Raw genomic sequence first — 1,153,433 nt, forward strand, 5'->3', positions numbered from 1 at the left:
ACAAAAAAACATCTTCACGAATCATTGTCGCAGCTTGCTGTCTAATGTGCTTCATTTTTATTTGTTCAGATTGATTTTTCCATCCCATTTGGCATTTTGCAGGTCAAATCTGATAAAACCTAAGGTTTAGATGGAGACATCTAACCTTTCCTCAACACCTGGTCAACAGTACAGCTCCCCCATTGCCACAGAATTGAACAGAGTAATGAAAGTACAAATAAAGAAACTGGCAATATTACAAGCCTGAAGTAAAAACAAGAAATATTGGAAATACACAATAGGCCAAGGAGATTTGAGCAGAAGAGATGAGTTAACGTTGTGGGTATGGACCCTAACAGAAATGATGAAAGAAACAGCTTGTCCTCATATATTCCCTTACACATCCTCAGGAAATCTCAAAGCACTTCGCAACAAATGAAAGGCTTTAAAGTGCAGTCACTGTTATAGGGCGATGCAGCAGTAGGATTTTGTATTTTTATTTTGTGGTACTTTCAAATTTACTCTATTGAAATTCAACTATAGCTCTGTTCACTTGTGTTTTTTGTAAGTCCTGCTTCAGTGCTTTTGTTGTCCCCCCAAGTTTAGTATTATTTACAAATTTGATTAATTTTCATTGAGTTTCTAAATTCTGATTGTTTATCTAAATTAGAATTAGTATTAATCCCTGCACACTCCACTCACTATATCTCCACAGTCCAACGTCACTCCATTATCTTTTACCTGCTGCTTAACCTCATCTGTGGAATTCAGCTGTTTTGTCCCATGTTTGAACCAAAGCTGCAATGAGATCTTGAGCCGAGTGGTCCTGGTGAAATCTAAACTGTTAGTGACAGGTTATTGGTTAGAATCCCTACACTGCAGAAGGAGGCCATTCAGCCCATCAAGCCTACACTGACACCAATCCCACCAAGGCCCTATCCCTATAATCCCACCATATTTACCCCGCTAATCTCCCTGATACTAAGTGGCAATTAAGAATGGCCAATCAACCGAACCCCCACATCTTTGGACTGTGGGAGGAAACCAAAGCACCCGGAGGAAACCCATGCAGACACAGGGAGAACGTGCAAACTCCACTCAGTCATCTGAGGCTGGAATTGATCCTGGGTATCTGACGCTGTGAAGCAGCAGTGCTAACCACTGGCACCGTGCCCCATTAATGCCACATGATAGCTTAGTCAATTACAACTTCAAACACTTTGTTGTTGATGATTGAAAGTAGATGGATGGGATGGTAATTGGTCAGATTAGATTTGTCCTTTTTTGTGGACAGGCCATACCTAAACAATTTCCACTTTATGGCAGTGCTGTATCTGAACAGAAAAAACTTGCCTGGAGGACTAGTTATGAGCACAAGTCAATAGTTCTACAGCCGGATTGTATCCCATTGACTGCAGTAGCTCAAGAAGGCGGTTTATCACTGACTTCTCAAGGAAAACTAAGAATGGGCAATAGATCTTGTCCTTACCAATGAAGACCACATTTTATGAATGAATTTTAAAAATTGTCAATCACCATAACCTTTGCTAATCCAGTATGTTTATTGGTATCCCATGAAGTGAATTAAATTGGTTAAAGACTGGTTTCTATGAGGGTGGGGAACTCAAGACGAGACTGAAATGGATTTTCAACTTGGTACTTCTGGCTAAAAATGGCTACAAATGCTTCAGCATTCTATTTACATTCATATGCTGGGCTCCCCAGCACTGAGGGTGTGTATTCTTATGAAACCTTCACCTCCTTAATTGTACACCGCCATTCACAACTGGATGTGATGAGTGCCGAGTTTTGTGGGGATTGCTGAGCCTTATCTTCAATGCGCTGTTTCAGTCATTTTGCGTAGTCCTGTGTCATAGATTCACCATGTTGGCACCTCATTTTTAGGTAAAGCACGGTTCCTGACGCGTTCTCTTACATTCCTCATCGAACCAAGATTGGTCCTCTTTTGTTAATAATGGGAATTAAGGATGTGGCAGACCATGAGGCTACAGATGGTGGTGGAATAAAATTCTGTTACTGTTGACTGCCTTGTTTTGAACCGCTAGATCTGCTCTGAATTGAAGTCATTTAGAACTGTAATGCCGCACAACAATGGAGGCTGTCCTTAGTGTGAAGATGGGATGTTATCTCCAGAAGAACTGTGTGGTGTCACTCTTAAAGGGAAAGTCGTAGGACAAACAAATCCAGAGTTCCCTGGATGAAAATGGAGATAAAAATTAAGATAAGGAAGAGAAAATGTGCTTATGACAGGTTCCAGGTAGAAATTACAATTAAAAACCAAGCAGAATACAGAAGGTTCAGAGGGGAGGTGAAGAAGCACATAAGAAAAGCAAAGAAGGATTATGAGAAAAGGCTGGCAGCCAACATAAAGGGGAATCCCAAAGTCTTCTATAGGCATATAAATAGTAAAAGGGTGGTAAAAGGAGTTGGTCTGATTAGGGGATCTAAAAGGGGATTTACACATTGAGGCAGTGGGCATAGTGTCATGGACATGTTCATCTACAACGGATAGATTGGTGAAGATGAGCTCAAGTTGTTTCTCTCACTAGCTGCTGCAAGCACAATCTGGCAGCCTACACAATTCAGGACTCAGCCAGCTTGGTTAGTGGGTGCTGCTGAGGCCTATTAGTGATGGACATTGAAAAGCTCTTCCATGAGTACACTCTGCACCTTAACTAGTTTGCTGCGCGCATTAAAGATATGCAGCATTTTAAAAAGGAACAGAACAAGGGGGAAGAGAGACGGTAGAAATGCAACAGTCATAAACACAGGAAGATCCTTCCATCTTGGCAATGTCTGGTTCATTGCTGGTTTGCAAATATAAGCCAATAAACATGCAATTACTCTAAATTAGGTAATTAAAATGTGCTTTGTGAATACTGTAATATCATTGGTTCTTCAATATATTTTACCACCGTAGAATTAAAATACAACCACTGTAATGAAAAGGTTTCATAGATTGTTTCAAGTTAACATTTATTATTGTTATTGTAAGATAGATGGACGCAGCACGGTGGCACAGTGGTTAGCACTATTGCCTCACAGCGCCAGGGGCCCAAGTTCGATTCCCAGCTTGGGTCACTGTCTGCAGTGAGTCTGCACTTTCTCCCCGTGTCTGCATGGGCTTCCTCCGGGTGCTCTGGTTTCCTCCCACAGATTGAAAGACGTACTGGTTAGGTGCATTGACCTGAGCAGGCGCTGGACTGTGGCAACTAGGGGAATTTCACAGTAAATTCATTGCAGTGTTAATGTCAACCTTATTTGTGACTAATAAATAAACTTTAAACTTTAATGATTTGATTGCTCATGGGGCTGGATTTCCCTGGGGGGTGTGGGGAGCTGTTGCTCGCCCTCCCTGTTGCAAAAATCAGATGCCAGCTGACTGACCTAAAAAACGCACACCCCCCACACCGCCCCACTGCAGCGAATACATGCTGCCTGCCGGTGGGCTCAGTGAGCAGAGTGGGGCTTCCAGCCCTTGGTGGGAGGACGCCCCACCCTTGAGAGCTGCCAGTCAATTTGATTAGCCATTAGCTCTGGTAGTCCAACAGCGCTGGCACTGAGATGTGGGCACTGCTGGCACTTTACATAGGCTCCAGAATGAAGACCGTCATGGCTGTCTCAGATCCAGGTAAGTCCCCGGTTTTGAACAGAGTGAAATTGGGGAGGCTAGGCAGGGGAAGGGTGGGGGAGGGGATTGAGGGTGGGTTCTAGAGACCATCTGGGGAGGAACAAAGCATGTAACATCTTGATCTGTGTGTTCTCAATGCACAAAGGGGACCCCTCTAATTGAAGAGCCCCCTTCCTTCTAGCTTTTTCTGCAAAGTTTAAGAAAGAAGCCTTCTCATTCTGCCCATCCACCCACATCAACTATATCATGGCATGGAGAGTGTAACATTCCGGTCAGTTCACTTGGTAACAAGCTCAATTGCCCATTAGTTATTTATTTTAAAATGAGTTGGGGCCAGGCTGCCAATTTTGGTGCCTGCCTGCCTATCATTTTATGATGTGGAGATGCCGGTGTTGGACTGGGGTGAACACAGTAAGAGTTTTAACAACACCAGGTTAAAGTCCAACAGATTTGGTAGCAAATACCATAAACTTTCGGAGCGCTGCTCCTTCGTCAGATGGAGTGGAAATGTGCTCACATTTATATAATCAGAAGCTGATCTTGATGGTCACACACAGTACCAAGGTTGTGAATAGTTGAGTTCAGCCCTGGACAACTGCCAGTGAAAGGGTTGGAGTAGTTGGTTAGGAAACACAGTTTATTGTTGGAGTGGGGTGCTGAGGTGAGGGGGGTGGGGGGAGTGCTGGGGGTGGGGGGGTGGGGGGGGTTGCTGGGGGTGGGGGGGTGCTGGGGGTGGGGGAGGGGTGCTGGGGGTGGGGGAGGGGTGCTGGGGGTGGGGGGGGTGCTGGGGGTGGGAGGGGTGCTGGGAGTGGGGGGGGTGCTGGGGGTGGGGAGGGGTGGTGGGGGGGTGGGTGCTGGGGGTGGTGGGGGGGTGCTGGGGGTGGGTGGGGGGGGTGCTGGGGGTGGGGAGGGGTGCTGGGGGTGGGGGAGTGCTGCTGCTAGGCTGAAGGCAACCATTTCCATCTTCCTAATAATTAGTTGGAGGAAATTTCTGCTCATTCAATACTGGATGTTGGGCAAACAGTCTAACATTTTAGTCAATGGAGAGATTGAGAAATCCCTAAATAGAAAGTTTTCGAATTGGAACCAAACAGAATACTAACAAGAATAATAACAACCTTTACATCTTCCATTTGTCCAGCGCTGCAGTTTGTACTATACACTGAAAAATAATCAGCACCAGAGCTTGGATTTCAACATCCATTTGTAGCGTAGCTAGTTTCTGCTTAGTCAGTTGGCATCCCACCAAGGTATGCAAATGAGGTTTTTTTGCTGCAGTGCAGATATCACTAATGGTTATTTTTACTCAAGGGTTATGTCCCTGGAGAAAAGAAATAAAAGGAATGCAGCAAAACACAACAATGACAACTGCACTGGAAGGCACACAGGACTAAAGGAACTTGTCCTCTTTGTAATCATGACTACCCCTGGGTCAGACATATCATCCAAGTTCATGCTACTTATCCAAAATGTATTAATACTCTTATAGAACATTCTGGAAGAGATGCAATTTTGCAATTCCAGCACTGCTGAATTTCCCTCGAGGATCTAAAAAGATTCATTATTCAAATTGCACTAAGTTGTGAAGCTTGAATTGTTCATGTAAATATGTTACGATATATGTCTCAATACTTGATAAAATTACTACAAGGACTTCGGAAGACATTTTTGTTGCCAATTTTGTGCTCTCTCTAAGTATTGTCACCTTTCAAAGGGTGGGAATGTTTGAGGCTTGACAGTGAGTGTCATTTGGCTATCAAACTCTGAGGCCTTCACAGGTAAGCCCCGATGCCCCCAACCACCCAACCCCGATGGCCAGCCCCAGCTTCCTCCCTCACTCCCTCCCCCACTGATCCTATTGCAGATTGGCAGTGGGTCACCCCCCACCATCAATCACCCTCCCAATGGGCCCTGACTGCAGTATGTCTGCCCCCTCTGGCCCTGCCCATGCCCCCCTGGCACTGCCCAGTGTCTAGTGTGGAGTGCCAGGGTGCACATTGGGCAGTGCCAAGGTGGCAGGTTGGCACTGCCCAAGGGGCACCCCCCTGCTCCTGACCTCCCAGAGAGGGGCCTCAATGGCCTCTGTTCCCACCAGCAGGGTGAGGACACCTGTTCCCCATTAATGGGGGGCAGTTGTAAACCCTGCTGGTGGGAACCTCCCGGGGGAGGAGGGGTGGGGGTGGGTAGCGGGTGTGGACACTAGCAGGCCCGGAGAATAGTGTCCCGCACCTCCTAATCATATGGTAATTTCCGGTGCGGAGCTGATTACGCTGAAATAAGGACCTTGGAGACTCACAATCAGCCAGATGCCAATCTCGAGTCCCGTTAAAGGGCCCCCTGCTGATGTCTCCTGGCCCGCTGTGTTACTTGAGCACCGCAGCAGGCTGGGAGAATCACAGCTGTTGAATAGAGTGAATCCTGTCTGATCTTCCTGAGGACAATTGCAGTATTTCTACTGTACCTTCTACTGTTATCAACGAACTCAGCATAAAGCAGGCAGCTCCTGAGTTAAAAAGAGCAGAAAATGCTGGAAATGCTCAGCAGGTCTGGCAACATCTTTTTTTAAATTCATTTTATGGGATGCAGGCATCACCAGTAGACCAGCATTTATTGCCCATTCCTACTTGCCCTTAAGAAGGTGGTGGTGAGCTAGCAGCAGTGACGGAATGGCGATATATTTCCAAGTCAGAATAGTGAGTGACTTGGAGGGGAACCTCCAGGTGGTGGTGTTCCCAGGAATCTGCTGCCCTTGTCCTTCTAGATGGTAGTGGTCGTGGGTTTGGAAGGTGCTGCATAAGGAACATTGGTGAGTTTCTGCAGAGCATCTTGTAGATGGTACACTCGGTTGCCACTGTTCGTCAGTGGTGAAGGGGTTGAATGTTTGTGAAAGGGTAGCAATCAAGCAGGCTGCTTTGTCCTGGATGGTATCGAGTTTCTTGAATGTTGCTGGAGCTGTACTCATCCAGGCAAGTGGAGAGTATTTCATCACACTTCTGACTAGTCTTTTGTAGATGGTGGACAGGCTTTGGGAAGTCAGGAGGTGAGTTCCTTGCCACAGGATTCCTAGCCCTGTTACCTGCTCTAGTAGCCGTTGTATTTATATGGCCACTCTTGTTCAGATTCTGGTCAATGGTAACCCCCAGTATGTTGATAGTGCAGGATTCAGCAATGGTAATGCCATTGAATGTCAAGGGGCGATGGTTAGATCCTCTCTTGTTGGAGATGGTCACTGCCTGACCCTTGTGAGGCATGAATGTTTCTTGCCACTTGTCAGCCCAAGCCTGGATATTGTCCAGGTCCTCCTGCATTTTGACATAGAACGTAAAACAGTACAACACAGGATCAGGCCCTTCGGCCCACGATGTTGTGCTGAACATGGCACCAATGAAACTAATCCCTTCTGCCTGCCCTTGATCCATGTCCCTCTATTCCTTGCATATTCATGTGCTTTTCTAAAAGTCCCTTAAACGCCCTTGGGCTGCTTAAGTGTCTGAGGAATCTTGGATGATACTGAACATTGCGCAGTCATCAACAAACATCCCCACTTTTGACCTTATGATGGAAAGGAGGCCATTGATGAAGGAGCTGGAGATCTGTGGGAAGGGAAACAGAGTCAACATTCCAGGTTGATGAACTTCCTCCCTAATTCGGTTTTTGAACATTTTCTGTTTTTTAGATTTTCAGCATCTGCAGCATTTTGCTCTTGACCTTTCAGTGCAGCCCGGCCCAGCTGAATACTGCTTAAAAGGACAGAACTACCAATGTGTGATTTGTATATCAGTCACAAATCAATTGTTATCATAGAGTTTGGCTGCATGAAAAGAGGCCCTTCAGCCCATCATGTCCGTGCTGCCCATCAAGCATCTACCTGTTCATTAATCTATCCATTATCAAGGACTTTATAGCAGAGCATTTAGAAAGCAGTGGCAGGATCAGACAGAGTCAGCATGGATTTATGAAAGAGAAATCATGTTTGACAAATCTGTTGGAATTCTTTGAAGATGTAACCAGTAGAGTTGACAAGGGGGAACCAGGCGATGTGGTATATTTGAACTTTCAGAAAGCGTTTTACAAAGTCCCGCACAAGAGACTATCGTTCAAGATTAAAGCACGTGGGATTGGGAGAAATGTATTGAGATGGATAGAAAACTGGTTGGCAGAGAGGAAACAAAGAGTAGGAATTAATGGGTGCTTTTCAAATTGGCAGGCAGTAACTAGTGGGGTGCCACAGGGATTGGTGTTGGGAACCCAGCTATTCACAATATATATTAATGATTTGGATGAGGAATAAAATGTAACATCTCAAAGTTTGCAGATGATACCAAGTTGGGTGGGAGAGTGAACTGTGACAAGGATGCAGAGATGCTTCAGAATGATCTGGACAGGTTGAGTGAGTGTGCTAATCAATGGCAGATACAATATAATTTGGAGAAATATGAGGTTATTCACTTTGGAAGCAAAAACGAGAAGGCAGATTACTACCTGAATGGCTGTAAATTGGGAGAGGGGAGTGTGCAGCAGGACCTGGGTGTCCTTGTGCACCAGTCACTGAAGGTAAGCATGCAGGTGCAGCAGGCGGTAAAGAAGGCAAATGGTATGTTGGCCTTCTTGCGAGAGGTTTTGAGTACAGGAGCAGGGATGTGTTGTTGCAATTACACAGGGCCTTGGTGAGGCCACACCTAGATATTGTGTGCAGTTTTGGTCTCCTTTTCTGAGGAAGGATGTTCTTGCTCTCGAGGGAGTGCAGCAAAGGTTTACCAGGCTGATTCCGGGGATGGCGGGACTGATTTATGAGGAGAGATTGACTAGGTTAGGATTGTTTTCACTGGAGTTCAGGCAAATGAGGGGGGGATCTCATAGAGACTTATAAAATTCTAACAGGGCTAGACAGGGTAGATGCAGGGAGGACGTTCCCAATGGTGGTGGAGTCCAGAACCAATCAGTCTGAGGATTCAGGGTAGACCATTGAAGACAGAGGTGAGGAGACATTTCTTCACCCAAAGAACTTATAGGGTTCATGGTGGGAGATATAGGAAGGATATCAGAGGTAGGTTCTTTATGCAGAGAGTGGTTGGGGTGTGGAATGGACTGCCTGCAGTGATAGTGGAGTCAGACACTTTAGGAACATTTAAGCGGTTATTGGATAGGCACATGGAGCACACCAGGATGATAGGGAGTGGGATAGGTTGATCTTGGTTTCAGATAAAGCTCGGCACAACATCGTGGGCCGAAGGGCCTGTTCTGTGCTGTACTGTTCTATGTTCTATGTTCTAAAGAGTGGTGAGCCTGTGGAATTCATTACCACAGGAAGTAGTTAATGCCAAAACATTGAATGTATTCAAGAGGCAGCTGGATATAGCACTTGGGGCGAATGGGATCAAAGATTATGGAGAGAAAGCAAGGAGTAGGCTATTGGATGATCAGCTATGATCATAATGAATGGTGGAGCAGGTTCGAAGGGCCAAATGGCCTTCTCCTGCTCCTATCTTCTATGTTTCTATGTTTCTATTCTAATCCCCTTGGCCCATAACCTTGGTACGCAATGGCATTTCAAGTGCTCATCTAAATGTTGTCAGCGTTTCTGCCTCTACCACCCTTTCAGACAGTAAGTACCAGATTCCCACCATCCTCTGGGTGAAAAGGATTTTCCTCAACTCCCTTTTAAATCTCTTGCCCCTTAACTTAAATCTATGCCCTTCTGGTTATTGACCCCTCTGCAAAGGGGGAATGTTCCTTCCTATCCTATGTCCCTCATAATTTTATACACCTCAATTAGGTCCCCCCTCAGTCTGAGAATTCAAGGAAAACAACCCCAGTCTATCCAGTCTCTACTGATAGCTGAAAGCTCCAGCCCAGGCAACATCCTGGCGAATCTCCTCTGCATCTTCACTAGTGTAATCACTTCCTTCCTATAGGGTAGTGACCAGAACTGCACACTGTACTTCAGCTGTAGCCTAACCAAAGTTTTATATAGCTCCATCATAACCTCCCTTCTCTTATGTTCAATGCCTCAGTTAATAAGGCAAGTATCCTATCTGCCTTTTTAAACACCTTATCGACCTGTCCTGCTGTTTTCAGAGATCTATGGACATGCATACCAAGGTCCCTCTGATCCTTTGTACTTCTTAAGGTCTGACCATTCATTGTATATTCCCTTACCTTGTTAGTCCTCCCAAAATGCACGACTTCAAACTTTTCGGGATGAAATTCCATTTGCCACTGTTCTACCCATCTGACCAGCCCATCTATATCATCCTGTAATCCAAGGGTTTGCTCTTCACTGTTTACCACACCACCATTTTTCATGTCATCTGCAAGTGTTGGGTATTAACTGGGGAATAGCTTTTACTCATATATATATCTTTTTTGTATTTATTTTATTTATTAGTCACAAGTAAGGCTTACATTAACATTGCAATGAAGTTACTGTGAAATTCCCCTAGACGTCAGTCTGGCGCCTATTAGGGTCAATGCACCTAACCAGCATGTCTTTCGGACTGTGGGAGGAAACCAGAGCACCCAGAGGAAACCCTCGCAGACACGGGGAGAATGTGCAAACTCCACACAGTGATCCAAGCCAGGAATCGAACCCAGGTCCCTGGCGCTGTGAAGCAGCAGTGCTAACCACTGTGCTACCGTGCTGCATATATCTATATATAAATATATAGTAGGAGATTAAAGGGCTTTTTCTGGATGTGCATGTGTCTGCAAATAAAAGCTTGAAAATGAGTAAAGTTTTGACACAAGGTTGAAATTTTAAAGTTGCATATGTCACACAATGCAGAAAATATTGCATTTAAAATACACTGAGGAAGAACAGTCAAATCACTTAATGTTTAATAACTAGTTCAAGCACTGGCTAGCCTAGTGATATTGGTGCTTCACCTAACATGCCAGGCCACAGAAGGAAAAAAAATCTATCTGGATTCCCAATCAGTGATTTACGTTGCAAGGTATACGCATGTGTGTATGTAGATGTGTGTGGACATGGAGCGATGGTCTGGCTCGACTGTGATGCCGTTTATCACTGTTTCGCTTCATACATAAAGTTGTCCACTTTGTGAAGTTATTGGAGATTAGGACGTGCTAAAGGAACTGTGCCCCAGCACCAATCAAATAGCTTCAGCACATACAGGCAGAATAGTGGAGAGGAAGTTAAAAAGAAAACTACAGAGAGGCTTTGAGATTTTGTATTTTCGTAAATATACAGGCTGCATCTTCCTAGTTACATCATTCTATTTATCACCTCAAGTTCAAATGTTGTATATAACAATCTAACATAAAGGTTGCAAATGCCTCCAAAGTAGATTTAATAATCACTTACAGAACAGTGAAGATAGTAATGTTCAGGATTATGTGGAACACAAACAAATGATACATTATATAATCTGAATTTTATGATCTGTGTTAACCAAGTTGAGATACAGGCTACAAGCAGAGCAGATTCAGGTTAATACTTTCGAGCGTAACCGTGGTGGAATTTGAAATGGCCCAGAAAATCGATGAGCGTCTATTGAATCAGAAAGTGTTCAGAGGCTTTTGTGACCTAGTTACACGCCACTGAATTTTTTAATTCAGTGACAGGATATGGGCATTGCTGGCAAAGCAAGCATTTCGTGTCATCACCAATTACCCATGAGGAGGTAGTGGTGAGCGAGTGGAGAATATTTCATCTCACTCCTGACTTGCATCTTTTAGATGGCAAACAAGCTTTGGGGAGTAAGGAGGTGAATTACTCACCTCAGAATTCCAAGCTTATGACCTGCTCTTTTAGTCACAGTATTTATATGGCTGGTGCAACTCAGTTTCTGGTCAATACTTACCCCCCAGGATGTTGATGGGGGAGATTCAGGAATTGTTAGGCAGCTGCATGTCAAGAGGAGGTAATTCAATTCTCTCTTATTGAAAATGGTCACTGTCTGGCACTTGTGTCGCAGTTTAACAACACCAGGTTAAAGTCCAACAGGTTTATTTGGTAGCAAAAGCCACAAGCTTTCGGAGCCTTAAGCTCCTTCTTCAGGTGAGTGGGAATTCTGTTCACAAACAGGTTATATAAAGACACAAACTCAATTTACAGAATAATGGTTGGAAAGCAAATACTTACAGCTAATCAAGTCTTAAAGGTACAAACAATGTGTGTGGAGAGAGCATTAAGACAGGTTAAAGAGATGTGTATTGTCTCCAGACAGGACAGCCAGTGAGACTCTGCAGGTTCAGGCAAGCTGTGGGGATTACAGATAGTGTGACATGAACCCAATATCCCGGTTGAGGTCACGGGCATTCGGCCTCTGATATTCGGGTAAACGTTCTCCAAGGCGGCCTTCACAACACACGACGGCGCAGAGTCACTGAGCAGAAACTGATAGCCAAGTTCCGCACACATGAGGACGGCCTCAACCGGGATATTGGGTTCTTGTCACACTATCTGTAATCCCCACAGCTTGCCTGGACCTGCAGAGTCTCACTGGCTGTCCTGTCTGGAGACAATACACATCTCTTTAAACTGTCTTAATGCTCTCTCCACACACATTGTTTATACCTTTAAGACTTGATTAGCTGTAAGTATTCGCATTCCAACCATTATTCTGTAAATTGAGTTTGTGTCTTTATATGCTCTGTTTGTGAACAGAATTCCCACTCACCTGAAGAAGGAGCTTAAGGCTCCGAAAGCTTGTGGCTTTTGCTACCAAATAAACCTGTTGGACTTTAACCTGGTGTTGTTAAACTTCTTACTGTGTTTACCCCAGTCCAACGCCAGCATTTCCACATCATGACTTGTGTGGCACACAGGTTACTTGCTAATCAGAGCAAGCCTGAAGGTTGTCCATGTCTTTCTTGTTGCTTGTAGGCCTGTACTGCTATTGTGTGAGTCGTTGTGAATGGAACTGAAAACTTCAATTATCAGTTAAGGTCCCCACTTCTTATCTTATGCTGGAGACAAGGTCATTGATGAATCACCTTGGGCACTATTATGAGGAACCCCTGACACAATATCACGAGGCTGACATGCTCAGTCTCTAAAACTAACAACCATCTTCCTTCGTTTTTCCTTAACTGAGGATTCTTACTCCCAATAATGTTGATAGAGTTCTCAATCATGTCTATTCAAATTCCTGCTCTTCTTCCCTCATTCTTTCCACTCCTCCCAGAACTACGATGTCACGTTGTGGCTGCCTTTGATATCAAGGCAGCATTTGACCAATTGTAGCATTAAGGAGCCCTAGTAAAATTGGAATCAATGGATGCTTGAGTTGGGGGGTAGGGTGGAGGAAGGGTGGGGAGAGTGTTGCTCTCCAATGATCAGAGTCATGCCTAGCTCAAAGGAAGATGGTTGTTGCTGTTGGAGCCCAAGCATTGCAGCCCAAAATTTCTCTGCAGGTGTTCCTCAAGATAGTGTCCCAAGCCCAACCGATTGTAACTCCTTGATCAATGACATTCCTCCCATCATAAAATTGGAAGTGAGGATCTTACCAATGATTGCACAGTGCCTGCAAGCAGCAAGGCCTGCAGAATACTCAGGCTTGGGCAGATAACTGTCAAGTAATATTCATGCCAGACAAGTGCCAGGCAATAACCATCTCCAAAAAGATAATCTAACTACCTCCCCATGATATTTAATGACATTACCATAGCTAAATCCCTCAGCATCAATATAGTGAGGGTCACTTTTAACCTGAAACTTAAATTGGAGCATACACATAAACATTGTGATTACAAGAGCAGCTCACAGGCTGCATGGTATTTGAGAATTGATTCACCTCCTGACTGCCCAAAGCTTTCCCACCATCTGCAAGATGCAAGTTATAGGTATGGTGGACTACTCCTCATTTGCCTGAATAAGTGCACTCCCAAAAACACTAAAAAAGTTCAACCCTTGGCAAAGCAGCCACCACCATAGAGATTCACTCCCTCTACCTCCAATGCAAGTCTTAGGGAGTTGCTACAATGTATACCATCCAGAAGCGCTGCAGTAACTCTCAAAGACTTCTTCAACAGCACCTCTCAAAACTGTAATCTCTGTGCCCTAGCAAGACAAGGGCAGCAGATGGTTGGAAACACCACCAATTTTCTATCCAAGTCACACACCTTTCTCTCTTAGACACATAACACCATTCCTTCATTATCAGCTGGTCAGAATTCTGGAGTTCCTTACCTCAATGGACCATGGGGGTACTTTCACATGCTCCCCCTGACTCTCTGATCAGACCTGACCCAATGCTACCATGCAACTTCACCCTGATCCATCCCAACTCCTTCCCTGACCCAAACCCCAACCCCACCACCTGATTCCCCTCTGGCCCGTCTGTCTCTTTCTCTGTCCCCCCTCCCCCACACTACCAAACTCCCAACCTGACCTGACCTGGCCAGACTATCCTCAACCAACCCAATCATTTACCCCCCTTCCACCCTGCCATACTGTCCTACAGAACTACCCCTCTAACCACCTGTCTTCTTGCCACCCTACCTAACTGCCAAGCTACACTCTTGCTACTTGACCCACCTATCACCCCACGCAGCTGCCATCTCTGCCACCTACTACCCCATCCAGTTGCCACCCTGGCACCTCACCCACCTGCTACCCCACCTACCTATTACTCTAGCCAACCGTGATAGTATCCACCTGCCACCCTTCTCACTTGCCATGCTACCCACCCACCTACTTTACTACCTGCCACTCTACCACCTCACCACCAGCTGTCCCACCCATCCCACCCAACCCATCTGCTATCCTACTCATCTGCCACTCTACCCAGATACCCTACCCTGCCACCTCACTCACCTCCCACCCTACCCACCTACTGCCCAAGCTAGCTGCCACCTACCCACCTGTTCCTCTACCACCTTACCTTACCCACCATATCCCCTTACATACCTTGTCTTCGAATTTTTCAAAGAAGCTTTGAGACAGTTAAACTTTCCTTACAAGAATATGATGGCTAGTGCCGTATGAGGTGACATGACCTTTTTGTGTATTCCCTTTGCTGATGCATCTGAGGTTCCCTGCACTGACTGAGTTCCGTTCAAATAATACCCAGAAAAATCGGAGGAAGGTTAAAAGGTGGGGGTAGGGCCTGGGTGGGAAGGTTAAAAGGTGGGGGTAGGGCCTGGGTGGGGGTAGGGCCTGGGTGGGAAGGTTAAAAGGTGGGGGTAGGGCCTGGGTGGGAAGGTTAAAAGGTGGGGGTAGGGCCTGGGTGGGATTGTGGTCGGTGCAGACTCGATGGGCCGAATGGCCTCCTTCTGCACTGTAGGGTTTCTATGATTTCTATGAAATAGATTTTCTTTGTTTGAACAGGGTCAAAAATAAGGGTTCCAATCCTGATCAAAATATTTGGGCCATCATCTGACATTGAAACCATGCACAAAAGTATGGAGCTTGGTTAGAACATAGAACATAGAAAGCCACAGCACAAACAGGCCCTTCGGCCCACAAGTTGCGCCGATCACATCCCCACCTCTAGGCCTATCTATAGCCCTCAATCCCATTAAATCCCATGTACTCATCCAGAAGTCTCTTAAAAGACCCCAACGAGTTTGCCTCCACCACCACCGACGTCAGCCGATTCCACTCACCCACCACCCTCTGAGTGAAAAACTTACCCCTGACATCCCCCCTGTACCTACCCCCCAGCACCTTAAACCTGTGTCCTCTCGTAGCAACCATTTCAGCCCTTGGAAATAGCCTCTGAGAGTCCACCCTATCCAGACCCCTCAACATCTTGTAAACCTCTATCAGGTCACCTCTCATCCTTCGTCTCTCCAGGGAGAAGAGACCAAGCTCCCTCAACCTATCCTCATAAGGCATGCCCCCCAATCCAGGCAACATCCTTGTAAATCTCCTCTGCACCCTTTCAATGGCTTCAACATCTTTCCTGTAATGAGGTGACCAGAACTGCGCGCAGTACTCCAAGTGGGGTCTAACCAGGGTCCTATAAAGCTGCAGCATTATCTCCCGACTCCTAAACTCAATCCCTCGATTAATGAAGGCTAGTACGCCATACGCCTTCTTGACCGCATCCTCCACCTGCGAGGCCGATTTAAGAGTCCTATGGACCCGGACCCCAAGGTCCTTCTGATCCTCTACACTGCTAAGAATGGTACCCTTCATTTTATACTGCTGCTCCATCCCATTGGATCTGCCAAAATGGATCACCACACACTTATCCGGGTTGAAGTCCATCTGCCACTTCTCCGCCCAGTCTTGCATTCTATCTATGTCTCGCTGCAACTTCTGACATCCCTCCAAACTATCCACAACACCACCTACCTTGGTGTCGTCAGCAAACTTACCAACCCATCCCTCCACTTCCTCATCCAGGTCATTTATGAAAATGACAAACAGCAAGGGTCCCAGAACAGATCCCTGGGGCACTCCACTGGTCACTGACCTCCATGCAGAGAAAGACCCCTCCACAGCCACTCTCTGCCTTCTGCAGGCAAGCCAGTTCTGGATCCACAAGGCAACAGCCCCTTGGATCCCATGCCCTCTCACTTTCTCAAGAAGTCTTGCATGGGGGACCTTATCGAACGCTTTGCTGAAGTCCATATAGACCACATCCACCGCTCTTCCTTCGTCAATGTGCTTGGTCACATTTTCAAAGAACTCAACCAGGCTCGTAAGGCACGACCTGCCCCTGACAAAGCCGTGCTGACTACTTTTGATCATACTAAACTTCTCTAGATGATCATAAATCCTGTCTCTCAGGATCCTCTCCATCAACTTACCAACCACTGAGGTTAGACTCACCGGTCGGTAATTTCCCGGGCTGTCCCTGTTCCCTTTCTTGAATATAGGGACCACATCCGCAATCCTCCAATCCTCCGGAACCTCTCCCGTCTCCATCGACGATGCAAAGATCATCGCCAAAGGCTCCGCAATCTCCTCCCTCGCCTCCCACAGTAACCTGGGGTACATCCCATCCGGTCCCGGCGACTTACCAACCTTGATGCCATTCAATAGTTCCAACACATCCTCTTTCTTTATGTCCACATGCTCGATCCTTTCTGTCCTCCGCAATCCAGCAGTACAACCACCCAGATCCCTTTCCACCGTGAATACCGAGGTAAAGTATTCATTAAGCAGCTCCGCCATTTCTAACGGTTCCGCACAAACTTTTCCCCCTTCACCTTTTAAGGGTCCTATGCCTTCACATCTCATCCTTTTACTCTTGACATATTTGTAGAAAGCCTTGGGATTCTCCTTAATCTTACCCGCCAACGTCTTCTCATGACCCCTTCTCGCTCTCCTAATTTCCTTCTTAAGCTCCTTCCTACATCGCGTATACTCCTCTAAATCCTTAACACCTCCTAGCTCTCTGAACCTTCTGTACGCCTCTCTTTTCTTATTCACCAGGTTCATCACAACCTTCGTGCACCACGGTTCCCGTACCCTACCAACACCCCCCTGTCTCATCGGAACGTTGTCATGCAGAGCTCCAGACAAACATTCCTTGAAAATCCTCCACTTTCCTTCGGTACTTTTCCCCAAGAATGCCTCCTTCCAATTTACCCGTCTAATTTCCTCCCTGATGACACTGTATTTCCCTTTACTCCAGAGAAACACTTTCCTAGCCTGCCTGACCCTATCTCTTTCCAATGCTATCGTGAAGGAGATAGAATTATGATCGCTATCCCCAAGATGCTCACCCACCGAGAGATCCTCCACCTGTCCAGGTTCATTAGCCAGCACCAGATCAAGAACAGCCTCTCCTCTAGTAGGCTTATCCACATACTGTGTCAGGAAACTCTCCTGGACACACCTAACAAACTCCTCTCCATCCAAACCCCTAGCCCTAGGGATATTCCAATCTATGTTTGGGAAATTAAAATCTCCCATCACGACAACTCTGTTATTCCTACATCTCTCCAGGATCTGTTTCCCCATCTGCTCCTCAACATCTCTGTTACTATTGGGCGGCCTATAGAAAACACCCAGCAAAGTTACCGACCCCTTCCTGTTCCTAACCTCCACCCACAGAGATTCCGTAGTCAGTCCCTCCACGGCGTCCACCTTCTCTACAGCCGTGACACTATCCCTGATCAACAGTGCCACTCCCCCCCCTCTCTTGCCTCCCTCCCTGTCCTTCCTGAAACATCTAAAACCCGGCACCTGAAGCACCCAGTCCTGTCCCTGAGACATCCAAGTCTCCGTAATGGCCACCACATCACAATTCGAAGCAGCAATCCACGCTCCAAGCTCATCCACTTTATTCACTACACTCCTGGCATTAAAATAGACACATCTCAGACCTTCAGCCTGAGCACTTCCCTTCTCCCTCACTCGTTAGGTTTGTATACTAGTGACAAATGAATAGTATTTATGTGCTTATGTGTAATATGCACATTTTTAATGGTAAATTGAACGATATGCTGTTCCGTAACAAAAAGAGCATTGTACCACATAATACGCAATATATCTTACTGTAAAGCCAACCCCTTAGGCCATGATGTTAATTATAATATATAAAATCAACTGTTGTTGAGGACTCACTGAATTGTGAGGTGAATTGTGCGTTTTCTGTTTGCTGAGTAAGTTTGTTTGTAGATTGGAAATTGATGGCTCTCTTTGTCTTTTTTAACAATTAAAAAAGTCTCATGAAGTTAATTAGGTTTTTTTCGTTACTGGGGAATCACAAATTGGAAATGACTGTCTTGTCTTCTCCCAATTGTTAAGATTGTTTCGCATCTGTACGAAAGGCTAAAGGATTATGATTCGTACACAAGCTTGAGATCTCCAATGCGATTCTTTCCGATGGTCAGAGGTTACGCACTTGTAACAAGAAGCACTAGATTATTATAGAATCATAGAATTCCTACAGTGCAGAAGGAGGCCATTCAGCCCATCAAGCCTGCCCTGACAACAATCTCACCCAGGCCCTATCCCTGTAACCCAACGTATTTAGCCTGCTAATCCTCCTGACATTAATGATCAATTTAGCATGGCCAATCAACGTAACCTGCACATCTTAGGACATTGATCTTTGGTGTTTATATCATCACTGAATAAATTCAGAATGAAATCAGCTCATAAACTTCAAAGTATTTGTTGGTGAGCCCCTGGAAGATAATGGTTTCTTTATTATTGCAGGTATATTTATATTTCCTTTGCAAACCAAGTGCATAAACAAACATATCTCTGTACGTAATATGAGCAATTAGTTCTACTTTTACAGTTAGTAAGTTTTAGGTGCACGTTTCTATTGTGAAGGCCAAGTCATACATAAAACTTTAAAACATTAAAATAATGTGCATCTTTCCTTTATCAGATATCTTTGGAGCAGATATCAATAAAATGAATTCTTGACAAGTAAACATAGTCAATGTCAGGACTTTTAATCAGAACTGTCCTCCACACTTGAATAAGAGTACAGTGTATCAGTGCAGTTGTTTGATTTTAGTAATTGATAATGTAATTTGATTCTGGTACTCCCAGTCTTTGGATAATGGATTTAAAATCTCTATCTTACGGCTTAGGTTATTATCTTTGAAGCAGGCTTATTAAGAGGAAAAGATGTAACTGTAAGCAGCAGATCAAGATCCAGATTCTGCAAGAATACAATATTTATCATACAAATGCTTTGTTTGAAAAAATAATGAAAGATGTGGGGGATTCTAATAACACTAAACTTACATCAGGGCTCATAACATGAAAGGTATTTGGAGCCAACATATACTTATTCCTGGGCTGCTAAACAGCAGAAAGAACTAGCAAGTAAAAAGTGTTTCTGTGGTTATTTATTTTTTGTGATTACAGAAGTCTGAAAAAGTGATTGACGGTTAAATGTCATACTCAAGTTCAGTTATCAAATTCAAGTGACGATTGCCTGCACCAAATAATGCTAGTACAATGCCATTCACTTGCATTTTCAAGCCCCTTTAATTGACTATTTTCATGACAAAGCATGCAAATTACAGGAAGGCTTCTGATTAAAATCTTTAGAATGCCAATGTTTTAGCATATCAATCCATCTTGTCCTTTCAAATAGTTACTATGGTTACTTTATGGCCAGAGGTAAATCTACATTCTCTTCGCAGTAAACACAGAGAATTCTCAACACAGCGAATGTCTCTAAGGCTTTTATATATAAGAAAAGATTCTATGACATTAATAATTTCTGATTTGTCACAGTTACCACAGGAATTCATGTTTTACCTTGCAGTAATGATTTCTACAAAAACAAATACTTACTATTTTCACTACTTCAAGGCGGATGATTCTCCTGGTAAGTCAGACAATATTCTGCTTAGTACAAACAAGCAATTTATGCCATTTAATGCTCAAAATATTCTCATGTTACTCAGGTGAGGTTGTGTCCCTTTAGGGCCACAAAGTGTAATTACTTTTAAGAAAATAATAGATGTATTCATTCAGAGACCAATTGCTATTCAGTTGCAGGTCTGAACACTGGTATTGCATTTTTTAAACATGATTAGTATGGACAATTAAAAGTCCTGAGCCTCAGGAACTTTCTATCCTTGGAAATTTCCTTTGTACAGGCAGACATTCCAGATGTATGTTATGTAACTGTGCACTGTTTGCAAATCCTGACTTCTGTACTTGGAAAGAACAAGTTATCATGGGCAGGAAAAAAAAATGCCAGCTTTTTCTTTCTTTTATTCATGAATTTTGATTGAAGTATGATGCATACATAATATATCAATTTTTGCCTATGGTTTATTAGGGTACATTTTCTTAGCAATTTCTGTGGAAAGTAATGAAAGTCTGTTGAGAGTTTTATGACAGATTGCAGTTGAGAAGAAACATGCTGGCTCCACAAATACCTACTACAACGCTTTTTCTATATCCAATATATATGATACAAAATATATATCTCCAACAAAAAAAAGTCCAACCATCACCAGCTGACATACAATGGCATCATTATTAAGACCTCAACTACCAACATTCTGGCTATTACCATTGACCATAAAGCTAACTGGACTGACCATATCAATAATGTAACTACAACAACAGAGGCTGAGTACTGTGTGACACATGGTTCACCTCCTATTCCACTGAAGTCCCTCCACTACCTGTAAGGTTCACGTTGGGAGGATGATGATACATTGACCATTTGCCTAGATAGTGCAGCTGCAGTGTGCGACAACAGTCAAGTGTGACACCATTCAAGACTCTACATGAGTGGGCATTCCTACATGATTGGGCACTCCTGCCATTGAACTCAGTGTCTACCCTCTTCACCACTTGCACACTATGATGATGTTATGTACTAGCCCAGTGGTTCCCAAACGTTTTTCACTGGGCCGCACTTTCGGAATAAAAATTTGCTCGGGCCACACCGAATTTTTTATTGATAAGAAATGCATTCAAAAACAAAAAAAAACAACTCCTAGCAGTGCTTGATTCATAACATAGAACACAACTACTTTATAATATGATCATGGGGCATCCAGAAAGTATAAAACAATGCAGCTACATAAAAACATGATCCATTCCCAAAATATACTTATAGACGAGCCTCTTACATATGTAACCTTAAGTAAATATACAAACTCAATGAGAGGTGTGAGCTTGTTTTTGTCGGGTAATCTCATTCATATTAGGTCTAATTTGAGACAAACAAACTCTCATCTCCTCATCAACACAAAGAAGCCTTTCTCTTTTCTGGTCTTTGATAGTTGTCAGAGCTGAGAATCCCTGTTCACAACAATATGTCGTGGAGAACTGTAGAAGAATAGCTAATGCTCTTGAAGAGATGCGTGGATACTGTTTCTGGTTGTATATCCAAAAAGAGCCCGGTGGCATACTCCCGTGTTTCATTTTCAAGGTGTGATCACTCGAAATGCAGGCCATTTCCTCCTCCTCATCCAATGTCAGACCTGAACAGCTGGAATTCGCAAAAGGGTCTCTAACCCTGTCAAATTTTTCTGTAGACAACGATGGAAAGTAATGATCAATCTTTTCTACCAGTGTTGCAAGATGTTCCTGTATGAGGCCGTACAATTCATTGCTCGTTTTAAAACTTTTTACCAGTGGGAACATTTCGAAGTTATGTTGCATTGCTCTTCCGAGCCAGAGCTGAAGCTTTTTTTTTAATGCAGTTAGTTCGTCTGTAGTTCTGAGGATATTGTCATCGCGGCCTTGCATACTGGCATTGAGCACATTCAACCGGGAAAAGATATCGGCCAAATATGCCAGCTTTGCACACCAGTCATTGTCATCCAGTTGGTGGCACAATGGGTTCCCTTCTTGTTCCAAAAATTCTCTTAATTCGTTCTTCAGTTCCAACACTCGATTTAAAACTTTTCCACGGGACATCCAGCGAATCTCCGAGTGCAGAATTAGGCATTGATGTTTTGATTCCATGTCTTTGCAGAGTTGAGCAAATAACCGCGCCTTTAGTGGTTTTGCTTTGAATAAGTTCACAATGCGCACAGTCTGATCTAGAACCAACTTCAAATCAGCTACAAGGGTCTTGGTGATTAATGCCTCTCTATGTAAAAAACAGTGAGTTGATATTACATCTGGATTTTTCTGTTTGATGAGTGCCGCCAAGCCTCTCATATTCCCTATCATACATGGCGCTCCATCCGTACAAATTCCAATACAAGAATCTCATGAAATCTCAACTTTTTCCAAATACTCAGACAAGGTTTGGAAAATATCCTCTGGTATGTTTTTCAAGTTCCTTGCAAAATAGAAACTGTGTGATTATTTCATCATTGTGAATGAATCTGATATAGGCAAGCAACTGTGCTTTTCCACTAATGTCAGTCGATTCATCAACTTGAATGGCAAATTTAGAATTCTTCATACTTTTGGAAACACGCTTCTCAATATTAGCTGACATATCAACTATTCTTCTGTGAATTGTATTATCAGACAAAGGAATTTCCATAACTTCTCGCTCAGCATCATCACCAAACAAAGTTTTCACAATCAAGCTGCAGGCAGGCTGAATCAATTTTTCAGCTATTGGATGTGGTTTTGTCTGTTGAGCAATCAATTCAGCCACTTGGTAAGATACAATCTGCATCTTATCTGAGACTGTCATTCATTTTTTTGAAATATGATCGTTGATATTTCTGCTGTTCCAAAAGCCTTTCAAAATATTGAACATCCTTGTTTGCCAGATTTCCATGTTTTGACAACAGATGTCTTTTCATCTTGCTTGGGACCATATTGGAATTGGAAAGCTTCTCACCACAGATCAAACACACAGGCCGAGGTACGTTTTCATCTCCAGTCCATGTGAAATCGAGACTCAGATAGCTATCCATATATTGTCAACAAACTTTCTTTTTTGGAGGTTTGTTTGGGCCTGCTACTGGTGTAGAATTAAACGACTCTTCTTCAGCACTCTGTTCGAACAGCGATTCTGGATCACAACGTGGACTCGGATCATCCTCAGCATCACTTGATGCTCTTGCTCTCACTTTGGAAAAATATCTATCCATGTTTAAATGTTTCTTTGATTGTCCTTGAATCCTTCCGCCACACTTGCCATCCTCTCTCGCCACACCAGTGTGGCACGCCGCACCCTTTGGGAACCACTGTACAAGCCACAGGATGAACTGCAGCATCTCCCGAAGGTTATTTTAACAGCACTTCCCATCCTATGGTATCTGCCACCAAGGATTAGAACGTCGATGTAGTGGGAACACCATCCTTTCCAAATTTCGCTCGAAATCACACATCAACCCAACTTTCATGTGTTATATTGTGCCTGGAATATGACTATCTGATGTAACAGGATCACTGCATTTTGGTAGCTTTTGGATATATATTCATTTTACTTTTACTTTAATCTAGAACATTTATTTGATTTTCTTGCATAAGAATAGGTTCTAAATTATGATATCTAAATGATGGAACCTCATCATGACAATAGATCATTTAGAATCGTCCTATAATTCTGGCTAAATGATTTCTAAATGTTTCCTTTTGTCAGTTGGATGCGATGTTGATTCTTGCGCTTAAGTGTACTTTTTCAAACCAATCATACATTTTTTCACAAATGTGGAATAAATTACTATCTTTGCCTGACCACCCAAGGGATTGGAAAAAACAATGACTGAGGGCAATGTCTTTACACGTCTGCCTTGAAATTATCCCTGACTAATGAGATGAAAGTTCATCTTTTTCACTGGCTATAGATGTGCAAATAAAAGTTAGTTTTACCATTTGAATACAGTTCCTTTTTAATGCATTTCCATAGTCTTCTCAGACTGTGCCTTTAAGAAAATTAGATTTGGGAAAAAGAAGAGTTATCTACTATTTTCTGAACACTTTGAATATGGTCAGAATTTAAGAGCCGTATCACCTCTGAAATAAATATAGATTAATACTGCCAAATATTATATTCTTATCCTATTTGAATTTCTGGCAAAGGATATTGCAAATACATATTCATTGCTTTATTTTATGTTTCTACTTAAATCTTAAGTAAAGGGAAACAGAATCTGAAAAACTGAAAGTTTATGGAAAATCAGTAAACGTCTCAACAGTATTGGAGCTAATTGTGTTCTTGTGGATTTTCCGATCAACATACTAACCTTGCTACTATCGTTTAAGCCATTTGAGTCAGACATTGAGTTTGCAATGCTGATGAGCTTGTTTTTAGAAAATTAGTCCTGTTGGCGAACATATTTTTATATCTTTGCTAAAATCTTGACTGTTGGGAGCTGTGACTGTTTTTCAGGTTTCTAAGGCCTTTGAGTAGAGAAAAAAAGGATGCAACAACATCAGAAAATTGGGTACAAGTTAGACACTTCTCAGAAAAGCAAACAAATTTTGGGTATGGGAAAATGCTATGGTAATAGGTGGTACTCCTTGGTGATTGAACAAACTGAGTAAAACTGTACTATGTGTTTCCCTGTGCTGATGTTGAGACCTGGAAGGATTTTAGTGAATGAAATGGAGAGGTATTCTATACCTTGGTACTACGTACCACTTATCACATGGTGCTCAATGTATTTATATGTTGAATGAGTCGTACAGACAAAATTCAATCCCTGATATTTGCTGAGTTTTATAATCTCACCTAGGGCTTGTGGTGTAGGTCAGATTGTGCTGGACTATGACATTCACTGTCAAGGTCCGTGCATGAATAATAGCCCTTGGTTGCATTACCAACAGTGTGCCAATGCCTGTAGATGAATATCCCAGCAAGGAATCAACCCTTTCATAAAAATAGAGGGAGAGAATTGGCAAAGTAAAGGATTATTCAGATCCTCCTGCTGATTGATTACATATGAATCACATAATTCACACTGCCCATTAGTTAGATCAGTATTTCAGTAGTCGATTGGAGGCTGAATCTTTATTTCTTGATGGTATTAAGCTAATTTTATTTTTAGTTCATCTCAGTCCTTCAGCCTACAATTCTTGCACTGTAAGTGATGCTTGATGCTTGGTGTCATCGATTATATATGCTATTTTAAATCCTACTTTTGAACTTAGATTGAAAATATTAGTTTTTACATCAGTCTTTCAGATCTAAGAGCAGCAGCTCTTTCCTGATATAGTCCGGTAAATACCAAAAGCACTTGGGAATTTGCCTTAGACGTTATTTCCCAAACATGAGCCTGAATAGTGACTATTGGCAGATATTGAACTGCGGTCCATCACAACTCAATCCAGTCCTGGTCTCAGTCATCATTCACTTACAGTAGTGGTATCTGAATAGTAACTGGGAGGATGGAACTGTAACTTGTCAGCCACTGAGGTTAATTATAGCACTCCAAAACAAACTTAATATGGAACAGGCTTTAAACCCTGGAATCTTTTAGTTTGTATACTTGCCATGTCACAATGTATTTACCCACTGATCCTCTTGGGACAAAAGCAGGACAATTTTATTTGTCATATCTGTGACTGAGACAGTGTTACTTAATAGCTTCCCTGTGACCTGATCTCCATTATATTTATTTGATTCAGACTGTTGCTACAATCAAATGTCACATCTTATTTAAAGTTTATTTATTAGTGTCACATTTGGCTTACATTAACACTGCAATGAAGTTACTGTGAAAAGGCCCTAGTCGCTACACACTGGCGCCTGTTCGGGTACACTGATGGAGAATTTAGAATGGACAATGCACCTAACCAGCACGTCTTTCGGTTACAGACATATTCAAAATGCCAGTTAAGTCGATTTACTTCATCATTGCTCTTTAATTAGACAATAACCTGGAAAGAGTTGCTGTTTTTAAATATGTGAAAATGACAAGACAACTGATATTTTGTTGTTATTTAATAAACTAGTAACTCTCCTATTAACCTTACTCATGATTGATCAGAGTAAAGTCACCTCTTTCAGTTGTGTTTATTCTACAGGTTATACTGCTGCCAGTGGACTAGATTAGAATTACAGGCCTTCTCATCATATGATTCTTGTGTAGAGTTTACAACACTACTGTTAGTGTTACCCTCAACTTAAATGAACTGGAGTGTGACAACATTCCAACTCAAGATTGTAATATATTGTACACTCACCCCAACAAAGGTAATTATTTGTCCTTAAATTATCGATCACACTTTTTGACGCATTACTGTATTTGATATGTATTGCCAGTATCTGTCTCTTTTCTCTTCTCCCTCCTCTTAATCGCGGGAAACTATTTGTTCTATGATGAATTGATCCCCAGGTGGTCATTTGATATTTTGCCTAATATTCTTACAGAAAAAAATTGCTCCTGACAAAAGCAAGAACAATTGCGCAAAGACATTGAAATAAATGACAGATCTTAAGCAAATATGATGTTCCTATAACAAAGTTGCCATTTTATTCAAAGAAAGTGCAATCATTTATTGTGTTGTCATTATACATATATTCGAATCATGTCAATTTGCATTATTATTGATACATACTTCAGAGGCACATTGTATCTGTTAAGCTCTTTATTTATATATTGCACATTGTGATAATTGACAGTATTGGTTCAGGTGCACATTTGAAATTGAGGATGTGGCTTTTTACCTTCAATTCACAACTGATGTGTAATTTGATTAATATAAGTCAGCAAATACTCTTTATCTTTAGGTGATATACCTCATATGGGCAGTCATTTTAAATGCACTTATTACTGAGGCAGGTTAATGATTCACACACTTCAAGTGTAAGCATTCTGCATACATCACATTCTGCTATATAAGTTACCATAATGCCTCTTTTGTGAACACCTATTGCTTACCAACCCCTTGTATCAATACAAGGTATAATATTATCGTGGCCGTTTTTTCCTCCTACATTAATCACTTTGTTCCTTGAGCCAGTATTTCTTTGGTGATTATTTTTCTTTCCACAAAATCATTCTTTCTGCCTTTTATTCCTCTGTTTTTTTAGTTTTTTCCGTGGTCTTTGCCTCTTCTTTAGTACTGGAAGACTTCTCTGATTTCCCCTCTTTGTCATCCTTCGCTTGCGTTTCTTCTTTAACTTCAGATGCCGTTGTCTTTGCAGGCTCCTTTTCCTTTTGTTCTTTCGTTGATTCTGGGTCAGGTTTCTTTACTTCTGATTTTTTCACTGTCTCAGTTACCTCATCCTTTGTTTCTTTTTTACTTTCTTTATCTGTTGCTTTGTCTTTAATATCTGTTTTTTCAGATTCCTTCACTTCCGTTGGTGTGGTTGGTTCAACTTTTGTACTTTTCTTTGATTCTTCTTTTGATGGTTCTGTTTTTTGGGTCTTCACTTGAGGTGTAGGCTCTGGTGTAGAAGGGCTTTTCTTTTCTTTTGGTTCATCTTTGGACTCTGGTTTTTCTTCTTTCTTCTCTTCCGCTTTGGGTTCTGGTTTCTTCTCTTCTGCTTTGGGTTCTGGTTTTGTGACTTTCTTCTCTTCTGCTTTGGGTTCTGGTTTTGTGACTTTCTTCTCTTCTGCTTTGGGCTCAGGTTTTGTGACTTTCTTCTCTTCTGCTTTGGGCTCAGGTTTTGTGACTTTCTTCTCTTCTGCTTTGGGCTCAGGTTTTGTTTCTTTCGTCTCTTCTGCTTTGGGCTCAGGTTTTGTGACTTTCTTCTCTTCTGCTTTGGGCTCTGGTTTCTTCTCTTCTGCTTTGGGTTCTGGTTTCTTCTCTTCTGCTTTGGGCTCAGGTTTCTTCTCTTCTGCTTTGGGCTCTGGTTTCTTCTCTTCTACTTTGGGCTCAGATTTTTCTTCTTTCTTCTCTTCTGCTTTGGGCTCAGGTTTTGTTTCTTTCTTCTCTTCTGCTTTGGGCTCAGGTTTCTTCTCTTCTGCTTTGGGCTCAGATTTTTCTTCTTTCTTCTCTTCTGCTTTGGGTTCTGGTTTGACATCTTTCTTCTCTTCCTCCTTGGGTTTTGCTTTTGATTCCTTTTCATCTTCAATTGGTTTAGATGGTTCCTCTGGCTCCTTCTTTTCTACTTTTTCTGTTTCTTTAGTCTCGGGCTCCTTTTCTGCTTCTTCTTTCTCCTCTGTCTCCTTATCTTTGGCTTTAGGTTCAGTTGGTTTTGCTTCATCCACCGCTCTGACTGGTTCATCTTGGTCTTTGGTGGATTCTTTTGGTTGTTCCTTTTCCCCCTTTTTCACATCCTCTTCCTCTGTTACTTTTTCTTCAGCTTTCTCGTCTACAGCTGACTTTGCTTCGTCTTCTTCCTCAGTCTTTTCCGTCTTTGTGTCTTCCTCTTTCACGGCTTCTTCATCAGATTTGGCCTCTTGTTCACCTTCCTCTGCTACTTCTTCAGCGTCTGCCTTTTCATCCTCCTTTCCAGCTTCCTCCTCCTCCTTTCCTTCTTCTGCCTCTTCACTTTCTTCCGCTGCAGTCATCTTTTCATCCGCTTGTTCTTCTGCACTGTCTTTTTCTTTGTCAGCTGGTTTGGCTTTTTCTTCAGTCTTGGTTTTAATATGGTTTGGTACTGAAGGAACTTTAGGGTAGCCTTCTATATAAGCGTAGGGAGATGTCCCAATAAATCTTGACTCTTCACCCTCCAGAAGTTTCCTTTCCAAAATAAAGTAATAAAATATTATTAACAACAATAATAATAGTTGTCTGAAAATGTATTATGTCCTTTCAACAAAAACATTAGCGTTAGAGGAAAGACTAGGAATAGCTGAAATAACTATTGTAAAATGCTAGAAACATGGGGTAGATGGTCAGCATCTGAAACAGAAATAGAGCTGGAATTAGGAAGTTCGCCCCATCTTCCTAACTCGACTCTTATCCCCGCATTTCCAGCTTTTTTTGTTTAATTCCAAATCATCTGCTGTCTAAATTCCAATTAAATGATTTCCTTCCCTTCTTTTACGATGCGTCCTGATTAACTTTCCAAGGACTCAAAGCGACCAACCTTTCAGCAACATCTGTTCTTCGTGTCTGTTTTCGCATCAAACTACCATCATAATCATTACAAGCTTTAAGAAATGATTAGTGTCAACTATTGTCTCTTCCTCTGACATTTAGACCGTAAAGCTCTCAAGCTCACACTCAACGCAACGCCACTTTCCACTTGACATCCACGCCATTACCTGTAAGCCGCAATTTCGATATCCAAAGCCATCTTGACATTGAGTAAATCTTGGTATTCCCTGAGTTGCGAAGCCATTTCCCATTTGATGTTTCTCAGATCGTTTTCGAGTTGCTGAGCCGCTTCCTGTAACATTAAACACATTGCGGAAGTGGTTATGCACGTCCAAAAAGCCGTGTCAAATCCAGGGTCAGATTTTGGGGGTGTTTTAAAGTGGGAATTTTAAAAAAAACTTGGGATTCCTCTGTCAGATATGGGACTTAATAAGACTTAACTTGCAACCTTGATATAAATCAGCGTCGACCCTTCCCAAACCAAAAGAGAAAATGCTGGAAAAATCTCAGCAGGTCTGGCAGCATCTGTAAGGAAACAGCTGACGTTTCGAGTCCAGATGACCCTCTGTCAAAGCTTTTCCAGCATTTTCTCATTGGATTTCAGATTTCAGCATCCGCAGTAATTTGCTTTATTTAGACCTTCTCAATGTCAGTTTTAAAAGTTAAACGAATTAGACTTTTGTTTTAAACAAAAAATATATATATAAACCTTAATTTCCCTGAACTTCTTATTTTCTCTATTGGGAAAGTATTTGGGGGCGGGGGGGGTCACTGAGATGGATTTATCCCCAGTACCTGGTAGCTGGAAAGGTCTGCGTTGTGCCTGTCCTCTATTTCATACATCTGTCTCTCCAGTGAGTCTCTGGTGCCTTTCAGCGTCTCCAGCTCAGTGTTCTTGCTCTGCAGATGCCTGCGATATTCCAGGATCTCATCCTGGGCGGCGTGGATGGCGTCCGTGTTGACCTTGGCGGCTTGGTTCAGCTTCTCGAACTTGACTTTGAACACCTCTTCGGTCTGGCTGGTGGTCTTGATGGCGTGACCCTCCATCTGAGCCCGGATCTCCCGCAGAGCGGCCGTGATGTCCGACTTGAGGGAGTCCCGCACCTCCAGGGTGATGTGCGAGCCCTGGATCTGGTTCAGCAAGTCCCGAACTTCGTCGTCGTGGCTGTTCTTCATGGAGGACGCCTCGTCGCTGAGGAACTGCAGCTTCTTCTCCAGCTCCAGCTTCATCAAGCCGGCGTCCTCGGTGTACTTGCCCAGGGATCGGGCACTGCCATCAATCTCCTCCCTCAGCCGGTTCTCGTCCTGGTACCTCTGCTTGATGTGCTGGATGTCCTCCTCCAGATGCTCCTGCTCCAGCTGCAGCTGAGCCTTGTCGTTGCTGATCTGCACCACCACATTGCGGAGATCTTTGATCTCCCTCTCGTACAGCTCCCCAATTGCTGACCTGCCCGCCTGCTGCTGCCTCAGGGAGGCAGCCTCCGCCTCCAGGTTCTTGTTCTGGAGCTCCAAGCTCCTCACTTTGTCGATGTAGGTGGCGAAGCGGTCGTTCAGGGTCTGCAGCAGCTCCTTCTCGTTGCGGGACCTCAGCTCGCCGTTCAGCAGCCCCGAGTCCAGGCTCTCGGAAGACAGGGTGACCTGAGAACCGAGGCCCGGGGCCAGCCGCTTGTAGGAGGAGGAGGAGGCGGTGGAAGCCACCGTGTTGCTGGGGCTGCGGGACCATGCCTGCGAGTGGAAGCCGCTGCTGGTCAGCGAGACCGCGGAGCGGGACACTGACCGGGGCGACTCCCCCAAAACCCTGCGGTAAGAACTGCTGCCGCCCAGCATTGTCTCCAGCCCGTAGCTCATGGTGCGGATGGAGAGGGGGGAAGAGTTGCACTGCAGTGGCGAGGGGAGGAGGCTGCGCCTTTTATAGCCCGCAGAATGTGCGAACTTGGCAGCAACCTTATTCCAGCGACGTCTCACTCACCAATCTGCTGAAGATGTCTCTTTCCACCCCCCCTCCCCCTCCCCCCAGACCCCCTGTATGTGCAAATTATAACTATTTTAACCAGATCAGGTTGCAGATACTTCCAAATGCAGATAAAGGTACTTAAATAAGCCGGCGCATCTTGAGTTTTAAAAACCCCCTTTGCACATAATTCCTTATTGCACATAATTTAATAGCGAGATCCAGCAATTGCAGCTGGAAATTCATGATTTTCTTCATTGTTTTATATTCCATACACATATGCTAATATGGAAAAGGGTGGCAAGTCGAACTGGGGCAGATTTCTGCGGGTTTAAAGATTCCTTTCCTGATATTTTGCGTTTGCCCCCTCCCCCGATTGTTTGATTGTGATCTGCATCGTCATCAATTATTCACGGTTTTTCAAAAAGAAACTTATTGCTGCTCAAAGTCTAATAAGTTTAAGCCATTGTAAGGTCTTTTGTGTATTGTATCTAAATATACATGCGTTCATTAGCGGGTGTAAAAAGTTTATGTTACTCAGCTGGGAGAGCGCAGATTTTTTACTAATATTGTGCAAACTGCGGTGGGGGATGGGGTGATATTTTGTGTTTTGGTTATTTTCCTGCTAAACATACACAAAATAAGGCTTTACACCCGGACACACACACACGAAAGTTTTGGTATATATGCTTGCAAACGGGACGTGTTTTCAGCACCATACTTCCCAGACAGCGCCTTCCGCAGTGTCGTCTTTTAAGGTGTGGCCTTTATTACAAAATTAGAGCAATTGCAGGGCTGTCTAAAGCCCTGAGATTGAATATTTCAAGCCTTGTTAAAACAAAAATTCAACGTACGTGGCAATGTCTTTTTTTTGTAAATTGCAAATAGATTAAACGCGGGCAGGATCTCGTAACAGAGCAGGCACCATAATTGTACAGTGAGTCATCTCAATGTACTGGGAGGTCCTACCAACCCTTAAACGACTAACCCCATGTTTGAAGCGAGCTCCGAGTGTTAAACCTTCGTGTCTGATGTACATCTAGTTTAGGAGTGCAGTGCAATTAATTTTAAGGCACTGTAAAGTTACCAGTAAACATGATTAAATAAACTAATAGATTTATTTAACCTCATGATCTCACTGGAGGATCATAAGTCAATTCTCCAACCCACTCAGAAACAAACTAAGCTTTAACTATTATTTGCTGGTGAGGCGTTTCCTTTAATTATGTATAAAGAATCCATATTGTTCGATTTACGTGTCAGTAATCTGCATTAATAGAACATATTTGAGGGAGAAAGCATCTCGAGACACTTCAAAGTGAGATAAGGACAACATGGACGCGGGTCCAAAGGAGCAGAGAGTAGGAAAACAACCTTAAAGTTATTTTTCATGTGTGAGTTTTCAAATTGGTTAATGACAGGCTATTCGCTCTGGGGGTGGCATCATGGCACTGCCTGTCCACATCTGTGCACTCAACAGAACAGGTCACTGAATAAGCTGAATAGTTGGTTCCCCACCCCTCCCCCACCCCCCCCCCCCCCATCCTCTCCACACAAGGGTGATATACCCATTAGTAGCAACCTTACTACTTCTTTACAATACAGGTTTATAGAGATTTGCTAAAAGAAACCTTCAAAAAAATCATTGTCCCCCAATTGACCTCAGGTGGCACAGTGGTTAGCACGGCTGCCTCACTGCGCCAGGGACCCCGGGTTCGATTCCCAGCTTGGGTCACTGTCTGTGCGGAGTCTGCATGTTCTCCCCATGTCTGCGTGGGTTTCCTCCCGGTGCTCTGGTTTCCTCCCACAGTCCAAAAGACATGTTGGTTAGACGCATTGGCTATGCTAAATTCTCCCTCGGTGTACCCAAAAGGGACTGGAGTGTGGTGACTAGAGGATTTTCACAGCAATTTCCTTGCAGTGTTAATGTAAGCCTACTTGTGACACGAATTAATAAACTTTAAAACTTTAAAAAATGATGAGGTCTTGCCACACAAACTCTAGGGTATTATATTTTATCTTACATTGAACTGTGGAACATTACAGAGAAGAATATTGCCATTTGGCTTATTGTAAACGTGTCAGTCCTTTGCTAGAACAATCTAGAAAGTAATAAAAACAGAAAATGCTGCATAAACTCAGCAGACCTGGCAGCATCTGGGGAGAGAGAAACACATTTCAATTTCATATGACTTTTCTCCAAAGCTCTGAAGAAGAATCATATAGACTAGAAATGTTAACTGTGTTTCTCTTTCCATTGATGCTGCCAGGCCTTCTGAGTTTATCCAGCATTTTCTGTTTTTAGTTCAGATTTCCCACATCCACAGTATTTTGCTGTTATTTGAATCTCGCAAGTAATCCCACTGCCCTGCTTTCTCACCACAACCCCATGTGTCCCTCTACTTAAATTTATTATCTAGTTTCACCATGAGATACAATGATCTTTACCTCAATAATTCTACATGGTAAAGTCAATGTTGTAACAACTTGTGTGTAAGGAATTTTCCGCTAACCACTTTCCCTATTTTAGTGACAATTTTAAATTGATGACTCCTCATCGCCATCTCCTGAACTAAAGAAAAGTATTTCCCTACCACCCTATGAAAAATGTTTAGAATTTTCAAAACCGCTATTAAATTGTACTTCATCTGCTTCAAAAAAATAGCTCCAGTATTTTGCCTCAAATCATAATTTTTGTTTCCCAACCTTGTTATGATTCTGGTGAAACTATGCTGAACACAGTGTATGGTTTAATGTCCTTTCTATGATGGAGCACCTAAAACTGCATACAATACTCTAATGGTGCACACATTTATTATCTCTGCCTCTTTGGTTTTGTACTCTATGCCCCCATTTCTAAAATCCTCATGCACCACCCATTAACTCTAAACACTTACATTCATGTCTGTGACATAATTGGTTTGAGCACAAAACAGAGTGAGATATGGGTCTCGATTCTTATCCATCCCACTCTTAAAAGATTTCAAAATCATTCTCCAATTGGTATCCATAATTCACTTTACACTAATTGCCCTTAATTTGTTTTATCTCTGCCTTCCTGGATCTAACTTGTGCCACGCTATACTTACACCATTTGTTCCTTTACATTTTCTGTTAACTATCTGTGGGCGGCACGGTAGCACAGTGGTTAGCACTGCTGCTTCACAGCTCCAGGGTCCCGGGTTCGATTCCCGGCTTGGGTCACTGTCTGTGTGGAGTTTGCACATTCTCCTCGTGTCTGCGTGGGTTTCCTCCGGGTGCTCCGGTTTCCTCCCACAGTCCAAAGATGTGCGGGTTAGGTTGATTGGCCAGGTTAAAAAAAAAAATTGCCCCTTAGAGTCCTGGGATGCATAGGTTAGAGGGATTAGCGGGTAAAATATGTGGGGGTAGGGCCTGGGTGGGATTGTGGTCGGTGCAGACTCGATGGGCCGAATGGCCTCCTTCTGCACTGTAGGGTTTCTATGATTTCTATGAACTATCTCATCATGGTTTATGCCACCAACTGCATAGTTAGTTGGAATATGGGAGGTTCTGAAGCTTGAAGAGGCAAATCCAAGCCATAACAGCACCCCCACTGACATCAGGGTGTGTGATGAGTACATAAGCAGTTTTGTTTTTATTACAATTGTGAGTTTTATAGGATCATTGCGTTTTAGAATTGTGCCTTTTGGTTTATAAGCTTACTATACTTTGGAATGGTAGCTTTAAATGTAGGAAAGGGGAAGGAAGTTGGAAGCAAAGATAACGGATTAGAATTTCTACTTAGATAGAAAGTCAATATGTTTCCTGTTGCTATGGGGAAGAAGGCAAAATAAGCTATTTTGAGATCAGGTTATGGGTTTTGTGAACTTCAATCAATTGATAGGATAGATATAAACTATTTCTTGCCATTTTGTTGCTTGCCATTTCAACACATGATCCTGTTCCCATGCCGACATGTCTGTCCTTGGCCTGCTGCAATGTAAGAAGTTTAACAACACCAGGTTAAAGTCCAACAGGTTTATTTGGTAGCAAAAGCCACACAAGCTTTCGGAGCCTTAAGCTCCTTCTTCAGGTGAGTGGGAATTCTGTTCACAAACAGGGCATATAAAAACATAAACTCAATTTACAGAATAATGGTTGGAATGCTGAATTATTACTCACCTGAAGAAGGATCTTAAGGCTCCGAAAGCTTGTGGCTTTTGCTACCAAATAAACCTGTTGGACTTTAACCTGGTGTTGTTAACTCATGACTACCAACGCTGCTGCAATGATCCAGTGAAGCTCAACGCAAACTGGAGGAACAGCATCTCATCTTCCGGATAGGCACTTTACAGCCTTCCGGTCTCAACATTAAATTCAACAACTTCAGATGATTAGCTCCACCCCACCTTGACCCCTTTGTTTTCATTTTATTTAATTTTTACTGTTCTCTACCTTTTATTTCTTTATTGTCTTTCTTCATTTTTCTTCCCCCAACTCTTTCCCCCTATTTTATCCTCCTTTCCTTACCTTTTCTCCCACTTTGCTTCCTCCTTCCCCCCTTTTTCTACATTTTACCTCTCCCCCACCCATTCCTCCCCCCCTTTTCTACATTTTACCTCTCCCCCACCCAGTCCTCCCCCCCATTCCTCCTCCCCCCCCCATTCCTCCTCCCCCCCATTCCTCCTCCCCCCATTCCTCCTCCCCCCCCCATTCCTCCTCCCCCCCATTCCTCCTCCCCCCTCCCTCTCCCCCCCCCCATTCCTCCTCCCCCCCCCCCCATTCCTCCTCCCCCCCCATCCTCCTCATTCTCCTCCCCCCTCCTCCCCCCCATTCCTTCCCCCCTCATTCCTCCTCCCCCCCCCCCCATTCCTCCTCCCCCCCCCATTCCTCCTCCCCCCCCATTCCTCCTCCCCCCCCCCCCCATTCCTCCTCCCCCCCCCCCCATTCCTCCTCCCCCCCCATTCCTCCTCCCCCCCCCCCATTCCTCCCCCCCCCATTCCTCCTCCCCCCCCCCATTCCTCCTCCCCCCCCCCCATTCCTCCTCCCCCCCCCATTCCTCCTCCCCCCCCCCCATTCCTCCCTCCCCCCCCCCATTCCTCCTCCCCCCCCCCCATTCCTCCTCCCCCCCCCCATTCCTCCTCCCCCCCCATTCCTCCTCCCCCCCCCATTCCTCCTCCCCCCCCCCATTCCTCCTCCCCCCCCCCCATTCCTCCTCCCCCCCCCCCATTCCTCCCCCCCCCCATTCCTCCTCCACCCCCCCCATTCCTCCTCCCCCCCCCATTCCTCCTCCACCCCCCCCATTCCTCCCCCCCCCATTCCTCCCCCCCCCCATTCCTCCTCCCCCCCCCCATTCCTCCTCCCCCCCATTCCTCCCCCCCCCATTCCTCCTCCCCCCCCCCATTCCTCCTCCCCCCCCCCCATTCCTCCTCCCCCCCCCCCCATTCCTCCTCCCCCCCCCCCATTCCTCCTCCCCCCCCCCATTCCTCCTCCCCCCCCCCATTCCTCCTCCCCCCCCCCCATTCCTCCTTCCCCCCCCCCCATTCCTCCTCCCCCCCCCCCATTCCTCCTCCCCCCCCCCATTCCTCCTCCCCCCCCCCCATTCCTCCTCCCCCCCCCCATTCCTCCTCCCCCCCCATTCCTCCTCCTCCCCCCCCCATTCCTCCTCCCCCCCCCCCATTCCTCCCCCCCCCCATTCCTCCCCCCCCCCATTCCTCCCCCCCCCATTCCCTCCCCCCCCTTCCTCCCCCCCCCATTCCTCCCCCCCCCATTCCTCCCCCCCACCATTCCTCCTCCCCCCCCCATTCCTCCTCCCCCCCCATTCCTCCTCCCCCCATTCCTCCCCCCCCCCATTCCTCCCCCCCCCCCCATTCCTCCCCCCCCCCATTCCTCCCCCCCCCCCATTCCTCCCCCCCCCCCCATTCCTCCCCCCCCCCCCCATTCCTCCCCCCCCCCCCCATTCCTCCCCCCCCCCCCCATTCCTCCCCCCCCCCATTCCTCCCCCCCCCCATTCCTCCCCCCCCCCATTCCTCCCCCCCCCCATTCCTCCCCCCCCCCATTCCTCCCCCCCCCCCCCATTCCTCCCCCCCCCATTCCTCCCCCCCCCATTCCTCCCCCCCCCCCATTCCTCTCCCCCCCCCATTCCTCCTCCCCCCCCCCCCCATTCCTCCTCCCCCCCCCCCATTCCTCCCCCCCCCCCATTCCTCCTCCCCCCCCCCCCCATTCCTCCTCCCCCCCCCCATTCCTCCCCCCCCCCCCCATTCCTCCTCCCCCCCCCCATTCCTCCTCCCCCCCCCCATTCCTCCCCCCCCCCATTCCTCCCCCCCCCCATTCCTCCCCCCCCCATTCCTCCCCCCCCCATTCCTCCCCCCCCCATTCCTCCCCCCCCCCATTCCTCCCCCCCCCCATTCCTCCCCCCCCCCCCATTCCTCCCCCCCCCCATTCCTCCCCCCCCCATTCCTCCCCCCCCCATTCCTCCCCCCCCCCATTCCTCCCCCCCCCCCATTCCTCCCCCCCCCCATTCCTCCCCCCCCCATTCCTCCCCCCCCCCATTCCTCCCCCCCCCCATTCCTCCCCCCCCCCCCCCATTCCTCCCCCCCCCCCCCCATTCCTCCCCCCCCCCCCCCATTCCTCCCCCCCCCCCCCCATTCCTCCCCCCCCCCCCATTCCTCCCCCCCCCCCCCCATTCCTCCCCCCCCCCCCATTCCTCCCCCCCCCCCCCCATTCCTCCCCCCCCCCCCCCCATTCCTCCCCCCCCCCATTCCTCCCCCCCCCCCATTCCTCCCCCCCCCCCCCATTCCTCCCCCCCCCCCCCATTCCTCCCCCCCCCCCCATTCCTCCCCCCCCCCCCATTCCTCCCCCCCCCCCCCATTCCTCCCCCCCCCCCCATTCCTCCCCCCCCCCCCATTCCTCCCCCCCCCCCCATTCCTCCCCCCCCCCCCATTCCTCCCCCCCCCCCCATTCCTCTCCCCCCCCCCCATTCCTCTCCCCCCCCCCCATTCCTCCCCCCCCCCATTCCTCCCCCCCCCCCCCATTCCTCCTCCCCCCCCCCCCATTCCTCCTCCCCCCCCCCCATTCCTCCTCCCCCCCCCCCCATTCCTCCTCCCCCCCCCCCCATTCCTCCTCCCCCCCCCCCATTCCTCCTCCCCCCCCCCCATTCCTCCTCCCCCCCCCCATTCCTCCTCCCCCCCCCCCATTCCTCCTCCCCCCCCCCCCATTCCTCCTCCCCCCCCCCCATTCCTCCTCCCCCCCCCCCCCCCCATTCCTCCTCCCCCCCCCCCATTCCTCCTCCCCCCCCCCCCCCCCCCAAACATCTTCATCTGTCACAGTTTTTCTTCTGATTTCAGCTTCTCTGTTGTTTGGCCATTCACACCCTTTATTCTCTCTATGGACTGCTATTAGGAGCCTTTTCCCCTGGTTTCTGTGGCTATGACTCATCTTTCATTCCCTCATCCTGCAGTATAAATATCTCCCACTTTCTATCTATGCCTTTTAGCTTTGACAAAGGTTCATCTGGACTCGAAACGTCAGCTCTTTTCTCTCCTTACAGATGCTGCCCGACTTACTGAGATTTTCCAGCATTTTCTCTCTTTGTGTTATAAACTATTTCCATTGGTCTAGATTATCTACGTCTAGGGGCATTGCCTAAAAAGTAAAACTAGGCCTTTCAGGAATGAAATTAAGAAACGTTTCTGCACACAAAGGGAGGTAGAAGATGGCACTCGGTCCTGCATAAGACCTGAGATCTGAGATTGACCGATTTTGTTGTTGGAAGGTTCTTGTTATCTACAGGGTTTAATATGGTGCAAAGGGTAGTGTGTGGAATTAGCTCATAGATTAGCAATGATCTTATGATTGACGGAACTGGTTCCAGGGGCGAAATGGTCTACTTCTGTTTCTGTGTTACTAGGAAGTGCGTATAGATGCAGCAGTTAAATTTCCTTTAATATTCTGTGTCTGCACGAGTTTACAGAACAATAATAATAGTGTACAGTCCCTACAAAAAGCATCTATAATCATGACGGGTAAGCACGTGGGGTTATGGGGATAGAGCCTGAGTGGGATTGTTGTCGGCAGGCTCGATGGGCCGAATGGCCTCCTTCTGTATTGTAGGGATTCCATGATTAGAACCAATAAATTGATGCCCCAGTGTCCTTTGGTAAACATGTTTTCGATTGAAAACAGTCATGATATAGTTAAAGTCCACGTATTAATCAGTAGCTTGTTGCCCTCCCACGAGTTGCGTTAACCATGTTCCATTTTTTCTACACCTATTTTGTAATTTGTTCTGTGCGCCTTAATTCACCTGGAAATAAACTTGTCTCTTTTACCCAACCATTTCTGTTAAATGAAGTCCGCCCGGGTTGATTAAACAAAAACAGAAACTGCTAGAAAAACTCAGCATTTTCTGTTTTTGCTTTAGATTTCCAGCTTTTGTTTTAGTGGATTGATTAAATATATGAATTAGTTGATGTCTGAGAAAATATTCGACGGAAAAGGGATTGCACCGAATAACCAAATCTTCATTGATTGTCAGTTGGGTACCCCGGGTTCTGAATTTGCGCCCGCCTCAGTAAAATAAGACAATAAGTAGCTCAAAGAAACTCCAAGCTCTAAGATTTCATTTCAGCCATAAAACAGATCCAAAACTCGTCGGTTGCAGAGTTCCCTATAATATCCAACTCATCTTGGCAGAGCTTGTAGCTCTGAGTCAACTATTGTAAGCGTGAATAAATGTAGGGACTATATAAAGAAAACGAAAGGCCTTCCTCTAATTTACTTCACAGTCGTGTTATTTTAGATGTTATGTTCAAAGATACGCACTAACATGTAATGTTGCCCTGTCTGAAACAATGTTAATAAATCATTGTTTTACGCACCGGCACTATTTAATTTAACGGGAAGATGTTGTTTCACCCTTTCTAAACAGTTAGATAGAATATTGTGATGCTAAATAGCTCATTAAAAGATACGACTTCCTTTTAATGTAACATTCTTGCCAATTTCAATTTCCAACCATTCAAACACACACAAAATCTTCCTGGTCTTTAGACTGAAGTATCAGATTCTCTTTTATTCATTTCAAGGTTAATGGAATTTTAAATTAAGTTAAGCGCGGATGATGTCAAGTGCTTAGATGAGACATTTAATTCTGATCCCCATTCTTCATTTTAAAATGGCAAAACGCTGCAAAGCAAGGAAGTTCTTGTGAAAGCCGAACATTTTAGATATCACTGTATACTTTTCACTGTATACTAACACGTGACAATAATAAATCAAGTCAAATCAAATGAAACAATTAAAATCACGTACAACAAAATGGATTGGTTTTCCTTTCCCTTCCCATGACAGAAATAGCTCATTTAATTATTAATGTGGCAAAGTATCGATGCAATTGTCTATGCAGTAACTTTGCAAAATATTTGGACATTTAATAATTCTACATTAGTTTAGCACTCTTAAAAATAGAAATATTCTTATATATAATTAATCCTTAGTTTAGAAATATCTAAATTGGTGTTTTAGTGCCTTCAAAGTGTGAACCTTGGTCAGTGGACAAAAAAAATGGATACTGCTGACAAGTTGCAGTCTGTTGGAGTGGAGTGCAGTTGGTGCATTGCATTGGGCCGAGCGCACCTTCCGAGAGAGTGGAGCCGAACGCAACCTTCGGCAATCTCCGTCGCCGCGCCCGAAGCCGCGTTCGGGCCTCTTCGTCGCCCTCTCTCCCGAAGGCGACGTATTCAGTGTTCGCCGTCCGGTCGAAAGTGATGACGAGAAACACACAAAACAAAAACGTCCTCCGGGGCCGGCATTTTTAACCAATAAACCGCCAAATGGTCGAGCCTAAGAGGGGGGAAGAGTCTGAAGAGGGGATATGACAGCGTTCATTGTGAGTACTGTGTACCTGCTGCAGGCTGACAGTGAAGCAAAGGCCGGCGCTTTGACTGGGGCTCTCCTAAAATGGCGGTTATCCCTTCCACTGGCTCTGTTATACTCACAGAAACATACATGTAAATATATATATATATCTTTTTACATGGTAAATGCTTTACTTTCCAAGAGCTGCGAACAAGAGACCGTGTTTTCCAACCCAGCCTGGGTCACCTGTTGTTGGAAGCTGGTACCTACCCAGCAGGGTTAAAAGATTTAAAGAGCAGTGCTGTGTTTCACATGTTCATTTGATGCCAAGTAATTGACCAGACGGATAGAGAAATTGGTTTTTGATCGACCTCAATAGAAAGATAGTTTTGTTTAAAACTATTGCATATAACACAAGGGGAGGCAATAAAAGAGCTCTTCTGTCCTGTTGTGCATTTTGATCACATGAATGCCAAAAGGAAAAGTTTCTCTTCTGTTATTAAATTAACAAAAGAAACATTATTGAAGGGAATTTTACTAGTTGTGTATATTGCAAATTGTTTTTGAAGTATATTTTGAGACATAGAATCTATCTAGATTCCAGTGCAAATTCTTCTGTATTCTTAACTCACAATATTAACACCAGTGGCTTTTACCTCTAACCAATCTAAGTTTTTGTGTCATGTTAGACCTATCAGTCATTCATAAAACAGTTAGATAAGAACGTAAACAGTTACCTTAAAGCTGGATACAACACCCTGTGGCTGTACCAATTTTAGATTAATTTGTGAACATCTTCCAATCAATCATAACTTTACACTGTTAAATGTTCTTAAGAAATTTTTTTAAAAGTTGGATTCGTAGGTTTAATTTACAATATCCTTGAAACTGAACATTTTAAAACTTGAAATAAAGGAATGAAAATAAAATTTCCATAAAATTAAGCAATTTAAATTTAGAAATCTAGTAGGAGTAGAATATATAAGCCAATAAATAGTCCCTTACCCATTTTGCTAAATTAATGCAAAAGTCTTCAAAGGACAGTGTAGGACTCATTTTACTATGATTACTTCAGATTCCAAATTTGTATTTCAATATGCTGCATGTTGATTAATGTAAGAAGAAACATATTAAAATAAATTTGTTTGTAATCATTTAAATGTATCTCAGTTACAGTTAGTAATTGTTCTGTCAGAATGACTTCTATAAACCACAGTAACAAAAATAACTGACAGAGCTCTGAAATCCAATGTGTGCAGCAATCCAAATGCATAAGATACAAGTTGGGGGTCTTACTTTGACACCATCACCTGATCTGGTTTTAAATGTTTGGAGAATCTATTGAAATTGATCGCTTTTTGGTTTAGATTGAGTGTTAATGTTTTAGGATTAGTGGATTTAGGGTTGGTGATTGTTAGGATTCATAGCTGGGGATAGAAGTCAGTGATTAGGATTAAGGTTAGAAATTGTTGTTGACATGACATAAGTATTTTAAGGCATCCCTTCTATTTAGGTACATGAACTGCGAAAGTTCCATTTTCATTACACAGTTTTTGTGCAACAGAATAAGGAATTTGTTTTTTTAGCGTTCAAGATTTCATTGAAATCAAAGTGCAGCAGAAATCACTGAGTCATGCCACTCTAGTCAGGAGAGAGTAAAATTCTTCCTGCTTAGTTAAGTATGTGTACTGAACTCTGACCTTGGGTTCTGGAGCTGGGCAGTTCTGAAACGATTCTGGGGCTGGCAGCTTTAATTTGAATCTTAAGACTCGCTACGGAAATACAAATTGTCTACTTTAAGATGTGACTATCTTACTTATGACTTCTCATTCACCTTGCACGGTGGCACAGCGGTTAGCACTGCTGCCTCGCAGCGCCAGGGACCAGGGTTCGATTCCTAACTTGGATCACTGTCTGCACATTCTCCCCGTATCTGTGTGGGTTTCCTCCCACAGTCCGAAAGGCGTGCTGATTAGGTGCATTAGCCATGCTAACTTCTCCCTCAGTGTGGCGACTAGGGGATTTTCACAGTAACTTGATTGCAGTGTTAATGTAAGCCTACTTGTGACAATAAATAATAAATAAAATAAAAACCCATCTTTTCTTAAATGTGCCCTTTTTCTTTCCTTCCCCCACTCTTTCCAAACTGTTTGCATCTTGGCTGTTATCCACAGCCTGTTCTGTTGCAGATGCTGTTGCAGTTGTTTTAAAAAAAACACTGGGAAATCCAACTGAATGCTGTCCAAACCTCCTCTACATTGTGACTGGTAGATTTTATCTGAAGCTCTGGGCTGTGCTGTACAGTGCAGCATTAATTGTATTATTGGACTGTGTCATATGATTTTGCATCTGTTGTTAACAGAGAATGTTAAAAGGAATAGAAAGTTAGAAGGAACTTACGATAGATGAAAAATTATATAAGACAAATATTTGCTTTATAAAGAATTAAGAATCAAGAAAAGTGAGAAAACTACGAATGATACTTGGATAACTGCGGTTCTCCAGAACTGTGTTTGACTAAACCAATTTGTAACATCCATACGTTTCTTTTAAACTACTGTGCAAGCGTTCTAGATTTAAGATAATTTTTTAGTTCCTAAATGAATAAACTGTAATTACCTAATAGATTCCACATGTAGCTTGACAATGCCCAGCTCAACCTCACTATGGCCTCCTCCTCTTTGGACCCCTTTACTACCTCTGATTTCTCACGCTAATTTTCCAATATTTTGAATTGGATGAGCAGAAATTTTCTCCAATTAGATATCAGAAAAACCAAAGTCATTGTCTTTGGTCCTTGCCCAAACTCTGTTCCCTAGCCACTGATTGCATGTGTGGCTCTGGACACTGTTTGAGACTGTTGACAACCTCTGTGTCCTATTTGACCCTGAGTTGAGTTTCAAGTATCATGTTCTCTCTATCACCAATATCTCTTACTTCCACCTTCCAACATTGGCCATCTGCACTCCTTTCTCAGCCCGTTCATATTTGCAACTCTTCAGATACTGAAGCAGTGCATACCCAAATGTAGCAAGACCTGAACAACATTCAGGCTTGAACTGGCTTGAACAGGTAATAATTTCGAACAAGAGAAATTATCTAAGTATCCCCCCCATGACATTCAAGAATATTACCTTCACTGAATCCCCCACCATCCTGTGGGTTTCCATTGACCAAAAGCTGAACTGAACCAACCACATAAAAACTGTGCTAACCAGAACACGTCCGAGGCCGGGAATTCTGTAGTATGTAACTCACTTCCTAACTCCCCCAAGGTCTGTTCACAAGGCAGGTGGAGTGTGATGGAATGCTCTCCACTTGCTTGGAAGAGTACATCTCCAACAACACCCAAGGTTAACAGCATCCAGGACAAAGCATCTTCTTGAGGTTAATTGGGGATGAACATCAAATGTTGACCTTTCCACTGACTCTCAAATCTTAAGAACAAGCAAGAAAAAGCTGATCTGTTATTGAAACTCTCATCTTTTTTTTGTCCCGCAACGCTTGACTGTCCAATGTTAATTTGTCTGGTGGTCCACTTTGCACCCTCTGCAACCTCATCCAATACCCTATTATCCATATTTTAATTTGCACCGAGCCTTATTCATCTATTGCCCAGTGATCTGTGACTCAAATTTGTCCCCAGTCTGGCAATGCCATGATTTTAATATTCTTGTTTTCTACTCCTTTCATCCCTAGTTTTGTCACCTCCTCCAGCCCTACAATCCACCAGAATGTCTGTGCTCCTCCAATTCTAGCCTCTTGCATATTTCATTTCCCAATCGTTGGCAACCAGGCCTTCAGCTGCCTTGTCCATAAGCTCTGGAATTACCTTCCATAACCAGTCAGTCTCACTCTTGTTTTAAGGTGTTTATGAAAACCTATCTCTTTGACCAAGCCTTGGATCACCAGTCTTACTATCTCCTTTTATGGTTTTGTGTCAAATTGTGATTGATAGAACTCCTTTGAAGCCACTCAGGATTTTACAGGCACTATTTAAATGCAAGGTGTTATTAAATTTAGCTGCCTAGATTTAATTGTCTTGTATAATTTATGCAGTAGGAAAGTAACAATGATTGTTAGCTATCAAGGTCAAAGCTAGCAGTGTAGATAACCGTGTTGGGTGATAATTCTGTTCAGTGTGCTAAGATGACCGAGGGAAATATCAAATCTCACTTGATTATTGCATTTTGTGCATTGCCTGCATCTTATGTAGTTCTGACAGCACATTGTAAGTATCATGGGGATATGCTATCAATCATTTGCACCCTTGCTGATGCAGTAAATGTTTGCTGCAGTAGTGGATTTTGCAACCTTAATCACAGTGCGGTGTTTCTAGTATAAGCTCTTGAAGGGTGTGCCAGACCCAGATTTTCATAGTGCATGCTATGTTTTGTCGTGATTTTGTTTGCTTTATTTGACTATTTAACTGCTGTACTAAGCATCAACAGCGTATGGACTATGATAGATGATTAAGTATTGATTTTTTTCTGGAAAAGAAAGAAAGAGCAAACTAGAAATGGTGCTCTATTGATATCTCTTGAAAGCAATTTTTTTTTCAATTTTAAGTCATGAGGAATTGGACTATATTGGTTTCTTAATATCGAGTATCTTCAGATAATTAACAGGGTTTAACTTTAAATTATCTGATGAGGTGTAATTACAACTATTTTTTAAAATGACTATCAAGAAAAACAATCAAAAACTAGGGACTTCATGTCAGATGTCAAGGTACCATAATGACAAGCTTATAATGCATTAAAGGTTATAAAGATGTTAATAGAAAATTTTGCAGTATATACTAGAATTTAATTCCGTCTTAGTTCATGGTTGCTAGTACCTTGCATTTGAGGTTCCCTGATTAGTAAATAATGCCGTGCCACTATTTGAAAAAGAGCAGAGGAGTTTCTTCCAATGTCCTGCTCAGTGTTTATCCTCAACCAGTATCACCTAAAACAGATTATCTAATAATTCATTTGTTTGCAGTTTGTGGGACCTTGCTGTATATAATTTGGCTGTGGCATTTGCCTACAAGGTAACAGTTATTAAACTGTGCTTTGGTTGTAAAGTGCTGTGCAACATCGTACAGAGGCCATTAAATTAAAATTCTCCCTTTCTCAGTTTACAAGCGGAAAGGTCATTCATCTGAACAATCTCCCAAAGCAAAATTGAGATGCAAAAAACATGTAACCTCATAACAAAACTGACTGTCCTTAGATGAACCTTGATGCAGCCAGTGTAGTTCTCTGATCCAGTTACCTGTGGTTTTTGCAGCTGCCGTGGAGAGTAATAGAGATCAATCAGTGGTAGATAATCGATGAAGGTAAGCTTTTCTGGCAATTTTTTATTACAAAAGAAAAACAACATAAATTTGAAGAATTAGAAGGGGCACCTCAAAAATCACTTTTGATGGAACGTTCTTAAAAAAAAACACTTTGTTTCAGCTATCCTAAAATTCTATCTTAGTATTTTTGAGCTATTACTAAGGAACATTGGCATTGACTGTGGATTCAAAGGCAGGCAATTTCTCAGTAGAGAAATAAAGATAAACCTTTAGAATTGATAGCCACGTAGCATTTAGGTTTTCTGGTTTGTCTGTTAATTTCCATGTTTTGAAAGCTTGGGCAGAACCTAAGTGGAGAGGAACTTCTAAGGATCAACAGCACTAAGTTATTTGTCATTTATATTAATGATTTCGATGAGAATATAGGAGGCATGGTTAGTAAGTTTGCAGATGATACCAAGATTGGTGGCATAGTGGACAGTGAAGAAAGTTATCTCCAACTGCAACGGGATCTTGATCAATTGGGCCAGTGGGCTGATGAATGGCAGATGGAATTTAGTTTAGACAAATGCGAGGTGATGCATTTTGGTAGATTGAACCAGGGCAGGACTTACTCAGTTAATGGTAGGGCATTGGGGAGAGTTACAGAACCAAGAGATCTAAGGGTACATGTTCATAGTTCCTTGAAAGTGGAGTCACAGGTTGACAGAGTGGTGAAGAAGGCATTCAGCATGCTTGGTTTCATTGGTCAGAACATTGAATACAGGAGTTAGGACATCTTGTTGAAGTTGTACAAGACATTGGTATGGCCACACTTGGAATACGGTGTGCAATCCTGGTCACCCTGTTATAGAAAGGATATTATTAAACTAAAAAGAATGCAGAAAAGATGTACTAGGATGCTACCGGGACTTGATGGATTGAGTTATAAGGAAAAGTGAATCGTGTGGAGGGCGCAGAAGGTCTGCAGAGAGATTTGGACAGGCTGAGTGGGCGAGGATCTGGCAGATGGAGTATAACGTTAACAAATGCGAGGTTATTCACTTTGGAAGAAATAATAGCAAATTGGATTATTATCTAAATGGAAAGAAATTACAACATGCTGCTGTGCAGAGGGTCCTGGGGGTCCTTGTGCATGAGACGCAAAAACCCAGTCTGCAGGTGCAACAGGTGATCAAGAAGGCAAATGGGATGTTGGCCTATATCGCAAGGGGGATAGAATATAAAAGCAGAGATGTCTTGCTGCATCTGTACAGGGCATTGGTGAGGCCGCAGCTGGAATACTGTGTGCAGTATTGGTCCCCTTATTTGCGGAAGGATATATTGGCTTTGGAGGGAGTGCAGAGAAGGTTCACCAGGTTGATACCAGAGATGAGGGGTGTTAATTATGAGGAGAGACTGAGCAGATTGGGTTTGTATTCATTGGAATTTAGAAGGCTGAGGGGGGATCTTATAGAGACCTATAAGATAATGAAGGGGCTGGATAGGGTAGAGGTGGAGAGATTCTTTCCACTTAGAAAGGAAACTAGAACTAGAGGGCACAGCCTCAAAATAAAGGGGGGTCAGTTTAGGACAGAGTTGAGGAGGAACTTCTTCTCTCAGAGGGTGGTGAATCTCTGGAATTCTCTGCCCACTGAAGTGGTGGAGGCTACCTCGTTGAATATGTTTAAATCACGGATAGATGGATTCCTGAGCGGTAAGGGAATTAGGGGTTATAGGGATCAGGCGGGTAAGTGGAACTGATCCACTTCAGATCAGCCATGATCTTATTGAATGGCGGGGCAGGCTCGAGGGGCTAGATGGCCTACTCCTGCTCCTATTTCTTATGTTCTTATGAGAGGCTGGATAGACTGGGACTTTTTTCTCTGGAGCGTAGAAGGCTGAGGGGTGACCTTATAGAGGTCTATAAAATAATGAGGGGCATAGATCAGCTCGATAGTCAATTATCTTTTCCCAAAGGAGTCTAAAACTAGAGGGCATAGGTTTAAGGTGAGAGGGGAGAGATACAAAAGTGTCCAGAGGGGCAATTATTTCACACAGAGGGTAGTGAGTGTCTGGAACAAGCTGCCAAGGTAGTAGTAGAGGCGGGTGCAGTTTTGTCTTTTAAAAAGCATTTAGACAGTTACATGGGTAAGATGGGTATAGAGGAGTATGGGCCAAATGCGGGTAATTGGGACTAACTTTGGAGTTTAAAAAAAAGGGCAGCATGAACAAGTTGGGCTGAAGGACTTGTTTCCATGCTATAAACCTCTATGACTCTATGAATTGAATTTACCTTTTCAAATTCATAAATACATCTGTTGGAAACTTTGCTTATTTGACCATATGCTCTCTAGATGTGAAATTCAGTAGCCAAAAACCTTTGAAACTAGCTAATTATCTAACTTATGAAAAATAAAGCTTTGCAGATTGCATTCCATAGTTTACTTTTCATGTTTAGGGTGTAGCCTCCATTTCATTTTCTCTCGGTTTCGTCGCCTTCTCTCTAGGTATTCTTCTCTTGAGGAAATTCAAGCGAGTAATTTAGGATGTGTGGGCAGAATAGACATTTGATGGCTGATATCAGGAGCTCACTGTCTGAAAATTAACAATGTTGAACTGTAGCCTTTTGCTTTGTGCCACTCCAAGCTGAGGACATTTCTTAATTCTGTATCAAGCTAGGTTTGCTATACTTGTTCCTCCATTTCAATTTCTTGCTCATAGTGCTGGCACTGTTTCAGCTGGCAAGAAATTCCTAATTCAGCAGTTTTACTGTCCTTCTGAGACATTAGCAAGTCTCACAGAGAATGATGGCCAACCTGCTGCACATCCGCTTTATTGTTGCCTGCTGCCCTTGCAGCCACTGCAGTGGCAGGGTTGAGTGAAGGTTACAAGTACTTCCACCCTGGTATTCCTTTTCTCTTAGGACTCCTATCTGTCTCCCATGATTTCCTGTACGCCTGCTAAGTCGATGCTTTTTGGGCCCATAATATTGCAGAGTTATATGATAAGGGTCCAGAACACTGATATTGTCATGACATTGAGACCAGAGACATGCTAACTGACAAAAATGATGGACCAAATGCTGAACTTTATAGTTACATGAGCAAGGCAGAATTGGAAAATGTCGTGCTAACAACGTGCATTATTCTGGTACTTTATTATAATACATTCTAGAAAAAGTAAATTTGAAGCTATACTTCAAGTGAGAAGGTCAAATTTAAGGCCCATGTTCTTTTTCAGAGTTTGGTTACGATAAAGAAGACAAAATTCTTTTAAGAAGCAGTTAGTGCGGGTTTTCTCTTGCTAGATCAGTGAAGATGGTTCAAATCATTTACTTTTAATCTATTCACAAGATTAGTTTCCTCATTTAAATCAATGTACTGCAGCAGGTTAGTTTGCTACACCGCATATCTAATTGTTTAATTTTATTTATCTGATACCAATGGCATGCAGACGGAACTTTTTATCTTGTCAAAAACAATTTATTGTTTTCTTAATTTATTTTGCTTGAAGGTTATTTTTGGTTGGTGAAGAACTTTTATTCATGATTATTATGAAAACAAATTTCCTGACAGCAATCCTGGAAGGAAGTGATTAACATAAACTGTTTGGGTATTAAATACTAAATAGAGTAATAAAATGTTGTGAACATTACAGAAAAGGAAAATTTGAAGTAATGCTTTGAAAGAGATGGAGTTAAGTTGCAATCTGCATGAATGCTACTAAGCAGATGCTCACTAAAATTCCTAAAATAGGAAATGCAGTTGAACTGGATCTAAGAAATGGCAAAAATAGATTTAAACTTTTCCTAAAATTCTGGTAAGTTATTCTGAATATATATCCGATAGTGATTTGAGGGAGAAAAAAAAATTAGTTCTGGTGTGCATCCATTTGAATTCACAAAATATGTGAGCATTACCAATTTGCTTTATTTAGTATAAAATTATTAGCCCTTAATAGCTGAATATTTTCCTTTACCATCTGTCATGTAAATTTGTATCTTTCTCCTGTATCCCCTTCACATTCCCAGTAATTGATTTTTTTGTTTTAACTATTCATGAAACAAGGAGGTTTATCAAGAAATATCAGCCTTTTAATTTTTATCTCTGTATAGTTGACTGTGAAAAATTCACTGTGCAGAGTACATATCCATATATGGCTGGGATGCCATTTTAATTTTAATGAGATCTGACAGCAGTCAAGCCTGAGAGGCTTTTGTGTTTGAAAACTGACAAATTTGCAACGACTAAATAAAAGTTAAAATATATTTTGACAGCTTTTTTTTGTCTTCATTGGATATTAATGTGAATGAAGGTTTTGGAAGTCAGTTCCATGTACTGGTTTTTAGTACATGGTGTACAATTTGTAATGTGTGGCAATGATGGTTAAAAACATAGTATATTCTCACTTTATTTAATAATTAAGAAATAAATGAAGTTTAGTCCTCATTCGTTACTGTTTTCAACAATAAGCTTATTACACAGGTATAATTTAAACAGGCATGTGCGACTTGCAATGTGCCAAAATAGCAAATTTGGTACTCTGCTTTGCTTTACAGTAGCTGTCAAAAATGGCAGATTTGTGCATTTAAAAAAAAATTATATCAAGGAAATCTGTATGATTTTTGTGTCCGTTCATGGAATGTTTGAAGGAATAGCCAGACATAACTCGCATTTGTTCAATGAAGTGATTATCTTACTGTAGTTTTTAGCCTGGGAGAATCGACCAGGCAAGCTAAAAATAGCAACTACTGCTGTCACTACAAATGGGAGTTTTTTGATTATTAGAAAGGGAAAAAATGGTGCATTTGTACATTCTGTTCGCCGGACTTCTAAGATGCTTCACAACCAATGGATTACTTCGGAAGGACAGTCGCTGTTGAAATGGAGGAAAGCATTAGTTGCTGCAGAACCCTTAAAAACAGAAAATGAGGCAAATGACCAGTTAATCTGTTAATAGTTTTGGTTGATAGAGGAATGTTGGCTTCAACCAACAAACTTCTCTCTTTGTCGTAACAGTGCCATTGACTAAGTTGAGCTAAAAAGTAGCCAGGCAATAGTTACACTCCTGTACATTGCATGAATTTCTTTTTATAGCTGGTTCCAAATTAGTGTTTTCAAAATAAGCAGTGTTTTCTGAATTTTTACTTTTTAAGCCATCAAAATTAAATGCAATTTCTTTTAGAATTACACTTTTAGATTGTATTTTTATATAATAGAAAGTGATATTTGTTTACACTTCCATGCTTTATTTTCTTATTTTTTCAGACTTTACCCTTTGATAAATCATTGACACAGATGTGCGGGTTAGGTTGATTGTCCAGGTTAAAAATTGCCCCTTAGAGTCCTGAGATGCGTAGGTTAGAGGGATTAGCGGGTAAATATGTGGGGGTAGGGCCTGGGTGGGATTGTGGTCGGTGCAGACTCGATGGGCCGAATGGCCTCCTTCTGCACTGTAGGGTTTCTATGATTTCTATGACACTCACCAAAAGCTTGCTGGTATTTATGCTAATGGGATCTTACAGTCCCGCAGATGACGCACCCCTGCCACGGGTCTCCCGGTGGTAAGAGGTGTGTTCAATGGGAAACCCCATTGACAACGGCGGGACCATAAGATCCCGCCGCCAATGAACAGCTCACCGCCAATGAACAGCTCACCACCTCCTGCCACCAAACACACCGTGGAAAGGGAGTGAATCCCGCCCATTCGTTCCTTGATTTTAGAATTGCCAATCAGAATGGTGCAATCCTGCAATCATTTTTAGGATGGCTTAAAAATGGACGGTCACTGTGAGCTTGCCATAATACTGTTATGGCACTTCTCAGTTTGCTAATGAAACACAATTATTTACACCAATTTAGTTAATCCACCAGTGGGGGGGGGGGGATGCATTTGGAAAGACCAGCTTAATAATTAGATGTGTACTTCGGGTGGCACAGTGGTAGCACTGCTGCCTCAGCGCCAGGGACCCAGATTCAATTCCCAGTTTGGGTTACTGTCTGTGCGGTGTCTGCACATTCTTCCCATGTCTGCGTGGGTTTCCTCTGGATGCTCTAGTTTCCCCTCACTCCAAAAGACATGCTGATTAGGCGCATTGGCCATGCTAAATTCTCCCTCCCAGTGTACCTGAACAGGCGCCTGAATGTGGCGACCAGGGCATTTTCACTGTAACTTCATTGCAGTGTTAATGCAAGCCTACTTTTGACTAATAAATAAACTTTAACGTTACCTTGAGAAGTGAATCAATGAATTTCCATGACTGACTGAGGTTACCTTCATGTAGAAGTTAAAGCTATCTATGTGAATGGATTTGGTGTTTGTTTAAAAATTGCAGCTTTATGCAGTACGTTTGCACAAGACATTCTGGTTTTGAAATGCATATAAGTTTTTAAGATGTACATTTAATAAGATGTACATATCTAATTATTACATGTCCATTTAATAGATAAGAAATGAACCTGATATTTTAGGAACAATGTGCTGTATGTAACTTAGCTATTCATTAACATCCACGTAAACCAAGTCATGTGTTTGTCAGTGATGTTAGCATTTATCTTAAACTCGATAGGCAGCTGGTACGCCCACATCTGGAGTTTAGAATCCATGCTTTCAGAGAGATGTACAGTTTATTTAGAGCATGCTAAGGTGCGTTATCAGGAAAATGGAAGGCCTTAGGGAAATGCCTTATGAGGAGCATTCAAGAATTCTTAGATTATAGTCTTTAGAGAAGAAAGAACTGATTTTTGATTTCATTGAAGTTTATAGATTGTTACATGGCCTTACTACCTCTAAGTCTGAAATTTTTTTTACTCACAATTACAGTATTTTTTGTGGTCATCTGTATCAACTACAGAAATTTGGTTCATGTCTTGATATTCACAGTTTTTTGTCACATAGATTGTTGATACTTGGAAAGCTTTGCCTGATTTTGTTGTGAATGCTGAAAATGTAGTGACTTTTAGAAGACTTGTTAAAAACATAGTGTGATTTCTATGTATGTATTTTCTAATGTTATTGTTGATCTTGTTTTTAATACTGTACCTTTGCGCTTTCCACTGTATGGCATTAAGGATAAATAAATATTTTTCTTTGACAAAATTAACAAACATCCAGAAGTCAAATAAAGTTCAAATATAGTAAATTTAAGACTATCGGGTTTGTATGTCATTAGGGCTGTAAACTATCAGGCATAAAGCACTATCGGACATTTCTCTCTCAATTCAGGATCATGGTTGAAAGCAAAGATAACCTCTGGCTTCTTTACTCCATTATGTACTATATCCTTAAACCCCCCTCTCGTCCCTCCTCTCGTCTCACCTCCAATAAAATCCAAGTGCTCATGGACTGACTTGTCACCAAGGTTTAGACCATCTGATCAGCTATCTACAATCTACCCCGATCGTTGTCTGCCTTAGTCTTGAATCTATATCTTTCTTTAGCTCTCCTCTGTCGTCCTTATGTCCTTTTCAAGCTTATCTTTTCCATAAAGCTCACCTCTTACTCTCTGAACTGCTGATCTCACAACTTCCCCTATCTGCTTCCATACTCACTGACAATGTAGGGGATTTTCACAGTAGCTTCATTGCAGTGCTAATGTAAGCCTACTTGTAACACTAATAAATAAACTTAAATGGTTTCCTCTTCTTGGGCACTGTCACCCTTTTTTTTTTCAAAACTGCTGTCATCATCTGCAGCTCAAGTTGAAGTTGACTTTTGTCACCTCGCCATCCAATCTGACTTGAGCTGAGTTTCTAACTATACACCGCTCAATCACAAAGGCTACGCACTTCTATCTCCACAATACCCTTCCATTCTTGACTACTTCAATTCTCTTCTGATCAACCTAACCATCCTTTACCAAATATAAGTGCCAGATCATCTAAAACTCTATTGCCTGTATTCCACACTGTATGATTCTGTAAATTTGTAGGGCCAAGGGGCAGGAATAGGACCTACATGATAGCTATTTCAAAGAAATGCATATGCATGTTGAGTTGGATAGCCCTGAGTAGAATATATCTATGCTATACGTTGCTTTAATTCACCCCCATCTGCAGCCAACCTTGAAAAGACGCACATCAGTTCTTTGCACCTCTATCTCTATTCCTATTTCTAAAATGGAAAGTGAAAACTTAACATACAATGGTACAGGAGAACACCTTTAAAGCAGTATACATTGGAGCCATGTTGGATTGCCCTCCAAGCTTCAAAGATCATATCATCAAGGTCAAAGTGATTTCAGCCAGAAATAATGTCTTAAGGAAGCTGGTCAACTCTGAATGGGAAGCTGTTCTGTGAACATTACAAATAACTATCCTTGCCCCATACTATTCAGCAGCTGAATAGATTTGCCTAGTCTGGGGATGATGCCTATGTCAAGAAGTTAGAATCCATTTTCGACACACCGCAGGCTGCCTAAAACCTACTAAAGTGAACAATCTATTTGCTTACTGCTGCTTGCACCATCCACCATGAGGCAAGTTACATCAGGAACAGAATGAACAGTCTTCTGTTCCAGGAAGAGCCAGCAACAAAGAAGCTCTAGTCAGGGGTCAGCTACTTACACAATGTCCTGCCCCTAGGTTGTAACCCCCACAGCTGATGACTTTCTGATCGGTCAACACATCCAGAAACAAAGAAACATGCATTGTCTAATAACCCAGAGGAATCCCTCTCATCAGGAACTAGTGAAACATTGTCTCAGTCGTTCAGAACAAATGTCCTTATGCCGAAGTGGAGATAGAGCCAAACAAATTCTGTTAACTGTGACCATGAGAGGCATCTCAAACAATGAAGCAGCTTCTATAATGCCCTCCGCTACCAGAGCCATGTACCCCTGAAATCTCAAGGTCTTCGACTCTCAAGCCAGAGCCCATGTTGAACAGTGAGGGAAAGTGTAGTGACATAAGACATGGTCTAGCTTCATGTTGAGCACCCCTGTGCTCACTGACTAGCTTTAAATCTCTTAAATCTTTCAATTCAAAATTCTTATCCTCTGGCTCAAATACTTCCAGATTTCATTCTTCTCAACCTCTAATCTGCCCCAATTCCTCAACACTGAAATCTGTGTTTCTCCAACTCTGGAATCTTGTGAACTGCCTCACTTTCAGGGTCTCAGCGTTGATGGCTGTGCCTTCGGCTGTCTAGGATTTTAGCTCTGAAGTTCTTTTCCCAAATGTTCCTCCACTTCTAAGGGTGGCACAGTGGTTAGCACTGCTGCCTCACAGTGCCAAGGACCCGGGTTCAATTCCTGGCTTAGGTCACTGGGTGCAGAGTCTGCACGTCTCCCTGCGTCTCGTGGGTTTTCTCCAGATGCTCTGGTTTCCTCCCACAGTCCAAAGATGTGTGGGATAGGTGGATTGGCAATGCTAAATTGCCCCTTAGTGTCAGGGGGACTTGCTAGGGTAAATACATGGGGTAAAATGGAGATGGGGCCTGGGTGGGATTGTGTTCGGTGCAGATTCGATGGGCCGAATGGCCTCCTTCTACACTGTAGGATTTTATGATTTTCCCTGAAAACCCATGTCCTTGAACAACTTTTAATTACCATTCCTCATAACTCTGGGTCATTGTCAGTTTCTGCTGGTGTTTTCGCTTCTGTGAAGCATTATTCTGTGTTTTAGGAAATAGAGATAATTTAAATAATTTATAGTTGTATTTATGGTATTAAGAATGAGGTATAAGTTTAAGCTTAACTTGTGTTTCTGTATATGTGTGCCAAGAAGGGGGTTAAACCTTTGGTCTAGCTTCATGTTGAGCAAAGGTGTCTAAAAGTCTAAATAAAAGCAAATTACTGCAGATTCTGGAATCTGAAACCAAAATAGAAAACGCTGGAAAATCTCAACAGGTCTGGCAGCATCTGTAAGGAGAGAAAAGAGCTGATGTTTCGAGTCCAGATGACCCTTTGTCAAAGCTGTAGTTTTAATTTCATTTTTAAACTTTGCCTGCATTGCAATTGAGGTTTTATGGTGTAAAAGCAATTGCGCACTTTTTTAAAACGAAGCTGTTGTTTAGAAAACTGAGGTGCATGCACACTGAAAAGCAGAAATATTGGAGTTCAGTTGGAACTAGGTAAACAAGGAGAAAGCGGCTCTCACAGAAACTGCCAATGGAGACAGGACAGTGCAGAGGAACATAAAGCAAGTTCCAGCTAAAGAGTAATCAGAAATCTAGGAATGAGAGTTCCAGGGATTTAAAGGAGCAAAAAACAGATATCGGCAAAAGGATTCTGTTCAGTTAAGTCGGGAGCAGAGAGTGGCTCCCTGTTAGAGACAGGGCTGCAAGGTTTTTACCTGAAGACATTGGCTAGTCAGAGCCAGACATCCAAGGTGCTCCTAAGCTTGGTGAAGTCTTAATCCACCCTGTAAAGCAATAGCGTTCTGTTATCGTGGCTGGGTCCCTGAAAGATTGTGTTGAAGCTTGAATGCATGTGGTGGTCCAGAAGGAGAAGTTGAAATCCTGGATGTGCTGGAGGCATCTGAGAGCCTTGTGTGGGAGGTGTGTTCTTCGAGAGTAAAGTTTGGAAACCCTCATGCTGGAAGTCAGAGTTCCAGTGAGACCAGTTGGCTCACAGTGGGCAAGCATCTTGAGAGATTTGATGAGAAATCCACAGTAGTTATATTGGGTGGTATCTGTCATTTGGTTTCTGAGTGTGGTGAATCTGACCACATTTTGTCTGTTGGTTTATAAGGATTGTGAACTTACTGAGAATATTAAGGTGGGATTTTCTGCTGCCAGCTCTCCCCTCACCCCACTGATCTGCCAGTCCCGCCGATGTCAATGGTGTGTTGTGTGGCATGTCCGTCCTGCTGCCAGATAACCGGCCGTGAGGCATTGCCTTTTAGGGCTGGAAAATCCCACCTGATGTTTGCAAGTTGTGTTATCCTTATAAACCTGTATATCTGTATAGGTATAGCTAGGGTAAAAGAGTGATGTATCACAGTTAATATTTTCATGTTTAATGTTTTAATCTTTTGTTAAAAATTAATTGGCAATCCTGTGACTTTGTTCACCCACGTCAGTAAAGAAAAATAGAAGCTGGGATCTGTCGAGCTGGATTCCATTCTGGGACCTGACTGTCCAGTAGTAATATCAGCTGGGATTGTAACGTATGTTGAAGATGTGACATCAATTCAAGTTACTTTACAATGAATACTGAGATTATAATGAAGTTCATTTTCTCTTGCAATTTTCTCCAGTAGCATTTCCTTTTAAAAGACAATTATACAGGGGCTCAGCACCCTGTCCCACCATGAGGAATGTATGAATTTCCATGATTACTAAATGGATCCGACTGCCCTTGAGGCAGGTCATTGTTGTCGGCTTAATAAAGAGAAGCAGATGTCTCTTCCTCTAATTATTTATAAATAAGCTGCAGTGAACTTGACCTTTCCTTTGTCTGATTAATTCTCATTCTGAATGAGCGTGGAAGGCGCAGTTTTCATTTAAACTCCTCTGCCTCTATTTCTTCAACACCACCCCCCATGCAAAAATGCATGTTTTTTGTTTGAATTGATTTTAATGCAGCTTTAACAGTTCTTAGTGGTTTAGTTTTCCTTCTATCACTCTTCGCCATAGTTGTGAAGAAGATGTGAAATAATAGTAATAATGAAAATGTGCATTATCACTTTTGTAGGTCATCCTTTCCTATTCATTTACGAATATGTCTGTAAAATGGACCTGTAGAAGAAAATACTAATCCTGCCCCATACATGAGACTGGCTAGCTCTAAGGTTTCTGCTAATTCTATTATTGAGCCATAAGCAATACTCCTGACTTCGTATAGTCACTCTCATCCAACTTTACCTCTTTGTAACTGAACAATGTGACTGGGAGCTCTGTCATTTAGGTGGTTATGGTCATGAACCACTGTTCTGCAGTTTAATTATGCTGCGATGTGCAGTACGATGCTTACTTTCTGTAAATGTGCAGTTTTCACCCAACCTCCACATAGCTTTCAGATTTATATTCACAATGTATTGAACAAGCATGATACTAAACATATTACGAACAAGAAGCAGGCTATTCTGCCCTTCAAGCCTGCTCTGCTATTTAATAAGATCATGGCTGATCTGTTAGTAACTTCAAATCCGCATCTCGTCCACCCCTCATAATCTATCATCCTCCTCCTTGCCAAGAATCTATCCACCTCCTTCTTACAAATATTCAAAGACTCTGCTTCCTTGGCCTTTGCAGGAAGAGAGCTCCAAAGCCACATGACCCTCAGAATTTGTTTTGTGTCGTCTCCATTTTAAATGGGCAATGCCCTAATTATTAAACAGTGACCCCCTAGTTCCAGATTCTCTCACAAGAGGCAACATTCTCTACGCATCTATCCTATCAAGACCCCTTAGGACCTTGTATGTTTCAATCAAGTCAATTCAATGAAGAATGCAGGGCAGCACACCAGGAATGGCACCAGACATACCTAAAAATGAGGTGTCAACTGGGAAAAGCTACAACAAAAGACTACTTGGATGCCAAACAGCAAGTGGAGTTAAATAATCCCACAACCAACAGATCAGATCTAAGCTCTGCAGTCCTGCCACATCCAGCTGTGAATCGTGGTGGACAGTTAAACAATTTACTGGAGGAGGACTAGATTCTATAGGTATCCCCATCCTCAATAACGGATGAGCCCAGTACATCAGTGCAAAAGATAAAGCATTTGCAACAATCTTTAGCCAGAATTGCTGAATGGATACATCTTGTCCTCCTCTCGAGGTCCCCAGCATCAGAGATGTCAGTCTTCAGTCAATTCAATTCACTCCACATGGTATCAAGAAATGGCTGAAGGCACTGGATCCTGCAAAGGCAAAAGCCCCTGACTATTCTAAAATCCACAACCTCTATCACCTACAAGGTCAAGGGCAACAGATACATGGGAACACCACAACCTGGGAGTTCTCCACCAAGCCATTCACTATCCTGACTTGGAAATATATCACTTCCTTCACAGTTGCTGGGTCAAAATCCTGGGACTCCCTAACAGTACTGTGGGTATACCGATACCACGTGGACTGCAGCGGATCAAGAAGTTAGCTCACCAACACCTTCTAAAGGGCACCTAGGAGTGGACAATGAATGCTGGCCTAACCAACAAAGCCCTCATTCCATGAATGCATTAAATAAAAAAGTCACCTCTTCTAAACTCCAGTGGATACAAGCTGAGCCTGTCCAATCTTTCCTCATAAGACAACATGCCCATTTCAGGTAAACCTTCTCTGAACAGCTTCCAATGCATTTACATCCTTTCTTAAATAAGGTAACCAATACCGTACACAGCACTCCAAATGTGGTCACACTAGTGCTCTGTATAACTGAAGTATAGCCTCCCTACTTCTGTATTCAATTCGCTCACACTCAAATGGTAACATTCTATTAGCTTTCCTAATTACTGTACCTGCATACTCACCTTTTGCAATTCATGCACTGAGACAGCCAGATCCCTCTGCATCTTCTCACCATTTAGATAATATGCTTCTCTTTTATCTTTCTCCTGCCAAAATTGATTATTTCATTTTCTCCCATATTCAGTTTGCCAATCTTTGCTCACTCACTAAACCCATCGATATGATTTTGTAGCTTCCTTATGTCCTCTTCACTACTTATTTCCTACTTACCTTTGTGTCATCAGCAAGTTTGGCAATCATTCCATCATCCAAGTCACTAGATAAATTGCAAAATGTTGAGATCCTAGCACTGCCTGCGGCACATTACTTATTACACCTTGTCAACCTGAAAAAGACCCTAATGTGGAGATGCTGGCATTGGACTGGGGTGGGCACAGTAAGAAGTGTCACAACATCAGGATAAAGTCCAACAGGTTTACCAATAGGCGCTACCAAATAAACCTGTTGGACTTTAACCTGTGTTGTGAGACTTCTTTCTGTGAACAAGACCCATTTATGCCTACTCTCTGCTTCCAGTTAGCCATCAATTTTACACCCATGCCAATATGTTGCCCCCTTTCCTATGAGCTTTTATTTTCTACAACATGCTTTGATGTGCCACTTAATCAAATGTATTAATAGGTAAATAGTTCTTTAGGAGGTATTTGGATTACATTTGTCTAATTACACTTTCTACCTTGATTTTGTGTGCAGACTCATCCATCAGTGAGGGTTAAAGGAACAGAGCACAACTACAATCCAGTTCTTTGCCAGGATGAGAAATGTTCTTCTAATTCTAAAGGTAGCCACATGCACTGTCCTTTTTGTAGTGTGACTGAAGCCTACCAGGATCCTGTCATCTTGAGAGCACATTACAGAGTTAAACATGTTGATAAAGGGCTTGATTTTGCAGGTAAGACAATGAATTCCACTTTGACCTTGTAGGCTCCACAGCCTATTATTTCTCTATTATTGCTTCCTCTGAAAATTGTTGTAAGGGGCAAATTAAAACAGATTATTGCACGTTGGTTCTGGATAGTTAGGTATCACAAATAATAATGGAAAATGCCAAAAAGATACAGAATTGCAAACCACATCCATAAAGAGAAAAAGCATTTTATGAAACATCTTGAGAGCTATGGTCCATCCCACAAATCATTTCATCCTTTTTTCAGTTGTATCCTGTGGAACAATTGGTGCTTCCAGACTCAGCACGTTACAAAGAATTGAATTTCTGAAGTAGTTTTGTTGAACAAAATTATTTTAAATGAAGACGATTAGCAAATTTGTGAGAATCTGAAGCTACTGATAACGCCAATGGAGGGTTGTAGCAAGTCCAAGGGAATCTGAAGTTACAAATTGTGCCACATGAATAGCGGACCTGTACACTGCTGCTGTGGGACGCATGTGTGAACGTGGACAACTCACCATTACATTCTGTCTAGTATCTTCAGACTGACTGGCTGACTGAATTTAAACCCATTACACCCAGGTATTGATCAATATAGAATCACTCTCTCCTTTTCAGTATCATTAGCTGAGACCTGGCAGCAATTGCTTGTTTATTTTAACAAGGAATAGTACATGATATGGCAGAATGAAAAGTTAGCAAATATAAAAATAAATACAATGCAGTGTTTTATGGTTTCTTGTATTCTTTTTGTTATACTTTTTTCACATTCATCAGTGAAGCTCCACAGCATGTCCATTTGAGTGGGACTTTGTGTCCATTTCTGATTTATTTGTTCATTTTTGTTTTGAGAGTCAAGTCTGATCTAAAAGAATAGCTGGAGTTGGGCCTTGTGGTGAAAAGGAACATAGGTATTAAAAACAGTAGTCAAAATCTGCTTGTATTAGACCTACGCAAGCGACCACATGCAATTAAATGCTCATACACACCACAGTGTAAGGAGCAAGTAAAATAAAAGTAAGCTACATAATACCAACTTCCAGATTTTGAAAACTTCAAAGCTGTTCAGTTTTTTGTTAAATAAAAAAAGTTGATTATAATTTGTGTATGTTTGTCCAGATTATTTCCTCTTAAAGCCAAAACCAAGGTTGCTGTTATGACTAGGTGAGAAGGAGTCCTTTTTCCCCCACTCCTTGTTTGACGACAACAGGTATTTTTAAAAGGACACGCTTTCCATTTCAGTGAATGTTTAACTGTTTGCGTGCTGTGACTGTAAATGACACAGGTTTCCTTATACATATGTTTAAAAAGAGAATTGTATTTTTTGTTCTTGACCCAGTCTAAAAAAAGCACTCCGACTTGCACACATGCACTCAAGTTTCACACACAAGTAATTTACAGCGTGGGAGGATAGATTAAGCAGTCTTTTTGGAATAAGTGTTAAATGTATATGGATCTTGTAGATTGATGGTTTTAATGGTTTCAGTCTGAGATTGATGGTCCGTCTGGATTCGGAGTCAGGCCAATTCAAATATACTGACTATCAATTTTGGTCTGTTCTTCTGGAGTCAGCAGATGCGTGGGTTACTTAACATACTGCCTGCAGTGGGTAGCTGGTCAATCAGCAGACATGGCTCAAACCTGCAGACGTGACGTAGAGAGAGAGGGAAAAACACACGATGACTCACTTGGGCCCTGCCTGTATGGCACCTTTTCCGTATTGTGGCAGGGAGAAAAGCAGTTTGTTAAACACAAAAGATAGTTATTTGGCTTGACATATAATCCTCTCTCCACTGACAAGTAACCCAAACATGGTCATGAATAGTGGATTCCAGGCCCAAGATTTAAGTGGTTAGATTGTGGCTGGATTAATCAATTAGGGTTCATTACCTGAGGAGATTATGTCTAGTGCTTAATCCTCACCCAGTTAGCAGGTGATTGTCCAGATGCTTTGTGAATGGGTTAGGAAATGTTTCCACTCGCTTTTCTTCGGGGTTTTTTTTCTAATGAGGTTTTCTAGATTGGCTGACTCCATTTCATGGAGACAGTCATGGGACAGTCATGCAAATGTCCAGTCAGCTTTAAAAACTAATGTTTAAAGTCATTGGAATGCTGTTTCAGTATTTTAAAACTCAGTGGTTTTCAGCCAGTAAATGCATATTAATTTTTGGTATACAGCCATGATTTTACAACATTACTACGAAAGTGAATTTAATGTATAGTTTAATGTTAGCTGTCACACTGCAGTGTTGGCATAAACATTTACTTCTAAATTGACATTTTTAATTTACAATTTAAATATCCTTTAAATATAAACAATTTCCATTACTATGAATTTTGTATCTGATCAGCACAGGAAAATTAGGGTGTACAAATCTTGTACTCCCTTTGTGTGAATGTCCAGCAGTCTATTTTGGCATTTTAGGATCCAACTTGGGCTGCTTAGCTCCTGTTGGCTGGAACTTTAACAGGCTTGTCCAGAAGAGAACTTTGTGCATGCCAGGATTCTTGTGATAAATTTTATTATTTAGAGGTCGGGGAGTTGATAATTCCGCTGCATTAGATTCAAAAAGCACTCCAGAGATCAACAGCCTCATGACTAAGTGAAATGTTAAACTAAAGCAGAGCAAGATCACTGCATCTAGATTATCCCCCCTCTCCTTTGCTTCAGAGTCAAGTCAGGTCTGGCTCCAGCCACTGCCAAGTTTATGTGTGTTTGTCATAGTAATAATTCCAGTAAGCTTTGAAGTTCTTAAATATCTAAACTGTAAGGTCTGTTTTTTTTTCTTTGGCATATTGTGCTGCTCCCTCCCGCCACCCTGTCTGCAAGGCCATCCAGACAATGCTGCTTCAAATAATTGATGAATAAATTGTTCTTTGGAACCTCTGGTAATTTTAGACCAGTCTACAGCTAAAACAAAATGGAAGTTTTTGCAGAATTATATGCTACATATTACACTTGGTTTTTTTAAATGAGAAAAGAACATTAAAACAACAGTGAAACCTTCAGAGATCTTAATCATAGATCTCATGGGAAAGTAAAAGAAAACACAGCCGATTTGGGGGAAAATATTGAACATTTTTTTCTCATTCTGTAAATCAAACAAAGCTAACATATCAAGGGTCAATTTTGGACCAACTTTGTAATTCGACTACATTCAAACGATTTCAGCTCCTTACTGCTGATCAATATCCTCCCAATGGATAGCGGTTTCAACTTACCAATTCATTTAGAAATGATCACCCCAGCAATTTTTTTTTAACCTTGCCCAGAAGTGCTGAAGATAATTGTACTTCGCCCCATTGCAGTTGACAATTTGTATGGAGCAGACCCGTACGCTGTACAGGAAGCATGTTGATAAAATAGTAAAGTGAATGTGACAACATAGATAAGGAATTGGCTAAAAGACAGAAGAGCGGATTTATTAAAATTTACTTTTCAGACAAGAGAGCTGTAAACGGTGGTGCTCCCTCGGGATCAGTTTTGCTCCCATTACTCTCATCAATATATTTATAACTGATCTGGTATTGGGTGTGGAGTCACTATCAAATTTTGCAGGTAGCAGAAAAGTAGGGAACATACTTAACTATTTAGAAAACTTTAATCAGTTGTAGGAGGACAATTGGAAGATAATAATGCAGTTAAGATAAGTAATTCATTTTGGAAGGAAGAATGTGGAGAAAATCACACCTTAAATAGTTAAACCTTGAAAGACTTGGAAGAGCAGAGACTTCGGAATTCACATACATATTTAAAAGTGGGATTCAACTGAAGCTGTGAACTGAACATTGCTGATTTGTCTCATATTATTGAACAAGTAGGAAGGATATCAACCAGCAAGCATGTACAAAGGTTACCAATACACATCTAGCAAATGGGCAGTAATTCTAAAACTTATATTGATGATTTCCTGCTAGTCATTTAGGTGCTTCAAATGTATGTCCTGATAATCCAATTGGATAAGCAAAAAAAAAAATAATCTTGGATACAGCTTTCTGATTGGAAATAAATTGCCCCTCTAGTCTATTGCATCCCTAGCTGAAACAGATGAGCTGTGTTTATTAAACTTTTATTGGCCTTCAGGTACCATTTAGACTTCTGGCAAGCAATGGTCGAGTTATTAACATGGGAGGATTATAGCACGGAAAGAAGCCATTTAGCCCATTGTGCCTGTGCCAGCCAAAAACAAAAACATCCCACTTTCCAGCACCTGATCTGTAGCCTTGCAGGTTACAGCACTTCAGGTGGTGAATGAGTTGAACATTTCAGCCTGATTCATCAGTTTGGACAGTGAATTCCAGATGTCCACGCTCCTCTGGGTAAAATGCCTACCAGCATTTTATACAGTTCCAGGATTAAATCCCTATTTTTGTATTCAATACCTTGCCCAATAAGAGAAAGCATTTCATATTCTTTCTTTACCACCATATCCACCTGTCTTGCCATCTTCAAGGACCTGTGGACATGCACCTAAAAGTGTCTCACTTCTCCTACCTCTCTCGACATCCTCCCATTTATTGAGTATTCCTTGCCCACATCAGAAAATTGTTATGGCAGAAGGAAGCCATTTGGCCCATCGTGTCTGCCCCTTTTCTCCAAATGAGCATCATGACTTGGTGCCATTCCACTGCCTTTCCCTGTACGCCTGCACATTGTTTCTGTTTAAGTAATCATTTAATGTCCTCTTGAATGCTTTGATTGAACCTGCCTCCAACATACTTCCAGACAGTGCATTCCAGACCCGAACTACTCGTGTGAAATTCTTTTTCTTGCATCATATTTGCTTCTTTTGCAAATTTTTAAACTGTGCCCTCTCATTTTTTGTTTTTTTTATAAGAGGGAACAGTTTGTCCCTATCTACCCTGTGCATCCTGCTCATAATTTTTGAACTCTATCACATCTCCTCTTAACTTTCTTCCCTCTAAGGAGAACACTCCCAACCTCTCCAATCTATCCTCATAACTGAAGTTTCTCATCCCTGGAACCATTCTTGTAAATCTCTTCTGTATTCTCAACGTGTTCACATCCTTCCTATAGTGTGGTGCTCACAACTGTACACAATGTTCCAGCTGAGGTCTAACAAATATCTTGTATAAGTTTAGCATAACCACCTTGCTCTTGTACTCTGTGCCCCTATTAATAAAGCCCAGAATACTATATGCTTCATTAATTAATTGCTCCTCCACCCCTTTAAGAATTTTACCCCTTATTTTATGTTGGCTCTCCATGATCTTCCTATCAATACCTTGCACTTCTCTGGAGGTACTTTTGGAGTATTCTGCTGCATACGTTGTGTGGAACCAGGTTAACCCCCCTGACCCACAGCGACTCCTGCCCTGGAATAAACTTGTGCTGTGCCAGAACAATAAAACCTACAAATTGTTTCTAAAGATGGTGGTTACATGAAGGGAATGCTTCAAATGTTTATTCAGTTTTCCCTTAAAAGATACAAAGGTCTCTGCCTCAACCATTCCTGTAGCAAAACTTTCCACACTTCAACAACCCTATCCATTTCACGGAATAATTGGATATAATTTTGTCATGCATAGTCAAGAATTCACAAACCGTGTGAGTAAGACTGTTAATTGCTTCAATTGCACCTTTTAATGAATTAGAATGTTGTTTTCAGTAAATTCAACAACAACCTTAACCCACACTGGTTATAAGGGAATTAAACAGAAATTGTCAAGGATTTTGACAGCTGAGATTCCTAATTGATCTTTAAATGTGCATGTCCAGAAACATTCCCTGAGTGCTGGATTGCATGTGTGTGACCAAAGATGCATCCTGATTTTCTGTTGGGAAAGCAAGAAATTATCATATTACATTCATTTGAAATATGAAAAAAACACCCAGCAATAAAAATGCAAATGTTGGCTTATGTTTACAAAGTATTTTGAGGTCTAGAACACTGAGACAAATTATTAGTAGTTACGCTCATGCTTATAGATGGAATTCTAGGTGATGAGCTGTGAGCATCTAACAAGAGATAGGGGAGAACACATTAAACGATGTGTAGACATCAGATCTGGCCTGGTGACAACATTGCAGCTATATGTGTTTAAATCTGCTCCTTTGTACTTTTGGCCTCAGCAACTTAAAATCAGTTTTCTCAATTAACAAATAAAATTTGTGGTTTCAAAAGCTTAGTTAGCCTTTTTTTTTAAAAAGGTCACTAATGCTATGATTTTTCTGTTGCTGAAACCAGTATTTAAATCAATGTCTGCTATGATGCTGCAACTTTTTGTACTGTAGCTTACAAAACCAAAATTCATCGGTTAATTTAATTCTCACAGTGGAACATCAGGTCAAATAATATAGTACAAATAATTTTTCAAATGTAACATTTGGTATTGCGATTTCTCTGTGCTAAGTTACATAGTACTAACAACACACAAACAGGCCATATGGCCCAAACATGCAAGTGTTTATATTCACAGACAAGGTCCCTCCCATCCTTCATTAGCCCCATCAACATATCATTCTATTTCATTCTCCCTCATGTGCATTTTTAAATTTACCCTTGTATGCATGTATACTGATCACCTCAGTTACTCTTTGTGATGAGTTCCACATCTGTGGAATTCGCTGTGGTTTCTGGTCCTATTTGCTATTCTGGAGAACTCTTGTGGGAGGTTGAGGCCAGAATCAGACTCTGCTCTGATGTCTTGTATGTTTGACCAATTTGCCATTGGCCATTTAAGCAAACAGTGGTCATTGTTTTTAGGATTATAGCACAGTTATCACTTGCAGGAGACAAGGGATAACAGGCTAAAATTTAATGAATTGAAAAGCATTTTTGCATGCTAGCACTTTGTGTAAAGATGCAAACTTCAGTTAGCGACTTTTGTTATCATAAACATACAAAAAAGGTGGAATTATGAAGATTACAGAGATTCTAGAATTGTAAAGATTTATGAAGCAGTGCAAGAGACCTAGGAGTCCTAGTAAACTTGATGCTCAAAATATCCATTTAACCTGACCTTCTAGAAATGTGAAAGATTTTAAGATGCTTAGAAAAGGTAATTTGCAGAAACTATTTAAAATTAAGTTGTAGAGTAAGATAGGAGAGGCGTCATTGACTTAACCTCAAAAGATGACTGCAGGACTAACATAAGGCGTTTCTATACACAAGAACACATGAAATAAGAATCATGGAGCTGAAAACTCTGCAATCAATTAATAACTAATCGGAAGAATCAATTGGATGTTGCAATGTAAGAACTTAAGGGTCTTTCTGGATGGATCAGCCGAAATGCTATCTTGTTTAACCGTCTTCCAAGTTGGCATGTATTTGAACACTGAAAGGCATTAGAGGACCAAGGTTAAAACAAATGTCCTTATGGGAGAGATGGAGAAAGATTGATGATTTCATTGTTTCTGTTGTAAAAACTTGTTTTTGTCTGTTGCTTCCCTAACCTAAAGTGAGTGTCGTGGAAAAGTTCAGCAAGTTGAGAATTGAGATGTTGATAAAGCTTCAGTAACACAATTTTACTTGCCTATCAGCTCCACATAATTTTTCAATTTTCTAATGTAGAAGAAAGGAGTTTTTTAGTGTCACATTCAGCTGCATTACAATTTCTTCACATGGCTGAAGTCACCTTTAAAGCTGCTGATGGGACATAAGTGAAGATGGTTGGATCAAGGACTAACTGAGAAATGCCAAAACTCCAATCACAAGAAGCTCAAATCACAGTGCCATGTTTTCATTTTCAACAGCAACTACCTATTGGAGGTGAATCTAACACTGAAGAGTTTGTGCTTCACAACTGGCAGTTTGAGGATATTGTTCCAATCCATTTCTGGAATGTTTAAAATGTATAATAATAATGTATGATTTTCTGATTTTTGCAGTTTGAGGGAGCATGATAGCACAGCAGCACTAGAGAGTGATACATTTTTTATTTCTTCCACACAGTTCAGTTCCTATTTGCAACTGAGTAGGAAGTTGTTAGCAGAGGTCAGCAACTTTCCTGTGGACCATAGCCAACTTAGAGAGTGATATTGGTGGCAGACTTTGGAAAGGTCACCTGCCTGTTTTTTTAAAGGAAAGACAAAATGCCAGCTGAAAGAAATGGACCACAGAACTAAAGGGTCAATGGAAAACTATTGTAATGACTGTATTGACTGTAAATGAAGAAGGGTCAGGTTGCCACCGGGTTCATTTACATATTGGTGCTAATGAGCGATACATAAAACTACTAAAGTCGTCACTTCAATATTGCGTAATTGTTCCCATTAATGCCACCAAGTGCTTTGGGCTAGCGTTAGAGACCGAAAGCTCTCTTCAGGCTCAATTAGGAGGAGAACATTTTATTTCATGAGCTGAAATGGGTGCTGGTGTACAACTTTAATGTGTCTTCGTTTGGTGGTGGAGGCTCCGCAAATATCCCCATCCTCAGCACACAGTGCAAAAGATAAGGCTGAAGCATTTGCAGCAATCTTCAGGCAGAAGTGCTGAGTGGATGATTCAGCTTGGTTTCCTCAGGAGGTCCCCAGCGTCACAGATACCAGTCTTCAGGAAACTCCACATGCTATCAAGAAATACTAAGGGCAAAGGCTAGGGGCTCTGATAACATTCCAGCAATTGTACTGAAGACTTGTGCTTCAGAACTTGCTGCACCCTTAGCCAGGATGTTGCAACACAGCTACGATACTAGCATCTGTCTAGCAATGTGTAAAATTGCCCTAGGATGTCCTGTACAACAGCAGGACAAATCCAATCCAGTCAATTACCTCTGCATCAGCCTCCTCTCAATTATCAGTAAAGTGATGGAAGGGGTCATCAACCGTGCTATCAAATGGCACCTGCTTAACAACAACCTGCTCACTGATACTCAGTTTGGCTTTCACCAGGATCCGTCAGATCCTGATGTTACAACCTGGTTCAAACTTGGGACAAAAGGTCTGAACTCTAGAAGTCAGAGTGACTGCCCCATGATATCAAGGCAGCATTTGATTGTTCAAACTTGGGCAAAAGATCTGAATTATAGAGGTGAGAGTGACTACTCCATGATACCAAGGCAGCATTTGACTGAGTCTGAAATCAAGGAGCCCAGGTATGTTCTGCACACAAAACTGTCCAGGTATGTTCTGCACACAACAAGCAGGACAATTCCAACCAGGTCAGTTACCACCCTATTAGTCTATTCTCCATCATTAGTAAGGTGATGGAAGGGGTCATCAACAGTGTCATTAAGTGGCACTTGCTTATCAATAACCTGCTCACTGAAGCTCAGTTTGGACTCTGCTCCAGATCTTGTTACAGCCTTTGTTCAAACATTGACAGAAGAGCTGAACTTCAGAGGTTAGGTGAGGTCCTTGGCATCAAGGCAGCATTTGATCAAGCGTGGCATCAAGAAGCCCTAACAAAACTGGAGTCAGTGGGAATTAGGGAGAAACCTTCCACTGGTTGGAGTCATACCCAACAGAAAGGAAGATGATTGTGGTTGTTGGAGGTCAAACATCTCAGATCCAGGACATCAATGCAAGAGTTCCTTGGGTTAATGTCCTTCGCCGAACCACCTTCAGCTGCTTTATCAATGATCTTCCTTCCATCATATGGTCAGAAATGGGGATGTTCGCTGAAGATTGCACGGCATAATTTGTGACTCTTCAGATACTGAAGCAGTCCATGTTCAAAGGTAGGAAGACTTGGACAATATCTGGGCTTGGGCTGACATGTGGCAAGTAACATTCATGCCATACAAGTTCCAAGCTAAGACTATCGGCAACAAAGAATCTAATCATCACCGTGTGACATTCAAAAGCATTACCATCACTGAATCCCCCACTATCCACATCCTGGGGATTACCATTGACCAGAAACTGAACTGGACTAACCATATAAATATCAAAAGAGAAAATGCAGGAAAATCTCAGCAGGTCTGGCAGCATCTGTAAGAAGAGAAAAGAGCTGACATTTCGAATCCAGATGACCCTTTGTTGAAGCTTGATTTTCCAGCATTTTCTCTTGATTTCAGATTCCAGCATCCGCAGTAATTTTGCTTTCAGCCGTATAAATACTGTGGCTACAAGAGGAGATCAAATGCTCGGAATCCTGCAGCGAGTAATGTATCTCCTGACTCCCCAAAGCCTGCTACCATCCACTGTGCACAAATCAGGAGAGTGATGAAATGCTCTCCACTTGCTTGAATGAATGAAGCTCCAGCAACCCTCAAGAAGCTTGGCACCATCCAGGACAACACAGCTTGCTTGATTGGCACCCATCCACAAACATTCATTACCGCCACCACAAAGAACAGTGGCAGCAGTGTGTACCATTAACAGGATGCACTGCAGGGGCTCACAAAGGCTCCTTGGAGAGCATCTTCCAAATCCATGACTGCTACCAACTAGAGGGACAAGGGCATCAGACGCATGGGAACACAATCACTTGCAAGGTCCCCTCCAAGCCACACACCACCCTGACTTGGAATTATATTTTGTATAATTGTATTATACCTATACCACATGGACTGCAGTGGTTCAAGAAGGCAGGTCATTACCCACATCTCAAAGGCAATTAGGGTTGGGCAGTAAATGTTGACTCAGATCCCGTGAATGAAGTTTTAAAATATTCATGGGAGGATGCTTGTGGTTGGGAAACCCTCAAACCAGCAGTGTAGGGTTCAGCGATTGATTTCTTTTTTTAAAAGCAGGGCCTCATTCACAATATTTTTACTCTGTACATAGCAGGCAGTTCATTTACATTAGAAGGCCAAAGCTGGAGACTTTTGGAATGATTGCTAGCAATTGTAGAAGGTCTAGGTAAGGTGGGGAGGAGGGCGGCAAAGATTGAGACATGGTAGGGAGGCTTGGAGTGAAAAGAGAAAGAGGGATATATAGCAGAAAGGAGGGATATATAGCAGAAAGGAGTGATTGCAGGAATTGGGGATGGGAGGAATCATAAATAATTTTCTTGAGACCGAGCAGGGGGGAAGTACGTGTTCCTCTTAGTCCACAAGCTGGAAAAGTTGCTAAATCTGGCAGCTACCGTCTTGCCTTAGCTATCAATTTTCTTGAGCTCTGAGAAACTCGGCGCACAGCCATTAAACTCAAATAGTTTCCAATATCTGAGGAGCTGAGCCTTATTTATATATTTTAATCAGAGATTCGCCTCTCCAAAGCAGGTTACGAGGACAACTTCAAACTATAGTGGAAATGCAAGTAGGGGCATACGTTGCCATTGGAGTCAGATTTCACATTTTAGTGATTTTAAGTCTATTTTAAGTTTATTTTGAAATACGCCTGGCTGTTTGAAGTTCACATCTTTCCACAAAGGTACCACTGATCAACGGTGCATTTTACCTTTTCCAATTTTTGCCCCTTATCCCATGTCTTTTTGGTGACTGGGCTGTGATTGTGAAAACAATTTAAATGGCCAGTCTTCACCCTTGAACTTTGATAGGTTTGTCAAAATAGTCAAGCATGCAATACATCACAGCAGAGCTTAATTCTGACCTCAGCCAACTTTCACACTAGTTCAGGACCAGCGGAACAAAATCATAGCCTCCATAACCTGGGACACAAAGCCCAACCTTGGTGCCTGACTGAAAATATTTACCTTATGATAGACCGGAGTTTAAACTCTTGGCATGTTCTTGGTCCATATGGTTCATTATCATACAGGGCATGACAGCAAGTCTATTTTGTAGATGAATTGTTTTATGATAGAATTCCAATGTTTATAACCTAACTTGCTGCTGGCTTTCTTTACCATATCCCTCATGACACTTGGTACTGTTACATCATTTGCTGTCAAAGTAATTGGCCCAAGAGAAGATGATAAATAAGGACATTTGTGAGTATTATCCAAAAAAACCTCTGTGAAATAATATATTCTATTTTCTTTGCGGTGTTTTGCTTCCACAAATTTAATTTTGTGTTTTGTTTAAAGTTGGTTTTTGAAGATGAAAATAGCACCGTTGTATTAAATCAAAACCTTTAGCCTAAAGTGCTGGTTTTTATTACATCATCCAAAGAAAGACTGGAATCATGCCTGGTCTCAAAAGCATTTTGAGAAGAAATGAGACGAGTGAATTCACAATATCTATTGTTGTGAAGGATGAGCAAGTTCAAAAGCAGTTTGTCAACCACAATGCTACAAATTTGCTCACTCTATAATTTTAGTTACAGTATCTAATTTGTTCAATTTTCTCAGGTATATTATCTTGCTGCTGATTTTATGAAAGTAAAGTATTTAAAACATTGTACAATCATTGAAATATTACAAAATGAATTTTAACTGATGTTGATAAATTTCTGAAAATTTTAATGCATTTTACTTTTATGTCAGTTGTTGGAAATCTGGAATAGAATCAAAGAAAGTGGGAAACACTGTAAAACAGCACCTGTGTAGAGAGAAACCGAGTTAACCTTACAGATTGACCTTTCCGAAAGGATATTTTTAAAAACCTTGTCCTAACTGTATAATATCAACCTAGACCAATTTCGTTTCTGGTCAATGGTAACCCCCAGGATGATGATAGTGGAGGATTCAGTGATGGGATACCATTGAATGTTAAGGGGTGATGGTTAGATCCTCCCTTGTTGGAAATGATCATTGCCTGGCACTTGTGTGGCGCAAATTTTACTTGCTACTTGCCAGCCCAAGGCTCGATATTGTCCAGGTCTTGCTGCATTTGGATATGGATTGCTTCAATATTTGAGGAGTCGTGAATGATACTGAATATTGTGCAGTCATCAGTGAGCATCCCAACTTCTGATTTTATGATGGATGGAAGGAAGGTCATTGAAGCAGCTGAAGGTGGTTGGGCCGAGGACATTATCCTAAGGAACTCCTGCAGTGATGTCCTGGAGCTGAGGTGATTGACCTCTAGTCACAACAGCCATCTTCCTTTGTGCCAGGTATGATTCCAACCAGTGGAAAGTTCCCCTCCCCCGCACACCCCAAAAAGGCTGTAATGAGGTCAGAAGCTGAGTGATCCTGACAGAACCCAAACTGAGTGTCTGTGAGCAGGTTATTGCTGAGTAAGAGCTGCTTGATAGCACTGTTGATGATCCCTTCCATAACTTTGCTGATGATCGAGAGTAGTCTGATGGATTGGGAATTGCTGGGTTGAATATGTCCTGATTCTTGTGTACATGACATACCTGGGCAATTTTCCACGTTGCTGGTTAGATGCCAGTGTCCTAGCTGTACTGGAACAACTTGTCTAGGGGCTCAGCAGGTTCTGAATCACAAGTCTTCAGTACTATTGCTGGAATGTTATCAGGGACCATTGCCTTTATAATATCCAGTGCTTTCATCCATTTCTTGATATCACGTAGAATGAATCGAACTGGCTGAAGACTGACATTTGTTATGTCTCCAGAGGAGGCCGATATTTGTTTAAATTTTATTTATTAGTGTTACAAGTAGGCTTACATTAACACTGCCATGAAGTTACTGTGAAAATCCCTTAGTCGCACACTGTGGCGCCTGTTCGGGTACATTGAGGGCGAATTTAGCATAGCCAACCAGCACATGTTTTAGACTGTGGGAGGAAACCAGAGCACCCGGAGGAAACCCACACAGACACGGGGAGAACATGCAGATTCCACACTGACAGTCGCCCAAGTCGGGAATCGAACCCAGGTCCCTGGTGCTGTGAAGCAGCAATGCTAACCACAGTGCCGCCCATGATATGGATCCATGATATGGATCATCCACTCGGCAATTTGCGCTGAAGATTTTTGCGAATGCTTCAGCCACATTTTGCACTGATGAGCTGGGCTCCTCCATCATTGAGGATGGGGTATTTGGGGAGCTGCCCCCTCCAATGAGTTGTCCACCACTGTTCAGAGCTAGATGTGGCAGAACAGGAGAGCTTGGATCTGATCCGTTGGTTGTGGAATTGCTTAGCTCTGTCTATTACTTGCTACTTGTGCTGTTTGGCATGCAAGTGATCCTGTTTTGTAGCTTCACTAGGGTGACTTCTCATTTTTAGGTATGCCTGGTTTTGCTCCTGGAAGTGTTAGTCATCCTTACCAATACTGTCATGGGCAGATGCACCCAGGGCAGATTGGTGAGGATGAGGTCAAGTATGTTTTTCCCTCTTGTTGGTTCCCTGACCACCTGTCACAGCATTTTACCCGGCCAGCTTGGTCTGTTGTGGTACTATCAAGCCACTCTTTGTGATGAACATTGAAGTCCCCCAAGCAGTGTACATTCTGTGCCCTTACCACCCTCAGTGCTTTCTCCAAGTGGTGTTCAACATGGAGAAATATTAATTTATCATCTGAGGGGGACGGGACGTGGTAATCAGCAGGTTTCCTTGTCCATGTTTGACCTGGTGCCATCACGGGGTCCAAAGTTCAGGTCTCCCAGGGCAACGTCCTCCTGACTATATACCTTTGTGTCGCCACCGCTGCTGGATCTGTCCTCATGGTGACAGGACATTATCTGTAAGAAATTATTCTGTGAGTATGACTTACACCAGGCTGCTGCGTGACTTATCTGTGAGACAGCTCTCCCAATTTTGGCACAAGCCCCCAGATGTTGGTAAGGAGGACAAAATTAGGTTTGCCATTGTCGTTTCTGGGGTCAAGGTCAATGCCGGGTGGTCCATCCAGTTTAATTCCTTTTTGTTCCATTTGTACTGGTTGAAAACATCTGAGTGGCCATTTCAGAGAGCATTATGCTGTAGATCAGAATTCACATGTAGGCCAGATCAGATAATTGACAGTGGTTTCATGGTCATCCTTAGACTTCCAGTTCCTGATATTTTATTGAGTTTCCTCCATCTGCCGAGGTTGGATTCGAATCTGGGTCACCAGAGCATTACCCTGAGCCTCTGGATTGCTAATCAAGTGACAAGACAACTATGCCAACACCTCTCCTTGGATGAAGATGTACATCGTGTTCTTGCATAGTACCACCCCACACCAAGATATCATTGAAGATGATTTCGCAGGGTTGACCTGCAGAGAACTGCTCTATTAGCGTTGGAAAACCTCACTGCCAGTGGAGAACCCATAGGGCATGCTGAGGAATCAATATCTGCTTACCAGAGACATTAATGTGGTGAATTTTCAAGATTCTTCATCCAGCAGGTTTTGCCAGAACCTGCACTTCGCATCCAAGATGCTGAAGACCTTGGCATCGGGCATGTCAGCTATGACTTATTCCACTGCTGATGCACCATGCAGGTTTCACTGCAGTACAGGAATGTGGTAACAACAGTTGCCCTATACACTAGGACTTCTGTTGTGCAGAGGCCTTTGACAAAATACAGCAATGAGTATTTGTCAACAAAGGCTGAATTGCCACAACTGATCCATTATTGGATCCCATCGTCAATGGTGACTGCAAGTGCTCAACATATCAGCAGTGGAGATTTTCAGTATAAATACATCCTTCAGGTAAAAAGACGATGCATGAAAGAATAGGGTTCCATATAAAGTAGAGAGATTAAAACTAAGACTTAAAGTAACACATAATAAAATTGATAATACTAAAAACATTAGAAAAGCATTGGTGACTGATCAGGCAGGTGACAGATGCAAATTGATGTTGAGAAGGTGTTGGGTATTTTGCATTTTGGAAAAGGTAAAACAAGAATGGGAGTGTACATTGAATTTAAAGATACTGAATGCCCAAGTGCAAAAACATAATTCCTTGAAAGTTTGATTGCAGTTTGAATTTCACAAATAGTAACATAACGAGGGCATGGAGTTTATGGCATATTTGTACAGGCAATGATTAGGAAATGTTTAAAGACTGTGCAGTTTCTGGTTCTTTATTATAGAAAAGTTATTACAGCTTTAACAGAGTCAACTCTCCAAGATGCCAAGGATGGAATACTTTAGTTATGAGGTAAAGCTTGAGATACAGAGACCATATTCAATGGAGTAGAGAAGGCCAAGAAGAAACTTAGTGGCGGTTATAAAATTAGGAATGCTGCTGATAAGCTGACTTTTAAAAAAAAGCTTATTTTCTGATTGGAGTGTCGTCGACAAAGGTGGCATCAATTTAGAACTATCACCAAGAGTGAGGTTAGGAGGAATTTCTTTATGTAAGAGGATAGAATGTAGTTGAGGCAGAGATCATTTTATGGAGGAGGAAGTAAGCAATCTTGATGATGGAACAGATATGTAGTTGGGAACTCATCTTGGGATTATATAGGACATGAAGGTTGTGAACTGTCTCATTCTGATTCAGGCAATGATTGGGGAGAGGGAATGGAGTTTGTGATGGGGGTTAAATAGATGCACCGCCAAATGGTACAATGTTTAGTCTTGTTATATAGCTTGTTCTGGTCTTGAATGTGCAAAATATATGTCCCAAGTCACAGGCAATACTAGTAAAATGCATTGATCTTCTAGAACTCCAGATCTTAAATTGCTCTCTGACTACTTGCCAATGGAGCACTGCAGGAACACGTTGCTATATATTGTGCACACATGGAAATGAAAATGGGCAAATAAGCCAAATAGTTGGATATTTTAAGATTTTCCAAAGATTAGAGTATCTCTACTTCAGTATAAAATTTGCATGCAGTTTTTCTTTGCATGTTCTCCTGTTTGATTAATATTAAATAGTCATTTTATGCCTGTCCCTAAAATGACTTATGGAAAGAAATTGTTTAATTTGTGACATTATTCATATTCACAAATGAGCATTGGGTTTAAGGATACAGTAAAAACAATGTTCAAAAAGACAATGTTACTAATACTGTAGTAAGATTATACACAGGATAAAATGTTGGCTCAGGGCAGTTGTCATTAGTATTAATGACATTTATTGTGCAATAAATAACCTCATGTTGTGTTATCCAAGCTTGCAATCAAGAATTTAAAAACTGAATTAAAATCCACTTGCTTTTAAATTCGGGTCAGCTATAATGTCCTCTTTTTAAAAAATTTTTTAATCCCATTTTAAAGCTTTACGTCACCATTTTAGTACTTCCCATTCTTCATTCCAATCTCTGTTATCTGATCGGTTTAAATCCAGAAACTAGTTCCTTTTAGATGGCTGAGTGAGCTGTTGTTGAATCAGCTGTTAGAAGGTGTTTACCCAAAACCTATGACAGCCCAACTAAGATTAGGAAATCACAGCTAGAAAAATCTCTGGGAAGAACTTGCTACAATTTGGGTTCTAATATCACTATCATAAAATATAAGAACATTCGAATAGGAGTAGAAAAAGCCATACGGCTACTAAACAGCGACATGGTGGCACAGTGGTTAGCACTACTGTCTCACAGCGCCAGGGACCCAGGTTCAATTCCCGACTTGGGTGACTGTCTGGGCAGAGTTTGCAAGTTCTCCCTGTGTCTGCGTGGGCTTCTTCCCGGTGCTGCGGTTTCCTTCCACAGTCCAAAGATGTGCGGGTTTGGTGAATTAGCCAGGCTAAATTGCCCCTTAGTGTCAGGGGGACTAGCTAGGGTAAATGCATGGGGATGACGCCTGGGTGGGATTGTGGTCGGTGCAGACTCAATGGGCCGAATGGCCTCCTTCTGCACTGATTGGGAGAGGCTGTTTGAGGGTAAATCCCACATGTGGGAGTCTTTTAAGGAACAGTTGTTAGGGCTACAGGACAGGCATGTGCCTGTAAAAAAGAAGGGTAGGATTCGAGAACCATGGATAACCAGGGAAATTGAGGGACTGGTCAAAAAGAAAAGAGAAGCGTATGTTAGGTCCAGGCAGCTAAAAACGGAGGGAGCTCTGGAGGAGTACAAAGAAGGTAGGAAGGAACTCAAACGGGGAATTAGAAGGGCAAAAAGGGGTCACGAAATATCCTTGGCAGACAGGATTAAGGAGAATCCCAAGGCATTTCATTCATACGTTAGGAACAAAAGGGTTGTCAGGGAAAAAATTGGACCTCTCCGGGACAAAAGTGGGGAATTATGCTTGGAGCCCAAAGAAGTAGGGGAGATCCTAAATGAATACTTTGCGTCGGTATTCACAAAGGAGAGGGATGTGTTGACTGGGAGTGTCTTGGAGGGGAGTGTTGAACCGTTGGAGAAAATCTCCATTACAAGGGAGGAAGTGTTAGGTTTGTTAGAGAATATAAAAACTGACAAATCTCCAGGGCCTGATGGAATCTATCCAAGGCTGCTCGGAGACGAGAGATGAAATCGCTGGGCCTCTGACGCAAATCTTTGTCTCGTCACTGGACGGAGGTGAGGTCCCAGAGGATTGGAGGATAGCTAATGTGGTCCCGTTATTTAAGAAGGGTAGGAAGGATAACCCGGGTAATTATAGGCCGGTGAGCTTGATGTCCGTGGTGGGGAAGTTGTTGGAGAAGATTCTTAGAGATAGGATGTATGCGCATTTAGAAAGGAATAAACTCATTAACAATAGTAAGCATGGTTTTGTGAGAGGGAGGTCATGCCTCACTAACCTGGTGGAGTTTTTTGAAGAAGTGACCAGAATGGTTTGACGAGGGAAGGGCCGTGGATGTTGTCTATATGGACTTTAGTAAAGCGTTTGACAAAGTCCCTCATGGTAGGCCGGTGAAAAAGGTTGGATCTCATGGGATAAAGGGGGAGGTGGCTAGATGGGTGGAGAACTGGCTTGGTCACAGAAGACAGAGGGTGGTAGTGGAAGGGTCTTTTTCCGGCTGGATGCCTGTGACTAGTGGTGTTCCGCAGGGCTCTGTATTGGGACCTCTGCTGTTTGTGATTTATATAAACGATCTGGAAGAAGGTGTAACTGGGGTGATCAGTAAGTTTGCGGACGACACAAAATTGGCAGGACTTGCAGATAGTGAGGAGCATTGTCAGAAGCTACAGAAGGATATAGATAGGCTGGAAATTTGGGCAAAGAAATGGCAGATGGAGTTCAATCCTGATAAATGCGAAGTGATGCATTTTGGTAGAAATAATGTAGGGAGGAGCTATACGATAAATGGCAGAACCATAAAGGGTGTAGATACGCAGAGGGACCTGGGTGTGCAAGTCCACAGATCCTTGAAGGTGACGTCACAGGGGGAGAAGGTGGTGAAGAAGGCATATGGCATGCTTGCCTTTATAGGACGGGGCATAGAGTATAAAAGTTGGGGTCTGATGTTGCAGATATATAGAACGTTGGTTCGGCCGCATTTGGAATACTGCGTCCAGTTCTGGTCACCACACTACCAGAAGGACGTGGAGGCTTTGGAGAGAGTACAGAGGAGGCTTTGGAGAGAGTACAGAGAAGGTTTACCAGGATGTTGCCTGGTATGGAGGGGCTGAGTTATGAGGAGAGATTGGGTAAACTGGGGTTGTTCTCCCTGGAAAGACGGAGGTTGAGGGGAGACTTAATAGAGGTGTATAAAATTATGAAAGGCATATATAGGGTGAACGGTGGGAAGCTTTTCCCCAGGTCGGTGGTGACACGAGGGGTCATAGGTTCAAGGTGAAGGGGGGGAGGTTTAACACAGATATCAGAAGGACATATTTTACACAGAGGGTGGTGGGGGCCTGGAATGCGCTGCCAGGCAAGGTGGTGGAGGCGGACACACTGGGAACGTTTAAGACTTATCTAGATAGCCATATGAACGGAATGGGAATGGAGGGATACAAAAGAATGGTCTAGTTGGACCAGGGAGCGGCACGGGCTTGGAGGGCCGAAGGGCCTGTTCCTGTGCTGTATTGTTCTTTGTTCACTGTAGGATTCTATAATAAAAGTCTACTTGTCATTGAATAAGGTCTTGTCTGATCTGATTATGTCCCTCAACTGCACTTTCCTAATTGTTCGCCATAATCCTTGATTTCTCGAGTTTCAATATCTATCAGCCTCCACTTTGAATTTACTCAGTGACTCAACCTCTAGAGATTTCTGAGGTGAAATATTCCAAAGATTCATGACCCTCCCAAGAGGAGAAATTCCTCCTCCTCATCTCCATCATAAATGGGTAATCTCTTGTTCTGAAACCTCTTTAATGATATCCTGGAGTCATAGAGATTTACAGCATGGAAACAGGCCCTTCGGCCCAACTTGTCCATGCCGCCCTTTTTTTTTAAAACCCCTAAACTAATCCCAATTGCCCGCATTTGGCCCATATCCCTCTATACCCATCTTACGCATGTAACTGTCTAAATGCTTTTTAAAAGACAAATTTGTACCCGCCTCTACTACTACCTCTGGCAGCTTGTTCCAGACACTCACCACCTTCTGTGCCCCTCTGGACACTTTTGGATCTCTCCCCTCTCACCGTAAACCTATGCCCTCTAGTTTTAGACTCCCCTACTTTTGGGAAAAGATATTGACTATCTAGCTGATCTGTGCCCCTCATTATTTTATAGAGCTCTATAAGATCACCCCTCAGCCTTCTGCGCTCCAGAGAAAACAGTCCCAGTCTATCCAGCCTCTCCTTATAACTCAATCCATCAAGTCCTGGTAGCATCCTAGTAAATCTTTTCTGCACTCTTTCGAGTTTAATAATATCCTTTCTATAATAGCGTGACCAGAACTGTACACAGTATTCCAAGTGTGGCCTTACCAATATTTTGTACAAATTCAACAAGACATCCCAACTCCTGTATTCAATGTTCTGACTAATGAAACCAAGCATGCTGAATGCCTTCTTCACCATTCTGTCAAAGAACAAAGAACAGTACAGCACATCCTCTCGGCATCTACCCTGTTAAGCCCCTCAGCATCTATATTTGAATAATATCGCCTCATTCTTCTAGATTCCAATGATTATAAACCCATCAGCACATTAAAAAACTGCCAGTATCATAAATCCCTGGTCTTTCTTGGTATTTAAGTATCCTTTATCTGCGTTTCATGATATAAAATGAATCTGGCAAGTGGCACCAGTTTGCCAACAATGGGACCACTTTTGTCAAATTGGTGTCACTATACTGATGTCCTTGATGGAAAAGAAATGGATGTAAACAGCTATAAACAAAATACAGTTACAAAATGGTAGTAAAAATGATGTGATCCCTGCCTGAGGAATCTAGTCTGCCTGAAGCACTCCTGAGTTGGTTACAGTGTTTGCAGATTTGCGAAATTTGCAATAGCAGAATGTTTTCATTTCTCAAACTTTGCCAGTATTATTAAGTGAGATTACCCTCTGGTTGAACAGCAGATAAATTTGTTGCTTTATTGCCTTCCAACCACTCATTAAGTAGAGTAATCAAACTCACTTGAACATTAGAAGGTTGTTACAGGCAGAATTTTGGGAAGACGGTTATTTATTTACAAGTTTGCACCTACCTTAATGATTCACTTTGAATTTTGCTGAATTTTATATAGCACTTCCTAATGGGTGCTTAACGGGTTCATTTTTCATATTTACTAGGTTTGAAGATACTTCGCTGCTGTAACCACTGTGATATCGTTGGAACTATCAAAGGAGAAAAGAAATTTAAAGGCGCGCACTGGCACTGCTACCGCTGTCGAAACGGTTTCAATAGGCGTGATGAAGCTATCAAACATTACAAGACTCATTTCCGCAATCCTCATACCACTTTCCAAATTCAAATTACACAGGTGAATACAGTATGGTTACATTGCTCAAAAAGCCAGTGACAACTTGGTGAGAATTTGTTTTTGTTACCAGCACAGGTATTTAAGTGCACTTCAAACCTATGTCAATGTTGGCTCACTGGCTCCATTGTTGCTTCTGAGTCACAAAGTCATTTGTTCAAGATTCTTCCACAGACTTGAACACAACTCAGGCTGTTATTGCAATACAATATTGAAGACGTGTTGCGCTGTTGGGATGTTGTCTTTCAGACTAGACTTTCTGACCTTTTGGCTGAACAGAGATCAGGGTGCCACCTTTAAAAGGTGCCCCAATCAGCAAAAAGAATAACAGAATAACTCCACCCCCCCACGCCAACCCCCTTCCGCGCTGGCGTTGACATGCATCCCTGCCTCCCAATGAAGGAAGGTAACCACAGTGCCCATGCCAGGGGCACATGTATGGGGGCCATGCCCAACCTTGGCCCTCAACTCCCGGGGGCCTGCAAGGCACCTCTGCACCCCCGGCATGGACAACATGGCTGGTTTTCAATTTTGAAAACCAGTAGTGAATCACACAAATGTGATGTCACGTCGCCGGGATGGGGGGAGTATTCCAGGGGGCCAGACAATGTCAAGCCATTTAATTATATCTAAATTAATTTAAATCCATGGCATGAGCCTATCATGTCATGGGGCGGGGGGGGATCTCAAACCGAGATCTCACTGGCACAAATCCTGTTATGGCCCTCTCGCAAGATTTAACCACCATAATGGGATTTGCGCTGCAGCAAATCAGCCTACTAAATCTCGTCCCTGCTGTCTGAATGCTTATAGATTGATGGAGGAGAAGCAGAAAGTGAAGGACGGAACAAGGCATTGGGAAGGAGTGAAAGTTAACAACTGATTTTTAGGAGGGTTTTGAAGGCAGAGAGAAGTGTTAAGGTGAAGAGGCTGATGGCAGAGGTTTAGGAGGGTGGGGACAAAGCCATCCGAAGGGTTAACATCATGAAGAAATTTGTCAACAATGGCCATACTGCTGCACTAATTGAGATTTTGAATTGTTTCAAACTGCTGCTGCTATAATATAGTCAACACATTTGTTAACAAATAACTAATAAGTGGTTGCTATAGAATGCAGCTAGCTTATTTGCTAGTATAATAACTGCACATCAGCATCCTATTTGTTCCATCTATAGTTTCAAGGCATTGGCCATGAACCATTGGTGATGCACTGGAACACCAAGATCTTTTTCTTTCATTGTCAGCTTTAGTCCTTTCTCTGAAGGGTGCGTGCATGTTTGACATTAGGTTGGGCCACAAGCATAACACTGCCCTTTTGCAAGTTAGAAGTTATTTGTTTGTTTTTGGCAAAAGCTAAATCTCCTCGTTTTTTTTCCTCTTTAAAGGATTCTGCAAACTTCAAGACTAAAACAAAAGAGAAATCTTTGAGCTTTTTCAACTCATTGTAATGACAAGTTAGCTGTTTCATTTCTTTTAAAGATGAGTGATGATAACTAATAACAAAATTGGAATATGGATAGTTTTCCTCCATGAATCTATGCAACCATCCATAATAAACGTGTAGCTACCCTCTGAATTAAATCCTTCTGAAATTAATACATTTTGTGTACAACTACTTTATTTACCTGAAGTGATATTAAATCTTCTGCAAGTCAGTGATGTTTTGGAGTGAAAGACATTTATTGGCAATGATATTGCACAGTAGTTATTAAGAGTTATTGAAGAGAGAATCACTGTTTAAATATGTTATAGCGTTCTACTTTTAAATTGTTTTTGCCTCATTTTATGCAACTTTAGTTTTCAAGAAAATGCAAGTTACAGATGAACTTTTTGAAAATAATTTCCATGAAATAGTGCTTTTTTTGCAGTCCCTATTGACAGAACTTGGTGACAGCAAGTAAATTTGATGACTCAGATTCAGCCTCATAACTGGAGTCTACAGCTGCACGCATCTAGATTTGTGTTCTTTTGATCAATTCATTTTTGCCAATTGTTGGATGGGGAGGAGAAAGAGAGGTGGAAGTTATCACTTTTCTATTTCCCATTGGCAGGATGTAGCTCTCTCTTAGTGCCAGAAGTGCTACATTTAATTATTTCTAGACTACTTTGATCATATGAATTTGAAGGGGAAAATGCAAGTACCTAAGGGGGCAAAACGATGAAAATATTGTTCTGATGCCCAATACCTTTCAAGAAACCCATCAAATTTTGTTATTTCTATTCATTGCCATCTGCTGATTACTGGCAGGGGATAATATTTCTAATCTTTAGACAAAGTAAGATTAGTGCAACTCATTGATTAATGTATTTTTTTGTTCTTGGGACATGAATGTTATTGGCAAGGCTAGCATTTGTTGCCTATCCTTTATTGCCCTTGAGCAGGTTGTGGAGCTGCCTTCTTAAGCCACTGAAGTCCATATGTTGTTGTCATACCCGCAATGCTGTTAGGAAGAGAGTTTCAGGATTTGACCTAGGAAGGGTGAAGGAACAATGATACCGTTCCAAGTCAGGATGGTGTGAGATTTGGAGTGGACCTTGAAGGTGGTGTTGTTCCCTTTTCTTTCCACGTGGTAGAGGTCACATGTTTGGAAGGTGTTCTCAAAGGAGCATTGGCAAGTTGCTGTGGTGCATTTTGTTTATGGTACACACTGCTGTTATTGTGTACCGGTGGTGGAGGGGGTGAATCTTTTAAGTTAGTTGATGGGGTACTAACCAAGCAGTCTACTTTATCTTAGATGTTGTCGAGCTTCTAGAATATTGTTGGAGGTGCATTGATCCAGGCAAGGGGAGAGTATGCCACCACACCATTAGCAGCAGTGCTTTCAGTCACTGGGGCCTTGAGCTTTTGACTATTCTCCCTACATCTTTCCCCATCTATACCTCTCTTTCCACCTTTAAGACACTCCTTAATCTCTGAGATTTTGGTTAACTGCGTTAATCTCTCATTATCTGACTAAAATTGTGCTCGATAATACTCCTGTGATGCCTTAGGACATTTTGTTAAGAGCACTTTATCAATGAAAATTGGTTTTGTCATTACAGTGACAAACTACACCAAGGAGCCGTTCATTGTGGGCGTGTTACAGCTGAGAAAGGGAAGCCATGAAATTGGGAAGGAAAGAAAGGGGAAAAGCAGAAAATACATTTCTTTTTAAAAAATTGTAATGATATAGGAGACTTGACCTGGGTTTTGTGGTTAATGGTGAAGAAATATTGCTTGCTGTTTATTGCATTTAAAGTAGGCCTTCGTTTAAAAAATTGCACATCCAACAATAATTAAAATATGAGACTCCATATTTGTAAAAATAAATTTTCAGTATTAATTAAGACTTGCCACCCTGTTGTAAATTCACTTCCACTTGCATGAGCAAGCCCTAACTTGATGTGATTAGTGGGTATCTTCTGGGTAAGCATCATAACTTAATAGCTCTTGTATGTTTCAATGCAGGGTTTCTCGATGCTGTGGAGCATTAGGCAAAATTGAACATCAAATTTCTGATTTCCATGTTCAACTGCACATGTGTGAGTCTTGGAAGTTGCGGTGGCAGAGTGGTCAGCACTGTTGCCTCACAACGCCAGGGGACCTGGGTTTGATTCCCGGCTTGGGCCACTGTCTGTGCAGAGTTTGCACGTTCTCTCTGTGTCTGTGTGGGTTCCCTCCATGTGCTCCGGTTTCCTCCCACAGTCTAAAAGACGTGCTGGTTAGGTGCATTGACCCGAACAGGCACCGGAGTGTGGCGACTAGGAGAATTTCACAGTAACTTCATTGCAGTGTTAATGTAAGCCGTATTTGTGACTAATAAATAAATTTTAACTTTACTTCATAATGTTGGGTGGTGATAACCACATTTCCTCTATCCACGCCCCCCCCCCCCCCCCCCCCTCTAATTCCTCCAGGAAAATTCTGAGCCAATACATAGCTGATTTGCACATGTAACTCTAACTAGACTAAGTAGGTCAAGGTACAAGCTTCTTTATGTGCGCATTTTCTATATCTAATGTTCAGTGATGTGAATAGTTCAGAATGTTCGGCCATGCCTAACTGAGTTGTAGAAAATACTGTTGGGGTTACAGTATGGGCCAGTGAGTCATCATATTGTCCTGTAACATCTGGACTGCAGTCAAAGCTATTTTGTTTTCATTCATGGGACGTAGGTGTTGCTGGCTGACCAGCATTTATAGCCCCTAGTTGTTCTTGTTCAGAGGGCAGTTGAGAGTCAACCACATTGTTGTGGCTCTGGACTTGCATGAAGGCCAGACCAGGTATGGACGGCAGATTTCCTTCCCTAAAGGACATAAGTGAACCAGATGGGTTTTTCCAACAATCAACTATGGTTTCATAGTCATCAGTAGACTCTTAATTCCAGATATTCTTGATTGAATTCAAAATCCACCATCTGCCGTGGTAGGATTTGAACCCGGTTCCCCAGAATCTTAGCTGAGTTTAGCTGAGTTTCCGGATTAATCGTTTGACAAAGTCCCTCATGGTAGGCTGGTGAAAAAGGTTGGATCTCATGGGATAAAGGGGAAGGTGGCTAGATGGGTGGAGAACTGGCTTGGTCACAGAAGACAGAGGGTGGTAGTGGAAGGGTCTTTTTCCGGCTGGAGGCCTGTGACTAGTGGTGTTCCGCAGGGCTCTGTATTGGGACCTCTGCTGTTTGTGATTTATATAAACGATCTGGAAGAAGGTGTAACTGGGGTGATCAGTAAGTTTGCGGACGACACAAAATTGGCAGGACTTGCAGATAGTGAGGAGCATTGTCAGAAGCTACAGAAGGGTATAGATAGGCTGGAAATTTGGGCAAAAAAATGGCAGATGGAGTCCAATCCTGATAAATGCGAAGTGATGCATTTTGGTAGAAATAATGTAGGGAGGAGCTATACGATAAATGGCAGAACCATAAAGGGTGTAGATACGCAGAGGGACCTGGGTGTGCAAGTCCACAGATCCTTGAAGGTGATGTCACAGGTGGAGAAGATGGTGAAGAAGGCATATGGCATGCTTGCCTTTATAGGACGGGGCATAGAGTATAAAAGTTGGGGTCTGATGTTGCAGATGTATAGAACGTTGGTTCGGCCGCATTTGGAATACTGCGTCCAGTTCTGGTCGCCACACTACCAGAAGGACGTGGGGGCTTTGGAGACAGTACAGAGGAGGTTTACCAGGATGTTGCCTGGTATGGAGGGGCTTAGTTATGAGGAGAGATTGGGTAAACTGGGGTTGTTCTCCCTGGAAAGACGGAGGATGAGGGGAGACTTAATAGAGGTGTATAAAATTATGAAAGGCATATATAGGGTGAACGGTGGGAAGCTTTTCCCCAGGTCGGTGGTGACTTTCACGAGGGGTCATGGGTTCAAGGTGAAGGTGGGGAGGTTTAACACAGATATCAGAAGGACATATTTTACACAGAGGGTGGTGGGGGCCTGGAATGTGTGGAGGCGGACACACTGGGAACGTTTAAGACTTATCTAGATAGCCACGTGAACGGCGTGGGAATGGAGGGATACAAAAGAATGGTCTAGTTTGGACCAGGGAGTGGCACGGGCTTGGAGGGCCGAAGGGCCTGTTCCTGTGCTGTATTGTTCTTTGTTTTTAATGGTCTAGCGATAATCCCACTAGGCCATCGCCTCCCCATATCGATCAGTTGTGAAGAATTTGTGCAGTTTCTAATGATTTACGGAAGAGAACGGCCATTAGGTTGGAAATCCCACAGAATGAGAAATGGGTTATCACAAAGACACGGTAGGGGGTGATCTTCTGTGGTTGAGGTTGTGCAATTTGCTGGACATTTAGAGCACTGACAGTTTTTTTTTAACATCTTTATATTTGTCATGTTTTGAAGAAGAAATAAATGAAAGGTATGTGAACATGTTTGGCAAAAAAAGTGGAACTGTGTGCAAGGAAATAGGAGGCATTTAATATAAACAACAGGATACTCGGTACCAATACAATGCAATATAACATACAGAAGTAAAATGAGCAGAATTATGTAGAACAATGGAATGCTTATTCTGTAGTGATGGATAATTAGCAGATCCAATGTTGCCCTAGCTGAAGCTTGAACCGTTCAAAGATAGGTGCTTCTAAATATTTATGGGTATTACTTAAATAAATTGTTTTTAACACCCATTTATTCAACTTGCAAAATGGTTTGTAATTAAAAATTGCATTTAAAAATAATGACCAATTTCAATGTGATAGGTTGTGTGCAATAACACTTTTAAAAACTTCACTCTTTTTAGGAGGTAAATAGTCGACAGTATTATGAACAGAGTGCAGAAGCTCACCATAAAGCTTATGGAGGCAGCCAGGTTACCTCTGGTGGGGCAATGGATATCACATCAATTAGTCCTGTTGTGACAGAAGTAGCCATTAACACGTCAACCACAGAGAGAAGTGATAATATTACTGGACAGGCTGGAAAGGTATGTCAGCAAAGCACATCAATTTTGCACATCTAAAATCAGATAATTTCTTTTGCAATCCCAGCATCGCCCAGCTGTTGTTCTTCATTGCTGTGGACTTTTCACTCTCACGGAAAGCTGATCCCCAGGGGCTGTGGCTTAATTTATGACAAAGTGAAAGAAGGAAAGTGTCTTGTATAAACTAGGAAATTTGTATGTGCACAAATAATTTTGCTCGGGTTTGCATATACATCTTGATTTTTAAAATTAGTTGTTATTTAATTTCTTGAATGAGAGTCACACAATCCCTAAGCGCAGAAAACATTAATGAGCTGTTCAATATTTTAATGAGTCAAAACAGACTGTGGTTATGCAATGATTTCAATGCTGTCTCTATCATCTGTTTCCTAAATGTCAAACAGGTACAATAAAATAAACTAGAAGCATCAAAGCATTAAGATAAGTCTCTAAATTTCACCAAGTTATTGGGCTAGAGTTGAAAATAAGTTTTTGTATGTTTAACAGTAATTTGCAGAAATAAAGTTGAGGCTGGGTAACATGCATGTGTGTGAAAACGTTCTAGTATCTATGCTACATCTGAAAATGAATGCGATTTGGCATTCATAAAAGATTCACATATATATCTCGTGGCTACAGGGATGGTGCAGGAGGGAGGGATTCAGATACCTGGACAATTGGGGCTCTTTCTGGGGTAGGTGGGACCTCTACAAACAGGATGGTCTGCACTTGAACCAGAGGGGTACCAATATCTTGGGGGGGGGGGGGGGGGGGGGTAATTTGCTAATGCTCTTCGGGAGGGTTTAAACTAATTCAGCAGGGGGGTGGGTACCTGAATTGTAGCTCCGGTGTACAGGAGGTTGAGAGTAGTGAGGTCATGGATGAGGTTTCAGAGTTGCAGGAGTGTACTGGCAGGCAGGAAGGCGATTTGAAGTGTGTATACTTCAATGCTAGGAGCATCCAGAATAAGGTGGTTGAGCTTACAGCATGGGTTGGTACCTGGGATTTCGATGTTGTGGCCATCTCGGAGACATGGATAGAGCAGGGACAGGAATGGTTGTTGCAGGTTCCGGGGTTTAGATGTTTCAGTAAGTGTAGGGAAGGTGGTAAAAGAGGGGGAGGTGTGGCATTGTTAGTCAAGGACAGTATTACGGTGGCAGAAAGGACATTTGATGAGGACTCGTCTACTGAGGTAGTTTGGGCTGAGGTTAGAAACAGGAAAGAAAGGTCACCCTGTTGGGAGTTTTTTATAGACCTCCGAAAAGTTCCAGAGATGTAGAGGAAAAGATTACAAAGATGATTCTGGATAGGAGTGAAAGTAACAGGGTAGTTGTACTGGGGGACTTTAACTTTACAAATATTGACTGGAAAAGCTATAGTTCGAGTACTTTAGAGGGGTCGGTTTTTGTCCAATGTGTGCAGGAAGGCTTCCTGACGCAGTATGTAGATAGACCAACAAGAGGCGAGGCCACATTGGATTTGGTACTGGGTAATGAACCAGGCCAGGTGTTAGATTTGGAGGTAAGTGAGCACTTTGGTGACAGTGACCACAATTCGATTACGTTTACCTTAGCAATGGAAAAGGATAGGTATATATCAAAGACTATTTCCTCGGGTGGATGGAGCTATTACAAGGGGGCATAACTATAGGGTTCATGGTGGGAGATATAGGAAGGATATCAGAGGTAGGTTCTTCACGCAGAGAGTGGTTGGGGTGTGGAATGGACTGCCTGCAGTGATAGTGGAGTCAGACACTTTAGGAACATTTAAGCGGTTATTGGATAGGCACATGGAGCACACCAGGATGGTAGGGAGTGGGATAGCTTGATCTTGGTTTCAGATGAAGGTCGGCACAACATCGTGGGCCGAAGGGCCTGTTCTGTGCTGTACTGTTCTATGTTCTATACCAAAGGGCAAGAGTTATAGCTGGGGGAAAGGAAATTATGATGCGATTAGGCGAGATTTAGCTGGCATAGGTTGGGGAAGGAAACTGCAGGGGATGGGCACAATTGTAATGTGGAACTTGTTCAAGGAACAGCTACTACGCGTCCTTGATAAATATGTACCTGTCAGGCAGGGAGGAAGCAGACGTGTGAGGGAACCGTGGTATACTAAGGAGGTTGAATCTCTTGTGAAGAGGAAGAAGGAGACTTATGTTAAGATGAGACATGAAGGCTCAGTTAGGGCACTTGAGAGTTGCAAGTTAGCCAGGAAGGACCTAAAGAAAGAGTTAAGAAGAGCCAGGAGGGGACATGAGAAGTCTTTGGCAGGTAGGATCACGGAAAACCCTAAAGCTTTCTATAGGTATGTCAGGAGTAAAAGAATGACTAGGGTAAGATTAGGGCCAGTCAAGGACAGTAGTGGGAAGTTGTGCGTGAAGTCTGAAGAGATAGGAGAGGCACTAAATGAATATTTTTTGTCGGTATTCACACTGGAGAGGGACAGTGTTGTCGAGGGGAGTACTGAGATGCAGGCTGTTGGACTGGATGGGATTGATGTTCATAAGGAGGAGGTGTTAGCAATTCTGGAAAGTGTAAAAATAGATAAGTCCCCTGGGCCGAATGGGATTTATCCTAGGATTCTCTGGGAGGCTAGAGAGGAGATTGCAGAGCCTTTGGCTTTGATCTTTGTGTCGTCATTGTCTACAGGAACAGTGCCAGAAGACTGGAGGATAGCAAATGTTGTCCCCTTGTTCAAGAAGGGGAGTAGGGACAACCCTGGTAATTATAGACCGGTGCGCCTTACTTCTGTTGTGGACAAAGTATTGGAAAGGATTATAAGAGATAGGATTTATAATCACCTAGAAAGGAATAATTTGATTAGGGATAGTCAGCACGGTTTTGTGAAGGGTAGGTCGTGCCTCACAAACCTTATTGAGTTCTTTGAGAAGGTGACCAAAGAGGTGGATGAGGGTAAAGCGGTTGATGTGGTGTATATGGATTTCAGCAAAGTGTTTGATAAGGTTCCCCATGGTAAGCTTTTGCAAAAAATACGGACATGTGGGATTGAGGGTGATTTAGTGGTTTGGTCAGGAATTGGCTAGCTGTAAGAAAACAGAGGGTGGTGGTTGATGGGAAATATTCATCCTGGAGTTCAGTTACTAGTGGTGTACCGCAAGGATCTGTTTTGGGGCCACTGCTGTTTGTCATTTTTATTAATGACCTGGATGAGGGCGTGGAAGGATGGATTAGTAAATTTGCGGATGACACTAATTCTGGATGCTCCTAGCATTGAAGTATACACACTTCAAATCGCCTTCCTGCCTGCCAGTACACTCCTGCAACTCTGAAACCTCATCCATGACCTCACTACTCTCAACCTCCTGTACACCGGAGCTACAATTCAGTGGAGTTGCAGACAGTGCGGAGGGAAGTGGCAGGTTACAGAGGGACATAGATAAGCTGCAGAGCTGGGCTGAGAGGTGGCAAATGGAGTTTAATGCGGAAAAGTGTGAGGTGATTCACTTTGGAAGGAGTAACAGGAATACAGAGTACTGGGCTAATGGTAAGATACTTGGTAGTGTGGATGAACAGAGGGATCTTGGATGAACAGAGGGATCTGGGTGTCCATGTGCATAGATCCCTGAAAGTTGGCACCCAGGTTGATAGGGTTGTTAAGAAGGCGTACGGTGTGTTAGCTTTTATTGGTAGAGGGATTGAGTTTTGGAGCCAGGAGGTCATGCTGCAACTGTACAAAACTCTGGTGCGGCCGCATTTGGAGTATTGCGTACAGTTCTGGTCGCCGCATTATAGGAAGGATGTGGAAGTGTTGGAAAGGGTGCAGAGGAGATTTACCAGGATGTTGCCTGGTATGGTGGGAAAATCGTATGAGGAAAGGCTGAGGGACTTGAGGTTGTTTTCGTTAGAGAGAAGAAGGTTAAGAGGTGACTTAATAGAGGCATACAAGATGATCAGAGGATTAGATAGGGTGGATAGTGAGAGCCTTTTTCCTCAGATGGTGATGGCTAGCACGAGGGGACATAGCTTTAAATTGAGGGGTGATAGATATAGGACAGGTGTCAGGGGTAGGTTCTTTACTCAGAGAGTAGTAAGGGCGTGGAATGCCCTGCCTGCAGCAGTAGTGGACTCGTCAACATTAAGAGCATTCAAATGGTTGTTGGATAAACATATGGATGATATTGGAATAGTGTAGATTAGAGGGGCTTTAGATTGGTTTCACTGGTCGGTGCAACATCGAGGGCCGAAGGGCCTGTACTGCGCTGTAATGTTCTATGTTCTATATCTGATTGTACATGTTTATTTAAACCCTTTACGATAAATAATCATAACTGTTTTGCAATTTTTAAAAATAGCACACTGATGAACAAATATATTTATTTATTAAATGGCTTGTACTAGTTTTCATTCTTTATTATTATTTTTTTGCTGGGGTTGTATTTGCTTTCATTCCCCCGAATTGTTCTATAACTATGTTTTCTATAATTACATCTTTTAAGGATGTTTACTCTGTCAAAACATTTAAACTTCCAAACCTAAGTCCTTGTTAACTTTTTATATTTATAATGAGATGACTTTTTCACGTGGAGTTCATTTATTTAAAAGCTGCTTTACTAATGGCTATGCATAAGGCAGAATACAATGAAAGTGAAAGCAATCATTAAAATAGGGTGGCCATTAACAATGAAACAGTATTAAAATCATTCAAATGACAAAACTTAGTTTGGTTGTGGACATTGTAATGTCACATTTTACTGTTAAATATTTCAATTTTGCAGCTATTAAATTGACCTCCTAGAAATATAAGATCTCGTGATGGGAGTTCTGGTACACTCCTAGCAGATTTTAGCTAAACGTTAAATCTCCAAAGTAGGTACTTAAATAAAAAGCTCAATATCTTAGCCTTATTTAAAATAGTTTCATTCAAAATATGCATTGTTTATTATCTTTTTTAAAAGGATAGCAGTCTGACCAATGGGATCGCAGTTGGTGCAGAGGAGACTATGAGTTCTACATCAGCTGTGGGGCATCAGACTCTGGTACTTATGGACCCGGATGGGGAAAATGGAGAGCTGGTGTACAATGACACTGCAAACTTAATTACAGATCAGGTAAACGTCTAATGTATTTGGTGTGGTTTACTAAATAGAACAAATTTTCAATTGGATTCTTAAAATGGTGTTCACGTTTATTTTGATTTTCTCTTCAAATTTCAATGAGTAGAAGAGCCTTGTAAACCAGGAAGAATCCATGTTTGATCTCCAGCTTGCTGTGCATGCTGATTTCAGCTGACCCAGCAGCATTAGATATGCCTAACCTTCTAGTTGGCTGGGGAGTTTTCTGGAATGGGCATGGATCTTCCAGGCACTGCTTCAAGCAACTCAAGAGACCCCTCCCTCACACTTTCAAGATTCCCACTGCAACTGCGTCACCTGCACTTCCAAGGCATCACCTTCCCACCCCACAACCTCTGCCAAATAGTTTCTGGCACTGGCACTGCCAGAGAAACAGGGATGCCAGCTGCATTAGGAACAATCAGGAGTCAGTGGAAGGGGGTTGGGGGAATTGGAAGAGGATGAAACTTCCAATTCAACAATGGTCATATTTGTACAGAAGACTACATGGGAAATTAAGTCATATGGAGGAAACTGTATAACCATGAGAGCCAGAAAAGCCAATTCAATAAAAAGACTCATCATCTACAGTAAGAGTAGGTGGTTAGCAAATACGTATGAACAATATTATATTAAAAATACTGCAGTATTTGTCTCTTTTCCTTGAGCGTGATTAGAACCTGTGTTGTAAGTCAAGTTCCTGGTTGCTACCCTCAGAATTACCCTGCTTTTGATTTAGGCAGCTAAGTTGTGATGAATGTTCTACACTAATGCTTATAGTTTTCAAAATTGTGGAATGGTGGACCTTAATTATTTCTTGTCAAAAGTAGTAACTGGACCCCTTGAGATTATGAGAATTTCTGTAAATTCTAGGTGGGGAACAAAATTAAAGAAAAATTTAAAAAGCTTCTTTCCTGCCACCATTAACTTGAAGAAGTGCATTTGGATCCTTCTATAAAGTAATGGTTCTGGAACAATTCCACCAGCAGAAGAGATAATCAGTCACCTTCTGATGCAAGACTTTGACATTCGCTCTCTGCCTGCTTTAAAACAACAATGAGTCAGCAGAGACATTATTTAAGGCAGATAGATTTTCATTGTTCTATAAGAGCAGACTTGGATTAAATGGAATATGAGTGCAGCAGTCTAGACTGCTGCAGCATTTCCCTGTAGGTTATGGCTATTTTAATGTATAGACTGAGATGATACATTGCTATTGTGTTTTGCTTCACTGCATCAGTCCAACACAATAGTCCGAACGCCCTCTGTCTTTAAAGGAACAGTACCACCGCAATCAGCTTTCAGGTAAATGCACTCAGTTTTATGTAACCCATGAGAAATGTAATGGATGTTTTTCAGCAGAAAACTGGACAGCTGTGCAAGTTCGTAATCCTAGATTTTTAATTTTAGTTCTGTTACAGCACCTTGCCCATTCTTTTCGCCCTTCATTTTGGTCATAGAATAGAATCCCTACAGTGCAGAAGGAGGCCATTCGGCCCATCGAGTCTGCACCGACCGCAATCCCACCAGGCCTATCCCCACAACCCCATGCATTTACCCTAGCTCCCCCCGCCCAAGCAAACACTTGCTTATGTAGTTATGTTTGATTCATGATGCAAAAGTGGTGAAGTTCCCATCATTGTTTTCCCTTATGAAAAGACTTGGTTATTGTCACCAATGCCACTTTTTCAGGCAATTTCAATTTGGCCCAGTATTTGATTAGAGTGGAACATTTAACAGTTTTTTTTATTTCTCATGCATTTCAGCTCCAATTAATTTAAGCTGTACATTGAAGCTGTGCAAGTTTATAATCCTAGATTTTTAATTTTAGTTCTGTTACAGCACCTTGCCCATTCTTTTCGCCCTTCATTTTGGTCATAGAGTAGAATCCCTACAGTGCAGAAGGAGTGTAAATTGATGAGTGGCGAGGTCAACAAGGACCTTGGTGAATGACGAGACCAATAGTCTACTCTTAATCAATGAAATTTAAAGATTTGAATGTTTAGCAAAGCTTCAAAGTTGTGACTTGGACACCTGATCATTGAAACAAAATTGATTAATTGATCACTGAACTATATGCAGGAAATTGTGACTTTTTTTTGCCTCCGTAACATGAAACAAAGATAAAGAAGGATCCAAACACATTTGTTTTTGGAGTTGCAGCCTCCTGCATAAGGTTCGGATGAATTTTAATTAACAAAATTCAAGAACCGAAGGCAGCTGTTGCCGACACATGAGAGCTCTTATTTGCGTGATGTGAGCATTGCTGGCAAGGTCAGCATTTATTGCCCATCCCAAACAGCCCTTGAGGAGTTGATGGTGAGCTGTCTCCTTGGGCCCTGCAGTCCATTGTTGTGTAGGTACACCCACAATCCTTAATCACATGTAGTAGTTTGAGGGCAGTGATGGCCTAGTGGTATTATCACTAGACTATTAATCCAGAAACTCAAGTAATGTTCTGGGGTCCCAGGTTTGAATCCCACCACGGCAGATGACGGAATTTGAATTCAATAAAAAAAATCTGGAATTAAGAATCTAATGTTGACCATGAAACCATTGTCGATTGTCGGAAAAACCCATCTGGTTCACAAATATCCTTTAGGGAAGGAAATCTATTGTCCTTACCCAGTCTGGCTTACATGTGACTCCAGAGCCGCAGCAATGTAGTTGACTCTCAACTGCCCTCCAAGTGCAACCAAGGATGGACAATAAATGCTGGCCAGCCAGCGACACCCATGTTCCACGAATAAAAAAGAACTGATCAGTTTGCTAGGATGTTTCACAGGGTAGTTAAGAATCGACTACTTTAATGTGCGTCTGGAGTCACATGTAGACTGGATTGGGGAAAAACAGCAAATTTGTTTCTGTGAGGGTCATTAGAAAAACAGATGGAACTTCACAGCGGTCCAGTAGTTTCATGATCATCATTAATGATTTTAGCTTTTTATACTAGATTTATTAATTCATTAAATTTAAAATCCTCCAGCTACCATATAGGAATATCTGACAAATCAAATTTCATAATGTTCATCTCTGCTTGCCAGTAACATTTCTTGTCTGACCAGTGAGTCACGAGCCCATATGTTCTCAATTAGCTCTTTACAATTTCTGCTTTTTTTGTATCCTTTCCATTCAATCAAATAGTTGCATTCTCAATGCATTTGGTTTATCTGTGAGGAATTACTTCCATGTATAATCTCCCCTTGCATCTTGGTTGCATGCTTTATGTGGCAGGGCAATTATTATTACTTACTTATTGGTTTCAAAGTGGTGGAAAGCTTTTGGAAACGTAAACTACACAATTAACAAGGTGCTTGTACTGTGAAATATGGCCTTAATCACATCAAGTTTAACTCATTTTTGTAGCACATCAAATGTTCTTGAACCTCTCTGGAAGTTGAGGGCAGTTCTCCAACAAATGAAGATTGTAAACACTGGAGGCACAAATTCATCTGCAACTTATGACCACCAACTCAAGCCACAAGGGGGGATTCTCCAGGCTCACAAGCTCCTGTCGAATATCGTGATGGCTTGGAGAATTGGGCGTCATCTGAAAAACGGGTTCTACGCTTGTCGACGAACCTGTTCAGAGCCTCCCTTGCTGCATCACCGGCCCCGATCAGGTTCTTGGTCAGAGGGGGCGGGAACCCAATAAATATTCAAATAGCCTCCTTAGTCATTAACCCCTCATTATGTAACTTAGTGTCGGTTGTGTATCTCACCTGTGATGGCTCCTTCCCCAATGATAATATCTGCGAATCTGCATAACTGTCTAAGGAATTCACTGGTACACGAGGCTTTGCCCATGGTTCAGCCAATGACCCAGACCTGTTGGCATTCCTCCATGAACTTCTCCCACTCACTGGGATTGTCAGACGCAGCTGGGATTTCGCCTTTTCAAGACCGACTGTGGCCCATATACAAAGCCTCTAATTGCCTCTCAGTCACAGCTGCAGACCTAGTTAAGGAGGAGGTCAGCAAAGGAGAGTTAAGTGAATGAGCACATCAACCAGTATCAGCTGAATCAGTGTTCTGCCAGTCAACCCATGTGACATAGAGGAATTCCTTGTTGAGTCAACCACTCAAGGCCCCATTAAGGATCTCACCCCACATCTGCCCAGTCTGGCCTCATCTCCAGGGCAGTGGAAAGGGTTTCTAAACCCAAGCCCTGCAGCCCTCCCACCCCATATTTCCAACTGGCATAATCACTTATTCCCAATATTCCAATGTGCAATAGCAGCATGTCATGCTCACCAGAGAGTGCCCGTCGACTAACTGTTCTCATCAAGGTGAGTGTCTCTGCACTGGTGCTTGATGCTGATGAATGCAGTGATGGAATGTCTTATCTCCTTCCCCCGAGCTGTGTCCTGGGGTGCTTGGAGGGTTTGGACGATGGGATGCAACTCCAGATGACCCGGCCTCATCTGATGGAGATAGTGCAACACAAAGGACATGGGCAAAGGCAAAATATTGCGAATGCTAGAATTGGAAACAAAAGCAGAAAATGCTGGAAAAATTCAGCAGGTCTGACAACATCTGTAGAGAGAGAATAGAGCCAACATTTCGAGTCAGGCTGACCCTTTGTCAGAAGAGAAAAAGGGTCATCCTGACTCGAAACATTGACTCTCTATCGACAAAGGACATGGGGTCAGCTGGTGGAGCTGTCAAGGTGTGGAGGTTGATAGAGTCACTTGAGATAGGTCATCTGGATCAGTACTTTGGGCTCTTACTTGGACGGGGCCTGCCGATCTCACAGTTAGCGACAGCTCGCTCTTGGGCCTTGCTCACTATTTGCAAAGCCCTCCTGAATGGGGATGAGGACTTGTATTTTGGGGTTGGGGGATGCCCCCCCCTGTCTTTGCCCGCTCCCTCTCGTTGATGACAATCTTTGCCTCTGGGGACACAAAGATGACAGAGTGAGAGGGTGGCCTGACTAGGATTGGCGAGGGGGGGGGTGTGGAGGTTGATAGCTGGTGGCATGTGTGGGGGTGGGGGGGGGTGTACATTCTGATGGGAATTCTGTGTGACAATGTTAGGTGGTGGTGCAGTGGGCTAGAGGTGGGGTAATGTGAGATGGCAGAGGTTAGGGACATGTGTGATGCCAAAGGCAGGGCAGTGGGCACTCACTCTTGCAGACCAGAGAAGGTTGTTTATCTTCTTGCGGCATTGCATGCTCGCCCACCTGCTGGAGCTCCTGGCACTTAATGACTTGACCACCCTTTCCCATGCTTCAGCTACCTCGGCTGATGGCAGCCTCCTGCCAACTCTCGGGAAAAGAGTGGCCCTTCTGTCCGCCACAGCTTCCAGCATCCTCTCCACCTCTGATTCCAGGAACCTGGGCACCAACCTTCTCCCTGCCATGTTGCTGGCTGAACTGAGAATGCTGGTGAAGGGAGCGCTGAAACACTGCTTCCACTTGTAGAGGGCTAACAGCTGATTCCTGACTGCAGCAAATCAGGTGCCAGGCATCGGGAAGTTGGCGTGAAACACACGGGGGAGAGGAGAGCTGGCACGTATTCTGAATAGAACTTGCAGATCACTGGTAGCGCCAGCCTTTCCCTCTGGTGTGTACACTTAATCCCAATTCAGGAGAATTGTGGCCCATATCCCTTCACCACAAATTGTTTTTTTCTTAAAGACATTAATAATGGTGTCCGCCACGAACGTGACGTCCTTCCAGCAAATTCTGCAAACTGACTGTCATAAAATTGCCCATGTCGGCTGCTTTGTTTTATAAATGTTTAAGTGAGACAAACTCAGCAGGCTTTCAAATTATGATCACCTTTAACTAACCTTTTTAAATGTTTGCATGAATGCTTCTGATTATATAATCTGATGGTGTATTTGTCAGTAATGATAGCCATAATTCAGGCATTTTTTCACAATTGAAGGGATACCAGCATTTTGTATAAGGCAGCAGCCCTGAATCAGTCTGTCAGCAGAACATACAACCTCTCTAACATGAATATCCTAACCTAATAGTGGGGAGCAAGTATTCTGGTATTTGTACGCTTGCTTTTGTTGGTTGGTAGCTGGTGTTCTACCAAAATCTAATCTGGAAAGATCCTTTCAGATTTTGGTAATGTCACAAAATCCAGGATCACCACTTTCTTTCAGCTCTTCATTATTTTATGCTTTTTGCAACTTGGATCTCAGTATATATTTCTCAATGATTATTTCAGAGTGATGAAGCTTTGGATCAAAATCTGCTAATAGAAAAACAACTGCTAGAACTACACCAGCAGAATCATCAGCTTCGAGTGGAGAAAGCAGATACTGAACGCAGGCTCCAAGTGGAAATCCAACAGTTGAAGGATCAGGTGTGTAAAGCAATATCTGACAGTGAGTGCTAACCTCTTTCTGGTGTGAAGTGTTGTCAATACTCAGACATGAAGCAAATCTTAGAGATTTTGTTTAACTGTCAGGGGAGGCACAGGTCTGGGGGTGTTCCTGTAAAATATCTGCACCAAGTTCCTTTCTTAATTCACAGTGCATAGAAGAAAGATGACAAATCTTGGAAATCCGAAATAGAAAATGTAGAACAAATTGGTCAGCAGTACGAGAGGCATAATGTAAACTGAAACAGAAGAAGGAGATGAATTGAGGAAGCCCAAAAGTTTTAGAAATTTTACAAGCTTCAAAACTGCAAAAGTTGATGACTAGCCGTTTATTTAAAAAATAGCCTAAAACAGCAAATTGGATGTGCTGGTTATGTTAGTGGGTCATTAATGGCAAAAGCAAACAGGCGTTCTCCTGTTTTTCGTTTATGATTGTACCTATTGCTTTGTTCTCATGCTGTCTATTCTAGTGTCAGTTGCAATACCAATAAGTTAATAGTTTAAAAAATGACCCATGTGCCTTCAGTTAGTTTCCAATTTACCTCTTTTACTGAAAAAGATTCTTTTAACTTTCTGAAAAGCTGTTCATATAAATTGCTTTAGATTGCAGGTCTTACCGAGGCCAATTGGCAAATGGCCGAAGAACTAAAGCAATATAAATGTTCCGAAGATATTGAGAACAAAATAAATGAAATGGTGATTATGAAATATTTAATCTTTTTGTGTTTGCATTACTATACTTGTGTTTGCATATTACTATACTATGGCCTAAAATTTGCAATGAAAATATTAGTGAGGCTTTCAGTGTTATGACGAAGAAAATCTAATAGCAACTTCTGGAGTATGCACAAGTACAGTTAAATGAGCAAACCCAGAAGTTGCTGTCACAGAGACCAGCTTCCCCACAGGCTGTAATGTTGTAGTCCTCACTCATAGATCCTGCACTGAAAAAAATGTATTGATTTGAATTTGCCCATAGGTTCTATATAAAATCCCTGAAAAAGTGGGGCTGGTGCATTCAGGAGTAAATAAATGTTTAACAACCTGATAATTAGACTGAACAACCTCTCCGGCACTCATAGATAAAATGCATCACTTGGATAAAACTCTGGTGACTTGTTCCAATATATCCTTTTGTAGCTAATTGACTTGATATCGCTCTTATGAAGCATCTTGGAGTATTTCAGTATGTTCAAGATGAAACATAATTGTAAGTTGTTATTGATTTGGACTCTGTGTGTCTCAGTGAGTATTCTTTAATAAGGTTGATGAATCTTGCTGTTGCTTGCTCTGCTAACCCACGGCACAGATCCCCTATAGCAGCCACGGCACTGGAAAATACACTGCATTAGAGGAAACCTTTGCTGACGAGCCTGTGTGCAGGCTGCCAGCAAGATAAACGGAATATGCTGTTCCTTCACTGCTGAGAAGAAGATCAGGGCCAACAGTGAATAATGTTATTGCCCCCAAGGTTTCACTCCTGCTGCTGCTGCTGTTCTTAAACCAGTATTTGTGGAAAGCAATCTGCGGTTGGCCCAACATATTACCCACTCTGGATCACATTCCAAAAGAATCTCTGTACCAGGCCACACGTGGTTAATTTTTGATATCGGCCAAATTGTACCATATGAATCAGCATTCGGTGTTACTTTGGTGTAAAATCAGACAGCAGTGTCCACTATCTACACAAACACAGTTAAATATGGCAATCAGCAAGCTGCAGTCTGTTTTGCTCTGCTCCTGCACCATGCTGCACTACGCTGGTACTCGCCAAAAGCTTGGCACTCAAATGCATAAAAGGTATGACTTTGCAATACATACTTATCCACTAAACACACCAGAAAGAGCTAAGTATGAGCAATTTTTAATGGTGTGATAAATTTTAATTTTTGGGACTGAAAAGTAATATTATTCCCGCAGATTTTAATTATTGTTGGAGATTTAAAAGAATTTTAAAACCTTTTGTACTGTCTTTTAAAAAATCTCTCAACCCATCTCTCAACCCATCTTTCTTTCCTTCCCTCTTTCTGTACACGATTTTACATTGAATTAAATGTTCTAACTTCCGGGTTTAAACTCCAATGGATAGGCATGAGATTAACACTGAAAATTGCTTTGCATCAATGCAAAAGCAGTAGTATTACAAGGTTTGAAATTCAGAAATCAATTTAGATTTAGAGCATGAGTATTCTATATTTTTTATTCGTTCATTTATTGTAAAAGTACATAATAAAATTGAAGCAACCAGAGAGATGCTACCCCTTTAAATCTTGATCTATCTTGATATAACTTTACAGTATGCTAACTTTACTGTGTGAGCTGTCTGTGGTGTTATGTCCAAAATTGCATTGCTCTTCCCTGGCGTTACGATAAAATATTTTGATGAAAACATTTTCTAGCAATTAACTTCTGTTGCAGTGGATAATCAAGGGTCAAATGTAGTTGGCAAAGAAGTTTCTGACCTCATGTTCAATTAAAGCTCTTGAAACAGTTAAGACAATACATGAGGGGTGATTGAAGATGGCACTGTTTTTGAACATTATGTACGGTATGTCCAAGAGACTAGCCAAATATTGTGAATCTATGGAAGTATATGTTCAGTTAACAGTTTCCTATTGGTTACTTCTCATTAAGTTTCATAATGTCACCCATGATGTAGAAAAATGACTTTTATTTAATTATGGCATCTGCATGTTTGTCTTTATGTAATTGACTAACCAGTGTTCTGCTCCGAACTATGAATAGTGCCCTCTTACAAATTTCAGTTGTTGATGCTGTTGAATATCCTAGAAAATTTCCTTATGAATTGAGCAACATATAGCAACTTTGGATATGGCTTATAGCAGTAATTTATTTCTGGACATCTCCCAAGTTCTTAACATTGCGTCACTCTGGCTCCTTAAAACAGATCAAACTTTACACCCTCTGTGGTTCGGGATTTAAGGATGATGTTCTTGGATCTTGGGGATAATCGATCCTATGATCATCTTGGCAGCAGTTGTACAACTGTTTGAAACTCTTGCAGCTGAACTTACTCCTCGGTTCCTGAAGTATTGTGTATAGGCCCAGGGAATTGTAATTTGTGCATTATACTAATTGTGGCTCCAAATCGAAATTATCTGCCCCTGCATGCTCTGGACTATCACTGCTGAGGCACCCATTTTTTCAGATCACTCATCAGGAGAAACTGTTTCCATTGACAAAAGGCTTGGTAATGAAAGGGCACAGAGTTAAGATAATCAGCAGAAAAACCAGACGGGGGAAGAGAGATTTTTTTGCGCTGCAAGTTGTTCTGATTAAGAATGCACTGCCAGAAAACGTGGTGAAAGCAGTTTTAAATCAAAACTTTCAAATAGGAATTGATATATATTTGAAAAACTGGTCCATCCCTGTTCATTGCCGCAACATCATATTTATCTTTTCATTTGTTTATGAGATCTTAACGTCACTTCCAAGACCAGCATTTATTTCCCATCGCCAGTTGCTTGAGCAGGTGATGATGAGTCATCTTCTTGAATCACTGCAGTCCAGGTAATATAGTTACCCGTACTGCTGTTACATAAGAAGTTCCAGGATTTTCATCCACCAATGGGTAGATTTACCTCTCATGATGGTTTTCTCACCAATTACTGTAGGTCCAGTTGCAGCTATGTTCTTCAGGTCTTAAAGTCTGATTATTTAATTAATTTAAGGTAATCGGTCAAGCTTGTAACATGGCTTGCTACAAGTGACGTACATTCATACGCAGGGGCCAGTTCTCTGCAAACAAAAGGCTTTGTGCCTTTTTGAATTAACCAAGAAAATGCAGAGCCTATAATTCAGCACTCTTCATGGCAACAACTTGGCCAATCAGAGTCAATTTGTCAATAAATTAGCACCCTTTTCTTCTGTAATATAAATTGTTGCGCTTATTTGGAATTTAGCATTTTTGCATTTAATCCTGATGAGTGCAAGATGAAAAGCTTTGGCAACATGTCTCTCTTTTTAGTAATATTATTTTCATTTTAGCCCTTTTGTGCCCCAAGCTCGTCTCAAATTGAAGGTGGAGGATGAACAAATAAGAGTGTTAAATTATCTATCTTGGATATTGTTGCCCTCATGAAGTTCATTTTAAAAATATAAAGCTTTTATTTCTCTCTCTCACACAACTAGAATACCTCTTAACTATCGTGAGGATAAAGGTCTTAAAGTACTGTCCCTTTGGATAATGTCCTTTTTTTTGGATTGCATAACTTAAGTATAGTTTCTCCCCTTCAAAGAATGATGAACACATTACCTCGGCTAATTTAAATTTAAAATTCTTAAACTAGATTTAAGAAAACTAGATTGTCATCACCACCACATTTAGACAAAGGATGCTCAGGTCAATTCTAATTTGGCACAGTCGAGATTCGAACAACTAGTTTTCCTTGTCCATAATCCTTAATGTCAACTGTTTTGAAAGAAGTTTTAGCTCTGCTAACTCTTTATTTAGACAAAAAACTCAAACTTATATTCACAGTGCTGTTTAGGTATTTTCTGTTGCTACTTATGCTCTTCCCTTATTACTTTTGAATCCTGAATTTTGTGATCTCATGTATTCTATTTTAACCTTTTCTTAACTGGTTGCTCTTCTTACTGTGACTCCTCCATTCTTCTTGAAACAGCTTCTCCAGCTTCGAATGCACCTCTAATTGGCCAATATCTCCAAAACCCACTTGTTGGCCAATCAGGTAACTAAACATTGTAATTTAACTTCATTGCATCATTGGATTGACCAGACAAAACAAGATTGACGCAAGAGAATAGGCAGCATTTTAGCAGTACAAATCAATCTAAGCAGCAAGTGAGTTAGCTAGTTGCTGGTCAATGGCTGAATGCTAGAGGGAGTTATCTCATCGATGACTTTCAAGATGTTGAGGCATTTTCACCCCTCCTTTTTTTCCTGTAACATAAGTCATTCTCCAACTAGCAATCAAAAGTACTCGTTAGCCTTTCCAATGCTCATTTTGAGTAACCATTAGGTGAGGTGGTGTGTGACAGGTTTGAGTGACTCACAATGATACCATAAATTGCATCTTTTTTAAACGGGCACTTTTACCATACATTTAAATTACATGATGCCTGTCTGATTTTGAGGGATGATATTAAGTATAAAAATATTGAATACTGTGAATAGTTTTACTATCTTTTTAAATCCCTCCTAGATATTAATTATTGAAATGTAATTTTGCTCTTATTGTATGCTTTGCTATCAATTTAAAATGCAAATAGTTTTTGGACAGATGTACACCGAAGCACTTAATAATGGATAGAATTACCACATCATAACGATTGCATATTCTTTATTACAAAAGCCTACATGAGATTGAAGGCTTAAAATACTTGTGTAGTTATTGTAATAAGATAAGAGAAAATGACTGATTGGATATATTGAGCAATTTGTACAGCAAAAAAATTGTGTCAAGGTAATTTGCCATTTTGTTTTCAGATTAAACAGATGGAGACGCAGCACAAGGAGCTCTTACAGATGCAGGTGGAGCTGCTAAGGAAGGAGTACAACAAGTTAAATCATCAAGTTAACGATAGCTCTGATTCTATTCAGGACTCTAAAGATGATTCCACTGATGGAACGGAGTGTACGACTGAGCGGGCATTAGTAGATGCTACAAATTTGTCCCCCAAGAATCACAGCATTAGACTGACCATACCCACCAGTATAGTGACATCAGCACATGAAATCATGACCTCTGAGCATGAGATTATGTCAACATCACAAGATGTGATTGCAGCATCTGAAATGGACCTCAGTTCTGGAAATGTCATATCCTTCATTGAGCCTAATGATAATTCATCAAATGGATCTGCAGGTTTGACAACACTTGAAATTGTGGAGGTCCATTTAGACAGTGAGTCAGCCATTTCAAATATTGAGTCAGCTTCCCCAACGCATGTCCACCTGTATCCTGTCACAGAAATCAATGATCATGTTGAACTTTCCACTGGTAAACGCATATCTGAAGAAGACCCTGAAGAAGAAAGTCAACCAAAAATCCAGAGAACAGCTTAAAAGCAGGATACCACTATGTTATTGCATAGTATCTAAATGTATGCCTTTATTTTTATTCCATATTGCAATGAGTAATTTATCTTATGAATATTTAATTTTTGGATCCTTTCTAATTTGAGTTTTTCTTTAAATGAACATTAGGGATAACATATTTGACTCATGAACTTTCACCTTTTCAGATTGCTTTGTGCCAAAGAGGTACAGTACAGTTTTCTTGTGCAGTAGAAGATATTTAGGCAATACAATAAGTCCTTTTTACGGTAAGAGAGCAAGAATGTAGAGTGACCCTTGACCTCTCTGAAAAACAAAATTACCACTATTTAAATAAACCAGAATTATTGTTATCACACTTGACTGAGAAAAGTATTGGGAACTCGGAAATAAGATGGCTAGTGACCAAGCTTAACTTAAATAATGAAACATTCTGTAATTTATTCAACTTCAAGGCCATTGAAACAGATTTGTTTCTATTTTAGTGAAGCCTTAGGAACTCATAGTTATGATATGGAAATGTATATTTAATGAGGTTAAATCTTTTTAGAACGGGCCTCTGACACTTTAATCATGGAGCACATGTTGACCGTCAATTACCTGCTACCCTGTGTGAACACTGGCATCTTGGCACCTGCTGTGTTTTAATACAATTTATCTGTTATTAAAGGAAAATATTTTTTTAAGGTAAGTACTGTCTCTTTCTAGATACTGCCATTAATGTCTTAACACATTCACTTTCTATTTATTTTGGAGCCATTTTGACTTTTACAGGATTGTGTTTTGCCTCTCAAACCCCCTCCCTGCACCCCCTCAAAGTTGCCAAGCTAAATAACGCAGCAGAGATTTAGTGAAGGTGGCGGTTAATAACAAAATTCTGCCTCACCTAGTCTCAGCAGGGCCTTAAGAGAAATCTGAAGACTGGATCTACTGAAAGATCACTTGGCTCATTGTATTCAGTCCAAACATACTGTGTGAGGTGAATACTTAACAGGGTTCCTTATAGAACCCTTTAGTGATTGTGTAACCTCTGCATACTTTAAACTGTTCTGAATTAAATGACCAAGTGACATAGTGTGATTTATTTACTTCTGGTTTTTTTACTTGAGGCTAAATTGCTAACTTGAAATCGTTCCAGATGTCCAAATTGGTGATGTTTGATTCCAAAATAATTAGTGTACATGTGATTATTTTTGATAGAAATATCCTAAATGATACCAAGCCTTAGCTTATTACACATATTCTATTTATTTTATTCCCTCTTCAATATAGCATCTTGTTCTTTTCTCTCGCTAAGAGGGACGCCCCATACTGGATGTTCCATTCATCATGACACATTCATTGTGTCTGTATTTTGTTCTGGTTCAACCATGAAAAGTATCTGTCCATTGGTTCTTCTACATTACCTTTTCCCAAATGTTTTAGTTTCATTGGGTATTAATAAATTGCTGAATTTATATTTTTAATTAAGCCACATTTTATATTGTAAAGAAGACATTAAAAATGTATTCTATATTATCAGCAATCTAGTATATATTTCTTAATTGAGCCAGTGACAGGCAATGTTTGCACTTAACAAAAACAAATGAACTCCTTTATATTTCATTCCAAAAGCAAATGATCAGATGTATTGTCTAAATAAACCCAAGTTAAAACCTGTGTCTTTTCACACTGTTAACAGCACTGAGTCTAAAATTCAGCAAATACAGCTTTATTTAAGTTTGCTGTTTATTTGAGTGGGATAGAGATTGTCAGGTGGCACCTAGTATTTTCATTCTTTCAACTTCAGGACAAATATAACCTAATACTTGGTGATTAGGTTTTCTGGCTATTCTTCAGAGTTGAACAAGCTATATTTTCTGACATTAATTTCTGTACGAGGATGTTATATAACAGGCACAGTGTAAATATAAGTTCATATGAACTGGATCATTTATCTAACGGTGCATTAGGACAAGGTCTGAATATTTGCAATTCCATAACTTCCACTTAATTATCAGGGTAAAAATAAATCTGCAAAAGACTCAGGTTCAAACTGCTGAAGATATTAAGGTGCATTGTCTAATAGCTTTCAGAAGTGTGCGATCGATGGAATGGGATAGTATAGCAGCTCTACAAGCACCATACATGTCAGTCTTCAAACCGTTTGATTCATTTCATGTGGTATCAAGAAAACGGAGTGCACTGGACACAGCCAAAATGTGGGCCCTGATAACATCCTGCCTGCAATGCTGGAGACCAATGCTCCAGAAATACCTTTACTTTTAGCCATGCTATTCCACTACAGCTACAACACTGGCATCTGCCTGTTGACATAAGAACTGCTCTGGTACATACTATTAACAAAACTAACCTGACCAATAACCACCCTATCTGACTCTTAAGCAAATAAGAGTCCTCAGCAATGCTATCAAGTGGCAAATACTCAGCAAAACCATAGAATCCTAATGACCGATTTGAGCTCTGCCAGGATTGCTCAACCCCAGAGCTCATTACAGCGATGGTCTAAACAAGGATAAAGGCGTAATTCCACTGGTAAGAGTGACTGTCCTTGAAACAAGGTGCCATTTGTCTCAGTGTGGTACCAAGGAACTTTTGTAAAATTTAAGTCAATGTGGACCAGTGCACAAACATACTTGTGGCTGAAACCATAGCTAGCACAGGGGAAGATGGTTGTGGTAGTTGAAACATAGAAAATAGGTGCAGAAGTAGGCCATTTGGCCCTTCGAGCCTGCACCACCATTCAATATGATCATACACTTTCAGTATCCCAGACCTGCTTTTTCTCCAGGCCCCTTGATCCCTTTAGCCACACGGGCCATGTCCAGCTCCCTCTTGAACATATCTAACGAACTGGCCCCAACAGCTTTCTGTGGTAGAGAATTCCGCAGATTCACAACTCTGAGTGAAGTGAAGTTCTTCCTCAGCTCAGTCTTGAATGGCTTATCCCTTATTCTTAGACTGACCCCTGGTTCTGGACTTCCCCAACATCAGGAACATTCTTCCTGCATCTAGCCTATCCAGTCCCATCAGGATTTTATATGTTTCTACACCATCCCCCCTCATTTTCTAAATTCCACTGAGTACAAATCCAGTCTCTCTTCACATGTCAGTCCTGCCATTCCAGGAATCAGTCTGGTGAACCTTCGCAGGACTCCCTCAATAGCAAGAATGTCCTTCCTCAGACTAGGAGACCAAAACTGTACACAATACTCAAGGTGTGGCATCAGTTTTGGTCAGTTGGAAACCAATCGTGTAAGATCCAGGCTGTTGCTTCAGAGATTCCTTAAGGGAGCACCCTAGATCCACCTATCTTCAGCCTCTCAATGTATCTCCCTTTATTGTTACTGGGTCAAAATCCCAAAATTTCATCCCTGACAGCATTGTGTGATTACCTTTACATAGACTGCAGTGATTCAATAAGGCGACCCACCACCATCCTCAAGGGTAACTTGGGATGGGCGATGTATTCTGGTTTTGCATCGTTCATATCCCTGAATTGAATTTTAAATAAACAGTGATTTGCATTCCATTGGGGTGGCACAGTGGTTAGCATTGCTGCCTCACAGCGCCAGGGACCTGGGTTCGACTCCTGGCTTGAGTCACTGTCTGAGTGGGAGTTTGCACGTTCTCCCTGTGTCTGCGTGGGTTTCCTCCGGTGCTCTGGTTTCCTCCCACGCTCCAAAGATGTGCGGGTTAGGTTGATTGGCCATGCTAAATTGCCCCTTACTGTCAGGAGGTTGGTAGGGTTATGGGGATAGGGGTTGGATGGGATTGTGGTCAGTGCAGACTTGATGGGCCGAATGGCCTCCTCCTGCACTATAGGGATTCCATGATGATAGAAGTCCCTAGCTTTAGGTGGCTCCAGCTTGGGACCACCACCATCCTCCCTCACACTGCTTTCATTCCCAAAAATGAACTGCACGGTGGTGTGACATCTAAGTTGGCTAATTTTGCGCTGACGAGCTGCAATGAAGCTCCAGTTCGCTGACTTGAGCTGGTGGCCATGAAAAACGTCAGTATATTTATTATACTGGCGGCACGGTAGCACAGTGGTTAGCACTGCTGCTTCACAGCTTGGGTCACTGTCTGTGTGGAGTTTGCACATTCTCCTCGTGTCTGCGTGGGTTTCCTCCGGGTGCTCCGGTTTCCTCCCACAGTCCAAAGATGTGCGGGTTAGGTTGATTGGCCATGCTAAAAATTGCCCTTAGTGTCCTGAGATGCGTAGGTTGGAGGGATTAGTGGGTAGATATGGGGGTAGGGCCTGGGTGGGATTGTGGTCGGTGCAGACTCGATGGGCCGAATGGACTCTTTCTGTACTGTAGGGTTTCTATGATATAACTTTTGTATGTTTAAATCTTAAAATGCAATTACGTGTATGATGTATCTTCAACAGGATCAGCATGATAATACAGTTGTGGGTTTAATCCAGAAGCCATGTATTCAAATTGCTTTTTGGCCGAAGCTGAACAAATTTAGCTTAAATTCTCTGAACTCCAGCAAAATGCTGTAGCAGCAGAAAAAGTGCAAAGCGTTGCAACGAAAATCTGCATCCTCTTGTGAAAGTGTTAAATTCCTGCAGCGTGCTCTCATTCACAGCTCCTGCTCCCAGGAAGGAAAAGAGAATGTTGCATACCCATGATGGTGAGGATGAGGCACACACCTCTCAGCGATTTGTGTAGTTGCTGTTAGCCAGCTGCAACGTGGCTGTGTTAGAAACTTGGCACCATTTGCGTTGTACTCCCAAAAAATACCTTCCCAGTGCTCTGAGCAAATTGATGATCATTGACAGATTTGCACAGTTCCTACTCTGAAGGAACGGTTTGTTCATTCTTCACTTCTAGAACGTCAAATCATCCCGACTATCAGAGCTAGTTATAAGAGAAAATGTAGGAAGGCAGCCAAAATATCAGTTTTTGTACATCGCCTAAGTGAACGTGTCAGCTGTGGCTTAACTGCTAAAACTCTCCTTTGAGTTGGAATGTTGTGGATTCGACTCCCACGCAATGCCGGGACTTGGCACAATGACCAAGGCTCAGACCCTAGTGCAGAACTGTAAAGGAACCCCTGGCACTATTTCAAAAAAGAGAAAGGTAGTTATATTTATCTTTCAATTAACATCAAAAACAGATAATCTGGTCATTATCACACTGCTGTTGGTGGGAGCTGGCCGTGCACAAATTAGCTGTCATGTTTCCCACACCACAACAGTGATGTCACTTCAAAAATACCTTATTGGCTAGGAAGTGCTTTGAGATGTCCTGTGCTGTTGAATAGCCCTATATAATTGCATGTCTTTTAAAATATGCTTCTCTTGAAGCCTTTTGTTCAATGATGGACCATCTACTGATATACATCCAGGGACATATCGCACCACACTTGCAAGCTAATAAGTATTTAAACTATGAATTTTTAAAAGATTAATGCCCCCTTGAGAGATTACATAGAATAAAAATGTTCTGCAAGAATACTTGCATGCCTCAACAAATTTCCACCCTGGAAATATATTTCCCTTTTGTTTTTACATTTATTTCAATTAAGATATATTCAGCCATGTTCTTTTTCCACTGATACAGCAAGTTAGCATGTATAGTTGGACCCCAGCAAAATTTCTGCAGAACACATGTATACTGGAAGCAAAGACCCAGATTTGCAACTTGAAGCTGTTTGGCTTGATTGATTAGCTGAAAAAATAATGGTGGAGATGTTTGCCAGCCAATTGAACTATTTCTACTGATTTAACACTCAATTACAATCAAGGCTTCTTGCCAATGTGCACACTGCTGTTGTGACCAGAAACTTTGCAGTAATGATATCATTGCAATCTTCTACAAGGACACCATACTGTACCTAATATCTTTAAGGCTACTGAAAACGACCACATTCAATAATTTATCATTGTAGCTGATGCAATCATTGGCAATAGTGTGAATCTGATAATCTGCCAAATAACAAGAATTGGGTTGTAATATTGCTGCTCATGTGCTGGGTGGTTGCCATGCAGGTGACTGGACCAAGCTGGCAGCTATATCTTGCCAAGCACAGGCAGCCCACAGGCAGAAATAAAAACAGAAAGTGCTGAAAATACTCAGCAAGGTTGGCAGCAGTGGGGAGATAGTGGCATAGTGTTGGACTAGCGATTCAGAGACCCAGGGTAATGCTCTGGGGACCCAGGTTTTAATCTCACCATGGCAGGTGAATCAAAAAATCTGGAGTTAACTGTCTAATAATGACCATGAAACCCTTGTCAATTGTTTAAAAAACTCATCTGGTTCTCTAATGCCCATTAGGGAAGAAAATCTGCCGCCTTAACCATATGTGACTCTAGATCTACAGCAATGTGGTTGACTCTTAAATGCCCTCTATAATAGCATAGCAAGCCGCTCGGTTGTATTAAACCACTAGAGTCTAAAAAGAATCGACCACCTGGCATCAACCAAGGCATAGGAAATGACAATGGCTAACTCAGCCCTGTTGACCATGCGAAATCCTCTTTACTAACATCTGGGGCCTGGTCACAAAATTAAGAGAGCTGTCTCACAGACAAGCAGCAACCTGATATAGTCATACTCATGGAATTACTATCACAGTGGCAACACAGTGGTATACACTCGGGAGGGAGATGCCTTGGGAGTCCTCGACATTGACTCCAGTTTCATGAAGTTTCATGGCACCAGGTCAAAAATGGGCAAGGAAACCTCCTGCTGATTACCAGGGCCTTCCCTCCCTCAGCTGATGAACCTACTTCTCTATGTTGAGGAAACATTGAGAGTGGCAAAGGTGCAGATTTTACTCTGGGTGCGAGACTTCAATGTCCAATGCCAAGCTGGCCAAGTCCTAAAAGATTTAGTTGCTAGACTGGGTCTGCGACAGGTGGTGAGGGAACCAACAAGAGGGAAAAACATACTTGACATTCCTCACCAAACATATCTCACCAACCTCCCTGCCACAGATGTATCAATGATAGTATTGGTAGGAGTGACTACTGCACAGTCCTTGTGGAGACAAATCCTGTCTTCAAATTGAGGAAACCCTCCATCGTGTTGTGTGGCACTACCACCATGCTAAATGGGATAGATTTCAAACAAATCCAGCAACTCCAGACTGGGCAACCATGAAGTGCTGTGGACCATCAGCAGTAGCAGAATTGTACTCAATTACAATCTGTAACCTCATGGACTCATTCTATCATTGTCACCAAGCGAATGGATCAGCCTTGGTTCAATGAAGAGTGCAGGAGCGCATGCCAGGCATACCTAAAAGTGAGATATGAACCTAGTGAAGCTACAACACAGGACATAAGGAATGTTCCAAAGCTTGTCACACCCCTAGCCAAGCTGTTCCAGTACAGCTACAACACTGGCATCTACCCAGCAATGTAGATAATTCCATAGGTTTGTCCTGTATACAGGCAGCTGGACAAATCCAACCCATCCAATTAATGAACCATCGGTCTACTCTCAATCATTCGTAAAGTGATGCAAGAGGTCATTAATAGTGTTATCAAGTGACACATACTTAGCAATAACCTGCTCACTGACATTCAGTTTGGATTCTGTCAAGGCCACTCTCATTACAGCCTTGGTTCAAACATGGACAAGAGACTCAACTCCAGAGGTGAGAGTGACTGTCTTTGACATCAAGGCAGCATTTGACCAAGTGTCCAGTTGTGAGTCCTGTCACAACTGGAGGCAATGGCAATCGGGGCAGGGGGATAAAACTCTGCTGGATGGAGTAATACCTATCAAAAAGGTTGTAGCTGTTGGACTTCAGTCATATGGCAGGAGTTCCTGATGATGGGAATGCCCTAGGCCCAACCATCTTCAGCTGTTTCATTAATGACCTTTCTTCCATCATAAGGTCAGAAGTAGCATGATTGCTAATGACTGCACAATGTTCAGCACCATTCGTGACTTCTCATATAATGAAGGAGTCCAAGTTCAAGTGCAACAAGATCTGGGCAATATCCAGGCTCAGGCTGGCAAATAGCAAGTAATATTCAGACCACATAAGTGCCAGGCAATGACCATCTCCAACAAGAGAGAATCTAGCCACGACCCTTTGATATTCAATAGCATTACCATCGCTGAATTCCCCACTATCAGCATCCCTGAGGGGTTTCCATTGACCAGAAACTGAACTGGGCTAGCCATATAAATACATTGGCTACAAGAACAGGTCAAAGGCTAGGAATTCTGTGGAGAATAACTTGTCTCCCGACAAAGCTTGTCCACCATCTTCAAGGCACAAGTCAGGAGTGTGATGGAATATTCTCCACTTGCCTGGATGAGTGCAGCTGTCCTAACAACATTCAAAAAGGTCAACACCATCCAGATCAAAGCAGCCTACTTGATTTGGCACCCCATCCATAAACATTCACTCCCTTCACCACCAACAAAACAATGACAACAGTGTGTGCCATCACCAAGGCTCTTTAAACAGCACCTTCCAAACCCTTTTAAATGACAACTACCATTTAAAAGGACAAGGGTAGCAGACACATAGGAACTCCACCACCTAGAAATTGCCTTCCAAGCCACTGACCATCCTGACTTGGAAATATTTTACTATTCCTTCACTGTTGCTGTGTCAAAACCCTGGAACTTCCTCCCTAACAACACTGTAGATATGCTTACGCCACACATTGCAGCAATTCACGAAGGACCCCCTTCTCAAGGGCAATTGGGGATGCCCTGGCTGAGCCAGTGATGCCCAAATCCCATGAATGAATCGAACAAAATTAGGTAGAGAAATAGGGAGCCAGGAGTTTCCTGCCAGTGAAATCTACCAATCTCGCCAATGATGACGCCCCACCCCCATCCCACCCCACACCCCGCAAGCGCCCTGGCAGCAGAGGGTGAGAACAACGGGACATCCCATGGACAATGTTGGGACTAGAGGCAAATACAGCAAATGCTGGAAAATCTCAGCAGGTCTGACAGCATCCACGGGGAGAGAATAGAGCCAACGTTTCATGGCTAGATGACCGTTCATCAGAAGCTGACCCTTCGCTTGGGACTAGAGGATTCGGCCACCAGCCAATGGTGGGTCACCTCCATTGCTGCAAAATACACTGCTGGGGAGGGGTGGAAATCCCACCCAGAGTTGATGTTTTGACTTTGTGTGATTCTTCTTTGAAGAAGAGTCATATCGACTTGAGTTGTTGACTCTGTTTCTCTTTCCATTGACGCTGTCAGACCTGCCAAGTTTATCCAGCATTTTGTTTTTATTTCAGATTTCCAGCATATGCAGTATTTTGCTTTTATTACAGGGAGTCAGATGCTGTCTCAGACAAAGGAATTGGTAATGATGGTAATGTGAATTCCAACAATGGCAATACATAAAAGTCAGCAGGATCGCCTTTACTTCTGTTCTTTCAGCTAATTTGGAGGGGGGGTCATTCACTGCAGCCAAGAGCATGAGTCCAGATGGCTGTCCGGTGCCAGGTTCAGGACATATGTTCTGGGCCAGAGAGGAATTGGGAGTGGGTGGGATCCAATTGCCATGGTCCACTTTGGTACCAATGACATAGAAAGGACTGGAAAAGAGGTTATGAGCTGCAAGGAACAAAATTAAATAGTAGAATCTCAAAGATAATTTCTGGATTATTGCCTGAACCATGAAGAAATTGGTGAAGGGTAAATAAGATTAGAGAGATGAATGCATAGCTCAAAGACTGCTTTGGAAGAAATGGGTTTTGATTCATGGGGCACTGGCACCAGTACTAGTGAGCAAGTGGGTGCTGTATCATTGGGATGCCTAATACCTGAATCATGTTGGGACCAGTGTTCTGGTGAGTCATTTAGCTAAGGTGGTAGAGAGGTCTTTAAACTAAATAATGGGTGCAAGGGATCATGTGAGAGGAAATGTAGCAAATCAATGGGAAACCACAAGGCAATAGAGCAGACTAGTAACCTGGGTAATGATAACCGGAGTGTGGCAGGAACAAACAAACAGAGTACTGATTTAAGAAAACAACAAATAAGGCCGGAGAATGCAAAAATGTTAAAAAGACAAGTTAAAGGTTATAATCTGAGTGTACGCAGCATTGGTAACAAAATGGTTGAATTGTTAACACAGGTAGAACTAGAATTAAATATGTATGACCTGATAACCATTGGAGAGACATGGTTGCAGGTGACCAAAGTTGGGAATCTAAATATTGAAGGATCTTTGACATTTCAAAAAGATAGGAAGCTAGGAAAAAGTGGTGTGGTAGTTCTGTCAATTAAGGATGTCTTTACTACAGTAGTGAGAAGTGACCTAAGCCCGAAAGAACAAAATCAATTGGGGTAGCATAGCATCCTACAGTGCAGAAGGAGGCCATTCGGCCCATCGAGTCTGCACCGACCACAATCCCACCCAGGCCCTATCCCCATAACCACAGGCATTTACCTTAACTAGTCCCCCTGACACTAAGAGGCAATTTAGCATGGCCAATCCACGTAACCCGTACATCTATGGACGGTGGGAAGAAACCGGAGCACCTGGAGGAAACCCACGCAGACACGGGGAGAATGTGCAAACTCCCCACAGACAGTAGAGATGGAGTAGGGTAGGGATAGAAAATAGTAAAGGGAAGAGGTTACTTGTGGGAATAGTTTATATGTCCCTGAACAGTAGTTACACTGTAGGAAAGAGTATACAGGAAGAAGTAAATGAGGCGTGTAAAAATAAGTACCACAATTATCATGGGTGACTTTAATCTACAGTAGATTGGGTGAATCAGATTGGCAAAGGTAGCCAGGGATATGAGTTCCTAAAGTGTATTCTGGACAGTTTCTTGGAACAGTACTTTAAGAAGCCGTCTTTTATAGACGTGGTAATGACTAATGTTATAGCCACAGCTGGTGTTATTGTGAGCAAGCCAAATCTCAGACTAAAATCCGTCTCAGCTGATCATAATCTTTTTTTTGTAGAAACGTAGAGGGAAACTCAAAAAACATAAAACTCCAGTGATAAAATTTGATGAATTAAAAATGTTTAATTATAGAAAAGTTAAACACGCAAGATAAAAGATAGACAGGTAGACATGATCATCCAAGATAACCCCCAAAAATGCTTTGCAAAAGCTACACAATGAAACTAAATTTTTGGCAACAGCCCTTAGAGATTATTAACTGAAAAAATTCAGGAAACATTACCCAAGTCAAGAAACTGCCTTCCACTGCAAACAAAAGTACGTTATGCAACATCTCAGAAGTAACACCCTGATGTGCTCTTCCAAAGGCAGATTCAAACAAACTGCTTCGCAAGTTGTTTTTCTCAATTCACAACTTTTCAGCAAACTTCAACACAAGGAAGCTGGTCTTCAGTGGGATTCCCCCACCGCAACTCCACCCCAGCTGAAAACCTATTCTCATAAATACTTTTTAACACTTTTCATTTTCACTTTCCATTGTCTTCACAAATCCTTTTAAACTTAGCTTCCCCATAGTATCATACAGCACAGAAGAGGACCTTCGGCCCAATGAGTCCGCACTGACACATTAAAAATACCTTAACTCCCATCTAATCCCATCTGCCAGCACTTGGCCCATAGCCCTGAATGTTATGATGTGCCAAGTGCTCATCCAGATACTTTTTAAAGGGTGTGAGGCCACCTCCACCACTTTCCTATGCAGCTCATTCCAGACTGTCATTGCCCATCTGGATAAAAAAGCTTTTCCTCTTCCTAAACCTCCAGCCCCTCACCTTGAACCTATTGCCCTTCATGACTGCCCCTTCAACTAAGGGGAATAGCTGCTCCTTATCCACTCTGTCCATGTCTCTCATAATCTTGTTCACCTCGATCAGGTCGCCCCTCAGTCTTCTCTGCTCCAACAAAAACAACCCAAGCTTACGCAACCTCTCTTTGAATATAAACTCTCTTCATTACTTAAATGTTCCACCGCAGGCAGCATCCTGGTAAATCTCTTCTGCGCCCCCTCCAATGCAATCACATCCTTCCAAGAATGTAGCAACCAGACTGCACACAGTACTCCAGCTGTGACCTCATCAAAGTTCTATACAACTCCAACATGACTTCTCTGCTTTTGTAATCTATGCCTCAATTGATAAAGGCAAGTTTCCCAGATGCCTTTTTCACCACCCCACTAACATACCCTTCCGCTTTCAGAGATCTGTGGACAAACACGTCAAGGCCCCTTTGTTCCACAGAACTTCCTCTTGTCATTCATTGAATACTTTCTTGTCAAATTACTCCTTGCAAAGTGCATTACCTCACACACTTCAGGGTTAAATTCCATCTGCCACTTATCTGTCCATTTGACCATTCCGTCTATATCTTCTTGTAGTCCAAGACACTCCGCCTCACTGTTGACCATCCGTCCAATCTCTGTGTCATCCGTAAACTTACTAATCCTACCCCCTCCACATAGTCACCAATATAATTTATATAAATGACAAATAAAGGGGCTCAACACAGATCCCTGTGGTACGCCATTGGACAGTAGCTTCCAGTCATTAAAGCAGGCTTCTGTATCACACTCTATCTCCTGCAACTGAGCCAATTTTGAATCCACTTTATCACATTATACTGTATCCCATGTGAATTTACCTTCTTTACAAGTCTTCCATGTTGGACCTTGTCAAAGACTTCGCTGAAATCCATATAAACTACATCGCCTGCAATGACCCTCATCTACACATCTGGTCACCTCCTCTAAAAATTCAATCAAATTTATTAGGCATGACCTCCCTCTGACGAAGCCATACTAACTATCCCTGATCAAGCTTTGCCTCTCCAAATGGAGATAGATGTTCTCTTTCAGAAGTTTCTCTAATCGTTTCCCTACCACTGACGTGAGACTCACTGGTCTGTAGTTCCCTGGTTTATCTCCACAACCCTTCTTAAATAACGGAACCACATCAGCTGTTCTCCAGTCGTCTGGCACCTCCCCCATCTTCTCCGGAGTCTTCAACATGTCATTGATGAAGACGAACATCTCGCCAAGGCCATCCCCACACCCCCACTTCTTGCCTTCAAACAACCGCACAACCTCAAACAGACCATTGCCCGCAGCAAACTACCCAGCCTTCAGGAGAACAGTGACCACGACACCACATGACCCTGCCACAGCAACCTCTGCAAGACGTGCCAGATCATCAACACGGATGCCATCATCTCACGTGAGAACACCATCCACCAGGTACACAGCACATACTCTTGCAACTCGGCCAACATTGTCTACCTGATACGCTGCAGGAAAGGATGTCCCAAAGCATGGTACATTGGGGAGACCATGCAGACACTATGACAACGGATGAATGAACACCGCTCGACAATCACCAAGCAAGACTGTTCTCTTCATGTTGGGGAACACTTCAGCGGTCATGGGCATTTGGCCTCTGATCTTCGGGTAAGCGTTCTCCAAGGCAGCCTTCACGACACACAACAGCGCAGAGTCGCTGAGCAGAGACTGATAGCCAAGTTCTGCGCACATGAGGACAGTCTCAACTGGGATCTTGGGTTCATGTCACACTATCTGTAACCCCCACGACTTGCCTGGGCTTGCAAAGTCTCACTAACAGTCCTGTCTGGAGACAATACACATCTCTCTAACCTGTGCTTAATGCTCTCTCCACTCACATTGTCTGTACTTTTAAGACTTGATTACCTGTAAAGACTCACATTCCAATCATTATTTTGTAAATTGAGTTTGTGTCTTTATATGCCCTGTTTGTGAATCGAACTCCCACTCACCTGACGAAGGGGCAGCACTCCGAAAGCTAGTGGCTTTTGCTACCAAATAAACCTGTTGGACTTTAACCTGGTGTTGTGAGACTTCTTACTGTGTGTACCTCCCCCATGGCCAGAGAGGAATTGAAAATTTGGGTCAGAGCTCCTGCAATCTCCTCCCTTGCACCTCTCAGCAGCCTAGGGTACAATTCATCTGGACCTGGAGATTTATCCACCTTTAAGGTTGCTAATACCTCTAAAACCTTGTCTTTCCCTGTGTCAATTTCCTCAAGAACCTCACAGTCTCTCTGCTTGAATTCCATACCATCGTCTTCATTCTCTTGGGTGAAGATGGATGTAAAGTATTCATTCAACACTTTATCAATGTCCTCTGGCTCCACCTTCAGATTGCCCCCTTGATCCCGAATGGGCTCTACTATTTTCCTGGTTATCCTTTTCCCTTTGATATACTTACAGAATATCTTGGGATTTTCCCTATTTTTACCAGCCAGAGCTTCCTCATATCCCCTCTTTTTATTCCTAATTGCTTTCTTAAGCTTCATCCTGCACTTGCTATACCTCATTAATGGCTCCACTGATTTGCTCACCTTGTACTTTTTAAAAGCCTTCCTTTTCCTTCTCATTGTATCCTGAATATCTCTGGTCATCCATGGTTCCCTGGGTTTGTTATTCCTGGCTATCACCCTAGAGGGAACATGCTGGGCTTCCACCCTCCCCATTTCCTTTTTGAATGCCCCCCACTGCCCTTCTGTAGATTTTCTCATTAGTAGCTGTTCCCAGTCTACGTTGGCCAGATCCTGTCTTTTTTTTTACTAAAACCCGGTCTCCCCCAAATCCAAAACTTTTTTTTGCAGCTTATCTATTTCCTTGTCCATAACAAGCTTAAATGGTGCCATATTGTGATTGCTATCACTAAAATGCTCCCCCACCACCACCTCAGCCAATTGTCTGGCTTCATTCCCCAGAATTAGGTCCAGCACAGTTCCTTCCCTTATTGGACCCTCCACATATTGATTTAAAAAGAAGGATGCTCTTCCTCCTGTTTATCACTGGAAGGCTTCTTCCTCTTCCCACTTTTTGGTAGATGTGACTGCGCCGACCTCTCCCAGAATGCTCCTCAGTGAAGTCTCTCTGCCACCTCTGCTGGATATACTAAACATGAAAGTGTTTCTATGTTCTATTTTGGACCAATAAAATTTAAAATGTCTGCCCCTGTTCACTCACTACTCCTGTAAAATGCAAATGCTCCTTGCAACCTTTGAACATCTTTTGAAATGCAATAATTGCACAACAATTCCAACACTCAACCTCAATTGTAAATTTCAAACCTACTCTGTTTACCTGAAACCTGAACCCCAACATAAGGCATAATTACAAATGCAAAGAGGTAACACTTTTACTCTTTCGTTCCTTAAATTCCACAGACAATTTGACTCCAAAAAGTTTTCCTTTGATGAATCCTAGACACATAGACACAGCTTTTCTCACCTACATAGAATATATAATACAAAAAAGTTTATGAAATATACACATATTATCACAGCAATGAGACAGGATTAACGAATGACCTCATAGTAAAGGAGCCTCTAGGCAACAGTGATCATAATATGATAGGATTTTATGTTCAGCTTGATGGAGAGTAGTGAGTCTAAGACCAGTGTTTAACCTTGAATAAAAGTAATTATGAGGGTATGAAAACAGGTTATAGCAGGATGCTTAGAAGCTCATAATTTGATTAGGTAGAGTCAATATGGGCTTGTGAAAGAGAAATTGGGTTTAATTTATTAGAGATTTTGGAGGAAGTAATAAGCATTAGAAGATATGCTTCATGATCATGATCCCATGTGCATGGGATTGGCACTGTCTCACTTGTTCTTCAATCTGAGCATCTAGACCAGGCCACCAAAAGTGGTTAACTAAGTGCTAATTAGCACATTGACTATGTGCTAATTCCTTTATTTAGACTATTCCAGGATGTCCTTCATGTAACTGTTCAAGAACTCTTCCATGCAGACTAGGAGGAATGATCACTCGGATTCCCCACAATAGGCACCCACCTTGGGTGGACAATTCAAGCTTTCTTGACATATATGGTTTCAAATCAGGATGTGTATGATGTGTTCCTGCTATTGTTCCTTTCAATACCATATCCATCACCTTCCCCATCATGGGATCATTTCTGGTACGTCTCTGAACTTGAGGAGCAATCACAGGAAAATGATCTACTATCAAATAAAGAATGGGCCAGGTTCTCCAACATTGCCTGTAACTGGGATTCTCCAGTCACACTGCAGCAAATGGAGGTTTGGCTGAGCACCAGATTCTCTGTTCTCACTGGCAATGGTGGTAGGGCCTGAAAGGTCCGGCTAATATTAGCAAAACTAGCTGGTAGCATCTGTTCAATAGGTAAAGGTAAGTAAGATACTGCATCAGCATTAGCATGGCACAATGATTGACAATATTTTCACAAGCAGCGACCATCTTTGCAATCAGTTAGCAACTAATGGAGGTATGCCTTTACATGACCCAAAAATAGTAAAGGATTGATGATCAGTCAATAATGTGAAATGTCAACCATATAAATAATGATGAAACCTTCACGTACCAAAAAATATACTCAAAGCTTCTTTTTCCAGCTGAGAATAGTTAGATTCAGCACTAGTCAAAATATGCAAAGAAAGGCTATTGGTCATTCTTCTCCCAAACACATGTGTGAAACTATTGCCCCCACTCCATAAGGTGAAGCATCAAAGCAAGAAGTAATGGTAGCTTCGGATTTTAATACTTCAGACTTCTGCAAAGCATCTTTGACATCCTTGTATGCCTTCTCACGTTCTGTTGTCCAGTCCCATGCCTGTTTCACCCATAATAATTACGCAATGGCTTCAATGATGTCGCTAAATTAGGAACAAATTTGCAGTAATAAATTACTAATCTTAGAACTGACCTCCAATGTGTCAAATTCTTTGGACGTGGTGCTTCTAAAATATCATCCATCTTTTTAGGTGCTTTACTATCAATAACATGATCCCAATACTGGACTGATGTCTGGAAAAAGTCGCAATTTTATTTCTTGTTATGCGGTCCTTGTGCTTGAAGATGTTCCAATGTTGTTTCTAAATTATTCAAGTGGTCTTGTTCACTGGACCCTGTAGTTAGAATATCATGATGTGGAGATGCCGACGTTGGACTGGGGTAAACACAGTAAGAAGTCTCACAACACCAGGTTAAAGTCCAACAGGTTTATTTGGTAGCACAAGTTTGTGCTTGTGCTACCAAATAAACCTGTTGGACTTTAACCTGATGTTGTGAGACTTCTTACTATTAGAATATCATCCAGGTAAAATTGTACACCAGAGAGACCACTTAAAACCTGATCCATCAATCTTTGGAATATGACTCGTGTGGATGTTATTCCAAAAGGTAATCTTTTATAATGAAAAAAATCTTTGAGTAACGATGGTAAGCAGCGTTGAGATTCAGCAGCTACATTCATTTGTAAATATGCTTATAAAATGTCAATCTTGCTGAATTTCTGCCCACCTGATCACCAACCCTGCAAACAATTCTTCAATTAAAGGAAGTGAATATTGATCAGCACACAACACTGGATTTATGATTGTTTTAAGATCACCACAAATGTGAACTGAACTATCTGGTTTCATGCCAAGTATGATGGGTGTAGCCCAGTCATTCATTTTAACCAACTCTAACACACCAGTGTTAACAAGTTATACTAATTCTTCTTCAATCTTGGGATTAATTGCATATGGCTTGACTCTGGCTTTGAAACATTTTGGCTGACCAGTAGGCTCTATCTTGAGTTTCACTTGAACTCTCTTCATTGAGCCAAGTGTCTTTTCGAATACACTCTTGTATTTATCCAGAAGGTGCTGTAAGTCTGTTTTGATATCGATCAGTCTGTTGACAGCACTCCAGTAAAGCTTTATCTTCTCCGACCATACTCTCCCAAATAGAGCAGGAAAATTATCATGGACCACATAGAGAGGAAACTCCGCTGTTTGTCCACTTGATCATGATGTAACCTTTCAATGGTACGATCTCTTCTGTGTATGTCCTTCAAGTTGCATCAGCTGGTTTTAGAGGAAGATGCTTCAGCTTTTGTTGGTAAGTTGTCTCAGGAATTAAAGATACAGCCGCACCAGTATCAACCTCCATCCTAATAGGTTATCCACTTAACTTTGGAATGGAATCTCTGTGATTCACTCTGTATGGATACAACGTTCAGCTGGAGCACTTCATCATATTTCTGGATATTCTCTTCTTCATAGTCGTAATTCTGTTTTCCATGTTGTAATTTTTTTTGGTAGAATGCAACTTGTTTTTCTTCTTGAAGGTATTCAGATTCTTCTTCTGACTATTCTTCTCAGGGGAAGCTGGTTTAGCCCAAGAAGCTTTTGCAGTGTGAACCATTTTGCCACACTTTTTGCATTTACTATCCTTGCTCCAGCATTCATTCGCAGAATGGCACATTTGTGACAGGCTTGTTGGTGTTTTGACTTCTTATGGGCAGTTCCCAACTTGTGGATTTTCATTCCTGCACCAAATTGTGAGACCTCTTTAGCAGCCAGTTCCCTCGACACTGCGATTTCTGCTGCTGTCTTTAAGGTCAAAACATGTTCAGTAAGCAATCTTTTTTGAATAAACTTATATCGGAGACCACAAACTAGATGATTATGAAGCGTATCTTCTAATGATTCACTAAACTCACAATGTCGTGCCAGCCTGTTGAAGGTTGCCACAAACTGAGCAATGCTTTCACCTTCCACTTGATTCCTTCGGTGGAACCTGAACCATTCCACGATGATCAGAAGCATTGGAGAGTAATGTTCTTCAAAGATCTTCGTCAAGTCATCGTAAATTTTGGTTGCTGGCTTTGTTGAATGAACCAAGTACTGGAGCAATTGAAGGTATTACTTCCTATTGTACCGAGAAAAACTACTATGAGCAATGTGTTTGCAATTATTTTTGCTTGTAAACTCCATGATTCATTTTCTTCATTGAAGGGACCCATGAATCCTAGTTGACCCATTTTTTCTCTTCCAGGCAACAGTAGTTCAAGACTACTCAGTATATTTTTATTTTACTGTCTTCCCAATACTCCCTTTTTTATACTGAAGCCTGTTGATTTCAAACAGCGCCAGCCATACAGCAAAGCATCCCATCTTTTCAAATATGTTCGATACTGCCTGGAATATCACTCTTGTTGGATTGGAGAAATTCCTCCTCTTTTAAAACCACATAGAGAGCTTTTATCTTATTCGATCAGCCTGGCACTGCACTTCAATCTTCAATCATCTTGTTGCTTTATCCCAGCCTTCTACTATTCCAAGTGTAAGGACCCACAATGTTTCTTTTTATTTAGGATCTTTTCTAGATATTCTCAATTGTACAAAATCCTGACTCATTGACAACTTGAAATGTCCGAACTGTGGGTTTTTATACAAAACCCACAACCGGGTTGTGGGTTTTTATACAAAAAGGAAAGATATAGTTTGCACATATAGATTCAAAGTAACATGCAACCGGTTTATTGAAAGCGATGTTGCCTGTACAGAGTACAAACTGAAACTAAAAGCAGAAGCATCTGAAAAACCCCAATGACATAATGAAATCATGTGACCTGCTCTGAAAGGAATCATGCAACTACTTAAATATATAACAGGGCTTATACCTATTGGAGTTAGAAGAATGAGAGATGGTCTTATAGAAACATATAAGATCCTGAGGGGGTTTGATAATGTAGATAGCCGGAGGAAGGTTCCGCTTTTGGGAGAGACTAGAACTTAGACACAGTTTAAGAATCAGTCTACCGTTTAAGACAGAAATTAGGAGATTTTTTTTCTCTCAAGGGGTCATTATTATGTGAAATTCTCTTCCCCAGAGAGCAATGGAGGCTGGTTCACTCAACTTATTCAAGGCACAGATTGACAGATTTTCGATTGACTAGGGAGTCGAGGTTACAGGGATGCAGATGGCAAAGTGGAGTTGACACCACAAAGACATCAGCCATGATCTTATTGAATGGTGGAGCAGGCTTGAAGGGCTGAATGGCCCTGCTGTAGCTCCTATGTCTTATATTCCTACATTACATTCACATGACAAAAAAATTGAAAGGGCTGCCTAATATTAACACTTCCATAAAATATTTTCAGTTTTTAGAGCTGCAATCCTGGTTTGGAGATTAAGAAGTTCACAGTAAAAATTCATATTTAATTTTTCAACCTAATGGCATTGAGTGGGGTTATGTTGAGGGTGAATTGTCAGCATTTTCTGTCGTAACCCCTGAAGCCAATTGCAAAACTTCAGAAAGCCAGGCATGCACAGATGAGCAAGGAAATCCTGATGCTGCGGTTTGTCACTTAGTGGTCAGATTCAGGCTGCCTTGTGGCGCCCCATGCCCCCCCCCTCCCCCTCCCCCACCACGCCCCAGGCCCTGCCAGAGTCAGCAATCATTAAAATCAGCACCCATTTCATCTGTCCTACTCCAACATTTCTCTTAGAAGCCCTATCAAAATGTCTGCTTGTTCAATCAGGTTTAATTGGGTTTTTAACATATGTTATGAACATATGACAAACAGTGGGATTTGCCCTGAAAACAATTGTAATCTTAGAGGGCTGACAAATAATTAATTAGTAGGATATTTTTCTCTTTTTATATTTCAGATTTTTTAGCTTCAACCCTCACCCCTTCTTTTTGTCCCAATCTTTCATTTGATCTTTGTAAACCATTTTTTTCCTGCTGCCTCAAAGTGCCAGGGACCCGGGTTCAATTCTCGACTTGGGTCACTGTCTATATGGAGTCTGATGTGGAGATGCCGGCGTTGGACTGGGGTAAACACAGTAAGAAGTTTAACAACACCAGGTTAAAGTCCAACAGGTTTATTTGGTAGCAAAAGCCACAAGCTTTCGGAGCCTTAAGCTCCTTCTTCAGGTGAGTGGGAATTCTGTTCGCAAACAGGGCATACAAAGACACAAACTCAATTTACAGAATAATGGTTGGAATGCGAATACTTACAGCTAATCAAGTCTTAAAGGTACAAACATTGTGAGTGGAGAGAGCATTAAGACAGGTTAAAGAGATGTGGGTGGGGATCAAAAAATTAGGTCTACAAGTGTAGAGGCTGGGGACGAGCTTGGGGCCAGGACAAGGCTGGCAAAGAAGAAGAGCACTCTGGGGGAGGATGGCTTCACTGGGCCTGGAGGTCTGGAGTACATCTACTTTAATGCAAGGAGCGTAGCAGGTAAGACAGACGAACTTAGGGCCTTAATGCTTATGAGGAATTTGGATGTGGTTGCGGTGACAGAGACTTGGTTGAAAGAGGGACAGGACTGGCAACTGAATATTCCGGGGTACAAGTGTTTTAGGCGAGACAGAGGAGGGGCCAAAAGAGGTGGGGGAGTAGCAGTATTAGAGGGCATATTACAGCGGTGCAGAGGGAGGACAATTCAGAGGGGTCGTGTAACGAGTCACTGTGGGTGGAGCTCAGAAACAGGAAGGGCGCAGTCACTATGTTGGGGGTATACTACAGGCCCCCCAACAGCCCAAGAGATGTAGAAGAACGGATATGTCAGGAGATAATCGATAGGTGCAGGAAAAATAGGGTTGTTGTAGTGGGAGACTTCAATTTCCCTGGTATAGACTGGAAATCGTGTAGGGCTGGGAGTCTGAATGGGGAGGCATTTGTAAAATGCGTACAGGAAGGTTCTTTGGAGTGCCCCAGGGATCTGTTCTGGGACCCTTGCTGTTTGTCATTTTCATAAATGACCTGGATGAGGAAGTGGAGGGATGGGTTGGTAAGTTTGCTGACGACACCAAGGTAGGTGGTGTTGTGGATAGTTTGGAGGGATGTCAGAAGTTGCAGCGAGACATAGATAGAATGCAAGACTGGGCGGAGAAGTGGCAGATGGACTTCAACCCGGATAAGTGTGTGGTGATCCATTTTGGCAGATCCAATGGGATGAAGCAGCAGTATAATATGAAGGGTACCATTCTTAGCAGTGTAGAGGATCAGAAGGACCTTGGGGTCCGGGTCCATAGGACTCTTAAATCGGCCTCGCAGGTGGAGAATGCGGTCAAGAAGGCGTACGGCGTACTGGCCTTCATTAATCGAGGGATTGAGTTTAGGAGTCGGGAGATAATGCTGCAGCTTTATAGGACCCTGGTTAGACCCCACTTGGAGTACTGCGCGCAGTTCTGGTCACCTCATTACAGGAAAGATGTTGAAGCCATTGAAAGGGTGCAGAGGAGATTTACAAGGATGTTGCTTGGATTGGGGGGCATGCCTTATGAGGATAGGTTGAGGGAGCTTGGTCTCTTCTCCCTGGAGAGACGCAGGATGAGAGGTGACCTGATAGAGGTTTACAAGATGTTGAGAGGTCTGGATAGGGTAGACTCTCAGAGGCTATTTCCAAGGGCTGAAATGGTTGCTACGAGAGGACACAGGTTTAAGGTGCTGGGGGGTAGGTACAGAGGAGATGTCAGGGGTAAGTTTTTCACTCAGAGGGTGGTGGGTGAGTGGAATCGGCTGACGTCGGTGGTGGTGGAGGCAAACTCGTTGGGGTCTTTTAAGAGACTTCTGGATGAGTACATGGGATTTAATGGGATTGAGGGCTATAGATAGGACTAGAGGCGGGGATGTGATCAGCGCAACTTGTGGGCCGAAGGGCCTGTTTGTGCTGTGGCTTTCTATGTTCTATGTTCTAATATGTAGATAGCCCGACTAGAGAGGGAGCGAGACTGGACCTAGTACTGGGGAATGAGCCCGGTCAGGTCTTCAAAGTTTCGGTTGGGGAACATGTGGCAAATAGTGACCACAATTCTGTTAGTTTTAGGATAGTGATGGAAAAGGATGAGTGGTGTCCCAAGGGTAAGGTGTTGGATTGGGGGAAGGCTAACTTTAGTGGGATTAGGCAGAAATTGGCAGCTGTTGATTGGGAGAGGCTGTTTGAGGGTAAATCCACATCTGGCATGTGGGAGTCTTTTAAGGAACAGTTGTTAGGGCTGCAGGATAGGCATGTGCCTGTAAAAAAGGATAGGAAGGGTAGGATTCGAGAACCGTGGATAACCAGGGAAATTGAGGGATTGGTCAAAAAGAAAAGAGTGGCGTACATTAGGTCCAGGCAGCTAAAAACAGAGGGAGGTCTGGAGTAATACAAAGAAAGTAGGAAAGAACTCAAACGAGGAATTAGAAGGGCAAAAAGGGGTCACGAAATGTCCTTGGCAGATAGGATTAAGGAGAATCCCAAGGCATTTTATTCATACGTTAGGAACAAAAGGGTTGTCAGGGAAAAAATTGGACTTCTCAGGGACAAAAGTGGGGAATTATGCTTAGAGCCCAAAGAAGTAGGGGAGACCCTAAATGAATACTTTGCGTCGGTATTCACAAAGGAGAGGGATGTGTTGACTGGGAGTGTCTCGGAGGGGAGTGTTGACCCGGTAGAGAAAATCTCCATTACAAGGAAGGAAATGTTAGGTTTTTTAGGGAATATAAAGACTGACAAATCCCCAGGGCCTGATGGAATCTATCCAAGGCTGCTCAGGGAGACGAGAGATGAAATCGCTGGGCCTCTGACGCAAATCTTTGTCTCGTCACTGAACACAGGTGAGGTCCCAGAGGATTGGAGGATAGCTAATGTGGTCCTGTTATTTAAGAAGGGTCGGAAGGATAACCCGGGAAATTATAGGCCAGTGAGCTTGACGTCCGTGGTCGGGAAGTTGTTGGAGAGGATTCTTAGAGATAGGATGTATGCGCATTTAGAAAGGAATAAACTCATTAATGATAGTCAGCATGGTTTTGTGAGAGGGAGGTCATGCCTCACTAACCTGGTGGAGTTTTTTGAAGAAGTGACTAGAATGGTTGACGAGGGAAGGGCCGTGGATGTCGTCTATATGGACTTTAGTAAAGCGTTTGACAAAGCCCCTCATGGTAGGTTGGTGCAAAAGGTTGGATCTCATGGGATAAAGGGGGAGGTGGCTAGATGGGTGGAGAACTGGCTTGGTCACAGAAGACAGAGGGTGGTAGTGGAAGGGTCTTTTTCCGGCTGGATGCCTGTGACTAGTGGTGTTCCGCAGGGCTCTGTATTGGGACCTCTGCTGTTTGTGATTTATATAAACGATCTGGAAGAAGGTGTAACCGGGGTGATCAGTACGTTTGCAGACGACATGAAATTGGCTGGACTTGCAGATAGTGAGGAACATTGTCAGAGGCTACAGAAGGATATAGATAGGCTGGAAATTTGGGCAAAGAAATGGCAGATGGAGTTCAATCCAGATAAATGCGAAGTGATGCATTTTGGTAGAAATAATGTAGGGGGGAGCTATACGATAAATGGCAGAACCATAAAGGGTGTAGATACGCAGAGGGACCTGGGTGTGCAAGTCCACAGATCCTTGAAGGTGACATCACAGGTGGAGAAGGTAGTGAAGAAGGCATATGGCATGCTTGCCTTTATAGGATGGGGCATAGAGTATAAAAGTTGGGGTCTGATGTTGCAGTTGTATAGAACGTTGGTTCGGCTGCATTTGGAATACTGCGCCCAGTTCTGGTCGCCACACTACCAGAAGGATGTGGAGGCTTTAGAGAGAGTGCAGAGGAGGTTTACCAGGATGTTGCCTGGTATGGAAGGGCTTAGTTATGAGGAGAGATTGGGTAAACTGGGGTTGTTCTCACTGGAAAGATGGAGGATGAGGGGTGACCTAATAGAGGTGTATAAGATTATGAAAGGCATAGATAGGGTGAACAGTGGGAAGCTTTTTCCCAGGTCGGTGGTGACGTTCACGAGGGGTCATAGATTCAAGGTGAAGGGGGGGGAGGTTTAACACGGATATCAGAAGGACATATTTTACACAGAGGGTGGTGGGGGCCTGGATTGCGCTGCCGGGCAAGGTGGTGGAGGCGGACACACTGGGAACGTTTAAGACTTATCTAGATAGCCACATGAACGGAGTGGGAATGGAGGGATACAAAAGAATGGTCTAGTTTGGACCAGGGAGCGGTGCAGGCTTGGAGGGCCGAAGGGCCTGTTCCTGTGCTGTATTGTTCTTTGTTCTTTGTATTGTCTCCAGACAGGACAGCCAGGGTGGCGGGAGGGATCTACTATACCCCTGTCTGGGAACCATGAATTCGATTGAATTGAATTGGTTTTTGGAGTAATCAATGAGATGGATTAGTGGCTTGCACCATCCATTCCTTTCTCTGCACCCTGGCTATGGCTCTAACACTACCCTCTCCTTTCCTTCTCCTCTATCTACTCTATGAACAGTATGTTTTTTCTGTATAGCATGTAGGAAACAATACTTTTCACTGTATCCCAATACATGTGACGATAATAAATCAAATCCATGCCTTGGTTTTGTAACCCTGAATAAAAAAATTTAAAACACTTTCCTGCTTTTATTCCCTGCTATGACGCCTTCCTTTGACTATTTGCAATATTGCAGCTAATATAGCATACCACAGAGTAGAGGGAATGGCACAAATTAGTAATCCTACCATTAATCTGCTCAATCTCATTCTGCTTAAATGCTCACTCGATTTTGAGACTGTGGGCCCAATTTTACCCTCAAGTTGCGCCTGTTTTCGGGCGTGAAAACTTGGTAAAGTCATGCATGAGGCGAGTAGCGTGATCCGTGCCCGCTTCGCGTTGGTTCCTCCTTAGAACATAGAACATAGAACATTACAGCGCAGAACAGGCCCTTCGGCCCACGATGTTGCACCGACCAGTTAAAAAAAAAAACTGTGACCCTCCAACCTAAACCAATTTCTTTTCGTCCATGAACCTATCTACGGATCTCTTAAACGCCCCCAAACTAGGCGCATTTACTACTGATGCTGGCAGGGCATTCCAATCCCTCACCACCCTCTGGGTAAAGAACCTACCCCTGACATCGGTTCTATAACTACCCCCCCTCAATTTAAAGCCATGCCCCCTCGTGCTGGATTTCTCCATCAGAGGAAAAAGGCTATCACTATCCACCCTATCTAAACCTCTAATCATCTTATATGTTTCAATAAGATCCCCTCTTAGCCGCCGCCTTTCCAGCGAAAACAATCCCAAATCCCTCAGCCTCTCCTCATAGGATCTCCCCTCCATACCAGGCAACATCCTGGTAAACCTCCTCTGCACCCTCTCCAAAGCCTCCACATCCTTCCTGTAATGTGGGGACCAGAACTGCACACAGTACTCCAAGTGCGGCCGCACCAGAGTTGTGTACAGTTGCAACATAACGCTACGACTCCTAAATTCAATCCCCCTACCAATAAACGCCAAGACACCATATGCCTTCTTAACAACCTTATCTACTTGATTCCCAACTTTCAGGGATCTATGCACACATACACCTAGATCCCTCTGCTCCTCCACACTATTCAAAGTCCTCCCGTTAGCCCTATACTCAACACATCTGTTATTCCTACCAAAGTGAATTACCTCACACTTCTCCGCATTAAACTCCATCCGCCACCTCTCGGCCCAACTTTGCAACCTGTCTAAGTCTTCCTGCAAACTACGACACCCTTCCTCACTGTCTACCACACCACCGACTTTGGTGTCATCAGCAAATTTGCTAATCCACCCAACTATACCCTCATCCAGATCATTAATAAATATTACAAACAGCAGTGGCCCCAAAACAGATCCCTGAGGTACACCACTTGTAACCGCACTCCATGATGAATATTTACTATCAACCACCACCCTCTGTTTCCTATCCGCTAGCCAATTCCTGATCCAATTTCCTAGATCACCCCCAATCCCATACATCTGCATTTTCTGCAGAAGCCTACCATGGTGAACCTTATCAAACGCCTTACTAAAATCCATATATACCAAGGCCCGAAAATTGCCGCCATCGGGACCATGCCCGAAACAGGTGTGACGGCCATTTAAATGCATTTGCACGCATTTAAATTGACTTAATGGGCTGCACGCCCAACCTTACCGGCACTCCCCCCTTTACCACCGCGTTCGTCCGTCCAGAATCGGCGCAAAACAGACATGCTCCACAAAAGTCCGATTCGGGCGCTCCAGTTAGTGAGGAGGTAAGTGCCGAGCGTCTGATGGCTCTCTGCCTGAGATCGGCGGTGGGGGGGGGGGGGGGGCGGGGGGCAAAGTGTGTCCGATGGCGCTCTGCTTGAGATCAGTGGGGGGGGGAGAGGGGGGTCCGCTGCCACTCTGCCTGAAATCAGTGGGGGGGGAGAGGGGGGTCCGCTGCCACACTGCCTGAGAACAGTGGGGAGGGGGAAGGGGGGGTGTCCACTGCCACTCTGCCTGAGATTGGTGGGGGGGAGAGGTGGGCCTGCGATCGGTCTGAGTGACGGAGGGGGTGAGGGGATAAGGGGGCTAGTGATGCTGTGGGGATAGAGCAATGTCTGTAGGGGCCAGGGGGAGCCAGGGGGCGATGTGGCAGGGGAGCCGCATTCTATCATTTGGAGGCGGTTGGAGGCGCTGATCGGAGCTGCAGAATTTTAGGTGCATTAAACCCCGCCCACAGGCTTCTGCAGCGCGATTCAGACTCGCTGATATTTTTGCAGGCAGAGTGCGTGTGGGGTTGAGAACCCCTGAGAACGGGTTTAAAAGTCGGGTCTGAAACACTCCCAGTTTCAAGTCCGCTCAGCACTTCGAATCAAAATGGTAAAATAGGGCCCTGTGTTTCACTTTAGTATTATCAGCTTGGAAACAAACACTGGCATAACCTCGGGTCCAATACACTCTCAGAAAAAAATCAACAGATAGCTTACCTGTTCTTAACTTACCTGTGAGTCAGACTGTGTTGCAGGTGTGCTGAATTTTGTACTTTTGTCTCAGGCACACAGTAGATAGTACACAACATCAGTGATAATAAGATTTTATTGTCATTTTGAGCTGCATGGGTTTTTGCCTTTTTCCAGGCCGGTTGGTGTAAATCATGCTGACATCTTCAGCAATCTCATACAATAAGGTTTTATCTCAGTCATGCTATAAATAAATCAATACCGTCCAATAAAATGTAGGTAGTAATAAAATCAAATGAAGCCTTCCATCAAATTATTTGACACCACGCTTGTCTCTTAAAAATTATAAAAAATTTGAATGGAGTGGATACTGCATGTAATCTCAGCAGAATACTCTAAATGTTTCACAATATCAAATTTGTCATCAGAGACCTGTGGAAGTTAGTCAGTCCACTTTGTGTGGCATAAAATGGTTGTTTCATAGTTTGTCATTGAAAGTTTTCCCTGTGTGGAACTGATGATGTTGAAGCTTTTCGTCTTGCACTCATTCAATGGAAAACATTCAACTATGAAATAACCATTTTATGCCACACAAAGTGGACTGACTAACTGCCACAGGTCTTTCGTGACAAATTTTATATTGCCTGGATAGCGTGCAAGAAATAATACTTTTCACTGTATGCTAATACATGTGACAATAATAAATCAAATCAAATCATTAGGACAGATTCATAAGAATACTACGTCTAAAGGGAACAACAATTATACAGCATGAGAAATGAGCCCAATGGTGTGCATTTTATTGATAGTCACGCTTGTTAAGGATGGCTATTCTGGTCCCATTGTTGGGCTTATACATATATATGTGTCTGAGTTGGCCTTGGGGCCTCATAACGCTACCAGACATTTGCACTGCATGTGAAAATTGAACATGTCATTACCCCTGCGTTCACTGACCTTCATTGGCTCCTAATCAAGTATTGTCTTGTTTTCAAAATTCTCATCCATGTTTTCAAATACCTCCAGGGTGAATCCCTTCCCTATCCATAATCACCTCCAAGGAATCTGCACTCATCTAATTCTGGCCTCTTCAGCATCTCCATCTTTAATTGCTCCCTGGAATCAGGGCGGGCGAGGCTCGGAGAACGGAATTCTCCATTGGCCTCAGACAAGATTTTACGAGCCTCGCCCGAGCGAGGTCGTAAAATCCCACCTTCCATCTTTGCCCAGGCTTGTCATCATCTTCTTATGTGGCTCGGTGTCATACTTACATTATAATGCTCTTGTGAAGTACCTTGGGATGTTTTATTACATTAAAGGCATCTTATAAATTGTTGCATACAGTTCGATCAACCTTGTTCAGGTGTATTCATTCATTTGAGCTAGCAAATGAACAGGTCTAAATAAATAACAAGAAAAGATTTCCTCTGTATAGTAAACTTGATTTTTGTGTGTGTGTGTGTGTGTGTGCAATAGGCCGATGTGATGCATATAATGTGTGCATGAAGAGAAGTTAACATGCTTTCCACTTTTGTGTGCTAATTTATACCTCATTTTCAGCTTACATCACTGGATAGCAGCAGTGCGAAAAAGACAGCCAATGTCTAAGTCTCTCATCAGCAAGCCCTCAGTTACGCCCCCTTGTGACACATGGCAATGTGAGTTGTGAGGATGACACAAAGAGGCTTCAATGAGATTTAGACAGACTAAGTGAATGGACAAAAACATGGCAGATCGACTAAAATGTGGAGAAATGTGGAGTTATCCACATTGGTAAGAAAAAACAGACAGGCATTAAGTATTCTTAAATGGTGAGAGATTGGGGGGTGTTGATAACCAAAGGATCCTGGGTGTCCTTGTTCATGAGTCACTGAAAGCTAACATTTTTCAGGTGAGAGGAGAGAGATACAAAAGGATCCAGAGGGGCAATTTTTTCACTCAGAGTGTGGTGAGTGTCTGGAACAAGCTGCCAGAAGTAGTAGTAGAGGCGGGTACAATTTTGTCTTTTGAAAAGCATTTAGACAGTTACATGGGTAAGATGAGTATAGAGGGATATGGACAAAATGCAGACAATTGGGACTAGCTTAGTGGTAAAAACTGGGTGACATGGACAAGTTGGGCCGAAGGGCCTGTTTCCATGCTGTAAACCTCTATGACTCTATAACATGCAGATGCAGCAAGCAATTAGGAGGGCAAATAGTATGTTGGTCTTAATTGCAAGAGGATTTGATTACAGGAGTAAAGGTGTCTTGCTGCAGTTGTATAGCATCTTGATGACACTGCACCTGGAGCATTGTGTACAGTTTTGGCATCCTTACTTAAGGAAGGATATACTTGCTATAGAGGGAGTGCAGCAAAGGTTCACTACATTGCTTCCTCAGGTGGAGGCAGTGTAGTGCTATTGTCAATGGTCTAGTAATCCAGAGACCCTGGGTAATGCCCTGGGGACCAGGGTTCAAATCAAATCCCACCACAGACAGTGGAACATCTCTTAGTGGAGGTACAACTGATGGAAGCAAGGGCATAGAACGTACCCTTAGTACAGGACTTCAATTCCCATCACCAAGAGTTGCTCTTTAGTAGAGTGCCAAAGACTATAGCTTCTAGACTGGTTCTCCGGCAAGTGGTGAGGGAGCCAACAAGAGGGAAAGGCATACTTGACTTCATCCTTGCTAACCTGCATGCCCCCAATGCATCTGTCCATGACTCTATCAGTAAAGTGATGACCACACAATCCTTGTGGAGACAAAGTCCTGTCTTCACATCACATTGTATGGCACTACCACTGGACTAAATAGATTACAAACAGATCTAGCAACTCAAGACTGGGAAATCGTGAGGCACTGTGAGCCATCACCAGCAGCAACATCTTACTCGGCCACAATTGGTAAATGAACTGGCATATTCCCCACCCTACCATTGTCACCAAGCCAGGGGATCAACCATGGTTCAATGAAGAGTACAGGAGGGCATGCCAGGAGCAGCACCAGAGATACCTAAAAGTGTCAACCTGGTGAAGCTATTACTCAGTACTATTTGCATGTCAAACAGTGTAAGCCGCATGGATAGATGGAGCTAAGCAATTCCACAACCAATGGATGAGATTAAAGCTCTGCAGTCCTGCCACATCCAGTCGTGAATGGTGGTGGACAATTAAACAAGTCAATGGAGGAGGAGGCTCCTCTTCAATGATGGGGGAGCCCAGCACATTCGTGCAAAAATAAGATTGAAGCATTTGCAACAATGTTCAGCCAGAGGTTCCTGGAGGATCATCTATCTTGACTTCCTCCGGTGGTCTTCAATATCACAGATGTCAGCCTTCAGCTGATTTGAATCATTCCATGTGGAATCATGAAATGTTTGAAGATGCTGAATACTGCAAAGGCTAAGGCAATAATACTGAAGATTTGTGCTCCAGAGCTCGCTGCTTGCCTAGTACAACTACAACACTGGCATCTATCAGGCTGTGGAGATGCCGGCGTTGGACTGGGGTGAACACAGTAAGAGTTTTAACAACACCAGGTTAAAGTCCAACAGGTTTATTTGGTAGCAAATTCCATTAGCTTTCGGAGCGCTGCTCCTTCGTCAGATGGAGTCGAAATTTCCACTCCATCTGACGAAGGAGCAGTGCTCCGAAAGCTAATGGTATTTGCTACCAAATAAACCTGTTGGACTTTAACCTGGTGTTGTTAAAACTCTTACTGTCTATCAGGCATGCCCAGACATGCCCTATACACAAGAAACAGGATAAATCCAACCCGACCAATTACCGCACCATCACTCTACTCTTGATCATCAGTAAAATGATGGAAGGGGTCATCAATGGCGCTATGAAGTGGCACTGGCTTAGCAATAACCTTCTCACTCAGTTTGGCTTTCACCAGGTTCAGTGAGCTCCTGACATCATTATAACTTTTGTTCAAATTTGGACAAAAAGGTTGAACTCCAGAGGTGAGGTCAGAGTGATTGCCCATGATATCAAGACAGCATTTGACCAAGTATGGAATCTCCAGTGCCCACTCCTCAAAGGGGGTGAGGACCTAAATCTCAGGCATACCACCCCCTGTTTTTTCCCTCTCCGGCAATTATGGGCATTCTTCTCCTGTGGGGACAGAAGGAGCCATGTAAAATCTGATGGCACGAGTCCTGCAGGATATCAGGGGGTGGCCCTCTGGGGGGGAGAGGAGGGAGGTGCATGGGGGTCAGGGGCTGGGGGTGGGAGGATCTGGGGGTATTTAGGGGGGAGATGCTAGATGAGGTTAAACACTCACCCTTGCTGCCCGGATGAGGTCATTCAGCTTTTTGCAGCACTGGGGCTTGGGGCTCCGAAAGCTTGTGTGGCTTTTGCTACCAAATAAACCTGTTGGACTTTAACCTGGTGTTGTTAAACTTCTTACTGAGGTTGCACTCACGCACACATTGCCAGTCTCACCCACCTTCTCATCACACACACACATTGCCAACACACTTTCTCATCACACACACACATTGCCAATCTCATCTTCTCATCACACACAATAAGAAGTCTCACAACACCAGTTTAAAGTCACTCACTTGTGTGGCTTTTACGACCAAATAAACCTGTTGGACTTTAACCTGGTGTTGTTAAACTTCTTACTGTGTTTACCCCAGTCCAACGCCGGCATCTCCACATCATGAGTGCAACCTGCCAGCATTGGCTTTTGGTGTGTGTGTTTGTGTAAGCTGCCAGCATTGGCTTTTGGGGTGTGTATGTGTGAGCTGTCAGCATTGACGTTTGGTGTGTGTGTGTGAGCTGCCAGCATTGGCTTTTGGTGTGTGTGAGCTGAAAATATTGGCTTTTGGTGTGTGTGTGTGTGAGCTGCCAGCATTGGGTTTTGGTGTGTGTGAGCTGCCAGCATTGACATTTGGTGTGTGTGTGAGCTGTCAGCATTGGCTTTTGGTGTGTGTGGGGTGCCAGTATTGGGTTTTGGTGTGTGTGAGGTGCCAGTATTGGGTTTTGGTGTGTGTGGGGTGCCAGTATTGGGTTTTGGTGTGTGTGGGGTGCCAGTATTGGGTTTTGGTGTGTGTGGGGTGCCAGTATTGGGTTTTGGTGTGTGTGGGGTGCCAGTATTGGGTTTTGGTGTGTGTGGGGTGCCAGTATTGGGTTTTGGTGTGTGTGAGGTGCCAGTATTGGGTTTTGGTGTGTGTAAGGTGCCAGTATTGGGTTTTGGTGTGTGTGAGGTGCCAGTATTGGGTTTTGGTGTGTGTGGGGTGCCAGTATCGGGTTTTGGTGTGTGTGAGGTGCCAGTATTGGGTTTTGGTGTGTGTGAGGTGCCAGTATTGGGTTTTGGTGTGTGCGAGGTGCCAGTATTGGGTTTTGGTGTGTGTGAGGTGCCAGTATTGGGTTTTGGTGTGTGTGAGGTGCCAGTATTGGGTTTTGGTGTGTGTGAGGTGCCAGTATCGGGTTTTGGTGTGTGTGGGGTGCCAGTATCGGGTTTTGGTGTGTGTGAGGTGCCAGTATCGGGTTTTGGTGTGTGTGAGGTGCCAGTATTGGGTTTTGGTGTGTGTGGGGTGCCAGTATTGGGTTTTGGTGTGTGTGAGGTGCCAGTATTGGGTTTTGGTGTGTGTGAGGTGCCAGTATTGGGTTTTGGTGTGTGTGAGGTGCCAGTATTGGGTTTTGGTGTGTGTGAGGTGCCAGTATTGGGTTTTGGTGTGTGTGGGGTGCCAGTATTGGGTTTTGGTGTGTGTGGGGTGCCAGTATTGGGTTTTGGTGTGTGTGGGGTGCCAGTATTGGGTTTTGGTGTGTGTGGGGTGCCAGTATTGGGTTTTGGTGTGTGTGGGGTGCCAGTATTGGGTTTTGGTGTGTGTGGGGTGCCAGTATTGGGTTTTGGTGTGTGTGGGGTGCCAGTATTGGGTTTTGGTGTGTGTGAGGTGCCAGTATTGGGTTTTGGTGTGTGTGAGGTGCCAGTATTGGGTTTTGGTGTGTGTGAGCTGCCAGTATCGGGTTTTGGTGTGTGTGAGGTGCCAGTATCGGGTTTTGGTGTGTGTGAGGTGCCAGTATCGGGTTTTGGTGTGTGTGAGGTGCCAGTATTGGGTTTTGGTGTGTGTGAGGTGCCAGTATTGGGTTTTGGTGTGTGTGAGGTGCCAGTATTGGGTTTTGGTGTGTGTGAGGTGCCAGTATTGGGTTTTGGTGTGTGTGAGGTGCCAGTATTGGGTTTTGGTGTGTGTGAGGTGCCAGTATTGGGTTTTGGTGTGTGTGAGGTGCCAGTATTGGGTTTTGGTGTGTGTGAGGTGCCAGTATTGGGTTTTGGTGTGTGTGAGGTGCCAGTATTGGGTTTTGGTGTGTGTGAGGTGCCAGTATTGGGTTTTGGTGTGTGTGAGGTGCCAGTATTGGGTTTTGGTGTGTGTGAGGTGCCAGTATTGGGTTTTGGTGTGTGTGGGGTGCCAGTATTGGGTTTTGGTGTGTGTGGGGTGCCAGTATTGGGTTTTGGTGTGTGTGGGGTGCCAGTATTGGGTTTTGGTGTGTGTGAGGTGCCAGTATTGGGTTTTGGTGTGTGTGGGGTGCCAGTATTGGGTTTTGGTGTGTGTGAGGTGCCAGTATTGAGTTTTGGTGTGTGTGAGGTGCCAGTATTGGGTTTTGGTGCAGGCAGCCTGCATTGCACCTGTTGGGGGAGCCAGGGCCAAGCTGAGCTGTGAGCCGGAAGTACAGCAGCAGCAGCCGGGACTGTTTCCGGTTCAGCGGCTGACAGCTCAGCTCGGCCACAGGCGGACATCTTGAAGCTGCGGTTGGCGAGTGGAGGAGGAGGAGGAAGAGGGGGAGGGAGTCGAACCGCCGGCCGGGGACCCCCTCTGAACTCAACTTGCACCGACTGGCGAGCAGCGGTGAGTGGCCTCCATTTCAAAGGTCTTTCCCCGGTCCGGGTGGTTAAAATTCGAGAGGAAAACGGGGGGGGGGGGGGGGGGGGGGCGGAGGAGGAGGAGGAAATATTGTGGCGGAAGCGGCCCGCCGGGGGGCTGGAAGTTGGGTATATGGGGGGGGGGTGAGGGGGTCGCTGCTGTCCACCTCACCCCCCCCCCCCCCCCCCCCGACCCCCGCGTCCCCGGGGGAGGGAGAGTTGGGCCTCCCGGGACGGGAGCTGCCTGGCCTGGGCCTCCCGGACTCCCCACACCCGGAGCGGCTGAGCCTCTCAGTTTGACCGGAGCAGGTGGACCCGCTCCTCCGGGCGGAGTTGTCAAGCCTGCCTGCTGTAAAATCTCATGTGTGCTCCCTTCAAAATAAACAGTTCAACAGGGGTTTACCAGTCCTAGTCTCTGCTCTCCCCGCTTTCTAATTCATTGCTCAGGGCTCCCTGATTTTGACAAGTGCTTACTTTGGGCATGCAACTTGCATTTAGGTAGCGCCTGGGCTCGTTTCAAGGCTTAAATGGCTTAGAAGTTCTATCGCTGTTATTTAGGCAAACATAGAAGTGAGAGAGAGAACGAGCTTCATGGCTGAGTGGCCGGGGTTGGAGGGAGCTTTTGGACAATATCCGTTGTCCCATCAACCTTGAAATTTCACTGAGATTCAGACACACAGAAAATCCAGTTATACACGTACAATGTTTGCCTTGGGCAGATAGGGACAGGAAAATTCTGCTCTGCTGACCCTATATCGATCGCTGTTTGGGCATTAGATTCAACTGGTGCCTGCAGCATAACATTCCCAGTCTTTCTTGGTTTGGAATTGTTTTATTTTGCCTTTAAAATAAAATAAATCACCTTTATAATGACGTTTAAAAACATGCCAAAATGTTAATGGCTCTTACTATGTTATGTGTGCAGTATTTGATCTCATCCTTGGCAAAGGCATTGAAATTGGCTGTGTACCATTTTAATATACTTAGCCTGTCTGTGGTGAGTGACTGAAAAGTAAAAGCTGTTTATGTGATAGCTGTGCAGTTCAAAAAAATGCAGGAGTATGATAAAAGAGCTGGGGTTTGGTACTAATTAAATAGTTTGAATAATTCTGAATGATGTATGATATAATAATGCAATATTTAATTACTTGGAAGTTTACAACACAAAATCAGGCAATTTGGCCCAATAATTGATGCAAATGTTTATGTCCCAAGCTTTCCACCTCCCATCCAATGCATTGCTTGCACTTTTTGTGGCTTTGGTGACCTGTGTTGCTACTTTTATTAATTGGTTTATTTGTATTTCTGGGTCCTTTTGTGCCTTTATCCCATTTAGGCTGTTTTCCAATGAATATGTAGTTTCCTTATCCCTCCTTCCAGAATACATCACCTCTCACTTATATTGAAATTAATTTGTTGTTTACACATCCACACTCCAGGTTTTTTGAGGTTGTTTTGTATTTTCTCTCATTTTTCCTCGGTATCAACCATATCTTCCAATCTGGTGTAATCTGTAAATTATGATATATTTCTAATTCCTGAATGTTAATTTTTTTTTGTAAACTATGGTCCCTGTGAAACAACAACTCTCACCTTGGCCAGTCTGAGTAACTACTATTAAGTCCTACTTTTTGCTTTTGTAGTCTATTTGCTATCCATTCTGCTATTTGTTCTCTGAATCTTACAGATTCTGTCGTCCTAAATCTACTATATGGTACCTTGAAGGCCTTTTGAAAGTCCATCTAAGTTGCATCTGAATTTTGACAAATTCAGTATTTTTTATTATATTTTCTGTTTCTAGATGTTTTTCTATTATACATTTGAATGAAGATTCCAGTACCTTTCCTACCACTGATATTGAGCTAACTGCTCAATAGTTCCTAGGGTTCACTGTATCTTCATTTTTGAATATAGGAATAATATTGATTGTCCACGAGCCTTTAGACACAATTCCCTGCTCTATTGGTTTTTAAAAACTCTATCCATGTATTCAAGTGACTTTGTTATCTCTTCCTTAGCTACTTTGCATATGATAGATGCAATCCATTTTGATCATAGTAAAGTTCCCAAAATTTGACTAGTCTAGCAGTTATCGCCCCTCTATCTTAATTGTCTTTACCCTTTTTGATTTTTTTATAATGTTATATCCATCCAGGTAGTCTTTCTGGTAAAACTGAGGAAAATTAACTATTAACAACTTTTTCCATTTCCCTGTCTTTACCCATACGGTAATTTGCACCAAGTCTCGATCATTCCTCACCCCAGTGCTTACTGATCTACTTTGGCTCCTCTTCCAGCAATGCTTTTTCACCAATTCCTTTGTGTGACCTTACCTTTACCTACCGCTAGCCTCTCTAATCTTTGCATTCCCTCAATTCTGGCCTTTTATGTATCCCTGATTTTAGTTGCTCCACCATTTGCAGTTGTGCCTTCAGTTCCCTCGGCCCTAAACTCTGAAATTCTTTCTTAAACCTCACTGCTTCTCTATCTGTCCTCTCCAAAATGCAATTTAAAACCTGTACTGATGCTGGTTGCACAACTTGGTATCAAATTTTGTTTGATAATACTCCTGAAGCACCTTGGGACATTTACTATGTTAAAGATCTACAACTGCAAGCTGTTTAAATTTATCTTGCGCATCCCTTAGTAGTTCTATCCTTACCTATTGTTATACAGCAAATGTATCTGTGAATTACTTATTTTTTTCCCTTTGGTCATTTTGTTTCATAATTAATCTTTGCTCTTTTATTTACTTAATTCCTTACCTTTCCATTCCTTTTTGTCATCTCTTTCTTTATGGTCTATAAAACAATTCTTCCATTTCTCTTTTTATTCATCAGTGGGTTCTCATTTATGAGTTAGTTTCTTTGTGATTGTTCATGGGACATACTTCTAAACACTCTCGGTCACCCATTTTAAGTATTTTTCATTGTCATTCTATCTCTCTTTCAATTGTTCCATCCTCAGCCCCATGTAATTAGTATTTTTACCCAATCTGTTACTTGGGTGTTTATCTGTCTTAATTCTTGCTCAACCATTATCTGAAATAGTTTTCCTAGATGTTCTCCTACCCTTATTTCTCTTATGGTTCAGTTCTCACTTATAGATAGATCCTTCTGTTGCTGACCTCCTTGGGTACTGGGCAAGACAGGACTGCTCTGTAAACTGATTAAGAGCTCCTCTTCATCACTGCTGCTTGATGGTGGGGATTATTGAAATCTTCCATGATTATTATTCCATGTCTTTTGCTAATTTCGTAAACTTGCTTGTTCAAGGCTGAGTGGACAAATTTTTAATCAGTAAGGGAATGAAGGATTATTGGGGTAAAGCGGGAAAGTGGTGTGGAGCATTATTATATCAAATCAGTTGCGATCTCATTGAATGGCAGAGCAGACTTGATGGGTCAAAAGGCCTACTTTCGTTCCTACGCTTTATGATCTTATTTCTACTCTCCCCTTCCACCATTAGGTGGTCTGGAATTTACTCCTACAATCCATTCCCCCTTATTCTGTCTTGATTTGTATGAATTCTGTTTCTTTGGGATCCTTCTTTGTAATGCTCTTTCTGATTAGTGCAACCACCACAGCACCCCTTTCTTCTCTCCCTTTTCCTCATATAGTATATCCTGCAGTACTTAACTGTCAGCCTTGTTCTTTATGTTACCTTGTTTCAGTTGCATCTGATTCCTTTCCGAGAATTATTACCTCCAATTTCCCCAGACATCATGTATGTTGCTATACAGCCAGTTTAGTTTATTTTTATTGATTCTTCCCCTCCCTCTTTATACTTATATTCTATAAATTTTTCTGTTCCCTGACTGTATTCCCTTCGGTTATATCTCCTGGTTGATGTTATTTCTACCAGATCTCCTCCCATCCCTATATATTAATAGTTTCAAGTCTTATCTATAGTCTAGTTTATTCTTTCCACTGTAACCACTGTGACCTTGTATCATCTGCCCCAGCTGTACAGATCTTTCCTGTTCCAGTGACCCGCGAAATGTAATTCTGCCTCCCACACGCTTCCGCCACACAGCCACCTACATGGTCTATCTATCTTCTATCCCATTGTCAGTTGGTACGTGGTTTGGGCGGTACTTTACCACCCCTACAAACATTTTTAAATTTAGTTCACAGCCCTTGTTACTCCCTCAGCAAGACCTCCTCTCTGTTCTTTCCTGTGTCATTGGTCCTACTGTGAATTACAATATCAGGATATGCCCCCACCTCTTAATTTCTTACGTTAAAATCAATGCTGCTTTATGGATATTGATGTGTGCAAATAAAGTAAACAACGTTGTGTAGAATTTTAAAATTCAAAATTGTTACTGGAGCAAGGAATAAAGCATTTTTTATGATATATTTGCATATCTTTGAAGGAATTACCACAAACTGCTAAAAGATAGGCGAGTTGCAAAACAAATTTCAGTGCAGGGCCATTGTACCTCAAAACTGATTAATCAGTAACTTTACTTTTCCTGTTTGGAATGTTCATGTTGCTGGACCAGCAGGAAAATCAACTTTTTTTTCTTTTTAGGAGACGTAACACTAGGATCACCATGACGGATTCTAAGTATTTTACAACAACCAAGAAAGGTAGCAACATTCCTGTCTGTCTCTCTTTTATTGCAGCAAATATAAAATTGTTAAAGAATTGTGAACCACAAGTAAACTAATATAGCTTTGTTTACTGTAATTTATGCAACAATAAATCGTTTTTTAAGAAATGAAGCTGGTTTAACACTGGTTACTATGAGATTATTGATGGGTCAGTCACAGTAACATGTTCGGAATATTCAGATTCTGTTCCTCTTCTGGTTTTCTTTCCTTCACTGAAAGTTTGAAGCTTGGAACTGTTAGGCTGTATAAAATGCTGTACATGGTTGTGGTAATATACAGAGGGGTACAACAGGTCACTTGTTGCACTGAAAAATACGTTTCCTGTCCAGTCCACATGTTGTACACTGACAACTGAAATCAGTTATTCATATGATGTCAGTCTGGAGTTGCACTCGAGCAGAAGTTTGGAATTGTGCTTCTTTTCACAGGTACCTCCTTATGTAGTTCTGGTTTGCAGTCAAATGCTATATAGATATTGGTGTATGTAACAGCATTTCTGGTTGAGCTTTTTTTTTCCCATTTATAACTTAGCACACTATCCTGCAGACAAAAGGCACTATGTCAAAGCCGGAAGAAGAAATCTTTCAATACATTTTTAACATAACAATTTGACATAACATAATGAAAAACAAAATCACAAGGTAATAATTTTGCAAAAAGGATAATATGCATAGTGGCAAAGGTTAAAAGAGAATTATGGTAGGAATGCACAGCCTAAATGAGCAGTAGTGAGCACCTCAGCAATCTGCCCTTCCTAGAGATCAATGAAAGCTTTGATGGAAAGTTTGAGATGGTATTTCATTTGGACTGAAATACCCATAATCTCCAGTCCACCCAAGACTTCTGTTGTAATAGCTTTAAATTATAAGGCAAAAGACTTCCAATTGCCTCCTATCTCCATGATGTCTAGCAAAGTAGGGTGTGTTCAGTTCTTCCTGCAGGTGATTGTAAATCTCACTTTCCAAATTGGATTAAATTTGTCCAGAGTCTTAATGTATCAGTTAACAGATTAAAATGAGATGAATTTGATCTAGAAAAGGTCTTTGAAAATGTATCACTTCCAACAATGTGTGTTGAGTTATAACTGTAAATTTTGATGTCAAGAAAACTTAAATTTTATAAAATGAAAAATTCTTCTTTTCGTGTTAAGTAGAAACATCACCCCATGACATTCAGTGAACTACCGTTGCTGAATCCCCCACTATCAACATCCTGGGGGTTACTATTAATCAGAAACTGAACTGGGCGAACCATATAAATACTGTGGCTTCAAGACTAGGTCAGAGGCTCGGAATCCTTAGTTGAGTAATTCACCTGCCTCTCCAAAGCCTTTCCACCACCTGCAAGGCATAAGTCAGCAGTGTGATGGAATGACACAATTTGTCTGCGTGAATGCAGTTCCAGCAACACTCGAGCTCGACACCATTCAGGACAAAGCAGCCCATCTGATTGGCACCCCATCCACAAACATTCACTCCCTCCACCAACACACAGCTGGCGGTCTCACAACTTTCTGACTTAACGTGCTTCTAAATAATTTACTATATATTAATAATAAAATGTTGTATTTTTAATGGTTTTGCTATAGTCTTACACCAGTCCCTTTATCCAGCATGTAATGCTAGGATATATCTAAAGTTTCAAGCAGGCTGCTGTGCCTGTTGTTCAGTATATGGTGAATAAAGATAAGGTTACTACATGCCTATTCCTCCTCGTTTCTGCCACCTTTTGTATTGTTAGTATTCTAATCAGCTACCCTTACTATGATAACCAAACTATATGGAGCCTGCCCGCCAATGATTTGGTATTTCCCAAGAAACTGGAATGAACAGAATTTGACAAATGAACTTTTGACATGAGCTCCATTGCCGTGGCAATGTTTCCTGATGTACTTAGACTAAACAAAAGTGAACATCTTCACTGTAGTTGTGTAGGACATTAGGGCATATACATGAGTACAATGTGAGACTTGAATTTAACATTGTAATTAGATTGTTGGATTTAGTCAGCATGTATTTAAATGATGTTTGCAAATACCAGTTCTATCGGTGCTTACTTTTCCAAGTCTGAGATTTGTCTACTGTTGATTGGTTACAAGGTTGTAATGACATTGATGCCTTCTCCAAAGTATGTTCTTCAGCTATATTTACATTTTATCTGAGGGCATAGGTAGGTTCAAGGGATATAATGTTTGTATTATAGTAGATGTTATTCTATCCATACAGGACCCAAGGACAAAGTAGGTTATGACCTTTCTGTTATAGATATCTGAGTGGCTCAAGTTAAAAGATATGCTCTGGTTTCAAACTTGTTCTGTGTTTTTGATGACAACTTTGGCAGTAGCATCAAGATTTTGTAAACACACAAAGATCGCCAGTATTGAATTACTTCTGGGTTCAGTCTAGGACAGGCCTCAATGTGCAAGTGGGGTAAAGAAGTGTTGGTACCCCTGGGCACCACAATCCATGATTAAGGGGATGCTGGGGAAAGATGGAAACATTATTCCATCTTTAGGAGAGCGCTCAGTCTCTCACTTCTTTGGTTTAGTGTATTACATTTTATTTTGGGTAGTTGAAATAGCTTTGCATGTGAAAAATGTAAAATCTAATATTAAAACAAGAAAATGATTCAATAAAAAGTTATTCCAAAAGAATTGTGCTGCAGTTGCCCCCAGTTGAAGTAATTATCATTAGCATTTGCCATTAATCCTGTCCCCTTCCTTGGCCATTATCTCAAGATGAACCAAACTATTCATAATCTGTCATTTTTGATTCTGGGGGTTCACTTTGGATCCCGTAGAATAGAACCATAGAATCCCGACATGCAGAAGGAGGCCAATCGACCCATCAAGTCTGCACCGACTCTCTGAAAGAGCATCTTACCCAGGTCCTCCACACCACCCTATCCCCATAACTCTGCACATTTGCCATGTCTAATCAACCCAACCTATATATCTTTGGACACTGAGGGGCAGTTTAGTATGGCCAATCCACCTAACCTGCACATTTTTGGACTGTGGGAGGAAACAGGAGCACCCGGAGCAAACTCTCTCAAACAAAGGAAAACATACAAACTCCACACAGACAGTTACCCAAGGCCAGAACCAAACCCTGGCCCTGTGAGGCAGCAATGCTATCCACTGTGCCACCAATATGCTCATATATTCTCCATTATAAAGACTGCCTACTTTCACCTCAGTGGCATTTTGTGCCTCTGCCCATCTTCCACTAAAACTCCCATTCTTGCCCATTTCACCTCCAAACTAAACTATTCCAACGCTCTCCTGGCTGATTTCCCATTCTTCAACCACTATAAACTTCCAAAACTCTGTTATTCGTGTTTTGCACCAAATCCAACTGGTCCATTGCCCTTTTTCTTGTTAACTTGCACTGCCTCCTAATCCCCAACAGCTCCCTATCTCCCTACAGTGCAGGAGGAGGCCATTCAGCCTGTCGAGTCTGCACCAACTCCCCGACAGAACATTTTGCCTAGGCCTTATCCCTGTAACCCCACATATTTACCCGCTAATTTCCCTAACCTATACATCTTGGGACACTAAGGGGCAATTTAACATGGCCAATCTATCTAACCTGCATATTTTCGGACTGAGGAAACAGAAGCACCGACAGGAAATCCATGCGGACATGGGGAAAACATGCAAACTCCACACAACACAGTCACCCAAGGCCGGAATCAAACCCATGTCCCTGACACTGAGACAGCAGTGCTAAGCACTGTGCCACCGTGCCGCCCTATCGATGTATTGTTTCATAAAACTTAAAATGTGGATTGTGTTGAGGCATGGGAAGATGAAAAATGAAAATCTTGGACATTGGAAATAGGGGAAAAGGGATAGTCATCCATGGCAGCCACAGGCAGTGTTGCTGCTAAACTGTGGGGGTGGGTGGCCTTGCAACAGCCTGAAAGGTGCTGTGCAGACCGTATGTTTTGATAAATAGTGTGTGCAGCCGTGCAAATAATTTAAAGGACTGGAAAAAACAAATGCACACAACAGCTAAACTTTAAAAGGGAACATGGCCAGAGGTAGACATTTTAATGAAATGTAGTTTTCTGTGGGATTGAGAAGACAAAATTATGGTAACACTGTTTGCTTGCTTTCATTCAACTTGAAGATGTTGGAAGTCGTTAACTATGTTTAACTTGCTGTGATGTGCTGCTGAATTGTAAAGTATGTATTTCTGAAAAATGAAAAGCATAATTTAACTTTGGTTACAATAAAACCTTCTGTTAAGATAAATTATGCCATGATTTTCTTTACGAACTTTAGGAGAAATCTTTGAGCTCAAAGCAGAGCTCAACAGTGACAAGAAGGAAAAGAAGAAAGAAGCAGTGAAGAAAGTGATTGCTTCTATGACCGTTGGGAAAGATGTCAGGTATATAGAATTTTGTAGGTTTTAGCAATTCCATATTATAAGATTGGATGGGAGAAAATTTTACTAATCTGGACAATGCTTTTAAAGCTGGGCTTACAGCACTTTCTGCGTATATGAAGTATTCAGATCTCAATTTTGCATTTCTTAGTATTAGTATTTTATCCATTCAAATTTTGCAGACGTCCACTTGTATCTTTATGGTGGAGTGATAAAAGATTATGCAACACTTTTAAAACTAGATGTGCTGCAGATTTTTTAAAATTGTATTTTCATTTGGTTTGTGCACAAGTGACAGTTATGTGAACACGTGGATCCAAAACTGTAGTCTCTTCATAATGTGCATCCATTAAACCTGTTCTCTATGCCTAATTGCTGTTGCAGACAATAGATTTGATGTTTCAGAATATCGGTGGAATTTTTGAGTTATCTTAGTCAATATGAAATTTGTATCAGTGAGTGTTGAAGATCTCAGATTGTATGTAAATAGGAAAGGTCATAATATATTGTCAAAACAGCTAAATAAAGTGAGAAGATTTTGAACTCTGAATGAGAGAGTTGGAGCACAGGAAAATGAAAAAAACCAGGAGAAGCCAATAGAGGAGGGAGAAGTAGATACTTATACAGAAAACAATGAAAAGGGTACGAGTGAAAGAATAAAATCAAGAAGACTAGTCATGAACAGGGAAAAGACTACAAGATTCCTTTGTCAAACATTACTCTAAAGTTTATTTATTAGTCACAAATAGGCTTGCATTAACACTGCAATGAAGTTACTGTGAAAATCCCCTAGTCGCCACACTTAGGCACCCGTTCGGGTACACTGAGGGAGAATTTAGCGTGGTCAATGCACCTAACCAGCATGTCTTTCGGACTGAGGGGGGAAACTGGAGCACCTGGAGGAAATCCACACAGACACGGGGAGAATGCGCAAACTCCACATGGATAGTGACCCAAACCAGGCATCGAACCCAGGTCCCTGATGCTGTAAGACAGCAGTGTTAACCACTTCGCCACCGTGCCGCCCTATACTGCTATTTGTAAAGTCACGGAATCCGTATGCTATTTCATAGCTTTCTGAACGCTTCCTGCTACGTTCAACTACTTGGTTTATATATCCCCAGATCTCTCTCTCTCCCTGCACCACTTCAAAAATTGTCTTTCCTCATTCTTCCTACCAGAGTGTATCAATTCACAATTCTGAGCTAAACTTCATCTGTCATGTACATACCCATTTCACTATTCCATCTATATCCTCCTGAACCATGTTGCTCTCCTCATTGCTTGCTATATTTTTGAGATTTGTGTCATGTGCATATTTTGAAGTTAAGCCTTGTATACCCAGGTCCATGTTATTAAATGTATATCCAGAGCAACAGTGGGCTCAACTGTTCTTTTTTGATATGCATTATTAACCTGGATGTGTATGACACAAATCTCAGAAATAGGAATTGATACTTTTTGATAGCAAGAATGAGGAGCAGCAATATAATTAAACAGGACAATTTTTGAGGCGGTGCAGAAAGAGAGCTCTAGGGATAAGCACAAGCAAGTAACTGAAGGTCAAAGACAAAGCTGTTTAAAAAAGCAAGTTCATCACTATTCTCAGCTTACTGTCCCTAAGCTACATATCCACAAAGCCAATCCACTTTTATCCCATGAGCTTCAACTTTGCTAACCATCTATCCCCTTTGTCACTTCATTAAAAAGTTTGTAAACATGGTTTGCCTTTAACAAATCCTTACTGCCTTTTCCATTTTATCCTACATTATTGTCTCTTACTTGAACTGATGCTTCCCCACCACAGACATTGGATTGATTGGCAAGTTTAGCCTTTTTCCCCTTTGAGAGCAGTAAATGAGGTGGGGGAGCAGTGAGATCCAGGGGCCAGTAACCAAGACCAGGGAGTGGCAAGGGCCATGGACCAGTAACTGGGACTGGAAAGTAGTGTGATCTGGGGGACAGTAACCAGAGCCGGGGAGCAGCATTAGTCGGATGTAAGTAACCAAAGCCAGGCAACAGCAAGAGCTAGGGGCCATTATCTCAGGCCAGAGGACAGCAAGAGCCTGGGTCTAGTACAAAGTATATGAGGCCAGGGAACAGCAGGAGCCCCAGACCCCAGTATTCAAGGCTGGGGAGTGGCAGGAGCCAGGATCCAGAGGTAGGTGAGCAGCAAGAGCTTGGGCAATAACTGAGGCTGGGGTGTAGAGAGAGCCAGAGGCAACAGCTGAGGCTGGAAAGTAGAGAGAAAGCTGGAGCAGTAACCGAGGCCTGGAAGTAGAGAGAGAAAGAGCTGGAGCAATAACTGAAGCCAGGAAGTAGAGCGAGAGAGCCGGGGCAGTAACTGAGGCTGGGAAGTAGAGAGAGCCGGGGCAGTAACTGAGGCTGGGAAGTAGAGAGAAAGTCAGGGGCAATGACTGAGGCTGGAGAATAGAGCTGGGGTCAGTAATCAAGAGCGGTGTAGAGAGAGCTGGAGGGAGTAATCAAGGCTGGGGAGTAGGTAGATGTTGTACAGTGGTCTGTTAAAGGCACACCTTAAGTGCCAAATTTAGTTCTGAAGTACAAAGGAAGTTGCCTAGCTATGTACACGGCTCAGAGAAGTACCATAGGCTGATTCAGATTGCGTTGTGTCGAAAATTATGGGAAAAAAACTGTTTGACCTTGAACGGTGGCTGAGTAACCTTGGATGTTTATGAGATATAGCAAAGAAAAATGAAATATCAGTAGTTTTTCAGGCTAATGCAGAATGGGCAGACATGGAAACAGACTAGTAAAAGGCAATCTCAGGACATCTTGAGAAGCACTTTTTCTTGTGAAGGGTGATTAATATCTGGAATGGTCTTGCAGTGGGATATTGGAGGCAAAGCTCGGTTAGGGCAGATTTTTAGATCTCTTTGCAAGGATGAGCTTATTTGTGTCTGGCCTCTGAAAGAATTATCAACAAAAGTTCAATGATAAAGTTCACTGTATAGTCTACTTTGAATAATCTAGTGGATGATTCAGCTAAGTAGGGAAAATAAAACTCATAATTTGAACATAGCAAAATGTAAACAACGCAGCAAAGTGAGATTTTGTTTTAAAGTTTGAGTTATTGGTTCATCTGAATTTTTTAAAAAATCAATCTTGGGATGGCGTTGGCGAGGGCAGCATTTATTGCTCATCCCTAATAGCCCTTGAAAAGGGTTTTTTTTGGCAGTTATAGGCAGCTTTGAATTTAGAATTGTAGGTTATATTGTATTGGCACTCTCGACTGCTCATGCTGCAGAAGTTTTTATTAAAATTAGTGTCAATGCTGAACATTTAAATATAAATTAAGCTCTTCTGAACCTATATTGAATATAGAATATTCCATTATTAGAGGTCCTGGTTCCACAAAAAATGCCCCATTGTTTTTCAGTTCACTTCAATACTAGAAAATTTATGCACAGTTCTTCATAATTTTGCAAGTTCCCTCTGAGTTTGTGACAAGTAGCCATAACTATATGAATACAAACTTTAAAAAAAAAAAATTTGGAGCAGATCCTTGTCGTCATAATATAAAGTGCATAATTTGCACTTTGATGCAGGTTTTTATAACCTAGAACTACGTGGTGGATCTTTTGCTGGCTAGTGTGAAAATTCTACTAGCCCAAGCACCTTGTTTGGTGGTTTTCAAAATAATTGCGCATGCTTGCTCTACAACCTTTCACTGATGAACAATTGAGTAAATTTTCTAGTATCACAGAGAACAAAAGAACAACTGGTGCCTTTTGTGGGACAGAGAATTCTGTCACGAATTTTGAAAAATGAAAAAAGTATGCAAGTAAGCAAAAGCATTTTTAAGTACAGGTAATGATCTCCAGTAACAAAAGCTGAAAATGCAGGAAAATCTCAGCAGGCCTGGCAGCATCTGTGGAGAGAGAACAGAGCTAATATTTTGAGTCTGGATGAACGTTAGCGCTGTTCTCTCTCCACTGATGCTGTCAGACCCGCTGAGATTTTCCAGCATTCTCTGTTTTTGTTTCAGATTCCAGAATCTGCACTAATTTTGCTATTACGTTGATCTCCAGAGTTTAGGCACTGCACACTAATGCTGTAGTAAACATTCTAGAAATGTATTCATGTGACTCAAGTTACAATGTAAGGATATAAATTCAATTCTAAATGTCCATTTCTTTAATTTGTCAGAATGTCCCAATGAGTTGTGGATTTCTTACTTTGTGCCTTACTTTATCTCATTCTCAATAGCGCCCTCTTTCCTGACGTTGTTAACTGCATGCAGACAGACAACTTGGAGCTGAAGAAGCTGGTGTACCTGTATCTAATGAACTATGCAAAGAGTCAGCCTGACATGGCAATTATGGCCGTCAACACTTTTGTTAAGGTATATATGTATCCAGTATCCTGACAACATAGAAACAGAATGTGGGATGTTTTGAATGTCGATCCCAAAGACAAGTGAGCAGTGACAACGGAATCACCTTATCTGCAGGTCTCTAAAAGCAGTAAATTTCATTAGCAATTTATCTGAGCACTTTGCCTATTAAAATGCACACAGTACATTTAAAAAATCCTACCGATGGCAATCCAAAATTCTAAATAAATTAAACTTGGTGCGGGGGGTGGTTACTTACGAATTAATGATCTTTCAGTTCACCTCTTGGATCTGTATTCAAAACGACCCCTGTAATAAAGTGAAAGATTTTTCTTTATTGCCTGTAAATGTCGTCAATAAAGTGTGTTTGGGCAGTCCCAGCCCAGTTTCAAGTGAACATGCATCCATACACACTTGTCAACGTGATTCAATTAGGTGAACTCTTGCCTCTAGATCAGAAAGTTTTAGGTTATTGTCCAATTACGTAACTTGAACGCATAATTCTTCACAGCAATACTGCATAGATGGATAAAGCATTTAAATTGTGTGTCTGTTCTGGTGCTGCGATGAGTGTTAAAGATTCCATGATACTATTTGAAGAGCTAGAAGTTTTGAGTATCCGGTCAACATTTCTCCTTTGGCCAATGCCATTTGATTGAAGTTTAAAGTTTATTTATTAGTGTCACAAGGGCAATTTTTTCACTCAGAGGCTGGTGAATGTCTGGAGCGAGCTGCTAGAGACAGCAGTAGAGACAGGTACAACTTTGTCTTTTAAAAAGCATTTAGACAGTTATATGGGTAGGATGGGTATAGAGGGCTATGGGCCAAATGCAATTGGAACTAGCTTAGTGGTTAAAAACTGGGCCGAAGGGTCTGTTTCCATGCTGTAAACCTCTATGACACTATAAGTAGGCTTACACTGCAGTGGAGTACGCTGCAATGGAGTTATTGTGAAAATCCCCCCCCATCACCACACCCTGGCACCTGTTTTGGGTACACTGAGGGAGATTTTTTTTAGCATGGCCAATGCACTTAACCAAGCATGTCTTTTGGTCTGTGGGAAGAAACCAGAGCACCTGGATAAATACACCGCAGACACGGGGAGAATGTGAAACCTCCACACACACACTGACCCAAGCCGGGAATTGAACCCGGGTCACTGGTGCTGTGAGGTAGCAGTGCTAGCCACCGTGCCGCTCAACAAAATTACGCCATTCATTAACTGACAGCATCACCCAATCCCCTGGTGTCTGAAGTAGTCAATTTTATCAATTTATCCATTTATCACCCTATGCACTGAAATGTGTACAGCATGTTGAAAAAGATGAATCCTGTTGATGGCAAACTAATATTCTAAGCAAACTAAATTTAGACTGTTTTTCCTTGAGGTTAATGAGATCTGACTATATGCAAAATGTGTACAACGTTTTCCACTCAACAACTTTTCAAAAGCAAAACATGTTTTCTGAGGCTGTTAGGCATTTGAGAAATATAAAGTGCTACCCAAGTTTCCTCTTTCACAAGGTTACTTAAAATTCAGCACAGGTTGACAATCACATTCTACCCTGGTTGGCTGATATGAAAATGAAAAGGGGTGCACTGCTGTTTGACATATAATCTAAATGATTGGGGTAGACGAAAGGGAGTTTTATTCTGTTCCTGAGCTCTGCTTGATGCTTCTTGGAATTTGGTTATTATATGGGCATTCTTTTAAAATGTAATAGATCATATTGAAATTACAGCATGTAGTTCATTCATTCATTTGAAATCTGTAAAATCGCCACAATGCTCAAGGTACATTTTTTAATTTTTGGAACTTACCTTCTGCTTTTTTATTGCTGTAAGAATTGTGTTACACTACTGTGGAACCCTATATGATTGACTAGATTGCAAAAATAATCCTCTTAATGCTTTATCAAGAAAAATAAATGTCTTTATATTTTACAGTGCCTGGTAATATGCTGATAGTTAAATTAGTTGCCTGGATAACGCTTTTAGATCTGTAGTCACTGCCATCACGTTTGTTCTATATACTGTGATTGAGTCCCTGTAATTGTTTTCCCAAAAACTTTCTACAGGTACCTGTAGGTATCTTTTTAAGTGGAAATTGTGATTATACATCATTCATTTCACAGAATTTGATCCTCAGACATTGATTTGAATTGGTTACTCTGCAGTTAGTTTTTAAATTGCCTGTGGCAATAAGCCATTAAATGGAAAAGATGGATTAAGACTTGGATATTCTTACAGTTCAGGTATTAGTAGTATTGCTGAATATAGCCCTTTGTTGAGGAATTGATAGCTACCACATTTCCTTTGGACTTTTCTCCTCAAAAACATGTGTTATGGTGGATAGTGTTGTTCAGTGCCAGATACCTACCACTAACTTGCCAAAGGTCATCATGAATAAGGCATGAATTAAAAATGCATATTTTCAGATGGGGGTGTTAGATTTCAGCTACAAGTAGTCTGGTTACTTTCTGTTTATTCTACTTAAGTTAACTAATTCCACGCAGACAAGGGAATCTGGAACTTTGTGTTTGTGTGGTTAAGGACTAGCTATGCAAGCTGCAAACCATCAACCGAGTTCAACAAATATATTCATTTTTCAAAATCTGATTGTGTAAATCTAAGTACTTTCATTCTCCTCTTTATCTTATTATGTCATATGCTGAAATGTTATACATTTTGCATAACCGAATGTTAGTATGGATTCTGTTGTTGATGTTGTTTCTTTCCTTTTTAAAGCTGTGATTAAGTTTGTGGTTGCTTGGTCAAATTTCAGGACTGCGAAGATCCCAATCCACTTATTAGAGCACTGGCAGTAAGAACCATGGGCTGTATCCGTGTAGATAAAATCACCGAGTACCTGTGTGAGCCTCTGCGAAAATGTCTAAAGGATGAAGATCCCTATGTACGAAAGACTGCTGCTGTCTGTGTGGCTAAACTACATGATATCAATGCACAGCTGGTCGAAGATCAGGGATTTCTGGACACTCTGAAGGACTTGATATCTGACTCCAATCCAATGGTAAACAAAATATTAAACTTTCTCCCATTGTACCTGTAGACATTACCAGCTAACTGGTAAAGCTAGAAAAGATATTGTGAATTTATGAGATCAGTAGCTGAACTCTGCTCTCACCTTTGTAAAAGTACACAGATTTTCCCATTTTTAAATGAAAAGAATGCTGTCACAGTGAGGTACAGGGCGTAAAGTCAAAATGCAAGAAGCACACAGCGGGTCAGATAGCATTTAAGAAGAGAAGGTTGGCACTATTGCCTCACAGCACCAGGGACCCGGGTTTGATTCCAACCTTGGGTGACTTGTGTGGAATTTGCACGCGTCAGTCTGGGTTTCTTCCGGCTGCTCCGGTTTCCCCCCTCAGTTCAAAGATGTGCCAGTTAGGTGGATCGGCCATGCTAAATTGCCCCTTATTGTCCAAAGATGTGTAGGTAAGGTGGATTAGCCATGGCAACTGCATGGGGGGGTTATGGGGAGAGGGCAGCAGGGCCTGGGTGGGATGCTCTTTCGGAGAATTGGTGCAGACGCGATGGGTTGGATGGCCCCTTTCTGCACTGTAGGGATTCTGTAGGGAACCATAGACTGTTAATGTCAATGGTTAATGTTTTGGTTATAATGACATGTTCGATTCTAATGAAAGGTTGTACCTAGTGTTAACATTTCATTACAGATGCTGAAGACTTCCTGACTTTCCAGCATTTTCTGGATTTTTTTCCCCAGATTTCCAGCATCTGCAGTATGTTATTTTTATAGGCTGTTAGGTGTTTAACTTCATATTCATTCTGCTGACCTGGTGGTCTAGTTTGGCAGATTTTCTTGCATTGTATCTCCTCTTCAACTTAAACATTTGGATAATTGCTGAGCTTTTCAAAAATTGTAGCTTAATTTTTCCACCAAGCAAATTATTCCAGTGGTATGAATGTGCCCATGATGATGTCGAGTGTTGAATCCAGAAGAGTTTCCAATTTATTGATTCAGCAGTTGTTCCTTTTCAATGTGTAGTTTTAAAAAGTTGCTTATTTTGTTAACTCCGGTAGCTGATCTAACAGAGAAGGCATAATGCAGCACAGATCCGATCCAATAGTTTTCCAATTGGAGATTATTCTTTTTTGTTTAGTACAGCACTAAAGAAACTGCAGGAACTTCACTCTCGCCATGATGAGGAAATTTTTATCCTTTTTAAAAAATAAAATTTTTAAATTACTGGTTGTGCACTATAAATCAAAAGCTTTATGGGTTCATGACTTGGAACTTAAGCACAAAATCTAGGGTAACAATTTCAGTGTAGCAACAAGGGAAAGTTGCAGAGTCAAATGCTTGGGTGGTGCATTGAGGGTCTATCAGCTTGCTCGGGGACATATTGCAGTATTCAAAAAAACAGGTTGTTCCCATGTTCAATGTAACACACTTCCGTTAATGCATTGATACCAAAAGCAGCATAACAAATCATTTAATTCTTTAGTTGCTTGGGGACACTTGTATTCAGTTTAATCACCTGGCTGAGCTACATTCAAAAGAAATTAATCGTCTTTGAAACAGTTGGGAAGTCCTGAGGTGGTATTGAAGATTTGTTCATTGCCTTGTGGGTGAAAATTATTTAAAAGTTTCCAGCTGATTTCCTGATCAGATTAGACAGGAGAGGAATTAAAGTGCCTTTTTATTAGTTGCCATTTACTTTTTATCGGTCTGTTTTTTTTGGAAATAATTATTGACTTAAAACTGAGTGTACGTATAATTAATAGAAAAAAATCTTTGGGATTAGCTGTGTTTCCATTTTTCAGTGCAAACATATTTTACTTTGTTGTTATGAATCCCGCTGATGTTCAATGCAAGGGCATCCCAAATCCCCAAAGGGAAGCTTGGAACACCGGTTTCTATCTATTTTTGCAATTTAGGAAAAAATCTGAGAAAAGAGATGAAACCTGGTGAGGAAAGGATTCAGTCTTGTCGTAAAATATTTGAATAAAAAAACAGTTATTAAACATTAAAACACACAAAGAAAACAGTAAAAATTGACACAGTTAACTAAATAATGGTTAGCCAGACAGTATGTTTAAATTTGCCTCCCCCTCTAATCTATCTACTTTTTTCAACTCCGAGAATGCACGCACCTTCTCTAAAACAGCATCCCATAGGTTTTAAAACAATGAGCCCAACCCAGCAAATAATTACCACATAATACCTGTAGCTTTCTTTTGGGCACCTTTGTACTAGTTTAGGGCAGAACTGATGGGGTCACGTACAGACAGACTTCTGCTTTCATTTCTGTATGACAGTTTGAATCTCAGAGAGCTGTGCTTTGCAACTGGGCACAGTTATGGTCTTGCCCCTAGACTGCTAGTCTCCACTTTGCTTAACGATGTATCTGTTTCACCCTGCTACTATGCTAATCTGCATTTCAGAACCCCCCTCCCCATCCCCAGTACAGCTATCCATTTCTTTTCTACTCAATTATTTACTTTTCATTCCAACTTCCTAACACTTGACAGTTTAGCAGAATTGAGCTGCAATCATGATGTTAAGCAAGCTAAAATATCTTTCAAATTTAGTCAGACCTAACTTGAGTGCATTGCTAATAGAATGGTAATTAACCATGTTAATCACAATATAATAACATGACCTATTCTTTGACTTTCTTATAAGGCCTCTTGAGGGTGCCCCACCGTTCTATAAAATTATAACTAACCTTTGACCAATTCCACTACTCTGCAGGATTCCTATTTCCCTTTAATTCTCTTGGAGTCCAAAGATCAATCTATCTTGATCTTGACTATGATCAATAACTGAGCATCTACAGCCTTCTGAAGTAGCCAGTTTCAAAAGCTCATCCTGAGACTATGACCCTAGTTCTCGACTCTAGCTGAGGAAGCAGCCTCTCAGCATCTAGCCCCTCGGTGCCTGCTCTAAGTCCTTTCAGAATCTTAAATATTGCATTGAATATATATTATATATTCAATGGACAAGCACTTTCAGAAGAGAACAGGGTCAAACGCCAGCAAGCACAGTAAGAATACTACTGCCGCAGTGGGCTGTTTACATCTCAAACCTCTGATCTTCTTGCTGAATTACCAGTTTCAGTTAATTTGCTTTGAGAGGGCATGACCAAACATTTGTACTTTCCTTCTTGGAAGCATTTTTTTTAAACAATGCAGAGAGAAAGAATGAGTCAGGCACTTCTATTAGCAACTGGTTTCAGGGCTACCCTGCCACTCATCAATAAAATCACAAATGGCGGGGTGGGTGCTGACTGGGGAGACAATGTTTGTTCTTTTTAAATTGATTGTCTCCAACTATTTTCCATTCTTGCCAGTAAGAGCATATACTGAAGCATGGAATCTGGCACTTCGCCAGTACTTTAACTGCTACACACTTAGCTGGCTGCCCATTTTTCTTGAGAGTCAGTAACTGAATGATCTCCCAAGCTGAAGTTTTGTTCCCATTAAAATAAAAGACTACACAGCATACTTGGAATGGCTGGTCTGCAATGGATTTGAGTGCAAAGTAGACTGTCCGAGCTAAAAAACTTTTTAATAATGTAAGGTTTTTTTTAAAAAATGGCCGTGACTGTCATTTATTTAATCTATTCACTTCATTAAAATGATCTTGGCAATTTTGATCCACTGTCTCAAAGTTTATAATAATGTGAAGAAATGTTAAAAAGGGAACAATAACTGCACAGCATAAATCTTCATTTCATAACTTTGTGATTCTACTGATGCATGTGGGTTATCAAGACAACATGCACAGGACTCCGTTCCCTTACCATTTGCTCTCTCAAACAGTGTTGGGGTCCCTGCAGCCTACTACAATGGAGGAGGCTGCTTATCTTATACTCGCATAACCTGGCTCGAATAAACTTTTGGAAACCCAGTACTACAATGAAATGGAATTGTTGTACTTGCTTTCTGCCACAAGGTGCTACTACAGTATTATGTGATGGAACAGACTAAGATAGATTTTAACCTGCTGCCTTTATACTCTGGACAAGAAGGTGTAAAATCAGTGGTCAAAATACAATGGTATTTGGTAGAATAACTGAATGGGGGCATTATAGAAATATCAAACTTGCTTTCTTTTAGAAAAAGATTCTATCTTTTGCTTATGGTTCCACAGCAATTAAGCAAAATTGTGACTTTTGTTCATAGCCAGGCTTTGGAAATCAAAATTGCCAAGATAATTTTAATTAAGCTATCTGAATAAGTTGAATAAATGACACGGCACAAGTTCAAATCTCACCACGACAGCTGGAGAATTTAAATTCAATTAATTAAATAAAGCTGGTGTCGTAGGCAGAATTTGTGCTTCCGTTTACTCCCCATGATCAGTATGTTTGTAAGAGGTGTGTGTTTTCTTATCTCAGCGAGTGTCCCAGTTAAATAATTACATCAGTTAATTTTAAACTCAAAAAAATTAAGGGTTATTTATTACCACATGTTTATTCCAAATTAATGCAACGTTTCATTCACTTGTTTCATACCCACGCTCCGAGATTGGATACAAATGAAGATAAAATACTGTTGCAGCTTATAAGTATCGCCATCTCGTTTGTGGCAATCTCATAGATGAACTTGATGTTTTATTTGAAGTGAATGTTTTCTAAAGCAAATGATTTGCAGCAGGCTGAGAGATTTCTCATAGTCAAATTTCTAGAAGGTTGGTCCTCAAGTGAAATTTAATCGGAGCAGTTTGGGGACCCTTCCCTCTGGTGAGATCTTCCACTTTCATTCTTGGCAACTGCTGAAGTGGTCCAGGAACATTAGCTGCACAACAATTTGATAGAGTGAGACCTCCCTAATGTTATACTGAGATAAAAATAATAAATATAATTTATTGAATTATCGTCAATTTGAAAATAATGTTTAAATCTAGATTGCTCTTAAGGAGAAGGTGAACAATTTTTTAAAGCAATTCTGAGTTATGAAATATTCAGACTTGCCTAATGCAAAGTTAGTTGAAATATTTCCATTCTGAAGTACTGACTTCTATGTGCTGTAGTCCCTCTCCTATGTTTTGAGCTCCATACCCTGGCTAAATGTTTTGAGTAGATCTCTCACTTGTAAAGGTTTTCCTTAAGCTGCCTACTTGAAGCTATTCAAGAAGCTTCTAATTTCATTACCTTAAAAAAAGATGTTTTCAGACATAGGGAATGATACTACTCAGGAAGATGTAATAATGTTTATCTGTGCTTGTTCAGCTTACTTATCATGCGGGCTTTCTTTTTCGATCAGAGAATCATTATTTTGATCACTAGTGATTCATTTCCAAAAGGTTCTTCAAGGTGGAGTCACCTCTGCAAGTCTGAAAGCTTTGACTGATGGATTAGTGCCTCTTGCACCTTGAATGTATTAGGATAAGGAATGACTTAATAACAAGCTGTCCTGGCCTGTATCAAATCTGTATAGATTGTTACCTCTTTCACCTTGTTAATGCATTAGAGTAGGGTAGGGATGACTTGCTTGCTATCAAGTTGTCTTGGCCTGTATCAGATGTGATTTTTTTTTGATGGAAAATTTTCTAAATACATGTCATCAAAATATAGTTTTGACAGTCAACTTTTTTAACCTAGTTAAAAGTTCAAACCTTTTTACTGCCATGTCGGTGTGGAGTTTGCACTTTCTCCTCGTGTCTGCGTGGGTTTCCTCCGGGTGGTCTGGTTTCCTCCCACAGTCCAAAGATATGCTGGTTAGGTTGATTGGCCATGCTAAAATTGCTCTTAGTGTCCTGAGATGCGTGGGTTAGAGGGATTAGTGGGTAAATATGTAGGGATATGGGGTAGGGCTTGGGTGGGATTGTGATCGGTGCAGACTCGATGGGCCGAATGGCCTCTTTCTGTACTGTAGGGATTCTATGTCAAAATGCTGCAGCTATTTTGAAAACCAAGCTGTGTTGGTGAGCTAGTCAAGGGTATATACTAGAGTAGATTGAGAGGAAGGCAAGAGCATCAAATGAGAAGATTGAAAAAGAGCAAAGGAAGAGCAGATCAATCTTGGAAATTGTTATTGAAAGAATAAACTAAAATGGGAAAAAATCTTTTTTTTAAATTTACTATCGCAAATATGACTTAAATACACATACAATGTAATCCAGCTAGCTAACCAGTAAGGTAAACAGTCAATGCATTGTGGCTCCATGTGGTGTACCAATTATTACAACATAAGGTGGAAGATCCGAGCAAGCCTCTGCAGATTCTCATCTTATTGACATTTTATCTTGCATGAGTAGTCTGGGGATTGTACTCAGCAGTTTTGTAATGAATTGTGCGCAATTTTTCATCATGTAAATGTCAAAGGTGCAAACTGAAATCTGATGATGCTAAAAGGTATTGGAATTTATAGTGCTCTCATTGGAGAGATTCACAACAACTGCTACCTAGAATATGCAGTTGTTCCTTAACATTATGGCTCCAGCATAGCTTTTGCTGTGACAGAATGATTCTTCTGTTCTGAATGCTTTTCTCTTACTACGACTGATTACCATTCAAAAGATATGACATGCTCATATTTCCAAAGTTCCATGAATCAAAATGTCCATTAGGTATACATACATCAGTAAATCTTAAGTCTGCATGATTATGGACAAAGTCATGAGCTACATGAGAATTTTATCAAGTTGTTCTAGCAGCAAATAAAGTCTCCACAAGGAGAGTGATTACATAGAACATTTTGTCTGTCACCAGCAAGGACCATCCTGTGCTGTAGAGGCTGATCTATTAATGTGCAAGATCTATTCATCTTAAATCCTTGGTGTGCACATTGGAAGCTGCGAGAAGGCTTCGTAGTTTCTTTCCCACTCTGGGTGTGTGGCTGATATTGGTGTAGAAAACAACATTGCCATGTTGATGTTTAACATAGATTTAAATTGCTGCTGCTGCTAGAAGTTCAGCTGACAAAGCTATGATAGGGTGATGACAAGTGCTGTACTGCCAGTCTGTAGTCAGCAGTTATGTTCATTTATCTTCAGGAATGTTGTATGTGCATTAAAAAGCTTCCATGAAGCCTAGTATTTGAGTTCACTTGGCTTTTCAGATAAGAGGCTTTTGCTTTTCATATCCAGTTGATTATACTTCTCTGTTTGGGAGTGAAGCATTTTGTCACTGTTCACTTATTCGCGCTTTTTAAAAAATTCAGTTTTGGGTTTCACTGATTTAATACTAACTAGGCCTATTTTTGGAGGGCAATTAATAGTCAACCCCATCATGGGACTTTGGCCACATGTAGGCCAGACCAGCTAAGGCCATGCACGTGATTGCAGTATATGATGTCTCATTCAGTCAATGCATATTTAGTGCCAAATAAGTTAAGCATATATTAAAATTTCAAATTAACCCATTTCTATCCAATAAGCATACCGATGTGACCTGTAATATATTTATCCTATGTCACTATGCTCTTATATCAGGAGGATTGCTATCAAGGAATGTGATGGGGAAAGTGTTTCACGGGACATAACTATGGGAAGTGCACAGTATTCATTGGTGTCACAGAATCCAATCTTTTCGAAACTGAAAATATCCAGAGATTCTTATTTTTAAATTCCTTGCCCTGCCTTCCTAAGGAATAGATATAAATAAACCAATGTTGTTTCTTTTGAAGTACCTGAATACCTGTTTCTTTTTATCTTTTCCCAAATATGATAATGAGCCATTCAATTCAACTTTGAACCTTTGTAATGGTGACCAAAAATGTTAAGCCAGGTTTAAATGTCCAAGTAAGTCATTCTGATGTGAATGTGTTCTTTTTCATTAATTACCCTAACTCTTTGATCTGCAGGTCGTGGCAAATGCAGTGGCAGCTTTGTCAGAGATTGCAGAGTCTCATCCAAATAGCAACTTATTAGATCTCAACCCTCAGACCATCAACAAACTTTTAACAGCCTTAAATGAATGTACTGAATGGGGACAGATATTTATCCTGGATTGTTTAGCCAATTATAGTCCAAAAGATGACAGAGAGGCTCAAAGGTAAAACGCAGAAATGGCAGCTTGAAATATTTTCTTACCTTACAATAAAATTAGATGTTATAGTTGACTGTTCCAAATGTTTATATATTTAACATCAAATTCAATCACCTAATACTGGAAAATAAAATTACACCTAGTAACGTTGCTGTTTTTATTCCTCCATAAATGTTTTCTATCTTTTTAATTGTTTGATGAAAACATGTCCAAGTTATTTGATTTTTAATAGAACTTGCAACAATCTGATTTTTAAAATTAGTATTTGGGGAACTTGGAATCAAATTACAAATAACATTCTGTAAGTTAAATTATTGCTAAAGTTGAAAATATTAATCTTTCATTCCTGGTGTTTCTGAATAATGTACTAAATGTGTTTAAGATATTGTGGGCCATACCTTTAATTTAACCAGAATCTCTTGTTCAATAGCATTTGTGAACGTGTGACACCACGGTTATCTCACGCTAACTCAGCTGTTGTCCTGTCTGCTGTAAAAGTTCTGATGAAGTTCATGGAAATGTTGTCAAAGGACTTGGATTACTATGGCACTTTGCTGAAGAAACTGGCACCCCCACTAGTAACACTGCTGTCTGCAGAACCAGAGCTTCAATATGTGGCCCTCAGGAACATTAACCTCATTGTACAGAAAAGGTACAGTGTACTATGTGATCAACATTTTTGTAGAAAAGGAGTGTTTTGGTAACAAGTTACAAAAGCTTCCAAGAATGTATGTTTTAAATTATCATAGAATCATGGAATCCCTACAGTACAGAAGGAGGCCATTTGGCCCATCAAGTCTGTACCGACCTCGAGCCAACCCAAGCCCTATTCCCATAATCCTCATTTACCCTGCTGATCCCCCTGACCAATCAACCTAACCCGCATATCTTTGGACTGTGGGAGGAAACCGGAGCACCCGGAGGAAACCCACGCAGACATGGGGAGACAGTGCAAACTCCACACAGTGACCCGAGGCTGGAATTGAATCTGGGTCCCTGGTGCTGTGAGGCAGCAGTGCTAATCACTGTGCCATCGTGCCAATGGTAAGAATCTTACCATTTTGGCAGTTGCAATTATCATTTCTTGCCTCGGTGTTAGCATTCTCATCTGAGTCAGGGTTTTAAGTCCCTCTCCAAACAAGTGAATGTTTCATCTCCGTTGACATTTTAGTGCTAAATTGAGGGAGCACTGCATTGTCTGAGATGCCATCTGTTGGATGATTCATGGCTTTGTCTGCTCTCCATGTGGATGTAAAAGATCCATTACACTTTTTGTTTTGAAGAGCAGGGGAATTATCTGATTTCCTGGCTGGTGTTCAATCCTCAACTATTACCAGCAAACACATTCATCTGATTGCTGGGTGTGGGACCTTGCCGAGTACAAATTTGCTGTTATTCCTGCAAAATAACATCACAATAATTCACTGGCTGTGAAGTGCCTGGGAATGTTCTGAACACATGGAGGATTCCATATGAATGCAACTCCTTTCTGTATTTCTTTGTGTAAAGCTGTTAGGATCTTGCATGATTTCATGCACAGTTGTTTGGCTTACAGTAAATTAGTACGTCTTCAAGCTATAAAACTAACTGACATATGCTTGATTTTTGACTGAGAGTTGAAGTAAACTTGTTTGCTATCGCCTAGTTCCTGTTTGAATCAAAGTTCTGCCACACGATCGTGAAGAAAATAGAAAATTTTAAACTGATGCAATCAGAGGTGTTAGATTAGTGTGCATCACAGACATGTCATGCTACATCTAAGCATGATGTGGAGATGCCGGCGTTGGACTGGGGTAAGCACAGTAAGAAGTCTCACAACACGAGGTTAAAGTCCAACAGGTTTATTTGGTAGCAAATACCATAAGCTTTCGGAGCTTGCTGCTCCTTCGTCAGATGGAGTGGTCTCTAGAGACCACTCCATCTGACGAAGGAGCAGCAAGGTCCGAAAGCTTATGGTATTTGCTACCAAATAAACCTGTTGGACTTTAACCTCGTGTTGTGAGACTTCTTACTACATCTAAGCATGCCAGGGGATGCCCGTTGCTGACATTATTAAAATTGTTTCATTTCTGTTTTGTTAATATAACCCAATTCTGGTTGGGTTCAAGACTTTTCTGCTCAACAGTTCCACCTACTGATGCCCATGCCTCCAACAAAACCTTTCTCTCAAGCTAATAACCCTCCACTACCACCTTCCAACCAACCCAGTATGGCCCCATTTGAGTTTCCTAAGTCCAAGCGGTGCAGACTTTAGAAAATCTAGTCCACAACTAATTGAGTCAATATCATGGGTGGGATTCTCCCCAAAAAATTCTAAGTGCCGAATTTGCATAAAAACTGAATTCAATCCTTTGTTTTTTCAGCAGGATTTTCAAAATGAATCTCCCACACTCTGTGCACTGCAGACAACCCTAGCGTGAATCTCATTAAAAAGTTGTGGGTGTGACCTATTCCCACCTGAGAGGCTGGTATAGCACTGAGCAGGCCACTGCGCATGTGCCGATCTGTCACAGAGGAGATCAGCGCGTACGCAGTATCCCCCCACCGCCACCTGATCGTTGGCCTCCCTGACATGTCTGGGCCAGCCTTGATCACTGGCCTCCCTCTGTCACCAAGCCCAAGAGCAGCGCAGCAGGCTGGGAAAATCGACCCCCCCATATTTTCTGATTGGACAATGTCAAGTGCTGCATTCTATCCTGCCAAAGCCATCCACTACCCCAGGATCACCTTGGAGCGCAGATGTAACTCATGTTGCAAACTGTTTCCTTAAGGTCCCCTTGCTTGCCCTGCCCATCATCACCTTCAGCAATAAGTGCAAGGAATTCATGGACTTCCCTATCACTAAGGTTGAGTCTGTCCATTTAGCAGCCTCTGCAGTTCTTCCCCGGTTCCTTACCAAAGGCAAAAAAACACTGACCTTGAACCCTCTCTTTGAAAATTACCACTTCCCTTGAACACATCGTCACTCTGCATCTTTCCTCCAGCCCAATATTGAAATCTCTCCAATCCAGTTTTCATCTGACCACAGCACCAAAATGGTTCGAACCGAAATAATGCATCATCACTCTGACCTCTGATAATGAATGGTTGCAATTTATTTTCAAACCAATCTTTTGGAGGATTTTGTCCAAGTTTCTCTCAGAACATGCAATAAGTTTTGCATAAAATAAGTACCAAATGCATTTGCATACTTGTGACTCAAGTCATTTTATGCTTTATCCCAACCAGAGCTTCTCTCTCATCTTCACATTCTACTGTCTTTATCTGGTCAGGCCTATATGTCATAGAAATCATAGAAACCCTACAGTACAGAAAGAGGCCATTCGGCCCATCGAGTCTGCACCGACCACAATCCCACCCAGGCCCTACCCCCATATCCCTACATATTTTGCCCGCTAATCCCTCTAATCTACGCATCCCAGGACACTAAGGGGCAATTTTAGCATGGCCAATCAACCTAACCTGCACATCTTTAGACTGTGGGAGGAAACCGGAGCACCCGGAGGAAACCCACGCAGACACGAGGAGAATGTGCAAACTCCACACAGACAGTGACCCAAGCCGGGAATCGAACCCAGGTCCCTGGAGCTGTGAAGCAGCAGTGCTAACCACTGTGCTACCAGGCCGTCTTTAGATCCACAGCAGTATGGTTGACTCTGAAATGCCCTCTGAAACGGCCAAGCGAGCCACTCAGTTCAACAGAATTTAGGGATGGGCAATAAATGCTGACCCAGCCAGTGACACCCGTAGCCAATGGTTTTTTTTAAAAAATTCTGTGAATTGGATAAATATTAACAAAATGACATTTTTGTTCTGTTATTAAATGATTAAACCTTATATTCCAAATGAAATAATACTGCTGATTCCTGACATTTTGTACACATTTCATTGTATAGACTTAGTGCACAAGCAACGTATGATGAAGGCTGCATAGATGGTTTTTGTTTGCAAGGTTGCACATTCTGTAAATCTGAAATAAATGCAGCAAAATCCTGAATACAAGAATGTGAGATGTAGGAGCAGAACCTAACCATTCAGCTCCTCAGGCCTGCTCCACCAAGCCAGTACGATCATGGCTGATCCGATGTGTTCTTAATTCCACTTTTCTGTCTGACCCCATAACCCTTGACAATCAAAAATCTGTCTAACTCAGTCTTGAGTATGTTCAACCTCCACTGCTCACTGGAGGGAGTGAATTGCAAACAACAACTATTCTCAGACAAGAAAATCTAAATCAGTTTGGCATCTGAACAAATAGACGCTGGTTCATGTTTCAAGGTGATAACTTATGAACATCACAAAAGATACTTTGGCTTTTATATTAGTCGTGTGTCATTTAACAGAGTGGTTTTCATCTGGAGTATTCGCGTAGATAACCAGTTGCAGTGCAGTGGGTTGAATGGCTTCCTTCTGTGCTGTAATTTCTCTGACAATGGCATTAAAGATAGGTGGAATGATGCCGTGGACTTAAGTAATGTACTTTCAAGTTGATACAGTAGATGACAGTATATTTAAACTTCTATAAAATCCTATAGATACCTGGTGGTAATATCACTAAGAAAATTCATGCTACCCACTGGTTATGTTGGAAAATGATTCACAGTTGTTGCTTGCTTAGATATACATGTAAACTTGATTGGCCACACAGTGTGGCCTTTCTTCATGCCATCTACTGATATATAAAGTACAATGCATGATAATATATAAAGTACAAGCTTGGTGCTTCATAATTGAAGATAGGAATTGAAACATGTTATTTCAAGATTTCGGAATATAATCAAATGTTACTTTTGTACTAAGATTTCCTTTTTTAATATAGGCCAGAGATTCTTAAGCATGAAATGAAGGTTTTCTTTGTAAAATACAATGATCCAATTTATGTGAAACTGGAAAAACTGGACATTATGATTCGCTTGGCTTCTCAAGCCAACATTGCACAGGTTAGTAACCGTCTGAATTATGTTAATAACAGAAAATGCTGGGAATCCTCAGGTCTGGCAGCATCTGTGGAGAGAGAAAGACCAAGTTAACGATTCAAGCCGATGGCCTTCAGTTCTGGTGAAAGGTCATTGAGTTAAACGGTTAACTTATTTCCAGCATTTTTGTTTATTTCAGATTTTAAGCATCCACAGTTTTTGCTTTTGAATTATAGAAAAAGAACCTTCAATAACTGCTCGAGTTTTAGTCCATGGCCATGCATTAAGAACACTTCATTTTCAAATTGGCTTCACTTTAATGAAGCCGCTATATTCACCTTTTAAAGCGTGAAGTTGTATTTTGCTTGCACTCTGGGTAATTGTTCAGACTTGGCATGTTTTGTGTATGATTATTGAATATTGTGCAGTTGCCTTTTATGAATAGATCCATTCTGCTAGCAGCAAATGCTAACAGTTCCACCTGTCTCGAACCATAGTTTTCCAAAATCACTTAGTTTTTGTATGCCACCTTGTGCTTTTGAGCTACATTAATTTGTGTTATAATCTTTATCTCATGAAAAAATCCTTGTTCAGCAAAAACATTAGAATCTCAAAATTAATTTAATGCGAACTTGGTAGTTAAGAGAATTTTTAAATTTCCAAAGAACTTAACTGTCATTAAAAATGTTCCTTTTTAAGTTGGGGACATCCATATGTAAACAACAGAAGTAACAGTGGTGTGACATAATGAACAGGTGACAAAGTATTTAACTTATTAAATGGTTCAGCTGGTTCTCACTTGCTTTTTAAACTGAAATTTAGCTCTAGTTGAAGTGAGACTAGCATAGGTGCGGTCTATGGGCCATAGCTTGCGGGCAGTGTATCCCAAAGATGTACTGGGGAACTCCACTTCCCCCACAAAAGTTCTCAGATAAGGATTACATGCCATTGACCGGAAAGTTCAAACTTCCTTGGGCAATTTCCCTCTGCTGGGAACCATCCAAGAATGCAATTTTAAATTGCAAACTTCAAATGGCTCCGACTGTCATACAGAAATAGTTACTCAGAAAAGGTTAGACAAATTAAAAACATTTTTGTAGCCTCTGGTAACTATTGTACTGACCCCTTTCCCACCCCCATCCACCTTGCCCATTTCCCAAACCCACAAAGGACTTCCTCCCCCCACACTCCTAAACCCACGCCCCTGCCAACCACCCCTCAAATCAAATCCACTTACCTTATGCTCTTAACTTCTCCCTGGCTTATTACAGTAGCTAAACCTTTAAACTTACCTGGTTTACAGCAACTAGTGCTGTGAATAAAAGGGGAGTGCTTACCTTCAACTAAGCTGCGCTTGATTGAAGGCCAACGGAAATCCACTGCGCAACACAGATCTAGTCTGGCTTGAGACGTAAGGTTTGGTCGAGATAGGAGCAGTTGGATTTCAAGGTAAGTAATTACAAACGGAATGGCAATCTGACTCCATTGTCTGTCCACTGGAAGTTATGGGCAGGCTATGTCTTTAAAAATGTTACCAGGTTACATTGAGACTCATTGTATTGTTAGTCACCTGATGCAGATTTGGAGATTGTACAATATCCCAATTTAATATGGATATAGGAAGTTGCAAGTGGAGTGGTTCCATCTTTTACCACAAAATGTCACAATTATCTTCTGGTATGTTGAACTATTGACTCAGCTGATTACTGATTGCATGTAGCTATTGATTAGCTTATATTAATTGCCTATCCAACTTGCAGGTTTTGGCAGAATTGAAGGAATATGCAACAGAAGTGGATGTTGACTTTGTACGGAAGGCTGTACGTGCAATTGGACGGTGTGCAATTAAAGTTGAGGTAATTAATAAATTAGAGCATTAATATTTGTACAGTCAAACCCCTCGAATCCAATTTGTAATCTAATATTTCCTGATTCATGAGTTTGCATGATATGAAATGGTTACTTGCTTCCAATCCATCACCAGATGGGCTTCTTATCCCTTTACTGAGACCTGCTCTAATCAGCTTCATACCAAGAACTGAATTCAATCATACTAACTGATGCAATGCCAAGACCTCGATTTGATTGGAATGTTAAATAAAATACAGTATGAGCTAACTACAGTTCTTAAATAAATAATTGAATGAATGCAGTGGATTGGCACAGACTACCTATAAATCAGTATAGCTAATAACTCAGCAAAAACTAGTTAGCACACAATTGCTATGAACTTTTGATACAACTGTAATCCTGTTTTGGGAATTTTAAGAATATTTTATAGGGGTGGAAAGAGAAGATTAGCATTCAGTAAAATCTGGTCTTTTTCATTTGAAGTATAACTGTCTGGAATAAACACTAATGTAACGAATTGTTTGTTGCAGCAATCAGCAGAGCGCTGTGTGAGCACACTACTTGACCTCATTCAAACAAAGGTAAATTACGTTGTGCAGGAAGCCATAGTAGTAATCAAGGACATCTTCCGCAAGTACCCAAACAAGTAGGTTCCATTTGTTTCTTTTTGTGGTAATATATCTATTTTATGCCCTTGCATTTTTTCATTCCACCAATCTCAGACAATATGTGACCAAACATTAAGTGTGTGCACATTTCTTGCATGTACATATGAACTTCCATCAGATTGAAAATAAATGAACTGGAAAAACACACACAAAGTGCACACTCTAAGCTGACCCATTCCATTTTGTAAACGTTTCATGCAATTTGAAACTTTTCAGCAAGTAATATCGATTCAGAAGACGTTACATTTTTTTAAAAAACCTATGTTTATATTGGTTTCTAAAGCTTGCTGGTAGTAACTGGTCATTAAGCATTCAAAGAACAAAGAAAATTACAGCACAGGAACAGGTCCTTTGGCCCTCCAAACCTGCACCAACCATGCTGCCCGACTGAACTAAAACCCCCTACCCTTCCGGGGACCATATCCCTCTATTCCCATCCTATTCATGTATTTGTCCAGACGCCCCTTAAAACTCACGATCGTACCTGCTTCCACTACCTCCCCCAGCAGTGAGTTCCAGGCACCCACCATCCTCTGTGTAAAAAAAACTTGCCTCGTACATCTCCTTTAAACCTTGCCCCTTGCACCTTAAACCTATGCCCCATGGTAATTGTCTCTTCCACCCTGGGAAAAAGCTTCTGACTATCCACTCTGTCCATGCCCCTCATAATCTTGTAGACTTCTATCAGGTCACCTCTCAACCTCAGTCATTCCAGTGAGAACAAACCAAGTTTCTCCAACCTCTCCTCATAGCTAATGCCCTCCATACCAGGCAGCGTCCTGGTAAATCTTTTCTGTACCCTCTTCAAAGCCTCCACATCCTTCTGGTAGTGTGGTGACAAGAATTGAACACTATATTCCAAGTGCGGCCTAACTAAGGTTCTATAAAGCTGCAACATGACTTGCCAATTTTTAAATTCAGTGCTCCAGCCGATGAAGGCAAGCATGCCGTATGCCTTCTTGACTACCTTCTCCACCTGCTTTGCCACTTCCAGTGACCTGTGCACCTGTACACCCAGACTCCTTTGCCTATCAATACTCTTAAGGGTTCTGCCATTTACTGTATATTTCCTATTTGTATTAGACCTTCCAAAATGCATCACCTCACATTTGTCCAGATTAAACTCCATCTGCCATCTCTCCGTCCAAGCCTCCAACCGATCTATATCCTGCTGTATCTTCTGATGGTCCTCATCGCTGTCCGCAAATCCACCAACCATTGTGTCATCCACAAACTTACTAATCAAACCAGTTACATTTTCCTCCAAATTATTTATATAAACAAACGGCAAAGGTCCCAGCACTGATCCCTGAGGAATGCCACTTGTCACGGCCCTCCATTCAGAAGCGCACCCCTCCACTGCTACCCTCCATCTTCTATGACCGAGCCAGTTCTGTATCCACCTTGCCAGCTCACCTCTGATCCCATGTGACTTCACCTTCTGAACCAATCTGCCATGAGGGACCTTGTCAAAGACCTTACTGAAGTCCATGTAGACAACAACCACTGCCCTGCCCTCATCAATCATCTTCGTCACTTCCTCGAAAAACTCGATCAAGTTAGTGAGACATGACCTCCCCTTCACAAAACCAATTCATTTTAAATGGTTTCATAAACAAAATCACCTAACCTAAAACCATTGACTGACTGCTTATATCAATTTCAATGGTGATTGCACTATTAATTATGGTCATAAATTGCTTAAGGATTAAGTGAAGCTAGTCAACATTTATTCATAGAATCCTTACAGTGCAGAAGTAGGCCATTCAGCCCATCGAAACTGCACCGACAACAATCACAGCCTGACCCTATCACCATAATCCCATGTACTTACCCTGCTAATCCCCCTGACACTAAGGGATAAGTTAGCATGGCCAATCAACCTAACCCATATATCTTTGGAGTGTGTGAGGAAACCGGAGCACCCAGAGGAAGCCCATGCAGACACTGGGAGAACGTGCAAACTCACAGACAGTCACCCAAGGCCGGAATTGAATCCGGGTCTCTGGTGCTGTGAGGCAGCAGTGCTAACCACCGTGCCACCGTGCCGCCCATTCGTTTGTCCTAAACAGCCCAAAAGAAACCATGGCAACATTCTGTGCTAACAATTCTACGATTCAATTGTTCACAGTCAAGACTGGTCTTTTTTAAAAATCTTAAATTTAGTATGTTTATCATACCAATGCGAATTGAGAGAGACCCCCATTGTGGTAAAGTATAAAATAAATATAGCTGCAAGAAAAGGGCAGCTTTCACTGGAAGACAAAAGAACACTAAATTTGCAAGTACGCTCGTATCTTGATCTAACTTCATTTTATTTTCATTCCCACCCTTTTGTTTTTCCTTTCTTAAACCTTTGAATTCTTTGTTAACACTTGCTTTACACCATTTGCCTGAATCCAGAGGAAGGTGACTTGGTGACATTATTTTCTATTCTCTTTTCTCCCCATGAGTGGGATAGTTAGCTCACATTAACCTTTGTTGACTTTTTTGAGTCTTTGGCTCCCTTTGAATAATGTAATGCTTTTAAGTACATTCTAATGCACAATCATTTGAAATGAGTATGTGAATCTTGCAAGCACTACAATTGCATTGCTGTTACAAAGATACTAAGAAGTTATGTAAATTCAGCAATGGACTCATTTAACTAACAGAACAAATCATACTTCTTCCTTGGTGTTTTGTTCCACTCCATTCTGAGTTAAGTTAGGCCCTGACATTATACATTATAACTTGTAAATCAATGTATGTGCTGAAATAGCCAAAATGTTCCAAGGTTATGGGTTTTTATATATGTTGCTGCCACTGCTAACTGCCTGATAAATCTTGCTTATCATCGAGGTATGAAAGTGTTATTGCTACACTTTGTGAAAACCTTGACTCCCTGGATGAACCAGAAGCACGAGCAGCCATGATCTGGATAGTAGGTGAATATGCCGAAAGAATCGACAATGCTGATGAGTTATTAGAGAGTTTCTTGGAAGGATTCCATGATGAAAGCACACAGGTAAGACGTTGGTATCCCAAATAAATAGATGTTAATTAGACCTAAATGGTTACTGGGCAACTTGCTCTGATACTCAGAATTATTTAACATACCTCATATTTTGGTACCACTTGCAAACTATTACCTTAGCCCTGTATCCAATGAGCAGAATATTCTTGAAGTTCCTAAAGTACGAGTAATATTTGTTATTGGTGGTAATATACATTGTCTCTGTCGGCGTGCTTTGCAAATTGGTTATGCACAAAAGGTTGTTTCGCTTTTGAATGCATTTTCATTTTATTCCTAGAAAATTGCATCAAATGGAAGTCATGACTGCTGCTTGTCAAATGAAAATAATGTCATGAAGAATCATGAATTGTTTTTGTCTTTTGTGACAGGTTCAACTTCAACTATTGACAGCTATTGTGAAACTGTTCTTAAAAAAACCAACTGAGACACAGGAACTGGTGCAGCAGGTTCTCAGCTTGGCTACACAGGTTTGTTTACATTTTTCCATCAGTTTAGTAAACCTGACTAGATTGGAACACAGCTGTGGATTGTAATCCAATATTGCAGGGATTTGTTTGCTGAAATCCTTTCCATAGTACTGTCGAGACCAATAAAATTTTTAAAATTAATTTCCCAGCAACTGACTAAAATGACCAATGAATAAAATGTTATGCTTTGAAACTTTTACTGTAACAAACAAACTCAAATCAACATAAACCAAACATTACCAGGCAGGCAGCTAAACACCAACCTAAAGAAAGTGTAATTTTTCTTTAATGAGCACAATCAAAATACTTTGGACCAAAACTCCCGAGGTCCAGGGCAGTGTAATTGGGGAATAACCCAAAGATGCACTAGAGAACCTATCAGAACAGGAACCATGATAAGCATGCGTCGGAATAGGTACACAATTCATTGGAATGTTTACATTGTTCCCAGAAATGCAATGGCTAAATACGTAGTTAAATGGGCAAAATCAGACACTTGAGTCTAACAAAGATTTCAGACCATCAGCTAGTTGGTGTAACTGCTTTGCAAAACAAAACAGTCTAGTGTTGAAGTAGGAATCCGAGATTGCCCAGAGATTACCAAAAGACCACTGCCACAATTACCGGTTTCCAGCGATTCTTCATCTGTCGATGCCAAAAATACAAGTGCCCATTAAGTCACATCGGCAGCATGTATGAAATGCTGATAAATTTTGATATCTCCAGCAACTAAATTGTGGTGTGGAAAGACTCGAAAGAAGTTCTAGTGAAAACGACAGGAAGTGAGAAGACAAGATTCATGGTGGCACTAGCTTGCATTGCCAACAAAACTAAATTAAAGTTTAATTTTATATAAATAAAACGATGCCAAGTATCAAGTTCCTTGCAGGGGTTTTGTGCATGTCTGTGATGATGGTTGAATGGTTGGTAATGGTGTGACATTATGGATCGGTAATGTGTGGGATAGGCATCCTGGTAGCCTATATAAAGACTGCAGCTTATTAATTTGGGACGTGTTCAGATCCAATATCAAAAAGTAGGTGCTTGTGAAGAAGTAACATTATTTTGGAGTTACACCAATGGATCTAATGACCTTTGGATGGGTACTTCAACAAACCATTCAAAGGTTGTGTTCACGACGAATGGTGGATGGTTGATGGAGAAAAACCCTTTGTGAGAGAAAATATGCACCAGAAAATGCAGAATATTCAATTCAATGTATTTGAATGGGATGATTCTGAAAGAAAAAGCACCACATCTGTCCCAGAGTGGAATCCTTATAATGATGCCATAGCCAAAATAACCCGATTAAATTTGATGAGCTCTGTGTCAGATGCCAAGACAATTAATTAATTCAATAACCCGTGCCACGTTAGTATGAACTATCGGTTTTGTTCTTTCACATATCAAAATGACGACAACCTACGCCCAGTTTACAGTTTATACTTGATTACGTAAGGCAATCCCCATTTTGTGGAAGAATTTTGGTGGCTTCAAAAGTTGACTTAAATGCCCAATCTACAGTAGTTAATTACATGACATGATTGAATGTGTGACAGTTGTACTTATTCACTGAAATGGTTTATATTACCAAAAACAATTTTCCTTTTATAAATAGACTAGCCAGAGTGCTTCACTTTCATGCTGCATAAACGTGAAAACGTTTTATGCAGATACAGTTGAGAGATTTAATGAAGGTGTTCAAATTATGGCCATTTTGATAAAGTAGATGGAGGGGAATGGTTTCCATCATGAAGATAGTCTGTAAACAGAGAGCAAAGATTTAGGATAATTGACAAAGGAAGCTGTTGGTGGGGGTGGTGGGAGCATGTGGTGCAGGGGGTAAGAAAATTATGTTACAATCTTGAATGCATTAATTGAAAGGGTGGTGAAAACATTCAGTGGTACCTTTGAAAGGGAAATTGGATATGTACTAAAAAGGAAAACCAAGAAGCTATCGAATGAAACTAATTGGATAGCTCCTAAAAGAGCCAGCATAGACACAGTGGACCAAATGGTGGCCTCCTGTGCTGTATAGTTCAATGCATTCAATGCTAAATGCTGGATGCAAGTTGTAGCAATTAAAGTTCATCCATGCTTTCCAGTATGAACAAATTAAGTAATTTTGCATTTTTAAAAATATATCAAAGTCCTTCACAACCAATATCTTTTGAAGTATAGCCTGTATTATATTGGGATCAGAAAACAACAACAAATTGCAATTGAACAGACATCAAGAAATGTGTAGTCAGCTGGAGTGAAAGTACTGTTTAGCAATTTCCAAAGAAAATCTTGCAACCTAAAGTCAACAGTAAACAAAATAACTACCAATTGGAAGAGGCTTAAAGGAAGCCAATGAAACTGTACCAAATGTGGGTTTAAAGGCAGTATGTAGGAGAGCATTAGAAGCTGAAGGTGCCATAATGTATTTCATGTACTAATCTTTTTGTAGATCATACTATTATCCTTAAGAGTTATGTTTCTATTATGAACATTTGCTGCCAGAATAATGGCTTCCTAATTTATATAGCAATAGCCGTGGTTGTTTTCTAGATTGCCACCTTTATTCAATATTTTGGTGACAGATATAGTAATCAAGTGTCAAGTATTGTATGCCACAATCATTGATCTTTACTGTGGGCATTTTTACTGTTTCAGTGACACCATTTTTAATATTGCAGGATTCTGACAACCCTGATCTGAGAGACCGTGGCTACATATATTGGCGTCTACTTTCTACAGATCCAGTAGCAGCAAAGGAAGTTGTATTGGCAGAGAAACCTTTGATTTCAGAAGAAACTGACCTAATTGAACCAACCCTCCTTGATGAATTAATTTGCCACATAGGAACATTGGCCTCTGTGTACCATAAACCACCCAGTGCATTTGTGGAAGGCAGCCGAGGTGTTCAGCACAAAAGACTGCCCCCAAGATCTGGATCGTAAGTGAAAATTCCTGAAGGCACTCCCTAACTTCTCCCCCACAATTTCCTGAGTTCAAATTAACATTGATTCTAAGAGTATTTGTTTCCACTTTCTCATATCAGACTGATCTTTAAAGTTTGGTGTCATCTGGATCACCACTTAACCACAACTTTCTAATGTACAAGACCTACTCAATGAAAAACACAGCTGTCATATATGTGTGTGTATATACATACATATACTATATGTATATATGCCCGCTGTCTTGTGAAATAAACCCATTTGACATGTAAAATTTGCCTGACTCAGTTATGAATGATAATGAAGAATCTTTAACTGAGAAATTGCGGAGTCATTGTGCATAAGCTAAATTATTCGTTCATCAGCAATTTGTTTTCTATTCCAATCTGTGCATTTGCCTTCGACTGCTGCGTTTGCCCAATATGAATGAAAGAGAAACTTTTCCCAAGTGTCTCACTTATTCGAGCGAATGTTTCACATTCCTTTTGCCACTCTACTTCTGACTTTTCTCAAACAACCAACTTGAGATCAAGAAATTGTGAAGTAGAGAGAGAACAAGCATTGTGACCAACATTGGTCACAGATTCAGGCTACTTATCACACCTCCGATATCCACTGCACTCCATCACTGTCTAAATCTGCTTTATCATAGAATCCTACAGTGCACAAGGAGGCCATTCAGCCTATTGAGTCTGCACCAACCACAATCCCACCCATGCCCTATCCCCATAACTCCATGCATTTACCCGTAGCTAGTTCCCCCCTGACATTAAGGAGCTATCTAGTATGACCAATCCACATAACCCGCACATCTTTGGACTGTGGGAGGAAACCGGAGCACCCAGAGGAAACCCATGCAGACATGGGGAGAATGTGCAAACTGCAAACAGACAGTGGCCCAAGCCTAGAATTGAACCCGGGTTCCTGGCACTGAGGCCACTGAGCCACCAAGCTGCCCTTCTTCATTGCTGTCAGAATTATTAGGGCTTCTTTTGCCCCCTCTCCTGCTTGTGAGGAATGCAGTGGAAATACAAGTTACTAGTTGTTCAGAATTGCCAAAAACCTGTAAGTAATTTTATGCCTAATTTCCTGTCACCTCAGAAATGAAAGTACCGAGAGTCCAGATGTTGCTCCATCAGCTACAGCTCAGCCCGCAGAGCAGCAACCAGCCGTAATACCATCCCAGGGAGATCTCTTGGGTGATCTACTAAATCTAGACCTTGGTCCTCCAGTCAACGTTCCCCCTATCCCCTCTTCTACAGTTCAGATGGGAGCCATGGACCTTCTTGGTGGTGGATTGGACAGTTTGGTAGGCAAATAACCATAGGGTTTTAACAACATTTTAGTTTTCAAGCCTTTTCAGAAATTGTCAGTGCGCCAGTCAGTTAATTAAAATGTTATGATGCTGATGTGTTTTTGTTTGTAGAGCTCTATCAGGATTTTAGCCCCTCTTCTGGAGTGTAACATTTTTATAGGACTTAAAAACAGAATAACTTTCTTTTAAAATTTCATCAGTATGAAATGAGAATGCTTAATATTATTAATCAACTTTCATTCGTCGTTTTGGTGTAACATTTTGTCTCCTATTTTCCAATGTTGCCTTAACTAATAGTTGCCAATTGCTTGTAATATGTTGACATTTAGATTTTAACAATTCTATAATGTCAAGCTGCTTTAACAAGTTACTTTAGAAATTCAACAGAGGCACTGAAATATTTTACATTTGACGTTGTAGAGTCAACATTGAGTTAATGTTTTATTTTTGGGTTGATATACTTTTAGTAGCTGTAGCTGATGTACGTATACTAATAATGCTGTGTTTTCTTCTTTGAATTTATGCTGTTCCTTTTTTTTCACTCTACTTCTGCTTGCATGTGAATGTCCTTGCGTTGCCTCTGTCTTTGCGTATTCGTGTCTGGAGATGGGCGATGAGACCGAAGGGGTATGATCCTCTGTCCTTTTGGCTGGTGATTTTTGTTTCCAAGTTAAAGTTGCAGGCTAATCATATTTTTATGGATTATGTAATACCTGATCACAGTTGCAATAATTTGGGCTTATTAGTGGGGTAAAAAAAATCTAAATTTTAGACGTTGCAGAATAAAATTTAAACTTTCATAATTTTTATTCAGAATTTACTTTTTTCGCTGCGGTGTGTTACTAAACTATGTTGTTTTTCTTTTAGCTTGGTGGAGATCTAAGTGGAAGCCCTGCGGTAAGTTGCATATCTACTTCATTAAATATGAGAAATAGTGGCTGGAATTCTCCCAAAAAATCCTAAATGATGAATTCACGTGAAAACTTGAGTAATTCACACTGGTTTTTTCAGTGGTACTTCAGAGAAGTATCTTTCCCACGCTGTGCACTGCAGAGGTCACTAGTGTGTATATCAGTAAAAATCAGTGCATGGGGTCTTTCCTGTTCAGGAGGCCGGCAGCATAGTGCTGAGTGGGCCACTGCACATGCACCAATCTGTCAGCGCCGAGATTGGCACATGCACAGTAGCCCCGCACTACCGCCTCCCAATTGCTGGCCAGCCCTGCGATCCACGCATTGCCGACCCTCCAACCCCGTCTCCCCAAGCGGCCTGATTGCTGGCCCCCCGCCCAACCCTGATCGCAGGCTTCCCTCTTTCCTCCACTGATCCTGAGTGCAGAGTGGCAGCGGGATCCTCAAGCCCCTCCAATTGGCCCACCAGGCCCCACTGCCTTGGCACTTTGCCCCATGCTCGATGGGCAATGCCACGGTGCCCCCTGGACATTGGCACTTTGCCCCTTGGGCACTGCTAAGGTGCCAATGCATAGGGGGTATTGATTGCCCCCCCCCCCCTCACTGCAGTGGGGTGGGCCGCTAGTTCCTTGTTAGTGGGGAGTTACTGTAATCCCTGCTGGAGTGAACCACTCTGGCAGGGGTGGGAAATGCTAGCGGGCCCAGAGACTTCATTCCCAGGCTTGCTAATTAAATTTGAATTATATTTAAATGACTAATTAAATGCTTATGGTGCCTCCCCGCCAATTTCCAGTGTGGGGTTGACGCCACTGGAAAACTCTATAGGGGCAGGAACGCATGTGTGAACCCCACGAATCGGCCGATGCGAGAATCTCCTGGCCTGCTGCGCTTAAAAAAAAAAATTAACGCAGCGGGATGGGAGAATTGCAGCCAGTATATTACAAGCCCACTTTTATTTTAAAAGAGAGAAAAGATCCAGTGACTTCATTCTGTGTGTTTCTGACCTACAACTGGAACACTTTCCATCTGTACACTCACCTAACCACAATTCAAACCAGCTGAACTCTTGTTCAAATTAGCCTTGCTGCTTAACAATTGGACTTTATGGGTTTAAATGTTTTTTTTAAAGGAAAGCCAGGTTAAACCATAACCGATGCAATGTTCCTCAGGAAAAAGATCATTCTTACTGTGAAGCTGTGCCATAATCTACCAGTTATTCACCTATAATCTGAACGTTTATTGCCTTTTTAAAGTAGTACCAGGTAAAAGTGAATTGGGCCAATTAATTAGGTCATCAGATTAGAAAATGCTTTTAAAAAGCCTATGATCCAGTCTGACCAATGCTATAAGATTGGTTTTAATTGAAAGAAACTTAATCTGTATGCTGGAATATATTTTTTAAAACTTGTTAATTCACTACATTCACACACAGTCACACTCAGTTTATTTCAGTTTCTGCTTTTAGCAACTTGTTTTAATTTCTCTCTTTAATATATATCAAAAATGTGGCAAATCTAGATTATTTGTATCAATCAACATCTATGACCTATGATTTTATAATGTATGAAGTACAAGATGTAACAAATGTACCTTTTGCTTTCCATATAGATTGGTGCTGGCTATGGAACTCCAGCAGTCATGCCAACGTCCTTGAATGCACCACTTGGAGGTGGCCTAAGTGACCTGTTTGATCTTGCTGGTGGAATGGGCATGCCATCTGGTTCTTACGTGGCACCTAAAACTGTAAGAATCATTTGCTTTTGATGATTTTCCAAGAACAGATTATGCCATCTCCTGACTGCCTGATCCAAGTACCTTGCTGCTTAGAGCAGTTGATGCCTTGCTCCCACATTCACAACAGGATCCCCTATAGCTGGTTGCAAGGAAAACTTCTGCCGGGTGCACACTCTGTTTTTCTTCCATCTGCAGGAAGGTGGCACAGCTAATGGGTTACCTCCCCACTCAGTCTGGCTCATATCATACTGAATGGAGCAGGAATCAAACCAAATTCATCCTTACTCTGTTGCTGTAAGTGTTAGTACTATAACACTCAGAGATAATTTAATCCTCTGTTTTATCAATTTGATTCTGTAAAACCCTAAATACAAAATAACGGTGTTTAAAGTACACCAATATGCTCCATGATGCTAATAGAGAATTCAAAATCTGACGAAGCCATTTGGATTAGAGGATGTAACAGTTATAATGTAATTGCACAAGCATTGTTCTTGTGACTTGTTAATCTTGCCTTAATGTTGCACTAAAATGAAGGTGTAAAATGACAATTTGACAAGTGCATTCTTGCATTTTGGACAAGTGAATGGCGGCATGGACAAGTTGGGCCGAAGGGCCTGTTTCCATGCTGTAAACCTGTATGACTCTAAAATGGAAGACTGCTGTGCATAGGTTTCAGTATTAGCACGCCTTGTACCAAATATCATTCGTGCATTCTTACTTCAATATAATGTGGTAACAAGAGCTATGTTGTGCCCCAACCCTCTTTAAATAACTTTCCTTAGATAGTGGCCCAGTGTTATAGGCTATATGATTTGTGGGGTATGACAACAGATCCAGTTTTCTTCTCCTCCAGACATTCACAACTGGTCCTTTTCAGCTGGGAGCACTTGGCTATAACAATTGGGTTGATTTGCTGTGGTTGATTATGTGGGGTTTCATTACTGCTATCCAAGGATGTTAATTATGAACAGTGCATTTATACGGGATAAACTTCCTTTATCATAGGCATGCTGTATTCTTCCAGGATGAATTATTATGAGCTATATGATTAACACGGTTATGTTGAACTTTCCGTGTATCTTTCTTGATCAACATGAGTAACAGTGAGATTGTAATGCACAATTGTGCTGTGATACCTTCCTCTTCCCTCCCACCCCTTTGAAAGTTTATCATTTCCAATTTGGTTCATTTGCTGCAAGATTGTGAACTAATAATCATGTAATTTTTGACTATATGGACAGGATTTTCCACCCTTCTTACCGGTGGGATCTTCCTGTCTCGCCGAAGGTGAATCCCGGCGACGGGGCGAGTGAGCCACACAAAATCTGCAAGATGTTGGCGGGACTGGAAGATCCCAATGGGGAGCCGCCTCCATTGCTGGAAAACAAATTGCAGGGGGAGCCAGAAAATCCCATTCCAACTAACTTGTTGAAAATAGGTTAATTTTAGATTGCAAGCAAGTTGTACATGTATGCTGATTTTCATCACCATTTGATGTTTGTATCTCTGTTGAATATTGAAATTCAGTATATCTGACGGTAATATGTTTAGTCAAGCAAGCCATTATGCCACCTATTTGAACATTTCTGACTGACTTACTAATTAAACATTAAGTATGAATTAATATAAATATAGTAGCTGAAATTAGCCCGATCTTAATTTTGCTAAATTTTCCAAAAACCCAGTTACATTTAGTGTTGCTTGGTTTGTTTCTATCGAAAACTAATTTCTATCTTTAACAGAATGTACTGCACAATGTATGTTACTGCACTCTTACAGAATGACTTCAGGCTTTCTGGAAAACTGGCATACAACGCAATTTGAGATTCTTTGAATTTGTAACCTGTTTTTCTTGGAACACAAGTATTCCATTATGAAACTGTTATAATTCAACAACTTTGTTCCACCAGATTTGGTTGCCTGCTGCAAAAGCCAAAGGGCTTGAAATTTCTGGCACGTTTTCACGCCGCATGGGTCATATCTATATGGATCTCTCTCTGATGAACAAAGCCATGCAAGTAATGACTGACTTTGCAATCCAGTTTAACAGAAATAGGTGAGAATCGAATTCAACTGGTGTTCAAACAGCAGTTTTTAATGCAGGAGATCTTTCTTCGGTATTATCAGGCTTGCGTTAAATCCTCCTTTCATTCAAGCCTCTTGTGATGAAAATGTCACATTTATGTACTTGAGACTAGAATATAAATATACGTGGTTTTAAAAAAAAGATGCGTTGTGATAATGCAGCATTTCCAATAAATTTATGGTAGAAAATAGATTGCAGTGTGCAATTGTCAATAGAACAACATGTATTCTTCCTTTGAAGAAATTATTTTTTAAAGAAATTGGGGACTGTTATGAATCCCAGCCTGCAAAACATGCCTTCAATGAATTGGTGGCATCATTTACTCTGTAAGCAGTCAGGGTGTCTTACTATATTGGGAGTTGACTCTCTCTGCCCTGTGTTTACTTGCATATGTGGTGTACCTCTTTGTGACCTGAATTGGATGTTTATGCCTTTTGCACATGTACTCTTGCAATCCAACTGAAAGTAGATGACATTAACACTTGACCAAGTGAACATTATTACAAATAGTGAAGCTGCTTTCTTTTTCCAGTGAGTGAACATGCAAAGGAATGATTAAGATCTGATTCACTGTGTTCAATCCCTGTAGTATATTTTCTTGCATCGATTTAAGTAGAGAGCAGAGAACATGCCATGTTTCCCTGCATCGGATGACTGCATTAGATGACTTCTCACTCTTTTCTGGCAATTCTAATCTCTTTATCTTAGCTTCCCTTTAATAAAGCTTTTATAAATCCCTGAGTCTCTTATTTCTGCCCTTATAGAGATCGAAGGACTTTCCAGCAAAATAATGATGTCTGTTTTTGGTTACCTAGATAATCAGACAAATAGTTTAGTGTTTGGGGAAAACGGCACCTATTCACCACATTTTTTTAAACTTCTGGAAATATTATTTGCTTAAGAAAAAAAGAGTCAGACTGGTAGTTTCTGTGGAAAAAATATTTTCAAGATCCAGAAGCATTCCTGCTAAGTGAGAAATAACTGTTAAAAACCATTATCCTTTATTGTGAAATTAGGATTATTGACCTATTAGTTGCTTGATTATTTTATAGAAATTATTTGCCCTTCAGTGGAAAATATCCTTTATACCCAAGTGCTTTCTGCTCATTTTGCGTTATAAGTGGAGGTGGAAAGGGCGCTTTAAGCAAATGTTTGTGATTGCGTCATCAGAGATTGTCTCTTTGAGAGAGGGCCTAAGGTCACAACTGATCCATTTAAATATCAATGTAGTATATGCTTCTGAATATCTATACTTTTTTGTGCTGTAAGTCACTTTATGAATAAATCTAGATGGTTTAAGTTACATAAAGTATCTCCGCTAAATAGCTGACCATTCAACATCCTTTCCTGACCCCCTGCCAGCTGATATTAATGGTTCCCTTCCTCTGGTACTGTGCACTTCCTTTTCCTATCTTCAGTCCACATGTTCTTGAGAACTGCTGTCCGTTTCAAACGTCCCTTTCCTTTCACATCCTATACATGTAGGTGCATCCAAACTCCATACTTTTCTTTCCTGTAATTCCCTGTTTGATCTTTTGCAATTAGGTTTCCACCCCTCCCACAATGCTGAAACAGTCCTAACCAGTCACAAGTGATGCATTCTGTGATTATAAACATGGTGCATTAGTCTTTTTCCTTCTGCCAGCCCTCTCTGCAAACATTAACATGGTCAATCACACCATCATCCTCCAACACCTCTTCCCTAGCTCAGTGGCACTCAGTTACCTGGTTCCACTCGCATCTGATTCTTATTTGACTATATGCAGCTTTGGCTTCTTTCCATGTCCTATACCAATGTTTCTGGAGTCCCCAAGGATCCATCCATGGCCACTTGTCCTTCCTTCATCTATATGCTTCACCTTGATGGCAATTTCTTGCGGCCTTGTGGTCAGCTTCCATGTACACCGATCATGCCCACCTGAAACTCCGCTATCTCTGTTATTCTACTGTGCTTTTCTTTAGGTAGGAAAGAGGGGAGACAGGTTCTTTTGCTGAAACATTAGAGAGATCAAAGCTATCACCTTTGTTGCAACTTCCATACCCTGGCCACTGTTCTTGACATCAATGCAATTTGACCGAGTATGGCATCAAGAAGCCCAGGCAAAACTGCAGTCAATAGGAATCGGGGGAGAACTTTGCACTGATGGGAGTCATATCTAGCACAGAGAAAGATGGTTGTGGTTGTTGAAGGTCAATCATCTCAGTTCCAGGATATCACTGCTGGTGTTTCTCAAAGTAGTGTTCTAGGCTCAACCATGTTCAGCTGCTTCATCAATGACCTTTCTTCCATCATAAGGTCATAGGTGGGAAGGTTTGCTGATGACAATGTTCAGCACCATTCGCAACTGCTTATATATACAGCAGTTTATGTGCATGCATGTGCAGTAAGACCTGGATGGTATTCAGGTTTGGGTTGATAAGCAAATAATGTTGGTGCCACAAGAGTCTTGCAATGACCATTTGCAACAAGAGAGAATCTGGCCATCGCCCCTTGCCATTCAATGACACTACTGTCGCTGAATCACCCACCATCAACACTGAGGGTTTAAGTAACCAGAAAGTGAACTGAACCAGCTATGCAAATACAGCGACTACAAGAGCAAGTCAGAGGCTGGGAATTTACCATCTGATTCCCCAAAGCTGTCCACCATCTACAAGGTGCAACTGAGGAGTGTAATGGGATACTCTGCACCGGCCCATGTGAGTGCACTCCAGAAGCTTGTTTGAGGAAGCTCGTGTCTTTACTGCTTTTTTCCGCGGCTAATTATTTTCTACCTTTTTGTCCATTTTACTTTATCATTCACCTTCCCCCACAAGCTGTTCATGTGGAATTACAGACAATTATTTTTTACATAGCAAATTGTTGTGATCTGGAATTCACAATGAATGGGGTGGTGGAAGTCGATTCAAAAGGGGAATTGTATGAGCACTTGAAGAGAAAATAATTACAGGAGTATGGGAATTGAGCAGTTGGGACTAATCGGCTAGCTCTTGCAAATAGCCAACACAGGCATGATGGGCTAAACAACCTCCTTCTGTACCGTATCATTCTACACTTCCATAAATGTATGAAAGATACATACTTGCAAGCCGTGTTATGTCAATAGTTTTAAGTCCACATCAAACCACTGATGAGCAGTAAAAAGTCATCATACTTTATTCTTTAGTGACTTTGTATTTTCTTTGTTTCATAGCTTTGGCATGGCACCGGCTGCTCCCTTACAGGTCAATGCCCCGCTTGCTCCTAACCAGACAATTGAAGCTTCCCTTCCTCTGAACACAGTTGGCCCAGTTATGAAGATGGACCCCCTCACCAACCTACAGGTCTGAGTTAAACTACAGCTGAATCACTCCCGTACCGTTCCTCTCTCTTGTTTACATGCAACCTGCATTATTTCAGTAAGAATGGAAGGGGATAGTTTTGGCTTGTGTAATGAGGTCAAATTGATGGTGTAAGTATTGGAACATTGAACTAATGCAAGTAAAATAGTAATTTTGGTGAGATTATTATGCCAGCAAAAGTTAAGATTTCAGGCTAGAGAACTGTTTATGGAGTTTGTCTTCAGTGACTCCCATATATAGTTAAATAGCTGTGTAATCCCATTAATTTTAGTTTGCACATTTCTTCTCCATAAAATATTATTAAATAACTTAACTTGGAAAGAAATGGAGAAGATACTTTACAATCATAAATTCTAGCTTTGAAATAACATTATTTAGGTTTTGAAAGACTACCCATAATGGTTGACTGCTTGTTAAAGAGGTACTTTTAATAAATGATAGTTTGATTCTCCAAAACATTTTGAAAGTAATGCTTAAGTTGATTACTGAACAGATTGAATTGACTCTGGATGCTAATCATGTGGCCATCAGGCATAATTTATGCTTGGAGCCATATTGTCTAGCATTTAATGCTTGTATCTGTTATGATTTTAAAAATCAGTATTTTTCTGTATCTTTAACATTTCAAATTAGAAAACCACACTTCAGTTGAATAATATAATAGTCTAGTTCAGTAATATCATAGCCCAACCAGAAAGAAAATCTTCACCCTTACAAATGAATCAGTCAGCATGATTCAATCATCCTGAAGTATTTAGATACAATCTAAAGATATTGTTTACTGCCATTGTTGTTCATCACTTCAAAGTGGCTAATGGAATGTTATCCATAAAGTGTTTGCGGGTTTCAGCAGTCTCTAATGATGATTCCTTCTATACTTGACAAATGCATGATATTTCAAATCTCTGAGAAGTTGACTGAAGAGACTGTGTAATGAGTTAATCCTTTGGCAGATTTTCTGCAGCCAGAGAAAGCTCAATGTGAACTACTAAGATCATTTCAGGAGCGTTTGTTTGAGGAAGCTTGTGTCTTTACTGCTTTTTTCCGTGGCTAATTATTTTCTACAGGGTTATACAGTGACTTCAGTACAACCCCATACAATTGCCAACTTATACAAATATTAAATGCAAAATCACTTGTCAGATTCACTTACTGTCTGTGTGAGGATCGTGGATAGAGAGAAGCACAAAAAATCCAAATTATTTGTGAAATGCCTCTGTCCTGCTTAAGGATCGCTTTTTAGCATGTCTGACTAATCTAGAGTCTTTGAGGAAGTTTGAACTTGACATTTATGTAAGATTTCACTAAATGATGAACTATTCGTTGTAGTATTGCCTAATAGCAAGCTCTGTACAGCTGCTTCTCTTATAACAATATAGCATTTTTAATGTTTCTGAATTACTGTTATATTCACTGAAGGGTTTGTTGCACCGTCTTGGTGAATCTGTACCCTTGTCCTCCTGTACTAGGTGTAAACTGAATGGAAGACAAGAAAGGACCCAGAAATCTAAGCCCATGCAGTAGACATTGGGTCAGATTTAGCTGTTGCAAGGTATCTAACAGCGTCTACCATTAGACTTGTCCTTGTGCAAATAGATTTAATTTTTTTTGCATGGCAAGTCACAGCGTAAGCTGATTACAGTGAAGTGAGGGAAACCAGGCATTTAAAATCTGAGTGATCAGGAAAAGCTCCTATGTGTCTCAGTGACCCAATCAGATTGAAGGATTGTGGGAAAACAGCACAAGTACTGAGATGGAAGTATAAATTAGAAGTTTAAGTTTTATTTATTAGCATCACAAGTAGGCTTACATTAACACTGCAATGACGTTACTGTGAAAGTCCTCTAGTCACACTCCAGCACCTGTTTTGGTACACTGAGGGAGAATTTAGCATGGCCAATGCATTTAACAAGCACATCTTTCAGACTGTGGGAGGAAACCGGAGCACCCGGAGGAAACAGACACAGAGAATGTGCAGACTCCACACAGACAGTGACCCAAACTGGGAATCGAACCCGGGTCCCTGGTGCCGTGATACAGTAGTGCTAACCACTGCTGCCCGGTGAGTGGGTGAATTCACTGTCAGAACAGGTAAATTAAGAAAAATATAGAGGGAAAGAAAGATTGGATTAAGAGAGACAAGAAAGTTAAATTTTTCAAATTTGAAATGTTTAAACCTATTAATGCCTAAAGGGATGAAACCTCATACTTGGTAATTTTCAGTGAGTGAAATTGATTGACAGTAACTAGCACTTCTCCCCCCGGTGCTTACACATGAACTGGCCAGGCTTAACTTTCCATGACTAGTTTAGTTCAGATATACTTTGCAAATAAAGCAGCTTCATCCTAAAGAAGCTCAAGGGTAAGGCAGTCATTGAGTGAAATGACGCTTCTGCGAAGTTAACGACAGAGCAGCAGACTTGGACAGCATCCTTTGGATATTCTACCCCTTGTCTGAAGTTGTTGTACCCATTTGTGTATAAATAGCAGCAAGCACTATAAGCATTACTGTTGTATTGACGGCAAAATCTGACCCATATTAACCTCACTATCTCCGCAATTCTCGGTAATGCTACTTCCAAGCAGAGGCAAAACGATATTCTATTCGACTCTTATGCAAGCAGTATGAGGCTGCAGTTTCCCACAATGGAACATTATCTGAACTGTGTAAACCAATTACCACTGCAAACAAAATGAAAGTACCTTTGCTAGTAGTGCTTATTTTCCGTTCCATACAAGCTACTCTAAAACTAAAGCTTTATACTTAATGAAAAACCACATTTCAATACAAGTTTCTATGACAAAATTTTAATATAAAACTAATATATTTAGAATTATTCTTGTAGAATTGTTGTAATTCAAGGCAAATTATTAGAATCTGCTGCATGCAGCTTTTGGAGAAATACTTTTTGAAGAAAAAAATAGTGCCTGAGCTTATGCATAGCGAAATATTTATGAACAGCCAGCACTAGTGGATATTCAACGGTTCCAGCACAATCTTGGTGTTAATCATTCTGAATGGTGTCTTAAATGCTTTTTATTTTAAATAATTGCATAACCATGCTTTGCAAATATGTAGTGTAGCATTTCTCTACAAAAGGAACAAATGATACAGGAAAATCATCACCGTTTATGGGACTTTAATTACCATAAGTCTAACTTTTACTTTTGTCAACAGGTTGCAGTAAAGAACAACATTGATGTCTTCTACTTCAGTTGCCTGTACCCAATTAACATGTTGTTTGTGGAAGATGGAAAGATGGGTGAGTGTTTTCAGTAATCTTATGACAGTTGGTCAGGGTGATTGAAAGAGGGCTTTAATTACCAGTAGCTAGCATTACAAAGATCTGAAGGTGAAATAAAACATTGTTTCCTTGGGATTGTATATAATGGTATTCTGTGTGCTGTATCTGATATGTGGAAACTGATTGAATGGATTACTAGTTCTGAATTTTTGCACATTTGTGCCATTTTTTTCAATGTACCTTTCTGTTTCAAGTTTTTGATTTAATTTATTATTGTCACATGTATTGGTACACAGCGAAAAGTATTGTTTCTTGCGTGCAATAAGTCGAAGCATACTATTCATAGAGTATATAGGGGAGAAAGAAAGGAGAGGGTGCAGAATGTCATGTTACAGTCATAGCTAGGGAGCAGAGAAAGATCAACTTCAAATAAGGTAGGTCCATTCAAAACTCTGATGGCAGCAGGGAAGAAACTGTTCTTGAGTCGGTTGGTATGTGATCGCAGACTTTTATGTCTTTTTTCCAATGGAAGAAGTTGGAAGTATGTCTGGGATGCGTGGGTTCCTTGATTATGCTGGCTGCTTTTCCGAGGCAGCTGGAAATGTAGACATTGTCAATGGATGGAAGGCTGGTTTGCATGATGGACTGGGCTATGTTCACAGCCATTTGTAGTTTGGTCAGCTGTAAAAACTGGTGAGAGTCGAAGTTGCTGATACCTTGTAATGTTTATTATCGCACCAAGATAGATGTGGATAGACCTCTAGTATCTCTAATTGTTTCGATGGACTTTAGTGATTGGTGATGCAATATAATAGCTAGATAGAACCTTTTGAGGGTAGAAGATCAGCATGATCTTGTTGAATGGCACAGCAGGTTTGAGGGCACTAATAGCCTATTTCAACTCCTGTTTCTTACATTCTTATGAAAGGTAAGGTATTAATTAGTGCTCAGCTATCTTTATCATAGAATCATAGAAATCCTAGAAACCCTACAGAGCAGAAGGAGGCCATTCGGCCCATCGAGTCTGCACCGACCACAATCCCACCCAGGCCCTACCCCCACATATTTACCCGCTAATCCCTCTAACCTACGCATCTCAGGACTCTTAAGGGGCAATTTTTAACCTGGCCAGTCAACCTAACCCGCACATCTTTGGACTGTGGGTGGAAACTGGAGCACCCGGAGGAAACCCACGCAGACACGAGGAGAATGTGCAAACTCCACACAGACAGTGACCCAAGCCGGGAATCAAACCCAGGTCCCTGGAGCTGTGAAGCAGCAGTGTAATATATAATATGTAATAGTATATATTATTATATAATTATTATATTAATGATAATTAATAATTATTATTATATAATATATTATATAAAATTAATATAATATGTAATATATTTATCTTGGGGGTGTGTCACCTCTGATTTAGACAAATGCCATGCATTGGTGCTAAATCCTTCCACAGCACTAGTTTGTAGTTTTTCTATGTTTCACTAAGGTGCATATGACCTTGGCAAGCTATTTACAAGCCAAGCTTGATCATGATCTCATCTGACTTCTAAGTGAGCTTTCACAATCCTGTATGTCTCTGAAATCTGAAACTATGATAGGGGAACAATCCATACTGGGCGTGAGGTGAAAACAGATTGTAGCTTTGCCTACCACTATCAAATAGCCTAATAATCATCAGCCAGCTCAAGAGGACAAATGACCTATTCCTGTTCCTAGTTATTTCTGTGCTCATAGACCATTTAATTGAGGTACTCGAGGCTCCTAGTACCTGTGGCTGCATGGGCTTGACCTTTCTAAACAACTTGAGTGTTTAAAGCTATCTTTTTCTAATGTAATTTCAGGGAGGATGCTGCCATGTACTCATTAGATCAGTGCTGACCAAACTTTTTCCCCACTGTGGTCCCATTTTGAAGCTTGAAAAATTGTCCTGACTCCTAAGTAATTGCAAGGATGAGTAGAACTCTTGGAGAGTTGGGGAGGTGGGAGAAAGCTGGGAGGGGCGGGGGGTGCAGGAGGTTAGTGCAGAGCTGAGGGTGGAGTGTTGGGATGGTGTTGGTGGCATTTTGCAGACCCTGGAGGCAAGCCTCAGAACTGATTTCATTGGACTATGTCTACCGGACCAGGGCAAGAAATAAATCCGGTGCATGCATGTCAAGAGAGGTCAGAGCCAATCCCAGGGCTGTCCCCTCCCGAGTCCCTGCTCCACAGTCACCATTGCTGCCAAGAAGGCAAGGAATCTCAATGCTAATCACAACCCCAGTATGGAAACCCCTGAGTTAGAATGAACAGCAAACAGAATTTTTTTAATAACGTTTAGATCTGATGCAAGTCCTGTATAACTTGTAGCACCCATTTATTTCCTGTGCAGATCGACAGATCTTTCTGGCAACCTGGAAAGACATTCCAAATGAAAATGAAGTACAATTCCAAATCAAAGACTGCCACCTTAATGCAGGTAAAATGTGTTTTTCTTTATTATTTTCGGAATATATCAGGCACTTGGTATCTCTCAATTACACTGATTAAATTATAACTAGTTTGTGACCAGCATTGTCTTCACAATCAGTTTATGCTGTATATTTGAGTGTTGCCATCTGTTTGAAAAATAACATCAAAGATGGATGCAGAGTTTGCACAATTAGTGGACCTGCCAGATTGGAAACCTGAACCATAACTTCTCTCTCAGAAGCATTGAAATTTCAAGTGCAGTTGAAGTGTCTAAAGCTCCCCGATTTAACTCAGCAGCTTTTTAATGGAATGGATGTTCAAATCCAGGTATTTAAATGACTGCAACTTCGACATAGCATTCACCTCTCCTGATTCATAAGGGTTAGGAGTAGGTGCATTTCTGTACAATGGTTTGTGAAAGCAATATACCATTTTTACTGAAGAGTCATACAGACTTGAAACATTAACTCTGTTTCTCTCCACTGATGCTACCAGACTTGCTGAATATTTCTAGCATTTTCTGTTTGTTTCAGATTTCAAGCATCCACAGTATTTTGCTTTGTAATTATGTTAATGTTCTTTTGCAGAAACACAACCCCAAGCAACTGCTGAATATTTTAATCTATAGACTTGCATTAACAGCACTTAAAAATTCCTGATCCCTCTTTGTGTCATCATTGATTGTTTAGGCCAGTTGTATTTCCTGAAGTGAATTGTACTTCCTAGTATTGATATGTGCTGAAGGGAATGCTTTTCCTTTCATGATCTTAGATAACACTTGCTGAATTTGAATCTTGAGATCCTGATTTGTCCATTTCTTTTAACCTAGGTTATTTGAAGCAATCAATTTTAATCTGTAAAATTAAATTGAAACAACAACATTTAATTTTGAAAACTACCTAATAACGAAGGGCCAAACAGACGTGAAAATTAACTCCGCTTCCTCTCCTTACAGATGCTGCCAGACCTGCTGAGTTTTTCCAGCATCCTTTATTCTTGTTTCAGATTCCATCATCTGCAATATTTTGTTTATTTTAGTAATTATTCAAACTTCACTTGTTTACATCCATTGAATTTAAACAGCTGCCTTTTAAAATCAGATCTAAATATATTTCCAGCTTTTGCAAGAGTGGAAATCTCAATGTGCTAGAACTCTAGTGATGTATTGCAAGGAGTCTGTGTGGAGTTGGCACATTCTCCCCATGTCTGCGTGGGTTTCCTCCAGGTGCTCCAGTTTCCTCCCACAGTCCAAAGATGTGTGGGTTAGGTTAATTGGCCATGCTTAATTGACCCTAGTGTCAGGGGGGATTAGCAGCGTTATTATGTGGGGTTATGGGACTAGGGTCTGGGTGGGATTGTGGTCGGTGCAGACTCGATAGGCCGAATGGCCTCCTTTTGCACTGCAGGGATTCTATGATTTGATATTATTGAAGCAAAATAGTGCAGCTGTATTAACACACTGCTGCTGAAACTCTGCTGAGTTTTAATCTTCGCTATATTCTGGGAAGCATCATTGCCCTGATCTGTCAATTGAATTTAAAGTTTCCTTTAAATAAATTGTCATTGGTCAAAATCAAGGAATGTTTTAGAAGCAATAATGTTAAAAGATGGCTTTTTCTTAATCGGGAAATCCCTGGACTTGATCTTTATGCTGTGCTGTGCATTGCACATGAAATATAATTAAAATGGATGTATGTGGAAGGTTGATTACCATATCGCAAGTTTCTGAATTATTTTAAATTGGTGAAATCAAATTTTTGTTGCTTAAATTAGTAACATTTACTAAATAACGCAGTCTTGATAGATTTAAACAGATTATGAAATTCATTGGCACCAAAGGCTTATATGAGCATGTAAATCATAGAACCCCTACAGTGCAGAATGAGGCCATTCGGCCCATCGAGTCTGCACCGACCACAATCCCCCCCCAGGCCCTGTTCCTGTAACCCCACATATTCACCCTGCTAATCCCCTGACACTAGGGTCAATTTAGCACGGCCAATCAATCTAACCCACACATCTTTACACTGCAGTGTAAACATTGTTGCAAGTTAGCTAATTAAAAACTCCAGTGCAATCTGGAACTACCACAGGGTAAATAATTTTTGTTTTGAGTCTTCTAAAATGTCGTTCTGTTATGCCATCTTGGAAGTGGGAAAACAAATCAAATTTTATATTGCTAGAATATCACTCATTACAACAGTCAAAAACGATCTTTTAAAAAAGTTACTTGTAGATTTAAATTGTTTGATTGCATCCCATTAAATGAATTTTTATGTTTTGTCACAGACTGTTTTGATTGAAGAGGGTGCTTGCAGGTGTCATGTATCCAGGGTATAAACTGGGTACAAGGAACTGTTTGAGAGCAAAGCTTTCTTGCACTCCATATTTTTCCATTCCAGGTGTCTCTTCTACCTTTTTCCCCAGGTTGCCTGCTGAAATTACCTGTGGAAGGTAGAGCTTCATACTGCTGTTTCATTAGGACATTCAGTAACCTAAAGTCTTTAAATTTGCACCTTGTGACTATTCAGTTCATTTATGATATTAGCTTCCTACACATTCAGTAACCTGAAACCTTTAAATTTGCATCTTATGTCTATTCGATTCATTTGAAGTGCTACCTACCGACACATTCCTGTATGTCATAAAGGAAATAATTTTCGATGCTGATAGTTTAGAGCTCTCTTCAGTGATAAATACCGATAATGGTGGTTGCTGCAAATATACACACTTTTTAGTTTGAATAGCAGAATTTATCTAGATTTTGTACTACTTTGGTTGCTGAACATTGTTTTCTAAACTTGCAGATGCAGTCACTAATAAGCTTCAGAGCAATAATATTTTCACTGTTGCAAAGAGGAATGTTGAAGGGCAAGATATGCTATATCAGTCCCTAAAACTGACCAATGGAATCTGGGTTTTAGCAGAACTTAGGATCCAACCAGGGAATCCCAATTACACGGTAAGTGTTAACCAGTATCTCCTTTTATGCTTTTAAAGCTTTTACTTTATTATTTAATATTTTAAATTATTTTTGTGTAATTACACTGATACTATGTCATTAAAGTTAAGTGTTGGTGGTGAACTTTATCTTTTATGTTTTGTGACGTGTTGTGTAGCATGTACTGTTACTTTACTTAAGATACAACAATTTTGTTTATCACCAGCATTCATTTAACAGAAGCAAATACAGAATGACATGCTATCAAAGCTTTTTGTCTTGCACTCATCCAGACAGATTCTCAAGAATACACAATTTCAAAGGGAACAAAAATTTATACAGCATCAGGGGAGGGTGCTGATTGATTGGTAGAAGTGTTGCCATGGAGAATGCAGCAGAGAACAGTTAACTGGCAAGCTTTTGTTTAAATTCAAACCAGGCAGGTCAGCTCTGGTTAAGGCATTACCATGTGGAATGAACCAGGAAGTGACTTTCCCCCGAGCTTTTTTTTAGTTGAAAAGGCACAATACATGAACATATGCTCTTTCTGTTGGCAAAGGACAGTGCTCTAAGCTCTACTGAATATATGTAGCTTCTAGCACACATAAATGAGACACACTGTGAGCCTGACTGATAAACTTTAAGTATTGCATTAACAAACAATTTAACGCAATCAGGATTGTTTAGCAAGTGTTGTCAAATCGTGGAATCATCTAATGTAGGACACCATGGGTTCTGAGTTCTGCAAACATGGGCTGGTTGAGTGCGGCCGGTACTTTGCCTATTGCGAATGGCCAATGGGACACGCTATTTAGTATGATCCCTCAGTCGTTGGGCCTACATACCTGACATCACATTGACACTGAAATTGAAATACCACATTAATCCTCTGTGTGATAGGCAGAAAGTTTCATCCTGTTAGTGGAGAATATCACTCGTGTTACTACTGCATAGTAACAGTGTGAAATATCTATGTGTTTACTCAAAATTTGGGACACTTTGCCCTTCCAAGATAAACTGAGGTAGACTGAACATTTTTCAGGACCAAAGCTACGGCAGCCTTAAACACATTCATGAGTTTGTGCAGTACATAGCAAGCAATGATCTGCCAGATAGCCATTATTCCTTAGGGTAGTTTTGTTGCACCCTGTTTCAGCATCAAGCCTGCATGGCAAGCAAATGGCTCGGGCTCTGTTTACACTTGTTTGCCAATGGGCAATCTTGTAGCAGGTGGCACTATAAAAATCCAGATACATAAATTGATCAGTGAAAATGGGCTTGCGGTAGACAAATAAAACTCAGAACATAATGTCCAACATTAGATGTGAGCCTGCGATTGTACAGCACTTGCTAAATGATCCTGGTTGTGTTAAGACTTCTACTGATAACCAATTTAAGGTTGAGTTCAACTCACAGTATGGCTCACTTACACATTCCAGAAGCTACATATTTGCACACACGCAGCCTTGTCCTTTGCAAACAGAATGAACATGTCCACGCATTGTGCCTTTTTCAACTAAGCAAAACCTTGGGGCAGCCATTCCCTGGTTTATTCCTGATGGCAATGCCTTGACTGATCAGAGTTGATCTGCCTGATTTGAATTTAAACAAAAGCTTGGCAATTAACTGTTTCCTGCTGTGTTTTCCAAGCCAATGCCTCGACCAATCAGAGTCCACTTGCCAACTAATCAGTACCCTCTTCACACGCAGGAGAAATTATTGTTCCCTTTGAGATTTGATATTCTTGTGAATCTATCTTGTTGGGTACAAGACAAAAAGCTTTGACAACTTGTCTCTTTTTTTCAGCAACACTCAAATTCTGTACAATCAAACAACCATCAAATACAAATTCTGGAAACCTGTTCACAAGCTACTTATTTATTGACAGCTTTACAGGCATTCCTCTTAACTTTCCACTGGAAGTGGAATAAGATGAGAATGGAAATGTCTCCTATTATAGCTTTCATAAATTATTCAGAATATTTCATTCAAGTTGTGATGTCTTGCATAAAATACAGTTTTACCATTCACTGTACTCCTAAATTGTCCACTGTTGCCACTGTTTAAAAGTGAACTTATTTACTGTTAAATATTAAACTTAGAAATATAATGTACTTTATTTGTCTAAATTATTTTTGTTGCCTTGTTCTGTAATATGCATCATTGTGTAGTCTTCCCTATGTGTGTGTTCTTAATGTTTTGCACTGTTATGTCCCTACATGCCATTTGTATATTAATCAAGACTAGTTTTTTTCTATTTCTGTTGGGGAAAAGCTGTAGTATTTTATAGTTATCTTTTTTTTCCCTTTGTTGCATGCCTGCCATGGTGGTTTTGTCCTACGGGTCAGGATTTGGAGGTTAGCAATTCATTTAATTTTAGTCAGTTGCAAAAAACTTGCCACTTCCATTCTTTGCCCTATGCTTCTGCAGTGTCTTTTTTGCTATGCTTTGCTGGCTAGCTTTTTCCTGGTGCCTATTTTCAGTGTCTCTGATTCACGATCCCATGATGACTGAATCAGCCTTGTACCATCAGCTCCTCGATTAAGCAGTTGATTAGAACTTTAAATAATAAATTCAATCCCGGATTTGATTTGGTTCAGGCAAAGCTGAAATTATTTTCAGAACTGGTTTCTGGTTTCAAAATTTGTTTTAGCACTACGATTTATCTTTGCTATAAACTCCAAAGCTACTTGCAAGAGCTTAACTGTGAATTAAGTGTCCTAATTTTAAAAATATATTTGTGGTCAGAATTTTGTTTGGTTTTCTCACTTAAGTTGACAATTTCTCATCACGAATTGAGATTAATTGTAAATTTAAAAGGAGGTGGAGGCTACAGAGTTTTTTTTAAAGTACAGTTTACATTTTATCTGGCATCATGGATTGTTTAATTTTGGCCAAATGATTGCTCCCTTACTATTTTTCTTTATACAACATGTATTGCTAGTAGCACTCCACATTTAATTGGCATGAATTTTGGAGAAGCGGAATTAGTACCTGCTCTAGGTGAGCAGCTGAATTTGATGCTATGTAACATGTTATATTCGCTGTTTGAATATTTGTATGAAACAATTTTATTAGGTTAATGTTGTAAACCAGAAGCCAGTAGGCAAATGAAGAATGTTGAAAATTATTTGTTCTAATGTAATAATGCCATTATAAGATATCTCCCCCTGGCCCCCATGATTCTTACTCCAAAGTAATGTTATATAGGATGTGCACATACGATAATGAACATCAATTTATTCATTCTTTTCAGTTTTCATGTCTTTTCTGCTTGCTAATTAGAAAAACCACTCCTTTGTTTATTGTGTGAAATCCAAATGAAGGTGACGAGCAATTATTGCTTTGTCGCTGATGGAAATCGATGATGTATCAGTTGAAAAATCACATTCATTTGTGAGAGTGCAATTTGGATATTTACTAAAACCTTTTAAAGAAAAACAATTACGTACAACCGCAGCTATGCGTTTCACATGTATCTTCTACCTGTTCCTTACATGTGGTATTTCAAAACCTGTTGCTGCGACCCTTGCTGATTACAAATTATATAATTCATACAATTTAATGAAATAGAGTGGTTTTTGTCTTCATTGCTGTTCAATGAGACTTTTGTTTGAAGAGGCTGTGTTTTATTACTTGCTGTTCTTTGTCTGCTGGTATGAATGAGCAGTTTACAGCCATCAGCAGTTTCATGTTCAATGCTATGCTGGTTTGATCGTTGTTAAATTCATGAAGTGCCAAATGATGTTTTTTAAGCCAATGCAATAGTAAAGTATAAATCTTTTTAAAAATCAGTGAGTTAATTAAAATCTTAATTGTTGGAGGTAATATTTTAATAGCGATGTTTGCATAATGCATATTAAATGTGATCTCTCTGAAAGGACATTTTTCTTACACTTTTCTAATGTTCAATCTTCAGACAAGTTATAGTGACAAGATGTTCTTTCAGTACAGCTAATCCAATATGTAACCCTGACCTTACATTGTTGTGCTATTGACTCTTTCTTGCAGTTATCGCTGAAATGCAGAGCCCCAGAGGTATCCCAACATGTTTTCCAGGCATACGAAGTAATTTTGAAGAATTGAGCAATTTAAGGACATAACGCTGGCGGAAGATCCCTGCAGTTGTGGTGTTTATTCAGAAGCCTATAAGCACTGATAATGGACAGAAATTATATATGTGACACCCCGGTGTCATTGAAGAAGTTGCATTATTGTGAAGGGTATTTATTGTATACTCAAGATCTCAGAGTATATTGGCCCATTAACACTAAAGTCTATTGTATAATCCCAGTATATCTAAATCCATTATTCCATTGATGATGCATTCTAAGTACAAGATTCAGATATTTGCTATGTTGATTTGTCTCAAAACCTGGTCATTTGAACGTAATGTAATATCATGACATGGTGAATTGCCTAGTGTGTGAAAAGGCTGTGCTCAGTACACCGCCATTCCAGCTGTTGGGTAATTGTCCTTGTTCCAATTTGTATCCTCTTCATAATGTGTGATGTGACTTTAAAATTTTGTGGTATGACATTTTATGTGTATTTGTACACTAGTAATATGGTTCATGCTGATAATATGCTCTTTGGGTTCCACCATTGCAGCTGATGTCAAAGTGTTGATCAGTAGTCATATCAGAAATAAACTGGAATTGTGGGGAAAAGGTACCCAGCAGATTGATTTCAATGTATAACAGAATGACATTTTTCTTTCATTGGAGTATTTTTCTTCGGTGCAATAGTTTTGGGATTTATTGTTTGGTTCAATTTATGACCATTTATGCTAGGTTAAATTTTTCCCTTTTTATTTTTAAACTAATTTGTGCCGCAATTTACATTCTAATTACAAAGTTGAGTACACTTCCAGAACACGGTAGCACAGTGGTGAGCACTGCTGCTTCACAGCTCCAGGGTCCTGAGTTCGATTCCCGGCTCGGGTCACTGTCTGTGTGGAGTTTGCACATTCTCCTCGTGTCTGCGTGGGTTTCCTCCGGGTGCTCCAGTTTCCTCCCACAGTCCAAAGATGTGCGGGTTAGGCTGATTGGCCAGGTTTAAAAAAAAAAAATTGCCCCTTAGAGTCCTGAGATGCATAGGTTAGAGGGATTAGCAGGTAAAATATGTGGGGGTGGGGCCTGGGTGGGATTGTGGTCAGTGCAGACTCGATGGGCCGAATGGCCTCCTTCTGCACTGTAGGGATTCTATGATTCTATGATAACAACGGGCTGAAAGAAATTATTACAGTGCCATTAATATATTGAGAAATATGTTGCCTAAAGGGACCAAATGTATGGTAACTAAATTTGCTAATGACACAAAATAGACAGGAAAGCAAGTTGTCACGGCATCATAAGACTCTACAGAGGAATTTTGATGGATGAAGTGGGCAAAAATTTGGCAGATAGCGTATAATGTGGGAACATGTGAACTTGTACACTTTGACAAGAACAATAGAAAAGCAATTGTACTTTATTCATTTTCAGGATGTGGGTGTCGCTGGCTAGGCCAGCCTTTATTGCCCATCTATAGTTGTCGTTGAGAAGATGGTGGTGAGCTCCTTCTCGAACCTCTGCAGTCCCTGAGGTGTAGGTACAGCCACAATGCTATTCGGAAGGGATATTACTTGAATGGGGAGAGAGCACAGAACTCTACACTATAGAGGAACCTAGGTACCCTGGTACAGCAAGTGATTACAAGGCAAATGGAATGTTACTCTTTAATGCAAGGCAAATTGAGTGTAAAAGTAAAGTAGTTTTGCTGCACCCACACAGGGCATTAGACCATAGAGTATACAATTTTGGTCTCCTTAAAGGTTATAATTGCATGAAGAATGGTGCAGAGGAGGTTCATTCAACTGATTCCTGAGGTGGATAATCTTATGAGGAAAGATTCAGCAGGTCGGGCCATTGCCCAATGGAATTTAGGAGAATGAGGTGATCTTTTTGAAATAATTAAAATCCTGAGGGTGGAAGGATGTATCCCCTAATGGGGAGTCTAGAACTAGAGAACACAGTTTAAAAATTAGGTGTCTCCCATTTAAGACCGAGGGGGTAACATATTAGTATGGATAATTGGTTAGTTAACCAACATGAAGCAGAGAGTAGGCATAAATTGGTCTTTTTTGTATCGGCAAGCTGTAACAAGTGGAGTCCAGAGGGAATCAGTGTTAGGGCCTCAACTATTTACAATCTATATCAATGACTTGAATGAAGGGACCAAATATAGGGTAGCTAAGTTTGCTGATGAGTCAAAGATAGATAGTAGGAAAGTAAGATGTCAAGAGGAGTTCGACTCCACAAAGGGATACAAATAGATTGTGAGTGGACATAAAATTAGCAGATGGTGTATAATGCAGGAAAATTTGAGCATAACTTTAGCAGAAAGAATAGCAAAGCCGTATACTATTCAAATAGAGAGAGAATGAGAACTTGGTGGCACAGTGGAATCTGGGTGCCCTGTTACAAGAATCACTGAAAGTTAGTATTCAGGTACATTAAGTGATCAGGAAAACAAATGGAATGTTAATGTATATTGTAAGGGGAATGGAATATAAAAGTAAGGGTGTTTTAGTGTAACTGTGCAGGGCCTTGGAGAGACCATACCTAGAGTACTGTGTTCACTTTTGTCTAACTGCAATAGAAGTAATTCAGAGAAGGCTCACTCGGCTCATTCCAAGGGTGAAGGACTTATTTAATGAGGAAAGATTGAACAGTTTGGGCCAATTGCCATTGGGGTTTAGGAGAATGAGAGATGAGCTTATTGAAACATAGAATATCCTGAGGGGATTTGATAGCATGGATATGGGGAGGATGCTTCTCTTGTGGAGGAGACTAGAACAGGGGAAACACAACTTTAAAAGTCTCCTTTTCAACATAGTGATGAGAATTCTTTTCTCTGAGGGCCGTTTGTCTATGGAATTGTCTTCCCAGAGAGCAGTGGAGGCTGGGTCATTGAATGTATCCAAGGCTGAGCTAGACAGATTTTTGATCGGCAAAGGAGTTGAGGGTCACAGGAGGAAGACAAGAAAATGGAGTTGAGGCCACAGTCAGTCAGATCAGCCATGATCTTATCCAATGTCAGAGCAGGCTCGAAGGGCAGAATGGCCAATTCCTGATTCTTGTGAGTCACACTAGTATCACTTTGGTTAAATATAGTGCAAGTGTTGGTAAGAATTTTCTTTTTTAAATCGCAAAAGTAAATCACTTCTAATGTCAACCTAACTGCCTTTGGTGACTTCTGGACATGTGGGCCCTAAATCTTTGCCCTTGCATTATGTACGTGCTGGCCTTTTTATATGGAGCTTTGTAAATGATCAGCAGGGGGTTCAGCAGACTTTTTCAGAAGAGGGACACAATCATAAGGATCTAATATCTAAGGATATAATAACGTTCAAGAGGCATCTGGATAGATACATGAATAGAGGGATATGGACCACGTAAAGGCAAGAAAATATTAGGTTAGAGCCGTCTGTGTCGGCACAGACTTGGTGGGCCAAAGGGCCTGTTCCTGTGATGTATTCTTTGGAAGTTCATGCATAGTGATGTCTTAGTGTAAAACCAGTGGTAAAGAGTTACACACCCATTTTGGAAGGTGGAGAGAGGAAACAGTGCAACTTTTTTTAAACTGAAAAATTGTCAAACTGCTGATTGGGGGGCAGTGGGGGTTTGGGCACTGTGGGCTAGTATTTGGGCTTCGCACTGCAGTGTGCATTATTCACTGAAGGGTTCTCCCACTTACCGTGGGTCAGATCTTCCAGTTGAAGCCTGTTGAAAAAGGTAGAAAATATGGAGAAGGATCATAAATCTCAACCAGCTTCAGATTTTTCATCAGTACCCTATATAAACTAAAATGGATGAACCAAAAAGCTTTCATCTAAAATTATATCGTGAACTTAATACTTAATTTGGAATACAAAAGTGGAAGACATACTGAAGGAACTACTGGATCAAGTCCAAATGCAACTAATATTTCCTTGGGGAGGGAGTGTGAGAAGCAACATTCTCAAGGTTAGTCTAAACCTTTCAATTTATGTAATGTAGAGTTACAGAACAAAATATTTAACTTTTGATATTTTAAATCACAGATCAAATTAGTCAAGAGTGAGTCTTTACAAACCTTGAAAATTAGAAACCTTTGTCAAGCCTTGAATCAGTGACCTGGTCCTGTTCTATGTAATGTTTGTTGCATTGAGTAAGTTTTACACTGGAGAATCTATATGGAAAGATAATGAATTCATCCCTGGTGATGAAGCAAGATAGCTTGTGTTTCTGCCGACATTTTGTTTCAACTGCGTAGTTAAGGAGGACCAGGAACCTCAGTCTCAAATTACCGGTAAATATGGCCAGAATTAGGTTATATGTTCAGTAGCTCTTTTTCTGGAGAATCATGGACCTCTATATAACAAGCTGCTGACTCATGCAATGAAGGCTAATTTGATAGCTTCCTTTAAATGAAAGCTGGACCAATTCCTGGCTGGAGCAGAAATCACCTCATGCAAAAGGTAGGTGCTATATACTATTAATCAGGGCTAGGGTTTCTGTCACCTGGAATGGTCAGAGAGGAATTTTGCAGATTTATTTTTCCCTAATTGGTCTGGGCTCTATCTGTTTCTTTGTTCGCTTCTGTTGTGAGATGGCTTTCAGAGGTTGGGACTGATTTTATACATTGTGACGCATAAAGCATCACAGTTGTGTGGAGGAAAACTGGATAAAACATTAGGTCTTTTGGTGTCTGTCCTTATTCGTATGTTCACATTTGCTGTTGGTGCATTCTGTAATCCTGCTGTAGTAGATTTTGATACACCAGAATACTTTACCATTGTTCCCTATTGCCTCACTTGCATTATAACCAGACTATTTCTAGCAATTTCTCTTCCAGCCCAAACAGTTAACTCCAGAGTTCACCAAGTATCCTTTCCTCATCATAAAAACTTTTAAAATTCGAATAGGACTAGACAGGGTAGACGCAGGGAGGATGTTCCTGATGGTGAGGGAGTCCAGAGGATTCACAGGCTGAGGATTTGGGATAGACCATTTAGCACCGAGATGAGGAGACATTTCTCCACCCAAAGAGTGGTGAGCCTGTGGAATTCATTACCACAGGAAGTAGTTGATATCAAAACATTGAATATATTCAAGAGGCGGCTAGATATAGCACTTGGGGCGAATGGGATCAAAGGGTTATGAGGAGAAAGCAGGATTAGGCTATTGAGTTGGACAAGCAGCCATGATCATGATGAATAGCAGAGCAGGCTCGAAGGGCCAAATGGCTTCCTCCTGCTCCTTTCTTCTATGTTTCTATCATCTTCTACAATACCACTCCATGGTGACAGCAAATTAAGACTTCTTCCACATGTAAACTAATACCCAGTTCTATCAACACCTCTGCTGCCTCTTGCATTGGCAGACTGTGGCAGCCAGTCCTGAATGAGACAACTGTTGCTCCAGCTAAAGCTATTGTCCCTAATCCTCACCACTGATTCCATACAACTTCCCACCTCCAGCAATTATCTTGGGCTGATCCAGACTGTAACCTCAGTGTCCTATTCAATCTCAAACTGAGTTTCCAATCCCATTACCTTGCTATCATCAAAGTTGTCTACGTCCAATTGCATGCCCAACCCCAGCTGCCACTGAAATGTTCCTCCAAGATTTTGCCACCTCCAGGTGCAATTTTTCCAATATCTTCCAGATTGGCCTCCCACCCTCCACCAGCAAGCTCTTCAGTTAGTTCAAAATTCTGTTCGTATTCCCAAGCACCAATAGCTTCTATCCTCTTTTATTTTACATCCATCTTATTCCTCCACCTATTTAAATGCTTTGTTTCCTAAAATAAGCTTGAAGAAAAAATGTTGAACCTAAGATGGAGTTCGAGTCAAATCTCAACCTTTGATGCTGCACAATAATCACCAGGGACCTGAACAAAATTACCTTATACTGCTGCAACTTTGAGAATGGTAATGCTATATTATGTGAGTTGCTTGAATTCTTTAACAAACTAATTTATTATAAAGGTAACTTGGTTGTATTTTACATTTTAAGATTTTACACCTTTAATAAGTAACAAATCTGCTTTCTATTAAAGCACCACTTACCAATGTTTAGCTTAACTTCGTGCTCCTGGCTCTGACCAAGGTCCTATGTCTGGCATCTGAGCAGAAATTTAGCCTTACTAGCATTACAGGTCAACTTCTATTTTAGTGCCCTTTCTGTTCCAATTGCACTAATGTTGGGTAAATAGTAAAACAGTTTCCTTGCTGACCTACATTGCACCCCCCCCCCCCCCCCCCCCCCCCAGTTCCCTAGTGGCTCCAAATTAAAATTCTCATCCTCGTGTTTTAAGTTCCCTCATGGCTTTGCCCCTCCCTATCTCTCTTCCCTTCTAAATCATTGCAAATCTCCTCAACCCCAAATTCTCCATTCCTTTGACTCTCGCCTCCACTTTGCATCATGGTGACTCTCTTCAGCTGGTTAGCCTTAGAATTTCCTTCCTCAACCTTTCCACCTCCCTCTTGTCCCTCAAAGCAATCCGTAAAAACCAGCACTCTGACAAAGTGTTTGGTTGCCTTTCTAGTATCCACTTCATCGGCTTGCTGTTTTTTCTCTGATAAAGCCCATCGCAGTATAGGATATTTTCCTATGCTATAGGTTCTACTAAATGTGTGTGCTATGAGTCAGTAGTGTTATTATAGATAAGTTCAGGAGTATAGAAAAGATTCCACAGAGGAGTCCTAGTATACAATAGATTCATCGTCTACTTATTGCAGTTTATGGAACTTGCTGTGTTCAAGTGACTGCAAAGGACCACGTGAAGGTGAGAAAGGTGATATTGAATCCACAATTTTTTCTAGTCATTGTGTTTGCTACCATGCAAGAAATAAACCACGCTGTTTATAAGGTTGGACTGCATTCTTCTTTCTTCCTGTCTTTTTCTTTCCTGGGCCAGGGAGAATTTTATGCAGTGTCTGAAACCAGCCATCCTGTGGTTTTACTTTGAGCTCAATCCAACCTCAAGTCCGACTAGGTAGATTTTGGCTCAACGCATTGGAAAATTAAGTTTGGAATATTACATATGGCAGAAAAATTTGGATTTATGCGTGAAAGGTCCAATTTGGATCATATATACTGTTCCTTAAGCACTATGAACTAACTCTGTATAGTTCACGCATTTTGTTGCTTCCTCCCATTCATCTCCGATCTCTTGATGAGTACGCCATAGAAGCATCAAATTAACAACACAGGGCATTCAGCCCACTGCACTGCTGCTAGTGCTAACTCTTCAACCAGAGATATCTACACCCTTTTCTCTGAGTCGCTCTTTATTGTTCCTTTTCACCAACTTATTCAATTTATTTTAACAGTCTCTGCACAATAAACTTGTATGGCAAAGCAATCACACATCTTCTGCCACCTTGAGTAAGGAAACAAAGTTTAACCAATGTTGGAAATTCTAAATCCGAATTGGCAACTGAGGAACAGTTTTGTATACTTGCAACTATATGTCTCATCTACGCTTGCACCAGTATCTGTTGCAACATGTATTCCTGCATTTTAATATTTGATTTAATATTATTTGTCATGCCATTTTAATGATTGTCAGAAGAAAACACTGCTGTCAGTGTCAAAAATGATTCCTGTGACACCCCTTTTACTAAAACAGAAATAAAATTTCTAAGTAATTCCAGTCCCAACTCAATGTCTCAATTATGTCCATTTGTCTGAATAATGAATTTAAATCGTGAAAGATGAATCTTTACATCTTTACAATCTTTCATTTCTACATCAATAAAAGGGCTGTTGATTATTAAGCTTGCACAGCAGTAATAGAATTTTACAGTCAGGACACCAGTGTACAGTCACTAAATGCTTGAACGATCAGATCATAACCAACATAGTTGATTTAGTGCATGTTTAAACATTTAAAGGATTTTCCTATCTGAGGTTCATCGCAATGTCACAGATCATCAAGTATGGCTCAACACATTGGCACTTCTAACAAACCGTTGAAATGCAGTTTACTATGGTTTTGTGCCCATGATATGCCACATTAATAATCTTGCTTATAATAAAGAGGAAGAGAGCAATGAACTAACCGGTGCTTCTCTCACTAACATTGTGAAAGCAGTTGTTAGTGCTGTGAAAGGCCTGTAAATAAAGTCTGTGGCTGGGAAATGATGCATGACTAAAAGTGTCGACTAAATGTCGATACCTGGTTACGTGATAGGCATCTTTTGAATCTTCTCCCTTTTTAAAACTTGCACATTAGTTATTAGAATAACTTAAGAAAAAAACATTGCTGGATGATGTATGAAACTGAGCAACTGGGTTTCTGTTTTTGCACTGTCTTTTGAATTTAAGAATGTTTGTATAATAGATTAAGGATCTTGTTCAAATCCAGATCAGGCAACAACTAGTAATATACCCAGTGCTGTTATTTTTATACAGTACCCTAATTCAACAAAATGTCCTCTGGTATTTCACAGTCCAGGGATTGGACTTGAGTAGGAAAGAAAATGAAGGATGCTGGTTGCAAAGATTTTAAGTTTTTGAAAATAAGTATCAGCCTTGGCTCAGTTACCACTGGGTCACAAGATTGTGGGTTCTAACCCTACTCCCACTAATTGAGAACATAACTGAGGCTGGCACATTACAACAGGTAATACGTTTAAGTCTGATGCTTTTGCTTTGTTTTCCAATGTTCCCACGTACCTGAAAGTGGTAGTCATGTGTACTTTGCTGGAGTGTTGATTAAGTGATCGTGCTTTGTGTGAACCTAGATCAGACATGTTCACATGTCCTCATCAAGAGAAGAAAGCATGATGGGGAAACTCAATCGTGCCTGTGCTTGATACCTGCACACACCCAGGAAATTTCCTGAGGGGACAATTCCCACAGCCCAAAGCTGCTGACACTAATTGTAGTACAATTACAGCATCACTACTGTTGCTGTGGCTAAGATCTGACAACTCGCCGCAAACCTGGAACCTTTATGGTCTGTAAGACCCAATTTCATACCAGGGTAAGCTTTTGTCAACTAAGCCATTTGGAAAAGAATTGTGTAACAGTATTAATCACCATTTAAAAAAAAAGTCATGCCTTTCAGGAAACATTTGTGACTTATGAAAAACCTACAAACTTAATTGAAAAGATTAGAAATGTTAAAGACTGTAAACTTTTGTTTTGACACATCTAAAGTTATTAATTAAATAATAAAACCTTGCAAAGTTCACAATAGAGTAGAGAGCTTCCTCTTGTCACTTTCCCTTTGCAATTGTATGATGATGGATATTTTAAACGCTTGATCAGCATATATGCTGTAGATAATAGTTAAAATGCTATTGGGCAACCATCAATATTAAAGGTATTCACAATATTTAGCATTTTCTTTAATGACCTTATATTGCTGTATTAGAACATGTTATACTTTGTTTGCATGCGTTTGAAATGATCAAAATGTATTTTAACCAACTGGCATGCGTCAGTTACATTAACTGCAAACACTCCGATAATTGGAGATTAAGTAATTTTCCAATTTGTATGGAAGCTACAGTAAAAAGCTTAGAATACATATGAATGTACTATCACAGTTGTAAGACTGATCTGTAATTTGCAATTCTAACCCATAGGATGGCTATTAATTATGGTACCAATCCTACACTAATCCATTCGTAAGAATCTATAACTTATTGATCCTACGTAAAGTTTGACTAAATGTCGATACCTGATTTCATGATGGGCATCTTTTGAATCTTCTCCCTTTTTAAAACTTGCACATTAGTTGTTAGAATAACTTAAGAAAAACAAATTACTGGATGATGTATGAAAATGAGCAACTGGGTTTCTGTTTCTGCACTGCCTTTTGAATTTAAGAATGTTTGCTTCTAATGTGATGTAATCTAATTTTCTGATATGTAACCCCTCCATTATTTTATAAGATCAATTAAACTATAGTGGAACAGTAAACTGGACACTGATATAATGGCTTCATCAGTTTAACTTGAGTTATTTTGTGAAACTAATCTTGTACAAATGTCAGTGTGTGCTGGCTAGTGTAAGAGAAGAAATGTGCTCTTCTACTTATTCTGATAACTCATCATTTTGAAATACGTATGATTGACTGAGGTTAGAACAAGGTTATTTTTTATAAGGGAAAGCATGTCATGTGGAACTTAATGAACAGAATTTTGAGAGATTGATTCTAAGCCTAACTAGCATGAAAATGGGAGAGTTCCTGATCTGTTTTTTGGGCAGATTTTCACACCCAACCTTATGCACTTAGTCATTGAAAATATGGGCTAGACTGTTCCAAGCTGCTGTAGGCAGTGGGCTGGGCTTAATTCAGCCAGCCAGCCTGTAGAGGGAGTTACTGCGCATGTGCAGACCTCTGATGCTGCACATGCGCAAATTCAGCAGCAGAAGTCTGACTGGCAGAAAGTGAGCTGTCAGGCCCCTGCTGCTGCAGACAGTCTCAACCAGCTCCCCACACCCCCCCCCCCCCCACCACCTGACTGATCGTACCCCCTCCCGATCCAATCCCTTTGCAGAGTGGCAGCAGGTCCAATAGGCAGTGCCAAGGTGCCCACTAGGCATTGTCCAGATGCTAGGCTGGCGGTGCCAGGCTGGCACCTTTCCCTCGGCCTCCCCAGGGGGCCTCAATGGCCTCCGGTTAAAAATTTCAAAATGCACCTAGGTGGGCACTAATCAGACCCCAATTCCTTAAAGTGAGATAAGCAACCGTATTTTAAAAGCCAATTGCAAAATTTAGTGAGTTGGTACCTTGAAACAGCCAACTATGGGGTATTTGAAAGAAAACTAAATATGCATTCTATAATTCTTTGGAACTGAATTTGTAAATCAGGCCAGTTAGCATAATGCTACTCTTAATTAACGTAACGACTGTATTTTGTCTTTATACCGCTCACCTGATGAAGGAGCAGCGCTCCGAAAGCTCGTGATACCAGATAAACCTGTTGGACTTTAACCTGGTGTTGTGAGACTTTTTATTGTGCCCACCCCAGTCCAACACCGATCTTGTCTTTATAAAGTTAGAATGTAAGTCACAAGGAACGACTATTTCAAATTAATCCATGTACTTCGGCATCTCCTTTTGGCTTAGCAAATCTAGTCTCAGTATTTATTAAATTGTATCCTATTGATATTTTAAATGCATGAAAATGTGCAGAGTGTTAACTCAAACTCCTTGTATTGCGAGGTTATTGAAGTATAATGAAAAACTTCAAGAGAAGGCATGAATTCTAAGACGATTAAGGTAAGCGATGTCAATAATGAGAAATGAATCATTTCCACTTTCGTGCTTAATATTACTACAACATACTCTACAGGCAACCATCCTGAGTAAGATTACGAACTTAATGTCAATTAAATGTTGAATTCTAAGCAGTTTTGTGCTGTTTAATGGCACTTGCTCACAACTGATGGGAGAGAACAGGAATTTGCTTCATCTATTATTTACTTTAATGTTATGTGTGACAGCAACAGGTTATTCAGGACAGATGCTACACTGTCGCTGAACAAACTTACATTTTTTTGACATACTGGTTGCAATATTGTAATGCAGCTTGGACAGAGGGGGAAATAAAAGTATGGCAATCGTTTAAAGAGCCGGCTTGTCTGCTATAAGCTTCCTCAGCCCTCTTCACCAATTACCTGCCCCAGCAAAGACATTAAGAACAGGTGGATCCTGAGTGTAGGTAGCACAGAGACCTGATTGCTCTTGTCCAACAGAAGTGTGCAGGCAGTATCATGGTTAACCTTCTTTAGCTGTTTCGAGGAGGCGATTTTATCTTTATCATCCTTTTCAAAAGCTAAATGCTGGAAATATATAATCTGAAATGAGAACCAAAGATGCTGGAAATATTCCACAGGTCTGGCAGTGTTGGTGGAAGAAAAGTAGAGTTGACGTTTCCAGTCAATGATCTTTTGTTGAATAAATTAAAGTTTATTTATTAGTGAGACAAGTAGGCTTACATTAACACTGCATTGAAGTTACTGTGAAAATCCTCTAGTCGCCACACTCCAGCGCTTGTTCGGATACACTGAGGGAGAATTTAGCATGGCCAATGCACCTAACCAGCACGTCTTTCAGACTGTGGGAGGAAACCAGAGCACCCAGAGGAAACCCACACAGGCGTGGAGAGAACGTGCAAACTCCACACAGATGGTGACCCAAGCCGGGAATCGCACCCAGGTCCCTGGTGCTATGAGGTAGCAGCACTAACCACAGCACCACTGGGTAGTTCTCAGGAAAATCAGCAGAAAATTATTTTCCTGTCTCTTAAAATAACAGCACAAGATCTGTATTTTGAATGAAATCTTATCATAATTTAAGAAAGATTTTGTTTGAACAATAAAGCTACACTGCGTTAGATTAGCTAACTGAGCAATAAATACAGAAAAAATAAAAGGACAAAGGATACATGCTGTCTTAAAGAGTGGACATGTCTGATCCAGTCATGGTTTACAATGAGTTATGAGTATGTTATTGCTTTAATTTGCTTTTTAAACAGAGGTTAGTGATCAAACAATTGCATGGGATTATGGAAAGTAAACTATTTGTGAATTGTATTCTAATTCACTACAAATAATTGCTCATGATTAATTCATGCATCCTGCTGCTTGTCATGCATAGGTAACATCCAAAAATCCAGGACAACCTCAACTGCAATATAAAATAGCACTTAAACATCTGGAGGAAAAAAGCTTGTAATGTTAAAGTGCTCATCAGGGATTAGTTTAAGCCAAAAGCCACAACTGACTAATAGTCTCTCTCTGTCAAACATTATTTGCAGTCTTGTTGAACTCACACTGTACATAATGAAAGGAACATGGATATCAGTTTCCTTAAACATCACAAGTATGAAGTACATTCAAATAGAAAATATCTTGGGGCATGATAAAGATTGTAAACATAAATTTGTACTTCCTGTGTAAATCTAACACTCAGCAGACTAAAGGATACCAATGCTGCAAATGGAACCACACCCTGGCTCAAAATGCAGAATGGTGCACTCTGCACAAAGATCCAAAATGTGTCTTGGTTCCCAACCTCAGAAGACCAGTTTGTAGTAGTACCCCTAGGTAAAATGTTTCATTTGTGCAACAACTATTCTGGGTTCTGTAAGGAAGATTACTCCCACAGTTTGAAAGATGTGCTGGTTAGGTGCATTGACCTGAACAGGTGCCAGAGTATGGCAACTAAGGGAATTTCACAGCAGCTTCAATGCAATGTTAATGTAAACCTTGTGACTAATAAATAAAGTTTAACTTTAAGATTAATGATGAGATAATCACCCCATGGGACTGTGGATAACTGGCACTTAGTAACCAAGTTGACACTATCCAAATTTGGAACTCTTTTTCAGCCAGCAGACAGAGGAAAAATTCATTCCCCGATTTGGATTGGATTTTATTTTAACTAACAAAAGAAAAGTCCAAAAATGGCCCGATAAATCATCCAGTTTCCAAAGGTGATAATCTATAGATTCATATGATATCCACAACTGTTTAAAGTTTCATTGCTGGATTCTTCAATTCTCTGAATGAACATGGGTCCAACCCTCACAACAGCGCAACCTGGACAGTGGGTAGGGCAAGGAGGTAGGTCCCAAATGGTCCCAGCCAGAACAAAAGCGATGCTGTTGGCACCAATTTAATTCACATCATCCATCCACCCAGAGTTACAATGGCAACATACATTTTTTACATGCAAGTTGTAGTCTGGAGCTGTGGTAAAGGCTCCAATTTCCTTTACGTCACACAGCTTACCAGGAATTTCTCCCACTCTTAACATCGCTGTGGGAAACTCGGCCTGTGTGATTGCATTGTGAACGCATCTTCCTTGGCCATCAAATTCTGGGGTGGGATTTGAAACTGGAGCTTCTGGCTCAGAGGCAGGGACACTACCTATTGTGCCACAAGATCCCTAAAATTGTCAGTTTATGGGGATAATAAGAGTTTGAACCACTGAAGACAGTGCAAAACAGAGCAACCAATGTCAGTCTTTGTTCAGTGGTGCTTCTAAGTCAAAAAGTCCTATGTTCACATGGGCGGCACAGTGGTTAACTCTGCTGCCTCACAGCACCAGGGTCCCAGGTTCAATTCCAGCCTTGGGTCACTGTCTGTGTGGAGTTTGCACATCCTCCCTGTGTCTGCGTGGGTTTTCTCCTGGTGGTCAAGTTTCCTCCCTCACTGCAAAGATGTCCAGGTTGGTTATGCTAAATTACCCCTCAGTGCCAGGGAGAACTAGCTGGGTAAATGCGTGGGGTTACAGGGATTAGGCAATGGTGTAGAATTGTTGTCGGTTCTGGCTTGACTGACCAAAGGGACCTCCTTTAAAAAAAAAAAAGAACTCCAGAGACTTCAGCTGGTCTGTGCTGGAGTTTATGTTCCACATGTTTATGTTCCTCATTTAACACTCTCTGCATATCTTCCCTATTCCTCTGTATTTATCCAGCTTCCCCATAAAGGCATCTGTTATTTGCCTCAACTACTCCATGTGGTAGTTCCAGTTCAACATTCTAATCACTTTGAGTAAAAACATTTCCCCTGACTTTGTTGGATTTATTTATTGGAAGTACATATAGATGTTGTTCAAAATAGTTTCAGCTGGGATCTTTACAATTTGAATGGTTTATCGCATTAAATATTCCTTGTATTCTAGATCTGAAGATATGAAAATCACTCTAATGGTTTAGCTGATTAAGCCAGTGGGCTGTACAAACCAAGGGGGTCCTAGGTTCAGCCCTTAGTTTGTGTTGAATTATCAAGGGCAACAGGAGATGACGTACATCTGCCCTCAAAGCCTTTGAATTCGGGTTAGAATCAAAAAGTCCCTTCAGTGCAGAAGGAGGCCATCTGGCCCACCGACTCTCTGACAGACAATTTTACCAAACCTCACACATTTACCATGGCTAATCTATCTAACCCACACATCTTGGGGGACACCAGGAGACCTTTATTTTAACCATGGCCAATCCACCTAACCTGCACATTTTTGGACTGAGGAAACTAGAGCAGCCGGAGGAAACCCGCGCAGACACGGGGAGAACATGCAAACTCCACACAGACCGTTAACCAAGGCTGGAAGTGAACCTGGATCCTTTGCGCTGTGAGGCAGCATGTTGAGTGCTAACCACGGTGATGGGGATGGTGCGAATCCAATAGAATTCTCTTTCCTCATTCCTGTCCATTGGTCCCTTCTCTAAACGTACTTGTGGAAATTGATGATAAATCAGGTTTTGTGTGAATGTCTGCCGATTCTTGGCAACATGGATGAAAAAACTTTGAGTAAGAAACTGGAGGGAACTCGAGTCCCATAGATCTGTACCCTAGTATACTGTCAACTTGAGGAAAAGTATGAGAGATATTTTTTTAAAATTGATAACATTTTTTTAAATGTAAAAAAGGCATTATTGCATGTGTAATTTGTACATTATGGACTCACGGTCAAGTAATCTGCTGACACAATTTCGACTCCCACATGAAGAAAGGGCACTGCAGTAAAAGTAGCAGTGGGTGGGTAGTGCTTGTAGAACTGTATTTTAATATTTCCATCCTGCCTGAAGGCACTAAACAGCAAGTGTGAAGAAAGAAACATTGGCAGATACCCTGGCTGACTTGATTCCGATTTTTGAATAAATCAAACAACCAATTAAACCTGCCTGTCTATGTTGATACATCAGCCAATATGATGTATCAATAATGAATCAGTCGACATCCCTGGGGTCCACAGCTGTTGCAAATTAGGGGCTGTTCATGTGACTTACTAACCTCAGTACTCAACATGTCCAAATAATGCAAAACAGCAATCAATAAAACCAATTAAATGTGGAATTACATGGCCAAACCAGTAAAACACAAATTAGAGGAAGCTGTGATCATGCTGTCCTGTACACTCTTCAGATCAAAAGTTGATTACTGTGTCAATTTCTTGTCACTGAGAAACAAGAGGGAGATATTAAAGCACTGGAGGCAGTGTAGAAAAGGACTACAAGTGTCAGCCTTTGGCTCAGTGGCAACATTCATTCTTCTGAGTCAGGAACGCATATATTCAGATTCCACTCTAATCATGTCAGTACAGTGTGGATCTCATCACGTGGTATTATCACTCAACTGTTAATCCAGAAACTCAGTTAATGTTCTGGGGACCCAGGTCCGAATCCCGCCACGGCAGATGGTAGAATTTGAATTCAATAAAAGATATCTGGAATTAAGAATCTACTGATGACAATGAAACAATTGTCGATTGTTGTAAAAACCCAACTGGTTCACTAATGTCCTTTGGGAAGGAAATCTGCCGCCCTTACATGGTCTGGCCTACAACAGCCACCACCATAAACACTTATCTACTCTTATTATCCAATTGTCATCTGGGGGACATTGATGTGTGCACATTGACCACTGATCTTGCCTATATAATAACACTGACTATATATCAAAATGTACCTCTCAGGCTGTGAGGCATGTTGGGCTGTTCGGTGCTACGTATATTCAAATTTTCGATGATGGCTCAGTGTAAAAGAACTGAGAAATAATGCAAGACTTGGCAAGACTGGATATTTTGTCAGCCTCAGTTCAGTCATACTGTTTTCACCATAGAGTCAGAAAGTCTTGGGTTCAAGTCCAACTTTGCATCATCTTAGCTAGCATTTCAGTGTTGTACTGAGGGTGTGCCACACTGTCCACGGTGCCACGTTTTCAATGAGACAAACTAAAGCTCCAAAGCCCCTGCAGGTGGATGGGAATGATTTCATGACATTATTCAAAGAGAAGTAGGACAGTTCTCCTAGAGTCATGAGAAATATTTATTCTTTCATTAACATTAAAATAGATTAGCTGGTCATTTATCTCATTGCTTTGTGTGAGACATTGCAATTTGCAAATTAGTAGCCACATTTCCTGCATTACAACAGGGAGTATATTTCAAAAGCAGTTTGTAAACTAAGGGTGCCCTGAGATTATGCAAGGTGCTACATAAATGCAAATGTATTGATTATGACCCAGTGGATGAATGGAACACATTGTGCAGTGCAGTGCAGACATGGAATGCCCTTGATTTGACACCTGATAAATGCTAGATTCGCTGATCTCAGCTAGAAGAATAAGAATTTACAACTTGGCTCAGAACACTTTAACACCAGTGGTCTATTACGGACCTATGACCCTCCTTCAAATTAGGAGTTCACATAGATTAGGAGAGAGCAGGATTGGGTTCAGTCTGTCAGTGTTTACGAGTGAAGCATATTCACTGCAATGGCAATAGAGGCCGGTACCCATGCAAATACATCACAGAATTGTTACTGTACAAAAGGAGACCATTTGGCCCATCGTGTCTGCATTGGGTCTCCAAACAAACATTATGACTTAGCGCCATTCCCCTGCCTTTTCCCTGTACTCCTGCACATTGTTTTCATTCAAATAATCATCTAATGTCCTCTTGAATGCCTCGATTGAACCTGCCTCCACCACACTTCGAATCAGACCCGAACCACCCGCTGTGTGAAGTTTTTTTTTGCTCACATCACATTTGCTTCTTTTGCAATCTTTAAATCTGTGCCCTCTCATTCTTGATCTTTTTTTGAGTGGGGACAATTTATCCCTATCTACTCTGTCTAGCTTGTTACCACTGTCAAGTAGGATAGTTATCCTAGAGTCATGATCGACCTGTATCCTTCAACTAATATTATGAAAAAAAGGTTATCTGGTCATTTGTTGATTGAGGAGAGAAGAAGTAGATTATTTTGTTATATTGTCCCTCATGGTAGGTTGGTGCAAAAGGTTGGATCTCATGGGATAAAGGGGGAGGTGGCTAGATGGGTGGAGAACTGGCTTGGTCACAGAAGTGGAGATGCCGGCGTTGGACTGGGGTAAACACAGTAAGAAGTTTAACAACACCAGGTTAAAGTCCAACAGGTTTATTTGGTAGCAAAAGCCACACAAGCTTTCGGAGCTCTTAGCCCCTTCTTCAAGTGAGTGGGAATTCTGTTTGTGAACAGAATTCCCACTCACCTGAAGAAGGGGCTAAGAGCTCCGAAAGCTTGTGTGGCTTTTGCTACCAAATAAACCTGTTGGACTTTAACCTGGTGTTGTTAAACTTCTTACTTTGGTCACAGAAGGCAGAGGGTGGTAGTGGAAGGGTCTTTTTCCGGCTGGATGCCTGTGATTAGTGGTGTTCTGCAGGGCTCTGTATTGGGACCTCTGCTGTTTGTGATTTATATAAACGATCTGGAAAAAGGTGTAACTGGGGTGGTCAGTAAGTTTGCGGACGACACGAAAATGGCTGGACTTGCAGATAGTGAGGAACATTGTCAGAGGCTACAGATGGATATAGATAGACTGGAAATTTGGGCAAAGAAATGGCAGATGGAGTTTGGTTTCAGATAAAGCTCGGCACAACATCGTGGGCCGAAGAGCCTGTTCTGTGCTGTACTATTCTATGTTCTATGGAGTTCAATCCAGATAAATGCGAAGTGATGCATTTTGGTAGAACTAACGTAGGGGGAAGCTATACGATAAATGGCAGAACCATAAAGGGTGTAGATACGCAGAGGGACCTGGGTGTGCAAGTCCACAGATCCTTGAAGGTGACGTCACAGGTGGAGAAGGTAGTGAATAAGGCATATGGCATGCTTGCCTTTATAGGACGGGGCATAGAGTATAAAAGTTGGGGTCTGATGTTGCAGTTGTATAGAACGTTGGTTCGGCCGCATTTGGAATACTGCGTCCAGTTCTGGTCGCCACACTACCAGAAGGACGTGGGGGCTTTAGAGAGAGTGCAGAGGAGGTTTACCAGGATGTTGCCTGGTATGGAAGGGCTTAGTTATGAGGAGAAATTGGGTAAACTGAGGTTGTTCTCACTGGAAAAACAGAGGATGAGGGGTGACCTAATAGAGGTGTATAAAATTTTGAAAGGCATAGATAGGGTGAACGGTGGGAAGCTTTTTCCCAGGTCGGTGGTGACGTTCACAAGGGGTCATAGGTTCAAGCTAAGGGGGGGGGAGGTTTAACACGGATATCAAAAGGACGTATTTTACGTAGAAGGTGGTGGGGGCCTGGAATGCGCTGCCGGGCAAGGTGGTGGAGGCGGACACACTGGGAATGTTTAAGACTTATCTAGGTAGCCACATGAACGGAGTGGGAATGGAGGGATACAAAAGAATGGTTTAGTTTGGACCAGGGAGCGGCACGGGCTTGGAGGGCCGAAGGGCCTGTTCCTGTGCTGTATTGTTCTTTGTTCTTCTTTGTGCTTATGATTACATTCATATTTAAATGACATCCGTTGTCTTTGAACTTGAGATATAGTATTCTTGGCCAATGTCATTGTGAAAGGGGCATTTTTACCCAAATGCAGGAGGAAGAACAGCAAATCAAGATGCTACTCGTACATTCTAATGGAACATCCAACTTTAAAAACTCTGTAGATATAGAATCATCAAAGATATTCAATAACAATTGACCTGCGTGTTTCTTGCGAGAAAGTTTTATTCTCTCTAACTGTTCACATGAGTAGAATTCAATCCTTGTTGCGATATTTAAGAAAATCTCACCCAGAAAATATATGATAACACATGGCTATTCTTAACCAGAATAAGCAAAACTTAGCTTCATAAGAGTTACATACTATTCTAAAGTAAGCTGGGTCAAAATAATGTATAGCAAATAAAATCTGAATTCTATTTGGATTCATAAACTGTCAGTTAAACCCAAAAAGACAATGAATGGCACTGATGACATCAAGATATGATCCAATTTTTGACAACTTACTATTCTCAGTATAGAGAAAGCTAATTGATATTTTTTATCTCTGACAAAGTTCTGACAAAGGAACATCCTGACTGGAAACACTGGCTCTATTCTCTCTCTCCACAGATGCTGTCAGATCTGCTGAGTTTCTCCAGCATTTTCTGTTTTCGTTTCAGATTCCAGCATCCGCAGTATCTTGCCTTTATCTGAAAGTCAAAGTTTATTTATTAGTTACAAGTAAGGCTTACATTAACACTGCAATGAAGTTACTGTGAAATTCCCCTAGTTGCCACACTCCGACTCCTGTTTGGGTCAATGCACCTAACCTGCACATCCTTCAGACTGTGGGAGGAAGCCGGAGCACCCGGAGGAAACCCACGCAGACATGGGGAAAACGTGCAAACTCCACACAGACAGTGACCCAAGCCAGGAATCGAACCCAGGCCCCTGGCGCTGTGAGGCAGCAGTGCTAACCACTGTGCTACCGTGCTGACCATTAATATTTTTGTGTTCTTTTCCAAGGTTTTCACGTTAATAGTTGCTTTATCTCTTTTTTAAGATTTGAGCACAGCAGATTATACCTTAGAAATCTGTTTGAAGGCCTGACAGAGTGGTGAACTTAATGGAATGAAGAGAGTGAAATAAGTTATTGATAATGCTTTTATTCATGAATTGATTGGATCGTAGCTTTAACAGGAAATGAAGGCCAGACGTGATAATTCAGGATTGTCAATGATTTACCTATTTTAATTGACCAGGTCTGATGTGTGCAGCAAGTCATAAAAGATACTGTTGCCTCAGGCAAAGTCAAAGCCTCATTCATGGTTTTGTGCAAAATCTAATTACAAGTTAACAGCCGAAGCCTAGAAGCAGGGAATAGTGAATGCCTGATAATGAAGTAAAGGGCAGTGAACACGGCAGTGATACATTGAAAAGGCGGAGAAGGCTAAGATCCTATTTTATGTAGCCCTGATAACCTTGTCTGACTTCACCCTTCCATCCCCCCCAGGAGCACATACAATGATTCAGAGAAACACACACACAATCAGAGGGTGATACATTGCAGGAGACCATTCGGCCCATTGTGCCTGCTGTGTTGGATCTTTGAAGGAGCTACCCAATTTGTCCCCCACTCTTGTTCCTTTTCCACATCCCTGTATTTGTTTTCCCCTTTCCAAATAGACAATACAAGTCTAGAACTACAGAATCCCTACAGTGCAGAAGGAGACCATTTGTCCCATCAAGTCTGCACTGACTCTCCAAAAAAGCATCTTACCGAGGCCCTCCCACCCGCCCTATCCCCGTCACCCTGCGCATTTACCATGGCTAATCCACCTAACTTATACATCTTTGGGGGGAGGGCTTACCTTAGCTCAGCTGGACAGCTGCTTAGTAATACAGAGCAACACCAACAGAGCTGGTTTAATTCCCATACTAGCTAAGGTTATTCATGAAGGCTCTGCCTTCTCAAGGACGTGGAGGCTTTGGAGAGAGTACAGAGGAGGTTTACCAGGATGTTACCTGGTATGGAGGGGCTTAGTTATGAGGAGAGATTGGGTCAACTGGGGTTGTTCTCCCTGGAAAGACGGACGATGAGGGGAGACTTAATAGAGGTGTATAAAATTATGAAAGGCATAGATAGGGTGAACGGTGGGAAGCTTTTCCCCAGGTCGGTGGTGACGTTCACGAGGGGTCATAGGTTCAAGGTGAAGGGGGGGAGGTTTAACACAGATATCATACGGACATATTTTACACAGAGGGTGGTGGGGGCCTGGAATGCGCTGCCAGGCAAGGTGGTGGAGGCGGACACACTGGGAACATTTAAGACTTATCTAGACAGCCATATGAACGGAGTGGGAATGGAGGGATACAAAAGAATGGTCTAGTTTGGACCAAGGAGCGGCGCGGGCTTGGAGGGCCGAAGGGCCTGTTCCTGTGCTGTATTGTTCTTTGTTCTTTGTTCTTTGAGATGCCGGCGTTGGACTGGGGTAAACACAGTAAGAAGTTTAACAACACCAGGTTAAAGTCTTTAACCTGGTGTTGTTAAACTTCTTACTGTGTTCTCAACCTTGCCCCTCCCCTGAGATGTGGTGATCCTTAGGTTAAATCACCACCAGTCAGCTCTCCCTCTCAAAGGGGAGATCTACCTATGGTCATCTGTGACTATAGCAACTTTACAGTACACATCTTTGGACACTAAGGGACGATTCAGCATGGCCAATTTACCTAACCTGCACATCTTTGGAGAGTGGGAGGAAAGCAGAGCACCTGGAGGAAACCCACGCAGACACGGGGGGGAAGTGCAAACTCCGCACAGACTAATTGGTGCTTGTCTGGTGACATTTTTCTTCTGAGGATTCAATGCCTGGATTTCCATTCACTATAAAAATTGTACGAGATCCGAAAGGAAGGTCACTTCAAAAGCAAGATCTCCGAGAGTGAATCTGGAAAATAACCCCAGGTAGCTCTGCTCTCCACCCACTTTTAATCCAGGTCAGGTTAAGGACTGGTGAGTGCGGTTTAGAGTTGATGAGAGTTGCATTCAGAAAATGCTGGAAAATCTCAGCAGGTCTGGAAATGATTTGATGGAAGGGTTTATAGTGTTGATTCAGGTGTCAGGTCTCAGTGACAGAGGCGAGAGTGAGTGAGACTCCCACCTCCACAAAACAGCAATGTACTTTGGGGGTGGGGGGTCCACTTGACCAGTTTACATGGGGAGGGAATGTAGCGCGATGCTGGCGGAATCCAGTTAATATCCCTGCAAGTGACACAAAAACAGAGGGTTGAACACAGAGCCAACTTCCCTGCTCTATCTCTGCACAATCAGGAGGCTGAGATCTTCAGAGAGGCTCCGGGGGGGGGGGGAAGAGGAGAGAGGGCAGTGGTGAGATTGGGGAATGACAGAGCCTGGTTAGCTCTGTCTCTGGAGAGCCATGTGCAGTGAGACTATGGTGGGCACCTTCGCAGTCGCTGTGATTGGGTCCCCTGGAGTGGGCAAGATGGTTATAATCCGACAGTTCCTCTACAGTGACTTTAGCCTGATGTACACACCGACCAGGGTCAGGTATGTGCACAGACCCTGAGTGATTCTGAATGATAACATGTACCATTTGAAGATCATGAATGTGCTACAGATTCCAGCCTTTCCATCAACCAATGCCCAGGTAAGGGAGGAATGTGGCTTCTTCCTGATTTGATTTGATTTATTGTTGTCACATGTATTGGGATACAGTGAAAGTATTGATTCTTGCTTGCTACACAGACAAAGCAAACCGTTCATAGAGTACATGTGGGAGAAGGAAAGGAGAGGGTGTAGAATGTAGTGTTACAGTCATAGCTAGAGTGTAGAGAAAGATAAACTTTCCTGGCATTTCTCTCAAGCTTCTCACTCCCCTTGTGTCACTTGCTCGCCCTCCTGTACTTGACTGTTTCACAAATTGTCTTTTTTTAACCCTTCCTAAAGTGAAAGGTATAAATTACAGGGTTAAAAGTACAAAGAACAAAGAACAGTATTGCACAGGAACAGGCTCTTTGGCCCTCCAGGCCTGCGCCGATCATGATGCCTGCCTAAACTAAAACCATATGCACTTATTCTTCCATTCCCATCCTATTCATGTATTCATCTAGTTACCCCTTAAATGCCGCTATCGTACCTGCTCCCACCACCTCCCCGGGCAGCGCGTTCCAGACATTCACCACCCTCTGTGTAAAATAAAACTTGCCTCGCACATCTCCTCTAAACTTTTCCCCACGCACCTTAAACCTATGTCCCCTAGTACTTGACTTTTCTACCATAGGAAAGAGCATCTGACTATCCACTCTGTCCATGCCCCTCATAATCTTGTAAACCTCTATCAGGTCTCCCCTCAACCTGCATCGTCTCTCACATCTCATTTGCTTCTTTTGCAAATCATTTTAAACCTGTGCTCTCATTCTTGATCCTTTTTTGGAGAGGGAACAATTTCTCCCTGTTTATCCTGTCCAGCCCCCTTATGATTTTGAACATTTCTATCAGATCTCTTCTTAGCCTTCTTCTCCCCAAGGAGAACAATCCAAACTTCTCCAATCTATCCTTGCAAATGAAGTTTCTCACCCCTGGAACCATCCTTTTTTTTTCCAGTGAAAACAAACCGAGTTATCTCAACCTCTCCTCATAGCTAATGCCCTCCATACCAGGCAACATCCTGGTAAATCTTTTCTGTACCCTCTCCAAAGCATCCACATCCTTCTGGTTGTGTGGCGACCAGAATTGTACACGATATTCTAAATGAAGTCTAACTAAGGTTAAAAATTAAGGACAAAAAAAAACCCCTACCTGAATGTCCATGGCCCTGTGAAAGCTATTTAGCAACTCCCGTGTTTGAATATGAATTCCAAGGAAAATTCCCACTGGAGTGCAATGGGCATCCCAAAGAAAAGTAAACGGGTTGGTCGTCATTTTTCTAGTCTAAAATGACAGGGAGAATTGGTGAAGGAATGGAGTTACACTTCAGATGGAGTAATGCTTAATTTGCAGCTTTTTGGTGGACAAGGTGGGGGAGGGGGGTGCACTTTTATCCCCCCCCCTCCCCAAAAGTGTAAGAATTTGTTTCCTCCTCTGGCAGTGATGATGTGGAACTTGTAAAAGTGGGTCCAATGTGGCCAGAGATTTGTCCCCAGCTCCATCTGCATCTCATTGAGGTGATGAGGGCAAAAGATTTTCTGTTGCAAAATATATGATACAAATTAAGATTAAAATACGAATACATGATGGGAACTGTATGTGAGTGTGGGTTATACAGGGTATGGGGTGGCAGAGTGGTTAGCACTGCTGCCTCACAGCGCCAGGGACTCGGGTTCGATTCTGGCCTTGGTTGACTGTGTGGAGTTTACACGTTCTCCCTGTGTCTGCATGGCTTGCCTCCGGGTGCTCTGGTTTCATTGAATCCTACAGCGCAGAAGGAGGCCCATCGAGCCTGCACCGATAACAGTCCCACCCAGCCCCTGTCCCCGTAACCCTATGTATTTACCTTGCTAGTCCCCTGACACTAAGGGGCCATTTAACATGGCCAATCTACCTAACCTGCACATCTTTGAGCTGTGGGAGGAAACCGAAGCATCCAGAGGAAACCCATGCAGATATGGAGAGAACGTGCAAACTCTATACAGACAGTGACATGAATCGGAATCGGGTCCCTGGCGCTGTGAGGCAACAGTGCTAAACACTGTGCCATCATGCCGCCCTGTTTCCTCTCTCAGTCCAAAGATGGCCATACTAAATTGTCCCTTAGTGTCACAAAGATGTGCAGGTTAGGTGGATTAGTGGGATTACGTAAATTAAGTAAACACACAGGGTTATGGGGATAGGGCAGAGGTGTAGGTCTGGCTAAGATACTCCTTCGGAGAGTTGGTGCAGACTTTATGGGCTGAATGGCTTCTTTCTGTACTTTGATTTGAATTTGATTTGATTTATTATTGTCACATGTATTAGCATACAGTGAAAAGTATTGTTTCTTGCGCGCTATACAGACAAAACATACCGTTCATAGAGAAGGAAACGAGAGAGTGCAGAATGTAGTGTTACAGTCATAGCTAGGGTGTAGAGAAAGATCAACTTAACGCAAGGTAGGTCCATTCAAAAGTCTGACAGCAGCAGGGAAGAAGCTGTTCTTGAGTCAGTTGGAACGTGACCTCAGACTTTTGTATCTTTTTCCCGAAGGAAGAAGGTGGAAGAGAGAATGTCCGGGGTACGTGGGGTCCTTAATTATGCTGGCTGCTTAGCCAAGGCAGTGGGAAGTGTAGACAGAGTCAATGGATGGGAGGCTGGTTTGTGTGATGGATTGGGCTACATTCACGACCTTTTGTAGTTCCTTGCGGTCTTGGGCAGAGCAGGAGCCATACCAAGCTGTGATACAACCAGAAAGGATGCTTTATAGGGATTATATGGTTCTACAATGGAGGAAAGGAAGGTGATGATTAAACATTGGGTAGGTCATGTGAAAAATGTGCTGTCCAGGATAAAGGATAACTGAAAAGTTGAATTTTCATTCATGCTCCATGGAATTAAAAATGGGCATTTACTGTATAGCTGACGGTGCTGTGCCTCATTTCTCTGAAAGATCACTTGAGAGAGGTCTAGATGGTAATGGAAGAGTTTGATTGTGTAAACATAGAGAAGATACTTCAACTTGTGAGGAAGGCCAAAACTAGGGACCATAAATATGAGATAGTCACCAATAAATCCAAGAGGAAATTCAGGAGAAACCTCTTCACCCAGAGTAAAAGCAAATTACTGCAGATGCTGGAATCTGAAACCAAAAAGGAAAATGCTGGAAAATCTCCGGGTCTGGCAGCATCTGTAAGGAGAGAAAAGTAGCGTACTTTTTCAGTATCCGCAGTAATTTGCATTTATCCAGTGTTCAACCCACTGCTACTTCTCTTCCAGGAATGCCTACCCTGAAGAAGTACTGCTCTTCTCTCCAACAGGATTTCCGTATGTCTCCCCCCCCCCCCCCCCCCCCAATCCACCTTCTCTGCTTTCCATTTCTCTCATAGTGTTGGAAAATCATCTGGACTCGAAACGTCAGCTCTTTTCTCTCGTTACAGATGTTGCCAGACCTGCTGAGATTTTCCAGCATTTTCTCTTTTGGTCTCTTCACCCAGAAAGTGGTTAGAAATTGGAACACTCTATCACAAGTAGCAGTTGAGGCAATTAGCAGACATGCATTCAAGGGAAAGCTAGATGAACACATGAGGGAGAAAGATTCTGCTGATAGGATTCAATAGCAGGAGGGTAAACACTGACACGTACCTCCACCACCTATAAAGACATGGGAAGCAGATGCATGGGAACACTATTCCCCCTCAAAGCCACATCCCATCCTGACTTGGAAATATATCACTGTTCCTTCACTATCGCTGGATCAAAATCCTGGAATTCCCTCCCCAACAGCGCTGTGGGTGTACCTACACCAAATGGACTACAATGGTTCAAGAAGGCAGCTCACCATCACCTTCACAAGGGTAATTAGGGATGGGCAATGAGCACTGGCCTAGCCAGTGATGCTCACAATCTGTGAGTTAATACTTTCTAAAGAATAAGCCGAATGCCCTGTTTCTGTGCTGGACATGCTGTGCAACCCTATGCACTGCTGCCAAAAAGTGGGTATGCTCTTCCTTCCAAAAGTCAAAATCAGTGTACCCCGTGCCTCTCCACAAGTAATAACTGTATTTGAAGGAAGGAGTTTGAACAATGGCAAATAGATTTTGCTGAAATCAGGAATAAATTGGAATGCATCAACAAGTTAAACCACTTGTCAAGCAGCGATCAGCTCAAGTCTTCTGGGATGGCACAGTGGTTAGCATTGCTGCCTCACAGTGCCTGGGACCCGGGTTCAATTCCGGCCTCGGGTCATTGTCTGTGTGGAGTCTGCACATTCTCCCTGTGTCTACGTGGGTTTCCTCCGGGTGCTCCGGTTTCCTCCCACAGTCCAAAGATGTGCGGGTTAGGTGGATTGGCCATTCTAAATTGTCCTTGGTGTCAGGGAGACTAGCTAGGAGAAAAGCATGGTGTTATGGGCATAGGGCCTGGGTGGGATTGTGGTAGGTGCAGACTTGATGGGCCAAATGGCCTCCTTCTGAACTATAGGATTCTATGATTCAAAACCTTGCTGACACAACTGCGTAGCATTCAGTGTCTTCACTCTGTGGCTCAGCTGAAAGATTAGATACCCATTATGACCTCCCGGCCTTAAATGTGATCATCTCTCTATTAGTAACTCTTCTGCTATGTGTATATAAGGCTGCGCTGATGAATTGTTTGTGGGAGTTCTGCTTGCTGTCCTCCTGATAGAGCTTATCACCAGCTTTCAACTACACTGACTCCTGTAACTATAATAAGACGTGACGAGGAAATTAGATCTCACGGTAAATAGTGTAACATGGCGGGAGTACTTTGCAATGCAATATGAAGAACAGTCCATTAAATGCATTCCAATTGAGATTGGAACACCTGAAAAGCTTGGATGTGTTTTTCTAATGTTTAAAAATTATTTTACGTGAAGAAATAAATTGAGAAAGCATCCAAATAATCGAGCATGATTTACGAAAGGGACGTCTAGTCAGCTTCTCCAATACCCTGCTCAGTCATGTGGAAAATTAGATTGAAAAGAATGCGCTGCGCTGTTTATAACACTGCGTTGTAACTTGTAGGTCATTATTCTTGGCTTCTCACGGCTCTGATATGCAGCGAATAGCATTAGATGAAGAACATTCTTAGGCAAGACCTCCCACAGACTTTCGTAACAATAGGAAGATCAGTATTGGATTCCATAAGCTACCTAATCAAACGTTGTCAGTACAACAAAACACCGTCAGTGTGTTTTCACACTGGAATGTTGAATGACCCTTTACTGTTCAGTTGCAAAGCCAGTTAAACCACAGCCAACTCCCATGTTTACTATGGAAAGAGTTATTTCTGTACGTGTGATGCTCAATAATTGATTCTGGGTTTTGAAATTCAAAACCTGAAATCTGTGACAAAGTAAAATATAATTGAGCCATGATAATAGCAGATTGAACTTTGGTAGTATGATGATACTGTGCCTTTAAGAAATGTATTTGGGCCATGTTTCTTGTGCAGCATTTGTTTTAGCAGTTTGTCTGTACCTGGCAGCCCCTGCTGTTATTGCAGCAGCAAAATTGATCTTAATTGCTAATATGGATTTTAATCTGAACTAATGCAGGGTTGTTATTTTAGTGTTTTTCTCTGAGGTTTTTCAGAGCAGGGCTTGATTTGGGTTGTGACAAGAAAAGGCATGTAACTGGATGGGGCTAGGTTCACAAAGAGAAAAACAGCTCCATTATTGTTTGGGAGTTGTAGAGAGAAGAAATAGCTCTAAGTCTGTGGAGATTGGAGACTGGGATCTGCCAGAAAATAAGTATCTTTCACTGAAGTTCTTTCTCTGGAAACTGCTACATGGGAGTCAGAAGGTAGCTTTCTGTATCTTTTCAGAGGGGTTAAAAGGCTGAAAATCTAACATTCACGTGAGATTTTCTGTTTTTTGTGCTAACTAGTCCTGAAGAAGGATGTATGTCTATGGGGATATTGCTTAAATTGGAACTATAGAAATAGATAGCTGTTAAGAATTATACTTTGCCATGTTTAAGTATTTTATGTGGTAAAAGTTATGCTAATTATTTTTGTTATATTCTAATTGTGTTCTTAAATAAACTTTGTTTTAGTATAACCTACCTCGTGGGTCAATAGAATCATACCTGGAGCAAAACACCTTATGCTCATACTAAAGATGTGCGTGTTAGGTTGATTGGCCATGTTGAATTGACCCTTAGTGCCAGGGGGATTAGAGTTATATGGGGTTGATGCGCGATATCAAACACGAGGCGAGATGCTCGGGAAATAAAGGCTTTTATTTACTGTAATGAAGCAGCCAATAATTATATACACGATCCCAGACTGAGGGGTCCCAGCCAGAGCAGGGACCTTTATACCTCTCCCAGGAGGCGGAGCCCGACTGGGATGTACCACAACACTACAGTACAAAGGTGTAACAACCCCACCCTAACCCCAACAGCAACAAGTAGCACAACCCAACAGTAACATATGTACATCCTTGTAGTACTGGCCAGACCCTGGCTCAGTACTATCCAGTGGGAACCAACAATGGTTCACCACAGGGATAACTCTCATTTTCTTACAATAGCTGCCTGGAACATGTGTTTTGATTGACAAAACTCCCTTATGAAGAGGAGTGAGCACTTAAGCAGCCACTAGAACTCTCCATACAATTCCATAAATCCTGATGGGACTGGCCTGTCCCGCTTGCTGTTTTTTGGCAGAGGGTTATTGTTTGAAATGGATATTTGGACAGTCTGCCAATGGACTTAGCAGCTTTCTTACAACGGCCTCACGAGTGGCCAGAACTTATGCAGCCAAGTTGCTCCGATATGTAATCCCAGTGCTCTGGCTATTCATTCTGTTAATGTCCTGAATAATGCGCCGATCGGGAATATTGTGTGGCTGCGGACATTGACATAAACTGGGGACAGACACTTTAGAGTTTATTTTATTAGTGTCACAAGTTGTGGAAGCTGAATTGTTTGCAATGAAAAGAGAAAATGCTGGAAAATTGTTTGCAATATTGGATTTATCTCCATTCAGAGACTAGAATACGTTTAGAAAGATTTCAGTTTTTTAAAAAAGGAATGATGCTGGCGAGGTATAAGCAGTGTCCTAACTAACTTCCTCACTACCTCCCTACTTTTGACAGGGGGGGGGGGGGAGGATCTCTAGCCGGGTGGAATGACAATGGTTGGCTTTCGTACACAAAGCCTCAGTACAAAAGAAGCATCTAATTGTTTAGAGCAGTGCTCCCGGAATAGCCCAGCAATCCCTTGTGGTTTGAAAGTTTAGTAAGAAGTCTCACAACACCAGGTTAAAGTCCAACAGGTTTATTTGGTAGCAAATACCATAAGCTTTCGGAGCAGAGCTCCTTCGTCAGATGGAGTGGATATCTGTTCTCAAACAGGGCACAGACACAGAAATCAAATTACAGAATACTGATTAGAATGCAAATCTCTACAGCCAGCCAGGTCTTAAATGTACAGACAATGTGGGTGGAGGGAGCATTCAACACAGGTTAAAGAGATGTGTATTGTCTCCAGACAGAACAGCTTGTGAAATTCTGCAAGTCCAGGAGGCAAGCTGTGGGGGTTACTGATAATGTGACATAAATCCAACATCCCGGTTTAGGCCGTCCTCATGTGTGCGGAACTTGGCTATCAGTTTCTGCTCAGCGACTCTGCGCTGTCGTGTGTCGTGAAGGCCGCCTTGGAGAACGCTTACCTGAAGATCCAAGGCTGAATGCCCGTGACTGCTGAAGTGCTCCCCCACAGGAAGAGAACAGTCTTGCCTGGTGATTGTCGAGCGGTGTTCATTCATCCGTTGTCGTAGCGTCTGCATGGTTTCCCCAATGTACCATGCCTCGGGACATCCTTTCTTGCAGCGTATCAGGTAGACAACGTTGGCCGAGTTGCAAGAGTAGGTACCGTGTACCTGGTAGATGGTGTTCTCACGTGAGATGATGGCATCCGTGTCGATAATCCGGCACGTCTTGCAGAGGTTGCTGTGGCAGGGTTGTGTGGTGTCGTGGTCACTGTTCTCCTGAAGGCTGGGTAGTTTGCTGCGGACAATGGTCTGTTTGAAGTTGCATGGTTGTTTGAAGGCAAGAAGTGGGGGTGTGGGGATGGCCTTGGCGAGATGTTCGTCTTCATCAATGACATGTTGAAGGTTGAAGGTTTGACAGGGGTTGTGTTAATTGCCCTTCAAGCAATCCAAGATGATTCTTCCTGTGAATATTCAAGAGGCCGCCCACCCCCTAAGAGATATCCAAAGAACAAAACCAATGTTCAGACTGGCACTAGATTTATCTGACCTCCCAATCTCTCTTTCCACTGAGAGTGATATTTCAGCACTCCATGGCTTTTATAGAATGGCTAAGGAACGGCAGTTAAGAAGGTGTAACAACTTGTGCCCGGTGGCACAGTGGTTAGCACTGCTGCCTCAAGGTGCCAGGGATCGGGTTCAATTCCGGCCTTGGATGACTGTGTGGAGTCTGCACGCTCTCCCCGTGTCTGCGTGGGTTTCCTCCGGGTGCTCCAGTTTCTTCCCACAGTCTGAACGCTGTGCGGGTTAGGTTGATTGGCCATTCTTAATTGTTCCTCAGTATCAGGGGGATTAGCAGGGTAAATACATGGGATTATGGGGATAGGACCTTGGTTGGATTGTTGTTGGTGCAGGCTCGATGGGCTGAATGGCTGCCTCCTATGATTCTGTAATGCCAAAATTAAATACAATTGGGGACTAGGCTAAGTTCATAATATACCATGGAGTTTCTAGTCTTGTCCCTAACAGGATTATATTCACTGGAGCTTAGAAGAGTGCGCGGGATATCAAAGAAACTTATAAAATTCTAACAAGATTAGGCAGGGTAGATTCAGAAAGAATGTTCCCGAGGGTGGAGATGCCCAGAACTGAGGATAAGTTTGAGGATAAGGGGCAAACCTTATAGGACTGAGGTGAGGAGAAATTTCTTCACCCAGAGGGTGGTGAATGTGTGGAATTCACTGCCTCACAAAGTAAATGAGGCCAAAACATTGTGTGATTTCAAAAAGAAACTAGGTATAGCTCTTGGGGCTAAAAGGGACCAATCTTATAAGAACATAAGAACATAAGAAATAGGAGCAGGAGTAGGCCATCTCGCCCCTCGTTCGATCGAGACCGGAAATTCCCGCCCAAGGTCAATGGACATTTCCGTTTTCCGCCCCTCGCCCGCTCCGATTCTGTGGCGGGTGGGATGGTAGAATTCTGGTGAACTACTTCTCAATAACTTAATCTATTGAGGCAGTTTTAACAATGCACCTAGAAAAGCATAGCATGATTAGAACAAGTGAACAAGATTTTACTAAATGTTTCACACATTTATTAATGTTTTTTGAGTATGTAACTAGTAGGGTAAATAAAGGGGAACCAGTAGATGTGGGATGCCTGGATTTCTAAAAAGCATTTGATTAGGTGCCACACAAAAGGTTAATAGGCAAGATATGGCCTTGTGGAGTAATGTGTGAGCATGGATAGAGGATTGGTTAATGGATAGAAAGCAGAGACGGAGTATAAACAGGACTTTTTCAAGTTGACAGGCAATGAATAGTGGAGTGCCCGAAGGGTCAGTGCTGGGGCCTCAGCTTTTTACAATCTAAATTAATCACTGGGATGAAGAGACAGGGAGTAATGTATCAAAGTTTGCAGATAATACCAAGCTATGTGGGAAGGTAAAATGTGGGGAGGACAGAAAGGATGCAAAGAGATAAAGACATGTTAAGCGAGCGAGCAACAAGATGGCAGATGGAGTATAATGTAGGAAAAAAAGTGTGACATTCACTTTGGTCAGAAGAATAGAAAAGCAGAATATTTTTTTGAAAGCCATGAATGTTCTAAGTGTTGATGTTCAAAGAGACATGAGTGTACTTGCTCAAGGAACACCAAGTAAGCATGCAGCTGCAGCAAGCAATCAGGAAGACAATTGGAGGCTTGACTTTTAGAGCAAGGGGATTGGAGTACAGGAATAAAGAAGTCTTACTGCAGTTGTACAAGGTTTTGGTGAGACTACATCTAGAATGTTTGCTCTCCATATTTAAAAAATATACCTGCATTGGAGGTGGCGGTACAGTGAAGGTTCACTAGATTAGTCCCTGTGATGTGGAGTTGTCCTCGGTTGAAAAGCTAATTAAGCTGGGTTTCTATTCTCTGGAGTTTAGAAGAATGTGAGCCAATCTCACTGAAACCTGTAGAATTCTGAGGGGGCTTGATAGGGTGAATGCTGAGAGATTGATTCTGCTGGTTGGGGAATCTAACACACAGCAGCACCGTCTCAGGATCAGGGGACAATCATTTAGGACTGAGATGAGGAAAAATTATTTAACTCAAAGTGTTGTGAATCTTTGGAATTCTCTACTTCAGAGAGTTGTGGATGCTCCATCATTGAATACATTTAAGGCCGGATAGACAGACTTTTGGCCTCTCAGGGAATCAAAGGATATGGGGAGCAGGTAGGAAAATGGAGTTGAATCCTAAGATCAGCCATGATTGTATTGAATGGCAGAGCAAGCTTGATGGCCGTACAGTCTCATCCTGCTCCTATTTCTTGTGCTAATTGCCAGGAAATCCCATTTATTTTATCTCTGCTTAAGCTTCAGAGATGTAGAATACAGGGACAGGAGTAGGCCTTCAAGCCTGCTCCGCCATTCATTATGATCATGGCTGATCATCCAACTTAGTAACCTGCTCCTGCTTTCCCCCCATATCCTTTGATCCATTTAGTCGCAATAGCTATATCTAACTTTTTCTTGAAACCTTACAATGTTTTGGCCTCAACTGCTTTCTGTGGAAACGAACTCCACAGGCTCACCAATCTCTGGATGAAGAAATTTCTCCTCATGCCATCCTAAATGGTTTACCTTGTATCCTTAGACTGAGGTTCTGGACTCCCTCACCATCTGCAACATTCTTCCTGTATCTACCCTGACTAGTTCTGTTAAACTTTTATGGTTTGAGTTAAATAATTTTTCCTCATCTCAGTCCTAAATGATTGGCCCCTGATCCTGAGACGGTGCTGCCCTCATTTTCCTAAATTCCAGCAAATATAATCCTAAAATTAGGTTAGGTCCCTAGGGATTGGGAGTAGAGTAGTGGCTTGGATTGAGGATTGGCTGACTGATAGAAAGCAGAGGGTTGGGATAAATGGGTCCTTCTCCAGTTGGCGATCTGTAACTAGTGGGGTCCCGCAGGGCTCAGTTCTCGAACCACAACCAATTACAATCTACATCAATGATCTACAAGCAGGGACAGAGTGTAACATAGCGAAATTTGCTGATGACATGAAAATAGGTGGGAAAGCAGACTTGTGATGAGGAGATAAGAAGTTTACAAATGGACATTGACAGACTACGGGAATGTGCCAGAATCTGGCAGATGGAGTTTAATGTGGATAAATGCAAGGTTATCCATTTTGGCCAGAAAAATAAAAGAGCAAATTACTATTTAAATGGGAAACAGAGGGATCTGGGTGGCCCTGTGCATGAGTCTCAAAGTGGTCCGCAGGTGCAGAATGTTATAAGGAAGGCAAATGGAATCTTGGCATTTATTGCAAAGGGTCTAGAGTATAAAAGTAGAGAAGTGTTGTTACAATTGTATAAGGCATTGGTGAAACCACACTTGGAGTTCTATGTTCAGTTTTTGGTCACCACCTTTGAGGAAGGATGTGGTGGCACTGGAGGCGGTCCAGAAGAGGTTCACTAAATTGATTCCAGGTTTGAAAGGGCTGTCGTATGAGGAGCGGTGAGTAGCTTGGGCTTGTACTCGTTGGAATACAGAAGAATGAGGGGGGATTTGATTGAGGGATATAAAATACTCAACGGGATTGATAAAGTAAATGTTAATCAAATGTTCCTCCTTCTGGGACAGTCTAGGACAAGAGGTCATAGTTGTAGAATAAGAGAGGGGAGGTTCAAGACAGATAAGGAGCAGCTACTTCTCACAGAAGGTTGTGAAACTATGGAACTCACTGCCCCAGAGTGCAGAGGATGCAGAATCAATCAATGGATTCAAGAAAGAGATAGATAAACATTTGATCAAAAGCAGGATAAAGGGCTATGGGGAAAAGGCAGGAAAGTAGAGTTAGGATGAGATGGGAAACAGATTCAAAAGGTGTCTGTACAGAGGGAGAACAGCCATGATCATATAGAATGGCGGAGCAGCTTGAAGGGCTGAATTGCCTACTCTCGCTCCGAATTCCTATGTTCCTAACCTACTCAATCTCTCTTCATATGCCAGTCCTGCCATCCCAGGGATCAATCCCACCACTACTGGCCTCCTGTCGCTCCTTGTTCAGTTTTGTGTTCACTAAGCATTGACCTTTGTTCTCCTATTAACACATTCTGCTATCCTACCTTTGCCACTATTAGCATTCTGCAGTCCTTAATGGCACCATTAACAACCCCCTTTGTCTTATGTCCATGACACCTTTGTCAATCCCTCCTTTGCTCCAATCTCCTACTCTGCCCCAGCTCCTCCACCCACCTCTCTAACTATGGGGCGGGATTGTCTGGCCGCGCTCGCCTCAAAACCGGAGAATCCCGCCAAAGGTCAATGGATCCTTTGCATGGTCTACCGCCACCCCCCCCCCGCTACAGTTCCCATGTCGGGCAGGACGGGAGAAGTCCCCCCCCCTTTTTTATTCATTACATTTCTACCCCTCTTCTGTTCTGTTCTGTAGAAGCGTCATATGGAATCGAAATATTAACAGTTTCTCTCTCCACAGATGCTGCCAGCCCTGCTGACTTCCTCCAACATTTTCTGTTTTCATTTCAGATTCTAAAGGTTGTTTCTCTCAAAGGGGATAGGTTGCGGTGATGGAGGAGATTATCTCACAGTTTTCTTCACTTTTTGCCTGAAGCCAGTGACTCATATTCCAAAGGGACCACTGACATTGTCTAAGTGGTTAATATTCATGTATTCCATTATATTCATCCCTGAAGACATTACAGGGTTCAACATTCTTAAGCAATGACTCAGTTGAATTGACCATTACAAAATTCTTCAAAAGACCAACACTGTCCTGCAGCAAAGTGGGTTTTGTGCCTTTTCCAATGAGTTCATCCAGTTCTAACTCTGCAACGACCCTAAATCTGTCAGGAAAGACTGAGCCTCTTGTTTGTACCCCAGGCAGCTAATCATGTGTCAACATTGACAGGAGGGTGCGGGTGGAGGTGACAGAGATGCCAACCAACCATAAAATGTAGGAGCAGAAGTAGGCCATTCGGCCCTTCACATCTGCTCTAATCTTTAACTCCACTTACCCGCCTTATCCCCATAACCTTTGATTTCCTTGCTGAATAAAAATCTATCTATCTCAGCCTTGAACATACTTAACGACCCAACCTCTACAGCCCTCTATGGTAAAGAATTCCACATCTTTCCCCTCCAACGGAAAATATTCCTCCTCATCTCGGTCTTAAATGGGTGACCCCCTCACTCTGAGATTATGCCCCTCTGGTCCTAGACTCTCCCACAAGGGGAAACAACCTCTCAGCATCTACCCTGTCAAGTCCCCTGAGAATCCTATACGTCTCAATAATGTCACCTTTCATTCTTCTCAACTCCAATGAGTACATGCCCTATCTACTCAACCTCTCCCCATAAGAAAATCCCTCCATACCCAGAATTAACCTTCTCTGAACTTAAGAACATAAGAAATAGGAGCAGGAGTAGGCCATCTAGCTCCTCGAGCCTGCCCCGCCATTCAATAAGATCATGGCTGATCTGAAGTGGATCAGTTCCACTTACCCGCCTGATCCCTATAACCCCTAATTCCCTTACCGATCAGGAATCCATCTATCCATGATTTAAACATATTCAATGAGGTAGCCTCCACCACTTCAGTGGGCAGAGAATTCCAGAGATTCACCACCCTCTGAGAGAAGAAGTTCTTTCTCAACTCTGTCCTAAACTGACCCCCCTTTATTTTGAGGCTGTGCCCTCTAGTTCTAGTTTCCTTTCTAAGTGGAAAGAATCTCTCCATCTCTACCCTATCCAGCCCCTTCATTATCTTATAGGTCTCTATAAGATTCCCCCTCAGCCTTCTAAATTCCAACAAGTACAAACCCAATCTGCTCAGTGTCTCCTCATAATCAACACCCCTCATCTCTGGTATCAACCTGGTGAACCTTCTCTGCACTCCCTCCAAGGCCAATATATCCTTCCGCAAATAAGGGGACCAATACTGCACACAGTATTCCAGCTGCGGCCTCACCAATGCCCTGTACAGATGCAGCAAGACACCTCTGCTTTTATATTCTATCCCCCTTGCGATATAGGCCAACATCCCATTTGCCTTCTTGATCACCTGTTGCACCTGCAGACTGGGTTTTTGCGTCTCATGCACAAGGACCCCCAGGTCCCTCTGCACAGCAGCATGTTGTAATTTCTTTCCATTTAGATAATAATCCTGAACTGCCTCCAACATCAGTATATCTTTCCTTAGCTAACAACTATGGCATCCCTACAATGGAGAAGGAGGCCATTCGGCCCATTGAGTTTACACTAACTCTCCAAAAGAGCATCTTATCCAGGCCCCCCACCCCAAGGATTCTTGGAAGATTACTACCACCAATGCATCCACTATCTCTGTACCTACTTCCTTTAATATCCTAGGATGCAATCCATCAGGTCCAGGGACGTTTTGGCCTTTGACCCTGATTTCCCTGGAACTTTTCTCGAGTGATAGTCATTGTATTTATTTCCTCACTACATCCCCCGCCCACATCCCTCTTTTTGCCTTTGATTATTTAGTGTTTTTGGAATGTTTAGTGTCTTCTACCGTGAAGACTGACGCAAAGTATTTGTTTAATTCCTCTGCTATTTCATGGTTCCCCATTATTATTTCACGAGTCCAATTTTCTAAGTTTAATTTATTTATTATTGTCACAAGTAAGGCTTACATTAACACTGCAATGAAGTTACTGTGAAATTCCCCTAGTTGCCACAGTCCAGCGCCTGTTCAGGTCAATGCACCTAACCAGCACGTCTTTCAGACTGTGGGAGGAAACCGGAGCACCCGGCGGAAACCCACACAGACACGGGGAGAATGTGCAAATTCCACATAGACAATGACCCAAGCTGGGAATCGAACCCGGCGTGGCAGTGCTAACCACTGTGCTACCGTGCTGCCCTGGGAAGAGTGTATACGGCTTCTTTCTTTGTCATTATATGTTTAAAGAAACACACTGTCAGTTTTTATATTACATGGTAGTTTACCCTCAGTTTATCGTCTCCCTCTTTATTATTTTTGGTCATCGATTGTTGGTTTTCCCAATCCTGTGGCATACTATTAATCTTTGCCCCATTGTATGTTTTTTCTTTCAGTTTGAAACTATCTTTAACTTCCTTGGTTAACCATGGCTGATTTATCCCCATTCCTAGAATCCTTCTACCTCACTAGCATATAACAGATCCCACAATACGACAACATTTGAAGAGCAGGCTGAGGTGTTCTGCTCGCCATTTATCCATTGAGCTGTATCAAAAATAAATCAAAAGCAAAATACTTCAGATGCTGGAAAGCGGAAAGAAAAACAGGAAATGTTGGAAATACTCAGCAGGCCAGGCAGCAGTGCGGAGATGGCGAAGCTAACATTTTTAACTCTGCTCCTCTCTCTACAGGTGCTTCCCGATCTGCTGAGTATTTCCAGCATTTTGGGGGTTTTTTTCTGTCAAAAATAAATTGCTACTTTTGGGATCCTGCTGTGCAAAAGGTGGCTGCTCAGTTTGCTTAGAAAGCAAAAAATGACAGTGTTCTGAATGTAACTGATTGGCTATAGACATATTGGGCTGTTGAAGATTTGAAAAGTGCTGTATAATTGCAGGTTCTTTATTAGGAATGCGAGGGAACCAATGTTCTTCTATATCTGTGTTAGTTGATCTTTGCTCCATTAGGGATAGGACAGGGGCAAAAGCTGTCTCGTTCCACCAGCTCATTTCAATTTGGTGACCCCTCTTGAACAGTGTGTTGGTGTTCGGTGAGAAGGCTGGGCTCAGCAAGTGAGGCTTTTTTTTTTGGATCATCTTTCATTTGCAAGTCTAGCCATTGAATCCGTACAAGTCAACAGCTTCAGGATAGGAGGGAGAAAAATAAATCTCCCTCGTACAGATGAAGAACTCGGCGACAATAATGTTTGCTATTTCCGTTTATTTATCAGGGGTACCAGTACAAAGCAAGTCCCAGTGATCATTGTTGGAATAAGAGAGACCTACAAACACAATGGTTTACTTCACGAAGGTCTGTAAATGTCCTGGTGAAGATGTGGAGTGGTTACATTCAGTGCTCTGCATGATTAAAACTGGCACATTTTACTTTGTTTCAAGAACTTCTGAGTAGCACTGTGAGCAGAGGCTGCAAACTTTTGCATCCATCCATTTGTATCCAAGGGGCACTGCAGAGAAATAGGTGCAATGTGATGTGACTAAATTTTGCTGTTTGTCCCACTTGGACAGCACGGCGGCACAGTGGTTAGCACTGCTGCCTCACAGCGCCAGGGACCTAGGTTCAATTCCTGGCTTCAGTCACTGTCTATGTGGAGTTTGCACATTCTCCCCGAGTCTGCGTGGGTTTCCTCCTCCAGTCCGAAGATGTGCAGGTTAGGTGGATTGCCCATACTCAATTGGCCCCTTAGTGTCAGGGGGACTAGCCAGTGTAAATGCATGGGTTCAATGGGGATAAGGCCTGGATGAGATTGTGGTTGGTGCAGACTTGATGGGCTGAATGGCCTTCCTCTGTACTGTAGGAGTCTATGATTTATTAAACAGGCATGATCTCCCTTTCAGCTTTCCTACAATTGGTGGATCTTGCTGTCAGCAGGAAAATTGTGGAATGTAAAAATGTTTTCTTAATAAAATAGCTTCAAATTCAGCCTTGCGGTTCTGATGAAATTCACTGAGAACTTTTACTGTACTTCATCTATCAACATTTTTCAGTAATATTTCTAAGATTTAAAAATTATCAATTTTTATTGCGGAGTTTAAAAATTTCATCCATTCTTTAATAATTTCCCACATTTTTTGGGGGGAGGGGTGTGTGGACATGGGCCTCAATAAATCCAAGTGTATTTGGAAAAGAGTATTTTGAAATGAATACAAAACCAAAATGAGGGATTGAAAAACCATTCTTTTCTTTGGAATTCTGCATGTGGAACAGGAAATGCAAGTCAGTTGTCTTCAAACAACAGTTTCCAGTTCTACACTGGTGCCAGTTAGCTGTACCTTCTCCAAAAGAGGAAATACTGGAAAATCTCAGCAGGTCTGGCAGCATCTGTAAGGAGAGAAAAGAGCTGATGTTTTGAGTCCAGATGACCTTTTGTCAAAGCTCAAAGGCATAGAAAGTGGGAGATATTTATTCTGCAGGGTGAGGGAATGAAAGATGAGTCATAGCCACAGAAACAAGATGAAGGGCTGCTAATGGCAGTCCATAGAGAGAATAGAAGGTGTGAATAGCCAAACAACAGAGAAGCTGAAATCAGAGGGTAAGTTGTGACAGAGGAAGATGGGTGGCAGAGAAGTAAAATTGAGAGAAAGGGAAGCAAAGGTAAAGAAAGGGGATATCAAATAGGGTAAAAGAGTGGAGGGGAAAAAGACAAAAAAAAATAGAGAACAGTTAAAAATTAAATAAAATGAAAACAAAGGGGGTCGAGGTGGGATGGAGCTAATCATCTGAAGTTGTTGAATTTGATATGTAAAGTGCCCAGCCGGAAGATGAGATGCTGTTCCTCCAGTTTGCATTGAGCTTCATTGGAACATTGCAGCAGGCAAGGACAGACATGTGGGCATAGGAGCAGGAATGTGTGTTAAAATGGCAAGCAACAAGGTCAGGGTCCGGATTGCACATAGACCCTCACTTCCACTGCCTCAGTGTTATCAGATTCCAGTAAAACATTAAGGCCATCAACATTGCCGCCTGCCACTCCATAACCTCCCCAGCCACTATCCGAAACCCAAGACTGCTTGCTACCTCAGTATCCTAATCTCTCCCTCTGCAACTGGATCCTGAACTTCCTAACTCATAGACCACAATCAGTAAAGATAGGCGACAACACTTCCTCCACGATCATCCTCAACACCGGTACCCCATAAGAGTGTTCTCAGCCCCCTCCTATACTCCTTATACACCTGTGAGTGTGTGGCAAAATTGCCGATTAGGCACTTTGGTATCACACGCACCAATAGGGAACATAGATCTGACATGTAAGACAATGAACCCTAGCTCTACACTGTCCACCCGGGGGGGAAAAACAGCTTCTCAGCACCCTACCCATTGAAGCACATTACAAATTTCTACTCTCTTCAGGACATCATTGCAGGTGTCACACTGAATTCCATCCCCAAATGCTTTTGCCGCTTCCCTCAGGATTATCCAACCACCTGTGAGGAGGAACTGGTCAAGTTCAACCAAATTTTATCATTGACTGACCACAATTTTTTTTTAATTCATTCATGGGATGAATGCTGGCCAGCATTTATTGCCCATCCCTAGTTACCCTTGGAAGGCAATTGAGAGTCAACCACATTGCTGTGGCTCTGGAGTCACATGTAGGCCAGAGTTGAGTGATAATACAACTAGGCCATCGCCTCCCCATGAAGTTTAAGAATGTTTAAATAGGGTATACAAATCACTCCCGTTTGTGGGATGTATAAAGGTCAGTTGGTCGCTGAACTTCATAAAACAAAATGTCAAGGGGAGAAAGAGCAAACCACAAAAATTAACAAACTCCAATTATGTCAAACTGGAAAATAATGATCTGCTGGCCATTGCAGAACCAAAAAAAATTTTCAATATTTATATCTGCATATGTGACAATAACCTTTTAAAGATAACGGATTTATCTTGAGAATCCATGTCCCATCACTTTACTAAGGGCAAATAAGTTATGAAAATTTAAGAAACTGAAAATGCTATGCTTCCAAGGCAGATCATCAGCATCGGTAAAGAGAAGGTAGGCGATATTGTTTTGATGTTCTACTGTATCCCCCCAAGGTTCTAATGAAGGCGTCTGCTCAGAACATCCCGATTTATTTTTCCTCTGACTCAAGCATTTCCAAAATTACCCTTTCAAGAGGAAACTTCAGACAGGAACCACATCCAGTTTCTCTAAAAAAAGACTTTATTACACTTTATTATTTTAAAATAATACAATTTAGAGTGTGACATTGCTTTAAAATAAACTTAAATTTACAAATATTGCAAATTTTTGGTACATGTTCCTTTTCTTCCATGACATCACTTGGATCTCGAATGCCAAGTTTCAAACAGTCTTTGAATTCTCATTTGCTCCACTCCGCAGTGGGCAGATCCACACATTGCTCATTGCAAACACAATCATTTACATCTTGCTCCTTCATACCTAATTACTAGAAGCATTACCTTAAGGCAAGGGTGGGGGTATAGGCAACGTATTTGTTTTGCAGCACTGTGCATTGCCTTAATATTTACATATGCACTGCACAATATGTTCTCACGGATCTTAGCAAAACTGTGGTAGTGTTTAGGTCACCAGCATTTCTCAATTTTCTCAGCGCTTTCACATTTCCCCAAATTTATACTCATTAATAATCTCAAATAAAAATGCCAATTGTTACACCATACCTGCTCATTTTATTTCCTCTTGTACAGGCAGGAGAAGCCTATTCCACCAATTATAATTCAGAATAAATGCTTGATTCAAGCCAAGTGTAACTTGCTCCAAGCAAATCCTGTTTATCTTCAAGACTACTTTTTTTCAAAGATGGAAAACAAATCCTGTTACGTACAAGGATAATCTTTCTTTGTCTTCCCATTCCCATCCAGCCCAGCCGGTTCCTGAACCTTTTGAAGTTATAAAGTCCCTGACGAGATAAAAGTAAAGGAAAGCACGTACAGGTCAGAGGGAAAAGTGCAGATCTCTTTTTGCCCTAATATGTGTAACTTTTCCACTTGTATTCTTGAAGCCAAAATGGATTTGTTTCCCAATAACAGTTCTTTTATCAAAAGGGGAAGAGAGAGAGAGAGAAAAAGCGTGCAAGAGTCAGAGGGGAAAGGGAGAGAGTCAGAAAGGCTGAATTTGGTCTGAGCAACAGTGACCGACAGGTCGAGGGAAAACAGTGAACACTTGTAAGCACATCTGCTCCTTTGTACCATTTTACTTGGCAGACTAGACCTGCCAAGCCCTCTTTGCTGTACATTGTTCTGAAAAGCACCTATTTAGTTAGCGCATCAAACACCAGCCACCTTTCTGGATACCGTGTACACATCCTGTTGAAATAGTTCAAGATCCATTTCAAGCAGCAAATTCTAAATGAAGCAAATATTCATTCGTTGACACATCCAATACAGGAATTCCACTCCCCAAGACCAATTCTGGACATCTGCATAACCGTTTCGTAATTATTCAACTTTTCAATGTGAGAAGCACTGTGCAAATTAATGTTCTGATATGCAGTCGCAAAAATCTGGCTACCGTTCTACAAAATCAGTTAAGGGTTTAAATCAGGCTTTAGCTGTGTGGTTTAATGTGCCACGATTAATATATACACATCCTAGTGCCAGCAACCCTCAGCAGAACAGTTGTTCACTACAATCAGTGTTCATCAAATTATTCTTTCAAGAGCTAAAAGTTCTTTAAAACATATTTTCACCAGTTGTAATTGCATAGTTAATAACTACATAATTATTTTACACTGAATATATATCATGCCAGGAAAAAAAATACCCCACAATCAACCCCCTAAATATATGTTTTCCACAATTGAGCCAATATTTCATAGAATGTCAGTTTTGCGTTAGGTTAATACAGTATATACTTAACACTTCACCATGCAAACACTGCCCCTGCAAATAGCAGCAACACAATTGGATCTACAATTAGACACATCATTTAATCTGGCAAATAAAACCTAACATTTTAACTTTAACGCACATCTTTATCGCATTCAAGCTGTTAATTTGTCCAGGAGATTATCTGGAGTTGGGTGAAGAAAAGTCAGTACAAGGGGACAAGTTTGTTTTAATATAAATAAATTCATTCACACCCTAAATTCAAATCCAGAATCAAAATTAAAAACGGGAAAGAGGGGGAGAAATTCCAATGACATGAGTCAGACCTGGCAGATTGTGCGTTCGATTTGGGAGGCGGAAGCACTGCGTCAGCACACACCTTCCAAAATGTAGGGGGTTTGTAGGAAAACGTTTCTCAATTATCTCAGCAGTCTGGCTATGGGACAAGTGTTGGAGAAACATCAGCACATGCTGTGTTCAATTCACTACAGAGTCCGATGCACCAGGCCTCTATTTATCAATAATTTAACAGATCAAAGAAGAAAAACCACAGTTTGAGGCTAGGATAGTATCAGGAGGACATCATGCTGACACATACACTATGCTGATAAATTTTAAATATTACACCCACTGGTGGTAAAGCGGGGATTTGTCAATAACAGCAATAGGGAGAAAAGCCCAAAGATAAAATTGTGTAGAAGTGATTCACTTAAGATAGTACAAAGCCCACAGATTAATACAGTGGTTTTGAAGTTTGCAATTACACCTTATATTCAATGAATTAGTTGGTGATAGTTGATGCAGTTTCAGAGAAAGTCAACCCAGACCCCTCGCTTTGGTAAATAGCATAAATAAAATAAAATCCACAGGTGAGCTAAATGATTAGAAAGTATCTAACTGAGTGTTGATCTTGCTGACCTCTGAACTGCAGCCATTGCTGGTGTTGCAACGACTCGCCTCTTTCCAATTCCGCTTCCTGGCTTTGAGTTGGCCCCCCAGTCTCTAATGTGCTCAGGTAGGCAGTGTTGAGGCACTGTAGCAGCACTTAGTCCTGGCCCAGTCTTGGAGCATGAACTCGGGGCAGTCTCAGCATCCAAACTTGGACATTTCGGCAGGTAAAGAGCTAAGCATGTCACCATACAGGCTGTGGGAGCATTGGCGCACCACGACATGAGGTGACAGCACTTGGGCTGTCCTGGGCCCTAATACAAATTCTCAACATGGGAGTGACAGACACCAGGCAGATATTTCCAGAGGTTACAAAGACAGCCAATGCCAGCAGCACCTGTCCACATCCTGGCAGCTGGATGTAAAAGCATGGGAACAGCTGGTCCTTCAGCTTTTATCACGAGCAATATTGGGAAGAGAAACCAATTGGGAGAAAAAAAAAAGCCCCACCTTCCCAAAAACCTCGAGAACCACACACCCCGGAATAGTAAAATAAAAATCTGTGTTTAAAATGCCGTGCAGGTGTGACTGACAGTGTGCCGATTGCAGGACCATGCTGTGGCAATGAATTGGGTAAAAGAACCTGATGAGATACTCGGAACTCTTTGTACTTAAAGCAATATTTGTCAAACCCAGATACAAGCCATAAACATTGCATAATAAGCCAAGAACCAACTCAAATCCCAATATTCAACATTGCTATGGTGGCTGCATTGGAAAATGTGTTTTTTTTAAAAAAATGAACCCTATTAAAAGTATATCTCGGGGACCCGAGAATAATCTAGAGTTAGATATTAGGACTACAGCATTGGTTATCTCCCGATTAATTCTATTTTAGCAGCATAATCGCGCAGAACTCCACCTCTGAAGATACCGGGCAAGATACCCGTGTACAATGGGTAAAGTGTTCAAGTAATGTGCAAATAATGCATAAAACGCCACTGCGTCACAGGGCTGTGCCCAGCATCACTTTCTCTTTAAAATGGCTAACCCCTTACCTAGGCCAGCCTTTAAGGTTTCTAATGTGCAGGGTTGTGTTTAACTTTCAGTGCTTGATTAACCCTCCAAAGATCAGGGGCCACTTCCCCAACGAGTTAACACTGGACAATTCGGCAGACATGGTCATGTTCGCTCCTCCGCAAAGCTGTGGTTCAAAGGTCATTGGATAGAATTAACAAGAGCATTTACACTCCAGTCAGAGGCAAAATAATCTCCACCTTTCTACACTTATCCTGCCAAAGAACAATTCCGACTTGCAGCAGATTGGCAGCAGAGGGGAGGAGATACAGAGCAACAGATCTGACAGAAGAAAATACCCCCACAAAAAAACCCCCCAACGTGGAGGACGAGGGATGAACTTTCAGTTCTGCAACCGTTGGAGAGAATTTATTTCACGCCAAACATGCAAGTGAATAGCTATGAACTACATGGTGTACTTATTAATGAAGTACAAAGTTTAATTAGAAATTCGAATGGGCAGACTTGGCTGCTGCTAGTTCACCCCCCAGCCCACCACCCAAAAGAAAAAAAATCGCTACAATGAAAAAGAAAAGTTTCCTCAGGACACGAGCTGGGGCTGTGTCTGGGTCAGAGCACCGGCCAGAGGGCTGGGGCTGTGTCTGGGTCAGAGCACTGGCCAGAGGGCTGGGGCTGTGTCTGGGTTAGAGCACTGGCCAGAGGGCTGGGGCTGTGTCTGGGTCAGAGCACCGGCCAGAGGGCTGGGGCTGTGTCTGGGTCAGAGCACAGGCCAGAGGGCTGGGGCTGTGTCTGGGTCAGAGCACTGGCCAGAGGGCTGGGGCTGTGTCTGGGTTAGAGCACTGGCCAGAGGGCTGGGGCTGTGTCTGGGTCAGAGCACTGGCCAGAGGGCTGGGGCTGTGTCTGGGTCAGAGCACTGGCCAGAGGGCTGGGGCTGTGTCTGGGTCAGAGCACTGGCCAGAGGGCTGGGGCTGTGTCTGGGTCAGAGCACTGGCCAGAGGGCTGGGGCTGTGTCTGGGTCAGAGCACCGGCCAGAGGGCTGGGGCTGTGTCTGGGTCAGAGCACTGGCCAGAGGGCTGGGGCTGTGTCTGGGTCAGAGCACTGGCCAGGGGGCTGGGTCTGGGTCAGAGCACTGGCCAGAGGGCTGGGGCTGTGTCTGGGTCAGAGCACTGGCCAGAGGGCTGGGGCTGTGTCTGGGTCAGAGCACCGGCCAGAGGGCTGGGGCTGTGTCTGGGTCAGAGCACTGGCCAGAGGGCTGGGGCTGTGTCTGGGTTAGAGCACTGGCCAGAGGGCTGGGGCTGTGTCTGGGTCAGAGCACTGGCCAGAGGGCTGGGGCTGTGTCTGGGTCAGAGCACTGGCCAGAGGGCTGGGGCTGTGTCTGGGTCAGAGCACTGGCCAGAGGGCTGGGGCTGTGTCTGGGTCAGAGCACCGGCCAGAGGGCTGGGGCTGTGTCTGGGTCAGAGCACTGGCCAGGGGGCTGGGTCTGGGTCAGAGCACTGGCCAGAGGGCTGGGGCTGTGTCTGGGTCAGAGCACTGGCCAGAGGGCTGGGGCTGTGTCTGGGTCAGAGCACTGGCCAGAGGGCTGGGGCTGTGTCTGGGTCAGAGCACTGGCCAGAGGGCTGGGGCTGTGTCTGGGTCAGAGCACTGGCCAGGGGGCTGGGTCTGGGTCAGAGCACTGGCCAGGGGGCTGGGGCTGTGTCTGGGTCAGAGCACTGGCCAGGGGGCTGGGTCTGGGTCAGAGCACTGGTCAGAGGGCTGGGGCTGTGTCTGGGTCAGAGCACTGGCCAGAGGGCTGGGGCCGTGTCTGGGTCAGAGCACTGGCCAGGGGGCTGGGTCTGGGTCAGAGCACTGGCCAGAGGGCTGGGGCTGTGTCTGGGTCAGAGCACTGGCCAGGGGGCTGGAGATTCTGGAACTACGTTTGAAATGTAAACATTGATCATCTGATGCCAATCCTGATTCGGGACAATTTGCAGACTTGTCCCAACAGCTTTCAGGCTGGTGGCACCTTCAAACTTGCTGGGGCTCAATTAAACAAGGTTACATTATCCCAGCTCTCTCCCTCACACACAAACACACAGAGAGCACATCCCCAAACACAAACCAGCCCCAGTCATATATCCAGACAGATTTGCCTGGAATGGAACAAAATGATCCAGGTTCAGAACGGTCAGGTTTCACATTACATATCAAAAGGAACCAAGCGGCACCGCCCCCTGAACTGACAGAACCCAACACTAACCACGGCTCAATAGTCCTGGTGACAGAGAGGTGCAGAATGTAAAAGAGTCTAATAGAAATCAGCTATGATCCCTCCCCACGGTGCGCTGCTAAACTGAAAACGGGCAGGTAATCTCTCACCATCCCATCCATCAATCGATTCATTTATTCACTCAACCCTTTCCCAGTATAGTACAGGCCACCAGCCCTCACTTCAATATTCGTCATGTTGAGAGATTAAGGTTTCAAAGCTTCCTGAAATGCATTCAACCTGAGATGCTTATAATAACTTGGTTCATTTCAATCCATACAAGTGCGAAGTAAAAAGAAAAAAAATCAAAGATTTTGAAGCTGTAAACACAAGGGACTCATTTGTTAGGTCAGACCCAGGAGCCTTCGTCCTGGTTCACAGGTGGTGTTTCCCTTCCATCCGAGGTGGGTGAAGGCAGGAGGTCCTCTCGAGAACTCTGAAGTTCTTCATTGTGCAAGATGATTTTGTGCTTCAATTTGCGTCGAGAGTGGCTGCTGTCTTGGAGAGAATTCTGAGGGGACCTGGGGGACTTCAGGCCCGGTCTGCAGCTGACCGGCTTGGGGATCTGAGAGGGCCTCTTCTCCGGGCGATTGTCCGTTCGTGGTCGAATCTTGGGACGAAGCTTCAGCTTGTAGACAGAAGGCACGCGGTCAGGTTTCTTTAGCCCTTTCTTGGGCCTCATTTGAACGGTAGGTTTGTGATGGGAATTCAGCTGGACATTAATAGACGACTCGCTGGACGTCTCAACGAAGGACCCTTCACTATTTTCATGCCCTTGATCATCACCCACATTCAGAGTGGTAATTGTGTCCACTGTATTAGAGTCCTGCTCAATGCACCTTTTAATGGGGGCAACTCCATTCTCTTCCTTCTCCAGTTCTGGCAGCTCCCTCTGACTAGGGACATTGTGCAAGTCCATCATATAGAATTTTGTTTCAGATAAAGGGCTCGACAATATAGGCTCCCTTACATCCTCTATAGTTTTTAGAATGTTGTGACACCCTCCATTCCATTCAGAGCCATCGACTGCATCCATCTGGCCACATCCTTCACGGATCTCACTCATCACCGAATTACAGTCACCGTATAGACCCAAGGGCCCAGGTGTCAGCTTTTCTGCATCCTCTCTTTGCCTTTCCCCTGGGTGATTTTGTAGTTTATTCACTACGTTTATAGATGAAGTAGACGAGGTTGTGGAGCAGTAGGCGGAGTCCGTCATCCTCTGCTCCGCTTTTCGGACTGGATCGAGAAACGTTCCAAAGACCTCGCTGTCGCCTCTCTCTGACAGGACCTGCTTTGTGTTCGCCAGAAACTCCTCCTCAAAGCTCCTGTACAGTTCTTGTTCTTTACTGGGGTCGATGCTATGGGACGAGTCGAATATTTCCTCCGAGCCACCCGTCTCTGACGTGGGGCTTGGGGGACAGCCATTTGTGTCACTGCAGCCAATAGATGACGCACAGCCGTGGGAATCTACGCAAACGTTTAACACGTTCTGATTATCGTCATAACACAACATCTGTGGAGTCCTTCTCCCAGTTCTAGAGGGTGGCGTTGGTTGCCTGAAGGAAGAAGTTTTAGGCACAGGACTAGATGATCTTAAGGCCACAGACGTCTTCCCCTTGGTGACTGAAGGAGTTGGACATTTGGTCTCTGTATGTGTAACATGCAAATGATTTAAGGCAAATGGGGCAGGAGATTTGGCTCTGGGCGTTCTCTTATTTGGTTTTCCTTTATCGTCTTTTGTTTCGCCCGCACGAACCCAGGAATGCTGTCCCTCCTTCCCTCGGCTGATCATGAGGATGGCATCGCTGTTTTGTGAGATTCCCTTTTTGGTCACAGCTGGGCGCTGGCTCACCGTCCTGTCGGGCTCTCGGGAAACACGCGCAGTGCCGCGGCTTGCCAGAGTGGTACTCAACCCTTCAAATCCCACGCTCCGATCCGATGATTCACTCTTTCGTCTCATTTGAGCAGTCCTTCTCTTTGAATCCTGCGGTGCTTCACTTCTTTGTATCACGTGATCCCCTTCTGTTCTGCTTATCATTAAAATATCTTCGTCACTCAAGGCTTTACAAGCAGAAAGTGGTGGCCTTTTCTGTCTTCCAGATTGCACAGTGTTGTCACGGTCCCCTGGTGGCCGCCGAGGTGTTGAAGATTCTCTTCGTCTAAAACAGACAAAAAATTGATTTTACCCATGGAAGATCATCATCTGATATACAACAGGACTGATTTAGGATATCTTGTTGAAACGATAATCAGTTGCACACAAGTTATGCTATTGTTCACTACAGCAATTTGACAGGGTGTTTCGGTATCATCTTGCTGGGACAATTGCAACATTAATTTGAATATCTACACAGTTCATTTAAAATAGAAAGAAATGCCCTCAAGCGCTCTCCACACACTCTGACAGAGGGGCTCAAACAGAAACTTGGTGGAGTGAGTTTTGAATATGCCCTGGAGGAGGAACAGGAGCTGGGTGTAGAAAGGAAATTGGAGTATAGATTGTAAATGGTTAATAGGCAAAAACCTACAATAACAAGATGAGGTTGGCAGGAGGGGATGAGAGCCAAAATAGGAATTGGGAGACCAGTTCTATAGATCATTAAGACTCGTGGAAAGGAAAGGCTAGTAATGAACTAAAAAAAAAATAAAAGTTTACTTTGGAGATATCAGGGGACAAGGTTCAACCTAACCCATCAAGGACAGCCATGATTGGGACGATGCGAGATAGAATATGGGCAGAAATAAAGATTATTAGATATAGAATTTTACTATAGATATCACTTATAGATCAGGATTGGCCAAACTTTGAACCTTATGAACTTTGAACCTCCTGTCTATCCAATCCAGGAAATAAGAAGAAAATGAAGGGAGTTGCTTAGGAGTTTTGGAGGAGGTGAAATTTGCAGAGGGTGAAGAATGGTGGAGTTATCAGTTATATTTTTCATAAAGTCCCAAGGTGTTGTTGCTTCCCCGGTGCCAGGTTCAAGGATGTCTAAATCCTTGCCCCCTGGACCAGCTCTCAAGCCTTGCATTCATCTGCTTAATCTTCCTATTCCGACTCTCACTTGCACGTGGCACCAACAGAAAGGAATGACATTCTTAAGGGGAGGGTGAGCAGCCAGAGGTCGTTGTACACATTGGAACCAACGACATAGGCAGGAAAAGGGATGAGGTCCTGAAGTGCGAGTATAGAGAGTTACGCAAAAGGCTGAAGTGCAGGACCTCAAGGGTAGCAATTTCTGCTGGTGCCATGTGCAAGAGAGAGTAGGAATAGGAAGATTAAGCAGATGAACGTGAGGCTTGAGAGCTGGTGCAGGGGGCAAGGATTTAGATTTGTGGATCATTGGGATCTCTTCTGGGGCAAGGATGACCTGTTCAAGACGGACAGGTTACACCTGAACTGGAGGGGGGCTAATACCCTGATGGGGAGATTTGCGAGAGTCACTCGGGAGGGTTTAAACTAGTTTGGCATGGAGGCGTGGCACCCAAAGAACTAGGGAGACAGAAGTTTGAGAACAGCATGGAGCTTAAAGAGAACATGTTAACTAGTCAAGGCAGTGTCAGTAATCCTAGTACTAGACAGGTCAGGCAAGAGGAAGGCAGAGAGCAAGGGAAATCTAGATTAAATTGCATTTATTTCAATGCCAGAGGCCTGACGGGCAAGACAGATGAACTCAAGCCATGGGTGGGTACATGGGACTGGTATTATAGCTATTGTTGAAACATGGCTTAAAGAGGGACAGGACTGGCAGTTCAATGTTCCAGGGTACAGATGTTAAATGAAAGATGGAACAGGAGGTGAGAGGGGAGCGGGAGTTGTGTTTTTGATTAGGGTAAACATCACGGTAGTACTGGGAGGGGATATTTCTGAGGGTTTGCCCACTGAGTCTATATGGGTAGAACTGAGAAATAGGAAGGGGGAGATCACTTTGATAGGAGTGTACTATAGGCCCACAAATAGTCAGCGGGAAATTGAGGAGCAAATATGTAAGGATATTACAGATAGCTCCAAGAAAAATAGGGTGGAAATAGTAGGGGACTTTAACTTTCCCAACATTGACTGGGACAGCCATAATATTAGAACATAGAAAGCCACAGCACAAACAGGCCCTTCGGCCCACAAGTTGCGCTGATCATATCCCTACCTCTAGGCCTATCTATAGCCCTCAATCCCATCAAATCCCATGTACTCATCCAGAAGTCTCTTAAAAGACCCCAACGAGTTTGCCTCCACCACCACCGACGTCAGCCGATTCCACTCACCCACCACCCTCTGAGTGAAAAACTTACCCCTGACATCTCCTCTGTACCTAACCCCCAGCACCTTAAACCTGTGTCCTCTCGTAGCAACCATTTCAGCCCTTGGAAATAGCCTCTGAGAGTCTACCCTATCCAGACCTCTCAACATCTTGTAAACCTCTATCAGGTCACCTCTCATCCTTCGTCTCTCCAGGGAGAAGAGACCAAGCTCCCTCAACCTATCCTCATAAGGCATGCCCCCCAATCCAGGCAACATCCTTGTAAATCTCCTCTGCACCCTTTCAATGGCTTCAACATCTTTCCTGTAATGAGGTGACCAGAACTGCGCGCAGTACTCCAAGTGGGGTCTAACCAGAGTCCTATAAAGCTGCAGCATTATCTCCCGACTCCTAAACTCAATCCCTCGATTAATGAAGGCTAGTACGCCGTACGCCTTCTTGACCGCATCCTCCACCTGCGAGGCCGATTTAAGAGTCCTATAGACCCGGACCCCAAGGTCCTTCTGATCCTCTACACTGCTAAGAATGGTACCCTTCATATTATACTGCTGCTTCATCCCATTGGATCTGCCAAAATGGATCACTACACACTTATCCGGGTTGAAGTCCATCTGCCACTTCTCCGCCCAGTCTTGCATTCTATCTATGTCTCGCTGCAACTTCTGACATCCCTCCAAACTATCCACAACACCACCTACCTTGGTGTCATCAGCAAACTTACCAACCCATCCCTCCACTTCCTCATCCAGGTCATTTATGAAAATGACAAACAGCAAGGGTCCCAGAACAGATCCCTGGGGCACTCCACTGGTCACTGACCTCCATGCAGAGAAAGACCCCTCCACAGCCACTCTCTGCCTTCTGCAGGCAAGCCAGTTCTGGATCCACAAGGCAACAGCCCCTTGGATCCCATGCCCTCTCACTTTCTCAAGAAGTCTTGCATGGGGGACCTTATCGAACGCCTTGCTGAAGTCCATATAGACCACATCCACCGCTCTTCCTTCGTCAATGTGTTTGGTCACATTTTCAAAGAACTCAACCAGGCTCGTAAGGCACGACCTGCCCTTGACAAAGCCGTGCTGACTACTTTTGATCATACTAAACTTCTCTAGATGATCATAAATCCTGTCTCTCAGGATCCTCTCCATCAACTTACCAACCACTGAGGTTAGACTCACCGGTCGGTAATTTCCCGGGCTGTCCCTGTTCCCTTTCTTGAATATAGGGACCACATCTGCAATCCTCCAATCCTCCGGAACCTCTCCCGTCTCCATCGACGATGCAAAGATCATCGCCAAAGGCTCCGCAATCTCCTCCCTCGCCTCCCACAGTAACCTGGGGTACATCCCATCCGGTCCCGGCGACTTACCAACCTTGATGCCATTCAATAGTTCCAACACATCCTCTTTCTTTATGTCCACATGCTCGATCCTTTCTGTCCACCGCAAACCAGCAGTACAACCACCCAGATCCCTTTCCACCGTGAATACCGAGGTAAAGTATTCATTAAGCACCTCCGCCATTTCTAACGGTTCCGCACAAACTTTTCCCCCTTCACCTTTTAAGGGTCCTATGCCTTCACATCTCATCCTTTTACTCTTGACATATTTGTAGAAAGCCTTGGGATTCTCCTTAATCTTACCCGCCAAGGTCTTCTCATGACCCCTTCTCGCTCTCCTAATTTCCTTCTTAAGCTCCTTCCTACATGCCGTATACTCCTCTAAATCCTTAACACCTCCTAGCTCTCTGAACCTTCTGTACGCCTCTCTTTTCTTATTCACCAGGTTCATCACAACCTTCGTGCACCACGGTTCCCGTACCCTACCAACACCCCCCTGTCTCATCGGAACGTTGTCATGCAGAGCTCCAGACAAACATTCCTCGAAAATCCTCCACTTTCCTTCGGTACTTTTCCCCAAGAATGCCTCCTTCCAATTTACCCGTCTAATTTCCTCCCTGATGACACTGTATTTCCCTTTACTCCAGAGAAACACTTTCCTAGCCTGCCTGATCCTATCTCTTTCCAATGCTATCGTGAAGGAGATAGAATTATGATCGCTATCCCCAAGATGCTCACCCACCGAGAGATCCTCCACCTGTCCAGGTTCATTAGCCAGCACCAGATCAATATTAGGGGTTTGTATGGAGAGAGATTTGTTGGGTGTATTCAGGAGGAATGTGTCATTCAGTATGTGGATGGGTTTCCTCCGGGTGCTCTGGTTTCCTCCCACAGTCCAAATATGTATGGGTTAGGTTGATTGGCCATGCTCAATTGCCCCTTAGTCTCAGGGTGATCAGCAAGGTAAATACGTGGGGTTTTGGGTTAGGCCTGGGTGGGATTGCTGTCAGTGCACGCTCGATGGGCTGAATGGTCTCTTTCTGCACTACAGGGATTCTGTGATTAATTCAAGGGGATTTGGTTATCATGATTAAAAGAACATTTGCCCAATTAATCCCATTGATGCTCTTGCATTTGAAACTACCATGCCCGATAAAGATGGCAGCGTATTGTCATTTAACACGCCTTATGAGGATAGGTTGAGTGAGCTCGGCCTTTTCTCCTTGGAGAGATGAAGGATGAGGGTGACCTGATAGAGGTGTATAAGGTGTTGAGAGGTATTAATCGAGTGGATAGTCAGAGGCCTTTTTCCCAGGGCTGAAATGGTTGCCACAAGAGGACACAGGTTTATGGTGCTGGGGAGTAGGTACAGAGGAGATGTCAGGGGTAAGTTTTTCACTTGGAGGGTGATGGGTGTGTGGAATGGGCTGCCAGCAACGGTGGAGGAGGCGGATTCGATAGGGTCTTTTAGGTAAGTACATGGAAGATAGAGGGTTATAGGTAAGCCTAGTAATCGCTAAGGTAGGGACATGTTCGGCACAACTTTGTGGGCTGAAGGGCCTGTATCGTGCTGTAGTTTTTCTATGTTTCTAACACCTTGTATTTCAGAGAATTCAAGATGCTTGATCACTTATGCTATACAGTGCTGTAGAAATGAGTCCATTTAGATTATATGGCAGAACAATACAGTGCAAACTAATTGGGAAAGCAACTGTTGTTCCTCGATCAGCACTTCAAGCATGTGCTATTCATTCTGCTGCCTGAGGCTCAGGTCAAACACTATAGCAGTGGCCAGAGACACTTCACACAATTTTCCACTGAACGTGGAGATGTTGTCTGCAGAAACAGAATAGAAATATGCATTAGGTGAACAATTGAAAGGCTGGCTTTTGAAAACAACTAATAACGGATCATTATTTGTGCATCCACTATGGGTAAAAACAGAATTTATATATGTTAAAATGAAAATTCTTACGGAGTCATGTAGTAGGTTCAATCCCTCAACAGGTTGAGCTCGCTGAATCGGGGACATTGCTAGTGGCATAAAAATAGATCTCAGCACCCCTGGAGAGGGTGCGAGAAAGACGGGGATGTATCAGGAATCACAACCTCAGTTGTTTGTAAATGTCTATTGAAGTGAAATTGCTCTCCATTATGAAGAACATGAGCGCTCACTTGCATTCCTGCTCCAGTAGGGACAAGAAGAGATTGCAAGGGGAAATTTTGGACAAGCAATTAAAATATTTTGTTCAAATCTATATTGGGCACTTAATTGTTACAGTTTGTTTTAAGACAATCATTTCCTCCTGCTGGTCATTGGTCACATAACTATGTTATTGCAGTGACAACATCAAAATAACGTTAAATGTAGACCTGAGATCAGTGGAACTTAAGGCCTGCTTTTAAACTGCCCTGAACATAATTTCACCATGACCAAACATGTAATAATAAAATTATGGATACGGAAGAGCATAATAGCTCCCTTCTTATAGTTCATGTGATCATCCGAATCCCTCGATTAAATAACATTACTCACTTCCTGCTACCTATCAATTTCTATATTGTACACCACACGCAGAATTAAAGCATCAGCTTTTGCAAGCCTGTCCTTTAATCAGATCTGACTGAAGGCCGTTTAAATGGTTTATTGAGCAAGAAGCTATATGGTATTATTCTGCAATCACATCATCGGCCTTTTCTAGATGCATTACAAAATTACATCTATAATGAACTAAGAAATCCCCTCTCTGCCCCGGAGACCAGGAGTGTTAACCGTATCCTTGGTATGGCCTTTTGTGGACTGCCATTCCCTTTACCACACCCACAAGTCCCTAAGCTAGGAATTCCCTTTCTAAACCTCTCTGCCTCTCCCTCTCCTATGGGACCTCTTTATCCAAGCTTTTATTCATACATTCTCCATGTCATCAGAATGACCCCGTGTCAATTTTGGTCCGATTATGCACTTGTGAATTGTCTTAGGGTGTTTTCTTTGATTAAAAAGCACGATTATAAATACATATAAAATGCCTTCCATTACTTAAACCATTTTTCACGCGGCATTGGCTCAGAATGAGTTACTCCTCATGAGAACTTTCATACATGAAAACGCATTATCTCTGTCTATGCCAGGATCATATTGGGACTTGTTAATTCTGGATACCTGGCCTTTAGCAGATGCGTTCTTAAAACCGTTTTTAATTATATGATTAAATGCATTCACATGCCAACCTACATGTGCAAATACTTAACAAGTCAAAACTTGCTCTCTGCTGAATCATTTCTAACTCTAAAGTCAGACCTCCCCAGGCTTGGACTTGGAGATGATGTGTGGCCAGTTGACGTAGTGAAGAATGCTAGTTTCTATTACCAGAGACCATGCTTTAAAACTCATGAAGTTGCTGCAGAATGCCGATGATATTTATCTTCAGTTTTCTCCTGCACCTCAAAACCCATTCAAGAACCCTGGAAAGTTAATCCCTCACATACAATCTGCTTAGTAACTTCTTTCAAAATTGACTTCATTCCTGTTCATTAGTGTTGGGAAATGGAATAATGTGCGTCTTGGTTACAAAATAAATGCTTCTGAGGCAGGTACGCCATGGTAAGTGGAGCTCATTCTCTGTCTCAGCAGGATACGGTCGTGGCTGGCTGGGCCAGCATTTATTGCCCATCCCTAATTGCCCTTGAGAAGGGGATACTGAGCTGCTTTCTTGAACTGCTGCAGTCCTCGTAGGTACAGCCACAATTCTGTTAGGGAGGGAGTGCCAAAATTTTGACCCAGTGAAGGAACAGTGATACATTTCCAAGTCAGGTGGTGCGGGACTTGGAGGTGAACCTCCAGGGATCAGTGTTCCCATGTATCTGCTGCCCTTGTCCTTCTAGATGGTGATGGTCATGGGGTTTAGAAGATGCTGCCTCAGGGGCCTTGGTGAGTTCCTGCAATGCATCTTGTAGATGGTACACATTGCTGTCACTGTGCATTGGTGGTGGAGGGCATGAATGTTTGTGGAAGAGATAACAATCAAGCAGGCTGTTATGTCCTGGATGGAGTATTGGAGCTATTTCACTCAGAGGAGAGTATTCCATCACACTCCTGACTAGGGGTTTGTAGATGGTGGACAGGCTTTGGGGAGTCAGAAGGTGAGATACTCTCCCTAGGATTCCTAGCCTCCAACCTGCTCTTGTAGCCACAGTATTTATATGGCTAGTCCAGTTCAGTTTCTGGTCAATGGTAACCATCAGACTGTCGAAGTCAAATTAAACAACAGTCCACTACTATTGGGCTGTGCCTATTAGAAAGCGGATCGAGAGTGCACAAACTAGATTCATAATCGGACCCAGAGGAGGCAACTTTCACCCTCACGTGCGGCAGAAAACATTCAGTCCACTGCATCACATGCAGTCTATTTTTGTTTCACTGAACATTTGTAATAATGTACTGATGGACCTGCTTTTAAAAATCAGCCTGAACAGATATAATTGGTTGATTAATAATTCATGCTATTGATCTGAAATGAATTAGCAGAACATTGGATTGGAAGGTGCACCGAGAGTGGAGAGGTCAGACGCTGCTCCATGAGTTATGCTACAGCAGTTGGGAGCTTCTCTATTCTGTGAAGAATTATTTCATTAATCTCTCAAACTCTGAAGATGGAAAGTGTTTCAGTACATGTCTTACCACATCAATAAGAAAGCAGTCAACCTCTCTTATCAGGTACCAAAACCTTCAGCTGTCATGTTGCAGAGTACATTCTAGAATTCTTTCAAAAATCCTTCACTCCTGTTACACATGTCCTGGTCCTCAAAAGATTTGTACACCTACCTGTTAGGTTACCTCTTAACACTTGCTCAGGTCTCAATTGAAGCTTGGGACATTTTGCTACATTTTAAGTCCTATATAGATACAATTTGCTGTTATTTCAATAGAAATACTCCATTTGATGAAATCTCAAGGAGTTGAGAGTTGCTGAAATCTTGTAGCTTCCATCATGAGTTGCACTTCTTGGTGGATCAGAGTGCAAAGTTAAGATGGGCAAGTTCAAAAGATCATAACTTTCCAAATGGGGAATTCGCCATGGGGCATGACTAGGAACTTGATCTGACTTCTAGTCAGGAGTGTGACGGAATACTCTCCACTTTCCAGAGTGCAGTAACTCCAACACTCGAGAAGCTTGACACCACCCAGGACAAAGTAGCCTACTTGATTGGTATTCCTTCCACAAACATTCATGCCCTCCGCCACCAACGCACAGTGGCAGCAATGTGTATCATCTATAAGATGCACTGCAGGAACTCACCAAGGCTCCTTAGGCAGCACCTTCTAAACCCCATAACCACCACCATCTAGAAGGACAAGGGCACCAGATACATGGGAACACCGATCCCTGGAGGTTCACCTCCAAGTCCCGCACCACCTGACTTGGAAATATATCATCGTTCCCAGAAAAGATCAGAATCAGTGCTGAAAGCCTACAGATGGAGACACTGATTGTCTTGGTTCATGCACAAACAAAGGGTTAACAGGGCTGCTGGCACCAAACTCCAATATGTATAAGCTTCTTCCACACCAACCAAACTCTGCCTTGAACATACACCGAACAGCATCTTTACATTTTGTGAAAGATAAACTGCAGGTCATTCCTTCATCAGAGCTGTTATTAGCGTATTGATGAAGCCTGGGTAAGAATGCCTATCTTCTAGGTGGCATGGTGGGAAGGAAGGGAAGATATTGTTAAAAAAAAAGTAATTGTTAATAGTTGGAAGAATTTCAATAAATTATTGTATAATTTCATAGAATCCCTACAGTGCAGAAGGAGGCCATTCAGCCCATCGAGCCTGCACCGACCACAATCCCACCCAGCCCCCAACCTGGAACCTCATATTTACCCTGCTAGACCCCTGACACTAAAGGAGCAATTTAGCAATCAACCTGACCTGCACATTTTCGGAGTGTGGGAGGAAACTGGAGCACCCGGAGGAAACCCACGCAGACACGAGGAGAATGTGCAAACTCCACACAGACAGTGACCCAAGGCCGGAATTGAACCCGGGTCCCTGGCGCTGTGAGGCAGCAGTGCTAACCACTGCCACCGTGCTGCCCATTGTTTGAAAAGGAGGTCAAACTGCTAACCTACTGCGGTTAATGAGTTAATGTTACTGGTTAATAAATCTTTGACATCATTTGTTATCACTATCATGAACACAATTATCATGTTTAATCTTTTAAAAACAATGGAGTCTTTTCTATACTTTAATCACAGATTGACTTCTTTGCAATTTTTTTGAATCTTGCACTCTGATCAAATTACCATAGAATCCTACAGTGTAGAAGGAGGTCATCTGACCCATCGAGCCTGCACCGACAACAATCCCACCAGGCCCTATCCCCGTAACCCCCAACATATTTACCCGGCAAGTCCCCCGACACTAAGAGTCAATTTAGCATGGCCAACCAACGTAACCCACACATCTTTGGTGTGGGAGGAAACCGGAGCACCCGGAGGAAACCCACACAGACACGGGGAGAACGTGCAAACTCCACCATGGCCAGAATGGAACCTGGGTCCCTGGCACGGTGAGACAGTACTAACCACTCTGCCACCGCGCCGCCCCTTTATAGCATAGCCTGTGTTTGGTACACAAGTGGTGGACTTAGAGTCATTGATTCATTGTCAATTTCCACCGGCTAGGATAAAAAGGAGAAAATAGTCACAGGTAGAAAGCCAATGACGTATCCCAGATGAGGGCAGCAATGGAATTGGTCCTCATTTTGAGTGGAGTCATTTTTTGCCTATTCTTTTGGGAAACTGCCAAGAATGGGTGGAATGCTAATTTTACACACTCTCTACTCTCCTCGGACCCCTTGCCTTCTGCCCGATTCAGATCACGGACAGACAGGTTAGTTTAAAATTATCACCACCCAGATCCACAGCAAGATGGACTAGAAGTGTCAAAAATCATGACTCTCACTGCGGATTTACAATAATTAAAGATGTTCAATTCTGAATTCAGATTTCATCAGTGCTAAATAATTCTGGCTATGACTAACAAGTATCAACTTGTTTTCTCTTTATACAATTAAGAAGCTGAGAGAGGCTAAGGACCAGAATCCAAGCTAACACCAAGGTTGAAAAGAGAGAGAAAAAAAAAATCAAGGACATTTGGAGTATTGTATTCAGTCCCGGGCACCGTATTTAAGGAAGGATGTTAAGCCCTAGAGAGAAAATGCAAAGGAGATTTGCTGGAATGATACCGGGAATAAGGAATTTTAGACACAAGGAAAGATCAGAGAAATTAGGTGGCACAGTGGTTAGCACTGCTGCCTCACAGCACCAGGGACCTGGGTTTGATTCCTGGCTTGGGTCACTGTCTGTGTGGAGTTTGCACGTTCTCCATGTGTCTGCGTGGGTTTCCTCCGGGTGCTCCAGTTTCCTCCCATAGGCCAAAAGACATGCTGGTTAGGTACACTGGCCATGCTAAATTCTCCCTCAGTGTACCCGAAAAGGCGCCGGACTGTGGCGACTAGGCGATTTTCACAGTAACTTCATTGCAGTGTTAATGTAAGCCTACTTGTGGCTAATAAATAAACTTTAAATTGGGCTTATTCTCCTTGGAGCAGAGAAGATCAAGAGGTGGTCTTATTGAGGTGTTCAAAATGAGGAACAATTCTAACGGGAGGATATTCTGTTTCCACTTGTTGGTATGTCAGTGACGAGGGTGGTCAAGATGGTCAGCAAGAGAGTTAGGAATGAGATGAGGAGGAACTTCTTTACTCAAAGTTACTGGGATTTGGAATGTGCTGCCTGGGAGAATGGAGGTGGAGGATTCCACAGGAGGTTTCAAAAGAACGCTGAACACATGAAAGTGATGAATTGAGAGGGGTACGGACACAGGGCTGGAGAATGGGACTAGTTGGATAGCTCTTTCAGGAGCCAGTGCAGACACGATGGGCTGAATGGCCTCCTTTTGTGCTGTAAAACCTCTATAATTCTATAACTATTTTTTCTTGCAAGCCAGACAGATGAAAGCATTGTAAAATAATAATATTAATTGTCTAGTAACTTGCAAGCCAATTCCAGAGTGATTAATAAGTGATAATTGACCCAAATAATCAGAAAGTGAAACTATAAAAGCCAATTTTCTTTCCTCAGAACAAATTGAACAAAGGCACTGGGCAGCATGACGTATGTGAGGCATTTGTGTAAATGTCGATGCTGGCTGGCAAAATAAAATGCTTATGTTTCAGCAAAGATATTCAAAGTGGAGTATTGTTGTTTCCTGGCCCTTTAAACAGGAAATTAGCAGAAGACTGAGCCCTTAAGCCTTGCAGGCTTTGGCCTGATCTAATTCCATTAGCTTGCTCCAGATTGCAAGGAGAGATATTTTTGTCAAACTTAATGACCCTTAGACACCAAGGCTAATGCTCACAAAGCCTTCTGATAAATATCCAGTGACAAATCTGTTTCTTTGATCATGTGCACATGTAGATAGCTGCACACTCTGTCACCGTCTTAACCCTAAAATGAAAGGGTCTGTCTCACATACCCATGGTAAATACTTATACATGCTGCTTAATGCCAGCAGTATTAACAATACGTCTCCTTGATGACTTATCAAGAGGAGACAAGGCTCAACTGGTGCAGAAAAAGGGACTTTGTAATTAGTCCCAACAGGCTAAGGAAGCCAAAGGGGGAAAAAAAAAAGCAGCATTTTTAGCTGGTTATCTACTAATTCCTGTTAAAAGATATATATGATGTGGAGATGCTGGCGTTGGACTGGGGTCTCATAACACCAGGTTAATAGGAAAAGATATATATGCATGCTCATGTTAAAAGGAGGACGTAATGGCTCTGATGAATCTCGGTGATCTTGCTCACACGGGTGATGTACCAGGACACACTGATCATTCTCAGGAAGGGATAGCAGCTTCTAGAGGTGGGAGAATATTGAAGCTTTGGGAGGTGGCTATTGCCCATCCCTAGTTCAGAGGGCAGTTGGAGTTAACCACATTGCTGTGGCTCTGAAGTCACATGTAGGCCAGACCAGGTAAGGATGGCAGATTTCCTTCCCTAAAAGGGCATAAGTGAACCAGATGGGTTTTCCCGACAATGGTTTCATGGTCATCAGTAGATTCTTAATTCCAGATTTTTTTTTAAAAAAAACGGAATTCAAATTCCACCATCTGCCGTGGTGGGATTTGAATCTGGGTCCCCAGAGCGCGAGCTGAGTTTCTGGGTTAATAGCCTAGCGATAATACCACTAGGCCATCATCTCCCCAATTTTGATCCCTTTAAAAGATGAACAAGATCATCACCAGCTGGATGCAATACTCAGCTCTGAATGACATTTGCTTTTATTTCAGTCAGAATTAAACTTTACACAGATGACCAATCTATTAACCAAAGCCCATATTCTGATTCTGTAACTGCTCAACTCCCAAACCAGTTCGCATCTTTCATTTTGGAATATCTTCAGCATTTGGTGCCCTACTTAACCATGTGATATACTTCATCCTTTGCTCATAATAAGCACCACAATCTGTAATCCTTAATGAACATATTCAAAAGGTTTATAAGAACATGTGCGTTTTTGACGTTCTTTTGTTTTTCAATCACCAAAAGCTGCATTGAAAGTCTGGTACCGATAGGAAAAATACTCGAGAGTGGAGAGCTGCTGTAGTCAAGAAGATGTGGAGATGCCGGCATTGGACTGGGGTAAACACAGTAAGAAGTTTAACAACACCAGGTTAAAGTCCAACAGGTTTATTTGGTAGCAAAGGCCACACAAGCTTTTGGAGCTCCAAGCCCCTTCTTCAGGTGAGTGGGAATTCTGTTCACAAACAGGGCATATAAAGACACAGACTCAATTTTGAGTCTCAAATTTGAGTTTCAAATCGAGTCTCTGTCTATATATGCCCTGTTTGTGAACAGAATTCCCACTCACCTGAAGAAGGGGCTTGGAGCTCCGAAAGCTTGTGTGGCTTTTGCTACCAAATAAACCTGTTGGACTTTAACCTGGTGTAGTCAAGAAGAAACAGACTAGAAAGATTGCAAAAAGAAAGTGTCTGAACCTATAAACACATTGTAGATATGGACAGCTTGGAAGAGTCTCTCTAACAGTAAATCTGCAAGACCTATCTGACAGACCTTGTACTTCATCTCAGTTAGCAGATCAGTTACTTTCAGCCTCATTTGAGGAAGTTCAGAATATCATGTTAAAAAGCATCTATTTGACCCCTTGTGATTATCACTGCCAAACTCAACATTACAGCAGCCTGAAGAAATAGATCAAAGCTCAGTGAAACACAGAATCCCTACAATGCAGAAGGAGGCCATTTGGCCCATTGAGTCTGTACCGACGACAATCCCACCCTGGCCCTGTCCCCATAACCCCACATACTTACCCTGCTAGCCCCTTTGATATTAAGGGGCAATTTAGCATAGCTAATCAATCTAACCCGCACATCTTTGGAATGTGGGAAGAAACCCACACAGGCATGGGGACAATATGCAAACTCCATACAGACAGTGACCCAAGGCCAGAATTGAATGTGGGTTCTTGGCACTGTGAGGTGTCAGTGCTAACCAGTTCTCGGCAGATTTGGTTTCAACATCCAAAACAGTGGCAGCAGTCAATCTGTCAAGGCCTTTAAGCACCACCACGTTCAGCTCCGGGTTATCCCAAGGGTTACAAATGCTAAAGACTTGCATTATATAACACCTCTAATATAGTCCAACATCCCAAAGAGTTTCACAAGAGCATCATTAAATAAAATTTGATGCCGAATCATAAGGTGGTGTCAGGACATGTGACCAAAAGCCCTGTTGAAGATGGGTAGGCCACAAAGAGCATCTTAAACATGAGTAAGAGGTAGAGAGAGGGGCTTGGGGAGAGAACTGTAGAGCTTAGGTTGCTGAAGACATAGTGACAATGCTGGAGCCATTACAATCAGGGAGGCACAAGAGGCCAGAATTGGAGAAGCTCAAAGACCTCAAAGAGGATTATCTGGCTGGAAGGGGTTAGAGATAAAGGGTGAGACCACGAGGGGTTTATAGAAATAATGGACAAGAATTATAAAATTAAGGTAAAGCTAAACTGAGAGCCAGGGTAAGTCACTGTATTAAATAGTTATGTGGGCTTCAAATGAACACATTTTATAAGAATCCGAGGTTTACAATGAAAATTGTGATAGAGTTACCTCCCAGGACTTGAATGTCTTGATTTTGACTGTTCATATGATTGAGAAGGTCTTCCTGCAAGTCCGCTTGGTGATAGTGTGGAGCGTTTGTTTACCTCCATAGGTCTACGAGCTGGGTTGATGGGTGTAGGCTGGTGCCTTGCCATTGAGTTCTTGCTATCTGTGTTAGTTGAGCCGAATGCGGTTTGTTTCGTAGGTGCCAGCTCCGTTGCAGATGGTGTCCTGGTGTCCAGTTGAACATTACTTTCAGGCATTTTCTGAGTGCTCGAGCCTTCAGGATAGTGACCCGGTCCAGGACTTGGAGTTCTGGAGCTACGTGGACTGGTGTTTAAGGCCGTCTTTGCAAACCTTTGTGGTGGCGGGCGGTGTACTGTTAAAATTAAGAGTAGGTATCTGAATTATGCAATTATATACATAATATAAAATTGAATGTAGGATGTCTGTTAGGTACATGTTGGAATGGTCACTAAGATTTAAAACATACAATTTGAAGCACAGAAATGTGGCACTTGACTCAACTGGTCTACACGAGTCACCTGCCAGCCGGGCGAGGCGTGGGGGTGAGTTGTTGTCAGTAATCAAAAGGAAAGTGAAATTTCTGTTCAACTTTGCCTTGTACAGCCCAGGACTGGAGTGATTAATTCCGACACGCTCACTACTTCTTCAGCAAGACGAGCAGTTTCAGAATAGGCGCCGATGATAACCTGGGATTCTGTTGTCTTTAGGGCTCAAATCAAACTTCAGAGAGCGTGCAAAATGAGTGATACCCATTTTGATTGGCTTCAAACATAAGGAAGGAAGGATCATCTATATAAACTCAGCTATCGATACAATCAACCCGCTACTTATGTGCACCTCCATTGAATTTCACCCATTGGGTGGAATTTTATGGCCTCGTTCGGGCGAGACCGGAAATTCCTGCCCGAGGCCAATAGAGATTTCTGTTGTTGGACCCTTGCCTGCTCCGAGTCTGTGGCGGGGGAGGTGGTAGAGTTCCGGCCATTGTCTCAATATTATGATGGCACTGACTGTATGATTTATATTGTACAGCAGAGAGCAGCCCATGTTTCAAGAACGCAGCATAATATTGACATGATCGGTGGTCATATGGGCTCCTACTCTGGAGTACTCTACAGTGCAGAAGGAGGCCGTTGGGCCCCATCAAGTCTCCACTGACAATAATCCCACCCAGGCCCTATCCCTGCAACCTCACGTATTTATCCTGCTAATTCCCCCTGACACCAAGAGGCAATTTAGCACGACCAATCCACCTAACCTACTCATCTTTGGAGTGTGGGAGGAAACCGGAGCACCCGGAGGAAACCCACGCAGACATGGGGAGAACGTGCAAACTCCATACAGTCAACCGAGGCCGGAATTGAACCCGGGACCCTAGCGCTGAGAGGCAGCAGTGCTAACCACTGTGCTGCCCTAAATCTGTGTACTATCCTCCATGCAAGAGGATGCACAGCTTTGCATTGTTAAAATGCTTAAGGATTGTAATGAGCTAATAAAATGTCCTGCTATTAGAGGTGGCAAGTAGCACACAGCGATAAATCGGAGCCTGTGCAACACCAAAAATGACACCGGAATCCAAATCAAGGATTTTCTAATTATTCTTCTGCACTTGCGCATGTCCCAATAGTCAGCACAAGGCAGCAGCATCACGGAAGAGCCTCTGGAGCTGGCAGATACTTACGGCCGAGAACTCGAGGGAAGCAATTGTTCCTCCAGGGATAATACCCAGGATGGAAACCACCCCACTCTGGACAAATTCTTTCTGTCTCACTTGGGTTGGGCGTAACTCAGCTTAGTCTCAGGCACCAGCTACAGGACACAGCTCAGAATAAGTCAGGGTAAGCTGCCAAGACTGCAACTCTTTTTCATTTGTACTTGTATTTTAATGCAAGCAAGCTCACCTGTGAGAATTTGATAACAACTAGCTTTTTAGGAGTGTCAGTTCCCCATGGCTGAATTTAGGACACAACATGGAGCAAACATTACATACTAGACCCATGGCAAACAGGTGATCCCAGCACCCAAGAATATATCCACCGATAGCAGATGAAAGGAGAGTTGTACTGGACAGTCAGGAATAAGAAACAGGAAGTGAGTATTGTCCATTCCTTGGTGAACCCAGTCTACTCTCTGCAAATTTACTTACACTGAAATGCTCCACCTATTCTCCCCCACCCACACTGGTAGGTATTATCTGGTCCAGTAACTAGTTGATATTAGATCTGACATGTCCCACTCACTGCCAATTTGTAAACATGTAAATTCAAATGAGTGTTAAGTGTCAGGTGCAGGCTAGAGGTTGACCATAACAGCAATTAGTAAAGCCCTCCACAGCAAGTAAACCATTGGCATCTAGATGTGTGGAGAAAGACCACTAATGGTTTTGTGAAAGGGAAATCATGTTAACTAATTGATTAGAGATTTTTGAGGAAATAACAAGCAAAGTGGATAAAGGGAAACCCGCAGATGTAGTGTATTTAGATTTCTAAAAGGCATTTGAGATATGGTGTCCCATTAAAGGTTACTACATGAGGTAAGAGAACATGGTGCAAGTGATAGTGGGCACAATCTTACATCTGTTCACATTACGCTCCCACTGCAGCAAGGTTGGAGAATTTGGCACCCAGCCAAATCTCCATTCAGTGCAGTGGGATGGGAAAATCCCGCTGGTGTGAACGGTGGTAACACTCTGGCCAATATATTAGCATGAATAAAGGATTGATTAGCTAACAGGACAAGTGTAGGGATAAATGGGACTTTTATAAGGTTAGCAATTGTAACTCGTGGAATCCCAACAGGGATCAGAGATCAGCTATTTACAATCTATATCACTGACATGGATATAGGGACCGAATGTATGGAGCTAAAATTTGCCAATGACTCCAAGGTAGGTAGCAAAACAAGTTACTGACAAAAAGTAGAGTCTGCAAAGGGATACTAATAGGTTAAGAGAGTGGGTAACAATTTGGCACTTGGAGCATAATGTGGGAAAATGCGAGCTTGTCCACTTTGGCAGAAAGAATAGAAAACCTGTATATTATTTAAATAGATGTGGAGCTGCCGGCGTTGGACTGGGGTGGGCACAGTAAATAGTCTCATAACACCAGGTTAAAATCCAACAGGTTTATTTAGTAGCACAAGCTTTTGGAGCGCCGCTCGCCTGATGGAGCAGCAGCAGCACTCGGAAAGCTTGTGCTACCAAATAAACCTGTTAGACTTATTTAAATAGAGAGCAATTACTGAACTGTGAGGAGATCCAAGCGTCCTGGTATAAGGATCAAAAAGTTAGTATGAGGGTACAGAAAGAGGAAGGCAAATGGAATTTAAAAATAGGCAAGTCTTGTTACAGGGCTTTGGTGAGACCATACGTGGGAGCACAATTTTGGACAAGGACAAAATTGTGTTTGAAGCAGTTCAGAGAAGGTTCACCCGACTTATTCCTGGGATGAAAGGTTTCTCTTCTGAAGAAAGGTTGAACAAATTGGGCTTGTACCTATTGGAGTTTGGGAGAATGAGAAGTGATCTAATTGAAACATACAAGATCCTGAAGTGTTGATAGGGTGGTTACTGGGCGGATGTTTCCACTTGCGCGGCAAACAAACCAGGAGTCAGAGTTTGGTTCCACATTTAAGATGGAGATGAGGAGAAATTTCTTCACCGAGAGGTTTGTTAGTCTGTGGAATTCCTTTCCCCAGAATGCAGTGGAGGCTGGGTCATTGAATTTACTCAAAGCGGAGTTAGACAGATTTTTGATAGTCAAGAGGATTATGGGGATGGGGGTGGAGGTGGTGGGTTGGTGTTTCCTTAGACAAGGGGGGGGGCCGAGACCACAACCATGTCAGTGATGACCTTATTGAACAGTGAAGCAGACTTGAATGGTCAAATGGCTAAATCTTGCTCCTAAGTCCCTCTGTAATCCTTTTCTTCATAACTTTTAGCAGCTAGATAAACACTGAAGAACAGCAGACAGTTTTGCTAATTGGATTAGATGAAAAGGGATGGGAGGGGACTCATGTGGAGCACAAACAACAGCAGAGACCAGTTTGGTCCAATGGTTTGGTTCCGTATGGTATATTCTATGTCAGGGTGAGCAAAACATGGCTCGCAAGCTGCATGCAGCTCTTACGCAGGTAAAAAGCAGTTGCCAAGGTGGGGAGTTTAATCCGGATCATCGGTCCAACTCTAACCTGACTGGGCCAACCCGGTTTCTGGGATTTGGCCACACACTCGGTAGTTGCTGCTCCCACGTGCAGCCTACAGAGCCACTTCCTGCGCTGGATTGTCTGCCTGATGCAGGAGTCGATGCTGCCAAATTGAGTGAGACTGAGGCTGGAGGGGGACCGAAAGCAGGGAAGGCAGAGTGGGAGGACAAAGAGGCCAAGAATCCGGATCCCCAACATCTGGGTTGGATGGATCAATCCAGATGTGGGGCAGAAGGAAGGATGAGGAGGAAGGGAGTGAGTCAGTGGGGAGGGAGGACATGAGTAAGCAAGTGGGGGCTAAGTGGGAAGGGAAACCACATCAAGGGCACCCTGGCACTGCTGCCTCTCAGTGCCAGGGACCTGAGCTCAATTCCGGCCTCAGCCATACTGTCTGTGTGGAGTGTGCACATTGTCCGCGTGAGTTTCCTCCGGGTGCTCCGGTTTCCTCCCACACTCCAAAGGTGTGCGGGTTAGGTTGATTGGCCATGCTAAATTAACTGCTCTTTACTTGTAAATCCTAGTGTCAGGGGGATTAGCAGGGTAAATATGTGGGGTTACGGCAATAGGGCCTGGGTGGGATTGTGGTCGGTGCAGATTCGATGGGCCACATGGCCTCCTTCTGCACTGTAGGAATTGTGAAATAGCAATAAAAAGGTGTCTGTAAAAGGTTGTCCGTGTCCTGCGGCTCCCGAGTGTCTGGAGGTTATCAAATGCCGCCGTAAGGTTCAGAAAGTTTGTCCTGCACTCGATGTTTGTTGTCAATGGTTTACCTTCCTGGGCTGGGGTGAGGGGGTGGTGAAGGTGAAGCGGTTGAGAGAAACAAAATAGTAAGTTAGGGACAAAAACAAGGAAGACGTTTAGAGTAAAAACAAATTAATCCAATTGTCTAATAGACAAAAGGTATTACCCAGCATCAGGCTAAACATTGAAATCAGAGAAAACCCAGATTTGAATCTTAAGGGGTACTCGGTTAGATTTTAGCTGCTGCAGCAATCAGTGACCCCAGGCCAAGGTGACAGTTAGGGAATAACTAAAGTCCTCATTCCTGATCACTAACCAGTGAGCCTTGTAAGGACAGAAGCAGGTTTGGTTACAATACTCTCCTTAGCTGGAGAGATCACTGGCATTTTCCATCTAGGTTAAACAGGAGAAATGGCTGCATAACTGAGCTAGTGGTGAACTGCCAGGAGCCGTGGAATAAAGCCAACTCTTTCATTCAGGAGAGGGGGTGGAGTAATGGAAAATTCCATTTCATAAAAATGAACAATGAATAGCTTGCAATGTTTTCACAATTGCACTGCCACTTGGATAGAAATCTCTTCAAAAAGGTTCTTATTGCTTTCACGAGAGAATATCATTCTAGGGCTTGAGTGTGTTTCCAAAGATGCACCGCGTTATGAAGCAGGGGCACTTCGATTGATCCTGCTGCCAAGAATTCCAAAATTAGCAGCCCAGGTCTTAGGACAAGTAGAAGCTTGATGACAGGAAATCACTTATCAAACCTGATGAGCAATTCGAATCGAGTGTTTTTGGACTGGGCTACACAATGAAGGGTCTCTCAATCTTGTTTTCACCCAACACCCACACACTTCCTGTAGTAGTTACTGGATGACAATCAGGATTGGGAAACCTGGTTGATTTTTCTCTTTCTAATCAAGGAGAAATTTAGGCCAAATTCTTATGGCCCGGTATAGATCGGTCTAATTCTACACAGGTTCAAACTCCGCTCTATAGAGCTCCTCTACACACTGCCTTTTCGAACTAGACCATTGGGGGACCCTTTTTGGATGTATTTGAAAATCAACTGAAACACAAACAATGGTTGAAATATGGATTGGAGGTCTATTGGATGATTTCTACATAGGATTGTCTTTTCTTTTCCCCACAAAGGCTAGGAATCCTCTCTAGAAAGGAGTCCAAGGGATAATCTCATAGAAGTCTCCAAAATTACGAAAGGGTTTAGTCGGGTAAATGTAGAGAAGACACTTTCACTTGCAGGGGAGACCTAAACTAAACTAAAGACCAAAATGATAAAGATAGCCACTAATAAATCCAACAGGGAATTCAGGAGAGACTTCTTTAGCCAGAGACTGGCTAGAATGTGGAACTGGCTACCTCAAGGAGTAGTGAGGCAATTAGTGAGCAACAGAAGGATATGTTGATGGGGTTGGATGAAGGGTTTGAGAAGAGGCTTTGTGGAATACAAACAGTGGCACGGACCTATTGGACTAAAAGGAGCAGTTTCTGTGTTGTTAGTGCTCTAATTCTAGAGATAGAGCAACAATTGATGTGTTCTTCAACACCCAAGTATCAATACTGGTCTATAAAAGTAGGCCCTTAGAAATCATTGGTGCTTCCCAATTGTTATCAGCTATCTGGGGATTCCTACATGAACAACTTATGTTTACACAGAACCATTAACATGGTAAAACACGAAAGAGATTTTGACAATTTTGCATTCAACATAATAGTAAACAGAAGGCTGACAAAACATCAAGTGATTATAGTTACTAACAGGAACTAACTCAGAAGTTTGGAAAATAAACATGGAGGTGAGAGCGGGGGTGGGGGGGGGGGGAGAAATCTATCTTACTGTGCACACTTACACAATGAAGAGCATCTACAGGGATCATGTTTGTTCAGGTAATGTTCAAGTGTATCCCATCCTCCTCCAACACGGACCATCACATGATTTCTCAGAACCTGCAGAAATTAAGGAACATTATTGATCCAGCGCTGATATGCGAATGGCTTCTTAACAAGCAGTACTTTTCTTTATGTCCTAAGATTTCATGAGTGAAGTTGAGGCATTGTAGGAGCAAGATCACCGAGAGAAAAAGGTCAAAAGAGACATACTCTTCATTAAGCAACCAGCTTAGGCATCTGATAGTGGGGAAAATAATCATACATTTACCGTCCTTTAGGCTTCTGAAGCAAACTTGTTCTTTTAGTGTTAAACCTTTTATCTATACAAATATAGATTATGTAATGGCAGGTGGGTTGGCTATCACATGCTTAACATGAACCAATTACTCTGGAAAACCTAATTCCAGAAACATACACAGAAGGTAACCATTTTGTTCATCATTCTAGTTTCCTGTGGCCATTCACTCCATGGCCTGTTTGTGTTTCACTTCTTCCTCAGACTGTTGGGCCAGAATTTTACTACCTCGCCAATCGGGGCAGGTGAGGCTCACAGAACAGAATTCTCCATTGGCCTCAGGCAGGATTTTACGAGCCTCGCCCAAGCCAGGTTGTAAAATTCCAGCATCAAACTCTGAGGTGTAACACGCCTCTACTCTGACCCAACCTCTAATGGTTTTCCAGCCCTGGCTGAAACTGAGCTTGATGTCCATTTTCAAGCTCATTCCATTGTTTAGCTCACCCGCTATGACCAGAGCTACATTATTTATTGTCGATTTCTGCTGGTTTTGCAAGTTGCCCTCTGTAATGGGTTGAAACTCATTTCATGCATGATTTTGTTTTTTTAAAACGGAGAAGATCTGGACTGGGTCCCAACTCGGGTGCGAGCTGAAAGGCAAATTAAGAATTCACTCCCCACCCTGTTCCCAACGCCACCCAGTATTGTAAATCACTGCACCACCCTGTTCCTCATCTATCATCCTGCCCACCCAAGATCCACCAATTTCTGTAAATTGAATCAACTCTGTTTTTTGCCCCCCAGTCACAAGATGTGTGATTTAGTAACAATGCTGCATCTTATCCACAGCGCACACATACGTGTCATGAAATTAAAACATCAGGAAGATAAAACACCACCCAAATCTGCTGAATATCCATTAACGCCGAGATTTTATTAATAGAGAACTGAAATAGGAAGAATGGACAGGAAAAAAAGTGGCTTTTGAGTACTTAGCATCAGTAGAAGGGTTGGCATTCGAGGTATAGGCATGTTACAATCCTGTTAGGGACCATGAACATTTAAGGAGAAATTCCAATGCCCATAACTAACTGACAGAACTATGTAGCTTCTCGGCCTTTTGGCTAAGATCAAGTGTAGTATGGTCGGCAGCCCATGGTCGGCCGCACTTGGTCGAGGTCATTAGGTTACACTGAAGCTTCATATGTTTCATATGAAGCAATTTTTTAAAGCGGCATCTCGGCCTTTTGGCTAAGATGCAAATGAGCTCAAGTCTTGGAGGAGGAACCTCCCCCTTCTCCAATCAGCTTGGCTCATGTAGATCAGGCCCAGGACAGGGTGATTTGGTCGCTCGCCCTGTCTTGTCAGCCTGGATCTGAAATGTCTCAACTTGTTGAGACTCTGAATTGGATTTGATTTGATTGAATTGGAAAAGTATAAAAACAAAACTGACAGAACTACGCCACAAGATTTCATTTTCTTAAAAATAGAAACAAACCTTCAGGGTTTAAAGAAAACAAGCACTATCAATTATCATTTATAATTATTTATGCCCATGTACTCATTCTACTTTTTACCCCCCCCCCCAACCCAAAACAGAAACTCCTTTATATATGATATGAATTTTGAAGGTTCATTCACTTTTTTCTGGGATCAACCCAAAAGGAATGGCACCACTCCCCCCCCCCCCCACAACCCCCAGAAGTCACTATGATTTCTTCTGTGTTCCAACTATATATTTTTTTATTCATTCGTGGGACATGGGCGTCACTGGCTGGCCAGCATTCATTGCCCATCCCTAGTTGCCCAAGGGCAGTTGAGAGTCAACCACATTGTTGTGGCTTTGGAGTCACATGTAGGCCAGACCAGGTAAGGACGGCAGATTTCCTTCCCTAAAAAGGACATTAGTTTTTTTCCGGCAATCGACAACGGTTTCATGGTCATCAGTAGATTCTTAATTCCAGATTATTTTTTATTGAATTCAAATTCTACCATGGCGAGATTCAAACCTGGGTCCCCAGCACATTAGCTGAATTTCTGTATTAAGAGTCGAGGCCATTTCCACCCCTATCTCTCAGAGGTATGGAATTTCATGGGAATCTTTCCTTTAGCTTCTGACTATCGATTCTCCAAATTCTCTTCCTCATGACTGTAAACTTGGCTCAAACTTGAGCTTCACTAAATTCTTCATTAGGGAGTTAAACCTCAGGATCACCAGATTCCAAATGGCCCTCGGTGCTCCCAGAGCTTCTGTACAGTTGCTGGCTCCACAACTCATTCCTGACACCTGACAGGTGCTTTTGCTCTGCCTGTTTCAGGCTGATTAAGCAAGTTCAGAGCTCCCAAGCCAACTGCAAAATGCCTTCTGCCACAAGACTTTACGAGCACTCTAGATTTCCTCCTCTAGCTGCAAGCTAGACAAATCTTCCAACTGCTTTCCCCCCTTACAAAATCCGAATGAAACACGAATCTTACCTGCATTCCATGGACTGAACGATAGTGTTAGTGTTTTTCTCTGCTTAAGATGCAGGCCCAGCTAATATTTAATTTCCTTTAGCTCTCCCAACTCTGAGCTGCAGCCTACACCAAAACCATATCTGCAGTTGCCTTCTGTGAGAAATGCTTACCTAAATTAAACAAAGTAGCCTTCTACCTCCATAGCCCTTCTCTATGACAACCTGGTATCATAGAATCCCTACAGTGCAGAAGGAGGCCATTCGGCCCATCGAGTCTGCACCGACCACAATCCCACCCAGGCCCCATTCCTGTAACCCCATACATTTACCCTAGTTAGTCCCCTTGACACTAAGGGGCAAATTAGCATGAACACACACACCTTTGGACTGTGGGACAAAACTGGAGCAAACCCATGCAGACACAGGGAGAACGTGCAAACTCCACACAGACAGTGACCCAAGCCTGGAATCAAACCTGGGTCCCTGGCGCTGTGAGGCAGCAGTGCTAACCACATGCTTTGGGAAGGTCTCAAACAGAAACATAAACAAATTGTTTTACGTTCAACACAGCTCTTTGATTCTGCAACCCATAAGAATAATTTATATTTCTAATGGATGTAATCCACCCTCTCTCCAGATTCCCTGGGTCCATTAAGAGGGTCCAGAAATGGTTCACCCATTGTTAAAGTTTCTCCACCATCAACTCTACAATAGTCACAGGTTAATTACACCCAAGCCTTAGTTTTCCTTTACATTAAAGATTGCTGGTCAGTTCCTTAACCAGATGTCCCATCCCCCCGTTTATTTATAGTTGAAACTTTAATTTCTAATACTAAAAGGTTTTATTCAAAAACATTTGAATTATGAACTAGATATTCACAATGGGCTGAAAGAAGATTTGAGATGTTGTAATTCCGACCATTGGCTTCAGCAGTTACTGTCACAGAATCATCGATAATCACATCTAACAGCACAGAGGAGTCCGTTCAATCCATTGTGGCTGTATCGTTGAAAGACTCGTCCAAGTACCCTGAACTCCCCTATTCCTTCCTCACAGCCCTGAAAATGTATTCCTTCAAGCATTTATTTATCCAATTCGCTTTTGAAAGTCGCTACTGAATCTGTTTTCAGGCAGTGCACTTCAGATCATTTATAAAAAACTAAAAAGTTGTATTGAAGTTTTGGTGCCTCGCAGCCCACAAAAAAAAAAGTCAAATGAATTTAACTCGATATCAGTAAGATAGCACGAATGGTTTATTGCAGAACACAAACTATTTGTATTTTCTAAATTCCAAACCTCTCAGGTTTGCGAAACCTTTGAAAATAATTTATGTTGGGACGTTCAATGAGTGGCTGTTATGGGTCTATTTAAAGATGGCCAAGTCACTTTCCTCCTGGCACTTGGAGCTTCTTCACCTCGCCTAGTAGCACAGCCTTGGAGAGACACAGAAAATGCCTGAACTTTCATTTATAGGAGCAGCATTTGTTGGGAAATAGAGGCTCCCCCACATATAAACATTCTAAAAATGATTGCCTTTGTACTCGCTGGGCGTCTTGAGCCGAGATTCTACTGGCAGGTTGACAGAACCAATCTTCGACTGCCCTTTGCTGCAAAAACAAGCAAGGACAAAGTCTGCTGATACACATCCCTGGAGCAGCAGAGGCTGGAGGGGCGAGGGGGGGTGGGGGGGGATCTTAAAAAGGTATACAAAATTATGAGAGGCATAGATAAAAGGTAGATTGAAAGAATCTTTTCCTCACGGCAGAGGTGTCGAAGACCAGAGGGCATAGGTTTTAAGGTGAGGAGTAAGTAGTTTAGAGGGGATCGGAGGAAAAAATCTTTCACCCAGAGAGTGGTGGAAATCTGGAACGCACTGCCTGAGGGAGTGGTGGGGGCAGGTACTCAAAAGAGGTAGCTGGACAAGCACTTAAATTGTTGAGGTATAGTAGGCTCTGGACCAAGTGCTGGTGAATGGGATTTGTATAGATTGGTATTTGTTGGTTGGCATACACCTGGTGGGCCGAAGGGCCTGTTTTCTGTGCTCTGATTCAATGACATCATAGTGTACTTGTGACTATTTATTATGACTTTTAAGTACAAAATGAAAATGGTTGTAGCGTAAGGCTCTTACTCTGATGAAGATCAACGTGCTGGTCTCACCGACTTTATATTTACCCTCAGATACTTTCGTCATAGGGAATTGAGATGGACAGGAACAATGGCCAAGGATCTCACGGACCTGAGAGAGAAGAACAGGTAATCAAATTAATAAATGCAATTTACCTACTTGCATCGAGTGCCTCGAATCTTCACGCTGCACCCCCGTATTATAAAAACCATCATTGTCAAGGTCTCCCAATTTTCATTTTGATATATTAATAAAATCATTTTTCACGTACAATGGGTCTATTCTTGCCCAATGATGGTATAATCCACATTCTCCGGAACAAGCTGGGATCTTTTGGACTAAACATGATGGACTGCAACAGAACACATTTAAAGTTTATTTATTGTCACAAGTAGGCTTACACTCACACTGCAATGAAGTTACTGTGAAAATCCCCTAGTTGCCATACTCCGGCACCTGTTCGGGTACACCGAGGGTGAATTTAGCATGGCCAATTCACCTAACCAGCACGTTTTTTGGAGTGTGGGAGGAAACCGGAGTGCCCAGAGGAAACCCACGCAGACACGGGGAGAATGTGCAGACTCTGCACAGAGGTGCAGTAGTTAGCACTGCTGCCTCACTGCGCCAGGGACCGGGTTCAATTCCAGCCTCGGGTCACTGTCTGTGGAGTCTGCACTTTCTCCCCATGTCTGCGTGGGTTTCCTCCAGGTGCTCCAGTTTCCTCCCACAGTCCGAAGATCTGCACGTGAGGTAGATTGGCCATGCTAAATTGACCCGAGGGTCAGGGGGATTAGCAGGGTAAATGAGGGTTATGGGAATAGGGCCTGGGTGAGATTGTGGTCGGTACAGACTCAACGGGCTGAACGGTCTCCTTCTGTACTGTAGGAATTCTATGATGATTCGGACAGTGACCCAAACTGGTAATTCAACCCGGGTCCCTGGCGCTGTGAGGCAGCAGTGCTAACCACTGTACCACCGTGCCACCCATTGTAATGAGAATAATCTTGCACTCTGTTCCTGTCACAAAGAGAACCCAAAGGTATTATGCAACATGTTATAAAGTATCCCTTTTGTTAGTAAGAGAAAATAAATAATTAGAACATAGAACATATAGAACATAGAACATTACAGCGCAGAACAGGCCCTTCGGCCCACGATGTTGCACCGACCAGTTAAAAAAAAAAACTGTGACCCTCCAACCTAAACCAATTTCTTTTCGTCCATGAACCTATCTACGGATCTCTTAAACGCCCCCAAACTAGGCGCATTTACTACTGATGCTGGCAGGGCATTCCAATCCCTCACCACCCTCTGGGTAAAGAACCTACCCCTGACATCGGTTCTATAACTACCCCCCCTCAATTTAAAGCCATGCCCCCTCGTGCTGGATTTCTCCATCAGAGGAAAAAGGCTATCACTATCCACCCTATCTAAACCTCTAATCATCTTATATGTTTCAATAAGATCCCCTCTTAGCCGCCGCCTTTCCAGCAAAAACAATCCCAAATCCCTCAGCCTCTCCTCATAGGATCTCCCCTCCATACCAGGCAACATCCTGGTAAACCTCCTCTGCACCCTCTCCAAAGCCTCCACATCCTTCCTGTAATGTGGGGACCAGAACTGCACACAGTACTCCAAGTGCGGCCGCACCAGAGTTGTGTACAGTTGCAACATAACGCTACGACTCCTAAATTCAATCCCCCTACCAATAAACGCCAAGACACCATATGCCTTCTTAACAACCTTATCTACTTGATTCCCAACTTTCAGGGATCTATGCACACATACACCTAGATCCCTCTGCTCCTCCACACTATTCAAAGTCCTCCCGTTAGCCCTATACTCAACACATCTGTTATTCCTACCAAAGTGAATTACCTCACACTTCTCCGCATTAAACTCCATCCGCCACCTCTCGGCCCAACTTTGCAACCTGTCTAAGTCTTCCTGCAAACTACGACACCCTTCCTCACTGTCTACCACACCACCGACTTTGGTGTCATCAGCAAATTTGCTAATCCACCCAACTATACCCTCATCCAGATCATTAATAAATATTACAAACAGCAGTGGCCCCAAAACAGATCCCTGAGGTACACCACTTGTAACCGCACTCCATGATGAATATTTACTATCAACCACCACCCTCTGTTTCCTATCCGCTAGCCAATTCCTGATCCAATTTCCTAGATCACCCCCAATCCCATACATCTGCATTTTCTGCAGAAGCCTACCATGGTGAACCTTATCAAACGCCTTACTAAAATCCATATATACCACGTCCACTGCCTTGCCCCCATCCACCTCCTTGGTCACTTTCTCAAAAAACTCAATAAGGTTAGTAAGGCACGACCTACCTGCCACAAAACCATGCTGACTATCACCTATCAATTCATTACTCTCCAAATAACTATAAATCCTATCCCTTATAATTTTTTCCAACATCTTGCCGACAACAGAAGTGAGACTCACCGGTCTATAATTCCCGGGGAAGTCTCTGTTCCCCTTCTTAAACAATGGGACAACATTCGCTAACCTCCAATCTTCTGCTACTATACCAGAGGCCAACGACGACCTGAAGATCAGAGCCAGAGGCTCTGCAATCACTTCTCTTGCCTCCCAGAGAATCCTTGGATAAATCCCATCCGGACCAGGGGATTTATCTATTTTCAGACCCTCCAGAATATCCTGCACATCCTCCTTATCAACTGTAATACTGTCTATTCTACTCCCTTGCAACCCAGTGTCCTCCTCAGCTATATTCATGTCCCCTTGCGTGAACACCGAAGAGAAATATTGGTTCAATGCTTCACCAATCTCCTCCGGTTCCACACATAACTTCCCTCTGCCATCTATAACTGGCCCTAAACTTGCCCTAACCAACCTTCTGTTCTTGACATACCTATAGAACGCCTTAGGATTCTCTTTAACCCTATCCGCCAAAGTCTTCTCATGTCCCCTTTTAGCCCTTCTAAGCTCGCTCTTCAACTCCCTCTTAGCCAATCTAAAGCTTTCTAGTGCACTACCCGAGTGCTCACGTCTCATCCGAACATAAGCCTCCTTTTTCTTTTTAACCAACAAAGAAACTTTTTTGGTGCACCACGGTTCCCTAGCCCTACCAATTCCTCCTAGCCTGACAGGGACATACCTATCACAGACTCGCAGTAGCTGCTCCTTGAAAAAACTCCACATGTCGGACGTTCCCAGTCCCTGTAATCTCCTAGTCCAACCTATGTTTCCTAATTCTCTCCTAATAGCCTCATAATTACCCTTCCCCCAGCTAAAACCACTGGCCCGAGGTTCATGCCTATCCCTTTCCATCACTAAGGTGAACGTAACCGAATTGTGGTCACTATCACCAAAATGCACACCAACTTCCAAGTCTAGCACCTGGTCTGGCTCATTTCCCAGCACCAGATCCAATATAGCCTCACCTCTAGTTGGCCTGTCTACATACTGAGTCAAAAAACCTTCCTGCACGCTTTGAACAAAAACTGACCCCTCTAACGAGCTAGAGCTATAACAATTCCAGTCAATATTAGTCAAGTTAAAATCCCCCATAACAATTGCCCTATTACTTTCACTCCTAAGCAGGATTGACTCCGCAATCCTTTCCTCAACCTCTCTAGAACTTTTAGGAGGTCTATAAAAGACTCCCAACAGGGTGACCTCTCCTCTCCTATTTCTAATCTCCGCCCATACTACCTCAACAGATAAGTCCTCATCAAACCTCCTCTCTGACACTGTGATACAATCTCTGACCAATAATGCTACCCCTCCTCCTCTTCTACCTCCTTCCCTACTTCGACTAAAACACTTGAACCCCGGGACCTGCAGCATCCATTCCTGCCCCTGCTCTATCCATGTCTCTGAAATAGCCACAACATCGAAGTCCCAGGTACTGATCCACGCTGCAAGTTCACCCACTTTATTGCGAATACTCCTGGCATTGAAGTATACACATTTCAAACCCTGCTCCACCCCACCTCTGCAATGCCGTGCATTGCAGTCCCCATCCATGCATCCCTCACTTTCAGCCCCACTACTCAGGATCCCTCCCCCCCCCCGAATCAGTTTAAACCTCCTTGCATGGCCTTAGCAAATTTACCCCCCAGGATATTGGTCCCCTTCTGATTAAGGTGTAGACCATCCTTCTCATAGAGGTCACACCTTCCCCAGTACGAGCCCCAATTGCTTAAGTACCTGAACCCCTCCCTCCTGCACCATCCCCTCAGCCATGAATTCAAACCTTCCCTCTCCCTATTCCTCTCTAAACTATCCCGTGGTACAGGCAAGAGTCCAGAGATAACCACTCTGTCAGTCTTGGCCTTTAGTTTCCACCCCAACTCCATAAATCCCTGCCTAATATCCCCTTCCCCTATCCTCCCTATGTCGTGTGTCCCCACATGTACAATAACTTGTGGTTTATCTCCCTCCCCCCTAAGAATCCTGAATACCCTGTCAGACACATCCCGGACCCCAGCCCCTGGTAGGCAACACACCAACCCTGAGTCCCTACCTTTAGTTCCGACCCTCCTATCTGTCCCCTTAATTGTGGAGTCCCCAATCACAAGGCCCAGTCTTTTACAGCCCCTAACCACCTGAGCTTTCTCACTCGGCTCACCCCCAGAGATCTGCTCTCTATGCTCAGTTGATTCCTCCTCAACTGTAGCCTCCAGCACCGAAAACCTATTATGGAGGGGAACCGCCCCAGGGGATTGTCTTCCCGATTGCTTCTTACCCCTCCTCCTGGCATTGACCCAAGCCTCATTTCTAGGAGTTACTATTTCTCTATAACTCCTATCAACTTCCACCTCCCGAATTATGCGGAGTTCCTCTACCTCCCCCTCCAGCTCCTTTACACGCTCCTCCAGAAGCTGCAATCTAATGCACTTCTTACAACTAAAATCTCCTGAAACACTACTGGATTTCCTCACCACATACATCCCACAGGAGATGCAGCATACTGCCTGAACTGCCATCCCTGAAGCCATTACCAGCAAGAAAAAAAAAACAAAAAAAAAAAACTTCCCACACTTCCCCAACTGTCACTCTCCACTGCAGCCCGAGCAGCACTCCCTCACTGAGACACCAACTGTCACTCTCTACTGCAGCCCGAGCAGCACTCCCTCACTGAGACACCAACTGTCACTCTCCACTGCAGCCCGAGCAGCACTCCCTCACTGAGACACCAACTGTCACTCTCCACTGCAGCCCGAGCAGCACTCCCTCACTGAGACACCAACTGTCACACATTAGATTAAAAAAACTAAGCTTTGCACATTGCAAAGCCCAATTCACAGCAGAAAAGAATGAGGAAATGCAAGTTAGGCTTCCCAGCCCATTACGTGCCAGTCTTAGTAGGGCTGCGCTGGCTTCGAATGTGGAGACAAATGAGGAGTGCTTCCAGTAGTTAACAGCTCGTGTAGTTCATGGCAATGAGCCAAGGGGGATATGGGGGAAGGGCTAGAAAATAAGCTGCTCAACTGCTCTTTCAGCACAGGTGTTCTGGGGAACACATGGCAACAGTAGATGTAGGGGGGTTGGTTTGGGGCAGTGGGATTAGAGAAATCATAGAAATCATAGAAACCCCACAGTGCAGAAGGAGGCCATTCGGCCCATCGAGTCTGCACCGACCACAATCCCACCCAGGCCCTACCCCCACATATTTACCCGCTAATCCCTCTAACCTACACATCCCAGGACTCTAAGGGGCAATTTTTAACCTGGCCAATCAACCTAACCCGCACATCTTTGGACTGTGGGAGGAAACCGGAGCACCCGGAGGAAACCCACGCAGACACGAGGAGAATGTGCAAACTCCACACAGACAGTGACCCGAGCCGGGAATCGAACCCGGGACCCTGGAGCTGTGAAGCAGCAGTGCTAACCACTGTGCTACCGTGCCGCCCGTGAATTATGGTGAAGATTATGTGAAGAGGACTCGGGTGAGGAAAGCCAGCCCATCATAACCTAGTAATCAAAAAAAGGGAAAAGTCGGAGACAATTCAACATGGACGGCTGCACTTAAACTGACCACCACGCCTATTGTTTCAATACAAAATGAATGACAAATTCATGCCATTGTGAACTAGCAAAAGTACATTTGAGTGACCACTATGCTCCAAGCCCGGTTGAAAGGATTAGAACATTACCAAAAAAAGTTACTTTCTGCAGCTTTTGTTTTCCACACCGTAGGATGGCTGTCGCAGTTTGTCATGCAAAAAAAAGAGTTTCAAAGGCTTCAAATAAAGTTCACGAGGGGGGTTGTGTGTGTAGGAATGGAATCATGTTAAATGCGCAAATCAGCAGGGACTGGGTCCTACTGGGCACAGCCTATTAACATACAGAACTCGCTTTGTCAATAATCCATTTGTAAACTGTATAACTTTTGTTACTGCTAGTTTCCTCGATTTCCCTCATCATTTGGTGTAGAGTGGCTGGTGGAAAAATAAACTGTGGTGTCAGCGGAGTCCAAGCCAGCTGCTGAACAAGTGAGGCGGTGAACTGTGTAGCAGAATTGTTAGAAGCTTCTACCCATTCAAGGCAAAAATGCAAGTTCAGGCAAGAGCAGAAGAACAAGTTTCATGACCACATGACTAAAAAGCTCTGCACACTTTCCGCTGCTTTAATTGCCAATTATGCAAATCTCCCATATTTTATTACACGAGTCCGAAAGCAATTTCTGTATAAAAATGAAATATATTGTGTTGGAGTATTGTGTGCAGTTCTGGTCGCCACACTACCAGGAGGATGTGGATGCTTTGGAAAGGTTACAAAGAAGGTTTACCAGGATGTTGCCTGGTCGTGGGTTTGAGGTATGAGGAGGGGTTGGATAAACTTGGATTGTTTTCACTGGACAGATGGAGGCTCAGGGTGCGCCTGATGGAAGTCTACAAATTATGGCAGACACAGACAGGGTAGAGAGACTTTTTCCCAGGCTGGAAGTGTCGACTATACGAGGGCACGGGTTTAAGGTGAGAGGTGGTAAGTTTAGGAGAGACGGGAGGGGAAAGTTTTCCACACAGAGGGTGGTGGGTGCCTGGAACACAGCCAGTGGAGGTGATGGAAACGGGCACATTAGCAACATTCAAGATGCACTTTGATAGACACATGAATGGGAGGTGAGCAGAGGGATAGAAACCACGTATTGGTGCAGGGTTGGTGGGCTGAAGGGCCTGTTCCTGTGCTGTATTCTTCTTTGATTCTCCACCCCCGGAGAGAGGAAGGTGCAATTGGGAAGTACAGTCAATAAATGTTGCTGTCAGCTGGCTCTCCAGGGGCACTGACTAACAAGGCAGGCTCCAGTCTACCAATTTGGTCTCAGGAGGATAAGATATATGACACAGGGAAGAACATCACTCAAAACTGTGCAAGATACAAAGGAATTAATGTGTCAAAAAGGAGTGTCACAGAAACAGAAGAAGATAGGAGCAGGAGGAGGCCATTTGGCCCTTTGTCTCTTAGCCTTTCCTGAATAATTTCAATCCAATGGGTCAGAGGTCTGAAGGCCTGCACACGATAGGCTTTTCAGTAATAGCAGAGTCAGTGATGTATGGAAGATGAATTATTGTTGTGACTTGAAAGTGCTGAACTCGCTATACAAATTCAAATAGCTGTTTACAAATTTTAATAACGCAGCAATAAAATGCTAATCTCAAACTATTTGTGAATCACGGATTTTGAAAGGCAGGTAAATACTTGCTGAACTGATGCACCTGCCGAGGGTGTATTGACATTAATTTTTTCTAGTCATCCCACACAGCCCACTGTTGGGTGCCTGGAGCAGAGGGTTGGGAGGTTAAATTGGTTAACTCGGTGGAGTTAGAATTGGAGACCTTTTTATTATAGAATAAACAGTGCTTGCATTGAAGATTTTCCAAATAATTTCAAACTAGGACAAGATGTTGCCTTTAGTTCAAAGCAATTTCCTCCAGAGTCACATTCACAAGTGCAAAGTCATACAGGTCTCACTATGAGACAGCACCATTCTATTTTGTTTCTACCACAAGCATCTGAATTAGTGGCGATGCCAAATTATTAGTCCAGCTGTGATCTACTGGTCAGGCAAAGTCAACACAGTTAAAATACAAATCAAGGAAAACTTTCCAGACTAGTATTTGGTATACTCTGGGAAGCCTTGTGGTGCAGTGGGTAGTGTCTATGCTTCTGAGCCAGAAACTCTGGGTTCGAGTCCCACTCCAGGATGTGATGGCCAAGGAAGGTGCATTCATAATGCAGTCAAACAGACTGGAGTGTCAACCTGCAAATCCTTCCAAACATGCCAATGGCTGGCGGAAAGAGCAGGAAAGACTTCCGGTCAGCCACACTTGATGCAGAGTGGCGCCCCTCAACCTGAAAGCCCCTGGCGACAGGCTAGAGACCTGTTCCAGGGATTACTAGCTACAAAAACAGACAAATGTCTGCCTTAGTGCACCACTAGGTGTGGGAAGAGAATTGGAATTTGATACAATGCGCACAACAGACTTGAGAGACTCGAGTTTATGGAGTAAAAAGGAGTGTAGCAACATGGATATGACATTGGCTGAGTGGCAGGAAATGAAGTTAGTGGATTTTATTTTGGGATGGAGAAAGTTTGTAGTGGAGTTCCCCAGGGGTCAGTGGGACACTTGCTCTTCCGGAAATATAATGATGCCCGAGACCTTGCTGTACAGGGCAGAATTCCAAAATTTGTAGATGATACAAAACTTGGAAGCATTGTGACCTGTGAGGAGGATAGGACATACCTTCAGAAGGACATAGGCAAGTTGGTGCAATAGGTGGACACGTGGCAGATGAAGTTCAACGCAGAGAGAAATATGAAGTGATTCATTTTGTAGGCAGAGCATGGAGAGACAGTATAAAGGGTATAATTCTAAAAGGGGTGCAGAAGCAGAGAGACCTGTGTGTTTGTGTGCACAAGTCATTGAAGATGGCAGGACAAGTTTAGAGAGTAGTTGGCTTATTAATAGGGGCAAGAGAGTACAAGAGCAAGGAGGTTATGAACTTTTGAGACACATTAGTATGGCCTCAGCTGGAGAACTGAGTCCAATTCTGTGTGCCACATTTGGGAAAGATGTGAAGGCATTGGAGAGAGTGGCAGAAGAGATTCATGAGAATGGTTCCAGGGATGAGATTGGAGAAGTTGGGACGGTTTCTTTGGAGAAAAAAAGGCTGAGGGGAGATTTGATAGAGGTTTTTAAAATCACGAGGGGTCTGAACAGCATAGATGGGGAGAAACTATTCTCACTTCTGAAAAGATCGAGAACGAGTGGACACAGATTTAAAGTAATTGGCAAAAGAGGCAGAAGCAAAAAAAAAAAAGAGAAAAATAATAATTTCACGCAGAAAATGAAGGTCTGGAATGCATCAGAGAGCGTGGAGGAGGCAGGATCAGTCGAGGCATTCAAAAGGGAATTAGACTTAACCGAAAAGGAAGAGCGTGCAGGATTACAGGGAGAAGGTGAGAGAATGGCACAAAGTGAATTGCTCGTTCAGAGAGGCAGCACAAACATGGCTGAATAGCCTCCTTCTGCACTGCAACAATTGTGATTTGGTACCTATACACCAATTAGAAAAGTGGTCATATTCAGCTGCTCATTTGCAAAGCATATCTTAACAGGTTATCAAACACAGAAATATTTTATATTTTGGGGTGGCACAATGGTTAGCATTGCTGCCTCACAGCACCAGGAACCAGGGTTTGATTCCAGCCCTTGGGAGACGGTCTGTGTGGAGTTTGCACGTTCGCCCCGTGTCTGCGTGGGTTTCCTCCGGGTGCTCCCGTTTCCTCCCACACTCCAAAGATGTGCAGGTTAAGTTGATTGACCATGCTAAAATTGCCCCTTGGTGTCTAAGTATGTGCAGGCTAGGGGGATTAGCAGGGTAAATGCATGGGGTTTCAGGGCTGGGGTGGGCCTGGGAAAGATGCTCTGTTGAAGAGTCAGGGTGGACTCGGTGGCTGAATGGCCTCTTTCTGCACTGTTGGGATTCTATCATGAAATAATATTGCAAGAATCATCACAATTTTGTTTGGGTTTCATAGGCTCAGACATTTCGGATGGCCAATATGACACCATGTGGAAATACACACAGTATTAGTAGTTGAGCTGCACATTGTTCAAAAGTTAACCATTTTTTTTCATGATTGATAACCATAAGACATAGGAGCGGAAGTAAGGCCATTCGGCCCATCGAGTCCACTCCACCATTCAATCATGGTTGATTTCAACTCCATTTACCCGCTCTCTCCCCATAGCCCTTAATTCCTCGAGAAATCAAGAATTTATCAATTTCTGTCTTGAAGGCGCTCAACGTCTCGGCCTCCACAGCCCTCTGTGGCAATGAATTCCACAGACCCACCACTCTGGCTGAAGAAATTTCTCCTCATCTCTGTTCTAAAGTGACTCCCTTTTATTCTAAGGCTGTGCCCCCGCGTCCTAGTCTCCCCTGTTAATGGAAACAACTTCCCTACGTCCATCCTATCTAAGCCGTTCATTATCTTGTAAGTTTCTATCAGATCTCCCCTCAACCTCCTAAACTCCAATGAATATAATCCCACGATCCTCAGACGTTCATCGTATGTCAGGCCTACCATTCCTGGGATCATCCGTGTGAATCTCCGCTGGACCCGCTCCAGTGCCAGTATGTCCTTCCTGAGGTGTGGGGCCCAAAATTGCTCACAGTACTCCAAATGGGGCCTAACCAGTGCTTTATAAAGCCTCAGAAGTACATCCCTGCTTTTGTATTCCAAGCCTCTTGAGATAAATGACAACATTACATTTGCTTTCTTAATTACGGACTCAACCTGCAAGTTTACCTTTAAAGAATCCTGGACTAGGACTCCCAAGTCCCTTTGCACTTTAGCATTATGAATTTTGTCACCGTTTAGAAAATAGTCCATGCCTCTATTCTTTTTTCCCAAAGTGTACGACCTCGCACTTGCCCACGTTGAATTTCATCAGCCACTTCTTGGACCACTCTCCTAAACTGTCTAAATCTTTCTGCAGCCTCCCCACCTCCTCAATACTACCTGCCCCTCCACCTATCTTTGTATCATCGGCAAACTTGGCCAGAATGCTCCCAGTCCCGTCATCTAGATCGTTAATATATAAAGAGAACAGCTGTGGCCCCAACACTGAACCCTGCGGGACACCACTTGTCACCGGTTGCCATTCTGAGAAAGAACCTTTTATCCCAACTCTCTGCCTTCTGTCTGACAGCCAATCATCAATCCATGTTAGTACCTTGCCTCGAATACCATGGGCCCTTATTTTACTCAGCAGTCTCCTGTGAGGCACCTTGTCAAAGGCCTTTTGGAAGTCAAGATAGATAACATCCATTGGCTCTCCTTGGTCTAACCTATTTGTTATCTCTTCAAAGAACTCTAACAGGTTTGTCAGGCACGACCTCCCCTTACTAAATCCATGCTGACTTGTCCTAATCCGACCCTGCACTTCCAAGAATTTAGAAATCTCATCCTTAACGATGGATTCTAGAATTTTGCCAACAACTGAGGTTAGGCTAATTGGCCTATAATTTTCCATCTTTTTTCTTGTTCCCTTCTTGAACAGTGGGGTTACAACAGCGATTTTCCAATCCTCTGGGAGTTTCCCTGACTCCATTGACTTTTGAAAGATCATAACTAACGCCTCCACTATTTCTTCAGCTATCTCCTTTAGAACTCTAGGATGTAGCCCATCTGGGCCCGGAGATTTATCAATTTTCAGACCTTTTAGTTTCTCTAGCACTTTCTCCTTTGTGATGGCAACCATATTCAACTCTGCCCCCTGACTTTCCTGAATTGTTGGGATATTACTCATGTCTTCTACTGTGAAGACTGACGCAAAGTACTTATTAAGTTCCTCAGCTATTTCCTTGTCTCCCATCACTAGATTACCAGCGTCATTTTGGAGCGGCCCAATGTCTACTTTTGCCTCCCATTTGTTTTTAATGTATTTAAAGAAACTTTTACTATCATTCCTAATGTTACTGGCTAGCCTACCTTCATATTTGATCCTCTCCTTCCTTATTTCTCTCTTTGTTATCCTCTGTTTGTTTTTATAGCCTTCCCAATCTTCTGACTTCCCACTACTCTTTGCCACATTATAGGCTCTCTCTTTTGCCTTGATGCATTCCCTGACTTCCTTTGTCAGCCATGGCTGCCTAATCCCCCCTCTGATAACCTTTCTTTTGTTTGGGATGAACCTCTGCACTGTGTCCTCAATTACTCCCAGAAACTCCTGCCATTGCTGTTCTACTGTCTTTCCCACTAGGCTCTGCTTCCAGTCGATTTTTGTCAGTTCCTCCCTCATGCGCCTGTAATTACCTTTATTTAACTGTAGAACCTTCACATCTGATTCTTCCTTCCTTCTTTCAAATTGGAGACTGAATTCTACCATATTATGATCACTGCTTCCTAAGTGTTCCCTTACTTTAAGATCTTTTATCACGTCTGGCTCATTACATAACACTAAGTCCAGAATAGCCTGTTCCCTCGTGGGCTCCATCACAAGCTGTTCCAAAAAGCCATCCTGTAAACATTCAATGAATTCCCTTTCTTTGGGTCCACTGGCAACATTATTTACCCAGTCCACCTGCATATTGAAATCCCCCATGATCACTGTGACCTTGCCTTTCTGACATGCCCTTTCTATTTCGTGGTGCATTTTGTGCCCCTGGTCCTGACCACTGTCAGGAGGCCTGTACATAACTCCCATTATGGTTTTTTTGCCTTTGTGGTTCCTCAACTCTACCCACACAGACTCCACATCGTCTGACCCTATGTCGTTTAGTGCTATTGATTTAATTTCATTTCTAATTAACAAGGCAACCCCGCCCCCTCTACCCACCTCTCTGTCTTTTCGATAGGTTGTGAATCCCTGGATGTTTAACTGCCAGTCCTGAACCCCCTGCAACCACGTCTCTGTGATGCCTACCACATCATACCTGCCAGTCACAATCTGGGCCACAAGCTCATCTACCTTGTTCCGGACACTGCGGGCATTTAAATATAGCACCTTTAATTCCCTATTGACCGTCCCTTTTTGTTTTCGTAGTGTGGTGGACCTTGGTTTACTGAGCCTTTCCAGACACTGTCATATTTTGTGAGATGGGGACTATCGTAACCTCTACTGAGTGCTGTCTTTTCGTGATTTTTTGTAATCCTTTTGTAATCCTAAGCACTACTAACTACTACTAACTACTGATAACTGTCCATTTTAAGATGGTTAGATCAGACCCATGTCCACCTCCCCTGAAGGAAATGCTTCATCTTGGTATATAGTTTCACAGGCATTCAGGCACCTCAGTGGAGTGGCTACTCTTTATGCACATGTTTAAGCATCTATGAAGCACATAACTGGGGAAGCAGAAAATACAAGAAAAATGGGGCTAACCCTAATCTTGCCATCACAAATATCCACACAGGTATTTCAATGAATGGTAAGAAGAGAAGGAATGATGGCTGATATCTCCCCTCTCTAACCCAGAACCAATGCACTGCCACACCACGAACCCGCCCACAGTCAACTGGGAAGGTGGATACCGGAGACACAAACTTGTCGATCTGTCCGACTCATTTCCATACCAATGATAAATTTACCCCAAGCTAGGGTGGGAGAGGGGAGCCTTGGGATTCACCTTCAAACTGAATCTTTACCCTTCGCTAACCAGCTCAATCATCTGAATGAACTCCAAGAATCTGGGAAACCGATCAGGATCATTTTTTGGCCTTTTGGCTAAGATCAAGCTAGAGTTCAGGTTTAATGCCTACTCTTGTCAGCTTGGATCTTGCATGTTCCTTTTGTAGGGCCATGAATTGGATTCATTTTGAATTGGTTGTTGGGGCAAACAAGGAAATAGATTAGAGGGTTTGCCCTGTCCACTCTACACATTGGCTTTGAGAGAGAGGAATAAAATTGTTTTTTAAAATAAGGGAAACTTGCCGCTGATGAGAGTGATGTCAACAGCGTCAAATTTTACACTTGTGAAGCACGGAGTACTTTCACTATGGTAAATGCGCTACATAAATGCAAGTTGTTGTTTTAGCTACATCCAGCTTTGGAGGACCCGAGGAGGTTGCCATCTGATTAGAACGCTGGCAACCTCAGGGTGACTTTTTAAATTCATTTGCAATTTGTTTTCAATTACAAAGCTGGAGTTTCCTGCTGAATGTGGACCATTGTGGAGCTCTTGCAATATGCTCTTAAATCTGGAAAGAAGATAAATGTAGATTAATACTGACCAGAGGTCACCTAAATGCAAGTTTCTGCTCTGAAAGAGCTGGAGATACATATCATTTCACAGCTTGTTCTAGCAGCTGCTACTGTCTGTAAACACAAACTAAATCACATGGTTCGTGGTAAACTAGACACCAAAAATATACTTCCAATGAAGTTTGTGGGATTTGAACAGGGAACAGGATCTGCAAGCTCGTACCAACAATCTGCCTCAAACTGGTTGTTCATGTGTGCCCAGTGAGCTGGTACAGGGTGGGGCACACGAATGAGCATCACCACATGCATGTACCTGTGCCACGATGCTCCCATGCTTCAGAGAAAACCAGGTAGTCCTGTGCGTGCAGCTCACTTCACCCAGCCACGCGGATTAAAATCTGCTCCCTGTCATTAGTGATCAGAGATGTGAAGCTTAAATGGGTGGGCGAAGGGTCAGACAGAGTCACTAATAAATAGGGAAAAGAGACAGTTTCCAAGTCCAGCTCAATCCTCATTAACTGTGGAAATCCTGGCTGCCTTTTCCCCTCGCTAGGTGGAGCGTTCTGTAGCCAGTTCTGTATCCTCTGCTGGCCCAGTCGAGAACAGTGAACACTGGCCCCTTCCTAATCTGCATGGTTCAATGCTCACTGGATGTAGTTTAATTTTTATTACATGGTGTTATTTACTTACTTTTCTTTTGATGTCTTGCTCTCCGATATTCCCTCCCCCCAGAGGAAACAGAGCAAGTAATATACCCCAAGGCTTTCAAGATGCTTCAGGGATGTCAATAACAAAAAAAATGACTTAAATAGTAAAGAATCATACTTTCCACATGCAGACAAAGGAGATTTGACAAATCAATCAGCTTAGGAAATTAATATGATGTGGAGATGCCGGAGTTGGACTGGGGTGGGCACAGTAAGAAGTCTCACAACACCAGGTTAAAGTCCAACAGGTTATTTGGTAGCATGAGCTTTCGGAGCGCTGCTCCTTCACCTGGAGCTCGTGCTATCAAATAACTTGTAGAACTTTAACCTGGTGTTGTGAGACTTCTTACTAGGAAATTAATATTGTGGGGAAGTGCAAACTGGCACTGAATTACTCTATTACAGTGCATGTACCAATGTCCTGTGTCATTAAGTTGTCTTTTATAATTTAACTTTAATTAGTAATTGCATGTTTTCCATGCAATTTAATATAGGTAACAGGTTAATTTGTCCAGAAGTTGGGAATCTCTTTGTGAAGTCCACAAACATCGCACTCAAATTATAAAAAACTACTCTTACCAACATCATTACATGACTTTAGATGTTGGGTCAATTCTAAGAGTGAACCATCTCATTACTGCAGGATGTTTTCAACATGGGGTGTTCATTAATGCTGTAATTCTAGCATGCACAATCATTTACAACTTAAATATGCAAAATCAATTTGCAGTGCTAAATATTTGCATATTAAAATGCAGTTATATTAGCCCAGCGATCATTTGAAAGTCGATTATTATAATGCTAGAATTAGACTTTCATCACCTTGTCACATCAACTTTGATTATCATTTTATCTTCTTTTCATTTGCCTTCGAACACAAAGCTCTTCAAGTTGAGCTCATTCTCGTTTTTCGCTATCTGATTACAGTGTCAGCTTAATTCTGGAAGTATTTCAAATTAGGAAAGGAATGTCATAGGATCTTCCAAAATAAGTCAGGTGTCAAATCTTTTCGATAAAAATAAAACGGCCTCGTCATTTTCAGGCTTACTGACAAGTGATATCTCCCATGATCCAATAATTTGCTGTCATGCTCAGACATCAAGCATTGCTACTTAGGTGAACTGATGGACTACCATCAAGTACCACAATCATTTTAGTACATTTTTATTCATTCATGGGGCATGGGCGTCACTGGCTGGCCAGCATTTATTGCCCATCCCTAGTTACCAAGGGCAGTTGAGAGTCAACCACATTGCTGTGGCCCTGGAGTCGCATGTAGGCCAGACCAGGTAAGGATGGCAGATTTCCTTCCCTAAAAGGACATTAGTGAACCAGATGGGTTTTTTTGACAATGGTTTCATGGTCATCAGTAGAATCTTAACTTCAGATTTTATTAAATTCAAATTCTACCATCTGCTGTGGCGTGATTTGAACCTGGGTCCCCAGAGCATTAACTGAGTTTCTGGATTTAAAGTCTCGCGATAATACCACTAGGCCATCACCTCCCGCAAATATTTCACTTGGAAATGTTCCTTTGCGTAGAGAGAGAGAGAGAGAGAGAGCAGAGCATTCACAAATATTTGCAGGTCCTACTTTTTTTGGAAGTACAAAGTACAGCTGTTTGTGATTTATATAAATGATCTGGAAGAAGGAGTAACTGGGGTGATCAGTAAGTTTGCGGACGACACAAAACTGGCAGGACTTGCAGATAGTGAGGAACATTGTCAGAGGCTACAGAAGGATATAGATAGGCTGGAAATTTGGGCAAGGAAATGGCAGATGGAGTTCAATCCTGATAAATGCGAAGTGATGCATTTTGGTGGGAATAATGTAGGGAGGAGCTACACGATAAATGGAAGAACCATAAAGGGTGTAGAGACGCAGAGGGACCTGGGTGTGCAAGTCCACAGATCTTTGAAGGTGACGTCACAGGTGGAGAAGGTGGTGAAGAAGGCATATGGCATGCTTGCCTTTATAGGACGGGGCATAGAGTATAAAAGTTGGGGTCTGATGTTGCAGATGTATAGAACGTTGGTTCGGCCGCATTTGGAATACTGCGTCCAGTTCTGGTCGCCACACTACCAGAAGGACGTGGAGGCTTTGGAGAGAGTACAGAGGAGGTTTACCAGGATGTTGCCTGGTATGGAGGGGCTTGGTTATGAGGAGAGATTGGGTAAACTGGGGTTGTTCTCCTTGGAAAGACGGAGGATGAGGGGAGACTTAATAGAGGTGTATAAAATTATGAAAGGCATAGATAGGGTGAACGATGGGAAGCTTTTCCCCGGGTCGGTGGTGACGTTCACGAGGGGTCATAGGTTCAAGGTGAAGGGGGGGGAGGTTTAACACAGATATCAGAAGGACATATTTCACACAGAGGGTCGTGGGGGCCTGGAATGTGTTGCCGGGCAAGGTGGTGGAGGCGGACACACTGGGAACGTTTAAGACTTATCTAGACAGCTATATGAACGGAGTGGGAATGGAGGGATACAAAAGAGTGGCCTAGTTTGGACCAGGGAGCGGCGCGGGCTAATTGTTCCTTGTTTCTCGTTTCATGGCTTCATTCTATGATCATCTTGCTGGTGCCAGTACAGAGCGAGACTGCGGATAGTTGGGAACCTGTCTCGGGGGCAGGGAATTCATATGGTGTTCGTAGAAGTGGAAATGACTAGGGTTGGGAAGCATTTTCCAATCAGGGCCATTGTGATCTCCTGGACTCGTTTCAATCGCCTCAGGGGGTCGGAGAGGAATTTCCCAGATTTTTTTTTCCCCATATTGGCCCTGGGGTTTTTCACTCTGGGTTTTCGCCTCTCCCTGGAGATCACATGGTCTGGAATGGGGGGGTGGGGGTGAGTTAATAGGTTGTAATGAACAAAGCATCGTAGCTGTGAGGGACAGCTCGGTGGATAGGATATTGGTATGTAGATAGGCTGGAAAATTGGGCGGGGATCCTGGATTCAGGATTCAATCCTGGACCGGGGAGCGGCGCGGGCTTGGAGGGCCGAAGGGCCTGTTCCTGTGCTGTATTGTTCTTTGTACAGCCTTTCAAAACATCATGAAGGCAAGAGAGCTTTCAGACTATAATTATACAGTCAGGTTATCGGTCTTACACAATCTTTGGCTTCTGTTAATACCAATTACTTCAAGGTGTAATGCACAAAAAACTAAAATGTTTTGAGAGACGGATGGGCTCCCAACTCTAAACTGATTAAAAGAAGGAGCCAAGGGTGTGAGTTTTCTTCACATTCTGCACTGGTCCACAGTCTCTCTTCCTGATTTCAGACTGTTTTTAAAAATCTCATAACCCTTATTTGAATTAGGGAACAGGAACTCTTATACGATCGGCGCAAGTAGTAGCTAGGTCCCAGTATGTGTGCGCTGAAAATGCTTCCTTTAACTAATCTTTTGTTAGTCTGCTCCTGAAGAATTTGTTTAAAAATACCACGAGGCACATTTCAGTGTTTGTTTACAATCTGAAGTTTACATTTCCGTCACAAATAGTTCACAACCGCTTCTGGCAGGCTCACATTAAGGCTGGGAAGAAAACTGCCTCTGTGGTCAAGGAGATCCTATATTGCCAAGTCATAGAAACAAAATATTGCTCACTTGAGCAAGAGCAGACTGACTATTTGGGACTGCAGCGGGAGATTTCCCCAAGTGCCTTCCATGTATAGTTTAATCGTGATGTCCTACCAGCACCAACAATCAGTCCTTGAGAAATATGCCCCCTCCCTCCTGCCCTGTCATGAAAGCCAGTCCCATACCTGGGCTCAAGGCAAAAGGGCTGAAAATGAAGATCCAGCACTGGTAAAACTGTTTTTATTTTTAAAATAAGGACAGAGAATCCAACATTGCAAAAGGAGGCCGTTCAGCCCATTGAGCCTGCACTGACAACAATCTCACCCAGGCCCGATCCCTGTTAACCCACATACTTACCCTGCTAGTCTCCCTGACACCAAGTGGCAATTTAGCATGGCCAATCCACCTAACCCATATATCTTTGGGGAAACCGGAGCACCCGGGAGGAAACCCACGCAGACACAGGGAGAACGTGCAAGCTCCATACAGTCACCCAAGGCCGGACTTGAACCAGGGTCCCTAGAGCTGAGAGGCAGTAGTGCTAACCACTGTGCCACCATAAACCCTATAACAAACTAAACTCTGAACTGCTGAAATATTACAAGCTGCCCCATTTTGAAGATGCTTAGTTCCTCTCTTGAAAAATAGCCACAGAAGGCCAGAAAATCCGAGACCCTTTTGGTGAAATCGTACCATAACTTTGGTGGATCAGAAATGAGGCTGAGACACAGATGCTGAAGGCTGGTCCGTCCATGAGGGTGACTGGGATGGCTGTTCTGAATGGAGTTGCCGACTGCCCCAAAATGAGGTAAATGGCGGAGGGCCGCTGGCTTAGGACTTGTGTCCGGAATTGCAACGTTCCTATTCTTCAGGAATCTGGTGTCACCAAGGACATGCCTCCCCCACATATCAAACAGGGGTTACAGCGCCCACTTCGGAAACCGGACTGGGATTGTGGCGTGGGCCCCTGAAGTTGGGGCCACTTTTCTATTATACTGCACATGGCCTTGTTGTTCCTGTTTGGTGCAAAAATAATGAACTTCACCCCCTGAACTCTGATGTGAGTGGCAGAGGTTGAGGTAAAAGCACCTTGGAACTTTAATAGAATGTGGCTTCCAGCAGATTTCTAACCCCAAACTTCACACATCACATATCAATATGTATTTGAAGAACAGGCGCATCTCAAATTGAGATATGCAAATCAGCTCAAAGCCTCAATACGCTACAGTTTTGAAACAAGCATCAATTTGTGTGCTATTATACATACCGATATTATTCGCAAATCAAACAATGATCAAACAGCAGGAGAAAAAAAAAAATCAAGGAGAGTAAAACATAAGCAGATTTTAAAAAACCACAGCATGCAATAAGCAATTTTGCGCACATCAAATGGAAGGAAAACATTGACTAACTGAAGCATAGGATATGATATCACCAGGAAATACTACATCACTTTTGTAAACAGGAAGATGATAGAATCATAGAAACCCTACAGTACAGAAAGAGGCCATTCGGCCCATCGAGTCTGCACCGGCCACAATCCCACCCAGGCCCTGCCCCCTTATCCCTACATATTTTACCCACTAATCCCTCTTACCTACACAGCTCAGGACACTAAGGGGCAATTTAAGCATGGCCAATCAACCTAACCCGCACATCTTTAGAATGTGGGAGGAAACCGGAGCACCCGGAGGAAACCCACGCAGACACGAGGAGAATGTGCAAACCCCACACAGACAGTGACCCAAGCTGGGAATTGAACCCAGGTCCCTGGAGCTGTGAAGCAGCAGTGCTAACCACTGTGCTACTGTGCCGCCCCAAGATGGAGAGTAAAATCAAACAGATTCTACTAAAGGGAAAAACATGGAGATCATGACTGAAAAGGGAAATTAGGTCAAATCAAAAGCAGGGTAATATTTAACGCATGCAGGGCAGATAATGAAAATGAATATTTTAATATCTAGGAAAGCGATTATAAAAGGGGAGATCAGAAAGGTTAAGAGGGTTTAAATGTATTATTAAAATAATGCAATGACTTTCTACAGACATATCAATGGAGAAAGAGGATAGTTATGGCAGAAGCTGTACATTGGTGAAAAAGAAACAGCAGAAATATTGATCATATGATATGCCTCAATCTTGAGAGAAAGAGAGATATTGAACTTGCAGAGCGTGAGGTTACTATTAAAAGAGATATGTAACCTCTTTAAAAAGAAGTTACAGAAATTTAAGGTTGGCAAGTCACTACGACTTGATAGACAAGGATCCTGAGGGAATCCTTGGAAAGACGCAGAATTTTGAAAAGCTCTTTGTGCCAGATGAGTGGAAAGGGCCTAATGTGGCTCCTTAAGCCAGGAAATCATAGGGTCATTTGGAATGTTTGGCAAAACTAGTGGAATGTATAATGTGGGATGAAATAACCAAACACACCGTCAAAAAAGAGGGAATCAGCAAAGATTTCCAAAGGATATATTTGCATGGCCACTCTGATGGAATGCTTTGTAGTAACAAAAAGCAGACCAAGTATTTTATATGGATGTTCAAAAAAAAAGTAAAGTAACAGACATACAGAAAAAAGATAATGGCACACGGAATTAAAGGAGAATGTGGCCACATGAATAGAAAGATGGTTGGATGCCAGAAAGCAAGGACAGAATAGAACAGAGCATTACATAAAAGGATTCATGTGACAGCTGCCCCTATTTGTTAAGTAAATGACTGGCACTCATTTACTGAGGGGAATATGATTGAAATTTACTCAACACTAAAATTACAGGAGTAGCAAGAAATACGGTAGGGGGGGCTGGGGGAAGAGATAGACTAGCAGCAGCGGGCGGATAATTGGCACATATGGCCAAATGTAGGAAACAAACTGATATTCTGAAAACACGAATAGGGAAAAGCATCTAAACTGTGATAATGAAAGGAATAGACAAGCAGAATGATCTTGTACAGATACAAAGTAAGCAAAATGTGGTCATGCAAGTAGATGAGGCTAGGAAGACGCAAAGTGAATCCTCTGTTTTATCCAGAAGCATTGAACACAAAAGCAAGGAGGCGAATACAAGTAGGGTACTGTGTACTCAATAATAGCAAAGATTTAGAGCAAATTTACGAGGCTGTTGCCAAGGATACTGTGGTTACATAGATGCAGGGGGCTGGAAAAGTCAGGGATTTTGCCTCTATCTGAAGGTTCAGAGGTGAGCCTAGTTGAAGAGTTTAAAGGTACGTTTCTGTCGGTGGACGAGAGGGTAACAAGAGATCACAAAGCTACGGTTCGACAAAAAAAAATTAAAACAAGATTAGAAAGAAATCTTCACCAAAAAAAAGAGATGATTAATTGTGAGTTGTGGTAATTTAGTGTTGAATTTGACTCAAATTCTTAAAAAAATGATAGTTTGACAAAAAAAAAATGAAAGGATGGGGAGGGACTGCAGTGTTGGCTTAAGCAAGGAGGAGTACTTATAGATAAAATTGACCAGTGCAAACTTGATGGGTCCAGCAGCCAGTTGATGCTCAACACTCGAGTCTAGCATGGCTTTGGTATCAATACTATATCATTACACTATATAGCCATTGAATTGAATTTTATACATTATCAGTTTAATGTTCGAGGCACTGAAGTTTCTACAGTGTGTCAGCAATACAATACCATGTTGTTAAGGCAGTGTATGATTTCTTCACTGTCACGATGATTCATTACTTTGCCAATACGGTTTAAGATTTAGAAATCTATTCGTACTGAAGAGCATAACTAAAATGCTGTGACTTTAACAGTACTTAATTTGTTTTCAGAGGCTATAAATGTGCAACTGAAAAAAAAAATCAATGTTGGATAATTCTAACAGCATGACTAATGCAAACAGAGTAAAGTCTTATTGGGCAGCACGGTGGCTAGCACTGCTGCCTCACAGCACCAGGAACCCAGATACAATTCCCAGCTTTGGTCAGTGTGTGGAGTTTACATATTCTCCGTGTTTGCGGGGGTTTCCTCCGGGCGCTCCAGTTTCCTCCCACAGTCCAACGACGTGTGGGTTAGGTGGATTGGCCATGCTAAATTGCCCCTTAGTGTCAGAGAGATTAGCGTTAAATAATAGGGGTTACGGGGATAGGGCCTGGATGGGATTGTTGTTGGTGCAGGCTCGATGGGCCGAGCTGCCTTTCTCTGCACTGTAGGGATTCTATGATTCAACATTGAAAATTGAGAGATTGGCTACAATCCGATAGCAGTTTGATAAGACTAAGTGTCCTGGCTGACCAGTGCTGATGTGATTAGGAGGCTCTTTCTTGCTCACCATTCAGACACTGCAAAATGTTGATACAATACAATTTCATGGGTTGGTGACTGTGGCTATTCTGTTAGATCATAGGCATTTTATTTTGCTCGAACAGAACAATAGGCGCTGCTGTGCAATTTCCAGTACACCCGCAGCTTGGGATGAATCGTCGCATTTCCCCCCACCCCCCCCTCCCTGAATAGCGAGTTTACAAGCCTTTTAATCCCATTCTGTGGTCAGCTGTCTTCTAATCCGCAGAGCTGATCAATCTATTTTAGTTTGGACTTGAACCGCAGCGAGTTTTCTTGCCTGAAGATGTGACGTAGACTCCAGCTGGAGCTGAAGGGCAGCGTTTTGCTTCAGAGCTTTAATGAACAATGTAGTGCCCAGCCAGCCATTGGACAGACTTACTTTCCAGACAAGCTTCAAGCTGGTTTGTCACAGTGAATTCATACTGCAAAGCCAGCATTTGGGAGAGTTACTGTGAAACCGGACCCCAGTATGAGTCAACATCTTTAGGGAGAGAAGGGAGGTGGGAGTTGGAAGACAATAGATACACACAGATGTTTAAAAAAATACTCTCTTAGATTCTCTTATTTTTAAGAACACCCCCCCCCCGGCCCAGAATATCATTTAAGGCTGGTTTTTGAACCTTTTCCTTCTTGAAATTGATCTTGAAAAGTAAAATCACCCATTTCTTTCAAAACTAACAACATCTGCTAGAATAAAACAACTGCAAATGTTCGGCAGATTAAAAAGATCTTTGTGTTCCAGTGGTTAACTAGTTCTAGATTAAAGCGACAGGAACCTCTTTCCACCCACAGACCACAAAGTGGTAATGGTCACTTCCCAGCAAAGATGTTCAAAACATCCTTGAAAGATTGAAACATTCTGACCAGAGTTTAGAGCCATAATCTCGAGGAAAAGGTTATGGAACAATCATGAAGCATATTCTACTGCTTCTTTCCCCTCCCACCACAGATAGTGCCAAAATTACGTCAGGGACAATTCTGAATGGCCATAACATTTGCTGTCAAGTTTACAGTTAGCAAAGTTATCCGTGCAGGGTTAAGGGAAAGGACAAAAGGAGTGGGACTAATGTGATAGAACTTTCAAAGTTCCGGCATAGGCAGCATGGGTTGAATTTCCCACGCCTCTCCCCCAAATTATACCCCCTTCGACTTGCTTGCAGAATCAGAATCATTATGACACAGGAGGTCATTCGGCCCATTGGGTCTGCATCAGCTCTCCGAATGAGCATTATGACTTAGTGTCATCCCCCTGCCTTTTTCCCCCGTACCCCTATACATCGCTTCTATTCAAGCAATTATCTAATGTTCTTTTGAATGCCTCGATTGAACCTGCCCTCCACCACACTTCCAGGCAGTGCATTCCAGACCTGGACATCTCGCTGTGTGAAAGACGTATTTCTCACATCGCATTTGCTCCTTTTGCAAATCACTTTAAATCTGTGCCCTCTCATTCTTGATCCTTTTACGAGTCTGTCCAGCCCCCTTGCAATTTTGTACACCTCTATCAAATCTCCTCTTAGCCTTCTTCTCCCCAAGGACCACAGCTATCCCCTGCAGTCCACAGGGTGTAGGTACATCTTCAGTGCTGTTAGGAAGGGAGTTCCAGAATTTTTGACCCAGTGACAAGTGAAGGTACAGTGATATAATTCCAAGTCAGGAAGGGAACCTGGTGGTGTTCTCATATCTGCTGACTTTGTCTCTGCTACCAGGTGGTAGAGATCAAGGTTTGGAAAGTGCTGTCAAAGGAACTGCGAGTATGACTATGTTGGGATGTTGCTTGCCTATGAAACAGCTCAAAATTTTGGCACAAGCCCCCAGATGTTTGCTGGGTCGACATGGCAGGGTGTCCCATTGTCATTTCCAGTACTTGCACCGATGCTGGATGAGTCATTTGATTTGATAGAGCAAAGTGGGTTGCTAGGACATTTCAGAGGGCAGCTAAGAATTAAATCACATTGTTGTGGATCTGGAGTCACATGTAGACCAAGGAAGGATGGCAAATTTCCTTCCCTAAAGGACATTAGCGAACCAGATAGGTTTTTTCACCAGTGATTTTTTAAAAATTCATTAATTCCAGATTAATTAAATTTAAATTCCACCAGCTGCCATGGTGGGGGTTTGAACCAGTGTCCCCAGGACATTAGCCAGAACCTCTGGATTACTAGTTCAGCGACATTACTACTACACTAACTAACCACCCTCACCAACAAGCCTAGTAAGCAGGGGATAGCTGTAGTCCTTGAGAAAATTGATGAAAGTGTTTGCTCTGGCAAACACAATATCAGTCATCTGTATAATGCAGACAGACAGGTATTACAGATTTCCCCTGTGGCTACCTAAAAGGAACTGGAGACAAATGTAGTTGAGGACTGCAGTAGGCAATGCAGTTAGTTGCGGAGATATTAAATCTGTGACAGTCTCCTTGTGCACTGCTCCTCTGAACTGCAGGCATGTTGAACTGGGTCACTATATTCATTTTGAGGGGATGAGGATTCCGGCGAGCATTGCCTCCTATTTGTTCCTTTTTTCCTCTTGCATTAGTGAAATTCATCTAAATGAACAAGAATCACAACGTAATACAGTCTCCCAAATATCTCAGCATTTTTACCCAGGTGCAGTCGAGGGTCCCTTTAAATACCATGAGAAACGGTTCCCTTCCGACTTGCACTTCTCGTGGTTTGCCGGCAAAGTCAAAAATTAGTAATAGCAGCACCGGCGTACAGGAGATTTTTTAGTTATCTATTCATGGGATGCAGATGTCACTGCCTGGGCCAATACTTACTGCCCATCCCCAATTACCTTTGTGAAGGTGAGCTACCATCTTGAACTGGATGGATCACAGCTTGGTATGGCTCCTGCTTCAGCCAAGACCGCAAAAAACTAGAGGGTTGTGAACATGGCCCAGTTCATCATGCAAACCAGCCTCCCATCCAGTGATCCCGCTACACTTCCCACTACCCCAGAAAAGCAGCCAGCATAATCAAGGACCCCACCCACCCCCGACATACCACTTTCTTCCATCGGGAGATCACGTACCAACTGACTCAAGAACACCTTCTTCCCTGTGGCCATCAGACTTTTGAATGGACCTACCTTATATTAAGCTGATCTTTCTCCACACCCGAGCAGTGACTGTAATATTATATTGTGCATTCTCTCCTTTCCTTCTCCCCTATGTACTCTATGAATGGTATGTTTGTCTGTGTAGCGCACAAGAGACAATACTTTTCACTGCATCTCATGTGACAATAAAAAATCAAATCAAAATCATGTGTTGAAGGGACACCCACAGTTAGGGAGCAAGTTGCAGGATTTTGACCCAGCGATGGCGAAGGAACGGTGATATAGTTTCAAGTCAGGATGGTGTGCGTCTTGGAGAGGAACTTGCAGGTGGTGATGTTCCCATGCATCTACTGCCCTTGTCCTAGATTAGGGAAGCCACTGATTTGGAAGGTTGAAGGTGCCTCAGTGAGTTGCTGCAGTGCACTTTGTTGCTGGTACACAATGTTGCCACTGTGAGTCTGTGGTGGTGAGTGAATTTTGAAGCCGGATATGGTACTAATCCAGGGAGTTGCTTTGTCCTGGATGGTGTTGAACTTCTTGAGTGTTGTTGAAGCTGCACACATCAGGCAAGTGGAGAATATTCCATCAAAATCCTTCTAAATGGTGGACAGGCTTTGGGGAGTTAGGGGGTGAGTCACTTGCTGCAGGATTCCTAGCCTCTAATCTTGTTGCCACTGTTTAGTTTCTGGTCAATGGTAATGTGTAGAATGTTGATAGTGACGGATTTAGCGATGACAATGCCATTGAACAACAAGGGGAGATGGTTACATTCTCTCTTGAAGATGGTAATTGCCTGGCACAAATTTTACTTTGCCACTTATCAGCTCAAGCTGAATATTGATCTTCCTATTCTGGACGCAGATTGCTTAAATATGATGGCATCAGAAGGTCTGATTACATCATTTGATCCCAATTAGTAGGTTTCTGGCTGAAAATTGGAATGAGCAGACAACCAGTCGCTTCTGGGTCTCAGGCAACATTGGTCCTTCTTGTTTTAGGTGAGACATTTGAGATGGAAATTGCTCCACATGTTCCTATTGGAATTGAGTGGCTTGTTTGTTTCCTCAGAATTGTCTACAACTTGTGACATGATTTCTGAATGAACTAGATTTTTATTTTCGCCCATTAGGCATGATAACAGATTAAGACCTGCCACACTAAACCTTGATTAAAGTGCCATTTTGGTCACATTCTTCATGCCACATGCCCACAAAAAATGGCAGGCAACCAACTTGATCTTCTGTGCCTCTGGCAGTTCCAAGGATATTCATAAGAATGACACAGTGAGGTTTTGAAAAAGGTTTCTAAACCAACTGAACAATAATCATACCAGTTAATCCTTTACTGGAGCTACGGGCTTACTAGATGAATGATATGGGCTGGAATTTTCCGGCTGTTCATGTCCCGCCGCTGCGAGCGAGGGTGGAGAATTCAGTGCTCAGCCAAATCTCGCTTCACTGCAACGGGTTGAGAAAATCCCGCCGGTGTGAACAGCCGGAAAATTCCAGCCATGATTTGCGAAAGTGATAGATATTGAAGGAATCCTTTGATATAGCCTCAATCATTAATCTCTTTCAGAACTTAATAAAATTGACAAGATGTAGCTGCTAAACATATTGACCACTTAATAAGTTATCAGCCTTCAGGTCATTGGGAAAACATATACTGTATTGACATATGCTGTCCCCGTATCAATTAATCCTATTCCTCGTATCAGGACTTGTTTGTGGTACAATCAGTATTATTAATCCTAGTACTTGACCACCATTTCACACCCAAAGACTCATTGGATGTACTGCATTGTTAGTACAGAGCTGTAACTCATTGAAATTCACTATCATGTGAACTTCACACTCACTATTGATAATAAAAAGGCTCCCATCAGGCCTTTGGCTAAATTATTCAGAACAGTAAACGCACGGCAGACTGAAAATGAGAGTTTTTTTTGGGGGGGAACATCTGACTCACATTGCCAAAAGTAAAAGGTAAATCTTGGATTTATTGCAGGCTATAATACTGATTTCTTATGACATGTTTAAATAGTATTCAACTTCCTGATGAGCTACACAGAGAATTATAATTAACTTGCATGGATGCTTGATTCGAGTGATGAAATGTACAGGGATGTGCTCCTGAAAGATGCTGTTTATTGCCTTTTAAAATGTCATAAAAAGGAAATTTAGTTGATTTTATAATCTCTTTTCATTTTCGCTTCTCTGCATTGATTTTGATGGCACAGTGAGCGTTAAGAACTCGTTCGTCAATGACATCTTCGAGCGTATCACGGCTTTCTGCCTGGCCCAATACAACAAGCGCAACACCACCAGTACCTGCTGCTGCCCAGGGAACTGGCCAAGCACGCCATGTCTGAGGGGACAAAGGTGGTGACCAAGTACACCAGCTCCAAGTAAAACTGTACAATGCACTGAACAACACACTGGGATATGGTTTTGCAGCCCGAACCTAGTGCCCACTATCTCACCCATCCAGTGGTTATTTTCTGCGTGTAAATCTGACCATTAAACATCCATCTGTACACTTGTGAAGGGCATCACCCATTCATGCTCATGAAATACTGGTTCGCAAACAGAAGTGGGGGAAAAAGCTGTTTTTTGTCCCTCTTAGTCCAGGCATACCCAGACCAAGTTTCTTAATTACCATTTCATTAATCTAACACAGATTAGAAACCAAACCAAACCTGGGACTGTATTGATCTTGTATAACTCTCACGTACATTTATCAGATGAGTCATTTGGAAGGCCTCCAAAAATGTAAATTGAGCTCCTTCCAACATTGAAATGGTTCTGCAGAGATCAATTTAATATTGAAAGTATTTGCTGAAACAGAACAAATGCAAGTGAGGGCAATTTAAACTCAAAGTGACCACGGCACAGTGGTTAGCACTGCTGCCTCCCAGTGCCAGGGACCTGGGTTTGATTCTAGCCTTGGGTGACTGTGTGGAGTTTGCACATTTCTCCCTGTGTCTGCTTGGGTTTCCTCCCATAGTCCAAAGATGTGTAGTTAGGTGGTTTAACCATAGTAAATGTGTGGGCTTATGAAGATAGGGGGAGGCAACTATAGGTGCAAAGCCACTTGTTACTCTGGGGCACAGTATTTTAGTAACTTTGGTGTGTTTAGTAACAGTGTTGATATGTTTAATTTGTATAACAGAGGAATGTCCATTATTACAAATGCTTGACATATTAAATATTGATTTAAGGTGGGATAGTGATAAGTATATTTTCCCACATTTTCTATTAGTAGCAGGAAAGAACTCTTCAGCAGTTTTTCCTTCTCTATAATCAGCCCACCTCTTCATTTTAAAATAATGAAGACATTGTAATTATATGAATAGGTTGATCAATGATTCCCTTTGAAGAGGGTCCCTGATTAACAGCAGGACACGTGGCAAGAAGAACACAATGAAAAAAATTAATTGGACCCTTGTCCTACAAACATCAAGGTACAAATTTAATCGAAATTTGCAGCTACGAATTCTAATTTCAAACTTGTAATTCTTGCAAAGGATTTGCCGGATATAGACTGGAATGTTATTGCCCCGCCTACCACGGGAGTCGGAGCAGGCAACGGGCAGACTATGGAAAGGTCCATTGATCTTGGATAGGATTTTACGATTTCAGGACAGGCAAGGCCGTAAAATTCCACCCATAAAAGTTTAAAACAGAACGGTGTTAAACAGGCTGATTTGAGTGTCATTATGTAGAGACATAATAGTATCTCTGGGGTGACTTTTTGAACTGAAGAGGTGAGGGGGTCGGAGTAAGTGGCAAAGCAGTTACACGCCATGCATTAGCCTAGCTCAGAGAGCTTCAGTTCAACACTCCATGGGGTATAGCTCCATTGGACCTCCTGTGAACTTTATAACCTGAAGAGTTTACATATATATTTTCTTGCCGCCTTTCTCAAAACATTTAAATTTTGTCTAGAGCAGGCAGAGCTTTTTCTGGTTCTTAACAGTCAACGATGAATGCAAGCACACCAGAAACCAGCACACACAGCGGCTGTGGCCAGTATTGGGGCTACCCATCTGATAGATCCGGTATTATCGCAGTCCAGTCTATGTCTAATTAAATTGGATCATAGAATCCCTACAGTGCAGAAGGAGGCCATTTGGCCCATCGAGTCTGCACTGATCGCATCCCACCCAGGCCCTATCCCATGTGTTTCCCCCACTAATCCCTTGACGTTAAGGGGCAATTTAGCATGTCCAATCCAGCTAACCCGCACATCTTTGGACTGGGGGAGGAAACCGAAGCACCCAGAGGAAACCCACGCAGACACGGGGAGAATATGCAAACTCCACACAGTCACCCGAGGCTGGAATTGAACCCGGGTCCCTGGCGCTGTGAGGTAGCAGTGCTAAACACTATGCCACCATGCCACCCCCACAGTTGACTTTTTCCACTTTTAAAACGGTTGCACTAATGTGCCACTTTAATAGCTTTAAAACCTGAAAACAGGCACTTCATAATTTAAAAAATTCAGACAATTTAACGTGAAAAATTTGAGTTCTTGAAGCCAGTAGAAGCTCAGAGGGAGTACTCGATTGTACGTGCTTGGCACTCTCTTTTCCCTCACATATCAGTGTAAGGAGGCTGTATAGTTACAGTACAAACAGCTCCTATAAAAAACATCACATTTTATACCAGTAACTGCAATATAATTAGTATCATATTAACCATGCAAATTGATGTGCTTGCATCTTACAAATTGGTTGAACCTTATCATTCTACTCTAATCTGCTGGTAGTCAATAATAAAAAAAAGTTACCCAAATGTTAATGTATTCACACTGGTCTCTTTCTACTTTTAAGTTAATTTAGCTGACAAAAGGAGATGCACAATAAACTGCACGGTGTAACAAATCCCTCAGCACTTATTTGATCCTTGGGATAAAAAGCTTTTTTGGCAGCATCTCAAATTTAGCCTTGGCAAGAGCAAAGACTAAGCATCAAGAAGAAAGAAAGAAATAAAATCACCAAAAATAGATCAACATTGCTCTTCCTCTTCAACTGTTCTTAAAGCATTTGTGTGTGTGGAAAAATACCAGACTTTCATTAGATTATCACAGCATAACAATCAAAATAAATGGGCTTATGCCTATTTCATTGCTTTTATCATTTAAAATAAAATTAGAAAATCTCTTATTAAAATGTATTCTTTTTTGATTGAAAACACAAAGCAAGCCTTAGAAATAGAACATGTTATGGTCAACAGCCGGACACCAGAGGGGCTGACCATAAACAAAGCAAATCAGTCAGAATTCCCTTGCCCAATTAATCAGTGTCCTACTGAAGGGTGTGTGTTATATACATCTGCTGCCGTCACCTTAAATGATCACAAAGCCTGCTAATGTTCACTCTAACTTAGACTGGATCATAGAATCCCTACAATGCAGAAGGAGACCATTCAGCCCATTGAGTCTGCACTGATCACATCCCACCCAGGTCCTATCCCCGTAACCCCACTTATTTGCCCTTCTAATCCCTTGACGCTAAGGGGCAATTTAGCATGTCCAATCCAGCTAACCCGCACATCTTTGGAATGTGGGAGGAAACCGGAGCATCTGGAGGAAACCCACGCAGACACGGGGAGAATGTGCAAACTCCACACAGACAGTCAATAACTTTTTAAAAAATGAGTATTGGAAGCAGCCTTGGTAAGTAGGAATTGGTGAGTATTTCTACTGTCTGGTCTTTAAAGTAAAATTGGTCTCAAGTTTAAATTAAGTAGTGTTTAAAATAAGGTCCATAGCATACATATAATATTCTTTAAACTAGTGGAAGTAAAAGGGAGTTTACTGTAAGTCATGGCCACGCGGAATGCTCCTCCTGTGCAATGTGGGAAGTCAGGGACATTTTCAGTGCCCAGGGTGACCATGTGTGCAGGAAGTGTCTCAAGCTACAGCCACTCAAAATCCACATTTCAGCTATGTAGCTGTGGTTGGAGTCACTGTGGAGCAACTGCAAGGCTGAGATCTTTGTGGGTAGCAGTGTACAAGGTGCTGGTCACAAAGCAAGTTAGAGAGTACACAGGTAGAAAGGGAATGGGTGACTACCATAGAGTCATAGAGGTTTACAGCATGGAAACAGGCCATTCAGCCCAACTTGTCCATGCAGCCCTTTCTTTTTTAAAACCCCTAAGCTAATCCCAATTGTCCGCATTTGGCCCATATCCGTCTATACCTATTTTATCCATGTAACTATCGAAATGCTTTTTAAAAGACAAAATTGTACCCATCTTTACTACTACCTCTGGCAGCTTGTTCCAGACGCTCACCACCCTCTGAAAAAATTGCCCCTCTGGATGTATCTCTCCCCTCTCATCTTAAACCTATGCCCTCGAGTTTTAGACTCCCCTACCTTTGGGAAAAGATATTGACTATCTAGCTGATCTGTGCCCCTCATTATTTTAAAGACCTCTATAAGGTTACCTCTCAGCCTCCTATGCTCCAGAGAAAAAAGTCCCAGTCTATCCAGCCTCTCCTTATAACTCAATCCATCAAGTCCCAGTAGCATCCTAGTAAATCTTTTCTGCACTCTTTCTAGTTTAATAATATCCTTTCTATAATAGGGTGACCAGAATTGCACACAGTATTCCAAGTGTGGCCTTACCAATGTCTTGTACAACTTCAAGAAGACATTCCAACTCCTGTATTCAATGTTCTGACCGATGAAACCAAGCATGCCGAATGCCTTTTTCACCACTCTGTCCAACTGTGACTCCACTTTCAAGGAGCTATGAACCTGTATCCCTAGATCTCTGTTCTGTAACTCTCCCCAACCCCCCACCATTAACTGAGTAAGTCCTGCCCTGGTTCAATCTACCAAAATACATCACCTCACATTTGTCTAAATTAAACTCCATCTGCCATTCGTCAGCCCACTGGCCCAATTGATTAAGATCCCGTTGCAAGTGGAGATAACTTTCTTCACTGTCCACTATGCCACCAATCTTAGTGTCATCTGCAAACTTACTAACCATGCCTCCTAGATTCTCATCCAAATCATTAATATAAAATGACAAATACCAGTGGACCCAGTACTGATCCCTGAGGCACACCGCTGGTCACAGGCCTCCAGTTTGAAAAACAACCCTCTGGCTTCTGTCAAGAAGCCAATTTTGTATCCATTTAGATACCTCACCCTGGATCCAGTGAGATTTAACCTTATGCAACAACCTACCATGCAGTACCTTGTCAAAGGCCTTGCTAAAGTCCATGTAGACAACATCAACTGCACTGCCCTCATCTACCTTCTTAGTTACCCCTTCAAAAAACTCGATCAAATTTGAGAGACATGATTTTCCACTCACAAAGCCATGCTGACTGTCCCTAATCAGTCCTTGCGTCTCTAAATGCCTATAGATCCTGTCTCTCAAAATACCTTCCAACAATTTACCCACCACAGATGTGAGGCTCACTGGCCTGCAGTTCGCAGGCTTGTCCCTCCAGCCCTTTTTAAACAAAGGCACAACATTTGCCACTCTCCAATCTTCAGGCACCTTACCCGTGACTATCGATGATTCAAATATCTCTGCTCGGGGACCTGGATTTTCCTCCCTAGCCTCCCACAATCTCCTGGGATACACTTCATCAGGTCCCGGGGATTTATCTACCTTGATGCGCTTTAAGATTTCCAGCACCTCCTCCTCTTCAAGACATCACTATTTATTTCCCCAAGTTCCCTAACATCCATGCTTTTCGCAACAGTAAATACTGATGAGAAATATTCATTTAGGATCTCACCCATCTCTTGTGGATCCGCACATAGATGACCTTGTTGATCCTTAAGAGGCCCTACTCCCTCCCTTGTTACTCTTTTGCCCTTTATGTATTTGTAGAAGCTCTCTGGATTCTCCTTTGCCTTATGTGCCAAAACAATCTCGTGTCCTTTTTTGCCCTCCTGATTTCTCTCTTAACTCTACTCCTACACCCCCTATACTCTTCAAGGGATTCACTTGAACCCAGTTTCCCATGCATGTCATGTGTCTCTTTCTTCTTCTTGACCAGGGCCTCAATATCCCGAGTCATCCAGGGGTCTCTACTTCTGCCAGCCTTGCCCTTCATTCTAAGAGGAATGCGCTTACCTGAACCCTGGTTAACACACTTGAAAGCGTGCCACTTACCAGACGTCCCTTTGCCTTCCCACAGACTCCCCCAATTAATTTTTGAAAGTTCCTGCCTGATACCATCAAAATTGGCCTTGCCCCAATTTAGAATATTAACTTTTGGGCCAGACCTATCATTCTCCATAGCTATTTTAAAACCAACAGAATTATGGTCACAGGTCCCAAAGTGATCCCTCACTAACACTTCCATCACCTACCCTTCCTTATTTCCCAAGAGGAAATACCTGACAGAAAAAGCACTGGGCACGTAATACAGGAATCCCCTGGATCCATCGCCCTCAGACAAATTTTACATCTTGAATTCTGCTGGGGGAGATGGTTTCTCAGGCAGACGCACCAAATCCATGGTGCACATGTGACTCAGCCACATTTTGTGGGGGGGTGGGGGGTGGTGGTGGTAGTGAGGGGAGAAGAATGAGTGGGAGAGCAATAGTGATCAGGGATTCTATTGCAAGGGGAACAGATAGACACTTCTGCAGCCGCAGTCATGATACCAGGATGGTACATTGCCTCCTTAGTGCCAGGCTCAAGGATGTCACTGAATGGCTGCAGGGCATTCTGTAGAGGTAGGGTGAACAGTCAGAGATCATGATCCACATTGGTACCAACACATAGGTGAAAAGAGTGATGAGGCCCAGCAAGCAGAATTTATGGAGCTAGGAAATAAATGAAAAAGCAGGACCTCGAAAGGCAGCAACCCCAGTGCCACGTGCTAGTGAGAGCAGGAATAGGAGAATAGGCCAGGTGAATGCATGGCTGGAGAGATGGTGTAGGGGGAGGAATTTGGATTCCTGAGACATTGGGACTGATTCTGGGGAAAGATGGGACTTGTAGATACTGGAGGGATTGCACCCCAGCAGGACTGGGACCAACATTCTCAAAGGGGCATTCCCTATTACTGTGGGGGAGGGTTTAAACCACAACAGAAAAGGGATGGAAACCAGAGCGGGGAGACATGAGAGTGAAACAAACATTGAAAGATAGAAAAGTAAAAACGGAAAAGTGGAAACAAGGACTAGCAGCATTATGGAGAGTCTAAATGCATGGATCATTTGGAATAAGGCTGTCTAATTAACAGCCCAAATAGATTTAAATGGGTACAATATGATTGTGATTATGGAGACATGGCTATGGGGTGACCGATGCTGAAAAATGAATATCCAAGAGTATTTGATATGTAGGAAGTACAGGCACAAAGGAAAAGGAAATGAGGCAACGTTGTTAGTTAAGCATGAAATCAGTGCAATAGTGAGAAAGGCTATTGGCCAGGACCTTCCCACCAATCATGCCGGCGGGATTTTCCCATCCCGCTGCAGTGAACGGAGGTTTGGCTGGATGCTAAATTCTCCGGCTTCGCTACAGCAGGAGCGTGGCGTGAATGGCCGGTAAGGTCGTGCCCTATGACTCAGAATATCTGCATGTAGAATCGGTCTGGGTGGAGCTAAGAAAGAAAAGGCAGTAAACACTAGTGGGGGTTGTCTACAGGCCTTCAAAAAAATTGTGGTCAGGTAGGGGATGGCATTAAATGGGAAAATACAATTGCGTGCAAAAGGGTGCTACAGTAATCACAAGCAATTTTAATCTCCATATTGACTAGGCAAACCAAATTAGCAATAATACTGTGGCGGATGAATTACTGGAGTGTGTACAAGATTTTTTTTTTAGACACGTCAAGGAACCAACTAGGGAACAGGTTATCCTAGATTTAGTGCAATAAGGAGGGGTTGATTAATAATCTTATGCAGAGTAGTTTAGGGAACAGTAACCATTACATGATAGATTCTTCATTAGGATGCAAAGTGAAGTAGTCCAATCTAGAATTAGGATTCTAAATCTAAACAAAAGGAAACTATGAAGCTATGAGGGCGAGTTGGCCACGATAGGTTGGAGAACGATTAAGAGACATGACGATGAATAGGCAATGGCTAATATTTGTGTTCATTGCAACAGTTGTACATTCCTTCCTGGCACAAAAACACAAAAATAGGAGCCCAACCATGGCTTACCAAAGAAATTAGGGACAGTATTAGATCCATAGAAGAGTCACATAAAGTTGGTAGGAGCCCGAGGAATGGGAGCAGTTTAGAATTCAGCAAAAGGTGAACAGAAAGATTGCTCAAGCGGGGAACAAATCAGCAGGAGAGTACATTTGTGAGGAAGTGAAGACACGTATTAAGGCCCTTACAGTCCGAAACAGGAGAATTTATAATAGAGAACAAGGAAATGGCAGAGCAATTGAACAACTACTTTAGTTCTGTCTTCACGGAGGAAGTCACGAATAACTTTCAGGAAGTGCTAGGAAACCAAGGGTCCAGTGGGAAGGAGGAATTGAAGTATTAGTTTAAAACAAAAAAATGTGCTGGAGAAATTAATAGGATTGAAGGTTGATAAAGTCCTAGAGTCTGATAACCTACATCCCAGGGTATGAAAAGAGGTGGCCATGGAAATAATGAATGCAATGGTTGTCATCTTTCAAAATTCTGTAGATTATGGAACAGACCCGGCAGATTGGAGAGTGGGAAATATAACCGCACTATTCAAAAAAAAGGGAGGGAGAAAATGGGGAATTATAGATCAGTTAGCCTAACATCTGAAGTAGAGGAAATGCTAGACTCCATTATAAGTGATGTGATAACAAGGTACTTAAAAAAAATCAACGTGATTAGACAAAGTCAACATGGATTTATGAAAGGGAAGTCATGTTTGACAAACCTCCTGGGGTTTGAGGTCATAACTGGTAGAATAAATAAGGGAGAATTAGTGGATCTGGTGTATTTGGATTTTCAGAAAGCTTTTGATAAGAGGTTAGTGTGCAGGATTAAAGTACATGGAATTGGGGGCAATATACTGGCACCGATTGAGAAATAGTCAGCAGATAAGAAACGGTGAGTAGGAATAAATGGGTCAAAGTGACAGGCGGTGGTGACTAGTGAGGTACTGCAGGGATCAGTGCTTGGGCCCCAGCTATTCACAATATAGATGTCAACGATTTAAAAGAGGAAGCCAAATGTAATATTTCCAAATTTGCTGATGATACAAAACTAGCGTGAGTGTGAGGGGGATGTTAAGAGGCATCAAGGTTTATATAGACAAGTTGAGTGATTGTACAAATATATGGCAGATGCAGTACAATGTGGATAAGACTGAAGTTATCCACTCCAGTAGGAAAAATAGAATATTTAAATGGAGGTAGATAGGGAAGTGTTGACACAAAGGGACCTGGGTGTCCTAGTCACTGAAAGCAAGCATGCAGGTAAGGCAAGCAGTTAGGAAGGCAAATGGTACATTGGCCTCAAGTACAGGAGTAAGGATATCTTACTTCAGCTGTGCAGGGCCTTGGTGAGACCACACCTGGAGTATTGTGCACAGTTTTAGTCTCCTTACCAAGAGTCTACTTGCCATGGAGGGAATGCAGTAAAGGTTCACCAGAATAATTCCTGGAATGGCAGGATTGTTGTACAAGGAGAGAATGGATCAACTGGACCTATAAGTTACTAGAATTTTGAAGAATGAGAGGCTGACAGGGATGGACAGATTGGATGCAGGGATGACATTGCCCCTGATTGGGGGGCATAGAACAAAGGGTTACAGTTTCACGATATGGGATAGGCCATTTAGGACTGAGATAGGGAGAAACCTCTTCACTCAGGAGGTGGTGAACTTGTGGAATTCTATACCACAGAAGGCTGTAAAGGTCAAGTCACTGAATATACTGAAGGAGGAAATAGATTTCTAGACACTAAAAGCACCAAGGTATGGAGAGATTGGGAGTACGGCGTTGAGATAAAGAATCAGCCATTAGGGTTATTGAATGGTGAAGCAGATTCAAAGGGCTGAATGGCTCCTAATTTCTATGTTTACAGGATCGCTCATAGGATAGGTGGAGATGATGGTAGTTCATCATCCATGGAACCATACTCTAGGAAGAATCAGCACTGTGAGAAGGTGAAGAAAAAAAAAAGAGAAAATCCAATTTCAACATTAAAAGTCAATGTTACGAACCGGGTGCCATCTCTCAACATTCTAGGATCCAGGAGCTTTGGGGAAAATAGCCAAGTTTTTAAAAAAAACTTTACTCTGCATTAGCTGCAGTTACACTGCACCGGGAATGAAGCCAAAAATGGAGCGGAACCATTGTCAGGACGTGATCTCATTGGATAGCTTTCAAGGCCTAATGGCACCACAATGTGCATTAATGCAAAACCTTTAAAACTGAAATTATTCCATACATGTTTAGATTCCAAAGACAAAAATATCTGAAACAGCTCTGCAGGAGGACGAAAAGCAAGAATTTCAAATCCTACAGTGTTTAGATTGTTCAACTTTTTCAGTGTAATCTACCTGAAGTATCATTTTACCGACCCTGGTTTCTAGTATGGAATGAAAGCAGTTCTGTGCAAATTACTGGGAAATTCTGAGAATTAAGTGACTTTGATGCAACCTCAAACTGCAAGGCAGATCTCCATTGGTGCATTATCTGTTCAAAATGATCCCTACACAATGAAACTGGGAAAGTCCATCATCCAATGATGCAAAATTGCTCCATATCTTTTAAAATTCATTCACTTGACCCATTACAGGTTAGAATCTAACATGGTGCTTATTACTGCATCACTTGCATTTGCTTCAGATCGAGTCAGCAATGTTTCTATATGGACAGACAAAAAAAATGTTACAACAGGGCTGTATTTTAACCTACAACTTCTTTTTCTGGGTTATTTATGTTAAGGTTAATAACTGAGCCATTTGGACAGGTACATGGCTGGGAAAGGTTTAGAGGGACATGGGCCAAATGCAGGTAAATGGGAATTGTCCAGTTTAAGAAATTGGTCAGCATAGACGGGTTGGACCAAAGGGCCTGTTTCTGTGCTATATATCTCTATGACTCTGTGCTATATATCTTCTTTGAAATTGAAGAAGTGTGAAATGGATATTGAAAGTTCAATGTTAAGTAAGGTGGGGAGTAAAGGGAACGGAACAGCTATACGCTACAGAAACTGATCCACTCTTATCAAAACACTGGGAAGCTCATCAACCTTGATCTTTTTTAGTTAGTTCAACTTTCAAAAATAAAAGGTTAAAAAAAAACATGGAACTAACCTACAGTGAAACAACTTTGTAAACAAAATGTAATAACAAAGCCAACCCAATTCAACTACAGCTATCCTAGTTCTAGTTGCACTTTACCAGCTCATATCCGTAACAGAGGTTAACCTCATAATTATACACTGAGGTTTCTGTACTGTTAATATTGCAAGCAGAGAAAATCTCTAACTAAGACATTGGGTACAATGAATGTCAACACTGTAATAGATGCACATTCTAAAATGTTTTCCTACGATCCATTGAAATTTTCCTTCTTCCGATGTTCTTTCCTGCTCTCCTGAAGGTGCTTCCTACTGACTGGAACATGATGCGCAGGCACTGGCTGCCCTCTTGTCCTTCAGTCAAGTGGCCTTCCTTTGATGCTTAAGCAGTGAGACTTAAGTGGTTAGAAACATAGAAAATAGGAGCAGGATAGGCCATTCTGCCCTTCGAGCCTGCTCCGCCATTCAGTATGATCATGGCTGGTGTCTTCCTCCTCTTCCCTCCCTCCCCCCCCCCCGCAATATCCTTTTGATCTCTTTATCCCCAAGAGCTATCTCTAATTCCTTCTTGAAAACAATGTTTTGGCTTCAACTGTTTTGTGGTAGAGAACTCCACAGGCTCACCACTCTCAGGGTAAAGAAATTTCTCCTCATCTCTGTCCTAAATGGTTTACCCCATATCCTTAGACTATGATCCGTGGTACTGTTCATCCTGCCATCGGGAGATCCTTCATCTACCTTCCTGCATCTACCCTGTCTAGTCCTGCTAGAATTTGATAGGTTTCAATGAGATGCCCCCCCATTCTTTTAAACTCCAGCGAATATAATCCTAACCGACCCAAACTCTCCTCACGTCAGTCTCACCATCCCAGGATTCAGTCTGGTAAACCTCCGCTGCATTCCCTCCATAACAAGAACACCCTTCATTAGATAAGGAGACCAAAACTGCACACAATATTCCAGGTGTGGTCTCCACAAGGCCTTGTATATCTGCAGCAAGACATCCCTGCTCCTGTACTCGAATCCTCCCACTGTAAAGGCCAACATACCATTTGCCTTTTTCACTGCCTACTGCAACTGCATGCTTACCTTCAGCGACTGATGTACAAGAACACCCAGGTCTCCTGGGTGCACATTCCTCTCTCTCAATCTATAACTATTCAGGTAATAATCTGCCTTCCTGGCTTTGCTATCAAAATGAATAACCTCACATTTATCCACATTATGCTGCATTTACCCCTCACCCTACTTGTTCAAGTTACATGTGGAAGATCATAGTTGTCCTACCATGTCCTCAACTGATCTCTACACTCCCATATTTCCAGTTAGAATCTCTGCGTACTGATCTGGAGTAGAAAGTCTCCTGGGTTAGATAGAGGAGACTACTGGTTCAGGTGCATTAATACCACATACAGTTGAAGCTGAGATCTTCTTGAACTAGATATTTCACACAGAGTTCAACTTTGTTGGGAGAGTTCTTAGAGACTCAATGGTACAACATCGGAGGTGGCCAATTTGAGTTGTGTCATCATTTTGAAGGAGCTTTTTAATTTGTGCTTTCCCCATCTCTTTCCCCAGAGTGCTGAAAGTATTTAGTCAATTCCTTTTTGAAAATTATAACCGAATCAGTTTTTATCACCCTTTCAATGTATGCCAAATGATAACTTGCTTCACATTGCACCTTTGGCTCTTGTGGATTATTGTAAATTGGTTCCTGACTTTCCAGCAGTGGAAACAGTTTCTCCTTAGAGGTAATCCAAAACTTTTCTGCCCAAGTCCTAACTTGCACGATGTCCAATTCATCTATCACTCCTGTGCTAACTGATCAACATTAGCTCCAAGCTAAACAACACCTACATTTTTGAACTTCTCATCCTGGTTTCCAAATTCCTCCATGGCCCTCATTCTTCCCCATCACTGCAACTTCTTCCAAACCTACAACTCTGCTTCCCCTCCCCTCTCTCTCAATATTTTGCCTTCTTGATTTTAAAAACATGCCAACATTGGTGGTCATGCCTTTAGCTGCCTGGGACCCAAGCTCTGGAATTCCCTCGCTTCTCCACACCTCTCTCTCTTTCTTTAACATTCTACTTAAAACTGCTCACTGAACAAGCTTTTAGGCATCTGCCCCAAATTTCTTTTTGGCTTGGTGTGAAATTGTTTGATAACACACCTGATAAAGGTACTATATAAACAGAACTTCTGTTCTCGTGTCTCCATGCAAGTGAAATCTGTCATCCTTGGTAACATTCTAGTTTTAGGGCGGCACCGTGGCACAGTGGTTAGCACTGCTGCCTCACAGCACCAGGGACCCGGGCTCGATTCCTGGCTTGGGTCACTGTCTGTGCAGAGTCTGCATGTTATCTGTGTGGGTTTCCTCCGGGTGCTCCGGTTTCCATCCACAGTTCGAAAGATGTGCTGGTTAGATGTATTGGCTATGCTAAATCTTCCCTCAGGTGTACCTGAACAGGTGCCCAAGTGTGGCGACTAGGGGATTTTCACAGTAACTTCATTGCAATTTCAATGTAAGCCTACTTAAATCTCCTCTGTACCATCTCTGAGGGTTTGGAATCATAGAATCCCTACAGCGCAGGAGGCCATTCGGCCCATGGAGTCTGCACCGACCACAATCCCACCCAGGCCCTATTCCGGTAACCCCATATATTTACCCTGATAATCCCCGACACTAGAGTTAATATAGCATGACTAATCCACCTAACCCGCACATCTTTGCACTGTGGGAGAAAACCGGAGCACCCGGAGGAAACCCACGCAGACACAGGGAGAATGTGCAAACTCCACACAGACAGTGACCCAAAGTCCCTGGTGCTGTGAACAGCGGTGCTAATCACTGTGCCGCCTTCTGAAAAATTGTGGGGCCCAGAATACTCCAACTGCAGAACTTTTTCAGGTCAGTTTCACACAAGTTATTTTGTGGTCTACACTTTGTCAAAAATGGTTTGCACTTTCAGATCAACTTCACACGTGAGCAAATCTGTTATTTTAGTAATGAATGCAACAACTGAACCATAAACCAGGCATATGCATTGGCCACGATCTTGGGAGATGTCAGTTCTCAACGTGGCACATGTTCCATTGTATCCAAATTCCAGTACTCCCATCAATAAATATTCAAAAGAATAGACAAAGCACCTGCAATTCTTGGTTATTCAAATTCCTTAGTCGTGTTTCAACAGGTTCTTCAGCAGAGAAAAACATTGTCCTTCATGGTCATAGCAAGTCAGTAAAATTTAGGACTGGTTTTTTTTGATCATTTCTATTTTCTTTTAGCTTAAAAAGATGTTTGATTTTATGTTACTCATGCACTTTTCCCATATTCACAATTTATTTCTCAGTTATGTGTCTTGTCATGTGCAAAACACCATGACATTGAAGAGCAACAGGAATTTTTCACGCAATGTTTTCACTCAATGGAGTGCACATTCTCTCTTTACACGGGCACAACACTCCACTTACCAAACCAACAGAGCCTTTCTATTTTGACCACGCACCCCTTCCACCCCCACAAAAGTGCATGCAGACAGCTGAAACTAGGTAAACGTTTCAGAATGGGGCCCTAACAAACTTAACATTGCTCAACAAGGTTCACCAGTTATGGCACTGGTCGTCAAGGTTCTCTGGGACTGAGCAAATGAAATCCCAAACCCCAGGAGGGACCGGTCGCTCTTTCCAATTTTCATTAATAAGCCATGCTAGCTGGTCAATCATTATTGCTACCCTGGAATAAGATGGTTCTGCTTGACCAGGTGTCAGATTATTAACTCGGACACAAACTTTGCTCCATCATGAAGTCACCTCAACCTGAAGGAAAACGTGCTTTCATTTCCATTCCCCATACCATTCCCCAAAAGTCATTAATAGATCAGACAAGTGCTGAATGGGGCCCTTGTCAAGTAGCTAACAGGTTCTAGGAGTTCCTCATAGCTCTATGTTCACCAGGGAGCATTTGATATAGCATAATAACCAGTTTTCTTTAAAAGTTGGGGGGAAATAGTACAAGCTGAAGTTCTTTGGCGTGAATCTCAAGGCTGTAAAACCTAAAGGAGTTCAAATGATGTAAACCAGAAAAAAGGTGAAATCTGGATGGTTTGGGAATGTCACCAAAAAGTGACATAAGTGACTATAGTTCAAAAAGTACTTCACTGGCTGTAGAGCACTTTGGGGCTTTGTTATGAAATGTGCTATATAAAATGGAAGTTCTTTCCTTCAGGAGTCGGAGATTCGTCACTACCTTTAAACACAGACCTATGCATTTCTCAACTTGGTACTGCGTGGTATACGTTCAAAGAAAATGCTTAGAACGAAATAGTTGACCAAAAAAAGTAGGAATAAGCAACAGTTTAATCCTGTAGCTTGGGCTTCAATTACAAGGCCATTTTTGCATTAATGCAGAGGTGGCAAGATCATTAAGTTTGCAGGTGACACAAAAATTGGTGGCATGGTATATAGGGAGGAGGAAAGCTCTGGATTACAGGACGATATAAATGGGCTGCTCAGAACAGTGGCAAATGGAATTTAACCCTGAAAAACGTGAGGTGATACATTTTGGGGGGGGGGGGGGGGGGGGGGGGGGGGAAGAGACTAACAAGGCAAGGGAATATACAATGAATGGTGGAAGCTTAGGAAGTACAGAGGGCCAGAGGGACCTTGGGGTGCATGTCCATAGGTTTCTGAAGGCAGCAGGACAAGTAGATAAGGTGGTTAGAAAGGCATATGAAATTCTTGCCTTTATTAGCCAAAGCATAGAGTATAAGAGCAGGGAGGTTATGATGGAACTATATAAAATGTTTGTTAGGCCACAGCAAGAGTATTGTATGCAGTTCTGGGTGCCACACTATAGGGAGGATGAGATTGCACTAGGAAAGGTGCAGAGGTGATTCACCAGGATGTAGCCTGGGCTGGAATGGTTCAGCTCTGAAAGTAGGCTGGGGTTGCTTTCCTTAGAGCAGTGAGGGCTTGGGGGGGGGGGGGGGGCGGTTCCGGATGTAAGTCTATAAAATTATGAGGGACATAGATAGGTGGAAACTTTTCCCCTTAGTAGAGGGGTCAATAACTAGGGGCATAAATTTAAGTTAATGGGCAGGAGATTTAGAGGGGATTTGAGGAAAAGCCGTTTCATCCAGAGGGTGATGGGGATCTGAAACTCACTGCCCGAAAGGGTGGTAGAGGCAGGAACCCTCACAACATTTAAGAAGCATTTAAATGAGCACTTGAAATGCCACAGCGTACAAGGCTACAGATAAAGTGCTGGCAAATGGGATTAGGATAGATAGGTGCTTGATGGCTAGCACAGACAAGTGGGCCAAAGAGCCTCTCCGTGTTGTAAAATTATTTACTGATCAACAGGAAATAAGCAGCAACACGTTTCCAAAATCAAGTCCTGATCAGGCTCTGGAATTTACTAAAGGACAGCGAGAAATGGCCACCTGGGAGGGGCCCTCACGTGGCTGCAGCTTGGAATTCTGGTGTAAAAATGCAGTTCAGTGTGAAACCAGGATTAGAAATTGCTTAGACTCTTCTGCTGTTATATTGCACAGTGCCTATGCAGGAACAAATAACTGCAGGAAGAGCAAAGTCACACACGCATGTAGATTAGCCACAACATACTAGTGACACGGATCTGTAGTCTATCACAAGCAGTCGTGGAAATCAAATACACATGCTCTTACTCATAAATAAAATTATATACAATTGCAGGGCTTAAATATATGGAAATTAGAATGTGTGACTGGCTCAAGCTAAAAATTATGCATTAAATATATCCACATTCTAAACAGGGACATTATCAGCACATTCTCAGGACAGTGGAGTTTGAGATATACAAAGTCCAAAATACACAGTTTATGAGGTGCACAGTGCAGAGGGCAATGTCAGCATCTCATGCACAGGACAATATCAGTCTTGTGTTCGATGCCTATATTGGAGGTGGCTGCACTTTATACTCCTCAAAAGGAGACAGAGATTTCACAATGAAATATTAGCACTGTTATATAGACGCGTGCAATTAAAAAGTGTAAATGTGGGTAAACAGTAAAGACCAAGGCACTCAGTCCCCCATCCAGCAGAAAGGGGTGTTGGATGTGCAAGTTAGGTGGATTCACCATGCTAAATTGCCCCTTAGTGTCCCAAGATGTGTACGTTAGTTGATTAGCCATGGTAAATTGCCCCTTAGTGTGAAGTTTATTTATTAGTGTCACAACTAAGCTTACATTAACACTGCAAGTAAGTTAGTCGCCACACTCTGGCGCCTGCTCGAAAACACTGAGGGAGAATTTAGGATGGCCAATGCACCTAATTAGCACATCCTTCGGACTGTGGGCGAAAACCAGAGCGCCTGGAGGCTGCAGCCACGTGAGGGCCCCTCCCAGCCATGCAGACACTGGGAGAACGTGCAGACGCCACACAGACAGTGACCCAAGCTGGGAATCGAACCTGGGCCCCTGGCGCTTTGAGGCAACAGTGCTAACCACCGTGATACCCATGAGTGCCCACTGCCCGTGTCTCAAGATGGGCAGGTTAGATGGATTGGCCATAGTAAATTGCCCCTTAGCGTCTCAAGATGTACAAGTTAGGAGAATTGGCCATGGGAAATGTGTGGGGTTACAGGGATAGAGAGGGGGAAGAGGGCCTGGGTAAGATACTCTGTCAGAGAGTCAGTACAGACTTGATGGGCTGAATGGCCTCTTCTGCACTGTCGGGATGCTCAGACTAGCTCTTGGGGGAGGGGGTAAATCTGCTCCCAGGTCACTCACCATAGCGTCCAGGTTTTTGAAGTCACACAGCCTCCGCTGGGCTCGGGGTTGGAAGGGCTGCGGCTCGGGAGGCTCCTGCAGCGAGTCTCGGATCTCCTGTTCGATCTCCTCCTCCATCTGGATGAGGGTGGGGGCCAACATGCCGAACTTGGAGCCGCGGCGGGCCACCTCCAGCAGGCACAGCACGAAGTTCTTCTCGTTCTTGCGGAGCACCAGGTCGTCCGTCTCGAACATGAGCGCGTCGCGGATGCCCAGGTCGCGGCGGCACCAGCCGATGAAGTTGGACACGTTGTCCCGGGCCACGAAGGAGCCGGCCGCCACGTTCCGGGAGCTGAACACCACCTCGGCGCCGGGGATCTTCATGGTGCCCGCTGCCCCCGGCCACTGAGACTGGAAGTCCAGGGCGGTCTGGTTCACATTGTTGGCATGTTGGCACAGGACACAGCCCGTCTCCAGCGCCTCCATAAATATATCAACGTGGATATCCAAATCATACAGAGCATTCAGCCACTCTGCCAGGTCCTCCTTCATTGCATACAGATACTCCTCACTCGACCTAAAGGGTCGGATACTCTTACTGGCAGCTGACTGGATGTTAGTCTGACCCGCCATCTCTCTCTCTCTCTCTCCCTTCCCCTGTGTCCCAGTCCTGCTCACTCTCAGGTAGCGCCCTGCTTCATTACAGCTGAGCCCAACTGCATCCTCAGCCCGGGTTAACTCCCTTTCTTCCTCCTTTACAACAATCCCACCCCCTCCTACAGTCTCTCTCTAACCTGACACTCAGCCACTACCTGGGGAAGTACATTCCCCTCCCTCTGCCCCACCTATACACACACACACCAGGAGCAAACTCAAACCTGTCTCATCAAAGATCCACCAGCCCCCAGGAGAGCAAACCTTTCCCCCTACATCCCTCTCCCATTGGTATGTTACTCTCTCTCAGACCCGCCCTCCTGACTCCTGCTTATTCATATCTTGCTTCCGCTGACGTTTAGTTTTTCATTGGATCCCTCCCTTCCAGATGAGTTGGAGTCCTGTTTATATCCTGAACGCTCCCAACAGTGTGTTCAGTCCATTGCCCCCCGCCCAGTTCCACAAGAACTGGAATCTTGCGCCAGTTTAACGCTTGCCAGCTGTGATTTCACCACAATCCAAGCCCCCCCCCCACAATTGGAAATAATCCATGTTTTTAAATATGTTTCAATAGGGTTGTTAGTTACACATACAGATTTTGGCTCTGCTCTCTGCAAATGATGTAATTCGCTGATCTTGTGTCGGTGCAAATCATTTGCAAAAGTCCCCATTACCTCACTGACTAGTCAGGAACCAGTGACAGGACTGCAGTGCCGGGCCAACATTCTTTTTCACAAGGAGTATAATTTGGCATCGCAGGGCGGCACTTTATTTTCTGCCTGTCCATCATTAAGTGTGGTTTTAGCAGTAGATGCTTCATAAAGGGATACAAACTCGTAAGGTTGGGGGTGAGGGAATTGTGGACATCTACAGCATGCCAGTCAGCGGTGGAGAGAGGTGGCGACTCCCTCTTTCAGAGGCAGTATTTCCAGTAATGTTCTGTTCCAGGATTGTATTAACCCTTTGAGACCCGTAAATCAAATTACTTGGTGCAAGCAAGGACGTGAGTCACTGAGCTGCCTCAGTGACAGATTGGTTCGCAAATTATTTGATTTGTCACATGTATTGGTATACAGTGAAAAATATTGTTTCCTACAGGTGAAGCATACCATTCATAGAGTACATAGGGGAGAAGAAAAGGATAGGGTGCAGGATATAATTTTCATCCCTACATTGCAGAAGGAGGCCATTCGGCCCATCGAGTCTGCACTGACCACAATCCCACCCAGGCCCTATTCCAGTAACCCCATATATTTACCCTGTTAATCCCCTGACACTAGGGTCAACTTAGCATAGCCAATCAATCTAACCAGCACATCTTTGGACTGTGGGAGGAAACCAGAGCACGCGGAGGAAACCCACGCAGACACGGGGAGAAGGTGCAAACTCTACATAGACAGTGACCCGAGACTGGAATTGAACCTTGATCCCTGACGCTGTGAGGCAGCAGTGCTAACCACTGTGCTACCCATAATTTTGCAGATACGGATAGGCTGTAGAGAAAGATCAGCTTGATATATGATAGGTTCATTCAAAAGTCTGATGGCAGCAGGGAAGAAGCTGTTCTTGAGTCGGTTGGTATGTGATCTCAGACTTTTGTATCTTTTTCCTGACAGAAGAAGGTGGAAGAGGGTATGTCTGGGATGGGTGGGGTCTTTGATTATGCTGGCTGCTTTTCTGAGGCAGCAGAGAGTGTAGACAGAGTCAATGGATGGGAGGCTAGTTTGCGTGATATTGGAGTTGTCTCCGATGTTCTGGCCAATATTTGCCCCCTTATCAACACCACACAAACAGATTATCTGATCGTTATCCTATTGCTGTTTGTGGGAGCTGGCCGTGTGCAAATTGGCCACTGTGTTTCCATGTATTTGCCTCAAAAAAGTGCTTTGGGCCATCTTCTGGTTGTGAAAGGCGCTATCTGAACGTAAGTCTTTCCATTCCTGGTATGTCTAGGGAAGCAGTTAATGGTGGAACAGACAAAGCCCATATTCTGAAAAAAGGCAAAGAAACGTGTGCGAAGGTAGGAGAGTGGTGGTCACGTGTGAATCTGAGAACTGTTGGCAAAATACTCGACAATTGCAGAGGCAGGGAAGGCAATAAGGAATGATCAGTTTTAACCCACTACCACAGGAATCATAGAATCCCTACAGTTCAGAAGAGGCCATTCGGCCCATCGAATCTGCACTGACTCTGACAGAGTATCTTACCTAGGCCCTCTCCCCCAACCTATCCCTGTGATCCCACACATTTACCTTGACTAATCCATCCATTGACATTTTGGACACTAAGTGGCAATTTAGCATGGTCAATCCACCTAACCTGCATATCTTTGGATTGTGGGAGGAAACCGGAGCACCCGGAGGAAACCCATGCCGACACCACACCGCACAGACAGACACCTGAGGCCGGAATTGAACCCAGGTCGCTGGTGCTGTGCAGCAGTGTTAACTATTGTGCCAACGTGTCAATCATGGCAATCCTCAAGGAATGCCCTGGGAAAATCACCTCCCTCCATCTAATTTCCCTCCATGTAGTTGGCAAGATACTGGACAATTGTCATCTGCCGAGTACTGTTGGCCATCAGGGGGAACATCAAACAAAGGAAGTGCCAGTTTATCCGTGCTAAACGGAGAAGGGATACGACAGAGGTTATTGAAATGTAAAGAAAGTACCATAAATATAAAAAGAACAGGATATGTTCAAGTAGATGTTTAATTACCACTAGATATTCACACTAGTTTGGAGTTTTGTTGGACTTTGAGTTCTGTCAGAGGTGCAGTTGCAAATTGATTCGGTTTATTTTACCCAGGATATCAATAGTTGACAGCATCACAGTTTCAGCACTATAATTATTTTGCTTTGGACTGAGTCATTCAGTCCCTCGGGCCTGCTCCTGCTTTCTTGGGTGGTTCAGATTTTTTTTGGAATCACTGAATACTCTCTGTGTCTCTCTCTTTAGTCGAGGTGAGTGCTTGGGAAACACAATTCGGCGACATTTATAAAAAAATTCATAGATTTATTTAAAAATTCATAGATGCGATTAGGCAAGAATTAGGGAGCATAAGATGGGAACAGAAACTGTCAGGGAAAGGCACAAATGAAAAGTGGAGCTTGTTCAAGGAACAAATACTGCGTGTCCTTGATAGGTATGTCCCTGTCAGGTAGGGAGGAAATGGCCGAGTGAGAGAACCATGGTTCACAAAAGAGGTTGAATGTCTTGTCAAGAGGAAGAAGGAAGTGTATGTAAGGATGAGGAAACAAGGTTCAGTTGGGTCCATTGAGGGTTCCAAGTTAGCAAGGAATGAGCTGAAAAAAGGGCTTTGGAGAGCGAGGAGGGGGCATGAGAAGTCCTTGGCGGGTCGGATCAAGGAAAGCCCCAAGGCTTTTTACTCTTATGTGAGGAATAAAAGAATGACCAGGGTGAGGTTAGGGCCGGCCAAGGACAGTAGTAGGAACTTGTGCATGGAGTCAGAAGAGATAGGAGAGGCGATGAATGAATACTTTTCTTCAGTGTTCACCAAGGAGAGGGGCTATGTTTTTGAGGATGAGTGTGTGATACAGGCTGATAGGCTGGAGGAGTCAGATGTTCTGAGGGAAGATGTATTAGCAATTTTGAAAAACCTGAAGGTCGATAAGTCCCCTGGGCCAGATGAGATATATCCTAGGATTCTTTGGGAGGCAAGGGATGAGATTGCAGAGCCTTTGGCGTTGATCTTTGGGTCCTCACTGTCCACGGGGATTGTGCCAGAGGACTGGAGAGTGGCGAATGTTGTTCTTCTGTTCAAGAAAGGAAATAGGAATGACCCTGGTAATTATAGGCCGGTTAGTCTTGCTTCGGTGGTCGGTAAGTTAATGGGAAAGGTCCTGAGGGATAGGATTTACGACCATTTAGAAAGATGCAGCTTAATCCGGGATAGTCAACATGGATTCGTGAAGGGTAAGTCTTGCCTCATAAATTTGATTACATTTTTTGAGGAGGTAACTTAGTGTGTCGATGAAGGTAGAGCAGTTGATGTCATATACATGGATTTTAGTAAGGCGTTTGATAAGGTCCCCCATGGTCGGCTCATGAAGAAAGTAAGGAGGTGTGGGATAGGGGGAAACTTGGCCAATTGGTTAAGTAACTGGCTATCTCATAGAAGACAGAGGGTGGTGGTGGATGGAAAATTTTCAGACTGGAGACCAGTTACCAGCGGTGTACCACAAGGATCAATGCCGAGTCCTCTGCTATTTGTGATTTTTATAAACGACTTGGAGGAGGGGGCTGAAGGGTGGATCAGTAAATTTGCTGATGACACCAAGATTGGTGGAGTAGTGGATGAGGTGGAGGGCTGTTGTAGGCTGCAAAGAAACATTGATAGGATGCAGAGCTGGGCTGAAAAATGGCAGATGGAGTTTAACCCTGATAAGTGCGAGGTGATTCATTTTGGTAGGACAAATTTGAATGCGGATTACAGGGTCAAAGGTAGGGTCCTGAGGAATGTGGAGGAACAGAGAGATCTTGGGGTTCATATCCACAGATCTCTGAAGGTTGCCACTCAAGTGGATAGAGCCGTGAAGAAGGCCTATAGTGTGTTAGCATTTATTAACAGGGAGTTTGAGTTTAAGAGGTTATGCTGCAACCGTACAGGACCTTGGTGAGACCACATTTGGAATATTGTGTGCAGTTCTGGTCACCTCACTATGAGAAGGATGTGGAAGCACTGGAAAGAGTGCAAAGGAGATTTACCAGGATGCTGCCTGGTTTGGAGGATAGGTCTTATGAGGAAAGGTTGAGGGAGCTAGGGCTTTTCTCTTTAGAGTGGAGGAGGTTGAGAGGCGACTTAAAAGAGGTTTATAAGATGATGAGGGGGATAGATAGAGTGGATGTTCAGAGACTATTTCCTCGGGTGGATGTAGCTGTTAATAGGGGGCATAACTATAAGGTTTGTGGTGGAAGATATAGGAGGGATGTACGAGGTAGGTTCTTTACTCAGAGAGTGGTTGGGGTGTGGAATGGGCTGCCTGCTGTGATAGTGGAGTCGGACACTTTAGTAACTTTCAAGCGGTTATTGGATAGGCACATGGAGCACACCAGGATGATAGGGAGTGGGATAGCTTGATCTTGGTTTCGGAAAAGGTTCGGCACAACATCGTGGGCCGGAGGGCCTGTTCTGTGCTGTACTGTTCTATGTTCTATTAGATTGGGAGCAGAGTTAGGAATTGGCAATTCTCGAGCAGTCTTGACCTCGAGTCGCTGGTGATTGATGAAGCCTGTGGACCATTGCAGCAGAGGGGAGTGGACAATCTGTGCTGAGTTAGAGGGTCCCAGTTGGAATGGGGGGGGTGAGACGCACAAACACAATGATCACACAGGCAGATCCCACAGGACACCTGTCGAACCCACTGCTGAAAAGAATCTCTTTCATGGGAGGGAGGGCCGAGGGGCTCAGTTAGGTGGGTGGTCTGACATTTAATTTCATTGCAAGTTCACAACAACTGTTACACACTAATTCGACATTAATTCCCAGGAATGTCTTGGTGCATTTAATATTGTTGGAGAGCCTCCTTGCCCCCACCAATTATTTAACAACAGAGTTCTGAAGAAGTGATACTGGTCTCGAAACATTGACCCTGTTCCTCTCTGCACAGATGCAGACAGACCTGCTGAGTTATTTATTCCCCCAGTGGTTTCTGTTTTTAATTTCAGATCTCCAGCATCCATAGAAAATAGAAGCAGCAGTAGGCTATTCGGCTCAAGCCCACTCCTCCATTCATTAGGAACGTGGCTGATTATCAAATTCAATATCTTGATCCTGCCATTCCCTGCCCCCCCCCCCATCCCTGATTCCTTTTAGTCCCAAGAGCTATACCTAATATCTATAATCCACAGTGCTTTATTTTAAGCATTTCTCAATAGAAGCTTGTCACCAGATGGCGAGCGAGACAGTGCACATTTGGGCTAAAAGTAGCAACGACAATGCCAGCTGTAAGCTAATTGAGACGAGGGCAGGGCAAATATCGCAGATTCAGCAATAGGCCAAATCAATTGGCCCCTTTATAAAGGCAGCTATCGGTAAACAATTGTGCCATCTAGTGGTCTGTTGGTGTTATGCAATTCCTTTAAACACCAAATAGGCTCGCACAATTCTACATTATGTGGAGATGCCGGCGTTGGACTGGGGTGAACACAGTAAGAAGTCTCACAACACCAGGTTAAAGTCCAACAGGTTTATATTTGCTACCAAATAAACCTGTTGGACTTTAACCTGGTGTTGTGAGACTTCTTACTGCCTTCTACATTTAGGCAGATAACAATCGGGCAAAAAAAAAGAATCGATCAGGACGCTTCTATCCAGTGCTTCGATTTCTGCTACCACATCTTTATGTAAAACGTGTTTCACCCAGTAACATGAATATTTGTAAATTAAATGCTTTCATGTTTGAAAGAGACAATTTGTGCTTTTGGGGTACAGCCTACGACCCAAGACCCCGAGGTGTCCAACTCTGAACTGCTCAGACACAACCTTTCGTGGCTCATTCAAATTTTGGCCTTTATCTTTGATTTGAATTGATTTATTTTTGTCATATGTATTGGGATACAGTGAAAAGTATGTTTTTTGACAAAACATACCATTCATAGCATACATAAAGGAGAAGGAAAGGATATAGAGTTACAGTAATAGCCAGGGTGTAGAGAAAGATCAGCTTACTATATGGTAGGTCCATTCATCTTGTGAGCAGATTGGAATTCAGTAGTGGTGCTTCTATTACAGAGCCAGTGCTCAGAGTGGACCGGACCAACCAAAATCCATTCCCTGCTTGCTTCAGAAACCAAATTCAAATTGAATCCAATTCACAGTCCCCACAAGAGAGACAAACGAGATCCAAGCTAACAAGATAAGGCTTTGCACCTCACCCAGAAGTGGCGCTTTAATGATACAGAAGGCCTTTAGTCAGACCTCATTTGGAGCGCTGTGTTCAGTTTTGGCCTGGGCACCCAGACTCAGGGAAATGTATTGGCCTTGCATGCATTCGCAAGAATATCAGGGTTTTAAAGGGTTAAATTATGAGGCTATATTGTCTCAATTCAGTTTGCTTCTATACCAGGGTGTTAAAGGAATGTAGATTGACCCAGCATGTCCATTTGTATTGGCATGTGTCAAGAAACCTGATTGGAATCTCCCAGCCACTGCTTCCCACTATCCAGGATAAATGAGGCATTCAAACTTAGTGCCATAGTACCATCTCCGCCCCCCCCACCCCAACAAACCCCAGAGTCAGCTTCAGAACGCCACAAGGATATCAAGGCTTTAAGGATTCAATTATGAAGATTTGTTGCATCAATTTGACTTCATTCCACAAGCACAAAGAGCAGGAACTCTCAGATTCACAGAGTCATTACGGTACATAAGGTGGCCATTTGGTCCATCACATCTATGCCAACTCATTGTGTTCTTTACCTTACATACACTCAAAGAAAATGAACATGAAGAGATGTGTGGCTAGAGAGATTGAGATTGGGACATGGTGGTGGGTAAGGAGACTGAGATTGAGGGAAGGGATCAGGAGAAGGGGCAGTGGGAGGGAAACGGGAGGGGGACTGGTGGGAGACTCGGACTGGGTGACAGGGAGAGAAAGTGAGCTGGTGATCATAGCACTGGTATTCAGGGAAGGAAAGGGCAATAGAATCTAGTGTTGAGAGATGGGGAGCATAGAAAAGGAGGGACTAGTGTCATCAGGTGGTGTGAATGATGGTATAGGGAAAGAGAGAAAGTCTAGGGAAAGAGAGGAAGTCTAGGGAAAGGCAGGTCAAAAGATATGGGTTTCCAGGGGAGATGGCCAGACTGTGAAATGGGAGTCAAGAGTTTAGCACTTGAGTGATGGCTGAGATGGAAATTAGGGACTAAGGTCAAAGCGATTGGGGTTGGATGGTGGGAACGAAGGAGAAAAATTGAGTAGAACAGGACAAGGTGTGGTCCAATGTCAGAACCAGCAGCAACATCTGCAAGTTGGTGTGTGGAAGCAGCTTTGAGAGAGAAGCAGCCAGTAAAGCTGCTGGGGGGGGATCCTGGATTCAGGATTCAATCCTGGACCGGGGAGCGGCGCGGGCTTGGAGGGCCGAAGGGCCTGTTCCTGTGCTGTATTGTTCTTTGTTAAAGGTGTCAAGATGGTACTGAGGACAAATGGTAAAAGATCCTTTCCACTCGTGAGAAAAGAGGCCAGAGATCTAGGATTCTCAATGTACTCAGGGAGTGTCCCAGGCTTCAATAAACAGAGGTGAAATGGGAGAGTAGATATAGCCTGTAATGGCTCGCAGAAATGCTGTGGAGCTGGGAGGAGCACTCATGGTCATGTTCCACAGAAAGAGAAAGTTTATTTTACTTCCCCATCATTTCTTTATTAGCCTCCAGCGGTCCCTTTAAGGACCCCTGTTTTGAACTGAGAAAACTAGTTGGGAATGGCAGGGCACACGCTCCAGGCAGTGTTTTCACATACAGATTAATCCTGATATAGGTGCTGGGCCCAACCTTTCATGTTTCAGTTGAGCCAATGCTAATTCCCCCAGGGATGACACAAACAGGACCAATATGGCTGTGGTCACGCAGATTAGGTACAAGATTTTGCACCCAGTAATTGTTTCACTTTGAACCTGGTTTACACCTCCCAAAAAATGGCAAAACACAGAACCCATTTCTGACCCAGTGTATCTAAATACCTTGTGCTGAATGCAGACCTCACTAAGTACCAGGATGTTGGATCAGGCCCACTATGCAAATTGAGTTTGAAACCCCTAGTCGAACATGTGGGGAGCTGGTGGAGTAGCAGTATTGTTGCTGGACTAGTAAAAAGATACTCAGCTCTGGGGACACATGGCAGGAGCTTAAAGATATGGTCAAATTTAACAAAAGAAAATCTAAAACTTCTTTTGTTTAGAGTAGCATTTCTGATCCAGGATCAGTCATGTCCTTGATAGATATAGGTAGCCCAAAACATTGTCACATTGTGGCTTTTTGCAACATTTGGCATCGTCAACCAGATACTGTAGTGCTCACCAAACTCTAAAGTGGAGAAAACACTTTGAGCAAGAGACAGACTGTTAAAATAGATAAATGAGGAAGAACCTCTTCCCTCAGATAAAGAATTGTATTAAGTGGCAGAGACAAAAATATGAGGAATGTTCAAAATACAGCTGGATGCTTCAGAGATGTAGTTGCAAAAATGCCATGGTGGCCTGTTAACCATGTAAGGAGCAATGGTTAAAGGGATATCCAATAAATTTTTAACTCCTTTCAACTCCACATAGATATATTAGTGCAATTTTTAAGAGGGATTCTTAGATGATAGGTTAAAATGTTAATGAGCTAGCTCTGACATTGTTTAGCATTAACTGTACATAGTAAGTACTTTGCTAGCCTGTCTCAGTAACCTATAAACCTGTCATGCCCAATGTGTTGGGGAGTTGTGGCCCTGGGCACTCAGCAGGAAGCCTGTCAGGCCTTGCCGGTTCTGGCTTTGAGCAACAAGAGATGAACCATACAGACAGTGGCAGCCAAGGAAATGTTTAAAGATAAAAAGCTGCAAGGCAGTCAAGCAGCCAGAAAGTTGAAATGCAGACGAGATTAGTCAGAAGTGACCTTGTTTAAATGAAAACAACCCATTGATGTAAGGAGGCATGACATGTCCATTATTTTGTATTATGGTGCAAAGGTAAGTTGTACTGTTTGACTTATACAAGTCTGACTGTATTCTGCATATTCACATTACTGTAGCTTACCAAGTCACATCAAGCCTCATAACACTAAATATTTACTCAGTCCAGAGATTTAAAGAAATAACTATGCAGGAAAACTCATTTGGTTCAGGTAACAAGAGGACGCTTACGTCTCTTGATTACATGATCATGCAAGTATGTAGAGGGCGGTTTCAACACACCCACATAAAAATAAGACACTCGTTCTGCTTACAGATGGCACTGAACCAGAGAAGGTATCTAAGACGGGCCTGAAATAACAACCAGAAAAAAAACCTGACATTCAGTGAGGGTTACTCCCAAGTATTTCTCATCTTAACCTACCAATGTAAGCCTTCTTTTATCACACTTGTAATGCATGTCTACCCAACTCCTGTCATTGATTGGCCCTAGCTACTGGTTATAAGAACCCTTTGTTCTAAGGATGCGGTCTGAACTTCCTAGTAGGTTAACTATTAATTTTTGGACTTTTCCCAGGGTTCAGCATGGTTTAAGCCATGTATCCTGCTCAGGGATGAGGTTCAACTGACAAAGTAGTCGTTTCTCATGCTTGGCTTTAAGTCGCTATGGAAATTTTGCCACGTCAGCTGACTTCAGTAACAAATGGCCCAAACAGTATTTCTATTGATTGAGACATACAGCTCAATTTTATGAATGTATTTGGGTGCAGTGAAAGAGGTCTTTTCATGATATTGGGGATGTTAATGTTTCTGGAACAAAAGGTAAAACATTTTACTAAAAGCTCAACTGAAATTTGATGAAAACACCAGTTTCAGAATCTGAAGTTGTGTCCTTGACAACATTGCTAAGAGAAATTCATTTTTAAAACTCCCAGTCCAATAAGATGTGCTTTAGATCATCTAAAATTACATGTCTCTAAGTTATATTAGCAAGTGATGTAATAAAGCCAATTTTATTCATGATTATGTGGCCAATATAAGGACCAAGTATTAGCATAAATAAACCTGAAACTCCAATGTTATATTGGGTATTTACAGCAGATATACCTCAGCTCACTTAAGAAGTTGTCTTTGAAGTAAAATTGGTTTCTTTGTTGGTTGAAACATTGCTGCAACTTTAGTAAATACCCATCGAACATTTGAATTAAGTTTAGACTTGACATTTTTGAGATTTTCCACATTCACAGTTGTAGCATTATGAGTGAACTGAAGAAAAATGATGTTTGACAATGATTCCATCTCTTGTAGTTATATAGCACATTTAACATGAAGTGTCTAAGGCATTTACTGGGCTGGATGGGAAAAGGGTGATCTCAGATGCTGAGCAGGAACATAATGGGGTGAAAGGTCAAGAGACTGCAGTCTTGTGATCTAACTCAGGACATGATTTGAAGACTACAGGTCTCTACTTGGACAGCAAGCTGCTGTGCAATTGGGAAAAGCACAGACTATTGGATTGTTTGTGCCTGACTTGCATGCTCAAAGATCAGGCTCTATGCTGACGCAAAGCAGCAACTTTCATTACAAACTAATGGACTGTACTGAAAAACCACTTTTCAAAGTTATCAGAGTGAGAGATCCAAAAGGATGATTCACCATGAAATCAGGAACATTTTATCAAACAAGGAGGAGGTAGGTTGATGAGTGTTATTGAAAATGACGATTTAGAGTTGGGCACTTTGTACTGGAATTAATTCCCAAAGGCTTTACCTCCCCTTTGATAGTCCATGTCACAGAGACAGAAGGAAAGAAGCCCTGCGTGCACAGGATGAAAAATTCAAATGAAAAGAGAAAAAGTATTTTAATTTCTCCTTCATTTTCATCTTCCATGTATTATAGGTTTAAAAAAGTTTTTAAAACTGGAAATTTGGTGTCCTACAAGTTCCATTTTGACAGTGGTATCTGCTTAGAGACACACAGGTTGACAGCAGCATCTGCTCAGAGAGAGAGACACAAGTCGACAGTGGTATCTCCTTAGAGACACAAGTTGACAGTGGTATCTGCTTAGAGAGAGAGAGAGACACACACACACACACACACATTGGCAAAAGACAGGACATACTATCAGTCCAGTTTTGCTTTCTGACCAAAGAAAAGAAAGCTGTATATACAGCTGTTCACCAGCACCAAATACTGGTTGACTTTAGAGTTACGCAAGAATTAGCCAGATAATTGATTCTCAGCTATTCAAAATTACTATAAACTGCCTAAGCTAAATGAAATTTACCCGAGTTATTCTTAGATTTAATTAGGGCAGTTGGAGACACAAATGAGACAACAGATTTTCATTGACAGTAAACAAAACTACTTTGCATCATTGCAAACTATAATATAGCCGCTCTGTTGCATTTAATGCTAATTCAGAGTTGGAAACTATGATGACACAGAATTACAGAAGTTAATTTAGATAATCATGTTGACTGTTGATGCCTGAAGTGACTCTTATTGTGTCTGTTTTGTCATCACCATTTAACTTGCATCTTGGTAGATGATCAGAAACAGATTTTACATTGCACTAACTTTCACAGTGCTTAGCACATAATTAGTTTTCCCAGCAAAACTAAAATGTTGCTGCTATCATTTATAACAAGTATTCCGGATCAGTTAATTTCTCCCAGGGTAATGGGTCATTGCTGAATGATCATACATTACATGGTATATCATGCATGCAATGATAGAATCCCCACAGTGCATGAGGCCATTTGGCCCATTGAGTCTGCACTGACTTGCCGACAGAGCATCTCACTGAAGTTTGAGAGAGAAGCAGCCAGAACAGCCCTCTCCCTGTAACACCATGCATTTACCTGCTAATCCCCCTAAACTACACATCTTGGAACACTAAGGGGCAATTTACCATGGCCAATCCACATAACCTGCACATCTTTGGACTGGGGGAGGAAACTAGAGCACCCGGAGGAAACCCACGTAAACACAGGGAGAATGTGCAAAATCCACAGTGTTACCTAAGGCTGGAATCGAACTCGGGTCCCTGGCGCTGTGAGGCAGCAGTGCTAATGGATGGAACACATGCCTGAGAAAATCTGGCGAGAGAAAGACAAGGCCAAGTGGCCAGTGACAGCCTTCCCCAGGATCAAGGACCACGGGTGCAGATACCACCCCCAACCACTCCCCAAAGGTTGTTGGACCTTGCTTTCAGCAAATGGAATGCTGCAATTTTTACAATGGAACAGTGACTATTCAATCAAGGGATATGGACATCGCTGACAAGACCAGCATTTACTGCCCATCCCTAAATGCCCTTGAGAAAGTGGTGGCAAACATTAAAAAAGTACTCAATTAGCTGTAAACCCAGGGTGAGCGTGACACTGTAAAAGAGCTTTCTAAATTGATTTGATCATCATGCTTACAAAAAATCATAGGGCTATATTCCACTTCTCTCCAAGGCCATATAAGCAACACAAGACAACATCCTTATCAAGTATCTAAGAAGGCACCTTAAATTGCATTGCAAAAGTATTTGTTGTTGTTTTAAACAGCATATTGCTCACCTCCACATAGAGCAGCCATTTTCTGCAAGTTTATGTGGACAAATTTATTAATTTAACTAAATCAAGGTTCAGGGTTTTTCAAAAAAACTAAATTAATCTCCACTTTTTTTTGCAAAATTCAGTCTGTACCACAAACAAAATCTTTCCACCTCTCCTCCCCCGCCTGAAAAAAAGTCGACAAGTGTAACAAATTCACGGATTACTCCACTACCCATCAATAAAGGTAGGCCTCAGCTCTTGTACCCCCTTCAACATTGCACAATTTTATGTAGTTCAGAATTCCATGTACAGAGAACATAGAACATAGAACAGTACAGCACAGTACAGGCCCTTCGGCCCACAATGTTGTGCCGAACCTTTTCCGAAACCAAGATCAAGCTATCCCACTCCCTATCATTCTAGTGTGCTCCATGTGCCTATCCAATAACCGCTTGAAAGTTACTAAAGTGTCCGACTCCACTATCACAGCAGGCAGCCCATTCCACACCCCAACCACTCTCTGAGTAAAGAGCCTACCTCGGACATCCCTCCTATATCTTCCACCACAAACCTTATAGTTATGCCCCCTAGTAACAGCGACATCCACCCGAGGAAATAGTCTCTGAACATCCACTCTATCTATCCCCCTCATCATCTTATAAACCTCTGTTAAGTCGCCTCTCAACCTCCTCCGCTCTAAAGAGAAAAGCCCTAGCTCCCTCAACCTTTCCTCATAAGACCTACCCTCCAAACCAGGCAGCATCCTGGTAAATCTCCTTTGCACTCTTTCCAGTGCTTCCACATCCTTATAGCGAGGTGACCAGAACTGCACACAATATTCCAAATGTGGTCTCACCAAGGTCTTGTACGGTTGCAGCATAACCCCGTGGCTCTTAAACTCAAACACCCTGTTAATAAACGCTAACACACTATAGGCCTTCTTCACGGCTCTATCCACTTGAGTGGCAACCTTCAGAGATCTGTGGATATGAACCCCAAGATCTCTCTGTTCCTCCACATTCCTCAGGACCCTCCCTTTGACCCTGTAATCTGCATTCAAATTTGTCCTACCAAAATGAATCACCTCGCACTTATCAGGGTTAAACTCCATCTGCCACTTTTCGACCCAGCTCTGCATACTAACAATGTCTCTTTGCAGCCTACAACAGCCCTCCATCTCATCCACTACTCCACCAATCTTGGTGTCATCAGCTAATTTACTGATCCACCCTTCAGCCTCCTCCTCCAAGTCATTGATAAAAATCACAAATAGCAGAGGACCCAGCACTGATTCTTGTGGTACACCGCTGGTAACTGGTCTCCAGTCTGAAAATTTTCCATCCACCACCACCCTCTGTCTTCTATGAGATAGCCAGTTACTTATCCAATCGGCCAAATTTCCCTCTATCCCACACCTCCTTACTTTCTTCATGAGCCGACCATGGGGGACCTTATCAAACACCTTACTAAAATCCATGTATGTGACATCAACTGCTCTACCTTCATTGACACACTTAGTTACCTCCTCAAAAAATGTAATCAAATTTGTGAGGCAAGACTTACCCTTCACGAATCCGTGTTGACTATCCCGGATTAAGCTGCATCTTTCTAAATGGTCATAAATCCTATCCCTCAGGACCTTTTCCATTAACTTACTGACCACCGAAGCAAGACTAACCGGCCTATAATTACCAGGGTCATTCCTATTTCCTTTCTTGAACAGAGGAACAACATTCGCCACTCTCCAGTCCTCTGGCACTATCCCCGTGGACAGTGAGGACCCAAAGATCAAAGCCAAAGGCTCTGCAATCTCATTCCTTGCCTCCCAAAGAATCCTAGGATATATCTCATCTGGCCCAGGGGATCTATCGACCTTCAGGTTTTTCAAAATTGCTAAGACATCTTCCCTCAGAACATCTGACTCCTCCAGCCTATATCACACTCTCATCCTCAAAAACATGGCCCCTCTCCTTGGTGAACACTGAAGAAAAGTATTCATTCATCGCCTCTCCTATCTCATCTGACTCCATGCACAAGTTCCCACTACTGTCCTTGACCGGCCCTAACCTCACCCTGGTCATTCTTTTATTCCTCACATAAGAGTAAAAAGCCTTGGGGTTTTCCTTGATCTGACCCGCCAAAGACTTCTCATGCACCCTCCTCGCTCTCCTAAGCCCTTTTTTCAGCTCATTCCTCGCTAACTTGTAACCCTCAATGGACCCAACTGAACCTTGTTTTCTCATCCTTATATACGCTTCCTTCTTCCTCTTGACAAGACATTCAACCTCTTTTGTGAACCATGGTTCTCTCACTCGGCCATTTCCTCCCTGCCTGACACGCAGTATTTGTTCCTTAAACAAGCTCCACTTTTCATTTGTGCCTTTCCCTGACAGTTTCTGTTCCCATCTTATGCTCCCTAATTCTTGCCTAATCGCATCATAATTACCCCTCCCCCAAATATAAACCTTGCCCTGCCGTATGGCCCTATCCCTCTCCATTGCAATAACGAAAGACACCGAATTGTGGTCGCTATCTCCAAAGTGCTCTCCTACAACCAAATCTAACACTTGGCCCGGTTCATTTCCCAGTACCAAATCCAATGTGGCCCCACCTCTTGTTGGCCTATCCACATATTGTGTCAGGAAACCCTCCTGCACACACTGTACAAAAACTGCCCCATCCGAACTATTCGACCTATAAAGGTTCCAATCAATATTTGGAAAGTTAAAGTCATCCATGACAACTATTCTGTGACCTCCACACCTATCCATAATCTGCTTTGCAATTTCTTCCTCCACATCTCTATTACTATTTGAGGGCCTATAGAAAGCTCCCAACAACGTGACCGCTCCTTTCCTATTTCTAACTTCAGCCCATATTACCTCAGTAGGCAGATCCCCCTCGAACTGCCTTTCTGCAGCCGTTAAACTATCCTTGATTAACATTGCTACTCCACCACCTCTTTTACCACCTTCCCTACTCTTACTGAAACATCTATACCCCAGAATTTCCAACAACCATTCCTGTCCCTGTTCTAACCATGTCTCTGTAATGGCCACAACACCATAGTCCCAAGTACCAATCCACGCTCCAAGTTCACTTACCTTATTTCGGATGCTCCTTGCATTGAAGTAGACACACTTCAACCCACCTTCCTGTCTGCCGGTACACTCCTGCGACCTTGATATCTTCCTCAGTACCTCACTACACTCAACACTGACTTCTGGACTACAGCTCCTTTTCCCACCTCCCTGACAAATTAGTTTAAACCCCCCTGAAGATCCGTAGCAAATTTCCCTCCCAGGATATTGGTACCTCTCTGGTTCAGGTGCAACCCATCCTGTTTGTACAGGTCCCACCTTCCCCACAACCACAGGTGATCCCTGCACTGACTGCTTCCTCCCAGCCCCTCTAACCGTCACCCATCTATCTTCATTCCTCGGAATGTAAAGTGTGCAGTGTACAATGTGTGCTGCTATGAATCCAGAGGACAAAAAGTATACAGTACATACCCACCCAATTGCAAAATTTGTGATTAAATACGAGGCAGTGGTAGAAGATACTATGAGGAATGTTTAAAATTAGATTACAAATTCATGAACTACTTAGAGGCTAACTTGGTTATAAAACTGCTGTTAAAATAGAAGATCCAGCAATTCCTTTGGGATCAAATTGTCATATGAGAAATTAAGATGGTGAAATACAATGGTCATGATGTGGAGATGCCGGCGTTGGACTAATGGTAGCAGAGGTTAGCACTGTTCCCTCACAGTGCCAGGGACCTGGGTCCGATTCCTGGCTTGGGTCACACTGTGCAGAATCTGCATGTTTTCCCCGTCTCTGCATGGGTTTCCTTCGGGTGCTCCGGTTTCCTCCCACAGTCCAAAAGACATGCTGGTTGGGTGCATTAGCTATGCTAAATTCTCCCTCAGGCACCTGAGTGTGGCAACATGGGGATTTTCACAGTAACTTCATTGCAGTGTTAATGTAAGCCTACCCGTGACACTAATAAATAAACTTTAAAAGGATATAGTAAAAATCATTTGCATACTAGCATGGTTGAGCTGCCACATAGTCAAGTTAGGTTTACAAAAAGGACAACTCAGTTATGAGGGCAGTGTGATCAAGACAGCAGTCTATGATTCAGTGTTTCAACAGTAGATTGCCACCTCAAGACTGTAGATAAATTGTAGATCAGACTTCAAATTAAACATCTCTATCCATATCCTAAACACATGTTGGAACATAAATGTAAATTTAAAAAAACTCAAATAGCTTTCACCAGTTTCTTGAAAACTAAATCTTAATTCTAGCCAAAGTTTGGCATTTATAACATCTTTGTCTTCCCTATTTTCTACCACATTCTTCACAAAATAAGATTTCAACTGCTGAAAGGTACATCAACCAAATGAAGGTGCTTGGTTGGTATATCGACTACATTTAGCAGGTTTCAGGAAAGCCCCTAGTTGATCATTCAAGGGTGGAATATTGATTATAGACTAGTCTCGCCTGCAACACAAACTTTATTTGCATGCCCAGAATCTTATGGTCTTTCACCTAGCTAGAATGGTCAAGTTCCTATTGTTGACTTTATGGATTAAAGATAAACTTCAAATTCATGTCCTATTAACTTTTCTACCAAGGAGGCTGTATGTCCAAGACTAGCTCCTTCCATACTGACAGTCAAGTAGCAGGAGAAACCAACAAATAAAAAAAATGAGCACATATGAAATAAAGCCAGTGATGCAGAGATATAGCAGGAATTGTACCACGGGTAGATTATCCGGTCATTCCTGCTTGCAAGACATCTGGATCATCAGTCCTCAATTAGGCAATTATTTAGGCTCCTTCTTTCATTGTGGGCACACTTGTCACTTTGGATGACATATCACACCAGGGTTCAGGTGATTAAAAATCTAAAAGCACTTTTAGAAATGACAATTATCACCCTCAAACCCATCCCAAGGATTCAGTTATAACAAGGAAATGACAATCCCCCCCCATAAGTTAACAAGGTTAAAATGAATAATGAGGTATTATGTACAATTCTTTTAGATCTTGGTTATTACAGAGTTATGTTGGGTTGCAGATTCCTCTCATCAAATGTCATGACTAATCACAGCTGTAAGAAATGAAGTAAGTCAATTGGTTCTAGTTTAACCATGTGTTAAATGCATACAGACTGGTGACTAGGTTGCTGCAATATAAATGCTATATAAATGTTCTGGAAGATTACTATGGCATTTCTATCATTTGTCACAAGTGATCTTGGGCTGACTCTTGATGCTTTCCCTCTTGGTTCATCCTATTGAGCACATTTTCCCACTGTTCCATTGCCTGAAAAAAATGAGTGGAAACATCTGATATAATAGTGCTAACTGTTGAAGCAAAGATAGAAGGCAGTGAAAAATGCAGGAAAATCCCAAGCAAGGATTTGCATACCACAATGATTTGCTTTGACCAGCTTATTGGTGTCATAATGTATGGCAGAGCGCACACATTTGTCCACAAAAAGTAGGACAAATCCAACCTGATAATTACTGTCCGTCAGTCTACTTAGCAAACTTATGAAAGGGATTGCCACCAGTCACTTACTCCAGCAGCCTGTGCACTGAAGCTCAATTTGGGTTCCGCCAGGCTACTCAGCTCCTGACCTCATTACAGCCCAAGTCCAAACATGGACAAAAGCATTGAACTCAGGTGAGACAGCAACTGCCCTCAACATCAAAGAGCTCTAACAAAACTGGAATCAATGAGAAAATTCTTCACTGGTTGGGAATCATACCAAGCACAAAGGAAGGTAGTTGTAGTTGGAAGTTGACCATCTCAGTTCCAGGACATCACTGCAGGAGTTCCTCAGGGTATTGTGCTAGGCCCAAACATCCATCAATGATCTTCCCTTCATATGGTCAGAAGTGGAGACGTTAGCATGTGATTGTGCAATGTTCAACATCAGTCTATGCCCATATGCAGCAAGAATGAACAACATTCAGGCTTTGACTGATAAGTGGAAACCATACACATGCCAGGCAATGACCATCACCAACAGAGAAACCACCTCCCCATGACATTCACTGGCATTGCCATTGCTGAACTCTCCCACCATCAACATCATTGACCAGAAACTGAACCAGCCATATAAATACCATAACTACGAGATAGGAATACTGAAGCAGAACAAGGGCAACAGATGCATAGGAACACCACCAGCTGCAAGTTCCCCTTTATAGGCAGCAGTTGTTTAAGGCAGCAGCTCACCATCACCTTCAAGGGCAGTTAGGATGGGCAATAAAAATGCTGTCTAACCAGTGGACACCCACATCCTATGGATGAAAGAAAATTCCAGAACTAAAGGGAGGTGGAGATCACTAGGATGAGATGGACTGTAGACAAGATGCACATGCAACTTAAATTTAGGACTATACCATTAATATTGCTAATTAATCTATATTTCAAGAGCAGCATCAGTAGAGTACAAAAGGATTCCAAGTAGAATGCTGCATGGGATTGATAATAGCTTTACAATCCTACTTCCTAAACGTAACCTACATTCCATCTGCAAGTTACAACATGTTTGCTTCCATTTCTGACTTATAGAAATCAAGCTGCACAGTTTAGAATAAGATCCCCATGAAAATGTTGCACAGACTGTGAAGGTAGCATTGACATTCTTGATAAGCAGTCTCTGAAAATAGCACTACAGGTCCATTGGGTAATTCACTATTTAATTGTTGAGCCTGGAAAGGAGCTCCTCTGCTGCCAGTTTGACTTTTTTCTCTCCCCCTCCGCCCCCCCCACCCCGCAAGTGCCTTAAGCTTAAAAACAAACCATTGACAGGAGGAAAATACTTCATGGGAAGTTTCAAGCAGAATTTATAATCAGATAAACTGATGCCATTAGATAAGTATGCACCCTTTAAAAGGATTGCATTGATCAAACAGTTAACTGAAAGAAATCAACTTGCATAAAGTACGCCAATAATAAAAGGTATGAAAAATAAAGCACTTATTGGCTGAGAAGATGGTGGCAGTGAGCAATGAACTCCTAATCCCTCCTCATGGGGGACCCCAAATGAGTGAACTTCCAAGCAAAAAAAAAAGGAACTGATAGGTTTAGGCACATATCAGCACTTTGGGAGGGAAGAAAAGAGAGAAAGAAAGAGAAGAAACTCGGGCTGAATAAAAAGTAAAAGTCAGTGCTTCATTTTGTGAACCAAATGCTATCAAGAACATACCACTAAAAATAAAAAAAGGACTATTGTGTAATGCACATTCCTTAAAATTACACACAGACTAATTGTGCAGCAATGCTGTAGGCTCAACTCTGAGGAATTGAAGTTGAACCTCTTTTATTACTTCTGTAAAGTTAGCCAAAACAATACAGGCCAAGGTCGAATCCAGAAACAACAGTACACATTACTGAACTAATCACACCTCAGCCAATAAAGAAAAACTTTATTAATCAAGTTTAATCACTTAGAAAAATAACAGCAATACAGAACTCTAATGGTGAGTGTGTATAGGGAGTTTGGAAATGGATCCAGACAGTCAACTTTATATACTGTGTGCCTAGACTACGCGTGGCAAGCATTATTCACAACCATAATGCACATCACCTTTATTATACAACATTCTGCAAATGTAACTGTAAACTTCATAGGCTTTTAAGCAATATTCAACAAATTGTTGTGAAAGGAGAATTTAAACAGTACACCTATGAAGTTCAATCTTAAAAATCAATGTTCCAATAGGCTGTTTACCATAACAAATTATTTTTTCAGATGTTATTTTAAACAGAGTATCCGTTACGGCAAGCAGAGTTTCAAATAGTGACTTATAACCAATGGCTGATGTGCACCATTTCTGACGAGTGAATCCATAGTTAATTTTGCAACAGTTATCAAGCACTGGAATGTCAAATATTCATTGAAATGACAGGTTACCAGTCCATATCTCACTACTGACAAGTTAATATTTCAGATAAAGAAACTAAAAATTGGTATTAGATTTAAAAGATAGAGCACAATTTGTCAAGTGTCAGAATATGCCCACATCAATACTCGAGTCAAAGTAAACCTAAATGCTCAACACCATTACTAGTTTTCACAGGTCAAATGTACAGAATACCTGGGTCAGCAAGACTGACCACTGAAAAGCAGCATTGTATGAAGAATTTACATGGCTACAATGTTGTGTTAATCACTGAAAACTAGTGATTAAATACGCTTTAGTGACCTATAGATCTAGGTACTCCACAACTCAAATAGTAAATGCTTTCACATCATGCATTATATCAACTGTAAGCATTTCACTTAGCTGGCGAAGTTCTCTCAAATATACAAAGTTGCTCATTTTAAAGGGGGTCAGGGATATCAAGAATTATCCAGTGTACTTTTGGATTTTCTATAGTAATAACTGCACATGGAATTTGTAAAGAGACTCGTGCAACGATTTTTTTTAATAGCCGTTGAACTTTTTAATCAAGCCGCAGAAGCTCAGTTCAGTGTTATTCAAAACTTTTGCAACTTGTGCACTTACTTCCACCAACGTGGAACGCTATTTCAAGTTACATTGAGCAGAATTTCAGGAAGCCACACTAAACAGAGCGACTCAGCTTTTTATTGCAGTATCACCATAGTATAAACAGAACAAAAGCTATGCACTGTACATTTTTGTTTTGCATGCTCTTCAGGATCTCGTTCACATCATTACATTCACCTTGACAAAAGTAAAAATTAAGCGAAAAGTCACCCTAACATGAAATTTACTTCCTGACTCGGCTATATCCACTGAAAAACTAATACAATACCGAAATATTGCCGTAATGTTGTTGCAAACAACATTATAAATACGGAATTACAAATTTAAAACATTTTTAAAAAATATTTGTTGTAGTAAACAGAAAACCAGATGGGTCATCTACTTCAATATGGTCTCTCCCGACGGTCCTGGCGACGGTCACCCCTAAAAAAAAAGACAGGCCATTAACAATTCACTCAAAAAACAGCATGAAGATTGAGCTACTGTCATTTACAGCAGTCCTTCACAGCTGATTAAATAAGTCATTCCCAGTAAAAGGAAATGCCCTAATTCAATGGACTGCATTCAAATAGAACAAACACTACAAGAATACACAAATTCTAGCATTTATAAATGTGGTCAACTTACTTCCTATCCATTTTTCCTGGTCCACCTCTGCCACCTCTGAAGCCCATCAACTCTCCCATGGGGGGACCACCAAGCATGCCTCTTCCACCTCTAAAGCCACCTCGGTCACCACCGCGTCCGCCACGGAAACCACCTCTGTCGCCACCACGTCCACCGCGGAAACCACCGCGATCCATGAGACGGCCACCTCTCATCATGGGGCCACCCCTCCCACGATCACCTATGAAATTAAATTAGACCAAAATGTCACATATGAAAGGATCACCAAACAACAACTCTGGCTGTGGGTGGGAAAAATAAGGAAGAGAAATTATAAAATTTTTAAAATCTTCATAAAGGGATGAAACGGCCAGTATTGAAGTCTCACGGTTTTTGAAAAAGCTCTTATTAAAATGCAATACAAGAGGAGCAGTGACACAGTTGTTGCAGTAAATATTCGGAACCACCCATTGACAGACCAACTAACACTCAAACAGATCTAAGATATGCAAAAGACACATCACCAGCCATGGTTAAATTAACTCACCGGAAGGGAATGGTGGTGGGACTGGACCATCTGGTTTTGGAGCCTTACACTGGTTACATTCAGTTCGCCAGGCAAAGTTAGAATTCCCACAAGTTCTATAAATAGAAAACAATAATCCACGTATTACATCCTGTAAATTGTAGCTCCAAAAACATCACCCAAACATGTAAACGAGCAAGCCAGACATACGGGTTAGGGCATCGCCAGTCACCAGCTCTCTGCTGTGTATTTCCTCCAGAAGGTCCACCCCGACCACGTGGACCACCTCGACCGCCAAATCCTCCTCCACCACGGCCCATGGGTCCTGAAATGAAGGGCACAAACAGGCAATATTTACAACCAAATTGTCATTCAATATTCCATATCTGGTTTAATGAGCATCCACAACTCCCAAAATTATGACACTCAATTTCATTCCATACAAAAAAATTTACAACAGTCACGGTAAATATGCAAAGCTCCAAAGTACTTTATTGGGCTGCCAGGGTTGATTCAAAAAGGTAATTTAAGCTTTTATTCTTAGCCATACAAATGATACCGTTGACTGGTATTTCAAATTAAAACCATTAAACTTAATTTATAGATACTAGATACCCGAAGATCACACTGAGTTTTCTGCTGCTACTCAACATAATGAGTTCTTGGGGCTCACATTTAAGCAATTTACATTTGAATCAAGGGTGGTATTATTGGTATCAGCCCTCCCCAACACAAATAAGGGGAACCCCTACCACAGGGGTCACCAGTGAGCAGCACGAAAAGGAGAAAAACACAATCTCTCCAGCAAGAATTTAGTGTCCCAGTTCTATGGATTTTCCGCCAGTGTTGCTGTTCTTACTGATGGCGAACACAGGCTGAAAATCACCCCCAACATATTTGCATGTTAGTGAGGATTTTACACCATTATATTCTTACAGCCTTCTCTCCCCAAAGGCCAAAGTTAAATCAGTACTATTTTGATTGGCAGAGAATGGAAAAGGCGTGTAGTTTCACAACACTTTACTTTTATTGCTCTGCTCGCTGCTACCAAACTGACTGGGGCAGCTGTACTGGAAAATGTATAAGCTGATAGTCCTAAAAGCTTTCATGTGGTTGTAGCCCTGGATTTAAATACTTCAAAGGCAAGGCTGAGCGCAGAGCAACAGTGGTCTCTGAGTTAAAGTCACGCAGGGGTAAGTTTACAGGTAAACATTTAATTATATCCACCCATAATGGCAAATTAGATCAATTAGGAAGTTAAAAATAATAAAATTGAGAAATAAGCTATATTAATCTGAGAGATAAGCAAGCAAGATTTAAAAAACACCCAAAAAGCAACATGGAAGCCTGTGACCAATGGTGTGGCTCAGGGATCGGTGCTAGGTCCACTGTTGTTTATTTATAGTAATGATTTGGATGAGAATTTAGGAGGCATGGTTAGTAAGTTTGCAGATGACACCAAGATTGGTGGCATAGTGGACAGTGAAGGTTATCTAGGATTGCAACAGGAGTTTGATCAATTGGGCCTGTGGGCCGATGAATGACAGATGGAGTTTAGATCACCTCACCTTTAGATAAATGTGAGGTAATGCATTTTGGTAGATCGAACCAGGGCAGGACCTACTCAGTTAATGGTAGGGCGTTGGGGAGAGTTACAGAACAAAGATCTATGGATACAGGTTCATAGTTCCTTGAAAGTGGAGTCACAAGTGGACAGGGTGGTGAAGGCGACATTCGGCATGCTTGGTTTTATTGGTCAAAACATTGAAAGAAGTTTAACAACACCAGGTTAAAGTCCAACAGGTTTATTTGGTAGCAAAAGCCACACAAGCTTTCGAGGCTCTGAGCCCCTTCTTCGAAAGCTTGTGTGGCTTTTGCTACCAAATAAACCTGTTGGACTTTAACCTGGTGTTGTTAAACTTCTTACTGTGTTTACCCCAGTCCAACGCCGGCATCTCCACATCAAAACATTGAATACAGGAGTTGGGATGTCTTGTTGAAGTTGTACAAGACATTGTTAAAGTCGCACTTGGAATACTGTGTACAGTTCTGGTCACCCTATTATAGAAAGGATATTATTAAACTAGAAGATTTACTAGGATGCTACCGGGACTTGATGGTTTAAGTTATGAGAGGCTGGATAGACTAGGACTTTTTTTCCCTGGAGCAGGAGGCTTAGGGGTAATCTTATAGAAGTCTATAAAATAATGAGAGGCATTGATATGGTAGATATTCAACATCTTTTTCCGAAGGTAGAGGAGTCTAAAACTAGAGGGCATAGGTTTACGGTGAGAAGGGGGGAGATACAAAAGGGTCCAAAGGGGCAGTTTTTTCACTGAGGGTGGAGTGTGTCTGGAACGAGCTGCCAGAGGCAGTAGAGACAGGTACAATTTTGTCTTTTAAAAAAGCATTTAGACAATTACATGGGTAAGATGGGTATAGAGGGCTTTGGGCCAAATGGGACTAGCTTAGTGGTAAGAACTGGACGGCATGGATAAGTTGGGCCGAAGAGCCTGTTTCCATGCTGTAAACCTTTATGACTCTATATAAAAGAGGGGACTAGCGAGTGGTCGAAGTCTATGTTTATTTCTGTTAAATTGATTAATTATCTAATGAATCAGTCAGTTCACTGATGCATTTACTTGCCAACAAATCAGAACGCACTTCTCATGGTATCTTAGACTTGTGGAATGTACGTCCTGTTCTACATGAGAACACAGTAAGAGTTTTAACACCAGGTTTGCATGAGAACGCCAGGAAATGTCTCTCCTGGACAACCGTAAGTGCAAGAAATGTCATCACTCGGATGAGCTAAAGCTCTGGGTTTTGGAGCTTGGTAAGAAGTCTCACAACACCAGGTTAAAGTCCAACAGGTTTATTTGGTAGCAAATACCATAAGCTTAAGTCCAACAGGTTTATTTGGTAGCAAATACCATAAGCTTAAGTCCAACAGGTTTATTTGGTAGCAAATACCATAAGCTTATGGTATTTGCTACCAAATAAACCTGTTGGACTTTAACCTGGTGTTGTGAGACTTCTTACTGTGCTTACCCCAGTCCAACGCCGGCATCTCCACATTTTGGAGCTTGAGCAGCAACTGACAACATTGTTGCGCATCCATGAACGTCGGTAAGTTCCTCAAAGTGACCATGACACAACTTTGGACTGTTCAGGCAGAGGGGGAAATTGGTGAGTGTTAAGACAATCGACGAAGGCCAGGCAGGGTGGCTATGGATCAGCGTTCACATCGTGCCACCGATCAGTACCCAGGGAAGCCAATGATCCTGGAAGCAAACCCAATTCAGCAAGCTCAGGCAAGCTTAAAGAATGCCAGTATCACCACACCTAAAAGCTGGCAGCAGTATAATCCTGTAGATCTCTCAACATTGATTCAGCACTCTGCAACAGCTGCCAAAAGGCAATTAATTAGCACTTCGCCCAGCAACACAACTAATGTGATGCATCCAAATCACAACCCATCCAACGAAGGTGGGAAATTTAAGCTCAGCGGCTTAGCCTACCCCTCTTTCACTGAACTTCTTGATATCAATATTGGGGCCTTCAATATAACAGATGTCTATACACCCTGTGCTAGCTGGGAGACACGTTCTCCCTGCCCCATTACAACCAGCTGTCTATATTGAAGACTTCAGTCATCTCTCAGACTTGGGTTACTTGAGGTTGATGCAGATGATGCAAAGCTTCCAAACTGAGCTGTGCAGAATGACCTCAATCTTATCCATGACCTGAAACAGCCAGGAAAATCTACTCTGCAAGCTAGAGGCGTGACTGCTCACTGACTTTTACTGGGTCAACTCAAGGCATGGCAACCCACTCTCAACCCATTCCCAACATCATGCCAAGTCTTGCACAACTTCCCAAACAGCCAGCACAGACCAACTCGGATCCAAATTGGCCTTCAACTACCATCATGAGCTCAAAGCAGCAGCAGAACCTATGCAAAGCCAACTGGAAGAAACACTGCAAGACACTGGAACAAAGTGTGGTAACAATAAAACCCTGCCATATTCCCATAAAGCAGGCATACAGCTACTCTTAAAAGCCATCTACAAAACCAGCCGCCAAATCTATCCCACGTGGATATTGCCCAGTGTACATTCACCCTGTGCCTCAAAGACAAATGTGCTTCTCTCCTTCAACACCACTAAGAAACCAGTGATCCCAATGTAGCTAATTACTTGGAGTTTTTGGGATTCTGCCTGTTGAGCTAGGTGGGAAGAACCCCCAAAAACTTGAACTTCACCCTTTCCAGCCAGAACTTCTAGAGGCTCCTACACCATCTTGGAGCAGCCCAGCAACCATAACACCAAGCCGACTATCTGTAAATGCCAAGGTAGCAACCCATCTCCTCCACATGAGAAAAGCACCCTTAGAGAAAGAAGTGCTGCCGGCTATGACAAAATTCTTCCAGAGTTCCTCAAACACCTTGGCTCACTTGGCTGCTGCTGGTTGGTTCAATTCCTCACATGGGTGAACTGTGAAGGAGACATGCCTAAATCCTGGCTCATGTCCAAAGTCATCAACATCCCAAAACAGGAAAAATTCAAATCTACTTTCAAACTATCAACCAATATCCCTACTCCCAGTGTGCAGCAAGGTCTAAATCAAGAGTCTCCTCGTGCAGTGAATGGAGAAAATCTTGAAAGCGGAAACAAGCTTTTGGCGACGGCGAAGCACGTGCGACCAGGTCTTTGCCCCAAATACCTTCATTGAAAAGGACCTCAAAACAGGTGCTGTCTTTCTATATTTCATTGCAGCATTTGACTCGTCAAAATCAGTACTGAGCAACATTCCGCCCGCCCCCACACAATGAGTGAGATTGCAACAAGAAAGCTTCGAGAGAAGGTTGATATCAGCCCAAGCCTGCCGCTACACAAGGACCACACCAATCCACCTGCTGTGCGCTTCTCATCACATCAGCTAAGACCACTGACCACAGGGCAAACATCAGAGGCCCTAAGGCATCAGAAATGGAACCAACAAGTCACCATTAAAAACCATTTCCTCTTGACAGATCCCACAGCCTGTCCACCCGGCTTCAATCTGCCACACCAACACTGGGCACTCCTCAACCATTTCCACACTGACCAAGGCCTTGGTGCAGCAAATCAACAAAAGTAGTCTTACAAGGAATCCAGACTACAGCTATGGTTTATCCCCATCAATGACAGCTCCTTGACAAAATTCAGCACAAAACACAGAGAGCTCCATTTAGCTACTGTGGAAGTTATTGCTCAACTTGGTGAATACTGCACAGTAAACAAAAAGGTAGTGCAAGAGCCCCAAGTGAATCTCTCTTCAGCTGATATCTATGAAAAGCGGGCAACTCAATTTCACAGTATAAGGGAAAGGAGAGCAAGTTCTGGAAAACAATAGTGATAATGATCCTAATACAACAGTTAGGGGAACATTGTTGACTTCCTGATGTCAGGGTCCAGGTGTCACTGGACAGCTGCAGAATGTTCCAAGGAGAAAGGTAAACTGTCAGACAACGGTTCACATCAGAATCAATAATGGAAGTAGGACTAGGTCCTGCAGGCATATTTTAGGGAGCAAGGAAAGAGATTAATGAAAGCAGAACCTCAATTGTAGTCATTGCTGGACTACTTGTATTGTCATGCATGAGGGGAGAAATAGGAAAATGAAAGGTAAATGGCTAGAGAGAAGATGCAGGAGGGAAGGCCTTAGATTCCGTGCATGTAGGAATCAGTTCTGACGCAGGTGGAACCTATACAGGCCTAAATGGTTGCACCTCAAGGAGTTGAGATTAATGTCCTCTTGGGGTGGTTTGCAAGTGTTTTTGGGCAGAGGAATGAGAACAAGAGAGTAACATTAAAAAGAATAAACAAGGTGCATAAAATATCAGAGGAAACTGTTAGCAGCACATGTATAAACACATGGAAGCATGGCAAATAAGGTTAATGAGCTGCAGGTGCAAATAGTCATGGGAACATATGGTGATAACAGAATTGCCTCAAAGAGGGTACTAAATATTCCTGGATACAAGGTGTTCAGGAACTAGAGGGAGGAAAAGAAGTGGGTAGGTGAGAATGATGGTAATATTAAGGAAAATATTAATACCTGAGAGAGGATGCCCTGGAGGAGTCAAGAGCAGAATCTATTTGGTTAGAGTTAATAGAGATGCAATACCCAATTAGGTGAATTCTATAGGCCAACTAGTATGAAAAATACAGAAAAGCTAGTTTTTAGGCAAATTAGAGAGGTGCAAGAACCATAGAATATTAATAATGGTGGGCTATAATGATCCTAATACAAACTAGATTAGAATAGTATCACGGAGCAGAATTTCTGACATCTGTTCAGGAGAATTTTGATTTTACAATTCCGGCCCAGGAGAATAAAGGTGGGTTAGTGGAATAGGACATCATTGTACCAAAAGGTTTAGATTAGCCATGGAAAAGAACATGGAGCAATTCAGAGTAAAAATACTTAAGAGGACCAGAAGTGGGTTGAGAAAAAATCTTTCCCAGGTAAGGTGGATTCAAAGATTGGCAGGCAAAACTGTGGTATTCAGGTACATTCCAAGGGGAAAGGGGAAACCAAATTCAGAATTCCCTGGATGACAAGATAGAGTAAGATGAAGCAGAAAGTGTGTATACTATCAACATAACATACATTGTAGAAGTGAGAAACAGGATTAACAGAATATTTGAGATGAAAAATAAACGAGGAGTAAAGAGTACAAAAGACTGACAGTTAACATGAAAGGGAAACTAATAGTCTTTCTTGGGGACATAAATAGTAGGGTAGTAAAAGGAGGGATGGGATGGGATGATTACGGACCAAATAGAATACCAAGCTGCTTGGCAGTTGTGCTAAATGGGAACGTTGTACCTGCCTTGATCAAGCAAGATGCTGCCATGGTCAGTTAAGAGGATGCAGTTAGTACACCACAGATTAAAAATGGGTAACGGTGGTATTAGGCTCCCATGATTCAAATGAATGAAGTGCAAAATTTATGCCAGTTTCCTACTCAGATTTAGACAAAAGGAAAAAGGTGCTGTACTAGAATGAACTTCTTTAAAATGCTGCAAAATAGAACAAACAAAGCAAGCACATACCGTTCAAGGGAGCTGCCAAAATCCAGGAAGTGAGAGTTAGACTACTCAGCAACAGAGGATTAAGGGAAAAAGACGACATTCTGAATGAGAAGCTCAGAGCAAACATGACTTTTCAAATGATGGACCTTCTATTAGTTGCGATAGAGAAAGTGCAGAAAAATACCAGATTGCTGAATGCTTTTAAAATGTCACACTTGGGAGCCTCAGATTGCGCACAAGTTTCCAGCAAACTTCAGAAGGCACATTAATCCAGATCACATTAAATTAACATCCCTCTGTGAGGGGCATTTGGGTTGGGGAGGGCAGGGAGGTAAACAGGAGCATCATGATATTGTTTGAAGCTTTAAAGATGCCAGAAATTCTCAAATATTTATGCTTTTACACTGTTGCAAAAAAAAAAAACTGGATGCCTGCTGGTCCCAAACTTACTTTACTATAGTTTGGTTTAGGAGATTGTATGAAAAACAATTCCATAGTTGTTGAAGCTTTCCAGCCAGATATCCTGTGCTCACACACTAAAAATCAACAACCGGGATTTTGCACTCCTGTTCACACCAGGCGGGCTCAGTGAAAGGGGCTGAAAATATCATGAGAAGTCTAAAGTTGTATTTGACTACAATGTGAAAGTATGATGCGATTGTGGCTCCCCTCCAATCTACAATGCTGTGAAAGACTTCACTAAGTCACATACTTAGAACACATTAATGTTGAAAACCATTTACACTTATTGATGTGAGCATGCACAGAGAATAGGAAATTAATTCCAGGCTAAGGTACACACTCAGCTGTAGAAGGCAAAAATGATGGAGACCACTAGTCTAAACCAGCCAACTCAAAAGGTCCCTAGTTTCTGTTTTTCCTCACCCAATTGGAGTCATGCACTACAAGTAAAGCAGAACTTTTCACACATAGAAGACAATTTTAAAATTAAAAGGAAAGTCGTATTACCTGGTCTGTAATGTAGATTCTCACCTCCCCGACCAGGGAGACCACCGCCTCTTCCATCACGGAGAGGGACACCACTTCGCATGTTATTAAATTGCAATGGTGGTGGTGGCTGCTGCAGTGGTGTTTGTGGCTGCGGCTGCTGTTTCTTTCTGGCCATAGCAACCTTGATCGGGTTTGTGTCAAACTCCTTACCTGAAAGGAACAGAAATTATTATAAACAGAAAAAAAGGCAAAGTTTCCTGTTTCGGTATAAAAATGACAAAACCTACCATCAAACCATTCTAGAGCAGCCTTAGCAGAAGGAGGATCATCATACGACACAGTGGCTTCACCCTTGGGTTTTCCAGTCTCTTTGTCGATGTATATGTTGATCATAGGCTGTCCAGTTCGCTTGTTAATCTGAAGTGTACAGGTGCAAAGTTAATGGCCAAACTTGGAAAAAACAACAAAGCAGGCTGTATCAATTGACAATATAGACTAACACAAACCTTTATAGCACCAGTTTGCTTGAAGAAATCCAAAAGCCTTTCTGGAGTTATATTTTCACCCAAACCTTGCACATAAATGGTATCGTTCTCCACATCTTCCTGTGGAGTTGCCGCTGGGGTTGGAGTCGGAGCTGGAGCCGGGGCTGGGGGAGGTGGTGGTGGTTCAGCGGCTGCTACTACAAAGAAGTAGTATAAATAATTATTTTTTAAAATAACCTGAAGAAAGGAGACAGATGCACAGTATTTTCCAAAGGGGAATGAATAACCATCTACTTTACAAGTGCCTTCAATAGACTTCTGTGATGTTGCTAGCTACCATGCAGAATGTGGAGAGGGTCATTACCATAAACTTTTAAAACCACAGGGTTACCACCAGGGCCTTCACATGCATGCAAATAAATCAAATCCAACAATGATGACAGCCATTTCAATATGGGTGTATCGTAGGAACCTCGCTGAAAGAAAAAAGGAATACCCAGGATAGAAGAAATGGGAATTCTTCTCATTTATAGTCAACTTATTCATTACTGAGACTAGTTTTTAATTCCAGGTGTCATTATTAAGTGAATTTAAATTCCAAGAGTGAGATTTGAACCCCATATCTCCAGAGCGTTAACCTGAGCCTCTGGATTACTAGTCCAGTGACATTACCACTATAACATCCTCTCTCCTTTACAACCATGTGGGCCAAATGCACCTGACTAAACTGGCCAAGTTAAAAAGCCATGATGCGGAGATGCTGGCGTTGGACTGGGATAAGCACAGTAAGAAGTCTCACAACACAGGTTAAAGTCCAACAGGTTTATTTGGTAGCACAAGCTTTCGGAGCACTGCCCCTTCACCTGTGTTGTGAGACTTCCTACTGAAGTTAAAAAGAGCATGTTATTTAATCAGTTCTTGCCAGAATCATGTGTGCATACATCAATTGCTGCAAACAAGAGGCATTTAGATATTGCAGGCAAGAGTGAAGCCAAACAACAAAAATCCAGTGAATTGCTGACTGATGTGGTTTAATTTCTTTGTTCTGGGATATCTTCAAAGCCACTTGGATCTAATATTTTATTTGCCTATATTTGTTTTATATATAGATACATTACACATCATATACATACATTTTAGCTGGCATTCCATGGAGGCAATAATAATCCAAGAACCAGAGACAACGGGCCATGAGGCTTCTATCCCTCTTCGCCCTGTCTATCGTTAAGAGCCCTCATCCATTCAAGCCACACCCAGTCTTGACTATTACAAGGTTCTTCTGGCTAACCCTCTATCCTTCATAAATCACACCTGGTTCACCCATCACTTATGTCCTCACTGGTTCCCATACCACTGTTGCATTGAAATTCTTATCCTGATTTAAAATGGTTTCATTGCTACCTCCAATCATACAACTTTCCCTCAGCATTGGCCATCATGCCTTCAGGCACCTATGGCCCATGCACAAAAGCTGTTATACATGCAAGCTGCTGTGGTTGAATAGATCTACTGATATTTCACCAGGGTTTAACAGAAACCAAAGATATCACGTGGGAAAAATAATTTATTCCAGTAAGCCAGAAGTGATCATCACTGAGTCTTGCTACATTTAGTTAAACACTGGTCAGGTACTGGCGCAATCCAGTTCAGTGGATGCAAGATTTTCTTACAGAATACCTCATGATACAAGGCGAATATCAAATCTTAAAAAGGATTTAGTAAAAAGTGAACCTTTTGTAAATACCTATGCTAGCAAAGGTATGGGCCAGATAGGTTTGAGGAAAGAATTTACCAGATCACAGAATAGAGCGCGAGAACCAAGAACAGCTTGAACAAACTAAAATTGAATACAATCTTCACCACTTAATGTGGCAAGATTTGTCCACTATACATAATGGTCAGCATGTCTGACAGGTTTTGGCTCAATGACAAAACCAACATTTACCGTTATTATTTTTCTGAAACTGACAGCAATTTAGAGTCCGCACACATTCAATTATCCAAGGAAATCGTAAAGTTGCTGTCAGTGACTACCTGGTAGGCTGCTCGTTTAAGCCCCAACACCCAGACTTACTCCACTATTACAAATATGGCAAAGACATGGAACAAAGCATAAGCAATCAAGATACCTGTATCCTAATAAGCTATCAAAATTGTTACCTGGTTCAGGCTCTGGAGTTTCTTCTACAGCTGTTACTGGATGGGAAGGAAAGAAAGCAAGCACTACATTACTTTGCATTCCAGTGACCCACTACCTTCATACATCTAGATCTAAAGTTCGAGCACCTTTTTGGTTATTCATTCAACCAAGATGCACTGCAAATGCAAGACCATATCACGTGAAATAATCTTCAGTGAAATTTAAAATTAACAATTTTACTTTAAAAAAATAAATACCCCCCATTTAATTTTTTTAAATAATAAACCATTTGGTATTTTATACCACTTCAGTTAAGTGGTAATTGGCTTTCTATATTCATTACCACTATCAGGTAATTTGAAACCCATTTTAATGCAAACCCATCACTCAAGTGATTATTCACTTTATACATCCATATTCACCACTGTATCAGGTAATTTGAAACCCATTTTAACGCAAACCCGTTTTAATGCCAGCAGGTGACACCAGTATATATACATATGCGTTGAATTTTGTATACAAGAAAATTTTACTACGCAAAACATTTTTCCCCACAGACTTCAAACACAAATGTATTTGACTAACCATTTTAATGCTAAAAACTTACCACCAGGCTTACTGAAGCCACCCCGGTCGACACCGCTGCAGGGACAAATATGAAGAAATGAAGTATTCCCTTAAGCCAGTACCTCTTGAGCCTAAGGCTCAATGATGAAACTCGTGCCTCTTTTAAAGCACTGGCTAAGGCTCTGAAGTTTCACCAGTTTTCATCTGCGAGTTTGCCTTTCTTCACAGTAGTTCTCCTAAAACTTTCGTACACCCTCCAAAACCATTTATACCTTCACTGTTTGACTTGCCAGTAACAGGGTTCTGAACAACTAAAGTTGGTGCATGCAGTTTTATAACAGAACTGTTAAGTAACCATTAAAACTGTTTTACATTACTCTTTAACTTCCAATTAAATTACATATTACTGTATATAATAAATACCATGTTTACATTACAAGTGTACAATACCATGCTTTTATGTATTACTCCACTTGCATACACCATACACATTTTTTTTGTCCATACATATGTAGAAAACGTGTCTAGTCCCATTTTTCAATATGCTGCCGGCTCAGTCAAAATAGTTTAAAGTATTGAAGTGTAAACAAGGCTCTCACTTTGTAACCTGTAGCATATAAATGCGACAAAGCATGTTAACATAGTTTCCATATTCAAGCATTTAAAAATAAATACTGTATTGGCATAATTAAAACTACATTCTAATACTTACCTGCAGACAAGGGAGTGAAAGCAGTATCGTACTGCTTAGGCTCTGTATTATAGTTAAATTCTTCCACAGAAGAATAAACTTGTATCATGTCAAATGATAAACTGCTCATTGGGCGTTTTAACTGCATCCACTATAACCCATCCCTTAAGAAAAAAGATATTACATTCAACTAACCCACCCTTTAAATCACCCAGGATATTATTTACATAATCAATCCAGGTAAAATGCATTTCCTTCTATCCCTGCCCCCAAATTTATTTCACTTTAACCTAATTTCTTATTTTGTTTTTAAAAAATTCACCTGCTAGCAGTGCACCTCAAATACTATTTTATTATACTATTCCCCATATTAAAAAAAAAAATCAGCATAACTTTGAAAACACAAATCTACTCCCTCACTGAAGGCCCAAGATGGGGGAGGATGGAGAAGAGGGAGGGTGGAATCATCCCATTTTTGGAAGAGGGAAGGCAAAAGAAAGATCAACTCAAAACTTTAAATGAGTTAGAATACTCATATGCCTTTAGGGTTAATTCTTAGGGAGGTTGTATCCACTCATAATATACAAACAAGATCGCCGAGAATGAATGTATTTTGACTGATTTTGCCATAGCAGTTTTCAAGTTCAGTTCACAATGACAGCATGGGAGAATGCAGGTGCAACCCTCCAAAACTGAATTGATGTTTATTTTGGGGCACCAAGTGAAGGCAGAGAGCTTTCCTGCAAGTTAGGGAGCAAGTAGATGCTTTGTCAACAACACTTGTGAATCTCCAACAGCTAGACTAACTCTTATGACCAGATGGTAATTTTCTTCCACCCATTGTGCATGGTTCAGAGAGAAAAAGTAACCACACACAAACCAAGTTGTACTTGGCTCAAAATTATTTAAAACAAATTTGTAGAAATAGGTAATTGTACATTGACTAAACATGCGTTCAACAATTCAAGGATACAAAGGATGTATAAATCCTGATCAGATATTAGAAACCCATAAAAATGGTGATTTTATACAGCTCTGACCAACTTTATGAAAATTTAGCGAATGTGTCATTTGCGGTACCTTATTTTACTCTAGCTATACCCATTTTTCAGAGCAACAAACCTTCTAACTCAAATAATGTACCGCTTGAATTTTTATGAATTGAGAACAAAAAGAAATTGTTGCTTCCTTCCTGTTCAATAATATATTTCAAAGCCAGAGGCTCATGTTGGGATACTAATCCCCAGGTGCTGGAAACCAAGTTACCTCACTGAAGTAATCAATTATGTGATGGGGCAAAACAGCTTACAAGCTACACATCCATATAAAGGGCATTACAGCACAGCCCATTCTGCTCCACAAGTGACATCCATACTTTCCCACAAGGTTTAGGAGCACAATCACTAGCTGATTTTTCCTCCCTAGCTCAGTGAGATGGAGGTCAATTTTAGTGCTCCCGCTATTACTCGGAGATCAGTTAATTCAGCACCATTGATAAGACCTTTGGGGCAGCATCTTTTGTGCAGCTCGGTCACACATTGTGTACATTTACTCACAAGTGGTCTTTAAATATAGCCCAGTAAGTCACATTTGTATTTAAATATCAATACAGTCACCAACATTTCAAATTGGTCTGCTTCAGATACTAGCAGGGTATTTAATTATTGTCACCAATGTGGGAAATTAAGCTGTTTGTCCACGTGCCCATCGATGGACAATTTCTTTTTAAATCTGTTGCATTTAACAGAACCAGTGGTTATTAAAATGTATTACACCAAGCTTCCCTCATTAGGAAGGATACCACCAAGACAATCACTTGTGTTTTCATTATAATGCACAGAATCGTGGGATCACAGGCAATTTCAGAGTTTAAGGCACAGACAATGCTGCAGCTTTGATTTTGTACCTCTGTACGTGGAAAAAACAGAGGATACTTACCTTCATTTATTTGAATCCTGGATTGGCAACTCTGAGGACTCCTAAATTTGCTGTTTGCTATCAATGTAGCAGTAATAAATGGGATACGAGTGTGTGGTGGAATGAGTGTAACAGATTTGAAATAGTTACCCAATCCACTCAAGTGCCAAAACTGCATTTACTGAGGATGCCAAGAGTCACTCGAATACCTTTTAGTGGTCACCAGTATGTTATAATAAGTAACATCCAGTTGCCAGGGTCAGTGGAACTAGAGTATGCATACCCATGGTTGTGCATTATATGGAATGATTCTCAGTTAAGTGCTCAAGAAAAAACGCTTACCAGTTTTCAATGATAAATATGCACAAACTTTTCCATTGATTGCCTCCCTTTCTGAAAGCATTGGCATGTTGTGGGATAAGGTTCTATTGCCAACAGCTTTCTGATGCATCATCCACATGGCCACTCTTCACACAAGAGTTTGGCAGCAATGTTTGAGGGCTCATTCTCCCCAGATATTTGCATCCCACAGTTCCAGGAGAAGTCACTGAGTTATTCAACAGGAGCAAATCTGGCTAATATCCCCCCACCTCTCTAGCCCTTGACAATTAAGGCTAGTCAACATGTTTAACTGAGACTGGCTAATCCTTGGTTTGTACCAAATTAAAGACTTATTGGCTGTAAAGCTCAATACCACATTTTACAGTGTATGCACTCAAACCATCAGGGGAGTAAATGCTAGACTATTAAAACACCATTCCTAAAGTAAATATTTGTGCAGAACGACAAATTTGGTATTGGCAATTCAATGGTTGACAACCATTTTAGGCACTTAGTGAAAAAAGACAATGCCCATTTGATGAGTTGTGCAGTGATATGATCTTGAATTAGAGATTTTTTTTGAAGTGTAATTTTAGTATACTCTTACTGGCTATGATCTTGAATTAAGAGATTTTTTTTGAAGTGTAATTTTAGTATACTCTTACTGGCAAGTCCAATTTTAAGGGAAAAAACCGGAGAAAAAACACTCATATTTTCCACTGACCCTGCCTATTACTACAAGGCATATCCCGATAATGCTTTCAGCTCCCTTGTTGATTAATATATAAATACAACTGAGTTTTTAAAATGCAAAGACTATAGGGTTTCCATTGCCTATATATTCTTAGGCAAAAGCACACAAAGGATTTAGGGCTAAATGGTTTGTGAACATTACTTAGCACATCACTACACATTAAAAAAAACACTACAGTAACTTCCTGGCAAATGGAAACCCTATTAACTCAAGTCAAGTTAACGTCCAAATTTAAAAGTGAAACCTTTATCATATTCCCCTATGAAGGGAGCGCAGCAACCAGCTTATTTCTGCATTTGGAGGCTGTCAGCAAGAAAAACAAAAAACTTGCCACAAGGAGTCCAACTTTCAAAAATTGCTACATCTATTTTAAAATGAAATGTGGCATATGCATAATGCAAAGCCTATGCTGGCACACAGTAAATAAATGCACATTAAAAATGAAACCCAAGCTCCAAATGAAACTCTAAATGAATTTAACAAGGATGTAACACTTGTATCCCACAATTTTGTTTTATTAATTTATACTCCTCAGAAATTAAGCAAAATACCTAGATGGAAGAAGGTTCCAAGCTTTTCCTCTTCCCAAAATAGGAACTAGATTGATGTAGTTATGTTTGAGAGAAACTCCAAATTTCAACACTGCAAGAAATGCACATTGCGTTCTCACCTATCTTAAGGCAATACTGTTTTTTAAAAAATTGGGAGACAATATTAAACACTTAAAAGCAAGTGTTTCTTTCAGGATTAAAGGTTTCACCCAGAAAAAGGCAATGTCTGAATTATGTGGATCAGTGGTTGCTGCACTTTACACCATATCTTAATCTTTTAACAGGTAAAATGTTGGAAAAGTAATTTGGATTAGGTCGACTGAGGTGTTGACCAGTTTTCAACTACTAGCATATGAATTTTCTCATTCTAGAAAATAATTTTAAAAGGAGCCATAAGGCAAATTAAGGCTACATACATAATTCTGTCTGAACGTTTACTTTCTACTTGAGGTGGTAATTAGATTAAGCTCATTGGTAAGGGTAAATTATTCCACAGAGGTTGGACATTGCCTTTGGAAAATTAGAACCAGGGCTGAAAATTGCAATCATTTTACTTAAAGGTTTCGAATGAAATTTTAAAGTAGGCCACTGAAAGATTTTCAAAAATTAGATGCAAAAATATGGATATATTTATTTTACAGTTAGACACAATCTTTAGAATAGGGACATCTGGTTCTCAAATGACTGCAAAACAGGTAACTGGAACCCGGCCAGTTCTGGAAGGACATTCTGCGAGGTACTTCAGAAAGGCTAAACACTTTCAGCCCAGTATTGTTAATTGTTACTTTGGGTTGATCTTTTTTGTATTAATCTCTCTAAAAGAAAGAGGTCATCTTACCCCATGCCACCTCGTCCACTCCGACCACCTCTACTGTAACTACTTCCTCTGCTTCCTTGATCATAGCTCCCACGACTTCTGCTCCGATTGTCAGAGCTACTGGTTGGCGCTCCATAGCTACTCTGGTCTTGTCCATATCCACTCATATTATTAGTAGATGGCTGCTCCTGCCTGTATGTACCTGGGTAACATTTGAGTAGTTAGTTTCTTAACAAGCAATGTATGCATTTAGACATAAAAAGTTGTTACCTTCTGTACAACTTACTTTCTCTGTTCCAAGACACTGATTATGAATTTACTTTTATTTTGCATTATTACTCATGATAAAAAAGGATGCATCAGAACTGTGGTTAATTCTAAAAGAGCTTGAATTAAATAGCCATTTTGTCAATTGTTCATTTTGATCACATCATCTAGAAAAATTTCAATTGAGTTAGAAAACAGTGTTATCCCATTTGTCCAATAGAAGTCACTGCTTCCAAGTTATTAACTAGCAACTGGCTTTTTGTCTTTTGAGGAGCTTATGTCTCTTGCTGGAAATATTAATAAAATATATCAATATTCTCATGGCAATATGTAAAATCTTAAAAATTGGACACAGCCCTTTTAAAATGGCTGAAACTATGTTTGACCCACAAACAGAAGGAGCCATCTGGTAGTATCAGGGAAGCTCACCTCGTTATTTCTGAAGAGACACTAACACCCCGTGGGTTTCAGAGAAATAAAGAAAGACCATCTGCATTTCAGAATCCAGGCTGACCAACTGCTAATCTGCCAGAACAAAGGGCCCTTTCTTTATGGGGGACCCAGACAAGGGATACACATCCTTTGTTAAAGGTGGCGTGGAGAGATGGGAGTCATGTGACAAATTGGTGGCACCAGTAATATTGTCTTGCTGTACTGTAAAATCTCAGCATGCAATACTATCTAACCAACAGCACCACAGAAAAGTATATATTAATGATTTGGAAGAGGGAACTGAATGTATTATCTCCAAATTTGCAGATGATACAAAGTTGGGTGGGAGGGTGAAATGTGAAGAGAATGCAGAGGTGCTTCAGCGTGATTTGGACAGGCTAGGTGTGTGGGCATCTGCATGGCAGATGCAATATAATGTGGATAAATGTGACATTATCCACTTTGGTAGCAATAAAGAAAGACAATGACTTGAATAGGTATAAATGAGAGGTGGATACTCAACAAGACCTTGGGATCCTCGTGCACCAGTCGCTGAAAGTAAGCGCGCAGGTACAGCAGGCAGTAAAGAAGGCAAATGGTACATCAGCCTCCATAGGAAGAGGATTTGCGTACAGGGATCGGGATGTTTTGCTGCAATTTTATAGGGCGGCCACACCTGGAGTATTGTGCGCAGTTTTGGTGTCCTTATCTGAGGAAGGATGTCTTTGCTATAGAGCGAGTAAAGCGAAGGTTTTCCAGGCTGATTCCTGGGATAGCAGGTCTGTCATATGAGAAGAGACTAAGTTGATTAGGATTATATTCACTGGAGTTTAGAACAGTGAGAGGGGATCTCACAGAAACTTGTAAAATTCTAACAGGGTTAGACAGGGTAGATTCAGAAAGAATGTACCCAATGGTGGGGGAGTCCAGAACTAGGGGTCATAGTTTGAGGAAAGAACTGAGGTGAGGAGAAATTTCTTCACCCAGAGAGCAGCGAATGTGGAATTCACTACCACAGAATGTGATTAAGGCCAAAATGTTGTCTGATTTCAAGAAATTAGATATAGCTCTTGGGGCTAAAGGGATCAAGAGATATGAGGCGGGGGGGGAAATCAGGATATTGAATTTGATGACCAGCCATGATCAAAATGTCGGAGCAGGCTCAAAGGGCCGAATGGCCTACTCCTGCTTCTAGTTTCAATGAGTCCTGCCCAGACTAAATACTTGGCTCCATCTAACATCGTTTTCACAGGAACTTCTGAACCATCACCTAAGTGACTAATGCATCTCTTCAATTCCTATCCCATCGTGTGAAGTCAATACCACAAGAAAATAAGCAGAACTGGGGTATTTCTGGAAAGGGACATCTTTTATTAAAGCTTTTCATTTTGGAACGATGAGGACACTTTGCAAGAATACAAATCCAAAGGATAGCAAATTTATACAGTATGAGAAGACAGTGCTGATTGGCTCACACCTCAGTAAAGACTAGATACCTCAACGGACTTTTGACTCTGTACCCATGCGAAACAACAGTGGCATGGTTAGCACTGCGCCTCACAGCGCCAAGGACCTGGGTTCAATTCCCAGCTTGGGTCACTGTGTGTGGAGTTTGCATATTCTCCGTGGGTTTCCTCTGGGTGCTCCGGTTTCCTCCCATAGTACAAAGATGTGCTGGTTAGGTGCATTGGCCATGTTAAATTCTCCCTCAGTGTACCCGAACAGGCGTCGGATTTTCACAGTAACGTCATGACTTTTGAATGCAAGCCTACTCGTGACTAATAAATAAACTTTAGCACTCTTTTACTCTATAAGTGTAAAGATGGCAACAGTGCTACTTGCCTCCCTTGTTTGTGCGCGCAAATGATCTAACCCTTTTGAGTTTACTGTGCGAATTGTATTACATCAAAACGGAGGGGTTGGGAAGCATACTAATGCTTATAGAGGGGAAAGCAAATCAAAAACACCTGTTTACTGAAAGGGGGAGGGGGAGTGGTGGTGGAAAGAGAGAAGAAATTCGTGTAGGTTAAATTAACCCTCCCCATCCATAATATTTTCATTGCTTCCCTTCCTACTTTCCACAAATGATGACAATTACTCTTGTCTAAGTAGGCATAATAAAACATCCAAAGCTAGAAATGGGATATTACTACTATCACTTTAGAGTTGCGAGAGACACATACAAACACAAGTACTTAACTTACTGTACTGGCTTTGTTGGCTATAATCAGTCTGTTGTCCATAGCTAGATTGTTGACCAAATCCTGAAGGTGGTTGCTGCTGGGTGTAGCCTCCAGTTGGGGGCGGCGGTGGTGCATAGCTGCTCCCTTGTTGTCCATAGCTGGCCTGCTGGCTGTAAGTACTCTGATCATAGCCAGTTGCTTGAGTGGTGCTGCTGTAACTATAAACAAATTATGTTTTTGGCAAGTGGGTCAGTAATGAGAGGTCATAACGTTTAAATCTGGGCGTGCACGTCCACAGTTCCCTAAAAGTGACAACACAAGTGGCCAAAGTGATTAAGAAGGCATATTACATGTTTGCCTTCATCAGCGGGCACTGGGTACAAGAGTTGGCAAATCATGTTGCAGCTATATAAAACCTTGGTTAGGCTGTATTTGGAGTATTGCAGTTCTGGTCACCACACTACCAAAAGGATGTGGAAGTTTTGGAGAGTGCACTAGGGAGGCTCACCAGGATATTGTCCGGTCTCGAGGGTGTTGCCGAGGAGGAGAGGTTGAATAAACTAGGATTGTTTTCACTGGAAAGACAGAGGCTGAAGGGAGACCTGATTGAAGTCTACAAAATTATGAGGCATAGATTTTTTCCTAGAGTGCAAGTGTCAATTACAAAGGGATACAGGTTCAAGGTGAGAGGGGGAAAGTTTAAAGGAGACATGCAGGGGGGCTTTTCACACAGTGTGGTGGGTGCTTGGAACGTGCTGCCAGTGGTGGTGCTGGAAGCAAGCACATTAGCAAAATTTAAGAGGCATCTGGATGGGTACATAAATAAGGAAGAAATGAATAGAGAGATACAGACTGAATATGGGCAGAAGGTTTTTTTTAGTTTAATTAGGGCATCATGATCGGCACAGGCTTGGAGGGCCGAAGGGCCTGTTCCTGTGCTGTACTGTGTCTGGGAAATGAGAGATTTCAGAAGGTTGAAAGTGTGGAATCACATTCCATGACAAATTGCAAAAGGCAACTGGCATGTGCTTGGGAGACTGATTTGCAGGAAGATGGTTAAAAGCGGTAATGGGGGCTGCACGGTAGCACAGTGGTTAGCACTGCAGCTTCACAGCTCCAGGGACCTGGGTTCGATTCCCGGCTTGGGTCACTGTCTGTGTGGAGTTTGCACACTCTCCTAGTGTCTGCGTGGGTTTCCTCCGGGTCCTCCGGTTTCCATCCAGTCCAAAGATGTGGTTAGGTTGATTGGCCATGCTAAAATTGCCCCTTAGTGTCCTGAGATGCGTAGGTTGGAGGGATTAGTGGGTAAATATGTAGGGATATGGGGGTAGGGCCTGGGTGGGATTGTGGTTGGTGCAGGCTCGATGGGCCCAATGGCCTCTTTCTGCACTGTAGGGTTTCTATGATTCTTCTTTCTATGAAAAGCTGGGATGCAAAAGAGCTGGCACAGATAGGATGGGTCAAATGGACTCCCTTCTGTGCTATAAGCAATCTGCTGTTTTAAGAAAATTACAGCACAGGAACAGGCCCTTTGTCAGAACAAAGCACAGAAGCAGAGTATTCTTTGTGCAAAACATTTCTATCAGTTCATCAAGATTATTTGGTGGCGATTAACTGAACATTCAAGACTTGAAGACTGCTAAGAGTTAACTGATCTAGAGGTCAGCAGCCTTACAATGCTTTACAGGCAAGTGTTTGGGAAAAGAAAATAGTTTGTAAAATATCCCCCAATGAAAATAGGTTCTCTCCAGGCTTCACGTGACAGTTACTGAGGGAGCCCAAATCTAGGTTGAAGCCTTCTAAACAACTCAATTTGATAATACCTGAAATTTCCTTAAAATACAGCAGCCAAACAATATTTACCTTGTAGGAGGGAAAGATGGAGGGGCACTGGGAGGCTGAAGAGGATAAGCACCATGCACACTCATTTGAGGGTATCCATAATTTGTCTGACTGTATCCCACGCTGGACTGGGCATACCCAGTACTTGGTTGGCTATATTCATCCTGCTTTGTAGTATCTTGCGCTCTGAAAGTTAAGTGGGTAATTAGACATGTTTCCTCCACTTTTAAAAGAGAATCAGATTTTGTGCAGGGCAAACATTTTCAAATTAATCAAATTAATGCGTCTACAAAATGAATGTGCATCATCAGAATGTATTCAACCAGCTCAGGATCCAAACCTGAAATTTTCAACAAGGTAAATGTTCACCACTTCATTCCTAACTACATTAACATTTCTTATTTCATCAGTGATTACAAATTCTTTTCTAATTTCTAGCAAAGCTTCCAATAGCGATCTTCTCAACACTTGGAAAAACAGAATAGATTTGATTTGAAGCAAAACATTCATAGTATCCAACTAGAGTAGTTAAGATCAAGTTAATCGTACCTTGTACTGAAACTAGCCATTGATGAATATACTTTTGTGTTTCCAATAATCAAATACAAGTGAAATTATTTGAACTTTTTTTAAATACAAGGATACTTTGAATCACATAGACCAATTGTGCTATATAACTAAAAGATTTTCAACATTTGAAATGTTGCAAAAAACATGCACATACTTACAAACATTAGAAACAGATAATAAGTACAATATAAATCAAAACAAGGTATGGAATTATAGACTTGTGGCCTCAATGGAAAAACTAAACCAGAAAAAGGATAACTCAACTATGCAGCTTAAAACATTGCAGTAATGGCTTCTGGGGAGAACAGCCAAAAGCAAGGTAGATTCAGTTGTACTGAGATAAGGAGAGGAAAGAGTTGCATCAGAAATTGATGATTAATTGCATTCAGATGATGGGCATTAATTGTGGACTCACATGTCCTGATAAAAAGGTTGTTGCATGTGCACAATATAAACAGCAGTTTGAATGTGGCTCCAATTCTATGCTTTGCCACCCAACTACCAGAATTCTAAAGATTTAAAACTAACACACAAGCATTTCTGCAGCAGCAGGTGTAATTCGGGGATAGGTTGCTTCCTGGTGCCAGGGCTACAAACAGCTCTCGGGTGGCTGTATAATATTGAAAGGGTATGAATGCCAGAGCTCGTAGCCCATATTGGTACCAATGAGGAGAATGGGGAGATCAATTGTGTAGAGGAATAGAAGAACCTTGGAGTGCATGTACAATAACCCCTTAAGTCAAGTCAAGATAGACAAGGTGATTAAAGTAGCAAATGGGAGGTTATGCTACAACTGTATGAAACACGGTTCGGTCACTGCTACAGCACAGCATAAGCTCCAGTCACTATATCACACAGAGTGCGATGACACTAGGGTAGGGAAGACTTACGAGATTGTCACCAGGAATGGAACATCTTAGCCTAGTCTTCAACAGATCTTACCCAAGCCCATCTCCCACGCATTTACCCGGTTCAGGAGTGATCTAATTCAAGTGTACAAAATTGAAAGAGGTTGGCGGACTTTCCCTTAAAATATAACAACCAAGGGCATAGGTTTCAAGAAATTGGTAGAAGGATTAGAGGGGAGTGGAGGAATTTTTTTTTAAAAAAAGATGAAGGGAGTTTGAACTCAGTCTGAAAGGATGGTAGAAGTAGAAAACCTCATTGCAATTGCAAAGTACTTGGGTATGCACTTACAACTGTTGCAATCCGTTTCACTTGGCAGACACTATAGACTGAATAGCCTGTTCTTTTGACAGGGTGCAGAAATTGAATTTGAAAGTATACAGCTCCACTTCTAACTACCAACAGGCTTCCTTTCCCTCCTGTGCTGAAATTTTAAAAGTGTAAGAAATATACCTGGTAGGTGCAACGGTTGTAGCTGTGTGCTGCCCATATGCAGCATAAGTAGGCTGTTGACCATAGGTGGGCTGCTGCCCATATGTAGCTTGAGGGGTGGCAGCACTGTCATATCCAGTTGTGCTGTAAGCCTGCACAGGTTGGCTATAAGCCTGAGGTGCAATTGGTGCACTATAACCTGTTTAAAAAGCATAGCAAAACATTTTTTATTTTCTCTACAGCTCTGAATTTACACAATGCACAAAAACATAATTGAACAACATCTATTTTATGGCATTTAATGTTGAAACATGTAAATGCTACTCATTGTACTATATTGTGAATTAACTGGATAGAAATGTGCAGCAACATAAAACCAGTACTGTACAGTACGCCATCCAATACACAGGCTACACAAATGCAGTCATTCCCCCCCCCCCCCCGAATAGAATACAAAGACTTGCATTTATATAGTGGCTTCAATATAGTAAAATGCTCCAAAGTGCTTCAGAGGCCTGAGGAAGAACAGATACCGAGCCATGGAGCGATTAGGAAACATGACCAAAAGCAGTGGAAGATGTAGGTTTTGAAGGTGATCTTATAAAGGATAACAAAATGGAGGGGCTTGGGAAGGGAATTCTAGAACATGAGGCTCAGGTTAGTGAGAGCTGAGCCATCAATGGTGGATTAAGGGAGGATGCACATGAGCCTGGAGTCAAACAGATGGATCCTCTGGTCAATCATCTCTCAAGGCAGTTGCCTCCCTAATTGCTAGAAACATTTTAGTATTTCTCTCCAGTAGTTATTTTGCTTGTGCAGGACTGTACAATTGGCTATTTAACAGCAATGGGCATTTAGCCAAGGAAATGTGGCTCTCCTAAACATCAAGTGCACATGTCCAGATTTCTCAGTATAGTAACAAACTGAAAATCAATTCACCCATTCCTCTATCCCAGGAATAAGCCAACGGGTTTGTGCTAGACAACAGAATGCTGTTGTCTAGCACAACTATATGCCTCCTTATTCATCATGGATTTTCTGATACCGCTCTTTTTGGACGAGCAGAAAATTCTAACTAATTAGGATGAATATTATTCAATAAAAGGCAATGTGACACTGAGTTGAAGCAGTAAGGAATTCACCTGATCCACCTAAACTAGTGCTGTCTCCAACCCATCCTTCCAATGTTATGTCTCCTAAATTCAACTAAATGTCAATGAGGGGTAATCAAATGCTGAAATAAACAATATTGTACATTTCTACCTCACTATAGTAAGCTACCAATATGAATACTGCATACATCCCCTTAAGTTTGTAGTACTATCCTCCTGGTTCCAATGTTATATCAGGAGGTAAACAATTACCATTCTCAACTGCAGCAAAAAAAAAGTACCTAGAATTTAACTGGTGGAATTGAGAACGTGAGATTTTTCATAGTATGCCTGCTTAAATTGTGGAGAAATCTCAACAGGCCTAGGTGGGATAGTGGTCGGTACAGATTCAATGGGCCAAATGGCCTTGTTCTGTACTGTAGGGATTCTATGATTCAATGTAACTATAGGTTGCACTATTTCAAACTTGAAATGTTAGGAACTATAAAAATATAAAACAAAGGGCCAGTGATTTAAGTCTTGCTACTGATTGGTGCAATTTTAGGTGAATTATGAACCTCCAGTTACTCCTGTGTGATTTACTGTCTCCTGTAGCACAATGATGCAATACAAGTCCAGCAACAACACCGAGCATGCATGACAAAATGAAGTTTCATTTCTTGATGTAAAGCAGTAATGTGACAAAACAAACAAATCATGCAACAATGACCAGGCACTCTAACCTGCACTTGTCCCTTCTACCCAAGAACAACAGACAGCAGTAAAAAAAAAGATACAGGTTCAGAATATCATAAATATCCCTTCTACCTAAGAAAGTAAAGACAGGAATAAAAAGATTATAAGTAATATATTCAAAATGGGGAACATTATAAACACAGATTAACTCTTACCAGTTTGAGGTTGCCCATATGCAGTAGCATATGCTGTCTGTCCGTAAGCTGCAGTTGTTTGCGCTTGAGTGTAGGTAGTATCAGTGGGTTGGGTATAGGTTCCATAACTTGGCTGCGCATATGCCTAGTTGCAAATGTTTAGAAAAATAACTTTCAAGTCAGGTCTGCAGTAGACAAATTGATGAATTTGAAAATAATTGTCAGAATCACTAAAGATTTACTGCTAGGTTAACACAATGAGATTGCAAAACAGTTTTCTTAAAAGTCTTACTTGGGTTGTCTGTCCATATGCTTGAGCAGGCTGAGCTGCATAGGTTCCATACCTGTAAGATGAACAGTGGAAGTCTTCACATTGTCTAAATAACCATCAAGTAACCATTAACGCAACTGTCCTCCCAAAGATAATTCAACACAACCAGAAAGGATTAGGAAGCAAGAAACAAGTAAGCATGTTCTACCATTCATTTAGATCATAACTGATCTGTACCATAAATTTACTTACCCATGTTGATATTAAAGGTTACAGAACCAAGTTAAATAAATAAATAAAATTGACTTGTTTTTCCAAGTACCCCATCAAAAGCCTTCCCTGCACTTGGAGGAAAAAAGGTTGGTCAGTTATCCAAGACTGAATTTCAAATGTTACTACACTATTAGACAGCTCAGACTAGAGGGCATTGCATCCAGTCCAGAATCCCCAATGACTACCAAGGAAGGAAATAAGATTTATACTATAGGCACAGGGAGTAGTGGTCCCAGTATACACCCATTCCTCTTCTAACAAGCAATCAGGTCATAGAGATCCTGAATAGGATCCATGAAAAAGGGCTACCTAAATATGTAACGCTAGAGGAATTTGACATTAGATCAATGATACCACCTCAAGTGCACAGCATCATAGATATCCAGTATCTATTCCCATGTTGCCAAGTATTGCCAACTTTGGTCAAAATATCACAATAGCCCCCTGGGGGCAAAGCTATACAAACCAGATGGTCTTGCATTCAATTCTTTGAAAGATAGCTGGTATCAAGAATTGGTCTTTGCACCCTATGGTTATTAGCAGGAAGAATTCAACTACAGGAAGTGCAACATCTGCTAGAAAACATACTGGTTGTGTTAGTTAAGGATTGGATGCTGCTGTAATTTCTTCTATGTAAAAATTATTCAGACAATATTCAGTTGAGCCTCACAAGAAAGCCAGACAGGAGGCATTGGAGATCTGGAGTCACCCCACACACAACCCCATCAAAAAGCCAGCATCATCAGACTGTTAAAAAATTGTCAAACATAGGAAACGGTGTTGTTTTTCCCTTTCCAAGCATGATCATTGAATGCAACTAACAAGATATTTTTCACATTGTAATATTTTCTACGAATGTCCATTTGGTACTCATATGCAAAATACCACTGACAGGCTACGACCTAAGAGCAGCTTTTCAAATTTAGTTCTTCAGTAGCAAAATTTGTTTTCTGTACATTTTATCAGTGAACTTTCCACGTTTCAAAATCATTTTAAAAATACATTCTATGAAACAAGGTTTTGCGGCAGACTAAGTTTTAAATGAAACAATATTGGTGGATTGTTTAAATTAGTCATAACTGAATATAAATAAAATGCGGATAGGAAACTCTCACAGCAGGCAGCATCCCCAATCAGGGTTTTTTTGAAAGCATATATCGGAAATTTGAAAGATATAGCAGAATGAATGATTTCCTCTTTGTAACCTGGAGAACACTGAGCAATTTGGTTATAGTCACAAGTGGAAGCTATCATTGAAATTATATATATAATATATAATTAGGCTGGTCAACATAAACACAACCCCCTTAGTGTACTAATCTAGTAAGCAATTGATTTTAAACAAACATAGATAGTATAAATATTTGATTTTGAAGTAGCACTTACCCTTGTTGAGCTGCAGCTTGAGTGTAGGTACTATAGTCTACAAAAAGAAAGGAGTTCCTCAACTAATTATACAAAGTTGATTGAAATAGGTTTCTCATTTTACAGAATACCAAAGATTGAAACTTATCAAATTATTTGAAATGTTACTCCCATTTCATTCAAAAGAAAGATTAATATCGATTAAAATAGTATTAACCATCAAGTGGCTAGGATTCCTCGTGCAACCCTCTAGACAATGCCAGTATTTGTACAATGACAATACACTGGGGCACCTGTAACTCTCTCAGCAGATTTCCCACCTCCCCTGAAGAGGTGAGAAAGAGCAAATGAAACAGATAGATACTTGAAGGTTACTTGGATTAGGAGACTGTATCCTCTCAAAACATTTAAGGAGCACCATTTTAAAGGTTTTGGTATATCTTGGAGTCATTGCAACACTGGCAATCTCAACAAAATGGTGCCAAATGACTAAATACACAGTTGCCAATGCACAAAATAAAAAGTGATATATTGGACCTAAGATGACACTATGGGAACAATTATATTGTGAACAAGGATACAACCATCTTAGTTACTTAAAATTTGGAGTTCAAGCCCAAAGGTAATGTTAATTCAAGAGTACAAGATTACATGGATTTGGGCCTGCCTTTCTTCACTTGTGCTTGCATCAAGAACATGCTGTTACTTAATGCACTGAAGACATGGGCTTGAACGTGGATCCTTGCTAGTCTCTAAATTAGTCCATAACATAATGCAATTGTACAAGAGCTACAGGCAAGTTTTAGCAGCATTTTCGTTCAGCTACACTGAAAGTGAACTAATACTTATTTACTAAACATGAACTCATAGCCAAACACATTTGGAATGGCAAATTTGTTTGTCAAATATCAATTTGCAGTGTATTATACTTAAATGCCAGTTTCATTCCCTTTAAAAATTACCCAATACTTAAGTACATAGAAGTTATGCAAAAATGGCTACATTTGGTGTTTGAAATGTGAATATAAAACTATAATTAATTTTTATTACCAAAACTGCTCAATTATACATTTATAAAATTGCTCATCCCTTACCCCATTTCAGTTTTTGCATCAAACTCAGTATGCACATAAGCATTTGAATGTTACAAGAGAAAAGATCAGCAAAAATATATCATTGTGTACATACATCGCAACACTGGAATGATAATTTAAGCCCCAGATCAACAGCTCCATAAATAAATGTATTTTCAAATGCTACGTTTGTACTTGTTAGCTCTTCCTCCCACATTGAAGGGGAAAGTTAAAGCACACAAAAGCTAATAAGTATACAAACTTGCATGTATCAGAATATCTTTCTCCCACATCCTTCAAGAAGAACTACATTTTGTATTGTGATATGCAATTATAAGCCAACAGAAACCTCTCCCCTTGGTGTATTTTGTTTTCTTGAGTTGGAATATTAGAAGCTACAACTTTTGGTGGAAGAATTATTTCAGGCTTTACTGTAATAAATCTCACTTTCTATTACTTTTGATGCCTGCAAAAAAAGGGGGATCAAGAGTAGATACCCCATGTGCGGTGTCTATTGAGATATGTTCAAACTTTATGACTGCTAGGATTAGCAGTTCCCACTCAGGCCCAGTAAAGCTTTCTTCATTCTGCCAATATGTCATTCATCCAAATTTTTTTCTTCGTGTTAATGGCCAAAGATGGTTTCAGCATCAGTATCGATAACTCAATGTGTGCTAACATTACCAACCCAATATCTAGAAGGGGATTAGTACATAAATCCATCATTTAAATTTGGTGATAAATTTTATAAAAAGATTGAAATAATACAATATTGTAATTAACTGAACATTTGGAAGCATGCTTTTCCTTTCTCGTATGAGCAACATTTGGTCAGCCTTTCTTGAGAAGCCCCAACATTAGCATCAGTTGAATTATGCATTTTCTAACAGGAAAAACTAAACTTCCAATTCCACCCCCCCCAAAACTTAAATGAAACTTAAGTTGATCAGCGTTATCTGGTCATGGACAACACCACAGTTAACAGGCAACGTGAATTTCAATGTCAATCTCCACATGCAAAAAGGTTTAAAAGGCCCCATTTTATGGCGCTCGGGGAAAGCATTTTCACTTTAGGTCTTCGCTCAGTAGGACGTGTGATTGAATAGCTTTATTTGGTAATTATAGTACTGCAACCAATACTAAATACAAGTAAAAATATACCAGCCAAGTTTTCAAATTTATTGAGCGACCAGAAGCCGAAGCTATTCAGTCATAAATCTTCCAACAGGAGGTCACACAGTGCCCAGTGAAAAGGTATTGAAGAGGCCGAAAACCCCCACCACGTTCATTCGCTGCATAATTGCGAACGCTCTGATCCCGACTAAAATCATTGGGAGCGTTTACGAGTAACATTCGGTACAGTACACAAATATTTTCTTTTAAAATTGGACTCAAATGTCAAATTTTGCCGCATCACAAACTCGTGGAATGTATTTAAATTGTTTTGTTTAGACCCGCTGTCCCAACAGCACCTTTAAACCAACAACAAGAAAAAACGAATTTTCGGTTTGTGTGCGCGACTCCATTTTGGCAGAGTGCCAAACGCTTAGTTAAAAACCCAAATTTAAAACAAAACTACCCTAAAACAAATAAAACGGTCCCACTTAACTATTTTTAAGGGATTTTTAAAAATCGCATTTTTAAAAAAAAAGTTGGAAAATTTTTTTTGGGAAAAAAAATCAACTTAATCGTACATTGGAGGGGGTGGTGAAAGAAAAATTCAGAAACTAGTCGATATTTCCCCACGGAAAATAACTCATTAAGATGCACTTAACAGGTTAATCCTCCCCCCACCCCCCCCACAAGGTAAGTAGGCCTCGACGCTAACGGATTGAAAGAAAAGGCACTTCCGCCCCGGAGAGACTCCGCCTGGGCGGCCTCTCTCCAAGGGCGAGGGCCGGGGACAAGCGGCGGAGGAGCAGCACGGCGCCCCTGGGGCTTTGTGGCGCAGCTGCGTTCCGGGGGATGGGGGGGGGTCTTGCGGGGGTAGGGGGAGTGTCGGGGGTACAAACACACACATATACACATAGGCCCCAACGGCTGGCCGGCGTCTCCCCTCCCCCCCCCCCCTCCTCCGACACGCGATGTTTGAGGCCTTGGGCCCCGAATCGCGACCGGGTGGGGGAGGGGAATTAAAAAAAAACTCCCCGGTAAGACTTGACAAGATGTGAGAAAAAGGAAGAGATAGGGTGCGATGTGGAAGAGGCCGGCGGCCCTGGGAGCCGTGCGAGGGAGGCCGGCGGCGGGTGCGGGCGGCCCAGCGCCTTTAAATCCGATGCCAACAGTTACAAACTCCCTCTTACCCGTCGACGCCATCTTCACCGACCTCTGACTGCCGAAACGCGCCTGCGCGGAGCCTCGCCGGACTCAACCACTTAATTTGGCGCCTTGCGCAACTGGCGCCGGAAATATTTTCTACGTTTTTAAAAAAAAATAATCCACCACTTTGAGGGGCGGGGTTTGACTTCTCGGCCAAGAAAACAGGGAGTTCCTTTTTGTTTCCTTTCCCTTGGTGATTCTGTTATGTATAAAATTAAAATGAAGCTGGAGCAGGCTTAGCGAGGGAGGAGGGGTAAACTCGGCCTCTGATCCGCCGAATCGCGGCCGAGGCTTATGCAAATGGCCGCCTCCACGTCGCTATTTAAAGGGCGGGTGACGGCGGCGCGCTGACGTCAGCGGCGTGACGCCCTCAGCCGCTGGGCTGGAACAATGGGGAGAATGTGGCGCTATGTTTGTGGCTCCGGGATGGAGGCGGTCGCGATGGAAACGCGGCGGCCATTTCCTTTCCTCCCTCCCTCCTCGCCTCTCAGTCACTCTTCCATCCTGTTTTATAAACATTTTTTTCCCCTCCCTTGAATCATGTCAGCTTCCCCTCCCCCATGTTTACCGGGGAATTTGACCCTCGAGGGGTTTGCAGCAAACAAAAACTGACTGGAAATAAATACCCCGCTCCTTACTTTTTAAAATGATGGCTTTAACTGACATATCATCCAAATCCGCCCCAACCTCAGTGTGTGGCGGCCCGGTGCATAAAGGCAGCCTCTCCCGAGCCGGCACGGCGGGGTTTTTGGCTGGAGGCCGGCCTGTTTTGTGGGGTCTGTGAAGTGCAATTCCCCCTCAGGCTTTGATCTGCGCTAGGCCCTCAAGGTTTTTTTTCGGGGGGTGGTGGAGGTGTCTTTCTGTGTCTCTCTTCCCCCCCGCCGTAAGGCTCCGGGTCTCGGCTTCACCGGGAGGGAGGGCCTCGAGTAACCGACCGCTGCCGCCCCCCCTCCACCCCATCCCATCCCCAGCCATGGTGAGCCCGCCGGGGACGTGGAGGGGCTGCGGGCAGCGGCTATGGCCCAGGATCAGAGCCGTCCGACTGCCGAGCGCCACCGCCACCTTCCTGAGCCTGGTCCTCTCGTTGTGGCTGATTGGGGCCGAGGAGGCCCTTTCCCTGACAGCCGGCCCGCTGTTTGCTCACCGCCAAGGTAAGTGCCTCCTTCCCTCCCCCCATCCCGAGCCCTGGGATGAAAGGCAAATTCAAATCCTAATCCGAGTTAAATCTCATCATCACAAACTATTTAAAACACAGACGTCCAACATACTCTGCTGATTTACACGTCCAAAGTTCGGAACCAAATTGTGTGAATCTCATTCCAGTTAAGGTGTAGAAAGGTTCAAATATTTCCACCATCATTTATGGACGTGGGTATTTGAAAGGGAAGGAGTGAAAAGGCAAATCGTTAAATTTTAGGAATACAGATGCTTATCTGACAAGTGTGTAGGAAAATCTTAAAACAGCACAATTCCCAAATCCTCCTCATCCCTATTCAACTCAGCATGTGCTCACCCACCTGCAGTGGCTAAACTTCAGTCAAATTTCCTGTGTTAATATTTTAGGCTTGTACCAGAAAGACAGGAATGGCTTACATTTATAAAATCCCTAAAGTGCAGAAGGAGATCATTCGGTCCATCGAGTCTGCACTGACCACAATTCCTTCCAGCCCATCGCCCCACATATTTAAGAACATAAGAACATAAGTAATAGGAGCAGGAGTAGGCCATCTAGCCCCTTGAGCCTGCTCCGCCATTCAATAAGATCATGGCTGATCCCTGCTAGTCCCCCTGACATTAAGTAGCAATTTTGAATGGCAAATCAACCTAATGTGCACATCTTTGGACTGTGGGAGGAAACCCATGCAGACACAGGGAGAATGTGCAACCTCCACACCGACAGTCACCCAAACCGGGAACCACGCCTGAGTCTCTGACGCTGTGAAGCAGCAGTGTTAGTCACCGTGCTGCAAAGACAAAAGATGTTCTTTAGTGGTGTCCATATGTGGTGTCTGTGCTGCTCTTTTGCAGCACAACAGAAAGAGCCTCTCATCAGAATTGAGTGATTCTATCAGCCTGAAATGTCTCCTCAGATGCTGCCTGGCCTGCTGAGTATTTCCTGCATTTTCTTTTTGTAGCTCAGATTTCCAGAAGTGGTAGTATTTTACTTTGGCAAAAAACTAATCTGAGTGCCCTGCTTTCCTCTTTAGAGAATGCCCCACTACAGCCTTGATGTCCCAAAGAAGTTGACAAACAATTTATTACTTTGGGCAGTGTCATCATTTGAATGCCAATCTGGTTGTTTGGTAGCACTTGTTGCAGCTTCAAACTTCACGGCAGATTTTGAATTCATAATCAAGGCTGACAATTGAGTGCAGTATGTACTAAGTGATTAGTACTTGTAGGAAATGTAAATTTTTGAATGAGGATCTTCAACCAAAGGTAAAAGATCACATGGTGAAAAAGCAGGTTGTTTCCCCAGCATAGTGGCCAACATTTATCCTTAAATCAGCACCAAAAAATTAATTAATTATCTGGAGTGTATCATAGTGCACAAATTGGTGCAAGTGTTTACATTACAAAGAAGCGTATAAACATAGAAATTAGGAACAGGGGCCATTTTGCCCTTTGAGCCTGCTCCACCATTCAATATGATATTGGTTGATCCTGCATCTCAATACCATACTTATGTGCTCTCCCCATACTCCTTGACACCTTTCAAGTCTAGAAATCTATCCCCCCCCTTAAATATATTCAGTGGCTTGGCCTTTGCAGCCCTCCGTGGTAGAGAATTTCACAGGTTCACCACCCTCTGAGAGAAAAAATCCTCTTCATCTAGATTAAATAGCCTACCCCATATCCTGAGACTGTGACCCCTTGTTTTATATCTCTCAGCCAGAGGAAACAACATCCCTGCATTCAGTCTGTCCAGTCCTGTCAAAACTTGGTACTTTTCAATAGGATCCCCTCTCGTTCTTCTAAATTACATTGAATGCAGGCAGAGTCAACCCAATCTCTTCTCATATGACAATCCTGCCAATCCAAGAATCAGTGTGGTGAACCTTCACTGCACTCTTTCCACAGCAAGTACATTCTTTCTTAAATAAGACCAAAACTACATACACTACTTCAGGTGTGGTCTCACCAATGTCCTGTGCTGCTGCAGTAAGACATCCTTGCTCCTGTACTCAAGTCATCTTGAAATGAAAGCCAACATACCATTTGCCTTCCTAACTGTTTGATGTACCTGCATGCTTGCACTTTGTGACTGGTGTATTCGGACACCCAGGTCTCTTCAATCTATCACCACTTAAATAATACTCTGCATTCTGTTTCTCCATCTAAAATATCACATTTATCCAAGTTGTACTGCATCTGCCATACATTTGCCCACACACTCAACTTGTCCAAATCACCTTGAAACCTCTTAACATTCCCCTCTATGTTTCGTGTTATCAAGAAAAAAACCCCACCCGGTGCAGAGAGGGGAGGGTCGGGATGGCGACCTCCTCGTGAACCTGCTCCTGGGCCTGGCGAAACACGCCATTTATCAGTCCAGGCAGCAGGCGATCGAGGGGGCCGTCCATCCTGACTGTCTTCCCATCTACCGTGGCTACGTTCGCGGCCGGGTGTCCCTGGAGGGGGAGCATGCAGTGTCCACGGGCGTGGTTGACGCCTTCCGCGCCCGTTGGGCACCGCAGGGGTTGGGGTGCATTATTGACCCTGACAATCACATTTTAATTTGATGTTTTTAAGTTTCCTTTGTACTTTGATTTCTGTTCGGGCTGTTCCCCCTCCTTTTGGGGAGCTGCCCCTTTTACTTTGTCCCGACTTAATCTGAGTTTGTTTATTTGGTTTGACCTAAAAAGAGGGCAAGCTTAGAAATAATACGTTTGATTCCCTCATCCAAATCAATTATGAATATTGTGAATGGTTGGGGCCCAAGCACTGATACCTGCGGATTCTACTAGTCACCACCTGTCATTTCAAAAAAATATCCATTTATGTTTCTGTTTCTTGTCTTTTGTTCCTTGTGTGCTAACCAGTTCTCAATCCATCCCAAGATATTACCCCCAATCACATGGCTCTAATTTTGCACACTAATCTCTTATGTGAGATTTTATCACAAGTTTTCTGAAAATCCAAATACACCACATCCACTGGTTCACCCTTAGCTATTCTACTAGTTACATCCTCAAAAAACTCTGTCGGTTTGTCAAACATGATTTCCCTTTCATTAATCCATGTTGACTTTGTCTAATCCTGTTGATATTTTCTAAGTGTCCTATTATCACATCATTTATAATCGACTCTAGTATTTCCTTTACTCCTGATGTTAGATTAACCGATCTGTAATTCCCTGTGTTCTCCCTCCCTCTTTTTTAAATAGTGGGGTTACATTTGCCACCCTCCAATCTACCGAGATTGTTCCAGAATCTACAGAATTTTGGAAACTGACAACCAATGCATCAGCTATTTCCATGTCATCCCCTTTAGTACCTTGGGATGTAGATTATTAGACTCTGGGGATTTATTGGCATTCATTCCCATTAATTTCTTCGACACTATTTTTCTAGTTATACTGATTTCCTTCAATTTCTCCTCCTCACTAGACCCTTGATTCCTTAGCATTTCTGGGAAGTTAATTGTATCTGCCTCCGTGAAGACAGAACTAAAGTAGTTGTTTAATTGCTCTGCCATTTCCTTGTTCTGTTTTATGAATTCTCCCATTTCAGACTGCAAATGACCTACATTTGCCTTCACTAATCTTTTTTGTTTTCTCTAATCTTTTTCTTTTTACACATTTATAGAAGCTTTTACAGTCCGCTTTTACGTTACTTGCACATTTACTCTCATACTTTATATTTCTTCCCTTAATCAATCTTTGTCCTCCTTTGCTGAATACTGAACTTCTCCCAATCTTCTGGTTTGCTACTTTCTCTATCAGCTTTATTTATATGCTTCCTCTTTGAATCTAATACTATCCTTAATTTATTTTGTAAACCATGGTTGGACCCCTTTGTGTTTTTGTGCCAGAAAGGAATGTATAATGCTGCAATACATAGATTTGTTCCTTAAATATTAACCATTGCCTAACCACTATCATGTCGTTTAATGAAGTTCCCCAATCCAACTTGGACAACTCAACATCTCATACCTTCGTGGTTTCCTTTGTTAGATTTAGGAGCCTAGTATCAAATCAGACTTTTTCGCTATCCATCATTATGAAGAATTCTATCATGTTATGGTCATTGTTCCTCAAAAAGACATCACCTATCAAGATTATTAATTAACCCCTTCTCATTGCATAATACCAAATATAGGATAGCATGTTCCTTTGTTGGTTTCTCAAAATAATTGGTCTAAGTAACACCTCATACACTAGGAATTCATCTGCAAAGGTAGAAATAGCAGATGCTTTGGTTTGTTCAGTGTTCATTGGATACAAAAATGTTTTTGGAAAATTTATTAATATGATACCTCTGTTCAAGAAAGGGAGAGACATAGACCAGTCAACCTAACACTGGTGATGGGTAAATTATTGGAAACTATTATCAGGAAAAAAATAAACTTTTAAATGAAAAGTCATGGGTTAATCAAAGAAAGAGGAGGTCTTGTGGCACAGTGGGCATGTCCCTACCTATGGACTAGACGCTCTGGGTTCAAGTCCCATGCCAGGACTTGTTGGCCACGGAAGGAGCATTCATAAGGTGCATGCAGTTCAACAGGCTGATTAATCAGTTTGGGAATCCTTCCACCACATCCCATTGTTCCCCAAAGGGGGAAAAAAGTGTGTGCAAGAAGATAGCTAAGAAACAAATCAAAGAGAGCAAGCACGGATTTGTTAAAGGAAAATATCATTTGATTAACACGATTGAATTCCATGAGGTAATTTTAAGATTTGTTCACTGGATGGCACTACCAAGACCAGCATTTGTTGCCTTTGAGAAGGTGTTAGAGATCATGGGTATCAAAGGCGCTGTTGAAGGAGCCTTAGTGAGTTCCTGCAGTGCACCTTGTAGATCGTACATCCTGTAGCCCATGGAGGGATTGAGTGTTTAAGGTAGTGGATGGGGTGTCAATCAAATGGCCGCCTTTGTCCTGGATGGAAGTGAGCTTCTTGAGCGTTGTTTGAGATAAACTCATCCAGGAACGTGTAGAGTATACCATCGCACTCCCAACTTGTGCCTTGTGGTTGGAGAGACTTGGGGAATCAGGTGAGTTACTTGCTGCAGAATACCTATCATCAGACCAGCATTTGTTGCCACAGCATGATCATAGTGCTGTAGATGAATAGATTCTTGAAAGACAATTAACAAAATGCTGCACATTAGGCTTAATAAGATGAAAGACCATGGAATTAAGGGGGAAGTTGGGATACAGATACCAATTGGCTCAGCGAAAGGTGGTGATGGATACAATACTCTTCACAAATTTTATAAACCACCAAGACTCAAGCACAGGGAGCAGCATTGTTAAGTTTGCAGGCAACAGCAAACTTCATAAGAATAGTTGAAGGCTTCAGCATGACAGACAAGATGATGAAATGGAAAGAAGTTTGACAGGGAGTTCAACGCAGAGAAGTGTGAAGTGATGCACTTTGGGAGGACAAGTGTGGAAAGGCAGTATACTATAAATAACATGATTTTCAAAAGTGGAAATGAGCAATGAGACCTCAGTGGCCATCTACAGAAATCCTTAAAGGTAACAGGGAAAGTTGACGAAGTAGTTGTTTTAAAAAAGCATGCAGGTTATTTGGACATATAAGTAGCATAGCATATAAAAAGCAAGAAGATTATGCTAGAACTTTATAAATCATGAGTTGGGTCTCTACAATATATGAACACCACATTTCAGGAAAGATGGAAATACCTTAGAAAGGATGCAGGGGAGGTTTACTAGGGGTAAGGAATGGTTTTACGTGGGTTTGTCAGTATCTGGAATGCTCTACCTGTAAAAGTTGTGGAAGCTGATTCCATGAATATATTAATACAGATAGATGAAGATGATGAACTTGCAGTGTTACGGACAAAAAGCATGGGGGACAAACATGACTACTTTTTCAACCCCAGGTCAAAAGGCCTCCTGTGCTGTAGGTTTCTGTGGTTGTGACTATACTTCAAATATAATGAGGGGGCTACAGAGTACTTCTGAGACACCCTGAAGATGTGAATGGTCTTCTATAGTTGTAAATTCTTTCACTGTCAGTGTTTGATAAATGCGGCAGCAAATTTATTATAGCAAAGTTCCACGGACCATAAATCAATAACCAGATACCTTTTAGTGATGTTGGATGAGAGAGGAATGTTGGCAAGGAGAACTGCCTCCTGCTTAATTCATGCAATGGAATCTTTTGCTTCGTTTTGAATGGTTAGATAAGTGTAATGTATGACAATACAACATTTTCTAAATACTGCACTAAGTGCCAAGTCCAGCTTGCGTGCTCATGCCTATTCATTATAGATGCATCATATGTCTTTTTTAAAAATATCAATCTCGTGTTTGTAATTTGGAAAAAGGTAACAAATTTCAGACAGATCATTTTTGTAGGTAGGAGAGTAATAATCTTTGCTAAATGGTTATTGGGAGAAAGAAGAACTGTACATCGTCATTTGGCACAATAAGGGATCAGGTATGCCTTGGTGGTGCAAGCAATCTAATTCCACTGAACATTCACCTTTGGTTCCCCACTCCCCCCTTCCACAACATGTCCCTCTGATGTACCATTAATGGCAAAGCTTCCTACCATTCTGTGCTAGCCCAAACTCTTCCTGATCGTTTCTGCCTTGCTCCCTCTTTACCCATCCAAAAAGCTTCAACTATGCTTCTACCATCTTCCCTTGTTTCCCTGGTATTCTTACTGAGGTTTCTCTCATAAGGCCCATGATAAATGCTTCTGATCCTCTGACTCATTGTGAGCAACACCATTGGGAAATTCTCACTGGTATTAAATAAAGTTTGTTACATCTTTGGTGCTAAGAATGGTATTTTAAGATCACTGCTAATTAAATTTGATTTGTTGAATATGATGAAGTATAATCAGTGAATCTTGGGAATGCTCTGCAGGAACAGAAGTGAAAAGTGTCTTGACGCTAGATTGGACTTTGCACCACTGTCTATAATGGATAGTCTAGTTCTGCCTAGCCCCTCCATTTTCTCTCATCAGCACTTTGTCAATTTTTAATTCAGAAAAATGTGCTTAACTGCGATTTACTTTTTAAAAAATAATTATAAATCAATTTTTTTTCTCGCTGTTCCCTTGTCTGTTTCTCACTGCTAATGATTTTGGGGAATGGCCCTGAACAATCAGTTTGTAACTCAGAAAGGATTGGAATCTTTGAAAGTTACGTCCCATCAGATATTTCCCTAGAGCCACTTGATAGAAAGTGACTTTGGATCAGCTTAGGCTTTTAAGATTTCTTTCAGTCAGGAAAACCACAGCTATTTGAGTCTAGTTTGAAAATTTAAAAATCCAGTATTCACTAATCAAACTGCAGTGGAGGACCAGTGAATGTGCCTTAACATTTACTTTGCTCCTAAGGAAAGATTGAAAGATTCTTGTGATAGAATGTGCTTCAAATATTTGCCCATAAAAGGACCGTTAAATATAGTTCTAAAATCTTAATTGCTGATGGAATAATTTTTTTAATTCATTGATCCAGCAACTTTTGTGCAAAACTGGCAGTCTGGATAACAGTTGTGAAGCTTTGCTTTCGGTCACTGATAGTCAAGCTGGAAATACAGAGCTTCATCAGCAATTCCATGGATTAGGAATGTATGTTGGGCAGTGACACAATTCGAAATGGAACTGAACATCAGGTTCTGCATACATGTGGTCAATCCAACTGTTCCATACCCTATCCAATACCACCTGGTTTCTGCCACTTCGAGATGAATTTCTAACCCCTTTGTGTCTCTGAAACCCAATTACGGTTTTAGAAACCTTGAATGTATTTGTGCTCTTATGCCAAATGTTCAAGTAGAGCGCTTCACTAGTAGTCATCCCAACCCTCAGAGCTTCCTCTTCAGTTAAATGAATATTAGCCTTCAGTGTGTTGAAAAAAAATCACAGTCTTGCCAGCTATTTTAATAATTCTAGGCATTTGGGTCCAGGGTTACGTACCAGGCTTATTATTAACTTGGCAGCGCTCTACCTGTCACTATGCTGACTCCTCCGACTATAAGGTTCATGATAGGGCTCAACAAAAAAAGGGGAAGAGAACACCAGAGAAAAGTCAAGAGGCAAGACTTAATGGCTTTGAAATCTATGAACAAGTTTTTAAAAAAATGTGAACATGCAAAGCTATATGGAAGTAAAAAGGCACCAAAAGAATAAGGACATGGAATAGCTCAATAAGCATTTAAAAGACTCGTGGAAAGATCACAACTCAGACTTTGCTCCATTTTCTTTCTTTGTTCACTTTCTACTTCATTCATATCATTCAGGAGTGATGTTTAGCCCCATTATCCTGCTTATAACCTCTACATTTAAAATTATAGCTAGCTTTATGCCGTCTCACTTCACCAATCGGCTGCAACATCGGAGGCATCTCAACTCTGCACTTCCAAAAACCTCTTCATCTTGTTTGCCTGTGTCTGTGCCCATCTCTCCTCCTCCAGCTGAAATCTGATCACTGTCCCTTCACTTTTGTGGCCTCTTGGAAAAATTTGCTACATTGCACTATCTATGCAAGTTTTTCCTTGCACACTGTAGCTGTTATAAATGTATTTTCTTGCTGACACAAAAGTAAGATTGTTATGGTTTGGGACCGTCTCTGTGGGGTAAAATGGAAGAGATAAAGGGTTGGTGTGACCTGTTCCACATTCTTCCCGACAACAAACTTGGGTGGCTTGGTTGTTAAAGGTGGGGCCCAGGTTTTCTTACTGGGAAGAAGGTGCGAGATATTCACCTGTAAACAATCACCACAGCAACTGTGCTGACAGAGGACAGACTGTTAAGTTTCACCAGAGTGGTGTTAGGAATGTCAAGTTTTATAAGCAGTTATACTGTCGATTTAATTCTAATATAGCATTGATTTTGGGGTCTAAAAGATAGCTAATTAGCATTTCTAAATAAAAGCAAATTACTGTGGATGCTGGAATCTGAAACCAAAGCCCAGCTTTGACAAAGGGTCATCTGGACTCAAAACGTCAGCTCTTTTCTCTCCTTACAGATGCTGCCAGACCTGCTGAGATTTTCCAGCATTTTCTCTTTTGGTAATTAACATTTTTACCTGATTGCAAGGCCCATGTGATTCACATTGCAAGGAGATGGGCTCAGAGGGGGAAGAGTCCATAGCAAGCCATTAACTGCAGGGTTTTTCTTAAGATACCCTTGAACCTCTCAGACTGGTCATTTTGCAAGAATCTGGGGGAGAGAGATAGAGGCCGCCAGTCTCGATTGTTCACCATGCAGAATGTGGTTGGGAGCTCATTCTTGGATTGAAGAGACCAAATTCATAGGATTTAAACAAAGCTGGAAGATTTGCTTAGCTTTCGCTAGGGGGAAGAATTTCCAGAGTAACCTTCACTGAAAGGGGATTAGAAGTTATCTGGTTGGAAAAACAAAAAGGAAGTAAGCCATCAGGAGCTGAGAATAACTTTGGACTGGTGCCTGGAGAGTCCTATCATATCATACAATCCTTCAGTGCAGTGCAGTGCAGTCCATTCGGCCCATCGAGTCTGCACCAACCACAATCCCACCCAGGTCCTGTCCCCATAACCTCATGCCTTTAACCTAGCTAGTCCCCCTGACACTAAGGGGCAATTTAGCGTGGCCAATCCACCTAACCCACACATCTTTGTGGGAGGAAACCGGAAAACCTGGAGGAAACCCACACAGACATGGGGAGAATGTGCAAACTCCACAGAGACAGTGACTCAAGCCAGGAATTGAACCCGGGTCCCTGATGCTGTGATGCAGCAGTGCTAACCACTGTGCTGCCCAGAATGAAAAGCTCATTTAAGGGACAGAGTAAAGTATTTCTGTGGAGGAGTATTTTTGGACTTTTTTTACAAGTTAAAAGGGGAATCTTTCTTGTAGTTGAGTATAAGCTGCTTACTGAAGTGTTCAGACAACGTTGCTTTTAGTTTAATTTATTGCAGTAAAAGTCTTAAAACTTGAAATTTTGTCATATGATCCTTCCAGTCAGTCTTTGGAAATTGAAATATCTTTCCACAAGTTATCGGTCTCTATGGGGATTGTAACACAGCCTGAAGATGTTGAATTGTACTGGGGTAAAAACAAAAAGTGCTGGAAACATTCAGGGCAGGCAGCATCAGTGGAAAGAGAAAGCAAGTTAATGTTTCAGGCTGATGGCTTTGGGGCATAGTTACAGATGTACGCATTGCTTTCTGGTACCTTATACTATTGAGTATTCTTGTTTAAAATGGACAGTGCACTTTGTAAAGTTATTGGGAAAAGCACCATAGTCAAACCACATGCAACTTTGTGATAATGTACAGCAATTTTTCAGGATGAGGTTGGGTCTGCTTCGTACTATTTGTTGTGCTGTGGTTAATTCAATATCTTTTGAATTAATATCCATATTGCTGCCAACTGATAGTTAACAAGAAGATACTGTGAAATATAAAATCTTTCTATTAAACCAATGTCCAAGTAACCGTCACAAATGCATGTTTTTTTTTAAACCCATAATGTTATTGGAAAGCGAATCAGTATAGAATTTGACTCAAGGCACTTAGTCCTGATGTACACAATGGTTCAATTACACCTTGTTGTCATTTGTAGTGTCTGAAAATGAACACTATATAAATTGTTACAAGTAAGCAAATTAGTGGTTTGATAGGTGGAATTTTTGAAGTTTAAAAACCTGGAGGTGGGAGTGAGAAAGATGAGGTAAAGGGAGTTCCGGAGTGGGGCTGAGACACCTGAAACTATCACCAATAATGCAGAGAGGAGGATGGTACATTGGAAACACACTGGCACAGGGTATTAAACTTGGAGGTTATGGAGGTGAGGTTGGCAAGATTGTGGAAGGATTTATAGATGAGAATGTTAGGATAGGGGACAGAACATTCGGTAACCTCAACAGTTTAAGAGTACATAGGAACATAGGAATTAGGAACAGAAGTAGGCAAATTCAGCCCTTTGAGCCTGCTCTGCCATTCAATCAGATCATGGCTGATCTCTCCCTGGTCTCAAAAAGTACTGAAGTAAATGTCAATGACCCATTGCCCTGCTAATAACAAATATACCATGGGTTGAAGTTGGGACTTTCTGCATTGATCCATTCAGCTAACCTGGTCTTTAGAAGGCCTGTCCAAAATCAGAAATCTGCCAGGTAGAGAATCATGGGGATTAACCTGTACGAATTCACTGCTTGTCATACTTTTTAAAAGAAGTGAAGAATTCATCAGTAAACAATGGTAAATCCAGTTCTTTTGTTAGCCTTAACAAAAGATTATTGACCTAATATGTTAACTCTGTTTTCTCTCTCTCTCTCTCGAAAGATGCTGCTTGACATGCTGCAAATTTCCAGCATTTTCTGTTTTCATTTCTAAAGTTCCAGCATCTCCAGTATTTTGCTTTTGTACAAATCTAGCCCTGCCTGTTCCTGGCACAATCATGCTGCATGTTTGGCACTTTCAAAAAACATTTTAAGTTTTTAGAAAATACTAGGGTCTTGATCTCTCACCTATACAGTCTAGAACACTGGTGGTCTCTTTTGGATCATTTTCTGCAAAAATGACAGACTCAAAATTACACTTTCATTTGAAATTTCCTTGCCTACCTAATATAGCTCAGGTTAGCAACCGAGAGACTAAACCTGCATACTCTTCTTGACATTTAGTGCTCACTATACTGCCTGCAATACATTCTTGAGTAATAGTCAATTTCATGTAAAGGTTGACCCTCGACTTTTGGCCAAAAGGTCCTATGTTTTTCTGGCATCTTGTCAACTTCTGACTATCCAAGGACACTCCACTCCAACTCGGATCACAGCCCCACTCTACATTTAGAGTAACACAACAGAGACCAGGATTTGAAGCAGGGATTTTTCTGATCTTTCTGCATTGGTGCTAGACCACAAAATGCAATTTGCCCACTAAGATACCAGGAAACCTTTTAGTAAAATTTTTTAACCTCTCGTTGAAATGTCAGAGGTAAGATTGGAACACACTGCAGCGTCAAGTGTGCACCAACCCAAGAGGTATCCTGTGGAATAACCAGCTCTCTGTTTGGGGTAAATCAGCTGGGTGTATAAGCTGTAAGTGTCAGTGAACAAAGAAAATTACAACACAGGAACAGGCCTTTCGGCTCTCCAAGCCTGCACCAACCATGCTGCCTGATTGAACTAAAGCCCCCTCTCCTTCTGGGGACCATATCCCTCTATTCCCATCCTATTTATGTATTTGTCAAGACGCCCCTTAAAAGTCACTCTTGTATCTGCTTCCAATACCTCCTCGGCAGCAAGTTCCAGGCACCCACCACCCTCTGTTTAAAATAAAACTTGCCTCATACATTTCCTTTGGATCTTGCCCTTCACACCTTAAACCTTGCTCCTCACACCTGGTTGAAAGTAAATTATTCGAAAGTAAAGTCCTCAAAAATTAATTGGAAGAGATTAAAATCCGCTGCTTTTGTGAGCCGTTTTCTGCTGCTTTTGTGAGCCGTGAACATCAGTATTTGAAAGTAAGCCGCTCCAACCTCTTAACCTTTTGCCTAAAAAATAGGTCTCAAAAATTCCACTTTTACTTTGGTATGTACAGTAATTATTTTTGAGCCTATGTTACTCATTTTTCTTTTAAAACCTCATTTTCTCACTGGACACCATGGAATTCCTTTATCCAAGAGGTGAGCTGGGCTTCATGTTTTCATCCACTAGCACTGTTGTTCATGACAGGAATCAGACGAGCGCGATCCTGTCAAACATCCCACCAGATTTTTATTTCCCTCTTGTGGCTAGGTAGTTGACTAATCACCATTCAATCATGGCGTTGATTTTAAAATGAATGTGTCAGTGATGTCAGTTGCTGCACTGTTCACAAAAACAACATTTATAAGTTTGCCAACAGCACAAATCATGAAGAATGCACCATGCAAAATTAATCAGTTGAGCTAACGATTGTTTATCTACCTTAAACGTAATTTTCCTAAGTAAAAGCAAAATTGATTACAAGATGGGCCATTGCACTATGTAGATAGAAGGAATGTGCTTGGGAGTGTTTGTAAACATTTTAAAGTCAATTAATGTGATGCAGTGATTGACCATACAAAAACAAGAAGCTTGATGGCTCTAATCACCTTTTAATGGCTTCACAGATTCTCTTTTTACATTCATGTAGCTTGAAAATAGGTGTGAATTGGGATGTTGACACCTCATTACTCTGTAAAGTTAAAGCAAAATACTCTTGGTGCTGGAAATGTGAACTAAAATCATAGAATCCTACAGTGCAGAAAGAGGCCATTCGGCCCATTGAGTCTGCACCAACCACAATCCCACCCAGGCCCTATCCACATATCCCTACATATTTACCCACTAACCCCCCTAACCTATGCATTCCGGGACACTAAGGGGCAATTTAGAATGGCCAATCAACCTAGCCCGCACATCTTTGGACTGTGGAAGGAAACCGGAGCACCCGGAGGAAACCCACGCAGACACAGGGAGAATGTGCAAACTCCACACAGACAGCGACCCGAGCCGGGATTCGAACCCAGGTCCCTGGAGCTGTGAAGCAGCAGTGCTAACCACTGTGCTACCATGCCGCCCAAAAAGCAGAATATAAAAGCAGAAACACTCAGCCGACCAAGCAGCATCTGTGGCGAGAGAAGCAGATAATGGGAGGGATTTTATGGCCTCGCTTGTCCTGAAACTGTTAAATCCCTCCCGAGGTCAACGGACCTTACCATGGTCTGCACCTCGCCTGCTCCGATTCCTGTGGCAGCTGGGCCAGTAAACTTCCGGTGAATGTTTCAGGTTGATGACCTTTCACCAGGATGAGAAGTTATTAGAAAGTACACAACTTTTCAGTAAGGAAAGGGTGAGAGGATGGAAAAAGCAATGGGGAAAGTCTTTGGGAATGTGAAAGGCAGCAGTGGTTATATGACAAAAGGGCAAATGACCGGAGGCCCGGGGTCATGCGAGAAGTGTTTAGCAAAGCAATCACCTAATCTACATTTCTGAATATCACTGAAAAGTGATGTGTTGCTGAAGCTTTTCATCTTGCATTCATCAGGACAAACGAAGAATGCCAAATTTCAAATGATCACAATTTATACTACAAGAGAGAGTAGTGCTGACGTTTTGGTAAGTTGACTCTGATTGGCCACGATGTTGCCATGGAAAAAGCAACAAGGCACTATAGGCTCCCCATGCTCTACGGTAATTCAAAAAAGACACAGGTCTTAAATAGGTTCCTCCCATTTGCAGAGAGGCAACACATATTCATATGCAGGGACCCATGCTAGTATTCATAAAATGCACATTGGAAAGTTGGCAATCTTTTTCCTCAGACCTAGGATTTGTAGCAGGATTTTTCTGATCTTTCTGCATCAGTGCTAAGTCACCCAGTGGTGAATCTCCAGGTGAATCAAAGGCAACATGAGGAAAAGTATTTTTATTAAGCAATTGGTTAGGATTTGGAATGCATTGCCTGAGGCAGAACTTATCACAACTTTCAAAAGGGAACTGAATAATTATCTGAAGAGAACGAAATTGCAGGGCTAAAGGAAGAGGGCAGAAAGTAGAACCAGTCGAGTTGCTTTTGCAAAGAGCTGGCACAGACATGTTGGGCTGAATGGCCACCTATTGTACTGTAACCATACCATGATTCTGTAGGTTTGCCCTCCAGTCACTTCAAAGTGAAGATTAATTTTGTAGACACTGCTACAAGCAGCCTGAAAGGAAAGTTGTGGGGCATTATATTTTAGTTATAAGTATATTGGATCTGGGACAAAAGGCTGTTTAACTGGATGGAGATGCCAGGTCATGTGATGAAACATTCAGGAATACGGCCAAGAAAAGTTTGCAACCCTGGACAGTAGCGGACGAGGAAAGGCTTTTAACAAAATGCACCTGTGCTATTTTTAATCTGCAGGCAGTTGTTTTACAAGCAGTACTAAAAGCCAAATCAATTCTCTGTCCAACTCTCCTTGACCTCTGTATTCTCGGCCTTCTGAAATGTTCCACTGAAGCTCAAGGCAAGCTCAACGATCAGCATATTTTTCTGTAATATTTTGCAGCCCTCTGGTTTCAATTCTGGTGTTTAACAACATCGGATATTAACTTTTATCTCTAGTAAGGAATTCTGACAACATGAGGAAGGAGTGGGGTTGGAGCATGAAGTAGGAGATTGTTAGGCAAAACATACAGATCATTGGCCCGGTGAAATGAGTTGAGGTGCAGATTATCCAGGTTCTAATTGAGTAGCGAAGCAGGCCTGAGGGCTTGAATGGCCTATTCCTGTTCCAAACATTTTTAACTAGTTGGCCCAACACATTTGAATAAATGCCAACACCAAAGAAATGTCCTTGTGCCCCGTTGCTTTCAGTTTTGATTATTTACCCTGACTGCCCTAACCAGCAAGGCACTAGCAGTCCTCACCACCTGCAGGCAGGTAGTTTCCACCCCCTAGAGGTCCCTCATCTCCTGGCCAACTAGGCAATTTGCATTTAAAAATAGTGCTGTGGGAGCAACGCAGCGGAGGCGTAGGATCAGGATCCAAAATTCATCCTGGTGCCAGGTTTCCCACCTGAATATCCTGCCCTTGGTCTCAACGTTTCTGGGTTAGTGAGAAGAAAATTGACCAGATTTCTTAGTCCTGATGATTATCCAACCACACATGCTGGAAATGTGGATGTTGGACAGGGACTGGATTGGACAGGACTGCCTGACCCATTGGTGGAGCCGAAATTAAAACTAGGAACATTGCTGATATCAGTTTTCCTCAGGAAGGAGTAATTCTAGTATGTGGATACCAATGATGATCTAATAGTGCTTGACCAGTGCCATAAAATTTTGTTCACAATTTTCTGTACATGTCTGCAGATAAGTTGTAAGGGGAGCTATCCTGCAATTATTAGTGAAACATATATCTGGGAAATATGCTGCAATATTAGTTGCTAGCCTCATTAAATTAATTATCTTCTGTTTTTATTCCAACAGTGTACCGTTTACTGAGCTACTGTTTTTCCCATGGCAACCTCTTTGCTTTGCTCGTCAACATTGCATTGTTAGTTGTCTTCAGTAGCTGTCTGGAGCAACAGTTGGGCACCATTCGATACTTTTACCTCTCTGTCCTTTTTGCTGTTTTTTCTGCACTTCTTTACCTGCTTTTGGGCAAACTACTAAGTCTTGATGAAACACCAGTGTGTGGTTTTACAACCGTTCAATTTGCTATGGTGACACTAAGCTGCCGTAGCTCTGAGATGAAAAGGACCATCACCGCAGCAGCAGTGCCTTGGATACTTCTCCCTGTGGCCTACCTTGTTATCCCGGGTTCATCTGTACTTCTCCACATCTGTGGAGTTATTGTTGGGCTGACTTGTATCCTTTCTGATAATTACACCAGAATAGGTTAAAACTCTGGTTAACTTTTCAGCGGGCTCAGTTGGTGAACTCAGATGTATGTCCAACACTACGCAAGTTAGATTCACATTTTGCAAATTATATGCAGCATTTGAGCTCATTTATCTCAATGAAGTAGTTTTAATGGCAATTGTTAAAAGCACTGAAGTTATAAAATATCTTATGAAGCTATGGTCGGGGGATAAGCAGAAGATCAGAATTGTATAGATTTTTTTCCAAATGTTTCTTCCACCCCTTCTGAACCTACTGGTTTGGGACATGATGTCTGGAATATTTAGAAGGTCACAATAAAAGTGGTACCTTCTGGTTACTTTCAAATTTGATAAGATTTTTAATCTAAAAATGCTAAGAAACGCAAATGACATTTTTTTAAGAAACAAGTAGATCAAAGCTGAGTGAGCAACCACTTTGACTGCATATAGAGATGTAGTTTTTTTCCTCTCCTTGATACACTTCATGCTGCTGATACTTATTCCAATTCCTTTTTAATGTTGTTGCTTTGTTCAAAGAATGGGAGTATGTGCCCGGAATTTTCTGACTGTTCACACTGGTGGGATTTTCCCATCCCGCTGCAGTGAACAGAGATTTGATTTGTTGCCAAAATTTCCATCTTTGATGCAGCGGGAGCAGACGGTAAGATTGCGCCCTGTGTCTCTCAATGTGACAGGAATTCCCAGACTGACAAAATCTATCGTGAGATCGCAGGTTAATGCTGGATAAAGTGGCCATTCAGCCCATTGTAATTCACCTATTCAGACACCATCTTAAAAATCTATTGCTTGATTGTTTCTGATCGGTTTCCAAAATTTTTGCTTCTACTATTCTATCTGGAAGTTTATTCCATGTGTTTATCACTATTTTGTGTGAGGAAGGATTTCTTGATTATTGGTCATAAAAGTCCTTTCATTAATTTAATAATTCTAGTCTGTATTCATCCTAGATCATTGGATCTAGCATTGAATAATACATTAGAGAAACTGGGATTGTTCTCCTTGGAGAAGAGATGGTTGAGAGGAAATTTGAAAGAGGTGTTCAAAATCATGAGCAGTCTAGACAGAGTAGATAATGAAAAACTGTTCCCATTGGTGGAAGTGTGAAGAAGCAAAGGACGCTGATATAAGGTGAATGAAAAACAAAAATGGCGAGATGAGGAAAAACTACGCAGCGAGTGGTTAGGATCTGGAATGCAGTGGCTTAAGTATGTTGGAAGTAGCTTCAGTCGAGGTTTTCAAAAAGGATTTGGATAAGAACCTTGCAGGGCTTTGGGGGCAGTGGAGTGGGACTTAGCTGTGTTGCTCTTGCAGAGAACCAACATGGATGTGGTGAACCAAATGGTCGTCTCCTGTGCTGAAACCATTCTCTAATTCTATGATAACAGATGAAGTGAGAACGAAGAGTGAGAAAAGTGGCAGCAAAAGGGACAACTGTGAGCCCTGACCCTTGGGGTTGGAAATTAGCTGGTGCAGCATGACAACTAATTTCGAGAGCAGACAGGCTGTACACCCTGATGGTTATATATTGAGAGCTTTCCTGTCTCATTACTGTCTGCACCTTTCACAATCCCCTCACCATGGTCGAAGTAGTAAGGCTGTTCCTGTCAGGTATTCATGCTATACCTTTGTGAGTTAGTCTACGATTTTATATGGACATTTAGTTCTTTTGTTTTTCTAAATAATCAATCGTTCTACATTTTTTCATAAAAAGGGGGGGGGGGGAAATCTTTCAGCCAATGCATGAAGTGCTAATTTGGTATTACAGCCATGGCTGTCTCACTGTAACATTACTAATTTAGAGAGTGCTTGTACTGCACAGTGTGTTAACTTCCAGGCAAGATGTAGAGGAAATGGAGCCTGGACATAGTAGATTGGGAAAATCTGTTCACATTGGTGGGAAGGATGGAGAACAAGAGGAGAACAAGGGGAAATAAATGGCAAAAGAAGCAACAGAGACATTTATTTTATTTCTTCACTTTACGGAAATGCTGGCTGGCCCAGCATCTATCGTCCATCCCTAATTGCCCTCCACTTCAGAGGGCATTGTGAGAGTTAACCACATTGCTGTGGGTCAGGTCACATGTAGACCAGGTAAGGATGGTAGATCTCCTTCCCTAAGCAGCATTAATGAACTAGATGGGTTTTTCCAACAATCGACAATGGTTTCATGGTCATGAGTAGACTTTTAATTTCAAATTTTTATTGAATTCAAATTTCACCATCTGCCACAGTGGGATTTGAACCTGGGTCCCCAGAGTATTACGTTGGGTCTCTGGATTACTAGTCCAATGATAATTCCACTACAACACTGCCTCCCCTGAGTGCAAGAGAAACTTATTCATGCAGCAAGCAAGTGGTTAAGATCTGGAATGCACTGCCTGAGAGTAGTGGCGGCAGGTTCAAGAGGAAGTTGGATTATTACCAGGGGTAATTGCATTGATTTAATTGCTCATTCAGAGATCCAATGCTGACACAACAGGACAAATCATCTCCTTCTGTGCTGTAACAACTGTGTGATTAACCCCAAGGGATAAAACATGTTATCAAATAACTTGTTATATAAATGTTTACTCCTCTAAAGCACAGTTTCCTTTAATTTTGCACATTGGTAAAGAAAATGTTTGATCTGGCTGTTACACTTATGGAGTCCATGGAGTGCAGTTATTCTCACAAGTTGAGAAATGTAGAGGGCGATTCTCCCATCCCACTGCGCTGCTTTTGTAGTGCAGCGGGCCGGGAGACTCTAGCGGAGGCCGTTTCACGGGCTTCCCAATGGGTGCCACGGCCTCCGTGATTCTCTGGCAGCTGGATTTCCTGCGCCGTCAGCTCATCTATTTCTCATCCCAATTTATTTTAAATATCATTAGCGGGCCCGAGACTGAAACCTCCGGGTCCGCTAGCCACAACCCCCTCCCCCCCCCCCCCCCTTGCCAGGAGTATTTCACTCCAGCGGGGTTTAGTATAGCTCCCCACTTGTGGGCAGCTGGTGGTCTGACCCGCTGTATTGAAGGTGGGCAGTCGAGGCCCCCCCCCCCAGAGGGTCGGATGCCAGGAGGGTGCCCTCTGGGCATTGCTACCTTGGCAGTGCCAAGGGGCGGGGCCTGATGGGGGCAGGGCTGGGTGGTGGGGTCCCACTGTTACTCTGCAGTTGGGCTGAGTTACAGAGGGAAGGAGGCCAGCGATCGGGGCTGGCTATTGGGGTGGGGGGGATCAGGGTTGCGGTGGGGCGGCATTGAGGTGGGCTGGGAAGAGAGGGGGGGGGGGGAGAGTCGAGGATTGAGGCTGTTCCGGGCATGTTCGGGGGGGCCAGCGATTTGTGGGGGGGCGGTGGGGGTCGCGGGTCTGACCAGCGATCGGGAGGCCGGCAGACAGGGACCACTGTGCATGCGCCAATCCCGGCACTGACAGATCGGCACATGCACAGTGGCTTGCTCAGCACTATGCTGCTGACCTCTTCAGTGGGAATAGACCCAGACCACTGATTTTCAGCATGATTCACGCTGAGGCACTCTGCTTTGGACAGCGTGGAAGATTCATTTTGAAATCCCCACTGAAAAAACCAGTGGAATTTACTCCAGTTTTTACGCGAATTCCACACTTCAAATTGTTTTGGGAGAATCGCCCCTGTATTCTTGCAAATAAGAGTTGTGAATTTGAATGATTGGAATCTGACACGCCTACACACTCTCCTACTGCTTTGAATATCCTTGACACTATTTTTATTCAGATAGCTGTAGGATTTTATTTTGCCTGGAGTTGTCAAACTCAGTGATAGAATCTGTTGAGAGGCTGGCTATCTGTAGATTCCTGCAACATAACTCCTGGATTCCATTTATCTTCTCTTCCGCAAAATACCATCTTCCTGTTAGTAACGTTGAGAGGTGAGCAGAAATTTTTAATTTAGTTGTTAGGATTTTGTGTCAACATGTGCTGTACAGTAAAAATGCATGTTTCTCTACTCCACACATCATGGTTATCCTTTTTGTTAGAATTACCAAATGTTAATACAATTTGTTTTGACTAGTACTTTGCCACACATTTTGTAATTTGTATAGAGGAAATTCATTTGTATTTAAGCTACATTATCCCTGTATTATTCTTGACTGAGAAGGCAGATGGGTAATCTGATCTGAGACCCATGCAAATGTTTTTCAACAGGCTGCTGGCAGGTTACAGGAGTGGCCATCTCTCAGATTGCTCCCTTGGAAGACATATCTAGTGGTTCTTTAGAGCAACGTGCTTGAGATTGGGAGCCCTTTGGCACAGCCCCACATTAATTTTCCCTGTAATGCTCCTGTAGGTATTGACTGCTAGCTACAGTGTAGTTCTGTGGGTGCATCATGTCTTCCGATAGCTTGTCCAAGTGTGGTTTGACTGTGAATATGAGATGATAGAAACACAATCTCGTCCTGCCCTTGAATCTCGCACACACTGACTTCCAGCAGAAGCCACCTGTAGCATTCCTATTGCCTCTTTGGCTGAAATCATCGACCTTAGTAAATGACAGGGCATCAGCCTTGGATGTACTCTGAGGGCTATTAGTAGAACCTCTGCATGAAATCACCTATGTTTGGAAGGAAAGTACATGAATAGACTGCTTGTACAGTATCTTCTTGTGATGGCTTTGTCTTCCAGGTACTGTAACCAGTACAGTGTCACTTGATTTGGAATTATTATCATGCTATTTTACTGTGGGATAAGGTAGTTTTCAATTAGTTCACATGAAATGTTTTGTTTGTCTTTTGGCATAGTGATGGCAACCCTACCTCTGGGTTCAGGTCCCACTTCAGGACTTGATGGCCATGGAAGGTGCATTCATAACATGGCCAAACAAGTTGATTATCAAATTGTAAATCCTTACAGCACGCCTGATGGTGAGTGGTAAGAGCAGGAGAGTTTCCTGGTCAGCCATACTGCAGAAGGCGACGGCAAACCAGTGCAGTACTTTGCCAAGTCTAACAATGGACCAATCCAATGGAAGTCCATGTCGCCAACACCCTCTGAAGGCGGAGGATGTTTTCTTCATTGCAAAACACAATATAATGACAGGACAGAATTTTGCTACCCAAATATTCTCCTTACAAAATGAAACTCGGTTTAAAATAAAGATGGGGTTTTCAAGTTGCTGTCCCATAAATAACTGGATAATGTAAATCAAAAACAGAAAATACTGGAAAATCTCAGCAGGTCTGACAGCATCTGTGGAGAGAGAGAATAGAGCCAACGCTTTGAGTCTGGATGACCCTTTGTCAGAGCTTCATCCAGACTTGAAACATTGGCTCTGTTCTTTCTCCACAGATGCTGTCAGACCTGCTGAGATTTTCCAGCATTTTCTTCTGTTTTTGTTCCAGATTCTAGCATCCACAGTATTTTGTTTTTTTTTAATGGATAATGTAAATGTTTCACCTTCTAAAATTTTTAATACACAAAAAATCTATCTTGGGTCTACTGGTGGCTTCTGTTATGAGAGATGGCTGCTGTGTTTACCTGCTTGACACCAGCCACTGCACTTTTAGGGACCACAACTCATTATGTCTGAAATACTGCAATTTTTCTGATGGATGGATGGATAATGGACCTTATGAATACAACTCTTACTTTTAGTTCTCATTTTTTATCACTAACCTTTATGTGTGGTTTGAGTTCATTTTTCTTTGAAAATAATTGAGAACTTGGTAAATAACTTTTTTTAAAAAAAACTACAATTTCCATTTTACAAGTTTAAAAGCTGTTTACAAGTTTACAGCCATTTGGCAGCATCACGTGTAGGTAATTAGAGAACAAATTGCAATGACACGCTGACATGGCATTGTCACAAACAGCAAGTTCATTTAAATGTTCAGCTAAATGATCAGGTGGGGTACCCCGCCATAGTTAAAAGCTGCTGATTGCATTCACCATGATTTGTGACTTGGTGCGTGCTCCACCAAGCAATGAGGCACAGTTTCTTTATCTGCTCTTCTTAAAAAGACTTATCCCCAAATAGAACACAGATAAAAATAGCTTGTACTTTACAGAAGTAATCATAACGGACACCACAGTAGCTCAATGCATTATTGTGTACTTTGTTTGGTTCTTGTTGCCCTGAGCACATATAAAGCAGTGGGACAAAGTGCTAGCATGTGTCTTCAAATCCCTTGAATCAAAGTCAGCATCAGCTTTATGCAAACATTTCTGCCTCTCCCTTGATGTTGACTGGCTCTGTCCCTCGATGAGGGCATTTTGAATTTCCACATTAAAAAGAGACATTCAAGACAGTGTTAAAAACTTTGGTGTTACTACGGAGAGATTTGTGAAATAAAAGATAGCAAAGATTTGAATTTATCCACAAGCAACAGATCAACATAATTATCTCTTCTTCAAATCAAATACCTGGACAATTATTCTTCTCATTTTGCAGTGCCATTCCACAGACATTTTGTAGGGGATTGTTAGCGGGGGTGGGCAACTGTAGAAACATTTCCTACTTCTCCCATAATTTGCACGAGTACTCTGCACTTAATTAGATTGCCCCAGGATCTTCGACCCAAATAATAATCTAAATAAAACACTTCAAAAGGGAAAGAAACAATCGCACCCAATTAATAAATAAAAGATATTAAATAAGAATATTTTTTGTGCAGATTGTACCCTCTGGTACCCACCTATTGCGGAAGGTCTCAGTCGCCTTGGTGGACACCATATGCTCCTTCTCCAGGGTCACTGGCGCATGGTTATAGCTGTGATAGAAAGGTAGGCCCAGAGCCAACAACTCAGTTGGTCATGTCTAATTTGGACCTGGGGGAGGCCATCTTGACCCATGGGAATAGGCCCATAATGTAAGGAGTGCCAGTCTACCTCATTTGATGCCATCTCTGCGGACAGCCCAAGCTATAGTTTCTACCTAATCATGGCACTTTGATCCTGGTTGCGTGCTTCAGGCAGAAAATTCCTGATTTACCAGATGAGGAATTGGCATTTGTGGCACAGACTTATCCCCTGGATAGGAGTAGCAGAATCAAGTATGAGCGGCACTGAGAAAAGAATCATCGAACCTCCGAGTATCCTTGGAGCTGCAGCTCAAACTTTCACTTCAATAGCTGAGCTGACTTTCGGCTCTGGAAACTGAAAAATGGCATTAGTACCATTATTTTGAGAATTGTTGGAGTGCAAATGGAGCATGTATTTGCATATTTAGCATTAATTGTGATAATGCAAATAAAGATCTGAACCTCTGCTAGTAGTAAATAAACATTTTAACTCGGTAAAACAAATTCCAGGTTTTTCCCCTTTGTTGGACTCTGACCAATTGGAATAGCTAGATAACGGTAAACTCACCATAGTCCCAGATGTCCATAGGCTTTGAGGAGGAGAGCTGACTGGTGGTGATTTAACTTGAGGATCACCACATCCCAGACAAGGGGCAAGATTGAGAGTAACCTCAGCTGGTACGGGAATTGAACCCATGCTGTTGGCGTTGCTCTGCACCACGAACTTGCTGAGACCAATTCCAGCATCCCACTTGAGATCTGAAAACTCAGTAAATATGGCATGCCCCAGAAAGACTCTGTGATCTCCATAAGTCAGGACCATATTGCAGAGTAGATGTATCTAATAAGTGATTGCGAGAACTTAAAGTTGCATTTTAGAAAGAAGTAGCGTAGAAAGAGATCATTCAGCTCATCATGTTTTCCTTTTCTTTCGCCAGAACCCTGTGAATGTTTCTGGTTCATATGTATAACCAATTCCTATTTTGAAATTCATTAAAGCTTTTTCCACTACCATATCGGGCAGAACATTCTGGATCATCATAACTCACTGTCAAAACAAAATCTCATCTCTCGGTTTCTTTTGTCAATGATCTAAAATCTGTGCTTTCCGGTTACCAACAGTTTCTCCTTATTTGAGCCACCAAAACCCTTTTGATATTGAACACCTTTACACCTCCTCTTAATCTTCTTTGCTGTAAGGAAAACAATCTCAGTTTCTCTAGTCTCTCTATATAACTGATGCCCCACATCTCAAGTGTTGTTCTAGTAAATCACTGCTCTACCCTCCCCCACAGCCTCGATATCCTTCCTAAAATGTGGTGGCCCAGATTTAGACTGAGCAGAGGCCTAATCAGGATGTATAAACCTGATCTCTACGTATAAAGTCGAGGCCCTTGTATGTTTTTAACAGCCTTTTTAACTTGTCCTGTCACCTTCAAAGATTTGTGTAGTGAGCTCCCAGGTCTATCAGACCCTTAAAATTGTGCTATTTAGTTGATAAAGATCTGCCATGATCTTATTGAATGGCGGAGCAGGCTCGAGGGGCCGGATGGCCTACTCCTGCTCCTAGTTCTTATGTTATGATATTGTCTCTACTCAATCTTCGGACCAAAATTAATCACTTCATAATTCTGTGTCAGGATTTTCATGCCAAATTCGCCAGTCAATATTCTCTTGATTGTTAACTATGGATCACATCTTCCAAGAAGTGGCAATCACTGATGGATTGCTACTCCGCTCCAAATTTTTTTATCTTACACAGGCGTTCTGCATTTTTACCTCAAACTTTTGAAACGGGTTTCTTCAGAAATGTGGAGCGTACATGTTTTGGGAGTCCTTCTTCATAGTACAGGATTGTCAGGAGAAGCCAAACCACATCCCCTTTTTACAGCACCAGCTGCAATATTTTGCCATGTCTTCCTTCACGAGCTTAGTGAAAAGTTTTGATGGATTTAAATAGTTTTTCACTGTGTTAGTGAATGAGTGAGAGTGAGGTAGGTGGGGTGGCAGGATGCCAGCTGGGTAGACTGGCCAGGTAGTGAGGTTGGGTCGGGTGGTGAGGTTGGGCTGGGGATATTAGGAAGGGCAGGATGGAAGTGGATGGTCAGATGGATGTGGGTGGACTCTGGTGTCGGTGTGTGAGTGATTATGTATAGTTAACCAGGAGTTAGAACTAATTTCTTTTCTGTTTAACATTTTCTGGGTAACTTCAGGTAAGTAATTCAGAATCACCAGAAGTCTCCAACTCAAACTCAGGAGTTGGAGACTTTGTTTGGTGCATTCTGGATGCTGGGGAATTGCTCATTGGAAGTCCAAACTTGCCAGGCAATTTCCATGTTGTCAATGCATTGGGTTATCCAAGTAGTCCCATAGTGCATCTTGGGCCGGGGTTGGGGGTGTGTCTGGGGTAAGATTTTGCAGGGATCGGTAGCTCTGGGCCTATATTTCCAAATTTTGTGTCATCTACAAACTTTGAAAATATGTCCCCTATACCCGCGTACAGTTCATTAATATACATCAAAAAGAGCAGTGATCCTAACACTGACCCCTGGGGGACGGTATTGTTTTCCTCCCTTCAGCCTGAAAAACAATTGCCCATCACTTCCCAACTTTTTGTCTTGTGCCCTCTGTGCTGCCTCTGCCCCTTTAACCCCTTGGACTTCAACTTTACTAATGAGGTCAGTATAAGCCATGTAACTAGTTCGAGGCCTCTAATTTATCTAGGAATGAATTGGTAAATACTCAGTATTCCCTGTGTTCTACCATTACATTTTTCTGTGTGTCTATGTTTGATCTGTGAATTATGACTAAATATTTCAGTTTTGGCTCTACTGTTACGAATTTTTTCAAAAAGGTTGTACCGTCTACCATGTTGCAATCACATTTGCAGATTCCAGCCTGCGGCAGAAGTCTACGAAACTCACGGATTTTCAATGGGACACTTAACAGCCACTAATGATGATTTAACAAGAGAAAGCAATAGCTACAATATTGAAATGGACCCTCAGTGGACAGGAACCTCCAACCAGACATTGCCTGTCCCTCAGCCTTATACTGGATCTGCACGTCCCAATTACTTACAAGCTGACCTGTACAACCCGTATGCTTTTACGTATCCCAGACAACTGGATCCAAACCCTCATCACTCTGAATTTTATCACATAAATCCGGATGATATTTATTCTGCAGCTGCTCGTGGTCTTCTCACTGATGAGGATCTTTTACATGCTGGTGTTGTTGCCTCCTTACAAGAATCTGGAATGAATCAGAACAGTAAAGTGGAAATACCTAAATCTTCAGTCTCTTCTCTCCGGTAGGTAACTGACGGTAAAAGATTATCTTAGGCACTTAGTAAATACAATGGGGTGGTATGGTGGCACAGTGGTTAGCACTGCTGCCTCAGGGCACCAGGGAACTGGGTTCGATTCCCAGCTTGGGTCACTGTCTGTGTGGAGTTTGCATAAGGGTTGTGAATCTTTGGAATTCTCTACCTCAGACATATTCAAGTGAGAGATTGACAAATGTTTGGATACTAAGGGAATTGAGATAGTTCAGGAAGGTGAAGGTGAAGCGGAAAACAAACCATAATCCTATTGAATGAAGGAACAGGCTCAAGGGGTCAAAGAACAGTACAGAGCAGGAACAGGCCCTTTGGCCAACCAAGCCTGCGCCGACACATGACGTCCTTCTAAACTGAAGACCTTTTGCCTCTACGTGGTCCGTATGCCTCTGTTCCCTGCCTATTCATGTATCTGTTAAGATGACCTGCTCCATTCAATATCATCCATTTTAGACCAACAGCCCATGTAAAAAAATTAATGCCATTGTGTCCATGTAATGAGCTGTCTAGTCGATCTTTCTGTTGAAAAATGATTGTTACTTCCTCAATGGATTTCATTAATGGAAATATAATTAGAGTATCATTTCCCATGTACTGCACATAATCCTTTATGCAATGTAGTCCTTTCTTAATGTTTGCTTTCATTGTCCCTCTCTCAGATTACAACAATTAAAGCAGATGGGCTTTTCAACGGAAAAGGCTGTTTTAGCACTGGCTGCTTCAGGAAAGGTAGAGAGTGCCATTAACCTCCTAGTGGAAGATCAAGTTGGAGAGGATGCTGTTGTGACTGCAAATACGAAAACAATATCCAAATGAATGTTCCTGGTACTGCTAAATAATGCCCTCTGCCAAAGCAAATGACTTTACAGGCACCTGAAAGCAGATATAAATACAGCCATCTAATGCTACTTTTGAATGGGCCACAAAAATTAAATATGAACAGTTCAGTCCATTTTTGTACATTTGCATTTACGTACCAATAAAATTGTTCTTTAAGTTTCCATGCCCAGTGGTGCTTTTTCAATAATGTATTTCAGCAATGGTCAACAATATCTGTACAAGTTGAAAGGAATACTGGACAGGCGGATTATGGTTTTGACATCTCTTCTACACGGCTACGCCAAGTCTGAAATATTTGGCATAACGCCTGTCAATTAAAGTGAAATATATATTTCGAAAGCATTTAGGGTGGCACGGTGGCAAAGTAGCTAGCACTGCTGTCCCACAGCACCAGGGAACCCGGGTTTGATTCCTGGCTTGGCTCACTGTCTGTGCGGAGTCTGCACATTCTCCCTGTGTCTGCGTGGGTCTCCTCCGGGTGCTCCAGTTTCCCCTCTCAGTCCAAAAGATGTGCTGGTTAGATGCATTGGCAATGCTAAATTCTCCCTCGGTGTACCCAAACACGTGCCGGAGTGTGGCGACTAGGGGATTTTCACAGTAACTTCATTGCAGTGTTAATGTAAGCCTACTTGTGATACTAATAAACTTAAACATTTTTGTAAATCTAAGGAATAGATTTGTATCTCACTGTAAGGTTGGAATTATGTGAAATGTCCTGGAGATTACGAATAAACAAAATGAATTCAAACTGGTCCCTACAAAAGTGTGACAGCTTAAAATCTCACCAACTTTGGCCACATAAGTGACTTTTAAAATAATTTTTCATCCTTATGCAGTAGCGAAAGTATTTTAAAAATTCAAAGTAAAGCATCAAAACAAATAGGTCAAAAGACTTAATTTACCTTTTAATGAATAATTTTGACACTTCTCATGGTTGATATAAAACAGTGCTCTGTACATGAAAATTAAGTACGCCCTTTAAGACTGTATATGAAAACAGTGGTACCAAAGTTGTACATCGTAAATATACTTAAGTGAATACTTTTGCGAGCAACTTGCATTAAAAGCCCATAGTCAAGAAACCGAATCTGTAGATAAACAAATAGCAAACTGAAATCAGAAACACATGTTGTCTTAATTATAATATTAAACACTGCACACTGAGCACCATTAAGACACACATAATTCTGTTATAGACCAAAATTACTAACTGAAACGCTACCTTCAAGTACGAATTCAGAGATATCTGCACATAAATACTTGGTATATTTTCATGCTTTTGATGGTAAAATGTCCTGTTTACTTTGATCTAGAATTTTATGTAGCAGTCCCGTTATCTTGTGACTTGTAAATTGGATGTGCAATTAATCAACATTTTTTTTGTTGATTTGCTATCTATTTTAATGTATGCCCTTTAAAGCTAAAAAATACACAGTGTCTAATAGGATTTAAAAATGTTTAGGAATGACTGGTATGTAATAGGAAAAGGCAGTGTTTCTTGGGATTAATAGTTTGAGTAACGCACGAATCATTTCAATATGCTACAAAACAAAGATTCTAAATTACATTTAATCCCACCCTAGGAAAACAACTTGAATGGCTCACTGAAAATACAGATTTGCTTTACCATCCCTTACTGCAGTTACCATAAACGTAAGATAATCAGTAAAGTAGCTTTAATATAATTTAAAGAGACAGGATCCCATTTGGTAAACTTCTCCCAAACATTCATTCCCGTTTTCAAGAATGGATTAAAATGCAAACTGTTGCCAGCTTTAATTCACAAGGTGGGCTCTAAAAGTGTACCTTCCAATGCAACCACGCCGTTTGCAAAGTAACAAGTTTGTTTTCCATGACCTTCTAAAAATGATAGAGAAATTAAAAAATTAAATCTCTTGTAATTCTTCCTTCCCTTTGATCTAAAATTGTTTACATTCTCATGAAGTGATCATTACTGGCAAACCTACTTAAAATCAAAAACACAAGTAGATAGACCCTGAGTGCACAGAGATTGTAAAGATTCATTAAATGGTGATCATTTTGGAGAGAACAATAGGGAAGGAGGTGACCAAGGGAGAGTGTCTCATTAAACAATCATTTTCTTCCATGTAATACCGCTGATTCATCTTTTGAAATACATAATGTAGACCAATGGCAATAGTACGATTATACAGCATTTTCGAAAAAGTAATCTACTTGTGATAAAAAGTAAATGCAAAGTAAACACATTCACAAATATATGAGAGCGGCTGCCTTATGAAATATTCCAGAAGCTATGTTTACGAAAAAAAAAACACAATAGTAATCAAATGGTGACACGTTTTGTGACATCTCTACCAGATCTCTGAGATTCCCATTAAGAAAGCAGCCTAAAACACACATTATTTTCAGCACGAATAAGAGCAAAATGCTCGCAGTTGGATGAGGCAAATCAAGTTAGTCCACTGATGTATTAAACACAGGACAAATAAACACTTTATGAACAGTTCCAGTGGTTTGGTAATCTGCTTACCCCAGTTTACCACACGTTGTTTCAGGAAGGCACCACACCGTTTACATTTTGTTGACATTTACATTGTCCTTACTCATTTATCTTCAGTTTTATGTGCCAGCCTGTGTGAGATAATCTTGTAGGCCGCAAAGCTGCCTCGCTTGCCTCTGAAGAAATTTGGAGGTACAGTTGCGTAAGGATCTACTCCAGATCCATGATCAGGTTCTGTTAATGGCAAAGGCAACACAGTAAATTGAGTTTGGCAGAAACTTGGGCAGAAAGGCAAGTCAATTGTACTGCAAAATAGCTGTTAATAATCTACAAGAAACAAACAGGATGGCAAATAATTGAGGTAATGTTATCAGGAGCAGCTTTGTTGAATCTTAGCTTTATATTTTCAATTCACCATAGCAGCATCTGATGGTTGGGAGAAGCACACTAGTTGAAGAATGGAGCTTGAATTGTACGTTTAGAATATTGACCATTAAAGCATAGCGTTTGACGAGATGTAATTTAATTGCCAGAATTTGAAATGTCTCGCTTGGAAATGACTGTGAACAATATTACTGTGTGTATGCATAAATGTACAATATTCCCCTCTCTGCTACATTAATGATTCTACTCGAGTGTAAACAGGTTAATGCTCCAATTAAAATAGCAAGAGAAAAATTTGATATGAATGCAAAAAGCATTCCCATGGTAACAACAATCATGACCATTTTCAGACTACCTTCAGAATTCTGACAGCTGAACTAAAACACATTAAAATTCTCTCTGTACAGGGACCATCAACTTACAGTCAGTTCCAGGCTTCTGGTATTGCAACAGGAATTTACTATTGGCAAAGCTTGTAGAAATAATAGGAAACTATTAGGGAAGATTTGATGCGAAATTCCAGTTCTGTCACTAATGGAAGGAAATTAGTCTGAAACTTTAAAGACTGAAAGATGAGATGGCTTGATTAGCTTATTTAATTGCAACATACTAAATTGCTATTAGTTGTCAGAACAACTAATTTCACTTATGTTGTTTCTCTCAGTTTTAATACCGTTTATCAACCAGTCCTTTCCATCCAATAGTTAACTTTAAAAAAGGTGGCAGCTCCCTAAGTTTTAGTGTTTATATAATTATGAAATAAAAAAGTGATATTTTTAGATTGTACATTTAATCAGATTTAGAGAATTGGGTACCATACAAATATATACTTTAAAAAAAGAATAGTCTTTATACACCCTTTACCAATCAGCACTTTTCATTTGATAGTTAACTTTAAAAAAGGTGGCGGCTCCCTCAGTTTTAGTGTTTATATTAGCACTGCTGCCTCACAGCGCCAGGGACTCGGGTTCGATTCCCGGCTTGGGTCACTGTCTACGTGGAGCCTGCATGTTTTCCCTTTGTCTGTGTGGGTTTCTTCCGGGTGCTCTGGTTTCCTCCCACAGCCCAAAAGATGTGCTGGTTAGGTGCATTGGCCGTGCTAAATTCTCCCTCCGCGTACCTGAACAGGCGCCGGAGTGTGGCGACTAGGGGATTTTCACAGTAACTTCATTGCAGGGTTAATGTAAACCTACTTGTGACACTGATAAATAAACTTTTAAAAAATTATGATTTCAACAATTAACCAAAGGTGCACAGGCTATTCTATCAGAAAAAAAAAACGTGACTTTTTAAGTGTAAGCAGATAAATTCAATAATCTATTGCGATAAACATAGAAAATATAAGCAATACCCAGCATCTGAAAAAAAAGGAAATCTTTTTAGGATTGAGCAGAACAAAGGGGATACGCATCAAATGTGTTAAATACTGATACAATAAGATTAATAAGCTGAAGCATCAACCTATCTTTTCTCTTTTTAAAAATTGATGGCTCCCCTGTACGTTTCCAGCATTTTCCAATTTTGCTTCAAGTTTCGAACGCTTTTACTTTCGTTTAACTTAGCAATGTGAATCCAGGCACATTTAAAGCATGATAATAAAACACCCACAAACACAAAGGTTAAAAATAAAGACAAATAAGACCATTCAACGTTTTTTTTATCTTAAAAGAGATTCCCTTTTCAGAAAACAGGAGTAGAAACAGCCACAGACTCTAAAATCCCATCAGATGAGTGAGAAATTGGGCTGATTGACTCCCCTTTCTGTTCTCCAAAAATGTGACTGGAGAACTCATGCATGCTTGTGGGGTGAATTGCACTGGACACCATGTTGTTGCTGGCATTAACAGACACGCAGGTGAACATCCACCAGAAAGACACACAGCAGACAGTTCAGCAACAGGAAAAATCCTTTCCAACAGTGATATTTAAAGGGATCATCAACTACTTACAGGTTGGCAGATGGAAGATTTCTTCTGGCTCTTTCTGCAATTCTGTAAGTGTTTGCTGCTTTTTGTAATTGTTTCAAGTTGCAAAAGTCTATTGGGAGTGGTTTACGTTGAAGGTTTTTTTTTTACTGACTTCATGGCTTTTGCACAAAACAGCGCCCTCCGCCCCGCCCTGATGTGGATGCACTAAGAGACATTCCTCTTGGAATACAGTGTGATGTGCGGAATGAACAGAGGCTATGCAGAACAGGACAAGCTGCTGGAAGAGGGAGGAGGGGCAGACATGCTCTCAGCAAGGTGTCATATCTACCAAGGATGTTTGTGGGGGCCACTTTCCTACTTGAACCTCAGCAAGGAACAATGTGTGAGAGGGCTGCATTTCCAAAGATATCCTCCCTGCAATCTGCCAAAGCCACAGGCACCATCTCAAAGTAGAACAAGAACCACATTGCCTGTGGCTGAGAGGTTGACCATGAGAAGGAAGGTTTATGTTTTTGGTTCCTTTTGGGCTGGTGCCAGACATAATGGTGACATCATGCAGCTTGCCATCCACTGTTAAGGAGTTCACTCACTTTCTATTCAAGGAAAGTCAACTAATTACATTTCATTCATGCATGCCAAAGACAATCAGGCAGAACAAGCATGCAACTTGGCTCAGGCTGTAGGCTTCCCATGGTGTAGAACATCAGTGGCTGCATGCACATTGCTTTACAAGTGCCGCATGTCAACTCTACTCCATACTGAAACCTAAATGTAAAGAGGTTCCAGATTAAAAATGACTATAGACAGTGAATCGTGCATGCAAATCCTGACAGCCTCCATTCTGCAGCAGGTCACTGACCCGGCTACATTTGAGCTACCATGGCAAATCATAGATTGACAACGACCTATGGGCAGCACAATGACACAGTGGTTAGCACTGCTGCCTCACAACTCCAGAGACTGGGGTTCGATTCCAGCCTTGGGTCACTGTCTGTGTGGAGCTTGCACATCACCCCATGTCTGCGTGGGTTTCCTCTGGGTGCTCCAGCTTCCTCCCACAGTCCAAAGATGTGCGAGTTAGGTGGATTGGCTATGCTAAACTGACCCTAATGTTAGGGGGATTAGCAGGGTAAATATGTGGGGTTACGGGAATAGGGCCCAGGTGGGATTGTGGGCGGTGCAGACTCGATGGGCCGAATGTACTCCTTCTGCACTGTTGGGATTCTATGATTCCATGACACCAGTAAGCAACTTACACACATGACAGCACGCATGCTGCCATAGAGAATGTGATAGCATATACCACAGCCAGACTGCAACTATGCTTCAGCTGCATAGAATAGACCCTACAGGACAGATGTCAAGATTCCAGGTGGTCTGCTGCTTCTTACAATACTTCCCTATCATGAGGGGTCAGTCCTTACCAACAGCTAAATGGCCTATAAAGCCTGGCTGTAGATTGCACCGTCACAACTCGGGTGGCAGCAGTCTGGTTAGGTTGGCTGACCAGTATCAGCGAGGGCACTGGTGCAGTGACAGGGTGGGAAGACAAATGCTGTCTTGCTGAAAGAGGACATCAGGTCATACTCCATGGAGACACTGCCACTCCTCTGGAGCAGCATCACAGCAACACTAACAAACTCTTGGAAGTCACATTGGTGAACTGGCACAACACCCTCCAAGGGCAGCACAGTGGCACAGTGATTAGCACTGCTGTCTCACAGTGCCAGGGACCCGGGTTCAATTCCCGGCTTGGGTCACTGTCTGTGTGGAGTTTGCACCTTCTCCCCGTGTCTGTGTGGGTTTCCTCCCACAGTCCAAAGATGTGTGGGTTAGGTGGATTGGCTGTGCTGAATTCTCCCTCAGTGTACCCAAACAGGAATCAGATTGTGGCTACTAGGGGATTTTCACAGTAACTTCATTGCAGTATTAATGTAAGCCGACTTGTGACTAATAAATAAACTTTAATTTAAGCCCCTTTGCACACTGTAACCCACAGCTGTGATGACAGAAGGCTGAGCTTGTGTAGCAGCATTCAGATGTTGGGCAGGAGCTGTTATGCTGAAATGGATGCTGCCCCATCAGCCGTCAAGTGCTGGATTTGCACTTGAGAGTTGAGCATCACTTCCACCCTGGAAAAGATGGGCTCCAATCTCTGCACAAAGCCCCATATTAGCTTGATGCCAGACAGCTCAACGCTGACTGCAGACTTCCTAATGTACCAAGCCTTTTGTTGCCGTACCCATTAGCATTCTTTCTGTCTCATAGAGTCATAAGAGGTTTACAGCATTGAATCAGGCCCTTCGGCCCAACTTGTCCATGCCGCCCTTTTTTTTAAAAGCCCCTAAGATAATCCCAATTGCCCACATTTGGACCATATCCCTCTATACCCATCGTACCCATGTAACTATCTAAATGCTTTTTAAAAGATAAAATTGTACCCACCTCTACTACTACCTCTGGCAGCTTGTTCCAGACACTCACCACCCTTTGTGTGAAAAAATTGCCCCTCTGGACACTTTTGTATCTCTCCCCTCTCACCTTAAACCTATGCCCTCTAGTTTTAGACTCCCCTATCTTTGGGAAAAGATATTGACTATCTACCTTGTCTATGCCCCTCATTATTTTATAGATCTCTATAAGGTCACCCCTCAGCCTCCTATGGCTCCAGTGATAAAAGTCCCAGTCTATTCAGCCTCTCCTTATAACTCAATCCATCAAGTCCCAGTAGCATCCGAGTAAATCTTTTCTGCATTCTTTCTAGTTTAATAATATCCTTTCTATAATAGGATGACCAGAATTGCATGCAGTATTCCAAGTGTGGCCTCATCAATGTCTTGTACAACTTCAACAAGATGTTCCAACTCCTGTATTCAATGTTCTGACCGATGAAACCAAGCATGCCAAATGCCTTCTTCACCACTCTGTCCACCTGTGACTCCACTTTCAAGGAGTTATGAACATGTACTCCTAGATCTCTTTGTTCTGTAACTCTCCCCAACGCCCTACCATTAACTGAGTAAGTCCTGCCCTGGTTCAAGCTACCAAAATGCATCACCTCGTATTTGTCTAAATTAAACTCCATCTGCCATTCATCAGCCCACTGGCCCAATTGATCAAGATCCCGTTGCAATTGGAGATAACTTTCTTCACTGTCCACTATGTCTCACTGAAGCCCTCTCTAAGTCCTCAGCACTGGAACCTATGGACGATCTCTCTCTATGGCAGGCTTGAGCTTGTGTGATCCTTGCCCCTGTCCTGCCTGAAGCTTACTCATGCCCAATGTCTCACTTGGTGCAGACCACAATCCCCTCCCCAAGTTACGTGCAGTTTCAGAATCTGAGATGGTGACTGTTATTGTGAAATTAAGTGTAGGTGATGTGTCTTCTTCATCAGTCTCTGTTTGGTGTTCCTCTACAGCCTGGCCAAGTTGCACCTCTTGGGTATCTGAAAGAGAAAGGTTGAAGGGCGGGGTTGTGGTGCTGGGAAGGGAAAAGTAAAGGGTGCATGCTTATGGTGGTGAGTGTCTGGAACAAGCTGCCAGAGGTAGTAGTGGAGGCAGGTACAATTCTGTCTTTTAGAAAGCGTTTAGACAGTTACGTGGGTAAGATGGCTATAGAGGGATATGTGCTAAACGCGGGCAATTGGGACTAGCTTAGTGGTTAAAAAAGGGGCGGCATGGACAAGTTGGGCCGAAGGGCCTGTTTCCATGCTGTAAACCTCTATGACTCTATACCATCTGCAGCTTGTAAATTAGAAGAGTGTGGAATAGGGAAAAATGGGATGTGAGAAGGAGGATTAACTATAAGGAAACTACTGATTTCAATAGTTTTAATCTGCCAATGCCACCGCCACAGCCTCAGCAATAATGGCCAGCACCATCTCCTTCATGGGATTTAGCACAGATATGGACGTGTCCCCCATCTGATTTGCTCCATGATCTTCTTGTTGTGAATCTCCTTTTCCTGCAAAGGTAAGGGGTGTGTGTTCAGTGAGTGCCGTGTGATCTATTTCGTTGAATGGCTGAGAGTGTGTGCAATCAGCGAGATGTGAGTGTGAGGCTTGCATTGGTGCCGTTAGTGAGGATGAGGTGAAGCATATAAATGGTAGGCTTGAGTCCCAATTGATAGGGATAAGTGGTAGATGAGTTAGGGGAATTTAAGCAAATTGAGCAATGTCTGAAGCTATTGGTAGAGTTAATTGGATATGGCAATTGAAGATGCATTCGCTGACCTTGAACACTCATGTGAGATCATTGTATTTCTTGTGGCACCGCATCCAGGTTCTTGGGGTTTGATTCCCTGATATTGGCCACCATAGCTATCTGCTTCCACTGCCCTTTGATCATGTGTCTGGAGATACCCCTTTCCCCATGGCACCATAGGGTATCTCTTCTTCCTTTCCACCTCCTCCATTGAGAACTCCAGTGCAGAGCCTGAAAGCTTTGCAGCCCTCTCTCTCTCCTGTGTTGTGCCATTCCACACTCTTTCCCAGGTCAGTCAACCCATAACTTGCAGCATCTGCTCCAGCCACAATGCACCTTACCTTTTAAGAGGTGCAGGCTCGCCTTAAGCAGTGCAAGCTAGGTTTAACTGGTTCCAGCCACTCATGATATTGGGCCCCCCTTTCTTATGCGCCCGTGGTAATGAGATCATTCAAATTAATAGGCAGTACACTGGGCATGGATTAATCGTGCATCATGATGCTGACACCCATTTTCAGGGGTGATGCAATTTAGCCTCCCCTTGTGCTCAGAAAGCAAAGGGAAGGGGAGTCGGAACAGCTAGAGTCTTCTCAGAAAAAAACAGTAAAGCAGGAAGCCTCCAATAAGTCAGTTAATTTCATTTATTCAGGTAGACTGATATTCTGATGGATGTGCAGCTTTGAAATGTCAGCATCTGCGACAGTATAGAGTCATTTCTGTGGAACAGATCATTTCACTTTGATAGGCTGAGTACTTTACATTGAAGACAGAGAAACAAAGGAAAGAAATGGAAGAAAATGCATGAGGGTGTAAGGTTAGAACCTGACTAACAAAATAAGCGTTTGAGTTGAGAGGCAGCAACTATTTTGCTGAACTCTGATAATTTAGTAGAAGAGATCTATTGTAAGTTTTACAGTATTATGGAGATAATGAGAATTGAGAGGATTTTTAAAAAATTGCTAAGTGCAGTACCTGTGAATTTATCTGTGAAGCAAATGCTACTTTTCATGGATTAAATTTACAAATCCTATTCAATAAAGTGTTGGAATATCGTGTTCAATTCTGGTCGCCAAACTACCAGAAAGATGTGGAGGCTTTGGAGAGGGTACAGAAAAGATTTACCAGGATGTTAACTGATATGGAGGGCGTTAGCTATAAGGAGAGGTTGGAGAAACTCACTGGAACGACGGAGGTTGAGGGGCGACCTGATAGAAGTCTACAAGATTATGAGGGACATGGACAGAGTGGATAGTCAGAAGCTTTTTCCAAAGGTGGAAGAGTCAATTATGGTGTTTAAGGTGCAAGGGGCAAGGTTTAAAGGAGATGTTCGAGGCAAGTTTTTTACATAGAGGGTGGTGGGTGCCTGGAACTCGCTGCCAGGGAGGTAGTGGAAAAAGATACGATAGTGACTTTTAACGGGGGGTCTGGACAAATACATGAATAGGATGGGAATAGAGGGATATGGTCCCCGGAAGGGTAAGGGGTTTTAGTTAAGTCGGGCAGCATGGTCGGTGCAGGCTTGGAGGGCCGAAGGGCCTGTTCCTGTAATTTTCTTTGTTCTTTGTTCTTTAAATTCACTCGGTCAGAAATAATTTGGCTTTGTTGCTTTTGTTGCTTATGAAATAATGAAAACATTTACATGCTTAATATCAAACCATTCCATGGAATGTGATAAAAGCAAATTACTGCGGATGCTGAAACCTGAAACAAAAACAGAAAATGCTGGAAAATCTCAGCAGGTCTCACAGCATCTGCAGAGAGAGAATAGAGCCAACATTTCGAGTCTGGATGACTATTTGTCAGAGCTGAATGTGGGTGGCATGGTGGCGCAGTGGTCAGTACTGCTGCCTCACAGCCTTAGGAATCCGGGTTCAATATATAATAAATAAACTTTCAAACATACTTCTCTGCACAAATACCTTCTTTAACTAAATTTAAAAGTATATCTGAAAGATTATGTGGAGCAGTTTTAAATCGTAAAATACAGATCACAGCAGATAAAAACAAGAAAAATTCTGGTTAATGTTTCATAAATAGCTATTTGGTATTACATAACGTGGGTATGGCTGAAAAAAGATGTCAAAGCTTTTCGTCTTACACGCATCAGAACAATCTCAAGAATACCAATGCCAGGGGAAACAATAACTTTATACTGTATGAGAAGAGAATGCTGATTGGTTGTTTATTTATTAGTGTCACAAGTAGGCTTACATTAACACTGCAATCAAATTATTGTGAAAATCCCCTAGTCGCCACACTGGGGCGCCTGTTTGGGTACACTGAGGGAGAATTCAGCATGACCAATGCACCTAATTAGCACTTCTTTCGGACTGTGGGAGGAAACTGGAGCGCCCGGAGGAAACCCACGCAGACACAGGGAAAATGTGAAAACTCCACACAGACAGTGACTCAAGTCGGGTATCGAACCCAGGTCCCTGAAGCTGTGAAGCAGCAGTGCTAACCACTGTGCCACCCTTGTCCAGTGGACTCTGACTAGTAGAGGTATTGCCATGGAAGATGTACCAGTTAATGGTGACTGACAGATAACTGTCAAGCATTGTTTGAAAATTTAAATAAGGCAGCTTGACTCTGATTGGTCAAAGTATTGGCTTGAGCCAATGAATGGCTATCACTCATTTCGTTTAGTTGAAACAGGTGCAAAGTGTGTACATGTTCTTTCTGTCTGCAACGTAAAGGGTTCTGTGTATTAACAGATGTAGCATGTATCAAACAGCATGTCCCTTCTGATGTTCATAACCGGCAAGATACAGACTCTACCCAACCACCTCACATTTGCAAAACTCAAAATACTAGCCGGAATTTTACTGGCTCGCTCGCCATGGGAATCGGAGCGGGCGAGGGGTGGAGCATGGGAAGGTCTGTTGACCGTGAGCGGGATTTTACGGTTTCTGGACAAGCGAGGCAGCAAAATCCCACCCACAGTGTCCAATATTAGACATGATTCCACGATTGGACAACATTTGTTAAATAATCCTCAATGTGCTAAAAATAACACTGACAACCAATTTAAGATTGTCAGTTGGGCTCACAATATGGCGCATTTGCGGGTACTGAAAGCTACATATACTAATGCACAGGGCACTGTTCTTTCCAGACAGAAAGAACAGGTACACACATTGCAGCTGTTTCAGCCAAACAAAATAAGTGACAGTCATTTGCTGGTTTATCACTCAGGGCAATGCCTTAACCAATCAGAGTCAATTTGCCTGGTTTAAATTTTCAAACCATGTTTGACAGTTAACTGTCAGTCAGTATTAACTGGTGCACTCTCTATGGCAATGCCTCTATCAGAGTCCATTTGACAACCAATCGGCACTCTCTTCTAATACATTTTAAAATTGTTTTTTCCCCTGACATTGGTATCTGTGATTGATCTGATGATTGCAAAATGAAAAGCTTCGACAATGTATTTTTGCAGCGATATTTAATATTTAATACTGCCACAGCCATGTGTTTTGTCTATTTTGTTTATTTGCAGCATGTGAATGTATTTTAATTTTAGTCAAATATTAATTTTGTGTCTATGTGCTTTTGCACTGCAACTTAGACTTACAAGAATAAAACGTGAAAGGATTAGCCATGGACTTGTTTGTGGAAGTCAATACAACAGGTTCTTTGTACAGAGAATGCACATTGTGTACTGATGGCTTGTGTAGAATAAACTGTGATATAGCATTGTCATTTTTACAGTTTAGCTTGTTAAAAAAACACAAACTTATTCTGGAATTCTCTGGCTGTTCGCTAGTGGTGGATTCTCCGGTCCCCGCCATGGGTTTCCTGGTGGTGTGTGGTGGCTACAATGGGAAATCCCATTGGCAGCGGCGGGACCAAAAGGTCCCGCCACTAGCGACTGGCATTCTGCCAAGAAACCCACTGATGGGAAGCTGGAGAATTCCAGCCTATAATTTGTATAGAATAATAGTATAAAAACAATACTTTGAGTCACATTTACAGTAGCAGGTTACAAGTCAATCTCAGTCAATGGAATGGCTGTAGGATAAGTGTAAAAGATTAAGCAAAGCAAGGGGTAGGCATCCCAAAGATGTGGCGCTAAACTGCACAAAAGGGCAATTACTCTCCTGCAATACACATTACAATTTCATGTTTTGCAAGATACGTCTTGAGGTTTTATAAAAAATATCTTTTTGCCATTTATTCCCCCTTCACTTAAATGTTCCTGGGATATAGTTCTAGGGCCAGCGCTTGTTGTTCAGTACCTTTATTGCAGCTGTTACTTTGTTTCACCATTTTTCTCCTCCGTCATTCAATTTTAACCTCATGGCCTACCTCTGAAGATAGTGACTCTCCACAATGTGGTTGCAAGATGCGCCAAAAGCAAACTGTAGCGTCCAGGTAGTGTCAGAAGGCTAGTCAACCACAGAGCTATGTTTTCCAGCAAAGGTGGTTTGATAGCAACTGTGAACAGGTGATCATTCTCCAGTGACCGCCTGCATATGAGGGGACCAACTTGCATGGGATTGATTGCCTTCTTTCCCTAGATAAAAGCAAATTACTGCGGACACTGGAGGCTGAAACCAAAAGTGAAAATGATGAAAAATCTCAGCAGGAGATCTGGCAGCATATTAAGGAGAGAAAAGAGCTGACGTTTCGAGTCCAGATGACCCTTTGTCAAAGCTAAAAGGCAGAGAAAGTGGGAGATATTTATACCGCAGGGTGAGGGAATGAAAGATGAGTCATAGCCACAGAAACAAGGGGAAAGGCTGCTAATGGCAGCCCATAGAGAGAATGGCCAAACGGCAGAGAAGCTGAAATCAGAGGGTAAGCTGTGGCAGATGAAGATGTGGGGGGATGGATGGGAGAGAAGTAAAATTGAGAAAAAGGGAGAAAGGGGAAGCAAAGGGTGAGAAAAGGTAAGGAAAGGGGGATAAAATAGGGGGAAAGAGTGGGGGGAAAATAAGGAACGACAAAGAGAAATAAAAGGTAGAGAACAGATAAAAATGAAATGAAATGAAAACAAAAGGGTCAAGGTGGGGTCGAGCTAATCATCTGAAGTTGTTGAATTCGATGTTGAGACCGGAAGGCTGTAATATGCCGAACCTCCAGTTCCATCTTTCCCTAGGCCGTTGAAGTCCCTTTGGATTATTGCACACTGGGAGGTATCACTGGTTATTACACCCAATTTGATAATCACCATACTTTGGATTATATTCCATCTTCCGAGTCATTTATTAACAGCAGCTCCAATATGGTTTCCCATGGTTTGTGAATGATGTCAGTCCAGTGCCCATTGTTACACATTATTCTGTCATATAACATTTTCCTCAGCATTGTCACTTTTCTCACTTATGTTACATGTTCCTGGCATGTTTCATTTTAAAATATCTGTCAGTTACATGGAGCTGAACATATTTTGGGAATTGTGTAATAAGAAGGAAGCTTTTTGTAAAACATAAAATGGTAGAATAATTTCAAGCTGATTTTTGTCTCAATTTTGATACTGACTTTTATCAGAATTACACCCAGATCATTTTAATAAGAATTAGGCAGAGTTCACAGAGTGTACGCACTTGCCTCTTTTCATCTGTTTCCTGAAGGTTATCAGAAAGATATTAGAAATGCCACAGTAATAAAACAAGTATAACAAAACTATAACTCTTCATCACTTCTATCAGCATCTTTGGAGGATTGATCAGTTGTAACAACATGTTTTGGGGCCATTTGTTGGCACAAACACTGCAACTTTTAATGGTTGACCACTTGGTTACCTGGCCACACGATGGCTTCCAGTAAGGTTACCCTTCTAGCCAGAACTTCTAATTCAGCTTGAAGATCTTGGAACATCTGCCAACTAACGGCCTGGTGGAGATTGGAAACAGCAACAGAAAATGTTTTGTTCCCCAGTTAAAAAAAATAGTTATGATCAGGACTTGGGAACCAGGCCAGCCATGTTTGTACTGGTAATTGTTTGAATTCATCGTGGTAAATATACCTGTTTAAATAACACTCAGGAAGGAAAATAGTCCAATTTTATTCAATAGCCGTTTGTAAAATTTGGAAAATGACTCAACTGCAAATAAAAGCGGTATTTTCAGCCGGCAATTTTTCCAGATTGCTTGCAGGTCTTCCATTATGAATTTCAAATCATTTTAATGTTTCCATTGGAATACAATGCAGGAGATCATTTTGGAGTATATCATGGACTTTCCTAGTTCCCATTGTTGCAGTGTCTGGGTATTTGGTTAACCCCATACACACATAAATAACAGCACTACAGTAAGGATTTGTACCGAGAATTGGACATCACACTCAAGACACACAATAAAGAACATTTGTTGCAAGCATACTTTGTGTTAAGTCGAACTCTTTACACCAAAATGTGATTTACCTCATTTTAAACCAGAAGCAATTGTTGCAAGTAAGTTGAGATTTAAACACTAGACTTGATCATGTTCTGTTGTGTGACTGGTTGGTTGTGCCCATAAGACTCGGTGCAAAGATCTTTCTATTCCCTTTACTCACCATGGATACCAATCATAGTCTCCAAGATTAATACCCTCTCTGCTAAAATCTTCAAAGCTTCCCGGATTTGGTGTATACCTTCCCCCTGTGGAAGACAGATACAGCCATCAAGGGAAATGCCAGCAACTGACTTGCTGTCATATCCTCCTTTGTTTTTTTGGTAGGGATTTGGCCTCAATTTCAGCATTCCACACGAATGACCAAAACAAAGGCAGTAGCATGCAGGTTCCATTTCAGTCTCTAAACTGCAAACATTTAGATATTACTTTTAGGTAGTCGTTGCAATGCATTCATCCGGAGCTCAGACATTTAAAAGAACACTTCCAAACAAGCTAGCTCGCAACACTTTTCTTAACAAATCTAACAGATTATTCACTAGGCGGAATGCAAACGTTACGTTCAAACCATTTACTTTGGGTTTAGGTGATGGTGCGTTTTTCTTTTTAGTACAGATGCAACTTAGATCTTAAATGACTGCATATCATTATTACTTGAGAGGCTGTACAAGGCAGGACGTGAAAGGAGGACAGATCAGCATGCTCATGTTTCTCGGTTTAATGAAGCAGCCAGATGCAAACGATTAGAGTCAAGCGACACACACAACATGGGTAAGTCATGCAACAAGACAACATATATGGAGGACAGTTTTAATGACATTTCCACAGCTGTATCCCCTTCCCGCTGCATGAGGAACAGGTAAATGACTGAAGCACCTGGCACATTTATAACAAGTTTAGAAGACTGACGAAATTTGAATTGTTATTAAACGTTGTTTTCAGTGAAGCTCTGCTTTCAGCTTCATGTAGAAAAAAAACACCCCAAAATGGTTTTCACAATCAGATTTTGATTAACGTGATTTTTTTTTGAATCATCGAAATGTATTCAGTCAGAAAGGTTCGGAATAAACATGCAGAATTCATTGAACAAACTCCATTAACTGTAATCAATGAATCTAGAAACCATGTTTGTAGCCATGACTAGGAAATATATTTTTTGAGTTGTAAAATAGCATGCACTAATATCAATAGCTTCACAACATCACCACCAGGAAGACAATGACCATTATGTGACTGTGTGGTTTCTTTCACAGAGCAGAGGAAACATAAATTTCAGCTTCAAATGAAGCGATTACAGAATTTTAAAAAATGAAGTGAAGAGTTCAGTAATGGGACAACACACTCTCAAAACAAATACATCAAACCCCCAAAGAAAAGAGTCACGACCTCCCCACCAGCTTTTACAGAATTGGAAACCACATAAAATAGACTTAGGAAGGTTTCTGTATTTAAAAAATGTTTCCCCCAATGGCTAGATTTGATCAACAATAAAGTTAATTACTGGGTAAGTCATTGGGTTAACAAAAGACAAAACCAACACACTCAAGTTAATGAAAAAAAAAGACTTTCTTCATGCATGGTTTGGTAACAATCCTTCGGTTTCCCATAAAATTGCTCTGATGCTACAGAAGGGGAAGGCATGGTTGACAACTTGCTTCCAGCTCCTACCAATGCTGCCAGGAAGTGTTTGAGGATGGTGGAGGTAACTATTTCTCCACTTCCCTTCTTGTGGGAAATGCCTGTTCTTGGGTGACACTAACGTGGGTGGTTTGGCAAACAATGAGGAGGACCGCAAAATACCTCAGGAGGCCACAAAAAGGTAGAATAGGTGGAAAGGAAGCAGTTGCAATTGAGTGTGGGGTAGCCAATGTGTTTTGCTTACAGGAATGGGAGCTTAGTCATTGGCGACATTGGCAAAAAGGCTGGGAGACACCCGTAATCGATGGTCTTTCTGGTACTTTCCCAACCTAACTCCAGGGAAAGGACTTGAAATTTGGCTAAGATGCAGATCTTTCTGTTTCCAGCTTTCCTGGTCAACTTTTGTAAAGCTTTGTTTGGTATAGGACCAAACCTGTCTCTCATATCAGCAGGGGATTGGCTGGAGGAAGGGACTCCAAGCTTAGACTTGCTTCATCTTTGGCCAGGGTGAATTGGAGTAGCGAGTAAGCTCTTGGAAAAGATTGTTCTACGATTATTTTGTGTGGGTGGTGGGAGGAAAGGGGGTGGATTTGGGACCCCTCTCCCCCGAGTCGGTTTGGGACTCCTCTCCCCCACCATCCCTTTCCGAACAGGATGAAATAGCTTCTCTGGTATCATTGGTTTCCATGATCAGGCAAGAACCCAAGATGTGGCCCTGGTAATGCTGGAGTCCATCAACAATGACCAAGGTCATGGGTCAAAGTCACAAGTGGGCATACTCTGGCAATTACTCTTGGCTGTCACCCAGCAGGTTTTCAGAGCTAGAAATCTGACCCTAGCATTAGCATTTCTGGGTTTGCAAAATGAGGGGTGGAGTACAAGTACAATGATTAGAAAGCTGTGTGCTGTGAGGTCCAAATCCATGATGTGTGTTGTTACTGGGCAAGGCTCCCAGTCAGCAGCCATAAAATGGCTCCACATAGCATCAAGCCCAGATGGCATGAGATAGCCTCCTGGAGAGAGAGAGAGAGAGAGAGAGAGACAGAGCTGTCAAGTACAAACCAGCGGAAGACAAGTTGAATACTATTGTAATCTGCCAGGCTGATGGCAGTCTCACCCACTAGTTAGCAAACTGGCAGAGAAACCTGCTCAGTTCCATGGCAGAGCCTGGCAAAACCACAGCTTTTCCGTGACTGAGGTCCTCGGAAGTAGAAGTCTCACCCACACAGAGTCTCACCCACAGAGAACTACCAGCTTGGGCAGGAGACAACAGGGATTGGGTGCAAGAGCTGGAGAGTGGCTTCCAGGGGTCACCTCCTTGCCTAGTGCTGGGTATCTTGGGCACAGACTGCCTGACTAAGAGCAATCTCCGCCCCTCCCCCCCTTGCTGGTCGTCTTCGGAAAACGCAGGTAAGCCATGCGACCGCCATTTAATTCCTGAGCCACCACCAAACAATGGTGGGCTCAGTGATAATGGGCATCAATTGGTTCATCAATGAACCGAACCGACACCAAACCATTGACGGCCAGGAACCCCATGTCAGCCCCTGCTGCCTTTCGACTTAATCAGGGGAGGTTTTGTCACCACCAAGAGGATGAAGCAAAATCTATCCCAGGATGAAGTAAGCCCAGCTGCCATGTTTTCCATCGTGACAGGCTGCATTAAATCTAGCCCTCTATTTAGAAATCAGTTCTTCAGTTAAATCACAATGAATATCTGGAGTGGTCTTCCAGTTAGAGGATTAGAGCCATAAACACTATAGCTGTTTAAGAGGCAGTTAGATATTGAAATGGGATCAATAGGTAGGTATCATAAGATTACGGAAGGCTAAACTGGATGAGTTAAAATGAGGGGCGGGATTCTCTGAGCTCATTCGCCCTGCCCCCGCTGCTAGCGAGAATGGAAAATTAGACGCTCAGCCAAAGCTCCATTCACTGCAGTGGCACCGGAGAATCCAAGCCGTGGGCGAGGTTGGAGGTTTCCGGCGGACATCTCTCACCTGTGCTTATGTTTTGTGGTCTTCACCTTTTGTGCATTTGAGGTGAGGGCAGGAACCAGACTCCACACCTCAGTTGCCATTTTCATACCAATGCATTAGCATGGAAAGTAACATTATATTCATAACCTTAGGTGACAAAGCCACTTCAGAATTATGTACATTTAGTCAGCTCACAGTCATGCCAAGTGTGTATCACAATTTAGCAAGGAAGATGAAGATCTGGCCAGAGTAAAGGCCTGTTCCTCAGATGATGAGTTCTTGCCCCTCAACTGCACGCGTAGAGTGAAGGGCTGCTGAGCAAAGGACAAGCATTTCCTTCAGGGTAATAGAAACTGGAGGTCCAGTCACACACCAAAATTTGGCCAGTTTGATCCTGATACTGACACGCTCAGAAACAATTCCACCTATTTCGGGCTGTACTGGACTTCGGATTGCTACCGTAGATGTCAAAAGTTTTCATTCACCATCATTCCCAGCTACCAGAACCTAAGTCACAATGTCTTAAATTTGCAGTTATTCCCATGTTTCTGCTCTATCTTGAGTTCTAGAATGCCATTTCATGACCAATTCTTATTATCATTCAACCCACTTTGCAACTATTTCTCATCTAGCCGTAACCAATAATTCATAAGTGAGCTAGGCTGGGACTGATACTGAGCTAGAACTGGTTCAGGTGGAGGATTACATGCTGATGTCGGGTTACAGGGCACCAATGTGCTGTGCCATAAACTGCAAAGACTCAGGGTTGGGCCTGTTCCTCAGATGATGAGTCCCCCCCCCCCCCCCCCCACCCCACAACTGCACGCGTAGAGAGAAGGGCTGCTGAGCAAAGGACAAGCATTTCCTTCAGGTCAATTGAAAACTGGAGGTCCAGTCATACACCAAGGCATTATCATGCACTTTCTATTGTCTGGCATTGCAGAGGAGTGGAAGCTATTTTCCCGGCTGTGAAAGGAGTGTGGAGGACTTTGGGGATAACAGAAAGATAGGTAAGTTTGTTTAATCAGCCTAAATGCGATATGAAGCTATCTCAGCACGATCATTCAGTATCACAAACTCTGTAAGATAACTTGTGTACTGAACTGAACACTGCGAAATTAAAAGCTTGCATCCGCAAAGGAATTTATGGTAACATAAAGTGGACTTATGCAAAAGTGGAACATGCTTTTTTTAATACAATTTATATTCCTATACAATCAAACTTTTGATAGCTAGTTATACTCATTAGCTTGTAAGAAAATCAGAACAGGTCAGTACTGGTATATAAATTGATATTAGTAAAACATGTAACACACACACACACACATTCACAAAACAACTGGCTCAGTTGTTTGTACTTTCCACACCTCTAACAGGGCAGTATCCCTTTTGTATGTTTTCTCAAGAGCAATCTAATATAAAACACTCTCTTACGAGCTGTGTTCGTGAAATATGCTCAAAATATTTTTAATTCTTTTCAAGAACAATGGTATTGACGAATTTGCTATAATTTGTAATTTTGGATTGAATATCAAAGAAGCTGCATGCGATTAAAATTAAACTTAGCAACAGAGAGCAGGCTGAATGATTGTATTCTTTTGGTAGGAAACTGATAAAAGGAAGAGGTTTTTGAGTAATTTTAAACTTTTTAGACCTTGCACTTAGATGGACAAACAAAAGGAATACAATCTGTTTTAACATAAAAAATGAACAAACTTACTCAGTAATTTTTCTTGTTGATGTTATGAAATAAGTCATTTTTAACTTTGTAAATCGACTTCAACAATTCAATGATTTTATGAGAAACCTTTCGCACGTCAGCAAGAATTGCTTCAGAAGCATGAACCCTTCATTCAAACAAACCCAGCATTTGAATTTGAAACCAACAGGTGTTAGTTTTGGTGTCAAATTATAGTGCTAAATTGTGGACTAAAATGCCATTTTTTAAATGGGCTATAATGTCACTTTAAATACCTTTGTGTGCTATAGCAGCCAGTGTCTGTACTGGCAAAGATTGGGCACACAGAGTAAAGACACCGTGCAGATCCAGGTATTTAATTTAGTTTAGAACAACTGCATACTTGTATGACAATCTCTATATGGTCTGGGCACTTTGCTTCCTTTAGCATTTTTTTTGGAAATTAAGCCACGTCATGGTACACGAGTCCATGTTACCCAAAATCTGGCTTTATTTTTGTTGGCTAAATAAATTCCTTTTGCAGGGTTTTGGAGACACAAAAAGATTTGTGACACTTCGCACATCAACAATGCTCCTCGAGCAACCATGCTAATTTGTTCCGTTGTTGTAATCTTAAAATATGAAATTGTTGGTGAGTGGGCTGTGGTGGCCAAAAAACAGACCACATTCTTTGCCAGTAACAAGGGCTGAATTAGATTTCATAGCACCAGAAATACCTAAAATTGGACACAAAATAACTTTCTAATGATTTGGTAGAATATTTTGCTGTAAAATTGAGGTACAAAAGGGAAAAACATTATCAGATCAAAAGTATTTTAAAACAGAGCATGTTTACTTTAGCTGGATTAACTAAGTTTCACAAATTTATTTCAGACACGTACAAGTTTAAACAGACTATTTCTTGACAAAGTACAATGCAGTATGGATTTGGAGCTTACCGGCTGTCCTTTATCCCCTGGTTCTCCCTTTATTCCTGGTTCCCCCTAAAAAGAATGACACAATATTGAAGCGTAAATCTCTTTTGGCAAAAGGGACGGTTAAAGGGACAGTTCCGTTTTTATTTGCAAAGGTCTGAATTTGACTCACTCCAGGATTCGCGCAATCTGTTATTTTAAAAATGGTGGACACAACACATATTCCTGGCCTCCTAACTGCCTCAGGAGGCAAATGCTCTCCCTCACATGCTACTTGAGTCATGTCGACTAGTAGCTTCCAGGTTAACTATTTAGTCCATGTTCAGCTCTCAGTTACAGATAGTGTAGCGGTGGAAGCGCAAGAAGCAATGCTAAAGTGGCCACAGAACGCCAAAGTTTGGACCAGGCCAAGTTTTGGACGAAAGCCAGGTAAGCTATGGGAAGGAGAAGAAGCCTCACCTATGCTCTCTGCTACCATTTCCGCTGCTATCTCAGGCCTACAGATGTGGTGGCTCTAGCGACAGGCAGGAACAGGGTTGGACAAGGAGGAAAAGAGGCCAGCAACCTGGGTCTTGAGAACTAATAGAATCACTAATAAAATGGTGAAAACACATAAGGAGGCCAAATGGCCAGTCATGGTTGCACTCTTTGCAAAAGCAATTCAGCTACTTGCGTACCTTGGCTTTTACCCATAACCCTGCAAATGTTCCCTCTTCAGGCGCTTATCCAATTCCCTTTTGAAAGGCCAAACCGTAGTTTCCTCCACCACACTCTCAGGCAATACAGTACTCATTATTTTGAACACCTACTTCAGATTTCCTCTCAGCGTTCTCTGCTCTAAGGAGAACAGCCTCAGCTTCTCCAATCTATTCAGGGAACTTCAGTCCCTTGTCCCGGAAACCGTTCTCGTAAATGTTTTAGAACATAGAACAGTACAGCACAGAACAGGCCCTTTGGCCCACGATGTTGTGCCGAGCTTTATCTGAAACTGCATCTTTTCTAAACTGCAGTGCCCAGAATTGGACACAATACTCCAGCTGAGGTCAAATCAGTGTTTTATAAATGGCCAAATGATTTTGTACTCCGTGGCTCAGATTTTCGCTCCCGGGTCGAGTGTGCAGAGACCGGACACGAACCCGACCTTCAAATAAGGCAGCCTTCACATCGGGCTGGATTAAAAGTTGGGGCGGGCGACCTGGGAATAACCGAGGAGGATGCCGGGTGCAGAGGTGGGCTGGGCGGAAGATCTGCCCTGGGACTCTGGCACATTGTCCAAAGTTTAAAAATAAAGATTAAAACATGAAACATCCCTCCAGCCTTCCCCCCCCCCACACACACACACTCCCTATGCCCCATCCATAACAACCCATCCGAAAAACATAGGGCGTGATTTTCCAGCCGCGCTCGCCCCGAAACCAGCCCCCCCCACCCCCCCCCCCCCGCGATTCCTGGCCAGGACAGGAAAATTCTCCCCTTAGACACGAATGAGAATTTGAGCAGCAGGTGAACGGAGGAAGACAATGGGATAATGTTACAGAGATGGCAATGGAACGCTGCAAGAATAGAACCTTGGAGGAGGAAGATACCACAAGCAATAAAGAAGTAGTGTTTCTGAAAAGAAATTGCACAATGTAAGAGAAAAGACAGGAAAAGAAGTGGAAATTTATGACAGTATCTGGTAACACTCATCGGCAGATGGAAGAAAATTACTGCACTACCTCAATTAAATAGCTTATTCTAGGAAGGGGGAGATGCACAATGCCAGGTAGGATTACACATTACGTAGGATTCGCAACACAGAAACAGACCATTCAACCCAAGGTCAGTGTTATTGTGCTGTCTGTGCGCATGCTCCATGTGAACCTCCTTCTACCGTGCTGCATCTGTCAACATATCCTTCCTTGCCCGCTTAACACAGCAATCCAGAGGAAACACAATCTTGTGCCTTTTGAAAGAGCTCTGAATGAATTAAGTTCAAGCACTCAGTCAGACAGGGTGCTGAGCTGTTCGGAATGAATAGCGGAATTGGAATGAATAGTGGGAAATGGAAATGTCACACGAGTGCATTTTTCCGAGTTCGGGGCTGAGGCACAAAGGCAGTGTTGGTGCACAGTAGGAAAATCTTTCCATCCAACCCATGTTACGCATGCACCTGAGAATGTTCGGGTGCAAAAGAGTGGAAACATGTATTCAGTTGCCTAACATTGGTATCTCTCAGCTCGATCTGACAGAGATAAAAAAAGAGGAAACAAAAAAAAAACAATTTCAGGAACAGGAAGGAGAAAGGAGCCGAGTTTGTTCATGAGTTAAATTGAGATTGAATACCAGAATGGGAGGAGATCATCTACAAAAAGGAATAAACTTTAATCAACCCATTGACCTTTTCTTACAATGCAAATAATAAATAAATATGCAAAATTTTAAAAAGGTTTGGGTAGAATTTTCTGGCCATTCACACCGGCATTTTCCTGGTCCCACTGCAGTGAATGGAGATTTGACTGAGCGCCAAGTTCTCTGTCCTCGCTCGCAGTGGCAAGTGAACGGCTGGTAAGATCGCGCCGAGTACAAGGCTGCCAAAAGAAAATGGCGGCCATATAGATAGGCTGGAAATTTGGGCAAAGAAATGGCAGATGGAGTTCAATCCTGATAAATGTGAAGTGATGCATTTTGGTAGAAATAATGTAGGGAGGAGCTATACGATAAATGGCAGAACCATAAAGGGTGTAGATACGCAGAGGGACCTGGGTGTGCAAGTCCACAGATCCTTGAAGGTGACGTCAGAGGTGGAGAAGGTGGTGAAGAAGGCATATGGTATGCTTGCCTTTATAGGACGGGGCATAGAGTATAAAAGTTGGGGTCTGATGTTGCAGATGTATAGAACGTTGGTTCGGCCGCATTTGGAATACTGCGTCCAGTTCTGGTTGCCACACTACCAGAAGGACATGGAGGCTTTGGAGAGAGTACAGAAGAGGTTTACCAGGATCTTGCCTGGTATGGAGGGGCTTAGTTATGAGGAGAGATTGGGTAAATTGGGGTTGTTCTCCTTGGAAAGACGGAGGATGAGGAGAGACTTAATAGAGGTGTATAAAATTATGAAAGGCATAGATAGGGTGAACGGTGGGAAGCTTTTCCCCAGGTCGGTGGTGACGTTCACGAGGGGTCATAGGTTCAAGGTGAAGGGGGGGAGGTTTAACACAGATATCAGAAGGACATATTTTACACAGAGGGTGGTGGGGGCCTGGAATGCGCTGCCAGGCAAGGTGGTGGAGGCGGACACACTGGGAACGTTTAAGACTTATCTAGATAGCCATATGAAAGGAGTGGGAATGGAGGGATACAAAAGAATGGTCTAGTTTGGACCAAGGAGCGGCACGGGCTTGGAGGGCCGAAGGGCCTGTTCCTGTGCTGTATTGTTCTTTGTTCTTTTATTCTTACTCTTGTTGCCTGAGCAGTTACCCAAAACATTAGATTGTCCTCCAGTTTTAGAGCCCACATGATCTTCATTCCAATTTACCCAATTCATCGATCCTTTAAGGGCCGTGGAGATTTTGTTTGTAGATTCCTGTCAGACTGATGTTATAGAATGAAAACTGACAGACCGAGTCATCGGGCGGGATTTCCCAGCACCCCCATGGTGAGCTCACGTACAGCAGATGTGGTGAGCCAGCCAAAAGTTAATTGATTTTGGCAGGACTGGAAGATGCCACCGGTGGCAGGCGGGGCTGGAGAATTCCAACCATTAACTTTAATGATGGAACCATCAACAATAAGCTTTGTTTCTCAAAAGCTGTCCGGGTGCATATTCCGACAACATTGACAGTTTTTGGCTAACGCACACACTTGTTTCCAGTGATCATTCTACAACAGTGGCCAGACGCAGAGGGAGATTCCATTGTTACAGTCATTCAGCATGAGTTAAAAGCACTCGAGATGTTTGAAGGCCACTGATACACACTGTATCGAATACTTTGACCTGCTTGAAACCCACTGTGTGATACTGGTTTGCCCTGAGGCATCCAGCACTGGGGGTCACGGCATTAAAAAGAGCAGACCTATGAGTGGCCTAACAGGCAACCCTTTAAAGCAAGCCGCTACTAAAAAGATCGGGGGTGTGACCTTACCGTCCATTCATGTCACGCTCCCGCTGCAGCGAAGATGGAGAATTTGGCAATAAGCCAAATCTAGGATCAGAGAATCCTACAGTGCAGAAAGAGGCCACTCAGCCCATCGAGTCTGCACCAACCACAATTCCACCCAGGTCCTATCCCCATAACCCAATGTATTTACCCCAGCTAGTCCCCCTTACACTAAGGGGCAATTTAGCATGGCCAATCCACCTAACTCGCACATCTTTGGACTGTGGGAGGAAACCGGAGCACCCAGAGGAAATACACACGGACACGGGGAAAACGTGCAAACTCCACACAGTGACCCAAGTCGGGAATTGAACCCGGGTCCCTGGAGCTGTGAGGCAGCAGTGCTCACCATTGTGCCACCGTGCTGCCCAACCACTGTGCCACTGTGCCACCCACTGCAGTGTTCACTGCAGCGGGGTGGGAAAGCCTGCTGGCGTGAATAGTCAGAAAATTCCGGCCAAAGACCAGAATTTTCCGATCGTTCAAACCTGGCCGCCGCCGCAGCAACGACGGTGAATTTGGCACTCAGCCAAATCTCTGTTCACTGCAGTGAGACCAGAAAACCTCACCAGCATGAACAGCTGGACTATTCACCCCAAGGTCATTAAAACTCCTCACCTAAACATTGACTTGAGTGGGGGAGGGTTTCAAACTTTAAAAAGGCAAGCAGGTGACCTGGCCACCGGTGTCCTGCCTTGTGGCTGCCCCGCTCTCCTGGACACTGCCCTCTCCCATCACTCCCCTCACCTTTCTCAGTTCCCTCATCCTCCTTTCCAGTCGCCGCCACCTTCTCACATTCACCAGAAATCTGCAGTTCACTTCTTCAATGACAATGAGCGCAACTGAGTGCATCTCGAGCCTTTCCAACCCGGTACCAGGACTGTTCCCCTCCATGTGCCCTTTCTTTAGGTGAGAAGAAATTTTGCCCACATTTGTTTCAGCTAACAGAATCGTTACAACTCGACATGTCTAGAATCCATTCACTGGATCAAAATATAAGTTGAAATAAGCACATTAATTCAGTCATGAAAACTTGAGATGTGTGAAAACCGGTAGCATCACTTACTGTTTCTCCTCGGAGACCTCTTTCTCCAGGATATCCAGATAGGCCCTAATCGAGTTTAAAAACGGAAATTTTACTACTGCAGCCATTAAACAAACAGCTACGGAGTTACTATTTGTACTTTTAAAATGAACTCCTGAAACACCAGATGGCACAAATTAGCCTTGGAAACACGTGACTATTTGACGAGAAAGAGAAAAGCTTACTCAACTTTTTGGACTGGAAGTTTCTTTACAAGAAATGGGAGACTGCATCTTTTTTCTTTGCAATCCGTGCTTAACAGATTTATGGCAACGCGTGGCACCGAAAATGTCTGGTTTTCAATCCCAGAAACATGTGAAGCTCCTGGCAGGATTTTTAACTGGAGTATTTAAATGATACAGAACCGGGTGATTCTACAGAAACCCTGCAGCCACAAATCATGCTTCACAGTGCACTGCTGGAGGAAGACACAGTGGGCTGATAACCAGCCAGCAATTGGCTGCACTCACCCAAGATCCTACGGGCAGCACGGTGGCACAGTGGTTAGCACTGCTGCCTCACAGCTTCAGGGACCCGGGTTCAATTCCAGGCCTCGGGTCACTGTCTGTGTGGAGTTTGCACATTCTCCCCGTATCTGCGTGGGTTTCCTCCGGTGCTCCGGTTTCCTCCCACGGTCCAAAGATGTGCAGGTTAGGTTGATTGGCCATGCTAAATTGCCCCTTAGTGTCCCAGGATGTGTGGGTTACAGGGATTAGCGAGGTAAATGTGTGGGGTTGTGGGGATAGGGCCTGGGGAGGGATTGTTGTTGGTACAGACTCAATGGGCCAAATGGCCTCCTTCTGCACTGTAGGGTTTCTATTAAATCGCGTTTGCTGGCATTATGTTGGTCAACTGCTGTGGAGAAGTGTCTCTGCAGGAACTGGGTCTGTGTCAGATGAAGACTTGGGCCTTCTGCTGTCGACAACACTTGTTACAAATATGGCCCACAAAGCTGACACAAGCCAGCAACAGGCTGTTGCCTCAAGATTTACATGAAAGGGCTTCATTTTTGGCTAACATTTGCTAATTGTTGTCGCTTCAGCATTCAAAACAGCAATTAGCTTTTAAGATTTTACAAGGGTTTTCATTAATTTTGTTCACAGGCCTTTACTTTTTAAAGTTGGATTCTTTGGGATGTAGACACCCTTACTAAAGCAACATTTATTGTCTATGCTTAGTCACCCTTGAGGCTCTTTTGTGAAGTTTCACCACCCCCCACCCCCCCCAATGGAGATGGGAAAAAACCCTGGAACTGCCTACCTAAGGGCAGTGAAATAACAGTGACGATGTTTGGATGTGGAGATGCCGGTGTTGGACTGGAGTGGGCACAGTAAGAAGTCTCACAACACCAGGTTAAAGTCTAACCGGTTTATTTGGAATCAGGAGCTTTCGGAGCGCTGCTCCTTCCTCAGGAGAGGAAGGAGGTGATGGTTGGAGATGACGTTTGAAGGTGATGGTGTTTCCATGGGCACGAGTTATGGAGATGCTGCTGAAGAAGCCTTGGCATCTGTAGTACCGATTGCTGATGGATAAGCGACATTGACAGCAATGTCGCCATGCCATCCATTACTTTGCTAATGATTAACTGTAGACTGATGGGGCTGGATTGGATTTTGCCTGCTCTTTATGGACAGGACATACCTGGACAATATCTCATTTTGTCGGTAGGTGTCAATTTTGTAGATGTACTGAAATAGCATGGTTAGGGCGTGGCTAGCTTTGGAGCAGAAGTCTTCAGCACTACAGCCACAAAGTTACCGAGACACTTAGCTTTTAATAATTCCATTTGTTCCATGCAATCTCATGTGGCATCCAGTGCACTCAGCAGTTTCTTGATATCAAGTGGAGTGATCAGAATTGGCTCTAAACTTGACATCTATGATGCTGGGGAGCTGAGGCATAGATGGATCATCCACTCAGCACTGCTGGCTGAAGATGCTTTAGCTTCACCTTTAACACTCGTGTCCTGGGCTCCATCATTATTAATATTGAGGATGTTCATGGTGCTTCCTCCTTTTTTTTTAATGCACAGCTTTTCACATCATTCATGATTGATGTGACAGGATTGCAGAGCTTTGACCTGAGGTGATGTTTTGGGTGAGTTAAGATCAGATTTCTTGGTCATGAAATCACTGTGGAAGCTGTTTGTGAATGACTTGCCAATGGCTAGCATGGAAATTAAATAAGAGCGTGGGCCAAGGAAGATCTGCGTGGCACTCCACAAGTGATGGTGGGGGTGTGGGAAGAGATGTAATTCTTAGAGATTCTTGTCTACAATCAGATGGGCAAGAGTGGAACCAATGGTGGGGGATCGTCAAGAAATAATGCAGAATCATGGGAAATTGAGGTTTGGATAAACCATTAGGCCTGACAAATTTTACCTCATTGCAATCCCGCCTTACACAATATTCATCATGAACTGGGCGGCATGGTGGCACAGTGGTTAGCACTGCTGCTCCACAGCGCCAGGGACGCGGGTTCGATTCCAGGTTTGGGTCACTGTCTGCATGGGTTTCCTCCGGGTGCTCCGGTTTCCTCCCACAGTCCAAACATGTGCAGGTTAGGTGGATTGGCCATGCCAAATTGCCCCTTAGTGTTAGGGGGACTAGCTAGGGTATGTGCATGGGGTCATGGGGATAGGGTCTAGATGGGATTGTGGTCGGTGTAGATGCGATGGGCTGAATGGCTCCTTCTGCACTGTTAGGGATTCTACTCTATTCTATGAACTGTTTATGGTATTTGCTTCTGTAATTCCCATTTCACAGAAGTAGATAAAACTAAACTACATTGTCGCCTCATAGGTCATTCTAACATTCTTATGTATCAGATATGTTCAATTCCAACCTCATATACAAGTTTGCAACTTACTCTGTCTCCTTTTTCACCCTTAGGCCCATCTAGCCCTGGCAAGCCTGGCCGACCAGTCAATCCCTGTTCAAAATAAAATGTGTTATGTTTAGAAAAGTGAGGTTTCAGTATTTGCACAGTAACCCACATTTCTCTCATTATGGCATTGGGTGTGAAATTGATAGCTTCCGATTCATTCAGTCAAAATCCCTTCAAAAGTGGAATTCGGCTCCAATGATATTTTATGTATCTGCAAGTAAAGCTGATAAGAACACCAAAGAAAATGATACGTACTCATGTGGACACAAATGGGTGTACTGCAAAATTTGAATGCTTTTCCCTATTAAAATCGCATGAATCATTTACACTCCATTATTGCTAGACTTACATCTTTTCCGGGAGGTCCAGGTGGTCCAATTGGTCCTTGTTGACCAGGTGAACCTAAAAGGTTTCAACAAAATACTGTGTCAATGTTGACTTTATTCAAATCCTTCTGATTATTAACCAACAGATAATGATGACAGGTATCTCAGAGAAGGAGCAAATCGGAAACAACAGGCTGAATTAAATGATGTGCCGTGGTTCCCACTAACCCACGTTACAAAAATCAGGGATGCCCCATTACCAGGCTGGAGATGGGACAGAAAGTCCCGCCTCGGCAAGCTGCCAGCCAATTAGACACTAGCAGTCCTCAATGTACCAATAATGCCAGTGGGAGCAGTGGTCACTGCTGGTACTGCATTTGGGCAAGCTGTAATGGATTGGACCTTTGTTAGCGTTGGCAAGGCAGATGGGGGCTAGCAGTTGAAAAGACATGGGGATAAGACAACTGGATGGGGGGAGGTTACACAATGGGGGGAAGGGGCAGGGGGAGTGCTCTGATGGGCACAGTAATTGACTGAATTGTCCCTCGCTTAATGAGGGACAGCCTGCCCACTAATACCCCACACTGGGAAACCGTTGGCTGACTGTTATACGTGGGATGGGCAGCACAGTGGCACAGCGGTTAGCACCGCTGCCTCACAACGCCAGGGACCCGGGTTTGATTCCCTGCTTGAGTCATGACGTGTGAGGAGTTTGCACGTTCTCCCCATGTCTGTGTGGGTTTCCTCCCACAGTCAGAAAGACGTGCTAGTTAGGTGCATTGACCATGCTAAATTCTCTCTCAGTGTACCCGAACAGGCGCAAGAGCGTGGTGACGAAGGGATTTTCACAGTAACTTCATTGCAGTGTTAATGTAAGCCTACTTATGACACTAATAAACTTAAAACTTAAAAAACTCTCCCGCTTTCCCAGTTAATGGCTGGCACAGTGAGACCCTTAGGTGGGCATTAACCGCCCACGTAGGCGTTTCAATTGATCCACTCGTGGGCAGCCTGTCTGTGCCACTCCTGTCACTGGTATAGTGGCAGTGAGGGCAGGGCGGGCATGTAGACTATGGATTTATCGTGCCCCTACCTTCAAACCCTTTGCAGCAGAGGGTTCGATCCAGCCCAATTTTAACCCTGTGCAAGTGGGTGAAATTCGAACGAGTTAAAATTCTGCCCAATGTTCTTCACGTCTCACCCAAATTTGATGAAGCACAAAGTGGACACCATGGACATGCCATGGGCCTCCTTTCTGTCTTGCCTCCCTGCCTTTAACCCACCTGTACTGGATGGGTTCGATACCGGGGCTGCTGGATTTCTGCTCCTCTCTCCAAGTACTTGCCCACAGAACCGCACAATCGGGTTTATTTCACAAGTATGACACAGTTATCATTTATGAGGGCATTACTGCCACGGCCAGCATTTGCTGCTATTCACAAGGGCTAAAAAAACAGGAGTCAAGCATAAGTATATTTTTCTATAAAAAGTTGCAAAATTTGTTCAACCCAATTTTTTTCTCGATCTTTCCAGTGAATCGGAATTCAGATGCATACAAGAATGTAAAGTTGTGCTATTCCGGTGTCAATCCTGATGTCACTAGGATTTTGCAGCCTTTAGAATTCTATGTCTGATTTCTCCAGCTGATGCATACTCAACATCTGATGGTGTAGCAATCAGGAGTCAGGCTGACAAATCCACGTATGTTGACCTCCATGTTTACTGGAGCTCCATCCAATGCCACTTGGACTACGGTGTCTTGTGAGTTTCCACTGGACATTCTGGTGCTTTGGATCTTGTCAACTTGGTGCTGTTCGACTCGACAACCACGTGCAGTGACTGTTGTTTCCTCCAGCAAACATTTTCCCTGTGACACTCTTTCAAAGTGCCTTGGTAAGGTGACTCTTCTACTTGCCGCTGTCGCACTCAGAAATGGACAACTCTGTGCCCAATGTTGGCCCACGGTAACAGGACCTTTTAGTACCTCTGCCACTGTTAATTAACTTTGTCAGGGCCTTCGGCTTACTCAGCTTCTCTACTTCAGCGGATGGCCGGCAGTTAACTTTGACTTCACTCGCCATATCCCCAGACAATACTGTCTGGCAATTTGTGTCAGCGGTTAACTTTGACAATATCAACAACTTATTGCAAATGCATTCACTTTTAGCAACAGCACACACATCTGTCCCACAATGCTCTCTCTTGAAATTCTTCAAAATCACTTTGGGTGGGCATCCTTTTTGGCTCAGCAGAGGCGAGCAGATTCTCAGGTGTTTCGTACACTTCTGGGCCTGTTTCAGTCAGAAATATCACTCTTTCCCTTTCCCCTACTAACTGACTAACAGCTGGATCATCAGGAACACCGAGGATATTATTAGCAGTGATGCATATCGCTAGGCATTCCACCCTCGTACCAGAAGATGCTAGGGCCAGAACTCTACCAAATTGCCCGCCACTGAATCAGCACGGGCGAGGGTCCGACAACAGAAATCTCCGTTGACCTTGGAAGGGAATTTCCGGTCTCACCCAAGCAAGACCATAAAACCCTGCCCCATGTCACGGCTATACTCTTTCAGTCGCCCAAAAACACTTGTTGATGCAGGAATCATCAAAGTTTTGTCCACACATGTATGCAAACAGCGTTTTCTGTAAGATAAGATTTTAAAAACTGTTTCTCAGCAAAAACAAACTCAGTTCCTCTACTGGTTTGCTAGAAGATTCTCCAATCTAAATTTGTTTGGCTAGGGAAGATTTATAATCCCACCTAGACACCAGGCTGATTTTTAAAAAAACATTTACAGGATGTGGGCCTTGCTGGCTGAGCCAGAAATTATTACCCACCTCTAATTGCCTTTCAGAAGGTAGTGAGCTACCTTCTTGAATCGCTGCAGTCCATGTGGTGTAGGTACATCCACAGTGCTAACTTTGCAGGACAGAAATGAGATTATGTGTAGGACATGGAGTTTGAAGTATTCCACTGACAACTGGTTTATTCTGGTTTGCTATACATACACACACACACACACACACACAATTGGCCACAAGAGGTTGCTATTACATTTTTTTCTTTTCCTCTCCAATGTTATATGTCTTCTCTTTTCACCCCTCATGCATTGGTAGATAAAAACCTCCAGCCCTAGGTCCTTCTAGCTAAGTGGGCCATTGGAAAATGTACAAGTATTGCTTAGGGTGGCACATTGGTTAGCACTGCTCCCTCACAGCGGCAGGGACCCAAGTTCAATTCTGGCCTTTGGTCACTGTCTCTCCATGTCTGCGTGGGTTTCCTCCGGGTGCTCCGGTTCCCTCCCACAGTTCAAAGATGTGCCAGTTAGGTGGATTAGCCATGCTTAATTGACCCTAGTGTCAGGGAGATAGCAGGTTAAATATGTGGGGTTACGGGAATAGGGCCTGGGTGGGATTGTGGTCAGTGCAGACTCGATGGGCCAATGGCCTCCTTCTGCACTGTAGGGATTCTATGATTCTATAATCTAGATGACCATCCTCCTTCAGTCTTAAGGTTTACCTGTGGGCAAGTGGCAAACATCCACTGAAAGATATAGCCAGCATCAGAGACTTGAGGCAGCGTGAAATAAATCTTGACCACTAACATTACAACAACACCCCATAATGTTTAATATCGGGACAATGATGGATTAGGTGATATAAGTTCTCAGTAACGGCGAATTTCTCAATAAAACAAAATCTAAAGTTAACTCTCCTCGGTGTAAAACTTACCAACAGGTCCCACAGGCCCAGGTGCTCCAGGAGGTCCACGCACACCAGTTACAACTGTATCTGTGAAGGTATTTGACAAGACGGAATCACCTATAGCAAAGAAAATATCATCACTATTACAGACAACAAGATTTGGAGCATTATTTTTCAGCTGAACAAAAATCTCAACCACATATCTGTTGTGAAGATTGTGAAAACAGCAAATGCATTCTTTGGCCCCTTGAGATTTCTTTGTTCCTTACCCATGACATCTTACTTCATTACAGCTCCAGACAGCAGGTGCTGACACACGATTCCAAAGTCATCAGTGGGCGGCAGTGAGCAGCAAAACAAAAAAATCTACTCGAGTTTTTCTACTAGCAAGAGGCGTTTTACAACAGCTGGGGTCAACTACCTCAGCACAAGCATTGGATTGAAACTGGGTTTACCGAGTAAACTTGCCAACTGAGTCATTAAGACTGAACAATTATAGAGACATAAAAAGGTAGAGTTGTCACAAGCATCCATCTTACCACTGCTACTTCAGCAGACCTCCTGGAGAAATGGTGTAAATTGATGTTTATGCTGTTTCTCTCGGGCTTATAATTCTCTGCCAATGTTATGGAAACAGAGCAGGACATCATCTGCAGAATCATGCAAACCAGTCTCCCATCCATTGACTCTGTCTATACTTCCCACTGCCTCGGAAAAGCAGCCGGCATCATCAAGGACCCCATGCACCCCGGACATACTCTCTTCCACCTTCTTCCGTTGGAGAAAAATTTACAAAAGTCTGAGGTCACGTACCAACCGACTCAAGAACAGCTTCTTCCCTGCTGCCATCAGACTTTTGAATGGACCTACCTTATGTTAAGCTGATCTTTCTCTACACCCTAGCTATGGCTGTAACACTATATTCAGCACCCTCTCCTTTCCTTCTCCCCGATGTACTCTATGACGGTATGTTTTGTCTGTATAGCGCGCAAGAAACAATACTTTTCACTGTACGCTAATACAGGTGACAATAATAAAACAAATCAAATTGAAGAATGTCTGCCACCTAACGTCCAAGTAGCACCCTGGACATCTTCTCATACAATTTTCCTCAAGACTTCTTCATATAACGGAACACATGAGGTGAAAGGCTGAATTTTAATTTTGGGGTCCGGATTCCACGTTGCTGACCCCTCCCATCACTTCAGCACCCAAGGCCCAACACAATTTTTACGGTCTTTCAATTAAGGGTGGAGTACTGGCAGGAAAGCCAATAAGTGGCTCCCCAGCCCCGAGAGATCCCACTGTAGAGTAAGGAGCAGCCGCTGTAGGCAAGAGAGAGGGTGCCTCAAAATAGCACTGCCCTCTGAAGACTTTTTAATAAAGGTGAAACTTATATGGACCACAGTTACCGATCGCTACTTTGGAGGGGGAACCATTCCGTAGGGTACTTATCAAAATGTCGGGAGTGGCTGGGGAGTGGCTGGGGAGTGGGGGCCTTTTGTCGTGAACCCCCTGCCTCTAACTGTTATTTCTCAAAGTGGTCTGGGGCAGCATAATTGTTAGTAAACTGGCACGCCAGCTGGTGATGGGGAATTGTGGCCAAGCCCGCCTCCTCGAAAAATTGAAAATTCTGCCCACTGAGTCACAAAACATAGATTTATTGCTATTTCTGTGGCTGATCAAATATTGGCTTGCCACCAGAGGGCAACATGCTTTGTCTAATGTTGGATCTATTTTAGCAAGTTCTAATATAGGACAGGCCTGACAAGTTACTTTAAATTTAGCTTAAACTGCAAGAACATTAATAACACTGCACAAAATAATGAAAAGCATTAACCTGAGTTGTGAACGTGCTATAATATTCTCTGATTTCATGAATTTCATAGAATATTATAGCATATTCACCCATGAAGTCAGCGCCAGTACTTTTCTCCACATGATCCACCTTCTGCTCACTCCTCATACCCTTTAATAACCTTTATTTCAAGCCACTATCCAAGTACAGATGGACTCCTCTTCAATGAGACTCATGCCACACAATGGGCCCGATTTTACCATTTTCATTCTAAGTGCTGAATCTGGGCGCAATTCAGATCTGATTTGGAAATCTGCTTTCAGGCGCCTCCATTAGCACTTAGCCTGAAAAAAAATCGCGAGTCGGAATTGCGCTGTGGGCGGGGCTGAAACGATAGGAGCTCTGAACTGCGCATGTGCAGTGAGGAAAGAAAATTGAAAATCGTGTCCCTGTCACATCGCTCCTGGGACGCAAAAAACAGATAAAGCGGCCCGGGGGCGATGGTCCCCACAACATCACCCCCACCCCTGCAATATAACTTTCCCACTTATCCACCCCCCCCCGCTACCCAGACCGATCGCGACCCTCTGCCCCCACTTCCCCCCACACCGATCGCCCGCAGAGTGGCAGTGGACCCCCCTGCCTATGTCTCCCCCCCCCCCCCCCCCCACCAGACAACGCTCTGGCCTCCCCCCTCCCACCCCCCCCCTCCCTCCAGACTATAATCTGGCCTCCCTTCTCTCCCCTCCCCCCACCAGACATCGATCTGGCCTCCTCCTCCCCCACCAGAAAATGATCAGGCCTCCCTTCTCCCTCCCTCTCTCCACCACCGATCTGAGTCAGAGAGCCTTTGGAAGCTCTGAACTCACCCCTTCAGAAGCTGGAGCGCCCAAAACAGACCTTTGCCGAGTATGTCTGTTTCGCGCTGAATCTAGATGCGTGAACGCGATGGTAAAGGGGGAAATGCTGGTAAAGTTGGGCGTGCAGCCTATTAATTCAATTTAAATGCATGCAAATGCATTTAAATCGCCATTGCGCCCATTTTGGGCGTGATTCGGATCGCGGCCATTTTCGGGCCTTGGTAAAGTGGGCATCTGTGCTGACGCGGGCACGGTTCGCGTTAATGGCCTCACGCCCAACTTTACCATGTTTTCGTGCCCGTTATGGTAAAATTAGGCCCAATGTCACACTTCTTCTCCTTCTGCATAAAGATTTGTTTTCTTGCCTCTTCACTAATTCCCTTTTCTGATCAGTGGACAATACTCTTTACTGGGGTCTCCCGATATCCTGCTGTAACTGAAAGTTGGTAGAAATCGAGGTGAAAGTGCATTCGTAACCTACTGTGCAGTTTCTCCTGTTCTCCTGCTGAAGTTATAACGGGAGAATGGGAGAACCCCCGCAGATGGCGATTATCGTGATATGACGAGGCGGTGGCCTAGTGGTATTATTGCTAGACGATTAATCCAGAAACTCAGCTAATGTTCTGGGGACCAGTGTTCGAATCCCGCCACGGCAGAAGATGGAATTTGAATTCAATCCAAAACAAATAATCTAGAATTAAGAATCTACGGATGACCACGAAACCATTGTCAATTGTCGGAAAATCCCATCTGGTTCACTAATGTCATTTAGGGAAAGAAATCTGCCGTCCTTACGTGGTCTGGCCCACATTTGATTCCAGAGTCACAGCAATGTGGTTGACTCTCAACTGCCCTCCAAGAGCAGCCACTGATGCCCATGTCCCATGAATGAATAAAAAATAAATTGGCTCACTTAAACAGTGGAACCAATTAATAAATATTTACCCCATCATAATTCTGAGGCATTCCATCAGGTCAACCGTAACCTTTTCAGCTGCAGTTTCCAAATATCTACTCAAAATGGTAACATCCTATTTAATCCAGGTAGCAATGAGCTGTCAATTCACTGTTCCGCATTAGAACTCGAGACCAACTTCAACCCCATTGTGCTGCGGGGCCCTGGTCCCTTGTTCACTCTGCAGCATTCTCTGGACCTCAGCCTTCCCTCTGGTCATGGGCATCAAGAGAGAAACATTCTTAAAGTGATAGTTTGGAGAAAAAGCTCCTAGGACAGGTTTTGATCTGACTCATAGGTTACATTGCAGGAGAGTAACTGAAAGCTGCTTTGTTTAAGTCAACAACTCCATTTAAGATGACTCACTGGTGTAAAGAGCTTAGTGTGTTTATTTCATTATACAATAGTGCGTAAATTATAGTAAATCTTGTATGTTTGGAAAAAGGGGATAGATAACTTTGGATCTGTCATACCCAGTGAAGACAAATTGGATTCATAGCTTTAAACAGGACCATTTATGGTGTGGAATTTTATGGAACTGCATTTTGTTTTAACAAATGGACATTAAGCTGCTAAGCTGGCTACCAAGGGTCAGGTGACTTTTGCAAGTTTCTTCACTGACTCAGAAGTAGTGCAAGACTCTGGAAAGTTCATAATTGAATGGCTATGGGCGGAGAGCTTCACTTGAATGCACATATCAAGACAAAGCATTTTGTGGCATTCACACCTCCCATTGTGTGTGGACTGATGGGCTCCAAGACCCAATGTCTCCAAACTTAGCAAAAATGTTAAGTAGGCGTGAATGGCCACCATCCATCTCCCATCGTGAACTTCAACACATTCTTGTTGAATGGTAGAAATGTTAATCAGATGATCACATGACAGAAATTGGCCAAAGGTGATGAATCTCATTATCCCAAGAACCAGGGATAAATCAGCCAGTCTGCAAACACACAGCCAGAAACAGCAGCAAAGATTGCAGCAACATCTGTGGCTTAAAACCGAAGGCTGCAATATCATACTGTCTCCCTGCCTCGGAGAGGGGAACTTTCAGCCGCGTTAGCTGTCAGAGAGAACGGTGATGCTGGTGGAAAGTCCAGAGAGACTTGGAAAATGAGATTCCCTCCGGAGAGATCGTGTTTCCCAATTTTCTCCATCCCTCGCTGGCAATGTCACGAGGTTCATGCCCACAAGAAGCGGGAACCCCATTTAGGTATCTTTTCATGCATTCAAACCTAATTAATATATCCCCGTCACAGGATTCCCCTCACCGAATGTTCACACCACACCAAAGTGACATCACATCGGTGAGATTCGGTTGGGCCAAATGAGAAACAGTCGAGGAGATCCCTCTGGGGGCACAGAGGTAAGTATAGCCCCTGAGGGGGGGGGGCTCATGACTGGGCACTGTGCCCTGGTACAGGTCAACCTCTGCCAGGGGGCAGTGCCAAGGGCTAGCGCTGATGGTAGTCCCATGGGGGGGGGGGAATGGGTTAAGTTATGTATGGTGGTGAGGGGGTGCAGAGTGGGGTATGAGAATGCCGACCATTATTATCAGGGGTGGAGGGGGGTGATATGGGAATGCCAGCGACGATTGTGAGGGGAGTTTATTTTTTGTTCTGATCGGAGCACTCTTTAAAGATGGTGCCCAGATCTCTGAGGAGTGGATCTTGCCGGCTCTACGAGTTCCTGCCCCACCAAAGCGATGGCGTAAAGCCACTCTTTTTTTTACACTAAGATGTCCAAGATCTGGAGAGACAACTGGTTTGTAGAGCTTCAAGCTGGCTTTCTGTCTGAGCAATTAGAAATATTTTGGTAAGATTTCTCCCACAAGTCACTAAACTTGTGACTGCTGACAATTCATCTCTTTGACGGAATCTTGCATTAATCCTGATATGCGACTCTGGCTATTGAACCCACCTAGACTACCCCTCAGGAGTAAAAATGCTTCACTGAGCCTGAAGCACAAACTTCTTCCTAAGTCAAACCAAAATCGTGAATTGCGAACTATTCTTTTGGTTATGATTACTACCTGAATGGCTCTCAGATTACTACCGGACTGGCTGCAAATTGAGAGAGGGGAGTGTGCAGCAGGTGTCCTTGTGCACAGTCACTGAAGGTAAACATGCAGGTGCAGCAGGTGGTAAAGAAGGCAATGTAAAGAAGGGATGTGTTTTTGCAATTATACAGGGTCTTGGTGAGGCCACACCTAGAATATTGTGTGCAGTTTTGGTCTCCTTTTCTGAGGAAGGATGTTTTTGCTTTCGAGGGAGTGCAGTGAAGGTTTACCAGGCTGATTCCGGGGAAGACTGGACTGATGTATGAGGAGAGATTGACTAGGTTAGGATTGTTTTCTCTGGAGTTCAGATGAATGAGGAGGGATCTCATAGAGACTAATAAAATTCTAACAGGACTGGACAGGGTAGATGCAGGGAGGATGTTCCTAATGGCGGGGGGAGTCCAGAACCAGGGTCACAGTCTGAGGATTCAGGGTAAACCATTTAGGACGGAGGTGAGGAGACATTTCTTCACCCAGAGAGTGGTGAGCCTGTGGAATTCATTACCACAGGAAGTAGTTGATGCCAAAACATTGAATGTATTCACGAGGCGGCTGGATATAGCACTTGGGGCGAATGGGATCAAAGATTATGGGGAGAAAGCAAGATTAGGCTATTGAGTTGGATGATCAGCCATGATCATAATGAATGGCGGAGCAGGCTCGAAGGGCCAAATGGCCTCCTCCTGCTCCTATCTTCCATGTTTCGATGTTTTCTATGACTTGTAAAAATGCACTATTCTCTTTAGCTGTATTTTTCACAAGGGTGTGTATGCGTCTGTGTTTGTGAGTGCCGAGCGAGCGATATAGATTGGACAGCCGAGGTGAATAAATAACCTTCTTTATTTAAAGTCACAAACGCTTGTTGTTGGTTATTCAAATTAACTGCCACTCAGGGGTTAAGGAACACATACATTTTCCTTTTCAAAAATACACTGAATACAGACAGTTAGGGAAGGGAATTGGAGTTTCTGTTCTCGGTCCATTTAAGATGAATTAATCTTAATTAGTTAGTCAACAACTCCATAATCAGAATAGCAGAAAGCAAACTAAATGTCATTTGGGTCTAACCTGCACACCTTTGGAGTGTGGGAGGAAACCGGAGCACCTGGAGGAAACCCATGCAGACTCGAAGAGAACATGCAAACTCCCCAGACAGTCACCCAAGGCTGGAATTGAACCCAGGTCTCTGGCACTGAGAGACAGCAGTGCTAACCACTGTGCTGCCTATGGCAGAATTCTGCCTCCCAGTGGCAGACTATTTCCAGGCCCCGACTCAAGCACTCATGCCCGACACAATTGTTTTGGATTGGTCAACTAATGGTCATACGGCACACTTGCCATAGAATTAAGCTGGTGGGGGCTCCCACTACTGGAGGGGTAATAAGCAGAACCCAGCGCTGAGAAAGCTGCTGATGCAGGTGTGAGAGAGAGAGAGGGAGGGTGACTCGCAGCACTTTAAGAAGCTTTGAGGACACAAATGGGCACAGGCTGCCAGGCCAACTTTGTGGAGAGCGAACCCACTGTCCCTCCAGTATACTTTCTCTGGCTTTGTTTCGGCCAGTGTGCGGGTGAGGCGGCGGGAAGCCTGCTTGCCAACTAGAAAATTCCATTTAGCCTGTGACGCGGGCGTTGACTAGCCCTTTGGTGGCCTCAATTGACTTCCTGCTGTCTTGCCCTGACCCAACTTCCTTAACAATATACCAAAGCCTGGACCCTTCCGGCAAACTGGCATGTTGACCGGCAGTAGGAAATCCTCGGCTTAAAATTCTGCCCATGGTATTCATTTCAGATCAGAAAGGAACTCTTGATGTTATACTTTGGCTCAGGCAAAAAGATAACAATTGATACGGGCACATCTCCAATTGCATGATTCGCAAACCGTGTACTGGGATGATCAGAGCCGCTGACTCCGAGAGAATACCGAGGGAAAACGTGTAGGACATGCCCGGCTCCGTTTATTAACCTGTAGCTGACCACAAGGGACGGCACGGTGGTATAGTGGTCAGCACTGCTGCCTCACAGCGCCAGGGACCTGGATTCGATTCCTGGCTTGGGTCACTGTCTGTGTGTGGTCTGCACATTCTCCCCGTGTCTGCATGGGTTTCCTCCGGGTGCTCTGGTTTCCTCCAAAGATGTGCGGTTTAGGTGGATTAGCCATGCTAAATTGCCCCTTAGTGTCAGGGGGACTAGCTAGGGTAAATGCATGGGGTTATGGGGATAGGGCCTGGGTGGGATTGTGGTTGGTGCTGACTCGATGGGCCTCTTTCTGCACTGTAGGATTCTATAAAAAAAAAGGTATCTTTTCTCCTTTCCATATTTTTCTATTTATAGTACAATTCCTTTCCCTGCTCTTACGTAGGTTCTTGCTCCTAAATGCATTATTAAATCAATCCGTGAGACTCTTTTATGTGTTTTGTATTGACTAAATATATTTTAAACGCTTGCAACCAATGCAGTCGGCTGACAGGTGGTTGCACATTATAGTGACTGATTTGTGGTGCGGATAGGGCCACTGTTTATCACAGGGCAGCGCACACCCTCGCCTGTGCTTGTGGAAGGTTACAAACAGTCAGTACAAAAAAAAACAAAGCTACAGTTCAAAAGGAAATGGCGACAACACCACACTGAACAGTCCTAGAGAGGGTGGCACAGTGGTTAGCACTGTTGACTCACAGCGCCAGGGACCCAGATTCGATTCCCGGCCTGGGTCACTGTCTGTGCGGACTCCGCACGTTCTCCCTGTGTCTGCATGGATTTCCTCCGGGTGCTCCGGTTTCCTCCCACAGTCCAAAGATGTGCGGGAAAGGTGGATTGGCCATGCTAAATTGCCCCTCAGTGTCAGGAGGACTAACTAGCTAGGGTAAATGCATGGGGCTATGGGGGTAGGGCCTGGGTGGGTTTGTGGTCTGTGCAGACTCGATGGGCCGAATGGCCTCCTTCTGCACTGTAGGATTCTATAATTCTATTCTATGAAATACTTAATGCATTTTTATATATGTGCATAATATATTCAAAAGTAAGCTTCCAAAGGTTGAAGTGGAGTTGGAGTCAGCACAGTAAAGATGAATGGATAAACTGGCCGTGGACTAGTCTAATTCAGGATGGTACACCCATTAGTTCAACAAAAGGGCAGAGGGGCAATTTTTAATCACTGGGCCCTCACTTCTCACCAAGTCCAGTGGTTGAAAGTCAAGGACAGGGAATGATGATGGGGAGGGGGGTAATGTATGGGCCTGCAGATAGCTGTTTTGGATGTAATGTTGCTTCAATAAGCAAATTACTCTTGTATATTGGAGGAGTAGGCCATTCAGCCCTTCGAGCCCACTCTGCCATTCAATGCGATCGTGGCCGATTTTCTACTTCAACACTATTTTCCTGCACAATCCTTGATCTGGTTTGATTTGATTCATTATTAAAACTTTGCCCCTGTGCGGAGGAGTCAACAGTTATCTTCATGCCATCGGATAAATGAAGATGCACTTAGTCCTTCAGATCCTCCTTTAATAACGACAGAAACACACACGATTCTCAGACGAGTAGCAGCTACCTTTTCATAGGAATTAAAGTGAAATCATTTTCAGATCATATAATGATTCATTGTGTGGCAGTGTGTGAATGATTGAAAGTATATGCGACAGATGCTTTATTACACTCAAGAAATGGAGGTTAAATTTTTAATGATGTATGATCCTGGCTCTGATCATATTGCTTATTAAAGTATAATTGGATCAGCATGCACCTCACTGAACTTTATAAAACTGTTCACTTCTTGGGATCAGGATTATCTAGCAGTGGGAGGAATTTCTGATGAATTGCCCCAGTAAATACAAAAGAACCATAGTAAGTGGTTAGAGTCTTAACTGCTTGCAGTTCAGCTGTGACACTGAGGGACTGGGCAGCAGATGGTGCTAAGAGCACAGTGCTTTCAAATCGCGATCAGGGCTTTCTTAGAAACAACACAGATTTTTGTTCTGTAAATCTGTTCATTTATTTTCCTTGTTTAATGTTGCCCCACACTTTGTAAGAAATGGCTCTCATCATGAAAACAATTCCTGACATACTTCAAAAAATATTACTATTCAATGCTTCTTTGTGCAGTTTGAGGTAAAAGATGTACAAATTTGGGGATGGTACCATTTTCTACATTGTGCGCAGTATCCGTGTGGTCCGGTGGCACAGTGGGTTAGCACTGCTGCCTCACACTGCCAGAGACCCAGGTTCGATTCCTGGCTTGGGTCACTGTCTGTGTGGAGTTTGCACGTTCTCCCCGTGTCTGTGTGGGTTTCCTCCGGGTGCTCCGGTTTCCTCCCACAGTCCAAAGATGTGCGGGTTAGGTACGTTGGCCATGCTAAAATTGCCCCTTAGTGTCATGGGACACGTAGGTTAGTGGGATTAGAGAGTTAAAAATGTGGGGTTATGAGGATAGGGCCTAGGTGGGATTGTTGTCGGTGCAGACTCGATGGGCTGAATGGCCACCTTCCGCACTGAAGGGTTTCAATGATTCTAAAGGCAAGTACAGGGTGGACACATGACAGTGCTTCTTTTGCACCGCACCAACAATAGGCCTTCAATCCTTCCTGCATCTATCGGTGTGGCCATTTCATTTCCTACGTCAATTGTTCATGTGCTTTCTATGAGTTAGTGCCAAAGTAGGGCCAGTGAGTCCACATTCACTAGAAGCTGAGTTAGGAATGATCACATTTGTTTTGCTTGATCTCCACAGCTAGCAGAAGTTAAAGAGACTTTTATCCCAACATTTTGGACCTCAGATTTACCAGAGGTGGCACAGTGGTTGGGCAGCACAGTGGCACAGTGGTTAGCACTGCTGCCTCACAGCGCCAGGGACCCGGGTTCAATTCCAGCCTCGGGGTCACTGTCTATGTGGAGTTTGCACATTCTCCCTGTGTCTACGTGGGTTTCCTCCGATTGCTCCGGTTTCCTCCCACTGTTCAAAGATGTGTGGGTTAGGTTGATTGGCCATGCTAAATTGATCCTAGTGTCAAGGGGATTATCAGGGTAAATATGTGGGGTTACGGGAATAGGGTTTCGGTGGGATTGTGGTCAGTGCAGACTTGATGGGCTGAATGGCCTCCTTCTGCACTGTAGGGATTCTCTGATTCTATGACTTCAACGCTGCATGTTGGACTTTGACAAAGAATGACTTATATTCCCATGGCATTCATTCAGTGCAAAGAGACATCTTAGAAACTTTATAGGGACAGTGGATGATGAATGGAATTGTACCATTTTAGGGGGAGTGCCTGTGATGGTCTGGGGACAAGGTGGAGTGCTGATCTGTTCCAGTGGGCGACATGACATGGCTTAAGGAATGGCCACTGATGTCAAAGTGAACGGAGCAGTGAAGGGGAAGGTGGAGAAGTGAGAGAGAAGACAGCTGATTTTGAGAGAGCAGGGGATGCATGCAAAAACGTACAGTTGGTGAAAAATCACAGAGTTAGGAAGGGGACAGAGTTGTGGAGATATTTGAAAGTATAAACAAAAGAAGGGAAGGTAGCATAGCCTAATGAGTACAGGTGTGACGATGGATTGAGTGCCTTGGTATTAGAATGTGATCATTGCATTGTGGCTGCCTTGTAGTGTGTTCGTGTTTGAGCAGGGGAGGCCAATAAAGTGGATTACGAGGAGGGGATTAGGAGCAACAGCAGTCAGTATTGTGAAGGTGAATGGAAGTGACATTGGCAACTGATCAGGTGTGGGGGAAGAAGCAATGAGCTTTGGGTGCACAATTTCTAATGGCTGCTCATGCCTGGAATAGAGTCAGCAAACAATCTCGTCAGCTGACTACCCTTTTAAGGTTATTTCTCCAGTGCACCATTGGTAAAAATAGACCGACGAGAATCACAGGGTAAGTTTCTTTGTAATAAATATTTGGTAACTCTGTACCAGTTTATTACCGGGAACCATTTTACTGTAGAAAAGCACTAGTATCATTGAAATAAAGCTGGCCTGGTAACAAAAAAAGCCGCAGGTGATCTCAAATGGCCCGTGATTAGGTAAGAGGAAAAAGGGCACAAATGGATCATTAAAAGACCAAATTTAATGAAAGACTTAAATTTTTAACATGAAAACATTAGGCTGCGTTTAGAATATTAATAAATATAACTCACTTACATGATGTTCCTTACTTTAAAATTAATATTTTTATTTCACTAATATAGCAAGAAAAGGTTTAAGGAAAATTGCAGTTGACACACCTTATGGCCTGATTATTGAAAATGCCTTAATGACGGAGAGGAACGGTGTCCTCCCACATAAAATATTCACTGAGTTCTCAATATAAATCCAGATAAGGCACATTCTCACAATCCCAGTACTGATTGTGGTAAAGATTGCAAAACAAAAGCTCACTTAAAAACCATGTAAAACCCACTAATACAGCTTAATGGATAGAACTTTCTGCGTTCATTTAAAATTTTGTTTTCTTTTTATTTAGTCACGGGATGTGGACATCACTGGCATGCCAGCATTTATTGTCCATCCCTAACTGCCCGGGAAGGTGGTGTGAGCTGCCTCCTTGAACTCCTACAGTCTGGGTGCTGCAGGTACACCCACAGTGCTGTAAAGAGGGAGGGGGAGGGGGCGTGGTTACAGGATTTTCACCCAGTCCCGTGAAGGATTTATTTCCAAGTCAGGATGGTGTGAGACGCAGAGGGAGAACTAATGGTGCTGCTCATATGTGCGAGATGCCAATGTTCTAAACGGTAGAGGTTGCAGGATTGGATTCCAATCATAATCTAACAGGGTGGCACGGTGACACAGTGGTTAGCACTGCTGCCTCACAGCGCTAGGGACCCGGGTTTGATTCCCGGCTTGGGTCACTGTCTGTGTGGTGTCTGCACGTTCCCCCGTGTCTGCGTGGGTTTCCTCTGGGTGCTGCAGTTTCCTCCCACAGTCCAAAGGCGTGCTGGTTAGATGCATTGGCCATGCTAAATTCTCTTTCAGTGTACCCAAACAGGCGCCGGACTGTGGCGACTAGGGGATTTTCACAGTAACTTCATTGCAGTGTTAATGTAAGCCCACTTGTGACTAATAAATAAATAAACAGAAACAAAAATTGAGAAATATTACAAATTTCTTCCTTTTAGAAAATGGGGGATAACTCTAACTTCTGTCCTCTCCCACCCCCCCATGGATTAAAATCAGAACATTGGTGGAGATATTTCCTTTTTTATACTGCCATGAACTAAAATTTGAATCAACCTCAAACTAAAAGTCTTGTTCCAATTCTTGAACTTGTAATGAGATATTTAAATAAAACCAGTACAATGCACATCCATGTAGCGTTTAATAGCCCAATTCCTGAAATTTCTCTTTTGAAAAGAAAGCTTGAAATAAGCATTACTCTGTCAATAATGGAATTTTGAGAAGTGAGTGAATGTTATTTGCAGGCATTTTCTGTCCATTGAAAATTGCAATAATAACCAGACTCTACGAGAGACTGATAAGCACTTAGTGACAACGTTCATCAGCACTCGATGGAAAGCAATGTGGTCAGTTTCACCACTGATGGCAGACACACAAACAGAAACTAATAAACCACATTCTCCTGTGCATTTAGAAACACACCGGGACTGACTTGAAGTGGCCTCTCTCTCAATCCCCCCTGCACTTGGCTTCACAATTGTTCATTTGAAAGCTTGCTCTCTACGCTAGTAAAGCCAAATGGTGCAAAATGTGGAATGAAGATAAAGAATGTCATGCCTTTAACAATGTGCAGTATCGCTTAAAACTGTGCAGCACTTTGGCAAAACGGAACTTCACATAAGCCAAATTATGCTTCTTGTGGGATTGTAAAGAGAGTTTTTCAGCTTGCTTTTTATGATAAATGAGAAGGGTGAGGAAAACAATTTCCTTCCTGTTCAGTTTAATCAGCTTCAAATGTAATTAAATCTACTGGCTACCTTACAATAGCCAGGGCCTTTTGTGAACAGCTGAGTGTCAGCTGAACTGACTTGTTTGGCACAAATACCTTACCACCCACAGACTTGACTAGCAGCAGCCTCTCCATGACAGCAAGTCAGATTCTTTTATTCTCACAGTGGCATCGTACAGAAATCTTCATTTCAACTCTCTCAAATCCGGCTGCTGCTAACCATTGTACCGCCCTTTTTGTGTTGAGAAGAGTCAGCATTATCTATTTATTGCTACATTTCTGATATTGTGCCTTTAGCTTTATTGGTTTCCTCAAGGACTAAAGCTTTCATAGAATCATATAATCCCTACAGAGCAGAAGGAACCCATTGAGTCTGCATCAACAACAATCCCACCCAGGCCCGATCCCCATAACCCCACGTATTTATCTCCCTAATTAATCTCCCTGACACTAAGGACAATTTATCAACCTAACCTGCGCATCTTTGGAGTGTGGGAGGAAACTGGAGCACTCGGAGGAAATCCACACAGACATGGAGAGACTCCGTACAGTCACGCCAGGCCGGAATTGAACCTGGATCCCTGGCGCTGGGAGGCAGCAGTGCTAACCATATTGCCACCATTCTGCCCATAGAACCCTCAGTTGATTCAACAAAAAACTTTATTAAACCATTAGTTTACCAGAATATTATCAGTTTTCAATTAAATACCTAGTCAGAATCAGAGGGTTAATCGGACTCTGCATTTTGGTTTAGTGTGATCTCCAGTGTCTAAAAAGCTCACATCAATGACAATCCGCTGACTCACATTTATGCATTGCAAGTTGCCAAAGTTATATTTACAAATTTATTTCTTTCAGATAGTGGTAAGCAACACTGAATTCTCATCTTCCCTGGCTGTTGGTTTTTTTAAAGAAGTAAAATAGGTGGGTTAGAATCAGAAAGAGATTATTGCCTCTTCCACATTGGCACAGTGGCTAACACTGCTGCCACACAGTGCCAGGGACCCGGGTTCAATTCCAGTCTCGGGTGACTGCCTGTGTGGAGTTTGCACATTCTCCCCATGTCTGCGTGGGTTTCCTCCGGGTGCTCCGGTTTCCTCCCACAGTCCAAAGATGTGCGGGTTAGGTGGATTGGCCATGATAAATTGCCCCTTAGTGTCAGGGGGATAAGCAGGATAAATAGATGGGGTTACGAGGATAAGCCCTGGGTGGGATTGTTCTCAGTGCAGGCTCGATGGGCTGAAAGGCCTCCGTCTGTACGGAAGGGATTCTAGTCTATGAATGTGGTACAGGAGAGGAAGAAGGAAAAGGTGACATTGTCTAAAAACATTCTTTATTTTACAGGCAAAGGCTGATCTATGCATTAGTAGCATTTTGCACGAATGCAACTTATTAAATGATACAGCATAACTTCTGTTTCATTCTATGATTTAAAGTATCGCTCTTCTAATTAACCATTTATTTTAATGCCCAATGCTAAATGATCTCAAATTAATTTTTTTTCTAGAAATTAGCTAGGTGATCAGAACACACCATTCTCCCCCCTTGCTTGCTGAATCATTCACAGGTTTGGCATCTTTTCGAAGTGACTGTTGTTCTTGTGCGAGTCTAGGCAGTGAGAATCAGATGGAAGTGGCCAGTGGCTGGGCAGCCAAGTGTTGCCCTGTCCTAATCTTTACAGGAGATGGTTACAATATGAAATAGTCAACCACAAAGAGTCATCAATTATTTTTAAAAGGGAATTTGATAGTTGATTTGCTTTTGATTTGATTTATTATTGTCACATGCATTGGTATGCAGTGAAAAGTATTGTTTCTTGCACGCAATGCAGACAAAGCATACCGTTCATAGAGAAGGAAAGGAGAGAATGCAGAATGTAGCATTACTGTTATAGTTAGGGTGCAGAGAAAGATCAACTTACTAAAAGGTGGGTCCATTCAAAAGTCTGACAGCAGCAGGGAAGAAGCTGTTCCAGAGTCAATTGGTACGTGACCTCAGACTTTTGTATCTTTTTCCTGATGGAAGAAGGTGGAAGAGAGAATGTCTGGGGTGCGTGAGGTCCTTGATTATGCTGGCTGCTTTTTGGAGTCAGCGGGAAGTGTAGACAGAGTCAATGGATGGGAGGCTGGTTTGCGTGATGGGCTGGGCTACATTCACAATCCTTTGTAGTTTCTTGCGGTCTTGGTCAGAGCTGGAGCCCCACCAAGCTGTGATAGGTATGGAAAGGATGCTTTCTATGGTGCATCTGTAAAAATTGGTGAGAGTCGTAGAGGACATGCTAAATTTCCTTCGCCTCCTGAGAAATTAGAGGTGTTGGTGAGGTTTCTTAACTATTGCATTAACTTTAAAGAGAAATATTAAAGAGGATTGGGAGGAGGTAAGAAAGTGGAATAACCTAGGTGGCTCAGGTAGGGAAAAATACCAGGCATGGCTTGAAAGTCCCATAGCCCTTTATTGGTGTTTCAGTTTTCTAAGATTCAACCAGGTCTGTACAACTCAATTACACATGCTTACTTTATCCGGGCTATTCTGGAACTGAATGCTGTTTTTAACTAAAACAAAGAGACACTGAGGGCAGAGAATGTAAACATATCATAAAACTATAGTTCTACATGTTTTCTTTTAAAATATCTGTACTCCATTTGGGTGGCACGGTGGTTAACACTGCTGCCTCATAGCGCCAGGGATCCGGGTTCGATTCCCGGTTTGGGTCACTGACTGTGTGGAGTCTGCGCGTTCTCCCCGTCTCTGCACGGGTTTCCGCCGGGTGCTCTGGTTTCCTCCCCACAATCCGAAAGACATGCAGGTTAGGTGCATTGGCCATGCTAAATTCTCCCTCAGTGTACCCGAACAGACGCTGGAGTGTGGCCACTAGGGAGGGGATTTTCACAGTAACTTCATTGCAGTGTTAACGTAAACCTACTTGTAACACTAATAAATAAACTTTAAACTGATATTTTCTTTTAAAATTGCGGTGCACTATTTCTCTATGTTATCTTTTGCTTCTTGACCACAAGAGGGCATGAGAAGATTTGTAACTGCTGAACTACGAACGTCCATTTATTAGAAACACACAGCACTGCACACAACAACTCCAGGGAACTTGATGATTCAGCAGCAAAAAGTTAAGTATGAAACTGGACATAACTGGGTAGGAATTGGTTCTCGCACCTATTTTCCAGGCAAACATGATGACTTTTGCACTCCATGGATATCTCAAGAACACCCCAACACCACGTTGTCTGTGGACAAATTTCAGGCATCCGTGGCAGTCACCTAAAAGAAGCCTCAGGCTCCTTCCATATGGGAATAAAGGCCCTTGCACATTATTAGGATCCTCTCTGAGAAATTGGGGTGCCCAGTTCAGGTTTTCCTGGCATGGATGTGACCCAGCAAGTGGTTGTTACCAAAAAACAGCCAGCTAATTATCCAGATTCTGACACGGAGCCAGAAGGAGCAGGAGTATCAGTCCCGGCTCCTGATCGCTCACTGCTGCTCTGCGATCAATGCCCCTCCCAGTTACCTTTTTCTCCTCTTGGGTTGTCTGAGGCCTGTTGCGGACGAGGGAATTGGTGTAATATTAACCATTTGGGAACGTGTGAGATGCTTAGAGCTGTGACAAGGCCCAAGACCCAATTTTGGATGAGCCATGGGCCACTGGGCGGGGGTGTCTGCATGTTGTTAGTTATAGAATCATAGAATCCATGCCAAAAAAACAGGCTTTAACCAATTTCTACCTCAAACTCTCTATCACAGTGAATATATTGCAATAGACAAATAGGCCACCTTGAAACCTTAAGGAACCAAAAGTACTTTTTGTCAGCCTTCCATCTTGGGAGATGGTCGTTTTGCGCCATGGTGGCTAACTCACATGCGCTTGTGTCTCTGGAGCCCCGATCTGACACGGCAGCCTTCCGCCACATTTGCTGAAGAGGATTTTTGATTTGATTTGATTTATTATTGTCACATGTATTAGTATACAGTGAAAAGTATTGTTTCTTGCGCTATACAGACAAAGCATACCGTACATAGAGAAGGAAAGGAGAGTGTGCAGAATGTAGTGTTACAGTCATAGCTAGGGTGTAGAGAAAGATCAACTTAATGCGAGGTAGGTCCATTCAAAAGTCTGATGGCAGCAGGGAAGAAGCTGTTCTTGAGTTGGTTGGTACATGTCCTCAGACTTTTGTGTCTTTTTCCTGATGGAAGAAGGTGGAAGTGAGTATGTCCAAGGTGCGTGGGGTCCTTGATTATGCTGGTTGCTTTTCCAAGGTAGCGGGAAGTGTAGACAGTGTCAATGGATGGGAGGTTGGTTTCAGTGATGAACTGGGCTTTGTTCATAACTCTTTGTAGTTTCTTGCGGTCTTGGGCAGAGCAGGAGCCATACCAAGCTGTGATACAACCAGAAAGAATGCTTTCTATGGTGCATCTATAAAAGTTGGCGAGAGTTGTAGCGGATATGCCAAATTTCCTTAGTCTTCTGAGAACATCAGAAGGAATGTAGAGGAAGACAGTGGGCTGAGAAGGCACATGATTCGCTGGCCTCTGTGCAAGAGTACATTTCGAAAACAATTCACAACCAAGTATCTCTGCATGCTACCCTGGAGATGGCTGCGTTGGGGAAGAGATGGATGCACACCTGAGTCTGGAATGTGCCTTCACAAAGCAGGCCTGGAAAGAGACTCTTTCCCCCCACCCCAACCTGATATCTGCTTCTGAATTAACATTCTGCTCGCCTACCGGTTACTGCTATTAACACTCTTCCAGCCCTAATGGGACCATGAGCAGTCCCATTCTCAGGTCAGGGGAGCCAATGACCTAGTGGGATTATCACTACTATTAATCCAGGAACTCAGCCATTCAGCCCTCTGCATCTGTGTTGGTCCACCACATGCTTCTCCGTCCCCCAGGAGGACACGATTTTTTGAGGTTCATCCAGAGAATCTCTGCAAGGCGCGACTCTGAGCTCTACAGACTGTTCACAGGGAAACACACCGAGATAAACATCGACTGCTGCTGGAGGACCATCAACTCTGTGGAAGAAGCTCTTTGGCCTGCCCAGAACATGCTCGATGGCCAAGTGTTGCATACGTACACATTTCAAGGTCCAGAACTATGTGTTGAGAGACACACCAAAGCTTGGAGTAGCTGCTGCAAAGGCTCCATGGGGCATGTCCACTGCCTAAGGTCCTCCTGTCATTGTATATTGAAGGGCTGGAATCAGGGTAAAAACCTTCCAGCTCTATCCACCAGAGAATGTTTGACATGAAATGTAGTTTATACTGTAAATATAACGGCACTTTCTGCTGCCAGACTTCTCATGGACCTCCCTTATGTTAAGTTGATCTTTCTCTACACCCTAGCTATGGTTGTAACACTATATTCTGCACCCTCTCCTTTCCTTCACCCCTATATACTCTATGAACAGCATGCTTTGCCTGGACAGCACGCAAGAAACAATACTTTTCACTGTATCCCAATACATTTCATAATAAATCAAATCAAATTATGAAATGTCAAATTATTTAATAGACTTATATAATGGACTTTTACAGATTTTATGAGAAAGGTATATTTTTGGAGAAAAGTTAAATTCAGTGTTGTATCAAACTTGGTTTTCAGAGAGTTTGGAGGAGTGGTCCATTGAATCCTTGGTAACCCTCTTCAGTCTTAACTTAAATGTTTTTGAGATCAGAGACTCTCCCCTGCCCAATATCTGAAAATTTAGATAGAATCGTGGAATCATACAGTGCAGAAGGAGCCATTTGGTCCATTGAGTCTACATTGACTACAATCCCACCCAGGCCCTTACCCATAGCCCCATGCATTTACCCTAGCTAGTCCCCCTGACACTAAGGGGCAATTTAGCATGGCCAATCCACCTAATCCGCACATCTTTGGACTGCGGGAGGAATCCCACGCAGACACAGGGAGAACATGCAAACTCCACAGACAGTGACACAAGCCGGGAATCGAACCCGGATTCCTGGTGCTGTGAGGCAGCAGTGCTGACCACTGTGTCACCGTGCTGCCCTGTAACTTTACAAATAGCTCTACACAATGCATGCAAGTGTAGAGATCTTTCTCTCTTTCCCCCTCTCTCTCAAAAAGGCCAGTTAAAATACCAGCCAGTTGCAATCCGTACCACAGCTATCCATCTAAGATCAGTAGCTACTCTGTATAGGAACGCTTCAAAAATAACTGGTACTGCAATGGTTGGGAGCAATGTGGCGCAGTAATGATTAAGTTCTGTTATTATTCAACAGAAATGCATGATGCTGAACAGTGGAGTTTTATCAACATTCTTTGATTCCAATCGGTGATAATGTTTTCAGTTACAGCATTGACCACTTAATTTTAGATTACATGCATAAATTTTCTTATTCGTTCATGGGATGTGGGTGTCACTGTCTAGACCAGCATTTATTACCATCTGTAATTGCCATTGAGAAGGCGTGGGGGTCACGGGTTTGGAAGTGCTGTCAAAGGAGTCTTGGTGAGTTGTTGCAATGCATCGTGTAGATAGTACTACCCACTGTGCGTCGGTGGTGAAGGGAATGAATGTTTGAGGTGGGGTAGTTAACTATTTTAAAGGTAATAAGCTACACTCTAACCACCGTTCCCAAAAACAGTGACAATTGAAAGTGTGCATATAGGGATTGTGCAACCTACCTCATGGGTGAGGTAGAATGATAAAAATGTTATCCCAAATCCAGTTAGTTCCAAGAGGTGTGTGTGTACATGTTTACTGATAATGATCCATCAGGGGCTTACATTGAAGGTTGGAGGTGTTCAGCTCTAACTGACATCTGCATCGACATATACACACACCCAAGTGCCAGTTTTCACCCATTCACATGCACTGACCTCTTCCATGTGGGCATTTGAACATTTTTTGACACCTTTTAACACAGAAAGAATTTGGGATGTATTTAAATGTTGGGATTTTTTAAATGCAGCTTTCTCACTCCATTTTTTTAAGCAAAATAGATCTTTTAGGGAGGTGACGGCCTGGTGGTATTATCGCTCGACTATTAATCCAGAAATTCAGCTAATGTTCTGGTGACCCGGGTTCGAAACCCGCTCAGGCAGATAGTGGAATTTGAATTCAAATAAAAATAAACGGGAGTTAAGAATCTATTGATGACCCTGAAACCATTGCCGAGTGTCGTAAAAACCCATCTAGTTCACTCATGTCCTTTAGGGATAGAAATCTGCCATCCTAACCCGGTCTGGCCTACATGTGACTCCAGAGCCACAGTGATGTGGTTGACTCTCAACCAGGCATGGGCAATAAATGCTGGCCAGCCAGTGATGCCCATGTCCCATGAATGAAGAACAAATACCTTAATCAGCTCAGTACTGAAGCAGCTTCCTCAAAGAAGAAATAAAGCAATTAATTAGACTGCCTCAGTCATTGATAAATACCCCACATTCTTGTGTTGGGATGTCCTGTCCCCAGATAATTAGTAAGTGTTGTCTGATACAAACCAGGAGCCATAAATATAGGGTAATAATGCTAATGAATCCAACAGGGAATTCAGGAGAAATATCTTTGGAATGTGGAGCTCAACATCATAGAGGGTGGTCGAGATGACTATCTTCCGCCTGCAAGGGGAAGCTGGATAAGTGTACGAGGGAGAAAGGAATAGAAGGATGTGTTGGTGGGGTTAGAAGAAGATGGTTGGGAAAGAAGCTTGTGCAGGACAAACACTGCCTTTGGCCTATTTGGGAGGAACTGGCACTGTAAATATCCTGGAACACTCTGCAATTCTCTCAGGTTGTGAGCAGAGGGAGATTAAAACAGGGAGAGAAAGCTAAGGTCAAATTCTTAATCAGACTCCAAGATTAGAATGCAGGAGGATGGTAAGAAGGCAGTACTTGCTTCTATCAAGTACAGAGTATTCATTAACCAAAAGAGAAAATGCTGGAAAATCTCAGCAGGTCTGGCAGCATCTGTAAGTAGAGAAAAGAGCTGTCAAAGTTTTGACAAAGGGTCATCAAGACTCGAAGCGTCAGCTTTTTTCACTCCTTACAGATGCTGCCAGATCTGCTGAGATTTTCCAGCGTTTTCTCTTTTGGTTTCAGATTCTCACATCCACAGTAATTTGCTTTTATACAGAGTATTCATTACTTTGTATGTGAAGACAGGGTGTAGGGATTTAATTCAGTGAATTTGATTGTTACTCAGTTTGTTCACTAGCTATGAAGCAAAGTAGCTTGCGTGTGGCCTTGTCTTACAGAGTTCCTACCCGGTCCACTTTCAAAGATTCATAAAAAATCACAAATATCTGGTTCAAATCACAATGGGATTCTAGTCAAATGAATGGGACCAAATGGGTTAGGTTGCACGCAACAACAATAGGGCGTTGCTTGGTGCAGAGGCTGACAGAAGAGACGATAGCTGGGTAAAGAAGTTGATGTGACGTTTGGTAGGTGGGGATAGGGCGGGCTGTGTGTGGTGAAAACAAGGGGCGGTATTTTCCCATCCTGCTCGCCATGGGAATTGTAACAGGATGGGAAAAATTGAGAGGGACACGGACCATGCAAAGGTCCGGTGACCTCGGGTGGGATTTTCCAACCTTGGGGACGAGCACGGCCAGAAAATCCCACCCAAGAAGAGCTACAAAATTGTAGAAGAGGCTGCCTTGGCCAGAAGAGGGGGGTAATGCCTCAAGGAGAAGGCGTCAGAGAAAGAGTAAGAGAGAGACCTGGCAAGAGGGTTGTACCACTGACACAGTGATTTGGGATAGTCCGGTGGGGTGGATCTGCTCCTCAATGAGCCAAGTTTTCAGAGAACATTAGAGCACCCACAAAAGTAACTTTTCTTGCTCACAGGCTGATGGAAGAGAGCAAACCTCTGGATTGTTAGAATGTAACCAATGATAACATTGGATCTGTTGTAGTGAGACTAATGGTAACAAGCTGTAGGGGTCAGCTGATCTAGTAAACTATGTTTACGGTAGCACAGTGGTTAGCACTGCTGCTCCACAGCTCCAGGAGCCTGGGTTCGATTCCCGGCTTGGGTCACTGTCTGTGTGGAGTTTGCACATTCTCCTCGTGTCTGCGTGGGTTTCCTCCGGGTGCTCCGGTTTCCTCCCACAGTCCAAAGGTGTGCGGGTTAGGTTGATTGGACATGCTAAAATTGCCCCTTAGTGTCCTGGGATGCGTAGATTAGAGGGATTAGTGGGTAAAATATGTAGGGATATGGGGGTAGGGCCTGGGTGGGATTGTGGTCGGTGCAGACTCGATGGGCCGAATGGCCTCTTTCTGTACTGTAGGGTTTCTATGATTTCTATGATTCTATGAACCAATGACAAAATGGTGTGATGACCAGCTGACTCAGTATAAATAAGAACCTGTTCGGAAGAGTTGGAGCTTGGAATGGCCGAGGGTGAGGCCTCAAGTGTCGAAGTAATGAACTTTCTTTCTTAAACTTTAAAAAAATTTATCTGTTGGAGTAAGTTTTGTATCATTTTATTGCCTATAACTGAAGAGTACCTTCTGCTGGATGAACATGGATAGGATCGCTTTAACTTTCCTCTAAAACATATCACAGAGCACTTTACCACATGACCAAGTTCATTAATTATGATCCATTGACTGTTCTACATTGGCCATTCTCTCACTAAACAAAATCTCTCACACAATCTCACACCAAGCAAAAAGGAAAAGAGAAACCATACAGCATTCCTGCCAAATCAAATCAGAATAATTTCCTCACCGAGTGTCTCAATCATTCACTTGCTTTAAAGTTTCACACAAGCAAGGTTTCATTTTATCAGTCTAGAGTACAACAAGGAATTTGAGCTGGACTGGAATTATTTCACCATGTGACTGTAACAGAAACCAATGGATGTTGCCTGAGAAATAATTTCTGTTAGCAACAGTATATCCTTACACTGACAACAGGAGACAGAGGAGGATAAAGACCATAAGACATAGGAGCAGAATTAGGCCACTTGGCCCATCGAGTCTGCTCCACCATTCAATCGTGGCTGATATTTTTCTCATCCCCATTCTCCTGCCTTTTCCCCATAACCCCTGATCCCCTTATTAATCAAGAAGCTATTTATCTCTGTCTTAAAGACACTCAATGACCCGGCCTCCACAGACTTCTGCGGCAAAGAGTTCCACAGATTCTTCACTCTCTGGCTGAAGAAATTCCTCCTCATCTCTGTTTTAAAGGATCGTCCCTTTAGCCTGAGGTTCTGCCCTCTGGTTCTAATCTTTCCTACTAATGGGAACATCCTCTCCACATCCATTCCATACAGGCCTCGCAGTAGCCTGTAAGTTTCAATAAGATCCCCCCTCATCCCTCTAAACTCCAATGAGTACAGACCCAGAGTCCTCAGCCGCTCATTTAAAGAGGAGGGAGATCATGACATTGAGGTGGAAATGGGGAGGAGGAGGGATGGAATTTTTTCTTCCTTGACTATGTGGTTGATGGAGGTGAGGAGGATGATGGGAGAGAGGTAGTTGATTTAATGGTGGGGTGGTCAATTCATCCCTTTCCTGTGCATTACTAATTGGTCATGCAAGCTCCAGAACGCAGTTATAATGATCAGCCTTTACTTGGTGTCTCTTGTGGAACTCTTCAAAGTAGGTTCTTTGGCATGGTGGCACAGTAGCACTGCTGCCTCATAGCACCAAGGATCCGGATTCAATTCCGGCCTTGGGTGACTGTTTGTTTGGAGTTTGCACGTTCTCCCCGTGTCTGCGTGGGTTTCCTCCGGGTGCCCCGGTTTCCTCCCACACTCCAAAGATGTGCAGAAAGGTGGATTGATCATGCTAATTTGTCCCTTAGTGTCTTAAGTTGTGTAGGTAAAGTGAATTAGGGGTTACGGGGATCGGGTAGGGAATGTATGGACCTGGGTAAGATGCTGAATCGGTGAAGAACCGACGGGCCAAATGGCCTCCTTCTGCACTGTAGGGATTCTATGATTCAAAGTTTAATTGTTGCTTAGTGATGGAAGGTTACAGATCATCAGGGGTTTGCAAAATTCTGGCCCCATGTCAAAGAAAAATCAAAAATGGTTGTCTTTCTCTTGAAAATGTTTGCTGTTTTGAAGTGTAAATAGATTCTTGGTTTTAAATCTTTTAAGAAATGGTAGGATTTGATTATAACAAAATACTTCAATTAGTGGAATAATTTGCTTCGTGTGATGAAGACAAAAGTTACAATAGTCCAAATGCTTAGAAAAACATCATCTACTCAGTATTTTGAGCACAGATTTGCAATCCTGAAACCACTGAGATCACAACGTAAGAAAGAATAAAAAAGCCTGATACAAAATTGATGCATTACCATCTTAGCTGAGGCTCAATTATCACTGGACCAGAAGCTGGATCAGATGTCTTTTTGGTCCATATGTTCAGTATTCAACAGTGCAGTGCATTTATAAAGTCAGCCAGCTTGGTGCAGAGATGTTAAAATACATTAGTAAAATAAAGTTATGAAAATTTGAAGCTTGAATAAGACAAGTAGCATTCGTTAGTGATTGTCTGCCATAGTTGCAATTAACATTTTGCAAAATGTAATTTATCGCTAATATCAAAATCAGCTGAGTTGTAAACTGATCCCTGGTTGAGATGGAGAAAGTATCTATATTCAGTTAGCAGAGAGTAATTCAGGTTAGATATGCCTGTTCCTGATTGCCAGGAGGATAGGCTGGTGGTGATCTGGAGAACATGACTTACATTGGTCCTAATATTTATTTACTGGAAGGTGAGGAGGGTGCAGGGGAGGCTGAAAACAGCCAAAGATTTATTTCCTGTCTGGTGCTGGCCAAATTGATGGCTTGACCTATGGCCGGTGACAGAATTCTGCAGCCCGGGACCTATAGACTGTTGCTGTTTTGGATTTAAATATGTTAATAGACCAGACATCACAAAACCCTGCCCCATAGAAATGACATCGAAACAACTCAGCATCTTACCAGGTCCACACATCCCCACTCGATCCCCGTAACCCCTAATTCACCTTACCTACACTTGAGACGCTAAGGGAAAATTGCACATGTGGTGGGTTAGGGCTGTGTTTCACACATCTATAAGACCATAAGACATAGGAGCAGAATTAGGCCACTCAGCTCCGCCATTCAATCATGGCTGATATTTTTCTCATCCCCATTCTCCTGCGTTTTCCCCATAACCTCTGACTCCCTTATTAATCAAGAGCCTATCTATCTCTATCTTAAAGACACTCAATGACCTGGCCTCCACAGCCTTCTGCGGCAAAGAGTTCCACAGATTCACCACTATCTGATGGTTTACCTCACTCCCCATCCCTCTCATTATTACTGGCAGGCGGTGGTGGGGGAAGTTAATATCACTGGCGGTCCTCAATGCATGTTTGTCTTTTAGTTCCTAGATATGCAATGGGTATCTTTGTATTAACCTATTTGAAATTGAAATAAGAAATTCAGAGAATATGAATTTTACTTTGTATGGGGATGTTTTGCAATAATCAAAGTGAAGGATACCACGTTCATCAATAAGTATTGTCATCAAGAGTCCCCAGATCAGTAGAACTCAGCCAGGTGCAGAATAAAACACTCTCTAACTTGTGCAACAATCCTATCCTCTGAAGCTCTCCGTAACTCTGCCAATATATATATTTCCACTTCCTAATTAACCACCATTACATGCTTTTTGAATGATTGCCACATCTTGCACAAAGCATTGTTGAACTTAGTGAGATTTTATACTGAGGATCGATGCCCTCCGGGAATTGATTTGAAATGAACACATTTACATCACATTGGACCGAGAATACAGGCAGAATGAGGAGACAAATTATTTGCCACCATCATGGGGCTAATACGGATGAGTCAGCATATATCTGACAATGCATAGCAGGTGGGTAGACCAGTCTCTGGGCTAAATACAGAACACATAAATCACAAAAACAGGATTTGCACTGTTCCAAGCTCTCCATAAATCACCAGAAAATGATTAACTATATATTTAATGTATCAAATTAAATTGAACATTGATTCTTTACGAGCCGAGGATATTTGGATTGGATAGAAGGTTAAAATGTGCAACGACCGTGGAGAATGATAACGTATACTTGCCATTGTTGGTCGATGTGTATCCAAGGTCAACCGATCCTAGATAAGGAATGTCAGCACGTGATGGGCCTGCAGGTCCCGGTGGTCCTGGTGGACCGGGGGGACCTGGTAAACCTCTCCCACCAGGAAGACCTGCTGCTCCGGTCGGACCCAGAAGTCCCGGCGGACCTGACAAATCAATAAAATAAAATTGCATTACGTTGATAAATGTAAAGGGCTAGCTCAATATTTCATTTTAACTTCTGACAACTGATGACAAATTAAGTTGCAAGTTCCGCACATACTAGAAGCACGAACCATTTGGAGGGCAACCATCAACATTTCTGAGTGTTGTACTGGCGAGTGCACATAGTGAGCAGCTGCAAGGTGTGCGGACCAGCTAACGGATATTAAATTCCACACACAGTCCGATCATTCATTTATCTTGCATCATAATGTACAACTCCAGGAACCCTAATATGGAAAAATATCCAACTGCAGTTCATGATGTTTTCTCAGTAAGATAGGAACTGTTTCCTATACGTGCAGAAACTAAAACCTCTTGTACAAAGCCAACACAACCAAAACAGATCTTCCTGCTCATTCACACATTCATTGGTTGTCTGTCAAACTACGCTGTGTAGAAATTAGTTACAGTAAGAGTTTTAACAACACCAGGTTAAAGTCCAACAGGTTTATTTGGTAGCAAACGCCATTAGCTTTCGGAGCGCTGCCCCTTCGTCAGATGGAGTGGATATCTGGAGTTGAGCAGATATCCACCCCATCTGACGAAGGAACAGGGCTCCGAAAGCTAATGGCATTTGCTACCAAATAAACCTGTTGGACTTTAACCTGGTGTTGTGAGACTTCATACTGTGTTTACCCCAGTCCAACGCCGGCATCTCCACATCATGACCACCATAGAAATTAGTTGCCACATTTGCTTCAAGCACGAAAGTACTTTATTTTTGTAAGTCCTCAGGATATCAAGGAAGCTATATCAACGCAGCTGCTTTCTTAGTTTCATAGAATCCTACAATGCAGAAGGAGGCCACTCGGCCCATCAAGTTTGCACCAACTCTCTGATAGAGCCCTATCCCCGTAACGCCATGTTTTACCCCGCTAATCCCCCGAGCTTATGCATCTTGGGGCACTAAGAGGCAATTGAGCATGGTCAATCCACCTAACCCGCGCATCTTTGGACTGTGGGAGGAAACTGGAGCACCCGGAGGAAACCCACGCAGACACGGGGAGAACGTGCAAACTCCACATCGATAGTGACCCAAGGCCGGAATTGAACCCAGCTCTCTGGCGCTGTGAGGCAGCAGTGCTAACCACCGTGCTGCCGTTCTCAATGGGAGAAACGTTTAAAATGCAAATAAATTTGAGGCACATGAAGATGAACAAGAGTTCTAAATGCAAGGCCCCTGAAGTGTTGCTCTAGTACTCCCAATCTCCTGCTGCGATTACAGAGGGAGAACAGCGCAACTCCAAAATGGTGCGAACCATTGCAAGTCAGCTATTTTCTCTGGGGATTCTGCCAATCGCCCACTGAAGCTACAGCAGGATATTGGGAGAATGCCCATTGTAATTCAGGGCTGGTTTGTGCATGACTTTAGGACATAATTAATCTTCAGGCCTTCAAGCAATTCTTGTTTCTCATTTCACCAGCTAATGCTTCAAATATTGCACTCAATCAGCTTTCCGAGGAGCAATTTTCTAAATGTTCACAGATGAGAGTTCTGAACGCAGGGCCCCTGATTCTCCAGATTTGATGAGAAGATTCATCAGGCAAGATGGATCTCTTTAATAGCAACATATAGGCCGGAATTTTCCAGCCGTTCATACCTCATCGCTGCTGCAAGCAAGGATGGAGAATTTGGCACTCAGTCAAATTTCTGTTCACTGCAGCGGGACCAGAGAATCCCGCTGGCGTGAATGGCTGGAAGGTTCCGGCCATAATCTTCTTCAATTACACTTATACACAACGTACTTCACCTTTAGGAGAACCACAATAAGAAAAGGTCTTGCTATTTACTGATATCAGTGACAAGGTCAGCATGGGAAACAATTTCTCCAACATTAAAGGAGTTGCTAGCCAATTTCATAGCTTTCACAGAATCCCTACAGAGCTGAAGGAGGCCATTCGGCCCATCGAGTCTGCACCGACCACAACCCCACCCCAGGCCCTATTCCTGTAACCCCACATATTTACCCTGCTAATCCCCTGACACTAAGGGGCAATTTATCGTGGCCAATCAACCTAACCCACACATCTTTGGACTGTGGGAGGAAACCGGAGCATCCGGAGGAAACCCACGCAGGCACAGGGAGAATGTGCAAACTGCAGGATCAATATTACTGATTGAGGCAGCAACAGACACTTACAACAGCAGGAAGTTTTTAACGCTATATTCAGAGGTCAAAGAGGCACACATTTATAAAAGAAAAAAATACACGGAAAATCAATTAACACTTATTAAAATGCATTTTCCTAGACTGGCGTAATTCCATTACACCTGCTAAAACAAAATATTTACGTTGGTATAATTTTTCAGTTCAGCAGGATGAATGATCTAATTGGAGCTACTTGCATCTGCAACACTATATTAAATAAGCAATGGAAACCATTCAACTTCTCTCACACAAGAACAGCAGGGATCCGTAGATAGTCTCATTTTCTGACAGTCAGGCAGCTGCTGACGGAGACGTGACTATTGGGAAACTGTTTTTATTTTGTGTTATTACAGCTGTTGGAGGTGCCACAATATCTGGCCCAGATCTTTTGGATCTAGTCCTTATTGTCAACATGATCTGAAACCCTTGCTCTACATGGCTCTTTTTGGGGGTCACTAACTATTACCTCAAGAGCAAATGCCCGATTTTAAATAAACAGCAGCAGTAATTAAGCAAAGGAAGGGAGTCTTATGTTGCTTTTATTGAGTACATCTCAAAAGTACTATCTATCCTAGGCAAACACATTTGTATTAATAACATAATTCTCTGGGTCAAAAGTGACTCGACAATGAAAACAAGATGTGGCACAAGTATAAAAAAAGATTTTGCTTCTCTGCAGTTCATTAGAATGACGTCCAATGAAGCATTGTCGGGGAGGTTTGGATTACAGTAATGCTGGATCATTGGATTGAGTCCAATAAGGCTCAGAGCATGGCTTCTATAACAGAGGCTGCAAATGTTATCAACGTCCATTAGAAGTGTAATGTTTACATTACATACCATGATTCATGTTCATTCTCAATTTCTAAGCTCTCACCCACAAATGACAACTCTCTTTATACTCAGAACCTTTGCTTCATGACTTTAGCATGTGAGGTACAGAGTGATTTAGGGCATGATATTGTAAATTCACGGCTGGGGCAATAATTCCATTTCTTAAGAATACTGATAACATCAGCTCTGTTAAATTGTTACACTTCATTCATAGAAAATAGAAGCAAGAGTAGGCCATTCGGCCTACTCCACCACTCATTTTGAGCAACAAATTCAATATCTTGATCCTGCCTTCCTCCCCATACCTCTTGATCCCTTTTGCCCCAAGAGCTATATCTAACTTCTTCTTGAAATCCACAATGTTTTGATCTCAACTACTTTTGTAGCAGTGAATTCCACATATTCACCACCCTCTGGATGAAGAAATTTCTCCCCACCTCAGTCCTAAAGGGTTTACCCCCTTATCCTCAAACTATGACCCCTAGTTCTGGACTCCCCCACCATCGGGGGCATTCTTTCTGAATCTACCCTGTCTAACCCTGTTAGAATTTTGTAAGTTTCTATCAGATCCCCTCTCACCCTTCATGAATAGACTTTCGGAATGGATGAATGATAAACTGTACAAATGCTGCCTTCTCACTTCAGTTTACTAGAGAATAGGATCCTTTGTAAATTGACTTGCAGAATTAGAGTTTGCAACTTATCAGAAGGAAATGTGTAGTCTTGTTTCTCAGTAAGAACCAAAAGCCAGAGCATGCCCCAACATACATAACAACACTTACTCATTTTCTAGCAATTCCTGGTGAAAGTGCCAGTGCCTGCTCCTACAAGCAGGTGAAATAAAGAGAGAGTGAGTACAGAGTGAAGACAAGCATAGCTGTGATAGCTGCACTGTCACCCAGTTTGCAGAGAGTCATAGCTTAGGCTCCCTTATGAAGAGTGCCCTTTTTTGCATGGCATGCGAGAATGGCACAGCTGAAGCATGCCAGCCCATGGCCCAGAGGTCCAAGGATCAAAACCACCCTCTGCTATTCAGGTGTGGGTAACATGTGCATGCAACCTTAGGGCAGTATAGTGGTTAGCGCCAGGGACTAGGGTTCGATTCCCAGCTTGGGTCACTGTCGGTGCGGAGTTTGCACGTTCTCCCCGTGTCTGTGTGTGTTTCCTCCGGGTGCTCCGGTTTCCTCCCAGAGTCCAAAAGATGTGCTGGTTAGGTGCATTGGCCATGCTAAATTTTCCCTCAGTGTACCCGAACAGGCGCCGGAATGTGGCGACTACAGGATTTTCACAGTAACTTCATTGCAGTATTAATGCAAGCCTACTAGTGACACTAATAAATAAACTTTTTAAACAAGAAACAGTACATTGGGTGGGAGGGAGGAAATGACATTCAAATAGCTTATCACTGTTTTTCTTCCAAAAAGATGAGCTACTGATAAGAGAAAGATTAAGGAAAGAAAAGCAGAAATAGAAAAATACATTCATGGTGTAAATTTTTTATAGGCGATTAACAACCATTTCTCATTTCCAGGAAGGGGTAAATAATCTGTATTAATAAGCTTTACCCACTTTCTTTCAGACATTTTACATTGTTTGGTTCTTTGTTCAGTTTTTTATAGCCCCAATCTGTGGTTTTGCTATTTATTCACAGGGTCACTTTGGTACAGGAGCTTAATAAAAACAAGGCAGTAGATTGATCCCCTGGGGTCAAGGGACAGGTCAATAGAGATGCAGTGGCAAACATCTAAGGGGATACTTCAGAATTCACAGAATCCCGATCAGTAAGAAAAAGTGCAAGCGATGGACCCGCCATCCATGGTGAACTAGGAAGGTTAAAGAGTGTATCAAACATAAAGAAAAAGCAAATAATTGTGCAAAGACAGGTGGAGGAAAGAAGATTGGACAAAGTCTCAGGAACAGCAAAGGGAGGCTAAAAGATTAGTCAGGAGGGAAAAATTAGATTTGAGAGAAAGCTGACCCGAAATACAAAAACAAATCATATGAATTTTTATAAGTATTTAAAAAAGAGTTAACAATATGAGTGTTGTTCCTATGGAATATGAGTCTACAGTATTGATAATGGAAAGCAAGTGGAGGGTAGATGAATTGAGTAAGTATTTTGCATCTGTCTTCACTCTAGAGGATACAAGTAATATCCCAGAAACAGTTTTAATACAGGAAATAGAGGGAGGGAGGAACTCAGGAAAATTATGGTCATCAGAGAAGCGGTATTCAGAAAATTGTTGGAGCTGCGGGTTGACAGAGCCCAGGCCCTGATGGACTTTATCCGAGAGTCTTAAAATAGTTTACAGAGATAATTGATACACTGGTTTAAGTTTTCCAAAACTCCCTAGATTCGTGGAAGGTCCATAAGATAGGATGACAGAGGTAGACAGAAAGCGGGAAACTATAGGCTAGTTAGCTTAAATGTTAGAAGCCATTATTAAAGAAGTTATAGCAGGGCACTTGGATAAGTTCACACTGATCAGACAGAGTTTATTTATTAGCGTCACAAGTGGGCTTACATTAATACTACAATGAGGTTACTGTGAAAATCCCCTAGTCACCACACTCCGGCGCCTGTTCGGGTAGACTAAGGGAGAATTTAACACGGCCAATGCACCTAACCAGCACGTCTTTCTGACTGTGGGAGGAAACTGGACCACCTGGAGGAAACCCACGCAGACACGGGGAGAACATGCAGACTCCACACAGACAGCGACTCAAGCCGGGAACCGAACCTGGGTCCCTGGCGCTGTGAGGCAGCACTATGCTACCGTGCCACCCAACATGTCTTTATGAAAAGGAAATCATATTTAACCAACTGATTGGAGTTCTTTGAAGAAGTAATACGTGCTGTGGAAAAGGGGGAACTGATGGAAGCGCTGTATTTAGATTTCCAGAAGGCATTTGATAAAGTGCCAGAGCAAAGGTTACTGTGGAAAATAAAAGCTCATGTTATAAGGGTAACATATTGGCATGGTTAGAGGATTGGCTGGCTAACTGGAAGCAGAGAGTTGGCATAAATGGATCCTTTTCAGGTTGGCAAGATGTAATGAGTGGTGTGTTGCAGGAATCAGTTTTGGGACCTCACCTGTTCATAATTTATATAAATGACTTGGATGAAGGGATGGCTGCCAAACTTGCTGATGACACAAAAGTAAGTCTTGAAGTGGACCTAAGAAGGCTACACAAATCTCAAAAAAAACATTCAGGTAGAACAAGTAATTAGGAAAGCTGATAGAATGTTACCATTCATTGCAAGGGGAATCGAATACAAAAGTAGGGAGGTTATGCTTCGTTGCACAGGACACTATTGAGACCACATTTGGAATATTGTACATAATATTAGTCATCTTATTTAAGGAAGGATGTAAATGTGTTGGAAGCAGTTCAGAGACCGTTTACCAGACTAATAACTGGAATGAGTGGGTTGTCTTAGAGGAAAAGGTTGGACAGGGTAGGCTTGTATCTTCCGGAATTTCAAAGATACAACTTGGTTGAAACAAATAAGATCCTGAGGAGTCTTGACAGGGTGGATCTGGAAAGGATGTTTCCTCTTGTGGGAGAATCGAGAACTAGGAGTCACTGTTTAAAAAAAGTGGTCGCCCTTTTAAAATGGAGATGGGACAAAGATTTTTCCACTCAGAGGGTCGCGAGTGGTTGGAACTCTTTTCCTGAAAAGGTGGTGGAAATAATGGGTGCGATGTTACTGGCCGTTCATGCTCTGCTGCCACTGTAAGCAAGGACGGAGAATTTGGCGCTCAGCCAAATCTCCATTCACTGCAGCAGGGCCAGAAAATCCCGCCGGCGTGAACAGCCGGAAGATTCTGCCCCGAGTCTTTGAATGTTTTTAAGGCAGGGGTGGTTGGTTCTTGGTAAGCAAGGGGGTGATAGGTTATTAGGGTAGTCAGGATGCAGATTTGAGGCTACTATCATATCAGCCCTCATCTTATCAAATGGCGGAGCAGCCTCAAGGGGCCGAATGGCGTACTTCTGCTCCTTGTTCATACGTTCAAACAATTTAAAATCAGAGTGAAAAATATATTAATTGAAGCCAATTTCGAATACCCCAGTCAGCCATTTAAGAAATACCTTGAAACTGTAGAAAACCCCTAAATGAAAATGAGTCCATTCGCAAGTTTGTGCACAGAACCACAATTCTCTGGCTCTTAATCCAATACCTTCTTTACTTTAACCGAACACATGGCTGAATAAGAAATCATTAAACCTTCTTTAAGTATATCTGCACCAAGTGAAAAGTGCTTACCTTGGCGTTGATAACTTAAAGTGATAAATCCATATTCAAAGAAGCAGTAGAGTTTTGGATTGAGAATACTGAAAACAGTATACCATGAATGAAATAAATGTTGCATGTAATTAAAGCCCACGGCAATCTCCCTGTGACAGGAATTGGCAATGCCATTCCAAAGCAAACAAAACTGATGTACTGTGCACACATTTAATCGTTTCTTTTTAACAGGCACTCTGTCATCAAAATACTTGCAATCTTAATGCTTTGGCTCACATCCTGTAGCATTTAACAAAGGAAATAAACATATAATTGAAATTTGTGGAATTCGAGATGATTGCTAAATACTCCCAGAGTGGACCGTCAACATTTTTGAAGGGCTTCAATCCAAAATTCATGATGAAGTATAAATATCCAGCGAAATGTCCGCCGGGAGAATTGATTTCCATGTTGGAGATAAGCAGGGGTTAAAGTTTAAAGTTTATTCATTCATGCCACAATTGGGCTTACATTAACACTTCAATGAAAATCCCCTAGCCGTCACACTCCGGCGCCTGTTCGGGTACACTGAGGGAGAATTTAGCATGGCCAATGCATCTAAACAGCAGACTGAGGGAGGAAACCAGAACACCTGGAGGAAACCCACGCAGACATGGGGACTGCACACAGACAGCAAAATGGCTGAAAGGATGAATTTATATCCATAATTTCTTCACTCCATAAGTAGTAACTTTCTTGCTATCTCCCACATTTCCCTCCAAGTTATCCTCTTACCCTAATATTATGCTAAAGATGATGACATTGCTCAATTGGTACCAACCATCTTCCAAATCATCCAAGCAATCATTTTCCATGTCCGAGTCCCGGTGATGAAATGCTGGCTTGACATTTAACTGAAGGGATGTACCAGAGTTGAACCTGACCCTGTCCGCAACTCGTTGGTTACACACTTTCTTCAGCCGACTATGATAAGGAGCAGAACCATGGCAAATGTTATCCATTTCTATCCTGGGGAGGCCAGTACCTACACACACACACACACACCTACACACACACACACCTACACACATACACACCTACACACACACACCTACACACACCTACACCTACACACACACACAGCTACCCCGACAGAGACTTTCCAACTCAGCAGAGACGAGGAATCAAACGAGAGAGTTCGACTTTCCCTAGCCTCCATTACTCAATATCACAAAAACATGATGCATTATCCGTGAGCTAAGGAGCATGTAATTAGTAATAATATTTATTTAACACGCAAGTTCATTCTCTACGGTACAATTCATTTTAACTGACTCCCAATCAGAAACTCAAATTTCAAGTATATATTCCACAATGGTCAATGTTAGGAGCCTCAGATAGCTATGGAGATAATCCATACAGACATGAGACACAAATACACATAGAATAACATTGAAATTAGTGCAGAAATACAAGCTTTTCAGCATATTCAGTCCATATTAGCAGTTATCCTCCTCATAACGAACAGTCCTAGGGGGCGATCTTACCGGTTCACATTGAAAAATATGCAGTCAGGGCGCTGAGTAAAGTTCTAAAAATATCTATAAATGGTCGCTTCCCTGAAAGCATGTTTTCATTCTGTCTAAGGAGAACCGCTTTTTTATTTTGTGGGTTTCTCAAAAAATAAAATAAAATCCCTTATAAAAAAGAGCTTCAGTTGACTATGAATTTGTATATTAAATACTATTTTCAAAAATTATTGCTATGCCACTTTCAGGTAGACTTCCTGTACACATCTCATTGCTGTGAAAAATACATGACCTTATTCCAGCAATTCCATTAACTCAAGAAATCTTGTCCAATTTCAAAATATAGATCGAAATGCAAAAAGTCATGGCATTGAAGATCCACAGTACCTGCCACTTACACACATTTGCTTCCACTGAGCCCAGAGTGAGATGGGCTGTTGGAGGCAACACCATGCAACCTCAAAGAAGCTTCATCCAACTGAACTGACACTGTCCAGCAATCTGGATGGTGCTGAGCATAGATGGTGTCGCAGCATAATAGGTGACTGAGAAGTACTTAACCACCTGGCTGCAGGATGATCAGTAATCTCAGCATAATGTTGGATAGGCCTCATGTCTGCATTAAAATTACCCAGGGGGCCTTTCATTTCTGCAAAATAGGAGCCAGGACTAGGTGCAATATAGGCACAAATGTGACAGCAGAGGAATTGGAAATTTATCCCATCAAGTCCATGTTTAAATGCCATGTGAACCACCCGGCCAAATCTCACGTTGTTGCCCATTCATAATATCCTTGAGTATCTCCCTACTCCAACTTCACTCAACGCAGCATCAGTGGTCGAGCATTCAGTTGTCTTAACCCCCGAGCTCTGAAATTCTCTCCCTAAATCAGTCCACCAATAAGATGCTCAGAAAACCTATATCTTTGACCAGGTTTTTGGGTCCATTCTTCATAGAATTATAGAATCCCTACAATGCTTCTGCATTGGCCCATCGAGTTTGCACTGATTCTCTGACAGAGCATCTTACCCAGACCCCACCCCTGTAACCCCATCTATTTACCCTGCTAATCCTCCAAACCTACACTAAGGGGCAATTGAGCATGGCCAACCAGCCAAACCTGCACATCCTTGGCATGTGGGAGGAAACCGGAGCACCCGGAGGAAACCCATGCAGACACGGGGAGAATGTGCAAACTCCACACAGACAGTCACCCAAGACTGGAATTGAACCCGGGTCCCTGCCGCTGTGAGGCAGCAGCGCTAACCACTGCGCTGCCCACTCTTCTGAAATCTCCTTCTTTGGCTCAATGTTAATTTTTACTTATTATTTTTCTCATGCGGTTATTTCATTATGCTAAAGGCGCAATATAAACGCAAGTCATTCTTGTTACTTTTCAAGCAACTATCTTCCTCCCTTCCAAAAGAATTTATGGATTTTGCTTCAACAAAGGTTTGCAGCAGCGAATTCCAACCCTGATCTGTGTAAAGAAATCATGCCTAACCTCTCCTTTAATTCCTTTTGGGTTTCACATTTTTCTTCTGGCACATTGTGCCTGCTGCATTTTATGCTGTGGGTTTACAGTGGGAAAATGCCAAAGATTTCCAGCATCCGCAGTATTTCGCCTTCATTTAAGGTTTTCACCTGTCTGTTTATTTAAAGAAAGAACCAATAAACTTGCATTTTAATGCTACTTTTCATGATTCAAGGATGAACATGTGGATTAAGAGCCACTCGGCTTCTCGAGTCTACTCTGCCATTCAACACGATCATGGCTGATCTGATTGGGGCCTCAACGTTACTTTCCTGCCCACTGCCAATGCTCTTCATTTGAATACGTTAAGGGACCCAATACTGGTTTCAAACGTGGGGCCCGGATTTTCTTCCCACACCAATCTGATAGGTGGTGTTCTTCAAGCTCATAATAAAGTGTGCTTCATGCCCACAATCTTGGCAGTGATGGTGCCCAATTTGTCCATGAAAACAGGTACAGCACCATCCAATTTCTAGGCCACTGGCATTCATCCAGTTTTCTCTTCTCTGTGTGAATTTTGCACTGAAGTTTTTGTCCTTACAGAAATACTGGTTCTCAGGCATCACTGTGGCCTGAGTACACCCTGGTTTGGTTTTGTATGCATTCTTCCTGACTTTAAATGTTAATAGCAAAGAGCCTTTTTATATCGTTATCTACTACTGCCATTTTGGGAACGGCAAATTTAGATGATGTTAATTGCTGCTGCTTGGAGTCTTCTCAGAATAAGCTCTACAAATCTCCAACCCCTCTGCAACAGACAAAGGGAAAGTGGCAACCCAAAGTAAGAGAGAGAGAGACAAAGTGGAACATTGGGAAATGGAAACAAAAACAGAACAGGGGAAGAAACAAAGAACGAAAACTGAAAAATGAAGCGTAAGAAAGTGCACCATCTAAAAAGAAAAGCAGAAAAATTGAATTGAATAAGTTAGGAAAATAGAGCTAAGACAATTTCAATTGAGTTTAAAAAAATAAATGAACCACAAGGACAAAGGTAAACAACAAGTCACATGGTGTGATCTACTAACCTGGCGGTCCCATGGCTCCTTTTGTTCCTGGTATTCCAGATGGACCACGCATGCCTGGTTCACCCCTTGCACCTGGAAAAGTTAATGTGGGTAAAGAATGAATTTTTTTAAAACCCAGGGACAACAGAAGGATGCAAAAGCTTCCCAGAATTGGAAGGAGATTAATACTTTACTGAAGCAATAAAAATTTTCTGCTTTATTTTATATTAAAACAACACTGTCTCCTGCAAGATGGCCATCATTACCTGTCTGCACATGTGCACTTGTCCATGCACTCACCTAGCTGCATAATGCCCCCTATAAAGATGGTGCTGTGCTAAACCGTGCATGCGCAGTGTTGGCATATAACACAGCCTTAACAGTATGGCTGTCATATTACATATCAAATTTGGCACGTCAGCTACAGCTCTCACCAACTTTTACAGATGCACCACAGAAAGCATTCTTTCTGGTTGTATCAAAGCTTGGTATGGCTCCTGCTCTGCCCAAGATCGCAAGGAATTACAAAGGGTCATGAATGAAGCCCAGTTCATCACTCAAACCAGCTTCCCATCCATTGGCTCTGCCTACACTTCCCAATGCCTCGGAAAAGCAGTCAGCATACTCAACGACCCCATGCACCCCGGACATTCTCTCTTCCACCTTCTTCCATCGGGAAAACGATACAAAAATCTGAGGACACATACTAACTGACTCAAAAACAGCTTCTTCCCTGCTCCCATCAAACTTTTGAATGGACCTACCTCGCATTAATTTGATCTTTCCTTACACCCTAGCTGTGACTGTAACACTACATTCTGCATTCTCTTCTTTCCTTCCCTATGAACGGTATGCTTTATCTGTATAGCACGCAAGAAACAATACTTTTCACTGTATGTTAATACATGTGACAATAATAAATTAAATCAAGAAAGAAATGTAGATTTCAACATGATTAGTGAAAAAATGCTCCACCATATTCAACAACAAATACCAAATGTTAACTGTGAAAATGGGTCAATTCTGTCTCTAGCAACTCCACCCCATCCATTCACCAGGAGAATGTCTATGCCAGTAGCTTCCCTTGTAGTTAAGTGGGCAAAAGCACCATGCAGTTTTCTACTAAATCAAGGTTTGATCCCTAGCACATGCTCCCTCAACCTAGGCCAATGGTTCATGGTAAAACTGACCCAAACATTCCAAGATAGTGTGGTGGGGAAAAGAGGAAATTAGTAGTGTGCATCACAAGCTATCAGACATAGCTGCATTTCGAATACCCGTTGATATATAAATTGGACTCCCATCAGCCATAGACTAGGTAAAAATAAATGTTTAAAACAGCTTGAGTATGTTGTGTCCGCAAAAGCTTTTGATGATGATAAAATGGTCCACATTAAGAAAAAGGTTGGAAGTCACTGTCCAAGGAAATGTCCTAAGTATTGCAGAGATGTTGGGAAATGTTCTTGGCATTGCAGCTTATTCCAAATCATTATTGCAGAGTCTACCACTCCACAAAGAATATCCTCTTGATTTTGCTCTGCCATGAAACGTTGGCAGCCTTAAGGCCAGATGCTTTACAGATCACGAGACGAATAAGTGCAGGACAAATCTGACTGGACAATTCTTCCTGATGATTAGCATGGTTAATGGCACTCCCCTCTTGTCTGGATACACTACATAAAATAGGAAGCCACAAACAGGAATAGAAAATGCAAAGTCCTAGTAACAGGGACAAGCAAATCACTAATATCTGGAAGAGGAAGCAAGCTGATATCTCTACACGCATCAAGCTAACTCTTGTCAGTCGATTGATTTATCTTGGTAATGGGCAATTAATACAAAAGGATCTGGGTGATTTGTCTTACCCACGTAAAAGCTTCATCCTAACTCCTACTGCTTGTGTACTCATCCAGCCAATACTCCAATTCCCAATTTAAAAGGACAATTCTTCATGTACTTGCAACATGATAATACGGTTTTTGTGATGTAAGGCTTTGAATTTTAGCATTCCACATTATACGAAAACGTGATATTTTTCTAAAGTGGTTGACTGCTCTTGTGCCAGCCTTGTGGTAGGAAGATGACTAATTCTGGCAGACACGGCATAGGCAGTCTCAGAATATAATGTATGTTATTTAAATTACAATGTATAAATTGAACTTCGCGGTGCATTTACTTTGTATACATTCAGTCAACCTTTGAAATATGAGCATCATACTGCCCTGTTGTTTACCATCCCCAAATATTTTTTCAACACCTTTTCTCCCTCTCTGCTACTTCACCAAAGGGAATATTCTTTTCCCATTGGCCTAACCCCTGACTATGTGAGGCACCCATGGCAGGTTTGATCCTGTCCTTAAGGTAGCACCCCACACAAAACACTTCGTAGCAGGGCTCAACAGTAAGTGGGAACCTGGATGAATTTTTCTCTTCCCTCGTTCAAAGGCAATCAAAGCACCTTAATGTCGCCATGGCTAAAATCAGCTAACCCAGTAAACCAATGATTAAACTCAATAATTTCTCGGTGCATATGGTTCATTATTAAACCGAGTGCAATAGTTTCTTATAATGCCAAGCTGGGGGCTAACCCTTCTAGATTTCTCAAAATTAAAGACGTGTAGGCTAGGTGGATTGGCCATGATAAATTATCCCCTAGTATCCCAAGATTTGTACGTTAGATGAATTATCCGTGGGAAATGTGTGGTGTTATGGGGTAGGCTGGGAGTTAGGGCCTGCATAAGATGCTCTGTCAGAGAGTCAGTGCAGACTTGATGGGCCGAATGGCTTCTTCTGCACTGTAGGGATTCTATGATTCTAAAGCTCTTAAAAATTTTCAGCAAATTTGCAAACACAGAGAAAACCTTTAGCCAATGGAGATATTTCTCTCACCAAAGGTACTTTAGAGGAATCTTGCTGGGGGACACAGCAGAGGGGCCTGAGAACAACATATTTCTCTCACAGCTGGAGGTATTTAGATGTGGACGGAAAACACAAAAGTGAATTACAGAATAAAACTAGATTAGTGCACTATCACTATTTATTTTTCTTAAAATATATCCTCAGAGAGGGAATTCTGCTATTTACTTTTTCCATGCATTGTTTACATACCAGCCTGATCAGCAGATCCATCTTTTCCTCTTTCACCCAGAGGACCTGTGCAACATTTTAATACTGTTTTAATGCAGGAAATTACTTTGACAAGAATAGTGAACTTAATATCAAACTTTTGAGCGCAAATCAATTTCAAATAATTGCTGACCCTTTTCAGCACAGACATATCATTTGAGGTGAGGGGAGCCCCAATTGAAGGGTTTAAAGTTATGAGGGGTCTAGTTAAGAGAGGCTCTATTCTCCTTTGTTGAGGGTTCCGTAACCAAGAGACATAGTTCTAGGGTAAGAGGTAGGAAGTTAAGAGGGAATTTGACAGAAATCTTACCACACAAGAGGGCAGTGGCAATCTGGAACTCACTGCCTGAAAAGCATGTTAGAGGTTGAAACCTGCATAACTTTTATAAAGTACCTAGATATGCACTATAATCTACATGGACCAAGAGCTAGAAAGTAGCTGGGTCGCCACTTGACAGCTGGCGTTGACATGGCGGACCAAATGGCCTCCTCTCATGCCAAATCTTTCCATGGTTGACCTGGATCAAATTATTAAACTCTTCGCCCTTGTGAGAGATTTAACTAAGACAAACCGGACCAAAACCAGTCAAAAATCACATTTGTTGGTGAATTTTGTCCTATGTAATTTTTAAGAATTAACTTGTGTAAAAGTATTCTCTCCCTCTTTGTAAATAATGACATTACCAAGACTGCCCAGGCCAGACAGAAACTTATATAAAGGTAAGAGCAAAGGCATGGGTTGAAAGAAACATCACATAATCAATAAATAGCTCGAGGTTCAAATCACAATCTCTTCCTCTTATGCACATTTACGCAACCACTCACACCCAACTGCACGTTCTTTGCACCACATTTTCAGTTTACACATGCTCATCTTTTGTTTTCTTGTTTCTTGATTAACATGAAATCAAAGTATCTGGCACTCAGTAACTTCCCAAGGCAGTGTGTGCCTTCAGCTTCCACGGAATGAGCTGTGTTCAATTAGTAATGTCTCCCTAAAAGGCAGACACCAAAATCTGACAGTGCAGCCTCTCATTAAGCTGGTGACAGTTGTTCCTGTAACACTAATATCGAGAGCCTTGGTAAGTGGCAATATTGGGCAGAGTTAGTTGATGCCAAATTCATAAACACATTCAAATCAATCAATTCTAATTTCCCACACATCAGGGAGCTTGAAGTGACTATAGACAATTTAAATCAATTGATTTCAATATGCCTGGGCTGCTGCTGATAAATGATTCCCAGAGGAAATACTACTTATGCCTGAACACTGAGAGGCTGTGCAATATTATTTGTATTTACACACTGTGAACCAGTCTTTTACCAATGTGCTTGGTAGTGAATTAATAATGTATATAAATAAATAGTTCAAGTACTTTAATTCCCTGCTTAATGAAGTACAAAACTATTCATCACTCTGGATTGGGAATACATGGCTGGATTTGCTGGGATGGGAATGGTGGCCGGGACTGGAAGAATCGGGCGGGAGTACTCACATTGGATTCCTGCTTTTGGGAAAACTGTCTTGAATTAAGTTGGGGGTTGGAAGGGTGTGATGCAGGAATCCCACCCACCAGTGGCTAGAAAGCAATGAAACTCATTAAAGAGCCACTTAAATCCAATTATTCCTCAGCCCATTGGAATTTAGTGGTGGCTTGGGGATTCTCCCAAACTTATATGGCGTCCCAGTGTCTTCCGGAGGCCACCCAGCGAGCCCTGTCTCGAGTTTGTGTGAGGCCTCATATGGCAAGGTCGCTCATTCATTGGCACTTTGTTGCTGGCATCAGGAAGGGTGGTGGGGGGGGGGGGGACAGGTATGGGACTGAACCCTGGGGCTCTTCCTTTGATCCCCCTTCTCCACCCCGCCCCCCCCCCCCCCATTCCTTACTGTCGTGGGTGCCCCCAAGTCACTAGAACTAAATTCAGCCCATACTAGGGTTAGTATGCAGTGATACAAAGGAGATTGGCCCACATTTGTTCAAATGGTGCGGCTTTGCACGCTCAGCTCTATTTGTGATGACAGCTGAGGGGAAATCCCAGGAGGGCCAAGCCTCGAAAACACCAGCTCTGCACGAGCAAGTGCACAGCAGTAAAAATAATATTTCCGATCAGAACAGATTAAATAACATTATGTGGAGAGCGGGAAAAATGGGGGACTGCTTTGTATTGAAGAAAAGGCTGTAGAAATGGCTTCATCCTGAATTGTTTGTATGACAGTCTGACTGGTTTTTGTCTGAACAGTGATGAGTTACGGGTGATGTTAAACCCTATCAGACATGCACCAGTTTAAACGTTTTCGCCCCTTCAATCAGATGTCTCAGACGTACATGAAGTAATCTTCCCACAGGGCTAACCTATGCAATGTAAGCATATGGGACTATATTACAGTTGTAGTACTAAAGAAAGGGCCATGGGATGGGGACAGATTGAAAACATTACCCGACCATGACGAAATAAATCCCCAAAACTTAATGCAGCAATCAATCATCGAAAATTGCAGCTCTTTTGCCATCTAAACAAAATGCAGCACTCACAGAAAGTCTTTAAACGGCACAAAAGTAAATGACCCTGTCTGATCATCCTCTGCCCTATACAATTCACATTCCTTTTCGATGCATTTAACTCTTTCAATACATCTTAGTATAATTTATATGAGCGCACATTTTAGAAAAATGCACAAGAGGGCAGAATTCTCCCAGTTTGGCTGCAGCAGATTTGGTGGTGGGTGGGAGTGGAGGATCTAGCGGGAATCAAAAGGTTGGTATCATGTTGCAACTCTCCCAATGGCTGGTCAGTCTTCCAGCTGGATGGTGGCGTGAACGTAATTTGCATTCAATGACTGGAGTCACGCAGGAATCAGAGTAGTACTATATTGCTACAGTGCAGATGGAGGCCATTTGGCCATTGATTCTGCACTGACAACAATTCCACCCAGGCTCTATCCCCATAGCCCCCACATTTTTACCCCACTAATCCCCCTAATCTGCACATTTTGTGACACCAATTTAACACGCCCAATCCACCTAACCTGCACCTTACTGTGGGAGGAAACCGGAGGAAACCCATGCAGACACAGGAAGAACGTGCAAACTCCACACAGTCACCCAAGGCCGGAATTGAACCCGAGTCCCTGGCGCTGTGAGATAGCAGTACTAACCACTGTGCCACCTCCATGTTACACTAGTCCCAAGTCACACAATTGCCCCTTAAATAGAGGCATCATATTATCAGAAAGGCTATGCAATTCCAAGTGAATTTACGAACTGGAAATTCACCCTGCTCTCTTGAACTTGCTGCCCCAAGAGGATTGTTGGAGACCACTTATTGCAGCCCCAGGGCATCACTGCAGGAGTCTCTCAAAGATGGTTTCAGCCACCAATGGCCCAGGAGCAGTGAAGGATACAGGCCACAGGTGAGTGAGGGAGCACAGGGGTCACGGTAGGCGGGGGCGGGGGGGGGGGGGTCACTGGTTGGCCGAGTGCAGGGGGTCAGAATAAAGGGCAAGGTGTGGCTTTCAGTGACTTCCCTCCCTTTCCGACTTTAGGCCCCTCCATCGGGCACCGAGTGCCTGACAAAAGGGGGAAATCCCTGAGAGTCCACCAGCAAACCCGGCAGTTGCTCTTTGAGCTCCCCACATAGTGAGTCCACTGCCTGCAGCTGGTTGAATGCCAATAATGGTGGGATAACCAAAAGGGAAAAGCTGGAAAATCTCAGCAAGTCTGGCAGTATCTGTAGGAGAGAAAAGAGCTGACGTTTCAAGTCCAGATGACCCTTTGTCAAAGCAGTGGGATAAGGCCCTCAAGTGGGCATCAATTGCCCATGTAAGGGCGTTGAATGGCAGTGGGAGTGGGGAGAGGAGGGTGGTGGTGGGGGGAGGCCATCTGCAAGTCTTCCTCACCCCGGACTGAAGCAGCACACAGGCAGGCAATGGTGTCCTCACCCAGCACCATTACATACCACACCACCCCACAGCCCAATTTCCAAACTCCCCTTATTAAATTCCCCAAAATCCTTCTCCTTCCTATTGGTACATTGTATCTGCTGTACGTACACTGCAACAACTCACCTTGAATACTACAATAATACTATACTACTCCTCCCTGCCCTGCACAACTTGTACACATCTGCCGGAATTCTCCGGCCATTCACGCCGGTGAGATTCTCTAGTCCCACTGTAGTGAACAGAGATTTGTCTGAGCGCCAAATTCTCTATCCTCGCTGGCAGCGAGGCGTGAACGGCCGGAGTATTCCGGCCATCATGTCCTCCTTGATCTCTCACTTGACACTGGAATGAATCAGCCTTCGCAAGGCATCTTAAAATGTGTTGCTGGAACAAAGTAACTTCATTTTGTTGTAGGGTTCACAAGTTGTCTGTGTTGCTTTTAGGTTTGTCAATGATTCAGCCTGTGCTGTGTAATAATACGTTGGGTATTATGTACAATAAAACAGTTTAATTTGTGATTCACCTGTAAACACCATCATGGAAGATTCACCATGTTACATAATGTATTGTGCTCTACAGAGAACTCAATTATTGCAAAACAACTTCTCCTTCAACTCATGCTGAGAAATGCCTAAGATAATCCAGTGGTTTATTTAGAAAATTGCTGATTTTACAGTTTCAATCAACTCCACGATCGCAGGCAAATATTTGGACCCTTGGAATGTCATTCTATGATGTATTTCTCAGGGATCATAATGCATGGGAAATTCAAAAATGCCATGAGATGGCTTCCCACGGTTCAGTTAATTAAATACTGTATCACACAGAGCTGCAGACTCCCAAATTTTAGTCTTGACCTGCGTTACATCAGTTGATCTCCCCTGAGTGTGTCCGAATGCTTCAGATGATCTTACATTCAGGGGAAAAGGAATCAGCCAAGGTTTGTATTCCTGACCACCATCCAGAAATCCCAATGGGAAATGTGAATGTGTGGGATCAGGATCAACCTCAGCTGTGATGGCTCCACGACTCAGATAGCGATCAAGACACACATAAAAAGGTGGTCATTTTTGGATGAGATGCTGGGTTATGCCTGTTGGAATTGCAGCTAAGAGTCACTGCCTTTAGGAGAGCAGTTCATTGACTACGTCTACACTTCCCGCTGCCTCGGAAAAGCAGCCAGCAGAATCAAGGACCTCACGCATCCTGGACATTCTCTCTTCCATCTTCTTCCGTCGGGGAAAAGATGCAAAAGTCTGAGGTCACGTACCAACCGACTCAAAAACAGCTTCTTCCCTGCTGCCATCAGACTTTTGAGTGGACCTACCTTATATTAAGCTGATCTTTCTCTACACCCTAACTATGACTGTAACACTACATTCTGCACTCTCTCCTTTCCTTCTCTATGAACAGTATGCTTTGTCTGTATAGCGCACAAGAAACAATACTTTTCACTGTATCTCAATACATGTGACAATAATAAATCAAATCAAAAGTGGAAAATTGGTAGAAATAAAAGGAGGAAGAAAGAAAAGATATGGCATGAACACTGGCAGAAGTCGTCTAACAAAATGTATGACTCGACCTCACAATTCAATCTTAACAAGCAATATACAGGAAATTTCAATTTCAAAATCTGAAATCAGTGCACATTACAGTACAAAGGAGCAATATTCATCCTTTCTGTCAACTGTACAGAGCAAATGTGAAAGACCAAAGAAGAGAGCATTTATACACCACTTCTCACATCCTCGGCCCATCCCGAAACATTTTACAGGTAAGTACCATTGCAGTGTAGTCACTGCTGTAAGGTATGAAATTCATCAGACATTTTGTGATTGCAGGAGCAGTTGAATGTTGATTATGAATAGGAACGCCAAGTGGTTTTTGTTGCCTCTGATCCAGAAGTATCAAGATCAATTGCACTGATCTCCACAACCTCTCAGCAAAAAACGCACCCCTGACACACTCTCCTTCCGTCGGGAAAAAGATATAAAAGTCTGAGGTCACGTGCCAACCGACTCAAGAACAGCTTCTTCCCTGCTGCCGTCAGACTTGAATGGACCTATCTTGCATTAAGTTGATTTTTCCCTACACACTAGCTAGAGCTGTAACACTACATTCTGCACCCTCTCCTTTCCTTCTCCATTGTCGGCATGCTTTGCATAGTGCACAAGAAACAATATTTTTCACTGTATCCCAATACATGTTACAATAATAAATCAAATCAAATCAAATTCAATAGAAAAAGCAAACATAGAATTGCCTTATTCTGTACAACTCAATGCAGTGCTACATGAAGCAGTTACTCACCAGGAGACCCAGGGTGAAATTTTCCAGTCGCGCCTGCCGCAGGAGTCGTCACGGGCAGGGTGGAAAATTTCTTGGACCATTTAAAGATCAGAAAATCCCACCCTTAATTTTTTATTTCTTGTCTGGGACTTCCTCTGCTGTAGCTGAAGTAATTTTGGGGATTTCCTATTACAGGCCAAGGACTCCTGTAAGCAACATAACCTTTATTTTCTTTTGTAATGAGTGGTTGATTTGTGTTTGCACCTTTGAAATCTTTTGTGCCAACATGAACACATGATAACTTAAAAGGAGCCAACTTGAGCACAGCCCCCGGGAATAGTTGCCACAGATTAGAGAGACCATTGCCTGGAAAATGTCTAATGTTGTGATGGAACCGGCCATTTTCCAGTCGTTGCTTCAAATATACCCCTTGCTGATGTCTATGGAGGCCTAACGACTGTTCCAGAACTCTTTTGCAGAACTGGGCTCCTTTAAACAAAACAAGCATGGGTGTCGTTCAGTGACAGCCACCCCCAGAAAAGAGAAATATTTCTTTTGAGTTTGATTGGAACCAAGAAGACCGAGGATGTCCTCCCTGCACTCCCAAGGAGCATTAATTAAAATCGAGCAACGAGTGACGTCAATGACAGTATTGAAGTGCTATGATGACATTGAGGAAGTCACCTTGTAGTGTGACGCTAGTGAGATGGATCTGGGAGCAACTCTGATGTAGCACGGACAACCAGTCACATTTGCATGCGGGGCACTTGCACAAACAGAACAACACTACACTCAGATTGGGAAAGAGTCTCTGGCTATTGCTTTTGCCAATGAGCATTTTCATCAGCTTGGGAAAGATAAAATAACAGTGGAGTCCAACAAACGGGTGGTTGTGGGGGGGGCGTGGTGGTGGAGAAGGTGGAAGGTGGGTCAAGCTATTGAGTTGGGTGATCAGCCATGATCATAATGAATGACGGAACAGACTTGAAGGGCCAAATGGCCTCTGTCCTCTGCTCGTATTTTATATGTATCTATGACTGCTGCAGATATATCCATGGTCTCCATCCTTCAACCCAACTTTGTTGCAACTGTCTGACTGAAACAGTGAACTTCCCATGTGACGGGCCCCCAATGAGGACTCTGTTCACGAGGATGTAAACTGTTCAACCATTCGATCAGCTTATCCCCAGCGTTTTCCACAACAGGTTTTCGTATCTTAACATATAACAAAGTGCGATGATACTATGCCTTTAAGAAATGTATTTTAAATCATGTTTCTCTGCAGGAGTTTCTAGCAGGCCCTGGAATCTGTCGGCACCAGGTTATCTGTAGTCGGTGTCCTGTATTGTTACTGAGCGATATAATTAAAGCAATATTGATTTGAATCTGCACTAAGGCAGTGTTCTGCAGTTTTAATGTGTCCCCTTGGATTGCTAAGTGGAAATTGATTGAGGTTGATTGACAGGTCAGGTGATATGTCAGGGGACGGTTTTTTTCACACAGCATTCTAGTTTTTTGTTTCGTATCTCAGTTGCTGCCAGGAGCAAATGGAAGAAGGCAGCTCCTTTCTGTCTCTCTCTCTCTCTCTCTCCAGAGGCTTTCTGAAAGTTCCAAGATTGTGGAGCCTCAGAATCTTGATCCAACATTCAAAGGACCAATTCACAGCAGGTGTTAAAAAGAGCTAAAGATCCAGCATCATGTGAGCATACTTGCTTTTTGTGCTAAGCCTGGAGAAGGGTCTGTGGGATGGAACAACATAGATAGCTAGCTGTTGAGGATTATACTGTGTTATGTTCAAATTGTGTAATTGGTAAACGTCATGCTAATTCTATTTGTTATATTTTCACTGTGTTCTTAAATAAGCTTTATTTGATAAAAGCTTCCTGGTGGGCAGCACGGTGGCACAGTGGTTAGCCTTGCTGCCTCACAGCGCCAGGGACCCGGGTTCGATTCCCAGCTTGGGTCACTGTCTGTGTGGAGTTTGTACGTTCTCCTAGTGTCTGCGTGGGTTTCCTCCCACACTCCAAAGATGTGTGGGTTAGGTGGATTGGCCATGCTAAATTGCCCCTTAGTGTCAGGGGGACTACCATAGGGTAAATGCATAGAGTTATGATTTGATTTGATTTATTATTGTCACATGTATTAACATACAATGAAAAGTATTATTTCTTGCACACTATACAGAAAAACATACCGTTCATAGAGAAGGAAATGAGAGAGTGCAAAATGTAGTGTTACAGTCATAGCTAGGGTGTTGAGAAAGATCAACTTAATGCAAGGTAAGTCCATTCAAAAGTCTGACAGCAGCAGAGAAGAAGCTGTTCTTGAGTTGATTGGTACGTGACCTCAGACTTTTGTATCTTTTTCCCGATGGAAGGTGGAAGACAAAATGTCTGGGGTGCGTGGGGTCCTTGATTATGCTGGCTGCTTTGCTGAGGCAGCAGGAAGTGTAGACAGACTCAATGGATGGGAAGCTGGTTTGCGTGATGGATTGGGCTGCATTCACGACCTTTTGTAGTTCCTAGCGGTCTTGGGCAGAGCAGGAGCCCCATACCAAGCTGTGATACAACCAGAAAGAATGCTTTCTATGGTACAACTGTAAAAGTTGGTGAGAGTCGTAGCTGACCTGCCAAATTTCCTTCGTCTTCTGAGAAAGTAGAGGCGTTGGTGGGCTTTCGTAACTATAGTGTCGGCATGGGGGGACCAGGACAGGTTTTTGGTGATCTGGATACCTAAAAACATGAAGCTCTCGACCCTTTCTACTTCGTCCCCATTGATGTAGATAGGCGCATGTTCTCCTTTACGCTTCCTGAAGTCGATGACTATCTCCTTCGTTTTGTTGACATTGAGGTAGAGATTATTGTTGCCGCACCAGTTCACCAGATTCTCTATCTCATTCCTGTACTCTGTCTCGTCATTGTTTGAGAACCGACCCAGTATGGTGGTGTCATCAGCAAACTTGAAAATCGAATTGGAGGGGAATTTGGCCACGCAGTCATAGGTGTATACGGAGTATAGTAGGAGGCTGAGAACACAGCCTTGTGGGGCACCGGTGTTGAGGATGATCATGGAGGAGGTGTTGTTGCCTATCCTTACTGATTGTGGTCTGAGAGTTAGGGAGTTCAGGATCCAGTCGCAGAGGAAGGTGCTGAGGCCCAAGTCATGGAGTTTGGAGATGAGTTTTGTGGGAATAATGGTGTTGAAGGCTGAGCTGTAGTCAATAAATAGGAGTCTGACATAGGTGTCCTTGTTATCTAGGTGTTCCAGGGTTGAGTGCAGGGCCAGTGAGATGGCGTCTGCTGCGGACATGTTGCGGCGATAGGCAAACTGTAGTGGATCCAGGTAGTCCAGGAGGCTAGAATTGATTCGTGCCATGACTAGCCTTTCAAAGCACTTATGGGGATATGGGAATAGGACCTGGGTGGGATTGTGATCGGTGCAGACTCGATGGGCCGAATGGCCTCCTTCTGCACTGTAGGGATTCTATGGGTCACTTAAATCATACCTGGAGTGAAACACCTTTTGCTCACCTCTGCCAAAATCTGGGCTAACTTCACAAAATACCTTGGGAGTTTCTGGCCTGGGTCTTAACACAAAGCACAGTCAGCACGGGCCATCCTTCAGTCTATCAAGCTTTGTTTCTATCATGCGAAAGCACTCCGGCTATTTTTTTTTTATTAACTTGGGTCCACTATATCAATTATTTACAGTAATCTAAAGCCAACTGTCGTCCCCATGTCAAACAGAAGCAAACGTGAATATATCTTCCAGCCTCATGCTACCCACAGATAATTGAACAAGCTTGTCCACTAGCTTTCCCGCTACAGATGAAATCAATTTAACTTATAGACATTCCTCCCTAAAGATCAATGCAAAAACGTGGTACTTCAACAAACACAACATGGCATTGCTGGATGTTCGCCACAGAACAGCAGCCTAACTTGTCTAGCAGAGCAGATATTAAAAACATCAGTGTTTCCATTAAATTATTTAGTCCAATCTTTTAGGTGGAGTTATTTTTTAGCAGCACATTTTACCACTTCTGCTGTCAAATAAAAAAATAAACAAAGGAATAATAAAATCCAGCTAAGCTTTGAAGATCATTTTTATTGGAAACAAAAGTCACAAGTCCCATCCTTTGCCAAGAAGTCACAGAAAAAGTTAATCTGCTCGGAAGCATCCAAGAGTCACAATCTTGCCAAAGAATGCAATCCTTGTCCCAAGTGAGTCATTTTTTTTTAATATAAGGAAGTGTGCCACCAGCTCACATTTATTACAAGCACATGCTGCAACTCCAGCTCATAACATTGTCACTGAGCTGGTTCACAGCTCATCATCATGCTGCATTATTTACCCATTATTATTGCTCAGAATTTTGTAAGTTTATAAAAATAAGAGAGAGAGAAATATGCTGTTGGTTAACCTGAACATTTGATATCTTTTAAACAAAATGCATTCTGGCATTCGGAGAGAATTAAGATCGCCCTGTTGTATAACTTCGGAATTGGAACTTCATTAATTTAATACGTAGGTGGGGGAGGCAGTGGTATTCGAATCCCTACAGTGCAGAAGGAGGCCATTCGGCTCATTGAGTTTGCACCAACCACAATCCCATCCAGGCCCTATTCCCGTAACCCCGCATATTTACCCTGCTAAGTCCCTGACACTAAGGGGCAATTTAGCATGGCCAATCCACCTAATCTGCACATCTTTGGGCTGTTGCAGAAAACCGGAGCACCTGGAGGAAACCCACGGGGAGAATGTGTAAACTCCACACAGACAGTGACCCCAGGCTGGAATTGAACCCGGGTCCCTGGTGCTGTGAGGCAGCAGTGCTAACCACTGTGCCACCACTAGTCACTGGACTAGTAATCCAGAGACTCTGGGGACCTGGGCTGTAATCCCACCTCAGCAGGTCATGAAATTTGGTATTTAATAAAAATCTGAAATTTAAACTCTGGTGATAACCATGAAAACATTGTCGTTAAAACCCATTTGGCTTCCTTTAGGGAAGGAAGTCTGCCGTCCTTACCTGGTCTGGCCTATATGTGACTCCAGATCCACAGCAATGTAGTTTCCTCTTAAATGCCCTCAGCGCTGGGCAATAATGCTGATCCAGCCCACATCCCACAAACAAATAAAAAGAAGGTTGCTTATCTTCATTAAAGAGACATGTTATAATTCAGGTCAGAAACTCCAAAGTGTTTTATGATCATAGGTTTTGCACTTTGAATTTGACTCGGGCGAGCAAGAGATATTTCACTTCAGATATGATTGAAACGACCCACTAGGGAACTATTATCAAACAAAGTTTATTTAAGAATACAGTTAACATGTATAGAAAGAAAATTAGTAATACCTTTTACCAATTACAAACAAAATCAAAACAACCATAATATTGTATAAACCTTAACAGCTAAACACTGTTCCAATGATGCAAATCCCATAAACAAAACCTTTACCACAGGTTTAACACAGCAAACACTAATGCTCATGTGACACTGGAACTGAGTCCTTTGGTCGGAGAATTAAAACCCAGACTTCTCAGCCTTGTAACTTCTAGCAGCCCCCTGGACACACCTAGAACAGTTTGAAGTCAGAACAGTTTCCCAGAACACCAGGGAGAATTCATTGCGGTGTAATGTAAGCCTTATTTGTGACGAATAAATAAACTTTACTTTACTTTAAGAGAGACTCTAGGCAAGCCAACCACCAACAGCAGATTTTCCACTCCAAGAAGCCAGGAACCTTACTTCCAGCTAACAGCAGAATTTCCAAAACCAGGGTGAGAGAGAGAGAGAAACACTGATTTCCAGCTTGATGTCCACCCCTTTCTAAACTAAAACTGAACATAGAACATAGAACAGTACAGCACAGAACAGGCCCTTCGGCCCACGATGTTGTGCCGAGCTTTATCTGAAACCAAGATCAAGCTATCCCACTCCCTATCATCCTGGTGTGCTCCATGTGCCTATCCAATAACCGCTTAAATGTTCCTAAAGTGTCTGATTCCACTATCACTGCAGGCAGTCCATTCCACACCCCAACCACTCTCTGCGTAAAGAACCTACCTCTGATATCCTTCCTATATCTCCCACCATGAACCAGATAGTTATGCCCCCTTGTAATAGCTCCATCCACCCGAGGAAATAGTCTTTGAACGTTCACTCTATCTATCCCCTTCATCATTTTATAAACCTGCCAGTCAAACTGCTGCCAGTCAAACAGACAATGAAACTTTAAATTCACTAAGAAGGAAATAAAATTGTCCAGAACACATGACCTGCCAACAAGTCTTCCTCCTAACAATGCAGGGTCATAAAACTAGTTCCAGAATGTATCTGAGGCCCTTAGTAAAAATAAACAAAACCCCATTTAAGCCATTAAAGTAGCAACACTGAAACCCAAAAGGCCTGCAGAGAACATGATTTTAAAAAAAATCTCTTAAAGGTACATTAATGTCACAGACAATACTTGTTAATGTACATGCTGAAATTATTAACCTTCTTAAAAGAGATTTTTAAAAATTCGTTCATTGGGTTGTTGGCTGCACCAGCGTTGTTGCCCTGAGGGCAATCAAAAATCAGCCACATTGCTGTGGCTTTGGAGTCACATTGGCCAGACCAGGTAAGAATGTCAAATTTCTTTCTCTTAAAGATATTAGTGAACCAGATGGGCTTTTATGACAATGGATTCACGGTCATTGTTAAACTTTTAATTCTAGATTTGCCACGGTGGGATTCGAACCCGGGTCCCCAAAGCATTACTCTGGGTCTCTGGATTACTAGTCAAGCATCAATACCACTGTGCCACATTAGCTTCCCTAACAGATCATAAGAATCTTTAGAATCATAAGGACTTGGATCAGGAATAGGCAATTTAGCCCCACAAGTCTATCCCGCCATTTAATACGATCATAGCTGATCTCATCTCAGCCTCAACTCCACTTTGTTGCCCATTAGCCACCTCTTCCTTAAATTTACTCAAATTTAATCAAACAAAAGTTTGTTCAAGAATACAGTTAACATGTATGGAAAGAAAATTAGTGATACCTTTTACCAATCTGCCGCACTCTGGGTGGTGAATTTCACAGATTCATGACCCTTTGAGAGATGTAATTTCTCTTCCTCCCTGTTTTAAATCTGCTACCACTTATTCTAAAACTATGACCTCTTGTTCTAGATTGCTCCACAAGAGGAAACGTCCTCTCTATGTCTACTTTGTCAATCCTCTTTATCATCTTGTACACCTGATCTCCTCTCATTCTTCAAAACTCCAAAGAGTATAGGTCTAAACTGCCCAATTTCTCTTGATAAGACAAAGCCCTCATCTCTCGAATCAATCTCGTGAACCTACTCTGAACTGCCTCCGATGCAACTACATCCCTTCTCAAGTAAGTGGACCAAAACTGAACACACCTTTCTAAGCACGGCCTCACTAATGCTTTGTACAGTAGCAGCAACAATTCACTACTTTTATATTCTATTCCTTTAGCAATAAATGCCAAGATTCCATTTGCCTTCCTTATTACCTGCTGTACCTGCAAACTAGTTTTCTGCGATTGATACATGAGGCCACCCAGATCCCTCTGCACCGAAGCATTCTGACGTTTCTCTCCAATTAAAAAATAATTTGCCTTTGTATTGTTCCGAACAAGCTGGATAATTCCACGCTTATCCACGATAAACTCCATCTGCCAAATTTTGCCACATTGACTTAACTTATCCATGTCCATTTGTATATTTCTTATTTCGTTATTGCAATTTACTATCCCATCTATTTTAGATGTGCTAACAAATGTTCCATACGCAACTTCATAGTTTTTTTTGCCAGTCTTGGCTCAGTGGCAGTACGAGAGATTCAAGAAGGTTCAGGGTTCCAGAGACTGGAGCACGTTAACTAGGCTAACGCTTCAGTACAGCTCAGAGGTACATCTGCCTCCTTAGGTGGACGTAAAAGATTCAACGGCACAATTCAAAGAGGGGCAGGGGAGTTCTGAGCAGATGTGCTGGTAATATTTATCGCCCAACCAAACATCATTAAAACAGGTTAAAAGGTCATTATCATGTTGCTGTGGGCAAATTAGTTGCTGCATTTATCTGCTTAACAACAATGACCACACTTCAGTGGCTATAAAGCAATTTACGACATCCTGAAGTTCTGACAGACTTTAATTAAATGCAAGCCTTTTCTTTATTTCTTCCTTTAAATTAATAATTTGAACTAAATATTCCCAAAGGTGCTCACTGCTAATTTAAAACCATTTTCTCCATTCCTGTTTTATGGTAACTTACACTGGGGCTTGGGTCTGCGGGCATCTTTCACACTGATATCGTCTTCAACTGACATCCACACACATGAACATTTCACTGTGCCTCACTTAATGATGATCTATGTGGGGAGAGGGGAGGGCGGTGTAAGGGGCCAACCTTGGCTGCCATTAACCACTCCCCTGATTTCAGTTGGCTGTGCCAATTTTGCACCTTTACCAAAAGCTCAGCTGCAGTCGAACCCATTCTTATGTACAAACTATTCTAATGTTCGGGGGTCCTTGGTGAGAATAAAATTTGGTACAGCGGACCACAGACTTCACGGGCGGAATTTTCCCATACCGCCCTGCCACGGGATTCACATAATCCCTAATCAGGATTCACGTACCAGCTGCCTTTGGTTTGGAAACTAACAATTGATGTTATCGCCATAGGGAGTGTATTACTGACCAAAGACCATCGCTGCACCTCACCAATCAACTCACTGTCCAGACAGTCACAGAAAATGTTAGTGGTTAGCATTGCCTCATGTGACTGTGTGGAGTATGCACATTCTCCCCGTGTCTGCATGGGTTTCCTCTGGGTGCTCCGGTTTCCTCCCATACTCCAAAGGTGTACAAGTTATGTTTCTTGGCCATGCTAAATTGCCCCTGAGTGTCAAGGGGACAACCAGGGTAAATATGTGGGGTTACAGGCTAGTGCCTGGGTGGGATTGTTGTCGGTGCAGGCCCGATGGGCCGAATGGTCTCCTTCTGGAGAGTTCTATGTTTCTCTCCGTTTCTGTGATCTTCCCCAAACCTACAGCCCTCAGAGTTCTCTGTGCTCCTCCAACTCTGGCCTCTTGCACATCTCCAAATTCCTTTACCTCACCACCGGCAGTGCCTTCAGCCATCGACTCCTCAAGTTCTGTGAATACTCTCCCTCAATCTCTCTGCCACTCCACTGGCGGCACGGTGGCACAATAATTAGCACTACTGCCTCAAAGCGCCGGGGACCCTGGCTCGATTCCTGGGCTTGGGTCACTGTCTGTGTGGACTTTGCACATTCTCCCCGTGTCTGTGTGGGTTTCCTCCCACAGTCCAAAGATGTGCTGGTTAGGTTGATTAGCCATGCTAAATTGCCCCTCAGTGCCAGCGGGACTAGCTAGGGTAAATGCATGGGGTTATGGGGATCGGGCCTGGGTGGGATTGTGGTTGGTGTAGACTTGATGGGCCGAATGGCCTCCTTCTGCACTATAGGGATTCTATGATTTCTTTCTTCCCTTTTTTAAGATCCTCCTCCTTACCTCCTCAAATAAACTTTGGGTCATTTTTCCTGACGTCTCCTCCTTTGGCTCAGTGTCAAATCTGGTTTGACTGTGCTCAGTCGGAGTGCCTTGGGATGTTTAACCACATGAAAGGCGTTATGTAAAATGCAAGTTATTGGTGTGAGGGCAGGCAGCTGTTTCCTCACCTGCACACTGAGGAGTAGCTGTCAGGCTCATTCATCAAAACGTATCAATGAATGAGCTGGGATTCCCATTTCACTTCTACTTCAAAAGACTTTCACACATGGAGCGTCAGAAGCCAAAAAGAAGCAGTTAAGTACTGGACTGCTTGACGGCTCGACAAAACGTGTATATATATCTTCTCTCATTTGAAAACAGTACAAGAGAAACTGTGGCGATTACAAGATTACAATTAACATCCAAGAGATATCAAATGGTGATATCGTAATTTTTGGAAGAAGGGTTACTGTTTGTCGTACAACTGCACGGCCTACAATGAAAACACAACAAAATTAATGTCCTTCCTGTACACCAGCTGACAGGATCCAATTGCTTTGGGAAGACCAACAGGTTTTGTATTTCCTGCCAAATTCCTCTGCTCATTGTGTGTGCTTTACATTTCTGTTCCTCAAGAAGAAACCTTCAGCCATCTATCTTCGTAAAAATAGCTTCTCGTTAAACCATGACAAGGTCATATTTAATCAAAAGGAAAACTCTATTTCAAAGCTAAAATAGAAATGAACTGGTGAGCCAGTGAGCTGATTTATCCAAACCGAGCACCACTGAACAGCGGGATTTGGAATGTTCCTGCAGCCAAGTTTCCGATCCTGGCTGACTTGTCAGGAAAAGGGGCAGGGCAGGTGACCAGGCACTTGTCCCCATCTTCTCAAGGGTAATTAGGGATGGGCAATAAATGCTGGCCGAGTCAGCGATGCCCGTATACCCTAACTGAATTAAAACAATACACTTATATTCAAGGGAGATGGGAAACTGGTGGAAAAAGGACGCTTGAAAAATGTACAGCAGATCCATAGAATCTCTGCAGGGCAGAAAGAGGCCATTTGGGGTGGCACAGTGGTTAGCACTGCTGCCTCACAGCGCCAGGGACCCGGGTTCGATTCCCGGCTTGGGTCACTCTCTGTGGGATTTTCACAGTAACTTCATTGCAGTGTTAATGTAAGCCTACTTGTGACTAATAAATAAACTTTACTTCTTTTTTTACTTTTTATTTGGCCCATTCAGTCTGCACCAACTCTCCAAAAGAGCAAAGCAACCAGATCCTCCACCCCGCCCTGTCTCCGTAGCATTTACCATGGCTAATCCACCTAACCGACACAGATCTGCACACTAAGCGGCAATTTATTTAGCATGGCCTATCCACTGATTTTTGGACTGTGGGAGGAAACTGGAGCACCCGAAGGAAACCCACGCAGTTACCTGAGGCCGGAATCGAATACGTGTCCTGGCGCTGTGAGGCAGCGGTGCTAACCACTGTGCCACTGTGCCATCCCATAGGTTCAGGGTACAACTGGCAAAAGCTTGGCTACACATTATTGTTTCCGTGCTCAGTGAATTGAGGAAAATCATTTTAAAATAAATAATAAAGGTAGGGAATGAACAAGTGAAAATGCAAAGGACTGCAGAACTTATTGAAAAAGTGACCTGGATTTTCTATTATTGCGTGGAAGTACAATAGTTTCATTTATAAATGTTGAAAAGATTAAAGTTAAATTATGGGTAGTAAATAGTTTATTTGAAGCACAATAAACAATGGATGGCTAGGATGGGGGTCCCTTAAAGAGCACAGAAACAGATGTGCAGCAAACATCTACAAATCAAACTGTAGCTGATACAAGGAGGAGAGAAGTATTGGCGATAGAGTGTAAGAGAGGGAAATGCTTCATTCAGAAAGAGGACTAAGCAAATGTATCCAGTCAGCACTGTGGGAGTTCTGCATCATCTGCAACGCAGCGTTTTGGATGAGACGTCAAGCTGAGGCCCTAGGCACATTAGTCCTCTGACGAGGGCGGGGGCTTAGGTTACCGCACCTCTCACCCTCTTGTCCTTCAAAGCAAAGTCGGCGTGCAGCCACAACGCTCAGTAACTTCATTGCAGTGTTAATGTAAGCCTACTTGTGACTAATAAATAAACTTTACTTCTTTTTTTACTTTTTATTTGGTCCATTCAGTCTGCACCCAACTCTCCAAAAGAGCAAAGCAACCAGATCGTCCGCCCCACCCTATCCCCGTAGCATTTACCATGGCTAATCCACCTAACCGACACAGATCTGCACACTAAGCGGCAACTTATTTAGCATGGCCTATCCACTGAACCTGCACATCTTTGGACTGTGGGAGGAAAATGGAGCACCCGGAGGAAATCCACGCAGTCACCCAAGGCCGGAATCGAATACGGGTCCTGGTGCAGTGTGGGACTTCTGCTCTTCCAATGGGGACATCCCTAAAGCACTTCTGCTGTCCTACTAGGAGTCTCCTGCTGTGACAGAGTTCAGAGTGGAGCAATTGCTTCGGAATCTGAAGTCAGCTGACGAATGATCTCCCCTGCCCGGCGAAGCTGGTTTCGAATGATTAGCTCCTCGATGCTGGGCAAGCTGGCTTGGGATATGATGCTGCTGTTGGCATCGCCTTTTGTGGCACTGGACTTGCGAAGACACCGCCAGTTGTATTTCCCCTATGCTTTGAGGCACCTGTTGTAGGTTGTCCAGGTCTCCAATGTGTAACTGGAGTGTGAGGATCACTGTTGCCCGACAAACCATGATCTTCGTCTGAGGTCTGAGGTCCTGGTTCTGAAATACTTTTTTCCTCAGTTGGTTGAAGGCTGCCATAATGGAGCCAATTTCCGAGACAGAGCCGACAAAGTATTTGCTCGGACGATGAGACCCAAAGTAAGAACAAAGATTCTGCAGGTGGCCTTCCAAATCCCTGGCTCTAACTTCAGTGGTGGGGCAGCGGATCTCCTGGAGAAATAGTCTGAATAGCTGAAAACAGCCGTTGTTTTTCTAGACCTTCCGCAGATCTCCCACCAAAGTTAACGTGGGAAAAGCCTCACGTTATAATTTCTGACTTGAGGGTAAATTGCTGGAGTTTGCTTCCAACCAGATAGCAATAATGGCCAATAATTCAGAGTTTTATAGCACATTTTGGAGTTATGGTATTGGAAAAGGAAGTAAATAATACTGGTGATGTGCAAAAAAGTACGTATCTCAGAGGGATGACAGTGTTACACTGCAATCTTCATCATAATAAGGAAAAGTGAATGGAATTGTACCTGGCAGCAAATCAAAGGGCCAATTGCACACTGTACGTTCTCCCTATTGCACTCATTTCTCACAAGCCTGGAAAAGCAAACCAAGAAGTAATACAGCGCCAACCCTTGGGGTTCAGGCTCTGTTAAAACTCAGAGCTTTGCAGCTGCCTTGATTTCGATCACACATTTGTCATCCTGTCCATTCCCTCTCTTCTCCCCTGCCCTCCCCACTTTCCTGTGAAGCTAACCTACATAAAGGGCTATAGACAGCTGTTTACACAAGGCCCTCTGCAAGGAGGCTAAGAAAATTTGGCATGTCCACTACGACCCTCACCAACTTTTACAGATGCACCACAGAAAGCATTCTTTCTGGTTGTATCACAGCTTGGTATGGCTCCTGCTCTGCCCAAGACTGCAAGGAACTACAAATGGTCGTGAACGAAGCCCAGTCCATCACACAAACTAACCTCCCATCCATTGACTCTGTCTACACTTCTCGCTGCCTCGGAAAAGCAGCCAGCATATTTAAGGACCCCACGCACCCTGGACATTCTCTCTTCCACCTTCTTCCATCAGGAAAAAGGTACAAAAGTCTGAGGACACGTACCAACTGACTTAAGAACAACTTCTTCCCTGTTGCCGTCAGACTTTTGAATGGACCTACCTCGTATTAAGTTGATCTTTTTCTACACCCTAGCTATGACTGTAACACTACATTCTGCATCTTCTCCTTTCCTTCTCTATGTACGGTATGCTTTGTCTGTATAGCGTGCAAGAAACAATACTTTTCACTGTATACTAATACATGTGACAATAATAAATCAAATCAAATCTTCCGTCGGGAAAAAAATACAAAAGTCTGAGGACATACCAACTGACTCAAGAACAACTTCTTCCCTGCTGCCATCAAAATTTTGAAAGGACTTACCATACATTAAGTTGATCTTTCTCTGCATGCTAGCTAGGACTGTAACGCTACATTCTGCACTCTCTCCTTTCCTTCTCTATGAACGGTATGTTTTGTCCGTATGGTGTGCAAGAAACAATACTTTTCATTGTATACTGATACATGTGACAATAATAAATCAAATCAAAAGTTTGCGACACCTTGGTGCTTTCTGGGAATGGCAATGCTGGGTAAGCTGTCCGGCAGGGCTGTTGGGGCTGAAGATTCATCCCATCCGCCTGGTGAAAATGGGGCAATTACTTTCAAAAATGGCACACAGTTAACCTACTGCCTCATCACTGCTTCCACTGTGGCCATGACGACAGTAACTGGGGCCTGCTGCTGGGTGGCCACAGCGGCCTTTGGTTTTAACTCTATTTAAAGTTACAATATCAAGCTCCTAAAATAGCAACAGAACATCATATTGCTGTCTTTGGCCTAATCTGACTGGTGCCTACACTGTGCAAGCTTCAACCAGCACCAATACATGATGCAACAGAAGGGGACCCGAAAGGTCTTCCATTTTTGTCGGTCAAGGAAGATGAAGGGAACTCTGAACCCCACCCTCCAACACTGCCCCCCACTCCCCAGCAAACCCCAAGTCCTCCCAAGAAAGTCGCTTCTCCTGCTCTTCTGAAACACCAGATGCTGTTGGGTTTTCCTGATACACTCAGTTTGCAGCCACAATCTACGAGCCCAATGCAAATGAGGCCCAGCCCTCAAATTCAACCAGGCTGCTAGACCCAACCAGTGCAATCTGTCAGCTAGGCTCCAGGACAAGGCCAAAATCACCCCATAATTTCAGACTTAGACCAGAGTTAATTGCTATATATTGTCAGTTTGGGTTACATTTTCACAAATCCAGGAAGGTGATGGCCTAGTGGTATTATCGCTAGACTATTAATCCAGAAACTCAGCTAACATTCTGGGGACCCGGGTTCGAATCCCGCCACAGCAGATGGTGAAATTTGAATTTGACTTGAATTCAATAAAAAATATCTGGAATTAAGAATCTACTGATGACCATGAAACCATTGTCGATTGTCTGTAAAACTCAACTGGTTCACTAATGTCTTTTAGGGAAGGAAATGTGCTGTCCTTATCTGGTCTGGCCTACATGTGACTCCAGAGCCACAGAAACGTGGTTGACTCTTAACCCTCCTGCAAAGGGCAACTAGGAATGGGCAATAAATGCTGGCCAGCCAGCAACGCCCATGTCCCATGGATGACTAAAAAAAATACTGAAGGTCCAACAGACAGCTAAACACCAACCTTTACCCATTCAATTGAAAATCTGAAGCCTTATTGTCCTTTCTGTCCAAAAGAAATAAGAAATGCTAAGATCCACTATTTATTTTTGACTGCTTTAACTAGGGAGAATAATAGGGTTCATGGCGTAACCTGCATCCCCAGTGGAGTGCGGCAGTTGAAGGAAATGACAGCACAGTAACCCTGAGTCGTCTATCTGCTCTCCTGTTGAGTGTGGCTCCTTGCTGGGAGAGAAGGATCGGAGAATTATCATATGTTCCCTCTTAGCCTCTCAATGTGGGCCAGGACCCACAGGGGCACATTGTAAGGAATTGGTACATTTGTTCCTAATCTGATCTGAGAGATGCCAAATCACTGCATGCAGAGCTTTGAAACAAACTCTTCATCCACTCCATAATTGTAGCAACACGTTTTAAGGTTGAAAATATACCACATAACAAAACAACAGTGGGCTAAGCTTTTCTGCAGGAATATTTGTAATCATAGAATGCTACAATGCAGAAGGAGGCCATTCAGCCCATTGAGTTTGTACCAATCACAATCCCACCCATGCCCTATCCACATAACCCCATGCATTTACCCTAGCCAGTCCCCTTGACACTGAGGCGCAATTTAGCATGGCCAATCCACCTAACCCGCACATCTTTGGACTGTGGGAGGAAACCAGAGCACCCGGAGGAAACCCATGCAGACATGGGGAGAACGTGCAAACTCTGCACAGACAGTGACCCAAGCCGGGAATCGAACCTGGGTCCCTGGCGTTATGAGGCAGCAGTGCTAACAAGTATGCCACCATGCCATGTAATGGCCGGATGGCAGCAAATATGATTTTACATCCCGCCCCAAAAAAGGGACCTCCAGCGGGAAAATGGCAAGCGGTGGAGGGGGTGTGGAAAGTAGAGGTTTTGCTCCAAAATAACTTTGCAATAGCGTAAGGATGAAGTTACAGCTACATACATTGGGATTGACTAAGGATACAATGGACTAAGTGAGAGTCTTTTCCTTCTGGAGGGTACAGTCTATTCCATTCATTGGACAATCATGATCTTTTTTCTTTCATTATCACTAGAAATGATGACAAATCTAAAGAAACACAAGAGATGCAAAGAAACTCACAGAACGACAGTTGGATACTTATTCCAATTTGCACCTTAAAATTCAATCAATGCACTTTTAAAATTATTAGCGTTTTCTGTCAACTGATTGGCTGAACTTTAGGAAATAATTTGAACCTCACTCACTCAGAGGGAAAGTGTCTGGATCGGATCCACAGCAGGCAGAGTGCAAAACAGCCAACCCACTGAGTGAATCCCATCAATGGAACAGATTAGAATGTTCCCCTTCAATTGTATGGGATTTTGATATTAATCAAAGAGGAACTATAAGCTATGAACCTGTGCCAGTGTTAGCTGTGGCTCTTTGAAACATAGAAAATAGAAGCAGGAGTAGGTCATGCAGCCCTTCAAACCTGCTCCCTATTCATTCTGATCATGGCTGGTCATCAAAATCAATATCCTGATCCCCCTTCCCCCCATATCCCTCGATCCTTTAGCCCCAAGAGCTATATCTAATTTCTTCTTAAAACCACACAGTGTTTTGGCCTCAACTACTTTCTGTGGCAATGAATTCCACACATTCACCACTCTCTGGGTGAATAAACTTCTCCTCACCTCAGTTCTAAAAGTGTCTGGATCCAATCCAGACACTTTCCCTTTGAGTAGGTGAAGTTCAAATTATTTCCTAAGGTTCAACCAATCAGTTGACAGAAAACACTAATAATTTAAAAAGTACATTGATTGAATTTTAAGGTGCAAATTGGAATAAGTATCCAACTGTCGTTCTGTGGGTTTCTTTGCATCTCTTGTGTTTCTTTAGATTTCTCATCATTTCTACTGATAATGAAAGAAAAATGAATGGAATAGACTCTAACCTCCAGGAGGAAAAGACTCTCACTTAGTCCATTGTACCCCTTATCCTCAAACTACGACCCCTAGTTCTGGACTTCCCCACCATTGGGAACATTCTTTCTGAATCTACCCTGTCTAATCCTGTTAGAATGTTATAAGTTTCCATAAGATCCTCTCTTACTCTGCTAAACTCCAATGAATACAATCCCAACCGACTGAGTCTCTTCTCATGTGACAGAGTTGCTCAGTTAGTCACACTGTTGCCTCGGAGTCTCAAAGTTGTGGGTTTAAATCCACCTATATAGACTTGAGCACAAAATCTAGGCTGGCACTTTGAGTGAAGGACTGGGGGAGTCTTTCAGATGAGGTATTAAACAGAGGCCGATGTTCCTTCACCATATTCCCTTTATTTACAAACTCAATTCCACGTCTAAGAGTGCTTTGGGTACAAGGTCAGAGTGCCAGTAGCCATGACACTCCTCAACATATATATATATATATATATATATTTAGGAGAGACTCCCTGATTGGGCCAGCAACCATTACCTCAATCAGGGAGCTCATACTCCAAGAGGCTGGCCTCATGGGCCTCACTGAGGTCATTACATAGAAGTACCATCTTCCCTGTCAGGTGGACCAAAGAGATCTCACACCACTCTGACAAATAACAGCTATGGAGTTATCACCAGCCAATATTCATCCCTCAATCAACATCACAAAAGCATATTGTTTGGTCATTATTGGTTGCCTTTGGAACTTACTGCGAGTAAATTAGTTGCTACGACAACAGTGATTACATTTTCAAAGGTATATAATTGGCTGAAAACTCCTTTGTCGATATCTCAAGTTGTGAAAGGGGCTATATAAATGCAATTCTTTGAGTACAAATTGATCAAACCAGCATTTTCAGTTGACCTGATCTGCTGGTGTAGGAAAGAATGCAAAATTAAAGCATTTTTAAGGATGGACAGTTGTCTTTGTGCCCTAGAGATTCAGTGCCATTGCCATTGGGACACTGCAAAGGTCAAAAGGAGCTTCCATATATTGTGGGGTATTTAATACAGGCGATGGGAGTCTCAACATTCAGCTGGAGAGCTGGTGAGAGACTGGTGAGAGTTTCTGGATTAATAGTTTAGCGATAATACCACCTGGCCATCGCCTCCCCTCACCTATTCAAAGCTCTCTGTTGACAGCAAGGTGCGAAGGCCATCCACAGACTTCCAGCCCCGGACTTAATCGGGGCAGGAGCGGAAAGACATCACTCTAACACCTGATTAAATGCCCTCTGCCACCAAACTCACCTCAGGGAGGACATTAAATTCTACCCATTCTATGTTGTGTTTGCTTTGCAAAATGCACCATACTTCATACTTACTGAAGTTTACATAGCTTCTTGAGAGATTACTGAAATTTTAGCCTGGCTTATTTTTTAATACTCTGGAGATTATCAGTAATACAAATTGAATGTTGCATATGTTATTCAAAGTCATCTGTCACATCTCTGTAAAAGACTGCAATTGTATATATTTCATACCATCTGCATATGTGCAATCCTGCTCTGAACTCCATGCCAAGAATGTGGAAAAGAGCGGGGCAAAAGCATTTCAAAGAGTGCTGTTTGCCTGCTGCAAAATGGAAGTGAAATTCTTTGGGGATGTTAGAAAGGGAGAGGGGAGGGAATTAAGTACATGAGAACAAAAGGGAAGTCAAAGATGGAAATATGCCATCCAGACCACTGAAACTCATCTTTCTCATATCTCTGCCTTTCCCAGCTACAGTCTGAATATTTCTAATATTTTTGCCTCCATTACTTTCATTCTCATTTAGAAATAGTCTAGCTGTTTCCTGGAAATTCCCCTTTTTTACCAGTAAAAAAATAGACAGCCGTCTATGACAAACACACCAAGTTGATGCACTATTGAGTCATGTCTGTAGAAGCTTACCCCGGCGTGTATCAAAGCTCTCATGAGAGAAACAGGGAGAGGATAGAAAGAGCACTCAACTGGACAGTCCTCATGCTGGGACAGACACATTCTTATTAGTATCAATACATCCCACCCGAGGGCAGCTTTAGTGGACTGAATTTGAACCAGTAATTCAGTGATCCTCTGGATTCTGATCTTTGTGGATTTAGGGTCCTGAATATTCTTATGACTGGTAAATATCAATTCTGCGTACAAATATTATGAGCAGTTTCGGAGGTATTATAATTACAAACAAATTCGGTACCTTAAAATTTATTGTAATGGGTTTCTGCCTAGGCTGCCTACATTATTCTACAAACATCTGCTTACAATTTGGAGGAGCAAATGTGAAGTTGTCACAACAGCTCTCTCTTGTGAAAAACACACTGATGATTGCTAAATGATATTCTAGATCACTGAATGGTTGTGTGCAGCACATTTCAGACAGTGCATGCAGAAAGAATGATGCTATAATATTGGTGCTAGATTGGGAGAATGGTTATTGAGGTAGGAATTGGCATTTGTTGCATTAATTTTCTGGACAGAAAACTGGAACATTATGACAGGTTTAACAGTGGGACAATCCATGCCTACTCAACACATGCATTTCGACACTAAGTTCAAATACTTTTATCATGACATCTAAAACAGGCATTAGGCCTCTTGCATTTATTAACATGTCTTTGGGAAACTTAATTGCCCTTGAACTGAGTGGCTTGCTAGGCCATTTCAGAGGGTAGTTGAGAGTCAACCACATTGCTGTGGCTCTAGAGTCACATGTAGGCCAGACCAGGTAAGGATGGTAGATTTCCTTCTCTGAAAGACATTAATGAACCAGATGGACTTGTCCAACAATCGACAATGGTTTCATGGTCATCAGTCGATTCTTAATTCCAAATATATTTTATTGAATTCGAATTCTGCCATGGCAGGATTCAAACTCAGGTCCCCAGAACATTAGCTGAGTTTTGGGAAATGTCTAACAATAATACCACTAGGCTATTACCTCCCGGCATTCTTCAGTACCTGCTTCTGTTACAGACAGGAGGAGCAGGATTACTACCCCCACAACTTCACAGTTGTAGCAATCAGACCACCATTATCCCACCCCCATCACCTCCCTCCCCAACCCTCCCCACCATTGCCAACTCCAAACCCCTCTGGGGTCACCTTTGGGTGAGGCAAACGGCCTGATGTTCGTTATCATCAATACTTGTGGAGGCCCATCAGGTTCTTTCAGAGCCATATTTATGAGGCCTGAGGCCTAAACTTGAGTAAGCCTCTAGTTCCCTGCCTGAGGCATGCACTCCTCGAGTATCACTGAGCATGGGCCTAAAAAAAAGGATCCAGATGAATTGCAACCACATTATGTCAAAAGCTTCCTTTCATCGCAGAGATATACTTAAGTTGTACCTGGCATACCACAAGAGGATTGCATTTACATCATGCTTGTTGCAGAGTCTTAGCAGAACTCCATCCAGTCTCATCATTTTTGTATGCAACGAATATATTTTTGTGCCATTGAACATGAGCGAGTAAACACAAATCTTAAATGATCACTTAAAAAATTCCAGCAAAATATCTCAGCTTCTTGAAAATATCCTTGGCAAACTGCCTGTCTATTGTGACGGGCTGCCATGCTGACACTGTGGTTAGCACTGCTGCCTTACAGTGCCAGGGACCTGGGTTCGATTCCTGGCTTGGGTCACTGTCTGTGCGGGATCTGCATGTTCTCCCCATATCTGAGTGGGTTTCCTCCGGGTGCTCCAGTTTCCTCCCGCTGTTCGAAAGACCTGCTGGTTTGGTGCATTGGCCATGCTAAATTCTCTCAGTGTCCCCGAACAGATGCCGGAGTGTGGTGATGAGGGGATTTTCACAGTAACTTCATTGCAGTGTTAACGTAAGCTACTTGTGACACTAATAAAATAAACTATACACATATTTGTCCTAATATTAGAGCAGATATTCTGGTTTTAAATTATGCAGCAAGCTTAATTCTCAACATCAGCAAAATAAGTTCCTACATTTATAAAAAGGCTGAATTTGAGTGAGACAATTTCCAGACATTCACGACTGGGGTAATTCTACAATAAATGCACATGTTTATGAAAGATCTGTTACAGATAAGGCATACTGAGTCCACTTAATCAAGCACTTGGGGTCTGCTTAAATAAAAACTACAGAATGGCTTTGATCAGCAGTAATATTATAGTTTGTGCTAACACTGCAAAGAGGCAGCCAAAAGAAAATCAGGCCAAAAGTGTGGTAGCAGTCTGCAGTGAAATCGAAACTCAGTGCAAGGACGAGACAGAAAGCACATTCTATTCTTCAGCAATCCTACATTAATGCCAGATCCACTTAACGGAGTGAACACAGTTCTAATCCCCGTTGATACTTCACCCTTCAAAACTATTATTTATATCTGAGAGAATGAATACGTTAAGAAGCATTTTTTTTAAAATGCACATGGAACTGATAAATTCATTCAAAAAAAAAGCCCTAAATTGCACCCTTGTAAAGTAAGGAAAGTTCCTATTAGTTCAGTCAGATTGGCAAGTCTCTGAGTCTAATTCATGGGAATGATCCAGCAATGGCTTTTTACTAGCTGTACTTAAAAGGTTTTGGCATGTGGATGGAGCTACAGTTCACTCTCATTACGGGAAAACCCTGGAAACAAAACAGTCTTGCTTGCATAGAGATGCAGTGAACATCAACCAACCATGTTGAGTATCGCAGCGTGAAAAGTTGGTAACCAAGGTCTGAATACGTGGTAACAGGCATAATGGACCAGAGTCCATAAGACTTTGCGGACTTTTGAAAATGGCAGGCAGGTCCTGGCTGTGAAATTCACACCCCCAATTTCCAACAAATCCCACTCTTGCTGGCAAGGGAAGGAGGGTTAGTGCGAATCACACAGGTGAGAAACCTAAACACGGAAGGGCCATTGGAACTTTGTTTGAAGTTCAAAACGAAGTATTGGCTGTTCCAAGGATCTTAAACCACAGTGTGGGAGTCACAAATTTATGGACTGGATGTAAATGCTTTTCAAGGGCAGATAAAGCCTGTTCCGATATCATGATTGGGAAGTTTTTAAAAAATTGCCTACTCTTCAAATTTGAAAACAAAACAGGCGTGATCTGTCAGTGGGAGTTTAAAAAACACTGTCTGCTGGACTGCTTTCATTGGCAGACCATTGGGTGTAGGGTAGAAAAAATATAACTACCTGTTAGAACCATAGAACATTACAGCTCAGAAACAGGCCTTTGTCTGTGCCGAACCATTTTTCGCCTAGTCCCACTGACCTGCACTTGGACCATATCCCTCCACACCCCTCTCATCCATGAACCAGTCCAAGTTTTTCTTAAATGTTAAAAGTGACCCCGCATTTACCACTTTATCCGGCAGCTCATTCCACACTCCCACCACTCTCTGCGTGAAGAAGCCCCCCCTAATATTTCCTTTAAACTTTTCTCCTTTCACCCTTAACCCATGCCCTCTGGATTTTTTCTCCCCTAGCCTCAGCGGAAAAAGCCTGCTTGCATTCACTCTATCTATACCCATCCAAATCTTATACACCTCTATCAAATCTCCCCTCAATCTTCTACGTTCCAGGGAATAAAGTCCCAACCTATTCAATCTCTCTCTGTAACTCAGCTTCTCAAGTCCCGGCAACATCCTTGTGAACCTTCTCTGCACTCTTTCAACCTTATTTACATCCTTCCTGTAACGAGGTGACCAAAACTGTACACAATACTCCAAATTCGGCCTCACCAATGCCTTATATAACCTTACCATAACACTCCAACTTTTATACTCGATACTCCGATTTATAAAGGCCAATGTACCAAAGGCACTCTTTACGACCCTGTCCACCTGTGACGTCACTTTTAGGGAATTCTGTACCTGTATTCCCAGATCCCTCTGTTCAACTGCACTCTTCAGAGTCCTACCATTTACCGAGTACGTTCTTCTTTGGTTTGTCCTTCCAAAGTGCAATATCTCACACTTGTCTGCGTTAAATTCCATTTGCCATTTTTCAGCCCATTTTTCTAGTTGGTCCAAATCCCTCTGCAAGCTTTGAAAGCCTTCCTCACTGTCCACTACACCTCCAATCTTTGTATCATCAGCAAACTTGCTGATCCAATTTACCACATTATCATCCAGATCATTGATATAGATGACAACCAACAATGGACCCAACACCGATCCCTGCGGCACACCACTAGTCACAGGCCTCCACGCAGAGAAGCAATCCTCCACAACCACTCTCTGGCTTCTTCCATTGAGCCAGTGTCTAATCCAATTTACTACCTCCCCATGTATACCTAGCGACTGAACCTTCCTAACTAACCTCCCATGAGGGACCTTGTCAAAGGCCTTGCTGAAATCCAGGTAGACAACATCCACCGCCTTCCCTTCATCCACTTTCCTGGTAACCTCTTCGAAAAACTCTAATAGATTGGTCAAACATGACCTACCACGCACAAGGCCATGTTGACTCCAGTTCCACAGTTTCAGAGTTTTATTTAACATTTTTCAAGGGCTGTTATTATGTCATTATGAATAAACGGCTGTGTTTCAAAGGTAATCATCTCGCAACGAATTCTATGCTCACAATTTGATTGACAAGTTAACAAGGCTATTAAAGGATAAGGTCCCTTTGGTGTGGCTATTGAATAGAAATGTGTTTGTTTTTAAAAAGGATTAATGACTTGAGAATATTTAAAAGCTTTGAGTTGGTTTCATACATGGGTGTTTTTTTGCTATCAATAGTGTATGAGTGAGAGCTGCATTAGATTGTTGGAGATATATCTTCTTCATCTTCACATGGCTGCTTGGGTCTTGTCATGGTAGATACTGGGTGAGTGGCTATAGAGGTGGTGGGGGAGTGAGAGGACTTACGGATGGGTGTGGTGGGGGGGGTGTTAATGGATGTGATGGATGAGGGCTAAAAGGCCAAACAGCTTCTGACTGTAACACTACATTCTGTACTCTCTCCTTTCCTTCTCTATGAATGGTATGCTTTGTCTGTATAGCATGCAAGAAATAATACTTTTCACTGTATACTAATACATGTGACAATAATAAATCAAATTGAATTCTAAAACAACTGGGATGAAATCCTAGACAATTGAGATGGGCCTTTTAACCAGCTCATCTCAGCACTCACCTGCCTCCAGGGCTGCCTATAATCTGCTTCTGGAGTTGCTTGGCCCGACTCTATCCTGTCCCTACTTCCCAAAGCAAATATTTGGTCCAAAAGGCCCTTTAAACCAAGGGGTGCCTTGCCAAGTTGGGAACCTGCCTCAGTAACAAGAATCTGACCTAGTGCGTGTATTCATTCCACATTTTCATACATTCTCATTCAGGATTACGACATCCATTAGCAGCTTGCATTCTTCTCTGGAAAAAAAAAAATTTCCTCCTTTTTTTCTTCAATAGAAAAGTGACTGCAACTCTGGATGCTCCCACTCCAATGTTGTCAGGACTAGGAATGCAGCAGTTCTCAATGCTACCCCCGCTCTCATCAATTGTGCCGCCACCATACATCAGTGAGCTCACTTTGAGCGGCACGGTAGCACAGTGGTTAGCGCTGCTGCCTCACAACGCCAGGGACCCAGGTTCGATTCCCAGCTCGGGTCACTGTCTGTGTGGTGTTTGCACGTTCTCCCCGTGTCTGCGTGGGTTTCTTCCAGTGCTCCGGTTTCCTCTCACACTCCAAAGATGTGCTGGTTAGATTGATTGGCCATGCTACATTGACCCTAGTGTCAGGGGGATTGGCTGGGTAAATGTGTGGGGTTACGGGAATAGGGCCTGGGTGGGATTGTGGTCAGCGCAGACTCGATGGGCAGAATGGCCTCCTTCTGTACTGTAGGGATTCTATGGACTTTACTGTTATGCTAGCCTATAAAACAGTATTTTAAGTGATGGTTGAAACAATCAGAACTTCTGGGGCAGAATTTTAAATTCTGCACCTAAACTCAAACACATTCCAAACATTTTCAATACAACTCATCAAAAGAAGATTTCTTTCTATTTCTGAGAGTGCAGAATTATTCTTCCAGGGCAAAAGAAAAGCAACAGACTTTGCACATTTATCCTTCCGTGAATCAAGAGAGTCTGGGTGAGATTTTCCACACAACCTGCCACACGGTTCATGGCTGCGGAAGCCTACCATTGGCCGGTGGCGGGATCTTCTGGTCCTGCCATTGTCAACGGAGTTTCCCATTGAATGTACCCCTCACCCAACGAAACCCAAGGCCGCTGGCGGGTCTGGAAGATCCCACCGGCGTGAACAGCCGGAAACCTTTATTGGACTGTCTTTCTCTCTTAATTGGTAAATTGCTTAACTCATTCCAATATGTTTTTGTATCTGACTATTTAGAGATATTCCATGTGTCTCAGTGGAACATCATTAAAACACCTTGGAAAACATTGCTAGATGATACCTGTTGAAGGGCTTCGTGCACTACAGCCCTGGAGGATGGCTACAAGGCAACCACCATAGGATTTATATTTATTTCCATTGATTTATGGTGAATGGGGTGGATAGAGAACAGTTGTTCCCCTCAGTTGAAGGGTCAGTTACGAGGGGACACAAGTTAAAATTGAGGGGTGGGAGGTTTAGGGGTGGATTTGAGGAAAAACCTTTTTACTCAGAGGGTGGTGAGGGTCTGGAATGCGCTGCCTGGGAGGGTGGTGGAGGCGGGATGCCTCACATCCTTTAAAAAGTACCTGGATGAGTACTTGGCACGCCATAACATTCAAGGCTATGGGCCAAGTGCTGACAAGTGGGATTAGGTGGGCAGGTCAGGGCATTTCACGTGTTGGTGCAGACTCGATGGGCCTCTTCTGCACTGTAGTATTCTGTGATTTATGTGAAGAGAAAGGTTGACGTGAAGATAAAGTGGTGAACATCATTTTACACTCGCATCTACATTTTGCTGCAAACACAAGTTAACATAGCTCCCCGCTCCTTGCAACATTGGGGAATGGCACTGAATTGAAAACTTCAAATATCAAGGGAGATGCTCGTCCATTCTGCAGAGGTGGAAATACATTTCAATAGGATATTTTTCAGATAATTACAACGCCATCGCTTTTTGAGCAGAAGGTACATTAAGATCCACGGAATAAGTTTTTTATTCCACTCATAAGTTGACCCGATAACTCATGATTAATGAACCTACAAGCAAGTTCTTATTGGTGACATGGGGTCATGAGTTCCATGACCCACTATCATTAATTGCAGCTGGGTGGCACTTCTGCCAACCCCAATTGGCCTAATAAACGCAAAATACTGCGGATGCTGGAATCTGAAAAAAACCCAGAAAATGCTGGAAAATCTCAGCAGGTCTGACAGCATCTGTGGAGAGAGAATAGGGCCAACGTTTTGAGTCTAGATGACCCTTCATCAGAGCCAGTCGATCCGATACTCTCCCCGTCAGAATCCCAGGGTTAAATGTTGCTGGATAGTCCAAAGGGGCATGAAAACATCGCAAGATTATGGCACAGAAGGAAGCTATTCGGTCCATCATGTCTGTGCTGGCCGCAAAAGAGCTATCCAGTCTAATCCCACCTTCCAGCTCCTGGCGTATAGCCCTGTAAGTGATGGCACCTTGAGTGCATATGCAAGAGCTTTTTAAATGCATTGAGGGTGGCTGACTCAAACACCTCTTTCAGGCAGTGAGTTCCTGACACCCACCATCCTCTACTCCTTCCACCAATGACTCAAAATCTATGCCCCCTGCTTTTTGACCTCTCTGTCAATGCAAATAGGGCCTACTGACCCACTCTATAGAGGCTCCTCATAATTTTACACATCTGAATTAAATCTCCCCTTGCGTGACCTGCAACGTTGTCTCCTGACTTGAGGGTGGGCTGGAAAATTCATCAGCGGGGTTGTAGGGGAAGGTATTGTAGCAGCGGAAGTGCTGCACTTAAAGCTAGACTCCTCTTAAAGCACACCAGCAGACAGTAATTTAAAACTGTAGATCAAAAAGAGAACACGAGCTTCTAAGTTCTCGGCAAGTGATGTCAATATTATTCTAACTGAAATTAGATGGGGGATTGAAATAATGGCAGTGGGTGTCAAGAGACCAATTGACACTGAACCATATGGAAAGATATGGCAAGGGTATTAAGTGACAATTTGCTAATCCACAGGACCCTTGCCCAGTGCTGAATAATGTTAATGACCTCTCAAAGTCTGCAAGCTCTCGTTAATGTATATTTTATTAATTTCAGATGGTAAATCTATATTTATCAAAATGTTTTGTAAATCTAAGGCTATCACTCTTTGCACTCAATGGTCTGTCATGATATCTATACAAAAGATTCACTTCCGCAGTGTGTGTGTACTGCCAAATCCCAATGGGATTCTCATAAACAAAATCATGAATCTTAAAGTTTGATGACTACCTCAATAACTTGAAGTCAATAATCCGTATAACTCTGAAAACAGGATACCTGGCAAACTTACTGGAGATAGCTTTGTACTTTGTAGATGCTCACTACAAGTTTGACCGTCCATAGTACTGGATAGTTGGACTTTAGGTTCTGACAGCATGATTTGGGGACACAAATCTAGATGATTCAGCAGGTTCTGCTTCAGTGACTCCCGATAAATACTAAAGCCAGGGACAAAGCTTTTTAAATTTTCATAAATGCACCTATTAAAGCAATGCAGAACACAAATCTTGCTGGGGCAAGTGTTTCAATTGGGGCATTAATCAGATCACTTCAGTAAACAGAAATCAGCCCCATTAGTATCACCTCTTAATATAAAGATTATTTAGTGAAAGATTCATCAACTATATGAGCTATATCAAATCAAATGAGCTATCAAGAGAGGCTGGACAAACTGGGGTTGTTTTCTCTGGAGTGGCAGAGGCTGAGGGGAGACCTGGTAGAAGTCTATAAAATTATGAGAGGCACAGATAGGGCTGACAGTCAGAATCTTTTTCCCAGAGTTGAAATGTCCAGTGTTTCAATGACCCTTCGTCAGAGCCAGAACTTAAGGTGAGAGGGGGAAGTTCAAAGGAGATGTGAGGGGTAACCTTTTTTTACACAGAGGGTGCGATTTTACCATCGTGTTGCGCCCATTTTCGGGGGCAACACGGTCATAAAGTGGGGCATAAAGCGATTAGTGCGATTGGCACCGGTGTTTGCGACCAGTGCCATTTTACGAGTGCCGGATTTCTGGCGCGGTCAGCTGCTCACTGGAAATGGGCGAGAGGCAGGTTAATGTATGTAAATTTATTTAAATGCTGTTTAACATCTGCTTGGTGAGCCCGGCGCTCAGTCGTACGGGCTCGCCCGCCTTGATGACCTCGCTGGGAAAGGTTGTCGCCGATGAGGAATAGATATGCTCCCCATGAACGGGGAGCAGTTGACGTGGCCTTGCCGATGGAACCAGAGGCCATTGATGCCCCCCAGGGAGACCGAGGGCAAGGGGGGGGGGTGCCCCTTCGGCAGTGCCACCCTGGCAATGCCAGTCTGGCCCCTGGGCAATGCCCACTGGGCAGTGCCAGGGATGGGGCTAATGGGGCGAGGGGCCAGTGGGGGCAGGGGCCTGTTGCCACTCTGCATCGATCGGTCTGGGTGGCAAGGGGGTGCAGCGGGGACTGTATCTCGGGCTGTGGGCCCCTGCGATTGCAGGGGGGGGGGGGGGGGGGGGAGGAGCTGCTTCAGGTTGCTAGTGGCCTGACAGTTCTCTCTTTTCTGTCAGACCCCTGCTACTGCTCATGCACACGTGCAGCATCAGTGGCCTACACATGCGTACTACCTTCCTCTGCAGGCTTTCGGGCCCATTACGCCCTGACCACAGGCTGCAGCAGCGGGCAACAGGCTCGCTCAGAGTTTTGCAGGCAGAGTGCGTATAAAAGATGGATCTGAAACGCTCTTAGTTTCAAGTCCGCCCAGCACTGAGATAAAAAATGGTAAAATCGTCCCCAGAGAGTGGTAGGTGTCTGGAACCCGCTGCCGGGGTGGTGGTGGAGGCAGATACGATAGGCTTTTTACAGGCTTTTAGACAGGCACATGAATATGCAAGGAATAGAGGGATATGGACCAAGGACAGGCTAAAGGGGTTAGTTTAATTTGGCGTCATGCTCGGCACAGCATCGTGGGCCGAAGGGCCTGTTCCTCTGCTGTACTGATCTATGTTCTATATTATTTCTATGTACATTTGCAGAGATGGCCCTCTGGAACAAGCTTTGTTGTAACTTGCCCAGGAAAACGTTGGAATCAGGAACCTTAAAGTTTGACAACTGCCTCAATAACTTGACCTCTAACAATCCGTATGACTCTGAAAACAGGGTACCCGGGAAGCTGGTTCCTGTGAAAACTATTTAATATTCGTGACAAATTAAGGAACCGTGTTGCACTTCTTACAAGATAGACTTCTGAACTGTAGGAGTCTCTTCTGAACATAACTGGAACTCAAGGTGACAAATTACTATAAGTGAAGTAAAAAGGGACACAGCTTTCTGCTTCTGGCATTAATCCCCTTTGCTGAACATGAAGCCAGCATAGAATGATAATATTTGCTGTTGTTCCTGCCATTTAATTTGTGATTTATATAAATTTATATAAATGATCTGGAAGAAGGTGTAACTGGGGTGATCAGTAAGTTTGCGGACGACACAAAATTGGCAGGACTTGCAGATAGTGAGGAGCATTGTCAGAAGCTACAGAAGGATATAGATAGGCTGGAAATTTGGGCAAAGAAATGGCAGATGGAGTTCAATCCTGATAAATGCAAAGTGATGCATTTTGGTAGAAATAATGTAGGGAGGAGCTATATGATAAATGGCAGAACCATAAAGGGTGTAGATACGCAGAGGGACCTGGGTGTGCAAGTCCACAGACCCTTGAAAGTGACGTCACAGGTGGAGAAGGTGGTGAAGAGGGCATATGGCATGCTTGCCTTTATAGGACGGGGCATAGAGTATAAAAGTTGGGGTCTGATGTTGCAGATGTATAGAACGTTGGTTCGGCCGCATCTGGAGTACTGCGTCCAGTTCTGGTCGCCACACTACCAGAAGGACGTGGAGGCTTTGGAGAGAGTGCAGAGGAGGTTTACCAGGATGTTACCTGGTATGGAGGGGCTTAGTTATGAGGAGAGATTGGGTAAACTGGGGTTGTTCTCCCTGGAAAGACGGAGGATGAGGGGGGACTTAATAGAGGTGTATAAAATTATGAAAGGCATAGATAGGGTGAACGGTGGGAAGCTTTTCCCCAGGTCGGTGGTGACGTTCACGAGGGGTCATAGGTTCAAGGTGAAGGGGGGGAGGTTTAACACAGATATCAGAAGGACATATTTTACACAGAGGGTGGTGGGGGCCTGGAATGCGCTGCCAGGCAAGGTGGTGGAGGCGGGCACACTGGGAACGTTTAAGACTTATCTAGACAGCCATATGAACGGAGTAGGAATGGAGGGATACAAAAGAATGGTCTCGTTTGGACCAGGGAGCGGCGCGGGCTTGGAGGGCCGAAGGGCCTGTTCCTGTGCTGTATTGTTCTTTGTTCTTTGTTCTATTTAGGTGCTCACATACTTTTTCAACTAAAAATCTTAACGTTTCCATGCATTCAGTTGGATCCTTCCAGGCCTGATAAAATATACCTGAAAAAAAGTACTTTTTGCCCTATGAGATTCTATGATATTTGCTCCAATAAGGTAGTTGATCTGTTGGATGTTCGAATAAAGCATCCAATGGGGTTTTTCCCACACCTTTGGTGACAAGACCTGGACTGCAATGCTAATGAGAACAGGGTTGATTTTCTGCAGACCAATTAACATTCTTTTCGACAGTACGAATTGCTGTAACTTGAATTTTCAGTACAGAAGCTGCAGAAGTCTGACTTTTTCAAGAATGCTGTTGCAGCACGACACTGGGGATCGCCGACAATATTACAAGCTGCAGGCAAGCCCAAACCTCTTGATGCAAAAAAAAATCAAAAGAAAAGGCAACATGAAATAACTAAAAATGTATCTTCAGCTGTCTTCCTTTACTTTAACCTTAAGAATAAGTATTATAGAATCCCTCTAGTGCAGGAGAGGCCAATTATCCCATCAGATCTGCACCGACTCACTAACAAAGCATCTTACCCAGGCCCTCTATCCCGCCCGATCACCGTAACCCCACACATTTCCATGCCTAATCCATCTGACCTACACATTTTGGGACACTAAGGCATAATTTAACATGGCGAATCCAACTAACCTGCACATGTTTGGAGTGTGGGAAGAAACCGGAGCACCCGGAGGAAACCCACGCAGACATGGGGAGAATGTGCAAACTCCACACAGACAGTTCCCACGACTGGAATCAAACCCGGGTCCCTGGACACTTTGTTTCTCTTACTGTTGATTGCAAATTATCAATAGGGCTATGTATTTATGTTATTGCTACTGTATGTACTTCTCGTACTATCCCGTTCCACTTGAAACAGTGTACGTAATTCATTATTCTTTCTCCAAACTCACATGGAATGACTCCGTTCTGTAATGGGCAGCAGGCATCCACAGAAATATCACAAATGACACAACCATTATTCTACGAGCTACACGCATGCAGTTTTTCTAGAGTTTTAAATGACAAGCTTTCACATATTTAGTGCACAAAACTAATGTTGTGAAATTGAATAGCAGAGCTTCCCAACGGATTGAGGAATTAACTTAACAGTAACCATAATGGACTGACCTAATCATGTTACCTTCAAAGGCAGCATTATAGAATTCATAGCATTATAGCTCTGACGAAGGAACGTCCAGACTTGAAACGTTGGCTCTATTCCCTCTGCACAGCTGCTGTCAGACCTGTTGAGATTTTCCAGCATTTTCTGTTTTTATTATAGAATTTATCCCATTGTGATCAGGCTCTCCCAGCTCTTCCAACTTTACTTATTTCAGAATTTATAAACATTTCACTTCATAAAATTACAAAGGCTTCTGTTTCCGTAAGTTTTCTAATAGGATATTTTATATCATAGAATCCCTACAGTACAGAAGGAAGCCATTTTGCCCATCGAGTCTGTACCGACCACAATCCCACCCTATTACCCCCTAGCATTTACCCTGCTAATCCCCCTGACCCATTTACCATGGCCAATCAACCTAACCCACACATCTTTGGACAGTGGGAGGAAACCGGAGCACCCGGAGGAAACCCATGCAGACACGGGGAGAATGTGCAAACTCCATACAGACAGTGACCCGAGGGTGTAATTGAACCCGGGACCCTGGCGCTGTGAGGCAGCAATGCGAACCACTGTGCCACCCTGCCGTCCTCATGACTCTCTCTGTAAATTAAATCCACAGAACCTTTCCTTTTGCTGATGATATTCGATTTGACCTCGGTTACCGACTCATTCACTATAGAAACCCATTCACTTTATTTAGCTTATCAAAACTCTGAGTACATAATTTCAATTGCCTTCCCTCAAATACCCTTTGACCCTTTTCTGTTCTGATGAAAAGATCTTAGTTTCTTCTATCCCTCCTCATAAGTAAAACATCACTCCTGTGGTATCCATATTGGTGCATTTCATCTGCACCCTTCTCCATAACAGCGACATTCTTCTGAAGCTGCATGACCAGCATGGCAAAGTACGACCCTCTAATTTTCAAGGAATAGTACAAAGCAGAGCAAGAAATAAAAATAGCTTCGATTGGCGAGGTCCCCAACGATTGTCTGTCAGTTGGATGTGTTAACATAAGTTGGTCATCAGAAATACAGCTCAAGCATTTCATTGCTATATAATCTACCATTAGCTAAAGCAAACATTTATATTAGCAAACTAAAGATTATTGCCAATGAGAAACATGTTGGGCAGGATTTTCCAGCCGCGCTCGCCCCAAAACCGGAAAATCCCTCCCGAGGTCAACGGACCTTTCCATGGTCCGCCCCTCACCTGCTACGATTCTCATGGCTGAGGGGATGGTGCAGGAGGGAGGGGTTCAGGTACTTAAGCAATTGGGGCTCGTACTGGGGAAGGTGTGACCTCTATGAGAAGGATGGTCTACACCTTAATCAGAAGGGGACCAATATCCTGGGGGGTAAATTTGCTAAGGCCATGCAGGGAGGTTTAAACTGATTCGGGGGGGGGGAGGGATCCTGAGTAGTGGGGCTGAAAGTGAGGGATGCATGGATGGGGACTGCAATGCACGGCATTGCAGAGGTGGGGTGGAGCAGGGTTTGAAATGTGTATACTTCAATGCCAGGAGTATTCGCAATAAAGTGGGTGAACTTGCAGCGTGGATCAGTACCTGGGACTTCGATGTTGTGGCTATTTCAGAGACATGGATAGAGCAGGGGCAGGAATGGATGCTGCAGGTCCCGGGGTTCAAATGTTTTAGTCGAAGTAGGGAAGGAGGTAGAAGAGGGGGAGGGGTAGCATTATTGGTCAGAGATTGTATCACAGTGTCAGAGAGGAGGTTTGATGAGGACTTATCTGTTGAGGTAGTATGGGCGGAGATTAGAAATAGGAGAGGAGAGGTCACCCTGTTGGGAGTCTTTTATAGACCTCCTAAAAGTTCTAGAGAGGTTGAGGAAAGGATTGCGGAGTCAATCCTGCTTAGGAGTGAAAGTAATAGGGCAATTGTTATGGGGGATTTTAACTTGACTAATATTGACTGGAATTGTTATAGCTCTAGCTCGTTAGAGGGGTCAGTTTTTGTTCAAAGCGTGCAGGAAGGTTTTTTGACTCAGTATGTAGACAGGCCAACTAGAGGTGAGGCTATATTGGATCTGGTGCTGGGAAATGAGCCAGACCAGGTGCTAGACTTGGAAGTTGGTGTGCATTTTGGTGATAGTGACCACAATTCGGTTACGTTCACCTTAGTGATGGAAAGGGATAGGCATGAACCTCGGGCCAGTGGTTTTAGCTGGGGGAAGGGTAATTATGAGGCTATTAGGAGAGAATTAGGAAACATAGGTTGGACTAGGAGATTACAGGGACTGGGAACGTCCGACATGTGGAGTTTTTTCAAGGAGCAGCTACTGCGAGTCTGTGATAGGTATGTCCCTGTCAGGCAAGGAGGAATTGGTAGGGCTAGGGAACCGTGGTGCACCAAAAAAGTTTCTTTGTTGGTTAAAAAGAAAAAGGAGGCTTATGTTCGGATGAGACGTGAGCACTCGGGTAGTGCACTAGAAAGCTTTAGATTGGCTAAGAGGGAGTTGAAGAGCGAGCTTAGAAGGGCTAAAAGGGGACATGAGAAGACTTTGGCGGATAGGGTTAAAGAGAATCCTAAGGCGTTCTATAGGTATGTCAAGAACAGAAGGTTGGTTAGGGCAAGTTTAGGGCCAGTTATAGATGGCAGAGGGAAGTTATGTGTGGAACCGGAGGAGATTGGTGAAGCATTGAACCAATATTTCTCTTCGGTGTTCACGCAAGGGGACATGAATATAGCTGAGGAGGACACTGGGTTGCAAGGGAGTAGAATAGACAGTATTACAGTTGATAAGGAGGATGTGCAGGATATTCTGGAGGGTCTGAAAATAGATAAATCCCCTGGTCCGGATGGGATTTATCCAAGGATTCTCTGGGAGGCAAGAGAAGTGATTGCAGAGCCTCTGGCTCTGATCTTCAGGTCGTCGTTGGCCTCTGGTATAGTACCAGAAGATTGGAGGTTAGCGAATGTTGTCCCATTGTTTAAGAAGGGGAACAGAGACTTCCCCGGGAATTATAGACCGGTGAGTCTCACTTCTGTTGTCGGCAAGATGTTGGAAAAAATTATAAGGGATAGGATTTATAGTTATTTGGAGAGTAATGAATTGATAGGTGATAGTCAGCATGGTTTTGTGGCAGGTAGGTCGTGCCTTACTAACCTTATTGAGTTTTTTGAGAAAGTGACCAAGGAGGTGGATGGGGGCAAGGCAGTGGACGTGGTATATATGGATTTTAGTAAGGCGTTTGATAAGGTTCACCATGGTAGGCTTCTGCAGAAAATGCAGATGTATGGGATTGGGGGTGATCTAGGAAATTGGATCAGGAATTGGCTAGCGGATAGGAAACAGAGGGTGGTGGTTGATAGTAAATATTCATCATGGAGTGCGGTTACAAGTGGTGTACCTCAGGGATCTGTTTTGGGGCCACTGCTGTTTGTAATATTTATTAATGATCTGGATGAGGGTATAGTTGGGTGGATTAGCAAATTTGCTGATGACACCAAAGTCGGTGGTGTGGTAGACAGTGAGGAAGGGTGTCGTAGTTTGCAGGAAGACTTAGACAGGTTGCAAAGTTGGGCCGAGAGGTGGCGGATGGAGTTTAATGCGGAGAAGTGTGAGGTAATTCACTTTGGTAGGAATAACAGATGTGTTGAGTATAGGGCTAACGGGAGGACTTTGAATAGTGTGGAGGAGCAGAGGGATCTAGGTGTATGTGTGCATAGATCCCTGAAAGTTGGGAATCAAGTAGATAAGGTTGTTAAGAAGGCATATGGTGTCTTGGCGTTTATTGGTAGGGGGATTGAATTTAGGAGTCGTAGCGTTATGTTGCAACTGTACACAACTCTGGTGCGGCCGCACTTGGAGTACTGTGTGCAGTTCTGGTCCCCACATTACAGGAAGGATGTGGAGGCTTTGGAGAGGGTGCAGAGGAGGTTTACCAGGATGTTGCCTGGTATGGAGGGGAGATCCTATGAGGAGAGGCTGAGGGATTTGGGATTGTTTTCGCTGGAAAGGCGGCGGCTAAGAGGGGATCTTATTGAAACATATAAGATGATTAGAGGTTTAGATAGGGTGGATAGTGATAGCCTTTTTCCTCTGATGGAGAAATCCAGCACGAGGGGGCATGGCTTTAAATTGAGGGGGGGTAGTTATAGAACCGATGTCAGGGGTAGGTTCTTTACCCAGAGGGTGGTGAGGGATTGGAATGCCCTGCCAGCATCAGTAGTAAATGCGCCTAGTTTGGGGGCGTTTAAGAGATCCGTAGATAGGTTCATGGACGAAAAGAAATTGGTTTAGGTTGGAGGGTCACAGTTTTTTTTTTAACTGGTCGGTGCAACATCGTGGGCCGAAGGGCCTGTTCTGCGCTGTAATGTTCTATGTTCTATGTTCTATGTCTTCTTTATCAAAGAAAATATGGATATGTTTTTGTATTACTGACCTTTTGGACCCCGAGCTCCAGGCAAGCCTCGTACAGCTGGGGCGCCTCGGAGTTTAACCGTATCTTCAGGTGCTCCTTTAAGGGTTAGGTGTCCGCGGTTTGTCAACAGAGTGCTGACCGGTTCTGCAGCTGCCAATAGAGCCACCTGTAACGCAAGCACAAACACAGTGTTTACAAATACTGGTTATAAAATTCCACCATTGGGAGAGCTTAGAAAGGGAACCAGAATTGGACTGAATGGCAGGGCTTGTAATGAATGTACACATCACAGAATCCTTACAGTTCAGAAGGAGGCCATTCAGCCCATCAAGTCTGTACTGACTCCCTGAAATAGCATCTTACCCAGACCCTGCCCCACTGCCTTATCCCCATAACCCTGCACATTTATCATGGCTGATCCACCTAACCTTCACATCTTTGTGACACTCAGGGGCAATTTATCACGGTCAATCCCCCTAACCTTCCGATCTTTGGAGTGTGGGAAGAAATCTAAGCACCCGGAGGTAACGTATTCAGGCACAGGGAGAAAGTGCAAACTCCACACAGTCACCCAAGGCCGGAATCGAACCCAGGTCCCTGGCGCTGTGAGGTAGCAGTACTAGCAACTGTGCCGCCCCAGATAATTAACCTTTTGATCTGGGAATCAAAATAAGGACATTGCAAACGGTGTCTGAATTTCTTACTGTTGACATAAATGCCATAAAAATGCGAAATGGAAAATTAGCCAACCATCCCAAGATGAAGAATAGGAACAGCTCAACATGTTCGAACGAGCATTTTACTCCACATGAGCTTTCTAGCCTGATCCCACTCCCCTCCTCACTTCTAATACCTTTCTGAACATTCATCTTTTTCAAGTAACTGTACAAACCCTTTCAAAATAATTTATGGACTCTGCATTCATGAATTATTCATGGAAGAGAATTCCACATTCAAACCACCCTGTTCAAATTTGTTTTTCTCACCCTGTCCTCACTAACTCAGACACCTTGAGCTTTACAATCGACAGATAGGTTTCTTTAACTGACTTGGTCAGGCTTCACACACAGACAGCTCACCAATACCTCAAACAAATAGTCACGCTTTATACATTAGGCTCCACCTGTGTTTGTCAGGATAACGTCACTGGCTGGGGGGCCAGGATAACGAGCAGGAAACCTAGCAGACCTCATCTTTCCCGACCCAGGACGAGTGAGGCCTTGCTGGTCTAGAGTATTTTGATATGGAATAAATTACAGGAAAGTGGATGATTTGACCCAGTCCCAGCATTATATAACTTTTTTATAAATTAAAGAAAACTTATTTGGGACCCCCCCCCCCCACCCCCATCCCCCATCCACCGCCCCCCCCCCCCCCCCCCCCTCACCCTCCTCACCCTCCACCCCCCTGGATGCTGCGGGCCATTTAAATTGGCATTTACTTTGGCATGACCATAAAATCCTGCCACGGTATAGATTCCTTCAAGATTTAAGTGCTGAAAGAAGCCAAGAAACATCTAGAAAATAATAATCAAACATACAACTGTGTCATTTGATTTGAGCCCTTCCTCGCGGTGATTGGAAATTAACCTGGACTGAAATTTGACCAAACTGTCCATCGGGTGGCACGGTGGCACAGTGGTTAGCACTGCTGCCTCACAGCGCCAGTGGCCCAGGTTCGACTCCCGGCTTGGGTCACTGTCTCTGTGGAGTCTGCACGTTCTCCCTGTGTCCGCGTGGTTTTCCTCCAGGTGCTCCGGTTTCCTCCCACAGTCCAAAAGACACGCTGGTTAGTTGCACTGGCCATGCTAAATTCCTGCTCAGTGAATCCGAACAGGTGCCAGAGTGCGGCGACTAGGGGATTTTCACAGTAATTTCATTGCAGTGTTAATGTAAGCCTACTTGTGACACTAATAAATAAACTTGAAACTAAACAGATTAAAAGTGATCAATAGTGGAACTACTGGAACCTAATTAGATCCTCTATATCCAGTCACAACTCAGAAACATGTGTAGTATGTCTATAGATATGTACAGGACTACAACCTGGGAGAGTTGCCTACAAATTTGATGATTCTTGGTACATTAAAGACTGTGGTCACCCTGTAATGTGTCCACATTAATTCACTTGCCTACAACTGGTACAGGAATTCTCATCTACATCCTCTGCAGTTTAAAAAAATGAAGAAATTAATGCAAAATATTACCCCAGGCTATTCTTAAGCAAGTTTCAAAATTCATTTGAAAGGACACCTGACACCTGTGTAAAGTATTCCAAACCATTTCCACGTGAAATAAGCAGGATTGTACATGGAAAGGATCTGTTCCTACATTCTTAATCGGTTTCCAGAAGACATTCCGTAATCATTTCACTGGGTTTAAAAACCTTCAATGTGGCTGACTGCCTTATCACGACCAATTTACATGTTACATTAATGCCTCAATGTAATGACCAAGGAAGCTCGACTGGAAAGGAACATAGTTTATTACAGAATGCAAAGTAAAACCCACTGCCATGGTATACATGCACTAGTCCCTCCATGGGACAAGTAGTTCAGCAGGCCCAGTCCTGTGTCCGCCTTATAAAAGGTTCAGGTGAAGAATTCCAGCTGGGCAGGCCACTGCCTGTTACCAGGGGAACTCATACTCAACGGGCCCCACAGGGAGATCAATCGGTGATTTCCCCATGGACCTTGTGGGGGTTATCATCTCCCCTCGGGGGGTATCAAGTCCGAGGGCTCCCCCCGCTTCCGTGACAATCTCTCCCTGCCCGAGCCAGAATCTTCATCATCCAGATGACTGGCTCTTGAGTTTTTAGAGGGCGGAGTTTCCCGTCCACAGGCCGGTGTGAAGAAGGCCAAGGGTGGCGTGACTGCAGAAAGAGTTGCCTCTGAGGACGGTTCCCTGTGACAAAGGTGATCTATGTGCTTCTTTAAGGTCTTCTACCTGCTTTTCAGATGTAAGACGCCAGTCCTGTTTCCTCGAGAATAACTCTCGGGATCCATGGGGAGACATTGTCGAAGTTCCTCACACTGATAGTAACTCCCAATTTGACTTCAAAAGGGTCATGGTCCCTTTTCTGGGCTTCTTGTTTCAACTCTACATGCCCAGCAAAATTTGGGAATGTCAGGCTAGGCCTAGTCCAAAGGCTTCAGCCCATCAATAGCTCCGCCGGGGCTATTCCCGTCATCGTGTGCGGCATAGTTTTACAGTTGTTGTCGCACCATTTCACCAGATTTTCTATCTCTTTCCTGTACTCCGTCTCGTCAATGTTTGAGATCTGACCCACCACGGTGGTGTCATCAGCAAACTTGAAAATGGAGTTAGGGCAGAATGTGGCCACACAGCTGTAAGTGTGTAAGGAGTACAGTAAGGGGCTGAGGACACAGCCTTGCAGGGCACCAGTGTTGAGGATAATCGGGGAGGAGGTGTCGTTGCCTATCCTTACTGATTGCGATGAATAGAAAGAGAATGGAAAGGTATGATGAAAATCCGAGATGAGACAGATGGGAAGGAGTACAAACACAAGCACAGACTATTTGGACCGAATGTCCCATCTGTAAATTAAAACATCTTGCAATTCAACAAAGACAGCATACTTCAATCGGAACATGTGTACCTTAGCCTCCAGTGTCCCCAATCGGTCTGTCAGCTGGGAAATTTTACTGCAGTTCAAACAATCTGTAAAAGAAAAGCTTTTCAATTAGAATTTGAAGAGTTTTTTTCAATGAAGAAACAAACACAGGAAGTGATGTATGCTGCAAAAATTCAATGCAAGCTTGCTTTGCTATGTAGCAATGAATAACACCTTAGTTACTCTTTCACCTTGTTTCAAATTACATTTGAAAACCCACCTCAAAAACAGCAACTCTAGTGAAGTTATGGATATTTTTTGTGATGAGTAATCATTGTGAAGAACAAGCACATATTATGGAAGATTGTAAGTATTTTTCTGAGCACACCCCAGGGACCAAACCACGATCCAGACTTTGCAGTTAAGAGTGATCTCGAAGAAAGCCGTGCACAGGGATTTCCACTTCCCTGACGCCAGTCTGAACCTGTCACCAAGTCCAGGGGATCTCCAGGCATCAGTGATGTCATCAAACAGAGTTAACAGCCAATCGTATTGAAGCATTCTCACAGACATTAAACTGTGGAACAAGACCGCAAGGAACAACAAAAGGTCGCGACTGTAGCCCAATCCATCACGCATACCAACCTCCCATCCATTGACTCTGTCTACACTTCCCACTGCATCAGCAAAGCAGCCAGCATAATTAAGGATCCCACGCACCCCGGACATTCTCTGTTCCACCTTCTTCCGTCAGGAAAAGGATACAAAAGTCTGAGGTCACGTACCAACCGAGTCAAGAACAGCTTCTTCCCTGCTGCTGTCAGGCTTTTGAATGGACTTCCTTGCATTAAGTTGATCTTTCTCTAAACCCCAGCTATGACTGTAGCACTACATTCTGCACTCTCTTGCTTCCTTCTCTATGAACGGTATGCTTTGTCTGTATAACATGCAAGAAACAATCCTTTTCACTGTATGTTAATACATGTGACAATAATAAATCAAATCACTGAATTTTTCACTTTCAATTGAAATATTTGCAGAGATTAAAATATATGATTGAGCCCCATAACATGAGATTAAGATAGTAGTTGTGAATTTTTTTGACACACTAGAGAAACTTGATATTCCACAAATATCAAATTAGCTTTTTAGCAGCAGCAAGATTTCTTAACACGAAATCATAGAAATCATAGAAACCCTACAGTGCAGAAGGAGGCCATTCGGCCCATCGAGTCTGCACCAACCACAATCCCACCCAGGCCCTACCCCTACATATTTACCCGCTAATCCCACTAACCTACGCATCACAGGACTCTAAGGGGCAATTTTTAACCTGGCCAATCAACCTAACCCGCACATCTTTGGACTGTGGGAGGAAACCGGAGCACCCGGAGGAAACCCACGCAGACACGAGGAGAATGTGCAAACTCCACACAGACAGTGACCCGAGCCGGGAATCGAACCCAGGACCCAGGAGCTGTGAAGCAGCAGTGCTAACCACTGTGCTACCGTGCCGCCCCGAATGAAGAACTTTAGTGACCCGTTCTAAACCGAGATGTGCAAGTTAGGTGGATTGGTCATGCTAAATTGCCCCTTAGTGTCCAAAGATATGTAAGCTAGTTGGATTTGCTATGGTAAATGCACGGGGTTTTGGGGATATTGTGAAGGGGGTGGGCCTGAGTAACATGCTCTTTTGGAGGGTCGGTGCAAACCCGATGGGCTGAATGGCCTTTTTCTGCACTGCAGAGGTCCTATGGTTCTAATTACACCTCAGTCAACAAGGTGTGAGCTCTCAAGGGCTTTTACAGCAAGACTGTGGGTGGGATTTTCCAGCCATTCACACTGGTGGGATCATCCGGTCGCGTCGGGGACAAACAACAACCCCCACCCCGCGGGACCCCCCGAGGGTGCGAACAATGGAAAACCCCATTGACAGCGGTGGGACTGGGGAAGATCCTGTCACTGATCAATAGTTGGCTGATCCCACTGTCGCAAACAGACCATGAGGGTGGGGGAAGGGTCGGAAAAAACAACCCTAATGCTGCAGAAGGGCTAGTTTCCATCAGAAATAAAACAGAAAAAGCTGGAAATATTTATCTGTGGACAGTGAGGTCAAGGTCATTTAAGGATTTTTTTTCAGACCCTGTTTTTATTTCGGCTTTCCAGCATCCACAGTATTTTGCCTTTGCTCTAGTTTCCATCAGCTCAATGATTTCTACTTGATTGCAATCTGGGGTGACTTTAATGGCACACCCAATGGGGGAGTGTAGAATCACTGGCAGCTATCTCTAGATTTCCACATTTAGCTGCACTGTGCAGACTTCCAGAAGTTGCTGTCAGGAATAACATTGGCCTGGATTTTGCCAGAGCAACAATGGCGAATGTGATGTCAGACGCAAACCATGATTTGGGGAGGCGATGGCCTAGTGGTATTATCACTAGACTATTAATCCAGAAACTCAGCTAATTTTCTGGAGACCAGGATTTGAATCCCGTCATTGCAGATCGTGGGATTTGAATTCAATTAAAAATACCTGGAATTAAGAATCAACTGATGACCATGAAACCATTGTCAAATGTTGGAAAAACCCATCTGGTTCACTAATGTCCTTTCGGAAAGGAAACCTGACATCCTTACCCGGTCTGGCCTACATGTGACTCCAGAGCCACAGCAATGTGGTTGACTCTCAACTGCCCTTGGGCAACTAGGGATGGACAATAAACGCTGGCCAGCCAGTGATGCCCATGTCGCATGAATGAATAAAAAAATGTTCAATATGCCATCCTCACTGGAACAATGACAGTGTGTTAACAACAAATCTATGGTGGACAAAGCGGCAAGCATATTCAGGGGAGAAGGAGATGTCCTGTGAGTTGTGAATCGTGGATCTTGCTGGTTGACTTACATTGTTCCATCGTTGGCTTTTCAGAACTGGCATCTCAGCCTAAGTTTCTCCATCATTGCCGGTTTTTGAACATTAATTGTCCATTAAACTTGCAGAAGTAAATTAGGGCTGCAATTTAGCAGTGTAAATACCATCCTAACAACGTGACAATTGTTAATGAAATGCCAATCAACATATCTGGCTTGGAAAGTCAACAATTAACACTGTTCAATCTCATTTCTGCATGTAGCACATTATTGTTCAATATTTTAAGAAGTCAAATTTTAAATTGTTGGACAATTTGCTTATCCTTTCTCTCTGTCTCTCAATCCAATCATTCTTTCCCTCTTTTTATTTATCTTTCTTTAATTTGACTCAATTTCACCATCCTCCATCTTTATTCCTGGAGATATTTGGAAATGATAATGAAAAATTAAACTCCCATTGGCAAGTCATGTTGCAGCTTTAAAGAACCTTGTTAGGCTGCACTTGGAAAATAGTGTTCAATTCTGGTCGCCACACTACCAGAAGGATGTGGAGGCTTTGGGGAGGAATATTTACCAGGATGTTGCCCAGTATGGAGGGCATTAGTTATGTGGAGAGCATAGGGCATCTCCTCTTCCTTTCCACCTCCTCCATTGAGAACTCCAGTGCATGGATTAATCGTGCATCATGATGCTGACACCCATTTTCAGGGGTGATGCAATCTAGCCTTGTGCTCAGAAAGCAAAGGGAAGGGGAGTCGGAACAGCTAGAGTCTTCTCAGAAAAAAACAGTAAAGCAGGAAGCCTCCAATAAGTCAGTTAATTTCATTTATTCAGGTCGACTGATATTCTGATGGATGTGCAGCTTTGAAATGTCAGCATCTGCGACAGTATAGAGTCATTTCTGTGGAACAGATCATTTCACTTTGATAGGCTGAGTACTTTGCATTGAAGACAGAGAAACAAAGGAAAGAAATGGAAGAAAAGGCATGAGGGTGTAAGGTTAGAACCTGACTAACAAAATAAACGTTTGAGTTGAGAGGCAGCAACTATTTTGCTGAACTCTGATAATTTAGTAGAAGAGATCTATTGTAAGTTTTACAGTATTATGGAGATAATGAGAATTGAGAGGATTTTTAAAAAATTGCTAAGTGCAGTACCTGTGAATTTATATGTGAAGCAAATGCTACTTTTCATGGATTAAAATTTACAAATCCTATTCAATAAAGTGTTGGAATATCATGTTCAATTCTGGTCGGCAAAGATGTGGAGGCTTTGGAGAGGGTACAGAAAAGATTTACCAGGATGTTGACTGGTAAGGAGGGCATTAGCTATAAGGAGAGGTTGGAGAAACTTGGTTTGTTCTCACTGGAACGACGGAGGTTGAGGGGCGACCTGATAGAAGTCTGCAAGATGAGGGGCATGGACAAAGTAGATAGGCAGAAGCATTTTCCCAGGGTGGAAGAGTCAATTACTAGGGGGCATAGGTTTAAGATGCAAGGGGCAAGGTTTAACGGAGATGTATGAGGCCAGTTTTTTTACACAGAGGGTGGTGGATGTCTGGAACTCGCTGCTGGGGGAGGTAGTGGAAGTAAATACGATAGTGACTTTTAAGGAGCAACTTGACAAATACGTGAATAGGATAGGAATAGAGGGATATGGTCCCCGGAAGGGTAGGGAGGTTTTAGTTCAGATGGATAGCATAGTCGGTGCGTGCTTGTAGGGCTGAAGGGCCTGTTCCTGTGCTGTAATTTTCTTTGTTCTTTGTCCCCAATTGCTACTGGTTAAAACAGCAAATAATTGACAAATAGGGTGGAATTTAATGGAGACCACAGAGCAGGCATGTGGGTAGGGGGGAGGTGGGGTGAGGTGTATCCATGATGCATTCCTGGTGTGAGGAGGTTGGGAGTGTGAAGGGCCAATACGGAAATCCTGCCCACAGGATGTCAATTAAGCTCTGTCGGGTTTGCTTGTGTGGTTTTATTTCTGAGGGAGGCAATTCGTGGGGGGCAGTGGATGGGTGGGGGTGTCTTGTTGTCAGACACCCGGTCAAGGGACCCGGCACTGGGAAGCGGAGGCCCAGGAAAGCCTTTGCCCTTGCCCCCAATTCCTGTACGCTTCCCTCTCTGGTGACCCCCATTCCACCCCACCACAGCCCGATGTCTCAGAATCCTGTGGTGATCCTTGGGCTGGGCCTCGGAGCATTATTGGCAGCAGTCACTGCTCTAAATGCCGTTGTTAGCAATGGAGAGCCGCAGGCCTGAGATTGGCTGGCAGCTCTTGCCTCCCCCACTCCGCCTCCCCAGTCCCCCACGGTCCTAGATCCTGTGGAATGCCAGAACTGGCCATATGGTCCCTGGGCCAGGTTGATCTCATTAGGTGATGCAGTGTGGGAGAGACTTCAACTACCACCGAGCCTTTGGTAATGGAGAAGAAACCTTTTGTGTGTTTTTCTTTTGGAAATGCATCTGTGTAGGGTGTTGAGTGGAGTTGGGATTGGACACAGTTTTACTGGCTACAGAATTGAATAGCCTGTCAACACTCCTCGGCTTGTCGGTAAAGAGCAATCACTTGGGGGATTTGCAAAGGGGCCTGGCAGTCCCTACACTCCGGCAAGGAGTCGATGTTTGCAGAGCAGCGGATAAAACCGCGAGAAATGGAAAAAGACAAGTTGCACCATTGTCTGAAAGACACACAGTGAACAACAGGCACTGCAGGGCAAGGTGAAGGAGAGAACTGCAGCTGGTCAGAGGAACGCAGTGAACTGTTTGTTGCCAGTTTAGACTGGCTAGTTTCCCCGTGTATCTGATTCATGCACCAGCGTGAGTCCTGTCTCAGAGGTGGGATCTCATTAATGCCTCCTTTGATTCAGAACTCGGAAACAGGATTTACGTTGACAGATCAAGGTCAAAACCCCAAGCCGAATCCAAACTCTGCCACCAAAAATAGGCTGGAAATGAGTTTTCCATTGCTGTCCATGGAGATCTTGAGGTTAAAAAAAAAGTGTTTATTTGTGTTTGGTAGTGAAAATAGGAGAGGTAAGGAATTTGCAATTCTGAAAACTCGGTGGAAAAACGTACTGTGTAGCATTTTAGTGTCTATACAGACTATGACGGTACAAATTCTCATCCAGGTTTTGGGCTGAAGTAGCTGATCTGAGTAAGGTAAGATACCAGATCATCAGTTAGGCACTAAGAACACATCCAACCCCCTTCCACCCTCTAGGTTAAAGTCCAACAGGTTTATTTGTAATCACGAGCTTTCGGAGCGCTGCTCCTTCATCAGGTGAGTGGAGAGGTAGGTTTCACAAACATGGCATATATAGACAAAGACACAATTGCAAGATAATAGTTGGAATGTCTTGCAATTGTGTCTTTGTCTATATATGCCGTGTTTGTGAAACCTACCTCTCCACTCACCTGATGAAGGAGCAGCGCTCCGAAAGCTCGTGATTCCAAATAAACCTGTTGGACTTTAACCTGGTGTTGTCAGACTTCTTATTGTGCCCACCTCAGTCTAACGCCGGCACCTCCACATCATCTGAAGAGTGATCCTGAATTACAAGACAGGCTAATGATGAGTCCATCACTAGATTTCTAGCGCATTATATTTTTACACTACTTCAAAAAGGGTTTAGATGCATTGAAAAGGGATCAAACAAGAATGATCAGGATGATCTGAGGCATTCTGAAACTCGAGCATCGAAATGCATTTTACGCGGGGAACATGATACAGGGCTTTAATTTCACGAAAGCTATTGACAGGGTTAAAGCAGGAAAAGTAGTTAACTTCGACACTGAACATGGGGTTAGAGATCATGCGCGCAAATTGTCAGAGCATATCTCCCCAAAGGATAATGGATGTGTGGAGCAAATTTGCAGAGAAAGTAGTTAATTCTGGGTAAACTGACATCTTTAAGCTGGGAGTTGGCACGGATCATGTTGAGTTGAGTAGTTGAAATGGGGGGGGAGGGGGAGGGGCGAAATATTAATCATACTGCTTGATCTACTTCAAAGGAAAAAGGACAAGCAACTCTTAGATTTCTTTAACATTAGACATCAAGACATAGGTTTGAAAGGTAAGTTCAAATAATCATCCAGATTGAACAAAGAACAAAGAAACTTACAGCACAGGAACAGGCCCTTCAGCCCTCCAATCCTGCACCGACTATGCTGCCTGACTGAACTAAAACCCCCTACCCTTCCGGGGACCATATCCCTCTATTCCCATCCTATTCATGTATTTGTCCAGATGCCCCTTAAAACTCACGATCGTATTTGCTTCCAGGCACCCACCACCCTCTGCATAAAAAACTTGCCTCGAACATCTCCTTTAAACCTTGCCTCTTGCACCTTAAACCTATGCCCCCTAGTAATTGACTATTCCACCCTGGGAAAAAGCTTCTGACTATCCACTCTGTCCATGCCCCTCATAATCTTGTAGACTTCTATCAGGTCGCCCCTCAACCTCTGTCATTCCAGTGAGAACAAACCAAGTTTCTCCAACCTCTCCTCACAACTAATGCCAGGCAACATCCTGGTAAATCTTTTCTGTACCCTCTCCAAAGCCTCCATATCCTTCTGGTAGTGTGGCGACCTGAATTGAACACTATATTCCAAGTGCGGCCTAACTAAGGTTCTGTAAAGCTGCAACATGGCTTGCCAATTTTTAAACTCAATGCCCCGGCCGATGAAGGCAAGTATGCCGTATGCCTTCTTGACTACCTTCTCCACCTGCATTGCCACTTTCAGTGACCTGTGTGCCTGTACACCCAGTTCCTTCTGCCCATCAATACTCTTAAGGGTTCTGCCATTTACTGTATATTTCCTATCTGTATTAGACCTTCCAAAATGCAATACCTCATATTTGTCTGGATTAAACTCCATCTGCCGCCTCTCCGTCCAAGCCTCCAACCGATCTATATCCTGCTATACCCTCTGATGGTCCTCATCACTATCCGCAAATCCACCAACCTTTGTGTCATCCGCAAACTTACTAATCAAACCAAATCATTTATATATATTACGAACAGCAAAGGCTCAAGCACTGAACCCTGAGGAACGCCACTTATCACAGCCCTCCATTCAGAAACACACCCTTCCACTGCTACCCTCTGTCTTCAATGACCGAACGAGTTTTGTATCCATCTCGCCAGGTCACCTCTGATCCCATGCGACTTCACCTTCTGCACCAGCACGTCTATCAGACTGTGGGAGGAAACCGGAACACCCGGAGGAAACCCACGCAGACACGGGGAAAACGTACAAACTCCACACAGGCAGTGACCCAAGATGGGAATTGAATCCGGGTTCCTGGCGCTGTGAGGCTAACCACTGTGCCAAAAATCTCTCTGGAGTTTTATATGTTCTCATCATATTGTAGTCTCCACTGATTTTTTTAATTTAGATTTGCCTTGGGGATAGAATCATAGAATCCTACAGTGCAGAAGGAGGCAGTTTGACCCATCGAGTCTGCACTCACTACAATCCCATCCAGACCTTATCCCCATAACCCCATGCATTTACCCTGACTAGTCCTCCTGACACTATGGGACAATTTAGCGTGGCCAATCCACCTAACCTGCACATTTTTGGATTGTGGGAGGAAACCGGAGCACCCAGAGGAAACTCCCGCAGACACGGGGAGAACGTGCAAACTCCACACAGACAGTGACCCAAGGCGGGAATCGAACTCGGACCCCTGGCACTGTGAGGCAGTAGTGCTAACCACTGTGCCATCGTGCTGCAGATGAGGATGATGCTGGCAAGCAAGCACCTGTTTACTGCCCATCTCTATTGCAGTTGAATGGTTTGTTAGGTGACTCCAGAGGAAATGTAAGAGTTGGCCCACGTGGTGTGAGCTGGAGTCATGGATCAGCCAGTGCAGGCAGGGGTGACAGGTCCCTTTATCTGTAGATTATTAAGTGAACCATGGTTGGTTTTTCATAACAAAGTGCCAATTTTCATGGTAATTTATTTTGTTAGTACCTCACAAGAGACCAGATGAATTATTGGAGTAATATTAACAATGAACGATGACCCAGAGAATCTACTTCATCACGGTTCCCTATCTCCAACCGAGGGCAAGATGTCTGGGAGAAACCTGCAGGAAGCGATGTTTTGAAGTAAAGATTAATGGAACCAGATCTATTTCTAGAGAATTCTAATATAGGGAAATAATCCAATACCTGACTGCATGTGTAACTTAATGAAATAATACTCCTGTAATTGTGAGTTTACAGTAAATCTTAAGCATTAATCTTAAATGTTATATTCCACAAGGACAAAAAGATTGAAAATCAGAGGAAACTTGTGCCTCCAGTCAAAGTGCTTAGTCGCTGTGGAGTGACTTAATCTCTTCCCTCTCACTTTTTCCCTGATAAGTTGCAGGAAGTAGTTAATGCACTCTTTAATTCAGCGTTGAGAATGCAGCATTTTAAGTTGACTGGAACTGAACTTGAATTTGCTTCTGCCTCCTCTATTTCGATTAAACCATTGGCGCCTGTGGGAGGGGAATGTTGTGGCAAATAACTCGCTTGTTTGTAAGATGAGGGATAAGATTTTGCAGTCAGATCCTAGTTTAGGTGGCTGATTAGAGAGAAAATACAATCAACCCATCTTGCTATGTGTGCATAACGTCTACTCTAAGAGCATTGTGTTCAACTTTTGTGTTTATAAATCATGAAGCAACTAATATTAAGCTTTTGCTTCTTAACTGTGAACTTTGGTGGAACACAAAGGGTGGAATTTTACCGCCGCTTTACACCCGTTTTGTGGCAGGAAAATGCTGTAAAATCAGGCGTAAAGCGGCTAGCATGAATGACGCTGGTTTTCCCGACCGGCGCAATTTTACGACACCCGGATTTCCAGCGAGAGGCTGGTTAGTTTATTTAAATTAATTAAAATAGTGTTTTGAATGCCTTTAGTGAGTCTGGCACTCAATCGTCCCAGCTCGCTTTCCTTTAAGGCCTCGCTGGGAGAAATTCTCTCTGGCGAGGAAAACACCTGCTCCCCATGAATGGGGAACAGTCGTGTTGTACTCACCGGTGGAGCCAGGGACCATTGAGGCATCCCAGAGAGCCTGAGGGCAAGGCGGGGTGCCCCTTGGGCAGTGCCAGACCAACAATGCCACCCTGGCACCTCGGCAATGCCAACTGAGCACCCGGGCAATGCCCACTGGGCAGTTTCAGGGGCAGGGCCTGTGGATGGGCAGGGCCTGTAGATGGGAGGGACCAATGGGTGGAAGGGGCCCATGGGGGCGGGGCCTGTGGGAGGAGGAGGGCTCGTTGCCACTCTGCATGCGATCAGTGGGGAAGGGCAATTGGTGGGGGATGGAGGGGGTCCGTGATTGGTCTGGGTGGCGGAGGGGCTGCATTTCAGGCCGTAGACCCCTGCGATTGTGGTGGTGGTGAGGGGGGGGGGGGGGGGTGCTACTTGAGGCTGCCTGCAGTAGCAGGGGCCTGACAGCTCTCCCTTTGTCTGTCAGACACCTGCTACTGTTAATGTGCATGTGCAGCATCAGAGGTCTGCACGTGCGCAATGCCCCTCTCTACAGGCTGTCAGGCATTTAAAGCCCCACTCACAGCCTTCTGTAGCGAGAAACGGACTCGCCCAAAATTTAAAAGACAGAGTGCTTAAGATTGGGCCTGAAAACACACCCAAAAGCGGATCTAGAACTCTCCCAGTTTCACGCCCGCCTGACACTTAGAAAACATCTTGTACAAATTCCAATCTAAATGTCTTGAATGGCTCACTTGATTGGCAAACTTCATGGAATTGAACTGAAGTAATAGAGAAAAGGGTAAATATTGGCCTGGATTTTGAGGTAGGAACGGCGGTCCCAACCAAGCAGTGCCAACCTGTGCCAGGGGGTAGTGCCAGGCCACTGCATGGCCATGTCCCTCTCCCAGGCGCTATACTCACCGTTACTCTCCACGATCAGTTCACATCTAGGTGAACCTTATCAACATGGTGTCATCTCAGCGAGTTCTGAAAATACGGCAATATATAGTGGGGGGAGGGTGGTGGGGGGTGTTTAAATGTATGCAAATATATTAAGATGTATTGAAATCAGGTTCATTATAGTCATAAACCTGATTACGACGAGGGGCGGCAAAATTCAGAAATCGCCATCTCTGGTGAGATTTGCGATTTCCGCGTTTCGTTGGGTCTTGAGCCCTCGCCACCGTTCCCGCGGACAGTGAGGGTGGGCTCAAGATCCCGCCCAAAGAGGGCAGACACGGGCAATGCAGTAGATACAATATATCTAGATTTCCACAAAGAGTTTGATAAAGTACCAAACAATAGCCCAATAATAGGGTTGCCAATTGTAATCCTCAAAGATTGCTAACTGCGATCAAATGTATTCCTGGAGGCTGCCAACTATAATCAGATGTATTCCTGGAGATTTCATCATGTGACTTGAACCTAAGCTCCAGCCATTCATCAGCCAACACATCCATCCTTGTGACGCACTTTCCCATGCCAATTGGAAAGCACAAAGACTCATTACCCAATTGGATGATGCTTGACTGCCAGCCAAACAGAGTGTTCTTCCCCTGTTTTCAATATTTCCATATCTGGCAAAGAGAAATGTTCAAATAAATTTAATTTTTAATATCTTTTTTTAATGTCCTGATGATTTTTCTCCAGGGTTGTACACAGCAGGGTCCTGGAGATTACTATTGAATTCCTGGAGACTGCCGGCCAATCCTAGATGGTTGGCAACTCTACCCCATGAGCATGTGGAGTCAGGGCGGAATGGATAACTGGCTGACTGAAATACAGAAAACAGAGAATAGTTATTCAGAGTGGCAGAAGGTGGGATGTGGGTCCCACAGGGATTAATGCTGGGACCACTGTGGTTCAGAATGAATATAAATTATTTAGACTTTGGATTAGAAAGCATAATTTTTAAAGTTGCAGATGACAACAAATTGGAAAGGATAGTCAACACTGGAGACTATAAGAGACTACAAGAGGTGATTAATGAGCTTACAATATGGGCATGCAATTGGCAAATAGAGAGATTTAAAGTTTATTTACTCGTGTCACAAGTAGCCTTACGTTAACACTGCCATGAAAATCCCCTAGTTGTCACTCTTCAGCACCTGTTCAGATACACGGAGGAAGAATTTTAGCATGGCCAGTGCACCTAACCAGCATGTCTTTCAGACTGTGGGAGGAAACCGGAGCACCCAGAGGAAACCCACACAGAGACAGGGAGAACGTGCAGACTCTGCACAGACAGTGAGCCAAGTTGGGAATCGAACCTGGGTCTCTGGCATGGGTCACAGTGCTAATCACTGTGCCACCGTGCTGCCTTAATACAATTTGATAAAAACATGGAGGTTAATGTTGGAAAGTAAGGTTCTAAATGGGACAGAGGGCAAGAGACCTGACAGTATGAATTCACGATTATTATAAGTTGCGATAAGGTCATAGCAAAAGTAAACCAAATCCTATGAATTATTTCTAGAGAGATATAATTGAAACGTAGAGAGGTTATGCTGAATTTGTATCAAAACTCGGTAAGACCACACATGGGAATACTGTGTACAGTTCTGCTCGCTATTCTAAGAACATAGGATTCAAAAGATATAGGAAAGGATCCAAATAAAGACTTGCAAGGAGAAGACTGGAAGGTTTATCCATCAGAAGCTGCGGGGTGATGTAATAATGGTTTTAAGGGTTTTGACAAAGGAGAATTTTCCACTCACTGGAATGAGCAAAACTGGAGATCATCAATATAGGATTGTCATCATTAAGAAATCAAAAGGGAATTCAGAAGAGATTTATTTTACCTGCAGAGTAGAGAGATGTGGAAGTCACTGCCACAGTGAGTAAATTGAGGTAAATAACAAGTCGAATCACAAGAAAGTCTCGCATTTATATTGCACTATTCACGACCGCTGGACGTCTCAAAATACCTTGCAGCTAATGAAGTATTTTTGAAGTGCAGTCACAGTTGTAATGTAGGAAACGGGACAACCAATTCTGTGTGCTGTGACCTCCCACAAAGAGTAACGTGATAATGACCAGGTTATCTGTTTTTGTGATATTAATTGAGGGATAAATATTGGCGACAGTACCAAGGATAAGGCACCAGGTCTTCTTCAAAATAGAGCCACCGGACCTTTTACATCCACCTGAGCAGGGTAGATGGGAATCCCGATTTAAAGTCACTTTGAATACAGTGGGGACGATCTTACCGGCTCATCCCGCCAGTCGATTGGCAAGGCTAGCTGGTAAGATTGGGCGAGAGGCTAAACAAATCTGCTTTGCACTCAGCTTTTCGACTCGTGATGTTGCCAGCACTGATTGCCGGCCAAGTCGACTTTGCTCCTGATTTCAATATTCATAATATCATTTAAATATAATAAATGAGTCTCAGGTGCTATCATCCGGGCTCACCTGCCCTTACCTGCTCGCCGCTCAGATCCTCATGCTCGCTCGGCACTTAGAATTTATTTTGGTAAGATTGCTCCCAGCATCTGTGACAGTGCAGCACTCTCTCAGCATTGAATTGGAGAGACAGGCTTGATGTTTGTGCTCAAGTCCTGGGGTAGGACTTACACCTGAAACCCTGTGACTCAAGAGGTGAAGTGCTACCCTGAGTCACATTTGATGGGAAGGAAGGTAAGTTTCTGAGGAGATTAGAGGGTTATGTTTACAGAACTGCATTAGAAAGAGTAGGTGGGGATTCAAGTGGAGCATTAAGTGTGAGCATGGACTGGTTGGGCTCCACGTACTGTATATTTTATGTAATTCTACATAAGAGTCAGTGAGTGACTTGACCAACATGCCAGTGGACAGGGTCGTACCACTTGAGTTTTGCTGTAAAATCAGTATAACCAAGGTGAAAATATTTTGAATTGATTCAATAAAACCAGTTTTCTACCCCCCCTACCGTCCTCCCCTCCACCCCCCTCTTCTAAACCATCACTTGGATAGATGTGAACAAACAAATTAGGAGCAGGTCAATTTGGCACCTTGAGTCTGCTCTGCTATTTAATAAGATCATGGCCGATTTAATTGTAGCTTCAACTCCACATTCTCACCTACCCCAAATATCCCTTGACTCCCTTGTTAATAAACAATTGTCCTCTGCCTTATAAATATTCAATGACCTTACCTCCAACACTCTCTGGGGCAGAGAGTTCCAAAAATTCGTGACTTGCAGTGAAAAAAAACCTCCTAATCTCTGTCTTCATTGGGAGACACCTTATTCATTTCAGTATCCACCCTGTCAAATCCATTTAGGGTCTTATATGTTTCAGATCGCCTCTCGTTCTTTTAAACTTAAATGGATTCAGGCCCAGCCTGTTCAACCTTTCCCCACAAGATAATCACCACCAAGCTCATCCCAGGAATCAGTCGAGTGAACCTTCTCTGAGCTGCTTCTAACATATTCATGTCCTTTCTTAAATAAGTCAACAGTACTGCAGATATGGAATCACTAATGCCTGTACAACTGCAGCAAAACATCCTTACTTTTATATTCCATTCCCCTGCCAATAAGCAGCAATCTACCATTTGCTTTCCTAATCACTTGTTGTACTTGTAGACTAACTTTTCGTGATTCATGTACCACGATCCCTGGGTTCCTATGTACCACTGAATTCGGCAATCTCTCTTCAGTTAAGGAATAGACCGCTTTTCTACTCTTCTTGCCATGGTGGACAAGTTCTAATTTTCCCCCATTGATACTCCATCTGCCAAATTTTTGTCCACTCACTTAACCTGTCTATGTCGCCTTGCAAACTCTCTACCTCCTCCTGAAAACTTACTTTCTTACCTATCTTTGTGCCTACTCTCTGCTTCTTGTTAGCTAACCAATCCTCTATCTGTGGTAATATGTTACCCCCTACACCATGAGCCCTTACTTTGCATTGTACAACTTGTTGATTGGACAACTTGTTAAGTGCCTTCTAGAAATGTAAGTGTGGCACATCCGCAGGTTCCCATTTATCCACGTTAATTGTTACTTACTCAAAGAACTCTAATAAATTAGTCAAATACGATTTCCCTTTCACAAAACCATGTTGATTCTGCCTGATTGCTTTGAAGTTTTCTAAGTATCCTGCTGCACCCTCCTTAATAACAGAGTCTGACATTTTCCCCAAGACTGATGTTAAGCTAACCGGCATTCAGATTCCTGCTTTATGTCTCCCTCCTTGCAGACAGAAAGAACAGGTACACACATTGCGCCTGTTTCAGCAAAACAAAATAAGTGATAGCCATTCATTGGTTCATTCCTCAGGGCAATGCCTTGACCAATGAGAGTCAAGCTGCCTGGCTTAAATTTTCAAACAACGCTTGCCAGTTAACTGTTGGTCACCATTAACTGGGATGCATTCTCCATGGCAACTCCTCTACCAATCAGGGTTCTCCTGCCAACCAATTAGCACTCTCTTCTCATAGAGTATAAAGTTATTTTCCCTGTCACAAGTATTCCTGCAATCGCCCTGATGAGTGCAAGACAAAAAGCTTTGAAAGAAATGTCTTTTTTTCAGCAAATTCTCCCTGCTTTCGTGAATAGGAAAGTTATATTCGATATTTTCTAATCAGATGGGACCTTTCCAGAACGTACCAAATTTTAGAAAATTACAACCAATGCATTTACTTTTCAGCATCCACTTCTTTTACAATCCTAGGATAATGCTCATCAAGTCCTTGAGACTTGTTAGCTTTTAGTTCTAATAATTTTCTCAGTACCCGTTCGCAAGTGATTATAGTTGTTTAAGTTCCTCTCTCTCATCTGATTCACGGTTATTTTTGGCACAGTGGTTCGCACTGCTGCCTCACAGTGCCAGGGACCGGGTTCAATTCCGGCCATGGGTCACTATCTGTGCAGAGTCTGCACATTCTCCCTGTGTCTGCGTGTGTTTCCTCCCCGGGTGCCCTGGTCTCCTTCCACAAAGATGTGCGGGTTAGATGGATTGGTCATGCGAGGTCAGGGGGCCTATTAGGGTAAATATGTGGGGTTACGGGGGGATAGTACCTGGGCGGGATTGTTATCGGTGCCGGCTAGATGGGCCGAATGGCCTCCTGCTGCACGGTATGGATTCTATGATTTGTATCCTCTACGCTAAAGACGGACACAAAAATATCTGTTCAGATTCATTCACCATTTCCTTATTTTCCATTATTAATTCCCCATTCTCACTCTCCAGAGGTCTAGCATTCATGTCACTTACTCTTTTCCTTTTAAAATACCTGTAGAAACTCTTGCTATTTGTTTTTATATTTCTAACTAGCTTTTGCTCTTACTCTTATTTCTCCATCCTTATTAAGTTTTTAGTCACTCTTTGCTGTTCTTTATATTCTGTCCAATCTTTTGACCAGCCATTCATCTTTCAATTTGATATCATCTTTAATTTCCTCAGTTAGCTGCAACTGGTGTACCCTTCCCGTCTTTCTTTCTCATTGGAATGTATCTTTCCTGAGTATTCCGAAATTGCTCCTTAAATGTCTGCGACTGCATCTTGATTGACCTCCCCCTTAATTTCCCAGTTCACTTGTATTTAGATTTGTCTTCATGCCCTCATAATTATCCTTACCAAAGTCTAAAACTCTAGTCTGCGACCCACTCTTCTCTCCCTCAAACAGAGTGTGAAATTCAATTATATTATGATCAATCACTGCTGCATAGGGATGATACCTTCACCATGAGATCATTAATTAAGCCCATCTCACTGCACATTAGGGGTACAGTTCAAAGGACAGTCGTCCAACTGGCTCACAGCCAGTGTGATTATGATGTACGCAAATGCACACTTCTGTTCGGGGTGGTAGTACCTAGCAGTAAGATGTCGGAACCAATGTTCGTTTCCTCTAGTTATTTTTTGCTGTGTGCAGCTCATTCTTTTAAATGCAGAGGCCCTTTTGTGATTTGTGCAGTAACTTATAAGGGGCTGTTATATGCTGAGCTGTCTCAGGAACTCCTGGATTGATGCACAGCCCAAGAGCAATACTGGGCAGGATGATATCCCAACATCCCCCTGTCAAAGGTCAAACTGGACCTCCCCTCCTTCCAGCCCACCTGAGGTCAGCAGATGCAGGAATCAAATTTCAAACCTCACTGATATATATGTGGAAAGACTCCTTGCTGCATTAACCAGCTCAACTATTTGGGGGAATGTCTTCCAACGTTATCGAGAGTCAATGCCAAATAGGTTATTAGTCACTGCGACTTTTGGTTGAATTGCAACTCATTGGAATAACAGTGTCATAAATCATACATAACAGATTGGCTGTCTCCTGATATTAAGTTTTAATAGAACTCAGAAGATGTTGAGCAGGGGCGGCACGGTGACACAGTGGTTAGCATTGCTGCCTCACAGTGCCAAGGACCTGGGTTCGATTCCCAGCTTGGGTCACTGTCAGTGCGGAGTCTGCACGTTCTCCCCCGTGTCTGCGTGGATTTCCTCCGGGTGTTCCAGTATCCTCTCACAGTCCGAAAGACGTGCTGGTTATGTTGGTTGGCTGTGCTAACTTCTCCCTCAGTGAACTGGTGCCGGAGTGTGGCGACTGGGGGATTTTCACAGTAACTTCATTGCAGTGTTAATGTAAGCCTACTTGTGACACTAATAAATGAACGTTAAGAGCGCTGTATTGAGAGCAAGCAGGCATGCAAATACAAAGCTCCATCACTGGTGGGTAAAGAGCCACTCATACAACTCAGAACTGCATCCCATTATCATAGAATAGAATCATAGAATCCCTACAGTGCAGAAGGAGGCCATTCAGATCATCAAGTCTGTACTCTCCGACAGAGATTCTTATCCGGGCCCTATCCCCGTAACTCCACATATTTACCCCACTAATCCCTCGAGGGACACCAAGGGAATTTAGCACGGCCAATCCACCTCACCTGCACATCTTTGGACTGTGGGAGAAAACCAGAGCACTCGGAGGAAACCCACACAGACACGGGGAGAATGTGCAAACTCCAGACAGACAGACACCCATGGCTGGAATTTAACCTGGGTCCCTGGCGCTGTGAGGCAGCACTGCTAACCACTGTGCCACCCCCATGTCACACCAGTCCCCAGTCACACAACTGCCCCTTTCACAGAGACATCACATTACCGGGAAGGCTGTGTGAATCCAACCAAATTTACAAACTAGAAATTCACCTTCCTCCCTTAAACGTCTGAATCCAAGTTTACATTGGGATACCTCACGCTGCAATTTCCACGGTCGCCCTCTGCGCTCAAACATCTGAAGTGAATTTACCTGGAATACAATCCAACTCATTGGAAAAGAACAAATTGCAATAAACTACAGATGAGTCCAGATTACTTTGGAATCTACTCCTGCCCAACATTCCTGATGATTCTTTCAGTCAGACGTAAATCACCAGCAGATTCGAGCAGAATTTGGCACAGCGTTGTAAAGTATTGCCACAGCTTGGATACAACCATTTGGCATGAGGTACAGTTTAAGTTGCAAATCAAGACGGCAGAGTGACCAAGTAATTCCCGCCCCCAAGGCCTCTTAGCCCCACAAGTCAAAAATTCCCCTGAAGCATCTCCTGTTCTGCCCTATACCTTGAGCAGAAATTCATTATTGTGCACAAAAGGGGATTCCGCTGAATATCTGGCAGAGCGGGGAAGAGCTCAGGAAATTCTCATCGATAGATTTTTCCATTCACTCAAATAAATTATTTATGATTGACATGGGTAATATCAGTCACTTTGCATTAAAAAAAATTAAGGTCCACATTCAGTTCTCTGACAAAGTACGAAGGATATTTGATAACCTTCCAAGTTGCAGTTGACTACGTATCTCCAGCTATTTTGTTTTCAGTTTCGACAGATAGAGAACAAAGAATTCCCCCACATCCAAGATAAATACTGGTTTACAGGTCATTGCTTCAAATATTGCAGTTGTCTTCTGCTTATTAAAAGCAGATTGTTAGATATGTATGTCAGTGTGTCAGCCTGACCTTATAAAGGACACACTTTGTAACAAATTTTAATAGTTATGTCAGATGGACAGGGCTCCAGCATTTGCTAAACTTCACTCAGCTGCTCGATTTTCAGATGAATAAATATTACACCATTGAAATTTCAGAGAATGCTGTTCAAATGTTCAGTGATAGGTTGCAGCTAAAGTATTTCCTTTTAGTTATTGCTGCAGCCATTGCAGTCACATTTATCTAGGGTAGGGTCAGCATAAAGAGAACCAAATACTCATTATGTATTCTAACTTTAGAAGTTTAGTATGCAACCATACAGTCGGCAAATTATGGGGTCTTGCTTCCAACTGCAGGTGACTTACGTTTGCAATGGGAGGCAATGGAATAGTGGTATTGTCACTGCACTAGTAATCCAGAGACCCAGGCTGCTCTGGGGACCTGGGTTCGAATCCCACCACAGCAGATCATGAAATTTGAATTCAATAAAGACCTGGAATTAAAAGTCTAATGGTGATCCAAGAAATTTTTGTTGATTGTCGTAAAAAACCCATGTGGTTCACTAATGTCCCTTAGGGAAGGAAATCTGCTGTCCGTAGCTGGTCTGAACTACATGTGACTCCAGACCCACAACTATGTAGCTGACTCTTAAAATGCCCACCGATTAAGACCTGAAATGGGCAATAATTGTTGGCCCAGTCAGCAACACCCACATCCCATGAACAAATATTTTAAAAAATCAATTAGGAGGGTGAATTGAATAGAATGTATCAAAACTGTAAGCCGAGTGGTCACGTGAGAACGTGATGATGTGGTTACAAAAGACAGCGGGATTGTGGGAATTATTCCCAGGAACGTGGACCATGCACATGTTTTGTCAATGGCCGTTGAGCTCAGGGATAAACTACCTTTGCTGGAAGTCCTTGATGTTGGTGATTTAAGGAACCCACAGCATGCAGCACAGTGGTTAGCACTGCTGCCTCACAGCGCCATGGACCTCGGTTCAATTCCGGCCTTGGGTGACTGTGTGGAGTTTGCACACAGTATTCTCCCTGTGCCTGCATGGGTTTATTTCGGGTACTCCAATTTCCTCCCACAGTCCAAAGAAAAATGGATTAGGTTGATTGGCCATGCTAAGTTGCCCCTTATTGACAGGGGGGGTTAGCAGGGTAAATACCGGGATAGAGCCTGGGTGGGATTGCTGTCATTGCAGGCTCGATGGGCCGAATGGCCTCCTTCAGCGCTGCAGGGATTCTATGAAAAAGCACATATAAAATCTATACATCTCAGCATTTTTGCAAGGAGCTGGCTCGCAGCTCCCAATAATTTCAACTTAAGAAGAACGGTTGATCCAGAAAGTTTCCAGGTCACTTAGACTCCGTGTCACGCTGAAACGAGATGAATTCTTGGAGTTACAACTGCAGCTGAACACTAAAGCAGTGGTGTAATGTTCATATTAAACAGGATTCCAAGCCACTGGCGAGTGTGCAATAGTTCTTTATGTGTGAGTTTGTGCGGCTGTTTAATCAAGCAGAGAATAAATCAACTGAATAGCTCTATTACAGCTTTCTGACTTGACATGGCAGTTACCGCACAGGCTGTCACTGACAGGAGGGATCTCATGGTTTCTATTACTTAAGTATCTTTAATGAATTTTCCTTCGAACGGTGCAGGGCAGAGGGTAAATAATGCCAACTGGAAAGAGATTTTCTCACCAGTAGTGTTCCCATTCAATGTAACAAGAGTGTAGAAAATGTCATACTGCAAGGCTGCAAAGCAAGCTAGGGATTAAATTGAACTCAGTTGCATTCAGGCAATATCTCTTGCATTTTATTCACAAATCCCAACTTATTTCCAAAGTCGTACACATACTTTTAATTAAGTGAAACTTTAATTGCTTAGATATTGATGCGCGATTAATTCACTCGAGATGCTAGATCATACTCGGGAAATAAAGGCTTTTATTAGCAACAAGAATAGAGCATACAGCTTAACAATACAATCCTAGACTAAAGGGTCACTAGGAAGTGCAGTGACCTTTATACCCCTATAGGAAGGCGGAGCCAACCGGAGTGTACCACAGAACAACACCAACAGGTGGAACACCCCAACCCTAACCCCAACAGCAAGAAGAGTAACATATGTACAAGTACCCATAGTTAACCACAGATATAAATATTATTGAAACCTTAAATTAACTTCTTTGGAAGGCAGGCTAAAAGCAACATTCTGGGGAAAAAGGGCTTCAGCTGTAAAGCTCAGCACACATTTCCTGTCACGAATGATATAGACTATTTTTCATATGTTTTCATTTTTATCATCAGACAAGTGATATGCCAGGAAACAGCTCAACTTACTTTTCATCTATTCAGACCGGTGTCTGTTAGAAGTAATGTCCAAACTCTTGAATAAAATCTCTTTACTTTGATGATAAAGATTAATTCAGAATGACAATATAAAAACCGTCCTCAGGAAGCAAATAACTAACCTTTATTCTTGAATCAGATCCAAAGATGATGCCATCCTAGCTTACATTAATATTATGGAATTCAAAACAACTGCTACAAAATGCTGATAGGTTCCTATTGTAAAGCTGATCAAGATGTGTCATGGAGAAAGATCCATAACTTAATGCTCTTTTTCAAAAGATATGAGAATGTTGGTTTAAGTGTTATGGGAAATTTAACTGAGGTGGTTGTCAAGACATTGAAAAGAATGTATTACAGAGCCTTGTTTAATCCCGACTTTCCAAAGCCTGTCCACCATCCACATGGCAGAAGTCAGGAGTTTGGATGGAATATTCTCCACTCGCCTGGATAAGTGCAGCTCCAATAACACTCAAGAAGCTCGACACCATCCAGGACAAAGCAGCCCGCTTGATTTGCACCCCATTCATCACCTTCAACGTTCACCCCCCTTCACCACCAATGCACAGTGGTAGAAGTGTGTACTGTCCATAATATGCACTGCAGCAACTCACCAAGGCTCCTTCAACAGCAGCTCCCAAACCTGTGGCCTCAATCATCCAGACGGACAAGGGCAGCAGATGCATGGGAACACCATCACCCTCCAAGTCACTCACCATTTTGACTTGGAATTATATCGCCGTCTGTTCACTGTCGCTGGGTCAAAATCCTGGAACTCCTGCCCTAACAGCACTGTGGATGTACTTACACCATATGGACTGCAGCGATTCAAAGCAACTGCTCACCACCATCTTCTCGAGGGCAATTAGAAATGCACAATTAATACTAGCCTAGTCAGTGACACCTACATCCCGTGAAAGAATTAAAAAATTAAGTTAATCATTCGAACTCGTAAGGTGGCTCATTTATGCTTGTTGGAAGCAACATATATCAGACACAGGGATCTGCCATCTGAAACCGAAAGAACATGTTCTAGCCTTACACTTTTTTGAATTAACCAGGAGCTTGATGGGCCTTTGTATGACAATGTGAGCACACCATAATTCTGTCCTCTATCGTACTTTACACCCCCAATTAAATTGAAAGTGAGAAGTAAATATTCTTTCATTATGTGGTTAAGGGCCAACTACATTGGATATCTGTAGGGCTGACTTGATCCCGAACCTTCTTGATCTGAGGAAACACTGGTCACAGTCGCACCCATATCTGAGAGTTGGGGTGCTGATTTTCTTGTGCCTCAGGCCTCAACTTTGGGTGCAAATAGAACATAATGAGCTGTGAAATAGGGTAGAAATTAGTGGGGGAAGAGAGTGGCGTGGTGCTATCTTGATGGCAGCCCCTCGGCCAATCAGAGTCGACTTGCCAATCAATCAGCATCCTTTTCTCCTGTAGTACAAACTGTTGTGATGGTTTGAAATTTGGCATTTTTGCATTTGTCCTGATGAGTGCAACTTGAAAAGTTTCAGCAACACGTCTCTTTTCAGCAATATTCAAGTTCTGGACTACTAAGCGACCGTTTGAAAAACAACTTGCTCGCTTCGGCCAAACTGAATGATTTTAGCCAGTGCCTTGTACCACTGGCTGGGCTCTTTAAACACTTGTCATTGGAAAGAAGGACCTGACATCCCCTACCCATCCCTGGTGTAGAAGCAGAAAGACATATGATGGAAATGTGGAAGTGAAGTACAGGAAATCATCTTATTGACATCACTCTGGCAGGAGTTACATGTATAGAAAACAGAAACGTTGAACGAGTTAGGCCGGGAATTTCCAGCCCTCCAAGCCCTGCTGCCACTGCAAGCGAGGAGAGAGAATTTGGCGCTCAGCTATATCTCCATTCACTGCAGGGGGACCAGAAAATCCCGCTGGCGCGAACGGCGGAAAATTCTGCACTTAGATTGGAATTTTAACTGCTGGCCTAAAGACTAAACTGAGTGGGAGCAAACCGACAGAAATGAGACAGATTTAAAAAAAAATTCTTTCATGGGATGTGGGCATCCCCGGCAAAGCTCGCATTTGTTGCCCATCCATAATTGCACCATTTCAGGGCGGCAGTTAAGAATCAGCCACATTTCTGTGTGGAGTCACATGTAGGCCAGACCGGATAAGGAGAGCAGATTTCCTTCCCTAAAGGACATTAGTGAACCAGATGGGTTTTTATAACAAATCGTCAATAGTTTCATGGTCTCCATTACCGAAACTCGTTTTCAATTCCAGAGTTATTATTTGAATTTAAATTCCACCACCTGCCATGGTGGGATTTAAACCCATGTCATATAATCATAGAATCATGGAATCATAGAATCCCTACAGTACAGAAAGAGACATTCAGTCCTTTGAGTCTGTATTGATCACAATCTCACCCAGGTCCTATTCCTGTAATCCCACACATTTACCCTGCTAATCCCCCTGATTAGGGTTAATTGAGCATTACCAATCAACCTAACCTGCACAGCTTTAGCCAAGATTTCAGGATTACTAGTCACTGATGTTGCCATCATGCCACTATCTTCCCCCATAAATTTCTCCCTTACTTCACAGCTCACTATTTCCTGTTCGCCCCCACAACTGAGGCCTGAGGCACGAAATAATCAGCACCCCAAATCTCAGATATGGGTGCAACTGTGACCAGTGTTTCCTCAGATCAAGTATGTTAGGGATCAAGTCAGCCCTATAGATATCAATGTAGATGGCCCTTAAATATTCTTCCATTATGTGGTTACTTATCACTTTCAATTTAATTGAGAGAGTAAAGTACAATAGAGGACAGACGTATGGTGTGCTAACAATGTCATTCAAAAGACAATTAGGTGGCAAAACTATATTTAAACTTAGCAATGAAAAGCAGCCAAATCATACACCCTATGTAGTGCCTGCCAACACCTGACCTCCCTGGGTGAATTTTTATGCCACGGCAAATTTGGAAACTTCGCAGTATAAACCACGGACCAACTTGGTAATGACCTCAGTGAGGCCCATGAGGTGGGTCTCTAGGACTATGAGCTCCCTGATTGAGGTAATGATCACCTGTCCAATCAGGGAGTCTCACCTGTGTACATAATGAGGACTGTCAGGTCTACTGGCACTCTGGATTCTGACTTTGTACCAGAAGCACTCTTAGGAGTTGAGACAAGTTTGTAAATAAAGAGAAGCTGGTGTAGGGACACTGACCTCTGAGAAGTAATTTCAGTGGTGACGAGGATGGGATTATTTCAGTGGTGACGAGGGTGGGATTATTTCAGTGGCGCTGAGGATGGGAGTATTTCAGTGGCGACGAGAATGGGATTATTTCAGACTTGTCACTCAAACTTGTGTAAATTGTTGACTTTTTGCAAATTGTGAAAGGAAACAAGGTGCAAAGGTTGCAACCACTGTAGTACATGGGAAATAACAGAGTGACCATGCTGATTGAAACACTGCTACAATACTGGGTCTCAATGTAAACATGGTATTTTCCATTTTCTTTCCCAAAGTGTTGTCTCAGGTGAAAAAGTGATGTGCAGCTCACCAGTTGCATTGCTAGCTTTCCCCGTCATCTTTTCAAGCACTTTGGGGGGGAAAAAGTGCTGGAGGAATGGCTCTTGCTGTCACACTTGGCGGGGCAAGACCGGAAAAAAACCGGCTGCTGGGAGGCCACCCGAGGCTGAAACGCCCTTAAAAGGGGGGTACCGTTCCCTCCCCCAATAATGGAACTCCCCAGAGGGCCCACCCGGTCACTCTGGCAGTGAAAGGGGGCACGTCCTTCTCCCCACAGGGGCTATACTTACCTGTGCGCCCCTGAGGAGTTCTCTTTGATTGCTTCATGTTCGTGAAAAGCAGTTGTAAACCTTGCTGATGTGACAAAGGGGGGATTGCAAAGGTGGAGGATGATATGGCAGGGAAACTTGCTAATCATATTAAAATGCAGGAAGATGAGGTTCACATCCAGAAAAGGCGGGAACCTCATTACATCACTGGTGAGGGGCGAGGAAAATCGGAAACCATTTTTTTCCTCAAGTCTTGTGATATTTTGCGCCTGCCATGCTGGTTGCGCCCGTGGCAGATGTGGGTGGAAATTCGTGGACAATTTGAAACAATACTCCCCAACTCTCAACAATACATCCAACTGAAATAAAATGTTACCCCTTGGTGAATATTCATGCAAACTTCAAAATGAAATATCCCCAACTTGGTAAAGCACCATTAATAACACTGAAATACAAAGGTAGGCAAGTGTAAAATATAAAACTGAAGTGGCCCAAGAAATTTAGCATGTCAGCTACGACTCTCACCAACTTTTACAGATGCATAGAAAGCATTCTTTCTGGTTGCACCACAGCTTGGTATGGGCTCCTGCTCTGCCCAAGACCGCAAAAAACTACGAAAGGTCGTGAATGTAGCCCAATCCATCACGCAAACCAACCTCCCATCCATTGACTCTGTCTACACTTCCCGCTGCCTCGGCATTCTCTCTTCCACTTTCTTCCGTCAGGAAAAAGATAGAAAAGTCTGAGGTCATGTACCAAGAGCAGCTTCTTCCCTGCTGCCAGCAGACTTTTGAATGGACCTACCTTGCATTAAGTTGATCTTTCTCTGCACCCCATCTATGAATGTAACACTACATGCTGCACTCTCTCATTACCTTCTCTATGTACGGCATGCTTTGTCTGTATAGCGCAAGAAACAATACTTTTCACTGTATACTAATACATCTGACAATAATAAATCAAATCAAATTGAAACTCACTCTTAAAAAAAGCCCACCATTTCCTTAGCTACGTCAGACCAATTACTTAATGGCCCATTTACACATCCATTGAATTTGAAAATAAGTCAGCGTTAACCACTACTTTTCTCAGAGAGGTATTTCCATCAGCTTTATAACAAAAGAAAATCACATTAGCTCATTAAATTAAAGCCAGACACTTCAGGAGTGAAACTGGGAAACAATTTTATTCACAAAGTCTGGTAGAGTTTTGGGTCAATTCCTGCAAATGGCATTGATGTTAAATCAATTGTGAATATCAAACTGGAAATCAATACATTTCTGTTAACTAAAGGTATCAAGGGATATGGGGCAAAGGTGGATATATGAGTTTGGCTGCAGATCAGCAATGATCTCATTGAATGGTGGCCAGACTCAAGGGGCTAAATGGCTCAATCCTGTTCCTAATGTTCCTAAATGTGGTTTCACCTGAACAGTATTATTAATATTGGCAATGGGAACAGCTACAAGCAATGCTTCCATCTGCACTCAAAAGGAAGGGAAGGTTATAAAAACACAACATTTAATTAAGAGACTATGGGTAAGTATGCAACTGTTGGGGTAAGGGCCAATAATGTTCTGCACATAAACTAATCTTTTGGTTTCAATTTGAAGTGCAGTCACCCAAGGGGATGAATTCACTAATGTATATTCATCAAATGCTGCTGAATAGTATTCTTATCTCATACAGTGTAGGCGTGTAAGCAACCATAGTTCAAAACATTCATATAAATACACATAATCATATCCATCATGGATGCATTTGACAATGTCAAAATTAAGTTAAATTTTATTCAAAACTCATGGTAAATCACTATGTTAAAAATAAGCAGTTTTGCGCTTGTGAGATCTTGACCACTGGATTAAGATTGACTAATTTAGAACTCTATCTTATTTTACTGCTATTAATCCAAATTTATTTTTGGACCAAGAAAATTTGAGTTATCAGATATTTGAATTAAAATACAGCACAGAAGGAGGCCATTCAGGCCATCAAGCCTGCGTCAACAACAATCCCACCCAGGCCTTACCCCAGAAACCCCATGTATTTACCCTGCTAGTCCCCCTGACATAAGGGGCAATTTAGCATTGCCAACCTAACCTGCACACCTTTGGACTGTGGAAGGAAACCAGAGCACGCAGAGGAAACCCACGCAGACACGGGGAGAATGTGCAAACTCCACACAGTCACCCGAGGCTGGAATTGAACCTGGATCCCTGGCGTTGTCAGGCAGCAGTGCTAACCACTGTGCCACCGTGCCGCCCTTAGGTGAGTGACTAGAGGTGAACTAAGTGAGTGGAGAAAGGGAGTGGATGTTACAGATTTACTAAACAAGGGAGAGGGACCACTTTCATTTTATTAGATGAGACAAAGTTTAATTAATCACACCAACTAGCCTCCTTGAATGAAATTATTTTTCAAGGTGCTTACTTTATTTTTAACCGATGCAAGATACTGACCAAGACCAATGCACACTGCACACATTAACAAATAATTCTCCAACGCACATTTTTCTTTTGTTCAGAAAAAATCCTTAATTCTTGGCTCTGATGTAATTTTTAATATGAGCTGAAACTGGCCAAGATGCCATCTGGGAACAGAATAAGCTGAAGGCAATTTTGTGCAGTCATTCACCAAGACATCAAAAGAGCTGTTCATGTTCACAGCATGCAGGTGAAAGATTCCAGATCGCAACAGCTGTAAATTTTAAGTGCAGCAGTAAACTTTCTGTGAAAGGTCTCTGTCGGTTTCCCTTCTCCCTCCTCAATTGAAAGATCCAGACATGTTACCGGTCAGACGCTGCCAACATATCCATTCTCATTTAAAAATTAGAAAGGGCTGGGAACACTCAGCAGGTCAGGCAGCATCTGCAGAGAGGGAAACAGAGTCAATGGGAGCGATCTTACAGGCTGCTCACACCCCATTGCTGCTGCAAGAGAGGGGGGGGGGTGGAATTTGGCACCCAGCCAAATTTCTGTTTACTGCAGCAGGACCAGAAAATCCCGCCGGCACTAACGGCTGTAATATTCCGCCCAATATCTCAGGTCAGTGACCTTTCATTAGAACTGCTAGATGAACAGCTTTTAAGTAAGCGCACAGCTTGGGAAAAGCAGGGGTAAGTCAGAGAGTTGGTGCACTCAATGTTCCTAATGACCTTTTCCAGACTGGAGGGATTCTATGATGTTATGAGACAGGGCTGGCTCTGAGATTCTACTAGTCTTTTACTTATTCATTCGTGGGACATGGCATCGCTGGATGGTCAGCATTTACTGCCCATCCCTAATTGTCCTTGTCCAGAGTCAACAACATTGTAGTGGAGTCACATGTAGGCCAGATCAGCTAAGGACGGCAGATTTCTTCCCTCAAGGACATTAGCGAACCAAATGGGTTTTCCAACAACCTATAATGGTTTCATGGTCATCAGTAGATCCTTAATTCCAGATATTTTTTATTGAATTCAAATTCCACCATCTGCTGTGGCAGGATTCGAACCTGGGTCCCCAGAATATGAACTGAATTCCTGGATTAGCAGTCTGGCGATAATACCACTAGGCCATCGCCTTTCCAATGTCTCATGATGGAACGAATAAAATCACTATTAAAGGGAGCAAGTGATACGTTGTGTTACTCACGAACCATCCAGTCAATCGGCTATCTTTCTGGAAGCGTTTATGAGGGGGAGAATTCCTGAGGATGAAGGCCCAACAAATCTTCCATTTACGCAAATAAATCTTTGCATCTGGTCACACACTGAGAGGAACCCTTTCGATTCGGAACATTGTGGTTTCCTGCAGTTTGCAAAACAAGGCAATTGGATGCCAACAGTTGCATCCTGCACCATTGGTAACCTAGCAAGATAGATTTTGCAAGGGGTGGGGAGGGTGGGTGCTGGCTGGAAAGGATTCACACACTAGTCAGCCCCATAATTAGGTAACAAAAATGTTACAAGTTACCTATCGGGAGCCAACCTCCAGTTTCAACGCCAAGCAAAAGCACGGTGCTTGCTATGATCAGAACCAATTAAATTTTGTAAGTGGGGAGACCAGAAACAGCTGTTCTGCCCTTGGTTAACACACAGACATTAATTAATCACACCATCTAGCCTCCGTGAATGAAATTATTTTTCAAGGCGCTTACTGTACCTGTACGTAATTATGTGGCTGGGCTGAGAGGTTTTTAGGTTATTTAGACATTCGTCCCATGTAAACCATCAAGACGCAAGTTAACTTGATGTTTTGAGTTAAAACTTGAATGTTGTTTTTCACAAAGGTCAAGTGATAATGGCTCATCTCTCCGAGAAAAGATCCTGCATCCAATGTGCTGGCAATGTTTTGACACCTACCCAACTGTGAACCATAGAAACCCTATAATGCAGAAGGAGGCCATTTGGCTCATCGAGTCTGCACAGACTCTTCGAGAGAGCATTTCACCCAGGCCTTCACCCCCACTCTACCCTTGTAATCTCACGCATTTACCATGGCCACTCCATCCAACCTATACATCTTTGGACAATAAGGAGCAATTTAGCATGGCCAATTCACCCATCTGCACATCTTTTGACTGTTGAAGTTTAAAGTTTATTTATGTGTGTCACAAGTAGGCTTACATAGATACGGCAATGAATTTACTGTGAAAATCCCCTAGTCGTCACACTCTGGCACCTGTTCGGTTACATTGAGGGAGAATTTAGCATGGACAATGCACCTAACCAGCACGTCTTTCAGACTGTGGGAGGAAACTGGAGTACCTGGAGGAAACCCACCCAGACATGGGGAGAACGTGCAGACTCTGCACAGACAGTGACCCAAGCCAAGAACTGAACTCGGGGTGAACTGTGCCAGAACTGGAACTGTGCCACCCGAAGCACCTGGAAGAAACCCACGCAGACACGGGGAGAACATGCAAACTCCACACAGTCAACAAAGGCTGGAAGTTTTGGAAAAGGGGCTGCACAGTTAGTCAAGCAGGAAAAGACAGTGAAAGGAGAATGTTTCTAACCTGGGATGGTAGGATAGAATGCAGAAAGGTAATTCTGATAAAGTTAAATAAGGTAATGGACAAAAATGTTCTCTTTATATTATATCACAGTGAATTTAACTTGTACTAATATTGCTGCATCTGTTACTCCATGCAGTAAAAATGAAACAGCTTACAAACCAAACCAAACTTTGCCTCATCCACAGTTCACTTGGTCCATTATTGGAGAGATTGATAAAGTTTACCTGTGTAATGCACAGAAATTGGGCAGCAAATTTGATATTTACATTTCTGGGTCCTGCTGCCATACAAATGGAAGACACTCCAGTGCAGTATTGAGGGTGGCTCAGAAGTGCCACCTCCACAGACGTTGCCAGACCCTGCTGTGATTTTCCAGCATTTTCTGCTTTTGTTTTGGCAATTATTTCATAGAATCCCTGCAGTGCTGAAGGAGGCCATTCAGTCCATCGAGTCTCACCGACAACAATCCCACCCAGGCCCTAATCCCGTAACCCCACATATTTAACCCGCTAATCGCTCTAACCTACTCGGGGCACTAAGGGCAAGGCCAATGCACCTAACCTGCACATCTTTGGACTGTGGGAGGAAACCCGAGCACCTGGAAGAAACCCATGCAGACATGGGGAGAACGTGCACACTCCAAACAGATAGTGACCCAAGCCAGGAATCGAATCCAGGTCCCTGGAGCTGTGAGGCAGCAGTGCTAACCACTGTGCCACCATGCCACCCAATAACCTACACCAATTCACCCAAAAGTTTTTCAAAATTAATTTGTTGCCCCTTTAAGAAGTAGTCCTCTTGGATATATGCTTCATGGACAAATAGAGCAACTATTTCACAATCACAACATCGAATCTGCATTTTGTTCCCCCAGTGGTTCAAAGAGCATTCCACTCATCTATCCCTGTCTGTCTCAGCTTGATCCGCTTTCTCAAGTAAAAGTAGTTTTAGCTAAAGTGTTTAGTTGAAAGTCCACTCACATTCATTGTGAGTGCTGCATTAAAATAATTTTCAAAAATATACAAACTGAAATATTATTATACAATGAGAGGCAATTAGAATCCCACTGGGGGACATTGGGGGGGGGTGGGGGTTGAGGGGTGGTAGTGGGGGTAGGGGGGTGGGGCCAGGGAAGTATTGTCCTTGCTTCATTCAAACTGTACAGAGGCACGCAGGCACATCGAGCACACTGGATTTGTTCAGGTTCCAAGATTTATCCTAAGCTAACAAAGTTAATCAAACTTTGGGTTAAAGTATCAACATTAAGCTCAGCTGAACTTGGCAAATAAAACACTTTCATGGAGTTCCTCATGTTATAGCTCTACTAAATCATGTCTTTCCAAAGTATGTAATTATTTACTGTCTTGTATGTAACAAACCTTTAGTCTGGGCATTACGAACGTCAGTTTATGCTACAAAGAATGGTTTCAAATTTATTTCTTTCGGTCATAGGTTGGTTGCTTTAATAAATCCTTTGGGCGGCACAGTGGTTAGCACTGCTGCCTCACAGCTCCAGGGACCTGGGTTCGATTCCCAGCTTGGGTCACTGTCTGTGTGGAGTTTGCACATTCTCCTTGTGTCTGCATGGGTTTCTTCCGGGTGATCCCGTTTCCTCCCACAGTCCAAGGATTTGCAGGTTAGGTTGATTGGCCATGCTAAATTGTCCCTTAGTGTCCCAGGATGGGGGGGGGGGGGGGGGGGGGGATTAGTGGGGTGGATGTGTGGGGTTGCGGGGGTGGGGCCTGGGTGTGATTGGTGTTGGTGTGGATCCAATGGGCCAAATGGCCTCCTTCTGTGCTGTAGGGATTCTATGATTTAGTTAACTGTGAAATTAAAACATGCAATCACAATTAATCTTGCAATTATAATATTTAATCCCGGTTTTAAGTGAAAATTAAATGATAGTGTTGTTGCTGACATTGCTGTGCATTTATATGCCAGCTTTGTTTCTCAGACTCTCTCCTCCCATATCCCATTCTTGCCCTGCTCCTTCTTCTTTAAGGCTCTCCCTCCCTGCAGCTGTTCCAACCCTTGCCTTGCTCATGCCTATCTCAAGACTTCCTCTCCCTTAAGTTTATTTATTAGTGTGACAAGTTGGCTTACATTAACACTGCAATAAAGTTACTGTGAAAATCCCCTAGTTGCCACACTCTGGCACCTGTTTGGGTACATTGAGGGAGAATTTAGCATGGCCCATTCACCTAACCAGCACATCTTTCAGACCGTGGGGGGAAACCCACACAGACACGGGGAGAACGTGCAGACTCCACACAGACAGTGACCCAAGCCGGGAATCGAACCTGGGGTCCCTGGCGCTGTGAGGTGGTAGTACTAACCACTGTGCCACCGTGCCGTCCTGTATCTCAGTCCCAAGCTCGCCCCACTCCCTCAGGCTTTCCTATAAACAACTTACGAGAAAACCAATGCTTTACTTGACCTCATTCCCCATGGATACTTGGGACAGAGACTCCTGGATGAGTACATGGAGGGTTATAGGTAGGTCTAGAAGGTAGGGATGTGTTCGGCACAACTTGTGGGCCGAAGGGCCTGTTTGTGCTGTAGTTTTTCTATGTTTCTTCTATGTTTCTATGATTAAATTTAAACCAATGGTGGTAATTTAATAAAAATAATGAAACAGACTTTACAGCAGAACAAATAAATTTATGATTCTTTTTAGCTGTTGATTTTAAACCAAATTACATCCCATTGGTTTAGAAAACAATAGCAATCATCTACTTTGAATTGTTTTCAGACATTTTGTAAAGGGCTTTGTCTCAGAATGGTTTAATGTAACAAAAAAAAATCAACAATGAAATTAACTTCGGTGTTTTTACAGGAAAAAATCTAAAAAGCAAATTGGCAGAGCTAATCTTGGCAGGATAAATAATCTCACTGGGGGTCCAAGGAGCTGAAAAATATTTAGCTCTCTGGGTTCCCTGAAAGGTTACTGTGTGTTGTCTACAGTTCGTTCCGATGGATGTTCTGGAGTTTTGCTTGATTATCTTTGGAAATCACAGAGGACTTTCCCAGGAGATTAAATAGTTGAGCTAAGTATAAGGCAGATGAGCAAATGGGATAATTGGATTGAAGCTATGGGTTCTCGTGTAGCTCTTCTCACATTGGTAGCTAGAGTATTCTGTCACCATCAGAAGCACCTTGTGTATTTAGAAATATAGTAAGGAACACAGATTCAGGAGGAGGCCATTCTGTCCCTTGATTCTGCACTTCCAGTAGATCACAACTAATCTGTTGTGATCTGGGCAGCACGGTGGCACAGTGGTGGGCAGCACGGTGGCACAGTGGTGGGCAGCACGGTGGCACAGTGGTTAGCACTGCTGCCTCACAGCGCCGGAGACCCAGGTTGAATTTCCGGCTTGGGTCACTGCTAGTGTGGAGTTTTTACATTGTCATCGTGTCTGCGTGGGTTTCTTCTGGGTGCTCCAGTTTCCTCCCACAGTCCAAAGGTGTGCGGGTTAGGTGGTTTGGCCGTGTTAAATTGCCTCTTAGTGTCAGAGAAACTAGCTAGGATAAATGCATGGGGTTATGGGGATAGGGCCTGGGTGGAATTGTGGTCAGTGCAGACTTGATGGGCTGAATGGCCTTCTTCTGCACTGTAGGGTTTCTATGTATCTCAACTCCATTTACTCAGCGTTGTTCCCTACCCTTTGCCCAACCACACGTAACTATCTCAATTTTAAAAATTCAACTGACCTAGCCTCAATAGCTTTAGGGAAAAGAGAGCTCGCAGACGGCTGAGACTACGAAGGGATTAACACACAAGGATGAGAATTTTTAAGTTGGACCAGTGGGGGGTCAGGGGCCAATGTAGGTCAGTGAGCACAGGGGTGAGGGAAGCGTGGACCTCTCTGCAGGATGTGTTATCGGTATCAGGGTTTAGTTTGGCCTGAAATCGATCAATGGGTAGTATGGGAGGCCAGTCAAGACAGCATTGGATAGATGAGCCCCACAGATGATAAAGATATGGAAAAGGGTTTTGTCAACAGATTAACTGAGGCAGGGGTGGAGATAGGCAATTTTCCAAGAGTGGATGGCTGTTCTGTGGTGGAAAGGATATGGGAGCAAAGTTCGACGTCAAATAGGGCGAGAATAGTCTGGTTCAACTCGAGTGGCCAGAGAGGGTAACGGAATAAGCAGTGATTACTATTAGAACCTTTTCAGACATCCATCCTAATATCTCCTTCCTTGGCTTGGCACCGAATTGTGCTTGATTATGATTCTGAATACACTCTGGAGTGCTTTTCTTTGTTGAAGGTGCTGTATAAATGCAAGTTGTCCATGTTGAAATGCACTAGCCCTTAAATAACTTTTAATTGCAAAATTGTAAACGCGTACATATCAGGATACAAAGGGCGGGATTTTCCAGACATTTAAAAATGTTCGACAAAACTTGGAGCTGGAAGTCTTGCCCCCATTTCCAGCCAATACAATTCTTGCCGGTACAGGCACCAAACCTGAAACTGCCAGGCCAACGAAAATAGTGCCGATTTTACACAGACCCTTATTCATTATTCCCAGGGCCTTAGACCAAAGTGTGGGAATCATTATGGAGGAGACATCAAGGCTCTTGAAGAGCAGATAAGGTCTGTTTAAGTATCATGTTCTGACATTATTTAAATCCTGAGCCCTTTAAAAACAAACAAAAAAATAGGCTGTCAGTTAGAGTAAAAACAAAACACACCCTGCTAGAGTGCATTACTTGACAGGCCATCTGGCAAAGCTTAGACAAAGGAGAACAATTACTATCTGTTTCTGCAGTTTCAATGGATTTGGTGGTGAACATTTCCCAAGGGCTGCTATTACAATGAATACCATTATGAATGCTTGGCTGCATTTCAAAAGGTCCAAAACCACACATCTCAGCGGGGGTGACTGAGTTCACATTTTTATTGACAGTTTTATGAGGCTATTAAATGATTGTCTATCTTTGATGTGATTACCGAATAAAAGTTACCAAAATGACGTGCTGGTTAGGTGCATTGACCTGAACAGGCGCCGGGCTGTGGCAACTAGGGGAATTTCATGGTAACTTCATTGCAGTGTTAATGTAAGCCTTACTTGTGACTAATAAGTAAATTTTAAAACTTTTTACTTTTTAAGTTGTTTTTATAACAGATTGCTCACTTGAGGGGATAAAAAAATCCTTGAATGGATCTCATGATACATCCTGTGTCAAGGGTGTGTGAGTGAGAGCACCATTAGGTTATTAGAATTTCTTTTTCGTCTTCACATGGCTCCTGAGATCTGCTCACAATGCATACAGGTGAGTTCCTATGGAGGTGGCGTGACATGTTATGAAGTAGCATGGAGGGATGGAGTGAGGGATGAAGGCGAGGGAGCCTTACAGCTTTTCATTACCAGCTTCTTACCAGTCCGCCTCAATATTCACTCGCCTCTGCAGCCGCCCCTAAACTGCATCCAGAGGAGGTCCAACTCAATCACCCTCCTGCTTCCCTCGAGTGAAAATTCCTTGTATAGTGAGGTGCGTCTATCGAGTCAGAGAAAGTTCTGGCTCAAGCGAGCTACCTGCCTTCGTAGCAAAAATCCAGCCCAAACTTTACGATTTGACAGTCTCAGCTGTCACGTAGAATCTGAATAGCAGATATCAACTCAGCTTTCAACAATGTAAACAGAGCTGGGCTAATGTCATCACTGAGATATTTAATATAAACAGGTTTAAACATATATGAGCAATATATTGAGGTAATGGAAGTAATCTGAAACAATCACTTAAGTAGCTTTTTAAAAAGGCAAAGCAAAGCACGGTAGCACAGTGGTTAGCACTGCTGCTTCACAGCTCCAGGGTCCTGGGTTCGATTCCCGGCTCGGGTCACTGTCTGTGTGGAGTTTGCACATTCTCCTCGTGTCTGCGTGGGTTTCCTCCGGGTGCTCCGGTTTCCTCCCACAGTCCAAAGATGTGCGGGTTAGGTTGATTGGCCAGGTTAAAAAAAAAAAAATTGCCCCTTAGAGTCCTGTGATGCGTAGGTTAGTGGGATTGGTGGGTGGATGTGTGGGGGTGGGGCCTGGGTGGGATTGTGGTCGGTGCAGACTCGATGGGCCGAATGGCCTCCTTCTGCACTGTAGGGTTTCTATGATTCTATGAAACTTATCTGGAGCTGTCATCACTTGTAAAAGACTTCTGGCTGCGCACTGGATTTTCCTGGATCTCCTATATATCTGCATTTAAATATTATCACTGTACACTTTGAATGACAATGCTGCAATTTCCAATTACATACCCTTCTTGTTTGACTAATATTTACATATTCAAGCGTCAAAGTGGGATTTAGAAAACTAAGAAGCTGAGAACAAGTGCAAGAATGCAGCTTGTGCCCTGACTCAGAAGAAACTTGGGTCTTCAGCATTCATTGCTTCCACCACCAATGTGTACCATCAACAAGATGCACTGCACTGGGTGGCCTGGTGGCACAAGGGTTAGCACTGCTGCCTCACAGCACCAGGGACCCGGGTGACTGTCTGTGTGGAGTTTGCACATTCTCCCCCTGTCTGCATGGGTTTTCTCCCACAATCCAAAGATGTACGGGTTAGGTTGATTGGTTATGCTAAATTACCCCTTAGTGTCAGTGGGACTAACAGAGTAAGTATGTGGGGTTACAGGGTAGGGCCTGGGTGAGATTGTTGCTGGTGCAGGTTCAATGGGCCGAATGGCCTCCTTCTGCACTGTAGGGATTCTATGAACTTGCCAAGGTTTCTTCCACAGCACATTCCAAAGCCAGTTATCCAACAAGGGCAGCAGACAAATGAGAAAGTTACCATCGCCAAGTTCACCTCCCAGTCCCCCGCCAATCTGGTTTGGAAATGTATCACCGTTCCTTTGTTGTCACTGGGTCAAAATCCTGGAAATCCCAACCAAACAGCACTGTACGAATACTCTTATTGCACAGCTGTAGCAGGTCAGGAAGGCAACTCACCACCACCTTCACAAAGGCAACAAATGCTGGCCTTGCCAACAATGTAAAACTTCTGTGAATGAATTCCAAAAAAAGGTTACTGGTTAAAATCTGCTTAGGGTTGGAAAACATACAAGCAAAGGTTTCCCAAATATTATCAATAATCTTGCCAATATTTCAAGTACAGCACTGTCACTGTGAAACACAGCTCAGAAATGTCCAAACAAACATATGTTCATGATGTAAATATTTCTTCTGAAATATACAGATATGCAGAGTGCTCACATCATCCTTTAAGAGCCATTTACAAAGGGCCAAGTGGGCCATTCGGCCCCTTGAGCCTGTTCTGTCATTCAGTGAGATCACGGCTGATCTGCATTTTAACTCCATCTACTTGGTCTAAGGCAAGGAGGTGGTGGCACAGCAGTATTGTCACTCTACTAGTAATCCAGGAACCTAGCGCAATGGGACCTGGTTTAAATCCCTCAATGGCGGATTGGTGATATTTAAATTCAATAAAAATCTGGAATTAAAGTCTAATGATAACCCTGAAACCATTGCCGATTGTTGCAAAATCCCACCTGATGCACTAATTCCCTTTAGGGAAGGGAATCTGCTCATCTGGTCCGACTGACATGCGACACCAGACCCACAGCAATGTGGTTGACTCAAATAGCATAGTAAGCCACTCCGTCCAAGGACCGAGGCAATTAGGGTGAGGTAATAGATGCTGACCCAGCAGCGACACCACATTCCATGAAAGAATGTATAAAAATCTATCGATCTCAAATGCACAATTGTTAATTGAGCTAGCATCTATTCCTTTTTGTTACAGAGAGTTCCCCACATCTCCCACACTTTGTGTGAATAAGCGTTTATGAATCTCTCTCTTGAATGACCTGGCTCTGGTTTTGAGGCTATGTTCCCTTGCCCTGGACTTGCCCCATCTCCAGAGAGAGTTTCTTTCTATTTAGCCTGTCAATTCTTCTCAAAATCCTAAATACTTCAAACCAGTAATACAAGCCTTCTTTATGTAATCCATGCTCATAGTCTAACCCTTCCAGTCTTGTAGTTCTGGATTCCATCCAAGGCCAATACATCTTTTCTCAGGTGCAGTTCCTAGAACTGTACACGGCACACCAGATGCGGTCTAACCAGGCTCCTGGATAGCTGTAGTATAACTTCCTCTCCTTTGTATTCCAGCCATATTCTTATAAAGCCAAACATTCCAGTTACCTTTTTGATTATTTTTGTGTCCAGTGACATTTCAGTGATCTGTACGCAAGTATCATTGGACCACCACTGTTTGTAGCTTTTCACCAGACATGACACTATCAACCGGCAAAGACCAATGACGCTTTGCCTCCTTTGAATCAGATCACAGTTGCTTTCATATTGTTCTTTGACTGCTTGCCCTGGGACACTGGTGCCCCGGGTCGAAAAGTTGGTGGCTTTGCCACAGAAAATGGAAGTGACTTGCCGAATTGGAATCTGAATTAAAATATAAAAGGGGAGGCGATGGCCTAGTGCTATTATCGCTAGACTACTATTCCAGAAACTCAGCTAATGTCCTGGGGACCTGGATTCAAATCCCGCCACGGCAGATGCTGGAATTTGAATTCAATAAAAAAAAAATCTGGAATTAAGAATCTACTGATGACCATGAAACCATTGTCGATTGACGAAAAAACCCATCTGGTTCGCTAATGTCCTTTAGGGAAGGAAATCTGCTGTCCTTACCTGGTCTAGCTGACATATGACTCCAGAGCCACAGCAATGTGGTTGACTCTCAACTGGCCTCCAAGGACAACTGGGGATGCGCAATAAATGCTGACCAGCCAGCGATGCCTATGTCCCACGAATGAATAAAAAAGATAAAAGCAGAATCCGAGAAAATGGGCAGCACGGTGGCACAGTGGTTAGCACTGCTCTCTCACAGGGAACTAGCTTCGATTCCTAGCTTGGGTGACTGTTTGTGTGGAGTTTGCACATTCTCCCCATGTCTGCATGGGTTTCCTCCGGGTGCTCCGGTTTCCTCCCACAGTCCAAAGATGTGCGGGTTAGGTGGATTGCCCATGCTAAATTGAGCCTTATTGTTAGGGGGACACGGGGTTACGGGGATAGGGCCTGATTGTGGTCAGTGCAGACTCGATGGGCCAAATGACCTCCTTCTGCACTGTAGGATTCTATGAAAATGGTTCCGTGCCTACTAAAGACCAATCAGAGCAATAGTTATGACTCAGCTATTGACCAATCTTCAATTGACTCTCTTGTCTGCTGCCACAAGTCAATGTTGCAGTTCTCCCACCATTTTTGCTTCAGTAGAAAATGGTTCCAAAGGTGCATCATTGTACTGCCACGATATAATTCACAGCCACACCAATGATCAGGTTCCTGAGTGAAGTAAGGTACGTTTTCTAGCAGGGGTAGTTGGATGCTGCTTTGGGGTTTGTAACTGAATGCAGTATACTCCCAGGCTGGTCCAAAGCACATTTTAGAAGTGCCCAGGCAATCCATTGAAACCTCAGGGCATTTTCATAATTTAATTTGGAACTGAAAAAGGTACGAGATTGCCAAACAGCTGGCTGATCTCTCATGCATTAAAAATGAACCACCCAAGGAGCAAAGCTCTGCACATCTCTTTAAGTTCACACTCGTGGAGCTCTTTGTGGCTAAGTGGTGTTGTCCACAGTGAAGCTTTGTTGTGCTGGGTGAACACCACAGTGTCTCATGACCAGTAGTTATGTGGCTTCATTGCGGTTTCAAAGAAGGGCTGGAGGCACTAGAAAGAATCGAGGAAGAGCAAGAAAGTGAATGAAAGAACTGAGACCAAAGGAAAAGGCAGCAGCCAGAATTGTTCAGCTATCTACGTTACTCCCCTTCCTTTCTCTAATATGTGTGCTTGCTACATGCATTACTGAGGAAACCGCAGAGGCATCAGGTTGAAGTGTTTAATGGAATATTTTCTTCCAATTGGACAAAATCTCCCTCTTCGTGCTGAGGTCCTGCCCAGGTCAAGGGCTTGCAGACAAATTTAGTCTGCACAGTTTCCTTTCCCAGTGAACCACAGAAGATGAAAATGTGTCCAGGGATCCAGTCCAGCTCCTGTTAACCGCTTTTTCAGCTGTTACAAGTTCAAGAACATTGAGGGGGAGAAAAACTGACGGTAGTTTTCTTTTCAAGGTGAACTTGCGTCGTATCTTCAAAACAACCAATTGAATGTTTTTATTGATTTGTTAGGATTGGATTAAAAGCTTTTCAGTGTTTGCTTATTAGTTCATCATTCACTTCATTTAAGCGGAGCAGCAAGTGCTAAATAAAAACAAACCACTCGCAGAAAGGTAGGAAGGCCCAGATTGAAATGCAGATGTAGAAAATTTCAGTTGGTAATATGTGCAAAGTGAAACATTGCCAAGTTACTGTAAATGGCTCATTATGTGAATCTGGCACAAGCTGCGCCAATGATTCCATCGCTCCCCAGCCAACTTCCAGGTTGACACAGACTCTTCCCTACCTCGTCATTGTACTTAACCCCTGATTGAGCTTCCGAGTCCTAGCCTCACTGTCACCAAGACTAGCTTCCTTCACTTCAGTAAAGCCCCTCACTTCTATCCCTCCCTCAGCCCATCTACTGCTCAAATTCTCACTTATGTCTTTTGGCACAGTCCAGCTTGATTTAATACCTTCTTGTGCAGCTTCCAATGTCCAGAAACCTGAGCTCATCCAAAACCTTGCTGCCAGTATCCTCTACTGCTCAAGGCTCCACACATCAATCACCCCTTCTTTGCTGACCTACATTAGCTCACATAGAAGAAATCATAGAAACCCTACAGTACAGAAAGAGGCCATCTGGCCCATCGAGTCTGCACTGACCACAATCCCACCCAGGCCCTACCCCCATATCCCTACACATTTACCCACTAATCCCTCTAACCTACGCATCTCAGGACACTAAGGGGCAATTTTTAGCATGGCCAATCTACCTAACCCACACATCTTTGGACTGTGGGAGGAAACCGGAGCACCCGGAGGAAACCCATGCAGACACAAGGAGAATGTGCAAACTCCACACAGACAGTGACGGTCACCCAATGCCTAAAAGTTTGAATTCTCATCCTCACATTTAAATCTCTTTATGGCCTCACTTTCTCCATCCTCTTCCAGCCCTACGACCCACTGAGTTGTTCCCCCACTCAATATGTTCCCCCAACGTTGACCCTGTGCCCACCTCCCCAGCTCACCCTGTGCCCACCTCTCCACAATCTCACTGAAATGTATAAAGTTCTGACAGGTCTGGACAGACTGTGTATAGGAATGTTGTTTCCTCTAGCTGGGTTGGGGGGAATGGGGGTTGGTTCTAGAGCAAGAGGTCACAGCCTCAGGATGCGGAGTAGGCCCATTAGGACTGAGATGAGGAAAAACTTCTTCAGTCAGAAGGTGGTGAACCTGTAGAATTCTCTGCCACAGAAGGCCATGTAGGCCAAGTCACTGAATGTATTTGAGAAGGAAGTAAATGGATTTCTAAACACTAAAGGCATCAAGGGGTATGGAGAAAGAATGAGATGATGGTGTGGGGATAGAGGATCAGCCATGATCATATTGAATGGCGTAGCAGCTTTGAGGGGCTGAATGGCCTTCTCCAGTTTCTGTTCTCCATGTTTTGATAAGTAGCCATAATGTCAGCTGTCTAGGTTTCATCCACTTGAACTCCTTCCCTAGCTCCCTTCACCTCCTCCTCTTTTAAGATCCTTTGCTCTGACCATGCGTTTGACTTCCTCTCCTAGCTTCCCCTTCTTTGATTGGGCATCTGGTTTAGTCTGAGAGAAAAAATCTACAGAGAAGCACCAAGTTCAAGTTGCTACATCAATGCAAGTTGTTGTTATTTGTGTGAAATCATCTCTTGGTTCAGAACAGCAGAAATATTCTGAAAAATCAATGCATGAATACTGGACATGTGGAAACCTGTATGTCCAGCAGCTTGGAGCTTTAGAAGTTCATGTTACATGTCTTCCGTTCGGGAATCCACAGTCCATGCTTGGCTCCTTTGATCAACATGTGATCATTTTTGAGAATTGTGAGTCGGCTTTCTGATTGCACATTTCCCTTGTAACCCTCGTCTCCTTTTAACAAGGGATGTTGCACATTTTAGCAGATCCAGTTGTCCCATGGTCAAATGTAACAAAATCCAGCTGCAACTGATGCAATACTGAGGAAGGAAAGACTTGTATTTATATTGCGTTTTTCATGACATCAAACATCTTGGAGCGCTCCACAACCAATGAATTACTTTTTAAGTGCAGACTCTGTTGTAATGTAGGAAATGCAGCAGCCAATTTATATGCAGCAAGCTCCCACAAACAGCAATGTGATAAATAACTATTTTTGTCCTGCTGATTGGGGGGGTACATATTAGCCAGGACACCAGGAAGAACTCCCCTGCTCTTCTTCCAAGGAGTGCCAAGGAATCTTGTATGCCCACTCTTTTTCTTTATTCGTTCAAGGGATCTGGGCATCACTGGCTGTGCCAGCATCTATTTCCCATCCCTCATTGCCCTTGAACTTGTTAGGCCATTTCAGAGGGCATTTTAAGAGTCAACCACATTGCTGTGGGTCTGGAGTCACATGTAGGCCAGACCAGGTAAGGACGGAAGATTTCCTTCCCTAAAGAACATTAGTGAACCAAATGGGTTTTTACAACAATCGGCAATGCTTTCATGGTCATCATCAGACTTTTAATTCCAGATTTTTATTGAATTCAAATTTCACCATCTGCCATGGTGGGATTCGAAGCCAGATCCCCAGAGCATTACCCAGGATCTCTGGATTAATAATCTAGTGACAATACCACTGTGCCACCACCTCCCCATAAGTGTGCAAGCATAGCCTCTGTTTAACATCTCATCCAAAAGACGACACCTCTGATAGCGTAGCATTCCCTCCGTACTGCTTTGGAGCGTTGGCTTTGACTTTTATGCTCAAATATCTGTAATGCCAGAAACTAGTGAATAAGAGGCGAAAGTGCGACCAACTCAACAATGTAAAGTCATCCGATCTTCCCTATAAGAATAGTTTGCGAACTATAAATGTAGTCCAAATAATTTGGATGCTTTCCCCATCGACATTAATGAGGACTGAATTCCCTCAACCACTATAAAGAAAGAATAAGCTATTGACACTGTGCCATGCACTGGAAAGCTCCTTTCTACCACTTTATTGCATTACCCAACTTTTCCTGCTAAAAGTTCAGAGCCAAAGCATTCCCAAACCATTGCCAATTCCATTGAGGAACATGGAAGTAGCCTGGGATAATTCACGCTTCATTTCCCCCTCTCTTACTGCTACAATTGTCCCATATTTGTTCAATTTTCACCAATAAAAGTGAAACAGATGCAATAATATGACAAAGGAGCTAAAATATAGGCAAGTTGTGAAAACTGAGAGCACTAGGTGTACACAGAGGAAGCACAAGGCTCCACCATAAAACATTAAAAACACAAAGGGCGGGATTTTCCAGCTGCACTCGCCCGAAAACTGGAAAATCCCGCCAAGATCAACGGACCTTTGCATAGTCTGTGTCCCACCCGCTATGATTCCTGTGGCAAGTGGGCCGAGAAAATTCTGCCCGAAATGTTTTAAGGATCAATTATGCAAACTTACATTCTGAGGATGAAAAGCATTTGACATCAAACCTACTGATCGCTGTTTTCACATAAAAACTACTGAAATCATGGAATACAATCCCCAAGGTATGATGAAGACAATTTTCATGTTCCCAGCAGCTAATCACTCAAACTCCTGTCATCTGGACCACCTGACTTTCCGTCGCTTCCCAAAGGCCTCCTGACTGGAATAAGCGGGGAGTTGTCTGCTGGTATTTAAACTCTGGCCTTGCTTCTGGAGCAACAGACCACCTTATGGTTCTTTAGGACCACTTTGGATTGGGTCAGAGATACAACTTTACCTCGGGAGCTGTATGAGTCCATAGAGTGCACCGTGCTGATATTTACTGTGTCAGACAAGCAAAATACTGTTTTCCTTGGGGGTTGTGGGTCAGGTTCAGGACTAGCTAGGTCAAGGAGAAAAAGACAGCTTTGGATGCTGTCTGGGTCAAGAGATAGGAGAAGGCCTCCATGGAGCAGCCCAATGTTAATATAGGCAAGTGAGGCTGTGGAAAACACTGCCAAAGATCACGAGCCTTGGAGACAAAATTAGGAGGGAAGCATAATGTTTAAGTTTAGCACTGAATAAACATGATAGAATTATTTGAAAAATTAAGTGCTTCCATGCATGAGATATTAAAAAAGTCAACAAAAAAATCTAATTCAAATGGGGCAGGATTTTTCCTGCGTTCCCGCATCGAGTTTTGCGGTGGCAGAAATGGCCCGCCATTGGCCGGTGATGGGATCTTCAGTCCTGCTTCTGTTGGTGAGTTTTCTCATTGTTCACACCCTCTGCCGCGGGGGAACCCGCGGCCGGGCGTGCAGTGTCGGTGGGATGGGAAGACCCCACCGGTGGGAACAGCTGAGAAGTTTCAGCCATCATGTTTAATCACATCATCAGAATATCCCAAAGCACATTCCATCCAATGCAGTACTTTTCACAGAATAGAATCATAGAATCCCTATTGTGCAGAAAGAGGCCATTTGGCCCATGGAACCTGCACCCACGACAATCACGCTCAAGCCCTATCCCCGTAGCCCCACATATTTACCCTCTAGTCCCTCTGACACTGAGGGGCAATTTAACATGGCCAATCAACCTAACTTGCACATGTTTGGACTGTGGGAAGAAACCGGAGCACCCAAAGGAAATTCACACAGACACGGGGAGAATGTGCAAATTCCACACAGACAGTGACCCGAGGCCGGAATTGAACCCGGTTCCCTGGCGCTGTGAGGCAGCAGTGCTAACCACTGTGCCACCGTGCCGCAGTAGTCAATTCGCACTTAGCTTGGTCCCACAAAAAGCACCAATGGACAAGTAAGCAGGTAGAGTTACTACCAAACTTCCGAGAGGAATTAGGATATTTCATTCTAAAGTTGCTGCTTCATTAACGGACACATCACTGTGTTATAAAGTCAAACCTTGTGACAGGTAAGGCAGTAAAAATCTTAACTCATTCAGATTACACTCATGAGAACAAATGAATTTGTTGCATCATCAGGCATATTAACAGCTTTTTTTTAATGCCTTCCCACATCGCTGTGAACAGCAATTTCTGCGTTTCACTGTGTGGTCTGTGAGGTAACTATTTTACTAACAAAACTCTCTGTTGGACGCATATGCCGCACTGCAGTTCAGAAAACAGCTTACAAGAACCGTTCTTTAATTAGAAGGATTTGTACCTAAAACACGATGCTTGCCCATCAGAATAGACAAAGGCTGTTCCTGCTCCACAGTTTCAGCCTTCCAAAACGTCCCCAAAAAAAAAACCCAGAGGTCAGACTCACCGCGCAGAGTAATCATTCAACCTTGTGTCAAAACCTGGCTTGAATAGAGCTAAGAAGAGGCCCGGCGAACAAGGAGAAGGATATTACGCACAGCAGGAACATCCTGGATGCTCAGTCACCAAGGTTAGACCTTGACAAAAGCAATTGACTGTCAAAGAGAAGGGCAGCATATGAATGGGGAAGCAGATTTCGACTGGTGGGCAATGATCTCAAGCAATAGGGGCATTTGCTACTCTCACCATAGCCCAGACCTGAGGAAACTAGCTTCAGGAAAGAAAGACAGTCGGTGAAAAATAAGGAAAGATTGTTTATAGAATAATCTTTGATAAGTAAGTTACCCATTCAACTAAACACTTTTGTGTTGGAAACAGTTGTCCCCACCATATTAGTATATCTGCTAACACAGTAAATCAGCGCAAAAAGTCTAACTTGGGAACTGCACTTAATGATATACATCTCCCAAGGTGGAAAACTGTTTCAGTTTTTCACTCTCATGGTATGTGACCTCTTTGGGCGGAATTTAACTGGCACGTCCGCCCGAGTTTCGTCCGATCCCACCCAAGGCCAACGGAGAATGCCGTTCTCCGAGCCTTGCCCACCCCCGGAATCGGGGCGGGCGTGCCGGTAAAATGCTGGCTCTTATTTACAACGGAACAGCACTTGATCATTTGCAGCTATGAATCAGTAGGAAGATCGGGACTGACAAATACTGCAAGAAGAGCTGTACCTCATCACCCGAGACTGCAAAACTTTCCTCTCCTGCTACCTCGCATTCTCAACTCTTAACTCAACAATAAATTGTTACCGTCGTCTCCCTTAACAGCCAGTCACGCCATGGAAAATAATGCTTTTAATTTAAGACAGGTAAGGCCGACTTCTAACTGAAGTCATTTCTGAGCGAAACAAAATTGTCCTGCAAATTAATGAATTGCCATTTTATGATACAATATGCTTGGACTGAAATTAGCAAGGATTCCCCACACATAAATACTGACGTTACCTTATGGGAAAAAAGCCTTGCATTCCAACTGCCATTAATAAAGAGATATGGAAAATGCATATTGGCCAGAACTTTGGGCCCTTCACGCCCCGCTGCCACTGCAAACGGGGATGGAGAATTTGGCGCTCAGCCAAATCTCCATTCACTGCAGTGGGACCAGAAAATCCCGCTTGCGCGAACGGCCAGAAAATTCCACCCATTATCACCACTGGAATTTATGATCCTATACAGTGGTGAAGCAGTGCCACACGCTGCACATTTATAATTTCATTACTCACAAGTCTTACTTATAAAAACATTCCTTCCAGTGCTGTAAATATGATAATAAGAAATTAAAGCTGAAAAGGGCATTAAGTAAAGTAAAGTTTATTTATTAGTCACAAGTAGGCTTATATTAATACTACAATGAAGTTACTCAGAATCCGCTCGTCACTACACTTCGGCGCCTGTTCGAGTACACTGAGGGAGAATTTAGCATGGCCAACGCACCTAACCAGCAGACTATGGGAGGAAACAGGAGCCCCTCGAGCCTGCCCCGCCATTCAATAAGATCATGGCTGATCTGAAGTGGATCAGTTTCACTTACCCGCCTGATCCCTATAACCCCTAATTCCCTTACCAATCAGGAATCCATCTATCCGTGATTTAAACATATTCAACGAGGTAGCCTCCACCACTTCAGTGGGCAGAGAATTCCAGAGATTCACCACCCTCAGAGAAGAAGTTCCTCCTCAACTCTGTCCTAAACTGACCCCCCTTTATTTTGAGGCTGTGCCCTCTAGTTCTAGTTTCCTTTCTAAATGGAAAGAAGCTCTCCACCTCTACCCTATCCAGCCCCTTCATTATCTTATAGGTCTCTATAAGATCCCCCCTCAGCCTTCTAAATTCCAATGAATACAAACCCAATCTGCTCTGTCTCTCCTCATAATAAACATCCCTCATCTCTGGTATCAACCTGGTGAACCTTTTCTGCACTCCCTCCAAGGCCAATATATCCTTCCGCAAATAAGGGGACCAATACTGCACACAGTATTCCAGCTGCGGCCTCACCAAATTTTGAATTGGGACTCTGCCACTTTTTGTCGATTTCCATTATTTTTGCAGACCTGGGATCAGACATGCCAACTGTGATTGGGGCGGCACGGTGACACAATGGTTAGCACTGCTGCCTCACAGCGCCTGGGGCCTGTGTTCGATTCCCGGCTTGGGTCACTGTCCGTGTGGAGTCTGCACATTCTTCCCCTGTATGCATAGGTTTCCTCTGGGTGCTCCGATTTCCTCCCACAGTCCGAAAGACTTGCTGATTAGATGCATTGGCCATGCTAAATTCTCCCCCAGTGCACCCGAACAGTCGCCGGAGTGCGGCGACTAGAGGATTTTCACAATAACTTCATTACTAATGTATATTAGTGTAGGCCTATTAATGTAATTAATGTAATATTAATGTAAGCCCACTTGTGACTAATAAATAAACTTAAATTAACTTAAATTAAAGGAGTAAAAGAATGACTAGGGTAAGATTAGGGCCAGTCAAGGACAGGAGTGGGAAGTTGTGCGTGGAGTCTGAAGAGATAGAAGAGGCACTAAATGAATATTTTTCGTCGGTATTCACATTGGAGAGGGACAGTGTTGTCGAGGGGAGTACTGAGATGCAGGCTGTTGGACTGGATGGGATTGATGTTCATAAGGAGGAGGTGTTAGCAATTCTGGAAAGGGTAAAACTAGATAAGTCCCCTGGGCCAGATGGGATTTATCCTAGGATTCTCTGGGAGGCCAGAGAGGAGATTGCAGAGCCTTTGGCTTTGATCTTTGTGTCGTCATTGTCTACAGGAACAGTGCCAGAAGACTGGAGGATAGCAAATGTTGTCCCCTTGTTCAAGAAGGGGAGTAGGGACAACCCTGGTAATTATAGACCGGTCAGCCTTACTTCTGTTGTGGGCAAAGTATTGGAAAGGATTATAAGAGATAGGATTTATAATCACCTAGAAAGGAATAATTTGATTAGGGATAGTCAGCACGGTTTTGTGAAGGGTAGGTCGTGCCTCACAAACCTTATTGAGTTCTTTGAGAAGGTGACCAAAGAGGTGGATGAGGGTAAAGCGGTTGATGTGGTGTATATGGATTTCAGCAAAGCGTTTGATAAGGTTCCCCATGGTAAGCTTTTGCAAAAAATACGGACACATGGGATTGAGGGTGATTTCGTGGTTTGGATCAGGAATTGGCTCGCTGGAAGAAAACAGAGGGTGGTGGTTGATGGGAAATATTCATCCTGGAGTTCAGTTACTAGTGGTGTACCGCAAGGATCTGTTTTGGGGCCACTGCTGCTTGTCATTTTTATTAATAACTTGGATGAGGACGTGGAAGGATGGATTAGTAAATTTGCGGATGACACTAAAGTCGGTGGAGTTGTAGACAGTGCGGAGGGAAGTGGCAGGTTACAGAGGGACATAGATAAGCTGCAGAGCTGGGCTGAGAGGTGGAAAAGAGTTTAATTTGCACACACACACCCACCCACACACACGCAAACACACACACGCACACCACACACGGAAAAGTGTGAGGTGATTCACTTTGGAAGGAGTAACAGGAATACAGAGTACTGGGCTAATGGTAAGATACTTGGTAGTGTGGATGAACAGAGGGATCTGGGTGTCCATGTGCATAGATCCCTGAAAGTTGGCACCCAGGTTGATAGGGTTGTTAAGAAGGCGTACGGTGTGTTAGCTTTTATTGGTAGAGGGATTGAGTTTTGGAGCCAGGTGGTCATGCTGCAACTGTACAAAACTCTGGTGCGGCCGCATTTGGAGTATTGCGTACAGTTCTGGTCGCCGTATTATAGGAAAGATGTGGAAGTGTTGGAAAGGGTGCAGAGGAGATTTACCAGGATGTTGCCTGGTATGGTGGGAAAATCATATGAGGAAAGGCTGAGGGGCTTGAGGTTGTTTTCGTTAGAGAGAAGAAGGTTAAGAGGTGACTTAATAGAGGCATACAAGATGATCAGAGGATTAGATAGGGTGGATAATGAGAGCCTTTTTCCTCGGATGGTGATGGCTAGCACAAGGGGACATAGCTTTAAATTGAGGGGTGAGAGATATAGGACAGATGTTAGAGGTAGGTTCTTTACTCAGAGAGTAGTAAGGGCGTGGAATGCCCTGCCTGCAGCAGTAGTGGACTCGTCAACATTAAGAGCATTCAAATGGTTATTGGATAAACATATGGATGATATTGGAATAGTGTAGATTAGAGGGGCTTTAGATTGGTTCCACTGGTCAGCGCAACATCGAGGGCCAAAGGGCCTGTACTGCGCTGTAATGTTCTATGTTCTATGTTCTAAATGTGTTCCTGGAGATTTCATCACATGACCTGCCTCCAGCCATTTGTTGGCCAACACATCTATCTTTGCGGTGCACCGCCTTTCTTTGCCAACAGGAAAGCAAAAAGATTCATTACCAAACTGGATGATGCTACCCCGCCCCCCTCACCATTTTCAATATCTTTCTATCTGGTAATGAGAAATAGTCAAAGTAAATGGCAGACAAAACGGGTTGTATAATGGCATAGTGGTTAGCACTGCTGCCTCACAGCGCCAGGGACCCAGGTTCGATTCCGGCCTTGGTCAGTGTGTGTGTGGAGTTTGCACTTTATCCCCGTATCTGTGTGGGTTTCCTCCGGGTGCTCTGGTTTCCTCCCACAGTCCAAAGATGTATGGGTTAGGTTGATTGGCCAGGCTAAAATTGACCCCAGTGTCAAGCAGATAAGCGTGGTAAATGTATGGGGTTATGGGAATAGGGCCTGGATGGGATTGTGGTTGGTACAGGCTCAATGGGCTGAATGACCTCCTTCTGTACTGTAGGGATTTTATGCGAAACACCCCTAACATTTTGTAAGGTCCCTATGGATTGCATACAGCAATGTCAGTTCCTGGGGACTCCAGGCCAATCCCGGAGGATTGGTAACCCGACCTGGGATGCAGAAAGTGCAGCTTTCTTTTCTAAACTGGTTTGCAAGATATTGAAACCGTTCATCTTATTTGTGAAGAATCTGATGTGCAGGAAGTCACTGAGTTCCATTTAAATGGCACACTGTACGTTGCTGGTAAGATTTATGTGACTGAACTGTGAGAACAATAAAACAGCAGGAATTATGAGAAATACCTGTATGCATTTCCAATATATTGTATCGCTATGAAAACAGGATAGGATGATTCAGTCAGTCTGTGAAAAATCTCGTGGCATCGCTTTCAGTGCAGTCTGAATGAGCCAAAACACTATCCTGTTTCAACCATATGGATTATATTGTCAGTTATGTTGTTGTAGATACATGTGTGCTAGGTAACAGAAAGCTTTTGCAGTACTTGTGTTACACAGTATAAAACTGAGGTACGGGTAAGCGACTTCAATGCAGAGTTAAAGTACCACAATTTCTGCTGATTAAAACCAATTGGAATGGATGCACTCAAACAGGCCAAAGGCCTTTGGTTTCGCATTACAATGCTCATATGGTTCTTTATATCCTCAAATGCAAAGAAATGGTTGTGAACAATAACCTGTTCATTGTTGTGGAAAATAGTTCAGCCCATACCTGTTCTACTATGTTTATACATGCACACTGCACGCACACACACACACACGCCACGGTGCACACAAATACCCCACAACAATGCACAAGCACTCCACCACATACAACACAATGCACAAAATATACAACCCAATGAACACCCAACAGAGCTCACTGGCTAGTTAACCGGAGTTGTAACCCCAGTGGGTTTGTTCTCTTCTCCCCAGACTGAAGTTACGAATGCCTATTAAAACATTCCCAACAGTATTCCTGACTCAGATGGTTTGATCCGATCTGGGATGGTTTGATATGACATTGGCCGGAATTCTCTGGCTGTTCGCACCCCGTTGCCGCTGCCAGAGAGGACAGAGAATTTGCTGCGCAGCCAGATCTCCATTCACTGCAACGGGATGGGAGAATCCCACTGGCACGAACAGCCGGAGAACCCCACCCATTGTGTAAAAATAGCAGAAAATGTTCCACGTCTCATCTTGAAATACTCACAAAAACACAGGGTGTGGAGATGCTGGTGTTGGACTCAGGTGGGCACAGTAAGAAGTCTCACCTGATGAAGGAACAGCGCTCCGAAAACTTGTGATACCAAATAAATCTGCTGGACTTTTACCTGGTGTTGTGAGACTTCTTACTGTGCCCACAAAAATACAGGGTGCGATTCTTTGGCCTCCCTGTGGCAATGTTTCTCATTGCAAAAGGTGGCATGCTGTTGGCCTGCAGTGGGGATCATTTGGTTCCACTGCTGTCAATGGGAAACCCAGGGTGGGTGTGTGTTGTCGGCAGGACCAGGAGATCCCGCCAACCCGAACAGCCAGAAAGTTCCGGTCATAGTTTTAAAAAGTTCTGGAAGTGGGCTTGCTATGTATGTTGCGGCATGCACCTTTAAGAGAACAGGTCAGGTGACCAGGGACTCAAGCTTCACCCTGGGCGGAGCTTGCCTAGCCAGTCTTGTGCTGACTGTGCCAGGACAAAGACGTGTTAATAAACAGTTCCAGTTAGATTACTACCACTGACCTCGTGGTCTTTTATTAGTCTCTATATTAGACCTCAAACATAACAGGGCTGAACCTGACTACAGAATATCAAATATAATTTCCACCGCTGGATCATTGCATGAGTCTTTGCTCCAACATGCAGGCCTCCCACAAAAAAAATTCCAGAATCAAAATATTCTATTCAACTAATTTGTCAGTGAAATAAGGAGGTAGTAAAGATGAGAAAACCCAAGTACTTTCTAAAGCTTTTCCCTGATCTTATGTTACTTTTCCAACCCTTGTAAAATGATCTTCATTGGTAGATGTAATGACTTTAACGAGGCCCACAATGTGGATCTCTTAGAATACGAGGTCCTTGATTAAGGCCCATCTACAGGTCCAGGCAGCGGGAAATCGAGGGGGTCGTCCAACCTGACTGTCAGCCCCTCTACCACGGCTATATTCGCAGCCGGGTGTCCCTGGGGAGGGAGCACATGCGATGTCCGAGGGCACAGTTGAAGTCTTCCGTGCCCGCTGGGCACCGCAGGGACTGGGATGTATTATTGACCCCTTTAATCACGTTTTAATTTGACGTTTTAAGTTTCCTTTCCGCTTTGTTTTTTGTTTAGAGCGGTTCCCCTCCTTTTAGGGAGCTGCCCCTTTTGAGTTGTCCTTAAGTCAGTTTGATTTTGTTTATTTGGTTCAACATGAAAAGATATCCCTGATTAAGGCAGTAATGACTTGTCCAATCAGGGAGCCCTGCCTGTGTATATAATGCGGAGTGTCAGGGTTACTGGCACTCAGGTTTTCACTCAGTATGAGAAAGTACCTGTTGCTTGCTATGTAAATAAATCTGAGCTTTGGTGGAGGGACACCAGCCTTGGAGGAGTTATTTCAGTGGAGTTGAGTTGTCTGCTTCTCCCCCTGCTCGCAGTGATTTCCCCTGACCTGTGAACTCCGGCCTACCTGCGTCACAAGACATTGTCTGAAATTTTCAGATTTCATAGCAGGAGCAATTTCTCTCCTTGATCTTTGTAATCTATAATTGGTTTTATAATCTGTGACTACATTGGCCCAAATTTCCCAATGACAACAAAACTGTTGATGTTCACTGCCATTACCCTTCAGAAAGTGACAGCAACTTCTGGAGGTTTAACATGGAAATCCAGAGGTTGCTCTCAGTGTTTCTATTCTTCCCCAGGGGGTGCGCTGTGCTGATGAAGCAATCCCCCCACCCCCAGCTTCCAAAACGCACCCTCCCACCTCCCCCACCATCATCCCCCCTCCCGGCCTCCAAAACCCACCCATCCCCCCCCCCCAAAGATCGCTGGGTCCCTTCCCACCCTTCAGTCACAGGAACTATCTCACTCCAGATGGCATTGCTCTTCCTTGCTGAGTTCTGCTGGGACTGTTTGAGTTGCGGACCAATCAGGTTGACTGGCAGCTCTTGAGGGCTGGGCTCACTCCCACTCTTTGCTCATTGGGCTGTGTTGGGTGTTGGCCTATGCTTGAAAACTGGGGGAGCATTGTCATTTTCCCTGCCACCCCCCCCCTCTTTCCCATGAAATCCGCCCCCATGCATACGTCCCAATCATATATTTCAACATCTGCAAAATTAAAATTTTAAATATGAAAGAATTTGGTGGTCTTAACTTCCTGGTTTGCTGTCTGTGAGAATACGTCAATGTGATTGGCTGCTTACCCTCCTTGGTGACATCACTGTTGCTGGAAGTCTTGAGATCCGCTTGACTTAGAGCCAGACACAACCTGCCATTAGGAAAGAGGAAACCTCTACTGCAAAGATCGTTTGACCTTCGCAGCAACTTTCTTTGAGGTCAACAGTGAGAATCAATGCTTCATTACTGACCACAGAATCTAGCCCATTGTCTACACAACATATTTTATGTCGGGAACAAACTGGATCATAACAAAAATGGCACTGTCTACAATTAAGCAACTCTTCCTTTTTCACCTAAAACAAGAAAGCAAACCATTTGACGTAGTCACCAAATTCTTGGTCGCAATCTAGTTGACCTTCAACTACAAGTTGCGTTAAATTCTTACTTGAAAGGTCTCCTGTTTTTGTGTGTAATCTGCGAATATGAGACACCTGCCGGCCACCATCCAAAGCTTCCAGGAAATTTCCAGTCTCTGAAATAAAACAAGAGGAAAGTTTTAATATCCAAGTGGCTCCCTTCAGAAGTGGCAAGCTTTATTTTTAAAGTTCAAATTAAAGTGAACAACATTAAGTTTTTGTAGTGAAAAATACTACCTTTCACAAAACTGCCATGTTTAAACAGCATCAGATAAAGCAGCTTGGACAAAGAAGCTTGCGCAGTGGGAATGTGTGTTTGGGGCAGCACAATGGCACAGTAGCTAGCACTGCTGCCTCACAGCGCCAGGGACCTGGGTTCGATTTCCGGCTTGGGTCATTGACTGTGCGGAGTTTGTACGTTCTCCCCGTGTCTGCGTGGGTTTCTTCCGGGTGCTCCCGTTTCTTCCCACAGTCCAAAGATGTACGGGTTAGGTTGATTGACCATGCTAAATTTTAGCAAGGCGTTCGATAAGGTCCCCCATGCAAGGCTTCTGGAAAAAGTGAGGGGGCATGGGATCCAAGGGGCTGCTGCCCGGTGGATCCAGAACTGGCTTGCCCAAAGGAGGCAGAGAGTGGGTATAGATCGGTCTTTTTCTAAATGGAGGTCGGTCACCAGTGGTGTGCCCCAGGAATCTGTTCTGGGACCCTTGCTGCTTGTCATTTTCATAAATGACCTGGATGAGGAAGCGGAGGGATGGGTTGGTAAGTTTGCCGACGACACGAAGGTTGGTGGGGTTGTGGATAGTCTGGAGGGATGTCAGAAGTTACAGAGGGACATAGATAGGATGCAAGACTGGGCAGACAAGTGGCAGATGGACTTCAACCCAGATAAATGCGTCGTGGTCCATTTTGGTAGGTCAAATGGGATGAAGGAGTACAATATAAAGGGAAAGACTCTTAGTACTGTAGAGGATCAGAAGGACCTTGGGGTCCGGGTCCATAGGACTCTAAAATCGGCCCCGCAGGTGGAGGAGGTGGTTAAGAAGGCGTATGGTGTGCTGGCCTTTATTAATCGAGGGATTGAGTTCAGGAGTCCGGGGATAATGATGCAGCTATATAAGACCCTCGTCAGACCCCACTTAGAGTACTGTGCTCAGTTCTGGTCGCCTCACTATAGGAAGGATGTGGAAAAGATTGAAAGGGTGCAGAGGAGATTTACAAGGATGTTGCCTGGATTGAGTGGCATGCCTTATGAGGATAGGCTGAGGGAGCTCGGTCTTTTCTCCTTGGAGAGACGAAGGATGAGAGGAGACCTAATAGAAGTGTATAAGATGTTGAGAGGCATAGATCGGGTGGACTCTCAGAGGCTTTTTCCCAGGGTGGAAATGTCTGCTACGAGAGGACACAGGTTTCAGGTGCTGGGGGGTAGGTACAGAGGAGATGTTAGGGGTAAGTTTTTCACATAAGAGGGTGGTGGGCGAGTGGAATCGGCTGCCGTCAGTGGTGGTGGAGGCGAACTCAATAGGCTCTTTTAAGAGACTCCTGGATGAGTACATGGAGCTTAATAGGATGGAGGGTTATAGGTAGGTCTAGATGGTAGGGATGTGTTCGGCACAACTTGTGGGCCGAAGGGCCTGTTTGTGCTGTAGTTTTTCGATGTTCTATGTTCTAAATTGCCACTTAGTGTCAAGAGGGACTAGCAGGGTAAATACGTGGTGCTACGGGGATAGGGGCAGGGTGGGATTGTGGATGGTGCAGACTCGATGGACCGAATGACCTCCTTCTGCACTGTAGGGATGCTATGATTCAAGGACCATCAGAACAGGTGCGTCTATTGAATTAGATGCCAAATACTTCCAAGTATCCAGGATACCCAACTCGAACAAGTGTCAGACCTGTTGAATCTGATAATAAATGGCTCAATGATCGCTTTAGAACTCCATTCCAAATTTAGCAGGAGTTGAGTTGACTGCCATCTAACCAGTGGGCCTTAAATGCATTTTTAAAATGCTAACCTCAATGTGGGGCCAGGAGGACCTTCTCAACCTCTGCGAGCCTAGGCTTGTCACAGTATTTCCAAACAACTCCTATATAGCAGACGGCATGATGGCACAGTGGTTAGCACTGCTGCCTCACAGCACCAGGGACCCGAGTTCAATTCTGGCCTCACTTCTGGTGATTGTCTGTGTGGAGTTTGCCCATTTCCCCCACCATTGGACTTAACACCCTGCCCAATATTGACTTCAACAGGATGTAAAGCCAGCAGTACCTGATCTTGCCAGTTTCCTGAAGGGTGGTTTAGGTTAAAAATGCCTCAGTCTGAAATAATGAAGATCGTTGCTATAGTGATGATGTTGATGTGGCATCATAGAATGTAAAAAAAATTCAAGCGCGTATGTTTTCTCCTCAAAGGCTGGACAAATGTATATTTATCAGGGAAGGCACAAACACACCAATAGTGAAGATAGATCACAGCAGATGCTGTGGAAACCTTTAATCGGAATTGCAAATTTGAAAACTTAATACCCATAAAGTATGTTTTCCCATAAAGTTGATGAAGTTTTGTCTTGGGATTGTTCTTTCCAAACTGTAGGCTATCAGGAGGTAGCCAAAGATGCCCTCAGTAATGCATTCAGGAATGAAGGATTTGTCATATGAGGTGCGGTTAAGGAGTCTGGGTCTATAATCATTGGAGTTTAGAAGGATGAGGGGGGGGGGGATCTAATTGAAATTTACAGAATACCTGAGAGGCCTGGATAGAGTGGAAGTGGAGGGGATGTTTCCATTAGTGAGAGAGACCAGAACTCGAGGGCACAACCTCAGAGTGAAGGGACGCTCCTTTAAAACTGAGAAAGGAGGAATTTCTTCAGCCAGAGGGTGGTGAATCTGTGGAACTCATTGCCTGAAAGGACAGAGATATATAGGTTCTTGATCAATAAGGGGATCAAGGGTTAGAGGGAGAAGGCAGGAGAATGAGGATGAGAATCACGTCAGATGTGATTGAATGGCGGAGCAGACTCGATGGGCCGAGTGGCCTAATTCTGCTCCTAAATCTTATGGTTTTATGCTATTTAAGAGAACACAGCCAAATATCACAGAACATCTGTCAGCCACAACAAGTGATGGGAAGATGACAAGACACCATCACCCTGCAGTGAGCTACTATATATCCATCCCAACACAAATAAAGCAGCATTCGCAACAGCAGACACGCACCAGCTTCAGAGCTTGTTAGACAGTGAAGATATAGAGAATGGAATATAACTCCCTGTGAGCCACTTGGCTCATCAAGAACTTTGACTTCAACTAGGGGCATTTCTTCAACAAAGCTAAGACTTTCCATTTTTCTAGTCTTGAGTTATCAACAGATAATGATCCACATGTAGTGATTTTGTTATCAGGAACTGTATGTATTATGCATGGTTATCACAATGCAAAGTGTAAGAAGGACCACGAGGTAGGCCTTGAAGACTTAACAATGGGAGCTCTTAATTGAAGGTGTGTACTATTCCATCATCAATTCTAGACTGACTTGCTGAGCTCCACCCAACTAACACCTGCACTCTTAAAGAGACAGCGCGCACCCCAACCTACATATATCACAGTGTGTAATGTAAACGGTGCATTGTTAGCATAAAGATTCAATGATGCCTTGTTCAACCTGCCATCAGAACTCAGATGCCTTAAGCCGGGTATCTCTTTCTCTCCCCTTTTCTGCAATACCTGGAGATTCGCACTCTGTTACAATGCTGAAATTGTGCGCAATCCCCGAGGTGTGAAAGCGCCAGTGCGTGATACAGAGTCTGAGTCACCTGCTAGGCATCATACTCTATCCCTTTGGCTACGGATTCCAAGATCCTTACTGGTGTCTCTCACTACGCTCTGCCTTAACAATGAGAATTCCAGTATATCCTGTGTTATCCAGCAGCCTCTAGAACTCACCAGTCAGGAAATGGCTGTGACGTGAGGAAGATGTTTCCATTAGTAGAGACTGATCCTAGTCTCTCCTACCGATTAGAGAACCAAGATGAGGAGGTATTTCTTCAGAGGATGGTGAATCTATGGAGTTGATTGTAACAGAAGGCTGTGGAGGCCAGGTCATTGAGTGTATTTAAGACAGAGATAGATAGGTTCTTGATTGGCATGGGGATCAAAGGTTATGGGGAAAAGGTGGGAGAATGGGGTTGAAAAACCTATCAGCCACGATTGAATGGCGGAGCAGACTAGCAGAATTAATGGGCCAAATGGCTCAATTCTGCTCCTATATCTTAAGGTCTATCTTGGGATTATACCGCTGTTCCTTCACTGTCAATGGATTGAAATCTTGGAACTCCCTTCCAAACAACACTATGGTTATAGCTACGCTTCTAACTTTTTGTATATTGCCAAAGGAGATGTTGGACTGGGCTGTAGCTGAAGTTAGAAGAAAGCAGCATGAGACTATTTGGAAAAATTGCATGAGTGTTCAGATTCTGGAGGTGGAAAAGAAAAGCACAGTAGCACACAGTCTTCACAGTACATCAACACGCTCTGCTGGAAAACAGGAAGGAGCAGGTTCGGACTTGCAGTCACCCCATGAAGGAAGTGGCTGCTTTCAGAAGGCCTGAGCAGAGAAACAGAGGAGCAGTCCTTCAACCCAGCTTATCATTATTCACGTTCTAATTGCTCGTTACACAGCTAGGTTCCCCCAGCAGTCTTCAGAATCAAGCAATGTGAGCCAGGGGTTGGGGAGAATGACGCAGGGGTTGAAAGAAATTAAACATTCAGCTGGGAAAGGGGCAGTCAAATAAATATTTGAAGACCATCATGAGGCAATTATACTGGCACTTGTCAAAAAAAAAATCAATTCAGAAAACATTTTAATGCAAATGAAAACACAAGTCTCTAAACCTAGGTGTTTGAACCCAGAAGCCCTGTAAACCATTCTTCATAAACTCAGCTACAGAAGAACATCTGCAATTTATATTTAGTCTAAATGAGGCACCAAGCTGTGCATGCATGTCCGTGAACCATTCAGGTACCAGTTCTGAATGGAAGCATAGTGGAAGCAAAAAAGGTGATTTAACAAGCTGCTACTTTATAGCTGACTGACCAAACACAGCCACTGTGCAGTTTTTACAGCATTCACATTCTGTTTCCCCAACTGGTGTGGACAAGCCAGTTCTCCTCCTCACTGGCTCCCAAGAAAGGAAAACTGGTGCTTCTGTGCTTTATAATTATCAATTACGTGGCTCTGACATTATCCCAAATTAAACAAAAATGGCATCCAATAAGAAGTGATCTGGATGAGGGTATAGTTGGGTGGATTAGCAAATTTGCTGATGACACCAAAGTCGGTGGTGTGGTAGACAGTGAGGAAGGGTGTCGTAGTTTGCAGGAAGACTTAGACAGGTTGCAAAGTTGGGCCGAGAGGTGGCGGATGGAGTTTAATGCGGAGAAGTGTGAGGTAATTCACTTTGGTAGGAATAACAGATGTGTTGAGTATAGGGCTAACGGGAGGACTTTGAATAGTGTGGAGGAGCAGAGGGATCTAGGTGTATGTGTGCATAGATCCCTGAAAGTTGGGAATCAAGTAGATAAGGTTGTTAAGAAGGCATATGGTGTCTTGGCGTTTATTGGTAGGGGGATTGAATTTAGGAGTCGTAGCGTTATGTTGCAACTGTACACAACTCTGGTGCGGCCGCACTTGGAGTACTGTGTGCAGTTCTGGTCCCCACATTACAGGAAGGATGTGGAGGCTTTGGAGAGGGTGCAGAGGAGGTTTACCAGGATGTTGCCTGGTATGGAGGGGAGATCCTATGAGGAGAGGCTGAGGGATTTGGGATTGTTTTCGCTGGAAAGGCGGCGGCTAAGAGGGGATCTTATTGAAACATATAAGATGATTAGAGGTTTAGATAGGGTGGATAGTGATAGCCTTTTTCCTCTGATGGAGAAATCCAGCACGAGGGGGCATGGCTTTAAATTGAGGGGGGGTAGTTATAGAACCGATGTCAGGGGTAGGTTCTTTACCCAGAGGGTGGTGAGGGATTGGAATGCCCTGCCAGCATCAGTAGTAAATGCGCCTAGTTTGGGGGCGTTTAAGAGATCCGTAGATAGGTTCATGGACGAAAAGAAATTGGTTTAGGTTGGAGGGTCACAGTTTTTTTTTTTAACTGGTCGGTGCAACATCGTGGGCCGAAGGGCCTGTTCTGCGCTGTAATGTTCTATGTTCTATGTTCTATGTTCTAAGTAAATTCACATAAATTGTCGGTGTTAACTGAGGATAAAGATTTAGTGTCCGGTAGTTCTTTGGGTGAGGGGATAGAATTGCAGTATAATAACCAGGAAGCAAAAAGGTGCACAATCCCTGTCCCTTCATGTTAATGTTGAGGCATGGCTCAGAACTGACTGATACTGATTATATCCTGAAAACCAGGTAAGTGTCTGTTGCTGTGTGACCAAGAGGCTCCTGGCATTTTGAATTTTTTTTTGATCAGCATCAGACACGTGTGCACAACATGTTGCTTTAGCTCAGTTGGCTGGACAGCTGGTTCGTGATGCAGAGCGACGCCAACGGCACGGGTTCAATTCCTGTACCGGCTGAGGTTATGCATGAAGACCTGCCTTCTCAAACTTGCCCCACACCTGAGGTGTGGTGATCTTCAGGTTAAATGACCAGCAGCCACAGCGTATAATCATCTGGGACTACTGCAACTTTACCTTTTACAACCACGATAACTGTGGAGCCAGGCAAGTGTAACTAATACAGATGATGTTGTCTTCTTTGCCCTTCGAAACATTGGGTGGTTATTTTGTTCAAAACTAAAAATGAATTTTGGCAGATATTGGCTTATGTGATGATGGATTGAAATAATACTTGGTCATCTCTGCTGGTAGGAAAGAATTCAGAATGGTGGAGATGCTGTACATTGTTTGTGTTGGATTCCATCTTGTACATCTGTTACTGAAGAACTTTATCAAAAGAAGCATCAGAAAAAGAGGATTCAAATATATTCATTTCATTGAAGCTCATCTTTCTGGTGCTCCTGCCCAGCTCAAGCTTATAAGAATGCTCTTAAAAAACATAATGTGGAGTTGCCGGCGTTGGACTGGGGTGGGCACAGTAAGTAGTCTCACAACATCAGGTTAAAGTCCAACAGGTTTATTTGATAGCATGAGCTTTCGGAGCGTTGCTCCTTCATCAGGTGAGTGCGGGATTTGTTTAACGTGAAACAAATCCTGCACTCACCTGATGAAGGAGCAACACTCCGAAAGCTCATGCTATCAAATAAACCTGTTGGACTTTAACCTGGTGTTGTGAGACTACTTACTGTGCTTAAAAACATATACCAATAAATTAATGACTCATTTTTAAAACTTTGATGGACGTAAGTTTCTGCACTTGGACAATCAAACAGTACATCTGTTGGTAAAATAGTGTTTTAAGTTTTGCATTACGACCAACAAAGTCTTTATGGCTGGCATTTTACAGCACTTCACACCAACAGGATCTTCTGGTCCCGCTGATGTGAATGGAGATTTTAATAACTCACCCAACCTGTAGCGGGGGTGGGGGGCTGCAAAATTCCAGCATAAATGTTTCTTTCCACTTAAAACGACATTAGCTTTGCCATTATCCATGTAGTCAAAAACCTTTGTTTCTTCCACTGTCTTAGCAAATAACAACTTGACCTATGCTGTGTGCAAAGCAAAAAAACTAACTCCATGTGTAATGAGAGTGAGGCTTAATCTCGAATCTCAGTTTGATTGATGTGAAGGAATGGAAGCCTGAAGGTGGCCTAGTTTGAAATGAGTGGAAGAATCTACAGTGATACAGTGGGCGACACGGTAGCACAGTGGTTAACACTGCTGCTTCACAGCTCTAGGGATCTGGGTTCGATTCCCGGCTTGGGTCACTGTCTGTGTGGAGTGTGCACATTCTCCTTGTGTCTGCGTGGGTTTCCTCCGGGTGCTCCGGTTTCTTCCCGCACTCCAAAGATGTGCGGGTTAGGTTGATTGGTCATGCTAAAATTGCCCTTAGCGTCCTGAGAAGTGTAGGTTAGAGGGATTAGTGGGTAAATATGTAGGGATATGGGGGTAAGGCATGGGTGGGATTGTGGTTGGTCCAGGCTTGACGGGCCGAATGGCCTCTTTCTGAACTGTAGGGTTACTATGATTTCTATGATTCTATGATCCTCACCAAGTCTTGTGGCAAAGAAAGCAACAAACATGAAAGCAAATTTAGGTTGCAATTATTGAAAAGCAACCAGAACGAAGGACTGAAGATAACATAGTCAATAGCAATAATTTTGTAAATTGACCATCAATAAAACTTGACAGGATATATTAGTCATATCATCACTTGTCTTTTAATGTGTTTGAAATAAACTAAAAATCTTCCAGAATGTGTTACTTATTCTCCGGAACGAGACTGATATTAACCCAAGTGTAAAGTCCACAATTATATTCTGATAGTATTGAGTCGGGAAATGCTTGTCTCTCATCGAGTTTCTACTATTGTACTTTATAATGTACAAAATATTTGTCAAACCGTTGGAAAGTGTTTCTTGAAAGCTGTATTGGAATTGAGAACGTGTTGGTGATTTTCATGGTAAATGCAAATTTGACCTTTGAGAAAAGCTGGAACTGAAAAGAATTAAACAAAGTTTCCTGAAGATTGTGGTATACTTATGGTTTCTCCCTATAAAAGTAAATAAATTAGAGTTTTTTGAAAGTTTTTATTTATTAGTGTCACAAGTAGGCTTACATTAGCACTGCAATGACATTACTGTGAAAATCCCCTAGTCACCACATTCTGGCACCTGTTCAGGTAGACGGAGGGAGAATTTAGCACGGCCAATGCACCCAACCAGCACGTCTTTCGGACTGTGGGAGGAAACTGGAGCACCTGGAGGAAACCCATGCAGACACGGGGAGGATGTACCGACTCCGCACAGACAGTGACCCAAGCCAGGAATCAAACCTGGGTCCCTGGTGCTGTGAGGCAGCAGTGATAACCACTATGCCACCCGTATATCTATTACAAAGATATTGTAATATATGAGAGAATTCTCATGGGAGTTAAGAGACTGGCATACGTATGTATAAGCTGTAGTGTTAACTGCTTTGTTTAATTTGTTCGCTATACAGTGAAGCGTATGTTTTATTTGTGTGGCATAGTTCTATTGGTTAAAGCAAGGTGTTCGGATTTCACTTTACATGTTAATGGTCCCTAACTGGATTATGATTGAGTGGTCAGAAGGTAAACATTGAAATAATTACTGATGGATAAAATCAATGGTTAGAACAATTCCTCTGTCAAATCCCACAGGCTTTACAAAAATGGTAAGCACAGTAAGAAGTCTCACAACACCAGGTTTAAGTCCAACAGGTTTATTTGGCAGCACTAGCTTTCGGAGCCTCAAGCTCCTTCTTCAAGTGAGTGAGGACTTGTGTTCACAAACAGGGCATATAAAGACATAAACTCAATTTACAAGATAATGGTTGGAATGCGAGTCTTTACAGGTAATCAAGTCTTAAAGGTACAGACAATGTAAGTGGAGAGAAGGTTAAGCACAGGTTAAAGAGATGTGTATTGTCATCGATGAAGACAAACATCTCACCAAGGCCATCCCCACACCCCCACTTCTTGCCTTCAAACAACCGCATAACCTCAAACATACCATTATCCACAGCAAACTACCCAGCCTTCAGGAGAACAGTGACCATGACATCACACAACCCTGCCACTGCAACCTCTGCAAGGCGTGCCGGATCATCAACACGGATGCCATCATCTCACGTGAGAACACCATCCACCAGGTACACGGTACATACTCTTGCGACTCAGCCAACGTTGTCTACCCGATACGCTGCAGGAAAGGATGTCCTGAGGCATGGTACATAGGGGAGACCATGCAGACGCTACGACAATGAATGAATGAACACCACTCAATAATCACCAGGCAGGAGTGTTCCCTTCCAGTTGGGGAACACTTCAGCAGTCACGGGCATTCAGCCTCTGATCTTCGGGTAAGCGTTCTCCAAAGTGGCCTTCATGACACACGACAACGCAGAGTCGCAGAGCAGAAACTGATAGCCAAGTTCCGCACACATGAGGACGGCCTCAACCGGGATCTTGGGTTCATGTCACACTATCTGTAACCCCCACGACTTGCCTGGGCTTGCAAAATCTCACTAACTGTCCTGTCTGGAGACAATACACATCTCTTTAACCTGTGCTTAACGCTCTCTCCACTCACATTGTCTGTATCTTTAAGACTTGATTACCTGTAAAGACTCGCATTCCAACCATTATTTTGTAAATTGAGTTTGTGTCTTTATATGCCCTGTTTGTGAACACAAGTCCTCACTTACTTGAAGAAGGAGCTTGAGGCTCCGAAAGCTAGTGCTGCCAAATAAACCTGTTGGACTTTAACCTGGTGTTGTGAGACTTCTTACTGTGCTTACCCCAGTCCAACGCCGGCATCTCCATGTCATGTTTACAAAAATGATCAGGGGCGATCTTGCCTGCGCTGTCTGTCCATGGGACTGGCGGCGAAACCTGGAAGTTGTGAATTTTGCTGTAAAGATTCACGGGCATGAACTGATTTGAATACATTTAAATATAATTAAAGACCTCCCTCGCCATAAATGCCCTCCCCAACCCCAGGCATATTCTCAAGGTTCACCTAGATATGAATCTGTTGTGGGAATCCTAACCGCCCGCCACCCCACCCCAGGTGCAATGGTAAATATAACACCCCTGGGGAGAGGGACATGGCCAGACAGTGCCCTGGCATTACTCCCTGGCACAGGTTGGCACTGCCAGTTTTATACCATGCCAACCTGTGCCAGGAGCCAGTACCAGGGGCAGACCCTCGTGGGAGTCTCGTGGGGTGGGGTGGGAGGAAGTCATTTATCTGTGGTGGTGGGGTGGGAGCTGGGGGAAGAGATGCTGGCTCTGATCATTGGGGATGGGGGCAGGGGGGGGGGGGGGGGGGAGATGTCGGCTCTGATGGTGGGGTGTGGGCAGAGCTGAGACCTCCACGGAGGGTAGGTTACTTTTTTCTCTGATCAGGGTGCCCTTTAAAAATTCTGTGTCTGATCCTGGCTCAACCCACCCGCTGCTGCAATGCTTATCCGTGCCTCAGATGCTTCTGCACTCAACTATTCCAATGGCATCCATTCCTACTGCTCATCTTTCATGATCTCCTATGCTCCATAAACATCAGCTCAGCCAAAACTCTGCCGTCTATATCATACACCCGATTATGTCCAGTTCAATCATTTCCCCCTTCCTCACTGACTTACTTTGTCTCCTGGCGCTCCAATGTCTCCAATTCATTTGAACCCCTTCATGGCCTCACCACTCCCCTTCTCTGGAGCCTCCTGCAAGCTACAGCCCTATTTCTATTCTTCCAATTGTACCCATTTTTACATGCCACCCCTCCTATCACTGCACAATTAGCAGGCATGTCTCAAGTTGCCTTGGTTTCACCCACTCCACCACCTTAAGCTCTTCATTGAAATTATCCCTTAGAGCCCACCTCTTTGCGCAAGCTTCTGATCACCCCTCCTCAAATCAACTCACAGGTTGAGTATCCCAAAACTGGCAATCTCAGGACCAAGCCTGTGCCAGGTTTCAGAACTTGCATGTGTTGCGAATAAAAATTGGAACCCCATAATTCAATGAATAGGGGACACATGAAAACGAAGTGATATGTGTGCAAAGCACTTCAGGCCATCGTCTCTGCTGATACTAATTGCCTTCTCACACATTGGATTTAATAACTCTTTCAATCCTCCCCCACTTCCCGGCTTCAGTGCACCCTGTTTAAACTGAGAAAAGATCAATCAAATTGAAATGGTGTTAAAAACAGCTGTAACTAAAACAAAAGTTGGAACTGAAAGCTATTTTTTTTAAAAATGCATTCAAAATTGGACAGCACTCTCGAATAACTCTCTTTGAACTGACTTGGGCCAGCTGCAGGAAGACATCCAGTGCCTGTGGAACTTAAAGGCTTTTGGGAATCGAGTGCAACATTTAGGTTTGAGCCTGTGGACTTCTATTTGGGTGGCCTTCATGGCACCGAAACTCAGTACTGTAGCAAGTATAGCCAAATGTCCTGATCCCTAGTACAATACATAGCCAAATATTCTACCTCATTGGATTTTGCAAGAGTCTTTTGTTCTTCCTGGGTGAATTTATCCATCTCTGGCCACTCGGAGCCATGGGGAAATGACAGGCTTGTGAACTCGTGCCTGATGTAGCAACTCCCCGAGCTTTTCCGAGATGAGTCAGGTAGGGGTCAAGGGTCGCTAGGTCGCTCAGAATGTCAGGCACGCAAAGCGGTTAGCTAATCGGCACCCCACGCACCAATGCAGCAACACCTCGAACAAGGCCATAAGTTTATTTCACTCGTTCAAAATTCGAGCATGGCCTGCTCAGAAAAAAGTCCGGTGTTCGGACACCACCAGTTTTTGTGGATAATCTGATCCGAGTGAGGTACTGTGCCTGCATTCGGCTCAATAGTCCATTTTTGTGATTATGTTGAGAAGTCCAGAAGAAGTGCTAGTTAGGTGCAGTGGCCGTGCTAAATTCTCCCTCAATGAACCCGAACAGGCACCAGAGTGTGGTGAGTAGGGGATTTTCACAGTAACTTCATTGCAGTGTTAATGTAAGCCTACTTGTGACACTAATAAATAAACTTAAAACTTAAATAAAACATATTGGTTTGTTTCTTGACGTTAAATGCGCTGAGGTGGTTGTTGTAATGGCAGATAGCTGTCAGTACCTGTGAGGCTGTACCCCAGTGTGAGGCAGGAAGAGGAGGAAAACAAAGGAGGAATGTTCTGTTCCACAGTTTTTAAACACTCACCTTGGCATTCCATCCTGCTTGAGTCTCATGAGTATAACTACACTCTCCACACATCCTCTGTTAAGCTCTATTAGATCTGAAGTGTAAATAATGAACAGGATCTCCCCATCTGGACACCAGCAAAAGAGAGGTTTAAACCACAAACTTCAGTTGCAGCAAATAGAGAAAGGAACCGTCATTGTGCCAAGGGCCTTTATTGCTAGAATTCTTCCGGGAATAGTTGCATTCCCTGTTTCCATAATTTTCCTAACAATACAAAGAATTTAAGGACTAAGTAGCCACAAGATATTTGAAACAAATTGGCATCTTGTTCAAAGTAACATTTTTCCCCTTCCTCATAAAATAAACTTGCATTGGGCGCCTTTTCAGTGTTTTGAATCTTTTATGTTTCTTTTTAATGCATAAGTTGCGTCAAGAGCGGATTTTCTTGATTGAATGGAAATTTCCTTCAGCCATTCAGTGGCCTGATTAAGTCAGACAAATAGGAGCCCAAAGCTGATTAACTTTGAAGTATTTGACTATAAACATTTAATGCAATAGAAAATAAATTTAAAAGTCCCTTCATCAAAATGTACCTACAGAATCTGAAAGTATTTGTATAAGAGCATTTGAAGTCGCCTTTATCTCTCCAGCCTTTCAGCACACCTTAAACTCTGGTCCTTTATCTCTTCTGCAAGTGCAACCCCCTCCATCCCCCAACCTAACTGCTAGGTCCTTCAATCTGGAGTCCCATTCCTAATCCCCTCCACCTCTCCTTTAAGATCATCTGTAAATCCCATTTCACTGACCAATTCTGTGGTTCTCCTGATATCTTTTTTTTTGTGTCTCGGCCTCTTTTGAACTCGCGTTTCTTTGATTTGGGGCATTTGTCTAGACCAAAGGCACTAACTAATCCGATCAGAATTAAAATAACTTTGAGATATCCAATGACAAACTCAGCATCTAGATAGACTCGCTATCACAATCTTCAGACCAGGTTAAACTCTGTTCAGATGATAAGCTGTACTTTCTTTACGATAAAGATTTGATTTGATTTATTATTGTCTCATGTATTAGTATACAGTGAAAAGTATTGTTTCTTGTGCGCTATACAAAGCATAGCGTTCAGAGAGAAGGAAAGGAGAGAGTGCAGAGGGTAGTGTTACTGTCAGGGCTAGGGTATAGAGAAAGATCAGCTTAATGCAAGGTAGGTCCACTCAAAAGTCTGATGGCAGACGGCTGTTCCTGGGTCGGTTGGTACGTGACCTGAGACTTTTGTATCTTTTCCCCGACGGTAGAAGGTGGAAGAGCGAATGTCCGGGATGCATGGGGTCCTTAATCATGCTGTATAGCCAGAGTCAGTGGATGGGAGGTTGGTTTGCGTGATGGATTGGGCTACATTGCCGACCTTTTGTAGTTTCTTGCGGTCTTGGACAGAGCAGGAGCCATACCAAGCTGTGATACAACCAGAAAGAATGCTTTCTATGGTACATCTGTAAAAGTTGGTGAGAGCCGTAGCTGACATGCCAAATTTCCTTAGTCTTTTGATAAAGTAGAGGTGTTGGAACTAGAATGTTGAGTGTCCTAATGTATGCCTTCACTGGAAAATTTGCGATTCACTTTGGCAGCACAGATTTCACGAAGGAACTTGACGGATAACATTATCCAAACCACTTTAGTTCTATTCCAAATTCTGTCTCATTAAAGCACTCAGTTGGCTGAAAGTTTGGATAGGCCATTGTTAAAGGTAGTACCTCTATTCTGCCAATGAAAGAATGGTCCTTGTCGTAGTGCTCTATGCAAGGTGGGTAGCGCACATGTTGGGATATTGAAAGACAACCGTGGGGGTATAACTACCCTCCGGCAGAGTTTCTTGTCTATGCAGTAGGAGAAGATTTACATACCATAAATTGCCAAGATTAAAACTGTGGATTATTTTGAAAACTCGACATGATTCATCTTCAAAACCTTCTCAGTCTAAAGAACTGTACCCAACAGGTCGAAACGCACAAAAAATAATTATAACCGCAATAAATTGTCTGTCTGCAGACTAGTTTTAAGTTGCCTGCATTAAGAGGGTTTACAGTTTCATTATACCCATGGTTCAGAATAAATCAGAGCATCTACTGTCAGGGGAGCAGACAAAAAACACATTAATTGAACACAGATAACACAGAAGGAAGCCAAACCCCAAATTCATTAGACCGTAGGTGGTTAATGATGGGAAAGTATGTGAAAACCCTTCAAAATCACTGTGCATTTAAAAAAAAGCATCCATAGTGTGCCAAATCCTTCTTTGTTAAATTAGGCAGCTCTTTGTTTAATAGTCAGTTGTAATAAGAGTTTCTGACAACATCAGATTCTGATTAGGTTATAGAAACTCAATGTTAACAGTTTAGGGGGCTAAATGCTGTATACTATTAAAACCTTCAGTTGTTAATCTGCGAGTCTTTCTACTCAAAGCAAATCTCCCTCATCTAATTACTGTCCAGTTTTTTGGACAAATCTACATTTCAATATCAAGGAACTTCAATCAAACCAACTTTGTTAGGAGTTTGCAAACGAACGCAATACATTTAAGTTCACTTACCCTGCATTAAATTCCCATACAAGCAACTAACACAAATCTGAGGACACGCTCAGATTTCACAACAGCATTATTGACTATTTCAATTTACAGCATCCTACAATACACAGAAGGAATTGAGACTGTCTTATATGTTACACTGCACGGCTCCAATCTAAATCCTTATGATGCATAAATCAGCAAACTACAGGCAAAATGTGGTCCAAATTACTCCTGGAGGTACAAATGCCAAACATGCTCCAGTTTGTGCGGAGGACAGTGTGTGGTTCTTTCCCTCTAAATCATCTGGTTGGAAAACAATTGGAGCACTGTATGTCAGATATTCTCATAAGCAGCTAGTGGGGGAATCCTGAGAAAATAGCTCGAAATAAGATAAAAGCTTTGCAGCAAAGGAGACTCCAATCTGTTCACGCTCCCACGGTGAATACACACCAGGGTCAAACAGCAGCAGTTTTCTTGATTTCATGCAGCAGATGGAGCTAAGAGCTGGAAAATGTGAAACTGGCTGAGATGATACTATAGAGAGGATCCATGTTCCATAGCAGGAGAATGTTTTCCCAGGGGGGCGAAGATTTGGATCCGATCGCCACATCATTATTGCAAGAATTTACCCCGGGCCAATGAAAATATATGTTTAAGGCATAAACTCCCAATGGCTTTCACAGTAAATTATATCGCTTTACTTTGATAAATATGTCAAGTGTTTGGACAAGATTGCTGGCCAACAATCTACTTCCCCAATAAAACAGACAATCGTCCAGTAGTCAATGCCCATGTTATTAGGCAGAAATAGACAGCTAGAAAACCAAATTGGATTTCAGATACGATAGTGTCAATAGATTCCATTAAACTTCACTGCCATAATAGATCTCAGAGTTTGACATAACATGATGCGAGGTGCCCTTTGTCAAGTCAAAAGGACCTTGGTCAGAGACAATGCATCAAATATTAATACTCTTTTACTAAGAAATGCAGAGAAACAGCAAATAATAATTTTGCTTTCATACTCATTCTTTCTCTCTGGTTGTATCACAGCTTGGTATGGCTCCTGCTCTGCCCAAGACCGCAAGAAACTACAAAAGGTCATGAATGTAGCCCAATCCATCCTCCCATCCATTGACTCTCTGTCTACACTTCCCGCTGCCTAGGCAAAGCAGCCAGCATAATTAAGGACCCCATACACCCCAGACATTCTCTCTTCCACCTTCTTCTGTCGGGAAAAAGATACAGAAGTCTGAGGTCACGTACCAACCAACTCAAGAACAGCTTCTCCCCTGCTGCCATCAAACTCTTGAATGGACCTACCTTGCATTAAGTTGATCTTTCTCTAAAGCCTAGCTATGACCGTAACACTACATTCTGCACTCTCTCCTTTCCTTCTCTATGAATGGTATGCTTTGTCTGTAATGCGTGCAAGAAACAATACATTTCATGGTATGCTAATACATGTGACAATAATAAATCAAATCAAATACTCTCTCTCTTCGCACTTGGTTAAAAATTCTTCTTTTATTTTTCTACCTCTCCTTTAGCTTCCTTTGTCAACATCCACATGTGCTTTGCTGGTATCAAAATCAGCACTGAGGCAGTGTCCTCAGCTCTGCACCTTACCAGCCAAAGCTTCAATCAAATACTAGGAAGACTGAAGCCATTGTTTTCAGTGCTGACTTCAAACTCTAACTACCAATTCTATTCCAAATGGTTCAAGACTAAACCAATCTCTTTACAACCTTGGGTCACACTTGACCCTCAGATGAGCTTCCCAGCATATATTTGTGCCACCACTAAGACCATGTATTTTCACCTCCATAACATCGCCCGACTTCACCCCGGTCTCAGCTCCTCTGCTGCTTGGTCAGAGACAATGCATCAAATATTAATACTCTTTTACTAAGAAATGCAGAGCCTTGTTACCTTTGGGCTTAACTATTCCGACACGCTCCTGGCTGCTCTCCCACAACTTAACTCCCATAAACTTAAGGTCATGTAAAATTCTGCTGTTCATACTTTAATCTGCACTAAATCCCAATCACCTATCACCCCTGTGCTCTGATTTACGCTGGCTCCCAGTCAAACAACATCCTGATTTCAAAATTCTCATCCTCGTTTTCAAATCACGCCATGTACTCGTCCCCTCCCTATCTCTGTAATCTTCGCCAATGCCCCAGATATCTGAACACATCCAAATTCTGGCCTCTTGAGCATTTCGAATTTTAATTGCTCCATCATTGATGGTGATGCCTTCAATTACCCAGGCAATTCCTTCCATCCACATCACTTCCCTTCTAACATACATTAGAAGTACATCTTTAATCAAGCTTTTGGTCATCTGACCTAATATCACCTTATGTGTCACATCTTGTTTGATAATGCTCTTGTGAAGTGCCTTGGCACTTTTTTATTACATTAAGGATGCTTTACAAATACAGGTTGCTGTTGTAAACATGCACAAAGTGTCATGGGTCTTTAGTACATCATATTAGACAGGGACTTCTGTAAAATGCGAACTTGGAGCCCCTTTGTCGGACACTTCCCCATCCGCAATGCTTCCACTGGAGGGGGCGATGGCCTAGTGGTATAATCACAAGACTATTAATCCAGAAACTCAGCTAATTGTTTGGGGACCCGGGTTCGAATCTCACCATGGCAAATTGTGGAATTTGAATTCACTAAAAAAAAACCCGGAATTAAGAATCTATCCATGGAACTATTGTTGATTACGAGAAAAACCCATCTGATTTACTAATGTCCTTTAGGATAAGAAATCTGCTGCCCTTAACTAATCTGGCCTACACGTGACTCCAGATCCACAGCAATATAGTTGACTCTCAACTATCCTCGGGCAACTAGGAATGGGCAATAAATGCTGGCCAGCCAGTGATTCCCATGTCCCATGAATAAAAATAAGCTGCAATATTTTCCAAACCTTTCCAGCTATGTTCACTATGTGGGATATTCTGCACATTTGAATGGGAGGATGGAAAATTCATCCCCAAAACTGAAGACTCCTAAAAAAACAAACAAAATTTGGTAAACCTACCATTGATAGAATTTTTTTTGCGTGTCAAGGATATAAAACAATCAAATCATCAAATGGTTCCCTATGCAGAGGGAGGGAGGGAGGCCAAAGGCGGGGAGAATCAAAATTGTGTCATTCCCATTTCCCCAAGACAGCTCCCTTTAAATAATCAATGTTGATTCCTGTTAGGCACAAGATACATTTGCCAGGAATTTTAAACAAATTAAATCTCAGTGGAATCCATCTTTGCTCTGCCATTAATTGATCACAGTCCTGACACATGGTGACACAATGTATTTGTAAGTAGACAAATCTACAAAGCATAATGCAGAGCACAGAATTCAACTAGGTGTGGCACCAAGGAACCCTAGGAAACCCGAGGACAGTACGGTTGAAAGGGAAAGATTGATAGTGCCTCAAGTCATATCTGACACAAAGTAAAAGGTAAGAGTTCCTCAGGGACTTGTCACAAGCCCAATCACCAAGTTACTTCAATAATGGCCTTCTCTCTGTCAGAAGGTCAGGGGTGGAGCAGTTCGCAGACAATTCCACAGTATTTGACTGCATTCACAACTCCTAAAGTAACAGTGCACTATCAGCTTACAGGTGGACCTACACAACATCAGTGCTTGGGCTGACTATTGGTCAGTTACTTTCATACCACATTGATGTATACCTTGATGAGAAAGTGCAACCACCAACCCCTGATCTTCATTGGACCACCATCACCCTGTCTGCCATCAAAATCTCGGGGGTCTCGCATTACCAAAAGCTTCACCAGGTCAGCACTGCAGGGATGGCTGAGTACTTTTCAATGAGCGATTCAACTCCTTAAAGTTTCTACGTAGACATTGAAATGGCTCAATTAGGGGTAACCTGGCTCTACAGCAGTAATATGTAGAACTAGCTGCTAGGAGGTATGCTGACAGTCGCATGGTGAAAGCAATGGGAGTTTACAACAACATAGGAACAGGGGTAGACTGTTCAGTCCCTCAAGCTTGTTCCATCCATTCAATAAGATCACAACTGATTCGTACCGTAACTCACTGCAACTGCCTACAAAGCTACACAGAGCATCTTGGAGATTCAAATAATGTATTGGCAAATGGAGGAGGATTGCAGGCAGTGTTTTGAGATGGATAGAAAGCTGGTTAGCAGATAGGAAGCAAAGAGTTGGCATAAATGGGTATTTTTCCGATTGGCAGGCAGTGACTAGTGGGGTACCGCAGGGATCTATGCCAGGACCCCAACTGTTCATATTATATATTAATGATATGGAAGAGAGAACTAAATGTATTATCTCCAAATTTGTACTTGATACAAAGTTGGGTGGGAGGGTGAGCTGTGAGGAGGATACAGAGATACTTCAGCGTGATTTGAACACGCTGAGTGTGTGGGCATATGCGTGGCAGATGCAGTATAATGTGGATAAATGTGAGGTCATCCACTTTGGTAGTAAAAATAGGAAGGCAGATTATTACTTGAATGGGTGTTTATTGAGAGAGGTGGATACTCAGTGAGACCTTGGTGCCCTCATGCATTAGTCGCTGAAAGTAAGCGCGCAGGTACAGCAGACAGTAAAGAAGGCAAATGGTACGTTGACCTTCATAGTGAAAGTATTTGAGTACAGGAACAGGGATATTTTACTACAATTGTATAGGGCATTGGCGAGACCACCCTGGAGTATTGTGTGCAGTTTTGCTGTCCTTCTCCAAGGAAGGATGTCCTTGCTATGGGGGGAGTACAGTGAAGGTTTACCAAGCTGATTCCTGGTAAGGAGGTCTGTCATATGAGGAGAGATTAAGTCAGTTAGGGTTGTATTCATTGAGGTTTAGAAGAGTGAGAGGGGATCTCATAGAAACTTATAAAATTCTAACAGGATTAGACAGGGTAGATTCAGAAAGAATGTTCCCGATGGTGGGGGATTCCAGAACTAGGGGTCATAGTTTGAGGATGAGAAGTAAGCCTTTTAGGACTGAGGTAAGGAAGAATTTCTTCACCCAGAGAGTGGAGAATCTGTGGAACTCATTACCGTGGAAAGTAGTTGAGGCCAAAACATTGATTTCAAGAAAAAATGAGCTATAACTCTTGGGGCTAAAGGGATATGGCGGAAAGGCGGGATCAGGATATTGAATTTGACAATCAGCCATGATCAAAATGAATAGCGGAGTAGGTTTGAAGGGCCAAATGGCCTATTCCTGCTTCTATTTTCTCCGTTTCTATATATAGTGAAGTGGGTAGCATCTCTGCCTCTGAGCCAGATGCTCCAGGTTTGAGCTCCATCTGCAGAAGACTTGATGGGCAAGGAAGATGTGTCCATAATGCGGCCAAACAGGTTGAGTATCAACCTGCAAATCCTTCCTAACGGCAGGTATTAATAGCGGGACAGATTTCTGGTCAGCCACGTCATGCAAAAGATGTGGGGGCCTCTGCCATCACTATCCATAACTACAGCGTATGTGTAAACAGTGCATGTTGCTACAGCAATTCGCACTCTAGGTAAACGGAGAAAAATTCCATCTCTACTGGAGTTAAGGGCCTACCACAGGCTGAAAATTATGTAACCAGATATTAATACCACCATTGCTCTTTTATAGAATCACAGAATGGCAAAGCACAGGAGACCACTCTGTCCATTGGGCCCATGCCAGTTCCTTCGAAGAGCAATCCAGTTAGTCCCACTTCCTCTATACCTGCAATTCTTATCTCCTTCAAATATTTAATAAGGAAGAATATAATCCCTGCCCTCTTGCTGAAGGCACCTTCAGCTGTTTTCACCACTAGAAAGAAGTCGGAACCAGTATTGCGTGCTCTCTATCTCATTTCAACGAATAAGTTGCGTGACGTCCTTATTTGAGTGCACAGGTTTTTTAAAAATCCACTCGCTAGCATGAAAACTCTCAGATTGGGCAAAAGCTGCCAATTAGCTGATAACTTGTTGCTTAGTTATATAGCATCCAAAGTAGCCACATAGCTGAACTCATTTCAATATTCCTGACACCAATGGATACCAAATGAGGGAAGTACTGGCTTTTAGTCACTGACCAAAGCCTGAATTGTGTCTCCTGACAGTTTAACCTGCCAAAAGCAATGCCTCAATTTCACAAGACTGAGTTTTGCCATCCTATCTCCATGTGCCGTGCACCCTTATTTTGACTCAGTGCTCCCACCACCTCTAAGTGGAAACAGATTTCAACCGACACACACAGACCTCTTCCCAATAATACCCTTAGTGAATTGTCCTGGAATTTTCCCCAGGAATTTTCCTCAGGAAATCTTACCTCTCCCTGATGGTATGGTTCACAATGGAAACTGGTCACCGGTGGAATTACAAACACAAGCCTGATTCTTTCCCACTCTCTCGGTAAAACTGTCTGATCTTTAGTTTCAGCACATGCTAACTCGCTGAAGTTTCTTCAAGAAAAGTGTGCAGTGGATGAGCTTGTAGGAGTTAACACAAGAAACAGCCTCATCATGATTTTGCAGTTGGACGGAATTATAACCATTTAAAAAAAAATAAGTTGCTCGAGGTTCTGACTGAATATTTGGCCCTGAAGTTCTGTGGGGTTTTCCTCATCCTTCACTGTAATTTTGGCCGTACAATGGAACCTCAAGAGTAACAATGTAAACAGCCGAAAATAGCAGGAAAACCAGCTGCAGCATTTCCGGACTTCAAGTTTTGGTACGATTTCACGTTTTCCTCCTGTGCGTGCATGAAGATAAAATGCAATGAAGTTATCGCGAGTCACACATCTCATCTACCATTCTGTATCAACGAGTGAAAGGACTCTGGCTCATGCCCAAAGATTCTTTGCTCTCTCATGAGTTGCTGTCAGTGAGAGCTCTCTGGGAAGACAACGAGCAGAGATGGGAAAAGGGAGGGCGTGTTAGCTTGTATCATTTTAAGTCCTCCCTGCCTCTTGGATCAGAACGAGAGAGCCAGAGGCAAGGAAGTTCTGGCTTCACAGCTCAGGAGTACTGCCTGGCAAAGGGAGGGAAAAAATAACTAGATGATAAGATTGAAGTTAAAGAAAAATGTAAATTAAAGTTAAATACCAGTTTCCCTCCCTCATTATTTTCTATGGTAACCACATTTTTCTAGGATTACCCTTTTGTTTAGCCTAACTATAGTGGCCTGGAAATTATGCCAGGCTCACCAACTTGATCCAGTTTCTTAAGCTGATTACTGTTCACCCATTACATTTGTGTGGACTTTTTTCTATCAGGGCAATGTTGCTGCTGCACGCCTGTTGTTTTACACAAAAAATAAATCACACAGCTGGTGTGAAATGCAAAGCACTATTTGCACATTTATTAATAATCTGGAAGTAATGTTACTAGCACTTTTATCAACTTGGGTCATTCGCTTCAGAAAGAAAGCTACAGAACTGGGAGCGGTAGAAAATGGGTAAATCATTGAATGGTTTGTTGCAATGCTTTTCTTTTGATGCAAAGGAAATCCTCTGTCATTCCAAAAATTAATATAAATTGGCACTAGAGTTCTGAGTTCACATGCAGGTGAGATTATTTTCAAGAGTTTCGCTGGTTTGCTATGACATAGAAACTTGATTTTAACTACAGAATCCTCGCCATTCCTGTTTTAGAGTAAGGATCAGTTATCCGAGCAATCTAGATTTGACAATAACTTGGCCCATATTCAATAGAGAATGGCAATCATAAGTCTTTCTTCAACGTTTGACCGAGGAAGGCTTGATATTGAAGTCCATTACCTAGCCTAAACAAGGGAAGCAAAATTGAATCGGGGTCCGTCAGTTCCGCTTGTCACTTCGCGTTAGAGTTCAAAACCATTTTGGGCCTCAGTTTTTAAAGGAGTTCAAAATAACAAAAGTTAAATCATCCAACAGTATGATGATAGTTGGCAATGCAGAGCTCAAGGAACTGTAGTCCTAAATATTTATAAGCGGTGTCAGCCTGGCTACCATGCTGAGAAACTTGTATTGAAACAGAACTATGACACAACATCTTGCATATTGATTTAAGTGCACAAGAAGTTTGCAAACATAATTGTGGAAATTTAATATTTTCCTTTTATGAGTAATCCCCCAAAAGGGCTCATTACAAAACAATCCTCTCCATTTATCTATGTTTAACTCTATTAGTTCCTTTTATCTGGACACTTTTATTTTAAACATGCTAACAATGTAAATCAAACACAGCTTGATTTACATTGAGAGCTTTTGAAATTTGGGACTGCTTGCTTATATTGTAATGTGAATCTCTCATTGATGTGTATTGGGAGAGAGAAGATGCAAAAAGAAAGCAGAAAAGCAGTGAACATAACAGAAATGGCTCTGGAAGGCTTACATCACAGCTCAGTTGGCTGGATGGTTAGTTCGTGATGCCAATAGCGTGGATTAAATTCCCGTACTGGCTGAGGTTATTCATGAAGGATGCCTTCTCAAACTTGCCTCTCACCTGAGATGTGGTGATCCTCAGGTTAAATCACCCACCAGTCAGCTCTCTCCCTCAAAGGGGAGAGCAGCCTATAGTCATCGGCGACTCTACCTTTTTACATCCCCAATCATATGAGATGGAAGGATACAAAGTCCTAACAGAGATGCGGTAGCTTAAATGTCCTGATCACATTACTTTAAAACCAGAATTATCTGTTCAAGGTAACTGGTTTAAAAGAATGCTGGATGCAGAGTCTTCAGGCAGGAGCCTTTGTGTTAAGCTTCAAAATTAAAATCAGACAGAACTCTGTGAAAACTGTTGGCCTATTTGTACCATATGGATTCATGAGTGCATTGGCACTTGGGGCGAATGGGATCAAAGTTTATGGGGGGAAAGCAGGATTATGCTGGTGAGTTGGACGATCAGCCATGACCGTGATGAATGGAGGAGCAGGCTCGAAGGGCCAAATGGCCTCCTCCTGTTCCTATCTTCTATGTCTATGTCTATGCCATGGAGTTTATTATGTTGTGTTAAACTTACTAATTTTGTAGAAAAATATTAACCAGCTTGTTGAATAATGACAAACCCAATTTATCTGTCACGGAGCTCAGAAAATGAAGTTTACATTAGGAGACTGATTGGAAAGCGAGCCATGATCACACCAACTTACAATGCTTCAGCCCATCATACCTGTGTTTGCCCATTAAATATGGCTCCTTATGTTTACAAAAAGTCAACAAGCCATGGAATTGGCCATTACACTGATTATTAAATGTTTTAAGCCATTAACTGTCACTGGTTTCACCTGCCTTCAAATATACATCATTGTTGTGAAATTCTAGAACAAGCTGAGGTTTCTACTCCTTTTGAAATACACTTTTAAAAAAGTTAGCTCAGAACACAATCAACATGTAAGCAGGTTAGGAAATCAATTTTTCATATTTTGTCAATAAGTTATTTTAAAGAAAACTTATCAGCTTCATGTAAATGGTCTAGTCGAAATCTATTTCAACTGCTTTTAATTTGGATATTTACAGAGGCCTATTGTGAGACACTAGGTTGATAGTATGGACCAAGTAAAGTATGTGTACCACACATAAATGTTTATTACCTGCACACTTTCACACAATGGCGTATGCATCCTCTTAAAATATTCCATATCCTGTGCCTTTTGGCTAAGATCAAGTGTCTGATCAAACCCAAGGTGGGGTGCAATGCCTTAGCTTGTCAGCTTGGATCTTGTTTGTCTCCCTTGTGGGGATCTTGAATTGGATTCAATTGGGCTTTGAATTTGGCTTTTGGAGCAAGCAAGAATGGATTTGGGTTAGTCCGATCTATTCTGAACATTGGCTTTGTAACTATAAGGATGGAATAGATATTGTGAAATTGAGAACCTCGCTCCCTATGCCCGTCCCCCGAGATAGCAATTTGCTAATTGAGTTTTAAAGTATTTTAAAGTTTATTTATTAGTGTCACAAGTAGGCCTTACGTTAGCACTGCAATGAAGTTACTGTGAAAATCCCCTAATCGCCACACTCCGGCGCGTGTTCAGGTACAATGAGGGAGAATCTAGCTTGGCTAATGCACCTAAACAGCACAGCACAGCTTTTGGACTGTGGGAGAAAACCAAAGCATCTGGAGGAAACCCATGTAGACATGAGGAGAAGGTGCAGTCTCTGTACAGACAGCGAACCAAGCCAGGAATCAAATCTGAGTCCCTGGCACTGTGAGGCAGCAGTGCTAACCACTGTGCCACCATGCCAACCCTATTTTTGCAACGATTCCATTTCTCTTCAACAATGTCATAAAATCCAAACACATTTTGCTTATTAGGGTGCTCCAGTTTCCTCCCACAGTCGAAAGATGTGCAGGTTAGGTGGATTGGCCATGCTAAATTGACCCTAATGTCAGGGGGATTAATGGGGTAAATACATGGGGTTATGGAAATAGGGTGGGATTGTTGTCAGTGCAGACTCGATGGGCTGAATGGCCTCCTTCTGCACTGTAGGGATTCTATGATCCTTTAGCAGGATTGCACACACCCTTTAACAGTTGGTACCCCAACCTTCAAAAAGTAAATGGCACAACAGGTCAGTTAGCCGGGCAATAGCATCAAATCAACCTGTTAGCGATAGTTTTCATCAAAACCTAATGTACTTCTCAAGATCCTGAACAGTATAAAAATCTGGCACAAGTTTAATTGTGCAGACAGCGAACTAAGCCAGGAATCAAACCTGAGTCCCTGGCACTGTGAGGCAGCAGTGCTAACCACTGTGCCACCATGCCAACCCTATTTTTGCAATGATTCCATTTCTCTTCAACAATGTCATAAAATCCAAACACTTTAACCTGGTGTTGTTAAACTTCTTACAAGTTTAATTGTACAGATTTGTTGCAAAAAATGACTTCATGAGCTGACCTTATCGTTTATGCAGATCTGTGGTTTGATCAGTTTGTCCCTACAGATAAATGAAACTGATTTCCCTTGCTGGGCTGCCTCGAATTCACTTACATTTATATAGCGCCCTTAATGGAGCCAAATATCCCACAATCAAATTCTTCTAAAAGCATTAAAGCAAGTAAAGCAGCCTAATATATGACAGTGAATCACAACTTAAATTGGTTTTACAATACAAACATGTTAATACCATAGTAATTAATATTGAATTATATAGATTAAATAAGGATCAAATTCAAAATAAAACCCATGTCGCATTTTTCACCAGACATAATTTTTATTCTCAAATACCTGGAGGAATAGTGGCTTAACAGCAAAACCTGTGCGTCGTGTTAAACCCAATAACTCATGAAGAACAGCTGCAAGTGGCAATTTGATCCAGTCTATGCCTAAACTGTAGTACATTAAGTTAGTACCCAAAGAACAAGGGGAAAAAATATATACAGCGCGCTTTATCAGTGCAAATTTTAAAACAGGAGATATTTTGATGAACGCCCTCGAGTCATTGTCCTAAGGCACAGTGGTTAGCATTGCTGCCTCATAGTGTCGGGGATCTGGGTTCGAGTCCTGGCTTGGGTCACTGTCTGTGCAGAGCCTGCACGTTCTCCCCAAGTCTGCGTGGGTTTCTTCCAGTTTCCTCCCACAGTCTGAGAGACGTGCTGGTTCGGTGAATTGGCCATGCTAAATTCTCCCTCAGTGAACCTGAACAGGTGCCGGAGTGTGGCGACTAGGGGATTTTCCACAGTACCTTCATTGCAGTGTGAATGTAAGCCTACTTGTGACTAATAAATAAACTTTACTTTTACTTTACTTTTAAATTCTCCCTCAGTGTACTCGAATAGCCGTCGTAATGTGGCGACTCAGGGGTTTTCACAGTAATTTCATTGCAGTGTTAATGTAAGCTGACTTGTGACAGCTTACATTAAATAAACTGAGGCAGATATTAACCCATTTAAAATAAATCTTCACACTGAAAATTTGCTCAAAGCATTTCAGTTTCAAATAATTACTTGTTGAATCACATTGCTGGTATTTTGACAAATCTGACAGCCATGTTGCATGCACTAAACAGCAATGATCCATTCATATGTTTTTAGTTAATGAAAGAATATTGGCCAGTTCATTGGAAGAACTTGCTGCTCTTTTTCAAATAACACGGTGTCTACCTGAATATCCAGCTGCCACTCACTACATACAATAGGTAGATGGGGCCCAGGTTTGGCACCTCCAATGATGCAGAAATCCTGTGCTGAACTGCCAGGTTTTTGGGATCCTGCCTTTCAAAGCTTGCAAAGTATAAAACAAATCTAAGACCAAAATGGTGCTGCAAACTTTAGATGTGATAATACTAGTTGGCTCGGCAATAATATACCAAATATATACGTCCAAGTAATTTTAGAGAAAATCTTGTTGATATTGTTACCTTTTGGGCTTTGTTCCTGTACTTGACAAGTGTGCTCAGAATAAAAGGCTGTTTCTATAAACTAACCTATGAACTTGAAATTTGGATTGCAACATCTCTTGCCTGCTTTTATACTCTCGCTCTCAGATAACATCTCTCTGATATTCCATCTTTCTCCCTATGCCATTCTTGCCACTACGCTCTCATTCCTCCTTTCTCACTACCTATTTCCACTCCAACCATTCCATGTCTGATTTCATTCTTTCATTCCCTATTTTTGTTACTCTCATTTCCTCCCTCTCTCAGCTGTATCTGTGTCTCATTCCCTCTCCACAACTCCCTTATTTCCAGGGCTGAGGGACTTCAGTTAAGAGGATAGATTGGAGATGCTGGGATGTGTTATCCTCAGGAAGAGAGAAAGTAGAAAGGATATTTGATAGCCTGTTCAAATTCATGAGGATAAGACAGAGTAGATCAAAGGAAACTGTGGAATTCACTACCCCAAAGTGCGGTGGATGCTGGGACAGTGAGTAAATTTGAGGAGGAGTTAGACAGATTTTTAATTGGTAATGGGTTGAAGGGTTATGGGGAGAAGGCAAGAAGGCAAGAAAATAGGGATGTGGAGCATATCAGCCATGATCGAATGGCGGAGCAGACTCGATGGGCCAAATGGCCTAATTCTGCACCTATATCTTATGAACTTATGAAACAGTTTCTATTGTCAGAGCACAAAAGGATGCACGATTTAAGGCAATTGGTAAAAGAACCAAAGGTGACATGATGAAAAATGTTTTTATACAGAGAGTGGTTATGATCTGGAATGCACTGCCCAAAAAGAGTGGTGGAGGCAGAATTTTCAGATTGATGAAGAGGGAGTGAGGCCGTGGGCGGCACGGTGGCACAGTGGTTAGCACTGCTGCTTCACAGCTCCAGGGACCTGGGTTCGATTCCCGGCTTGGGTCACTGTCTGTGTGGAGTTTGCACATTCTCCTCGTGTCTGCGTGGGTTTCCTCCGACTGCTCCAGTTTCCTCCCACAGTCCCAGGATAACAAAGGTTAGGTGGATTGGCCATGCTGAATTGTCCCTTAGTGTCACAAGATGTGTGGGTTAGGGGGATTAGCAGGGTAAATACGTGAGGTTACAGGGGCAGTGCCTGAGTAAGATTAAAAAAAAGGTGGGTTGTTGCAGGCTTGATGGGCCAAACAGCCCCCTCCGCACTGTTGGGATTCTATGATCTCATGCAAATTGGCAGTGGTTGGAAGCTCTTTGGCTTATTTCTGCAAGGTGTGGAAGGCAATAGCTTAAGGTGTATGAGTGTGATTACAGATCAAGTGTTGCTGCCAGTTTACAGGATGAGAAAAGAACAGCACTTCAGCCATAGAAAGCCACATGCGACTCAGATGTTGCTTAACCATCACAGCCAAGGTTGTGCATACATGCCAAGCTGGAACACCAGCAAAAGTTAACAGCTGAAAAGCAGCCCTGCAGATAAGCATGACGGCTGAATGTCCTAAAACAGGTCATAATTCAAGCTGTGATTATACCCAATACCTCATCAACATTAAAGCTGCAGCAAAAATTCATACAGAAATGAATGAAGGCAAATGAGGACATAAATTATGAGGTATCTGTCTACGCCCGGATTTTGATTTACTTTGGACTCGACTTTCTAAACCACAACTAATTTCTTCTGGAAGAGTTAGATAAACCTTAAGTAGGAAAATAAAAGTAGTGGTCTGGACTTTTGCAGGTAAAATTAAAATCAATCGGATATTTATTACCTGTCCATTAAAACACAGTTAGCAGAATGTAAAAAAAAATACATTAAGCATCTGTTTATTGTGATAATTAACAATAACTTGTGGCCCACCTTTCTCCTTTATACCTCTCAAATTGAAAAGAAGCTTTGCATACAGCAATCGGTTTTTTAAAAAATGGACAAAAATGGGCTATTTTTCTGGTTTCTCTGCTGGAACCGAGACCTCAACCAGATGTGTAAATAAATTGAATACAGTTAAATTATAGCACGTACCAAGGTGCTGTAGTCTACAGCTTGCAACACAAATCACAGCTACATACTGCCGTCAGATATTTAAGCTCCTCACTATCTGACTCTATTTCCAAAGCCTGGCAGTTCTTATCAGCGCAATGACAGTAATGCTCAATAAAGCCAGGTAAATGATGCATTTACACTCACACCCTCTTTATCTCAGATAAACAGCTGCTACTAATCCCAGTAGAATCAGTTTTTGGACATGACAACAGTTAAGCAAGGCCCAAAAAGTTGTTATTTGTGGAAAATGTAAATGCTGCGATCTTGTACCCGCGTTCACCCGCAAGCAAAAAACGAAGCGTGGGTGCAAAATACCGCAAGACACGGAAAACCAGAATCTTGCCGACGAGATCTTGTTTTCCGATTCTCTCTCTCTCCACCCCCCCCACCCTCTGCCAGTGCTGTAAAGAGGTTCCCACCCAAGATGATCAGGAACTTTATTCCAATATCTTTAAAAATACAAGTAGCGTGCTTCCCCGCCATATCATCCCACCCACATCTGGAATTCTCCAGCGAGGGTTAATTGCTTTCTGAAAATGGGAGCCAGACAAAGAGAACTCGCCACGGGCACACAAATAAGTGTAGCCCCTGATTGGGGGGGGGGGGGGGATATGCCCAGGCAGTACCTGGCATTGCCCTCCCACCCTGGCCAACTGCGCCCAGGAGGCAGTGCTGTGGGGGTGTTGAGGACACCAATTGGTGTTGGGGGAGTGTTGGTCTCTGTGTGATGGTGCGGCTCTGCTGTTGCTCATCGGAGATTCCTGATTGCCGGCTTTTTCCAAACATCTGGATTATTTATTTACAGAGTGCTGCACAAGTGTGGTGAGAAAAGCTGGCTCTGTAGCCAGCGATATGTAACACCAGTTCCTTTGTCTCATCCAGCACTCAGTGCAGAGAAATGGAAAATTCCACCCAAGTCTTCAATAGCTGATTTTTAGCGCTAAACAGAAATAAGTTTATTTATTATTAGTGTCACAAGTAGGCTTACATTAACACTACAATGAAGTTACTGTGAAAATCCCCTAGTCGCCACACTCCGGCGAGGCTCGTAAAATCTCGCCCGAGGCCAACGGAGAATTCCGTTCTGCGAGCTTTGCCCGCCCTGATTCCAGGACGGGCGTGCCTGCCTATAAAATTCCGGTCCATGATTCTCAATTCCCGTTGGCTCATTCCAAAACTTTTTTAACCCAAAGGTTTGTGTGCAGCTGAAAAATGGAGAAATAATCGGTTTGATGCTCCGTTAGTTTCACTCCGTAACTGAGCTGATTAATTTGGGCAACTTCCAGTTGTGTGTTTTAACTAATCTCTTTGGTTCATAACAGTGAAAAAGTTACATTTTCTTGTGAAACACTAACGAACTGACAAATAGATTGAAGCTTTGACTGTCAGCTTACAGAGCTGATGTATTAATAACCACGGCTCTTAATAACGGGGGGGTGGGGGGGGGGTGTCTTAAGCCAATTACTATCTGATTTAAAGGTAAGGAAGCCACCAACCAAGTCATGCTATATATATTTAAGTGAATGAGTGAAGGAAGATTTTCGTTAAACTGAACTGTGGATCAATATGTTATGTTGATAAGTTACCTGGTGTTAGTACTGGTAACTATTGTGATGTTCTGAGATTTTGCTTTCAATGATGGAAGGGAGTTAGTTATGCATTGGTTGGCAGAAGTGTTTCCACATGACCCGTAGTCTTTTTCTATTTAATGAGGAAGAAAACGCTAAGGCCTGCATTTCCCTTTAAATATTTGATAAATAATGAATGGACGATGTGAATCAGTTGATTATATTTCATGGACATTGCTGGTGAGTGTCAGAATTTGAATTATTTATGTCACATCAACGTTCCAATCTGCGCGAATGATCAGATTGCAAGGAAAATGCATTCGAGAGCTTTTGAGATCTACTTAAAGATCATGGGCCGAATTTTCCGTCCATTTATGCCGGCAGGATTTTCTGGTCCCGCTGCAATGAATGGAGATTTGGCTGAGCGCCACATTCTCCACCCTCGCTCGCAGTGGTGGCGGGACGTGAACAGCCGGAAAATTCTGGCCGTAGTCTTACTGGCATTCTTGAAAACCATGGTGTTTCTACAGCAACACTGTAAATGATGCCCAAGTGCACAAGCCATCCTTCCCGTAACTAAGTGTGACCCAAGTACAGTGATGCAGCCATTGATGAGCATCTATTGGACAGAAATGAAGTGGCAATTATGACTAGACTTCAATGGGCTCCATTAATAGCAGCCTTATCTCATAGTTAGAAAATTAAGAGGTTTAGATCCACGATGGGGGTTGACCACAATGTAGGTTTAGAACTGAAGTATCACATTGTCATTTTTTGGATGAGACATTGAACCAGGAACCCAGCTCCAGTCATTTAGGTGAACATTAAAATTGCCATAGGTTTGATTTCAAGGAGGCAGTAGTGTAGTGGTATTGTTACTGGCCTAGTAATCCAGAGGCCCAAGGTAATGCTCTGGGGACCCAGGTTTGAATCTCTCCCAAAACCCTTCAGGGAAGGAAATCTGCCATCTTTACTTGGTCTGGCCTACATGTGACTCCAGATCCACAGCAACGTGGTTGACTCCAAAGTACCCTCAGCGATGGGCAATAAATACTAGCCCAGCTGGTGCCACTCACATCCCATGAAGAAATAAAAAGAAATTCTGTAAAGCACAAGTCTTACATATTTAAACCATTTTGCTCCTGTGTTGTAAGTGGTGAGAATCCATAACCCCAGGAATCAATGTAATGCAACATCAGTGAGAAAAAGGGAATTCCAGATTCAATGCCCTCCAACTGCAAATCAAATCTCAAAAGTAAAAGGCAGAGAGTTGAAAGAATTAGTGTCACCCAGGAATAATCCGACAAAAGCAAAGACGTAGTCCAAAATAGCCAAGATTTTTTTAAAAAGTCCCCACTAGACAGCCTCAACCAATGGGGAGAAAAACGGTAATGACCAGAGCTCGAGTATCTGGCGAGATAACGTCAGTATAATTGTGAGGAAATGAGGTTGGGACAATTTTAGGTGAGCTCACTCCTTCCAGTGTGTTTAGTGCTGAGATTTGTTTTATTCAATGCAGCAAATTGGAGCTTACAGAACTAACTTCACTATATACAGAACATACCACATGCGAGAATAGTGTCCAAAAGATATTGGATAACTGCCCACTAATGCTTTTGAGAGCCGGACGCCTAATTAGTGTACATGGTAGCCAAAGGGTTAAAGCTGTCTTAAGAATTACTACGACTGAGCCAATATTACACTGAACAAATGAATCATATTTTCTCCCGAGATGATACATATGGTAGAAATCATCTTGGAAACTTATTTTAGTTAATTTGGGTATGCAAAAGGCCAGCATGTAAATCTTGCAGTGGGAGAACAAATTACACAAGTTTTTCACAAGATCTAAGCACTATGAAGCCCTGGTTGACTTCCCACGGGACTCTCGAAACAGCGCAATTTAGATGAAGAAAGTAACTTGAGTCTTGTTAGGTACAGTATCAAAACCAAACACTGCGATTTATCTTCGCAATTCTTGGTCGAATTCCACCACTGTAACATGATAATTACAAATGCATGTTGGCATGTGACTTTGACTGCAGACTTAAATATGAGAAACACATTGTCTGAACCTTGGCGTGTGCCAGTCTGTTCAGCTTCTTAAGCAAGCAGGTGCATTATGAAAGGAATAGTTTGGAAGGCGTCCGCAGTGTGGGAGCGAATCACAAGTTTGAGCCGTTCTCATTAAAATCAATTAAGTTTATTTCTTAATTGCGCTTAGTTTCACCTATTACTGAATTTTGTAAGCTTCCTTCTGTGGACTTGGGTTTTTTCATTCACCAATTCAGATTAATTCTTGACTTTATTTATTCTACTATTATAATTGTATTATTAAAAAGTCATCAGATTACAAACCTAACAAAGAATTTCCTGACCTGGCTTGTTGTCTACTCTGTTTAATAACTAAAATCATGTCACAGATTGTTTTCCCCTTTCTAGCTTTAACCACCAACCTTTTTTTTGCCTATTGACTATTAACTGGGATATGATCCCATGGTGCCAAGTGCCTCCCCACCTCGGCCACGTGTCATTTCCATCAAGTGTTGTCTATAATAAGGTGGAAGAATCACAGCAAACCTCAATTCAGTCCTGTTCCCTTCCAAAGTTGCTGGGTAGTGATCAAGATAACATCTCAGGCTGTTCCAGTGTTAGCAACTCCTAATGGCAACCCAATACAACTTGGTGAATTCAATGGCAGCTCCGGGATACTGAGTACCAGCAACACATTCTTTACCCGATTAGTTCCTTACTTTTTAGAAATGATTGGCCCCTCAGGAAACACTGTGCCCTTGGCTGTCTCTGGCAGACCTGTGCAGGTACTTGGGACATAGCTACTCTCCACCTTCAGCCAAGATGTCCTTACACCCCCCCGTCTTGATAAAATAAAGTTAAAATTTAGTTTATTTATTATTGTCACAAGTAGCCTTACATTAACACTGCAATGAAGTTACTGTGAAAATCCCCTAGTCGCCACAATTCGGTGCCTATTCGGGTCAATGCACCTAACCCAACCTGTCCAGATCATTCTGAAGGATCTCTGCATCCTCGTCACAGTTCACCCTCCCACCCAATTTGGTATCATCTGCAAACTTTGAGATGTTGCATTTTGTTCCCTCATCCAAATCATTAATAAATATTGTGAATAGAAACTAGTCAGATTTTGCTCTTCACTGGCAGGGGTACAATGAAGGGTACACCCACAGAACTTGCACACACATTTCCACAGCTATCCTTTCTTTTTCTACAGCTGTTGTTGCTGCAACATTTCTTGCTTTTACATCCCAGTGTCAGAAAAGTAAAAATTTAAAACAGATTATCACATTATTCTCATTAAAAAGGAAAATTCTTAATTCTTTCAACAACGCCCACATGCCACAAATGAATGCAAAAAAAAGGTTCCAGTTATACTTGGCTAGTGACAGAAAGCTGTTTCTGGCCTTGTCCATAACACAGTCACTACATTGCTCAGGGATCCAGAGACATTATATCACATGGCATGAATTTACACTTGCGGCCTTAAGAAAGGCAACCTCCAATCAGTTTAATCCACCAATTTGACACAAGGTTAGTTGTGACTGTCCTGCAAGAAGCTCCACTGCTGCTTCCTGGCAATCTCAGCAATCTCCTACAAGGAAGCTAAACAATGCCTTAGATCTGTGTGAAGTTATCTAAATATCTCGCAGCAGATACAGCACAAAGACATTCAAAATACCTCCCGTGGAAAAGTTCCGCAAAGGACGGGTGAAACAAATAAGTTCAACTTCTATAGTTACTGACAAAAAAGCAAACCAATTCTTCAGACACTCTCTTCCGTGCACATCAATCATAAATAACCCCACAATATACATCTCAACTTTCCCCAGTCATCAGCAATCTATTTTTCATTGTGATGAAATAATCTGGATTGAATTAATTCAGACAAATGTTGCAATTTAGGCTCTCTCTCTAGAACTTCAAACTTTGTTTCTGCAAGCACCCAGACTCACCTATACACTAAATCTTCCACCCTTTACATTCTTAACATGAATACGGTTACATACCACAACACTGAAATTGACGCTTTACCAAGGGATTGCCCTCCAGAAACTGCAAGCTTGCACTCCATATTCTCCCAAGCGCGGTGGCACTGTAGTTAGTGCTGCTGCTTCACTGGGTTCGATTCCCAGCTTGCGTCACTGTCTATGCAGAGACTGCACCTTCTCCCCATGTCTGCGTTTCTTCTAGGTGCTCTGGTTTCCACCCATAGCCTGAAAGACGTGTTGGTTAGGTGCACTGGCCATGCTTAAATTCTCCCTCAGTGTACCCAACCCGGAGTGAAGCAACTAGGGGATTTTCACAGTAACTTCATTGCAGTGTTAATGTGAACCTACTTCCCTAGAATCCCCACAGTGTAGAAGGAGGCCATTCGGCCCATCAAGTCTGCACCGACCACAATCCCACCCAGGCCCCATTCCCGTAACCCTATTTTTTATGCTGCTAATCCCCCTGACACTAGGGTCAATTTAGCATGGCCAATCAACCTAACCTGCACACCTTTGGACTGTGGGAGGAAACTGGAGCATCCGGAGGAAACCCACGCAGACACGGGGAGGATGTGCAAACTCCACACAGACAGTGACCTGGAGCCAGAATTGAACTCGGGTCCCTGGCGCTGTGAGGCAGCAGTGCTAACCACTGTGCCACCGGGCCATTCCTCGTGACTGTAATAAATAAATAAGCACCTCAGAATATGGGTGCCAGATCATTACACTCAAGATTAAAGTAATAATCAGATTGAATTACAAGTGGGATAATTATATAGAAGCAAGGACCAAGCAGTATGATACTTGATTTGAGCCATATACAAAGAAACCTTCTTCGCAGCATTTGAGAAAGCTCACCTGCACTTTCTCAAAGGCAACTACAAATGGACAATAAATGCTTGCCTTCCCAGCAACACCGACAAACAGAAATGAATTTAAAAATTTTTAAAAACTGATCCAAAATAATAACTGAATATAAACTCTTGGGGTGAGATTCTTTGGCCTCCCAGCTGCCTATTTCCTGCTGGCGGGAGGTGGTGCGTTGTTTGCTAGTGGCGGGATTCTCTGATCTCGCTGCTGTCAATGGGAATTCCCATTGACGTCACCCCAGGCCAGTGGGAAATCGACGGGCAGCGGTGTGCTGCCAACAGGACCGGAGAATCCCATCGGTGTCAACGGCCGGAGAATTCCGGACATGGTGGTTATTCTTGAGTTAATCAATACATAAATTTATGGTATAGACAATGTGGAATACAAAGAAGTCTCACAACACCAGGTTAAAGTCCAACAGGTCTATTTGGAATCATGAGCTTTCGGAGTGCTGCTCCTTCTTCAGCACTCTGCAAGCTTGTGATTCCAAATAGACCTGTTGGACTTTAACAAACAAAGAACAAAGAACAAAGAACAGTACAGCACAGGAAACAGGCCCTTCGGCCCTCCAAGCCTGTGCCGCTCCTTGGTCCAACTAGACCAATCGTTTGTATCCCTCCATTCCCAGGCTGCTCATGTGACTATCCAGGTAAGTCTTAAACGATGTCAGCGTGCCTGCCTCCACCACCCTCCTTGGCAGCGCATTCCAGGCCCCCACCACCCTCTGTGTAAAAAACGTCCCTCTGATGTCTGAGTTATACTTCGCCCCTCTCAGCTTGAGCCCGTGACCCCTCGTGATCGTCACCTCCGACCTGGGAAAAAGCTTCCCACTGTTCACCCTATCTATACCCTTCATAATCTTGTATACCTCTATTAGATCTCCCCTCATTCTCCGTCTTTCCAAGGAGAACAACCCCAGTCTACCCAATCTCTCCTCATAGCTAAGACCCTCCATACCAGGCAACATCCTGGTAAACCTTCTCTGCACTCTCTCCAATGCCTCCACGTCCTTCTGGTAGTGCGGCGACCAGAACTGGACGCAGTACTCCAAATGTGGCCTAACCAGCGTTCTATACAGCTGCATCATCAGACTCCAGCTTTTATACTCTATACCCCGTCCTATAAAGGCAAGCATACCATATGCCTTCTTCACCACCTTCTCCACCTGTGTTGCCACCTTCAAGAACCTGGTGTTGTGAGACTTCTTACACCCCAGTCCAATGCTGGCATCTCCACAACGTGGAACAAGGAAGAGTACAAGGCTTGTATGCTCCAATTCTTTCTTTGAAGGTAAAGCATACACATCTCCAAACGTATTTTCCACCCCAGTGAAGCAATTAAGGTATTGACCACATCAATGATAACAAAAAAACCCCAGAAAAACTGCTGATTTGCTACAAGTTGGCAAAGATCAATTTCACTCCCATATCATGTAACTAGCCCATGAAATTATGGTATGCGGCACAAGGTAAAGATCTTAACTCTCAGAGGACTGAAAATGAAACTCAGTGTGTTCCCCCCGCCCCCCCAAGTACTCAAGAATTCATTTTTAGAGAAGAATGTGAATTCTTAAAACAGCATTGATGACGTGTCGTCTATAAGAACTTTCTATCAATATCGCACAATTTTTATCCATGAATATAGCATCACACTCAAGTGACTTGAGCAAAATCTAACCATCTTGTCCTGAAAAATCTCCCACTGTGGAAACTCAATGCTACATCTTACAAAAAAGCAAATCGAAATCTAGATTTCCTGAAATCCTACCCCTCAATCATAAAACTGCTCTGCACATCATATATACTTCAATCTTGTGTATGAACCTACAGCAAAAGCATTCCAATTTTAAATTAAATAAATAGATTCATTTTTCTAATTATTTATTCACATTTATTTTAACTGCTATCAATTGTTTCCAGCTTATTTTCCATGAAGCAGTCGTGATGGAATGAAATCAGAGGCCTGGACTTTATTTTACTGTCACGCAACTAACCCGAGCTGGACGATGATAGAACAAAAGGGAAAAGCAGGAGACAAATCCTCCCACTACATCCTCATCCCACATTGCTCCTCCTGACCCGAGCCAGGAAATCTGCTGGCCAACACTTCAAAGGGTAATGTTTAAAGTTTATTTATTATTGTCACAAGTAGGCTTACATTAACACTGCAATGGAGTTACTGTGAAAATCCCCTAGTCGCCACACTTCGGCGCCTGTTTGGCTACACTGAGGCAGAATTTAGCATGGCCAATGCACCCAACTAGCACGTCTTTCAGACTGTGGGAGGAAACTGGAGCACCCGGAGGAAACCCACTCAGACACGGGGAGAATGTGCACACTCCGCACAGACAGTGACCCAAGCCAGGAATCGAACCCGGGTCCTTGGCGTTGTGAGGCAGCAGTGCTAACCACTGTGCCACCGTACCTCCCCAGTGTATCACTGCATTCCCTCATCAGAAAACCTCATGTTGTTATGATCTCCACAGAGAGTGATAACATTTAGAAAGATATTCCATTTTCTCGTGCCTGGTAAGTTTTAAGACCATTGTAATAAACTAAAAGCAACATTGTCTAAACACTAGTCAGTTGGCAACTTGTACCCTAAACTGCAGAAAAGTTACCCTATTTAGCTCTTTAGAAAAAAAAGAAAATCCCCCTCAATGATTATACTTTACTTTGTTTCTTAAAGGGACACTTTATTCTCCAGGAACCAGTCCAAAGCTATTCTCAACTCCTGATAGCTTGCTAGCTTTTTCCTTTTCCAGCCAGGTAACTTCTAATCTCTAAACTGACTTTTATGGTAAGGTCTCCTCAATCTGAGTGTGATCTCTCACCTGCATCCTATGTGGTAAAAAATAGAAACTGGAACCTCTATCTCGCTGCTCCCTCTCCCCTGAATTTTGCAGATTGACCAATGTCCGAGAGGTTCAGGGGTCTTTTAGCAAAAGAACGTGCAGGTAGAAATGCTAAATAGCTATTCTTTAGACTCCAGCCCCATTCTATCTTTGAATTAAATAGACAGCATAACTGTTTACAGAACCTAACATTCTTAACAACTTCCTGTCACTTGGAGACTAACAGTATATCGACCATAAACACAGCTGTCCTAGTCATTGTTTACAGATGTGAATCACTTGCTTCTTCTTTCCAGTAAGACAACCTGGACCCCTCTTTAACCTTTAACAAACAAGCCATCGATGCTTGATACCAGACTGAATTCAGAACAGGTCACATGACACCTTTCATTCCTCCATTTTACCCTAAGTTGAAAAGAGGGTCCCAAAACATTAAAAAAAGCTTATAAACTTTGTATGAGTAACAACAAACATTCCAAGATCAAATTTTTAAAAAGCACCCTGGCACATCCATTTAATTTGATCACACAAAGTGAGGATACCACAAGGCACCCGGTATGAAACCAGAAAGTAAACTTACCCAGCATCTTCAGAAAGGCTGCAAAAACCAGAACCAGGAAATATCTACTGATATTTAAGAAATAGGAGTAGCTCTCCTATTCAGTAAGAACAAGGCTGATTAATGATCTCAACTCCACTTTTCCTGTCCAATATCCCTTCATTCTCCTAGAAGGAGACACTTCTTCACCCAATGAGTGATGAGCCTGTGGAAGTAGCTGATGCCAAAATGTATTCAAGGGGTGGCTGGATATAGCACTTGGGGCGAATGGGATCAAAGGTTATGGGGAGAAAGCAGGATTAGGCTATTGAGTTAGACGATCAGCCATGATCGTGATGAATGGCGGAGCAGGCTTGAAGGGCCGAATGGCCTCCTCCTACTCCTATCTTCTATGTTTCTATGTTTAATCCCAAAATCAATCTCAGTCTTGAATGCACTGAAAAGACTGAGCATTCCAGCCATCTGGAGTAGAGAACTCCAAAGTTTCAAAACCCCTGAGTGAAGAAATGTTGCCTTGTTTCAGTCTTAAATGATGGTCATTTTATCTTCAGACAATGCCCCCTAGCCCATGAGTGTATCCAGGGTCAACAATCTCTAACCCCTGACCCCTGACCAACTCCCTCAAAATCTTGTTATGTTTCAATGAGATTGCCGTCCAGTCTTCTAAAACACCAATTCGCAAAGGCCCATTTTACTCACCCTCTCATCAGCGGACAATACTCTCATTCCAGGAATCATTTGACCAAATCGCTATGGCACCACTTCCAAAGCAAGTACTTCCTTAGATAAGGATACCAAAACTGGCTAGAGTACTCCAGGTATAGTCTCACCAAAGCTCAATCCAGCCCTCTCACAATAAAAGCCAACATGCCATTTGCATTCCCAGTTGCTTACTGTACCTGCATGCCAGCTTTATATCTCTTGTCCTACATTCCTCTGAACACCAGCATTTAAAAGTTCCTTTTATATATGTTTTATTTATACGTCATAAAGGTCTTGTGTGATGAATGTCTCAAACATCATAAAAAGGTCAGCTCTTTTTTGTAAACAAACTTTTAGCTTTGACCCTGGAGAGGAACCAGAGATTTCTAAGCAGTCACCACTCTAAGGAAACTTGCTCAGCAATTTGTCCCTCATTGATCTTAGGACACAAATGCTTAATCCATTTTGCCACTGGAAGATCCTGACACACATACAACTTCTCAGTTCTTCAACTCAGCCAAACTACATACAGTAATATCTGAACACAAGAGTGAGGAGGATAGAGGGAGAAGGGGGAGAAGAGAGAACAAGGTGGAGCGAGGGGGGAACGGGAGAGGGGGAGAAGGAGAGAGGGGGGAGAAAGAGGAGGAGGGAGAGGGAAGGGAATGAGAGAAGGGGAGGAGAGTGGGGAGGGTGAGAGAGGAGAAGGAGAGAGGGGGAGAAGGAGAGTGGGGAGGGACGGAGAGTGGGGAGAGAGAGGGGGAGAAGGAGAGAGGGAGCGGGGAGAAAGAGGGGGAGAAGGAGAAAGGAGAAGGAGAGAGGGGGGAAAAGCGGAGTCTGATTGCCAAGAGAGAGAAAGGGGAGAAAGAGGGGAAGAGAGAGGGAAGAGGAAGGAGAGAGAGTGTAAGGGGAGAGAGAGAGAAAAAAAAGTGACGGTGGGTAGGAAGGAGGGTGGGAAGGAAGAAAAGGAGGAAAGGAAGGAGAGGCGAGACGGAAGGAGAAGAGGGGAGGGAAGGGAAGAGAGTGGTGAGGTGAGTGGTGAGAAGAGAGGGAAGGAGGAAGGGGAGGAGGGAAGAAACAAATGAAGGAGGGAAGGGCAGAATGAAGGTCAAAAGGAAAGACAGGAGGAATGTTTCACATTCAATGCATCCCTTTGCAAATGTAATCACTATTGTGCAGAAAAACAAAATAAAATTCTGAGATGAATGGTGAACAGTTGGAAGCTGAGATGCAAAGTGGTCAGTTTTTGCACTGCAGTTAGAAACTGTCTTGCAAGTAAGGAAATGCCTAAAATAAGTAAGTAAGCCAGCTCACTAAAGGGACACAGCACATGGGTTATTATTTTTTCAATAGGAGAAGTGTGATTTAGTAAAGGAAGTGGGATATGCTTTCACTGTGATTTTGTACAGTCACTTGCTATCTGTCAAATAAAACAGCTAAACAGTTTCCATCATTTCAGTGCTGAGCAGGTACACATGTGTCTGTCAGACACTCTGACTGTTTATAGTTATAACCACTGGACCCAAGGGGAGAGCCAAGGCAGACTCAAATCTTCGACTAGCTGCACTATAGTATAGTGAGTAATCTATAGATAGCTGATAAACTGGGAAATGTTTATTCTGGATCTACACATGACCCTTCTGAACCGTGTGTCAGGAATGAATGACTTGGTGAGTCAGAAGCCTTGAAAAGAAGGTTAGATTGAGGACTAAAAACATCAGACAGTTTTGGACAGATTGCTTTGATGATCATCACTGATAAGTTTGGCTTCATACTTAATCCTCTGGCTACTTTTTAAACTTAATAAAGTTTCCTCCATTAAACAAGCAACCCTGGGGCTTTAGGGAAATAGGCAAAGTAACAATGGCTTTGATCACTTTCTTTGATCCAGCAGATTGGCAACAAGTAAACAGGTCTGTTCTTACACAAAGGGCTTCAGTAATCAGATTGGTAATCATTGACTGGGTTTATCAATCCACTGTATTATACATCTGAGTTCATCAACATGCCTTGACAATATTTTTCGAGCTAGTCCAGCAGAAGTACATGTTGATAGAAGAAAAATGCCTGTGTGGGACTAAGAATAGAGCAACAAATGATAGAAGCTGTATCAAATGGCAGATTACACTGACTGAAGTCCATCCAGGTCAGCCATTTATTCTGATGTCCTGTTTGTGGAGGTCAATCCAAGTTAAACACTGCAACCCAAGTTAGGCACCAGGACCAAGTCTTTAACCTCATCTCCTTGAACGTTATCGCACACAACCCCTTCTTTTAGTTACTACCGTTTCACATATGTTACAAATTGGAGCATTTTGCCTGCAGGTGACAGGCAGGTAAAGTGGTATCCAGCCTCTGTGTAGGCTACACTAAGCAGACTACAGTCTGGAGTCACTTACCTGCCAATTATTGTTCCTTTGCAGCAGAGAATTACATAGTGCAGCCGCCTGGCTGCAAGTTAGATAAAGCACAGGAGGTTGGGGTGTGTGTGTGGGCAAGTTGTAGTCAACTCCAGGTCCTATCACTTATTGGTATAATACATGGAAAATGAACCTCAAAAGGATGCCTGAGGATGAATTAGATCTCTAACAATTTTTCATCCCTGGCGGCCACCTAAAACATAAACTCAATTATGCGTCATGCAGTGTAAAACAGAGGCTAATTCTCTATCTAAATGAGCGGACCAATGTTTTAGGCCTCAGTTGCTAAATTGATGCTGTAAAGCAGAGCAAAGACTTGATCTGCCAGGAATTCTTAAATGGTCACTGCCAACAAAGGTTACCATTTATTCATCATTGTTGTGGAGTTGGTACACAATTTGATCCCAGAAAAGGGAAAAGCTGGTGTTGATAAAAATGTTATCATGGCACGGTGGCACAGTGGTCATCACTGCTGCCTCACAGCGCTAGTGACCTGGGTTCGGTTCCAGCCTTGAGTGGCTGTCTGTCTGAAGTTTGCACGTTCTCCCCATGTCTGCATGGGTTTCCTCCGGGTGCTCCGGTTTCCTCCCACAGTCCAAAGATGTGCAGGTTAGGTGCATTGGCCATGCAAAATTGCCCCTTAGTGTCCCGGGATGTGTTGGTTAGAGGAATTAGTGGGGTAAATGCATGGGATTACGGGGATGGAGCGGGGGCAGGGGGAGGGATGCTCAGTCAGGTCGGTGCAGACTTGATGGGCAGAATGGGCTCCTTCTGCACTGTAGGAATTCTATGATTATCTGATATTTATCAGGCTACCTTCATCCATGATAAAGACAGATAATGAAAAAATAGAGTACTTTTCTGATTCATGACACTTTGAGGGCAGCAGACTTGCTGCACTGGTAAAACCATTGCAAATCTACTATCGCATACAGCAATGTTCATTTAGCTTCCCCCACAGAAATGACATTAGTTTACTGTCTTACTGTCTTGTATAATGGGAACACCAAAAAATTTACAAAACAACAAGTTGCCTATAGATACCTGATATTGAGTTAGGCTAACAGGGGAATTTTCTTCATTCCAATTTTTCAGCCATTTTCCTTTTTTAAAACTTCCCTCAAAGGGGAAAGGTGAATGGCTCCTCTCAAATTCATGGCAAGAAAGACGCCCTCCAGTACCTTTCCGGAAATGCCTGGTCTTCATTTGTGATTCCGCCCAACAAATGGCAGCAGGCCCAACTACCACAGAGAAATGCCAAGGCCATGTCCTCCCATGGTGCCCACATCTGGACCATCTTTCCGGGGTGGAGGGAAGGAAGCATCAGATAACATTTGGGATTGGGAACTACGGGAGAACTGTCCCCAGACCTATCCCAGGGAAGCCACGATAAATTGTCGTACCCCCACTAGCCTGAAGGTTGCCAATTTGACACTTTTTGTGGTTAGCACATTCATCTAACATGTTAACAGTCTTCATTTCGATACCTAGCTATTATTTTAAGTTTATCCTGTCACTGAACAGTCAGCGTTGCCTGAAGATTAAAATTGGGACCATCCTCGGCTGAATGTGTCCATACCACACTGACTCGAGAAGGAAAAAGAAATGGTGACGTACAAAATAGGCTACGGATGCTCTTTGGTCTGTTTTATAGTGTGATACAGAGGTATGTGACCCATATCAGGTATACATTGGCAAGTAAGCCAGTGGTGGAAAACCCGCAGCCCAGGGTCCACATCTGGGTTCTGAGTCCAGCCCCACAAGACATTTTGTTGACCATTTGCCCATGTACAGGGGTTGCCACATTCTGCTGATTTCCATCTGTGTGGTTTTTTTCCTACCAGTACGACTGAAGTGATACGCACATAAAACAAGGGAAAGTGAAGTGAGGAGCACGCTGATTGCAGACATTAACTGTGAGAGCCATGCGCTCCCTCAGCATCCAAAGATTTCTCTAGTTTTTACCATTTGAAGTTGATTACAACTCCATTAATATCTAAGTGAATAAGCATTTTCTATAACTCTCCATGAAATATTCGGCGTGTATTTGCGGTTAGTCAAAGAGCCTGATTACAATCTTGCAGCCTCCTGAGATGAAGGAGGACACCTCATGCAGTCCACTCACTGTATATCGCTGATCATTTTCTTTGGCCTCATGTTATGTTGACATAATGTACGTTAGCTAGTGAAGCAGAACATAGGATATAGCTATTACTGGCTTCAATATCTTTTTTAAAATAGGCGTACATTGTCACTGCAATGAAGTTATTGTGAAAATCCCCTCGTCGCCACATCCTAGCACTTGTTTGGATACACTGAAGGAGAATTTAGCACAGACAATGGACCAAACCAGCACGTCTTTTGGACTATAGGAGGAAACCAGAACACCTGGAGAACGTGCAGACTCTGCATAGACAATGCCCCAAGCCAGGAATCACACCTGGGTCCCTGGCGCTGTGAAGCAGCAGTGCCAACCACTGTGCCACCGTGCTGCTTATGCTCTTGTGAAAGTTCTGGCCAGGGGGTGGTGAGGGTTCTTACTTAGAGGGTGGTGACGGTCTGTAATGCACTGCCTGGGGGGGGTGGGGGAGGCGGGATGCCTCACATCCTTTAAAAAGTACCTGGATGAGTACTCGGCACGCTATAACATTCAAGGCTATGGGCCAAGTGCTGGCAAATGGGGTTAGGTGGGCAGGTCAGGGCCTTTCATGCGTTGGAGCAGATTTGATGGGCCGGAGGGCCTCTTCTGCACTGTAGGATTCTGTGAATTGCATGGTTGAAGGACGTTTTGGTGCCACATGCACAGCAACAGGATGAGTTCAGCTCTACGTTGGCAATGTCACACTAACGTTACTCTTCCCATGCTGACAGCTTCATTTCCCTGTCAAGTGTAAAGACCTAATGTACTGGAATCACACTACTGGGGTGGTCTACAGACAAACATCTGACCATGTGCCTCATCAACCTAAGCCTTTGTATACAAAAAGATCAAGTTATTTTGATTAGTGTGGTCTGAATTAACATGGAACAGATTACTGAATTTACTGCTGTATGTGCAGCAGATCAGCTACCGCTTACACAGCGGCAAATAAAAAATGTAGACGTCCACATAACAGTGCGGAACTCTAATTCACACAGACATTATTTATTGAAGCTGAGTGAAATTTAAAAAAACAATTTCATTTAGGGTAGGAGTTCGCTGCCCCTTAGATTTGATGAAATTCTGCATTCCATTAGAAATATTCTGAATAAAGTTGAAATAAGGCAGATAAATTGGGCTTCTTGGTTCCCAGTCAAATCCTGCACAGTACTATCTTACAGTCCAGTCCGTTCCTTAATATTTTTACTTGTGCTCTACACAAAAGTCAGTTCCACCATGACCTGCTTTCCTCTGCATTAAAGTCTCATTTTTCATTGCCAGACTTAACAAGTGAATGAATAGTATGGGTTATGATATGGGGCCAGAGGTGAGAAATGGAATCTTGCCACTGTGGCGCTTTCCAAGGTGGCGCTTTCCAAGGTGGCGCTTGCACAGCTTTGCAGTTCTGGTCAGGATCCTTGTCCATCATGAGGGCTTTGGAGATTCCGACATTTGTTGGAAAATTGTGCGTCCAAGTTTTCATAAGCAGTAGGAGAGGCTGCTTTCCGGTGGACAGTGAGCCTTTAGATGTTGGAGTGATTTCATCCAAAAAATTCAAGTGTCATTGAAGTTTTTTCAGTGAGTTTGGCATTGCAATCTTCCCACATTCTCATTTTTTTGACAGTTGGGAGATTCGCCCCAGTAAGGGGAGGGGGACTGGGTGCTGAGCCTATGCACACCATGTAGCCAGCTTCAGAGCATTCAGGTGCCATAGCACAGGGCGCCCCAATCCACTATTGCATCGGGAGACCGCCTCCCAACACTCCCCACAGACATCAGATTCCCCTCCACCCCCCAACATCAGTGTAACTCCCCCCACATCAACACGGGTCATCAGCATTGGGGTCTTCCCGATGAGTCCCCTGGTGGATGCCTTACATGCCCCCAAAACCTGTCACGACTCCCTTTGCAGCTTCCCATGTACGCTCCCTTCCCCTTGCATACCCCACTGTCATAGCCCCACCCCCACTCTGTCCCCATCCCTACTCAGGCCTCACCCCGGCACTATTATGGTGTCCAGTGATTGACCGGTGAGCTGAGCCAGTAAAATCGTCCCCGTTATCCTTCCACAGTTATCCTCATAGAACCCCTACAGTACAGAAAGAGACCATTTGGCCCATCGAGTCTGCACCGACCACAAACCAACCCAGGCCCTACCCGCATATCCCTACATATTTACCCACTAATCCCTCTAACCTACGCATCTCAGGAGACTAAGGGCAATTTTTAGCATGGCCAATCAACCTAACCCGCACATCTTTGGACTGTGGGAGGAAACCGGAGCACCCGGAGGAAACCCACACAGACACGAGGAGAAAGTGCAAACTCCACACAGACAGTGACCCAAGCCGGGACCCAAGCCCCATAGTGTTTGTTGCACGAAATTGAATGATCTGCCAACTCGCAACAATGCTGTAAACTTTGGGCCAGGATTTAGAAGGCAGCCACCAGAATTATTCTTGGTATAAATGAGCAAATTATAATCATTCTTCTGAATCAATGTTAAAAATGTCACCACTTTTCCAATACATAAACTGCGCTCAGTAATTACAACAATTTGTCACATTTTCATTAGAACCCTACCCTGTCTGGGAACAGATTACAAGTCCAGCACTGAGCTAATTTAGAACCACAAGATTACAACTCAATCAGTACGCTTCATTAAACAGAAATCCGAGTACAGAGAGGGGTCAAAGTTAATCTATCTTTACTCAACAACAACTGCAATCCTCTTTCTCTCTGCTGTAGTTGTGCCCTCCTGCAGTTTACCTGTCAACAATCCAAATGAAACGTACTCCGGTTATTCTACAAACATTTTTGCTCATTTTTTGAGTGTCAGACTAGACTCATTTTTGCCAACAAAAAGCTAAATACAATATGGCTGGTCCATCTTCTCTTGGAGGAGAGAACTACTTAGTTTAATGGGACATTATATCCAACTGTATCTAGTGCAGCTTTCTATGCAATTTTATCCCCGCAGCTTTGAATGCACTTACCTCTGCAGGTGTAGGGTTATGTGGGGATAGTTCCCCAGTAGCTAGTCCAGTGCTCATTTTCCATATCATATTGGGGTGGCACAGTGGTAAGCAGTGCTGCCTCACAGCGCTAGGGACCTGGGTTCAATTCCGGCCTTAGGTAACAGTTTGTGTGAGTTTGTGTGGGTTTCCTCTGGGTGCTCCGGTTTCCTCCCACACTCCAAAGATGTGCAGATATCCAAAGGTGGATTGGCCATGCTAAATTGCCCCTTAGGACAATTGTTCCAAGTTGTGTAGGTAAGGTGGATTAGCGTTTACGGGGATTAGATGGGTGGGTGGGCGGGCAGGCGGGGGCGATGGGATGTGTGGGCCTGGGTAAGATGTTGAGTTGGTGGGCTGAATGCCCTCCTTATTTTGTGATATCATTACCTAGATAGTCAGAAATAGCAGACTATTGGACTGTGATTGTTATTACACCTCAGTGCAAACCTCCATCACCCATATGCATGCATTTTGACAGGGGTGCATGAATCACTTGGATGTAGTCCATCTCCAACACTCAAGAAGCTCGACACCAGCCAGGGCAAAGCAGGCTGCTTGATTGGAACACCATCCACCACCATCACCATTCACTCCCTCCACCACCGACATACAGTGGCAGCAATGTGTGCCATCTACAAGATACATTGCAGCAACTCACCCAAGTTCCGTTGACAGTGTCTTGCAACATGCATCCTCTCTCACCAGAACATAGAACATAGAACATAGAACATTACAGCGCAGAACAGGCCCTTCGGCCCACGATGTTGCACCGACCAGTTAAAAAAAAAACAAACTGTGACCCTCCAACCTAAACCAATTTCTTTTCGTCCATGAACCTATCTACGGATCTCTTAAACGCCCCCAAACTAGGCGCATTTACTACTGATGCTGGCAGGGCATTCCAATCCCTCACCACCCTCTGGGTAAAGAACCTACCCCTGACATCGGTTCTATAACTACCCCCCCTCAATTTAAAGCCATGCCCCCTCGTGCTGGATTTCTCCATCAGAGGAAAAAGGCTATCACTATCCACCCTATCTAAACCTCTAATCATCTTATATGTTTCAATAAGATCCCCTCTTAGCCGCCGCCTTTCCAGCGAAAACAATCCCAAATCCCTCAGCCTCTCCTCATAGGATCTCCCCTCCATACCAGGCAACATCCTGGTAAACCTCCTCTGCACCCTCTCCAAAGCCTCCACATCCTTCCTGTAATGTGGGGACCAGAACTGCACACAGTACTCCAAGTGCGGCCGCACCAGAGTTGTGTACAGTTGCAACATAACGCTACGACTCCTAAATTCAATCCCCCTACCAATAAACGCCAAGACACCATATGCCTTCTTAACAACCTTATCTACTTGATTCCCAACTTTCAGGGATCTATGCACACATACACCTAGATCCCTCTGCTCCTCCACACTATTCAAAGTCCTCCCGTTAGCCCTATACTCAACACATCTGTTATTCCTACCAAAGTGAATTACCTCACACTTCTCCGCATTAAACTCCATCCGCCACCTCTCGGCCCAACTTTGCAACCTGTCTAAGTCTTCCTGCAAACTACGACACCCTTCCTCACTGTCTACCACACCACCGACTTTGGTGTCATCAGCAAATTTGCTAATCCACCCAACTATACCCTCATCCAGATCATTAATAAATATTACAAACAGCAGTGGCCCCAAAACAGATCCCTGAGGTACACCACTTGTAACCGCACTCCATGATGAATATTTACTATCAACCACCACCCTCTGTTTCCTATCCGCTAGCCAATTCCTGATCCAATTTCCTAGATCACCCCCAATCCCATACATCTGCATTTTCTGCAGAAGCCTACCATGGTGAACCTTATCAAACGCCTTACTAAAATCCATATATACCACGTCCACTGCCTTGCCCCCATCCACCTCCTTGGTCACTTTCTCAAAAAACTCAATAAGGTTAGTAAGGCACGACCTACCTGCCACAAAACCATGCTGACTATCACCTATCAATTCATTACTCTCCAAATAACTATAAATCCTATCCCTTATAATTTTTTCCAACATCTTGCCGACAACAGAAGTGAGACTCACCGGTCTATAATTCCCGGGGAAGTCTCTGTTCCCCTTCTTAAACAATGGGACAACATTCGCTAACCTCCAATCTTCTGGTACTATACCAGAGGCCAACGACGACCTGAAGATCAGAGCCAGAGGCTCTGCAATCACTTCTCTTGCCTCCCAGAGAATCCTTGGATAAATCCCATCCGGACCAGGGGATTTATCTATTTTCAGACCCTCCAGAATATCCTGCACATCCTCCTTATCAACTGTAATACTGTCTATTCTACTCCCTTGCAACCCAGTGTCCTCCTCAGCTATATTCATGTCCCCTTGCGTGAACACCGAAGAGAAATATTGGTTCAATGCTTCACCAATCTCCTCCGGTTCCACACATAACTTCCCTCTGCCATCTATAACTGGCCCTAAACTTGCCCTAACCAACCTTCTGTTCTTGACATACCTATAGAACGCCTTAGGATTCTCTTTAACCCTATCCGCCAAAGTCTTCTCATGTCCCCTTTTAGCCCTTCTAAGCTCGCTCTTCAACTCCCTCTTAGCCAATCTAAAGCTTTCTAGTGCACTACCCGAGTGCTCACGTCTCATCCGAACATAAGCCTCCTTTTTCTTTTTAACCAACAAAGAAACTTTTTTGGTGCACCACGGTTCCCTAGCCCTACCAATTCCTCCTTGCCTGACAGGGACATACCTATCACAGACTCGCAGTAGCTGCTCCTTGAAAAAACTCCACATGTCGGACGTTCCCAGTCCCTGTAATCTCCTAGTCCAACCTATGTTTCCTAATTCTCTCCTAATAGCCTCATAATTACCCTTCCCCCAGCTAAAACCATTGGCCCGAGGTTCATGCCTATCCCTTTCCATCACTAAGGTGAACGTAACCGAATTGTGGTCACTATCACCAAAATGCACACCAACTTCCAAGTCTAGCACCTGGTCTGGCTCATTTCCCAGCACCAGATCCAATATAGCCTCACCTCTAGTTGGCCTGTCTACATACTGAGTCAAAAAACCTTCCTGCACGCTTTGAACAAAAACTGACCCCTCTAACGAGCTAGAGCTATAACAATTCCAGTCAATATTAGTCAAGTTAAAATCCCCCATAACAATTGCCCTATTACTTTCACTCCTAAGCAGGATTGACTCCGCAATCCTTTCCTCAACCTCTCTAGAACTTTTAGGAGGTCTATAAAAGACTCCCAACAGGGTGACCTCTCCTCTCCTATTTCTAATCTCCGCCCATACTACCTCAACAGATAAGTCCTCATCAAACCTCCTCTCTGACACTGTGGTACAATCTCTGACCAATAATGCTACCCCTCCCCCTCTTCTACCTCCTTCCCTACTTCGACTAAAACATTTGAACCCCGGGACCTGCAGCATCCATTCCTGCCCCTGCTCCATCCATGTCTCTGAAATAGCCACAACATCGAAGTCCCAGGTACTGATCCACGCTGCAAGTTCACCCACTTTATTGCGAATACTCCTGGCATTGAAGTATACACATTTCAAACCCTGCTCCACCCCACCTCTGCAATGCCGTGCATTGCAGTCCCCATCCATGCATCCCTCACTTTCAGCCCCACTACTCAGGATCCCTCCCCCCCCCCGAATCAGTTTAAACCTCCCTGCATGGCCTTAGCAAATTTACCCCCCAGGATATTGGTCCCCTTCTGATTAAGGTGTAGACCATCCTTCTCATAGAGGTCACACCTTCCCCAGTACGAGCCCCAATTGCTTAAGTACCTGAACCCCTCCCTCCTGCACCATCCCCTCAGCCATGAATTCAAACCTTCCCTCTCCCTATTCCTCTCTAAACTATCCCGTGGTACAGGCAAGAGTCCAGAGATAACCACTCTGTCAGTCTTGGCCTTTAGTTTCCACCCCAACTCCATAAATCCCTGCCTAATATCCCCTTCCCCTATCCTCCCTATGTCGTGTGTCCCCACATGTACAATAACTTGTGGTTTATCTCCCTCCCCCCTAAGAGTCCTGAATACCCTGTCAGACACATCCCGGACCCCAGCCCCTGGTAGGCAACACACCAACCCTGAGTCCCTACCTTTAGTTCCGACCCTCCTATCTGTCTCCTTAATTGTGGAGTCCCCAATCACAAGGCCCAGTCTTTTACAGCCCCTAACCACCTGAGCTTTCTCACTCGGCTCACCCCCAGAGATCTGCTCTCTATGCTCAGTTGATTCCTCCTCAACTGTAGCCTCCAGCACCGAAAACCTATTATGGAGGGGAACCGCCCCAGGGGATTGTCTTCCCGATTGCTTCTTACCCCTCCTCCTGGCATTGACCCAAGCCTCATTTCTAGGAGTTACTATTTCTCTATAATTCCTATCAACTTCCACCTCCGCCTCCCGAATTATGCGGAGTTCCTCTACCTCCCCCTCCAGCTCCTTTACACGCTCCTCCAGAAGCTGCAATCTAATGCACTTCTTACAACTAAAATCTCCTGAAACACTACTGGATTTCCTCACCACATACATCCCACAGGAGATGCAGCATACTGCCTGAACTGCCATCCCTGAAGCCATTACCAGCAAGAAAAAAAGAAAACAAAAAACTTCCCCACACTTCCCCAACTGTCACTCTCCACTGCAGCCCGAGCAACACTCCCTCACTGAGACACCAACTGTCACACTCTACTGCAGCCCGAGCAGCACTCCCACAGTGAGACACCAACTGTCACTCTCCACTGCAGCCCGAGCAGCACTCCCTCACTGAGACACCAACTGTCACTCTCCACTGCAGCCCGAGCAGCACTCCCTCACTGAGACAGCAACTGTCACACTCTACTGCAGCCCGAGCAACACTCCCTCACTGAGACACCAACTGTCACACTCTACTGCAGCCCGAGCAACACTCCCTCACTGAGACACCAACTGTCACACTCTACTGCAGCCCGAGCAGCACTCCCACAGTGAGACACCAACTGTCACTCTCCACTGGAAGGACAAGGGCAGCGGATACCTGGGAAAACCATCATCTGCAGGTTTCCCTGCAAGGCACACATCATCCTGACTTGGAAATACATTGCCGTTCCTTCACTGTCGCTGGGTCAAAATCCTGAAACTTCCTCCCTAACGGCACTCTGGGTGTTTCTACTCCACAAGAAGACGGTTCACCACTATCTTCAAGGGCAATTCGGGATGGGCAATAAATGCAGGTACTGCCAATGAAACCCATATTCCATGAAGGGTGAAACCACTAATTACAATGGTAAAGATGATGACAACAGGAAAACCAAGTCAGCCAGGCCTCCTGCTCCGGATAGCTATTCACTGACCCTGGCTGGAAAGCTCTGCTGTATAAATGTTAGGCGGGGATATGATGGGCGTCATTTTAACATTCACTGTCTAGACTCAACTATGAAGAATTATCGCCAACCTTTGGAATCATATCCCAAAAAGAATCAGTGCCTTCAGCAACAAGTAGAGAAGAAAGAAATAATATTTGGAGGAAAACCAAATCAATTTGTCAGTGTAAATTCAAATTGTTAATGTGTTCAATAATATTAATATGAAACAATCTTTGTGCATGTGAAGCAGTCAATTTTTTTTTCTTCATTCTTTCACAGGATGTGGGAATCGTTGGCAAGAATTTATTGCCTTTCCAAAGCACTTAATTTCAGCGCTTGTTTTTCTTACTTATTCCAGATTTTCCTTCTTTATTCAAAGAACAATAGAATCCCTACAGTGCAGGAGGCCATTCGGCCCATCAAGTCTGCACCGATTCTCTGTCAGAGCATCTTACCCTGCATCTCACCAAACATTTACCCCACTAATTCCCCCTAACCTACACATCTCTGGACACTAAGGGGCAATTTAGCATGACCAATACACCTAATGTGCACATCTTTGGACTGTGTGAGGAAACTGGAGCACCCGGTGGATACCTACACAGACATGGGGAGAATGTGCAAACTCTACACAGACAGTGACCCGAGGCCAGAATTGAACCCAGGTCCCTGGCGCTATGAGGCAGCAGTGCTAACCACTGCGCCACCGTGAAAGGTATTACTCATGCTGGGCTACAGTGCCGTTGGTGCCAGTAATCCAACGGCACCTTCCACAAAAGATCACCCTTGTGCACTTTAATAGTACTTAAGAATGCAACCGACTAGGTCTCTTTCTATCAGCTACACTTCACAGTGAGTTCCAGGAACTGACAACACGGTAGACCTTTTAAACTGAGATTAAGGTTTCAGCAGTGTAAACCCGGCAAGCTAGCCATTAATGTCAGCTCTCCGTGAATCTCCACATAAAAGTGTAACCAAACATACTTGCGAGGAATGGTCAACTAGCCTGATTGTAACGTGGTTGCCAGTCACCTGCAACTGATGTGGTATAAAAGGCACCACTTCATGTACGAGTCCGGGTGGTCAACGCTGATAAACTTTGGAAGACGACAGACTAAGGTCAATCCTGTTTTCATTTGAAAACCATGAATACGCAGCGGTGTCACAAGATAACTTTGCAAGATAGAGATTGGAAGCCTGGTTTTCTTCACTCCCACTGCCATCAATGTGAAGGTGTAGCACCCAAGGGGGCAATCAGTCAGTGGTCTGAGATGAGGATTGCCATTGTTTGCAGCGTTGATTTCCCAATAACAATTGGGTTTCAATGATGCTGGCATTCTGGCCTTATTCGGAAGCTTTGCCTGGAACCTTGAATGTAAATTACTAACAAGCAAGTAATAAACAGTAATTCTTATCAAAGAAGGCTCATTCATAGCTCCAATAGGATTCATTTGATAGCCCGATGTAAGAAGCTGTAAAGATTAGCCAAGTACAAATCTACATTAGTCAATATTTTTCTTTGACTGGAAAGCGTCGCAGTTCCGGTGGCGTCTGGTGAGCTCTTGCTGGCTCTTGAAAATCCAGGGGAGATGGTATAAGTCTCGCGCCGGGCCGTACCCATATCCGCAGCAGGTCTCCAAGGTGAACAGCCTCTGGCATGTTGGAACAATGTAGGGAGGGATATGGACCAAATGTGGGCAATTGGGATTAGTTTAGTGGTTAAAAAATGGGCAGCATGGATAAGTTGGGTCAAAGGGCCTGTTTCCACGCTGTAAACCTCTATGACTGGTCTTCCAGCTACAGGAACCATCATATTCAGAGCAACCAAAAGTCATCTGCCACATATTTGCTTTCCCAACCATTACTGAAAGGACCACAAATCTGAAACAGCGTGGTTTCTACAGCTTTATGGGTTTTGGAAAACACATTTTGTGACTAGTGGAATGGCATTGCAGCTCAAATGTAAGCCTCTCCTTTTTGGGAAAAGAAAATGTATCCTTCTATTAATTGAAAGAACATGTGTGCACAGCTGGGAAACATGTCTCTGAAACCCAACTTGCGCATTTCATTTGACTTAAGAGAATGAAATATCCTTTCAAACGCCCAACAAAAAGCAGCTTGTTCATTTGCCATTCACTGTAAATGGCTGCGGGAATGTTTTAATAAATCCTTCCACATGTGTCCTATTATGCTTTCAAGGACAATGTATGAACATAGCAATAATTTGCAAACTGCTCCCCTGTGTAGGCGCAGATCTACAGAGATTCAAACAATCTACAGTAGAGGAAGCTGGAGTTTGCATGCAATTCCTTTTTTTTCCTATTACAGTGCGTGCACCATCACAAAGGTAACATGCGCCATCAGAAACTTTCAATGGTGAGCCTCGGGATTTAAATTCTAATGCGGCACAGGGGCTGATGGGCTATTATTGTAAACTTTAAAACAATAATTTAGCAAATGCTGTCACTGGCAAAGTTTTAAATTGTGATACTCAGTCAGGTTTGCAAACAGAGTTGGTTTAATTGACTAATAGTTACACATTTGGATTGAACTTCCTAGAAAAGAGCCCATATCACTGCAGCAACTTAAGTTTATAAAGCACCTGTAATGGAACTAAACAATCCAAGGTCCTTCACAGGAGTATTATAACATATTGTGCCATAATCCCAATCAACATCATGGCTTAGTGGGCGAACATGTCACTCAGTACAGTTGTGATTAACGCAGTTCTGAGATGTGCCATGTTAACTTAGTGAAGGCAACAGATCAAGCATTGGAAACCGAATTAACCAGTCTGTTTCCGGACTGATTATAGTCCAATGATTCCTGTTGAAATGTGTGGACATTCTGCAAGAATGGAATCCGGCACGCATGTGGTGTGACTGAAAAGGGAGTGACTCATATATCATATAAGGCTACATTATATGGGACCACCACCACCTGGAACTTCCCATTCAAGTCACTCACTATCCCTTGGAAATATATCACCGTTCCATCAGTGTCACTGACCTAAAAAGTTCTGGAGCTGCCTCCCCAACAGCACTGTGGGTATACTTAAGCCACATAGACTCCAGTGATTCAAGAAGGTGGCTCACCAACAGCCTTCTCAAAAGTAATTAGGAATGGGCAATGAATGTTGGCCCAGCCAGCCAAGTCCACAACCCTTGATTGAAAAATACAAAAAAAAGTGCCAAAGGGTTGCAATGATTGTGGAACCAAAATTCATTATGGGCCTATCATCTCACCTCAGTTAGGCAGGATGCAATGGCTACTATAAATAATGGAATAAATTATCACATAGCTATATGGAATGAAAAATATGAAGTGAGCTCACACTTCCTGCCTGCTTTACTACTTCCTATTGCTATATTTTTAACACCATACTTGTTGCATCAACCTTTCCCATTGTAACAGGGGAATGGGGTTGATGAGACAGTTTGTTCAAAGAGCTAGCACTGTCACGATGGGCTAACTGGCCTCCAACACTGCTGCCAATCTTACCACATTCTGAGCAAAAAAACGAAGCATGATCTGTTTCCCGCCAGCAGGGGGAGGGGCCCAAGATCACTCAAAGGGCGCCCTTGCGCATGTTCAGACTTCTCTGTTCTGTGGAAAAGCACAGAACAGAGAGATCTGTCACTGCTTCCCCTCGGCTCCCCTCCCCTCGCAGCTGATCATCTACCCCCCCAGCCTCGCATGGGCCATTCAAACTGCGCTACCCCCCCCTTGCATGGGCCGTCTGATTCCGCCCCCCCCCCCACCCCCCCCATACATGGACCGGCTGATCGCCGGTTGCAGAGTGCACAGTGTTCCCCCCACCCCCACCTCCCCTTTGGCCCTGCCTCCCTCAGGCCCTGCTCCTTCCCAAACGGCCCTTCCTTTTTCAGGCCCCACTCCCTTGGCACTGTCCAGTGGACACTGCCAGTGTGCCAGGCTGGCAGTACCAGGGGCCTGATGGACAGTGCTAGGGTGAAAGGCTAGCATTGCCAGGGTGCCAGGCTGGCACCATCTAAGGGGCAACTTCCTGTCCCTCACCTCCTGGGGAGGGGGGGCGGGCCTCAATGGCCTCTGGTCCTACGGTTGAGGTTATCACGACAGGTCCCCGTTGATAGGCACCAGATGTGATCCTTGTTGGTGTAGACCTTCACTGGCAAGGCCACTAAGGCAAGTGAGCCTGGACGATTCCATCCTGGTCTCACTTGTAATATTTAAATTCTATTTTACATAGAACTTAAATATTACAAATCAACCTTGTGTCCGAATCTTGCCGGATTTCAGATGCCGGTAAGATCACAAGAGGCGAGAAATCGGGGGTGAACCCAATTTTTTGGCTCTCTCGCAATCTTACCAGCTCATCCCACCCATTGACCGAGAGGGAGCAAGAAGGTAAGATTACCCCCATCATGGTTATTGCACAGTTGGGAGGGAATTTCTGGTTTCACTGGTGGGGAAGTCAGCTCAAAAAATCAAAATGAAACTTTTCATTGTACTTTCAGTGGCTTTAAAGGCCTTTCATTGGTTCCAGGTGGGAGATAGCCACGGAGAGGATCAGATCAGTATGACTTATTCAGCCTCCTTCACTAAACAAACACCATTCGAAGGTATTATGGAGAAGTTCATTTACAATTCTAACAAATTCGCAGGTATTTATTTTCGTTTCAGAATTAGATTGTTGAAGATTTCTACCAGGTTTCATATGTTGCCAGATTTCTTCAACCATTTGTGTAAAAAAGTGTTTCTTGATTTCCCTCCCAAATGGCTAGTTTGAATTTTAAGATGATGTCCCCTCTTTCTTTATTTGTCATCAGAGGAAATAGTTTATTTGGATCTCTTGGTTGGATCAATTCCTTTGCCAAACTGCCTTGCAAGGTTAAATGGCCTACTTCTGGGTCCATAAAGGATCCCTTAATCTCTTTAACAGTTCAAGCATCTTTATCAGATTTTTGATTTGATTTGATTTCTTGTCGCATGTATTTACATACAGTGAAAAGTATTGTTTCTTGCTGCTATACAGACAAAACATAGAGAAGGAAACGAGAGAGTGCAGAACGTACTATTTCAGTCATAGCTAGGGTGTAGAGAAAGATCAACTTAATGCAAGGTAAGTCCATTCAAAAGTCTGACAGCAGCAGGGAAGAAGCTGTTCTTGAGTCGGTTGGTACGTGACCTCAGACTTTTGTCTCTTTTTCCCGAAGGAAGAAGGTGGAAGAGAAAATGTCCGGGGTGCGTGAGGTCCTTAATTATGCTGGCTGCTTTGCCGAGGCAGCAGGAAGTGTAGACAGAGTCAATGGATGGGAGGCTGGTCTGTGTGATGGATTAGGCTACATTCATGACTGTATGTAGTTCCTTGCGGTCTTGGGCAGAGCAGGAGCCATATCAAGTTGTGATACAACCAGAAAAAATGCTTTCTATGGTGCATCTGTAAAAGTTGGTGAGAGTCGTAGCTGACATGCCGAATTTCCTTAGTCTTCTGAGAAAGTAGAGGCGTTGGTGGGATTTCTTAACTATAGTGTCAGCATGGGGGCACCAGGACAGGTTGTTGGTGATTTGGACACCTAAAAACATGAAGCTCTCGACCCTTTCTACTTCGTCCCCGTTGATATAGACAGGGGCATGGTCTCCTTTGCGCTTCCTTAAGTCGATGACAATCTGTTTCGTTTTGGTGACATTGAGGGAGAGATTATTGTTGCTGCACCAGTTCACCAGATTCTCTATCTCACTCCTGTACTCTGTCTCATCATTGTTTGAGATCCGACCCACTACGGTGGTGTCGTCAGCAAACTTGAAAATTGAGTTGGAAGGGTTAACTAATCGACTTAAAAAGTCTTGCATTTACATAGCACCTTCCCTGACTTCGGGATATCCCAACGTGCTTTACAGTCAATTAAGTACTTCTGAAAGGTAGCCACTGGGTGTATGTTGGAAATGCGATGACCAATCCGCACACAGTGAGGTCCCACAAACAGAAGTGCGACAATGACCAGACAATCTGTTTGGAGTGATGTCAATGGAGGGATGACTATTAGCCAGAACACGGATCTAATACACCATTTCCTGTCTAACAGGCTTCTTTGTCACACTTCCAGTGTCAACATTACACTTCAAAGCAAAGTATAAAGAAACAAGGAACTCTCCAGGCATAGAAACACTGTGGAGCCAAAATGTCTCCAGAATCTTAATTGCCATCTGATATGAACTTGCCCAGTGTTTACATAACAGCAGCAACTTTTTAATTGACCTGCATATAAACTTAATGTTTACATAAAAGCAATTAATGCCTCAAAGCCTGAAGGGAGCAGATACCTACATTTCAACGGAAGAATAGTTCACCGAGTTTGACACTATCCCATTCCTGCACTTCGTAAAACAATACACCTTCTGATTTACCGCCTTACAGGAGATTAGCTGTTCAAAACTTTACACTCACTCGCTGTCAGTCACAGTTAAGGCATCCGTCATGTTGTCAAAAGCGCAAGCGTTGTGGGCGAGGATATTGAGGCTGGCGATTAAATCCATCCTTTGTTTGCGGGAGTCAATTAAAAGTCTGCAGACCTTCTGGCAAGAATTTTCCCCAGCATTACAAATAAATTGCCTTTCTCGTAAGTGTGGCGGCTCCTTCTAGAGATTGGAGGCCTGGAGGATGGGGATGTGGGATGGGGGTTTGGACGGCTGGTTAATGCTCCCGTCAATCGCGCCTGGGACCCACCCTACCACCAACCATTAGCTGACACAAGTGGTGTCACTATTCATTCAGTTCACTTTCCAACAATAAAAGGAACGCACAACTATACGTTTTAGCAAAAGGAATAATACGTTGACCTGTGAATTCCTCAGGCCAAGCATCAATGCAAAAGTGGAACTTATACCTAATGAAATCAAAGGAGACTGACAAGGTCAGAACTACTTGCAGCCACTAATTTAATTAATGAGGCAAGGCCAGGGCACAGATTTTCTCTTTAAACAGCTCCAGGTAGTTCAAGGACTTAGCAAGCTCTTGAAAACAGGGCTGCTGAAGATAAAGAGGGGAACAGGTCAAGCTTCTTATTTATCAGAAGCTCTTGTGGAAGTGCTGCAGGCAGCAGTCTCAGAGAAGCATGCATCGTCTGAATACCAAGGTAGACACCATCATTTGCTGTTGCACCACCCATGTGGAACGAGGAGGAGGAAAAGTGGGAAGAGGATGAGAATAGGCAAGAAGAGTAAAATAAAAGGATGAAGAGAAAGCAGTAGTATTTATCAGAACACCTTTCCTGATCTCAGGAAACCTCCCAAGCCCTGCTTCATAGTCAAATGTTAGTTGCTTTGATAACGTTGGAAAATCGAGCACAGCAAGATCCCAGAAACAGCAATGAGAAAAATGATCATATAATTTTTTAAATGATGTTGATGGAGGGATAAATCTTGGCCAGAACACCAGGGGAAACCCCTGTTCCTTTGTCAAAAGCGCAATGGGACCTTTTCTATGCAGCTGAGATGGCAAATGGTATCTCGGTTTAACACCTCATTCAAAAAAATCAGGGAAGTTTTTCAGATGAATAACAGGCACAAAAGTGAATCACAGAGAAGTCCACGTGTATTCTTTAAGTACAATAGCATTGCTCTTTAGGCTATGGGGTGGCACGGTGGTTAGAACTGCTGCCTCACAGCGCCAGGGACCCGGGTTCAATTCCCAGTTTGGGTCACTGTGCAAAGTTTGCACGTTCTCCCCGTGTCCGCGTGGGTTTCCTCCGGGTGCTCCGGTTTCCTCCCACAGTCTGAAAAACGTGCTGGTTAGGGTGCATTGGCCGATGCTAAATTCTCCCTCAGTGTACCCGAATAGGTGCCAGAGTGTGCGACTAGGGGATTTTCACAGTAACTTCATTGCAGTGTTAATGTAAGCCTACTTGTGACACTAATAAATAAACTTTAAATCACATAGCAAGCACCATATTCCTTTCTCCATAAGCAAAAACAATTTGCAGCACTCACACAGGTGTGGTCTCCAACCTACTGATGCACTGAAGTGTCACAAACAAGGTCTGTTCTCCCGGACTGCCTACCTTTACTGCCAAACATCCTCCTACTAGTTATAACCATAGTAATCAGATGATCTTACAGAGCCCATTCTCCTTTCAGCATTACTGCAGATAATTAATCTGTACTTGATGAAAAGAGGCTATTTTCATAGAATCATAGAAGGAGGAGGCGGCCATTCGGCCCATCGAGTCTGCACCGACACAATCCCACCCAGGCCCTATTCCCGTATCCCTACATATTTACCGTTAATGCTCTGACACTAGGGTCAATTTAACATGGCCAATCAACTTAACGCGCACATTGTTGAACTGTTGGTGGAAACCGGAGCACCCGGAGGAAACCTACGCAGACACGGGGAGAATGTGCAAGCTCCACACAGACAGTGACCCGAGGCCAGAATTGAACGTGGGTCCCTGGCGCTGTGAGGCAGCAGTGCTAACCTCTATGCCACCATGCCCCTCTCAGAGGGTTCACGATAACACACTGCCAGAAGCTTCTCCAACCCAGAGTGTGGCATGATGGGTAAGCTTGTCACCCTTTACCACTGCCATCTGAGTTTGAAAGCAGCCAAGACCAATGGAATGCAGAGTCTCTGTCTCTCTGCCCATGTGAGGAGACTATATGGAATTTACTTGAACTCAGTTCTTCATGGGCAAACTGACAGTGCTAAGATGCCTACGTAATTAGTGATCTTACACAGGACAGGCCACAAGGATGGCTGGGGTGGGTTACAGGGAGTGATGTTGGTGAAGTGGAGCTTGGCACCTGCCTACTAATGTTAGCAAAAGAAAAATGTCAGCACCAGGGCAATCACTTGAGGAAAGGAGAAGTTTTGTCCAACCCTTCTGAGGCTCTCTTGTTGTACACTCTGTCAGAAGGGATGGTCACAAACCCCTCTCTGTTCTCCGACAATGATGTTCTGTAACAAACCATTAACAAAATGGCCTGAAGTCAAAGTTTTAAAAAATATTCATTCGTGGGACATGGATGTCGCTGGCTGGCCGGCCAGCATTTATTGCCCATCCCTAGTTGCCCGAGGGCAGTTGAGAGTCAACCACATTGCTGTGGTTTGGAGTCACATGTCGGTCAGACCAGGTAAGGAGTTCAGATTTCATTCTCTAAAGGACATTAGTGAACCAGATGGGTTTTTACAACAATCGGCAATGGTCTCACGGTCATCAGTAGATTCTTAATTCTAGATATTTGTTATTGAATTCAAATTCCACCATCTGCCCATGGCAGGATTCGAACTCGGGTCCTCAGAACATTAACTGAGTTTCTGGATTAATAGTCTAGTGATAATACCATTAGGTCATTGCCTCCCTCCAAGAAGTGTATATGCTTATCATTTTAAGGAAAACAAAACATTTGTTTGCACATAGCAGTGAAGTGCAGCGGAGCTTGGCCTGGTTGAAGTTTTAGGGTGGAATTTTCCTTTCTTTCCTAAGTGCAGGATCAGGCGAGAAAAGCGGTGAGCAGCTGCACAGTTGGCTTTTCTCGCCATATTTTCCAACACTTAAGAAAAATAAATTGCTGGAGGCGTGTCCAATTCTGTCAGAGCCCATCCAGCCAATGATGCCAACTTTCTAGAGATTGGGACACCCTACATTACTGCCCCCTACCATGGACATGAGGAACCTCCCAAACCCCATGGCGCTCTACAGAGCACTGCACTTACCTATGTCCCCAGTGGGGTCTATTCACCTGGTTTATGCTGCTCCAGACCTGTTGTAGTCACAATCCCAATGTGGGGGTGCGGGGAGGGGACAATACAGTGGCAAAGCCCACTAATGCGATTTAAATGTCTTGTAAATGAGTCTCCTGACCTTCCTGGATGGGAACCTCATCATGTCAATGGTGGGGACTATCACGTTGTGGGATCTCGCCAGCGACATTCTGGTTTTTGACGTCTTGTGGGATTTTGCACCCACGTCAATACTGTAGTGGTGAAATCCCAGCCTTAGATGTTTAGCTGGGATTGAGAAGTGGGTCCATCGCAATGATTTTCTTTAAACACTGTCTTCAGTTAACTTGCAGTAAAATTCTTCCCAGAATGCCAGATCAGTTTGAATTTTTGACAATTAGATTAAATTAGATCCACAAATATAATGAGAGGTTTTACATCGAGCCTTTAATGATATATATTCAGCATAGAATACAAGAAGACAAACTATGGGCAGTTCACTATCAGGTTCGTATCTGTGACCAATTTTATTGCGTGCAGATGCATGTTCTAAACATCCTACCTGTATTATATGATGTACAAGTATTGTTATGCATCTGACAAACATATCTTCAAACTATTCAAACACTAAAACCTGACTAATAGAAGGATGTTTACACTCTTCTCCCACAGAAATAAAACATTGAGATTATTCAATATTTCAGTCTTGAGGTTTCCCAATGAAAATGTTTAGCTATCTCCCTCAGTAGTCCAGCTGGTTAAGCAAATGAGCAGCTGAGCTATGCAGACCAAGAGCAGGTTTGATTACCAGTGTATGCTGAGTTACATCTTCTCAACTGGAATACCGTTGCTATATTTCCCATCAAGATTAATGGTGGAGGAAAAAGAAAGGTCAGAGCTTTTACTCCAGGTTACGAGTGCCTGCCCCGTGTGGAAGCTGGCTCAATCTTCCAGGAATGCGTCTGTAGTTCTGCACGATTGGCACCATCCTATTTCCGAGAGAATCCTGAAGAATCACAAGAACAAGAACTACTTGCTCCCCTCTCTGCTGTTCTAGCCATGATTTGAACCAATTCTGACCACTGCACTCTCCCGAGAGCCCAATCACTCCAAATCAGAAACAGCACCTGAAGTGTCAACTGGGAGAGAGGGGGATTGGGTTGGAATGGACAGCAATGAAGTAGCCTGAAGTGGAGCAATCGAGAAGCATGGAAATCAGAGGTGAATAGATGATACAGGCGGGAAACGAGATGGGAAAACAGATATGTTTCTAAAGAGGAGAAACAGCAGAAGGAAGACATCAACAAAGGGGAAGACACCAACAAAGGGGAAAAAGAGTGTCAGCATGAACAGAGGTACAAGAAAACTGCCACCTTGAATGGGTGAAGAGTACCGTCTTGAATGCTGCTTAGAGCAGAGAAAGGAGTGCTGGATCAAATTGAACAGGGTTTGGGGGGGAAGAAAAAAGGCAGGGAACATCTCAGTGCCTTGTGTTAGTGAGGATGGAAATAGGAGGAGATTGCAAGTTTATGAGTGGCTAGAGGGGGACAAGGGGGATGACAAGTCTGTGACAGGAGGGATCTGTTGGAGATGGGCAGGTTTCACCTGAACTGAGCTGGGACCAATGGTTTTGAAGGCTGTTAGCTGGTGCTGTTTTGCCGGGGAGCTGGGGGGGGTGGTTGAGGTTGAGGGATGAAGGATAACTTGCTTCCAGACCCGTTCCCCGGGTTTTGAAACGGCTGATCAGTCCAGTGCCTGATCTTCAGAATCTGCCACATGTGGGGCAGGTGGTGGAGGGAAGGTCAGGCAGATGAGTTGTTGGGAAGTTTGTGCTATCCTTCCGATGCCCCGATTTCACCTCCGCATGTTCCCAAAGTTTCTTCGTGTTTGGTGCCTTCCCGAATGAACCTTCTCCATTTTGATCAGTCACAAGCCCTGGGACTCCTGAGAATCGGCAGGGACATTTGACCTCTTCAGGGATGCTTTGAGGAAATCCCTGAAATTTTTCTGTCATTTTCCTGGGAGAGTGTCGCCAGAACTGAGTTTGGGAGTGGGGCAGTTTCTTCGGCTGTCTGGTGTCAGACACATGAGCAGCACGTCCTGCCCAGCAGAGCTGCTTCTGAGTAATTGGCTGGGCAAGGTGACTTGGGAGGGAAAACAGCTGTTTTGAGTGTCTTTCTGGCCACTGGAGGATTTTGCGATGGCACAGCCAATGGGACTTCTCCATGGCTTTGAGGTGTCTGCTGTAGGTTGACCAAGTTTCGATAAATCAACGTCTTCTTCCAACCAGCTCCCATAACAACACCGTCCCCTATTGACCAAGATCAATGGCGAGATTGTGGAAAATGTGGAAATAAAAAAGAGTAGAACGTAACTGAAAACGGGAAGAGATGGAGTGCCTTTGTGAACAATGGTGTGGAGATGCCAGCGTTGGACAGTAAGAAGTCTCACAACACCAGATTAAAGTCCAACAGGTTTATTTGGTTGTTGGACTATAACCTGGTGTTGTGAGACTTCTTACTCTGTGAACAGTCACAGGGCTCGGCATGTGGAAGTGAGCTACTGAGGCAACTTTAGTGGGAGATGATCTGTTTTGTCTGCTTAGAATCCAGAGTGGCACGGTGATACAGTGGTCAGCACTGCTGCCTCACAGCGCCAGGGACCCGGGTTCAAATCTCCGCCTCGGGTCACTGTCTGCACGTTCTCCCCGTGTCTGCGTGGGTTTCCTCCGGGTGCTCCGGTTTCCTTCCACAGTCCAAAGATGTGCGGGTTAGGTTGATTGGCCATGCTAAATTGACCCTAGTGTCGGGGGGATTAGCAAGATAAATGTGTAGGGTTACGGGAATAGGGCCTGGATGGGATTGTGGTCGGTGCAGACTTGATGGGCCGAATGGCCTCCTTCTGCACTGTAGGGATTCTATGACACTTCATTTTTAGATGATCGATTTGTATCAATTGTGAAAGTTTCAAGTAATCGAAATGAATGGATGAGCATTGTTGTAAAACAAAAACTCAAACTTTACTGGGGAAGCATGCCACCATCAAGTTTGTCTCTTCAACATTTGCCATTTCAACCCCCACCGTGCCATCATATCTTTATGCTCATTTTCTCTTCAACACAAGTAAAGGAATGTTGGATATAAACACAGCTTAAATTACACAGCCTGTGTAAACTGTCTGCTTTCACATGTCACGGACTGATCATCCGATCATTCTTGAGCCATCACCGTTTGAAGGCTGCGTTAGTTCCCTTGATATTGTCGGTCATTTTGCATTAGCTTTCTAGGGTGACATGTTTTTTTTTAAAGAAAGAGAGAATGGCCACTTTTCCACCTTGGAATCTTCCCCAGCTGTGAGTCAATGCCTTCGGGTGATGGGAGAGAGGAAAACAATAGCTCAAAGTCAGATTTTTAAGTTCAACTTTTAAACATTTTCATCATCCAAGTTAAATCAGCTATGCGTGACTAATTCCAGGACTCCCTCGCACTCCCATGTTGTCACAGACAATGAAATCTAAATTGACCACATGGCAGAGTCTGTTACTTTGCCGTGTCCAAAATGGCTCATTTGTCCAAAATATGCATATTTGAAAAGAATGTCACATACTTAATACAATCTGATCTCATTTATCATGATGCAAAGCAAAGGCTCCTAATCTTGCCGGTTATATAACAACACCTGCTATTAAGAACATGCATAATGATGCATCAAGGTTAGCTATGATTTCTCCTCTCCAAAAACTGGTAAAATACTCTTATTATTATTCTTTGAGTGCAAAGCAAGGTAAGTTGTACAAATTGTTACTGAGGATTATGACTGTCATATGTGGATTTGATTTATTATTGTTGCATGTATTAGTATACCCGTGAAAAGTATTGTTTTTTGTGTGCTATACAGACAAAGCATTTGATTTGATTTATTATTGTCACATGTATTAACATACAGTGAAAAGTATTGTTTCTTGCGCGCTACACAAACAAAGCATCCCATTCATAGAGAAGGAAATGAGAGAGTGTAGAATGTAGGGTTACAGACAGAGCTAGGGTGTAGAGAAAGATCAACTTAATGCAGGGTAAGTCCATTCAAAAGTCTGACAGCAGCTGGGAAGACGTTGTTCTTGAGTCAGTTGGTACGTGACCTCAGACTTTTGTATCTTTGTCCCGAAGGAAGAAGGTGGAAGAGAAAATGTCCGGGGTGTGTGGGGTCCTTAATTATGCTGGCTGCTTTGCCGAGGCTGCGGGAAGTATAGACAGAGTCAATGGATGGTAGGCTGGTTTGCGAGATGGATCAGGCTACATTCATGACCTTTTGTAATTTCTTGTGGTCTTGGGCAGAGCAGGAGCCCATACCAAGCTGTGATACACCCAGAAAGAATGCTTTCTATGGTGCATCTGTAAAAGTTGGTGAGAGTCGTAGCTGACATGCCAAATTTCCTTAATCTTCTGAGAAAGTAGAGGCGTTGGTGGGCTTTCTTATCTATAGTGTCGGCATGGGGGATGTACGGTGGAAGACACAGATACATGAAAAAGGACTAAACTACTGTCATTCCTGCAGGAGTAAGAATGAAGTTATGTACAGAAACAAGTCAATAAAAGTAATGAAAGACACTAACAATTGCTATTAGTTTGCTAATACACATGCTCCCTAATTGGCAGGCTAAAAAGGAAATCTAGTATATCTCTGTCATGATGTTTAAGAGAGTGACGAAATGGTTGGCTTTGCTTTCTCCAAGTTCTCACATTTGATTTTAAGATCAATGAAGTAAATTCCCTCTTGTCACAGCTCTTCATTTCCTCTCTTCCTCCCCTGAAGGTTTTCACTTCTTGGTGGAGCTGGGTACTTTCCAGCTCACTGAGTGAGTGGTAATCCTTTGTGTAAAAGTCTCAATGGTGAGTTTGAGATATGGCTGACTGGTCCCAGCCAAACCACAATGTGGCTATCTGCTTACAACCAAACCCCATCAGGTCCTTAATGTCACACACATACACACACACACTCTCACACACGCTTCCCGGGAAGGCTGTTCGATCCTAATCAGGAATGGGAACACCTTCCCAATTTTGTCCTCGCTAGCCTAGTGTGCTAAAGCGCATTGTGGTCACTGCCATCCAGGTTCCAACTATCAGCGCAGACTAGGAATTTAATCTATGGCTATCAGGACCTATATGCCTTAGCTACTCACTAACCAAAGCCGCTAAGCCATCAGGGGAGATAAATGATTGATTGTCGTGCATTTTAACTCTGTGGAAACAGTAAAAGCACTTGTTTATTTTTGGATAAGTAAAAACAGGCAGAGCAGCTGTGGCGAGATAGAATTCAAGCAGCTGTGGTGTTAACATTTTGAAAGGATCGACTTTTTAAAAAAAAAAATTACTTCCAATAATAAATACCCAGTTGAACTGCTTGTTTGAACAGAGCTCTGAAACAAAAGTGTTGGCTACACATTTAGCAAATGCAAGATTAAAGCCATGTTTTGTGTGGTGCATGTGCTTTATTTCCCCAGTGATTTAGGGAGTGAATTGCCAGCGCACCGTTAGCTGTGAATGGAGTTACGGAATCATCTTCCCTCCCCCCATTATCAAAGGGGGCCTCTCCACCACCCACAGACCATTTAGCAGGGCTCACCTCAAATCCCCCTTTTCTTGTGATACCTGAATGTGCAATTTCTGGTTGGCAAACTGAGGCAGCGAAAGAACACAGGCAGTAAACAGTAGAATTAAACGATAGATTAAGGCAGTTAAGCAAGAAAGGGTGACCTTCGCGCTCCAAGAGCTTGTTTAGCTGCCTTCGGTCCAAATTGAACACACAAAGACACGCAGATTACATGGTTTACACATCACTGGGCTCATGCGCCCACTTAACAATTAATGGTATTAAGAACAAAGGCATGAGAAGGCAGGGATTTACTTCCTATTCACTCAAACTGGCAGAGCTATGTCTGGTTCCAATTTAATCATTACTGATACACAGTAGGATTTACCCCTACATGGATAAAATGAAAACTATCTTAAATGAGCTAGTTTGGCGTTTGAACAAATGGGACCCGTTGTGATCAGAAGAGTAGAACAAGTCTTACTTCACTCTCTTTTTGTGCAAAGATATTTAGTTTAACAAAGAGAGGGGAGAGGATTACACCTTTTTTTTGGCACCAAATACATATATCCCAATGTCTTGCAATCAGCAGGAATTAAGATCCAGATTATATAAAGAAATCACTGCCAAGGTGCAGAGTATAATGAAAACTAATACTTACAGGGGGGGGGGGGGGGGGGGGTGAGAAAAGTTATTTAAAGTACTTCTTTAAAAAATACTCCAGAACTTTAGTCCAGCTCTGCTCTAAATGGGCTCAGTACAGTCTAATGATGTAGTGGGAAGTTTTAACCTTGCCGCGCTGGACAGGAATGGTGTGTGGGAGGGGGTAACATTGGGTGAGTTTACTCACTGGCCCAAGGTCATTCCATTCCCGCCCAATGTCAGTTTTTTTTCTTCAGATTTTAAATTGGGGAAATTCTCATTGCAGGCTTGTGGTGGTGGTGCGGGGATGGGGGGCGGGGGGGGGGGTGGAGGCTTTATCCACACCTTATACTATCATGTCTCTACCATCACACTCATATCTGATTTGCCAGAGGGGACCCGGGACACGGCAGTTAGTGGAATTGGAATTCAATGAAAGAAATCTGGAATTAAGAATTTATTGATGAAACCATTGTCGATTGTCGGGGAAAAACCCATCTGGTTCACTAATATCCTTTAGGGAAGGAAATCTGCCATCCTTACCTGGTCTGGCCTACATGTGATGTGGTTGACTCTCAACTGCCCTCGGGCCACTAGGGATGGGCAATAAGTGTGATGCCTATGTCCCATGAATGAATAAGATCTGTATTACCTGGACTCCACATGCTGCCTAGGTTCTACCCCTACTGGGTATACAGGCTGGAGAGGGCACTGGTTCAAATGTAAATGCTGCAGCCAAATTACATCAACACTCCCAACGTTGTTTAAACTATAACTCTGTGGAGAGGCCTGCCTCGTGGCAAACCTGCCAGATTAACCGCAGAGTAGCCAGAGGATACGGATTAACTTTCTAAATCTCTTTGAGGGCAGGGGAAACACCAATTCTCCTTTGGCCTCCAGCCTACCTATTCCTCACCCAAGTGGCACTACAAAGCTGCCAATACTCAAAGTAAAGGAGGTTACATTTGAGAAAGAAAATATGAAACCATCGAGGAAGGCAATTACGATATCTCATTTTGAGAGATCTTTTGGAATATCAGTTTTCAATCTGCAATTGTATCGTGTAATAATATCCAAAATTGTGTCTGGAAGTAACATCATTGACTCAAGCACGAAACTCAATGGCTACAACAACAGGTCAAAGTAAGCTATACAGATTACAGTCTAGCAATCAGCAATGACAGTCACCAATGCCTTCCTGATGGATGAAAGAAAAGCAAGATAATGAAATGGAGGCCTGCCCAATGTCAGCACATATTCATACTACACATCCAACCTTTTGACACAAGTTTGAAACAAGAAACGACTTGCATATACATCATCTTTCCTAACGCAAGATGTCCCAAATGTATTTCATAGCCAATGAAGTGTCATCGCTATTATATTGTCAGGAAACACAGCATCTTATTTATACACACCAAGGCCCAAGGAGGAACAATGAGATAAATAGTTGGACAATCAGTTTTAATAATACTATCACAGAATCCGTACAGTGCAGAAGGAGGCCATTCAGCCCATCGAGCCTGCAGTGAAACAAGCCCACCCAGACCCTATCCCCATGACCCCATGTATCCGCTACTAATCCCACTGACACTAAGGGGCAATTTAGCATAGAAATCAATCTAATCTACACATCTGTGGGAGGAAACCGGAGCACCCAGAGAAAACCCATGCAGACACGTGGAGAACGTGCTAACTCCACACATATGGTCACCCAAGGCCAGAATTGAACCCGGGTCCTTGGCGCTGTGAGGCAGCAGTGAACAAAGAAAAGTACAGTACAGGAACAGGCCCTTCGGCCCTCCAAGCCTGTGCCACAGTGCTAACCACTGTGCCACTGGACAATTGACCGTGGGATGTTTTATGTTCAGCCAAGTCGGCAGTGAAGGTCGCAGTTTAATTTTCACTTGAAAGGTGGTACTTCAGCTGGTGTAGCCGTCCAGCAGGGCTGCACTGAAGTGTCAGCTTCGATTACATGCCTTTAGAGTAGGGGAAATTGTGACCTCTTAAGTCAGGCGAGTATATCATGAGCCACGGTTAAGATCTTCAGAAAAATGAGATAATATCAACAGACAAGGCTGGGAGAGATTGTTCATATGTCACTTGAAGTCACTCACTAACGTCTACTCAAAGTTATAGAGAGGTTTTCAAGTATTAACAGACTAAACAAACAGGAGGTTGTGAAAGAAGACGTTACTGTCCCATAATTGGGGCGGCACGGTAGCACAGTGGTTAGCACTGCTGCTTCACAGCTCCAGGGACCTGGCTTCGATTCCCGGCTTGGATCACTGTCTGTGTGGAGTTTGCACATTCTTCTCGTTTCTGCGTGGGTTTCCTCCGGGTGCTCCGGTTTCCTCCCACAGTCCAAAGATGTGAGGGTTAGGTTGATTGGCCATGTTAAAAATTGCCCCTTAGAGTCCTGAGATGCGTAGGTTAGAGGGATTAGCAGGTAAATACGTAGGTATATGGGGGTAGGGCCTGGGTGAGATTGTGGTCGGTGTAGACTCGATGGGCCGAATGGACTCCTTCTGCACTGTAGGGTTTCTATGATTCTATGAATTTCTTAGATAATTCACAGGAAAAAATAAATTCTATTTTCTCCATTACCTCGGAGCTCTTGAAAGTCCCCTCCCCTGCCACTTCCATCCCTAGCTCTAACAATGTGTCAGGAGCACATGAATTTCCTTGTCACCAAGATAGAGATTCTGTTGCTTCTGCTTTCCCTTTGACAGCCTTTCATATTAAACTCCAACCCTAGCTTTTCTCTCATGTTCCTCCATACCCTCTCCCGAGTTCATCTCACGCACGAGACCCATCTCCTGCTCTCTCCATCCCAAACTCAAATTGTTGGCCATCCAATTTACCTTATGGCCTCAATGCTGGCCAACAAAAGTTCCCTCTTTTTAGACATTGCTTCCCCTCTTTGAAAAGCAGCATCACCCCTTCTGCTTAAAAAAAAGTGAGCCCTCCCCCTCAGGTTCTTGCAAATTATTGTCTCATTTACAACCTCCCTTTCCACTCCCATGCCCTTCAGCACTGTATCATATCCCATATCAGTGCCCATCCCTCTGGAGTCTGGCATCTCCCAATTTACTCCTTCCGTTCACCCTTCCACGACCCCAAGTTCCAAGCAACATTCTCAGTGACTGTGACCATAGGGTGCTTTTCCCCACCCACCACCATCCCTCCCCACAGCTCACTGCAGCCTTTGATATGGTTGACCACACCATCCTCATCCAATACCACTGCTCATTCTCCATATTGGTAAAGTTGTCCTCACTTTAGTCATAGGCACAACACGTCCTGCAATAGCTTCTCTTCTCATCTTTGGAGAAGCAAAAACTGGCGAGAGGTATCTGCAAAAGTGTGATTCTTTGCTGCATCTTCACCTATCTTGTCAAGGAACAGTAAGAAGTCTCACAACACCAGGTTAAAGTCCAACAGGTTTATTTGGTATCACAAGCTTTCGGAGCGTTGCTCCTTCATCAGATGAGTCTCACCTGATGAAGCGGCAGTGCTTTGAAAGCTCGTGCTACCAAATAAATCTGTTGGACTTTAACTGGTGTTGTGAGACTTCTTACTGTGCCCACCCCAGTCCAACGCTGGCATCTCCACATCTTGTGAATACCAAATAAACCTGTTGGACTTTAACCTGTTCCTTGACAAGATAGGTGAATGATTGATGATCTTGTTTTTTTCTGTTTTTATAAGTATGAGACTTGTTCTCAAAAAAGAATTTTTTTAAAAATCCAGTATGAGGGTATAGTTGGGTGGATTAGCAAATTTGCTGATGACACCAAAGTCGGTGGTGTGGTAGACAGTGAGGAAGGGTGTCGTAGTTTGCAGGAAGACTTAGACAGGTTGCAAAGTTGGGCCGAGAGGTGGCGGATGGAGTTTAATGCGGAGAAGTGTGAGGTAATTCACTTTGGTAGGAATAACAGATGTGTTGAGTATAGGGCTAACGGGAGGACTTTGAATAGTGTGGAGGAGCAGAGGGATCTAGGTGTATGTGTGCATAGATCCCTGAAAGTTGGGAATCAAGTAGATAAGGTTGTTAAGAAGGCATATGGTGTCTTGGCGTTTATTGGTAGGGGGATTGAATTTAGGAGTCGTAGCGTTATGTTGCAACTGTACACAACTCTGGTGCGGCCGCACTTGGAGTACTGTGTGCAGTTCTGGTCCCCACATTACAGGAAGGATGTGGAGGCTTTGGAGAGGGTGCAGAGGAGGTTTACCAGGATGTTGCCTGGTATGGAGGGGAGATCCTATGAGGAGAGGCTGAGGGATTTGGGATTGTTTTCGCTGGAAAGGCGGCGGCTAAGAGGGGATCTTATTGAAACATATAAGATGATTAGAGGTTGAGATAGGGTGGATAGTGATAGCCTTTTTCCTCTGATGGAGAAATCCAGCACGAGGGGGCATGGCTTTAAATTGAGGGGGGGTAGTTATAGAACCGATGTCAGGGGTAGGTTCTTTACCCAGAGGGTGGTGAGGGATTGGAATGCCCTGCCAGCATCAGTAGTAAATGCGCCTAGTTTGGGGGCGTTTAAGAGATCCGTAGATAGGTTCATGGACGAAAAGAAATTGGTTTAGGTTGGAGGGTCACAATTTTTTTTTTTAACTGGTCGGTGCAACATCGTGGGCCGAAGGGCCTGTTCTGCGCTGTAATGTTCTATGTTCTATGTTCTATAGTACTAATCACTTTTAAATGCAACAGGAGCAGCAATCCACCTAAAGCAGTTCCCTTGCTCCCAATCTTCTCCTGTTCCCTGGTGCTGAGTTTTAATGTCATGGTATCAGAAACCTCTTCAACTGTGCCCATTCCCCATGTATACGGTGGGTGTGATCAGAGTATTCAGCAAATGGAATGGCAAGAGGTTGCCGTGCGGAAGGGGAACATTCACAGTCAGGTCTGTCATTCCCTTTTCTTGCTGGGATTCAGGAGTGAGAACACGAGGTAACTTTTTGCTTTGCCAGCCTGGGGATATGGAATTTAAAGTAAAGTGTCCTCGAAAAGCGGCACAGGTAGGCGTTGAACCTGGGACTTACCAAGTCTGTACTGCATTGAACTGCACCAATTGGCGATTGAACCATCACAACACATGAGCAGCACAGTGGTTAGCACTGCTGTCTAACAGCGCCAGGCACACGGATCCAATTCCAGCCTTGGGTGACTGCCCGTGTGGTGTTGGCCCCGTGTCTGTGTGGGCCTTCCCCGGGCGCTCTGGCCTCCCCCCGCAGCCCAAAAATGTATGGGCTAGGTGGATTGGCCATGCCAAACTGTCCCCCAGTGTGCCAAGATGTCTAGATTAGGGGGGATTAGAAGGATAAATATGTGGAGTTACAGGGATAGGGCCTGGGTAAGATGCTCTTTTGGAGAATTGGTGCAGACTCAATGGGCCAAAAGACCTCCTTATGCACAGTAGGAATTCTACGATGGTTATGTTTTTAACTTGAACACATAGGAATTAGGAGCAGAAGTAGGCAAATTCAGCCTTTCGAGTCTGCTCTGTCATTCAATCAGATCATGGCTGAGCTCTCCCTGGTCTCAAATCCACCTCCCCACCTGTTCCCCATACACCTTTTTATGTTAGAAATGTATCTATCTCCTTCTTGAAAGCATTCAACAATTCAATACCATTCAGATTAAATAAACTGAAATCAGGCATTTATTCACGAAGGAGAACTTAACACAGGTTATTTAAAACATGAAAAAAGTGTTCAATAAACTGATACAAGTTACACCTCATTGTTCTCAATGGAGTTACTAACACAGCCCTTCAACAAGCAGAGTTCACCACAATCCTCTGAAATCTCTGCGCTAAATTCAGGCCTCTTGAACATCCAAGAGAAACATTACAGATCCAAGCTGACAAGACAGGCTCCCCTTTGCCTGTCTTGGGCTCGATCAACAAGATCCAAGCTGATAGGAGCAGGCATTACACCCCCTCCAGTGCTTGATCTAAGCTTCATCTTAGCCAAAAGGCCTGGATGGTGTTTTTTTTTAAATTGCTTCAAATGAAGCCTCAGTGTCACCTCACTGACTCCTATCAAGTGTGGGATCAGATTCTACACTTGATCATAGCCAAATTTTAATAGCCCAATGGTTGGCAATCATTCTTTCAGCTGCCTAGGCCCAAAGCCCTGGAGTCTCCTCCCTATTTCTCTCAGCCTCTCTAAGACACTCCCTAAACCGCCTTCTTTGACTAAGTTTTTGGTCAGCTATCCTAATATCTCCTTATATGGCTCGGTGTCAAATTTTATTGGATTACATTTCTATGCAGAATCGTGGTGCTGTAGAAATACAAGCTGCTGTTGTTTAGCATTGCTGAATTAATGGAATGCAAATGTTCCCTTCTAAGTCTCCAAACGTGCTTCTATTCCAAATGACCTTATATACATGCCCTTGCCTGATGTCACAGGTAATTTAAAAGACCAGTCAATATCCAACAATGGATTGATAAATGGATGAAATGCAACACCAATCCTATTTTTGTCTTGATTTGATTTTTTCTTGAAAAGGTGCATAAATGAAATTGAATTCTGCCTTTCCCAATTGCTTCATTCGAAACCTTCACTGGGTTGCATACACCAGAGAGGCCAGATCAAGAAAGAATCAATAGCTAATGGAAACTATTTGTTGACAGACACGCTCAAGGGAAAGGTAGAAAAATACATGTGGGAGGAAAGAATAGAAGGAATATTAGATAAAGTTAGAAAAGCAGGAGGAGACACATGTGGCGCACAAACACTTGCAGAGATCAGTGGGGCCAAATGACCTGTTTCTGTGCTGCAAACTTAATGCAAAACCTATTGATCAAAAAAAAAAGCAGACTGCCTTCGTTGCCACAAGTTAAGGCACATTTCTGAAGAAGTAGAAAGCGAGAAAAATGAGGATAGAATAAATAATACATGAGAAGAATTTTAAATCATTCTGTAGTGTGTTGCAGGCAAATCTCTTGAAGAGACATGTCACGGCAAAGCATTTCATTAAACTGAGGTAATTCCTTAATGACGATCACCTCTGTACACTAAGTTACCAGCAGATGGGAGGTCAGTCATTCATTTCTTTGCTCAGATTACAAAGTATACAGTTTAAGACCGACTTTAAAAGCATATGTTACTCACATTATCATCGGGGAATTGCAATGCCAGTACCTTACAATAATTAGCTTTGAAAAAAAGATTCTGAAAGTTGAACTCCAAGTTGATTTATTGAATTCCAAACAAATGAGCAATTTGCTATACTTCTATAATCAAGCACCCGGTACTGAAAACAGGAGTGCACACGACTAATTAAAGTCTATTTTCTTAAACCACACGACACCTGACTTCTCCTTGATAATACGAAGACTTGGAGAAGTAAAATACCAGCAAAAGGAGGCAGAGTGAAACTCAGCTTTTCCTCTTTCCTTGCGAGAACAAAGTATTCAAAGTTTAAAGTTTATTTATTACTGTCAGAAGTAGGCTTACATTAACACTGCAATGAAGTTACTGTGATAATCCTCTAGTTGCCACACTCCGGCGCCTGTTCGGGTACACTGAGGGAGAATTTAGCATGGCCAATGCACCCTAACCAGCACGTCTTTTGGATTGCGGGAGGAAACCGGAGCACCTGGAGGAAACCCACGCAGACACGGGGAGAATGTGCAAACTCCGCACAGACAGTGACCCAAGCCATGAATCGAACCTGAGTCCCTGGTGCTGTGAAGCAGCAGTGCTAACCACTGTGCCACTACTGGTGTGGGGAAGATGGAATTCCAAGGCAATATGGTGGACATATGTGACTCAGTGCAAAAATACTAATCGACTGGCCCCTTCTTTCACAATGAAATATACAGATGCCTGATGAAGCACCCTCTCACCACCACCTCTGTCTCCCCCAGCACCAGATAGTGGGGGACCTGATGTCTGCCACCAAAACTAGGGGCAACCCTCTTAAAGAGTATAGGGGGCGTAGGAGTAGAGTTAAGAGAGAAATCAGGAGGGCAAAAAGGGGACACAAAATTGTTTTGGCAGATAAGGCAAAGGAGAATCCAATGAGCTTCTACAAATGCATAAAGGGCAAAAGAGTAACAAGGGAGAGAGTAGGGCCTCTTAAGGATCAACAAGGTCATCTATGTGTGGATCCACAAGAGATGGGTGAGATCCTAAATGAATATTTCTCATCAGTATTTACTGTTGAGAAAAGCATGGATGTTAGGGAACTTGGGGAATTAAATATTGATGTCTTGAGGAGTGTACATATTACAGAGAAGGAGGTGCTGGAAGTCTTAAAGTGCATCAAGGTAGATAAATCTGCGGGACCTGATGAGGTATATACCAGGACATTGTGGGAGGCTCGGGAGGAAATTGCGGGTCCCCTAGCCGAGATATTTGAATCATCGATAGTCACGGGTGAGGTGCCTGAAGATTGGAGAGTGGCAAATGTTGTGCCTTTGTTTAAAAAGGGCTGCAGGGAAAAGCCGAGGAACTACAGGCCAGTGAGCCTCGCATCTGTGGTGGGTAAATTGTTGGAAGGTATTTTGAGAGACAGGATCTACAGGCATTTAGAGAGGCAAGGACTGATTAGGGACAGTCAGCATGGCTTTGTGAGTGGAAAATCATGTCTCACAAATTTAATTGAGTTTTTTGAAGGGGTAACCAAGAAGGTAGATGAGGGCAGTGCAGTTGATGTTGTCTACATGGACTTTAGCAAGGCCTTTGACAAGGTGCCGCATGGTAGGTTGTTGCATAAAGTTAAATCTCACGGGATCCAGGGTGAGGTATCTAAATGGATACAAAATTGGCTTCTTGACAGAAGCCAGAGGGTGGTTGTAGAGAATTGTTTTTCAAACTGGAGGCCTGTGACCAGTGGTGTACCTCAGGGATCAGTGCTGGGCCCACTGTTATTTGTCATTTATATTAATGATTTGGATGAGAATATAGGGGGCATGGTTAGTAAGTTTGCAGATGACACCAAGATTGGTGGCATGGTGGACAGTGAGGAAGGTTATCTCCAATTGCAGTGGGATCTTGGTCAATTGGGCCAGTGGGCTGACAAATGGGAGATGGAGTTTAATTTAGACAAATGCGAGGTAATGCATTTTGGTAGATTGAACCAGGGCAGGACTTACTCAGTTAATGGTAGGGCATTGGGGAGAGTTACAGAACAAAGAGATCTAGGGGTACATGTTCATAGCTCCTTGAAAGTGGAGTCACAGGTGGACAGAGTGGTGAAGAAGGCATTCGGCATGCTTGGTTTCATCGGTCAGAACATTGAATACAGGAGTTGGGACGTCTTGTTGAAGTTGTACAAGACATTGGTAAGGCCACACTTGCAATACTGTGTGCAATTCTCGTCACCCTATTATAGAAAGGATATTATTAAACAAGAAAGAGTGCAGCAAAGATTTACTAGGATGCTACCGGGACTTGATGGATTGAGTTATAAGGAGATGCTGAATAGACTGGGACTTTTTTCCTCTGGAGTGTAGGAAGCTGAGGGGTGACCTGATAGAGATCTATAAAATAATGAGGGGCACAGACAAGGTAGATAGTCAATATCTTTTCCCAAAGGTAGGGGAGTCTAAAACTAGAGGGCATAGGTTTAAGGTGAGAGGGGAGAGATACAAAAGTGTCCAGAGGGGCAATTTTTTCACACAGAGGGTGGTGAGTGTCTGGAACAAGCTGCCAGAATTAGTAGTAGAGGCGGGTATAATTTTATCTTTTAAAAAGCATTTAAATAGTTACATGGGTATAGAGGGATATGGGCCAAATGCAGGCAATTGGGATTAGCTTAGGGGTTTAAAAAAAATAAGGGCGGCATGGACAAGTTGGGCCGAAGGGCCTGTTTCCATGCTGTAAACCTCTATGACTCTATAACCCAAACTCCAGGAGATCCCAGAGATTTATGTCCCTAATTGCCTGCAGAAACTCTGCCGCTGGGACTCTCAGCCCCACAGAGGACATTTAACTGCTGCACCTCCCCTGATTGTGGTGGAAATCCCACCCTCCAAGAACTGTTATCCAATCAGATGCCAGCAGCTCGCCATTCCTAGCAGAGGGAGAGAGGTGGCTGCTGTTGGTAATACACCCTGGTCTTCACTAGGGATTCCTGGGAAATGTTAACTCAGGGCAGGGGTGGTAGACACAGAGAGGGGGTCATCGGCGATGGGGACAGGTGAGGGGGGAGGAATCAGATGCAAAGGCAGGGGGGGTGGCTCTTCATAGGCATCCCCCTTGTGATACTAGGTCCCTCAATCATGCAGAAAGTGCTTATTTGAAGATTAAAAATGGTGCTGGCGTGAGGCGACTTCTTGCAAGTTGCCCCAGAATACCTTCAATTCAATCTTTTACTCTCGTTCTATGCTCTTAAAACTGACCTGTAACTCTTTTAAAACTCTCAAAAAACATCACCCTAGCTATGACTGTAATGCTATATTCTGCACCCTTTCCTTCTCCCTAATGTGTGAACGGTATGTTTTGTCTGCATAGCGTGCAAGAAACAATAATTTTCACTGTAAACCAATACATCTGACAATAAGAAATCAAATCAAATTTTTCAACAAGTGATCCACCTCACTAAGCGACAGACAAATCCTGAAGGGTTTGCTTGTGAGCCTCCATGCAAGGTGACATTTTTTTTGATTTGATTTATTATTGTCACATGTATTAGTATGATAGGTCTGATGGCAGCAGGGAAGAAGCTGTCTAGAGTCGGTTGGCAAGTGATCTCAGACTTTTGTATCTTTTTCCCGACGGAAGAAGGTGGAAGACAGGATGTCCAGGATGCGTGGGGTCCTTAATTATGCTGGCTGCTTTGCCGGGGCAGCGGGAAGTGTAGACAGAGTCAATGGATGGGAGGCTGGTCAGCGTGATGGATTGGGCAGGTTACACTCAGTGAATACCAGTGGTGAGAGATAAGGTCCTTAAGTGAGCATTAAGTACCATCCCGTCCCTTTTTAATACCCAGTGGATGAGTTGAATCTTTCCCATCTATGGGATGGGGCAGTTAAACCCAAACAGAAGTGTGAATTTCCTCCGGGTGCTCGGGTTTCCTCCCACAGTCCGAAGATGTGCGGGTTAGGTTGATTGGCCATGCTATATTGACCCTAGTGTCAGGGGGATTAGCAGGGTAAATATGTGGGGTTACGGGAATAGGGCCTGAGTGGGATTGTGGTCGGTGCAGACTCGATGGGCCGATTGGCCTCCTTCTGCATTGCAGGGATTCTACGATTCTAAGCTGCCAGGTTCAGATTTTGTCCTGTTTTTCCTCGGTGCCCAAGCACACAGCCAAAGTGGAAGGGGTATTTTCAAGATGACCTGCATTTATCCACCACCCTTAATGAGGCATAGCACCCCACGGTGCTCCTGACTGGAGCATTCACAAAATTTGACACTTTACTCTGGCTAATCTGGAGGAAGGTCACAGGAGATTCATTAGCATACACAAAGCATACATTCAGATTGTGTAAGATACACCACTCTATTAGAACAGGTCCTCTTGGCAGTAGTGCTACAGGCCAGAGAGAAAGGTCAAAATCCGGAAGCCCAGGGGACAATTCGGGATCCTGATGTGAATGAGATTAAAGACCAAACAACAAAAAATTACCCATTGCAACCATTATTGCTCATCGGGGCTGGAGGGAACATCTTATTGTATTATCCACGTATTGTGCAGCTGATATACCGGTGGGGTAACATCGGGTTAATAAACCTGGAAAAGAACAATGTGAAAGAAAGCTACAGACCCCGGGGTTTGTTCATTCCTCCATGGGATGTGGGCATCACTAACAAGGCCCTCACTTGTTGCCCATTCTTAATTGTCCTTCAACGGAGTTGCTTACTGGGCCCACTTCATTGCAGAAGGAGGCCATTCAGCCCATTGAGTCTGCACCGACAACAATCCCACCAGGTCCTATCCCCGTAACCCCACCCTCCTATTCCCCCTGACACTAAGGGACAATTGTGCATGGCCAATCCACCTAATCTGCACATCTTTGGCATGTGTGAAGAAACCGGAGCACCCGGAGGAAACCCACGCAGACACGGGAAGAACATGCCAACTCCACACAGTCACCCGAGGCCAGAATTGAACTCACGCCCCTGACTCTATGAGGCAGCAGTGCTAACCACTGTGCCACCATGCCGCCCAGAGGGGAGTTAAGAACCAACCACTTTGCTGTGGATCTGGAGTCACAGAGAATCATAGAAAGTCCAAAGATGTGCAGGTTAGGTGGACTGGCCATGCTAAATTGCCCCTTAGTGTCAGGGGGGTAGGTTAAATAAGTAAGGTTATTGCCATAGGGTCTGGGTGGGATTGTTGTTGGTGCAGGCTCGATGGGCCGAATGGCTTCCTTCTGCACTGTAGGGATTCTATAAAGTCTATGGTATGTATTCGGCCCATCATGCCGAAGGAAAAACTAGCCACCCAGCCAATCCCACTTCCGAGCATTTCGTCCATAGCCCCGAAGGTTACAGCACTTCAGCTGCATACACAGAGACCTTATAAATGAGTTTGGGGTTTCTACATCGACTGCCCTTTTATGTTCTGGACCTCTACAATCCTCCTCACTTGCTCTCTAATCCTTCTGCCAATCCCTGCCCCATACGTACTAACCTCTCTGCGAAAGTAAATCGGCCCTTCCCATCCATTCCATCCTGGCCCCCCACAGTTTTGTACATCTCAACCAAGTCTTCCCTCAGACTCCTCGATTCCAAGGAGAATAACCCCAGTCTATCCAATCCTTCCTCATAGCTGCACTCTTCCTGTAAACCTCCTCTGTACCCTCCCTCATGCAATTGCAGATTGTAGGCCAGACCAGGTAAAGATGGCAAATTTCCCTCCCTAAAGGACATTGATAAACCAGATGGGCTTTCACAACAATCGATGATAGTTGTCATGGTAGCCATTACTGAGACTAACTTTCAATTCCAGATTTTATAAATTGAATTTAAATTCCCCCAGTGGTCGTGGTGGGGAATTGAACCTGTGTCCCCAGAGGGCTAGGTTCTGGATTACTAGCCCCATTGCCGCTGCAAGCAAGGATGGAGAATCTGGCGTTCAGCCAAATCTCCGTTCACTGCAGCGGGACCAGGGAGTTTTCTGGCTGTTGTCTTTTGTTTCCAATCCAGTCTGTGCAAGCGACCCTGTTTCTTTCTCCCTCCCCTGTTAACACTGTTGTCCCCCTTCCTTTCCATCTCCAATATTTGTGCTGCCGACCTTCATTCCACACCACCCCAGGTCAGAATTCTGCCCCTATTCTCAGCTTTTCCGCAATGTTTCCAACCCCTTACCCCACCAAGGCCCCGACCAAAATATTGTTGTAGTTGGAGGAAGGGAGTCGATGGTTATGATGATAGATTTGGAAGAGGAAGGATGTGAGGAGGTTCGAGTGGAGCTTGAATGCCAGCATGAACTAGAGAGGCCGAATGGCCTGTTTCTGTGCATTTTTCCTATGCAATCCCATTTTATCTTATGCATCAAGGGACAAAGTAATTGAGTGGGATTGTGGTGGAAATTTCATATTCTAAAAAATTCCCATTAAGTGCATGGTAATGGCCAAACACCTTCGGCTGCAGGACTTGGAGCCATTCCGTACACCTCTGAATACCAGTTAATTGTCCACCCTCTTCACAGATACAGGTGGTTGTAGCATTTGTACTGAATCCGCTGTTATATCTCCAGGCCAGAATGTTGCATATTTCCCATGTGCAAAATTATTTTTCAACAGAGGAAAAACACCGTACAATACCAAGGCCATTGTTCTTATTAGCTTCATGGCAGCAATTAAAATACTAATCACTTCAAGTTTTACACTGAGTAAGTTTGCTCATAAGGGTTTCATTACCCTTACTGGCAGAAAGTTAGATTGGAGCAGCAGAACTGGAGGAGGCCACTCAGCCCCTCTAGAACGTGCCACCATTCAATGAGATCATGGCAGATCTGTGACCCAACTCTGTTTCTGTGGTTAACCCCTTTGGGTAACAAAAATCTATCAATCTCAGTTTTACAATTGAATGCATCAAATACCATTTTCGGTAGTGAATCGCAAACTTTAACCACCCTTTTTGTGTGTAGATGCTCCCCTTAATTTCACTGGAGGAAAGTCTGGCTCTACTTTCTGCACTTTGCCACTTAGCCCGGGACGCTCCAACAAACAGAAATGGTTTCTCTCCATCTGTTTCCCTTAATACAATAATCCCCTTGATAATCAGTCAATGGAACGGTAACAGATCTTATTCTAGAAATGGTAAGAAGTTAAACCGTAAAAGTAAAAGTGTAAAACCTGTTTCGTATGATCTACCTCTCCAGCCAAGCATTCAGCCAGTTACACTAATATTGCCTTACGTGGCTCAGTTGCAATTCTGCTCTATAACATTCCTGTGAAGTGACTTAGGGTTGCTTTATTATATTAAAGGTGCTATGTAAGTAAAAGCAACGGTTGTGATTTGGCTTTTTAAACCTGAATCAAAGTATTCACTCCTTCGCAAGTTTCCACCTTCTGAAATCAAAAACATCAGGGAAGAGAAAGCATTGCCGTCTCTAGATTGAATTGAAAGTTTTTGTCTAAATTAATCTTCTGGATAGCTCTGGTCTCCTTTATGCCTATAATGATGATCTAAATATCCAAAGCGGGGAATTTATGATTTCCTACAAGTGAAAGTGAGGCAGGCCCCACTGAGCAACCCATCAGAGTCGTTTATTGCCCAAGTGCCTCGGAGCTGACTAAATGATGGTGAGCGGTTTTAAGAACTCAGGTCACCACTGGAGCCGATACTCCTACACAGCTTCTTCTCATTAGTGACAGCTAATATAACAAATGCAGTAAAATGCTTAATGCTGGAAAATTATCCTGTGAAAACCTCTTAATTGCTGCATTGTCGAATTAACTTCAACTAAATTGGTCATTTTAATTTGTCCCCTTCTCACCACTCCCCCTGCATCTTCCTCCAGGAGCTCATTCACAAGGCAGAAGACATCAAGCCGTGTTAAAATGGGAAAATAAATAAATGGTGCGAGTTTAATTTTAATGCCTCAATTTTAAAATTCTCTTGTAAGAGCAAATCTGTCTAAGGTCTCCCCGGCCCTGCCCCATCCCTATTTCTGTAATTGCCACCAACTCCACAATCCTGTGAGATCTTTGAGGTCCTATTCCTGGCTCTGGAGAACCCCAAGTTAACCACTCCATCACTGGTGACTGCGCTTTTAGTTGCTGAGGCCTTAAACTCAAATTCTCTTCCTAAAGCTCTCCAACACTCTCCCCTCCTTTAAGATGGTCATTAAAAACCTACCTCATATCATAGAATTATACCGTGCATAAGAGGCCCTTCGGCCCATTGAGTTTGCACCAACATGCGAAGAACACCTAAACTCCCATCTAATTCCATTTACCAGTGCTTGGCCCATAGCCTTGAATGTTATGAGGTGCTCATCCAGGTACTTTTTAAAGTATATGAGGCAACTTGCCTCCACCAGCCTCCCAGGCAACACATTCCAGACCGTCACCACCCTCTGAGTAAAAAGGTTTTTCTTTATATCCCCTCCCCTTTGCCGGCTTGGGTCACTGTCTATGTGGAGTCTGCATATTCTCCGTGTCTGTGTAGGTTTCCTCTGGTGTTCCGGTTTCCTCCCACAGTCCAGAAGATGTGCCAGTTAGGTGCATTGGCCGTGCTAAATTCTCCCTCCGTGTACCCGAACAGGCGCCAGAGTGTGGCAACTAGGGAATTTTCACAGCAACCTCATTGCAGTGTTAATGTAAGCCTACTTGTGACACTGATAAATAAACTTTTAAAAACATATAAACTTTGGTCACCTATTTGACCAAATCTGATCGTACCTCCTTACAGGGCTCAGTGTCAAATTGTGTTTATTAATGCTCCCGTGAAGAAACCTGGGATGTTTTACTGTGTTAAAACACAAGTTGTTGTATCTCCCAGAGTTTTCACTCCTCTCAGTTCCCGTTCCCAGTAACCAAACACAGGAAATATTCTCCGTAGCTTTAAAGTTAAAGTTTATTTACTATTGCCCCTAACCAGCACATCGTTCGGACTGTGGGGAGAAACTGGGGCACCCGGAGGAAACCCACACAGTCACGGGGAGAACATGCAAACTCCACACAGACAGTGACCCGAGCCAGGAATTGAACCTGGGTCCCTGGCACTGTGAAGCAGCAGTGCTAACCACTGTGCCACCCCAATAGTCATTCCACTCCACTGCCATCTCATGCACAATCAAAGATCCTACAGTGGAGAAAGAGGCCATTTGGTCCATCGAGTCTGCACCAACCACAATCGCACACAGGCCCTATCCCTATAACCCCATGCATTAACCCTAGGTAGTTCCCCTGACACTAAGGGGCAATTTAGCATGACCAATCCACATAACCCGCACATCTTTGGGCAATATGAACAAGGCTTTCAAAACTTGATGAATTCGGTCCAATGTGATGTGCTTAATTATGGCAATTGGTTAAAAAATGTAGCTATAAACACTACTACAAAAAAAATGTAATGATCACACAACTGGGTCAGGTGTCACCGAGTCAACAAATACATTCATTGTATTCCAATCGTTAAAATGTAGGCAAGTACAAAGTCAATACTTAAATCCAAAAGGTTTCTCTAAAGCTTCAGCAAAACATCAAAGTGTACAATCTCATTTACTCCTTCATTCTCTTTGCATTATCCTCTTATCTTTCATTGTTCTTTTCTTTTTATCCTTATTCAGTCATCAAGAATGAATAAACTGCAGTGGACAAGCCTACCCGATTTCAGGAGCAGGAGAATAGGTTTCTAATCTAAAAGTGCAATGCTTTAGCGAATGATGTGTTTCCTGTTTTGATATCATCTCTCTGGTTCAGGGGATGAAGCCTGCCTCATACATTTGTCCTGCGTGTGCACCATTTGTAACTAATAGCAAGTTTCCAGCCTCTCTGTTTTGCCTTTCCCTCCCCTTCGTCCAAGCATATCGAGTGACTGATGAGATTACTACAAACAATTGGAAGATTGTAGGTAACAGGACCCATTAAGTGTTGGGCCATGACCCTCATGTGTCCCGCTAAGCCTGCTCTTTAATCAGAGATACCTGAAGGGGCAGAGGAAAGGGTAATTACAGTACAGCAGCTGAGATTCCTTAGAAAAAAGGCAAAAATGTTCAGCTGCTAGTTCCAAAGTGATCAGAGCAGATTTCCCAGCCAGATAAGGCGTCTAGCTTGAGCAGCAGTGCAAACAACGAGAATGATTTATTTCTCCTCCATTGCAATTACGTGATACGTTTATTGGGACTTTCGATACACAAGAAGTTGTCCATTTGCATTATGCAAAGACAGAGCAAAATGACGACGGGATGCACAAGTTTGTTTGTGCTGTTAGAACCATTCAACTTTGCAGCCACTATATGTACTGGCGCTGTGTCACAGAAAGCCATGCATTGCCCTCCTGTCAAGCAATGGCCCTCCATCTTCCTCCGTTTCCAATATTTATTTACCCCTGAAGAAAGATGCAATGGTCTCTGCCTTAATTATTCCCAATGGCAAAACATACCCTGCAATGACATTATCCTATCCACTCTCTTTGGACTCACTAAGTTCCTTAAGTTGATGTTCTCCCAGAAATTCCTCTGCAAATCAAAGAGAATAGCCTTTACCCAAAATCCTTCAAAATTGTCCCACACATCTTCAGTTTGTCAGTATCTTGTGTTTTTAGCCCACAATTGAAATTTACCATAGCGATCACGGGCGGCACAGTGGTTAGGACTGCTGCCTCACAGCGCCAGGGACCCGGGCTCGATTCCAGCCTTTGGTCACCATCTGTGTAAAGTTTGCACATTCTCCCTGTGTCTTCATAGGTTTCCTCCGGATGCTCCAATTTCCTCCCACAGTCCAAAGATTTGCAATTCAGGTGGATTGTGCAAACAGTGCTAAAGTTGCCCCTTAGTGTCCCAAGATGTGTAGGTTAGGGGATTAGCTATGGTAAATGTGCGGGGTTAGAGGGATAGGGCAGGGGAGAAGGCCTGGGTAAGAGAGTCGGTGCAGACTCGATGGGCCGAACAGACTTCTTCTGCACTGGCGGGATTTTATGATTCTATTTGGTCCACAGTTATCTTGCGTAACCTCCCCCCTTTCTTGGGGCATTATGACACGATCACTCCCTGCAATGTAAATCTTTCAATTGGATTGAAAATTTGTGGGCTAAACTTCTACTCTCTCTTCTTTGGCTTTCTTCATCAGCCCAAGATACATACCACCTGGCGACTGGCGTTGATTGAGAACTGAATCCATCCTGAGATGATAAAAAGCTTTGTCAAAGTGGTAAGTCTGAAGACGCGTTTTACTGGCTGAGAGACAAGTTGAAAGACAGTGAGGAGTAAATTCCAGAGCTAAGAGTCTGTGCAGCTGAAGGTTCGGACAGCAATGGGGAATGAAGATGTGCAAGAGGCCAAAACTGGAGGAATGCAGAGACCTCGGAATGGTTATAGCGATTGAAGAGATATACAAGAAGAGATAATGGGGGCGATTCTCCCAAAAAAGTTCTAAGTGTTGAATTTGCGAGGAAAATGGTGTAAATCATGATTGTTTTTTCAGTGGGAGATCAGACTTGAATCCCCCACACTCTGTGCACTGCAGAGGTCACAATCGTGAATATCATTAAAAACCGGGAGGGGGGTGGGGGAGCGGCTATTCACGCCAGAATCTGACAGTTCCGGGACTCTGCACATGCGCAGTGGCCCCAAATGGTCAGCTTCCCATTTGCTGCAGTGCTGCCCCTCTCCACACCTGATCACGGGCCCCCCCGTCCATTCCCGGGCCAGCCCCAACGCCCCCCCTCCTCATTCCAGAGTGCCCCAATTATGTGCCCCACCTCCCAGCAGTGATGACCCCCCCCCCCCACCCCCACAACACTACTGGACCCCCTCCCCCACAGGATGCTGACCCCCCCAGCCCACCCCGATCGCTGGCCTCCCTCCAGCTGCAGAGTGACAGCGGGACCCCCCAACCCCACCGATCGCCCCTAGGCCCCACCCCCAGCTGACCCCACCCCCTAGGCCCTGCCCCTTTGGCCCCACTCTCTTGGCACTGCCCCATGTTCAGTGGGCAGTGCCCCCTGGACATGGGCTCTTTGCCCCTTGGGCAGTGCTGGGGGCACAGGCTGGCCCTGCCAAGATGCCAATGCTCAGGGGGAGTCACCCCCCACCCCCCGACCCCCTGAGGGGGCCCTGATTGTCCCCCCTTCACTCCAGTGGGGCCTCCTGCTAGTTCCCAAAAGTGAGGAGCTACTCTAAACCCAGCCGGAGTGAAATTGTACTGACGGGGTGGGAGATACTATCAGGCCCGGAGACTTCAGTCCTGGGCGCGATAATTACATTTAACTCACATTAAAAATAGATTAAAATAACTTACCTGGTGTTGCTGCCGGTTTCCTGCGTGGTCCCGATTGCACTGGGAGATGCGCGAGTGTCGGGAACACATGCGCAAATCCCGTGAATCTTCTGGCCCAACCCGCCAAAAAATTCACGGAATGGGAGAATCGCCCCCAAGGAGGCGGCAAGGCAACAGAGGGATTTGAAAACAGGGCATGAATTTTAGAAACATAGGAACTAGAAGCAGGAGTAGGCCACTCGGCCCATCAAGCCTGCTCCATCATTCAAATTGATCATGGCTGATCATCAAATTCAATATCCTGATTCCGCCTTCCCCCCATACCTCTTGATCCCCTTAACCCCAAGAGCTATATCTAATTTCTTCTTTAAATCACAGAATGTTTTGGCCTGAACTATTTTCTGTGGTAGTGAATTCCACAGACTTACCACTCTCTGGGGTGAAGAAATTTCTCCTCACCTCAGTCCTAACAGGCTTACCCATCATCCTCAAACTATGATCCCCTATTCTAGAGTCCCCACCATTGGGAACATTCTTTCGGAATCTACTCTGTCTAATCCTGTTAGAATTTTATAAGTCTTGATGAGATCCCCTATCACTCTAACCATGGTGGTATAGTGGTTAGCATTGCTTCCTCACAGTGCCAGGGAGCCAGGTTCAATTCCGGCCTTGGGTCACTGTCTGTGTGGAGTTTGCACTTTCTCCTCGTGTCTGCGTGGGTTTCCTCCAGGTGCTCCGGTTTCCTCCCACAGTCCAAAAGATGTGCAAATTAGGTTGATTGGCCATGCTAAATTGACCCTTAGTGTCAGGGGGATTTAGCAGGGTAAATGTGTGGGTTGCAGGAGTGGGTCCTGGGTAGGATTGTGGTCGGTGCAGACTCAATGGGCCAAATGGCCTTCTTCTGTAATATGGGGATTCTATGATTCTGAACTCCAACAAAAATTAAAAAGCTGCCAGGCTGGGAACTAAAATGAAAATAGGTCAGTGAGCACAGGGGTGAACAGGACAAGTGAACTTGGCGCAAGTTAGGATACAGACAGAAGAGTTTAAAATGAGCTAAAGTTTAGCAAGTCTTCAAGGTGGGAGAATGGGCAGGACAGCACTGGAATAGTCACATTCACATAGCGTCTTTAATACAGCAAAATGTCTTGAGGCATTTTACAGCAGTGTCAGAAGAAAAGTAGTTCTACCTTTCAAAATCATAAAGAAGACTCCTTATAAGATATTTGTTGTGAGGAGAACCACAAGCTGCTCCTTAAAGAATGCAATGACAGTGTTCTCACTTGGCACTGAACAAGCTTGCAGGTTCCAAAGCCAAACAGCACCACTACACTATCCTATTCCATTATGCATGCCATGAGCCTTGATCAGTTACTAACCACTTGAATAATTAAATCAGTTCTCTCCCTGAGACCCAACAACCCTACTGCCAACAAAACGGGCCTCTTCACCCTTCTCATGCTGTCTGCTGGATAAATTTGCATTGGAGTTGAGTGCTATGCTGGAGTCTGGAACCTATTTCCTTCCATTGCTGAAGACAACAAGAAAGGGAAGCATGAAGAGTGTTAAATGACGTACATTGACACTGATTTAAGTAATCTGCTTGAAAAGGTCACCAAAAATGTATTTTCTTGTTCAATATTTAACAAGAGAATTGAATATATATGCACACATATATATACATATAGGCAAATAAGGTTGTTTTCTTGCACCTGTTCAAAGTGCATCACTTCACTGAAGCTGCGGTTCACAATGACCTGTGTGCATCTCTTCAGCTGAACAAACATTCTCAGGGTTGAAAGACAGTCCTCTGACTTCTGCCCTTCTAGATTCCTACATTTTTCAGGGCTAAGCGAGCATCTCGCTTACAAAAGCACTTGGCAAAACTACAATCTGCAAAACGTCGGAGTATCAATATTGACATTGCATCCCTTACACAATCGCTTGTTTGTTTGTCTCTCTGATAGAATCGCTGGCTTCCACTGTTAGGTACCAGAGGAATATTTTGGTATTAAAAATGCAGACGGATAAATGAAAGGTACTGGTGCAGCTCTGTGTTTGTTTAGTTTACAACCTGTGCTATTTCCTGTGCAGCCATTGCTTTCAAGGACATTATTGACCCATTCAGGGATTAAGATGCTTGCTATTTCTGCTGTCTGAGAAGATGACGATGTAGGCATCGACTGATGTTGCGGAGATAGCTTTCCTGTTTCTGCAAATACGGTCACAGCTGTCAGCAAAAATATTAAGGAATGGAATCTCAACTAACTGTTTCCTCTCGTTCTCCTTCAGTCTGCACATTAACATTTCTGTGGATCATCAGGCCCCTTCATAATTCAAAGAGTGTTGATAGAAGGATAATATTACAGTGAGATATTGATAATTAATTGAATGTGCAAAACTGTGTCAAATGGATTTTGAATGTAAGTATATGTGAGGTTATCTACTTAGAATCATAGAATCCATACAGTCCAAACAAAAAGCAAATCGGCCCATCAAGCCTGTACTAACAACAATCCCACCCAGGCCCTATCCCTGTAGCCTCACATATTTACCCTGCTAGTACCCCTGACACTACAGGGCAATTTAGCACGGGCAATCAACCTAACCCGCATATGTTTAGAGTGTGGGGGGGAAACCGGAGCACCCGGAGGAAACCCACACAGACATGGGGAGAACGTGCAGACTCCACACAGACAATCGCCCAAGGCTGCAACTGAACCTGGATCCCTGGTACTGTGAGGCAGCAGTGTTAATCACTGTATTTCGGTTTCCAAGAAGAAACCACACTTAAACGTCTCCAAAAGGTGCCAACTGACCTGCTGCATTTCCTGCAAAATGCTAGTCTTTCTAGAAAAATCTGTTTTTCTTTCAGATTTCCAGCATCTGCAGTACCATAGCACTACGGAATCCTGACAGTGCAGAAGGAGGCCATTCGGCCCATCAAATCTGCACTAACTCTCTGAAAGAGCATCCCACCCAGACCCACACCCAGCCCGAACTTTATAACCCCACACATTGCTAATCCACCATCTTGGACAGGGAGGAAAACGGAGCACCCGGAGGAAACACACGCAGACACGGGGAGAATGTGCAACGGTCAACCAAGGCCGGAATCAAACCCACTGTGCCACGTCCAGGTACTTGGGGGGCGACACAGTGTCGCAGTGGTTAGCACTGCTGCCTCACAGTGCCAGGGACCTGGGTTCAATTTCCGGCTTGGGTCACTGTCTGTGTGGAGTCTGCACGTTCTCCCCGTGTCTGCGTGGGTTTCCTCCGGGTGCTCCGGTTTCCTCCCACAGTCCAAAAGACGTGCTGGTAAGGTGCATTGGCAATGCTAAATTTCCCCTCAGTGTACCCGAATAGGTGCCCGAGTGTGACGACTAGGGGATTTTCACAGTAACTTCATTGCAGTATTAATGTAAGCCCACTTGTGACACTAGTAAATAAACTTCAAACTTTTGTAACTCTACTTTTGTAAAGCCAGTTCATTGAAGTGTCAAGAACAATGACATTATTCAATCCCTATTCATTTCACACCTTGCACACTTGTACAAAGGTGCCAAATCCACGTGGATAAAAGCATGGCAAATCATTGTAGGTTAGAAAACTGCTGCCACCTAATGTCACTTGGAGTCAGACCCCCAGAAGTGGTTCATCACACATGTGTTCCAGCAGGTAAATATAAGGAAGATTATTTGATGAAGGCAAACAGGATTGAGTAGAGCACTACATTCTACAGTTGTTTCAGTGTTTGCAGAGCAGAAGGGGCTCTTGATTTAAATTTAGCTGAAATTCATAGGAGAAAAGTCCCGGATAAACTGAATTTGGAGAGTTTATATTCAATTCCTATTACTTCCCTTTAAGTCCACGACATGATTGCGCGATATTAAATACAAGAGTTGCATCTCTGCCAGAGTAGGATCCTTCCACAAATAAAACCCCTCATCTGCAGGAGAAGAAAAAAAAATCAAACCACTGTGTCGCGAATACGTTTTCAAAATACATTGTTTTAAGGAGATCACAGAGTAGTTGGTGAAGGGAAGAATGTGTGTCCACCTGAACCACCAGTACACACACAGAAAATGCTGGAGAAACTCAGCAGGTCTGACAGCATCTGTGGAGACAGAGAATTGAAGGAACATTTCGAGTCTGGATGACCTTTCATTACTGAAGTAAGGCCTTTGACAAGGTCCCTCATGGCAGACTGGTGCAGAAGGTGAAGTTGCATGGGATCAGAGGTGAGCTGGCAAGGTGGATACAAAACTGGCTCGGTCATAGAAGTCATGATGTGGAGATGCCGGTGTTGGACTGGGGTAAACACAGTAAGAGTTTTAACAACACCAGGTTAAAGTCCAACAGGTTTATTTGGTAGCAAATGCCATTAGCTTTCGGAGCACTGCTCCTTCGTCAGATGGAGTGGAAATCTGCTCTCAAACAGGGCACAGAGACACAAAATCTTGTAACTTGATTTTGTGTCTCTGTGGCCTGTTTGAGAGCAGATTTCCATTCCATCTGACGAAGGAGCAGCGCTCTGAAAGCTAATGGTATTTGCTACCAAATAAACCTGTTGGACTTTAACCTGGTGTCGTTAAAACTCTTACTCGGTCATAGAAGACAGAGGGTAGCAGTGGAAGGGTGCGTTTCTGAATGGAGGGCTGTGACAAGTGGCGTTCCTCAGGGATCAGTGCTGGGACCTTTGCTGTTTGTAATATATATATATAAATGATATGGAGGAAAATGTAACTGGTTTGATTAGTAAGTTTGCGGACGACACAAAGGTTGGTGGATTTGCAGATAGCGATGAGGACCATCAGAGGGTACAGCAGGATATAGATCAGTTGGAGACTTGGGCGGAGAGATGGCAGATGGAGTTTAATCCAGACAAATGTGAGGTAATGCATTTTGGAAGGTCTAATACAGAAAGGAAATATACAGTAAATGGCAGAACCCTTAAGAGTATTGATAGGCAAAGCGATCTGGGTGTACAGGTACACAGGTCACTGAAAGTGGCAATGCAGGTGGAGAAGGTAGTCAAGAAGGCATACGGCATGTTTGCCTTCATCGGCCGGGGCATTGAGTTTAAAAATTGGCAAGTCATGTTGCAGCTTTATAGAACCTTAGTTAGGCCGCACTTGGAATATAGTGTTCAATTCTGGTCGCTACACTACCAGAAGGATGTGGAGGCTTTGGAGAGGGTACAGAAAAGATTTACCAGGATGTTGCCTGGTGTGGAGGGCATTAGATATGAGGAGAGGTTGGAGGAACTTGGTTTGTTCTCACTGGAATGACAGAGGTTGAGGGGTGACCTGATAGAAGTCTACAAGATTATGAGAGGCATGGACAGGGTGGATAGTCAGAAGCTTTTTCCCAGGGTGGAAGAGTCAATCACTAGGGGGCACAGGTTTAAGGTGCGAGGGGCAACGTTTAAAGGAGATGTACAAGGCAGATTTTTTTTACACAGAGAGTAGTGGGTGCCTGGAACTTGTTGCCGGGGGAGGAGTGGAAGCGGATACGGTAGTGACTCTTAAGGGGCGTCTTGACAAATACATGAATAGGATGGGAATAGAGGGATATGGTCCCCGGAAGGGTAGGGGTTTTAGTTAAGTCGGGCAGCATGGTCGGTGCAGGTTTGGAGGGCCGAAGGGCCTGTTCCTGTGCTGTAATTTTCTTTGTTTTTCATCAGAGCTGAAAGCAAAGAAAATCAGACAAGATTTATATTTTTGGGGGGAGTGGGGGTGGGGGGGGGGGGGTGTAATTGGACCAAGGGAATGTAAATGGTGACGATAAAGGCTGGGCAAGGTGTTAAAAGCGTCCAACATGTGATCGGAATGTGGGAATGGCAGAACAAAGGTACAGATTGTTAGGGGGCTACCTGAGGAATGTGGCAATTGGCTCTGAAAGGGGTGGGGGGGGGGGGAGGGGGGGAAAGGTCTGGAGACAAGATGGAGGGCGAGGTTCCAGATGTGGAAAAATAGAAATAAGAATGTAAAGTGATTAAAAAGGATGAATGAGAGGTCTGAAGGACGCATCTCCTTCAATGTGTTGCGCGCTCAGTCGCTGCATCGACCTGTCAGCTTAGAGAGAACGAGCTTGAGTCCTGGAGCGAGGATTAAGTACAACTTTCTGATTGTGCTATTAACTGAGCCAAGTTCTCTCAAAAAGGGGGCGTTATCTTCAATAAGGCAGCATTAGCCCAAGAAACCCACCATGAGCAGTCCATCAACAACTTGGTAAGTCAAACCATGTTTGAAAATAAGTGAAGGAGCAGCATGGCCAGGACTGAAGGTGCAATAAATTCATGATTCATTTCCCAGGGACGTACAGTGATGGACATAACAGGCTCAAATAAAGCGTGAATGTTGCTTTATTTGACCTGGAGACAGGGTGTGAGAAAAAGGTGGAGGGAATGTATCAATTCCCTAATCCTCTAAATTTAATTTTCTTTTTTAAAATACCCTCCGGTGCAGCAAAGCACATCATAGGAATAAAGCAGGCAGCTTCTTCAGCTTAAACTACAGCATTCCACTGGTGATCAAATTTTATAATCCTTTCAATCTCAAATAACCGTCACAACCTAACACCAATTTGAACGCTTGAGTTAACTCACCGACATGTGGGCTGGAATTTTCCCAGAAAAAAAACAATGGGCGGGATTCTCCTGCCGCGTGCCCCAAGACCGGATATTCCTGCCCAAGCTCAACGGATCTTTAAATGATCCGCCAACTTTTCTGTCTCGCTCGCTACGATTCCTGCAGCCGGCGAGACGGGAAAATTTTGGTCCAAATGTTATAATAGCGAGAATAATGGAGCGATCTGTGTCAGACTCTCAGGCGCGTTCCACATCCCAATCGTCCCCACAATTTTGGGAACGCAGTGAGGTGCACATCGATACTGGGGGCGGACAGGGCCTAAACATGTCGGTGAACTCAGCTTCAGAACACTCAGGCACCGTTTTGCAAGGGCACTCAGATCTCTCAGTGCACTGGCAGACTCCATCCATCCACGGACATTGGACCCCATCTCCCCCTCACCGGCACCACGTTCCCTCACCCCAACACGGGTCGCCGGTATCAGGGCCCTGCTGATGGGTCCCTCATTATGACCCATGACATGACCCTCCCCCATCATGACCCCTTTCATGATCCACTCCTACTCTACCCCACCTTCCCTGCATGACCCCCTTGTCATAGCCCCCTCTATCATGGCCTCCATCCTGGCCCCACCCCTTTGGCACTGCCCCGGCACACTGGAGGTGCCCAACTGGCACTGCCAGAGTGCCCAATTGGCATTGCTGGGATGTTTGATGGCCACTGCCAGTAGGTCAGGTGAGCACTGCCCAGCCATGCCCTGGACCACCTAGTTGGCCTCCTAACCCCCGGCATGACCATCGTACCAGGTCTCCACTAACAACACCAGGTTAAAGTCCAACAGGTTTATTTGGTAGCAAATGCCACTAGCTTTCGGAGCGCTGCTCCTTCGTCAGATGGAGTGGATATCTGGAGTGGAGCAGATATCCACTCCATCTGACGAAGGAGCAGGGCTCCCAAAAGCTAATGGTATTTGCTACCAAATAAACCTGTTGGACTTTAACCTGGTGTTGTTAAAACTCTTACTGTGTTTACCCCAGTCCAACGCCGGCATCTCCACATCACTTACAAGATGCACAGTGGCATCTCGCCAAGGCTCTTTTCGACAGCACCTTCCAAACTTGTGATCCCTACCACCTATCACACTATCCCGATATGGGAATACATCACAGTTCCTTCACTATACATGGCTCATAATCCTAAAAACTTCACAACTCACAGCACTGCCCACAGCACATGAAATGCACTGGATCAAAAAAGTGGCTCCCTTCCTAAGGGATGGGTGATAAATGTTGGCCTCATCAACTATGCCCCCCAACCCTGTGAATGAGTAAAAAGAAAATTAAAGATCAAGATCTATCTTGTTAAACCTATGCCGGTAAGAGTCCCATGCAATTGGATTAATATTTTTTAGTGCTCATTCAATAGATTGTGATTTAATTTGGTAACGAAGAAAGTAAGTTGGTTTTGTACAACAAGTGATTATTTATTGAGGCTTGATGACAACAGAATACGATACTGCAATGGTAGCGCTGAAAGCAACTCCAGAAAGCAATGAGAATATAAGTAATGAGAAGGTCCCAAATATCCACAACATGTTCATTCAAGTGCCGCAATGTTTGGGGAGTCGAGCTTTGGCCATTATCTCATTTGCGAGAGTGAAGATACTTTACAGCTTTTCACGTTTTCTACTGTTAGGATGTTCGACTGCCAAGGCAACATAAACAATGCATTATATAAAATGCCAGAAGGTCTTCAATGAAAAGGGAGAAGGGAAATCTAATGCTGCTTCGCAATTTTTGAAATGCGAGCTCTTTAAAAGGATTAGTTGAAAGCCACCAGCTATGTCTTCTGCTTTACTGAACTGGCAGTTATATTATACTGTGTTAAACAAAGTCTGCAGTTGCCACTTGGTGAGTCAGTTTTCATGAACTGTGCTCTAGTTTATGACCCAGTGAGTGGAAAGGGGGGGAGGGAGGGAAGGATCAGACACAGCTTCCACAGCTCGTATCAGGAGTAAAGATCAAGAATATGTTTATTAGGAACTTAAAGCAGCAATGAACAAATGATGGGCTAGTTATTTCTTCCCCCACCCCTACTCCTCCTCCTTCACCTCTCCGTCTCCTCCACCCCACTCTCCCTCCCCCCGCCGAGCATCCCAGGCCAATGCCTCATTTGATCTGGGGCAAGCAAAACAAAAACCAGCTCAGAAACACTGCAATCAGCACTCCCCATTTCCCAGGGACTATACCTCATAACTGTGAGCCTAACCAGCCTCTCCCCCCTGCATTTTTAAGAATAGCTTGTGTAATTTTCAGCTGCTTTTCTGTGGGTGTTTCAGGCAGCCAGAGTGAGGAGAGGCTGGGCCAGATGGAAAGGATGGTCCATAAGTCAACTCAGCACAGGAGCAAGCTTACATTCCGTCACTGCTAAAGAGGACAAAGATACAGAGAGGCGACCTTCGAAAGAAACACTGTGTGTGTGTCAGCAATTGCTGAAAAACATTGGATTCTGTGTCAGCAAGCTTCTGCATGCAATCTGTTGGCGTTCAGAGGAGTCAACCCGTTTGATTTAATTTATTGTCACATGTATTAGTATACCGTGAAAAGTATTGTTTCTTGTGCGCTATACAGACAAAACATAACGTTCATAGAGAAGGAAAGGACAGAGTGCAGAATGGAGTGTTATAGTCATAGCTAGGGTTTAGAGAAAGATCAACTTAATGCAAGGTAGGTCCATTCAAAAGTCTGATGGCAGCAGTGAAGAAGCTGTTCTTTAGTTGGTTGGTACGACGGAAGAAGGTGGAAGAGAGAAGGTGTGGGGTGCGTGGGGTCCTTAATTATGCTGGCTGCTTTGCCAAGGCAGCAGGAAGTGTAGACGGAGTCAATGGATTAGTTTGGTGTTCTGGCAATGGGCATTGAACTCTGTTGCTGAGTTTGTGGTCACCTCAATGGGGACTGTGGCTGGACTCACCTACAGAAGGCATAATGGGAGCATCACTCCTTAGGCTGGGGTCATGAAGTGTTTGAGCTGCATCACCTCCTTCACTTTGTAATGGCTGAAAGGCTGAATCAGTTTGGACTTCAGTTGCATCATAGACATTGTACAATCAACTCTTCCATCCCGCAGATCAGTTTTTTATTCATTCAAAGAATACAGTCAGTGAATAGGCCAGCATTTTAATTGCCCATCCCTAATTGTCCTTAAGAAGGTGTTGGTGAGCCACCTTTGAACCACTGCAGTTCATATGGTGTAGGTACATCTGCTGTTAGGGTGGGAGTTCCAGGATTTGGACACAGCGACAGTGAATAGCGATATAGTTCCTAGTCAGGATGGTGTGTGAGACTTGGAGGGGAACATGTAGGTAGGTAGGTAGGTGGTAGTGTTCCCATGTGTCTGCTGCCCTTTCCTTCCCTTCCAGGTGGTAGAGGTTGCATGTTTAGAAGGTGCTGTCAAAGTAGCCTTGGTGAGTTGCTGCAAAGCACCTTGTGGATGGTACACATTGCTGCCATTGTGCATTGGTGGTGGAGGGAGTGGTTGTTTGTTGACGGGGTGCTAATCAAGTGGGCTGCTTTGTCCTGGTTGGTGTCCAGCTTCCTGAGAGCTGTTAGGGCTGCACTCATCCAGGCAAGTGGAGAGGTTTCAATCACACTCCTGACTTGTGCCTTGTAGATGGTGGACAGGTTTTGGGGCATCAGGTGTATTGTTCGCTGCAGCTTCCCGCTCTCTGACCTGCTCTTGTAGACACTGTATTTATATGGCTGGTCCAGTTCGGTTTCTGGTTAATGGTAACTCCCAAGATATTGATAGTGGAGGATTCAACAATGGTAGTGCCACTGAATGTGAAAGGGCAATGGCTAGATTTCCTTTTGTTGGAGGTGGTCATTGACTGGCACTTGTGTGGCATGAATGTTACCTGCCATCTATCAGCCCAAGCCTGTATGTGTCCAGGTCTTGCTGCATATGGACGTGGGCAGCTTCAGTAACTGAGGAGCCGTGAATGGTGCTGAACATTGTGTAATCATCAGGGAACATCCCCACTTATCACCTTATGATGTAGGGCATTACCCTAAGGATCTCCTGCACGAATATGCAGCAAAACTGACCTCCAACAACCATCTTCCTTTGTGATAGGTATGACTCCAACGAGTGGAGAGCTTTCCCCGATTCAGGTTTTTGCTCGCGTTCCTTGATGCCACACTCAAGTCAAATACTGCACTGATGTGAAGAGCCACTCTTACCTCTGGAGTTCAGCTTTCTCCATGTTGTTATGACCAGTTGAGTTGGAGCAAAGTGGCTCATTTCAACCCCCCTTGATTGGTTGCAATAAAGGTTTTAAAATGTATTTTCCTTGTAAATGCCTTTGCCAATCCAAATTTATTTATTGATAAGCAGCCAATCAAACCAAGTTTCCTCGAGTGCAAGAGAGAGTAAGTTCATTAGCTACTAAATCTGGGAACAAATAATAAAAGGCGTAATGACACAGACACAGATCTCAGAAGAAAAGTTAGAGTCCAATGAAAAGTTAGAAGAAGATACACTGGGCTGTGAGTTTGTTGAATATTGCAGCCATTTGACGCAAGTTGGTTTCTTTTAAAATTCTGCAGTCGAATTAAAGTTCCGATACTGCACTTTGCTGGAGACCTCTTAATTTCAGAGAGAGGGCAAGAGAGAGATATTCCTTGCTGCCTTTTTCTCAAGCACTTCTTTTCCAGATGACACCGGGTGCTCCAGTTTCCTCCCAGCACACTCCAAAGATGTGCGGGTTAGGTTGATTGGCCACGTCAAATTGCCCCTTGGTGTCAAGGGGACCTGCAAGGGTAAAGCGAGATTATGGGGATAGGGCCTGAGTGGGTTTGGGGTAGGTGCAGACTTGAAGGGCCGAATGGCCTCTTTCTGCACTGTACGGATTCTATAATGATTTCTCTCTGCTTCTGGCTTTGCAAAACCAGTTCATAGGCCTCCTGTTTAAGTCATGATGCTCATTTGGAGAGCCGGGGCAGACATGATGGGCCAAATGGCCTCTTTCTGCACTGTACCAATTCTGTGATTGTGTGATTGTGTATTCCCAAGGAGGCATTCAATTGACATGTCTCATGATCATTGTACACCAAGCTCTTGATCTTTCATCTCAGAATCTTTTTGTCACATTTTGAGATAGTAGAAACCAATCATGGGGTGATTTTGACCCCTCAGGTGTCTTTAGGTGTTCAGAGGTGTGTAACTGGCTGGGTAGGAGTTCCCTTTGTCTGGACAGAATTACAATTAGAAGTCCAGCATTTTGTTACGACTGGAATGGGAGAATTGCATAGTCCATCCAGCCTCACTACTCCGCTGGTCACACTATTCATTTAAAAGCTTGATTCACTCGTTAAAATGGCTAATTATTTACCTTCACTGCCGTTAAACCCAGAATAAAAGAGACCCTGACTAGACTTCTTTCAATCAATTCGGAATGATTGATTTATTATGAAACAAAACTTCCTATTTTTAAGACCAAGTTGCAAGAACTGGCACACATACAACGTGTTATAGGTGCAGTATACTCTGGAACCATAACTATCTATCCCTTTTTCGAAACAGCTCAGCATGTGTATACATTCACACATACAGAGATGGGCTTTGGAGAATAGAATCCATAGAATCCCTACAGTATGGAAGGAGGCCATTCAGCCCATCTAGTCTGTACCAACCACAATCTCACCCAGGCCCAATTCCCATAACCCCACACATTTATTCTGCTAATCCCCCTGGCACTAAGGGTCAATTTAGCAATCAACCTAACCCACACATTTTTGGACTGTGGGAGGAAACCGGAGCACCTGGAGGAAACCCATGCAGACATGGGGAGAACGTGTCAACTCCAAACAGACAGTGACCCGAGGCTGGAATTGAACCCGAGACCCTGGTGTTGAGGCAGCAGTGTTAACCACTGTGGCAGCGTGTCCTTTAGGCTTTATAAGATAAAGGATGAAGGGTTTCGATGCTGTGGATCTGGAGTTCTCTAATGTGAAGATGGGCCTCTGGTCTCAGTAGACGGCTGGAGGTTCTCACCAATGAAGCTTCGACATGGAGGAGAATCCAGAGCTGGATCAATTCTTCCCTTAGCTTTGTAGAGTTCCAACCGCAGCCAAGTTATCCTCAGATGAGGATCCTCTGGCTGCAGGTTGATACGACACACAGTATTTCAGGCAAGGTAGGGAGAGAGCTAGTTAGGGTTAGGGTTCCTTCCTTCCCAGCACTTTTCTCAAAACACAGATTTCTCAAACAATGGGTCCAACATGTCCCTGTCATGTGATTTCCAGTGTATCACGAGCCTTTGCCAGCTTTTACCCATCAAATAAAATGTTAATGGTTCAAAACAAACAAACAAGTTCCTGCTGTGGTCAAGTGGTTTCTAGGGAAAAGGCAGGCTTGCTCCCAGTTCAAAGGTGAACTTGTGACCCTTCTTAAAAAAAAACTCCAGGTCAGCATCCAAGTGTCCAGAAAAAAATACAGTTTCGACAGATCTGATTCTAACATGCCTCCACCCTTAAGAAATGAAATGCCATTTCCAAATGTGAAAACATACATACAACATACAAAACACAATTCAAATATACACTCACTTAGCCTTCACTCCTTATACGGGGTTCAACAATCTGGACTCCCTCTGTCCCCTCAACCTAATACCTGCTCTGATTGCTGACAATACAAAGATAGTTTAGTTTATTTATTAGAGTCACAAGTAGGCTTACCTTAACACTGCAATAAAGTTACTGTGAAAATCCCCTAGTCGTAACACTCCAGCACCTGTTCGGATACACAGAGAGAATTTAGCACGGCCAATGCACCGAACCAGCACTTCTTTTGGCTGTGGGATGAAACTGGAGCACTCGGAGGAAACCCACGCAGACACGGGGAGAACTTGCAGACTCTGCACAGACAATGACCCAAGGCTAGAATTGACCCCTCTTCCTGGCGCTGTGAGGCAGCAGTGCTAACCGCTGTGCCACCGTGCCACCCAAGGTGGGAAAGCAAAAGTAAAATACCGCAGATGCAGCAAGTCTGAAATAAAACAGAAAATGCTGGAAATATGCAGTAGGTCAGGCAGTATTCGTGGAGGAAGTGACAGAGTTCATGTTTTAGGTCGGTGCCCTTTCATCAGTTCAGGTGAACATCTCCTCCATTGCCTGCTCCATTCATCTTCCCTCATGAGATGGAGCTCCCTGAGGTGGCTTCTTAAGTGGTCACCCCAGGGAAGGTGGAAACCGACCCCCAGCCATGCCCATTTCTAGGTTTCCAACCCAGGATCGAGGTTGATTTTGGGTTTGCAACCCCAACCAGGAAAATCTGGAATCTTATCCCATTGTCCTGGATCTTGCGAAGAACGGCAATCACCACCAGATTGCTGCTTCCAATTGGACTCTGCATTTCTTCCACAACAAGACCTGTCCCCTTTTTATGGCACTAGCTGTCATGTGGTAAGATTAAAGATACAATGTGAATACGAGTGAGTGGATGAGTGAACGGGGGGGGGCGGTGAGTGGATGAGTGAACGAGGAGGTGAGTGGATGAGTGAACGGGGAGGTGAGTGGATGAGTGAACGGGGAGGTGAGTGGATGAGTGAACGGGGAGGTGAGTGGATGAGTGAACGGGGAGGTGAGTGGATGAGTGAACGGGGGGGGGTGAGTGGATGAGCGAATGAGGAGGTGAGTGGATGAGTGAATGGGGAGGCGAGTGGATGAGTTAATGTGGGGGTGAGTGGATGAGCGAACGAGGAGGTGGGTGGATGAGTGAATTAGTGAGAGTGAGTGCGTGAATGTGGCAGGTGAGCAAAGGGGCAGGGTGGCAGGATAGGGGAGATGGGTGCGGTGGCAGGTTGGTTGTAGGTAGTTGGGGGGGGGGGGTATGGTATTGCATAGAACCATAGAAAATTACAGCTCAGAAACAGGCCTTTTGGCCCTTCTTGTCTGTGCCGAACCATTTTATACCTAGTCCCACTGACCTGCACTTGGACCATATCCCTCCACACCCCTCTCATCCATGAACCCGTCCAAGTTTTTCTTAAATGTTAAAAGTGACCCCGCATTTACCACTTTATCCGGCAGCTCATTCCACACTCCCACCACTCTCTGCGTGAAGAAGCCCCCCCTATTCATGAGGGATCAGCTCAGTAATTAGCCCGGTGTTAGACCAAGCTTCGGTTAATTTAACTTTTCCTGGGGTAACTATCCAGGTAAGTACATCAAACGGTCTAAAGTCTCTGAAACTAACTCACGGTCAGAGACATTCTCGCAGGTCCAGGGACTAGAGGAGTTGGAATTTGAAACATCTGGGCAATTCCCACCGAGGACCGTGTATCAGGACTTCCACAGAGTCGCGATTCACATCTCTGTTGCGTGTCTGGTCTGCAATGATCCAGGTACCAGAGGATTTGGGCCAGTTTCTCACTCCACAGATGCTGCCAGACCTCCGTGCCATTCTCAGCATTTTCTGTCTTTATTTCAGATTTCCCGCATCTGCAGTATTTTGCTTTTGCAGTTACAGAAAAGACCTTTGCTGAACTTCCAGATGTTTATAACCTCAAGGAACCAAATTGAAACATGTTAATAAATGAAAGGAAAAGGTCCCTCAATTTTGAGTTCAATTATGACTCACTATTAGATCCATTTTATAATAAATGGAGCAATAAACACTTAGAAATACTTGGAATGTAACAGAAAATAGCGAGCAGATATGTTCAGAATAAACCCTGAATAAAAGTTGAAGGAAAAAGTAAATGATCTGGAATGCAAACTAATTGCATGTTTCCTGCTTGCACGAGCTCAGATTACTAATGCTAAAAAATTACTATTAGCAAATTACCTTGCTTTCTAATTGGTGCAAATATTAGAGACTTTAATCTGCCGAGTTTGCCACATTGGGATCTTTTCAGCCAAGTTTTCTGAAGTCTGCACATTAGCCACCCGTAAGCATAATACAACACAAACTTTAATCAACTTCAGAAATGAGAAAAGATTCCCTGGCTCCACAAGTCTGCCCATTCATATACTGCACAGGAAACAAGACAGCATTTGGAGGGAGCATATAAGATGTGATCAGCTTTGATTTGAACTGGCTGCCGACACCCATGACACACACACACACACACAGACGCACACACACACACAGATGCACACACACACACACACACACACAGACGGACACACACACACAGACGGACACACACACACAGACGGACACACACACACAGACGGACACACACACAGACGGACACACACACACAGACGGACACACACACACAGACGGACACACACACACAGACGGACACACACACACAGACGCACACACACACAGACGCACACACACACAGACGCACACACACAGACGGACACACACACAGACGGACACACACACACAGACGGACACACACACACAGACGGACACACACACACAGACGGACACACACACAGACGGACACACACACAGACGGACACACACACAGACGGACACACACACAGACGGACACACACACACAGACGGACACACACACACAGACGGACACACACACACAGACGGACACACACACACAGACGGACACACACACACAGACGGACACACACACACAGATGCACACACACAGACGCACACACACACGGCCTGATTTTACCATCAAGTTGCGCCTGTTTTCGAGCGCGGAAACTTGGTAAAGTCGGGCGTGAGGCGAGTAGCGCGATCCACGCCCGCCTCCGCGCTGGTTCCCCCTTTACCAAGGTCCGAAAATCGCCACCATTGGCACTGCGCCCAAAACAGGTGCATTTGCATGCATTTAAATTGACTTAATGCGCTGAACGCCCAACCTTACTGGCACTCCCCCCTTTACCACCACCTTCACCCGTCCAGATTCGGCGCAAAACAGACATGTTCCATAAAAGTCCGATTCGGGCGCTCCAGTTAGTGGGGAGGTAAGTGCCAAGCGTCTGATGACTCTCTGCTTGAGATCAGTGGGGTGGGGGGAGGTGGGGTTCAGGTGGGTCCGACGACTCTCTGCTGGAGTAGTGAATGATGGCTAGGGCATCCGTGTTCCACTCCCAATTTCAAGTGCGCCCAGCGCTTAGAATCAAAATGGTAAAATAGGGCCCACAGACACAGACACCTTCCATCTCACATTCTTGAAGAGAGCAAATATGTGCCTATTGTGCGATGTATTATTTGGTGACAGGATCAGTGCTTCCTTTACACACAGATTGTCAGCTTTCTTCAGTAAGTGCATTGTTATCATTGATAAAGCATAGTGGGTTCAATCCCCATTGAAATCTCAGCCAACGCATTAGTGCAGCACTCTCACTAATGCACTGTCAGAGTGCTGCCTTTTGGACAAGATGTTAAACTAAGAGCTCACCTATCTGTTTTGGTGAACAGAAAGAAAAAATTCATGGCACTTCAGAACACGGATGCCCGAGCCATCATTCACTACTCAATGCCACCAAAACAGACTCATTGGTTCAGTTACTTTGACCCATTTATGGAACCTTGCTGTGCACAAATTGGTTGCTAGGTTTGCCTACTTAACAACAGGGGTGGGATCTTACCACCCATTCATGCCACTGCAGTAAGGTTGGAGAATTTGGCAGCCAAATTCTCCAATCTTAGTCAAATCTAAAATCTTAAACACATCTAAAATAGTTTCTAAAAGCCTTGTATTGACCATGCTGTATCAATGCATTAATAAGTATAATACCACAGAAACAGGTGAAGAGGAATTAACTGCAAGGAACTTTGGAATGTCCTGAGAATGTGAAAGGCACTCAGAAACTGGAAGATTGTTGTATAATTCTGCCTTTTAAGTTTATTTTGTACAATTGCAGAGGGATTTGCCTGCCTACAGGTGGCACGGTGGTTAGCACAGCTGCCTCACAGACACCCGGGTTCAATTCCGGCTTTGGGTGACTGTCTGTGTGGATTTTGCACATTCGCCCAGTGTCTGCATGGGGTTCCTCCGGGTGCTCCCATTATCATAGAATCCCTACAGTACAGAAAGAGGCCATTCGGCCCATCGAGTCTGCACCGACCACAATCCCACCCAGGCCCTACCTCCATATCCCTACATATTTTACCCGCTAATCCCTCTAACCTACGCATCTCAGGACACTAAGGGGCAATTTTCGCATGGCCAATCAACCTAACCCGCACATCTTTGGACTGTGGGAGGAAACCGGAGCACCAGGAGGAAACCCACGCAGACATGAGGAGAATGTGCAAACTCCACCCCGACAGTGACCCAAGCCGGGAATCGAACCCAGGTCCCTGGAGCTGTGAAGCAGCAGTGCTAACCACTGTGCTACCGTGTCGCCCATTACTTCCCACAGTCCAAAGATGTGCAAGTTCAGTGGATTGGCCAAGCTAAATTGCCCCTTAGTGACTCAAGGTGTGTAGGTTGGGGGGTGATTAGCAGAATAAATGTGTGGGGTTGTGGGGAGAGGGCAGGGTGTGGGCCCGAGTAAGGTGCCCTGCCAGAGTCGGTGCAGACTCGATGGGCTGAATGGCCTCCCTCTGCACTGTTGGGATTCTATGAAAAATAAAATAGTTATAATCATTTGAATATTGAAAAATGCTTACATTGCTTCTGCTAGTGTAAAGGTTGGGTATTTTAGGTTCATATCAAGACAAAAACAGTGAATGCATTAGGAGGAGAATTATAGCCTTCAGTGTAGAAAATTTGCAATATCTGCCTCCACAGTTAATGGGATGCGACAGTCTTGGAGAATTTAATAATGGGCTCAGGCCAAAAAAGTTTGAGAACTACTGACTTAACTGTTCAGCTTGACATATTGCTTTCTGCTTACTGCCTCCAGCTATTTGAGTATTCCATCTGCCTGCTGTTCTCAATAGTGGAAAATAATCTATATGTAAACTGGGCTGATTTATTACAGGCAGTAACTCGACTGCTGTTCAGAGAAAAAAAAAAATTGAGGTCTCAATGACCCAGGCCTGAGCCGTATAATTTGAGCTTTATTTCGAACAATGCGATTCTATAATGGCTAATGTTATTTTCATACACTATCAGACAGAATCTAAATTCCATGAGAGACCATCGTCATCAGCTGCATCTTATACATTTCAAATGCTGGCCTGGATTTTTCATTCAGAGGCAGATGAATGACACTCGCCATTTGTTACGCTTGCAGCGTAGAGACATCATGGGCTTTTGCACAGCAACTTAGTCACTGGGCGTCCAACACAGCACAGCAGCCCCTACAGTGCATCAGGGCCATGTAACAGCATCTCTCATCATCCAATCGGGCTGATGAATCCTTACGGAGACATGCACGACAGATTCTAATGCCCTCCCGAGAGGCGAGTTTGACGCCAGAGGCCATTTAATCAGGCAGGAGGGTGGTGAATAGGGATCCTTCCGCTTTCCCGCCTCTGTTCCACGGCAGGAAGGCTGCCAATCAAAGCCTTTAAATAGGTAATCAATTCAACGTGTGGCAGGTGAGGAGCTCACTACGCACCAAGCCTGAAAAGCAAACCTTATTCGGGCTTGCGGGCTTCCAGGGGCATCCACTGTGATCGAGGAACTCGTTTTCAGGAAGGGAGGGCGGTTATTACTGAGAGCTCGCCCCCTTTCCTTGCTGCCTACTACCTCCTACCATTGCTGCCAACTCCTCCCCCTCCCCACATCACTTACTTGTGGCTTGGGTAGCTCAGTAATGCTGGATGCGAGGTGGGTGCAGTGCAGTGCAGTGAAACTGGAATTTTAAAAATGTAATGATGACCCTGAAACCATTATTGATTGTTGTAAAAACCCATCTGGTTCACTAATGGCTGACCTGTGACTCCAGATCCACAGCAATGTGGTTGACTCTTAACTGCTCTCTGAAATGGCCTAGCAAACCACTCAGCTGTATCAAACTGCTAAAATGCCCATCAGGATTGAATCTGAAGATCAAAGCTTTTATTTCTCTTCTAGGTTTGTATTTTGACTCTTGCAAGGGGGGGTTCGGTTTGATCAGCTGGTTAGATAGTTGGAGTGTGGTGCAGAATAACGCCAACAATGTGGGTCGAATCCTGTACCAGCTGAATGTAGTTCTTGGGGCCTCACTTCTCACCTTGCTCCATGGTGATAGCATGGCATAAGACACGATTAACCACCTTTGGGCAATGAGGCCTTTACATAGATAGAGGTGTTGTGAAGAATGCCATCATGAAGAGACGTCAAGGTGCACTTGATTGGCCTAACTATACCCAGCACCTCAGTGATTGAGACCTGATGCAAACAAATGACAATTATAGTGTGTGCATGTGTGTGTGGTGTGTGTATGCGTGTGCGTGTAGCGTACATACACTCATCTGGACACAGGGCGACACAATCACACAGTGGTTAGCACTGCTGCCTCACCGAGCCAGGGACCCGGGTTCAATTCCGGCCTCTGGTGACAGTGTGGAGTTTGTAAGTCCTAGATATGACTTCAGCATGGTGTGTTGCCTCCCTGGTGCCAGGGGCAAGGATGTCACTGGGCAGCTGCAGGATATTCTTCTGGGGGAGGGTAAATGGCTAGAGGTCAGGGTCCACATTGGTACCAATGACAGGTAGGATGAGGAATAAGGTCCTGAAGGTAGATATTAGAGAGCTGGGGAAGAGTCTGAGGCCTTCCGGCTTGAACACAGCAGTAGGAAGCCGCAGCAAACTAATCGAGAGAGAGGGAGCTTTAAAACAGAGGGGCCTTCAATCCAAATTCTGCACCTGCCCTCCTCGGTTGTTCATTTCCGTGAAGTGTCTGGGGACATCTTAATGCTGGCTGCTATTGCCCTCCTCTCTTAAAGATGCTGACTTCTCAATGAAGTGTGGTTCCATAAGCATTAAGTGCTCTCTGGCATCTCGCCAAGTGGTCAGTGTGTTTGGGGAGTTCAAGCAATGAATGCCAACAGGCTACTTGAGCCTCAGGTTGCCCAAATCCAATATGTGAGTGCAGACTTCAAGCAAGGCACAGCGCTGCTCCCCAATTCCCCCAGTTGGCTGTAGGCCGACTGGAACATTTCAGCAGCCTCGGACCATCGGCCTTAATATAGACCTTTAAACAGCCTTAATTGGTTCCATGCTGCTTGTGAGCAGGTATCCCGACTGCCCCCCACATCCTGCCTCGGGGCTGACCTGGGGCTAAAATGGTGCTGGGAAATGGCCCAAAGTGACATGAAATTCGGAACCTGCCTGCCTCTCTAGTAGCTCACCTATCAGATCCTAAAGATTCCACACTTAGTACGAAACCTAGGTTCTGGTACTCACTCAGTGTGACTCACTGGATGGACTCACTAAGCCCAAGGAGGTCATTAAAGATGGCAACATTTATATGATGCATTTTTGTGGAAATGCTATTTTGTTCTGATAAATACAGTGGCACAGTGGTGAGCACTGCTGCCTCACAGTATCGGGGACCCGGCTTGGGTCACTGTCTGTGTGGAGTCTGCACGTTCTCCCCTGTCTGCGTGGGTTTCCCCCTGGTGCTCCGGTTTCCTCCCACAGTCCGAAAGATGAGCTGGTTAGGTGCATCAGCCATGCTAAAGTCTCCCTCAGTGCACCTGAACGGGCGCCGGAGTGTGGCGACTAGGGGATTTTTCACAGTGACTTCATTGCAGTGTTAATGCAAGCCTACCGGCGACAATAATAAAATAAATAAAGCAGCTCAAATTCCAATGCGTAGAGTAATATCCACAAATGTTCATGTGTATCACTTTGCTTTCCTGTAGACACTGAACATGTGCTGAACCGTATGATTTCTGGGACTGTTTTATTTCTGAACAAGAAGACATGGAAGCGGCAGAGAGTATGCGAACACGAAGCATGCGTAAACGTGCATTAACTGTTCATTCCAGTAGCCCCCAGGGAACTGCTGGCAGGTCAGAGTAACTTACTTCTGAAATGCAAATGGTCTGTAAATGGTCCCCAAAGAGTCGTGCATTTCGGCTTGGTAAACAAAAGCCAAGTATAAATTGCTTCTGAAAAGACAGAGAAAAAAAAAAATCCAAAAAGCCCAGGACAAAATCTCCATGACCTTTGTGAACAGCGCGTTGCCATGGCGACGGATTTAAGGGCCTGCTTTTTGGTGCTGGGTAGTAAGTCATTGACACACCAGAGAATTTATTGACACACCTCATTGTGAAGGTCGCTGGCTGCAGCATAATATGCGGAGGAATTAAACAATGTAGGACTCGGGTAATGATCTATCCAAAGTCTAATCCTGAATTAACTACTTCAACTGTACAAGTGCCGGCTCAAAGTATAATTTAGTGTTCCTGAGGTCTTGTGCTGCGAGCAGGTTTTCTTCCTTAGATGGTGTTAAGACATTCGCTTTGTTAAACAAGACCCAGAACAAAGGGTCGCTGTGAACGTTAGCCACTTGATTCTTGAAGCTTTAGCTACAGCAATCCCTCGGAGAATTACACCGTCAGATTTTGCTTTTCCTCATCAAGTCACATTTATTTTCCTTGCAATTCTTTTAATTGAGTGACCAGACAAAATAAAAGTTTAAAACTTTTTATTTTGGCTACGTTAAGTTGGAGGGGACGATGATTTGTCTCCTGCTCACTATAGCTAACATTGTAGACTATAAAACTTGATTGCTTTCTTTCTTTGCCATGACCAGTGGGGTTTTACTGTGCATTTTAATCTCTGCCGCAGTAATCAAAGCATTTGTTGTGAAAATTTATCATGTCTGAAATCTTACCAGCATGGAAGCAGTTTAGTCTGTAATGTCAAGACCTCCTCCTGTACTACTGACTGAAGTATAATCTGAAGAATTCTCCAGTAAGGAGCAATGTAAAAAAAAAATCAAATGAGTGTATCAATCTCCGACAAGAAAAAAGAGAGGAATGAAAATAATTTAACATTGATGACATCTTTTGTGATCGCAAAACCTCCCAAAGCTCAATGTGCTGGTTGGGTGCATTGGCCATGCAAAATTCTCCCTCAGTGTACCAGAACCGGTGCCAGAGTGCGGTGACTAGGGGATTTTCACAGTAACTTCATTGCAGTGTTAATGTAAGCCTACTAAAAATAAACTTCACCAAGAAAATGCTTGCGGAAATGAGGAGCAGCTACAGCAATTTGGCAACAGGCATCAACACCAAAAACGACCCACAATGACACCTGATAACCACTTGGGCCTTTCACGGACTGGTCTCATCAGCCATCAGCAACATTGCACCACATGAGGGTTACCCCATTCCCAGTGGATTTGATTTGCTGCATGTCCATCATCCAATGCAGATTGAAGACTTGTGAAATGGAATCACTGTTCTCATGGAAATGTGTCAGCCAATTGCACAAAACATGATGGCTCCTAAAGAGCATTGGGATAAATGAATCGAAAACTTTGCTTTCCTTAAGTAATGTTGGTTGAGATATACCTGTTGGCCAGTATACTTGGGCAGCACAATGGTTCGCATTGCTGCCTCACAGCGCCAGGGACCCGGGTTCAATTCCAGCCTCGGGTCACTGTCTGTGCGGAGTTTGCACGTTCTCCCCGTGTCTTCGTGGGTTTTCTCCGGGTGCTTCGGTTTCTTCCCACACACCAAAGATGTGTGAGTTATGTATTGAAGAGGTCGCTGGATATAGCATTTGGGATGAATGGGAACAAAGGGGAGAAAGCAGGATTAGGCTATTGAGTTGGATGATCAGCCATGATCGTAATGAATGGCGGAGCAGGCTTGAAGGGCCAAATGGCCTCCTCTTGCTCATATCTTCTATGTTTCTATGATAGGTTGATTGGCCGTGCTAAATTGACCCTAGTGTTGGGGATTAGCAGGGTAAATATATGGAGTTACGGGATTAGGGCCTAGATGGGATTGTGGTTGGAGCAGACACGATGGGCTGAATGGCGTCCTTCTGCTCCTATCTTCTGTTCCTATGTTAGGTTATAGAGTCATAGAGGTTTACAGCATGGAAACAGGCCCTTTGGCCCAACTTGTCCATGCCGCCCTTTTTTTAAAAAAACCCCTAAAGTAATCCCAATTGCCCACATTTGGCCCATATCCCTCTATACCCATCGTACCCATGTAATTATCTAAATGCTTTTTAAAAGACAAAATTGTACCCGCCTCTACTACTACCTCTGGCAGCTTGTTCCAGACACTCACGACTCTCTGTGAGAAAAAATTGCCCCTCTGGACACTTTTGTATCTCTCCCCTCTCACCTTAAACCTATGCCCTCTAGTTTTAGATTCCCCTACCTTTGGGAAAAGGTATTGATTATCAAGCTGATCTGTGCCTCTCATTATTTTATAGACCTCGATAAGATCACCCCTCAGCCTCCTACGCTCCAGAGAAAAAAGTCCCAGTCTATTCAGCCTCTCCTTATAACTCAATCCATCAAGTCCCGGTAACTTCCCAGTAAATCTTTTCTGCACTCTTTCTAGTTTAATAATATCCTTTCTAAAATAGGGTGACCAGAATTGCACACAGTATTCCAAGTGTGGCCTTACCAATGTCTTGTACAACTTCAACAAGACATTCCAACTCTTGTATTCAATGTTCTGACCGATGAAACCAAGCATGTCGAATGCCTTCTTCACCACTCTGTCCACCTGTGACTCCACTTTCAAGGAGCTATGAACATGTACCCCTAGATCTCTTTGTTCTGCAACTCTCCCCAACTCCCTACCATTAATTCAGTAAGTCCTGCCCTGGTTCAATCTACCAAAATGCATCACCTCGCATTTGTCTAAATTAAACTCCATCTGCCATTCGTCAACCCACTAGCCCAATTGATCAAGATCCCATTGCAATTGGAGATAACTTTCTTCACTCTTCACTGTTGATTGGCTATGTTAAATTAAACCTAGTGTTGGGGATTAGCAGGGTAAATATGTGGGGTTACGGGAATAGGGCCTGGTTGGGATTGTGGTCTGTGCAGACACGATGGGCCGAATGGCCTCCTTCTGCTCCTATCTTCTATGTTTCTATGTTAGGTTGATTGACTATGCTAAATTGACCCTAGTGTCAGGGGATTAGCAGGGTAAATATGTGGGGTTACGGGAATAGGGCCTGGATGGATTGTGGTTGGTGCAGACTCGATGGGCCGAATGGCCTCCTTCTGCACTGTTGGGATTCTATAAGGACAACTGCTCCTTTTTGAACAGGGATGTGGGAACTTTTACATCTGCCAGAGACTGCGGGTGGACCTCCATTTAGTGTCTCATCCAAAAGATGAAGGGGGGAATTCTCCTGCTGTTCACACCGGCGGGATTCTCCGTTCCTGCTGGCAGTGCACCACCTCCCGCGCGTTTCCTGCCGGTGTAGAACATAGAACATAGAAAAAATACAGCACAAACAGGCCCTTCGGCCCACAAGTTGCGCCGGCCATGTCCCTACCTACCTAGGCTTATATATAGGCTTACCTATAACCCTCAATCCTATTAAGTCCCATGTACTCATCCAGGAGTCTCTTAAAAGACCCTATCGTGTTTGCCTCCACCATCACTGACGGCAGCCGATTCCACTCACCCACCACCTTCTGAGTGAAAAACTTACCCCTGACATCTCCTCTGTACCTACTTCCCAGCACCTTAAACAGTGTCCTCTCGTAGCAGCCATTTCAGCCCCGGGAAAAAGCCTCCGAGAATCCACGCAATCTATACCTCTAAACATCTTGTACACCTCTATCAGGTCACCTCTCATCCTTCGTCTCTCTAAGGAGAAAAGACCGAACTCCCTCAACCTATCCTCATAAGGCATGCCAACCAATCCAGGCAACATCCTTGTAAATCTTCCCTGCACCCTTTCAATCATTACAGGAGGGATGTGGAAATGAGGTGACCAGAACTGAGCACAGTACTCTAAGTGGGGTCTGATGAGGGTCTTATAAAGCTGCATCATTATCTCCCGACTCCTAAACTCAATCCCTCGATTGATGAAGGCCAGCACACCATATGCCTTCTTAACTACCTCCTCTACCTGCGAGGCAGATTTAAGAGTCCTCTGGACCCAGACCCCAAGGTCCTTCTGATCTGATGTGTGTGGTGACATGAATGGGAAATCCCATTGAGAGCAACAGGACCAGAGAATTCCTACTGCCAGCGAACAGCTCACCACTTCCCACCACTGAGAAACACACAGTTGGGAGGCCAGAGAATTCCCCCCTGGAGACCTCTGGCAGTGAAATGCTCCCTACAGCACTGCACAGAAGCATTAGTTCAAGATGGTGTACACAAGACTCCAGGGTTACTGCTGAGTCAAGGATGACACCAATTTCATTATAAATTGCAAGTTATTCAGATTTTTGTGCCAAGTCTGACAATGTAGCTTCCACAGTTCTATCACTACTTTCACTGCGCACACTCTGCTCATTTCATTTGGACCTTCTCCATTATGATTATCACTGAGACTTTCAGTAAGCTAATGTAAAATGTCCATACCGTTACATAGATTTTTCCTTCAACAAAGAATCCCTACAGTGCAGAAAGAGGCCATTTGGCCCCTTGAGTCTACACCGACTCTCTCTGACAGAGACGGTCACGGATCACGCTACTCGTCTCATGCCCGACTTTATCAAGTTTTCGCGTCCGAAAATGGGTGCAACTTGATGGTAAAATCAGGCCCAGAGTGTTGCAGCCTCAGGTTCACCTTCAGAGATTTGAGCACAAAGAATCTAGGCTGACATGTACTCCAGGGCACTGAGGGAGTGCGACACTGTTGGAGGCGCTGCATTTCAGGTGTGACATTAACAAAGGCCTTGCCTGCTTGCTCAACTGGATATAAAATATCTCATGGAACTATGCTGAAGAAGGACAAGTGAGCTATCCTTAGTGTCTCGGACAATATTTATCCCTCAACCAGGAAAACGGATTCGCTGGCCATTATCACACTGGGGAGCTTGCTGTGTTCAAATTGGCTGCTTTATTTCCTACATTACAACAGCGATCGCACTTCAAAAATACAGGCATTTCTTAGGTTGTAAACAGCTTTGGGATATTCTGAGATCATGAAAGGTGCTATCTTAATGCAAGTCCATCTTGGATTGACTCTCTGTTGGAGATTAACTTTTAAAGCAATTCTTCAATGCAAACAGCTAAGATCAAGAATTAGGCAGCATGGGCTTGCATGTCTCTATAATGTTGATGCACAGCAATGCTCCAATGCAGTATGCCACCATACAGTCATCAGAATATAGTTTAGAATTTATACTGTTTTCCCTATGTATTGAAGTGCAAAATGTCCCTCTCCAGCTCTGTACTGCCAAATGACTATTTGTTTCAAGTTTACCATGAGGACCTCCACTTCTAATACTGCGGTCGCAATGTCATTCAATTCAGATCTGAATAATGGTAAAATGGTTTTGATTTGATACGTCACATATATTAGTATACAGTGAAAAGTATTGTTTCTTGCATGCTATACAAAGCAAACCGTTCATAGAGAAGGAAAGGAGAGAGTGCAGAATGTAGTGTTACAGTCATAGCTAGGGTGTAGAGAAAGGTCAACTTAGTGCAAGGTAGGTCCATTTAAAAGTCTGATGGCAGCAGGGAAGAAGCTGTTCTTGAGTCGGTTGGTACGTGACCTCAGATTTTTGTATCTTTTTCCCGACGGAAGAAGGTGGAAGAGAGAATGTCCTGGGCGCGTGGGGTCCTTAATTATGTTGGCTGCTTTTCCGAGGTAGCGGGAAGTGTAGACAGAGTCAATGGATGAGAATATCATATCTGCTGCCCTACAAAACTAAACAGGCAGTTTGCCTTTGTCATAACAGATCCAAAGTCTACGATAATTATACATGACCTTTGCAAGAATGAACAGTCCTGCACGCTCACAATTAAATTTACACTCTGAAGATATGCAGAGAAATGACATATAATGGTGGATGGAACAAAATCAAAGATAAGTTGGAGAGGAACTTAGAACTGGGACAGATGACATCTGATCTTTATCCATTTAAGTAGAAAATCCTTGTTTAACGCTTGAAGCTCACTAATGTGTCTAGCTGCTGCTGTGGTGGTTCGAAACAATGCCAATTCCAATAAAAGAGATGTTCAATCACACATCACACCCATTTCAAATAGACTGAAAGCTTGCTCAGATAATAGAGTTTACATTACATGCCTGAAGGATGGGTTTAATTGATGAAAGAACGTCTTTAATGAAATGGCTCAGAAGGTCAGCTTCTGCTTAACTGCCACCCAAGGCTTAGTTAAAACAGACAGGTAGAACTTGTTCCATAATCTGAGAGAAATTTAGCAAAAAAACCCCCCACTCCAAGCAATAAAAAGAGATATTGTATTTTGTTACTTAGAATCATAGATTTCCTACAGTGCAGAAGGAGGCCATTCGGCCCATTGCGTCCATACCGACCACAATCCTACCCAGGTCCTATACCCATAACCCCACATATTTACCCTGTTAATCCCCTTCTTAAATTGACTAGGGTCAATTTAACATGGCCAATCAATCTAACCCGTACATCTTTGGACTGTGGGAGGAAACCAGAGCACTCGGAGGAAACTCACGCAAACACGAGGAGAACATGCAAACTCCACACAGACAGTGACCCGAGGTCAGATTTGAACCTGGGTCCCTGGCGCTGTGAGACGGCAGTGCTAACCACTGCACCACCGTGAACAACATAATAACCCTTTAAGGTTAATACTTTTAAGCAATGTCTCTTCCATATAAAATTCATCTTCGAGCATATATGTAAAAATCACATAATTCCTTAATATTTCATATTTGATTGGCAATATGTTGAATGAACCTTTAAACAAGTGACCCAGGAAATTGGTTTCTTTGCTAAATTGCCCCTTGGCATCCCAAAATGCGTAGGTTAGGCGGGATTAGCTGTGATAAATGTGTGGGATTAAAGGGATAGGGTGGGGGAGAGGGTCTGGATAACATACTTTCTCAGAGTCAGTGCAGATTCAATGGGCTGAATGGCCTCTTTTGCACTGTAGGGATTCTATGAAAACACAGATTCCCATTTTCATCTAATTTAAATCATCAGGCCAGTGCAATCAAATATAAATTATGGAGGGAATTTTCTGGCTTTTCCCCGCTGGCAAGATCTTCCAGCCCCGCTGACTGCGAACCCCCCCACTCCACTCCGCAACCCTCCTCCCCACCACCCCACCCCCCCCACCCCCGCAAACCCCTCCCCCCCCATGACAGCTCAATATAATCAGTTTATAACCAATGTTTCAGACATTGTAGGTATGCCTCTGTCTTCTCATTTCCTCTGAACATTTTGGCTTGTACCATCGGCAGTCCTACTGACAACATGAATCAAGGTCTGGGTTCAATTCTTCATTAGTGTTGAGTTTATTATCAGTTTTTGTGGGAGGCAGTGGAATAAAATTATCGCCTTTCAGCTAGAAAGGAAATATGGAAATCTGCCAAGGTTCCTACTTTCAGGGTACATCATATGTGGAAATCAGGAATGGCAGGATGAAGCTTAGCTATGATACCCCTCATGATCAAATACTTTACTTGCACTTACTGAGTAAAATTGAATGCAGGTGATAGGGTCTGACCTCAGCTGAAGTTTCGGGAAGGCCCTCCGAATTAAGTGCCAACTCCACAGTGACGGATCTTCCCCCGGATCATGGACTCAGGGAGTCGAAGCCCCACTTGCCAAGAGCCACTGGCCAATCAACTCTTTATTGCTTAGTAGTGCCAATAGGAAGGGAGTGGCTGTTGCTGGTAATGTAATGACGCTGGTAATGTACCCAGCCAAGGCCCAGGATGGCCAAGGGACCTGGCGGAATGATGGTGAGAGGGGCTGAGCAGAGGGAGGCAGCATGGCCAGGGGATTGGTTCTCTGCTGGTCCCTGCTTCCTGATGCCTCAATCAGGATTGTGCCTTTGAATGAGGAATCTGTCCTGGAAGCCCGCAAGCAACTCCAGCAGTATTTGTTTTATGGGTTTCCTGCATTGCAAGTCCCCTGCCCGTTGCTGGGTGAATACCAGTGGAGGCAGGGAGGCCATCCACAAGCTTTCCTGCCACGGACTAAATCGGGGCAGAGGCGGTAAGCTGGCAGTGTCCCCTTCCACCGCCCCCCTGCCCAATTAAATGCCCTTTGCCACCAAACTCACCATGGGATGGTCATTAAATTGCACCCAACATGAGGGAAAGGGGGATTGCTAATCCTAGTTCCAGCGCAACAAGTGAGTTCAAACCAGTAGTTTCTGACTTTTTGCCTCTTCTTTCTCACCCACGCACTCGCAGAAGCACAAACCCAGGAAAGATTGACCTGCGATCTGCTCCTAATACTGCAATACATCGGAACTGTGGTCAAGTCCCACTCGTACTGTCAAGTTTAACATCCCCCCCACTCCGAGGGCTACCACAAGTATTTTCTCAAAATCCTTACGAAAGGAATGGCATATAGTAATAGAGCGTAATGCAACAATTCATTTTGCTTTCCAGTTGCAGGCCTTGAGGAAAAGGGGAAGAAAAGCTGTGAGAGGTTCAAGCAAAGCGGGGGGCACAGAGCAGGAAGATCTTAGTAGAAATAAAAAGTAAAACCTAAACACGGTGAGAAATCAGATATAATGGAAATACACACAACACGTCTGTAAGAGAAATTTCTCCAATGTAAATCACTCATCAGAATTCAGTGGATAAAGGACAATGAAGAAGTCTGAATCGAACATCTTCACCTATGCTAAGAGTTAAAAACAGGGGTACAAATAAGAGCACATTTATTTGCACAATGCATGGTGTCACAATAATGAAGGAAAAACACCAAATGAACAATTTTGGGTTATTGCAGCTGGACGGTAACAAATTGAGGGATCTTGCCTGGGTTAACAAATTTGGGAAGCTTCACCTGGGGACCGGTTATAACAATGGATGACAAATGATAGACACTTCCCAACACAATGGGTGCAAGGTGTTCACTGAGGGCAGAGTTTTACCGGCACGTCCGCCCGAGGTTCGTATGACCCTGCCCCAGGCCAATGAAGAATGCCGTTCTCCGAGCCTCACCTGCCCCCGGAATCGGGGCAGGCGTGCCGGAAAAATTCCGGCCTGAGTGTCAAAATGGGGGAAACGAAAGACTTGTGTTTACATAGTGCCTTTTGCAACTGTCTTTATAGCCCAGAGAAGTAACTTTGAAGTGTAATCACTGTTGTAAGGTAGGAAATGTGGCAGCCAAGTTATGCACAGGAATCCCCCAGAAACAGCAATTTTAATGAAATGATTATTATTTACATCCGACTGGGAAAGAAGATCAAAGCTTGGCTCAGTAACTATTTCAACCTTTCATCTCATTGAGTTTTTATAATTTATCCAAATATACTTTAAAATATAGCATTTAAATGCCAAATTCTTTATGGTGGAAAAATGATCAAATAATCCTAAAAATGAACTACGATAATTTTATTTTCTGTTAAAAGAAATTAGAAACCAAAGGGCACTTCACAAACAAAAAATAAGGACTATGTCGTTAATAGTGCACAATTAATGATTCTAAAATCATGGAAGCCCTACAGTGCAGAAGGAGGCCATTTGGCCCATCAAGTCTGCACTGACTCTTCGCAAAAGCAACCCACCCAGGCCCTCCCCTCAGCCTTATCCCCATAACCTTGTGCATTTACTGCGGCTAATCCACCTGACCTACACATCCTGACCTAGCATGACCAATCCACCTACCCTGCACGCCTTTGGACTGTGGGAGGAAACTGGGACATCCTGAGGAAACACATGCAGATAGGGGGAGAATGTCCAAACTCCACACAGTTCCCCAAGGCCGGAATTGAACCCGGGTGCTGTGAGGCAGCAGTGCTGACCACTGTGCTACCCTGCCATCCACATGGTTCTAAATGGCATTTGGACAATTCACCCAAGCAATTAGTCTTCATGTGACCATCCATCCCCCAAACCATAAAAATGTACTGCTTACTTGACCACTGGGAAATGACATTGCAGTGGAACCCAGTTCTGTCCTCTTTCAATTGACAAACGTGGACTTTTTCCGCAGTGGCACCTCATGGTGATCAGGCCCTGGATCCCTGGCAATCCTTACTGACCCTGCTGGAGAGCATCAAGGCCAATTGCACCAACCCAGCTGAGATCAGCTAATTCAGCACAGTCCTGGGATCAGAAGAGGGTACTTTTATTAATCAACATCCAGTCCTTTATCCCACCGGACCATCCAGGAAACCCTCAGGAGGAATAATTTTTATGCAACTCGAGTACAAATGGTTTTCAATGAGTGTGGAAAACTCCTGATCCTAAAAACTTAAATCAAAAGTTCCCCCAAGTAACATATCAAGTGATTGGGATAGTGCCAAGAATGTCCAGCATGTGAATTATTTGAGCTGTCCTTGTCCCAACAGCAATAATACAACAACCTTTGTGCATCATCTTTTACTTTTTGGCAGAAGCCCCTTAGATATCGCCCGTGGAGATCCATGTCAATCTTTTACTTCAATTTGCAAAGACAGAACTCGCAGAAAAGGATTTGCTCTCCCTTTTGTGTCCGATTAGAATGAACAATAACTCGTTATTTAAAGAAGCTTGGTATGGAGCTAAGTAACTATACAATAACAGCAACATGGTCTAACCGGAGCTTAATCAAGTCTTGACATTGCAGTCTTCAGCCTGGAACAAGCAGCCCATTGTAACATTTTTGCCTCGCATCCAGCAAAACATAGAATGCATAATTCAGGAAATGCTAAATCAGTTTTGTGCTTTATTCTATTCTTCAGCGCTGCTAACAGCGGCACTTAAACAAGGTCATACATCAGAGGATGTAAATTAAGTGACCCCGCTGTGAATTCTTTTGCATTTTTAAAAAAATGCTCGGCATTATCTTGCCAATCAGCGAACCGTCACAAGAAAAAAAATCCTCACTTTTAAATCGTTCATCGAATAATCATTGCAATCACAAGTGAAGATTTAACATTTGGAACCATATTTACATCCTGATCCATTAAAAAGTGAAAATGCAATCTAAAATTTCAATCAAAAACACGGAATATTGCGTTTCGAGAAGAAAAGCTAGGGTAAACAAACGCTGGTCTACACAGACCAATAAATTGAAATGTATGAAAAGAAACAGGGCTTTGACTAATGGAAGTGCAGCAGCCAATTCTGCTGCCAAATATTCTCAGTGGTCTTCCTGGCATCAGGCTCTGGTTTGCCATTATATCCACATTCACTAAGTGCCTTACCCTCTAATTATCTTTGACAGTGGGAAATCGAATTCTTACCAATGCCCTTGAAAAACGATCCTGCGTCAGGTTTGCCAAATGTTCTTGTATTCTTCGGATTTTTTTTTTCCTCGGGATGAAAGTCAGCCAGAGATGTGTCTGATGCAAAAACGCTTGGTAATGACCCTCGCTGGCCAATTTTACCTCCAGCTTCTCTTTGGAACAGCGAAAGATGCCTGGCTACTGCTAGGGATTTATTCCGGGACTCCGAAAATACAAGAGCTTTTGGAGGCCAGCCTGACTTCGAAAATGGGATGTTTTTACAATTTCAGATGTTTATTAAATCTTTTTCTCACTCAACAGCAGATCTGACAAGTGGATCCTGTTCTTTGTCACTTGCAAGCCAGTACTATTCCAAACTCTGCCATCATTAGAGATGCGTTCATAATCTGGTCAGGAAACATCTAATTTAGTGTTACGTTTTGAGAGGAAATAGGGAGATTCCCAAATGACTAAACCTCCCATCAACGTGGGCGGCACGGTGGCACAGTGTTAGCATTGCTGCCTCACAGTGCCAGGGACCCAGGTTCGATTCCCGCCTTGGGTCACTGTCTGTGTGGAGTTTGCACATTCTCCTCATGTCTGCATGGGTTCCCTCCCGCAGTCCAAAGATGTGCAAGTTAGGTTGATTGGCCATGCTAAATTGACCCTAGTGTCAGGAGATTGGCAGGGTAAATATGTAGGGTTGTGGGAATAGGGTCTCGGTGGGCCAAACGGCCTCCTTCTGCACTGTAGGGATTCTATGGTTCTAGAACATTGTCAATCTCACTCAATGGGCGGAATTTTCCAGCTGTGCTTGCCACAAAACTGGAAAATCCCACCCGAGGTCAAACGACCTTTGCATGGTCCATCCTCCCCAACCCACTGCCATTCCCGTGGCGGGTGGAACAGGAAAATTCCCCCTACAGGTTGTCCACAGCTTCAAGTATCTTGGATCAACAATTACCAGCAACCTGTCCCTCAATGGCGAAATCAGCACCAGAATTGCCAAGGCCACAGTTGTCATGTCAACGTTGAGAAATCAAGTGTGAACCAACACCAAAAATACAAAGCTCTGTGTGCACCAGGCATGTGTTCTCACCACCCTATGGTAGTGAGGCATGGATAACTTATGCAAGTCAAGAAAAGTGGCTGAACAGCTTCCACCTCTGCTGCTGCGGATGAACATTCGAGGTCTACCGGAAAGTCAGAGCATCAACTATGAATGTACGCTCATCTGCATGGATGACCAGCATGTTTGCCCTCTTGTAACTCCATTGGCTGGATCATGTGAGCCAAATGGATCACAGCCACATCCCCAAATATATGTCTTACGGTGAGCTTGCTGTTGGCATTGGATAAGCAGGTTTCCCACGCCTGAGATACAAGGATGTCTGCAAGGGAGACATCAAGTTGACCCAGAATCATAGTCAAAGTGTAGGGAAGCCACACTGCTGACCAGAATGCCTGGAGACAAGTAGTCAGGAAGGGTATGGAAAAAGCAGAGGACAAAGAAAATGACTAAATGATGGAAAATAAAACCGGCCAGAAGGGAAAAAAAAACATCAGTCGACTTCAGGTCAACGCTATTTATCTGTGCCAGCTGCAGGAGTGATTGTCACTCATATATCGGCCTCTACAGCCACAAGGAACCATGTTCAACCCAGAAGTGACATACATCTCAGAGATGGATGGATGCCATCATGGCTAAAATTAACATAATGAGACAAAGAGTGATCACAGTGAACTGAGCCAAGTTGTCAATGGGTAAACCTATGAACAGGGATAGTATTCAAAGAAGTATTTGGTGTGATACAGAACTAGCACACAGCACTAAAAGGCAAAGGTTCCATTCTGTTATTAAGCACAGGTTAAGTACAGTATCAAGCCAAAGGAGGCTACCCAAATGCAAGGAAAAATTGAAATCCAGAAACACGATGGCACAGTGGTCAGCACTGCTGCCTCACAGCACCAGGGAAGTGGGTTCAATTCCCGCTTGGATCACTGTGCAGAGCTTGCATGTTCTCCCTTGTCTCTGGGGCTTATTTATTCACTCATCCGGACAGAACCTATATCCTTCCCATTGTAGTTTTTTCTTTAAATAATCTTTGAGTTTTCACCTCTGTTGTTCCATCTGGAAGTCCATGCTACGTGGTGACCACTCTCTGTTTGAAGAACAACTTCCAACGTCAAGTCTAAATTTGCCTTTAGCTACAATGAATTAATAGACTCATAAAATCATAGAATCCCTACAGAGCAGAAGGAGGCCATTCTGCCCATCCAGCCTGCACCGACTCTCCAACACAGAATCTTGCCAGCCCCATCCCCACCCTATCCCCATAACCCCACACATTTGCCACACTAATCCCCTTAACTTACATATCTTGGGACAATAAGGGGCAATTTTAACATAGCCAATCCACTAACTTGCCCATCTTTGGACAGTGGGAGGAAACCGGAGCACCTGAAGGAAACCCACGCAGACACGGGGAGAACGTGCAAACTCCACACAGTTACCCAAGGCCGGAATTGAACCTGGGTCCCTGGAGCTGTGAGGTGGCAGCGCTAACCACTGTGCCACCGTGCCGCCCATTGTCATCTTCTTGCCCAACTTATGAAAACTTGCATTCCAAATCACTTTTCATGACTACCGGATGTCTCAATGTTCTTTACAGCCGAAGAAATACCCTTTAAAGAGTAGTCACTGTTGTAAAGTACGAAATGGGGCACCCAAGGTGTGCACAGCAAGCTCCCACAAGCAGTAACAAGATAAAGACCAGCTCATCTGTTTTTGTAATGTTGACTCAGCAATAAATATTGGCCAGGACACCAGAGATAACTCCCCTGCTCTTCTTCACCTCCACCTGAGCAGGCAGATGGGGGCAACGGTTAACATCTCACCCAAAAGACAGCTCCTCCAACAGTGCAGCACTCCCATCAGTACTGCACTAGAGTGTTGGCCTTGATTTTCTCATACACAAGCCCTGGATTAGGACTTGAACCCAGAACCTGAGACTGAGAGACAACAGTGCTACCTACTGAACCACAGCTAACACTCAGTATAATTCAACATCAAGTATTTCTTTTAGTTCCATCTCTTCTAGAGAAATGTCAGAATAAATGAGATAGAAGGTCATTCCTAATTTGGCTCCTCTTGAAGCTGAAAAGTCCAGTTTCTCCAGCTCTTACTTTGTATCTCAATTTGCTGACACTAAGGTTTTTGTGGCCGTACCCTGGGGTACTGGAATATCTCTGTGTCTTTGTGATCACGTAGTTCTGACCGAAGCATTAAACAGTCTGAGCACGGGCATGACTTCCTCTGACTTATCATTTCCTGTTCTGGCTATGCAATTCAAAGCCCGATTTGCTTTGTTGATGTTTCTCTGCAGCGACTGAACGTGTTGAATGTCAAATCTACCAGGGCCTCTGGATCTCTTTCAACTTCAACATTAGCTATTTCCACACACTAGCGTTTGCCCACTTTCTTTCTCCCCATGGAGGAAGAGAGGGGAAAAAAAAAGTGAGGAAAGAAAGTGAGAAGGAGCCCAAGATATGGTGACAATATCAAAATGAGAACAAATAAAATTCAGGGTTGGCAACAAGTACAGACAGCGGTGGAGACAGTAAGGGTTGCAATGTTTTCCTTAGAAACAGCATAGGAGACCACCGTCCAGTACATAGATACTTCAAAATTAGTGTGCAATTCTAACCCGACACAGTCCAAACTCGGTTTAACTCTATAGACAAAACAGATTCCAGGTGACAAAAATGAAGGCTGGAATTTTGACCTCCATCGCAGCCAGGATTGAAGGAGGTGAAGGAGGAACATTGTCAGAGGCTACAGAAGGATATAGATAGGCTGGAAATTTGGGCAAAGAAATGGCAGATGGAGTTCAATCCTGATAAATGCAAAGTGATGCATTTTGGTAGAACTAACGTCGGGGGGAGCTATACGATAAATGGCAGAACCATAAAGGGTGTAGATACACAGAGGGACCTGGGTGTGCAAGTCCACAGATCCTTGAAGGTGACATCACAGGTGGAGGTGGTAGTGAATAAGGCATATGGCAGGCTTGCCTTTATAGGACGGGGCATAGAGTATAAAAGTTGGGGTCTGATGTTGCAGTCGTATAGAACGTTGGTTCGGCCGCATTTGGAATACTGCGCCCAGTTCTGGTCGCCACACTACCAGAAGGACGTGGAGGCTTTAGAGAGAGTGCAGAGGAGGTTTACCAGGATGTTGCCTGGTATGGAAGAGCTTAGTTATGAGGAGAGATTGGGTAAACTGGGGTTGTTCTCACTGGAAAGACGGAGGATGAGGGGTGACCTAATAGAGGTGTATAAAATTATGAAAGGCATAGATAGGGTGAACAGTGGGAAGCTTTTTCCCAGGTCGGTGGTGACGTTCACGAGGGGTCATAGGTTCAAGGTGAGGGGCGGGGGGGGGGGGGGGGGGGGGTTTAACACAGATATCAGAAAGACGTATTTTACACAGAGGGTGGTGGGGGCCTGGAATGCGCTGCCGGGCAAGGTGGTGGAGGCAGACATGCTGGGAACGTTTAAGACTTATCTAGATAGCCACATGAATGGAGTGGGAATGGAGGGATACAAAAGAATGGTCTAGTTTGGACCAGGGAGTGGTGCGGGCTTGGAGGGCCGAAGGGCCTGTTCCTGTGCTGTATTGTTCTTCATGAGAGCTAACAATAGCCCTAGAATATTCTTGGATGCATGCAGGTTGGGGGGCTCACTTAAGGCCAAAAGGGATTTCCAGTTGGCCTCCAGGTCCCTGTAGGTAAGGGGGTGGGGGGCTGCAGTTTAGATACATTGAAGTGGCCTCCCATTGGCAGACATGGTAGAAGTGGGGTTTGGGGGGCCAAAACTCCAGGCAGGCATAGAAGCCCTCCCTGTCTACCCGGGTGCCATGGCAACTATTGGCCATCCTGCAAAATGCTTCCCCCATACCACAACCTCTCCAGCCCTATCCTGACAGTGATGGCCTGGCTGCGATACCCAATTTTTAATTCAAACTTTAAACAACCCTGCTTTCTTACACGCCACTATTTATTGAAAGTACTACACAGAGAATTCTAGCACACCGAGAAGAACCTGGTTAGTAATTCAATGGTACCACACTGGGCTGAGATTTTATAAGAACAAAATGGGTTCACTCTGTGAGATGGTTTCCCCAATGGAGCCTGGCCTGTTAGTGCAGAAGAGGACCATGTGAAGAGGAGGTTGTAAACAAAAGTACTCACCCACAGTCAAAAACAAACAGCTTGATGATCAAAGAAGTGTTTTGACATTAATTTGATTTGATTTGATTTATTACTGTCACATGTATTAACATACGGTCAAAAGTATTGTTTCTTGTGCGCTATACAGACAAAGCATACCGTTCATAGAGAAGGAAATGAGAGAGTGCAGAATGTAGTGTTACAGTCATAGCTAGGGTGTAGAGAAAGATCAACTTAATGCAAGGCAAGTCCATTCAAAAGTCTGACAGCAGCAAGGAAGAACCTGAGCTTGAGTCGATTGGTACGTGACCTCAGACTTTTGTATTTCATTCCTGACGGAAGAAGGTGGAAGAGGGAATGTCCGGGGTGCGTGGGGACCTTAATTATGTTGGCTGCTTTTCCGAGGCAGCGGGAAGTGTAGATAGAGTCAATGAATGGGAGGCTGGTTTGTGTGATGGACTGGGCTACACTAAAGTGCCACTAATTCCTTTGAGTGGCCCATGTCCTATCATGCCCATACTTTAAGTGGAATTTACATTTATATTATGCCTTCAACATAGGGTAGCGACCTTGAGGTTGCGCTCTCCATCCACGGGAATGGTGGTGGGAGCTGAAAATCCAGAGAAACCCGGAATGCGCGAATCTCGCCAGATCTCCAATTTTTGCTGCCCCCTCGCTGGTGATGTAATCCTATTGGGCGTGAACCTGATTACAATACATTAACATATATTTCAATATAATTAAAGACCACCGACCCTCGCCATATATGCCCCCCAACCGTATTTTCAAACCTCATGTCGGTGAGGTTTACCAGTTTCACCCAGACATGAACCTGTCATGGGGGCCCCTCTGAGGGCATAAAGATGAGCATAGCCCATGGGGGAGAGGGACATGGCCAGGCAGTGCCCTGACACTGCCCCCTTCACTTCCCTTGGCATAGATTGGCACTGCAAGGTTGGCACTGGCTTTGATCAAGGGGTACGGGGGGAGCCCCTAAGATGGTGGTGGGGGGGTTATTTTTTCTTCTGAACAGGGCGTCCTTTAAAACGGCGCGCCAACCTCAGTTTTTCCCAGCATGTTTAGGACCTGCCCCTCAAAATGATAGCGGGAAACACGCTCCCTTTTTTTTGACAATGTGCCATAAGATCTGGAGCGAACACCTGGCCTCTTTCTCTGGAGAGAAACACACCAGTTTTCAGGCAGACTCTGACACTGCCATTTCTGGGTAAGATTCTGTCCATAGTAAAATGTAACTGGGCACTTCACAGGAACATGGTCAGACAATATCTGACAAGCAGACACGTACAGAGATATTGAATCAAATAGGTAGGTGGTTTAAGGGGCATTTGAAAAGATGAGGGAGAGAGAGCTGGAGAGGTTTGTGAGGGCAATTGCAGAATTTATGGGCGCAGGGGGCTAAATGCAGAGCCCGTAATAGCAAAGTGATTAAAATCACGAAGCCAGAATTGGAGGGAGAGTGACATTTTAAACAAAACTCCCTCAACTTAATGTTAATGGGCGTTTCTTCACTAAACAAATTGTAGCCTGCCCCCCTCCCCCAGCCCAGTAAACAACCGGGAAGAGTTGGACCTTCTGATTTCTGATGCTGGGTCCATCAGCAAAGTGCACAGAACCATTATTTTACTCCAGTTAAGTATCCCTCGGAAGGAGACTTGTGCCTTTCCATGAAATCACAACTGGGCCTTGTATCTGCACTAAAGAGTTCTGCTCCAGATTGAGAAAACACCTGCAGTCTGCCTTAGAAGTTTTGACTGGAATATAACTGACCCAGATGAGGAAATTGCTATAACCAAGCAGATGATAGAGAAGAAATCCAATGGGGTATAAGTGGAGTGCGTGTGCTGAGATTCTGTCAGCAAGAAAGCAGATGTGTCTGTGTGTGTGTGTGCGTCTGCGTGTGTGCGTGCGTCTACATGTGTGCATGCATCTGCGTGTGTGTGCGTGCCTCCACATGTGTGTGTGCGAGCATGTGTGTGTGCGTGCACGTGTGTGCATGTGTGCGTGCGCGCGCGTGCGTGCATCTGTGCGTGCGCGCGCGTGCATCTGTGCGTGCGCGCGCGTGCGTGCATCTGTGCGTGCGCGCGCGTTCATCTGTGCGTGCGCGCGCGTGCGTGCATCTGTGCGTGCGCGCGCGTGCGTGCTGTCTGCGCATGAGTGCAGCTGTGCGTGTCTGTGCGTGCGTGCATCTGAGTGTCTGCACATGCATGCATGTGTCTGCACGTGCATCTGTTTGTGTCTGCGAGTACATGTATGTGTGTGCGCATGCATGCATCTGCGTGTCTGCACGTGCATGCATTTGTGCGTGTCTGCACGTGCATGCATCTATGCGTGTCTGCGCGTGCATGCATCTGTGTGTCTGTGAGTGCATGTATCTGCGTGTGCACGTGCATGCATCTGCGTGTGTCTGCACATGCATGCATCTGTGCGCGCCTGCGTGCATGCATCTGTGCACGTCTGCGTGCAATCATCTGTGCGCGCCTGCGTGCATTAAAAAGTCTTCCATTGGATGTGGGCAAGGCGAGCGTTTGTTGCCCATTCCTGATTGCCGTTGAACAGAGTGGCTCATTCGGCCATTTCAGAAGCCAGTTAAGAGTCAATCACACTGCTGTGGGTCTGACGTGTCGGCCCGACCAGGTTACAAAGGCAGGTTTCCTTCCCTAGAGGACATTAATGAGCCAGATAGGTTTTTACTGGATCAGTAGTTCAGTGACATTACCGCCACGCCACGATCTCCTCACGGTGCAAGTGCGCGTATGCACACGTGTGCAAGACGTTTGCTGAGTAGTCTAGACCTTCAGCATTCCCTCTTCCCCATCTTTGAACATTTAGAATATGAGACAAAAATGAATTATTAGCTGCGCACCACTCGGACCAGAGAACATAAGTTTCATTATTTTGATAAATCTACAGAAATAGCACAGAATTATTTTTATAATCTATTACATCCTCTGACCAACTGGAAGGAAATGACCTCCAGGTCCACGAGGAAACATGACCAAACTCAGAGTCGTGGAAGTGAAAACAATGGACTGAATGTTGCCAATCAGCTGACAGCATGAATAATCTCCCAGAAAATTACATCATGTTAAATATATATCACAGCGTGGAGCGGGGTAGGAAATTATTTCCTTTGGTTTCTTTAAAGAGAAAATCACTTCAGAGCAGTTTCCTTCCGCCAGTTAACTAATTTGAATAAAGAGAAATACATGGCTGAGTATATGAGGTTCAGATATGTCCCTTTGAATAACCAACAGACTGTGGTCTAACCCACGATGATGAATGTGGTCTTTTCCTGCTATAAAGGATCCCAGTTCATTAGTTTAGGCAATAACAGTGCCCGTTTGTACAGGTTCACAATACAACGAAGATGTACAAATTGGCAATCTTAATCAAGGAAAGTGGGTAGAAAGAGTTTAGAATTAATCTGTATTAGGTAGGGGGGAGGGAGTTACATTTTGCATCACTGCTATATACGATTTAAGCATTTTTGGCAAAAGTATAAACCTCTGACAGAAAACTAAATGTATTATAAATATCAGCATCCTGTTTATCAAGGTGGCACAGTGGTTAGCCCTGCTGCCTCACAGCGCCAGGGACCGTGTTCTATTCCCAGCTTGGCTCAGTGTCCGTGTGGAGTCTGCACGTTCTCCCCGTGTCTGCGTGGGTTTCCTCCGGGTGCTCCAATTCCTCCCACAGTCCGAAAGACGTGCTGGATAGGTGCATTGGCCGTGCTAAATTCTCCCTCAGCGTACCCCGAGCAGGCGACTAGGGGGATTTTCACAGTAACTTCATTGCAGCGTTAATGTAAGCCTACTCATGACACTAATAAATAAACTTTAAACTTGTTCTGATCCTCTACTAATATTATTGCCGACTGTGATAAGAAAGGCATTTATCTAGAGAAACATCTCATTGCCTGTGTACAAACAACATTCAGCTAACCAGCATACAGAACATACTAGATTTAAGATTTTTTTTCCATCTGCAAAAGTTATCAAACATTAAACGTATATTCAAAAGTGATCTATATATTTTCTGGACAACCATAACCAACTCTGCTGGATCAGGTTTTCTTCATACAGGCTACAGAGTCTTGACGTAGGAGGTTCCAGGCTGACCTTTGCCCCCTTTTTTTCCTGACACTACTGTATGCGTCTGATAAGATCCAGAGAATGCAAAAGGCTCCATTCACACTTCAGTGATCAAAAAACAAGAGGCCAGCGATGCTTTCTGCACCTAGCGAGGAAAATAAAAATTGACCAAACAAGGAATTTACAGAGTTAATTAAATCTCTCCGTCTGTTAACATTCTAATAATGATCTAATTTGTAACAAGCTCCAGTTGGTACCTCAAAGCCCAGGAGACACTTGGCTGTAGTAAATCAATCCCTCCTGAGATGTTCTCTCATGTAACTCTCATTAAGCAGCCAGTTTCACGTCAGCCAATTCTGCTGCTGCGTATCTGGTAAGGCTACACATATGTATAAGCCAAGTATGTTGAATGGTTGCACTCATAGCCAGGATCACCAATGGAGTTCACATCGAGGAAATCATGTTAAAAAACCTTTTGAAAATTTAAATTAGAATTTTCACACTGCGCCACCAAATATTATATTTTTAATTTTATTAAGAGTACATCAAAGACAGAAAACAGATGCTCAGAATTGTACAGGCATTAATCTATATATTTTTTACAGAATCCCTACAGTTCAGAAGGAGGCCATTTGGCCCATCCATTGAGCCTGCGCCGACAACAATCCCACCCAGACCCTATCCCCGTCGCCCCACATATTTATCCTGTTATTGTCAGGGGGGTTAAGGGGCAATTTAACACGGTCATTCCACCTAACCTGCACATCTTTGGACTGTGGGAGGAAACCAGAGCACCCGGAGGAAACCCACGCAGACACGGGGAGAACGCACAGACAGTGACCCAAGCCGGAAATCGAACCCGGGTCCCCAGCGCTGTGAGGCAGCAGTGCTGACCACTGTGCCATTGTGCTTTATAAAGAAAAGAATAAACTCGTAATCCAGTGAAATTCCTGTGGATTCGCTGCATTTTCAAACAAAGGCATAAAATTGTTGTCATCTTACTGAATTGCCCTCAAAGGCACAAAAGCAATCCTCAGCACCATCTGCCATCAATGTCTGTTTGTAAGGAAAACTTGCGAAAGTGATAGAGCATTTACTCAATGATGAGACAATGCTTTTGAACCTCAGCAAGTTCCTCATTCTATAATGGGACTAATCGCCAGAAGATTTTGAGTAGCAGTCAAGATATTTCTTTTGAATGTACAAGCAGAGTGAAGTGGCTGGCATCAACAAAACCCTCTGATCCTGAAAAGCAGACACAAAAGAAAAGCTTCAGCACCAGATTACTGTTGTTTTAAAACTGCTCAAGGCAGCTTTTAGGTGACAGGGTCTGTAGCATTAGAAAATGCAGCAAATCCGCCAGGATTCCATTGGATTAAGAGTTTATTCCTTTGTTTATAAAGTAAACACGTGGATTGGGGCCTGCACAATTCTGATCATCTGTTTTCTGTCTTTGTTTGGCATGCTCCAAATAAAATTGAAAGTTGGTGGCACGATGTGAAAATCCTAATTGAAATCTTCAAAAGATTTTTAAAAATATCATTTCCTCGATGTGAACTCCATCGACGATCTTGGCGACAACTGCAACCATTCAACATACTTGCTTTATAGAATCATAGAATCCCTACAGTGCAGAAGGAGGCCATTCGGCCCATCGAGTCTGCACTGACAACAATCCTACCCAGGCCCTATCCCCATAACCCCATGTATTTATCCTAGCTAGTCCCCCTGACGCTAAGGGGCAATTTATCACGGCCTGCACATCTTTGGGCTGTGGGAGGAAACAGGAGCACCCGGAGGAAACCCACGCAGACATGGAGAGAATGTGCAAACTCCACACAGACAGTGACCCTATGTCGGAATTGAACCTGGCGCTGTGAGGTAGCAGTGCTAACCACTGTGCCACCGTGCCGCCCTACATATATTTAGCCTTACCAAATACGCAACAGCAGAATTTGTTGACTGAAGCGGCCTGTTTAAAGCGTCATTTGCTCCAGTTTAATCCAGTTTTCCCCCTTAAAATCTCATCGTCAGCTTCAAAACCCAATACCGCTAACCCCTCCAGCTGCCCTCCCCATATACTTAGACGATTTCAGGTCATTTCCTCTTTAAAGTTTCCATTTCATTATCTCAGAATCATTGCTTTTCGCTTTTTACTTTTCTGCTCCCTTCTTGCCAACTGGTAGTGTCAGCACTGAATCTGCCGTCAGTTTTCAATCACTCCACATTGTAACAAGGCTCAGTACTAGGGAACAGCTTGCGCACCTGGGAGAAGCAGGAGTGTGTGGGGCGAATTTTCCTGTTCAGTCCGCCACAGGAATTGTAGTGGGCGAGGGGTGGACCACGGAAAGGTCCGTTGACCCCGGGCGGGATTTTACGGTTTCGGGGTGAGCGCAGCCGGAAATCCCTGCCCTGCGTTGTTAGAAAAGGGCGGCACGGTGGCACAATGGTTAACACTGCTGCCTCACAGTGCTAGGGACCCAGGTCCAATTCCCGGCTTGGGTCACTGTCTGTGCGGAGTCTGCACGTTCTCCCCACGTCTGCGTGGGTTTCCTCCGGGTGCTCCGGTTTCCTCCCACAGTCTGAAAGACGAGCTGGTTAGGTGCATTGGCCAAGCTAAATTCTCCCTTAGTGTTACCCAAACAGGCGCCGGAGTGTGGCAACTAGGGGATTTCCACAGGTAACTTCATTACAGTGACAACATATGCCCACTTGCCTTACCAATAAATGAAAAAGAGGGGAAAGCAGGAGTTTGAATTGAGAAATAAAATATTCAGAATTCTTTGAGTGTTAAAGGAAACTTGTCTTCATTATAATTTCATCTTGGAGTGAAGAGGGAATTAAGGAATGAAAATGTCCGATTACATTTATTCAGAAGGCTTGCTGAATACAAATGCACAATTTACGGTTTCAGTGACTGGTCGTAAGGCATTAACAATCTCATTGTAAAAGTAAACTGAAGCCTTTATTTTTGTTGTAAAACAATAACATGGAAACCTGGACAATTATGACTATACAAACTAACCCTTTCACAGAACACAATGTGAATGGATCCAAGGCATTCTACACACTGGAGTGCAAGGAAGCCGTTGCTTTGAAGTCCCATTTTAAAGGCCTGGGTGGAACAGGGTTGGGCACAATAAGCTCAGTGACAGATTTTGTCACCAAGGAGAAATTAGCTGCAAGTTATGAATTGAAACGGGTAAAAGGAGCAGTATCATTTTGCCAGGAATAGATTCTACCAGCAGTAGAACAGGGAATTTTTAAATTCCACCGCTAAACCTGGAGAGAGGCAGGTGCAGCTGGCTAGGCGCAGAGCAGAAGAGTCTCCTCTTCCTTTCCCAAAGCTCCAAGGGTAGGAGTAATTAAAGATACAAGAAGAAATCTTCTCCAGAAGGATGAAAGATTGGCACAGATTCCAAATGAGTGTGTGTTCTTTGTTTTAACCAGTGTGACGGTGAGAATGAAAGGGACAAGAGGAAACGGTTAAGCTATTAGAAAGGATAGCCATAAATAAATAATTAGTACAGTTAAGGGACCAGGACCTCATCCTGGATATTTTTATATATAGATATCCTCATGGCTATTTCTAAAATTTTTAAATCTTCTAAAACGGTTGAAGTTATGTCTGCCTATGACCCTCAAACAAAAGTCATTTCCATGGCAGCATCGCAGAATCTTGCACCTCGTCACCTCTGAAGAGACACTAATGACCCCCTTTGGGCCACAGAGACCAATTTCAAACAGAACTATACAAAGGTCATCTGCATTTCTTAATCCAGGATGGCCAACCAGAGCCCATTCATCTGTTAGGGCAAAGGACCCTTCAACCTTCCTTTCAGGTCTCAATGTTTGGGACATTTAACAACCTCAAGGACCCAGATAGACAAAAGAATACACACCCTTTGTCAAAGCCAGAGTGGAGAAGTGGGAGCGATGAGATATGGACCTAGCTTGCAGAACCTGTAATATTGCTTGTGGAATTGTGAAGCCCAATCTGCCATTTTACTATCTACAAGCATTCTGCCTAAATGAATATCTAGCCTCAATCTACAGTGTTTCTGTTGGAACTCCTGTACCATCGTATACAAGGCTGATTCATCTCCACATGCCTATCTCACCACGTGAAATCATCTCCACTGAATTATACAGCATTGATTTTCAACCTACCAACCTCTGTGGAGGTATATCTCATTGGACCCATGTGAGACAATAATTCTTTCCTCTGTAGTTTCTGCCCTGTAAATATTTATTTTTCTCTATCCCTCCTTAACTGTACGAGTGCACAGGGGGCATATTTGAGAGAGGCAAATAAACTAACCCTTTAAGTTCATCCTATTGCAACTTCACAGTGAGATTATTAACAGAAATTAAAAGTGAGGGGTTGGGAAATACGCCACTGCTTATAGAGAAGGAAGCAAATCAAAAACATCTTTCAGTTTACGGATGGTGGCAAGGGGAGAAATCAGGGTAGTTTAGATTTAACATCGCCACCTCCCTCCCTCCCCCACAACCACCCCACGCCCGTCGTGTCCACAGTAGTACTGGAAATAATCGGTAGAATTCCAAATGGTGAAGAAACCAGGTTCTGATGACACACAGCCAAAGACATTTAGAGTTCAGGAGGAGGCCATTCAGCCCATCATGTCCACACCGGTAAACAAAGATCTGACTACACTAATCCCATTTTCAAGTGCCTGACCCATAGCCCTGGAGGCTACGGCAGCGCAAGTGTCTCACATCCAGAACACTAACCAGAATCTTTCAAACATTCTCGGATATGCAAGTTGCGCCAGAGGACTCAAAGGCCACTGACTTAACGCTGTAGATGAACAACAGATTAAGTGTTAAACCCAATCAGGGTCAACATCTGTAGTGCTTAAGCTTCTGGAGGCCATAATGCTGGATAGAATTAATTTTCATCTTAATACAGATTTATAAAAGAAACTATTCTATCAGATATGATAATAGACTGGAGAAGCAAGGGTCTTTTCATTGGAACAGATAAGGTTCAGAGGAGATATTAAAAATGAAGAAAGGTTTTAACAAGGTTAATTGCGAAAAAATCTATTCCCATTGGTTGAGTCAGAAACTGGGTAGCTCAAAGGACATCATCAAAAGAGTAAATGGAGTGGCCGGGAGATTTTTTTAAAAATACAAAATTGTTAGGACATGAAGCATCATATCAGAAAAAATGGTGGGAGAGAATTAATAATAGCTTTTAAAAGAGAAGTCGATCAGTATTTGAAAAAGTAGCAATTGTAAAAAATGAGAGAGAAAAAAGCAGAGGAACAGGAATAAGTGAGGAGTGAGCATAATGGACTAAATAATAGAGGGCTAGGGGGAAATGACACAGAGAAGGAGCTGAGGCCGGCATAGATCAGCCTTGATTGTATTGAAATGGGGGGGGGGGGGGGGGGGGGGGGGATGGTGGGGGGGGGGGGGGGGGGCTTGAAGGGCCCGGCAGCCCACTCCAATGGTATCTCCTAGTCTAAGATTCTGATATTCTACATACTGCTAGTTCCTGCTCCCGATTATAGTGGAGGCAGCTATCCAGTCCTGTTCCACTTCACAAGAACAGGAGAATATTGTGAGCAGGTCTGGGCCCCATACTGAAGGAAGGATGTGCTGGCCTTGGAGGGGGTCCAGAGGAGGTTCACAAGAATGATCCCAGGAATGAAGGGTTTGTCATTTGAGGAGTGGTTAAGGAGTCTGGGTCTATACTCGATGGAGTTTAGAAGGATGAGGGGAGATCTAATTGAAACTTACAGAATGTTGAGAGGTTTAGATAGTGTGGACGTGGAGAGGGTGTTTCCACTCGTGGGAGAGTCTAGAACTGGAGGGCACAACCTCAGAGTGAAGGGACATTCCTTTAAAACTGAGATGAGGAGGAATTTCTTCAGTCAGAGGGTGGTGAACCTGTGGAACTCATTGCCACAGAGGGCTGTGGAGGCCAGGTCATTGAGTTTCTTTAAGATAGCGATAGATAGGCTCTTGATCAATAAGAGGATCAAGAGTTACTGGGAGAAGGCAGGAGAATGGGGATGAGAATCATATCAGCCATGATTGAATGGTGGAGCAGACTCAATGGGCCGAACAGCCTAATTCTCCTCCTATATCTTATGGTTTTAGGAGACTATTCAGCACCTTGAGCCTGCTCCACCATCAGTTAGATCACGATTGGCCTGTACCTTAACTGCATAATCTTGTGGATGAGATGAGGAGGAATTTATTTAGCCAGAGAGTGGCAAAGCTATGGAAATTATTGCCACAGAAGGCTGTGGAGGCCAGGTCATTGAGTATATTTAAGTCAGAGATAGATAGGTTCTTGATTGATATGGGGATCAAAGGTAACGGGGAAAAGGCGGGAGAATGGGGTTGAGAAACTTATCAACCGTGATCGAATGGTGGAGCAGACTCAATGGGCCGAATGGCCTAATTCTGCTTCTATATCTTATGGTCTTGTGGGTAATTCCACCATCTTTAATACCTTTGCTGAACGAAACCAGTCCAGAAAAATCTCCCAAATCCCTTTGTTTTTACAGATGTTTGTTTAAATCAGCAGTGGCTGATGGTTATCACTAATCTCCCCTCAATTAAAACAAATACCAAAGCAGTACTAAGCCTTATCGATGCTGAGCAGTAACTGGGATGAGGTCTGTCCTGGTGATAACAGGGCGTAAACGTTCAGTGCCCACTTCAGATGGCCCCCTTCGTAGTCTCTTAAAGGCAACTAGTACACATTCAGCATGAATCTGACCATACACACATCACTGCCCGGCTGCAGTGAGCGTCAGCCAGACATCTCCCTAAATAGAAGGGAAATGTGTGACAGAAGTCACCCTGAACTTAAATCTTGCGCAATGGCTATCAACCGGTTAAAGTGGCATGCACTTACCTCCTGCTTGCATGGCAAGAGTGCTGCATCAGATAGTTAAACAAGTAAGAAACTCGATCTTGATAAAACAAAAAAATAGAAATAACATTTAAGGCTCATCCCTCATTTGAACATAACCAGATGTTGATTACAAGATTAAAGAAGTCAGTGGGTACAACTTTAAAGAAAATTAAAGGAATTATAATTAGCTGGAACATCCTCTTGTTTTATCTACTAGATTGATTTATATTAAATTTAAATAATGATTGTTGATGTAAAACCCAGGGGGGCTTGCTTGAAAGAGTTACTAAGGCAGACTTTTGTAAAGGAGATGAATTAACACTAGTCAAAATGTTGTTACAGCTGATGCACAAATCTTCCGCTTTTTCACACTGCTTAGGCCCAGTAATTCACTGATCCACAATCGTCTGTAATATCACCATTCCGTACACTTTAAACAAATACCGGACTGCCAAAGATTATGCTAAATATCGCTGGGATGGAACATTTAAGTTATGAGGAGAGGTTGGGTAGGCTTGGGTTGTTTTAATTGGAGCAGAGAAGACGGAGGGGCGACCTAATCGAGGTGCACAAGATTATGAGAGAGATGGACAGAGTGGATAAGGAGCAGCTGTTCCCCTTAGTTGAAGGGTCAGTCACGAGGGGACACGGGTTCAAGGTGAGGGGCAGGAGGTTTAGGGGAGGGATGTGAGGAAAAGCGTTTTCACCCAGAGGGTGGTGACGGTCTGGAATGCGCTGCCTGGGAGGATGGTGGAGGCGGGTTGCCTCAGACCCTTGAAAAAGTATCTGGATGAGCACTTGGCACATCAAACATTCAGGACTATGGGCCAAATGCTGGCAGATGGGATCAGGTGGGGGTTCAGGTGTTTCTAACGTGCCGGTGCAGACTCGATGGGCCGAAGGGTCTCTTCTGCACTGTATGATTCTATGGCTGGTTTTCATGGGGGAGAGGCACTCTTTTTAACACAACACCATCTAACACAAATAATATGCTGATAAGTCAGAAAGTTTTTTTTATATAACGCTATGAAAGACTTGCTGAAAGTATCATACAGATGTACAGTTTTATAGACTTTCAGGCTGACTACTGACAATAAATATGTAAATACCACACTGTACAGCACTGAGTCACATCATGCTATGCCTTTCAATACAGATTTGGTTTCTCCAAGACTGGAAACCTAACAATCTTCGAAGGAAAATGCCACAACGCTTCCCTCAAAGAAAACCATATTTTTCCACAAGAAAGCAAAACACAGCATTCAACACCAACCAGCAAATAAAACTGAAACCCAGAATAGGGAACATTAGCAATTATATTGCAAGCTGGCTGCTGTCCCAACCAACTAAATTAAGTTACTGTGCTTGCTTCTTTAAAGGAAATCAATGCACAGATAAGCAAACCAGCCAAGACACCGAAAGATCACGTACCCGTGAGACTGCAGATAATGCATTAATGGTTTTAACACCAGCATCTGCCTCTGAACTTGGAGCTCCGTTATCTTCAGACTGAAATAGCACTATTCTTCATCATTAAGAGCAGTTTATTCATGGCTAATGGAACAGGTTTGGTTTTAAAATTGAAGCAAGTTTATTTTACCAAGGGTGTCTTGTGTAAACAAATTATTCATTGTGCAACAGTAAATTATACCCAAAAGAGCATTAGGAAGACTATTTTTTTTCTCAGGATTTAAGAGTTTGCCTATAAATGTATTGCCTGCCATTTGATTAAATATGAAGGATTATGGGGAGGTTTGCTTGTAGATGTTCACATACGTTTTTACAGAATCATATATCACAGGAGACCATTCAGCTCATTGTGCCAGGTTGCCTCATTGGAAGGGTCTCCAAGAAATGTCAAGTCTTATAAATTTGCAGAGGTATTTGATCAACATCCCAGGTCTCACAGAACCAAGCACTCCAACAGGGAGGAGGAGGATGTGACCATCATAACCCCCAAGCTAGATAGATCAGATTGACTCCAGTGATCTGGTAATCTGTAAACACAGTAAGAAGTCTAACAACACCAGGTTAAAGTCCAACGGACTTTAACCCGGTGTTGTTAGACTTCTTACTGTGTTTACCCCAGTACAACACCGGCATCTCCACATCATAACTCTGTAAACACCAGACATCGAACATTAGGCCAAATATGCTTTTTGGACTTAGGTTATTGTGGTAATCTGAGACCACAAATAGGTTAGTCACATGCATTGTTTAAAGAATGATCTTCTTTCTGTAAATAAATGAAGAAGTTTAACAATAATAACTCAGCAGGACAGTAATAACAGTAATAACTATGAAAACAGGAGCACTAGTAAAACAGGTCTTGCTTACAAGGTACTCTCTTGCAGACTAAAAGTCCCTCCAAAACCCGTACATACTCAAGAGCCCTCAACAGACGCCAGTAGAACAATTACATGGGAGAAAAGGCTTAAGAACACTCTGTACTCAAAACTCAGAATTTACTGATGACCATAAAACCATCATCAATTGTCGGAAAAGCCCAAGAGGTTCACTAGTGTCCTTTAGGGAAGGAAATCTGCTGACCTTACCCGGTCTGGCCTACATGTGATTCCAGAGCCACAGCAATGTGGTTGACTCTCAACTGCTCTCGGGCAACTAGGGATGGGCAATAAATGCTAACCAGCCAGCAATGCCCATGTCCCATGAATGAATTTTAAAAATTACACTCTAACAGATACTAAACCAAGTGGTTTCTTTACCCATAAAACCAAACATATGGGAGCAATACTAATAGAACTGGTGGCAGTCAGGGGAAAAGCAGTAAAGCAAACATCGGTCGGAATTCTCCCATCCCACTTGCCACGGGAATTCTAGTGGGCAGGGGCGGACCATGTAAAGGTTCATGTATAAGTCGGGCGGGAATCTCCGGTTTTCAGATGAGTGTGGCCGGGGAATCCCGCACATCATGTGGGAGCAACATATCTGGGGACAGAAGAATGAAACTGGTTTAGCAGGGATAGAAATCTCTTAAACAGACAAGCGATTCCCTGATTTACGCATTGTTGTTAAAAAATAACAAACGGGGAATGTGTAAGCTTTTGTGAAAATTCAAACAAAAGAATCACTGTTCTTTTTTTTGTCAATACAGAGCAAACCAATGCTCCAGTCTGTAAGTTTTACAAAAGCAAGTAAGTACATGGAATTTATGCCTGTGGGCTTTGAATGAGGCTAAATCCAACAACGCAATGGGACTGTAACTATTTCTGTGTTAACTGAAATCTAACTTTCCTCCAGGCCTTCAAAACTAGCTTGGAGCATTAAGAGTGGAAAAAAAAACATTTATTTTGTAAAAAGACAACAGAAGAAAACATTTTTGCCTAACATCTAAATATTTCTTCTGCCACCATACTCAGATAGTTCAAATGTACAAGGAATTTTCATGGTTATCCTATTAATCGCTTGCAAGAAAGCTGGACAATCTGAAAGCATTTGGGTTGCACTCATTTTTGAAATGTTTAAAACGTATTAGTGAGTGTGAATTTTCTAAAACATTACAGTGCAAGACAGTGATACACAAATTAGTTGTCCGAGATTTCCCTCCTTATAATTCTTCTTTCACATATACCCACCTAAGGGTGGCCAGAATTAAATAGAAGCGGCCAATTCTATTGGAAATGAAACAGACCACGATCAGGCTGGGAATGTTCTACCTGATAATACAAAATACATCATATAAATATTTCAATGCAGAAGAATTAATCTGCAGATGCATTTGCACATACTGTTATAACTGCGAGCTAAAGAGGACCAACCAGGCAGATAAACTAAGAGGGGGTTTATTGGGAGAAACAACTACATACAGGACAGAGATAAGAATGCTTCTGAACTCCACGAATCTCGGAATCCAACAACCTGAAAGCCCATGCTATGTTCGGTCTCTCTGCCGCGATTGACTCGATGGGTCATGTGACTCCCGGTAAACTCACCCCTTAAAGGGGCACACCACCACACATCCTTACATAACCTTTCTGATAAAAGCCATTAAGACACCACGCAGATTATAGCAGGATGTTTGTTTAAAATGAATGCGGTTGAGCTCTGGAGGAACACACTTTTTAATGGATTTGCAAAACTAGCCCATGCACTAATTCCAGCCGAGTGTCATCCAATAGATGCAGACACTAAACAGGAAGTCCCTGTCAGCTGCGATAAAGTACAGTAAGTAGCCTCACAACACCAACTTAAAGTCCATCAGGTTTATTGGTAGCACGAGCGATAAATGCCAAACACCAGGCGCATCATGTCAAGGTGAAACTACAGTCAAGCCAGGTCAACTCCAACCATACATTATATTACTGTATCGCAAATTACTCTTATATTGGTGCTTGTCCAGCAAAGAGGCAAAGAATATCATGTACTCAGGAAACAAAAATCACTTCTTCCAGAGCTGGGAGATATCAAATTGAAGATCTCTATAAAAACAACAAAATGCACTGACTCAAGTATATATCCTGAAAAACATAGCCAGTCAAAATATCACAATGTGCAGCAGGTTACTGAGACTGAATCTACCATCCAGAATGTAACTCTGGAGATAGCGATGCTAATTTATTTTCTATATTGGGACAGCACTCCACCGATTTGTCAAGTGGTGTCACTTTCACCTCGTGTCTAGGCTGACACTTGTTTGCAGTTCTGAGAGAGTGCTGCATTGTCAGAGATGCTGGCTTTCAGACAAGACTTCAAACCTGACCCTGTCTGCCTGTTCAGATGGATGTAATGGTTCCAAGGACACCATATGAAGATGCTGAGTGAAGATCTCATGGTGTCCGAGCCAACGTTTGCCTTTTCACCAAAACAGATTACCTGGCCATTTATCTCATTGCTGTTAGGGGGGCACTGCTCTGTTAATTTGGCTGTGTGTGTGTGTGTGTGTGTGTGTGTGTGTGTGTGTGTGTGTGTGTGTGTGTGTGTGTGTGTGTGTGTGTTAACTTGGCTACCATATTTGCCTACATAACAAAAAGGACTTCACATTAAAGAGCACAGTTACTAATTGGCTAGAGGTGCTTTAAAATGGCAACGGTGCTCTATAAATGACATTTCTAATTAGCAACAGGCCAATTGGTGAGGCAGTGGCACAGTGGTATTGTCGATGGACTAGTAATCCAGAGACCTTGGGTAATGCACTGGGTACCTGGGTTCGAATCTCACCACAGTAGATGGTGGAATTTGAATTCAATAAAAATCTGGAATTCAAAATCTAATGATGACTATGAAACCATTGTTGATTGTTGGAAAACCCATCTGGTTCACTAATGCCCTTTAGGGAAGGAAATCTGTCGTACTTACTTGGTCTGGCCGACAAGTGACTCTAGAGCCACAGCAATGTAGCTGACTCTTAAATGTCCTGAGGGATGGGCAATAAATGCTGACCCAGCCAGCGATGCCCCATCTCCCGTGAACGAATAAAAAATATTCAATCAATTGCTAATTCTGGTTGTGCATGGAATGTGACTCGAATATCAAGGGTTCCAATGCATGTAGATCCAGTTATTTGAATTTGATACAAAGACACCTCTTCCAGAGCTTGGCTTGAACAAAAACCCTTTAATTTAACTTATCCTGAAAGGAGAGCTTGGTTCCATATTTGACTACATGCACCACAATCCATTAGTTTACCAATCACAGTATGCAGCATCAATACTCCAGCAATGTTAGAGAATGTGATTGGCAATGAATGCTCTCAGATAGTCATAGCAAGATTCCTCAATGGAAGAGAAAACTGGAGTAAAGCAATAAGAATTGGAGGACAGTGACATACTAGAGGACTCAAACAGTCCTAAATCTTTAGTAATTGTCCCCAAGTCCAAGAATGGTACCAATATACAAGAAAAAAGCATAGCAATCGGACTTAAATGAGATACTCCAATTATGGATGAAATTGTCACAGAATCAATTAGTTCTTCAAAAGATACGTCTGAAATCGGAATTGTGTGAACTGAATCACAGTGATACAAGCACTATACTTTGCACCCATGTTGTTTTAAGGTAAAACAGGATCTCACGTTTAGCAGGCCTTCAGAAGCAAAGATAGTTCAAATTACCGAAGGAATTCCAGGCATTTTGAATTCAAGCAACAATTTATTACATGTAGTGAATCATGCAGAATACTGCAAAGCCTTTACACTGGTTTTTACAGATTACAAGATTGCAAGAAGCATGAATCTGGTGAAGAACATAGTCTGTTTCAGACTAATCCTGGGATAATAGGCAGTGTCACCAGATCCCAAAAAAGGTCAACACAACCCACAATCCATTGTTCCAAGTTACATCGAAAATTTGCAATCATTCAGACATAGTTAGTGTTCCCATTTTTGGCTACAATTAATGAACCATTGTGAGAACTAAAAACTAATTCTGTCCAAGCGTGATGTTTACATCAAGCAACCATTGTCTAATCATACAAAGATGGTTATTTCATTGAAACATAGAAAGCAGAAGCAGGAGGAGGCCATTCGGCCCTTCAAGCCTGCTCCGCCATTCATTTTGATCATGGCTGATCATCAAAATTAATATCCTGGTCCTGCCTTCCCCCCCCCCACCCCCTCCGTTTTCCGCACTGTAGCCATGCTCGAGCCAAGGAAGGCAGGTCTGCTTGCTGAGCGCTAACAAACCTGGGAGTTCTGCCTTTGAAAGGACTGCTACATTGGTGAATATGTCCTGCCAGGATATCCCCAGAAGGTGCGGCACAGCAAGCAAGGAAATCACTGAGCTTCCTTTCCTGATAGGGATAAGTCATCCATGTTTCACATCCACACAGCAAGGTGCAGAGAACACAGACCTTAGAAATCATCAGCTCAATGTTATTCCATGTGTTTTGGAAATCAGCTGGGGAGTGTTAACCGCTTTCCCTGTGCACGTATTGAGTTCTGCATTAAGAAACAGATTGTCACCCAGGATAGCAGAATTTACAACCACTTCCGGCCAGGTGATACTCAGCATGATCGGGGTGGAGATGTCCTTGTCCCATGACCACGGTTTTCTTGATTCTAATAGTCGGAGACCACAAGTTACAGGCATGGGAGAGACAGTCCATGGATCTTAGTATCTGTGCGAGCGACACACACGATGTAGTTTTGTCTGCGCTCTGAATCTTAATAAGATTTCAGAGCTGGCCGTCTGACCTAGTGTGCAAGGAAACTCCTTCCAAATCTGCAGGGAAGGCAAAGGTCAGGGGTATGGGGGAGAAGATACTAGAAGAATATAAGAACTAGGAGCAATAGTAAGCAATTCAGTCCCTCGAGCCTGCTCCATCATTTAATATGATCATGGCTGATCCTGTCTCAACCTCAACTCCACTTTCCTGCCCATTCTCCATAAGCTTTCAACTCATTATTAATTAAAAATCTGTCTATCTCCTCCTCAACTTTACTCAATTTCCCAGCATCCAGTATACTCTGGGGTAGTGAATTCCAGATTCACGACCCTTCGAGAGAAGCAATTTCTCTTCATCTCTGTTTTAAATCTGCTATCCCTTATCCTAAAACTATGACCAAGATTACCCCACTAGAGGAAGCATCTGCTCTACACCTACTTTAGTATCTTATACACCTCAATTAGATCTCCTCTCATTCTGCTAGAGAGTATAGACCTAAACTGCTCAATCCCTCTTCATAAAACAAGCCCCTCATCTCTGCTATCGATCCGGTGAACTGCCTCTAATACCAAACAGAGTAGGGGCTAGGACACAGCCCTGGTTCACTCCATTCTTCACTCAGCCTCTCAGAAGTAGAGTCATCGAACTGTATAGCTATAGTTATCATGGAAGGAGAGGATCAGACTGAGGAGTTTTGGTGGCCAGCCAACTTTTCCCAAATTCTTGTGGAGTCCTGCTCTGCTGATAACGTTGAATACCTTAATGAAGTCCATAAAAGTAAGGTAGACAGGTACATGCTATTACCTACATCTTGCTGGCACATGGAAAAGGTCATATCCACAGTAGGCCTGCCAGTACAGAACCCACACTCTGTTTCCGGGTACACTCACTCTGCAAGTAGATGGACTATTTGAAGCATGAATCCAGCAAAGGCCTTCATTGTGACACTAAGGAGTGATTTGCGCCTGTAGTTGTTGCAGTCTCTTCCCTCGCCTTTCTTCTTGGGCAGCGTGATGCTTTTGGTGTCATGCATCTCCAGTGGAATGGAATCTATTTTCCAGTAGAGAAGGACAAGGTCATAAAGTTGTGGCAATAGATAGGACTTTCCACGCTTGAGCAGTTTGGTTGGGATTCCCTCCTTACAGGATGCCTTTCTGTTCGTTACTGCCTTCTTGAGCTCAAGTAATGAGGGTTCTCCATCCAAATGAGGCGGTGGGAGAGTACAAGTGTGGATTGGGAGATGTCTGCCTCACAGGAGTACAGTTCATAGCAGTGTTCAGCCCAGTAGTACATCCGTCTACATCTGTTGGTGAGTACTTCACCAGCTGCCAACTTCAGCGGCAACTTTGGAGAAGGTGGGACCAAGCGCCCATTTAATGTCCTAGCTGGTAGATTTCCATTGTCCTGGACAGTTTGGATTTGATCCAGTGTTTATTTGTGCAGTATCTCCCTATCTTTTGTATGGCATTCTTCACTATTTTCAGGTTGTGCAGTGTTTTAGTTATTAGATTTATGTTATGCATTGTGCTGGCTTTGCTTCTGCATCAATCGCAGATGCCAACTCAGCTGAGTGGGTCTTTAACCTGCCCTTGCTGTGGAACCAACCTTTACCAAAGTGGGCAGCACGGTGGCACAGTGGTTAGCACTGCTGTCTCGCAGTGCCAGGGACCTGGGTTCGATTCCCGGCTTGGGTCACTGTCTGTGTGAAGTTTGCACATTGTCCCCGTGTCTGCGTGGGTTTCCCCCGGGTGCTCCGGTTTCCTCCCACAGTCTGAAAGACGTGCTGGTTAGGTGCATTGACCCGAACAGTCGCCGAAGTGTGGCGACTAGGGGAATTTCACAGTAACTTCATTGCAGTGTTAATGTAAGCCTTATTTATGACTAATAAATAAACTTTAAATTATATTTCTGCTGCTTCATGGATGAGTTCAGTGATTCCAAGCTTCATCAATACCAGCATCAGTGCTTCTTGATAAACCTTTGGTAGGCACCTGGGTAAGATGCTCTTCCGGAGAGTCGGTACAGACTCAATGGGCCAAATGGCCTCCTTCTGCACTGCAAGGATTCTATAGTTTTAATTTAAAAAAGAGCTTTAACCTGAAAAACTAGAAATCTTGAATATACAATATGACAATGAGATTTATGAGCAATAATCCATCAATATTATTTGCATTCTTTTTGCACTCCATTACTCTCTGTGAATTGTCCATGAAGCACTGTGATCATCATACCGGAACTCTATTCAATCTTGCTGAGTAACTTTTTTATTCATTTATTCATTAATGTCACAAGTAGGTTTACATTAACACTACAACGAAGTTACAATGAAAATCCCTTAGTCGCCACACTCCGGCACCTGCTTGGGTACAATGAGGGAGAATTTAGCCAATGTACCTAACCAGCACATCTTTCGGACTGTGGGAGGAAACTGCAGCACCCGAGAGAAACCCAGGCAGACACGGGGAGAACATGCAGACTCCGCACAGGCAGTGACCCAAGCTGGGAACTCGGGCCCCTGATGCTGAGAGGCAACAGCGCTAACCATTGTACCACCGTGCCACCCACAGCAGTCGTTATTAAGAGGAGTTATTAAGACAATCACAGGAATGACTGATTCAAAGAATCCTAATGGCAAGAGATCTTCTTGCAGGGACAGATAATGAGCAAGTTTAGCCAGTTCCTTTGAGTACATTGTGGCTTGACATGATCACCTCTATTCCCTATCCTATTGAAACAAGTCCCGTACATCTCTACCAAGATTTTATATTTCTATAAACCTCGGGAAAATTCCTGACTGGCAATTACATTAACAAACTTCCACTCGAGCAACTTCAATCAAGCAGTTTCAAACAATATTCTTCATTAAAGAAAAATTAAAATTATTAACTACATAATTGATGTTTTCACATCTTGAGAAATAAAGTGAACAGTAATGAGTTGGAGTAAAATAATTGAGCATGTCAAGATTGGCAACCATCCAAAAGCAATATTTGGAAGCTCTCCAATTTTCCTCATGGTCCCAGGTGTCCTTGCCTGCAAATTCCTAATTCCCTGTTCTCAGACTAAACTGCATATTGCTGGCGGCTTTCCCAAATTTGGGGCTGTTGTAAGGTACGATAGAAATTGAACACCAAAGAACCGGAAGAACGGAGAAAGGTGTCTGATCAGCGATTGCATCGACTGTCACTTGCAAATTTTCTCAGTTTCTGAGACTCTCTGAATTATTCCTTAGCTCAACTCCACACACAGCTCATTCATCGCGCATTGACCAACGCGGCCACACGATGCCAACAGCCTGTCAGAGGTCATATTGAAACAATTGACATCAATCCTTCCATTTTCCAGTCTTGCTCAGCCCGCCTGTGAAATACTGCTCCCGCAACTCCTCTGAGAAACACATTCCCAACAGATAGCATTCTCCAGAATATTTGACAGAACACTTGTTGATTATATCCCATCAGCACAGACATCCTGAAATTTGGCAGATGGACCATGACAGTCTGACCTGACATTAATAACTCCCGCTTGTATTAAAGCATCACAGGGCATGTCTCGAGCAGCTTGCATTAAAAATAATTGATTCACTAAGTAAAATGCTTGCATAGATATCATCCAAGGAAATAACGTCACAATCCATTCAGTGTGCAAATATAGTTTCGTAATCAATAAGATACTTCAAAGTTTTGGTGACTGCAGTTCAGACAATTTAGCAATTTCAATACTTATTATCTTCCAATTTACTATGTCTCACACCAAAATACTCTGGCTGTTAATGTCCATTTCATCAGAGACTCCATATACAAGAGGCTTTTCACTTGGATCCACATATTTGCTGTTCTACTTATGTTCTGGTTTATATTTTAGTATCTTGCAGGATGACTTTAGACTCAAATTATCACCATCGCACCCTGGTGAATATTCCGGAAATTGATTAAATTTCCAAGTCCCGCTGTCAAACCCGATATTCCCCATCTCCACGGGGCTGGGAGTGGAGTTGGGCCAGGATTCACACATGCGCATGTCGTGGGGGTTGCTAGCCATTTAAATCACCAGTTTGCCTCTACTGGAGTGAGATTTTTGGATCCGAGATGCATGAATTGAGAGTGCGCAGAGCAGACCAGGTAAGAGGAGGTCTGAACTTTATGGATTCTTCAGGAAATTAGGTTACACCTTTCGAGATGTAAGGCACCCCTTCGGATAGGGTCCTGGGACACCTTTGGTAGAGGTAAGACAGCCTTTGGGATTATTAGAATTAAATGTGATTTTGCACTTTTAACGAACATTCAGTGGAATTGTCACACTGTCAAGGAAGTGTCAAGTTGTCCAGGAAGTGTTAAAGGATACTAGGTTAGTTGATATGGAGGGGATAAGGACAAAGGGCAGTGTGTGTGGGTTAAGGGATGGCATGAGTTGACTAAGGGACTATGAAGGGCTTGGGGAGGGTATGAGGGGGGAGGCTTGTTTTATGTTTTTGTTATTTCAACCCAGTGGTGAGGAACAGAGACCTGCCTTGTACCCAGCCCACCCCCACACTCGGCAGCCTCCATACGCATTCCAGCTGACTCCTATTTCAGCACTGCACCTCCCCCCACCTGCACCCCCTCCCCCCCACCCCACCGCCAACCAATCTAACCTACGGGTGACTATTTTTAAAGACCCAGTTTCCTGAGCTGGGAAATTTTCCAGTTCTGTGAAACAGACCAGGGCCAAAACTCTGTGTCTTTAGCAAAGTATTTTCAAACAACTAGTATCAACTTATAGGAAAATGTCAAAATAAAATTTTTAGTACGACATGACTTGGGAAGCGTCAGCTGTGGCTCAGTTGGTAGCAGTCTTGTCTCAGTGAGAAGATTGTGGAATCGAGGCCCACAACAGGACTTGAAGGCTGACAATCTGTTGCAGTACCGAGGGAGTGCTGCAGTGCTGGAGGTGCTTCTTTTGTTGAAGGCATTCAACCAAAGCTCTGTCTGCCTTCTCAGGTGGACAAAGTAGACCCCATGGCACCATTTTGAAAAAGAAAACATTGGAGTTATCCCCGTCATCTTTACCAATATTTATCTCCAAATCAACATCACAAAACAGATTATCTGGCCACTCTGTTGCTGCTTGCGGGAACCTGTTGTCCATCAACTGGCTGCGGGTGTTTCTTACATTATAAAAGCAATTATATTTTAAAGGCATTTAATTGGCTGTAGAGTACTTTTGGACATTGAGTGATCTTGAAAAGTATTTTATTAATGCAAGTCTTACTTTCCATTTCTGAGAGAGGGGACCTGTACAGAATTTTAAAGTTTAATCATCTCCTTCAGTTTACCCGAGTTTCAAGATAGAATTTAGTTCACCTTTCTTTGAACAGTTAGTATCCTGCTTCATTTGGGCAGCACAGTGGCGCTGCCGCCTCAGTGCCAGAGAGCCAGGTTCAATTCTGGCCTCGGGTCACTGTCTGTGTGGAGTTTGCACATTCTCCCGGTGTCTGCTCCGGTTTCCTCCCACAGTCCAAAGATGTGCGGGTTAGGTGGTTTGGCCATGCTAAAATGCCCCTTAGTGTCAGGGGGATTAGCAGGGTAATTACATGGGGTTATGGGAATAGAGCCTGGGTGGGATTGTGGTCAGTGCAGACTTGATGGGCTGAATGACCTCCTTCTGCACTGTAGGGATTCTATGATTGTAAAACATGTGGGTAATGGATAGCAACTCAGGATTACCATTGAAATTAATCAAACACTAGAGTTCAACTGACCAAATCACAAGGAGACGAAATCATTTCCTGAGTAATAACTAATTGCCCATCTTTTGAAATCGCTTACTCAAGTTTGTGGAGCTGATATAATTTTTTTTCTACCTTTTGCTCTCTCACCATATTCAATGGGCCGAAGGGCCTTTTCTGCGCTGTATGACTCTATGGGCGGAATTTTCCCGTCCCGCCTGTCACGGGAATTGTAGCGGGCGGAACATGGATCATGCAAAGGTCTGTTGACCTCGGGCAGGATTTTCCAGTCTTGGGGCGAGCGCGGCTGGAAAACCCCACCCTATGACCCTCTTAGAGATTAGCGGGGATGTAGACAGATGTCCATTCCACTGACGGCTGATCATCACTGCATCAAAAGATCAAGTTTTAAAGACAATTTATTTTGCATTTAATGGGAAGAAATTAATCATTTAATATCAACTTTCTTGTTCCAGTACTTCCTCATCATGCAGGAATCTTGCTTTGCTGACAGCAGATTCCATTGTGTTGTCGAGCAAAGTTTCCCAAACCCATTACAGCAGATGGCTAAACACAGCACTTGGCCATGCCATGGATTATCGATTCCCACGGGCTCTATGGAAGAATGCTTTCATCATGGCTCGTCGAGTCAATTGTGGTTTGGGAGGGGAAGAAAAAGATGGAAGTTTGTGATAACAATGGTTTCCTCCAACCTCGGGTGGCGTTGGGGGGAGGGGGGGGGGGGCGTGTGAACGCATTGGGCGATGTATCCCATCAGCCTCCTGACTCAATGGTGGCCAAAGCTATCACAAGTTTCTCGGTGTTGATAAAACCACCCAGGTTTCGTCGTGTCCCAGTCACGTGACTTACACTTCACCAAGCAGTGCATTATTTCAATAACAATGTGACTACTGAGTCAGAGTTACACCATCAGCTGAATAGGAAGAGAGATTCCCTGAATCATCATAGAATCTCTACAATGCAGAAGAGGCCATTCGGGACATCGAAACTGCACCAACTCTCCAAAAGAGCATCTTACCCAAGCCCTATCCCTGTCACCCCACACGTTTAACATCTATTTAATGTACAAATCTTGGGATACTAAGGGGCAAGCTCCGAAAGCTCATGATTCCAAATAAACCTGTTGGATTTTAACCTTGATGTGGAGATGCTGGCGTTGGACTGGGGTAAACACAGTAAGAAGTCTCACAACACCAGGTTAAAGTCCAACAGGTTTATTTGGTAGCATAAGCCACTAGCTTTCGGAGCGCTGCTCCTTCATCAGGTGAGTGATGTCATCCCACTCACCTGATGAAGGGGCAGCGCTCCGAAAGCTCGTGGCTTGTGCTACCAAATAAACCTGTTGGACTTTAACCTGGTGTCGTGGGACTTCTTCCCGGATTTTAACCTGGCATTGTAAGACTTCTTACTGTGCCCACCCCAGTCCAACGCCGGTATCTCCACATCATGGCTACCATCTTTGGAGTATGGGAGGAAACCAGAACATCCGGAGGAAATCCAAGTGACCAAAGCCAGGAATTGAACCTCCACCCCTGACGCTGTGAGGCAGCAGTGCTAACCACTGTGCCGCCGCGATAAATCGAAGATGTAGAAAGAAGTCTACTTGGAGTGTACTTGACCCTTGACAAGAAAGTTCAAAAGTACTGATGGATTTTTCTTTTCATTCCATCTTCACACTGCTTAATTTAAAGGGAAACGTTTTACAGTTAAAATTACTGTTACCTAGAATATGCATATACAATAACTTGTGCAAGTGCATTCTGTATGGAAGAATTTACATGGGTTTCCTCCGGGTGCTCTGGTTTCCTCCCGCAGTCCAAAAGATGTGCTGGTTAGGTGCACTGCCTATGCTAAATTCTCTCTCAGTGTACCCAAACAGGCGCTGGAGTGTGGAGGCTAGAGGATTTTCACAGTAACTACATTGCAGTGTTAATGTAAGCCTACTTCTGACACTAGATAAATAAACTTTAAACTTAAATTTTGACAATGCAACAATCATCTTTTATCACTTAAACCAAAGTTGACAGGTGAAACTAGAACTAGGAGGCATAGCCTCAAAATAAGCGGGAGCAGATTTAGGACTGAGTTGAGGAGGAACTTCTTCACACAAAGGGTTGTGAATCTGTGGAATTCCCTGCCCAGTGAAGCAGTTGAGGCTGCCTCATTGAATGTTTTTAAGGCAAGGATAGATACATTTTTGAACAGTAAAGGAATTAAGGGTTATGGTGAGTGGGCGGGTAAGTGGAGCTGAGTCCACAAAAAGATCAGCCATGATCTTATTGACTGGTGGAGCAGGCTCGAGGGGCCAGATGGCCTACTCCTGCTCCTAGTTCTTATGTTCTTATGACATTTAAATACAACTGAAATACAAGCTATAAAATTTTTGCATGACATTTTCTTTTGGGGGGGTTCCAATACAATGATTCTGTGATAATTTGATGCAACATATGCTAATGGTCCCCATCTTTGAGAAATGGGTCGTTCAGCCATTGGGTTCGGAGGCAAGTTGTCTGCTTGCTCTGACTTTCATTGCTTATTTATGCTGATGCGGTTCAGTGTCTCACTGCTTTAACAAACATCGGCAGTTTATCACTGACCGTAGGGAAAACGTTAACATTTCCCAGTCGATGGAAACATGCCGGGTTCAACTGCAGAAAATCAGAGCAGAAAATCTGTCAGGAAAAGTCAGCTGCAAGAGCAACTGGGGTCAGAATCGGGCCAAATGAGTACGTTTCTCTGCTTTTCTTCTCAGGCCAGGAGTGCAAGTAAGGTTAGGCCTCCCTACCCCAAGGTTGAAACCACCACACCCCTCTGCCCCCGCCGCTTGTTAATTCCAATAATTGTATGTGGTGGAAGAATGAGTCTCAAGGTAGTCTTTCACCTCAGTCAGGTTAATTCGCAGGCTAACAGACTCTCTGGGTACTTCCACCATTATAACTGTGTCCATTTATACTGGCGTAGAATGGCATAGAATCCCTACAATGCAGAAGGGGCCATTCGGTCCATCGAGTCTGCACCGACTCTCTGACAGAGTATCCTGTCATTGCAGGCCCTCGGCGCCATCCTATCCCTGTTTTGAGTTAACCAAATAAACTAAACTAAGAAAATAAGAGATAAAATAAAAATGTTAAAGGGTGACTTCAAAATAAACTGAACCATGAACGAAACTTAAAACATGAAAATAAAATATGATCAAAAGGGTTAGTAAAACAGCCCAGTCCCTGGGGTGTCCACCAGGCATGGGTGTGTCCATATATAGGTGAACAAATGCTAATCATTAACAATGCAATTGGCTTAGCAATGTAATTGCTATACAGAGCAAGCATTGATAGACGCCATCCCAACCCTCAACCACAAAACGAGAGAGTTTATTTATTAGTCACAAGTAAGGCTTACATTAACACCGCAATGAAGTTACTGTGAAGCTCCCCTAGTCGCCACACTATGGCACCAGTTCGGGTCAATGCACCTAACCAGCACGTCTTTCAGGTTGTGGGAGGAAACCGGAGCACCCGGAGGAAACTCACGCAGACACAGGAAGAACCCGCAAACTCCATACAAACAGTGACCCAAGCCAGGAATTGAACCTGGGTCCCTGGTGCTTTGAGGCAGCATGCTAACCACTGTGCCACCCCATCTCCCCAACCTCCTCTTTATGATGTAACCTCAATGTTGAGACCCATTCCCTTCATCTCAGGCCCAAGCCTCCTGTCACTCAATGCTGCCATTTCAGGCAAATTCATGGTGGTCCATTGACCAGAGGTAGACAGTTGGGGCTTCGGGAGTTAAAAAGTCTCCCAGGCCTTGAGCTGTTGAGGTCAGGTGGATTTGACTTCCGTCTTGGCTCCTACCCATCCAATTCCTGCTCCAAATGTGGCTTCCAAATCCACTTGTTAAAGGTCCATGATTACAATCGCTAACAGTTCTTGGTAATTGTGTTTTAATATGTATAATTAAATCGGCATGGCTGCACAGTGTTCAGCACTACTGCCTCACAGCGCCAGGGACCCAGGTTCAATTCTGGCCTTGGGTGACTGTCTGTGTGGAGTTTACACTCCCCCCCCCCCCCCCCCCCCCCCGTGTCTGCGTGGGTTTCCTCTGGGTGCTCTGGTTTCCTCCCACAGTCCGAAAGACGTGCTGGTTAGGTGCATTGGCCATTTTAAACTCTCCCTCAGTGTACTCGAACAGGCGCTGATGTGTGGGGATTTTCACAGTAACTTCATTGCAATGTTGATGTAAGCCTACTTGTGACACTAATAAATAAACTTGAAACTTTTCTTTCTATAATGATTATGTTGAGTTAACTGTGGGAGATGATCTTGGCAATCAAACCAAAATTGGATTCAATGTGCAGAGCAGTAACGCTGACAGGCTCCTTGCCAGCTTGACTATGGATAACACAATCAATTTTACAGTCCCTGTAATTATCTCAGTCAGAAACAGATAGGGATCTCATCAACACTGCACTGCAGATGGTTTCAGATTGTCTGATGGGATAAGGACAATAAAGGCAGTGTTTCCAAAATTTTAAAAGGGACAAAATACACACACTAGTTCATTGTTTTCTTTGCCGTTAGATTCACAGCGCAATCTACAGCTGTTCAAAATTTATTAGTACAGTAAATAGTGTACAATTTTAAAGAGGCCGTTAAAATGTGCAGCAAGCCCTTGCTTTACTTTTAGTTTTGTCAGTTCAAAAAAGTAACAGTGCAAGATGGTCTCTAATTATAGGAAAGATACTGCTGGATTTTATACTGCTACGCCTACAGGCAGGTAGTGAAGGTACACTCCGCAGCTGGACAAAGAACATTCACCATGACTAAAGTTAGTGGAAAAGGGGAGACTACATGACCAGACCTGGACTTCTCCCAAAATTTGTAAGTATATTAAGTATATTTATCCATTGCCAACACGGTGGCACAGTGGTTAGCACTGCTGCCTCACAGCACCAGGAATCCGGGTTCAATTCCCGGCTTGGGTCATTGTCTGTGTGGAGTTTGCACGTTCTCCCCATGTCTGCGTGGGTTTCCTCCGGGTGCTCCGGTTTCCTCCCACAGTCCGAAAGATGTGCTGGTTAGGTGCATTGGCCATGCTAAATTCTCCTTCAGTGTACCCGAATAGAAGCTGGAGTGTGGCAACAAGAGTCATAGAGGTTTACAGTATGGAAACAGGCCCTTCGGCCCAACTTGTCCCTTCTTTGTTTAAACCCCTAAGCTAGTCCCAATTGCCCGCATTTGGCCCCATATCCCTCTATACCCATCTTACCCATGTAGCTGTTTAAATGCTTTTTAAAAGACTAGGGGATTTTCACAGTAACTTCATTGCAGCGTTAATGTAAGCTTATTTGTGACACTAATTTTAAAAAATTAAAACCTCTTTGCTGCTTCTTTCCTTTCTGAACAGCCACATTTTGAGAGAGATATTTTTGGACATCACGGCCCGGATTCACCGGCCGTTCATGCCCCGTTACCAGTGAGAACGGAGAATTTGGCGCTCAGCCAAATCTCCTTTCCCAGCGGCGGGACTTGACAATCCCAGCCGCGGGTGAGGTGGGAGAATCCGGCCCCGAGTGCATCAAGGGATGTCGAGGCAGAGTTGGAAAGTGGAACTGAGACAGTAGGCCCGACATGATTTACTGAACAGCGGGGCAGGCTCCGGAAGCTGCAGGGCCCACTCCTGCTCCCTTTTCTGATGTCCTCCAAATCAGAATGCAGCACAATGCTGCACGATCCTACCAAGGAGGCGAAGGATAAAAAACAGGAAAGGTTAAATCAGCAAGTTCGAGTGCCAAGAAGGAATAAGCAAGGCGGTTTGAGAAGAGCATGGATCATCAATTAAATGGCTACGAACAAGGGAGCAAGATATTGGAGGTGGTGGAAATTGAAAGGGCTGGGTAGAGAAGAGAGAATAAGTGTTTAGTGGGAAGAAAAGAGACCAACCTCCTTGGGGTCAGCTTTAATTCATTAAGTTTGAGTTTGGAGAAGATAATGAGGGCGTGAGTGTTGACTGAACAAACAAAAGAGGTGTTAGCTGTTGACAAGAACTGTGAAAGACAAAGAAATTCTGTCTTTGATAAAAATGAATGCCGTCTTTGCTCCTGAAGGAGTATCGGAGGGGTGCGTCAATTTATCATTTCACTCAACGAGAACTCGAGGTTTTGTGCTCGGAGGGCATACAGTCTGAAGGACGTTGAGAAATGTAGAGTGGAAATATTCAACAGAAGAACGGATAGGTTGGAGAATGAGTGAAGTGGATCATCAATATTAAATAGAAACAGAGCAGGAGCAAGGACAAAGCCTAGGGGAATCCTTGAATTAATTGACGGAGTCAGAGGGTGAAGCACTATCAATTACAGCAAAGTGACTTAAGAGGAAATTGCACAACTTTAGTGGGAGGTCAGTTGATGGTAACTTGCTTAGAAGTGCAAGATGCGAAACCCTTTGGAGATATCCAAGGGAATGGCAGGTGATTCATCAAAGACAGGATTCACAAACACTTCCCCAAAATAGGCAACAGAATTACCAGTGGGACAATTCTTCAGGCCATTTATAATAGTCAGAATTTTCAAGACAAATAAATAATGAAAGTTTTCAGCAGCTACAGGCAGGAGACAACTTTCCTCAGAGCAAGCAAGTTCCTGGCAAGCAAGCCAGTTCCTAAATAATAGGAATGATGGACTGGGAGTAAGAGATTCAAGGAGAGGTGTAAGGAAGTGAGTTTGCAGGCACAACTTGAAGAACAATTGGGACAGCACGATGGCACGACAGTTAGCACTGTTGCCTCACAGCGCCAGGGATCTCGTGTTCAATTCCCAGCTTGGCTCACCGTCTGTGTGGAGTTTGCACGTTCTCCCCGTCTCTGCATGGGTTTCCTCTGGGTGCTCCGGTTTCCTTCCACAGTCCAAAAAGCATGCTGGTTAGGTGCATTGGCCATGATAAATTTTCCCTCAGTATACCCGAACAGGTGCCAGAGTATGGTGACTCAGGGATTTTCACAGTAACTTCATTGCAGTGTTAGTGTAAGCCTACTTGTGACATTAATAAATAAAACTAAGAATCTTGACCGGGGATTTTATTGGGAGACAAGTGAGAGCTTCCAGAGATACATTTGATGGTGATTATAATAATAATGATGTGGAGATGCCGGCGTTGGGCTGGGATAAACACAGTAAGAAGTCTAACAACACCAGGTTAAAGTCCAACAGGTTTATTTGGTAGCAAAAGCCACTAGCTTTCGGAGCGCTGCTCCTTCGTCAGGTGAGTGGGAGTTCTATTCACAAACAGGGCAGATAAAGACACAAACTCAATTTGCAAAATAATGGTTGGAATGCGAGTCTTTACAGGGAATCAAGTCTGAAAGGTACAGACAATGTGAGTGGAGAGAGCGTTAAGCACAGGTTAAAGAGATGTGTATTGTCTCCAGACAGGACAGTTAGTGAGATTTTGCAAGTCCAGGCAAGTCGTGGGGGTTACAGATAGTGTGACATGAACCCAAGATCCCGGTTTAGGCCGTCCTCATGTGTGCGGAACTTGGCTATCAGTTTCTGCTCAGCGACTCTGCGCTGTCATGTGTCGTGAAGGCCACCTTGGAGAATGCTTACCCGAAGATCAGAGGCCGAATGCCCGTGATCGCTGAAGTGTTCCCCAACAGGAAGAGAACACTCTTGCCTGGTGATTGTCGAGCAGTGTGCATTCATCCATTGTCGTAGCATCTGCATGGTCTCCCCAATGTACCATGCCTCGGGACATCCTTTCCTGCAGCATATCAGGTAGACAACGTTGGCCGAGTTGCAAGTGTATGTACCGCGTACCTGGTGGATGGTGTTCTCAAGTGAGATGAAGGCATCCGTGTCGATGATCCGGCACGTCTTGCAGAGGTTGCTGTGGCAGGGTTGTGTGGTGTCGTGGTCACTGTTCTCCTGAAGGCTGGGTATTGACATTGATGAAGACGAACATCTCGCCAAGGCAATCCCCACACCCCCACTTCTTACCTTCAAACAACCGCACAACCTCAAACAGACCATTATCCACAGCAAACCACCCAGCCTTCAGGAGAACAGTGACCACGACACAACACAACCCTGCCACAACAACCTCTGCAAGACATGCCGGATCATCGACACGGATGCCATCATCTCACGTGAGAACACCATGTACCAGGTACACGGTAACTACTCTTCCAACTCGATCAACGTTGTCTACCTGATACGCTGCAGGAAAGAATGTCCCGAGGCCTGGTACATTGGGGAAACCATGCAGACGCTACGACAATGGATGAATGAACACTGCTCGACAATCACCAGGCAAGACTGTTCTCTTCCTGTTGGGGAGCACTTCAGTGGTCACGGACATTCGGCCTCTGATCTCCGGGTAAGCATTCTCCAAGGCAGCCTTCACGACACACGACAGCGCAGAGTCGCTGAGCAGAGACTGATAGCCAAGTTCCGCACACATGAAGATGGCCTCAACCGGGATCTTGGGTTCATGTCACACTATCTGAATCCCCCACGGCTTGCCTGGACTTGCAAAATCTCACTAATAGTCCTGTCTGGAGACAATACACATCTCTTTAACCTGTGCTTAACGCTCTCTCCACTCACATTGTCTGTACCTTTAAGACTTGATTACCTGTAAAGACTCGCATTCTAATCATTATTTTGTAAATTGAGTTTGTGTCTTTATATGCCCTGTTTGTGAACAGAACTCCCACTCACCTGACGAAGGGGCAGCGCTCTGAAAGCTAGTGGCTTTTGCTACCAAATAAACCTGTTGGACTTTAACCTGGTGTTGTGAGACTTCTTACTGGATTATAATAATAGACAGAGCTAAGCTATGGAACAAGATCAGAATTGGACAAGAAAAGTGGGCTGCGAAGGCCACAGAGTGAACCACTGTACCATCAGGACAGAGAGGAACATTCATTAAAGCCCGAAACACAGCATTTCCAAAGGACAAAGATACCATAGCAGCAAGAATGCATCAGCTGATGCCCATTCAACAAGGTTATATCCAGAGCTCAATTGGTTAATCTTGGAGGGGTCAGAATTAGTGAAGTCTTCAGGCTGATCAAGGCAGGTGTGATGCGCAGAATTTTTAACAAGAGAGCAGAAGCAGCAGGCATGGTGAACTCGAAGTGGAGGACAGGGTGTGTAACAGGAGGGGGAAGAGAAAACATCGAAGCCTTTGACACCAACAAGGATATTGGTTACTTCATTAGCACAGATAGGAGGATGAGGAAAGATGAGTAACAGCTGGATTAGGGAAACGCAGCAAAGAATCCTCCAGCACACTCTCAACTAACTGCCATGCGGGGCCAAATTGCTGGCACATTTTACCCTTTGTTTAAAACAGACAGGCATAAAAGACAGCAAATCCCTCTCCTGAGTGTTTTAACAGAATACAATAAATGTTCGCTATATTGTGTAATGAGATGCCATCGCAAAGATAAATGTATAATTCCATTATTTTTCACCTTTGCAATTGGGAAAACATTGTTTTGATGCTGGGGTCATTCCTTGAGTAATAAACTAATAAAATTCAGTGCATAATTTCTATTTTCACAAAGGTTTTATTAGCGTGGTAAGATTCTTGATCTTGTGCAAGGGATCATTCAAAACTCAACTGCTGGCTGTAAACACTGGATTTATGACATGAGGGCTACCGCCATTTTTTTACCCCCAAAATGTTTCCCTGTTTTAGTTTAATTTGTTTTCGAGTAAAATTATACTGCATCCCCGAGTTTTGCATTTCACCTTTATGCAATTTCTTTTTCTACGATTGCATTTTTCATTCCTAATTTTCCTTCCCTATTTGCCCCTCATTTTAGTCCTTTTTTGTTTACTTATATACAGGCTCTGCTTGGATTTAATTGGCCCCAGTCATATTTTATTGCTCTTCCACTCCTTTTCTTTTTGAGTTCTTTGCTCTGCACAATTTCTATTCCACCATATTTCCCGATTGTTTTGTTTAACCATACAAACCCGACAGTACAGAAGAGACCATCAGGCCTGCACCAACTCTCCAAACGAGTACGTACCCAGGCCCACACCCCATCCTATCCCTGCGTATTTACCATGGCTAATCCCCCTAACCCACACATCTTTGGACACGAATGGGCAATTTAGCATGGCCAATCCACCTAACCTGCACAGCTTTGGACTGTGGGAGAAAACTGGAGCACCCAGACGAAATCCGCACAGACAGGGGGAGAATTGCAGACTCCACACAGACAATCACACACAGACAATCACTGCTGCCTCACCAGGCCGGGGACCCGGTTAGCAGTGCTAACCACTGTGCCATCGTGCCGCCCTGCTCTCTATTTCTCATTACTTTCTCATTCCTCATTAATGTTAAAGTTTATTTATTAGCGTCAGGAGGAGGCTTACATTAACACTGCAATGAAGTTACTGAGAAAATCCCCTAGTCACAACACTTCGGCGCCTGTCCGGGTACACTGAGGGAGAATTTAGCATGGCCAATGCACCTAACCAGCACGTCTTTCAGACTGTGGGAAGAAACTGAGGCACCCGGAGGAAACCCACGTAGACACGGGGAGAATGTGCAGACTTCGCACAGACAGTGACCCAAGCCGGGAACCGAACCCTGGCTCTGTGCTGCATCAGTGCGTCCATACCCTATGATGTTTGTAGGACTGTCCACCAGGTGATAAAACGGTCATTAAAAGTCCTGTCGCTGAAGTATTCAGGTTCTGAGAGTTTAAAATACATATTTGAGTACATTCTGAGGTGTAACACCTGCAGACCTGACCAATCCCTTTGGTAAGAAAGAGGTTGAAGGGTGTTAGAACTGCCTGAGGAAAGGCAGAGTTAGACATTTCGTTCACCACCATCAGAACAACTTTTTATGCAAAATGAAAGGTGGTGTGTGAACAGTGATTTTGTTAATACCCTAATGAAGCACTGGGTTACAATGCGCAGTTATGATTGGACAAATTTTTGGAAAAAGTCTTTTAAACATGTTTTTTTAAAATAAAACATGAACTGAGTTTAAAGCCTGTTTCAAAATGGCTTCAATCTACCAGACAGAATTGTTGATTTCAGACTAGGTCTCTTCTTCCAAGAGGACAAAAGACAATCCGTAATTTAGTTATGTTCACTGTGGTCCCGTCCAGGAGACAATGACACTTCCCCATTGTAGGAATGTAAACTGTGCCTTGGCCAGGACAAATGCAAAGAGCCCCAGGTGAGAGGAGGGCAAATTGAAGTATCGATCCTTTATTTGGGAGATGACTTGGCATTGTTGTACAGGACACATGATAATGGTAGCCTTACCTGTGAAAAAAAGCAAGGACAGGAAAAGGGCAGATTCAAAGAGAAGGATCTTGATTCATCTTCAGAAAAACAGACATAAGCTTTCAACGCAGGATAAGAGGGACAAACAGGAACAGCTACTGCACTGCTGTCATCAACCAAGACTAAAAAAAAGCGCCACTGCAGTTCTTTGAAAGGGAAATATAGAACCTCCTCATTTGTCCCCCACCTGATTCCATTTTCCAAGATACCTGTTAAAGCAACCTCCGGCAATTCGACAGCGGAGGCCATCACAGCTGCAATGACAGACAATCCTACAATCTTAACGCCTTCACCTCAGGCAACACAACATTGACTCCAAAAACTACCAAACTTGCATTGAACAATGAAACTCAACTGAGCTGATTCAATTTTTCTCAGTACTGCTTTGTCTTCATCTGTAACGGATCTCTCTCTGTAAGTGTCGGTAACTTTTATATTTTCTTAAGAATTTCCAGAGCAACAAATGTGAAATAAGTGACTTTTAAGGGGCGTCTGGACAAATACATGAATAGGATGGGAATAAAGGGATATGGTCCTCGGAAACATAGAACATAGAACAGTACAGCACAGAATAGGCCCTTCGGCCCATGATGTTGTGCCGAGCTTTATCTGAAACCAAGATCAAGCTATCCCACTCCCTATCATCCTGGTGTGCTCCATGTGCCTATCCAATAACCGCTTAAATGTTCCTAAAGTGTCTGACTCCACTATCACTGCAGGCAGTCCATTCCACACCTCAACCACTCTCTGCGTAAAGAACCTACCTCTGATATCCTTCCTATATCTCCCACCACGAACCCTATAGTTATGCCCCCTTGTAATAGCTCCATCCACCCGAGGAAATAGTCTTTGAACGTTCACTCTATCTATCCCCTTCATCATTTTATAAACCTCTATTAAGTCTCCCCTCAGCCTCCTCCGCTCCAGAGAGAACAACCCTAGCTCCCTCAATCTTTCCTCATAAGACCTACCCTCCAAACCAGGCAGCATCCTGGTAAATCTCCTCTGCACTCTTTCCAGCGCTTCCATATCCTTCTTATAGTGAGGTGACCAGAACTGCACACAATATTCCAAATGTGGTCTCACCAAGGTCCTGTACAGTTGCAGCATAACCCCACGGCTCTTAAACTCCAACCCCCTGTTAATAAAAGCTAACACACTATAGGCCTTCTTCACAGCTCTATCCACTTGAGTGGCAACCTTTAGAGATCTGTGGATATGGACCCCAAGATCTCTCTGTTCCTCCACAGTCTTCAGAACCCTACCTTTGACCCTGTAATCCACATTTAAATTAGTCCTACCAAAATGAATCACCTCACATTTATCAGGGTTAAACTCCATTTGCCATTTTTCAGCCCAGCTTTGCATCCTATCTATGTGGGGGTAGGGCCTGGGTGGGATTGTGGTCGGTGCAGACTCGATGGGCCGAATGGCCTCCTTCTGCACTGTAGGGATTCTATGTCTCTTTGCAGCCTACAACAGCCCTCCACCTCATCCACTACTCCACCAATCTTGGTGTCATCAGCAAATTGACTGATCCACCCTTCAGCCCCCTCCTCTAAGTCATTAATAAAAATCACAAAGAGCAGAGGACCAAGCACTGATCCCTGTGGCACTCCGCTAGCAACCTGCCTCCAGTCTGAAAATTTTCCATCCACCACCACCCTCTGTCTTCGATCAGATAGCCAGTTACCTATCCAATCGGCCAACTTTCCCTCTATCCCACACCTCCTTACTTTCATCATAAGCCGACCATGGGGGACCTTATCAAATGCCTTACTAAAATCCATGTATATGACATCAACTGCCCTACCTTCATCAACACACTTAGTTACCTCCTCAAAAAATTCAATCAAATTTGTGAGGCACGACTTGCCCTTCACGAATCCGTGCTGACTATCCCGGATTAATCCGCATCTTTCTAAATGGTCGTAAATCCCATCCCTAAGGACCTTTTCCATCAATTTACCAACCACCGAAGTAAGACTAACCGGTCTATAATTACCAGGGTCATTTCTATTCCCTTTCTTAAACAGAGGAACAACATTCGCCACTCTCCAGTCCTCTGGCACCATCCCCGTGGACAGTGAGGACTCAAAGATCAAAGCCAGAGGCTCTGCAATCTCATCCCTTGCCTCCCAAAGAATCCTAGGATATATTTCATCAGGCCCAGGGGACTTATCGACCTTCAGTTTATTCAAAACTGCCAGGACATCCTCCCTCCGAACATCTATTTCCTCCAGCCTATTGGCCTGTAACACCTTCTCTTCCTCAAAAACATGGCCCCTCTCCTTGGTGAACACTGAAGAAAAGTATTCATTCATCACCTCGCCTATCTCTACTGACTCCATACACGAGTTCCCACTACTGTCCTTGACCGGCCCTAACCTCACCCTGGTCATTCTTTTATTCCTCACATAAGAGTAAAAAGCCTTGGGGTTTTCCTTGATCCGACCCGCCAAGGACTTCTCACGTCCCCTCCTAGCTCTCCTAAGCCCCTTTTTCAGCTCATTCCTTGCTCACTTGTAACCCTCAATCGAGCCATCTGTACCTTGTTTCCTCATCCCTACATAAGCTTCCCTCTTCCTTTTCACAAGACATTCCACCTCTTTCGTGAACCATGGTTCCCTCACTCGGCCATTTCCTTCCTGCCTGACAGGGACATACCTATCAAGGACACCCAGTATTTGTTCCTTGAAAAAGTTCCACTTTTCATTAGTGCCTTTCCCTGACAGTTTCTGTTCCCAACTTATGCCCCCTAATTCTTGCCTAATCGCATCATAATTACCTCTCCCCCAATTGTAAACCTTGCCCTGCCGTACGGCCCTATCCCTCTCCATTGCAATCACAAAAGACACCTTACAACTCACTACTCCTTGGTATTGTCCCAAGGATCAGTTAACAAAGAAAGAAAGATTTGCATTTATGAAGTGTCTTTCACAACTGTAGGATGTCATGAAGCATTAACCCGTATAATTGAGTATGTTTGAACCATAGTCACTGTTATAACGTAGGGAAACATAGCAGCCAATTTGAGCACAGCAAGCTCTCACAAAGAGCAATATGCTAACGAGCAGATATAAAGGCTTTAACTCAACAGTGCATCCTGGAACTACAGGATGCTAGCGGAGTATCTTCCCTTTATTGCACATTTGCAGAACTAACTCTACCAACCAGCTCTTGAAACAAAAGCTATAGTAAAAGCAAATTTCTCCCAGGTGAAAACATGTTACTCCCGCCCTCAGTTCCCTGCTTAGTTATCATAGGAACTGAAAACAAATTCAAGGTTGGCGAGAATGATCTACATTGCCGTGGCTTTATGCATTTGAAAATGGTGGAAAGGACGTGCTGTGTTATCCCCCTCGTCCAATCCACAAATATGAAGCCACATCAAGTGCACTGTTTGGGTTTTGATTCAGACAGGAACCTTCTCCTCATTCCCAGGGAGGAATTCCACCAAGGGCGATACCGAGTTATTTTCTTACCACCCAGTTTCCAGATGAAAGGATCACCTAACAAAGTGGAAATAGTAGTTATGTGTAGAATGAAGAGTTCAGATGGAAAATTGCTCAGCGCTGGTGAAAGATGCACAGTGAAAGTTGGCACTGGCTGAGGTAATAAAAATACATTTTGAAGAGAAGGTATTTGTTTTGTCTGAAGGGTCCCAAATGTCTTTTATGCTTTGCAGAACCCAATTTCCATCTTTCCATTCCATGTAAACATAGAGAAATTTGACACTACAGGCAGTAAAGTGTTAAATATGACTTCTGTATAACAAAGAAAGATTAACACCATAACTAACCTCTAGTTGCCAGTATATAACAAGTCAGTGCTAGTTTAAGAGCAATATTTTATGGTTTAAGATATGCAGATTAAAATGTTACTAGTTTGATGGTTCTGCCAAACAAATCCTCCAATCTCCTCTCATATTAATAACTACATATTTGAAGGGACACAAATGATAAGTTGTCATTTGAACATTTTTTTAAAAACTAAAATGTTTTATTAGTGTCACAAGTAGGTTTACATTGACACTGCAAAGACTTTACTGTGAAAATCCCCTAGTCGCCACACTCCGGCGCCAGTTCGGGTACACTGAGGGAGAATTTAGCATGGCCAATGCCCCTAACCCAGCACGTCTTTCAGACTGGGGGAGGAAACCGGAGCACCCGGAGGAAACCCACATGGATACAGGGAGAACGTGCAGACTCCACACAGACAGTGATCCAAGCCGGGAATCGAACCTGGGTACCTGGCACTGTGAGGCAGCAGTGCTAACCATTGCGCCACCGTGCCGTGAAAATAAATTTTCCTGATAACTCCTGATCAGAGACACTAAAGGCTTCTTATGCAATCCCCTGTTTGGGATTCCTCTACATTTGCTATGAACTTAAAGTACTTCAGGTTCTACCAACAACACATTGTAGGCTACGCTATTTGGCAAACATAAGAATTTATTTTGAGTTCTCTCGCCCACAAGTGCAGATTTTTATATAGTTTCTTCAACAGAAAGGTCAAGAAAACTGTTCCCAACATTGCAACTTGAAGCTAGTTTCTGTGAGATGTACAAGTGTATTTTTGGTGAAAACAATCTCTTTAATGCTCCCTCTGTTAGGTACGGCCTTGCAGTAACACGGCTGAGATATGAAATTCAGAGTATAGGGACGAGGACAAGGAATCTACGTCTGCCAATAGGTGGCAGTATCCACAGGTACTAGATTACTTAGCAAGGACAACTACCTCTGATCCAGTACAACGGGGGCGACTCTCCCAGCCCACTGCACTGCTCTAGCAGCTCAACGGGTCAGGAGACATCAACGGAGGCCGTTTAGTGGGCTCCCCGTTGGGCGCCTCGGCCTCTGCGTGTCTCTGGGGTCAGGATCTCCGGAGTCATCAGCTGAGCTGATTTAAATATTAAAATCTGCATTTCAACGTCACTAGCGGGTCCGGGACTGAAGTCTCCTGGCCCACTAGCGTGTGCCCCCCCTCCGCCAGGAGTGGTTCACTCCATTAACGGGGAGCTGGCGGCCAGACCGTGCTGGAGTGAAGGGAAGCCATGGAAGCCACCCAGGAGGTTGGGATGAGGGGAGTGTCCCCATGTCACGGATCTCAGCGCAGACAGATCGGCGCATACGCAGTGGCCTGCTCAGCACTATGGCTGCCGGCCTCTCCAGTGGGAATAGGCCCCTGGATTTTCAGTGTGAATCACTCTAAGGCACTCTACAATGCTCAGAGTGTGGGAGATTCATTTTGAAACCCCACTGAAAAAACCAGCGCGAATTATTCCAGTTTTTACACAAATTCGGCACTTAGAATTTTATTGGGAGAATCGCCCCTAATATGTCCCATTCACCTTAGAGGTTTTGACATATTGGTTACTCTTGTTATACTGGTAATATTTAATAACCAATGGAAATCTTAAAAAAGGCAGAGTGTTTTGTGGAAAATATTTGAGGGACAATCTATTAAAGGGCCCAATCTTCCAATATTCCTTTATTACTGATTCAAACATTTCCAATCCAGGTTATCATAGTTTCTGGTTGGGAACATGATGTAAAATTGACTGCATTCTTTCCAAGACAATGCAGGCAGTCCTCGATTTTATGACACTCTAGTTGTGATGAATGGCACTTACAATGTTTATAAATTGACACTCCATTTTGACTTTTGCAATGTTGGTTTTGACTTTATGACGCAATGCACATTCACATGGGGACGAAGTAGAAATGGTCGAGAGCTTCAATTTTTTAGGTGTCCAGATCACCAACAACCTGTCCTGGTCCCCCATGCCGACACTATAGTTAAGAAAGCCCACCAACGCCTCTATATTCTCAGAAGACTAAGGAAATTTGGCATGCCAGCTACGACTCTCACCAACTTTTACAGATGCACCATAGAAAGCATTCTTTCTGGTTGTATCACAGCTTGGTATGGCTCCTGCTCTGCCCAAAACCGCAAGGAACTACAAAAGGTCGTGAATGTAGCCCAGTCCATCACGCACACCAGCCTCCCATCCATTGACTCTGTCTACACTTCCCATCGCCTCGGCAAAGCAGCCAGCATTATTAAGGACCCCACACACCCCAGACATTCTCTCTTCCACCATTTTCCATCGGGAAAAAGATACAAATGTCTAAGGTCACGTACCAACCGACTCAAGAACAGCTTCTTCCCTGCTGCTGTCAGACTTTTGAATGGGCCGATCTTGCACTAAGTTGATCTTTCTCTACATCTTAGCTATGACTGTAACACTACATTCTGCTCTCTCTCGTTTCCTTCTCTATGAACGGTATGCTTTGTCTGTATAGCATGATAGAAACAATACATTTCACTGTACACTAATAAATCAAATCAAGTATGCACTGACATTCTGCGCCGCCCATCTGACAGTGTTGAACTGTCTTTATTAGGATGGAAACGAGTATTTTATTCTGTTAATTGTTTTGGATTCAACCATTATGATTTTAATGCATTTATACACTTACGTTGTACTTAATATGTCCTCAGACTCAAGATTAAACAGGCAACTGACAGTGATCAGTGGTTTTAATATATCCCTCAAATTAATTAAGGAACATGTGCTAAGGCATGCAGGCATCAACAGTCACCTCAGTGACTTGACAAGGCAGCAGTTCAGGGCATTTAACACTGTTGGATGCCCCATGAGTGATTAATGGCCTTGATTCAGTTATCAGGTCCCCCATTTATACCATTGTTCCTGTGGGAAAATTGGTTGCTACTTATGCCACGTCGACTTACAACATGATTTTCAGAAACCAATTGTGTCACAAGTCTGAGGACTGCCTGTATAACAGTCCTCAAACCAATTACCCTGCAGTTGAACTATAGAAACTGTGTTTTAAAACTTCAGTTTAGACAGCAATGGGTGGTATAGTGGGGGACATAACACTTCGCTCTAGAGCTCGTGCTCAAAGCACGTGACAACCTTTCTCTGCTGCCTTGTAGTGTCCTGTGTGAAGAGTTGCAGCAAGTGCCAACTATGTTATGTGTGTGGAGGGTGGGAGGGAGACTGAGTAACAGAACTATCCAGAATGATTGAGGTGGGAAATGAAAAATGATGTAATGGGAGAGAATAAATTTCAGCTCATGAAAACGTTCAAGCTGCTTTTTGTGTGCAAACTGACAAGTAGCTAAATATCTTTCCAAATGTGAACTTAATTTCTCTACTGAAATTTAATTCAGCTCTTTCTATCTTATTCTCATACAGCTGACCATATGTACAACCCAACTGATAAAACATTCTAGATTTTGGCAGGTTCTCACTAGTAATGACAGGGAAAGTAACGCCTCTACTTTCTCAGGAGGCTAAGGAAATTCAGCGTGTCCACTAAGATTCTCACCAATTTTTACAGATGCACCGTAGAAAGCATTCTTTCTGGTTGTATCACAGCTTTGGTATGGCTCCTGCTCTGTCCAAGACTGCAAGAAATTACAAAGGGTCGTGAACGAAGCTCAGTCCATCACACAATCCAGCCTCCCAATCATTGGCTCTGTCTACACTTCCCGCTGCCTCGGAAAAGCAGCCAGCATAACCAAGCATCTGAGGCACTCTGGACATACTCCCTTCCACCTTCTTCCGCCGGGAAAAAGATACAAAAGTCTGAGATCACATATTAACTGACTCAAGAACAGCTTCTTCCCTGCTGCCATCAGACTTTTGAATAGACCTACCTTATATTCAGTCAATCTTTCTCTACACCCTAGGTATGACTGTAACACTACATTCTGCACCCTCTCCTTTCGTTCTCCCCTATGTACTCTATGAACGATATGTTTTATCTGTATAGCCTGGAAGTAACCATACTTTTCACTGTATTCTAGTACATGTGACAAAAGTAAATCAAATCAAAATCTCAGAAACACACAAACTAACCTTCACACTGGATTCATCAGACAACACAAATAGGTCAAATTCAACATATCAGAACAGATATAAAGTGCAAATATCTAAAATGCAAATAAGGAAATAATTATTTCAATAAGAATCGAATTATCTGTTAATGATGACTTTATCATAGAACAGTTTTAATTGCACAGTGCAGAATCTGAAAATGCGTAATAATGACCAGAATTTTCCCATCCCGGCCGTTGCAGGAATCGTAGGGGGTAGGGTGGAAATTTGGCGGACCATTTTAAGGTCCGTTGACCTCGAAAGCGAACTTCCAGTCTTGGGCCGCTCGGCTGGAAAATCCCACTCAATGTTTTTGATTTTAAAGAAATCTTTATTCTGCTTTTATATTTGTAGAAGTATATTTTTTACATTCTTCTTTTTTAAAAACCAAAGTTTTCAATCCCACCCCCCCCCCACTTGGGAAGGCTTTGACACCTTGCTAGGATTTGGTGAGACCTCTGGTACCCCAGCATGTGAAAGATATTAATTGCTGATACATTACATTTGGGTGGCACGGTGGCACAGTGGTTAGCACCGCTGTCTCACAGCGCCAGGGACCCAGGTGACTGTGCGGAGTTTGCACGTTCTCCCCGTGTCTGCGTGGTTTTCCTCCGGGTGCTCCAGGTTTCCTCCCACAGTCTGAAAGATGTGCAGGTTAGGTGCATTGAGCCGAACAGGTGTCGGACTGTGGCGACTGGGAGAATTTCACAGTAACTTCATTGCAGTGTTAATGTAAGCCTTACTTGTGACTAATAAATAAACTTTAACTTTAACCAAGGTGGCAAGTGGAAGTTCCTGATTTGTGCAATTCAGCTGTTTAAGGCGGCGAGTGGCTGAGCTATTGGGGGGAATCCTTTAGGGTTCTGCTGGTGCTTTACATCCTGAAGCTGAAATCAGGACATATCCACTCACTACTAAACTTGGTCAAATACACTGGGAGTTTGCTAATGACTTGCATAAAGCAAGATTAACAATGATGAAACTTCAATATTTGAGTACATGACCTAATCTGAAGAGCTAATGTTGATTCCAGAAATCCACCGCACTTCAGGCAATGCATCTGCTTTGCAAACTTTGCTGTTTATTTTGATAGCTTTCTGAACTCCAGTTAATAAAGCAAACTATGCAGATAACGGGAACATAATTGTTATAAAAACATACAGATTCGCTACAGATAGGTCTGCTATACAAACTTTTACTTAAGAAAACAGATTTATATCAAATAAATTTCAAAAACAGTTTCAAATGAACATAAATCCATGTAAATGCCTTTACTCCTGAACTAGATTAAAAGGTTCTGTCGTGAACAGGCTGACTCATCTCACAAAGGTCCAACAGATTTGCCGTGTGTTGTCAAATGAGGGCCAAAAATTGAAATCCCCAAAATATGTTGTTTGATACCCTGGGACTTAGTGAAAAACTATTCTTGCGAACTGGGACAATGGCAGCCCAACTGCAGAAAGTATGCAGTTAAACTGAAGCTATGCGGTGTGACTAACCAATGCCGTATGCACTTTCCACATTTAAGAGCAAACGTTTTTTTCCAAAAAGGCGGCATGGTAGCTCAGTGGTTAGCACTGCTGCCTCACACTGCCAGGGACCCGGGTTTGATTCCCGGCTTGGGTCATTGTCTACGTACAGTTTGCACATTCTCCCCGTGTCTGCGTGGGTTTCCTCCGGGTGCTCCAGTTTCCTCCCACTGTCTGAAGATGTGCGGGTTAGGTTCATTGGCCATTGCTAAATTGCCCCTTAGTGTCAGGGGGATTAGCAGGGTAAATATGTGGAGTTACAGGGACAGGGCCTGAGTGGGATTGTGGTTGGTGCAGACTCGATGGGCCTAATGGCCTCTTTCTGCACTGTAGGGATTCTATGAAAAAGAAATTTTGCTGACCTTTAATTCTGTGAATCTCGCAACAAAGTAGATAATACACATCAAATGAACAAATTGTGCATATTAGACATCTATCACAAGAAATTGAAGGGTTCTAATTTCAAAGATAAATATAATTAAAAATGGTTCCAGGCAGAATGATTAGTGCATAACAATATGTCTGAACAAACAATTGATTCATGGAAGGTGTGATGTTAATGTAGCTTTCAGAGATTATTTTTTAAAAATCATGTTCTCTGCATCTCTCAGTTCTCATTGCTGCCGAGTTGTCCGCACAAATCTTTTCATTGCTACTTAAATGGGATTTGTTTTTTTTTTCATTCTGGGATCTTTTATGACCCTGCATTGTTCGGAGGAAGGTCATGTATTTTGGCCAGTTTTTTTTCCTTCCTAGTGAATATGAGGTTTCATTTTCTGTTTTGGCTGGCAGCAGTTAGTTTAGAAGGGACATCAAGCTGGAAAGAAGTGCTTCTCTCTCTCCCTGGTTTTGGAAATTCTGCTGGTTAGCTGAAAGCAAGGCTTCTTGCCTCCCTGGAGTAGAGATTGTGCTGTTGGTGGCTCGACCAGAGTCTCTCCCTGGTGTTCTGGGAAGCTGCTCTGACTCCAAGCTAGTCTGTGTGTGCCTCAAGAAAACTGCAGTGTTCATCCAAAGGACTCAGTCCATGAGCATTAGTCTTTGCTGTGTTAAATCTGTGGAAAAGGTTTTGTTTATGCAAAGTTTTGTTTGATTGGAACATTTTCAATATATTTGTTTAAGGGTTATACATTATTGTGGTTGTTTTGTTTTTTGTTGGTAACTGATAAAAGTTATTGCTAATTTTCTTTCCATACGTGTTAACCATATTCTTAAATAAACTTTGTTTGATAAAAGCTCCCTAGTGGGTCATTTGAATCATACCTGAATAGAAGCATCTCATGCTCACCCTAGCCAAATTCAAAGTGCAAGACGTATGATCCAGGCGGGCTTCATAAAACACTTGGGAGTTTCTGACTTGAATTATAACAATGGGGAAGGAATTAACAACTGTATGATACACATTTACTCCACACTTTTACCTTCATGAATCAAATATTTGTCTGGTAAATTGGGCAGAGATTTGTAGTCAGTGGCAAAACCGCAGCATTTACCGTTGACTTCGAAGAAGGCCAGCTGCAAATATATAGGGATCGCGTAGAGTGGGTTTCCCCTTGCCCAACGTCAGTTTAAATCTGGTGTCAAGTCAATCCATACATTTAGCAACAGTGATATCATCCACCGGGGTGAGCAGCCACTCTTATTGGAGCATTCTCATAGACAGCAATCCAGGAAGTAAAAAATCACTGAAACCCTCCACTTTTAAATTTACAGATGGTAAAGTAAATGATTGGGGGCATACGCGTCAGACTAAGGAAGAAAATTTGAAAAAGCACAAGAATATTAAAAGCATTATTTTATAAATGTGATATTTAGAATGAAGAAGAAATTTGACAATAAGCAAATAGGAAGTTCTTTCAGGGTCTGTGATATTGTTCAGCAATAATTATGAATCTAGACTAAAAGCACAAGAGTGGAAGGTTTTTGTCAATTCGGTTATTTCTAATTGATTACAGTGCGACAGGTCCTCAACAGCACGTCCTCTGGAGAAATCCTCTAGATTTCCGTTTCGCTGTGCATGTGCCAACTCCCAAAGCTGCACTCAGTTTCAGAGGAGTAAAGTCTGCACAATCAAACCCATAGGGCAGGATTTTCTAGCTACGCTTGCCCCAGGACCAGAAAATCCCACCCAAGGTCAATGGACCTTTGCATGGTCTGTTTCCCGCTCGCTACGATACCTGTGGAGGGAGGGACAGGAAAATTCCACCCATTGTAATTCATTCTAATAAGATTATTTTGTGGCAAAGTAACTACAATTCAGCCAGTATTTCAGTATTTCATAAAATAACATTAAGGCTGGGTCATATTCTGAACCAAATTAAAAGATGAATTCAAGATTAGAGAAAGAAGTGTTTATCTATCTTTCAAAACATTGCGAAAATTCTTACAGCATATGCATTCTTAAAATGAAACTATTGCCTATAAAAGATATCAAAGAGAAACAATTTATTTGAAGTTGCACAATTTATGAAGGATCATGAGGTGGGAAAAATAAATCCTTAATAGAAAACACTGCCACTTTTGCATTGCATTCTTTAAAAGAACATTGTGGTTTAATGCATTCCAAGTCAGTTATCTTGAAATAAAGGAATTTTCTTTATTTGCTTTCTAATAAATAAGTGGCACTAATCCATAAACAAACTGAAACACTGACTACTATTTTTTAAATCTCTAAACGTAGAGGTCCTATAAGCAAAAGATGTGTAAGATTTGGGGCAATTTGATTTGTGAACAAAGCTCAGCTTTCACACACAGGGCGGGATTTTCCAGCCGCACTCGCCCCAAGACCAGAAAATCCCACCCGGAGTCAGCAGACCTTTGCATGGTCCTGTCCCGCCCACTACGATTCCCGCGGCGGGTGGGACAGGAAAATTCCGCCCATGGACTTTGATATTTAAATCGATCATGGCCTGTAAACCTCAGCACACCTGCAAATTAACAAAGCGGAGGTGGGCTCCAAGTCAGTAGGAGTCAGTTGCAGAGCCTCGTCATGTGTTATAAAGGACCTTGCAGCCAACTCCTAACATAAAGCACGTAGGTCATTTCAGTTACTATCTCTTATGCATTAGGCTTATTTCAAAGTGTGCTGCAATGCTGCTCCATGGAGTGGGACCCAAAAGTGCCAGGGAAGGCAATTTTCACCCACATCTAAGGCAGCAAATGTGTACTTAGCCATGAAATGGGTATGGTTGCTATATCTCTGTCACTTGCCGCAGAATCCACACTGTGCCCCCACACTGGGTTAGTAAAATTCATCTTTGCCCGAGACTGCTCTTCTTTTCAACTTTAGAAACAGAGAAAAAACTACAGCACAAACAGGCCCTTCGGCCCCACAAGTTGTGCCGAACATATCCCTTTAGTTAAAGGCTACTGACAAACATTTTCAATCTTTTTTAAGGCAGTAAAAACAAAATGCTCCCACCTCTGCCAGGTGACAATGTATCTTTTAGGTGCCTGCATCCTCTTAAATTTCACCTGAAATTTCTTCAGCTAGCTCCCTGTACAAGACCAGTACTGCTGTGAATGGTTAGGAAAGGTCTCCTGGCCCAGGAAAACCTGTTTCTGTTCAGTACACAACACGTCCGGTGACAATTCTACCAGAACTAAGGCAGCATCCAAAAATCCACCTGAATAAAAAGCCAACATTTGAAAGCTTACTTATATACACCCGAGTATTAACTGAATGCTAAAAATACATTTGTATTATTTTGTTCAAGAACTAACTTTGTTTGGCTCAACAATCTGATATGTTATTAGAACGTTCACTGTTGGTAAGTGATATCATATTGTACTGGTTGGCTTATTCAGCAGTAAGCCATACGCAGATGTCACACATTCAGGTGGGCCTCACCTTCTTCACAGCTGCTCCCTCTGAACCCGGCACAGCATTTCCATTCCAGTGCTGTCACGGTTTTGTAAGTCAGTCTGTAAGTTGGTCGGATCATCGCTCTGTAGCTGGAAAGTGCAAAAGAAAACATAATCTGTAAGTTGAGAAATAAAAATCTTCCCCGAGGCAGAGTAGAGGACGGCACGGTGGCACAGTGGTTAGCACTGCTGCCTCACAGTGCCAGAGACCCGGGTTCAATTTCCAGCTTGGTTCACTGTCTGTGCGGAGTCTGCACATTCTCCCCATGTCTGTGTGGGTTTCCTCCGGGTGCTCCGGTTTCCTCCCACAGTCTGAAAGACGTGTTGGTTTGGTGCATTGGCTATGCTAAATTCTCCCTCAGTGTACCCGAACAGATGCCAGAAGGTGGCGACTAGAGGATTTTCACAGTAACTTCATTTCAGTGTTAATGTAAGCATACTTGTGACAATAATAAATAAATTTTAAACTTTAGAGATGAGGGGGAAGTGGGTTTGCACATGCTCACTGGCCTCCATCTCTGCTCATGCATACCATCTCACACATCTGGCCTGTGGCACATGAGCAACTTCTTCCACGTTCTAAAGTCCCAATCTTACTTCAACAGATGGCATTTATGTAGAACATGCATTTCTATACCATCTTCAATGTAGTAAAACATCCCAAGGCCCTTCAAAAGAGCTTAAATCTTGCAACATTTGACACTGAGTCATGTAAGTTTGGTCAAAGTGATGGTTTTTGGAGAATTAATTAAGAGAAGCAAGAGAGGTTATGATACAAAAAGGTTTAGAAGGGTGGGAGGGAATTTCAGGTGTGTGGAGATCACTATATCAAATCTAAGTTATTTCTTCCTTCACATAATCAGATTGCAAACCAACAATCAGCTTCTTCATTGTAATACAAGGGGTTAATTAGAACCGTTTAATATGCTAATGAGACAGCATACATCATCACGAAGTGATCCAATGTCACATGATCTTGCTCTCTCTCGTTGAATCTCATGGCAAAATGAAGCCAACCTAGATTGTTTCTCAATAAAAGGTAATGGCCTCAATTCGCCAACCTCGCCCATGGCTAGGATTCTCCGTGCCCGCTGCAGTGAATGGAGGTTTGGCTGAGTGCCAAATTCTCCCGTTCTTGCTGGCAGCGATAGCAGGGTGTGCAAGACTGGAGAATTCCGGCAAATGTTTTCCTTACCTCAACAAACTCTGTAAATATTCTGTGTTCGCACAACGAGACCAAGCTTATTATATGGTGGCAGCGAATGAAAAAAAGAATGGAAAAGTCTCTGCCGTAACTGGAAAACTTTGAACAGGTTGACGATCTCAGCCAGACAGACTGAATTGATGCTGAAGATTTACTAGATATTGCACTGCATCGGACCTCATGATGAAGCCAAGCACCAAGTGGGTCAGTGCGCTATGGTATGTGATGGGTGACTGTGTAGATGATATTCTAGTCCGTCAAGGGACGAACAAAGAACAAGCTACAAATGATAAAGTAATAAAAACACTCAATGCCCACTTCAATCTGTGAGAGAATGCCACTATCAAGTGGGCTAAATTTAATAAGCCTGCCTCATCAGTAAGTGGAAAGTATTGATACATTTATCAATGATCTGTATAGACTTGCAGAGAACTATGTATATGGCAGCTTAAAAGATGAACCAATCAGGGACATAATTGTTGTTGGGGTCTTGGATGAAGTCTTGTCTGACCATTTGCATACGAGAGATGATTCAACCTTAACAAAGACAACTCAACGGAGCAGACAGGCTGAGGTCAGGAAGCAAAAATCAAATTGGTGATTCAGAATGGCAGGGAGACACATACCCCAAAACCATGGACTCAGTGGAGTTATGTTCAATTTAAAAGTAGGGAACTGGCTGTTAAAAAGCAGGGGAGGCAGGAAGTACTTTCATCAAATGCGCCAGCTAAATGTAAATCGGTGTGGCGGGAAGATGGAGGCAATGGTCTAGTGGCATTATCACTAGACTATTAATCCAGAAACTCAGCTAATGTTTTGGGGACCCGGGTTCGAATCCCACCACGGCAGATGGTAGAATTTGAATTCAATAAAAAAAAACCTGGAATTAAGAATCTACTGATGATCATGAAACCATTGCCGATTGTCAGAAAACCCATCTGGTTCACTGATGTCCTTTAGGGAAGGAAATCTGTCATCCTTACCTGGTCTGGCCTACATGTGACTCCAGAGCCACAGCAATGTGGTTGACTCTCAACTGCCCTCAGGCAATTAGAGATGGGCAATAAATGCTGGCTGGCAATGCCCATATTCCATGAATGAATTAAAAAAAAGAAAAACAAGCACGGAAATTGTCCCATCAAAAGAGGACAAATGGCATTTTTACAGAATGATGGGTCGCTTCCAAGCTCGGTGTTGTGGCTAGAACTGGGCCGAAGCTACCAGAATACTGATATCCTAGCAGCGGGAAACAAGATGTGCTTTAAGTTAGACACAGGTGCAGCAGTTTTGGTTTATGATCCTAAACGGTAATTGCAAAAAGCATGCAAAACACCACGGGAGGTACAGAATGCATGACAACTGAATGAAACCCTTCAATATAGAGCGAGAAAAAACACTGAAACCTTATATGTGATCCTGAACCAAAGTTGTTCACTCTTACGCAGGAAAACCTGGACCAACTTACATCTGATTTGCAGAGTAGAGGAACTGAAAAGCCAATAACATCAGCCTAAAATCTCCAGAGGTGAATTTCTGCACTTGTTCACAGGACGAGGAAAGCTGAAGACAGCAAACCACATCACTCCACATCCTGAAACAAAGTTAGGGCATCTGTTTACACCCAGAAAAAGTCCTCAGCCACTCTTGGCAAAGGTGCAGATGGAAATTGACTCCACGTTGAAGCAAGGGTTTCTTTTGCCTGTGACAGAACCAACTAGCTGATGCTTGGAATTGGTCCCGATGCCAAAACCTAATAAATCTATTAGAGTTTGTATAGATCTTACCCAGCTGAACAAAAAAGTTCATCTTAATTCATCAGTGGATGAGAGCTTAGCAAAATTGAGGAAGAGTTCAATCTTCACAAAGCTGGATGGAAATAGTGGTTTTTGGTCCTTGATGAAGAGTTTACATTGCTCACAACCTTCATTATACTGTTTGGGAGGTTTAGTTTCAACAAATGACCCTTTGGCATCACATCAGTGCCAGAACTCTTCCAGAGATCAATATCAAGGATCCTAAAAGAACTGATGGAATTGTACCTTACATGGTTGATTTCCTGATCCATTGATCATAGAATCCCTACAGTTCAGAAGGAGGCCATTTGGTCCATCGAGTCTGCACTAACTCCCTGAAAGAGCATCTTACTCAGGCCCACCCTGTGCCCTATCCCTGTAACCCCACATGTTTACCCCTTTAATCCTCATAAAGTACACATCTTTGGACAATCATGGGCAATTTAGCCTGGCCAATCCTCCTAACCTGCACATTTTTGGACTGTGGGAGGAAACCGGAGTACCTAGAGGAAACCCACACAGACATGGGGAGAATGTGCAAACTCCACAGAGACAGTGACCCAAGCCGGGAATCGAACTGAGGTCCCTGGCATTGTGAGGCAGCAATGCTAACCATGGTGCTATCATGCCACCACTTGGATAGAACATGACAGACAAGAGCTGTGCCACAATGCCTACAGGAAACAAGACTTACACAACAACAGAATGTAAATTCTTGCAGCCAATCGTCAAGTTCCTTGGGCATACAGTGGATGCATCCAGTGTCAGATAAAAGGAGCAACCAAGGAGTTATCAGCTCCATGGAACAGAGGAGATTCATAGGTTTGGTTAACCAAATCAGAAAGGTTCTGCCCAACCTCTCATCAGTGAGCTGCTATGTCAACTGTAATGATAAGACAATATATGGCGTTGGGAGGAAGTTCAAAGAGAGGTCTTTTGGAGAAAATCAAAAATAGCTGCTGATATCGCCTGGTACTTTAGATCAATATGGCCAGGGTCTACCCTACTATCCTTGCTGCAGTGCATCTTCTACAGGATTGGGAGCTGTACTCTTCAGATACAGATGGATGGAAAGTGTAGACCAGTTTACTATGCACCCCATTCAATGACACAGACTGAACGGAGACGTGCAATGACAGGAAAGAAACATTAACTGTTACGTGGTCTTGTGAAAAATTTGCAGATTATGTTCTTGGTCTCCACTTCAAGATAGAGACAGACCACACTAAAGTTTATTTATTAGTGTCACAAGTAGTCTTACATTAACACTACAATGAAGTTACTGTGAAAATCCCCAAATTGCCACACTCCGGCGCCTCTTCGGGTACACTGAGGGAGAATTTAGCGTGGCAATGCACCTAACCAGCACGTCTTTCAGACCATGGGAGGAAACCCATGTAGACACAGGGAGAATGTGCAGACTCCGCACAGACAGTCACCCAAGCTGAGAATCGAACCCAGGTCCCTGGTGAGGCAGCAGTGCTAACCACCATGCCAACGATATTTCTTGATCGATTTGGGATTATTGAACTCAAAGACAGTGAGTGGCGAGCATATTTGTGTTTTCTTTTTGGGTGTTGTATTCAGGTTTAAATAACGAGTGCCTTGTGGAATAATTATGCCCCTTTCGGAGGCTAAGAGACTTGGTGATACTCTTAAATTCTAAGGAATTAGCAAAACTGCCTCCACGAGAATAACAATTCAGACTGAGGGTGATGAGGATTGATGCAAAGACACAGTATGTTTTAGGGCAACTGCAGATTACGGTAGGTGCTTTGTCCCTCTAACCCAGTGGCAAGATCTGAACAAAGTGATGTACTCCTTGTTGAAGAGGTAGAAACCTTTGCATCAATAACAGCCACAACTCTACAAGCAACAACTCCGAAATCAGAAGTGAACAGAACTCTGATGAAGAATGTGCTCAGGTCAGAGTACTGCATCAAAGGGTGGTCAGCATACATGCCACACACTCCCATTCTCAGAAAGTACCAAGAGCAGAAAGAACACCTCAGTGCAGTTGATGATTATTCATCTATGAGGAAGAGGATCTTTCCAACAATTCAGAAACTCAAAGGAGCCGAGGACCCATTTGGTTAGACTGATTAATTTGCCACAGTGGTTGGCCCAATAAAAAAAGAAATTGAAGTCACAGACTTGAGGGAGATGTTGTTTAAAGGGGTTAATTCTAATTGTGTAGAATACTAATGAGACAGTATACCTCATCAAAGGAAGTGATGCAATGTCACATGATCATGCTCTCTTTTGTTGAACTTCATGGCCAGATGAAACCATGACAATTTATTTCTCAATAAAGATAAACAGACTCTGTAAATAATCTGTGTCAGCACAAGGAGACCAAGAGTCTTGTGTTCATCAATTATAATCAGCCTCACCATCCCAAATCCCCTACCATCAACATCCTGACATTGATCGGAAACTCAACTAGGCCAGCCATGTAAATACTGTGGTGACTATGACAGGCTGGATGTTAAACAGAGTGGCTCATTTCCTGACTCCCCAGTGCCTTTCCACCAGTTTCAAGATACAAGTCAGGAGTGTGATGCAATTGTAGAATTGCTGAGGACGCTCTCAGTTAGTTTCACCAAAACTAAGATAAATTTGAAATCTTTATAGCAGATTATTTAACAGGTACAAAGGTGACCCTGGGCAGCTAGATTGTACAATAGGGATGTTGATGACATTGGAGACATGCCAGGGTCAAACTGATATGTCTAATATAGTAGGTAGCGCATTCTCACCTGATACCACCAGGACAGCCCATTGGCCATCTGCAGCTCTGATACACTCTCTGCACGTATGTTCCATTCTGTACTTGGCAGGAGACGGTTTTCGTTACAGTGTATGGACACCAATTCCTTAAAAAAAAGAACATACATTACGACGGTTAAAACTGAATTAACTTAACCCAAATCATGAAAGAGTACACCAGCATAGTTTACAAAAACAAACAAGAGTCCTGATGAAGGGGCCATCTGAGGTCCTGAGTCATTATTTGCCAAGTTGCTGCATATTTCCAGTCTTCTCCCATTCTGAAATGATGGCCCAGATTTTCCGGTCTCTGGATTGTAGGTGACCTGAAATGCACGTCAGGACCCTGTGAGGTTCTGACCCGCTTATCTTCATGGGAATTGCCCAGAAGTTTGAACTTATGACAGACCTTCTGAAAAAGTCTCCAACTCAGAGCTGGATTCAGAGACTTTGTTGGACAGCTCCAACTTATTTAACTGGATAGTTACCCAGAAAATGCTTGACAGAAATATCCTAGACTAACTCTTGGGTAACTATACAGCTGACACCACACCCCCCCCCCCCCCCCCCCCCCCAAGTCACTCACATTGACCCTCCCGCCTCAACACCCCACACCCCACCACCAACTAACCCAATTACCCCCTGACCTATTACCCACGCTGCCACCTCACCCATTCACTCATTCATCCATTCAGACAAGACATTTAACCTTAAGTCAGTGCCATAAAAAGGAGAGGGTGGGTGATATGGTGGGGGGAGTATACGCTCTGCATTTCTGAAGAAGTTAGCCTCAGTAGACATGGTCAGAAATGTGAAGAAGCATCAGGGCACAGAGCAGAAATCCAATGGTGAATGCCACTTTGTGGAATAGCCAGGCCAATATTATCCTTTACAGTTTTAAATGTAACATTCTTAAACGTAGGGATGAACAGAATGAAAATCCCAAGAATTGACTCCTGTTAAAATGGTTATACAGGTAACCAGTGTGTAGATTAAAACAGCACACTTCTCTTCCCCCGTGGTTCAATAACAGTAAGGGTTGCGAGCAACAGAATTCAGAATTCTTTATATCAGGATGATAACTAGTCTGTTCTGGTAGCCGGGATGCTGATAGGAGTCAACTTCAATACATTCGTTTTAAGAGGTGGTGCTGTTCACAGCACTCCAGCTGTAGTCTAACTAGGGCTTTTCATATCTGAAGCATGATTGCCAAGCTTTTACCTTCCAATCTGCTATATATAAATAAATAAAAGAGAGAGAGAGAGACCAGCATTCAATTAGCCTTATTTTTCTTATTTTCTGCATTTTCTGATCATGACAGTTTAATGGTCTGTGTACATTTCTCTTTAGATATCTACTAGCCCTTCCCAGTAAACTAGCCAGTACCTCATGGGGTCACAGGCCAAGACCCTAAGGATCTCTGCTTCTGCCATCATGTACTCAACTGCAGAACACAGCAACTCAGTTTGCTATCAATCCACCCAGGCAAATATCAATGTGCAACTCAACTAATGCATCATCATTGGTACTCTTCGACAACTCATCTCCCCGCTCCCAGTCCTGAGCAACATTGCCACTCACCGCTGCCACCTGCCCCCCCTCTCTCTCCCCTCCCCCCCCACATCATGAGGCTAATTGTAACAGACAAGTTATTGGTGAAGGTCTATTCCAATCCAAGCTTGCCCTTATTCAATGATCTCCTCAACCCACCAGCAGCCACCCCAAATGGTTAAACCAAGCATGCCGAGGAGTGACTACTGAGGACTTATGGCAGGAGATAACTCCACCAGAAAACACTTTCTCATCGTAGGCCTCATTGCTCATCCACATCAACAGTGGGCCATTTTAAACCATTTCCAGACTGGCCTACGTCTCTGTGCAGCCACCCAAATTCAGTGGGGTCACCAAGACTATCCAGGCTGTAGCTAGGGTGCAGTCCAAACAATACTCAGTTTTGGAGGAGTGTCCACTGACTAAACTCAAAGGTAGGCTTAAACAATTCTCTGTAACTGCTGACAAAGCAATTGCTTGGCTTGGTAACTATGCACACAGTAAATAAATAAGCATTTAGGAAGTATCCTGCTCCATTTGCCTACGTTAAAAACCATTTTGATTTGATTTATTGTTACATGTACTGGTATACAGTGAAAAGTACTGTTTCTTGCAGGCTATACGACAAAACATACCGTTCATAGAGTACATATGGAAGAATGAAAGGATAAGGCACAGAATATAGTGTTGCAGTTACAGTTAGGGTGAAGAGAAAGATCAGCTTAATATATGATAGGTCCCTTCAGAAACCTGATGGCAACAGGGAAGAAGCTGTCCTCGAATTTATAGTTTATTTATTAGAGTCACAAGCAGGTTTACATTAACATTGCAATGAAATTACTGTGAAAATCCCCTAGTTGCCACACTCCGGCGCCTGTTCGGGTACACTGAGGGAGAATTTAGCTTGGCCAATGCACCTAACCTGCATGTTTTTCAGAGTGTGGGAGGAAACTGGAGCACCCGGAGGAAACCCATGCAGACACGGGGAGAACATGCAAACTCCGCACGGACAGTCACCCAAGGCCAGAATCGAACCTGGGTCCCTGGTACTGTAAGGCAGCCGTGCTCACCACTGTGCCACCTGATAAATTGAAGACATAGAAAGAAGTCTACTTGGAGTGTAGTAATTTTTCGACCCTTGATAAGAAAGTTCAAAAGTACCGCTGGATTCTTCTTTTCATTCCATCTTCACATTGCTTAAGTTCAAGGGAAAGGTTTTCCAGTTAACATTACTGTCACCTAGAATATGCATAGACAATAACTTGTGCAAGTGCATTGTGTGTGGAAGAATTTACATAGGGTTTCTCCAGGTGCTCCGGTTTCCTCTCTCAGTCCAAAAAACATGTTGGTTCGGTGCATTGGCCATGCTAAATTCTCCCTCCCAGTGTACCCGAACAGGCGCCGGAGTGTGGCGACTAGGGGGTTTTCACAGTAACTTCATTGCAGTGTTAACGTAAGCCTACTTGTGACAATAATAAATAAACTTTAAAAACTTAAATTTTGACAATGGTAGAATCATCTTTTATCACTTTAAACAAAGTTAGACATTTACATACAACTGAAATATAAGCTGTAGAATTTTTGCATGACATTTTGTATTTGGAGGGTTTGAAATTCAAATATTGATGCCATGATAGGATCCCTGCAGTGCAGAAGGAGACCATTCGGCCCATCGAGCCTGCACCGACAACAATCCCACCCAAGCCCTATCCCTGTAACCCCATATATTGACCCTGCTAGTCCCTCTGACATTAGTGGACAATTTAGCATGGCCAATCCACCTAACCCACAAATCTTTGGAGCGTGGGAGGAAACCGGAGCACCTGGAGGAAACCCACGCAGACACGGGGAGAACGTGCAGACTCGGCACAGACAGTGACCCAAGCCGGGAATTGAACTCGGGTCCCTGGTGCTGTGAGGCAGCAGTGCTAACCACTGTGCCATCGTGCCGCCCTCAATAATTTGATCCAATATATGCTAATGGTCCCCATATTTGAGAAATGGGTCATTCAGCCTGGAAAGGCTGTGCCAGTGGGTTATGAGGCAAGTTGTCTGCTTGCTCTCACTTTCATTGCTTATTTATGCTGATGCGGTTCAGTCTCTCACTGCTTTAACAAACATCATGTGGAGATGCCGGCGTTGGACTGGGGTGAACACGGTAAGAAGTCTCACAACACCAGGTTAAAGTCCAACAGGTTTATTTGGTAGCAAATACCATAAGCTTTCGGAGCACTGAGAGCACATTTCGGAGCAATGAGAGCACATTTCCACTCCATCTGATGAAGGAGCAGCGCTCCGAAAGTTTATGGTATTTGCTACCAAATAAACCTGTTGGACTTTAACCTGGTGTTGTGAGACTTCTTACCGTTAACAAACATCGGCAGTTTATCACTGACCGTAAGGAAAATGTTAACATTTCCCATTCGATGGAAACAAGCAAGGTTCAACTGCTATTTTAACTGGAGGCCAGAGCAGAGAATCTGTCAGGAGAAGTCAGCTGGATGTGCAACGGGGGTCAGAATCGGGCCAAATTAGTACATTTCTCTGCTTTCTTTCTCAGGCCAGTTGTAACCACTGTGCCATCGTACCGCCCAGTCGGTTGGTATGTGTTCTCAGACTCTTGCATCTTTTCCATTTGCCGAAGTTCTGCCTATTCATTTAGTACCTATCAATACTTCTTTGTAATTGTGCAGTTCCCTCTACATTGCTTAAAACCTGGCCTACCTTTGGGACACTGGCAATCGCTTTCTGACCTTTCATCCAAGTCATGAATGAATACAGTGAATAGTTGAAGCCCAGTCACAGATCCTTGTGGGACAGCACTAGCCGTGTCCTGGTAGTTAGAGCAGCTGCCATTATGCCCACTCTCTGACTCTCAGCTGATTTCCTAACCATGTTAATAATTTGCCTTCATGGGCATAAGCTTCAACTGTAGCTAAGAGTCGAGGGACTTTATCATCCATAACCATTTCCTATTCACTACTTTAGTAAAATCTTCCAGAGTTCAGTTGGGTTTACAGGACCTACCATTTATAAATCTATGCTGGTTTGCTCGGATCAGTTGAAAGTTTGAGGTGTTTGGTTACCCAATCCTTAATTATAGAGTTCAGTAAATCCCAACAATGGACATTAGACATGTGTAGTCTATAATTCTCACCTTCCTGAAACAGTGGAATAATAGGGACACTTTTCCAATCTAAATTTCTTCATTGAGAGAACTTTGGAGGCTTTTTGTTTGGACACTGTGGTTTGCCAGGGTTGTGGAGACTACGGGCCAGCGAGGAGATGCTTCGGATCGGGAGGGTGGGAGAGGGAGGTTGAAGGTGGTCAGTGGATCACAGGAGGCTCAAGGTTAGGGTTGCTGGGCCGAGCAGTGCCAGCTCACGTGAGGGGGTAGAGAGGTGCAGCAGACTGACAAATCCCACCCACCCTGCTGGGGTTAAAACTCCCCCTGAGGAATCACCATGAGGGCGAGGTGTTAAGAAGTGAAAGTGATGCGAGGAAAAATGTTTTCATCCGGAGAGTGGTTAGAGTCTGGAATGAACTTCCTGACAGGGTGGTGGAGGTGGGTTTGATCAAAGTATTCAAAAGGGAATGGGATTGAAAAGAAAAGAAATGCAAGGTTACAGGAATAAGTGCAATTGGGTAGAATGCTCTTTCAGAGGGACTCAATGGGCTGAAAGGCCTCCTTCTGCACTGTATAGATTCTGTGCAATCAGCAGACTGTTAAATTAATTCTTATAGCACTTTATTGTTTGGTGTTGTTGCAATTCTGCAGTTAGTGTTGCCCGCAAAATGATGACCAGATGACCTATTTTTGCCTTGTATGGTGTGCGGAAGGAATGTCCGGAAGAAATGCGCATCAAAAACCTCTCTGCTTTTCTTTTCAGCTTTCAATTGCTCGAATTCTGGACTGGGAGTGGAATCCACAACCGTCTGACCCAGAGGTTACTCACTGAACAAGTTTAACACGTGGCACCATTCTCTGGCATTAATTGCCCTGCTTCACTGCCTATTCAACACTCCTGGAAGGTGAGAGTTCTCTCACATTGTGCCAGGCACTAGTGCAACAGCAGGAGATGACACGGCGTGAATAGAATTTGGTCATGCTTCTTATTGGAGAGAGTCCAACCCTCCTTGGGGCTAGTAGACTGGCGCCAATAATGAATTTGATTTGTGTGGCCTGGGAAGGAAGTCATTTACACCGAATGTTCTGACTTCCTCCAAATCTCTCAGCCTTGGGGGCCCGAATAGAACTGTGACTACCCTAATTTCCCAGACAAAACTCAATGTGTTGCTTTATTTCTACATTGGACCCCACCCACCTGCACCCCCCACCCCTCCCCACCAACCACCACCCCACCAATGTAATAGCAGACCTGAATTGGAAAAATAACATTTATTTAATAAAGTACAAAGTATCCCGTTTGGCTACCACATTTCCCTACAAAACATCTGTGCCAATATTTCAACAGTAATTATTTGGCTGTGAGGTGCTTTAGAACATCCTGTGAGTAGGACATGCTATATAAATGCAAGTTCTTTATAGAAGTTCTATTTATGCCAGCTAGCTTTTTTTGGAATGAAGAGCTTTGTACAATAAATCTGGCTCGGAGACCAGTGCCAATGTGGTTTTGTGGCTTATCCTGTCCATGAGCATTCAACAAAATAATTTCCTCCCGTCCTGACTTGCGAAGACCCTCCGCTCAAGTGGTCATTCTTCATGTGAGATGTTGTGGTGTCAGAAAGCTATCTGACTGTGCGGACATCAGGTTAAAATCCAGTCCTGTCCCAATTGGACATCTACAAATGTGTACTTCAGGGGTTGCTGGATAGCAATAAGCACTAACTAACAACAAAAACAACTTGTATCTATATCGTGGCTTTAATGTGATACGATGTCCCCAACCACTTAGCAGGAGGTTACAAAACAGAATTTGTCACCAAGCCACATAAGGAGATATTGGCTGAATTCTCCAGCCGTTCACGCCCCGCCGTCGCTGCAAGCGAGGACAGAGGATTTGGCGCTCAGTTTAGAAAGTTTATTGATTTAGTAGTCACAAGTAAGGCTTACATTAACACTGCAATGAAGTTACTGTGAAATTCCCCTAGGCGCCACACCCCGGTGCCTGTTCGGGTCAATGCACTTAACCAGCACGTCTTTCAGATTGTGGGAGGAAACCGGAGCACCCGGAGGAAACACACGCAGACACGGGGACAATGTGCAAACTCCACACAGACAGTGACCCAAGCCGGGAATCGAACACGGGTCCCTGGTGCTGTGAGGCAGCAGTGCTAACCACTGTGCTACCGTGTCGCCCCACACCACTCACTGCAACGGGACCAGAAAATCCCACCAGCGTGAACAGCCAGAAAATTCCTCCCATTATGGCAGAATGCCAAACACTTGGTCAAAGAGGTAGGCTTAAAGAAGCCTTAAAAGGATGAAAGTGAAATAGAGAGGTGGAAAAGCGTAGGAAAGGTGTGGCCACCGAAGCTGCATTCACCAATGGCGCAGCCATTCAAACCTGGGATGCTTAAAGCAGCCAGTATTAGAGAAGCGCAGATATCTCAAGTGAAGAGGCCACGGAATGTTTTAAAAATACGGATGAGGGTTCTTAAAACGGAGGTATTGCTTAACCAGGAGCCAGTGTGGGCCGTGGGGTGATGGATAAACAGGACTTGGTGCAAGGACACAGGCCTGTTTGAATAACCCATCTTCCAAGCCCAGTGGTTCTGAGATAAATTAAATGCTATTGAGGTTGAGATCAGTTAGTGCAACACATACCAGGAAAGATCTTTTTGGACCTTCTGATCTTTATGGTTTAGCCTTATAGCGATAGTTTGTCATAACTCCAAAACAATTTCTCTCTGATTCACACGAAGCACATACAGATTAACACAGCATTGGCATCGCGAATGTCTCAAGTTGGAGTTGTGACATGGTCGCACTGATAATAGGATCAAGATAATCTTTCCAACTACTTTCTATAGAAATGCCTTTCCCTCACCTTGCAGTGTCGGACAACTGCTGAAAAACTCTGACTACTTTCCCCACGCTTGGGGATGCACCAACAGAATGGGAAGTGTGACAAAATGGCGTGGTAAGCATTTCAAACTTTAACAAGAAGAGAAATCGATTAAGACTAACAAGTTAAACACAATAAGAAAAATGACAACAAATAAAATATATCATATGAATAGAAGTGGGAATCATGATTTTCAGAAACCAACACTAAGGTCTGGAATGATAGTCTACGTCGCTGGGCGAGTTATTCTCACTTGTCCTCGAGAATATTTGTCGCAAATATTTTCGTATTGTCCCCATCAAAGGAATACAAGATGTGAATTTGCAGAAGTTATGCGAATACCCAGTTATTGATGATGAATTGGGCGGCACAGAGCCAGGGACCCAGGTTCAATTCTGGCCTCGGGTCACTGTCGGTGTGGAGTTTGCACTTCCCCGCCGTGTCTGTGTGGGTTTCTTCTCACAGTCCAAAAATGTGCTGGTTAGGTGCATTGGCCATGCTAAATTGACCCTAGTGTCGGGGGGACTAGCAAGGTAAAATGTGTGGGGCTATGAGAAAGGACCGAGGTGGGATTGTGGTCAGTGCAGACTCGATGGGCTGAATGGCCTCTTTCTGCATTGTAGGATTCTATAATTCACTTTGTCCTTTTTTCAATCTCAAAAAAGAGAGATAAATGCAGAGACTGCTGATGGATCTTGTATGATTCTTGTATTGTAAACACTGCTCCAGTAAATCACCCCATCAAAGGTTCATGCTTTAACTCAAGAGATGGATGATACTGCTAATATAAACACATCACAAGGCACAAGTCAGGAGTGTGATGGACTACTCTCCACTTGCCTGGATGAGTGCAGCTCCAACAACACACAAGACATTTGACACCATCCAGGACAAAGCAGCCCACTTGATTGCCATCCCGTAAACAAACATTCAGTCCCTCCACCAACGATGAACAGTGGTAGCAGTGTGTACCATCCACAAGATGCACCACAGGAACTCACGAACGTTCCTTAGGCAGCATCTTCCAAACTCACAACCACTACCATCTAGAAGGACAACAGCAGTAGACACATGGGAACACCATCACCTACAAGTTTCCCTCTAAGCCACTCATCGTCCTGACTTGGAAATATATGGCTGTCCTTCACTATCGCTGGATCAAAATCCTGGAAATCCCTGCTAGACAGCACTGATGTGGAGATGCTGGCGTTGGACTGGGGTGGGCACAGTAACAAGTCTCACAACACCAAGTTAAAGTCCAACAGGTTTATTTGGTAGCACGAGCTTTTGGAGAGTTGCTCCTTCATCAGGTGAGTGCAGGATTTGTTTCACAAACAGGGCAAATATAGGCACAAACTAGATAATGATTGGAATGCGAATCTTAACAGGTAATCAAGTCTTTAAAGGTACAGACAATGCGAATGGAGAGAGGGTTAAGTACAGGTTAAAGAGATGTGAATTGTCTCCAGCCAGGACAGTTAGTGAGATTTTGCAAGCCCAGGCAAGTCATGACGGTTACAAATAGTGTGACATGAACCCAAGATCCTGGTTGACGCCACTCTTATGTGGGTGTACCTATACCTCAGGGACTGGAGCGGTTCAAGAAGGCAGCTCACCCACCACCACCAGGGTGGCACAGTAGCACAATGGTTAGCACTGCTGCCTCAGAGCGCCAGGTACCCAGGTTCAATTCCAGCCTTGGGTCACTGTCTGTGTGGAGTTTGCATGTTCTCCCCGTGTCTGCGTAGGTTTCCTCCGGGTGCTCCGGTTTCCTCCCACAGTCCAAAGATGTGCGTGTTAGGTTGATTGGCTATGCTAAATTGATCCTAGTGTCAGGGGGATTGGCAGGGTAGATGTGTGGGTTTACGGGAATAGGGCCTGGGTGGGATTGTGGCCAGTGCGGACCCGATGGGCCGAATGGTCTCCTTCTGCGCTGTAGTGATTCTATGATTCTCAAGGGCAACTAGGGATGGGCAATAAATACTGGTCTAGCCAGTAATACCTACATCCGGTAAAATGAATTTTTAAACAAACTTCAAAGTTGATCCTCCCGTTCACTTTTCGCGATTCAGCGTCTATGTGAGTGAGAGTGTGGCGAGTTCCAAGGGTCCTATTGGGCTGAGGGTGAATCTGGGCTGGATATTTATTTGTTTTCTCTTTAATTTGGTTGGGAGAAGGGAAAGCACACGGCTGTTTACACCGGAGACCTCTACCCATCAGAAGGACATTAAACATTCTCCGTTCGTTCACTGGCCTTTAACGGGACTATGCCATTCATGAATAATTCAATCAAACGGAACGCCCAGTTCCGACTCTCCAAAGCAGTGAGGCTTCTTGATGAGAATCTGAAATAAAACTTCAATTGGTGACAGTGTTCGAGGCTGGCTCTAACTTCTGGACACTGTCAGCCGAGCCGGAGCAGTGTTAATGTTTGGATAATGGAGGAATGAGGGTTTGGAGTGGTTGCTGCTAGTTTGTGGGTGGTTGTGACTGGGATCTGTTATTAGAATGCATGCTCCGGAAATCTGTTGCTGATCAGTTGCCACAGGCAATGTTGTGATTTCAATACTTAAAAAAAAACCTCAAGCTCCTACAGTAAACACTGTTTTGGGATGCATGATTAGCACTGCATTGATATTTAAAGCGAGTTCTCATTTGACAGTGGAAATTCTAAAGGTGCTTAGACTATCTATACAACTATTTGATTAAGTGGTTCCTTGCAGTTTAATTTCACGCAACAGCAGCGTGAAAAAACCCATCTGCAAAGACCTCCTATGAGTTCATTAGCACTCCTGGCCTGGGAGAGATACATTCACTTCGAATTACTGTTAGCAGGAGATGCCAGACTCTCCAATAGAACCAGCCTGACGTGACTGATGAGGAGTTTATTTAAAACCGACCGGACTGCGCTCTTGACTCACTTAAGATAAATTCCACCCCTCATTTCCATCGTGGTAAAATGTCCCAGTTAGCTTGTCAGAAAAAAAATGTCCCAGTTAGCTTGTCAGAAACTCCCACCAGAGGAGCTCCATAATTGTCGCTCTATTTTTAAAGCAGCCTGATATCTGGCCTATTTCACTGCAACCTCACCCATAACATCAGATATAATCAGATGGATAATTTCGAATGTACCAAAGTTGATCAGACAAAGTACATCAGAGAGAGAGAGAGAGTTTAGTCCTGAAGGTCGTATCCGTGGGTCATAGAATCATAGAAACCCTACAGTACAGAAAGAGGCCACTCGGCCCATCGAGTCTGCACCTACCACAATCCTACCCAGGCCCTACCCCCATATCCCTACATATTTTACCCACTAACCCCTCTAACCTACGCATCTCAGGACACTAAGGGGCAATTTTAGCATGGCCAATCAACCTAACCCGCACATCTTTGGACTGTGGGAGGAAACCGGAGCACCCAGAGGAAACCCACGCAGACACGAGGAGAATGTGCAAACTCCACACAGACAGTGACCCAAGCCGGGAATCGAACCCAGGTCCCTGGAGCTGTGGAGCAGCAGTGCTAACCACTGTGCTACCGTGCCGCCCGGGTCCGTACCGGGTCCTAGAACACAAGACCAGTTTAGTTTTAATAAAAGAAAAATGCTGCAAAAACTCAGCAGGTCTGGCAGCATCTGTGGAGAGAGAAACCAGCTTAATGCTCAGCGTCCCTGTGACTCCTCAGCACTGAAGCCAGTTAGATATGATGGAGTTTATCCTGTTTAAAAGGAGGTAATCAGCTTGGATCATGTAGATCAGGCCCAAGACAGGAGGTGAGAGCCCTGTCTTGTCAGCTTGGATCGGGAATGTCTCAACTTGTTGAGACTCTGAATTGGACTTGATTTGATTGAATTGGAATAAAAATACAAAAAAAAAGGAGGTAGAGCAAAACAGACCTTCAGGGATAGGTGGGTGCTTAGGAGAGGTTTGACAATGATGTCATGGACACAAGACAAAGGGAGTGTTAATGGTAATGTTAAAGAATAAAGGAGGTACTAATAGTGGCCTAAAGATCAGATAGCAGAATGTATTAATAGCAGAATAGGGTCAGTGCTCTCTGAAAGCAAAACATTGGAAAAGTGGCAGGTGGCCCTTTCAAGAGAGGGGGAAAAATAAGACCAAAAGGATCAAAATGGAGGAGAGAGTTCATAATGTGAAGTTATTGAACTTAAATCTGGAAGGCTGTAAAGTGCCTAGGAGATTGGGCGGCACGATAGCACAGTGGTTAGCACTGCTGCTTCACAGCTCCAGGGACCTGGGTTCGATTCCCAGCTTGGGTCACTGTCTGTGTGGAGTTTGCACATTCTCCTCGTGTCTGCGTGGGTTTCCTCCGGGTGCTCCGGTTTCCTCCCACAGTCCAAAGATGTGCGGGTTAGTTTGATTGGCCATGCTAAAAAAATTGCCCCTTAGTGTCCTGGGATGCGTAGATTAGAGGGATTAGTGGGTAAAATATGTAGGGATATGGGGGTAGGGCCTGGGTGGGATTGTGGTCGGTGCAGACTCGATGGGCCGAATGGCCTCTTTCTGTACTGTAGGGTTTCTATGATTTCTATGATGCTGTTCTTCCAGTTTGCATTGGGTTTCACTGGAACATTGCAGCAGTGATGTGGAGATGCCGGCGTTGGACTGGGGTAAACACAGTAAGAGTTTTAACAACACCAGGTTAAAGTCCAACAGGTTTATTTGGTCTCAGATTTCCACTCCATCTGACGAAGGAGCAGCGCTCCGAAAGCTAATGGCATTTGCTACCAAATAAGCCTGTTGGACTTTAACCTGGTGTTGTTAAAACTCTTACTTACATTGCAGCAGGCCAAGGAAGGGCCTGTGGGCTTGATAACAGGATGGTGAGTTTAAAATGGCAAGCAACAGGAAGATTGGGGTTATGTCTGCGGACTAAGTGAAGGTGTTCTGCAAAGTAATCAGCCAGTCTGTGTTCAGTCTCCCCAATATTGGGAGCAGCAAATACAGTAGATCAGATTGAAGAATGGACCCTTGGACAGTGAGGAAGTAATCACAGAATCCCTACAGTGCAGAAGTGGGGCGGCACCATGGCACAGTGGTTAGCATGGCTGCCTCACAGTGCCAGGGACCTTGGTTTGATTCCTGGCTTGGGTCACTGTCTGTGTGGAGTCTGCATGTTCTCCCCGTGTCTGCGTGGGTTTCCTCCAGGTGCTCCAGTTTCCTCCCACAGCCCAAAAGACATGCTGGTTAGATGCATTGGCCATGCTAAATTCTCCGTCAGTGTGCCCGAACAGGAACTGGAGTGTGGCGACTAGGGGAATTTTCACAGTAACTTCATTGCAGTGTTAATGTAAACCTACTTGTGACACTAATGAATAAACTTAAAAAAGGAGACCATTCAGCCCATCGAGTCTGCATCAACAACAATGCCACCCAGACCCTATCCCTGTAACCCCCATGTATTTACCATACCAATCTCACTGACACTAAGGGTCAATTTAGCACGGCCGATCAATCTAACCCACACGTCTTTGGAGTGTGGGAGGAAACCAGAGCACCCGGAGGAAACCCACGCAGACATGGGGAGAACGTGCAAACTCCACACGGAAAGTGACCTGAGGCCAGAATCGAATCTGGGTCCCTGGCACTGAGGCAGCAGTGCTAACCACTGTGCCACTGGGCACTGGGGTTACACTTTCTTAACTGTCTTTCTTTAGCAGCTTTACAAAAGCCATGGAGTGCTGAAATATCACTCTCAGTGGAAAGAGAGATTGGGAGGTCGGATAAATCTAGTGCCAGTCTGAACATTGGTTTTGTTCTTTGGATATCTCTTAGGGGGTGGGCGGCCTCTTGAATATTCACAGGAAGAATCATCTTGGATTGCTTGAAGGGCGATTAACACAACCCGTGTCAAACTTTCAAACCACAAGGGATTGCTGGGCTATTCCGGGAGCACTGCTCTAAACAATTAGATGCTTCTTTTGTACTGAGGCTTTGTGTACGAAAGCCAACCATTGTCATTCCACCCGGCTAGAGATCCTCCCCCCCCCCCCCCCCCCGCCCCCTGTCAAAAGTAGGGAGGTAGTGAGGAAGTTAGTTAGGACACTGCTTATACCTCGCCAGCATCATTCCTTTTTTAAAAAGCTGAAATCTTTCTAAACGTATTCTAGTCTCTGAATGGAGATAAATCCAATATTGCAAACAATTTTCCAGCATTTTCTCTTTTCATTGCAAACAATTCAGCTTCCACAACTTGTGACACTAATAAAATAAACTCTAAAGTGTCTGTCCCCACTTTATGTCAATGTCCGCAACCACACAATATTCCCGATCGGCGCATTATTCAGGACATTAACAGAATGAATAGCCAGAGCACTGGGATTACACATCGGAGCAACTTGGCTGCATAAGTTCTGGCCACTCGTGAGGCCGTTGTAAGAAAGCCGCTAAGTCCATTGGCAGACTGTCCAAATATCCATTTCAAACAATAACCCTCTGCCAAAAAACAGCAAGCGGGACAGGCCAGTCCCATCAGGATTTATGGAATTGTATGGAGAGTTCTAGTCACTGTTTAAATGCTCACTCCTCTTCATATGGGAGTTTTGTCAATCAAAACACGTGTTGCAGGCAACTATTGTAAGAAAATGAGAGTTTTAAATGGAAGCAGACCCTCCACCCGCCCCCCGATATTATTTAACCATTTGGAAAGGATTAGACAGCCAAACAGCTGGAGCTTTCAACAATTGGGGAATTTCTCTAAATTCAGGGGGATAAGAAAGTGTTTATCCAACACTCTGATTAACCTTTCCCCGCAAGTCAGCCTGTTTGTGTTCCCCACATCCGGACACTACTAACCACAGGCACTGACCCAGAACCCGTCTGCAGCAACTCACAATCAGCCTTTTGTACCTTATCTAAGACTGGTCTTTCCCACTCTCCTAAGTTCCCACTGTTAGAGGGGGATTAAAAGAAAAGGAGTAAAGCCGGTTACCTGCGAGTGAGAAACCCATTGCTGGCAATTCCGAGCTGGTCCTTGCTGCCTGCTGAGTACTTGTACTGAAATCCAGTCCCCCACGAAGTGCGCACTAGGGGGACTAAGTACAGCAGGAAGAAAGTAGCCAGGACGCCCCTCCACGATGCAGTGTGCCACTGGAGCTTGCTGACAGCGCCAGCACACACAGTCCCTGCCATTCCCTGCACAACTGTGGACTGGGTGATGTTGGATTATCTCCGGATGGGTTAAAGCAGCGCTCACAGTCCGCCTCCCTGCTTGGCAATGATGTGGGAGCACTCTTCCCAGCTCAGCTCCCGGACTGCTGCGGCAATCTCTCACAGCTCCCCAGTCCTCAGGATGGACAACAAGCCGAGAGCAGCAAACATCCACGAGTTAATGTCGCTTGATCAATTTATCCCTATCATTGAGGACCAATTCTGGGAGGGCTTTTTGTTATATATATAACATGGGCTGCTTGGCTCAGAGTGAAGACTGAGACCCTGGTGCCTCCTCTCTCTGTTTTTTGGGTCAGGGCAGCGTGTGTTTTGTAGTTTCCCCCCGGAGGAATTTCATTGACGTCTGGCTGATGGATTGCTGGCACGGAAGAATCAGACGGGGTTCTCTCTCTCCCTCCCTCTCTCTCTCCCTCCCTCTCTCTCTCTCTCTCTTCCCCCCCCCAATGGATTAACGACGCGGCGCAATCAGGTTCTTGAAAAGATCTTGCACTCCCGGCAGATCCCGCCCTCCTTATTCATCCAGGAAAAAAAAACCTGGGTCGCCTTAAAATGTTTCACAGGCACAAGCCGCTCTCATAGCCTCAGTAATTCGGATATACGGGTCCTGTGTGCAGAGTAGTACCTTGTAGAAACGCTGCCCAAACAACTCACTTAGCATGAAACAGCTAAAGCCCCGAGTCAAATTAGTTTCAAATTTGTGGCAGTACTTTTCTTTTCAAAGTGCCCTGAATGTGTCCAAAGCCTGTGGAAGCTAGAGGGCACTATTTAGTAAAGGAAGCGATTCTCTGTCAAGTTGGGAGTGAATTTTGAGTTGTGTAGCCTGAGTAACAAAGTTACTGACCACTCTTTCTCTCTCTCCCTCTGCAGGCGTTGCTAACATTTTTTGCTTTTTATTTTCACGCTTCCTTTTGCCTTTTTTGATTTGATTTATTATTGTCACATGTATTAGTATACAGTGAAAAGTATTGTTTCTTGCGCACTATACAGACAAAGCATACCGATACCTATACTATCCACTGCTTAACTCAAGAGTTTACATGAATATTGCAGGATATACTGCCGTTAATCCACTCAAACTAGCCACGCTATGAACCTCGGTGTGCATTTTTAAAAATTTAGCCAGTTTATCCACTTCAATCTTCCTGCATTGAGGGAATCGCTTATGGAATGACAGGTAGGAGACTAGGACACCAACCCTATGAGATGGAGAAATGAGCGCCTATGGAGAACAGATAAGTTAAAACAAATCGGAACGATTAAAACACTTTTCAACCATTCATTGTAAATCCTGGTCAAGCAGGGAATTTCCCTGAACGATACGGTGCAGGTAATTAAGTTTTGGCAATTATTGGATGAGATTGTCTATTCCATTTTATCCAGTGAAATACCATTTTTTCAAAATGAAATCAACCGAGTTTTATTTCGTTGACTAATTACTCTCCCCACTGCTTTCTGAAATCAGGTAAATACATGGCCACAACACTAGGCGATCTCTTCGCGTTCATTTTCCCTACTTAATGTTGTTTCCGCCAACTTCCTTCAGTGAGTGTACCAGTGAGTCTATGGACTCATTTTCCCTTTTAAAGATAGGGAGATTCGACGAGTGACGGGACATTTACACCCCAAAAGAATAGCCTGATTGGAGAGCCAAAAACGTTCACCCTCCAAAGAGGGTGTGAATTTCCGAACTATGGAGCTGAGTTCCCTCCCTCCCCTTCTCCAGGGTGCCCACTTTGTTCTGTGCCTCTTTTTCCAACCCACAGTGACACCACTCCGAGCTGGAAGGAGCAGCGCCATGCTGCGGGGCAGGTATTCTCAAACACTCCCAACACACACGAGATCCCTGTGATTAGGTTTGTGAATGGACGCTGCAAAATCAACTGAGTTCCGTTAACCCAACCATCTTGTTTGTAAGCACATGCTATCCAATACCTATCTTAATCAGAGCAGTGCCCCTCCCAGTCATAACAATCTAGAGCAGTTTAGTGCATTGGCGAGGAAATGGAAACCAACTCAGTATAATGTATATCATATCATTTGACCAAGCTTTTAAACTAAAGGTCGTTTTAATGGAATGGTTCCAATGCAATTGAAAGCTTGTCAGCGCTGATTTGACTGTTGATGGCATGGTACATGAATGTTCTCCCGAGACAATGAACCCAGTTATCGGTTTTCATTATGATTGTATCGAGAAAATGAGAGCCGCTTAGCTCAGTTGGCTGGACGGCTGGTTCCTGCCGCAGAGCAATACACAGGAAGGAGTCTAACAACACCAGGTTAAAGTCCAACAGGTTTATTTGGGAGCAAACGCCGTTAGCTTTCGGAGCGCTGCTCCTTCCTCAGGTGAGTGGGAGATCTGCTCATAAACAGCAAACAGGGCATATAAAGACACAAACTCAATTTACAGAATAATGAATGGAATGCAAGTCTTTACAGCTAATCAAGTCTTAAAGGTGCAGACAATGTGAGTGGAGAGAGTATTAGCACAGGTTAAAGAGATGTGTATTGTCTCCAGACAGGACAGCCAGTGAGACTTTGCAAGTCCAGGCAAGTTGTGGGAGTTACAGATAGTGTGACATGAACCCAAGATCCCGGTTGAGGCCGTCCTCATGTGTGCGGAACTTGGCTATCAGTCTCTGCTCAGCGACTCTGCGCTGTCATGTGTTGTGAAGGCTGCCTTGGAGAACGCTTACCTGAATATCAAAGGCCGAATGCCCGTGACCGCTGAAGTGCTCCCCAACAGGAAGAGAACAGTCTTGCCTGGTGATTGTCGAGCGGTGTTCATTCATCCGTTGTCGTAGCGTCTGCATGGTTTGCCTCGGGACATCCTTTCCTGCAACGTATCAGGTAGACAATGTTGGCCAAGTTGCAAGAGTATGTACCGTGTACCTGGTGGATGGTGTTCTCATGTGAGATGATGGCATCCGTGTCAATGATCTGGCACGTCTTGCAGCGGTTGCTGTGGCAGGGTTGTGTGGTGTCGTGGTCACTGTTCTCTTGACGGCTGGGTAGTTTGCTGCGGGCAATGGTCTGTTTGAGGTTGTGCAGTTGTTTGAAGGCAAGAAGTGGGGGTGTGGGGATGGCCTTGGCGAGATGTTCGTCTTCATCAATGACATGTTGAAGGCTCCGGAGGAGATGTCGTAGCTTCTCCGCTCCGGGGAAGTACTGGACGACGAAGGGTACTCTGTCCACCGTGTCCCGTGTCTGTCTTCTGAGGAGGTCAGTGTGGTTTTTCGCTGTGGTGCATCGGAACTGTCGATCGATGAGTCGAGCGCCATATCCTGTTCTTATGAGGGCATTTTCAGCGTCTGGAGGTGTCTGTTGCGATCCTCCTCATCCGAGCAGATCCTGTGTATACGGAGGGCTTGTCCGTAAGGGATGGCTTCTTTAACGTGTTTAGGATGGAAGCTGGAGAAGTGGAGCATCGTGAGGTTATCCGTGGGCTTGCGGTACAGTGAGGTGCTGAGGTGACTGTCCTTAATGGAGATGCGTGTGTCCAAGAATGCAACCGATTCCGGAGAGTAGTCCATGGTGAGTCTGATGGTGGGATGGAACTTGTTGATGTCATCACATAGTAGTTCCAGTGATTGTTCACCATGAGTCCAAAGGAAGAAAATGTGATCGATGTATCTAGTGTATAGCATCGGTTGAAGGTCCTGTGCGGTGAAGAAGTCTTGTTCGAACCTGTGCATGAAGATGTTGGCATATTGAGGTGCAAATTTGGTCCCCATGGCTGTTCTGTGTGTCTGGATGAAGAACTGGTTGTCGAAGGTGAAGACATTGTGGTCCAGGATGAAGCGGATGAGTTGTAAAATTGCATCTGGAAACTGGCAGTTGTCGGCGTTGAGCACTGAGGCCGTTGCAGCAATACCAGCATCCCCACGATGATGGCGTCGAGTGCCGAGACATCCATTGTGACATGTCAATTCAACATATCATTGATGAAGACGAACATCTCGCCAAGGCCATCCCCACACCCCCACTTCTTGCCTTCAAACAACCGCACAATCTCAAACAGACCAATGTCCACAGCAAACTACCCAGCCTTCAGGAGAACAGTGACCACGACACCACACAACCCTGCCACAGCAACCGCATGAGAACACCATCCACCAGGTACACGGTACATACTCTTGCAACTTGGCCAACATTGTCTATCTGATACGCTGCAGGAAAGGATGTCCCGAGGCATGGTACATTGGGGAAACCATGCAGACGCTACGACAATGGATGAACACCGCTCGACAATCACCAGGCAAGACTGTTCTCTTCCTGTTGGGGAGCACTTCAGCGGAAACGAGCATTCAGCCTCTGATATTCGGGTAAGCATTCTCCAAGGCGGCCTTCACAACACACGACAGTGCAGAGTCGCTGAGCAGAGACTGATAGCCAGGTTCCGCACACATGAGGACGGCCTCAACCGGGATCTTGGGTTCATGTCACACTATCTGTAACTCCCATAACTTGCCTGGACTTGCAAAGTCTCACTGGCTGTCCTGTCTGGAGACAATACACATCTCTTTAACCTGTGCTAATGCTCTCTCCACTCGCATTGTCTGTACCTTTAAGACTTGATTAGCTGTAAAGACTCGCATTCCAATCATTATTCATTATTCTGTAGATTGAGTTTGTGTCTTTATACGCCCTATTTGCTGTTTATGAGCAGATCTCCCACTCACCTGAGGAAGGAGCAGCGCTCCGAAAGCTAGTGGCGTTTGCTACCAAATAAACCTGTTGGACTTTAACCTGGTGTTGTTAGACTCCTTACTGTGTTTACCCCAGTCCAACGCCGGCATCTCCACAGCAGAGCAATACAAACAGCATGGTTCAATTCCCGTACCTGCCTCCTCTCAAACTTGTCCCTTTCCTGAGGTGTGGGTTCACAGCACTGCTGGGACCTGGGTTCAATTCCAACCTTGGGCCGGGGTGGCATGCTCGTTAGCACTGCTGCCTCACAACACTAGGGACCCAGGTTCAATTCTGACCTCAGGTGATTGTCTGTATGGAGTTTGCACATTCTGCCTGTGTTTGTGTGGGTTTCCTCCAGGCATTCCAGTTTCCTCCCACAGTCCGAAAGACGTGCTGGTTAGGTGCATTTGCTATGCTAAATTCTCCCTCTGTGTACCCAAACAGGCGCTGGAGTGTGGCAACTGGGGGATTTTCACAGTAACTTCATTGCAGTGTTAATGTAAGCTGACTTGTGACTAATAAACAAACTTGTGTGGTGATCCTCAGTTTAAATCACCACAGATTTCAGCCTATGGTCATCTGACACTGTGGCAATTTTACCTTTTATCCAGAGGACGATTTGCTTGTTTAAACTTCCAACTATTGTAGTTAAATTTTTCCAATAAAAGTCTGAAAAACTACATCTACTAAACAGGATTAAAATATTTTTGCAGACTTGTCTAAGTATTCTACAGAATGTAAAACTACCTTAACTCGACCTTCTCCAAATTGCGATTAATACAAAGATTTAATTCATTATGATTAGTACAAAGAATTAATTAGGATTAGTGCACACATTTTAAAATGTTTATTTGGTTGTAGTTGTAAGAAAACCTAAAGCAGATCTTCCAACAACAGAGGCACAGTGGTTAGCACTGCTCCCTCACAGCCCCAGGGACTTGGTCACTGTCTGTGATGAGTTTGCACATTCTCCCCGCGTCTGTGTAGGTTTCCTCCAGGTGTGCTGGTTTCCCCCCACAGTCCAAAAGATGTGCTGGTTAGGTGCATTGGCCATCCTAAATTCACTTTCATTGCACCCGAACAGGCGTCGGAATGTAGCGACTAGGGGATTTTCACAGTAACTTAACTGCAGCATTGATGTAAGCCTACTTGTGACTAATAAATAAACTTTGCTTAGATGCGGCTTAACTAATATTACTTCTGGCCTCTAAACTAATCATTTTATTCTGATTACACAGCAAGCAGCACAGAAATATTGGTTAGCCCATTAAAGTGCTAGGCATAGTAAAAGCGATGATCACGTCACGTGTACACCATGGCACTTTCTACATCAAGTGTTTCTTCTTAGGCAGTCCCGCTGAGTTTAAGGTGAGTTGCTTCCACACTAAAAATGAGTTCTCAGGTGACTAAGATGTCCAGTGGATTATTTGTGGTCTCTGTTACAGGTGGGGCCCATGGTGATTGAATGGGTGGGTAGGTTGCCCAGGTTGCCAAATGCTCATTTTGCTGTAGCTGCTTGGCTACAGCTTGCTTTCGACAGTAAAACTCGAGGTCCTTCCCAGATGCTTTTCCTCCACTTTGGGTGGTTTTGGGCCAGGGATTCCCAGGTGTCGGTGGAGTTACTGCACTTTTTCAAGGAGGCTATGAGGGTGTCCTTGAAGTGTTTCTTCTGCTGTCCTGGAGCTCACTTCCCGTGTCAAAGCTCTGAGAAGAGTCCTTGTTTTGGTAGTCTCATGTCAGGCATGCATACAACGTGGCCGCCCAGCAGAGCTGATAAGCATGTGGTCACTGCTTTGATACTGGGCTGAGAGAGAACACTGATGCTGGTGCTCCTATTCTGCCAATGGAGGATCTTACAGAGTTAGTGCTTTTAGTACTTTTACTTTGAGGTGCGTAGTCCACATCTGAGCCATTTTGGGGGTGGATATCACTACCGCTCTGTAGACCATGAACTTGGTGCCAGTTATGAGGTCATGGTCTTCAAACACTCACTTCCTCAGGTGACCAAAGGCTGCACTGGCACACTGAAGGTGGTGTTGAACCTCATTACCAATGTCTGCTTTTATTGCCAGTAGGCTCCCAAAACATGGAAAGTGGGCCACATTGTCCAAGGGTAAAATATTGATTTTGATAACTGTGGGTGGCGGGGGGGGGGGGGGTGTGTGTGCGCTGTGTGGAGGACCTTTGTCATACGGATGTTTAGTGTAAGGCATATGCTCTTGTACGCCTTGGAGCTTGGCCTCCAATTGTGCACAGACACAAGTGTCGTCTGCATACTGTAGCTCAATGACATGGGAGACGGGGAAGTTGAATAGTTTCCCATTTGTTCTTTAGCTTAGCTTCATTCCAGCTTGCTGAGGGCAAGATGGATTGCTGCAATGAGGAAGATAGAGTGGAGCGTTTACATCAATCACATTTTACAGCTGATATACACTGAAGTCAATTATTTCGGGGATTTTGGCATAAGGATATTGACAATAGAAGTTCAAAGCAGCAGATAACAAATGTAGGAAGCAGGATGCTCCTCGTCATACACGAAGATCAATTCAAATCAATAGTTTTCCAAATAAGAAAATAGAGACAAAGCAGCTGAAATTATTTAATTGTCCTCACTGCATATGGCAAGCATGTTGTTGTCAATGCAGCACAGCTCAAAAACAAATGCTGAAAGCATAAATAATTTTTATTCTTCTCTCCATCTCTAAACCGCACCTCCCCAAGTGCCGTTGAATGGTTTAAGTAACATCTTTATAACTGACATTTATGGGAATGGAAAATGATTAGTGCCAATTGAGGGATGTAAGCAGTGGGTCTGGGATAAATAGGGAATGTGGTTGGATCATTATGGCAGAGACTGTAGAGTGTACACGGATGAACTAAAATAGGATGAACGACTTGCCTCATCGACAGTTATCTAATGGTTTACTGCACATAATCACCACTGTAGTTGGCATTCAGGAAAGTGCACAAACATTGATGATTGTAGTTAGAGCAGCGTAAATGTACATCTAAAAAAATGTTAAAATACAAGTCTCAGTAATTAGAAAGATTGCACAAATGAAATATTTTATGGTTCTGAATATAGATCTATTGAAGAAATGATCAGCGATGATGTACTGAACTGTTTCCAGCCTAGGGTTGATAGTTACTATGGACAAAAGCCTCTGTAAAGTTCAAAACTAAAGAGGGTACTTTTATAGCATTGTACTTATTTGGCCATCTCTGCTGTAGATTTCCTGGTGTGGAGATTTCCTTCACAAAGTATTTTGCATCAGTGTTTGTGAAAAATTATCAGCAGTTCACCCACATTACCACACACGTGAAGCAGTCACTAATAATGACTAATAGGTGTAATGGGGACTGTAGATATAAGTAGAATGGCAACCTAAATATACTGATAGATGAACAATTTTCCCAGGGATCCAACTCAGAAAATGAATGTTATTAATATATTACTGGGGTTGTATCACAAGCCTAAATGGATTAGATTGAACTTGAAAGAAGAATTCACTCTTGGCTGTGAAGTCAATCTAATGGTATACTATTGCTTAAATGACAAGATTTTTAGGCAGAAAATGTTACTGTGATCTGCACAGGAATGGATTTGCTTGCAAGCAAAATGTATATTTTCTTAATGGGAAAGAAATGCCTGTAACTTCTCCCTCTTACCCCAAAGGCTCAGGTAAGTAACTTCACTAACCAGGTACTTAGTGAAGCAAGGGCTTAGAGTTTGGAAGGGTAAGGAATATCCCATGAATATTACATGCATTTAATTCCTACTGATGACATGGGGAGACGATAAAAGGATGAATGGGGAGACAATAAAAGAATGAATGGGGAACCCACCAAGGGGTAGGTAACATTTGTATTCCGCCATATGCATTTTTTAGATTCATTGTATATTCATAAAATATAGCTGTGTTAAAAAGTAGAAAGTTAGCAGTTAGATATCATTACTTTATTCTTCTCTCTCCATCTCTAAACCACGCCTCCCCGAGTGCCGTTGAATGGTTTAAGTAACATCTTTATAATTGACATTTATGGGAATGGAAAATGATTAGTGCCAATTGAGAGATGTAAACAGTGAGTCTGGGATAAATAAGGGAATGTGGTTGGATCACTATGGCATTTTAAAACACTAACAGCTGTAACCCCCAGGACAACGATCTTTCTTCTGATGAGTTTTCCCTTCATTTTTGGGAGAGATGTTCAGATTTATGCAGGTGGATGATACATGGAGCATTTAGTTAAAAAGTTTATTTATTAGTCACAAGTAGGCCTACATTAACACTGCAATGAAGTTACTTTGAAAATCTCCTAGTTGCCACACTCCGGTGCCTGTTCGGGTACACTGAAAGAGAATTTAGCACGGCCAATGCACCAAATCAGCATGTCTATCAGACTGGGAGGAAACCGGAGCACCCAGAGGAAACCCACACAGACAGAGAGAACATGCAAACGCCACACAAATAGTGACTCAAGCTGGGAATCGAACCCGCGTCCCTGGCACAGAGACAGCAGTGCTAACCACTGTGCCACCACAATTTAGGAGCTGCAGAACAGGACCAGGCAGCAACTGCAAATTATTTTTGTGCTTGACACATGTTGGTGATATCGGAGCTACAAATATTGGGAGGAAGGGTGTGAAAACACTAAAGGATATTTTAGACAGGAATAAAATACCATGTATTTTAATATATACGCCCAGAATACACGAGGTAACAAAACAGAAAAATGAATGCAATTCTCTGGCAATTACAGCTTACTTCAAAATATATACTATCACAGTTTCTCACAAGTCTTGGTACAAATTCAAGTAATTTCTTCAAATGTAGACATCAGATTATTATTTATAATTAACCGAAAAATAGTATTCATTTTGTGATCAATAACTTTCTAATTCTATTGCCGTTTAATTCAACTATTTATAATAAACCTTTAAACAACTTTGCAGCTATCTTAGATTAGTGAAATTTTTGAACATAAAGTATGTGTTTCAGGACTACAGATCTACAGTCACTTCATCAATTTCAAATACACAAATTTAAAACTAGCACCATACCAGCACAGAATTAACAAGTACAATTTTGCATTTTGATATATAAAGTGCATATCATATAATTGCACACAAGTCATCATTTTTAAAAGTTTTCTTGATTTAAATATAAATTAAGACAATATCAGATACCTGTATTGATGTGAGATTTATTCCCATTTGCATAACTGAACACTATGGAAACAGGCAATTCTTGCTATATAGTCAGGAAGAGGAAAATTCAACACAGGAGTGCAACTTGGTTAAGATAATTCAGTGCTGACAAATTTCATAAATACGGAAGTTAATTTCAATGTCATGTATTCATTGCAAATTATTTTTTTCAATGCCTACTACGGAAATAAAATGGATAATTTAATCTAAAAACAGCTGTTGCTTCTCAATTTTTATACATTTCTCCAAATAGTTGGACCCAATTCTTCAATTAGTCCAAACAGCTTGACACAGTTAAACTAGAATGAAAATGAGAGGTAGTCCGGTGAATCTATCAACCGAGTCACTGAACTGTATGGATCAGGTCAGTTGTGGATTGGTTTGTGTGTGTGTATTGATTTGGCCGATCTTTGCTATGACAGTGATAGGAGTGCTACAATTAACCAGCTTTGGGACAACAATTGTTTTCTTTTTGTAGGGGGTGGGGTTGTCTTCTGCTCTTTGGGGACGATAGTTTCTTTTGGGGAGTGGGGTTGGGCAGGGGGAGTACAGGATGTCTTTTGCTCTTTATCACTATCCAGTGCCCTGTGCTGGATTGTGGACAGCATCAGATCACTAATGACGACTGAGTAGGTTACTATCTCTGAAGATTCATGTACCTTGTAGCTAGAGCCTCTAGATTGGTACCTCAGTAGGTTTCAGAGGGAATAAGCTGACAAGATGAAAACAAAAGCTGGATGATTTTGCTGTCTCTTTTTACAAAAGGTAGTTTCCTATCAAACAACAAAGTGCAATTATAAGCAATTTATAGACACTGCTTGCAAGTTGAATGGACCCATGGTGAGCATCACTGTAATGGCTCAGTGACAAGGCAGCCCTACTTTACTCTTTTCCTATCAAAATTACATCAAGAATATAACAAATGTAGCAATTGTGGCCTAGGTTCAATTCTCATGCATAACAGCCCCAAATTATCACTACAACACATACATATTAATAGAAGCAAACAAGGAAGCAATTTACATTCAGCCATTCTATGCAAATTATAATTCCACATAGGAATAATCAAAAGTTTCTTCTTCTATTCTGGTACACATTGCATAGGGTGGTTAACACAACAGCTTTATGAGACAGAAATATTTTCACCAGAGCATGACATCAACGTGAATGTTGTTTGAAATTGAACGAGCTCAGATATCTAGCAGTCATGAGATTTTCCACACTTTAGTTTTAAGATAGGAAAAAATAGCTTAATGCAAGTTAACTTTTACGATCAAATAAGCTACCCATGTTCAAAGGCAAGTGTACAGTTACGAGCAGTGTTCATTTGCATTTGCTCTTTATCCTCCAACACAAGACATATTTTAAAGCTTCCTGGCATGTCCATTATAGTGCACCCATTTCATGGTCCTCCCTCATCAATACCCGTGTAGCTCCAATATTCTTTCTCGGAGTTTGTGGCATCTTCTGTGTGCGTACCATTCAAAGAAGCATCTTCCTGGAAATCATCACCTCCAAACTCTACTGAGCCTGCAGTCAGTTGATGAAGAACTAATTTCTTGTAGATTCCCCCCTTCTCCAAAAGGTTCTTATGGGTACCACATTCCACTATCCTCCCTTTGTCAATAACAATCACCTTAATGAAAGAAAAAGGAGGAAAGTAAAAAATGGGTGTAAATAGTTAAATCACTGTCGATTTTAATGGTTACTGAATGTAACACTGCTCTTGGAACATAAAAAGTATGTCCGTTTCAGAGGAATGTTTGAAATATATTGTACTTTTACAAAGAAATCAGTCACATGGACATTGCTTCAAATTATCCGTAAAACATCCCTGACTTTGTGAGATCAAATGCATTTATTATTTTTTATTGGGTAAGCTGGTATTGTCCTGTATTAGGCACATTCTATACTAACAATGGGAAGAATTTGCAATATATTTATGCTTACTGATTTAATGAAAAAAGATGTTCACTACATAAGCAAGATATGATGGCTGGCATCTAATTCTCTACCGCATGTGTCTCTAATTTGTGTACAGTTTTTTCTATCCATCTTTTTTCACATGGAAGAACATGAAGGCAATACAAATTAAAAAAAACAGTAGTACTTCCACATCCTCCTGCAGAACACATGCAGCATATCCTAGAAAATAAAAGTATGAGTCTGTTTTTGATATGAACATTTTCCATTTGTTATGATCCCAGTTGATGTTATAGCTGGACAGGAAGATCCCCGATTGGAACACTAGCTCAAAAGACTGTAACTTTAACTTTTGCTTAGAAAACATGGATGAACAGAGTCACAGGACTGCCACTTAGCTTTTAACAATAGCAAAAACATTTATTAAACATAAAAAGTTTGACTACACTCCTTCACTCCTACAAATGTATACAGGTTTTTAAGGACAACACAGGTTACGAAGCACAGATTCCCTGTAACCCAACAGGCTAACTATGGTCTGTGGGTTTTGCCTAAATTCCACCCAGTTGATTGTCATACCAATGTTTCCAAACTCCATTCTCAAAGAGATGCACTTTAAATTCTTCTTTCAAAGAATGGCTTTTCTCAGCTGCTTTTGTCAAGGATCTGGCTCCAAGTTTTCCAACTACCCTTTCATAGAAATCATAGAAACCCTACAGTGCAGAAGGAGGCCATTTGGCCCATCGAGTCTGCACCGACCACAATCCCACCCAGGCCCTACCCCCACATATGTACCCGCTAATCCCTCTCACTTACGCATCTTAGGACTCTAAGGGGCAATTTTTAACCTGGCCAATCAACCTAACCCGCACATCTTTGGACTGTGGGAGGAAACCGGAGCACCCGGAGGAAACCCACGCAGACACGAGGAGAATGTGCAAACTCCACACAGACAGTGACCCGAGCCGGTCTGTCTTTCAAACAAGGCTTCCTCTCCACTGTTTTAGCAAGGAGTTTAGCAATCTCCTCCAAGTTTTCCAATTTTCCTTTCAGGATTACCTTTGTCTTGAATTACCACGATGTGGAGTTGCTGGCGTTGGACTGGGGTAAGCACAGTAAGCAGTCTCACAACACCAGGTTAAAGTCTAACAGGTTTATTTGGCAGCACAAGGTTTTGGAGCATTGCCCCTTCATCAGGTGAGTGAAGAGTATATTTGCCCTGTTTGTGAACCAAACTCTTCACTCACCTGAAGGACAACGCTCCAAAAGCTCGTGCTACCAAATAAACCTGTTGGACTTTAAACTGGTGTTGTGAGACTACTTACTATGCCTCGAATGACCACAGCATCCAAACTTCTACACAAAACTCAGGTATTTTGTCTCTAACAGAATACTATTGTTTTCAAAGGCTGGAAATAAGGACACCAAACTTAGGAATGGTTCTGATCTCGGTCTGGCTTTTCTCTAGCCAATATCACTCAGGTCTGCACTTCCAGCTCTATCTTGAGCTTCAATGACCAGTACCCTGTTCCAATGGCAGTTCCTCTTTGTTGCTTGAATTCCAAACTTCCTGGAAACTTCTAGTTTCTAGGACTAACTGTCCGTTAGCTTCTCCAGATGTGTTTTCTTGCCCATTCCTCCGTTGTAGTTTTCCTGCTTCCAGCAGAGCCGAGAGGTGTTCACGCTAAAGCTTCCTATCTCCACCTGCCTGGATCCAGTTAAACACTAAAACACTTCTCTCTAAAAGTGAGCCCTGGTTGCTAAGCACATCTTATTTTATCCCCCCAATCGCTGATTTACCTTACATGTTGTAACTTCTCTCAGCATAAAATCGATAAACCCTGTTTGAACTGCAACCAAAAACTCTCATACATGCAAACACCCTTGTTTAACATGCATCTAACTAAAGTTGTACTCTTTCCTACACAAAACACTAATTATACCTTCTTAAATCTATACCTTATTTCTAATATTTAACAATACAAATATAGATCACTTAAAACTCCCTCTGTTTTCCTGACACATTGAATACTGTGATGACTTGTACCAGCACTTCTTGTAAATCACTTTCATCATACACTGCCCTTGTTCAGCTAACTTACCATGTTTAATAAAGGGATTCGAATGTAAAATGAATTGAATATTATGCTACATTTAAATATTGGGGATGGAGGGGGGGTGGTGTCACTTATCAAGACCAATTCTGTCATTCAACAGAGGTACATTTTAAATTAGTTTGCAACAGGCCTTTTCTTCAGCCACTCTTGTGGTAGAAAGAAGAATGTCAGCAGCCAAAATAATTAGCAAAAGATTTTTTAAAAAAGATTGGCCGAAAGTAAACTATACAGAAACCATGCAAAAGAAGATGACACACTGTATATCTCAACAAGCCTTTCAAACAGGAATGAAGAGAGAATGCTGCTAGCAAAGTGTAGAAACTGAAATGGATGAATTGGTAAATCTGATTCTTCCAGCATTCCTCTTAAAACGACTGTGCAGAATAAAATGAAAGACCGTTCAAACACAATCCTTATCTCACCTTTTGTAACCAGCCACTTGGTCACAACATTTCTTGTATAACCATTTTATCAGTACGATATAGTACCCGCTCTGACCTTTCATCTCTTTTTCCCTAAACTGCTGACACATCATCCAGCACATTCTCCCCTTCCTTCATCCGCAAGGTTGATACGAGATTCAATATCCTACTTATCTGGCCTTCCCAGCTCCCCTAAACAGGGGAGTTCCTTACTTCCCCCAGTCTTTGCTGCTTCTGGTTATCTACAAACTATAAAAAACCCAAATTTAGTGTCACTTAATCAATAACGCCCAATATACCTAATTGATGGTTCCCAATTTACCTCATTATCATTTGTTTTCTTGTCAACTGTGTCGATAACTTGCACTACGGGGCCTCAACTTTTGAGCTGGGCTACTCAATAAAACAAAATCAAGACAGAACTAAAGGAGACTGGGTAGCACAATGAATCAAGAATTATCACGCTTTCATTTACTGACTCAGATTGAAAGAATTAAATTTTCCTTTTTCAGTTGGCAGTAAATATCCGAAGAAGCTGCCACAGGCCATAATTTGCAACACATTCAACAGAACAACTGCTGTGGCACATGGAAATGTCACATTGATGGGATGGGGGATGCAGCTTTGAGGGTGTACTTATGGCAAGCTGTTAAGTGATGATGGAGTGAGCGTTGACCTTCATCTGATGCGTGCTATACTTAACTATGCAGTGATCTTTGACGGGAAACAGTACTTTCTCGTTGCCAAGCCGATGATGGAGTCCCAGTTCCTTACCCAATTGATTAATCATCATGCACACTAGGTATTGAAAATACACACCTACTCACATGTGCAAAGCAGTTCAGGATTTACCAAATAGCTAACAGGAACAGCAACACAGTCTGATGTTCCCCTTCTTTATCCAGGAGTGTGGAATCTAACTGTCAATTTGATCTTCTCCCTGGGTGAAATCAACTAATTCACGTGTTCTACATAAAGTGTAAAGAGGTGGAATAGATTTTGTTTCCCAGAAGAATAATCCCTATTTTGAAAATCACTGAAATTTATAAAATATCAAGGAGTAAAAAGAAAAATTCAAATGCTCAAAGGCGTTTTGGTGTCTTGGAGCCAAGAGGTTCATTGTTCTGGAAAGCGAGGTCACTTACCGTGTACAGAGAGAGGTCAAGAGTTTGCTCTCATACCAACAGAATAGGGACTCTCGGAGCAACATTAAAAATCTCAACATTCTGGAAGGAAGGGGAAGGTAGACGTGTTCCACAGGTTTCTTGCTATCCTTGTGCATAATCTTTGCCCAAAGATGGTATTTATTATGGAACAGGCTCACCACATTCCAAAACCAGCAAATTTCAGAGTTAATAAAAAAAAATCTAACTACCAGGATTCAGATCTGTGACTGACCATCATGTATATATTTGAGAAAGGAATTTGGTTTCCATGAACAATCCCTGCAAGTGGAGATGCAAGAGTATAGAATTATAGCAAAAAAAACCTGAAAGTGAACTTAAAGCAGATCTAAATAATGGACTGAATGAGAACAGATGGATGAAATAGAAAATAGTTGACAACACTTTCTAAGTTTCTATGAACAATCCATGTGGGTGATGCTCTCAGCAGTGCAGCGGACCAGAAGACATAAGCGGAGGCTGTGTAGCAGGCTTCCCGCTGAGTTCCACAGCCTCCACAAGTCTCTGGCCGCCAGATTTACAGCATCATCAGCTCCGTGCCAGAAATTGGCGCGGAGCTGATTAAAATATTTAAATCACAATTTGAATCTGATTAGTGGGCCCGGGACCCACCAGGAGTGTTTCACGCCAGCAGGGTTTACAACAGCTCCCCCTTGACTGTTGCTTGACAAAGTCAGTGACCATGTCCAGCATAGAGCAAAGGACTGGGAATTACTTAATTCAAAACAACTTGAGATTACAGATAATCTTTTGTCACATATAAATTGACAGTTCATCCTGATTGTTAACAGCCCAGATTTGCTGTTAACCTCATCCTATTTATAACATGGTTTTAGCATCAGTTGTGAATGGTGACAAAAAACATGGCTGTCAGCAGGCCATTCTCTCATATCTGGGAGTAAAGCAGTTTTGTTACATAATAATAGAAGAGCTAGGAGCAGGAGTAGGCAATTCAAGCCTTCTCCACCATTCAATATCATGACTAATCTTGTCTCAGTCTCAATTCCACTTTTCTGTCCGTTCTCCATAACCCTTCAACCCATTACTAATTAAAAATCTGTCTGTCTTCTCCTTAAATTCACTTATTGTCCTGGCATCAACTGTACTCTAGGGCAGTGAATTCCACAGAACCACCACCCCTTGACAGAAGTAGTTTCTCTTCATCTCTGTTTTAAATCTGCTTTCCCTTATCCTAAAATTATGGATTCTTGTTCTAGATTGCCCTACAGGAGGAAGCATCCACTCTACATCTACTTTGTCAATATCTTTTATCATCTTATGTACCTCAATTAGATCTCCTCTCATTCTCCTAAACTAGAGTATAGACCTAAACTGCTTAATCTCTCTTCATAAGACAAACCCCTTATCTCTGCTATCATTCTAGTAAACCTCCTGAACTGCCTCTAATGCCACTACATCGTTCCTCAAATAAGGGGATCAAAACTGTTCATAGTACTCCAGCTGCGGTCTCACCAATGCCTTGTATAGTTGCAGCAACACTTTTACACTATTCCTTCAGCTATAAATGCCAAAATTCTATTTGTTTTTCTTATTACCTGCTGTACTTGCATACTAGTTTTCTCCGATTGATGCACCAGAACACCCTGATCCCTCTGCATCAAAGCACCCAAAGTCTCTCTCCATTTAGATAATAAGTTGCCTTTCCATTTTTCTGACCAAAATGGATAATCTCACACTTATCCACAGTAAACTCCATCTGTTACATTTTGGTCCACTCACCTAACCTATCCATATCCATTTGTAAATTTCTTATTTCCTCATTGCAACTCACTATCTCACTCACCTTAGTATTAAACTTCTCCATCCATGGTGAAGGGAGTAGTAGCATGACAGCTTAAAACAAGAAGCCAGAGCATGCAGCCAAAAAAATCCTAGTTCTCCACTTTACCTAATGGTTGGAGAAAGCTGCAAATAGATGTGGCATGATGAAATCATCCTAGTGTTTGCATAGAAAAGAATAGAGAAGCACTTTTACAGCTCAGTGTGGCATGGACTATCTTATTTGCCACCGCTGCCTTTGGTTCTGCTGCTGTCGAGTTATAAGCAGAAATAGAACTGCTGTTTAATGTTCAACTGCAAACCACCAGGACGTGCGCTGCTTGTTCCCTCCATCCTCCAAAACATCACCTCTTTTGCATTCAAAACTTGCTACCAATTTCACTATTGCTGTCTACAGCAGCCCCATAAAAAAGGGCCTTAAAGCATGATTAATAGTTGATTGAATTCAGATGGTTATTTTACATTCCAACAGTATTTTAAAATGCTTTCTCATACTGGTTCAACACTGGTAACTTAAATTCAATTCAGAATCGACAGGCCTGACTGAGAACACCAAGGACAGCCAATTACCTCCTTCATAGTTTTCTTGGCTATGGTATTAGACTGACTTAAAGCTGCAAAGGACCAGAAACTGAAGGCAGTGTCTCCAACAGTAGCTGCAAATGCGATCAAATATTAATACATTTCATCTGCACTAGAGAGTAGAGAAAAGCAGGCTGTGGTCTCAATTTTACATCGAGCTGCTTCTTCTGAAACTCCGTGTACAGTATGGCCCAGTAATCATCCATTACTATTTAAACAGCAGATACCTGGTAGTGAATCAGGGGCTGTGACATAAATGCAGAACTCAGATGACGATCATAACATTTATGACTTCCTCTAATCCTCTTGATTATGTTATTCTTATAACTCATTCCCAGGTATAGTTAGATCAAAGCCTCGAGGGGAATGTGTTTATAACAAGATTGCAGATAATATATTTGTTACACACATGCAAGTTTTAAAAATAATTAACAAGTTTAATGACAGTTGGAAGTTCTTGCTTTTATGTTGAAACGCTGTCTCGTACAATAGAAAACAATGAAATGACACACAAGAACCACAAGGGCCCCATTAGTTGCCAGGATTTTTAAAACGTGCTGTTAGCTTGGAGACTAATTTTAAACACAGAATACAGGCATCTGCTTCTACGGAGCAGAGAAATTAAACTTCATAGTTCAATTACTGCCAGCTAAAAGTTTTAACTTTTACACCTACCAGTAAGCACAGACACCCACACATAACACCAGCCATATTCTTCCCCTTTGTGCATATTTATGATTTCTGGGATGTCCACCAATATTTTCCTACTCTGATCAGAGAAAATTTTAATTTTGAAAACTGATAAGGTGTGGAGAGCTCAGATACTGAGTCACAACTGCCATAGTGCAAAACAGTTAATCGGCATTCTGTCTTTGGAAACATTCCAGGGCTGTAATGGTTGCCACAAGAGGTCACAGGTTTAGGGTGCTGGGGAGTAGGTACAGAAGAGATGTTAGGGTAAGTTTTTCACTCAGAGGGTGGTGGGTGTGTGGAATCGGCTGCCGGTAGTGGCGGTGGAGGCGGATTCGATAGGGTCTTTTAAGAGACTGTTGGATAAGTCCATGGAAGTTAGTAAGATAGAGGGTTATAGGTAAGCCTAGTAGGTAGGGACATGTTCGACGCAACTTGTGGGCCGAAGGGCCTGTTTGTGCTGTAGCTTTTCTATGTTCTATGTTCTATTACTTTGGATGCACTATTCAGTACTACTTTAGTACTGAATATTTTCCAAAAGGAAATTTTTGAGTTTGTAGATTTGTTTAATTTGGGCTTACAGTTTTATAATTAAGATTGTTAGCCGACATTACAACTGACCTACTTGAAACAAGAAAGAATTTCATTTTTTGTACTTAAATTGCTGGGAGTTCTTGCAGTTAGTGCTTATTGGATTTTCCTTAAATACACGGTAGCACAGTGGTTAGCACTGCTGCTTCACAGCTCCAGAGTCCCAGGTTCGATTCCCGGCTCGGGTCACTGTCTGTGTGGAGTTTGCGCATTCTCCTCGTGTCTGCGTGGGTTTCCTCCGGGTGCTCCGGTTTCCTCCCACAGTCCAAAGATGTGCGGGTTAGGTTGATCGGCCAGGTTAAAAATTGCCCCCGAGAGTCCTGGGATGCGTAGGTTAGAGGGATTAACGGGTAAATATGTAGGGGTAGGGCCTGGGTGGGATTGTGGTCGGTGCAGACTCGATGGGCCGAATGGCCTCCTTCTGCACTGTAGGGTTTCTATGATTTCTATGATATAAATAACTTCAAACAGTTAGGCCAGCAGATAAAACTCAAGGTGGTATTATTGTCACTTAATAGATTTGGTTCCTAAGAGCAAAGTTGAGTTAGTTTTAATCCCTCTCGCAACCTAATGATCTTAAACTTGCAGAGTAGGTTGTTTCCAATTTGGATCAGAGCATATGCTTTTAAAATAGTGTTTGGTCAGCAGTACTAATTGGATAACTGGAACACTTCACTGGCTAGGTCTAGTTATGTTAGAAAGGAATTGTTTATTGGCACCAAAACAAACTTAAGCTAATCAAAATTGTATGGAATCAAGAGTTTGATTAGAGACCATTACTCATTAAGTTTGACGCTCTTTAAATTGCATTGGCGTAACAGTTTGATATTGAAGTGGGCAGACTCATGGCTTTAATATATCTAAGATGTGGAAGAAACAAAACATAAAGGAAATTATATTGTTCGTGAAATATCCAAATTGCTCAATTAGAGATCTTGCAAAGAAAGAACAAATTTTTAAAACTGCATTTATATAGCACCTTTCACTATCTCAGGACATCCTAAAGCTGTTCACAGCCTGAAGGTCTATTGAGGTCTAGTTATTGTTCCAATGTGCTTAAAAGTGGCAGCCAATTTATGTACAGCAACATCTGGGGCTGGCGTAAGAGTAGTTGCCAACTTTCACCCTGGCACACCCCCTCTCCACATCACAATTAACTTTCGAAAAAGAAAATGGTCCCACTCTTAAATCAACTTAAAAATTGTCAAACTCACAGGTCATTATCCACGGCCTGCCCTCAGCCCTTGCTCTAATTTTAGCCTCCCACTGCTGACTGCTTCTCAGCTTCTGCAGCATCATGTTCCCTCGGCCTTGGCACCGCTTAGATTGGCACGCTCTGTTCCCATGTTTCTCATGACACCACAATCTGCATCACAGCACCACCACCCAGGAGCATGCCTAGTTTCTGAATGGTAGCTTGAAAATACAGAACTCATAGAATCCTTACAGTGCAGAAAGTGGCCATTCGGCCCATCGAGTCTGCACCGACAACAATTCCACCCAGGCCTTATCCCCGCTCTTGGGTAACCGGCAATTTAAACGAGTGGCACCATTGCCAGCTCATGGTGTCAGATGAAATTAATTGCATTGTATCAAAATTCTGTCGCAACAAACCCAAGTTAGTCCCACTCTCACACAACTGTCCGCTAAAGAATGTCAAACAACTCACAATGGGTAGTTGAGCTATTGCAGTCTGCCTTCGCTCTGGTGGTCTCGTCCTCCTAATTCCCATCCCACCACTTTTCTCCTGCAATACCATGTTCTTTTGGTACCTTTAAGATTCACGAATTGCGCTCCTGCACCTCTCGCGAGACTTCAACACCCACACCACGAGATCATCACCCATGAGCTTGCCTCCCTGAATGGATGAACTATGGAACTCTGAGCTAACTAGCATTTCAATTGGCTGCACCACTCATTCTTTTGCCTGCACATGGCTGAATATAAATTAACTATATTTTACATTAGAGGGGCTGGCACAGAACAGTTCAACTTAGTGCCCTGTCCCCAGGGCCTGGGCATTGAAATCATTGAATTAAGATGCTCGTAATTTTGAACTTTCAGAAGTCACTTCAGTTTTTTGCCGCGGTGCCAGTATGCCACATACAGCTATCACCCCCTGCAATTCCTGTTGCCCCAGGCAACTGTCTGGTTCACCTACTGGTTGCACTGGCCCTGGCGACATCCCACCAAAAGCAATGAGGTTAATGATCAAATAATCTGCATTTGGTGATATTGGTTGAGGAATGGATGTTAACCAGGATATCGCCTGAACTCTGCTTTCTCCTCTTCTAATTATTGCCATGGGTTCTTTTCTGAACACCTTGAAGATCAGAAGGGGCCTTGGCCTAACGTCTCATCCAAAAGACAAATGTTGTACTTTATAGATATTGAGGGGGCAGTTCGGAGCATTTTTGCTTTTGAAGGCAATCTGGTGGCTAAGACGGGAGACCAGTCAGTCTGGTCCAAATCTGCTAAAGCATTTCTGCTAAACCCTCTGCATAATCCTTACTTATTCTGGAATTTGGAAGAAAATGTAATATTGCCGACATGAATCCAAATCCTCACCAGCACCTTTTAATAAAAAAAGGTCACAATATGCTTATCAGTGTGAGTAGCTTGACATCATTTCTGCAGAGCTTTCCTTTGAGGAAGTTTAATTAGGAATTCTATGGCCCAGCTCTCAAAGTACTGAGGAACAGGGAATAGTACAATAGTAATCATTCCCAGCAAAGCATGCAGTGCTCTTAGTACGTTTGGCAGTGTTCAATTTAACTTGGGTTATTTTAGCTGAAAAAAAGATAAACATAATAGTAGCTTTGATTCCCACTAGATTATAAATAAAATTAAACTGGCATAGAACATTTACTTCACATTTTCATTTGATCTTCCTATGCGAAAGCTGGATCATTTGGATTTAAATTCCATAGGAAAACTGAGGTTCAACAATTAGGTATTCAGACTTTTGTTGCTGGATTTAAAATGAGCAATTTAACATTGTTTAACTTTTCCAGACTTAAAATGCAGACATGCTTTCAAACAACAAGAATTTCTGTACATCTACAATGTCGACATTTGTATAATTGTTCAAGAAACACAGGATCAATGAAACAATAGTAGGTTCAGATGTTTGGTTTAAAATGACAGAACTACAATTCACGTTCTCTAATGGTCACAAGATTGGAATTAAATAGCGGAATTAAATGTTTTCCAATTTCTATCTTCCGACAACTTTTGGATTTCTAATTTAACTCTTGTCTGCAGTGGAACACTGGAAACTCATTAAAGTTATTTTCATCTTGACCTTCAAGCATCATCTTAGCCGTGATTTAAGCAGTTTTGCAGTATTGCCAATAGGTTCATTTAATAGAACATAGAACATAACAGCGCTGTACAGGCCCTTCGGCCCACAATGTTGCGCTGACCTGTGAAACCAATCTAAAGCCCATCTAACCTACACTATTCCAATATCATCCATATGTTTGTCCAATGACCATTTAAATGCCCTTAATGTTGGCGAGTCCACTACTGTTGCAGGCAGGGCATTCCACGCCCTTACTACTCTCTGAGTAAAGAACCTACCTCTGACATCTGTCCTATATCTATCACCCCTCAATTTAAAGCTATGTCCCCTCGTGCTAGCCATCACCATCCGAGGGAAAAGGCTCTCACTGTCCACCCTATCTAATCCTCTGATCATCTTGTATGCCTCTATTAAGTCACCTCTTAACCTTCTTCTCTCTAACGAAAACAGCCTCAAATCCCTCAGCCTTTCCTCATAAGACCTTCCCACCATACCAGGCAACATCCTGGTAAATCTCCTCTGCACCCTTTCCAACACTTCCACATCCTTCCTATAATGCGGCGACCAGAACTGTACGCAATACTCCAAGTGCGGCCGCACCAGAGTTTTGTACAGCTGCAACATGACCTCCTGACTTTAAGTCTTTTTATCCCCAAATACAGTCTGCATTTCTTAGGAAATGGCATAGTCTTTTATCCAAGAACATCTTCAATTGACACCATAGATGGAATTTTCCCATTCAAGGGGCAAGCCCGACATTGGGCCCATTTCCAGATCAGAGCCTGTACGTGCATTTGGTGGGACAGTGGGTGTAATTTTCCTGGAGGAAACTAATCAAGCCGCCATCTCTGGGAGTGCCATCCAACAAGAGACATTGGGTGGCTTGAGGACGCAGGAAGGCCAACAGAGCATCCAAAGTGAAGGGCAGCTGGCAGACCCACTCTGAATGCTGTGCGTCTCAGATGAATGGAGAAAGTAAGGACGGCACAAAATGGAGCCATACTGCTGATGGAACCGGCAGCCAATTCTTCATATCCAGCGGATTTGTCTGCAGGTGATAAGCAAACAATTGCAATCATTTGCTTGCAGATGTCCTGAGTTTGATCAATTTTGTCCCTTAGAGTAACCAGTGCAAATGAATCTCATGGCACTCCAAACCCCCACTTTGTTTTCCTTCCTATGAGTAGGCAAACTTCAGATGGAGCAGGGCGAGTCCCATGTTCTATTAATAAAATTCCATAACCTTCCAAAAATGTCCACTAATTGGCTTACCACTGCTGATGGGTTGCAGTCAACATTCTGAAACTGCCCCCCAATAAAAGTGCGAGGGTGTGAAGAAATGGGGTCCACTTTTTGCCATTTTCCCATTACCTGCCATCGGTTCCAATGTGCCGCAAAAATTGACCTAACCGCCCCTCCCACCATGTATCTATTGATAGATTATGTCAATCAACTGACAGCAGCGGGAGGCAATTCTGACATGGCGAAGATAAAAGTTAGATCATAGCAATTTCACAACAAAACTGTTTCTACCGATGATATTTCCTCCCTATCCGAAACGGTTTGCTTGTTTCTGTCTTTCTGCAATCTTGTACATCCACTTGCAAGTTCAGCTGCACTTCCTCAAGATCAGTTCGAATGAAGAAATCCTTTTTAGCCTGTTTGACCTCCTTCTTTCAGTGCACCACTCCTATTTTTATATGATAGCACCTGGCACTTTAAAAAAATGAGACAAATGTCCTGACTCTTAGCATTCTTCCGGACAATGCTTCAGCTGTCGGTCACTGTGTAAAGAAATATTTCCTGACATCTGCTCTATTTTAAAAAAAAAAGTTAAAATTAAATAAATTCCTTCTGCAGATGTGGGCATTGCCAAACAGGCCAGTATTTATTGCCCATCTCTATTTGCCTCCATGACGATTGTGGTGAGCCACCTTCATAAGTTGCAGTTGTGTGGTGACGGTACCCCCATGCTAGGTAGGGTGTTCCAGAGTTTTGATCTAGCAATGAAGAAAGAGTGATATATGTCCAAGTCAGAATATTGTTTGACTTGGAGATGATGGTGCTCTCATACACTTGATGCTCTTTTCCTCCAAACACAGCAATTTGCATTTAAATAGCACGTTTAAAGTGATTAAGCATTGAGAGACACTTCACAGTGGTGCTGTGACAAAATTTGACACCAAGGGTCAGAAAGGATATTCAGACCAGCGACCAAATGTTTGGTCAGAGGTGGTTTTAAGTAGCATAATAAAAAAAATAGACAAATAGGTTTAGGGAAGAAAATTCCAGAGTTTGGAGCCAATTGCTTCACAGACGCATCATCCAACAAAATTTGACACCAAGCCATAAAAGGAGATATCAGGACAGCAACCACAAATTTCAGTCAAAGGTGAGTTTTAAGGAGCATCTTATAGGAGGGCAGAAGATAGAGTGGCTAAGGGAAGGAATTCTCAAGCTTAGAGCTGAGGGAGTTACCACTGACAGAGCAAAGGAAATTGGGGCTCTGCAAAAGGATTTGAGAGAGTTGTAGGGTTGGAGATGGTTTCACAGATAGGAGGAGTGAGATCATGAAGTAAACTTAAAAATAAGGATAAGAATTATAAAATCAAAGCACTGCCGGAAACCAATGTTGATCAGCAAGCACAGGGGTGAATGGGTCATGGTGCGAGTTAGGATACGGGCAATATTTTGGCTGAGCTCAAGTTTACGCAGGGTGCCATGGGGGAGGCCATCTAGGAAAGCATTGTGTCTAGAGGTGACAAAGGTGTGGATGAGGGTTTCAGCTAAAATGAGCTAAGGTAGGGATGGAGAACATTATAGAAGTGAAGGTAGGCAGTCCTGGTGATTGTGTTTGAAGTCACAGACTTGGGGCAGTCAAATAAAACAGCATTTTATGTCACACTCGATGTCACCACTCTAGGGCGAGGGATGAAAAATGCACCATGGTTCACATTCTTGGTCATTATCAAGTGCCTCTTGTTGGAAGTACAGGTGTGGACATCAGATAAGGGTATGACTGAACTCAGTTCTGATGCCTTACAGTTAAATGACCAGCACCCCAGCCAAAAGTCAAAGTCCTCAGGAAAGAAACGTGTTGCAGACAATGAGGTAGAAAAAAAAAGTTGGCTCCAAAAAAGGAAAAGTTGCAGAATATAACAGGATAATGCAGCAAAAAAAAAAATCTGATTTGGTCCAGTTGCAGTTATACCATTCAAGATCCAACAGTGTGGCATTGAACCTGTACAAAACTTTGCACCAGCCATATAAAGTCTTAGGGGTACAGCTAAAACTGACTGGCATTGAGTTGCTGGAGTTTATTCAGTAGAATTCTTCTTTCCTCTTTGAAAGCAAAGTTTGTAATATGTCGTGCTCAAGAAGTAAAGCACTTCAGCCAGCTTCAAAACACTCTTTTAAAATTACCTAGCAATGTAAGAAATCTTCAATTTCTTTAAATATCTAACGCTGTTTAATTATCTCTTTCAATATAACCGAAGGCACATCAATATGATCCTTCAAAGTGAAAGACATAATGTTCACAGTCCTTTTGATCTAAACATCAGCTGTTATTTCCTCCCAGAGAGATATTTCAAGTCTGCCTCTGACAGAAATGTCTAGGTCTCAGGACGTGGGCACTAGCAGAGCTGAAGCCCTGGTTTCAATATACAGAACAGACAGCTGCTGTTAGACTCTTCTTGTGAAGACCCTAGAGGCTGAATACTTAACATCCAACAAGAAAGACTCTTACTCAAAGGGACTATTTTGTATGAAAATCAAGAGCTGGACTCAGAAAATACATTGGAGATAGATAAATGATTCAAGAACTGACCTCCGTCTATGTTTCTTGCAATTAAAAACATCCAGTCCTTTACAAAATCCTGCATTAAATGTTAAGACTCCCTTATTATGGAATTGTGTGTGCACACAATTACTCTGGTTAGAAGGGAAAGTGGCCATGCTAGTGAATGAAATCAAGAGGATCCCTGCAGAGTGCATATGCTTTCTATCATCAGTGTCAGTTTGTTTAGTCTGTTTCAAGGATAATTTTGTTTATTAAAAAAAAATCTGTGCCAAGTTTAGATTGTGTTTTAGCAAAAGCAAAAAAAAAGTAGGTTAAAAAAAGCGGCTGTGCCAGCATTAAATCCATTCTTCCTTTGGGTAGCACCAATCACCTTCCACAGATTGCAAAAGAAATGTTGGATTTTCAGTGTCAATCTGCCTGTTTTACCTGAACACGTTGTTCCCAAGATAACATTTGGTGCAATATTAAAGAGGAAGAGGGTAGATAGATGTCAAATGAAACTTAATGTGGAACAATGTGAATTGAAGAGGATTATAAGGCCACATACATTAGATGGTAAAACTGGAAAAGGAGTAGAGGAGCAGAGGCTTATGGGTTCAGATACAAAATTCTTTAAGAGTGGGTGGACAAGTAGTTGAAACACAATTTAAAAATAAAATGACAGTGTTAAGGACCAGATCAGAAACTCCAAGGTATTTTGTGAAGTTAGTTTAGACCCTAACTTTTACATTTGATTTTGACATTAGGGTTAGCATAAGGTGTTTCACTCCAGGTATGATTCAAGTGACCCACTAGGAAGCTTTTATCAAAACAAACTTTATTTAAGAGCATAGTTAGAATACAACAGAAATAATTAGCATAACTTTTACCAATTAAAATACTTAAACATGACAAAGTATAATTCTTAACAGCTAGCTATCTCTGTTGTTCCAATTTAGCAGTATTCCCCCACAGACAGTTAGCACAGAAACCAATGATGTTTATGTAGGCACTAGACTTCCAGCTTTTTGACACTTCTGGAGAGTGATCCAGACAGACGCACGTCTTCTAATTCTCATGCAGCAACTTCCAGAGAAAGTTCCACCCCCAAACAGTAGAATCTGAGAGAGAAAGGCTTATTGCTTGACAGATTCCAGTCTCCACCAGACAGAGCAAGAGATACAGAGAAAGCAACCTCTCTCTAAAAATCCCAAAAGCAGACTGCCTTGAGTTCTCTCTGAAAGCCGAGCTGTACCCAGCCACATGACCTTACCTGTTAATCAACCTAGTCAAACACTACTCTACAATATCCCAGGGGAAAATGCTAAACAACAGAACTCTGCATTAGTTCAGATCAAAACAAACACCACAACAATTAAAATTAATTATGTTGCTGCAGTAACAATACAGTGCTGCTGGATCCAGACAAAACAGCTCCAATAAAATGGAAGGGACTAGTAAACACATTCAGCACAGTAACATGACTAAAATACATTTCTTAAAGGCACAGTTTCGTCACAATAGGAAGTAAAGAAAATTCAGTTAAGCTTCACTAAGAAGATACCATGGATGAAAGACTTATTAGGACACACGAGAGAAATTGCAGGAGGGACTGTTTATATTAAAACAAAGAAGATTAATAGAAGATCTGATGGCAGTATTCAAAATTATTTTAACTAAGTCACTAACGAGTGGAGTAAATTTAGAATAAGAAAAAGCTTAGAATCATATAGCCTTCTGGCTTTTAGACAGATATAGTCTCAATCTTCTGTTCTATCCCCACAGTCCTGTAATTTCTTTCCCTAGTTACATATCCAATTAACTTGTGAAATTTACTATTCAATCTTCTTCCATTACCCTTTCAGTGATATATTTCAGGTTACAACAAATTGCTGCCCAAGAAGATTTTTCCTCATTTCACCCCTGCATTTTTAGATTTTAGAAAACATATATATGTATGTGAGATGTTAGGAAACTTTAATGGAAACAATGGTGGAAGCAGAATTTTCTTTTGCAGAAGAAGTGGATAATTATTTGTAGGCAAACAAGGCTAAGCAAATGGCTCTTTCAGAAAGGTGGCATGGGTTCTGACTGGCCAAAAGGCCTCCTGTGCCGTAAAGGTTTTGAATCCAAAATCTTGAGTAAATTCACAAATCAACTTTTATTAACTAATATTTTGGTTTCTCATCTACACTATGTGAAGGCCATGTTTAATTCCTCATGCGTGGGATTAATTCACAGCAGCGAGGGTCCCTGATAGAATACAGTAATTGACATGACTACAGCTTTTAAAAAAAATAAAACTCCATCCCCTCCCCCCACCAAACCAAAATTATTTTTCAACTTACCTTGGAGGCATTTCTTACAGTTGAAAGCCTGTGCGCAATTACCAAAACCGTTCTCTCTTGCATTACCCGATCAATGGCCTCCTGTACTAGGTGCTCACTTTCTGCATCCAAAGCACTTGTAGCCTAGTAAACCAGAAAAATGTGTTAGAGAGAATCTGGCATGTTTTCGTAATCTACTCAACGTACAATCAAATCATTTCAATGTCCACCACAGTACCATGGGAATTGGTAAATGCATAAGATTATCAGGGTTAATGTAAACCAGAGTTAAATGGAGCACTTATGTCTGATTTATATTATATCCATTATCTATAGCAGCAGGAAACAACTGTTATTTCACTTTAGGGCAATAAATAATAGCCAGTCAGAACTGTATTGTGCCATTTCTTCCCCTACAAAACCTCACCATGATTGCAAGCATAATTGTGTTCTTTACAAAAATCCACAGTAGGGGAACAATTGTTCTAGCTACTATGTGTAATGACATCTAAGTACATTATTTTTTAAAGCAATTGCAACACCATTACATATAGTGACTAAAGCAATTCCAACTTGCCCCATATTGCTTCCCTTAAAACTGATGGGGTTTTTTTGGTTTGTTTGTTCATATTTGATCCATTTTATTGAGTGTATTCTGAACCAATATGTCCTAGGAACATAGAAAATAGAAGTACAGTTGGTGATTCAGTCCTTTGAGCCCGCTCTACCATTCAATATGATCATAGCTGATCCTCTATATCAATGCCATACTCCCCCACCTCTCCTCATACACCTTGATAGTCTAGAAATCTGTTTCCTTCTTAAATATATTCAGTGATTTGAGCTCCGCAGCCTTCTGTGGTCGAGAATTCCACAGGTTTGCCACTCAGATTAAAAAGTTTCTTCTCATCTCAATCCTAAATGGCCACTCCATATCCGAAGACTGTGTCCCCGCCTCACCAAAGGAAACAACATCACTGCATCCAGTCGGTCCAGCCCTATCAGAATTTTATACTTTTCAATTAGATCCTCTTTCATTCTTCTAAATTCCAGTGAACACAGGCCGCATTGACCCAATTTCTCCTCATATGGCAATCCTGTCATCCTAAGAATCAGTCTCGTGAACTTTCGCTGCACTCCCTCTATGGCAAGTATATATTTCTTAAATAAGGAGACCAAAACTGCACACAGTACTCCAGGTGTAGTCTCATCTGTACTGCTGCAGTAAGACATCCTCACTCCTGCACTCAAGTCCTCTTACAGTGAAGGGCAACATGCCATTTGCCTTCCTAACTGCTTGCTGTACCTGCATGCTTGCATTTAGTGACTGGTGTACTAGGACACCCAGGTCCCTTTGTAGGTCACCATTTCCCAATTTATCACCACTTAAATAATACTCTACATTCTGTTTCTCCGTCCAAAAGGGAAAATATCACCAAATTGGACTGCATCTGCCATATATTTGCCCACTCACCCAACTTTCTAAATCACCTTGAAGCCTCTTAACATCCTCCTCACCACATTTGTTCCTATCAAGCTTTGGTGGGGAGGGGAGGGGCGGGAGGGGGAAGGTACGTGGGGGGTGGCTGTATGGAGGGGACAATGCAACCGGAACTTCCTGGTAAGTTTAGAAATTGACATGATAATATAATTCAGCTAAAATGTGTGTAAATATGAGAGATTAACTGTGAATATAGAAAAAGATGAATCTTGTCAACATATGCTCCAGTGAGGCGCCACAAGCAATGGGGGGGGGGGGGGGGGGAGGAGTGTAGGTTGGACATGGATCTGCAATCATAGAATCCCTACAGTGCAGAAGGAGGCCATTCCGCCCATCCAGTCTGCACCGAACACAATCCCATCAAGCCCTATTGCCGGAACCCCACATATTTACCCTGCTAGTCCCCCTGACACTAGAGTCAATTTAGCATTGGCCAATCAACCTAACCTGCACATCCTTAGAGTGTGGGAGGAATCTGGAGCACCCGGAGGAAACCCACACAGACACAGTGAGAATGTGCAAACTCCACACGGATAGTCTCCCGAGGCCAGAATTGAACCCGGGTCCCTGATGCTGTGAGGCAGCAGTGCTAACCACTGTGCCACCGTGCTGCCCTAATGCTGGAGCACTCATTCTCTAATCCAGACAGAAATAAGACTTACTAGAAACAACATCCCAACTAAACCAGAAATACCAAATTGATCCCTGAACATACAGCTAAGAATTCTGTTTGATACCGGGGGTAACGCTCTCCGTGTAAGAGAGGCAAGAATTGCACTCAAAATTCTGTTCGTTTTCTCAATTGAATTTTTGATTAAATTTCCTTTCAAACCGATATGAATTGAATCTAAAGTCTTCTCTGAACCTTTGCATTTGAATGTAATCTAAGAAAGGTTTACATTAAAAAGTATTCCATCATATATTTAAGAATGGTGACCTGGTTTTACTTGAGGGGAAAAAAGTTTAATTACAGAAAGTAAGCATTTTCAATCAGCAGCTCATCAGCCACTTTTGAGTATACCTATTTTAAACAATTGACAATTACTTAAAAAAACTGTACAGACCTTTTTACCAGTTTCTTTGGTGTTCTCAGTTTGAGAACAAAGAACAAAGAACAATACAGCCCAGGAACAGGCCCTTCGGCCCTCCAAGCCCGCGCCGCTCCCTGGTCCAAACTCGACCATTCTTTTGTATCCCTCCATTCGCACTCTGTTCATGTGGCTATCTAGATAAGTCTTAAACGTTCCCAGTGTGTCCGCCTCCACCACCTTGCCCGGCAGCGCATTCCAGGTCCCCACCACCCTCTGTATAAAATACGTCCTTCTGATATCCGTGTTAAACCTCACCCCCCCTCACCTTGAACCTATGACCCCTCGTGAACGTCACCACCGACCTGGGAAAAAGCTTCCCACCGTTCACCCTATCTATGCCTTTCATAATTTTATACACCTCTATTAGGTCATCCTTCATCCTCCGTCTTTCCAGTGAGAACAACCCCAGTTTACCCAATCTCTCCTCATAACTAAGCCCTTCCATTCCAGGCAACATCCTGGTGAACCTCTTCTGCACTCTGAGCATTTAAAAACTTTGTTAAAGTTGCTTATTAGTGTCCTAGCACCTAAAATAAAACCTATTTTAGACAGATTTCTCAACTGTTTGTTCAGGAATCAATTTGGATTAGTTGGGATGTTGTTTTTAGTCATTCTTATTTCTGTCTGGATTAGAGAACGAGTGCTCCAGCATTGCAAATCCCTGTCCAATCTCCAACCTACACTCCCATTGCGTGTAGCGACCCATTGAGGCACATGGCAGCAAGATTAATCTTTTTTGTATGTTTGCAGTTGATCTCTCATATTTACACACATTCTATCTGAATTATATCGTGTCAATTTCTAACCTTGCCAGTTCAAATACCAGGTTGAAGTGTTCCCTCCACACAGCCACTTCCCCCACCCCGCCAGATGGGTGTTTGCTTGAGGACACAACACAAAACGTGATGGGAATGAGAGTGGTGAGGAGGATGTTAAGAGGTTTCTAGGAGATGATTTCGACATGTTGAGTGTCATAGAGTCATAGAGGTTTACAGCATGGAAATAGGCCCTTCAGCCCAACTTGTCCATGCTGCCCCTTTTTCTAACCCTAAACTAGTCCCAATTGCCCGCATTTGGCCCATATCCCTCTATACCCATCTTACCCATGTAACTGGCTAAATGTTTTTTAAAAGACAAAATTGTGCCCGCCTCTACTACTACCTCTGGCAGTTTGTTCCAGACACTCACCACCCTGTGTGTGAAAAAATTGCCCCTCTGGACCCTTTTGTATCTCTCCCCTCTCATCTTAAACCTATGCCCTCTAGTTTTAAACTCCCCTACCTTTGGGAAGTGAGCAAATATATGGCAGGTGCAGTACAACTTGGATAAGTGTGATATTTTCCATTTTAATAGCCCAGACAAAAGTCTGAAAACAGGCATCATTAGCAGAAACTCTCCATGGTGATTAATTCAATTTGGGATTTTTTTTTTTTTACATGAGCAAGGCTGGCTTCCAATGTGTTTTTAAAAACTGGTGGAAACAGTGGTGAAAACTCTTATTTGTTCTGGGTGTAATTTACAATCATTCTTGTTTGGCCGATTTTAGGTGACTTGCACTGATTAAACCAACACATCTGAGCAGAAACTCTAGGTTACTACAATCATAAAGATCAAAGTCTATTGTTCACAATTCCTGTTTAAAATATTAAGCAAAAATGTTAAGGAGTTCCCCTACTGCTTTCATAATAGCCAATTTGGGAAGCAACTGCAACAGATTAAATCAGGCACCAAGGGTTCCTTCTTTTGTGATGCAGTGAAATAATGTTTTAAAACGCAATAGCAGTTGAACCATTGCTGTCCTTAATCTTGTGTGAGGTTGTACCCTACAACTTAGAGGCAATGGATAGATATCCAGGGTACACTTTCGCAGGAGACTCTTTTGACTGGGAAGAGATGGAATTTTGTTATTTGTTATGAAAAGGAGTCTGGAAGGTGGTGAACGCTAGACATCTGTCCCAGGGATAAAATGCACGAGTTCAAGTATGTCTACTGGCTACAAAGGTCCTGCGTACAATTGTTAGGAAACTCATTACATCTGAGACTATCCTCAATTTGACAGCAATTAGCAGTGAAACAAGTGGCACACTGATGGAGTAGTAGGTGCACTTTGGTGCTGGTGCTGCTTTATACAATCGTGGCAGAGCAGAGGAAGCTTTTAACTGCGCCTTTACTGACCTGATCTGAATTTTCAACACTGACAATACTTTTTAAAAATAGAAGTGGTTCAATTTCCCATGTAACTCATCCCGAAGAGCAGAATGGGAAACAAATGGCTCAGTGAACATTTTAACCTTAAACCTACATTAAAACTGAACCTATATTAAAACTGAACCATGGTGGCGCAATGGTTAGCACTGCTGCCTCACAGCACCAGAGACCTGGATTCAATTCCGGCCTCAGGTGACTTTCAGTGCGGAGTTTGCATGTTCTCCTCATGTCTGTGTGGGTTTCCTCTGGGTGCTCTGGTTTCCTCCCACAGTCCAAAGATGTGCGGGTTAGGTGGATTGGCCATGCTAAATTGCCCCTTTGTGTCAGGCGATTAGGAAGGTAAATATATGGAAGTGGGTGGGATTGTTGTCAGTGCAGGCTCGATGGGCCAAACGGCCACCTTCTGCACTGTAGATTCTATGATTTAAAAGGTATTTTAGCCAGAGGCTAGAATATTTTCAAAAACTTTTGATAAAATACAAATCCTACTATCTTTCTATATTGAGGGCACACGTCTTTACCTTTGCCAAAAACTAATAATTTACAGGAAAATGCACAAATTCCCTACCTTATGGTAAAAACACAAACTGCACTACTGTTTCTGAAGGTGTGATTCATTTATCCAGATTTTGTATCTATGCGAGTACCCAAAATACATGCTAAAGGACGACATTTTCCCTAGCCGACCCTCAGCATTTCTTACCCCTCACATCCACCTCTACTGGAGAATCTTCCCTTTCCACAACTTGCTATGTTGTGAAGTTATTTTAGGTACATAGAGGCAAGAGTAGGTAATTCAGACCCAAGAATATGTTGCATCAGTCAATCAGGTTATGGTTGATCTGTACCTCAGCTCTGACTGCCTTTTCTCCAGAGGCAGTTGATATTCTTATCCAATAAAAAAATCTATCAATCTCAGACTTGAAAATTTCAATTGGCCCAGTACCTACTGCCTTTTGAGGGAATTTTGATTTTATTCCTAACTGACCGAACTCCAACTTTAATATTATGTCCCTTCATTCTGGTTTACCCAATTTTGCTGAATGCCGACACTCACTTTATTGCAGCATTGTAAGGGTATGGATTTCCTCAACACCTTGGCAGAAGTCCAGGAAAATCATGACCCCGCCCCGCCAGCAGTTTGATTGCAGGAACAATTACCATCCACTCCCAATAACATGAAGTAATTGTTTTGTGCTAAAAGATTCAAATTATCCAGCAATCAAATTAATCAGCTGGAGCAAAACAGCACATTCTTCAGAACAATACAAATTACCCAGAATTATGCAACTTCAAATTGACAGGAATGGACGATATGCGCCAAGGTACTTGCAGGCAACAAATGGATCAGATTTTTGACTTGGTAGACAATGAGAAATTTGGTGCAGATTATTTTTGCAAGGTACTTTTTTCAGTGCATCTCTAATTTTCCTAATGTTTTTCCAATCTTTGCTGATCTTTATGACTGACTGTTGGCCATTAATGACTGCCACTTCATCAATAACGTCTAGTTAGGCTTCCTCATACATTTTCTCCCTGTTGCTCTGCAGGTGATGACCCATGCCAAGCAACCATATCATAACCATCAGAATCCTTTTAGTAACTCATGGAAGCAGTTATTCCTCACATAAGCCTAAATGAATGTCACTGGCTGTTAGTTGGGCTGTGGGGGGATTGGGCAATCGTCACTAAACCTACTGCTGTTCCCACCCATAGTCCGCATTTGCTCACTTTTTAGGAGTATCATTGGACAGTAATCTAAAATGATAATCTATCTGATTTCACCTCTTTCCCTAATTTAGCGAAATAGAGATGAGTGATGTCCCACTGATATCCAGGTTGAGATAAACTGATAACACAGAGCTTGGATCAAACCATCAAACTCTTGAGGTCAGTAAAACTTGGTAGCATGCTGCCTGGTGTGATACCAAGAAAGTTAATGGTAGGATTTAAGAGGTATTGTAAGCAACATTTCATTACTACATAGGTTTAGAGAAACTATTTTGCATCTGATTTTGGGTAACTGAGTAACTCATGCCCATTAAGTGTGACAATCCCAAAATTATAGACCGAGAAGTTAAAGTCGCCTCTAGAGTGTCCTAGCTCTAATTAAGTTGCCGCTGAACACTTCATCCAAAAGGAAAGAAAAAAAGAGAACAAAAAACGTCTCTGCCCACTTTGTTTGATGTCATAGCAACTGTTTTAATTGCGAATTCAGCTGCTTTTAGCTGCAATGTGCAATATGCTATCTCAGCTGTACACTATCAAGCAAGAGCTTACAGGAAACAAATCCTACACCGCTCATTTTCAGTACCATTTAAGTTCAAGTTTATTTCTTAGTGTCACAAGTAGGCTTACATTAACACTGCAATGAAGTTACTGTGAAATTCCCCTATTTGCCACACTCTGGCGCCTGTTCAGGTCAATGCACCTAACCTGCACGTCTTTCAGACTGTGGGAGGAAATCAGAGCACCCGGAGGAAACCCACGCAGACACGGGGAGAACGTGCAGACTCCACACAGTGACCCAAGCCAGGAATTGAACCTGGGGAGAATGTGCAGAGTCCGCACAGTGACCAAAGCTGGGAATTGAACCCAGGTCAGTGGCACTGTGAGGCAGCAATGCTAACCACTGTGCCACAATCTTATTCTGGGTATAAAAGGCTGCTTTTTAGAAAAAAAGCTGCTAATTCCACTTTTAAAGTAGTTAACTTTTGAACAAGATTATATACAGCTAGAATTTCTCTTTTCCATAATATTCTGTTTCACAAAATTGCTGTTAATTTTCAACTTTGAATTTTATTCCCTCCTGCACACATTAAAACTCATGTTATAATTTAGAAAACATGTTTGCCGATCCAAAATTATACAATATTTGCAATGTATTTCAGTAGTTGATTTGATCAAACAAAGTGAAATTAAAACTAACTTGTAATATATCAGTTGTACATTGAACACATCTATACTCTGAAAGTATAGAAAACTTTGAGCTTTTTGAGGAAGTTTTAGGGACACAGGATTGCACTTAAATGTAGCATTGGCTTCTACCTTTTATTACATCTAACTTCATAGCATTTAATAAGTCCATTTTTAAAAAATACTAGCCGATTTATAACAAAACTCACACACGGTAATTCCAATTAAAAAGCGACACATTTCTAAGTAGTAAAAATTTTCCATTAATTAGCTGCTCAATAATAATACCCTAAGTAGGCACCAGGGTGCCATACAGGATGTGTGTGTGTGTATATATAGTAATATAATATGGAAAAATATCAATTTAAACTCTTGGGGAACCTGTATCTTACTGCTTTTTACAGTCCCCACAGTGTTAAAAACAGGTTACATGTTCACTTAATCATTTAAGAACAAAAGGAAATATCCATAAAACCATAAGACATAGAAGCAGAATTAGGCCACTCGGCCCATCGAGTCTGCTCCACCATTCAATCGTGGCCGATTTTTTTATCATCCCCATTCTCCTGCCTTTTCCCCATAACCCCTGATCCCCTTATTAATCAAGAACCTATCTCTGTCTTAAAGACACTCAATGACCTGGCCTCCACAGATAAAGCTCGGCACAACATCATGGGCCGAAGGGCCTGTTCTGTGCTGTACTGTTCTATGTTCTGCGGCAAAGAGTTCCACAGATTCACCACTCTATGGCTGAAGAAATTCCTCCTCATCTCTGTTTTAAAGAATTGTCCCTTTAGCCTGAGGTTGTGCCCTCTGGTTCTAGTTTTTCCTACTAGTGGAAACATGCTCTCCATGTCCACTCTATCCAGGCCTCGCTGTATTCTATAAGTTTCAATAAGATCCCCCCCTCATCCTTCTAAACTCCAATGAGTACAGACCCAGATCCTTAACCGTTCCTCATACGACAAGTTCTTCATTCCAGGGATCATTCTTGTGAACCTCCTCTGGACCCTTTCCAAGGCCACCACATCCTTCCTTAGATACGGGGCCCAAAACTGCTCACAATACTCCAAAAGGGGTCTGACCAGATCCTTGTACAGCCTCAGTACATCCCTGCCCTTGTATTCTAGCCCTCTCGACATGAATGCTAACATCGCATTTGCCTTCCTAACTGCTGACTGAATCTGCACGTGAACCTTAAGAGAATCTTGAACAAGGACTCCCAAGTCCCTTTGTGCTTCTGATTTTCTAAGCATTTCCCCATTTAGAAAATAGTCTATGCCGCTATTCCTCCTTCAAAGTGCATAACTCTCACTTTTCCACCTTGTATTCCATCTGCCACTTCTTTGCCCACTCTCCTAGCCTGTCCAAGTCCTTCAGCAGCCCCCCTGCTTCCTCAATACTACCTGTCCCTCTACATATATTTGTATCATCTGCAAACTTAGTAATAGTGCCTTCAGTTCCTTCCTCCGAATTGTTAATGTATATTGTGAGAAGTTATGGTCCCAGCACCGACTCCTGAGACACACCACTAGTCACCCGCTGCCATCCTGAGAAAGACCGCTTTATCCCCACTCTCTGCCTTCTGCCAGTCAGCCAATCCTCTATCCATGATAGGATCTTACCCTTAACACCATGGGCTCTTAAATTATTTAAGTCTCCTATGTGGCACCTTGTTAAGGGTCTTCTGGAAATCTAAATAAATCCTTTATCTAACTTCCTTGTTACCTCCTCAAAGAACTCTAACAGATTTGTCAGACATGACCGCTTGACGAAGCCGTGCAGACTCGGTACTACTTTATCATGCACTTCCAAGTATTCTGCGATCTCATCTTTAATAATGGACTCTCAAATCTTGCCAATGACCGAAGTCAGGCTAATCGGCCTATAATTTTCTGTCTGCTGCCTCCTTCCCTTCTTAAACAGCGGTGTTACATTAGCTATTTTCCAGTCCTCTGGGATCCTCCCTGCCTCTAGTGATTCCTGAAAGATCACCACCAATGCCTCCACAATTTCCTCAGCTATCTCTTTTAGAACCCTGGGGTGTCCATCCAGTCCAGATGATTTATCCACCTTCAGACCTTTCAGTTTCCCCAGAACCTTCTCCTTAGTGATGGCCACTGCACTCACCTGTGCCCCCTGATTCTCCTGGAGCTCTGGCATCGCACTGGTGTCTTCCACCATGAAGACTGATGTAAAGTAACTCTTCATTTCCTCTGAAATTTCATTGTTTCCTATTATTACTTCTCCAGCCTCATTTTCCTGTGGTCCAATGTCTATTTTTGCCTCTCTCTTACCTTTTATATATTGAAAAAATATCATAGAATCCCAACAGTACAATAGGAGGCCATTCGGTCCATCGAGTCTGCATTGATTCCCTGACAGAGCATATTACTCAGGCCCAACCCCCATCGTATCCCTGTAACCCCACTTATTTACCCCACTAATCCCAACCTACATATCTTGAGACACTAAGGGGCAAATTAGCATGACCAGTTCACCTAACCTTTAAGTTTTTGAGGTTATTTATTAGTGTCACAAGGCGGCTTACATTAACACTGAAATTAAGTTAGAGTGAAAATCCCCTAGTCGTCACACTCCGGTGCCTGTTCGGGTACACTGAGGGAGAATTCAGCATGGCACTTGCACCTAACCAGCACATCTTTCGGACTGTGGAGGAAACTGGGGCACGTGGAGGAACCCACGCAGATACGGGAAGAACATGCAAACTCCACACACACAGTGACCCAGGGCTGGAATGAATCCAGATCCCTGGCGCTGAGAGGCAGCAGTGCTGACCACTGTGCCGCTCCTACATAAATAGGTTTGTACTTTTGAAAATCATCCCCAAGTTTATTTCCTCATGGACTTACCATTGTTCTGATTAATTTTATTGCCAACATAATGAGACTAAAAGTAAGGTAAGTAACAATGTCAGTGAATATCAGGAGTGTTCACAAAGTGGGGGAGGGGTGGGCGATGGGGAGTGAACGCTGGAAACGCAAGGAGCACAGTCAGCATCAGAATGACAAAGATGCATTAACATTTTGGACATGTTAACACTTTCAGATGCTAACTGGCCAGCAGCCTTTCTGTTTGTTTCACCCTCCCATGCAGATTTTTTCCATTTCTGAAAAAGATTGAACATTTTATGCAGCTTACGTCCCTGCATATTTTATAGCCTCAACAACTATGTTTTATTCAACATTTAAGTATTTTGTAACAGGTGGAAGCAATTTTAAAGATTAAATTAATGACTTGCAGAGAATTCTCAAGGCAATTTCCATAACACAATTCCCCCAGAATCAGTAAAAATGATTACACAATGTCTTTACACCTCAGAATACTCACATTTCACGCTGAATAATTGATCTTGGACACACGCTATAAGATCTAAACACTTTAAGGGGTCAGCTGTTAAAAAGTTCATAAAAGTTGAATAGCTTATTAATTTATGAACCCTGACGGTCTTGTAAGTCAACAGATTCTTAAGTGTTTTCCATCCTTTATAATGTAAATCTTAACAATGTATTTTGACTTTGTAGTTTCACTTTGTATTCATAGTGGCAAAGTGTTATATTTTATGATTTCACAACACAATTGAAATAAATAATATAAAAAGGATTATACTGCAAATTTGGAGAAGTTTTATTGAAAAAACAAGTCTGGCGCTCTCACAAAAACAGCTTTTTAAATTAATTCGCTATTTTCCAAAGATGACAACACTCCTGTCTATAAATCGCTAACTTGACAAAATTAAAGGAGCAGCTTCTTTAGTTCAGCACTCAAATCTCAATACTCTTGTCTTTGCTTTGCAGAACATATTTTTGTCAAACATTAAAGTTTTAATTTTTTTTTACCCAGTGAGTAAACTTAAGATGAATTCAAAGAAATGGAACTTGTGTGAACGAGAACACTCCTTCCATTCACTGACATTGTTGCCTGTTTTACTTTTAGTTTCATAGAATCCTACAGTGCAGAAGGAGGCCATTTGGCCCATCGAGTCTGCACCGGACACAATTCCACCCCAGCCCTATTCCCATAACCCATGCATTTATCCTAGCTAGTCCCCCTGAACTAAGGGGCAATTTAGCATGGCCATTCCACCTAACTCGCACATCTCCAATCCTGTTGTGCTAATTTTTGAGCTGGCCAGCAATTAAGCGATGAGCTGGCCCGCAACTGAGAGGCCATCAGTGTGGGGTCACTACGCATACGCCGATCTCAGCACGGACAGATCGGCACATGCGCAATAGCCCCCCGCAGCACACTGATTTCAGCCTCTCCAGTAGGGATAGACCCACCCCGCCCCCTGAAATTTAATGATATTCACGCTGATGGCTCTGCCATGCAGAAAGTGTGGGAGATTCTTCTCTGAACTCCCACTGAAAAAAACATCGTAAATTACTCCAGTTTCCACGCGAATTCGACACTTAGAATTTTTTTGGGAGAATTCCGCCCATTATGTTGACAATGAAAAATGAAACTATGAACTTTCTATCGTTTGAATATCGAAGTATTTAATTCCAAACACTGATTTTAATTAGTAGTCAATGGTTACCTATTCCGCATGGTAGGTTGTACCTATACCACATGGACTACAGCGGTTCTGGAAGACTGCCCACCTTAGCCTTCTCAAGGGCAATTAGGGATAGGCAATATATGCTGGCCTTGCCAGCAAATTGGAGTTTGCTTTTGTTACGCGAGTGTGATTACCATATATAAATGATGTCCTCTTAATTTATTCAGAAGTAATTGTGTCATAAATTATGATATGACAATTAACTATGATGCTCTTACATATCAGAGATCTGTTCACAGAATTTAAAGAGATAAAATTAGTCTCAGAATCCCTCAAGTCCACTTCACATAGTAGCACTTAATTTGTATTGATATTATATGCTTTGTAACCGGAGAATTTCTATATCGGTCTCACCACAATTATGGTTCTTTAAAGCTCTCCCCATTATCTAGGATGCTTTTGCTGAACTTAATTAAACCCTTACATTGCACAATGATTAATTCCAGTCAAGGCATAATTAATTGCTTATTTAACAGACAATACTTGATCAAGCTTTCAGAAATCACACAGAGGCACAGTACATGATTTCCAAGTGTTGAAGATCATTTACAAATTCTCATTTTACAAGTGTCGTACTTTATGGTGTAAAACCTTTCACTAACTCAGAACATAGAAATCCTACAGTGCAGAAGCAGGCTGTTCGGTCCATCGAGTCTGCACTGACAACAATCCCACCCAGACCCTATCCCCGTAATCCCACATATTTACTCTGCTAATCCCTCTAACCTCTAAATTTACTTCAAGGAATCTTAAATGGGAACCATGTTGACTTTAATTTTAAAAGCAAAATGAAATCTTTCAATTAATCATTAGCCAAAGAAATTAACAGACAGGTCGAACACAACAATTTAAATTTGTATAGTACCTTTAATGTAAGGTGCGTCCCAAGGTGCTTCAGAGAGGAATTATAAAACAAAATACGACACTGGGCCATAGAGGAGATACCCGGGAATATCTTAAAAAGCTTGACCAAAGTAGTAGATTTTAAGGAGGATCTTAAAAGGATAAAAGCAAAGTAGAGAGCTGCACAGGTTTGTGAATGGTGAATGGTACTCCAGAGTTTAGAGCCTAGGCAGCAGAAGACACAATTACTGGTGGTGGACTGCTTAAAATCGGGGATGCTCAAGAGGCCAGAACTAGAGGAGTGCAGATTATCAGGAGAGTTAAGAGGGCTGGAGGAGGTTACAGAGATTGGAAGGGGCCAGGCCATGGATGGATTTGAAAATAAGGATAAGAATTTTCAAATCAAGGTTCTAAGTTAGGACATAGACAGCAGAGTTTTGGATGATTTCATCTTCAGAGACAGTAGAATGTCAGAAATCAACAAGAGTTAGAAGAGTTAAGTCTGGGGCGGTGGGTGGGGAAAGAATAAATGAGGGTTTCCAAAGCAGAACAGCCAAGCCTGGACAGAGTTGGGTGATGCTACTGTGGTGGACATGCTACTATGTGTCTACATGCCATCATAATAATATGAGAGTTCATCTTGGGGTTAAATGTAGCCTTTACATTTCAGGACTATTCTGCAAGTTTAAACAGGGGATCTGAACGTGCTTGATGTGCTACAGCCAGACATGACCTTTAACTCTGTTGTCTACAAAGCTTTAATAATGTCACGAGTTTTTTTTTCTTTATTCATTCGTGGGACATGGGTGTCTCTGGCTCAGTAAGAAGTTTAACAACATCAGGTTAAAGTCCAACAGGTTTATTTGGTAGCAAATGCATTTAACCTGGTGTTGTTAAACTTCTTACTGCATTTACCCCAGTCCAACACCGGCATCTCCACATCACGTCTCTGGCTGGCCAGCATTTTTGCCCATCCCTGGTTGCCTGAGGGCAGTTCAGAGTCAACCACATTGCTGTGGCTCTGGAGTCCCATGTAGGTCAGACCAAGTAAAGACGGCAGATTTCCTTCCCTAAAAGGCCATTAGTAATCCAGATAGGGTTTTCCAACAATTGACAATAGTTTCATGGTCATCACTAGATTCTTAATTTCAGATTTTTAAAAATTGAATTCAAATTCCACCATCTGCCGTGGCAGGATTCGAACCTGGGTCCCCAGAACATTAGCTGAGTTTCTGGATTAATAGTCCTGGTGATAATACCACTGGGCCATTGCCTCCCCCGGCTTAGGCTTACATTAGTAGGCTTACTATTAATTAACACTGCAATGAAGTTACTGTGAACTTGAACATTTGTTCAAGTCTGCATTCCTTGGACTTCCAGGAACAGAAATAAGGGCTGGAATTCTCCAGTCTCGCAGGACTGGAGAATCCCAACTGCAGGCAAGGAGAATTCTGGCCAAGGGCCGTATCCAGGGGAATGACCAGAAATTGTATAACATCCCTTGGGCTACAGAAAAAACTGTCATTCAACATATTTCAGAACAGTACAATGTTACTTCTTTAGCTAATTTCCTGAAGGAATTGTTTCTAACCCTGGGAAATATTATGTGCTCACCAGGAAGAAAGTATTTTGCTTCTTTCCAATTAATTTTGAGCCTTTTGCTCTCATTATTATGAAGCGCAAATGATCTTTCAACATATTCTAAAACACAAAAAGTTCTTTTTAAAATTATCTCATGGGATGTGGGCATCACGGTCAGGACCATTTTTTGTGGCACATCCCTAATAGCCCTTGTGGGGGCCTTTAAGAGTCAACCACATGATCAGCATAATTTGAGATTTAATGCTCCTATCATCATCTGCCAGCAGAATTCTCCATTATTTAAAAACATTTAAACAAAACCACAAAACAAGCAGTACTCATACTATTAATCCTGCATTGAGTTACTTGCCAATATTTTGCATTTCAATGTATTCTCAGTTAAAGCAACAGACTTATTTTTGTGTATACAGGAAGTGATTTCAAGATAAATCTGCAACCAATACAACATAAACACACACAATATAGGAACATAACAAAGATAAGAAAATAGGAATGATCAATTTAACTGCAGACCATGAATTTTGATGGCAGCTTTATTCAAGTTCATATTGAAAGCACATACACACTCACAGACACAATTCGCTTTTTGGCAATTTGACCAATTATTGAATTGAACTGAATTGGTTGATTATTGTCACATGTAGTGAAAAGTATTGCTTTTTGCGAGCTATGCAGCCAAAACAGTGTTCATAGAGTACATAGGGGAGAAGGAAAGGATAGGGTGCAGAATATAGTGTTGCCAATAGGGTGAAGAGAAATATATCAGTTTAATATGTGATAGGACCATTCAAAAGTCTAATGACAGCAGGGAAGAAGTTGTTCTTGAGCCGGTTGGTACTTGTTTTCAGACTTTTGTATCTTTTTTCCAACACAAGATGGAAGTGAGTATGTCTGGGATGCATGGGGTCCTTGATTATACTGGCTACTTTCCCGAGGCAGCAGGCAGTGTAAATGGAATGAATGGAGGGGAGGCTGGTTTGCGTGATGGACTGGGCTACATTCACAACTCTTTGTAGTTTCTTGCAGTCTTGATCAGAACAGAGCCATATCAAGCTGTGATGCATCCGGAAAGGATGCTTTCTATGGTGTATCTGTAAAAATTGGCGAAAGCCGTAATGGACATGCCGAATTTCCTTAGCCTTCTGAGTAAGTGGAAGTGATGGTGGGCTTCCTTAACCATAGCGCCAGCGTGGAGGGACCAGGACAGTGATCTGGTGATCTGAACACCTAGAAACTTGAAGCTCCCGACGATTTCCACTTCATCACCATTGATGTAGACAGGGGCATGTCCTCCACTACATTTCCTGAAGTCAACTATTGCCTTTGTTTTGCTGACATTGTGGGAGAGATTATTGTCATTGTACCATTCTACCAGATTTTCTATCTCCTTCCTGTACTCTGTCTAGTCACGGTTTGAGATCTGACTCACTACAGTGGGGTCACCAGCAAACTTGCAAATGGAGTTGGAGCGGAATTTGGCCCCACAGTCATAAGCGTATAAGGAGTATAGCAACGGGCTAAGGACACAGTCTTGTGATTTCCTAACCAGGCTGCATGAAAATCAATGGGGTATTTTACAGCCCCATTTATATTGGCTCATTCAGATCCTAATTATTGTTTAGGCTTTTCTAGATTATGACATAGTAAATCCCATAATGTATTTTTGACATTTAATTACACAGGTAGGTTAATATTCAGGATGTTTTGGAAAAATTTATGCAGTTCAAAAAAATATATATAGACGGGGGAAGGATCGGTTTACACTGTAACTTTAGTGGTGCTGTGAAGCAGTTTCCAATTTGCAGCAATGCTCTGGCGCCCACTCAACCTAATTCGGAAGTGAAGTGGAGCAAGAACCAAGTGTGACCAAGCACATTGACGAAGGAAGAGCGGTGGATGTGGTCTATATGGACTTCAGCAAAGCGTTCGATAAGGTCCCCCATGCAAGACTTCTTGAGAAAGTGAGAGGGCATGGGATCCAAGGGGCTGTTGCCTTGTGGATCCAGAACTGGCTTGCCTGCAGAAGGCAGAGAGTGGCTGTGGAGGGGTCTTTCTCTGCATGGAGGTCAGTGACCAGTGGAGTGCCCCAGGGATCTGTTCTGGGACCCTTGCTGTTTGTCATTTTCATAAATGACCTGGATGAGGAAGTGGAGGGATGGGTTGGTAAGTTTGCTGACGACACCAAGGTAGGTGGTGTTGTGGATAGTTTGGAGGGATGTCAGAAGTTGCAGCGAGACATAGATAGAATGCAAGACTGGGCGGAGAAGTGGCAGATGGACTTCAACCCGGATAAGTGTGTAGTGATCCATTTTGGCAGATCCAATGGGATGGAGCAGCAGTATAAAATGAAGGGTACCATTCTTAGCAGTGTAGAGGATCAGAAGGACCTTGGGGTCCGGGTCCATAGGACTCTTAAATCGGCCTCGCAGGTGGAGGATGCGGTCAAGAAGGCGTATGGCGTACTAGCCTTCATTAATCGAGGGATTGAGTTTAGGAGTCGGGAGATAATGCTGCAGCTTTATAGGACCCTGGTTAGACCCCACTTGGAGTACTGCGCGCAGTTCTGGTCACCTCATTACAGGAAAGATGTTGAAGCCATTGAAAGGGTGCAGAGGAGATTTACAAGGATGTTGCCTGGATTGGGGGGCATGCCTTATGAGGATAGGTTGAGGGAGCTTGGTCTCTTCTCCCTGGAGAGACGAAGGATGAGAGGTGACCTGATAGAGGTTTACAAGATGTTGAGGGGTCTGGATAGGGTGGACTCTCAGAGGCTATTTCCAAGGGCTGAAATGGTTGCTACGAGAGGACACAGGTTTAAGGTGCTGGGGGGTAGGTACAGGGGGGATGTCAGGGGTAAGTTTTTCACTCAGAGGGTGGTGGGTGAGTGGAATCGGCTGACGTCGGTGGTGGTGGAGGCAAACTCGTTGGGGTCTTTTAAGAGACTTCTGGATGAGTACATGGGATTTAATGGGATTGAGGGCTATAGATAGGCCTAGAGGTGGGAATGTGATCGGCGCAACTTGTGGGCCGAAGGGCCTGTTTGTGCTGTGGCTTTCTATGTTCTATGTTCTATGTTCTATGTTAAGAACCATGGATCAGTTAATCGTCCAACCTGGGTTCAAAACCCTGTTGCAATATCAATCTGGTTTCAAAAGCGTTGAGAAGGTTATCTTGGTCACTTTATAAACAAACTTGGAGTTGAATGAAATGCTTAGAGAGTGGAGATACCCTACATATACTCTAAAAGCATGAAACATTGTACAACAGAGAATGGAGCTTTAACAACGAAGGGAGCTCTGGACATGTCTGTAAGTGTGAGATTATGCAGCTGTACAAATGAACTTATAAATGACAGTGTGATACATTGGCAGGTTGGAGCTGGTTTGTAACCTGTACCTATAGTAAAAATGCACACTGAATTATAGCACCCCATAGAATCCCTATAGTGCGAAAGGAGGCCATTCAGCCCATCAAGAATGCACCAACAACAATCCCACCCAGGCCCTATCCCTGTAACCCATGTATTTAACCTGCTAATCGCCATGACACTAAGGGGCAATTTAGCATGGCCAATCCACCTTCAGAGTGTGGGAGGAAACCGGAACATCTGGAGGAAACCCGCGCAGACACGGGGAGAATGTGCAAACTCCACACAGACAGGTGACCTGAGGCTGGAATTGAACCCGGATTCCTGGCGCAGTGAGGCAGCAGTGCTAACCACTGTACCACCGTGCTGCCCTTTTATTGGACATAAAACAAGCAGGAATGAAAAAAAAGTAGTGATGTTGATTTAACACATTTGAATTATTTAATCCTTATAGAAACCAAACGATTTAATTACCAAAATAATTGGCCAGAAAAGGTCCTATTTTGCATAAGGAGCAATAAATAAGAACACAATTACTCATTAACATAGTTTAATGTTGTGTCAGTTAACTTTTCAAAGGGGCTTAATTTTATGGCCCCCTTCCACACATGTTTTCGGCCGGGGGAAGTGGGCATGTAAAATTCGACAAATGGGCAGATCATCACCTTCCTGCCCACTCCTTGACCTGGTCCCCATAATACGGGGGGGGGGGGGGGTGCGTGGGATTGGAGGGTCACGCAGCTACGAGCTTGCCTTCTAGTTAATCTTACTGAGGCTCTTAACTGCCCGAGTGGCAATTAATGACTTCAATCTGCTTCCACACTATGTTGGGCAGTGGAAGGCAGGCAAGAGTTGGAAGACTGCTTTTTTCACCAAAGTTGGTGAAATGATGGGAAAGAAGCTGGGGTACCTCCTTTGGGAGGTGCCCTGTGACCATCTGAGGCACCCTCTCTGGGGATAATACCCCCTTTTGTGCCTCCCCATCTGGCCTCCAAAGCCTGTCACCTCACGCCTCCTTGCTGCAGTACCCGATCCCCCCCAGCCCAAAAAGCCCAGGACTCACATGGATCTGGCCACCAACAATCTTCTTTGTGGAGATGCTTGCAGTGTCAGCAGGTGACACTCTGCTTGTTAAAGCCACTGCAGTGACACATGGCGGCCTTTATCAAAGCCAGGGTGCGGGGAATACAACCGCCATTTCTGCCCCTCCCCCACCCTGCCCAATTCACCCTATGATTTTCCATAAAATAAATAGCAAACTGCCACGTCTGTTACTTGACAAAACATGTCTTTGGGTTCCAATGATTTAAAACAAAATTGGGTGTTTTATGCTATGAAACATAATTGTTGAATATCATCATTTGGACGCTTCTATATAAATGAAAAGGACGACCATAAAAGTATAATTTTAAATGAAGATTCATTACATCTATATATTAGAATTGATAACAGATATATGCACGTTTAAGGCAGTAATCTAATCTCAGGTTTCCTAGACTGACACATACTGACTAAGCTCTGTTTTCATTGTTCAGGTCACTGAACCCAAAATTAGATTCTCTTTTACAATTATTCTTTCATGGGGTGTGGGTGTCACTTGCAAGGCCAACGCTTCTTGCCAATCCTTAATTGCTCTTGAACTGAGTGGCTTGCCAGGCCATTTCAGAAGGCAGGTAAAAGTCAACCACATTGCTGTGGATCTGGAGTTACATGCAAGCTAGGCCTGGCAAGGATGGTAGATTTCCTTCGCTAAAGGACAGTACTGATTTTTGTGGATTTCTGTGGCAATTAACAATGGTTCCATGGTTACTATTATGAGCCTAGCTTTTAATTCCAAATTTTATTAATTGAATTTAAATTCCACTAGCTGTGTGGTGAAATTTGAATCTATGTCCCAGAGCATTAGCCTTGGCCTCTGGATTAATGTTTCAGTAGTCCAGTAACATTACCACTACACCAATGCCTCTTCCAATTACAGTCTTGTAATTCACTGCCTGCATCCATTTGGTACAACTATCATCAATTTCTAATTTTTAACTGCAGCAACTCAGAGTCAGACGGAATTTTCCCATCCCGTCCACCACGGAAATCGTAGTGGGTGGGACACGGACCATGCAAAGGCCCATTGACCTTGGGTAGGATTTTCCAGTCTTGGGGCGAGTGCAGCTGGAAGATCCTGCCCACAGACCTTTTTTTGCAGGGTCCAGGGGAGTATGGGAATTGCCCATTGGAATTTCAAACTTTCCGTGCAATTGCACTCTGACTTTTGCAGCGCCCGGAAGCGCATCTTGGGGAAGTACACCTGGTCTCCAACAGTTGGGTGACCTGAAGATCTGGGTCATCATAACGGAAATCGTGATATTGAATAAAAATTAAATAACATTTTGGGGAATTTCTTTGATTGACAAGGTGCTGATGTTTGCAGGAGATGCGGTGGTCAGATTTGTTAATGTTCTTTTCAGGAATTTTGGTTTCGTGTGTAAATAAAATGAAACAGACAAGCTAGTGAATTAATAAACTGGATGAGGTTTTTGCACAATGAACATTCAGCATCAAGTATAATCAGATCTTACACACTACAAGTTGGATGTGGAGCAAAATTTCCCTACACTGCTCAGGATTTGGACTGGTTAATAATGGACTAGTTTGTTCTCTTGCACATTGGTACTAATTAGGATGAAAACTGTGGTTAATACCAAGCTATTGACAGGTTGGGTGGATGAATATCACTGTCATTACGGGTTGAGCAAGCCACTCAATGCTTTTCAGGCTATTATCTTTGGCAGTTGCAGAACTCAAACTGTGATTGAATCAGAAATAGGTGAATACCTTGCTGTATTCTCCCTAGGAGAGTTAACATGGAAGCAGGATTGCCACCATCTTTTTTAAAGGCTTATAATTATTTCAGAACATGGCATATAGTAGGAAGTGTTCAATATTTCATACATCTGCAGTATTACAATATGACTAATGTAAAATATTACCACTAGGGACAGTTCACCTTTGAAATTCTAAGGCAGAAAACTATTCTAAAGCAGCGATGAAAATAAATATATTAGCTGTTAAATTTGAACTAAAACTAACCTCATCAAGTAGCAGCAGCACAGGATCCATAACAAGAGCCCTGGCGATAGCAATCCTCTGCTTTTGGCCTCCCGAAAGTCTGATTCCACGCTCTCCTACAATTGTATCATATCCGTTCTATGGGGTAAAAAGGAACAAAACAAAAGTTATTGCTGATAAGTGCTCCAATAACAATGACCAAAAAAAGCAGCACTATACATTTAAGTGAAACTTCTGGTATATGGCAGTGAATGACAATTGCAAGAAGTTTCTGCCGAACTGGAATTTTGGTTAATGTGTACTGAGAAACGTGGTCAAAATTCACACATGTATCCTTTTCTACACCATGTTAAATCCATTACTGCCAGCTTAATCACCCCCAACCCCACTGTCTATATACTATCCTCAAATATACTATCCTGCATAATCTGTTCATGGCCTCATTACATCCCATTTTACAACCTCCTCCAGTTTTATATCATAGCATCTGCTCTTTGGTCCTCAAATTCCGGTCTCCTGCACATCCCCTTCCCTCGACCCTCCTGATGCTTCTCCACATGTGACAGAGCCATTAGCTACCTTGGACCTACTCTCCAGAATTTCCTTCATAAACCTCTTTGGTTTCCTACTTCTCACCCGTCTTTACAAATGTTTCTTTAAAGCCAATTTTTTTTTTGTCTTAACACTTCAACTCTTGCTCAATGTACAATTACAACAGTGACTACGCTTTAGCACTTTGAGACATTCCATAAATGCAAGTGTTTCTTTCTACTTCCACGCAAGTGCAGCCTTGACACATTTTATTATATCAAAGGCAATATACAAGTGCAAGCTCATGAGACACGAGAACATTGGCTAATGTTTCTTCCCCTCTCAAACTGGGATTGCCGAGGCCAACTATAACTGCCAACCTGACAGATCCATTTCCTGCTTGGTATTACTAACTCAACATACATCAGGGATTGAGTCTAGCATGCTACACATAATTCAAAATTACTTTTGACATAAATATTCATGGTTTACAATTCCTCACTTTTAATCTCGTCTAATCTTTTCGAACATATGATAGGTGTTTATTTCTCCAAGTTCCTAAAGAACAATTCTAGAACACACAATTCTCAGACAGCCTATTCACGCCTCAACAAATACAGCCAAAGAAAAATGCAGTGTGCTAACCATACAACGTGGGTGAGATGCCTTTCCCCTTTGCAGTTCCAGTTTCCTCACAGCCAGTAAGTCATGGCTGCCCTTTTGTGCTCTAGTGCTGCATTCATCAGCATTGAGGGCTGCAGGGAGATTGGGATGAGGTCTTGGTGTGGTGAAATGATCGTGTCTGTTGTAGCCTTCATTATTTGTTTTTGCAGGGAAGCTAACCTTTGTTGCTGTAGTGAGAATGGTGTAACACTTCCCACTTTTAGCCCTAAAGCTGCCTTGGTTTCAATTTTCCAAGTTTCCCCTTTTAACTAGGGGTGTGGTGTTTGTTGGATGTTGGTTAGACAGTGGAGCGGGTTGCACTGCATTTATGATGTTCAACAATAGACAGTGATTAGAGGCTGTGTGGGCCTCCATTTTGAGGTTTAACGGCTATAATTTATGAAATGAAATGACCAATATGTAGGCATGTGCAATTGCAACCTATAGGTAAGGGGAGAACTGACATCATCAGAGGCCAGCAGAGACTCTCAAGATTAGAAATACAGTTACTTAATTTGAAGAGGATGTGATGTTATGGACACAGGAAACAGGTAAGTCTAAGAGTTAGGCAAAATATATTAAACTGCTCTACATCATGGGTGGCCAGGGACATGGGTTGGGTGCTAGATGAAGAACAATGGGCTAGGCTTAGAGATGGGAAAACATCATAAAATACTTAAAAAGAATATTAAAATCATGTAAAAGTTTAGAAAGAATTGGGATTTATTAAATAACATATACTATTCCATGCATTCACCATCTCTTCCATGAAGCAAACATCCTCATGCCTGTTCTCATAGCCAGAATTTCCTGGGATAGGTTGTCACCACCTTGGTCATCAAGTTATGCAGTGGGTCTCAAACCCAGAGCTACCAGCTCAGAGGGAGGTATGCTACCCACTGTGCCATTACACCATCTCACATGCACTATTACATAGCACCTAAGCACACACTGCGGCCTCACAGTGCCAGGGACCTGGGTTCGATTCCTGGCTTGGGTCACTGTTTGTGCGGAGTCTGCACGTTCTCCCCGTGTCTGCGTGGGTTTTCTCCGGGTGCTTCAGTTTTCTCCCATTGGCCATGCTAAATTCCCCCTCAGTTTACCCGAACAGACGCTGGAGTGTGGCGACTACGGGATTTTCACAGTAACTTCATTACAATGTTAACGTGAGCCTACTTGTGACACTAATATAAATAAACTTTAAACACTGGCCGTGGGTAAATTTGGCAATGCCATTGACAGGTACAGCTGCAATTACAGATAAATTCACAAGGTTTTCGATGAAACATTTGTCCCATGTTCCCAATTCAATCTCCAATAGGAATCATCCTGTCTACTGAAAATTCCATACAAAACGTAGTATATTACTTAATATCTACAATAAATGGAAAATATAATTTAAATTACGTACATATCTGCAACATTAACAAATAGCAGGTATTCGTCTATAAAGTCAGCATGTCATCTAAAAAAGAATCTATTGACAGTCATTACAGCAGTTGGCAGCATGGACATACTGATTATTCTCCCCCCAAGTGCCCGCAGTAATTCAGTTGGTTAACTGTTTGACCTGTACCAGCTCCCCACTCCTGTCCAGCCTAAAAAATACTTTCTAATCTAGGGTGACCCTCATTGCTAAGCAACAGGCTCATCTTTCTTTAAACCCTGTTTTTGCTTTCACGTCATAAACTCTCAATACCATACATGTATCTAACCAAACTGAAGTCATTAAACCTTTCAAATACAGAACCACAAAATTAAACTTACTTGAAGCTATGCCATATTCCTAATACCCATAAATGCAAATATAGATTATTTAACACGACCTCTGTTTCCTTTCACCAGTTACACTGAATGGCATGAGTGTGTTTATTGGGATTAAGTTCTTTTTCAATTGAAATTCTCAATTTTCTGAAATGTCTACGGCGAAAAGCAGATTCCAATGTCGTGTGATCAAATCATTTTAAACTGGCATATTATTTGAACTGCAGTCATTGAAGTTTTATTTTGCCGCATTGAAAATAGAAATAGCATACACTCAACATACTGTAAAGTACATTTATGCAACAGCAGATTATTTGTTAAATGTGCCATTATCATTCATTTTAGTGATAAAATTCAGCAGTGGAATATATAGATGAGTCAAGATAACTATAAATCATAAATCCAGCAGAACAATACTAGTAAGCATTAAAAAAAAATGTATTTAATTTTCTTTGTCACACTTAGCCTGCTGGTCAGCAGTTTGAATGCTCAATGTGGTTTGATTCAGCCTGTCTGGTATTCATTTAATAACAATGGACATGTTTTGCTTTTAACTAGTAGGTACTTAAAAACAACACATGGTTTCCATTTACTACTCATTTTGTCTGGAATCTGAAAGGAAAAATAGATGATCAGTACAAGGGTAGAGAGGATGTTGTACACGGCATTATGAAGACAAAAGGAATTATTTTAAGATTACTCTCCAAACCTAATGCACAATAATTACAAAATGAACATTGTGCTGTTTCAAAGTATGGCAAGGTACAACATTTGCATTCTTTTTGTTAAGAAATGTTTGTCTTGGGCCAATTATTTTCGTACACAGGAAATTCAGGAGATTATGAGGTAATTTTGTAGAGGTGCTTAAAACAATGAATAGGATAGAGTTAAGAGAATCAGACTGTTCCCAGTAGTTAGGAAGTCGAGAAGAAGGGAACAAGATTAAATGTAAAAGGCTTCTGTCACAGAACATGAGAAACATTTTTATTTGTAAAGATGCATTTGAGAGATTGTGGAAAAATCAGCAGAGTTCAGGATTCAAGCAGAGGCTACACCAACTTTTAAGAATATATTAGATATGTTCTTAAACATATATTATGTTTATGTGGGGCGGCATGGTGGCACAGTGATTAGCACTGCTGCCTCACAGCGCCAGGGACCCGGGTTCGATTCCCGGCTTGGATCACTGTCTGTGTGGAGTTTGCACATTCCCCCCGTGTCTGCGTGGGTTTCCTCCGGGTGCTCCGGTTTCCTCCCACACTCCAAAGATGTGCTGGTTAAGTGCATTGGCCATGTTTAATTCTCCCTCAGCGTACCCGAACAGGCGTCGGAGTGTGGCGACTAGGGGATTTTCACACTAACTTCATTACAGTGTGAATGTAAGCCTAGTTGTGACTAATAAATAAACTTCAAAGAAAAGGGATAGAAGGATATGTAACAAGAGCGGACACATTGTATTAAGAATACTGTTTGCCCAGAGAATTAAAACAAAAAGCACTCTGGTTAGTTCTAATAGAAGTTACAACACAGAAACAAATTATATAATTAATTCTCTATATGGTAAATGTGCATTGAGAACCATTTTTCATAGAAATTGTTTTCTGTGCAGCAAGAGTTTGCACATCATTCCTGTCCAGCTGATGGTAAACTACAGAATGTGTCACAAATAAATACAAACTCCCTTCTTTCTTTATAGTGCCTTTTAAATGACTTACTTTGAAACCTGAAAACTTTTCCTTACGATGAAATGGGAAGATTTCCATAGGTCTTTATTGGCATTACAATGTGTATTTTTGGTATATTTCCCTACTAACTAGCTATTTTTGTATCAACATTAATCATACTGTTTTTTTCTATGAACATCTTGATGAAAATCTCTGAACTCCAGAGGTTTGCTGAAAAATTTCCACGAAGACAGTGGCTTTTTTGTTTAATAAAAAAAGGAACTGCTGTGCTCTGAGCAATGGGTGTCTTGGCAATATTGTCTTGAAATTCCTTTTAAAATCAAATCCATAAAATTTCAATTTACAACTGACATCATTAATATTCAATTTATATCCGTTACAGCTTGTTCAAATTTTGTCCTTAGCCACAAAACCCTTGCGAAGATCTTCAAAGACAATTTCTTCATGTTACTGAAGTTTAACCAGCAGGTACTAACTTGTAGCTCTTAGTCCTTATTCAATTATTCCTGACCTAAATAGCTCTCTCAGCACAACCACAGCTCCTTCATTATGAACACCATTTCTTATTTCATGCCAAACACTTCCATTCCCTTTGACTCTCTGGAAAGACCATGCATGTCTAAGACTTGAACAAGGCTGCTTTATCTGGAGGTGATTCTTCCAGTACCAATCTTACTTTGGCACAAAATACAAGAAAAAAGCTGTTGTTTCTATGAGCAATCCCTCTTTAGCCTCCGACACCCGTGCACCCCTCCCCACATCCATCACATCTCCATAACTTATTTTTGGTCTAGCTCTGGTCAATGCTGCTTTGAACTGTTTCATTTTCTTACCAAACTCAATAACACCAGTTTGCACACACTCACAATGTCACTATTATGTTGAAATCAAAACCAATTTGACAATTCTCAAGTTCAATTATTCTTTTGCTGGACTCAAACCTATGTAATATCTAGACTTAACTATTCCAAAGGCATGGAGAAAGGTTTCAGCAGCAAACACATAGAGACAGGGCTGGGGCTGTGATCTCATTTCATTGGAAGAAGGTGTTCTTGGAGATTGAGAAGGTATGGAGTCAGGAGTATAGTTGAGTCAAATAGGATGCCCGCCTTTTCGTCCTCAACCTCTGTACTGAGCAACTCCTGATCCTCAGTGATTTCAATCTTCATCTCAGCTTCTTTGTCCACACTCCTCTAAATTCACTAAACTCCTACCTAACACTTTCCTCTGAAACAAACTCTCCTACACATTTTCACATCCATTGCCTGGCTCTTTCCATCTCTCATTGTCTAGACAGCAGTAAAGGCCATTTCAAACTACTTCCTCTAATCCCTCATCATCCACATCTCCAGCCCCTCCTTTTATCAATAATGTAACTTCACGATTCACATGTTTTAGCATTATAACTCTTGGTTTTGGGAAGTGGAATAACTTGGGTTTGGGAAACTGGTAAACAAAGCCTAGAGTTATTGCAATTCAAACAATGATCCATGTTTAAAGGTATGACAGTTGGGGGTCTGAAAGCAGTAAACAAGAAGTAACCCCTTTCTGAGTTTTAGTAGAGATGTGACGCCTGCAGTTATCTTCGTAAGAGGTTTAAATTATTCACGTGGATCCCAGATCAAAGGAAGTTTTGAAAGCAAAGGGTAAACAAGGCAAGATCTTAAAGTATCCATATACTTTTCAAATCAAAGGACAGATCTGGAAATTGGGGATGATTGGTTTGAATCTCTATCTGGGACATCCCAGGTGTGCCACCTTGTCATGGGGATAGATTATAGAGAGGCAGTCTTTGGTTTCGGGTTAATGTGTGTGTTTTTTCTCACAAAAATGGCAGTCAGCTTGAAAGATTGAGAGAAGGCAGGACGCCATCTTTTATTTCCGGTTTAAATAATAGTGTTAGGTTCATAAGATTTGTTTAATTGTACAGTAAAATATTTTGTTTAAAATGTGAAATCTTGTGATGTAGTCCTATCACTGTATCTGCCAGCAGCCAGAATAAACATAGAAAATAGGAAATAAGTAGCAAAGAGGCAGTTGAGAACCGGGGTGGGGGGGTGGTCCTGATCTAAAGTCACTGAACAGAATTGCAAGTGGGGTCATGCTCAAAATGTGAAGTCACAATTCACGAGGAATTAAAATTGTCAGAGCTGCCTAGTAAAGCTAGTGGAAGTGATTGTCAGTGGCATTCTTACAGAGAGAAAATGAGTGAACACTGGAAGCCCAAATGCCAGACTGGGAAACTGACAAGAATCAAACTGATTTCCTGAGAACTGTGGCACATCTTCGTTTGGTTCCAGGAGAAGTGTGCTCCAATAACTCTCAAGATTCTGAAAAGTATAGGTGGAACTCTTGGATGGAATTAAAAACAGAACAGGGGTCAGTCTTTTAAGATTTCCAGTTTAAATCTAAAGGGTTTGCAAAATATAGAGTTAATTTCATAAGAATTGTTTTGTTTAATTCTTGTACAGTAAAATATTTTATTTAAAAGGTGAAATCTTGTGGTGTAGTCGGATCAGTTAATCACTGGGAGTTCAAATTTATTTTTAAAAGTTAACAGGTTCCCTCATGATCTAAACATCTGTTAACCTCCCTCGGTTTTATCTCCTCAAATTCTTTGTTCTCCTCACTTTAGCATTATGAATAGTCTTACCTTTCGACTGGCTTGGTTCCAGGCTATGAATTTACCCACTGAAGTGCGGCATGAACTCATCACCTTTTGATTAACAGGTGAAAATGTTACCACTGAGCCAAGGCCGACACCAGAATAAATCCAGAATCAATACCTATCCCGACTTGGGACAAAACCGGTTCAAGAATCCTGATGGGTATCTTGGTGGTTCATCACTGCAAGGCGTGCAACTGAACCTCCATTGTACTTTTTAAACCCTGGTACTAATTTAAATGCGGAGAGTGAGGAAACACCCACCCATACACCTGATGAAAGGTACATGTGTGTAATCAGGCATGTGCAGAGCACTCTTTGGGGAAGCAGAATTCCAATTCAAGCCAGGCTGTATAAACAAGATACCTCTATGTTGGAACCAACATACGAACAACTGGATTTGGACCAGCAGGTATACAATATCCTTAGTTATCCAAGATTGTGGAATCTGTTTATGGTCATCATACTGATGTAGTATTTAATCTGTAAATTGCTAAATCACATCACATTACACAGCATGTTATACTTTAGCAATTGGTTGTACTGATGATTTTCCAAACTCTCTTCATTTTCTCATATGGAACATTCCAGCTTTAAGTGTCAACTATGCAACACTAACTTTACACAATTACTGTTGCATCATGCAAGGCCAGAATGGCAAAAGGCAAACTAGATGAAGTATGGTCTTTCCTCATACAACAACTCCAATGTTCCCTCCTGCAATTGTCATATGGTGATTAGCGCATTAAGATTTTAATTCCCTAACTATGTATTCAGACAGGTCTATCAAACACTTGGGACCATAAGGACTAGATTTTGGCCACTGAGGTGGGTAGCTCAAGTCTCACTGGACCCACCTCGGTAGAGTGCCCCAAATCGTGTAACTGTGTGTGTGTGTCCGTGTGTGTGTGTCCGTGTGTGTGTGATCAAGTCAGACCCAAAGACCCCAGAAACAGATGCTAGGAGAACACAGGGGTGGGCAAGTGTCAAAGCAGGCTGGTTAGAATGCCTGCCTCACTTCTCTTAGTCTTAGTCCAAGTTGCTTTGGAAGATTTTAGTCCCTCTAGCTCTCACACCCACTCAGAGACTTTTACCCACATGCCAACTTAATGCCTCAGGAGCCATGTCGGGCTTAAAAAATAAGCTTTTTTAAATCTAATATAACTCTCACTTGATAAAAATTCCCATTCACGAAAGTAAAGCTTAAAAATCTCAAGTAGTTAATCTCTTACAGTAACTACCAAATGTCTGTTCGTGCATCAAAATCTTGTAGTTAAGCTGTCAAACTGTGAACCCAGAAACCCCAGAGTAACTGTAGTGTTTGAAACTCAGCCAAGTATTCATAATGTATAGCCTTTAGGAAAATGTCAGCAAATGACAATTGAAACTGCTCAAAAAGATGCTACACCAGCTGACCTGTCAATGAAAGCAACCAACAGAGTTTTTTTAAAAAAAACAATCGCTGATATATTCTGCCAGTTCCTTTCTACAGTTTAAAGAGATGATTTAAAAGTCTTAAAATCATTACAATTAAACAGACCTTCAAGAGTGTTTAAGTTTATTCTATCAATTTCTGACTCCTACACTGAGGGTTAAAACTCTTGCACTAGCCAAAATGGGGCCTATTTGAACACAACACTGAATTCAAATTGCCCGGCTGAGTTTGAATTTCCCTCCCATGTGATTCCTGCCTCACCCCTTTACCATACCAGCAAAAATGGGATATCTCAGAAATGGGATCAAGACGTCTGCATTCAAGTTCTGCCCACCATTTTTAGTGGGGACTCCACAAAAATCTGGCCCTAACAATAAACTACCATTTGGGTTGCTCTACATGTCGCCAAGCAAGAGGTTTGACATTGGAGGCTTGGGTTTTTAATATGGGAATGGGTGTAAGCACTCTTTGTAAGTTGTGGTACCAGAAATAGTCTTGGAATTTTGAATCCACGGGGACAGTTCCAAATTTTCAAAGTGCTTGCGAGAGGCAGGGAGCGGGGAAGGCACGTGACGCCAGTTAACAGCCCCTTAAACTCCTTAAGGAGCTTGTTGCAAGAGCAGCACAGAGCAGGTTGAAATTTTGAAATATTCTTTGAGTGAATGCAAGCAGTCTTGTGCACTTCAGTGCAAATTTATCATGTTAGCTGTAGAGCCTGAATAATTTCATTTCTTGTCGTCTTTTAAACAGATCTGTACAGCCAACTAGCATGAGTTCTGGTTCTACCTTGTCGTGCAAGACCTCTGCAAGCCTCCTTCTACTTCTGCAGTTGGTGCCTGCTTAAATTGGCATCACAGCCATCCAAACATGGCGGTCCTTTGCTGTTGGCACCAGGGAGGCAGCTCCCACCTCCAGGAGACACTAATTAGGTGGCAGGGTCACCTCTTGAAAATTAAGCCATTTAACTTTACAAATGAGATTGCAGTAGCTTGGGTGCCAGGTTGGGACCTGGAATTCACCCAAGTGCCTGCACTGAAAATCCAGCCGTGAGTTTAAAAACATTTGCTCTTACACTACTTCTCAATTGTTTTACAGACGCCCCATATGGTGTGCTGTTATTGAGGTGGCACGATAGCACCAGGGATCCGGGTTTGATTCCCGGCTTGGGTCACTGTCTGTGTGGAGATTGCATATTCTCTACGTGTCTGCATGATGCCATCATCTCACGTGAGAACACCATCCACCAGGTACACGGTACATACTCTTGCAACTCGGCCAACGTTGTCTACCTGATATGCTGCGGGAAAGGATGTCCCGAGGCATGGTACATTGGGGAAACCATGCAGACGCTACGACAACGGATGAATGAACACCGCTCGACAATCACCAGGCAAGACTGTTCTCTTCCTGTTGGGGAACACTTCAGTGGTCACGGGCATTCGGCCTCTGATCTTCGGGTATGCGTTCTCCAAGGCGGCCTTCACGACACACGACAGTGCAGAGTCGCTGAGCAGAGACTGATAGCCAAGTTCCGCACATGAGGACGGCCTCAACCGGGATCTTGGGTTCATGTCACACTATCTGTAACCCCCACGACTTGCCTGGAATTGCAAAATCTCACTAACTGTCCTGTCTGGAGACAATACACATCTCTTTAACCTGTGCTTAATGCTCTCTCCACTCACATTGTCTGTACCTTTAAGACTTGATTAGCTGTGAAGACTCGCATTCCAATCCTCGTGGGTTTCCTCCGGGTGCTTTGGTTTCCTCCCACAGTCCAAAGATGTGCGGGTTAGGTTGATTGGCCATGCTAAAAATTGCCCTTAGTGTCCTGCGATGTGTAGGTTAGAGGGATTAGTGGGTAAATCTGTAGGGATATGGGGGTAGGGCCTGGGTGGGATTGTGGTCGGTGCAGACTCAATGGGCCGAATGGCCTCTTTCTGTACTGTAGGGTTTCTATGATTCTATGAATCATTATTCTGTAAATTGAGTTTGTGTCTTTATGTGCCCTGTTTGTGAACAGATCTCCCACTCACCTGACGAAGGAGCAGCGCTCTGAAAGCTAGTGGCGTATGCTACCAAATAAACCTGTTGGACTTTAACCTGGTGTTGTGAGACTTCTTACTGAGTTTCCTCCCACATTCCTCCCTCCGAAAGATGTGCTGGTTAGGTGCATTGTCCCGAATAGGCGGCGGATTGTGGCGACTCGGGAAATTTCACAGTAACTTTATTGCACTGTTAATGTAAGCCTTACTTGTGACTAATAAATAAACTTTAACATCAACTAGAAAACAATTTTTATGAATAGAGCATTGAAGAATTGTGAAAGACCTGCATGTGGCTATTGTTCTGTTAGGTTATTGTGATCAGTTGTGCTCTTTAGCAAGCTGATCACTACCTCAATCTCAATGTAACAGAAAATTACTTTATGGGAGGAATAGTTTAAGTGAGACCTTTCCGTTTCTTAGGAAGGGCTAGAAAAAAGTTTCTTGAACTACTGGAAGCTAAGTAAAACACACGTAGTTCAACAAACAATGAGTTGGACACTTTTTTGTGTAAGTAAATTAATGACGATGTACTTCCTGATGTCATAGCTTATGCAAACTGGTTAAAAGGGTATTAGGTTTGTACTCTAGATTTTATACGATTCGGAAATTATTAAATATTATTTTCACAATCATTTGCCAACATAAAATATGTAAAACATATTATGAATGCTAAGTTGGACAAAGCTATCAATCAGCTCAGAGTTAAACAGCTCCCCAGTTAAAATTTATTTAAACAGCATTTAGACTGAAATCAAAAATAATATCTACAAATTATTTTAAAAAGCTAACACAACAACCTGTATTTATACAGCATCTTTAGCGTAGTATAATGCCCCAAGGCTCTTGACATCAAATCATACGAGGTGACATTAGACATTAGGAAAGATAGCCAAAAGCATGGCCAAAAAATAAGTTCTACAAAAAAAGAACAAGAGGTATAGAGTGGCGAAGTAAAGGGAGGAAATTCCAGTGCTTGGAAACAAGGCAGCCACCAATGGCGGGGCACTCAAAATTGGGGATTCTCAAGAATTAGATGAGCACAGATATTGTGGGTTTGTGGGACCGGAGAAGATTACAGAGATAAGTGAATCTCTGGCTATGATCAGATAGATGAGAAAGGAACCTCGTGAATCCAGTGCCCCTCCCACAGTGGGATGACAGCAAAGAGATGCTGGGTGAGGCTGGTGTGGTTAACTGTGTCAAAGGCTGTAGACAGGCTGACAAGGATGAGGAAGGATAGATTACCTTTGTCACAGCCATGCCATTTGTGACTTTGGTAACTGCTGTTTTGGTCCCATGTCAGGGCGGAAACGTGATGGGAGGAATTGAACCATGGGCTTTCAGGAAAGATAGGCATGAATTTGAGAGCCGACAATACATTCAAGAACTTTGAGGAGGAAAGGGAAGTTGGAGGTGGGGTTGGCTTGCAAATTTGTGAGGGTCAAGGGTTTTTTTTGATGTGAGGATTTGTGAGGGTATATATTTGAAGGAGAAGGACAGTACCTTAATATCATATTGGGACCTCTGCTGTTTGTGATTTATATAAACGATCTGGAAGAAGGTGTAACTGGGGTGATCAGTAAGTTTGCGGACGACAGAAAATTGGCAGGACTTGCAGATAGTGAGGAGCATTGTCAGAGGCTACAGAAGTATATAGATAGGCTGGAAATTTGGGCAAAGAAATGGCAGATGGAGTTCAATCCTGATAAATGCGAAGTGATGCATTTTGGTAGAAATAATGTAGGGAGGAGCTATATGATAAATGGCAGAACCATAAAGGGTGTAGATACACAGAGGGACCTGGGTGTGCAAGTCCACAGATCCTTGAAGGTGACGTCACAGGTGGAGAAAATGGTGAAGAAGGCATATGGCATGCTTGCCTTTATAGGACAGGACATAGAGTATAAAAGTTGGGGTCTGATGTTGCAGATGTATAGAACGTTGGTTCTGCCGCATTTGGAATACTGCGTCCAGTTCTGGTCACCACACTACTAGAAAGACGTGGAGGCTTTGGAGAGAGTACAGAGGAGGTTTACCAGGATGTTGCCTGGTATGGAGGGGCTTAGTTATGAGGAGAGATTGGGTAAACTGGGGTCGTTCTCACTGGAAAGACGGAGGATGAGGGGAGACTTAATAGAGGTGTATAAAATTATGAAAGGCATAGACAGGGTGAACGGTGGGAAGCTTTTCCCCAGGTCGGTGGTGACATTCACGAGGGGTCATAGGTTCAAGGTGAAGGGGGTGGGGGGAGGTTTAACACAGATATCAGAAGGACATATTTTACACAGAGGGTGGTGGGGGCCTGGAATGCGCTGCCAGACAAGGTGGTGGAGGCGGACACACTGGGAACGTTTAAGACTTATCTAGATAGCCATATGAACGGAGTGGGAATGGAGGGATACAAAAGAATGGTCTAGTTTGGACCAGGGAGCGGCACGGGCTTGGAGGGCCGAAGGGCCTGTTCCTGTGCTGTATTGTTCTTTGTTCAGATGGCATGAGGACCAGGGTGGTCAGCAGTATAGTGAGGATAGGGTCAAGGCAGCAGGAGGTGGGTATCATAAACAAGATATACACAGGGAGAGTATGAGGGGATACTGGAGAGAAACTGGGTAACGATACAACAGGGAAACTTGAAGGAAATTTCATCCGGCAGACTAGGAAAAGGAGGCAAAGTGAAGAGGCAGCTGATCAGATGGTCACAATCTTTGTGACAAAGACGTTTCTCACACTTTACTGTGGTTGAGGATAGAGGAGATAAGGGAGAATGTTAACCCATTTAATTATCAAAGTATAATCGTAGTTGATCATTCAAATGAACAATGCAAATTTCAACTTAAAGTGCACTTTTGATCCATGTGGGCATCTTCAGGCAATATCTGTTGCCTTGGCAAAAGTATGGCCAAAGGAAAGATTATGGGCAGCATTCTCCAGGCGTGCTGGTCTAAAAGCCAGAAATTCCCGTCTGACCGTCAATGGCGTTTCACATTCTCCGCAACCTGCCCACTAAAATTACAGTGGCAGGCGGTACGGGAGAATTCCGGCCTTTGAGAGTGAACTTTTTGCTGAAATGCCAAGCAATAACCCCTCTGGTAACAATTACAAAGTGTACTTCGTGGTAAAGCTTGGTGACTAACTTAAGTTATGCCATGCATGCTGTTTAATTCATCGTTTGTCTGCGATAAACCCTTCTCAGAATTAAAGTTATGCACTCATGATCAATGAATTAAATTAAAAATGTCCGTAGTTCTGAGATAAAGTCTAAGGGTGACAATGATGAGATGAAAGCTGACAAGTTCAGGAAAAGACACCAGGCTACACTATCAGAGTTCAAGTTTTTTTTAAATGAAAATGGAATTAGGGCTGAAAGGCACCAAAGGTTTGTTTTGAACACGGAGCACATCTTTCAATAATAAACATTAGCTCTTAAAAATGACTTGTTGCCAAAGTGTTGCTCCAAAAGTATTCTATTACAATATTGAAACCTTAATTGTAATATATCAGTCATTTCTCCAAACAATATGGAAGTCATCTTCTTGCAGAGCCCACATGATTGCAATCTGAAGAAACATGACCCTCACCTCTCTCTCACACACAGACATACACATGCGCTATTAAATTTCCATTGAAATGGGATGACCCTCTACATTGGGATTTTCCAATACTTGCAACAATAAATCTACATCCCACATATTTATTGTAATGAGTCGTGGATGTGACTGAAATAGCTTGCGTCTCAAGTAACTGAAAATCTCATGGCTGCTGTGTATGCCAACACTGAGACTATCAAGCCATTGAAAATTGTCTGAATCAATTTTCTTTTTCCTCATTGGTTGAGTTTAACTTTGCATTTGTCCTTCATCTAATTTATTTTCTTCTGCAAATTCTATGATGTGGAATCTTACTGTTCAATTCCAATTTTCTTCCCAATCACATCCAATTAAAATAAAACTGAACACAAGTTCCACAGGACTACAACTGAAAACAACAGTGATAATATTCCAAAATAATCTGAAATGCAGACTTAATAAGATCATAAGAAATAAGAGGAGTTGGCCATTTGGCCCAGGTAGCCTGCTCTGCCATTCAATAAGATCATGGCTGATCTGATTATGGCCTTAACCCCACTTTCCTGCTCCTTCAACTCCTTGTTGATCAAAAATCTGTCAAACCCACCCTTGAATATATTCAATGACCCAGCCTCCACTGGTCTCTGAGAGACAGAATTCCAAAGATTAACAACTGTCAAAAATGAAATTCCTAATCTTAAATGGGAGACCCGTTATTTTTAATCTGAGCTCCCCTATTTCAGGATTCCCCCATGAGAGGAAACATTTGCTCAGCATCTGCCCTCTCAGAATCATTCATGTTTCAGTATGATCACATTTCATTCTTTTAAACTACAATGGGTACAGGCCCAACCTGTCCAACCAATCCTCATAAGACAATCTTTTGATCCCAGGAATCAGCCTAGTGAGCCTTCTCTGAACTGCTTCCTTCAGTCAGGAAATCAAAACTGTACACTGTGCTACAGGTGCCGTCTCACTAATGCCCTGTGCAGGTGTAGCAAGACTTTGCTATTTTTATATTCCGTCCATTTGAGGCGGCACGGTGGCATAGTGGTTAACATTACTACCTCACAGCGCCAGGGAAGCGGGTTCAATTCCAGCCTCGGGTGACTGTGTGGAGTTTGCACGTTCTCCCCATGTCTGCGTGGGTTTCCTCCGGGTGCTCCAGTTTCCACCCGCACTCCAAAGATCTGCAGGTTAGGTGGACTGGCCATGCTAAATTGCCCCTTAGGGGATTAGAAGGCTAAATATGTTGGGCTGTGAGGATAGGGCCTAAATGGGATTGTGGTCGGTGCAGACTTAATGGGCCGAATGGCCTCCTTCTGCACTGTAGGGATTCTATGATTCCCCCTTGCAAAGAGGCCCAACAGTCCATTTGCCTTCATAATTACTTGATGTACATGTCTAACCTTTGGAGATGTATGAGGACACCCAAATACCTCTCTACTGCACCTTTATGCAATGTCATTCCATTTAAATAATATTCATCTTTTCTATTCTACCTGCCAAAGTGGACAACCGCGAATTGTTCCCTATTATATGCCATCTGACAAATTTTTCCCAATCAATTAACCTACTCATATCCCTTTGCAGACCTTTTATTATCCTCCCTACAACTTGCTTTCTTACCTATCTTTGTATCATCAGCAAATTTGGCTACACAAAGTTGGTTCCTTCATCTGAGTCAATAGCATAGGAAGACATGAATAATGTACTGGAAGTCCTGAGAAAGAAATTTTAGTGAGGAGCTGAGGAAATCAATATTAGTAGAGAAATGGTTTTGGGGAAATTAATGGGATTGAAGGCGGATAAATCTCCATCTCATAATTACTTCATAATCTGAGTACTTAAGGAAGTGGCCCGAGAAATAGTAGATCCAGTGGTGGTCATTTTCCAAAATTCTTTGGACTCTGGAATGGTTCCTACAGATTGGAGGGTAGCTAATGTAAGCCCGCAGTTAAAAGTGGGAGGCAAGGAGAAAACAGGAACTATAGATCACTAAGCCTAACATCGGTAATAGGGTAATTGCTGGAGTCCATTATCAAAGATTTAATAGCACAGCATTTGGAGAGCAATGGTATAATCAGACAAAGTCAGCATGGATTATGAAAGGGAAATCATGCTTGACAAACATACTGAAATTCTTTGAGGATGTAACTAGTAGAGTTGACCAGGGAGAATCGGTGGATGTGGTTTATTTAGACTTTCAGAAAGCTTTCGACAAGGTTTCACATAACAGATTACTATGTAAAGTTAAAGCACATGGGATTGCAGGTCGTGTCTTGAGATGTTTAGAAAGCAGGTTAGCAGACAGGAAACAAAGAATTGGAATAAATGGGTCTTTTTCCGATTGGCAGACAGTGACTAGTGGGGTATCAGAGATCTGTGCTACGACCCCAACTGTTTACATGATATATTAGTGGCTTGGACGAGGGAACTAAATGTATTATCTCCAAATTTGCAGATAATAAAGGTTGGGTGGGAGGGTGAGCTCTGAGGAGGATGCAGAGATGTTTCAGTGTGATTTGGACAGGCTGAGTGAGTGGGCATGTGCATGGCAGATGCAGTATAATGTGGATAAATGTGAGCTTATTCACTTTAGTAGCAAAAATAGGGAGGCGGATTATTATTTGAATGGGTGTAAATTGAGAAAGCTGGATACTCAGCAAGACCTTGGTGTCCTTGTGCATCAGTCACTGAAAGTAAGCAGACAGTAAAGGAGGAAATGGTCTGTTGGCCTTCATAACAAGAGGACTGAGTATAGGAATGGGGATTTTTTACTGCTATTTTCTAGGGCATTGGTGAGGCCGCACTTGGAGTATTGTGTGAAATTTTGTGCCCTTATCTGAGGAAGGATGTTTTTGCTGTAGAGGGAGTGCAGCAAAGGTTTACTAGGCTGATTCCTGGGGTGGCAGGTCTGTCATATGAAGAGACGGAGTTGGTTAGGATTATGTTCACTGGAGTTTACAAGAGTGAGAGGGATCTCATAGAAACTTACAAAATTCTAACAGGTCCAGACAGAGTAGATTCAGAAAGAATGTTCCTGATGGTGGGAGAGTCCAGAACTAAAGGTCATAGTTTGAGGATAAGGGATAAACGTTTTAGGACTTAGGTGAGGAGAAATTTCTTCACTCAGAGAGTGGTGAATCTGTGGAATTCACTGCACAGAGTGTAGTTGAGGCCAAAATGTTGTCTGATTTCAAGAAGAAATTAAATATAGCTCTAGGGACTAAAGGGATCAAGAGATAGAGGGAGTGGGGGGCGGGGGTGTGTGGAGAGAAATCAGGATACTGGATATGATCAGCCATGATCAAATAGAACATAGAACATTACAGCGCAGAACAGGCCCTTCGGCCCACGATGTTGCACCGACCAGTTAAAAAAAAAAACTGTGACCCTCCAACCTAAACCAATTTCTTTTCGTCCATGAACCTATCTACGGATCTCTTAAACGCCCCCAAACTAGGCGCATTTACTACTGATGCTGGCAGGGCATTCCAATCCCTCACCACCCTCTGGGTAAAGAACCTACCCCTGACATCGGTTCTATAACTACCCCCCCTCAATTTAAAGCCATGCCCCCTCGTGCTGGATTTCTCCATCAGAGGAAAAAGGCTATCACTATCCACCCTATCTAAACCTCTAATCATCTTATATGTTTCAATAAGATCCCCTCTTAGCCGCCGCCTTTCCAGCGAAAACAATCCCAAATCCCTCAGCCTCTCCTCATAGGATCTCCCCTCCATACCAGGCAACATCCTGGTAAACCTCCTCTGCACCCTCTCCAAAGCCTCCACATCCTTCCTGTAATGTGGGGACCAGAACTGCACACAGTACTCCAAGTGCGGCCGCACCAGAGTTGTGTACAGTTGCAACATAACGCTACGACTCCTAAATTCAATCCCCCTACCAATAAACGCCAAGACACCATATGCCTTCTTAACAACCTTATCTACTTGATTCCCAACTTTCAGGGATCTATGCACACATACACCTAGATCCCTCTGCTCCTCCACACTATTCAAAGTCCTCCCGTTAGCCCTATACTCAACACATCTGTTATTCCTACCAAAGTGAATTACCTCACACTTCTCCGCATTAAACTCCATCCGCCACCTCTCGGCCCAACTTTGCAACCTGTCTAAGTCTTCCTGCAAACTACGACACCCTTCCTCACTGTCTACCACACCACCGACTTTGGTGTCATCAGCAAATTTGCTAATCCACCCAACTATACCCTCATCCAGATCATTAATAAATATTACAAACAGCAGTGGCCCCAAAACAGATCCCTGAGGTACACCACTTGTAACCGCACTCCATGATGAATATTTACTATCAACCACCATCAATGAATGATGGAGCAGGCTCGAAGGGCTGACTGGCCCACTCCTGCTTCTAGTTTCTATGTTTCTAAAACAATAGAGGGAATCACAAAAGAACCTCAACATTGAGTACAAAGATAGCAAGCCAACTATGGGAATAGGAAATATGAACAGCAAACAAAAATCAGATGTTACTTTAAGGAAAATCTATTGATCTATATGCCAAGATTGGATTTGTAGATAGGTATTGACATTGCATGTAGCCATATCCTTACCTCAAATGATACAATGAAATCATGAGCATTTGCCTTTTTAGCAGCATCAACAACCTGTTTGGGGAGAAAAAAAAGAGTTACTTCCAGTCAAAGAAACATGAATTATTACGTTTTCAGCAGTACGACAATCATAGACACCAAATGGCTTTGTCTATTTTATGGCAAAAATATTTTAGCAAAGGGAATAAAATGCAGTCAAGTCGGAAGTTGAAGAAAGTCAAATGGGCAACTTTCTATAAGCTTTGAAGTTAAAAGGCATGTAATTAAGTAACACCTGCGAAGCTTCACAGTGCTCAAGGGAATTGTGAGCAAAAGGCATTGAGTCCAAACATAACTAAACTGAAAAAAGCTTCGATCTTTGGCAACTCCAGCCAAACAAAGTTGAAATTATAACAAAAGACAGGTGTTTCCTCTGAAAGATAATGGCTTTTCAAAACAGGCAATTACATTTAACTTTTAAAATGAATTATTACAGCCCTTTTGTTTTTATCAATGAGCTTTCTGAGCGCTGGAAAAGTGAAAGCAGTGCGTTGTACAATACATGAAGGGATTCCCAAGGAGCAGAGGTCAGGGAACTGCAGAACTCCAGTACTCTGGGAGAGATGTGCGTTGTTGGATCAGGATTTGGGTGTATCTACGGCTCACGCTGGGTGCCAACACAACTGGCCCAACCAAGAGGGGTGAGGCAAGCTTGAGGGGGTAAAACTTTTTTTGGGGGGGGGGGCGCGCTGTCCTTGGGGTCCAGGAACCCATCAGGAAGGGATCCGTCCACCTGCCACTAGCCCAGGGAGAAAAACCGGTCAGGTTGGGCTCTCCAGCCATTGGTTAAATCCTGGTGATATCAAGACAAAGCCCTCAAATCAGCATTAATTGCACTCTTAATTGGCTTCATTTGCCCCCCTGGCACCCCAGCTGCTGGTATAATTGTCATGAGGACAGGCTGCCCCCACCCCCAACACTGTCTTCAAACACGTAGGCAGGGGAGCATAAAATAGTGAAGCCTAGGACTGGATTTTCAATATTGCAGCTTGGTGATGAGGATTGCTGATTATTTTAAAGAAAATCATGAGCAGTGAATTGTCACTGCTGCTATGAATAAATAATATACTTATTTTAAAAATTTAATGGCCTGGGATTTGCACTAGGAGTAACAGTGAGGCTCACAGCATTGGGTATTATAACTGAAAAGTTGACAGCAACTCCTGGAGTATGTGCCCAGTAAAACGTGAAAATCCAGATGTTGCTGCCAGAGATACAGTGCACTTGGTGGAGGAGCAAAGTAACAGTCTGCACCACTGGACTCAGCACTAAAACTACAGCAAAGCTGTGAACTCAAGGTAGTTTCCCACTAGCTCGCTGACAAATATGCCAGAAACTGTTAGGCTGGTGCCTTCAGGCATAGAAAGTGATAATTACTATCAAGCACCCGCTCAGACCCTGAAATTTTAATTTACAAGGGTAGAGTTTCCTTCAGAAGTTAGTGTTGGAGATTCTAAAAAAATTGTAGTTAGGAATGAGTCACAGAAAAAGTAAAAAAATTAAAACATTATTTTCGCTGCCTCTTAGCTTTCTTAATCCCACCTGTCTTTCCCAATAGTTACATTGCATTGCGCACATTTAAATTGAACCTCTACCCCCTGCATATATCAGTGAGGATTCACAATCTGATTAGTTGAATAACCTTGCTCTGCTTATACATGGCACAGATTGCTTGTACAGTGGATTGGGAAATCTCTGCTGAGAAGCCCACAAATACTCTGTAGACAACTGTCAGTGAGGTGAACAATGAGTGCCATTCTTAATTGCTGACAGCAAAATCTGGACCATTTTATTTTAATAACCAAATAAATTATTTAAATTGTTAACTAACTTTAGATTTATTGGCAAGTACATTTGTGAAAATAACCAAAATCATGCATTTGATCATTTAAATTAATTTGTGGCCATTTGAAGCAACCACTTTGGTATCTTAGATAGCCACATGAATAGACTGGGAATAGAGGGATACAAACGGATGGTCTAGTTAGAAACACATGATCGGTACAGGCTTGGAGGGCCGAAGGGCCTGTTCCTGTGCTGTATTGTTCTTTGTGTTATTTATCAAATGCAAAATCCTGAATTCCGATGAAAGCATGAGACACAAAGGGCGGGATTTTCTGGCCGCGCTCGCCCCAAGACCAGAAAATCCCATCCAAGGTCAACGGTCCTTTGCATTGTTGTCCCCTGCCCCGCTACAATTCTTGTGGCAGGTGGGACAGGAAAATTCCGCCCAAAATGTCAAAACTGTTTTTTCTCCCACAGGTGCAGTCTAACCTTTCAGCCTTTTCTGTTCTCAATTTAAAAATGCTATCTTTGCATGGTCACATGGAAAGGTGTTTGAAGCCTACATCAACAAGGCGTACAGATGCTGGCTTTTACAAAAGCATCTTTCCTTCTACAACACGCAAATATGTTTGCCCTTTCAGTTATTCAGTCGAATAATTTTGAATCATTTAGTTTAAATAAGAGCTACCTGTACAGCTAAGGCAAAATAAGATGGACAGAGCAGAGCAATAAAGGTTTAGAAGAGGTATCCCCAATCTCTGGATGGATTATCAAGAGATGATTAATGGAATTTATTGGGAGTCAATAATGTCGGGTGGCATGGTGGCAAAGTGGTCAGCACTGCTGCCTCAGCGCCAGGGACCTGGTTTCGATTCCGGCCTCGGGTCACTGTCTGTGTGGACTTTGAATGTTCTCCCCGGGTCTGCGTGGGTTTCTTCCGGGTGCTCCGGTTTCCTCCCAAATTCCAAAGATGTGCATGTTTGGTTGATTGGCCATGTTGAATTGCCCTTAGTATCAGGGGGATTAGGAGGGTAGATATGTGGGGTTAAGGGGATAGAACCTGGGTGGGATTGTTGATGGTGCAGGCTCGATGGGCCAAATGGCCTCCTTCTGCACTGTAGATTCTATGATTAATAATCTTAAGATAATTATCTTCACCACTCATGATAGCAAGGAACTACGTTCTGCTGAATGGTGTAAGAGAGTTTTAAAACATTTCTTTAAACAAGTGTTACAATTTCAGGTCCTCACCATTTTTGCATCACCAACTTAACAGTTCCCATAGCAAACAGTTGCTTCTCCAAGTAATGTACACAATAAATTTAATATAGTCATGCACAGTATTTTTTGAAATGGTAAATAAAGAAAAAGCAACACATATTTATAATAGTTATAGCAAATAACCAAAATGAATACCATATAAAGAAATGTACAGTAAGTTTGTACAGGGTCAATTAGATGTCATAAAGGTGGCTTCCCAAAAAATGAAAATGTTTCTGTATTTTGTATGATTCCTACTTTTCAAGATGGAAAATTCAATTTCATCACCACAAAGCTTTTTGAATTAGAGTATTCAATCCCTAAATTGAGAAGTGAAACAGTGGGCGGGATTTCACAGCCATGCTCGTCCCGAAACCCCAAAATCCCGCCCAAGGTCAACAGACCTTTCCATGGTCCGCCCCTCACCCGCTGCAATTCCCATGGTGGGCAGAACGGTAAAATTCACCCCTGAGTCTTTTGTCTGATAAATCATCAAAATTTGAAACAAACCACAATCTCATTCAAACTCCAGCTTTACTGTCACAGATGTTATATTAGTCATTCACTGGCTTCCTTTGAAATTCTATTTCCAAAGAATATTTTATACTTAGTTATAGCTAACATCAAAAACACCAAAGCTACAAATACAGTAAGTCCTCACTTAAAGTTGTGTGACTTTAAGTGAAACAACTTTAAGAGAATCATAGATTCCCATAGCAATCACTGTTAAAGCCATAGCTGGGTTCCTTAGGACATTACTTGCCAGAAAACAAATGTACAAGTTGAAATACTGTGCCATACGTTTGCAGCACTGTGCATTCTTAGCTGAAATAACTTGTGAAATAAAATACATCACTAAATATAAAAAAAATACAATATGCAATACTGTGTAAATTGTTTTTAAAAATTACACCCACCTCCGGTATAGTACTTTTAGATTGACCAGGCTCCATTTGGTAACAGAAGTTGGTCAGTACTGGTACCAGCTGAAGTCACAGAACAACCTATACTGACCAACTTTTGCCATTGCATGGAGCCCAGGACTTCAGTGTGAGTGCAGAAAGGAAGCCAGGAGTCAAAAAGAGGAGCAACTGAAGAGCAGATTCCAGAGACTAAGTAAGAAGAGGCCGAAAGTTGGCAAAAAAGGGCAGGAGGAATAGGAAGAGGGCAAGCGTGGAAGCACTGCGGGAAACTCATGTGAACGGGCAGGCCATAGAAGTGGGAGGGAGCGAATTCTTCCAGCCTGCTGCATGCCCCAGTGGAGCTGATTTCAATATGGTAATCGCCATGTAAATCCTATTAGGGGGCCTAGGACTGAAATCTCCGGACCTGCTAGCACCTCCCCTCCTGCCAGGAGTGATTCACTCCAGCGGGGTTTACAACAGCTCCCCACTAATGGGGAGCTGGCGGTTTGACTCCGCTGGAGTGAAGGGAGGTCGGGACTGTCGGGAGGGAGGGGCAGGGGGGAAATTGGGGCTGGCCCGGAGAAGTCCGGGAGGCCAGCAATTGGAGGGGGGGCGGGGGGGTGCGGGGGGAGGAAATCGAAATGGCAGCGATGGGGAGTTTCTGTCCTGGGGCCAATGATTGAGCTGGTTAGCGATCCCAAGGCCGGCAGAGCGGGGCCACTGCACATGCATTGATCTCCATTATGAAAGATCGGCGCATACGCAGTGGCCCATTCAGCGCTATGCTGCCAGCCTCTCCAGTGGGCATAGGCCGTCCCCTGGATTTCCATAGTGAATCTCGCTACGGAACTCTGCAGTGCTCAGAGTATGGGAGATTCATTTTGAAAATCCCGCCAACGAAACCAGCGGGAGTTACTCTAGTTTTTACACGAATTCCGCACTTTTTGGCAGAATTCCAGCTGAAGTCTCTGACAAATGATTTTAAAGTGAAATTGACATCATTAAACAGATATTTGACACTACTTTACTCTGATGGTAAAGTGAAACAACATTAAGTTGCGTTAAGTGGGAACTTACTGTACAATGATATACATCTGGCTAAAAAAAATATTTTAAACATGTGCCAAATACAACTATACACAAAGATGTAAACCATTTCCTTCACATCAAAGATGCAAAGTTGTTAATTACAACAAGAATATTAAATCGATTGATCTCCAAGTAAATGATATGAGCAATTCAAACTTAGCAATTCTTGTCACTATAAATTTATATACTTTTTAAGCCAATTTCTCGGCTGAACTGGGCTAAATTAAGAAATGCTTTACGTTCCAATTCTGTAGGACTGCAGAAATTGGATTACAGGTAACTAACTAGAAACAGCAGATCAGAACAACCTTCCTGTAAATGAGTGTGGCTAATTTGGAAAGCACTAAAAAGGAAAGCAAATGCAATACACAGGGAATAAAATTTTCCTGTACGTCAAATGTGAGCATGTATAGATTCACTCAATTTTAAAAAAAATCAATGTTGAGGTATGAGCGTCACCTGCATTTGTTACCTATCCCCAATTGCACTTGAGAAGAATTGCTGGCCGCTGCAATTTGAATTTGAATTAACTTCTCCACTGATTCTTCATCTTTTCTGGGAAGCATTCTGAATCCTTCCCTTCATTGGCTAATGACACAATGCTCTAAGACATGATGGGACGTCGGCCAAGTAAAAGGAGCCACATTCCTCGGAACGATGCAGCTACTGAATGAAGGGAAGAGCAATTCTTATCAGTGGCCCCAGACTGTCCTAATGAATAGAATATTCACTAACCAAGGACAATGCCAGAGGTCTCAGATAGTTCTAATAAATAGGACATTCATTACACCAGATAAGAGTTGTCTGAAAGTACCAGGAGACTGAGAGAAGTTCATGAACTGATCATGCAGTCCCATGCTGTCCAGGAGTAAATGTTATTGGCCAAGGTAAATAATCTATACTAATATTGATTGGCTCATACCTAGGGGGGGTGAGCAAGGGGATGGACAAATGGCTTTTGGAAATTATATAATTGTAATACTGAGTGTGATGTAATTTCAGTGATTTGGAACTGCCCCAAATCTCTCTCCTTCATACATTGACCAAGCTTGGGAAATAAAGAAACGTCTTTAACCAGAATACTTGGCTCCGCGAGTCTGTGTGTTAGCTGAGGCATAATGAAAGCCAGAATAACACACAGTCCCTGAAAATGCTCCTATAGCAGCAATATTTCAGATGTTAAGGTTGAAACGACAATACTAAAGGGTCAAAAAAATCAACATCAGTTACATTGGGTCAGATCTTGCTGGAAAAATAATGGTATGATGCCATTATTAATGTGCAAACTAGCCTGCAAATTCATGAGAATAAGAGATAGGCTATGAATGTGAATCTCAAGAACTTGATGGTTGATTTATGCCACTCCACTACTGGTTTTGCACAAACAACATCTTGCCCTTTGCATCCCCATTATTTTGAAGACCTTGCTGGATTTGAAATTAAGTGCGCATTAAACTCACCACCTTGCATTAAGTTGATCTTTCTCTGCACCCTAGCTATGACTAACACTACATTCTGCACTCTCTCCTTTCCTTCTCTATGAAGGCTATGTTTTGTCTGTATAGCTCGCAAGACACAATACTTTTCACATGTCACTTAATACATGTGACAATAATAAATCAAATCAAATCAAGAAAGTTAAAGCTGGTAATTGGGAGCATAATGTGATAATTGTTAATGAAATTTCGTTCAATATCTCTCAAAAAGGACAGGTTAAACTATTCATTCTCATTCCTGCATCAGTCAATTATTAGAGATTGTAACCGTGTCAAATCTCTTCTGAGCAAACTTGCAGAAATAAGCAAGAACCGCAAATAGTTGGTGCATTAAGCTTTATCCCTTGTGTTGATAGGATTCACATGTTTTTTAAAAATCACTAAATTGTTTTGGTCAATGGAGTAGAACAGATATTTTAATGTTTAGCAACTGTATTTCTTGGTCATCTCCGGATCATAATGCAAGTTTCGCGAGTACAAATATACAGTAGCAATATTTTACATAGCTTTTATAGCATACTAGCTGGCAAGAAATTTACATAAAACATTATGGCCATATCTCTACCCTAGAAGAACCATCCAATTCAAATGGAAAGTTTATTCACCAGGTTCAAATGATCTCCAACAACTTGGTTGCAGTATATTTTCTTCCTCATTTATGTATAAAGTCCTTAAAATTATATCATACATAGATTGGTCAACAAAACCACAAAATGCATTTAAAAACCACCAACAAGTGTTACTCAGTGACAGAAAGATATGACCAATAGAGAGCATAGAGGGGAAAAGTGCACACAACAAATGCTTATTCTACATTGGATATTGCTGCAATACAAGTAAATAAATGAGGGATGAACTTTGCAAGTGAAATAGAAACTATTTAATACCCAAAATGTGCAACCAATTACTCGTACAATTAAAACCTTGCAGCAAGGGCAAGACAATGAGGTTCTCAGGAGAATTCCTACAGAGTAGCAATGTCTATTTGTGGTACGTGTGGCCGGATATAATTTGCTCAAGTCTTGCCATTTCCCACTACTACCACCCCAGAGGTAAAGACAGCCATAAAAGTGATGTGGTTTTAGGATTTTCCTTTAAGATATTGACCAAGATTGGAAAGTTTGTGAGCAGGAAGGAAAGGAGAAAATGGCTTATACCAAGGCAAGATAAAGGGTAAATGCTCAATAGCACAATGAGAGCTATTTGTCAGTCTGTCTGGTTCAGGAAGGCATTCATTCAGGTTACAATTTTAAGGAAACGGACTTGGAAATTGCAGTAGTTCACATGATCTGAAATTCAAGGTCAGTTACAGTTTATTTGTGGGTTCTTCTCAATCTACATTGTTCTCACACCAACAGACAGAACCAATGCTAGTACTTTTTTGACGTAGCGGAGGGTGGCAGTCAGTTTACTTTTTAAAATGGGAATTCTGCATTAAAACAATAACATTCTATTAGAATCTATTAACGGTCTCCTGACAAACCATAACTGATTAGGCAGAATCAATATGATTGTATAGATGAGAAACTATGGCCGGAATTTTATCGGGGTGGGTGAAGCTCCCAGAACGGAATTCTTCATTGGCCTCGGGCGGGATTTTATGAGCCTCGCCTGAGTGAGGTCGTAAAATCTCATCCTATGTTTGACAAATCTTTGAGAGTTCTGACAGTGTAGCTAGCAGGGCAGACAAAAGGTAACCAGTGGATGTAGTGTATTTGGATTTTTCAAAGGTATTTGATAAGGTGCCACATAGGCCGATGGGATGGAGTTAATTATTAGCATGGGTTGAGAGTTGTGTTTCAGGACAGAAAACAGAATAGGAATAAGCAGATCAATTTCAAGATGGCAGGTTGTAACTAGCAGAGTGCAGCATGGATCAGCACTGGGATCTCAGCTATTTACAATATATATATACACGATTTAGATGAAGTCAAAGTATCCAAGCTTGTTGATGATAAAAAGCTAGGTGGGAGAGTAAGTTGTGAGAAGGATGCAAAAGGCTACAAATTAATAAAGACCAGTTAAGGTGGCAGTAGGTGGCAGATGGAGTATAATGCTGGAAAGTGTGAAATTCTCTGCTTTGGTTGGAAGAATGGAGAAACAGAATATATTTTATTAGGTTAGAGACTTCTAAATGTTGGTTCCAAGAGGAATTTTGATGTCTCAGTGCATAAATCACAGAGTTAATATGCAAGCAATTAGGAAGGCAAATGTATAAAGCAGAGGTAGATTCCCCTCTCTGAGAACTAACAGCTAACCACTCAGAGGAGTACCTCACCTCACAATCTACGAGAGTGAATGTGAAGTGGTACGATCTGCGCTTCAGCAACCTTTAGTGGTTAAATCAAAATAACTCCCTGACTCTCTAAAGTCAACAAGTAAACAATTTATCTAACAGTGAACAAATTAACTAAACTATTAACAAACCGAATAAAATATTATTCTAATGGAATGCTGTTTAGATAAATACAATTCCTACTTATTAACAAGAAAAAATGTTTTTTGTCACTCTCTGAATTACAATCAAGTTTGGTGTCTTCCAGAATATTCTGGGCTTCCTCTTGATTCTTTTATCTGGAACTTCTGTCTTCTTTGATACCTTTGTTATCTAGATGGTGCTTTCTCTTAAGACATGAATGAGGCTGTTACTCTGGCAGATGCTCTCTCTGCTTATTGTTCCACTGCCCTCTTCTTTTATACCTGTGATGATATATCAACAATGGGAGCGGTTCCAGGTTGCCACAAACATCAGATTTAAATCCAATAGGTTGCCGGTATCCAAGTGCCTGATTTAAACTGATTGGTTAAATTTAAAAGCCTGTTCTGTTTCAAATTGATTGGCTAAAAAGCCTGGTTGTTGGCTTCGCAACACTGCTGCTGCCCTTCCAGTACAAATGTTTCACTTTGGGCACTCTATCTGTACTTGCATTTTAAAAAAAACTTTCTAAGCACAGAGAAAAACATCATCTTTTAAAGGAACCTTGCAATGCTTTCACCTCTTTTTTACAATTTCATAAACACCAACTTCTAACTTTCTACTTTTCAATTTACAATTACTCTACTCAACTTATATTATTGCAAGGGCATTGGAGTATAAGAGTAGGGAGGTTTTGCTGGAATTATATAAGGTTTGGTGGGGCCATACCTTCAGTACTTGGATTTTGGTTTCCTTGATGAAGAAAGAATATGACGTGGAGATGCCTGCGTTGGACTGGGGTAAGCACAGTAAGAAGTCTCACAACACCAGGTTAAAGTCCAACAGGTTTATTTGGTAGCACAAGCCACAAGCTTACGGAGCACTGCCCCTTCATCAGGTGAGTGGGAGTTGTGTTCACAAACAGGGCATATATAGACACTATTATATAGTATAGCTTGTGGCTTGTGTTACCAAATAAACCTGTTGGACTTTAACCTGGTGTTGGAAGAAAGAATATACAAATATATTTGCTTGGATGATTGCAAAAAGCATTCACTAGATGGATTTCTGGGATGAAAGGGCTGTCCTATGAGGAGAGGGCATGCAAAATGGCCTGTGTTCTCTGAATTTTAGAAGAATGAGAGGTAATCTAATTGAAACATATGAAATTCTGACAGAGTAAATGTTAAGAAATGGTTTCCTCCAGCTGGAGATTCTAGAACTATTGGGAGCGGCAAGGTGAAAATTTGGCATTGCTTAATCAAATATTTGCCAAATGTCAAGTACCTCTGGTAGAATGCAAACTTTTAATATATAATAAATAAAATAGAAGTATTGAATTTATGTATTGATTAAAAATTAAAATCGACCCAACTGAATTGGCCATTTACTATAATTTGCTTAAAGTGATGTTTAAAACAAACTTAAGATGCGTAGAATTAGGACAACATCCGCAGCTACTGATTGTCATGATTAATAAAGCTCCTAATAGCACAGAATAATTTATTGTCTCAACTATATTCAAAACATAAATGGTCGCCTCCATAAACCTGCTCCTCGAATCAAAGGCAGTATCTATTACCGTGGTGTAGCTGTACCACTTGAACAGGTTTATTTAGAGCACAGTGGTATTTTTTGTTGAAATAAATCATTTGGTACCATGAAGTACCGTATAATGATTAGCTTTTTATCTTCACAATAAAAACACGGCTCTTATTTTCCCTGACTAAATGTATTTTTGGCTATTTTCAAGTTAATATGATCCATTTGGAAAAGGTGGGAGCCACAAATGAGATATTAAAGAACCACATGAGGGGGCTTGAGAGTTGCAGGTTGCAGACCCCCGGGATAGGCCACTTAGGAACGAGATGAGGAGAAATTTCTTCATTCAGAGTGTTGTAAATCTTTGACATTCTCTGGCCCAGATTGCTGTGGCCACTTGTCAATGGACACGTTCAAGGCCAAGATCAATAGATTTTTGGTCACTAAGGGGATCTCGTGATCATGGATAGGGCCAGAAAGTGGAGCTGCTGTCAAAGTTCAACCATGATCCATTTGTATGGCTGAGTAGGCTTGATGGGTGTTTTGCCTACTCATCTTTCTTATGTTCTTAACTTGCATTTATAATAGCACCCAAGGAGCTTGTCAGCAGCATTATCAAGCAAAATATGACCACATGCCACTTAAGGAGATAAAAGGACAGATGTTGAAAACCTTGGCCAGAGAGATAGGTTTTAAGGAGCATTTTATAGGAAGCAAGAGAAGTAGAGTTCAGTTTTGTTTATTAGTGTCACAACTAGGCTTACATTAACATTGCAATGAAGTTACTGTGAAAGTAGAGAGAGTCAAAGAAGTCAGAGAGAGGTTACTCCAGAGTTCAAGGCCAAAGCAGCTAAAGACAATGCTGGAACAATTGAATTCAGGGATGCACAAGATGCCAGAATTAGGTGTCTGGGTTGGAGGACTTGAGGACGTTACTGAGATAGCGAGGGGCAAGCCATGAAGGGATTTGAAAACAAGGATGAAAATGTTTTAAAATTAAGATGGTGCCAATGTGGGATTCCATGCAGGTCAGCAAATAAACCCAGCTCTAAATGGAAATACAGCAAGAGACTATTATGTAATTTCAGTCCATTAAACTCCAGCAGTAACCTTATGTTAAACTGAGCGTTCATAAACTTTGGCTTTGTTCATAAAATTGTGCCCATGATCTATGGGCTTGGGTTCATGAGTTGTCATACTATACAAGGGCTACAGAAACACTACCTTGCTGTTTTTTCTTAAAGCTTAAGTACTCGAGCACAGCAAAGGGTCATACACTTGGCTGATTCCCTTTTTTAGAAAAAGTACACAAAGTTGTTGGACAGCAAGTTAGAGAACAGAACTCCTAGTTCTTAGAAAAATGCTGCTGTTTCCCATCCCATCAATTCAGGTCAGGAAATTTAGCAGAGAACAGGGGCTGGATTTCAATGTCGGGTGCTGAAATCAGGAGATGGCCACAATCTGGCAAACACATTATTTAAACATGTCGAAATCACAGCACTGCCATTACTCACCTTACTGAATGAACAGAGATACCATGCTGTAGCATTTAATGATGAACTGTACAGGAGGCAAAACCATTTTATTTACCTTTTAAACTCTTCCTGCCCTTGAACCATGTTCAGCCTCTATGTGGCTGGTTTAAAACCTATCAAGGACCATACATTTAAAATGTTGGCTATAAGCACCGCAAAAACAATGTGCACAGGTTTAAATATTAGTGCAATTCGTTAAAAACAGATGGTGCTCTATGCAGTGTAGGAACTTGCACATTTGGTTTCTCTTGTGAAGCAAGAGGCTTCAAAGGTGTGGAACAACCTTATATATAGCCTATAGATTACCTTCACGTGCAAGTTGATGAAATTTTATATGTAGCTTGTTTTTTTGAAATACAGGTCCTCACACAAATATCTATCTCCAATTCACAAACATTATTTTAACATTCGCTTTCTGATTTATATTAGTAAAGATAACATTTTCAAACAAGTGCAACTTGGTGTTTTTACTCCTTTACTTATTTGGTTCTTGGTCTGTTGCGGAGCTGAGCTGATCTAATGTTTCCACCATCACTGCACATCACAGTGGTAATTTCTATGAAAGTTGCACAAGGACATTAGTTAACATATACAGGACAACTGTAGAAACTTGCTATAAATTGCAAACAAACATTCCTACTCTTCAGCCTTTGTTTTTGAACAAACACTTTTTGTAAAGGAATATTTTCAAGGCAAATTACTTAAATCAATATTTTCCTAAAATAGTTCATTTGATTTGATTTATTGTTGTCCCATGTATTAATATACACAGTGAAAAGTATTGTTTATTGCGTGCTATTCAGACAGAGCATACTGTTCATAGAGAAGGAAAGGAGAGAGTGCAGAATGTAGTGTTACAGTCATAGCTACGGTGTAGAGAACAATCAACTTAATGCGAGGTAAGTCCATTCAAAAGTCTGACGGCAGCAGGGAAGAAGCTGTTCTTGAATCGGTTGGTACATGACCTCAGACTTTGTATCTTTTTCCTGACGGAAGGAGGTGGAAGAGAGAACGTCTGGGGTGTGTGTGGGGTCCTTAATTATGCTGGCTGCTTTGCCGAGGCAGCAGGAAGTGTAGACAGAGCCAATGGATGGGAGGCTGGTTTGCGTGATGGATTGGGCTACATTCACAACCTTTTGCAGTTAATACATTAAAGAGGGACAACTGTATTAAAATTAGAATTTCACTGAATCAGTTTTACTAGAAGCAAAATTGATTTCTACATTTTTATCCTGTTCACTCCAAAGATGTACGGGTTAGGTTGATTGCTAAATTGACATTTAGAGGGGACTAGCAGGGTAATTATGTGGGGTTACAGGGATAGGACCTTGGTGGGATTGTCAGTGCAGGCTCAATGGGCTGAATGGTCTCCTTCTGCACTGTCGGGATTCTATGATTCATTTATGTTTCAAATTATTTTGTTTATAAGGAATTTATCATGCACTAGTGCACTCCATGGATTTGACACCCATACTTGCATATTTTCACAAACTGTGAATTATCAGTCATTAGTAACCTACAGACAAAAACAAAATCTATTATCTTACACTCGTCATATTTATCTTCCATCTTGGATTTGTACTACAGAATCCTGGATGCAAAACCTTACTGAAGTCAAACATCAAGCAGTCAAACATACAGCAACATTGAAACTTGCGGCAGTGCTGAGGACATTTAGATGACATCACACGCAGCACTGGCCCATCAGCTGCGATGTAAATGCAAACAAAATGAAAATTTTAGCTCATCCCACATTGCGCATAGCAAAATACAATGAAACTACATCAACTTGCATACTTAATAGCAAGCAACAATGGATCTGTAGTTGTTTCCATCAGTAATCATGCAAAATTAAAAGAGAAGTTTCAGTTAAGAATACTAGTTTAAATGTAAAATCCTCAAGGAATCCAACTTTATTGCATTGTTTGCTCAAACGCCAGAATAAAATGTTGGCAGATGGCAAATAACTTTACTTTGGAAAGGAAAGACAACAGGCTTATGAACTTCAATGTACCAGCAACCAGTTTGTCATTCATATCCTGCCAATTTGTTGACAGGCAAGTGACACTGAAGCATTGCAGCATTACCACAGGCTACATCGAGGGACAATCTCTCTAACAAGGTCCTTAAACTTATTAGAAAGTCATTCTGTGAAACACAAGGTGCATTGTCTGGCAAAACTACAGCTGCATATAGGGGAAACTGGACAGTCACAGAATCTATACTAATAATACAGCTGTTGACAGTATCTCAGTGTTAAGCAGCATTAATACCCCATAAGCACGAGAAATTTAGAACCAGGTATATATAATGGAATCGAAAGACAGACAATATGGAAATGAAGCATAAGCTAGTCATTAAGCAGTACTTGTTGGAGAAACAACTGGTGCAAGGTCTAAGCTATAGAGAGCTTACAAATACGGCTTCCACTGAGTCAACGCTCTATTAAGCATCCTTAAAATACACATTTTTGCAGAATATTTTGGACGGTCTTTCAATTTCTCCTCCTTTCCTAATCAGTTTCTCATAATCTCTCTTGCTAATGGGAGCCTCTTTCGATTTGTCTCCTTTTCTCAATTTGCATCATTTTATTGCAATGCTCAGAACAGTGTGAGCAGTCATTTCATCAGAAATCTGCCCAGTACAAGATTGTATTTGTTCTTACAAATTATCAGTGTTGAAAATACACTTTTAAATGGCACCTGCTTAAACTGGCTTGTACGATGAACATTTAATTTACAGATAAAAGTCTGCACTACAAGCAATACCAAGAGGCAGCAGCTTGGCACAATGACAGAAGATTTGTGTACTTTGCCTCTAAACCTTTTGGTAAAAAATTTTAATGGCACATGAATTGCTAACCTTTCCACAGTACTTCCAGTACATTAGGAACAGCCATCCAGGTACAAAATATGCAATATACCTTTTGCCCTACAATACATGTCAAAAACAAAACCCAACAGCATCCGTGCCCACATTTCAAATGTTTGATCTGTTTGTCCTTAAAATGCAAGTTCTGTTTTAGTACAACAGGAAGCGATTTCTGCATTCAAAGGAAGCACAAAAACATGTTGAGTGACTAAGCCATGAAGAGACATACCTTCCGTAAGCAAGAGAGTGAAAAAGATGAGGGTTATGTATAATTATCCCCACACTTTTGCATGATGGCACTGGTGAACGTACAAAAGTTAGCGAGGCACTTTAATGTAGATGGGTAATCACTCTGTACATTATGTTTTAACATCCGTCGACATAAAATGTGTTCAAGCTTTTGTGGTTTCACTAAAGGCCCTTTTCGTTGTGTGATCTACATTTGGTTTACCCATTATCCAAGGAGATTTTCTTCCTACTTATCTGCATGTACTCTAATTTAAAACAGCTACTGCCTGCATTTATAACAACAGTTTGAATTTATGCAGCTGATTCCAATTAAATGCCCAATTCAAAAAAAAGCCTGCAGGTTTTCTAAAATACATAGTTTTGCAAACAATGTTTTACCCACCATGTATGAACAGCTAATTGATTGCCTTGACTGACTAGTGACTAGCTATTGGAAATTATAGTCTAAGCTCAAAAGGCACACTTTAAACGGTCTCATTATTATATCTTAATTTTTCTATTGCAGTATACTTCACACTTACTATTCTTAAGTGCATAATCCTGACAGGCATATAATTGAAAACATGACTAATGCTCACAGAATATCCAACTGCAAAAAGGTGTTGAAAGAGAAGGCCGTGACTCATTGAAAATGTGAGCTAAATGTCATGAGAATGGCAAACTGCAGTGTTAAATAGTAACCTAATTTTCCTACCACACTTTTATCTTAAGAAAAATAATTTCGTTCTCTTTTAAGATTTCCCTGCTCTATGTTCTCCCTCACTAGTTCATGAGGAAAGTGATGAACGTCTACCAACACTGCTTCGCAGCCAGCGGAACGTTTACCATGCATCAGAACAACTTCCAGTCACTCAATGCTACCGGATGGCCAGATCCTTGAACTCACTATACTGGAAAGTGTGCATACAACTCCCTACCTAACATCATTATGGGAACACCTTCACCGCACGGACTGCAGCGATTCAAGATGATCTTAAGGGTAGCAATGGAAGGGCAACAAATTCTAGCCTTGCTAGTGACAGCCACATCCTGGGAATCAATATGAAAATAGTCTCATAATAATCAAAATCAGCTGCCTAACCGCCATATTTAAATAAATAAAGGTCAGTTTAGCTTGTTAACAAGTCAAACTGGCCCCGATAATATGCTGCTGCACATGCCATAATACAGTTGGCATGGACAGTCAGGCAGGAAGTCTTTAAAAAATTTTTTAAAAAAGGATGGGAAGGAAAAGATGGGTACCCTCCCTGTCCCAAACAGCAGGGGGAGGCGATGGCCTAGTGGTATTATTGGTAGACTATTAATCCAGAAACTCAACTAATGTTCTGGGGACCCGAGTTTGAATCCCGCTACGGCAGATGGTGGAATTTGAATTCAATAAAAAATATCTGGAATTAAGAAGCTACTGATGACCATGAAACCATTGTCAATTGTCAGAAAAACCCATTGGATTCACTAATGTCCTTTAGGTAAAGAAATCTGCCATCCTTACCTGGTCTGGTTTACATGCGGTTGACTCTCAACCGCCCTCTGAAATGGCCCAGCGAGCCACTCAGTTTAAGGACACCTAGGGATGGGCAATAAATGCTGGACAGCCCTAGCAACAGTCCCACAAATGAATAAAAAAAAACTTACCTGTCTCCAGAATCTGTGGGCCTTCGTCTTGTTCCTGCTTGCAGTCCCAGCAACACCCACTAAACATTCCCAACACTACTGGGATTCCTGGAGTTGCTGGCCAATCCAATCCAATTGGCCAGACGTACCCAAGGGTGGGACTACCTCCCCAGTGAGGAGCGCAAGCTCCACTGGCTGCTTATTTCACACTGCAGGTCCCGCTAAGTATGCGGCCAGATTTTCACTTTCATCTTACACCCGAAATGGGCAGGAAATCAGCACCTCTGCCGCTCAGGTGAAGAGATGCAAAACTGAACTGCCCTCGTCTGGATGGATGGGTGGGGGTGGGGGTGTTTGTTCCTTCCATGAATGGGGTCTCAAGAAGGGTGGCTGTGGGTTGGGAGGGGCTTGAGTTTGCCTGCAGCCGGGCTTCTTTACCCTGTCCTCAGTGTGGGAGAGACATAGCACAACCATTGTCACACTTCACCGGAATGAAGCGCTGGGTGTGTGTGTGTGTGTGTGGGTTCGCTGAGCTTGATGGAATGAAATGACAGAGTGGAGACTCTGAGTCAACGGAGTGATTTATTATTTGTTACTATATACGGTGATGACCTCTCTACACAAGTGCCTACTTTCACTTGTGCCAACCACCTCTTAATCTTCTTCACCCTCCCACTATGCCTAGGTGCTTCCCCAGGATCCACAGCTGAGGTTGAGGTAGGGTGCAGTCTGCTTCCGCTCCACACTATAAAGAAGTCTGGTCAGGGCTCCCTCTGAGAAACATGGTCCTGGCTTCCAGGCTGCCATCCCCTGCAGTCACTGTGGAACAGGTGCTCCCCAGTGATTGGCACGATTAAGTGGAGCCATGGCAGACGAATCAGAGGGAGACCACTGCGGGTGCGGCATTATTTTCGTGGTCATAAAAAGTTTTATCAATCAGGCTCAAGATCTGGTCAGAAATTACACTGGAGCAGTCGAAGAGAATCACTCCATTTTTCTCACTGGAACAACACTCTGCCAAATTCTGGTAAGTCCCCCCCACCCCCCGGGCCAAATTTTTTTCACATGTATTAGTATACAGTGAAGAGTATTGTTTCTTGCATGCTCTGCAGACAAAGCATACCATTCATAGAGAAGGAAACAAGAGAGTGCAGAATGTAGTGTTACAGTCACAGCTAGGGTATAGAGAAAGATCAACTTAATGTGAGGTAGGTCCGTTCAAAAGTCTGAGGTCAGCAGGGAAGAAGCTGTTCTTGAGTCGGTTGGTACGTGATCTCAGACTTTTCTAACTTTTTCCTGACGGAAGGAGGTGGAAGAGAGAATGTCCGAGGTGCGTAGGGTCCTTGATTATGCTGGCTGCTTTGCCGAGGCAGCAGGAAGCAGAGACAGTGTCAATGAATGGGAGGTTGGTTTGCGTGATGGACTGGGCTACATTCATTTTTGGACTTGATGTTTCATATGATATGAAACAAGAAACAATAAAGACAAACAAGTTTGTAAGGTATTGTTAAAAAAGTTTTTGATGGAGAATGAAGTTACAAAGTTTAGTTAGAATATGAAGTCTTTTTGGTTTGGAGTGCTTAGGCATGCACACACACCAGTTAAACCAGCTAAGAGTCAACACAACAAGACCTATAACATTGACATCAACAGAAAAAAATCTTGGTTTACTAAAGTCAGAATTAATCAGTTTTAGTTACCATCTGTCCATATTATTAGCTCAAGTTTAAAGGCGGATGGTACCATTCTTTCCAGATGTCAAATTGACATTTAGGATTAAACACATGTAAGGAATTTTCTCTACGTCTTAAAATCTGCAGATTCTAATCAGATTATTTTTAAAACAAAGTGTCTGGAAACAATTGTCCTAGCAGAAAGGAATTAGAAAACAAAATAATGTCATAAATGGTAGCATATACTTCAGTCAATTAGTAACCAATTTCAAAGATGAAATGGGAATGTTAGCAGAGATTACAGAATCTTAATTGTTACAGGAAAACATTTACAAGATACGCACAGGAGGAACAAGACTGATCTTGGCAGAATTCAGGCTCATTCATTACCATTATATGAATAATGTGTGAACCATATTCAGTTCTAACAATGGTTTCCCAACAGTGCAGGTTGCATTTTGTTCATCTGAGCCTAGCGGACATTGCCCAAATGCATGCAAATGGCATAAATTGAATAGCTTATCACAAAAATGCACTGGCTATATTTGAAGTAAAGCCTTGAGGTGACAGGATAGGCCATTAACCCATGGCATTAGTCAGTCTGCCCTGTTCACCATTCTTTCAGTTTTGTTAGCTCAAAATATTCTACTCAATAGATTGTGGTTATTATTGTGGTTTGATCCCTAAAAAGAACAGCCATCATGAGAAATTTTGAACAAGTTCCCTTTTAACTATTGGGGATCTATTGTAAAGTAAAACTCAAAGAAAAATCTTAAGATAACAGAAGGTCACGAAGATCTGTATAATTTGTGTATTTCAGTGCTGCTTCATCACAACTCAAGACAGGCCATGTCAGTGCTTGTCAGGTCATTCCTTCATCCGAATCAATGAGCAATTGATTACTAAAAGAAACCTTTACATTCTTTCATCTTGCTGGAATGATACAAGCATCACAAAGAAAATTCCCCAACACTGTGAACCATGATATTAACTTAGATAACAATCACATCTTTCATCCATCCTTCCAATAACATCTTAAAAACATTCATAAACAATTCATTGCCGTGAAATAGAAATTCATAATAAAAGAAACATCGAAATATTTTCATTAAAAATGGAATTCTCAGCGATTCACTGGAAAAATTATTTATAGCCCATTTCCTTTTGAGAAGTTAGTAGTGAGCCTTCAACTTGAACTGTTGCAGTCATGTGGAATAGATACATCCACAGTGCTGTCAGGCAGGGAGTTCTAGGATTTTGACCCATGCAATGAAGGAACAGCATTACACGTCCAAGTCAGGATGCCATGCATCCTGAAGTACACAGCAGGGTAGATTTGTTTTTTTAAAATGGCTGGGGTTCTCCAACCTCGTTCGTGGCTGGAATTCTCCGGTCCTGCTGCTATGAGTGGAGATTTATCTGAGCGTCAAATTCTCCATTCTCACTGGGGGCATCGGAGCATTCCAGCTAATATCTTCTCACCTTCAGTAAGCAAAAACCAGAAAACCTGTAAGCTCACAGCCCACGTTATAGTGCGATATGTTTACCACAGGAAACTACTCAGAAAATCTACTTGCCAATTGTTGGCTTTGCAAAGCTTTAAGGTTGCAAACTAAAATCACTATTCAACAAATTACAAATATGATGACGTTGAATCACTTAAGGTTTAAACCCTTTTAGCACTAAAAGTAAAAGAGAAAATGTACTATATACAATATGGACAGCAAATAAACTCACAAAATCTTACTTAACATTAAAATAATTTGGGTCATAAAGTTAAATCAAGTCATCACTGGTTGGAGGTGGTGCATGTGGTACCAATCAAGCGGGCTGCTTTGCCCTGGATGGTGTTGAGCTTCTTCAGAATTGCTGGAGTTGCACTCATCCAGGTAACTGGACAGTATTTCATCACACTCCTGACTTGTGCCTTGAAGATGGTGGACAGGGGGGAATCATGAGGTGAATTATTCTCTGCAGAATTCCCAGCCTCTGACCTGCTCTTATCACCACAGTCTTTACATGGTTCAGTTTCTGGTCAATCGGATGTTGACTGTGGGGAAGTTTAGTGATGGTAATGCACACTGAATGTCAAAGGGAGATGGTCATTGCCTGGTACTTGTGTGGCACGAATGTTACTTGTTACTTATCCACCCAAGCCTGAAGGTTGTCCAGGTCTTGCTGCATATGGGCAGGGACTACTTCAATATGAGGAGTTGCAAATGGTGCTGAATATTGTACAGTCGTCAGAGAACATCCCCACATGATAAAGGGAGGATACTGATGAAACTGAAGATGGTTGAGCCTGGGACACTACCCTGAGGAGCTCCTGCAGTGATGTCCTGGGACGAAGATGATTGACCTCCAATAAGCACAACCACCTTCCTTTACGCTAAGTATGACTTTAACCATTGGAAAATTCCCCCCCCCCCCGATTCTTACTGAATCCAGTTTTGTGAGGGCTCCTTGATGGTCCATTTGGTCAAATGCTGCCGTAACGGCAAGAACAGTCACTCTCGCATCACCTCTGGTGTTCAGCTCTTTATTCCCATGTTTGGACTAAGGCTTTAATGAGGTCAGAAGCTGAGTGCCCTTAGTGGAATCCAAACTGAGCGTTACTGAGCAGGCTATTGTTGAGTAAGTGCCACTTGATAGCACTGTTGATGACCACTTCCATCACTTTGCTGATGATCAAAGTAGACTGATGGGACGGTATTTGGCTAGGTTGGATTTGTCCTGCTTTGTACGGACAGGAACTACCTGGACATTTCTCTATATTGCTGGGCAGATGCCAGTATTGTAGCTGCACGGAAACAGCTTGGTTAGGGGTGCAGCTCATTCTGGAGAACAAATCTTCAGTACTATTGCTGGAATGTTGACACAGCCCATTGTCTTTGCAGTATCCAGTGCCTTCTTGATATCATAAAGAGTGAATCAAATTGGCTGAAGACTGACATCTGGGGTGCTGAGGATCTCAGGAGGAGGCTGAGATGGACCATCCACTCGTCACTTCTGGCTGAAGATTGCTGCTTCAGCTTTATCTTTTGCACTAATGAGCAGGGCTGCATTCCACCCCCGCTCCTGCCCCCCCCCCCCCCCCCCCCCCCCCCCCCCCCCGCACCAAACTTCTCTCCATCTCAGCTTAAATGACCACAAGAAACTACAAAGGTTCGTGAACAAAGCCCAGTCCATCACGCATCACGCAAACCAGCCTCGCATCCATTGACTCTGTCTACACTTCCCGCTGCCTCGGAAAAGCAGCCAGCATAATCAAGGACCCCATGCACCCCAGACATTCTCTCTTCCACCTTCTTCCATCGGGAAAAAGATACAAAACTGAGGTCACGAACCAACTGACTCAAGAACAGCTTCTTCCCTGCTGCCATCAGACTCTTGAATGGACCTACCTTATATTAAGTTGATCTTTCTATACACCCTAGCTATGATTGTAATACTACATTCTGCACCCTCTCTTTTCTTTCTCTATGAACGGTATGCTCTGTATAGCATGCAAGAAACAATCATTTTCACTGTATGTTAATACATGTGACAACAATAAATCAAATCAATTAGTCGGTGTCCAACAGGAAGTTGGCCAATTAGCAATGTGAAGAGGGTCTTAGCGCCCAATTAGGAGTCTGGACTGAGAGGTTATGCAGTTAATAAGTCAGTCAGGAGCCTGCCACCTCCGTCTTTCTTTACTTCTTATGGCAGGCTCCAAAATGTTTTTTAAAAAATGCAGGAGGCGGGCACGATTCTCCCAAGAAGATTCTAAGGGTCGAATTTACGTAACAATTGGAGTAAATCATGTTGATTTTTTCAGTAGGAGTCTCAGAAAGAATCTTTCACACTCTGTGTACTGCACAGTGCACTTGTGTAAATTCCGTTGAAAAGCTGGGGGAGGGGCCTATCCCCGATGGAGAGGATGGCATCATAGCACTGAGCGGGCCACTGCACCTGGGCCGATCTGTCAGCACCAAGATCAGCACATGGCCCCTGTGTACCAGCCTCCAATTACTGGCCAGCTCAATCGCTCGCTAGCCCTACGGCCCCCACATCGCCGGCCCACCGAGCCCCCATGGCCTGATTGCTTGTCTCCCGGACATGTCCGGGCCCAGCCTCGACCCACTCCCCCAGCAGCCTCGATCTCCCAACCCCCCCCAATCCCACCGACAATCCCACCCCCCTCCCCACCTCTGCAGAGCTGACAGCACTGGAAATCCGGCATTGGGAGATGCACTCAGGCCCGGGTGCCCAGCGTGGATCACGTTAATCAGGCGCCACTTGAATCTCCCGGCCCGCTGCGCTCAAGAATCAGCACAGCGGGATGGGAGAGTCGCCCACAAGGAGCTCAGAAAACATACAAACACTGCCACCTTCACCAGCAGAATCTGTGGCTGTATTCAGTCATAGCCCCAGTGGCTGGCCATGGAGTAGGATTTAAAGGGAAGCTGCAGTATAACGATTGGGCTAATTTCCAAACTGTAAGTTAGCAAAAGTGGTTGGGGAAATAAGATATTCACCTGACATAATGCAATTATTACAGGCAGGTCAGAACAATGTTGGGTGTCAGAAGGTGCTTCTTTCCCCCAGACAGCAGTGGGCCTGTTGAACAAGTGGCAGGCTCGTGTGATGAATGCTGATTCATTGAATTCCTTCAAGTGAAGGCTAGACCTGCTTTTGGCTGGAGAAAAAAAAAATCCCCTCACTGTACGAGGATATGTTTTACTTAAAGAAAATACAATTCTTAATACCTTTTATCTGGCTGGATTTTTAATAAATTGCAATAGCATTAAGGCAATGGAAAACTGCAGTCAGCCGAGTATACAACTTGCATTTCACCCCAAAGTGGGATGAAAAGAAACAGCTTACATCACAACCCCCAACCCCGCTGAGCATGAAAGACCCCTTCTCCTGTTGACTTTTACACTATTACTCTTAAAAAGTTGGAGGTGAGACATCAAGAACTGTAATTTCACCTATTCCACAACAAAATGGCTACAGCAGACAAGTTAATCAAATTCCTCTGGAATGTAAAGCCAGCAAGGCTTTTTGAGAACTGTCCTTAAAGTCAGAGGGAAGATTGGAAGGACTTACTGAAAGGCCACAAGCGTCGGGTCTTTTTCTTGGAAGTATTGAGCATAGGTATTGAAGAGTAACCATCCAGGGAAGAGGAATTGACTGCAAACCATGATCTTACAGGGACTAAACATGGAAATCTGCTCTGTGCAGCTATACACTGGAACAAAACAGCCATTAAGTGGAATCACTGCATCAAGACCAGGCAAAGGACAATTAACCGTGTATTTCTTTGATTTTTTATTTTCTACATAAATGGTAAAAAAAATCTTTGTCTGTCTTTTAATTCTACTATCTGTACCAGTGTGTGTAAAGCCTGGTGAATGTGTGCAATGTATGAAAAAGTATTGCCTAGTTTTTTTTCACTTCAGAAGTCAGGTCAATAAAATCTTCTCGTTCTTCGATTTAAACTCAAAACCTGTTTGGTTAATTATTTGTAATCTTAGATACTGGGACTCCTGCAATATTGGCGAAGCACATCCTTGCTAATTTCAGAACTAACCCTGTCACAGCCAGACCTGGAATGGTAAATTCTGGGAGCCAATTTTTACCCCTCCTCACATGGTTGTAACCTTGCAACAAAAAGCTAGGTACAGTATAACATTAATATGGGCCAAACTATCCTCCTGGACCAAGTTTGGTCACCCAAGGGTACCACTTAGGAACTTTCATGGAATAATCATCCCATTCCTTCCCCAACATTCCCTTGGGTTTTATCTTGTTTTTCATCTTTTCTCGGAGATTACATGGCTTTATGTTGGGGTGGGGGAATGTATAAATTGTGATGCATCGTGCACTGAAGTTGTGTGGAATAGGCTGGATGGATAAGTAGGTCCTTTTCTGTCCATCATTATATGTTTGGAATACCCCAGTAAGTGCAAACTCCTTGTGGCAAAAATGAGTTCAAAAAACAAGTGCTTACAATAGTTCCTGCATAATCAACAACTGTGTTATGTATTTAGATCACATTGGATGGCATACTTTCTAGCACTTAGAAATTATGCATTATAAAATGATGAATTATGCATTATAAAATGGTGAATCAGCTTTAACATGAAGCTGAGTGCTGTATTAAAATATTTTCCCCAGCGTATAGTCTAAGTGGACTATCCACTTTCATTTTTTAAATTCATGCCCTTGCCGTAACATTGGAAACATAGGAATTTACAGGACCAAGAAGAAGACCATTATGACCCATCTGGTGTGCTTTAAGAGTTCAAAGCCAGTACTCGCATTTCACTAGTTGTAGCTCTGAATTGATTTTCTCACCAAATGCTTGTTCAACTTCTCAAAATTACTGATGTTATCAGATCAAATACCAGTCTCCACAGTCTATTCCAAACCTTCACTACTGACTGCGCAAAGTTATATCTGTTTTGTCTGTTCACCTTTCCATTTCCGACTTTCACCCCAATACTCATCTTGACTTCATGGTAAGCCGTACTTCAGTGTTCAGCTTAAAGACCACAATAAAGTTCTCTCTCTTTACCTAGTGTAAAAAACAGCCTCAACTTCTGTCATGTTTCCTTGCAACTCTTTGTTTAAAAACTGGAAAAGCTGAAAGTTAATATTTCTTTAATATATTGATTTAATTTTTACCAATCTTTCCTTACTAAACTTAGCAGCGCAGTTGAATAGTCTATGTCTTGGAGAAGTCATAGTAGCTGTCAGTGATACTTTATGATTGTCCGAACATAAAATGGAATTCATGGAAATGTCAACACTTTCCCCCGGTTCCTGCTCTCCAGCTTAGAAATTATGACGGATATAAATGAAGTCCCGTAGCAGCAGGTTTTCCCAGTTAAAAGAATCAAAACTAAAATTTCAGTTGCAAAGCCCTCTTCTGGTTTGAAGCTTCACTCACCTCTCCCTCTAGTTCATCATTTTGATTCAGAATAGTTGCCAACATCTAGGAAGTTCAAAGTCTGAGGCAATAAAAGTAAATGACCTTGACTTAATTGTACCCATAAATAAATAAATACTGCTAAGGACAGCTCATCTTCAATGAATAGGGGCTGTCAGGCACTTTGGGATGTCCTGAGGCTGTCAAAGATGCTATACTAACACAAGTCTTTGTTCTTTTTACTGTGAAGTTTTCTATCTTGGAAATACAAAACAGTGACATAGAATTTGCAAGAGTTTCCGCAATTTAGATACCCAATCTTAAATTCCCTTGATGTTTTGCTGCATACTTCTAATTGTAGAAATCCTTACTGTACAACTGAGCTGCAGCAGAATTTGTAAAAGCTTACCTCCTCCATATTTGCCTCTCTTCCATATGTGATATTATTTTTTATTGACGTTGCAAACAACATAGGTTCCTGACTGACGATTGAAATCTTCTGCCGGAACCACTGTGGATCCAAGCTTTGTAGATCACATCCTCCTAATCAAGCAATAAAAATAGAGTTATTCAAAATAGCAACAGCCTAAAGCACCAAAATGACTGTGTTGAAATATTGAATGTCAAACTCATGAGGTCCGCAAAAAATAAATTCCCCTAATGTTTTCCGGAAGAAGCTGATTCATGCTGGTTGCATTCAAGTACCTTGCCCAAGATATACAAGGGCGGCACCGTGGTTAGCACTGCTGCCTCACAGTGCCAGGGACCCGGTTTGATTCCCAGCTTGGGTCACTGTCTGTGTGGAGTCGGCATGTTCTCCCTGTGTCTGCGTGGGTTTCCTCCGGGTGCTCCAGTTTCCTCCCATAGTCCGAAAGATGTGCTGGTTAGCTGTATTGGCCATGCTAAATTCTCCCTCAGTGTACCTGAGGCGGCGCTGGACTGTGGCGACTAGGGGATTTTCACAGTAACTTCATTGCAAAGTTAACGCAAGTCTGCTTGTGACAATAATAAATAAACTTTAAAACCTTACCTTCACATTTGTGAGCCTAACAGTCAATATTAGTGCAATTTGATCATTAAAGATATTGTAACTGAGCGTACTAATGTTCTCATTTGATATTGGCACATGGTTACTTAATCAACAATCAGGAATAAGAAATTTGCAGGATCTGGAAAAACACATATCTAGCCATCGGCTTATGGTGAACAAGTTGCCATTATAAATGGTTGGCCGAGCTGCAAGCCTCAATATCATCAGTTCGGCAAAACATAGCTTATCATAACCTCACATTTTTGTGAGGTTATGATAAGCTATGTCTTTTCAATGCCTGTCTGTTTAGTTGGACAAGATTAAAAGGTACAATATATGGTAAAGCTTCTGTCATTGAGACTAACAATAACTGTGTGAAAAAATTTAAAGCAGCAGATTTTTTCAAAATGGATTTCTAGATGGGTACTATTTTTCATGCATAATTCAAAATTTGCCACTGTTATTATATTGCTCATTGGTTCTGTACATTCTGCATAGTGGGTGAGTGGGCATGGGGGGGCTGTGAGGAGCTTTTACACTTAACTTTCAAACGACTCCCGAATTTGGTTTACAGCTCATGACTTCTCTGAGGGACCGAGAATGAATCCCCAAGAGGCCGGCTGGATTCCACAAAAATTGCGAGGGCATGGGGAGCGTGAGGTATCAATACTTGGTTTGGTTCGAGGTGGGGGGGGGGGGGATGAGATACCTACATCCACAATAGAATTGCCTGAGTTGGGAGTGCAGGGTTCCTTATCCTATGCTGACAAAACGGTGCTGGGAATGGGGCAGAAATCCTGGAATTAGGTCAAGCCAGCCATTTTCAAAGGCCTGACACCACAAAGCTCTGGGCCAGAAAATCTGCCATGAACGACACAAACATATGAATTAGGAGCAGGTGTAGGCCACTCGGCCTGTCGAGCCTGCTCTACCATTCAATATCTGATAGAAACCTCAACTTCACATTCCCACCTACCCTCAATAATCTTCCACCCCCTTGCTTAGCAAGAACCTATCTAGCACTGCCTTAAAAATATTCAAAAGACTTGTTTTGTAGAAGAGAGTTCCAAAAGTTCACGACCCTCAAAAGATTTCTCCTCATCTCTATCTTATATGGGCGAGCCTTTATTTTTAAACAGTATTCCCTAGTTCCAGATTCTCCGACAAGAGGAAACATCCTTTCCACATCCACCCTGTCAAGGCCCCTCAGGATCTTGTATGTTTCAATCAAGTCGTCTCTCTTCCAAACTCCAGCTGCTACAAGCTTAGCCTGTCCAAGCTTTCCTCATGAAACAACCTGCCCCTTGCAGGTATTAGTCTAGTAAACTTTCTCTGAACTGCTTCCAACATAGTTACATTTTTTCTCAAATAAGGAGGCCAATACTGTACACAGTACTTAAGATGTGGGCCGGATTTCTCCAGTCCTGATGCAGCAAACAGAGATTTGGCTGAGTGCTAGATTCTCCGTCCTTACTTGCAGCAACGACGGGGTGTGAATGGCCAGAGAATTCCAGCCATAGTCTCACCAATGCCCTGTACAACTGAAGCATAACCTCCCTACTTTTGTATTCAATCCCCCTTGCAATAAACAATAACATTATTTTGCTTTCCTAATTACGTGCTGCACCTGCATATTCACTTTTTGAGATTCACGCCCTAGGACATCTAGATTTCTCTGCACTGCAGAGTTCCTCAATCTCTCACCATTTGAATAATATGCTTCTGTTTATTCTTCCTGCCAAAATGACCAATTTCATATTTTTTCACATCATATTCTATTTGCTAGATCTTGTCCCACTCACTTAACCTTTGTTGCCTAATTTTGTCCTCTTCACAACTTACTTTCCTACCTATCTTTGTAGCATCACCATCTGTAGCAAACATACCTTAGGTCCCTTCATCCAAGTCATTTATATAAATGTAAAAAAATGGATGCCCTGGCACTGATCCCTGTAGCAATCACCTGTTACATTTTGCCAACCGGAAAATGATGTATTTATGCCTACTGTTACCTAGACAATCTTCAATCCATGCCAACCGTACACCATGAGGTTTTATTTTCCACAATAACCTTTAATGTGGAATCTTACCAAATGCCTTCTGGAAATCTAAGTACATTAATTACATCCATTGGTTCCCCTTTATCCACAGCACATGTTACTTCTTCAACAAACCCCAACATGATTTCCCTGTCTCAAAACCATGTTGATCATTACCTTGAATTTATCCAAGTGTCCTGTTAGAACATCTTTAATAATATCTTCTAACATTTTCCTTATGGCAGACGTTAAGCTAACCTGTCTGTAGTTTCCTCCTTTTGTCTCCCTCTCTTTTTGAATAAAAAAGTTACATTTGCAATCTAATGGAATCTTTCCTGAATCTGCGGAGTTTTGGAAAATTAAACCAAATCATCAATTATTTCACTAGCCACTTCTTTTAAGCCCCTAGGATGAAGTCCATCAGGATCCAGGGACTTATCTGCCTCTTCTCTAGTGATTGTAATTTTCTTGAGCTTCTCTCTCCCTTCCATTTCCTAATTTACAGTAATTTCTGTATGTTACTTGTATCCTCTATACCTGTTCAATGCATCAGTAATCTCCTTATTTTCTATTATTAATTCCTCAGACTCACTGTCTATAGGACCAATGCTCACTATGTAAACCCTTTTCTTTTTAAAGTATCCATTAAAAATGATCTTAAAATCCAGTGACTTTTTTTTACATTAATTACACTGATTTTGGATTGATTGTGCAGAAGGACAAACACGTGTACCTATGGAGTGATTTTGATTGCCATAATAACTAGATCATGGAAGCTGAAAGATAATTTTCAGCTCCGTGCTGATAGAAGACCGAATCAAAAGCAGCCTAGCTGTTAAAAGAAACACATCAAAAGCCAAATATGTATTCCAAGTGCTCTGCCCAATTTGAAGAGCACGTGGAACTTTCGCTGATGTTGGCATAAGACCCAATACAAAGTTAAGGATCCTGTTCGGTTTACAAGCAAGAGCAAGAGGCTTATTAAATGATCACTTCCCTATAATATATATTTATCAAAAATTAATTTGATGATTAAAGGTAAAAAAAATAGCTGCACCATTATGAAAGGAAGAATATGCTCTGAATCGCTGGTATTAATTCACAAAAACGGGTTGAAAGAAAGTGACCCAAATTTTCACCCAAAGCCAAGATGTGACACCCTTAATAAAAAGCCAGATGTGTGACCACATATCCACAGCCTCTAACCAAACTGTGCTGCAGCCGACTGGAGGAAGCCAAGTTATGCCAAAGCAGAGTGCCCAAAATGCAAAATTCTTACTAGTTTTCCCACTTTTTTTTTTATTTGACGGCCACACATCAAATGCAAGGTTGGAATTATGCAAGAATAAAAACATATTTGTTAAATCAAATCAAAGATGTGCCCCTGCTGATGGGTGCCAAGACATCAGATTTTAAACGTGACTAACAGGAACCTCATAATTGTAAAGTACAATTGGTAAAGGCAGAGTACTGCACCTTGTTTTAATTCTCACCACCAGAATGTAAGAAATTGTACTTCTTCCAATGAATCAGAAAATCCACTGCCACAATGAAAGGGCTGAAGTGAACATTAAGTAAAGTAGAGCAGTAATTCTGGGTGTTATGTTGTTAGACTGACTGGGGAATCAAGGTTACACAACATCGGAAGGGGCTCTGGAGAACAGAGCATTTAAAATCAACACAGCCGCAAACAGAGATGTTTTTAATAAAACCTAGTCAGTATTTTGTTAGCTTTACATTCCCAACTCCTCTTGGTTCCATAAATTTAAGTGAGATCATGTGTGAGGGGATGCAAGGGAGAAATTGGAGAAAGACATTATGTATTTGACAATGAAATAATGCCAACCAAATGATACTTGAATAGGTGCTGCACAAAGAAGGATATTTCAGCCCAAACCATGTACTGAATTTTACAAACAAAGGCAATTTTAATTTACTTCACAGGCCTGCATCTACTGCTGGCATTAAAGCCTCCCCGTTAGCCTGGTAGACACAATGAGCTGGTCCAATCATGCATCAACTTTGCACGATAATGCAAGAATCGTAAGGCTGTTACAAGGCTAAATGAAGTATAGTTCTGAAAAAGGGTACCCTCACATCACGGTAGACCCAATTCGTATATGAAAATTTAATTTTTAAAAATTCATTTGTGGGATATGCGTGTTGCTGGCTGGCCAGCATTTATTGCCCATCCCTAGTTGCCCAAGGGCAGTTGAGAGTCAACCACATTGTTGTGGCTCTGGAGTCACATGTAGGCCAGACCAGGTTAGGAATGGCAGATATCCTTCCCTAAAGGACATTAGTGAACCAGATGGGTATTTCTGACAATCGACAATGGTTTCTCGGTCATCAGTAGATTCTTAATTCCAGATTTTTTTTTATTGAATTCAAATTCCACCAGTTGTGATAGGATTTGAAGCCGGTCCGTAGAACATTAGCTGAGTTTCTGAATTAATAATCTAGTGATAATACCACTAGGGCATCACCTCCCCTTACAACTGATTGTTGGAAAGAACACATCGGGCACGATCTTACCAGCTGTTCACGCCCCTCTGCTGCTGCAGCGAGGATGGAGAATTTGGCACCAAGCCAAATCTCCGTCCGCTGCAGCAGGACCAGCAAGTCCTGCTGGCATGAACGGCCATAAGATTCCGCCCATCAAGTTCCTTTGAAGTTTATTATGCAATCTAAGTCAATCAATAATTTTTGCTCTTATGTACATATTGACTCAAGATTTCCCGGGCATTTGCAGCATTGCAGTGGTGTATCTACATCACGGGGCCAGATTTAGGGTGTAAAAGACCCAGGAAACTTCAGTCATTACTTTCCCATTCTAATTTCCTGAGAATTGTGTGTTGCTGCACTGCTTTCCTCATTGAAAAACAGTTGAATAGCTAACTATAATAGTTCCAACCATTAAAATCACTGGTGGTAATAAGTCTTGTGGAATTGTTCCCACTGCGATGACCTCTGTTACTTTGTTGCATAATGTCTTTGGTTTAGTATAACAATGGGAATCTTGTTTGCAAATATTGAAATCTTGGGATTATTAATCCAGTGATAACGTTAGAAGTAAACTGATGAACTGTTGTAAATTATATTAATATTTGTAAGTACGCAGAGTTATCTATATCGGAAGCTGTAAATATATTTGCCGTTTACCTTGTACTGCTTGTTAGGGATTGATTTTAAGATAATTTATCGGTTATTTTTACAGTCCACTGCAGCGAATGAACTTCACTTGAGTTGCATGACATTCACAAGGGAACCAAGTTAGTATTTGTCTGCTAGTGCATTTCATAATGGATCACAAATTGAATAAGCAGCAGCTTTGTTTCATAATAGCAGGGGGACACCCCCCCCCCCCCCCCTCCCTCCAAACTCTAAAATAGGTACAGGCCCCTAGGTAACACTGGCTTCATCTTCCTAAAGAAGCAACTCTGTGGCCATGCCACTTTTTATTCACCTTGATGCTCACTGCAGCATATTCCAAACAATCAAATTTTGCTGTGAATTAGCAACTAGCTGATCTGGGTGCACAATGCTCGAATTTGGCGGATTTCATTGCTGCAGGAAATGCTGGGTGGTAATCAATTTTTTTTATGCACAAGAACCGGAAAGCTCGAAAGATTCTGCTGGGTAACTGCACTATTTAAACCTGTAGATCCTTGCCAACAATGATCAATCATGGAGAACATCAGTATTCCATCAGTATTTTACATGCCTCGTATCAACAAAAAAATACATTTAGATTCAAGTGGCTGATTTTAGAAGATTTATGACAAAATTGCATATTCTTGAATAATTTTCATTTTTTCCTAATGAACAATATCATTTAAAAAAAATTCATACCAAGTAATATTCTTCCAGAATCTGGATCATAGAATCTCTCTATTAGGTTAACTATAGTTGATTTTCCTCCACCTGATGGACCAACCAGTGCGACCATGTTTCCCGGTTCAACTGCAAATGTCATCTCCTGCAAACAGAAAGTTTCTGATGATCACTGAGACAGAATGACGGAAGTCAAATTCTTAGTCACCTGCAAAAAGCATGACAAAAGACTCATCAGGTGTTCACTTAAGTATAACAGGCACTCGTCAGTATAACCTTCCAACATACTACTTACATGGCTACATAGCTAACAGAAGATGATGGGACAGAAAATCACTTCATTACGTGTCCTTTACTGGAGCACACTTGTTAATTCACTCAAAGGTTTTGTTATTTTGGGGGATGTGGGTGTGCTTCACTTGCTTGGCATAGGATCTGCCATGCATCAGAGAACTGAAGCATCTGTTAGTCAACGACTGGAAGTTTCGTCTAGCATCAGAAAAAGAGATAGGAATTCAAATCAAACAACAGCAAATTTTGAAATTGATTTCAGTTAATCTGAATTTGTTGGCTTCAGGAAATTACCATGAAAAGTGGCACTTCATTATCAAAATCCAACTGATTCACTCGTGTCTTTCAGGGCGGGGATTCTGCCAAGACTGACCGAGACATGGCTTGTGTACTACACAACATGGTTGACTCTCATTACCTTGGGGCAACTAGGGATAACACAATAAATACTGGCTTGCCAGAGTCAATCGATATCCCAGGGACAACTCTAGAAAAGATTGGATCTAAAATGGGAGATTATTTCACTCTTTGCACTCTAATGTTCCCCTCAAAACTACAGTCACTCTCAGCCATGAGCTGTCAAAAATGAGATACATTGACTACCTCATCTCTCTTCCAGCCATCAGTTAACAGAGATGTCTCCAGCATTTTACTGCTTCTTGACAGAGCAAAAATTCTGAAGCATGGCATTTGTATGTGCCAGCTAATACTAGCACATATACAAAATTTTCCTATGCAGCGCAAACACAATACGGATTTAAAGCAGGAACAGAAACCTCAGTGGATGGATGCAGAGGGATTGTGGGGGGAAAAGAGCAAGGTTTTCAGATGGGATGTCTTATCCCTAGGAACACAAAATTTAATGGCAGGACGTCATTATTTTTTTTCAAATAGTTTCCCACTGCTCAATGAGATCAACTGACTGGAAAGCAGATGTCAGGTAAATTTGACATCACAAGGGGCTGGGGTGATTCATGCATCATTTGGATTGTGGGGTGGAGGTGTGCCGGTGAATCCCACATCATGGGGGCTGTGGAGAAAAGGCTGGTTTAGGAGCCAGCCAATTGCAGGAGTCCCATTGTGCAGAGGCAAGCTTTGTGGAGTATGGTAGCACTTGTGATCCTGGTGGCCCATAAATGCAATAAAGGCATTTAACCTTCTTGCCTTCTTTTGCCTGTTGGGATTCCCAGCCCCAATACGTTAAATTTTAAGTGAAATAAAACAGAGACATGTACCCTCCTTCAAAGAGTTAATTACACCAAAGAAGGTTGGCATACCCTTTCTGTCATCGAAAGAAACCATAGAAACCCTACAGTGCAGAAGGAGGCCATTCAGCTCATTGAGTCTGCACCGACAACAATTCCACTTAGACCTTATCCACATAACCCACATATTTACCCCACTAATCCCTCTAATCTACGCATCCCGGGACACTAAGAGGCAATTTAGCATGGCCAATGCACGTAACCCGCACATCTTTTGGACTGTGGGAGGAAACCGATGCACCCGGAGGAAACCCACGCAGACACTGAGGAACGTGCAAACTCCAGACAGTAACCCAAGCCGGGAATCGAACTCAGGTCCCTGAAGCTGTGAGGAAGCAGTGCTAACCACTGTGCCACCCCCTCCATCCCTGTCCACCCTATATAACAACAAGCTGCCTTAAGTAGGGAAATGGACAGGTTAGGTTACCTTCCCTTCCCACTTGTCCTTGGGTGTAGAAAGGAAGCCTCCCAACCCACCCAAACCAATTGTGTTAGTACCAGGAATGGCTATACTGATATTGTAAGTTTATCCAAAAATACTGACCTTCAAAACCTGAGACGCTTGCCTGGTCGGGTATGTAAAACTGACTTTCTGGAACTCGAGACCTGAAATAAGAAAATAATCTTAATATCCTAAAAATGTATGCCCTGTTTGAGAGCAGATATCCACTCCATCTGACGAAGGAGCAGCGCTCCGAAAGCTCATGGCATTTGCTACCAAATAAACCTGTTGGACTTTAACCTGGTGTTGTTAAAACTCTTACTGTCCTAAAAATAAGACAGGGAAAACTTCAAATATTTTTATGTCCCTTGGAAAATTCACATTTTCTGTATTCTAAAATGGAGAGTTTTTGGTGCCAGGGCAATGAAGAAGTTGAAAAATGTATCAGATGGCACAAACAAACTTCCCAGATATGGCGAAACATCATTTTCCTTCATTCAACAAAATAACTCATGAGCTGGTTACTGGCTTACTGTGCTTTTCTTGCAGAAGATTCTGGGATGTGGGAGTATTTTGGAGACTTCCCCTTCCCCTCCAACAATCTACAATTCTATTCATTTATAAAAATTATTGGGATTGAATGTGCAAAATACTGTTTTGATAACATGAATGTCTGGGATTTTAAACAGTGGTTTTGCGTGGGGTTTTCATTTCTCACTCCCTGGTTCATTTCACTGTTCCATGAAAACCTCAAGCCTTACATACAGGTAAACTTATTCTACTGGGGTTTTAACTACCACCATATATCAACAAGTTTGCACACTTAAAAATTCTTGAGTAGTTAAATCAACGAAAGAAAACTTTTGGCTAAATTGAATGAGTGACAAAATATAAAAATCTACTTACTGCCTTCAAGAGAAGCAAAGCGACTTCCACCCACACAGGGAATTTTTGGCTTGCGGTCCAGAAGCTCAAAGATACGAATAGAGGCTCCAACAGCTTGCATGAATTCACCGTAGAGAGAGGCTAACATTCCAAATGCCATTGCAACGTTAATCGAGTATACCATAAAGGCTAATTTAAAAACAGAGAAAAGTTATAAAATATACCAAATGAAAAGAGAAGGAAAATGAATATAAAGTATGGTTGTAACTTTTACAGCTCCTTTTAGTTGACTATCAAGTTAGGATATATTTTTAGTTAATTTATATTGTACTAGGCATTCAACACACCCAGAAGTATTTCCCTGTTTTGAACAAGGTAAAAATTATTAAGTTCAATATCAGAAAGGAGAAATTATATCATTGCTATGTAGGAAATGACTGAGCCATCAATTGCTTTGTAGCCATCCTCATTAAATGGAAAGGCACCTCCAATCAGAGCTGGAAGACGACAAAACTTTTAACTTTTTTGCATTTGTCAATACTGAAGACCCCTCCTCACAGTTTGCAATTTTGACAATCAGTGGACATTTTCATTGACTGGGAGACCAGCAGGAGTCAGGGTCATTACCACTCACCTCTGTTGCTTCCCTCATCGATGAAAAGATAGGTTAGCTGTCGCAATGGAACTGTTTTTTAATAACCTATGCATATCCTTCCCTGTTCAGGTGGGTTTGTGTGCAGGTGAGCAGAATGGCTCTGGGCATAATGGCACATTCAATACATCAGTACAGATTGGAACAGGTAAGCTTTGTACAGATTATGAATTTGACGACTGCTGAAACTAGTGTTGTGAAAGCTGTCAACAGGACTGTTGTCAGTGATGGTATGCAGCCTTTAATGCTTCCCTCTTAATTCTGGGGAAGAAAATCATGGTTATTGTTCAGGGGAGCATTTTTTCACTGGGCACTCTTAGGTCTGCAGCAGCTAGAATTCCAGGGAAGATGCACTGGGAACTTTCAATCTGCCAATAGATCAACTTTTCCAATGCCAGCTGGTACACAGGAGCTGAGGAAAAGAGGGCCAATGGACCAGAGAAGCAACATGCTTAGAATTCAGATCAACAATCAACAATGTAATTTGGGAATCATGATCAATTAAGTTTCCCATAAGATCCCCACATGATGGTGACATTCCAGCTTGCGCTATATTCTAAACCCTTCTGTTTTCACTCAATCTGTTTATTTTTAAAATATATTTTTAAATTAAACTATACCTTGAAATTATTTTAAATGATCCTAATGTTTCTGAGCTTAGTAATTAATGAAACTAATACATCAATCTGTGGTCAATGCATTAGATTAATCAACATATACAATGAAGTTAAAACTAAAGGTCAAAATGCTTCAGAAGTGGTGGCGACAGTTACATCAACAAACTGCATTAGATTAATAAATAATTTTCATGACGGATTCCCAAATGGCAATATTTTGCCACATTATACAGAGGAAAAATAAACTTTTTTGATAGCTGTTGCAATTAATTCCAATGTAGGTAAATGGCAGAATCAAATAATCAGAATTACAGAGTAGAAGGGAGCCATGGCCCAACATGGCTACACCAGCTCTCTAAATGAGCAATTCACTTACTGCCATTCTCCTGCCTTCTCCCTTAACTCTGCACATTCTTCCTTTTCAGATAACAGTCTAGTTCCTTTTTGAATGATTTGATTGAACTTGCCTCCACCACATGCTGGCAGTGGGTTCCAGGCCTTAACCATAGGTTGTGTGAAAATGTTTTCCTCATGTCACTTTTGTTTCTTTTCCTAATTAATTTAAATCCATACCCTCTCATTCTTGATCCTTTTCTCCCTATTTATTCTGTACAGAACCCTTGTGATTTTGAGTGCCTCTATCATATCTCCTCTCAGCATTCTTTTCTCCAAGGAAAACAGACCCAAATCTCAATTCTATTTTCAATACTGAAGTAAAATGTAGTTAACCATCATACAACCTAGAGATCTGCATATGCTGGAAAAATGGATTTCAAAATTACATACATCAAACCAAGGTCAAAATACAGTAAAAGAACCAGCATTTTTCATGGGAACCAGCTGCTGCATTGTATAGCTTATAGAGCAATGATCCACTTGCAAGTGAATTCTTGGACTGTCTAATTTTTCACAAATGACATGGTCAGATCTGGTAGAGTCATTCCTTTTATCCAAACCTTAACAAAAGTAATTAATTTTGTTTGGACCTATTTACTGCATTTAACTGGCTTCCACTGTACTTGTTTGGAACAACTGGGTAATGTTTTAACATAATGGCATCTAAATCTTAAGCTTTTAATAATACCATAGTTTTCATTTCTGATGCTAGAATTTGTATTTGTAGCTACATTCATTCTCAGGATTTAATTTGAGTGTGTTTTACAAACTGTGCAAAATGATAACCTAATGCAAGAAGACTTCCATACCCCTTATCAATATCTGTGCAATAGGACAAAGAATATAATTGAGGGAGAGAAAAATCAACTGTGGGTAGGTATCTTAAAGAGACATTCTAAACCAACAATTTCTGGAGTACAGATTAGCAGTTGTAGAGGGAGTGTGTGGCGAAAAGGAGAAGTTTGATTTAAAAAGTTAAAGTTTTTAAAGTTTATTTATTAGTCACAAGTAATGTTTACATTAACACTGCAATGAAGTTACTGTGAAATTCCCCTAGTCACCACACTCCAGTGCCTGTTCGGGTCAATGTACCTAACCAGCACATCTTTCAGAATGTGGGAGGAAACCAGAGCACCCGGAGGAAACCCACACAGACACGGGGAGAACATGCAAACTCCACACAGACAGTGACCCAAGCCGGGAATCGAACCTGGGTACCTGGCGCTGTGAGGCAGAATGCTAACCACTGTGTCACCATGTCCGTGATTTTGTTCCCCTTTTACTTAGAATTGTGACATACATTTGAATTTTAAAATCTGCCACTTTAATATGCTGATAATGCTGACATTGCGTAGCATTGACCCCACTTCATGTAACGTTCAAGAAATAAAATAATCAGCCATTTTCTCCTCCATTTTCTCTTTGCTTAGAACTGATTTTGCTGTTACAGTGAGTGGGTAAACTAAATTTCAGGGAAACAGCTACTCTATTTTAATTAACGTAACTAAGAAATTACTTGGGGATATCAGTTTAGACTGGAAGGTCATTGGAGTTGGAATTCTACATTAAGTGGTTAGCACTGCTGCCTCACAGCGCCAGGTTCGATTCCCGGCTTGGGTCACTGTCTGTGTGGAGTTTGCACATTCTCCCCGTGTCTGTGTGGGTTTCCCCTGGGTACTCCGATTTCCTCCCACAGTCTGAAAGATGTGCTGGTTAGGTGCATTGACCCGAACAGGCGCCGGAGTGTGGCGACTAGGGGAATTTCACATTAACTTCATTGCAGTGTTAATATAAGCCTTACTTATGACTAATAAATAAACTTTAACTTTAATACAAAAGCAAACTACTGCAGATACTAGAAAATCTGAAATAAATACTAGAAGTGCCAGAAATACGCAATAGACAGCACGTGGAGAGAGAAAGCATTAACGTTTTGGGACTGGGGTGGGGTTGTGAAATAGAGCAAAAGGAAAGGTCTATGATATGGTGGAAGGCAGGAGTGATTAAATAACAAAAGAGATGATAGTTCAAGGCAAAAGGAGATGGTAAATAAAGAAACAGAGATGGGTCTAGAGAAGATGTAAAGACAAATAGCAGAGTTATCACTAACTGCTTCATACGGGGGGGGGGGGGGGGGGGGGGGGGGGGGAGGGGGGGAGGTGGAGGGGGGGGGGGGGAGGTGGGAGGGGGGGGGGAGGCAACAGCTATTCAGTGCCAATGAAGATCAATGTAAGCTCAAGGAACAACATCTCATCTTTTGACTAGGCACCTTACAGCTTTGCGGGTTCAACGTTGAGTTCAACAACTTAAGGTTGGAAGCAATGATACCTGTTTTTCAAATGGCAGTTGCTGGTGATGCTTTCTCCTACTACACTGCCTCCAGGCCCATCTTTTGGTTGTTATGGTTTAAGTTTTGAGCAGTGCCGGATTTAGACTTGGTGAGGCCCTAAGCTATGTAAAGCTTGGAGGCCCCTTGTTAACAAGTTACACCAAAAGGTCTCACAAAGGTGCATACCAAAACAGGACCTTGGGTCTCCACAAAAAAATTGAAAACATAATTATGCCTTTTAATTATTTAATAGCAAGGTATTTAAAGTGAAAAATACAAATTATTTTCAAATGAATGCATTTATTGATTACATATTTATCATTTGGCTGGCTTGATCTCTCTCATAGATTTTGGTAATTTTTTGAGTTGCTCTTCAAGCTGGTGCTTTCTTTTTCTTTTCTGGTATCCACTCTTAAATGTTCTCTTCATTGTAAAACTTCTGAAATTTTGAGAGGCCCCCTGCGGATTGTGAGGCCCTAAGCTGTAGCTGGTTTAGCTTATGCCTAAATCCGGCACTGGTTTTGAGCAATGCAGCTCAATGGTTCAAACAGCAGTACAGCTGCCTCAGATAGATAATGACAAGCCTGAGGTCAAGAATTACACGGCACTGTATTGAGGAACTCTCAACAGTTTTCAGTTACAATCATACTGGTTTATACAAGAGATTAAGGAAACAATTTGATACAAATGTTTGGAATTATGAAGGGAAATGCAAACAAAAGCAAAATATTGTTGTGTTAGAAATCTGAAGTAAAACACAGGAAATGCTGAAAATACTCAGCAGGTCTGGCAGCAAATGTAGGGAAGGAATCAAAGTTAACATTTCAGGTTGATGACCTTTTGGCAGATAGGCTAATTGGTGGCAAGAAAGGAGAATTAAGGACCATGGGAACAGAGAGGGCACAAAAGATTAAGACTTTAAAATATTAAGGATTAAGATTAAGCTCTACTGAAGGATAAGTGTTTATGCAAGTAAGTTGGGTCAAATGTCTTGTTTTCATGTTGCAACATCAATATACAGCATTTCTATGTAAAGTTTGATGAATTACTAGAGAATCTTAGCACGGGCACATGTTGGTACTGCAAGGCAGTTTGCGTCATTCTTTCAAAGTTGTATTTCGTTCCCCAGTTCAATTAATAGGGGGACAAAAGTTTCAATGCACAAATTCAGTTTTTAAAGTCATGCCATAACTTTAAAAGGTCCTTTGAGACTTAGCATAGGGCTTGGACTGTCCCGACCATCAAGAGTACATTTAAGAGAAAAAACCCTGTGGAGACATTTGGTTGACAAAGATCAAAATACATTGACGTCAACATCAGCAATTTTCAAGTTTTGAAACAAAGTTAGTGCCTATTGACAAAATATAATAGCCTATCTTCAAAACGGCTCATTTTTCTATACAAGACTGATCTGTTTGACTTGAGGTTAAGTTTGATTCAAATCACTCATCCTTCTAAAACATTTATTTAGACAAAGTTTGTGGTAAATGTCATAGCTCAGAAGTGAGTGTCTGATTTCAAAGATTGTCAACACTTGCAAAAGGTTGCGAAGAAAGATATTAATTCAGTAAAAATCACACTTCTGTGATTGCCACAGCAGTTCTCAAACAATTCTGATTTGCCAGTCCTTAGACTGATGATCAAACGATACAACGAAGAAGAAAAAGTTTCAATGCAAATTTTTCTCAAGGCTTACAAATTCCCATTTCTATTTTTCATGCAATATTTATAAAATGGGCATTTCTTAATTAATCTTTCATGAGAACTTTACACAGTAACACTGAAGAAATGCTTACTTCATGCACATAAGTTTAAAGTTTATTTATTAGTGTCACAAGTAGGCTTACATTAACACTGCAATGAAGTTACTGTGAAAATCCCCTAGTTATTGCCAATTAAAAAGCATCATTTTGCAATGACTTTCAATGTATGGACTTTAACAAATATAAATCTTAGCTACCTTGATTCTACCAAAATACAACATTCTCCGGAGTTAAAGCTTTCAAATCAGAACATGCACTAATTGTACCTGAAAGCAACCGGTTAGAAGTTTAACATTTTCCACATCTTTCAGAATAAAATGGTAATCTCAAATTGTTAAAGAGAAAATCACCGAGTTATCAATTTGTATTATCTCAATATGATAATGCAAAAACTTTCAATTTGAAAGTATTTACTCACAATGCAATGAGATTGATCCTCGCAGTAAGCATGCACAAACTTACCTATAACAAACACCAACTTACTTACAAAAAGGTATTTAATGTGATGAAAAAGCCTTCCACAATACCACCACCAAACACCACCCCTACCCCCATAACTGCTTTGAGATAAATTTACATACGCAGTTTCCATTAAAAATATAGTTATTTGATATTCATATCAATTTTGGGAATAGTAAAAATTGGGACAGAATGTATGACTTCTCAATATGAAATGAAATTATATCAGTGCATCATTGTACAATTGGCCTCTAAAGCGGGATCTCCTGAAGACCTCAAATGGGGATCAACTAATATTCTTTAAACTTAATTTAATAAGTTGCTTTGGAAACTGTAGGGTGTGCTGAAGTGAAATGTTTCTCAATTGTATCACCACAACTGAAGTATCGTATCCAATTCTGAGAACCACACTTGATGAGGCGGCATTTGAGGGGGTGCAGAAAACATTTACAAGAATGGTTCCAGGGATGAGGAAGAGGCTTCAGTAACAAGAATAGATTGGAAAAGCTGGGACTGTTCTCCTTAAAGAGGTCAAGAGGAAACTTGATCAAGGCGTTCAAACTCATGGGGAGCTTTCAGGGAATAGACAGGGAGAAAGTGTTTCCATTGGCAGAAGGATCTGAACCACAGGACACTGATTTAAAGTTATTGGCAAAAGGAGCACCAGTGACATGAGGAGAAAAATCCTTTACACAACAGATGGAATGCACAGCCCGAGATCGTGGTGGAAACATAATCAATCGCACCTTTCAAAGGCACAATTATCAGAAGAGAAACAATTTTCAGGGCTATGGGGGGGAAAGGCAGGGAGTGGGACTAGCTGAGTTGCTCTTGTAGAGAACTGGCACAAAGAGGATTCACTGAATGGGTAGATTCCGTGATACAGCGGAGTTTCCATTTTCCTCATCATCCAGACCTCAAATTAGATATGCTACAGCAACACTCAGTACACCAATGAATTGTGCATCAAAAATGGATGTCATATAGATAGGCTGGAAATTTGGGCAAAGAAATGGCAGATGGAGTTCAATCCTGATAAATGCGAAGTGATGCATTTTGGTAGAAATAATGTAGGGAGGAGCTATACGATAAATGGCAGAACCATAAAGGGTGTAGAGACGCAGAGGGACCTGGGTGTGCAAGTCCACAGATCCTTGAAAGTGACGTCACAGGTGGAGAAGGTGGTGAAGAAGGCATATGGCATGCTTGCCTTTATAGGACGGGGCATAGAGTATAAAAGTTGGGGTCTGATGTTGCAGATGTTTCGAACGTTGGTTCGGCCGCTTCTGGAATACTGCGTCCAGTTCTGGTCGCCACACTACCAGAAGGACGTGGAGGCTTTGGAGAGAGTACAGAGGAGGTTTACCAGGATGTTGCCTGGTATGGAGGGGCTTAGTTATGAGGAGAGATTGGGTAAACTGGGGTTGTTCTCCCTGGAAAGACGGAGGATGAGGGGAGACTGAATAGAGGTGTATAAAATTATGAAAGGCATAGATAGGGTGAACGGTGGGAAGCTTTTCCCCAGGTCGGTGGTGACATTCACGAGGGGTCATAGGTTCAAGGTGAAGGGGGGGGAGGTTTAACACAGATATCAGAAGGACATATTTTACACAGAGGGTGGTGGGGGCCTGGAATGCACTGCCAGGCAAGGTGGTGGAGGCGGACACACTGGGAACATTTAAGACTTATCTAGATAGCCATATGAACGGAGTGGGAATGGAGGGATACAAAGGAATGGTCTAGTTTGGACCAGGGAGCGGCACGGGCTTGGAGGGCCGAAGGGCCTGTTCCTGTGCTATATTGTTCTTTGTTCTTTGTATTCCTTTTGGATCTCACGGTTGATTTTTGTAATATTGGAGATTCATTTTAGCAGAGAGCACGCCAAGATGCAATCCTGTGAAAGATTTTGTTTGAGAAATTTGGATAGTTGGGAATGAGAATAACAGAGATTCCACTTCTCTAGCCCACTAAATGACTGCAAAGGGTATACCATGAGTTGGCAACCTGTGGTACATGTGCCAAAGGTGGCATACAAGTGGATTTTCAGAGGCACATAGGTTGATCATCCAGTCTGAGCAACCAGAGCTGCAGACCTGACAGACTGGCTTACAAACAACTGACACCAGAGAGTTCTGATCTTTTTGAAGCCTGTCTGTCAGTGACAATTTCATTGAGCTGCTGCACTGCTGCCTCTGACCTCCAGGCAGCAGCGTGGCCGATTCTTTTTTTAAATAAACCCACCAGAAAGCCAAAACTGCTCGAAGCTTAGCAGCAGCACGGTAACTGTCAGAAAAGTCATAGAGGTTTACAGCATGGAAACAGGCTCTTCGGCCCAACTTGTCCATGCCGCCCTTTTTTAAAAAAAAAAACCCCAAAGCTAATCCCAATTGCCCACATTTGGCCCATATCCCTCTAAACCCATCGTACCCATGTAACTATCTAAATGCTTTTTAAAAGACAAAACTCTACCCGCCTCTACTACTACCTCTGGCAGCTTGTTCCAGACACTCACCACCCTTTGTGTGAAAGAATTGCCCCTCTGGACACTTTTGTATCTCTCCCCTCTCACCTTAAACCTATGCCCTCTCATTTTAGACTCCCCTACCTTTGGGAAAAGATATTGACTATCTCGCTGATCTGTGCCCCTCATTATTTTATAAACCTCTATAAGATCACCCCTCAGCCTCCTCCTATGCTCCAGAGAAAAAAGTTCCAGTCTATCCAGCCTCTCCTTATAACTCAATCCATCAAGTCCCGGTAGCATCCTAGTAAATCTATTCTGCACTCTTTCTAGTTTAATATCCTTCTATAATAGGGTGACCAGAATTGCACGCAGTATTCCAAGTGTGGCCTTACCAATGTCTTGTACAACTTCAACAAGACATTCCAACTCCTGTATTCAATGTTCTGACCGATGAAACCAAGCATGCCAAATGCCTTCTTCACCACTCTGTCCACCTGTGACTCCACTTTCAAGGAGCTATGAACATGTACCCCTAGATCTCTTTGTTCTGTAACTCTCCCCAACGCCCTACCATTAACTGAGTAAGTCCGACCCTGGTTCAATCTACCGAAATGCATCACCTCGCATTTGTCTAAATTAAACTCCATCTGCCATTCGTCAGCCCACTGGCCCAATTGATCAAGATCCCGTTGCAATTGGAGATAACTTTCTTCACTGTCCACTATGCCACCAATCTTGGCGTCATCTGCAAACTTACTATCTATGCTCCCTATATTCTCATCCAAGTCATTAATATATATGACAAATAACAGTGAACCCAGCACTGATCCCTGAGGGACACCGCTGGTCACAGGCCTCCAGTTTGAAAAACAACTCTCTGCAATCACCCTCTGGCTTCTGTCAAGAAGCCAATTTTGTATCCATTTAGATACCTCACCCTGGATCCCGTGAGATTTAACCTTATGCAACAACCAACCATGCAGTACCTTGTCAAAGGCTTTGCTAAAGTCCATGTAGACAACATCAACTGCACTGCCCTCATCTACCTTCTTGGTTACCCCTTCAAAAACCTCAATCAAATTTGTGAGACATGATTTTCCACTCACAAAGCCATGCTGACTGTCCCTAATCAGTCCTTGCGTCTCTAAATGCCTGTAGATCCTGTCTCTCAAAATACTTTCCAACAATTTACCCATCACAGATGCGAGGCTCACTGGCCTGTAGTTACCAGGCTTTTCCCTGCAGCCCTTTTTAAACAAAGGCATAACATTTGCCACTCTCCAATCTTCAGGCACCTCACCTGTGACTATCGATGATTCAAATATCTCTGCTCGGGGACCTGCAATTTCCTCCCTAACCTCCCACAATGTCCTGGGATACACTTCATCAGGTCCCAGGGATTTATCTACCTTGATGCGCTTTAAGACTTCCAGCACCTCCTTCTCTGTAATATGTACACTCCTCAAGACATCACTATTTATTTCCCCAAGTTTCCTAACATCCATGCTTTTCTCAACTGTAAATACTGATGAGAAATATTCATTTAGGATCTCACCCATCTCTTGTGGATCCACACATAAATGACCTTGTTGATCCTTAAGAGGCCCTACTCTCTCCCTTGTTACTCTTTTTGCCCTTTATGGATTTGTAGAAGCTCTTTGGATTCTCCTTTGCCTTATCTGCCAAAACAATCTCGTGTCCCCTTTTTGCCCTCCTGATTTCTCTCTTAACTCTACTCCTACACCCCCTATACTCTTCAAGGGATTCACTTGATCCCAGCTGCCTATGCATGTCATGTGCCTCTTTCTTCTTCTTGACCAGGGCCTCAATATCCCGTCATCCAGGGTTCCCTACTTCTGCCAGTCTTGCCCTTCACTTTAAGAGGAATGTGTTTAGCGTGCCACTTACCAGACGTCCCTTTGCCTTCCCACAGACTCCCCCAATTAATTTTTGAAAGTTCCTGCCTGATACCATCAAAATTGGCCTTGCCCCAATTTAGAATTTTAACTTTTGGGCCAGACCTATCATTCTCTATAGCTATCTTAAAACCAATGGAATTATGGTCACTGGTCCCAAAGTGATCCCTCACTAACACTTCTGTCATCTGCCCTTCCTTATTTCCCAAGAGGAGGTCAGGTTTTGTCCTCTCTCTAGTCGGGCCATCCACATACTGAATGAGAAATTCCTCCTGAATACACTCAACAAATTTCTCTCCATCCAACCTCTAATACTATGGCTGTCCCAGTCAATATTGGGAAAGTTAAAATCTCTGACTATTACCACCCTATTTTTCTTGGAGCTATCTGTAATCTCCTTACATATTTGCTCCTCAATTTCCTGCCGACTATTTGGGGGCCTATAGTACAACCCTATCAAAGTGATTTCCCCCTTCTTCTCAGTTCTACCCATATAGACTCAATGGCCGAACCCTCGGATATATCCCCTTTCAGTACAGCCGCGATGCTTTCCCTAATCAAAAGTGCAACTCCCCCTCCTCTCTTAACTCCTGTTCTATCTTTCCTATAGCATCTGTACTCTGGAACATTGAGCTGCCAGTCCTGTCCCTTCCTTAGCCATGTTTCAGTAATTGCTATAATATCCCAGTCCCATGTACCCATCCATGCCCTAAGTTCATCTGCCTTGCCCGTCAGGCCTCTTGCATTGAAATAAATGCAGTTTAATCTGGATTTCCCTTGCCCTCTGTCTTGCTTCTGTCTGATCTGTCTGGTATTAGGATTACTGACACTGCCTTTACTACTTAATGTGCTCTCTTTAACTTCCGTGCTGTCCTCAAACTTCTCTTCTGTCTCCCTACTGCTTTGGATCCCATCCCCCTGCCAAACTAGTTTAAACCCTCCCGAGTGGCTCCAGCAAATCTCCCCGCCAGGATGTTAGTCCCCCTCCAGTTCAGGTGTAACCCATCCCTCTTGAACAGGTCAGCCCTTCCCCAGAAAAGATCCCAATGATCCAAAAATCTAAATCCTGCACCAGCTCTCAAGCCAGGCATTCATCTGCCTAATCCTCCTATTCCTACTCTCACTATCATGTGGCAGCGGTAGTAGTCCTGAAATTACTACCTTCGAGGTCCTGCACTTCAGCCTTCTGCCTAACTCTCTATATTCACATTTCAGGACCTCATCCCTTTTCCCACCTATGTCGTTGGTACCAATATGTACAACCACCTCTGGTTCCTCACCCTCCCCCTTAAGAATGTCCTGCAATCGCTCAGTGACGTCCTTAACCCTGGCACCAGAGAAACAACACACCATCCTGGAGTCTCAATCGCGGCCACAGAAACACCTGTCTGTGCCTCTAACTAGCGAGTCCCCTATTACTACTGCTGCTTGCTCTTTGCCCGACCCTGTCCCACAGCAGAACCAGCTGTGGGGTCACTGTACTCCTTTGCTCTTGGTTAAAAAAAAAAACCAGGAAGTGAGCACCCTGCAAATTTAAAACTAATTAGGATAACGAGCGGGGTTTTATGGCCTCGCTCGAGCAACACCGGAAATTCCCTCCCGAGGTCAACAGACGTTTCTGTTGTCCACCCCTCATCCGCTCCGATTCCATGGCGGGCAGAACGGCAGAATTCCTGTGGATGTTTGTATGTGTGGTGGTTGTTGTGGTGGTGGTGGGGCGGGGGAGGGGGAAGTTGGAAGAAAATTGTTTATAGAATCCTTATAAACATTGAACTGTATTATTGTCACTGGTCCCAAAGTGATCCCTCACTAACACTTCTGTCACCTGCCCTTCCTTATTTCCAAAGAGGAGATCAAGTTTTGCCCCCTCTCTAGTCGGGCCATCCACATACTGAATGAGAAAACCTTCAATAGGTGTGAATAAATGAAGACTTGGCACGCCACTTCGGAAAGGTTATTGATCCGAGATATACCAAGGTAATAATTACCAAAAACTGTCACATTTATTCTATGCTGCTTTATGACTTTTAAACAAAGTTTAATTAATTTTTTCCTGCTGCTTCTTCCTTGGATGACAATATAAATACAAATACAAGTTCATCCCCAAAAAAATCTGTAATCAGAAAGGATATGTTGTATTATTCTGGAACCAATCATCCACAAGTACAATCCAACTATCTTAGCTAAAAATCATTTACATGTACTCATGCAAAAGGAGTGCAGTGGCCATCACTTACATGCCAGAGTCCCAAACGAAATTCCAGATTTTCCATGTCTCCCATCATAGACAAGCTTTGCACCATACCACAGTACAAGCACAACTGCACCCTGTAACAAAAATCAATCAGCGCTATTGCTCAATATAGATAGACAGATAGAACATCCAGAAAATGTACATCAGAAGCAAGTGTTTTGTTACAAGGTGAACTTCCAAGGCATCAGTCATGTACAAAAATAATTTAATCAGAATGTTAATATATAGCCAATACTGAACATCTCTTGATTCCGCATGTCACTATCCATCACTTGGAATTTTTCTATTGCTTTAAAATAGTTTGCTTGTGCAAATTTACATCTGCCTTTCCATTTAATAACATAAACCAATGTGTATGGTTAATACTGTTGTGTTTGCTGCTTAACAGCAAAAGCAGAGATGGAACATTGACTTTTTAAAATCAGAAAAAAATAATTACTGTTCGAGAACAGCAGAATCTGTTTCTTTTCATTCAAGGGAAGTGGGCTTCACTGACTAGGCCAGCATTTATTGCCCATCCCTATTACGCTTGAGAAGGTAGGGAAGAGCTGCCTTCTTGAATCGCTGCAGTCCGTGTTGTAGAAATATAGACATTGGAGCAGAGGCAAGTCATTCAGCACATCAAGCGGGATTTTTCCTCCCTCTCTGCAGCGTGTTTTATGGTGGCATGCCACTTGCTGGTCCCCCCGTTGTCAATGGGATTTCCTGTTGAATGCCCCCCTTCCCGCTGGGAAAGCCGCGGCAGACTGATCCCACTGGCATGAATGGCAGCGAGATTTCGGCAATTGAGTTTGTTCCGCCATTCAATGAGATCGTGACAGATCTGAGGGAGGGAGTCCCAGGATTTTGACCTAGCAACATGAAGGAACGACAATATAACTCCAAGTCGGGATGGTGTGTGGCTTGGAGGGGAACTTGGCGGTGATGGTGTTTCCATGTCTCAGTTGCCCTTGTCCTTCTAGATGGTACAGGTCATGGGTTTGCAAGGTACTGTCAAAGGAACCTTGGTGAGTTGCTGCAGTGCATCTTGTAGATGGCTCACGCTGCTGCCACTGGGGGTACAGAGAATGAACATTGAATGTGGTGCATGGGTTACCAATCAAGCGAGCTGCTTTGTCCAGGATTGTGTTGAGCTTCTTGAGTGTTGTTGGAGCTACACTCATCTAGGCAAGTGGAGAGTATTCCATATCACACTCCTGACTTGTGCCTTGTAGATGGTGGGCAGGCTTTGGGGAATCAAGGGGTGAGCTACTCTCTACAGAATCCCAGCCTTTGACTGCTCCTGTGGTCACAGTATTGATATGGCTGGGCTAGTTCAGTTTCTGGTCAATGGTAACATCCAGGGTGTTAATAATGGTGCTAATTGTTCAGGACCAGATCATAAACTCCAAGGTATATTATGAAGTTAGCCTAGACACCAACTAGTTTGGATTTTAGCATAAGTGTGAGCATAAGATGATTCACTCTAAGTGTGATTCTATCAACCGTTTATTAAAACAAACTTTATTTAACAGTACAGTTTAACTATAACAAAAATTAGTGTAACTTCTACCAATTGAAATACTTAAACATACCAAGATGTCATTCTTAAATGCTAGTTTATCTCTGAGTTCCAAGTTGAGCAACATTCCCCATAGGTGTAAACTCCTCTTCAGAACCATTTAGCAAAAACACACAAGCTTACATATGTTGCCAGTCCTCAAGCCTTTTAACACCTCTGGAGAGAGATGTCTATTTTCTAGCAGGCCCAGACTTCAATCCCCAGTGAGAGAGAAAAGTGCCGCTGCTCCTTGCAAATCTAAGCAGAGGCTGCATGCTTTTTCTCCATCTGTAAGCCTAGCTTCTCGCATTAGCGCCTGACACGCTCTTGTCAATCAATCTAATTGAACCCATTTCTGCAGCCCCGGGGGACAATCCAAAACTGAACAAAACTGCATTAACTCAGATTAAGACAAACATCCCAATAACTAGGATCAATTATTCTTCTGCATTTTCAGGATGTGGGCGGCCTGGAGAAGACAAAGCGGCACCATAATCAGAGCTGAACATTAAAACATTACCTTCACAAGAAACATGACACAAAATACATTTCCTAAAGGCACAGTGTCATCACACAACGTCATTGAATGTCATGGGAGATGGTTAGATTCTCTCTTGTTGGAGATGATCATTGCCTAGCATTTGGGTGACATTAAGGCCAAGCTCGAATATTGGCCAATCTTGCTGCATGTGGTCACAGATGGCTTCGGTATCGGAGTAGTTGCGAATGGTGCAGAGCATTGTGCAATCATCTGTGAACATACCCATTTTTGACCTCAAGATGGAGGGAAGATCATTGAAGATGATGTTTGGACCCAAGACACTTCCCTGCGGAACTCATGCAGCAATGTCCTGGGACTGAAATGATTAACCTCCAACCACCACAACCATCTTCCTTTTGCATTAAGTATGACTCCAATCAGTAGAACGTTTTCCACCAATTCTCATTGACTCCACAAAAACATAGAGAATAGTAGCAGGGGTTGACCAGTTTTGCTGAGGCCACTTGATGCCACTCCTCCAGTTAGCTATTTAATTGTTTACACCATTCAGGGCTGGATGTGGCAGCACTGCAGAACAGAGATCTGATCCACTGGTTGTGGGATCACTCAGCTCACTCTATCGCATGTTGCGCCCATTGTTTGGCATTCAAGTGGTCCTGTTTTGTAGCTTCACCAGGTTGACACCTCATTTTTAGGTATGTCTGGTGCTGCTCTTCTGCATCGAACCAGGGTTGACCTCCCAGCTTGATAGTAATCAAAAGTTGAGGAATATGCTAGGCATAAGGTTACAGATTTCGTTTGTTTGCAATTCTGCTGCTGCTAATGTCTCACAGCGCCTCCTGGACACCCAGTTGAGTTGCTAGATCTGTTCAAAATCTATGCCATCCAGCATAGTGGGAGAAACATACAACACGATGCAAGGTATCCTTAATGTGAAGGCGAAACTTCATCTCCATAAGAACTATGCGGTATCATTCCTACCAATACTGCCGTGGACGGATGAATCTGTGACAGGTAACTTGGTGAGGACGAGGTCAAGTAGGTTTTTCCCTCTTGTAATATCCTAGTTCTTTTGTGTTCTTACACAGTTGCTGCTCAAAAGCATCCTCAAACTGTTCCTTGGCCCATCCTTCCATCATAACACCAGTGAAGCAAATATTATGTACGTTCAATTAACTATAACTGCAGCAGATATTTTGCTACATCCTTCCCAAACCCAAAGTGACCTTGCTGCCTTCTCAGTAACTCTGAACTTAAATGCTTTCAAAAAATTCAGCCGCATTTCATTCACCAAGGTGGAACTTTTTCAAGGGGTTTTACAGTGTGACCAAGGGCAAATTCTCACCAGCTCAGCAATTCCCAGTCAGTATTTTAAAAGCACAACCTATGGAGATGTGTGGAATCACTCACAACAATTTGTGGAATCCATCCAATGTTTTGGTCATTATTCATAGCTCTATTAACAGCAGCAGAACAGATGAACCGGTCATTTATCTCATTTACTGTTTTTTGGCACCTGGCTGTGCACACATTGGTTGTTGTATTTGCATCAAAACCAACAGCGACTACACATCAATGTAACTCAGGGCATGAAAGGCATTTTACAAATATGTCTTTCTAACCCTGCCCATTAACATCTTTATCTAGCAACCCATCAACTAAACAAAATTCAACTATTCATCCTGGTGAATTCTCTTCTTGCTCGATTTGCAGGTGCCTTTAGCTGGCGTAATGCTCCTTTGCAACATAAAGGCTGTTAAATTTAACTAGGGGAAGACCTCAGATGGCCTTGGAGGATATCACTGAGTCTGGACCTGAGGGACCGGTTTTGGAGTGGACCACCTTGGGATGGGTAGCAGTTACCTAGGCTTGAGAGGCAACAGCACTGGCTCAGAAACACTGTTGGGAGTATACATGCTTTCGTCCCAAGAGAGGAGCTTTGTGCTTCAGGGTGCTACTGCCACTCCCATCAAAATGACATCTCAGCAATCCTGGTAATCTGCTGGAGAACAGATTGTTGCACTGCTGAGAAAGGATGTATCCTCAGGATCAAAATCCTGGAATTCTCTTCCAAACAGCTCTTCAGGTGTACCTACACCACACAGACTGCAGTTGTTCAAGAAGGCAGCTCACCATCATCTTCTCTAGTGCAATGAGGCATGGGCAATGGATGTGGGCATGGCCAACTAACCTACATCCCACGAGTGAATTTTTAAAAATTGGTCCTTTGGCCACTAATGTCCGGACCCAGTCTGGACCTGTATCACAGTCAGCACAGATCTTCATCTGAGCTTTAAAACAGTACTGTGGGTTTGGTTGGTTTCCACCAGTGCTGCAATAGTAGCTGAGACAGTACCACCAGGTGCTGCATCATAGAGCTAGCCATACCTTCCATCATTAAAAAAAATATCTCAAAGCTGCATATGATGTCCTCTGCCACATAGGAGCCGGGACCAAAGATGTGTCGGTTTGGTGGATTGACCATGCTAAATTGCCCCTTAGTGTCCAAAGATGTGCAGAATAAGGGGATTGGCTATGATCAATGTGCAGGGTTACAGGGATAGGGTGGGAGAGTGGGCCAGGTAATGTGGTCTTTTGGAGGGTCAGTGCAGACTCAATGGCCAAACGACCTCCTTCTGCACGCTAGGGATTCTATGCACGAGCACCCCCCTTGCACATTCCTCGGTCATTGTGCATGCACCCTCTCCCCTACCACAACTACTTAGGCTCCGTCCCCTTGGCATTGCCCCGGCACACCTATGATGTTCAACTAGGTATTTCCAGGGTGCCAGGTAGTTACTGCCAGGCTGGCACTGTGATGGGCACTGCCCAGCCATGCCCCCATCCACACAGCAGCTTCAATGGCCTCCAGTCCCCTTCTGGCATGGCCATGGCACTTGGTTCCCGCCACTGCAGAGCAGCAGTGATTCTTGCCAGCGTCTTGTCTCGTGGGCGAAGGAGCCATGCCGAACCCAGTAAGTGGATGTAAATGTAGGCAGTCCTATGTTAATATGCTTCAAGCATTTCTGGTCATGAAGCCCTTATCGCTGGTAAAGAGGGACCGGGATGGTAGCAATCCGATGTGAGTGTTCCCGGCTCGCCATGCTGATCGACCGGCGTGGCAATCAGGTGAGAGCATGCCCCATATCTTTCAGTGGCACAATGGTTAGCACTGCTGCCTCACTAGGGACCCGGGTTCGATGCTTGACTTGGGTCACTGTCTGTGTGGAGTCTGCACATTCTCCCCGTGTCTGTGTGGGTTTCCTCCGGGTGCTCCGGTTTCCTCCCACAGTCCAAAGATGTGCAGGTTAGGTGGATTGCCCATGCTAAACTGCCCCTTAGTGTACAAAGATGCATAGGTTAGGTGGATTAGCCATGATAAATGTGTGGGATTACAGGAATAGGGAAGGGAAAGTGCCTGGGTTAGATACTCTGTCAGAGAGTCGCTGCAGACTTGATGGCCCAATGGCCTCCTTCTGAATTGTAGGGATTCTATGGAGTTTGCACATTACTACTTCAGCTAACCACAATTATTCATTGGCTAAAATATTATTCCTCAGCTAGTAAACAAAAGATATTTGTACGCTGGAATAGAAAAGTGTGAGGTTATAGATCATCATTTTTTCAATGCTGCACAACAAACACTCTGCACAGGTCTTGAAAGCAGATTCCTTTGAAAACTTGAAGTTGTCTTGTACAACTTTGTGAACAAAAAGGAGAAATAGCAAATTAATTTTGTTAACAAGGAAATCAGGTCAGCCCTCCCACCAAGGTGAGCAAGGCCATTAGCACTTTCCAGATAAATCGAAAATCTTTGACTATCCGACAGCACTTTTGGCAAAAACATAACAGAAGGCAAATTTAAAAAGGAAAGCATTTTAAAAACTTTCAGTGGAAAATAATGAACAAAATTGTAACCGTGTTTTTGAGTTCATTCTGCTTTCCTCCACTTCAATTATGACTGCTCGCCTCACACAAAGAAGCCACGTTACCATCATTAGACAGACTTTAGCATTTGGTGTACAAGTCAACTTGCCAAAATAATTTATTTTGCTATTGAAAATATTTTCTGCTTTCATAGGTTCTTCTGACTTAAATGCAAGTGGGTAACTGGGATTTCAAACATTGCCTGCTTTAAACAATAAGTTCCTGGTCCCAACAGGATCATAACGTATTACATAATGAAGCACATATTCTGAGACAGAAGGGATTGCAAAAAAAAACATTGAATTAACAGATATTCTCTGTACAGTGTGAATTCACGATTCGGAAGGTTGCCTGTGAGAGATAGCAAGCATGCATTTCTTAACTATAATGAATAGAGGGCAAATAGATTTGAGTGTTCAGAAACGCATACCTTAACAAAGTCATTTTAAAAAGGCATATAATATTGCAAGATTTATAATCAGTAGTACAGAATATAAAATTTATAAGATTAGTATTTCAGAGGCCACGAATTCAAATCCCTTCCTAGCAGTTTTAAGAAGTTGGAATTCAGTTTTTAAAAAAATCTGGAGATTAAAAATATAAAGGCAATGTTGTGGGAAAATTACCACCGGAGTCAGACTGGAGGTTCAACAATTCAGCTTTATTTCGGACGCGAAGCTTCGGGGAGAAAGGCACTGGCACTCCATAGTACTTTGGCAGCTACCTTCTCAATAATACAATAGGAATGGTTCATTTTTATACTTTTCAGACAATGGATAGTCCGGACATTAGCCATTTAACACATCGCTATAGTTGAGTAGGATCGAAATTTTAACACATTGTTAAAACCAGACATATACAGACATTGGCTTTTAACATCGCATTGTTTCATAGAATGGATACATTTCCTCCTTCAGTGACTATCAATGACTTTGTTTCGGTCTATACACGGTAAGAAGTCTCACAACACCAGGTTAAAGTCCAACAGGTTTATTTGGTAGCAAATACCATAAGCTTTCGGAGCACTGCTCCTTCGTCAGATGGAGTGGAAATTCCATTTCGGAGCAGTGCTCCGAAAGCTTATGGTATTTGCTACCAAATAAACCTGTTGGACTTTAACCTGGTGTTGTGAGACTTCTTACCGTGTTCACCCCAGTCCAACGCCGGCATCTCCACATCGGTCTATACATACAGTAATTGGTTTTCCTGCATTTATGTATTCCCGTTCCCATTTATGGCTAATCTCTTTATCAGACCTTATTGTCCTAGGTCTGTCCTTATCTTTAAAGTGCCTCAAACTCTTACTGGCTTCCTGCTGTGTTTGTTTCCTGCATGTTTAACTTTAAATATCTGTCTGTATTGCATGTTTTAATTTCAAGTAGCTGTCTGTGCTAAAAGTCAGTGCCTGCTTAATGAATCTTTCTCAGGTAACCATTTTATGTGCCAGGCCACCATTTTATGTGTCAGGTACCCATCTTTATGATTTTCCCCACTTCAGGCAAAATGCTGTAGATGTTGGAACTCTGAAATAAAAACATAAAATGTTGGAAAGACTCAGCAGATCTTGCAGCATCTAAGAAGTGATAAAAAGAGTGAATGCATCCCTCCTTGCCAATATACTGTTTTCCTGGAGGTGTAATTCAATACAATTTACAATGCCGTACATCTAGTACCTCATCCAAGTGACTAAAACTCATGTGCAAGCCTCGTCATAGAGAGACTCACAATCAGGTCCAATCATGCCTTCACTTGAGCTCCTTACATATGCACCTCCAGCACAGGCTGTGGGATTTTATCAGCATCAGCTGAAGTACTGGGGCAACTGCAAAGCTGTACTTGGATCTCCTATCTCAGTCTAGATTGAGAGTTGAAACAGGGATGTTCATAGTCCCCGGATAAACTAGATTAGCCATAAGGCAAGCATGTCACATTGCTGGCTAGTGGTGATTGAAATATGATCTGTATGAATACTAATAAACATGCTGTAGGAGTAGTAAAAAGTTACAAATGCAGACAGCAGCAATAAATAAAATACGTAAGACAAGTTTGGAAAATTGAGTTATGCATTGTAATGATAAAAAGGTTTAAAAAGACAAACAGCATAATAAGGCAAAGGCTTAGGTAAAATAATTCTATTAAAAAAAAGACACATACTTAGTAAACTTTTCAATCCAATCCAATCAAAATAAGCCAGATCCCCATTTATTTCACAGGGCACACTTAATGAACACGAATGCAAAAAATAAAATTTGAGTGGAAACAGCACATCTGTGCAAGAGTACCCAGCTACATACAATGGAGAAGTGTTGATTGAGATACTGACAGTTCGCTATAGTCATTCAGTCTGAAAACAGATGCAACATATGGAATTAATCTGCACAAGCCAGTCTGCCACAAGCTCAGAAAAATGCGGCTGGGAGTAAAAGAAAATACTTTGATAAGGACAAATAATATACATCATGGTGTTTTAAGGAACACAAGGGATATCCTACTGATGAATACCTTCATAAAGTAATTCATAAGGTTAGCATTTCTGATCTTACTTACTTACAGGGCAGCTTTCTTTTCCTATGGGTACTACATTATCACAATGTCTTAGCAGTTTAAAATGATTTTTAATTGTAAATTTGTTCAGTTTTATATAGCTAAGACAAAGCATAGCAGACAGAAAGGGAAAATTTCCTGCAATCAGCTGAATAGTGCATTAGACCTGGGCAAAGAGTCATCGCTAGACTTTGAGAAACTGCACATTTATCAACCATTAAAATACTAACAGAAGGATAGGTTTAATGTATCCCACTAAATATGCAAGTCAGCAAAGTGAAAAAAATGCACCAAGGCTAACAAGTCAGCAAACTCAAAATCCACAAAACTCAGTGCATTCAATTAAAAAAATGAATGGTTTAGTAAAACCCAGATATCTTTCCAGACAAAAGCAATTGTGCAATTCCTGCTATAATGCAATCTATGGACAGCTCAAGTGTTTTAAAGACCAATATACCCACAGGGCAGTTGTCCTCTGGCTCGAGTCCAATGTCTGACAAATTCTCAAACCACATTTTGAAACATTCTGTTTATAAGCCTACATTGATTGGAATCCTTACACAGCCGACACACTATCATGGGAACCTGGATACAAGCTATTCAACACCAATCAGGATTAGGGTTGAACTTGTTGCCTTTTTGACTGCTTGATAAATTGCGCTTTACAGATTTATCATTAAAAAGTCTGGGCTACTGGCAACATTAGTCTTGCTTTTGAAAAATGTGTCTCACATTAAGCTCTGTTTGTTCCTGTTCTCCTCCATCAACTGACTGATACACATTCATACTATCACTTTCAGGTGACCTGCAAATGCTGCAGTTCTTGGCTAGATACAAAATAGAATTGGAAAAAAAACTTGCAGTCATACACAATCTTTTGTTAAGTAAATCTAGTTAAATCCCAATCTCTCCCAATTTTCTTAAAAGGAGCAGATCATCACCTACCTGTAAAATGGTCAGCACCAGCCCATTGAATGACCCTTAAAAAAAAACCAAACATTCAAAGTTAGAAACGCAAATAGTAAAATGAAACAACTGGTGGGTGAGTTATTGGTAAAACCAAGCCATTCAAGAAATACAGTCTATATCTGATCATTTCAAGTCATTCCTGTACTCTAAGAATTTGTATTATCCAATCATATGAATAAAGCAAAATAAATAGCTGAACAATATGGGAATTTAGTCTTCAAACTAAACAGATACTTTGAATTAAGCAAATCTAAATTAATCAAACAAGAGAAGGTCATTATCATAGAAATACTGATTGCTGTTGCAGGTTACTACAGTAACTCAAGTGCCTGAAACCATTCAATCCTGTACAAAGAGGCTGGATTTTGGTACTTGTAATTAAAACATTGACATCAGTATTTTAAAAATGCCTTTGGGTATCATCCCAATGATTGCAATCAACAATCACGGTATAAACTACCCCAACAAATGGCATTATTTCAATTAACTTATTAGTGTGCACTTCCGAACTTTGATTCCAAAAGGTTAGGTTGAGATTTAAAGCCTATAGATTTTACTCAGTGCATTCATCATGCATTTGTTTACATGGGCTTAAAAGCACCAAACACTGCATTTAGAGATTAGAGCAGCCAGAAATTAAGTTCTGTGCAGGGTTTCAATGCACACCTGCACTTAGCTTTTAAGGATGGAATGTGTTCAAAAAAATTAAAGCATTTTTAAAAAACTTTATTTACAGCATGGTAATCTAAATAATGTCAAGACAGACTGCAGGCAATTTGCCTCCAGTGGACACGTGTTTAAAACTCGCATACACACTGACTTTACAACCATTTAAATTAATGATTGGAAAATCAGGCATTTAACACCTCCAAATTTCCAAAATGTGCATAATTTACATACACAACGATGAATTGGTTTACCTGGCTTTGAAAAGTTAACAAGCTCTTTTGCATGAAGATGGTATAGTTTAGTTGTCTTTTAGTAGAAAGCAAAATTAAAAACATTGAATTTTACATATACTCTTTTAGGATAACATAACGCTTCACTGGGCTACAAGTAGCAGAATACAGGCTGTAAACACTCCAAAAGATCAGCAGGCAATGAATTTCCAAGCAAAACTGAAAACAGAAAATGCTGGAAATACTCAGCAGGTCTGGCAGCATCTATGAAGTGTGAAGATGGAATTAATGTTTCAGGCTGATGACCTGCAGAACTGGGGTAAGTTGGAAATAACAGGTAGAGGGGTAAGAGGATGGGAAAAGGAACAAAAGGGAAGACCTGTGGGATTGAAGGCAGGAATGATTAAGTCATAGAAAGTGGTGCAAGTCCTAAGGGAGTGATAACGGGACATAGGAACGTATAAATTAGGAGCAGGAGTAAGCCACTTGTCCCATCGAGCCTGCTCTGTCATTTAACAAGATCATGGCTGAGCTGATTGTAACCTAAACCCCACATTCCTGCCTACTGCCGATAATCTTTCACCCCCTTGTTAATCAAGAATTTATCTAGCTCATCCTTAAAACTATTCAAAGACTCTGCTTCCACTGCCTTTTGAAGAAGAGTTCCAGAGGCTCATTGACTTTCTTGCATTAAAAAAATCTCCTCATCTGTGTCTTAAATTAGTGACCTCTTATTTTTAAACAGTGACCTCAGTTTTTGATCCTCTGGCAAGAGGAAACATCCTCTCCATATCCACCCTGTCCGTACCCCTCAGGATCTTAAATGTTTCGATCAAGTCACCTCTTACTCTTCTAAACCTCATTACAAACCTTATCTCTCTGACTTTTCCTCTTAAGACAAGCTGCCCATTCCTGTATTAATCCAGCAAACCTCCTTAAGCTGCTTCGAATACATTTACATCTTTCCTTAAATAAGGAGACCAACACTGTACACAATACTCTAGATGTGGTCTCATCAATGCCCTTTACAACTGAAGCATAACCTCCATACTTTTATAATCAATTCCACTCAGAATAAACAATAACATTCCATGAGCTTTCCTAATTACTTGCTGTACCTGTATACTAGCCTTTTGTGATTCACATATGAGGACACCCAGGTCCCTTTGCACCTCAGCCCGCAGACCCAACAACTTAGTCAATAACACTTCCCTGGTGATTGCAATTTTCCTGACTCTCTCTTTCCCTTCCATTTCCTTATGCACAATTATTTCTGGGATGTTACTTGTGTCCTCTATACAGAAGACCAATGTAAATTATCTCCTTAATTCATCCACCAATGCCCTACTTTCCATTATGAATTCCTCAGACGCACTTTCCATAGGACCAACACTCTTAATTCTTTACTGATTTAATATTACTAGCTAGCTTTCTCTCTCACTCTAGCTTTTCCCCCGTATCAATCTTTTTGTCATGCTTTGGTGTTTTTTTTTTCAATCTTCTGACCTCCAACTCATCCTTGCACAAATACATGCTTTTCCTTTATCTTTAATATTGTCTTTAACTTAAGGATCTTCCCTTGGAATTTATCTTTCACACAGGAATGCGTCTATTCTGTATATTCTGAAATATCCTTCTAAATGTTTGCTGCTGAACCTCTAGTGATCTATTCATTAAGCACATTTGCCAGTTCACTCTAGCTAGCTTTGCTTTCATGTCCTCATAATTGCCCTTAAGTTTCAAATACTAGTCTTGGATGCACTCTTCCCATCCTCAAACGGAGTGTAAAATTCAATCATATTATGATCATTGCTACCTAGAGGTGCCTTCACTATGAGGCCATCAATAAATCCTATCTCATTGTACAATACCAAGGCTAGTACAGCCTGCCCTCTGGTTGGCTCCAGAACCTGCTGTTCTAAGAAGTTATCACAAAAACATTCTTTGAACTCTTCATCTATGTTACCTTTGCCCATTTGATTCTTTCAATCTATATGTAGATAATTATTGGCATACCTTTCTGACGGGCTCCCATTATCTTTTCTTTTATACACTGTCCTACTGTGTAGTTACAATTAGAGACTTTTTGTCTTTATCATTTCTCATCTCAACCCAAACTGTTTCTACATCCTAGTTCCCTTTCTAACGTGCGTATGCCATCATTAATTAACAGAGCCACCCCTCCACCTTTTCCTAACTTGCTGTCCTTCCTAAATATCACATACCCTTCAATATTCAGGTCACAGTCTATGTCACCCTGTAGCCATGTCCCTGGACAAGAGACAAAAGATGCACCTAGAGATGTGAAAGACAAAACAACTAACAAAAATTGGTCAAAAGATGTAGGTTGAAAGGAGCATCTTAAAAGAGGGGAGTTAGAAAAGTGGATTGATTTAAGGAAAGAATTTCAGAGTGTAGGGCCTTGGAATCTGAATGTGCAAACTCCACACAGACAGTGACCCGAGGCCGGAATTGAACCTGGAACCCTGACATCTTTGGAGGGTTGCGACAAATTACAGAGATAGGGAGAGAGAGCAAGGCCCTGGAGGACTTGGGAAACAAAGATGAGAATTTTAAAAATCAAATTAATTTTGTAATATAGTCGATACTAATATGACAGGGCAGCAATGTTATTCGTCACTTCTGGTAACAGAACAATCACAGCTTGCCCTGCAATTCTGTGGAAGAACCGAAAGCAGCATTCAAAAAAACCTGGCAGTGGTCAGCAAAAATCAGCTTGGGGATTGTCAGCTGGTCCTACTCACCATAACCCTGAAATCAAATAAAACAGTGTGGCCTGCAATTGGGCACAGAAGACCTATTTTGTCAATATGCCAAAGAAAGATGTTGTAATGCTCCCAAAAAACGGTGTCCTTAAGTATGGCATATTTTGACAGTCTTTGTAGCAATTTCAAAAGAGCAACGGGAAATTAGTTTGAAAGACCAAAATGATTTTGTTCAAAAAATATTTTTTAAAAAATAAAGTGCAGGTTCATGTTGGAATGAATAGGAATTAGAAAACAAGTAAAGTAGTATTGATTGGTTGTGTAAGCAGGCTTTGATTATATACACCTATAGGAATACTGAAAGACCTTTACAGCTTTCAAGCAAGGAAAAGTATTATATGTAGTATTCTAATAATGCCCAAGCAACAATTCAGAAAAGGTAGTGAACTGCACCATATTGCTTAATTCACAGCATTCTTAAAATAAATTGTTTGCGGAAATGTAAATGCAGCCTTTAAAAGGTTCAACATTTAATCATTTTATGACTTGTCTTTAAGAATACTGTCACAAAAGCCAAGCCAAATAAAATTGGGTATAATGCTGAAATATCTATTAATGTCCTCAATAGCATCTCACCGAGCTGAGCCAATTAACAGTTGACAGATACAAAATAAAAGATCAACATAATATATAAGGGATCTTCATACATAATGGTGGGTGGAATTAAAGCATCTTTTGCAAATTAATCATTTAAAATTCAGGGGGAAAAAAAGCACACTGAACATTACCTTCTGCCAGAGCCAACTTCTTTCCAATCAGATAGCTTTTATCTATTCCTTGGTCATACAGTTCTTCAGATCTCTTTTCACTACAGAAAGTCCTCACAGTACGAATGTTAGAGATGGTCTCTTCAGCCGTTGCACCAACAGCTGCCAGTTCATCCTGGAATTTCTTTTGCAATCTCTTCACAAACTCCCCTGAATAATCAACATAAGTTTAAGTTTATTTGTTAGTGTCACAAGCAGGCTTACATTCACACTGCAATGAAGTTACTGTGAAAATCCCTTAATCACCACACTCTGTTCGGGTACACTGAGGGAGAATTTAGCGTGGCCAATCCACCTAACTAGCATGTCTTTTGGACTGTGGGAGGAAACCAGAGCACCCAGAGGAAACCCATGCAGACACGGGGAGAACGTGCAAACTCCACACAGAAAGTGACCCAAGCCGTGAATCGAATTCAGGTCCCTGGCGCTGTGAGGCAGCAGTGTTAACCACTGTGCCACCATGCTGCCCCTATGTTACACCAACAGATAAACCAACCTATGTAAGCACCATCACAAAAACTGAGCATTTACTGAGTAGCTGATGTATAATTTTCAACTGATTGTTAAAATGCATCATTTAGAAAATGCTGAAACATAACGGCACAGAATTGTATAGATTCTCCTGCTTGGTTATATATATATTTTCTGAAGAATTCACCATCAGTAGATATTGTTTGACTTAAAGTATGCAGCAATGACGTGCTACCAGTCAGCTTAATTATCAAACCCTGAGCTGTAAATGGAGTCTCAAAAGAATAAATGGCACAAACAAGTCCGTACATCAAACTTTGACTGAATTTCTGTGGATTGGAAACATTTGAACAATGATGTTTAATAATAATAGAAAGGGAAAATACTGGAGAAACTCAGCAGATCTGGCCGCATCGATGGAGAGAGAAACAGAGTTATGTGGTTAAGCACAGCGCACTGCACAATAAGTGGCTGATGTGACTAAGACAGATATCCATGATTTCTCAACAACCCACCCAGACATCAGTAAACACTGAGTCAATTGAAGCACTGTTCCTATCGTGAGGGATTTTAATCTTCACCTTTGAAAAGATTGGACTGCTCCATGTAATGCAATGATAGGGCAGGAAGAGTTTAATATTTGAGAGGGGGGGTTCTCACCTGGAGAACTGGCGGAAGCCCCACATCACCTCCATTGAAGAAGATCTGCCATACTAAGTGCCCAGCATCAGGCCTTACCCAGGATTAAGGGCATCAGGGACAGAAATCCCACACCTGAACTGTAGACCAGAGTCCAGCAGCTCTCCATTGCTATCAATGCCACCAGGAGAAGTGACAGCTGCCAGTAATCCACTCATCGGGGGCTCAGGGCAATGAGGAACCAAAGGCTAAAGGTAAGTGAGCATAGGAAGAGGACCGGAGGCAAGGACAATGGGGTGGCTTTATGCAGACCTTGCACCTTCCTGATCCCAGGTGCCTCAATCAGATACCAAGTGCCTTTGAATGAGGGACTCCTCCCTTGTAGCCCACAAGAAAACCAGACATGGCTGGCTTTTTGGGCTTTCTGCATGGCGACTCTCCACTCCTGCTACTTGTTCAATACCAGCAATAGAAGAATCAGGCCCCTAATTGGGTACTAATTACTTACAGGCAGGAAGGTCTTCCAGACGTCTTCTCACCCTGGACTTAATCAGGGCAGAGGCCCGTGACTTCTTGCCTGCTTAAAGGCTCTCACCCCTCCAAATGCACTCCAGAAGGGGCATCAAATTCTGCTCAAGGATGGGGATATAAGCCATCATTACTATTAGCAGCTCAGCACTCTCATATTGATGGGCACAGTACCCAGTTTCCCAATGTCACTAACCACTTTTCTCCTCAACTTAAAAAGGGATTGTTGATATTTTTAAAAAGGAAACTGCAAATATCGACAATCCTGCTAGAAGTAATATAATCATAATAATAGTGTCATTTTTTTGCAATTTGAACTGAGACAAAGCAAACTGCTTAACAATGCAAGGCCACATTTCAAGGTGAAGATGAGAAACAAACAAATCACCCTCAGGGTACTGTGAAGGGAAAGACATTTTCTATAATCCAGACATCCACCAAAGCCGTAACAGTCTAAGAAAGAGATGTTCAAAATGCAAAGTATTGGATATTGAAACAATGGCCGTCACAGACAGACACAGCCAAAACCCCCTGGAAATACATAATGGGTGAAGTATTTCAACATAAGGCTGCCCAACCACAAGAGAGAGATTGCAAGTGACACAGGCAGATTCAAGAAAGTCTTCAGTAGAGGAAACAGGCGAAAGGCCGCCTTCTCTACCTCTCTCCCTCTCTCTCTTTTGGAATAAGCATGTAACTCAGCTTGAGAAGTCAACTCTACCAAAAGCCGATCTTGTAATTATTGCACCATCTTTTATATCTGACCACATCCAAGAAATCTGCTAACCCAAATCAGCTGAAGTGTTTAAAATCTATGCCCAAAGTGCAATCAAAAGAATTCAACTATATATTATTTTACCTTTTTTGTAAATTGACTAACTTTCCTTTAGGGTGTGTGTGCATACGCACATGCATGTCTGAATGACTACATGAGGGCAGAATACTGACTTTGCATTTTTATCATTTGTCTCAGGTTTAGTGACTAATAAATTTGCTCTTTCACTTGTTATGAAACCCTAACTTGCCTTGACGTTCAGAGTGGAGTTTGGAAACTTCAACACTTGATGGGTCTCAAAGCTTTTGCATATACATAGACTGGGACTGTGCTGCTCATGTGCAGATCGGCCTTTTTATTTTTCTTTTCACGCAATGCACTTGTGTGTGAGAAAAATGACATGAAAACCCAAGTTAGATGACCAGGAGCGGAGCATCATCGAAATGACTAGTGTCCCAGACAGGGGGCAGGGAGAGGCCCCAAAGTGAAAGGGCATAGGGAGAGGTCCTAAAAGAAGAGTCCAGAGAGGGGGGCAGAAACATGAAAGGGTCCAATTTCAATTAAAAAAGGAGCAGAGAAAGGAGGCTCTAAAAAGAAAAGGGCTGTGGGCAGACTTTTTTCTAAGCTCAAGAAAAGCCCTGGTAATCAGAGAAGGCTCAGAAGAAGCTCTGAAGATCCTAGAAAGTAGGCAAAAGGTTCGCCTTTCGAACAGTAGTGTTTAGCTTGGCATGGCTAAACCGCTGAAGTTGCATTGGTGAGTTTGTGCGCAGATGCATATTCAGGAGCCTAGCAGAACAGAATTTCGGAAGTTGTGACTGAAACCCTGTGAGGTGGATTGTCATTGAAGTCATCCAAGTTGGAGCGACACTTCCAGAGAATTCCAAAGCAAGATCTTCAAAACTGAAGGTAGCAATCCCTCATGAGAGAGATGTAGCTTCAGTGAAATTGGTTGACTCATGACTTGTTGAGAAATCCATGGACTCTGACTTGATCACATCTGCCATTTCGACCACAATTGGCTTGTTACTTTGCACGTACCTCATACTTATCCTGAATGCTAGATATTATAAATTGTTTTATCCTTCTAACCTTATATAGCAGTTTATTTTTGTTTGCTCAAACTTGTGGAATCACGTGGCCTTCTTCACTAAGCAAGTGACTTGAAACTCAAATTTTGCCTATTTCAAACAAAACATTTTTGGTCCCTAACTGCTTCATACCCACAATTCAGGGGTTTGGCCAAGGATCATAACAGACTCCAGAAAGCCTTGTTTGATTGGCTCCTTATTGCTCACAGCTTCAATAGCTAAATAAAATCTGATTTGGAAAAGGCATATCCTTGTGAAAAAGAAACTTAAACCTTTGCTGTGACCAATCGAGGATGTTGAGTAGAGAGGAATCATTTCACCACTTCTCACCTGGACGTAACAATAGAAATAGCATACATGCAATTGGCAAGAAAGTGAGGAAAACCAATCCTTACATGTAAGGCAATACTATAAAAGTAGGGACAACAGGTCACAGTGCGCCACGAGGTGAAAGAATAACCTTGGTCTGCACACCTCAGAAAAGTGGGTAATATTGCTTTCTCATTTTCTCTGCAACTATAGATTAAATCTCAAGTAGACTGTACCTCCTATTTTATGATACACTAAATCATATTTATTGTCTGAACAATTGGTCTCTTCCTTCAATCTGCAGTTTTTATTAAAGTCTTTGACCCAAGACTTCCAGCTTATGCAATGGTTCACTGCCCTATCCACCAGTCCCAGCAAAAGCTTCAAATGTCCTGCATGTTAATAATTACATTTAAAATGCTATTCTGCACCTTTATTTGTAAGCAATTCATTTCAGATATGTCTTGGAGTTTAGTTATTTCTAAGAGTGAAAGGAATAAATGTTGAATATCTATGAAAATTTCTTCAGGCCTATGATTTCCATGCTAACTTCCTTGAATTGCATCAATGATTTCAATTGTTTTGGGCTATCTTCTGTATGAATCTCTTCCTGACAACAAAGACTATCTTGTTCTGGCAGAAGAATCATATAGAAAATAATGAATCTGCATTGAGCAGAGACAATGTCGCACAGCTATTTCAGCCCTCTGCATACTCATCAAATCAAAGATTTATGGTCTTTATGTGAAACTCCTGTAAGAATTGTTGTGTATGCAGGCTGCCGCACGTTTCCAAATATCACTGATCCATGCATTCTATTTCTCGCCATTCCAACACAGGATTCATTTCCATAATAGTACTAACATACAAAAGATCTAATTTTTCTGCTTAGCATCTTCCAGTAATGAAAGGTTTAATACATTAGCAGAAATGCTACTTTAAAATGCCAATTTGTGACAAATGTATACAGCAATGTTACTAAGTCCCAAGAGGCTTGAGTACTGGGATTCATTTCCAGAGAAATGGAATTGAAAAATGGAGAAGTTACATTAAACTTACATGAACCTTGGTTAGGCTCGGAATATCGTCAACAGTTCTGGTTTCCATATTAAAAGAAAGGATATAGAGGCACTGGAGAATGTGCAAAAAAAAATTAGAATGATACCAGAACTGAGTTGTTATAAGCATCAGGAAGACGACATAGGTTGGGAATCTTTTTCTCCAGAAATAATGACAGGAGAGGTGACCCAATAGAAATCTTGAAGATTATAAAAGAGTTTTGATAGGAAACACATAGATAAGTTATTTCCACTAAGGGGTAGGGGAGACCAGAAACTTTAAATCCATAAATATAAGGTAGCCACCAATAGATCCAATAAAGGTTCAGAAGAAACGTAATTCCCAGAGAGTAGTTAGTTTGTGGCATTCAAGTAATAGTTCAGGAAATTAGCGTAGATGCATTCAAGGGGAAGCTAGATAAACACAACAGAGAAAGGAATAGGAGGATATATTGATGGGATTAGATGATGATGAGTGGAAGGAAGCTCCCATATGGAGCATTAACACTGGCATGGACTTATTCTGTAAATACTATCTAATGTTATGTATTATGTAATCTGGTTGTGGTGGGTACAGCAGCATTAACCCGAATCAAGTTCTATGAAGCAATGTAATACAAACGAAGCAGCGATAATAACGCTGAACACAGCAGTGGGAAATATATTTAACACCAAGGGTAAATTATTAAAAAACAGAAACGGAGAAAAACAAAACATCATGGTAACAAGAGAAAAATGAACAATATACTACAGCTGACTATTAGTTGCTTATGGATGTCAATGTGATCCAATAATCCCAATTTCCTCCCTCCAATAAACAACTTGCATCACGAGACTGAAATTCAACTCACCATATAGGACCCCTCCTATTGCTACAACTGGGACTGAGGCAAGTAGCACTCCAGTCAACGCTGGGCTTACAACAAACATAAGAACTAAAGAACCAATGATCTGCAATGTGTTTCGCAGCAACATGGACAGGTTTACCTGCAATAAAAACATAATGCAAAAAGATGACCTTCCCAATGAAAAACAAAATCTCCCATCATCTTCTAACTTACATACACCATGAGTTTGTTTATATCTCAATTCAGTTCTAACGCATTTTGTGCAGTACAGAAGCCTCATCATTATACAAATTGTGATTGTAAGTTGCACTTGTCATTTATTTACCATCCAGTGATCACACATCAGCTAAATGGAGCATCCAGAACATTGTTACTCTGACACTTATACATGCACACTACATATACACATAAATATACACTAATAAGTGGTATAATTTTGTAGAAAATATATATTTTATACTTTTTGTACTATGAATTATTACATGTGCGTCTTGTATGAGCACATTAGATAGTTACTTTTTGGTGTGCGCTCGACAGAGGAAATACGGTGTGACTTTGTAATAAAGATTGGAGACATGAATAGAAAAGGGGAAGTAAAGGACAAATGTCCAAATTACATTGCTGCTTTTGGTCACAATGCAACGGGAAAAACAGAATGTGCTTTGCATGGGATGATGGACCTTGCAGCACAATCAGAGGTCAGCTAGTCCAGCAAACGTTCATGCAGGAAATGGACTGTTTACAAGTTGAGAATATGCAATTGTACTCAGGGACGCGACCATGCTTAACAAATGAATGGAAGCACTGACAGATGAAATATCAAGATTAACTGAAGCAGTGATACATATGCATTGAGTAATTAACAGGTGCATCGGAACACAGGAAAAGCTCCTGGCTACAAAACATAAAAATAACAAACTTGAGGGGTTTGTTACACAGACTTGAAGATGGCAGAGGGAGAGACAAGAGAAAAGTAGTAACAAGCCATTTGTGCCACTAGACTCTGTGGAAAGCAAGAACCATCTGAAATAAGATACGATTACCATCATTTAAGTATAACTTCTCTTGCTTCATAAATTGTCCTAATACCACTCCATCAGCTGTTTCCTTGTCTGGAATTTATTGCCTAGTCTCTGAATCTCTGACAAAGGGTCATCTAGACTCGAAACATTGGTTCTACTCTATCTCCACAGATGCTATCAGACCTGCTGAGATTTTCCAGCATTTTTCTGATTTTGTTTTGAAGGTTAGGAATCTTGATAATGTGTGGCTGGCCATCATTCACACCAGGAAAGGAAAGCTCCAGTGTTGTGCGATCAGTAGGTTAAAGGCAAATGAAAAGATGTCAGGGAAAGCTAAGAATAATGTTCTATCGATATATAAAGAGAAGTTAGATAACATACCAGACAGTGAGGTCTGGATTTTGTTGACAGAACGTTTACCAAAAAGCAGAACGAGTACCCTTCAAGAAGATAGTTATACTTATTCAAGGGCTAGTGGATGGTACGAAGGTGGAAGTAGAAACATTAAGGGATCGACTGCATGAACAAAGCTGATGATTGGGCTTGAGAAAAACAAGATGTTGAAACAAGTTATGAATGCAGAAAGATCACGAAATTAAACAATTAAAAAACAAGTTCTGGACAGTAAAGCAGAACGTAGTAATGTTACAGAAACAACATTTTACTTATTTACAGGACGATTCACTGATAGTTCAATGGCAGCAACAAGAGGAAGAACTGAAAACATGTACTAAAGGAAATGTACGACTTAAACAGGAATTAACAGATGCTCAAGGCCCCCCAAGGGAAGCTCCCAGACGACCATGTAGAAAATCTCACCACGCCCGACGTCAATTTAAAGTCAAGGTACTGGAAGAACAACAGGGAAAGAACAGGCCTTGCTTCCACAATGACTATGACAGGCAAAGTGGGAGTGATACAGATTGGAATTATCTAGCAGAGGAGGCAGACCATTGAAGCCAGCATGATAATTAACCAGATCCCAAGAAACCTGTTGGATCCAAAGATCAGCCCGGTCCTCCCATAGTGGCTGTACCAGACAACACTGCAACTAACCGCTACAGTGACATAGCGGAGAGAGTCAGATGCCCCACTCCATTAACCCATACCGCTGCATGCATGGGTTAGAGACTATTTAAGATGGGGATAACCCCCTTGATCTCACAAGAAGCTTTTTAAGTCCAATATGACTCTTCATCTCTATAGTTTAGGCAAGGTAAGACACTGGCTGTGGCCTGGTGGCTCACAATAAAAAGTAATATTAACCTCCTTGTGTCCTGCTGTCTGCCATGCCTGTAATGGGACCCACCTGCCAATATTAATCATACCATTTTGCGCCGTTCCTACCCACTGAAGATTGACTTTATTGGCTTCTGTCGTCAACACAGAGCAACTATACATACCTCTTTGATTATTATAGATCAATTTACTAAGTGGATTGAAGCCTTCCCCTTGCGGATTGAATACTAAGTGCATTGTTGCTGGAATTCTTTTCAGTGAAGTTACCTGTAGGTGGGGTCTATCACTACAGAGAAATTATTTTTCTTGGTTGCCAGAATTGTTGAGCATTCACCATAAGTTACATATCTCACATCACCCTCAACCCTCAAGGATAGTGGGGAAAGGAAGTAGAATGTTGAACACTACTTAAAATATTCTGTACAGATCTCCCTGTTAATGGGTTAACATGCTGCCCGTGCACCTTATGGCTATTATAGTCTACCACCCCTACCTGCCCTTCACTTCAAACCCTGCATTGGACCAGAGGAATTTCACACCCAGCAATGACTGGAAGGTTGAGAGAGTTCCAAGGCATCTCACCCTCATGGGTATGGTTTCCTTGACCACGGAACCCTGTAGTTCTAAATGGTTAGAGCAGATGATAGGAGTGTGTGGGAGAAGTCAAATCGATGTGTGATCCAAAATCTGGTAAGATCTAAAAAAAAAATGAAAAAAAAAAACTTTGACAGAAAGGTACAACCATTTGAGTACCAGGTAGGTGATGGAGTCATGGTTTTAAATCATGGGAAAATGATAAAAATCATGGTTATGTGAACCCAGGTGGAATAGGCCATTTCCTATTATTGCTAGGCCTACCCTGGCTGTATATCTGATTAAGTACTGAAAGGAAGGGAAGGACAGGGATAAAGTAAGGAAATTGTATCATATCAATCAGTTAAAAATTGTGAAAGAATAAATACTATACACTTCTTATAAGTAAAGGATAAAGACTTTTGACAGATGTATAACTCGTTCGTGCTATCAAAACCATGATATTAATTTGGTAAGGGAGAATTGAAACTCGGCCTACAACAGTACCCCCGACAGCAACACACTCCCTCCCGTATGTGCTTCTTTAATGACACAAAGTATGGGGAAGGCAACCAATGTAACACAACAGTTTAATGTGATCATTGTGAACTTCATAACTATGGTGAAATGACCTGTGTGTCAATAAGGAAGGAAGGAAGGAGTCAAGATGCAGGGCAACTGAAAAACAGGCAGCATGTAGGAAGTGTGGATTTTGACAGTAACAGATAGAGAATGGAAAGACAGCTGTAGAAATTAATGGTTAGGAGGAGGAGGTTTCCTACATGAGGCAGGATGGCTAATTAAATTGACTTAGGTTCCGCAAATGCAATTTTTCTTAATTCTTCTACCAATCACCCCAAATCTGTGCCCTATGGGAATCGACCTTGCCTTGAGAAGAGGAAATCCTGTCTACTCTGTCTAGGCCCTTCATGATTGAGCACACCTCAATCAAGTCACTCCCGTTGTTTAAGGAAGAGAACCACAGCCTACCCAATCTCATACCCAATCAACTCCAACAAGAGAGAATCGAACTGTCATCCCTTGATTTTCAATGGCATTACTATCGCTCAATCCCCCACTATCAACATCCTGGGGCTTAACATTGACCAGAAGCTGAACCAGACCAGCCATATAAATACTGTGGCTACAAGTGCAGGTCAGAGGCTAGGAATTCTGTGGCGAGTAACCCACCTCCTGGCTCCCCATAACCTGTCCACTATTTACAAGGCACAAGTCAAGAGTGCGATGGAATACCCTCCACTTGTCTGCAGCTCCAAAAGCACTCAAGAAGCTCAACACCATAAAGGACAGAGCAGCCCACTTGATTGGCACACAATCCATAAACATTCACTACCTCCACCAATGACACACAAGTGGCAGCAGTGTGTACCATCTATGAGATGCACTGCAGGAACTCACCAAGGCTCATTAGACAGCACCTTCCATACTAACAACCACTACCATTCAGAAGGACAAGGGCAGCAGACACATGGGAACACCACCACCTTGAAGTTCCACTTCAAGTCACTCACCATCCTGACTTGGAAATATATCCCTGCTCCTTCACTGTCGCTTGGTCAAAATCCTGGAACGGCATCCCTAACGGCATTGAGAATGTACCTACTCTACATGAACTGTAGCAGTTCAAGAAGGCAGCTCACCACCATCTTCTCTAGGGCATTTAAGGATGAGCAATAAATACTGGCCTAGTCAGCCATGCCACATCCCATGAATGTATTTAAAAAATGCAAATCAGAGTTGCCTGACAACCACAAGTAAGACATATATAAATGGCACCAATGTGCGCCCAGTCAAATACTCTTTCTTTTGTTTCAAACCCACACAAACAAAACTGGTATGGTCCAAAACATTATTTCCTGCGAGGGTCCATTTTGTTCCTGAGTCAAGGATTAACTCCTCTGTGCAGGTTGACATTTCAAAAGTCACCTGATTCCCCCACTTTCCTTGAAGCTCTAGTCCATTACTGAATATACTGCCGTGTCCCAGAAACAGTTGGTACAAATTAAACAAGACAATTCTAAAAGAAGTAAAGACATTAGAAATCTTAGTGGCACATTGGTGGGAAGCCACACATAATAGAGGACACCGTCCTTGGGTGAGAATGTTGTTCCTGATTCTTTTGCTTGTTCATCTGACATTGACTGTGTATGTTTTTTTTCTTTATTCTGTTTAAAGTTTGTTACTGAACGAACTGCTAGGTGAGGCAGAATGCTCAATGAAATTACTCTGTTGGGGAAAAGGTGAGGAGGTGATTCATTACATCACATTTCAACCTCAAGGTGGTGACTATAGGAAATGTGAACTTTTTATACCTACCATAATTTGTATGCTATGAATTATTTTATGTGCTTTTGTATGAGCTCATAGATGATACTGACTGCATCGCTCGAGTCAGTCAATCAGAACCACATTGCAATAAGGATTGATAACATGAATACGAAAAGAAGTAGGGGGACAGATCTCTGAACTATGTCACCGGCTGATTGTCATCAAAATGTAATGGGGGTGGGTGGGGGAAAAGAATATGGTTTGCTGGAAATTAATGGGCTGATGGACTTTCAGCCATAATCAAATTGATGCATGGTCAGCAAGTCTTTGAAATTTTATGCAGGAAGGAGTTAACAACGGACTGATTACATGTTGAGGGACACGCTGTTTGGTACATACTCAGGCTTGTAACCATGATTAATGAATCAATGAAAGCAAACCCATGTGAAATAACACAATTAATCAAAGCAGTGACACATTGGCATCGGCTAATCAGAACACAACAGGTAAAAAAAACCAAGGCTTATGAGATTCGCAACACAGATTTGAAGATGGCAGAGGGAGGGACAAGAGAAAAGCAGTCATGATCTGTTTGTGTCGCTAGAATAGGTGGGAAGCAAGAACTATCTGAAACTGACTGCCTTCATTGTTGAGTCTAACTTTTGTTGCTGAACAAATCATCCTAATAACATGCATCAAGTGTCTTGTCTGAAATTTGTCTGATCTTTAAACTTCTTATATAATCTATTATAAGACTTTAAGATACAGGAGCAGAATTAGGCCATTTGGCCCATCAAGTCTGCTCCACTGTTCAATCATGGCTGATAAGTTTCTCAACCCCATTTCCCCATCTTTTCCCCATAACCTTTGATCCTCTTATCAGTCAAGAACCTATCTATCCCTATCTTAAATGAATTGGCCTCTGCAGACTTCTATGGCAATGAATTTGATGGATTCACCACCCTCTGGCTGAAGTAATTCTTCCTCATCTCGGTGTATTCTGAGGCTGTGCCCTTGGATCCTAGTCTCTTCTACTAGTGGAAACATCTTTCCCACTTCCACTCTATCCAAGCCTTTCAGTTTTTTGTAAGTTTCAGTGAGATCCCCCCTCATCCTTCTAAAGTCCATCGAGTACAGACCCAGAGTCCTCAAACGCTTCTCATAGGTCAAGCTTTTAATTCCTGGGATCATTCTCGCGAACCTCCTCTGCACCCTCTCCAGGGCCAGCACATCCTTTCTTAGACATGGGGCCCAAAATTGCTCACAATACTCCAAATGTGATCTGACCAGAGCCAAATAAAGCCTCAGCAGTACATCCCTGCTTTTGTATTCTAGTCCTCTCAAAATGAATGCTAACATTGCATTTGCCTTCCTCACTACCACCTCAACCTGCAAGTTAACCTGAAGAGAATCCTGAACTAGGCTTCCCAAGTCCCTTTGTGCTTCTGATTTCTGAATTCTCTCCCCATTTAAAAAATAATCTATGCCTCTATTCTTCCTACCAAAGTGCATAACCTCACACTTTTCCCCATGTTGTATTCCATCTGCCACTTCTTTGCCCACTCTCCTAGCCCATCCAAGTCCTTCTGCAGCCTCCCCGCCCCCTTAATACTACCTGTCCCTCCACCTATCTTTGCATCATCTGTAACATAGCCACAATACCGTCAGTCCCATCATCTAGATCATTAGTTATGTTCTTATTTAATGCATTTGCCTCCAGTTCTGCCGAAAGAAAACACCAAATAATACACGTTTTGTTTTGTGCTGAAAACATGTCCATCTTATGTTTTTGTTTGTTCTCACACCTACCGTTAAAGTATTCTGAATGATCTGAGTATCAGCTGACAAACGATTTGTTAATTCACCAGTTCTGCAAAAAGAAGAAATTTAATTAGAGGTTAAACATTGACTAAAATTTATCGAATCACTTGAGATGTTGTGAAGTTTACTTGCATACTAATAAAGATGCACCTAAAAAAGTAATTTCAATAGACTGCAAACACCAGCTATAGTTCCCAAATATAAGCATCTGTGCAAAAAATTGCTAAGTAAATGAAAGCACAACATCACAGAAAGAGGTTAATTCCTTGGTACAAATTTTCCTTATGATTTGTTAACTACAGATCCAAAAGCTTCATGCCAGAACTATGGAGTTCCACAATTTCAACAGTGCCCGCTTTTAGCTCGGAGACTACAAGTGGCATATATTGGAACAATGTTACTTGAAATGTAATTATGTAAAATAATTAAGAAAAATACTTAAAAAGTGAAAGGTATATTTTCTCTTCACTCTTAAGGTGTTTCCCCCATGCTACATACTCAAGTCTGGCTCCCTGCACTCAGGGTTATGTCACTTCCAGAGCACCTGTGTAAAGAGTATTTTCTTTGGTCTTCAGAACTTTTTTCACTCTGCCTCTCAAAGATCTCAATACCTTCACTACATGTACCACAGGCAGCCTGGCTGAAATCAGCCCCTAGGGGACATGTAAACCTCCTATCAAATAAGCTTTTCAATTATTTAAACAATTTCCTTTAATAGGATATTCAGAAGAAAAATTCTTAAGTCAGATTTCCAGTAATTAATAGAATAGAGAGAAACTTGGATAAGGAAGTATACTTAACTGAAATTATTCTTGGAATTCAAGTTTTTGTGTGTTATTTCTGAGATTTTAAATTCAAACAGTAACTTAATCCTCAAGACAAGAAAAAAGTAATTGCACCCATGAAAAAAACTCAATGGTAATTTACAAAAGAAATCAAGGCAACACAATGAAAAGTGGATAATTCTCTCCAAGCACTAACTATACTCGATTTTATTTCATGCAACTTCACACAGATAATGTAAAACCAATAAAACAGAGGGGTGGCACGGTGGCTAGCACTGCTGCCTCACAGCGCCAGGGACCTGGGTTCGATTCCCGGCTTGGATCACTGTCTGTGCGGAGTCGGCATGTTCTCCCTGTGTCTGAGAGAGTTTCCTCCGGGTGCTCCAGTTTCCTCCCAGAGTCCGAAAGATGTGCTGGTTAGGTTCATTGGCCGTGCTAAATTCTCCCTCAGTGTACCCAAATAGGTGCAGGAGTGTGGCGACTATGGGGTTTTCACAGTAACTTCATTGCAGTGTTAATGTAAAACCTACTCGTGACTAATAAATAAACTTTAACTTATATTCTGATAATTGTACACATTTACACATTGCTGCAGTTTTGTTATTTATTATGAAAGAATTAGGCTTCATGAAACAATAAATGTGAGTAGATCAAGTTGTAATTTAAGAGGTTAGTATACATAGTTTCGGGGGAAACTTAAAATTCTATTTTAATTGGAAGTGGCCGATCCTGGTCTTGATGTTTTTCTCTACAGAAGCACGAGGCCGAAATTTTGTAAGTCATCTTTGAATAAATTTGTTTTCAAATCAAGAATACAACTGACTTCCCAATAGATTTAACTTTGTCATTCAAAGTTAAGACTATTGAAAACATCATAACCAATCTGCTAACATTGTACTTTATTCATCAGCGAAAACCTAAATTGAGAAGAAATTATAGGGCTGACAAGAAGAGCAAGCTCCTGGCAAGCTAAATAGGTTGGTGATGTGAAAAGGCTGGGCTGCTATTTGTATGGTTTGCGTGCAAGATAGAAGCATAAAAAATGGATTAGCGTCTCTGGATGAAAAGAGTGAAGTGGAGGCTCCCTTTTGTTATAGCTAATTAATGTTACTGCCCGTTTATATAGATCTGGTTCTAGCAATATTATAGGCCAATTAACATGAAGTTTTTTGGATCAAAAATTACAGGTCTGAGAAATAAAGCAAAGGTAGGCTTGTACTTTATAAATTACAGGATTGCAATCAAAGCTTTTTACCACTGGAGTTTAGAAGGTGTTACTTGATTGAAGTATGTAAATACATAAGATCCTGAACGGTCTTGACAAGTTGACTTGGAAAGGATGCTTCCTTTTGTGGACGAGTCCAGAACAAGGGGAAACTTTTAAAATATGGGGTCGTCCATTAGGACAGAGATGAGGAGAATTTCTTTCTGTCAGAGGGCTTTCCAACGTTGGAACTCTGTGCCTCAGATGGCACTGGGTCATTGAACATTCTTAAGGTGAAGATAGAAAAGATTCTTGTTAGGCAAGGGAAGCAAAAGCTATCAGGGGTAGGTGGGACTGTAGAATTAAAAACACAAACAGATCAGCCATGATCTTAATGAATGGCAGAACAGGCTCAAGGGGCTGAATGGCCTACTTCTGTTCCTATTTATATGTTTGTATGTTTAGTGATATGTTTGAGGTTTGTTTCAGGACTTCCCTACTGTCTCAGTCAAATTATAAGTCACTGCCTTAAACACTATATACTAAGGGGGTGATTCTCCAAAACAATTCTAAGTGTTGAAAACAGGAGTAAGTCACGCCTGTTTTTTTCAGTAGGAATTCAGAGAAGAATCTCTCACATTCACGTCAAAAATCTGTGGGCGAGGTCTATCCCTGTGGAAGAGGCCGACTGCATTGCACCGAGATCAGCGCATGCGCAGTGGCCCTTGTCCTCTTTTTAGGTTTTAGGTGTTGTCACTGGCCAGCTCGATCACTGGCCAACCCCCCAGCCCCAATCACTGGCATTCATTCCTTCCTCCTCCCCCCCCCCCCTCACCCCACACAGGTCCTGCTGCAGAAGGGCAACGGGAACCCCCACCCCCACCGATTGCCCCCTCCCATTCGGCCCCACCCCCTTGGTACTGTCCCATGCCCAGTGGGCAGTGCCAAAGTGCAGGCTGGCACTGTCAAGGTTCCAAAGACCAGGGGGCAATCTCCCTGCCACCCCACCCTTTGGGGAGCCGCGATTGCCCTTCACTCCAGCGGGGTTGGGCTGCTAGCTTCCCCACAAGTGGGGAGCTATACTAAACACTGCTGGAGTGGACCACTTCTGGTGGGGAGGTGGGAGAAAAGAGGCTAGCGGGCCCAGAGAATTCCGTCCTGGGCCCGCTAATTACATTTAAATTAGATTAAAATGAAGGGCTGCATATATAATCCAACTCCATGCCAGAGCTGACGTTGCCAGAAATCCGTCGCGCTCGGGGCCGGACGCCCAGTGCGGATCGCACTAATCCGGCGCCGCTTAAATCTCCTGGCCCACTGCGCTAAAAAAATCAGCACAGCAGGATGGGAAAGAATCGCCCACTAAATCTTTAGAATGTAAATTTAGAAATGTTGATAGTCACCTTGATTTAAACAAAACACAGTATAAAATGCCCTTGTACCAACATGCTTCCTATATTACAACGTGACAGCTATAGCTTCACACTCACGCTCCCTCATAAAGCGCACGTTAGGCTCTCAGAGACGAGCTACTCTGCCAGAAGCGGACAGCACGGTGCACAGCTGCCTCACAGTGCCGGGGGCCTAGGGTCACAGTCTGTGTGGAGTTTGCACATTCTCCCTGTGTCCACGTGGGTTTCCACCGGGTGTTCTAGTTTCTTCCCACATTCCAAAGATGTGCGGGTTAGGTTAATTGGCCATGCTAAATTGACCCTCGTGTCAGGGGGATTAGCAGAGTAAATATGTGGGGTTACGGGCTGGGTGGGATTGTGGTCGGTGTAGGCGCGATAGGCTGAATGGCCCCTTTCTGCACTGTAGGGATTCTATGATTCTATTCTATGAAAAGGGAGTGAACATGGGAAGCCCTCAGCGTTATTTACAGAACAACACTGACAGAGGCTATGGGCACATATCCACACCTGCTCTTAACCAAGACCACTTCAGTCATAACTATTAAGATTATTAGCTTTAACTGAAATAGTCAGAATGAGTAAAGACTTGCATACACAAAGAGCGTTTCCATTTTACACGAGTTGTGTTTATGTTTTTTCAAATTATTGAGGCTGTCATTCATTGTTAAACTTTTGCAGCAAAGTCCCACTTCTGTGCTGGCTGCCTTTGAAGTGCTTTTACTGACATTTTCCTCATATTTTAAATATGTGCTACATCAGATACCATGTGGGGGAAGATTGAAGATAGCCAAGCTTGACAGGGCTTAACAAAGATAAATGGCCGCTACATTAGGCATATACTGTGCTCAGTTGGTCATCAATGACAAAACAAAGTACTATTGAAAGATATGTGTTAAAGCACAGACATCTGGATTAGATCTGCAGGCTCAAAGTTGCTGTCAAACATAACACTTCTCTTCACTAGTGACATGAAACATCCCACCTTATCAAAATTAATTGGTTAATAATTAAAAGGATCCAAACATAAAACAAACCTTTATCTTTCCTTCAATATCCTTCTGGTTTATAAGTAAAAGCAGGTAGAGGTTTTTATTTTTAACTAGAAAACCGATTTAAAATATCTAGCTTTTTTAACGAAAGTGATATTTTAAGTATTTCAAGAAGCGCCCAGGACTATTATGACAAAGACACATGGTTAGTCCATAAAGCATTTGTCTTTATTTCCTTAAATCTAGTAAATTTATGTACAAGTGTTTTTTTTTTGCTTCGAAACATTTTCTAAACCATTCACCTTCACAGTCATAAATTTTCACCAAGTGAATCATCGTGTTGTACCAAACCCTATCTCTACCCATCACTGATTTTGAATTGACTAAATAATTATTGCTGTAAATTGCTCACTACCACAAGTGCGTCATTCCTCTGGCCTGGATACTTGGTATAACCTTATAGTTATGACATAACACAATTTAGAGAGAAACAATAGTCCAGTACGACACTTAAAACACACAATTTTGGGGAAAGCAAAGACTCTATTTCTGCATTCTCCCTGTGTCGGCTTGGGTTTCCTCCGGGTGCTCCGGTTTCCTCCCACAGTCCGAAAGACGTGCTGGTTTGGTGCATTGGCCATGCTAAATTCACCCTCAGTGTACCCGAACAGGCGCCAGAGTGTGGCAACTACGGGGAATTTCACAGTAACTTCATTGCAGTGTTAACGTAAGCCTACTTGTGACACTAATAAATAAAAACTTTAAACTTCTTGATGTCAGAATATACACTGGATCATTTTGAAACAATAGTTTCAATGGTAGTGAGCAATTTACAGATCACTCAGAAAATTCCGACTGTTTTCAGAGTGCCTCAACCCACTACTAGTGTGACTAACTTGATTTTAGTTTTACATCTGGTTCGTTTTATTAGAAAAAGAAAAAATAAATTAGAAAGTCGGCTAGTAATCTAATAGCAATAATGAACTCTAAAGTTTGTATATTTTGGGAGCTCTATCATGTCGGCAAAGTTTTAACATTTGGCTTTGCCTCATTCCAAAAACATCTTGCTTGGTCAATGTGAGGTATGACTGACTGTCTTGTCATTCATTCCAGTTTAAATACGTTAAGCTTGTAATTTGTGTCTGGCATCATTCCTTAGTTCCTCATCAATCATTTTAATTACAAACATTGTCATAGTCTACATGCTCCTCCATGTAATCAGTTAATAAACTACGGCTGCAAGTGTGTCACAAACTGCAGCTGAGCATTTTAAGTAAATACTCATCGGAAACCTACTGTTTCGCAGTCTTAAATAAAATGATGGCTGGGAACGTGTCTGAAACAATCCTAGTTTTGAAATTCACGTTTTGCAGGAAGCATGTCTGGCTTTCACACTCTATTAATGCGTTCTGCAGTTTGATCACTGGAGTTACATTTTGCTGTTCTACTTTGCAACTCATGACTGGCTTTTTGCAGTCAGTGGCAGAGGAAGGGCACTCGTCGCTGACCTTGGAGAAAGCTTCCCACAAAGATCTAGCAATCTCTGGCAGGAACTTCCCCTTTCCCCATGCCAGTTTAAATCTGGCGTCAAATCAGGGGACTGCCTGTGTGTGCAGAAGCATTGATGTCCACAAGCAGGTAGGCAACCGGTCAAATTTGAAATACACACAACAAACCAGGAAATTAAAAGTACTTAAAATTTAATTTTAATTTAATGTTTGGCTTAAATTTTAATGTAGCTTTATTTTGCCATGGCAGATAGAAGCTAAAATAAAGATATAGACTTCTGTTAAAAAATGTTTTAAATGTGAAATATTTTCATGGTAATAGGGAAATTTGACATTCCACAAATATAAATTTAACTTTTGAGGGCCAGTTTAAGAATAATTACAAAGCCAATGCACTATTAAAAAGCAAGTTACATCTCATTCAACAAGGTGCAACCTCTTCTAACGTTTTAACAGCAAGATTATCAGTTTTAGAGCATGATTGCAATGGAGATTGCAGTCTCCGAGAACCTCTACAGTACGTCTAATGCAGGAGTCTAGACTCACTGACAGCAACTTCTGGTTTTCGCATTGCGCTGTGCATGGCTGAAATCCTGAAGTGGATGTCAGTTTCAGTGGAGTAATGACAGCAAACTGATAGTTTTTGTCGTCATTACTACAGCAAAGTCCAGGCATGGATTGACATTTAAATGCAGCCCAACAGATATCTATCTTCTGTAAAGTCCTGTAATGCAGTTTTGCCTAATGTAACAGGAATAAAATGAGAGAAAACATGAAACTAACACTATTCCCACAATTGTCAATATCCTAAAGTGAAAGACAATTTTCTGATTCAAAATTTCTGAAAATTTCAATTGTTGATTGAATTGTTACAGGTTCATTACTAAATGGATATTTAACGGGATTAGTCCATCGTAGTTTATAAAAGACTGTTGTCATAACAATGCAACTAAACCTTTGACTCAACTTTAATAGTTAAGCAACTAACATATGTAATGGTTGAAAACATGTTCTGTCAGAGCTAGTGAAACTTTGAGATATTAACATATTATTGATTAACTCGGAATTTGAACCTATGAATGATTTAGGATGCTTGTTTCAACAATCATTGAATATCTCACATTTTTGTGTACCCTTGCACTAATTACAAGTGTGAGCAGAACATGTCAAAACAACAGGGACCACAACAGCGGTTCTAATTATGGGCATTGTTGGTTTCAACTTTGGAGGAAGGTTTCCTGCCTGGTGCGTGTACAGGGCAGCACAGTGGTTAGCACTGCTGCCTCACAGCGCCAGGGACCCGGGCTCGATTCCCGGTTTGGGTCACTGTGTGGAGTTTCCTCCAGGTGCTCCGGTTTCGTCCCACAGTCCAAAGATGTGCGGATTAGGCGGATTGGCCAAGCTAAACTGCCCCTTGGTGTCTTGGGGACTAGCTAGGGTAAATGCATGGAGTTATGGACCTGGGTGGGATTGTGGTTGGTGCAGACTCAATGAGCCGAATGGCCTCCTTCTGCACTGTGGGATTCTATGATCCTGCTGCAACATAAATGGCAACCGGGGAGAAGTCTGGAGCTCTCTCCAAGCAACCATCCATTCCAGAAAATGTTGAGTAGAGCAGGAAAAATAACCAGACTAAAAACTAAATGCTGCACTTGGGATTCTTTCCAGAATGTTTGCATTTACACTCAAAACGATACTGAGCTCTGAAAGTATGTGGAGGAATCAATGTTCAATTAAAGGCAAGTTCAATAAGAGGAAACGTAATTACCACTGAAATCCATCGTCACCTTTTAATCATGAAGCTTAAATTATAGAAACAAGGCTTTTTCACAAGCTTCAACATTTATAGCCTTTGTTTTAGCACAGTTACAAGAGTCAAGTCCATGGCACCCACCTGTTCTCATCAAAGAATGCGATTTCTTGCTTCAGAATGCTACCAAAAAGCCTTTTACGCAGTCTGGCCACCAGCCTATGTCCCGCGAGAACAAAAAAGTAGGCACGGATAAATGAACAAGCAGCGCCACCGACATAAATGCCAAAGAGGATAAGAATCATTCTGTCAAGATCCTCTAAAAGAAAGAAACAGCAATCTTTCAAAATGAATTTTTAAAAACAGAAGATTTAACTGACTCCATAGAACCAAACGTTGCACAGTTTTAACAAGACTTTTTAATCGTTCTTTTGCTAATGTTTTTCCAGGGTATATTTTTAGCTCTCATTTATTATATTAAACAAATCTGGGAGTATGTGGAGAACATGGCAGCCATTGCAGCATCTAAAATGATAAAGCATAATGCCAGAACGCACATGTATCCACAATAGCAACATTTCAAATCTAGTCAAGATAGATCCTGTGCAGCATATTTTAAATTCACATCACATAGTTTTGCATCTACTTTCAGTTGTCCCAGGCAATTTGATTCCTTTCTCAGTGTGAACTGAATTTTTAATCAGGCCTAAAAGCAAATATTGGCCCAGATTTTGCTACCAAGGGGCACCTTGTGGCTTTTTCCACTCACCCTTCAGCATGGGAAATCGTTGTGTTGCAAGTACAAGCTGTTAACAATGAAGTGAGCTCAGTGGAGTTAGGATCAACAGTCCATCTCCTTAACTAATAGGATTTAAGATTCGAGAAAAAGAAAAGGAACAACAGAGAAAAGAAAGTCAAATCAGGTATAGAAAGGGAAACAAAGAGGGAAAGAAAGCTTGTATTGAGAGAGGGCAAAAAGAGAGACATAAAGAAAAAGTAAGGCATTTTTTAAAATCAAAGAACAATTTATTGTTTGTAGTACTGAGACTCCACAGTTTCAGTTGTCCCTTTTCGGAGACCGGTGCCTGGATTGCTGCTCCCAAGTCAGGTAATGGAAGTCAGGACATTTCTTGGCTCACCCCTTTCACCTTGGGGAAAAGCCCAAAATAACAGGATCCACGACCTAGGGAGTGGGTGCGTTGGGTGTGGAATGGAGTTGGGCCCGCCACCTTGGATGCAGATCAGAAGCAGCCACAGGAGCTGCCAAATGCTAAGGGGGTTGGGTTTAAAACGCAACCTTGGTTTCCTGGGACTTTAAGCAGTTGTTTTCTGGAACATTTGGCCCTTTCGCTCTCACCCATGCCACCCACTCACCCCCATGGTCCCTTAACACCCTCCACGTAAACTATTGCCTCACATCTACCACCTTTTGCCACTTCACCTTCCATGTCAACTCACCCATTATCCACCATGAGCAGGTTTCAGGGGCCATATTGAGATGAAATAAAGTTCTGTATGTCTATTATAGAACTCACAATCAATAAATAAAAACTTTCCCATTCATGAAAACCAATACAAGGCATTTAAATCCAATCAAGTATTTAATCCATGATCAAAACAAATTGACTTATATTCATAATCCTACACAAAAGACAGCTAGTTAGTCCTTTAATAACCCCTTTGGACTGTCAATCAAAGGGTGAAATTACAACCCTCCCAATGTGATAATTGTAGTTTGTGGAAAACAGTCAAGGATCAGCAATGATATACTGAGAGCACTTAGGGTTATATCAACAAACAGATATTGAAAATGATGGAACAGAGTTATTCAACTCTCAGATAGTCGAGTGGGTTTTTTTCTTTATATCTTTAAAGGGGTGACAATTTAAATACCTCAACAGCGCTTATACCTCATATATCTTCCTGGAGCATTTAAGTCAACTCTAAAAATTTGTAACTCATGCAATGCAGGATAAGACCCTTCAGCAGTGAAAAAGGGACCTGTGTGAACTCAAGCTCAAATATCAGTGAGAGCATGCCCTCCACCCTGGATGAACCTGTATCTGGGGTCACCATTGCAGATGTCAGAGCAGCTTTCTCAAAGGTCAACCCACAGAAAGCAACTGGTCCGGATGGGGGTACCCAGATGAGCACTCAGATCCTGCGCGGATCAGCTGGCGCGGGTATTCGCAGACATCTTCAATCTCTCTTTACAACAATTTGAGGTCCCTATCTGCTTCAAGAAGACGACCATCATCCCAGTATCTAAGAAAAGCCAAGCAGCGTGCCTTAATGACTATCGGCTGGTGGTTCTGGCAGCCATCATCATGAAGTGCTTCGAAAGGCTAGTCATGGCAAGAATCAAATCCAGCCTCCTGGACTACCTGGATCCACTACAGTTTGCCTATCACCGCAACAGGGCCACAGCAGATGCCATCTCCCTGGCCCTGCATTCAACCCTGGAACACTTAGATAATAAGGACACCTATGTCAGACTCCTATTTATTGACTACAGCCCAGCCTTCAACACCATTATTCCCATGAAACTCATCTCCAAACTCTGTGGCTTGGACCTTGGCACCTCCTCTGTGACTGGATCCTGCACTTCCTAACTCACAGACCACAATCAGTAAGGATAGGCAACAACATCTCCTCCACAATCATCATCAACACTGGTGCTCCACAAGGCTGTGTTCTCAGCCCCCTGCTATACTCCTTGTACACCTACGACCGTGTGGCCAAATTCCCCTCCAACTCGATTTTCAAGTTTGCTGACAACACCACCGTAGTGGGTCAGATCTCAAACAATGACGAGACAGAGTACAGGAATGAGATAGAGAATCTGTTGAACTGGTGCGGCAACAATAATCTCTCCCTCAACATCAACAAAACGAAGGAGATTGTCATCGATGTCAGGAAGCATAAAGGAGAACATGCCCCTGTCTACATCAACAGGGACGAAGTAGAAAGTAGAGAGCTTCAAGTTTTTAGGTGTCCAGATCACCAGCAACATGTTCTGGTCCTCAAATGCTGACATTATAGTTAAGAAAGCCCACCAACACCTCTATTTTCTCAGAAGACTAAGAAAATTTGGCATGTCAGCTACGACTCTCACCAACTTTTACAGATGCACCACAGAAAGTGGTATGGCTCCTGCTCTGCCCAAGACCTCAAGTAACTACAAAAGGTCGTGAATGTAGCCAATCCATCACGCAAACCAGCCTCCCATCCATTGACTCTGTCTACACTTCCCGCTGCCTCAGCAAAGCAGGCAGCATAATTAAGGACCCTACGCACCCCGGACATTCTCTCTTCCACCTTCTTCCGTTGGGAAAAAGATACAAAAGTCTGAGGTCATGTACCAACCCACTCAAGAACAGCTTCTTCCCTACTGCTGTCAGACTTTTGAATGGACTTGCCTTGCATTAAGTTGATCTTTCTCTACACCCTAGCTATGACTGTAACACTACATTCTGCACTCTCACATTTCCTTCTCTATGAACGGTATCCTTTGCCTGTATAGCGTGGAAGAAACAATACATTTCACTATGTTAACGCATGTGACAATAATAAATCAAATCAAAATATCTGCTGAGTTTGGGTTTTTCACACGTGGAAGTCATTCCTCCCCACACCTGATAAAATAGTTTCTGCTAGATATGGGGGCAAGACTTTGCAGATCACAGTGTCTGCCTGTCTTTTTGGATACGTAGTGGAGTATCCATGACTCTGTGAAATTCCAGGCCTGAGAGATTGGGTGGAATGACAGGGACAGAAAAACTCACAGGAAGTTAGTTAGATAGATATAATTGGTTGATTGAAAAGTCATGGCAGCAGGTGCCAAATTGAGATGGTGATCTAAACAAAACAGGTAATCATAATTCATGACAGTTCCGGATAATAATTTAAATAAAACCAAAATAATAAATTGGTTGAATTCTGATAAATTCAGCACAGATGTAATAGATCTCATTAATTTATAGAATCGTGCATTCTGCACTTTGTATTAAAATCCATAGATCATGTGTTGTCAGGTTGAGTTAACTAAATTCTCAATTATTTACACACTGTTTAAGGTTGACATTGAGCTGCTATTTTTGCAAGGCTAATAACAGAGTGGCACAAACATCTAGTAATTCGCGGTGATTTGCAACTCAGTATTGCTTCCTCAACACAAATTGCTGGATGATTTACACTTTAATAATGGCATACATATTAAACTCATCCTTAAGTTAGCAGCAAACACTGGCTCCATTAAACCGCTTTCAGGACTTCAAAAACGTTAACTAAATCAAGCCGAGGGAATCAGTAAACTGATTTGTTGCACAAAGATATTGCACAACAGCAATGCAAATGTTTCAGTAATCACCGAATCTAACAGCCTTTACAATTGCAGAATTGAAGACATTGCGCACTCTCCCGCTGGTGTGAAAATGGGAGTAAATCGCATCCATGCTGGCAGCGCTGCACAGATGCGATTCAGCCTATTCAAATGGGCCAGGCCGGCCTGCATGTGAATCATGCAGATTCTACAGGGGCGATCTTACCGGCTTGTCACATCAGTCGATCGGCAAGGCGAGCTGGTAAAATTGAGAGAAAAGTGAAAACCGGGTTCGCGCCCAGTTTCTCGCCTCTCGCAATATTACCACCCCTGTTAGGCTGGCGTAATCAGATCCAGGTTGAGTGTGACGTAGTGCAATGCCAGGACGTCTGTGACCTCATGGATGCACCAGTGCACAAAAGATTGAGAGATTCTGCACAGGTCCCTGTTCAAGCCCTGCAATTAACCAGTGGTGAAAAGGTCAGGACAGCCGCGACTTTCAAAGTTACCAGGAGAGAGTGCCTTCCTCTTCCTATCAGTGCCAGGTATCTGAGAACCTGGCACTGGTGCCGCGCTGTCTCCCTGTCAAAGTGGAAGTGTGATGGTACGTGTTGTCTAACAGCTCCTGAAAAGGCCAGCACCTTCTGTAGAAACGTGGCCTAGAGTATCACGGTCTTCTTAGCCCCTCTTTGGCCTAATGGGTGGCCGGCACTTGAGCCTCTGTGGCAGCTCCCTGATGTTCCGGGACCGCTCCTGTGGTGGTGGGTTATGCCTGGGAATGGCCCTGGTGCTCTCGCCACCTCCAATGCGTCTCGGTACCAGTCAGCAGCAATAAAGGGAGCCGGCCTGGCTCCAAAACAAAATCATCTTCAATTGGTGAGAATGTGGTCAAAAGAGAGAGACACACAGTCAGCAACGTAATCCATCTTTACACTCTAATCCCCTCCCTAATCCCATTGTGAGCCAGCGGTTGAGGGCTGACCAACCCTTACAGGAGTTGCAGCCCACAGCAGATAGCTTGCACGGTCACTGATACAGACCCATGTCCCCTCATCTTGCGACATGGCCTCAGGTTGGCATCATCCCTCCCTTCACCTCAATATTTATGGAACTCACCATGATGTGGTGAAAATGGAGGCCACTCAATGGCCCCATGCCCATGAGGCTCAAGGCCTTGACTGCGACTGCCTGTTCCCCCAAGACCTGATTATGTGTGACCCCTGGAGAATAGCTGATTAGTTGATGAGGAACATTGATAAGAGGATCAGGGATAGCTTGAATGAGAGATGGTACATCTTGCAGGTTTGGACTCCACAGAGCTTGGCAACCATGATATGATCTGGCACAGAAAGTTCGATTAGGGTAGGCTGTACCTCCACCCCTCAAAGTCCCAACTCCTTCCATTGACTGCATTTAACAGTACAGCCCCGCAGCCTTCAGTGCGTTGCCGGCCACCCCTTGGTATTAAACGTTTCACTCCTCACAATCCTTTTGGCCCTTCTCCTGGGTTTCCCAGGGACTACAAGAGGACCTACGCTCTGAGGCTCCCTTGTGGCTGTTTCTGTCATGTCGTGTCAGTGTCTGTGTTGGTGTGTGTGTCGACGTGTGTGTGTTGTGAAAGTGGTGGTATTCACATGACCTGGTTGTTCACTTCCTTTTTGGTAATACAGTTCATTGGGTTGGGAGGTTCCATTGAAATAGTTTGAGTACATTGTTGTGATTTATCCTAGAGATACGACATACTCAACCATAGTACTCCATGATGAAGACGGTGGATATTGAATCCAGTGGCTCAGCAACAAGCATTGCTCTAGACGGTGCTTATTTTCTTAAGCATTATTATAGCTGGGCCGATCAATGTTAATGCAGAGTAGCCCAAGATAGCCTCTTGGTATGAAATCCATTCATTCTATGTCTTTGTGTGCTATGTAAGCTTGTAAACTATGGAGATTGTAACACTTAAGATACCAGATGCTCCACTGCTTGCAACATTTGGTCCTATCAAGTAACAAGTTAGGGCACGCTGGAATGTTGTAATAGCTCACCAGATCAATTCAAAGGTCAGTGAACAGCATTGCTTGGGGGAGTCAGTTTATAGTCAGTCAGCCAACCAGCCAGCAAATGTCCCAGTGGTAAGAGACAAGAGATAGGGGGCAGGAATAATCCTAGTCAAGTTTAAACGCCCTCCAACTAAAGAAAGAGCTGTGGAAAACGGACTTTAAGGCCGGTATTTTAAGATCTCGCTCGGGCGAGGCTTGTAAAATCCCACCCGAGACCAATGGAGAACTCCGTTCTATGAGCCATGCCCACTCCGGTGGTGGTAAAATTCCGGCATAAGTCTTGTAAGTTATTGCTCGAATGTACCCACAAAACCAAGGGAACATAATCGCAGAAGGAGAAATTGAAATGCTCTGAGATGGGCTGCTGTTGAAGGCGTCGAGTTGGAATGACTTAGAGAATTCCAAGGGAAGATCTTTGAAGGTGAAGACTGGAAACCCTCATGAAAAAAAAACAAAGTTCCAGTGAGATTGGTTGACTCAGTTTGACTAACACCTGGGTGGGTTGTTGAGAAATCCGTGGGATCTGGTTTAGTTACATTTGGCATGTATTCAGTATTTAACCACAGTTTGCCCGTTAATTTACATGCACCTCCCTCTTACCCAGAGTGTTAAAGTACAAGACAGATAGTGTAAAGGGTTTTATCTTTCTAACTTGCATAATAAAGTTAGTTTTGTTTGATGAAAACCCATGGAATTTTGTGGATATATACTATTAGCAGCTGTCTTGAATCTCAAACTTTGCCTTCTTTAATCAAAATGTTATTGGTACCGAATTGGATCTCCCCACAGCCAAACTCTATTAGAAAATTATTCTTTCTCAACATTATCGTCTCAGGTGAACCCTTAGGTAACACAGTTACAAATAAAAAAGCACTCCAATTAGGTCTTTGGTCATTTTTACCACAGACACTTTCCTTATGTCCAGCACCAGAAACATCAACCTGTAAGTGAACCCTCACTCCCTCAAAACCTCAAGTTGACAACATACTTAACGCAGAGAAACAATGTATGTGACATGCACTGACTTTTCAAAGCCTTTTGACACATCGGAGTCTATTCAAGATTAATGGGTTATACAATTAGGGGAAAATTAATGGTAGAGTAAAAATTTGTTAGAAATGAGTAGGTACCTGGTGTAAGAAAATATAAATATCAAGAAAGGCATGGAAAATTGGGCTGTTTTCATTGGAGGATGAGATTAAAGGGCGATTTCATATAGGCATGTAACATTATGAAGGAATGGGACAGCATACATAGACTATTGCCAGTGACTGAGGGATCTAAAATGAGGAGGTATTGAAAGAAGAGTAATTGTAAAAGCTTCAGGAGAGAATAGGAGAAACTTGCTTTTGTTTTTACAGAGCAGGCTGACCAGAGATTGAAGCAGAGCTCATGTCAACATTAAAAATAGGTTAGACAGGTAGTTAAAGAAAATAAAGGAATAAAAAAAACTATGCAGACAAATGGGATCAGGACTACTGTTTATGTGAAGGATAATAAACGTGTTAATGGCTCTCTCTTTAAACATTGGGTCACCTTCTCTAGTGTAACTTTTGGAGAGAAACTGATTTAATTTAACAGGGTGCCATTTTGCTAGTGGCTACTAAATTCACAAAATCATTTTTCTGTCTAGGAGATAACTTCCCCACCCACATCAAGTGTGGGATGGGGGTTCAGTCCAATAAGCTGTGAATCAAAGTCACTGTCCTGTGCAGAGAACCTAGAACCTAGAACAGAACAGAGAACGGCATCTCCACATCAGAGAACCTATCCCCAGCATTCATCTGGTTGAGCCAAGGCCACACAAAAGGAATAGAACACAGCTCGAGGCCATCAATTGTCACACGTAGTCATCCTAGTATGAATAGTCTCAGATTACACTCAACAAACTTACCTCAGCATAATCAATTAACATTTCAGACTATTTCTGTTGAGGCTGCTGCCACTGGCCAAACGTACACTTCAACTGCAAGCTTAGACTTTTGAGATGGGTGGATGGATGCCTCCGAGTAAAACTCTTAATGAAAGTGGTCAAAGCACAAAAAGCTATTTTGTAGCCAGGTTTAACCACAACACTGTGAAGTGGGTAATTTAATATGTTTACATTGTTACAAACTTTACTTTGAGTTGCAGCCAGAAGCCTGGAAGGAGAAAAACTGGGACACAAGAAAGATTGTACATGAGCAAATCAGAATGAACAGGTGTGCATATCAATCAAGCAGAGATGCCTATATCAATAAGAAAGAAGAAATGTGCATTGGGCTAGGGTAACCGTGGATATGAATTAATCATGAGTTTCAGATAGGCTTTGCAAATCAAAAGGGGCCCAATCTTGGCTCAGTAGTAGCAAATTGCCTCTGCAGGCTCACTACATATTTCAAGTTCTTCGTCAGAGTTAGTACACCTCAGGTGTCATACAGGAATGTGCATGTACATAGATTTTCTATTCTATACTGGCAAATCTCCCATATTATAGCTCATGGTGAGTTGAAGAATACCATGCTTAAATGTCATATAACATGATGCTCACCTGATGAAGGAGCAGCGCTCCGAAAGCTCGTGATACCAAATAAACCTAATGGAATTTAACCTGGTGTTGTGAGACTTCTTACTGTGCCCACCACAGTCCAACGCCGGCATCTCCACATCATAACATGATACTACATTCAGTTTGAGGAAGAGGAGTGGATCTAAGACTATTTTATACTTAAAAGGGCAATGAAGACAGGGCTGGCTAAAGTAGACTAGGAAATTAGATTAAGGGATAGGTCAGTAGAGATGCAGTGGAAGACATTTAAGGAGATATTTTAGAATACTCAGAAAAGATACTCTAAGGACACACCATCCATGGCTAACTTAGGTAGCTAAAGATAGAAAGAAAAAGCATATAATTCTGCAAAAATGAGTTGTAGGTTAGAAGACTGACAAAGTAAAGAACAGTAAAGAGGGAGAAATTTAAGAGAGAAAAATATAAAAATAGCGAGAGTTTCTACAAGTAGTTAAAAAGAAGTTGGTTCTCTAGAGAGGGAAGATAAGGAGTTAATGAACAGAGGAAGTTAAAACAATTACAATCACTAGAGAAAAGGTACTGAGAAACTAATCAGAACTGAAAGTTAACAAGTCCCCAGGTCCTGATGGACCTCTTTGAAGGGTCTTAAAAGATGTGGCTGCTGAGATAGTAGATGCATTGGGTTTAAATTTCCAAAATTCCCTAGATTCTGGAAATGTCCCATCAGATTATAAAGTAGTAAATGTGACTCTTCTATTCAAGAAAGGAAGGAGACAGAAAGCAGGAATCAAAGACCAATTAGCTTAACATCTGTCGCAGGGAAATTGCTGCAATCTATTATTAAGGGGGTTATGTTGGGCCACTTAGAAAATCTCAGTGCAATCAAGCAGAGCGAACACAGTTTTGTGACAGTGAAATCACGTTTGAGTAATTTAATGGAGTTCTTTGAAGAAATAACAAGCAATGTGGATGAAGGAGAACCTGGATGTGCTGTACTTAGAGGAAAGGTTGGGCCTATTTCCACTGGTGTTTCGAAGATTGAGAGGTGATCTTATTGAAACAAGTTCCTGAGGAGACTTGACAGGGCGGATACTGCAAAGGATGGTTTCTCCTTGTAGAAGAGACTAGAATTAGGGGACAGTTTAAAACTATAGGATTTTCCATTTAAAATGAAGGTGAGAAGAAATTTATTCTCTCAGAGGGACATGAATTTTTGGAACTCTTTTCCTCAGAGAGAAATGGAGCCAGGGCCTATTAATATTTTTAAGGCAAGAGGTAGATAGGTTCTTGACTAAGTTATCAGGGGCAGGTGGTGGAACATGGCATTGATGTCACAATCAGATAGACCACAATCTTATTGAATGGCACAGCAGGCTCAATGGATTGGATGGCACAGCAGGCTCAATGGGTTGGATGGCCTACTCCTGCTCCTAATTTGTTCATATGATACAGCAGCAGAGCCACTGATTTGCAGCTTTCTGTCCATGTCACAGTATCAAAATAGTTTTTAATTGCTGTCATGAAGTCACAGTACGTGACTGTGAAAGAATTAAACTCTCCCTCCTTGTTCCTCCCATTCTTTCTGCAGCTTTTGACATGTTTAGAGCATAGCATCCGCCTCCAATGCCTATCCATGGTCATCTAGCTGGGCAGGACTACTCTCATCTGTTTCCATTCTTACCCAATATTAGCAGATGATGACTTGCAATGGTTTCTCTTCGACCTCTGGCACCACTGCTTCTGGTTTGGGCCCGCTCCCATTTCTCATCCACATGGTGTCCCTCGGTGCCATCACCCAAAGGCACAGTCTTACTTTTCACCTGTATACTGACGACACCAAGCTTGACTCCTCCACTATTGCTAAATTATCAGACTGCTTATCCAACATCCCGTACTTGAGGAGCAGAAAATTCCTCCATTTTAATATCGATACGACAGAGGCCATTGTTTTAGATCCCCGCTCCAACCATTCCCTCGCAACAATGTGAGATTATAAGCAAGTTGGTTTGCAACCTTGTGTCACATTTGAACCCGAGAAGAGCTTCCAAACTCATCTGTGTCATCACTAAGACCATCTCATTCCACCTCTGCATCACCACCGGACTTGGCTCATGTCTCAGTTCACAGACAGTTGAAACCCTCATTCATCCCTTTGGTGCCTCTGGATCTGACGATACTGACTCGCATTTTGCCCATAATTGATGTTGGCAGGCTGCAGTAAACTTTCAAAATGGCTGCAAACTCGCTGGGGTTATGTAATATCTCTCGTCATGATGAGGCTATGCATGTACATTATCAATTTTAAATTGATAGTTTCACCAACAGTGTTGTGATCCCTGGACTGACCACTACCTTTAAAAAAATATTTGAAATTCCAGTTGCCAACTTTGTTTTTAAAAGAAGCATGTGCAGTAATCACCAAGCCAAGCTACGGCTTCCGCAGTGGCCAAATGGAACTCTCGGAGCCTGTCACTGAATTTTGTTCGGGGGCAGTCTTCAATGTGAGCCATTGATAGGGATGCACACAACTGCAGTCTGGGTTCCCTGGAAAGGCTCCACTTATGTCAATTTGTTGCACAAAGGCCTTGGCCAGTGCGGAAAGGATTGAGATGTGCCCAATGTTGGCATGGCAGGTTGAAGTCGGGTAGGTGGGCTGTGGGATCTGCATTTTCTTAAATTTATGGGTGTAATAGCATGGACACTTAAGTCGTCGTCAACAGGCTTCAGACTTTTGTTAGGAACAAAAGGTATTTATTAATAATGAGAAACTATGTGCAGGAGGTTGCAGCCCTAGGCTGCCTGGAGCAGCACTCCAAACTTCACATGTCTACTACATGGCTAATAGATGTATTCTGCTTGATAGAGGACTTCACCCTGTAGGGTGATCACTCACTCTCTTACCACTGGTCCCTCAAGTCAGGTGACCCACTTAAAGAGACAAACACCACATCCCTCCCCTTCACTGCCCAAGGGGCAAACTGGCAATGCCCAGGGGGCACCTTGGCACTGCCCACCCAGCACGGGCAGTGTCAAGGGGCAGGGCCGATCAGTGGGGCTGGTTGGGGGCCCCGTTGCCACTCTGCATAGGGATCTGTGGCAGAGGGAGGGAAGGAGGTGATTGGGGCTGCTGGGAGTGTTGGAAAGACATCGAGGCTTGCCTGGAAAGGTCCGGGAGGCCAGTGATCGGAATGTGGGAAATTCATTCCGAAAATCACGGTTAAAAAAAAATGGGCGCAAGTTACTCCAGTTTTCACACAAATTCGGCACTTAGAATTTTTCTGGGAGAAATCGCTCCCGATATGTTTGGAGGCATTTTTATCAAAAGACAGGGTCCAAAGATAACAAGGAAGAGTGATTTTCAAATAGTCGTAAAGGAGTGTCATAAATAAATAATGATGGGACAGCAAGCAAGCAGACAAATTCATGTACATGGCGTACTAGTTACAAAGTTCAAAACGAGGTGGACAAGGCGGTGAAGAGATTTGGAAATAAAAGTTTTGAAGTCAATTCAGTGAACAAGGAACAAATGAATCTGGATAAAGACAGAGGAGATTGGTTATCTAGGGGAGGACCTCAGCCCCAGATGTTAACTTTTCACAAAGATGAAAGCAGGCAAGTGGGCAAGGACATTCCATAAAAATTGATCTTTGAGCTGACCTGTGCAAGAACAAAGGTTCTGATACCGGAATGGATATAAATGAACAGTGTAAGTGGGAGATTGCGACCTTGGTGAGGCACCACAAGCTCCTAATATTTTAAGGTAATCAATCTATCACTGTAAACACAATCAGGTAGTTGAATCTATCTACCTCTGCCTTAAAAAAAAATTCAACGACCCTGCTTCCACTGCATTTTCAGGATATAAAAATATCAATGTCATTATAGCAGATGGGTAATGGTTGTCAAATTAAAATACAAACCAAATTGAATAAACATACTATAAATTTAAATGTATATACTGAAGAAAATCAGGCTAGGAACAGGCAGGTTGTCTTATGAAGAAAGATTGGACTAATTAGGCTTGTATCCACTGGAGTTTAGAATAGTAAGAAGCAACTTGATTGAAACACAAGATCTTGAGGGGTCTTGACGGAATTAATGGGGAGAGGATGTTCCCTCCTGTGAGGGAATCTAGAACTAGAGGTCATTGTTTAAAAACAAGGAGTCATCCATTTAAAACGGAAATGAGGCAAACATTTTTATATCCTGAAAATGCAGTGGAAGCAGGGTCGTTGAATGTTTTTTTTAAACGCAGAGGTAGATAGATTCGTGGTAAGCAAGGTGGTGATAGGTTATTGGGGGTAGGTGGGTGCAGATTTGAGGTTATTATCAGATCAGCCATGATCTTATTAAATGGCAGAGCAAGCTTGAGGGGCTGAATGGCCCACTTGTTCGTATGTTCCGACAGACATTGTAAACAAGTTTCAAGTAATCTAAATCATATCACTCAGGTTACTGGAAAAACCAACCAAGCTTGAATCTGAGCTTAACCACTCCACAATTAGTTTACTAGCTCCCTTTACATCCTTGGCTGGCACAGTGGTTAGCACTGCTGCCTCACAGCGCCAGGGACCCGGGTTCGATTCCTGGCTTGGGTCACTGTCTGTGTGGCGTTTGCACATTTTCCCCGTGTCTGCGTGGATTTCCTCCGGGTGCTCCGGTTTCCTTCCACAGTCCAAAGATGCGCGGGTTAGGTTGATGGGCCATGCTCAGTTGCCCCTTAGTGTTAGGGGGATTAGAAAGGTAAATGCATGGGGTTACAGGGATAGGGCCTGGGGGAGATTGTTGTCGGTGCAGGCTCGATGGGCCGAATGGCCTCCTCCTGTACTGTTGGGATTCTCTGATTCTACTTTCTTCTAAAGTGATATCACTAACCAAATTGTCTCACCATAGACGAGGCAATAAGATATTAATAGTTCAAGTTTTAATAAAATCAGTTTCTTGCACCAGGGAAGACAAAGGCACTGAAATGGAAACATCTGCAGCAGCAGATAGATAAACTTCCTTCGACAGGATACCACTCATAATTGCTCTCATCACTTTCAGGGGTAATGTGAATGTTGAAGTGATGCTGAAACTGCCAATGGGAAAAGAACAGTCCAGCAGTTGTATTACAATTAATTTTTAAGGCTCAATCACAGAAAAGTCAATTAAGTACAGAGTTCCTTTGTTAAATGGAGTTCAGTTTCTTAAAAAGCCCAAGGAACTCCCGGGCAGGAAATATCACTGTGTATTCATGCCACTTTGTTTGGTAGAAGCGCTGGCATGTTTCATTCCCAAGGTCAGCTCCAAATGCCTCACTAGCCTCTAAGTAAGTAGGAAATAGCAGCACATAAAGCAGTTGTTTTCATTCACACCTTAAATCAAGGCTATAGCTTGGCCATCAAATATACAGATCCCAAGTCTGGTTGTGTTGGGCATGATTTGGTTGTTTAATTTATTCCAAAAACAGCATCAATGCACCCTCTGGTGGATAACTGCGAATGTTACACTTCAATCTGGAAACAATGGAACATGTTGATGCCTCTATTTTAATTATGCACTGTTCAAAATAGGTAGCATTTTAAAATCAGAAACGAGTTCTCAACGTTCATTTTAAATAATTTCTTTAATTGCAGATTCCAATATTGCATTTCTAATTACGACTGCGTAGGGGACAAAAAATCACATACCCATTGATTCCATTGCCATATCAATGACCTTGCCAAAGAAAAATGGAGCCACTATCTGTGAAAGACAGGAAACAACTAGTGCTAGCATTCCGCCAACACAGATCAGCATTTCCTATTAAATGGAAAAAGAAAACATATTCACAAAGTAAATATCACACACGTGACAATCTCCAACTTGCAATATTGTAATAAGATGACATTTAGGCTTCGATCTTCCAGTATCAGGTAGTCAAAGACCAGACATACAACCCAAGATGCACTACGGGACTCCTCAGGAGTCCCAATTCAAGGATTTCTTGCTAGTTTCCTGGGAAGTTTGAACTTCTGATGGGAAATTTTCCCGGACCCTCTGAAAAAGTCTTGAGTTAGAGTCGAAGAGATTGGACAGTTCTGACTTGTCAGAATAGTTCCCCAAAAAAATGTTAGATTGGGGAAAAAAAAATCTAGTCACACACCTGGATAACTATACAACTGCTCCCCACCCTAATCACCCCACCCCCTGCACTCCAACTACCTGACCCACCTACTATCCCTCCACCTGATCCACCTAGTCCCCAGCCTGACAAAACTCTCCACTTACTCACCTCACCTACCAATATTATCTCCATAGCTATTTTCAAAGCAGCTTTCAAAGTAGTCTGAAAGATATGTTGGTTAGGTGCATTGGCCATGCTGAATTTTTCCTCAGTGTACCCGAACAGGCGCCGGAGTGTGGCGACTGGGGGATTTTCACAGTATCTTCATTGTGGTGTTAATGGAAGCCTACTTGTGACACTGATAAAATAAACTTGGGACATTTGAACTCTTACATACTGGAATACTGCAGCTAGTGCCATAAAAAGAGGTTGTGGTGCTCCCCAAGAGATTTGCTGTTCTGATCAGATGTGAAGGAGCCTCCATTAGAGGATTCCTCAGAATTATTGAGAGGCGCAAATATACATTTCTTTTGTCCGATTTGGGTTGGAAAAAAGGTTTCCGATCCTGATCAGAAGATCTGGGCCCAATTTAAGTTTACCTAAATTTTGTAGAATTATCTTTAGACATGGGATATAGGATAGATGATTAGTTCGAATGGATTAGGTAACTTAACTGTGTTAGTAATAGAAACTTGAAAATGTTGCAAAATATAACGCATGTTACATCTTTTAGGATATAATTTTCCTCAGATATTTTTAGCTACTAAAATGCTTCAAAGGTGGCCAAATGGGGTTTTGAGCTGGAACGCTGACTCAGCCCAGTTTCACACAAAGTGCCATCTTAGCAAAGGAATTGAAGCTTGCATCAGGAACGGTTGCTGGAGGATCATTAAGCAGCTAATGTGCTCCTGGCAGGGGTGGAACTGTCGTGTGAGTGTACCTTTAAGAAAGGCTTTTTTTAAAAAAACATGCAGCTTGCAGCTTCAGCAATGTCATTAGTGGGTGGAGCTTAGCTGAGGCAGTCAGGTGATAGGGGTTTTTCCTTTGAGCTTTCAGTTTTGGCTTGGGAAGCAGTCTCTTTCTCTCCGTTTTTTTTCTCTTTGTTTGATGCTGCCTTAAAGAAGCTGTGTTTTGCGAAACAGATTCGACTGCAGCCTCTTCTGAGTTTCTTCACAAGGGATTTTCAGCATTCAACCCAGGAGGCGGGATTCCTGTAACAAGTGGGCATTAACCTATGCTGTATTGTGTTTATTTGGAGGGTTTTGTGTATTGGATGTTGGCTTTGGTTGGAACACATTAGAGACATTTCCCTAAGAGTTATAGATTATTGTGTTTCTTGTTTGTAATTGTTAAAAGTTCTTGCTAAGTGTCTTATATACATGTCAACAATATTCTTAATTAAACTTTGTTTTTGATAACAGCTCCTGGTGAGTCAGTTGAAACACACCTGAAGTGAAACCTCTCATGCTCATCCTAGCCAAATTCAATGTAAAACATTACAGGTCAGGCGAGCTTCGTAGAACACCTTGAAGTAACCGATTGAATTGCAACAGAACCATGATCAGGCGGGTGACAAGGCTAGCCCATTGCACTTGGGGTGTGCTGACGTCTGCGCTTGTGGTTTGCCTAAGCTAGGATAAAGGATCAGGGTAGCCAATGAGGTTCATCTGAGGTTTTACCTGATTAAATTTTTCAAAGCCACCTCGACCTTTCGGCTAAGATGAAGCATTAGATCAAGTCCGGAGGGCGGGTGTAATGCCTCATCCTGTCAGTTTGGATCTTGTTTGATTGAACCCAAAATGGGATGCAATGACTTGTCTTGTCAGCTTGGATCTTGTTTGCCCCTCATGTGGGGACCATGATTGGACTTCATTTGAATTGGCTTTTTTGGTTAGAAGTAAAAAAAAATGGCTGCATGACATTTTGGTGGTCTGAACTTGAACAAATAGTCAAGAACATGTGCGCCCTCTCCCTTGGTCCCGGAGCCATCCTGAAACATTTTGCCTTATGTGAGTCTGCACAGTCCACACCTTCATTGGAATGGATGCGTGGAGGCTACATATAACGCTTCACAAACATTGCTTTGAGTCAGCATTCAAGTGCAGTTGTCTGTTTCTACACCTGCTGGCAAGGTTAAATCACGAAATTATCAATTAGCCTAAAAAGTGCGTGCTAAATCCACACCTACAACACAGCATCATTTAACACCTGTTTTCACCAAAATAAACTCCCTTGAATGTGTAATTATTTGAAATCAATTTTTAATAGATATTAAAGACTAAAATTGAGGGTCTGAATAGCCTACTCCTGTTCCTATATAGATAATTACACTTTTGCAAAGCATTTACGACCAGAATTCTATTAAGTAACAATCCAAATTTACTTATTCTCATAACTAGAATTTCAATTGCTGTAATTAAATACAGGTGAAGCAAGAGCAGTTGCAATTGAAGACAAGACTTCAATGAATCTATGGAAGCTGGAAGCTGGTAAACATCAATGGGATAAACTTCTGCAGAAGTTCTCCTGCTTGTTTACCATGAGTGCAGTAGAAGATCTATGGAAACTCTAAACAAAAATGTTTAATTCCGGTATGTGAATATTCTATGGACTTCTATCAAACTCAAAGAGCCCCCAGAAAATTCACCCACATTTTGAGCAGAGATTTTGCATTGCAGTTAAAACAGGTGGTTCATTATTCCTCAGAAATCAAAATACTTACAAAGCCTCTCTTGTAATGCCAAAGTACTTGAGAAATACTGCATGCTGAACAGCAAGTGTAGAAATACACAGGATTTGCCATACCCATCAACTCACTCCCTTAATAAATTAAAATACAGCTTAACTTTGCTCTAAACATGGAAGTTGGAAGTTCCTTCAAGCCTGACATTTATGATGAATCATAAAAATTTAATTTGTTCTAGCTACTGTAGGTATGAGAAATAGGAGTACAATATTTTAAGTAAAAATTAATTTTAGTCATTGATGTGAAATTACCCACTACAAAGTTATTAACATAAATAATACTCACATCTTTAGCCAACGAGAAGAGGCGTTTAAGATCAGCTTTATTTTTTTTGTCCCTTTCTTCTTCAATGCTGTGTACAATACGAAAGATCTGAAGTCTTCTCAGGAACCTGAGGCAGAAAGTATTAATTCACAATTTTTGTTTTTAAACTCATTCGTGGGACATGGGTGTCACTGGCTGGGCCAGCATTTATTGCCCATCCCTAGTTGCCCTTGGAGGGCAGTTGAGAGTCAACCACATTACTGTGGCTCTGGAGTCACATGTAGGCCAGACCAGGTAAGGACAGCAGATTTCTTTCCCTAAAGGACATTAGCAAACCAGATGGGTTTTTCTGACAATTGACAATGGTTTTACAGTCACCAGTAGATTCTTAATTCCAGATATCTTTTATGGAATTCAAATTCTACCAACTGCCATGGCGGGATTTGAACCCGGGTCCCCAGAACATTAGCTGAGTTTCTGGATTAATAGTCTAGTGATAATACCACTAGGCCATCGCCGCCCCATATTTGCCAGCAATAAGAAAGTACAGTGACATCACTTAACTATAGTGACTAGAAACACATACAGCTTAGAATACATAATCCAGATGCTGAATATATGGAGTGACCTACTTTTTTGCAATTACCTGACTCTCATTCTTCTTAAAACCGATGATCAATTTAAAACTCACAACCTGTTCCAATTTTGGTACAAATAGAAAAAGCAAACTTGCATTCATAAAAGTTAGCATCTCTCTCAAAACACTCCAAATCTCATCATATGCAATTAATTACTTTGACGTGCACCCACTGTCCTTAACTTCACTAACATAGCAGGCATTTTATATCCAGCAAGATCTCACAAATAGCAAGGAAATAAATGGCTAGTAAATCTATTTTGGGAGGGGCAAAGAATTGGGAGAGAAATGCAAGCCAGGGTATCAGGAGCTTTCCTGCTCTACTTGGAAAGTACTGCAGTAACTTTATGGTCTGGCAAAGGATAACTATGAGGCACTCCTTCAGTATCACATCATGTGCCAGACTAGACTACACACTTTTAACTCATAACCTTGTGACTAACCAAACCAACTTAACATTTAAGTTAACCTAGATAATGTGTTTTCACATATGAGCCAATGTTTTAACATTAATCTTCCTCATAAGGTTTTAGAAGCATAATTGTCATGTTGCTGGACTAGTCAAGTATAGGCCTGGGCTAGAATCATAGAATCCCTACAGTGCAGAAGGAGGCCATTCGGCCCATCGAGTCTGCACTGACAACAATCCCACCCAGACCCTATTCCCCTAACCCCTCATATTTACCCTGCATCGCCAATCAACCTTATCCGCACATCTTTGGACTGTGGGAGGAAACCAGAGCACCCGGAGGAAACTCATGCAGACACAGGAAGAACGTTCAAACTCCATACAGAGTGACCCGAGGCCAGAATTGAACCCGGGTCCCTGGCGCTGAGAGGCAGCAAGGCTAACCACTGTGCCGCCTCAATTATGCAGAGGCAAGGATTTAAATCCCAGCACAGCAGCTGAGGAATTTAAAATTATTTTAATCAGGAATAAAGAAAACTAATGTCAAAAATTGTGACCATGAAACCACTGCATTATCGTTAAAAATCAATTTGGTTTGCTCAAGTTCTTTAGGCAAGGAAATCTGCTGACTTCACCCAGTCTGACCTACAAGGCCCAGAATAACATGGCAACAGATGTTCCCATTAGGGTTGACAATTGATGCTGGCCTTGCCAGTGAAGTCCACATCCCGTGATTGAATAAACCATTCTAGTTCCTGTCACGTGCATTTTTTAGAGTTTCATTTGATCACTTTGCATGAGCTTACTGCAGTTAAATCACCCTTAGATTTAAAATGTGTCCAGACCATGCTAAAAAGCTCTGAAGGCACTGGATAACAAATTGAACTAGTGCTTGTTGCTGGTGCAACAGATAACAAAAGATTTAATAACACTGAATTATTGAAAGCATGTACTTAGCAGGGCTGTCAACAACTTTAGTGTCACTGACATAGTAAAACTTCAATCTACACACACTTTGTCCTTCATTATTACTAAGCCTCACTCGGTGTGATGTTCTGATGAGTTAACAATCCATCATTACCTGTTGCAAAAGACACAAAAGGGGAATTCAATCAGGCTGAAGACCAGGGTAGAAATACAAACAATCTTGAAAGTTAGATGCATCTGTCAGTGGGAAACAAAGTTAGTTTAAAAGTCAGGTTTACATAATCACAGACAAATAAAAGTGTTTAAACTTCATGCAGGAACAGTGGTACCCTTGATTCATTTAATGCAGGATAACACATTGCCTGGTGACCGAGACATGACTGTGCACACACAACCTTGGCAAACAATCCATTTTTCTGTTTGAAAGAAAGTATACAATGGAACCTGTCATTTCAACATCAAATATTCCAGTCAGAAAAAGTGGACTCGCAAAGCACTTGATCCCCTATTGCAGGAACAGCATGAAGCAAGGGACCTACCAACTTGAATTTGACTGTGGGAAGAGTTTCTTGTTACAGGACTTAATGAACAGATTTCACGGTGTGTAATATTGAAAATAATACACAGAAGATGCCCAAGTCAAACATTTCATTGCCAGAAAATGTTAGGTTGGCTAGTCAAGCAAACCAATAGTGAAGTGTTATTCAAGCTAAAGTGGGATTGGATTTTATTTCCCTGCTTGCTGCAAGCAAAGTACAATTCCCATATATACTATCCAATAAAATCAAAAGGGATAAAATCACTTGCTTTTGGAATGTTGAGACACATTTTCCTTTCACATTTTCCTTTCACTGGGCCTATGTAGGATGGATTTAAAATTCATACTGGTCCCAGCAAGACAGATCACCAGCATGAAAACTGCTTCACCTTACTCCATGTTTAAGTGTTAATGGAATGAACTAACAAATGCTTTCATGGATGCTGGCAAACCCGATGCATGAGAAAGGAACTGGGTCAACTCTTTGTTCACCAAGGAAGGAGTGAGTGGAATATGTTTGGAGCAAATGACCAGCCATCCCGGATTTTCCAAGAATGTTCCAGAATTTGGATTTTCATCCAATGTCCCAGGTCTGAGCTTCCCCAGACACCATTTGTCCCAGATTTCTCTTGTGTCTGAACCTTTTGTCTCTACACTGCTTTACATGCCCAGACTCAAACTCACACAGTCATGGGGGAATACCGCTGGCTTTCTCCTCGGAGTTATTCAGCTTTGGTTGATGAGCTTTAGGGGTGCTCTGGGGGTGGGGATCCTACAGAGAAAGCCAGCGGTATTCCCCCATGACTGTGTGAGTTTGAGTCTGGGCATGTAAAGCAGTGTAGAGACAAAAGGTTCAGACACAAGAGAAATCTGGGACAAATGGTGTCTGGGGAAGCTCAGACCTGGGACATTGGATGAAAATCCAAATTCTGGAACATTCTTGGAAAATCCGGGATGGCTGGTCATTTGCTCCAAACATATTCCACTCACTCCTTCCTTGGTGAACAAAGAGTTGACCCAGTTCCTTTCTCATGCATCGGGTTTGCCAGCATCCATGAAAGCATTTGTTAGTTCATTCCATTAACACTTAAACATGGAGTAAGGTGAAGCAGTTTTCATGCTGGTGATCTGTCTTGCTGGGACCAGTATGAATTTTAAATCCATCCTACATAGGCCCAGTGAAAGGAAAATGTGAAAGGAAAATGTGTCTCAACATTCCAAAAGCAAGTGATTTTATCCCTTTTGATTTTATTGGATAGTATATATAGGAATTGTACTTTGCTTGCAGCAAGCAGGGAAATAAAATCCAATCCCACTTTAGCTTGAATAACACTTCACTATTGGTTTGCTTGACTAGCCAACCTAACATTTTCTGGCAATGAAATGTTTGACTTGGGCATCTTCTGTGTATTATTTTCAATATTACACACCGTGAAATCTGTTCATTAAGTCCTGTAACAAGAAACTCTTCCCACAGTCAAAGTGTCCCTTATTTATCACCCTTGTCCACCAGAATTGGTCACCCAGATTTGGAGAAACAAAGGGAGAAAATCAAATTGATTTTTCATTCCTGCATTTTCTTCAATTCATGTGGTCACACATTCTTGCTCACAATCGCCTAACTTACATGACAGTTCAATGAGGAACTCTGCAACTGCTCCTATGAATACAGTCTCAACTTGCAGCTTTTAACAAATTAACACAAATAAACAGAAATATTTACCTCTTTATAACTCTGTGTTACCAGAATTGTAATTCCTTTGGCCGTGGTATATGCAACCCAAAGACCGGAGATTATAAAGCTAATCAGATGTAGCAGCTCTCTTTTCCTTTTAAGGTTAGAATTGTTCAGATCATCAATCTGTTTAAGGGCAATTGACTCCATCGTCAGGTAAATAACTATAAGAATGCAGGTTTTCATTGTGCAAAACGCTGCTAGGTCAAAGGTTGACCTCCAGAAACACCACTTAAGTACATCATTTTCCAAGTAGTGAGATCGGCCACCTATAAAACATCCAATTTCAATACTTAAAGAGGACAAAATAATAATGTGTCGAGAAAATGAAAACTAAAAACAAATGCTCCAAAATACAAATAGCTAGAACAACCCATAATAAGCACTTGTTATTCCAACAAAAGAGATTTATCGGTATCTTTAATGTAAATCACAGCTGTAACTTTTACATCAGTCTGTTTATGTTTTAACGATACATAAGTTTTACTCAGGTATTGTTAGCATTCCTGAACATCGCCTGAAATTAACCACAGCTGTTTTAACCCCTCCTGTTTAAATTTACACAATGAAATACTTACTCCCATTTTGTTCAAAGTAACACACAAAGGGCAAATTAGTTTTAGTACAAAAGGTGTTACATTTTGGACAAGATATCTGGTGTACAAGACTTTTGTCCATTAAATTATGCCACATTGGGCAGTACGGTAGCACAGTGGTTTGCACTGCTGCTTCACAGCGCTAGGGACCCGGGTTTGATTCCCGGCTTGGGTCACTGTCTGTGTGGAGTTTGCACATTCTCTCCGTGTCTGCATGGGTTTCCTCCGGGTGCTCCGGTTTTCTCTCACATTCCGAAAGATGTGCTCGTTAGGGGCAATGACCCAAGCAGGCGCCGGACTGTGGCGACTAGGGGAATTTCACAGTAACTTCGTTGCAGTGTTAATGTAGGTCTTACTTGTGACTAATAAATAATAAACTAAACATTTTCCAGATGAACAAACTGAACTTTTCTCACATTCAAACCTTGTTACCTAAAATTTAAGTCTGTGAAAACGCAAAACTTATCAGAATTTCCTCCCTGTCACAATTTTCTCCCTTTTTATCATCTTGTGCTATATTAGGGCTCCATTAGTGGCACTGCCCTTCAGCTCGGCATCCAAGTGACTGAATGCAATCATTGAGCATCAGGAGGATACTTGTCTGTAACTTATCTTAGGCAATTTGACTCCAATTCTCATTTGACATCTAGACACAAGGAACAATAGGTCTCAATTGGCAGGAGGCAAATTTTATTTATTTATGTCAGGATACAAAAGCAAAACATAGACACTGTCATTTCAGATGAAAATGGCTAACTCAGCAGAAATTGCAAGTTTAACTTGGAACTTGCTTAACTGTACAGGGCAAAAATGTACTCATAACTTTCAATGAAAACTCATTTGGAAATGTTCAAATGGTAGATTCTGGGAATAGATAAAAGCAACAACTTAAATTTATATAGCACCTTTAATGTAATGAAAAAGCACAAGATCCCTCAAAACAAGTATGGCACAGAGCCACATAAGGTGATATTAGGTCAGACGACCAAAGCTTGGGCATTAAAGATAGGTATTAAGAAACATCTTAAAGGATGAAAGTGAAGCAGAGTGGCAAAGAAGTTTAGAGGGGGGTAATGTATTTAGGGCTGAGGCAACTCTAAGGTTCTGGTAGAGCAATTAAAATTGAGGATTAAAGTTTTTGTTTAAAGTTGATTTATTAGTGCCACAAGTAGGCTTACATTAACAGTTCAATGGAGTTACTGTGAAAATTCCCTAGTCGCCATACTCTGGCAGTCTGTTCAGATACACCGAGGGAGGATTTAGCATGGCCAATACACCTAACCTGTGGGGCTAGAAGAGATTACAGAGATATGGAAGGGGAAGGTCAAGGGTGAGAATTTTAAAATCAAGATCATGCTTGACTATGAGTCAACATAGGTTGGCAAGTAAAATAGTAACAGGAGAATGGGATTTGCTTCGAGTTTTGGTTAGAAACAGAATTTTGGATAATCTCAAATTTACAGTGTGTAGAATGTAGCAAACCAGCAGCACAGCATTGGAGGAGGTAACAAAAGCATGAATGAGGGTTTCAGCAGCAAATCAAGTGAGACGGCGCTGAAGTCGGCCCATGTTACAGAGATGGAAAATAGGCGGTCATACTTCAGGTCAAAGTTCATCTCAGGATCAAACGTGAGCAAAATAACCAGGGTCAACTCCAAGCTCCAAAATTTGTTATTCAGCTCTGAGCCAGGAGGTAGCATGAGCAAGAACAAGATATCCTGTTCAACCCTATTTAATCTGGGGTAACTAATAGCTTTGTCAAGTATTGCTTTATCAATCCCATTAAGCTTAAAAAAGATCCATCTCATAACAGTTGGTGATGTTATCAATTTTAATTTCTCAATGTCCAAGCATTGCCTCATCAGAACAAGGGATATTACATAATCCCTGGGAATTTGCAGTCACTTTGAAAATTTACCAGAGTATAAGAACATCAATTATGATCAAGCACTTATTTAGAGAAGGGTAGATTTCTTATAAATTTACTCAACCATTAAAAAAGCAAAACAATTGAGAATTTTGTTTTTTTTCCTGACTTGAGGTTCAGTTCCTTAGCATGATTTGATAGCACCCAATTAAAACATGCATCAATGCCATTAGTTCATATTACTCAATATATGTTCATGTATATTGTCTCTTATGGCATATAATAAAACCGATGAAATTAATTACTTCATACTGTCAATTATAAAGAGTTACCTAAAATCCAGAGTATGACTGTAGATATTCCTTCCACAAACAGAATAACATTAACAAGAGGGATGAACCTAACTGCTGGCAACCGATAATAGTAAATACTGTCCTGTGCCATTCTTCGCCCGGTCTTTTTTGGTTTTCTAGCTTTTCAGATCAGCCTAGAAGATAAAGTAATAAAAGCTTCAACAGAATAAAATGGTTCTCAAAATGTCGAAGCAAACTGATATTTTCAGATGTAAATATAAACTATACACAAGTACATTCTGCAGTTCAGGGACACAATGAAGACCAAACCAAAGTCATTAGCCTGCCTTCCTTTGTTCTCTCAAGTTCAGCAATTCTGACCCATGGCAAATGCAGTAAGACCTGCCAATAAATGCAGTACAGGTTTATCTGGGTAGAATGTGACAACAGCTGACTGCACTAAGACTATACAATTGACTACTACAGTGTCAAAAATCTTAGAAATAATCCACATACAAAGCACTGCTTTATGGACAGTGGAACCAATTAGCTGATTGAAGGACTTGGAAAGGCAAAGCTCATTCCAAACCTCATGCTAATTCAAAGCACATTTCAAACATTGTTACTACAGTAACGAAATGTTTGAAAAGAAACTTAGTCCTACAGATAGCATACACAACAATGTCTTTGTGGGTACAATTTCAATATCAGATTCTCTTTGGAGAAGCAGAATCAGAACATGATTGAGATTAGAACCTATTTTATAAAATACTTTATATGCACCCGAAGAATGGACTTTCTAAACGAGCTCAAAATGTTTGCGCCGAGAAGTTTGGACCAGAATGTAACACAGCTTGATATGGCTCAGCTCTGACCAAGACCGCAAGAAACTACAAAGGGTTGTGAACATAGCCCAGTCCATCCATTGACTCGAGGAATTAACAAATAGGTTAGACCAAGGAGAGCCAATGGATGTTATCTATCTTGACTTCCAAAAGGCCTTTGACAAGGTGCCTCACGGGAGACTGCTGAGTAAAATAAGGGCCCATGGTATTCGAGGCAAGGTACTAACATGGATTGACGATTGGCTGTCAGACAGAAGGCAGAGAGTTGGGATAAAAGGTTCTTTCTCAGAATGGCAACCGGTGACAAGTGGTGTCCCGCAGGGTTCAGTGTTGGGGCCACAGCTGTTCTCTTTATATATTAACGATCTAGATGACGGGACTGGGAGCATTCTGGCCAAGTTTGCCGATGATACAAAGATAGGTGGAGGGGCAGGTAGTATTGAGGAGGTGGGGAGGCTGCAGAAAGATTTAGACAGTTTAGGAGAGTGGTCCAAGAAGTGGCTGATGAAATTCAACGTGGGCAAGTGCGAGGTCGTACACTTTGGAAAAAAGAATAGAGGCATGGACTATTTTCTAAACGGTGACAAAATTCATAATGCTAAAGTGCAAAGGGACTTGGGAGTCCTAGTCCAGCATTCTTTAAAGGTAAACTTGCAGGTTGAGTCCGTAATTAAGAAAGCAAATGTAATGTTGTCATTTATCTCAAGAGGCTTGGAATACAAAAGCAGGGATGTACTTCTGAGGCTTTATAAAGCACTGGTTAGGCCCCATTTGGAGTACTGTGAGCAATTTTGGGCCCCACACCTCAGGAAGGACATACTGGCACTGGAGCGGGTCCAGCGGAGATTCACACGGATGATCCCAGGAATGGTAGGCCTGACATACGATGAACGTCTGAGGATCGTGGGATTATATTCATTGGAGTTTAGGAGGTTGAGGGGAGATCTGATAGAAACTTACAAGATAATGAACGGCTTAGATAGGATGGACGTAGGGAAGTTGTTTCCATTAACAGGGGAGACTAGGACGCGGGGGCACAGCCTTAGAATAAAAGGGAGTCACTTTAGAACAGAGATGAGGAGAAATTTCTTCAGCCAGAGAGTGGTGGGTCTGTGGAATTCATTGCCACAGAGGGCTGTGGAGGCCGAGACGTTGAGCGTCTTCAAGACAGAAATTGATAAATTCTTGATTTCTCGAGGAATTAAGGGCTATGGGGAGAGAGCGGGTAAATGGAGTTGAAATCAACCATGATTGAATGGTGGAGTGGACTCGATGGGCCGAATGGCCTTACTTCCGCTCCTATGTCTTATGGTCTTATGGTCTTATGGACTCTTCACGCTTTCCACTGCTTCGGAAAGCAGCCAGCATAATCAAGGCCACACGCACCCTGGACATACTCTCTTCCACCTTCTTCCATCGGGAAAAGATACAGAAGTCTGAGATCACGTACCAACCTACTCAAGAACAGCTTCTTCCCTGCTCAAGAACAGCTTCTTCCCTGCTGCCAGACTTTTGAATGGACCTACCTTGAGTTGATCTTTCTCTACACCCTAGCAATGCCTACATTCTGCACCCTCTCTTTTCCTTCTCCCCTATGCACGTTATGAATGGTATGCTTTGTCTATAGCACGCAAGAAACAATACTTTTCACTGTATACCAATACCTGTGACAGTAATAACTCAAATAAAATCTCACCATTTTATGGAACACGACACATAAGGTCAAGGATGAGATTGAAAAGATGTGTTTACAAGAACAAAAGTTTAAAAAAAACAAACACGAGGCCCAAAGAGCCCAATTTGCAGACAACTATGATTTATTACATAAATAAATGTTTATCTATTGGTCTGGAATCCAAAGGAATAAAATGGAGGAAGTTGCAATTGTATAGCGCCTTTGACAGCCTCAGACAATCCTGAACGTTTTACAGTCAAGCAAGTACTTTTTGAAGTAGCCACTGTTATAATGTAAGAAATACGACAGCCAATTAGATCACAGTATGGTCTCACAAACAGCGATATGATAATGACAAGGTAATCTGTTTTAATGATTTTAGCTGAGGGATAAATATTGGCCAGAACATCAGGGAGAAGTTCCTTGTTCTTCTTTGAAAGTCATTGGCCAGAAGTTTACCACCTCGCCTGCCCCAGAATCATAATCGGGGCAGGTGAGGCTTGCAGAACGGAATTCTCCGTTGGCCACGGATGGGATTTTACAAGCCTCACCCGAGCGAAGTCGTAGAATCCCATCCATAGAGTCATTAAGACACCGAAAGGAAGCCATTCGGCCATCGGGTCCATGGCAGCTCACTGTACTGCGTGGACCTGCAGAGTTTCACTGGCTGTCTTGTCTGGAGACAATACACATCTTTTTAGCCTGTCTTGATGCTCTCTCCACTCACATTGTTTTGTTTCTTAAAGACTTGATTAGTTGTAAGTATTCGCATTCCAACCATTGTTCATGTAAATTGAGTCTGTGTCTTTATAAGCTCTGTTTGTGAACAGAATTCCCACTCACCTGAAGAAGGGGCTTAGAGCTCCGAAAGCTTGTGTGGCTTTTGCTATCAAATAAACCTGTTGGACTTTAACCTGGTGTTGTTAAACTTCTTACTGTGTTTACCCCAGTCCAACGCCGGCATCTCCACATCACAGCTCACTGTAGAACAATCCAGTTAGTCCTATTCCTCCACTCTATCCCGGCAGCCCTGCAAGTTTATTTTCCCGAAGTGCCCATCCAATTTCCTTTTGGAATCACTGATCATCTCGGTTTCTACCACCCTCATATCGAGCAGATTTAATGTCATCACCACACACACTGCATAAAAAAGCTTTTCCTCACATCTTCCCTGCATCTCTTATCCACAATCTTAAATTTGTACCCCTAGTCATTGCATTATCAGCTAAACTGTTGTTTTTCGTTGTCTATCTTATTCAAACCTGTGTGCCAATCTTATGTGCCACTGTCAAATCTCATCTCAACCTCTTTTGCTCCAACGAGAACAACCCAGCACCTCCATCCGAACTAAATTTGTAGCTTTAACAAAGTTCCCTCATCCTTGGTATCATTCTGGTAAATTGCCTCTGCACCCTCAAGAAACTTCACATCTCTGTAAAGTGTGATGACCAAAAGTGGATGCAACATTTCAGTTTGACCTCAACAGAGCTTTCTCAAGGTTCAGCATAACTTCCCTCCTTTTGTACTTAATATATCTACTTATGAACCCCAAGATCCCAAATACTTTGCTAACTGCTCTCTCAATATGTCCTGCCATCAATGATCAATGCACAAGTATCCTCGGATCCCACTGACCCTGCCAACTCTTTAAGTCTACATTATCTCTCCCTACTACTTCCTCCAAAATGCATTTCATTTATTCAAATTCCATCTGCCACTTGTCTGCCTATTTTGCAACAGGACATAGGTTAGCAGTCGACTGGTAACATCCTCACTGTTTGCCACACTTTGAAGTATATCAAGTATAATGGGATCATTTGCACCCACCTGATAGGGCTTACGTTTATAATTTCACTCGATAGATAGCACTTCTGGCAGTGCAGAGTTCCCCCAGTACTGCAATGGAGTGCCAGCAGAACACGTATAGGCTGAAATCATCATTGCATGACTTGAATAATGAATAAACAAACATGGGATAGGATGGATCATAATTTAAAATACTAAACCAATTATCTTTGGCATTGGCAATTATATTTCTCACAACTTACATCCAAATGGATGATTTTCGACTGAAGCTGCAGCTTCAGAACAAAATTTCTGGGAGGTGGATTCAGTATTCAGCTGCAATGTTGAGGCAACATTGCTATAACACTTTCACATTACACAATGATTCAAGTCATTGAATGAATTCATAACAGAGATTGACAAATTTTTGGATACTAAGGAAATAAAGGATTAAGGCATAGGGCAGGAAAGTGAATCCAAGATAGATTAGACATGATGTTATTGAATAGCAGTGCAGATTCAAGGAGCCAATGGTCGAATCACACTCCTACTTGTGGTCTATCAGATCATGCCTGATCATCCACCTTAACGCCACTTTCCTGTGGTATCCCTATATGCCTTTGTGTCACTAGTATCCATAAACCCAGTGATTTTGGTCTTGATTGAACTTTCACCGCCTTCTAGGGTAGGGAATTCCAAAGATTCACCACTCCCTAAGTGAAGATATTCCTTCTCATCTCATTCTTAAATAGCCTGCCCCTTATTCTGTGTTTGTGCCCTCTGGTTCTAGATTCACCAGTGAGCGGAAACATCCTATCCATATCAGCCCTATCAGGTTCTGTAGGAATTCAGTGGATCTCAATCAGACCACCTCTCATTCTTCTAGAGAATACCGGCCTAGTTTCTTCAATCCTTCTCCTCATAAGTTAATCCTGCCATCTGAGGGGTTAGTCTGGTGAAACTCTGTTGCATTCCCTCTTTAGCAAGTATATCCTTCCTTAGATGATAAGACGACCAAAACAGTACACAATATTCCAAGTGTGGTCTCACCAAGTCTCTATACAATTGTAGCAAGGCATCTTTACTCCTGTACTAAAATCCCCTTGCAATTAAGGCCAAAATACCATTTGCCATCAAAATTGCTTGGTGCACCCTAGCTTTTAGTGACTCATGAAGGAAACCCAGCATCCCTTGGATATAAACACTTCCCAATCTCTTACCATTTGAGAAATATTCTGCCTTTGGTTTTTTTCTATCGAAGCGGATAACTTCTTACTTGTTCACATTATATTCTATCTGCTGGTTATTTGCCCATTCACTTAGCCTTTCCAAGTTCCCTTGAAGCCTCAACTTACATTCCCACCTAGTCTGTGTCATCAGCAAATTTGGAAATATTACGTTTGGTCCCCAAATCCAAATCATTTGTATAGATTGTGAACAGCTGTTGCCCAGTACTGATCTTTGAGGTACCCCACTTTAACTGCCAGCCATCCTGAGAATAACCTGTTTATTCATATTCTGTTTTCCTTTTCTTGAACAATTCTCAAGCCATATCAGTATTTTCCCCCCAACTTTAATGTGCTCTGATTTTGTTTACTAACCTCTCAATGTGGGATCTTATCAAAAGCCTTCCGAAAACCTAAATGCACCAGATCCATTGGTTTTCCTTTACATCTGTTACAAATAACAGTCATTAAAAACTCAAAAGTTTGTCAAACATGATTTCCCTTTCATAAATCCGTCTCAACTAATTGAGAGATTTTCTGCATCTTCCTCCAAAGACAGGCATAAAGCAATTGTTTTGTTTCCCTGTCATTTCCCTATTTTCCATTATAAATTGTCCTGTCGCTGCCTGAAGTGGATCCAAATTTGTCCTCACTAACCTTTTCCTTTTCACATACCTAAAGAATCTTTTAAAGTCTGCCTTAATGTTACTCAAGAGCTTACATTCGCATTCTCTGTTCCCTTTCTTTATCAGTTTCTTGCTCCACTCTGTTGGATTCTAAATTGCTCCCAGCCCTCAGGCTTATCATTTTCTCTGACAACCTTATAAACCGCTTCCTTTGATCTAATGCAATCTTTAACTTCTTTTGTTAGCCACAGAAAGTACATTCTTCCAAGGCAATGTAATACTTTAAAAAAAATACCAGCCATTGCCTGTCTACCATCAAATTTCTTTCGTGTGCTTTCCACCACAGCCAGCTGGCCCCTTATACCTTCCTAGTTTCCTTTGTTCAGATTTAAGACCCTAATTTCAAATGAATTATATCACTTTCAAACTTAATGTAAAATTCTATCATATTATGGCCACTATTTTCTAAAGGCTCCTTTACAGCAAAGTTATTCATTTGGCCTTTCGCATTGTGCCTGGAACTCATTGCCAGGGGAGGTCATGGAAGCGGATACGGTAGTGACTTTTAAGGGGCGTCTTGACAAATAATGAATAGGATGGAAATAGAGGGACATGGTCCCTGGTAGGGTAGGGAGTTTTAGTTCAGTCGGGCAGCATGGTCGGTGCAGACTTGGAGGGCCGATGGGCCTGTTCCTGTGCTGTAATTTTCCTTGTTCTTTGTACATAATACTAAATCTAAAATAGCCTGATCCTTATTTGGTTCTTCAATGTACTGCTCCAGAAACGCATCTCGTAAACACTCCAGGATTTCATCCTCAACAGCTTTGATGGTAATTAGGTTTATCTATTCTCCATGTAAACTGAAGTCACTCATTATTTATATCTGTACCTTATTTCTAATATACATATTTCCCATGTTATAAAATCAGCAGTTGCTAAATTGTGATGACAATACAAGTAACCATAATTCATAACTTAGTTTGCTGATAATACCAAGCTTGTAGGAAGGTAAGCTGTGGGGAGGGCGCATAAAAGCTTCAAATAGATATAGACAGAGTGGGCAACAAGATGGCAGATGGAGTATAATGTAAGGAAGTGTGAAGCTATTCACTTTGGTTGCAAAGATAGAAAAGCAGAATATATTTTAAAAAGGTGCATCGAGTAGTGCAACCTGGGATTACCCACACTTGAACAAATTGCTGGTAGAAGTTTTTAAACTGTTTGCAGTAACAAAAAACACTAGAATGGATGCAGTAAGGCATGTGACCTTTGGTCAGACTAGGAAGTGAATGAACAATCAGGGTGAGGCCACGATAAGTGCATGACTGGACAATAGTAAATCATCAGAATAGATAAGGCAAAGATCGTGATTCACTAAACCGTGGACATCATTTGTGTTAAAGGTCAGGTCATTCTGTGACTATTTTTTAAACCCATCTGTAATTGCATACATACTAAATAATCAGAAAATAGAGGTAGGTTTAAGTGATCTATATTTGCATTGCTAAATATTAGAAATAAAGTACAGGTATAAGTCTTAGTGTTTTTGTGTAAGAAAGGGTACAACTCTAGTTAGATTCACAGTAAACCGAAGTGTTTGCATGTATGGACGTTTTGTTTTCAGTTCAAATGGTGTTTCTTTTGTGCGGAGAGAGAGTACGACACAGAAAGTAAATTGGAGATTGGGGATGGAATGGGCTATTGCTTAGCAACCAGGGACCACTTTTAGGGAAAAGATCTTTTTGAATTTTGTTTTAACTGGAAGCCAGGGTAGGAAGAGCTTCGCAGGGAGAGAGGAAATCTCTCTTTTGGCTCTGCTGGAAGAAAAGCCATACAATGGAGCAAGAGGCAAGGAAGAAGGTGCCAGAAATCTAAGGAACAGTGAGTTAAAGGAACTAGAAAACTAAAAGATGTTTCTAGGAGTCTGAAGTTAAAGTAACAGAGGAAACTGGAATTGGAACAGAGTGCTGTTCATTGAAGTCACAGACAGAGCCAAGAAGAAGTTGGCTTGTGAGAAGCCAAAGACTTGTGAAATCGTACAGCAGCCTGTCAAGCATTAGTTGAAGCAACTCTGAATAAATTGGTGGCTGGATCTCAGAGTTTGAGGAAAAGACTAAAGGAATAATGAAAAGAAGAGTCCGAAAACCCAGAAGCTGATCGTTGCTAAAACAGATGAGAAAAGTGCTTGTTTGAAAGGATAATTGGAGAACCTGGAGGTAAATCATTGATGAAAACAGCTGATGGAAAGCATTGATTGAAAGAAGATTTTAAAGTGTGTCTTTTTGAGAATGGAGTTTGGAAACATTCGTGTAACAATCATCTTGAGGAGAAATCTACAGAAGATTGACTGAGTGGCATCTTCGGTGTGGCGTATTGTCTGACCACAGTTAGCCTGCTGGATTATAGGGACTGTGTTTATTGAAAACATTATAACTAAGATATATTGTGTAGCTGGTGTTATCTTTAAAACCTGCGTACATTTGTGGATGGAGCGGTGGGGGAGTGAAGAACTATATTATCAAACTTTTCAGGCTTAATAAATGTTTTTTTATTGTTGTTAAAGGCTAATTGGTAATCCCGTGATTCTGTTCCTCCATGTTTTCTAGAAAAAATAAAAGTTATGGTCTTTTGAACCAGGGTTCCATTCTGGGATCTTTCCATCCAGTTATAACATCAACTGGGATCATAACACAAACAAAACATACAAGAAAATGAGGTATCGCAAAGATGGTATAACTGATGTAAACTGTATATCTGAATTGCCTTTTAGAGCATCTCCCGTGTGTGCAAACTTATACAAAATAAAATTGATCTACAAAATTCTGAGGGGGCTTGGTTGGGTAGACACAAGGATTGATTCTGTTGGTTGGGGAGTCTAAAACATAGGAGCACAGTCTCAGGATAGGGCACCAAGCATTTATGACTGAGATGGAGAGATATTACTTCATTCTGAATCTTTGGAATTCTCTACCCCAAAGGATTGTGGATGCTCCATCATTGAATGCATTTAAGACTGGAGTAGACAGATTTTTGGTCTCTCAGGGAATTCAAGGATATGGGGAGCATGTGGGAAAATGGAGTTGAACCCCAAGATCAGCAATGATTGTACTGACTGGCAGAGCAAGCTAGATGGGCCATTTGGTTCTTATTTCTTGTGTATAACATAGTTATAGGTAATTAAAGTATAACATCTCAAAAAGGTTACACAATGATCATTTCAATATACAAATAATTGCAATATGTTACCATTTAGAGGAACCAATACTTAATTCTGAGCTCCGAATTATGAAACCCTTGTGCATGTTTCAAAGATGACAGAAGAGAAAAAGGGAAAGCTAAGGATCACTCTCTGTTGCGTATATAAAGATTCATACTTTAAAAATCTCCATTCTCTAGATCCTCCAGAAGTGCATAGAATCCCATAGAATCCCTCCATTGGAGAACGTGGCCATTCGGCCCATTGAGTCTGCACCGACCACAATCCCACCCAGGCCCTATTCCCGCAACCCCTCATTTACCCTGCTAATCCCCCTGTCACGGAGGTTAATTTAGCATGGCCAATCACCTAACCAGCACATCTTTCAGACTGTGGGAGGAAACCCATGCAGACACGGGGAGAATGTGCAAACTCCACACGGACAGTGACCCCGAGGCCGGAATTGAACCCAGGTCCCTGGCGCTGTGAGGCAGCAGTGCTAACCACTGCCACCATGCCGCATGGCTCCACTACAATGAGGTGGAGAACACCAAATTCAAAGACTCTCCATGAATGATATACTGCAGCATGACATTGTTAGATTAGCCCCAGGATTCCTGGAAAGCCTCTACATAAATGTGATCAGAAATAAAAAGGTGTAGAAGCACAAAACAAACTTCCTGGCACAAAGATCAATAAAAAAAATGTGTATATCCACATATTTTTTTAAAAAGCACTGAAGGCAAGTTTCTACTTTGAAACAGTTTTGAATTAAGTTATCAAAACATTTACATGAGAATCAAGAAGCAGAAAAAGTGAAGCAGAGAAGAGGAATGGAAATCAGGAGGAAACCCTAATTCATTTCATACATTTTCAGTTTTCAATTTTTCTTTCTGAAACTGTTCCTTTCTGTTTATTCCATAGGATATATGACATAGAAACAGGCCATTCAGCCCAACAAGTTCTCTCTCTATTCTTAAAAAAAGATTAAACTGAGTGAATCTTTAGTCCAAGTTAAAATATAATATATATATTATATATTTAGCTTAAAACATCTGTATTTTCATTGTTTCTGCATATTTTCTGTGTGTATTGACACAGTAAACAAACAAAGAATAATTAAAGACAGTTAAAAGGAGGAAGTTAGGTTCCACACTTCATATCGTGCAGTGTATCTCACGAAAACCTTGGGATTCCCTTCCACCACCAAATCTCCTCAATGTCCTTGTTTACAACTTGGTTGTTGTTGTTTGCACCTTTCCAATACATATCCACCTGTCATCATCAGGTAATATGACCAAAGCTATGGCATGCAGTTTCTCACTGAGAGAAATATCTCTCTTGTGCTTATATTTGCCTCTGGATTTTGCCAACAGCGTGCTATACTTGCGCTTTCTCGGTTTGCCTTCTTGCACGCGATTATAGTTAAAATTTTAAGTGATAGCGATGTGCCTGCTAAACACATTTGATTTGGCAGCTGGGGAAGCTTTTCGCTGGTGAAAGCCACCATCGGTTGACAATGCTGCATCTATGGGCAGGCAACTACTAAAGAGTCTCCTGCTCAAACAGGTAGGCTGTCCATCATGGCTACAATTTTCCAACCCAACTACATTGCCTCTGACATAAGACTTGAATAAGAAGTTTAACAACACCAGGTTAAAGTCCAACAGGTTTATTAATAAACCTGTTGGACTTTAACCTGGTGTTGTTAAACTTCTTACTGTGTTTATCCCAGTCCAACGCCAGCATCTCCACATCATAAGACTTGAGAGCATGAAGATTTTCCAAATTAAAACTTCACTTGTAAATATTTCACACTACATTGTTTCTCTTTGTTCATGTGTGCATCATCATTTTAGGGCTAAAATATATTGGCACACTTTATGGTTGGCACGCATTGATGGTTACAGAGGAGTTAGGGACATTTATTTTCTGATGTTATGTTTTTGCATTCACTCTATTGAACATTCATATTAGTATCCAGTGTTGTAGTTATTACTCTGAGGGACATGGCTGAACTTGCAAGCTCAGCTGGCCCTCCCTTCTACGCGTCGTAAAGGGCATTGTCCAAGATCACTCTCAACATGGATAACTGAAATGATGTAGGATCATTGAAATTACGTAGGCGAACTCAAAGCCCTGTAAGGACTTATCAGCCAATACCTCAAAGTGGACACACATTAGGATAGTACTGACACTATTCTTTAGACCTTGCGTTTTCTTACCTTGATTGAATGTTCCCATCACCCCTCTTCCTACCAAAACCATCTCTAAGACCTTTCCCTTTGGTGATTTATACATTCTGGAATAGAAATTCTGAGTGTAACTTATTCTGTAACCTGTTACAAAAGCAAGGATATGACACATGGCAAAGACACAATGGTGCAAGGTGATCAGAGGTCAAACACTGGCACATGAACAGCTGGCAGTGGTTGTCTGGTCCTGCTGGTTTGGTATGTGATGCTTCTGCAGCCCTGAATTATGTCACTACCCATGTTCCACATGTTCTGTTAGAGAGCCTTGTCAGATAGTTGGATCCATTTATCCATTCCACAAAGTCAAAGCTGGAATACTTCCAATGTGGCTGAGTTAAACCTTACACACGAGCTCCTGTTTTGAGAATCTGATGCTTTTTATTATTAAACTGTGACCTCCCACCATCCTCAATTCTCTCTTTGTGTATTCTAAATAATCAGGATTGGAATAGTCAGTGAGTGGCTCCGTTTATCTCAACAACAGCTTGTGTTTATAAAGCATCTACAACATAATGAAACATTACAAGGTGCATCACAGAAACACTATAAAGCACAATTTGAGACTGAGCCGCACAGGGAAACATTAAGGCAGATGGGCAAAAGCTTGTTCAGATGGGTAGTTTTTTTTTAAAGGAGTATCTTGGAAAAGGAAAGAGTGTTAAAGAGACAGAGGCTTCAGGAAGGAATTTCAGAGCTTCAGGCCTTGGCAGCTGAAGGCATGGCCACAAAATCAACAAGAAGCCAAAATAGATGAGCGCAGATATCTGAGGGATGCTGGAGGAAATTATAGAGATGGCGAAAGATGAGACCATAGAGAGATTTAAAAACAAAGCTTAGAATTTGAAAATCGAGGTGTTGTTTGACGGTAATCAACGTGGAAGAGTGCGCACAGGAGTGATTTATTTATTTAGCGTATGCAGAGTCACAGAGCCAAGCAATTGGCTTCTCAGTGGCTGGATGGAATTCTTTAAGGCTGACGTCAAGTTTAGTCAGCTGATTCTCATTGAAAACGTAAATCAATGTTTGAACTGTACCATAGCTGCAGGGGTGATGGGTGAAAGGGACTTGACACGAGCAAGGACATGGGCAGCAGAGCATTGGATGACATCAAGTTTATAGAGGATAGAATGTAGGTGGGTGGTCAAGTGGAACAGTCAAGTCTAGAGGTATCAAAGGCATTTGTATATGGTGCGTGGTTTGTACGTGGTACCATGGTTTCAGCAGCAGAGCGGAGGCAAGGTGCACTGGGACCATGTTACAAAGTGGAAATACGTGGTCTTAGCACAAATGTGGCTGGAAACTCAAATATGCTCCAAAATTGCAAATGGTCTGGGAAATCCTTGGACAGTCATCGCAGAAGGAGTTGGTGAATATTGGACCTTTTCAGAGGGCCATTAGTGTTTGGAACTCTCTTCCTGAGGGAGTAGTGGAGGCCGAATCAATGAATGTATTCAAGGCTATATTCAAATTTTTGATCTATATGAGTCAAGTATTATGGGACGGGTAGCTGACAGGAAAGTGGAATTAAGGCCACAAAAGATCAGCCATGGCCTTATCGAATGGCAGAGCGGACTCAATGGGCAAAATGGCCTACTCTTGCTCCTATTTTTTTAAATAATATCTCACCACACCTGGGAGCCAGGCTCTTTTCACTTCACTGCTCCACGACCCAACAGCTCTCACGCTCTCTTCCCCCGCCAGATCACTCTTCCAATCCTCCATGATCCCAATCCCACTTCATACCACCCCCCCCATTGATTCACCCTTGCCACTCCCAAGCCTCCACACAAGCTACCATTCTTCTGCTGTCCTCCCTTGTGCCAAAGAATTAAATAATACAGTTAACGTTACACACAACTGAGCAAAGCCAATAGGTGCATATCACCTTTAAACTATCGTGAAGTGATGCCACAAGATTCTCATGTGCCAGTCTTTATCTTGAAAGTAGGATTTTCTTGAAAATGCCGCGGCGATATTCAAACCCAGGTCCCCAGAACATTAGCTGAGTTTATGGATTAATAATCCAGTGATAATACCACTAGGCCATCGCCTCCCCATAATACAAGTAGGAACCCACCACAAGCCAGCATAATGCTTAACATGCCACAAACACAGCACTGACTTTACCTTTACAGTCAAGAAATCAAAACTTGGCATCCCGCATTTCCCACCCTTGTAGGCTCCAGAATATCCACCCCCACCTTCTCCCCACCCCCCCTTTAGATTTCTTAATTGAGATTTTAAGATATAAAACAGTTCTCCATTACCCAATGGTGTTTCAGAAAACATTATTCTCGCCTTAAAAGTCCAAAACAGCTCTGCACTGTGTAGTCATGAAAGATTCCCATTCCGCAGATACATTTTTAAGACCACTGGTAATAATATCATGCAACTCACGACAACACTAGCCACGCACGATTCACATATTTTGGCTATTCATTCAATAGTGATTGAAGGTTCGAAGATCACAGTTGCTGAGTCAACCCATTTGCTTGGGGAGATCCATCACTAGCAAACACCAGTGGATGCTCAGAGAAACTACAGCTACATTTCCACACAAACGTTGGGGATGGAGCAGGCAGGTCACGCACCTATTGATAAGCCACAGAAGAGGAGGATGTAATCATTGGAAAAACAAAGAAATGCAACCCTGAATAAGTGTTGGGGGGAGGAGGGCAATATACAGATCCAGGCACCCTGTACAGATGGAAGCACCATCCAGGACACCATGAAGAACCCATGACACAGCTGCTGAGAGAGTTTCTGGATGAGATGTTGCCCTTTACCTGTCCTCAGTGGCTCGCTCCGAGGAACTGTCCCGGTTTGATTATTATTCTCACTCCTCCTGTTGTTATTGCCGCGCTCACCATGAACCGCCTCCACTGCCGCGACCAACACAGCGCAGCCCCGGAGGAACAGGCCGTTGCGATGGCGACCGCTCAGCCTCACCGTCCCGCACCGAGCGCCTTTCCGGGGGGCGGGGGGGAGAGGGGAGGAGGACCGGAAACCCCGCCCCCCCCCCCCGGCACGCGGCGCCCAGGAGCAGCCGCAGCAATGACACAGAAGCCGCAGGTGTGGCTGGGGGGGGAGGAGGAGGAGGAGCCACAGGTGTGGCTGGGGAGGAGCCATAGGTGTGTCTGGGGGGGGAGGAGGAGCCACAGGTGTGGCTGAAGAGGAGGAGCCGCAGGTGTGGTCAGGAGGAGGAGGAGCCACAGGTGTGGCTGAGGAGGAGGAGGAGGAGCCACAGGTGTGGCTGGGGAGGAGCCACAGGTGTGTCTGGGGGGGCGGAGGAGCCACAGGTGTGGCCAGGGAGGAGGAGCCACAGGTGTGGCCAGGGAGGAGGGGCTACAGCTTTGGCCAGGGAGGGGAAGCAGGTGGTCCAGACACTGATCCCCTTCCCTCTCTCTGTACCTCCAGGTGTAGTGAAGATGCTCAGACATCTGGCGCCCTGCCTCCTTGGCAACCTCACCTGTGCAATTCATCATTTCCAGCAGGTGTTTTTTTTAGGAATTATTTGAGCTTGCAAAGGCAATGGCATACTGTATTTTTTTTGTTGCCGGGGAAAACAAATTATAGGTGGCCCAATAACTCCGAAAAGATGCCAACTTTCAAGCAGCTCTCAGTATAACCATGTAGAAAAGGAAATCTGCTGACTTTTTCATATTCATTCATGAAACATGGGTGCCACTGACTAAGCCCGCATTTATTGCCCACCCCTAATTGATATTGAGAAGTTGAACTTCTTGAACAGATGCAATCTGTGTGCTGTAAGTACATCCACAGTGCTGCTCGAGAAGGAGTTCCAGAATTTTGACCCAGCAACAGTGAAGGAATGGTGATATATTTCCAAGTCAGGATGATGAGGGGCTTGGAAGGAAACCTGCAGGTGATAGTGTTCCCATGTGTCTGCTGCCCTTGTCCTAGTTGGTAATGGTCATGGGTTTGGAAGGTGCTGCCCAAGGAGCCTTGGCGAGTTCCTGCCATGCATATTGTGGGTGGTACACACTGCCGCCACTGTGCATTGGGCCTGGATGTGACTCCAGACCCACAACAATGCAGTTGACTTTAACTGCCCTCTGAAATGGCAAACCACTCAGTTCAAGGGAAGTTAGGGTTAGGCAACAAATGTTGACCTTTCTGCGACCCCCATATCCCATGTAGGGATAAAGAAAAAAGTAGATTAAATATGATAGATTAAATCATTACTTAACATAAATGTCTCCCAATAATAAAAACAGAAAATGCTGGGAATACACGGCAGGCCTAGCAGCATCAGTGGAGGGACAATGAGTTAATGTTTCGGGACTGTCACATTTCCTCAGATAAACACTATTCGCCGTGATGTTAAAAGGTCATCCACCTGAAAGGTTTACCCTGTTTTTCTTTCCACAATTGCTGCCAGAGCTGCTGAGTATTTCCAGCAATTTTTATCATTTCAGGTTTCCAGCAGCTGCGTTTGCATACATGCCCCTCAGGAAGTCTTAACAAAAACTGGCCAACAGCTCTGAAAGAATTCTCAATTCAAGAACAGATCTGTTTATAAGCCCACGTTACATGAAGGGAATTAGTTGTAGGTTCTTTGTAACAAAGGTTAAGAGAGGAATGCTAATATGAACTGAAGGGACTATGAGAGGAGTCTCAACATAAACCTTGTGATTCGGTTAGGGATTGTAAACACTTAAAAAGAAACCTAAACGCATCAGTAGAGCTGTACCACATTTTTTTTGCAAACCACAAACTTTGGTGAATTGTTTTGAATTTTAAAAAAACAAACACTACTAACGATATTGTTCATAATTATGTATGCTATGCACTCAGGTTTACTTCCTACTGCTCCCAAGAGTTCCCTTATAAGGCACATCAATCTTAAAGGCAGTTACTCCTGCAAGGACAAGCCATAAATATTCCACAGTCTATAGAATTCTTCTCACTCAGCTTCAGCTATCCTCAGAGGTAAAACTTTCATTCACACTTGCTTTACTGTAGAGGCCTCAATCCCTTGTTCTGGTTACTTTTCAATACTTGCAAGCTAATTCAGCTCATCTGTTTCTGTTGCAGTAAGATACTGGGAGACCCATTGAAAATTCTCTCACTAGCTTCAAGCTAGGCAATCTCTGAGCTTCTGTTCCCTCACAAAGTTGAAACTGAGATTCATCCACGTTCCACATAGTTAATTATGAAGTTAGGTTTTAGTCTGCTTTTGGTGCAGGACTATCTAACTGTCATCCCCTTTGGTATCTTTTCTCAATGAGGTGCAAACTATACAAGGTCCAAGTTGCAACTAAAAACCTCACTTGGCAAACACTCAGTTAAATAGAAACCACAAGGCCTCCTTCATGTTGACATTGCCTGCTCTGGGATGACCTATCAATTAATTATCGCTCATTTACACCTCCTTCCTTGATCTGATGAAGTAAATTGATTTTACAGCCTTTTCGGGTTTACTGAATACTTTTAAAGTAATTTAACCCTAAATCCCAAAATAAAAACATCTCCCTGGATTGCACTTCTTGCAAGCACAGCAAACATCATGGGCGGGATTTTCCAGCTACTTTCGCCCCAAAATTGTAAAATCCTGCCTGAAGTCAATGGACCTTTCCATTATCCGCCCCTCGCCCATGCCGATTCCCATGGCAGGCGAGATGGTAAAATTCCAGCCCACACCTTAAGCTGTTTAGCTGAGTAAACCCACCTGCTTACAGTGAATGCTGCTGATATTTGTGGTCATTACAACCACAAAATGCAGCCCATTAAGATTATCGGTGATTACTTTCTGCAGGTACTGTTGGAAGTACACCCGCTGAAAGGACAGATTTAGGCTCCATTATGATGTCCTCATCAGTTAATCTCCCTTTGCCACTCGCAGTCAAGATTCACATATAATGGCCATCCGCTGAGGTACCAGCTGATATCAGGCACCCCCATGAACATTGAGCAAGAAGGAAATTGACAAGGAAAAATAAGGTGAAGTGCTAGTTACCAACAGATGATTTTATTAAAACTGAACTATTTTCTGATCTGTTCAATACTGTACTAACTAAATGTTATAAGAACAAAGAACAAAGCACAGGAACAGGCCCTTCGGCCCTCCAGGTCTGCACTGACCATGCTGCCTGAGTGAATGGGTTCCTTATCTTCAAGCTTATTAAAATCTCAGTTCTATACAAAAAAAAACCCTTCAAGAGTGAATACACTAAAACTGAAAAGCTTTATCCCCACATATCAGTCCACTTATACATGATATATTGCAAACATTGAGTGGTCACAGAAGTCTGGAGGTTTGCCTCCCTAGGTGACAATATAGGCAACATTATGTAACCAACTAAGAACAGTGCAATGAATAACATTAAGTGACAAACTTATTATACTCACCTAAACTGTAATAAAAGTGCAATTACAACTCATGACTTTTCTGGTCAAATTTTCACAAGGAACAGAAATTGTAAGCAAATCCTCCGGGAGGGTTTAAACTAGTTTGGCAGGGGGTGGGACCCAAAGCAGAAGGGAGACTGAAGAGAAGGTTGAGGACAAGAGGCAGTGTCAGTAATCCTAGTACTAGACAGATCAGGCAACAGCAGGACAGAGCAATGGAAGTCCAGATTAAACTGCATTTATTTCAATGCAAGAGGCCTGACGGGCAAGGCAGATGAACTCAGGGCACGGATGGGTACATGGGACTGGGATATTATAGCTATTAATGAAACATGGCTAAGAGAGGGACAGGACTGGCAGCTCAATGTTCCAGGGTATAGATGCTATAGGAAAGATAGAACAGGAGGTAAGCGAGGAGGGGGAGTTGCACTTTTGATTAGGAAAAATATCATGACAGTACTGCGAGGGGATATATTCGAGGGTTCGCCCATTGAGTCCATATGGGTAGAACTGAGAAATAAGAAGGGGGAAATCACTTCGATAGGGTTGTACTATAGTCAGCGGGAAATTGAGGGGCAAATATGTAAGGAGATTACAGATAGCCCCAAGAAAAATATGGTGGTAATAGTAGGGGATTTCCCAACATTGACTGGGACAGCCATAGTATTAGAGGCTTGGATGGAGAGAAATTTGTTGAGTGTATTCAGGAGGAATTTTTCATTTAGTATGTGGATGGCCCGATGAGAGAGGAGGCAAAACTTGACCTCTTAGGAAATAAGGAAGGGCAGGTGACAGAAGTGTTAGTGAGGGATCACTTTGGGACCAGTGACCATAATTCCATTAGTTTTAAGATAGCTATGGGGAACCCATAGAGAACTATGGATTCTGGCCCAAAAGTTAAAATTCTAAATTGGGGCAAGGCCAATTTTGATGGTATCAGAGAGGAACTTTCAAAAGTTAATTGGGGTAGTCTGTTGGCAGGCAAAGGGATGTCTGGTAAGTGGGAGGCTTTCAAAAGTGTGTTAACCAGGGTTCAGGGAAAGCACATTCCTCTTAGAGTGAAGGGCAAGGCTGGTAGAAGTAGAGAACCCTGGTTGACTCGGGTAATTGAGGCCCTGGTCAAGAAGAAGAAAGAGGCACATGACATGCATAGGCAGCTGGGATCAAGTGGATCCCTTGAAGAGTATAGAGGGTGTAGGAGTAGAGTTAAGAGAGAAATCGGGAGGGCAAAAAGGGGACACGAGACTGCTTTGGCAGATAAGGCAAAGGAGAATCCAAAGAGCTTCTACAAATACATAAAGGGCAAAAGAGTAACTAGGGAGAGAGTAGGACCTCTTAAGGATTAACAAGGCCATCTATGTGCGGATCCACAAGAGATGGGTGAAATCCTAAATGAATATTTCTCATCAATATTTACTGTTGAGAAAGGCATGGATGTTAGGAAACTTGGGGAAATAAATAGTGATGTCTTGAGGAATGTACATATAACAGAGAAGGAGGTGCTGGAAGTCTTAAAGCGCATCAAGGTAGATAAATCCCCAGGACCTGATGAGATGTATCCCAGGACATTATGGGAGGCTAAGAATGAAATTGCACGTCTCCGAGCAGAAATATTTGAATCATCGACAGCCACAGGTGAGGTTCCTGAAGATTGGCGAGTGGCAAATGTTCTGTCTTTGTTTAAAAAGGGCTGCAGGGAAAAGCCTGGGAACTACAGGCCGGTGAGCCTCATATCTGTCGTGGGTAAGTTGTTAGAAGGTATTTTGAGAGACAGGATCTACAGGCATTTAGAGATGCAAGGACTGATTAGGGACAGTCAGCATGGCTTTGTGAGTGGAAAATCATGTCTCACAAATTTGATTAAGTTTTTTGAAGGGGTAACCAAGAAGGTAGATGAGAGCAGCGCAATTGATGTTGTCTCCATGGACTTTAGCAAGGCCTTTGACAAGGTACCGCATGGTAGGTTGTTGCATAAGGTTAAATCTCACGGGATCCAAGGTGAGGTAGCCAAATGGATACAAAATTGGCTTGATGACAGTGATTGTAGAGGGTTGTTTTTCAAACTGGAGGCCTGTGACCAGTGGTGTGCCTCAGGGATCAGTGCTGGGTCCACTGTTATTTGTCATTTATATTAATGATTTGGATGAGAATTTAGGGGGCATGGTTAGTAAGTTTGTAGATGACACCAAGATTGGTGGCATAGTGAACAGTAAAGAAGGTTATCTAGGATTGCAACAGGATCTTGATCAATTGGGCTAGTGGGTTGACAAATGGCAGATGGAGTTTAATTTAGATAAATGCGATGTAATGCATTTTGGTAGATCGAACCAGGGCACTTACTCAATTAATGGACATTGGGGAGAGTTACTGAACAAAGAGAACTAGGGGTACATGTTCATAGCTCCTTGAAAGTGGAATCATTTTCAAGTGACTTTCAAGTGAGGGTGGTGAGTGTCTGGAACAAGCTGCCAGAGGTAGTAGTAGAGGCGGGTACAATTTTGCCTGTTAAAAAGTGTTTAGACAGTTACATGGGTAAGATGGGTATAGAGGGATATGGACCAAATGCAGGCAATTGGGACTAGCTTAGTGGTTAAAAAAATGGTGCGGCATGGACAAGTTGGGCCAAAGGGCCTGTTTCCATGCTGTGAACTTCTATGACTCTATCACCCTAAATATCCTCAACTCAATCTGCTCTTCAAGTGAAATAACAAACAGCACGGTGGCACAGTGGTTGGCACTGCTGCCTCACAGCACCAGGACCCGGGTTCGATTCTCGGCTTGGGTCACTGTCTGTCCGGAGTCTGCACGTTCTCCCTGTGTCTCCGTGGGTTTCCTCCAGGTGCTCTGGTTTCCTCCCACAGTCCGAAAGACATGCTGGTTAGGTGCATTGGCCATACTAAATTCTCCCTCAGTGTAACCCGAACAGGCACCTGAGTGTGGCGACTAGGAGATTCTCACAGTAACGTCATTGTAGTGTTAATGTAAGCCTACTTGTGACACTAATAAATAAACTTAAACTTAAAAACAGTGACCCTTATTCTGCCACAGAGTAACAAACCTGACCTCTGAACACACTTCCTCCAAGCCAAAAAGCAACTCAGGACTCCAAAGTCAGCCCAGAGCTGGCAGCAACAAAGCTTATGCTCTGATGACAATAACACATGTTCTTTCTGTAGTTGCCTTTTGTGAAAGTTGACCCAAAGTCAACCCACTACCATACAGTTATACATGGATGCTCGGTAGTACATGAATGAAAATATATGTATGTGTACAGGTGAGTGCATTTTTGCACTCTTCTTCAAATCAGCTTTTTTATAACTCAAGAAACAAAAGAAAGGATACCACTAAGCTTAAAAAATGGGTTTCAATATCTCAGATTTCCCTTTGTGTCAAATTGAAGAATATTGATTCTTCATTGGAGTCAATACTGGGAGGGTGATTCCCCTGGCTGGAGAGTCTAGTACTGGGGCACATTGTTTCAAACTATAGGGTTGGTCATTTCAAACTGAGATGAGAAATGTCTTCACTCAGAGAGTTGCAAATCTTTTCAGAGAGCTGTGGATACATGGTCATCGAGTATAATCATGACAGATCGATAAACCTTTGGAGACTGGGAGAATCAACGTGTTTGGAGATTAGATGGGAAGGTGGAATGGAGATCCAGGATCAACAATGATGTTATTAAATGGAGCAGCAGGGTCAAGGGCCCATATGGCCTACTCACACTTCTGTTCCTTATTTTTCCCTACCTCCATCTGCCATCCCAACAGCCCTGCTGAAAGAGAACCCTTCAGCCATCACACTGTCCAACTACTGAAGAAGCACCGAATATTGAAAAACTGTCTTAGCCACCCTCCAAAACTGTCAAAAAGAAAAATAGACCCTTCCCTGCAGCCTCTCCAACACTCCTACCCTGCAAAACCCCTACTGCTGTGAGGGAAATGTGGGTCTGATACAATATAGTGGGAAGCCTCCAGCAGAAAAGTCAAAGACTGGCAATAAGCATTTTTCCCCAGGAGCGCCTGATGCTGACTGGGACGCGAGTCAAAGCTCATGGGGGAGGAGGGGTCGGCAGCTGGGAATGTAGAGTTGAGACCACAACCAGATGATCTTATTTAATGGTGGACAGGCTTACACCCGAGTCTTATATTCCTATCTCTTCATGCTCCATCATCATGTGATCCTACATCACTGATGATGTAGACAATAGCTGGAATTCTCCCATCCTGCCCTCCAAGGGAATTGTAACGGGGCGGAGGCGGACCATATAAAGGTCCATTGACCTTGGGAGGGATTCTTCGGTTTTGAGGCGAGCGTGGCCGGAGAATCCCGCCCATCATGCTTACACATTTAACATTAACTCTTAAAATTGGCTCCTTTGAAAACATAAGTATAGGGTCTGGGAAAAGGTATCTGTGAAAATGGATCCTCTTTAGATTAAATCTTGCTTGCTTGCTTCTCTCAGGAGAAGTTGGATGTAGACAGGGGCCAGTTCATCCCTCCTCACCCAGGATCGTAACAATTTAGGAATATCCCAGCCAGATTGTGACAAATTGAGGAGTCAACAACTTTGGGAACCTCACCTGGGCTGGGTCATAACACTGAAACATGCTGTCCTGCCCATTAGAAGATAAATGTCACAATATTTGAAACCTTACATGTGGGAGAGAATTAAATGTTTATTTGCCAGTGAATGAACTTCAAAGTTTATTTTTCTGTTTGCGCTTTGGATTTGATGTTGCTATAGTCTGCATCTCTCTCTGCCCATTTTTCAATGCATGGGAAGATGTATTACAAGGAATAGTTCTTAAATGCATGATCCTAAAGCAAATCGCACATGGCTCACCACCTTTGACTTCCCCAGATGACAATATTCCAATTTTGCTATTGTTGTTGGCAGACTTGTGGCATTTCCCTATAGGGACAGGCAGTTGACCAAGCTGACTGTAGATACTACAGAGCTTGCCATCGTCCATGTCCGACTATTCAGCAGTCTGCTCCATTGCCACCTCAGCATTCAGGTCTTCCATGAACAAATCTCAATCCACACTGCTCTTTCCCACTGGAACCCATTTCATTGCCTGACAAGATACAGACCTTCAGGCATGTGGCACATAAGCTGTGTCTACAGCAGTGTTCTCACTCTAACATGCTCCATTATGGTGCACAGTTTGCTCATTAGTACCTTTTGTTTTCCCTGCTATGTCCAACATCCTTCTGCACAGTGCAATCCAAACAGCAGTCATCTGAAATTTAAAAAATCTAAAAAGCAGTTCCTCAATCTGTTTTTACTTACATTCAGCTAGCTGAGTTAAGAACTGTTATGGTCTGAATATTCATTTCATAGGTATTAGTACAAATCACCACACCTAACAGTTACTTATTCACTTAGACACCAGTGATTTATCATCCAATTGCTCACAAGCCAATGTATTATTGGTTAATAGAATGCAACATTCCTCATATAGAGTGATAGTGGAGTCAGACACTTTAGGAACATTTAAGCGGTTATTGGATAGGCACATGGAGCACACCAGGATGATAGGGAGTGGGATAGCTTGATCTTGGTTTCAGATAAAGCTCGGCACAACATTGTGGGCCGAAGGGCCTGTTCTGTGCTGTACTGTTCTATGTTCTATGTTCATATCTCTTTACATCATCTGGCATGACTTAATCACTTCACTCTTCTCGACTTGCTCACCAGTTTTTGTTAACCTCTCTCTTAACACAGTTAACATATTTGTCTCATTTTAGCTTATAATGACACAAAACATTAATAGACTAAATGAACTGGTTGTATTTAACCTTAAAAGTAAATAGTTTGATGATTACACTGTTCACTGAAGCATTGCTCATTAATGATTGACCCCCGACAATTAAATATCTTCACATAATTTAGTATTAACAATATTTGCTTGTCCTAAATTGTTCTGGTTTATTATATTGGGCACACACCCTTAGCTAATTGCATGCTTTAATCATCAAACAAATGAGGTACTTTACTGCAGCACAATTATTCAAAGAACTAAATTTTTTTTGCTTCTCTGACATTTAATTTCAATTTTCCAAATTTGGTCCCTGACAAATACATTCGAACTATTTTCTACTCTCTGTGTCGCAACCTAACAATGACAGCATAATTTATTTCATGCAACTCCTGGAAATCTGAGGTTTGGTGTCATTTGTAAAATCCATTAAGTAAATATTCTCCCATTGCTCTGTTGATAAATATCGTGTGACCTGGTGTGTTGTTCAGATGCAGATTCAGTGTCAAACACTGGTACCACCTGAATGTGGTGTTCTGAATGGCATTGGGGGTCAACCCACAGCACGTGGACTGCAGTGTTTCAAGAAGGCATCTCACCACCACCTTCTCAAGGGCAACCAGGGATGGGCATTAAATGCTGGCCAGCCAGCGACATCCATGTCACACGAATGAATAAAAAATATATATAAATCGATCAAAGGTAAAGTACCACCAGGGGAAACCAATTAGTGTAGACTGCTGGTAGAGGTCGGTTGAGTTGTTTGCAGAATCCCATTTGAACCAATTACCACTTACGGTTTGGCTTATTTTATCCTATATTAGGTCTTAATTCATTATTTATTGAAGTTTACTTTATTTATAAGTGTCACAAGTAGGGCTTACATTAACACTGCAATGAAGTTACTGCGAAAATCCCCATAGTGATTGAATTGAGCTTCAAGGCCTGAAATTTCACGGGTGAATCAGAATCCCAATGAGAGATGAATTCCCTGCCGAGAATCAGGAAGTGGCCATGGCGGGCTGACCAATTAATAAACAGCGTCCCGGAATGCCATCCAGTTAGGAACAGTGCCTAGATTCTAGAGTAAAGAGGTCCGTACAACTCATGCCTGACCTTGAGCAGGAGCAGCCATGGAGGTGCCTTTAGTTCCAGCAAAGCAGCTGCCATTACAACAATGCAGGTGTTAACAGAGACATGAAGTGGCGGCAAGGGCTCCTGCTGCCTGGCGATGGGGATGAATTAATAGCTGTAAATAAATTTAAATCCTGAAATGAGTCAACTCAGAACTTTGCGAAACTGCGGCGGTGGCACAGTGGTTAGCACTGCTGCCTCACAGCGCCAGGGACCCAGGTTCGATTCCCGGCTTGGGTCACTGCCTGTGCAGAGTTTGTACGTTCTCCCCGTGTCTGCATGAGTTTCCTCTCACAGTCCGAAAGACGTGCTAGTTAGGTGCATCGGCCATGCTAAATTCTCCCTCAGTGTACCCGAATAGGCGCCAGAGTGTGGCGACTGAGGGATTTTCACAGTAACTTCATTGCAGTGTTAGTGTAAGCCTACTTGTGACCAATAATAAATAAACTTTCTAATAAATAAACTTTCTAATAAATAAACTTTCTTTGCTTCCAATCCACTTTTCGGGCTCTGTTGACACAGCATGGGTCCCATGCATGGTTGGGAAAATTGCACATGTGGAAACGGACTCCTCAATTGTCAGTTTAGTTAGGGTAATGGAGTGGCTGCTGCTTGTGGGTGAGTAGCCATCATCCCCAAGATGCTGCCTTCAATGATATCGCCCACAAGTGGCACCACATCACCCAGCCGGCATCCTGCATTCCTGGGCAAAATTGCTTATCTCCTGACTTCAACCCACCTTTGGTTCTGCGTCAAAATTCATTCTCAAAACTCAGGGACTCCTTTGTATCCTTTGACTTCCATGACCACTAACAACTTTTCCTTTCATAGAATCATAGAAACCCTACAGTACAGAAAGAGGCCATTCGGCCCATCGAGTCTGCGTCGACCACAATCCCACCCAGGCCCTACCCTCATATCCCTACATATTTTACCCGCTAATCCCTCTAATCTACGCATCCCAGAACACTAAGGGGCAATTTTAGCATGGCCAATCGACCTAACCCGCACATCTTTCATTTTCATCAGAGCTCTCTTAATTTCTGCAAAGTATCAGCCGGGCCTTTTGCCCTCACTTTATAGAGAAGCTGTTAAAAACTTTCCTTTATTCACTTTAGGATTTTATTGTATGCGACAGTCATTGTTGGTAGTGAAATTTGCCGATTTACCCACGTATGTCCTGACCACAAAATGCAAGACAAATCCAATCCAGCCCATTACCACCCCATCAGTGCACTCTCAATCTTCAGCAAACAATGGGAGTTGCCATCAACAGCTAAGCAGTACTTTTTATTTCTTTATTCATTCATGCGATGTGGGTGTCACTGGCAAAGTGAACTGAGAGTCTTTCTGGGCCATTTCAGAGGGCAATGAAGAGTCAACCACATTGCTGTGGGTCTGGAGTCACGTGTAGGCCAGACCAGGTAAAGACAGCCTGTTTCATTCCCCAAAGGACATGAGTGAATTAGATGGCTTTTTATAACAGTCAGTTTCAATGCCAAGGCTAGCTTTTATCATATTTATTAATTGAATTTAAATTCCACCGGCTGCCTTGGTGGGACTTGAACCCATATGCCCAGACACGGGTTGGGCCACTGGATTATGTGTCCAGTGACATTACCACTCTGCCACCATCTCCCCTTAGTCATCAATAATCTGCTTAGTTTGGGCTCAAACCTCACTACAACCTGGATCCGAACATGTACAAAAGAGTTGAATCCCAGAGATGAGGTAAGAATAACAGTCATGACACCTGGGATGCATTTCCCAAAATGTGGCATCAAGACGCCTGAGTAAAGTTGTAGTGAATGAGAATCGGGGCCGAGGAAGACCTCTCCACTTATTGTTCCTACTGAACACAAAGGAAGATGGTTGTGTGTGCTGGAGGGCATCATCTCAGCTCCAGGATATTGCTACAGGAGCTTCAGTGTAGTGTTATAGGCCCAAACATCTTCAGCTGTTTCATCACTGACTGTCCCTCCATCATAAGGTCAGGAATGGGATGTGCATTGCATTGCACATTACTCGGCTTCATTTACAAGACCTGGGCAGAAGGACAGGGCAACTCATGGGAACTCCACACCCGCAAGTTCCCCTGCAAGCTACACACAACCCTGACTTGGAAATATGTCACCATCCCTAAATCATTGCTCAGGGGCCAACGTTCTGGAACTCAGCTAACAGCACTGTGCCAATACCTTCTCCGCACAGCTACACGTTCAGAAAAGTGACTTACCAACAGTAAATTCTGGATGGGCATCAAATGTTGTCCTTGCAAGTGACATTCATGTGCCGTAAATTAATTTTTAAAAAATCATTTCAAAACAGTCGGCCCGATTCTCTGACCTCTTCAGATGGCCGGCGGGAATCCCGATGCCCGAGTGAATGGGGCGTCGGCTAAAAATCGGGATTCCCGACAGGCGCGAGGGCACTCAAGATTCAGTCGACCCCTCCCGCCAGCCCCGTTTGGGTTCCTGCCCAGACCAGGCGGCAACCCAATCATGATGCAAACCTGCTAATTTGAATATCATTAGAGGGTTTGACAGGCCTTTCGCCATTCACCAGGCCCGCCAGGAATGGCACCGAGTAGGTTTTACCGTTGCATGGTTTTGCTGGACCCCGAGGGACATAGTGTGCTGGACCCCGAGGGTCCAGGGGAGCACCACCAACTCCTCAGAAAAGAGGGGCATCCTCCTTCCTGCCACTCAAATCATGGGTCATGCCCCCACACAGACACTATGCAGGCATGCGGGTGACTGGACCTCCCTCAAACCCCTCCCCCCCATACCCTTCTCCCTCAGAGTCCCCCACTCAGCCTCCGACAGAGCACTGCCACTGGCACCCTGGCATTGACACCCTGACTTGGTGCCTTGGGCCCTGAGGGAGCTCGAGGAGGTAGGTACAGTGGCCATTTGTTCCCCTGCTGCTGCCAGGCTGCATAGGGAGGGTCCCCCAGGGATCCTAAGGGAGTGGGTGGGCTCAGGCTTGGGACAAGGAGTTGAACTCACCACTCTCTGCTGGGGTGGGGGTGTAGTGGCTGGACTGCCCCTTCTACCCCACCCTGGCATGGTGATTTCAGGCAGCTCTGTGATCAACATCTGCATTCCTGCCTGTCGGCTGTGAAAATTCTGAAGTGGCCAGGTCAGTTTAATCTCCATGTCCCTGGTCACCTGGCAGGCTCTTAAATCATTGTAGCACTCCATCCTGCAGCAGAGATTTTCCTTTATCCCTGTCAGAAACTGCAGGCGAGAGCAGACCCCTTACGAGTGGCCCTTTATTTGTGGATGGAGGGAGGATGCCCCTCTTTTCTGAGGGATTGGTGGTGCTCTCCTGGTCAGTGGACAGGAGGTGCGGGGGGGTGGGGGGGGGGGGGACATTATTTCATTTTTTGTGGGGAGGGGGACCTGTCTCCAAGTGCGGAGATCAGGCTGCTCTTTAAAAAAGGTGGCCTGGTCTCGGTACAGCAGGTCTGGCCGGCAGGTTGCTTGGAATGAGCTTAGTAGCATCTTTCAGGTGGGTGAATCCCACCTGACAGATGGTGCCAACGCTGATGGGAAACACTCCCATTCTCCTCCCAACGCGGGCACTTTGCCTCAAAACGGGAGAATCCGGCCCAGTATCTTTCGTTTTTGAAATTATTAGTACAGCATTAATACCCACATAATTGTATAATATAGGCTGTGCATTCTTATCTGTGGACCTATTTCTTGTTATCATATTGGGGCGGCACTGCGGCACACTGCTGCCTCACAGCGCCAGGGACCTGGGTTCCATTCCAGCCTTGGGTGACTGTGTGGAGTTTGCACATTCTCCCCATGTCTGTGCGGGTTTCCTCCAGGTGCTCCGGTTTTCTCCCACACTCCAAAGATGTGCAGGTTAGGTTGATTGGCTATGATAAATTGCCCCTTAGTGTCAGGGAGATTAGCAGGGTAAATACACAGGGTTACGGGGATATGGCCTGGGTGGGATTGTTGTCGGTGCAGGCTCGATGGGCTGAATGGCCTCCTGCACTGTAGGGATTCTCTGATTCTATGATTATTGGCTATGGTTTTCCACCCATATTTGCTCTTCAATTTTGCTATGTTGATTGTTGCAATTTAGTTGCAGGCCTTGTCACCAGCTGGCTCTATAAAGAGAACTTTTGAAGATTATTTGCTGACCCCATCTTTGTATATATGCAAAGTGAAAATATATTTGTCAACTGTCCATGAAAGGGCCACACACAATCTCTAAGTAACATCGACACTTCAGATGTATAAGAGCTAGGTTTACAGTAAGTATAAAAATATTAATCTAAAACCCGACTGCCCTTATTCACTATTTCATTTCCATAATTGCTTCCAAAGTGTAACAATTCTTCTTTAACTATCATAATTAAAATATGCCAATAAATTTGTAATATGGGTTAGGAACAGGAAGGGATCATATATCCCCTCAAACCTCTTTCTCCACTCAATGAGATCCTGGCAGACCTGTTACCTTCCTTCTTCATACCTTTGGTTAACAAAAATCAATTGATCTTGGGTTTTAAGTTTAACAATGGATCTAATATCAATGGCCATGTGCGGAAGAGAGTTCCAAACCTCCCTTTGCATAGAAGGTGTTTCCTAATCTTACTCCTGAAAAGATTGTGCCTAATTTTTAGAGTGTGGCCCCCAATTGTACATACCCCTACCAGTGGAAATAGTTTCTCTCTATCCACCCATCAGTTCCCCTCATTATCCCGAAAGCTTGGATCAAATCATCCTTTAACCTTCAATCCCAGGACATACAACCATCGGGTTTGTGCGCTCTCGCCTTGTAATTTAACCATTGGAGTGAAGGTATCATTCTAGCAAGTCTATGCTGCATTCCCTCCAACGCCAAGATATCAGGCTCAGAATCAACATGCAATAATAACCAAACTCAGTATCAGTCCTGCTATTGAAATCATTTGCTTACTTTTAAAGACCTTTGCTTCAGTATGAAGACCCCTGCAATGACGGGTGGCGGAATTTTCCCCAAAAATTGCTAAGTGTCATAACAGTGAGAAAAATGAGGTGAACCATGCCAGTCTCTCAGGTGCGCTCCGCATCGCAATTTTTCCACACTCAGGTCACTTTTTTGGAGAGTTGGGAGTTTTGCGCTGTTAAACGCATCGGTGAGCCCAGCTGCAGAGAGCTCAAATATTGTTTTGCAAGGGCACCCTGATCTCACAGTGTACTGGGAGATCCTTCTCCCAACCACCATGGACATCGGGAACCTCCCCCCATCGGTGGCGGCATGTCCCCCCGCCCCCCCCCCCCCCCCCCCCCCCACAACACAGGTTGCCTGCATTGGGTAATCAGGGTCTTCCTGATGGGTGCCCCATCATGACCCCCCAACACGCCCCCCCCCCCATCATGACCCATGACATGCCCCCCCATCACAAGCCCCTCCATGACCCACCCCTGTAGGACCTCCTCCACAATCCAGCCTTGAATAGCTCCTGCCCCCATGGCCCCCACTGGTGGTGCACAACTGACACTGCCAGGGTGCCCGGTAGCCACTGCTGGGGTGCATGGTGAGCACCTCCAGGATGTCCGGTGGATACTGCCAGGTATGCACTGCCCGGCCATGCCAGGGGGTTTCAATGGCCCTCAAGCCCCCCGGCGCGACCATCATACCAGGTCTGTGCTAGTAGAGACCAGGAGTGATTCTTGCCATGATGGTGCCGCGTCCAAAGGCCAGAGGATTCTGTGCCTGGGGTCCGAATGGGCTATACATATTTACATGCTACTTTAAACATGCTAACCAGCTTCGCGTCCTTTCTGGGCATGAAGTGATTCATGCAATTGGAGAGGGGCCAGGAACATAGCAAGTTGCACGTTAGTTTCCCGGCTCACCGTGCTGTTCCTCAAGCGTGGCAAGGTGGTAAAATCGTGCTTGATAAGTACAGCACAAGTTCACAACCTAACATCTAAGAGCTTTGCAGGTCTGACAGCATCTGTGGAGAGAGAATAGAGCCAATGTTTTGAATCTGGATGACCCTTCGTCAGAGCTCTGATGAAGGGTCATCCAGACTCGAAACGTTGGCTCCATTCTCTCTCCACAGATGCTGTCAGACCTGCTGAGATTTTCCAGCATTTTCAGTTTTTGTTTCAGATTCCAGCATCCGCAGTAATTTGCTTTTATCTAAGAGCTTTACTGACATTAATGCACATCTTTCTGACAAAGTCTTGAACTCTCATTCCAGTCCAAGATCATTTCACTAAATACAACACGTACATGGTAAGAATTATTAGTAAAACCTAATCATGCTATTCCTAATGAAACATTAATACTAATTAATACATAACCATATTGCATGTGGTTAATAAAATCAAAAGTAGAATCACAAAGGAAGAGGAATCAATAACTGTTGTGTCTATCATATACTTTAATTGGAATCTGAGTCCGGCACACTACATCAATGAATAGTCTTGTTTTGAAGTCAGTTTTTCAGTATTCAGATATACATTTGAACATTTGTGCTTAATGCTATATAGATATTGTGATTATTTTGGGAGTTTCATGTGGCTGGGTTTTAACGCTTAGTTTGCATGGAATTTTGAGAAAATAAATGCCTCTTTTCCTGCAATAGGATTTTGCGTGAAAGGACAAAGCTCATGATCTGTGATCTATTCTTTCCATTTATCCGGGGCTGTGCGTATCATTCTGCTTGTTACCACCAGTGAAATTCTAAGGTTATTTTGGATTATTAAGTGATGTCAGTTTCACGCATCGTTATTAACGCTCCACGTTGCGATGCCAGTCAGAAGGATGGAGATAGGAGGCCGTAATTTCATGAAGATGAAGGATGTGTGAACAAGAAGAAAGCTCAAGCTTGTAACGAGGAAATAAAATCTCAGAGGATGCTCCATTCTATCCATTTCCCTGCATGCCTCAGGAACCTGGGTAATAAGTAAAAGTCTGGGAGAAAATAGAGATTGTTGAAACATGGACTCCAGTAGGCCAGGAGTTTCCTGCCCTGCTGTGGCTGGACTCACCGCCGCAGGAGGTTCGACAGTGCAGTCAGAAATCCATTGACCTTTGGTGGGACTGGAAAATCCCGGCGCCGGGCAGGACCGGAAAATCCCACCCTAAGATATATGCTTAAAATTCCATATACAGATCATGCAGCATGTGAAGAGGTGCTTGAACTTGCAAGAGCCAAAAGAACTTGAAAAAGTGATATCCAAAAAAGAAAATGTAGGCATTTTTGGCCAATTGATCAGAGCTGAAGCGCTACAGTTTTTTTTCTAGAAGGTAAAATGGAGTCAATTTAGGCATAGTTGGATGACAGGTCTCACAGAGCGGTTGCAGATGAGCTAGAGTGGATGTGTGAGGATGGCACAAGATAGACGAATCATAGAATCTCCACGGTGCAGGAGGAGGCTGTTCGGCCCATCGAGTCTGCACCGACTCTCCGAAAGAGCATCTTACTCAGGCCCACGAGTATGACGTAACATGGCAGCAGATCTCCTGATAGGATTAGCTACAAGCAGCAGCGCAGAGTGGCTGAATTTGCAAATGCTGGTAAATGAAGATGTGGAGAAAGTGGCAAATCAAATTGTGACAAGGCAGGTTGAGAAAAGGCAATTGGTATCCTGGGCTTTCCAAATAGAGGTACAGAGTGCAAAAGCTGGTTTGGCCTCAACTGGAACATTGCACCCAATTCTGAGAACTGCATTTTAGGAAGGATAGAAACAGTGCAGAAAAGATTTAGGAGAATGGTGCCAGTGACTTCATTAAAGTTTATTTATTAGTGTCACAAGTAGGCTTACATTAACACTGCAATGAAGTTACTGTGAAAATCCCCCAGTCGCCACACTCCGGCACCTGTTCGGGTACGCTGGGGGAGAATTTAGCATGGCCAATGCGCCTAACCAGCATGTTTTTTGCACTGTGGGAGGAAACTAGAGCACCCGGAGGCAACCCACACAGACATGGAAAGAGTGTGCAGACTCCGCACAGACAGTGACCCAAGTGGGAATAGAACCCAGGTCTCTGGCGCTGTGAGGCCGCAGTGCTAACCATTGTGCTACTGTGCCGCCCCATGGATACATGGATTACATGGATAGATTTGAGAAGCTGGAATTGTTCTCCTTAGAAAGGGGTCAGGACAGGGTAAAAAAGAAGAAACTGGTCCTATACACTGGAAGGTCAAGAACTAGAAGGCATAAGGCTATAAGGTGAAAGGTCAAAGAACCAGCGGCAACTTGAGGAGAACATTTTTGATACGGTGAATGGTTAAGATCTGGAATGCTGAAAGGTGGTGAAGGCAGATTTAATTGTCTTTCAAAAGGGAATTGGATAACCACCTGAAGAGAAATAAATTCACAGGGTTATAGAGAAAGGGTGGCCGAGTGAGACTAGCTGAGGAGTTCTCACAGAGCGCTCGCGTGGACATAATGGGGCCAAGTGGCCACCTTCTGTGCTGTGACCATTCTATGATTCTATCCTCCAGTAGGGTATGGGCAATAAAAGGGAGTAAATATTCACAAATTTCTACAAAAATATCCTTAACCACAGGAAACACAATTCCACTATTGATTAACAAAGGCAACTCCATAAGTGTCTAGGCATCTTCTTTTTCCCCAATCTTTTCGCTCAATCTTTTCCAAATCACTGATTTTAACTTAGGTGTGGTTTCAGAGCTCAGGCAGTAATCCAATGAATCATGCAAAAGGAATTGTTCTTCACAGATGAGCCTAGGTTAGCAGGCCATTCAATCACAGGCAGCATCACAGCCAGAGCTAATGCTGTTCCCATCCAACGTGCCCACATGCGGTAGGAATTGAAGGGTAACCGTTATGATGAGGAATCCTGGCTGGATTTTCCTTTCTCTTGCTTAGCGGGCCTGAGGCCAGTTACAGAACACAAACTGCAGCCCTGGCTGAGATCGACTAATTCAACACAGACCAGGAATTGACTGCAGGGCTTTCTCCTCTGCATGGCTTATTACTGGACTGGGCAGTGAGCCATAATACAACGAAGGAGAGTTTTCCAGAATGCCAGATTATCAGGCAGTTGAAATTTCCTTTGCTATTGTTTGGCTTGCATAACCAATACAATATGGTGCATATTTGACCAGTTCTTCATTCCTGTTTAACATCAGGATCACCAGATGGCGCTCTCATCAAAACAATCATTTGGAACATTGTAGGAATCTAAGGACAATGTAAATATTTTAATACATGGTGCAGTGTGCAATGGACACAGAAGATAAAGGATTAGATTCATCTAAGGGAAGTAGATTGATTTTGATGGATTTTCAACCTGACAGTGTTTAGTAGAATCAGATTCTTTTCATGCACCCCAACGGATATGTTTAAATCAGTAGAGGTCCCAATAATCATGTTGACATTGCTGATAAATATTTAATAATGACACTCTTTGTTTTGGATGAAGACCAGTAATTGTTCAAAGTGCAGAGCTAAATGAGCAACGGACTGCAGCATAGCATAAAGACTGAATAGCACAGACCCATAGAGTTGTTACGGTGCAGAAGGAGGCCATTTGGCCCATCGTGGTCCGCACCAGCTCTCCAGATAAGCATCACCATTCCCCTGCTTTTTCCCCTGCACATTGTTTCTGTTCAAATGATTAGCTAATGCCCTCCTGAATGCCTCGATTGAATCTGCCTCCACCACACTTCCAGGCAGTGCATTCTAGACCCATTCCCATTCCAGACCCATGTATTAGGGAACACATTCAAAGATGTTCAAAGATGTGAAACACATTCAAAGAACACCCATCCCTGGTGGTCTAGTCGTTAGGATTCGGCGCTCTCGCCGCCGCGGCCCGGGTTTGATTCCCAGTCAGGGAAGTCTACTTTGGGGCGGCACGATGGCACAGTGGTTAGTACTGCTGCCTCACAGTGCCAGGGACCCGGGCTCAGATTCGACTTGAGTCAATGTCTGTGCGGAGTTTGCACATTCTCCCCGTGTCTGTGTGGGTTTCCTCCGGGTGCTCCGGTTTCCTCCCACAGTCCAAAGATGAGTGGGTTAGGTTGACTGGCCATGCTAAATTGCCCGTTAGTGTCAAGGAGATTAGCAGGATAAATACGTGAGGTCAAGGAGATAAGGACGTGGGTGGGATTGTGGTTGGTGCAGACTGGATGGGCCAAATGGCCTCCTCCTGCACTGTAGGATTCTATGATTCTTTGGTTCTATCTTGTAATCTGGCCCAGTCAAGATCACATGATCAGCCTGTTAGTGATTGAATCACTTGGGAAGTTTATCATTCTGTTTTCATTGAGTCTGGAGGACAGACTGTGTGCCCCGTCTCAAATCATTTGTTCCTGAGATCACACAGATTGCTCATCATTCTGAGGAAGGTTAACATCTGACTCTTTACCCTTCACATAGGACAGCAGACATGCTTGTACTTACACAATTTTCATTCATTGCTGAAGTGAATGTATCTACAGAAGCATAGTACTTTTCACCTTCCATGAGCAATACCACAGCTTTATTCAGGTGGCACAGTGGTTAGCACTGCTGCCTCACAGCGCCAGAGACCCGGGTTCGAGTCCCAGCCTGGGTCACTGTCTGTGCAGAATCTGCACATTCTCCCCATGTCTGCGTGGGTTTCCTCCGGGTGCTCCAATTTCCTCCTACAGTCCAAAGATGTGCGGGTTATGTATTCAAGAGGCAGCTGGATAAATCATTTGGGACGAATGGGATCAAAGGCTATGGGGAAAAAGCAGGATTAGGCTATTGAGTTGGATGATCACCCATGATCGTAATGAATGGCAGAGCAGGCTCAAAGGGCCAAACGGCCTCCTCCTGCTTCTATGTTTCAATGTTAGGTTGATTGGCTATGCTAAATTGACCCTAGTGTTGGGATTAGCAGGGTAAATATGTGGGGTTACGGGAATAGGGCCTGGATGGGATTGTGGTTGGTACAGACTCAATGGGCCGAATGGCCTCCTCCTGCTCCTATCTTCTGTTTCTATGTTAGGTTGATTGGTTATGTTAAATTGACCCTAGTGTTGGGGATTAGCAGGGTAAATATGTGGGGTTATGGGATTAGGGCCTGGATGGAATTGTGGTTGGTGCAAACTCCACACAGACAATGACCCAAGGTTAGAATTGAACCCGGGTCCCTGGTGCTGTGAGGCAGTAGTGCTAACCATTATGCTACTGTGATCTCAAATAAAAACAGAAAGTGCTGGAAAAGCTCAGCAGGTCTGGCAATATTTGTGGGGGAGAGAAAGAGAATTAATGTTTTCAGTCCAATGTGACTCTTCGTAAGTTAAGAAAGTTTAAGTTTATTTATTCGTGTCACATGTCGGCTTACATTAACAGTGCAATGAAGTTACTGTGGAAATTCCCTAGTCGCTACATTCCAGCACCTGTTCGGGTACACCTAGTGGGAATTTTAGCATGGCCAATGGACCTAACCTGCACATCTTTTGGACTGTGGGAGGAAACCAGAACACCTGGAGGAAACCCACGCAGACGCGGGGAGAACGTGCAGACTCCACACAGACAATGACCAAAGGCCGGAATCGAACCCGGGTCCCCGGTGCTGTGAGGCAGTAGTGCTAACCATTGTGCCACCGTACCGCCCTATAACTAAAGAGAGGTGGGAATGTGATGGCCTTTATGATGTTGAGAAAGGAGAGAGGGTCAGTTGGAGCAAAAGAAAAGGCCAGGGCTAGGTTAGAGAGAGATCAAAAGACAAAGAAATCATGGAACACAAGGCAAAGGAAGTGCTAGTATAATATTAAAGACACAAAGCAAGGATTTAGAGTAGATATTAATAGCAGAATAAAGGTCAGTATTGTCTGAAGGCAAAATAGCAGAATATGTTAATAGCAGAGGAAACTTGACAGAAAGTAAAAACATGAGAACAAGGTACAGTCTGGCACTTGGGAGAACAAAATCGAAATGGAGTTCAGAATTCATGGTCTGAAGTTGTTAAAGGCGAGGCTGTAACACGCTCAATCAGAAGATCAGGTACTGTTCCTCCAGTTTGGGCTTCACTGGAACATTGCAGCAGGCTGAGGGCAGGAACGTGAGCGTGGGAGCAAGAGAATTGCTTTTGGCCCATATAGCACACACTACAGGGAACATGAGGGTCCTCTGCACTGGCATCTCTCTTTGTCTAATTGTCTAATTTAAAATGCAGGGAGTGTGAACCTGGATTCCCTGGAGCACCATCTGTAGGAGTCAAATTCCATTGACTCAACTTCTGAGGTATTAATTATAGAAAAGCTTCATCAACTGCACCAGTTAAAGGTGCCGATCTTGACTCAAGTGGTATCACTTTTACTGCTAGGATAGAGGACCCACTCTAGGATACTGTTAGCTTCTGAAAATTCCTTTCATGATCACGGACATCTCAAAGTGCTTTGCAGTTCATGACGTACTTTTGACATGTAGTCACTGTTGTAATGTAGGAATTACAACATCAAATGGCAGCCAATTTGTGCACAGCAAGCTCCCACAAACAGCAACGTGATAAGGATCAGGAAATCTGTGATGTTGATTAAAGGATAAATATTGGTCTGGACTCTAGGAAACCTCTCCCACTCTTGTTCAAAATAGTGATGCGGGATCTTTCTCGTTCTCCTAAGAGGACAGGCAGCTTAATGACTCGTCCAAAAGACAGCGAGTTCAACCGTGCAGCACTCCCTCAATACTGTATTAACTCACGCCCTGGGGTTCGATTTGAACACGCAATCGTCTGACTCAGAGGCAATATTTGCAACCAACACACTTGTAATTCCTATTCCTGTTCCCAAACATTAGAAACTAAATCCAGACTAAGGCCACAGTCTTTTTTTAAAAAGTTTGTTTATTATTCACAAGTGGGCTTACACTAACACTGCAATTAAGTTACTGTGAAAATCCCTCTAGTCGCCACACTCCGGTGCCTGTTCAGACACACTGAGGGAGAATTTAGCATGGCCAATGCACCTAACCAGAATGCCTTTTGGACTGTGAGAGGAAACCGGAGCACCCGGAGGAGACCCATGTCGACACGGGGAGAATGTGCAGACTCCACACAGACAGTGATCCAAGCTGGGAATCAAACCCACGTCCCTGGCGCTGTGAGGTAGCAATGTTAACCACTGTGCTACCATGCCTTTCACGCCATGCTCCCGCTGCAGCAAAGATGGAGAATTTGACGACAAGCCAAGTCCCCATTCACTGCAGCGAGTTGGGAAAATCCCACCGGCATGAATGGACGGAATATTCCAGCCTAATTATTAATCTCGAGAGTCGGAGTTATTTAAAGGGATTTCAATTCCGACTACTTCAGTAGATAGCAATGTGATTTGGAGCTAGACCTGTTACATTACACGGGCTGTTGACTGATCCGCACCCGCTCCAGTGCTGAAAATGAACTTCGTTAAAAACTATCCTTTAATACTTATCTAAAAATCTTTTTCAGATTCTTTGGTTCTGTATCTGAGGAAATTGGAAATCTGTATATATTATATTTGCAAAACACATTGTATAGTTTTTCCACAATTAGGATTTTGAAAAAGTAACTATTAAAGCCATATAAAAGCAAATTACTGCGGATGCTAGAATCTGAAACCAAAAGAGAAAAAGTTTTGACAAAGGGTCATCTGGACTCGAAACGTCAGCTCTTTCCTCTCCTTACAGATGCTGCCAGACTTGCTGAGATTTTCCAGCATTTTCTCTTTTGGTATTAATTCTATATACTGTGCCTTCCAAAATTAATATATACAGATGCATAATTCATAATTCTGGAAAAACTGGAAATTAGAAATCTGTATATATTAAGTTTGGAAGGCGCATTATATAATGGTATAGTTTTATAGATTTTCCAGAATTAGGATTTTTAAAAGTAACTGTTAAAATTATATATTGTGCCTTCCAAATTTAATTATATAAGGCACATTATATAGTGGTATAGCTTTATAGTTTTTCCAGAATTTGGATTTTTAAAAGTAACTATTAAAACCATATCATGTGCCTTCCAAATTTAATATATACAGATTTCTAATTTCTAATTAGTTTTTCCAGAATTAGGAATTATGCATCTGGATATATTAAATTTGGAAGGCACATGACATAGCTTTAATAGCAAGAGAGAAAATGCTGGAAAATCTCAGCAAGTCTGGCAGCATCTGTATATTATATAGTGATATAGTTTTATAGTTTTTCCAGAATTAGGATCTTTAAAAGTAACCGTTAAAACTATATAATGTGCCTTCCTTATTTAATATATATACAAATTTCCTAATTTAAAAATAACTTTTTTTTTAGGTAATGTAGAAAAGCTTCTGTCTTCTTTTTAAATGTATCAAATATGAGAGATAGCTACTTCCTTTGTAATAAGAATGGAGATGAGATGTTACTGTGTACTGGAGATGGATTGATTCCCACCAGTGAAATAAATAGTCATTCAGGAAATGGAAACTTCAAAGGCTGTACAATGGCAAAAGGAACATCTGCTGCCTCATTATGCAACTCATCTGGAAAAAGACAAAAAGTTATGTAAAAAATAAAGTAGTTAATGTTATGTACTGCTGGAGAATCTAAACTAGCATTTTAGTGTTCCTTTGTCTGTATGGCAGGCCGCAGTTACACGTCAACAATCTGGATTTCTTTTAAAATGCTGCTGTGTTATCATATTAACTATGATTTTATCTTCTTCCCAGACAGCAAGCCTCTGATCTCAGTTTTGTGACCAGGGGAAGTCAGCAAGTCAAGCCAAGGACAGGTGTTTCCACATGGGGAGGAAGAGAAAGTCAGAGGGCCCAGTCATCCCATGCTACTCCTGGGTTTCTTCCAGTGGCTGGTTCAAGTGCAGCATTAGCCGAGGCCTGGGAGCACAATGCCTTTCGGCCCTGTCAGGTGAGGAATGGTTTGTGGCTAGAGGAAGCTTGAGGAAAGAAAACAAATTAAATATAAATAAAATCAGTGAAACGTACAAGAGAATCAGGCCAAATATCTGTGATCCTGTCATGCTGCAGCAACTATGAGAGAATGGGAACTGTTTCCTATCAGTGAAAAGAAGCCAGAGGTTGCTACAGTTTCCAGGGTTAGATTATTGAAATAGAATTGGTGGGATTGACTATTATTGGTGCATTGTTCTGCCTCTGCTGGGGGCAGCACATTGGCACAGTGGTTAGCACTGCTGTCTCACAGGGACCCAGGTTCAATCCTGGCCTTGGGTGACTCTCTGTGTGGAGTCTGCATGTTCTCCCCGTGTTTGCGTGGGTTTTCCCTGAGTGCTCCGGTTTCCGCCTATGGTTCAAAGATGTGTGGGTTAGGTCGATTGACCACGCTAAATTGCCCCTTAGTGTCCAGGGGATTAGTAGGTTGGTATCTGGGGTTACGGGGATAAGAACTGGGTGGGAATGTTGTCAGTGCCGGCTCGATGGGCTGAATGGCCTCCTTCTGCACTGTAGGGATTCTATGATTCTTTGAAAAGGTGTAACAAAATACAGCACTTACCAGTTGTCGTGTGTAGAAAGCCAAACAGGACTGGTTTAAACATCTAGGGCAGCATTTCCATAAGGGTCACTCCATTCTCCACTTCAGTAGAAAGACTGTAAATGGTGACAGATCAGGAGAGAGCCCCTGTGGAATTTTAGTCTCAATTAAGTTTGAAATTGTTCATCTTTGTAAACAGATTGATTTCACTTAAGGAGCCATTTTATCTTCTGAGCTGCTCCAGGCTGTGAAGCTGATCTAGAACACGATGTGGGAAACCATTAATGCTGCTCCACCTGACTGATCGCTGGTTCCTTGGCAACTAGCAATGCATGCTGCAGCAACAGGTTTTCACGATGGCTTTGCATCTTTTTTCCTACATAATTCCAGGGACTGATTTATCAGCTGCCTGCCCCGAACACTCCCTCTCCCCTCCAGAGGAAATGACCTGGCAACAGACTGCCCCACTCCATTCCTACCCATTTCCTGTTCTCACCTTACTGGGATTACTCAACGGCTATGTTGCTAGCCAGGAAATTCAGGATCTTTTGTTGAATCCTAAATCAATGATATGATTTTCATTCTGCAGACTCAAGTAATGCATTGAATTCCAAAGTTGGTCATGAATTGAAATAGGCTGAAAAACTAGGGGTGGGTTAAGTTTGACCTTGAGTGATAGGTGAGCACATGCTATCAGCTCAGCCCCACATAAAGTCAATCGAACATAAAATCAGGAGAAGTATATAATGGGTGGAGGATATTACACATTTTACACTCTCATTCAATGTCAAAATTGCTGCCCAGCAATTTTTTTTTGATTTGATTTGATTTTTGATTTGATTTATTATTGTCACATGTATTAGTATACAGTGAGAAGTATTGTTTCTTGTGCACTATACAGACAAAGCATACCATACATAGGGAAGGAAAGGAGAGAGTGCAGAATGTAATGTTACAGTCATAGCTAGGTTGTAGAGAAAGATCAGCTTAATATGAGGTAGGTCCATTCAAAAGTCTGATTTCTGCAGGGAAGAAGCTGTTCTTGAGCCGGTTGGTACGTGTCCTCAGACTTTTGTACCTTTTTCCCAACAGAAGAAGGTGGAAGGGAGAATGTCCGGGGTTCATGAGGGCCTTGATTATGCTGGCTGCTTTTCTGAGGCAGCGGGAAGTGTAGATGGAGTCAATGGATGGGGAGGCTGGTTTGAGTGATGGACTGGGCTTCATTCACGACCCTTTGTAGTTTCTTGCGGTCTTGGGCAGAGTACTTTCTTTACCAAGAGGAACAAGACAGAAGTGTCAGTGATAGAGAAATGGGAAGAGTTGATTCAAAGCCAGCATGCATTATGAAGGAAGTTTAAGAAGTGCCAAACCAAGTTTAAGATGTGTGCAATTTCTTGAAAAGAAAATGAGATGGGGAGGACATCTGGCAGATTCAGGTTCCAACATGAATTACTCTCCACCTCAGACTGTGCTTCAATCACACGCTTGCCAATCCCCAGCAATTTGGAGCAGGTCATAACATGCGGATTCGGATTCTGACTGTTGTGGGATTGAACTGGGACGAAGTCGGCTCATGAGCAGAGGTGGAAGTAAATGTTTACTTCCAGAGATGGATCACCTAGGTCTAGAAGAACACTCAGGCACTGTCAGGTGCAGCCCTTATAAGCAGTTAGGGATGGAAGTGGAGTCAGTGGTAAAGTTTTGCTGGAGCAGAATACAATAATTTTGATCTTCTCAAAGTTCTAATGTCCTGTCCAGGACACTATGTCCTGTCCATGACTTGCAATTCAAGTAATTTGATAACCTAGAAGTAGTTAGAATCATAGAATTCCTACAGTGTAGAAGGAGGTCATTTGGCCCATTGAGTCTGCACCAACAACAATCCCACTCAGGCCCTTTCCCCATCACCCCACATATTTATCTCGCTAATCCCCCTGACACTAATGGGCAATTTAGCGTGGCCAATCAACCTAACCCATACATCTTTGGAGTGTGGGAGGAAACCGGAGCACCTGGAGGAAACCCACGCAGACATGGGGAGAATGTGCAAACTCCACACAGTCACCCGAGGCCTGAATTGAACCCGGGTCCCGTGAGGCAGCAGTGCTAACCACTGTGCCACCTTGCCACAGTTGTAGAGTTGAGGGAAATGGAGGAAAGGTAGGATTGGGTGTTGTTATCATACATATAGGTAAAGTAATTAGCTAAAACCCCCAAAGGATATTGGCATCTCTCACCATTGGAGGGGGATGATTGGTTATATAGCTTGAGGAGCACCACCCCACAAGCCTGGAGCAATGTGAGGAGACAAGCCTGTGTGAACTACCACAGTTAGTACTGGGATTGAACGCATTGTGTTGGCATCATTCTGCAGCACAATCTAGCCATGTAGCTAACCAACCCCCTCAACATACATCTATACATGTGATGTCAATAAGTGGCACCTTGTACAGGAAGGAATGGAGGGGGAGGATTGAAGATGGAAACCTGGAGCACACCAAAGGTGAAAGTGTGAAGTAGGAAGAGAACTGTTTGAGCTTGGACAGATAGGACTGGAACTGCACCATAGTCAGCCCACAGAGCTAGACCACACAAGAGTTTTAAGTTTATTTATTAGTGTCAGAAATAGGCTTACATCAACACTGCAGTGAAGTTACTGTGAAAATCCCCTAGTCACCACACTTCAACACCTGCTTGGGTACACTGAGGGAGAATTTAGCATGGCCAGTGCACTTAACCTGCACATCTTTCAGACTGTGGGAGGAAATTGGAGCACCCAGAGGAAACCCACGCAGACGCAGGGAGAAGACGCAGACTCTGCACAGACAGTGACCCAAGCTGGGAATCAAACCCGGATCCCTAGTGCTGTACCATTGTCAGAGAGGCAGTAGAAAAGGTTGACATAATCAATTGCAATTAATGCGACACTTGGACCAGGGCAGTATTGGAACACAGCATGGGGGGGAAAGGTGAAGGGTGCTGGGGGTGGATGAGTAAGTAGGTGCTGGGTGTTGGACAGCAGTGGAGGGGTTGGGAGAGTTGGGATTGGACTTCTTTGAGGGTTATTGGAAGTTTCTTGACAGTGGGGTTTGAATGGTGGTCTTGAGGGAGGATGATGCCGAAGAGAACTATTTATCATGCCAGTAGGTACAGGGCAAGAAAACGTAGTTGAAGTGATTAGTCATTGGTTGAGGAGGAGATCCAGGAAGCAGGAAGTGGATACGATCAGAAAGATGAGCTTTGCGAGGGTGGTAGGATGATAATGGAGACACTAAATCGTGTTAAGTGTTGAAGGGGGGTGGGAATCTGAATAAGGTTCAGGAAAGAGAAAAGGGTGAATGGAATGTTGCAGAAAAAATGTCTTTGGCTTTTTGTACTTTACATTCGAAGTAAATTGGAAGAATGAGCTACAGGCTCATACCGCCTGGATACAGGGTTGCCGTGTGGTTATCCATCACCCTTCAGGCCAGAGCCTAAATGGTGGCGTTGTAACTTGGTGCTTCTGGCCAGAACCTTGCCCTCTGACATCTCATCTTGAAAATCCAGGCATGTGGTTCTGATTCCCTGGTTATTTAAATTACTGGTCAAAAAATTGGCTTTAGTTTGTACTTGAACTTTCATTGCACACTGCCGGTGGATGTAGTTCTCCTTCATAGCCAGAAATTTGCAACTATAAATACTTAATTAACCTTTGTATGAACTAAAAAAAAACCCAGGTTATTGGTGAAAAGATTAGAGGAGGCAAAAATAAATGAGTTCAGAATGTAAATGTACATTCCCGCAAGGAGACATCTGAGACTGCTACCAAGAGGAGAGCATTCTAATCTACTCTGGTTTATTGATTAATTAACAGCAAGCCTCCACGCCGTTCTGGGACAGTTTTAACTCAGGGCGTCACTGGTGCCCACCTAGTTAATTTCTTTATGGAACAGCTATGTCTCTAAATCTTTGTAACTTTGAACGAAATCTTACTTTGCCTCGCTGTGTGATTTACATGGGTCGAAAGCCCTGGCAGAAACTGCTTACCTCTGCACTCACCAGTCACCTCAGTAGTCTTACTGATTTGATCAAATGCAGAATTCACTATGAGCACATTAATGGGGTTTGCTGAGAGGGTTTTCTTACTCAAGCTAAAAGGTAGCTAAGAGCCATTGCTGACAACCAACTCTTTTTAATTTTTCACTCTACTATAGACATTACAGGTAGAGTTATCGTTCAGTGCAGTGACAATCCCCTTAAAGGAGCCGTGGGAAACCTGCGGCCCAGGGGGCACATGCAGCCCATCTGGTTTCTGAGTGCGGCCCACGGGACATTCTGTTGGCCGCGGCAACGCGCGGAGTTGCCACATTCCACTGTTTTCCATCCACTGAGTTTTTTCCCTACCTATATGACTGAAATTATGCGCATGTAAAGCAAGGGCAAGTGAAGTGAGGTGCGTGCAGATTGCTCACAGCGTGGACTGTGAGAGCCGTGCGCTCCCTCTATAACCAAAGCATAAATATTTCTTTTGTTTTTACCAATTGAAGTTGATGACAGTTCTACTAATATATAAATGATTAAACATTTGCTATAACTTGTTATGAATTATTCAACCTGTATTCAATCTTATTCATTGGGTTGTGGTTGATCAAAATGCCTGATTTCAATCTTGTGACCCACTGAGATGAAGCAGGGCCACTCATGCAGCCCAATCACCAGCATAGGTTGCTGATCACTGCTTCGAAGTCTTTTGGGTTGGAGTCTTTTGTCAACTACATCGCCTCATTGATTCATAGAGTTTTTAACAAATTTTCAACGCAATCTAATATTCCCAACAACATTAAGCAAATAAACACACACAAAATATTAGATGACAACCCCCGAGCTAATCACTGTGCTACTGTGCTGCCCTCGATTTAATAGTACAGTCCCTGTCATTTATATCTGGTGCATTGGTGTTAAGATGGTTTATCTGCTATATGTATAAAAGCAAATTACTGTGGATGCTGGAATCTGAAACCAAAAGAGAAAATGCTGGAAAATCTCAGCAGGTCTGGCAGCGTCTGTTAGGAGAGAAAAGGGCTGATGTTTCGAGTCCAGATGGTCATCTTACAGATGCTGCCAGACCTGCTGAGATTTTTGAACATTTTCTCTTTTGGTTATCTGCTATATGTAATGGGCAATGATATGAATTAGACATTCAGTTGGAAAATGCTCCCAAATGATCATTAAACAAAGTATGCAGCCTTACAAAACTTATTTAACTTTATTATGGCACAGTTTCAAACTTTATTTGTAAAAAAATATATAACTACTTATATCATTCCGGGGCACTGCACCGTTTGCACATGGAAGTCCTCTGTATATTACAAAGTGAGATTACTCAGACATCATTCACCGAGGCAGTGCCGGATTGAGGCATAAGCTAAACAAGCTACAGCTCAGGGCCTCACAATCCGCAGGGGCCTCACAAAATTTCAGAAGTTTTACAATGAAGAGAACATTTAAGAGCGGATACCAGAAAAGAAAAAGAAAGCACCAGCTTGAAGAGCAACTCAAAAAATTACCAATATCTATGAGAGAGATCAAGCCAGCCAAATGATAAATATATAATCAATAAATGCATTCATTTGAAAATAATTTGTATTTTTCACTTTAAATACCTTGCTATTAAATAATTAAAAGGCATAATTATGTTTTCAATTTTTTTGTGGCGACCCAAGGTCCTGTTTTGGACGCACCTTTGTGAGACCTTTTGGTGTAACTTTTTAACAAGGGGCCTCCAAGCTTTACATAGCTTAGGGCCTCACCAAGTCTAAATCCGGCACTGCACCAAGATCAATTATTCAACCATCACAGTGAATATTAATGTTGTTTTCTCACTCCGGAACATTCTGATTCCTCATTGGGCCAATGTGGAAACTCAAAAATAAAGCTAAACAAAACACAAAAAAAGTCATGATGTGAATGTGAAATAAAAAGCAAAACTGGGAATCGCAGTATGTTAACGTGAATGAACAATGGAAACGATAGCGAGCTGTACAAGAACAAAATCCTCCTGAGGCTGAACACCTGAAATGAAAACAGAAAATGCTAGAAATCAGAGGTGGTCTAGCAGACTCTGAGGAGAGGAAGAAACACAGTCAACGTTTCAGGTCAATGACCTCTCATCATCTGAAATTTTATCCCTGAAGTCAAATAAGTTTTGAGAATGCTGCTCTAAAGTCAGGGCAAGATTGAAATTGACAAGAAAAGTTGGGAGCTTCCAATTAAATGTGGATCATTGAGAGGTGTAAATTGCAGTTCACTAATAGTTAACCTAACACAAAAACAAAAAGTATTGGAAAATCTCAGAGGGCGGAATTTTCCCATCCCGCCCACCACGGAACTGGTAGTGGGCGGGACACGGATCATGCAAAGGTCCGCTGACCTCGGGTGGGATTTTCTGGTCTTGGGGTGAGTGCGGCCAGGAAATTCCGCACACTGTGATTGGCAGCATCTATGGAGAGAGAAACAGTGTTGAGTGTGACCCCAGCATGACTTGTCCATAGATGCTGTCAGACCTGCTGAATTTTCCCAGCACTTTTTGTCTTTATTTCAGATCTGCAGCATCCGCAGTATTTTGCTGTTAGTTATGTAACACAGGCTTCCTCTGAGTAGCAGGCAGCATAATTCTGACTGCAGTAGAATCCAACAGGTAAACACCACAGTCCCCAGTAAAAGTTTTACTCAACCTATTGTCTCCATCAAATGAACCATATAAACAATACAAATAAACCAATTTATTTAACAACATATACATGTACACTAAAACACAAAACGAATGACCACTCAATAATGCTGTTTGCATGCTTGACACACGGTACACCACAAGTATTTCAGCCTCATTTTTTTACACGTACTGTAAAATGCAAGTTTTTCTCCAAACTGGGGAACTTCCATGTCTAAAAGTATAGCTTGGCCTTCTGCCAATCTGAGGCAAGCGATGCTTTTTTGATTTTCAAAGGGAAAGAAGCAAAATATAGCAGAGGTAAATCTGACTTTTGGTGACATTGTGGAATGGGTGATATTGAATCAACCTCCTGTCCAATTTCCAGCTCCAAATAAAATGAAACTTGAGAGAGATTCAAACTTAAGTCTGAAAGACGTGCTGGTTGGGTGCATTGGCCATGCTAAGTTCTCCCTATGTACCCGAACAGGCGCCGGAGTGTGGTGACTAGGGGATTTTCACAGTAACTTAATTGCAGTGTTAATGTATATATCATATTTTATTTATTAGTCACAAGTAGGTTTACATTCACACTGAAATGAAGTTAATATGAAAATCCCCAAGTCGCCACACTCCGGTACACTGAGGGAGAATTTAGCACGGCCAATCCACCTAACCTGCACATCTTTGGACTGTGGGAGGAAACCGGAGCACTCGGAGGAAACCTATGCAGACACGGTGAGAAAGTGCAAACTTCACACAGTGACCCAAGCTGGGAATCGAACCCAGGTCCCTGGCACTGTAAGGCTGCAGTGCTAACCACCGTGCCACCATGTCGTAATTTAAGTCTACTTGTGACACTAATAAATAAAAAGATATGCAGTAGGCAGCTGGATTAAAATCACCTGTTTTACATCTACAGCCAAAATTATCCTGAAAATCTTCAGTAGCTGAAGTTTTCTGTTACTGGGATGATCTCTGAAAGGTCACAAGGTGTCAAATCTTCCTGGCTTCAGGCAACACTCATACGTGTTAATTAAGGGATATAGAATGAGGTTGTTCAGTTTACCTAATCTCCATGAAGGATAGAGCCATTTTCATTTGTTACCAAAATAAACAAAATTATTGGCATATTTCTCTTTGCAGATTTGAATAAACGCAGCAGAAAATAAACTGCAGTTCAAACTCATTATCTTGAATTTTTTTTAGGACAGTGTCTGTTCTGAATAAGCAAACTCCCAAGTTCCTGGCAGCGATGTTTGGTGTATTTTATTGAATATACTTGGAAATTCTATCTCCTTAATGTTACGATCCTTCCAATGTTAGCAGTAACTACAGATACAAATCAAATTGATTGTTTTATTCCCAAATAAATTTTTTAAATTGTCTGCAAGATGGATTGCAGATCAATTATATGTCCACCTACAGCACCGTCAGCTGCAATAGCTACAAAATTTAAAAAAAGTGTCAATAACCTTGCTGTTGGTTCATGAGCAGGACCACATGGTGTTAGGCAGGGCAAGAAATGCAAGTGTGATGTTGAATGTGATGGGGTGATGGTTTAATGAGCAGTGCTCAAGGGCCTTACACTTCTGCTGCTGTGCTGTAATGAGAGACTTGGGCTGAACCTTACTGAGGCATCAAGAGCCTTGCCTGCCAAGAGGAGAGCCAGTGAGAGACCCGCATTGCTTCTTTTTAGGAAGGCCCGCTGTGACACAGACCAATCGGGCGGTGGCAAGGCTGCCCCGACACAAAGATGCCATGAGTGCAAGCCTCGCCTACTGAGAACTACTGCTCAGCAGCGCCACAGGAAGGCTGTGACTGCTGCAGGAAAAGCACCTATTGGAGACCCTGGATCATAGAATTATCCCTACAGTGCAGAAGAGGCCATTCAGCCCATCTAGTCTGCACCGACTCTCTGACAGAGTATCTTACCCAGGCCCTCTCCCCTGCCCTATCCATGTAACCCCGCACATTTACCTTGGCTAATCCGTCTAACTTGCACATCTTTGAATACTAAGGGGAAATTGAGCATGGCCAATCCACCTAACCTGCACATTTTTGAACTGTGGGAGGAAACCGGAGCATCTGGAGGAAACCTACACAGACATGAGGAGAATGTGCGGACTCCACACAGACAGTGACACAAGGCAGGAATCCAACCCGTGTCCCTGATGCTGTGAGGCGGCAGTGCTAACCACTGTGCCACCATGCCGTCCCTATGGGGCAATCCAGGGACAGCCCAGATCATGGCTAAATAATGTGGATGTGGTGGTTTGATGGGGAGGAAGGTCATAGAAAGAGGGGTGTGGGGGGAGGTCAGTCACAAGGACCGAGGGCTGGATCTCAGTGGCCATCCTCTTCTTGATACCAAGTCCTTCAATCAGACACTGTCCCGTCTCCAACCTTGGCAGCAACAAGTGCAGGAAATATTACCCCAAGGGAATAAGGAATACCGCATACTCATAAACACATCGGACATGGATAAGCCTGGCATTCTTTTCTGCTCAATATGACCTACAAATATTTCAGGACTGCAGATCTCAGCTAGTTGCCGAGCTTGTCAGGGCAAGCAATAAATTCAGTCTTGCAACATATATACACCTAGGTGAAAAACACTGGGAAAACTTCCAGCAGCCGCGTTTGCCCCACTGGTACAAGACATATCTGATATGATCAGGAATTTGTTACACAATCACCATAAACTCCCTGAAACAAAAATCGGTGAGACTGTTACACAAATAGAGATTTGTCAGTGTGAGTCAACTCCATAGAGGGAGTATAGCGAAGGTTTACCAGGCTGATTCCTGGGATGGCAGGGATGGCAGGACTGCCATATGAGGAGAGACTAAGTCAGTTAGGATTATATTCACTGGAGTTTAGAAGAGTGAAAGGAAATTTATAAAATTTATAAAATTCATAGGAAATTTATAAAATTTATAAAATTCATAGAAACTCATAGAAATTTATAAAATTCTAACAGGGTTAGACAGGGTAGATTCAGAAAGAATGTTCCCAATGGTGGGGAAGTCCAGAACTAGGGGTCATAGTTTGAGGGTAAGTGGTAAACCTTTTAGAACTGAGGTGAGGAGAAATTTCTTCACCCAGAGGGTGTGAATATGTGGAATTCACTACCACAGAATGTAATTGAGGCCAAAGCGTTGTGTGATTTCAAGAAGAAAAAAGATATAACTCTTGGGGCTAAAGGGATCAAGGGATATGGGAGGAAGAGGGGATTAGGATATTGAATTCGATGATCAGCCATGATCAAGATGAATGGCAGAACAGGCTCAAAGGGCCGAATGGCCTATTCCTGCTTCTAGTTTCTATGTTTCTATAAAGTAAAGGATGCAGAATTCAATTAGAGGAGCGACTCGTAATTCTGAACCCACAATGGGATCTGCTACAGATCCAGATTTCTGCTATTGTTTGTATAACATCTGACAAACATTTGTAAGGAGAAAGAAAAGCTATTGCTCCAATAGAAGACTGAGGGGTCTTCGCACTGATCGCAGTGCACAAGATTATGAGGAGCATGAACAGGGTGGATAGGGAGCAACTATTCCCCCTAGTTGAAGGGTCAGTCATGAGGGGACACAAGTTCAAGGTGAGGGGCAGGAGATTTAGGGGGAATGTGAGGAAAAGCTTTTTTACCCAGAGGGTGGTGACGGTCTGGAATGTGTTGTCTGGGAGGCTGGTAGAGGCGAGTTGCCTCATATTCTTTAAAAAGTACCTGGGGGAGCACTTGGCACATCATAACATTCAAGGCTATGGGCCAAGTGCTGGTATATGGGATGGGGTGAGAAGTCTGGCGTTTCTCGCCTGTCGGTGCAGACTCGATGGGCCAAAGGGTCTCTTCTGAACTGTATAATTCTATGATTCTATGATCCTCCCATTTCAAAATCTATTGGGGTAAAAATGCTTCTGGGGCAGTGGCACATAGGGGCAGTATTGAATCAGTCACCTAGTATGTTTTGACTGATATTCAACCGTGTTAACTGTACCCTCAACCGAGACAAATTTCTGCTGCATTATCTTTATGGATACAAGCTATGAAATATTGAATAATGTCATAATTTTTACAGTGGTTAATTAAATATGATATGGAGATGCCGGCGTTGGACTGGGGTAAACACAGTAAGAGTTTTAACAACACCAGGTTAAAGTCCAACAGGTTTATTTGGTAGCAAATGCCATTAGCTTTCGGAGCGCTGCTCCTTCGTCAGATGGAGTGGAAATCTGCTCTCAAACAGGGCCCAGAGACACAAAATCAAGTTACAGAATACTGAAATGCGAATCTCTACAGCCAAACAGGTCTTAAAGATACAGACAATGTGAGTGGAGGGAGCATTAAGCACAGGTTATTAAGCACAATGAAATATGCACAGAGAATTATCTCTGAGTCATAGTTTGTGCAGTAACTGAGCACAGGTTTTAAAAGGTGCAGGAGAAACACAAAATAGCTTCACTTTCAGGTTAATAAAAACAGGAAATTCTGGAAATACTGAGCAGGTCAGGCAGTATCTGTGGAGAGAAACAGAGTTAACTGCCTGGATTTTCACCGAGTTCTTTAAGAGTGGCAGCCAGATCTTGAGCCCTACAGCGAGAGTAGGATGTGTTAAAATAAAAAACTTTAAAATGTCATTCATTCATTACTTTCCACTATATTAAAAAAAGTCCTTTCACTGCAACAAATGACAGAGTCAATCATCTAGTTCGACTAGAGTATCAATAATATCAACTGCAAGCATTTGAAATGTCTTAACATTGTGTAAATAAACATTGTGCGATTGACAGCAGTGTTCAAAGAGCCAGAACTGACAACCAAGTAATGTTTTCTCTGTGGCTCAGGTGTACCATCAGAGTAATGGATATCTGGGCTTTCAGCAAATAACATATAATGAGCCTCAGTTTCAGTAATGATATGGAAGCAGATCCAATACGTCTCCCTTTATTGACTGTGAAAGTACCGCCCTTGTAATGTGCTTTTGGTTGGTGACAATAACATTGATGCCTCTCTAAGTCAGAAGGTTGTAAAGTAACTCTGTTTGAGATAAAATAATTTGTCAAAACATTGAAAAGTTACAGTAACAAAATGTCAAGTCATCAAAATGTTAGATTCCAATTGGTGTGGACTGCCTTTCAAACAGGTTGCTGCCACAGGTATGCTGGTAGCACTTGCTTGCATCCGGTATCGGCCGACCTATTTGTTGAGTTGTTGTTGAAGAGTCCACTGTGACACAACAGACGAGCGTTCGCTGTGCAAACCTTTTTGTTTCACTCATTGCAAGCTGTGGTTCAGCTATTCAGTGGAGAATGACTGTGGGTTTTTTTGCCAACTCTGGAGACTGAAGATCAATCATTCCCGGCAGAATAAAATAGTAGTGGAAAATTAACCTTCCAACAGCCTTTCAGCTGAGCATTTAATGATATTCATTAAACAGTGCCATGGGGCGAATACATACATATCACATTTTGGGAAATAGCATCAGAATTACATATTCCACCCTCAGATGAAGAACTATAATTGTTATAAGATTACTGGACACCCATTTTGATGTATTTATGCTGTATTGTGAGATTTTCATTCCAGCAAAATCTTTGTTGTGACACAGAAGGTGTATAATAAAGGATAGTTATATTCTTATTTTTCTCTTCAGAGGGTAATATTCTGTAAACTGCTCATAAATGTCAAAATTATATATGTCTTTAATCATTTTTATAAATTACCATTTATACTACTCAACGAAGTGTCATTCATTCTTCAGCAAAAATTGCAATGATTAATGTTTCGAAGGTTCAACTGGTTACACTTGCAGTCCCAAGGCTTTGGATCGTATGAAAGAGAAATTATGGTTGGGACTTTTGCACCTCAGGATGTACATTCTGTGGCATTGCCATTTGAACTCACCCCACATATAGACTGGTAATATTATTTGCTTGTTAGACATGTCACACAAATCTGCCACGGCAAATTCACGGTGATTCAGAAAAGGAGAATGGGTAATGGGAGCCAGCAAATGAGATTCTATGCATCTGAGATCTGTTCATATTGGCATTTGTTAGATACGCAGAGGCAGTTGTGAACTTTGGGCTTGATTTTAACTCCTAGACGGGAACGTGGCCCAACGTCAGGATCCCAATCTGCATATTTAAAGGGGACCTTATCCATTTGAAGTGGGTTACCTCGCCACCTGCAATTTAAAATTGCAGACAGTGAGACCAGAGTGAAGAGTGAAAGAAAGATTTGCATTTATATAGCCACCTGGTGCCTCAAAAGACTTTTCAGCCAATGATCTACTTTTGCAATGGAGGTTCTGCTGTAATACTGAAACAGTGCGGGCACTTTGCACACGGCAAACCTCCACAAAATTGTAGGTAAAGTCAATTATCAGTCCAAATAATACAGGAACTAGTACTTGGTTTTGGCACGGTGGCACAGTGGTTAGCACTGCTGCCTCACAGCACCAGGGACCTGGGTTCGACTCCCAATTGAGTCACTGTCTGTGTGGAGTCTGCGCGTTCTCCCCGTGCCTGTGTGGGTTTCCTCTGGGTGCTCTGGTTCCCTCCCACAGTCCGAAAGACGTGCTGGTTAGGTGCATTGGCCATGCTAAATTCTCCCTCAGTGTACCTGAACAGGTGCCGGACTGTGGTGACTAGGGGATTTTCACAGTAACTTCATTGCAGTGTCAATGTAAGCCTACTTGTGACTTATAAATAAACTTTAAAAAAAATACAGGAACTATTATTTAAGTTTCAAATTTAAAGGTAGCATGGACTATGCACAAGGGTCGGGGGGGACGGGGGTGGGGGTGTGTGGGGGTGTGTGTGTGTGTGTGTGTGTGGGGGGGGGGGGGGGTGGGGGGGGAGGGCGGTGGCGCAGTAATGGGGGTGGTGGGAACTCTCCCAGCCTGCTGCGCTGCTTTAAAATCAGGCAATTTGGAGCACTTGTGTAAAAGAACCAGTTTGATTTACTTTCCTGACTATTGAATGATCCCCTTCCAGATATTTGCTTTAATCTGCCTGATTTCCCAACATTCACTGTGCCACAGTGATTCAGTATGCTTGGGTGCAGATCTGGCTAGTGCACTTTATAAATATATATATTATATATAAGTGTATGTCTTTATTGTCAAAGTTTAGGGAATTCCACCGGGAGCATGTGCGGTCATGAGTTGTTGATTCCTTGCTGCAAAACGCTATTAAAGCTTAATCTTAAACTAATAGGCAAGAGGCATTCCTTCACACAACGCAACAAATCAACCTATCCATTTCCCAAGTCACTGCGATATTCAGATTTGAAAGTACATTTCTGTGATGGTTAGAATGGGTTGGGCAGCTTCGCACATTGTGTAATATTCAGATGAAAATTAACGGGTGGAATTCTCCCAAAAAGTGTTGAATTTGCGTGAAAACTGGAGTAATTCACGCTGTTTTTTTCAATGGGAGTTCAGAGAAGAATCTCCCCCACACTCTGTGCACCGCAGAGGCCACCAGCGTGAATATCATCACATTTCAGGGGGCGAGGTCTATCCCCCGCTGGAGAGGCTGAAATCAGCGCACTGAGTGGGCTACTGTACATGTGCTGATCTGTCAGTGCCCAGACCAGCGCATCGCAGTGACCCCACACTGCTGGACTCCCGATTGCTGGCCAGCCCCGTGACCCCCCATAACACCGGCTCCCCCCACCCCCCCACCGCCACCCCCCGCCCCCCCCCCCCCCCCCCCCCCCCCCCCCCCCGCCGCCCATGGTCTGATTGCTGGCCTCCCGACCATTCCCAGGCACAACCCCGACCTCTGTCTCAGCCGCCGCGATCTCCAGCCCCCTTCCACTGATTTCCCTCCCCTGACAGTAAGCACACCCCCACCCCCGCAGTCCTGACCACCCCCTCCATAGTCCCAACCTACCCTGCCCCCGCAATGCTGACCCCCCAGAAGGCTGACCATCCCCCCAGCTGACCCCTCCAGCCCACTCCAATCGCTGGCCTCCCTCCTTCCTCCACCGATCCTTATGCAGAGTGGCAGCAGAATCCCTCCACTCCCAAGCCCCACCCACCAGGCCCCTCCCCTTGCCCCACCCCCATATACCCCACCTCCCTGGCACCGTCCCATGCCTGAGCAATGTCAAGGTACCCCCTAGGCATTGGCACTTTGCCCCTTGGACAGTGCCAGGGGGCATAGGCTGGCACTGCCAGAATGTCAATGCCCAGGGGGCATTCCCTGCCGCTCCACTTCACTCCAGTGGGGTCGGGCCACTAGCTCCCCGAAAGTGCGGAGCCACTGTAATCCTCACTGGAGTGAAATACTCTGCCAGGCTGGGAGATGTTAGTGGGCCCGGAGACTTCAGTCCCAGGCCTGCTAATCATATTTAAATTATATTAGAATAACCATGTAAATGGTCTTCGCGCCTTCCCGCTGATTTCCGGCACGGAGCAGACGCCGCCGGTAATTTAGTGCTGGGAGATGCAAGTAGGGCGTGAACGCTCGCGCGAACTCCGCGAATCGGCCGACGCGGGAATCCCCCGGCCCACTGCGCTAACGTTTCATTCCCATGTATCCCAAACCTGACACACACCGAGTAATGGAAAAGCATTATTATAGAATTAATCACGTCTTCCCTCAGCGTTGCCTTGGTTGTTAGCACTCTTGTTTCTGAGTCATAAAGTTCTGGGTTCAAGTCGCACTCCAGGCATTGAACATAATAAGCTAGGCTGCCACTCCAGTGCCGTGCTAAGGGAGTGCTGTTATGTTGGAGGTGCCAGTATTGGATGAGATGTTAAACTCTCCGAAGTGGATGTAAAATATTCCCTGGCACTACTCCATCTGACGAAGGAGCAGCGCTCTGAAAGCTAATGGTATTTGCTACCAAATAAACCTGTTGGACTTTAACCTGGTGTTGTTAAAACTCTTACTCTACTCAAAGGAAAGTAGGGGAGTCATTTTGGGTGTTTTGGCCAATATTTATCCCTCTATCAACATCAGAGAAACAGGTTATCTGGCTATTATCATGTTGCTGTCTGTGGGAATTTGGCGCACAAATTGGCTGTGGCATTACCTACAGTAAAACAGTGACTACCCTTTAAAAGTATATTATTGGCTGTAAAATGCTTTGCGACGTTAGGTGGTTGTGAAAAGTACCACATAACTACAAGTCTTTTTTTCATTCTTTACTCTGATCTGACTGCCTTCAATTTTAAATTGCAGATAGCACAGAAACCCCCCTCAGATGGGTTGACTCAACTTCAAAATTCAGCTTAGTTTCTGCTGAAGGGCCGCGTTCCCAGTCAGGGCCGAGAGTCACGCCCACAGTTCATAATTGTCTTTGTGTATCTCAAATGGCAATATTAACAGATTACAAAAGCAAAGAATCACGTTTTCTAGCTTGAAAATTCTAGGTGAATTAAATTAAGGGTAAGTGTTTGCAAATCACAGCCAGAATTTAACAGCGATTTTAACTCATTCTGCCCTGCGCAAACCTGATGATGTAGGAGTTTAAAGCATGGTCCGTTTGCTGCTCTTTTTCCACTCTGTGGTTTGGTCAGCTGGCTGAGGACGGGCCACCCGACCTGGGCGAGAGCTGCAACAATTTTGCTAATTGGGTTCTGTTGGAAATTTGAAGCCATTTCAATGGTCTGCTGGTTGGAACAATAGAGAGCGCACAATAGTAATTTGGAACCCTACCTCACCCTCTCCAACTCTCCAACCATACCCACACTTCCCAACCTCCCCGACCACCCCCCCCCCCCCCCCACCCCCCACCTCACCCACCCACCCCCATGCTCAGAAACCTTCCTGAACCCATCATTCTGAATAGCCAGGAAGTCTCTAAGCTGCAGGATATAACACTGGCCCCAACTCTGCAAGCTACTTCCACTGCCTGTTTGGGGCGAGCAGCTCACTGGCTCCATTTAACCGAGGTCTGGTCATTAAAATGGACCGAGTCTCTCCTTGTTGCATTTTCCGGACACTCTATCCTCATGTTCCATTGGCTGACTGCCCAGGACTTAACATTCCCTCTTGTGTGTCATCAGGATTTTGTAAATGTCTTTATTAAAAACATCCTTGGCCTACGTTACTAACAAATAATTCGCTCTGGAATGACATTAACTTGCGGGACCGCAAGTAGTAACGAGCTTCAGGAAGTGAAGTGCTGAGGGAAAATTAGCAGAATAAAATGGGGAGAGGATAAAGACAATAAAATAAAAGCGAAATATAGGGAATGCTCGCAACCTGAAATAAAAGCAGAGGGTGCTGGAAAACCTCAGCAGCTCTGGCAGTAACTGTGGAGAAAGAAATGGAGCTAACGGGTAGAATTTTTCCAATGAATGACTAATGGTGTGATCTTACTGGCTCACTGTGCTGATAGATTAGTGTGGTGAGCCGGGAAGATAGCATGAGAGGCCAAAGGTGGGATTTTTACGTCCCGCTGCACTGGTCGAGCAGCATAGCAGGGTGGGAAATATGAGCGAGTGGCAAAAAATTATACTTGCACCCAACTTCTCACCTCTTGTGATATTTGCCGGCCGTGTTCTGCCAGTGAAATCATATTTAACTATTAATGACATGCTGTGCATATCATTAACGAGCCCGGGGTGTAATAGTCTGGGCTCGCTTATCTTTCCCACCTCGCCAGTCGAGGTCCTCACCAGCAAGGAACACAGATGGTCCCCACCAACGGGGGCCACATATGATGGCCTCGCTGCCGGGACTGGAAGCCTTTGAAGCCCCCCAGGGTGGTTGGGCGCAGGGCTGGGTAGTACTCATGGGGCAGTGCCAGCCTGGCACCCTGGTAGTGCTGGCTTACCACCCTGGCATTGCCCACTGGGCACTGGGCAGTGCAAAGAGGGTAGGGCCTGAAGATGTAGGGCATGGCAGGGGTGGTGTCTGACAGGGGTGGAGCCATATGGAGGGAGGCAGGGATAGAGGTCGGGGAGGAAGACTATGGGTGGAGAGGGAAGGGGGAACTCTGCATCGGGGTGTGGGAGCGCTTGTCAGTGGGGCCGGCAATCAGGGTTTGGGGCCGATGATGGGGAGTTGGGGTTGGCAGTCGGTGGGGGGCATGGGGAGTGGGGGTGATGTCCGTGGTCTGTTGGGGATGAGGGGAGGTGGTTGTATGCTATATACATTGTGTACACAGTATACTGGGAGATCATGGCGCATGTGTATTGGCACCTGGCTTCCCAGTGTGCAGTTTGCAGTCTGCAGCTGGCTTCCCAGTGTGAATAGGCTCTGCCCACTCCCCCTGCTGGCAGGAATCACATTACAGCCTCTGTATTGCACAGAGTCCCATAAATTACCATGCTGGATAAACAGACGAGGAAATATCCACATCATGCTGGAGTTGATGGACATGGCGGAAGATGATCCATTGAACGCAGAGGCTGGTGGGGTGAAAAATGAGAACAAGGGGGGCCTTATCGTGGTTCTGGAAGAGAGGGAAAGGGATGAGAGTAGAGATGTGGGAGTTGGGCCTGACATGGTTGAGAGTCCTGCCAAACACAGTGGGGATAAAGGCACTCTGCTAAGGTGTGTCTAATGAAATAGCTTGCTGGTTGGATAGTTCTCCTCCATCAGAGAACTATCATAAAAACGTCTCTGACTTGCTCTTCAAATGTCCACTAAGAGCCTTAGATCTGCTTCTTTTTGGTGACTTCCACTCCTGACCCCACCAGAGTATCTAGGATTGGGGGAGGCTGGGCAATCTAAATGGTTACTGGTGGGCAATCTGCCGTCCTTACCTGGTCCAGAGCCACAGCAATGTGGTTGACTCTCAACTGCCTTCTGAACAAGGGCAACTAGGGATGGGCAGTAAATGCTGGCCAGCCAGCGATGCCCATGTCTCACGAATGAATAAAAAAAAGGCACATCTTCGGGGCCTGCCCAGGATGGGCAGGCTGGAAAAGCAGCAGAGGACCATCACTCTTTCAGCTCTTGGTGTCTCCAGCCTTTCCATTTTTCTGCCCAGCCCTATTTAAAAAGGGAAAACGCTGGAAAATCTCGGCAGGTCGGGCAGGATCTGTAAGGAGAGAAAAGAGCTGACGTTTTGAGTCCAGGTGACCCTTTGTCAACGCTTTTATCCACTATTTAAAAAGGGCCTGGGAAGCTTACTGGCGCCAGGAACTTTCACCTGATCAGGCCTAAAGCCACGGAAGGATGGATTGGCCCCACTTCAGTTACTGAGAGGGGTCCCACACTCAGCATTGTCCCACACCATGACTGGAATGGAGAGAGATTCCATCCACAATCGGCTGTGACAGAAATCCAAACCCTGGGCTGGGACCAATGGTATCCCGGCTGCCATTGGTCTTCAGCCTCCACCCACTGCACTCCTAACCAAATCATGTCGGGGGTTCACAGGGCTGTGACAATTGGGAACAAAATCTTTCTGACATGCTTCTGGCACATTACAATCGTTTAAAAATCCTTACTGACATTATTTTCAGTGTTTTTGTTCAAAAAAGAAGAGGTGTAACGTTTGGAGAAATTGTTTTGGAACATATCCGGGAATCTCACCAAATAAGTTCAATCTCCATCACATTCTTCGATCCCATTAATTCTCTCTTCAATTTGAAAGCATGGACCAAGGATAGTTTGGAATTCAGACCATGAATTTGCGTGCAGTGCCTGTGGCTAATAATCATGGTAGTGAATGCGTTATTCAATATCTTGCATCTTGAAGGAGTACAGTGAAGAATGTTGCATAACGCTGCCGCATTTATGCTCAGTATGATCAGCGGAATCTAGCAAATAAGTTTGTGCTGTAAAAAGTATTTCATATGTTTATCATTTAAGAAGCAAAAAGACAGGCAAGTTAGTTGTGTTCTATTAGAACTGTTTGTTTCATTTTTTCAGCACTTTTATTGTAAATCCCAAGGCACTTCATCTATGGGAAACATGATTTGAGTGAAGGAGGATTGAGGAGTGTTGGCTGAAGAGATTCTGAGAGGAAGGGAGGAAAGTGATAAGGCGAAGGGTTCAGGGAGTTCCGTTCAGTGGGACCAAGAAAGCTCTTCCTGCAAGTTGAGGAATGCCAGATGTGGAAATGTACAAGAGCTGTGAGTAAAGGCTTGAAGTGAAAGAAGTGGGTTGGGGAATTGCAGGAAAAGTGTACGGCAACATTCCTTATAAGTTATAAAGTTGTGAAAGAGGACAAAGACTTTGTGGACTGGGAGACGTTGGCATTCAGTGAAGAACAGGGTGACAGGAGAACGACAGGATGTGGCCAGGTTAGTTTAGTTTAGTAAACCTTAGAATCTCTACAGTGCAGAAAGAGGCTATTCGGCCCATCGCATCTGCACCGACACCCCCTTGAAGTATTTTACCCAGGTCCTATCCCTGTAACCCTACATATTTACCTGCTAAACACCCTAATTTACATATCCTGGAATACTAAGGAGCAATTTAGCATGGCCAATCCACCTAACCTGCACATCTTTGGACTGTGTGAGGAAACCGGAGCACCCGGAGGAAACACATGCAAACATAGGGAGAACTTGAAAATCCACACAGCCAGTCACCCAAGGCTGGAATCGAACCCGGATTCCTGGTGCTATGAGGCATCAGTGCTAACCATTGAGCCACCATGCTGACCTAGTTTGACAGTGGACAAGCTGGGTTTTAGAATGGAGTAAGAGTAAGAGTGAAACTCTTACTGTGTTTACTCCAGTCCAACACAGGCATCTCCACATTTCAGAATGGAGTGCAGGAGAAGATGAGGCTGATGTTTGAGAGGCTGAATCTTAAGATAAGAAAATCCTGGGTAATAGTTTTGGCAATGGAGTGGGTAGGCTAGAGTGAAGACAATGTTGTTGAATGGGAAATTTTATTTACCCTCAAACTGCTTGAAAAGGATTGAAAGAAAACAATAAATTCAGAGTAAATAATTTTGTTTAGTTTGGCACATGTAGAGGTTGTGCCTGATTAATCTGTATGCAGAATTTCTATACTAAATAATTACATGAAGGATGACTTAATTCCCATAAAATTAACTCAGGCGTAACACCAAATGTTCTGTAGTCTCCTCAATCCTGTTCCTTTCAGGTTTACTGCATAAAATGGTCTTTTCCACCCATTTAGTTCAGGATAGTTAGTGCATTTTTCCTTGGCCTGCATGGATAAGCCCATTTCCTCTGCTAAGATCATCATGTGATGAGGCTGGGAGCTTGAAAATTCTATCATTCAACACTGCAGCAGGTCAAGGCCTTCTTCTCATCTTTGTGGGAAGATCTTAAATGTTTAAATGCCTGAAATAGTTATATAGGTGAAACTGAAATTTAAAAACATTATAAACAGCAATATTTAATACAAGACAAGATTTCAATTCATTGTGGGCACAGTTGCAGTTTGTATTTAGCTGAGTATCCTGGTTTTCCAGAGCATATTGTATGCTTGATTAAGTCTCTATATGAAAATCAGAAATTGCAGCAAGAGCAGCAGATGGTTTAACTGAATGGTTTAGTATAGGACTAGGTGCATGTCTAGATCACATACCAACCAACTCAAGAACAACTTCTTCCCTGCTGCCATCAGACTTTTGAGTGGATCTACTGTTTATTAAGTTGATCATTATCTACACCTAGCTATGACTGTAACACTACATTCCGCACCCTCTCCTTTCCTTCTCCCCTATGTACTCTATGAATGGTATGCTTTGTCTGAACATCTCGCAAGAAACAAGACAGGTAATTAAGAAGGCAAATGGAATTTTGTCCTTCATTGCTAGAGGGATGGAGTTTAACAACAGCGAGGTTATGTTGCAGCTGTATAAGGTGCTGGTGAGGCCACACCTGGAGTACTGTGTACAGTTTTGGTCTCCTTACTTGAGAAAGGATATATTGGCACTGGAGAGGGTGCAGAGGAGATTCACTAGGTTGGTTCCGGAGTTGAGAGGGTTGGCTTATGAGGAGAGACTGAGTAAACTGGGGCTATACTCATTGGAATTCAGAAGAATGAAGGGAGATCTGATAGAAATATGTAAGATTATGAAGAGAATAGATAAGATAGAAGCAGGGAAGTTGTTTCCACTGGCCGGTGAAACTAGAACTAGGGGGCATGGCCTCAAAATAAGGGGGAGCAGATTTAGGACTGAGTTGATGAGGAACTTCTTCACACAAAGTGTTGTGAATCTGTGGAATTCCCTGCCCAGTGAAGCAGTTGAGGCTACCTCATTGAATGTTTTTAAGGCAAGGATAAATACATTTTTGAATAGAAAAGGAATTAAGAGTTATGGTGAGCGGGCGGGTAAGTGGAAAAGATCCGCCATGATCTCATTGAATGGCGGAGCAGGCTTGAGGGGCCAGATGACCGACTCCTGCTCCTAGTTCTTATGTTCGTATTGTATCCCGATACATGTGACAATGATAAATCAAAACAAATCAAATCAAATGTCATGGGTGCATTCTTTCCCCTTATCTTTGTAATTTGTTTGCAGGAAGTTCCATGTGAGAGGCATTGGATGATCGTGTTGGAATAATAAAGTTGGCAGAGCGTAGGATAACAAATTGAAGGTATGCTGACTGCACAGTCTTGCATGTTGGAAACCTAAAGCCTAACAGAGCTCCCCTGGCCAGCACTTTGAGGATCTCCAGATCCAGCTGCAGGGTAAATTCTATCCATTAAATTCAGTTTGCATTGTTAATTTTGTTCTTTTTAATTTGTTGAAACCTATTTTTGTTTGCAAGGCTTTGAGATGGTCCTGGATTACACTTTAACGAATTGGATTGGATTTGATGCCAGTTTGTTTTGATGCTCCTGGGTTTTGTTAGTTTTCCTTTTAATTCAACGCAGGAAAAAGTAAAGGTCTGAAACTAAATGTTACGAAAAAAACAGAATGATGAAAGTTAAAGAAGCACAGAATAATGAAGAAAAAAGTCAGTGGTGAGGTTGTAGAAGTAGACAGTGACTATACCTACCAGGATGTGAACAAGCAATTGAATAATAAAGGAAATTTGACTCAGAATTGGAATGCCTAAATAAGCAATGACTGCACCAACTAATGTTTGGAAAGACAAATCTATCAGGAAAAGCTTAAGCTTCTTAAAGCGTTGGTGTTTCCTATTTCTACTTATGGTTATTTGTTTATTCATGGGATGTGGGCGTCACTGGCTGAGCCAGCATTTATTGCCCACCCCTGAGGGCAGTTAAGAGTTAACCACATTGCTGTGGGTCTGGAGTCACATGATCATAGAATCCCTACAGTGCAGAAGGAGGTCATTTGGCCCATCGAGCCTGCACTGACAACAATCCCAGGCCCTATCCCCGTAACCCCGCTTATTTACTCTGCTAATCCCCTTGACACTGAGGGAGAAATTAGCGTGGTCAATCCACCTAACCTGCACATCTTTAGACTGTGGGAGGAAACTGGAGCACCTGGAGGAAACCCACGCAGACACGGGGAGAACGTGCAAACTCAACACAGACAGTGACCCGAGGCCAGAGTTGAACCCGGGTCCCTGGCGCTGTTAGGCAGCAGTGCTAACCACTGTGCCATTGTGCCACCCCGGCCAGACCAGGTAAGGACAGCAGATTTCCTTCCCTAAAGGAAGGAAGTAAACCAGATGTGTTTTTAAGGCAATTGGCATTGGTTTAGAAACATCGAAACATAGAAAAACTACAGCACAAAACAGGCCCTTCGGCCCCACAAGTTGTGCCGAACATATCCCTACCTTTTAGGCCTACCTATAACCCTCCATCCTACTAAGTTCCATGTACTCATCCAGGAGTCTCTTAAAAGACCCTATTGAGTTTGCCTCCACCACCACTGACGGCAGCCGATTCCACTCGCCCACCACCCTCTGTGTGAAAAACTTCCCCCTAACATTTCCCCTGTACCTACCCCCCAGCACCTTAAACCTGGATTTTTATTGAATTCAAATGTCACCGTCTGCCATTGTGGGATTTGAACCCGGATCCCCAGAGTATTACCCTGTGTCTCTAGGTTACTAGTTCAGCGACAATACCACTACGCCACTACCTCCCCGAAAGTTGAACCAAGATGATAGAAAGTTAGCGATCAGCTCTTTTGAACTTGAGTGTTTCCGAAGGACGATCAGGATGATAGACATACAAAGAGGTAGCAACACAGACAGACTGTTGTCAGTGCTGTACAGTCGGAAGTTGAAATACATCTTGTATGTGGCACGAAGAAATGGTTTGGGAAAGATGATGCTGGGAGAAATGGTGGAGAGAAAATGAAATGTAGCAGGAACCCAGACGGAGCGATAGCATCATGGAATGAATGGGCTTGAGTTTCACAAGGACATTGAGAGCAACACAAGTTCGAGCAGCTGGAGCAGGAGAGTGGATGTTGCCCCAGCAGTTCGGCCTCCCTGAGTTATCTGGCTCACGAGTCAAGTATGATGATGAACTGTTCATAAATGTTTCATTTCTGTAGGTGTGACTTTAGCATGATCTTTAGAACTCTCCATGTTAATGAGTCATTAGGGCAGCCAACCTTAATTTCCATTAAGTCCTTTGTTCCACAAAGCATTAGGGTTGTTCCTGTAAAATGGTCAACTGTGGCAAGCCAGTATTTTTGGGGCATCCCAACATTAAGGGTCAACCCACATAATGAAATGTGAGTCCTTCTCTGAGAGACATTGCTGAATCAGTTGGGGATTTTTAAAACAAAGTAGTTGTTTTCATGGTTCTTTTCCAGTACTAATCATAAATGTCGAGACTTATTCAATCCATTTTCACAATTTCTCATGATGGAATTTGAACTCACGACCTCGGAGCTGCTAATCTAGTACCATATGCAGTGGGCTTAACCTCATTCTGTTCATTCCATTCTCAGATGGTCACCCGGAGAGCCAGGATGGCCCGTGTCACTGGATTATGCTGCTCCTGTTTAACTTCTCCCTTCCTACTTTCATTAAATCATTTTTCTTCAACCATTCTTTTGTCCCTGCCAGATTTAATATCACTTGTTCTTTCTCTCCTCCTCAACATCCATTTACTTCTCCCCCTCTGTAATATATTCCAAGAGAATAATCTGATGGGAAAACCGATATAGATGCAAGCTGCTGTTGTAGCTTATCTGGTTTCCTCAACCAGACTTGAACCAAATGCCAACCAAGTTGCCACAAAATTCCAATTTTCCACTTTATGTGAGCAAAATGTCTCAAATTGAATCTTTCCAGGGATAAGCCTATAACTGTTCATTTCACGGATACATTCCACTCCCATAACTATTGTAAGAATATGTTCTTGACTGATCTTACTGGCCGTTCACGCCCCACTGCTGCTGTAAGCGAGGGGGGAGAATTTGACGCTCAGCCAAATCTCTGTTCACTGCAGCGGGACCAGAAAATCCTGCCAGCGTGAACTGCTGGAAAATCCCACCCGACATCTCTTCAAAACTACATTACTGCCCTGAAATATACCGATGAATCCTTGTATCTTATTTTTAAAATGTATTGGTTCCAGCTAATTTTCTGCAGCAAGGTGTTAGATAGAAATGATTAGATTGAATCTAAATCTCAGACTGGAGGACAATACTAAAAAAACTTTGTGAGAATCTTGAATAATGCTTATTTTGACAGAATGACCTTGTTATTCATGAAGTTAATCCAGCACAAAGTCCCATTGGAAGACAAAGCAAGTTTACAAAGCAAAGTATTATGTGGTGTACTGAGGACAATAGAATATTAAACACATCAATAAATTCAGATAATAAGAGGGTTACACTTAAAAAGCTACCCCTCGATTTCCAGGTATGGTTTTGCCTTTAATACATTTTCTTAAACATTTGCTGACTTGGGGATAATTTTATGTTAATTCCAATTGAATTCCATGGGATGCAGTAAAAGTGAAGGAATTTTTATCTAAATGAGATCTAACAGAGGAAAGCAGCAGAGAAAATAGCTCTGTATAACCTTACAACTGCTGAGATCTAAGAGATAAGAATGGATGATGTTATTAAAGCACTCTTGTTTGCCAAGATAAAACTCAACTGTCAAAGCCAAAGCAGTGATCTGACAGCGATGAAGAAGAAACATAATGCGACCAGATTGGAATAGTGCATGTTTCATTTCATAATCGTTTAATTATGAGTTAACTCGACAGAAGTAAGAAAGGAAGAAATAAAGACTTGCATTTAGTTCTCACGACCACATGCTGCCACCTTACAGCCACCGAAGTACTTTTTGAAGTGTAGCACTGAACTTTACTGTGGATTTTAGGAACCAGACCTTGCAGCAAAAAGCAGATCCTGAGTCTATATTTACTAGCAGCGAGGCTGGCTTCACGGTTTTACTGCAGGCGACCTCCTAATTGGCCCCCTTTCCAATTCAGGATGCTGGGCAGGCTCTTGGTGATGCCAGAATAATCAGAGGGCTGGCAGCTCTGAGGCCTCAGAGGAAGAGGTGGGTGCTGCAAAGACAGGTACAAAGTTTTAAAGTTTATTTATTAGTCACAAGTAAGGCTTACATTAACACTGCAATTAAGTTACTGTGAAATTCCCCTCGTCGCCACAGTCCGGCGCCTGTTTGGGTCAATGCACCTAACCAGCACGTCTTTCAGAATGTGGGAGGAAACCGGAGCACCCAGAGAAAATCCACATAGACACTGGGAGAACGTGCAGACTCCACACAGACAGTGGCCCAAGCAGGGAATGGAACCTGGGTCCCTGGCGCTATGAGGCAGCAGTGATAACCACTGTGTCACCATGCCGCCCCAAGACCTACCTCAAAAATGGAGCCACACTGAGACAGGTAAGTAAAAATTAAAAGTCAGGGGCGGTACGGTGGCACAGTGGTTAGCACTGTTGCTTCACAGCGCCATGGACCTGGGTTCGATTCCTGGCTTGAGTCACTGTCTGTGTGGAGTTTGCACGTTCTCCCCGTGTCTGCGTAGGTTTCCTCCGGGTGCTCCGGTTTCCTCCCACATTCTGAAAGACGTGTTGGTTAGGTGAATTGACCCAAACAGGCGCTGGACTGTGGTGACTAGGGGAATTTCACAGTAACTTCATTGCGGCGTTAATGTAAGTCTTACTTGTGACTAATAAATAAAGTATTAAAAAAAAGAGCGATAGGTCATGGCGATCAGAGGGAGACCCCTCCAGGCTTTCACTGGGGTCATAGAGGCTACCTTTCTTTCCCAGAGTCACTACTTTAAACACTCCCCAGTAGTGCCAGCAAACTGCCTCACCAGGACACTGTTCCCGGCTCTGATGAGGTGCAACCCAAAGAGCCTGTATAGATGCCATCATCCCCATGAACGGGTTCCAGTCATTCAGGAATCCAAAGCCCTCCCTCCTGACCGTCTCTCCAGCCACGCATTCATCTGCTCTATTCTCTTATTACTATACTCACTCGCACACGGCACCTGAAGCAATTGGGCAATTACTACCTTTGCAGTTCTTCCTGCAAGTCTCTTTCCTAGCTCCCCAAAATATGATTGCAGGACCTCATCCCTCTTCCCATCTGTGTTATTGATACTAATATGGAACATGATCTCTGACAGTTCACCCTCCTCCCCTTAAAGTGCTGTGCCGCCACTCAGCGATATCCTCGATTGTGGCACCAGAGAGGAAAGACACCATCCCCAAATGTCTACCTATTCCCCAAACTCTCAAATTACCAATCACTGTGACTTTCCCAATCTTCCTCTCCTCATGCAGCTGAACCATGCACTTGGACCTGGCTGCACCATCACCCTCAACAGTACTCAGAAATGAGTACCAGTTTGTGGAGAGAGATTTACACTGGTGACTCCTGCACCACCTGCCCAGTCCTTCTTGATGTCTGGTGCTCATCAATTTCCTCTTTGATGGCACATGTGGTTGTCCAGGACATGAGAAGCACTCTGGAGATTCTACACGGCACAAGGTTTTTTAAAATTCATTCATGGGATATGGGCATCGCTGGCTGGCCAGCATTTATTGCCCATCCCTAGTTGCCCTTGAGAAGGTGGTGGTGAGCTGCCTTCATGAATCACTGCAGTCCATGTGCTATGGGTTGACCCACAATGCCATTAGGGAGGGAATTCCGGGATTTTGACCCAGTGGCTGCGAAGGAACGGCGATGTATTTCCAGGATGGTGAGTGGCTTGGAGGGGAATTTGCAGGTGGTGGTGTTCCCATTTATCTGCTGCCCTTGTCCTTCGAGATAGAAATGGTTGTGGGTTTGGAAGGTGCTGTCTAAGGATCTATGGTGAATTGCTCAACTCCCGTTAAATAGTCAACTCAATGGGACTGAGGGGCCCTGCTGTCATTTCTGGGTTACTAAACTAAATTGCTCAGAAATAAAATTTAAGAATTTAAAGTTATAAAACCCAATTTAATTATACTCGCTCATTATTTTTAGGTCCTTATCCCGATGCTCAATTTCTATCCATGGTTCATAATATCAGACTTGTTTTGAGTGAAGGAACAGCTTGAAAACTAGCCCGTATGAAAGAGCAATGTGTTCAGTCAGATCCACTGAGAACTGTCTTATTGCAATGGAAAGAATGGAATCCTGACAGATGGTTTATTACAGGGCCAGTTCCATCAGAAACTCATGCAGCAAATTAAAAAGTATCTGTGCGACTATTTGGAAAAAAACATTGGCAAAATGAAGTTCAGATGGGCTACCTGCATTGCAGGGGGATGAACCATAGCACAGTTCCATTTCTTTAGACACTCAAATCTGTCAAAGTTATAATGAGTTGAAAACACAATTTAATTTCAATCTATTTTCAGATTGCAGTTCATTTATGCTCTGTCAGCAGCTGTGAAAGAAGGCGATCATTCAAGATTATTGTTTATTTGTTAGATAGATTTAAGGGTGGAATGGAGCTCATAGCAATCACAATTGAATTGAGGAACGGAGAACAAAATTGATGCTTAATTTAATCTTGCAGTTGACAGAAGAAAGAAAATGTAAAGATTTAGCTAATGATATCAGCTGTGGCTCAATTAGAAGCATTCTTGCTTCTGAAACGTAACGTTCTGGGTTCAAGTCCCACTCCAGGGCTTCAGCGTATAAAAATCAAGGCTGACACTCCAGTGCAGTACTGAGGGAGCACTGCACTGTCGGAGATGCTGGGTGGGATTCGCCGGCTGCTCACGCCAGCCTTATTCTCCCATCCCACTGCAGTGAATGGAGATTTGTACCCTCTCCAAAGCCTCCACATCCTTCTGGTAGTATGGCGACCAGAATTGAACACCATATTCCAAGTGAAGCCTAACTAAGGTTCTATAAAGCTGCAGCATGACTTGCCAATTTTTAAACTCAATGCCCCGGTCGATGAAGGCAAGCATGCCGTATGCCTTCTTGACTACCTTCTCCACTTGCATTGCCACTTTCAGTGACCTGTGTACCTGTACACCCAGATCCCTCTGCCTATCAATACTCTTAAGGGTTCTGTCATTTACTGTATATTTCCTATCTGTATTAGACCTTCCAAAATGCATTGCCTCACATTTGTCCGGATTAAACTCCATCTGCCATTTCTCCGCCCAAGTCTCCAACTGATCTATATCCTGCTGTATCCTCTGATGGTCCTCATCACTATCTACAAATCCACCAACCTTTGTGCTGTCCGCAAACTTACTAATCAAACCAGTTACATTTTCCTCCAAATCATTTATATATATTACGAACAGCAAAGGTCCCAGCACTGATCCCTGAGGAACGCCACTTGTCACAGCCCTCCATTCAGAAATGCACCATTCCACTGCTACCCTCTGTCTTCTTTGACCAAACCAGTTTTATATCCACCTTGCCAGCTCACCTCTGATCCCATGTGACTTCACCTTCTGAGGGACCTTGTCAAAGGCCTTACTGAAGTCCATGTAGACAACATCCACTGCCCTACCCTCATCAATCATCTTCGTCACTTCCTCGGAAAACTTGATCAAGTTAGTGAGACACGAGCTCCCTTTCACAAAACCATGTTGCCTCTCGCAAATACGTTCACTTATTTCCAAGTGGGAATAAATCCTGTCTTGGAGAATCCTCTCCAATAATTTCTCTACCACTGATGTAAGGCTCACCGGCCTGTAATTACCTGGATTATTCCTACTACTCTTCTTAAACAAAGGAAAAGCATTGGCTATTCTCCAATCCTCTGGGACCTCCTCTGTAGCCAGTAAGGATAGAAAGATTTCTCTCAAGGCCCCAGCAATTTCCTCCCTTGCCTCTCTCAGTACTCTGGGGTATATACTATCAGGCATTGGGGACTTATCTACCTTAATGTGCCTCAAGAACCCCAGTTCTTCCTCCTTTTTGATCTCAACATGACTCAAACAATCTATATACCCTTTCCCAGACTCATCATCCACCAAGTCCTTCTCTTTGGTGAATACTGACGCAAAGTAAAATCACGGATCCCGGATAGATGGATTCCTGATCGGTAAGGGAATTAGGGGTTATAGGGATCAGGCGGGTAAGTGGAACTGATCCACTTCAGATCAGCCATGATCTTATTGAATGGTGGGGCAGGCTCGAGGGGCTAGGTGGTCTACTCCTGCTCCTATTTCTTATGTTCTTATGTTCTTAAGTACTCATTTAATACCTCGCCCATTTCCTCTGGCTCCACGCATAGATTCCCTCCCTTGTCCTTGAGTGGGCCAACCCTCTTCCTGGCTACCCTCTTGCTCTTTATATATGCATACAAAGCCTTGGGATTTTCCTTAATCCTGCTGGCCAATGCTTTTTTGTGACCCCTTTTAACCCTAGTAGAGCCCTAGAGAGTTGAATACAAGCAGCCAGATCCTTCTAGAAATCATCCAGTGCAGCATTAGATAGACAGAGTAAAGCTAATGGATAAGTGAGAAACAGACTGCAACGTCAAGTGGGACGAGCCTGTATTGATATAATGTAACCAATGGTAACATGTCGTGAGGGTCAGCTGATCTGGTAGACAATGTAACCAATGGCAAAATGATATAGTGGTCAGCTGACCCGGTATAAATAGATTGTGCAGAGCATTTGTGGCCCAGGGTGTGGTCTAAGTGGTGGTGTAATTAAGTTTCTTTTATTAAACCTTTACTTTGATTTACTTTCTGAAGTTAGTCCTTTTATTGCTTGCTACTGGATTGGTAGCAGAGGAAAACCCATCGTAGCTTGGTGTTTGTTTTGTATGTAATGAAGTGTGATACAATAACCCATCAAATCAGTGACTAAGCATGGAGCTAAATTAAATTACAAACAAAACAATTTATGTCCTATTATGGTAATGCTAATCGATGGAAGTAGTTATTCGAACTAATTCAGGCTTTTCCTAAAACCTCATCAGGTATATGTTCTGTGTAGTCAGTTACTATGCAGTACAAACTGTGGAAGTCTGATTTTTCATCTCTGGCTTATGCTCTGCTGGTGTTTCAACAGGCGAAGGGATTTCTGGGCTCTCAGCTAAGCCTCACTATGTATTCTTGGCTGAGAGCTCAGACATCCATTAGGATATTAAAACACCTGAGCACCAGGGAAAACATTGCTATTTTTACCTCAAAGAATCTAGAAAATTGATTCTTACATTGGTTTGTCAAAAAATGAAGTTATTTTTTAAAAGTGGAAAGTTGTCAGTGATGACTGTTGTTTAAGCTTTTTTCATATTTTATTATTGTAACATTCATTTCTTCGATACAATGTATATTGAGTGAATGGGCATGGACGTACCATAGCTTGGCAGGGGTCATGGGCGTTGTTTGGGATGGTATGAGTGACATGAGGGACCATGGAGAGTGGGCAGGAGACATATCGGCGCAACATCGAGGGCCGAAGGGCCTGTACTGTGCTGTAATGTTCTATGTTCTATATCTTGGCATGGAGACATGAGGGGGCCGTTTGAGATTTTTTATTCATTCATGGGACATAGGCGTCTCTGGCTGACCAGCATTTATTGCCCATCCCTAGTCGTTCTTGTTCAGTGGGCAGTTGAGAGTCAACCACATTGCTGTGGCTCTGGAGTCACATGTAGGCCAGACAAAGTAAGGATGGCAGATTTCCTACCCTAAAGGACATTAGTGAATCAGATGGGTTTTTCCAAGAATCGACAATGGTTTCATGGTCATCAGTAAATTCTTAATTCTAATTTATTTTTATTGAATTCAAATTCCACCTGCTGCCATGGTGGGATTCAAACCCAGGTCTGCTTTCTGGATTAATAAATAGTCTAGCCATAATACCACTAAGCCATCGCCTGGTTAGAGGACGTACCTTGGCATGGGGTATGAGAGGCCCTTGGTCTAAGTTAAATTCCAAACAACACAATTTATGTCCTATTACAGTAATGTCAAGAGATGGAAGTAGTTTATTCGAACTAATTCAGACTAATTCCCAAAAGCTGGATATTCTCAGTGAGCCTGGCGGCATCTGTAGGGAGAGAAACAGGGTTAATAATGTTCCAGGTCTTTCATCAAAAGCAGGAAAAGTTATAAACGGTCTTTGAGCAAATGAAAGAGGGAGGGTGGGAAGAAGAACAGGAAGGGGCGGCACGGTGGCACAGTGGTTAGCACTGCCACCTCACAGCGCCAGGGACCCAGGTTCAATTCCCGGTTTGTTTGTGTGGAGTCCGCACATTCTCCCTGTGTCTGTGTGGGTTTCCTCCAGGTTCTCTGGTTTCCTCCCACAGTCCGAAAGACGTGCTGATTAGGTGCACTGACCATGCTAAATTCTCCCTCCGTGTACCCGAACAGGCACCGGAATGTGGCTACGAAGGGGTTTTCACAGTAACATTAACACTGTAATGAAGTTACTGTCAAAATGCCCTACTCATGATCTAAAATTGCTGAACACAGTGTTGAGGACAGAAGGCTATTGAGTGCCCAATCAAAAGATGAAGTTGTAACATTGTGCCTGGGATCTTCCAGCCGTTCACGCTGGTGGGATTCTCTGGTCCCGCTGCAGTGAACAGAGATTTGGCTGAGCGCCAAATTCTCCGTCCTCATTTGCAGGAACAGCAGAATGTGAAGTGCCAGAAAATTCCGGCCTGTTGCTTCAATTGAGCTAACATTTCAAATCAAGCAGATGAAAAAAAGACACTCTTGTTGGACAAGAGTACTAAAGTACAAAGTCCAAGGGCGGGATTTTACAATCTTGCTCGGGCGAGATCGTAAAATCCCGCCCAAGGCCAACGGAGATTTCTGTTCTGCGAGCCTCGCCCACCCCGATTCTGGGGCGGGTGAAGTGGTAAAATTCCGGCACAAGTGGTGGTTATGTGTCTCTCGTCTATCTAATCAGATTGAACGGAAGTTTGCTAATGTAACACTGTGATTAAGCTTTTTTTTATATTGTACTAATATCATCCTTTTATCTTTAAGTAGGAACCTATAATTGATTTGAACCACTGAATCTTCAGACTAAACTTGACCATGCACACCAGCAGGCAGTATGATGAGGTAACTGTCTGTTTGAACAAGAGAAGGTAATTGTCCTAACTCTGAAATCACACACCAGGAAGTCCGGGTTGCTCCAACTCTGGGATGTAGTGAACTCCCCAATTTCTTCGCTCCATTATTAGAGGGTGTGTCATTTGGCACTAAGTTGTGGAATTCTGCCAAAGTCTCTCCTCCTCTTCCTTGTCTTTTAAGAAGCTGTTGAAAAACTATCTCTTTGGCCAAACAATCAGTCATCCTGTTTAAAACCCTAAAAGTCAGAAGGATCATGAGGCCCCGCTTTCATGGTCCGTATTCATACTGAAAATCAAGATCAAGCAAGCTTTTGCCCTTCTGCTGCACAGGAGGTTTCTATCCTCCCTGAGCTCGCTTTACATTGCGTGACAGATGTACCGGCCCGTCAAATTCCTCATCTGCCCCTATCACCCTCTTCAGCTCAGTGTCAATTATTGTTTGATCGGTTCCTGTGAAGTGCTGTGGGAAGCTTACTACATTAGAAGTGCTATTTAGATCCAAGTTGCTGCCATTGTTAGTTCTTCAGTTTCAGGGATAACAAGGACAACAGTTAGCCCTGTAAAAGGTCTGGGCAAATATTAAACTTTCTTACAAATATTTACATGGACTATAACAGCACAGAAGTCGGCCATTGGTCCCAACCAGTCCATGATGGCATTCCACTCAAGCATTGAAAGTTTCTGTGGAACGTGGGAATTAGTTGATGCTGATTGGTATAGAATCAGAGACATCCTTATAATTAAAGGTTGTACTTGGTTGAATCACAATTAAATGCATTATGCGCCACATTTTGATAGGATAATAAAGAGAGATACACTGATCTAGTTAGCCCAACAGAATAACATCTTGTCAGTAAGGAAACCAAGTTATCAACTGATTATTACGATTATTTTTATATTCTTATATATACTTAAGAAAGTGGAAAACAAGATACATCTTTACCAATGCCAATCAAAAGATAGATTTTAAGCCTACTCATTGTTCATTAATCTACAGTTTAAAGATATAAACTACATACTTGGACACACTAGGTAGCATAGTGCACCATACGTGGGCATTTTAACAGACCCGTAGGTAAGAAAGGTATTGTCATGATGTTATCTGCAAAGGTGGCCCAACTGGGACATTAGTTTGTGGTATGGTTTCGTTTTCATAGAATTCTTACAGTGCAGAAGGAGGCCATTTGGCCCATAGAGTCTGCACCGGCCACAATCCCACACAGACCATATCCCCGTAATCCCACATATCTACCCTGCTAGTCCCCCTAACACTAAGGGTCAATTTTCCATGGCCAATCAACCTCACCCACACATCTTTGGAGCGTGGGAGGAAACCAGAGCACCCAAAGGAAACCCATGCAGACACGGGGAGAGCATCAAACTCCACACAGACAGCCACCCGAGGCCGGAATTGAATCCGGGCCCCTAGCCCTGTGAGGCAGCAGTGCTAACCACTGTGCCACCATGCCATTTTGTTTACAGGAATGGTGTGAGGAGCCACATGCAAGACCCAGTGAGAACAATAACCAGCCCAGTCATAGTATAACATTTGTTAAAGATTATTTATAAGAATAAAGAAAAAGCACAGATACATGAACAGGACTATAATGATCTAAAACAGTTATGTATAAGAACAACTAAACACATCCACACAGGCTAAGTAGAAATTACCCTTTTTCAATTCAAAGTACATTTATGAGATGTGAGCTCTTTCAGGACTGCCTTCTTGCCAAACAACATGCAATTCAATAGATTTATAAGTAAAAACCAGATTATAGTTACCACAATGTATACGATTCAATAGTTATGCTGAGGAACATCTCTTCCTGGTTCAGCGAAGATATGGGTTTAACTGCCTCCACCTAGGTTCCTGCACTCTTGCTCCTAGTCTGCTAGCTAGAACCAGCTTACAGGCTGTTACTTGGAAATCTCAGGCTGCTACATGGATGCTGCTTCCCAGGTAGAATCTGCCTCCCTGCTTCCACAAAAGGCTGACAATCATACCATTATCTCCCTTTGGTTATTCTCTCTGTGTATTTGCTGCCTGTCCCCTCAGCTCCTGTCGTTCTAAAAGATGAACATATGTGTGCCATTGCTGGATGGTGCAATCCCCTGCCCAAGGTGTTTCCTATTAGCAGAGCGATGTATTCTACTGGTCTGTCTACCCTGCTAATCTCGTTACTGGGACCCACATCCTGTGAAATACCTTTTGAAATGTTAGTGGCTTCTAACCTTTTGGCACGGACAGGTATAAAAAGTGTTTCACTGTAATGAGCATTTTAAATTAGGCTGAACAGTAATGCATTTGTAAACCCAACCAATAGGTGTGGTTGTAAGGTCTCTGTGAAGTATATGATTATTGCATGTACTGCACATGTAACAAATCCATCAATGCTTGATCTCATTGTTTCAGCAACCTTATAGATTTTAAGGAATGGATAGTAATTTTAATCGTAAATTTAAACCTTCCTCTAACATTGCCAATGACTCCAAAGCTTTTCATTGCACAAGGTAGACAATTTACAATTGTGAATTTAACAAATTGGTTTTCACTGGCTAAATTACGGGACTGACTGGCTCTGGGGGAATATCTGCTGCTTCTGCATCCTATCGGGTGATCCAATGCACAATTGAAAGGAGGAATAGTCCAATAAAAATGACAAAGGTACTTGAGGGGATATTTGAAAATTCTGAGCACTGCCATGACTGCGTCACGAGCAGACACTGTTTGTCAGGAATGACAATAAGGATGAGATATTAGAGAGTTGTTAATGCCTGTGGAAGTGTGTGAGTCGCTGCCTTCAAGAGAAAATTAAAACCATATTGGTACAGCATTAATTTGTTGTATGCTTTGGATCATTATCCCTAATAAACATAATCTAGTCAGCAGATTTGAAGGCTGTAGTTGTCCATTTATTTCAATTGTACAACACATTTATTTAAATAGCCTCATCTGCACTGATTGTTATTCATACTGTAATTTTTTTCCCCATATAAAAAACAAACAGTTTAAAATGTTTTATTTATCTGTGTATCTCATAGCCACATTGACATATGGGTGGAAGCAATAATCTATGCAAATTGGTGGAGAAAAGGTCACCTTTCTCCTCAAATGCCAGCCAAGAGAAAAAACATATGGTGAGGGAATAACTACCTCATTTTAATTTACAGATGAAGTGATAAAGAAGTAGGTCTAATAGATGAAAAAAAGTGTTCAAAAAAATATGAATTTATTTCTGCTGTCATAAAAATTACATGTTGCTAGGAAGTTTCATATTCCTTTGATCTTGCAATGTGATTTATAATTACTGATGCATTTAGTAAAAGGGCTTGCATTTATATTGCGATTTTCGCAACCGCCTAATGACATCTCAAAGCACTTTACAGCCAGTGAAGTGCATTTAAAGTGTAGTCACTGTTGTAAAGTAGAAAACGCAGCAACCAATTATGAGGTTTTTAAAGTTTGTTTAATATTGTCACAAATAGGCTAACATTAACATTGCAATGAAGTTACTGTGGCACCACACTCCGGCATCTGTTCGGGTACACTGAGGGAGAATATAGCATGGTCAATGCATCTAACCATTTGGGATTGGGGGAGGAAACCAGAGCACGTGGAGGAAACCCACACAGACATGGGGAGAATGTGGAGACTCCGCACAGACAGTGATTCAAGCCAGGAATTGAACCCGGGTCCCTGGCACTGTGAGGCAGCAATGCTAACCACTGTGCCGCCACACAGCAAACCTCTACAGACTGCAATGTAACAATGATTAGCTAATCTAGTTGCATGATGTTGACTGAGGAATAAGTATTGGCCCAGAAACAGGAATGGGACTTGAAACTACAACCTTCTGCTTCAGAGGTGAGACTGTTACCAGTTGAGCCTGGGCTGTCATAGTACTGTAGTCAAACTGCTTTGCATGAATCAACCCATATAAATAATGGTCATTATATCAAGTGTCAATTTCGCATATATTCAGTTTGACTTATTGGCCATAGAAGCAATTCTTTTGATTTCAGACTTCTGCACTTTCAGTCTTCACTGATCTTTCCAAGTAACTGTTTCAATCCATAGCAACCACTTGAAAAGCGAATTGACTAATTCAGATGGCATCCAATTTAGCAGGGTCTGGAATTCAAAGCAGTATCGAATCCAATCAGAAGTAGCAAACCATGTTCTCTTGCTTGTATTGAGAATGAAATTGGTACAGCTGCTCAAGGAAGTAATTGCTAGCTTCTCTTTCTGTTGGTGCTTTCAATTGCTGGGTCTCCCTCTGTAGCCTCCTTCTAACATTCAGCTAAGCTGGAGAGCTTGGCAGAGCTAAATATCAGCAAAACATCCAGACTGAATGTTCTAAGAAACTATAATGCTTTGTGAAAATAATGCAGCATTTAGAAAAATAGAGTTCACCCGTATTTCCTTCAATTATTATCCAACTCCAGCTTTATGGACTTCCAATAACAAATAAAAGTGCAATTGAATTCAAAATGGTGGCATAGTGGTTATGATACGGGTCTAGTAATCTAGAGGCCAGGACTAATGAGTGGAGACATGAATTTAAATTCCCAACACAGCAGCTGGGGTATTTAAATCTAGTTAATTAAATCAATCTGGAATAAAACGCTAGTGTCAGTTAAGGAGACCATGAAACGACCAGATGTTGGGGGATGGTGGAAGTTCACTCTCTTTTTAACAAACAAGCAACTGACTGGTTTATTTACTGTTTCAGCATTTTCTATTAAAGTCATCACACTACTGGGTTAATTTAAAGTTACTTGCCATGGCGACGAATTCCATCACAGAAAAGATCCAACATAACCAAGTAAGGATCGGTATCATATTTTGATTCATAATGCTCCTGTGAAACACTTTGGAATGTTTTATTACATTTAGGGTTAGATGTATACATATGTTGTTGCAGTTCCCATTCTATTGCACATCAGCATTAGGAGCACATAACATTGCTTTACTGGCTCTTCAATGTCCTGCCACTGCCATTGTATCATCCATATCAAAGTGGTGAATTCCATGCTCCAACAGCACGAATGAGTAAAATACATCTGGAATTTTTTAAAAAGCTAGTATCAGTATGGGTGGCACAGTGGTTAGCACTGCTGTCTCACAGTGCCAGGTACCCGGGTTCAATTCCGGCCTCAGGTGACTGCCTATGTGGAGTGTGCACGTTCTTCCTGTGTCTGCATGGGTTTCCTCCGGGTGCTCCGATTTCCTCCCACAATCCAAAGATGTGTGGGATAGGTGGATTGGCCATGGTAAATTGCCCTATAGTGTCAGAATTAGGCCAATAGGCCTATCAGGTCTGCTCTGCCATTCGATCTTGGCTGATATGCTCCTCATCCCATTTTCCTGCCATCTCCCCATTCTTCAACCCATTACCAATTAAAAATCTGTCTAACTCCTCCTTAAATTTACTCACTGTCCCAGCATCCACCGCACTTTTGGATAGCGAATTCCACAGATTCACAATCCTTTGGGAGAAGTAGTTTCTCCTCAACTCTGTAGGCCTAAATTGTTCAATCTCTCTTCATACGACAACCCCTCATCTCTGGAATCAATTTAGAGAACCTCCTCTGAACTGTCTCCAATGGCACTGCATCTTTGCTCAAATAAAGGTACCAAAACTGTGCACAATACTCCAGGTAGTGGACATCCCACATTATGAAACCAAATGGAAGATACCACCCAATATAACTTCTGTGGATTTCTCATCAAATTGCTTCAGATGATTGTCACACTACGAACCAACTGGTCTCACTGGAATGTGACTTCCACCCAAATGCTTCCAAACTCCACTCTTGTGAAAGCACTCCTTGGAATCTTCTCCCAAAAAATATCTTCACCAAGGATCCACCACCAGGGTTTCAGTCTCTCCTTTTTGTATTCTTCTGCCTCAGATTGCCTTTTGCATGCAAACTCTCCATTCAAACTCTCAGGTATCCAGCCATGTGAATAGAATCCTGCTGCTTCACAGACTGTATAAAGGTGTCACCAAACTTTTGATTTACCTCAGATGTTTGGCTTCTTACCTAGCTGACTTTAAATCTGGTTCTTAGGCTGTTTATTTAATTCAAAGCACTTTTGCTACCTTCTACTTGACTTCTCCTGAACAGGACGTTGTTCAACTTCTTGTTCTTTGTTTCTTTAACTTAACTGTCTTCCTGCGACATACCTGTATCCCAACTCCCTGGCTTCTGGATTTTCTTCTATCATTTTGGAAAGTCTGCTTTTTGCAGCTCCCTCGTCCTGTCCAGATGCTTCTGGATCCAGCATCAAACTAAACTCAAAAGTTATTTCTAACCTAGGGTGGCTCCTGGTTGCTAAGCAACAGCTTAGTCTTTCTTAAAGCTCTGTTTGTTTTCAGGTCATAAATCCTTTAATTGCAATGCAGGCGGGGTTTGAAATTAAACCAAATCCCATGGATATGCATGCACCATTGTTTATCATGAGCTAACTGAAGTTTTAACCCTTTCTTACACTGAAACACAAAATTAAGCTTACTTAATGCCACACCTTGTTTCTAATACTCACCAATACAAATATAGATGACTTAAAAATACCTCTGTTTCCTGACATATGAAACTAACATCGATTGTCACAAAATCCCATTCGGTTCACAAGTGCCCTTCAGGGAAGGAAATCTGCCGTACTTAGCAATTATGGCCTATTGGTGACTCTAGACCGACAACAATGTTCTGAACCGCCATCAGAAATGATCTAGCAGATCACTTGGTGGTCAAGAAGGCAGACTACAGTGGGGCGGCACGGTGGCACAGTGGTTAGCACTGCTGTCTCACAATGCCAGAGACCTGGATTTGATTCCCAGCTTGGCTCACTGTCTGTGCAGAGTCTCCATGTTCTCCCCATGTCTCTGTGGGTTTCCTCTGGGTGCTCTGGTTTCCTCCCACAGTCTGAAAGGCATGTTGGTTAGGTGCATTGACCATGCTAAATTCTCCATCAGTGTACCAGGAATCAGTGTATCAGCATACCAGTGTAACAGGAATACAGAGTACTGGGCTAATGGTAAGATACTTGGTAGTGTGGATGAGCAGAGAGATCTGGGTGTCCATGTGCATAGATCCCTGAAAGTTGGCACCCAGGTTGATAGGGTTGTTAAGAAGGCGTACGGTGTGTTAGCTTTTATTGGTAGAGGGATTGAGTTTCGGAGCCAGGAGATCATGTTGCAGCTGTACAAAACTCTGGTGCGGCCGCACTTGGAGTATTGCGTACAGTTCTGGTCGCCGCATTATAGGAAGGATGTGGAAGTGTTGGAAAGGGTGCAGAGGAGATTTACCAGGATGTTGCCTGGTATGGCAGGTATGAGGAAAGGCTGAGGGACTTAAGGCTGTTTTCATTAGAGAGAAGAAGGTTAAGAGGTGACTTAATAGAGGCATACAAGATGATCAGAGGATTAGATAGGGTGGACAGTGACAGCCTTTTTCCTCGGATGGTGATGGCTAGCACGGGGGGACATAGCTTTAAATTGAGGGGTGATAGATACAGGACAGATGTCAGAGGTTGGTTCTTTACTCAGAGAGTAGTAAGGACATGGAATGCCCTGCCTGCAACAGTAGTGGACTCGCCAACATTAAGGGCATTTAAATGGTCATTGGATAAACATATGGATGATATTGGAATAGTGTAGGTTAGATGGGCTTTAGATTGGTTTCACAGGTCGGTGCAAAATCGAGGGCCGAAGGGCCTGTGCTGCGCTGTAATGTTCTATGTTCTATGTACCCGAATAGGCGCTGGAGTGTGGCGACTAAGGGATTTTCACAATAACTTCATTGCAGTGTTAATGTAGGCCTACTTGTGACTAATAAATACACTTAAACTTAAAACTACCCACCATCTTTTCTCAAGGGTGATTAAGGAGGGACAATAAATGCTGGCTTTGCCAATAACACTCACACATCCTGATGTTTGAATAAAACAAATTAAACAGAATATAATATTTAAATGAAGGTACAATGGAAAACAGCCAACAAAGGTGACTCAAGGGGGTTGCAGAGAGAGTCCCTCTGTAATATGATAGGTATTTTATTAAGGTCCAGTTTTCCCCACAGAAAAGTCCCCTGTGTGTTTTGCTGCAAGCTGAAGGCGTCCTTTAAAGTGTGAGAATAAAGCCTGTTGACTGTGAAATGGGAACATGTGATTTGCTTCCAATATTGCCCAAAGCATTTCTATTTATGTGGCATTATAAAATCACAAATAAAGGAACACTGAAGTCAACAAACATTTCGAAGGTAATGGTGTCTACAGTCAATGATAATTAGCTTCCCTATAATTAGAGGATGGAAAAGCCCAGAGGAACATGCGGAGCCAGTTTGGATTAAATGTAACGGCAGATGAAGACTGCTCATTTAAATTAAATTAGAGTCATCTTTTAGGAAACTGAATGAACTGTGACACCAACTTTGTACTCGCCCAAAAAAGTGAAATATCAAATCAAATTAGATCTGATGCAATTCCATTACTTGTGGTATTTCAGATAGAATAAGATGGTCCCAATGATAAGCACCAAAGCTTTTATTACACCTGCTTCCAAAGTTCTGTACTACATAATGGAACAACAGTACTATTGAATGTTGTAGTATACGCTTGTAAAATTTTGTGTACACATATAAATTTCATATTTAATTTACTTTTGCAGGATTCGCTGGAGAATAATCCAGTGTTGCTGGTTAAGCTGTGACTCTTTCACCTCTGGAATCAAATCAATAGATTAAGCAAAGTTTCCCTCTCCGAGCACTCTTATGAATCCAAAGTGAAATGTGATTTTTTTTCATCGCAATCTGATTCTCCGAGGACCCAGGCCCATTAAACAAGCCAAGATTCAAATACCCCACTTCGGAAATCTAATCCCAAGAGACTGGAAACATACAGAGCCACAAATACAATCATTAGTTTTAAATAGTGCTACAAATTGTAAGCATTTGTAGTTCTTTAAAAAAATCATTGGTAGACAATTGAGTTAAATATTTATAAGGTTTGATAACCTGCATAAATGTGTGGCCTGATAATAAGATGATAGGAATTCTGCTTTTCCTGGTTTATCTTAAGCGAGACATTCCAGGCTTTTTCGGGATTTTGCGGTCTCACTCGTCCGAAACTGTAAAATTCCACCCAAGGTCAACGGACCTTTCTATGGTCTGCCTCTTACCCGCTCCGATTCCCGTGGTGGGTGGGATGGTAAAGCTCCAACATTTATGTCTAGAACACCAAGGAGGTATTTGATGAAAAGGTGGAAGTGTGCTGGGTGGTTGCTGTACCAAAAAGACACAGCTGTTTGAAAATCTGGTCTTAGCCCTTAGTTTTGGGGCTAATGGATCATTACCAAGACTTAACCTTGCCTGAAGGCATTACAACAGACACTTGCAGGCTTGGCAAGAGCTGATTAGAAGCACTTTGTTTGGAGCTGTAAATATATCCTGTACTGCTTTGCCTGGCATCATGTCCTAATCCCAGTTTTCCAGCAGAGCAAGGGGTAGCAAAATGCCAATGACCAAGAACTTCCTTTCTGCTGGTGACTCCGATACAGTACCCAATGAGATGGAGTAGCACAGCACTTATTCTTTGCAATTAATGTCCTCAGAGAAACCCCAGAATAAATATTGACAGTGTTGGCAACGTTTTGACAACATGAAAATATCCTGATACATCTGAGCAGTCTTCTCCAAATCTCCAGCAGCCAGTGAACTATGAAAGTGGAGCATAACTTTAAGCAACACCTCAATGGTGACTTGTTTACTCCTGTTCAGCTAGTTACTGTTGGGAGAAGTCATTAATTGAAGTATTGGCTACCAACTGCCATGCAGCCTCTTCCATGACTGCAAGCAGAAAATCTAATTGTCATTCCAATTCTTCATGCTCCTCTGGGCAATTGTTCCTAGTGCACATTCCAACTCTTTTACCCAGATGGCATCTCGCAATAAAGGTGGGTTCAACTGGCAATGCAGCACAAGTCTCCATCTAAGAGACCCTTTAGTGCCTAATGAGTCTGGAACCAATTATCCCTTAGCTATATATTAATATATCAATAAAATAAAATCAGATAACTCACCAGGCTCATAATATTTTATGTCTGCATGTCCATCTCTCCTAGGGCTTCATGTTGAAGCCCTCCAATCAGATTTCTGCTGTGCTACAGTATTGAAACAGCTCTCGTCAAAGTCACAAATGATATCCTATGTAACTGTAACAGAGGTCAACTTTCCCTCCGCATTCTTCTCCACCTGTCTGCAGCCCTTTGACACAATTGACCACACTATCCTCTTCCAACGCCTCTTCACTATTGTTCAACTGAGTGTTCTCACCTGGTTCCATTGTTATCTACCTAATCAAGGCCAGAGTAGCACTAGCTGTGGCTTCCCTTCCTCTCCTACACAATTATCTCTGGTGTCCTCCGAGGTTCTATCTTTGCCCCCCCTCTTTTTTCTCTTCTACATGCTGTCCTTTGGCGATGCATCTGAAAGCATCTTGTTATTGTCCATATGTACGCTGATGACATCTGGCTCTCCCTCACCAACATCTCTCTCGGCTCATCCAGTGCTGCCAAATTATCAGGCTGCTTGCCCAACGTCCAGTGTTGGATGAGCAGAAATTTCCTGCAATTAAATACGCAAAAGACTGAAGCTATTGTCTTCCACCCCTGCTCCAAACTCCATTCCATAACTACCAACCCCAACCTACTTCCTGGCAACAGTCAATTTTTAGCAACTTTGACATCAGATTTGACCCCAAGATGAGTTTCCAATCTCAACCAAGACCCTATTGAATGGCAGAGCAGGCTTAAGGGGCTGAACGGCCTAATCCTGTTCCTATTTCTTATGGTTTTATAATCTAGCCATCAGTAAGGCTTCTACTTAACCACCTCCGTAACACCACTTGATTTCAAAACTGTCTCAACTGATAATGCTCCTGTGAAATGTTTTAGGACATTTTTTTACACAGCTGCTACATAAATGCAAGTTGCACTTTTGCTGTTGCTTACAACTCCAATCAATATTTATAGAATTATATTCCACTGAATTACAAACCCAAAGTTGGAAGAATTCTGTATTGCAAATAACCTAAATTCTGTTAGGAATGTAGTGGGTGCAAAAGAGAAAATATTTACTATGAGGAGAGACTGAGCAGATTGGGTTTGTATTCGTTGGAATTTAGAAGGCTGAGGGGGGATCTTATAGAGACCTATAAGATAATGAAGGGGCTGGATAGGGTAGAGATGGAGAGATTCTTTCCACTTAGAAAGGAAACTAGAACTAGAGGGCACAGCCTCAAAATAAAGGGGGGTCAGTTTAGGACAGAGTTGAGGAGGAACTTCTTCTCTCAGAGGGTGGTGAATCTCTGGAATTCTCTGCCCACTGAAGTGGTGGAGGCTACCTCGTTGAATATGTTTAAATCACGGATAGATGGATTCCTGATCGGTAAGGGAATTAGGGGTTATAGGGATCAGACGGGTAAGTGGAACTGATCCACTTCAGATCAGCCATGATCTTATTGAATGGCGGGGCAGGCTCGAGGGGCTAGATGGCCTACTCCTGCTCCTATTTCTTATGATCTTATGTTCAACATTGGCGGGGGGGTCGGGGGCGGTTGGGGTTGGGTTGGAGGAGTGCGGTTGGGGGCAGCCCTGCCATCCTAAAGATTCAGAACATTATTTCAAGGTAATAGGTCTTTATCTATCCTTCCCAATATTCTTCCGTCAACTAATATCACCAAAACAGGTTGATTGGTCATCTATCACACCATTCTTTGTGGGATTCTGCTGTGTGCAAATATGCTGCTATACTTACCTCTGTGCTAATGATTATACTTTGAAGAAAATCATTGACTGTCCCAAATATTCTGGCATGACACTATTTTAAGACATGTTCTTTGTTTAATATTGAAGTTAGTCCAAACTCTGCGGGGATATAATGAAAATTAAATGAAAGAAATATTTAATCTTGATGAATTTCAGCTCTGAGTTCAGCTGATCTTCACTGAATTCCTTTGCATTGAACTGATGGTTCACAGACCAACAACACTTAAACCACACTTTTTGTACCTGTAGTTGTAGCTAAGATGATTTGACTTCAGTTTTAAGAAAAGGAAGATAGCTTTAAGAGATGTACAGTTGTGGGGGTAAACTTTAGAAATAAGGGGCCCAATTCTCCCATCGTGACCTGCAACTTTTCTGGCGGGTCCGGTCGAGAGAATTGCGTCGTCAGCCTTTTTCCGGGATTTGCGCATGTGCCAGGAACGCATGCACGTCCCCCACAGCCAGAGAACAGTCGCAGTCCAGACCACGCTGGAAACTGGCGAGACGACAGATAAGTCATTTGAATCTTTTTCTAATATGTTTTGCATGTGATTATCGGGAACTTGCCAGGCCCAATTGAATCTCCCACCCCGCCAGGAGTACTTCATTCCGGCGGGGTTTAGAGTAGCTCCCCACATTCAGGGAACTAGCGGGAGATCTCACTGGAATGAAGGGGGGGGCAATTGGGACCGCGCAGGAGATTGGGCAGCAGGGGGATGGTGCCCCATGGGCATGGGCACCCTGGCAGTGCCAGCCTGTGCCCCTGGCACCGCACAAGGGGCAAAGTGCCCATGCCCAGGGGGCACCTTGGCACTGCCCACTTGGCATCGGGCAATGCCAAGGGCCTATTGTGGGTGGGGCATAGGGTCAATCGGTGGGGCTGGGAGGTCCCGCTGCCACTCTGCATTGGGATCGGTCGGGGCTGAAGGGAGGCCAGCGATCGGGGCGGGCTGAGGAGGGGGAGTTGTCTGCCGGGGGCAGGGGGGGGGTTCTGTATCTTAGGGGGGTCTGACCCTGGAGGGGTTAGTGGAGAAGGGATCTGCCGGGGTGAGGCGGGTGGGTGGACCACCACTGCTGGGGGGGGGGTGGACTGGACATCGGGGCACTCCGGGGCGGGAGGGGTCAGGACTGGCCTGGGAATTGTTGTGGGGGCCATGATGAGGCCGTGGGGGGGGGCTGGAGGAGCAGTACTGTGGGGGTCCCGGGGCTGGTCAGCGATCGAGCTGGTCAGCAAATGGGGAGTCTGACAGATTGGGGCCACTGCGCATGCACAGAGTTCCAGAACTGTCAGACTCCAGCGCGAATAGACCCCTGGGTTTTTAATGAGATTCACGACTGGGACCTCTGCAGTGCACAGAGTGCGGAGATTCAAGTGAGAAGCTGAACTGACAAAACAGTCGGGATCTAGAATAGTTTTCCCGCCAATTCAGCACTTTTGGGAGAATCGCGGCCAAGGTTTCATTTTAGGTGGCTTTAGTTTAATGTTTCTGTGCCTGGAAAAAGCAAAGGGTTAGATTTCATACTGGACAAAGGTGTTTGTATGTGTAGGGTTGGTTTCAATTCCAACTGGGATTCTGTTATGCTTAGAGATGCTTACAGCATGTAGAATAGATATTTGCAGGCTTTGCCTTGCAACTAGAGACCCCTGTAAGGTAAAAGAAAGATTTTCTTTGTTCTTTAACTTTAACTTAAAGCCAGAGTAGTTGCAGTTGGTGACAGGCAGCTAGAGAGGAAACATTTCTCTCAGCTTTGCCGGGTAATGGTATGAGTAATGTCAGAAAGCCAGTATCATAAATCTAAAGAATAACTACTTGAGGAAACTAGAGAAATGAAGAGAGGTTTCCAGGAAGCCCAAAGTTAAAGGAACAAAGAGGAACTAGGAGTAGAACGGGTTACTGTTCATTTTATGTCACAGAACTGAGAAGAATCTGGTTAGTCAGAAGTCCGAAAGATATCTCACGTGATTCTAAACTTTGTGGTATCTTACTAGAATTTCTGAGACATTAATTGAAATAATTGTGGAACAATCGATGGCTGGATATCAGAGTTTGTGTGTAAAAGCAGTCAAGAAAAAGAAATCTTGAAAGGGGTTGGTGCAAAATTCTGGAGCGGATTCACTGTTTTATGTCAAAGAATCAATTATGAAACCTAGATTGGATTTTGGAATGCAATCTGTTAACGGAAAACCTTACTGATGAGAGAAGGGTTTAAAATGTGTTTTTGGAATTTGGAGACTCTCATCTGACAATCAGCTGGGGAATTCTGAGGGGAAAACCACAGACACTAACTTGGGTTCAGAGCAGAGTGTGTATGTGAGCACAGCTAGTCTGTGTGTATCAAAAAAAGACTTTGGCAGGATTTTCCGGCCGCGCTCACCCCAAAGCCGGAAAATCCCATCTGAGGTCAGTCGACCTTTGCTCGGTCCATGTCCTGCCCGTTATGATTCCTGTGGCGAACAGAATCAGAAAATTCCACAGATTGTGTGCGAATGAGACCATTGTAGCTTCAAATGTACTTTGCTATCTGTGTGCATCTTAAAACTTGTGTGTATTCGTTAAGCTAAGGGGGGGTAAAGAAGTATTGTATTATCATCCATTTTTTCTCATGTTTAATAAATGTTTTTTTCTTCTTGTTGCTAAAACTAATCCATGGTCCTGTGATTCTTTTGAGCCAGGGTTCCTTTCTGGGATCTTCCCATCCAAAGAAAGAATAAAGAACAAAGAAAAGTACAGCATAGGAACAGGCCCTTCTGCCCTTCAAGCCAGTGCTGATCATGATGCCCTAGCTAAACAAGAAAAAACCCTATGCCTTTACTCGGTCTGTATCCCTCTATTCCCTCCCCATTCATGGACCCATCCAGATGCTTCTTAAATGTTGCTAATGTGTCTGCTTCCACCACCTCCTCTGGCAGTGCATTCCAGGCACCCACCACTGTCTGCATGAAAAACTTCCCCCGCGCATCTCCCTTAAACTTTCCCCCTCTCACCTTGAACCTGTGCCCCCTTAAAATTGACACTTCCACTCTTGGAAAAAGCCTCTGATTGTCCACCCTGTCTGTGCCTCTCATAATTTTGTAGACCTCTATCAGGTCTCCCCTCAGCCTCTGCCTTCCTGTGAAAACAATCCTAATTTATTCAACCTCTACTGGGACGTCAACTGGGATCCTAATAACCTATATTTAAAATTCAGAATAGGTTGTATTCAGTATAGATTGTATTTAGATACATATTTCAAAATGATCTAGCAATAAGGGAATACTCATCAACTTAAATGTTTTTAAAATTTTAAAGTTTTTTTAAACATCCGAATCTTCTAAGATTGAAGTGTCATTCTCTGTTATTAATTAACATGAGAAAATTATATTCTGGTTACGAATTAATTGGGTTTCAGCTTAACTGCAACTGAAGTGGTGGCTACAATTGGATCCACTCCTGAAGTCTGTCCCACTTCTACTTCAACTCATTATTCTGATGTGATTCTGAAAGACGTGCTGGTTAGGGTGTATTGGCCATGCTAAATTCTCCCTCAGTGTACCCGAACAGGCGCCGGAGTGTGGTGACTCGGGGATTTTCACAGTAACTTTATTGCTGTGTAAATGTAAGCCTACTTGTGACAGTAACAAAATGAACTTTAAGCTTTGATTCAAGTCAGTATGGAAAGTAAAACAGCCTGAAAGTAATGTTGTACTCACTGAGAAACAAGAAATGTTTTCTAAAGTCTGGTCATTCTTTTCTGTGTCATTCCACACGTAACATATTGAAATTTGCTCAGCCAGAGAAAACCACTGAGGAATAATGAGAATAGAGAACAACTCAAAGATCACAAAAGCCCTTTTTATGACATAAGGAGGGAGGTGGAAAACATGAAGAAACAAAAGGTTAAAATAGTCATACAAAATCTCTATTCATCATTTATTATTCCCTACTGCTAAGATTAACTATTAAGTTGCTCTTAGATGCCCATTACATGCCATACTCCATTATAGATGCCATACATTAACAAGGCAATTTACCTGCCATATGTAATGGACCAAAAGTCTTTTGATGTGAACATGGAACATGCTACTCAATATTAAACCCATGTCATGTCATGTAAATTAATGTTTGGCTGCATTTTACATCTGTCACTTAATAATGAACAAACCCAAAAGATCACTTGGGCACACTGTTACAGTCCGCACGTTATCCAATCTCCATAAAACAATATTTAAACAAAAATCCCGGATAACAATTGTGCAGATTTTTGAAATGACATGTCAATGTGGCCACTTGTACAGAAAATGCAATGGCATTTATTAATCTGGAGCTTGCCCTTTCTAAAAGTGACATGGGCTGGTCATCCCATCTGTGGGAGGGCATTGCCGAAAGTTATTTCATATGAGTTCATGAGCCTGGATGTTATTATTATGGCAGATATTTAAAGCTGGTCCCTTATTGTGCAAAGGGGTAGGATTTCTCCAAGTGTCTAAGTATATCCTGCAGAAGAAACATTACAGTTATTTAATTTATGAGCTTTTAAAGTTTATTTATTAGTCACAAGTTGGCTTACATTAACACTGCATTGAAGTTACTGTGAAAATCCCCTGGTCGCCACACGCCGGCACCTGTTCAGATACACTGAGGGAGAAACCAGCACGTCTTTCAGATTGTGGGATGAAACCAGGGCACCTGGAGGAAACGCATACAGACATGGGGAGAATGTGTGGACTCCACAATGACAGTGACCCAAACTGGGAATTGAGCCTGGGTCCTCGGTGCTGTGAGGCAGCAGTGCTAACCACTGTGCCATCTGCAAAGGTGGGATTATTTTGGTCAGTCAGATATCTGACATGCACACAAACCCATCACCATGTTTAAGAGTTTCTAATGAAGAAACTTACACGGGTAGGTTTACATTTGCTCTACACTGACTGCACGTACTCTCCATCCGGGGCATTCTTCACTTACTGAAGTACAAAGAGCTTAGGCACAGCTTGCTGAGCTGGGAAATGCTGGAGTTTTACCAACTAAAATCATGCAGTTCATCAATGTCACTGCCACCTTCCTGTTCCTTGTTCAACTCTCTGTGATGGCAATAAGGTTTTGCAAGATTATAAAACTGAGGAGAAAGAATCCTAGCACTCACAGGCAGGTTTGCCCCTTTAGATCTTGTTAATAAATCAGAGTGGCTGATGTTACGATGACAAGATTTCAGTTTTGCCTAGCCCAGGTTAAGGTGGGAAGTAAGCAGGATTGGCGCGGGGCAAGTATTGAACTGCAAGTGTCTCGCAGTATTTTAACAGCACCCCCACGCCCAAGGGGATGAGAGGATGGTTCTGACCCAATTACCTACAGTTGAGTGCCTTTTAAAAACTATTATGGTTCTGAGAAACAGTTTTGGTAAATATGGTTTGGATGCTCAACAAATCTTTTGTGATTGTGCATTCAAATTAAAATTTCTTATTATTGGTGTAAGAGGCTGACATTAACACTGCAATGAAGCTACTGTAAAGATCTTTGATTTGATTTGATTTATTATTGTCACATGTATTGGTATACAGTGAAAAGTATTGTTTCTTGAACGCTATACAGACAAAGCATACCATTCATAGAGAAGGAAAGGACAGAGTGTGGAATGTAGTGTTACAGTCCTAGCTAGGGTATAGAGAAAGAATAACTCCTCTGGTAAGATATGATCAAAGATAAGATACATCCTCTGGTTGCCACTCTCAAGTGCCTGTTCGGGCATTGGTGCGCCAATTTAACCATCGCACCTCAATCTGACCAACCAAAGAAAACTGTAGTTCAAACAGCAGTTGGTGGGAATGGAATGACGACTATTCTATCATGATTTTAACCGCTCACCTGTCTCGTTCTCACTGGCCAAGTGGGTTAACATTGGCCCCTTCATTTCATTAATTTCTTCACGCAACTGCTCCAAACTAATCCAAACGTAATTACTGAACTCTTACTGCACCACTGAGTCCATTCATCTGGTAGGATCCTTTTCCTTTCAATGTCCTTGCACGTCAAAGATTACTCTGATCGCACTCAGGCATAGAACGAATCGCAACGTCAACTTTGTCATCAAGAAAAAGTGCATGTTTGGAAGGTGCTCCTTCAAAATAGATGGTGGAATTAAAAAAGATAAAGAAAAAAGGTAATTTAATTTTTATTTATTTATTAGTGTCACAAGTAAATGTACATTAACACTGCAATAAAGTTACTGTGAAAATCCCCTAAATTCTAAGAATTATTTTTGAAGAGAGAGCATTGTTAGGACACTTTTATTAGTTCACATTGAATAAAGTTACAGTAATAAAAATGACAAAAAGTGTAAGCAGAAGTAAAATGTATCATTTTTATTTTAAATTATTCCATTCGTTCATTATTTTTTGTAGGCCTATAGTTAATAATGTAGCAGCGCAACCGTTGTGAGCGCATAAGAAGCTTTATCGCTGTAATATTGGATTATATTTCAGCATCAGAACTTGCAGAGTGGAAATGATTTTAAAAGATGGTGGTGCAGAAGTGGCTGTCATTTCACCAGACAAATTGACAGCCGAAAGCTTAAATTGAGCTAGTAAATTTGGAAATGCTTTGAAACGTTTTCCAAGAAAGGCAAAGCCTTGAATGCCACTGGTGTCCACATTTGATGGGTATGATTTTCCCCTTACTGATTTGTCATTGTTGTCATTGGTTTTCATCCTGCTGAGGCAGCAATGCGCTCAGCAATGGGTCAGTTTGCCACTTTGCACAGAACGACAACGCATAATGCAGTCTCTCTCTTGCCTGGCTGTAAAGACTTGTGGGGGAAAATGTTAATTCCCTGGTGATTGGTTGGTGGAACCACCACCTGGGTGGCGTAAGGAATGAGTTAACTGCAACCTTCCACTTTAGACCTAAGTGGGGTGGCACGGTGGCACAGTGGTTAGCATTGCTGCCTCACAGCACCAGGGACCTGGGTTCGTATTCCCGGCTTGGGTCACTGTCTGTGTGGAGTCTGCAGGTTCTCCCTATGTCTGCGTGGGTTTCCTCTGGGTGCTCCGGTTTCCTCCCACAGTGCGGAGATGTGCAGGTTAGGTGCATTGGCCATGCTAAATTCTCCCTCGGTCTACCTGAACAGGCGCCGGAGTGTGGTGACTAGTGGATTTTCACAGTAACTTCATTACAGTGTGAATGTAAGCCTACTTGTGACTAATAAATAAATAAACTTGTAAGTTAATTGTTTAATAGTACTCACCAGGATATATAAAGGGGTTACAGGTGGCGCTGGGTGTTGGATGTGTATGTGAAGTTGAATCAGAAAATAAAGTGAGTTTATGAAGAAGCAGGACTTGTGTTTCCTTTACTGGACTGCAACTGAGAGGCTCAAACAGGTGGAGTTGTTGAGACAACTGGTCGTGTCTCAGCTGAATAAATCCAGTGACATGCCTGCCCCAAACGAGGGGCATCTTGCACAACATCGGTCTGTCCGCAGTCCGGCTAGCTAGCAAAAATGTAAATTGTTGAGAGTGGGTGGGGGAGGTGTTGGAATTGGTGTTCGGGAAGGTTATACGAATGTAGAGAGGGAGAGAGTCTGGATGGGCAAAAGCCCATACTACTTTTGTAGGGTCTTCCTCTTCCTGGTCCAATCAAGGTAATTATTTTACTTGACTCCGCATCTGGACTTTAAGAATCTCCTGAGCACTCAGACAACAGGCTGTAAAAATGGGTCGAAGTTACCATAAGACCACAAGAAATAGAAACGGGAATAGGCCATTCAGCCCTTTGAGCCTGCTCCGCCATTTAATCAGATCATGGCTGATCTGACACTAACTAATCCAGTTTCCTGCCTTATCTCCGTAACCCTCAATTCCCCTGCTGATTAAAAATCACTCAATCTCAACCTTGAAAATGCTCAAAGGCTCAGATTCCACAGCTTCCAGAGGTGAAGAATTCCTAAGATTCACTACTCTCTCTGAGAGAAGAAATTCTTCCTCAAATCCATCTTGAATGAGCACCGCCTTATTCTGCGCCTATGCCCTCTGGTCCTACACTCTGCCATGAGTGGAAAGATCCTCCCAAAATTTACCCTGTCTAACCCCCTAAGAATCTTGTATGTTTCAATCATATCACCTCTCACTCTTCTGAACTCCAAGGAGTACAGACCCAGCCTGTTTAATCTTTCCTCATATGGCAGTCCCTCCACACCCGGGATCATCCTAGTAAACCTCCTCTATATTGCCTCCAATGATAATATATCTTTCCTAAATAAGGAAGCCAAAACTCTACACAGTGTTCTAAATGTGGCCTCACTAGTCCCTTGTACAGTTGAACAACACCTCCTTACTTTTATATTCCAACCCCCTTGAAATAAAAGCCAGCAGTCCATTTGCCTTCCCTATTACCTTCCGCACCTGCATGCTAGCTTTCTGGGATTCATGAACAAAGACCCCCAAATCCCTTTGTGCTACAGCTTTCTGCAGTCTCTCTCCATTTAAATAATAATCTGCCTTCTCATTCCTTCTTCCAAAATGAACAAACTCACGTTTTCCCACATTGAATTCCATTGGCCCATTTTCTGGCTACTCACTTAACCTGTCAATATCCCAAATTATTTATTTCCTCCTTCCAACCTGCCTTCCCTCCCATCTTTGCATCATCCACAAATTTGGTCACAGTTCACTCTGTTCCTTCCTCCAAATCATTAATGAATATTGTGAAGAGCTGCGATCTCAGCACTGATCACTGTGGTACTCCATTGGTTACTGCCCACCAACCTCAATAAGACTCCATTATTGCTACTCGCTGCTTCCTGTTAGCTAGTAAATCCTCTATCCATGCCAGAATATTACTTCCAACACCTTGAGCTCCTATCTTGTGTACAATAGCCTTTTGTGTGGCACCTTATGACTGTAACACTACATTCTGCACTTTCTCGTTTCCTTAGAAATCATAGAAATCATAGAAACCCTACAGTACAGAAAGAGGCCATTCGGCCCATCGAGTCTGCACCGACCACAATCCCACCCAGGCCCTACCCCCATATCCCTACATATTTACCCACTAATCCACGCATCCCAGGACACTAAGGGGCAATTTTAGCATGGCCAATCAACCTAACCCGCACATCTTTGGACTGTGGGAGGAAACCGGAGCACCCGGAGGAAACCCACGCAGACACGAGGAGAATGTGCAAACTCCACACAGACAGTGACCCGAGCCGGGAATCGAACCCGGGACCCTGGAGCTGTGAAGCAGCAGTGCTAACCACTGTGCTACCGTGCCGCCTTCTCTATGAACGGTATGCTTTCCCTGTATAACGCGCAAAAAACAATACTTTTCACTCTACACTAATACATGTGACAATAATAAATCAAATCAAATCAAATACCTTTTGAAAATACAAATATGCAACATCAACTGGTTCTCCTCTATCTACGCTGGTTGATATGTCCTCAAAGGTGCCTGTTTTCATAATTGGATCACAATTAACATGAAATCATGAGAGTCCTATCTGTGTCAGTTTTGAGATATCTCATGATAGATAACAATGGCAAGTGGACTGCTTTGATTTTAGTCTAAGGAATATGAGATTAGAAAAGACCTCACACCAGTTGGATTTAATGTGTTTGGGAGTATCGAGTTATACTAACACATTTGCGATGGTGCAAACTCAAAATCATTTTGCATTGATACAAAAGTATAAATACAACCTTTTCCCTCAGAAGACTTTACAGCCAGGCAAGAGAGGCTGCATTGTGAATCGTCCTTCTGTACTAAGTGGCAAACTGACCCATTATTAAACATTCAAATGACAGCTATGAATTGATAAGGAACAATATAATATAAACAACTTCTAAATCTTCCATGCGTGCTTCAGAGGCAACCCTTTGGTCACTATTGTTAGGTAATTTGGCAGCCGAATTGCAAACAGAAAAATTCCGTAAGTAGCAACTGTGAGAAATGATTTCACAGAATCATAGAATCCCTACAGTGCTGAAGAAGGCCATTCAGCCCATCAAGTCCGCATCGACTACAATCCCACACAGGCCCTATTCCCGGAACTCCACATATTTACCCTGCTAATCCCTCTAACTTACGCATCCCAGGATACTAAGGGGCAATTTAGCATGGCCAATCAACCTAACCCCAACATCTTTGGACTGTGGGAGGAAACCGGAGCACCCGGGGGAAACCCACGCAGATACGGGGAGAATGTGCAAACTCCACCCAGACAGTCACCCAAGACAGGAATTGAACCCGGGTCCCTGGCGCTGTGAGGCAGCAGTGCTAAGCACTGTGCCACCAATTTGTTTTGGTAGGATTTGTTACAGGAAGAATGTTGGCCTCAAAAACACCAAAGCGACAGGATCTTCTCTGCGCCAGAACAGGCAGATGGCGCTTCTGCGTGACATCACGTCTAAAGGATGGCACCTCTGACAATGCAGCACTCCTATGGTATTTCAGTGCCAACATATCTAGATTAGAAATTCAGGCTCTGAGTGGATTGGAGCACTCAGCTTTCTGATGCAGAAGCAAGAATGTTATCATCGAGACAAGCTGACAACAATAATGTATAAATAATACATACTATAATAATACTTGTCTTTAAATAGTACCTCGTGAAGTTAAAACATCTTAAAGCATTTTTACAAAATGAGCCAATTTGAGTGTTGTGCAGGCAAAGCTTTGCTCTTACTATTTATGGCATCATCTGAACCACTCTGTTCAATTAAATCCTTGTAATTCAATGACAGCCACCTGTTATTCTCCATACATACAACGTGGCTGCTGAGATATTTCTGTAAACTATGATCTAAATGACGGTGCCATCTGGTTTCTGGGGTGAAGAGTTCCTCATGTTTTCATGTTTAATATTTGAGTGTTCCTCAACTTATATATCAGTGCTGGACAGTAGGTCCTTTTCCCTTTTAGAGATCCAGCAAGAATTCTGGACGAAGTTTAAAGTCTATTTATTAGTGTCACAAATAGGCTTACCTTAACACTGAAGTTACTCTGAAAATCCCCCAGTCCCACACTCCGGCGCCTGTTCGCATATACAGCGGGAGAATTTATCATGGCCAATGCACCTAACCAGCACGTCTTTCCGACTGTGGGAGGAAACCAGAACACCCGGAGGAAACTCACGCAGACACGGGGAGAATGAGCAGACTCTGCACAGACAGTGACCCAAGCCAGGAATCGAACCCGAGTCCCTGGTGCTGTGAGGCAGCAGTGCTAACCACTGTGCCACCGTGCCGCCAGTCAGGTATGGAGTAATGTTACCACTTACTGTTACAGTTGCCATAAAGCCTGATAATTAAAAAAAAGACATTTGAACTCCCAGTTCATAGTTGAAAGAATGACAGGCAAATTTTTCCTGTGCCTCCCACAATGGGTTTGGTTTCACGTCAGTGTAAAATGACAACAAGATTTTCCACTCAAGCCCACTATGGGGGTTCACAATTCCCACCACGGCCACCACTGGAACTGATTTGCATCCCACCAATGGGATGCAGATGAAGTTCCAACTGGAACAATTCTTCCCTGCCCGATCATTCACGCCCCCAGTGGGAAATCACACCAGTCCATAACACGTTTGGACCAACATGGCATGTGCATATTGGCACTTACCTGAAGGAGGCCTGGGACTGCCTCTGGAGTTCGGGATAGAGGGACCATGGACCCTGGAACATGTAGCATTGGGTGGGTGGGGGTGGGGGTGGGGGGGGGGGTGCACCTACCAGCTGGATCTGTCAGCTTTGGTCGCTTTGAGGGGGGCCATCTTCCAGTGTTCTTGGAGATCTATCCTCTTTCTTCAGGAGGTCCATCTACTTTCTTCAATGGTGGGCCAGTTATGTCGGGACGTCTTTTAAAAATGACCGTGTAAAACATTGCAAAACTCCACAATGTGTGTTTAATGAAGCTGGGGTCGGGTGATATGGAGTGAATTCCCAGCCACCTCTGTAGTGGGAAACAATCGCCATCCCCACCCTTGCCATGGGACTTAGTCCCAGAAGGGAAAACTCTGCTGAACACATCAAGATTTCACATTTTAAAACTTCTACTGTAACAAATGACTAAGCGCTATTTTCTTTTTGTAGGCAACTTACACTTTAAACTACAGAGGGATATTCCTCTTTTATACCAAAAGCACATTGCACTTCCCACAGAATCACAGTCTTTATAGCAGTTCCTCCCAGCTTCCAATGGGTGTTCATATCCCTGTTTAACTTTGAGAGACCATCTTGAGGTGCATTCCTCAATTTTCAGAGCATTTCTTAAATCTTCCGACACTGGTAAAGTCTGTTCCAATGATTCTTCTTCCTCCTAGTCATGCCAGAACAAATCTCTTCCATTCATTGAGGCCGCAGGATGAATCTCTTCAATTAGAGGCAGTACCTCTCCCGCATCTGGCTGTGGTAGCTTACAAAGTGAAACAGCTTTTCCTCTCTGCTGACCACGCAGAACTTCTCCCATCTGTCTGTGATAGTCATTGATTTGTAGGGAAGCTTGTAACCTGATCTTATAAATAATTTCCTCTGCCCTTTCCCCCATGACAATGCAAAATACAATAATTTTGGATCCAGGCAGAAATGCTAATTAGCCATCCTTGATTCCCAACTCCCCTTACTCCTAGAAATAAATGGATAGGGACAGAACAACTGTTTACAACTTAATACCTCTAACACCTTTCTGGGACTTTGGGAGACTCAAGGTCTAGTCATTGTAAACTCAGAGACTGCTGCCATAATCACCAAGCACCTTCTTCTCAGTAAAACAATCTATGTCTTTCTTTAGTGAATTTCTAGCAATCAAACCACTCAGGCTTACTGTCAGCCAAGTCGCAGAACAGGCCACATGACCCCCTTAATTTACCCTAAACTTAAAGCTACTGTCCCAAACTATGAACCTCATAATTGTAGCACTAACAAAGGTTTACCCCACAACTAGAACAGCATTCCAGATATAACATGTATCAAACATTTCATTTCCCATACCATACTTCAGATAAGCATTCAAAAACCAATGCAAATACATTGAATGTATGGAGGATAGGTCGCTGTCAATTAATTAGAAGGCAATAATCGAATTGAATGCTTCAGCGAGAGCAAATATTTACATGCAAAATAGCAGTGACTATACAGTATTAAAGCACATTACAATGTAATAAACGTCACCAACTGCTTACCTCCCTCAAACACCAAGCTCATGTCATCCGTGAAATCTATCCCGTGCTCCCTCAAATCCATTTGCACTATTGCTGATTGTTAATTTTCCTTTCTGGCATCCATGCTGGTTAACATTGTACATGGCTGCCTCTCATTTCACCCACCTTGCTCAACCCTCCAAAAAAACACACCATATCCAGCCACCTCATAACTTCTATGTGTTAATTGTGTTTAATTGTAAGCAGATGCTGGGCACTAACTTTGCGAGGAGATGGGTGAGTTCACTTCTGCCCCTTCGCGACACACGACGGCGCAGAGTCGCTGAGCAGAGACTGATAGCCAAGTTCCGCACACACGAGGACGGCCTCAACCGGGATATTGGGTTCATGTCACACTATCTGTAACCCCCACAGAGTTTCACTGGCTGTCTTGTCTGGAGACAATACACATCTTTTTAGCCTGTCTTGATGCTCTCTCCACTCACATTGTTTTGTTTCTTAAAGACTTGATTAGTTGTAAGTATTCGCATTCCAACCATTATTCATGTAAATTGAGTCTGTGTCTTTATATGCTCTGTTTGTGAACAGAATTCCCACTCACGTGAAGAAGGGGCTTGCAGCTCCGAAAGCTTGTGTGGCTTTTGCTACCAAATAAACCTGTTGGACTTTAACCTGGTGTTGTTAAACTTCTTACCAAAAAATAGGAGCAGGCTGAAACTTTGGTGGTTTGTTTAGGAATTCTTGCATTATGATATGTAGGTCTGCAAATAAAATACACAATGAATGATAGGACGCTAGGAAGTACAGAGGCACAGAGGGATCTTGGGGTGCATGTCCAAAGATCCCTGAAAGCAGCAAGACAGGTAGATAAAGTGGTTAAGAAGGCGTATGAGATACTTGTCTTTATTAACCAAGGCATAGAATATAAGAGCAGGGAGGTCATGATGGAGCTCCCATCAAAATGCTCATAAAGCCATAGCTAGAATATTCTGTGTAATTCCGGTCACCGCACTTTAGGAAGGATGTGATTGCACTAGAAAGGGTGCAGAGGAGGTTCACCAGGTTGACTGGGCTGGAACATTTCAGCTGAGAAGAAAGGCTGGGGTTGTTTCCTTAGTAAGAGTTTTAACAACACCAGGTTAAAGTCGAACAGGTTTATTTGGTAGCAAATGCCATTAGTTTCCTTAGAGCAGAGAAGGCTGCGGGGAGACCTCATCGAGGTGTACAAAGTTATGAAGGTTATATTGATAGGGTAGATAGTAAGAAACTCTTCCCCTTGGTAGAGGGGTCAATAACCGGGGGCATAGATTTAAAGTAAGGAGGAGATTTAGAGGGGATTTGAGGAAAAACTATTTCAGCCAGAGGGTGATGAGAATCTGGAACTCGCTGCCTGAAAGGATGGTAGAGGTGGGACTCTCACAACATTTAAGAAGCATTTAGATGAGCACTTGAAACACCCATAGCATGCAAGGCTGCGGACTAAGTGCTGGAAAACGGGATTAGAATAGATAGGTGCTTGATGGCCGGGCGAAGGGCTTCTTTCTGTGCTGTAAAACTTTATGACTGTGATTCTAAGAGGTTTCCAACATTTAAGTACACAAACTGAATGAGACTGATAATTTAATGCAATGTTTGTACTGAATTGTGAATAGCTTTATGCTGCAACCTCACTTTCACTGGGGCAAAGATTGAAACTGTCCACAGCCATTTTAAATACAGACACAATTGAACCAGCAGAAAAATTGTTTTTTCCTTACCCTGTTAGCTAGGATTGGACTTGGATGTCAGAGGGGAAAGGATGCTTCAGAAATCCAGCACAGTGTCCAATCCTTTTCTGCGGTATTTCTCCAACTGAATTCTAACCTTGTATGGTTTGTTGTGTTGCTTAATTCACTTCTGTCCCACTTCATCCAAGATTAACTCATTGACGAAGTGAAGATTTTTCAAAATTCCTTTGGCATCATTTGGTTGTTAAACCTGTTGATTACAACTAATAAGAGAAGCAAAACTGAACAAAATGGAATACATTTAATGAATTTGCTTTCCCATGTGAAAGGAGCCATATTGTGGAATTCTTCAAATTTTCCAAACATTAATAAGTGGATGGAACATTGCACGGAATACCTGACTTACCTACCTATGTTTCTTATGTGAGCTTACAACGCTGTCTTGGGGTTGCTTTATTCATAACATCCAATATCTCCAGCATTAATAAGTATGAGTCTGATGGCGTGTGCATCAGATTTTCTCAGTTAGTAGCTCACTCAATGCCTGGTCCAAAGGTTGTGGGTTTTGATTTTATAACCCCCCAGTTGATACACATAGTACTAAGCGAACACTGTGACGTTAGAAGTGTGATTATTTTCAGGAAGGATTTTAAATCTGTTCAGAAGGACATTAGATATTGTCTAACATTATCTGAAAAAGAGCAGTGAGGTCCCTTACATTCCTTACTGCACAAATACTAGAATCATGGAATCCTACAGTGCAGAAGGAAGCCATTTGACTCACTGACTCTCCAAAAGAACATCCCATACAGGCCCACTGCCCCATGGCTAATCCACCTAATCTACACATTTTTGAATATCAAGGGGCAATTTTACTGTGGCCAATTCACCCACTTTGCGCATCTTTGGACTGTGGGAAGAAACCAGAGCACCCGCACCAGACACAAAGAGAATGTGCAAACTTCACACAGATAGACACCCAAGGCTGGAATTGAACCCAGGTCCCTGGTGCTGTGAGACAGCGATACTAACCACTGTGCCACCGTGCCGCCCTATTAAAGTGGACTGACTGTTCCTTGCTCTTTAGTAGTGCATTCCTGCACAAAGTGGCATGCTAGTTGCATAAATAGTAGCCTAGTGCCACATGCTTTCAATATTTTGATGTGAGGAACATTTATATGTCTAAAGTCATCAGGAAATTTGCAACATTTTCAGTTTACTAAGCTAGCAGTGGCTGTTGAATTCTATTGAATGTGATTGAATAGCTTTTCTTCTTCAAGTTCCAAATGAAATACAATGCCGTTTCGTTGGTAATTCAAGTACCTACAGCGGGTAAATGTGCAAAGCAAAACTGAACTGCAGAGGGCAACCAACAAAAACCATCCAAGATGATGAGAAGGACACTTCAAACATTATAAAGTGGATATGACAATGGAAGTGAAGGGTTCTTTGTTGGATGCAACCTAAAAACACCATAAACCTGCCAGCAAGGCTGACAGCTCTTAACATTTGGCAAGTCCCGACGGTAATCCTACTGCACAATTCCCGAGGATACCCTATTCAGCCAACTGAAGTCCACAAAGACATATCTGGCCAGCAGTAGATGAACACAAAGGCGGCACATTTCAGCAGTGATTCCCTGTTCGTACATTGTAACTTCAACAAGTTGCGGATACCCTGGATACTTCAGCACACAAGACTGTCAAAACGAGGAAGATCTGCAATCTTTCACAATGGTAGTGAAAGAAGTCAGAGAGATGTTGGCAAGGGTTCAAGCAAGGTCAACGGGATGGCATTGTCTTAAATTAGCAATGATTTAGTAAACCTATTCCAAGGGAGCTGTATGAGTCAAGATTTTTAAATAATAAAGGGAATGATGTGCAAGGGTATCAATGATTTTGTGCTTATCTAGGAGAAGACTAATGATGATTACTATAAACTCAGGAAACTTGAACTCTAAACTTGAAACTCTAAACAGAACTGGAAGAGTATATTGTGATATAGTCACGTGGTTCAGTGAATGCTGATTTGACCAAAATATATTTCAAAATGTGGAGATTTCTTTGATTCAAATGGGAGTAGATGGGAAACCCATCTTGCACCAAGGTGAAGGAAAGAAGGAAATAGTCTGAGATGGTCACTTACATTGTATGGGTACATCCTGAACCCTCTCCTTTCCTTCTCCCCTATGTTTTTTTTATTCACTAAGGGAATTGGACATCGCTGGCTGGCCATCATTTATTGGCCTTCCCTGGTTGTCTAAGGGCAGTAAGAGTCAATCACATTGCTGTGGCTCTGGAGTCACATGTAGACCAGACCGGGCAAGGACGGCAGATTTCCTTCCCTGAAGGACATTAGTGAACCAGACGGGTTTTTCCGACAATTGACAATGGTTTCATGGTCATCATTAGATTCTTAATTCCAGATATTTTTAATTGAATTCAAATTCCACCATCTGCCATGACAGGATTCGAACCCGGGTCTCCAGGACATTAGTTGATTAATAGTCTAGCGATAATACCACTAGGCCATTGCCTCCCCTTATGTACTCTATGAAAAGTATGCTTTGTTGTATAACACTCAAGAAACAATACTTTTCACTGAATACCAATACATGTGAGAACAATAAATCAAATCAAATCAAAAAGAAGCTTCACAGAATGGTTGTGGGATTTTATCTGGAGAAGCTGGGGCTGGAGCTGTTGCCTTGGAGAAGAGGAGATTGTGGGAAGATCATATAGAGATGTACAAGATTCACAGGGTCACAGAATTGTTACAGTGCAGAAAGAAGCCATTTGGCCCAAAGAGTCAGCACTGGCTCTCCCAGCTTCTCCCCTTAAGCCTGCACATTCTTCCTTTTCAAATAACACTCTAGTTCCCTTTTAAAGGCTTCAGTTGAACCTGCCTCCACCACACTTTCAGGCAGTGGATTCCAGATCTTAGCCACTTGCTGTGTGAAAAGGTTTTTTTCTCATATCTCTTTTGCTTTTGTAAATTACTTCAAATCTGTGCCCACCTGTTTTCACAAGTGGAGCAGTTTCTCTCTAGGTACTCTGTCTAAACGGCTCATGATTTTGAATACCTCTATCAATTCTTCTTTCAGCGGTCTTTTCTCTAAGGAAAACAGTCCTAACCTCTCCAATCTATCTTCAGAATTGAAGTTCCTCATCTCTGGAACCATTCTCTTGACTCTTTTCTGCACTTTCTCCAATGTCTTTCCGATAGTGTGACGTCCAGAATGGGATGTAATACTCCAGCTGAGGCTGAGCTAGCGTCCTATACAAGTTCAACCTCCTTGCTCTTGTACTCCCTGTCCTTATTAATAAACTCTAGAATACTGAATGCTTTATTAGCTACTCTCTCAAGCTATCTTGCCACCTTCAATGGCTTTTGTACACATACACCAGGTTCCACTGCTCCTGCATCCCCTTCAGCGTTGTACCCTTTGTATTATATTGCCTCTCCATGTTTTTCCTACCGAAATGAATCAATTCACATTTGTCCGCATTGAACTGCAGCTGCCACCTGTCCACCCACTCCACATTATGACAGGTTTGGGTAAGAGAAGTTGCTCCCATTAACTGATGGCGCAAGGACTAATGGACACAGATGTAAGGTTTTGGGCAAGGGTGGGAAGAGATAGGAAGGAGAACCTTTTAAAACAGTGAGCGGTAATGACCTAAAATTTGCTGCCTATGAGTGTGGTGGAAGTGGAGATGATGAATAATTTCAGAAAGAACTTGGATGGGAACTTCAGGAAGATAAATGTGCAGGGCTATGGGGATAGAGTGGAGGAATGGGACTAACTGGATTATACTACAGCAGCTGCCGTGAACCTGATGGGCCGAATGGCCTCCTTCTCTGTTGCAATAACTTTGTGACTCCATGAACTTAAATATTTTATCATTCTTAATTTAGCTCTTACCCCTTAGACCCAACCACATTCAGGCTTGTACTCATTCCTTTTCTTAAAGTATGGGGCTATATATAAGGACCAGCATGGACCAATTGGGCGGAATGGCCTATTTCTCTGCTGTACATTCGATGTATGTGATACTTTCACTCAGCCTCAGGAGAAACTGAGTAGATGCCTCTTGCTGGTCTGTGCCACCCAAGCTCAATGGGATATCTCTCCCTCTCATGCCCATAAAGTGTTAACTGTGATTACTTCTCACGTCAACTTTATTTTTGTTTGGTTTAGCCCAATATGAAAATGAAGAATGACAGAAAAGCTGATAATCACAGGGCCTCGGGCAATATTTGTTCAAATCCCTTCTTGGCCTTTGCCCTTCTCTGGCTCTGGAAATCTACCCCTCCCAACTCTGTCCCACAAATTAACTTTCAACTCTTTTGGGGATGGGTGGGAGTTACGCAGCAGTTTTATCTGTTTAACCCTGGATGAGACAGGTTCACTTTGCTAATGTTTACGTGCAAATAAATGTACTCGGAGGTCTTGCAATGGAGAATGGCTCTTCACCTGCCAGCTCAGGCTTTGCTGCTGCCTCTGAGCTCTGTCACTGGGCTCTGTCACTGGACTCTGTCACTGGGCTCTGTCACTGGGCTCTGTCACTGGGCTCTGTCACTGGACTCTGTCACTGGACTCTGTCACTGGACTCTGTCACTGGACTCTGTCTCTGGGCTCTGTCTCTGGGCTCTGTCTCTGGGTTCTGTCACTGGGCTCTGTCTCTGGGCTCTGTCTCTGGGCTCTGTCACTGGACTCTGTCTCTGGGCTCTGTCTCTGGATGCTGTCTCTGGGCTCTGTCTCTGGGCTCTGTCACTGGACTCTGTCTCTGGCCTCTGTCACTGGACTCTGTCACTGGACTCTGTCACTGGACTCTGTCTCTGGGCTCTGTCGCTGGGCTCTGTCTCTGGGCTCTGTCACTGGACTCTGTCACTGGGCTCTGTCACTGGACTCTGCCTCTGGGCTCTGTCACTGGACTCTGTCACTGGACTGTCTCTGGGCTCTTGTCACTGGACTCTGCCTCTGGGCTCTGTCTCTGGGCTCTGTTTCTGAGTTCTGTCACTGGATCTGTCTCTGGGTACTGTCCCTGGGCTCTGTTTCTGAGTTCTGTCACTGGATCTGACTCTGGGTTCTGTCTCTGGGCTCTGTTTCTGAGTTCTGTCACTGGATCTGTCTCTGGGCTCTGTCTCTGGGCTCTGTCACTGGGCTCTGTCACTGGACTTTGTCACTGGACTTTGTCACTGGACTCTGTCACTGGGCTCTGTCACTGGGCTCTGTCTCTGGGCTCTGTCACTGGACTCTGCCTCTGGGCTCTGTCACTGGGCTCTGTCTCTGAACTCTGGGCTCTGTGTCTGGGCGCTGTGTCTAAGCTCTTTTTCTGAGTTCTATCTCTGGGCTCTGTCTCTGGGCTCTGTGTCTGAGCTCTGTCACTGGGCTCTGTCTCTGGGCTCTGTTTCTGGGCTCTGTTTCTGGGCTCTGTCTCTGGACTCTGCCTCTGGGCTCTGTCTCTGGACTCTGTTTCTGAGTTCTGTCTCTCGGCTCTGTCTCTGGACTCTGTCACTGGACTCTGTCACTGGACTCTGTCACTGGACTCTGTCACTGGACTCTGTCTCGGAGCTCTGTCTCTGAGCTCTGTCACTGGACTCTGCCTCTGGGCTCTGTCTCTGAACTCTGGGCTCTGTGTCTGGGTGCTGTGTCTAAGCTCTGTTTCTGAGTTCTGTCTCTGGGCTCTGTCTCTGGACTCTGTCACTGGACTCTGTCACTGGACTCTGTCACTGGGCTCTGTCTCTGAACTCTGTCTCTGGGCGCTGTGTCTAAGCTCTGTTTCTGAGTTCTGTCTCTGGGCTCTGTCACTGGACTCTGTCTCTGGGCTCTGTGTCTGGACTCTGTTTCTGAGCTCTGTCTCTGGGTTCTGTCACTGGGCTCTGTCTCTGGACTCTGTCTCTGGGTTCTGTCAATGGGCTCTGTCTCTGAGCTCTGTCTCTGGGCTCTGTCTCTGGAGTCTGTCTATGGGCTCTGTCTCTGGAGTCTGGTCACTGGGCTCTGTCTCTGGGCTCTGTCACTGGGCTCTGTCTCTGGGCTCTGTCTCTGGGCTCTGTCTCTGAGCTCTGTCTCTGGAGTCTGTCTATGGGCTCTGTCTCTGGAGTCTGGTCACTGGGCTCTGTCTCTGGGCTCTGTCTCTGGGCTCTGTCTTTGGGGTCTGTCTCTGGAGTCTGTCTCTGGGCTCTGTCTCTGGAGTTGGTCACTGGGCTCTGTCTCTGGGCTGTCTTTGGGCTCTGTCACTGGGCTCTGGTCACTGCACTTCCTCTGGGCTCTCTTTGGCTCTATCCCTGGAGTCTGGTCACCAGGATCTGGTCACTGGATTCTGTCTCCCATACCTCTCATTCTGTAGCAAATGCCTTTCTATGTGATGATGTTACTGATCTCTCTCAATTTGCTGTTGAATGCAGGTCACGTTTGATAGTTGGATAAGTGGTTGTATAAAAAAGAGCTTCTTTCTGCCTCTCAGGCTGCTGGTGTGTGATTGTGTGTGTGCATCTGTGTCTGTGTGTGTATGTTTTTCTGTGTGTGTGTATGTGCCTGTGTGTTTGTATTTCTTTGTGTCTCTGTGTGTGTCTGTAAGTGTGCATGTTTTTCTGTGTGTGAGAGTGTGTCTCTGGTGTGTGTGTGTCTGTGTGTTTCTGTGTGTGTGTGCATGTTTTTCTGTGTGTCTGTATGTGTGTCTCTGTGTGAGAGTGGGTCTGTGTGTGTGTCTTTGTATGTGTGTCTGTGTGTGTGTTTCTGTGTGTGTTTCTGTGTATGTGTTTGTGTGTGTCTATGTGTGTGTGTCTGTAAGTCTGTGTCTGTGTGTTTCTGTGTGTGCATGTTTTTCTGTGTGTCTGTTTGTGTGTCTCTCTGTGCGTGTGTCTGTGTGTCTTTGAGTGTGTGCCTCTGTGTGTGTACAGCTGTGTGTGTGTATGTTTCTGTGTGTGTATGTGTCTGTCTCTGTGTGTGTGTGTATGCGTGTCCGTGTGTGTGTTTTGGTGGCGGTGTTCGTTGCCAGTCAGTTTCAGGCGGAGTCCCAGGCTGGGCGAGCGTCACTGGCAGTGGGCTGGGGGAGTGCCTGCCTCCGCCCGCTGGGCTGGCCGCTCTCACTCGCTGCTCCGCTCGGCGCTGCACTCACACCTGAGACAGGAGGAGACGGAGAGAGGGGGAAGGAAGGAAGAAGGAAGGGAGGAAGGACAACGCTGGTGACCATCCCCCCCCCGCCCCCCCCCGCAGTTCAGCAGAGACCACCCCCCCCCCCTCCCCTCTCTCTCCCCCATTCCCACCCCTGGGGGGGTGGTGATCGGCGGCAGCAGCAACATGTCTCGACCCGCCGCCGCGGCGATGCTGTCGGCGAACGGCTTCGGCTTCCCCCCGCAGAATTTCGCCCGGGTGGTGGTTTGGGAATGGCTGAACGAGCACGGCCGCTGGAGACCCTACAGCGCGACTGTGTGTCACCACATCGAGAACATCATCAAGTGCAATGCCCGGGGCAGCGTGGTGCTGGGGCAAGCGGAGAGCCAACTCTCCCCTTATATCATCGACCTGCAGTCCATGCATCAGTTCAGGCAGGACACCGGTAAGTGTACTTTGCACAGCCTGGCTAGCCCTGTCACCGCCCCCCCCCCCCCCCCCCACCACACACACACACAGACAGAGAGAGACACACACAGAGACACATACTCACAGACATACCCACATAGAGACAGAGGCACAGACACACACATACAGACATATACACAGCGACAGACACACACATAGCCATACACGTACAGAGACATATACATACACACACAGACATACACACACACATACAGACATAGACACACACACATGCATACATACACAGATACACACACACCCATAGACACATACATACACAAGGCGCCCACACACAGAGATACATGCACACATACATACAATAATATTACAAACAACCACACCTACTTGCCCTCAAAACCCCCCCTCTCCAAGCAGACCCTTCCCACCCTGTTAAGCCACAACCCCAGTGTTAAGGCTTTTCTTCCTCCCTCCCCACTTCCCCCTCCAAAAAAAATGGAATCGTTTCTTTCCCTGTCAGACACGAGGGGTAAATGTCAGCCCTGAGCCTTGCCACCAGTCGCATGGAAGAGGGAGAAACAGAAGAGGCTGTTGCCCCAGTCTGGATCCCCATCTACAATGCATGGCTTCACCCCTGGAGCGGTGTCGAGTTGCAACAGTAACAGACATGACACCGGATCGGCGAGATTTATGCCCCCAGTGCGGCAAATATATATATATAATTTGCCTTTTTTCCTTCCCCTCTCTCTCTCTAACATCGAATTGCACCTTTTCCCTCCTCCAGTCGCTATCTGTAAAAATAGCCCCATGAAACTTGCCAGCCCGCGGGTGAAATCGCTTCTGAAGCCTGCAGCAATGTCTTTAGCACGGTTGTGTGTTTTTTATTGCTCAAGAGGTGGGTTTTGCGAAAGCTGCCGGCCAGGAGATAAGAAAGGGGCTAATTGTACATTGCTCACCGCAGATTTCTGACTTGCAGGGGTGTTTTTTGTGTGCCGGCTATCATCGAAATTCCTTTTCGTTTCAATAAAATATGCTCTGGAACATGACAGCATCTGTGGCTGTGCCCAGGGGACTGGAGGGAGCTGGGAGGAGGGTTCATCACTCGGAATGTGTGTGTGTGTGTATCAAATACAATCAAAATGCGCCCGGTTAGCCGGTGCGGAAGGGATGGATCTGGGAGAGATTGTGGCGCAGAGCTGCTGCAATATTCAGCAAAAGGCTGCGGAAGATTCATCCCTTCCAGCGGCTGGCTAATTCACGGATCTGTGGGCACAGCGAGGGGTCTCAGAGTTGGTGGAATTGTCCAAAGCGAAGAATTGCAGTCATTCTAAATGATTCCGTCTAAAATCACGGTCTGTCCACCTCTAGTTGGAAGACTGATGTGGATTGTGTTAAAACAGCCTCGTACCTAGCTCTGAGATTCCAGTTTATCAATATCTGAAGCTCCACGCAAGCTCTATCGACACGATTTAATCAACAGTGCGCTTGATGGGAAACCGTGCAGTGGTAGGAGTGAGCCGCACACATCTATACCAGCACCTCTGGAATATTTTTGGCAGCCCTAGGCTGTAGCTGGTTATGATACAGAAACGGAAATTCTCCCCACATCTACAAATACATGAGTAGGATAGGGATAGAGGGATATGGCCCCGAAGAGTTGGGGTTTTAGTTCAGTCGGGCAGCATGGTCAGTGCAGGCTTGGAGGGCCGAAGGATCTGTCCCTGTGCTGTAATTTTCTTTGTTCTTTATTCTTTGTATCTAAACAAATGGTGGTTTGCAATAATCTACATGACACTGGCTGCCCAGGACATGATTGCAATGGTCAAATCTTTACATGCAAAATCACCTTTCAAATTAGTTATAGAAATACTGCTATTATCTTGGAGGTAACTTGGGAGTGACCATCCAACTAAACCCACTGGCAAGCAGTCCCTATGAGTGAGGTGGTTTTGGTTTTTACCTGTAGCTTTCACTCAGCAGTAGCGATGAGGTGTGAATGGAAGTGGAGGGCCCATTCCTGGAAGACGCCTCTCAGTAGCCAGGCTCTCCTGATGAATGGAGGAAGGTAATATTGTAGTAGTGTGCACTCTGGGCCTCTCCAGCAGTCAGCTTGATCTGCTGGTGTTGTTCTTTGTGAACAGGATGGTTTTTATGTGGGGCTGGAGAGGCAGCAGAGTTCCCCTTCAGTCTGGCAGCTCATTTCTACGTGACAAGACGTTGGAATTGTGACAGTGTAACACTCCATTCTCACCCAGGCTTTGAGTTCGGACACAGGCAGATAACAAGCTAAGATTATAGGTTTCATTAGCTTGCTGCAGATGCTGAGGGGAAGGGTGAAATCATGGGCCCCAGGTTCAATTCCCAGCTTGGGTCACTGTGTGGAGTCTGCACCTTCTCCCCCTGTCTGCGTGGGTTTCCTCCGGGTGCCCCGGTTCCCTCCCACAGTTCACAGTGGATTGGCTATGCTAAATTACCCATTAGTGTCAGGGGACTAGCTTGGGTAAATGCATGGGGTTGTGAGGATAGGGCCTGGGTGGGATTGTGGTCGGTGCAAACTCGATGGGCCAAATGGCCTCCTTCTGCACTGTAGCGATTCTATGATACTATGTGCAAACAATGCATATCCACAACTATATTTTTATCATAGAATCCCTACAGTGCAGAAAGAGGCCATTTGCCATTCGGCCCATCACATCTGCACCGACTCTCCGACAGAGCCCTATCCCCATAACCCCACGTATTTACCCCGCTAATCCCCCTAAACTATCCATCTTTGGACACTAAGGGTCGATTTAGCATGGCCAATCCACCTAGCTTGTCCATCTTTGGAGTATGGGAGGAAACTGGAGCACCCAGAGGAAACCCACGCAGACATGGGGAGAATGTGCAAATTCCACACAGACAGTCATCCGAGGCTCGAATTGAACCCGGGTCCCAGGCGCTGTGAGGCAGCAGTGCTCGCCAGTGTGGCTGCCCTAGGATGGAGTTGAAGGAGAAATCAGACTTAGCGCCCCATTTAAAGATGAGAAAGATTTGCAGGAACCATTGTGTTCAGGTTACTGACATTTCAGTCGTTGACTTTTTCTTAATTTCACACTTCGGCACCCAGAACAAGACAATTTTTTTGAGCTGAGATTCACTGCTGTGTAATTGCAGGATTCTGATTCTGGGGGTCATGTTCAGTACCTGTCCTTTGCAAAGACAGTCTGGCTATTTAACACCCGGAGTGATTGTCCTCCAATGCACTTTCAATACTCAAAAGAAAATGATTGGTACAACCTCATTTTACCCTCGCCCTGAAGTTTATAAAATGTAATTATGTTTATGGCCAATATTTATTTTTTATCTGAGCCGCAAATGTGAATAGATAGAATAGATACAATTAATGCATCCCTCATTGGCAACTGCTTTGTTATTTAACTTTTTAAAAAACCCTTACAAGTAGAGGTTTTCAAGGCAACTTAGTGATGCCAGTGTCATAGTGACATCGAAGCTGAAGATATGAGTTGGCATGCTGATTTGATTCCAGACACACGGAGACTGTACTGTGTACAGCTTTGATCTCCTTACTAAGGCAGGGAGATGCTTTCATTGGTAGGTTCACTGGACCGATTCCTGGGCTGAGGGTTTTGTCTCATGAGGAAGCACTAAGGAGGTCGAGCCTACAATTGTTGGAGTTTAGAAGACTGGGAGCTGAAATTATTGAAACATGTGAGATTCTGAATGGGTAGATACAGCGGCACGGTGGCACAGTGGTTAGCACTGCTGCTTCACAGTGCCAGGGACCCGGGTTCGATTCTCGGCTTGGGTCACTGTCTGTGCGGAGTTTGGACGTTCTCCCCGTGTCTGCGTGGGTTTCCTCCGGGTGCTCCAGTTTCCTCCCACGTTCCAAAGATGTGCGGTTTAGGTTGATTGGCCAAGCTAAATTGACCCTAGTTTCGGGGGGATTGGCAGGGTAAATATGTGGGGTTACGGGGATAGGGTGGGATTGTTGTCGGTGCAGGCTTGATGGGTCGAATGGCCTCCTTCTGTACTGTAGGGATTCTATGATTCTAGATACTGTCTCCCCTTGTAGGGGAATCTGGAACGAGGGGGGCACAGTTTCAAAATAAGGGTCTCCCATTTAAGGTGGAGATGAGGATGAATTCCTTCCATCAGAAGGTTGTTAGTAGAGCCGTTAGTAGTTGTTAGTAGTTTGGAGGGCCGAAGGGCCTGTTTCCTGTGCTGTTCTTTGTTCTTTGCCTTTGGAATTCTCTTCCCCAGTGAGTAGTGGAGGCTGGGTCATTGGATATATTCCAGGCTGAGTTAGTCAGATTTTTGATTGACCGGGGAATCAAGGGTTATAGGGCAGTGTGCAAGGGCAGTCAGCAAAGTGGAATTAAGGCCAGAATCAAACCTTATTGAATGTCAGAGCAGGCTCGATGGGCCAGATTGTCAATGCATTAGCAATTACCATGCTTCAACAATAATGCTGGTAAGCTAATTGCATTGTCAAAGACAGGTGATGATCATTGGCTCAACCTCCAGAAGAGGGACTTTTCCCCTCCCGCCCGCCACAGGAATCATAGCGGGCGAGGGTGGGGGCGAGGGTGGGGTGGCGGGGGGGGAACCATGCAATGATTCGTTGACCTCGGATGGATTTTCTGGTTTTAGGGCGAGCGCGGTTGGTAAATCCCACCCTGTAAGTGGATACAGTGGAACAGGTGGGGTTTGGGGAACTATAAGGAGTTTGTAACTCTATTAAGCTGCATGAAGAATAAACTTGTTGAAGGTAAAAGACAAGCTGTTGTATTGTTCCTCCACCATGTACTATTATTGATCTTAAACACAAATGGCCCACATCTATTTGTGTTTATTAGGTTCTTAGGTTCTCGGGGCGGCACGGTAGCACAGTGGTTAGCACTGCTGCTTCACAGCTCCAGGGACCTGCGTTCGATTCCCGGCTTGGGTCACTGTCTGTGTGGAGTTTGCACATTCTCCTCGTGTCTGCGTGGGTTTCCTCCGGGTGCTCCGGTTTCCTCCCACAGTCCAAAGATGTGCGGGTTAGGTTGATTGGCCATGCTAAAATTGCCCCTTAGTGTCCTGAGATGCGTAGGTTAAAGGGATTAGTGGGTAAATGTGTAGGGATATGGGGGTAGGGCCTGGGTGGGATTGTGGTCGGTGCAGACTCGATGGGCCCAATGGCCTATTTCTGCACTGTAGGGTTTCTATTAAAAAAAATTATGATACGTCTTTCTGTACTGAATTCACTTTTGTGTAATGTCAATGTATTGGAAGTGATAACCACTGCATTGTTGCAATAAAAGGCTGATGATATTACATTCTACACAATTTAAACAGGAAGTTTTACAGAGCTATCCAAAGTTGTTTTAAAGGTAATCCTGACAACAACGATAATTATTTGAAAAGGAACATAATGCAGTACTTAATGGATGCTTTTTAAAATCTCCTGTACTACTTTCAGAATTGGGGAGACACGGCAGCACAATGGTTAGCACTGTTGCCTCACAGCGCCAGGAACCCAGGTTCAATTCTGGCCTCGGGTCACTGCCTGTGTGAAGTTTGCACATTCTCCCCATGTCTGCATGGGTTTCCTCTGGGTGCTCCGGGTTCCTCCCATGGTCCAAAGATGTGCAGGTTAGGTGGATTGGCCATGTTCAACTGCCCCTTAGTGTCAGTGGGATTAGCAGGGTAAATACATGGGGCTACTGGGATAGGGTCTGGGTGGGATTGTTGTCGGTGCAGGCTGGATGGGCTGAATGGCCTCTCTCTGCACTGTAGGGATTCGATGATTCTATGTTATACTCTAAATTTTGTTAAATCTTGGTCACAAGATTTATATGAACTGTTGCTAGGCAATGTTATGCAACAAACAATGCAGGGAGTGTGGCAAGGTTTTGATCAGTGGCATCACAAATGGAAGACTCTCAAAGAATTGAGGCAGTGATATTCACCTTTTCTTGGGCATTCCATGTCTGATATGCTTATCATATCAAAGGGATCAAAGGATATGGGGTGGAAGGTGGGATGAGGCTATTGAGTTGGATGATCAGCCATTATCAGAATGAATGGGGGAGCAGGCTCGAAGGGCCAAATGGCCTCCTCCTGCTCCTATTTTCATTGTCATTGCTAATTTTGATTGGAGATTTATCTTCAAAACATTATTGCTTTCCTTGGGAATTTTCGGAACAATCTAAAATCCTTTAACAGCTCCGAATAATCTGCTCTGAAACTTCAGCGATGCTGCAGATAGCTCGGCTTGCACCAGGCACCAAAGGGGGGGAGAAATTGGACATTGATGCGCCCATTTTGAATGGACTTACCTTGCATTAAGTAGATCTTTCTCCACACCCTAGCTATGACTGTAACACTAGGTTCTGTACTCTCTCTGTTTCCTTCTCTATGAACGGTATGCTTTGTCTGTATAGCGCGCAAGAAACAATACTTTTCACGTATGTTAATACATGTGACAATAATAAATCAAATCAAATCAAATCAAACCATTTGTCATGAAATAGGCAAATCAGGGTCCAAAGTCAGCTCAATAGGGGAAAGGGTGGAAATTGGAAACGAAGTTGGTGAAACTTGCCATTTCTGATGAAAGGTCATCAACCTGAAATGTACTCTCTCTTCCCCTCTCCACAGGTGCTGCCTGACTTGCTGAGAACTTCCAGCATTGTCTGGTTTTATTTCAGATTTCCAGCATTTGCAGTACTTTGCTTTTGTTTCCCAAATCAGCTCACCATCTCTCTGGAGGTGTACCTCGGGCAAAATTGAATTTGGGCTTCAGTTGCCCAGGGTGCCTGTCCTGAAATAGGTGGTTTGGTTACTCAGACCAGGCCCTATGCCAATGATAATATCCCAGTGTGAAATGTAGCCATAATGAGTGGAGCTGGCGGCAGATCGAGAGCAGCTCAATGGCCAAAGAGGAGAGGGCCAAAATCTTGGAAAATGCTTTAATTTTGTAGAGTCAGGACAGCAGGAAAATTCCTCTTGGCTCCATAAAACAGCAGTGGGCTTCCGCTTGTACACCATGTGCACACAGTCTGTCACTATTGCCACTCCACTATCACAGGACCTCTCTGAGGCTCTTTACCAGTATAGCAGCTGCTTTAAATGAGTGCTGCTGAATCTGGCTAGCTGCTTCTGGACAGCAGGTTAGCGCCCAGGATTCATTGACTAAGTTCAGATGGGACCCACTCAGTGTTGAAGTTAACACAGGGGTCTCTCTGGCATTGACCTGTGTGTGGAACCGTGTACCACTGAATTGCTACCCTGTATCTGCTGCAGAGGAAACATCCCTGCTGAGATTTAAAAAATAAGACTTCGGCAGTGATAGATGCAATAAGAACATGGTCATGTGGCCAAAGAAATGATAGCATTTTACCTTTTATATGGAAGTGTAGCTCTGCCTCTCTCACCCCCACCTGCTTCATCACCAGCTAAGGAGTTGGTGGGGGGTGGGTGAGCCTGTCTCTGCATGGCCCAGAAGCCCCCCCCCCAATTGATTTTGAGTTGGGCAATTGCGTTGGCCCACGGGGGAGGAAGTCCTGCATCTGAGAGCTGCCAGCCGAACAAGTGACCGGCATCTCTCCAGTTCCAGCAGCGCCACCCGGTAACAGTGGCCACTGGTGGGACTGCAGCCAGTCCCCAGTAAGGAATTGCCACTGGAGCTGGATAACCAAGAGTATGGAGGCTTTGGCTGGGGCCTGTCTGCCCGGTCCTTGTGAATGGGGTGGAGAACTGCCATTGGGCTGGTGGGGGAGGGAAACTAGCAGGGTGGGGAATACCCAGCTGGGAGGGTGGCGTCTCCATTGGGCACAGGGTATCCGAAAAGGGGGGGGGGAGCCCCCGCCCACAACAACCCCAACATTTATAGGACACTTAGAAGCCTCGATTGGCCCATGGATGGATTGGCTGGGTGGGTGGCTGGGCTGCCCAGTGCCTCCCTACAGCTGGTAAAATGCCTGAATGATAATGAGCTGGGTAGACAATGTTGCCACTCACCATGCCGCCCAGTTTTATGTCCCCACCTGCCAGCCCCACCCTGGAGGGAATGGGGTGAGGAATGATGTTGGTGGGGGAGGGGGAGTATAAAATGCTGCTTGTATGTCTTACTAGAAATTTTACTTTAATTCTAACATCTAGCTGACATAGGAGATTGGAGGTTGAGTTGAAGTATTATGATTTATTAGAATATTATCCTTAAGGTGTATTTTGAAGGTAGGATCTTTGGCAAAGCCCCTTCTTGACTGCTCCATACCTGAACTGTTTCTGAATGCCAGAATAACATGGAAGTACACCTCTCTTTTAAACTTGCAAAATACTTGTAACATAACTATAAACAATATCAGCTGTATCATTGTTGTTACAATCAGCCCCCAAGTGAGGCCCCCCCAATTTGTTAATCTGGGCGAGATCCCTCAATTTGTTATGATCTGGCTGGGATACCCCCAAATTGTTCTGCCCCGGGTGAGGAGGGATGAATTGGCTCCCTTTCTTTATTCAACCCCCTATGTTGGTCGCAACAAGATTAATCTAAAAAGGATTAACTAAGGATTAGGGGCGGCACGGTGGCACAGTGGTTAGCACTGCTACCTCACAGCACTGGAGACCCGGGTTTGAATTCTGACTTGGGTCACTGCTTGTGTGGAATTTGCATGTTCTCCCCGTGTCTGCGTGGGTTTCCTCCGGGTGCTCTGATTTCCTCCCACAGTCCAAAGATGTGCAGGTTAGGTGGTTTGGCTATGCTAAATTGCCCCTTAATGTCAGGGGACTAGCTAGATGTATGGGGATAGGGCCCAGGTGGGATTGTGGTCGGTGCAAACTCGATGGGCCGAATGGCCTTCTTCTCCACTGTAGGATTCTATGATCCCTCCCTTTGCAGCTCCCTTTTCCAAGTCCCAATATTTGTATTTTAAAAGGAGCCAATTTAACCAGGCTTTCCTGAGTTAAAGACAGCGTGCGTTTATTAACTACTAAAGGAAAGAAAATGGTAAAGCACATGCATATACACTCATACAGATTAGTAATGAGAATTCAGTCCTAAGTAAGTGAAAAAAAGTTATATGAAACAGTCCTTTACTTGCGAGGAGTAGATAATTAAGTGTTGCGGTTGTTGCAATTTGAGATTCCAGTAGCGCTGACTTCAGCAGGCGAGTAGTTGGTTGTAAGTTTCCAGCATGATGTAGTTTAGCAGAGAAGCTTCCCTATTTCCACTGAGGTTATGGTCTTTGCTCACTTGGTTTACTTCAACAATCAGCGAGACAGAGGTATACTTGTAAAAAGCTTTAGCGGAGGGGGTGCTGCTGCTGGCTGGTTTCTTCTTCTGTGACATGCATGTTCCCGGACACTTATAGCACCACACACACACACACACACACACACACTTGGGGAAGCTTTTCAGCTGGCTTTTATCCCAGTCCTTGTGTATTCCTGGAAGATGAAATCCACAAACCCGTCTGGACGTTACACATATAATACCTCTTGATGAGATGATGCTCATCTTTCATGATCTGCCATTATCTCCACCGGAGATGGCAATTAGTTTTGGAAGTATCTTTGTCTGGAAACAAGGTGGGGCTCCATTGTCTCTCTCAGAGTAGCGCCCACCAGCAGTTCAACCAGTGAGTGACTTTACATCCTGAGCCATCTTGGCTTGTATGTCCATGTTACAAAACTCAAAGGTCTTACTAAACGTTCAGTATTTCCAGAAGTAATTTGATGTTTTTCCTTAATTATTGTGACATTGGAGAGGAAGGAAGTTAAATTGATTCTGTGAAATAATTTCCTCACTGCTTGAGAACACTTCCTGTTCTGTCAGCCAATGTATGGTGTTGGAAGTGATTGTGGACTATCGTAGGACAAACTAATCTTTGTTTCTGACTGAAAGTGACAGTGTGGTCAGGGCTAAATTGGGAGAGGGGGCAGGGAATGAAAGTTGGCCCGTGTGCTCAAATTTACGAGTCAAGAATATCTTCCTTCTGACTAATGAGTTAGTAAATCACCAAGAAACATTGTCAGCATTACGGAAAAATTACTCTAACTTTTCTTGGCACTTGGAACATCGAAGTGTTATGGTCCTAAGATTAAATGCTAGATTTAAACTTTTCTTTAACAAAGTATTGGAAACAATTACTTTTGCAGAAATGTAGGCTGCAGTAATTCATTCAGATGTCTCTTGAACAGAGACATTAGACGACAAATGTTTATTGATCAATTGTTAACTATTACACACTGGCATCATGAACGAGCATTCCTTGTCCAGGAATGTGGATAATATTCCATCAGCAAAATCCTAATCAACAAATGAACTGGTGTGGTAGGTAATAGTCAAAGGATTCTGGTGTAATTCCCTGTTCACAATTCTGTTTCACAAGGGCCTGAAACGGTGATTCCCATTTTAAAGTAATTCTGATTGATGCATATTTTGAAGGGTTGTGTCTTTTTAATTATAAAAGTTACGAATTGTCCAGTCAAATGAAAGCAGAGTAGATGGAGCATGACCAGAACGGCTGTCAGCACTTCTGGAGCTGTAGTCATGAATTTTAACAAAAGTTGTTTGTTTGTTTTTAGATAATGAACACATTGCATTTCGAGAACATTTTTTTTAACCTCTTTATTGTAAGTCCCAAGTTGATCATGTAGCCTTAAATTCTGACACCTAACGTCCCCTTTGCTAAACCCCAATACTGAAAAAATGCACAGCCCTGAGAACATGCTTCCCTTTTTCTTGGCAATGTTGCAGTATCCCTCCTTTGTTGATGAAATATTTCCCTAATGGCATTAATTGAGCAGATTGTGTGGAAATCATGGCTGAGATTCAACCCATGATATCATTAGTGGAGTCATTCAGGGGATAACACAAATCTAATGAAAATGAAGGTAAAAGTGCAACAGTTACAACTTCTGAATATTTATAATTTGTAGAAAAAAAACGATCAGTTGTCAGTATGTTGGGGGAGGCGATGGCTTAGTGGTATTATCGCTAGACTATTCATCCAGAAACTCAACTAATGTTCTGGGGACCCGGGTTCGAATCCCACCATGGCAAATGGTGGAATTTGAATTCAATAAAACATATCTGGAATTAAAAATCTAATCGTAGAATCCCTACAGTGCAGAAGGAGGCCTTACGGCCCATCGAGTCTGCACCGACCACAATCCCACCCAGGCCCTATTCCCGTAACCTCACATATTTACCCTGCTAATCCCCCTGACACTAGCATCAATTTAGCATGGCCAATCAACCTAACCCGCACATCTTTGGAGTGTGGGAGGAAACCGGAGAATCTGGAGGAAACCCACGCAGACAAGGTGCAAACTCCACCTGAGGCCGGAATTGAACCTGGGTCCCTGGTGCTGTGAGGCAGCAGTGCTAACCAGTGCGCCACCATGCCGCCCAACCATAATGATGACCATGAAACTACTGTCGATTGTCGGAAAAACCTATCTGGTTCACTCATGCCCTTTAGGGAAGGAAATCTTCCGTCCTTACTTGGTCTGGCCGCAAACTACATGTGACTCCAGAGCCACAGCAATGTGGTTGGCTCTCAGCCACCCTCTGAAATGACCCAGCAAGCCACTCAGTTGTATCACCACCAGCTTCTCAAGGATAACTAGGGACGGGCAATAAATGCTGGCCAGCCAGTGATGCCCATGTCCCACGAATGAATAAAAAAATTTACAAAGTTTGCAGTTAGTAAAGTAGGTTGAGTATTTATTTAAATACAAGTGGTAAATATTCTTGGTTTGTCAATGAATTGGGACTGATCATGCTGTCATTGCAGATGGAATTTGTTACATGTACAACATTACAAGTAATTTGAAGGAACTGTGTACTTACCAAGACCATCATAGTACAAGATATAGTTTATAATTTGTGTTCATAGAATCATGGAATCCCTACAGTACAGAAGGAGGCTATTCAGCCCGTCAAGTCTGTACTGACCGCAATTCCACCCAAGTCCTACCCACGTAACCCCACACATTTACCCTGCTAATCCCCCTGACACTAGGGTCAATTTAGAGTGGCCAATCAACCTAACCCGCTCTTGTTTGGACTGTGGGAGGAAACTGGAGCACCCGGAGGAAACCCACGCAGACACAGGGAGAAAGTGCAAACTCCACACAGTGATCTGAGGCTGGAATTGAACCTAGGTCCCTGGTGCTGTGAGGCAGCAGTGCTAACCACTGAGCTACCATGCCACCCTATATTATGCTTATAAAATATATACATCTGTGAAGATATAGATGGGGTGGAGGAGTACAGTACTATAATCAATCTTTTCATGTTTAATAAATGTTTTATTCTTCTGCTAAAAGTGGCAGTCCTGAGGTTCTATTTATCCATGTCTCTGAAGAAAACATAAAAGTTACGGTCAATGATTCCATTCTGAAACCTGGCTGTCCAGTGGTAACACCAGCTGTGATTGTAACAGTGCAGTCTCTCAGTTTTTCTGGTTCAGTCAATTCAGCCTTCAAGGCGCATTCACTGGCAGACATATTGCATATGTGGTCCCCAGTTAAGGTTAGCACTGACACAGTGCCAATCTACCAAGCCGCTTTCACTTGGATCTAGTCAGTATTGATGGTGTAACCTTCCAGAGTTCTTTTTCAGCTGACCAACTAGCATCATCTGGTTCATTATCTGGCCCTCTAATGCAAACTGTCGGTTCATTCACTGCCTGAGCTATTCTCACCACATTTCAGATTTCGATCCCGTTTAGTTTGCTCATACATCGCTTTGCCAAGAGCTTCTAACATTTTATTTTTCTTACTACCCCAGAGAAAAACAATCTTCTGATAGAGCATGGGCTGGCTTCTTCTCACTTCAATTCGGTATTCCTCTTTCTCTTTCTACCTGCTTTGTGTTTCTGTCCACATCTATGTGCTGATCTCCTTTATCTTTCAGCTCTCCTGCTTATAGCTCTCCTTTGTGTCTGACCGCATGACCCCGTCTCAACTTCCTTCCTGTCAGTGCGGCTTCCAGGTCAATGGTTGCCAGGTGTCATGAACCAATAATTCTTATTATTCAAGAAACTTACAACTGATCTCATAGAATCATAGAATCATACAGTGCATAAGAGAGCCTTCGGTCCATTGAGTGCACACCGACACATTAGAAACACCTGAACTCCCATCTAATCCCATCTGCCAGCACTTGGCCCATAGCCCTGAATGTTATGATGTGCCAAGTGTTCATCCAGATACTTTTTAAAGGATATGAGGCAACCCGCCTCTACCACCCTCTCAGGCAGTGCATTCCAGACCGTCACCACCCTGCTAAACCTCCTGCCCCTCACCTTGAACCTATGTCCCCTTGTGACTGACCCTTCAACTAAGGGGAACAGCTTCTCCTTATCCACTCTGTCCAAGTACCTCATAATCTTGTACACCTCGATCAGGTCATTCTTCTCTGCTCCAATGAAAACAACCCAAGTCTATCCAACTTCTCTTCATAACTTAAATGTTATGAAGCATCCTGGTGAATCTCCTCTGCACCCCCTCCAGTGCAATCACATCCTTCCTTATAATGTGGTGACCAGAACTGCACCCAGTGCTCCAGCTGTGGCCTCACCAAAGTTCTATACAACTCCAACATGACCTCTCTGCTTTTGTAATCAAAAAAGTGGATAAAAGTGGATAAGTGGATAAATCTATTTACAAATTATACAAACTCTTAAACACCTTTTCAAACATTTTTGTATTATTACAGATTCCACAGATATTTAAAAGAAATTACAAATTTTCCTTACTGTGCTGCTTTTGGGGTCAACGATTGTCACCTTAATATGATCATCTAATGTAAACTAGAGTGGGAAAATAAGGAAAGCACATTTGGCATAGCCAGTTAGTTCCCAGATGTAGGGTCCATTCATTTGTTCGAAAAGACGAGGGGACAGAAGTTTAAAATGGTATGAAGTTTAAAATGGTTTTCTCTTTATTTAACAAAACTTGAGAAACATTTAACATGACAGAAGTGAGAAGAGAGCGAACTTCGAGACTGGCGTCACAGCCAGGCCCTATACAAAAAAATGTACCAAGATGAGCGAAATCTGACAACTGAACTGAACATGTACTGAAATGAAAATATATTTCAATCCATATCTCATTATTGGAAATGTTTTTCACATACTGTCTTTGTCTGCAAAACAGTCCTTGCAGCTACAATTATGAAAAGCTTGCTTTGCCTGCATTGTGTACCCTTTAGGAATGCAGTCAATTTCTAGCTAACCCAGCATGCCTTCTGAGCTTTAAAATGTAGTCAGGTTAACAGTGTTACTCAACCCCTAAAGTCTAGCATTTAAATGTAATTGCAGAGGCAGAAATATCTTAAAATGAAGTTTTTGCTTAGACTGAAGTGAACAGGGCTAAGCATACATAGGATCCCTTACCAGATAAACACAAACGAATGACAAACCATTTTTCAATGATCCAAAATCATTGATTTAGAGAGCACTCATAATAATGATTATATTTGATAACAGTGACTATCACAATTATGTTTTATGTTACGGCAAAGAAATATAAGCAAGACCCATGCTATGTTCTGTGATTGCAATTCTTTTATTGTGGTGGTTGTTGATCTATTTCATCAGCTATCTGTCATTTTCACGTTTCTGGGCTGTGGCTTCACTCAGATATTTCTGTGGTAACATTGAACTTTCTGAAGGAGTTCCTTTAGCTGCTTTCCCAAGATCAGCATAAGACACTCGTTGTTGGAGAAGCTTTATTTTACAGCCGAACCACATACCGGTCTCCCATCAGTAACAAAGTATGTCTTCCTGGTGTCTTTCATCTTTCAGACTGGCACCAATTTAAAGTGATTTAAAGAAACTCTGGTGGAATTTCCCAAGTCACTGCCGGTCCAATGGTGGGCGGTGAGAATTCGGCAGGAGACCCATTTACGCCGGCGCCAATATCCTGTGGGATCTTCCATCGGTGCTCGCCATGGTAGATCGGGAAACCGACTGGAGGCTAGCGGGAAACAGATTTGTATCCCGCTCATGGGGTGCAGACGAAGACCCAAACCCCACCCCTGCCCACACCGAATTCTCAAAGCCGCTGGTGGGAAAACACGCCAGTCCAAAACACATCTGGAACAGCATGAGGTGCAGATATTAAGACTCATCTATGCCTGGGGCTGCCTCCGGACTTTGGGATGGAGGATGCCCACAATCCTGGACCCCGGAAGACCACAGCAGTGGGTAGGGGGAAGCATTTATAGATGGACCTTCCAGATTCGGAGTCCTGGGCGGAGGGGGGAGGTGGGGGGCATCCATCTTCCTGCCTCAATGTTCCTAGAGATCTTTTTCAATATGGCAACCAGATTGTTCGGCTGACTACTGGCATTGCCACTGGCAATGTGTGCAGGTAGTGAGTTCTTTGCTGTTATGGCGTCATCAGACTCAGGCTTAAAGAAGATATTTCATTCTCTTTGAAAAATTCTTAAATAATTAATTCTTTGTGGCCCCTTGCTTAACTTCAGATTTTGAAATATTAATATAATGCGTCAATATTTGTAGCACTATAAATTAAAAATACAGTACAAATGTGATCTCAGCTCCGCAATCACGAAGATTGCTTGTCACACTAAAGCAAGTTTTGCAATATACATACTTTCCCTTACAATGCTGATGCAGAGAATGAACAGTTTGTATATTTTAATTATGGAATTATACAAAATAATCTTTGGTTGTATAGAACTTGAGTCTTGTTGAAAAAGGACACGCTGTCGAAGCTTTGAATCTTGCACTCATCAGGATAATTTGCAAGAATACCCGATGTAAAGGGAACCCACAGCCCAGCAGGAAGACCAGTAGACACTTTAGTCTGGCTGCTATCTTTTGGATTGTCAAGCATTGGTGGCCCTAACAGGTGTTATTGTCCTGCTAGCATTGCTCTCGGAGAGGGCACTCCCTCTACATTTGGTATTCTTGTAAATTGTCCTGAAGAGTGCAAGATGAAAAGCTTTGAAAATTGACCAGGGCAGGACAGTGGATGTTGTATACATGGACTTTAGTTAAGCCTTCGATAAGGTTCGTCATGGCTGGCTGATGCAGCAAGTGAAGTCATATGGGATCCGAGTTGAGTTGGTGAGATGGATACAAAACTGGCTTGGGCATAGAAAGCAGAGTAGCAATGGAAGGATACTTTTCTAACTGGAAGTCTGTGACAAGTGTAGTTCCACAAGGATCAGTGCTAAGGCCTCAGTTGTTTGTAATATATATAAATGATTTGGAGGAAAATGTAGGTGGTCTGATTAGTAAGTTTGCGGATGGTACAAAAATTGGAGGAGTAGCAGATAGTGAGGAGGTTTGTCAGAGGATACAGCAGGATACAAATCAGCTGGAGACCTGGGCCAAAAGTTGGCAGATGGAATTTAACGTGGACAAATGTGAGGTGATGTGATTTGGAAGGTCTACTCAGAAGGTAAGTATACAGTAAATGGTAGAGCCCTTAGAAATATTAGCATACAGAGGGATCTGGGCGTGCAGATCCACAGTTCCCTGAAGATAGCAACTCAGGTGGACAAGGTGGACAAGATGGTCAAGAAGGCGAATGGCATGCTGGCCTTCATTGGTCGGGGCATTGAATATAGGAATTGGAAAATCATGTTGCCGCTGTATAAGACTTTAGTTAGATTGCATTTGGAGTATTGTGTACAATTTGGTCGCCACACTACTGGAAGGATGCTGAAGCATTGGAAAGGGTGCAGAAGAGATTTACCAGGCTGTTGCCTGGCTTGGAGGATATGGATTATGAAGAAAGGTCGAACAAACTTGGATTGTTTTCATTGGAGCATCGAAGGATGGGGTGGGGGGGGGGGGGGGGGGGGGGGGGAGGGGGGGCGGGGGGGAAGACCTGATAGAAGTTTACAAGATTGACAGGCTTGGATAGAATGGATAGTCAGAGTCTTTTTCCCAGGGTTGAAGGGTCAATTACTTGGGGACATAGGTTGAAAGCGAGAGGGGGAAAGTTTAAAAGAGATGTAAGGGGCAAGTTTTTCTCACAGAGGGTGGTGAATGCCTGGAACGCGCTACCGGAGGAGGTGGTGGAAGCAGATCTGTAACAACGTTCAAGAGACGTCTGGATAGATACATGAGTAGGCAGGGGATAGAGGGATATGGAACATGTAAAGGCAGGAAAATATTAGATTAGAGAGACATTAGTGTCCGCACAGTCTTGGTGGGCCGAAGGGCCTGTTCCTGTGTTGGACTGTTCTTTGTTCTTTAACAACTTGTGGCTATTTTCACCAATTTAAAATAATATTGAATTGCTTTCATTTCAAGTTATGTTTATTCATTTCATTTGTACCAAAGAATATAAGCAATAACGCGGACACATCACAAGGAATTAAATGGCTGGGAGGGTTGGCGTAAGAGTTATCACAAGTTGGAAGCAAGTGATGAATAGTATAGTCATTGCTTATTTAGGAAAGTCATAGATTTGGAAAATTTAAAACCCGGCTGTAAGTTATTGTGTCTTGTTCCTCGGTGAATTCAATGGGAGGTAAAATTGGGAAAGGTGCACAAAGAATGGCCATGTCTGATATTCCCATTTATACAAGTGTCAAATGTCACTGCTTTCATGTTTGCACTTATTAGTCTTAAACAAACTCTTCTTGTCTCTGAAGTAAAAACAAAAAGAAATGCTGCAAATCGGAAACAGGCTTGGTGACATTTGTGGAGTGAGAAACAGAGGTAATGGCCGGAATTCTCCGGCCAGTCACGCCGGTGTGATTTGCTGGTCCAGCCAGCAGCGCACCTCCTGCGCGGGTTTCCCGGCAGCATGGGGTGGCTTCAATCGGAATTTGCATTGACAGTGGCGGGACCAGACGATCCGGCCACCAGTGAACAGTGCGCTGTCTCCCACCGCTGAGACAAACACTGAGGGGAGACTAGAGAATCTCATCCAATGTCTCATTCAGGTCCATTAACCTGAAAACCTGAAATGTTGGGTCATATTTTAACCTGTTCAAAACCCACTCAGGCATTGTTAAAATCAGGCCCATTAACACTTCACTCTCCACAGATGCTGCCTGACCTGCTGATTATTTCCAGCATTTTCAGTACTTATTTTGGATTTCCAGCACCTGCTGTACTTTGCTCTTGTTGTTTTCTCACTGTATTGTTCTCAGACCAAAATGCAATTGTGACGTAGCAATGTCCTTAAAGAAAGGCTTGTACTTGCACTAATGTATATCATAACCTCAGGACATACCAAAGCACTTCATGGCCAATGAACTACTTTCAAAATAGCCACTGTTTTAATGTAGGGAACAGATCAGCCAATCCACACACAACAGGCTCCTGCAAACAGCAAAGGATTACGTGTCCAGAACATCTTTTTGTAGGTATTTATTGAAGAATAAATGTTGGCCATAACCCCAGTCAAACACTCCTGCTTTTCCTCAGATGGTAGCATGGGATCTTTCACAGGCACTGTAGATGACAGGCTGGGTCGTGCTTTAATATCTAGCCCGAGAGATGGTGGTTCTTACAGTTTGCCGAGCTCTTTGAATATATCACTGATATGTTAGTCTAAATTATGTGCGAAAGTCAGTGGACTGGGGCTTGAACCCATGACCTTAGCCTGACTGAACACCCCAGCAGGAAGACCAATGAACTGTCTTTAGTCTGGCTACTATCTTTTGGCTTGTCTTGTGTTGGTGGCCTTACCAAGTGTTATACTTCTGCTGGCATAGCTCTGATTCATATGAGCATGTGGACCTTCCACTATGTCAATGTGTACCCTATGGGGAGGGAGTGGTTCCTGGGGTAGCAATGGCAAGGAACAAACATTTCAGAATAGGTTGGGAGGCACTAGTAGTGCCCTGTAATTTGGCCCAAAGTATTATCCATATAATCCTCTGACTTGGCTGGGTTCTTGAGAAACCTAATTAAGAATTTGTTTTTGGCATTCTTCTGCCCATTTGAATGCCTTTTCAGTATTGTGACAGTGGTCCCATCAGTATACTGTCCATTTCCCTCTGTTGTCCTAGTGGTATCCCTCTTGCTGGCAAGACTCTGACCAAGACCCTCCCCTACATGGGAAATGCTCCAGGATAATGGGTTGGGGTAATGATGGAGTCGAGCAGCTGACAAAAACTGAACTGCTTTGATACCATTGCAAGGAGGGAAGTATGGCCTGGAGTGTCTGGCTCAATAACCAATTTGGGCAAAACCATTTCATGTCCTAATAACTCTTTGGTGAAAATGTATTCTAATTTACCCTTTCATTCTTCCAGTGTGCCAATTCACCAACCAGAATCTTTTAATTCTTTATTGTCCCAAAATGTTTGTAATTTTGAAGGCCTCCAAAGGCCTCTATTCCAATGGGTCAATTTTTTTAGCCTCTTCCCATAACGATAATCTGGTAGCATTCTAGTAAATATTCATTATGCTCTTTTAATGAATGCAATATCCTTCTTATAAAGAGTTGTAAAGAACTATATTTAATACTCCCAACTGTAATCCAACAGTCTTTGTTCAAATTCAACATTTTTCTTTACATTTATGATCACTGTTGCTATGAAACCCGGGATTCTTTTAATGACCTATTCAATCTGCAGTCCTACCTTTAAAGATCTACCACATATAGTGTTGCACAAAGTCTTCAAGTGAAGTTGGCCTATTGGCTGGCGGATAATTGGGGGGCTCCCATTTAAAGTTATACATTTTTGTCCTTATTTTTATGGTTCCATTATAAATTACTATGTCCACAATTTCACTGTAGAGTCTCCAATAGCAAGATTAGCGATAGCAAGATTATAGAGTGTTAAGGTTGTATAGGCAGTTATTAGTATGAATTAGGACATAGGAATTTAGAACGCAAAAGTTGGCTGGAAGTGCGAGCATGATGAAAGCTATTAAAGATTTATCTCCATCCCTGATCGTTCTGTGCCTCCTTTTAAAGATTTCACTTCAGGTTTACTGGTTTTGCATCCATGCCTACTAGTTCAGTGCTTGCAAGCCAAGAGTAATAGTTTATATACATCTACCTCATCTGTGCCTATCATCACATTAAAAATCCAGATGATAGATTTCTCACGCTTTTAACACACACTGGGGATAATTCCGCATCAGTTCATTCCATTTTATATCACCCAATAATATCACTGCTATCCCGTAGCATATCACTTTTGAGCTCTGTGATCTTAAGTGGCTGTGCCCTTGGATGGTTTAGCTTCTGAGGATTCTTTGAGGGGAACAATGTTTTTTATATTAAGAAATGTTGCTCGCCTTGAGCTTTCAATTGGCCAGTGTTAAAATTGCGGGAAGATAACTTGCACTGTATCATTTATGAATTCCTGTAATTACCTTCTGCCTGTAATGTGAAGCATTATTCATTGTGTGTAACTAAAGGCTGAGATACACACATCTAAATGTAACTGCTGTGGGCACAGAACTTATTATGTGATGCCAGTACTAACTGTAGAAGACAGGAGGGTAATATATCTGGTTGAAATTAGTATTTTGGATAGTGAAAGATAATTTATAGTTCAATTTATAATTTATAATTTCATTAGCCCACAACATAATAGATCAGGCCAACTCCAGGAATGCCAGCATCCAGTATTCAATTAGCCCCTGCACCAATTTTGTCTTCATTTGTATAAAAATAACTCCTTCAAATTGAAGGGAAAGGTTTCTTCAGAAGTGCTGTTATTTTACTGAGTGAATTCTCCTCACTGAGGGGCCACGGGGAAATAATTTTCTGTTGGATTTTGAGGATGTTGGCTCAGTTTGTTGATCAAAACAACATGGGGGTTAGGCCACAGAGTGGCCATGATTACACTGAATGGCTGAACAAGGTCAAGCAGCTAAATAAGCCCCTGTTGTTCCTATATTCCTATAACATTCCGTGGGGCGGCACGGTGGCACAGTGATTAGCACTGCTGCCTCACAGCACTAGGGACCCAGGTTCGATTCCGGACCCAGGTCACTGTCTGTGTGGAGTTTGTGCGTTCTCCCCATGTCTGTGCGGCTTTCCTCCGGGTGCTTCGGTTTCCTCCCACACTCCAAAGATGTGCGGGGTAGGTTGATTGGCCATGACACATTGTCCCTTAGTGTCAGAGGGACTAGGAGGGTAAATATGTGGGGTTATGGGAATAGGGCCTGGGTGGGATTGTTGTCGGTGCAGACTCAATGGGCCAAATGGCCTCCTTCTGCACTGTAGATTCTATGAAAAGGAGTTGGAATAACAACTACACTTTGCATTTATATAGCATCTTTAATGTAATACCATTTCCCAAGGTGCTTCACAGGACATTTGTGAAACAACATTTGATACTGAGGCACATGGGCAATATATGGTCATGGCCCAAGAGGTAGGTTATTAAGGAGTACCTTAAAGGTGGAAAGAGAGGTGCATGAAATAACTCCTCAGAAGTCTGTGTTCCTTCACCAGATTCTCTTTATTTACAAACTTGTCTCCACTCCTAAGAGTGCTTCTGGTACAAAGTCAGAATCTGAAGTGTCAGTAGCCCTGACACTCCTCATATTATACACAGGTGAGACTCCCTGATTGGGCAGGCAACCTCAATCAGGGAGCTCATACTCCAAGAGGCCCACCTCCTGGGCCTCATTGAGGTCATTATAGTGTAGGGTTGAATTCCAGAACTTGGGGCCTAAACAACATGGCCGCAACTGAGGGAGCAATTAAAATCGGAGATGCTCAAGAGGTCAGAATTAGAGGAATGCAGATATCTTGAGGATTATGGGGCTGGAAGAGATAACAGAGACAGTGATGTTTTTGCAAACGAGGATGAAAATGTTAAAATCAAGGCATTACTTAACTTGGAGCCAATGTAGGACAGCGAGCACAGGGGTGGTGGATGAATGGGGCTTTGGGGTGAGTAAGGACATGGCCAGCAGATGACCTCAAGTTTACAGAGGGGGTAGAGTGTGAGAAAGCAGCTAGAGTTGCATTGGAATAATCACATTTTGAGGGAACAAAGGAATGGATGTGGGTCTCAGTGGCAGATGCGCTGAGGCAGGGGTGATTACTGTAGGTGGAGATAGGCAGTCTTGGTGCTGGCAGAAGGTACATGACCAGAAGCTCATCTTGGGATCAAATACAACACCAAAGCTGTGAAACAGGCTATAGGGAATGGTGTTTGTAGCAGCAACCCGAAGACAGTGGCTTTGTTGGCCTGATATTTACTTAAGAGGCGTGTATGAAAGAAAAGGCATTCAAAAACAGCAGGGGAATGATAAGGTGACCATGCCAAGAAAGGTTCAAAGGAAGACTTCGAAGTTTCAAATATATTAAGCTGATCTTGTTCTACACTCTAGCTATGTAATTCTACATTCTGCACCCTCTCCTTTCCTTCTCCCCTATGTACTCTATGAACAGTATGCTTTGTCTGTATAGTGCACAAAAAGCAATACTTTTAACTAGTATCCCAATAAATCAAATAAGAAGTCTCACAACGCCAGGTTAAAGTCCAACAGGTTTATTTGGAATCACGAGCTTTCGGAGAGCGCTGATGAAGGAGCAGCGCTCCGAAAGCTCGTGATCCCAAATAAACCTGTTGGACTTTAACTTGGAGTTGTGAAATTTCTTACTGTGCCCACCTCAGTCCAACGCCAGCATCAGGGCCAATAAATCAGATCAAATCAAAAAAATGTCACTTCCAAGGTACAGAAAGATTTTGAACCAGGTAATATAGAGAACTCATTTACACCACATGCTGCAAAGAATGATGATGGTGAATGCTTTCTCATCGCAAAAATATAACATTGACAAAGTACCGACAGGAAGTCGGCTTTTTAAACACAAATCAGCACATTACATAAATTACCCAGCGTGAGTGAGATTATTTACATATGCTGCACAACTTGTATTTAGAGTATTTGCTAAATAGAATTAGATATGTTTCTGATTTATTTATATTTTGCCATTTTGTCTTCCAAGCAATTATTCTTGCACAATGAAGCCTTTGCTAACAAAGCACTCAAGATTATGTTGGTTGTTACTATCGATGGGATCTGGGAACCCCTTTTGATATATTGTATAGGATTTGGGTGTGGGACATAAATGATGTTCATGCCATGTGAGAGACATAAGTTCATAAGATATAGGAGCAGAATTAGGCCATTCGGCCCATCGAGTCTGCTCCGCTATTCGATCATGGCTGATATGCTCCTCATCCCCATTTTCCTGCCTTCTCCCCATAACCCTTCAACCCATTACCAATTAAAAATCTGTCTAACTCCTCCTTAAATTTACTCTCTGTCCCAGCATCCACCGCACTTTGTGGTAGTGAATTCACAGGTTCACAACCCTTTGGGAGAAGTAGCTTCTCCTCAACTCTGTTTTAAATTTGCTATCCCCTTATCCTAAGACTATGACCTCTCGTCCTAGAATGCCCCACAAGAGGAAGAGTCCACTGCATGTATACTTTATCCATATCTTTTATCATCTTGTATACCTCAATTTGATCTCCCCTCATTCTTCTAAATTCCAGAGAGTATTGGCCTAAACTGTTCAATCTCTCTTCATACGACAAACCCCCCATCTCTGGAATCAATCTAGTGAACCTCCTCTGAACTGCCTCCAATGCCACTACATCTTTCCTCAAATAAGGGGACCAAAACTGTGCACAATACTCCAGGTGCTGCCTCACCAATGCCTTGTATAGTTGCAGCAATACTTCCTTACCTTTATATTCTATTCCTTTCGCTATAAATGCCAACATTCCATTTGCTTTCTTTATTATCTGCTGTACCTGCATGCTGGTTTTCTGTGACTCATATTGATATTGGGATCAGTAACTGTAGAAATAATGATACTGCAGCTGAGTACAGGTTACAATTGTTCTTTACTTTGAGAGTGTTAGTGTAGTTTGGGCAGAATTTTCCATTCCTTCCTGCCTGTGGGATCTTACAGTCTCGCCCAAGGTGATGCCCCCTGCAGTGGGATGGACGAGCCACACAAACGTCATGGACATCGGGGGGACCAGAAGATCCCGCCAGTGGTGAGCCACCTCCATCACCAGAAATCATGCACTGGGGGGGGGGGGGGGGGGGGGCGCAGGGGGAGGGAGCAGGGGGTGGGGGGGGGGGGGAATGACACGTGGGGGCTGGGGGGGCGGAGCTGGAAAACCTCATGCTAGCAATTAGTCATTGTCATGCTAGGTGTGTTGGGACAGCACGGTGGCACAGTGATTAGCACTGCTACCTCACAGCGCCAGGGACCCGGGTTCAATTCCGGCCTCGGGTGACTATCTCTGTGGTGTTTTCACGTTCTTCCTGTGTCTGCGTATGTTTCCTCCGAGTGCTCCGGTTTCTTCCCACAGTCCAAAGATGTGCAGGTTAGGTTGATTGGCCATACTATATTGCCCCTTGGTGTCAGGGGGACTATAAAGCCATTAGACATAGGAGCAGAATTAGGCCACTCAACCTATCGAGTCTGCTCTGCCATTCAATCATGGCAGATATTTTTCTCGCCCCCATTCTCCTGCCTTTTCCCCTACTAGCAGGGTAAGTACACAGCATTACTGGGATAGGGTCTGGGTTAGTACAGGCTCGATGGACTGAATGGCCTCTTTCTGAACTGTAGGAATTCTATGATTCTATGTCAAAGAAACAACAGAAAGAAAGAAAAGCAATGAAACAAGGAAGGGAACATGACATTTAGGTTTTTGATAGAAATAGATTGATTAAATGAATAATTAAGTACAAAATGCATTATTCACTCCATTCTTCTTTGATGAGAACCATTGAAAATCTAATTTAAACTTTCTTTTCAATGATTGCCTGCTTTACCCAATGTTTGAAGACAGCATTCATATTTTCTATTACAGCTGATGAGTTGGCTTCGTTGCACTTAAGTGAGTGCGTGCCTGTTCTGATTACACAATTGTTGGAATTTCCAGACCACTGTTGTTCATCTTGACACACACAAGGATGTTTGCAATTAGTTTCTTGTATTTATGTATACTGTACACTTTCCTGGCTCCCTACCCCGTAATTTGTTTCAGCTGCAGTACGATGATACCTTTGCCTCTGATCCCCAAGGGCCTACCAAACCTCCCGTCCGTAACCTCAGCAAGAGAAAGCACTAACAATGACAACACCAAAGCGGACAAGAATATTCTCAAACTGAAGACATGCCAAGCTGTGATTACACAGCTGAACAGATGACTTGATTCTGTCTGTTATTTCCTGTGTCCACTGAGTTCAGCAGAGATGACTCTGTAAGATTACAATGTGTATCGACGGAGATATGGAAAAGAAAGTAGTAGGCATTCCACTCACTAACACTTACTCTTTGTCTCAATGGGAACTAAACATCAGGAAGACCCAGAGCTTGAGAAAAATCATACAAGCAGATGGTGAATTTTCAACCAGAAAAATCAACTTTAAGAAAAACAGTGCACTTCTTTAAAAAAAAACTGGCTTGTAACTTATACAGGAGGAGTGACCGCAGGGATACCTGCTGCGTTCACACATACAATTTTAGCATGTTTTGGCAGAGTGCCTGTAATCTGAACTGAGCCAGATGTGTGAGTATTGGGTAGCTTACCTATTGGAGGCATTTATTTGTTCCACCAGTTTATATAAGTGTTTCTTTTCTACGTTTTCGACACCTACTGGCAAAAATTACATTGTTTAACGTTAAACTGGGTTGGATCATTGATGTTCACTGGACCCTGGTTTGAAAATTCATGAAAGTGCAGATTTGAACTCTGCACTGCATCACATTTAAGAGCCCAGTTCTAGCTTTGCCCCCTCCTCAGTTACTATAAACACACGCCACCTCGTCCTTTTCAGTAGCCGTGCTTTGTTAATACAGTTCAAACCACTTTACAGATTCCTTCAGCCTGCAACTTAGCCTGGGGCTCACTTTACTTCGATGCTGTGTTTAAGATTGACTTGACCTGAACCAATGGATCCTTTTATTTAAGAGTTTTAATGTGTGTAACACTACAGCAGGCTGTGACTTGTTAAACTGTAAATCTGTTTAACTGCTGAATGCAATTTAAATGCGGGATAAAGATGGTGCACCATCAATTATAATGTGAATGTTTATGATATATAACTGTGTGTATGTGTGTGTGTGTGTGTTTGTGTGTGCATGTGTGTTTGTGTATGTTTGTGTGTGTGTGTGTTTGTGTATGTGTGTGCGTGTGTGTGTGTGTGTGTTTGTGAGTGTGTGTATATGTGCGTGAGTGTATATGTGTGTGTGTGTGTGAGTATGTGAATGTGTGTGTTTGTGTGTATGTGTGTGAGTGTGTGTGTGTGTATGTGTGTGTATTTGTGTGTGTGCATGTTTGTGTGTGTGTGTGTATTTGTGTGTGTGTGTTTATGTGTGTGCATGTTTGTGTGTGTATGTTTGTGTGTGCATGTTTGTGTGTGTATGTATGTGTGCATGTATGTGTGCATGTGTGTGTGCGTGCGTGTGTGTGTGTGTATGTGTGAGTGTTTGTGAGTATGTGAGAGTGTGTGTTTGTGTGTGTTTGTGTGTGTTTGTGTGTGTTTGTGTGAGTGAGTGTGTGTGTGAGTGAGTGTGTGTGTGGTGTGTGAGTGTATGTGAGAGAGTGTGCGAGTGTGTGTGTGAGTGTGCATGTTTGTGAGTGTGTGTGAGTGAGTGTGTGTGTGTGTGTGTGAGTGTGTGAGTGTCTGTGTGAGTGTGTGTGAGTGTGTGAGTGTGTGTGTGAGTGTGTGAGTGTGTGTGAGTGTGTGTGTGAGTGTGTGTGTGTGTGTGAGTGTGAGTGTGCGTGTATAGACTCCCGATTCGAGGGTATATGTCTCACCAAATTCAGTGTTGTACCAAGTGTGACAATATTTTTATTTTAATTGCCTCACTATAACTGTACTCAGTGTATTCACTGGAATATCATATTCTTTTGTAACACAATTCATTTGTGATTGACATTTTTTATGTAAAAAGATAAATATATTATATATATTTCTTTCAATTGTGTTTTCAATAGTCTGTCACATTACAGAAGTTTTTGGAGCCCAGTTAGCTGCAGTTACAGTCCCACGTGTATCAATAGGCAGATGGGATGGAAAGCGAGTGGAGATCTGTAACACCAGAGTTTAAACCTCTTGGCGCATCAGGTCTGTTTCCGGGGGCTCAACGGGCAGGTGTAGAATTCTATAGCCCGAAACAGTCAGAAAATTGCCCATATTATGGAAATGATAGGGATGCGGCTCAATAATATTATTCACTCATTCTTCTGTGTTTCTGCATCCCACTTTGTAATACAGGTGGTATAAATTGAACATGATGGACAGATATTAATGCCCTCCCACATTGGGGACTTCGGTGGTGGAGGGTGCAGGGGGAAGTATTTAATCAGGCGGGAGGGCATTACGTAAAGCCTCTGCTGCATTTCTGCCTCCGCCTTGATTAAGCCCCTGGCAGGAAAGTTCATTAAGGGTTTTAACAACACCAGGTTAAAGTCCAACAGGTTTATTTGGTAGCAAATGCCATTAGCTTTCGGAGCGCTGCTCCTTCGTCAGATGGATCTGACGAAGGAGCAGGGCTCTGAAAGCTAATGGTATTTGCTACCAAATAAACCTGTTGGACTTTAACCTGGTGTTGTTAAAACTCTTACTGTGTTTACCCCAGTCCAACGCCGGCATCTCCACATCAGGAAAGTTCATTGACCGCCTCCCCAATTGAGGCTATTCAGTCGATAATTGATGCCCATTTCAAGTCCTATCTCACCGCCATTGGTATTAAAGTCATGACAGGTGGGGGCTCTCTCTGCAGGTTTGCATACAGGCTCCCTGGGTTGGTGGATTGGTTGGGGTGCCCCTGATTAACTGCACCCAGTGTTTGATCACGGGACCTAGCGTTGGAGAGGGGAGGGGCAGCTGAGAGCTACTCCCTGCCCTTGCTGCTGAGCATCCTCACCCCACCTTCCTGGAGACCTCCACCCCATGACCCTCACTCTGCGCACCTGCTGCCTTGTGAACCCGGGATCCAGCGATGACCCTCAGCAATGCATGGGTGTCATACCAGCAGCAGCCACCACCTCTCCAGTGGCACTGCTGTTCAGTCGAGCTGCCAACCTCTGATTGGTTCACAGCTCTTGGCAGGCGGGACTTCTGCTTCTGAGATCCAAGTCCGGTTACATGGCTGAGTGGCCCTTAATTCTGAGGGCCTTTCCTGAATATTGCGATGCAGACTCTCGCTGGCTCTTCAGTCAGCAGGAAAGACCCTTGTGGCCTCCACTGAATACTGTCCATGGAATTCCTTGATTGTCCCTATAGATTGGAAGTTTTTTAAAAAGAAGTTGCCAACAACTCTTAGTTGGAATTGTGTAATAGTTTTAATTGGTGTTTGTGAGCAATACATTGCCGTCTAAGACACCATAGTCCCCCCTCAGATTCGCATCCTTTCTGCTTCTTCTTGGCCCTAATTTGCACCATTCTTTCCTGCAATCTGTTTTGCTCACCATCCTGATTCTGATACAAATACTTTTCCTCACCCTCCACTTCGAGTGTGTGGAACGTCCTTGCCTCCCTTTTTTATCCTCAGTCTCCTGGTTCCACCACTTCCATTTGATTGTCTGTGAATTCAGTTTCTGCCTCGTTTGACCTGGTTTTATGTGAAGAAAAATTATCGTTTCCGTATCCATCAATTAAATTCTAACCTTTAATAATCAGGTAGGCTACAAGTTAGAATATTGTGTCCAGCTTTGGGTGGCCTTACTTCAGGAAGGATGTCTAAATCATAGAGAAAGTGCACTCGACATTCGGTCAGACAATAGCAGGGGTGAGAAACTTTAATTATGAGCAGAAATTAGGTAAACTGGGGCACTTTTGGTTAGAAAAGGAGGTTAAGATACTTTTTTTTAAACATATCGGCCGTCAACACTTGGAATGTCCTATCATAAACAATTGTGGAAACAGATTCTTCAATGGTATTTAAATGGAAAGTAATTGAATACGTGGCAAAAAGTAAAAGGTTACTCAGTTGATAGCTGCTTCAGAGACCGAAATCCACACAGTGGCTTCTCTGTGGTATAATAAAGTGTAACCACTGGGGAGGCGATGGCCGAGTGGTATTATCGCTGGACTATTAATCCAGCAACTCAACTAATGTTCTGGGGACCTGGGTTCAAATCCCATCACAGCAGATGTTGTGATTTGAATTCAATAAAAAAATCTGGAATTAAGAATCTACTGACGACCATGAAGCCATTGCCAAATGTCAGGAAAAACCCATCTGGTTCACTAATGTCCTTTAGGGATAGAAATCTGTTGGCCTTACCCGGTCTGGCCTACATGTGACTCCAGAGCCACAGCAATGTAGTTGACTCTCAGGCAACTAGGGATGGGCAATATGTGCTGGCCAGCCAGCGCGCCAATGTCCTACAAATGAATTTTAAAAAGTTAGCAAACAGAGTAGCCAGTTTGCATGGTAAGATCCCATGGGCAGCAAATTGTTAACTAGCCAATCTGTTTTTGGTTGTGTTGGCAAAGGATAGAATATTGACCAGGACTCCAGGGGAACTCTCTGCTTAACTTTGAGTAGTGCCATTGTATCTTTTTAACTCAACTAAAGCAGATAGACAAAGTCTTAGTCGAATGTCTCATCTAAAAGACAGCATTTCTGATGCTGCCACACTGCTTTAGTACTGAGCTGAATTTGTGTTAATGTCTACACTGGGACTTGGCCTCTCTACCTTCTGAGTGATGGGTTGTATTTGTGAGGTGTCTGACCTGACCTTGACCTTAGCATCTTTTGCTCTATCTACAGAAACAGAACCATTCTCAATATGCCCCCAGTAAACCTTGATGGCACTGAACCTTCACCCATAACATCTCTACAGTTCAGTACGTTCTGGGAAAGTCTGACTCAAAAACGATGGAACTGGGGCCAGGAGTGCGACATTCTCATCTCCTGGTTCCTCTTCCAACTCCCATCCTTTATTTAGTGGACTTGGTCCTTAAAAGTAGAAAGGGGATGGTGTTTGCCTAGTTATCCTCTCATTCCCATCCTTTCCCAACCGTAATATGCCCTATTTAATGCCAGAGATGTTGGGTAGTTGGCACTGGTGTACATTTATACACATGTATTAGAATGCTGATCACAGATGTTGAGAAAAGAAAAGCTAACGTTATGCAGATACCCAACATGGGAAGAAATTAGCCCACCAGAAATTCAGTCTACCATAGTGAGAGGCACTGAGACCTGAACAGTTCATCAAAATAGGAACAGTGGGTAATGAGACAAAAATCTATTGGAAGGATGTCTAGGGCGCAGCTCACCATCACCTTCTCAAGGGCAACTAGGGATGGGCAATAAATGCTGGCCAGCCAACGACACCCACGTCCCAGAGTCAGTGTCAGGGTACACGTCCCCTAACTTAACACTTCTAATGAGATCATTGAATATTTGTGGCAGGGAGCTCTGGCCTTCAGCACAGTGTTGCTGCCATTAATCAGCTGACTCAAGCCATTTCCTTTGAGCCATGCTTGAGTTCAGTCACTACTCATGGTTGGGTGGAAGGCTGGGGAAGAGGAAGTCCCTCTCACATGCACAGCAGCAAACTTTCTATGTTTCGCTGCCTGCTGTTGCCATGACCATTCCCAGATATTTTCTGTGCTTGCTGGAAGAATGGCAGCAGCTGAAATTCGAAACCTCCATGCCCTCCTTAAATGTTGGTAGAACTTCAAGAACTGCAGCAACTCATAAATTCCTGCCTTCTTTAGGGTAAGGGGTCATTGATTCTGGTGCTTGCCCACTGCCAGGGGTTAGCACTGCTGCTTCACAGCGTCAGGGACCTGGGTTCGATTCCTGGCCTTGGGTCACTGTCTGTGTGGAGTTTGCACGTTCTCCCCGTGTCTGCATGGGTTTCCTCCGGGTGCTCCGGTTTCCTCCCAAATTCTGAAAGATGAGCTGGTTAGGTGCATTGACCCGAACAGGCGCTGGACTGTGGTGACTCGGGGAATTGCACAGTAACTTCATTGCAGTGTTAATGTAAGCCTTACTTGTGACTAATAAATGAACTTTAAAACACCCTCGCTATGACTGTAACACTACATTCTGCACCCTCTCCTTTCCTTCTCTATGAACGGTATGCTTTGTATAGCGTGCAAGAAACAATACTTTTCACTATATACTAATACATGTGACAATAATAAATCAACAAATCAGCTGAATCCAGGTTCATTACATCTTGTGAAACGTGCACCATCTACTTTATGTAGTAATTTTTATCCTTATTAAATAAAAAATCTTTCACTGAAGCCCAACCTACATTTTTAAAAGCTGGGGACCCTGGTTAGTGCTCCCTTTCGACTGCTTAGAATTGGAACTTGCTGAAAGAGTGCGGAGCCTCAATGTGTTAAGTCCCACAGTCAATTTTACCTGCTCTCCGGGTTTCAGTCAGGTAGGCAGGGTTAAAATTGGTCCGTACGGTAAAGTGCAATATTCGTTTCTCCATGTAACTATCCTGATTCTGGGACGGCACGGTGGCGCAGTGGTCAGCATTGCTGCCTCAAAGCGCCACTGACCCGGGTTCGATACCCAGATTGGGTCACTGTCTGTGTGAAGTCTGCACGTTCTCCCCGTGTCTGCGTGGGTCTCCTCCGGGTGCTCTGGTTTCCTCCCGCAGTCTGAAAGACGAGCTGTTTAGGTGCATTGGCCGTGCTAAATTCTCCCTCAGTGAACCCGAATAGGCGCCGGAGTGTAGCGACTAGGGGATTTTCTCAGTAACTTAATTGCAGTGTTAATGTAAGCCTAATTGTGACAAATAAATAAACTTTAACTTTACTTCTGATTAGGAAACCGCCTCGCATTGGAGGCTGCATGCATGGTAGACGTTGGAAGGGCTTCCTAAAAGTAAATTTTGATCAACAATTCACTGTAAAGACATGGCATAGTTCAGAGAGCCTGTAGTACAGGATTCTATCTTTACAGTCTCCAATTTAGGCCACAAATTCTCGATAACTCTTACACCTAATGTTAGTTCTTTTATTTAACTTTGTCAGTGTGCTTCACGATGCCAGTCACGCAAATATTATTGACAAATATTAGCATAAAACATGTTAATACTTTTAGACCACAGGTTCCTGGGCAACTTTGGCCCTGATTACTCATCTGTAAGATAATCTAATTAGCAGTAATGGATGAGTGCCGATCATGGCATAAGCCACCGGACAGCTCCACGCAGCCAGGCATAATAATTACTTTCCAAATTGGTTTGGATTGCACTTTTTCAAGTGAGAGAAGCCTTCTTGAACAAATGTCCATTTATTTTGAAGTTCTTCAGAGGTGCCTCGGAATGTTGTTACTGCTTAATCCAGAGAAACAGTATAGGCAGCGCTTTCTTAAGCGAGCACAGCTAGCTACGAGGCAGCACAGTCTCTGACATTTGCTGATCCTTCCAAAAAGACTGCGAAACGTCTTGACATAATTGCATGTAAGCCTTGATGGGGGTCTGCAGTGCGGTAATCCAACTAAAAGTGCAGATTAAGTAGGGGAGCTCTGTGGAAGAAAAGACGATATAAGGGCACATCTATGTACTAAAAAAACATTGTGTAAAAGACCTGAATGTCAAAAGACTCGAAGGTGCTGAATGTTTACCAGTGTCGTTGTAGGCAGCTCGTAAACATGTTGAAAAGCGACACGTTAATGAGTTCTCAAATTTTATCACATCATTTTAAAGGTAAAATAAACTGATGTCAGTTTGATATTGAGTGTTTGAAGAAACAATGTATGATGGCTAGAAAATTACTGGGCCTTTGGGAACTTGTCCTACTTGCATTGGACCATTACACAGAAAAACAGAGATTGCTGGAAAATCTCAGCAGGCCTGAGTGCATCTGTGGACAAAGAATAGTAAGGCGTTTGATAAGGTTCACCATGGTAGGCTTCTGCAGAAAATGCAGATGTATGGGATTGGGGGTGATCTAGGAAATTGGATCAGGAATTGGCTAGCGGATAGGAAACAGAGGGTGGTGGTTGATAGTAAATATTCATCATGGAGTGCGGTTACAAGTGGTGTACCTCAGGGATCTGTTTTGGGGCCACTGCTGTTTGTAATATTTATTAATGATCTGGATGAGGGTATAGTTGGGTGGATTAGCAAATTTGCTGATGATACCAAAGTCGGTGGTGCGGTAGACAGTGAGGAAGGGTGTCGTAGTTTGCAGGAAGACTTAGACAGGTTGCAAAGTTGGGCCGAGAGGTGGCGGATGGAGTTTAATGCGGAGAAGTGTGAGGTAATTCACTTTGGTAGGAATAACAGATGTGTTGAGTATAGGGCTAACGGGAGGACTTTGAATAGTGTGGAGGAGCAGAGGGATCTAGGTGTATGTGTGCATAGATCCCTGAAAGTTGGGAATCAAGTAGATAAGGTTGTTAAGAAGGCATATGGTGTCTTGGCGTTTATTGGTAGGGGGATTGAATTTAGGAGTCGTAGCGTTATGTTGCAACTGTACACAACTCTGGTGCGGCCGCACTTGGAGTACTGTGTGCAGTTCTGGTCCCCACATTACAGGAAGGATGTGGAGGCTTTGGAGAGGGTGCAGAGGAGGTTTACCAGGATGTTGCCTGGTATGGAGGGGAGATCCTATGAGGAGAGGCTGAGGGATTTGGGATTGTTTTCGCTGGAAAGGCGGCGGCTAAGAGGGGATCTTATTGAAACATATAAGATGATTAGAGGTTTAGATAGGGTGGATAGTGATAGCCTTTTTCCTCTGATGGAGAAATCCAGCACGAGGGGGCATGGCTTTAAATTGAGGGGGGGTAGTTATAGAACCGATGTCAGGGGTAGGTTCTTTACCCAGAGGGTGGTGAGGGATTGGAATGCTCTGCCAGCATCAGTAGTAAATGCGCCTAGTTTGGGGGCGTTTAAGAGATCCGTAGATAGGTTCATGGACGAAAAGAAATTGGTTTAGGTTGGAGGGTCACAGTTTTTTTTTAACTGGTCGGTGCAACATCGTGTTGCAGATGTGAAGTGGTCGCACTCTGTCTAGGTGGTCTCTGAAGACGGCTGTGTACTTACAAACCTGGAACATTATGAAAGACATGTTCTTGTGCAACTGATTGCATGAAAAGATGGAATAGAAATAGAAAAAAATGGCGCCATGTAGCATGTTCAATGATATAGCAAACAGCCCAGTTTGGAGAAATGAAAACAATCAGCAGATTTACAAGAGATTCTGAGGATTTCTGAGAAGCTTTCAAAACACACGGTGGCACAGTGGTTAGCACTGCTGCCTGACAGTGCCTGGGTTCGATTCCCGGCTTGGGTCACTTTCTGTGCAGAGTCTGCACCTTGTGTCTGTGTGGGTTCACTCTGGGCGCTCCAGTTTCCTCCCACAGTCTGAAAGACGTGCTGGTTAGGTGCATTGGCCTTGCTAAATTCTCCCTCAGTGTACCTGAACAGGCGTCAGAGTGTGGCGACTGGGGGATTTTCATAGTAACTTCATTGCAGTGTTAATGTAAGTCTAATTGTGACATTAATAAATAAACTTTAAAAAACAAAATTTAGGGGGATGCTAATGAGTTGCGCTGTTCGCAGCTAGAGTATGGGCTCACTTCATCAAAAAGCAGCTTCCGTGAGTAAAGCTGCAACAACCGGTCCTTTTGTATTTTTGAAAAATTTAAAAATAAATTGACATTTATCAAACGAAACTCCTCTTGCTGGAAATAGCGCAAACTGCACTCAATTTAGAAAGCGTGTCTTTCTAAATCAGCAGACTTGGCCAAACTGGCAAAGGGGGAAACCTGCACTTTGCCAGCTGTTCACCAGGAAGATATCAGGCGACTGTAGGCTACAAGAATTGCTTAATTAGGTCAACCAAAGAATAGCACTGACTGCATCTGTGGAGCAGTCCTTGTGCAGTTGCAGTTGAGGGGGTAGAGCAGTTCTGGGGAACTAATTTGGGGGAGGATGATTGATTTGTTGAAATGTGTGGAATGTCCCGTTGCCTCCCCTCACATTACAGAGGGGAAGGTGTGAGCTGGAGTCGTTCTAACCAGAGCCGCTCACTTCTGGAGTGTCACTTAATAACAAGTGTCCTGACGTCGTCTCAAGCCTCTTTATGGGCAAACTATTTTTGGGCAATGTCAAAAACTGCCTACAAGGGAATGTGGAATGGGAACACAGAAACTGTGGTTCCATTTTGCTAAACAGTAAATGAATACAGTCTGCACTGAAGCGAGTCATTACTCAGTTCATTTATCATCGGGGGAAAAAAAAATTGGACCATCCTGTGTGATTGTCCCTGATCTGGAGTGTTTGGATCCACTGAGACATGACCCAAAACAGTAGTGGGATGGGTTTTGTTCAGATTTTAAGTAATGGTTTCTATGCACGCAGGAGTTCCTGCCTTACTTGCTTGAATCTGGGACATGTTTTAAAAAACTCTGACCCAGTATCAGGTGTTTGTCGTTTTAATTTATTTTTTTCATGTTGAGGTTTCACACAAAGAGATAACTACCAATCAGGTGCCATTTGTAAAGGGGATATCAGTGTTTTTTTATTCGTTCACAGGATGTGGGCTTCACTGGCTAGGTCAGCAATTATTGCCCATATACTATTGCCCCTTAAGAAGGTGGTGGTGAGCTGCCTTCCTGCACTGCTGCAGTCCATGTGGTGTAGGAACACCCACATTGCTGTTAGGGAGGGACTGACTTTATGCAGCATAAAATACTAACGGCCCCCATTGAGATGTAGGGCACGGCGGCACAGTGGTTAGCATTGCTGCCTCATAGCTCTCGGGACCTGGGTTCGATTCCAGGCTTGAGTCACTGTCTGTGTGGAGTTTGCATGTTCTCCCCATGTCTGCGTGGGTTTCCTCCGGGCGCTCCAGTTGCCTCCCACACTCCAAAGATGTGCCGGTTGGGTTGATTGGCCATGCTAAATTGTCCCTTAGTGTCCCGGGATGCGTAGGTTAGAGGGATTTAGTGGGGTAAATGTGTGGGGTTGTGGGGATAGGGCCTGGGGTGGGATTGTGGTCGGTGCAGACTCGATGGGCCGAATGGCCTCCATCTGCACTGTCAGGTTTCTATGGTTTTTACATGAAGCAAGAACACTTGGGGCCTGTTTGGACCTGTCAGCCACTGCTGAATTTTTCTGGTCTGCGAGATGCCTGGTGAACAGCCAGAATGGAACTTGTTAAACGCCGGGATTTCCTGCAGAGCTCTTCAATGATAGCCCCCAGCCTTGGCATCAGGCAAGCACCTCCCTACTGGTTATGAAATTCCGAACCATCCATACCGAGAGAAACAAATCCAAACATAACTTCAAACATTCTTTGAATGGAAAAGGAAACTCTACGGCGGAAATATTCTTCCACCCATAGACACAAGTGCACTATCCTTTAGGGATGTCCTTGTTGTGCCAGGTTGGAAAAAAAATCTGGAACTAGAACAAACTCTGAGGGGTACAGGGAATTGATATATAAGGAAATGTATCACGGGAAGATAAATATGGCAGCTCTCATTTATTTGAGTCTGGACTGCAGTCTAAGAAGAATCTCAGTGCATCCTTGAGAGGTTAAATGATTAAATGTGGTTTTACCACAGTGGTTTTCTGATGCATCTTCAGATATTTTTCTGTTTGGGTCATCTCTCTGTAATTCATAGTTTGCAAGTTCAGAGAAAAGACTGGCACCTCTAAGCATATGTTTCCATTTTTTATGGTAAACATCAGATCCTTAGGCAGTGGGGCTGTTGCCAAGAATGGGACTAACTGGCTGATTACTACTTGCATCAGTATAAAAACTTTCAAACAAAAAAGAATGACTGAAAAGTAAAGGTCAAAAAGTCAAGGCAGTGATGATGTGCGCAGTCTGTAATCAGTCTTTACCGAGAGGAGTGAGGCATATTCATAATCGATTTATTGGACCACATAATTGTGTTCAAAGAATTCTTTATTACTTAAGTAACAGTATATCCAATTATCTAATTGTTCACTTATCATAGAATCCCCAAACTGCAGAAAGAGGCCGTTTGGCCCATCGGGTCCGCACCGACTCTCCAGAAGAGCATCCCACCCAGGCCCGCTCCCCCACCCCTATCTCCGTAACCCCGTGCATTTACCATGGCTAATCCACCTATCCGACACAGCTTGGGACATTAAGGAGCAATTTAGCATGGCCAATCCACCTAACCTACACATCTTTGAACTGTGGGAGGAAACCCACAGGGACACGGGGAGAGCATACAAATTTCACACATTCTCCCAAGGCCAGAATTGAACCCGGGTCTCTGGTACTGTGAGGCAGCAGTGCTAACCACTGTGCCATCCTGCCACCCTTCTGTTTCTTCAATCCATGGCCATTATTTAGATGTGGTGGGGAAGGATATTTCAATTCCCTCCATTTAATAGAAATAGGGCATTACAATGAAGGTGGCTTCCTTGGCACCCAATTCCCAGTGTCATTGAGAATTTGCCTCATGACAGCACCGCCATAAAATATGAATGCTATTTCATGTGAGGAGCATCAAACTGTTTACATTGCTATAGTTCCGGTGTAGTTTTCTCACCTCTGAGCCAGAAGGTTCTGGAGTTCAAGGCCTACTGTTGAGTATCAGTACTCTTGTACTGAGGGAGTGCTGCACTGTTGGAGCTGCATCTTTTGGAAGAGATGTTAAGCTGACGCCCCATCTTCTCTTTGTCCGGGCGGCTGAAGCACCCACCTGAATCAAGACAGGAGCCTCATTAAACCGGGAAAATCGGAGTCCTATGGCATACCGAACACTCCACTGTTGTTTTAATGATCCACTGGACAGAATGTGCAAATTGCCAGCTCCATGTGTAAGACGTCTAACAACACCAGGTTAAATGTGGTGATTGTGAGACTACTTACTGTGCCCACCTAGTCCAACACCGCATCTCCACATCAGGACTCCATGAGAATGAGGGAAGTAAAGGCCCCAGCAGGTACGGCATGAAAATGATTTCTGTAGGAGGAGCTGGGCTGTTGCCAGCCTGGGCCCCCCTCATGCCGCTCCCCTTGTATTTTCCTGCAGCCCATAGTGCACTGACCTGCAGCTAATGAGCAGCAATGGGAGGAGGTGGGGGGTGTGCAGGTGGAGGCGGTGGCTGAGGGGGGGGGGGTGCTTATTTGGTTGTCAGGACGATACAGCTCCTCCTCCAAAATGTTAAAGAGCCAAAACAAAAGGGTTCAGGCGCTGATTGATTTCACACTGAGTGCAGGCAATAACATTGAATTTCCACTGGTCTCTTAGGAAATATTACATTGCTTTGGCGCTGCAGTTTATGATAAACTGAACGTTGACAGCGACGTAAATGTGATTTAAGAGAAAAATGAAGCAAAATCAATGGCCAGTAATTCATCACACTGCAGTGATTGGCAATTAACTGTGATCAGAGATCTGGTAAATGACAAGGCGGTTATCATCTCGCTCCTTGTGTGAGACGGAGACACAGTCAAAAAGGTACTTTTCTGTGTCAGTTGATGTTGGTTTTGACCTGTTTCAGAATGATTGTTGAAACAATGCTGATTAAATTATGCTATGAATTATTTGCGAATCATGCTGATATTTACATGCAGCAAGCTTAATTTAAACGCTGCCCTGTTGGCTTTTATTAGTCATGATGTGGAGATGCCAGCGTTGGACTGGGGTAAACACAGTAAGAAGTCTCACAACACCAGGTTAAAGTCCAGCAGGTTTATTTGGTAGCAAAAGCCACTAGCTTTCGGAGCGCTTGCTGCCCCTTCGTCAGGTGAGTGGGAGTTCTGTTCACAAACAGGGCATACAGAGACACAAACTCAATTTACAAAATAATGATTGGAATGCGAGTCTTTACAGGTAATCAAGTCTTAAAGGTACAGACAATGTGAGTGGAGAGAGCGTTAAGCACAGGTTAAAGAGATGTGTACTGTCTCCAGACAGGACAGTTAGAGGCAAGTTATTGGGTTACAGATAGTGTGACATGAACCCAAGATCCCGGTTGAGGCCGTCCTCATGTGTGCGGAACTTGGCTATCAGTCTCTGCTCAGTGACTCTGCGCTGTTGTGTGTCGTGAAGGCCGCCTTGGAGAACACTTACCCGAAGGTCAGAGGCTGAATGCCCGTGACCGCTGAAGTGTTCCGCAACAGGAAGAGAACACTCTTGCCTGGTGATTGTCGAGTGGCGTTCATTCATCCGTTGTCGTAGCGTCTGCATGGTCTCCCCAATGTACCATGCCTCGGGCTATCCTTTCCTGCAGCATATCAGGTAGACAACATTGGCCGAGTTGCAAGAGTATGTACCGTGTACCTGGTGGATGGTGTTCTCACGTGAGATAATGGCATCCGTGTCAATGATCCGGCACGTCTTGCAGAGGTTGCTGTGGCAGGGTTGTGTGGTGTCGTGGTCACTGTTCTCCTGAAGGCTGGGTATTGTCATTGATGAAGACGAACATCTCGCCAAGGCCATCCCCACATCCCCACTTCTTGCCTTCAAACAACCGCACAACCTCAAACAGACCATTGTCCTCAGCAAACTACCCAGCCTTCAGGAGAACAGTGACCACGACACAACACAACCCTGCCACAGCAACCTCTGCAAGATGTGCCGGATCATCGACACGGGTGCCATCATCTCACGTGCGAACACCATCCACCAGGTACACGGTACATACTCTTGCAACTCGGCCAATGTTGTCTACCTGATACGCTGCAGGAAAGGATGTCCCGAGGCATGGTACATTGGGGAGACCATGCCTCAGGCAAAATGCGCTGAAACATACATGGAAATGTTGAAATTAGCCCCGACAACGTTGGGCAGTTTCTCTGTTTCCCCTTCCCCCCCTTGATGACTTCGATAAATCCATCCTTATTCCACTTTTAGTGGCTTTCACGTGACTCTATTTCCCTTCCCCCTCCCCAATGATCCCATATTCCTCGTTCATCCCTCTGCAATGCTGCCTCATCTTTCCCTGGTGACCTTTCTGCTCCATGGGGTGAATTTTACAGCCTCCTCCTTGCCTGTGTGTTTGAAGACAGGGGGCAGGGCACATAAAATAAAGCTGAAGCCCACTGCCTTCCCTCCCATCCCTGACCTGACACCCATATGGCGGGGGGTGGGGGGGTGGGGGGGGGGGTGGGTGGGGTAGACAAGGCATCAAGCAGGGTGTCTGCACTTGGACCTATTGAATCCTGTATACGACCAATTAATGGCCACCTTACTGCCTCATTTTGCCACCACCACTGTTTTCCCCCTGGGAGGGGGAAATAACTTCTACTCTGTGCAATGGTGTTGGGCAAATCCAGGGGAAAATCACCTTGAGGGCTTCCCTGTGCCAATTGGAGGTAATCCCATCCCCAAAGTCTTAGCCCCCTCCAGCCCCGCACTCTCCCTGTTAACCTGTCCCCCCCACCTCTTAAACCCAGCTCCCCACTCCCCTTAGAAACATCACTGTCTGCATTGATTAAAAATCTTTCTCGACATTTTAGAAGTACATTATGGCTGAAATAAATTACAGCACTGCAAAGTATATTCAAGTCTATTTTAAAATGCAGCAAGGAGGCACTAAAAGTGATGTATACAACATGGGAGCTATTTATTATTTTGCTTGGAGCGTTACTACGCAACTAGTAATTTCAAAGAGAAGGAAAGAACCCCAGAATATATTTCTAGGAGAAGTCACCTCCAAGTGACATATTGGCAAGAAACAAAGCATTTAAAGATCTACAATGAGTAAAAACAATACTGTGCAGTGGAATGCGTGAGAAATATCTGTGAACGTATTTCACTCCAGAATTTGTAGGTGATAAGATGATCAAAGTTTAAGCGGCTTGTGCAACACATGCTAGAATGTTCTCCCCGGATCCACCCTCTCTTTTCCTTCAAGAAACTCCCTGAAGCCCACCCCTTTGGTTGCACTGCTAATATCCCGTTTAGTTTGTAATCCTTCATTTTCTAAATGATGCTTCAGGCTGGGGCGGCAGGGCAGCACGGTGGTTAGCACTGCTGCCTCACAGCGCCAGGGACCTGGGTTCGATACCTGGCTTGGGTCACTGTCTGTGTGGAGTCTGCATGTTCTCCCCGTGTCTGCGTGGGCTTCATCCGGGTGCTCCAGTTTCCTCCCACATTCCGAAAGAAGTGCTGGTTAGGCGCATTGACCCGAACAGGTGCCGGACTGTGGCGACTAGGGCAATTTCACAGTAACTTCATTGCGGTGTTAATGTAAGTCTTACTTGTGACTAATAAATAAACTTTAAACTTTAAGGGGCCTTTCTTTCTTTTAAAGGGGCTGTATAAAATGTTGGTTATGTTAGTTGTTGGTGGTGATAACAGCTAGAAAGCTAACGCATTTCAATTGATTTATTTCAACATGTTACATCGGTGAGACTGGCAATTCATTACTGAAAAAACAATCAAATTATTTACACAAACAGAAAATGCTGGAAGATCTCAGCAGGTCTGACAGCATCTGTGGAGAGAGAATAGAGCCAACGTTTCAAGTCGACAAAGGGTCATCCTGACTCGAAACGTTGGCTCTATTCTCTCTCCACAGATGCTGTCAGACCAGCTGAGATCTTCCAGCATTTTCCCTTTTAGTTTCAGATTCCAGCATCCGCAGTAATTTACTTTTTTTAAATCAAGTTATTTACACTAGTTGAGCAACCATCTTGCTATTACTGCAACCTGCTGGGCAGGAGGCATTTCGAACATGTGAAACTGTGTAGTAGTTACTACCTTAACAAGTTTTCTGGTTTCCTTGTCAGTATTAATGTGAATGCAAGTCTTTATTCTTCTTTCATAATTACTAGAACAAGATAGTTAGACAAATAAATAGCTGTATGTGTTATTCATAATTGTGAACTTCATTTTCCATTCCAAAGTTTACTGCAGACCAGTAGAAGGTTAAAATCATGGGCACGATCTTATCAGGCATTCATGCCCCATCGGCACTGCAAGCAACGATGGAGAATTTGGCGCTCAGCCAAATCTCCCTTCACTGCAGCGGGACCAGAAAATCCTGCCGGCTTGAAAGGCCGGAAAATCCCACCCCATATTTAACAATAATGGCTACTTGCCAGAAACGACCACGGTGCTGTGGATTTTCTTGGTGGGAGAAAATCATGTCCTCCCTACAGTGCAGAAAGAGGCCATTTGGCCCATTGAGTCTGCACTGACCACAATCCCATCCAGGCCCTATTCCCGTAACCCCACATATTTACCCTACTAATCGTCCTGACACTAGGGTCGATTTATCCTGGCTAATCAACCTAACCCACACATTTTTGGACTGTGGGAGGAAACCGGAGCACCCAGAGGAAACCCACGCAGACACGGGGAGAACGTGCAAACTCCACACAGACAGTGACCCAAGACCGGAATTGAACCCGGGTCCCTGGCACTGTGAGGCAGCAGTGCTTGCCACTGGGCCACCCTGCGGGGTTAAACATATGAACGAGGATCAGGAGTAGGCCACTTGGCCCTTCGAGCCTGCTCCGCCATTCAATAAGATCATGGCTGATCCAATTGTATCCTCTCGCTTACTCCCAGTAACCTGGCCTCCCGTATGTTTCAGTCAAGTTGCCTCTTACTCTTTCAAACTCCAGCAGGTACAAGCCGAGCCACTCCACTTTTTCCAATCAGGGTTCAGTGGTTTTACTCTGCACCCTATAACAGAGTACAGTTTTCACATACACTCAAGTAGAAATTTAACAGTTGTCCACTATCAGCAGGTAAAGTCAAGAATGGGGCCCTGAATACTGGACCATCTCCAATAGTCTTTGTAAATTGCATTTATTCAGATTGACACTAAATTTCACAAGTAGTATTACTCTCTGCACAATTTTGGGAACAGGCAAAATATACAACAGAGTACAACGCTGTAAAACCTCTGTCAGATTCATGCTTAGAAAGCTGGCTCTTCAGACAGACACCTTACACTTTATTGAGCATGGAAAAAGCCTCAACAAAATTCCAAGGAGGTATGTCCTGGTAGTGTAGTGGTCAAAAGCAGGAGCATACGTGATCCCTTATTAATGTTCTGAGGTCTAAATTGCTTTTATAGTCTTTTGCCTGTTTCCCATCAAACATATCTAAGAAAGGTATATTGGTTTGGATGCTGAATGCAACAAAGTATAATTGGTGAAACAGTGTGGAATGCCAAATCACTTTTTAATCAATGTATGGTAAAATTAATATCTGGGAGAATGTTTTTTTATGTTATGATGTTTAATTTAAACAGCATTCATTTTTCCTCTCACCACCCATCCATAAACAGAAAGGTATTTTGGTTTGTTTCCCTCTTTATAAGTGGTGGGGCATTCCCCCATTCCATTGGTTTTTGTGTGGCCCAATTTTCAAAGTAATAACTCCACAGCAAACTTCAGATGGGATGAACTCGAAGGGTTAGTTTAATTGCACACATTCAAAGCACGGGAATAGGGCTGCAATGTCACCTCCACACTCAGACAGTAAAGAGAAGGATAGAGAAAATAAGGGTTTTACAGTGCAGAGAAAGTCAATATTTGTTCATGTAGGTTTCGGAGTCCAGAATCAAAGTAAAATGAGGCATTGTTTCAGGCAGGTCGGTGAGCTGAAAACCGATAATTCACTTTTCCGGTTATCAATCTTGTAAAATCATGGCATGATCTTATCAGACATTCACGCCTCACCGACACTGCAAGCAAGGATGGAGAATTTGGCGCTCAGCCAAATCTGTTTACTGCAGCGGGACCAGTATAGAGCTCACTGACCTCCCTGAAACAATGCCACTTTTTACTTTGATTCTGGACTCTGGAATCTACGGCACAGAAGTTCTAGAAGAAGCAGTGCGGGCCAGGTACCCAACCTTGGCCAGAGCAGAGTTCACGCACCAACCGACTCAAGAACAGCTTCTTCCTTGCTGCCGACAGACTTTTGAATGGACTTACCTTGCATTAAGCTGACCTTTCTCTACACCCTAACTATGACCGTAACACTGTACTCTCCACTCTCTCATTTCCTTCTCTATGAACTGTATACTTTGTATAGCGCGCAAGAAACAATACTTTTCACTGTATGTTAATACATGTGACAATAATAAATCAAATTTAAAAATCCTTCAGTGTGGTCTGCTAGTTAGATAGTAAAGAATAGGCTGAGCTTTGCAGTTCAGCAAGGCAGTATTACTGGATCCATATATCATGACTCTCACCTCTCTACGCTTACATGACAATTGATAATAGCTTACCATGGTCACCATTGGTGTAAGCTAGCTTTCAGGTAAACTAATTGTAAGAATTTTAAACTCCACCAGCTTTCATGGTGGGATTTGAACCCATGTCCCCAGAACAGGGCCCCATGAACCCATGTTCCCAGGGTGCCATGGCGGCACAGTGGTTAGCACTGCTGCCTCACAGCGCCAGGGATCAAGGTTCAGGGTCACAGTCTGTGAGGGGTTTGCACATTCTCCCCGTGTCTGCGCGGGTTTCCTCTGGGTGCTCCCACAGTCCAAAGATGTGCAAGTCAGGTTGATTGGCCATGCTAAATTGCCACTTAGGGCCCCATTTTACCATCAAGTTGCGCCCGTTTTTTGGTGCGTAAACCTTGATAAAGTCGGACGTGAGGCAAGTAGCGCGATCCGCGCCTTCCTCCACGTCGGTTCCCCCTTTACCAAGGCCTGAAAATGGCCGCATTCGGGACCGTGCCCAAAACGGGCACAACAGCCATTTAAATGCATATGCATGCATTTAAATTGACTTAATGGGCTGCACGCCCAACCTGACCGCCACTTCCCCCTTTACTACCACATTCGCCAATCCAGAATCAGCGTGAAACAGACATGCTCCACAAAAGTCCGATTCGGGCGCTCCAGTTAGTGAGGAGCTAAGTGTCGAGCGTCCGACGGCTCTCTGCTTGAGATCGGCGGCGCCGGGGGGGGGGAAGGGGAGGGTCCACTGCCACTCTGCCTGAGATCAGTGAGGGGGAAGCTGGAGGAGGGCCCATTATCGGTCTGGGTGGTGGGGGGTGGGGGGATAAGGGGGTCAGTAATATTGTGGGGGTGGTGCAATGTCTATGTGGGCCAGGGGAGGCGTTATTTGGCCTGGGAGCGATGTGGCAGGGGAGTGTTATTCTATCATTTGTTTTTCTGCGGATGCGCAGTTGGAGGCGCTGATCGGAGCTGCAGGATTTTGGGAGCATTAAGCCCCGCCCACAGGCTTGCGCAGCACGATTCGGACTCGCTGATATTTTTTCAGGCAGGGTGTGTATGGGGGCGCCTGAGAACGGGTCTAAAAGCCGGATCTGAAACACTCCCAGTTTCAAGTCCGTCCAGCACTTAGAATCAAAATGGTTAAATGGGGCCCTTAGTGTCAGGGGGACTAGCAGGGTAAATATGAGGGGCTACGGGGATAGGGGCTGGGTGGGATTGTGGTCGGTGCAGGCTTGGTGGGCCGAACGGCCTCTTTCTGCACTGTGGGATTCTAAGATTCTATGATTGTAACATTAATGCTGACCTCTAGATTACTCATCCAGTGGCAGTGCCAATATGACACCATCTTCTCATGCAAATTGTGGTTAGCACAAACTGAATCTCTTTGAGATTTGGTGTTTGTTTAAAGAATGTTGTGTGGGAACGTTTAAACGTGCCACACCCTGGGTCGAATTCATAACATAACATAGCTTTCACTAATTGCACTTGTTTACTGGCTTTTTGAGAAGGCTCAAAAGATTTAATTGTTTCTTTTTGATGCAAGGACACTGATAGGCATGTTTTAAAACTTCTGCATATAATCTTCTACTTTGATTTAAGAAACTGATGACTGTAACGTCACATAAATAGTTCAGTACGCATGTTTGAAAAGTCATTTAAAATGGGGTTACTCACAGACAATGGATTGCTTACATTTTGCGATGGGCCCATTTTCAGCTGCATTAATCAAACTGCACCAAGTTGCCACAAATGTGTCAAGGAATATATTTCAGAGCGGTTGTTTTTAAATAAAGACTGCGTTTCATAGTGCTGTCCTGGTGTGCTGGTTCATGGCGGAATTTGCGTTGACCGATACGCAAATGAGCTTGAGGGGTCTTGAGGGGTTGATTCTAAGTGCTGGACGGACTTGAAACTGAGAGTGTTTCAGATCCGACTTTTAGACCCATTCTCAGGCGCCCCCATACGCACTCTGCCTGAAAAACAAGTGGGCCCAAATTGCACCCAGATTGTGCCCAAAGCGGAAACTCAGCCACAAGATGTTTGGCTGCCTGATTTCAACTCGGTGAAGGTGAGCGGGTTTTGAGTGAGTTAAAAATCTCACCCTTTGGGTGGGATATTCCAGTCATGCCCGGCACTAACACCTGAAATTTCCGCTCGAGGTCAACAGATCTTTGAACGTTCCTTCAAGTTTTCCGTCCTCCCGCAACAATTCCCACAGCGGGTGGGCGGGACTAACAAACATACACTTTTGTATCAGTAAAGATGACAAAAGGGCAGCACGGTGGCACAGTGGTTAGCAGTGCTGCCTCGCAGCGCCAGGGACCCGGGTTCAATTCTTGGCTTGGGTCACTGTCTGTGTGGAGTCTGCACGTTCTCCCCATTTCTGCGTGGGTTTTCTTTGGGTGCTCCGCTTTCCTCCCACAGTCCGAAAGACATGCTAGTTAGGTGCATTGGCCATGCTAAATTCACCCTCAGTGTACTCGAACAGACGCCGGAGTGTGGCAACTAGGGGATATTCACAGTAACTTCATTGCAGTGTTAATATAAGTCTACTTGTGACTAATAAATAAACTTTAAACAATGAAGATATCGAGTTGTCGTAAAAATGGAAAAGCTTTGCAAATGTCCTTTTACTGAAGGAAAAACCACTGTTGTTTCCTGGCCGGGATCTGACTCCAGCCCAATGCCAACCTGATTGACTCCTTTCTGCCCCCAATTCACTCAGTTGGACCAGGCCTCCGCAGCAGGACTCCAGAGGCTGCCCCACCACTACCTTCTCGCGGCAGTGAAGGGTAAGCAACAAATGCCGGCCTTGCCAGTGATTTTGATTTGATTTGATTTGATTTATTACCGTCACATGTATGAACATACAGTGAAAAGTATTGTTCTTGCGCACTATACAGACAAAACATACCGTTCATAGAGAAGGAAACGAGAGGGTGCAGAATGTAGTGTTACAGTCATAGCTAGGGTGTAGAGAAAGATCAACTTAATGCAAGGTAAGTCCATCCAAAAGTCTGACAGCAGAAGGGAAGAAGCTGTTCTTGAGTCAGTTGGTACGTGACCTCAGACTTTTGTATCTTTTTCCCGACGGAAGAAGGTGGAAGAGAGAATGTCCGGGGTGCGTGGGGTCCTTAATTATGCTGGCTGCTTTGTCGAGGCAGTGGGAAGTGTAGACAGAGTCAATGGATGGGAGGCTGGTTTGCGTGATGGATTGGGCGATATTCACGACTTTTTGTAGTTCCTTGCGGTCTTGGGCAGAGCAGGAGCCATACCAAGCTGTGATACAACCAGAAAGAATGCTTTCTATGGTGCATCTGTAAATGTTGGTGAGAGTCATAGCTGACATGCCAAATTTCCTTAGTCTTCAGAGAAAATAGAAGTGTTGATGGGCTTTCTTAACTATAGTGTCGGCATTGGGGGACCAGGACAGGTTGTTGGTGATCTAGACACCTAAAAACTTGAAACTCTCGACCCTTTCTGCTTCGTCCCCATTGATGTAGACAGATTCTCACACACCACAAATAAACCCAAGAAACAAATGAAAGTGCTGCAAAGGAACGGAAATGAGAGTCAGACAGATGGCGCGAAAAGGTCCAGAAAAGGGTGTGAGGCATGCCCGGGCTAGCTGTAAAAGGTCTGATCGCTGGCAGTCAATGCAGGGCTGAAATATGTGAGCCACTCGTTACTAGTTTGTGATGAGAAATAGCACCCCCACCCAGAAATGCAACCTACAATTAATCCTCCTCCTTTTCACAGAGCCATTTGTAAGAGAATTTTTAAAAAAACTTCCAATTGTCTCCATGGTAGCAGAGTTACCACCGTCAGGCGGGGAGGCAAAGCAAGGCCGAAAAATAAACACTCTTTCTCTTGAGGAAGACAGTGGGATTTCTGCACTTGGATTATATCTTTAGTCTATAAAGCCGCTGCAAACACAGGATTTATCTTATCTTGCCCACCCTATCCCCGAATCTACTTGACACCATCCTCCCCCGCCAACCCCCCCCCCCCCCCCGCCTCCCCGGCAACAGGTTTTTTTGTGGGGTGGAGTATGGGGAGATGGAGAGGTGGGGGTGGGGACTGCAAAGTAGGTCCAATGACTGCGATTGGAGGTCCTGATTGATTTAAAGGCAGGGCCGCTCTTAAATGGTCTGAATCGGATTCTCGGCAGCCAGATTGAAAGGCGAGTGGGCTGTTGGGGGGGTAAGCATGCGGCACCTGGCCACAGCCGGGGGATGGTGGATGGGAGTGCGGAAAGGGGTGGGTGCTGGTCAGATCGCAAGGGTAGGTAAGAGTGGGAATGTTTTTGGCCCACGAGCAGTGCTGGAAACGCAGTTAGCTGTTCCACCCAGCCTTTCTTGCCTCCCTTTGGCTGCTGGGTTTCCTGATTCCCAGGAGGTACAGTCAGCTGCATTTAAATCTTGACGAGAGATAAAACCATAGGCTCCGGCCTCATTAAAATGATCAACCGGCCTCCAGATTTCCTGCCCCCATCCTGCCTCAGTTAAAACTGGAATTGGCCATGGTAAGATCAGGTTTCCCATTTCCTTATTTTTAGTCCCCACCACTTCCCTCCTGCAAACCCCTTGGGGTTAGAATTGCTTCCCCCCGCCTCCACCCCCATCCCAAAGGTTGAAATGATTTTAGATAGGGAAGCAAAAGAATTGGGGAAAGTGTTAGGTCAATAAGTGCTGGCAAGTGGGATTAGGTGGGCAGTTTCGGGCCTTTCATGCATCGGTGCAGAATCGGTGGGCCGAAGGGCCTCTTCTGCACAGTAGTATTCTGTGATTCTGTGAATACTTTCACAAGTACTAAAATATTGAAAAAGGACACAGAACGCTAAAAAGGGTTAATGTTTATTTCAGTAACTTCCGAACACAACCAAGATTGAGTGTCTCACTGAAGGAATTGAGGATGGCATTCGCAGTACAAAAAATGGACTGTGTGCGGCGTGTGATTTTTGCGACCACTGGTAACCTGTGACCTTTCTAACATTGCAGAATATGACAAATGGCCTAATAAGCTGTGTGAAGGTTTTATTAAGGCTTCGGATATCTTTCTCACTGATGGTTGTTTTATTTATATAGGACTGAAAGTCAACGACTTTGAAGCCCTTTCTCTTGGATATGTGTGTGATCATTTGAATTTTTTAAAGAAATAGTCTCATTTTAAGAGCATCAATTTCTGGGAATTGCTGCTAGGAAGGCTTCGAAATGCTGAAAATATTAATTTTTTGAAGTTGGAGTGACAGAACTCACAACACGACAAATACATGAATAGGATGGGAATAGAGGGATATGATCTCCTGAAGGGTAGGAGGTTTTGCTCACACGGGCAGCATGGTGGATGCAGGCTTGCAGGGCCCAACGGCCTGTTCCCGTGCTGTAACTTTCTTTGTTCTTTGTTCTTGTTCTTTGTTCTTTGTTAACACTGTGTCAGGTAAAATAACCCCTTCCAGTCCTGCTGAGGGCAATCCCCCTCTGGCGTGTTCCCCAGCAGCGGGAAGGGCGAGCCATGTAAAACATGGTGGGAAAGGAAGATCCCACTGGCGGCCAATGGTGAGCCGCCTTCGCTGCTGGAAAATGAGTCAGGAAGAACAATCCCGCCCGATGTAACTGTTTGAAGTTCTTTCGCTGCCCTGTTAAATTCACGCTTTATTGTATCACAAACTGTGAACACCCGGGTAGTATTTAATCCAACAGTCGATAAAGTAGCACGCTGTGGAGCAGGATGAGCTTAAAATCATTGTAGTATCGAATGTCAACCCATCGAGCAATGGAAGGAATGAATGAAAACAATGATGTTGTATTTGAAAGCATGCCACTGGGGGCTCTTCGATGGAAATTCTTGCTGGGCGCTGTGGCAAAGATTAGTTTTCTTTGGTTTCTTTTGTGTCAAGAATTTTGTTAAACGGCCTTTAAAATAAGCAATATTTAGCAAAGAGGGGGTTGCTGGAATAGTGGACGAGATCAAAATAGATCGAACAGTACAAAGTGGATGTAATGGGATGCCTCCCACATTGGTGAGTAAAATTAGTTTAGAAATTGCAAAGGTGCTGGCCACAATCCTCCCAACGTTCTTTAGAGAGATAGTGCCAGAGGGCTGGAGGATTGCAATTGCTGCACCTTTGTTCCAGAGGATTAGGGTAAACCTGGCATTTACTCGTCTGTTTTAGAAATAATAATCCTGAAGAAAATTAACAATGACTTGGACAAGCACGGCGGGCCAACATGGATTTGTTAAGGGAGAAGGATGTCTGACTAATTTAATTCGATGTTTTTTTTGATAAGGTGACAGAGGGTGAATGAGAGGATGAGTGAGGCCAGTACAGTTGATGTATGAACTTTCAAAAGGCTGGAGCTCCACAAATGAGGCTTGTTAACAAAATTAAACCCATAGGATTAAATGGACAGTGAAGAGCATAGATACGAAATTGGCTCAGGGATATAAAGTCATGTTGTTGTCAATGGATGTTTTTCAGAATAGAGTGAGGTATAATGGAGTACTCCAAGGCTCGACACCAGGACCTCTGCTGGTTTTGACTCACATTAATGACTTTGAACTTGTAGATATAGGACAGAGTTTCAAAACTCACAGATAATGGGAAATTTTGAAGGGTAGTAAACAGTGAGGAAGATAGCAACAGATTTGAAGTGGAATAAGACAGGCTGGTGGAATGAGTGGACACATGGCAGATTAAATTCAACATTGGAAAGTGTGAAATGAGACATTTTAGTGGGACAGATAAGCAGAGGCAATACGAGCTAAATAGAGGAATTTTAAAGAGGGTATAAAAAGAGGTTGGCTTTGTCCACCAATCTTTGAAGTTGGCAGATCAGGTTATCAAAGCAGTTAATAAAGGATCATGGAATTTACAAATAGAGGCATAGAGCACCAAAGCCAGAAAGTTACATTAGACCTGCATAGTATTGTGTCCAATTCACTCAAAGTGGTTCACTTTGGGAAGGAGCCAAAGGCTTTGGGGAAGCGACAGAAGAGATTTATTGAAATGATTTTCAGGAGGAGGGTTTAGAATTATATGAAGAAGCTGAGGCTGTTCTTCGAGCAGAGGAAGCTGAGAAGAGAATTGGCAAAGGAGTTTAATGTCTTGAAGGATTTTGATAGCACGAAGAAAGATAAACTGTTACTGGCTGATGGGTTGACTACCCTGTTGGACTTTAACCTGGTGTTGTGAGACTTCTTACTGATGGGTTGATAACCAGAGGACAAATATTTAAGGTGAATAGCAGAAGAACAAAAGATCACACGAGGAAACCCTTCTTTATGTAACATGTAGTTCTGATTTGGAATTTAGTGACTGATAAGATGGTTGATACAGATTCAACAGTAAGCTAACACAATTAAATTAGATAAGTACCTGAAGGAGAAAATAATTACAGGAATGTGGCGAAGGAATGGGGGAATGGGACAAACAGCCTCCTTCCATGTTGCACTATTTAATGATACCTTGATAAAATGCAATACTGAGAATCATTCTAACCATCTAACTCTGAACAAGTGAGGTCAGAAGTGAAATAAGTCCAGACCTATTTCAGGACATCGATGTCTGACAATTGTGTTAACTAGGCATGGTTTTTCAATATATTTCAACAGCCATTTACTGGGGGCTTTACAAAAGTATTAAAGCACCAATAATTTTATTGGATGAAATGGTTTGTGTTTTTTTTTCGTCCCGAAACCATAAAATCCCGCCCGAGGTCAACAGACTTTTCCATTGTCTGTCCCTCACCCGCTCCGATTTCCGTGGTGGGCGGGGCGGTAAAATTCCAGCCAGAATGTTTCCGATCATTTATCTCGCCTGACCTATTGCATTAGATCAAGTTGTACATTACTGGTGGAGTAACTACACTTATATCCAATTATGTCCACTGCGATAACTTTTTAAAAATTCATTCATGGGACATGGGTGTCGCTGGCTGGCCAGCATCTATTGCCCATCCCTAGCTGGCCGAGGGCAGTTGAGAGTCAACCACATTGCTGTGGTTCTGGAGTAGGTCAGACCAGGTAAAGACGGCAGATTTCCTTCTCTAAAGAACATTAGTGAACCAGATGGGTTTTTCCTACAATGGTTTTATGGTCATCAGTATTCTTAATTCCAGATTTTTTTTTATTGAGTTCAAATTCCACCATCTGCCTTGGCGGGATTTGAACCCAGGTTCCCAGAACATTAGCTGAGTTTCTGGATTAATTGTCTAGTGATAATATCACTAGGCCATGGCCTCCTCTCATACTCACATCTGAGTGGTTGCCAGAAGAATATATATTCATGGCCCTTGCCTGTTGGCAGCAGTGATTTAGAAGGTTGCAATTCAACTGGGCAGTTTTGATAACATCGTGGAACCCAAGAACAAAGCAAAGCTTTCTAGATGTTGGCAGAGCTCTGAAGTCCACTTTGAGCCTTAATCTCACGACCAGTTAATGGTTAATACATTTAATATGTACCAAACCTCTTTTTTCTTGAAGTGGTGCTTTGTTTCGACATGCTGTGACTTGAAGTGGCAAAGCAGGTTCAGCTCCCCCACCCTGTCCATCCCTCCCTGCTGAGTTTCTGCGGAGAGGAAAGAAGATTAAGAGAAAGAGAAGAATTAAAAGGATTTTTAAAGATTTGTTGATTGGCATTGTGGATATTTGTATCCTTTATTAAAGCAATGAAAAAACACAAATATAATCGAAATAGATGTGCGTTGCTTTAAGTAGTAACTTCAGCAATTGAGTTTATGAATGATTTGATGGGAAGAGCACTTTCATCATGATATTAAACAGAAGTGCCTGACAGATGGCAGGAGTGAATGCACAGCTGATCAGTGCTGATATCTAACTGAAGTAAATACAGTTGCTAGGATTGAATTGAAGGCTGGAGAGGCTGGACATTTCGCAAGCAGAAGTAGACAGATGCCGAGTTGGAATAATAGGAAGCACGCATGTGCATTTTCGTAGAACCATAAGGTCCCTACAGAAGGAGGCCATTCGGCCCATCAAACTTGCACCGACAACAATCCCACCCAGGCCCCATCCCCACAACCCCACGCATTCACCCTGCTAATCTCCCTGCTAATTTTGAGAGGTAACAAGTTGCAACCAAAATATGGAACAGTAAATTGAAAGAACGTAAAGATTATCATTTAATCTCGCAGCATGTGCCCAAGTCACTTTGTTGGGGCAGTTGTACCACTTGTATCTTAGCTTTCAGATAGAGCGCTGGGGAGGGTGGGGGGCAAGTGAGATTGGCACACTATCTATGTAACTATATACAGATAATAAACTACAAAGGGTTGTGAATCCGTGGAATTCCTGCCCAGTGAAGCAGTTGAGGCTACCTCATTGAATGTTTTTAAGACGAGGATAGATAAATGTTTGAACAGTAAAGGAATTAAGGGTTATGGTGAGCGGGCGGGTAAGTGGAGCTGAGTCCATGAAAAGATCAGCCATGATATTATTGAATGGCGGGGCAGGCTCGAGGGGCCAAATGGCCTACTCCTGCTCCTAGTTCTTATGTTCTTATAAACAGAAGCACTGGAAACCATTGGCAACAAACGGTACTTTTGGTACGGCTGATTGTTTCAGAGGTCAATGAATCAAGCTTTCGATCAGAAGGAGCTGATATTTTATGGAAAGTTCACCAATGATGGCAGTGGGTTTTGTTTGTCTTTTATTGGGAAAATTAGGATTCTGGAAACGTGCTCGCTAATAATTACCGAGTTGTACCTATTTGCTGGAACTGATTAATAGTGGCTTGCGGCTGACTTTGCCCTCAAGCAATTAGTATCTGTTGAAATATGAGGGGGGTTTTTGGCCAGGCTGTGCTGAATTACACAATCTGCTGTTCGATATTGTCAATCTTACATTTACGTTTTATACCCCTGCAGCATTCAGGAAATGCATTGCTTCGGTTTTGGGTTTGTGCGAACTGGGTGGGGCTATCTTAGTTGTTTTCTTTATTTTTTAAAAATGCGGTCAGTTATTGAAAGCAACGTGTGACTAACTTTGGAAAGATTGAGTGGGTAGGAAGATGTTCAAGGGGGTTAGGATAATACAGAAGTGAGCCTGGAAAATTCCAGGAGGATTAAAGAAAGCCAATTTGTTTTTGTTTGATGTACTGAATCACTTGGTCTCTGATTCCTAAAGAGTAGGATCTCATCTCTACTAAAGAGTCATGCTACCCGGATCTATCCCGGATACGTACCTTCAGCAGAGTGGCTGGCCCCACTGTTCAGCAGGAGTGGGACAAGTGGGCAGCATGCACTTACATAGGGCAATGCTAAGACCGCAGCCGGGATTTTATGACCCTGCTCAGGCGAGGCTCGTAAAATCCTGCCCGAGGTCAATGTCCCGATTCTGGGGCAGGCGAGGCGGTAGAATTCAGGCCCGTATCTCCAATGCTGTGTGCAGTTTCAGCCTCCCTGTTTAAGGAAGGATGTAAATGTGTTGGAGGCAGGTCAGAGGAGGTTCACTAGATTGATACCTGGAATGAGCGCTATGCCTTGTGAGGAAAGGTTGGAAAGGCTGGGCTTATTTTCATTAAGAGTCTAGAGGAGTGAGGGGTGACTTGATTGGCTTTTACAAGATCCTGAACAGGTAGACACAGAAATAATGCTCCCTCTTGTGGGTGAGTCCAGAACGAGGGGACATTGTTTTAAAATTAGGGATGGCCCTCACAGGACAGAGATGAGGAGAATTTGTTTTCTGTCAGAGGGTTGTGCAATTTTGGAACTCTTTACCTCAGAAGACAATGGAAACGAGGTCACTGTTTTTAAGACAGAGGTAGGTAGATTCTTGTTAGGCAAGGGAATCAAAGCTTATTGGGGGTAGATGGATCAACGCAAATGGATCATCCTTGATTCATGGGCGGCACAGTGGTGAGCACTGCTGCCTCACAGCGCCAGGGACCCAGGTTCGATTCCCAGCTTGGGTGACTGTCTGTGTGGAGTTTGCATATTCTCCCCGTGTCTGCGTGGTTTTCTCCGGGTGCTCCGGTTTCCTCCCACAGTCCAGAGATGTGCGGGTTAGGTTGATTGGCCATGCTAAATTGCCCCTTAGTGTCAGGGGGACTAGCTAGGGTAAATGCATAGGGTTATGGGGATAAGGCCTGGGTGTGATTGTGGTCGGTGCAGACTTGATGGGTCGAATGGCCTCCATCTGCACTGTATGATTCTGTGATCTTATTGAAAAGCGGAGCAGGCTTGGGAGACCAAATGGCCCACTTCCATTCCTATGTCGTATGTTCATATTTTAGCACAGATGATCCAAATCTCCAACCTGCTGGGAGATGGGCAAGTTACTGTTGGGTGACACTTTATCCTATAGACTAAAAACTAGAGATATCAAAACTGAAAAGGTCAAGTGCTGGGCAGTCTTAGAACTTGAACATAGAACTTGCTCGCTGAGAGTCAAGAGCTTGGGTCCCAAATTATATCTGACGGAGTGCATGCCTGGTTTGAAAACTCCCCACTTCAGTCAGTTAAATTTAGACCTATAGCTGTTTATGGCAAAATGTTCACTACTTTTAAAATGTGGGAGATAGCAGTGCTCATCAAAACAATTGGGTGAGTAAATGAGCTGAAAATGCTTTCCTTCTCCACATTTGGTTTTATCCCCCACTATTTCCTTGCACACTGCTGCATTCAAATGTTTTCTCAGCAACATGGAAATTTTTCACAACAGGTGTGGGCCCTTTCGCTCAACATTTCCTCTTGATTTTGTACAGCAGAGATCAAAGTGAAACTTTAATCACCAAAACATCGCTGCATTATCCAGTCAACAGAGAGCAACAAATCTCACAAACCACAGATGTCTAAGTGACAAATAAGTACGTAAACCCCAGGCATTTCCCCGAAACCAAAAGTCAGCATGGGCTGTTTTTCAGTGAATCAATCGGCTGTTCCACATTGGTGTCACTCCCGCACTCCACTGCTTCTTCTGTTTTCACTTTTATATTTGTGAGGTGTTCCTGGGGCAATTGCTGAGTTTTTACTGACTTAGATGTTTAAACGCCCTTCCATAACGAGTACCTCCCTTGTTGTTTGGTGAATCTCTTTCACAACTAGTTTCCTCATTCTATCATTGGCGCCCAAGCCGCCAGCTGCAAAGACCCTAGGCGGGATTTTACGGCCTTGCTCTTCCCGAAACGATAAAGTCCTGCCCGAGGTTAACAGACCTTCCCATTGTCCACCCATCGCCCGCTCCAATTCCCATGGCGGGCGGGGCGGTAAAATTCCAGCGCCTATGTTCAGAAATTCCCTCCTTAAACCACCCCACCATTTTCCTTCTCCGACCTCCTAGTTCTATCAGAAGCTGCTTAAAACCTACTTCTTTGGTCAGATGTTTGGTCATCCATCTTAATGGACAGGACTTTCCTGCTAGCTTCGGGACAGATGCCAGGACCTGATGGGACTCCTGAAGCCATGCTTGCCAGGAATCAGAGCAGGGGGGCTATTTTCCCTGGGGAGCTCCTTAACTGATGGCCTTCAAGCTCACTAACCTAATAAAGGAGGACTTCCTTTGATGTCGGCCCAATCAGCTGCAGAGGCTGTGGAGCCCCGGTGAGGGAGGTGAAAGCTGCTGAGGTATGTAGGGCAACCTGAGGGCACTTCTTCATGGAGGACTGAAAATAATGAAATATTTTAGAAAGGCCAAGCAGGCCTCCGATTGGAAAAGAAAACCCTCCGGGTGGCAGTGCTTCAGTCCACAGGAAAGATCTTTCCTGCCCACAGCCCCTTCTTTCGGGGAATGGAGCCTGTGATAATCGATCTGTTTGGCCATTTATGAACAGACCTTCCATGGTTATCAAGATCTGGAGTAGGACTTGAACCCAAATCTCTGCAGTGTAGAAGAGGCCATCCAGCCCATCGAATCTGCACTGACTGTCCGATCCAGCATCCCACATAGAACCTCCCCTCTGCCTTATCCCGGTAACCCTGCGCATTTACCATGGCTAATCCACCTAATCTACTGATCTTTGGACACTAAGGTGCAATTTAGCATGGTCAATCCACTGAACCTCCACATCCTTGGATTGTGGGAGGAAACCGGAGTGCCCAGAGGAAACACATGCAGACACGGGGAGAGCATGCAGACAGACAGTGACCGGAGGCCGGAATTGAACCCGGGTCCCTAACGCTGTGAGGCAGCAGTGCAAGCCACAGTGCCACAGGACTTCCACCAGATTATGTTAACTGATTTCTTACTGATGTTGATCGGACTTTGCTGTGCCAAACGTGGCACTGCATTTATCTATGTCACAACATCTTTCAAATAATCATTATGAAGTGCTTTGAGACAACCGGCGTATCTGAAAGGCGCGATATGAACTCAGGTAGTTTCATTCTGGAAACAAGGGGTGTGATTTTCCGGCTGTTTCTGAAGATCCCGCTGAAGGCGACCCCCGTTGTGGGTTCCTCAGTTGCGGGATGGACGAGCCACGCAAACTACCATTGACATGAGCGGGATAGGAAGATCCCAATGATGAACTGCATCCGCTGTGGGAAAATCTGCTGCAGAAGCGCTAGAAACTTCCGGCCAATGAATTTTTTCGAGAGAGGTGAATATTTTAGTATATTACAACTTTCACAATTTAGAACTGTGTTTAAATATCCTGAGTTACAGAGAGAGATTGAATAGGTTGGGACTTTATTCCCTGGAGCGTAGAAGATTGAGGGGAGATTTGATAGAGGTGTATAAGATTTTGATGGGTATAGATAGAGTGAATGCAAGCAGGCTTTTTCCGCTGAGGCTAGGGGAGAAAAAATCCAGAGGGCATGGGTTAAGGGTGAAAGGAGAAAAGTTTAAAGGGAATATTAGGGGGGGCTTCTTCACGCAGAGAGTGGTGGGAGTGTGGAATGAGTTGCTGGATAAAGTGGTAAATGCTTTTAACATTTAAGAAAAACTTGGACGGGTTCATGGATGAGAGGGGTGTGGAGGGATATGGTCCAAGTGCAGGTCAGTGGGACTAGGCAAAAAATGGTTCAGCACAGACAAGAAGGGCCAAAAGGCCTGTTTCTGAGCTGTAATTTTCTATGGTTCTATGGTTCTATGGAATAGATCCTATTAAAGCATATTGCCCATTCTCTGAACCCTACTGATTTCATACAGATCATCCTTTCTTTAGCATTTATTAACATTGGATTGTGATATAACTAATGGGGTCGGCCGAAGGATGCAATACTTACAGCTTAGTTAATTTTAACTGGATAAAATGGAGCTGAAATTGTTTTGTGCATGACTAGTTAAGGGAGATATAACTCGTGGAGTGATCTTTATCTCTCCATTCCTCTCCCAGGAGAAAAGGCAAATCCTAAAGATATTATCTACATTAGTGAATGAAGAACTGGACCACAGGAACGTTGTGTGTGTTTCAACTTGATTGGACGTACTTGGAGTCATTGTTTAAGCATATTTTGCAATGGTTTTGTATTGCTGGATAAAACGCCAAGAGCAATGAAATGTGTCACTGATTCCATTTTGTTCTCAGGCTGCGGAAGTTTAGTTCTAATCCAACTATTAATCCAAACTTGCTTGGTTAGACAGGAATGATTCAACCTGAAACATGAACCTGTCTTTTCTCCACCACAGATGCTGTCTCTTGGCAGTCTATTTGCCGCGTTTTTGGTTTGCCTTTTGGATTTCCAACATTTGCAATTTTTTTTTCCATTGCCAAGGGCTGGCACGGTGGCACAATGGTTAGCACCGCTGCCTCATAGTGCCAGGGACCTGGGTTCAATTCTGGACTCGGGTCACTTCTGTGTGGAGTTTGCATATTCTCCACATGTCTGCATGGGTTTTCTTCGGGTGCTCCGGTTTCCTCCCACTGTCCAAAAGATGTGGAGGTTAGGTGGTTTGGTCATGCTAAATTGCCCCTTAGTATCAGGGAGATTAGGAGGATAAATACATGGGATTATGGAGATAGGGCTTGAGTGGGATTGTTGTCAGTGCAGGTTCGATGGACCAAATGGCCTCCTGCTCTGTAAGGATTCTATGATTTCTTTTTGTCATAGCATTTCAGTCGACAGCCTCTAAAACAAGCCATTCCAATTGGCGTGGAGTTTGTTTTTAAGGTGAAGGCAATCGAGGGTATGATGCTCTGAGTGTGACTGGAGTCCAACTGAACTGAAAGCTCCAACGGTCCCTGAATGGCCAATATCTTGTAGTGTTTATCCATAACCTAAACTGCGGGTCCTTCCACTCTGGCAAAAACTGTTCTTTTTCAAATGCTTGCATGCAAGTGTCGAAGACATTCACAGCAGCAGCCGGCTGGGATTGTATATGGGTTTGACTCCCAGTGGTTCCCAAAGGGTGCGGCGCGCCACACTGGTGCGGCGAGAGAGGATGGCGGGAAGATTCAAGGACAATCAAAGAAACATTTAAACATGCATGTATAGAAACCCGTAGAAGTTTCCAGATTTCATGCCATCTCTCTTTGTGTTAAGACTTGACACCAGTGTGGCGCGCCGTACCCTTTGGGAACCACTGCGTGTAGCCAAAACATCGGCACATATATCAGAAAGGAGTTTAATACCCACTGTCGCGTGATCTGTGGGATTGTCAGTGCTCGGGTAAGCCCGAGGGGAATGGTATAAAGGGCTGGGACTTCCTGACCCAAACTGAATAGGATCTCTGTGGGGATGAAAGTATAAATGAGGTATTAGATAAGAAAACAACGGCTCTTGTCAGCGTGTCTTTACTGTGGGGCAGTGTTGTGGGAAAACAGAGAGGATTGCAGCATTGTGGAGGGAGATGAATGAAAACGATAACTCGCAGATTGGCGACATAGGGACTGGTGGGAAACGAACAGGAAATGATTGCGATTCTAAATGAGAGGTTTAAGAAATGGGTCAAGACAAGAGGTTAAAATCAAAGAAGTGAGGAAGAATGAGTAGACTGATTATGATGTATGATAGCCTGAAGGATGAGAATTTGTGTAACAAAGCAATGGAGGAAACTGGGATGATAAATTTGTGGTATTTCAACTACTGTGAATACTGATTTGCTGGATGAGACTTTCCTTGAAGAAATGTCAGGAGTTTAAGTTTAAAGTTTATTTATTACTGTCACAAGTAGGCTTCACTGCAATGAAGTTACTGTGAAAATCCCCTAGTCGCCACACTCCGACACCTGTTCGTATACACTGAGGGAGAATTTAGCACGGCCCATGCACCTAACCAGCACGTCTTTCAGCCTGTGGGAGGAAACTGGAGCATCCGGAGGAAACCCACACAGACAGTGACCCAAGCCTGGAATCGAACCCGGGTCCCTGGCGCTGTGAGGCAGCAGTGCTAACCACTGTGCCACCCTGCTACCCATGGTAGAAAAGGCTTTGTAAAAGCACCAATTTGTTTTAAATCTTTCAAAGAGTAGGAGTGAAATGGGTGGGCAATGACTTGAATGGGCAAATCCTTTCCACTACTGTCTTTATATGTTCCGATACTTGAAGTCGAAGTCCCCAAGGGAGTGTTTCTATTGGAGACAACAGGACCAGTTTACAATCTGCCCTCATTGCAGGCAGGCAGTTGCAATGGCAGTGGCAGGCGACTTGCACACTTCGCCTCTGCTGCCATCCCTTAAGCTTGCAATGTGAATCTGCTCCTTTGAGCAGGTGAGTGGGACAGCTGCCAGCAAGACAACTTCTTTTCAGACGAGGATCAGGCTGCAAGCTGGTCTGGGGCCCGATTACAATTTTAACTTGAGGCCTGCCCAGAAAGCGATTTTGGTTTCCTTGTCAGACCAACCCGGTGGCATGCAGGTCCCAGGCCGTAAGATGTCCAGAGAGGGAAGTCATTTTTAGCTTCTTTTTTTTGTTTTCTTGTGGGTTGGAAGGATAGGCCCCTGGTCCCAGGCTTCTCTTCCTGTCTTCTCACCATTGTGGCTTCTTGACCTTCCTCTTAAACATCACATTGCTCAGCTACTGAAATATTCGTGACTTCACCTCATCGTACAAAATTATACAAGACACATATTTGATTTTAAAATGAGGGCAGTAGGATTGTACATTCATCAATCACACATTTAAATTCAACAGTGGAGAAACAGATTGCACTTTAACAGGTATATTTAACATAAGCAGAAACGCACCAGCCCAACAATCTTTGCTGGCCTGAATATACTTATGTTACTTTTTCCACACCTTATCAGTTAATATAAGAATGCAAGAAATGGAAGCAGCAGAAGGCCATTTGGCCTCTCGAGTCTACTTTGGAATTGATTATGGTCATGGCTGATCTGACCATGAGTATTGGTGCCCGGTATGGTCACTGTTACGCTATTAATTTATTGCCTGTATTTTCCTCTGTTCATGAGTGTTAACATAAAGTGGGGTCGCTCCCCTGCTCCAACTGCACTTTTTTTTACTGACATGAGCGAAACGTGGAGAAGGTGGCCCTATTTCCGTTGGGGATGTTGGTGAGACTCGTTCTTCTTTTGGCGATGGAACCTTCAGGTCCTTTCTTGCGGACGGGAGTGGCAGAAAGGTTCTGCACTGTGTTGTTATGACAACGCTGCAATAATCTACACAATGGCCTCTTTGTGACCCAAGGATGCTTCTCAACACAAGCAAATCAGCGTGTTTGCCAGCCACTATTTTAAACCTATGATCATCCCCTTTTAAGGCAATGACTGCAGGTACCCGCGATGAAAGCGCTGTTCAGAACGACACGGCAATACTATCCGAACACAGTTTAGTAATCAAATGACAGCAAAACATACAGCTGTGTATGTAAAACATGTCGAGGGACATTGAATCACTCTATGCATCCACAGTTTAGGCAACAGGTCTGTCTCTATAGGATTAAAAATGAGTACTGCAATATCAAAGGTATTCCAGTGAATAGTGAGTTGAATGTTTTGGAACTATATCTGCCACTTTTAGGAAACAATACGACAGAGAAAGGCAGGCAGTTACACTCAATTTTTCCATCCTCTGCTACTAATTTGGAAGCATTTGTCACAATAGCCGCTTGGTTATTCCATACAGCGAATCAAGGCAAAACACAAGTGAAACCCCATCAGTAACTCACTCCACACATCCTTCTATCCTTTCTACATCAGACATTTATAGAGAAAAGATACCAAAGGTCATTTCGCAGCATCAGACCCACGCACCTTGTAAATTCAACTGGGAACCAAATAAAATGAGCGCTTAAAAAAAACACTCAAAACTAAAATTAGCTGCTGGTTCTAATCCCAAGACCTTGAAATAAAAATCCATCGCAACCAGAGAGAACATAAATATTGAGTGGAATTAAATTAGCAGGAAAGAGGAGATGGAGCTGGCATAAAGAACCATCCACTTTCCTGATTGTATTTGTAGCAATGTGTTCCTCTAACATGTGTGATTTTGGTTTCCATAGTGAAGTGACAAAAACTCTTCCCCTATCACTGGAGAAGGTGATACAGCAGCAATGAAAACAGCGGTGTGGAGGAATTTATGTCTTTTGAGTAACCACTTTCAACTCTGTCCTGTAAAGCTAAATTATTGTCCTTTCTTGCAACATATTAGAGTTAGTAGTGTGATAATGTTGGATGCGGTTTTGATTTACTCCATTGAACTATTATAGGTTGTCAAATCAGCAGAAACCCATCCACCTTTGAAGAAAGATTTCAGGCAGTACTTGTACTTGTGCCTGATTTCTCTTTCGGAGCACGGCAGAAGGGGCATGTTGTCTACCGCGCAAACTGCAAACATCAGTCTCTGTTTTATTGATCAAAGTGAGCAATATTATAGCAAGGTATTTGGGTACGGTCATTATACAATAGATTGTGAGATTCACTGAGCTTTGAGGGGTTCATAAGGAGGTGAGGGAAAGTACAAGTTGTTCATTGAACCTATGGTATACTACTGAGAAATAATTTTTGTATCATTTGGCAACTGATGCAGTTCAAGAAAGCTCAAGGGCAACTAGGGATGAAGAACAAATACTGGCCTTGTCAGGCTAATCCTGCAAACTGAAATGGGCTGTTGACAATTCAGAGTATCACAAACTCAATTCAAATGGCAGCGTGGCACAGTGGTTAGCATTGCTGCCTCATGCCCAGATGAGCCCTCATTTAGTGGGTGGCATGGTGGCACAGTGGTTAGCACTGCTGCCTCACAGGGCTAGGAACTCGGGTTCGATTCCAGGCTTGGGTCACTGTCTATGTGGAGTTTGCACATTCTCCCTGTGTCTGCATGGGTTTCCTCCGGGTGCTCCGGTTTCCCCCCACAGTCCAAAGATGTGCAGGTTGGGTTGGTTGGCCATGCTAAATTGCTCCTTAGTGTCAGGAGGACTAGCTAGGATAAATACATGGGGTTATGGGGATAGAGCCTGGGTGGGATTGTGGTCGGTGCAGACTCGAATGGGCCAAATGGCCTCCTTCTGCATTGTAGGCTTCTATGATAGGGCTAGGAACTCAGGTTTGATTCCAGGCTTGCATCACTTTTTGTGCGGAGTGTGCACGTACTCCCCGTGTCTGCGTGGGCTTCCTCTGGGTGCTCTGGTTTCCTCCTACTATCCAAAGACGTGCGAGTTAGGTGCATTGGCCATGTTAAATTCTCCCTCTGTGTACCTGAACAGGCGCCAGAGTATGGCGACTAGGGGATTTTCACAGTAACTTCATTGCAGTGTTAATGTAAGCCTACTTGTGGCGCTAATAAATAAATAAAATTAAGAAATAAAATAAATTCTCAGTGCTAGATTATTGAAGGACTATTATGGCACTTCAGCTGATGTTAGCAATGGAACAAACTTCCACAACAGTAATATGTGATGTAAACCTTAATGTAAATCATACATTGTACAATTAAATAGATATGAAGAAAGGGATACTTGTGTTCATACAATTCTGGAACAGTTTAAATGCAGTGAATTACTTTGATTTTTTTGAGGGAAATGCACACATAAAAATCACTCAAATCCAAATGGAATTAGTAGTGAGTTAACTCGTTATTGGTGATAGCAGTTGAGAGAGGGACTGTGTGGTTGAGACATTTGAAGCAACTCCCTACTCTTCAGGTTGGGAGACTTTTAACAACTGTCTGTTGTTAAATATGACCTCAGCATCATATCTCACCTGAAAGGTGGCACTGCCACAATGTTCTGATCCTTTGATGAGGTGCTCCAGCCCTAGAGAGAGTTTTAACCACAGCTTTCGGATCCTGAGTCAAGACTGTTACGAACTGATTCAACTGACACTAGCTGTAGCAACACCCAAGTTACTTAACGCAAACCCCCAAAATGTTTTGTTTTTAATGATTAGTAAAATCACAAATGTTACAATGAAAATGGTCTGATGAAAGTTAATTGTTTTAGTGGTTCTTTTAAACAATTATATTTATTCATTCACATGATGTCATTATTGCTGAGAAGGCCAGCATTCGTTCTTCGTCTCGAGGTGCCCGTGAGTCTTTTTGAACAGCGTCAGTCCATGTGGTGTCGGTACACCCACAGTGTTGTTAGTGAGGGAGTTCTACCCAGCGACACCTGATTGGAACACCAATCTAGTTCCAAGTCAGGATGGTGTGCAAATTGGAGGGAAACTTGCATCCAGCGGTGTTTGCACGTGTCTGCTGTCCTTGTCATTCAAGGTGGTAGGAGTCGCTGTGTCGGAAGATGCTGTCAATGATGTCTTGGGCGAGTTGCTGCTGTGTATCCTGTAGCTGTGATGGATTGATGGTGAAGCGAGGGATTGGGGTGCTAATCAAGTGGACTGCTTTGTCTTGGCTAGTGTCCCGTTTGGGTGTTGTTCGATCTGTACCCATTCATGCAAGTCAAGAGTATTCCATTGCACTCCTGACTTGTACCTTGTGTGTAGTGGACAGGTTTCGGGGAATCAATTACAAACCTCATTCAAATTGGCATTTACACCTTGGCTTTTCCAGGAGGTTAGTTGGGTGATAGAGAGGATTTTGAATGGAGACAGAATACTTGTGCTTTACTCAAGTCCACCTTTCAGCATTGTTCAAACCTATTATATCTCCAGAAAGTAAGAAGCAACACTCCTATTATTGCCCAAGCCTATCCCAGGACAGAGTCTGGACAATCTTCAAATACATTGCACTTCCTAGCATTATTGAAACACTCCATACAAACATTACTGGACCACACCTCCAGGTACCAACCCATTATATCTCCAGGGACCGCTCAAAGCAACCCCCCATCGGTTAGCACCTTGACATACCCTTGGGCAATACCTGGGCAGAACTTTCTGGCCCTTTCTATCAGCAGGATCTTCTGATTCTGCCGAGATCAACCCCTGCCACCAGGGAAGCCGTGCAAAATGCCGTAGACTTCGGCAGGACTGGAAGAACCTGCTGGTAGTCAATGGCGAGCTGCTTCCCCACATGGGAGGCTGGAAAATTCTGACCTGCTATCACTCGAGGATATTTCCAGGCACCAACGTGTTATATTTCCAGGTATCATTCAAAGGTACCTGGAGACTTAATACCTCAAGAGTATCCTTGAGTTAGACCAGGAGATGGTACCTGGGAGTATCCTCGAGTGATACAAAGAAAGAACAAAAAACAAAGAAAATTACAGCACAGGAACAGGCCCTCGGGCTCTCCAAGCCTGCACCGACCATGCTGCCCGACTGAACTAAAACCCCAAAGAACAAAAAAAATTACTTTGAGATATTTTGAGATACTTTGAGGCATTAATCCATTATATCTTCAAGTGTGTATTATCTCTCCAGGTATTGCTCTAGGGTACCTCATGGTGTTAACCTATTGTCTCCTGGTATTTGGAAAGCATACTTCCAGGCGGGTCAACTAAAATGCAGCTTTGAATCTGCTCACATTACAAAGTGTCTTCAAGTCTCTGCCGGTCCAAAGACATCCACGAGTGAGTAGGGTTGGCAGAGGGACAATAGATTCAAATCTACATACAAACATTATGGTCATAATGATTTGAGGTTAAATAATCGTTACTATACTGAATATATTGAGATGTGAAGGAATAGGACCTATAAAATGTGAAGGTGAGAAAGTCTGTACAGAACCGGAAGAAATAGCAGAGGTGCTTAGTGAATATTTTACCTCGGTATTCACGGTGGAAAAAGACCTGGGTGTTGTACTACAGGATTGAGGCGGACTGAAAAGATTGAGTACGCGGACATTAAGAAAGAGGATGTGTTGGAAATTTTGAATAGCATCAAGATAGATAAGTCACCGGGACCGGATGGGATGTACCCCAGGTTACTGTGGGAGGCGAGGGAAGAGATTGCAGGGCCTCTGGCGATGATCTTTGCATCGTCGATGGAGACGGGAGAGGTTCCGGAGGATTGGAGGATTGCGGATGTGGTTCCTATGTTCAAGAAAGGGAATAGGGATAGTCCAGGAAATTACCGACCGGTGAGTCTGACCTCTGTGGTTGGTAAGTTGATGGAGAAGATCCTGAGGGACAGGATTTATGAACATTTAGAGAAGTTTAGTATGCTCAAAAGTAGTCAGCACGGCTTTGTCAAAGGCAAATCGTGCCTTACGAGCCTGGTGGAGTTCTTTGAAAATGTGACTGAACACATTGATGAAGGAAAAGCGGTAGATGTGGTTTACATGGACTTCAGCAAGGTGTTCGATAAGGTCCCCCATGCAAGACTTCTTGAGAAAGTGAGGGGGCATGGGATCCAAGGGGCTGTTGTCTTGTGGATCCAGAACTGGCTTGCCTGCAGAAGGCAGAGAGTGGTTGTAGATGGGTCTTTTTCTGAATGGAGGTCGGTCACCAGTGGAGTGCCCCAGGGATCTGTTCTGGGACCCTTGCTGTTTGTCATTTTCATAAATGACCTGGATGAGGAAGTGGAGGGATGGGTTGGTAAGTTTGCCGACGACACGAAGGTTGGTGGTGTTGTGGATAGGTTGGAGGGATGTCAGAAGCTGCAGCGTGACATAGATAGGATGCAAGACTGGGCGGAGAAGTGGCAGATGGATTTCAACCCGGATAAATGTGTAGTGGTCCATTTTGGCAGGTCAAATGGGATGAAGGAGTATAATATCAAGGGTAAGACTCTTAGCAGTGTAGAGGATCAGAAGGACCTTGGGGTCCGGGTCCATAGGACTCTTAAATCAGCCTAGCAGGTAGAGGAGGTGGTAAAGAAGGCGTATGGTGTGCTGGCCTTCATCAATCGAGGGATTGAGTTTAGGAGTAGGGAGATAATGATGCAGCTTTATAAGATTCTCGTCAGACCCCACTTGGAGTACTGTGCTCAGTTCTGGTCGCCTCATTACAGGAGGGATGTGGAAATGATTGAAAGGGTGCAGAGAAGATTTACAAGGATGTTGCCTGGATTGGTTGGCATGCCTTATGAGGATAGGCTGAGGGCCTTGGTCTTTTCTCCTTGGAGAGACGAAGGATGAGAGGTGACCTGATAGAGGTGTACAAGATGTTGAGAGGTATAGATCGGGTGGATTCTCTGAGGCTTTTTCCCAGGGCTGAAATGGCTGCTACGAGAGGACACAGGTTTAAGGTGCTGGGGAGTAGGTACAGAGGAGATGCCAGGGGTAAGTTTTTCGCTCAGAGGGTGGTGGGTGAGTGGAATCGGCTGCCGTCAGTGGTGGTGGAGGCAAACTCAGTAGGGTCTTTTAAGAGACTTCTGGATGAGTACATGGGACTGAATAGGATTGAGGGTTATAGGTAAGCCTATATATAAGCCGAGGTAGGTAGGGACATGACCGGCGCAACTTGTGGGCCGAAGGGCCTGTTTGTGCTGTATTTTTTCTATGTTCTATGTTCTATATTCTGATGAGCTGTGAATGTGCACAGCCTTTCCTCATGAGAAATTGAATATGCGCTCCATACTAATTTTTTAAAAAGCACTGCCTAATTGGTATTGGATTTGAATTTTTGTGGTGAACCTTGGGAAGAATGATTAAGGCCAAGCTAGTGTTGGGTGCCTTGGAACACCAGGTACAGGAAGATTAAGGAGCATGGTCTTCGAATGAACTTTCCAGGGTGACCCAACTTTCCTTCCAATCGTCAGTCTAATGGGACCTATCGGAGTTCTTGGATCCATTTAGAGAGGCCTGCTTCTGGCTACTGCTTATTCCTGGTTTCCTGATCATCAGATACAACACATATTATCATGTGTTTAGATATTTATTGACAGAACGCTGGATTTTGCTGATATAACATTGACAATATTTAAAATATATTTAACAATCATCTAAGCTCTTGAGTAAGTCAGCAAAAGCAGCCACTGTTTCTTATTTGGTGGAGATGGAAATGGTAACAGGGATGAGGATTTTTGTGGTTTGATTCATTGCAGTGACTTAACCTAGATTTTTGCTGGTTTTGATAAATGGGCTCTCTTGTGTATTAAAAAATGGTGTGAAAAGCTTGAACTAATTGATTCATCATTTCCCTTGTAGCTGCACAGAGCATCTACAGAACAACAGCAGTCGAGTTAGAGGATGTAGTGTATATAATGTGCTACATGTAAAATGATTGCAATGTGCTAAGTCTGGGTGATGGAAAATGTGTTCTATAGGATCACACTGAATGAAATGTGCCTTTCCGATAGGCTGAATTTTGTTGCTTTTGGGATTGCCCGTAAACTGTATTGTGTTAGGGATAGGATAGCACATTAGCCAGAGACTTGTTTTGAGGATAATACACAAACAGGCAGCACAGTGGTTAGCACTGCTGCCTCACAGCGCCAGGGACCCGGGTTCGATTCCCGGCTTCAGTCACTGTCTGTGTGGAGTTTGGACATTCTTGCCATGTTTCTGTGGGTTTCCTTCGGGTGCTCCGGTTTCTTCCCACACTCCAAAGATGTGCGAGTTAGGTTGATTGGCCATGCTAAATTGTTCCTTCGTATCAGATGGACTAAAAAGTAAAGTAAAGTTTATTTATTAGTCACAAGTAAGGCTTATATTAACACTGCAATGAAGTTACTGTGAACTTCCCCCCGTCGCCACAATCCAAGACCTATTTGGGTCAATGCATCTAACCAGCATGTCTTTCAGACTGTGGGAGGAAACCGGAGCACCCAGAGGACTAGCTAGGCTAAATACGTGGGGTTATGGGGATAGGGCCTGGGTGGGGTTGTGGTCGATGCAGATTTGATGGGCTGAATGGTTTCCGTCTGCACTGTAGGATTCTATGACATTTTACTGGGTGGTAATAAGTTTGGAGACCAAGGGCAGAACAAGATGGGAATTAGTCTATTCTAATATTCGCCAATGGTGTGCAAACTAACTAACTTCCTTTAACCCATATCATACAGTGCAGAAGAGGCTCTTTGGTCCATCAAGTCTGCACTGACATCCAAGAAAAACCTGACCTCCCACCTAATCCCATTTACCAGCGCTTGGCCCATAGCCTTGAATGTTATAACATGCCAAGTGCACATCCAAGTAATTTTTAAAGGATATGAGACAACTTACCTCTACCACCCCCCCAAGCAGTGTATTCCACACCGTCACCACCTTCTGGGTGTCCCTTCAATATCTCAGTTTAACAAAAACCTGTCAATCTCAGTTTTAAACTTAAAAGTTTTGAAGTTTATTTATTCATCACTGCAATGAAGTTACTGTGAAATTCCCCTAGTCGCCACACTCCGTCGCCTGTTCGGGTCAATGCACCTAACCAGCACGTCTTTCAGAATGGGAGGAAACCGGAGCACCCGGGGGAAACCCACGCAGACAACGTGCAAACTCCACACAGACAGTGACCCAAGCCGGGAATCGAACCCAGGTCCCTGGCACTGTGAAGCAGCAGTGCTAACCACTGTGCTACCGTGCCACCCCAACAATTGACCTAGCATCAACTGCCTGTTTATAGAAGAGAGTTCAAACCTTGGAGGAGAGTTTCAAACTTGAGTTGGAAGATTTTAAGTACGTAGTAACCCATGTGAGCAAAACTGCAGTGCCTTATTTCACTTAAGATTTTGCCTGGCTGACACCTGTCACAATGGGTGGCACACACCAATTGTGTGATTTGAGTTGAGGTATTATTGTATCATTGTGGTGAAACATCATTGGTTCCCACTGGATAGTGCTGAGCCAGGGGCTGGCCAGGACTACAAGGATGTACATATGTTACTGTTGGATTGTGCTATTGTTGCTGTTGGGTTAGGGTGGGGTTGTTACACCTTTGTATTGTAGTGTTGTGGCACATCCCAGTCGGGCTCCGCCTCCTGGGAGAGGTATAAGAGTCCCTGCTCTGGCCGGGACCCCTTCAGTCTGGGATAGTGTATATAAGTTCTGGTAGCTTCATTAACAGTAAATAAAAGCCTTCATTTACTGAGCTTCGAGCCTCGTGTCTGAATAAGCGCATCAATCATGTGATTAGTACTATGACAACAAGGTTTTTTTACTTCACTGCCTATTACAACAAATAGCCTTCCTTATATCAAAGAGGATAATGGATCATTCCTGAGGAGTTACAAGGGAATGATCTAGTCGAGAACCACAATACCATAAGTGTTATCGGTAAACCTGGAGTGAGGAAAGGCGTTTGATCATCCCCTGAATCCTGATACTGGATTGCTGTCCTTAACTTGCTGAGGGATCTGTCTCCTTGTGTTTAATAAGGTTGCAAATGATCTTTTTTACGTTTCTTCCTCGAATGGTCTCATATTAACTTGGTTTGTTCTCACTGGAACGATGGAGGTTGAGGGGCGACAAGAGTTTTACAAGATTATGAGGGGCATGGACAGAGTGGATAGCCAGATGTTCTTTCCTATGGTAGAAAAGTCAAGTACTAGGGGACATAGGTTTAAGGTGCGTGGGGAAAAGTTTAGAGGAGATGCGCGAGGCAGGTGTTTTACACAGAGAGTGGTGAATGCCTGGAATGCCTGGGGCGGTGGTGGTACAATGGCGGCATTTAAGGGGCATCTGGACGAATACATGAATAGGATGGGAATGGAAGGATACGGACTCCGTAAGTGCACACAGTTTTAGTTTAGGCAGGCATCATGGCACAGGCTTGGAGGGCCGAAGGGCTTGTTCCTGTGCTGTACTGTTCTTTGTTCATATTTCCATTTTTGCTCCTACTTGGAGATATTTCTTTGACTTATCTTCCCTGTTGCCGGACGGTATCTTTGAGTTTATTTAAAGCTATGAAGCAATGGCATCATTGTTGATTCTGGGCCACCGGTGTGGTTATTGCTTGGCTGCTCTGATGTGGTGTAGGAATTTCCACACCTTCCAGCTCGAATGCACAAAGTCAATGTTCTCCATTGTTTCCCACTATCTTATGAAGCGTTCTTCTTCAGGAGAGCTGAGGAGTGCTGTTACCACACCAGTGTCTTCATTTTCCCTCTATTCTGCTCAGAGCTGTTCACCTTCTGGGGTGGAACATTTTTCTGAAGACCTGGGGAACAGATTTGGTGGCTGTCAGCTTGAGAAGCCGAGTAAAAGTGTTTGTAGTTTTCAGGGAGGCGTGGGGTCTGGTTAATGGTGGTATCTAGGTGTCTGCTGTAGGCATCCCAGTTGCCTATCTGCAGATTCCAGTGTGGCTTGGGCTTTGAATTTATGGGTGTTAATTTTAGGCTGATGCGGATGAGGTTTGGAAGACGATGTGATTGGGGGAAAGATAGGCAGCATCTATCAGGAGCACATCAGCAATTGGTTATTGCTGCTGTGGGTTGTGAAGCAAAGATCAGGTGAGCAGTCCTTCTTCCACTGGGTGCCAGGCAGCGTTAAATCATACACAAAGTTTAGGTCATACACAGCGTCCCAGTCTGACTGCTGTTCTTGTTGAGGTATCCGCAAGTGTGATGTTGTTGAGGTATCCGCAAGTGTGATGTTGTTGAGGTATCCGCAAGTGTGATGTTGTTGAGGTATCCGCAAGTGTGATGTTGTTGAGGTATCCGCAAGTGTGATGTTGTTGAGGTATCCGCAAGTGTGATGTTGTTGAGGTATCCGCAAGTGTGATGTTGTTGAGGTATCCGCAAGTGTGATGTTGTTGAGGTATCCGCAAGTGTGATGTTGTTGAGGTATCCGCAAGTGTGATGTTGGCTGTTGGAAGTCACCCAGTAGATGGTGTGCTGCAGCTGTATTACAATACTGGGCCACAATCCATTTAGTGGCTTGTGGACAATTTTGACAGTCAGCTTACTTGCTTTGATGGAGATGGAGTAGGGAGTCATCTGGTTTTAGATCCTTTGGTGAGGCTTTCCTTAATGTAGGAGGCTTCCTGGCCGCAATGAGTTGGAACTTGCGAATGTGGGCATGATGGCTGAAGTGGTCCATCAGCTGGGTTTCTCGCAGGATGTCTGTATCCACATTCCTCTTCTTCTGTGAGTGCCTCATGTTTTCCCATGATGGGCCTTCAACATTGAGCTGGTATAATCTAGTTGTTGGTTATTTCTAGGTTTCGTTGTTCCACAGTGAATCTGAGGTTCGGTCACCACCATGGCAGGATGTCTATTAAGCTCGTCAATGAGTCATTTAACACCAATTATCTGGGAGCCCATTGGAATTTAGTGGTGGCTCAGGGATTAAATGGGAGTCGCATAGCTTCCCCACGCCTCCCGAATGCTGCCCATTGGGCTCTATTGGCTTTGCCAGCAGCTTACTGGGGAGGGGGGCTCATTGTCAGGCGTTCCTACCTGATTGAAATACCCCACATCGCGAAGGGGGAACCAACCTGGTTCCCGCTTCCCCATGGAAGGGACACAGGTACCACCCCCCCCCCCCCCCCTCCTTCCTCAGTAGGTGGATGGGACCCACATCAGCAGTATCAGATTCCACTCGTAGTCTGAGGCTGTAATACAAAATGGGTGATGGAGGATTGGCTGCCTGTTTTGCACCCCACCCAGCTGTCTTTGGCTGTTTTGTCATTCTGCCCAAGCCCAGTTCCGTCTGTAGCAGGTTAAGGCTGGTAGTTGGGAAGTATAGTTTAGCAATCAATCTGCAATCTGATACAGGACTGGTACACAATGATGTCAGAAAGAATTAGCATGATTACTCAAAATCATTTCAGATTGTTATCCTGTCTGAAGCTTGCAAACTTGAAGCCTGATTACATTTTATGAAACCATTTCCAGTCTCCTTGATGGAAGAATGTTAAAAAAAAAGAGAAGGGAAAGTTTAGCCCATCAAGCCTGCTTTCTATCCAGTGTGCCGGTGTGATTATTCCAAAATAGACTACCCTCCCATACCAGCCACTAATGCCCTACTTTAAGGATGGCTAATGCCTTCTCCAACCTTCCCTGAATAAAAGCAGTATTGTTGACTATCTCCATAACCCCTCAATGTGCTTTTCTTTGGACATATTAGTCCAGCTTCTTCTCAAAGGTGGCAGTTGATTTGAATCAATTGCCTCCTTTGGGAGTTTGTTCATAGAGTCCTGTGGTTTGGCAGACTCATGTGTCTGCATGGATTTCCTCTGGATGCTCTGGTTTCCTCCCACAGCCCAAAGGTGTGCAGGTTAGGTGGATTGGCCATGCTAAATTGCCCCATACTGCCCAAAGTATGTCAGGGGGATTAGCGGGGTAAATGTATGGGGTTGTGGGTGTAGGACAGGGTGTGGGCCTTGATAAGATACTCTGTTGGAGAGTCGGTGCAGACTCGATGGGCTGAATGGCCTCCTTCTGCACGGTAGGGGTTCTATGCTGTGGGGATTGATTTGGTGACCAATGGCTTTGCCCCTGCCTACCTCGTCCCATTCTCCAACTCCACCAGGAGCTGCCCATCCCTCTGACTCTGGTGTCTTGTACAGCCTCCAGTTATGCTAATACTGGAGTTTTTGCTGACAGCTACCTCGGCCTCTGATGTCCTGACCTAAATCCCTGTGCACCTGCACTTCCCTTTGCTTCTGCAACACCCTCCTCAAAAGCCCACCACATTGACCAAGCATTTGGTTTGGCATCCATTTTAAATAAAAATGATCGCTCTGGGAAGTGCTACGGAAAGCTAGAAACACCACATGGATGCCAGAGGTCGTTCTTAGGAATTAATTAATTCAATGACGCGGTGCGTAGCTTTGGTTATAAAGCAGGAATGCTGTGGGATGGGGTCTCTTTGATGGGGCTGGCAGTGGGCAGGTCTCTGGGCAAAGGAAAAGATGAATACCTGTTACTGTCAGATGGAGAAAGATATTATTTTTCTTTGCTCTTAGCTCTGACAAAGGGTCATCCAGACTCGGCACGAGGGCTCCATTCTCTCTCCACAGATGCTGTCCGACCTGCTGAGATTTTCCAGCATTTTCTGTTTTAGTTTCAGATTCCAGCATCTGCAGTGTTTTGCTTTTATGATGTTATCATTATTTGCACCGTCATGGGAAAAACGTCTGCACACTCATCACATTGCCGTCAGTGACTGATGTGTATAATCTGCAGTGGAAACATGATTATAAACTGTGGTTATAGAAACTCTGAGAATTGCAATAAGCTTCTTACACCAAGATAAGTCAGTGCAAACCAATAAAGTGAATCGCCTCTGTGTCAAGGTGGCTTAAGCACCTATTCTGTGTCCTCTCTCCAGAGAGGACTCTTCAGAATTCTTTTTATACGTCTGCTCTCCCTGCTGATGTGATTTCAGAATTGATGTAGGAGATTAGAAACAAGAAGGACGTTTCAAAGCTTGTGCAGTCAGTGCTGAGTGTATTGTGCTGTCTTTCTATATCTCATTGGAGATGCCTGTAACTAGGGTTAGATGGAAAACACAGATGCTCATTGAAGTCCTGGGGTAACTGCTTTAATTAAATCCTTTAGACTTCATCTATCCAGACAACTGCAGTGGAATGATCAATTACTGTAAGTGCTGCAGTTATAAATGAGATTGAAAAAGGGAGACATTCATGAGAAAGAGGAATTATCATAAGTTACTGATATTTCACATAGAAATGTAGAAACGTAGAAAATAGGCGCAGGAGGAGGCCATTCGGCCCTTCGAGCCTGCACCACCATTCAATATGACCATGGCTGATCATGCACTTTCAGTATCCCACTCCCACTTTCTCTCCATACCCCTTGATCCCTTTTGCCACAAGGGCCACGTCCAGCTCCCTCTTGAACATATCTAACGAACTGGCCCCAACAGCTTTCTGTGGTAGAGAATTCCACACCTCATCTCAGTCCTGAAGGGCTTACGCCTTATTCTTAGACTGTGACCCCTAGTTCTTCACTTCCCAAACATCGGGAACATTCTTCCCGCATCCAGCCTGTCCAGTCCCACCAGGATTTTATATGTTTCTACGAGATCCCCTCTCATTCTTCTAAATTCCAGTGAGTACAAGCCCAGTCGATCCAGTCTCTCTTCACATGTCAGTCCTGCCATTCCAGGAATCAGTCTGGTGAACCTTCACTGGACTGTGTCAATAGCAAGAATGTCCTTCCTCAGACTAGGAGACCAAAACTGCACACAATACTCAAGGTGTGGCCTCACCAAGACCCTGTATAACTGCAGCAAGACATCCTTACTCCTACACTCAAATCCTCTTGCTATGAAGGCCAGCATGCCATTAGCTTTCCTCACCACCTGCTGTACCTGCACGCCAACCTTCAGCGACTGTTCCACCATGAAACCCAGGTCACGTTGCACTTCCCCTTTTCCTAAACTGCCACCATTCAGATAATGATCTTTCTTCCTGTTTTTGCCTCCAAAGTGGATAACCTCACATTTATCTACATTATATTGCATTTGCCAAGTATTTGCTCAGTCAATCAGCCTGTCCAAGTCACCCTGCAGCCTCTTAGCATCCTCCTCACAGCACACACTGCCACCCAGCTTAGTGTCATCTGCAAATTTGGAGATATTGCATTCAATTCCTTCGTTCAAATCATTAATGTATATTGTGAATAGCTGGGGTCTCAGCACTGGACTCTGTGGTACCTTACCAATCACTGCCTGCCACGCTGAAAAGGACCCATTTATTCCCACTCTCTGCTTCCTGTCTTACATTTGGTCAACTCTAGAATAAGTGAGTTTGCAGATTTTCATTGGGCGACACAGTGGTTAGCACTGCTGCCTCACAAGACCGGGGACCCGGGTTCGATTCCAACCTTGGGTAACTGTCTGTGTGGAGTTTACACGTTCTTGCCATGTCTGCGTGGGTTTCCTCCGGGTGCTCCGGTTTCCTTCCACACTCCAAAGATGTGCTGGTTACGTTGATTGGCCATGCTAAATTGCCCCTTGGTGTCCCAAAGTGTGTAGGTTAGGGGGATTAGTGGGGTAAATACATAGGGTTACGGGAATAGGGCTTGGGTGAGATTGTCATTGGAGAGTCGGCGCAGGCTCAATGGGCCGAATGGCCTCCTTCTGCACTTCGGGATTCGATTCTATGATTCAAATGCAGAGAAACATGGTGCTGAATTGTGGGAGACACTGTGGTCCCTGACCCCCAACCCCAGGCTAAAATGTCAGGGGGGTTGGAGCCCACCTGGGGGAGTAATGGCTGCCCCACAGTGGCTGGAGGAGGAATTGCTGCCCCACGGGAACAGGAAGCCCCACCTCTGAGAGCTGCCAGCCAATCATAAGCAGCACTGCTTCCCATCAGCTCAGCGCTAGGACATTGGCGTTCTGTGGGAAGATAATTGTGTACTAATAATGTTGCTGGATTAGTAATCAAGAGCCGCAGATTAATCCTCTGGGACAGGGTTCGAATCCCAGAATGGAAATGGGTGGAATTTCAATTCAATTAATAAAGCTGTAGGAGTTCTGCGGGGGAGTGCATTAAGCCCAAGCTACTTCAACTCCTAGTACGCAACTCGGTGCTTGAGGAGCGTTTGGTGATGGATTGGAACTTGTAAGTGACTAGGGGTCAGTGAGGAGGGGGGATGGTGGGGGGGGGCAGTGGGGGGGGGGGGCAGATTTTGAGAGGCCATTGGGGAAGGGGAACCTGCAGGGGAGAGTGGAGGGGGGGGATGGCTGGTGGTAGTGACACTTGGGTAGGTTCTCTGATGAGGCCAGGGATCCAGTTAAGGAGGGATCCTCCCTGCCCACCACCAACCTGCGCAGGGAAACAAGCCAAGATGGCCATTTGGCATGGGCCTCTCCCACTGTGGGTTTAGCCCTGGCAGAGACAGAATGAACATAAGAACATAATGAGGTCCAAAAGTAGGCATCATTCATTCGTTAAGGGCTTCAGTTGGCCCACTGGCGGATGGGCTATTAGATGCCATCCGCGCTGCTGGTAAAATCGTGGTGGGGGCAAGGAGGGTGGGTAGGCAGTGGGCAGGCCACCCACCGGATTTAATGTGCTCTCCTGCCTTCAAATCTGCTGGGGCAGAGGAGCATTTAATCCATTCCGTGAATACAAATAGAAGTGAATGGCAGCGTGACTTTGATATTGGATGAGGTTAATACGTACAATGCTGTGTCCCTCTCCCTGCTCTCCACTTTGTACTCGGGGACAGATAAGATCAGTTCTGTAGGTCTAACAGAGTTCAAGCCTTGCTCCATTGGAGACGAGAGGAAAAGGAGTGGGCGAGAAATATGCAGAGAAGAGAGATTGAGAGAGATTAAAAAATGAAAGAAAACTGCAACGTGCAAAAGAAAGAGATAGTGAAGAAAGGAAGGTCAAGTGCATGAGGCATTTGGAAAGACAACAGAGACAAAAAGGGTGTGCAGATGAAAAAGAAAGTGACTTTACGGGAAAGGAGAGAAAAGAACGAGAAAAAGGACAGAGACTGGGGGCAAGAATGGGGGAATATGTGTGGGGCAAATGGAGAGAGTAAAAGAGATACTGAAAGACACAGAGAAGCGGGCAGAAGACGGCACCGTGGCACAGTGGTTGGCACTGCTGCCTCACAGCGCCAGGGACCTGGGTTCGGTTCCCGGCTCGGGTCGCTGTCTGTGTGGAGTTTGCACGTTCTCCCCATGTCTGCGTGGGTTTCCTCCGGGTGCTCCGGTCTTCTCCCACAGTCCAAAGATGAATGGGTTAGGTGGATTGGCCATGCTAAATTGCCCCTGAGTGTCAGAGGGATTAGCTAGGTTGAAATGCACGGGGATAGGGCCTGGGTGGGATTGTGGTCGGTGCAGACTCGATGGGCCGAATGGCCCCCTTCAGCACTGTTGGATTCTATGATTCTATGAAGAATGGAAAGTGAGTAGAAAGATTCCGCGGCATGCTTGCCACCAGCCTTTGGCCACAATTGGCTCCTTCTCAGGCTATCCTTCCCCTTCTCCCCTCTACCTAGCACTTGAATTTCAGGCGACCTCCCTTCCTGACAACAGCCCTGAAGCATGTGGCCCAATAGGGCCGGTCTGCCTGTGGAGGCTTGTCAGCTGGTTAATGCTATTGAGGGCAAATTCCAGGCCTTTTGACTCTTTCAAAAAGGAACTGTATGTCAAGCATATGTTGAGAACTGCTTGCAATGTGGCTGTTTTTAATATATTACATTTGAATAAATAAATTGTTCTGAAAGGCACCATGCCGTGTTTATTAAGCAGTTTGTCATGAGCTTCAAAACATTTTCTTTTATCCTCAATACTGGACTGGCTGATGCCGAGCCTACCAAAAAACTTTACTTAGTGAGGCAGAAATGGTGGCCCACTGGAGTTGAAGTCAGTGGGAATCGAGGGGTGGGTGTTGGGTGATGGGAGGGAGCTGATTTCTCCCATTGGAGATATGCCTGGCACAAAGATGGTTGTGTTTGTTGGAGGCCGATCAGCTCAACCTGGGACGCCACTGCAGGAGTTCTGCAGGGTAGTGTCCTAGTCCCAGCCACCTTCAGCTGTTTCATCAATGACCTCTCACCTGCTGTAATGTCACTGATGTTCACTGATAGTTGCACATTTTTCAGTTCCATTCATAATTCCTCAGATAATGGGCGACACGGTAGCACAGTGGTTAACACTGCTGCTTCACAGCTCCAGGGACCTGGGTTCAATTCCTGGCTTGGGTCACTGTCTGTGTGGAGTTTGCACATTCTCCTCGTGTCTACGTGGGTTTCCTCCGGGTGCTCCGGTTTCCTCCCACAGTGCAAAGATGTGCGGTTGATTGGTCATGCTAAAATTGCCCTTAGTGTCCTGAGATGTGTAGGTTAGAGGGATTAGTGGGTAAATATGTAGGGATATGGGGGTAGGGCTTGGGTGGGATTGTGGTCGGTGCAGATTCAATGGGCCAAATGGCCTCTTTCTGCACTGTAGGGTATCTATGATAATGGAACCATCTGCAAGACAGAAGTCAGGAGTATGAAGGAATACTCTCCATTTTTCTGAATGAGTGTCACCCAAAAGTCTCAAACTATCCAAGACAAAGCCAGCCTGCTTGATTAGCACCCCATTCACCACATCAAAACCTTCAGCCCCTCCACCACCAGTGCACCATGACTGTCTATCTGCAAGATGCACCGCAAAACTCACCAAAGCTTCTTCAACCGCACCTCCGAAACTTGCAACCTCTGCTCATAGAATCATAGAATCCCGACAGTGCAGAAGGAGGCCATTTGGCCCATCGAGTCTGCACCGAACACAATTCCACCCAGACCCTATGCCGCAAGACCCCACCCATTTACCCTGATTGTCCCCCTGACACTAAGGGACAATTTAGTACAGTGGCAGCACTGCTAACCACTGTGCCACCGAGCCACATGGTATTAATTAGTGACAGTAACACTCGGGAGACCTGAAGCAATTTTTTTCCCAGCTGTAGTTGATGTCCCGGTCGATGAGTGAGCACAGGACTGGGAAGTTCTGGATGACTGGGGTGGCTTGTATAGGGTGAAGTACTGGGCTGAGTTCTGGATTGAGGCCAAGATGGAGGCCTGATTAGGACACGACGAGTGGTGGACCACGGATAATGCTAACACTACTGCACTTATTAATTAATTGCAATTAGTTCTGCAGTTTAGTGGAACCAAAACAATGTACACAGGCTGCTGCTGTGCCTGGGAGTTGGGAGGCGGGTTGGCAGATGCTAACTCTTGAGATCAAATCAGACTAAATAACATGGAACGATGATGCACAAGGGGGAATCAAGACCATGTGTAGACTCCATATGAAAGGGATGATAATTGGACCAGGATGCGCAGAAACGATCTAGTCTTCATTTTTAAATCATGCACCTTTATGTAATCAATTTGATTTAAACATTGATGGCGATGCCAAAAATGGTTCAGGAAGCAGTTAAGCAGATGTAGTTGAAGGGTCGGAGTCTATCTATGCTATAGGCTGAAGAGATGGGTGTGCAAAACTGAAGAACTGCAGCACCATCGTTGGTGGGATGGTGTCACTAAGAGCCTAAAATTTACCCACATTGCAGCATAGGAATTTTTTCCTTATTTGAGGGACATTGGTGTCACTGGCAAGCCAGCATTTAGTGCCCATCCCTAATTGACCTTGGAGGGCAGTTGATCTGTGGATGCTGCGGCTCTGGAGTCACATGTAGGCCACACCAGGTAAGGACAGCAGATTTCCTTCCCTGAAGGACATTAGTGAACCAGATGGGTTTTTCCAACAATCAACAATTATGGTCATCAGTAGATTTTTAATTCCAGATTTTTTTTATTGGATTCACATTCCACCATCTACCATGGTGGGATTCGAACCCGGGTCCCCAGAATTGCATTTCTGGATTAATTGTCTAGCAATAATACCACTAGGCCATCACCTCCCCAACAATGTAAAACGTTGACAGGGAAGCGTTCCAAAAATGTGCAAATGGAAAATAAGCTTTTGCGGACAGGAAGTGTGCATAATTTATGACTTTTAATATTTAATTGGTATATCAGCACCGCTGCCTCACCGCGCCAGGGACCCGGGTTCAATTCTGGCCTTGGGTGACTGTCTGTGTGGAGTTTGCACGTTCTCCCCGTGTCTGCGTGGGTTTCCTCCGGGTGCTCCGGTTTCCTCCCACAGTCCGAAGATGTGCGGGTTAGGTTGATTGGCCATGCTGAATTGTCGGGGGATTAGCAGGGTGAATGCGTGGGGTTATGGGGATAGGACTTGGATGGGATTGTTGATGCAGGTTCAATGGGCCAAATGGTCTCCTTCTGCACTACAGGAATTCTATAATTCTATAATAATAAAATGTGGCATTCAGCATTTTAGACAAACTGTCACATTTCTCATGGCCAAAAGCACACAATTCAAATAGACTACATACATCACTTCATTTTGTGGTGGGGGGAGGGGAATGACAGGGTAAAAATCACCAGAATCACCACTCAGTCTCCCGAACGATGCTGCCAAATGGCACTGATTACTGTAATGATGACCATGACTGACTATGCTGCCCTTTGTTTGACTCTGGTTACTGCGATTCAGTGTCATTGAACTAGTTTGGAAAACAAATTAAGTTTCTCCCACTGACATTATACTTATGGTGCCAAAATAAAGGGGATGGTGCAATCAATTAAAGCATTGTTCCTTCACCTCTCGAACCTGGGCTAGAATGCAGCTTGTGATGATTGCAGATCTTCTCTCCACCACCACCCCAAGGATATTACACGAGCTCGCGCTGTCTTATCTTGTTCTCAGAGCTGCAAAGCCGCGTTGAAACTCTGACCACAATTTACAGAGAGAACATTTAAGGATGAGAAAAATCCCATTCTGTGCAGTAGGTTAATTCCTGCAGCTTCCAACTCCCCCAGGATAGAATCCACTTAAGTTTTGATCATCTCTGATATCTTTGTCTCGACAACTTTACCTGGCAGATTATTCCAAATGTTTATTTATCATAGAATCCCTGCAGTGCAGAAGGAATGATGTGGAGATGCCGGCGGTTGGACTGGGGTAAACACAGTAAGAAGTTTAACAACACCAGGTTAAAGTTGAAATAAACCTGTTGGACTTTAACCTGGTGTTGTTAAACTTCTTACTGTGCAGAAGGAAGCCATTCGACCCATCGAGTCTGCACTGACCACAATCCCATCCAAGTCATATCCCCATAACCCCATGCATTTACCCTAGCTAGTCCCCCTGATACTAAGGGGCAATTTAGCAAGGCCAATCCACCCAACCTGCACATCTTTGGACTGTGGGAAGAAACCGGGGCACCCAGAGGAAACTCACGCAGATGCAGGGAGAATGTGCAAACTCCACACAGACAGTGACCCGAGGCCGGGATTGAACCCGCGTCCCTGGCGCTGTGAGGCAGCAGCGCTAACCACTGTGCCACTGTGCTGCCCAGATTTTAAATGTACTTCTCCCATTAACTTAAATTTATGTGCCCTGTCCTAATGGTCTGGAGTCACTTTGAAGTAACGTTCTAAGATTATCTGATCTATGCTATTTAATATTTTGCACACTTCAGCGAGGTCCCTTCTACGCTGTCGTTCAGAATAGGATTGTTCTTGAAGCAAAGGAGTTTGAGGGGAGATCTGATAGAGATGTACAAGATTATGACAGGCCTACAAGGTCGACAAAGAAAAGTTGTTACCACTAGCTGCTCGTGCAAGAACTTCCAAACACAGATTTAAGGTGTTGGCCAAAAGATACAACAGGGATGTGAGGAAGAACGTGTTTACACAGTAAGCAGCAATGACCTGGAACTTGCTGTTTCCTAGATTGGTAGAAGCAGAGACAATCAAAAGTAAATTGGATAGGCGCCTAAGGGAAATAAACTTGCAGGACTATGGGGGATAGAATGGGGCACTGGATTGCTCGACACAGAGCTACATGGCCTCCTTCTGTACAGGAATGACTCTTTGACTCCACAACTCTTCCTTCCAGGTGTCGGAGCTGTAGATTCTACAACCTTTCACAAAACCGTATGCTATTAACACTTTGAATCATTCTTGTACTTAGTCTCCTCACCCTCCTCAGTGCATGCCTATGCTTGCTGTAGCATAGTGATAAATACTGAACACTGCACACTGTACTGTCTGATCACCTTAGAAAACCTTAGCCTAAACCTTACTGCACTGTTCTAGCCATGTGTCTCACAGATAACTATTTAAATTACTTTGCCACATTCTTTATGTTGGAAGTGACCAGTATGCTGCTACTAGGTTTTTTAAAATTCCCCTATGTTAATTCATAAGTTCATAAGATACAGGAGCAGAATTAGGCCATTCGGCCCATCGAGTCTGCGCCGCCATTCGATCATTGCTGATATGCTCTTCTTCCCTATTTTCCTGCCTTCTCCTCATAACCCTTCAACCCTTTACCATTTAAAAACCTGTCCAACTCCTCCTTAAATTTACTCACTGTCCCAGCATCCACTGTACTTTGGGGTAGTGAATTATTTTCTATCATTATATACATAGATCACCAATGGAATTTTCCCATCCCGCCCGCCATGGGAATCGTAGCGGGTGGGACACGGACCAGGCAAATGCCCATTGACATTGGGCGAGATGTTCCGGTTTTGGGGCGAGCACTGCCGGAAAATCCTGCCTCACGTTTTATCAACCAGTGTGCAACATTGCTCATGTGCCTGTGTTAGACTTCACTTGACATTTGTCTGCTTAATTGATCAAAGTCCCTCTGTGTGTTGTTAGCTGTGCTCTCTGATGCTGCTTCTCTACTTGATTTTTATACCAACTCCAAACTTCACAATTTGCAATTAGTTCTGGCATCTGGGTTGCTCATATAGATCAAAACCAGTCGGATTGAAGCACTGTTCCATGTTCAGAACACCTTGTCTCTGATTCTGCTCTTCTGACAATTTCTCTGCTTTATAAAAAATATATATGTTTTTTCATTTAAAAACTCCAGTCCCATGTTCTATCTTTGATCCTGATGTCTTTCAGTTTATTTTATTTAAGTGCCACTCCATTATTTATGACGGGTAGCAGAGATAAACTCCCATTGCTCTAATGACAGATGTGAGGAGGTTATTAGAATCAGTTCTTAGAGCAGAGTAACTGAACACTTAGACAAATGTGAGTTGATTAAAGAGAGCCAGATGGATTTGTAAAGGGTAAGTCATGTCTAACAAATTTAGTTGAATTACTTGAGAAGCTAACTAAATGTGTTCGATAAGGAAGCATCTATGGTTGTTATTTCTGTAGACTTCTAGGAGGCATTTGATAAGGTTCCACATTAGAGCCTGTTAACAAAAGATGAGAACTGTTGCGGGCTTTGATGTCAACCTTTGAATTGATCACAACTTTACCCTTCAAGTAACCAGACCAAGTCACAGAGTTCTCTTAAAACAGCAGTTTTAATCAAGCTATAGTGAGGACTCTGGAAAGTCATAGGTCAGTGCCGGTAACTAACCAGAACCCAGAATTCAGGAATACACAAGCAGTTATAGTTTCAAATTCGATTACAAGTAATTAGCATATACCAATCAAAGTATAGGAGATATCTCTATCCACCCACAGTTATTGATTAAGGTTACATCATTCATAAGATACAGATATTAAAACCAATCCAAGCAATCCAAACAGCGTGAAGACATAATTATGTTAGCTGACCTAATCCATCATTATTACAAGTTATTAATGATCTAGTTTGTATCAGTGGATATCACTCCCTTCTTCCAGTTCCAGGTGTCTGATTTAATGAATTTCCTCCCACAATAGGCCTTGGTGCTTATCTGTGAAGACTATTATAAAGACCTGTTTTTTTTCTCAGAGCAGCTTATGTGATTTTTAAACTTGTGTGATTATTAACCCTTTCAAGTACATATGGAATTGGAGGCAGCTTATTGGATTGATTCTGAAATTGGTTAGAAGGTGGGGAGAGAATAGCGGGCATGAACTTTCATTGGCAGGATGTGACAAATGGTGTTACTTGGATAAGGAAAATGGACAGCAGTATATCTAAGTTTGCTGATAACGATAAGTTTGGTGGCTCAATAAATTGTGTCAATGGGAGCAGCAAATTGCAAATGGATGGTGATGGATTGTGCGTTCGTGGCAGATTGAGTTCAATAAGCGAAAATGTGACGTCTTCCACTTTGGAAGATCCCGTCTAGAATGCTTCATTTGGGCGGCATGGTGGCACTGTGGTTAGCACTGATGCCTCAAAGTGCCAGGGATCCAGCTTCAATTCCTGGCTTGGGTCAGTGTCTGTGCGGATCTGCGCGTTCTCCCCGCCTCTGTGTGGGTTTCCTCCAGGTGCTCCGGTTTCCTCCCACAGTTCAAAAGACGTGCTGGCTATGCTTAATTGGCCATGCTAAATTCTCCCTCAGTGCACTTGAACAGGCGCCAGAGAGTGGTGACAAGGGGATTTTCACAGTAACTTCATTGCACTGTTAATGTAAGCCTACTTGTGACATTAATACATAAACTAAACTCATTTCTGGACACTGAAGGACGTACTGGCCTTGAATGCAGTGTAATGCAGATTCAGCTGCAGACTACTGGGGCTAAAAGGGTTAAAGTATGGGGACAGATTGGTCTGTATTCCCTTGATTGTAGAAGATCAAGGGACAGTCTAATTGAATGTTTAAGATGATCAATGTGGTGATAAAATGTGTTCTCTGGTACAGTTCAGATCAAAGGGGGGTAATCTTAACATTTGAGCTAGGCCATTAAAGGGTGATGTCAGAAAGTATTTCACAAGGGTTGTGGAAATCCGGAACCTTATTCCTGAAAAGCTGTTGAGACTGCATTATTGAAAATTTCAAAACTAAGACCAATAAAGACCCTTGATATGCAATGTTGATTCGTTCCTCCCTCACTGATGCTGCCTGTCCTGCTGAGTATTCCAGCATTTTTTGTTTCATTTCAGCTTCCAAGTATCCACGCTATTTTGGTATTTTTTATTTGTTCATGGATGTGGGCATTGCTGGCTGGGCTGGCATTTATTGTCCAGCCCTAATTGCCTTTCAGCTGAATGGTTGTCAGGCCATTTAAGAGTCAACCACATTCCTGTGGTTCTGGAGTCACCCATAGGGCAGACCAGGTAAGGATGGCAGACTTCCTTCCCTAAAGGATATTAGACGAGGGTTAAAATACTGATTAGCCCTGATCTGACTGAATAAGGGAATAGGCCTCAGGGACCTCCTCCTGTTTCTGCATTTCAACGTAAAAGTCTTTCATGTGGATAACTGATGAGTTTTCTAAAACTCCAAAAGCTAGATAATAAAGTATTCCTCTATTTCCTTTATTTATAACACATTGAAGAGGGTTCATCCGGCATAACTTTCCACTTCTAAAGAAGGAGGTTGTGGGAGGATTTTCCCGTCCCGCCTGCCACGGGAATCGTAGTGGGCGGGTGGCCGGCCATGCAAAGGTCCGTCGACCTCGGCTGGGATTTTGGGACGAGCCTGGCCGGAAAATCCCGCCTTGTGTTCCTTTTCATTTCTTTGCTGTATTTGCACTCTTTCAATTCTGTTCCCCAGAATGATTGCTCTTATTTGGCTTGTTGGACCTTACTCGGATTGCTGGCATGATAAATAGGTAAGTGCGGAGTGTGGCGGGAGGGGTGGGGGGGTTGGTTTCGATAGAACAAAGAAAATGTTATGGCAACATAGAAGGAGCTTTAATGTGCTTCTGGCTGGGCCATGCACAGCATGGAAATGCTTAATTTATGGAGAATAACCCTCCCTCCCGTTCTGACGCAAGTCACCAGCAATGCAAAATGGAAGGGTCAAGAAGCTTCATTTATATTTACTGAGCAGAGGCAGCCTGCTTGGCGGCATGCCAGTGATGTTGGGCATCCCGCAGCGAGCATTGATATATAGTTAATCACCTCCGTTGCCCTGACTACTGTCATAAAGATGTACCAGATGTGCCTTCTATTAGCCATTACAAAGAGAAACACTGATACTGGAAGCTATGGAGGGGTTATTTTTTCACTCTGGGTGTCTGTTTTCCAAGTGGAAAGAGGATTTTACAGCGAAGAGAAGCTGTGCGGCAGCTGAAGGAAAATCTAGTTTAAAAAAAAGCCAATGGGTTCGCACAGATCTGCATGGTTGAAGCGGCCTATGGCAACAGTGATTTTGAAAGATATTTTTAATCGGTGACCTTTTATGGGGGCATCACTTGGAGCAGATGCATCCTACCTTCTGTGGTACTAAGGTTTAGAATCAACAGGAATGTCAATCTAAATTCCCTTGTTCATTCTTCCTATTAGAGATTTATGGGAGTTCTCACACCGGGAAGAGTTACCTCTGGAGAACAAACTAAATAGAAAAAGAATGGGGGGAAATAATGGTTATTCTTCAATTTTCGCAAATTCCAAAGTGCATTTGCTGAAAACATATTCTATCTGTGGCATTCACAGCAACAACTTATATTTATATAACATTATAAATGTAATGAATCGTCAGAAAATGCTTCAATAAGAATACGATTGGGTGGCACGGTGGCACAGTGGTTAGCCCTGCTGCCTAACTGCGCCAGGGACCCGGGTTCGATTCCCAGTCTTGGGTCACCGTCTGTGCAGAATTTGCACGTTCTTCCTCTTTCCTCCGATTTCCTCCCACAGTCTGAAAGACGTGCTGGTTAGGTGCATTGGCCATGCTAAATTCTTCCTCGGTGTACCCGAACAGGCGCCGGAGTGTGGCGACTAGGGGATTTTCACACTAACTCATCGCAGTGTCAATGTAAGCCTACCTGTGACACGAATAAAATTTTAAAAAATAAAACAAAGTATGACACAGAGCCCTGTAAGGGGATATTAGGTGAGATAACCAAACGGTTGGTTAAAGAAGTAGGTTTTAAGGAGCGTCTTTAAGGTGGGAAGTGAGGGAGAGATGTGTAGGGAGGGAATTCCAGAGCTTGCAGCTGAGGCAGTTGAAGGTATGGCTACCAGTTGTGGAGCAATTAAAATTAAGAATACACTGATTTAGAGGAGCTCAGATATCTCAGAGGGTTGTAAGGCTAGAGGAGGTTATAGAAATAGCGATGGATCAACGCAAGGAGGGATTTGGAAACAAGGACGAGTCTTAAAATCAAGATTTTTAAAAATTTATTCATACATGGGACATGGGCATGGCTGGCTGGCCAGCAATTATTGTCCATCCCTAGTTGCCCCTTACCTGAATGGATTGCTAGGCCATTTCAGAGGGCAGTTGAGAGTCAACCACATTACTGTGGCTCTGGAGTCACATGTAGGTCAGACCAGGTAAGGATGGCAGATTTCCTTCCCTAAAGGATATTAATGAACAAGATGGATTTTTCCAACAATGGTTTCATGGTCATCAGTAGATTCTTAATTCCAGATATTTTTTATTGAATTTAAATTCTACCATCTGCCGTGGCAGGATTCAAACCCAGGTCCTCAGAACATTAGCTGAGTTTCTGGATTAATAGTCTAACAATAATACCACTAGGCCATCACCTCGCCCTAGATATTGCTGGATCCGGAGCCAAAGTATAATAGTGAGTACAGCGACGATAGGGGAGTGGCACTTCTTGCGACAGAACACGGACAACAGAGCTTTGGATTGCATCAGGATTCCTGAGGATAGAAATTGGAAGAGCAGCGTAAAATGTATTGGAATATCCGAGTTTAGCGGCACAAGTGAGAGCTTCAGCAGCAGACAAGTTGAAACATGGGTAACGCCGAGTGATGTTAAGAAGATGGAAATAGGTGGTCTCCAATTATCACTGGATTAGTAATCCAGAGACCTGGGGTAGTGCTCTGGGGACCTGGGTTCAAATCCCACCGCGGCAGAGGCTGAAATTTGAATTCAATAAAAAATCTGGAATTAAAAGTCTAATGATGACCATGAAACCATTGTCGATTGTTGTAAAAATCCATGTGTTTCACTAATATTCTTGTCCTTACCTGGTCTGGCCTACACGCGACTACAGATCTACGGCAATGTGGTTGACTCTTAAATGACTTGAGCAAGCCACTCTGTTCAGGGCAATTAGGGATGGGCTATGAATGTTGGCCGAACCAGTGACGCCCACATCCAAGCAGTCTGATAATTTTAACAATGGGGGAGGAGTTGAAAGAGGTGACCATGAGGTTGAGCTGGGTGTTGTGAGTCATGTGCCTTCAGTTATTGTTGCTGGGAGGCAACTTTCAGATGAGAAATAGGCGGGGCAAGAATAGATCCTTGGGGTTCAACAGAGGTAATGGTGCAGGAGCAGGAGTTTGTGGTTTTCAGGCTAAGATTGGTCTAAGGTCAGGTCTCTGGATTACTAATCCAGTGATAAGAATGGAACCAAGTAATTGAAGTCCCACCAAGCTGAACGACAGTGGAGAGGCATTGGAGGAGGGCTGTGTGGTCAACAATGTCACAGTAACGTTGGGTGCCATAGTGTACATGTGACTTTGTGGTACTGAGGTGACCCGCACAGAATGAATTGGGAGTGACCCTGAGTAATTCAAGGTGCTGCTGTGGCTATGACAGAGCCTGGAGCTTTCAGATGAACTGTCAACTGGAATTGATTGTAGACTTGAAAAGGCAACATTTCAGAGCTTTGGGGAAAGAGAAGTGAAGTAAATCAAAGAATCATAGAATGATTCAACACAGAAGGAAGCAAAGGCAAAATACTGTGGACCCTGGAATCTGAAACAAAAACAGAAAATGCTGGAAAATCTCAGCAGGTCTGACAGCATCTGTGGAGAGAGAATAGAGCCAACGTTTCGAGTCTGGATGACCCTTCGAAACTTTGGCTCTATTTTCTCTCCACAGAAGGAAGCAAGTTCCCGCACTGGCCCTTGACAGCTCTGAGCACTAACTAGATATGTATTTCAAAGAGCTGGCACCAGATGATGGACTGAATGGCCACCTCCAATGTCCATTGATTACAGCCTAATTTGTCAAAGCTGTCATGGGAAGTTTAGATTCCATGCGGGACGAGGATAGGCTCGAGGGTCCTGCACTCTAACCAGTCAGCACCATTGAGGGAAGGTGTCAGAAGAGCAATTGTTGCTTAGACTATTTTAGCGAGCTTTTTTTTAGTATTCCTTCACGGCATGTGGGCATCACTGGCTGAGCCAGCATTTATTGCCCATCCCTGAGGGCATTTAAGAGTCAACCACATTGCTGAGGGTCTGGAGTCACATGTAGGCCAGACCAGATAAGGACAGCAGATTTCCTTCCCTAAAGGACACTAGTGAACCAATTGGGTTTTTAAAACAATCGTTTCATGGTCACCATTAGACTTTTAATTCCAGACATTTTTTATTGAATTCAAATGTCACCATCTGCCATGGTGGGATTCGAACGCAGGTCCCCAGAGCATTACACTGAATTACTAGGCCAGCAAAAATACCATTACGCCACCGCCTCCCTCTAAGTACTGGAGTGTTTTGTGTTTGTGGTCCATGGAGATCAAATGGGGACCCCTCCCTGTTATTGCAGTGGAATGAGGATCGGGACATGGCAAGGCTTTAGGAAACATCTGCATCCAAGAACTGACATAATGCATTTGCAGCTCAGCGAAAGAGCTTTCACCTTTTTGTAAATAGCTGGAATTGATTTTGATGCTGACATGATACCCGTCCAACACTCTGTTTGCACACAAGAATTTGCAAAGCCGTTTTGCAGTGAATACGATCTGCTTTGCCCTGTTATCCACTGGGGCCTTTTATTTTTGAATTGCTGCTCTGTTTGTCATTTACCAGTACTTCCCAAACGGTGCCAATCAGGAAAAGTTACAAAACCTTAAAAAAAAGGAATGTGAGCAGTGCTTCCAAGAATTGAAGTGCTGCAGCACTGCCATCTCTCTGCTGCCGGGACCAAAGCAAAGCTTTTGTTGCAAGTACCCTCAGAGCAATAATCATCATCTTTTCCAATTGTTGACTCATTTGGGGTTCGAGAAATACAAGTTCTTGACATCAAAATACAATTTAAAAGAATGCAAAACTCCAGTTTCCAATTCGGGCGGCACGGTAGCACAGTGGTTAGCACAGCTGCCTCCCAGCACTAGAGGAAGCGGGTTCAATTCCGGCCTCGGATCACTGTCTATGTAGAATTTGCATGTTCTCCCCATATCTGTGCGGGTTTCTTCTGGGTGCTCCGGTTTCCTCCCACAGTCTAAAGATGGTTAGGTTGATTGGCCACGCTGAATTGCCCCTTAGTGTCAGGGGACCAGCAGGGTAAATACATGGGGTTATGGGAATAGGGCCTGGGTGGGATTGTGGTCAGTGCAGGCTCGATGGACTGAATGGCCATCCTTCCGCACTGTAGCGATTCTGTGGGTGGGATTTTATGGCTTCGCTCGCCCTGAACCGTACAATCCCGCCCGAGGTGAATGGACCTTTCCAAGGTCCGCCCCTCGCCCGCTCTGACTCCTGTGGCGGGCGGGACATTAAAATTCGGGCCTGTGAATATATCTTCAATTTATTCCAAAATGGGAGGTTACTACATTTCACTTAAACATGGTGCTTAAAGGTCGGAACCTGAGATTTGCTACACAGTCCTGGGACTGAAGTTAAAGAAATATATATATTTTGACGGTGTTTGTGGAAATTTCAGCACTCTCCTATTCAGTTAGTAAACCTGATCATATCTCAGTTTTAAAAGTGGAAATGTGGATTTCGACATGTCTGATTTTGTATTGCTGTGGGATAAACTGTGAGATAAATGTTCTGTATTTGGAAAACTGATAAGAACATTCAGCAGCAAAATAATTAATAATTCTCAGACCATATATCGACATGCCTACTATAGAAATCCAAGTAAAAAGCATTATCCATCGGAAAATTTATGTATCTAAAAAAATTATGTTTGCGCAATGTTGAGCCTGTCACACTGTCTTTGAAAAAGAATTATTTGTTCTTTGAGTACTGTTTGAAACTCACGTTGATATTTGAGAATTCGCTCAGTCACAAAACACTGCAGGATTGTTCAGTTATCTCTGACACAAGACTAAAATTCCAGTCATCATAAAGAATGCCGATTCAGTCGAAATGGTGGGGGGTGGTTGTGGTTAATCCAGATGTAAGTCCTTACAAGTGACACATTTGACCTTTTGTCACTTTAAATGAGCTGAGAAAGAAGTGAACTTGTGGCCTAAACTTAAGGCTTTGACATTCCTTGATTTGCTGTAGTTCACATCGCTGGTTATAGGGATGGAGGGGGTTACAGAGTAGGAAGGTCGCGAATTGAGTTCAACATGAGAAAGAGGGAGTACAGCAAAGTCTTTGCTATAGAGAGAGTACAATGAAGGTTTACCAGGCTGATTCCTGGGATGGCAGGTCTATCATATGAGGAGAGACTAAGTTGGTTAGGATTATATTCACTGGAGTTTAGAAGAGTGAGAGGGGATCTCATAGAAATTTATAAAATTCTAACAGGGTTTGACAAGGCAGATTCAGAAAGATTGTTCCCAATGATAGGGTGTCCAGAACTAGGGGTCATAGTTTGAGGATAAGGGTAATCTTAAACTGAGGTGAGGAGAAATTTCTTCACCCAGAGCATGGTGAATGTGTGGAATTCACTATCACAGAAAGTATTTGAGGCCAAAACGTTGTCTGATTTTAAGAAGAAATTTGATATTGCTCTTGGGGCTAAAGGGATCAAGGGATATGGGGGAAGGGAGATCAGGATACTGAATTCGATGATCAGCCATGATCAAAATGAATGATGGAGCAGTCTCGAAGGGCTGAATGGCCTATTGCTGCTTCTAGTTTCTATATTCCTGTATTAGCTTTTTGAGATGTTGTGGGGGGGACGAGGAACCAATGTGGGCAGGTAAGGGTTGGGTGATGGTAAACAGAGCTTTCACGCAGGATAAGATGTGGGGAACAGAGTTTTGGATGAGTTGTGGGGTTTAAGGAGGCTGGAGGATTGAAGGTTAGTAAGGGAGCATTGAAATACTCAAATCTGAAAGTGACACAAACCGCAGATGAAGGTTTTAACAACAGATTGACTGAAACTAGGGATGAAGAGAGGATGTTATGGAGGTGAAAATAGGTGACGTATATGATGGAGAAGATAAGAGGTTAGATACGAGGCTGAATGGGATGCCTAGATTCTGATTTTTCTTGGTTCATGTGGAGAAAGTGGCTTGAGAAGGAGCTGGAATTTAAAAAAAGTAGAGAGAATTTATTGGAAAGACTACTTAAGAGGCCGCTCGATTGTTTAATTGGAAGAAATGGTGACACCCCCATGATTGAACGTGGTGAAGTAGTCCGACAACAGTGGAAGGGTGAAGAGAGGTGGCAGATCATAGAGCTGGGAGTTGTCAGCGTACACATAGAAGCTGACCAAGTGTGCGGATGATGTTGCCAAGAGGCAGCATGGAGAGTAGATTTACGTTTCCACAGCACGGGATGGTTATGATAAGGTCAATGGAACTTGCGGTCATTAATCCCTCTAATTCAGAATTTATAGTGTGGTTTGTAAAACATGCCCCTGTACTCTGTCCAATTATGTAAAACATTTCTGTCAAATGGCCATAATGAGCAAGGCGACTTTGTGGTTCTGACCACAAAGAAACCCAGACAGAGTGAGCTGCACGAGTGGGAGATTTCCTCTGTTCCATATTGGCAGTTGTAATGGTGGCAAAAAGTGCCGGCATCAGCATCATTACTACACTGAAACCGAGAGCAAATTCTGGAGTCTGTATGCGCACAGAATAACTTAGAAATTCCAAAATTACTGTCAGGGTGCCTCTGTGCCGAGGGTGAGGCCGTTGAGGTTCCACGGAACCCCATAGCTCAGCTTAATCAATGGGAATCAAGCGAATTGATAAGAACTTCCACACTTACACTCTTAGTCTCATCTTAACCCTTGAAAACATTCCACCTTATTGAATGAGATATAACTAAGTTTTACTAAGTTCGTAATTACTACTGGAAACCCTCACTGGCCCTGAAAACCCTCACTGGCCCACATCCGAACGACGTGCTGGTTAGGGTGCATTGGCCGTGCTAAATTCTCCCTCAGTGTACCCGAACAGGCGCCGGAGTGTGGCGACTAGGGGATTTTCACAGTAACTTCATTGCAGTGTTAATGTAAGCTTACTTGTGACACTAATAAATGAACTTTAAACTTTGAAGTAAAACCTCATTTGTGTAACATCAAAGTCCAATACACCCTGTGGGCACTGGTTCACTTGGCAGACCAGACTTGTTTTAAAGTTTATTTGCATTTGAGTGAATCAACAACAGTAACTCTGGTTGGAGATACTGTTGATTCACTCAAATGCAAGTCATAAAGATTTCTTTCAGAAAGTAACAGTTTGGGATTTTATATGTGGTCTGAATTTTCAGGATGGTGCGCACTCGGCACCCATCATGGGGAGAGTGGGTGGGGATGGCACCCGTCATGGGGAGAGTGGGTGGGGAGCACATCCCCCGCCCGCCCCACAACTCCATTTTATGCTCTAATGAGAGAGAAGTAACAGCGGGCGAGACTTCCGCCCTCACTTGGAAGGAGGTTCCCCCTTGGATTCGCTGTCAGCTCTCCAGCTCATCCAGGCACAGTGCTGCAGTGGCTGGAAGAGGTACTGCAGCACCCTGCTTGGGACTAAGGGTGGAATTCTCCCAATTGGGATGTTGCCCTGTGGCAGGGGGCAGGGACGGGGAGTGTTTCCCACTGTGGAAGCCAGCAGGAAACCACGCCATATGTCCCAGTCCCGAGATTAATTATGTACCCGGTGGTTTTGTGCCATATTCCATGGCAGGGTGGGCATAGTGTAAAGGTGCCGAACATCACAGACCCGCCATTGAAGAAAGAAGGTGGACCTCCAGGAACACTCTGAGGCTGGACGGTGGATCTCCTCGACACTGAATCTGGAAAATTCATCTGCAGGAAAAGACCCTCAAAGTCGCCACTTTATGTTCTCACTAGGGGTTTGGATGGTCTACCTATCTGAGGCCCCGTCTGTCCCAATGTAAAATCGGGTCGAGGCAGGGGAAATCCGCTGGGGGTTGTGGGAAGGAGGTGGCATAAAATTCTGGCCGATGAGTAATTTTAGGTCGGTGTAACATGCTTGAAGGTGAAAAGGTGACTACAGATGTACAGTTCCTTGGGGCTTTCCTCATGTCATTTCTGGGTCCGTTAAAGAAAAATGAACATACATTGATTGAAGCAACAAATCAATAACTCCGTTATTGCTGCATCATGTGACTACCAGGCTGGTAGAAGGCTCTCCAGATGGGCCTTTGATCTTCTGTCTTCGAGCTGCATGCCTCAGTCTGCAGTCTCCGATCCTGTTCGCCATGCCGCCGCTGCCAGCGAGAACGGAGAATTTGGCGCTCAACCAAATCTCCACTCACTGCAAGGGGACCGGAGAATCCCAGCCGCAGGCGAGGTTGGAGAATTCTGGCCATTATTGGCCCGAGATATCTTTTGTCTTTCAAGGAGATTGCTGCGTAAAGGGCAGTAGTGGAGGAGGGGGGAGAGTGGAGAGGGTGGGGCGATGGAGTGGTCGCAGTAGTTTGACA

General features: G+C 43.1%; 9 protein-coding genes and 1 long non-coding RNA gene across 24 annotated transcripts in view; 4 read left to right on the plus strand and 6 right to left on the minus strand.

The window, feature by feature from the left end:
* Positions 1-26,369: 26,369 nt before the first annotated feature.
* Positions 26,370-30,761, minus strand: LOC144502956 (uncharacterized). The gene is made up of 3 exons (XM_078227393.1): positions 29,691-30,761; positions 29,063-29,187; positions 26,370-28,535 (listed from the first exon to the last, which is right to left on the minus strand). The coding sequence occupies exons 1-3, from the start codon at positions 30,741-30,743 to the stop codon at positions 26,918-26,920; spliced, it is 2,796 nt and encodes a 931-aa protein (XP_078083519.1). The 5' UTR covers positions 30,744-30,761; the 3' UTR covers positions 26,370-26,917.
* A 9,761-nt stretch (positions 30,762-40,522) lies between these two features.
* On the plus strand, positions 40,523-107,202 carry LOC144502962 (uncharacterized). 10 transcript variants are annotated; one of them, XM_078227408.1, is made up of 10 exons: positions 40,535-40,696; positions 60,037-60,235; positions 61,352-61,442; positions 72,000-72,036; positions 81,475-81,665; positions 87,906-88,088; positions 93,001-93,153; positions 99,339-99,476; positions 100,098-100,190; positions 104,965-107,202. In XM_078227408.1, exons 4-10 carry the CDS (start codon positions 72,018-72,020, stop codon positions 105,541-105,543), a joined length of 1,356 nt encoding a protein of 451 aa, XP_078083534.1. In that variant the 5' UTR covers positions 40,535-40,696; positions 60,037-60,235; positions 61,352-61,442; positions 72,000-72,017; the 3' UTR covers positions 105,544-107,202. The 10 variants fall into 10 exon arrangements, with proteins under 10 accessions (XP_078083528.1, XP_078083531.1, XP_078083527.1 ...); XM_078227402.1 differs by lacking the exons at positions 61,352-61,442; positions 72,000-72,036 and adding an exon at positions 45,940-45,988 and having other exon boundaries at positions 40,523-40,696; XM_078227407.1 differs by lacking the exon at positions 61,352-61,442.
* A 32,460-nt stretch (positions 107,203-139,662) lies between these two features.
* On the plus strand, positions 139,663-200,756 carry ap1b1 (adaptor related protein complex 1 subunit beta 1). Of its 4 annotated transcripts, none has more exons than XM_078227394.1 (23): positions 139,666-139,815; positions 144,366-144,424; positions 148,737-148,842; positions 153,067-153,202; positions 155,979-156,224; positions 163,988-164,178; positions 164,603-164,824; positions 168,992-169,112; positions 170,849-170,944; positions 171,470-171,585; positions 174,449-174,614; positions 174,992-175,090; positions 177,772-178,031; positions 179,137-179,344; positions 179,957-179,977; positions 180,218-180,247; positions 181,870-182,004; positions 183,909-184,054; positions 187,279-187,408; positions 190,605-190,689; positions 193,049-193,135; positions 195,936-196,094; positions 200,081-200,756. In XM_078227394.1, the coding sequence occupies exons 2-23, from the start codon at positions 144,388-144,390 to the stop codon at positions 200,170-200,172; spliced, it is 2,889 nt and encodes a 962-aa protein (XP_078083520.1). In that variant the 5' UTR covers positions 139,666-139,815; positions 144,366-144,387; the 3' UTR covers positions 200,173-200,756. The 4 variants fall into 4 exon arrangements, with proteins under 4 accessions (XP_078083521.1, XP_078083520.1, XP_078083522.1 ...); XM_078227396.1 differs by having other exon boundaries at positions 195,936-196,090; XM_078227395.1 differs by lacking the exon at positions 179,957-179,977 and having other exon boundaries at positions 139,663-139,815.
* On the minus strand, positions 144,857-170,546 carry LOC144502958 (uncharacterized). Its single transcript, XR_013499404.1, has 3 exons — positions 170,426-170,546; positions 153,453-153,502; positions 144,857-144,988 (listed from the first exon to the last, which is right to left on the minus strand). It is a non-coding gene; the product is annotated as an uncharacterized LOC144502958 (long non-coding RNA).
* Positions 200,757-248,144: 47,388 nt separating the features above from the next.
* Positions 248,145-323,217, minus strand: gas2l1 (growth arrest-specific 2 like 1). The gene is made up of 5 exons (XM_078227398.1): positions 322,283-323,217; positions 276,405-276,512; positions 271,542-271,638; positions 264,716-265,085; positions 248,145-250,079 (listed from the first exon to the last, which is right to left on the minus strand). Exons 1-5 carry the CDS (start codon positions 322,892-322,894, stop codon positions 248,267-248,269), a joined length of 3,000 nt encoding a protein of 999 aa, XP_078083524.1. The 5' UTR covers positions 322,895-323,217; the 3' UTR covers positions 248,145-248,266.
* Positions 323,218-343,533: 20,316 nt separating this feature from the next.
* On the minus strand, positions 343,534-376,256 carry LOC144502961 (RNA-binding protein EWS-like). 2 transcript variants are annotated; one of them, XM_078227399.1, is made up of 17 exons: positions 375,943-376,256; positions 372,588-372,624; positions 370,950-371,001; positions 370,679-370,802; positions 368,698-368,875; positions 366,790-366,954; positions 364,948-365,144; positions 362,066-362,246; positions 357,034-357,068; positions 356,447-356,482; positions 354,308-354,483; positions 354,089-354,218; positions 353,820-354,011; positions 345,979-346,093; positions 345,790-345,884; positions 345,264-345,483; positions 343,534-345,059 (listed from the first exon to the last, which is right to left on the minus strand). In XM_078227399.1, the coding sequence occupies exons 1-17, from the start codon at positions 375,953-375,955 to the stop codon at positions 345,020-345,022; spliced, it is 1,986 nt and encodes a 661-aa protein (XP_078083525.1). In that variant the 5' UTR covers positions 375,956-376,256; the 3' UTR covers positions 343,534-345,019. The 2 variants fall into 2 exon arrangements, with proteins under 2 accessions (XP_078083525.1, XP_078083526.1); XM_078227400.1 differs by having other exon boundaries at positions 354,308-354,480; positions 375,943-376,095.
* rhbdd3 (rhomboid domain containing 3) lies at positions 375,982-404,593 on the plus strand. Its single transcript, XM_078227414.1, has 5 exons — positions 375,982-377,109; positions 393,088-393,468; positions 397,231-397,384; positions 403,143-403,565; positions 404,252-404,593. Exons 1-5 carry the CDS (start codon positions 376,932-376,934, stop codon positions 404,406-404,408), a joined length of 1,293 nt encoding a protein of 430 aa, XP_078083540.1. The 5' UTR covers positions 375,982-376,931; the 3' UTR covers positions 404,409-404,593.
* A 720-nt stretch (positions 404,594-405,313) lies between these two features.
* Positions 405,314-775,138, minus strand: emid1 (EMI domain containing 1). Of its 2 annotated transcripts, none has more exons than XM_078227412.1 (15): positions 774,471-775,138; positions 759,930-760,046; positions 754,160-754,263; positions 579,150-579,236; positions 525,246-525,307; positions 521,649-521,793; positions 476,307-476,378; positions 464,781-464,945; positions 438,166-438,255; positions 434,454-434,506; positions 434,087-434,149; positions 431,201-431,245; positions 426,023-426,067; positions 419,178-419,268; positions 405,314-407,148 (listed from the first exon to the last, which is right to left on the minus strand). In XM_078227412.1, exons 1-15 carry the CDS (start codon positions 774,668-774,670, stop codon positions 407,018-407,020), a joined length of 1,470 nt encoding a protein of 489 aa, XP_078083538.1. In that variant the 5' UTR covers positions 774,671-775,138; the 3' UTR covers positions 405,314-407,017. The 2 variants fall into 2 exon arrangements, with proteins under 2 accessions (XP_078083538.1, XP_078083539.1); XM_078227413.1 differs by lacking the exon at positions 419,178-419,268 and adding an exon at positions 419,932-420,016.
* A 10,871-nt stretch (positions 775,139-786,009) lies between these two features.
* On the minus strand, positions 786,010-950,870 carry LOC144502308 (uncharacterized). Its single transcript, XM_078226119.1, has 19 exons — positions 950,759-950,870; positions 947,952-948,232; positions 945,845-945,927; positions 943,739-943,844; positions 940,292-940,403; positions 925,874-926,048; positions 918,070-918,130; positions 911,141-911,276; positions 905,383-905,571; positions 900,946-900,980; positions 891,471-891,561; positions 878,659-878,826; positions 877,855-877,916; positions 875,773-875,899; positions 869,261-869,394; positions 843,459-843,512; positions 824,523-824,639; positions 803,350-803,472; positions 786,010-786,243 (listed from the first exon to the last, which is right to left on the minus strand). The coding sequence occupies exons 1-19, from the start codon at positions 950,868-950,870 to the stop codon at positions 786,010-786,012; spliced, it is 2,400 nt and encodes a 799-aa protein (XP_078082245.1).
* A 106,989-nt stretch (positions 950,871-1,057,859) lies between these two features.
* LOC144502966 (E3 ubiquitin-protein ligase DTX1-like) overlaps positions 1,057,860-1,153,433 on the plus strand; it is a 294,712-nt gene continuing 199,138 nt past the window's right edge. Inside the window, exon 1 of the mRNA XM_078227415.1 lies at positions 1,057,860-1,058,296. Coding sequence (XP_078083541.1) covers positions 1,058,038-1,058,296 — 259 coding nt within the window. The 5' untranslated portion in view covers positions 1,057,860-1,058,037. The remainder of the gene's footprint in view (positions 1,058,297-1,153,433) is intronic.

This window comes from Mustelus asterias, chromosome 13, assembly GCF_964213995.1.
Source record: "Mustelus asterias chromosome 13, sMusAst1.hap1.1, whole genome shotgun sequence".
Lineage (NCBI taxonomy): Eukaryota > Metazoa > Chordata > Chondrichthyes > Carcharhiniformes > Triakidae > Mustelus > Mustelus asterias.

What these genes read in the sequence shown, in the direction of transcription:
- emid1 (XM_078227412.1), bottom strand. Translation starts at nt 774,670, where the DNA reads ATGGCAGGGACTGTGTGTGCTGGCGCTGTCAGCAAGCTCCAGTGGCAC. An exon ending in AGGGAGCAGCTGTGAAGAAG is followed by an intron (nt 579,237 to 754,159) that starts GTGAGGCCCACC and finishes GTTTTATTTCAG; the next exon opens with AGACTGGAAATTTCCTGGAA. An exon ending in CAGGGGATAAAGGACAGCCG is followed by an intron (nt 419,269 to 426,022) that starts GTAAGCTCCAAA and finishes AATCTCCACCAG; the next exon opens with GCCGTTAGTTGGCAGATGTT.
- LOC144502962 (XM_078227401.1), top strand. An exon ending in TCCAAATTCAAATTACACAG is followed by an intron (nt 81,666 to 87,905) that starts GTGAATACAGTA and finishes CACTCTTTTTAG; the next exon opens with GAGGTAAATAGTCGACAGTA. An exon ending in AGAACAAAATAAATGAAATG is followed by an intron (nt 100,191 to 104,964) that starts GTGATTATGAAA and finishes TTTTGTTTTCAG; the next exon opens with ATTAAACAGATGGAGACGCA.
- gas2l1 (XM_078227398.1), bottom strand. Translation starts at nt 322,894, where the DNA reads ATGGCGGGTCAGACTAACATCCAGTCAGCTGCCAGTAAGAGTATCCGA. An exon ending in CTGTAGATGCTCTTCATTGT is followed by an intron (nt 265,086 to 271,541) that starts GTAAGTGTGCAC and finishes TAATTTTAACAG; the next exon opens with TACACCGCCCGCCACCACAA. An exon ending in AGACATTCAAGTCCTGGGAG is followed by an intron (nt 250,080 to 264,715) that starts GTAACTCTATCA and finishes TGTCTGTTTTAG; the next exon opens with ACGAAGAGAATCTTCAACAC.
- LOC144502308 (XM_078226119.1), bottom strand. Translation starts at nt 950,870, where the DNA reads ATGGCACAGGACAGTATTTACTATTATCGGTTGCCAGCAGTTAGGTTC. An exon ending in TCATTCAGAATACTTTAACG is followed by an intron (nt 911,277 to 918,069) that starts GTAGGTGTGAGA and finishes TTTTTATTGCAG; the next exon opens with GTAAACCTGTCCATGTTGCT. An exon ending in TGGTGCTGACCATTTTACAG is followed by an intron (nt 891,562 to 900,945) that starts GTAGGTGATGAT and finishes TTTTTGTTACAG; the next exon opens with GGTGCAGTTGTGCTTGTACT.
- LOC144502961 (XM_078227399.1), bottom strand. An exon ending in AGTGGACGAGGTGGCATGGG is followed by an intron (nt 357,069 to 362,065) that starts GTAAGATGACCT and finishes TTGTCCCTGCAG; the next exon opens with CGGTGTCGACCGGGGTGGCT. An exon ending in AGCAAACTGGTGCTATAAAG is followed by an intron (nt 354,219 to 354,307) that starts GTTTGTGTTAGT and finishes TGTACACTTCAG; the next exon opens with ATTAACAAGCGAACTGGACA.
- ap1b1 (XM_078227394.1), top strand. Translation starts at nt 144,388, where the DNA reads ATGACGGATTCTAAGTATTTTACAACAACCAAGAAAG. An exon ending in GTGGTGGATTGGACAGTTTG is followed by an intron (nt 179,345 to 179,956) that starts GTAGGCAAATAA and finishes TCGTGTCTGGAG; the next exon opens with ATGGGCGATGAGACCGAAGG. An exon ending in ATCCAGTTTAACAGAAATAG is followed by an intron (nt 184,055 to 187,278) that starts GTGAGAATCGAA and finishes TTTGTTTCATAG; the next exon opens with CTTTGGCATGGCACCGGCTG.
- rhbdd3 (XM_078227414.1), top strand. Translation starts at nt 376,932, where the DNA reads ATGGTGAGCCCGCCGGGGACGTGGAGGGGCTGCGGGCAGCGGCTATGG. An exon ending in GCTGTTTGCTCACCGCCAAG is followed by an intron (nt 377,110 to 393,087) that starts GTAAGTGCCTCC and finishes TTATTCCAACAG; the next exon opens with TGTACCGTTTACTGAGCTAC. An exon ending in CCTGTTAGTAACGTTGAGAG is followed by an intron (nt 397,385 to 403,142) that starts GTGAGCAGAAAT and finishes TCACATTTGCAG; the next exon opens with ATTCCAGCCTGCGGCAGAAG.
- LOC144502956 (XM_078227393.1), bottom strand. Translation starts at nt 30,743, where the DNA reads ATGAGCTACGGGCTGGAGACAATGCTGGGCGGCAGCAGTTCTTACCGC. An exon ending in CAGACCTTTCCAGCTACCAG is followed by an intron (nt 29,188 to 29,690) that starts GTACTGGGGATA and finishes TTAATGTTACAG; the next exon opens with GAAGCGGCTCAGCAACTCGA. An exon ending in ATCGAAATTGCGGCTTACAG is followed by an intron (nt 28,536 to 29,062) that starts GTAATGGCGTGG and finishes TATTTTGGAAAG; the next exon opens with GAAACTTCTGGAGGGTGAAG.